The 1,153,433-nt window shown below is 43.2% G+C and overlaps 1 protein-coding gene across 1 annotated transcript; it reads right to left on the reverse strand.

The window, feature by feature from the left end:
• Positions 1-40,647: 40,647 nt before the first annotated feature.
• Positions 40,648-959,651, reverse strand: LOC146822832 (cadherin-10-like). Its single transcript, XM_085607023.1, has 12 exons — positions 959,513-959,651; positions 701,002-701,371; positions 333,907-334,201; positions 251,236-251,355; positions 249,411-249,578; positions 224,397-224,584; positions 128,803-129,056; positions 111,419-111,555; positions 109,729-109,850; positions 94,429-94,537; positions 65,151-65,402; positions 40,648-41,278 (listed from the first exon to the last, which is right to left on the reverse strand). The coding sequence occupies exons 2-12, from the start codon at positions 701,251-701,253 to the stop codon at positions 40,788-40,790; spliced, it is 2,388 nt and encodes a 795-aa protein (XP_085463149.1). The 5' UTR covers positions 701,254-701,371; positions 959,513-959,651; the 3' UTR covers positions 40,648-40,787.
• Between the last annotated feature and the right edge of the window lie 193,782 nt (positions 959,652-1,153,433).

Genomic DNA, 1,153,433 nt, shown 5'->3' on the forward strand with positions numbered 1-1,153,433 from the left:
TAATATAAGCACTACTAAGGCGTTTCAAATCAAAAGACCAAACTTTAGGTGCGCCATGTTGCAGGGATTCTGCTCATGCACAGAACTATGCGCAGGAAACCAGAACCTCAGTGAATTACGGTGTACCAAAAACTCACCTCAGTACCCAGAACCCCAATCCGACTAGCATCAGTGTCCCATTCGTTATCCGTATTCTCTCGGAGCTCCCAATGTATAGACAACCCAGAACAAGCGACTTAGAGTACTCTCAGGAGTGGTGGGAATCAGAAATACCTGTTCGGTATTATTCTCATATCAGTACACAACAAGAGTAATCAGAGACACGGTAAAGTTTAAAATGTTTATTTTATAAACTAAGTGTCCTAAGATGCATTACTTTGGCTAACATAAGCAGACAAATGATTAAAATTAAAACCATCAGCATTGTTACAATACCATAGAAAATGAAGGGAGAAATCATATTACAAATGACAGTGGAATACAACCACCCTCCCTTCGCTAGTAAGCTAGTATTATTATGCTAATAGAAGGTCTCTTGGTTTGAATGGGGATCCCCATACCGCAAAGATCAGCTTAGGTGAATCACATCACAGGATCAGCTTTGCTCTGTGCCTGGAAAAGTTCTTCTCCAGAATGTGTGCGTGATGCATGCAAACTGCTATATTAAAGGCTCTTGATTCTCAGATATTTGCAGCTGTGTTCATTTTATGGCTAGAGAGTGGGCCGATCAACCTGAACTCAAAAACATACATTGTTTGGTGGCTCAGACCTTCTCTGCACACAATGTTCAGACCAAGGTCGCAGTGCACATCTAGGGATGTGAACAACAGACAGTTCACATGTGAAGAAAAGGCAAGCAAGCAGTTTTCAAATAATAACATGTATCTGCAGTGTCGTGTGCAAAAGCAGCAAGAAGTGGCAAGATGGCGTTTCTAACATCTAACCAGCTTATGCTAACATAGCAATGTATGTATCTAAAACGCTGCCTCCACTACACTATAGCATTCCTCTTACATCTGTGTCAGATTGGCCTGAAAAGAACTACTCCGGGGCCGATACCGATTCTGGTCGCAAATCATACCACAATCTCCTGAGGCTTGAGCCGGGAGTAGGACTTAGCGCACATCTTCCTATAAGATTAGCAGAAAGTAGTACGTAGCCGAGCTGATTGTTTTTACTATTTTATGCATTTTAATTATGAGCTCCTCATATCGCGCGCACTGTTTGCATATTTGCACATTTGATTTTTAGCCCAGCTACTCTTTAGCGCTCTGTCAGGCACTCTTACCGGTGTCGCTTCCTTTGGCTGCAGCATTGACCCGAACAGACTCTCTGTGGAACGGGCGTGCGTTAGCGGCGGCCATACTGGGAGGAATCCGACATTTGGGGTTTGGCGCTCTAGCTACTGGGGACGCCTACATTAGGGGCACTGGCGCGAGCGCGCAGCGTCCACAATCTCCGGAGGCTTGAGCCGGGAGTAGGACATAGCGCACATATTCCTATAAGATTAGCAGAAAGTAGTACGAAGCCGAGCTGATTGTTTTTACTATTTAATGCATTTTAATTACGAGCTCCTCATATCGCGCGCACTGTTTGCATATTTGCACATTTGATTTTTAGCCCAGCTACTCTTTAGCGCTCTGTCAGGCACTCTTACCGGTGTCGCTTCCTTTGGCTGCAGCATTGACCCGAACAGACTCTCTGTGGAACGGGCGTGCGTTAGCGGCGGCCATACTGGGAGGAATCCGACATTTGAGGTTTGGCGCTCTAGCTACTGGGGACGCAAACATTAGGGGCACTGGCGCTAGCGCGCAGCGGACTCGCGCAGCGGGCGCGCCGCCGGCGCGCCAAAGGCAAGCCCGTCTGCGCCCGTCCGCGCCCAGGCCGCGCTCAGCGCACAAACACCTGCCCGGTTGCACATCGAGGTACCGGCACGACTTATGTACTCTAGAACTACATTGCTACAATTAAACCCTGGGAAGGCCATGGGCGATTGTAACCAGCAACCGGATGAATTAGGTCTCTTTCAACCTCTAGGCACTTGTCCTAACTGTTCATTTTCGTTTCCCCCTACTAATGCTGGAATTAATAAGGCTTGCACAGAGTCAGTAAACACTATGTGCAAAGCGGGAAAACCTGTTGCCTGCATCCTGATAAACGCAAGATCCCTTGTAAAGCACAGCACTGAATGCGCCAACTTGCTGATGGATCTGGATATAAAAATTGCGTTTATCACTGAAACCTGGACGGACGAAGCATCCGGCCCGGATCTAGTCAAAGCCACTCCACCAGGTTTTTACTGCGAAATCCTCAACCTCCCTAACAAGAGGGGCGGAGGCCTGGCTATTATTTATCATAGCACTTACTCCGGAACTTTTAACGCACTCTCTTTCCCAGCCTGCGAAGCACTCGCATTTAACATTAAACTAACTAGTCATTTTTCATTTAAAGGAACTCTTATTTACAGACCCCCTGGGGCCAAACATATGTTTTTTTCCTCGCTAGGAACTCTTGTAGAAAATGCACTTTTGGGAAACTCGCAAACCATATTAGGGGACTTCAACTTTTATCTCGAGCTGGCAGACGAGCCTGATACGGCCCGCCTCCTTAATATCATGGAAACAGCGGAGTTGGTACAGCAAGTAACTGGCCCCTCGCACACTGCTGGTCATACCCTAGACGGGGTTTTTTCTAATACCCCGGAGCTATCCTTCATAGCATTGCTACCCTTGGCCTGGTCAGACCATGCGGAAGTTCGCTTTAATCTTAATCTTATACCTCACACAGCTAATGGTCAGCACCAGACTGACAAGAAAGAAGTCAGAGCCTGGAATAGGGTGCTTTCAGAGGACATTTCCAATGCTCTGACTAACATTTCTACACCCATTCCAAGGAACACGAATGAGGCGGCACTGGCCTATACCAATTGGCTCACGCAGGCCTGTTCTGACCTCGCTCCTCCTAAACAAGTTCTTCTCAAAAGGACTGTACCTTCAGCCCCCTGGTACTCGAATGACCTCAAAGTACAAAAATGTATTTGTAAGAGATTGGAGCGTAATTGGAGGAAGAATTATACCACTACGGAAAAAAGGCTATATCTGGCAAGCTTAGCAACCTACAAATGTATGTTGCGAGAAGCAAAACAGAAGTATTATGCGACCCAGATTTTGGCAGCCAAAAACTGCTCTAAGGAGCTGTTCTCCACTATTACCAAGTTATCCTCTCTTGCACCAACTCCCATCTCGTCTAGCACAGAGCTCTGCGAAAAAATTGCCTTGTTTTTTTCCACCAAAGTTAATAATATTTTCACTAGCCTTAGCAATTCAATTAGGTGGGAGGAGAAGTCAGAGGAAGGGTCCACTGAAGTGGCCACGTCATCTGTTACCCTGGAGGAATTTGTTCCTCTCACAGTACAAAATACCTTGGATCTGCTCGCCAAAGCTAACTCAGGCTCCCCTCTCGACCCTTGCCCACTAAGGATTACTAAACTAGCATCTGGGCCGATAGCCAACCTTCTCACACCTATCTTTAATGGTATGTTCCAAGAAGGAATCTTTCCTAATATTTGGAAGTTGGCTTCTATTCTCCCTCTGCTGAATAAACCGAGTTTAGATCCGGCGGACCCTAACAATTTCCGCCCTATTTCCCGGCTTCCTCTTCCGGCTAAACTAGTGGAAAAGGCAATGAACATACAGCTTACAGCATTCATAAAGCAATCAGCATTGCTGGATGTATCCCAGCATGGGTTTAGGGAGGGGCACAGCACTGAATCCGCTCTGATTGCGGCCACAGATCAGATCAGGTTAGCAGTAGACCAAGGAGGCAGAGCAGCCTTGATCCTTCTGGATCTATCTGCCGCGTTTGACACGGTCCATCACGGATTGCTGATAGACCGGCTGAGGAAAGGAGGTATTCGGCAAAGAGCATGGAAATTGCTGAACTCCTTTCTCTCCGAGCGGAGTCAAACAGTGGCCATGGGGAACTTTACATCTCGTCCTTTCTCTCTGCCTTGTGGGGTCCTGCAAGGGTCCTCACTAAGTCCAACACTTTTTAATGTCTATGTAGCCTCCCTTGCTCCCATCATTAGAAGTCATGGATTTAGTGTCACGTCATACGCTGATGACACGCAGATCGTCGTGTCTCTATACCCCGGACGTGATGTGGGGATGGAGCTCAATTTCCAGGCCTGAATGTTGGAGGTGGCCCGTTGGATGGCTAGCAACGGCCTTAGGCTAAACTCTACTAAAACTGAGGTAATGTTGTTTGATAACAACCCCAGCTTCTGGACTCCTACCTGGTGGCCGCAGGAATTAGGAGTTTTTCCCAGCCCAGTAAACACTGTAAAAAACCTCGGGATGGTGCTGGATGACAAACTCACCATGACACTACAGGTTAAGGCAGTAGCCTCCAAAACAGGCTTTATTTTAAGAATGTTAAAAAAGATCCTGTTTTTGCTTCCTCCGGATAGTCGACAAACGGTGGTCACCGCTCTTGTGACCTCCAGACTCGACTATTGCAACAGTCTGTATCTGAATATACAGGAAAATCTGTTGCCCAGACTGCAGTTATTGCAGAATGCGGCTGCTAGATTACTTACGGGTATTCCAAAGTTCTCCCCGATATCCAAGGCCATCCGTGACTTGCATTGGTTGCCTATCCATAAGAGAGTTCAGTTCAAATCCTTGTGCTTGGTGTTTAAGGCCTTGAAGGGAGAAGGCGCAGATTACCTGACTAAGCATCTCACTAGGTATGTCCCTGCCCGGCATCTTCGTTCAGCGGAGGCCGGGCTTGTCACGATTCCAGCCATAAAGAAAGTCCGTTGGGGAGGACGTAGTTTCTCTTATAGGGCTGTCAAGCTCTGGAAAAAAACTACCTCTCCACTTGAGACGTATGGAGAATTTACTTCATTTTAGGAAAGCTCTAAAAACCTGGTTGTTTCAGTAACTAGGTCAGCTTAAGAATCTAGGAATTGTGGACAGCGCCAGGACACCTACTTGGTAATCGCGCGCTTTATAAACCACTATAACATAACATAACATACCGACCGACACAGACCCGGACCGGATACCGACCGACACGGACCAGCGCCGTACAACCCGTGCAGTACGATGCAACGCGTGTGAATTACAACCGACACGTACGGAATACAAGCTGTAAGGCCGAGCCGGAGGGAAAATAGTGAACCGGCCGGAAAACCGATGCGATTTTCACCGAACGACACAAACCCGGAATGAACCCGACCGACCCGTACCCGAGATCTCCGACCCGCGCAGTACGATACAATGCGTGTAAAACCAGACCGACTCGAACAGAGAACAAGCCGCACGACCGACACGCACAGAAAACGGGGCCCACAAGTAATACAGATCTCCGCGACCGACGCGTATCAAACACAAAAGATAGGCAGCGTGAACGAGGCAGAGAAGCCCGCACGAGCCAACATCAGCGTCCGTTTCCGTCAGATGAACGTCTCCTTCATGCCTACAAAACCCAAAGGAAAAACGACAAAAAAGGACCAAACAAGCAATGACAAAGCCAATAAATATCAAATAAAAAAAACCTGGGACAAAGACACACCCACAACTCCAACTATATAAAGGACTACAAACACTACCATGATCCCTTGCAAACAGGAGACACAGCCAGCAGCAAACACCATTACACAGCAACCACAGACACACTCACAACTCACCCATTACACAACTCACACATCATCAGCACCTCATCCAAAGGCACACACACATACAGCCAGCAAAACCAACACCATCCCACCCTCACTTGCACCCTCACACACACATCCCTCACCACCACCACCCATCACCATGCCCCCAAAGAAGAATCCAAAGTTCACAGATAATGAGTTAGAAGTGCTGGTAGACGAGATCATCAGAGTAGAGCCACATTTGTTTGGTACATTGGTCCAAAGGACCCCCATGTCACAGAAAACCAAGATGTGGGCGAGGATTGTGGACAAGGTGAACGCTCAAGCACCAGCAAGGCGCACGAAGGACGATATCCAGAAAGGTGGTATGGCGTGCGCAGGAGGGTCAAGAAACTCATCGAAAAAGATCACGCCCTGAGCCAGTGCACCGGCGGTGGCCCTCCTGCCAAACGAGTCTACTTCAGGACCCGGGAGGAGAAGGGGGGGGGACATCCTACCACCAGAGAGCGTCCATGGGCTAACAGACATACCAGAGCCTGGTAAGTACACAAACAACATACCCAAGATTGTGTGGCAAGGGGACAGTGAAACCATGCACCACAAGCAAAGCTACAGTAACCAATAGATAATCATCCCAAGATGTGTATGCCAGTCAGTCAAACACACTACCTGCCATCTCATAGTGACTTGGAACTGTGTCATGACATGCACCAACCTACAAACAAATAGAGCAAGCCAGTAGCACAAAGCTAAATCGATGCTGCCAGACAGTTTGCCACCACAAACACACTACCTCACAGTGCAGCTGACTGACAGGAAGGAATAGTGGGGATGCAGGTGAAGTGAGTGTATCCAAAAGCATGATGGGGTCTGTAGTCACAGATAATGCTCCCCCTCCTGATTGGCCCATCAAGACCTCTCTGAAACATGCCCACATAACAGGGAGTGGAAAATGACTGACAAGATGGCTGACACTGGGTCCTGCTGTGGGGAGCACAAGGCCATGGTAGGGCATGTGCACAAATCAGAAGCAGGACACCACTGACTGACATCCTGAAAGACAACTTGCACGCCCTACAATGGAAGCCCGTTTCATGATGGGAAAGAGGACTGACAGCTCTGACCATACTTACCAGCATGTGGAGACACCCCCAACACAAACTCCACACAACTCACTGGGTAGAATGCATTGACCCACACCTCGGTGAAATATCAGCAAAAGATACTCCGTACTGGGTGCTGCTGTGTGAAGCACAGGGGCTCTCTTTGGACTTGTAGCCAAACAAACACCAGGATTTCACAGTCAGCCATCTTGCTATTGCTGTCACACCCCCTCACAGGGAAGCAGAGTCAAGAGGGAGGAAGTATGGGCATGCTGGGAACGGGGGTGTAGCCAAGAGTATGATGGGAGTGGCAGTCACAGACTATCTACACCCACCCACATGGCCCAGCAAGCATACACTGAACCATGCTTGGCTCACAGGGAGTGGGAAGGGACTGACAAGATGTCTGTCACTGGGCTCTGTTGTGGGGAGCACAAGGCCCTGCTGGGAAATGGGCAACAACAAACACCAGGACTTCACAGTCAGCCATCTTGCCATTGCTGTCACATCCCCTCACAGGGAAGCAGAGTCAAGAGGGAGGAAGTATGGGCATGCTGGAAAGGGGGTGTAGCCAAGAGTATGATGGGAGTCGCAGTCACAGACAATCTACAACCACCCACATGGCCCAGCAAGCATACACTGAACCATGCTCGCCTCACAGGGAGTGCGAAGGGACTGACAAGATGTCTGACACTGGGCTCTGTTGTGGGGAGCACAAGGCCCTGCTGGGAAATGGGCAACAACAATATCAAACTCTGTCCGTGACAAGCTGGAAAAAAAGCTGTGTACAGGCAGGCATCTGTTCGTACAGTAGAAAATGTCATGTTTGTGAAACATTGATGCCTGCAGAAACATTACTCACATTGTGTGTCTCTTCCAAACACAGGTGGTGCTGGGGACCCAGCACCAAATGCAGAGGATTCCGAGGCCCAGACTCTGGTGGACCCTGAGCTCTCTGGTTTGACTCTGTCTCTGTCCTCTTCGGATGACAACGACCAACCTGGCCCCTCCGGTGTGAGTCATCATGCAGCACGAGCAGCATCAACATCTGCACCCCCTGTACCCACGCCTCCAGCATCTGGACACTGACAGGGCACCCCCGCCAACACGGACAGACCAAGGCCACTGAACACCCACAGCACAGGGACACAGGACTCCCTGGAAGCTACAGCAAACACCACCAGCAACACCACCCAAGGGGTCACAGTGTCACCTGTGCGTCCCACCGCTGGTCCTGCCCGTGTGGATAGGGGTTCTGGGAGGGGTGGGAGGCAGAGGGTGTGCCTTGTAGAGGGGTCTGGACTGCATGATGACCCCCAACTGGCACGCATCATAGATGCGTACCAGGATAGCACTGGAGGATTTGGCCAGGTAGTGGGGATCCTCAAGGACATGCAACAGGAGCAGGCTGCCCACCATGCCCGCATGGAGGTCAAGTGGGATGCCCTTACTGCGGTGCATCGGGACATACTCCAATGCCTCCGCCAGATCAACACAAACCTGTCCACACCTCCCTATGTGGCCACAACATCTGTTGCAACACCATCTGCCAGCGCCACAGGGAGGGAGGAGGACTCTGGTGGAGAGTCCCCTAAACCGTAGAGGCCTACACCTGAGGATCCCCCCCCAGGATGAAGAGGGGTCATCCGAAGAGGGACATGTGAGAGGCAGATGTCCCAGCACATCCCCCAGGGCCTCTAAACCTGTTCTGGACAATGTTCTTTGTGCGCAACCTATTCACCTTGTTCAATCGCACACAACTCGCCCACATGACATGGAGGGTTCATGTTGGGCCAATGTAGCAGATGACTGTGGACTTTACTCTGGACATTTCATCCACCAGCACTTCCAACTCTAATGTGAACTTTGGATTCCAAAACCAATGTACAGCACCCACCATCCTGTGCACTTTCCTCACACATGTTCGAAAATAAAATCACCAGTACACCATACTTGCCTCTGTTGTGATTCCAAATTGTCATGTGTCATGGAGATGTCGATCTGCTACACAACACAGTGCATGCCAAATACTGCAACAATGTGACCAACATTAGGTGAGCCATGGTGATGTGACACATGTGAGGGAGACACACCACTATTGCAACACAAGACATACTCACCATGGCCATATTACTCATCACACACAATGATATTGACCTGAAACACATAGGTGTGCACAACCACAACACCAGTCCACAGTCAGTGGTAACAAGTCCACAGGTCAGGTAAGCAAATGTCACTCAGAAGTGGGAAGACAGACAACGCACCTAACAAAGCATAACACAGGTTCATTACACATCAGCAACATGTTCATTCAAAAATAGTTGCAAGGCAATTGTATGTTACGGTGGACACACGGTCACAGAGTGTCTGAGAATTGTTGTCCAGGGGTGTGTGGCACATCACTTGATGTCAATTGACTACTCCCACACTGGTGTCAGATTCTGGGTGCTGGGGTTCAGTGTTGAACAAACAATAGGCAAATTACCCTGTGAAAGACAGACACAAGACACAGTCAAAAGCACAGCAAAACAGGAGAGAAATGCAATACACATGCACAAAACATGTCACAATAAACCTACACAAAAACAAGTTATTAGTACTACACTATTGTGGAGTACAAACCACCTGAATGGACACATCACTGCGCACATCCAGTCAAGTGGCACACAGACACACTCAGACAGCAACAGAGCAGCCACAACACATTCCAGGCTAACTCCATACATTGACATAACAACCCTGGAAACTCACATTCAGGTGAAGAAGTTGTTGATGAGCTGTGAGCGGACGTCACCCTCATCCTCATCATCACTGGCATCTTGGCCCAGACCGGGATCCTCCACAGGTGCCGGAGGTTGGTCATCGTCATCGTCATCCTGAATGAGAGGCACCTTCTTCCGCACTGCCATGTTGTGTAGCATGCAGCATACAAGGATTATTTTGCACACCTTTGCAGGTTCATATGGGAGGGCCCCTCAGGTCTTGTCCAGGCAGCAAAAGCGGCTTTTTAGGAGGCCGAATGTCCGCTCAATCACCCTCCTACTCCGACCATGTGCCTCATTGTAGCGCATCTCGGCTGGTGTAACAGGGTTTCTGAGGGGTGTCAGCAACCACGGCATGTTGGGGTATCCGGAGTCACCTACACACACAAAAATGAACAAGTAGATGAGTTTGGTAGGAGTGCTGAATACAACATTGACAAACACACACAATGATAAACAGTCAGTACACACCGACAAGCCAGGCATGCTGAGCTGGCATCTGTGACATCAGCGTTGCAATGCGACTACTCCTCATTATGTAGGCATCGTGCGCAGAACCAGGGAACCGTGCACACACGTCTGATACACATGTCTGCAAGACATACCACCAGAGCATTGATCGAGTGGAAATGTTTCCTGTTACGGTATGCCTGCTCATGTACCACTGGTGGTATCAGGGCCACATGTGTACCATCAATAGATCCGATGACGTTCGGGATCCTCCCCAGTGTATAAAAGGCATCCTTTATTTCAGGGAGTTCAGCTGGGCTAGGGAACTTGATGTACAGGTCAAGGAAATGCAACATCCCCCCCAAGACATCGCGTACCACACGACTAAACATAGTTTGCGACATACCACCTGCTATAGCCACAGTGTACTGGAAGGTACCAGTGGCAAAGAAGTGCAGGGCTGCCATCACCTTCACCTCTGGAGTCAGTGCTGTAGGGTATGTCCAGCCAGGAAGCAGATGTGGCGCCAACTTCTCCGCCAACTCCTCAATCAGTGGCCTTGTGAAGCGGTACCGTCGGATGCAGTCGCGTTCCTGCATGGTTGCAAGGTCTGGGAACGGTCCATGGAAAGCTGGTGCCCTGCAGAACAGAGAAGAAAAAAGGAAGATTGTCGGTTCATCCACCCATGTGGCCATGACCAGACTCAATATCACATGATAGATCATGACATTACACAATGTACTGAGGTGTGTGCTGTTGGGCATGGACACATATGTCACCTACATGACCATCACCTCACATCTCATTTCCACATGTCGACATGAGTCCCATGTAGTGCAATGGCCAATCATCTGGCTGTGTCACCTGACCTATGTACTGCTGTGACGTTACAAACACACACCACAGTGAAAAGTGAGGCCTGATGTCTCCCAGGCATCGCAGATCTTTGCCATGCAGATACCCAGGGTCCCTGTATTGCCACATCGACAATGCCATGGACATGGCGTATCACGTACACACCACAAGGCAAGAGTAAGTCCCACAGATAGTGGCCACTGTTGTCCCTGCAGGCCCTGCATGTACGTCTCTTAGACACACACACACCATCAAGGTTGCTGCATATACCACATGGATGTGGAGACTGTCTCCCATTGGGCACATTTGATCAGACACATCTGAGACACACCATGCACACAGACTGTGGGTGCACATCAGAATAGTGGCTACAGGTCTCACTGTGACGTACATGCCATCACCCCCAGGACTCAGGGTGTATGTGACATGTCCTAAACATATCCAACATGAAACTGTGTCCGGGACTCATGTCCATTACTGTACATTTGCACATCACAGTGGTAATGTGCAAGCCACACAAAGGATTCTGCCCCCATGTACATGTGCACAGCCTGGGAGTGGCTGAACAAAAGTGCCACCTAACAAACCAAATGTGCCCCCCAACACACAGGGAATGCAGCCTTACATGCCATGGGACTAGTAGCGGTCTATGGAGGGAGTTCGGTGGGGCAGTGAGGCGGGGGAGGGGCAGGGTGGGGAAATGTAAACACCGGAATATGGATGAACGGAGGTAAGTACACATTTAAATAAATAAAACGAATTTAGTTGCGCACGCTGCATCGCATTTTGCGATGCAGCGCTCGCAAAGGAATTTATATTTATTTATTTAAATGTGTACTTATCTCCGTTCATCCATATTCCGGTGTTTACATTTCCCCACCTTGCCCCTCCCCCGCTCCGCCTCACTGCCCCACCGAACTCCCTCCACGCACCGCTACTGCATGGGACACTGTGTGGCCAATGCTGTAGTGTGGTAGGTGTGCACATGAGTCCCTGGCAAGTAATTGTGTGTTGAAGCCGTCAAATAGTCACACCAATGAGGTCCAACGTGGGTGACAATGCGTATGCATTGCACAGTTCATGACCGAGCCGTGCGTACGCTTTGCCATTGACTGCAATGAGGTCCGACGCGGGTGACAATGCATACGCATTGCACGGTTCATGACCGAGCCGTGCGCACCCTTTGCCATTGACTGCAATGAGGCCCGACGTGGGTGACAATGCGTATGTATTGCACGGTTCATGACCGAGCAGTGTGTACGCTTTGCCATTGACTGCAATGAGGTCCGACGCGGGTGACAATGCATACGCATTGCGCAGTTCATGACCGAGCCGTGCGTACGCTTTGCCATTGACTGCAATGAGGTCCAACGCGGGTGACAATGCGTACGCATTGCACGGTTCATGACCGAGCCGTGCGTACGCTTTGCCATTGACTGCAATGAGGCCCGACGCGGGTGACAATGCATACGCATTGCACGGTTCATGACCGAGCCATGCGTACGCTTTGCCATTGACTGCAATGAGGTCCGACACGGGTGACAATGCATACGCATTGCACGGTTCATGACCGAGCCGTGCGTACGCTTTGCCATTGACTGCAAGGAGGCCCGACACGGGTGACTATCATGCATGCGCGTCGGGCAGGCATGGTCCGAGCCAGGCGTACACCTTGGCCATTAAATCGTATGGAGACAGGTGCATGTGTATTTTCAAAATACGCGTTGTACAGTCAGTTGACTGAGCCGGACGCACCCATTGGCTCTGGACTGTCATGGAGCCAGATGCCGATTCAAAACTTGTACGAGTTGTGCGCTGGAAATTCAGTTGGATGCCTACAACAATGTTGCAATTACTAGTGTTTCATGAAGGTGAAGATTTGAACGATGCGGAAGGCGTGTACGAGTCGTACATTTCCATGGATTGGCCAGATTCATAGAATGCAACCGTGTTGGACCTATCACTTGGGACACATGGCACAGATTCTGCCTCTGCAGCACAGATTTAAGGCTGGCTGGCCCCCAGGGAGCTGACTTGCCTGCACTACATGCTCCTGGACCACATCCCTGCTACCACTGCTGCTGTCTCTGCATCCTCTGGCTCCTGCTATGGCACGTACTCTGGAGAGGCCCCCAGCCTTCACTGAGGAGGAGAACCAGGCCCTGCTGGACGGGCTCCTTCCACAGTACAGCAAGCTGTATGGGAAACTAGGGGAGCGGGTGAGTGTGCAGGCCACTGCCATCCTAATTGTGCATGTCGTCTGACTAGCAGTACTAGCAGTGTGTACACCAGTGGCAAGCATTCTGACTGACTACTTTCATCTCCCAAAGTGTGTAGGTACATGTAATGAACAGGTGTTCTGCTGCTAAATTGCATTAGTGCAAGCTTAAACTTCCCAGGCATTGTTAACATGTCAGACATGCAGGTGATTTGTCCTCCCCCATGGTTGCACTACCTGTGTAACTCATTTCCCTTTGTGATGATGACATGTATATCCAAATGTGTGCATCATAAATATGGGGCATGTGTGTTAATGTACTTTTAACTTTGTCATCCTCACAGGTTGATGCCCACCACAAGCAGGAGATATGGCTGACCATCACCCGGGCAGTTCGTTCGGTGGGGGTCTACAAGCGCCGGATCTGCAACTGCCAGAAGAGGTGGCAGGACCTTCGGGGCTGGACCCGGAGGATAGCTAGAGTCCAGCTGAAGCTGTCACCTCCACGCAGGAGGGGCGGACACCGGACCCTGACCCCCCACATGCTCCGGATCCTGGAGGTGGTCTTCCCGGACCTGGATAGGCAGCTGAAGGCCAGACAGCAGCAAGAAAGGGGTAAGTCCATGCCTAATCTGTGTACTATGTCTGACATGCTAATTGCAGTCTTTTGGCCTGGTCACACTTCCACATTATGTAGGTCTTATAGTCCAATACTCAGGTCCCTCAATTGTGTGATGCACCCTCCTCATCTGTTCCACAGGTGTGGCCCCTACAGTCTGTTGCTTGTGTCACTAGGGCACCGTGTCCCTGCAGTCAGCTATGCTTCAGCTACTGGACAGCATCTGTTCCCGTGACTCTGTTGTGTGTTTCATGGGTGGTTCAATTGTTTCCCCAATGCCTGGGATCTGACATGTGATCTGTGTGTGCACTTGATATGTCTGATTCGCCACATGTGGCTGGGGTATTTCAAACCAATGCATGCAGCAGGGGACTCCAATTTGTGGACCTCAGGAGTATGTATATAAAGTATGTTAAACTTGCTTAGCCACCTGACTACTGTCTAGGGCCAAACACTGTTTCACGTAGACCTGGGGAGTCATGCCTCCTCAAGGGCATTTAGAGACACTCTGTAATCCCACTCCTGTGTATCAACTTACAGGTTGTGCTTCGTGACATGTGCCTTCAGGTGTCTGCCTCTGCGTCATTATGGTGGGGCTTCCTGTTACGTGCAACTGGGTGTCCATGATTTTAAGGGTCAGCAGGACATCTGAGATGTGACTGTGAGAGACAAGACCTGTGTGACATACAGGTGTGTAATCATCTGACAGCGCAGAATAGTGTATGCAACTGTGTACTTCAGGCAGCTGAGTTACATGCACAGCAGACTGTGATGTGCTAATGTACATAGAGTTGTGTTTGCAGAGACTCATATGTCTGATTTGCATGATGTGGGGTCTTCTGGGTCCTGGATATGTTGTTTGCAGGAGATGGGCAAGTGCACTTGTCAGCTGCAGAGTTTGCTTTACCCCTGAGCTATGATTGTGACACAGTGCATACTGTTGTTGTCTGGATGCACTGCCCCTGTGACAGGAGACAGTGTTGACTGACTTTCCAGGCATGCCAGTGCCATGGCATTTAATTTACAATGAGCGATCCTGCATTGTGTTCAAGTGTGCACCATGCACCCCATTGTGGCATTGACTATCAGGATATGAGAACATCATAGTGTGTGTTGCTGGCATGCCTCACAAGCATGTGAAATGAGTCTCTGCCCATCCCTTCATCCGGACACCTGTACTGAGTCAGTGGCAAGAGATGTGCTGTGTGTATAGTGACATACTCCTACATGTTCACTTGCATGTCCAACTGATGTGTGGGTGGTGCATGTCGGGACATTGGGGTATTAGCATCCAAAATGCAACAGACATACGGGTTCAAGTCAAGGAGGGATATGTGTGCCATGGTTGATGTTGAGAATGACAATTGGCTTATCCTAAACAGTGTTGGCACTTTGAGCAGTGTTCAGCTGATGATGCCAGGGCTTGCCCTGTGATATGATGTACTCACTGTGGTGTGTGCAGTCAGTGCAGGTGACTGATGTTGTTCTCTTTCTCCCTATTCCTATCCAGATACATCCATGGCCACAGGAGGGGACAGCTCCATGGACCAGGAGGAGCCACAGAGCCTGACAGGGACAGAAGGAGAGGAGTCGGGGGGACCCAATGGCATGGAGGGCGAGTGGAGCCACACCGAGGAGTCGTCAGCACCATCTCCCCCAGCTGAGGGCCACAGCAGCTCTGGTGGATGACTCCCTTGTGGGGGCAGGTGTCAGCAGCCACCAAACCCCAGCTAGTGAGGCTGTCCCTGCCACCGTCCCCACCACCACTATCACCACCCTCCCATCGGCTCCCATCCCAGAGGTCTGTGGAGGCTCCCGTGCTCGGGAGCATGTCTCTTTTGTGCCATGCACCGCACCCCCTGCCCCCGTGTCCCCTGCTGCCCTGAGTGAGGAGTCTGTGGACTTACTTAGACAGATCCATGTAGGGCAGACATCGATGCTGAGTGTCCTCCATGCACACACCACTCTGTTGACGTAACTGGTGTCGTTCATGGAGGGCATTTCATTGGGTATGTCTGGCCTACAGAGGACCAATCAGTCCATGGCCTCCTTCCTGATGGCAGTAGTGTCCTTCCTCCAACAGTCCCGCACCCTTCCTACCCCTGCACCACCCACGATTCCTAGCAGCTTACCTATCCCAAGCGCACACACACACATGCACATTCTCACAAAGCCACAGATACAGGCAGCACAGAAACACTCAAACCAAGGGCTAGACCTGCACACAAGCAAGCGCAGGGGACCGATACCACACTCACAGGGGATGGTTTGCAGAAACACACACAGTCATCCACCACCACCCGCAGTCTTCCGAAACCTCTCCCTCCCAGCCCCCTTCCCTTGCCTCACCTGCAACCCCATCTCCACAGAAGCTCTTCCTCTGTGACCTTGGCCTTTTCCCCACTGACCCAGCCGATCCAGATTACAAGGGGAAGAGGAAGTCCCCACACACAGAGGGGAGTGCCCCTCACCCTCAGACACCATCCCCTAGGCGCAGTCAGACTGAGACCCCCACCTGCAAGTCCCCCCGGAGCCGGAAGAGCAAGACCCCACCGCCGCCACGCAGCTCCAAGGCAAAGTCTCCATCCTCCATCCCCCAGGCCACCACTCCAGAGGTTCCACTGCCACACCCTGCCCCAGGTTCCCCCACCCACAGATGCACCATCCCCAAAATGCTGAGGCCCTCTCCCCTACCACTTGCTCCTCCGCACCTGGTCAGACGGTTAGTGCCACTGATGTGGGGACCGTGTCCCCCCCTCTGTCCTGCCGACCTCACCTGCACCCCATTCTGCTCACATGGATTTAGGCACTGCAGTGGAGTCCACGACCACCCCGTCTGACTTGGGCACTGCAGTGGGGACCCAATCCACTCCATCTGAACTGGCCAGTGAAGTTGTGCCGGCACCCACCCCATCTGACTTGTACCCCACAGTTGTGACTGCACCCACCACTTCAGTCAGCTCCACTGCAGTTGCAAGTGACTATCCTGCATCCACCACCCCTTCACTGCCTCCTTCTGCTGCGCCCTGATCCTGTCCCTGCGGTGCCTGGCCTGCCCCCATGTATGCCCGTCCAAAGTGAGGTCCCCTGTCCTTCCAGTGCAGGCAAGCAACGTGTGACAGTTGTAACTCAAGTTCACTCCTTGTAATTTGATGATGGACTGGCCATTGGCCTTTTGTTTTAACGGACGTTTCAATTTTCATATGCTGAATAAAGCTTTTTTCTTTATCCCTGTGAACTTGATTTAGCTGTACATTAGGTTGATGATGTTTAGCATGCCCTTGCACCTGTAATGCTTGGTTTCCAATGTTGAATACTGAGGTGTTGATGTGAGGTACTCCATGTGGTCCATGAGATATGTATGCTATTCTGGTCGGTATCTATGTCATCCTCTGCAGCTAACTGTGTGTGTCATGATCAACAATTTGTGGACATCTCTGTGAACATTTCATTTGCATGGTCACATCTGTGGCTTGCACCCATGCACACATGATGTGCTTCCCATTATCCAATTCGTCTATTTCCCTGACTTTGGGCGCATCTCCACTGGATCTACAGGTGTGGGCATCATTCGTATAGGAGCAACTGGGTCCTATGTGCAACTTGCTGTACATATGTGTTGAGTATGTGCAGATGACTTAGGGGAGACACACGTACCCAGGCTGTTGTTACCAGAGCCTTCATTGTGTGGTAACTGATGGCTGACTGACCAAGTATTCTGCTGACATACGTGGGATGTGCTGTGACTATATTTGGCACAGCTGGACTTACACAGGAGTTGGGTCCCCTCAGGCTATGTCACTGATTTGTTGTTCTGTGACATACCCTGGGCACATGGTGTGTGTTGTATGAGCATGTGTGTGTGTCCACATCCCTTTTCATACACAGGCAGTGTTCCCTTGAGATGTTCCTGTTGTTGATGCTTGCTGAGTGGTACTGTGTTCAGCCCACAACTTTGCCATGGGCTACCAGATGTGTGGGTGCATGACACACTACTGTTAATTGTTGGTTCATCATTGGGATTTGTCTGTTCTGAGTGGTGATGATGTGGTCAGACGCAGATGGAACACAGTCAGGGTTCCCCAAGGCACTTGTTTGTTCGCAATATCATGTAGTTGTCCCTAGGTGGTACCTTTTAGCGATTGAGACACGTGAATGTGTATGTGACTGCTCCCACTTGTCCGGTTCAGGTCTGCAATGTTTGCAGGTGTCAGCATGTGTGCCTTGTGGTTCTCCTTAGGTTCTGCATTGCCCTGGGACTGTGGCAGGTATTCTGAAGGTTACGTGAGCTTTGACGTCATGGCCATGTACCGCATACTGTGCAGTATGTCTGTCATTCACAAGGGTTGTAAACTGTCCTTGTGTGATGAGTCTGTGCACCTTAGTTCCCCCCAACATTCCTGTGTTTGTCATGGGTGCATGTGCAATGTCCCCTGTCCATGTGGGCATCACAGATACACATTGTTGCAGTTTAGGGCGTGTGGTGTTGAGGGCGGACTGATGTAAATGTTTGCATGGATGGTCCCCTAGCTCCCGTTTGTCCATGGATGACGGGCCATGCTGAGTGATTTGTGTTTGTGTAGGTGTGATGTACGTTTGTGGCACAGGACACATGTCTGGGTTTCCCAGTTTGTACGACATCTACCTTTGTCATCACAGTGGAGGTGTCATGCATGCTTGTGTCACCCCAATGTCAGTTCCCTGGGGGTAGTGCTGTTGTGTGTCAGTCTCTTGCTGTGTTATTTGGTGTTCATTCCAGCTTGTGTCACATGTGTCTGTTGTGCTCCCTCTCATCTCACAATGCCTGATTGCCCACTAAGGGTGTCCCAATGATGGTTTACTTTTGTATGGCACTGTGCCACATCTGTGTCACTGTGGTTCAGCTCCCCTCATGTGTTGTGTAGTTGCCTGGGGATACTGAGACACACACACACACACACACACATGTTGTGTCAGATGTGCAGTGTGAGGTTGCCTGTTTGGGTTTGTGCATCTGCATCAGTGCATTGTTATTGCTGTTGTGGGCCATTGTCTGGATGCTGTTTCTGTGATTTTCCCTGCAGTCCCTGTGAGTCATATCACATCATTGTGCACATTCATCCTGGTTGTTAGGTGCCATTGATGGCATGGAATGGGAGTTTGTGAGCTGACACCTACAGTCTACACAGGTTGTTTTGATTAGTGTGTCTGTTTTCGAGATGTGTGTATGCTTTGTGATGGTCACTTCTGCTCTTGTGTCATTGTACACTGTATGCATTGTCAGCCCCCATGTGTGGTGCTTGTCTGCACATTGCCGGGAGTATGTTTTGTTTTCACTGCACTTTTAGCCTCACCACATCTCTGTTGGTATGGGACACAACCACTAGTTTGCCCCAGAAGTGTTTAATGTGTTGGGAGCAGGGATCATACATGCTGTTTGTTATTTGCACCTTTGACCATGATGACACTTAGCTTTTGGTCACTGTGATGAGGGGGGGTTTAGACCCCATCACCACATTGCTCGACATTTGCTGCAATTTGGAACCTCACACTTAACTTTTGTTCTACACAGTGAGGGTGTGTTCTTTTTACTTTGACACAGTGCTATAGTGATGCTTGCCTTGTGTAGGGCACACTCATTTGTTGGTCACACATGTGCTGTTAGTTACACTGTATGTTCAAAGTCATAATCACTGTTGTGGGCATTTGTCACAGACTACACACTGTTGTCATGATGTTAGGGGGGATGTATTTTGCTGACATACCTAATGTTGGAGTATGATGGTTGTGTGGCGCATCACCCATCCTATGAGTGGGGGTAGCAGGGGTGATGGGCAACAGGTCCCCTATGAGTGGGGGTGGCAGGGGTGATGGGCAACATAAGCCCTAGGGGTGAGGGTGGCAGTAGTGATGGGCAACATGTCCCCTATGAGTGGGGGTGGCAGGGGTGATGGGCAACATAAGCCTTAGGGGTGGGTGTGGCAGGTGTGATGGGCAACAGGTCCCTTATGGGTGGGGGTGGCAGTAGTGATGGGCAACAGGTCCCCTATGAGTGGGGGTGGCAGGGGTGATGGCAACATAAGCCCTATGGGTGGTGGTGGCAGGGGTGATGGGCAACATAAGCCCTATGGGTGGGGGTGGCAGGGGTGATGGGCAACAAGAGCACTATGGGTGGGCATGGCAGTAGTGATGGGCAACAGGTCCCCTATGAGTGGGGGTGGCAGGGGCGATGGGCAACAGGTCCCCTATGAGTGGGGGTGGCAGGGGTGATGGGCAACATAAGCCCTACGGGTGGGTGTGGCAGGGGTGATGGGCAACAGGTCCCCTATGGGTGGGGGTGGCAGTAGTGATGGGCAACAGGTTCCCTATGAGTGGGGGAGGCAGGGGTGATGGGCAACATAAGCCCTATGGGTGGGGGTGGCAGGGGTGATGAGCAACATCAGCCCTATGGGTGGGGGTGGCAGGGGTGATGGCCAACAGGTCCCCTATGGGTGGGGGTCGCAGTAGTGATGGGCTACATGAGCCCTATGGGTGGGGGTGGCAGTAGTGATGGGCAACATGAGCCCTATGGGTGGTGGTGATAGGGGTGCTGGCCATACAACCCCTATGGTGGCCTGTTGTTAGTGGCCAGGATGTGGATCCCCTGTGTAGGTGTGCCATTCATTTTGCGAGTATATGTAGTTTGTTTGTGTGGTAGGTGTCTGACTTACCGTCTGCGCCGTCGGCATCGGTTCCTGATCCGGTCATAGATGTAGAGTACTGGTATGACCTGCGCGATGGGATTCATGATGTGTTTGTGTTGTACACACTGCTTGTTGCTCCGTCTCATACCTGTTGCAAGCTGATCCGTCTCATAGCCGTGGATTGAGTTGTGGCACGAATCGTAGCTGATATGCTTGTTTTCCGGATGCTGTGACGTGCCGTACGTGGCGACCAGGAAGTACGCATTGTACTTGTCAGGGCGGAAACTGCTATGGATACTGCTTCCGTACGACTCGGTTTGGCGTTCGGAGTTAGGGCTCGGACGGAGAATGAAGCTTGAATCACAGCCTACGCGTCGGTCGTGTTTTTGGCAGTTATGCGCATCGTGCTTCATCTACAGGATGGACTGGCTACGGGTACGGGTCCGTCGCACGGTAAGGCTACAGACAGCTCTCGGAGAGCTGTCCGACCCGGATTGGAATTGACCCCATAATGTTCAAATTTGACAACAATCTACAAAAGAAAGGAGTAGCCATGGGGTGCCTGTTTCACTCCAAGCATAGCAAATTTGGATGTGACCATGTTTGAAAATGACTAAATCGTATTGATCTTCAGTCCCTAAAGACTAAATATCACTTTATGGAGAAGATATATTGATGATATATTTATGATATGAGATGGGGACAGCCTAGTCCTTTTAGCATTTGTGAAATGGCTTAACAAACAAGACCCAGATTTGAGTTTCACTAATAACTATACCACATAACAGATATGTTATTTGGACTTTCTGGTGAAAACATAGTAAAGGTATGACTTGAACAACATTATAAAGAAAATCCACAGATAAGAAATTACTAGAAGCATACAACAGTTTTCACCCCAACTCATTATGCGACAACCTGCCATATGGACAATTCCTACACGTACAGAGGTGCTGTACTCTGTAATCGCAATATTTTAGGGGTTGATGCCTCTTATCTCATAAACTAATTGAAAGAGAATACCCCCAAAAGATAATATGACACTCATTGAAACGGGCAAGGAATGGTCCTAGAGAGACCATACTTACCCCTCTGGATAGGACTAATAAGAACAATGAACACATTAGTGCGGTCACCACCTACAACACAGCCAGCAATGCAGTCAGTAAGATGACCAATAGATATTGGCACATCGTACATGACGAAGTCAATACCAATCCTCTGTATGTATACATACAGGGCACGCTGACGTCATTATAGTGAAGTGAAAGTAAAACAAGCCAATTGGCTCATTTTACTTTCACTGCGTCAGAGCTAAGAGGTATATCTTAGCCCCCTGAGCACTGATTGAAGTGAGAGAGGCATAGTTAGAAAGGGGAGAATCTCCCCTTTCCAATATAACCTCTGCCTTATAGATCCCTGCTTGTGGATAACCACAGGAGAGGGATTCCAAAGCAGGGTTTCCATCCACTTGGCACCAAGGATGGGGGAGCAAGGGCCCACAGCAAATTGGTATATTTCTGTCTTTCTGCCCCCATGGGGGGAGGATTGGAGCAATTACCCCATATCTGCTACTCGAGGGGGGGCAGAAAGCCCACTAGACACCAAGGAAAGCTGTTTTTAAAAATAAATATAGTAGGGTCTGTCCACCATTGTAATGCCCATGCCCCCACTCCAACTAAATGGGGCAGTAGAAGTTCTGCACCCCTAGGCAGGGTGGTTGGGGATATTTACCCTTGATCTAACAGTGGCAGAAACCTCATTAGATGACACAGAAAGCTTTTCAGTCTTTCTGCCCCTCAGGGGGCAGATGGGGGTCTTTACCCCTAATCTGCATGTGGGGGTTTGAGATTTGCAAGGGATTCTGGGAAAGAAAACAAGTGAGATTCCTCCTGTTGTCTAGTTTCCAAAAATGTGCAGGTTTTCTAAGTTTACTGGGTGCCGGCTGAACTAGGCCCAAAATTCACAGATAGCAAAGATGTAATATGGCCATGAAGTTAATATATGCTTCCACAATTCATTCATCTAGGTGTTTTTGCCACACTGATTTTTGTCCTGAGGAGAGCCACCACAATCAGTTGGAGGGTCGAGATGTCGATACTGGAGTGGGGATTATCCAATAAGAATAGATTCTAACCCTGAAACAAATTTGTACTGAACTGAATGTTGAGGTTGTGGATACCTCAAATATATATATGTATCATATTTTAAATGTTTCACCATTGTACCTATAAGCACTGCATTAGCTGCACCTCTTTTTGTTTCGTTTAGCACCTCTTGGAAGAATAATAAAATGTGACCAATGTAGACAATCAGTATTGGAATGTACTTGAACCTCATGGGTAATCACGATTGAGACCCACAGAACAATTTGTTCAAAGTGTCCAGTATATTAAGGTTCTGTTCTTCTAGAGAGTGGGGTCTGGTTCTGTGTATTTTTCTATGCTGAAAGAAAGGACATCTAAGATAGGCTCTACTATCATATATTTGAAGCAAAATCTATAGACACACATGCACTCAACACATACACTGAATGTCAGTGCAAGGATCTGAAATTCACATAAGCAAGGAACTCTACACAAGAGAAGACAGTTGACCGCACTCTCCCTTGATACAGAGAAAAATGTCTGCTCACAGAAAATCTTGGACCCAAGGCCTGGACAGTAGTCATACAACTGCTATGAGGTTATGCTTTGTGCAGGTCACACAACAAAAACTGAATCTCACCTCATTAGGGACAGGACATGTCTAGGCCTCTTTGCCCACTCTAGATTACCATGAGTCCAGGGCCAAAAAAAACAAATTACCTGTCTTACCTGAAGTTGGGCACTCAGGGTAAGGGTGCTCACCCATTTAATATCTAGTGAACATTCCTGTCTCAACAGGTACCAAAGAGAGTCAGGCCCAGATTTACTAAGATATTGCATTGTCTATGGGTTGCACAAGGTGGCAAAAGGACAACACTAACGCCTCAGTAAGATTTACAAAGCAACAAAAGGGGCTTGCATGACTTTGTAAAGAAATGTAATGCAACACAGCAGCTTGCGCTGAATTATATTAAATTTCGAGACAGTAGGCATTGTATGGTTGAAGCGTGGGCATTTCAGTGCATCTTCCCATGGATTTGATGCAATCCCACATTTACAAAGGCATGTAACCATGGGATTGAGTCATATCCGTATGCCTGCCAGTGGATGGCGTAACATGGAGAAAACTTTTTTTTCCATTTTATTTCTTCTTAGTATATGAGATGCAGTCAGCATTACACATAGAAAAAGGAAAATGCCTCTTTGGATTGTTTTTGTGCGGGCAATTTTACCCGAAATGCATGCACCCTTGCAGCATGGCACAAGGGTGCCTGCATTAGCGCTAGGCAGCACAGAGTACGCCTGTGCTAGGAGGTAGCATAAAGCTGGCATATTTTAGTAGATATGGCGCATTTCTGCTTCCTCTGTTTTATACAATACAGTGCTTCAGGGGCGTAACACAGGCCCCCGCATCCCCCGCGGTGCGGGGGCCCCCCGAGCTGCATGGTGCCCCCTCGGCAGAGTACTTCTGCCTGTGCGCTCCGGAAAAAATCCGGAGGGGGGCCCCTCCATGTGTATTGCAGGGGGGCCCCTTGAACTTTCGTTACGCCACTGCAGTGCTTGCTGCCCTGCATTGCATAAAACCTAAGTCAATATGCCATTCAGTGTTTTAAAGAAAGAAGATCTATCACACTGAAATAATGTTAATTTGAAAATTCACGGAACTCCACCAGTTTTCAAATGACAAAAAAAGAAATACCACTAGATTGTGGACCATTTACAGGAGATGTGATGAACCAAGTGATATAAGTCCAGTACACATTCTATTTTACTAGGGTGGTCCGCAAGTAGTATAACCTCATATTTGATGGACTGCAGGTTTACTATTTACTGATGTACTATGATTTACTTTTGTGCTATATTGCAGCACTGCATGAATACTTACAGTGTTGCATTGTGCAAATAAGGACATATTGCACTGTGCCAACTTTAACAAGAGTTGTGGGTCGTTGAAGCCATCAGGCTAAGAAAACTGTTTTAGCACAAGGCTAGGCATTGCCCTAGGGTCAGCTATTTTTTTCGTTGGCATTAAGTTAAACTGTGAAAAATGGTGTAATAGCTGAATTAATTCAATATTCTATTGCACAATTTTGAATCCCTAGATTATTCCTCATTTTATAGAGAATAATGTATACACAGTTGTTTCTAATTACATATATTGAGATGGGCAGACTATGCGGTATATGACACAACCTTTCCTTTCACCTCTTAAGTACTAGAACAGCACAGAAGAGGACAGACAGATGAAGCATAATTTACACACAGGAGGTACATTCAGGGTTGAATCTTAGAATAGTCCCCTGTTCACTAAAATGAGTACGCATGCTCTATATTTCTAATGCAGTCCCATCAGTTTTGCCGAAATCTCTTTCGAACAGAAGCAGCTCGTTTCAATCCCCCCATTACCATTTTCCATCAGTGATTCAATTTCTGATAATCAAATAACCAGTCATTGAGCTTGGGAAGAGAAATGAAGACTTTTCAGCTGCTCCTGACAACCCTGTGGAATTGCAGGTTTGTGATAGATGTTTGATCTTCTATGTTCTTTCACTTTGGAGGACCATATGCGTTTCAAAGGATATTGCATTTTGTGGTCTGAACAGATATGAGCCACACTTTTCTTTCATGAACGTAGTAACAAGTCAAAATCCACCATTACTCGATTTGAAAGGCAGTCTGAGAGCTGCAATCTGACAGCTGTGATCCCTTGGTCATTTTAACCTTACCCTGATAGCATGGTTTTTCTCAACAACAGTCTAAAACATGCCTGACAAAAACCATGCAGGAAGGGTAGCAATTTCAAAGGTAACTTTCTAAATGTGACAGTGCAAACAAATCCTTTTTGGCAAACCATAACTGCTTAATTTCTCATTGATGGCCCAGAATATTGCAAGGTGCGGCTCACTAAAGCAAAATGTTGTCATATATTCGGTAAAACTGACGAAGAGATGCTTAGAAGTGGGATTCTTGCTCTTAGGCAATGAAAGACAGAACCCTGAAAGTCAATATTGAAAAATATTTGACCAATGGCATCATCTGCATCTGTATTTATCTATTGCCATGAGTGAACCATAAACCAGCATGGAATAGCAGCCTTTAAACTACATAGCTATCAGAAACAGGTACTATATGCCACACGTTACAGAGCTACATACAAAATAAAAATCTATCGTTAATGACAAACACTTTTGTATCCACCAAAGAGGCTACCATTAGGAAAGGATCAGGGAGGGTGACAAGAGGAAGACTGCCTTCCATGTGTTGACACAGTCCATCGTCCTATTACAGTCTAAAGTTAAACCAGATTGGTCGCACACTGCTACACCTACCAGGCGTGTTCCCCCAATGAAAATGGTCCCTGAAGGTCAGCGTCGGCGGATACACCTATGCTCGAGTGTGAATGCAAGTATGCGTGGCGTGTGCCATCCCTGGACACGTGTTTCGAGGTAGTTGCCTCTCGTCAGCAGGGAGTAGGAAAATGTGTGGGGTTGCTGTGTAAGCTGCTAAAATCGTTATCAGGTCTAGTACCTCTCGTAGCGCGCAGGTGCGTAACCATGAGTCCGTCGACTCCACCGGCTCAAGGGAGCCTGAATATAAAGTTAAACCAGATTGGTCGCACACTGCTACACCTACCAGGCGTGTTCCCCCAATGAAAATGGTCCCTGAAGGTCAGCGTCGGCGGATACACCTATGCTCGAGTGTGAATGCAAGTATGCGTGGCGTGTGCCATCCCTGGACACGTGTTTCGAGGTAGTTGCCTCTCGTCAGCAGGGAGTAGGAAAATGTGTGGGGTTGCTGTGTAAGCTGCTAAAATCGTTATCAGGTCTAGTACCTCTCGTAGCGAGCAGGTGCGTAACCATGAGTCCGTCGACTCCACCGGCTCAAGGGAGCCTGAATATAAAGTTAAACCCGATTGGTCGCACACTGCTACACCTACCAGGCGTGTTCCCCCAATGAAAATGGTCCCTGAAGGTCAGCGTCGGCGGATACACCTATGCTCGAGTGTGAATGCAAGTATGCGTGGCGTGTGCCATCCCTGGACACGTGTTTCGAGGTAGTTGCCTCTCGTCAGCAGGGAGTAGGAAAATGTGTGGGGTTGCTGTGTAAGCTGCTAAAATCGTTATCAGGTCTAGTACCTCTCGTAGCGCGCAGGTGCGTAACCATGAGTCCGTCGACTCCACCGGCTCAAGGGAGCCTGAATATAAAGTTAAACCAGATTGGTCGCCACTACATCTACCAGAGTTCCTTGGGGCGACTTGCTGGTGTGACGAGCAGTGTGCGGCCAACTGGATTTGTTATATAAAGGCTCCCTTGAGCCATTTGGGCTGACGAGCTCTGGACCAGCACCTGCGCGCCATGAGAGGTACTCTACCTGTTTTTACGTTATTGGCAGTCCACGCGGCACCCCTTTACACTTACCTACTCCCTGCTGACGAGAGGCAACTACCTCGAAACACGTGTCCAGGGATGGCTAATGCGACACATACTTTTTTTCAAACACTGTGGGATAGGCGTACTCGCCGTCGCCACTACATCTACCAGAGTTCCTTGGGGCGACTTGCTGGTGTGACGAGCAGTGTGCGGCCAACTGGATTTGTTATATAAAGGCTCCCTTGAGCCATTTGGGCTGACGAGCTCTGGACCAGCACCTGCGCGCCATGAGAGGTACTCTTCCTGTTTTTACGTTATTGGCAGTCCACGCGGCACCCCTTTACACTTACCTACTCCCTGCTGACGAGAGGCAACTACCTCGAAACACGTGTCCAGGGATGGCTAATGCGACACATACTTTTTTTCAAACGCTGTGGGATAGGCGTACTCGCCGTCGCCACTACATCTACCAGAGTTCCTTGGGGCGACTTGCTGGTGTGACGAGCAGTGTGCGGCCAACTGGATTTGTTATATAAAGGCTCCCTTGAGCCATTTGGGCTGACGAGCTCTGGACCAGCACCTGCGCGCCATGAGAGGTACTCTACCTGTTTTTACGTTATTGGCAGTCCACGCGGCACCCCTTTACACTTACCTACTCCCTGCTGACGAGAGGCAACTACCTCAAAACACGTGTCCAGGGATGGCTAATGCGACACATACTTTTTTTCAAACACTGTGGGATAGGCGTACTCGCCGTCGCCACTACATCTACCAGAGTTCCTTGGGGCGACTTGCTGGTGTGACGAGCAGTGTGCGGCCAACTGGATTTGTCCTATTACAGTCTACGAGGATCTCAAAAACGCGCAGGTTATTGTGTATTGGAAGAGACGATCATCAGTGATGAACATTTAATACCTTGGATTCACCAATGTTAATAGGCAATTTATTAAGGCATTTTTTCATGCTTTTGGGAATACCTAGCGCAGAGAAACAGGATGCACCAATCAATGGAAATCTGAGGCATGTCCCTCTTGTAGAGTGCCCTTTATTTTCCTCTATTCTCTGGCACCGCAATGAGGTTCTCCAGTTTTTCGGGTAAGCAATAGTGTCTGGTTCAGAGATAGAAGCCGTTCTCTCAGAAAAACTCCGTAGTGATATTTTGACTCACTATTTGGACATTTATCTCGTACATCTTGTGAATTTAATTGCAAAGTGGTGATTATGATGCTTTTGAATGTGCATGCCATTTCATAGGAGATCATTATGCTAATGTGATTGTATACGATCATGGAAATTTGTTGTTCCTTAAAATATTGCGTTGTATTTCTGTCTGCCAATTCAGGCAAATGTTATATTGGATGAAGATATTATCATAATTACATTCCAAGCAGGATCTTCCATCCGGAAGGTTGATGCCCAATATAGTAACTTGAGGCTGTCTCTTATGTACGGACTCCTATGCTTATGCTTGACGTACAATGAATAATTGCCGTGTGGGCATACAGCTGACCCAAGACAGCACTTTGGATCTATGTAATTATGATGATAAGTATTGCTTGCGTGATCAGCCATCATGCACAAAACAGAAATGTTTTCCTCACCAGGATTGTCATATTGCCTGCCTTCCGAAGGGTTACACTAACAAGCATGCATTAATTTCATGAGCATGCCAGTACCTCTTGAAACTTTAGCCAGTTCATATCAACTATTATCAAGAAGCAAGGGCTGTTTGTGCCTTTAGCTTCTACTCATGCCCCACAGCATTTGTTATTCATTGATTTCTGCTGACCTACCCCCGGATCTGGGCTACATCACAATCCTGATGTGGGCATATTATCTGTGACACATTTACTATCTTCATTTATGCAAAATGTAGCCCATCTTCAACGCCACTGTCGAACCACATCTCTTACAGATGACCCCAAGACTATCTCTTAGTTTGGTAATGCATTCTCTTACCGTTAGAGCATCGCTATTCAATGAATTTTATATTTTCAATTCGGTGAGAAAATAGAACATTTAAATTAAATCCTCAAACAATTTCTTTGGTTCTAAGGGGCAGATGTACTAATTTTTCACACAAGACAGCAAAGCAACCAAATTTTATTAACTGTATTGCGCAACGGAATAAAATCATAGTCCTGAGATATTTTTACTAATATTGGTCTGTTGCTACTGCTGTTATCTCCTGAACTGCTGCACCAAAAGGCTACCTTATGTGACGCACAACCTGATAGAGGAAGGTATGTGCTGTGTAGCATGGGATTTGTACTGGAAGCATGGCTTACATAGATGAGTTCCTATGTCTAGACAAACATAGAAGGATCATGCGCACTTGATGTGTTGTCACTTCAGCACGCATTGAATGTGTGGGTATTTTGTGAAATGAAAACATTTCTTCTTGTTAGCACCTAGTTCAAGGAGGTGTTAATTGTTTATCAGCATTTAGGTGCTTGCACTGATTCATCTAAGTAACACCCCAGTACCGACCTCTTTACGCAAATTGATGCAAAGAAGCAGAGAGGGTTATTTGTGCTGAAAGAAAAGCACACCATTCCAGTGGAAAATACTTTTTGTGCGGGTAAGTCAATGTTAATTTATTGGTTTGTGTGACTTTGCATCACTTTGCGACAACACAGAGCTTTGGTAGTTCTGGCCTACATGTCAGAGTAATTAGGCTTAGTGTGAAATTCTTGGGGGTAGCAGAGTATACATTCAACAATGACTGATAGACCCTCTCACTTTTACCAAAATGTATGGTTTATTTCTCCATTTATTAACATTTGGGGAACCAGTGCTGCTTTAAATCCTCAGTGAAACCCTCAGTTCAGCATAAATTCTACCCTGCAACATTATCCATTCTTAAATGTTAGCCATGAAGACACTGTATGAAAAGTCAAAAGCCACCAAAGAGGGGACGATGTATGGCTGTCTATGTGCATCATTGCTTTTAATGCTCTAGCAAAGTGTGAACAGCGGTTCATCCTCTCCTTTTTGTTTTAAAAATATATGACTCCAGTGGTAATTAAATTATACATTGGTGGCTCTTTCTGAATTCAGCCTTTGTTTAGTTTCACCTAAATGTGATTATTATCTCCTGGTTTCTGAACTCTCTCTGAAGTGTTCTATCCTAGTTGAACTGTGGTTGGTTCGTTAGCAGCTTTTAAGAACAGTAAATTGCTCAAGTGCATTTGACTCTGGTTTTCATGACCAAGACCTCTTACCACTATCCCTTCTCTTTGAAATCAGCATGTAGGGTTAGTCCTTTGAGGTGGCATGCAAAGAAGATCTTCTATAGAGTTAACACCACATTGATAGTCCTGGGCTGGCTACCATGGTTACGCTGCCCAACCCACAATTTGTTGACTGCTTGGTAGACTTAGGAGTGTGTTGTTGGCATTGTCACTATCCTTCCACTGCTGTGACAGTGTGCTTATGCACTTTTCAGTTATTGTTCATTGTTTCCTTCAATAGTCTTCTCTCTCACTACTTTCTGCTTTCCTGAGTGCCTAGGGGATTACTCCCTTTGGTCCTGCATTCTTTTTGTTGTTTCTGTTGTGATCCATCTTTCTTTCTTCTATATCACTGCTTGTCATAACTCTATTGCAGCTTTGCATAAAGAGCCTTGCATGCAGCAACTTTGAGTCTCAGTGGCATCACAGATACCTGTCTTGATTTCATGGGAATAAAAGCGTAGGCATGATTTTATTTAATTATTTTGGAGTTTTGCATAATGCTGAGTTATGTTGTTTTACATGTGCTTGAGAATCCTTGCTTTGAGCCGGTCTATACAATACAGCTCCCGCTCTGCAAACTTATTTGCCATCTGTCAAACTGCCACACCACCAAGTATGCAGAGATCTCATGATGTTTTGGACAGTGCCAAGGAAACAGACGCAATGGTGTCTCCTAACCTGACAGGCTGGCAGGGCACCTGCCAGGGTCTAAATGGGCCTCAATGCTTTATGAAAAGCAATGTCAAATACCGAACATTGAGGTAAATTTCTCTAACTTCTGTTCTTACCGTTATGTATTTTGCTTGCATCAGTATTCCTGATGCTTGCACAGGAAAATATTCGTCTGAGCATAAGCTTTGTATATCCCTTATAAACGGAGCCACATTTTCACTGAGCATGCGAGGCTCACATGTAAACAACAGCTTTTATTGAAGTGAAGTTGACACTCCTTGCTTTTTAGAGAATTGATATCTCATGATTGCAAAATTAACCCTACAATTCTCCTAGAATTTTGTATTATGTTTATGCATTATAATTAAAAAAGTATTACTATTTGTCCAACAGGAGGGCTGAACATATCAATTGTTGTCAGTTGTTCAATGGTTGAAATCTAAAATATATGATGGTCAAAGCAATGCTACTGCTCCACCTCTAACAAAACAAACAAACTCCTAGCAGCCCAACTTTATACCCACATAAACTTAGATGAGCTCCTAAAGATAACTTCCCCAGATGGAACAGTAGGCCAGAAGGATACAGCAATAGCAGACTCCATCATGGAATTTTGCCAATACCTTTAATCTAAGCAATCAGCTAGCCCAGATAAGTTTACCGGGTATCTAGAAACGCATCTCAAGGATACCATACCTCATTCCTGGCAGCAATCCCTAGATGAACCAATAGCGATAGAGTAGTTAATATCTGCCAATAAAAGATTAAAATCTGGCAAAGCCCCTGGCTCTAATGGATACACAGCCAACTACTATAAGATGTTCTACCTGAAACCAGCCCCACAACTTACATGTCTATTTAATGCAATCAGAGGAATTGGCCTCCTCCCAGATACCATGTGTGAAGTGGCGTTTACAGGTATTACCAAACGATCTAGCACAATGCTCATCATATGGTCAATCTTACTCTTTAGTTTGGTTGTGAAACTCCTTCCTGGAATTTTGGCAGCCACAGTATCCCACCTGCTCCCTGACATCATTATGCTAGACCAAGTGGGACTTATCCCAGGTAGGCTATGTGGAGACAACATGAAGAACATAGAGTCAAGAAGAAAACCAGTAGTCGTGTCCCCTAAAAGGGGAAAACCGTACCTCTAAGAATAGAAAGCAGTATCAAAATGTAAGTAATATGCGTGATACGTATATTGTTGCTATATTGGCAACTGGGTGCTATGCGAGCCGTAGACACCTACTACCCAAAGGTGTCACATGCACATCAAAACAATGGCATGCATAAATAGAAAGGAGAAGATAGAAGCTATTGCAGCACAACCATGAAATCAAGTCAAATGCACTACAATAGTGTTATTCATAGATCAATATAATCCCACAATATGGTATTGGAGTTTTATGGCAAAATGAGGACAATAAAGAAACGTCAATTGAATACAATTAATCACATATGATCAGCCGATGAAGTAAATTTTATTGTAGTCCAAACATAATTTTAAAAATTCCCAGCACTCGATTAGCCGACACGTGTTTCGTCCGAACAATAGACTTTTTCAAGGCAGATCATGGGAATATTGGTGGACTACAGTAAATGAACAGTCCGTCATGGCAGCGCGTCAGTATGCAGATGAAACCAGAGTCCAAAGTAGAGAAATATTGAAATAAATGATCCAGAGCCAAGTAAAGGCACTACTGGCAACGCTATCCTTATGGCATTGGGTGCACTCTACCCAAGTAGCCAATTGAAAAGAACCCTAAATGTTGGCTAATATCAGAAATCCAATATTTAGGTAAAGCGAACAACAGAATAATCGTAGCTCCACTTAGCCTTTGTATACTTGGTGAAGCTGCAGTATATAAGTCTCAATTAGAGAAAGTAGCCAGGACCATGGCGTAGTGCAACTATGATATGTTGCCTCCCACAGTCGACAACGGCATGTACGTAAACATAGTCGTGTTCAGAGACGGAAACGGTGTAAGACATACTTCACATCTTGGAGAATGCCATGCGAAAAACACAAGAAAGTCCTCCCTCTTTCCCTAGACACCAAAAAGTCATTTAATAGAATGGATGAGATCTACATGAGACCTGTCCTATACACATTAGGCCTATGCTCATGCTTTATAAACTGGACCATAGCTAACTATCAGACATCAAGAGCAAGAACAAGAGTAAATAGGAGATTATCACAACCAATCATGATAGAGAGAGAGAGCATGCAAGGATTCCCATTGTCACCTCTCATCATTGCCCTCATGCCATTAACACTTTGAAACATGATAAGATAATAGCACAGCTGATCATTCTGCCAATACTTAAACAGAATGCGATAAATTCAATTAACTGGCAAAACAAACCATCATCCATAGCAAGCAAGATACCTTATAGACCAGTAACATGAGGGAGATTAGCAGTCTCACAAAAGAATCTCATATTTCGAAGAAACTCAACTGTGGTTCCTCATTGAATGAGGGAAGAAAGAAACACTGAAACATTGGCACTTTATAGAACACCTTATAACAGACACATCACTATGGCAGGTCCCGTGGCTGAAGAGGTCACAATGAAGCTGGGAACTCTGCTCCTTCCCAGTAACAAGAGTCACCCTGGAGACCTGGGATGATGTGTTTGTGAAGCCGGGGTTCACTATCTTCCCATCACCATTCACGACCATTTCATATAACACTGAATTTACACCTGCTCTTATCCCACACTAGTTAAGGTATAGTGTTTAGAAATAAAATGTCTCATGGTTGGCTCCCTCTTTGCAAACAACAAGTAATCCCCATCGAAGACCTTAAACAAGAATTTGATATTTCTGAGTCTGGAAGATTGGCATATACTCAATCGCATCACTCAACAATGAAAGAAGGGTATCTAGACTACTTACTGGGCTGGAAAACAACATTCAAAGACGACCTACAGGACAAGACACTGATTTCCACTCTTTAGAAGTTCCTCATTGATTCTGCTCATGATCCCAAAACACTGGGGCACAAACTATGGGAACAAGGGCTAGGACACCAATTGTCCTCAAAAGAATGTGGAAATCTCTTTGCCAGAGCTCGTACATTTGCCTCTGATGTTCACCAACTCAAGATGCAATAGAAGCTACTGACCTACAAATACAGTTTCCCCAAGAAGATCGCCAAATTTAGTGCTTTAGGGAGTGAAAAATGCTGGAGGTCAACTGGATCCCTTTACAGTTACTATAGCACTGTCCCAAGTTGGAGCAATATTGCACTGAGATCTTAAATTAATTGGATGATGTGTTCAAAACCCTTTACCCTAGGGATCCTTGTGTCATATTTCTGCCATGCCCCTACATCTCACAATTATCTCCAAAGTCCGTAAGGGTCAAGCAACTAGAAGTGGCCATTGTCTCCAGGATACAATGTCTCTTAGTGCGCTGGGAAAATACTACAGTCCGCACTCTCTCTACATGGATATCACAGATGTGGGATACCCTCTACCATAGAAAGGACAGCTCTAGCAACAGAAAGCAGTCTACAGCCTATGCAGTAGATTCAAATCCATTCATACAAATCATTGCCCAGGAATTCTGAGAGCTCTTATGCCCACTCTATTTCAAAGGTGTATGTATTATCCCTGATGAAGTCTCCCAACACCCTCCCAGATAAACCCTAGAAATACCACGCCGCCACTGATAGAGGATACTGAACCACCCTTCAGAATTTCTGAGACAGAAATCACTACCGACCAATGTACTGCCAATCAAAAGACTTCAGTGGTGGGGAAGGGTACGTAGGGGATTTTACCAATGGTGTCTATTGCCTTGTTTTCCTTTTCTGTACTCTGAGATCTTTGCCAACCAGAGGGTTGTAGACAAAGATATGTATCCTTTAAAAAACAAAATGCAGTTAAATGCAAAATATTTTATGGTGAAATCACTGTCTCGGTCTAGTCTGAATTGCATGTGCTTATGTCATAGACCAAGGATGTGCCCTGTTCATTAATTAAAATGCTCTGGGTGCAGCACCAATGCTTTCTTGATAACTCCCTGAGTTAGAAAGGGAGCTGCAGACAGAGCAGCATGAAACCAAGGAACAGTAAGACCTTTTCGTGGCTCTGTGTAATGGTGCCTGCAGTGAGTTAGAGCAGCCTCTGCAATCAGTCTGCACATGGCACACCCATGCAAATGCACACATAAGAGCTGTGAGAATGGCATTATGTAACTACTGATAGCAATAAGAAAAGAAAGAGCATTAGCAGCTTGACAGATACAGTCAATAGTGCCTCCTATACAGTATCTCTCACATCATTCACTGTGCCACAAACTGCCTGACCATCAAATCTTTCTTGTTTCTTACAAATGGTGTTGGTGTGTATATTTGTGCACAAATCTTAAAGATGCAGGAATAGTCTCTGGAAATCTTTCAGGCTAATTGACTAGGATTTTATGTTGAGTGACATCCTCCAGTTGTGAAATAGCATAATGGCTTCATTACTGGTTTGGAACTGAGTTCCTGTTCCTCCTTTTTGAATATGTTACACCCTGGTTGTAGGAAGTGTTAAGTGCCATGCACCTCAGACTGGTCACTTTCTATTAGTTTGTGGCTCCTAGTGACCATATCACGAAAGCTGCCAGCACTGCACAAACCCATGTGTCTCCTTGTCGGTAATAAGGGTGGGCACAGGATTTTCAAGTTCCACAGGGATAACAAAAAGGAAAATAATTAAGTTTCTCTATGCAAATCACTAAATTAGTTACTAACATACATTTCTCTTCCGCACCTCTGAAAAGCAGCTAACCTTAGGCTTTTGCAATATCAAGCTCCAAAATACAATCCAATTAATACATTCAGCTATTTATTACCTGGCAAAATTTGTATTGGGGAAAGAAGTGAAATATTGATTGGGGTAAAAACTCCCATTTGATCCACAATCGGGGTTATTGATGCTCCTGGCATGATGGCCCAAGTAAGCTTTGGAAGCAATCACTTAAAACCATTTTGTGTGTCTGCGTAATATGGTTTGCAGGATACAAATGCTGGAAAGCCTTAGGTGTAGATCACCTATAAAACATACCACAGTAAATGATGAGTACATAATTAAGTTAAATATATTGAGTATCATACTTTGCCCCTTATCTTTTTAGAGGTACTTATTTATTTATTTATTTATTTAGAGTTTTATAGAGCGCAAACTTGACCCGTTAGGGTATCAGAGCGCTTTACAGGAATCAAGCAATAGTATTCAAAAGACTTGGGGGGTAGCTGGATACAAAGGGATAAAAGGGGCAAAATACAAATTACATTTGCATTAACGAGAAAACGGAGGTCCCCAGGTCCTTGTAGTGGTGCCCGGAGGTGCGGGGAGGATAGTGTCTGTATACTCCAGGGGATGCATCAGAGCAGAATTAGAGCAAGGCCTCTGTGTGAAGTAGTGGCACAGTTTAGGTGAGGAATTTGCCCATTAGGAAGGTTTTCGCATCCTTTTTGAAGCAAGCCAGAGAAGGGATTCTTCTGATATCGGGCGGGAGTGAGTTCCATATTCTTGGTGCGGCCTCTGAGAAAGCCCGATTGTAAGTTTTCTTTTTCCAAAAAGTGTAGGTTGGAGCAAGAGGTCTCTGGAGGACTGCAAGTTTCTGGTTCCTCCGGAGATCACGAATTTCTGGGCAAGATGTGCAGGGGAATTTGAGTATAATGCATTGTGCCTGATACAAGACATTTTGAGTTAGATTCTGGCCGGAAGAGGAAGCCAGTTCAGAGCTTTTAGATGAGGAAAAATGTGATCAAACTTCCTTGAGCCTGTTAGTAGCCTAGCGGCCGCCTTAAGTCGACCTTTAAAAGGTGCCAGGGAGATCATGGGTACACCCGAGAGGGTAGAACAGCCATATTCCAGTCTAGAGATGACTAGTGCTTGAACTGCCATTTTTAGTTTGGGTGTATCTAAGAAGGGTTTCAGCTTCCATAGATAGCTCAGGTGGAATCTGATTTGGCCAACTAACTGATGTGGTCTCGCATGTTCAAGTTGCAGTCCAGGGTAATTCCAAGTGATTTGGCTGAGTCCACGACGGTCAGAGGGCAGTTTAAAGTCGGTTTTGGGTGGGGAAATTAGAAGAAATTATGTCTTCTTTGCGTTAAGTTTGAGTTGATTGGAAGAGAGCCATTGGACAGTCGATTTCAGGGCTTTGTTCATGGGTATTGTCAGCGTACATGTGGTATGATATATTTGCGGTGTGTAGTACTTCGGCAAGCGGTTCTAGGTAAAGGTTCAAGAGGGTGGGGGACAAGGTTGAACCTTGGGGGACTCCAACCGTGACCGGGGAGGGAGCAGACAGGTTACCGTTAATTAGGAATCTCTGTGTTCGGTTGTGGAGGAAGGACTTAAACCATTCAAGAACAGAGCCATCCATTCCCATCCTGAGTTTGAGGCGTTCAAGTAGTTTCGCATGGTTGACTGTGTCGAAGGCCGAGGACAGATCTAGGAGGAAAAGGAGACAGGTTTTGCCTTGGTCAAGGGCTTGGAGGGCATCATCCATAATATGGAGAATGATGTTGTCAGTGCTATGCCCTGGCCTGAAATCGCATTGGAAGTCATCTAGTAGGTGGATGTTGGTGGTGTGTTGGCTCAGCTGCTGTTGCAAACATTTCTCTAGAACTTTAGCTAAAAGTGGGATGTTAGAAATAGGTCTGAAGTTGTGAGGGGAGGCAGGATCCAGTGACTTTTTTTTCAAAATGGGGAGGACTTGGCCAGCTTTCAGAGAGTCGGGTATGGATCCCTGAAGCAGGGAGGCGATGATTATTGCAGTTCAGCTTCGAATGATAGATTGGGAGGCGGCAGCTTGGCAGTTAGAGGGAAGTGGGTCATTAAAGTGGTTGTTCGGCTTTAAGGTGGAGAGGATTTTCGAAACAGAGTGTTTGTCATAGATTTTGAAGTCGGTCTAGTGTGCTTGGTTTTTGGGTGAAGCCTGGGGAGGCGGCACGGAGGGAGGATGTAGATCAAGAAGGGGTTGAGAGTAAGTAGCGGATCTAAGTTTGTTTCCTAAAGATGTGATTCTGTCAGGGAAAAAGGAGAGGAATTTGTCAGATGATAATAGTGACTTGGGCTTTTGTTTCGATGTTTTGGCCAGTTTATTTGATTGGTGTTTGACCAGTTCGAAAAGTTTGTGGGGTCTGTTTTTGGCGTTCCCCAGTTCAGATCTAAAGAATTCTTTTTTTGAGTTGAGGATGTCTCTGTTGTAGTCATTTCAGGTCTGGCGGAGAAGTTTTAAATGAGCGGCAGAGGGGTGCTGTCTCCAGATTCTTTCTGACTGCCGCAGGGATCTCCTCTTGCTATTGAGGGATCCATTGAACCAGGGGTTTCTGTCTTTGATTTGGGTTCTTTTTAGTTTTAGCGGGGCAAGGTTATCAAGAATGTTAGTTATAGTCCCAGAGTAATGATCGTTGGGGTCATTGACCGTTGTGATATGGGGTGGGGGGTAGGTCAGACTGGCAACGGGCTGCCAGTTCCCTAGGGTCAAAGTTCTTGGTGTCTCTAACCCAGCGTTTAGGAATCACCTGTTGTGGAGCTCGTTTTTTGAGGGTCCCAGGTAGTAGGAAAGTGATAGCGTGGTGGTCAGACTAATCACAAGGAACTATAGCAATAAGCTAGACTGTTGATTCCATGGTGATGATCCAGTCTAGAGTGGCGCCTTTCGAGTGTGTAGGGAGTGAGCAGACTTGGGTTAGGGCTTGGTCGGACAGGAGATCTTTGATAGTATTGACATGAGGATCAATGGTGTCGTTCCAGTGAAGGTGGAAGTCACCAAGGAAAATGTCTTTGGAATTGGAGGAAAGCTTGGCTGTAATTAGTTACATGAGGTGGTCAGTGAAGATGTCATTCATGCCTGGGGGTGGTAAAAGATGTGCAGATTGCACAGTTGCGTGGTGTTGCTGCCTATGGAGAGTACGAGGTATTCACAGGAGTCAGAGGTATCTGCCAGGAGTTCCGTGACAAGGAGATTAGAGCGGTAGATGCAGGTGATGCCTCCCCCTTTTTTGCTGAATTGCCTATCCAGTCTTGCAATATTGTAGTTGGGAGGGACTAGGAGGTCTAGGCATGGAGATGAGGATTCATTGAGCCATGATTCGGTCAGGATTGCTAAGTCAATGTTTTGGCTCAGTTTGAGATCTGCGATATCGGCGGCGTGCTTAACTGCCGAGCGGCAGTTATTAAGGAGGCCAGACAAAGGGGGATCGGAGAGAGTGTCATGCTCTGGGGCAGACAGGAGTACTGGCGCTAGATTGCTATCAACCACACTTCTGTTGCGGAGAGTAGCTGATCTGTTCGGGTTGATTGCAACCGTGTGAATGGCATGTTCGACATTCCCGTCTAGTGTACTTAGGGTTGCTAGGGCAGAGTTGTAGGAAGGGAGGGTGGCTAGAGTTTCCTCTTCAGTGAGGTCTGGCGGACTCGGGTTGGCAATGATGGAGTTGTAAGAGAGGAGGAGAGCTAGAGCTTCCTCCTCCGAGAGGTGACATGGTATTTTGCGAGGGCGATGGTGTCTTAGGGACAGTGGTAATGGGTGAGTGTGGGGCTCAGTGATAGGAAACCTATAGGTACCTATTGAGTGAGTTGTAAGCACGTTCTAAAAACATTCTTGACCATATGTATGAAGGGGTTTGCATAGCTTTTGCACCACACAATGATGCAAACCCCAAATGAGATTTATCAAGACGTGCAAGGCCACTTTGTGTGGTGCTTCGTGGCTTGATAAATCAGGAGTAACGCAATATAGCGCAAATTGCGGTGTTGCATTACTCTGCCCTGGGACGGTGTTCCATGGGCGTTGCATGGGTGTTCCCATGCAACTCCCATGGATTTTGACACTTTCCCAGATTTACCATTGCTGATAGACCTGGGAATGCACCAAAATGCTACACCTTACTAGGGGAGGCCTAATAAGGAGAAATATCTTCATTTCTCCATGTTACTTCCTCTTTCAAGCACACATACAGGATTATATCTCATGGGATTGTTTTTGTGCAGGAAGGTGCCCCTTCCTGCACAAAAACAATCCTGTATGCAACACAGCCACCATTGCACCATGGTGCAAAGGTGCCTGCGTTGGCGCTAAGCAGCCCATTGTGAGCCAGTGCTGGTGAAAGGAAAGGAATTCGGTATATTGAAATAAATATGGTGCATTCCTGCCCTTTCCCTGTAATGCGGTGCAGCAAGGTGACTTGCTGCACTGCATTACTTTTTCATTAATAAGGCCTTCTGTTTCTATTATTTTCATTTCCATTTAGTTTTTTTTTTACCCTTGCTTTATTTTGAACTTTTTTTCCCAATCATTTGTAGTCCTAATTTGTTATTGTGTATACAAGACTCGAGCCACATAGAGGAATATGTAACTGTTGCACTGCCCATCCCTGACCTGAATAGTGATACTATTGTAACTCTCTTGTTTATAATAATACTAAATAAAACGTTAAAACAATTATTCCCTGGCAACATTCAAGAACCATGTTCCCATAGGCAAAATGATACACAAAAAGCTAGTTGTAAAACCTGGTTTATTTCTTAAAAATAAATACAAAAATATAAATATAAAACATTGGCAGATTGAGTTGGATGAGATGACGCTCTATGGACATGTTTTTTCACCATCTGCATACCACACGTACTAACACCACATGTACATTTGTTTTCTGCATTGTTTAATGTACAGAACAGAACATATTTTTCTTAGTCTCAGTTCTTCGTTTTTTCTATATATAAAAAGCTGTCATTTCAAGTGGCAGTCCATGTTTTCTCGCAGTTTCAGCTTGCCCTTGAGGTGACTGCCTGCAGGACAGTGTTTGAAAGGTATCTTCCATTTACTTGACAGACAACACTGACTTCCCAAAGTTTTTCAAGGAAATGTGACGTAAGAAAAGGTATACCTCATGTAACGTACTACGTGAAATTATTAATTCAACAAACGAACCAATTATAAAGAAAGCAATCATTTCAGTTCATAAACAAAAGCATTGTGCTGCGTGGTAGGGCAGTTCGTCTAATTGTTAATAATTGTAAAGTGAAGGTGTCCTCGACGTTAATTCGTCTTAGTTTGTAAATTGAGCTTTGTTTACAAGTCTCTGTCGCTCTCGCCCCCGCCGTACATCTCGGCGAGCTTGTTGAACTGTGGACCCCATTCCTTGAGGTATTCATAGTTATGGTCGCTTTCTGTCGTCCCGGACTCCAAAGAGCTCAGCGATTCGGCGATCGAATCGTTTCCTTCGTAGGCGTACGTCGCGAGGGAGTCGTACGGCGGGGCCGTCGGGTCGACGTCGTGCTCTTTCAGCCTTTGGTTAATGAAATCCCGCACGTCCGTGCTGTCTGGCGCTGACGCAGTCCTGCGTGGCAACAATAAGGTCTCGGGGACAATATCTCTGCGGAGCTTCTTATCCTCCATAGCCCCAGGGTTTCGCAGCGTGCCGATATCAAAGGCCTGCGTGTCCTCCTCTCCGCCGCCTTCATCGTTGTAGCTCACAATGTTATCTCTGATGTCTTCCTTGGACAGGATCAACGGCTCTTTCTTCCTCTGCCTCTTCATCGCCGCAAACAGCACCACTATAACTTGAGAAAAGAGCAGAGGGACACTGTCAGTCAGATCACAGCCCGGCCTGGCTTTGAAATAACATGCAAGGAACACACATTGTTCGATATTTTCGCAAAACGAATTTACAGATTTCAAATGGTTGAACCTCGCGACAGGAGTTCATGCCTTTTATTTGTTACAGCAAAGCATAGGATACGACGTGATTCACAAAAGCCCTGAGATTATTGATGTATTATTGTTTGCACATGAAGACGAGTTTGACGGGGCATTTGTAAATATAATAGGGTTTTGAAACTTACACGTCAAACAAGTTTGTTATTCCCCACCTTGTCAACTTGTGTATTACTAGGTAACAATGGTGCTAAGTTGAATAAAACCTGGAAGCACACACAATATATTTCAAACCCCGAAATGCCTACAATAAATTCATTACAAACTGAATTGTAGAATCAGACCTAGGGGGTTATAAATGCGCAGCTTGTTCGTAAAAGCATTTGTAGTTAAACAAAATGTATTCATAAAACATTTTCCTGCCAGGATTGTGTTAAGGTCAGTGTTCACCTGCCAGTATTAGTATCTAATGCTTTATACATATCATTGTAGAGGACACAGAACACTGCGTTTAATGTAGTGCTACTATACATGCAAACCAATAATTTAGTCTTCCAGTGTCAGATTCAACAATTGATTCCTCCTGAGAGGAGTTCATGAGAAGTGTGTAATACTCCGTGAGTTTTCAGCAGGGTAACAATAAAATATGTACAGCAAATCACCAGACTATGTGCAGCACCAGGTATTCATGGACAAGAGGATGACAAATAATGTGTAGCCAAAAGGTGCCAGACAGCAATGTAATCTTAAAACACCTCATCGACCATTCAATTTCTCTTTTTCGGCTAATAACAAATGTCCATAACATGGCTGCCATAACATAACAGCAAATACAAAAAAATCACAAGGGATAATACTTAAAAAAAAGGCAGCCATAAACAAAACAGAATAATTAAAAACGACAGTTCATAAATAAGATGCATTAGTCATATCAAAATGTTTAAAAGGTGGGAATTGAATTAGATTACATAAAATGTTATTAAAACATTATTGAATTGCAAAGTCTAACAACCGATTTAAAAGATAAGCCCACTCTCAGACATATTGCCTGCGTTTTGTCTAGCCTGCAAATAAATTAAGGCAATTCTCCAGTTCTTGTCTCTCTTTTCTGGATCGCTGGAATGAGCAGGGCCTTGGACAATTCTTTATAACGTTTGCAGAAGAAAACAAAGTGCAACAGGGTTTGGCCAGATGTTTCATCACACTGATAGCTTCTAATAGTAGTAACGTCATATTGACCAAGTGGAAAACACATATTTACAAGCCTATTTTCGTCGCTTTAGCGGCCGATTTCGGCCGAAAAGCGGCGAAATAAACATCTCACTATTTTCAAGGACACCCTAACGCGAGTTTCCTTGATTCAGTAGCCGTTTTCTCTCCATTTTGCATGTCAGCGATTATTATCGCTAATGAGATGCAAAATGGGCGTTCCTCACAATGTCTGCATGATTTACGTGACAGACAGACCTTTGCACTATTAACAATGCGGCCCCAGCGATGTAAAAAACCACGCTAACCGCGGTTATCGCATGAAGTTACCGTCTGATTTTTGTTCTACTTAGCTATGCTGATAATGGGAGGTGGATCGCCATGTTAAGACCACCCTCCCCTATCAGCAAGCATCTCCATAATCATCGCTGGATTTCAGGCGATGTTTCTGTTTCTCATCGTCTATCACTGGAATTACATCGCCAGTTCGCAAAGCGTTGATAATACACCGCTAACACGGCGATGTAATTCAGCGATAGACGACGATAAACAGAAGTGCGCTAAGTGTGCTTAGCGATGTTTACCGTTCTTCCTCGATAATATGCCCCACAGTTTCTTCCTGACTGAGTCCAGCTGGAATCTGGTATGGAGTGATATCTCCAAAGGGTGGTTAACCCACTCCAATTACGGTTGAATCCCAAGACATGTTTGAATCATTGCGTAGCTTTTGATGCTTACCAAGATATCATCGACTATTTATAAAGCCCCTCTCAATTCCTCAGTCCATTAGCCCCCCAACACTCTCCAATGTATTCGAAATTGAATTGCTGCTCCCCTCTCACAAATTCAGTCTATTGAACCCTAACTATTATGTACAGTGCTTTGTTACTACAGAGTAGCTGTATTACTAAAAGTGCATTTTGCATCCTGGTGCACTTTTGGTGTTACAGAAGGGGTCATTGATGCTTGTGCTGCCATTTCTATATTACAGATAATACTGTTGCACATGTTGGGTGATTCCACCCCCATCAGTCTCCACACTGAGCCACCGGCAGCAGGTGTGCGCTAATCTCAAGGGGGCGTTCCCTCATTTTGCACTTTGCCTCTGCTCTTGTGCTGTGTTATAGACTAGAGCTGAAACATATTTGCTCCAAAGCGTGAAAATATTGCTGTACTTGGACGAAATTGGTATACATAAATTTTAGGAACAAGCTAACTCTCTTTTAAATTTCTGAATGAATAATAGTGCTCAGCAAAATTTTTGACTAGTATCAATCCCGATTACCCCCTCTACTAGTAAAGATGCATAAGTGACCCAGCCGAGATTTTCCACCTACTATTGAAATGTCTGATGATCATAGATTACTGGGTGGTAGTAGCAAAGGTCATTAGGGATATAATAGAGATACATGTAGAAAGATTGATGCTTATAATGCTGCTAGACCTTGTGAAAGAATTCCCAAAGATGACACGCAGAATGGTGGCAGCATTGTTACTTTTAGCCAAATGGTGGTTATTGTGCTGCTGGATGAAAAGCCCACCTCCCAAGATAGAAGATTGGCTAAAGGATGATGCTAACAGTCAAGGAAGTGTGATAGATAATGTAGCACTTCAGCTCCTACAGGTATATTCGAGAGTCATACAAGGGTCCATTAGGAGGTACCTGATCTCACATGACATAAGAGAGCAAGATGGGTGACTATATGGTAATACTGATGTATATGTGGCTTTGAAGGCTCAAATGACTACCATTGAGAAACTTTTATGCCATTATATAATTGAAACAAATGCAATGAACTCTGTCCTGCCTATTAGCCGACTGGGTAAAAGACAACAACTGAACTGTCATGGCTCGTAGATTAAACATAGTATTGCAATAGCCGATCATGCATACTAGTGTTGCAATGACGTTCCAGTCAAATCTAACCACAAAATAAGTTGAGGATTCTCACTGCTACATCCGCTAAATGTGCCATTCAAAGTCATGTTAATATTATCAATGCACCAGCTAGTAGGGCTCCAGATGTTGCTTATGTGGCATAAATCGTGTGCATTGTGATATGGGACTTAAATGAAGAGAGGTCCCAATGTCTATGAGGAGCAGCATAGCGGGTGGTGTTTTTATGGTCTTCACCGAGTGTCAAATCAGCCATGGATGTCTTGGCACTCTGAGACTCTACATTGGGAGATGCTTGTGAGGGCAAAGGGCTTTTTATTTGCTGGTCCTAAAGAATGTTAGTTTTACCACTGAGATTTGGAACAGGGTTTACCAATTACCATGTAGTGGAATGCTAATTATCGAGAATCTCAATGCATATTTTCACAAAGTGCTTCTTTAATATATTACAACTGCAAATCATCTGGAGCCTGATCAACATACATCCTCAAAAATTGAAGACATCTAAATATCATCTTTTTGTCCCATGATATGCGGAGTGTTCTGAATCTTAGGAAATCCACAAGATTCTAGAGGATTTGGCTTTGAAACCATGCACGCCATACATTTATTTGGCTATGAAACCACACACATCATAAATTTCAGTGTGTATCCTACCTCTGTATGTTGCGGATAAAGACTATCCAGGGGATCTAAAGGATTAAGAGAATTTGCACATGCAATTCTTTTGTGGAATATTGGATATTATTATTTTCAACTTTGCACACTTACTCCAGCCTTTTCTGGCATTGAAGACTGGCCCAATGGTGGTTGGGGCACACTGGCATGGTGGGACAAGCCACTCACAAAGATCAGATGTGTTCTTCAAGATACATATAAGTGCCTGGAATGGAATTATTAATTTGGGAGGAAGGCAACTCTACCAAATCCACCCTGTTTAAATAAAAATGCAGCCCTGAGAGACTCAGCTGAATTCTGGCAGCTATAGCACAAGCAACACAGAAAATGTCAATGAGGAAAAAAACACCATGTTCATTACAATTGTGCAGGTTGTGGTGTAGTGATTTCTGCATATCTCACATCATTGTTCCACCTCTCAATATGTGAATTTGGTGCATTAAGACACAATATGCCACCATAATGCAATTAAGTGTTAGTGGGACACAGCCTTTCTCTGAGTTAGGCCGGGTTTGCTTTCTGTGCATCAGTGGGCTCATGAGTGTTTTTCCTATGCCCACAGAATATTGTGGGGGTTGACAACCCAGAAACTTACCTTTTGGTTGGTGAGTAATTCCCCATGATCACCGCTGCCACAAAATTACGTTGTTTAACCAATAAGTGAAGACAGTCTTTGTATATCTTGTATGACATCATTGTTTGGTTAATTGCCATAGGGAATATTTATTTGGTTCCTTTTTTTGATGAAGTGATATGCATCATTCACCAAGCAAATTACATAAGTGTTAAAATGTGCATACATTTATCATTTTTGTTTACCACTCTATAGACACGCCATTTATTACACATTTCTTTTATATAGGTTGTATCCTTTCCTTCTGTCCTGACTAAGACCAGAATTCATATAATCTTCAAACAGGTGAAATCATTGACATCTGCATATTTTAATGCGTGATTAATCTCGATGAGAAATGGGCATAAAGATCGAGTCAACTGTTAGCCAATGTCCATTTAGTTTGCATCATTGTATAGTGAGCTTGATTTTTTTTTACCTTGACTGTCTTTTGTCCTATATCACCTTCATTAGAACTGCTCCTCTAGCTCATCATTAGGAACACCCTCATGTGATGTATGATGTCATGTTTAAAAAATACCCTCAGTCTATTCATAATATTGGTGTGTACTAGTTTTGGCCTTTATAGTCAGGGCTGTCTATTACAGGGCTTGAAGAGATTCCTTCAGGTGGGTCAGGAGGTATTCCTAGTTGGAGCTGAGAGCAGCAATGCCTTCCAGAAAATTGGCAATGTAGTCCTACTGCTCAGACAGGACCAAGTTGATCAACCTTTGGAAAGCAGCAGGGGCATTCTTCAACCAAAAGAGAATTAAGTTGAACTGAATCTTCCCCTTGTTAGTCTAGAATGCTGAATTATACTTTACACCATCTAAGGTTGTGTGCAAGTACATTGAAGTCAAACCAAGGGTACTCAGAAACTTGGCAGCCCCTAACCTGTCAATTAGCTCAGAAGCTGTGGGGATTGGGTGTGCATCAGTTCTGTTGACTGCATTGAGCCCCCTGTAGTCCATATAGAACATCAGCTCTGGTGTACCACCTTTTGGGTGGTTTTTGATAACAGAAATAATGGGCTAAACTGTCCTATGTATGCTTCAAATGCATCTGGACCCGTAATAATACCTTTCAGGATCTTGTGAAGCTATCATAGGTGATGTCCTGTCTAGGTGTTCTGCTGAAAGCATAGCATGAGCCAACTCCAGTAGGAACGCTTGTTAGCACTGAGGGACCACCATCACTCTGACTGACCCAGGCTCAGGAATCTTAGGATTCTATTTAAATGATGGCAATAGATCAAGTGAACTACAGAGGTATCTGCATTTTTCTGGGGGTCTGCTTGCTGCCGAAGGTTTTTCAGAGGGGGTAATTCTGTCTGAAACTTTCCTCTTGCAGCCTGTAAACCAACCAGCGCAGGCAGGTAACCCAAGGCAGACTCCACCTAACCTGTAGGCTCTAAACCCCCCTCAGGAGTTGACTTTCCCCCAACCATGGGAACTGTGGGGAGATTTCCCCAGCTCTTTGTCCCGTCTCTTCCTGGGTCGAACCTGATCCACTCTTTCAGTCTCCAGGTCCCCCTGATTGCCCTTATGAGTGAATATGAACCTTCTGGTCAGCATCACACACTCAGGCAGTCATAATATTTTAGCATTTACCTTAAGCACTACTTCTTTTCAGGTAGTATGCTCAATGTAATATCCCAGCAGTCAATAGGTATGGCAGACATAGCATCTACATTCAGAGTACCAGTGACTACATCCGACTCCAAGTTAATCATCGCCACTCAGTGGTAGTGGGCCTGGTTGTCAGCGTTTACGATATGGTGATGCACATTGGAAATGGTATGAGCCTAAAACACCAGTTGACACACGGCAGTAGTTCTGCTGGCTCCTGTGTCTCTCAGAGTCTTTAGCCTCTTCTTATTGTTGGTTGACCACGGTCTGTACAATTTAGTGTAATTAGACATGTAAGTCAGGTGTTCCACCTCCCATTCATCCCTAGATAGCACGGCAATCTGTCCTCCCTTTTGTCCTCACCGGGCCAACTTCTTCAACAAGCCCTACCCTAGCAATCCCAATAGACTGCCTACCTATGGGGCGCTTCTTAGAATAAACTGAGCCCCTTCTCTTGAGCCATGCCTGGAGACAGTCATAGCACTGACTTCTGATGGAGGGGTCTAGGGACTCTTCCTTTGAACCTGCCCGTTCATTAGTGAAACTGGATTACCCTCTCTTTTCAAACATGTGGAGCCACTTACAGAGATCCTCCCTATTCACCCATCCCTCTGTTGTTGAGGGCCCAGACCACTTTCTTAGTGCCCCCCATTGTACTTTCCTGTGCACTCTAGTGCTAAGCCAGAAGTCAGACACTTTTCCAAGCTCCCTGGAATTAGTGAGCTTAGAACCCTCCCAGGTGCTGATGCAACTTTGTAAGATAATGACTCCTGCAAAATGAATCTCTACAGCCCATTATACGGATTTATGTTTCTGCCTTCCACCCAAACCTCCAAGGCTTTGACAAACATGCCAACAAATCTTCCCAAGGCTGTGGTAATTGCTTTTTGGTATCCCTAAACCTCAGTCGATTGTTTTTAGTAGTGAGATGAAATTTGCAAATAAGGGTGGCCTTCATGGGTTGGTACTTTGTCTGCTCTGACTCCTTCAGATTTAGTAGTCTCCCCCCGCAGTAGGCATTTGCTTAGACTAGCTCCTCATTAGAAATGGGGTCTGTAGTTGGCAGAGGTATGTACCCTGCTCAAGTATGGCTCCACACTTTACTCAGGGTAAGTGTAGTGCACACTAAATGTTTACCTCTGCTCACGTTCTGGTAGCTTCGCACAGAACAGTCAGGCTAAGCCAAAGAGGAAATGTGTAAAGTATTTGTGTATATACACACACACACACACACACACACCAACACACACACACGCACACACACACACACACCCATGCACACGCACCCACACCCCCCCACACACACACACACACACACACGCACACACACACACACACACACACACACACCAACACACACACCAACACAGTGAAAACACCACAAATATATTCCACACCAGTTTGGAAAAATAGCCAATATTTATCTGAGTAAAATGAGAACAAAACAACAGAAATCCAAACTTCTCCAAGTCAAGATATGAATGTTTAATGGTTAAATCGAAATGCAGTGCTTAGAAGTCAATAACTCCAACTGGGGCTATCTGGTCACACTTTACCAGGAAAATTTCAAAATTTCAGTTTGACTGCAATGGGACATGTTTCAGATACAGGAATCATGCAGACCCCCTTACAGTGCCGTGGATGCATAGGAAATTGAAGACGATGCATGGTGCAGAGGAGGTGAGGCGTCTCAGATGCAGGTGATGCTTTGGTTTCTGAAGGTGGTAGAAGGTCACTGAAGCTTTAACACCCAGGGACGATGCAATGCGCAGAAGAGGTGATGCCTCGGTTGCTGGTGTTAGGCTCAGCTTCCTGAAGGCAATGCGACGTTGATGATGTGTCGATGTCATCAGCGCAATGCATTGATTGTTTGTGAAGTCGAACCCTGTGCTGAAGGAGATATGTTGGTTGAAAGTCACACATGGCTGGGTTGCAGCAGAGCGTCTTACTTCGGTGAAGCAGTTCTCGAGACTCACGCAGTGTCCGTTCTTCGGAGGCGCTGCGGCGAAGTCAGGGCTGTGTTGAAAGTCAAGGTCACTGAGTCTCGCACTCGGTGAGCTGTGTCAATGGCTTCAGTGCAGGCAGCAGCGATGCATCGGTTTTGTAGGGATGTGCCGGTTCTGTAGTGACACTTTGGAGTCAATGCATTGGTTTCTTTGTTACAGGACCAAACTCTCCTCCAAGGACCCATGACTGGATTTGACACCACTTGCCATGGTAGGACTGCAGTAGAGGAGCCCAGGTTTCTGGTAACAAGAAGCAGGTGAAAACTTAGATGTCCCAGAGACTTCAGCAACTGGAGGCAAGGTTAGTCAAGCCCTTGGAGAACCTTAGAAAGTAAACTGCTGAGAGTAAAGTCCAGTCCTCTCACTCCAAGGCAAAAAGCAGAAAGCAGCAGATCAACACAGCAAACCAAGCAGCAAAGTGGCATTATTCCTGGCAGCACAATAGCTCTTTTCCGGGCAGAATGTCCTCAGTCCAGAAGTGTTTTGAGTATATGGTGTCAGAGTTCCAGTTCTTATACCCATTTTGGCCTTTGAAATAGGGAAACTTCAAAGAAAGGTCTTTGTAGTGTACAGGACCCTGCCCTTTCTGCTCTGGCTCCAGACACACTACCGGGGGGTATGCAGCTCTTTGTGTGGGGACAGGCACAAGTGTCAACTCCTCCCACCCCTCCAGCTCAGGAAGGCTCATCAGCATGGTGATTGGCCATCATGATATGCAGGGTACACCTCAGCTCCTTTTGCATGTGACTATCTATAGTGAATTCACAAATCTCAACTGTCATACAACCCAGACGTGTATTCTAGGGACAGGCAGAAACAAAGAATGGTTAAAGAAAATTACAACTTTCTAAAGGCGCATTTTCAGACCTGCAATTAAGAAACAACTTCACTAAAATATAAGTTTTGAAATTGTGAGTCCAGAGACACCAAATTTCAATTTTTTATCTGCTCGCAATTGGAAGTGTTACAAGGCAGCTCCAATGCTAACCTATGGGAGAGATAGACAATGCTGTAGTGCAAAAACAAATTTAGCAGTTTTTCACTACCAGGACATGTACAAATTAAAAGCACATGCCGTACCTCAGTCAGTCATAATCACTTTATTTGGTTAATTTAAAACCATAACAGCCTGCTAGAAAAAATAATTATTAAAACAACAATAAGACATAAACAACAATTATTATCTTTACAACATTGTGAGAAATCTAATTCCAGGACTGCACAAAAAATTATCTTGGGCATAGTAATCAACTAAATAATCATTCAAATCATTGTAATTATAAAAAGTTAAAATATATCAAATCATGGGGCCCCTCTTTTTTTCCTTTCTCTAACCGCCACAACTAAGAAACTACCAATATTAATAGTTTCCCAAACATTATTCAGCATATGTAAATATATTAATGCAGGCCTTACTTGCATAAAGCCTTTACCCTTTAAAATTGGTACTATAAAAAGCATACGAATGTGCAAATAGTGCTCGCAAAACATAAGTGGAAAGTGTCTTGGGTAGAAAAATTATCACAGGAGCAGGGACCCAAATCCTTCATCTTTCTCCATTCATGGGGCTCTGCCAATAAAAAGTGCAAATAGTTAAATCTAAATCTTATTAAAAGGAAGCGGTGGTGGGGCTTGGTTACTACATCTAAATAAGGTTCTATCGCAAGGTTTGTTTTCAGTAGTTTGTGGGCTCTTACCATTGGTTTAAACAGCTCTCTAGTCTCTCTTTCAGTATGTATCATATATGAGTAGGATTTCTTGACCCAAGCTAAATTTTTCTTGAATAACTTATCAGGTGAATAAACAGCTTGGGCCGTCCTAATTGCGTTGTTAACCTCTTAATGTAACTCAACTAGCTGATTCTACTTGCTCTATCCAAGGCTAGGCAGTCAAGTACAATCGCACGGCTCATTTCTAATTCAGGGTTTATCCAGGTCATTATCCATTTAAGTAAGGGAGCCATTTCGATAAAATCTGACACAAAACCAATGCCCATTTCCTGGTGAATAAAATAGGAAGGTGTTGATTGAGGAACTGATAGCAGGTTTCGCAAGAATTTATTTTCCACTATTTGGAGATCCTTAACTTCCTTGTATCCCCGGATTCCTGAGCTGTAATTAGAAATAGCAATACATTTTGCTCTGTATATGTTTAACATGGTTTGCACTGGCTTGGCCCCTAACCTACACTCAAAACCAAGAACTGTAACTGTTGATCTTGCCATAGCATTTCTTTTGGCTTTCTTTTGCGGTGCCCATGTACACCTTTAATCAAATAAAACACCTAGGTATGAAAATGTAGTTACCCTAGATATTTTGTTTCTTTCACAGTAATGTGTTTTGAGTTTTCTGGGTCTAGAGCCTATAATCATTGTGTGAGATTTTGAAAAAATAACATTTAAATCCAGAGATCTCATAAAATCGGCAAAGGAACTTAGGAGACACTGTAGGCCAACCCCTGTTCATCCTAATAAGGCGGCATTGTCTGCATATAAGAGCGCTGGTATCAGCCACTTCCCCACTCGTGGAATATCTTTGCTGGCTGTACCCAAAACTGAATCTAAATTGTTGATATATAGGGTGAACAATAGGGGAGCTAAAATACAACCCTGTCTAACTCCTCTAATGATGCGTATTCCCTGTGTGTGATTGCCCCCTTGGTCAATTCATTCCATAGCAGTAAGGTCACTGTACAGAGCGGATACAAAATTTACGATGTTCGGTTCCATGCCCATTTCAAGTAATAATACCCATAATTTGGATCAGTTTACTCAGTCAAAAGCTGAGGACAGATCCATAAATGCTAGGTGTAGTGTCCCTTTCTTGGCAACATTGTATTTCCCTGCTAACAAATGCAGGTTGAGGTACTTGTCCGTGGTACCCCTACCTTTCCTGAAACCATACTGCAGGTTTGATAGTACATTACACTCATCGAGCCAGTCTGTCAATTTACTAAGGATAACTCTTCCTAACACTATAACTGTTGAATCAATCAGCGATTTTCGCCTGTATCATCGCTGGTCTCCTCTCTGCCCTTTCTTGAAAACTGGAACAAGAGTGGACTGGGACCAAGATCTTGGAAGACCACACCAACAGGCCATATTAAATACATGTGATAGTATTTTGGACCATAATGTCACATTTTGCTTAAAAAGGTCAGCCGGGATGCCGTCCGGTCCGGGACCTTTATTACTTGTCATTTGTATTATGGCCTCTGCTACTTCCTTTTCTGTGAAAGCCAAACTATAAGCCTCAACCGTGGTCCATGTGCCTAATATTCCCTGATCATCCTGGTCACCATATATATGTTTGAAGTGGCTAAACCACAGCTCCTCTGTTATATTACAGTTCAATGTACTCCCACCAGAGAAGAATGGTTTAATAACAATTTTCCAGAACTTGGCACTATTCTTTATAATGTCCACAGACCGTAGATCATCCCAGGCATTATGTTTGATTTCTGTTTAACGTGTGGGTATGGCCTGCTGATACGTTTTCCTAAGTGCGGCTGTTAAGGCTTTGTTTTGAGGTTTTTGCTTTAATGCAGAGAGTAGCTTTTGGTGGGCAACTGTGCAGTTATGGTCAAACCACCTCTCTCCACTATTTATGAATTCCCTAGCTGGATATGTGAGAGCTCTGGCCACCTGTTTGCAGATCCTATCGTAGGCTGTAAGAATTTCTGCTTCCTTTTTCGTGCCATCTAGGCAGAGATCAATCTCATCCCCAATGGTTTCTGATAGATCATTTACAAAAAGATCTGGGACTACCTTACTCCATTTAAGTCTGCAGCCTTCATCCTTAACCTTTAAATTTCGGACAGAAACAATCTTCCCCATTTTGGGGGTGACCCTAACTCCCCCTTCTAATATGAGATGTATAGGATTATGATCACTGAAATGTGACCATTGGGCAGCATAGACTTAACAAGGCTGTATTAATGAAGATTTAATCAATTGTGGAGTTCAAGCCCCTTCCCTTAAAGGAGGGGATACCAACCTCGTCACTCATGGTATTAGGGTATGATAGGCTGAATTCCGCTAAAGTGTCCTCCAAAAACTCACCTTGTTGCGTGTGTTTAAAATGTGTCTCTGAACAATTTCCGGGCAAAGATTATCAGTGACATGGCAGATCCTTGTACACAAATGTATATTGAAATCTCCTAAAATAATAACCGAATAAGGTGTAGTTTGCTTTTCCCTGTATGAGTCTAAAATGCAATTCAGACTGCATAAATGTTCATTCAGAGAAGTTCTTTCAAAGGAGTTGTAAAAGTTAACAACAAGCAGTTTTGGCGCACTAATAGGCGTAATTTGAACCACAAGACAATTCCAAGAATCAGAATTTAGTTTACAATGGTTACCTGAGACAATTAAAGAAATTGGGGTTCTTAAACTGCCCTTTGCTCTACCAGCGTCGGAAGGCCGTGCAGGTTCAGAGTATGTTGTATAGATATCCATCCAAAAGGTATTGTCAATTTCCCAAGTCTCTTGAAGCCGAACCACATCATACTCCCTTAATATTTCCAGCAACCTTGAGTCATTTGTTTTATATTTTATTCCCGCTATATTCCAGCTGAGTACTTTCGATTATTTGTTTGTTCCAGCTTCTTCCCCCATTATAGAGCAAGGAGTAGAGGTACTAGAATTGGCCATGTGTAGTCTTTGACCAGGGAAGGATTTTATGAGTCAAGCATTAATTTCTAACTGTCTCAATAGAGATAATCTGTTTGTCAGATCAATTCTGTTTTGTCCTGCTCTCTCTCTGATTGCCTCAGCTGAATTTGGGTGACACATAAGTGGGTTGGAAGAGCCCAACAAAAGGGGAAAACCATCACTGTTCTTAGATTAATACCTGACCCATTACCAACTGATCCTGAAAATTGTCTCAACAGAGCTTTTGGGATCTTTGTCTTGGCTCTCCATTACTGGGGGATAGAAATAACCAAGAGGGACTGCTTTAAAACCCCCTGGGCTTTGAGTTCGATCATCTTTGAATAGCCAACCAGCTACATTAATCTGATCAAAATTGATGATGATACAATTACCTTCTTCTGATTTAGAGCACCGGCCAACCCATCCTGCCCGTCTGGCCATTATGATATGTGAAGACGCTCTAAACCCCCTGTCCGACAGTTTTTTGTACCAGAATTTTGCTTTACAGATGAGCTCTTCTGTGGTATCAGTTGTGTTATCTTTGAGAGGAGGTACCCCTATTAGTACTGCTACCAGGGGGTAGCCCCAGGTGGCAAATGCAGCCTATATCTATTACCAGACCAATGTATGGATGATTTACTAGGCTCTATCTGGGATGGGTTTCCTGACAGTAGATGTGCTCCCAGATAGTTTGGATTCGTGACCGCCTGTCTAGTTTTTATATTTGTCCCCAGAATATCCTTATCAGGCTTAAATGCCTTAGGGTGTAGAGTATTATGTCGATCCCCCCTCATGGACACACCCCTTTGTGTATTTTGGGTGATGTTAGGCACATTATATGTAACATTCATATCCTTGATCCGGGGGCTAGAGTCCGCCAGCTCAGCCAATTGTGTTTCTATTTGTGACAACTTCTCCATCATACCTTCTAACACGGTCTTAACACTTATGACTAAATCCTCCCGGACTGTCCCAAAGAATGTCTCTTAAGGCGACTGAATAAGGTCTCCAACAATTGTTTTAAAATGAGAAATCTGCCAATCTTCCTGGGTCAGAGTTCCTTCAGCCCCCTCCTGGGTTAGGAGTTCGGCCGTAACGGTACCTAATTTTGTGCCTCTTTTCTTTCTTTTTTTATTAGGGGCCATGTTAAAAAAAGGGGATGTATTCCTGGCCAGTCTACCCCCTTCTTTAGTCAGGGGATCCTGAGATAAATTCAAGGAGCGCAAACATAAAGTCGCATTGGCGATGCTCGGCTGTAAGGGGTGCTGGGATTTACGGTCCCCGGTGTCTCTGTGCCACTCTCCCACGCTGCGGGAGGTGCTGAGCCCTCTTTTGTGCCTCCAAGCACAAACAGGAAGTCGCATTGGCAGCGCTCGGCCGCAAGGGGTGCCGGGTTTTGGAGTCCCCTGTGTCTGGTGTCTCTGTGCACATGCCCTACCTTTTAAATACACTGCACCTTACCCATGGGGCTGCCTAGGGCCTACCTTAGGGGTGCCTTACATGCAATAAAAGGGAAGGTTTGTGCCTGGCAGGTAGGTGATCTGGCCAGGTTTAAAACTGCACACACAGGTTCTGCAGAGGCAGGCCAGAGACATGTTTGAAGGGCTACCCATGTGGGTGACACAATCAGTGCTGCAGGCCCACTAGTGGCATTTGATTTACAGGTCCTGGGCACATGTAGTGTACTGTACTAGGGATGCTTTAGTAAATCAAATATGCCAGTCATGGAGTCACCAAATACCATACAATTTTAGAGTCTGCACTTTAGCACTGGTCAGCTGTGGTAAAGTGCCCAGAGTCCAGAAACCGACAAAAACAAAGTTCAGCACACAGTCAGAAATAGGAGGTCAGAAACAAAAAGACAGGGAAAACCATGCCAAAAGATGCCAGGTCTTACACTCCTCTTAACCTTCACTTTTACTTTGTGCATTGACAGAGTACATTCATAAGCAAGAAACCACTTAACTATGTCATTCCCTGGCTAGGCACAAGACCTTTGGGAATAACGGTTTAGTAATGATCCCATTTGGATACCTCAGTGTTGTTTCCAGCATCCTCACTGGACTCTCATGCCTCTTAGCTTAATACCTTTTTGTTGTGTGTAGTGCTGCATTTTAACTCCACTTTTAACCACACCCCGCATTACTTGGTTGCTTCTCACTTGCTCTCTGGTCTGCTGCAGCTTGGTGCCATTTGTTGCAGAGAGAGCTGGTTCTTGGGCAGTCTACACTTCAGGTGAGCCACTAGACCGCAACCATTTTTGGCAGGTAGGTGGTCTAGGTGCAAGGCTTCCTTCAAGAAAGCCGCATAAAAGCAACTGCAGGGTGTGGATGCGCAGCGCTGCTCAGGCAAGGGGCACCTTTACATTTTTAACCCCTTCAGTGCCACGCCCTTTCCCCGCCCTGTGCCGGGCGTTACATTAGCGGGCGGGGTTCATGACGAGATAGTCTCGTCAGGGGCACAGCGCAACCGTGCTCCATGACGAGACTATCTCGTCATGGGCACTGAAGAGGTTAACAAAAACTCTGTCACCATCTTTTTGTGGTATGTCGCGCTGCATTTTAAATGAACTTTTTACTGCATCCCGCATCTCCATCAATTCTGCCATCCAGTTCTCCTGGAGTATCGCCTACCCTGATTGACGATTCCAGTCCCTCTGCCCACAATGGTAACCTAACGAGAGTAGATAAATTATACTGCAATAGTAGGGCTATGGTCAATCACGCCATAAAGATATGAGATCATATTACTTCACAGAATCCCAAACTATGTTTTTCACGGAAACTTGGCTCAGTGATTCTGCTGTCCCCTTTATCTCACTAGCCATACCAGAGCATTATTCTCTGGTCAAATCCGATAGGATAGAGTGCCTTGGGGGTGGCATTGCTATTGCTTTTCACAAAACTCTAAAGGTCGAGCTGGTCAATACCCTATGCTCAGACTGGCTAGAGACATTTATTTTTAAAAAGATACTTACTTCTACAGAAGTTTGGAGGGGAGCCCTGATCTTCCACCCTCCTGGCAACAAGAAAGATTTAATTCAGGCACAAACTGATTATATTGCACCTCCACTTCCAAGCTTTGGACAAGTTCCTATTGCAAAAAGTGTCAGGCCTTACACATTGGACTGGACATATGCTGGACCTTATCTTTACAAATAATATGGAATAACATGTGAGCGTCCACTTACTATCAGTTGGTCAGATCATAATCTGATCTGATCAAGTTTGTCGTTCCATGCTGTAATGATCCAGTCAAACCTAGGCAAAGGTCAACAGACCTCAGTGCCCATGGAAAACAGCTACAACCTCCACTTTTAGTAAGGCCTTTAAGGTTCCCTCTCTCGCTTCCTACTCGGATGTAGATACAGCTTTGTCTGCTTACCATGAACTACCACAGTCAATCAAATAGTGGCTCCCAAAAAATCCATATCTGCCTCCCCTAGAAGTCGAGCTCCATAGTACTCTGACGCCCTACATCAAGAAAAATCAATTTGCAAATGCCTTGAACACAGATGACATCTTTGCAAGTGCCCTGAGGATAAATTAGAATATCAGACAAGTCTAGGAATCTATCATAACAATATTAAGGCAGTACAAAAAGCACATCTAACTTCAACAATTGCCAAAGTGGGCAATTCCGCTAAAGAGTCATATAAAGCATTAAACAGCTTTATTAAACAATGTACTTGTGCCTCCACAATTGTCACTTAACAAGACCTCTGTGATGACTCAGCTAACATTTTTAAGCTAAGATTAATACCATTGATAGGAATTTCTAAGCCAGTCAGGAAAGTCCAGAAAGGGGACCTGATTTAAATTATTCGCATTCAGACGCCACAGCTATTTTAACCTATTTTGAATACTGCTCTGTGTGTCAGGTGTGGTAGATGCTAGCTCTTGCTAAATCGTGTTCTCCCCAGGACTAATGTCCTCCTAAGGCTACTGCCAGCTTAGCAAACCTTCTGGCAACAGCAGTTAAGGAAATGTTTAATCTCTTTTTGGCTATGGCCAAAGAACCAAAGGAATCAAAGTGTGCCTAAGTAGCTCCTCTTTTTAAAAAACCCTCAGCAAACCCCAATGTACTATCTAACTACAGACCGATTTTGCTGTTATCTTGGCTCGCACAAGCTCTAGACAGATATATTACACACAGCTTCTATCATTTCTTGAAGAGCATAATATCCTAGTCCCCTCTCAGTTTGGTTCCAGAGAGCTACACAGTTCTGAGATCACACTGTTGGTCATTACTGATAACATCAGGCTCTCTCTAGATGCCGGAACAACGGTCATGTTAGTGTTACTGGATCTATTGGCTTGTATATGTACACAAGGGAAACGTAAGATCACAAGGGACCAAGAGTACTTGAGTAATTCTAGAGACAACGGCCCCTTAACAAAAAATGAAATACAGTCGTTCTGGATACAAAAATCAGTTCCATAAACAGATTCAATGATCAAAGTTTTCAATGTAATTACTACAATTCGAATACAAATTTGAATTATCACAGCCAGAATCATTTAAATAACTAAAGATCAAGAGAGCAAAAAAAACAATTAACTGTTTTGCTTTTAATAAGAAGTGACGTAAAGGTATTATATTAAAGTTGGTCACTGTTTGCTTGCCTGTATATGTCTATATGGTTTTTGTTGTCAGTTTTTAACACCTGGTTTTCTCTGCATTATTGTTTTTTTGCTCATTGTTTGCTAATTTTTTGTTTCAGTTCATTGTGTTTTCCCCTTGTTTGTGCTGCTTTGTGCCTCTTTTGTCTGTGACTCTGTGCCACCATTTTCCCACCCTTTTCCTCCCCTCAGCACTCCTTAACATGTTCCTGTTCTCCCACTTTCCGCCTCCCCCACTGGCCTACCAACCGCCCCTCCACTCCTCACCCTCCCAGGACCTACTTAATTGAAGCACCAACATAGAAATGTGCTGTTTGTGTGCCAAAGCCCAGCCTATGTGCACCCATCTGTGCCAAGACCATGCCCAGTGCCAAAAACTCTGGTCCAGCTCCCACTTTCCACTGCTCTGTCGTGACCTTCTTTGCTCTGAGCCCCAGCCGCCACTCACTGTGCTGTTGCCACACCGCACTTCACAGATGGAAGGAGAATTTGCTTGTGCCTCTTTTGAATTCTCTTGTAATCTTCCACACAAGCCACTCCATCATCCAAACAGCTCTCAACTATTTTGTGTGTTCCTCATCACACTCTCACTCAACAAGCACACCATGAAAATCTGGGCCCTGATCTGCTCTTCCTCTTAGAAACATGGCTAAACCCAACCTCAGCACTGGACATCACTACAGCCATCCATGCAGCTATATGACTGCCAAGCAGGACTGTAAGCAAAAGCTCAGGGGTGGAGTCACCATCATATGCAGGGACACCATCAGTTGCACCACCTCCACGGACACACCCAGAAACGACATGAAACACCTTGTATCCAAACTACACATCAGAGCAAACTTCAGCCTGCATGGAATCATCTTATACTTGTATCCAGACGCATGCCCAAATTAATTTGCAACACTGCAGATTTCTTTGCATCCCCCATCATCATCTCCAACACCTTTATCATTCTTGGAGCCGTGCATTTTCACCTGGAAGACTGCACTGACCCAAACTCAATTTCTCTCCTAGAAAACCCCAGAAACCTTGGCCTCACCCACAATGTTTACAGACCCACCTGCAATGATGGACACCTTCTGGACCACATTTTCACCTCTTGCAGCAACATCACAGTTAACAAGTCATCACTAGTCACCCAAACAGACCACCCTTTCGGCAGTCTCAGCATCCCCATCCCCACCACCACCAGACCTGCCTGCTGCAGCTGGAAAAACATGAAAGAGTAAGAATGGACTTCTGCTTTTCTGCACACTTCCCAAACATGCCAGCTGGCCATCAGAAGCAATCAATAACTTTAACACCTGGATCTGCACAAGTTCTGACTCTCTGGCTCTCCTGAAGAGCAACACAATGGTAGGAACCTGACCAAAAGCTAGCTGATAAACAGAGAAACCCATGTTTATGAAGTGTTATTGCAAGCCACTGGAGCACAAGGGGAGAATAAGTCAAAACATCGCAGACAAAGACACCTTGAAATCTGTTCTGAGACGGTGCCACCAACTTTTCCGGAACACCAAGCACACAGCACTCATAGAATGCTCCATGCCAGCACCTACAGGAGCCCTCTCTTCGTGACTTCTAATTTCATCCAATGACCAGACCTTGACATCGTGGACAGCCATCTCCGCAATTGAGATTACCACCACCATGAAGTCCATTCACTCCAGGACCCTGTCAGATTTCTGCCCTCACCATGCCTTAACCAAAGGACTCCTACCTATCAGAGAAGCTCTAACACACATCTTAAGTGCCTCATCACCTCTGCCACCTTCTCTGAAACTTGGAGACAGGCCACTGTCATGTGCCTGCTCAAGAAATCCTCTGCATACCCAGCCATGCTCTCCAACTACAGACCGATCTCCATCCTACGGCACCCAGCAAATGTCTTAAAACACTCATCAATAGACACCCCATCGGCCACTTCAGCTACCACTAGTTTCTTGACACCATGGATTCTGGCTTTAGACTCAACCACAGAACGAAACAGCACTCAATCCACCACAGACAACCTCTGCATGATGAGAGGTGATACGTCGACCATCATCCTCCTAGATCTTTCAGCAGCATTCAGCACACTCTCTCACCTCATCCTCATTTATTGCCTGTATGAGCTTGCATCAAAGGGCACATTCTCTTCTGGTTCTGCTAATTTTTGATGGATAGAATTCAAACTGTTAACCTGGCATCATACTTTTCAGAAGCTTGCCAACTCATTTGTGGAGTGCCTTAAGGTTTGTCCCTCAGCCCCACCCTCTTCAGCACATACATGATCCCTCTGGCTGATGTCAAATTCACACGACATCAACATTCTCCACTACGCTGATGAAATACTGTTCATAATTTCCCTCTAAGACAAGACCCCCAACACAAGGACCAGATTCACCTCATGCATGCACAGTGTCACTAACTGGATGAAGTCCGTGGAGGTGGTGCATTCAATTGTGTTTTTGCAGATGATTGTGAGTCCTCAGCCTAGTTTGAGGATTTGGTCATGTGTATGATGTTGTAGGTGGGCAGGATGGCTGTGGAAATGTCTGGTTTAGAGGCTGGGTTGGGTCATGTTTCAGACACAAAGAGAGGACCCAGATTTCGGTGGAGAGTTTCCTGAGGGATTAGATGTTGAGGAGCATGGTGGACAGTTGATGTAGGGTGGTGTTGGTTGCATGCATAGGTTATTTGGAGGTGAAGTTGTTGGTTTCTGAGGTGTCAATAGTGGAATCACAATGGAAGCTGCAGAAAGGTCCTACTGTGTTGCTGGGGAATGCAAGACAGCAGCATGTTTACCGATGTGTGTTGAGATCGCAGAGGATAGCAGAGGAGGAGTAACGGTGGTGTTCATTGGCTCCGGTGGCTGCTGCAGCTGTGATTGTGCTGTTGTTTTGGATGGTTGTGGGGCTAGGGTTGCTGGTGCGGTTTGTGGTCTAGGTGTGGATCGGTGCAGACAATCTTAAAGCACACCGGAGCATAGCCTGGGGTGGGCGGGGCTTCTGTTGGCAGGAAGAACGGTGAGTGAGAAAACACAGGTGGAAAAACCCAGGCAGCAGTGGTGTGAATTGGTCAAAATGTGGCAACTGAATTAGGCTGAAACAAGCAGTAGCTGGGGGCCATTGTCAAGTGGCAAGCTGGGTTCCCATGTGCCTATAATGACATTCCAATATAGAGTTCAGTCCAAAGGTCTAGTTAGGCCATTCTTTTATTACTGCCTACATCTGAAGCAAATCCACATCATAATGATTCTTCGCAGAACTTAAGAGAGGCAGAATATACTTCTCATTAGAAAGTAGAGGGAACAAATAAACACAAGGTAGTGCTATTTTCTTCTGTAACATCATTAAAACATGAACAGTGTCTAACAAGTATATGATCTTCAAGTTTCCAGAACTGAAAAGACAATGCTGAAACTTGGGACACAGTTGCTCCAATTTACAAGGAAAAGAAACGGCAAAGCAGTAAGTCGAGAGAGACCTGAGCAAGCAGATCGGGGGATTGCTCAGAAGCAAGAGCCCTTAATCACCCAGATAGGTGTCATGCATCATCATTGGGAAACTCCTCGTTGGGCTGGCTCTTCAATGCGCATTGTGCCTCTTGAGGGGTCTCTTTGCCAGAGGTCCTTTAAAATAAAGAGGCTGTGATAAAGCTGTGAGTGGAGGTGCAGTGTGTAGATTGGTGTAGATGTAGTCCAAAAATAACTAGGCAAGACCCTAAGGAGTCCTTTTGTTATCTGCATACTCTATATGAATACATGTACATTGAGTGGGCTTGTATGCTTGCTGGACCTAGACATGCTCCCAGTTCCCCTTTTATTGTGTTCTGACTAAAATATTTTCTGGCACCAAAAAATCATCATAAAATTGTCCAGGAAATGATAAATAAGCCATAAAGTAAGATGTGTGCTTTCAGGTGATGCACTTTCAACATATATTTATATCAGCTCCTTGATAGTACCTGCTTTTCTTGGCATAAGGATTTTACTATTCTTAACGCCTCATCTATGAACAATAAAGATAGATAGATACATATTATCAAGTTACTCAGATGTGGAATTAAGAATAATAAATCTATAACTGCCAAGATGTACTTACCTTCACAATATAGACGCAGCCAATAGTCTAGATACCCTATTTTTTCGATATGGTATTTAACGCTTGAGAATGTGGTAGAATACCTGGAAACTTTAAAAAAGAATGCCTATAAAAATGATCAATTCTTGAGTTCATCTGAGAATTTTCTATTAACATTGCATATGGAACTCTACAAAATACATTCTCTTCATCAACGGTAGCTCTTCTCCTTTCTTTCAGCACAAACTTCACTATCTGCATTACTCCTGTTCTTCTGATCATCTTGTTCACTGTTCATTTAAAGTGCATAACATTGTCCATTTCCCCTTATTTTTACAATATCAAAGTGTTTATTAACACATTGGGGGTTATGTTGGAATATTCCAGGACAAATGCACTTAATCCTGCTTACAGTGGTGCAGATGCATTCATCTGCATGACATTATTTTAGTACTCAGTATCTGTTATGCAGGCTCAGAGGAAATTTGATGAGCCATAGTGTCCTCTTTTGACTTTCCTGCGAATTTAATTCCTGAAAAAGTGGAGCATTGATGGAAGTCAGTACCGGTGGGTTGATTATGTGGAGGTATTGACATACTATACTTGATTTCACAGTGGTCTGTTATAATAATTTGTTTGATTTGTCCCATTTTCAGGGTGTTTTATATTTAAATGTGATAATGGCCAACAAATGTTATTAACTCTGTTATTTAAATGAAACTTTTGTATTTTGAAGTGACAAATAAAGATGTGTATTGCTTTGTTCGCGATAAGTTGGCAGGGTATGCTCAGACGTGAGTCCCTTGCTCACTTTGCCACTGGATTCAAGCAAGCCTGGCTGAAGACGGCTGAAATGCCAGAAACCGGTCCTAGGAAGCTTGTTTCCGGTCCAGGGAAGACATGGCTTGGCAGTTCGGGCTGGACTGTTCCCATGAGGCACAGGGTCAGACTGATTTGCATATGGCCATGTCTGAACTGGAGTGGCAGAGTGGGCTAAAGAACAGTGATAGATTAAACCCAGATCAGTTGACTGGGGGTGAGTGCTTGCAATGTTCAACACTCCGTCCATCATTTCCTTTGGTTTTTGCTTTATTCTCCAGTCTGTTCATTCCCTTGTCTAATGCACCAAGTTGTTATTTGGAATCTTTCGATCTGACCCCGAGTCAAATTAATGAATAATTCCAGTAGTAGAAACTTCTGACAATAATGAGAATAATCAGGTTACTAGATAAATACTGATAATCACATGGAGAGAGGTTACTGAGTTATGTTTAATGATTCCCTTTCTGCAAAAATTTCTGAGTGGGCCCATCACCTTTCAAAAGTATTAAGAAAGGTTGCACAAAGAGGAACATTTATGCAGAAGGGTGCCAATTTCACTATATAGTTCTGTGATGAACTTTGTTATTTTTGTGTTGACTGGTTGAAAGTTCCTTAGTCACTTAAAGATTTTCATGAAACTGACAAACAAGTCATTCCAGACAAGGTTGTGGTGAGCTTATGCCTCGTCAGTGAGGTATAGCTTGACTCTTATAGTACAGTGAGTACAGGAGCCATGTATGAGCAGAGGGTGTGTAGGCGTTTCCCAGAAAGAACAATTAATGGATAGCGATATGTTAATTTTGAATTTTTTCAATTTTATCTCAATACTAATAACAGGGGAAAATGTATTTGGGGGGGGATTTCAGTGTAGAACTCCTTAACGATAACCTCATGATTAAATTTATTTTATGCTGTTTGGTGTATGGGCAAAAACCCAAATCAAGACGCAAGCGTCCATAGATATAAACATGCTACAAATATGCCCCAAATCTGTTGTGCTTTTATGATAATGCATAAACTTGGCAAAACAATATGGCTTAGCGGTAAAAGAAGCCATGGTAAAATGGCAGACATAAAATACCCTCCATTGCATTTCTGCTTGGCTCCACTTGCAATGGTCCACTTTTTAATCATGATTTTGAATGATCCAGTCTACAGTACACTTTTTCACCTATTTTGGCTGAAAGGCTATATGAAGAAAATCCATAGGTTTTACAAGTAGCTCTACAGAGAAATCCATGAAATAAAACAGCCCTTTAAGGTTTCACTTGATTCTCCAAAGCATTAATTCTAAAGAGAAGGCAATCGTGGGTGTGCTCATAATGAAGTTGTGTATCAATTCCATGGAGCTGCTTTCAGGGTTGGTTGAAGTGAAGAACCTTCTGCCCAGGAAGCCTGGAAATTAACTTCCCAACCCCCTAGCCCACTGGGATTTTTTCTATTTTCTCTCTGGCTGGTCAACACTTGCTGTCAAAGGAAGCTGATTCCAGACATAAACAACAAAGCACTCTAAACATACAACAACCGGTAACACAACAATGGGTGGCAATAATATTGCTTTTGGTGATTTTTTTATGTAACTTACCTAGCAGTATTATAATGCAAAGTAGAATGGCAATGAGCGCCCCAGTACTGAGGCCGGCAGGAAGAAGCAACGCCTCTGCATTACAGGACTGCATATTGCCCTGGTTATCGCACGCGCACACTCGTATAGTCAGGGTGCCAGTACTGCTCTGGATAGGGTAGTCGTTGTCAGATATCACCACAGGCAGAAGGTAGTTACTGATTTCGTGTCGATTGAAGCCATTCCGTCGTGTTACAATCCTGGCGGTGTTATCTGTAAGAAAATTAGAAATTATCAAAAACCTCAACCGCTTACTTATCATCTCTTATTTTTTATCCTTGACCGGTTTAAAATATTTCATAAAGAAACAGAAATAATCTTTACATTCATTTAAAATAAAGTTGTATGTAAATCCACACATATTCAAGTGTGTTGCTCAACTCACTAATTGCACAATCTTATCTCATTGAATTTATTAGGTGATTTGCCTTTTAATAAATGGAAACTTTAATTAATACAGTTGTATCCTGCAAGAATTAGTTAATGAAAACATATAGCATGGGCTGTTTGTCTGCTGCACATTAGACCTCTGGGTGGTATTGCAGTTAAAGCACTCATAACTGCTGTGCAGATCAGCACTATATGTGCAAAGAGGATCACCCTGGCAGTCTCGCAGAGGGACGTCCCATCCTGCGCTCTGTGAGTCTGTACTTTTCCCTGTCCCTTTGGCCACGTGATGGGGTGAGTGCACCAAAGGAGATATGTACAGTACTGATCATCCCCTCCCCGTCCGCTGCAAAGGGCATGTGCACAGGTTTCCTGGCACACAGCCATTCTTCATGCCCCTGCATGTTCTTGGGCACCTAGCTGTAGATGCCGTCCAAGACTGTGCCTTCTCTTGGGGGCCCAAATGAGGGTCATTAGACACTGTTTCCCCGTTATGCAGTCCACCATCCCCAGAAGGTTTCAAAATGTCTCAAACCTGTGAATGCTGCCTCATAATGCTCATTATTGGCCGATGGGAAATTCCATAATAGTGTGGGGTTGTCAGCAGGCAACTGACGGAGCACCCCCACAGGAACTGAGTGTGTTCCTACGTCCATCTATTCCATCTTACATTGCATTTGTGGGAAATGCACTGAAGGTGACAAGATGGCGTACTCCAGCATCTCTCTTTCCAATACAGTAACACCCACTACCTTGTTTCACAAAATTACAATAAGCACCGCCTCAGACAATTTCTTTTTGCAATCGTACGCATCTCTTGCATACTTTGATTTAACAAAAAAAAAAAAAACCTTCCAATACTACAGAAAGGATTGTGGAATCATGATATATTACTTCATTATACTGCAGTGCGACACATTCAACACTTCTAAGAGAATACTTACATGCATATGTAAATAATTGGATATTATACGCTGCTCCCTACAACGTCCATAGAAATTCAGCCGAATTTACGTTAGTCTGACAGCACAACCTGCTTTAAAAAAAAACTGTAAATATATTGCTAACATTTTACTTTTGAATACATTCAGGTGCTTGCCTCATGTTGCGCAGCCCTCTTTTTATGACCTAACGCCGCTGGTGCAGCCCTCCAACTCGTAAAGAGAGGAGCATTTTACGACTTGAGGTAAAGCTTTCAATGATCGGGGGCTCATACTTGCAACATTATTTCCTTTTTATTGTTTTAATTTTACCTGACATTTAATAAGACTCGGTACTAAGCATATACCTGTCATCTATTTGATATACTGGTGTAATATAGGACCGTTTTTATTTTTGTGCAAAATAATAAAATATATTATGAGAGGTATTGTTCTCATGTGATTAAAAAACGACTGTAAAAGTCTTCTTAAACTCAAATATTAAGAATGGACGTTGCTTTGATAAGACTGAGGTGTCTCACACTTTTTACCAATCTTCACTTAGTAGTGTCATTGACAGTTATGAAAACATTTATATTTCATTCATTTTAGATCTTACAACAGACTGCTCGAGCTGTCTCCAAGAGCTTAGATCTTAGGCCTCCAAACTGTGTGCTGTGTCCCCCTGAAGAGGAAAGACCTGTCCCGGGGGGAGCGCTTTCCAGAGTGAGATTTCTCAATTTCTTCCATACACTAAAAATACAGTTGTATTAAATCGTCCATTTGTAGCCTTTAGCATGAAATCACTGGATTGGAATCTGGCTATTCACTGCTGTGATGTTCTAAAAGAGGTAAAAGTGTTAATCAATGTTGTGATGTAACCCACAGGAAGCGCCAGCTTTTCAATTGTTCTGCCACCTTGCTCAGGTCTCTCAACGTGAAGGTGCAATGATGGTCGGCGGCAGCAGCGGCCGGCATGATGCGTGGGTAGGGAGGTCGCAGGATTTGGGGCGGGGGGTCGTGCGTGGGGTCGGGATTGTGGGAGTGAGGGAATTAAATTTAAAACAAATCATTTACCTTGCTGTCGGCCTGCTCTCCTGCTTCCGATTTAATGAACAGGAAGCAGGCAGCCCGGCTCATTGCCCTAAGCCAATCACAACACTATAATTGCAGCATTGTGATTGGTCTGAGCAACGTGACACTGCGCTGCCAGGGGCTGTAGGGATGGCCCTATTCTCCTTGCAGGCTGTAATGCAGCCTGCATGGAGAAATGGGAAAGTGCGCATGACTGGTTTGGACAGCCCAAGAGGGCAGACCAAATAGTCACTGCGCACTTTTAGCAGTGGGAGAACCACTACTCCACTGCCCTGCTTGCAGAGCAGAGCAGCTCCGCCTTCCCGCCCTCCCACAAAGCAGCAAAACATAAAATGATAATAACTTCCAGTTATTTTCATTTTATGTTTTTGCTTCTGCACTGCTTGAAAGCAGTGGGGCGACGCTCCTCCACCATAATGGAGGAGCCGCCCCAGGTTGGAGGTCTCACTCTCTTCACTATTGTCTATTGGAAGTTACTCAGAACTAGGCCCAGACAACATTCAAATCATGTTATTTTTGTCACACTGAATTCCAGCAATTATGTCCTTATATCACATCATGTTATTGCTGCTGTTCACAGAAAAATTATAGCAAGGGAACAATGTAAACATCCAGAACGCAAATGACTGTTGTTCATGACAATTGTGTATTTTGCGCCATTGGACGTCTGCTTTGCTGAACAGCTGCCTTGCTGGATTACTGCTTGCTGCCTTACTGTCTGAGTCAGAGGGATTGGACCTGTACCTGAACTCAGGGATCCCAGAGTGACCACAAGGGCTAGTCTGCTGGCCTACTATTCAGAGCCACAGGGACATAAAAGGTTCCCATCCACCTGAACCAGCACCCAGATCCAGCTGGAGTAAGACCCTGACCCCCAAGTGGTATGCACCTCAGGTCCTGGATCTAAGTGTGACCTCAGAGGAGCTGAATTGAATTTTTGGGAATCTCCATGACTGTAGCTCCTCCTGCCCGCCAATTGAAACTTGCACTTCAGCAACAACCATCCACAACGCCAGGCCTGCTCTTCGCCCTACATCAATAACCATCTGTGATGCATTTCTGCTTCTTGTGGCCCCCTCCACCACAAACAGGACTCTGCGCTGGACAGAGAAGCGTCGCAACAAACAAATGATGGACGGAATGCTGACAATGCATACATTCTCCCCCAGTCAAGAGATCTGGGTTAAATCCATCGTTCTTTTGCCCACTACACCACCCCAGTTTAGACATGGCCATATGCAAATCAGTCTTGACCCTGTGCCTCATGGGAACAGTCCAGCCCGAACTGCCAAACCATGTCTTCCCTGGACCGGAATCAAGCATCCTAGGACCGGTTTCTGGCTATCAGCCGTCATCAGCCAGGATAGCTTGACTCCAGTGGCGTAGTGAGCACGGGTCCCACGTCTGGGAATACCCATCCCACTTAGGGCGAAAAGCGTTACAACAAACAAATGATGGACGGAATGCTGACAATGCATACATTCTCCCCCAGTCAAGAGATCTGGGTTAAATCCATCGTTCTTTTGCCCACTACACCACCCCAGTTTAGACATGGCCATATGCAAATCAGTCTTGACCCTGTGCCTCATGGGAACAGTCCAGCCCAAACTGCCAAACCATGTCTTCCCTGGACCGGAATCAAGCATCCTAGGACCGGTTTCTGGCTATCAGCCGTCATCAGCCAGGATAGCTTGACTCCAGTGGCGTAGTTAGCACGGGTCCCACGTCTGGGAATACCCATCCCACTTAGGGCGAAATGCGTTACAACAAACAAATGATGGACGGAATGCTGACAATGCATACATTCTCCCCCAGTCAAGAGATCTGGGTTAAATCCATCGTTCTTTTGCCCACTACACCACCCCAGTTTAGACATGGCCATATGCAAATCAGTCTTGACCCTGTGCCTCATGGGAACAGTCCAGCCCGAACTGCCAAACCATGTCTTCCCTGGACCGGAATCAAGCATCCTAGGACCGGTTTCTGGCTATCAGCCGTCATCAGCCAGGATAGCTTGACTCCAGTGGTGTAGTGAGCACGGGTCCCACGTCTGGGAATACCCATCCCACTTAGGGCGAAAAGCGTTACAACAAACAAATGATGGACGGAATGCTGACGATGCATACATTCTCCCCCAGTCAAGAGATCGGGGTTAAATCCATCGTTCTTTTGCCCACTACACCACCCCAGTTTAGACATGGCCATATGCAAATCAGTCTTGACCCTGTGCCTCATGGGAACAGTCCAGCCCGAACTGCCAAACCATGTCTTCCCTGGACCGGAATCAAGCATCCTAGGACCGGTTTCTGGCTATCAGCCATCATCAGCCAGGATAGCTTGACTCCAGTGGCGTAGTGAGCACGGGTCCCACGTCTGGGAATACCCATCCCACTTAGGGCGAAAAGCGTTACAACAAACAAATGATGGACGGAATGCTGACAATGCATACTTTCTCCCCCAGTCAAGAGATCTGGGTTAAATCCATCGTTCTTTTGCCCACTACACCACCCCAGTTTAGACATGGCCATATGCAAATCAGTCTTGACCCTGTGCCTCATGGGAACAGTCCAGCCCGAACTGCCAAACCATGTCTTCCCTGGACCGGAATCAAGCATCCTAGGACCGGTTTCTGGCTATCAGCCGTCATCAGCCAGGATAGCTTGACTCCAGTGGCGTAGTGAGCACGGGTCCCACGTCTGGGAATACCCATCCCACTTAGGGCGAAAAGCGTTACAACAAACAAATGATGGACGGAATGCTGACAATGCATACATTCTCCCCCAGTCAAGAGATCTGGGTTAAATCCATCGTTCTTTTGCCCACTACACCACCCCAGTTTAGACATGGCCATATGCAAATCAGTCTTGATCCTGTGCCTCATGGGAACAGTCCAGCCCGAACTGCCAAACCATGTCTTCCCTGGACCGGAATCAAGCATCCTAGGACCGGTTTCTGGCTATCAGCCGTCATCAGCCAGGATAGCTTGACTCCAGTGGCGTAGTGAGCACGGGTCCCACGTCTGGGAATACCCATCCCACTTAGGGCGAAAAGCGTTACAACAAACAAATGATGGACGGAATGCTGACAATGCATACATTCTCCCCCAGTCAAGAGATCTGGGTTAAATCCATCGTTCTTTTGCCCACTACACCACCCCAGTTTAGACATGGCCATATGCAAATCAGTCTTTACCCTGTGCCTCATGGGAACAGTCCAGCCCGAACTGCCAAACCATGTCTTCCCTGGACCGGAATCAAGCATCCTAGGACCGGTTTCTGGCTATCAGCCGTCATCAGCCAGGATAGCTTGACTCCAGTGGCGTAGTGAGCACGGGTCCCACGTCTGGGAATACCCATCCCACTTTGGGCGAAAAGCGTTACAACAAACAAATGATGGACGGAATGCTGACAATGCATACATTCTCCCCCAGTCAAGAGATCTGGGTTAAATCCATCGTTCTTTTGCCCACTACACCACCCCAGTTTAGACATGGCCATATGCAAATCAGTCTTGACCCTGTGCCTCATGGGAACAGTCCAGCCCAAACTGCCAAACCATGTCTTCCCTGGACCGGAATCAAGCATCCTAGGACCGGTTTCTGGCTATCAGCCGTCATCAGCCAGGATAGCTTGACTCCAGTGGCGTAGTGAGCACGGGTCCCACGTCTGGGAATACCCATCCCACTTAGGGCGAAATGCGTTACAACAAACAAATGATGGACGGAATGCTGACAATGCATACATTCTCCCCCAGTCAAGAGATCTGGGTTAAATCCATCGTTCTTTTGCCCACTACACCACCCCAGTTTAGACATGGCCATATGCAAATCAGTCTTGACCCTGTGCCTCATGGGAACAGTCCAGCCCGAACTGCCAAACCATGTCTTCCCTGGACCGGAATCAAGCATCCTAGGACCGGTTTCTGGCTATCAGCCGTCATCAGCCAGGATAGCTTGACTCCAGTGGTGTAGTGAGCACGGGTCCCACGTCTGGGAATACCCATCCCACTTAGGGCGAAAAGCGTTACAACAAACAAATGATGGACGGAATGCTGACGATGCATACATTCTCCCCCAGTCAAGAGATCGGGGTTAAATCCATCGTTCTTTTGCCCACTACACCACCCCAGTTTAGACATGGCCATATGCAAATCAGTCTTGACCCTGTGCCTCATGGGAACAGTCCAGCCCGAACTGCCAAACCATGTCTTCCCTGGACCGGAATCAAGCATCCTAGGACCGGTTTCTGGCTATCAGCCGTCATCAGCCAGGATAGCTTGACTCCAGTGGCGTAGTGAGCACGGGTCCCACGTCTGGGAATACCCATCCCATTTAGGGCGAAAAGCGTTACAACAAACAAATGATGGACGGAATGCTGACAATGCATACATTCTCCCCCAGTCAAGAGATCTGGGTTAAATCCATCGTTCTTTTGCCCACTACACCACCCCAGTTTAGACATGGCCATATGCAAATCAGTCTTGACCCTGTGCCTCATGGGAACAGTCCAGCCCGAACTGCCAAACCATGTCTTCCCTGGACCGGAATCAAGCATCCTAGGACCGGTTTCTGGCTATCAGCCGTCATCAGCCAGGATAGCTTGACTCCAGTGGCGTAGTGAGCACGGGTCCCACGTCTGGGAATACCCATCCCACTTAGGGCGAAAAGCGTTACAACAAACAAATGATGGACGGAATGCTGACAATGCATACATTCTCCCCCAGTCAAGAGATCTGGGTTAAATCCATCGTTCTTTTGCCCACTACACCACCCCAGTTTAGACATGGCCATATGCAAATCAGTCTTGACCCTGTGCCTCATGGGAACAGTCCAGCCCGAACTGCCAAACCATGTCTTCCCTGGACCGGAATCAAGCATCCTAGGACCGGTTTCTGGCTATCAGCCGTCATCAGCCAGGATAGCTTGACTCCAGTGGCGTAGTGAGCACGGGTCCCACGTCTGGGAATACCCATCCCACTTAGGGCGAAAAGCGTTACAACAAACAAATGATGGACGGAATGCTGACATTGCATACATTCTCCCCCAGTCAAGAGATCTGGGTTAAATCCATCGTTCTTTTGCCCACTACACCACCCCAGTTTAGACATGGCCATATGCAAATCAGTCTTGACCCTGTGCCTCATGGGAACAGTCCAGCCCGAACTGCCAAACCATGTCTTCCCTGGACCGGAATCAAGCATCCTAGGACCGGTTTCTGGCTATCAGCCGTCATCAGCCAGGATAGCTTGACTCCAGTGGCGTAGTGAGCACGGGTCCCACGTCTGGGAATACCCATCCCACTTAGGGCGAAAAGCGTTACAACAAACAAAGGTGGCTTTTCTGTAGGGCTAACCTGGTCCCTGTATCCATCACGTGCCTCATTGTGGTAGGCTTGATCTTGTGATGAAACTAATTTTATTTTTATATCTTTTTTACTTTTTGGAGTTATTATTTCTGCCAGTTTTGCTATATAATGCTGCCCTAAAACCTCAGGTTCAACATTTTCAATAAAGTCATAAGTTGATATTGTAGAGGGAACTACTCTTCAGAAGCATATTCTCCCACATTTTGCAACACAAGTTTCACCACTTAGCCACTCATATTCCCCTCTCATCTTACATTCAATCACCCACCCACGCATACTGAATAGCTCACCAACTAATTCACACAATTCAAATACAACCCACCAACTCGCATTCACAGAGATAATTATTAAGAGGTTTTGTAAGTGCTGCACTTTACAGTTTAGTCAATGCAAAGTGCTCCAGTTCATATACATTCACCCACCCATGCATTCACCAAGTCACTTACATAGTATAATTTAGCCAGTCGCCATTCACACACCTACTAGCACTAAACCACTCTCTCACCATCAAAATCCCTGATGCCTCCACAGAATTCATCTGTCTAACTTCACCTACTCACCCACTTATTATCTCCCACCTGTACTTTACATACCCACTTACATTAACCCACCAACATACATTCACCTAATCACTCACATTCTCCCCCAAACATTTATTCAAATGTTAATATTTTTCATTCACAGCTAAAATTTGGCCGCCACTGAAGCAACACCCACATTCACTGACTCACTCATCTACAACCGCCTATACAAACTCAAACTGCATACATTGTTAAGCAATTTCACTAAAAACAAGTCAGACCTATTGGTGTTATCACTTGGTTTAGGAATAGTATTTTGTAGTCTGTAAGTAATACTACTGTAGTACTACATCACGCACTACAAAATGCAGTTTGTAAACAGACCCCAATGTCTTGAGGAATCATACAGGGCCTGATTCAAAAAGCAAAATTTACATGTATATATTTACTCATGTGTAAAAATACCACTGCAAGTACCTGTAAATGCACCCATTTTCAATATTCAGAATGTTCAAGCATATATAAAGGCCTAAGTGTACACTTACATGTTTACACCCCCTAATAATCCTCCTACATCAAGATGTATGCATGTAAAATTAATACTGGTATCTGTAGGAGATTTCTGTGTGGGAAAGTACAAGGAAATATAAGGTTGGTTATTTTTTTGAAAGAAAAAGGTTTTAATATAAAATATACCCGTAAAATAATTTTAAATAGTTATTATTAACCCACAACTATTAAAATACAATCTTACAGCACACTCTTTCATTAACATTAATGTGTATTAAATGATTAATTTCTTAAAATATATTTTTATTAAATTATAAATAATATTTCCTAAGAATAATTGAAAAAAAGACCTACAGTAATATTTGTCTCTAATATGTATAACAATTTGTGAAATGCATGTGTTAACTTAAATCAGTTTAATGTTTCCAACAAAGTTAATTTTATTTATTAACATTATTTCCAATGGGGTGCTTGAGGTGTTAGTTTAATTCCCTTTCCATATTTTTAATGGGAGTGTGTTGAAGTACCTGTAAGTGGCCATGTGTGTTGCTTGATTGCTTGATTTCCGCCATGGCTGAGCTTCAGTACATTTACTACTGTTTTGCCACCATTAGAACTGTAGTAACTTTAGAAGAGTCGTTTTTGAATAGCAATTGGCTTATTCTTTTTTGGGTGATTGTGTGCAGTAGCATTTTCATTACTAGATGCACCTTACCTTTCCATAATCCATTCCCATTTTGTAGTATGTATTCACCATATTCCAGTCACTCCCATTGTCCCTCCCAAATTCACTACCAAAATGTAGATCATAAGTATGGAGATCTCTGCCGCCATGCAAACATCTTTGCACAGAGAAGTAAACAGTGGCAGAGGAGAAGATCTTCGCATGTAGTGCAATCCATTGATACATTCTACAAGAACAGTGTTTGTCCTGAAGAAGACCCCATTGTGATTTTTATGAAACGCACACGTTAGTGGGGGTCGAAACGTCGATGTTCAAGTACTAGCATGTTTTCAGCCCAGCAAGATCTATACAATTGAAGTGGTCATGCTAGGGTTTTCCGTGATTGCTAGTAATATAATGAAGAAATAGATGTTTCATGTTTATGTTTTGTCTCTTTGCACATATTTGTGGAGTATTGTAGTGTGTATTGTCACAATCTGTCACCAATTCTTGTCACTATTGTAAATATTCCTATGTATTTTGTTGTATATGTTGCATAATGTCATTTGGTTATTTTGTCTAACGTACTTTTCCAAATACAAAAAAGATTTTTTGAATCAAAATTGTTGCTTTTTCAGTTGTGTGCTGCTTACACATATCTTGTATATCCCATCTGGAAAGGGGGACATAAAAGTTTATGTTTTTTCAGGTGGCAGAACCACTGTTCCTATTCTGTACCTATCCCCAGGTTCTGCACGATACTGGGTTACCCCATTGAGATTACCAATTTGGCACAGACACAAAACATTTAAATGTAACACCATATTAAATCAAGTCAGGAAACAAAGACAAAAGGGATAATGTTAGGAAGAGTATTTCAAGTTGTGATCAGTTTGTCATATGATGAGATATGTAAGCCAGGACACTAGATATTGCTATTTATGTGGTTGAGGGTTGCAGAGGCAAACATTTGTGACAAAATGTATCTTCAATACTTCATCTAAAGATACTTAAAGAATGAAGCACAAAACTAGAGTCTTAAATTAGCAATTACCACTAATAACACAATTTTAGTAATTGCATTTCAGCAACTGGTAATAATGAACTTAACACACATTACAATCTAGAAGAAGATTAGCTTGTGAAAATAGTGTTTTTGCACTTTTTCACTTATAATGTCATTTTTAGCATCTGTAATTTTACATGTTTTTCACACACAGAGATGTGGAAATGGCGTATTATTTGTTATATTATAATAGACATTTCTCGTTAATGGAAAAAACCAGGATAAATGCAGAGAAAAGAAAAACTGTTTTTTGACATACATTTTCATTTTTTTTCACCCACAGAACACCTCAAAATAAGGGCTGTAGACTTTTTTCTACTCATAATAAAATAGCCATGTACTCAATTATGCTAATATTTTCTTTCATGGCTTGCTGTCTTGTTAATCTTTTGGGGAAGCTTCATGTGGCCCTCCTTATGTTGTTTTAATCAATGTATATATGTATATATGTATGTGGTATTTCTCAAGCGTGAACCTAGCAAAAAGGCAGCAGAGTGCTGTGCAGTATCAAAAACAAGCATAAAGTAAGTGAGTGATAGGAAAGGTAGCTGAGCTTGTAATGTAGTGTTGTTTAAAGAGGCAAGTCTTCAACTATTTCCTAAATTGGAGCAGCGTTGCAGCTGTCCTGATGGACATGGGTATGTTGTTCCAGGTCCTGGGTGCATAGAAGTAAAAAGACATGCTGCCTTGCTGTTACTTATTTACACTTCTTTGGCGGCAGTCTGATAGTGCCCTGGTGCAGGTGTGCTAAGAACCACCAGATATTGGGAGCTTGTTTGCAATATAAGCAAGGTTGCTGGTCTTAATAGCTTTGAAAATAATGCAGCTAGGTTTGTATATGATGCAGGTTGGTAAGGGGAGCCAATGGAGTTCCGCCAGGATGGGGGTTAGTATTTAGGCCTTGATGAGACATGCTGTGGGTTGTTGGATGCCCCTAAGGAGTGTCAGTAATCAATGTGCTTGGCATTCAATTATAGCGGATTGGATATGTTATGCAGCAAGGGCAGTGTTGAATGTCACTGAATAATTCCTGTCAGAGAGGATCCAGACCTAATCAATGTGGAAAAGATGAAGCTGCTGGAAGAGAATGAAGCATGCTAAAGAAACACCATGGGTCCTGGCACATTTTCAACATTCACCATTATACTTGCTTATATAATGCTTAATTGGTTTAGATGATTTCCTTCTGAAAATCAAACATTTATTTGTGTAATGCAATATTTGCAAAATTAAAAATCCTTCTAGTCATTGAACAAGTGGGTAGAAGGAATAAGCAAAGGAGAAAGCCTTTTGCTCTGCCCTATTCATATTTTTACTATTCAACATTTTTGGATCCTAAGGTATTGGCCAATTTGTCGTGGGTACTAGGGATCCAAATCCAAAACCAGTTCAGACGGTTTGCAATCTGGCCTCATCCTTCCCTCCACATGTAAACTCCGTCAGTGATGCCTGTGTAAACTTTTAAGGGCCTGATTACAGGGAGGGATTCCCTTGACCATAGGTCGGCGGTTTTGACATCCCAATTTGGAAGCAACCGCACATAGTGTAGTTGTAAACATCCATTTTCCAATGGGAGCTTGTGCGGCAGGCTGAAAATAGCCACAGCATAAAATCCCACTGAAAAATTGATGTTTCCAAACATCCCTGCACCATGTGACAGGCACCATGAGGTGCCTGCCACACGGTGGGATTTTTAGTGCCCCCCAGGGCCACCATGCAGAGGGCCAGGGAGGAAGGGGGCCCTGCTAGGGTCACCCAATGTCACGTTCCAACAGCCTTTCCATGTCAGAAAGGCCAACATGGAATGGCTGTCGGAAACTAACATCATAATCCCGAAGGCGGAGCAGCCGTCATAAAGGGATTTTGAGGAGTTTCCGATGCACTGATGGGCTCTTTGAGTTCGTTGAAAAGTGTGGGTTGGTCCCTCCAACTGCTGCCTCTGACCACACGCATTGTAATGCATCGGTCGGACAGCAGCAGCAGATGGTGATCAGACTGCAACCGATGAGCCGTAGGTTGCGGTCCGACAGCCAATGTAATTAGGCCCCTATGTATCAAGAGCAGATTTTTTTTAAATGGTATGTGAGAAATATCAGTAAGTGCAAAGGCATGCACAGTTGTGAGATAGCAAACAAAAGATACTATGCTAGGCAAAACAAGCACTGAATACACTGTTTGGGGATAAAGTAAGTCTTCAGAGTAAAGGGAATCAAAGAGAGATGTAAACACTTAAAAATAACAGAAATGAGAGGTTCTATGAACCACAGGGACAGACTGGGTTAAAGGTGTAGAAGTGATCAAGACCCATGATGCCTAAAAAATGTGCCAAAGATAAAATGAGAAAAGGTTCAAACAAACATAAATTGTAGGGAAAGGAGAAAACGAAGAATGAGATGCATATTAAACAAACATAACCAACAGTCTTATGTTTAATATTCAAGCTTAGTAGGCATTAAAAAAAAAATGTGGGATTAAAGAGAACTATAAAAACCATGAGTATTGAAAAGAGGAACCCAAACATGTTTGTAGTAATGAGACAAAAAATACCTCTTGAGATAAAATAATTTTCAGCCTTCACAATGGCCTGGCAGTTCGAGCTTGACTGTTCCCATTGGGTGCAGGGTCAAGACTGATTTGCCTATGGCTGGGTTCAAACTGGAATGGCATGGGGAGTACATGAACAATGAAGTTAGGCCCATTTCTCTGTAATGGGGTGAATGTATGACATTGTTCTGCATTCTGCCCATCAATTGTTCTTTTTGCATTTGTCAACCCGAGTGGGATTGGTCGCCCAGACGTGGGTCCTGTGCTCTCCATGCCACTAGAGTCACGCTATCTTGGCTGATGAGGGGTGAAGCCCCAAATCTGGTCCTAGGATGCTTGTATCCAGTCCAGGGTGGACCTAGCCTGGCAGTTCGGGCAAGACTGTTCGCACTGGGCACAGAGTCAAGACTGATTTGCGTATAGCTGGGTTAAAACTGGAATGACAGTGGAGCAAAAAAACGATGGATTAAGGCTCAGATGTCTATACTGGGGTGAATGTATGACACTGTTCTGCATTCTGTCCTTCAATTGTTCTTTTTGTAGGAGTTATCAAGACCCATGATGCCTAAACAATGTGCCAAAGACAAAATGAGCAAAGGTTCAAACAAACATAAATTGTAGGGAAAGGAGAAAACGAAGAATGAGATGCACATAAAACAAACATACCCAACAGTCTAATGCTTAATAATCAAGCTCAGTAGACAGTAAAAGAAAAAAATATGGATTAAAGAGAGCTATAAAAAGCATAAGAGCATTCAAAAGAAGAACCCAACATGTTGGTAGTAATGAGAAGAAAAATACCTATTTAGGCATGATTGCACTGCAGAGATAAAATAATTATCAGCCTTCACAAATACAGAAACAAACACATTGAATTTACAGATGCTACTTGAAGGGTTAATCTCAACAAGCAAGACAGTGTATGCAACTCATAACAAAATTCAGATTACGGATAAAGAAGTAAAACAATGAGGAAATGTTTGGATTATCTGCAAGAAGCAAGCTGTTACATTCATTTGGAGGAGTGAAAATATATCACAATGCTATAGAACACAACAAACAATAATGCAACGGGGAGCCAATGCAAAGCTGAGAAATGTAAACGGTGATGCTACCTACACTTTTAAGATACCTTTAAAAAGAAACTACTGATCGTAATGCATTGATCCAGGAAAAGATTCCGAAGCTACTGAAAATTGCATTTCAACCACGCTTCAAATATTGGGGCCAAACAGGATATTCCTGAGATTCTGATTAAAAAAAGACACCCTGAGAGCAGTCTTAGCTTTTTTTCTGTGCTGAACGGGAGTGTAGCATATCCACTGATGCTTGATAGACGGATATTCTTGATATCCACTGATTTCCTCAAGAGGCATCATTGCCAAGGTAACGAGAAATCCCTAAATCAGCCTCCTCGACTGTCTCAATTGAGGACTTGGTAAGCCTTGCTATGCAAATATAAAATGACAATATGAAGTGGCCAGATGACAGGAGAATGCTTGAACCTTATGAGATGAAAAAAATTGCTCAAAGAGCAAGAAGGAGGAACAATCAATATCCCCAAATTAAAACAGAGGAAATACGTTTTCACGTTTCTATAACAGACGCAAAGCGAAAAAGTGGTCGAACAAGATTGCAGTAAAATAAGGAAAGCGTAGAAGGGCGAATAGCAACCTTGGTAATGAGCAGTAACTTGAGAAAGAGAACCAATAAAATAAGAAATTGTGATCACTAATCAGCAAACAGTAAACGATTACAGACTAAGATCTGAACAAGAAGGAAGAAAGATGAAACAAACTGCACAGGGCCCTCGAATAATTACTTTCTAAAGACAAAAGAAGGTGTATGTGAAAAATCAATACGAAAAGGAAATAGACATATTTGACAGCGATTAAGAAGACGAAATAGTCATTTAATTAATGCAATGAATGTATGCGAAATATGAGGGCCACAGAGAGGAGGAGACAGTGAAGATAAATGAAAGACACGTATAAGCATAAAAGGAAAGGGAACTTGTGAAAGAAAACCTGAGTAAAAGTGAGGAACAATTTAAGAACTAGACCGAGACCACTTTGGGGTGTGCGAAATGAAAGAATGATGAGTGAAGAGATGATGGAGAAAAGGTGGTAGAATCATTTGAAGAGCAGAGGGATTGAAATGTATCGCTAGAAAACAGGAGCACAAAACGAGCTGGATAAACAGAGGGAGTGCACGCAGAAATTAATGCAGGGGTTAGAAAGTAAGCATGCTGGCTTACAATTGCGTGCACTGTTTGAACTAAATGGGTGTTCACATTACAAAATCGTTGGTAGAGATGCTAAAACAAATAACAGGAAACTTGTTTGCAAACAAAATATGATGTCTCAACAGAGGCACACTATCAGGACAAGAAGCTGCAGGGATATACTTGGAATCCTTCAGTAATAGCTGGAAATAAGAGAACCTCGGTTTCATTGGGTGTCTATTACAAATGTGGAAACCTGGGTAAAACCTCAAAATAGGTTACTTTTAACTGTATGAGGAAGATATTGGACATGTTCACAAAGAATATAGTATGGATGACGATTTGGAAATACATCTTTTGGAATAGATGGGGAGCATGTTTTATGGTATGCAAACATATTCTTATCAAAAACTATATTCAATTGTAGATTCCATGTTATATTGATAAGAATAGAAAAAAAACAGGAGTTAGTACCTTTTCCTAAACTTCATACAAAGTCCTCTAAGTCTCGACATATACTATCCGAGAGATTGCAGTGAAAATTAGACAATAAAGCAGCTATTAGAGAATAGCTACAAAAAAAGTTCACAGGGGCATTTTCTGAGCTGCAAAGGTTGCAACAACCCTAATGGCACATTTAAAAAATCGATCAAGCATAATTACAAGGAGATGCATGGAATGTGTAAAATGCAAGTGCACGGACAGGCCTTTTTGAGGAATTTCTGCAATTTCCAGTGTAGCTTTTGGTGTTGTTTGGATTGTTAGTCTTGAATGCCTTTGCTTCTCCTTTTTGGGAATGACAGGACCACAGGTATTACAGTCTTGAGGGCAAAGCCCATTTGATGCTGCTGATGTGCAAGTGCTGAGTGAGTTCATAACAGTCACAGCATAAATAGCATCCTTGTTCGAAATGCAATAGAAATTATTTCCGGACTTAAAATTCCATGCAGACTTCCAAATATCAGCTATTGCATCATTAACCAATCATTAATTGACAATACTTCCATAAATACAACCACTGAAATTGTGAAACAGTCAGAAAGCAGTGCAAATACAATGAATAAACTTAAATCGGACCATCTGAGTTGCTGACAAACAAATGCCTCCAATAAGGCTTCACGGTTCATAACTTACGAGGCACATATACTGGGCTGGGAAGGGGTTCAAATGAGAATACCCTGGCGCCCTATGAGATCTCACAGTGCATACAGTTCCACAGTACAATGAAAGACAAAGGCTGTAGCATTCCCTCAACTTTACGAAGTTACCCATTTATCAGCCCTATTAGCACAGTGAATAGTGAAATAAATCAAATAAAGATTTATGACATAATTTCCAATTTTCAATATGTAAAACCTCATTTAATGAGAGAATGATTTCCTCAAGAGTTGAGAGAGGCCTCGGTAGCAGCAAGCACAAATTAAATAAAAACGATATAGGCTTGCTTCAAACCTTTCCTTTTCAAGATTAACTTGGAGGTCAGTGGCGGCCGGCTCGGATCAGTGGTGGCGGGGCAGCAAGACGAGCAGGGTGGGGAGGTTGGTGAGGGACAAAAGGGGAAGAGGTAAATAAAAAAAAATTCAATTCAACTTACCTCCTCGCTGCATCCTCCCTCGCATCCTCCCTCGCTGCGTCTTTCTTCTGCTAGCCGGAACTAGACACAGAAAGCACGCAGGCTGATGCTCTCCTGAGCCAATCACAATGCTGCATTGCAGTGTTGTGATTGGTCTGAGCACCAAACTACAGGCTGTAATGCATCCTGGGTGGAGAACATGCTATGTGCGCATGAATGTTTGGCTGGCCCCTTAGCGGAGGAGCTGCCAATGGTGGAGGTCAGGGCTGGGCATATCTTAGAATGTTCCGTAAGTGTAAGTGCAGCATCTAAATGCAGACATTTCATTATAAAAATGATATTAGGCTACAGGAACCCCAAGTGTGGGCTATAGTTCCATGAGAGTGTGACGACTTCCTCCCTCTTGATGTGAGAAGACATGTTTCAGATCACCAAGGCAGAAAGGAAGAACGTCTAGAATCATACGTAGTAATTGATTTCATGCCTTAGATGTTGCTGCAATACCTGGAACATGCCATATTTACTAGCACTGATAACTAGGCTGCCTACAACTACTAAGTCTGCAATGGCCACACTTTTGCACTTTTTAATCAAAGTTATAGAGCTCCCAGAAAGCCTTGCTTATGTTCATAATGATACTGGTCGGCTCTAAAATATTCTTCATTAGAAGCACGCACAGCTAAGCCCACTGCGTGTCATTGTAATTGAAAGTTAACAATCCTAATTTACTGTAGTGACTATTTGTTTCAGTACATTTTTATCATGCAGCTAATTGTGAACCACATAGACAACAACATTTGAACTTGGGTGAGGTGGCCGATGATGACAGCAATTTAATGCTATTTGTAGAATCTCCACGCCAAGCATCAATTTTGTACATCCTCAGATTCCCTTGTACTGTTACTTAAGCCAGCTATTATTTATTTTCTGGAAACGTTTGAAACTACAAAAATGATTCATCATGTCGGCATTCATCATGGACCACTTAAAGGAAAGATAGATTTCAACAGTGCCTGCACTATCACGACCTCATATTTCAAGGACTAAAGAGACTCTGTCAGAGGAAAACTGAACGGTGCGGGGGCATACTGCCATTATAATGGATCCTTTCTTTATGCACACATTTGTTTCATGAAATGACAGTGCACAGTGCAAGGAGCCCCATGATAAATATAAGTGTTGTCTACTGACTGGAAATTGTTATGTACATAACATTTGACCTCGTCTATTTTTACTACACAAGCCTCCAGGAAGCCTATCAACCCCCAACATTAATGGGCAACTTATTTTTTGTGCACTGGATACAGTTATTAAGAAAATGGGGGGTATAGATGTCGTCCAAAACCAAAAAAACAAAACAAAAAAATGTGTGATCAGATATGTTTTTCTTTTCGAAAAATATTATGAGATGTTGAATATGTTCATATTCAGAAAGAAAATAACAGATCAAGAAGGCACCTGCAGATGGGGTTTCCTCATAACAATGATATGCTCTTTCCTGGTTTCCAAACAATTTCTTCACAGTGGGTTGATTTGAGTGAGGGGATTTTACGAGTGGGCGTTAAAAGAGCACTTGTCTCTCTCATTCTTCTGTGGGGGATCTTACTTGCCAATGTGGTTTCATGAGCCACAGTTGCCATCTTGTTAGTTATTCATCTCGGTTGGTGCAATCTTTTTGAAGTCCAGAAGAAATACTGCACAGTGAAAAGTCCTAGAGGCATATTTACAAGCCACTTGCGCCACTTTTGCGTCATTTTTAACATGGGAAAAGTGACGCAAAAGGGGCGCAGGGGGCTTGTAAATCTGCCCCCTAGTTTGGAGGGAAAACTCTGACAATTGGTGTGGACCACATAAGTCCTGGGAGACCTGCATAATCATGAAAAATGTCTCCTAGGCTTTGGCTTACATCACCCAGTTGCAAAGGGCAGAGAAAATACAATTGTCTTGAAAGAGTGCACAGGCACGGAATATGACTATGCATCTGTCTATGGACAAACGGTGTTGTCCATTGTACCTATACTTACTAATTAACTGTATAGCTTAATGTAGGGGCCCCAGGACATCAGAGAGTGGGAACAGGAAGTAGCAAACTACACTCCATGTTTATGAGCTGTGCTGTCTGTAGCTCCTACTCTTCACTGAATAGTTACCTAGTTAGTGTATGCACTGTAGACAGGGCCATTTCTCCAGGGACACACACTCATAATTCTATTCCTCTGCTCTGTACGTTAACAATATAACCCTTAGAGAGCTTTCACAACCTCTGCCTGAATATCTGCTTGTCGAAGCACTTTGTACAAGGCAGAGTAAGATAGCTGACTGCCCAGCAGAGTATCTATCTCCTTTATTGCATTTTGCATTCTGCTCTGGAGGCCTGCAATCTGAGTCTGGAAGTGCCTAGGAGCTGGACGGTCCTGAACAGAGGAGTCAAGAAACAAGGGATGGATGCATTGCTAAATTTATTGTAAGCCAATGATAACCACTCTGGACTGCATTCTTGTCTGTTATTTTTTTGCAAACAGTGCCCCTTGCTAATTCACCCAGAATATGCAAAATAGTCTTTGTTCAGCCACAAGCGGACAGTCCAGAAAAGACCTCTAAGCCTTGTCCCTTTATAAAGTTGCACACAAATCCAGCCACGGGTTGACATTGTTTTGACCCTTTAATGTTATACAGATTAAGTCCAGGAGCTCTGGACCTGAATTTGATTATAACCTAACCGTTATGGGACCTTACTGAGAAAAAAAAACTAAAAAGCATGTAATAATTTAATTAATCTGAGGCACTTGTAATTATTCTTGGCCCTATTATAGTGAATAGATATATGCCGTAGGAGACTGGAACCGATCATGTGCAAATCGGCTCTTACTCCCCGCCCCCCCAGCCATTAAAAGATGCAGCCAGGCACAAATTGTGAGATTGTGCAGCCTGTACATGAAGACAACACGAGAGCAATTACCAGTAGTTCAGATTAATTAAAGAATTGCAGTCCATCACTTTGTGATGTCTTAAATAGAAAGGGTATGCCTAGATCTGTCTCCAGAGCTGTGCCAAAGGACAGATGCTGCACCACATTGATGAATACAAACACATCTGAAACAGGTTTGGTGTTCATTGCGTTGCCATTTAGAGGGGCCACGAGTTCAGGCTTGATTTTCTATTTAGCACAGGGGCAAATACTGATTTATAAATGGTTAGTGCCACAGATGGACTAAAGAACAATGGATTAGAATGTGTCAGGAATGGATGGGACAGAATCCGTAGAAATTACACATGTAGCAGATTAACCCCGAGCACCATCATTGATCTCTTTTTATGTAAAGGTGAGCTAGCATTGAAATGGCAAGACATTCCTGCTCTGTGACTTAATGTAAAGCATGAAGGACCTCAGGATTAGTTGAATAATTTGCAAAGAACCCCTTGTGTGTACGTAAATCAGTAGATTTTTTTTATATAATGGAGAATTGCAGGAAACCAATAATTGCATCAGTTTTTGTAGAATGTGAATTTGAAGACCAAGAGGTAACGCTGGCATCTATATAAGCAACCATTTTCAATGCAATAGATCTCGCATTTGCGAGCGTTTAAGCTATTGGCATTGAAAATGACAATGCCTTTTATTTATGTATTTTTAGAAGGAACACGTAAATAAAAGGCATTGTTGTTTTTAATGCCAAGAGCTCAAACTCTGGTAAATGCGAAACCACTGTAATGGTAGCCCTGCCCCTTTTTTTAGACGCTGCTCGCATATTTAGGCTAGTGTGAGCAGCGTCTAAACAAAGGGGCGTGGCCAACATATAGTAAAAGCAGGTATGGTGCTTTTGCCCAAAGTAAAAAAAATAAAAAATACTTTGAATAGCTCTGTAGCGCGGCTGCTACATTGAAAGCGGCCCACGCTGGTAATGAAATAATTTAAATGGGCGCGCCCACTATAAAGCGAAACACGCTGTAATTTGTTTAAAAACATATTTCTATTTAAAACAAAGCGGGTGGGTGCTCCGATGCCGTGGGTGGAATAGGGGGAAGAGCATTAAAGAAAATAGTGCTCACAAACTTATAAAGCAGACCGTGTAACAACCGAAGTAAAAGGGCCAGTCCTCGTGAGAGGTTAAAAGTGAAGACAAGGCAGTACTAAGGAGGGATTAACAAGCCTATGTATGAATCAGAAGCCAGCATTTATGAAGGGCAATCTCATAAGCCAATGACGCACTGCGCATCAAACTGTTGCAGAAATTGAATGTCTAACATGATGTTGTATTTTCAAGAAATGTAAGTTAGACTTGCAAGCAACTATATGTTTCAATGGGTAATAATATTATAGAGTTTGCAAGTGATACAAAGAAAACGTGTACATGGTGGTTCATACTTACATCAACATGGACAGGAAATGTATGCAGCTATGTTCATAATGATACAGTTGCAAATAGATCTATAACCAATGTGGCCACGGGAAATGAAATTAACTTATCAAATGTACCTAAAGGTTTGGAAAAACATTGTCATGTGCTACTACAAATCTTGTCAGCAATCTGTCAACGAAAACACAGCTACAATAGTATCACCGCAGCTACATAACACAAGAACTAACATACCTCCATCGCATTTCACTTCTTCCCTAGCCATGAATGGAGGACTGATCAGGATGGTGGGCTGAGATGTGAAAACATAGCATTTCAAGTGCATCCTCAAGGCATGCACCTGCTAGAATTAGTTGCACCGCACAGGCCCTCCCCTCCTTTATGCTACCTTCTACCATTTGACAGCAGGATGAACCACGCGCTACCCACAGTGCTGTGCGCCGCTCGCTCCCATGCGCACATAAACAGTCACAGTGACAACAGTGAGTATGAGCCACTGTAAAGTTTGAAGAAATACTCTTAATAGATGCACTTAAGTGATTAAGTGTTTATTTGAAGTAGCGTAGCATAGAAGAAAACAGCCCACAACCGGTCATCCAACAGCTCTCGAAGCAACTGCCAGAATGAACAGTTACAGGCAGCCGCAATGAGAACCATGGAATGAACGGGACATATTAAACATATACAGAGCGTGGGGAAGATGCTCGAGAAACTGAAGTATCAGCACGTGAATAACAAGTCGCTCTTAAAGAGAAAGAGCGACTTGTTACCTTAACATCATTTCCCCTTTATTAAACAAAAACAAGAAAGATAGCAAATCACAAAAAGACTAAGAAAAAATAATTAACATAAAGGAACCAAACATTAGACTAATGCAGTAAAAGACCTATTACTTTGCGAACTAACTTACATTAAGTAATAATCTTTAAATCTTTGAGGAACAGAATCATTACGATGTATAATTCTAGGAGAGACCGTTGCAGAAGGAATGTTGGGTGAACATTGCACACTGGGTAAGGGATCATGACATAAAGAGGTTTCTGAACCACTAACAGTGAGACAATCATTATGTATGAAATTTCCAGATGCAATGTTGTTTCTGTCCAAAGAGGTTGAGGGAAAGTTGTCACAGAAGAAGTCCATGCCAGAGTTAAGTCCATCAAAGTCTGAGGCACAAAAACTTTTCTTCTTTGTAGAGATAATTTTTAAAGCTTGATCATGTGTAATTTTAACAAGACTTCTCCTATTCCACCACCCCCTTTCATTTAATAAAATAGCACTTTTTGCCACTTGAATAACCTTGACAGGTAGTGTGAATCTGGACTCTCCTTTCTTGACTCTCTTTGGTTTTTTAATGAGTACCCAATCACCAACAAAAAATGGGATGTCTTTGGTGTGTTTAGAATCGTGATGAAGTAAAGAAATAGCATCATGTTTACATTTTACGTCTTCTTGAATTGTCTGTAAGTTCCCTTGATGAGCAACATCAGCATTAGTAATGTCTTTAACCCAATGGGGACACAGATGTGAAATTGGTACTCTGTTGCGTAGTAGCTTAAAAGGAGATATGTTTGTGGTACTGTGAGGAGTGTTATGATAGGTCCACAGTTTTTGTTTTAAGAATTCCTCAACTTGTAAACCAGCAGACAGAGCAGTCTGAACTCCTTCCTTCAAGAACCTGTTGATGCGTTCAACTAGTCCATTAGAGGAAGGAGAATAAAGTGCCACTGTAACATGCTTGATTTGAAAATCCTCCACAAATTTTAACATCTGATGAGACCTGAAATGTGTTCCATTATCCGTCAAAATTTGTCTTGGAGGACCCTCAATATCAAACACACTTCTCAAGAATTTGATGACAGCGTTAGTATCAGGAGAGGACACAAAATCAAAGTAGACCCACTTTGAAAAATAATCAATCAACACCAAAAGATGTCTCTCACTTGCAGGAAGAAGATCAAATGGACCCGCAAAGTCTAAAGCAACCTTTTCCCAGGGTGAATCAGGTAATGGGACCATATGAATGTTAGGCTCAAATGTCCACCAATGCTTATCAGAGATAAGACAGGTATTGCAGTCTGAAATCCACGTTCTCACCTGCGAATCCAGACCAGGCCACCAATAAAACTGTTTAAGATTACGAATGGTGGCAGACACACCCATATGTCCTTCATGACTCTTCTTAAACAGAAGATATCTAAAATTTGTGGTAGGGACCAAAGAGTCATGTCGGAGTAAACATTCATTGACAATGGACAATTCATCCGATACCTGAGAAAAGGGTTTAATGTTGGCAGGTAGATTTCTTTCATGAGGCCAACCTGATTTGATATAAGACATGACAGTTTGAAGGACAGTGTCATCAGAAAGTGCGGCCAACCATGAGTCTTTAGTGACCAAAGAGTTCTCAACTAAAATGTCATCAATAAGAGCCACAACACATTCCACTTCATTATGGATACTTGATGAAGTGTCATTAATGGGCATTCTCGAGAGGCAATCTGCCCGTCCATTCTTACCGCCAGGTAAGTATTTGATGGAGAAATTGCACTCATGCAATTTTGAAAGAATTCTCACTAATCTAGCTGAAGCCTTGCCTGTGCCATTTCCATTGAGCAGATAAATAAGGGGCTTATGGTCAGTAAAAATGTAAAAATGAGTTCCCCAAAGAAATGTTTTGTATTTCTCAATTGCCCATGTACAGGCCAGTGCCTCTTTTTCAATTGTGCTGTAATTTTTTTCTGATGAAAGGAGAGATCTCGAAGCATAAGCAGTAGTGTGTTCTTTGCCTTCAAAATGCTGTGACAAGACAGCACCTAAACCTAATTGGCTGGCATCTACAGTTACATAGCAGGGTTGACCAGAAATGAAAGGTGCTAAAATTGGTTCAGAGGGAATTCAAGTTTTGATTTCACAAAAAGATTTGTGTGCTTCCTCAGACCAAACAAAAACCTTTCCCTTGCGTAACAAGTGGCTGAACTATCAGAGAATAACCTTGAATGAACCGAGAGTAGTACTCGCAAAGTCCCAAGAATGATCGGAGAGTGTCCTTGTTTTTTGGGGGAGTACTATCTCTGATAGCTGAAATAAGAGAGAGTTTGGGTCTTATGCCATCTTTTGAGATACTATGGCCTAGGTAATCTAATTTGTCAACCGTGAATCTGCACTTCTCCTTCCTAAGAGTAATGCCAACGTTTTTAAACACAGACAACACTCTCTCTAAAATAAGATTATGCTCCCTATTGGTTTCTGCAAAAATGAGAACATCGTCCTGAAATGCTTGTACTCCAGATATGCCCTTGAGAATGGTATCCATGAATTTTTGAAATACACTTGCCACAGAGGCAAGACCGAATGGCATGTGCAAATATTTGAATGCGCCAAAAGGTGTGATAAAAGTTGTCAGGTCTTGGCTCTCTTTGGCAAGTGGTATTTGGTGATACGCTGATCTAAGATCAAGTAGTGAAAATATTTTTGCTTTGCCCAGATTTGCTAAAAGATCATGAAACTTGGGTAAAGGATGACAATCAATAACAATATTTGTGTTGAGAGTGCGAAGGTCCACACATAAGCGGATCTCGTTTGTCTTTTTCTTAACGATAACAATTGGACTGACCCACTCTGATGAATCAGTAGCTGTAATAATACCCTCCTTGCAAAGTTTGTCAAGTAGGATCTTGAGATCCTGCCTGACACTAAGAGGGACAGACCTTACTTTGTGTACCGCCGGAGATGCATTCTCCTTAAGTTTAATCAGGTGCTCAAATTTATTTATGTTGCCAATGACATCGCAAAATACTTCACTAAACTTGTTGATTACATTAGCAACATTGGTTTCAACTTCACTCTCAATAAAGTTGATATATTGTTCTGCAAAGACAATTGGGTTTTCGGCACCAGGGATAAGCATAATACCTAGTCTAGCTAGGTCCTTCCAACCAATTATGTTTTTTCCTCTGATAGCGTTACAACAAACAAATGTTCTGCATTCTGTCCATCAATTGTTGTTTTTGCAATTTTCCTCTGATAGCTACATATATTTTTTATCAATAAAATAACCAGACATATCAATATTTTGACCTCCAAATGCTTTAGGATGAACGTCAGACTGAGAGAGTTGTCTATCTTTGTACTTTTCTTCAAATAAATCATCAGGAATGATCGTGATGGGTGCACCTGAGTCAGCCATCATCTCAATGAGAACGTCAGATACAGTTGCTTGACAAAAATGGTCCCTTTATAGAAATATCTTCTATGTTGTCATCTGAAATTGTAAGAAGCATCTTACCCAAATCTTGAGCACATGTGTTGGGTGTGACTTCAACTGAACTTACTCTAACAATGTTTTTACCAGATTTGCATACTGACATAAAATGTCCTAATTTACCACATTTTGTACAACGTTTAAATGAGGCTGGACAACTGGGGTTATTGCCTAGGTGATTTCGAGATCCACATCTGAAACAAAAATTATTAGGTTTTCTGAAGGGAACCTTGTTAAACCTGTTTCTGGTGTCTATGGCTGAAATTTGAACATCGTCATTTGAAACTATTGATACTGATGGGCTTTGAGAATGAAGATCATTAGAGATAACCTTTGAAGAGATCATGGACCTTTCTATTCCTTTTGCTATTTCTATTGTTTCACTCAACGTTGGGTCTCTACACCCTAATAGTCTTTCTTGTATTTTTTTAGACGCACAGTGATACACAAATTGATCTCTTAGGCATGTGTCTAATACGGCTCCAAATTTACATGTGGATGCTAAATGTCTCAAAATTGAAATGTAATCTTCTACAGTTTCATCTATATGTTGCTTTCTCTTCATAAAATTAAAACGTTCAAGAAGTATACTTGGTTCTTCTGTGAACTTTCTTGAGAGTCTCGCTAAACCTTCAGAATACACATTCCAACCTTCTTGAGCTCCTGCTGGGGGTTGGATTTGTGGTAGGTTGTTAAATACTTTTTGACCTTCAAACCCCAAATGACCATACAGGAGCACAAACTTTCTTTTTGCATCAAATTCATTTGCGTCATTGGCAACCAGGTAGTTTTGAAATAGATTCAATTTATTTATCACCGTCCATCGCTGGAATTTATTGCCCTGGTAAAGCATTATTAACAACGCGTATCTCCAGGGCGATAAAAATTCCAGCGATTGCGGGGAAATCAACGTTTTGCAGGGAACATCGCTGGTTTTCCAGCGATGTTCCCTGCAAAACGGAGATAACCTTGCTGAAAAAACCCTGTGGTCGTATCAGCATAATCCACCCCAATGTTAGGGATAGGTAAGTCTGCATTTTAGCAGACGTTAGTTTTTGGCGAAAACAGCGTTTTTCTCCAAAAACTAACGTCTGCTTAAATGCTGGGGCAGCCTTGTAAATATCGCGATGTGCACATCAGCGATATTTGCAAGGTTGTACTGCCCAGTGACGCCCACTTTGCATCTCATTAGAGATACAAAGCGAGGCGTCGGTAACAAGGCTGCTACCATGTGCTAATGCATGTTAGCACTGCCTTGTTAATGGGGCGAAAACATTATCTCCGCTTTTTGGGCTTTTAAAGCCAAGAAAGCGGAGATAAGGCCCTTGATAATATGCCCCTGATTTTTTAGAAATCAACCCTCGTTACCTTGGCTCCTAGTGGCACAGAGAATATTATTCACAATAAGATTTTCAAGTGGAAAACGATCTAAAAAAAATCAGAACCTAATACCACACTACACTCAGTGGCCTAAAGCAAAATGTGGCTCTCTCTTTGTAGAGTGTGAAGATGGTCCCCTTCGTCTCCCAAAGCTCACTGATATTCATTGGTCTTGGGATAAACAGGGACCCCCCTGAAGGGTTGAGGAGCCCCTGAAGGGTTGGGGACCCCCTGCACCGCAGGGGCTTCCAGAGCCTATGTTTTGCCGCTGACTACACTCCCAGCTTTAAAGGTACGACAAATACAGCAAAATTGTTTGTTCACTCCATAAAAAGCAGCAGTAACAGGGGGCAAAACTATCTGAGTTTGGGCTTCAAACTGTGGAGGGTTTGGAACTCATTATTCAGGAATCAGTGAACCGTGAATGCCTGATGAGGAGCATCTTCAAAGACTTCTATTTCACCACAACTTGAGGCCTCTAAACTGTTAGTGCCTTGTTCGTCATAGCACAACTTGGAACCCACACTAGAGCAGCAGCTGAATGTCAACACATGGCCGACTATAATCACTTGGGTTTGCACCACTCATCAAATCAGAGAGAGTCCTAAAGGGTCTTCAACCCCTTCACAACACTTTAGCATTGCATAGTATCGGGAATGCTAAAAGAAAACACTATATAAAACAATAAGGGAGTATAAAGAAGTGGTGCCCTGGAGCAGTGCAGAGCTGTGCACTTGTCTTTAAGATATCTGAACGCAGCTTGGTAATTCTCTTAGTTAGTGTATGTTCCTAGAGGCAGCACAGCTCAGAAAAAGGGAGAGGTAGCCACTGCTCTCTTTCCGAGATGTTCTGTCTGTAGCTCATGCACTAACTAAGAGAATTTCCGAATTAAGGGGCATATTATCAACGGCCAGCGATAATTATCGCTGGCCGTTCATAGCGATAGAAAAATTATCGGCAGCTATCACTGAATATTATCGCCATGATAACGCTATATTTACAACGCATAGCGCTATGGCGATAATATTTCAGCGATAGCGGTGTTTTCAAGGGAACATCGCTGGTTTTCCAGCGATGTTCCATTGAAAACAGCGATAACATTGCCGGTAGCATAATCTATATCCCATTAAAAGTAAGCCTTAGTCAGGAATTTAACAGGTGTTAAGGCTGAGGTAGCGCAATTTTTTTTATCGCTGCACCTCCTTGTTAATATCGCGAAGCTGCCTTCACGATATTAACATGTGTTGTTTTCACAGCCTCTTTTGCATCTCATTAGCGATGCGAGGCTGTGAAAAAACGGGCTCTACATCAAGGAAACACGCGCTAGCGTGTCCTTGATGATATTGCGATATAATTATCGCCGCTTTTCGCCCAAAAAACGGACGCTAAAGCAGCAATAATTATATCGTCAGCCCTTGCTAATATGCCCCTTAGAGCCATATTGACTAACATTTCGTGCAATGTAGTGCAAGTGAGCAGGCCAGTGCCATATTTTCAAAGTGATGGTGCAGTTTTCCTTTCTACTAGTGCTGGTGCACTTGTGGTTGCCTAGCATCCTTGCCTCATGGCGCTAGAGTGCCTCTGTTGTGGTCCATAGAGCTTTTGTGCAGAAAGGAGCATCTTTCTTCACAAAAACCATAATTTGAGGCAATTTGCTCTCCGACTTGTGCTGCATTCATGCATCACCCATGCAAAGAGCAAATAAGAAGAAATACAAATATTTCTCTTCTTTATGCCAGACTGATGTAGGTAGGTGCACCATTTTGGCCAAAACCCAGGTTTACAAGTCTTTGTAAATAAGGGTTTGCGTCAAAATACATGGGTGGATGCACAGAAAGGCCAATGAACTACCCATATAGCGCCTACCTGAAACAAGGTAACACAAGGCAGCGTTGTGTGGAGATACTTTTTTTTTAAACCACACAAAACCATGCAAACTGGGATTTGTAAATCCCAAAATGGATTATGCATCGGGGCAGCGCCAAATAGGTGACACAACCCAGACACAAAATCTTTGTGGGACTCTGGGCCTACCTGTTTGTGCTGTTTAAAGTCCAGTACCTTCGAATCAAGTACACAACTATTCTCTGCTCCAGTGCAAACAATCATGATACACCCATTAATGTTCAAAAATCTAAATACGAGCTGGTTTCAAGTTAACCACAAGAAAGATGTTATGTTTGTTAGACTGCGTTTACCTAATGTCTGGAGCCAAAAACTTGATGGCACATTTTATCATGAAATTCCAGTAGAGGGTTAGGTTTCCTATCGTAATTTAATGTATGTCTGCATAGTTAGACATTCACATACATCATGTTCATTTTAAAGCCTATTATGGAACACAGAACAGACCAGCAGGGATAAAGTTACCTTCAATATCCTGGACCGTAAAGTTTGGGTTCACCGCAGCAAGACTGAAGAAATATTTCTGCCCACCGGGAGGTTCGTCTTTGTCTATGGCACTTATAGTTTGTATTAACTGCAAAGAAGAGAACAAATATAACACAGCAGAGTCAGTAGGACATTGTAACAATCAATTGAGTTGATTTCTGTAGAGTCTGGAAGGCGAAAGCATGCAGCTTCCAGAAAACAGTTTCAATGCTCGTCATAAAGCAATCAAGGTGGAATAAAAAAACACGTTATGCTTCTAGAGAAGAGGCATAGATCTCAAAAGTGCAGCAGGACTTTAGGGGTCCGGCGCACCTCAAAATGGAGGCACTTTCCTTTCTTTCCCGGGAGCCATGCACCCTTGCTACACCACTGTTCTAGAAAAAAGAGATTGTGTGTCCATACCTAAAACTCATCTCCAGGGCCGGACTGGGAATGCAAACTGGCCCTGGCAATTGCGTCGGATGGGGCGCGTGCAAAACACTGCAGCGGCTTTTTTTTATCAGGGGGCTGAAATTCCAGCTATGCTGCAAAACGGGCCTCTGGTAACAAAAACGTCCCCCAGGGGTCCAAAAACTGGCCCCCACCCGGGCGGCCCACCGGGGAAACGCCCGGTGCCCACTACGGTCAGTCCGGCCCTGCTCATCTCCCTCACAGACTCCGGACCATTAGGGAAATTATGTACCCATGACATGTGTTTCAGCCCGCCTGACGCTGTGAAAAAATGGTGGGCATTAAAGTTGAAACAAAATATTAGGGAAAATGAGGAGAGTGGTCAAGGAAAGGAGACAGTACAGATCATGGAGGACAGTGTGAAGTACTATTAACGTAGCTGTCCAGCGCATTCCTTTCTCGTCCAGCCTGGCTATCTAAGCTAATAACACATTGAATTCTGGACCATGTAATTTCATTTTATAAGCTCAAAACTGTGAATGGTCAGACTGAATGGAAAAACGCATTTGGGTAAGAGTATTGGAATGGGTGACGAATGCAGTAGTTTTAGATTATAAATATATTCGGAAAAGACAGGGGCTGTTCAATGTTACCACGGCATGCCAATATATTGGAGAAGGGAGAGTGGGACATTAAAACACCAACACTTTAGAAACCCCATTACTGGGATCGCACAGATTCATGGAAGGAACATTGCTCGCCCCCCAGCATGTGTCTCAGGCTGGGTTGAAAAATAAAGAATCAGACAAATAAAATAAAAAATATCTCTATTTTTCATCTTGCTCTCATTCTCATTGATATATTGTATTTGCTTCTTTCACAGGGTTTCCTAGCAGTTACAGATATGAGAGGTTCAAGAGTCGTTCCTTGTTTGAGCATGTAGAACATCAATAGGCTGGCATGAGAATCTTACCTCCAACATTTGCAGCTGTACGATCATCTACATCATTTTATTTGACTCTAAGTTCTCCACTTTTTTTGTTTTGACAAACGTTTGTGGGGCTGTTGCTCCAGAGACAACTCAAATTTCAAATCTGGTGCTCATCTGGCACCCTTGGACCTTGCAATGGGGAGACCCTTCATAGACTCACTACTTCACAGTCTCAAGGGAAAAGCCCTTCTGACTCTCTGCACTTGCTTGGATGTATGCAAGCATCTCAAGGTTTGGGGGCAGTTTCCTGGGACATGAGACAACCTTTTCCTGTTTACTCTTTTTTCCTTCAAAATATAAGCAAATATAAGCAAACAGTGTATCAACTGATTTTACATTAATGATTCCAAATATGAACAATCTTTAAATTTTCTAACCAACTGCCAGTAGTTTGAATTTCCCTCCAGTGTATCTAACCACAAGTGACACCAGTGTAGTGCCCATGTTGTTCGTGCTGGGAATAAGACTGAAGGTCCTGCCTTGCTGCTGACTTCTGCAGCTTGGAAGAGTCCAGACCAAGAAGTAGGGAGCACAGACAGAGTGCCTATAAATATGCTCTACCCCTCTGAAAGCATCAGAGATGGGGTGTCCCAAGAACAATTGCTACAATTCAAGGTGAATTCAGTTTTGTTTGGAGGAATTTAACACTCTTTCTTAAAGTGATGTGTTTGCAATCATGTTATGTTTCTCATTTTGATTGGTGCTCTAATATTTGCTATAATTTAGTGATTATAAAAAATGTATATGGTTCATAGATTTAATCCTTCTACCGTGCTCCATTACCATTTGTTTGTGCACTGTGATACATACTTATATAGTATGAGATATAACCACATTGTTATGCAATTATAAATCTTCTAGCTGTCCATTCACATCTTTATTTCCCTAGTGATGATGGTATTGTACTTATTGGTGACTCAGCTGTACACCACCTCCTCTAAGCTAGGTCTTGGGTTATCCTGAATGGCTCTCCGGAGAGTCAAAGAAACTTTTAGGCTAAAACTCCATCACTGATTTTTTATACAGTGGCATTATTCATGGGACGCACCCAAACTCTCACTTTTGATCGTGCATGATTGCCCCTCTGACTTCAAGGAACAGGGAAAGGGGCCCGACAGTCAGTGTACAAGTACATTAATAGAACCTGAATTGTGACATGTCAAGGGAATAAAGATGTTGACAGATCTACAAATATTCATCCAACGGAATGCAACAAGGCAACTTGCTGCATTGCGTTGCGTGAAAGCGAGAGAGAAGAACTGGCCCAAATCTACTAACATATTGCACACTTCTGCTCTCTCTTAGCACTGCCATACTGTGTGGAGATCACACCAGGGCAGTGGTATTACAAAGGGACTCTAACAGAAGGGGCACTGACCTGCCGCTACTAACATGGAGGCAGTTACTGACACAAGGACACCCACATGGGGACACTGTCATAGGGACCCAGGCATTGATAATGATTAGAAAACCTATAAGTGAGATTGGGACTGCAACTGTCAGTGAATATTACCACAGTGACAGAGCATGGGTACACAGCCACTAAGAGTTGGACAAGAGCACATTGACACAGAGGCACTGAAACTAACATGAAGACATTGAAATGAGGAAGATGGCATTGCCACAAATGGGACACTAATACTGGGACACAGGTAGATGGAGAGCTAGGGGCACTAACATTGATCCAGGCACACTGGTGGGGGGAATACAAAATGAGAACTCTATCAAAGAAACAACGTCAAGGGCAAAAATACTAATGCTAAGACAATGGCACAAGAACAGCAACATTGGCATCTGACATAGGGATGCTTCGACACATGGATGCCGACACTAACAGTAGGAAGTGATACAAAACACGAACCAGTATTTTGGTACAGGCACTGAGTCATTGGCACTAGAATACTTGCATTGACACAGGGAAACCTCCAGGGGGACAGGCACTGGAGCACCAACACCTACACATGAATACTGAAGGGACACGCTGACAACTGGATACTGACAATTGAACACTTACAAAAGAGCGCCGATATAGATACACCGACATAGAAAGACAGGGTTCAAGAGTGGCACTGGAACACTGACAATACATGGGGCTATGGCACTGCCTTAGTGCCTTGCCAGGTTAAAGACTGGCACTTATTGTGAGGGACTGATGACAGCGCCACCCAGAATTCTCTCCAGTATATGAGGATAATGTTGTTAATCAGTTTCAGGACACACAAAATGAATGCCATTTAATGGAAATAAAATCAGCAGATGTTCAGTCTCCAGGTGAATCATGCATATATGTAGTGTTGTTTTATGACTACATAATTACGAGCAACACGTTATGATAATTAAATTCTAGGAACAGAAAATCCATATTTAGCTCACAAAAGGAATAGTGACACATCTGTGTAGTAATCTGTCTCCAATGGCTTTCACTCTCAGCAATTTAGAAAATCATACTTCACAAATCAATATTTTGGCCTTTAAATGTTTAGCTCATCGGACTAGAAAGGTGAGAGCGTTTAAGGCAAAATGCATAACTAATATCTGTTGCCCATTTATCAATTCTTGGTGAAAAAGGGATGAAAAGATACCATCATTACATGTTCACAAATCAAATCGAGTAATACAAATTTGGCATCAAATGATTGATACACAAAAAAATAAAGAGCTACGGGGAAGCCTTGTGGAGACATTAAACTTGAATTACTTTTAGAAGAGTTTGATCTCAGAAGGGATGCAAGATAAATTGCACTCTTCGGAATCAATAAATAATTAAGATCTACAGCAGGCTATTTTGGAAAAGGTTAATGTGGGGACCTTCTGAGGGACGCGGAAACAATTGATAATCTCTGTATTCTGCATTGCTCAACATTGAACTAATGGCCGCAGGCGCAGCTCAACTTTCCTATGCAGAACTACTATAATTATATTTTTGAAGATGGCTTTAAAAATAAGTTTGTATCTGACAAGGCCATGAAATATGTGAAGGTTATGGAAATTTAAGAGACCCCTTTCCATTTGTTAAATGAACGTAATTGAATATCTATATGTATTCATGTTTTTTACTTTGCACTGTCCATGGAAAAGGGCTGCAAACGTCTTTTACCCCAGTATCCCTCAAGCAGATTGGTAGAGGTGGTGATGTGTTTTGTGCTGTTTTATGTTCTTTTGTACTGTGTCTGTGTTTATTTGTATTGAATTGTTGCATTGTGTTTCTGTTGTGTTGTTCAATAGCTGTTATGTTGGTTGCCCTCTGTTTTTACTGCTTTGTTGTGTTATGCCCCGTTACCTTTTGTTGTCTTTTACTTTGTTTTGTGGTTCATCGTTGTGCTGTGTCTGTTATTTACTTTATAGACATGTCAACAAATACTGCTACATTTCTAGTCAAAAGCAACACTTCTTGTTCCAGTAAAAAACAACCATTTGCCATTGTCTGTGGTGGTAAAATATCACTCCTCTAAATCATCAACTATTTAAGGCACAAATCAGTCCAACAATGCGGTAAAGTTCAAAAATGTGGAAGAGACATGTCGAAAATTACCACTTGTAGTGCTCCCTTTTTTTGATACATTGTAAATTCGTAGTGCAGGGAGTATGAACATGGCTCATATTAGCAGTGTGGTGCATGCCCCTGCAGCCCATATGGTGCAGGGGAACCCACAATTGTTCAGAGGCCCCCATTAAGTCCAAGGAAAATAAATGTTTGGGAGATATGGGAGACACGGGAGGACTTTATCACTTTCTGTGTGGGGGAGGTGGTCATTTTGTGTTTAGACTACATGCTCATATTAGAGTTTCGTATTCAATCTGGCCATGAAAAATAGTCCACCTCCAGACAAGATATAAAATAATTCACCATGTCATGTCAGCTTTGAAAAGCAGTACAGCTGTTGTCTAAGAGGCTTGAAAAATATCGTAAATTTTCAGAAAATCTGACTTCAAACTGTATCATTATTTTGCAACAGGCAAGACATTGATTGACGTAGAAACACAGATATTTCAACATCGCTCAATATTGTGCAATACAAGAATCAGAATTGTCACTAGGTTTGTCTGTGGTGTCACTATTAGCTCACATTCTAAATTTCATAAAGGTCCCAATTCACAAATTGCACTTTTTTAGTATATAACATACTACTAGAGTAGTACTACTTTTGTACTACAAAACGCACATCGCAAACCTACAGCCGGAGACCTCTGCTATCTTTTCTATGAGGAGATCTAGACCTAGGGAGGACCAGTAGAACGGAAAATAGGGAATGACTACTCATAAATGGGTCAGGTTAAGGGAAATGTAAAGGGGGGCTTGGGTTGAAAATGCTAATAAAAGACACACACCAACAAAACAGTAAGAGCACTGCAATTAACTAAATACAGTCATAAAGTTACTACAGGACTAAAAAACACTATATATATATATATATATATATATATATATATATATATATATATATATATATATATATATATATATATATATATATATATATATATATATATATATATATATATATATAAAACATCTTCCATTTCAACAGACGACACTGCGGACCACCACATTTTATATACATACATACATACATATGTATGCATATATATTTATGCATATATATGGTGTGTGTGTGTGTGTGTAGATAGTTATAGTTAGGACCTATTATCCATAGGAAAATCGTAACATTCTTTTCCTAATAACTTTGGCGTCTGTTGAAAAATCTTCGTAAAATTTTCAAAACTCGTGGGGGTTCCGGTTAGCTCCTATCTTAAAAGTTTCGGGGTGATTTGGCAAGTGGGGGCCGAGTAAAAAGGGGGGCCCCAAAACTTGTTTTCTCCATGTTAATTCCCATAGGAAACTTTAGACACGGCTACAGCCCGAACTGATGAACGTAATTACACCAAATGTGGCGAAAAGGTAGCCCTTGGTTCAGAAAGATCCCTTTTTGTTAAATGGTGTAAATCCATTCTGTAGTTTATAAGAAATTAGAAAAATAATAAGTTTCAATATCTGGGCAGAGCCTAACGACACATCTCATCGTGTGGACGCCCCCTGCCAGGAAAACTAAGACCGCTCCCTGGTTTTCTAAAGAACTTTAAGAAGCTAAAGCTAAATGTAAAAATACTGAACGTAGTTGGAGGAAAAACTAAAATTCTGAGGATAAGCTGAATTACAAAAGAGAACTTAAAGCCTATCACAAACTCGTAAGAGCAGCCAAAGGCGCTCATTTCAAAGAACGTATTGAATCGGCAAAAAATCCTACTAAGGAACTTTTTTCAATCTATAAAGAGCTTACGGTTCCTACTAGATTAGAGGCCCAAGTTATGTACTCCAATGAATTATGTGATGATATCGCAGATTTTTTTGTAAATAAAGTGGATTTAATACACGCTACCTTTACAGGTAACATGCCGACTAAACATTCGGTAGTGAGAAATGATGCTGCTACCATGCCTCATCTGACATGCTTTAGAGTTCCTGAGGGGCTAGATTTGCTCACCATCGTTAATGGCATTCAAACCGGCTCTCCCCTTGATGTGATCTCTCCTAATCATTGTAAGGGAATATTTGACTGCATGATTGAGCAGATTGAACACTTGATTTCCTTATCTTTCCTGGAGTGCTATGTGCCTAACGCATGGAAAACGGCACAGGTTATACCCCTGAAAAAGAAACCCAATATCCACATTTCCCAGTTACAAAATCTACGCCCCATTTCTCTCCTCCCCTTTTGTGGGAAAGTTGTGGAGAAGGTAGTAAATAGTCAACTCATGAAGTTCATTGAGGAAAACTCTCTTCTCCACTCCACACAGTCAGGGTTCAGAACGGGTCACTCTACAGAGTCGGCGGTTCTCTTCTCCACTGAATGTTTGAGACAATCTGCTGATGAGGGGCAGACGGCAGCGTTGGTTCTATTAGATCTTAGTGCAGCATTTGACACCGTGCTGCACTCGACGCTGCTGTCTCGCCTCTCAGACTTGGGAGTTGAAGGCCCAGCCCTGAAATGGGTATAATCTTTTCTAGATAACAGGAGCTTTCAGGTACACTGCCCTCCCTACAAATCGACTCTTCGCAAGTTGAGACATGGGGTGCCACAGGGCTCAAGTCTGAGCCCCACGCTGTTTAACCTATACATGGAGCCCCTAGCACATATCGTGGATGCTTTTGGTGTGGATATCGTCACATATGCTGACGATACCCAACTAATAATTAAACTTACCAACAATCAGTCAGAGGATGCCAAAAACTTCTCCAACTGCATGCGATCCGTGGCAGAGTGGATGAACAACAACTGCCTACGCCTTAATGGCGATAAAACAGAACTGTTGGTGGTTGGAAAATCCCCCTCGGCCTGGTCCCAGGCTTGGTGGCCACCAGAATTAGGTACGATTCCCGTCCCGGCAGACTCCGTTAGAAATCTTGGAGTTTGGCTGGATGCGGAGCTTTCTTTCAAACAACAGATTAATAAAATTACGGGAAAATGTTTTGGAATATTAAAAACACTTCGGAAAGTTCTCACCTTGCTCCCCATTAGTGCCAGGAAAACATTGATTCATGCCCTAGTCACTCCACACTTGGACTACGGCAATGCTCTTTTCCTAGGCCTAAGCAGAAAAGGCATACATCAATTGCAGTGCGTCCAAAATGCTGCCGCCCGCTTGGTACTCAATCTTCCTCGCAGGGCTTCTGGAAGAACGGCATTACGGAAACTTCACTGGCTCCCTATTGAGGAGCGCATCAAGTTTAAAGCACTTTGTTTTGCCCATCGCATTGCCCAGGGTAAAGGTCCAGGTTACCTGCGAAATCTCCTTATTATCCATCGCCCCATTCGTAACCTGAGATCTGCTGGAGCGATGCTGTTCCAGCTTCCTCGCGTACGCAGGACCAGGATGGGAGGTAGCTCCTTTCGCCTTCTAGTGAGTAGGCACTGGAACAATCTCCCTCTTGACTTGCGCATGGAACCCTCCGAAACTAGATTTAGACTTAAGCTGAAAACGTACCTTTTCCCAAGTCAATAATTGTCTCTCTTTAACCTAGGATCTATTTTAGTTCCGGACCTCGGCCTTCCAGGGAGGCAATAGCATTTCTTAGCGCGGGGACACACCGTTTTGAGTGTAACCAGGCGCTCTATAAGTGGTTTTATTATTATTATTATCGTGAGATCTGATTGTCTGTCAGCACTTCATCCTGGAATTGCTGGCAGCCATCTTGGGACCAATCTACATGATAGTACCCCATTGAAATGCATTGTAGTGAATCAAAGATTTTGAGGGTTACCGAAAGGAGAACTATAAAGGGTGATAACAGACTTTAGTTACATTAGAATTCATTTGTTGATGGTACCATATTAATTTCAGGAATTGTGGTGTGTTCTAAGGTGATTTTACCCTGTGAAAAACCTTCTGCTGGGATATCATGAATCATGTTTAAGAGAAAACTGAAGCTAAAATGAGCGCATATTTTCTGTAAATTCACATTATCTTTCTCAGTCATGTGAGAATGAAGTCTGTCATTCTCAGTAAATCATGTACATCCAACAAGGGCAGAGACTGTCAGTTGATTCCTTTGTGTTCCACTGCAGCTTCCCAGAGTGTTCTAAAGAACAACTAGAGCGCTAACAGCCTTACTTATGACAAAAGTATGGCACACCTAAAGCCATCTTGATTGGAATAAACTGGTAACACTTAAAACATTTAATTTAAAAGGAACACAATGATGGGGTTCATTTTATCATAGAAAGTATGGTTAGTGCTGTAGAAAGAAAAATTAGGACATGTTTCAAGGGTGATCTCAAATATCTTCCTGTTATATTTCAACAGGAGCAGCCTGTCAGTTGATGCCTTTGTGTTCTACTGCAGCTTCCCAGAGTGTCTAAAGAACAACTAAAGTGCTAACAGTCTTACTTATGACAAAATTATGGCACACCTGAAGCCATCTTGATTGGAATAAACTGGTAACTCTTAAAACATTTAATTTAAAAAGGAACAAAGTGAGGGGGTTCATTTTGTCATAGAAATTATGGTTAGTGCTGTAGAAAGAAAAATTAGGACATGTTTTAAGTGAGATCTCGAATATCTTCCTGTTATATTTCAACAGGAGCAGCCTATCAGTTGATGCCTTTGTGTTCTACTGCAGCTTCCCAGTGTGTTCTAAAGAGCAACTAGAGCGCTAACAGCCTTACTTGTGACAAAAGTATGGCACACCTGAAGCCATCTTGATTGGAATAAACTGGTAACACTTACAACATTTAATTTAAAAAGGAACAAAATGATGGGGTTCATTTTGTCATAGAGATTATGGTTAGTGCTGTAGAAAGAAAAATTAGGACGTTTCAAATGTGATCTCAAATATCTTCCTGTTATATTTCAACAGGAGCATCCTGTCAGTTGATGCCTTTGTGTTCTACTGCAGCTTCCCAGAGTGTTCTAAAGAACCACTAGAGAGCTAACAGTCTTACTTATGACAAAAGTATGGCACACCTGAAGCCATCTTGATTGGAATAGACTGGTAACACTTAAAACATTTAATTTAAAAAAGAACAAAATGAGGGGGTTCATTTTGCCATAGAAATGATGGTTAGTGCAGCACAACCCCCTTCACTACCTAAACACAACTGCACTACCCTAAACCCTAAAACACTACCCCAGCACGACCCCCTTCACTACCCAAACACCACTGCTTGACCCTAAACCCTAAAACTTGACCCCCTACACTACACAAACACCACTGCACTACCCTAAACCCTAAAACACTAGAACCCAGCACGACCCCTACAGTACAAAAATACCACTGCACTACCCTAAACCCTAAAACACTACCCTCTACACTACACAAACACCACTGCACTACCCTGAACCCTAAAACACTACCCCAGCACGACCCCCTTCACTACCCAAACACCACTGCACGACCCTGAACCCTAAAACTTGACCCCCTACACTACACAAACACCACTGCACTACCCTAAACCCTAAAACACTAGAACCCAGCACGACCCCCTACACTACAAAAACACCACTGCACTACCCTAAACCCTAAAACACTAGAACCCAGCACGACCCCCTACAGTACACAAATACCACTGCACTACCCTAAACCCTAAAACACTACCCTCTACACTACACAAACATCACTGCACTACCCTGAACCCTAAAACACTACCCCCAGCCCTACCCCCTACACTACACAAACACCACTGCACTACCCTAAACCCCAAAACACTATCCCAGCATGACTCCCTACACTACCCAAACACCACTACACTACCCTAAACCCTAAATCTACCCCCAGCACGACCCCCTACACTACCCAAACACCACTGCACTACCCTAAACCATAAACACTACCCCCAGCATGATCCCCTACACTACACAAACACCCCTGCACTACCCTAAACCCTAAAACACTACCACCAGCATGACCCCCTACACTACTCAAACACCGCTGCACTACCCTAAACCCTAAAACACTATCCCAGCACGACCCCTTACACTACCCATACACCACTGCACTACCCTAAACCCTAAAACACTACCCCCAGCACGACCACCTACACTACTGCACTACCCTAAACCCTAAAACATTACCCCAGCATGACCCCCTACACTACCCAAACACCACTGCACTACCCTAAACCCTAAAACACCACCCCCAGCACGACCCACTACATTACCCAAACACCACTGCACTACCGTAAACCCTAGGAAAAAAAACACTCCATGCCCAATCCCCCTTACCTCTCACTCCTTGTGGTTCCTCTCTCCTCGTGGTTCCTGCTTCACGTCGTATCTGAGGGGGGGTGCACGTCGTTGTGAGGAAACGGAACAGCCTCGGTTTCCTTACAACAACATGGATCGTCTACATGTTTTTTAGAATGCATGGTCATTTACCATACATACCTATACAGCAAAATTTGTTGTAAACGCATGCGTGGTAAATGACCATGCATTCTAAAAAAAGTGTAGTAATGATTTCGCGATGTACAACGCATGCGTGGTAATGCATGCGTTGTAATGGTATCACGAAGTAAAAAAGTCATTGTAACTGCTGTTTCCCGATCGAAGCTGGCCCCTGTTGTTCAGAGAGACGTTTATTTGATTAATTAGGAAGAAGGAATGTGTTTTTTTTACCGAAAAGTGCATTCCCAGCTGTTGTATTGTGAAAGTGTCCGCGTGGCCTGATTTCACTTCCGGTGAGAAAGTGGAAGAGTTTGTTTGGATCTATAGGAGTTCTGTTGTTGGACGGGCCGGCGCGACAAGTCATCAGAAGACATAGCTAATGGAAAGCCTCCTCCCTGAAGTGTGGAGCAGTGCCATGAGAGGTCAACGAGTGTGCGTCCCACCGCAGTATGACCGTACCGCGTGACCCATGTGCCGCCTCCAGGGTACGGGAGGCAGAAGCGGCATCACAGGTCCTCTTGAAGACCGTTGTAGCACTAATTCTACATTTTGGTATGAGGGCATTTTAACTTTGTTGTTCCTGCCAGATACAAAGAGAAGATACTGTGTTATTCAGTGCCCTCGTTACCTTTTTTGGTGGGTTGTGGTGCTTGTCACTTCGCTGCCCTGCCGGTGCACACGAATGGGCACCCCACCTCGTGTGCCATCTGCAGGGGCTCTGCCCTTGGATCACTGGTTTCGGTTTCTGGAGTGGCAACATAAACAGTTGCTCCCAAAGGACTAGCCTGAACACTTAGGTGAATATCCTCTGCACCAGCATTCCACGGAAATTCTTTCCTAGCTCTCCCACATCGACGAGGACGTCATAATAGCATGGCTCCGCTCGTGACACGTAGGACGTCATCGGAGCCATAAGAATATCTTGCCGGCATGCTGACGTCAGTTCTACCCATTTTTTCTGTGCCACCGAGGCAAACAGGCGGACCGAGACATTTTCACATGTATGCATGGCATAATAAATATATATATATTCACTGAAAAAAACATAGGTTTCAGGCATGTTATAGTTAGAAATTAGCATTTAAAAAACCTTAGAAATTCACTGAAAAAACCATAGGTTTCAGGGGCGTTATAGTTAGTTGAACATTTCCCTCGTACAAAAACATAGAAATTCCCCCGTTATAGTTAGTTCAGCTAACTATAACTCACGCGTCCGCAATGCACTGCTGATGACTTCACATATTACATCACTCATGACATGGTCAGTGACATCACTCATGACATCACTCATGACATCTCAAATGACATCACTGATGACATCATCTTTGTGATAGAGTGGCAGACCTCCTCTCACCCTCACCCGCGCACGAGTTATAGTTAGCTGAACTAACTATAATTTCTATGGTTTTGTACGAGTGAAATGGGCAACTAACTATAACGCCCCTGAAACCTATGGTTTTTTTCAGTGAAAATATATATATATTATATATAGATATATTATACAGCGGTGGCTGGGTCTGTGTAGTTAGAGTTAGGTCCGACTTTCCATGGGAAGAATGTTTTTTGTTTTGCTACTAACTTTAGAGCAATTTGTCAACCTTCACGTTGGGGCTGAGGAAAATGAGGGCCCAAAACAAATTTTCCTCATGCAATTTCCTATTGCAATTTTAAGAAGCATTTAAAAAAAAATGTTTTAACAGATGTACACCAAATTTGGCAGAAAGCTACACCTTGACTCAGAAAGTGTGCTTTTTGTGATTTGATAGAAATCTGTTTAGCAGTTTTTGAGAAATTAAGATTTAAAAGTTGGTGATATATTAAAAGCTGGTCCTGCAGGACAGCCAATTTAAAACAATGCAGTAATCTGATTGGCTGAGAGGAATAATTTTTTCCCTGCGACTGTCTCGGTCCTTAAAAACCAGTCCAGGTCCGATAGGACTGATCGATCTGATTCGCTGGCTACAACATCAACACAACTGTTGCTGCTTCCATTACATGACATGGGGACTCCGTCCCCTTGTCCTGAATGTAAATTAAAAATGAATTTAATGAGGCATGGTAAGGATACACTGACCCCTGTACACTTGTGGTGGAGTCCCTGGCTGAAATTATTTGAGATGGCATCAGTGAGGTCATTAATGGTGACACAGAATGGGTCATGTGAAGTTATAACCAGTTCATGCCAAATCACAAGCTATAGTAAGCTCTGTAACTACAAGTGGTGAATTTCAGTGTTAACTTTTAAAACAATTGTTTTTATATTAATACAAGGCTTGATTATAACTTCACATCAAACTTTTAATTTTCCAGTGTTTTCTTTGTTTTTTTAATTTTTTTTAGCTAAAATCTTAGTACCTTACCTGACTATAACATCCCTATAACCTTTTGTTTTTTAACCATGTGTGTGTATGTGTGTGTAAATCCAAAAGTCTGAGAAAATGTGTTCTCTCAGAATGTCTCAGATGTGATGTTTATTCACCAGTTACAAACTGTCACAAGCAAAAAATCGATTTGTTGCTGTTGACTTCTGGACAAACATCAAATTTGAGACATTCTAATCATGAATGGGCATGTTTTCTCAAACTTTTGGATTTACACATGTACTGACTGGGGTGCTCCTACCATGATTGGGATCCATTCGTGCTGGGTTAGGAAGCAGCTTGGAGCAGTGGATATTAATATATTAAACATTTTAAAAATGAATATGTATCAATGAAATTAATACATGTAAATTATTGTTATGGTTAATACAAATTTTATTGGATTTGTCAATGATATATACATTTTATTGTGATAGTTCCAAGTTAATTTTAGTTGTTTTAAATTATTTACATTTATATTATTCAATAATATATATAATAAAATAATAAAATAAAAAAATAAAAAGCGAACCGCCGAGCTTGAAATGTAAGCAAACATTAATTTCTTGCAAAATATAATTACATTCTGTTCAGTTTTGTTTTCCAACCACGTGTGATTTCTATGTCTATGATTGAGTTGGAAACCAACTTTTGCCTGTTCCCCATATGACTGTATCAGTAGCGGTCCGTGGAGGGAGTGACGGTGGGGCAGTGAGGCGGGGCGGGGGAGGGGCAGGGTGGTGAAATGTAAACACCGGATTATGGATGACCGGAGGTAAGTACACATTTAAATAAGTAAAACGAATTCCTTTGCGCGCGCTGCATCGCATTTTTCGATGCAGCGCGTGCAACGAAATTCGTTTTACTTATTTAAATGTGTACTTACCTCCAGTCATCCATAATCCGGTGTTTACATTTCACCACCCTGCCCCTCCCCCGCCCCGCCTCACTGCCTCACCATCACTCCCTCCACGGACCGCTACTGGACTGTATGCCGTCTTCCCTAGATTAACCTGAAAAAGTTCATTAAAATGTTAACCATGCATACATTTTGTGAATGTTTGGTGCAGAATGGTGATGTGGGGTCCAAACACATTATCTGCTAAAAAGCGCCTGTCCAGCTAAAGCAGTTCTTTGAAATTACAGAGTTGTGAATGGTGACCCTTTAATATTTATATTTCATTTTTCTTTTGACATGTTCATAAAACACCATGTAGCATTGCTTCAAAAAATATCCATACATTTTTACATATTCCAAAAATGAAGTTCTATAGACATACTTTTCATGTCTCATGTCTTCTTGTGATTCTCTCTTAGCCAGAGAAAGAAACGTTCCACATCAGCACCACGTTGCTTTAATCTAAATAATTGCATGTTTAGGAATTGCATTTGGGTGGAGTTAATACATTTTTTCATTGTCATGTACCGCTCTGTTACCTGCATTCTTTGTTTTCTCTTTTTTCTGTTTTTCGATAGACAGCCAACCACCAAAGAGAGTCAAAAAGGGAAACTGAACTTGGAAAATATTGCATAATATATAATGACATGTATATGTTATGTCAAAGAGTTTCCTGAATAATGATTTAATAAAAAATCAGTTTGTAGACGAGCTCAACAATATAACATTAGGTTTGCTTTATTATGCAAATACATTACCTGCCCAGCTCTTGCATTTTCACATACAAAAGTGTCATAGAACGTAGCAAATTCAGGTGCGTTGTCATTGACGTCCAGAACTTTTACGTAAACATGAACCCGAGTGGCTTGTTTGGGGTTGTCTGTAGACAGAAAAAAATAAACAAAATTATGGTGTTGTTCAGACAGGCCCAGCTTAAATTATTATTTCTTCTTCTATTATCCTGTAGCATTCTTTTTTATTTCTTTAAGTGAGTTAACCTGATTTCTATTATTGTGGTTCCTCGACCAATCTTTCCCAGTCAACGTTTAAGTGACATATTCATTTGGATCTGATTGCATTTAATTATTTTTATTTTATTATTATTTTTAGAATTATCTTTTGTTATGTTAAGTGCAGAGTAGACCAGCCCTGCTATTCAACATATTTGTACATTATTACCTTTGGCTAATTATTTGTTAAACTCAAACAAATAGTAAATTGTAGGAAATGTACCTTACAAAGGGGCAATAGAATTGTGCTTTAACTAGGGACACCAGTATAACTGCCCATTCTCCAATCCCCATTAACTTGTTACCCTCATTCAGTTTCACATAAATATGGCCTAGATGTACTGAATGTTTTTATGGCCACAAAGAGTTCAAATCGCTGTTTGAGAAGGCAAAAAAGTATTTGCAATGTGCTGAACGTACAAAACACACTATAGGATTCAGTAAATATTTAATGATTGGATTTTTTACTCTACCTCTGCGCTATTTTGAAGAGACTTGTGAGTGTCCCTTACAAATAGAGATTCAATGTGAGATGTATAAACGTTTTGTGATGGAAATCTGGTTGCAAAACAATAAAACATTACCAATTCCCGAGCTGGGATTTTAAGCCATTCATTAAATGAAGGGATTCCCATGGGCACTCTTCCCCATTGTGAATGTCAAAAAAAATGTTTGTTGGGGAGTAGGCCGTGGCCCAGATGACCACTGAAGACCCCTGCCAACTATTAACAAAAAAAATTGAAAGTGTTTTTTTATACTTAGTCCTACTTCCTGTATGGAAAATGGGGCTGCATTAAAAAAATGGTGATTGTCAAAATTTTTATCTGCCGACCCTAGGAATCTACCATTCTTGTGAAGTCCACCAATCGGAGCAAGTCACAATTTGTGACCTACCTCATGAATATTAATGAGGTAGTTCAGCTTGTGACCCATCCAGAACTGACATTTTACAAACAACCTTTTAGTACATATGTCGGTTTGTAAAATTCTATACTGGGTGCAAAATACTGATTGGTCATTGCAGCTAGTTTTTGTGACCAGTGTTTAGTAAATCGGACCCTTGGTCTCTTTAAGGCCCTATTTTTCACATCAAGTGAGTGTATGAGAACATATTAGGTAGGTAGCAGCAAAAGGGAATTATGGCATGCTAAGCCATGCTGCATGATGCCTACAACATCTCAATGCCTGAAACATGTCACTTCATCCATCCATAATATGTCAGATGATAATGTCATTTTATGTTTTTCCCATTCAAGTCGTCTTTTGTTTTAAAGTTGTGGTTAGTTAATATGTTTGATTACTGAACAATATATGCAAAAATAAATTCTAATACAGAATGACATCCCTGTAAGGGCTGTGTTACAAAAATTGTCTCAACCTCTACAGAATCTAGAAGAGGCACATGAAAGACAAATACATTAAACACTAAACGACTTACTGATTTCAGTAGCTATTATGCTTAGGTTGTGCCATTGGGATATTTCACGGTCAAGCGATTTTGACGTGTAGATTGATCCATTTCCAGAGTGTATATTGAATATTCTGTCAAGGTCAGTATGACGATCCAAGGTAAACCTAAGCAGATACATAAAAGGCAAAGTGGAATAACTGAAAGGAAATAAATGCAGCAACAGCATAATTCAAAATTGATATATCTATTTATACTATTTCTCCTTATATACTCAAGCACATACAACATGGTGCCATATGCCTTTAGCTTTGCCATGTGTGACCATTATATTTTAAAAAATGTACTGCTGTGCGCAGCAGTGCACAAAGCTAATGCTTTTAAAAGATGCGGCTTACGTCACCAAGTTTTGCTCTGAGGTCAGAGTAAGACTTTGGGTGCCCTGTTCACAAAGATTGTGCTGTGATTTGGTGTGACTTACTCCTGTAGTACTCCTGATATACTCCTGCAATTCACGAGTAAGCAGGAAGTACTCCTGGAACTAAAGAGTAAGCTAGGAGTAATTCAAGAGTATTTCACAGTCCTTTTCTATGACTAGGGCCAGACATGTATACATTTCTGTTACATTTGTGATAGTAAAACATTACAAGTGTGTAATTGAAACTACAATTATAATATAGATAACAATAAAATAAACAAAAATATATAGGATGACCACATTGTTAGGACCCTTAATATGAGCCATGTGGCGTGATACATGTCAGCGGTATGGGGGCTGGTCCAATAAAGCCTGCTGAAGGTGGGGCATAATCATACATACAATGTAGGCAAAAAGTCCTCTACTCAGCCATTAATTGTTGAGACATGATAATTGTCTGGACACTCAGTTATATTTCTGGTGTTCTAAACTCTTAGGGCATATATATAGTTTGATGGATCGAATACTCTGTCAAAACATGGTGGATATTCTGTCTGGCACTAATGCACTTGTAATGTGACAGACATGACATTCATCATATTTATGATGACACATACCATCTGACAAACTCCAAATAAGGGAATTGTTTTACTAATTACTGCCACTTGTTTGCTCTGAGTTTGTAAAAGAAACAACACTTTCATGATCTTCAAAATAAAACAAAATCTGTTTCACTGACAGTGGAAGTGAACCTTTCCTTAGGGAAGATTTACACTTACAATAAAAGACACTTTGCGAGCCTCAAGCCCATTTCGAAACACACCATGTGTTAATTACAAGAACAGTTGAAAATATCACTTTTATCGAAACGTTCACATACTTCATAACTTCACAAGTGACAGCTTTGAACTCTGCACGTCTCCACAGGCACAATTTCGATCCCCACAAACCCAGCTAATAGGTACCCAGCAGATATTTTCTGTCTTGCCAACTTCATAAGGGCACCAGGAATCAACAAGTGAACAGACCAGAGAAGTTAAAGATATTTAAATAATTTATGTATTTTTCCCTACATATTACCTACATCCTTTTTAGGATCGAAACATCTGCATAAAATCATTGAAAAACTCCTAAAGTTGTTTCATTTTAAAGATTTCAACTCAATTCTTTAAAAATCAGGGAATGCAACTGGTAAAATAGTCACACAAACCGAAACAATCCCTCCTTAAACATTACACTGCTCTTGGCATGGCATATTCTTCATACACAAATGGGGATTGGGTCCATTTGATGAAGCAGTGTGCTGTTCTCACTTAAGATATAGTTATAGGTTAATGAAAAAAACTTGCTGATCATGGCAGTAACCAACACCTAACAACAGTACTTTACAATACAGTAGATATTGGCTAGTGATGATTTGGTATAGAATAAATCCTGTAGTTATAACAAATGTACACAAGTCATTACATATACAGTTACACCTTACAGTTTGTTGAACACGAAAAAGAGTTCCTAAATGTATTCTGCGTTGTAGGTGTGCAAAATGTTTGATAGAGAATCCACACTCCAAGACGACCACACAGTTTCCCGTTGTCGAAATATTTTTACTACTAGAAGAAGGACCAGACAACTTGTTTCACGTATTGAACATTGAAATCTTTTCTTGAACTTAAAAATTACTGGCTTTAGACTGGTCCAAATGCATTTCAGACATCAAGCCCATTAATAAAGAACAATTATTAACTGAATACCTTTATCTGTATTATTATACCATCAGATCCCCATATAATTTATATACAACATTAAAGACGTATTTGTTATTCTCAATCTTCCTTTCTGCACATTTACACAACTTGGTTGTCCACGAGTGCCTCTGGCCTTGCCTACCTTGTGGGATGCTAGGCCCTCAGCTCAATGCGTCTAGCGAAGCTGAGGCTTTTGTGGTAGATCTCAGAGTTAGCCTTGCTGTTTGGGGCCGTTGCTTTTTGGACACACTGCTTCTCGGTGGGGGGAGTTCCAAGTTGTTTTTAAGCGAGGTTGAATGTGTAGTTGGGGGGGACTTGGCTCAATGTTACTAGAACCTGATAACTGATACGTGGTGCACTGTATATCTGAGGGGGCAGGGTGGAGTGTGAATGGTGCACAGTGGAACTCAGGTGTGCAAGTTTTTTGGGAACTATGGCTACTGCTTGGAAGTTTACTCTTACCTCAGGTACTATGGTGTCTCTGTTGCATTCTTGCTGGAAACTCCCACTTGGAGTGCATGCATTAAACAACTGATACATAGGTGGTTGGGTCAAATCCACCTACTCCAGCTATGTCAAGGGAGTTCTGATCCAGGCTGCGCCTGGAGGTCTCTTTGGGACTGAGAGAGTGAAACCGGACCCTGAGGGACTTTATGTGATTGTCTTCGAAACTTTTGATGCTAGAGATTTATGTTTGGTAAATTTGTATGCTCCTACAGTGGATGATACTACATTCTTTAGGTCTGCATTGAGTGGGCCGCAGAACATGTTGGCCCTGAGGTACTGATGGCTGGAGGTCTGAATTGTGTACTGGATGGTAGTTTGGACCGACTCGCCCCAAAACCTGACACCAAGCCTGCAATGATGAGCACTCCCAGGGAGATTATGATGGTGCTGGGACTGCAAGATATATGGAGGGTACATTTCCGCAGGGCAGAGTATAGTCTTGCTTTGTGCCTACAACTGGGACACATAATCACTATGACTATTGTTTACTGGCAGGGGCCCCAATTCAGTTTGTGGAGGATACCTCCTGGGTGCTTTACCTAGCTGACCGTTTGCCCCTGCTGGTCTCTTTCTGAGTGAGTAGGGAGGCCCCTATGCTGCCTTCGTGGAGGAATTATCAGACCCGGTGTTTGCAAATGATGTGGATGAGCTACAAGATCATTATTTTACTGAGAATTGGGATAGTGCGACGACAAGAGCCATGGAATGGGATGCAATGAAATGTGTGCTGCATGGAGAGTGCTTGAAAGTATCCTTTGATGTGAGGCAACAACTATGCAGGTTCTTGTATGTTATGGAAAAGCATCTTAGTGTCTTGGAGAACAGTGTGGTTGAGCAGCCGCTGCGTTTACCTGAAGGGAAGGAGTGTAGGCATGAGTTACTGGAAACTTGGGACAGGCTAGATAAGTTTGTCCGCTCCAGCTGTAGACAGCGACTCCACATGAAGGAGATAAGGTTAGTAGAATGCTTGCCAAGCTATTCCGAAGAGAAACATGATGCCCTCCCATGGTGGGGGTACTGGACACCCAGGAGCTGATGGTGAGTACACGACAAGTCATAATAGAAGTCTTCGGATCACACCTGCAAAGGGTTTATGCAGCACCACCTGACAGCGAACCACTGGCTAGTGACAACTACCTGGGTAATTTTCAGATGTTCTCCTTATTGAAGGAAGAGAGAGACAGTTGGGACACCCTTATAACCAGGGAAGAAATAATGGTAGCAATATGGGCATTGAAGACCACTAAAGGGAGGGGCCTGCCTGCCGCCGAATTTTACCAACACAATGGCGGACTCCTTGCTGGAAGTTTATAATGAAGCAATATAGGAGAGGGTTGCTTCTAGCCTTTATAAGGGGGGCGCTTATTGTCATGTTGTCCAAACCAGATAAGGATGTTACAGACTTGACATCCTACTGCCCCCTGTCGATGCTAAATGATGATGTGAACATTTGCTGAGTGAAGTGTCTGGGTTACACGTTAATTGTTCAAAATCTAAACTGTTACAGTTGGGAGAAATAACTGGTAAACAAGTGCAGAACCTACCATGGTTGGATCTACCCCGGGAAATAAAGGAGGCCTAAAATCTTTGTATAGGACTTAGACATGAGAAGCAGAGTTTGAGGCTGCAAACACAGGTAAGGTGCTAGAAGGTTTGAAAATGACGGTGACATTCTGGAACACCCTCCACTTCGCTCTGATGGGGAAGCTGGTGCTGGTAAAAATGTAAGTGCTGCCATGATGCCTGTATGTTTTTCAAGGGACCCTGTTTGAGATCCATAGAAAATACTTTGTGGAATTAAACAAGCTGATAGTTGACCTTTTGTGGACCTCTGAGAGATAGAAGGTTAGCCTGGTCACTCTCAAGTGCCCCTGGTGGAAGGGAGGTCTCAAATTACCTTCCCTAGAACTTTAATATTTGGTAGCTCAGCTGCAACACACGGTTAACCAGATGGATGACCTTGAAAACTCGGAACGTAGATTGCTGAAGGGTACTTGCAATTATGTTTCATTGCCTGAGCTATTAATGATGGGCGTAAGGGTTCCGGCTTCCAGGTGGTCAGACAGGTTTGCAGGGTATGGGAGAAGGCAGTTTGACTTGTATTACAGAGGGCCCCCTTTGCACACAACATGAATATTTGGGAACTGCTCCCATTCAAACTCATTGTGCAGAGAATGTCAATAGATAGGTGGCATGCCGGTGGGTGTGAGACATTGCAGAACGTATACCCAAACAACTGGTATATCACCCTGGCTGATGCTGTTGAAACATTTCATTGGGGAATGGCCAATTTCTGCAGTTTGCAAAAATTGCAGTGAAGGCCAGTGGGATATGGCCATCCTTCCCTGACGTCCGGGGCATCCCAGACTTTGGGAACGCTGTTGAATATGGCTGGTGGCAGAGACTGATCTCGCACATATATAGGGCACTGACTGAGGATATGCCTCTGGTAGATTTACCAGTGTTGGAAGAGCCACTCTCGGCTAAGGACTGTGAGAAAATCCATGAAGGGGTAAAGGCAACCGCTAATAATGCAATGTTTAAGTTACTCCAGTATAATGTGATGCATCAGGTTTATCTCACCCCAAGAACAATACATGCAATATACCCGGCAGGACCCTCCTCCTGCCCCAGCTGGGCAGGGCAGGGAGCGGATTTCCTTCACATGTTTTGGAAGTTTCCTAATTTGGATGACTAATTGGGAGGCGATTTTAAAGTCTCTGAACCTGACCACTGGGTTGTCCATCCCCAGGGATGTAGGGCAGGGTCTCTTGGGACGGAATAGATAGTTCCTTCTTCTGGGGCTTGTAATTGCCAAGCGTAGAATAGCCATTAGATGGATGACCCAAATTACACCAAGGATTGCGGAATGGCAGAGAGATATCGCTGAATGGGCGAAAGCTGAGGAGAGCCATATGCGTAAAACACATAGGGATAATAAACATGCAGAGAACCTACAGGCCTGGGTGGTAATGCTCACCGAGCTTTTAGATCTCCCAGATGCACTGACCCCTTGAGTACGAATGATGATAAGGGTTGAAGCAATTACTTTGACTGACACTATGGTGCTATCTAGTGTTATGTAACTTTGCCATCAGCAAGCCTCTCACGATGTGCCTTGTTCCTTATACAGTGTTTAGTATGGACATTTGGTTAAGTTAGAGCCTACAGAGGCGGGAGGGAAGGGTTATATTGGGACCATTTGTTGATCCTCATTGTGATGTCTCAATATGTAAACATTGCTTTGTTAATAGGAAATGCCAATAAAAACGTATACATTGTCCACTATAATTTTGTGGAGTGTAGATTTGCTATCACATGTTTTGCACACCTATACCATTACAAAACTAAATTAAAATCATTTTTATGCACCGACAACTGTAAAGTGTATGTTTACAACTGTATCTACGGTATGTGTCTTCATTCACAAGAACTGTGTCAGGGCAAGGGTTGCTAGGCAGGAAGGTGAGCAGCCATCAGCATAATTTTGCCCATAATGCCCATAATGCTCTTAGGGTTCATCAATCTGGAATGGTAAGCATGGTATGGTGGTCACCTCTTTTTGTATGTCTGTGTGTGCTTATACCAGGTGCATAGCTGCAGCTCCTTTCTCTGATGAATGCTACTGCTCATTGTCTGATATTGTGCAAACCCATACAGGGTTCAGTGCTGAGCATGAAGTGGAATCACCCACTCTGTGGAAAACTACTCCTCGTAGAATGAGCAAGCTACACACCCTAAAAGACATCAAGAGAATGTGCATTTAGCCCACAAGGAACGCTTTGAGAAATAGGAATAAAGGGTAAGCTGGCTAATTATGCTGTTCTCACACATAAACGTATCTATATAAACTTCATATCCATTTATGTTTTTGAATATTTGCAATTAAATTCTCAGAAATATTTGTTTATAAATAGTGGAGAAAATATTTTCCATAATTTATTTGCCATTTTTAATATTTTCAAGAGACAGCTAATTGGGTGTGACAGTCTGTGACTCAAAGATAGTAAAGCTTATTTCAAATTGTAATAGACACACCAACATGCAAATTAGGTTTGTTCCATCATAGAGGTTATTCCAATCTCAACGTCTGTTTTAATTAATTTGTAGCCATTGCATTTTTAATTGCGGAAGCACAGAAGTAATATGCTTTTTATCAATTACTACTGTAGTCTCTATTCATTTCTTTGGCTTGGAAAGTCTCAGAAACCTCATTTTGTGGTTAAGCACTGGGGACTGAAAAGAAAATGAGTGAAGCATAATGGAAGGTGATGGAACACGCAATTTGCAGTGACACATTGGAGACATGAAAATCGCATTATAGTTGCAAAAATGAAGCCATACATTCTGACAAATATAACAGATTTTCTTGCTGCTTTCCTTAGTTATTTACTTCAAGTTTGTGACTTCTCCCATGATAAATGCTCTACACTAATGACCAGTTTGATGGTTGCTGAGTATCCCCTTAACTTCCAGTATATAAGTGCCTTTTTTACCCGATACATTTTAAAAACTGGAAATACTCTGCATTCAAACAAGATTGTTAAAATGAAACTTTTGGCTCACCTAATAGCTTGTAGTGCTCCCACGTGAAAATTGCTGCATTACTTTCACCTGAACAAGTCCACTTAAAATACTGGTGTAGGCAGTATAAGTGACGACCTATAGAATGACATTACGTGTGTAACAGTACAAAATTGGCATTTTATGTCCAGACTAGTGGATCTGGTACTAACTAATATCACGCAACTCCAGTAGCAATGAATAACGTAACCTGCATTACTACCTTGGGGAAATGGTACTTGGCTTGGGTTAATAATATAGCTCTCTTGAGCCTAAAGGTTCTCAAAATGAAATTCTTCATCATAGTTACGAGAAAGCAGTCGCCCATAATTCAAAGGTGCAGTTTATGTGTTTATATATTGTAAGACATGCTTCAGTGCATTTCGATTGACGAGCTGAAGTTCCCCAACTGCAGATTGATGATTTTACAATGTTTTCAAACAATATAATCACCATACAATGCTCAGGACAAGACAGAAGTCGAGGGCCGGTACTGAGAACTAAAATAAGGTCACTTAAGATATGAATATATCTTGGTGCCTCTAAATTCTGTTGGAACGTTCAGGTGCACAGTGGAGTAATTTTTCATTTTTTTGGTTTGCTGTGTAGCTATATCTGGTTGACATTTATATAATATGGCTTCACATAGAACTCTAGATATGTATGTATTTATTTGTATAAACATGTATGCATGTATGTATCAATGTAGAGGGTTTTATGTAAAACAAATATTGCTATCAACAAGAGTGCAATATATATGAAATGATTATGATGAGAGGGATTAACTACAGGGAGTCTCTTCTACAGCCATAAAATATCAAGGGAGATTATTGCTCAAGAAAGGGATGTGTTGTAAAGAGATATGTCTTCAATTCCTTCTGCAAGTGAAATAAAAGTGGTGCAAGAAGTGTAAAAAACTCCAAAACCTTGGTACATGGCAGGAGAAGGTTTGATATCTTGTCTTTTCACATTTCTTTTCTTTCCTGTTTTTAGCATTCCGTTACCTGCTGTAAGCGCAGCTTAAATCCCTGGAAATGTTGATGTTATTCAGAAGTTTGGTCTGGTGTATAAGTTCACTGCTCTGTCTTTGAAGATGATCAGGTAGGCAGAGGGAACCTATAGAGTTTTCTGAGCACCTGGGATACACAGACATACTTTTTCAGCCTTTTGAGCCAAACCAGTCATAACATGGAGATTACTCTTCAGTGGAGTTAGATGTAGACCAGTAAGCAGAGGACTGCCCATAATGAGATGTGCCAGGTCCAAGAATAGCATCCCATTTCTGGGGTCTGAACCTCCACGAAGGAATGAAAGCCATCGCCGAGTGAATGAAGTACAGCCGTCTGAAGCTGAACTCGGAAAAAACAGAGGTCCTCATCCTCGGCTCCACCCCCTCAGCCTGGGACGACTCCTGGCGGCCTTCCGCTCTGGGAGCAGCACCGACACCCACCGACCACGCGCACAACCTGGTGTTTATCCTCGACTCAACACTCTCCATGACCAAGCAAGTCAATGCTGTCTCGTCCTCCTGCTTCAACACCCTCTGTATGCTCCGCAAGATCTACAGGTGGATCCCCACCGAAACAAGAAGAACGGTCACCCAGGCCCTCGTCAACAGCCGGCTGGACTACGGAAACGCCCTTTACGCAGGAGCCTCGGCCAAACTCCTGAAACGACTACAACGCATACAGAACGCCTCTGCACGCCTGATCCTCGACATCCCTCACCACAGCCACATCACACCACACCTGAGAGACCTACACTGGCTTCCCGTCAACAAGAGGATCACACAAGGCGCTCCACAACAGACGATTCACCTTCTACACCCCGAACCGACAGCTCCGCTCTGCCGACCTCGCCCTCGCCACAGTCCCCCGCATCCGAAGAGCGACCACCGGTGGCAGATCATTCTCCCACCTTGCTGCCAAGACCTGGAATACCCTCCCCATCCTCCTATGGCAGACCCAGGAACTACTAACCTTCAGGAGGCTTCTCAAGACCTGGCTATTCGAGCAGTAGCAGCACCCCTTCCCCCCAGCACCTTGAGACCCTCACGGGTGAGTAGTGCGCTCTACAAATGGTTTGATTGATTGATTGATTCATTCATTCATTAAGAAAATATTTAGTGATATGGAGCAGTGTGAATGAATGCTACTAGGGTTGTGTCTTATTATCTGTGTGAGTTTTAATTTTCAATATTTTAAATCAGCATCTCATGGACTAGGTGTCATTGTAAAAGTAAAACTGTGGAGGTTAATTAAAGAGAGACAATATTTCACGTATTTGTGCTCATTGTCACTGTTGATGAGCACATATCTCTTGCAGAGATTGAGCTTAAAGTAGGCCTTGGTTGAGGAAAAGCAGTCAGTTAGGCAGTTGAGGCTTCAATTTGAAACTAATCAATCTTGGTGTTCTTTTTTAAAATACAATTTTTTTATTGGATTATTTATAATGCCAGTACATATTAACACGAGGCACGGAATATCACAAAGATTTGTAAGAAAATGTTGATACAATTCAATCTTTATAATGCTAATCACCCTTATTTTGGAAATAGTTTGTCTCATCAGGAGATTCATTCTTTGTAAATCAATATCTAAGCATAGAATTGAGAAAAAGAGAAAAGGTTAGAAGGGGTATGGAAAAAGAGTCAGGGGAAGACAGACGAGGGTAAACCTACTCCAAGATAAATTAATTATCACATCAAAAGTTCACCATGCACCTCAAAAATACTGATTCAACAACTTAATTACACATGCCGCAAGAAGCCTTCTCCAAATCGGCTAATGAAGTAAGATTCTCAGTCAAGTACTCTTTCCTACTTTCTCTCCAATGTTGTAACAGTTTCCTTATCGTACAAGTATGTTTTTTTCAAGTTTGAAAATATGTATTTTCTTTGACACCACCAGTATGCTTAATGGTGATGTTGAAAAGAGCAGAAGACGGGCCATTTGGCCACAATTCCCATGTCTCAAAGAAAAGTAGAACAAATAGAGGATAGAAACAAGGATGCATGCTTGAGGCCCTTATGTTTAATCCTCATACTGAGGCATGGGAGCATATTCACATCCTTCAAAACTATACACCTACCCTTTCAGCATATTAAAAAATGCATGTGACAACAACTTCATGGGTTACACTTGAAATAAATTGAAAAATAAACTTGAGGTTCCCCATACGTACAACATTGCCAATCGACCTTCAGAAAAATTTCTTTAAGTCCTGTTTTTTACTAATATGCTGCTATCAAAACAATGTGTAACTGCAGTACATTTGTTTTACTATATGGACAAGATTTGATTCTGAGGGCAATTTGTTGATTCTTAATTAAGACTATCAAACAACAATTGGGCGTTGACAATAATTTAACCACATTGATTGTATTCTATGCATTTCTATATATTTTTATAGGTTCTTCGTTCTAACTGACTGACTAAAATTGATTTCAGTTTCTATATATCAGGCTGGATTGGGGACTTTTTATCTTCTATTTTCACATAGTTTGTTAATAAATCAATAAACATGAACTGAGCAGAATTTCAAGTGCATGGAATGATCTCATGTGGTGTGCACATAGGATTAGAAAGCGCGGTGTACTGGTGGCGGGGATTTGGGGCGAGCCTTCGCGCAGACTGAGACTAGTTGGGCATCCTGCCTCCTTCTCACAGCAGTCTGTTGTCTGGTAACTCAGTGGCTCCAATATTAAACCTATAGACGTCTGATCCAGCAGTTAAAGTGAAAGGTTCTTCCACCTTCATTCTGGGGTGCTGAACTGCAATGAAGGTAGATTCTGAAAAAAGGTGTCTGTAGTGCAGTATTTCTAGTTGACACTTGCAAGTCACATATGACTTGGCAGATGGGCAGAGAGACAGTCCTCCCTGTGCAGTTCAAGGATCTTCTCGTCAGTTCCAATAATCCCTTTCCTCCCTCCTGGCTGGTTCTCACATGGGATCGGCAACTAGGCTCTCTTTCATTGGCAGGTAGACACCTACTGGATAAGGCTCTCTCCTCTTTCCTCTCAGCAGGCAGGCAGCTCACAAGGTCACTGGCAGACCCACATCTGATTCCATTAGGGCTTGCAGAAACCAGACAATGTTCCCGCACATTTAGGCGACTAGCTTTATGTCATATCCATCCTCGAACACATCTGCCCTTTCTCTTTGTGCAATAAAACAGCCTGAAGAGAAAATGTTTGGACCTACGTTTATACGGAATATTCAGAGAGATGTGGATCCACAGTCTGGACTTAGAAACTAGTTTGCCTGATTTATTTCATAGTTCATTTTTCTACTGCTGGGCAGACAGTTTACTTGTGCAAAGTGATTGCTCCTCACAGAAGGTATTGATGATACTGACTCCAAGCAGGATTACTCACAATATGAGCAGATTAAGTATGCATTCCTGCATCAGGCTCTCAACTGTGTTCCAGGATGGGCTACTCAAAGGAAAACAAATGATCCAGACTCTCCCCAGAAACATCTCTTTCATTAGCAACTGTCTCTGCTGACCCGTCTCCCTTTCCCACCATTAAGCAAATGGAAATGATCATAAAGAAGTAATCTGCAAACCCTTGCTTGAAAGATTGTACTGCATTCCTAGAAGGCAGCCCTGTCTCCATCCGTTCACACGTCTGTGTCTAGAATTACACCCTCCTATTCTGGAATGCAGGCAATATACTTTAATCATCTAGTGGTGTTTCAGAATCACCTTCTAGTACGTTAGACCAGGGGCAATCCAAAATAGATTCCCCTGGTAACAGCATACTAGCACATTGTTATCATGCACCATACATACATACATATGTGATTGATAGTCACACAGGGATGTCATTACAGAGTCTGGTCATGACACATGAGTAGCATTTTACTCAAGAAAAGCTGTAAGCATCACACTCATATCCTTCAACTGTCAAAACAGCCTGTTCAGCATCTAATCATTTAAAACATGGTACACTGCCACCGTCATCTCACTGTGCATGGCCAGGTATACTGATGCCCATCCAAAGGTATGCTTGAGGTGCCAAAAAAGGACCTCAGGGTCAGGCTCTGGACTCCTATGTCAATGCCAGGACTGTAGAGGGGCAGTTTTACAAGAAAGTGACACATCTATACAGATGTGTCACTTTTCCTGCGCCACCCTTAGAAACCCTTGCGCCACCATAGATGCGCCGTATTTACAATACGGCGCACTATGGCGCAAGGAATGACAGATGCGTCAGAAATTCTGACGCATCTGTTGGCGGAAAAGTCACGCATTTGCTGGAGTCGTGTCGCAAGCACGACGCAACTCCAGCAATGCGTGTTGAGGCCTATTTCCACTACACTGCGTCAAAACCTTACGCCTGCTTCAAGCAGGCGTAAGGTTTTGACGCAGTGGCGTCCTAAAAGTGGCGCAGTGAAATCTTGTAGATTTCACTGAGTCACTTTTACGAGGCCTTCCTGCGAGGGAACGGCCACCCTGCATACATTATACCGGACGCAGATATAATGTGACGCAGGGCTTTACAACATGACGCATCTCCCTAGATGCGTCACGTTGTAAATAGGCCGCATTGTTTGCGCCGCTGTTGCGTCAAAAAAGTGACGCAACTGCTGCGCAAAAGTCACGCAAGGGGCTTGTAAATCTGCACCAGAGTTTTTTGAGATGAGACTACACTAAACCAACTAACCAATCAGAGAGCGAGACGACGCAGAAGGGCTCATTTCTCTTCCCCCTTAATACATCAAAAACAAACAAGAATGAGCTTGCTACCAATAGGCTCTGTTGTCATGAATAATCTTCACTAATGCATCCAGGGATCCATTTGGGTTTTTAGAAAAACCCTCACTCACCAACCTAGTTGGTGGCATGCTTCATCAATGAATTTCCACCCAAGATGCCTAGGGCTGCGATGCCTGATTACAGCGGAGCTGAATTTTGTTTTATGTGGTAGTGAATTTGTGAGTGGTTTTAAAAATGCCTCAATGTTGTCCTTTTCAACCAACATTCTTTATAAATGTGAGTTTACAATAAAGTCAGCCTAACAGATTTATTGGCAGTTGGGTCACCCAGGGAGGGGTAACTTGCAGGGGAATATTCCCATCCCAATGATTATTATTAACGAAACAACATTGGAAGACACTGAAAGAATACTGGGTTCAGTTTAGTCCCCAAAGAAGCTACTGTTTTTTCACATTCTCTCAGACCTTTTGTATTCTTCTTACCAATTGCAACAGAAGATTTTAATAAGCCATTAAACATGCTTTGCTATAAGGGTTCATTAGGTAAGACAAGAATTCCTAACACCTTAAAGGCTTCTCAGATGCCTAAAACCCTCAGAGTGCCCATTACATTTCTGTTCATATATTGGTTTACATAGTGAATGATTGGTATATTTTATTATATTGGTTCATCTTTTGCTTCTATACTTGCTGTGTTGCACTATTACTTTTGCTACTTTTTATAATGCCAAAAAAAGGATCTCAAGAAAATGATGGGTGATTTAGTATAGTAAATACCTGAACATGCTGGCACCAAGCTCATATGGACTCTACCTATTTTCACCACCCAGTAATTATTTTACAGACTTAATATGTTTGGATACTGAAAATATACAAACTCATATGTACAGGCAACTATTAATAATATCTGTATGATAGATCATGCCATTTTTTGTGTAAGTATGCTACATACATTTTAACGTTCTAGCTAGTGAAATTAGTTGGATATTTTATGTCTTACTGCTTCACAACACAGAATTTGTAAAAATGTATTGACGAAGAGATAGACGAGTATTTGAATATCAAAATGAGGAATCTTTCTAGCATTAATATCCGTTGGGATTTTTTTAGGACACTACAAAGTTGAAATATAAATGAAACAGAAAAGCAATTCTGCAACCATAGGCAAGACTAACTCAAAATACTTAAGACCTAAAATGTGCAGCAAAATAATGTGAAATAAATCTCCTGATTACTATTTAAAAAACTGTTCGGAACATTCTAGACCTTAAAATGTACTCTTTAATAATTGTTCTAATGATCGTATGTGTTGCTTATTGCTAACGGTAACATACAACACTTTTGCATGTAAGCAATATTCATGTTAATGCAGAAAAAAGGTGAACCAGCTGAAATGGATAGTTAATGTCACATTTCTCATATGAACATGAATGTGATTCAGGTGCCCTTAAGCCAGTAAATGAAAACAGCAAAGGTTTCAGACAATATGACCACTCAGAATGTCTTGAATGCAAGGTCACTTCTTATTTGTCCCACAACATCTAATTAGATTAGGCGATTTGTTTTGGGAGGGTGGAGGGGGGGGGGGGTGGTTCTAACCAAACCAATGTACCTCCTTTTGGCTGATCAGATTGTCTTCTGCATCCAGGCCAAAGTGGGAGTGAGTTTTTCATAACTTTCTCAGCCAGGCAGGTATTTAATTTCAGGGGGACATTTGTGCTATCTGGCAGGATGGAGAGACACAGAGATATCCTTATGGAAGAATTTCAACTACCCAAATTGGCTATGCCAAAGACTTTAGTATACACCAGGGGGAGGGTTGAATTCAGCCCATTTTGCCACATTGGGCCAGTGAGCAGGGATGAGCAAGTACAATCTGTACAGTTATGGGGCTCACTGCAGTCACCCTACATGAAAAAAGAACAACACATGGGAAGATTGGTACAAACCTAAACCTATACTGCAATTGACCATTAAAATTCAGCAAGGGTTAAAAATCGCATAATAAATTAAACTATTTGATAACTATAAAAATAGCTTGGAGCCCATTGATCTTAAAGGAGGGCTTCCTCTAATACCTTTCAACAGTCACATTCAGTGGCTCAGCCTCAGTATACATAACACATAATTCAACTAGACTACTTTATTGAAACATTTTAATGTCTTTACTACCACATGCCTCACAATAACATGTGGTCCTAGGTTATCTACTATTTGGTGGCAACAAAAATTAATTGTACTTATTTTGCCTACAGAGGCAAAGTATACTAATAAACAGTACCTCTCTACGACATATAACAAACTGTAAATGTAACAATACGTTGACAAAGAAATGTAAATAAATCAGCTAAGAGCCTCTTATTGGCTCTGCAGATCAGATCTTGCCATGATTACTACCAGGTCATTGGGAAGTGTATAAATGAATGTTAGTGCGCATGCTCATTGCTTGATCTAAACTGAATAGAGCACATGTGGTGTCAAAACTTGAGGATAATGCTTTATATTTGTCTATAGGTTGAAAAGCATTATAAATTGCAGGCAGTCTGTTAATATTAGTCCCCCCATTCTTGGGGACTAATATTAACATGGCTGCCCACAATAAGGGTATTCTTGCTGTACTAATAATTATTTGAAATAGGTAAAAATAATTAGAAAGTGGTTTGATCTCATGATGGTCATGAGTGTGGGTCCTCAATGGAGTCTCTTACAACACAAAAGTCATGAATGGAATTCACTTGTGGCAACTAGATTACTCCACAGATGAACTACAGTAGAAATTATTGAACAAAAATTGTGATCCTGTTTGGAAACTTTATAATACATATGCGAGTGGCATTAACTTAGTGGTGTAGTGAACCCACACTTCAGGATTTAAGAAGAGGATGACACTGCGTCCTAGACAGACTAAGTCACAACTTGAGTCTAATTAATGTTTTATGGTCCTCCTTCAGACAGATACTCAAAAATTACAGTTCAAAGAACTGACATGATGGAGCTAAAAGTTAGTGGTTGAGGCTTGGAAAGGAACTAATTACAGCAATGGAGACATAGAAAGACAAATGGTGAAAAATAGGAAGCAATGAGAAGGAGAGCGAGAGACTGAGAGAGACAGAGTAAGAGAGAGGGCAAATAGAAACAAAAAGGGATAGATAGAAATGAAATTAAGAAAAATGTGGAGGTGAAAAAAGAAAAACATCATAGCGAAATAAAGAGGAAAGGTAGAAAGTTGGAAAAATGCAATCCCACAACACACTCATGGCTAGATCACCCTCAACATATTGAAAGTACTTTGTATTTTGGATAATTTCATGAGTGCCCCTTCAGAAATTCTTCGAAGTCAATTCAGTGCAAATATTTTAGAAATCAGTTATAACATGCTCCAATTTTTTTTAAAGTCATGTGAGGAAAAACTCTCATCAGGTCAACACACACTCCTGAATAGATGGTCAGACTCACTCGCTTCACTCAGTGCCTTATGTGAATGGTTTAAACCGGAGGCATTTTAAATTTCTAGCTACACCCTTAATCAAAGGTCTTATACTCGAGAATTTTCAGATTGCTGATCAACCTTACAAGAAAACGAGTCCAAAATAGGCAGCAGACAATTACATAATTTCCTGGAAAATGTGGCATGCATTTAGATTAAATTCGAAATAACCTGGCAATGATTAGTTTAGGACTTTTTGTTTAGAACCATTTTTAATGTATGTTTATATTCCAATGGAAAATATCACAACAATGACTAGCTTCTTTAAAATGTTATAGTGCAACTCATCATGTTGTGGCCAGTTACATAATCGGGTGACTCAGTATATGCCGGTGTTTACCTTCAATGGGTTTGCAAAGAATAGGTGGAAAACATAGATCCTGTTACAAAAAAAACCCCAGTTTAGTGCAGGAGTCTTTTTTCAAGTGAATGCATCAGTGAAAGGTAAAGTGATCAGCAGTTTCAAAATGTACATAGTGCAGCTACCAGCGGGATATGCTTGGGCGGTTCCCCCGACTCGCTAAGCCATCTCCTAAAAGGCATCATCAGGTTTCAATGATTGTGTAACACTGTTGGTATTGTGTGGGTGCAAACTGCACACCTAAGCAATGAGTATAACAGAAACAGCTGTGTATGCTTCTGTAAAACAGTCGGTATTTACAGAGATGCCCTAGAGACCCAAAATATTGACACTTCTGGGTCATTTGACTAGTACAGCCTATAGACATCCAATATCATTTTAAACCTTGTGGGCCCGATTCACAAAGGGATTTCCAACTTGTAAAGTTATGAGTGCGGAGTCTCCGCACTTGGGGCGGAATCTCTGTCCTGAGAACTGTAATGCGGAGATTCTGCCCCGAGTGTGCAGAATCCACTTCGACTGCACTCATAACTTTACAAGTCATAAGTCCATTTGTGAGTCGGGCCCTATGACTGTGAACAATGCAGAGCATTTTTGAATTACTTAAATGTACCTGATAGGACTTGAAGCACCATCTGGATCTCGTGCCATCACTGTTCCAACAATGGTTCCGATATCGATATCTTCAAGAACCTCAAACAAATATGATGGTCTGCTAAAAATCGGGTGTTCATCTACATCTTCAATAGAGATTTTAACAGCTGCTGTATCCTTAAATGGCCCTAGATAGTAAAAACGCGGATCCATATGGATATTCATTGCTTCAACTTTTAGGGTGTAAAGTCTTCGTGTCTCATAATCCAGGTACTGCATGACAAGAGAAAGAGAGAACATGTTGAAAGATGCAGACTTCATTGAGCAAAACAGATTTAAAATATTATTTAAAGGTGGTACAAGATAGAGCCAGAGAAGTCAAAGCCCTGATACCTTTTTAGGAAAGCTATATAATAATCATTTAGATATAATGAATCTGAATGGGAAACATTTACTTGGTAAAGTCTGGTATGACTTATTCCCACATGGACCAATTTTAGACATTCCTGATTTATAAGGTATGTCTTCAAAATAGGCTTCTGAATTTCAGGACGTAATTATTATTTACATTTGAAATGCAAATAATGCATTAGGGTATGATTAGAAAAAAATGGAAGATGAGTTAGCAGGTTATATGTGCAGTGGGTGGAAGAAACTAGAGCGAATTGGTGATGAGACATCAAGGGTCATATTACTAAAATGTTACACTGATGAGAAAACAAGGTAAATCCATTCCCATCTTTTTTGCTGCTTGTGTAATATGCACTTGCTATTACTTTTGCACTCTGTGCTGCTCTATGTATAATATCATGCCTCCTGTTCTCTAATTACATTTTGGTAAAGTACTTAGGGGAATATGTACATGGAAGTGGAGGAGAGAGGCGTTAGCCATCCTGGCTTAACGCCTTTCTCCTCCACTTCTGAAATGCAAGGCTGCACCATATTTACAAGAACGTGGTGCAGCCTTGCGTTTCCCCTTGCGATGGCGCTAAGTTTAGCAACTTAACACCAATTCAGGCAACCTTGCACCAGAGTGCAAGGGTGTCTGCCTGCAGGGGAGGATTGTTTATGTGTAGGAAGGTGTCCCTTTCGGCACATAAACAATCCTAAAATGGCATTCTGTCACATTCATGCGAGTTGCTTCATGCAGCACACTTGAAAGTGACAAAATGGCATTTTTGTAAAAGTTTGTTTATGTACAGGAAGGGACAACTTCAGGTAAAAAAACAAACAACGGAATTTTGCTTTTTCCATGTGTGCTGCGCAAGGCAGCACACATGGAAAAAGCAAATACCAGGAGAAATAATGCATTTCTCCTCGTTTCTCCATCTTAAGCCCAGTTTTTATCTGGCCCTAATTTTGGCGCTGCCTCCTATGTACCCCACCCTTGTACATAGGGGACAGCGTCAAAATGAATGGGTGTTGCGGTGGAACACCCACCGCAACACTCACTGCCCGCCCCTTTCACGCTAACCATAGCATGAAAGGGGGCGTTATGTACAAGGCAGCGTTAAGCCACGTTGGATGGCTTAACGCTGCCTTGTACATAAGGTACAGCCCCTATCGCCACCACAATGTCACAATAGGTGATGTGATGGCTATAGGGGCTTGTACATATGCCCCTTTGACTCCTAGTGGTTTTTAAACATGCTATTTAAAATTGTTAATAAATACAATAAATAAGTGTAACTGAGCAAACATATTTGTGCACAAAGTCATATTTGAGTGGAACAGATTGTAAAACCATATGTAACACTTAAATTGCTAATAAATTATTTTAATGATTAATAGATATATTACAAATGCATTCTCAGTGCATGAATATTCTGTGTTCAAAGAAAATACTTTATTGTTTGCTATTTTTTCTGGTGATTTAAACAAACATTTAAAAAAAATCCCATCATTGTTTTTTGAAAAGTGGAAAGAACATTTTTAATTAGTTTATGCCATGTTTGTCCTTGTGCAAATGCCCATCACTGCACTCCAAATCACACAAGCAGCAAATGCATTTACTCTGTATTTTTGAACCAGTGCAAGCTTTCTATACTGAGACTCAAGTATATTTTTGTCACTTTTGTTCGATATTTTAAGTAGTGAGGCAAAGACAAACGATAACAGAAGTAGATTTTTAGAACATAAATGATTAATTGCCATACCACCATAGTAGTGGTTCTTAAAGAGCAATTATTAGAAGTTAATCGTTGCTTGTGTGGCCTGAATTGTAAATGATTTGTTTGGGTCAATTTCAGGTTAAAGCAATAAAATGACACTGCCCATTCCAAAATAATTTGCAGGAATACGTATTTTGTTACAATGTCATCTTTAATGTACCAAAACGCACAAGCCTTTTTACTCAAAATGGATAAATACTGAGGTATAACTAGTTTAATAGAATCATGAAATTGGGCTACTAATGGAAACTGCTCAATAAAGTTGTGTCATGGTAGAAGTTTAAAGCAATATTGTATACAAATGTAAACATTTGTCAGGTTCGAAATGAATTGAGGTGTATTTTGACATGATAAATATTTATAAATGTATGTGTTATACATATATTTATAACAGTTTTTATTGTATCATATTGATGTTCTATTTTTGACAATTGACTTCGTCTAAATAGTAAAGAAAAATACAGTTTATATACATTGAAAGTATAAAAAGCACAGAACACATACAATAATACAAAAATGGAAAGACTTCTAGACAGTGAAAGGAGGCCCTCCTTCCAGCACCACTAAAAGACAAACCCAGTTTATGCAATGTTTATTGTAACAAACAAGTTCATTATTTGCAGTGGCCTATTCATATCTAAAGTCTACTTCTCATTTAATTGACCAAGTGAGATCAAGTTGTGTGACTGGAGCGTTTCACTGTGGAGGACAGAGAAAACTCCATCAATTGCACCAGCAGCCCTCTTGAGATGCAGGCAACTTTCACATTGCTGTCTTCTTTTCATTCTTTCACACAAGATGTTTAGTTTTTTCTAAATCGATATTTTAGAAGAGGCAATCAAGCTGATAGTGACAAGAATTTAGAAAGCATGAATGTAGAATTAGAACTAAAACTTAAAATCAAAAAAGTCTTATTTCTTTTGAAGAAAGATGAGAATGACATTGATTTGGCAGCATAAAAATAGCAATAATTTTGTAGCAATAGCTTTCAAAACTGTACTTTGAGATCATGTGTACTAATAATATACATTAAAATAAAATTAACATTGTGAACATACAATAATCATTCTATACAGGGTACAGAAATGGTTATCTTCTTCAAATCATTGGAAGTATATTTCTTAGTTAACAGCACATTCGACTAAAATTAAAAACTAATTCTGACATTATATTTGTCTAAAACTCTTTAAAGATTATTAAATACAGAAGCAGCTTCTTTAAGATTTATAGAAACCTACTCTATGTGAGCCAAATTGTACAGTTTAGGAGTCCATGTTTCAATTTGTGATTTACATGGTGACTTGTAGGTTCGCAATACAATATTTTGTATCTTCCTTGTTAGCCCCACAACGTCTGAAATTCTACTATGCATTTTTCAGTGGGTTATGTCTTCAAGATGAGATTGCACCATTAGCCAGCATTTTGTGCTGACAACTATTTCCTATTGAGATTCCACTGAGAAAAATAAATTGCACATAAATTGCACACAGTGCTTCTGTTGGACCTGAGCCTTTTTTTCTGGTCACCCCCAGATTTTTGCTTTCTGTTGTTGAACTTTTTTTTTTTACATGAGGACTCTGTCACCTTTTTCCCTTCAGTGGTAAAATGTTTGTGCTCTGTCCCTAAAAACACAGTACAAGTGGCAAATACCTAATTGCCACATTTAATTTACCTGGAAGTCCCTAGTAACTGACATCACCAGTACCCAGGACCTGTAAAGTAAATGCTATTAGTGGGCTGCAGCACTCATTGTGCCACTCACTGAAAGTAGCTCTGTAAAACATGCTTCAGACCTGCCACTGGAGCCTGTAATGCAGTTTTAAATTGCCATTTCGACCTAACAAAATAAACCTTTTTGCCAAGCCTAAGCTGTCCTTAATAATACCTATAAGTCATCTCTAAGTTAGGCCCTAAAGGCTCATAGAACAGGGAGCATTGTATTTAAAACTTAGGGCATGTGCACTTAAGTTTTATATGTCCTGACAGAAAAACTCCAAAAGTAATTTTTCACTGTTGGAAAGCCTATCTCTCCCATTAACTAACATTGGGTTACCCTCTTACATCTAATAAATACAAAATTAAGTTTGAGAGCGGATAGAGATATGTAGTTTACACTCAAACGAATTGTAATTTAAAATCCTCTTTAATAGTAAAGTCAGATTTTAAGTTAGAAATCTGACAATGACACTTTTAGAAAGTTGGTATTTTCTTATCCCGACCATTTGTGCCTTCTGCCAGTGTCCTGGATAACATGACAATCAATGGCTCTGCTGTTGGGGTTTATTGACTCCAGATAGTAACACAAAGGGAGCTTAGGTGTGGACAGGATGAGCCAATCTGGCAGGATAACTAGGAATGAGCTGTACCCACGCCTACTTACACTTCAAAAGGTTTTGACTCCTGCACACATAAAGAAACCTGACACCAGGCCTACCCTGCCCTTTTTCAACCCCAGACAGTTTGCAGCCTTGACAAGGTAAGGTGAAGAATTTTCCATAACAAGATGTGTAGGTAGGACAGTGAGTCCCCCACACAAAGGCTATCACCAGATATAAATATTGGATTGCCAGAGCTACTCACTAGAACACTGCTGGGTATGTGGAAGCTACAGAAGAAGGACCTGGGCTAGAGGACTGCACTGCTGTCTAAAGGACTTCATTGCCTTATGAGAATGTATTTGGACCTGCATTCCATCACCTCAGTCTATCTAGAGTAACTCCAAGTGTCAGCTGACTGACCTCTTGTGAGCTACAGGGACAAGCATTTCAAAGGCTTCCTTGCACCTGCCCAGCTGAGCTCTTACAACTGGACCTGCCTGAGCCCTGCTGGCCACTTCTGAAGTTGAATCCCTGATCCCCAAGAGATGCCTTACCAGGTGCTGGACCCTTGGCTGGCATCAGAATGTACTCCTCGTAAAGAAAATCTTGAAGTTTGGGCTCCCTGCAAGCACGAATGGGCCTGTTTGTGCCAAGAGTCTACCGCCCACAATGACCGCAAATGTGAATCTCCAGTGAGACCTGCTGTTCGTGTTGACAGTGTGACTGCCAGTGATGACTGGTAACTTGAGACCCACACTTCGCACTACGGAAATGACAGCCTGTGACGACAGCCAAAGTGTAACTACAGCAACGGCCATCTGGGATGTTTAACCTACAGCGGCGACTATCCATGACAACCGACCTTCTCTTCATGTTTCAGCAATGACCATCCAATACATGCAGAATGCTCCTCATGGCCTCCTCTAATGCAAACTGAACTCTTTGTGCCAGACTTTGAAGGTAACACTTAAGCTGTACTACCCTGGTCCCTGTATCGACCCGCGATCCATCACGGTCGGCCTGAACTGTTCTCCGGTCAACCGCAACCAGATGACCGTGATTGGCGCTTTGTGCTTCAAGACACTATTTTCACTAAATACTTAGAGATTGAATATCTCCAGATATAGTGATGGGGTTTTGTTGTTCTGGTATCATCTTGTTTATTAACATTTACTGTATTTTGCTAATTCCAACTTGCACAAATCCCACCATAAAGGAAGACACGCTCAATCCTGCATCACTCCTAAAGTGTGGCACAACCTCCTGCTAAGCATAAGAGCCTCCTCCTTACTTCTTGAATTCTTCAAGGAGCTAAGGACCCGGCTATTAGAGTAGTCCCCCTAGCTCAGCTCCAGGATACCATTCCGGATAACAGTGCACTCTACAAATTGGTTTGGGATTTTTCTTGTCTTCTGTTTTCACTTTATTACTGTTTGTGTGCTGAATAAATACTTTACACATTGCCTCTAAGTTAAGCCTGACTGATTTGTGCCATTCTATCAAAGGGTTCAGGACAGGTTAATTTGTTTAACTCATTTTTATTAGGTGGACCCGTCACATCATCACATACATGTATCTGTTATGCATGTAAAAGACAGAAACAGACAAACAGTGTAACAATAAGGAAACAAACCAAAGATGACTGGGTAAATATCCCCGCTGATCAGTAACCTACCTAATCGAGACACCTGTCCCAGAAATGTCAACAGATAGAATCAGCAATGGACTAAGTATATAGATACAGAGAGGCACAGTCGGGGTTAATGAAAGAGAAAATAAGTGTAAGCACAGGTTAATTTAGTGACTTTTGTGATTCACTCTGACAAGAATTCTGGTTGTTGCCTGTGTGGGGCTTCTACTCCCCTCAACCAAGAAACACATTTCTCACAGTTTACGTCAAGCATGGAGAACATTTTCAGGCATATCGTTTAATTTTCATGTTCTCACTTGATTCAAGCTTAGTCATGCTAGATGATCACACTATGAAAAATGATTGCTTAGTTTTGCTTCTATTTCAGTCTGTCACACATTTGGTCTTGTTTTAATGCCAACAAGCCTTGATTGTAAACAGAGACACTATACAAATGTTTGAAAATGTAACATAACATAAAGAACATTTTAAAGTTTTATAAGGAAAATGTCCCTCTCTTGGATATCCAGTGACTGTGTATGTAAATTTGGAGTCGCTATATTTGCTACTAATAGCATTATTATTGTGCTACAGAAGCATGGCATTTCATACTCATCTATTTGGTTTCTATGTAAGTTTTAAGTTCATTACCTATGCTTACACCTTTGGATTCCTGGTGTGGTGATGAGATCATTCACCAAAGAACTACTCAGCACCTCCTTAATGGGCCTATGTCTCAATAGATTTAATAACTCACAGGGATTGCAAAGTAGTCCACGGTGATTTCAAGCAGCCATGTGAGTGAAAATTGCTGCCTATCTGACACAAGAAGACACTTGCCATACTGATCAAGTATGGTCTGCAATGTCTGCAATGATTTCAAGAGAAGGGATTGTTCTCAAATTCTATAATTTTTCTGGTACTGTGCTATTTTGTCATGAGTGTTTTTACAAACATTCTTAACTAAAGTGAAGAGGTGAGGCACAGCTGCCAGGGCAGCTAACTCCGGAAAACAGGGGCTCGCGGTTTGATCACCAGTGGCAGGTCAGCCCAGCACCATGTGACTATAGGCAATAGTTCACTTAATCTTTTAGACGGCCCCCAGCGCCTTGACAACCTCAGGTAATTGTTTATGCTTTACAAAAACTGGATTTTTTTAACTAAGAGTCATGTGACAAATGCATTATGGTGGAGATATGTTTTCAAACTTTTGATGTTTCTTTTATACAAAGATACTCACATTTTGTTTTTAAATCATCCTGTCCCAGAAAAATCCCTATTAAAAATCAAATACTGAGAAATGTCTGCTGCTCAATAACAATACAGGGCATATTTTGAAAAATATATGAGAAATACATGAGAAAAAATGGGAACTTTAGTCCAGTATGTATCCTCTTATGTTGATTTCCAACTTAAGTGGAATTGACAAAAATCTTAGGGATTTCTCCTGAAAATATATGACGTGAAGATTTCCATGAGTCCCCCTTCTTTATATTTCATCTTGTGAACCGGTTTTTGAGTGAATCCAATTTCCTAATATGGCAGCAACATGTGTTTGTACTTTTAATTTTATTATTCACTTTACATTTTTTTGGACTAACTTCATGATCTTTTAAATGTTGTGGACGGCCTGCTGAAGGCTTTTGAAGCCTTACGAATTTATGAGTGTGTGATTTGGCTTGTGGGTATACCTTGTAATTTGCATGGCCTCAGCAGTGACAGTCCCTGCATACCCCACACTCTAAACATATCATGAAGAAACATTCATCATAAAGATACCTTTCTTATGATGTAATTAGCCATTATAATCCAAGTAATCCACTTATCCTCATTCTGCGATGCAAGATGTGGAACTTCAAAACAAAGGATCTGATTGCAGTCTTGGCAGATGGCCTATTGATCCACCTGGACAACGGAGTAAATGACTCTGTTGCCGTGGTGGAGGGACCACCCACCAGATTTATAAATGTCCATCAAGCTGGAGGTTATTTATAAAGCATTTGCAGGAACCTCTGTCACTTCGTTTTCTGTCAATGCATTTTTTTGTTTGGTGTAGAGTTCTGACAGCGGGAGAGATCCCTGTACTAAACAGGTTGCTATTTCTATTTTCAAAAAGAAAATCCCAAAACAGGATTTTCTTACTGAAAAAGAACAATACAATGCTCCCCTTGTCACAAGAGTCCTCTCCCATGCTGAGGGGAGCATTTAGCAGTTTTCCAGTGCTTTTCTAGAGGTGACTGGCAGTGAAATCTGACCTGTAATTCCACCCATCTGAATTAGGGTGGTGGAAAGACAAGCCAGCCTCTGACAGCCCTTACTTCGCATGACCATCGGAGAGGATTAATCACGGTGGAGACAGAGTAGACTCCACCATGATTAATCCAAATTCTACCCACATATAAATTTGAGGGGTGGACTGCATTCTCGTGGTAAGGATACTCCCTCACCATTGCGATGGAGTATCCTTACCGCCAAGAATTAGTCGGGCCCATAGTTTCTTTTTCCCATTTAGTTATACTAAAAGAGGATTTCGAAAAGTGCTCCTAAAAGACAAAGTCAAGTGATGGTGTTTAAGACATGCAGAGGTGTTATCTGCCTCTGTGCTCGTTAAAAGAAGTATATTATTCCTATATATTTTCTAGGAAACTATTCATGAAAAAAACAGCTGCCTATTATGCACAACTAACTGTTCTTTATAAATGGTAATGAATCATGCTGAATAGACTTAAAATACATTCAGCTTTGTTGAAAATCCTGAAAGCTATGTGCAAATGTCCAGGAAAGGTGTAGACATAATGACATACTTGCTGTAAAGAGCTCTAAAGATAAGGAATATTGGATTGCTACTCAGTAATCACACACACCCATATGCTGAAGTGCTGAGAAATCTGTAGCCTAAGGCTTAATTATAGATTGTAGTGTATTCTGGACAAATTCAGCCAATACACAAAAAAAAACACATACAAACTGATTGAGCATTAGTTTTCTGTTTGATGCCATATCCATTACAAGTTCTGTAACTAAAAATGAAATAAATAAATAGAAGGAGAGATTGATAAAAACATCTTTCAAAATGCCAAGAGTAGGACAACATATAGTAATCTGCAAAGCTAATTGGATCAAAAATGAAGAAAATAAGGTAAGGTAAATGGCAAAAGGCTTATGCGGTGCAGAGAACACTTAGCTAAAGTGAGAAAGAAATTACCTCCTCATTTATAAATATGATCTACCAAGCACTCTTTGAGTGAAAATGCTCTGGTGGTCCCTATTAACCATCCACTGGGTTCGTAGACCACAAGAGAAAGTTGCATCACCTAAACCTCCTTGACTCTAGATTCACATGGCTAATCTCAAGACTCATGGTGTAATGGGGATCTAAGTAAAGTAAAGCACAAGTATCACTTGTAATAAAAATGTAAACATCTATCTCAAAATGTTTTTACTCAACACTTTAACAGTAACCCTGGAATATTTAAATTTAACTATGGTGTAAATAGGATTCTAAATGGTATCAAAGGCAAAGTACATATACAGTTTGTTAACATCAGCAAAATAATGTAATACGCATAATACCAGACCAATGTACTCACTGAAACTTCTGTACAAGTATGGAATCTTTGTAAACGTTATGATTGCAATCATTTACAGACAATGACCAATACATTACAAGAATAAAGATTAAAATCCTCCTCCCAAAATGGAGTTACTTTGTTACAAGTCAGTAACATTTACTGAACTCGACCCTAGTGTTCATGAACATCAAAAATTAAACCAAAACTAAGAAAGAGCACTGCCAACAAACTATTTACCTGGTAAACGACAATAGAAGAGCACAAGGTGGGAGATTTAACAAAGGGCATTTAGTGAACCCAGGGAGGGAAGTCTATCTCCTGCATTTTAATAAGCTGCTTAAAATGTGGACACCTCCCTACTTAGCTACCCTAGTGGCACTGGATCAGTAACTCCACATTCTGGGGAGACCAAACTAAATGAAGATGTGGAGTAGATCATGTTCCAAAACACAGAAACAGTTGCAAAAAAGGCTTCTGTCAGGCCATTTAGGTCTCTCTCAATATAGCTAGCTTGTAAGCCAGGTGAATACTGTTACCATCACCAAAGAATTAGGATCAAATGAAGAGCAAAATAAAAAATAAAACTATGCCGGTCATGCAGAGACACAACTAAGCCCCCCTGCACTTGTTGCAGTAAATTTCTGTTCTCTTCTGTGGTAAATACCTCCAAGGATTTGAAGAAATGGTGTCTGCAGCTCTAAACTCCTGATATGGCCGGTGCCTTCTGTGTAGACAAGGTCAGCACCAAGGCAATTCGGCAGAGCTTCAGCACATGCTTTCAGGCACCTTGCTTTCCATGAAGAAAACAACAGAACACATTTCTGTGTTGTGATAGCGCCAACTGCAGATGACTCCTTTTACGTCCAGGTCCAGACATGTTTGACAAGCTAGAGCGGAACTCCATCTTAAACGTTCAATTTCAGCTATGCAATCAACTACTCACTGGGTAAACCAACTATTCACTGGAAATCAGAGCCAGTGCATTCTCTGGATTCCAAGTGCCTAATGAATCAAGCTGAGGTACAGTTTTCTCTTTAGAGACAAGTCTGGTTATGTCTTTTCACCAGAATGCATGACGTAGTCTCTATTTGAGTGTATATATCCGGGGACAACTTTCAAGGGACTGGTGCGGTGGGATCCTTGTGTATCAGCAGTTGCAAGATTGGTTCTGGACATTTAATAAACCCAGATTTGTTAGCTTTTATGATCACCCACTTTTGGACTTTTTACTGTGGGTGAATCTAACTACATGTGCTTCACCCACAGTAAGAACACTGTAAATCGACTGCATGTGTTTTCTGCCAGTGTCTGCCTTTTAGGATAAGGCAAAGGTAAGGGGCACTTGGCTGGTTACGCGTAAACACGTGTGCACATGTGTGTGCACATGTGTGCAGACTAGGCATATGAGACTATCGTCATGTACAGCCAGGAACTTCTTACAGGTAGTCTGGTGCATAGGGGACTCTGCAGGTTTAGATATTGCCCTGGGGAAAGCCTTATAATATTAGTGGCTACTCTAAACAAAAGTCTATATGATATACTTTTTTGGCTATAGAGAAACTTTATTATGCACATAGGGGGACACCTGTCAAAAAGTGTAGTTTTGCTTCCCTAAGTCCATCAAAATTAAAAAAATATGGCAAATCATGTGCACCAAGATTGATTACACCCCCAAACACATCTGTACATTTTATGGGTCATCCAGAAATGACATATTTCTCTGGCTAACCTCAGGAGCAGAGCCCAGGCTTTTTGTCACACTGCTAGGCCAAGTTAATTACATTTCCCCACAGCAGTGTGAACAAAGGCCACCCTACACAAAAGAAGTAATTAACAAGGCTTCCCTCAGCTTCTGTGGAAAAAGGGATGGGGATGAAAATCTACATCTGTTAATTACCTGCCACACTGTACCAGGGATGGCGACAGCATAAGCACACTTTACAAAGGGGGAAGCCAAGACAACTGTGAGCTTTGACGTGAAAGACCCTGGCAGTGATATCAGAGCTCAGGCCCCCAGAGCAGATGTAACCTATGACTCCTGGATGACATCATATTCAACTGTCCCAGGAAGCTGTGCTGGAGAGTTGGGACAGGGGTGTTGGGGTGATGTGTCACCGTAGGATTGGCCAGGGGTGCCTGGCTTCTAGAACCATCCACAGCCCTTCAAACAAATCTGTTACAAGGGAGAGCACGTTCTTTTTGAGCTGTTTGCTGCTGGACAATGGGATTGCAACAGCCATGGACAACAGGAAGGAGAAACCCGCTGATGCACAAAAGGACTAAGGACTCTGTCCCAGTTGACCCAGGACCAGTGGGTCTCTCAAAGGGCAAAGTCAGGACACAGAGGGCGACATGCAGGGCATGTGAAAATCAAAAACCTGGGTAGGACTGTGTGTGAGGCCCCATCGCCAGATCTCCACAGGCCTGATGATCTGAACCCTAGGACTGGTTTTTGTATCATGGTGGTCTGGGACCCCATCTCTGGGACCGCAACACCAAAACAGAAAGGTGAGCACTGTTGCCCCCCAGGAAGCAAAGAAAGGGGCCCGGGATACCAATTCCAGACCCCAACATCAAATGGAGCAGGTGAAGTGCTGCTGCATTCCCCTCAGCGGTGGTGGGCCTGTCCCCAACTCCCCATGGCAGCCTCTTGGGTGAGCAGGACATTCACCACAAATTAACTCCCTGGCCACAGGAACCGGCAGAGGAGAAGAGCTGCTGGCTCCCATGGCATCACAGTAGATGTTGCTTGTTCAAGGAGCCAACCACGGCAGCCAGCCTTCCCCAACAAATGGAGGAATACAAGGGGCCCAGGTGGGACAGAGCACCCCAAGATATAAAAGGAAATAGGAGGTACTCCCTTCCGCTTCGTGTCTCTCCCCAACTCAGCGGGTGAGATGCTACTTAAATATTCACTGTTCCTCACCCCAAAATGGCTTGCAAATATTTTCTCCTCTTTTGGTGAATAGTAATCCACACCATCTCCACTGAGTAGGCCTTGGACTGTTCTGCTTTGCAAGGCAAGTGAAACAACGGGGTGCTTGGTTCCTAATAAGTGGAAATTGTGGACCTATTACTTGTGCAGGCCTCACATCCTGTATAACTAACAACCTAATTTCCTTCAGTAGCAAAGGACAAAGAAGTGTGGATGCACTGTCCTCTGTGGACAGCATCAATCCTACATGCTTTCAACTGTTAATCTTAAAAAAATACAGGTAGTATTTAGATATGGTTATCTTAAAAATAGGCAAACGGACAGTGACAACAATGTACGTACGCTTCATTTATGTTCCAGTGATCACAATCGGCATTCCAAAAGGTTATGCTCATAATAATCACACACGTCTCAAACACATAATCAATAACAAACAATGAAGAGGATCCTGTCTTTCACAATCCTCTTAACTTAATTTACACAGGGAAGCATATAGGAAACTCCTTTGAGTACAGCAGATAAAAGACAAAGACATATAATCATGCAGCTATCAACCACGGCTTGTGCAGAGGAGGCTAAGACTGGCCTTTGTGATTACACTATTTGGACAACTGTGGGCCTCCCCATCTCAGTGCACTCCAAAGTGAGTCTCTTCAGAAATACGTATCCTCAGTTTGAAGGGTTCCCATGGATTAGGGACCCTACACACTAAAGCAGAACTGCAGTTCACCCATTAGGCACCACAAAATATTTCAGAATAGTACCACCATTGGGGTGGTTCTAGACTTTTATCAATACCAGTGGGTATCAAAGAAAAGCACTAAAAACTAAAGCCAACATGCAGGTAATCCAGTTTCAATGACTCCCACAAATCATATAAATAAATAAAGGTGCATACTACAATCCCGCAAGTGAAGTCATAGATACAGAAACCAGTTATTGGCCTTCATTATTAAGTAAAGCACAAAATCATCAAATCCAGTTTTTGAACTGAGCAATGTTCTCATTCCTGACAGGTAAGTATTCAGAAAAACAATTAGGTGTGGTGCAACTTTTAAAGTATCTTCACACATAAGTGAGGTCTTAGGTATGTTCCCACGCAGTGCTTCTTTTTGTCGAATTAAAAACAAACTTCCAATATGGCCGACTAGAGTAAGCACTATAGTGTTGTAACCATTTAAGCCCATACGGTGCCCTCTCTCCCCAATGCATCAAACACCTGACAATGCTGAGGTAAAGAAGACAGTGTAACCGTTTTTACTTTGGGACATGTATGGCTGGATTTCCCATATCACCTGATATAGCAATCACTGAAGCAACGCCTAAGCAGTTTTAAATTTTCTTTCTTCTAGATTTGCACAATCTAAGTTTGGTGACTAACCTCCAAGTAAGTAAAAGACACATTCAAACACCTTTATGATATAGATTTTCTCTAGGTTTACCAAAAGCACAGGGGAATGCGTTTGCTTAACACACCCGCAATGTATCATCATGGCTTCTTTTTACACCCAGTGAGTTTTCTCGGCAATGAAACACTGAAAATTGAAACAATGGGCATTGAGTTCACTGATAAATAAATTCCTCACTAGCATTTGTATATCATAAACCATAGTGTTTCCATATGAGACTCCGTGTTAAGCCACCATAACTATGTGGCAAGTACCCTTACACCATTGCTTTTGCTTTAGGTAGACTAAAGCTCTGGTGGATAACTGTGTTTCATTTGCCCGTAATGTATCATGGGCATTGAGTTCACTGCTAAGCCAATGCTTTGCTATCATTTGTATTCCCAAAAAATATAATTTTTTATGATATCGAGTTACAATGTTAAGCCACAATAAACGTAGCCACGATTAGCCATTCCTTTGTTATCAGGAAAATACATTAAGCTATGACAACTCCAAAACAATGTGTGCATATAAAGCCAATAACTGATTTTAGATCATCATTATTATTTCATAAATGACAGTTACAGTGAAGCCCATACTAATGAGCTTCTGCAGTCTCTGCTGCCTTATTAAACACCATGTATCCCATATGCTTTGTTTACATATGACCATAAAACTAAGTGGGATACTATTGTAGCAAGTAAACACTGCTCTTAGAACTCTAAACACATTTCCTAATAATGATGTATTTCTCTAGGTTTTTGTCTATGTGCGGAATTTCCAGCAATAATTGCCCTGTGCATCTCAACACCACTGAACATCACTAAGTGTGTCCCGAGACGGCAATTCTTATGTTAGTACCCCATAAGTTGTTGTCCCAGAGGTTTGTGATACTCCAGGGTTCCCACTCTAATATATTAGTGTAATCCTTGGTTTTATTCATACAGAGAGCACTGAACCGCTCAGAATTCTAAACTAAATGACTTTTGAGCATTGGACCTTATCAGTCCTAGCCAAATACCAACCTGTTGGCCTCATAGTAAGCATAACTGTACTCTTTACACAACAATATAATATGCAATATATATGGGCTGGTGTAGTCTGATGAAGGTGTTCTAATTCATTTTCTTATTCATTTTCTTGGCTATTGCTCTGAAAACTAAAATGCTATGCACCATAAGGTCTTTCTCCTGGCTCCCTTCAAAATGTTGCTCTGATCACTCTTACATACTGGGCACAATTATTATCTATCATGAGAAATGTATAGATAACTCAGTTTTAATGAACTATAAATATGGTGACGGTCTTCTATCCTCACGTACTTTCGAGCAATCTCTGCTCGTTTCACTGCAGGTGTATATTTTAAAGGTTAAAGCTTGATGAGATTCTTCTAAGTTAGTCCTGTTCCCTTTTTTAATATTTATATGGGGGTCCTTCATCTTCATTAAAAGACACAGTCCTGAAGATGGTCTCACAGATGTGCAACAACTGAGACTGAAAAGTCGACGCATAACCCAACTTTCTTTTTAAATACTGTTAACACCTACGAAGAGTCTTGTATTTTTTTAAAACAATCTCTAGTTGTATGTCTGAAAGTGAGCATAATGTACATCAACATATGTTATATAAGACTAAAAATACATTGTAAAAAACATTGTCAATGTACAATGATATTTATGTTTTGTACCCCTGTGATTATTTGTTTAAATATAATTTTTTCTCATATAAATCTGAAAACACATACACCCGCATCTCAGATTGATTTCTTTTTTTCTAATTACTTTATATAGCTCAAATAATCTTCAGTTGATTTGAGATGTAATTTCTAGGCATCATAAATGAATAATAAATCAACTATAAAGATTGGTTTTAGGTAAATCCCTCGTTGGCATCTGTGCCTACCTATCTTTTTTGTCGAATGGCATAATTTTGTCATGGTTCTGAAAGTTTTATGAGAGCTGGTTTTCTTTTTGTTGAATACATGTTGTTTAGGGCTAAACAAGAATTTGGTGTATTAAAAATGCTGTTGATGAAGTTTCACAATTTTAGATGTATAAATTGAGCAATCCCTCTTGAACACAACTTTAAAGGGTTGACAATTGTTTCCAGTAAATTGAAAGTTGTATTTTTAGTTATGTAAGGCCAGGCAATATTCACCAACTCATATGGACAGACTCAGAGTTTGGACAGTGGATTTTCCAATCACCCTTGCAACAAATTTCTCTCCTCTGTCAATTCTTCACAGAATAATTTTCCGATTTTAGATTTTAGATTTCTCTGCAAGTCAGTGGATCTTTCTCTACTAAAGTGCCGGTGTCTGCCACTGGAGGAGCCACTTGAATGGAAAAACATTTTTAAATACTTTTGAACAATGCATATCACTGTTGGTTAACCAAAAATGTGGACATAAAGAAGTGGGTGATCTATTGCTTGTTGGGGATATAATATTTAACCTTTCATGAATTTCTCCCTGTTCCCATGGTGGATTGCCATGGAGGGGAACTTCCCCAAACAAGTACGTGGATATGCCATTCTAGATCATTCAATAGGTACCTCTGTGCTTCAGGGGACCTGTTGACTGACATGAAGTAAGTTTCTTCACGTAAATACCCACCATCTACTGAATTCTAAGTAGGGCAAGTTTCCGCAGGACACACATACAGCAAAATTGCCATTAAAAAAATTATTTTACTGTTTCTTTTTCCAAATATTAACAAACAAAAATAGTACCCCATCGGGTAACACAGCTCTTGTGCATGATTGAGAGAAGAAAGGTGACGATCTGTTTCCATGGTTCCCTTGAGGACTAGAGGGTCATGTTCTGGGTTGCCAAAATCATCTGCTTCTCTAGTAAGGTTAGGAGTTCAGATGAGGCACTGTGAGCTAGCCAGGATTAGGGCCAAAAGATACTGATGTTGTAGATAGACTGGGGGCTTATTTACAAGCCCCTTCCACTGCCGCTGAGTCACTTTTTTGATGCAGCGGCAGTGCAATCAGTGCGCCACACTGCTCCATATATACAAACTGACTCATTGGGTTCAATGCATCAGATTGTAGAGCCCTGTTTCAGATTTTACCTGCACCAGGTATAATGTATGCAGGGTAGGCATTCCCACGGAAATGCCCCGTAGAAGTGACGCAGTGAAATTTACAACATTTCACTGCATCACTCTACGACTTGACTGCATCAAAATCCCTATGTCTGCTCAGGCCAGGTGTAAGGATTGATGTAGGGCTTTTACAATGGGATGCACCAATGTGTTCTGATGCATTTCTTGAGTTGCATCAGTTTATCAACCAAATCCAGCAATACGTGGCTTTTGCGCCAATAGATGTGTCCGAATTTCTGATGCATCTGTTTATCCTTGTACAATGGAGTCCTGTATTGTAAATACAGCGCATCAATGGTGTCGTAAGGGCATTTCACGCAGGTGCAAGGAAACTGACGCATCTATAAGTTTCTTGTAAATAAGACCCTGAGTCCCAACATTCTGGTGTTATATCATCCCAAAGCATAGTGCTGCTTACCAGAAGAATCCCTGCAACATGGTTCTACCAACGATTGCCAAAAAACAAAGAAGGGAGTGAAGAGGTATAATAAGTCGTGGACTTGGCCTCCTCTACAAGTAATAAAAAAACAAAGGGTGTCCACTCTCAATTCCAAAGAACCATGCTATCCTTACAAACATTGACTAAACCCAAGAGAACCATTCGGTTTCTAGCATGGGAGAAACGATATGTGTTCTAAAATAACCCTCACCCACCAAAAGGTCCCTTAGTGGCATGCTTCATCATCAGGTTCTTCCCGCCCCCCTGCTGGACGGGGCGTGCTATGACCTACGGATACATAGGAGCACTTTCAAGTGAAGTGAAATAATGTGTTTGATGTGAGAGGGGAAGGGTCAGAAGATAAGTGAGTGAAAAAATACCAGGCTACCAAAGATTGGTCAGGTATTTGTTTCACAGGTCTCCTGAGCAGTAATTGTGCCTGTCCATAGTGCCCTTAAACCTCCTTCAGAGATGTCTGTGTTGTTAGGGATTAATCGTCCACAGCATTTTAGAAAGAACCTAATTCGATATTGAATCATTAAAAGAATTGCCCATATTAGTTTGGGCACTTTCTTTCTATTACAGTTTTATTAGTGGCAGCACAATAACTTCTAACAATAGCTGACAATTGCAGGCCTTTAAATTTACATGGCCTTGGCTATGCAGGCAGTGACAAAATCTTCATGGTTGAAGCCCACGATGTCTATCATTTAGAAGTCTTTCATTCTTGTGTTAATTTTCCAGCTGTGGATGCTAATACAGGAACATGTCATGAACACACTAACGTTGCACCACTACAACAATACAGTGTGTATCAGCTCTTAGAAATTCATCTGTCTAACTGGAAACATCTAAATTGGTTCTGAGGTGCCCTAACACACGTACTTACTCATGTACACATGGGTCCACTTAGTAATGAATGGGCCACCTACTCAGCCTTAGGTGGTTATACACCATTCCCTAATTTGCTAAATATAAATGCTAATGAGCTAGTGCAGTTATAAAATGGTCTAGTTAGACTATATAGATGCTTAACTCAATTTGTTTTGTGCACCTGGATGGCTGTCCCAGTAAGGGCAACCACGGTTGCCAACAATGCTTACAATACATTCTGTAGTTATTATGGATAATATTAAAACAAACCATGAGGAAATTCATTTTGGATAGTCCAAAAAATTGATCAAATTGAAGCCATGTTTCCCCTTATGGGACCACAAGACAAGTACAGAATATTGACTATGTGATTACTCCATGGGATTGTACCTCAAATAGGTGATTGTGACACTTGGGGCAAAGTGTTTACTGCAGTCTTTACCATCATGCATGGTACTCCATATATTTCAGTCTTACCAGATGTGTTAAAACAAATACAAAATGAAAATGGGGCAGCTTCTGCCCTGGATTAGGAGATGAAATTAGTGGGAAACTTTCCTGTGGTATTCTCAATGGTTCTGTCAAACATTTAAGGTGAAGCAGCATCTTTGGCTATACACCAGTGGCTCAAGCAGGTTGCACCAGTCAAGCAGGAATGTAAGCTACCTATAAGTATTGCTGAAGTATATACTTCCGTAGGTCGCAATAATTTGGGAGCCAGACCCACTAAACCACATCTTGGCAAGCCTGGTTCTGAGAAGGACACTGCTAAGCAGGACCCAGAGTTTGCTAAAAACCGATGGGTCAAACCAAAACCTAAAGAAAAAGCTAGGTCTCAAGGACTTTTTCCGCCACCTGAGCTCTCTGAATTGATAGGCATCAGCTTTCTGATACACATCCTTCTTGTTCCTTTTAGAACTCAGCTGAAAAACAATAAAAGAGAGGAGGGCATTCTGAGCATAAGCAGGAAGAGTAAGTGAAACTGAAAAGGAACTCACAATGCTTGTCTGACGTAAAGCTAAAGAAGGAGGAGAAACCTCTGCGATTTATGCGAGTATGTTGTATGGTGAATTAAGCATGGAGGCACTTTATTGACCTGGATCCAAAACAGTGGAGTAATGTAATGATGATAGGTAAGCACAGAGGTATTTTATTAGCCATCTAAATGGCCACTGATTCTATGGTAATCATTGACAAATGAAATGCTATTTTTAAGATGCATTTATGTGGTATCAACTGCATGTTATCCCTAAATCATCACAATATTTGTAGCATAATTGCTGAAATTGATGAAATTTGAGTAGGCTCTGCTTTTATATTTTTATTAAACGTATCTTATAAACTAATGTGCATATGGTTTCCATGTTGTAACGGTTGTAATGATTTTTTATTAATCAGACAATAAAGACGTATCATTGTTATTATTACTCTGCAATTTAAGCCCTAATCAGAAAAAGAAAGTTTTCCCTATTGCTGAAAAATATGCCATAAACACGGAGAACTCTCCTCCTGAACTGGAGGTGGGCAGTGACTCTCTTTCACAGCGCAGCAGAAGTCACTATAGTGTGCCGAAATATCTGGCAAGGAAAGCAAATGATCAATATACTACAATTGAAACTCCAGACAGGCGTTTAGCCCCCCCCCCCTCACCATATAGCTCATTTAATTTGGATATTCAAATAGAGGGTAATGTGCAGTGCACCATTTGGGGTATATTCTGGGAAAATTTTACATTTTCATACTGCATTCTCTTAGCAGAGTTCGATTGGCACCCGGAGTTTGTGCGAACATACCCACAAGGTGAAGATGTAATAATGCCATCATTTTCTGCGCTTGTCCCTGATGAGGTCAAACAAGTCGATGCTACAGAATCGGCTCTTGCATCAGCCCCAGCTTTACATTGCAATCATGTCAGAAGGCATAAGGACTCTCCTTATCAGATAATACCCACACGGTTCAGCCCAGAAGTGCAATCACAGTACCAAATTAAATGCGATGCGAAAGCACCTGTTAGAGAAATACTCTAAATATAGAAGAGGGACTATGATTCTTGATAAAAGAGAAGAATCACTCGGCCGAGGATTTCGTCTGGACTTTCATTGACAAACCTAACCTCAACATGAACATGGGTAACCCAGAAAGGGCCTTGTTCAGAAGAGAACAAAAATGGATTTACAGGGTTCGCAGCCACTCCAGGGGGTTGAATGATGACATCCCCTGGAACAGTCTCCAAAATGTATAATCTACACGTATCACCATAGAGGACTGTTGTTGAACTACGTGCGGACATCTATAGACACATTCTCTCTTTCCAAAGGGTATACATGATGTAGGATGGGACGCATTTACCACTCTCTTCCCTCCATTGAGTAGCAAATGAATAGCTATCCCTTTATCTTCACCCTCCTTCAAGCCGAATACATAAACTCGGCGCGCACCACTAAGACTGGCTTTAAAATTTTACATTAAGGGGCACAGTGTGCACATAAATGAGGGAATGAGCCCTTTATAGAATTTATTAAAAAATATATATATATATATAATATTATTCCACTCCTTAAATGGTAAGCAGTAATAACTCCCGGGTGAATTCACTCAACGTGGCTTGCCCGCCCGGCACCTCCAACCTTATGATAAAAATTGTGATAGAGATAAGTGCTCTAGTTTATACACACTCCTGGGTGACAGCGGTCACATGGGGTGTTGACGCAAATGTGGGCGGAGCCAGATTCAGTCATCAGGAGCCCCGGTAGCACCGCAATGCATTTCTACGCGGTGCCGGGAGAGACAAAGAGTGTCGGGCCACAGCTCACCTTGACGAAGTAAGTGGGGGTATATCAGGGACTCATTATGACAGGACTCATTCATTTTTTGTGAAACCGCATTCTTGGTAACCCAGACTTAAACTACACTCACGGTTACAATGTGGTCCTCTCAATCAATACGGCATCCATTCCTCTCCGGAGGTGGTGGGACAGACCGCACCGTCTTTGTTTTTTTGACCCGGGGCACAGGAAGCCACGCACGAGATTTCGTTGAGTCTAACTGAACACAGCCTATTTATTAATATTGCTTTGTGTTTAACCTTTTCTCGTCCCCATATCTAACAGAGTGTGACTATATAGAGCTGTCCTCACTCCCCCGCCAGTTCAAGTCTAGATTTTAAATGAACTCAGTAAGCATTACATGTAGGCCATTGATGGTTACAGTGTGTCTCCCAGCATTTGATGCCCACAAACCTACTTTTGAGTTTTTCTGAACAGCATGATATTACCTAAAACCTCGTGTGTATGATTTGTGTATATACGACAAGTGGGATTGACTTGAGGACAAAACGCCGCAGGGCAACTTCACTTAGGGCCTGGGTGGATATTGTCACATACGGAATGATGTATCAAGGGTTTGGGGGTGAAACACCGCAATTTTTGTACTATATGTTGCACGAAGGGCACAGCACTTAGCACTTTACCTGTTTTTATTTATCAATTCTTTTACAGGTTCCTCTCGAAGAGCAAGGGGTTCTACCACTTTCCAGATGAGCAGTGACTCAGTAGGGTGACTTTTCCTTTACTCCTGGATTTCAAGGAGGTAGGGTTAGTATCTAGGGATCATATTGTTGAGAGTCCTGGTGAAAGCCGGGGTTGTACATTTTGCCAGCTGAAACATGTCGGCGGTTTTGCAGAGAGGAGGGGTTGGTGTCTCATTATAAGCTCCCCAACCCAGCATCCACAAGTCCATTTTTAAGCTGGACAGGGTACACAGAATTAAAATTACCATAGGGACTACCTGATACCAGTTTTATACCACTATATCTGCACATTTTTTCACTTGTGATCCCACTTTTTTCATTTCATTTTATGTTGTATTGTCTTCCCCCTCCCTATTGCTCCACCTCAAGCGTTGGTCTGCGCGGAGGTGTGTTAGCAGCCCTATGATGAAGCATGACACAGCTTGCTGTGTGTGAGGGCAGTTTTAATCACTCTTGTGTGCTTCTCCCACACTCACACTCTATCATCAAGAATCCTTGTCCCTCTTCTATATTGTGATTAAGGTATTATGCGGGAGGTCGAGGAGGGACGTTCTCCTCTCACCCCTCATTCTTGTGTGAATCTAACCAAAGCGTGGCCGCGGAGCCACAGGGGTTATTTAAAGTGACCCTTGTCCACTGCCATACCAAATTGGGTATAACCCAGGCGGGATTTCCGCCTTGGGATCATGGCAGAAGAACAGGGTTTGGCGTTTGGGGAGGATGCAGCTGCAGAAATCCTCAGGGGGCCATTGTTGCTCAGAGACACAACCATCAATCAGGTCCTGACCCAGAGAAAAGGATGGGACACACTCCTTGAGTTAAAAATATACCATGTTGAAACCATCTTACATGGGGCAATCCTAACGCAATACTTAAGAGGAAATGAGGCACCAAGGGGACTTTTAGTGACAAATGAACCCCTGATTTTCCTGGAAGACCCCGTCTTCCAGAAAGATTGGTCCCTGATAGCCTGGAATTTTACGAGGGATTGGCTGATTCTTATCATCAATATAGCGAAAAGAACAGCCGATGCCCTCTACATCAAAATCCAAGCTAACGAACAGGGGATCAGGACTAGTATCTTATCAGCCACCTTCAAAAAGAAATTGGAGGAAATAAACAATGACATCGCGGACCACAAAAACTACCTATCAAGATCAAAAGTACATAAACTCCAGAAGGACTTGAAGAAATTCTCAAGGGAAAGAGTCTACCCCTACATTACGGATGAGTACATCCAGAAAAAGATGGATGATATGAAGAAGGGCCAGAGTAGGGAGGGTAGAGCATCAGACAGAACAAGCACAAGCAGTGAGGACAGTAACTATGAAAGGAAGCCCCGCAGAAGGGGGAGAGGTAGAGGTTTCTTTGCAGGGCCCCATCCTCAGTTCACCACAGCCTACCCCCACAACCCAAATAACAACTTTGGTTGGCCCCCACTATACCAACAACAATTCCCAGGAATGCAGGGAGGCCCAATGAGACAATTCCCCCAGATGCCCAATCCTTTTTTAGGGAGAGGCCGAGGGAGAGGCAGGGGCAAACAGAAGGGAGCGACAGGGATACAGTTGGAGGAGTTGGAACAGAGAGTCACCAGGAGCATGGCGAAGGATCCAACACCAGGCACGAGCAGAGAATAACCTCTTTAGTGATGAACCTCACAGAGACCCCCTTAACTGACGCACAGACAGCAGTACTTGACAAGGGTCTGGGTTTTGTACCTACTAACGTATTAGATACCTTCAAAATCAGACAGGAACTAGCAGGAATTTTCCACAACGTCAGACTTAGAGTATTTTGGGGTGATCAGGACTGTCAAGCAGAACAAAGAGGAGATATCACCTTCCACCCCAGGTCTAAATTCACTCCGGCTGTGGGAACCCTCCCGATAGAGGTAGAGACCTTCGAACAGGCAGTCATACATGAAGTGGAAGCATTGGCAGGACATAACAAATCCACCTTCAAGAAACTTTCCAATGCTGAGAGAAGAGCCCTAGATGAACTATGAAACAATGAGGATCTTGTGATAAAGCAGGCAGACAAAGGGGGAAATGGTTAAAGACATTCTGTATACAATGGAGTGGGAGTTCTGTACTCCGAGACCCTTTGTCTTACACTTGGCGGAAATCGCCTTGACAAAGAACTTTTTCATGTTCCAGGGGACCCATTATCTCCAAACACATGGGACCTCCATGGGGAGCGTTTTCACCCCCAGTTTAGCTGGTCTGTACATGTCAGCCCTTGAGGACCAGCACATTTACACCCAAGGAGGAACCTGGAACAATAACATAAAAGTCTGGAGACGATTTATTGAGGGCATCCTACTGATATGGAAGGGGGACAAACTATCGCTGGATGAGTTCCTAATTTGGCTTAATTGCCGCAATCCCTTACTCATTTTCACATCTACCATCACTAAAGAGAGTCTCCCCTTCCTGGATCTCACGATCTTCCCAGCTGAAGGTGGCCTACAGATGAAAATGTTCCATAAACCTACGGACAGGAACAGTCTGCTTTCATTCAAAAGCTTTCACCCTAAGTCCCTCAGGGAAAATCTCCTGGTAGGGTAGTTCTTACACCTTTGGCATAACTGTTCGAGTTTAGCAGACTACAGGTTGAAAGCAGATTCTCTGCAAAACAAACTCCTGCAAATAAACTATCCACCTCGAACCATCAAGAGGGCTCGCAAAAGAGCGAGCAATTGCCACTGGGATGTACTCCTGGAGTCAGGTCAAAAACCCTCCACTGAGAGAACAGTATTTGTCACCACATTTAATACAGCCTCAAGCAGCATCCAAAAGATCATTTTACGGAATTGGAAGATCTTAAACTCCAATGGTCTAGAACTTGAAAAAAACCCTCTTCTCATTTAAGAGGAGCCAAAATATCAAAGACATGTTGGTCCATACTAGACCTAGAAACCCCTGGCCCAGACAGGAAGTAACAGAGGAAGTAAGACTGACCTGGTCCCTCCCCCCGGTGACTGGCCACAAGAGATGTGGGATGTGTGATGTGTGCCACCTTACAGCCAATACCAAATCAGTGAACGTTGGATTGACCCACCCCTGGGAGCAACGGAGGCACACTCATTGTAACTCTACCCACGTGATCTACATGTTGACATGCCCCCACGATCTTACGTACTTGTGAATGACGACCAGATGGTATATAACTGGAGCGTAGATCCACGTTCAGATGCCAAAGGACTGTGAGCAGACTTACAAACCATTACAAAGAGAAGAATCTCTCGGCTGAGGATTTCTTCTGGACTGTCATTGACAAACCTAACCTCAACATGAACATGGGTAATCCAGAAAGGGCTTTGTTCAGAAGAGAACAAAAATGGATTTACAGGGTTCGCAGCCACTCCAGGGGGTTGAATGATGACATCCCCTGGAACAGTCTCCAAAATGTATAATCTACACGTATCACCATAGAGGACTGTTGTTTGACTACCTGCGGACCCCTATAGACACATTCTCTCCTAACAAAGGGTATACATGATGTAGGATGGGACGCATTTACCACTCTCTTCCCTCCATTGAGTAGCAAATGAATAGCTATCCCTTTATCCTCACCCTCTTTCAAGCCGAATACGTAAACTCGGCACGCACCACTAAGACTGGCTTTAAAATTTTACATTAAGGGGCACAGTGTGCACATAAATGAGGGAGAGAGCTCTTGATAGAATTTATTATATATATTATCTACTGGCGGTCGCCAGTAGATAGTTATAGTTAGGACCGTGTTTCCATAGGAAATCCGCAAAATTCTATTTGGAATAACTTTGGCGCCGGCTGACGAATCCTCGCGAAGTTTTCAAAATAGGTGGGCGCTCCACTCCGCTCCTACCCTGAAAGTCTCGGGGGGATTCGTCAAGCAGGGGCTGAGAAAAAAGGGGGGTCCCAAAACGCGTTTTCCCCATGCAATTTACCATAGGGACCTTTAGTCCAAGGTACAGCCCGAACGGCTGAACAGAATTACTTGAAATTTGGCAGAGAGGTAATCCTCAGGTCAGGGAAGTGCCTTTTGCAGGTCTGGTGTCAATCTGTTCAGTAGTTCCTGAGAAAATCAAAAGTAAAATCATATATATATGTGGGCGGAGCCTAACCACACATCTCATCCTGAGATCTGATTGGCTGTCAGCACTTCATCCAAGAAGTGTTGGCAGCCATCTTGGGACCAATATACATGATAGCACCTCATTAAAAAGCATTGCAATTAATAGAAGGTTTTAAGACTTTAGTTACATTATAAATCATTTGTTGATGGTACCATACTCATTTTTGGAATTGTGGTATGTTCTAAGGTGATTTCACCATGTGAAAAAGCCTTCTGCTGGGATATCATGATTGAGAGAAAAATATTTTCTCATGCTTTTCCCACAGAGGTTTGGAAGGTGATCTATAAGCTAAACTGAGAGCTTATTTTCTGTAAATTCACATTATCTTTCTCAGTCATGTGAGAATGAAGTCTGACATTCTCAGTAAAACATGTACATCCAACAAGGGCAGAGACTGTCAGTTGATTCCTTTGTGTTCTACTGCAGCTTCCCAGAGTGTTCCAAAGAACAACTAGACCGCTAACAGTCCTACTTATGATAAACATATGGCACACCTGAAGCCATCTTGCTTGGATTAAAGTGGTAACTCTTAAAACATTTAATTTAAAAAGGAACAAAATGAGGGGGTTCATTTTTCCATAAAAAGTATGATTAGTGCTGCAGAAAGAAAAATTAGGGCACATTTTGAGTGACTTCTCAAATCCTCTTCTATTTCATTAAACAATTCTGACATGCAGACTGAAACATGCATTTTCAATACCAGCAGCAGTTTTACCTGGTGAGCATTAGCTTTACTACAGTGATCTAATGAGCAAAAAGAGTGTTAACATTCTGAATTTATGGCAAATGTGTGACACATCTGAATGCCTTCTTGATGGAATCAAAGTAAAAAACTGAAAGTATTTCCTACTGAGGAGACTGCAGTAAGGGCCTCATGTAGGTAAATAAATTTTACCGGTTCATAAATACCGAGCCGTACCGAATCGGTAAATTAGAACCGGTAAGTTACATGTAGGTAAAAATTCGGTAACAGTCACCGATTCGGTAACAGTCGGTAAATACGAATCGGAATTCACCGAATCGGTAAATACCGAGGTGGTATCCACCGAATCGGTAAATACCGAGGTGGAATCCACCGAATCGGTAAATACCGAGGTGGTATTTAGCGAATCGGAAAATACCGAGGATACTACCACCTACCCTTAACTAAGTAGCCAATATCACAATCATGTCATTACAGAAGGTCTCACAGGCTTGAATAGGGGACCCCATACCACAAAGATCAGCTTAGTGAAATCACATCACAGGAGCATCAGGAGTCTCCTCGCAGGAAGGCTCGACTTCGGTCTGAATAATAAACATGATGTCTGAGCTATGAAAAGCACCAACTGTCAGGTATGTGCAGCTGCGCGTGTGCCATGGCTAAATCGTGGGTCGAACAACCTAGAGTGGAAAACATGCATTGTGTAACATTCCAGACTGTGTGTCACAGCATGTACAGACCAAGGTCGCTGCGCAGAGACTGGGATGGGAACAACAGAATGCACTCGTCTGAAGGTGGTAGAAATTCCTGAAGGAACGGGACAGGCAACTCTGGGATACACCACCCACCGCAGCTGTCACCACCTGAGAAATGCCGGATGCCAGCAGATGTGGGCTGCAGAGCACCTGCACATGTGGGGGTATGGCGTGCGCCCTTCTTATTGGCTGGTCCAGGAGTGGGTGCGGGTCCCTGATTGAGTCCATGATGGTTTCGGGGTGTAGCCTGTACCTGTCATGTATCTCTGCATCAGTCAGCTGGAATAGTGTGATGCGCTGTCTGTGGATGCGTTCCTTCCGTCGCCAAACCCTCAGTCCTGCTGCCTGTAGCCGTAGGCGCCTTGCAATGACGTACATGGCTGCCAGGGTGTCCACGCTGTTGCATTTTGGGATTGCTTAGCTGCACTGTTGTTGGTTACCACCTGCTTTCAATCCGTGTTAATTACCGACTCTTATTTACCGATTTTCTTGGATTTCTTAATTACCGAGTGCTCCTACATGTCATTTTAATTTTTTCCACTTCATATTTACCACTTCATATTTACCGATTCGTTAATTATGTATTCGGTAACTATGACTCGGTATTTACCGCCTCATATTTACCGAACAGTGGTTTTTGGACTCCTACATCTCACTTGTCTGAATACCGGTCGGTAACGGCATATTTACCGAATTTCGGCCGTTACCGACCGGTATTTCGCTACCTACATGAGGCCCTAAATGAGGAAATTAGGAAACTTCATAACAAATAAGTCTCCCAAGATGGCCACCAGAGACAAAAGAGCCCAAATCTAGCCCAAATATCACCCAGATGTAGCCCAAGTATAGCCCAATGACAGAATGTCCCAGAGTGTTCTTAAAAACAACTAGAGCGCTTACTGTCTTCATTATGACAAAAGTATGGCACACCTGAAGCCATCTTGATTGGAATAAACTGGTAACACGTAAAACATTTAATTTAAAAGGGAACACAATGAGGGGGTTCATTTTGCCATAGAAAATATGATTAATGCTGAAGAAAGAAAATGAGGGCACATTTTGAGTGACTTCTCAAATCCTCTTCTATTTCATTAAAAAATTCTGACATGCAGACTGAAACATGCACTTTTAATACCAGGAGCAGACTTCCATGGTGAACAGTAGTTTTACTACAGTGATCTAATGCTAATGAGCAACTAGAGTGCTAACATTCAGAATTTATGGCAAATGTGTGACATGTCTGAATACCTTCATGGTGGAATCAAAGTAAAAAACTGAAAGCATTTCCTACTGAGGAGACTGCATTACATGAGGAAATTAGGAAACTTCATAACAAATAAATCTCCCAAGATGGCCACCGGAGACCAAAGAGCACAAATGTAGCCCAAAATCACCCAGATGTAGCCCAAATATAGCCCAATGACAGAAGTGTGCAAAACATGTATTATTTTGTGGTTTTGCAGTGTTATATAGTGCAGACTTGTCAGGTATTGGAGTGCTTTACATGATCATTGGTTACATCACACAAGAACAAATTCATTTTGGTTGTAGACATGGGGAGACTAAGTGATTTGACCAGAATCACAGAATGTTGAGCTGAAGCAGAAACTCCAACCTGGTTCCCCAGTTGCAAAGTCTGCAGTTCTGGAAGTAACACCACATCCTCTCCCCTAAGTGCAACATTTAATCAAGTGGTCAACTGGATAAAAAAACATAATGATAACAAATAATTTAAAAGTGCTTTGTCGCTATTTGAAAACTCAGAAAATATGTCCTTATGTTAGTCTTTTAGAGCACTAACCATAATTTTGATGCCAATAAGACCCTCTCGAATATGTAATTTCTAAAGGAAATGCTCTAGGTATTACAGTTTTGATTACATCAAGATGACGTCAGGCGTTCCACACTTTTGTAATAAATATAGAATGTTAGCAATCTAGTTGTTCATTAGGATACTGTTGAGAGGCAAAGGCCAGGGGCACGGACTCTGAAAATTGAAGGCAGGTAGGCGGGTGCAAAGGCAACAATTTAATCACACTGAGCAGGCAGGAAGGGCCGTGGCAGCACAACAGACTATGGAGGGCAGTGGAAAGGGGGGCAGGGGCAACAAACCAACAATACAGGACTTGCAAGAGAGGCTGTGGCAATGTAATAGACCATTGAAGGCAGAAGGAAGAGGCAATGGTAGTACAACCATACATGCCAACAGACCCGATTCAACCAGGAAACGTCCAATGTTTTTAAGATCAAATGGGCTTTATTTGATCTGTCTCCTGTCTACAATCTCCTCTTTTTCAATGTAACTCAAAGGGGAAAATCAATACCCACGTTTGTTTTTCAAAATCTCCCTCTTACCAAGTTCAAAATGTTCGCAAGTATGGTACATTGGATCATGGAAGGACATGGGGTAGGGACATGGACTTGGATTACAGAGGACAGGAGGGACATGGAGAGGTGCACCAAACTGACCCTGCAGGGCAGGCATCAGGGTTTGCAGCAGCACAATACACCAAACAGGGCATGCGGGACGGGAGTGCAGCACAACAATCCATAGAAAGCAAGAGGGAGGGGACAGGACCATGCACATGGACAACAGAGGAACAGAGGGGCAAGAGGCAATGGTAGCTAGCTGACCATAATGGACAGACAGGAGAGAAAGCTGCAGCATAACAGACCATAAAGGGCAGGGGGGACGGATCAGGGGCATTACAATGGAACAGACAAGCCAGGAGGGAGGGAGTAGGGGTCTGCACATGTAAACAGAGGGCTCGGGGCAAGGGGGCAGGGCAGGAGCAGCAAGATAGCCATGGAGGTCAGGCAGGATGGGCACTAGAAGCAAGACACACCATGAAGAGCAACACTGAGACTGTGATGGCATACACACAGACCATGGAGGGAAGGTGGGAGGGGGTCAGGGGCAGCTAACTGACCACACAGGGAAGGTGGGAGGGGCCATGGCAGCACAGAAGACCATGCATGGCAAGCGGGAGGGTTAGTGGCAGCACAATGGCTATGATGGGCAAGAAGGAGGGTACAGGGGCATGCAGAAAGGACGATGGAGGATAGAAGGGAGGGTCAGGACCTGTGCACAGACAAGAAAGTTCAGGGGAAGGGGCCTCACAACAGACCGCACGGGGCAGGCAGGAGGAGCAGTTGCAGCACAACAGACCAGGGAGGGCAGAAGGGTGTGGTAGTACAATGGACCATGTAGGACAGGAGGAAGAAGATAGGGGCATGGCATGTGGACAGGCAGGGTGGAGGTGGCAGGGACAGGTTACAGTCATCTGACAATGCTAGGCAGGTGGGAGGGGAGTGGCAGCTCAACAGAACACTCAGAGTAGATAGGAGTGGCAGGTCCATGGAACATGGTGGGAAAAAAGGATGGAGCAGGGGCATGCACAAAGACATCGGAGGGCAGGGGGAAGGAGAATAGGGGCAGCAAGCTAAGCACAGAGTTTAAGCAGGAGGTCAATGATGGGGCATAGAATTGGGCAATGGAGGGCAGGAGGAGTGGACTGGTACATCATACTAAATTGAGGGCAGTGGCAGCACATCAGACAATGCATGGCAGGAGGGAGGAGGCTAGTCCATGGATTCACACAACAGAGGATAGGGAGGAGGGGGATGGGGCAGCAAGCTAACTGTTCAGAGAAGGCGGGTATTAGGAACTTTATTGTTTTTAAAACGTGTGTCTGTGCGAACTACTTAAAATATGAACAAGTATGCAGCATAATATCACTTTTATTCAGGAAGAAGAGGATGTTTGTGACTGTGACTCCGGGCTAACTTGGCAGAAACACCCCCTGACCCTCCACCCCCTATCGCAAAATGTAATGCCCGTGAAAAGGGTAGGTGAACACAGTGTTATATAGAACATAGTCCTGAGAGCACGATTGAAAATGAAAACTAGATATAGTGTATGGTATAAACTATGCACCAAAAAGTGTGATATAAGATGAACCGGGCGTGAAATATAATATGCAATACATTGTGCGCAATTACAGATTCATTGGAGAGCGCGAGATAGCACAGGCACTAGCGCGTGCTATGAGATATGCGCCTTGGAGTGTAATATGCACAGGGCAGTGTTGTGTAACCTAACTAGTCTCTAAAGTTGTAATATAAAATATGTGCTGGGGAGTGTAACGTTGCATATGCACTGTGACAAAGATATGGATCCCAGATTGTAATATGTATGGCATAGCACTGTGCGTTATAACATAGCCATCGAGGAAGGCACGTTAGATGGGGCAATGTAACCCGTGCGAAGACAAGTGTGGCATGACATATTCACGGGGTGGTGTTACAGTGCACATGGGCTAGAGTGTGTCATAGCATATGCACTAGCTAGTGGAATACAACACAGAGGTGTGTGGCACTCAGCAGGCAATGGTGGGTGTAACACAGCATTGGGCTCTGCCAGGAGCGCGCTGTGACTCTCAAGTGATGTTCGTCCCCTTTCCAGAGAGTAAAATAAAAAGTATTACACATCCGGCAGTGGATGTGTGTTTTATTAACCATGAGGGGGGTTTCTTGCATAGTTTTGGTCGAATTTTTGTCGAATCCCCTTTGAATGGATTGGTGTGCATGTGTATTAAATGTGCCCGTCAATAGCTACCCATGTTTGTATAAATAAACGACAAGGGTGTCTACCGGGATTAGGCACGGTAGGGCATCAGACATGTCAGAGCTTCACTAGTGGTGTAAATACATTCCACGTGGATTCATTGTATGCATAGTCGACTTTTAATGAATATCACGCAAATCGTCATGGTGATAGGTACGTACGGTTTGTCCAGCATGTCCTAGGTGTGTCTATAAATATATATTTTTTTAAAATAATAAAAAACAGTGGCCGGCCCTGGGGATTGGGGTCAAAAAAATATAATTAGGAGACAGGCCCTGGGGGATGGGGTCATCAGGGCCAATAAATTAGAATAGGAAGGGGAACCACACAGCCCCCCTTCTTAAAAAATTTAAATAAATAAAAGACTGGCATCGTGCCGGAGGCCACGTCCCCTCCTTGCAGCACTCTGCAAACGCGCCCCCTGGCGAATTGTAAGTTGGGGAATTAATTCCTCTTCAATACTGAGGGTCCCTGAGGGCCAACTAGCCCAACAGGCATCTCCAGTATGCGCCAGGGAGCTGCGCTGCAGACAGGTGTTCTGAGGCCAAGCCCCTTTTCACACCACTCTGCAACGCAGCTCTTTGGCGCTTACTGGAGGTACCTAGTGGTCTAGTTTGACCCTAGGGACCCTTAGGATTCAAGGGGACTTAATCTCTCAACTTAGAACAGCCACAGGGCGCATTTACACAGTGGTGAAGAGAGGGGACAGGGCCTGAGGTGACGTGTGCAAACACGCACTATGGCACGTTTTAAATTGGGGATATAATTTCCCTTCAATACTGAGGGCCCCTGGGGGCTAACTAGCCCACCAAGTGCTTCCAGTAAGCGCCACTGAGCTGCATTGCAGAGAGGTGGTCCAGGCCGTGCCACTTTTTACACCTCTCTGCAACGCAGCTCTGTGGCACTTACTGGAGGTACCTAGTGGGCTAGTTGGACCCTAGGGACCCTCAGGATTCAAATGAACTTATTCTCCCAACTAAAAATGGACACAGGGCGTGTTTGCACAGTGGTGAAGGGAGGGGACGGGGCCTGAGTTAACGTGTGCAAAAACGCCCTGTGGCCTGTTTTAAGAGGTAGTTTTAATCCCCCTGCCCTATTATATACTAGGGGCTTACAGAGGAGGTCATGCTAATCACAGGGGGACCCCAACGCATAATGTTCCCTAGTGTATGTAGGTGTTTTTACTGTATTCTAAGTGTCTTTTAACATAGCACTGGCTCTAGGACTGGTTAGTCAGACTCAGTTACCACCAGTATCTGTCTGAAAAAGTTGAGGGTACAGGATGATTTTGCAACAAGGCTTCTTTCTGCTCTTCTTTTTGTTCTTTCTGCATGTTATCCTTCTTCCTGCACTTTTCTTCGTCTTTGAGGACTTCTGTTGCTTCTTTCTGCACTTCTTTTTTTTCTTTCTGTGCATTTTTTCTTCTTTCTTCACATGTCCTATCTCTGTAGGCATAGTTAGAAATTAGCATTTAAAAAACCTTTGAAATTCACAGAAAAAACCATAGGTTTCAGGCACGTTATAGTTAGGAATTAGCATTTAAAAAACCTCATAAATTCACTGACAAAACCATAGGTTTCAGGGGTGTTATAGTTAGCTGGACTTTTCACTTGTACAAAACCATTGAAATTCCCCCGTTATAGTTAGTTCAGCTAACTATAACTCGCGCGCCCGCAATGCACTGCTGATGACGTCACATATTACATCACTCATGACATGGTCAGTGACATCACTCATAACATCACTGATGACATCTCAAATGACATCACTGATGACATCATCCTTGTGATAGAGTGGCAGACCTCCTCTCACCCTAATATAACCTTTGATACACACATTCAAAAATAGAGACTAAAATTTTCAAAACAATGGACATACCAATACCAGTTACAACAACCTCTTCAGTAATTCTAAGATCAACATACACATACACTCATTCACCAACAGTCCTATACAGTCACTCATACATGTACTCACTCATCATATGTACTCATACACCTATACATCCTGTTACACAATGCCACTCATCCATAGAGTTACTCACACACATAGTCACTCATGCTAATAAAGAATCAAGCATACATTTACTTGCATATACAGTTATACACACACCACCACACTTACTTCTACGGAAACTTACACATACTTAGTCTTTTAAACAATCACTTATAGAAACACATACTTATTCATACAGGAACTCTTTCAATCTCTCACTCTCACATATACTCACTTATATACACCAATAGTCACATATACTAGTTTAAAACATATGTAGTTACTCATAAAGACACTATTGAGACAGTCATTCACTCACTAACACACCCATACACACACTCATCCACCCATACAGTCCTGCACACATGCTGTCTTCAACACATAAAAACAGTGAGTCACTCATTCATGCACCTATGCACTACGTAATACCCCCCACCGAACCATGCAGACACTCAGACTGATACTCAAAAAACCAACTAATAACCTATATAGACACCCATGTAGCTACTCACCAACCCATGCAGCCACTTATACACAAAGTGAGAGACTCATACAGATATTTACATATTTAAACATTACTCACTAAGCCATGTATTCACTATGATACACTTAATCAGTCAGTTACACAATCAGTTTTTCAAAAGCAAATCATCCATTTAGACACTTATATACCCATTTATTCTTCCATCGACCTTGAGATATACATATATAAAACATATTTAATTTTCAGAAAAACACACATTCACTGGATGATGTCATCAGTGATGTCATGAGTGATGTCACTGACCATGTCATGAGTGATGTAATATGTGACGTCATCAGCAGTGCATTGCGGGCGCGCGAGTTCTAGTTAGCTGAACTAACTATAACGGGGGAATTTCAATGGTTTTGTACAAGTGAAAAGTCCAGCTAACTATAACACCCCTGAAACCTATGGTTTTTTCAGTGAATTTCTGAGGTTTTTTAAATGCTAATTCCTAACTATAACGTGCCTGAAACCTATGGTTTTTTTCTGTGAATTTCAAAGGTTTTTTAAATGCTAATATATATATATATATTATCTACTGGCGGTCGCCAGTAGATAGTTATAGTTAGGACCCTGTTTCCATAGGAAATCCGCAACATTCTATTTGGAATAACTTTGGCGCCGGTCGATGAATCCTCGCGAAATTTTCAAAATAGGTGGGGCGCTACGCTCCGCTCCTACCCTGAAAGTCTCGGGGGGATTCGTCAAGCGGGGGCTGAGAAAAAAGGGGGGTCCCAAAACGCGTTTTTCCCATGCATTTTTCCATAGGACCTTAAGACACAGCTACAGCCCGAACGGCTGAACAGAGTTACTTGACATTTGGCAGAGAGGTAGTCCTCAGGTCAAGGAAGTGCCTTTTGTAGGTCTGGTGTAAATCTGTTCAGTAGTTCCTGAGAAAATAGCATTTAAATCAATATATATATGTGGGCGGAGCCTAACCACACATCTCATCCTGAGATCTGATTGGCTGTCAGCACTTCATCCAAGAAGTGTTGGCAGCCATCTTGGGACCAATATACATGATAGCACCTCATTAAAAAACATTGCAGTTAATAGAAGATTTTAAGACTTTAGTTACATTATAAATCATTTGTTGATGGTACCATACTCATTTTAGGAATTGTGGTATGTTCTAAGGTGATTTCACCATGTGAAAAAGCCTTCTGCTGGGATATCATGATTGAGAGAAAAATATTTACTCATGCTTTTACCACAGAGGTTTGGAAGGTGATCTATAAGCTAAACTGAGAGCTTATTTTCTGTAAATTCACATTATCTTTCTCAGTCATGTGAGAATGAAGTCTGACATTCTCAGTAAAACATGTACATCCAACAAGGGCAGAGACTGTCAGTTGATTCCTTTGTGTTCTACTGCAGCTTTCCAGAGTGTTCCAAAGAACTACTAGAGCGCTAACCGTCCTACTTATGATAAATGTATGGCACACCTGAAGCCATCTTGCTTGGATTAAAGTGGTAACTCTAAAAACATTTAATTTAAAAAGGAACAAAATGAGGTGGTTCATTTTTCCATAAAAAGTATGATTAGTGCTGCAGAAAGAAAAATTAGGGCACATTTTGAGTGACTTCTCAAATCCTGGCATGCAGACTGAAACATGCACTTTCAATACCAGCAGCAGTTTTCCCTGGTGAGCAGTAGCTTTACTACAGTGATCTAATGAGCAAAAAGAGTGCTAACATTCTGATTTTATGGCAAATGTGTGACACATTTGAATGCCTTCTTGATGGAATCAAAGTAAAAAACTGAAAGTATTTCCTACTGAGGAGACTGCAGTAAATGAGGAAATTAGGAAACTTCATAACAAATAAGTCTCCCAAGATGGCCACAGAGACAAAAGAGCCCAAATGTAGCCCAAATATCACCCAGATGTAGCCCAAGTATAGCCCAATGACAGAATGTCCAAGAATGTTCTTAAAAACAACTAGAGCACTTACTGTCTTCATTATGACAAAAGTATGGCACACCTGAAGCCATCTTGATTGGAATAAACTGGTAACACTTAAAACATTTAATTTAAAAAGGAACACAATGAGGGGGTTCATTTTGCCATAGAAATTATGATTAATGCTGAAGAAAGAAAATGAGGGCACATTTTGAGTGACTTCTCAAATCCTCTTCTATTTCATTAAAAAATTCTGACATGCAGACTGAAACATGCACTTTTAATACCAGGAGCAGACTTCCATGGTGAACAGTAGTTTTACTACAGTGATCTAATGAGCAACTAGAGTGCGAACATTCAGAATTCATGGCAAATGTGTGACATATCTGAATACCTTCATGATGGAATCAAAGTAAAAAACTGAAAGCATTTCCGACTGAGGAGACTGCAGTACATGAAGAAATTAGGAAACTTCATAACAAATAAATCTCCCAAGATGGCCACCGGAGACAAAAGAGCCCAAATGTAGCCCAAAATCACCCAGATATAGCCCAAATATAGCCCAATGACAGAAGTGTGCAAAACACTTATTATTTTGTGTTTTTGCAGTGTTATATAGTGCAGACTTGTCAGGTATTGGAGTGCTTTACATGAGCATTGGTTACATCACACAAGAACAAATTCATTTTGGTTGTAGACATGGGGAGACTAAGTGATTTGACCAGAATCACAGAATGTCGAGCTGAAGCAGAAACTTCAACCTGGTTCCCCAGTTGCAAAGTCTGCAGTTCTGGAAGTAACACCACATCCTCTCCCCTAAGTGCAACATTTAATCAAGTTGTCAACTAGATAAAAAAACATAAAGATAACAAATAATTTAAAAGTGCTTTGTCGCTATTTGAAAACTCAGAAAATATGCCCTTATTTTAGTCTTTTAGAGCACTAACCATAATTTTGATGCCAATAAGACCCTCTCATATATGTAATTTCTAAAGGAATGCTCTAGGTATTACAGTTTTGATTACATCAAGATGATGTCAGGCGTTCCACACTTTTGTAATAAATATAGAATGTTAGCAATCTAGTTGTTCATTAGGATACTGTTGAGAGGCAGAGGCCAGGGGCACAGACTCTGAAAATTGAAGGCAGGTAGGAGGGTGCAAAGGCAACAATTTAACCACACTGAGCAGGCAGGAAGGGCCATGGAAGCACAACAGACTATGGAGGGCAGTGGAAAGGGGGGCAGGGGCAACAAACCAACAATACAGGACTTGCAAGAGAGGCTGTTGGAGGGAAGATCTATTACGGGTCAAGGAAGCTAGGGGTGGTCCCCAGAGCCCCGGGAGCCACCACAGAACTGAGCAGGAGAGTGAGTCAGGGACAAAAGGGGCACCTTAATTTGAGCCGGGGTGCCTAGGAACGCTTGCTCCAAAAATGAAGAAAACAGACATCTGAGACATGGAATTGGAGGCAGAATACAATGGCAGTTTAATGAGAAGATGCAACTTCAAAGAAACCGCAGAATAGAGACATAAAGTACAAAATACAGAATCCAGATAATCATACAGCTGTCATGATATTCTCTGTATCTCAATTAATGGACTGACAGAGAGAGAGAGAAAACACATCTATAAATGCATCATGAGAAACAAGTTACACCAAGGAAAATGTTACCTAGGGACACTCACATTTACTCTTAGAGCAAGCATTCCTGAAATTACAATACAACATCTTTTAAATGCAAAAGTAAAGAGAACAATGGTTAAACATAACATGACATTTCATATAGGTAAAATAGAATAAGATACTTCAAGCAAAGCCGAGCAAGACATTTTAAGCAAAGGAAGACAAGAGCTCCCAGTTCTTGGGGAAAACCTGCACAGCCTGTTAACCTACATACAGATGGCGAGGTTGTCCGTCGATATCTGTGGGTGCTCCCTTTTTATATCATTTTGTGGGCTCCTTTGCACGCTACATCTACCTACGTATGCTACCCAAAAGCTTCGTCTGCAGATTTTACCAGACATTTCGTCATTTACCCACTTAATGCTGACAATGGACTGGGTGAAAAGGTCAGTCTCTCAGGCCAATCACTTATCGTAAGTTCCATAGAGCAAGCAGAAAATAATGGGTATTGTACAGGAATTCAATATATTCATGTATAAAATCTCCTCAGTTCTCCTAACTTGACGCTCTGCGGTTGCCACTTCCTTAAAAGCGGGAAACCTGCCCAGGAAGCAAGTACCAGTCCAGGATGCAGCCTACTGTATGTCGACAGCTTCAGGGGGATGTTGAACTTTGATACCGAGCACGGAGCACTCGGGTAGGGTGGGGGCTACTAGTTTGGAGCAGAAGGCCTCGCAGACCTGCCTTCAGACTGCTATACACTAAAATTGCAGAGCTATGGTCAATTTAACAAAGAGGCCTACATATTGAACAGAAGGGCCTACACAGGGGTTTTATGCTGGCTGAGTGGTAAGGATGTCTCAGGATAATTATATAGCAACACAGGACCAGCTGGTCAATTTAATACGGCCTACAAATGCGGCTGGCAGGGCAAGGACAAGGGTTTCATACTTCAGGTGTGGACAGAACGGGCCAGGGGCCCCCTGTGATACAAAATCTACCCTCCTTCAAGGCTGTGGCAATGTAATAGACCATTGTGGGCAGAAGGAAGAGGCAATGGTAGTACAACCATACATGCCAACAGACCCGATTCAGCCAGGAAACGTCCAATGTTTTTAAGCTCAAATGGGCTTTATTTGATCTGTCTCCTGTCTACAATATCCTCTTTTTCAATGTAACTCAAAGGGGAAAATCAATACCCCAGTTTTTTTTCAAAATCTCCCTCTTACCAAGTTCAAAATGTTCGCAAGTATGGTACATTGGATCATGGAAGGAAATGGGATAGGGACATGGACTTGGATAACAGAGGACAGGAGAGACATGGAGAGGTGCACCAAACTGACCCTGCAGGGCAGGCATCAGGGTTTGCAGCAGCACAATACACCACACAGGGCATGCAGGACGGGAGTGCAGCACAACAATCCATAGAAAGCAAGAGGGAGGGGACAGGACCATGCACATGGACAACAGAGAACAGAGGGGCAAGAGGCAATGGTAGCTAGCTGACCATAATGGACAGACAGGAGAGAAGGCTGCAGCATAACAGACCATAAAGGGCAGGAGGGACGGATCAGGGGCATTACAATGGAACAGACAAGCCAGGAGGGAGGGAGTAGGGGTCTGCACATGTAAACAGAGGGCTGGGGGCAAGGGGGCAGGGCAGGAGCAGCAAGATGGCCATGGAGGTCAGGCAGGATGGGCACTAGAAGCAAGACACAACATGAAGAGCAACAGTGAGACTGTGATGGCATACACACAGACCATGGAGGGAAGGTGGGAGGGGGTCAGGGGCAGCTAACTGACCACACAGGGAAGGTGGGAGGGGCCATGGCAGCACAGAAGACCATGCATGGCAAGTGGGAGGGTTAGTGGCAGCACAGTTGCTATGATGGGCAAGAAGGAGGGTGCAGGGGCATGCACAAAGGACGATGGAGGATAGAAGGGAGGGTCAGGACCTGTGCACAGACAAGAAAGTTCAAGGGAAGGGGCCTCACAACAGACCACACGGGGCAGGCAGGAGGAGCAGTTGCAGCACAACAGACCAGGGAGGGCAGAAGGGTGTGGCAGTACAATGGACCATGTAGGACAGGAGGAAGAGGATAGGGACATGGTATGTGGACAGGCAGGGTGGAGGTGGCAGGGACAGGTTACAGTCATCTGACAATGCTAGGCAGGTGGGAGGGGAGTGGCAGCTCAACAGAACACTCAGAGTAGATAGGAGTGGCAGGTCCATGGGACATGGTAGGCAAAAAGGATGGAGCAGGGGCATGCACAAAGACATCGGAGGGCAGGGGGAAGGAGAATAGGGGCAGCAAGCTAAGCACAGAGTTTAAGCAGGAGGTCAATGATGGGGCATAGAATTGGGCAATGGAGGGCAGGAGGAGTGGACTGGTACATCATACTAAATTGAGGGCAGTGGCAGCACATCAGACCATGCATGGCAGGAGGGAGGAGGCTAGTCCATGGATTCACACAACAGAGGATAGGGAGGAGGGGGATGGGGCAGCAAGCTAACTGTTCAGAGAAGGCGGGTATTAGGAACTTTATTGTTTTTAAAACATTGTGTCTGTGCGAACTACTTAAAATATGAACAAGTATGCAGCATAATCTCACTTTTATTCAGGAAGAAGAGGACGTTTGTGACTGTGACTCCGGGCTCACTTGGCAAAAACACCCCCTGACCCTCCACCCCCTATCGCAAAATGTAATGCCCGTGAAAAGGGTAGGTGAACACAGTGTTATATAGAACATAGTCCTGAGAGCACGATTGAAAATGAAAACTAGATATAGTGTATGGTATAAACTATGCACCAAAAAGTGTGATATAAGATGAACCAGGCGTGAAATATAATATGCAATACATTGTGCGCAATGACAGATTCATTGGAGAGCGCGAGATAGCACAGGCACTAGCGCGTGCTATGCGATATGCGCCTTGGAGTGTAATATGCACAGGGCAGTGTTGTGTAACCTAACTAGTCTCTAAAGTTGTAATATAAAATATGTGCTGGGGAGTGTAACGTTGCATATGCACTGTGACAAAGATATGGATCCCAAATTGTAATATGTATGGCATAGCACTGTGCGTTATAACATAGGCATCGAGGAAGGCACGTTAGATGGGGCAATATAACCCGTGCGAAGACAAGTGTGGCATGACATTTTCACGGGGTGGTGTTACAGTGCACATGGGCTAGAGAGTGTCATAGCATATGCACTAGCTAGTGGAATACAATACAGAGGTGTGTGGCACTCGGCAGGCAATGGTGGGTGTAACACAGCATTGGGCTCTGTCAGGAGCGCGCTGTGACTCGCAAGTGATGTTCGTCCCCTTTCCAGAGAGTAAAATAAAAAGTATTACACATCCGGCAGTGGATGTGTGTTTTATTAACTGTGAGGGGGGTTTCTTGCATAGTTGTGGTCGCATTTTTGTCGAATCCCCTTTGAATGGCTTGGTGTGCATGTGTATTAAATGTGCCCGTCAATAGCTACCCATGTTTGTATAAATAAACGACAAGGGTGTCTACCGGGATTAGGCACGGTAGAGCATCAGACATGTCAGAGCTTCACTAGTGGTGTAAATACATTCCACGTGGATTAATTGCATGCATAGTCGCCTTTTAATGAATATCACGCAAATCGTCATGGTGATAGGTACGTACGGTTTGTCAAGCATGTCCTAGGTGTGTCTATAAATATATATTTTTTAAAAATAATAAAAAACAGTGGCCGGCCCTGGGGATTGGGGTAAAAAAAATATAATTAGGAGACAGGCCCTGGGGGATGGGGTCATCAGGGCCAATAAATTAGAATAAGAAGGGGAACCACACAGCCCCCCTTCTTAAAAAAATAAAATAAATAAAAGACTGGCATCGTGCCGGCGGCCATGCCCCCTCCATGCAGCACTCTGCAAACGCGCCCCCAACAGGCATCTCCAGTATGCGCCAGGGAGCTGCGCTGCAGACAGGTGTTCTGAGGCCAAGCCCCTTTTTACACCTCTCTGCAACGCAGCTCTGTGGCGCTTACTGGAGGTACCTAGTGGTCTAGTGTGACCCTAGGGACCCTTAGGATTCAAGGGGACTTAATCTCTCAACTTAGAACAGCCACAGGGCGCGTTTACACAGTGGTGAAGGGAGGGGACGGGGCCTGAGGTGACGTGTGCAAACACGCACCATGGCACGTTTTAAATTGGGGATATAATTTCCCTTCAATACTGAGGGCCCCTGGGGGCTAACTAGCCCACCAAGTGCTTCCAGTAAGCGCCACTGAGCTGCATTGCAGAGAGGTGGTCCAGGCCGTGCCACTTTTTACACCTCTCTGCAACGCAGCTCTGTGGCACTTACTGGAGGTACCTAGTGGGCTAGTTGGACCCTAGGGACCCTCAGGACTCAAATGAACTTAATCTCCCAACTAAAAACGGACACAGGGCGTGTTTACACAATGGTGAAAGGAGGGGACGGGGCCTGAGTTAACGTGTGCAAAAACGCCCTGTGGCCTGTTTTAAGAGGTAGTTTTAATCCCCATGCCCTATTATATACTAGGGGCTTATAGAGGAGGTAAGGCTAATCACAGGGGGACCCCAACGCATAATGTTCCCTAGTGTATGTAGGTGTTTTCACTGTATTCTAAGTGTCTTTTAACATAGCACTGGCTCTAGGACTGGTTAGTCAGACTCAGTTACCACCAGTATCCGTCTGAAAAAGTTGAGGGTACAGGATGATTTTGCAACAAGGCTTCTTTCTGCTCTTCTTTTTGTTCTTTCTGCACGTTATCCTTCTTCCTGCACTTATCTTCGTATTTGAGGACTTCTGTTGCTTCTTTCTGCACTTCTTTTGTTTCTTTCTGTGCATTTTTTCTTCTTTCTTCACATGTCCTATCTCTGTAGGCATAGTTAGAAATTAGCATTTAAAAAACCTTTGAAATTAACAGAAAAAACCATAGGTTTCAGGCACGTTATAGTTAGGAATTAGCATTTAAAAAACCTCAGAAATTCACTGAAAAAACCATAGGTTTCAGGGGTGTTATAGTTAGCTGGACTTTTCACTTGTACAAAACCATTGAAATTCCCCCGTTATAGTTAGTTCAGCTAACTATAACTCGCGCGCCCGCAATGCACTGCTGATGACGTCACATATTACATCACTCATGACATGGTCAGTGACATCACTCATGACATCACTGATGACATCTCAAATGACATCACTGATGACATCACTGATGACATCATCCTTGTGATAGAGTGGCAGACCTCCTCTCACCCTAATATAACCTTTGATACACACATTCAAAAATAGAGACTAAAATTTTCAAAACAATGGACATACCAATACCAGTTACAACAACCTCTTCAGTAATTCTAAGATCCACATACACATCCACTCATTCACCAACAGTCCTATACAGTCACTTATACATGTACTCACTCATCATATGTACTCATACACCTATACATCCTGTTACACAATGCCACTCATCCATAGAGTTACTCACACACATAGTCACTCATGCTAATAAAGAATCAAACATACATTTACTTGCATATACAGTTATACACACACCACCACACTTACTTCTACGGAAACTTACACATACTTTGTCTTTTAAACAATCACTTATAGAAACACATACTTATTCATACAGGAACTCTTTCAATCTCTCACTCTCACATATACTCACATATATACACTAATAGTCACATATACTAGTTTAAAACATATGTAGTTACTCATAAAGACACTATTGAGACAGTCATTCACTCACTAACACACCCATACACACACTCATCCACCCATACAATCCTGCACACATGCTGTCTTCAACACATACAAACAGTGAGTCACTCATTCATGCACCTATGCACTACCTAATACCCCCACCGAACCATGCAGACACTCAGACTGATACTCAAAAAACCAACTAATAACCTATATAGACACCCATGTAGCTACTCACCAACCCATGCAGCCACTTATACACAAAGTGAGAGACTGATACAGATATTTACATATTTAAACATTACTCACTAAGCCATGTATTCACTATGATACACTTAATCAGTCAGTTACACAATCAATTTTTCAAAAACAAATCATCCATTTAGACACTTATATACCCATTTATTCTTCCATCGACCTTGAGATATACATATATAAAACATATTTAATTTTCAGAATAACACACATTCACTGGATGATGTCATCAGTGATGTCATCAGTGATGTCATTTGAGATGTCATCAGTGATGTCATGAGTGATGTCACTGACCATGTCATGAGTGATGTAATATGTGACGTCATCAGCAGTGCATTGCGGGCGCGCGAGTTATAGTTAGCTGAACTAACTATAACGGGGGAATTTCAATGGTTTTGTACAAGTGAAAAGTCCAGCTAACTATAACACCCCTGAAACCTATGGTTTTTTCAGTGAATATATATATATATATATATGTATATATATATATATATATATTACCTACTGGCGGTCGCCAGTAGGTAGTTATAGTTAGGACCCCTTTTCCATAGGAAATCCGCAACATTCTATTTTGAATAACTTTGGCGCCGGTCGACGAATCCTCGCGAATTTCTCAAAATAGGTGGGGCGCTAAGCTCCGCTCCTACCCTGAAAGTCTCGGGGGGATTCGTCAAGCGGGGGCTGAGATAAAAGGGGGGTCCCAAAACGCGTTTTTCCCATGCATTTTTCCATAGGACCTTTAGACAGGGCTACAGCCCGAACGGCTGAACAGAATTACTAGAAATTTGGCAGAGAGGTAGTCCTCAGGTCAAGGAAGTGCCTTTTGTAGGTTTGGTGTAAATCTGTTCAGTAGATTCTGAGAAAATAGCCTTTAAATCAATATATATATCTGAGCCAGCTTACGGTACGCTTACCGTAAGCTTACCGTACGCGTACGGTGGCGTGCGCGAGCGCGATTCTGATTGGCTCTTAGATCTTAGTAAACATTCGAATCGGCCGAAACCAGGAAGCGGCGGCCGCCATTTTGTGTGTTTCACTCAGAAAAAAAAGAGTGATAACAAGAAAAGGGGGCAAGGAGGAGAGTTACAGACCCCCTTACATTTGTGAGGGGGTCAAAGAAGGACAAAAAAGTACAAAGAAAACATTTATTGATTTTAAAAAAAATCACAGGGTACGCGTACGGTAAGCTCACCGTACGCGTACGGTAAAAAAAAAAAAAAAAAAAAAATGAAATGCAGATTTAAGTGTTTAGATATTAGGGTCTCTAAAAAGAGCCGTTGTGTTTATGAAGTGATTTTTTATTGGTACCTACAAGTAAGTACCGATGCAGAGTCTAAGGTTCAAGAGGAAGACTCTGTTCCCTTCATCATTGAAGTGCACACCATCTCCTCTATAAATGTCTTGCATGTCGTAACGCAAGTTGTTGTGGTAAATGGAACCTATACCATAGTCACGGAGGAAAGCAGAAACAGATTTGTTGACGTGCTTTCTTGCTTTGTCAATTTGCGGACAGAAATGATTGGACCAGTTCCATTTTTGCCTTTGGCATATGTTGGAAAACACAAAGGCAGTTTTAGGGAAAAGAGAAAACAGTTGTGCAAAGGTGTCCTTCATAAGCATTTCCAGACCTACCCCAGTCAAAGTGCCTAGGTCATTGCCACCACAGTGCACTATTATGAGGTCAGGGTGTTGGATTTGAATGAAGGATTTCACCAATGGCATCAATTGGTGCCACTTTAACCCTCTCTGACCAATCCATTTAATGTCTACATTTGGTAAAGCAAGGTCTCTCACCATATCTGTTTTCTCTGCAAACTTTTCACTCCAGAAGACATAGCTGTGCCCTACAATCCACACTGTGAACATCTTTAAAGGAGATCTGGATGCACTCAGGAGGTGTAATTCAGTAGAATGGTAAAAAGAAATGAAAAACAGTTTGGAAATGGAGGCATACATATTTTTTTATAAAAAAAAAAGAACTGATTGGCTGTTTCATACCATTCTACACTAAAAACTAGGCTGTATGTGTAAATTTATAGAAGCATGTTTTGTATTGGTACAGAAAAATGTGTTACCAAAGAACAGTACTATGGATTTGCTGTTAGGTTTGAAAAGTCAAGCACTCTTGCTCTGTGGAATTGAAACATTGTTTGGCGAACTTCTGACCTAACTCCACACAGCAGTGTTCCATGAGCTGTTGCTATGGTAGCAGGCAGAAGTCAAGTTGGGGGAAGGGTACTAGGCAGAAGTCAAGTTGGGGGAAGGGTACTTTTGGAAAAGGGTTGGTTTTGAACCAATAGAAATGTGTGATTACATTTGAAAAAAAGGGGGAAGCACTGAGATTTGAAACTTACATGTATATGTGTGGAAAAATAGAGGGAAACTTTGCCATTATCTGGTTCTGCTGAGAGGAGAGAGGTGTAGAGAACAGAGAACCTGGCTCTGATAATCTGCTGTTTGAGTGCCACATTTCTTTCACAACTAACTAATTTTAAAGGTGAGGTTAGAGTTTGAGAGGAGATGTATATGGTAAATTAAGAAATGAATAATAGAAATGTAATTCTTTTTGTTGAAGTTGCGTTTATTATTTTCTGTTTTGGGAGAAATTTAAATGTGAGGAACATGTAAAATAATATGGACTATGTTTTCACGATAAATTAAGGTGTATTGGTATAAAAAAAGAATAGTTTAAGGGTTTGAGGTTGGACTCAGTAAGTAAAGAGCAGTAAGTCAGCTTTCAAATTGGCAAAGAAATTTCGTTTTGTGACTAATGTGAAAACATGACTCTGTGTGCAAATAGGAATTACAGGCAGAGATTTATTGCGTTTTGCTCTGGTGATTTCACAGTTGCATTAGTAGGAAAAAGGGGGAGCGATTTTTTTGGTGCAGAAGCAGACTCTTAGCACACACCCACCTCCTTTCCATGTATAATCATGCACAGTATTTACAAGCGAGTGGGGTTTTGAGGTTTCAGTCTGTAATGCAAATACATTCAGCATCACTAAGGCTGGTTGCCCTTGCTGGAGTGTACTCAGTCACCCAGGATACACATGGTGGTGGTCTGAAAAAGCAGTTTGGACATGTGCATTTAAAAAAATCTGAAAAGTGGATTCATAATGTGTCAGTCTGTAAAAGTGATTTTCACTTGCCAACAAAAAAGAGCAGTAAGTGTGCATTCAAATTGGCAAAGAAATTTCGTTTTGTGACTAATGTGAAAACATGACTCTGTGTGCAAATAGGAATTACAGGCAGAGATTTATTGCGTTTTGCTCTGGTGATTTCACAGTTGCATTAGTAGGAAAAAGGGGGAGCGATTTTTTTGGTGCAGAAGCAGACTCTTAGCACCCACCCACCTCCTTTCCATGTATAATCATGCACAGTATTTACAAGCGAGTGGGGTTTTGAGGTTTCAGTCTGTAATGCAAATACATTCAGCATCACTAAGGCTGGTGGCCCTTGCTGGAGTGTACTCAGTCACCCAGGATACGCATGGTGGTGGTCTGAAAAAGCAGTTTGGACATGTGCATTTAAAAAAATCTGAAAAGTGGATTCATAATGTGTCAGTCTGTAAAAGTGATTTTCACTTGCCAACAAAAAAGAGCAGTAAGTGTGCATTCAAATTGGCAAAGAAATTTCGTTTTGTGACTAATGTGAAAACATGACTCTGTGTGCAAATAGGAATTACAGGCAGAGATTTATTGCGTTTTGCTCTGGTGATTTCACAGTTGCATTAGTAGGAAAAAGGGGGAGCGATTTTTTTGGTGCAGAAGCAGACTCTTAGCACCCACCCACCTCCTTTCCATGTATAATCATGCACAGTATTTACAAGCGAGTGGGGTTTTGAGGTTTCAGTCTGTAATGCAAATACATTCAGCATCACTAAGGCTGGTTGCCCTTGCTGGAGTGTACTCAGTCACCCAGGATACGCATGGTGGTGGTCTGAAAAAGCAGTTTGGACATGTGCATTTAAAAAAATCTGAAAAGTGGATTCATAATGTGTCAGTCTGTAAAAGTGATTTTCACTTGCCAACAAAAAAGAGCAGTAAGTGTGCTTTCAAATTGGCAAAGAAATTTCGTTTTGTGACTAATGTGAAAACATGACTCTGTGTGCAAATAGGAATTACAGGCAGAGATTTATTGCGTTTTGCTCTGGTGATTTCACAGTTGCATTAGTAGGAAAAAGGGGGAGCGATTTTTTTGGTGCAGAAGCAGACTCTTAGCACACACCCACCTCCTTTCCATGTATAATCATGCACAGTATTTACAAGCGAGTGGGGTTTTGAGGTTTCAGTCTGTAATGCAAATACATTCAGCATCACTAAGGCTGGTTGCCCTTGCTGGAGTGTACTCAGTCACCCAGGATACACATGGTGGTGGTCTGAAAAAGCAGTTTGTACATGTGCATTTAAAAAAATCTGAAAAGTGGATTCATAATGTGTCAGTCTGTAAAAGTGATTTTCACTTGCCAAAAAAAAAGAGCAGTAAGTGTGCATTCAAATTGGCAAAGAAATTTCGTTTTGTGACTAATGTGAAAACATGACTCTGTGTGCAAATAGGAATTACAGGCAGAGATTTATTGCGTTTTGCTCTGGTGATTTCACAGTTGCATTAGTAGGAAAAAGGGGGAGCGATTTTTTTGGTGCAGAAGCAGACTCTTAGCACACACCCACCTCCTTTCCATGTATAATCATGCACAGTATTTACAAGCGAGTGGGGTTTTGAGGTTTCAGTCTGTAATGCAAATACATTTAGCATCACTAAGGCTGGTTGCCCTTGCTGGAGTGTACTCAGTCACCCAGGTTACACATGGTTTGTGGTCTGAAAAAGCAGTCTGGACATGTGCATTTAAAAAAAAATGAAAAGTGGATTCATAATGTGTCAGTCTGTAAAAGTGATTTTCACTTGCCAAAAAAAAAGAGCAGTAAGTGTGTTTTCAAATTGGCAAAGAAATTACGTTTTGTGACTATTGTGAAAAGAAATGTAGTAATATATTTAAATAAAATAAAGGAATTTTTTTTTAGTTTTTTTCAGGTATTGCTGAAGAGCAGTGAACAAAATTTAAGATGCCTACAAAATCCAGAGTTCAAAAAACGCACACAAAAAAACTATATTTGAAGACAACTAGAGGACCAAAGTTAGTAGAAGATGCTCATGTTGGGAAAAAGAAAAAATCTTCTGGTAAGCAGAAAAAACAATTTCTAAAAAATATATTCAAAAGAATGAAAAATGTACAAAATGTCTGTACTGGAAAAAATGTTTTGAAAAGAAAAGGAGAGGAAAAAATTGAGAATTTAGTTAATGCAAATATACCTTCTGCAACTGAAAAGATTTATATAAATAGAAAAACAGCGTTTAAAGAGATACGTAGAAAAATGTTTCAGAGAAGAGTTATGTCCAATTTGATGAAGGATGTGAAGAAATATAAGAAAAAGACAAAGTTTTATAAAAGAAAAAAAGAAATTGAAGCCATTGCAGCAAAGGCATTAGAATTAAAAAGGAAACTATTCATTTTAATTTTGAATAGGATGCGTACATTAGACAAAATGGTTAATGTACTGAAATCACATAGCAAAAGGAAAAGAGTAGTGAACAGAACAAACTTTTGTAAAGTGTTTTTAGGAAAGTGGATGCATAGTTCAAGTAGTGAACCTTTTTTTAATGAAGAGAGCTATTTTCAAAGTAATAGTTTGTTGCATGCAGTTGACACCAGAGGTCGTTCTTACGAAGTAAAAAATGGTTGCATAATGGAGAAGGAGATAATGGTTCCAAGAGATGAGGTACAAGTGATGGCAGATGAGGCTATGGGGAGACGTCCTAAAGCCCCAGTGTACACTTGGAATTGTAGTAGTATTTGCACTGTGCGTCAGGAATCTATTGACAAATTTCGTGAGTTTCTCAGAGAATATAGTAAAAAAAGCATAAAACAGAAGATTAAGGTGCTTCAAAGTCTGGATCCATGCAGAGTGAGAGAGAATACTGGTTTGCAGGGTCATTCTCTGGCTTGTCTATCTAGAAAAGTGTGTAATAGTGTTTTCCATCATTTTAGGATGCTGGCTGTTCATCATACTGAAATGAGAAAGTTTGTGAGACGGTTGTATTTTGCCAAAAGTCCAGCAATAAAGTTAAATGAATTGAATAGGGCTCTGTTCCGAGGAACGGTATCAGATGTAGAGAAGGTTGTTGATGAAATTCAGTTTTGTTACTTTGGTCCTGAACAAAACAGTGCAGAGAAGGACACAGTAAATGAGGAAGAAGTGGAAGAGAATGTAGAACCCTCTGTAAGTAACACATTTAATGATCGCATAACAAAATTTGCAATAATCTCTAATGAAAGACCAAATTTTACTTGTATTTGTTGCCGCAGAACTCATTATAGAAAACAAACTAGGAATGTTGATCTCTACAGAAAGAGTGAAAATGAAGATAATTATAAGTGGAAGGATTTTGCCACATATATATTTCTTGAAAATTGTTTTGATTTGGGTGAAGATCAGCATATTTGTAAATACTGTTACAACAAGTTAGAGGAAAATAGAATGCCGACCAGAGCTGTACATAATAATTTAGAATTGGATGCTATTCCTGCTGAACTTTCTGAATTAAATACATATGAGTCTATACTCATTCAATGTGTTCATCCGTTCCAGACCATAGTACGTATGGAGCCCAAAACTGGTAAATTACCTCCTTCAGATTTACTGAGAGGTTTAAAAGGTAGAGTGGTGTATTTGCCCTTGGATTTGAAAAAAAATATGGAAACTATTGATGCGGATACTTTGGAAACTGAACCATTAGTTATTCTGGTTAATGGTGTACCTACAAAGAATAAGAAGATTTGGCAGGAGCTGGTAGATGTGCGGAAAGTACAAAGAGCAAATTTGTATTTGAAAAGGAATAACAAATGGTATGAATCAATTTATATAGAAGAAGAAGAAGAAGAAGATTTACAAGAAGACACAGAAACACCAACTGGACAAATTGAAAAAGTGGACAAGTCAAAGTAAGAAGAAATTTATGAACATTTTAGCATACATCCTCTTCATTCAAAAGAAGTTATGGGAGACAATATTGATCTCTTTCAGATGAAGAAAGCAAAAGGAACTCCCGTGAGTGTATGGGAGGAGAGCTTGGAAGCTCGATGTTTTCCCCAGCTGTTTCCTAAAGGAAAAGGAGGACGATACGATGAACGTCCGGAACAGATTCCAGCTTCTGAGTATCGGACTACAAGACTATATGCTGAAGATCCCAGATTTCGACAAAGTATTCCTTATTTGTTCCATCTTTTATTTGAAAGCGACTTGTCTGCACTGTCTTATGCAGTAAATCACATTTTAAAAAGTGGAGTACATTTACAAAATGTGTCTGCTAAGGATTTTATGGAGAAAGTGCAGCACCGAGATGATCATTTGGAAACACAACTGATCAATCTGATGGCTTGTCAGCGTGGGACAAATGAATATTGGTACCGACGCCATGGTGAATTAAAATGCATGTTACGGAATTTAGGAACACCAACATGGTTCCTTACCCTAAGCTGTGCCGAGTACGCTTGGGATGATTTACTGGATTTTCTACGAGAGGCAAATTCAAACATTAAAAACATCGAATACAAGACAGCAGGAGAACTGTGCTCATTGGATCCGGTTAATGTTTGCAGATATTTCAATCATAGATTTGAGGCTATGATGTCCTTCATCTGCAATAAAAAAAATCCACCCCTTGGAGAAGTAGTAGATTTCTTTTGGAGAAAAGAGTACCAGGCAAGAGGTGCTCCTCATATTCATATGCTGTTGTGGATCAAGGATGCCCCAAAGTTTGGAACAGATACTGATGAAGCAGTGTTATCTTACATTGAAGAATATGCAACATGTGCTATACCAAAAAGCACAGAAGAGAAAAAGTTAAAGGAGCAAGTTTTACGTTTCCAAAGTCATCGCTGTGGAAAATACTGTCGACGGAAATACAAGAGCAAAGATAAATACTACACTAAATGTCGATTTGGATTTCCTAGACCTGTTCTTTCAAATGGAAGAGTCAACAGTTTTATGTCAGCTGTGAGACATACTATCACAAGAAAATCACCTAAGAATACCTACAACCTAAAAAGAAAAGAAGAATCAAAAAATATAAATGACTACAACCCAGTCATTTTATCCATGTGGAACCCTAACATGGATATACAGTATGTAGCTGACAATTCCATTGCTGTTGCTCGATATGTAACGTCTTACATTCCGAAATCAGAAAAAACAGAATTGAAGGAAATGTGGGAAGAGATTTCTCACGAGAAGACTGTCAGTAAGAAGCTGTACAGTTTCAGTTTGAAGATGTTATCGCATAGAGAAATTGGATCCTATGAATGTTCAGATAGGTTATCTTCTGCAAGTCTCTACTCGAAGTCAAGAAGAATAATTTGGGCAAGTTTAGGCCTTGCAGCAATGAGAAATCGGGTACTAAAATCTGTTGGAGAAATTGAATATTTGGCCGAGAATGACCCAGAAAGTACAGATATTTTGAAATCAAACATGTTGGACACATATTATCCCAAGAGAAGTCAACATCTGGAGAACATGTGTCTCTATGAAGTGCTGCAGAACTACATTTATTCACGGAAAGCCGCAGAAGACATCAACAATGGAAAATATAAAGTCGTTGGTGAGGAAGGATGTTTGGTGAAGCAAACAAAAGGAAGTTTGATAAATCACAGGAAGCTGAGTTGCGACACTACTGACAAGAAGGAATTTTACTACTTGGCTCTTTTACAGTTGTTTAAACCATGGCGTACAGAGGATGAACTACTGGGAGAATTTCAAAGCTATGAAGATTCTTTTAATGCTTGCAAAGACAGCATACAATGCAGTACATTCTCAAGTTATCTGCAAATGTTAAATGAAGAAATTGAACAGGAAACTACAATTGCAGCAGAAGTAGCTAGAGACAGTTCTCAGGACAGCCAAAGTTCAGGAACACTCAGTCAAGATCCCCTAGGACAACCAATCGTTGAAAATGAAGCATCAATAGCCATGAATGAAGTGGAAACGGCTATGAATCAAGCTCAAGAAGAATTTATAGACTTACAAAATTTGGAAAGACAACTGAACGAAGAGCAGCAACAAATTTATGAAGAGATCAGAAACAAAATTGATCACGGATTTCTACATGAAAAAAAAGAGTGCTCATGCACATCATTTCATCCAATCAGGATGTATGTAAGCGGACAAGCTGGAACTGGAAAAAGTTTCCTTATAAAAGTCATCAGAAGCTACCTACAGCAAAAAACGGATTCTACTTTGTCTTGTGTGGTTACTGCTCCAACTGGGTTAGCAGCATATAACATAAAAGGAATCACTTTACATCGTTTGCTAATGTTACCAGTGGAGCATGAGAACAAAATACAATACAACAAGCTAACTGGAGAAGCATCCTTGGAAGTTTCAAGAGTATTGAAGAAGATGCAAGTTCTCATTATTGATGAGGTGAGCATGGTATCAAACTTAATGCTTGCCTTTGTGCATTTAAGAATGCAGCAAATTTTGAAGACAGACTATGACATGTTATTTGGTGGAAAACACGTCATAGTTTTTGGAGATCTTTTGCAACTTACTCCAGTTAAAGGACAACCAGTGTTTAATACTGTCACACATGAAGACACGAAGAAGTCATTGGGAAGCATCGGAAATACAAATATTTGGTCCTTCCTTGAGTACAAGGAACTTACTACTAATATGAGGCAAGCAAGCGATAAAGAATATGGAAGTATTCTGAAAGATATCAGAATTGGACTACTCACAGAAGTTGGCAAAAAAAGCATTACAGAGTCGGCTGCTACATAATTTATTTCCAAAGGAAGAAATAGTTGCAGAGAAGATATACAAGAACATTGCAGAAAACAAAAGTGTCATCTGCTTAATGCCAACTCTACATGAATGCTCAATATTCAATGAGGAGCTTTTGAAATTGGAAAAGGAAGAGATCAGGAAATTGGAAGCAGTGGACAAAATTGAGGATGGAAGAATTACTGTCACAGTAACAGGCACACTGAAAAATAAATTGGATTCACTAGAGAAGAACATTTCCAAAACAGCTGGATTAGAAAAAAATCTATACGTTTGCATGAACTGTAGAGTATTTTTAAGGAGAAATTGGATGTTGAAAAAGGTTTAGTTAATGGAGCTATGGGAAGAGTTGTGGGTTTTATTAATTATCAGAAAAAAGATGGAATTGAATGTTTAAAAATAAAATTTGGGGGGCGTGGCCAAGCCGAGCATGGTGTAGGACGCGAGCTGTCGGGGCTCCGGGCTGCCGCCGGCTTAAATAAGCTTCTAAAGCACCTTTGACTGCCGGTACAAGGCTTCCCCTGGTGCGAGAGGCCATCGGAGCTGGTGGGGGCTGCCGCTGCCTGGTGTGCCGGGCTCGGGGAGCACGACTGGCGACATCGGAGGCCGGACACCGAGGGCTCCCGGGCACGGAAGAGACGGCCGCCATCTTGCGCGACCTGCGCCGATGAACGCTGCTGGGTCCCGCGGACCACCCGATAGCTGGAGCCTGCTGAGGGGCCGTCTGAGAGGCCGCCTGGCCGGCCTGAGGTGATCGGAGGCGGCGGAGGGCGGGGGCCGAGAACCCCCTGGTGCCGGTCGAGGACAGCGGAGCTGGGCTGCCTGCCCCGGCGGGCGAGGCCGCCATTTTGAGACCCTGCACCGCTGAAGCTGCGGACGCTGCCTGCGAGCACCGGACCCTGCTGCGCTGGACTGCGCCCGAGGTGAGGAGGTCGGCGGGAGGCATCGGCCCGTGGGGCGGTTCACCCTGGTTGGGTAAAGCCTGTAGCCGCGGAGGGTGCCCTGACAGCGGTGGTCCCGGACGCTGGGGAGCTCCTGAGAGCGCTGTCCGTGTGGTGGCGACGGCTGCGGTGGGGGCGCTTGAAGGCCTAGAGCGGAGGAGGTTGCTGCGGCCCTGGATCTGAGCTTTGGACTGGAGGCGGCTGGGCTGGCTGGTCCTCGCGGGCGGCGGCTGTGGGCCTGGAGGCTGGACTGAACCCTGGATATTAGCTCGCCCCTCCTGCTGGACTCGACGGAGGAGCGGGGCTGAGAGGTGCGGTGGCAGCGGGACCCGGGACGGTGGGTCTGCTTGGCTACCGGCCCCCCCCAGGTGGTTGCTGCGCTGCGAGGACAGCGCGCTTTCCTGGAGCGCCGGACGCTGTGCTGCTTGCTCCCTGTGTGAGTGGGGAGGGCCCTGAGTTGGACTCTGGTGGGCCCGGCGACCTGGTGGCTTCCGTGCCCTGAAGACGACGCGTATCGGCGTGGGCCGCGAGGCCTTGGTTACCTACTGCGCCTGAGGCACGTCCGCGGCGGCGCTGCGACAGGGCTTGCGACCTGGGGAGTGGAGCAGCCCCACGCTGGACGTGATTCGACCTGGCCTGTACACCCTTCGGCGCGGGCTGGCCCCCCAGGGGCGCTGAGTGGACGAGCCGTTCTGCGGCTGGGGTCTCCCTGTAGAGGCGGCGTATAACGGCAAGATGACGCGCACCAAGTCAGGAAAGGACCCATCGGCGCCCGCGAAAGATGCCACAGTAAAGGACCTTTGGAGTAAGCCTGGAGGGGCGCCGACGGGCACGCCGGCGGTTGGAGCCGGTGGATCGGCAGAGCCAGTGACCCAGTCCTTTATGGCGGTCTTCATGCAGGACCTCAAGTCCGAAATCGGCTCGCTGCGCACGGAGGTCCAGGCTTGCGTCAAGGAGCTCCGGAGAGATGTGGGGGAGCTGGGGGACAGGGTCGACGACATGGAGAAAACCCTGGACGCCCGCTCGGAGGATCAGGAGCGCCTGTGGCAGAGGATAGCGGCCCTGGAGGAACAGAATGTGGAGCTGCAGATCAGGCAGGAGGACTTGGAAAATAGGGGGCGCCGCAATAACATCCGCATTAGGGGTGTCCCGATTGGCGCGGAGGGGACGGATATCATGACCTTCGTGGCGGACCTCCTGCATGAACTCCGGGGGGACGACGACGCTTCCCCGCCGGCTTTGGACAGGGCCCATAGAGTGTCGGGCCCACCCGGAAGGCCAGGCTTGATTCCCGATATCCTGACGAGGGTCCACTTCTTTGTCGAAAAAGAGGCCATCATCAAGGCGACAAGAGACAGGACGGACATCAAATTCAACGGGGCCCCGATACAGCTGTTCCAAGACCTGGCTCCCACGACCCTCCGGCGCAGGCGGGCCTTCCGACCGGTTACGGACAAGTTGCGAGACCTCAACATTCGATATCAATGGGGACACCCCTTTGCCCTTATCTTCAACTGGGAGTCCAGACGACGGGTGCTGCGGTCCTACAGGGAAGCCGCGCAGCTACTCCAGATCCCGGACTCTCCTCCGGCCAGCCCGGTGCGCGGTGCCGCGGGGCCTCGAGCCTCGCTTAAGCCTAGCTGGTCCAGGGTGCGCCGGGCGGGGCGCTCACCTTCCCCTGCCGCTAGTCGCTCCTCGAAGGACAAGCAAGACATCATACGCCACATTCGGTCACTGGAGGCCGGCACCTCACCGGCGGGGTCACAGGAGCCTGCTCCCTAGTAGCCTTCCGGGCATGCAATTTGGGCTCCTTCTCCCTTGGGTAACTGAGATGGCCCGCTGTGTGGTTTCCGGCTGTTGGTGCGGGAGGAGACGGCGGCCCTCTCGCTGTTGTCGCTGCTGCAGCTCCTGATGCCGGGCGGCGGCCCGGGGCTCCTTCGAACTTGGAGAATGGCGGTAGTGCCGACGGACCCCCACCACTATTCCTGGGAGAGTGACTTCTCTGGGATAACCTGTGCCGAAGTGCCTGGCCACTCCCTAGACTGGAATAGTCCTTGTTGGCCATGTTGGCCGTTTTGTGCCTCTAACTCTTTCGTTTATCTTTGTTCTTTGACTTTCTTCCTCATTTTTTCCTTACCCTCTGGCGGGGGGGCTCTGTGGGGGGGCTGGGGGTGGCCGGGGGGGATACCTGCACGTGCTGACCCATGTCTGTGACTACTGTACCCTCCTGGAAGGTCGTCTCTTTGAATGTGCAGGGGCTTAACTCGCCTAGCAAACGCCATCAGATCTGGAGGTACCTGCTCCAACAGGGGGCAGACGTGGTATTCCTGCAGGAGACGCACCTTCTGCGGGTTGATGTGGGTCGTATGGCCCATCCGCGCTTCCCTCACAGATTTTGGGCTTCCGCGCCCACCAAGACAGCGGGGGTTGCTATTTTCTGCCGGGCGGGATTCTGTCACGGGGACACACAGGTGCGTAGAGACACTGCGGGCCGGGTACTGAGGGTGGAGCTTACGAGGGGGCACCGTAGGCTCACGCTTTGCAATCTTTACGCCCCTAATCAGGGGCAAGATACCTTTTTGCGCGGGGTCATCCGGGAGTATCTCGACCCGGTGGATTCGGACCTCATAGTGGGGGGGGACTTTAACCTGGTTTGGGACCCGGAGTTGGACCGCTGTGGGGGAGGTTTCCGAGGCGTGGGGGCCCTGTCGGCTACTGTGAAAAAATCCCTTACTGCTCTGACCTTGGTGGATGTGTGGCGTTACCACTCCCCGGGGCTGAAAGACTTCACTTTTTACTCGCACGTCCACCGCTCCTACTCCCGCATCGACATGCTCTTTGTCTCCCACTCTTTGCTCTCTGACACTATATCGGTTTCGCACTCGAGCATCTCGGTCTCCGACCATGCCCATGTGGAGCTGCTACTCCATGAGCGCTCCACTCGCGCCCCCGGTCCGCGCCGCTGGCGGTTCCCAGATCACGCCCTACGGGACCCGAGAGACAGGGAGGAAATAAAGACGGCCATCTTGGACTACTTCGAGCACAACGAGTTGCCGGAGACCCCCCTCCCCCTCCTATGGGACGCTTTTAAGGCCACGATACGGGGTACCCTCACGGCTATCTCTGCCGCGCGGACACGGGAGGCCCAACTGTATGAAACCAGACTCACCCGCGAACTCCAGACGCTGGAGAAGATGGACCAGACCCGCCCTTTGGCGGGCCATAAGCGGCGCCTGGCGGTCCTTAGAGGTCAGTTACGGGCACACCGGACGAACAAGGCGGAACGGGCACTTCTTGCGCTCCGGCAGCGCTTTTACATCGGTGGGGATAAGGTGGGAAAGGTGCTGGCAAGGCGGCTGCGCGCTAGGACGGCAAAGGCCCACATTGCGAAGTTACAGGGAGGGGGAGGTACATGGGTGACCACCGAGGCAGCTAAACTTCGGGCGTTCCATGGATATTATTCCTCCCTGTACGAGAGAGAGCCGCCAGATCCTGCGCTGATCACAGAGACACTGGGTAGTTGTGAATGGGAACCGCTGAGTAAACACCACTCTGAGCTCCTAGAGGAGCCCATCACGCTGGAAGAAATAGCGGGTGCCCTGGGAGATCTTCCGCTTGGCAAGACGCCTGGACCAGACGGGCTACCGGTGGCATTCTTCCGTGCCTTTCTGCCGCAGCTGCAACCCTACCTACACCGTCTCTTTAACTCCTTCGCGGATTCGGGGGGGCCGTCCCCGGACATGGCGATGGCCGAGATTGCCCTCATCCCAAAGCCAGGGAAAGACCACACTCTCTGCTCCTCATACCGGCCCATAGCCCTGTTGAACTCGGATCTTAAACTTTATACTAAAATCCTTGCCAAACGGCTTAGTGCTCATCTTCCACACCTCGTGGATCCGGATCAGGTGGGGTTCATCCACCAACGCCAGGGGGCAGATAATGTTCGCCGCATTGCCCACATAGTGGGAAAGGCCAGGCATTGGAATATCCCGGCTTGCTTGTTGTCCCTAGACGCTGAAAAAGCGTTCGACCGGGTGGATTGGGGGTTCCTTCGAGCGGTTCTGCGGAAAGTGGGGATTGGACCCAAAATGGAGGCACGCATCATGGCCCCATACGCTGCCCCGGCAGCCCGGGTGCGCGTGAATGGCCAACTCACACAGCCTTTCCCCATCTGCAGGGGCACGCGGCAGGGTTGCCCCTTATCGCCTCTGCTTTTCGCCCTGGTGGTAGAACCCTTAGCTATTCTCATTCGCCAGTCCCCGGACATCAAGGGTATCTCCCTTCGGGGACGTGACCATAAAGTTGCGCTCTTCGCTGACGACCTCCTCCTCACGCTGTCTTCGCCCTCAGCCTCGCTCCCAGCTGCGCACTCGTTGCTACATACCTATGAGCGGGCCTCCGGGCTTAAAATTAATCACGCCAAGTCTTGGGTGCTCAATCTCACGATCCCGGAGACGGAGGCAGCGACGTTGCGGACGAGCACCCCATATCAATGGGCGAGCGACTCCGTGAGATACCTTGGTCTCAATCTGACGCCGGACCTAGCCACCTGGACGCAGGCCAATTGGCAGGAGTGCAGACGCTCTGTCCTAGACGACTTGCGCGCCTGGAAGGCACTGCCGCTTTCCTGGCTTGGTCGCCTCAACGCGATTAAGATGTCCGCGCTGCCAAAGATTCTCTACTTGTTTCAGACCCTGCCGACCTCCATCCCGGAACACTACATCCAGGGGCTACAAAGGGATTTGATCTCCTTTATTTGGGGAGGTAAGAAACCGCGATTCTCTAACAAAATATTAAAGCTTCCTCGGGATAGAGGCGGCCTCGCTTGTCCCAATCTACTTGAGTACTACTGGGCGTCACACCTCCGTTATGTCCTGGAGTGGGGGGCGTGGGAAAGCGAGAAAATCTGGTTCCACATGGACAGGGCAGTTACCTGTCGCCCGATTTGGGATCACGCTTGGCTGCCCCGGGCGGCGCGTCACCGTAGCGCGTATATGGCGATCCCCACTAGGACGGTCTTAGAGATTTGGGATAAAGTGGCGATCCGCAGGGGCCTCACCACCTTCCCCTCACCGCACACCCCTCTAGCTCGCAATCCCCAGTTCCCGCCGGCCTGCTGCGCGCCATACTTCGAGAACTGGACGGAGAGTGGCTGCCGGACGATCCGAGACCTCTTCGAGGGAGGGACCTTCAAATCCTTCCAGCAATGTCAAAGGGACTTCGGGCTGGCAGACGGGGACAAGTTCCAATACGCTCAGCTTCGGCATTGGGTGCAGGGCTCTTCGCTGATGCAGGCGGCCACGAGACCTCTCACCCAGTTTGAACACTTGGCGCGTACGTTTGGCTCATACAAGGGCCTAGTCTCTCGAGTCTATAAAGTGCTTCAACGTTCTCAGCGGCCAGGCCTACATCCGTACCAAGAGCGCTGGCAGAACCTTTCGGGCGCCGAGATTAATCCCGCTCAATGGACGAGGCTCTGGAGCGACATCCCCAAAACCTTCCGCAGCATTCCCCAACAGGAATCAGCCTACAAGGTGATGACCCAGTGGTACTACACCCCTGTCCGATTGCAGAAGATGTTCCCCAAGGTGTCCCCGCTGTGCTGGCGCTGTGCTCAAGCACCAGGAGACTTTATCCACATTTGGTGGACGTGCCCGAGTCTGACTACCTATTGGAAGGAAGTCCTCAGCCACATCAAGAAGGTGCTAGGTTACCCCCTGCCAGAGGACCCCCTCACGATTATTTTGGGCCTTCGGCCGACGTCGCGAAGGGCAATGACAGGCCGCGATTGGCATCTGAGCCTTCATATGTTAGGCGCTGCAAAGCAAACGGTGGCAGTGTACTGGAAGAAGGCGGAGCCACCGTCCGTCAACGTGTGGTTCACTCGTCTTTGGCAGGTACTGGCGATGGAACTGCTTACAGCCCGCCTTCAGTTTAGAGACACCAGGTTTAAGACCCTCTGGTCTCCCTTGGTGGCCCATTTGGGCAGGATAGAACACGCGCGAATGAAACCGCCGAGACTGCGGGCCTTGAAACTGTTCGATGACGAGATATCTCAGACGCGCTCTGAGGTTCTCACACGGCCGGGGGCTTTGACACCCTCGACGTTGGGGGGTTCCTAGATGCGGGTGGGCTTGCCGGGGCCGAACCCTACCATGGTACGGGCATGCTTCCCCACGTGCTGCGTCCCTTAGACCTGGGCCTCCCCCTCCACACCGCTGCGAGGACTGCCGTTTTGCCTCCCCCTCCCCCGCCGCCCTCCCCCCGCCACTTTCCCCCCCCCCGCTTTCTGTCTACTTAAGTTTGTCCTGCCTTCAGGACGTGTAGAGGTTAAGTGCGTTAATAGGGCCTTGATAACCCAACGCGGCGGCGCGACGCGCCTCTATCCAACCCCTTCCGACCCTGCGCGCTTACACCGGGGCGCTACACCGCCACACACGAGCTACCTCACACATTGTGTACCCGCGCAGCGCGCTGCAGCCCCGGCTTAGCGACAGGGTTGCCCTCAGCTGCGAGATTCGTGTCGGAGATTACCGGGCACCACCAGATACACCTGCCTTATCCGCCCCCGCATCGGACATACACGCGGCTTTGGATGGGATGTGGGGTGGTGGGCCTCCGGAGTATGACACGCTGAAGGCAGTGAATTGGAAGGGGGGGAAAATGTGCGATATGTTAGGCTGTAAGGCCTTTGTAAAATGGAATTTGAATTTGTTCGCTGCCGGCCAGGATGGTTGTAGGCACACAGCTGTGTACTTTGAGCTCACTTCTTCTTCTAAATAAAAACAAAGTTGGATATAAAAAAAAATAAAATTTGATCAGATAGAAGAAGTTAAAGACATTTGTCGTTGTACAGTTCGTTTCATGCTTGTGAAAGACTTATATGTACGTAGGAAGCAGTTTCCGTTTTCGCTAGCATATGCTGTAACTATTCACAAGTCTCAAGGATTGACTGTAGATTGTGCATTTGTGAACATTGGTTCAACTGTGTTCAAAGAAGGTATGGCATATGTTGCTTTGTCACGAGTGAAAACATTATCAGGTTTATTCATGATAGACTTTGATGACTCAAAAGTTAGTGCTGATACAAATTGTGTAAAGGAGTATAATAGATTAAGAAGAAGCTATGCTCCTCATTTAGGTCAGTATCCTGTGTTGGAGAAACGTGTAGTTTCTCGTAAAAGGAGAAATGAGAATATCTGTGATGACGATGTAGAGAGGAGGAAAAAAAGAGGAGTGATGTAATTGCAAGCAAAAAGAGTAAGGAAAAAGAAGAACAGGTTGTAGGATGTCATTTTGAAAATAGCTCTGGTGTCAACTGCTACGCAAATGTAGTGCTGAATGTTGCATTTTATCTGGAAAGTTTGCAAGAGCAGATAATAGTAAATCAGGGAAAAAGATTTTGTTCTGAGCTGAGTTTCCTTTTTCAAAAGCTGAGTAATGATAAAACTCAAATAGAAAGTGCTACTAAAATTAGAAAACTTTTAGATGTATGTTCAGGACGAACACAGTTTTCTCAAAATGAACAGCAAGATACACACGAATTTCTGATGTTTTTTGTTGAGGTACCGGAAGAAGAAGAAGTTGCAATTGATATTTTATTTGGTCTCTCTTATAAATGGGAACATAGTTGTGAAAACTGTTATAATATATGTGGCTCTAATGTTGATAATGAAAGGTTTATTTATTTGACATTGCCAGAGAGTAAAACAGTCACTTTTGCTAAATTAGTTAAAGATGCTAATCATAGCATGCAATGCGGTGAGTGTCAATCTGACATGTTTTCAACATTAATTTTAAAGGAATACGGACAGTATGTAATTTTAATGATGCAACGATGTAGAGCTGATGGTTCAAAATTGGATACTTTAATAAAGAAGTTTACAGGACAGCAATTATCAATTTCAGGAAAAACTTTTGTAACTGTTGCAATAATTTTCCATGAAGGACCTACTGTTACTTCTGGACATTACACAGTTTATCTTAAATGTGAAAAAGGCTGGACACTGTGTAATGATTCCCAATTGGTTTTCAAGCAACGTTTGCCTTTTGATTTAGCAAATTCCTATCTAATCTTCCTGAAACCTAAATTTTAGAGAGACTTGGCAAGATCTGGACAAAACCATTTTACCATTTTATTGGATTACCATTGGAATTTTCAAAAAAAATGATTTTACATATTATCATTTGGCCTAATGGAAAGGTAACCAATTGTAATGTGGACTTTTTTAATTTTTAATGAAACTTTGGAAAACCAAAAATTTTGAGAAAATCAGTAACATCTGCACAATTTAAATTTTGGAATGTTATTGGAGTGCCATTGGAAATTTTTTCTAAAAAGATTTTTAAAATTACTATTTGGCCATGCGGAAAAGTAACCAATTCTACTGTGGACTTAATAAATTATTAATAAATCTTTCGGGAACCAAAATGTTACAGAGAATCGGTGAGATCTGTACAAATTAAACTTTAGAATTTTATTGGATTACCATTGGAAATTTAATCAATTTTTTTTTTTAAAATTACTATTTGGCCTAAAGGAAATTGAATCAGATGTATTGTGGAGTTATTTGAGATATAATATTGTGATTATACTTCTGAAACAAAAATATCAGACGGTATTTTAAAGAAATAAGTATTGTTTTTAGATGATATTTTTTTAGAATATTATGCATTTCTGTAATGTTAAGTTTAAGTGAGAAGAGATTCTGGGCTTTTTTAATACAATCTTTGAGATTGTTATTTTTTTTTTGCCCGCTGTTAAATGATGAATGCAATTGCTTTCACAATTTATAGTGAAATGCAATATATTCTGAAAACAGCAAAAAATAAGGCAAAAATATTTTTTGATAAATATGTAAATATGTGTACTGTATTATAAAATGTTTTAAAAAATATTAATACTTTTTTCTTTTTTTTCAGATTGATATAGAAAATTTTCGAAAACTAGAACCATTTTTAAAGCATTTTTAAAAAAAAAAAAATGAATAAATATTTTTTTGAGTGGGTATGGTAAGTGAATAATTTCATGGTTCCTTTTTTTCTACTTCTCTACAATCACATTTTCAGTTTTTAATTGTAGTCTCTCAAGGACCTTGTAATGTGATAATTGATTTTTAGTGTTTTTAAAAAAAAAAAAAAAAATTACGCGCACCGTACGCGTACGGTAAAAAAAAAAAAAAAGTTTTTAAAAAAATATATAAAAAAAAGATGAAAGATAAGGTTGGCTCTTAAAAGAGCCGTTGTGTTCATGCAGGGACAGAGGAAAGAAAGAATGGGAAAATTAGTCTCTGCGACAAGTGTGCTGATCTATTTTGAGGTTCACTAGGGAAACACTGGTCTCCCTATGACAAATTAGATAATGACAAGAGGCGCATCGAATATCAACCCTCAGAAATCGAGGGTTAATTTCCAGAGGGCCAGCAAAAGGAGATGCTCCCCCCACAGATGAAGGGCTCACCTGACCTGCAGAAGAAGGAGTCAGCCCTGCAGATGATGGTGCAGGCTGAGCTGCTGTGGATGTGCTTGGTTCACTTACTGAAGGGTTACCTCCAGTAAGTCGAGCATGTGTCCTTCTGTGTACATCCCTGAGGTGCCTCATCATGGTATGATTCCCAAAGGAATACTTCCTGTCAGGATTACCTCTTGAAAGTACACGCTTACACAGCCTACAAGTCACTAAGGGTGCATTTACCTTTTGCTGGCCTTCAGGAAAAGTAAAATAATCCCATACATAAGAGGTCTTTTGTTTCCTCGCTCTCTGCCTCAAGCTAGTGCTGCTAGTGCTAGCCTCACTCTCAGAAGAGCTCTGCTGTTCTGCCATCGTATCACAAAGACAACCCAGCTCCTTCTCCTAAGGGATCACAAGCAGAAATGAGGGGAATGGGTGTGGTGTAGGAGAGTTCTAGAACTGAAAGTAGTTTCCACCAATCAAAAGTTGTGTTTCATGATCACATGACCTACCGTACGCTTACGGTACGCTTACGGTACGCTTACGGCAAAAGTACGCATGCGCGTAAAAAAGACACACGCTTGCGCGCATGCGCTTAACAGTCACTCCCCGACACTTCCGCGTAACGTGCGCGTGTAGCGTATACGCGTACACGACCCACGCATAGTACGCGCGGCTACGCAAATTGCGTAAATATACGCAAACAGCGTAGATAAATTACGGACGTTGCGTAAACCGTACGCTTACCGTAAGCTTACGGTACGCGTACTAAAAAAAAAAAAAAAGGAAAAAATGTACTGCAAATAAATTTAACATGTTTATTTTATGAAATATATTTTAAAAAACATATTAAAGAATTTTAAAAATTTAACCATAGTCTTTATAAAAGGTTAGAACATTAAATTAAAAATATGTTTAAAAAAATAGAAGAAAAAAAAAAATTAGCATTTAAAAAACCTTGCAAATTCACTGAAAAAACCATGGGTTTCACACACGTTATAGTTAGGAATTAGCATTTAAAAAACCTTGCAAATTCACTGAAAAAACCATGGGTTTCACACACGTTATAGTTAGGAATTAGCATTTAAAAAACCTTAGAAATTCAGTGAAAAAACCATGGGTTTCACACACGTTATAGTTAGGAATTAGCATTTAAAAAACCTTAGAAATTCAGTGAAAAAACCATAGGTTTCACACATGTTATAGTTAGCTGGACATTTTACTCGTAAAAAACCAATGAAATTCCCCCGTTATAGTTAGTTCAGCTAACTATAACTCGCGCGCCCGCAATGCACTGCTGATGACGTCACATATTACATCACTCATGACATGGTCAGTGACATCACTCATGACATCACTGATGACATCTCAAATGACATCACTGATGACATCACTGATGACATCATCCTTGTGATAGAGTGGCAGACCTCCTCTTCCCCTAATATAACCTTTGATATACACATTAAAAAATAGAAATTAAAATTTAAAAAACAATGGACATACCAATACCAGTTACAACAACCTATACAGTTATTCTAAGAAACACATACACATCCACTCATTCACCAACAGTCCTCTACAGTCACTCATACATGCACTCACTCATCATATGTATTCATACACCTACAGATCCTGTTACACAATGCCACTCATCCATAGAGGTACTCACACACATAGTCACTCATGCTAATAAAGAATGAAACATACATTTACTTGCATATACAGTTATACACACACCGCCACACTTACTTCTACGGAAACTTACACATACTTATTCTTTTAAACAATCACTTATAGAAACACATACTTATTCATTCAGGAACTCTTTCAATCTCTCACTCTCACATATACTCGCTTATATACACCAATAGTCACATATACTAGTATAAAACATATGTAGTTACTCGTAAAGACACTATTGAGACAGTCTATCACTCACTAACACACCCATGCACACGCTCATGCACCCATACAGTCCTGCACACATGCTGTCTTCAACACATACAAAGAGTGAGTCATTCATTCATGCACCTATACACTACGTAATACCCCCCTACCGAACCATACAGACATCAGACACTGATACTCAAAAAACCAACTAATAACCTATATAGACACTCATGTAGCTACTCACCAACCCATGCAGCCACTTATACACAAAGTGCGAGACTGATACAGATATTTACATATTTAAACATTACTCACTAAGCCATGTATTCACTAAGATACACCTAATCAGTCAGTTATACAATCAATTTTTCAAAAACAATTCATCCACTTAGACACTTATATACCCATTTATTATTCCATCGACCTTGACATATACATATATAAAACATATGTAATTTTCAGAAAAACACACATTCACTGGATGATGTCATCAGTGATGTCATCAGTGATGTCATTTGAGATGTCATCAGTGATGTCATGAGTGATGTCACTGACCATGTCATGAGTGATGTAATATGTGACGTCATCAGCAGTGCATTGCGGGCGCGCGAGTTATGGTTAGCTGAACTAACTATAACGGGGGAATTTCATTGGTTTTTTACGAGTAAAATGTCCAGCTAACTATAACATGTGTGAAACCTATGTTTTTTTCACTGAATTTCTAAGGTTTTTTAAATGCTAATTCCTAACTATAACGTGTGTGAAACCCATGGTTTTTTCACTGAATATATATATATATATATGTATATATATATATATATATATATTCCATCACCTCGTCACACCTCCATTCACGGAAAGAACGAGTGCAGACCTCCAGTCCGTGATTAACTTCTTTATTAGTCTTCTTCTGTCATAACGCGTTTCAGCCGACCCAGCGGCCTTGATCACATGACACAGCTCAGCTTTTTTGCCTGTTATTTAAAGTGCTAATGCTTGCAAAAAGTCATAGAAATGGAAAGCAGCAAAATTCTACCATTCAAATACACGCATAAATGCTTTTAACAAATCATGGTTTTAAACAGAATCCACTTTTGCATACAATTCATGTAAAATACCCTATTATTTGCGACATATGCATAGATTCATATAAATATATTATTTAATATTGTTTTTAACCATGAACAAATAACGGCTATATATGTACATAAAACATATATACATATTTTTTCATATTATTGCACTCCTTAAATGGTTAGCAGGAATAACTCCCGGGTGGATTCACTCGAAGCGGCTTGCCCGCCCGGCACTGCCAACCTTATGGTAAATTGTGATAGAGGTCTGTGCTCTAGTTTATCCACACACCCGGGTGACGGCGGTCATGTGGGGTGTTGGCACAAATGTGGGCAGAGCCAGATTCAGTCATCAGGAGCCCCGGTAGCACCGTAATGCACTTCTACACGGCGCCGGGAAAGACAAAGAGTGTCGGGCCACAGCTCACCTTGACGAAGTAAGTGGGGGGATATCAGGGACTCACTACGACAGGACTCATTAATTTTTTGTGAAACCGCATTCTTGGTAACCCAGATTTGAACTACACTCACGGTTATAATGTGGTCCTCTCAATCAGTACGGCATCCATTCCTCTCCGGAGGTGGGGGGACAGACTGCACTGTCTTCGCTTTTTAGACCCGGGGCACAGGAAGCCAAGCACGAGATTTCGTTGAGTCTTACTGAACACAGCCTATTTATTAGTATTGCTTTGTGTTTAACCTTTTCTCTTTCCCCATATCTAACAGAGTGTGACTATAGGGAGCAGTCCTCACTCCCCCGACAGTCAAAGTCTAGATTTTAAATGAACTCGGTAAGAATTACTTTTAGGCCATTGATGGTTACAGTGTGTCTCCCAGCATTTGATGCCCACAAACCTACTTTTTCATTTTTCTGAACAGCATGATAATACCTAAAACCTCATGTGTATGATTTGTGTATACACGACAAGTGGGATTGACTTGAGAGCAACACGCCGCAGGGCAACTCCACTTAGGGCCTGGGAGGATATTGTCACAAACGGAATGATGTATCAGTTGTGTTTGGGGGTGAAACACCGCATTTTTTGTATTATATGTTGCACGAAGGGCACAGCTCTTAGCACTTTACCTGTTTTTATTTATCAATTCTTTTACAGGTTCCTCTCGGAGAGCAAGGGGCTCTACCACTTTCCAACTGAGCAGTGACTCAGTAGGGTGACTTTTCCTTTACTCCTGGATTTCAAGGAGGTAGGGCTAGTACCTAGGGATCATATTATTGAGAGTCCTGATGAAAGCCGGGGTAATACATTTTGCCGGCTGGAACATGTCAACGGTTTTGCAGAGTGGAGGGGTTGGTGTCTCATTATAAGCTCCCTAACCCAGCATCCACAAGTCCATTTTTAATCTGGACAGGGTACCCAGTATTAAAATTATAATAGGGGCTCCCTGATACCAGTTTTATGCAACCATATTTGCAAATTGTTTCACTTGTGATCCCACTTTTTTCATTTCAATATATGTTGTATTGTCTTCCCCCTCCCTATTGCTCCACCTCCAGCGTTGGTCTGTGTGGAGGTGTGTTAGCAGCCCTATGATGAAGCATGACACAGCTTGCTATGTGTGAGGGCAGTTATAATCACTCTTGTGTGCTTCCCCCACACTCACGCTCTATCATCAAGAATCATTGTCCCGCTTCTATATTGTGATTAAGGTATTTCGTGGGAGGTAGAGAAGGGACGTTCTCCTCTCACCCCTCATTCTTGTGTGAATCTAGAGAAATACTCTCACAATTATGAACCCTGTGTCTCCCAAATTAATAATCACCTTTTTACTGTCTTAAACCTTGATCATTCTACTCAGGGAAGGTTAGGAGTTCAGGTGAGGCACGGTGAGCTAGCCAGCATTTGGGTCAACAGATACTGACATTGTAGAGAGACTCAGTCCCTACATTCTGACATCCTTTCATGCCAAAGCACAGTTCTGCTTAACAGCAGAATCTCTGCAACACAGATACCTCTGTCTTCCTCCTAGTCCAAGATAGTCAAATTTGGGGACAGTCATTCAGGTTTTGCACAATGGCCCCTGTTGTCCTCATCCTCTGACATATACCACCTACAGCTGGGACCTCATACACTGACATAATTGTATATCCATGTATGTGTGTATGTGATAATTGCATAGAGTGAACTATTCTAAAAAGGCAGTATAGCACTGTATACAGTCAAAAATAAGGATGTTGTCAGTGAGTGATGTTAGTTCATTCTGATGTAGTGTTCTTTAAAGAAGTTTGTCTGCAAATATTTCCTAAATGTGTTGAAGTGGTCCTTATGGATACGACAATGTTTTTCTAGACCTTGGATGCATAGATGGTAATGTACTGCTGCCTTATTTTTTCTACAGTTCTTAGTATGCTGTCTGATTGTGGCCTGACTGTGTGTGTGCCCAGAGCCACCAGAAATTGTTAGTTTGTCTGCAAGAAAAGCAGGAGTGCTGGTCATGAAGACTTTGTAAATGATACAGCTAGTTTTAAAGATGGTGCACACAGGCAAGGCAATCCAGAGTAGTTTCCTCTGGATGGGGCAATTAGATCATATTTATTACAGCATTAGATGAGACATGCTCTGCCATGTCGGATACCCTTAAGAGGTGCCAGTGTGGAGTCAGGGAGGTCATGGAGCAGGGCCACCATCCAGATGTTAAAGTACGAGGACTTGAGGAACAGTTCTGAAGTTACCTTCTGAAAGCAATTGTTTCCCTTTATATAAGAGAGTGCTGGTACAAAGTAATGTGTTCCTTGAGGAGTCATCATGGTTCATGCCATTGAGCTAGGTTTATACTATATATTGCTTGTTGTTTTTTCCAAATAACTGGAATTCTGTCTTGTTTGGTATGAACATCAGGGAGGCATTGGACATCCAGATCTGGATGAGGTGCAGACAGTGTTTGAGGGGCTGGTTATCTGAGGTTATCTGAGGCAGAGGAGATTTCCATGTAGAGTTGTGTATCATTTGCATACTGGATAGTGGTTCCATTTCAAATTTGACAGTGGGCACAAAGAAACCCTGGGGACTCTGCAGGTATTAAGAAACTTTTTTTAACCTGTTGTAACGCAAGTGAACAAACTGCAATACCCCAGTGTGCCTGAGCTGTTTGTTCCCTATTGTCACTGCTTCCTAGTTGGGCAGATGCTATGTCCAACTAGGAAGCAGTGACAACATACAAATCTGCTATGCACTTTTCACTGGTTTCTAGTTGATTTGGGCAGGTACCATGTACTCTATTTTTCACTTTGCGGTTTTTTCTAGTTGGGCAGGTTCAATTTAATCTGCTATGCACTTTATTTTGATATGCTATGCACCTTACCTTGAGTGCTCTCTTTCAAGATCTGTTTAACTAAGTGCAAATGCTTGCAATTCTGTCTGAACAACCATGTGGTGCTGATTAGTTAAAATCCTCTGTTTCCCGTGGACCTCAGGGTTCCCTGATATAATTCCTTGTTTATTTGTTCAACTGCCCTTCATTCAAATTAAAGTCCACCATTTCCTATCTCAGTTTCTTGTCAGAGAGAGCTTTCTATATAACACGAAACACTCAGTAATTTTCCAGAAGGATCCAGCACCTAATGTGTTTGTTTACTCAACCTACTATTTCCTCTCCCAGCCTCCTGCTGGAGACCTCTTTCCAATTGACAGGAAACCCTTAGTGATCTTCAAGAAGGCTCCTGAAGAACACTTGCATGATAGGCTACATTTATTGCTTTCAAACTCAATCCCCTGCTTGGCTTTGTTGCTCCATCGAGAGAGAGAGCTGTGTCTCCCTTCACCAACGTTCAAGCCCCGCTGCCTGTAACAAAAATAACCTGGACACCTTTGACTGGAAGCTGGGGGTCACCAGCCACTCTTGAACCCTGGAACTTGGTTGATCAGCCGGCGTCTCTGTGTTCCCTTGTCTTGACAGTGACCATCTTTCCGCTGCTTAATGCTCCAGCTATTCCAGCCCATTACACTGGACTCAGGTTTGTGGATTAACCAGGCAATTCTAGTTTTGGTATTCCCTTTTACTTCAAGAACACCCTAGCAATTTGAGTTTGAATAAGAAAGCTTTGACTTAAGGAAAAGGGCTAGTTGTGTGAAGTAACTCAATGTTCAGGACAGATTAATATTTCTGAATGATCTGAGCAGAGGCAAAAGTATACACACTCAGGATTCAGCTCAGGGATCACTGCTCATAGCCCTTCACATGGACTCAAATTTCATATATTAATTCTTGTTTTGTGTGCTTCATTTAGAAATTGCAACTCGGGCCGATTGCAGAGCATTCATGTATGGGTGTCTGAAATGATTGCATTCTTGTTGCAGAGTACCACTCCTGACTGAAGGAGTGCCTCTTGCCTCTAGAACTTCAATGGTCCTGGTGAGAAGGATTAACACTCACCCACCATCCTTTTTACTAGAGCTCCAACTGCACCAGAACAATTGCTCTCCCTCTCTCTCTAACCCCTTACTCCCTAGGATTAGTCATCATGGTCATCGATATCAGTCAACACTTCTGATTGAAGAATTAACCTCAAGGGGAAGTGGTGGCTGATTTTCATTTTCATAGAAGTCCTGGCAATTCAGGTAAGTGGCCCTTGACAGTAGGCAGTACCTTTTTCCATAGCTCTGACCACTCCGTAAATATGTATGTACAGTTTGGCTGACTTTTTTTAAAATAGGACCCTACACTCTATAGAACATGAACTGATTTCCACATGATTTTAAAAGGGATGCTGAGATAAGTGAGGACCTGTACATTGGCATGAGGTGTACATCAATTGTTCACAGTGACATCTGACATATGTTTTAGCACTGTGGTCCAGGTTAGATTATTGAGACATATCATCAAGCTATGGCTGAATGTCATATCACTACTCAGGTTAAGACTATAAAAATTAAATGTTTGCATTCTAGGTAATGTTACAAAGATAAGTTTCCATTGTCTCATTGTCAAGGTGTAACAGCAAATGACTCAAGTTACACTCTGTTTCATGACCCTTCCCTATGTCTTCCCATTAAGCTAATATATTTAGGAACATTATTAAACCATTCTACTTTTGTGAAATTCCTTGCTGAACTTAATCCCCTCAATAGTGGCCTCTAGTTTACTCTTGCATACAGAATTTAAAATTGTGCCCTCTGAGATTGTGAGGAAATGTATTTACATTTGTATATTTGTGTCAATATGATGAAATGATAATTTCCTCTTATATTAATTAGGAAAATCTGAATCTTATCGCAGCACCAGAGGAATGATATTACGCTTGCTTGAGGATTCTTTGCAAGCTGTTAATGAAGCATGTTAAATATGTTTAAACTATATTATTTTCAAAGTGGAGTAAAGAGAGCAATCTGCCGATCTCAATGTATACAGGGAGATGTGCAAAGTGAGATTAACTGGACGCCCAGGCTATCAACTGTAGAAAATGCAAGAAAAAGTGAAATCCACTAAATGTGAACTTTTTCAGAAATAATTCACCCTTGGATATTGAATGCTCTAAATTATTCAATGAGATTTCCTGTGTTTTCTTAATACACTTACTTTTGGGATTTAATAACGCTAATCAGATCTAGGAATTCCCCCTTCAATTCCCTTCTCTAAAACAACATCTTGTGCGCGGACAGGGTTACCCACTTCGCTTCTATCTAACACATTGAGGACGCACAAATTATGTCAGCTATCCTCCATATTAGATTGCAGAACTTCCCCTCACTCTTATTAACACTCCAGAAAGTGGAGTCTGCCATCCATCATAGCAAAGGTGGGAAAGCTCCAGGTCCAGATGGGGTACCTATGGATCTGTTGAAATCCATGTCCGAAATATGGGGCTCCCTTCTTACGAATACCTTTAACACTTGTCTATCAACTACTATTCTTACCTCATGGACTACCGCAACGATTGTACCTATATTAAAAAAGGGGGACCTTTTGTCGCCAAGTGTGATCCACCTATTTCACTCATCGATAGCACTATTAAAATCATCGGAAGAGTCATCTATGATTGCTTGGTTAAATGGGGAGCTGACAAGGATATACTCTCCCCCTTTCAAAACAAGGAACCAACAAACAATGTCTGAACCTGGCTCTGACTATTTCTAAATATACTAAGCCCAAGTTCTCCCCCATTTACCTATCTTTCATGAATTTATGCGCCGCCTTTTATTTAGTGAACAGAACCAAACTTTGGCTAATGTTGCTGGATCAAAGCGTGGACCCCGCTCTGGTGAATGTTTTGTACTGCCTACACTCAGACCTTTCTGTTTGGGTGTGTTTAAATTCTTATGGGAAGCTTTCTTCTGATTTTCCATTACTGAGTGATATGAGACAGGGTTGTATATTGGCACCTTTATTATTTATTTTATACATTAATGGCTTAACAACCCACTTCTCCACCCAGACATGCCTAGAATCGCAGGCTCCCCAATACCTGCTTTACTGTACCCTGACGATGCAGTATTGCTAGCCTTCAATCCAAATGCACTGAGACATCAGGTGGACCGCTTTGCCTCTTATATGCACAATCTGAACCTATGAACTAATTATACTAAGTCACACATCATGTCTTGTGGCCCGGGCAAGCTAAGGTTAAATAAAACTAGTATCAACAGGCAAGTTTTGACGTCTGTTGATAACTTTTGTTACCTAGGGTTAACTTTTATTTTATTGGGGTCCTGGAACCCCCACCTTGCTCAGGCCAGTATTAAGTTAAATAAAACCGCTGGTACAGTCTGTAACCTCATTAGACTGGATATCGTGGGGACTATGTTCCCACCACTGAAAGTATGTAATTTGCGATGCATTAGTGTAGCCAACTATGGTGTAGGAGTTTGGGTTTTTAATAAATGCTGTTCTCTACAGGCCGAGGAAAACAGCTTTTTGTGATGGTCGCTGAGTTTACTGCTCTCCAACTCAGTCTCATTACCCATTACGAGTTAAATCAGATATTCATAGAAGATAAGATTCAACTGGTGCCACTTCTATTATGGGTTAGAATTTGGTTTAACCCAGCTGCTAAGCTTTGTAAGGACATTATATCTGACTGCTTGACAATGGACAAGGCCGGTTCCATACCTTGGTTGAGTTATATATACGGGAGACTTTTGGATCCCTTGGTATATCCTGTTGGTTGATTGAACCCAGCTGTATTCCCAAAAATGCAAAGATGGAGGTGTAAACACTATATAAGGACCAGTGTGCAAACACTAGGCTGAAAAATTAGCTATTCAAACCCTCGGTGTTGCATTATTATAGACTTCTACATATAGATTAATCCCCTTTATATTTATTTCTGGATTTGTCAAGATGGGAGCGGTCACTTTTCTTTTGCTTCAGAGCAGGGTCAATTTATTGGTCCCTATTTTCCAAACATTTTTTAGACTCGAAGGGGAACATAGTTCCCACATGCCCCCTGTGAAAATCAATCTGCACAATCACTATTGCACTTTATGTTTTTCTGCAAATTGCACAGCCCAGCACAACAGTACTTTCTGATACCATTGCTACGGAGGTTAGGTTTCCAACAATGTAGGCCAGCTCTCCTTCATTTACAATCCCTAAGTTTACCTTAAACTGTTTTCAGTGTCGGTGCCTTTTTGAAAGCAGCTATTAGGGCTAGACAAACCATGAGGGATTAACTTGTTGGAATTTTATGTGCAATGTGGTTTAGCATGTGGAGTTAGCTGATATGTTTAGCTTAATTTGGGGGGTTACTAGGAGAGCTTAGTGGACCCTATTTGAGGTTTTTGTTTTCTCTCTATTCCCCCTTTTTTTCTTTTTAAACCTCAGCCACGATATATACACGAATGTAATAGAGCTTTGAAATCTGATTATGACCTGCACTTTTTTGCTCATCTTAAACATGGTTTTTTGATGTATTGAGGAATTTTAAAGTTGTTTATGCACTTATATCTTTTTACGTGTTTTAATGTATGATAATTTTTATATTTGTATGTGTGATTATAGCTATGTGCAATATTTCTTTGTACTTTTACGGTCTATTTCTATTTAGTCTGAATAAAGTTATATTGAATTGAATTGAATACACATTAGGGTATTTATGCAATGGTTAGTTCACACTGAAACTGGTTAGCTTGTGAAAGAAACATAGGAATGACCATGAGGCAAATTCAGGAAAGGTTTACAAGAATGTGCAGTGCACACCCTACATCATAAGATATTTCAACTCTTCTAAAAATAGAATGGCTGATAGAATGAAAGGGAATTCAGACATTCTAGAGGAAGAGCTATTCATAAAATAATTAATCAAAGATAAGGTTGTGCTGTTTTGTACAACCATCTTCTGCATAGCATACCAGGGAGAATGTTCAGGCCATCCTTATGAGAAGCCTCTTAATTCCGAGGGGGCTGGTAATCACATCATTGGACCCCATTTGAAGGATCAGATATGAAGTGTTTCCGCAGATCGATTTTTTTTTCAGATGGAGAGTTTGGCTGCTGAATGCCCTGGGGAAAAGAAAGATTGTTTTGGAAATGAGGAATTACCAATGAGTCAGTAATTCCAGGCATGATTCAGCCCATAATTACCCATTTCTAAAGAGACCCGTAGAAGTTACTGATTCCCTGAGTACCTGTAACTCAGAGGAAGGAGAACATATGTTCCATCTTCTATGCCACTCATACTGTGAGACTTAAAAGTACCAGAGCTTTGTGAAGGAAAAAGTATGATGTTTAAGGTGCATGTAAAGCAAGTATGCATGTAGCCACCATTTAAGATGATACCTTTCCTCTCACCAGCATAGAAGATTAAGTAAAGCAATAATGCATAGTCTCAAAGTGGACCTTGTCAGATATTACTTTCTGACCACTAACAGCTGTCAAACAAACTGTTTTACCATTTTGGATACAGCTAAAAGGATCCATTCAGAGTGTTTTAAGGGGATCACATTTATGAATTTGTAATCATTATTTTTTGTTGTTTAATTAGCTTTTTATTACTTTTACCAAGTCATAGTTGCACCACACATAGGTGCTATCACATACATATTGATGTTATCACATGCACAATAGCTTAGTATAGCATTCATGGTTAAATCAGAAATTTCAAACTGTACAATGCCATATTAATAAACAATACGCCTAAGAAACACATGGTTCTGGTTACTAAAGCCAAGCAACAACATCCAATTATAGTCATAGAGGCAAGCGTTACTGCCTGAGAACTATTACTAATAGGTTTATGTTAGACATTGTCAGTGGGAGGAGAGAGAAGGAGTATACCAACACAATCCACAATAACATATGGTCCCTTGGAATGGGGTCCAACATCATCAGTTAATGGACCCTGCAAGACAAGCTCCCCCATATTATGCCTCATGCCCCTCAACTACTCTTACACATATCACAATACTCAATTCTATTATCATCGGTGTGGGGGTGAATGGGTGGGCCGTTCATCTGATTTGCTTAAAGCCTGAACACAACCATGCGCTATTCATCATATGCTCTTCGCTAACAGCCCTGTACTCTGAGCCATCTTCGTGTGTCCACTTCCACCCGTGCCTATAGTTTAATTACCGGAAGACATATCCCCCCACGCTCAGGACAACAGCCACCTATCAAGACATAGCAAATCTCTTTTTTTCCAAATATCAATATCAGGTGAAGAAATCTGCAGATATATTTAGTAGTATTTGATGTGTGTAACTGCCCTAGCAAACATAGCTGTGCTATAGGTTTCCCCAGATATGTCCACCATGGTTGCCCAATATTTCACAACAGATGCACACATCAAGACCATATAATAGAAATCTGCATCCTTTGAGCCACAACATAGACATTCAGAAGATGCACCAACATATGCTCTATTGATGTGCTGAAGAGATAAGTATATATGGTTCACATAATCAAATTGAGTGTACGTAAAGCGTGGGTTACAAGAGGCTGTCTGTATATATTCTAAAGAGATCACCCACTGGTTATTCCTCAGGGGTTGGTCAAGTGGGCCTTCCACCTTGTCCTCAAAATGCTACTGACACATGCATAGTCCGGTAACAGTGTGTTATAGAGTACAGTTATAACCTTCCTCGAAGGTCCGTGGGACAGCAACAATGTAAGGGCGGGTCTTTCCTGTGGTACTGTCATTTAGTTCCTTAGAATACATAGGATCAGCGCGATTGTTTGACAACATAAACTTAGGCATTGGTGTCTAGACTGATTCCGGACACCTCCAAAGGATATGTCAGCCTATAGACCAGCTAGTTCACAGTGCCACCATAAGCCCCCTAAACTTACCAAGGAGAGACAGGTTTCTGGCAACCATCGAACATGACAACCCTTGACCCTTCAGGGATCGTGGAAACAGTACAATACTTTTCGCTCAGTCAATCGTGCTCACTTAGTTTCATAGATATACACAGAATAAACGTTGGGGATGTTATCAATAAGCATTTATTGAACCAGCGTCATTCTAGTATAAAATATGTTTGCTGCGACAATCATTAAACAGAAGCAAATGTAACAGATTACAAGCACCAACAGAGTAAATAGAAGGTAGAATTGTACCATGGTGCTAAAACAGTAAATATTTGCAGGCACATAAACATAACAGTAATCAAGCGCACTCTTACGATGTGGACCCTTCCTAAGTGTACCTAGCATGTATGTGGGTGTAAAGCCAAGAATCCCGTCGGAAAGAGTCATCCCTATTACCTGATGGGAGGGAATGAAGGAACCCATCTTGGTCTTGAGTTGGACACCCCGCAAGGGATGTCAGACCGCTGTGTGTTGAAGCTTCAGCATGCAGGGACCTCAGTGTCTTGTGTCAGTGTGGAAGCATGGAAGCGTCTCCTCTGTTTACCTAGTGAAGGTACGGTTCTTTTATACCACAAAGATAGCCTCAGGGTTCCTACCACAATCAATATGTTGAGAGTACAAATATGTAAATAAGCCTAAATCAATAATTGCAATGATGCAAAGTAGTTCTGTTGCCTTAGGATGTAGATGACCATGACTTTTATACAGAGTATGTTAATCCTGCTATGTACGCCATGTGCAGGGGATTTTACTAAGAATCCTCATGCATAATAAATGAGGCTCGTTTCAAGGATACCAATCAATATTTATTCCGTACATAACTCGGTAAAAGGTCCGTGCTAGAACTGCTATGTAGATCAAGGTAGTACAAATGTAGGCAAAAGGTCGCTTTCCTACTTAGGCCTAGGTTGGGAACATAACAGTTCCACTTCCCACACACTCCATGTGCATCTAACTGCCTCAAGAAGTGCTCTATGTGTTAAAAAGGCCCTCCCCCAACCGAACACGACTCCCGTCATTCAACAAAGGGACACAACAGTCCATTGGTAAATAAATCCCCAAAAGCCACGATCTTAGCTGCAATTGTTCATTTTTGCCACTCTATGTAATGCAGGATGGGACCACAGGGATATACTAAGATAGTAGGGTGTAGCACAACTATTCCATTTTTTTATGTTTTGCCTAACATGCCCGGGCCAAGCACAACAACAAAGTGATTGAGCGAAGGAGTATGTCCTAACCAAGAAACCATGGCCAAACATCCACCTCCAGTAGTACTGTCTGAATATCCTCCCTCTCAACTGTGGCCCCACTCTCATCTGTCCATCTCATCACCCGTTGCAGCTGAACAGCCAGATGATATACTTCATAATGAGGTGCCACCAGTCCCCTCTCACGCGTGCGTCCCAGGGCTTTGTCAAGCGCCGCACATCTCCTTCCGGTTCCCACTATTTGGTGAGAATGGCACTCGGTGAATCTCCCTAAAAAATCTTTATGGTAATGATTAGTAAGGCAGATAAAAAAATCATAGTACCCTTGGGAGCACCAGCCTTTGAACACAGCCGCCCTTCGCGTTGGGGACAGCAGAAGATGGGTCCAAAACAAGAGTGAGTGCTTCGTAGCCATCAGCTCCTGCCACAAATGACACTATCTGTATTACAAAAGGAGCCGCACGAGCATCTGCGGACACTTATGTAATGCCAGAGTTACCCGGGGGCACATAAAGCAAGTGCAAACTCCCGTTGTGCCCCCTGAGACGCTTGTGTAATATGGCCTCTGGTTCACAAACAGTTCATCATCAAACACAGCAGCTGCCTATTCACCTGTGCTTTACTTAATATCTTTTAAATCACATGGAGGAGGAAAAAGAGGTGGTAGGAACAGATGTACAGGTAATTAAATTCATGTTAATGACAGAATGCAATTTATAGCTTCCTAGTAGAGAGTGCATCATAATAAAAGTGCCATCTATCCAATTTTAGTTGAATAGAAAAACTCACTTTAACCATCTCAGATATACACGTGGCACCAACTTCATTGTTCAATCCCAATTGCATCACAACAACTGTTGGAAGAGAAAGAATAAATGGGGCAAACCAAACGTTCCCCATATTTTTTGCAGATAGGACGCTTTGTGTCAAAATGTATAATTGTATTAGAATCTCTATTTGCATAAGTGGCTTGCATGTCCTGCTTCAAAGGACTTACACTCTTGAGTATTTTTGAAAAACATGGTTTTATGTTCTTGGAACTCATGTGGATTCAGTGTATGCACTTCAGAGAGGATCTTGCAACTAACACAATTCAACATACCTTTTGCTTCATCCACATTTGCCTTTTTTGTCTTCCTTTACAACATGCTTCTTTAAGCTTCTCTGTCATTCCAATAATGTCTTCTCATCATTTTCTCCAGCTCTGTGTTTATTCCCTTATTAATCATCTTATTGTCAACATTTAACTAGTTCCTTCAGTGACTGGAACATTCACCATACTGAAGGTCCTTACCTTCAGTATGCTTAATTTGTAAAACAAAGTGCATGGGCCTATATTTTACTAAGAAGAATAGCTGGGTGCCGAATACCATGGCTGTTTAGTCTTGATTTCACCTCATGCATCTTTCCTTCCTCACCAGACACTCCCTTCCCCTTTACCTCACTCTTGCAGGTTCTTTTTCATCCATGCTTTCTCCAATTGTTTCAGTTTTCCATCTTTTTCTTCCTCTTCCTTTACCACTTCTGTGTTTTTTTGTCTCTTTTGCTCTGGGTGATAGTTTGATGAGGAAACATAAGTGCTGGTCTCCAAACAATAGTGCTAGAGGGCCCCACCTCCAACCACAGGCTCAAACTAAGAAGCACTGCTAAAGAAGTGTTTTTCAAAAGAAATGAGGACCCGATTCACAAAGAACAACTGTGATATTTGCTCTCTAAGGGTGACTCACACATTTAGAAAACATTTCTGACTTTTAGAAATTCACTTAAATTTCACAGGAGTACCCAATGGACCATATTGCTTATCGGGCATATTTTCCAAAACAGTGCTTGCGCACACAGTTAATTAGATACATCTGGCCCAGTCTGGGTGTGTACAAAACATGTGCAGGTTCCTGTGCAGGTGTAAATTAGTTTTTGAAATCCTCAGGCTTGATGAAACACTTTGATCCATCTCATACCAACAGTCCACCGGTCCCCAGCCTTGCTCAGATGCAGCTAAATATATTTTCTTCGAGATTATTAGTTACTGGTGGAAGTTCAGCTTCCATTTCAGTAGATTGTGTTGCGGTGCTAAGTCAGTTGTTTGTGGGTGCTAAGCTGGATATAAAATATACTAACTTAAATTAAATAGCAGGAGATGATCATTCCCCATTGCTCCTCCATGACAGCCCAAACAATTTGATTATATAAATGTTATCAGCAACACAAAGTATTCTGCACTGCAGCATACATACAGCACAGGGCCAATGGTAAATCTAAAAAAGTATCTAAAACATATTTCGACATGGTATTTGGTGTCTCCTGCCCAACAATAATTCCAGAATCAAAATATATGACCACATTTACAGTTGCTGGGTCCAACCCGCAGAACAGTTCCAGCGCTTTTGCCTAAAGAATCCTAGACTATTGGAAGGAGCTCTAGAAGCATTTTCATTTTCATGTGCCAATGGCATATGTGTTAGAGATGATGAGTTACAGGGGCATCTTGATATGGTAGACAAAAAAGTCAATATTCTCTCAGGACCGAGATATAAAATACATTTTAGAAAATCCAACATAATATTACCCAATGTCCTGTAAAAGGAAAGTGTTAGAACTCGTCTTTCTTAATAAATGCATTACATTCTTACCTCCAAATAAATGACATAAACTTTACGCCATAATGTGATTTTTGAATTTTGTATGAATATATCTACCACAATAAGTACAGTACCTCCTTGTACCAGAAGAATGTACAAAAGATTGCGAGTTATTAAAAAAAATGACAGGAGACTTGATAGAAGCATTTGCAAATGCGGAATAATAAACTCAAGGGCATATTTATCGCATTTTCACACAACGCAACTCAACTCAACAAGCCATCTTGTTGCACTGCGTGAAAGGGAGAAGGCTGGAATGTGCTGTATTTTACATTATACAGTACATTCCAGCTGTCTGCCTTCACTGGCACACAATGGCTGCCTACCGCAAACACAGGCACCCTAGCAACGTGATGCAAGGGTTCCTGCATTGTAGGCAAGATTGTTTTTGTACAGGAAGGGACACCTTCCTGCATAAATTCTATCCTCAAAGGCAGTTTCCACATTCAATGTGTGCTGCAGAATACAGCAAATGTAGAAAGAGGAAAGAACAAGGAGAAATAAACACATTTCTCTCATTATATCTCCTTGGGGAGGAGTAGCTTTTTTACACACTCCTAGGTCTACCACTGATGGTAAATCTGGGAATGTGACAAAATACATGGGTGGATGTGTGGGAACCCACACTCTACCCATGTAACACCTCACTGGGGTGGAGTTATGCAAGGCAGTGACTTACGCTACCTTGCATTACTCCAAATTTACCAAGCCACACAGGGCCAAGCAAGGTGACCTTGGGTGGCCTGGTAAATATCACCCTTGAGCCCCCATGCAAGGGTGATGCAAACCCATGACAAATATGGGCCTCAGTTAGTTATACTTGTGGGTCAGAACACATCAGGCTGCACATACATTCTTTATAATAAAGGGTAAACAACATCCATTGTATTTAAATCACATACTTGGTTGGCTTTCGAAGAGAAATGTGTACCTGTAGAAAAAATTCTGAGAGAATACAAAATTCAAGAATCCAGTAATGGTGTTTAAAGCAAACAGCCCAGGGAAACAAAATAATTGTTTTGTCTCCAATACCAATATTGAAGCTGCCACAAAGGCTAGTATACCTAATTCCAGAGCTTTACAGAAAATAAATGCATGCAAAGGGCCTATACTGAATTGAGACATACACACCCAGCATGACGCTACACTAAGAAACACAAATGCTTGAAATACTAAAAGGCCTCTCAGGCCAAAAATTTGGATCAATCATACATATTGTGCTGCTTGTGCATCAGTTTAAGAAAAAGTTGAGGGTGTGTGTAAGCCATTGCAGACTAAGGGCCTGATTACGAGTTTGTCAGCCTTCCAACTGGACTGCCACCCTTGCAGTCTGAGGGAGACCAGCATCTTGCCGTCCAATTACGATTTTGTGTCTTGGTTGGTGGGGCTGCGGTGGTGGTCCCAGGGCGGTGGCATGCTTCGGCTGAAGATTACAGCCAGCAGTCATGCCAATTCCGTGGGACCATGGCCACGTCGGGTGCACTGTGTGGCATGCACCATGCCATGCATGCCACACAGCGAATGCATGACAGTGCAATTCTAGGGGTGCACAACAATGGGCAGAATCGCCCGAGGGCCCTGTTTGTGCCCCCTTCTCTGCCCTTCCACCACCCTTTTCATGGCAGGGTCATCACCATGAAATGGGCATTGGAAATGCAGGTCGTAATCAGCTCGGCGGTGCCGGCATCGGCACTGCCACCATTTTGAGCCCCTCTCACCATCGCCGCTGCGGGATCTTGGATCCTGGCGGAGGCGGCAGTCTTGTGGTAGTCCCACCACCACCATTATAATTGGGCGGGAGGCTCGACGCGATAGCGACGGTCGGACAACCATCTATCCAGTCCCAGGACTGCCGTACTCATAATTAGGCCCTATCTCTAAAACACTGTGTGACTCCAACACCCAAATAGAGGAAATAGGCCATTATTATTGGCCCTGTAGAAAGTAGATCCCTTTATTCCCACTGCAAAATTATTGCATAGACACAAAAGGGAGGACAATTAAAGGGGAACAGTTATGGCACAGTCTACATCTTGAGTATGAGCTGCACAGTATGGCATATCAGAGTGAAAGTATGCACACTAAAAAGAATGCCACAGCTGATACAACTGAGAAAACAGCAGTAACAGTGTGCAAGGTCACATCCATAACTAGAGGCAAACACAAATTGACTCACACATCACATTATGTTTAAAAGCACAGAAGACACCAATTATGTGCCCACTGAAGAATAAATTTACTCTGCTACCTGAGGGCAAACCAAAGGTTTTTACACCTGGAATCTGGGGCTAATACACTGAAATTAAACTGAGAGTGGGGGATCTTATTAACTCATTACCCCCTTTGAAGAAGCTTCAGCTGGTAAGTTAACATTGCTTCAGCAAATATACTGGTGGCTGTCGACACACACACACATAAAGTAACCATTATGTATTGCAGAGCTAATTAAATAAATCATCTTTTATTTCAGAGCCAAACCCACTAATCTCATATAGGCTTCCCGGCTGTTCAAAGTTGTCCACTTAAATCATTTTGACGCACCCCCTTCAGCGAATTAATACAAATACATTTTAATTGCTGGGGCTTCCGATCGAATTTTATAAGGCTTTCTCGGAAGAGCTAGTTCCATTTCTGCAGGAGCTTTTTAATTATGTTAAAGGGGGAGGTGATGTTCCAGCGGCCTGTAGAGAATCCACAATAGTCAGCTTTATAAAGAAGGGTAAGAATCCCAGGGAGGTCGGCTCTTACAGGCCAATCAGCCTCTTAAATGTTGATTATAAACTTCTGATGTAAATCTGGGCTAACCGATTCACCTCTGTTGCACAATATGCCATACATAAAGACCAATCAGGCTTTATAGCAGGTCGGTCAATGTCCTCAAACACCTGTTATTTAATACAAGCTATTGACATTAAATGTCCACCAAACTTCTTCAATAATAATGATAGTTGATGCCGAGAAGGCATTTGACCTTGTGAACTGGGGTGCACTATTTTACGGACTTGAAAGGTTTGGGTTTCCAGTACAAATTATTAATATGCTCCAGAATATTTATCAAGGAGCTCAGGCTCAGATCAGGATTAAATCTAAATCGGCAGGCACAATAAATACTAGACGTGGGACCCGGCAGGGCTGGCCCTTGTCGCCAGTTCTATTCACTTTTTTTATAGAACCCCTAGCCGTCAGGATTCTGGATAATTTAGACATAAAAACTCCATTAGAGGGGATGTAAGAAATAAAACTATTTGCTGATGATGTTATACTTTATCTTGGACCAGAGAAACAAAATATCGATAGGATTTTGAGGGAGTTCGCTGATTTTGAGGCAATAGGAGGATGAAAAATCAATCATAAAAAACTGAAGTACTGGCGTTAAATGCCTGCTGTAATTTTCTCCCAGACAATCTAAAACAACAAGCTTACTCCTCTGAGCCGATCCGTTATCTTGGAATTTATGTTTCAAATAATTATGCGGATCTGTTTAGACTAAATTATGAAGTCACACTCTGTTGGAAAAGTGGATTCTTCCCCTTACTTTAATAGGCTGTGTGGCGCTAATAAAGATGTCAGTACTACCCTTATTAATTTTTCTTTTTTTCCAACATACCGATTAAAGTTAATGCAGTTTATTTTAGAGAATTGGAAAAAGTATTTCGCCAGTTTATCTGGGACAAAAAGACGCCAAGGTTAAAATTATCTATCCTTCAACTTGATACTAGCTGGGGTGGGATGGCTCTCCCCCATATTCGTACTTATTATGAAGCAGCATTTATGGACATGGTAGTTCGTCTGCTTGATAATAGGGGATCTTTGGATAGCTTTTTTCCTGGTAAGATGGCTCTTGAAGGCGGGACTCATCTTCCGCTCTTCTTAAAAACTTCAAAGCTTCCTAAAAAAGTAGGGTACAAGACTCTTCAAGCTCTTTCTAATAGGCTCCAGAATTTTTACTCTCAAAAGGTTCAATCTACGGGGTTTGAATATTTGGGCATGACAGAGGCCAGAAGTTTGGGCCTCTACATTCGTAATGTTCATACTAAACTCTGGGAATCAAAAGGTTTTAAAGAACTAAGCCATTTTATAATAGGAGGCAGATGTATTAACTGGGAGGAGCTCCAGGCCAGATGCGACATTCAGAGCAGGCTACTCTTCTTTAGCTTCCTTCAGATTAAATCTCTGATAAATAAATTCATACCATCAGGAAATCTAAGGACTCCGTCGCTTCTTGCTGCTGTGTTTAGTACAAAACTGCGAGGTATAGGGAATTGGTATCGAATTTTTCGAAATCTAGTGGAGCCACTAGTCTTTACCAATTTTCTCGAAAATATCAAACATGAATTGCTCTGAAATTTTTCAGTTAGAGAGTGGCAGACTGTTGCTCAACATGGCAGCAAGGCTTTGAGAGCTGCAAATTTTAAGAGAATGGCGTTCCTGTCACACTGGACGGACAATTATACCCCTTACGCTCTCCATAAAATGTATCCTGAGGCTAAAAAATAAGTGTTTCTGTTGCCAGCAGGTTGGGGAGGGCGGTTGGCTACATGTCTCTTGCACATGCTCGAACTTGAGCCTGTTCTGGGGGAAAATATGTGCCGAACTCAGTCGTGCTCTGGGAAGCATTATACAACCTGTGACGGAGCTTGTACTGTTTGGGCTGTTAAAACAGAATTTAAACCAGGTTTTAACAAGAGGTGGACAAATATTTTTATCAATCTCCTTTCTGATTGCACGTTCACTGATTCTCCACAATTGGAAAACTACCAAAGCCCCGTCCTTCCTCGAATGGTATAACAAAATGAAACGAGTAAGAACTTATGAAGAAGCCTATGCAAAAAGGGTGGGAGCTAGTAGAAAAGTTATTTCAGTTTGGAAATATTTTGATCAAATGGAAAGAGATCTTCAAGGATAATATCTCTATTGCACTTCTTGCACTTTAACCAGTGTTATTGCGACATTTCTTTTTTGAAATAAGATATAAATGGAAAAGGACTTCTCGAGATATCATGTTTATTTGTTATAGACCATTTTTTTTTGTACTTGCACTTTACTTCATATGAAACGATTTCTCTTAAAATGTCTGTCGCCTTGTGATGATTTTTTTTGATCTAATAGAAATGACTCTTAGGGTTTATACATCCGAGGGTTCTTTTGCACTTTAGCACCTGCACTTTAGTCGCTATGAATCATTATTTTAAATGGTATACATTTTTATGATCTATATAACGTTTCTTTAAATAACTGGAGACTTTAGAATGAATTGTATTTTTCGGATTAATTGCACCGTAGCATTTGCACTTTAGTTCATATGAAATTATCCCTTCCGAGATTGTAATAACTTGTGATGGAGATTGTTTTTCTCTATGTTAAACTGCTCTTTTTATGTTGTTAATTCTGCTAAAAATAATTGCTGGGGATTCCTGTTATATATTTCTATACAGCCACTCACAGAGCTGCAAATTATTTGCTGTATCTGATAGTGATGGACAAAGCTTGCACGTTTCACCCAGATAATGGCCTGGCTTTAGTGCAAGTTATTTAGCTGAGGCAATGGCTGTTATAGGGGCATCCTATACATCCAGAAACAAATTAAATCATTGAGAGAGCAATAAGGACCCTTCTGCATGCTTTGAGGTCTTGGGCGCAAACACTGGTATTATATATTGGTTAAACAAACTTTAGAATGTGTATAGCATACACTCATTCCATAAAAATGGTATGTGCCATTCTAATGCTTGTCTCCGACTTGCACCTGATGGAGCAGAGTTCCAGCACAAGCCTGGTCTCTTGATCTGTTTAAGGACTTGCAAGACACCAGAGAACACTTGAATCTTTGGAAGATGCTCTGTGAGCTTTTGAAAGTTCTGCAGGTTAAATTCCACAAAAGGCAAACGTGTGCAAGAAAATATACATGACAAGCAGATATTTTGAAAAGCATGCAGGCAGATGATTCCAGTGCCTGGCTTAAAAGATACATATGCAGCGTTCCTGTACCTACCAGGGGGTCAAAGAAGAATAAGCAGAATTCTATTGACTGTTAAACTTCACCAGTGGTTATTTCAGCCAGCACTCAACAGTCTTGTAGGCTCATGAGAGCTTATTATTATTTTGAATGCTTTAGGATAGCAATAGTGTGGATATGATGATTGTATCATCTACATCATCTACAGAAATATTTCTGACAAAAACAATGTGTCCCAAATATGATTAAAAAAAACATGCTTCCACAGGTGTACATTTTTCCTTATTAATTCTAAGGGGGCGATATTTTGTAAAAAAATATTTAAGACAAAATGTCTATGTCAGATGATATACTAACAAGTATATTTTGGCATGATACAATGCAGTTTCATTGCTAGTCCCGTGCCACACACTTGTGTGATTCCCTTGATTCATTCTCACAAACAACTTGAAAAAACCAGAACGGTTTGTTCAGATGAACTAGTATTAGTAACGTGTTTTAGTTGGTAGGTAGAAAAGGAGGATGTAATACCGAGAGAGCTCTTTGAAGGAAGAAAGAACAATATGCCCATGGATCTAGACTGCTGAGAAAGTGAAAGCAGCACACATCTCACACAGCTGATGTAAACAGGTATTAGGTGCACTACCCTAGAATAACAGACTATAATGTAAGGCTGTGTTACGTTGTTTTTGTAATATAAGGTACTTTCTTTGCTTTAAGTTTCTTTTAATTAGACTTTGCCATCGCTCTTATCACACTATGTTGTTTTTTTATGCCATAAGAAAAGGGTTAAGATTTTTGGCCGGTCCTACAGAATCTTCAGATGCCTCAGATCATGGGTGGACTGGTGAAAGCCCATGTCTTTCTTTTCAGCCCACCCCTTTTTCCATGGGCCTTGTTGAAATCTACCGGGAGGGCCAAATCCTTGATTATTGTTGCCTCTAATGGCTTTGGTATTCTCAATTTGTTGTCACAATATGTTCCCGGGAGGGACTTTTTCATCCCTAGACTGCAGTGTGCCACCAGCTTCTGCTGCCACACTTCAGCCACAGGGAGTAATGCTGTGCAGCCTGCATCTCCCCCCAAGCATGCTTCTACAGTCTTTGATGATCTATCACACAGACAGCATACAGCAGCCGTTCTCTCTTTTCACCTTATTTGGGAGACCCTAAGGGATGGGTGAAAGACCCAGATGGTAAAAAAATAAAACTGCAGGGAATTGGTGGCCCAACAGGAAAGAAGGTGAAGTGGGGCACCTTGTTACCAAATACATTTGCCTGTAGTTTATGGCTGGAACTGTTTATATTTTACGAATGCCCATTCAAAGGACGGTTCAGGTTTGGGCTTGTTGTTTATATTGACTCTGAAAGGTGCGGCTACAGTCAAAGACTGAGGTTTAATCTGGTCTCAGATTCCTAGTCACCACCATTTAATGGGCTTTGGACAGCATGGTTATGAGTTCTTTTGCCACCCCTGCAGGGTGTTACACCTCATGATGTGATGTGCCCTCACATGTTTGTCACTCTTATGATAAGACCCTCGTGGTGGAGACCCTGCACATAAAAAGATAGGCCTGGCCTATATTTTTATGTGTGGAGTTCTCCTCCCCGAGTCAGGAGTCTCACAGTCATAAAATTACTATTACTAAAATTAAACATGTAATTTGTGAATAACAAAAAAACTAGTAAACTTACACAAAAGTGTAAGTTTGCCTTTCAGAATCACCATATACATTGTACTATTTCTTCCTACACATATAATTATCATGGAAACCCATTAGATGGTGGTTTTATGTCTATATCTTGCAATCCAATTGAACTTCAAACAAATTAGAGTGAATTGCCAAGCATTGCAGCTGCATAATAAGTCCATCAGATTCATTTAAATTGTATCCATGACAAAACATTAGCATATGTTTATTCATGTTTGTTTTAGAATGTTCCACATTTTCATGCAGGTGTCTGAATACTTTATATTCAAATTGACCATTATGCCGCTCGCATTATGAATAGATGTTTTTTACTCGTACAAAAGAATGTGCTCCAGGAAAAGATTTAAAGTGCAGCTACACCCATATTTTAGAGACAGGGATACTTGAACAACGTTACAGTGTAACCATTAATGGAAATTAATAATACACTGAAAAATAACATACAAGAATGAACATATGGGCAGAATATTTTCACCTCTAAGATGAATATTATAACATTTCCATAAAAGTATACACTTCAATTTTTTTACGGCAATGAATACTAGCCTAGAGATTTCATAAACGTACTGCTTTTTTAATTTAATATGTGTATTTAGTTCTTTATGTCAAGCAAAAAAAAGGCTTGAGGACTAGGCGTGCATGAAACTCGTGTAATATCCTTTTGTATATTTAGATGAAATTTCATAAAAAGTAGCCAAAATTATTCGAAAGTGCATTAAATATAAATGTGGCATTTAGCACTATTTTTTTGCGTGAAGTGTGTCTTTGCACTAAAAAATTCCACAAACAAAAGCCACTTGAGTTCTATTCATTTGACTTTTACCCGTGCTTCTGTGATAGCCTTTTTACCTAAGTGACACCCAATTATGCCATGTGGCCTAATGTCAGAATTTCATGTAAAAAGCATAACTCGAAATCCCAGAAAGTATGCAAATAATGCCGATGTAATTGAAATTTGACACCATCCTATTGAGGCCCCTGTATTGAAAAGATCATTTGTTTGTTGGTGTCATGGCTGTTAATCTGGCATGGTGTTGTGAACACACATGGAGGTATTATTTTGTCAACAAGTGAGGACTTGATTGACAGCATCTAAGAGAAAGTTAGTGGAATCTGTGAGTTTGGTGAAGTCAGAGCTGGTGACTATAAAAGTGTAGACAATACTATTGCGCAGTTCTTAAAATCTTAGGAGCAAATTTAAAAAACCCTGACGTTCCTGTGGTGATATGGGCTTCACATTATTAAGTATTAAGCCAATGTCTTAATGCTGCTCTGTAAATAATGCAAAATAATGCAAAAACAACAGTCAAGACTGATTTGCATATGGCTAGGTTCAAACTGGAACGGCATGGTGAGCAAAAAAACGATGGATTTAGGCCCAGATCTCTGTACTGGGGTAAATGTATGACATTGTTCTGCATTCTGTCTATCAACTGTTGTTTTTGCCCTGTAAATAAGGCCCCCTTTCACTCTATACTTCATGTGAAAGGAGTGGGCAAAGGGTGTTGTAGTGGGCGTTCACCGCAACATCCATTGATTTTGATGCCACCCCATATTTACAAGGACAGCTTAAATATGGGGCAGCGCCAAAATTAAGACCAGGGCAAACCTGATCTTAAACAGGCGCAATGAGGAGAAATATTTCATTGCGCCTCGTTTTTGCTGTGTCTATGTATGCTGCTTTGTGCAGCACCCAAACAGCAAAAGGCCATTGATTGTTTATGTGCAGGAAGGTGCCCCTTCCTGCACATAAACTATCAATTAAAAAATTACTTTTTGCAACTTCTATTGGTGCTGCATTAAGCAGCACACACAGAATTTTGAAAATGCCATTTCAGATTGTTTATGTGCAGGAATGGACACCTTCCTGCATATAAACAATCTTCCCCTACTACGCAGACACTCTTGCAATATGGGGCAAGGGTGTCTGTGTTGGCACTAGGCAGCTTAAATTATCAGCGCAGTGGAAAATGCAGGGCTGCACTATATCCTTGTAAATACAGACCAGCATTTTGAAAGTGGTGGAGCGCGGCGTTAAGTCAAGGTGGCTAACGCCGTGCTCCACCACTTCATAGTAAATATGCCCTTAATTTTCTTCTAAAACAGTCTTACGGAAATCTCCACTAGCCTATTATTGTATCCCTCTTACGTCTTACACAGAACATGTTGGGTAAGCGATGAAAGAACAAGAGGATCTATGGAATGTTACTTCTTTTATGTGTGATATTAGTTGGTCTCTTGTGCACTTAACGTGTACACTTAATTATATTTCTAAAGACTATGCCTATACAGCAAAGTATGCCTTTAAAATGAGGAACCCTGTGGTTTTTTTTGCTATCCATTAGTTTAATATTACCAGTGGTGAACTCAGCAAGAATTTCCAAATTGCTGACCTTGAGTCACATGTTGCATTTGTCTTGCACTTAATGTTATATCGTTTTACAAGTATCATTGTAATGCGTAATATTTGAAGAAAGGCACAGGTGGGAATATTTTCTTTCCTTCTGAAGAAACTTTAAATGTTCTAGGGTCAAATGTTGCAGATAAATATGCATTACCGAAAAATAAGAAGTCAAAGTATCCCTTGAGAGATGGGTTTTTATGCCATAAATTGAAGACAGCAATTTTGGTAGCAAGACAGTAATCACTAATTCAGTGTAAGTAGCAGGCATCAATGAGTATGAACCAGTGTATGACAACACAATCTCTCATGAAAATATATCGAGGGTACATAGGGGTAACTCTTCAGTGGGAGTCTTTGCTAGGCTAATCATTGTAAGGCAGCAGCGATTTAGTGGAGACATTCATCCATCAAGTCAGCCAAGTATTGTATTTCCCATTGTTCTAAATATCTTATTTCCATTTCCATCATCATCTTTGTTCATGCTGTCATACATTTCATCAATTGTTTCGCAACATGTTGGCAGGTGACCAAACCCATGTATGTCCTTTCTTGTAAATGGATATCTCTTTGGGCACTTTTTCACCAATCCTATTGTCCACACCCATTCTCGCAGATGTTAAGCACTAATGTGTGCTGCCATTTTGAAGGACCACCATCGGCACTGGGTTTATACACCAGCCATACTAACAATATGCACATTTGTTTTCTTTAATATAACATACTTTAAGGGGATCCCAATGAGAATTGAACACGTAGGGAAAGGTTTAAAGGTCCCTGCTGCTACAACACAAGCAATAATACCCTCATTGTGAATGGCCACTCCATATTGAGTCGATTGGTGGGGACAGTAACTAACCCCCGAAGAATTATGAGATTTACAGAATCACCACATATCAGTTAACTTTCACCCAAATATTTTGGCTTCTGTAAGGAGCCAAAATCTCTGGGTGAAAGGTCAGGCCAAAGTGAGGACTTACCATGGGAATCTGAACCGTAATAACCACATTTCCTACTACTTCCTCAATCGTAAGTGTACACTCCGGGTCCATGTCATTCTGGGATGGATTTTCTCTGCCCACACAGTTGCCGGTACTCCAGTACCAGTAACCCAAGCAGTGGGTGTGAGAAATCGGGTTATTGGTTGAGGAGTGGGACCCTAATAAGGCAGCAACCACATTCCTTGTCAGGATGAGGCAAAAGTAAACCCCAAATTAACCTGTGCTCAGCCCTCTGGTATCTTGGCACAGAGAGTCAGGCTTAACTTAGGGGCAATATGTAAACAATGTATACAGCACTTCAAACACTAATAAAGTGAAACAAAACACCACAAGAAAAGTCCCCTACCATGTCAGAAAAATAAGCAAATGTTACTAAATAAATAAAGATTGAAACAACAAAAATCAAATCAGTAGAACCAGAAATATGCAATTTTAAAGATTTAAGTGAAAATAGCGGCAAAATGCCCAAGTGCTACACGCAATTATCTGGTCGTGCCAGACCAGGAGAAAGTTACAGGTTCAGGTTGACCATGATGGAGCATGTTCTTTCAGCAGCACAGCAGCCCATCTTTCTGGCAGAGTCTCCACAGGTACAGAAGTGTACTGAAGAGTTGGTGTCTGAGCGCCAACATTTATACCAGGTGCCTCCTTTGAAGTGGGAGAAGCTTCTAGAGATTCCCTCTGAAGTGAACAGGTTTCCTGCCTTCCCTGTCCCTGCTCCATACTATCTATAGGTGGTATGCAGCTCTTTGTTTGGAGGCAGGACACAGACTATTTAAGTGTAAGTAGGGCTGTGCCAGCTAAGTTCCCCCATCCTGCCAATGATGGCGAATCCAGGCACACCTAAGCCATAAGAGAGGATTTTTCATTGCAATTCCAAAGACACCAAACATGAACTGGTCGCCTGTACCCAGTTGGATGTTGCACTTTATTAAATGGAATAAGGTAATGTTATCCTATAGCAGAAGTAGGCTTTGCAGTAGTGAAAAACAAATGTAAGAGTTTTTCCACTACCCTGACATGTAAAACCTAAAAGTACATGTCCAACCTTTTAGGCATACTGCACCCTGCCCTCTGGGCTGTCCAGGGTCTACTCTAGTGGTGACTTATTTATTAAAAAGGAAGGGTTGGCTTTTCCAGGTCACCATGGCAGGTCAAAAGTGCACACATGGGCTGCGATGGCAGACCGGAGGCATGTTTAAAAGTCTACTTAAGCGGGTGGCACAATCAGTGCTACTGCATGCTAGTAGCATTTAATTTACAGGCCCTGAGAACATGTAGTGACACTTTACTAGGGATTTACAAGTAAATTAAATATGCCAAAGGGGTGTAAGCCAATTCTACCATGTTTTAAGGACAGAGCACAAACACTTTAGCAACCGTTTGCAGTGGTAAAGTGGGCAGAGTCCTAAAAGCCAACACAAACGGGATCATAAAACAGGATGACCCTGTTGAAAGGACCTAGTCCAATAGTGCAACAATGAGGAAATGCCAACACTATTTCCAGGTTCCTTCCAATGAGGGCCTAAATGTCCTTGTACTGCATAGCAAGCAACTCTTTTTTCTTGCACTGTGTAAACAGAGAAACAGAAAGCAAGCTACACTCCCATGTCATAATTTGTCTCCCCATCCTTCTTTTAAGCCACATAGTCTAAAGACAAAGTTTCTTTCCATTTATGATATTACAACAATACCACTGACCTCACAATCCATAGTGGATAGATGTAGAATTTGGGAACAGTGATATATTGAAATGCACATGTTTATACAATCATTATTTAACACTCAGGAGCCTTGCACCATTTTACTTGCAAGAGCACCTTCAGCTCTAATTTTCTACACAGGCCCATCATTAGAACAAAACATTTCTGAGTACTGTTTCTTGCCCACTGATGCTCTCAGTGGGCAACGTTCAATCTCTGCTATTGCACCTCAGTTGGGGAACTCCAATCCTTTTTAAAATCAAGCATTCCACAAACCATAAATTGTTCCATAACATTTAAAACCTTTAATTTGTTTTTTAAACTTCTTTGCACTATCTCTGCTAACCGAGGTTCTCTTGCCACAGTAATGCCTGGCAAAGTGTATATTTTAGAAATACTCTTCATTTATTAATGTATTCATTCAATGTGCTATTAAACTGTTAGACTTGTTCTATATCTGAAGCCAGAGGGTTACACTACTTCTGCACTGAAAGGTCTCCTTTGGCTGCCAATTGGCTGGTGAGTCTGTACGAAAGGTCTCTGGATTGCACGTCACAGTCTCCATGGAATTGAGATCACTTTCCTACAATGGAAATTGCCTCCCTTTCTATCTAGGCGTGATCTTAAAACAAAATATCCAGCACCAGATACAGATCATTAACTTCTACAAGTCATTTGTTGGAGGAGCCTCTTTCCTGGCATTCAGTCCTACACTTTGAAACTCTTAAGTGGCCTGCATCTGAAAAATTCAAAAACATTTCTCATTCTGAAGGGCTATTAAAAATGAGCTCTCTCATTTGGAGCACTTGATATTATCGTTTATTAACCTGCTCACTTCTAGCATCTCATGACACCCGGTATCCTTGATAAACTAGCTTTAATTTGTAGGTACAGCTCGGGGTAGTAGCTAATCATAGAGCAAAAGTTTAAGTAACAATGGAGCCCAGACATTTGAGGTGTCCTCTGCATCCCAAATATGAATGCCGTACACCCTCCAACCTGGAGGAAGAGGTACCACTATCCTTGCTTGCATTACAACACATGGAACTCTTGTTGTACCACATTAACTCATGCAATAATTTAATAAGGTATTTATACATGTATGACATCTTCCTCTCCTACAACACCTGTTCAATGGTACACAAAATTACACTGAACTCCACATGTATTGGAGAAAATCTACCCATGCTCTTTGAAAACATACATGCTAGTTCCAGCTTGTAAAACATTGGATAATGCAACAGTGCTGCTCCACCAGTTGTCCCAGAGTAATATGCAAAGGACATGACATGGTTGGTTTATGAAAAACACAATATGTTGTTCAAATAAATAATAATTCCTCACCTTTCTCACTGTGATGATGCCATCCTGAGTAAATTTATCAGTCACAATATCAAACATATTCATTTCATCTCCATCTGTGATCCTATATTGCACCTCAGCATTTTTCCCAATGTCGGCATCGGCTGCTTTGATACGCCCAATAGTTGTGCCCACTGGTGAAGATTCAGGGATGCTGAAATGGTAAGTATCTGCCAAAGACATTAAGATTTGATTATAAATATAAAATATATAGAGAAAGTGTCTATCTGTCTGGCAATAAAACTAAAACTAAATAAGACATATTTAGTAACCATAAGTTAAAACCTAAACTGAATGCATTTAGGAATTAAATTGCAGATACAAGGAGAAAAAGAGAATATGAGAAGCTAATCTTTCATATTTTCCACAAAAGTAGACATTCAAATAAAAGGTAAGGTAATATGACTATCTAGGAAGGGAAACAAACTGTGGTTAAAACCGACGAGACAAAGCGCATTTCTCATTAAAAATTAAATGTATTAGATCAGTTGCTTGTTTTAAGGTGGTTTCCAATATCATGGTGTGATAAACAAGTAAATGTATGAAATTGAGTGTGTTGAAAAAAATATTAAAAATACTGAGAATTTTAAGCGTGCAATCAATGGAAAAGTGGGCAATTGTCAGCTAGTGGTTAGACTATCATTAAAGACATTAAGTGCAAAACTTGGCATGTTTTTACTTTCAAATATACCTTGTAAAATATCATTACTTTAGAGAAATGTTTGTGTTGTAGCAGCAACTTCATGTTCTGCATAGAAGAACACTAGTCCATACTACTGGTAAGTTCTTTTGTACAGTTCGGCTGGTATGTTTTCCCAACCGCCATTGAGGCTTTGCCAGTGCAGTGTAATTAAATCAGCCATTCATAGCTATCTCAGACAGGGCAGCAGAGATTTTTTCTACCACAGGAGCTTTATCTTGTAATTGCAGGAGGATGTCAACAAGAGAAATCTCCAAAAGAGAGTCCACCAATGTATGCCCCTGCTGGCAAAATTGCCACTAGTATGTGTGGACACTGAAAATGTACTGCCATAACAGGGACATGTTTTCCGTGCCAAACATCTAGTCACCCTAAAATGCTGGGGCATGTTCACAACAGGTCCCCCACCCTTTCTATGGCAATCTTTCATAGAGGTACCTTCACCAGACTTGAGCCAAAGCAATCCCTCTAGAGTCATCCCTTGGCATTACAACATGTCTTGCCAGTATACCTCTGCATATTGGTACCATTGTGAGTAGATAAAAGAAAAGCTACCTGGGGCTACAAGGGAACTGTGATGATCTTAAGCCATTGGGAAATGTAAGATGGTTGTTGATCTCTTTCAGCTGAATGGAAAAAGGTAATTACTTAGAAGAGGGCCCCACACCTCAGGCTGGTTTTAGCACTGGGCACCCCATCACCTGGGACTTGGCCAAATACACAAGGGGGAGGAAGGCTCGATTTTTAAGAGACACCATCTCCCGAATTCCAGCATAGCAAATTAAGAGGGAGCGGGGCCGTGCGGGTGACCTTCATGATATTTTCAGCCCCTGGGACACCAACAGCCTGGGCCCGGCCGTACCAAGAAATGGAAGTGGGGCCATGCACCCTCCTCCCGGAGCCATTAATGGCCCTGGGGACCCATCCCCCAGGGCCTGCTCCACCGATGTCCCAGGGTGCCCATCCTGGGACATAGCAGTTTCATTACTGCACTGGTGCAATTTTAAAGCTCCTGCCTATTGAGGTCAAACAATGAGTCCATTCCAAGTGCCCGGGAGCACTAAAAATGCTCCTGCCCACTGGGAGTGGACTTTTCATCGGTTTCCCTGCCTGCAGCGAAGCGGCCAGGGAAACAGATAAACATATTGATGCCACCCGCAGGGAAAAGGATTGCATTTTTACTGCTCCCTGCAGGTGGGGGTGAAGGCCGGCTACGGATGGAGGCGGGTAGCCAGCTCTGGCCACGGGGGCATTGGGGTTTCCCTTGCGGCTTCCAACAAAGAGGCAGTGGGATCCCTGGGTGGGCTCCAGGGCACCCACTGTTTACTGGCTAGGCTGGCCTGTGGAGGGCGGCTGTGTCCCCCTCCTCCTTTATATACTGGCCAGGCCCCAAGACATTGGGTCCCTGGGGCCAATAACGACCCAGGGAGAAGTGCTGCATGCCCCCTTCCCTTCATATAATGGCTGGATCCTGGGAATGGGCCCCCCAGGGCCAATATTGGCCCAGGGAGGGAGCTGTCTGCCCCTCTGCAATTCATAGAATGGTCGGACCCAGGGAGATAGGGTCCCCAAGGCTGAAATCAGCCTGGGGAGGGAGTCCACGTGGCCCCCCTTCCCAATTAATTTTAAAATAGGCCTCTGTGATCAGGTCCCCGGGCCAAAATCGGCTTGGGGAGAGGAGGCTGCGTGACCCCTCCCAGGTTGGCTGCCACAGGGCCCTTGTTGCATTAAAAAAACCTTAGAAATTCACTGAAAAGGATCAAAGGTTACAGGGACATTACAGTTAGAAAATAGAACTTTAAAAACCTTAGAAATTCACAAAAAAACAAAGGTTACAGGGGCATTATAGTTAGGATCCCAATTTACACGCACAAAACCATAGAAATTCAGCAGTTATAGTTCGAGTTATCGCAAGAAACTATAACCTGCACCCTCGCCATGCACTGCTGATTACCCAGCATTTTACAAGTTATAGTTACCTTAGGGTTACCTTGGAAGGAGGACTAAACAAGGAGAAATAAAGATATTTCTCCTTGTTACGCCTCCCCTCAGGAGACGTAAGGTTTTGGTGTTACTCCAAGTTTACATGCCCCTGTAAATCTGGGGAAGCGTCAACATCCATGGGTGTTGCGTGTGAAAACCCACTGCAACATCCATGGAACGCCTCCCGTGCCCAGAGTGAGGCAACACAGCAATTTGCACTGCCTTGCCTTACTCCATATCTATGAGGCAATTCAAAGCCATGCATAGTAGCTTTGCGTGGACTCATAGATATGAGTTTGTGATTTGCACCACCAGAGAGTCACAAAAAGTGACGCTCTTGCAGCGCACAGTGATCGCAAATCTACCCCGAACTGTTGTGCTCATCCAATATGTTCCAAAGACTCAGACACTTGTGCAAATGTAGAAGCACTACTCTTTCATTAAGATGTAAGTTTTAGTCTGTCCTTGATGGGTGCAGTGCTTGTAGTAATTTCAATCAGCAATATAAAGTAGTAAATACATTAGGTATGCCAATAGTGTTTTTGGGTATACGACCAAAATATCTAGCCTTAAATATATTGCTACACAAAATATAATATCCACTACAAAACACTGTGAAGGTAAGTCTGCATAGGATTACTATTCTTATCTCCACATATGTTTTCCTTGAAAAATATATAGTAGCAATAGTTAAACCCTAGTTATCATAGGAAAATGATTTTGTTTTTGCTAATAACTGTCGCAGTTTGACAAATCTTCGCCAAACGTTCCCAAAAATAAAATCATCTACCTTAGTGCCTTCTAGGAATGTTTTGGGTTGATCTGTCAAACGGGGCCCAGAAAAAGAGGGTGGGAGTCCAAAAGACAATTTCGTCATGCATTTTCCATAGGGACTTTTACAGAAAGCATGCTTTTTGTGATTTGGTGTGAATCCATTTAATAGTTTTTCACCAATTAAGGTTAAAAATGTATAGATATTTGGATGATAAGGTACTTGGAACTCTCAAGAGAGCCCCATTGACAGGCTCCCTTAAAAAATGGAAAGGTTGATTGGCCAAGGGTTTTTTTTCTTTCTAGCAGTCTTGCTCCCATGGTAGTGAGAAGCTCCCTTAATTCCATGACGTGGTCACACCTTGATTGGCTGGCCACATCATGTTTAGAAATTTTGTGGCTACCATTACGAGACCTAGATAAAGCAAACACAGCAATTTTGTAAAAATAAAATAAGCTGCATATGTTCTTTCTGCACATACACTTCATAATGATCCCATCCTAGGTGGCTACGCCTGTTCCTTTGATCATACATATGATATTGATGCAGCTGATAAGCAGCTAGATCCCTTGATAAATATTTAAACTCATTATGAGACATCGTGAGTAACACATGAATAAACGTGCACTAATCACATGGTAAAGAGTCATGAAAAATAAAACGGGAGAGAACTTAATTTGTGCATTGTAAAAGCATGCAGATAAATTGTAGGATAGATGAAGTCATATACATTAAATAATATAGGTTCATATTTTATTAACCAGTTTTAATTGTTATTTCAAGTGTATTAAAAAGTTAAAGTGAAGTACTCATTTGTTTTAAGATTCCTAACTATCCTTGTTGAAATAATAATGTGTGTGAAGATTTAATGAAATCTAACATGATTTAGATAATTTTATGTGTCATATTGAAGGAGTTCATTCTTTGAATTTCATCATTGCATATGTGAAGTACCGAAAGTAAGAGAAAAAGTGGTGTTGCATTGCCATCTTTAGTGCAACTGTTCTGAAACCTTCAGATTATGATCTTCATATATGTAAAAATGTTAATCATTTGAAGCAATATTAATCTTTTATGATTTGAACTAGTTTTACACGTTGATACTTTGAAATGCAGTAATATGCCATAGCTAGATGTGATCTTTACAATACAACTAATAATGCATTCTGAATACCTATAAATTGAAAGACTCTTAGGGGCAAATGCATCAAGGTAGGCTTTTGCGATTCCTTAATTGTGATTATTAATGAATCGCAAAAGCCTATGGGCCCGATTCACAGAACTAACTTAAGACAAAATCCTAAACTTACTAACATTTTGGTATTCACAGAAGGCACGTACTCATTTTGGTATTCACAGAAGGCACTTACTCATTTCGGTATTCACAGAAGTTAGGAGTCCTAACTTTAGGACTCCTAAATGCCTTCTGTGAATACCGAAAGCCTTAAAATTAGGATTTTTCTCAGTTTAGTAGTAGTATAGTTAGGACTCCTAACTTTAGGACTCCTAAATGCCTTCTGTGAATACCGAAAGTCTTAAAATTAGGATTTTTCTCAATTTAGTAGTCCTAAGTCTAAACTTAGGACTACTAAATTGAGAAAAATCCTAATTTTAAGACTTTCGGTATTCACAGAAGGCATTTGGGAGTCCTAAAGTTAGGAGTCCTAACTATACTACTACTAAACTGAGAAAAATCCTAATTTTAAGGCTTTCGGTATTCACAGAAGGCATTTAGGAGTCCTAAACTTAGGAGTCCTAAACTTAGGACTGCTAAATTGAGAAAAATCCTAATTTTAAGACTTTCGGTATTCACAGAAGGCATTTAGGAGTCCTAAAGTTAGGAGTCCTAACTATACTACTACTAAACTGAGAAAAAACCTAATTTTAAGACTTTCGGTATTCACAGAAGGCATTTAGGAGTCCTAAAGTTAGGACTCCTAACTTCTGTGAATACCGAAATGAGTAAGTGCCTTCTGTGAATACCAAAATGGTAGTAAGTTTAGGATTTTGTCTTAAGTTAGTTCTGTGAATCGGGCCCCTTGTATGTCGGAATCACTAAAAAAATAGCGATTCCAAAACATTCCTTAATTGCGACCCCAAATTGTGAGTCACAATTAAGGAATGGCTTCCCCTTCATTCCAAAAGGACACCCTGTTGCACCCCTGAAATTGTATTGTGAACACATGTTGGGCAGTGTGTGTGTAACCAGGAACTTTGAAAAATGTACTTTAGTGCATTTTTAAAAGTTTTTGCAAAGTACCGTCAAGTTCAAATTGATGGCAATTTGCGATCCCTATTTGCAAAATAGCTAATTGCGATTTTATCATGCATTGCATTTGGGGAATCGCAATTTGTGATTACCTAAATTAAATCGCAATTAAATAATCGCTATTTTTGTTGATATAAACTATTACCAACTCGCAAAATAGGGTTTGCAACTCGCTATTAGGAATGGTCATGTCAAGGGCGTTCCTTCCTAATAGCGACTCGCAGTGTCATGTACAAATGTTTTGCGACCGAAATGATGTTTCAAAACATTTGTATTTTACCACCAATGGAAAGTTGGTGGCAGACCAATCGCAAATTGGAAGAGGTCACTCTCCAAATGTGGGTTCAAATTTTTTTTAACAGCAGGCAGTGGTCCCACGGACCACTGCCTACTCTTAAAAAAGGAAACTGGAATGTTTCATTTTTCTTTTTGAGACGCATGCCATTTTCCTTTAAGGAAAATGGACTGCATTTGAAAAAGCAGTCACAGACATGGTGGGCTGCTGACCCCAGCAGGCCACCATCCCTGTGAGTGCGGACCATTTCCAATGGGTCACAAATTGTGATCTACCTTATGAATATTAACAAGGCAGGTTCCTTGCAGCCCTTTTGGGAATCGCAAACAGTGTCTGAGACACTGTTGTACATTCCATTTTGCGAGTCACAAATTGCGAGTCGCAAAAAGTCATATACTTGATGGTCTGACAACTTACGTGACCAACACCTTCTCGTACTATATTATGTGTCTCCTATATGTCTCACGACAACCATCCTTCACAAACTGACCAATGGACTGAGAGGTCTGTGCTGGGCCTTCTGAGAGACTGTGTGTTGCTGGGAACTGGAAACGCGACTCAACTTCGAGAAGCATGTCACCGCCGCAGCAGTTGCCGTCGCATCGGCAAGGAAGCGAGCCGCTGCTGCCGCTGTCACCATCGTATCACCGAAGCATGTCGCATCACCGGAGAAACATGCCGCCGCCGCAGAGGTCGCCGTCGCATCACCTGAGAAGAGTGTCTCAGGGCCTGTCACGGCTCAGAAGATCAGCGAGTCGCCGCATGGCCGTCGGGCGTGAACGCATTGCATCAACGTTGTCGCATCCTAACCAAGACGCCATTTTGTCCCATCGCACCGGAGAGAAGTATCACATCGAGGCGCCATCTTGTCGCATCACACCGAAGAGCAGTAAGAAACCAACGCATCACCTCCCTACACAGTAAGGAAGCGAGCTTCAACTCCCCTGTGCAGCAGTAAGGTACCGAGGCATCCACTCCCCTGAGTGTTAGGAACCGACGTAGCACCTTCCCTGTGACCCTTTTGTTTGCTTTGCTTTAAGCATCCAAGGTACTTTGAGAGTAAAGTGTTGCATTTACAATCTTAAGAGAACTGAGCTATTTCCTACCATTTTAAAGTCTGTTTTTGATTACAGTATTGTGGATTTTTGCCGTTTGGTCTTCTGTTAAGTCTACTAAAGTATACTTATTTTTCTAAAGCTGTGTGGTGTCGTTCTGTAGTGTTTTCATTGTATTACTGTATGTGTTCACAAATGCTTTACACACTGCCTCTGAGATAAGCCTGCCTGCTCATGCCAAGCTACCAAGGGGGTGAGCAGGGGTTATTTTAGGAGTGTAGCCCCTTACCCTGACTAGACGCAAGGGTCCCTATTTGGTCAAAGGTACCTACCCCTGCCAACTAGAGGCCCCCAAATCTAACATTGGTGGTCAGCGGTGAGGATTTGGACTTGCATTTGTGACTCATATACAGTGATCGGTGTACACTACTAGTGAGTGCAGACCATAACGCAACCATATACATTTTGGTAGAGTTTGTTCCTTGGAACTTCTTTTTCTATTTTTGATTCTTGAGAACTGCCAGTCTTTTCTACCATGAGTATGCCAATATCCATAGCATCTGTAGACATTGATTTGGAAGAAGTGAGAATTGATGCTTACACTGTGCCTAATCTCAAAGCTTTGTGCAAAAAATTTAAAATCTCTGTGAAAGGCCTCACCAGGAAAGAGGAATACCAAAAGGCGCTGAGGGCCTGGTTGGAATCTAGGAATGCCAGTGAGCATCCTGAGGAGCCGGTGGTGGAGGCAGAGGATTTAGATGGGCAGCTTGAGAGGCCAGTGGGCCCAACCGGGGAGAAAGTACCTTCCAGGGCAGGCAGCAGTGTTTCTTCCAAGGGTCTGTCCCCAGGAGAGCTGGAGGACAGAGAGAGGGAAAGGGTGCACAAGTTGGAGCTAGTTAGGCTCAAAATGGATGGTCAGATGGACATAGAGAGCAAGAAAATAGAGCTTGGGATGAAATTAGAAATAAAGAAGTTAGCCTTAGAGGAAAAGAAAATGCATTTTGAACATGACAGAATGTTGAGGAAATTGGAACTCAAAGTCAAAAGTTTAGGGGTTCCTCCCTCTGGTGGCAGCACACCGCCAGTGCCTGTAGAAGCAAGAGCCTACATCCCCAAAGAAGTAGTTAAAGATTTTCACAAGAATGAGGATATTGGTCAATGGTTTATGGTTTCTGAAGCTGCAATGTTGGCCCAAAGGGTCCCTGAGAAGGATTGGGGAGCGGGGTTGTGGGGCAGCTTTGTTAGTGATGGGCGGGACACCTTGTTAGATTTACCTACAGAGGAGCAGGTGTCCTATGCCCACATGAAGGGAGCCCTAATGTCCAGATATGGTTTGACCCCAGAGTTGTACAGACAAAGATTTAGGAATTGCAAGAAACTAGAGTCTACCACATGGGTGGAATATGTCTCTTTCTTTTGCAGAACATTGGATGGTTGGGTGAAGGGTAGCAAAGTGGATAATTCTGAGGCGCTCTGTGATTTGCTTGCATGGGAGCACTTGTCCTATAATTGTTTTCCAGAGCTACGCCAGCACCTGATTGATAGGAAGCTGACTAAATCTAGGAAGCTTGCTGAGGAGGCGGACCGCTGGGTGAGCACCTGGGTCCACAAGGGTCATGTGGGAGACTTCGTCAAAGGAGGGCAGAGTCCCCAGCAGAGGAGTGGGGGGGACAAGGGTAAACAGAGGGATTTCCAGAAAGGACTCCAAAGTAATCCCCAAGGGAACCAAGGGAAAGGTTCCCAGCCTCCCCCTGAGAAGAAGGCAGGGGCCAGACAGATAAGCCTGTTCACAGGGGGCCCAAGACCTGTTTTAAGTGTGGTCTAGTGGGCCACTGTTCTTATGATGCTAGATGTCCCTTGTATGGGAAGACAGCACCCACTGGTGCACCACCCCGGCAGATGGCTAGGGTAGCCCTGGGGGAGGAGATGGGTGCCCAAGGTGGGTGGGGTCCTGCAGAGATGTCCCTAGTCTCTTTAGGAGACTGTGAGGTGGTCCACAGGACCCAGCTGCCTGATAACACTAAGAAGTACATGCAGTTGGTGACCATCAAGGGCCATAGGGTGGAAGCTCTTAGAGACACCGGAGCCAGTGTGACAGTTGTCAGTCTTTGGCTGGTATCTGAAGAGCAGGTAATCCCAATGCATTTTACCCAGTTGTTGCCGCGGACCACACAGAGAGCCACTGTAAGGTGGCTCAGGTTCCCTTTGATTGGGGGTCTCAGGGACTTTTCAAGTAGCTGTGAGGCCAGTCTTGCCTGTTGGTTGTCTGTTGGGTAACGATTTGGAGCGCTCCCCTTGGGCTAATGTGGAGTGAAGTGCTCATTTAGAGATGTTGGGTTTGCCTGAGTGGGCATGAGTGACCACTCGGTCTATGGCAGCCAGTAAGGGTGTTCAAGAGGACCTGGAGCCTGAAAGAGTGGCCCAGGTGCCTGCCTTAAAGAGAAGAGGCCGGGGCATGGGACACCCGCCCCCACAGTTCCCACGGTCCAGGAGGAGGCAGACCTTGAGGGAGATGCCCTGGAACCTACAGGGGAACAGGTAGCCAAACTGGGGGACCTGCCTGAGCTAACCCATTGGCAGAAGGGAGGAGGACTCTCCAGGGAAGAGTTCTGCGAGGAGCAGAAGAAGTGCCCTTCTCTTGTAGGTTTGTGGCAACAAGCTGCAAACCAGGCAGCAGGTGATCAGTCTGGATCACATTGGATCTACTGGGAGAATGGTCTCCTGTATAGTGAGCCTAAGGTTGCTGAGCCTGGGTCAGCCCATGTGCTGGTGGTACCCCAGCGCTTCAGAGCCTTCCTACTGGGACTGGCTCATGATGTACCTTTAGCAGGACATTTGGGGCAGGACAAGACCTTTGCCAGACTTGTCACTCACTTTTATTGGCCCCAAATGTGCAAGAGTTCAGACACTCATTGCAGGACCTGTCAGACTTGCCAGGCAAGTGGAAAGAGTGGGAGGAAGCACAAGGCTCCTCTCCAGCCATTCCCTGTGGTCAACACCCCCTTTGACAGGGTGGGCATTGACATTGTGGGGCCTCTGGATCCCAAGACAGCCATGGGCAACAGGTTCATCCTGGTCTTGGTGGACAATGCCACCCGGTACCCGGAAGCCATCCCTCTCCAGACTGTGACGGCCACCGTGGTGGGACGTGCACTGATGGGGATTTTCTCCCACATGGGGTTCCCCAGAGAGGTGGTGTCAGACCGAGACACAAACTTCATTTCCAAGTATATGAAGTCCCTGTGGCAGGAGTGTGGCGTAACTTATAAGTTCACCACTCCTTATCACCCCCAAGGTTTTGGGCTGGTTCAGCGATTCAACCGGACCGTTAAAGGCATGATTATGGGTCTTGAGGAACCTATGAGGCGTAAGTGGGACAGCCTCTTACCATGCCTTCTCTTTGTTTACCGTGAGGTGTCACAGAAGTCCCTAGGGTTCAGCCCCTTTGAACTTCTCTACGGTCACCCAGTGAGAGGACCTCTGAGTTTGGTCAAGGAAGGCTGGCAGCAATCTCCCAGGAAACCTCCCCAGGATGTATATAGCTACATGCTGGCCTTCAGGAACCAGACTAGACGATTCAGACAACTCGCTCAGGCAAATCTGGAAGCCAGCCAGGAGGAGATGAAGCGGTGGTACGACCAGAATGCCACTCTGGTTGAGCTTCAGCTTGGTCAGAAAGTGTGGGTCATGACCCCAGTGGAGCCCTGTGCGCTCCAGGATAAGTGGACCGGACCCTTTGAGGTGGTGGAGCGCAAGAGTAATGTCACCTACTTGGTGGACTTGAGGTCTCCCAGGAAACCTTTGCGGGTCCTACATGTCAACGGCCTGAAGCCCCACTTAGAGATGTCCGAAGTGGGCATGCTCCTAGCAACAGATGCTGGAATGGAGGAGACTGAGCCTCTTCTTGACCTTCTGTCTGCAACAACACAAGATGGGTCAGTGGAGGGTGGGAACCTCTCTTCCACCCTGACCCCTGAGCAGCAGAATGACTGTCAACAGTTACTGGGACAGTTTTCTGATTTGTTCTCCCTGATTCCCAGTGTCACTGATTGGTGTGTCCATGATGTAGACACTGGGGACAGTCCTCCTGTTCAGCCTCAAACTTACAGAGTGAGTGACAGGGTGAGAGCTTGCATCATGGAGGAGGTCTCCAAGATGCTTGCGTTGGGGTGATTGAGTCCTCTAACAGTCCTTGGGCCAGCCCAGTGGTCTTGGTCCCAAAGGCTGCCGCACCGGGTGTCACACCAGAACTTAGGTTCTGTGTGGACTACCGAGAGCTCAATTCAGTCACCAGGACTGACGCGCACCCCATCCCCAGAGCAGATGAGCTCATTGATCAGTTAGGGACTGCCCGGTACCTCAGCACATTTGACTAAACGTATGGGTACTGGCAGATCGCCTTGACTGATGGGGCAAGAGAGAGGTCAGCATTCTCCACACCAGATGGGCACTACCAATTGCGGGTTATGCCCTTTGGGATGAAGAATGGCCCTGCCACCTTTCAGAGGTTGGTCGACTAGGTGTTGGCTGGACTGGAAGAGTTCAGTGCCGCCTACTTGGATGACACTGCAGTGTTTAGCGTCAGTTGGGAAGAACATCTGTGCCACCTCTGGGAAGTGTTGATGACGCTGCGGAGAGCAGGCCTCACGATCAAGGCGAGTTAGTGTCAGATCGGGCAGGGTTCTGTGGTGTACTTGGGACACCAGGTAGGGAGCGGCCAGGTGGCGCCCCTACAGCCCAAGATTGAGACCATCCTGGCTTGGAAACCACCCAAGACCCAGACAGAAGTGAGAGACTTTTTAGGACTCACTGGGTACTACACAAGGTTTGTCAAGGGGTATGGCAGCATCGTTGCCCCCTTGACAGAACTGACTTCCAGGAAGCAGCCCAAGAAAGTGAACTGGACTGACACCTGTCAAAAAGCTTTTGATGCCCTGAAGACTGCCAGGTGCACAGCGCCCGTGCTCCTGGCGCCCAACTTCTCAAAAGAGTTTATTGTCCAAACAGACGCTTCAGAGCATGTTGTGGGGGCTGTTCTGTCACAGATTAATGAGGAGGGCCTAGACCAACCTATAGCCTTCATTAGTAGGAGGTTACTTCCTCGGGAACAGAGGTGGAGGGCAATTGAGCGTGAGGCATTTGCTATGGTCTGGGCACTGAAGAAGTTGAGATCATACTTGTTTGGGACTCACTTCCGGGTTCAGACAGACCACAGGCCCCTCAGATGGTTTATGTAGATGCGGGGTGAGAATCCAAAACTGTTGAGGTGGTCCAGTTCCCTACAGAGGATGGACTTCACAGTGGATCACCGCCTTGGTACAGAACAAGCCAATGCTGATGGTCTGTCCAGCTTTTTCCGCCTTAGTGATGAGAACTTCCAAGTGGTAGGGTAGTTCTCCCCACATCTCAGCTGGAGGGGACATTTGTCAGACCTGGCACCATTGGCATGGGTCTCCATTCCATATTTTGCTGTTGCCTCTTATGTTTTTGCTGGTTTTAGATGCTTTGGGCACTGTGCCACTTCTATTTAGTGCTACAGTGCAAGTGCTCCCTATGTTAAATTGATGTATGGATGAGTGACTCCATGATTTGCTTATTTAGTTTACTTGTCAGTACAGTGCTTGTGCCCAGGGCTTGTAAATCAAATGTTGCTGGTGGGCTTGCAGCACTGATTGTGCCACTCACCAGAGCAGCTTGTAAAGTGTGTCCCAGGCCTGCCATTGCAGAGCCTGTGTGCAGTCTGGTACTGCTGTGTTGACTTGGCGAGTGCACCCACTTGCCAGTCCTCAAACCTTCCCTTTTCCACATATCTGACATCCCTAAGGTAGGCCTAAGGACAGGGTGCATTGTAGGTAAAAGGTAGGACATGCCCTGATGTGGGTGGCATGTCCTAATATTGAATTATAGCGATTTTCGTGTTTCACTATTGCAAGGCTACCTGCTCCCATAGGTCCGAATGGGCAGAGTGATTATATACCTTATAATCATAACTGACGCAGGGAACATGGTAGAAAAACGAATTCAGTATGCCTGAACTCAGAATGATAAAATACATATTTTAGTTAAATTGGTTTTAACATCCTGTGTTTGAAAATACCACTTTTAGAAAGTAGGTATTTTCTTGCCTAACTATCCAAGCCTGCCTCTGCTAGGTTGTGTATTCCATGTCTGGTTTCTGAGTGACAGGGGCTGGGGGGCTCCAGGAGTCAGGGTGAGTCAGCAAAAGGCTGGATAGACCTATCTGCATGAGGAGTGGTGGGAGGAGTAGCACCTGGGCCTGAATATGGCTGTGCCTGCCTTCCACAATGCTGGCTCCACCTCCTGTGGTGTGTCTGAGGACCCCGGCCCACACTGACAAAGGAAGAAGGTGTACACTGGCATAATGCACCCAGAACTGGTTTGGACTAGGTATAGACACTCTCTGCCTTCAGAGACAAAGGATTTTGGTGTATAAAAAGGGGGACCCTGACCCCAGAACTTTAGATCACTTCTGGGAATCAAGACGAACCTTTGCTGAGGAGAAGAACCAGGAAGCTGAAGGAGGGGAATCCCCTGTGCTGTGTGTTTGGGGGTTGGCCTGCAGTGGTTGATTCATTGCCAAAGAAAGGAGAAGAGGACTGAGGGTGCTTTTCATCAACTTGAGGAAGAATCTCCAAGGGCTTGAACTATGAGCTTGCCTCCTGCCTGAAATCTCAGGGATACAAGACTTCACCAACCACCTCCACCCTGAATTCCCTTGCTGGCGAATTGAAGTGCCTGCTGTTGTGCTGGGCCTTCTGAGAGACTGCGTGTTGCTGGGAACTGGAAGCGTGACTAAGTGATGAGAAGCGTGTCGCCACAGCAGCAGTTGCCGTCACATTGCCAAGGAAGCGAGCCGCCGCTGCCGCTGTCACCATCGCATCACCGAAGCGCGTCGCATCACCGGATAAATGTGCTGCCACCGCAGAGATCGCCGTAGCATCACCAGAGAAGCGTGTCGCAGGGCCTCAGAAGATCATCGAGTCGCCGCACTGCCATCGGGCGTGGATGCATCGCATCAACGTTGTCGCATCGTAACCAAGACGCAATTTTGTCGCATCGCACCGGAGAAAATTATCGCATCGAGGCGCCATCTTGTCGCATCGTACCGAAGAGCAGTAAGAAAGTGACGCATCACCTCCCCATACAGTACTCCCCTGAGTGTAAGGAACCAACGCATCACCTTCCCTGTGACCCTTTTGTTTACTTTGCATTCCGGATCCAAGGTACTTTGAGAGTAAAGTGTTGCATTTACAATCTTAAGAGAACTGAGCTTTTTCCTACCATTTTAAAGTCTATTTTTGATTACAGTATTGCAGATTTTTTGGTCTCTTGTTAAGTCTAGTAAAGAATACTTATTTTTCTAAACTTGTGTGGTGTCCATCTGTAGTGTTTTCACTGTATTACTGTATGTGTTCACAAATGTTTTACACACTGCCTCTGAGATAAGCCTGCCTGCTCGGGCCAAGCTACCAAGGGGGTGAGCAGGGCTTATTTTAGGAGTGTAGCCCCTTACCCTGGCTAGACGCAAGGGTCCCTATTTGGTCAAAGGTACCTACCACTGCATACTAGAGACCCCAAAATCTAACAAGCCGCTATGAGGAGTGAGATTGACATCACAGTGTGCCACCCTGGTATTGGTCAGTTGATGTAACACTGTGGTTTGATAGGTTGACTACATCACAGGGTGCCGCACTGGTATTGGTTGTGAACGCTAAACAAGGGAGTGTTGGAGAAATTGATTTGTTGGACAATCATTAGTGAAAAACACAATTTAATTAAGCAATAATGAAAACCCTGAAGAATTTGAGAAACTTGATGCAGAGAGATGTGCCTATACCAAATAGAGTGCTGATACCACCCAAGGGTACACCAGTACTGCTTATGTCACAAGGAAGGGATATCATACATGTACATGGCTTGAAAATTGGATGAAATGCACTGAGAATTATGGTCCCTTAGCCTTTTCAGAATATGGAACCTTTAATTTTAGAATTCTTGAAAATTTGAGGAGGCAATTGTATGAGATCAACCCACCTCCTAAACCCATGCAATTTGAAGCACTTAGTGAATGGGAGCATGCAGCACATCAAAAAGAAAAACAGAAATATCAGGGAAGGTACAAGAATACCCTGGATAGATATGTTGAGGCCAGATGAGATGCACAACAAAAGGCTTGGAGAACTGAAATAGTAGCAGTTACTAGAATGTATCCTGTACTAGTTGCAGAGAAAGAGGGTGGAGGCAAGCAAAGGGAAAGAAAAAACACCATGAGAATACTAGCTCTGGATGGACGTAGTGATAGTGAATATGATGATGATTTTTTAAATGTACTATTGCTAAATCACCAACCACCTTAGAATGAGAGTCAGCCCCCGAATTTGAAAAATTCATATCTTGGGAAAATTCCTGATGCAACTGCTGTACTTATAGATCCAGTTCCACACACACTTTTCTCTCCAACGGGAGGTAATACCGAAATGCCAAACACTACTAATCAGACTATTCATAATGCATCAGACGCACTAACTGTTCCAGTATCTATAGTACCTGTAGTCCCTATATATCAATCTGGCAATTAAGGAAGCCAGATACAAACTTTGGCTGTCCCTACTGGGATAAATGGTCCAACCTCTACTGCTGTTGACTTGAGATTGAGGCAGTCTACACAGACGCCATTAGATTCAGCTCCAGCTGATATTTTTAATGGAATGAATGTTGATTCATTTGTACATTTTACACAACTTAATTCTTCAACAGGGAAATCGAGGCAAGCTCAACCTTTCTACATATCTGAGAATGATGTGGCATCTCAATGGATAACTCAGAGTGCCATGGAAAATGCTCTTCACGCGTGAATGCCAGATTCTGATGTGTCCCTTTTACATTCAATATCTATTGCAGGAAAGTAAGATTGTCATGGGGATATATATATCTGAATAAGCCAACAGAACAACCAGGTCCCGCTTATCAAGAAATTGATGATTGGCTTAGAAGTATTGACACTTCTGCAAACGGAAAGGGTTGAGGAATTAATGGAACAAATTCCCCAAGATTGAATAAAACTAGATTCCTTGATGTAGTGTGCCTCAATGTAGAAGAGATGATTATAGGAAAATAAGCCCGGCCAGAATAGTTGCCTACAAGGATGATGAATTACTGTTCATCTGCAAAGTCAATTCCAGATGTGCTCGGAGCACTCATGAAAAATTGTCTGAATGGACACAGAAATACAGAGTGGATGTACAAAAATCAAAAACATCACAGAAACCTTACAGAGTAGATAACAATGATAAAGATATTGGAAACATAGGACCTTCAGGAATGAGATTGCAAATTAAGGAGTTGCTAGCTATCCTTAGGAAATTGGGAGAGTTCGAAAAATGGGAATGCCAAAGGGCTAAGAAAAAGGAAACAAAAAGAGTCACAATGCGGATGCTCCCAGCTATCGAAGACGATGGAGGTGAGGAAATAAAGATGCTCCCTATGAGTGCAGTACCTGAAAAGGATACGTACACGTTCCTTGGACAAGGCCAGAAATATTGTCTTTTAGAAATTAATTTCCGAAATTGAGAGACAATCTTGTTCAATGGTACAAACAGTTTGAACGGTTTGTGAAGGTTTCAAAGTGATTTGTGGACAGAGTGTAAAATTGCTGGTGATTGTCTGAAACAGAATCAGTTAGACATCCTTGTACAGTGCACCATCCGCTGAAGTGATGAAAAAATATAATCAAGCCGCCGCCTATTTAAAAGGGAAAATTTCCACTAAGGAAATTGATTGGGTGGAAATAGATCAGAAAACCCATGCATTGAAGGAAACAGTTTGTGTCTACTGTGAAAGATTGATGCAGATGTTCAAGCAGTACAGTGGAATGGAAAATGTGTCTGAGAACATATGGAATATTTTGTTTATCGATTTGTATATGGATAGAGATTAGCAACATGATTCAGCAGCATTTGATTTGTTGTCAAGGAAAGCCTGTGGATGAAATACTCCAATATGCAAAATATTCTGGTGATGAGACTGAAATGAAGCATAAAAGGATTAAGGAAAAATTGATGGTTGGACAAATGAGGCTGTTCAGAAGAACCAGAATGTATTAGGTATTGATCACATGCCTGCTGTGCAGGGAGGTTATCAGCAAAACCCTGTGATGCGAGAGGTAGGTGGTGTTCAACAACAGGGTATGCAGCCACAAGGTAGAGGTTGGAGTGTTTCAATTGAAGCATTGAAAAAGATAAATCTATGTCACATTTGCGGTAAGTTAGGGCACCGGAAGCATGAATGTTGATTTAATCTAGTTAATCAGGGAAATGGAGGACACATTCTGAATATTGGATATGCACAATCACTGGACATTGCTATGACACTGATCCAACAGGTTTACAGACAGAGAAATCAAGCTCAGAATTCGCCACAAGCCCTGATGCTTCGAATGAATAGCCAGCTTCAGAAATACAATTGAAATCAAGGGTTCAATGCAAATAAGGAAAATGTTGTGAATCAGATTTGTCTCAACAATATTCCTTGAATCAGATAGATAATGGAGATTCAGACCTCTTCCAATGATGGTGCCTGAGGAGGGAGGGGGAATGCTGCTTGGTGCATCAATAGCTGTAGACCAGAGTGGTCCCTATGTGGACTGTAAAGTAAATGGGACACTGATCTCATTTCTTGTTGTCACTGGTGCTCCTCATTATGCTGTGAGAATGGTAGAAGTTCCAAACCTACCCCTCTCAGGAGAAAGAATTCAAGTTGTGGGATTTGCAAACAAGCAGATGTCAAATCCAGTTACGAAACCAGTAATGGTAAAAATAGGTTCCTTTGTTGTGTGCGATTCAAGTTCAGTTAATCTATTGGGACGAGATTTGCTATGGAAACTCAACTGTTCAATTTATTGTACTCTAAAAGGAACTGAATTTCATACCAATGATGAGGATGTTGTTTTCAAATTGGCTAAACAGAACTCAGAACCTGAAAGATTATTTGCCTGGTAACACAAGATGACTTAATCCTGGAATTGAGAGATATCGTATTATCAGATGTCTCGGACTTTATGGCAAATGATATTGGTCTAAAGATGTTGCTCCAGTGAAAATCACTGTGAAGCCCAATGCTGAATTTCCGCACATTCCACAATATAATTTGAGTCCAGAAACTATTGCAGGGATTACTCTCTCGATTGAATCAATGGTTGAGCAAGTAATCATGAAAGAAATAATGGGAAGTCCATGAAACTCTCCTATTATGATTTGCAGAAACCCAATAGTAAGTACCGTATCGTATTGTTCAGAATTTGCACCAGATTTATCAGATTGTGGTTTCATGTTGTCCTGTGGTACCGAATCCAGCTGGGCTGGTATTTCAAATTCCATGTGAAGCTGAATGGTTCTTGTCATTGATTTGTGACAAGTCTTCTTTTCTATCCTGTTGCATCAGACTAGACAATATCATTTTTAACCATGGGCGTAGGACTACGTTACACTCGCGTAGTTTGCGCAACTACGCGCTACGTGAATCACACGTAGCACATTGCAAAAACACATAGCATAGCGGGCATTTTCTGCTTGCTCACGGCCCTCAACATCAAGTTGGCGACCGCGAGCAAGCGAAATAACATCCGGTGAGACTTTTTCCTTGTTCACGATCAGCAACATCAAGTTGCCGATCGCGAGCGTGGAAAATAAACCTCCCGGGGAGATTCTCAATGCACGGAGGTCAGGTTTCCCATTACGAGTGGTCGCGTATGCTCGCGACCGCTCGCGATGAGAAACTACCAGTCCGTGTTGAGAAAGCTGCCGCTCGAGTACAAATCTACTTGAGCGGCAGAACACGACCGCTTGCACTGTGCAAGATGCCGTTTGCAATGACAAGCATCCGGCACTGTGCAATCAGTGCAAACAGCATTTTGCACAGTGCACTACGCTGTTCGCGTAGCTACGCGTAGCTTGCATGGTGCGAAGTGCACTTCGCGTAGCTATGCGTAGTGCTACTATGCGAACTACGCCCAGGGTTAATCTTTTTGCTTTTCGGTGCGGTAATCATGTCTTGGAAGGGTGTAGAGCCCTACAAGTCTATACAGAAAGCCCTTCGATATTGAATCAGATATTGAAGAAAAGTCTAGAGTCTTTGGAGTTGCCAATTAATTATTTTCTTGTCCAATACATTGATGAATTGTTGGTAGCGTCAAGTACACAGGAGGCTTGCACACGTGATACCATTGCCTTACTGAGCCATTTAGTTAAGAATGGACATAAAGTGTTCCCGTCAAAACTGCAATTTTGCAAAAAATACATTCTGTATCTTGGTCACCATATTGAGAAAAGAGCAAGAAAGGTGTTCCAAAACAGAATCACATTGATTCTGAACATGAGTCCGCCCAATAGACAAAAGGAAGTCCTCATGTTTCTGGGAATGGTTGGCTATCATCGTCAATGGATTCAAAAATGTTCTCTGACAGCCAAACCTCTTCAGAGGCTGAAACACAAAGATCTGTCCGACCCGGTATCTTGGGATAACAATTGCATCTTTTACTGAACTGTGAGAGTCTTTGTCGAGCTCTAGCTTTGGGAATACCTGACTATAGTAAGAGTTTTACTGTGCTCTGCAGTGAGTGTGAAGGTTGTGCATTGTCAGTTCTAGCTCAAATATATGATACTGCACGTAGACCTGTGGCTTTATTTTTTTATTACTCTTGATTCTGGAGCCGTCACATTGTCTGGATGTCTGAAAGCCATTGCTACAACATGTGTGAGTATCGAACAGAGCGAGAGCATTGTCATGGGACATCCATTGAAAGTACATGTACCCCATTCAGGGGAGGTGTTGCTTACTCGTAATCGAACGCAGCATCTTACCAGCAGCTGCCTCACAAAGTATGAGCAGATTATTTTGGGAGCTGAGAATATTATGTTGATGAGATGCACGAGTTTGAATCCTGCAACTTTGATGCCCCTTCCTTGAAATGAGATTGTGGTTAATGAAGCTGATCATTATTGCCTGGACGTGACAGAGCTGTGCACAAAGCCCCATCCTGACATACTTGATACCCCTTTGCCTGAATCAGATCATGTGCTGTTTGTTAATGGATCATGTTTATGAGATGTGGAAGAAAATCTAAAAGCTTCATATGTAATTTCTACAGTTGGAAGTGTGGTTGAAGCTTCATGGTTACAAGGAATGTTTTCTGCACAACTGGCTGAGTTGGTAGCCTTAATATGAGCCTCTAGCATCTCTGGCCAAATGTGAGTTACTATCTTTACCAACAGTCGGTATGGATTTGGCATCGTACATGACTTTGGGCAATTGGGGTCACAGAGGGGGGTTCATGATGTCATCAGGTTCCCCTATACATAACAGAACCTATTGCTGTCACTACAATTGCCTGCCCAAATTGCTGTGGTGAAGTGTGCTGCCTAGCGGCAGGGCAATGTTTATGTTATAGTCGGCAACAGCTATGTGTATGAGACTGCACGCTATTGCACTCTAAATACTTATACCACAATGGAAATCCAATGGGAGAGACCTCTGAAGTCACAGATTACAGATTGTTGTTATCCACAGTAGGTACATGGGAGGAGGAAAAATCATTGCAAGCTGAAGTGCCAGAAGCTGAGAAACAGGGATGGGTTAGAGCAGGTTGCGCTAGGAGACAGGAAGAGGAAGGTATGGGTATACACTGATGGAAGACCTGTCTTGCAAGATAGTTTGATGTCACCTATGGCACGATACTATCATGGTCATGCACACATTGGGAGAGATGCTATGATGCATCTCTTTCACCAAAGATGGTTTATTCCAAGATTCAGGTCAGTTGCGGAGACTCTGTGTCATCGGTGCATGGTGTGATAACAACAAAATGCAGGAAAAATGGTCCAGTGATAATAATTCACGTAGGGAGGTCAGGAGGTCCTTTTAATCGAACTCGACTGGATTGAGAATTGTTCTTGTGATTCTATGTATTTTCTCACATTGGGTAGAAGCTTACCCTATTAGACGAAATGACGTTTAACTGTAGGAAAGTTGTTGTTGAGGGAGCTGATATCGCATTTTGGATTTCTAACTTTTTTGGAGTCAGAGCAAGGAACTCATTTTTATAATGAGGTCTTGAAGATGTTATGTGCAGCATTACAAATTGACCAAAAGCTCCATTATACTTACAGTACAGAGGCTTCTGGAATAGTGGAGCAAGCGAATGGGACACTGAAGTCAGACTGGCAAAGGAGTGTGCTTTAACTTCTTTGAAATGGCCTGATGCATTGCCTCTTGTATTGATGAATTTGAGAAGTACCCCAAACAAAAGAATGGTATTATCCCCATGCAAAGTAATTATGGGTAGGGCTATGAGACAGCCTGATGTACCTGCCAATGCCTTAGTGAACATTACAGATGACTTGGTACTCAATTACTGTAAAGGACTGGCTGATGTGGTGCATTCTGTGTCTGAGCAGGTTAGAGAAGCTGCAACTTCACCTCAACAGGAGCTGTGCCATCACCTTAGTCCTGGTGACAGGGTCTTGGTGAAGAAGCATGTACACAATCATGCTTGGAGCCTCATTGGCGTGGGCTGTCCCAGGTGATTCTGGTAACCACAACTGCTGCTAAGTGTCGTGATCTCCCAAATTGGGTGCACACTGCACATACTTACATAGTCCCAGTCCTCTTGAAGATACAGCACCTGTTTCGGATGTACTGGTGGCTACAGAGAGACAACTGACTCAGGTCAGCCAAGCTGTTGATGGCACACAAGCTAATGGGATTCCATGCACTGATTTTGAGGGGGTCTGAGAGAGTCGGCTCTTGTTTGTACGGAAGGGTCACAAGAGAAAGGGCTTACTAGGTGTGATTTTGACCCCGTTGAAGGGATACGTGCACCTGAAATGCAAGTAGTAACTGGAGAACCCTGGCCATAAAAACCAGAAAGATTGAGACGCATTTTGACAGAGAGAAAATCACCACGATCAATTGCAAAAGTCTATAGTCAGTCTGATCAAAGTGACAGTGATGATGAAGGGCCGTCAGTGAGAAGGTCCAAAAGAGCAAAAATACCAAGGTACATATACCCTGCAACTGAATTAACTTACTTGGCATTAAATGACTAGGTGGAAGCATATCATGGTTTTTGCTACAACAATTCAAGTTTGCTTGAGTCACCTTGAGACAATGTTGTGTTCTCATTCAAACTTGAAACTGATTTACGAATAAAAAAGAACTTGAGTCAATTTGTGCTGGTAATATTTTACTGCAAACAAGAACTGTGATGTTGTTGAGAGATTCATTTACAAGGCTATAAAGGAAACGTGGACTGTGCTATAAAGAGTCTTTATTGAAAAGACTTGCCAGAAACTGATTGATCTTTGCCTGTGCTGCAAAACAATTAATCCAAATTTTATCGGAAGTTGCGGGGTCTGATTTCAAAGATATGATGGCTCCAAATGTTATATTATTGAAACACAAATGTGTATGTGCATGTATACTTGCTGTTTTTTTTCATAAAGCTTGTAATACTTTTTATAGGTTTGAATTCACCCCATCATCTGTACACGATACAAACTGAACCTACTTATGGGACTAGAATTCCTTAATCAAATGAAAACAGTCTAAGCTTTTCAAATGAGAAACTATTACATGGAGATGTTTCCACTGGTAATTTTTCAATGAATGTGTGTACAAAACTCCTATTTGAATATGTAGAGACTATGGATGCTCATGATTGTTATGTGTGCATGCAGCTGCCTACATCAGTATATGAAGGTGTGACTTATCACCACCTTCCTATGACCTATGGAATTTCTTGTAGTGTGTTAAGCAGTTTATTTTATGGCACATGAAAATTTCAGTATTATTACTCTAATTATGATCTAATCTTGTCTGAAATACCTCAATCAATCAGCATTTGTATAGCTCGCTAATCACCCCGGGGGTATCCAGGCGCTGCATGAGATGGGGGTATTAGAACAGCCAGGTCTTGGGGCCGCTCCTTAATTCAGCGAGGGCAGGTGGAGTTTTGGAGGTGGATGGGGAGGTCATTCCAGGCCTTGGCAGCAAGGTGGGTGTAGGCACCTCCTCCAGCTCAGGTGCGATGGATGTGTGGGATGGTGGCGAGGGCCAAGAAGGCAGACCGCAGGTGTCTGATGGGCTGGTAGAAGGTTAAGCAGGTGTTCGGGTATTCTGGCCCTGGGTTGAGGAGGGCCTTGTATGAATGGGTGAGCAGTTTGAAGTTGCATCTCTTCTTGACGGAGAGCCAGTGCAGGCTGCGGAGGTCGGGGTTATGTGGGTTCATCTGGGCAGGTCCAAGATTGCTCTTGCTGTTGCTTTCTGGAAAGTTTGGAGGCTCTTGAGGAGGAGGGTGGTGGTTCAGTGTAGAGGGCTTGACTGGTGATAAGCGTTTGCGTGACAGTTCTTCAGTACCTCTGAGAAAATATTTAAATCCTGTACCTGATACTAAAACCGCAGAAATGATGGGAGAAATTTTTAAACCTACACAAAGGTTAAACACAGCCTATGCACTTAAACAATATTTAACCTGTATTTTACACCAGGTAGAGAAGGAATTTGAAGAAACTATAGAAGGCAGACGGAGTGAAATTATGAGCAAATCTGCAAGCCATTCTAAAATTCCATCTTGGGCGCTTAAGGAAACACAGGATCTATACCCTCCCAGGAACAATTCCCAATTTCCCAAGACGTAGAATGTATGGTCACATTGGCTGGAACCAACAAAGTTAATATTAACTTCAGTTTTATGTCGCAACATACATAGCTTTCCTCTATGTTGCCACCAGTCTAAAGCTATAGCAGCTTGGTTTCCCATTATTCTAAACTCTGATTCTTTAACCCCTTCTGTGCCCATGACGAGCTGGACTCGTCATGGGCCGCGGTTGCGCTGTGCCCATGACGAGTCCAGCTCGTCATGAACCCCGCCCGCTAATGCAACGGCCGGCACAGGGCGGGGAAAGGGCGTGGCACACAAGGGGTTAAGCTAGAAATATAGAGCAGAAGAAAGAAAAGCAACATTTCATTTTCATTGCTTTAAACAGCTGCTCCGTGACCTGGCTTACCTTTCACATCAGCTGCTGGCAGCAGGTATTGTGACGTCAGAACTCGACTGTAATGTAAGTGCCAAATTACTTCACACACTCCTATCGTTTAAGTGTTGGGAAGGCTTTTCCTGTTATATTTGTCCTCCTCCCAGCTGTCGAACGTCTGATCTACATACAGCATATTACACTCCAGAAAATTAAGGTTACCTCACCAGACACTCTATTATTATTGAGTCGTGCGAAGCTGTGAGGCTAGAAGGTAATGGGCCCTGCAATGTCAAAGTGAGCTTAGAAAAAATCCAAATAGTGCCGTGACAAGCTTACACTGCCAAAAAGAGAAATCTTAAGCATCATTTAAATTCCTTCAAGACATTCAGAAAACCGTTCCTATGAATTTAAAGGCTTTTTTCTCACAGCAGTCAACTTTGATTCACGCTGTTCTACTTTAAAATTCCGAACTTTGGTCTGAAGTGTTTACATTTATATTAACCAGAGAAGGAACACTTTTCTTTAGGATATGACCTAAAACATTCAGTTTAATAGAGGAAGACACAACTGACAGAGAGAAAGTAAGCCAGGCACACAGATAAAAAAAACAAAAAAAAACAAAGGTGAACTGACAGGCAGACAGAAAAGGGAAATTCAGCTATAAAAATGTTTGCAGTTTTCATGACTGCTGCCGTTACCTTTTACTGTGCGCCAGCTGAATGAGGATGTACACTGAAATTGAATCTGCGACGAACATGTATCCCCTTAATTTAGAACCTCTCTAAATTACACCTGATAGCAACAGCTTAGCTGCCATTTTGGAGCGGGCGCGCACACGCAGCACATTAAAGAGCTGTAAAAGGCTGCTTACTCTGCAGAAACCTAGGCGGGTTGTCGTTGACGTCGGTCAGCGTGATGTTCACGGTCGTGGTGCCGGATAATCCGCCCAGCTGGCCGCCCATGTCCTTGGCCTGGATGACCACTTGGTAGTGCTCCCGGTTCTCTCGGTTCATGTTTGGTAATGCGGTTCTGATGATCCCTGAAATCAAAGACACGTTTGAAGTATGAAGCAGAGCGGATACTTGTTAAAGGCCTTCTTCTAATCTAATCTTAGGGTTTTGTCCCCCGTTCATGTAGAAGATGAAATCACAAAGCCCTCTTTCCATGAACCTTAGCAATTCGGATTCGTACAAAAAACTGAAATTTGCACCTAAATTGGCAATACAGAACAGTCCATAATTTGGACTTTGATCCTATACACGTTTTACAGGTGATAGAGTTGTACTCCTGTAAATATTGCAACCTGCTGTATTTGAATTTACCGCAGCAAATGACCAGCAACACAAACTAAAGTACAGGCACAGTTCCAAATGACCCACAGACAGTAAAAAGCAATATGTAACGATAATAAGGCAAATAGTTGTCTGAACTGATGACAGTTGTACTCCCCATGTAAGCCTAGATATGGACACACTCTAAAAATACAACCCATGCACTGTTTAGATTGTTATTTTTTACAGAATTGATCGTGAAACCCAGATAATTAAAGTGCATTACGTTGAATATTTATAAAGTCCCTCCCAGCTCCTCCTTCCAGTGACTTGAATCTCTTTCCTATACCAGGGCCATTGGATTATGGTCAAGGGAGGGTTTAATTATGCGGCAGGTTTGACTAAATTATGCAGCCAGTTAGACAAATTTGGTGGCGTAAAGCGGAACATTTCGCTATAGTAGTCCGCCCTTATTTTGTCATTTTGCACAGGTTAACTGCCTTGCCACAGGTTTTACCTCTTTAGTACCAGTTTACCACCTAAATACTTCACGAACAACAGAAATGAGATGACAACATTTGCAAAGGGCCTCTCACTGCTCGGCACCACGTGTTGCTGATCTTTTAGTAACTTTTGTTATGTTTGAGATGAAAACAAATTTATTTAACTGAATATGAAGCAGATAATATATTAGGTGGCAAAATCAGTAAATCTATAATTATGAGGAAAACAGCACAGCCGCGAAATCGCTTAATTCCAATGGTCCTGCTAATATATTTGAACCATGGTTGGAGTGGCCTGGTGAGCAAGTAGGCAATCCCAGGGGAGGCTGATGTCCCAGGAGGCTGGTTATGACACTTTGAGGCCTGTTTCGGCATCCCGCAGTGGTACTGCACGTTACGCAGTCCCGGAGGCAACTTGAAATATTTGCTCTGGATCTAGCTTGCTTTAGCATATTTGCACATGCGGGCTGAATTTATAATTTTTGACAGCGCTCTTTTGAGTTCCCAGTACACCCCTGCTTTGTACAGAGACTCAAAGTGTTCCCTTGGACCAGCTAGACCAAGACCAAGAAATAGATAATATAAATATATATTTTTGATTTAATGTTACTTCTTGCATTTTAAACTTATTTAAGCACAGTTGAAGACCAAAGGCCTCTAGTCACAAAGATTTTCCTGTGAGCCGATGTGATTAACTTTTGCAGTACACCTGGCTTATAACTCAGTTCTAGCAGTAAGCAATGAGGGCTCCTGGTTTACTCCTGGAATTTAGGATTAAAACAAGAGTACTATAAGAGTACATCAAAGCAAAATCTTTGTGGATCGGGACATAGAATGCCTCACTATAAAACTTGTGCTTGCCTATTTAACCCTTCACATTCGAGCAAAAGATATCAGTGCCATGTAAAGAGGAATTACTGACCTGTATCAGGATCCACCGAGAAATACGGCTGTCCTTGAAGGATGCTGTAAACCACTTTGGCACTGTTCCCATATGAAGAGTCATCAGCATCTGCAGCAGTTACCTGAACCACAAACGTCCCTGCAGGATAAATAACACAGCTTAGTTCTTCAGTGTACCAAAGAGAGGAGCAGAAACACAGTGATGGTAAACACCCTGCATGAATTGAGAATGAGGGGCCTGTTAATGTGAAGTTAATATACTACTGAGCACAAATCTACCAACAGATTTAGCTGATGCTATTTTCAAGTCATGCTGCAGGGCCAGCACTATATTTAGGAAAAAGTGGATAACCACATAAGAAACTCTGCAGCAATGGGATACTACAGTGCACCAAAACTCTCAGAATATGTGCTTTTGGTTAGAACAGACGTGGCTCACTTTACTCCCTCACGAGCTCTCACCTCAGGGGCTGCACTGACAGTGTGTCACCTTTTTGTGGCAAATTGGGGAATGCTACATGAGTGGCACTGCTATCAGTATTACAGAAAGCGATACACAAGAATCTGAAGTGCCTTCTGTAATAGCATAGTGCTCTGGGCATGCATAGAGCGGGTGCCTATGCCTGTTGAGCATGCGACACCTTCGGTAATATGGCCCCTGGACAGTTGGGACCCATCGGACTACAAATTAAAAAAACAGAGCATCCTGATTGGTCACAAGGGCCTTTTCTGTCAACCATCTTGCTCCTGCAGGACAGCTGTCTCATGGGAGAGAGCGCACTGATTAGTTGGATGAAAATTGAACAGACAGTTTGCGTCCGCCATTACAGGACACGGGCCCCATCCCCACATCCTGAAAATTGTTTAAAAAGATGATAGGGGGCAGGTTTGGGGTACACAAACCCCTGGGCCTTGTGGTGGGGAGGTCATCGAGGAAAAAATCAGTTTATTTTTCATGTTGCCACAATCCTTTGGGAATCTTGCAGAAGCCAGAATGAAGCTCTATGGTCCCACACGACTCCCATAAGAGCACAAGTGGTCAGCACTGGCTTCTGCAGGACCCAAAAAGAAAAAATAGTAAGATAAATCTTGTAGGCAGAAGTGATGGAGATCCTACTCCCTCCAAACACTCAAGCCCCACTAGGTGGCCAGACCGCTACAAGGCATAGCCTAAACCTTGATCAGAAGTCTTTCTGGGGCGCTCACTCCATCCAGACATCAAAGCCTCATTAGTTTGCCAAGACCATACTACACACAGCTTTTGCTTTGTACAGCTGCCTTGATGGGGAGCCCCCTCCCTACAGGCAACCAAGCCCTGTGAGGTTGCCAAGTCCTTACTATCCACACTCTTCATCTTGAACTGTAGTCTTGACAGAGAGTCCACTCCCCCAGACATCCAAGCCCAATTAGGTGTCCAAGCCCCTACCATACACACACTTCATCATGTACAGAAGTATTCACACAGAGACCACTCCCTCTAAACATCCCATTTTCTGACAAAGCTCCAACGAAGGACACTCTTTGCCTTGTACAGAACTCTTGATTGAGAGCCATCTCCCTCCAGAAACCAAAGTCTCATTCAGTAGCCAAGCCCCTACTACGCACACCCTTCACCTTCTACAGAAGTCTTGATGAAGTGCCCTCTCCCTCTTGACAAAGTGCTCACTTCCCCCGGACATCCATGCCCCATTAGGTGGCCAAGCCCCTTCTATGCATACCCTTCATTTTTTACAGAAGTCTTGAAGGTGTGTTGTCTCCCTCCTGGCATCGAAGACTTATTATGTGGCAAAGCTCCAAGTACGCACACATTCCTGCTTGTACAGAAGTCCTGGTAGAGAGCCCATTCCCTCCAAACAACTAAGCCTCATTAGGTGGCCAAGACTCTACTATGCACACCCTTTGCCTTGTACAGAAGTGCTCATAAAGAGCCCACTCCCTCCAGACACCCAGGTCTCATTAGACACCCAAGCCCCTACTACGCAGACCCTTCATCATCTACAGAAGTCTTGATGGAGAGACCACTCCCACTAGTCAGTGAAGCCCCATTAGGTGGCCAAGGCCCTACTATGCACATCCTTCACCTCCACCCAGTCAAGCCCCATTAGGTTGTCAGCCCTCTACTTCGCACACCCTTCACCTTGTACAATAGTCTTGATGTAGAGATCACTTCTTCTGGACAGCCAAGCCCCATTAGGTAGCCAAGGCCCAACTACACCCATCCTTGACCTTGAGACACTTAACCTAATTAGGTGTGCATGCCCCTAGTGTCTGCCTTGCATGGTCAGATTGCTGCCCTTGCCTGAAAGTCAAGTTTTAATCTTTTGCCAAATTGAGTTCCACCATTTTTCCTGTGTCACTTCCCAAAATTTCCTATACGAATGTACATGTATAATCAATGTTTTCGGATCCCCCACCCCTCTTTTTGTTGGCCCCCACTTGAAAGATCAGCACAAAACTTTCCATGAAGGAGATGAGGTGGATGAACTTTTTTTTCAAAGTTTTGTGAAGATTCATCAAACGTCACTAAAGTTATTTGCAAGACAATCTGCATTGGCATAGCCAATAGGTCTCGCCTTTGGGAGCTTATAAGTGTTTAGCCAGCACTATTGGCTTTGCCAAAGTATTTAAGCTATGTTTGTAGAGCAGTGCGGCTGCTGTGCAGTATGTTGAGAAGTTATAATTAAAAAGTGTTATAAGAATTCTTGGTACCTTATATATAACCAATAAAACATTATGCACACTGAAAGGTCCTATTAAACAAGATTTATTGGGAGGTGTGGGAACAAACAAAAGGCAAAACGTTCTAAATCTGGTATGTCAAAAACTGATCCTTTATGCTGTGCCCCATTTCCAAATTGAAATCTCGGAACAGGAGGCAGTTACCATACTTGGTAACTACCTCACCCTTGGGCAATATTATTTACTATGTGTGGTAAATATTCCACCCTACCCTGCACAACTTGTAATCGGCACCTTACAGGACAAAAAAACCTTCTGTAGCATATTTCTATATTTGTCTCGTGATAACATTTAACACAAAATTATAAATTCAATCTCTGTAGATACAATGTATTACGTTGTGGAGAAAATAGGAACTGCCAACGCTTGTCTGATTCTTAATTTGATAGTGCAAAACTAATCTATCTATCCCTAAATACTTGTGTGTACCCTGCTACCCCCACTGCACACTTTATGATGCATACGGTAGTTCTAGGCAGTACTTGCATTATACCAAAGGACCGGTTGCCTCAACAAAGGTCAATTAGGAGGAGCTGCACTTTGACTTCATATTCTATGTTTGAAAGAGGCATCGAAAAAATACCTAAAATAGCAGAACAATGGCATGGATGCGAGCACATTAAAAGTAAAAGACAACAGGGTACATCATGTCACTGTAGTGTTTTCTAAGAAAAACAAACACGAGCAGATAGAAGAAGCAAAAGTAAACCTATGACATTAAACACTATGGGCGCTTTGCTTGGATCTGGTGGAACTTTGTGATTAATTCTTATTCCCAGAGCTCAGGAAATAGTTAAGCGTGCCTATCAATATGTGTTTGCCGTCATTGCAACCGTATTTTTTCCCATGAATGAAATTGTATAGGTTTGCTTTCTAAATCCATTCTTTTAAATTGTGTTTTTAGTTTTTAATGCTATTTATTGTAATGGGTTTTAAAAAAAAAAAAAATTCTTAACCTGTGTCTATAGAAGCCCTGTTGCAAGAAGTGTCCTTGACCTTTTTACAGAGATGTTTATGTACTTTGTCCCCGAAAATATTTTACATTTTTTACACTTTCTGTATTTCTGAAACTTTGTCAAAATGTGATACAAAATCTCCTTCTTATTTGTGTCCCAAGGAATCTTGATGTTCATGTATATTTTTTGCTTGTGCTTTTATGGCTTATTGCCGAAATAAAGTTTTATTATTATATTGAATTATTATTTACACTAATGGCCTTTTAACAGCTGGCAGACCATCAACAAAACTTGAAAAAAATAATTTTATATGACTTCTGTCTGGCCTGTGATAAAACATTTAAAATATAGAACATATTTTAGCATACAACGAGAAGGAGGTGATGAATGGTTTCATGTAGTGAAAATGGCAGCCTTGCAGAATAGCATCGGGAAAGGTTGTTTGCAGATGCTGTGAAGGAGGCAGCCCGTATACTGTGAGGCTCGTTTCCTGTACATGTGGCACATGCCCCAAAGACAGTACTGTACCAGACGGGAGGAAGGGTATTGCTCACTGTGTCAAGAAGAAGCGTTGCCATGGCCCCCCAAAAGGATAACTTGGTGAAATCCTGCTGTCTTTCTGTGGCTGCAACACAACAGCCTCCTGGGTGAGAAGGAGGCGGGTCGCGGGAATCATCTTGTGCTTCGGGAAATGTTGTTCTCATTTCTCAAGGCCTCGGGACACGAGGTTGTAAGACTGTTGCCTATTTGCAAAAGACACACATACTATATATTCAAAAAATGTCTGATTATTGCTTCAGCCCTATCACTTTCTGACTGAATTTCCTTTCTGTGTGCCAGATTTATCAACATACATCCGTGCCTGTCCGGTGCTAATAAAAGGTGCGACTCTTTTATTCGCTCAGAATATGAATCAGAATGATGCGAGTTTAGAGTTCTTACTAGAAAAAGAAAGTTAAGCCATCACACTGTGATATTTAAACACAGTAATAGACAACAGAAAGAGCTGATTAGGTGAATTGAGCAAATTCCCTGCTTGACACATAGGGCCAGATGTATGACGATTGCACTTTGCGACACGCAATTCGCAAGTCGCAAAATGCAATGTACAACAGTGCCTCAGACACTGTTTGCGATTTCCAATGGGGTCGCAAATTGCATGCCTCATCAATATTCATGAGGCATGCGCAATTTGCGACCCCATTAGGAATGGCTAGCACTCACAGGGAAGGTGGCCTGCTGGGGTCAGCAGACCACCATGTCTATGACTGCTTTTTCAATAAAGCAGGTTAAAAAAAAAAATGCGGCCTGTTTTCCTTAAAGGAAAACGGGATGTATTTAAAAAACAAAAATTTAACTTTTCAGTTTAATTTTTAAGGGCTGGCAGTGGTCCCTGGGACCACTGCCTGCTCTTAAAAAATATTTATGCACACGCTCACAAAGGGGAAAGGGTCCCCTGGGCACCCCTTTCCGTTTGCTAGTGGTTTACCACCAGGGCCGGACTGGCCGTAGCGGGCACCGGGCAATCCCCCGGTGCGCCACACGGGTGGGGGCCGGTTTTGGGCCCCTGGGGGCCGTTTTTGTTACAGGGCCGTTTTTGCAAAATAGTCCCTGTAACAAAATCGGCCGAAAACCGGCCCTCGGAAAGAGCTCGGTGGCACCCCCAAGCCCCGTTTACCACCTACTTGAAGTAGGTGGTAAACTGCAAGTGTTTTGCAACCACAAATGCGGTTGCAAAACAACAGTACATGGCATGGTGACTCGCTATTAGGAAGGTACGCTCCTTCCGAATAGCGAGAGTCGCATATGCTATTTTGCGAGCCAGTGACTCGCAAATTAGCATTTGTACATGCCTGGAACCATTTTTTGCGGTCGCAAATGGGCCATTATCCCATTTGCGGCTGCAACAAAGGGTTGTACATCATGTCCCTAAAATACTATTTCTACCTGCTCTCCGATTTAGGTGTTTTTGAAGGCACAGTGTGATTTTAGTGAAGTGCCAGCATCCTCGCAATCCACCGATCTCTCAATTAGTTGCCAATAGCACAAAATTGCAAAAGATAAGAGGTATGACATGTTCACCACCACTAGAGGTGTGTGGCAGTCAGCAGTGAACAGGACACCAAGGGCCCGATTCACAGAACTAACTTAAGACAAAATCCTAAACTTACTACTTTTGGTATTCGCAGAAGTTAGGATTTTGTCTTAAGTTTGTCTTAAGACAGACTTAAGACAGGATTTTGTCTTAAGTTTGTCTTAAGTCTGTCTTAAGTCTGTCTTAAGTTTGTCTTAAGTCTGTCTTAAGTCTGTCTAAAGTTTGTCTTAAGTCTGTCTTAAGACTGTCTTAAGTCTGTCTTAAGTTTGTCTTAAGACAAACTTAAGACAAAATCCTAATTTCTGTGAATACCAAATGTAGTAAGTTTAGGATTTTGTCTTAAGTTAGTTCTGTGAATCGGCCCCCAAGTATTTACTGGGAACCAAGTGTAAATTAATATTCCCAGCGCAGACACATGTCCATCATGGAATCACAAAGATGACAGGTTCTCTGTAAAATAAAAATAAATGCCTCAACATATTAAAAGAAATGAATTTGCAAAGCAATTCACGCTGCCTACCTCTTCGCTGAAGAACTGAGGTATGTTTTCATTGCCTGCTACGTTTAATGGACTGAGTCGTGTCTGAATCCCCCCCATACCTTTGTCCAAATCTAATATGCAGGCTTTTAAAAAAAAAAAATTAAAGAGCAAGCAGGAAGCCTAGCAGGTCTCTTGCCTTTGATGTGCATCAGAGCACAACATTAAAACAACATGAAACAAGTGTTGAGCGCGTCCCGGGATATTAGATGTGGAATATGATTGCCAAACAGGGCTTTAAGTGGGCTGGGTCCTGCCAGTGCTCAGGTTCCGAGACGGGTCCATATCGGGCTCTCACTTTTTACATTCAGGGTGGAGGGAAAAAAAGCTTAGCTCTGCAATTGTAAAACCCATCACTGCTTTTGATGTAACTTCAAAGAAACTCACTTTTCCGTTTTATATATTGCAAACTTGGAGCGCTTTTCATGAGCACCAGTTACATTGCACATAGACATATTCATGTTTTGAATCACACAATGTCAGACTAGAACCTGTTTTCTCAGCTCAAACATCGGCTGCTCTAGCATTATGCTGCAACCTCGCCCACAAAAACTGAAGAATTTTCAATATTATACACAACATAGCCATAGTTGTTGCTTATTTACCTTATGCAATATACAACCATTGACAAAGCCAGTAGCCCTGGCTTGTTGTTGGTGTAATGTTACTTGATGTGTTATATATCTGGATGAATGGACAGACGCAGTAAAATACCAGTCGGACGGGGCCAATGCTAATTACAGATTTTTAGCTTAAGTGTTTTAAGCCACGCCCTTAATTACATCGGCCACGCCCCCTACGAGAGACTCCCAACAGTTTTTTCATCCCAATTAAAGCTCTGTTGGCAAAGACATTATTATATCAAAGCTGCCCTGTTGGTTCGTGATTAGTATGACATCACATTCATACTCTACCACGGGGTGACATCAACAATGCCATGATGTAATCTTTTTCAACTGCACTCCTAGGTCGAACAAATGTCACATTTCGTCATGGTCTCCACTTTGTATTTTAAGTTTCTCCCTCATAGCATGTCGGCATAATGGAACCTTCCTGTCCTTATTGTATTTTGTGTTTTTTTTTATTTTTATTTTGCTATTTACTACTGTATTCTTTTTTAGTTGAAAATTTCAATAAAAACTACCTGAACAAAAAAAAAAAAAGAAGTACACAGGCTGCAAATAATACAACAATCCTGCTCCAGTCTTGCCTGCCGTGGCGGTTGGTGTTGTTACCCCACTCCTGCCTAGGCCAAGTCTCTGGTTTAGTGTTTTAGCATAGTCAAAGTACAGGAAGGGGGATCTTGTCTTCCAGCTCTGAGCAGCGTGCCCGAGCCAGCTGCTTAAGTGCATTCATCTACAGTTGAGCAAAAAAAAGTGGCCATATGTGGGAGCATCTGGAGCAGGTTAGTCTTGCATCGATAGGGGAGAAATATTGCCTTATGTTGGAAAAAAAGAAGAAAAAACTGGGTTGCAGTGATGTCCTTTTCACAGTTTGGCTACCCTTACAACAGCACTTCCCAGGTAAGATTGCACCTCCGTCACCTGCATACAGCTGCCGTGCCTGCCCTGGGTCTTTGGGTGTGTGCGTGATCACAGCATCTGCCTGTGCTAGCCTTGGTCATGTGGGGGTATGATATCCCTGGTTTCCTGAACCTGCTGCCATCACCTACCGGCTGCCACGGACATAGAACTGAGCTCCCCTGCAATAGCATTCTCCGCAAACGCGCTGGAGACCAGAGGGTAGAAGGGCTTCGCCCTGTGCGAGGAGGAAGGGTTGCGATGGCCATCCATCGAGTGCGGCCGTGAGGATACAATAAGCACACAGCAAATAAATAAACAAAACACAATGGATTCTCACTGCAAGGCAAGCCAGCAAAAACAAACTGTGAGAAACACAAAGAAAACCGTGCAGCTGGGAGCAGCGAGGTGGGAGGGAACCAACCAGTGTTAGGCTGCAATGCCCATAAAGGAGGAGGGAGGAGGGGCCATCACACACTGTACAGTGTGATGGCCAAACAAAACCTTCCCTTAGTGAAATTGACAGTGAGGGAGCTAAGTCAACAAAGGAGGGACAGTTAAACAAATCCACCAATAACAAGCTAGCACTTGTAAATGACAGAGATAACAGCCAATGGCAATAGGTGAGTGTGCCAAACCCCACAGAAGAGAAATAACAGGTCGATCGAAGCTCGACCTAAAAATGTTCTTTCTGTGAAAACCCTGACCTAGCTATAACTACACAGTGTCAACTGACACAGTGTAATACATCTATATCTATACTGTTAAAAATGTGGTTGTATGTTGACTGGGATATGAGCCCTAGTCAAGCAGTGAACATAGCCCTAGTCAGGGCAAGAGGGAGGCAAACCCTAAATTAGCTTGTGCTCACCCTGTAGTAGCTTGGCACAAAGCAGTCAGGCTTACCTTTTGAGGCAATGTGTAACGTATTTTGTCCAACACTTCAAACAGTAAAACAGTTAAAACACCATACAAAAAGAATCCATCCCAGGTTAGAAAAATAGTACTGGAGCACACTGCCTGGAAGGATGTCGCTCAGTGTTACAGTATTAGGCTAGCAGTGGTAAAGTGTTCTAAATCCAGCAAAAAAGAGGTCAGAAAAGAGGAGGAGGCAGGCAAAAGGTTGGGGGAAAGACCACCCTAAGGCTGTCAGGTCTAACATAAACATTATGGACAATATTTATGAAAGGGTTGCGTCACATTTGCACCATGCAATGGGGTGCTTGTGTGACCCAGCCATTAAATGCAATTACTCAAGCCACACAGGCCACCTTGAGTGGCCCTGAGTTGCTTGATAAATCCAGAGTAACGCTACACAGCGCAAATGCTTCATTGTGTTTCTCTGCCCAGGTTAGGCATCCCATGGGTGGTGCATAGGTGTTCCCATGCAGCTCCCATGGATTTTGACACATTCCTAGATTTACCAAAAGTGGTAAACCTGGGAATGCGCCAAAACATTTACGCCTCCGCAGGTGAGGCTTAAGGGGGAGAAATATGTTTATTTCTGCTAGTTTTTCCTATTTCTATGTGTGCTGCATTCTGCAGCACACATAGATAGACAAGAATGCCTCAGTGAATTGGTTTTGTGCAGGAAGGTGCCCCTTCCGGCGCAAAAATAATCCTCCTTACAACACAGGCACCTTTGCCCGATGGTGCAAAAGTGCCTGTGTTAGTGCTAGGGAGCACACTGTGCGCCAGCACTGGGAAAAGGCAGCAATGCGCTGTATTGTGTTTACTACGGCGCTTTCCTGCCCTTTCCCTGTCACGTAGCTCTGTAAGGTGACTTGCTGCGTTGAGTGACATATTGGTAAATATGCCCCAATATATTTGCTTTATGCACTTTTTTTTTTAGATCATCCACTACATTTATTATGCCTGTATTGACATGTCGGCTGCTGATCTTATATAAATAGCAATTTAAGAGTATTAATGTTTTCTTCTATTTTTGCTTTTTCATTTTCCTTAATTGATTTTAGGAAATGTCACTATTGATCGTTTTACGTATATCCTTGCGTGTTGTTTTGTTCTACTTTTACAAAGCTAATTGCTTGCTGCTGCGCGTTCACCGTAGTAGGGCCGGCTCACATTGTGATCCCACCACGGAGAGCCCCGAGGGCTTGCGAGGAAGGCTGATGAAGTGGTATCACACTGGGAGAAGCCTGAACGCTAGCAGCAGCAAACATTCTGGCATCTAAACAATACAGTCAATGAACAAAAGAAAATTCACAACAAAATACATCAATGCTACAAATATCGACATTATCTGCACAACTACAAAACCATGTTTAAAAACTAAAACATTGACATGAGAACCACCAGCCTACACTCAAGGGGAATAGAAAAGTTCACTGTGAAAATATTATGCAAAGCTGAATATGCTAATAGCAAAGGGCAATTCAACACCTATTCTTAGTGTGAGCCATTGTTAACTTTAAGTATGCTGAAAGGAAATCAGAATCTGAAAAGAATCTTTAACTTTTACCCTGCATCATGGCATATAGTAGCTTTGATTGCCGCTGATTCTATATAAGGCCTCAAACTGAGGGGCTCTTGCGCCACCGGTACGTAACTTTTAAAATGGGAAAAAGCGACCTACCGGCGGTTTAAGGGGCTTGTAAACAAGCCTGAGTGCCTAGCATTTTGGATGATAATAGTGCACTTAGTTGAATTCTGATATAAAAGCATGGACGTCAATTCACCAAAATGCCAGGGGTAGCGGAAGTGACTTCACATGCCCCTTGACCTTCACTTTCACTCACTTACACAAACATATTTTTATATATATATACACGGATTCACACATGCACACAGACATACACACACACTCTGCCAATAAATGCACACACGTTCACACATACACACACTCTTGCTTACATAAACATACTCGACTGCAGACATGCACACAACATACATACATACATTTAAAAGCTTCTTTTTTTTACTTAACTCAACTGCCAGGGAAAGTCATATTCCAACTATTTGTACTCAATTTTTTATTCAACTAAAAGTGAATAATGTAATATTATTCACTATAAGTATAATGAAAAAATAGACATAAACCCAAAAATGAGGGGAGCGAAGCCCCCACTGACGTGCTTAAGGATGAGCTGCTTCTGTTCCTACCACTGATTTTGCCACTGCTTATGCTAAGGGTCGCAAAGGCTGTGCCAAAGGTTACAAGGGGCACGCCAGGGTGAACATCAGCGACCCCTTGTGACCCCTAAATGACTTCCATGTATAGCAAGGGTTCAGCATTTACTTGTAGTATTATTAAATCATTCAAAAATCTGCAAGTTCAAATGAGGAGTAACATGTGGCATTGTATTTGGCCTATAGCCCAACGTTTTTTCCATGACAAATTTTCCTGTCCCAATGTGTCCCTGTAAATAAAGGATGCTCAGTAATTACAGCAAATCAAGATAAACAAATTTAAGCACAAACTTTCGCTCGCTATTCACGAAGGTGTGGTAAATACTGCAAGATTTGAAATCCTGATTGGGCACAAACTCTTGTCTATGCCCAAATATGAATTTTGCAGGACTCTGAATGAGTACTACTGTAGTAAGAACATTTCTTAGTCTCTCCTTTCCATAAACATACATAGGTTTGAAATACATCCACTAGAATATCGCCCCAAAAATATAAATCATTAGAGTTAGCTTATCTTTCAGGTATACTTTTTTTCTAAAATATGCCAAATAATTATGTTGTACTTTATTCTCATGGATTTTCTTATTTTTTCTCTTAGTCCTTCAAGCTATCGTCTATATTATTGAATTTCATTTTCAGAAAATAGGTAAACACATGTGGGCAAGTGCAGCATATGCTGTACATGCACATAAAGAATTGAAAATAATAAACACAACTACTGACACTACACTCTCAAGAGGGATTGTGCTGAGTGCTCAGAGAATTTATTGAAACATGACTGGGTGTAGTTGGCATTTGGGCATTGTGTATTCCTCCACGACAGCCACACACAATAAATGCCTAGGTGTGACTTGATGGGCCTTCATTGACAGGATGGGAGGGAGGAGCCCAGCCTTACTTACACCTGAATATGCGTTGTCCTGTCTTCACCCAACAAGCTTAATGACCCTTAATTGTCACTTCAGCCAGCTTGGAGCCAGAGCAGGGAAGGCAGGTAATTCCAGGCTCTTCAAAGACAAGGTCTAGAAGCTTCTCTCAATTTCCAGAACCAGAGCATCAGGGTATAAAATAAATACCTAATACTCTGCTAGGATGAAGGACTTCTGTGCTGCTAAAAGGACTGCCACTCTGCTGGACTGCTACTCTGAAAGAACTGCTGCCTCTCTGTGCTGACCTGATGCCTGTTGCCCTCTTGTCTAGGGAGGAAGAACTGGACCTGCAACCCATCTCAAACCCAGAGCCCCACAGGGACTCAAAGGGCTAGTCTGCTGATTTCCTGATCTGAGCCTCGGGACATACCAGGCTCCCCAACAACTCCTGGATGCATCTACAGCGAGTTCCAAACCCGCAAGAGATGTCTCTCAGGTACTGGACCTTTGGTGTTGCTCTTGAGCTCCTAAGGTCAAGCTCTTGGTCTGTGCATGACTACAAAGGGGCCCAGTCACACAGAAACCATGCCACTCGTACAGAAAATCAGCGCCAGCCTGTCTCCCCGCACAGCAAGCATCTTACGCCCACGTGGGACCCCAGCATGAAACTTCAGCCCATCCATCCACGATGCATGGCCTGCTTTTTGCGCCCCGCCGACCACCACCAGTGACGCTCTCCTTGCTCCTCACAACCCTCTCTTATGTGAACAGGACCCTTGGTACAAAACTTGAGAAAACTAGACTTCAGCTGGACTAATCTGGGACTGTATCTGAATCGCCCTTCATCGTAGCTAGCCTGAACTTTTGATTTAGACCCGATTCGGTGTGACCAGATATTTGTGGTTGGTGCTTTATGCTGTTAGGAAATATTTTTCAGTTTATTCTTTAAAAATTCATAACTCTTACTGATTGCATTTTTGACATTTTGGTCTTGTTTTGTTCATTAAATTAAGCCCTTTTTCTAGTCTGGTGTCAGATCTTTCAGCATGGTGTTTTCACTGTTTTGTGGTGTTGCACAAATGCTTTACACATTGCCTCTAATTTAAACAAGACTGCTGTGTGCCAGGCTACCAGAGGGTTGAGCCGAGGTTAATTTGGGGTCTGTTTGTGCCTTACCTTGACAAGGATTGTGATTACTGTTTGACCAGGACTCACACCCTAGTCAACCAGTAACCCAAATTCTAGCAGGTATGGTAATAAGATCTTAGCATATGTTAAAAAAGAAAACACAGAAATTCACTTAAAAAATGAAGCGCTAAAGTGGCATTGAAGTTAGGTGTGAAAAGAGATAAAAACTTTTAAAAACTGAAAAATCACTGACATTCGTCAGCTATAGTTTAGTGAACTGTAACTTGTTCCCATCATGCACTGCTTATGAATTTACATATTACATCACTCATGAAATGTTAAACAACAGAATTGATAACATCACAAATGACATCTCAAATCACATCATAAATTACATCACTGATAACATCATGAAGTTATTGTGGCACCGTCCATTTGGGTTTGTGTACTTGAATTAATCCAACAAGCAACAACTGTTCCCAATTTTCCATCACAAATTGTTTGATAACATTTGAGCTTATGCTAGATACGTAGCATATCTGGCAAGTCACCCGCTTGTGATGGATGTTACCCTCCTTTTACTCTTTGTACCATATGATAAATTGTTTTTTTCCTGTTAAGCTGAATTAATGTTTCATTCTTTGCAATTCTCCCCTGTTAACATGGTCCAGTATAATTGCTTAGTATATTTCTTTCTGAGAATGTATCAGGTGGTAAATTAATATCACATACCACTACAATATTATTATTGTTGTGGTTTGTCAAACTGTTGGCATCTCATTTATTACGGAGTCTAATGTAGTACTCTATTCTCCAATAACATGTCATCATCATTGATATTTCACTGATAACAGTGTCCTTTTTCTCGTTGCAAGTTTCAGTACCCAATGTTTCGTATTCAGGCAAAAATTGCTAAACCTCCCCATCCAAATGTATTGGAACTGTAGACGATGCACTCAAATACTTGTTACCCTGTGTAATTCATTATCCATTCTAGAATACGAATATAATGGTCATGCTATAATTATATCGTTATCTCAATCAGACTGACTCTGTAGACATATGTATATGAATACACACAAAGATTATGAATGATTTGACAATTCATAAGTAGCATTATTGTACCTCATCAGCTGAATCATTGCTTTTATGTATACAATAAAATTATATAAACACTAAGCAGGTCATGTAGTGCTTAATCTGTTTAAAGAATCGCTATTTTATAGACTTCAAGATCTATTGCTAATATATTTACACATTTTTACACATAGTTGTTCTCCTTTCCCCTAGAATAGTATTGAGTAGATTTCCAGTGCAATCTTGTAGGGCATTTTTCCATTGTTACATGTCCCCTATGTACAATTTTCTTAATTTCTTTGTCGTTTTTGTAACTAGATTTCAGTCTTTTTAACTTCCTTTAGATTTTGAAAAAGTGTTTCTTTTTTAAGGTATTGTTGTTTCTGGGTTTTTTTTCGCTAACTTTCACTGGTTTTGTATGAGTGGAATTTGACCCTAACTATAATGTCCCTGTAACCTTGGTTTTGTTGTTGTGAATTTCGATAGTTTTTAGTGTTATTTCCAGTGTGCGAGTCTCTGAGTCTGTGAGTGGGTGTGTGAGTCTGAGTGGGTTTGTGAGTGGGTGAGTGAGTCAATTTTTGGTGAGTGCATGAGAGTCTGTGTGGGTTTGTATGTGCGTGCGTGCGTGACTCTGATTGGCTCTGTGAGTGGGAGCATGAGTCTTTGAGTGGGTATGTGAGTGGGTGCATATGTGTCTAAGTAGGTCTGTGAGTGGGTATATGAGTGTTTCAGTTGGTCTGTGAGTGGGTACGTGAGTCTGTGAGTGGATCTGTGAGTGAGTGCATGAGTACCTGAGTGGGTCTGTGAGTATATTTATAGGTCTCTGAATGGGTCTGTGAGTGGGTACGTGAGTCCCTGAGTGGGTCTGTGAGTGGGTACAACACTGTCTGGGTAGGTCTATGAGTGTGTGCATGAGTCTCTGAGTGGGTCTGTGACTGGGAGCATGAGTGCCTGAGTGGATTACGAGCTGAGCTGTAAAGTGTGTGCTTTTTAAAGGGGCGTACCACAGGCCGCTGTACCAAAAGGGCTGCAGGGACCTGTGTTATGCTCCTAACTAATTGTCACTGCCTCATACAGGATTGAGTTCCATGGCTCTCTGATTAAAGACACATGTCTGCCGTCCATTAACTAATGGAGGTTTCATAAAGGATGATTAACTTAACCTACATTTATTTAGCAATTAAGCTGTGTGTTATTATATATGTACATACCTAAAGGAGAAAGACAGGAAAAAGTAACCACATTTTTGTTTGCAACACCTTTGACTGCACCCCCATTAAGCACAGCATCACAGTTCCCTTACTTTTTATAATTAACTTAGACCGCCGGGAGTGGGGCCATGTGGCCCAACTCCCTGGGCTGATTTTGGCCCCAGGTACCCTATCCCCCAGGGCCTGGCTTCATAATATTTATAATCTAAAGGGGGCGGGGGCCAAATGGCCCCCCTCCGGGGGTCAATTTTGGCCCCAGGGACCCCATCCCCTAAGGCCTCACCTTAAATATATTAATGTTTAATTGGGTAGTGAGTGGCACTTTGGGTGGGTGAGTGGGAGGGTGAGTGGCTGAGTGGGTGTGTGAATGACTCTATGGGTGAGCAACTGGGTGGGCAAGTTGGTGTATGGGTGAGTGAGTTGCTGGTTGAGTAGGTGTATGGGTAAGTAAGTGGGTGTGTGAGTGGCTGTATTGCACAGTAAGTGTCTGTGTCAGTGGCTGTATAGGTGAGTGATTGGGCGTGTGAGCACTTGCATGTATGTGTGAATGGGTATGTAAGTGCTTGTATGTGTGAATGAGTGGCTGTGTTACTAGCTTTATGGGTGAGTGAGAAGCTGTATAGCTGAGTGAGAGGGTGTGTGAGTGGCTCTACGGACAAGTGGGTGGGTGTGTGAGTGGTTGCATGGGTCTATAAATGGGAATGTAAACAGTTCTGTGGGTATGTGAGTGGGTATATAAGAGACTGTATAGGGGTGTGAGTGGGCATGTGAGTGGCTGTGTGGATAATGTCATCCGTGATGTCATTTGAAATGCAATCAGTGATATACCTGACCATGTCATGAGGGATGTAATATGTGAGGTCATAAGCAATGAATTGTGTGGGTGTAAATTATAGTTAGCTCAGGTAACTATAACTGATGAATTTCTATGGCTTTGTACCAGTGAAATCTGAGCCTAACTATAACGTCCCTGTAACCTTTGCTTTTTTTCAGTGATGTTATAAGTTTTGTAATGTTATTTCCTAACTATAACATCCCTGTAACCTTTGTTTTTTTCAGTGAATTTTTAAGGTTTTTAAATTTTTATTTCTAAAGAATTATGTCACTGTAATTTGTAGTTTTTTAATTAATTTCTAGTGTTTAGCTTCAATACTAAGTATACTACAATTATTTTGATTTTTTTACTTAGTTTTTTAAGTACATTCTTTTTTATATAAATATACTTTACATATATTTTAAAAGAAAAAAATCACATATGTACCTAATGTGAAATATATTTTTTTTTTGATAAATGTAATTAAGTACATTTCATTTCCTCCATGGGCTTGAAACTTACAGTGGATGAGACTCTATGGTATTTAATCCCGATCACCTGATCAAAATAAATTAGCGAATCCAGATCCGCGTATTAGCCGAAAATTCTATCAATTATTTTGAACATGTACACCCCACCATTTTCATTAATGACATCAGTGTGAACATATTTACAAGTATATATAAGGCACCCTATATCTCTGTTTCAAGAAAATTACCCAAAAATCTGCAAATCTACGGAACGGTTTCGCGAATTCAGCTTTCCCTTTTAATTGGATAAATCAGGACCCCACCCATGTACATGGAAAACCACACCCAAAAGCAGATAGTTCTTCAGTGAAGTCTCTAGAAAGAGGAATGATAACCAGTGGCGCTCTGCTTTCAGACAATGTCTGAACCTACATCTTCTGTTTAGCATGAACGTCCACAATGTGTTCAGGATGAGGATGAAGATACATCACCTCGTGAAAAGAAAGTGATGTCTGGAAGCACTTACAATACCTTCGTTGAAAAATAAGGTAACAGCAAAATATGTGCAGTGCAATATTTGCAGCAAGCATTTATCCAGAGGCACTGCAAAGAAGAATTCACATGGTACAAGTTTGATGTTGAAGCACTTATGTTGTGAACCATTCATTACCAAATAGACTGCTTCAAATGTCTATCCAGTATGCATGTAGTTCTCTAACCACCTATACAGTTGTTTTCACACCTTCAATTCCCTACTCATTATCTATACACTTCTAGGAAACACCCTGTCAGTCCCTTTGCAGTCTTCTAGTGACGCATTCAGCACCATGTAGTAATCCATTCACTGTGCCAAAACGCAAACATTTATACATTCACTAAGACACTCTGTTTACAGTACTGTAATGATTCAGTCACTGTCTAAGTATTCATGCACTGAGCCAGGCCTTAGCACATGGACTGCTTCAAACCCCTATGCACTATGCATGCAGTTTTCTAACCACCTACAGACTTGTCTTTTACACTTTCAATTCCCTAGTCAGTATCCATATATTCCAGCAAACATCCTGTCACTCCCTTTGCACTCTTCTAGTGACCCATTCAGTACCAAGTACTAATCCATTCCCTGTGCGAAAACCCAACCACTTATAAATTCATCCAGGCAGTCTCCTTTCTGTAGTCTAATCATTCAGTCAGTACAGAAGTACTCATGCAGTGAGCCGGGCCTTAGCACATGGACTGCTTTAAATGCGTATCCAGTACGCATTCAGTTCTCTAATCAGCTACACAGTTGTCTTTTGCACCTTCAATTCCCCAGTTAGTATTCATATACTTCTAGCAAACACCCTGGTACTCACCCAGTGTGTCTCCTTTTAGTAGTGTAATCATTCAGTCACTTAGCATGTAGTCTTTTAGTGAGGTAGGCTTTAGGACATGAACTGCTTCAAAGTAGTATGCACTATGTATGTAGTGTTTTAATCATCCTCACACTTGTGGTTCAGGGCTTTAGTTTCTTAGTCTGTTTTTATATAAAATGTGTTTGTACAGTAATGGAATACTGTAAATTTGAAAGTTATTAATATACATTTATTTGTGATTCTTTTTTGCAGATACTGTTTTTCAACGTTAAAATAGAGAAATTATGCCAGAAAAAAAAAGAAAAAGAAACGAACAGAGACATGAGGATTATTTGAAGAAACATCAACCACAAGTATTGAATGAACAAGATAATGTGGCTAAAAGGAAAAAAAATTCTGGTAAGATCACGAAGCAATTTATTAAAAATGTTTGTAGGAGCAAACAGAATGTAGAGAATGCTGCAACTTCAGAAAATGTTTTAAGTAAGAAAAAAAATCAAAATAAGAGGAAAAGTAGAAAAGCAAATGTTCAGTCAAAGGAGATAAAGTATGGTAAAAGAAGACAAAATCAGCATAAGGAATTACGCGAAAAAATATTTTACAAGAGAGTAGTGCATAATTTGCTGAAAGATGTGAAGAAATATAAAAAGAGTGCTTTATTTTATAAAAAGAAGAAGCATATTGAAAGCATTGTGGAAAAGGCGTTTGAAGTAAAAGGGAAACTGTTTGTTTTACTGTTAAACAGAATTCGATCACTAGATAAACCAATATTTGTAATGAAGGCCAAAAGTAGGAGGAAAAGAGTTATTAATAAAACAAAATGTGTGATGTTTTTTTGGGAGAATGGAAACACAGTTCTAGTTCAGAGCCTTTTTTTAATGAAGAGAGGTATTCACTAAGTGAAAAATTATTGTATGCAGTTGACACCAGTGGTAGAGGTTATGAGGTTAGTGATGGCTGTCCAATGGAGAAAGAGAAAATGGTTGAAAGAAATGCAGAAGAAGTGATAGCTGATGAAGTTTTAGGGAGACGTGCTAAAAACCCTGTGTACACTTGGGATTGCTGTAGTGTTTGTAGTGTACGACAGGAATCTATTGAAAAATTATGTAGTTTTTTACGAGTCTATACTAAAAAAAGTGTAAAACAAAAGATTAAGCTGTTGCAAGGACTAGACCCTTGCAGAGTGAGAAAACATACTGGTTTGCAAGGTCATTCTCTGGCTTGTCTTTCTAGAAAAGTTTGTGAAAGTGTTTTTCACCATTTCAGAATGCTGGCAGTACATCATACTCAAATGCGGAAGTTAGTGAGAAGGTTGTATTATGAAAAAAGTCCAGCACTAAAGTTAAGTGAGTTGAACAGTGCTCTTTTACGTGGGTCAGTTTCAGATGTGAAGCAGGTTTGTGAGGATATTGAGTTTTGTTACTTTGGGCCTCAGCAAGAGAGTGAAGAAACTGACACATTAGTAGAACAAAATGTTGAAGACAATGTAGAACCTGTAATTACAGAAAAATTTGAGGATAAAATCACAAAGTTTAAGGTAATTTCAGGTGAAAGACCAAATGTTTCTTGTATTTGTTTTAGGCGAAATCACTATAAATATCAGACTAGGGGTGTCAATCTGTATTTAAAAAGTGAAATAGAAGATAATGATAAGTGGATGGAATTTGCAACTTATTTGTTGGTAGAGGATTGTTTTGATTTGGGATGTGAGCAGCATATTTGCAAATATTGTTATAATAAATTAGATGAGAATAAAATGCCTGCTAGAGCTGTTCATAATAATCTAGAGTTGGTTGCTATTCCTCCGGAGCTGATTGATTTAAATACGTATGAGTCTATTCTGATACAATGTGTTCACCCGTTTCAGGCTATTGTTCGTATGGAGCCCAAAACAAGTAAATTACCTCCATCAGAGTTGCAAAGAGGATTGAAAGGAAGAGCTGTGTATTTACCATTAGATTTAAGGAAAAATGTTGAAACTATTGGTGTAGATTATGCAGAAAATGAGCCACTAGTCATTCTAGTTAATGGTGTTCCTACTAAGAATAAGAAAATCTGGCAAGAGTTAGTGGATGTTAGAAAAGTGCAAAAGGCATCATTGTATCTGATAAAAAATAATGAGTACTATAGAAATGTGTTTGTTGGAGAAGAAGAAATAGATTTAGCAGAAGATAGTGAAACATTAAGTGGACAAATTGAAAAAGTGGACATGTCCAGATGTGAAGAGATCTATGAACATTACAGTGTACATCCACTTCATTCCAAAGAGGTGATGGGGAATACAATTGAGTTGTTTCAAATGAAAAAAGCAACAGGAAGTCCCATGAGTGTATGGGAAGAGAGCTTGGAAGCTCGTTTTTTCCCGCAGTTGTTTCCAACAGGAAAAGGTGGACGATATGACGAACGTCCTGTGCAGATTCCTGCATCTGAATTCGGACAACAAGATTATATGCAGAATATCCAAGATTTTGACAATGTTTCCCTTATATGTTTCATCTTCTGTTTGAAAGTGACTTGTCTGGACTTTCATATGCAGTAAATCACATTTTAAAAACGGGAATGCATCTGCAAAATGTAACTGCAAAGGATTTTATGGATAAAGTGCATCAGAGAGATGATCATTTAGAATCTCAGTTGATTAATCTGATGGCATGTCAGCGTGGGACTAATGAATATTGGTACCGTCGACATGGAGAACTGAAATGTATGCTACGGAACTTGGGAACTCCTACGTGGTTTCTTACCCTAAGCTGTGCTGAGTATGCTTGGGGTGATTTACTTGAATTTCTTCGAGAGGCAAATTCCAATATAAAAAATATTGAATACAAGACACCTGGAGAATTGTGCTCCATGGATCCTGTCAATGTATGCAGATATTTCAATCATAGATTTGAAGCTATGATGTCTTTCATCTGCAATAAAAAAGAATCCTCCTCTTGGAGAAGTTGTAGATTTCTTTTGGAGAAAGGAGTGTCAAGCAAGAGGTGCTCCTCACATACATATATTGTTATGGGTCAAGGACGCCCCCAAATTAGGAACAGATTCAGATGAAACTGTTTTGTCTTTCATTGAAGATTATGCTACATGTGCTCTTCCAAATAGCAGAGAAGAGAAAAACTTAAAACAACAAGTCTTACGATTTCAAAGCCACAGGTGTGGAAAATACTGTCGACGAAAGTACAAGTCAAAGGATAAGTTCTATACCAACTGTCGTTTTGGATTTCCACGTCCTGTATTAGCCAAAGGAAGAGTGAACAGTTTTATGTCAGCTGTACGACTTACCATCACAAGAAAGTCTCCGAAAAACACCTACAACTTAAGAAGAAGCGAAGATTTGAAATACATAAATGACTACAATCCAGTTATTTTATCCATGTGGAACGCTAACATGGATATTCAGTATGTTGCGGACAATTCTATTGCTGTTGCTCGATATGTAACGTCTTACATTACTAAATCAGAAAAGACTGAATTGAAAGAAATGTGGGAAGAGATTTCTCACGAGAAGACTCTAAGTAAGAAATTATACAGTTTCAGTTTGAAGATGTTATCGCATCGTGAAATTGGAGCATATGAATGTTCAGATCGTTTATCATCTGCAAGTCTATATTCCAAAAGTAGAAGAATCATTTGGGTGAGTCTAGGTCTTGCAGGAATGCGAAATCGGGTACTGAAATCTGTTCAAGAAATTGAATATTTAGCAGAAAATGACCCTGAAAGTACAGATATTTTGAAAACCAATATGTTGGGCACATACTATCCAAAGAGAAGTCATCATCTTGAGAACATGTGTCTCTATGAAGTGCTGCAAAACTACACTTTTAAACGGAATATTACAGAGAACATCAACGATGGAAAATATGGAGTGATTGGTTCTAAAGGATGTCTGGTGAAACAAAGGAAAGGAAAGGAAATTTAATTAATCACAGAAAACTGAGTTGCGACACTGCTGACAAATGGGAATTTTACTATTTAGCCATTTTGCAAATGTTCAAACCATGGCGTTCTGAACTGGAATTACTTGGAGATTTTCCCAGCTATGAAGATTCATTTAATACTTGTAAAGATAACATACAATGCAGTGCTTTCGCAAATTATGTGAAAATGTTGAATGATGAAATTGATCAAGAAGCTACAATTGCAGCTGAGATTGCTAGAGACAGTTCTCAAGACAGTCAAAGTTCTGCTGCACTGAGTCAAGATCCACTAGGACAACCAATTGTTGAAAATGAAGCAGCGATTGCAATGAATGAGGTGGAAACAGCAATGTATCAAGCAAAAGAAGATGCAATACAGTTAGGAAACTTGGAAGAGCAACTAAATGTTGAACAGAAACAAATATATCAGCAAGTGAAAGAGCAGATTGACCATGGATTACTTCATGAAAAGAGAGTGTGCTCATGTACATCATTTCAACCTATCCGAATGTATGTGAGTGGTCAAGCTGAAACAGGAAAGAGTTTCTTAATTAAAGTAATTACAAGTTATCTGCAAAAAACAACTGAGTCGCATTTGTCTTGTGTTGTCACTGCTCCAACTGGGTTGGCAGCACATAACATTAAATGAATTACTTTATATTGTTTACTAATGCTGCCAGTAGAGCATGAGAACAAATTTGAATACCACAAGCTATCTGGAGAAGCTTGTTGTGAAGTTTCAAGAGTGCTGAAGGAAATGAAACTTCTCATTATTGATGAGGTGAGCATGGTTTCAAACTTGATGCTTGCCTTTGTGCATTTAAGAATGCAGCAAATTCTTAAAACAGAGTATGACGTGGTATTTGGAGGAAACTGACACCGGTAAAAGGACAACCGGTATTTAAAACACTTGCCGATGAAGATACCAGAAAGTCTCTTGGCAGTGTTGGTAATGTGAACATTTGGAGTAATTTTGAATACAAAGAACTGACAACAAATATGCGACAGGCAAATGATGCTGAATATGGAAGTATTCTTCAAGATATAAGAATTGGAATTCTTTCAAAAAAGGGAAAGAAGCTTTCGAGAGTCGATTACTTTGCAATGTCTTTCCAAATGAAAATGCAGTTGCTGCAAAAGTGTGCGTGGAAATTGCTAAAAATAAGTCAGTGATTTGCTTAATGCAGACACTGCGTGAGTGTTCAATATTTAACGAAGAATTATTAAAATTGGAAAATGAAGAAATTGTTAAAATGGAAGCCATCGATAAAATACTACATGAAGGAATCACTATTATTTTGACGGGTAAGTTGAGATCAAAACAAGATTGTTTAGAAAAAAAAATATCTAAAACTGTTGCTTTGGAAAAGACACTGTATGTATGTGTAAACTGTCGGGTAATTTTAAGGCGTAATTTGGATGTAGAGAAAGGTTTAGTTAATGGTGCAATGGGTAAAGTGGTGGATTTTGTGAATTATCAGAAAAAAGAAGCAATTGAATTTTTAAAAATTAAATTTGATCAGATTGATGAAGTTAAAGAAATTGGTCGTTGTTCAGTTCGTTTTTTGCTTGTTAAAGATTTATATGTCCGTAGGAAACAATTTCCATTTTCTCTGGCATATGCAGTGACTATTCATAAATCTCAAGGATTAAGTGTAGACAGTGCATTGGTGAACATTGGATCTACTGTATTTAAAGAGGGCATGGCATATGTTGCTTTGTCGCGAGTTAGAACATTATCTGGTTTGTTTTTGATTGATTTTGATGAGACAAAGGTTACTGCAGATGCAAACTGTGTAAACGAGTATAATAGGTTAAGAAGGGTGCATGCTCCAAATTTAGGTCAATATCCTGTATTTGAAAAGCGTGTGGTTTGTCGAAAAAGAAGGTTAGAGAATATCTGTACTGAAGATGTTAAGAAGGGAAAAGAACAAGATAATGTTGCGATTGCAGGTAAAAAGAAATTGGACACTGTTGAAGAGATTGTTGGTTATCAGTTTGAAAATAGTTCTGGTGTCAACTGCTATGCTAATGTAGTGGTCAATGTTGTTTTATATCTGGAAGGTTTGCAAGCACAAATTATGCAGAATCGGGAAAAAAGATTTTGTTCTCTGTTGCATTCTGTTTATGAAACATTGACAACAGATAGAAGTAAAATACAATCTGTTTCAGATGTTCGTAATCTTTTGGATGTGTGTTCTGGTTCTACACAATTTACACAAAATATCCAACAAGATGCTCAGGAATTTTTAATGTATATGCTTACAATTTTTGAAAATGAAGGTGTAGAAATAGAAAATATTTTTGGCCTTTCCTACAAATGGGAACATTATTGTGAAAATTGCATGTATACATGTAGCACCAATGTAGACACTGAGAGATTTCTGTATTTAACAATACCAGACTGTAAATCAGTGTCTTTCATTAAATTAGTGAAAGGTGCATTTCAAAACATGGAGTGTAGCCAATGTAAATCAGAAATGTTATCCACATTATTCTTAACAAAATATGGAGAATACATAATTTTAATGATGCAACGTTGTACAGCTGACGGACGAAAATTGGATACTTTAATAAAACAATTTGTAACAGCACCACTATCAATATCAGGAAGGACTTTTGTAGCAATTGCAATAATTTTCCATGATGGTCCTTCCACCACATCTGGACATTACATTGCCTATCTAAAATGTGACAAAGGCTGGACACTTTGTAATGATGCCCAGTTGGTTTTCAAACAACGTTTTCCTAGGGAATTACAAAACTCCTACCTAATATTTTTAAAGCCAAAGTTTTAGGAAAATAATTCACTCTCTGAGGAATTTAGTATTATAATTTAATAGGACTACCATTGGACAATTTACATAAAGAAGAAGTGCAAAAATACCATTTGGCCTCAAGGAAAGGTATATTTTTTAATTATGGACTTTTTGGTGGTCATTTATTCGGTGATTATTTTAATACGGCAACATTTACAGTTTTTAAAATTTTGTAATCTGTAAGCATTTCATATATGTACGATTTGTATTTTCTGGTATTTTACTGAGAATAGTATGTTTGTTTTGTTTTAACAATCTTTGTGATTGTTTTTTTTTTTGCCCGCTGTTAAGTGATGAGTACCATTGAAATCACTATTTCTAGTGAAATTCAATATATTCTGAGAACAGCAAAAAAGGCAAACAAATTACTTTGTGGAAATTATGTTGTGTTGTAAAAAATGTATTATTATATGTTATAAGAATTCATCAGTGATGTCACTGACCATGTCATGAGTGATGTAATATGTGACGTCATCAGCAGTGCATTGCGGGTGCGCGAGTTATAGTTAGCTGAACTAACTATAACAGGGGAATTTCTAGGGTTTTGTACAAGGGAAATGTCCAGCTAACTATAACGCTCCTGAAACCTATGGTTTTTTCAGTGAATATATATATGGATAAAGACTGCTTCCTATTGTCATTTTCTGCCACTTTCTCTGCATTTTATTATTTTATTCTGGGGATACAAGATGTCCATATTTAGACGTGCCAAATTTCAAATATAACGCTTATCATAATAAATGAAAAACAGGAGGCCCAAAGTGCTATATTAGCCAATGATCTTATTGTCCATCTGTGAAGCATTCTTAGAAACCTGGGTGGGAATAACTGACTTCTCTGGGAGGAAGAGCAAGCACAAATTCCAAAGATCCTTTAGTAATACATGGCAGATGTAATAAATTAACAGCCAGCTTAATATCCAGGTGTTTGTGGTTGTTTTGCTTCCCAGAGCGTGTGCAGTGTTGACTTTCTTTTACTTAATTGATATCCTTGTGATTGTTTTGGGTCCCCAAACTTATCACTCATTCACTTCAGCGTCTTGTTTCTAATTAGTCATTTTTCATCCCAGAAGTTTTATCTATGCAAATAACGTTGACACAGTGCATTTTGCTGTAGGGTTTGTGTTAGCAATACCATTCCTTTTCCTGTTGATAACACTTGAAAGATGTATACAGTATTATATATGTTAACAATTTATATTTCAGACTTTTAAGTAAGGAAAGCAGTAAATACACAATACTTACGGTGGGGTTGCAACGAAGCTCTCAATAAAATCACTCTAGTTAAAAGGCCCATATATTTCTGTTCTATCTTGTCCTCGTTCCTCCTTACTCCAATTTTTTTTCTCAATTACTCATTAATCACTCGTTGGCGGAGTGTTATACTGTTGCATCACACACGACCTCTTCTACTTTTATAAATTATTGTATCACTTCATTTAAGTAAACTGTCTCACTCTACACCATTCAGGCATTAAAAGAGAAATACAGAAAGAAAACAGAAAACCTCATAAGTTACATAATTCGTATTAAAAACACTAGGACCCAGGTTTCTTAAGGTTTTGTGTTGTCCTTGCATCACAAAAGGGGATGAAGGTGACGCAAAACATAGAATGAGATTTACCATGCCACACAAGGCCACCTTGCATGGCTCTGTGGGGCTTGATAAATCTTCAGTAACGCAGGCTTGATAAATCCTCAGTAATGCAAGGCATCACAAGTTGCTGTCTTGTGTTACTCTGTATGGTGGGGGAGTTACATGGGTGGAGTGTGGGTGTTCCCATGCTTCCACCCATGTATTCAGGAGCATTCCCAGATTTAACGACACTGGTAGACCTGGGAATGCATCAGAATTTGTACACCTCCCCAGCAGAGGTGTAAAGAGGGGAAATATCTTTGCAGCACTATGCAGCATACTTAGAAAGAGGAAAATGTCTCTAAGGATTGTTTTTGTGCAGGAAGTTGTCAAGGATGCCTGGATTGGTGCTAAGCTGCAGATTGTGCGCCAGCGCAGGCAGAGGGCAGGAATGTGCCATATCTTAATCGATATACACATTTCTGCCCTCTCATCTTTCACGCAGTAAAATGGGGAACATGTTTTAAAGGCAATCGAGAAGGGCTAAATTAGAGACTGAAGAAGGAGAACAAGGGTCCTCTTAAAAAAAATTAGCTTCATGTTTACATGACAGAATTCACCATTTTTATAAGAATTCACCATTTTTATTAGTTCAAATCATTTCAGTATTACAAATCAGTGGACAATGTTCTTTGAAATTAAAGAATTCTCAGATATTACAAAGGACTATTTCTTATTTGTATTGGGGCATTGCCAGCACAGCCCAGCCAACGGCAACACCTCTAGGGTTAGTCTAACACATTTAAATGGGTGTTCCTGCATCACTGCACTAAAATTCTTTTTCACACAATGTTAGCTCCTCTTTATTGCCTGAGGTGCTTTGATTTCAGCACATAATGTGTGAAGCCAACACTTACCTGATTGCTTTTTAATGCACCCTTGGCCGTGTGCGCTAGGACTAGAGAAGAAGTGACTCTTGTTGCCCTGGAACTAGCTCTGGGCCCAGCTCAGACTGTGGCATAACAAAAACCCCCTGCAGTGTTCCAGGGCAACCCCTACGGCATGGACAGGTCCCTGGCCTGAGAGCACTGAACTGCATCTAGAATGTTGGGGGCTCCCTGCATGTACTTTGCAGGGGACTCCCCTCAAGTTTCGTTATGCCACTGAGCTCAGCCCTATATCCAGTTGAGCCGAAACGCTCTAAATGAGAAGAGAAGTGACAGTGGAAGCCGGCCATCTCTCCTAGACTGCAGCATGGACTCAGTTAGACAGCACAGCCCAGGCTGAGTTGTCAACAATGACCGTAAACCATTTAGGAAATCATTGTCAGAAATGCAGTCATTGACCCTGCTTACTTTTTACTTTTTGATATGTGTTTGTAGTTTTTCCCTCTGCAACAAGTGACTCTTGTATAGTTCATACTGTGAGCTGGGTCTGAATAAATTCACGCTACCGGTGGATGTGCAAGATGGGGCAAGATTGAGAGGTCTTGAGCGGAGGCTGAAGGCCTTAAGGTGCCGGTTGAGGTTGGGAGGGTCATAAAGGTGTTCAAGCTCATCCAGTCCTTAGCATCTCTGCAGATGACACAGACCAGTGGCCACATATGTGCCAATTCAAATTATCATTTTATATGAAAGTGTGCGAAAGAGGTAGGAAACTGTCAAAATATTAATACTGCTGAATGTAAGGAAAATGGTATGTTTACAGACAAGGACAGAGAATGGTGTGGTGAAGGGGGAAAACAGAAGAAAAGTACATGCAGTAGGACAGAATGAAAAGAGGAATGAAATGGTGTGTGGGATATGCAGGTGAAAATTTCAGAAAGATGTGATGAGAAAAAGGACATAAATGGCAAACAGTAAGAAACTGGAGAAGAAATTGATGTAAAGGGGAGAACATGAGTGGTTTAGACACTCTGAAGATCTTTACCCCTTCCCCCAGCCTTATTAACTCTCAGTGAGGTACCCAAATACAGATCATTGCTTTGATTTTCTCATGAGAAACTGCTACTCAAAGTATTACACATTTTATGGTAGAAAATCACTCGTACACATACTAAATTCATAGAAATGTCACACATAAGCAATCAAAAACTTGGCAGTCATAACAATGGAGATATGATCATTGCATTTGGTCTTGTACATGTTCCAAACAAGGCACCTAAGGCAGGAGGAACCAATCCTTAAGACAATCCAGGAGTGTAGTCCTACCTGGAGGTGGTCTACATTTTCCATAAACAATTTGGATGGGGCTCTAGATGATTCTCACAGTCAGTGAGACCTTTCTCCCAACCTAAAGTTACATTTCAGGTTCCTTAATCAAAGTGAGACAGCGAAGCACTATTTGGGTCTCTGCTGGAGAACCATTGCACTCACTTGTTGAGTGCTATTTGTGGGCATCAATGATTGTACCCACTCTCATAGAAACATGTGGGCCCTCTCATAAAGAAGCCTCATAAACCCTCATAAATTAGTCGGTTTGACTTCTAACTTTTGAGGGAGCATATGGCACATTTTTGAGAATGGGCTTTAAATGGGAAACTGGTAACATACAACTGCTTCATTCAGGAATCTCCTGCACCAGTCACATAAAAAACTGAATGTAATGTACCATGATCTGGAACAGTCCTTTTCCACACCATTGCCACCCATATCTTATAGTGCTAAAAGTACTACATTTGTAGGCATGCTATGAGTGATTTCCAGGTGCCACAAATTGAAATGGTCGCTTTAAGATAAATACACTGCCTGGACCCCTGACAGTACACTTCAAAGCAATTTCTCCAACAGGGAAGTCTGTGTGCAGTGCCTTCATGCCCAAAAAATCCCTTGTTCCTTCCATTACCCAATGCCCAGAATGAGGAATTCTTGTTTTGCAGAGTATTTCACCTGAATTCCTCCCTTTTTTCATCCAGAGTCGATGTAAATGGTCAAAAAGAAAATATTGCCTTCATACTAGAGCTGAACTGCTGATATCACTAGGCACCCTGTAATGTATGATAGAGTTTTGGATTGATTGGAAACTAGAGCTAAAGCAACCGTCTCAATAGAAAAAAGAGGCCAGAAATCTATAGATATTAGGATGAAGATAGACAGCCTTTCACTACTTGGTGAACATACAAACTGACTTTGAAGAGTAACGTCCTTCTTTAATGAAGCATACTATGATGTTGAATTGTAATTCACCTCCAGGGAAGGATGCTTAGATTGCCAGTACTTTCTAATTATGATATACAAATGTGAGAAGGACTTCCTGTGTTCCATATGTAGTTCTTCGTATGTATGGGATGTGGGTGAATAGGAGTCCAGTGGAGTTGCCTGGTGGAAGGAGATGTGAATATCCATATAAATGGGGTCTGAGATGTATAGTGCTGTGAATGTATGTGGGAGGAGTTTGAATTGAGCGCGTTAGTGTATCGAGAGCCAGTGTAGTTCCCCGAGGGGTGATGTGAGTTCTGTGTGGGAGGTTAAGGATGAGTCTGGTTGCCAAGTTCTGGATAGTTTATAATCTTCTAGTGAGTTGCTTGGTTATCCTGGCATAGAGGTTGCACCTATAGTCCAACCTGTTGGTGACCAGGGCATGAGTGATAACTTTCTAGTGTTGCTTGGGAGCCATTTGAAGAACTTCCTCAGCATCTTCAAAGTATGGAAGCAGGATGCAGTGTCAGCGTTGACTTGTGCGGTCATGTACAGTTGCTGTTGAATATTATTACAATGTTTCTTGTGTGGGTTCTGGGTGTGGGTCTCAGTTCAGCCAGCCACCAGTTGAAGTCCCATGGTGAGGTATTTTTACCGAAGGTCACTACTTCTGTCTTGATTTTGTTGAGCTTGAAACTATTAAGTCACAAATTTAAATGTTGGAAAGGGCAAAAGGTATTTTTTCTTTTTAAGACCAATAAGGTATCCATTAATACTAACTCAGTCTATAAGAGTACTTTGATGCTGCAAGGCTGTGTCAATAAGCCCTAAGTAAACAATATAACTTTGTAGACTATACTGGTTGTTAACTGCCCTGAACCTGAAACACAGGTTGGTGTTAGAAATAGGATTCCTAGTTGGCTTAGGTATGCACCATGGCAGGAACCACCCATCTAGTCATTGTAAGCTATATATGCAATAAGATAACCTGTTCTCACCCTCTGATAGCTTGGCACAGAGTAGTCAGGCTTACCTTCAAAGGCAATCAAATCAAATCAAATCAAAGAACATTTAAAAAGCGCATGGCTACCTCGGAATAGTTGTCCCGGCGCTAGTGCAGCAGAATACAGAGTTTGAGGCTCAAGCAACTTTTCCCAGGTTTTCAGCGCCTTTTTGAAATCCTACTCTGAATTCAGCATACGTAAGTGTTGAGGAAGGGCATTCCAAAGTTTGGTGGTCCTAACCGAGAATGACCTACCACCTTGCCTTGCTTTTGAGAAATCTAGGACATCAAGGTACTCCAAGGGTTGGATCTTAATGTCCGCTCCTTGGGGTACAGGCTAAGCCGCTTCCTGAGGTTGCCTGGGCCCTTACCCTGAGAGGCATGGAAGGTGAAGGTGAGGGCCTTGAATTCGATGCTCCTGGCTACCGGGAGCCAATGGATTTGTTTAAGGTGAGGAAAAAGTGCTGGCACAGCGGGACCTTGCGGATAAGCCTAGCCGCTGCATTCTGCACCGTCTGCAGCCTTTTGATCAAGAACCCTGGCATTCCCAAGTAGAGATAATTGGCATAGTGAAGGTGGGAAGTCACCAGGGCATGAACCGATATCCTCTGGATTTCTACCGGCAGGAATCCAAGGAATTTACTGATAGCTCTCTGTGAGAAGTTGGCCTGGCATATGCTGTCCACTAGTTATAGTGGGCACCTTGCACCAGTCCAAGCAACCCTTATTGATGATAGGTTTAAAGACAACCTTTATTGAAAGCTATCCTAGTGGTAGCTATGGAGAGCAGCCTTTAGGCTAAGTCTTGAAGGAGTGTAAAGCAGCTTGGTTTACCAGATTATAACCTCTTGAGTTACTAAATGAAAAGAGATCCACACAAGGTATATATAAAATATATGTATTTATTTCTAAACACTCACTACTAATCTCTTATGAGTCCAAGATACAAAATAATATAGTTCTAAAACGACAGTAAATAGCAAAATATACAATGGGTCCCAGGGGCGGACCAAACCATATATTAAGAAAGTGGTATAAGAACCACGACTTGACTAGACACAGTGCCTAGAGCACGTAGAATCACTGGGACCCCAAGGAACCACCCAAGGTAGTGACACAGGAGACCCACGGGAGACGTGTGCAGTGTGAGAACACAGCCGCGAACCCCCTACTATTCTATGGGAAAGTCGCGGTTGGAATTTTAGAAGTTAAGGACACTTAGGAGAGGACTTTGAGCTAACCCCTTTAGACTTAGGGGGTTCTAGAGCCAGCACCCACTGGAGCACCGTAGTACTCGAGTTACCTCACCCAGGGAAGCCAGGTGCATAGGTGTCAAATGGTGTCGGGAATCGTCATTGATTTTAATGGCGATGTGCTGCAAAGTGCTGCTGCTGGGAAGGAGCAAAGTATCCGGTGTGATCCAAGACTGGATCGAAGATCAGAAGAACCTGAAAGCAGAGGGAACAGAGTCTGGGTCACTTGCCAGTGACCAGGGGTACGATAGACGAATGCCCACCGATGGCGGGTGTTTCAGGTGCAAAGAAGTGAAGCTTGACTCTGCAGCGACGAAGACCAGGAGGCGTCAACGATGACCAGGAGCTGGATTCGAGCTGTCCCACGAGGGATGTCGAGTGCTGCGGTGTCGGTTGCCCGGATTGGACCCAGCAAGCCTTGGCAACAGCAACCCATGCAGGAAGAGAAAAGATGTTTCGGTGCGGACCAGCAAGGTCCTGGGGACTCCCGAGGCAATGAAGAATCAATGAAGCCCAATTAGAAGTAAAGTTGCCTACACAGGGACCCACCAGTTGATGGACTAGGGATCGTAAAGGGACCTCGAGATAAAACACAAAGGGCCCGCTCACGGAGCACTCGTGAAGTGTAGGCAGACAATCTTCAGTGCAAATGCTGCTCGGGGTTAGGACTACAAGTAACCTAAAGCTCAGCTGCAGGAGTTGATGAAAAGCTGATGCTTCTGCAAATGGTCGCGGTATCCAGGGGTTCAGGTTGCACGGTCTTCCACTAGGGATAAAGGCCTCAGAATTGCTGAGTGCACAGATCGACCTGAGAGACCACAGAAACCCACCTCCTGTTTGCAAAATTCTTCTGAGTCTGGCGGGAGTTTCAGCGATGCAAAACGGACAGATGCGTCTTTGGTGCCTGCCTTGCAGGGGAGTAACTCCTTTACTCCAAGGGAGATTCTTCAGTCATCTAGTTCAATGTAGATCATCGAAGTTCCAGGATTCAGTATCAGAGTTTCGTCCAGGTGCAATCTATAGTCCTGTTGCAAGAGGTTCCTATCTTATACCCAAGGAAAGGGTTGGACTGACTCTAGGGACCCACCTATGGGAGGGTCACGAAGGAGGGGTGGCTACACCCATTGCCTTTGTCCAGTTTCACACCAGAGCAGGGGCTAGTAGACCCTGCAACCGGTTTGAGCTGGACTATGCACAGGGACACCAAATGTGCCCCCAGTGCAGACTTCAAAGCACTCTTGGAGTAACCCACCCAGCCCTAATACACTAAAGCCTGTCTGGGAGGTGGTGACACCTCCCTGCGACAGGAAACCAGGCCTCCCCTGCTGGAGTTTCGTCCAGCAGCAGGAGGGCAGACTCATGTCTGTGGCTGGCATCATCCATTTTGTGATGCCAGGGCTATGTTAGCTGGTACCGGGTATACCGGTGCTGTCATGTTTCTCCCTCTAGAAGGGTGGGATCATACTCCCACACCAGTTACTGGTGTGTGGGTGTGATTCCAAGGTGTTTGACACCAAACACGACATGTTTCCGTGCAGACATTTAGTTATAATGCACTTAAGAGTATATGGGTTGGCTGCATCACAAACAACCCCAGAATAAAGGTTCTGAAGGCTGCAGAGGGGCTCTGCTCATGCATGGGCACCCTCTCACATAAATCCAAGCACCCTGCCTTCAGGATTGATAAGGCCTGCCATAGGGGTGACTGATAGGTTTGTATGTGCAGTGATATAGAGAGATATAGTGAACCTATATCTCAGTAAGGGTGCATGCACCACCTTACCCAGGCTGCAGTAGCAGTCCTGTGGTGTCATTTTGGAAGGCTTCCCAGGGGTGGCATAATACATGCTGCAGCCCCTGGTAGGCCTCTGGGGTACCTATGCCCTGGGTACATAGTATACCATATACTAGGAACTTATAAGGGTACCCCAGAATCCAATCTGGAGTGTACCTAAAGTACTGGTAATCAATTTAGAGAGGAAGCAGCAAGGCTGGGGTCCTGGTTAGCTGGGCCCCAGCCAGACTAAAGTCGAAAAACAATGAAACATCAGCAAAAAGTGGGGGTAACTATAAGAAGCAGATCCTACTCTCCTACACTCTCATCTTCCTGAAGCAGGCAGCTGAGACTTGCTGGACTTGTGGCAAAAAGGCCAAATCCTTATCCCATCCGATCCCGAGGTTTCTGACAGAGTCCTTAGGGACAGGTGGGGAGCCAAGCTCCCCACGTCACCATAGGCTAGCAGGGGGGGGGAAATGCTCGATTAAAGAATAAGACTTTCGTCTTATCGGCATTCAGTTTCAAGCAGTTTTCATTCATCCATTCTGCAATGTCTTTCAGACAGTCTTTAAAAGAATCAAAAGCTGCCATAGGGTGATCTTTTAAGGAGAACACCAGCTGGGTGTCATCCGCGTAGGAGTCCACCTTGACCCCTCTCCTAGAAATGTGGGCTGCCAGTGGAGCCAGGTAGATATTAAAAAGTAGCAAGCTTATGGCAGCCTTTAAAATATGAAGAAATCCACTCGAGTGCAGTCCCCTGTACTCCTATCGGTTTAAGTCTTTCCAGCAAGATTGCATGCGACACAGTATCGAATGCCGCCGAAAGGTCTAATAACACAAGCATTTCTTAAGAGCCACCATCCACTGACAACCGAGTTGAGTCTGCAACTTTGAGCAACGCAGTTTCCGTGCTGTAACCCTGCGCAGAAGCCGGATTGAGAGTCCTGTATAAGATCATTGGCTTCCACATACTTTGCTATTGTTGGTGAGCCATCTTCTCAAGCACCTCAGCCGGTGCCGCTAGCAGGGAGATAGGCCTGAAGTTGCTAAGTACTTCCGGGTTGGTGTTGGATTTCTTCAACAATGGTAAGAAATAAGCATGTTTCCATGAGGCTGGGAAGATTCCAAATGTGATTAAGGACCGGATTAAGCCACTCGGCCAACAGCCTGAGTTGCTGCGCCGGGCAGGGATCCCCTGGCGAACCTGATTTACATTTCCAAAGTTCAGCCAGAGACACCTCTACAGAGATTGGCAGAAATGTCGCAAAAACATGCGAGTTATCTGGGGGGCCTTAGGTGTCTCCCATTACTCTGGGCTCTGTAACAGGGGAAAAAGAGGAGTAGAGCTGCATTATCTTTTCTTCGAAAAAATCAGAAAGACTGGCGCATAGAGCCTGCGAGGGTTGGAAACCGTGTTCTAACGCTGTGGGTTTTGTGAAGGATTTCATTATCATAAAAACTTCCCTTGAGGAGTCTTTATAGTTGGCGATACTGTCATCCAGGGATTCCCTCCTCTTATAGTTTATTAATTTATGATAGAAGGTGTTTCGGTAGATGTTTTTTTCATCCGGTGAATATGACTTTTTCCACTCGTTTTCCAGTCTTTTACACTTGCTTTTTTCTGGTCTAACTTCCTCTGAATCCACGGGTCAGACCAGGCTGATCTAGATAAGGTAACAGATCTTAGGGGGACAGTTTTGTCAAGCGCTGCCATCAACTACGTATTAAAGCATGCGGCGTTGCAGTCGGTTTGTCAGTTAGGTGAGGTCTTGAGCCGTTGAGCTCTGGGCCCAGGGTCTCAGTGGTGATCTTGCTCCTGTTCCTTTTGACTTCACTAGATCTTATAATGGCCATCGGCGTGGTCCAGAGACAAACCCGAAAAGGAACCAGAAAGTGGTTCTTCCAGGTCATATGCAGCGGCTTATCGTCCCTCAGTTCCTGCATATTCGTTCAGATGAGGTTGAGTATGTGGCCAGGCTTATGAGTAGAGGATGTAACCTGCTGGACTAAGTTGAAGCCCGCAAGTGTTGTTATAAAATTCACACTGTGGGGGCATTGTGGGTCATCGATGTGAAGGTTGAGATCCCCTGATACAGTAAAATCAGCATAGCGTGTGGATATATGAGTGATGGAATCTGTCAATTTCAGCGTGAAACTATGGGCGCAGTCTGGTGGCCTGTAGAGCAGCAGCCCCAAAAGGGAGAAGGAGAGAGATATTTTAATACAAAAGAAGAGTCATTCAATGTTGCCTGTTTGGTCCAGGTTGAAGGTGGCAATCTCCCAAGAGTCCTTGTAGACAATGGCCCCCATGCCCCCATACCTGTTGCCACCCCTATTGGTGCACCCTATGAGAAAGCCGGAGGGTATCGCCAAAGTCAAAACTGGGTTTGTCTCCTCCCTTAGCCAAGTCTCCTTGAAGAACATGATATCCCATTTGCTATCCTCTAGAGATTGATAAAGATCAAGTGCATGCTTGGGTAGGGATCTGCAGTTGATAAGGCAAGCTTTTATTTCACTAAGTCTGGAGATCTGGGCTGTGCCATAAGCTGCCCCAGTAGCCTAGGGTTAAGAGTGAAACAACAGGCCAGGCAGCAGTACACCCTGACCCCTCCCCCAACATCGGCGAGAGGCATACCTGTGCATTTTTCCCGTCTTAAAGTCATCAGCTCATTGCGCCCCCATGTTGAAACTCTGCCACTATCCATTTGGGCAGCATGGCTGGCGCTGGCTGTGATCTCTGTGGTCAAATTATAGCAGCCAGGAGGGCGACTGGTCTGTTAACCCCTAACAAAATGGCGTTGGAGAATGTCCTGATGAAGTAAAGGAAAAATGGCGCACCAAACAGTACATCTCCACGCAAAGGAGCACCCACCCTCGGGTCTACCTCGGTAGGGGTAGGCTCAATATAGTAGTATGTCCTGCACAGTGGAATATAGAAAGAAGAAATGCGCAAGGTAGGCGCAATTAAAAACATATTAAGCATTACACTGTAAAACTAGGGCAGTCCCACACCTGTACTGGTCACCTTCGCACCACACAGTACTGCACACATCAAGGACATAAAAACACAGAGGACTATTTAAAAATTACTCTACCACCTGGCATAAGCGGGCAGCAGCATGGGCTTGTCAACTCTGAAATCTGCTGAGTGGCCGCGTCACCATGGTCAAATTATAGCAGCTAGGAGGGAGACTGGCAATTTATAAGGTATATGTGCAAAACACACACACAGTAACACAATGAATACACCACAAATAACACCACACAGATTTTGAAAAATAGAGAATATTTCTCTGAGCAAAATGAGACCAAGATGACAAACGTGTAAAAATAGTGCTTAGAAGTTACTTGCAGTCAAGAGGGTACTTGAGGTTGTGATGGACCGGTGAAGCAGCGATGGCTGCTGCGGGTAAGAACAGTGGATCGGTGGGGCCAGCTTGGGCGGATTTCGAGAGACAACCACAAGGGAAAATATAATAAATGATGAATTTTCCCTCATGGTCCTCTCTCACGAAATCGCCCCCAACCGACCCAACCCCACCACCGCTCTTACCTGCAGCAGCTGCGGTGCAGATCCAAAGTCCAGGCTGACCACGATGGATGGCAGGCTGGCTACAAGATCCAGACAATACCTGCTTAGGAATACCTTGGGTGGAGCTTATGTTGACGTTGAGAGTCTATTGCTTCATCGTTGAGCCACACAAAGGGGGTCCGCATTGTCATTGAGCTCCATTGAAGTGAATGCAGTGCGTCGTCATCGAGCCGCACAGAGCGTCATTGTGGAGCCGTGCAGGCTGTGGAACCGTTTTCGTCGGGCAGGCTCTGCATCAGTGTCGAAGAGCGATGCAGCAGAATTTCTCACACAGTCAATGCAATAGATCAGTTTTTGTAAAAATCAAGCTGCAGAACTCACTTCTGAGGCCCAGAACTTGGAGGGGGCACCTCAAGCAAGAGTAGGACTCACAGAAGGCAGAGTCCAGCAGCACCAGCAGAATTGTAGGAAGTATTTTGTGTCCCTGAGACTTCAGAAAACAGGAGGCACGACAGCAAGCTCCTAGAGATCACTTGGAGGGAAAGTAGAGTCCTTCCAGCAAAGTCAATTAGCAGCAGCAGGGAAACAAACAGGAAAGCAGTCCTTCCAAAAAATGCAGTCTAGTTTAGTAATTTGAGCAGCACTTAGTTAGTCCTTCTGACAGAGGTACAGATCAAGATCCAGAAGTGTCTGATATTAGGGGGTCGGAGAACTGGGAACTAATTTACAAGCCCTGTGCGCTGCTGGAATGTCACTTTTTGCTTAGCCATATCTACAGGCCACCTAAAGCCACCCTGTGTGGCTTTTCATGGGCTTGTAGATATAGACTGAGGCAACACAGCACAAGTCGCTGGGTTGCCTCACATTGCAATGGTAAGAATTGCCATCGGTGTTACGGTGGGTGTTCCCAAATTTTACCCATGGCATTTGACACATTCCCAGATTTACAAGAATCTATAAACCTGGGAATGTGTCAAAGTCTTATACCTCTAGAGGGAGGCACACATGGAAAGAGGAAGAAGCCTCCATAGATTATATTTGTACAGAAGCAATCCTGTCTGCGATGCAGGCATCCTTGCACCATGGTGCAAGGGTGCCAGCATCAGTGCTAGGCAGCCCATTGTGTGCCAGAGGAGGGGGAAGGACAGTGCAGCAAGGTGACTTGCTGCACTGCCCTGCGCAATGGGACTTGTAAATAGGCCCCCAAAAAATTATGTAGGGGTCACTTCAAAAGAACTCTCTAAAGTGCTCAAGGTTCCCTTTCAACCCAGTCCTGTCTGCCAGGCTAATCCTGGGGGATAAACAAGTGTTTTGTGTGTGAACAGGACACTACCTATTGAAGTCTATCATAATCATCTGAGATGAGTGCTCAAAATGCAGATGAGCCTAACATTCCTGTGTCTGTCCAGAAGGATTACACAACGTATAGCTGAACAGTCTGGGTTGGGGGGAACCCCCCAACCCAGACATATATTGGAGATAGGCTGTCAGGAAGTAAGAGCAGTAAGTACAGAGAAAGGTCCTCTTTCTAAAAGTGGCATTTCTAAACCAGTATTGTTAAATCCAACTTCACCAGTAAAGAGGATTTATCATTCCCATTTCAAACATATGAAACATAAAAAAGCTACTCCTCTCTGATCAGGAATTGCAGCCTAAAAGTGTATTAAGGAATTCCCAATGCTGGCCTACGAGACAGGTATGCCTCACAGTAGTGAAAAATTAAATTGGCTGTTTGTCACTACCAGGACTTGCTAAACATAAAAGTACATGTCCTCACTTTTACTTACATAGTTATATGTAATAAAAGGGGAGTTTATCGCTTGACAACTAGTTTTAAATACCAAGTCAAAGTGGCAGTAAACTGCACACATAGGCACTGCGGTGGCAGGCCTGAGAATGGTTTGAAAGGCTACTTCTGTGGGTGGCACAATCAGTGCTGTAGTCCACTAGTAGCAGCTGAAGTACGGGCCCTGGGTATATGGTATTCTACTTCACATGGGACTTAACAGTACAACAATTATGCCAATCAAGTATACACCAATCTCATCATGTTTAAGGGAGAAGCACATGCACTCTAGCACTAGTAAAGTGCTCAGCATCCTAAGTCCAATAAAAAGACTCCGCAAAATGAGAGGCAAAGGAAAAAATAGTTGGGGGAAAAACCACCCTTAGGATGACAGATCTAACACAAGGGATGAGACTTTTAGCAACAGGTAGAGCCCAAGTTAGGAGGGCTATAAGGCTGTTAGAGCATTCCACCCACAGAGTGTAGAATGTTTTAAATTAAAAAGGGAGCAACAGAAAGACAAACATTGGAATGTTGAAACAGAAGGCTTATACTAGCCTTTATTAGCCCTGGGCTAATTCATTGTATTCAATGCAGCTTTCAACATTCTAATGCACTGTTATATTCATGCATTGTTCCCAACACACAAAAATATGATGCGCAACGTAAACAAAAATGAATTAAATACTTTCTTTTTTTAACTAAACATGTTCAGAATAACTATCTGGTACTCTGATTCATTCCTTTTATTTTTAACACCACACCTTTGTCTTTTTCTGCGCGCTGCCTACTCTGGCCTTCCTTCCCCTCCCTTGAGAAGGCGTGCCATTTTTATTCAGTTTGAGATTAGTTGAAGAAGTATGTGTGACTTTGAAGACTAATGAACTATAACATCTTTGAACAATACCTAATTGGGCCAGTGGAATACACCCGCCTCTTCACAAACACTTCTTCGAAATACCCTCATTACATTTACAAAGTGTCTAGGTCTGTATGCATACTGATAGATGTATGGAGTAATAACATATGGAAGGATCTACCACACAGAGTCATGCACTGCTGTACCTTACAACTGTCAGCTAGATCACACTGTAGCCCACTGTCATGACATTTGTGTATGCATGAACAGTGCTCTAACATTCCATCACTTTGGGCTGTATACTCGTGGTGCTAATTTGTATCATGGTTTTTGCCACAGTTTTGCTCTGACTGGTGTCTTAAATTGGTTAGCGATCTAGAGCAGCAATATTTTAGCACCTTACAAACTGTTAAATTATTTTTAGACTGAAAGCCTGATTTAGATCTTGACGGAGGAGAATACTCTGTCACGAACGTGATGGATATTCCATCCGCCATATTACAATCCCAGTATATCCTATGGAGATTGTAATACAGTAGACGGGATATCTGTCACATTTGCGATGGAGTATTCCATCAGATTTGATCTAGGTAAGGAGGCCCTTAGTGTCTGATTTCAGTTTTTGCTGACAGAAGATTCTCTGCTGGCCTGCCAGAGGTTCCTGACATTGCTTATTTAAGTTTGACTCATGGCTCCATCAACATGAACTCTCTTCTCTCTATGAGAGTTTTCTTCCATGGTGAGGGGAGCATTAGACAGTTTTCACTAGCCCTTACTGGCAGTTTTTTTTGGGCAGGGACTGTCAGTGAAAACTGACCTGTTTGTCTGCCCATCGAAATGAGGTTTCTGGACATAGAGATCAGCCTCAAACTGCCCTTACTCCTTCGGGTCATTAGGGGGTGTAACCATGGTGGAGACGGAACAGTCTCAGCCATGGTTACACCTATGGTCCATCCACATATAAATCTGGTGGGTATGCCACTATATTGGCTATAAGGATACTCCGTCCCAATAGCGACAGAGTATCCTTACCTCCAAGATATAAATTTTGTCTTTACTCAATGTAACATTAAAGGTATGTGCTGCTTGTAGCTTAGAAAAGAGAAACATTTGCTAACAGCTATTAAGTAACTACAGAGCAAATTTCAACACAATAACATGCACATACTGAAATAACAATAAAACAAAACATCAGAACAGCCTAAGCAGGATGCAACTAAACAACTACAGTTGAAAATAACAGCATAATGCAATAATGTAACGTAAAACACAACAGCTCAAGTTTCAAAGGTGACAACGTGGGTGTAGACAACAGAGTTGCCCTCGAGCATTAATACCATCCTCTTATACAAATCAAATGTATATTCTATTGAAGTGAAATCTGGAAAATTAGTGTCAGTGATTTCAAAGTTAACATCCATTTGTCTATTTAGCGATCATGAAATAAAAATATTTTCTCCTTTCTCAATATTGGTCTGCATCACTAACCAGTTCTTGACCAGCACTTGATTTTTCTTGAAGCTCATATAGTTCTTACCTGATTGCATAGATGTCAATTCACCAGAAATTCTAGGGGTAATGGAAGAGACATCACAGTCCAGTCCTTTGCCCTACGGCACAGTCACAAGAAGTGACATCAAATGACTTATGACATCAAAGGAAGTGTTTACATGTGATATTTGTCCTTACTGATATCACAGAAAGATACACATCCAAAATAAAAAAAACTTACAATAATGATAAGGTTAGTAGCATAGCAAGACATTTACTAATGCAGGTGTATTTCAATGATTATACATCTATTAACTAGGGCGATGGTATGACAGGTGTCAGAAGGCCTAACCTAGTATACAGTTGATCACCTAGTCTGATGCAATCAATGTAAGGCTGGGTGCAGCCTCAAATGCCTAAACACAGTCAGCACATCTCCAGGCATAGTCTCAAATGACCAGACATAGTTGTCGTCTGCCCAATCACAACCCTATATGTTGAGTGACAGCCTCAAGTGCCAAGCCACATTCATCAAATAAATATGAAATTCCTCAATTACAAATGCTAATTTGTACCTAAGAAAGACATATCCACAGGACTTAGAGAACAAATCATTCAGGTTACAAAAACCATACTGGTTCAAACTACAGACAGGGAGTTTTGCTGCATGTTACAGTGATTTCACAGATTCAGGCTTCTGATAGTTTAAAGTCTGTCTCATCGCTAAACAGATGCATGTTGTACAATGTTTTTAGCAAACTTATCAAGTGTGGTGGCCACCTTTCTCCTCACCCACAAACACTTCATCTTGTGGATTTCCCAAGGGATTTGTATTGCCTCCCTTGTTCAATCTTTACATGATCAATTTGGTGCATCTGAGCCTGTAAGAACGCTGTTGCCCAGCTGCATGAGTGTCTTTCTCAAACTGTATGCTGGATGAGCCTCCGCCACTGTAAGCTCAATTGTGATAAAAGTAAGATTTGTTTGCCTTATAAGACCATCACCCGTTCGCATCTTACTTTATATCCTTCTTCTTTCAGGTCCAAGCTTGCCATGCTGCCATATGTATGAATGTTATGTTTGACTCTGCGCTCACCATTTCTGAACAGATCTCAGACATTGGTAAATCTTGTCTTTTTCAGCTCACTTTATCCAAACATAAATTGCATCTGTACTATTTTTGTATAATGTTGAGATTGTCAATGCCTTTATTCTGGTTCAGCTTGACTAGTTCAATGCTGTGTATCTTGAAGAGCCTAAGTGGCATATTTATAAATTACCACTCATTCAGAACTTTACTGCATGGCTTGCACTAGGCTTGAAATCAAAGGATCATATTTCTCCAGCCTTGGCAACCTAACACTTTATTAGGAAAGCCATTAAGACCTGCTTTTTCCATAAAATCTATGGCCCAGATTTACTAATGCTTTGTGTTGAGTTTGCATTGCTTTTGTAGCTCAAAGCTGATTCAAAGAGTTTCGGTGAATTTATTGTCCAAAACAGATCCCAATTTGCTTGGGCTGTATCCAAAGGTAAAGCAAAGTTGTGCACTGTGCTGCCTTATATTCCTTCGTGTTGAGGTCTTTCCTTGGGTGGTGAATGGGCGTTCCCATGCAACCACCCTGGAGTGTTGTTGCAAATCCCTGTCTACAAAGAATCATAGAGAGGGATTTGTGCCAAAATCTTATGCCTCCTTGGGGCAGGCCAACGAGGAGAAATGTTTGAATTTCTCCTCGTTTTTCCTACTTTAGATGAGTGCTGTATTGTACTGCACACATAAAAAGTGGGGAAAGACTTAAACCACATTTTATGTGCTAGAAGGGACCCCTTTCTGTACAAAACCTATCCTTTAGAGATCACTGTCACCCTTGCAATATGGGGCAAGAGTGTTTGCATTGGTCCATGGCTGCCAATAGTGCTACAGTATAGACAGAGAAGAGAACAGCGCCACATGTTAGTGGATGTGGCACTGTTCTGCTTTCTCTCTTTCACACAATGCAGCATAGCAAGTTTAGTTGCTCTGCTACGTTGCATGATGTTTTAGTATTGAGATGCTTGCCTTAGCCCTGGTTACCAATCAAGCATAACGTCCAGCAGGCATTACATGTGCCTACTGATATCAAAATTCCTGGTCTTGTATGAAGGCAATATTTACTTTTTGACCATTTCCATTGACTCTGTATGGGGGAAAAGGAGGAATTTAGGCAAAATGTCCTGAAAAACAAAAAGTCCTCATTCTGGGTATTGAGTAATGCAAGAAACAAGGGATTATTTTGCATGCAGGCTCTGCACACAGACTTCCCCGTTGGAGGAATTTCTTTGAAGTGCACTGTCAGGGGTCCAGGCAATGTATTCATCTTAATAAAGTGATGTTTTATATCAAAACATTATAACAAGCGACCAATTCAATTAACGGTACCTAGAAATCACTCATAGCATGCCTACAAATGTAGTGCTTTTAGCACTTTAAAATATGGTTGGCAATTGTATGGAAAAGGACTGTTCCAGATCATGTTACATTACATCTACTTTTCTGTATGATTGGTGCAGGGAATCCTGAATGAAGTCTTTCTGTATTATCAGTGCCTTATTTAAATGCACATTCTCAAAAATGCACAAAATGCTCCCCCAAAACCTGGCCCTGAATCACTTGAGTTGTCCCTGCCCTTTGTAGTGCTTTTTCTTTCTAGTTAGGCACTACATACTTGGTTTCTTTCTCTAGCAAGAGCCAAAATACCCTAAAGGGTGAACATATAAGTACCAATAAGTACCATTTATTACGAAAGCATTTAAAAGACATCTCTTGACAATCACTGCACAAACTTTGGCTCTTCTCTATCCTCCCCTGGCCACAGAAATAGCATTCGTCTTAGAAAATGATTCTAATCAATTCCAGCTGTGGCCCCATCCAGCCTCACAGCACGCTATAAGCTAAACCTTCCATTGCTTTGTTAATTACATTCATTTGCACATTTGTGATGGCGAATCCTGTGCTATGTTTGAGTATGAGCATAGAAAGATCTCACTGAGAGCCATATTATCAAGGAACGGCGATAACATTATCGACGCTTTAGTGGCAGGAAACTGCTGCTAAAGTGGCGATAATGAGCTTGATAATATGCCCTTTTGAATTCCCATAGAAGCCCAGGTTCACACCAGAACCTGGGCTTCTATGGGAATTCACAAGGGCATATTATCAAGCCCATTATCGCCGCTTTTGCGGCAGTTTCCTGCCACTAAAGCTGCAATAATCTTGTTGCCGTTCCTTGATAATATGGCCCGAGTTCTTACTTGTAAGACCTGCCAGATGTGATTAGACTCAGGTGCAGTAGTAAAGTGCCGACCTTCAGCTGCTAGTGAGATTTGGCCAAGACTCTCCCAGGATATATCTGTGTCCGTTCCAGATGGAATTATTCTTATCTGAGCTGCTTTTGCATCAGGTCACGTCAGGGTATTATCAAGGTCATGCACAAGTGCCTTGTATTAAAAGCTGGTCAGGTCCATGCACACAGAAGTTTTCTTGTCTCAAGAACTCCTTCTGTCAGGTGCTGATGACAGCTGCCCAGGCAGAATCAGTGTTACTGATGGAAGAAAGTGCTTGATCTGAAAATGCCTGATCTGAACTTGTGCTGGAGACTGACCAAGGGCTGATCCATGTTGGGAAATGCAGGAAAGTGTCTGAGTCATGTGAATGTCAGAATCTGATCCTATATTTATTATCTGTTCCTGTCTGATCTCTCCCAAGAGCCTTTCAGAAGTCACATACTGTGCCGGAGCTCCTGATGGCAGTCGCCCTAGACTGGATCATTTCAGCTGTTGCTCAACTGACTGCTGCCACACGCAAGTGTGCACCATTCAGTGATCAGGACTCCCTGCCAGAGCTCTTTGCAGGCTAAGACTTAAGGTCACAGACGCTTGATGTCTTGTATGTCACTTGGCTTTTAGACTCCAGCCGGATTTCACACTCTCACATCCTCGAAAAAGTGTTAATGATACCCTTAACATTGTCTCTGTTTACTTCTAGCCTTGTCAAAATGCTCTCCAAGTCTTAGAATTTTGTGTTCAATTGCGGGCATCACCCACTGATCACTGGGTCTGAATGCTATAATGTCAAGAACTTACCCCATAGAGGGTAGGGGGCATTTGTTTATAGCACTACCATTCTAGGGTATAACGACCTCATAGTCCATCATTATGTATCTGCTTTAACTTGATCTCTCTTCTTTAATCAAGCTATCCAACAGATCAATACAATATTTTCGTTTCTTTAACAAATTCTTTAGTTAACAAAGAAATACTTTATCCTGAAATAATCAAAACATCAATGGGCCGGTGTGTGAATTTAACTCCCCAATCTTCAATGCATTTCAAGCTATTCCAAAAGCCTTTTTTCTTTTTTTTTAGCTTTAGGGCCTTATTCCGAATTTGGTACTTGGTCCATCCGCCATCTGCCAAATCCGACCCTAAATCCAGGGTGGGGGGCCCTGCTACAGCAGTCTCACAGTAGTGGCTGTGTTAGGCTCATAGAAGAGCTTTAAAAGCTGATTGCCGCTGTGACAGTGCCTGCAGCACGTTCCTACATGGAGTGGCATACACCATGTTGTACATGCCACAGTGTGCAACAACGGGGTGCAATTCCAGGGCGGCACAACATGTGACTTCCCCCCTCATGCAATCCCAGGCCTAGAGGCACAAGAGGGCACTTGTAGGGCCCCCTGACTTGCATGTCCGCCACCCTTGTCATGGCAGGCACACCGCCATGAAATGGGCAGTGGATTTGCAAGTCGGAATATGCTTGGTGGTGCCAGCTTATTCCTGCCGCTTTCCGCTCCGCCACTGCCGCAGGGTCTGACCGCTACACTCGAAATATGGTGGGCGGACCCGCAGTGGTGGAGGTGGTTGGACCGCCACCGCAATTATGGCGGTCTCAGGACCGCCATACTCGAAATAAGGCCTTAATGTTCCATTTCTGTGAACCACAAAAAATAACAATACTCACCTTACATCAATGTCATAATTTAGCTGCTACAATATACTAGTGTGTTTATACTAGTCTATCTACACAATGCTCTCGAATGTATATTTTGTGGGACCAACGTACTCTGTTATATAGCTCTTGACAACAAACTTAAACCCACAATTTACAGAAACATATTTGAACTCCTTGTTTCCTTGAAAAGGTATTCAGAGTAATGTTTATACAATAACACACAATGTCCCTAAGTACACTCTGGTTGTAATTGTCTGTGTGAATTAGGGTTAACCATGCATGCGATAACAAATGATTATTTCTCGAGAGGCCTAAATAAAATTAAACTTGTCCTTCAAAATGTAGCAGATAGGACACTGGCTTGGGTGTTAGGAGAAAACAAAACTAATGCCTCGAGTGTTTTAAATAACTATTAACCCATTAAGGGAATCAGTACTGGTATACCTACAGAGCTGTATGAGGTGTGCTCATACTTATTCATATACCCATAATTAGCACACAGTTGTGTGGCAGTTACAGTGCTGGTTAAGCTATAAAATAATGGTGTCTTAAAAAGCAATATCGAACTACTGTTTGTTGGATCTGGCTGTCTCTGCAGGGTCACCCCCAAACTTTTTGCCTTTACCCTTCCTGGTTTCGGATGCCGTTTGTAGTGACTTTAGATCTCTAAACATGGTAATATACCCCACTGGCATATTTAATTTGCGTATAAGTCCCTAGTAAAGTGGTGCTACAGGTAGCCAGGGCATGTATATAAAATGCTACTATTGGGCCTGCAGCACATATTGTACCACCTAATTAAGTAGCCCTTTAAACATGTCTCAGGCCTGCCATTGCAGTCTGTGTGTGCAGTTTTAAACTGCTATACTGACCTGGCAAAATATACCTTTTGCCAGGCCAAAACCTTCATTTTTAATACATAGGTCACCCCTAGGGTGTACCCATACCAGCCCAGAGGGCAGGGTGCCTTGTAATTACTGTAACTGCCGCTGTGCAAAGCTTCATTACTGCAGGCCCTAACATTGCAAATCTCTTGTCAACAGCATTCTCAACTGCAATGCAGGTTCTTGTATCACAGCCTAAAAGCTCGTTGGAGCCTCAACTACATGACGCATCTTCGACGCTGGGCTTTGCATCATAAGCCCTCGAAAACAGGATCCAGGATTACAACTTAGGACCTCACATCGCAGCTGTATAGCTACTTGGAACCAATGAATCGCCTAGGTTGAGGGTCGCATCCACGACACCAGCCCTTGCAATACTTCACAACCAGGACTTAAGGTGCTCTTGTTCAGCGGACCTAACTGGGTCCGTGTAGCCGGCCTGCTCTCCATCACAGTCGGCCAGAACTTGTGACTTTGTTCCGGTCAGGTGTGACCAGATATCCACAGTTAGCGCTTTGTGCTTCTTGTTGCTATTTTGTCTGAAATATTTAAAATTGCATATCTCTGGTTCTTCTGATTGGATTTTTGCTGCTTTGGTCTTGGTTTGTCTATTACAATTTCTAAATTGGTGTGAGGTTTTTCTTGTGTTGTGTTTTCACTTTACTGCTGTTTGAAGTGCTGCATAGATAGTTTACACATTGCCTCTAAGTTAAGCTAGAGTGCTCGGTGCAAAACAACCAGAGGGTTAAGCACAGGTTAATTTAGGGTTTGCTTGAGCCTCACTATGACAAGGATTGTGTTTGCTGCTTGACTAAGGGTTTCATTCCCCTCAACCAGTAATGCATTTTCTCACATTGGTGATCCGCTGTGAGTATTAGGACTTGTGTTTGTGCACTACTCTACAGTAGATTTGAATCACACTGAAAATCCCAAATAAATAAACTGAGGCCAATTTGAGTCTCTTTGATTGGGCTCTTTGATTTTCCGAATTCACCCTTACATGCCTGACTGTGTCTGTGATTTCATCTGCAAAGTTGGAGTTTGAGCTCCTCAACCTGGAAAGCGACACAGTGGCTGAGCTCCAAGAACATTGTAAAGAGAGGGGGATGTCCATCAAAAGGAGCACCAAGAAGGCGGAGCTTCAAAATGCTTTAAGGGAATGTGTAGGGGCTTATTAGTTGCCAGTCACAACAGAGGACCATGATGGGGAGTATGATGTGGAGGTTTCAGAGCAGGGCCTGGTATAACAGCCCTGAAATGCCCTGAGGGGGATGACTTGACCCTCGAGTTGGAAGCCCCGCCAGAACAGAGAGTAATGTGTCTTCTCAAGGCCTGTCCCCAGAGGAGCTAGCATGCAAGAAAACAGAGAGGGACATCAGGCTGCAGACCACCAGTAAAAAAAGGAAGAGAGAAAAATGGTCATGGAAGAAAAGAAACAGGCCATGGAGAAAAGAATTGCTTTGGAGCGGTTGCCTCATAAGAGTAACATTAAGGAACTGGACATCAAGGCCAGGCAGGCGGGGCCCAGCAGTGATGGTGGCAACACACCTACGGTGCCCTCTAGAGACAAGCGGGCCCATATTCCTAAGGTTCTGGTGCTTGACGTTGTTGTGAGGGATAATATTTAAAAGTGGTTTGAAGCTTATGAGGTGGCTTTACACAGGCATATGATCCCTGAAGAGGATCAATGGCTAGCCCCTGGAAGCATATCCCTAGTGAGGGAAGGGATGCCCTACCGGCCCTTGAGACTGGTGGCAGGATTACGCATACCCCATGAAGGAAACCATTGAATGGGAATATAGTCTCAACCCTGAGAAGTACAGTCAGAAGTTTAGAGACAGCCAAAAGCTGCCCCAGCAGTCCTGGGCAGATTGTGTGGGTTACTTTTGCCAGGCTCTGGATGGTTGGATGAAGGGCAGTAAAGTAAAGGATCATCAGGGGCTGTACTATTTGATTGTTAGAGAGCACATATTCAGTCTTTGTTTTGCAGATCTGCTCCAACACCAGATTGACAATAAGCTCACTGGTCCCAGGGAGCTTGCTAAGGAGGTGGACCTCTGGCTCAGCATCAGAGTCCACAAGAATATACCTGAGAGTGACCAAAAGAAGGGTAAGTCAGCCTTCCCCCAGCAGAGTAAGGGGGAGGTCAAGGAAGACACAGACAGGCCTCAGAAAAAGAGGGAAAGCAAAGGGTTCCTATACCCCTTCCGAGAAACAGTGAGGAGGTTCTGGTTGGCGGTAACCCAGGGGGCCCATGTCCAACCTCGCTGCTCTGCTTGTTCTCAGCCAGGACACAAACAGTGTAATTCCTATAATGTTCTTCTTTAGATTGGATAAAAAAAATTTCATAACCATTGCTATAGTTGTCTAAGCTTAAAATGTTCCTGGAACCTATAAAACTCCGAGTCTACTGTGGATAAGACTGACTTGGGTTTTGGTGGTTGACTTTCATGGAGAAATATCTTATTCGCTCTGATGAGGTGAAGGGGAAATGACCAAAAGAGATGTCTAGACATATACAGAAAGGAATGTCTGATATGGGTCATTTGAACAACACATTTTACTCTTTCTCAGCTCTAATATTTATTTGTGGACTTTCCAGGGCAACATCCCCAGTTTAAAGTCAAATATTTTCTTGATAACTTTTATTTTCATGTTCCCAGAGGTGTAAATCCTTAACCACGCTTTACCATGTATTTGTGTTTAATTGATAACAAAACAAAACAAGATTTTGAGAAAATTCAGAATTATCAATTAAGTTATATGCTGAAAGTTATATTGTTCTTTTCAAGCTCTTCTAAAGCACCATAGGCAGGGCATCAGGAAGCCAAGGCATACTGCAGTGCTTAATTTGCAGCAGTGGTTGTCAGTCGGGCCCACCGGCACTTATTCTTCCTCATCAGACTTTTCCAGAGAGCAAAAGAAAGGGAAATACACAACGTGAATAAAGGAAGATGAGAAGGTCAGAAAAAACATCACCAAAGAAGAAAGCAGGGTCCATCAAGGGGGATGTAGAGGGGTAGAAAGTGCCTTGAAGTGCATTAAAGAGGCCTGAGGTGAATTCAGTAGTGCCTAGCCTTGCTGTTTGGTGCACTGACATTTGATAGCACTGGCCAAAGGCTTCTGAGCAGCGCTTTTGGCTCCGGCGATCATTAATTTATACATTAAGAACTGGCATAGTGTGTACTAGATGGTTCAACACTAGGCTCTTGTTACTTTGTTTTGTAGACCTTTGTACTCATAAGGGTTAGCACAGTCCGAAAATGTTTATTTGACTGTATAATCTCTATGAATACTTTTAAAGATTACAGGATTGCTGAAGGAAAGGAGAGGAAACTATTGAGTTGGACGAGAACTTAACCAGTTATTTTGGTAGAGATATTTTGGGGGAAGACATTAGGTTTGAACCTAGTCACAGTTAAGAAGCAGTTTAAAATCTTAAATTACATTTCTGCTTATCCATTATGTAACATATTGGACCAATTTGACTATCACGTAAAGGGTATGTCACAAGTGTTTCAGATCATGATGAAATAAATTAACCCAAATTCAATAGTCTCTTTGGTAATGGACTTTAAGGCCTCAGTTAAAAATGCACCAGAGTGTTTGATGCATTTATCAGAAGCAGGTAAACCAGACACTGTAGGGTGAAATTTACCAGGTTCTATTAATAACTTTTATTCTGAGTTTTAACTTGCTAATGTAGCTTAGTGTGGAATTCAGCGCACCAATTTACTATGCCTTGGTAATTCCAAGACAGTTTTCCCCTGGTCAATATCGATAGACTTGACCCCCGCCCAAAAAAAAATTACCAAGGGAAAATAAAGGGGTGCCATTTTTTAACACACTTGTAAATTACACAGAGCAGACAGCTCTAGAATTCAGGAATTTGTGCAGGTATCAAAATGTAGCACCAGACACAGAATCATGGCCAAAATATATATGGGCCAATATACAAAGGCATTTTACAATATGTAAAGTAGTCCTGTGACCTTTTTTGGTGCTTTGCAATTTTTGGGGATTTGCTCTCAAAATTAGTATGATGGCAAGTAAAAGGGAGTTTTAAGTGGATAGTCATATGCAATTACTACAGATACAAACGTGTTTGTCCTCTTCACATTTTTTTGTAATTGGGAGTTTAAAAGGTTTCATATCCAGTTCACAAAAGCATATAGGAGGAATACATAAAGGAGCACCCCGCTAGTATGGACAAATGATACTTTATTGTATGATTACTTAAAATCTTTACAGTGCAATAGAAGGGCCAAAACACACACCAAATAAAACATACCAATAAAATTGTGGGCCATGAGGTCGCTGATAATAAAAGGCAAGATAAAAGGCAAGGTACATTTAGTCTAAAAACAATGCATCACAGATATTTTAGAATACAGCGGAATAAGCATTTCAGATGTAATTTAAGAACCAGGCATAAAGTTCAAAGTGCAAGATGCCAAGTTGTCAAGACATATCATATGGCTCAAAACAGAGCCCAATAAAGACCAGCTGCATGAGTCACTCAACTGAAATTGAGCTACGGCATTTCAGATGTAATTTCTGAGTGCAAGGAGCCAAGTTGTCAGGACTTATCCAGCGACTCAAGACAGAGCCCGAAAAAGACCAGTGGAATGAATAGCAAATGTGCAAACTCGCTGATCCGACAACGATTGTAAACAAGCATTTCTTACAAAATTCAAGCTGCCAAATTGTCAGAGCATTCACTAAAGTGCTACATGCTGCTTCAAGTGTCAAGAGCCAAGGCGTGACCAATGGCTCAAGGCAGAGCCCTACAAAAGCCAGAAGTGTGAATAGCAAATGTACAAACTCCCCGACTAACATTGTGAACAAGCATTTCTTACAAAGTGCAAGGTGCCAAATTGTCAGACCATTCACTAAAGTGCTACATGCTGCTTCACGTGCCAAGGCTTATCCGTTGGCTCAAGGAAGAGCCCGGCTAAAGCCAGCAGCGTGAATAGCAAATGTGCAAACTCCCCGACTAACATTGTGAACAAGCATTTCTTACAAAGTGCAAGGTGCTAAATTGTCAGACCATTCGCTAAAGTGCCACGTGTTAATTCAAGTGCAATTGTGAAGTGAACAGGCATTTCTTTCAAGGTGCAAAATACCATGTTGGGTGGACCATACCGAATAATTCATGGCTGTTGGAACGTAGCTTTCTTTTCGAGCCATGTGCCCGACCTGAGTGTCAACACAAACATGCATAACATTCACAGTGCAAAGTGCCAAGTAGTCAAAACTTATCAAGTGACACAAGACAGATCCTGACTAAGGTCAGCTCCTCAAAAGGAAAAGGTGCAAATTCATTAAAGAGAGTCATGTTGATCAGTATGTGATTGTGGACTGACTTTTCATTAAGATGCAAAGGTGCCAACAACTCAGGCCATACAAAATAACTCAGGACAGTGCGGCCATTTAAAAGTTACAAAGACTGTAAATGAACACGGCTTATAAAATACAAGGTGCGTGTTCGGCAATTCTTAGAGGTAGACATTTTTTTCAAAGTATAATCGGTCAAATTATCAAGCCATGTCAAATTAATGGCATTGGTGAATACGTGCTTAGGGCTATTGGGTGGATGTCCCAGAGGGTGAGCAAGCATCTTGCAACAGTCTCCCAGCTGTAGCAAAGAACTTGCCAATCCATGCTAGTTTCATTGGACATCAGATGCTTAAATGTATATCAATGCCACTTTGCATGTTCTTATACAATGTTGCAAGAAAATTGGCCTTAGATAAACTCGCCTCTGAAGGAGTAGTCCTAGGCAACAGCCTACAATGTGCACCAGATTCCAAAGGGTATAGGCACAGCCTGCAATGCCCATGACCTGGGGGACTGTTCTTCCAATGGGACCTGCATTCCCATACAGGCAGTGATAGGAGCCTAGTCAGCAGAAGGTTCTTTAGAGCTTGTCTACCCAGGGCTGCTTTTGGATGTGGCTGGCATGTAGAGGTTTCCTGTGATGTATCGAGCCCCATTGCTCCCAGGATGTGTCTGATTTCATTAATGTACTGTTCCCTTGATAAGAGGTTGTCCTGCTCTTTTAGGGTACTCTTTAGGTGCTGCGCTGTTACAGGGGGGGGGGGGGTCGATTAGATACTCTGATGCCAAATTCAGTGTGTCTCTTGCACTTTCAAGGTAACTTGACCAGCTGCACTTTTTTTTCTGGAATATCACATCCAAACCACCTCCCACTGAGTCTGGATCTGCTTTGGCCACTTGGAGATAATGTTTAATTGAATCCTTTTTGCTTTCAATAGAGGAATGATTCTGTGAACACACCAGGAAATGTTAGGTGTCCATAACTTAAGGTGGGCAGTAGTTTCTCTTGCGTTACTCTTCGAATACCCTCTGCCGAATGACTTTGTAGATTGTGATATAATTTAGTTAATGCAAACGTTGTTTAGGCTGCTTTTCGTAACAAGGCCTTGGCTTTCAAGAAGGATTTGCCAGTGTCTGATAACCATATGCCAAGATAATTGTATTTACAGGTTGTGCTTATCTTTAAGGGGTCCAACTGCCATTCTAGCTGTTGGTTCTTGGCTCTTTGGCCAAAAACCAGGTCTTTGATTTTATCAGCATTTGCATGAAGGAGTTCTTCGTGTTATATGAGTGTAGTATGCCCTGGACCCTCTTCATTCCAAATCGTGTTTGATCCAATAACACCAGGTCTTCCGCATACTTGATAATAGGTGGTTTGGTATGGGCTAACCTTGGTGGGACGATGTTTCCTTTCAGCAACTCTGCACCAAAGTCCGCTGTATATAGATTGAACAAGGTATGAGCAATGATGCATCCCTGCTTCATACCTTTGTTTGTATATATGTTTGCCATAGCATAGGTTTGAGTTATCTTAATCCCCACCCAGTTGTCAGTGTACAATGCTGTGATAGCCTCCAGGAGGTGCCTTGGTATTACCCACTCTGCCAGTTTGGTCCAGAGGATTTTCCGTCTATTCTATCGAACGTGATGCTGTAATCGATGAAACAGGCATAAAGCTAAGGTATAGATATTTCAGTGTCCCTGGCCCCCAAATAGGAAAGAGCTATCACATTATCCATAGTTGAGGAGTTTGGCCAAAACCCAATCTGATAGCAGGGGATGATGTTGTTGTAATTGATCTAGTTCTCCAGCTCACCTTCGCAAAGGCCTTACCATCTACATCTAGTAGGGCTATTAAGCTATCATTAGCTGGTATAGTGCTGGCCCCATTTTTATGAACTAGATGCAGAATGGAGCTTTTCTATAATGCTCGGATGGCAGATACCAAAAGGCATTCGTTGAACAGGTTATGCATGTAGGGTGCCCAAAATGCCTAGTCTTCCTTAAAGATGCTCGCCGGTGAACCATTTGTGCCTGGTGCTCAATCTTTCTGGATGCTTAGTTTCTCCTTTTCAGAGACTACAATTGGGTTCTCCTCCAGGCCCTCTAGGGCATTAGCGAGTGAGTTCTTGATAGTGGCCCTTGTTTTAGCGGATCTACATAAAGATTTGTAACATGACCCACCCATTTTTCAGCTGAGACAGCGTTCTCCTTGCCAGTGGTTATGCTTGTCAGGCTGTTGACGTAGCCTCAAAATTATACTATCACAAAGAAGAAATATAAGGGAGAGCTTTAGCCTTCTCTGACTCCCCTAGCTAACGTTTAGAACTCACTCAACAGAGAAGAACTACCTATACTTTTTAATAACAGGAACCATGATAGTGGGAAAGACACATATTGTTGTCCCTTACTATCGGAACCTAAAATGATTGTGAAAAGGAAAAAGCTATGTTTTTATAATACTGCCCTCACACACTTTGCAGTGTCATGCTTCATCATTGGGCCGCGTCAAACGCCCCCGTGCAGACCAACACAGAGGGCGGAGCGCAATGTTTTTTTCAGAGATGAAGAAAGTAGTGGTGAGGTCACAGAAAGATGAAAGGTGATAACAAATACAAATAATGACAACAAACAAAATAAGGAAAAGTATTCCCTCAAGAAGGGACCAAGAAGGGTGCAGACATATATACTAAAACTACCTAGGAGGAGACTGTATGCAATTTTATTCCTGTCACCTCCTGGCAGAATTTAAAAATCAAAAGTTGGGATTCTATCGGGAGGTAAAGGCCCCTAAATCCCAGCTGCTTGTACCAACATGTTTCTGCCAACTCAAACGCTCACAAGAGTCGCACTGGCATTCATCAGGGTGTTGGTCCCTAAGGTTTTTTAGTCTAACCCCTATTTGAGGATTTTTTTACCTTCAGACGACAGGCAGCCGCTTGTCGTATTTTTGGTATGTACTGTACCCTGAACAGTTTCCAAGAGTGAACAGTTTCTGAAAAAAAAGTAGAGCATATGTATTGTTGTTCTACTTCTGTCATATACCTTTCATAAAAATAACAGCTTTCTTCCTAAGTTAAAATGCCACCGAGTATCATGTCTCCCATAAGCAAAACACCTCACTCCACCGCTAAAGCTCTAATCACAAGGTGCGTAGTGAATTAGTATCCATAATTTCCCCTAATGCGAGAAAAACACACATAATATCACCAAGCCTGAAGTTGGGACACAACTCTGTGAGAAAGCAATGTTGTAACCCACTTATCGCCCCAAGGTACGTGCGACTACCACAAGATGAGTAAGAGTTTACAACACCGGACTTACAAGGGTTTATTTAGAAAATCTCCAAACCCGGGACCGGCGAGGGACCGTGGTCCTGTAGTCACACTCTAATGAGAAACGAGATGGAAGGGATCACACCACCATCAGTTAAACTTCTCTTGTACTATCTCATCACCAATAGTCACACTCTTTCCATCTGCTAGTATTACTTACTACTCCAAGGACCCACGGGACTAATCGCCCTCACCTCGGTCCTCCGTCGATGGGGACAAGAACATATGCCTCGCGTTTAAATATCTGCATGTTCACTGTCTCGACCGGAACGCGCTGTCCTCACGCGCGTCATTCCGATCAGGTGCTAGGCGAACTGGAAAGCGGACTGCTCTCGAATGAGAGTCTGTTCGTATGCGGTAACTCCCGCGGCCATCTTAACAATCCTAGCCAAACCCTGATTTGTGTGGACTAGTCCCAAAAGATCTTAATACCCAAATGCAGATTCGCTTATATTTGTTCAAAAAGGCACAACTCCTTATACGATAACAATATAGGTAATAGTCTAACCTTTATTGATTTGGTAAAACTCACGTTGTTAACTATTAAAATTCAGTGATCAATGTGCATAAAATAAATGCATTTTCCAACAGTAAGAATGTTACAAAGCAACATATTACGACAAAAGAACTCTCATTGTGTTTGATTTACCATGACTATTCTCTGCTACAAAACCAAACAACTAGTATTAAGTAGATCTTAATACTTGGAATCCCAAGAGGTATTCGCTGTTCGCATCTTATGTTCATCCAACTGTGTCATTTTCTACCTAACCCATGAAGGTGGAACCATGGGATAGAATCATTCAAACCCATAGAACTACTTTTCAGTCTATTTACCCACCGTTGTTCTCTGACAAACAAAAAGCTGGCGATATCAACTGTATTGGGAGGTATAAATGGTTTATCCAATACTGTCCACCTTAAGTCATGCTCATTATGTTGGTTTTGGTGGAAATGTGCTGTCAATTTCGTATTTGTTTTCCCGCAACGTATTGTACTGAGATGCTCCAGAATGCGCGTCTTTACTCGGCGCGTAGTCATTCCAACGTACAATAGGTTGCAAGGACACCGGATCATGTAAATCACGTTCTCAGTGTTACATGTAGTGTGTTTTCTTTGCTCCCAGGGGTGTTCTGTACCGATCTCCACCTTTTTCCCATTCAGCGACAGAGGGCAAGCCCTACATGAGCCACAAGCATAGTGCCCCATTACAGGAGGCAAAAAATGTTCTTGATGGCAGCCCCTGTCGCCAGACCTTGTTGTTCGCGGGCGTGTATTTACAATGGTGTCTTTTATGCTGGCACTTTTCTTAAAGGAGAATAGTGGGAACGGTTGTTGTAGCCCATTTGAATTCAGAATTCTCCAATTTTTTTGTACTATCTTTTTTACATAGTTGGATGCTGTGCTAAATGTTGTAACGCAAATACTGCTCTCAACCTTTTCCTTATTCTGTGTTAGTAGGAGGGAATCTCTGTTGCAGTTTCTCGCTCTTTTTTGTGCCTTGGAAATCACTGGCTCAGGGTAGTCTCTCGATTTCAGTTTTTCACTCAGGATACTTGCCTCTTTTTTGTAATCCCCAATATTGGTACAGTTCCTGCGAAGACGCAGGAACTGACCATACGGCAAGTTTTCTTTCAGTGATCGGGGATGAAAGCTTTTAAAGGATAACAGGTTGTTCCTGTCCGTCGGTTTGTGAAAAACACTACTCACTAGTCCTCCATTTTCTGCTCTTATCCACAGGTCAAGAAAAGGTAGTGCCTCGTTGGTTAATGTGCTGGTGAAAAACAAAAATGGGTTTCTCTGGTTTAACCAATCCATAAAGGCGTTTGCCGTGTCTCTACTGCCTCTCCAAATGATAAGCACATCATCGTTGTACCTGCGCCACACCCTAATATGTTCTGAGAAGGGGTTGGCTGATGTAAACACTATTTCGTTTTCGAAATTAGAGACATAAAGGCACGCCAGACTGGGGGCACAGGAACTCCCCATGGAAGTTCCATGGGTCTGTAGGTAAAAACAATCTTCAAACTTAAAGAAGTTCTTTGTTAGGGCCAATTCCAGAAGACTCAAGATGAACGCCCGAGGTGTGTTGTAATTCCATACCTCAGCAAAGAGTATGTTCTCAATAACCCTTAATGTTTCTTGCTGAGGAATGTTTGTGTACAACGATTCAATATCCAGTCCCATCATCAAGTTTCTATCTGGATCGAATTCAAGTTCTTTAATCAAATTTAACACCTCTCTAGTGTCTTTCAAGTAGGCTGGCATTTTTTGAACAAGGGGGCGTAAAAAAACATCACAAAACTTGGAAAGAGGTTCAAGTATTGAGTTAGTGCCTGATACTATCGGCCGTCCCGGGGGAGGCCGTGTTGGTTTATGCACTTTAGGCAAAATGTAGAAATAAGGCACTGTGGGATGTAAATTACAAAGGAAAGCCGCTTCTTTTTGTCTAATCCAGTCATTAACAACTGCCTCTTCTACATATGTGTTTATCACAATACGAAGTTCGTCTGTCGGATCCTCCAGCAAAATTGCATAGTTTCTTCTGTCACCCAAAAGACGGAGACATTCAGAATTATACACATTCTTATCCAAAATCACTATCGCTCCCCCCTTATCAGCAGGTTTTATTGTGAGTGTAGGGTCATCTCTTAGTTGATTAAGAGCTTCCCTCTCAATTTTAGAGAGGTTAGAGAACGATTATATCTTGTCGGAATTTTCCAACAGTTCAACTTCCCTCAGTACTGCTTGCTCAAAAACAACCACCTCTGGGGGTAATTGTCCTGTACTGGGGACAAAGGTCGAATGATTTCTTAACCCTGTGTCATCCCCTTTTTTCCTGGACCTCTTTGTAGCCTCAAAATTCCCTGGATTTGCTAGGGACTAGCAGAGAGTATATGATTTTCCATTCCTCCTCAAGAAATTTTTGCTTAAGTACCCAAACAAAATTTTTGGTTTTTTACTTGCGTCCTTTAGCTTGTTTTCCATGTTGGAGCCCTTTCCTTTTCTTTGAAGGTGCTTTGCAAGAAGGCACATCCTTTTACTTTCCTTGAACTCTTTGTTCACGAAATGAGGGGAGGGTCTTCCTCTTAAGGGCATACAAAGTTGAATATTATGCTTACAAGTTGTTAGGGCTGCATGTAGCATTGTTACTATTGTCCCCCAATGTTTCTCAACAAGGTCCTATTTATGTTCCCAGCTGGGGGAATGAAGGCTGATTTCCCTCGTGAATAACTGGCTTTGCAAACCGAGCCTCATTTAACTCATTTTAAAAGTGGGCCAACATTTGTTGTTAGTAGTTGGTCAACCGGAGTGTGTCTTCTGTGCATCATTGAACTCACGTTGACCACAATAGATAATGGATGGTGGTCACTTTTAGTTCTATGGTGGACTTGATACCTCTCACATCTGCTTAGCATGTTCTTCCTTAAGAAGATGTAGTCCAATGTGGATATATTTTTTTAAGTGGGCTTTGGTTTATCCTCTGCGATGCCTTATTGGTTGGCTAAACCGAGCTTAAGTTCACTAATGCAAGCTTCTAATATGTTGTAGGATGGATCCCTGCAGTATTACCCTGGTTGACACATGTTTCGTGTGTTAAAGTCACCTGGAAGTATGCACTCATGTCCTGGGTGATCATAGGTAGGAGAGAATTCCTCAAATTGGTGATATTCCTGGTGATCTCAGTTTTCACATCCCTGCGTAAATTGATGTACAGATTTACCACCATGCTGGGAGTTGCTATTTAATCCATTACCAGCCCTTGATTTCCAGGGACTGCACATAGCAGGTGGAATTTTTCAATGTCTTCACTTTTATCTGCAAATCAAGTTTCACATAGATGGACAGGTCACCCATTGGTCTCCCAAACAGATTTTTTGTTTGAGCTACTGGGTGGATTGCTCAGTCGACCACGTTTCTTGCAGGCATAGGTTGTCAACAGCATACAGATATTTCATGGAACGTTGTTGCCCATTAAAGCGTTTAAGCCTGCCACATTCCCGCTTATTATCTTAATTGTGGCTCTGAGTGCCTTTTCATGTTTTCCCTTAGTACTAGGAATTTGGCAGCCCCTTTCTTACCAGGGCCACGGGTAGCCATGCTCAATCGCACTCATCGATGAAGCGGATAGTTGGGTATGCTCTTGGTGCACCAGAGGGAAAGCTGTCCCCTATGCCAGTTGTCAGTTGTACTATGCTCTTTTTTTTCTAAGATTAAGGTGCTATTTGTTTTGTTCCTCGCAGTATGCTACTCGCCGCCTTATACTGCACCGAGGCGTGTTGCCTCTTTGACAGGATGTGGGTATATTTTTACATCGCTGGCTTATTGATAAGAATGCACCACTTCTTAAATTGCTTGGTTTCTGCCATGATATTTTTAGCGTCTGCAATGTTGGACAACTCTGCCTGTGTTAGGTGCGCAAATGTAAGGTAGGAAAGCAAAGGTATGTTATTTAAGAGTTGTAAAATGTTAGTCCTAAATAATCGTCCCAAGGCCCTCTTGTCTTGAAGTCCAGGGTGAGAATCAAAGCTGCTGATTCAGGTACATGCAGATGTTTGTCTTTGCCTTTATTGGCATTAAAGTGTGGACGTGACTGGTGGCCATCTTTTTCTTCTTTTGGTGTTGGCCTGCAGATGGTATGATCTGGGATCCTGTTTGATCTGTTGTGTCTCTATCATCCTGGTTATGTTAGTCCATTGCATGTCATTTTGGTGTTCTGATACTACCTCCCGATCATTGCAATTTGTTGATCTTTTGCACAAGAGTTTCATGTTGCTCATCGTGGGGTTCCATATAGGAAGGTCTAGGTCCCTGATGCAGCTCCACCACAATTGTTGGATTGCCCCATTGTTTGTCAGTTTGATGGTCCAACAACTTATTCGTTTTTCATTATATTTACCCGTGCTATCTCTTGTTTGTGGAGGGTTTCAGTATAGAGGGAACTTAGAGGCCTATTAGGATGGCTGGCGGACCTGAGTCCACCCGCCATCCTCGCAGTTTTGGGACAGGCCGACAGACATGCGGCAGTCCCGCACCACAAATTAGGATGCGACTGCCACCCTGGCAGTCTCATTCCGCAGTTTAACATTACGGCGGTGCTGATTACAGCAGCACCCGCCTCGATGTCAAACTCTCATGCTTGGCATTTCCCTGCCATGGAAGGGCCTGTATACCACCCACATCGTAATATGTCTGGCGGTGCCTGCTAGGCACCGTTACCATATTTCTGGCCCAGCACCACCTGGCCGGCAATCGGAACGATTACCGACCGGCGGAAAGGCGACGGACGGACTTGGCATCCGCCGCGATACCTTCGCCATCATAATATTACCGGGGATATTTCACGTTATGTTTGCGTAACGGTAGCCACCGCAGGCTCGGCGGTGGCGATCGTTATGCCATCGTAATGGGCCCCTTGGATCCGCCAAGGGGCTGGCTCTAGTGTTGTGGTCCACAACCTGTGAGTAGGTTTTTGGTTGAGCGTTTTACCCCATATGGTACATAGTCTGAATGTAGTTTTCCTTATTTTTTTGTGCATCTGGGAACGGTCAGTCCAGTGCTTGGCAGTATGGGAATACTTTCAGGAATTTGTATGGTTTGTTTGTCTTGAAAAGGCTGTTTTGTGGTTTTATTGATTCTGTTTTTGGTTGGAAGATAGGGTAAGTCGCCAGGCCCTCCACACTGCTTTCGTTATCCTTCCGTCTCCCATTCACTGAGGTATTTGCCACTTATAGTTGGGTAGAAGATGCTTTTTGTCCATTGTAAATGAGTCTATTCTTTCTTTTGCTGTTTTTCAAAGATATGCATATTTTTTTCTTTTGTTGTCATGCTAGAGATACTTGGGAGTTTAGGAATTCTGGCGTGGTCTTTCTTACGTGATTAATTATTCTGTGCCTGCACCTCTTGTTGTAGCCACTCACTTCCCTCAGTTCTTGAGTAGGTGGGAACGTCTTCTCCCTTCAGTCACCTAGCCTTCCAGTGGTTGTGGACCCTTAGTTTGTGTATCCAGTTGTCGGTCCGTAACTGAGATGGACCAATTTGCATCAGGGTCTCTCAATATTAGCAGAAGTTCTCTCATCCTCCGTTCTCCCGAGCTTTAGTCGGTGAGGGTTTTCCCACCTAGCATGATGCCCATCTAAGTACTTTTTTGCCCTTGTGCTCATTTACCCAAAGATCTAACTTCTGATTGAGCATTTCCAACATCTTGTCGAGCTTCAACACACTATGGGCGAGCATTTGCAATAGCTCCACTTGGATTTTTAGCTTGTGGGACTGCCAATTAGTACCTTTGTGGTAAATAAAATTCCTTTACCGGGACTGAATTTGATACGGAATCATAATAAAATAGCTCAGTAAAATGAGAGGCAGAATCCGTGATATTAGAGTTTCGGAATGGGCTTTATTCCAGTGATCGATTATAATCGGATGCTCCAAGTTCCATCACCACGGGGGTTCAGGAAGTGAAGTACATACTTTATTGACAAGAAGTAACTTTTATAATACATACATTACAATGAAGCGAATGCAGTAGGCGTAACAATTGATAAGGAAAATGACGTTTCACCTGCGTAACCAAAAAATGGGTGTAATAAGGAATAAAAAAGGAACATGATTGGTTATGATGTCATACATAGGTGGATCTATAAGATAATACTTGGCATAGATGCGCGCGCGGCAGCATGACGTGTAATTGACGTGTAACTAGGGGGTGAAGGGGGCTTGACATTAGCTCTACATGTGGAGACGAAAAGTCTGGGGGGTCAAGTCAACCTAATCCCAAATCATATCTAACATCCTATGTTTAAAGAACTATGTTATCCACAAAAGAAGGACTCTCGGACAGAATCTATTCTATACTGACTGTGCGTGCGTGTACAAGCGTCTAAGTGTCTACACTGAATGCGAGGGGGTAGGAATTATTCCATGGTAACAGGGCTATGAATTACTTGCATGAGGACAGAGAAGCCGGGCCTTTTGCTTGGTAACTGGAAGAATGTTTACTTAAACTACTAGGCAGGAATGCATCGGCTGAGGGGGAAGCAGATAATTCGAAGGTGAAATACAGTTCTTGGCAGAGAATAGGCTGATGTCAGGCTTCGTGAGCCGCGCAGAGAATGAGACAAAGTTCATGGTCACAGATGCAGGCTCAGACTGGAGCTTTCAGAGGCAGAAAGCAAGAGGAGTTTTGATGACAGAATCAGGGCCTACTTGCCTGGACTGTAAAATGGCATAAGTGAACCATATAAAGCCGGTGGCCTTTTATATTTAGGGATAGAATATCCGGCCTATTCATGGCGGATCTGACAGAGGACATGTTGACGGTGGACGCACATGTATTTGCGTCTTCATAACTGGAACTGGAGGGAACATACATGTACTTGTGACATGCACATAGAACCGTTGGGGTCCAAGATAGGGGACATAACTGACCAGGAAAATCCACATTTCCACATTCCCTCCTTGTCCCCTACTTGCCCTTCAAGAGATATCAATCTTCATCAATCCATTGATCTGTTCATGTAGCATCATTTGTTCTTCTTTCTTCTTCCGTGATCTTGAATGAAATCTTGGTGGTGGAATACACGATGTGGCACACAGACCACAAATCGCTGGTCCACATTGTAGACATAGACAGCAACTGAATAGTATGAGAAGGCCAATACCTAGGAAGGATAAAACTCTCCATCCCCAAGCTGATATCACACTCCAAAACCAACTGGACCAAGTCCAAGTGCCTGGGTTCTGGTGTATCTGGTTTACAATCTTATGAAGGCGAGTGATGGCTTTATATACAGATGGCGAATTTTCTGGTATGAATACGCAGCAGCTTGATCCGATGACCCTACAAGCTCCGCCCCTATCAGCCAGGATGACGTCAAGGACAAGACGATTTTGAAGCACAACAATCCGCATAGCAGACTGCTCTTCCGTTAAATTGCCTAAGGCGGAAATAGTCTCATTCACTACTGCTTCAAGGGTTCTAGTTAATCTACGTATCAGCTTACTATTAGTAACAGTACCTATATAGGGAAAGATGCCTTTATTAAAATCTACATACTTGTCCCATGCCGTCTCAGTGTAATCGACAATGGGGAGATCTCTCCGCTCTCTGTTGTGTACTAAATGAATATTTCTGTAATAATCAGGAGGAGCTAGGAAAACAGGTGGCAAAAGGAATGCAATGTAGCAGGTACCATCCCAATCTAGAGGTAGACGCATATATGCCGTCTGACCACATATAAAGTAGGAGTGGCGAGAAGCTTTAAATGAAGATTTTCCTTGATCACTGAATTCTACTATAGTAGTGCATTTACTATGGCCCATATGTATGGAACCAACCTTTCTTACACACAATTCACCCTTCGCTGGGAATACTGACATGGTGGGTAAGACTAGTTCAATTTCGGATACGACATTTAGAATCATGAGATTAGGTGTAAAATTACCTAATCCATATACTTCATTTTCTAGATCAGTTCCTGTTCTTTTGAGGCGACCCTCCTTGTCAGGGTAGCAGACCTTGAGTAAAACTAGGTTCAGGTTTCCCCATATCCAATGATCTTGGTAAACTGCGGTGTCTGAGTCTATGGAATTGATTAAACTAAACCATGCTCCACAGGAGCCATTATGTGTGAATGGATGTGGAAAGAAAGGCAGGACTCCTTCATAATGCTGATAGGGAGGGAGTCGGCCACACACCCAACAATTGGTGGCATTACTAGTCTGATGGGAATGATGTAACATACTAATGAAAGTGTTATTGCGCAGCGCAAGTCTATAAGACAATTCATGCGGAGGTAAGTCACTAAAAGAATGTTCAGCAGCAACATTATAAACATGTCTAGAAATAGGGTAATATATGTGCAACAACATACTTGTAATAATTATTAAAAGACTCAATAAAAACAAAATTAATAATGTCCCTATACAGTGGCTACGCAGTGATTTACAATACGTCTGTCGTTTCAACATTTTCCGGGTATTTTCTCTACTCAGGTCCAAGGGATACATGTCAGAGACAATTCGACCGCTTCACCTTGGAGAGGACTTAAACAATCAAATTGCTCGACTTGATGGGCCTAAGCTTTAGTTTGTAGTTCTCAGAGTCATTCGGTTCAACAAAGGGAAGTTTTGAATCAGTCTGTGAGGGAGTGCAGGGCACAATGTCTATATCCGAGGATAGTCCATGAAATTTCTTGATATGACTTGAATGAATCCAGCCCTTGCGGCCCTCGATCTTCACGGCTGTCCTTGTGGTCAACAGGACCAACTTGGGTGCTTTCCACCTGGGCTCCAGCTGAGTCTTTCGGTCGAAATTCCTCACAACGACAAGATCACCCGGAACAACGTCATGGGGTTTCACCTCAGTGTTGTCGGGAAAGGCTGCAGCTACCTGTGAACGACAAGATTGTAGTGCAGACATCAAGGAAGCCAAGTAATCTGTCAGCATATTACAGTCAATATCAGTTATTTTGCGTGGTATAGGCGTCCCCCACATATTCGGTGGTCTGCCGAAGATCACCTCATACGGGGATAGCCCTGTTCGAGAGTGTGCTACCATTCTCATGTAAAAGAGTGCAACGGGTAACGCTACTACCCAGTCGACACCTTTCTCTCTGCATATTTTGGACATTCTGATTTTCAGTATCTGGTTATGTCTTTCTACGAGACCTGCTGCCTCGGGGTGTCGGACACAGTGGAATTTCCACTGATATCCTAACAGAAGTGAAACGTGTTTCATTAATTCGGATGAGAACGGCTGGCCGTTATCTGAGTGAACAGCACGTGGTAAACCGTATCGTGGGAAGAATTCTCGAACCAACTGTTTGGCAGTAGTCGGGGCAGTGTAATCTGAAACCGGGTATGCCTCTGTCCAACGGGACAGAGCGCAGACAACTACGAGAACATATTTGAATCCTCGACATCGTTCCATCTGGATATAATCCATCTGGAGTACTTCAAAAGGATGATTAGGAGTATGGAATCCACCCTGTTCTACGGGAACGCTTTTTCCTGGGTTGAACTGACAACAGATCATACAGGTACGGACCTTTTGTTTGGCTGCTGCTCGTAAATGTTTATTGAACCAAATGTGTTGAATGCTGTCTAGCATAGCTTTTTCTCCTAGATGTGCTGGACTATGTATAGTGTTAATTATAACTTGGACCATTGAATCAGGAAGGAACCATACAGACTTTTCCTTCATCATCCATCCTTGGTCCGTTTGGATCCCTCCTAATTCAGTCCATTTCTTTATTTCGTCTGGTGTAGCATGTGTCTGTATGTCAATTACGTCAAGAGTAGGATCTTTAACTGTCATACAATGTGTCGGTGTCGGGACTATTGTCTTTGTCATGTCGGGGGTTTGAGTTTGAGCAGTCTGTTTAGCTGTTCTGTCGGCTAGATCATTGCCTTGGGAAATGATATCAGTAACCTTCGTATGAGCCTTACATTTCATAATTGATATTGCAGTGGGTAGATGTATTGCATCTAATAAGGCATGAATGAGGTGTCCGTGCTGAATGTGGGCACCGTGGGAAGTTAAATAACCTCTCTCTCGCCACAACACGCCGAAGTCGTGTACAACTCCGAATGCATAACGTGAATCAGTGTATATGTTGACTTTTTTATTCGTGGCTTGAATACAGGCTTGTGTCAGAGCGATGAGTTCTGCGGCTTGAGCTGACAAGGTATTTATACGATTAGTTTCAATGACTTCAGTATCTGTGGTGACTGCGTAAGCAGCCACTAACTCTCCTGTACTTGTTCTCATGCATGAACCATCTACATACAATGTCAGGTCTGGATCTGACAATGGGACATCGGTTAAGTCTTGTCTGGGTTTTGTTGTTATTGTAATAACTTCAATACAGTCATGAGCTAGTGGGTCTGTTCCGATTACAGGTAAAAGTGTGGCAGGATTCAATGTGTTACAGCGTCTGATTTCTATATGTGGCTGAAACAAAGTAAGTTCATACCCTGTAAGTCGTGCTATAGTCAAGTGTTGTGTTTGCGTTCTATTCACAAGAACCTCTACTGCATGTGGTACTTGAACTGTCAATGGATGTCCTAACACTATGGCATCGCTTTGTCTGATTGCTAAAGCTGTCGCTGCTACTGATTTCAGGCACGCAGGCAAAGCCTGAGCTACGGGATCTAATGTACTAGAAAAATAAGCACATGGTTTGTGTGCTCCTGCTTGTTCCTGTGTGAGTACTGACAAGGCAGTACCTTCGCGTTCTGTAACAAAGAGTGTAAACTGTTTTCTGTAACATGGTGTTGCTAAAACGGGTGCTTGACATAAAGCTTTCTTTAGGCTTTCAAAAGCTTGTGTGTGTTCCTGAGTCCAAGGGAGAACAGTCGGTGTGGCTGCCTCCTGTGTGGTTAACTGAATGAGTGGTTTTGCTAGAAATGCGTACTGAGGGATCCACTGTCTGCAATATGACGTGAGGCCTATGAAAGCTCGTACTTCCTTTTGTGTCTTGGGTATTGGCATGTTAGCTATTAACTGAATGCGGTCGGGTGTAAGCTGCCTTCCCTCCTTGGACAGCGAGTGTCCAAGATAAACAACTCGCTGGACACAGAATTGCAGCTTAGAAGGGGACACCTTGTGCCCCTTTTCGGCTAGAAATTGTAAAACTGTCAGTGATGCTTTTTCACATTCCGGTTCGCTTCTCGCGGTGATCAGCAGATCATCGACGTATTGAAGCAAGGCAGTGTTAACTGGCATGTGGATACTGTCAAGTTCTCGTTTTAGTGCTTGGCTATAGATGCTGGGGCTTTCTGTAAATCCTTGAGGTGCGCGTGAGAATTTAAAGCTGCGCCCATTTAAACTAAATCCGAACAAATATTGGCTTTCCGGATCTATTGGGACGCTGAAAAAGGCATTCTTGAGATCAATTACAGTAAAGAATGTTGCTTCGGAATCAATAGCTGTCAATAATGACGAGATATCTGGGACCACAGGAAATTGTGGCACAATGCATTTGTTTAGCTCGCGTAGGTCAATAACCAATCGATATACTGGCGGGGCTGTAGGATCTGTTCGTTTAAGAACTGGAATTATCGGTGAATTACATACATTGGAGTCTGTTTCTACAACTACTCCTTGGGCAATTAGCTCGTCAATGATTTGTAGTAAAGCCACTACAGCATCTGGTGGTAACTTGTATTGTCGCATTCGTGGTAGCACCACTCCTGCCTTTAGTGTGACTCGATATGGTGTAATATTCATGCAACCAACATCAGTAGGGCCTTGTGCCCATAGATGTGTAGGTAAAGTCTGCAGTCGGGGATCCATGTCTCTAGATACATAGTGACCTTTAAAATCACGTAAAAACAACCTTACTCCTTCCGGAGAACAACATATTATGGCTCCTAGGGCTTTCAACGTTTTAATTCCTAGCAAGTTTTCTGGGCATGATTTAGTAAGCAATAAATCTGTAGTTCGGGTCAGAGGTCCTATCGTAAGTGGAAGAGGCTGTGATACTTCATTAACAATAGGTTTTCCTGAAAAACCAAGGGAAATATTCTGAGAGCCTGAGAGGGGTGCCCCTGGAACTTCCCTACGTTTTATAGTTGTTCGACTTGCCCCTGTATCGAGTAAAAATTTTCTATCCTGACCTAATAATTCACTATGTACATAAGGTCCTTCTTGATCTACAGGAATCTCGATAAGGGGTAAGTCAACTTCCCTCTCTAGGCTAGTTCATGCGTAACGTTGATACTCAGGATATTCATACTGTGCAGTCTGATACATTTGTCGTGTTGTGGTCTGTGTGGCAGCAGCAGGCAACGGTGGTGCAGCTGGCACAAACTGTATTGGCTGCTGTGCGGCTGGCATGGCCTGGGCATGCTGCATAGCTCCTTGTTCATTCTGATCTTGTCTTAGTGGCCGTGATCTTTCTTGTGTTTTACCTATGGCGATATTATGTTTATGTTTTAAAACTGGACAATCGTGTACGTAATGACCTGGCTTTTTACAATAATTGCATGTCCCTTTTACAGGTCCTGCTGAATCGGAATGTGTCATACCCTTTTTATGTCCTTCAGCTGGAACTGTCTGGGAAACTAGCATTTTCATTTTTGTGTCTTTCATGCGTCTGTGTTCATGTTCTTGTTCCTCTCTAATTCTATTGTGATGATACTGTAACATTTGTAACATTTGTGATGGGGTGTTACCTTGCCAGGTACTCTCGAATTTTAATACTCTATTCTTTACTGGGGGCAGGGCATTTTCTACTAATTTTGTTACAAACAGATGTGGGTATGATTCGCTACTTGCTTTTATGCCACTATTTATACCAAAACATTTCTCGAATCGGGCATAGTAATCACTAGTGTCTTCATCTTGCTTCTGTTTACAGGCTGAAATAGTACCCCAATCTTCCTTTTTCGTAGTTAATAAACGTGGCAGTACCTGTACTAGTAGACCTGGTAGTGCTTTAGTTTTATCCCCAAGTCCTGCTCCTGCAGTTCGGGCCTTTTCTTCCGCTTCTAACACTGACCATTCTATCTTTTGGTCTCCTACCTCCCACTCTTTTTCCTTGAGTTTCTCATAAATGCCAGCAGGCATCAATACCTTTAATATTGTCATAATGTCGGGATAGGTATACTCTCCCATGAGTAACATGTCTTTAATTTCTCGGTGAAAACCCGCTGGATCTTTGTCATGACTGGGTACCACTTTCTTCATTTGTAACAGTTCTATTTTTGATATGGGCGTATATACAAATACGCGCCTAAACTCGTTGTCCTCGCCTTTTATTGGGTGTACTTCTCGTAAGGGATTCTGTCTATCCATGTGATACGTGGTTCTTTCCTTGCCGGGCAATGAGACATGCTCTGAGCATACAAAAAGAATATACTGCTTTCTTGATACTAGAATTTCTTTAATTAATTTGGTACCTGGACCTCTCCATTTATTCATAAGCAATTCAGTCAATATGTCAGGTAAGGGACCAGGGTCCGAATGCTGACTCTGATATAGTATAATGAGTTGTTGAATCATATAAATCCCAGCTAACCTCTGTTCATCTGGGGTGAGATTCAAAAATGTGCGTACTACTGTAGCATCACTATATTTTCCGGGACTGTCCACCCAGTGGACAGCTGCCCTGGCTAAATCTTGTTCATCCATAGAGTCGAGAAAATGATAACCCCTTCGTTCTCGGAGTAGTTTGTCGGCGTTTTGGAACGAATGCTCGTTAGACCTTATATTAATTATAGGTATCTGGAAATTCCTGTTATTATCTGGACATATTGGACGTATTGAATCAGTATGACATCTAGTCTGATCCCTATTACAAGATCTTCCTCTACCTACATAGGCTATGGTGTCTGGCTGTTCCGCGGGCGGTCCTGACCCTTCTTCCTCGCTTTGTTCGAACTCGTCTGTCTCTAATCTCTCTTCGTGTAGGCGTTCTATTTCTTTACGGATCTTTCGGCACATGGCTATTATACAATTTTGCTTATCGTGTCTCCCTTCTGATATATTCTGGCTCCATCTTGTAAGAATTTTCATTGCATCCGGGTCTACCCCCGGTCGGTCTTGATTTCTGATCACACAGTTTATGAGGAAACGTAACAGTTCCCCCTGTATCTCTACTTTCTGGTATTCCATAGCTCTGTTAATACATTCTGGATCTCGCCCTGTTTGGACAAAATGATATATTTTATCTAGATGCGCAGTCATTCCTGGTAGCTTCGCTAAATACCCTGCGGCTCGTCTGATACGTAATGATGCCAGGATCATTTCGTCCTCTTTACCGAGCACCGGGTCATATCTACAATCTATAAGAAGTTCCTTAAGCGTACGATCACTTACGAATTTGGGTGTACGTGAATGCGCTGACTCTTGAAAAATAAGTTTATTTATTCTAGGTGGCGTAGAAAAATCATTGGTAGCACCTCCCGTGGCCCCATCTGGGGCGTCGGGTGTGAAAGGATTCGTCGAACGTGACACAGCAACTATAGGTGTGGACACAGCTATAGAAGTACCTGTAGGAACAGATGCAGAAACAGATGTGCTTGCCGGAACTTGTGACTCGATTTGTTGCTGTAGGGATACGGGTGCTGGATCTTGGCGTTGGACCTCCCTGGTATGCGGTCTATGTGGGGCGGAATTAGCATACTCGGGAGCTGCGTCATCTAAATATGAGGAAAGAAAAACATCTTCTGCGGTTCTAGGATGCCCCTTAGGATGTACCTTAATTGGGAATAATGGGGGTGGCAAGTCTTTCGGTATCTCTGGTATCTCTGGGGTAGCCTTAGGTAATCCTTCGGCTAGAAGGGGATACATACCATTCATGAGGGCATTTCTTTGTCTATCTACTTGTTCTGATTTCACTCGGATACCTTCCTCAATTAATAGATTGTCTCGAACTTCATTTGAACTTTCTTTACTCTTCTCTTCCTGTCTACGTGCTTTTTCCGTACGTCTATGAGATTCTTTACGCCATAACTCAACGGCGTCTTTCTGTGACTGTCTGACTTTCCTTTTCCATAACTCTTCCTCGACTTTCATGATGCACTCTGCATCCCAGGTCCCCGCTGCGGGCCACCTCTGACTTTCTGGTAATCCCTTGGTGTAGTCTACCCATAAATCAAGAAATAATATAGCGTCTAAGCCATGTTTGTGATACATGAAGTGCCCTGGAGTATCCCTAGGAGGAATAGGGACGGCTTCTTCAAGTACCCCTTTTCTAGTAGTGATCTGTCTTAATTTCGAGAAGAGCGGCATATTGACAACTGATCTGATACTTAATCTTGAACACACTTAATACAAAAGCACACTAATGAACAACCATTCATACCACAATATGCAGGACGTTTAACACATTAAACATTGAACATTAAGCATTTTTAACCTTTAACATAAACAACAATGATGATCGTCTGCATAACTGATCACCAAGCATAATTCTTGACAATAACTAGATACTTCGGAATACTTGATATACTGCTAAACAGTACAGATACACTGCTAAAACAGTGCAGACCGGATTTGTGTACCCAAACCCGTCTTGACCGGCACAACCTATGTGCACGTCAGAAATGCCTCCCCAGTAATGGTACTCACCGGGTAGCTTCGGAAACGGAAGGCCTCAGTAACTTGAACTTGAACCGGACTGGACTCGACTCGACTCGTCGGAAACTGGGCTTGACTTCGAACTGGTGGGTCTCTGTATACCTCGGATCTCGCTCTCTCAGCTAGGCTCTGGTCGGGATACTTCGCACTTCTCACCGCCTCGTCTGGGTGTTGATCGCAGTCTCAGTCGCCCCCGCTTGACCGGAGGGAGATACAGGAAATCCTGCTGGTACGCGTAATTGTCCGTCCAGCTGTGGCAGGAGACCGGGCCTGCAACTCACCGCCGGCGCGTGAGATGAGAAAGTGTCCCTGTTCGGGCGCCATCATGTGGTAAATAAAATTCCTTTACCGGGACTGAATTTGATACGGAATCATAATAAAATAGCTCAGTAAAATGAGAGGCAGAATCCGTGATATTAGAGTTTCGGAATGGGCTTTATTCCAGTGATCGATTATAATCGGATGCTCCAAGTTCCATCACCACGGGGGTTCAGGAAGTGAAGTACATACTTTATTGACAAGAAGTAACTTTTATAATACATACATTACAATGAAGCGAATGCAGTAGGCGTAACAATTGATAAGGAAAATGACGTTTCACCTGCGTAACCAAAAAATGGGTGTAATAAGGAATAAAAAAGGAACATGATTGGTTATGATGTCATACATAGGTGGATCTATAAGATAATACTTGGCATAGATGCGCGCGCGGCAGCATGACGTGTAATTGACGTGTAACTAGGGGGTGAAGGGGGCTTGACATTAGCTCTACATGTGGAGACGAAAAGTCTGGGGGGTCAAGTCAACCTAATCCCAAATCATATCTAACATCCTATGTTTAAAGAACTATGTTATCCACAAAAGAAGGACTCTCGGACAGAATCTATTCTATACTGACTGTGCGTGCGTGTACAAGCGTCTAAGTGTCTACACTGAATGCGAGGGGGTAGGAATTATTCCATGGTAACAGGGCTATGAATTACTTGCATGAGGACAGAGAAGCCGGGCCTTTTGCTTGGTAACTGGAAGAATGTTTACTTAAACTACTAGGCAGGAATGCATCGGCTGAGGGGGAAGCAGATAATTCGAAGGTGAAATACAGTTCTTGGCAGAGAATAGGCTGATGTCAGGCTTCGTGAGCCGCGCAGAGAATGAGACAAAGTTCATGGTCACAGATGCAGGCTCAGACTGGAGCTTTCAGAGGCAGAAAGCAAGAGGAGTTTTGATGACAGAATCAGGGCCTACTTGCCTGGACTGTAAAATGGCATAAGTGAACCATATAAAGCCGGTGGCCTTTTATATTTAGGGATAGAATATCCGGCCTATTCATGGCGGATCTGACAGAGGACATGTTGACGGTGGACGCACATGTATTTGCGTCTTCATAACTGGAACTGGAGGGAACATACATGTACTTGTGACATGCACATAGAACCGTTGGGGTCCAAGATAGGGGACATAACTGACCAGGAAAATCCACATTTCCACACCTTGACTGCAGCTAGTAGGGAGGAGCTAGTAGGGAGGAGTTGATAGTATTTATATTAGTGGTGGAGAGATCATTGCTAGTTGACATGGAACTCGGGGGTACACCCTAGGCTCTGCCTCAGTACTGGTAGCGAAGTACTGATAAAAATAGATGCAAAGCTTTGGTGTTGAGAAATGTGGGGGCTAGGCAGAGTCCATTGCACCATCCTGGGTTTCACCAGTGGGGTAGAGCAGTTCTGACTGGGCTTCTCAATTTGTGGCCCATATGAATTGTCATGCTGCTGGGTGGCTGAATGATGCAGTGTGGAGGGCCTGGCGACTTCTACTAAGACTTCCTGCCTTTTCTGCTGATTTGCAGAGTTAGCCCCATCTCAGCCATCTATCTGAGAGTTGGATGTATATAGGCATATCTGGTCCACATCCTTGTATGGTCCTAGCCTGATCTTGTGTAATAGCCTTTAGGCTTACCCAGGCATTCATAATTGATGAGATCTGAATGACCTCTATGTGTCCCGTGGGTATGCTTGAGTTGTGAATGTTTGGTGTGCATTTGCTATTTCCCACTGCCGTCTCTGCCAACTCCATAATTTCTGCAATTATTTATTCTTCAAGACTGGGACTGGGTAAACTACCAGAAATGTGGTGTAGCTCTTCATGTTGCCTCAGTACTTCTGGCTCTAATTGTATTGTGGTTGCCCCCATGTCTACCCTTATCCTCATGAAATACTTATATATGGTATTTTTGGTCGCAACCAAGCCATGAGCTTGGACCTATGTGTCCTTAGAATTTTCAGGACCTACTTTCCCCTCTTCAGCCTGGAGCGGTCCTCTCGCTGCAGTGCAGCAAGTTTCAGGCTCAGGCAATCATTGACCGTGAGCCTTTTGTTGCCTCGACCCATCTTCTACAGTTTCCATTGCTGTAGGCTGTGCTGTCTTACTATGAATCTCAGCGCTGCTTTTCTCCATTCTCTTCTTGACGTAGCAGTGTACTTATGAGACTCAAATATCCTGTGAGAGAGCTTCCAGGTGACGCCAAAGGCTGAGGGCTGCTGTCATGTCTTGCGTGTCTGGCTTGAGAGCCTTATTTGCGCCGTCGAGTGTGCAGGCACATCCCGCAGTGTTTTAATTAGCATGGGCATCATCCAGTCAATCAGGCAGGTGGTGGAGCAGCACTGCTTGATATTTTGCAATGGAAATCACGTTGGTGCGATGATGCATGTGAGGGGAGAGAGATCACTCAGGCCGCAAGCTGCACTTGAACCTAGTTAGGGTGTTTCCGCAGCCCTGGTCTCAACCTTCGGGATGATTTGTGCCCCTAACAAATGGATAAATAAATAAACCGTGCAGCAAGACTTACCTTGTTGCCTCCTTGCTGCAATTGCCACTTCTGCTGCCTCTTCCTTAGTCTAGTATGGCTTGTCTAAGGGAACACTCAAAGCCAGCCTCCCCCTGCTGCTGCTGTCAATTTTCCTGTTTCTCTGCGTGAGCTCTGGTGCTCCAGCTAGCAAAAGGCAGGGGCTAAGAAGCCTTAGCCCCTCAATGTGGCTGTGTAGTGGCAGTGGCAGGGCAAGCTGGAGAGAATCAGAGTCAGCCAGACCTTACCAACTAGTGGGGCTGCTTGCTGCCCCTTACACTGCTACAGCTCAATACCCCTTGGAGCACCTTGCATAGCAACGCAGTGCACTGCACTCCCTGAGGGCTTCCTGAGGCTTTGTGGGGCTTCTTGCAGCTGCGGACTGAATGGAGATTGAGGCAAACAGGGGGAAAGTATCCCAGGCACACAGAGGCTGATTAATGGTGGCAGTTTGTGTGCTGTTAAGACACCGGGAGGCATGCACCACTGGAGGTGTCTCAGACTGCAGACCTTGGCTGCGCACGGTTCCAGATGCAGCCACTGTGGCTGAGTCTGCTCTCCTCTTCCTGCTCACAGTCAGTAGGTCACCCCGCGTAAAAAACTGGGGAGCATTGTGGCCTCAGCTCCCGTGCCCCGACTCCAGCTCCAACTCCGCCCTGCTCAGTGAGACGTAGCGTAACATAGTGTTGTGTCTTGTCCAGTTGGTATTTTTTTCCATAATCATAAATACTTTTGTGAATTGCTCCATAAGAAGTAGATGCAAAAATAATGTGTATTAATTTATATGAAGTTGCGCCATTTTATGCTTTGGGGTCAATTCAGCAAAGCATGTAAAAGTAGGTAAAGGAATCTACAGGAGTAATAGTTTATGTTTTGCATGATGCTTTTAGGCCCCATAATCTTCTTGGTAGTGTTTAAGAGGTTGCTTTATCGTGAGGTCAATGTACGATTATATAGAATTGCCATTGGATTTTCCTTCAAATCACAACAGAATTTCATTAACTGCCCTAACTTATGTGCAATTAGATGCCATTTAGAAACATGTTACCTCTGCGCTGCTGTTTTTTCCCCTGGTTATTTCTGCCGTAGTTTGTGCCGTTTTACAGAAGCAAGAATACATGTTTGTATTTTGTCAGTACAGATATACCCCAACACTGAGGGGCCTATTTACGAATTTGTTTGTTTCGCAACATGGTGCAAGAGTGACGCAAACCCTAAGTCCGATTTATGAAGCTACGCAAGGCCACTTTGCATGACTCTGAGTGGCTGCATAAATCTGGCATAAGGCAACACAGCACAAATTGCTGCATTGCTTTACTCTGCCAAGGGAAGGCGTTCCATGCGCATAGCGTCGGTGTTTCCACGCAACTCCTATGATTTTTGACACAATTACAGATTTCCATTAATGGTAAACCTGGGAATGTGCCGAAATTATAAGCTTTCCCAGGAGCAGAAGCGGTCCATGGAGGGAGTTTGGTGAGGCAGTGAGGCGGGGCGGGGGAGGGGCAGAGTGGGGAAATGTAAACACCGGAATATGGATGAACGGAGGTATAAGAGAAGAAATATCAATATTTCTCCTCGTCAACCCCTGCACACATAGATAGAATAATTTTTGTGCAGGAGAGTGTCCGAACCTTCCTGCAAAACAATTATCCTGAAGGCACCATTGCACCATTGTGCGAGAGTTCCTGCATTAGCGCTAGGCTACCAAAAGAGTGCCAGTGCAGAGGAAAAGTCAGGAATGTGCCATATTGCCTTAAATTCCTGCCCTTTCCCTGACAAGCAGGTCAGCGCAGGAAGGTGGCTTGCTGAGATGCACTGCGTGACTTTTTCATAAATAGGCCACTGATTTTTTTATGTCACGTGGAGCACTGATTTCGGCAAAATAAAAACGTAGTAGTCCTGGATTCAACTTTTGTTACGCCAACATATTCTCTCATTGTTTCCGGCACATCATATTATGCTTGATACCTGAATATACAGAAATTAAAACATTACGCATGGTCCCAAAATCAAATACCATTTGTTGCAGTTAGCGCTCTAGCGTCCGACGCTAGAGCGCACAAGCAAAAGACGTTCTGCGTACGCCACGACGGTGGCGTACGTTAGTGTATAAATAAAGGGGGCGCGCCCGGCTGGGCATTCGCGCCACGACAGCATTCAAGTGTGGTCTCCATTATTAGCGCGCCACCAATAGGCCCGAACAGCTAGGCCTGCGCGCGCCTGTAACACTGGCGGCGAGGGCGGCCACACCCGCCGCGTGCACCACCACACGTGCCGCTTCCTGCCAGCCCGCTCGCGGCAGACCCGCGACCACGCACCCGCCGCTCCTCCGGACCTCCTCCTGTCCGCTCTGCTGCTGCCAGGAACCCGGGACACCGCTAGCCTCTCTGCCACACGGTGAGCACATGTGGGCACCAAATTCACTGCCGGCGATCAGCGGATGAACATTCCCGCTTGCACTGCCTCACATCGGCCTCCTCAGACCAGGCCCCCTGTGCCTTCTCCTGCTTAATCCTCTGCATCCGCCCGCGTGTGCCACCACGTGCCCTTCGGTGCCCTCTCCTGCGAAGGCCTCACGCCGCTTGCAATCCCAGCCGCCCAGCGCCACAGCCCCGCACGACGCCATGGGAGACGACGCCCGTCCGGCGCCAGCCACCCCATTTCACCCGCCGACCGGCGTCCTGCCGCCTTTCAGCGAGACAGCTGACCCCGCCACGGCCGCCCCACGCTGGCAAACGTGGATTGGCCGGCTCAACAACTACTTTACTGGCTCCAGGGAGACTGATGGGGCGGTGAAGCTGTCTCTCCTGCTTCACTATGCGGGAGAAGAGGTGTACCTGCTCTTCAAGCACCTCCCTAATACAGGGAACGCGGACGACTACGACGCGGCCGTCACGGCCCTCAACACGCATTTTGACCCCCAGTTAAATCCTGACTTTGAAAACTTTAAAATGCGACAAGCAAAGCAGAAGGAGGGAGAGTCAATAGATGCTTTTCATGCACGACTGAGAGCACTAGCAGACACACATCTTGTCGGTGACAGGGCGAAAGAGGAGATCAGAGCGCAGCTAATATACGGCATCCGGAGAGGGAAACTGCAGAGTCTCATCCTTCACCAACCAAATATTCCGATGGCTGACATCCTAGTGCTCGCACGGTCCCATGACCTGTCCGATGCACGTGCGGAGGAGATGGAACAAGCGCTGACAAGGAGCACAGGGTCGGGAGTGACCATCAAGAGAGAACGGGCAGACTCAGTACGGGCTCACGAGAAGGTACACCGACCGGCAGCCAGAAGATCGCCTCATTCCCAGTGTGGGTACTGCGGGTACGATGAGCACCCGGGGAAGACCTGCCCGGCGAAAGGGAAGACGTGCACCAACTGCGGCACCTCGAACCATTTTGCCTCCGTCTGCAGGAAACGCACTACACGGAGAGACCAAAGGGGGAAGAGGCCCACAAGAAACATGGTGAGACAGTTGTCCCAGCTGTCCCTGTCCTCCCACTCCAACGCTGGGCACCGACAAACGCAAGCCCTGCAGGAAGCCTCCGAGTCCGATGATGAAGGGGAGACATATCTCGTCTCGTTCACCAGTGCCCTCAAAAGCATGAGAAGACCACAACCTCGGTGTGACGTCATGGTCGCGGGGTCAAGAGTAAACGCCGTGATCGATACCGGCGCATCGGTCACCGTCATGGGAGTGCACCAGTATAACCGCCTCCGGCCAAAGCCAGAGCTCAAGGCATCGAAGGCCCGAATCTGCGCCTATGGGAGTGATGTGCCCCTACCCCTCTTAGGGAAAATGACAGTACCAGTGGGAACAGACGACGCGGAAATAACAATTGACATACATATCATCAATCAAGAATTGGAAACGCTCCTGAGCGGACACGCCGCCGAAGATTTAGGCCTACTAGCATTTCTCCGGAAAGTGCAAGACACCCAAACAGCCAACTTGCTGGACCAATTCCCAGAGTTGTTCACCGGACTAGGGAACATCAAGCGTCCGCCAGTCAAGCTCCACATTGATCACTCAGTCGCACCCACGGCGCTAAAACACCGACGGATTCCTTTCCACCTACGCCCACTAGTGGAAGAGGAGCTCAAGAAACTTGAAGAACAAGGCGTTATAGAAACAGTCACTGGACCCACCCCCTGGGTGTCCCCAATGGTGATCGCGGAAAAGCCCCATCAATCAGGCAAAATCCGGGTGTGCATTGACATGAGGCTGCCCAACAAAGCCATCAAGAGAGAAAGACACATCACGCCCACCATGGATGACATCATTGCCGACCTCAACGGGGCTCGCTGGTTTTCCAAGTTGGACCTAAACGCCGGCTACCACCAGCTAACACTAGCCAAGGAAAGTAGATACATCACCACTTTCAGCACACACCTTGGGCTGCGAAGATATCGGCGACTCAATTTTGGAATATCGTCCGCGGCGGAGATCTTCCAGAACACTATCCGGGACATCCTTCAAGGCCTACCCGGAGTCATGAATGTAAGTGACGACATACTGATCCACTCCAAGACGGTGGACGAGCACTATCGACGAGTCCGAGCCACGCTGGCACGACTCAAGGAGTATGGAGTCACACTCCACAAAGACAAGTGTCAGCTGTTCCAGCAGCGAATCGAGTTCTTCGGCTACACGTTCACCAACCACGCCATCCAGGTAGACCCAAGAAAATCCCAGTCCATCAAGGACGCCCCCGCACCAGCCTCCGGCTCCGAGGTACGCAGTTTCCTGGGAATGGCTACCTACTGCGGGCGGCTCATCCCAAACCTGGCAACGATTGCCGAGCCACTCAGACACCTCACGAAGAAGGACATCCCGTGGCAGTGGGGGCCTCGCGAAGACAAAGCATTTCAAGCCATCAAAACCGCGCTCCTCGACCAAGCCACCCTGGTCTACTTCGACCCAGCGAGAAAGACCGAGCTGCTAGTCGACGCCAGCCCGGTGGGGCTCGGAGCGGTTCTCACCCAGGAACAGGAGCCGGGGCAATGGGCAACACTGGCATACGCGAGCAAGGCGCTCACAGCAACCGAACAAAGGTACTCCCAAATTGAGTGGGAGGCACTAGCCATAAAGTGGGGCTGTCGACACTTTCACCTGTATGTCTGTGGGCACCAGTTCACGGTCGTGCCGGACCACCAGCCGCTAGTGCCCCTCTTCAAAGGGACAGCACCACACCCCCCACCGTGGATAGAGCGATGGGCCATCGGGCTGCAACAATACCACATGGACATAACCTATCGACCAGGCGCCAAGAATCCGGCCGACTTTCTGTCACGACACCCAGACAGATGTGAGCCCACCCCGACGGGGAGAGAGGAGGAAGACGACGCCGAAGCACACCTCGACCTAGTAGCTGCCCTGACCTGCCCCCAAGTGCTGACACTCCAGGAGATCCTACGGGCAGCAGAGCATGACACCGTCATGGCCAGGACCCGAGAGGCCCTCCAAAAGGGGTCGTGGACCAACTTCATACAGTCTGCCAACGCGTGGACGGATGACGAGAGAAAAGACCTACAACAGATCTGGCGGATAAGGAACGAGCTCAGTGCAACCAGGGAAGGAATCATTTTGAGAGGGGCCAGGATCGTCATACCAACAGCGCTACGCCACCAAGCCACCCTCCTCGCCCACAAAGGGCATCAGGGGACGGAGAAAATGAAGGCCCGGATGAGGGAAAAAGTATGGTTCACGGGAATGGACACCTTAGTGGACGACATCGTGAAGAGCTGCCCCGCGTGTCAGATAACTAGCGGGCCCGAACCTCCAGCCCCCATCGTAACTGAAGAACCAGGGAGGCACCCATGGGACAAAATCAGCGTAGACTTCGGGAGCTTCCCAGACGGTAGTGTGACACTAGTTGTCCTTGACAGTTTCTCCAAGTATCCCCTGGTAGAGGCGCTACCCTCCACGGCATTCACGTTTGTAGGACCAGCATTAGAGAAGATGTTCCACATGTTTGGGCGCCCCTCGGAGCTGAAAAGTGACAATGGGCCACCTTTCCAAGGCCACAAATTCCGAGAGTTCCTCGAGCTCCAAGGCATACGACACAGGTGGATCACCCCTCAATGGCCCCAAGCCAACGGCGAGGCCGAACGTTTTATGCGAACACTGAATAAAGTCCTAAGGATAGCGGTCACTGAGCAGCAAGACCCTGAGCGAGAGATCCAACGGTTCCTAGGGGAATATCGGAGCACACCTCACTGCTCCACCAAACAAGCTTCCTGGGCCCTCATGCTAAAAGGGGCTCGCCGCGATAGTCTACCCATGGCTCCGGGATGGGCCCCTCCACCATTTGAGGAAGAACAAGCGCTGCAACGGAGGACGCACCGAAACCAGCAAGTGAGCCAGTCGAGGGGCAGTCGGGAACGCGCCCTCAGACCAGGAGACAATGTCCTCATAAGGAATCGAAGACCCGGAGGAAAATTCAAGTCACGGTATGAGCCCGTGAGCTGGACAGTGGAACGAAGACATGGGACAATGGTAACAGCAAGGAGAGGGACGGAATCAGCCACACGCAACATCTCGTGGTTCAAACGGATTCCTGAGGCCACAGAACATCGACACGGCACCGCAGAGGACGAGGAAGAAGACACCCAGATCCCCGAAATGGCACCCCAATCGCCTCTGAGCAGGCACGAGTCGACAACTGAGCCAGAACACCCTGACCCCGTGGCCGGCGGGGCTGAACGTGACTGCCCGTCAAACCCCAACACCCGAGCAACGGCCAGGTATGGACTGAGGGGGAACCCCCCGCCGAGCAGCCGCCTCAAGGACTTTGCATGCAAAGTAAGTGAGTGACTGTGGGTATCCAAATCTGGGTTCATCGTCCAAGTTGGAGAGGGATGTTGCAGTTAGCGCTCTAGCGTCCGACGCTAGAGCGCGCAAGCGAAAGACGTTATGCGTACGCCACGACGGTGGCGTACGTCAGTGTATAAATAAAGGGGGCGCGCCCGGCTGGGCATTCGCGCCACGACAGCATTCAAGTGTGGTCTCCATTATTAGCGCGCCACCAATAGGCCCGAACAGCTAGGCCCGCGCGCGCCTGTAACACCATTCAGGTAAATATCCTATTGCAGGAGCACAATAACAAGGTGAGCGACCTGAACGCGAGCAGCTGCTGTTTACTGCACTTGTGTTTTTTTTTTACTATTATAAGCACAAAATTAGTACTCGCTTACAAAATGGAGACAAAGGTGCATTTTGTACTCAGAAATAATGATAAATGCTGTATTTCCATTGAGGTGATTTTGCGTACGTTTTTCCAAATTTGGTTTAATTACACACATAAAAAAGGTGCTAATTTCACTCAGCCCTACAAATTAACAGATCATTACAATATGTAATTTGGAGTTAAATAGCAGACGTGCAAATGTGTGTGTTTTTTTTTTTTTTGTGGTGCTCGCTCATGTCCTGTGGCTCAAAACGCATGGTTTATATTCATTGCTCGTAGAAAAATAATAAACAAAATTAAATGATTTTTGACATGAAATAAGACAAATCGCCCCAAAAAACAGAAATGGATCAAAATAGAAAGTGTAAATAATATATGGGGGGTGGGGTGACGGGGTATTTTTCAATCTACCGATAATAAGGTAAAAGTGGAAAATAAATGTCTCTTAGCTTAGTTTATTTGGGCGTTTTTTCTTCTCTGCATCATTCCAACAATTGTGGAAATTACTGGAAGGCAGGTTGAAAATACGGCACAACTTTATTGCACCCAAAGGCATGCAGAAGGAGGATATGGAGATGACCATCTGTAACTTTATTTTCTACAAAAGGTAAGTGGCATGCTCTAAATACAGCGGTAATGGCTGCCAGCCTTAGAATTACGACCATTTTCATGACTGCTGCCTTTCCTGGCGGTTTCTAAATGTCACCTGTAACATGGCACTAAATGGGAACTCCTTTTATGGAATTCGACCTCTTGCGGTAGAGATTAAAAACTATTCACCCTTCACTGTTCACCCTTTAGCATCCTTCCGAGAAAAGCCTGCCTATTTGAAAACAAAAAATGAATGGGAAATATCTATAGATGTACACTGATGGGCTAAGTGTGTAATGGCTTTACGAGTAAACTTTAGATCTCTCCTTGGCAAGGGAAGAGACACTTACCAATGTCGGACATCTCAGGAACATAAGCCGAGTAGACCTCATCGGAAAATGTCGGCTCGTTGTCATTGATGTCATGGATTTTAATGACAAACTCCGACTCCGGCTCCACCGGTTTGCCCGTCTTCCTGTTCACCGCCTGGGCGCGCAGGGTGTAGGAAGCCTTCTCTTCTCTGTCGATTCTCCGGGTCGCATGAATATCACCTGTTTTCTCGTCAATCACGAAAAGAGTTCCAGCCCCGTCTCCTGAGAGGATGTACTTGAGCGAATCGTCCCCCTTGTCCTGGTCTGAGTGGAGCTGCAGTGACCAAAGGAGAGAGAAGCAAGTGTTACTGCATGCAAAAGGGTTGTGCACACGCTACATCATCAAATACATATCAATCCGAAAAACAGCATGTCATGTTGTTTTATTACAGCCTGGCCGACCTACTCTGGGACGTTTTCTGCATTCTTGTGACCAGACCTCATTTAGCTAACAAATATTTTGTATTCCTTATAAATGTTAAACTGTAAAGCCTCTGATAACTCGGGTCAAGTTTGCTCTTTATTAAAATAATAAATAAATAAATAAATAGATGAATAAATAAATAAATAAATAAATACAACCAGAAGCCATGACATACTTGGCCTGAGGCCATTGTGGTTGCACTACCTGTGAAAGAATCATTAGGGCAGTAATACAAGGATGAAAACAGAAGTAAGCCAACATAGGAAACAATTTCCAGGGCTGCATGTTGTGAAAAAAGTACCTTGTGGAAGAAAAAGCCCTCCGGCACTTCTCGGTGCCCATAATTGTTCTTTCTGATATTGTGTTACAGTTTCCCTGAGGGAGGTCTCCAATAAGGGTTACAATGGTTGTGTTGTCTACAGCGTCTCTCCATCGGGGTCTCAACCCTCCTTTATCTAACTGCATTAGTTCCTTCAACTCAGAACCGATTTCCTACCCCACCAGTCTAGTAATATTCATAAGATCTGAGGAGTCCCTCCTAGGTGAGATTTTAGGAAAAGCAATTATTTCCTTTATTTCAAATTTTTTTTTTAAACGGTCTCACTCACCACAGCTCCTAAACTGTTTAATTGTATATTATAATGGCTCGCTAGTAACAATACAAGAGTTGTGGCAGGGGCCTGTGTTATATTATTTTCACACCTCAAAATTTCAGGAATTTTGTGAATTTCGCAATATGTCAGCTTTGGAAAATGTCATGCCATTTAAGGGATAAGAAATTTTGCATAACTTTTGTCACAGTAGACTAGTTGAAGCAGAAAATGTTTGCCGGGAGACATTTTCTCCTCGTACCAGACTCAGGTTCGCATCTTGCATGATTTTCTAATTTGAAGCATACCTTCAAGTGAGGGCCAAGCTAAGGAATAGGTCAACCACTATCCATGCTTGAGACTAAGGGCCTGATTAAGATGTCGGTCGGAGGTGTCTCCGACCGACACTATTTCGGTGGAGGAAATGTCTGACCATAGATCAGCGGTTCCGCACACCAAATTCCGATCCGACCGCACATAGTGTGGTCGGAAACTCCCATTTCTCAATGGGAGCTTGTGTGGCGGGTTGAAACCGCCCGCAGCACAAGCTCCCATTGAGAAATTGAAGTTTTTGAACATTCCTGCATACAGAGTGCAGGGATGTTCAGAGGGGCACCATAGGTGCCCCCAGGCCCAGATGCAGAGGGCCAGGGGTGAAGGAGTCCCTGCTAGGGGCTCCCAATATCGCTTCCCGACAGTCTTTCCATGTAGGAAAGGCAGACATGAAAAGGCTGTTTGCAACCAATATCATAATCTCGACATTGGAAATGCCGTCCTTAAGGGACTATGAGAAGTTTCCGACCGACCGTCATACTCCACGAGCCTGTCAGAAAGCGTTGATCGGTTTCTCCGACTGCTGCCTCCGACCGCACACATCGTAATGCTTCGGTCGGACAGCAGCAGTAGATGCGGTTCAGACCGCAACCGACAAGCCGTTGGTCGTGGTCCGAACTGCATCGTAACGAGGCCCTAACTTGTTAAAAGTACTGTATCCACATATTTCAGTATTCAAGTCCTCTGTCCCACTGTCGTACTTTAGAATTTGGGACCGCGTAGGAGGCAGGGCCCTACCCCTGTCTATCCCGGTATTAGTGAACCGCGAATGGTTAATGCGGTATGTACAAGTGCTTTTTGTAACGTTTTAGCTATGAATGCACTGTGTATACGCTATTATACATCACTACCTGGGTTCCATTTTGTATCGGTGGCCATCTTATGGTTGCCCTCACATAGGCTATATAGCATGAAGCGAAAACGGGCCTTTTAGAGCACATGTGCCTTTCTTTGACTTTTCTGTGACCTGGGCAGCTTGGCTCCGCTGCCCCAGGTCAAACTGGTCCCACGAGTTCCCCGTCCTCTGGCCACCTGTGATTAGCATCAGGGCTTGACACACCATAAAGTGTTTTCATCCTACACGAGCCTCCAGCTAATCTCTTTCTCACCTGACTGTTCCTGCTTTATGGCTTGTTTCCCAAAACAGGAGATGCTCATGTTTATTGGGGCCTATCGATATCTGATGTGGGATCTGAGCCTTGCTGGGTAAATAATTACGGGCTGGCTTAACTGGAATGTGGGATGGTCATCATGACTCTGCCTTTTCGTTTGTAATGTATACTTTAAATGACCATGCCATAAACCTAGGAATGTATGCCTGAGGCAGGATATTCTGTATTTAAGAAGAAGCCCGTTTCTGTGATTTTCACCAGTCTCCTGAGAACATACACGCTGTTATACTTCTAGGATACCTGTAATTGGTCTGCAACCAATAAACTGATCTTTGACTTCACCCAGAAGACTCTGTGTTTCTGTAGGTCTGAAACAGGAAGAACCCCGAAGTCATAGGGTGTGTTCCCCTGCACCGCTGGGCTTAAAATTCCCAGTACTTCATCACAAAAGCAGCAGTTGATAAAATCAGAAAAATGGCCATGCCCGGATTGTTAAATTAATGTGATAGAAGGCGCGCCTGAATGATAGAAGGTGGAAACACAATTTATTAACAATAATATTCATGCTGCTAAAACATACATTAACAAAAAAATAAACAGTGAGACTGGCAGATCTGACTAGTTTGACAGAAACCACGTTCTCACCAATTGCATGTAGAAACGCTGCCACTTAGACAAGTGTTTGTGGCTTGTGAAGCACATTTAAAAAGTTCATGGCACCCGGGGATACATGACAATAGGGGAATTAATGAACCATGTCCCTTGAAATGTCACTAATTCATAATTAGAAACAATTAATCATAATCAAAAATTACATCCTGAACACAGATTTTAACAAATCGCCTGGACAGGCCAGCAAAATTCCAGGATTACAAAGACACATTTTGGCCTAGGGTGTTAAAAGGTTTGCCAAGGCAAAGAATGCAACACAGCAGCCATGTGCTGCCAGTTCTGAGCTGAAGAGTGATGAGATACTGGAGAGAAAGGCCCACCAATATTGAGGATGCATGGATTGGCCATATATGCAGTAAATAAATTGTACAGCAATATCAGCAGTCAAAGCGCATTAAGAAAAGTATAGAAACTGATTCCGAGCACGGTGAGAGCGGCAGCAGAGACCTGGCTAAAAAGAACACAATATTCTGAAACTATTTAGTTGGCCTTTTACTTACACGTAAATGCATATAAAACATAATGCACGCAACTTAAATGAAAAATAAATTCAACTTAAATTTATCTGTGGGAAATGCATTTTTCCGGTTCGAAAACTCATTTGGTTTAATACAATCACTTCAGATGTCTGTGAGTGTTGTTCGACAGTCACTGATTTGACTCCTGTTCAGTGCACTGGGGATATAGTGATGTGTTTTTATATTGCTAAGAAATTCAAGCTTGTGAATGAAAGGGCTGTTGTAAAAAAATTGAGTTTAAAAGTTTAAATTGCTTTAACAAATACTTTTTTTATTAATACACTAGCATTACCTAGTGCAAATCTTATTTATAGGTTTCCATTAGAAGTACAAATGCCAGAATTTATTAAGGCTGATACTGGCTCACAAGCAGCCTTCAGATTTGCAGATGGAGGGGGGCCCTGGAGATCAGGCTCGCTTCTCTTTTAGCTGCCTCTCCCTTCTCTCACTTCACAGTAGAGAAGAACTTTCTTCTCTCTTTTCAACCCGTGACAGTTCAAAAAGTCATGAATGGGCTTTTCAATAAAAGTATGAGAACTATTTTGATCAAGTTAAACAAAACTTGGGAATGTTCCCCCAACCTCTGAGCAATATTTATATATGATAGTATTGAAATTTGGCAGATGGAGGAGGGCAACATTTTAGGAGCACATTCATTTACTGATTGTAGGCTGTCTTGCATTCTAATGAAGATGTGACTTTTTCTTGATGGTTTAGAACTGGTTAAGTATGTAAGGTCTACTCTAAAAACTATAGGCCCAATTCACAAACATTTTGTTGTGACTTGGTCTTCTTTTTTAAATAACTGTTTATTAGGTAACCAACCACATAAAATACCCAGTGTTCTCGGACGTGGCCTGACCACCTAAGATAGCGGATGCTCTGTGATGAGCTCCCGCGCCATCCCCAGCATCAGCCCTCATCCTGCAGCTGGCTGCTTCACCTGTGTAGTAGCGGGGCTCCTTGGGCTTCGTGTATCTTTACCACTGTATTTTGACTGCCTTCCGCGGCACCCGATCCCCAGATACTGGAGGGGTGTGGCCTGGCCACGGTACTCAAGATGGCGGTCTCTTAAGAGCTGACCAGGAGGCCCTGTGACTTTCTCTGTGGGCCAGGAGGTGCTTGCTGCTGCCCGCTGGGCCACTGAGGTGCCTGACCGGTGTCGGCAGGCCTGTGCTGAGACTGTGTGGACTGCAGATTCCGCGGCAATGTCAAGCCACACTAGAATGCACCCCCTGCTTGCTGTCTGGAAGTCACCTTTGGCATGCTGGAGCCCTGGTGTGCCCCCCCACTCTACCTCCTGTGTCTGGAGACTGGGCTTGTGCCTTGGGAGAAGGAGCATAGCTGGTGATCGAGCCGGTTTGACTGGTCCCCCCGGGGGCTTAGCCTTTGGATGGTGGTGGCTGTGCAACAATACTGGTGCCAACCTTGGAGACCCCACTAGCCTGCTAGCTATCTGAGTCCGGATCCCTGGTGAATTTATCGGCGCTTGGGGACTGAGGGATGCCCCATTCATACTCTGTGAATGCCAGCTTCTGCTTCGTCACAGGGGCTTTGAGACATACTGTTGTGGGCTGATCGGCAGCTCAAGCTCCCCACGATGACCTGTGGTGCAAACGGGCCAAGAGACATAGTACTAGTGCCCCCCGTGGCTTGGTTTCTGTATCTACCCCCTCACAGGGGTAAAGATTGTCCACCTTCCACTCAGGCCCAGATGAAAATTGACAGATACACCGCCTCTGCGTCTGGAACCTTTGGTTCTGCTGCTATCCTCTGCCCGTTTCGGCACCCTTGGATGCTGCTGATGTTACATTGATTCTCCAAGTCATATACACCATCCTTTTGGCCCTCAATACTAGGCTTTGAAAGGTGGGTGTGGACTGTTGCGCCAGGACCAGCGCAATGTAGTGGATAGGGTCTCAAGAGCGGAGGGTCTTGTCTCTGAGCTTGAGGATACTGTGTGGAAGCTCAGCTCCTCCGTCCACTGCCTTTCTGCATCCACCAAACTCCTGGAGGAATGTGCAGAGGATGCTGAAAACTGCACTTGCAGGAACAACCTCCACTTAGTTGGCTTCTTGGAGGGTGTGAAAGGTTCTTTGCCTCCAGCCATCTTTTAACACTGCACTGGACACTACTCCAACTCTGACCCGCACACACCTTTACGGCTTAATCATTCAAAAGATCTCTGTAAAAGTGACCCTTCGGGGGACTTGAGGGCTTTGCAGCGATGGCCCGACGAGTAGCACTGCTCACTGATAAAGCATGACATACTTTGGGGTGTGTGAGGGCACCACGATAAGGACATACTGTCCTCGGTCATTACATTAGGAGAACCTCGGGGGACTTGAGGGCTTTGCAGAGCTGGCCCGATGAGGAGCACTGCTCAGTGATAAAGCATGACATCCTTCGGGGTGTGTGAGGGCACCAAGACAAGGACATACTGTCCTCGGTCATTACATTAGGAGAACCACTCTCTCTCTCCCTTTTTCTACCACATTTTTTCGCAGGAACTGTCACTCCCCCGAAAAAAGATCATACTCGCCTTCAGCAGGTGGTATAGCTGGATGCAGAACTCTTACTCCGGGAGCATTCATACTGGAACGCCCATTCTTTGCGACAGTTGGAAAGCTGCAGAAGAACCCTCCATCAATTATGTATAGAGGAGGCCAAACAGTGCTAGATGGTCTCCCACCAGACTGATTTACGAATTGGGAGATAAGTTCAGGAAGCTCCTCTATTGACTGGAGGCCCATGATGCCACCTCTAGATGGATCCCGATGGTCTGTACTGGTTTAGGTTCATGGCTTATCTCATCAATGGACATTGCCTTGCAGTACGCAACTTATTGTGGCTCTTTAAACAATTGACTTCCCCACCCTAGCCAGGAGGACCATAGTACACTGGTAGCAGATATGCTGCTGTCCACCCTGACAAAAGTAGACCAGACTGCCCTTGAACATGGTGTGACTGTGAAAGAGATAGCTGACACTGTCAATGCCCTTCACTCAGGCAAGACTCCTGGCCTGCTCCCCACTTGAAAATTATAAGAAATTTCTTCGAGTCCTTTCCCCCCATCTTCTCAGTTTCTAGTTGGAGGTTGTGGAGAAGTGCCACTTCCTTAAGGACCTCGACTTCACTCCAATTGTCCTCATCCAGAACCTTGGCAAACCCTCTGACGTGAATTCGGCATACTACTCGATCTCTCTTATTAATGCAGAAATTAAAATCTTTGCTTACATTTTTGCCAACCAACTCATGACATTGCTACCCTTCTTTTCCACCCATATCAGTGTGGCTTTATGCCTCACCAAGGCACTAGACATTTAATCCGTTGGGTACACATCCATTTTGGAGACCCAATGGCGTTTCGTTGATTCAGCCTCACTCATACTCCTGGATTTTGAGAAAGCATTCGATTTGTTTGTTTTGGGACTTCCTGGCCCAGATTCTCTCTTTTCTGGGATTTGGATCACATTTCCTATCCTTCATTATGGTGCTCTATCCTCATTCCCGGGCACTAGATAGTGTTGTATCCTCTCCGTTTGAGAACCGCAGAGGCACCAAGCAGTGCTGCCTGCTCTCCCCGTTATAATTTGCTCTGGCTATTGAGCTGCTGGCAGTTTGGGTTCTCTGTGATGCTCAAATCTGGGTCTTTCAGTGGCTGGACTGCCCTGAAGACTGCATCACATCTGATAGCCTCTAGATAACCCCTCATGCCACCAACTATTAAGGAGTGGTGTTCCTTGAGGGACTAGTGCATTAAGGCTGAAGAGCCCATTTACTCAGCTGGGGGTGCCCTGGAACATGTAAAGACCTGGGTATTGTGGTGGGATCTTTATGACATTGATGGTGATTGACATGCAAGCCTTTAATACATTTTCTGGCAGGTGTCACATTTGTGATTTCACTACACAACTACTGTGCACTGTTTTGATCTTTGTTGTAAAATCAATAAAAAATTGGTTTCTAACAAAAAAAATACACACCGCTCTTACAGTCTCCATAATTCCTTGAGAGATGACAAAGAAATGCATATTTCACCATTTCAAATAAAAGTAACAAAAGGTCATGACAAAAAGAAGAAAAACACTGCAACTCGCCAAAAGCCAGACTACATGGAAAAACAACAACAATGAGGCATCACTAATGTTGAAATGCTCACGGACTTGAACATTATTCAACCCTCTGAGGAGTTCCAATAATAAACCTCAGAGCAGAACCGTAGAGAGGTCCAAGATCAGGAATGCAGCAATCAGATATATCTAAGAGACAACAAGTCAATCAGCCTCTTAAAAAGCATTGGCAGCCTCTACCCCCATTACTTCATTTTTAGTTTGGCAGCCAAACCCACAGAGAGGTCCAACTCTTTGGTGACGTTCAGCAAGACCCTTTTTCTTGCAAGACTATCTGGACCAGGTGCGGAAAATGAGCCACAGACATTTATTTTTGCCTCTGATACAGCGCCCACTGTACTTTCTAAAGTCACTTAGGAGGGCACAAATCAACCATCATTGTGCTGGCAAAAAAGTATTACAAAGTCCAACACTGTGGGCAGGTTATTATTTGCGCTACGCACTGGTTGTTAGTTGGTTACCTCTTGTAACTGCAGGAACTAACTTAATGTATATCTCATCACATTCGAAAAGACATGTACAGTTATATAGGAAGGAAACCCCCAAACTCTCAAATTCTCACTTCTCTGAATGTTTTCATACTTTTTAGTTCTCGAATCCAAATTTACCACACAGTCCAGTATGCAGTTCTTGATGAAAATCAGTCCGGCCAGAGTCACTTCTCTGTCAATCCCCTGAGTCCAAAATCTGCCCGTTGGAACAAGATCTTGCTCAGTTTGGACTATTTTGACTGATGGCCCCTCGACTTTTACATCAAGGGCCTTCATTACAATTTAAATATTCAGGGTCTCATTTACGAAAAGTGACGCATCGCTGCGAGAAAACAGCGATGCGTCACTTCTCAGTGCGCCCTCCTTGCAACATAATGGATGCGTCATATTTACTGTATGACACATCATGTCGCAAGGAGTTACAGTTCCGTCAGTTTTTCTGACGTATTTGTAGGGGCAAAAAAGACGCATTGTTGGAGTGTGTCACAAAAGTGACGCAACTCCAGCAATGGGTCATTACACATGGGCAACTCCCATGTTGAATGTGCCTACGTCAGTCTTACGCCTGCCATGAGGCCGGCGTAAAATATGACGCACTTGCGTCCTAGAAGTGGCGCAGTGAAATCTCATAGGTGTCACTGCATCACTTTTATGACCCTTTCTTGCGTCGGAAAGCCCCCCTGCATACATGATACCGGGCGCAGGTATAATGTGGCGCAGGGGTTTACAAATTGATGTATCTACCCAGATGAGGCACTTTGTAAATATGGTGAACCGGTGGCGCAAAGGTGATGCAAGGGCTCATAAATAAGCCCCTCACTATTTTCTGTGCCAGGTCGTTTTGGAATGTATTGATGCAGTTTTACAGCATTTCATATCCTTGACTGTTCGGATTCATCAGGGAGGTCTGTGATGACTCAGGCAGGCTTTTCCTTTGAGAGGTGGCTTTGGGATTTTAAAAAACTCTTTATTCTATTCCGAGCCTGCCAAACTTCAAACCTCTGGAGCTGTAAAGAACAGCAAACATTCTAAGATTAGTGTGTGTTCCACGCACGGGAAGTGGAAAGGTAAAGACTACCAGTCCTGACCCTCCCAGGTAAGGTTGCTTACCAAACCTCTAACAGATGAAGCTGGCATATTGCCTCTGGAGATGAAGGTTGCCAAGGATGTAAAAAACATGGCATTGATGTGGCCCCCCCAGCCATCTCCTCCCCAGACACACTCCTCTCTAGACTTCAGCTTCCTTGAGGCCACAGGTGTGATTCAGTTGTGGCAACTGAAAAACACTAGCTGGCAAATTCTCCCACCACACAGGTATTACAGCTTAGCCAACACCCCGTGCAGCGACGAGTACCTGCATTGTCCTCAGACCCCTTCTGCTGCTTCTGTTCCTCTGTTCTCAACAATACACACTCAGCACTGAAAGTGAAGAGGGACAGGACAAGCAAGCCTGATAATTGTAGCCGCTAGGGATCATCTGGGTCGCCCTGCCTCTTCAGCAGTAGTTTACCGAACCCCTAGCAAGAAGAAAACTCGAGAGCACAGGAACTTGGTGCCATCATGGCTACTGACTGAACAGAGGCATCTTAAGGATTTTGGGGGCCCTGGGCCAAATGTATTTTGAGGGCCCCTGTTCGGGACTGCTTGGAATTTATGATCCTCTCTCTCTTGATAACTTTATTTCGGTCAAAGACCATAAAAGTGCAAATAAAATACATACAGATAACAAGAGATTAAAACAATACAAAACAACAATTCTTAAGAACAAAAATTAAACTCAAAGGTTATCAGATGAAAAAAAAGAAACAACCATACTCAATCACATATGTTATACAAAGATTTGCCTTCTGCGCCACATGCCATGTAGGAAGCGGGATACAGAAAAGACAACAAGGGGATGAGTATCGAAAGTCAGGACCCGACTGGCCTGCGCACAATGGCGAAATCCAAAGTTTCTACATAGTGGGATTAACCAACATTTCCTTATTTTAACATATGCAGGACAAAAAAACATAACTTGGGGAACGTCTTCACGTTTATGGTTACATACAGGGCAAGATTCCCCATCTGATTTGGACCATTTAGAGGTAAAAGACCTAATGGGCAGGCTACTATACCTTAGTTGGAGATACAACTTCCTCGCTAGGGAAAGTTGTATTGCATCTAGGAATTCCTCGAATCGGAGTTCCATTTTTACTAGGAGGAACTCAGCGGACAGCCTGCCCAGGGTTACCGATGTCTGCAGGGCTAACAGATTCTGCCTCCTCAACTGGGTTTGTAATTCCAATTTCGGCAACCCCGGACAAGACAGCTCAGGTGTCTCCCAAAGTTGTGGGATACCTACCCGCTTACTAAGAGCCCTAATATGGAGCAACCATGGGATGTTTTTACTTTTTAGCAAGGGCCAAATCTCCAAAAACTCTGCTCTATAGGGAGCCAATTCAGGGACAGACCACAGCCTCTTCCAATAGAGCATAGGTCTTGCAGCTACAAGCTCCTCTATCGACTCCAGCCCCAGATCGAATTGCAGAGGAATGAGTGGTGTGCTTAGAGGTAATCCTACCAAATTCCTCATAAAATTCTGCTCCACCCTCAATAGTTTAGATGTATTTTTATGGCCCCAAAATTCAGCGCCGTAGATTGAGGCCATTCTAGCTTGAAGTTGATAGATTTCAAGGGCCGGGGCAACCGGTTTAAGATCAGATATTCCACGAACCTTGCTAATGCCCCCAATTATTTGTGTTAGCTTGAGGGCTGATTTGGAAATTTGAAAGCCCCAATCAAAAATCTCCGTTATGGTTATGCCAAGGTAAACAAAGGTTTTGACCCTCTCCAGGGAAATACCATTGAGGACAGGGCTCGGGCGGGTTTACCTCGGGGGATTGAAGATCATAAACTTGTTTTTATCCAAGTTAATCTCCAATCCCCGCAAAGCAAAGAACGCCGCGAAGCCGTCCAGAATACGCTGAATGCCCGATGATGTTTTGGATAACAACAGAGTGTCATCCGCAAACATCAGAGCGGGCACTCTCCCGGTCGCTAGTCTAGGAGCATCATTGTCTATTATACCAGACAAATGATCTACAAGACCATTGATATACAGACTAAATAGTGTTGGGGCCAAAACGCAACCCTGGCGTACTCCCTTCAGAACAAGGAAATGTTTTGAAAGGTCCCCATGCCTCCCACACCTAACCTGGGCATAATTACCAGTATGTAGTCTAATTAGTACGGCCAAGAGGTAGGGTGGGAGACCCAGATCTGTCAGGACCTTCCATAGCTTATCCCTGGGCACAAGATCGAAAGCAGCCCGCAGGTCAACAAAGACAAGGTAGAGGCTGCCACCCTCCACACTTGCCGTTTTCCAAAATAAAATCTGCAGACAAAATATTTGGTCCAGGGTGGAAATGCCTAACCTAAAACCAGCCTGGAGGATTGTCAATACTTCATTCTCCTCCATCCAACCCAAAATCCGATCCAGAATAATCCTGCCCATTAGTTTTTGAGTTGTATCTATAAGGCTAATGGGCCTATAATTGGATGGGGATAACGGACAACCTTTCTTATAAATGGGAACGATCTCAGCTCCGAGCCATGTCCCCGGCAAATCAGTCCCCGATAGAATCTCATTGAACAAGACAACCAAATATGGGGCCCATATTTTGGGCTGGGTATGAAATAGGTCTCCTGGCAGTTTGTCCAAACCAGGGGCCTTATTGGGAGATAACCTTCCTATTGCTAACTCAACCTCCTTCAGGGTAATAACCTCGTGCCATTGAAGATGGCACACTTCCCCAACCTCATTATATTCCCTCCTCCGCCGGCCGCCCAAGGCCCCCACCAATCGATACTCATGGCGGGAGCCCGGGGAGGCCGGCGGGTGAGGCACCTCGTCCTCCCCATGTTCCAAAACAGCCAACCCCATCAATCCTGATTCCTTAGGGAGTTTACTACTTGGGTCTGATATAATCTCTAGTTCGACGCTAGCATATAGAGCTTCAAAGTGTGCCTCCCACACTGTGGATGCTATATTAGGGGTGCATACCCGGTCGCCCCCGCTAGTGCATGTAGCAACAATGGCCCAAAAGGATTTGGTGTCCCTGCGCTTAAGTGCAGATCCGAGCTCCTCCCACATCTTATCCTCCCAATCCTTCTTACCCCCTATAATTGCTTTTTTATAGAGAAGTCGAGAATTCTTTATACCTACTTTATCTTGGGCTTTAATTGATGCTAATAGCTCTTTTTTTGCCTTTCTACAGACGGCATCGTACCAGGGGTGTGTCTTTGCCCGCGGTGGGTTTACCACAACTGCGGAGCAAAGCACATCCACTAGCTCGTCTGCCAATTGCTTGTGAATTTTCACAGCTCTGCCCTTAGAGACATCATCGCCCATTTCGGAAATAAATGGTATGGCTATATTATATATTTTAGCCAGTTTAGTGGGGGACTCCTGTAGATATGGCCATTTTACCCTACGTCTATTGTTAGCCATAATGTAGGGCGGGATTACACTAGTTGCTTCGGGCACCAAATTTGTCAGCCCAAAACTTCCAGCTTTCAATGTTAGTACGAGGGCATTGTGGTTCCTATCATATCTTGGCACCACCCTGAACTCCAGCAGCCTATCCCAATATTTTACTTCCATCATTATATAATCGATGATGGAAGTTTGGCGTAGCCTGTTAAACGTAACTGTCCCAGGTCTATCAGGCTCCACCCGCCCATTGCACGCCCGCATTGACATTGTGAGAGAGAATGATTGTAATTGTAGGACCAATGGGGACCATGCCTTAACAGGGGGGATCTGTGGATCAGGAACATGCCAGAACTGATCTTCATCATCCTGTTCATCCTGCTCTGTACTCACCAGGGGCTCAAACTGGCAATTGAAGTCTCCTCCAGTGACCAAAACCATTGTTGGGTCAAGCGACTGTATACATTTTTTTAGTGCATCCAATGCAACCGACTCCCGCCCACTCTTAACTGGTCTTGAATAAATATTCAGTATAGCCACCTGGGGCCTATTTTCTGGGGTTAGAAGTACACCTTGGACGTCTGGGGAGTTGGTAGGCATTTGTACAGCCCTGACACCCAGGTACGTGGCCACCCATATTGTAAGCCCACCCGATGGTCTCCCCCTACCCCCTGTTGTTGCCAGGATATCAAAGGTGGCAAAACCAGACATAGCGCTCTCCTCCAAAGCCCAGGTTTCCTGCATTAAACAGATATCGTGCAGAGCCATGAAGGAACCCCACTCGGGCAACAGCAATTTATTGTTCAGCCCAGCCACATTCCAGGACAAAAATTTTATATTACCATCAGGTCTCACAGGATCGGATGGTGCTCGTTCCATGCCTGGGCGAATCCCGACACCTGGAATTAGTTTTCTAGGCTCAGATATCCTTTCCTTGGTCTCAACATTTTTATATTACCATCAGGTCTCACAGGATCGGATGGTGCTCGTTCCATGCCTGGGCGAATCCCGACACCTGGAATTAGATTTCTAGGCTCAGATATCCTTTCCTTGGTCTCACCACAATGTGGTGGATCATTAGGGGCACTAGACTCCACAAGTTGTTTTGGTGCCCCCAATTGCATCCCATCTTCGGGGATACGAAGATGGTGTAGATCAGTGCTAGAATCCTTTCCCTCCACTTCATCGACTTGTTTATAAGTACTATTAGCCATAGAAGGTATAGAGTAATGCCCCACGGGGCATCAATCCACCAACTCCAAGGGGCTGAACCTATTTTTTTGAGGGAATAGGAAGAGTAAGGGGATATGTGGGCTTGTGCCCTCCCAAAATGGAATTCCCTGATGGGTACTATAAGAAGGTTCGTTGTAAGCGCCCTGTTGCCTAGAGCTCAGATCCAAACCTATTCTTCTCTGGGCAGTGGGATAAAAATATGAAAGAGGCAGGGGGAAGATTTGAGTATTCGACCAGATTGGCGATCCATTACATATGTGTTCTACGGCACATTTGTGCCTAAAATTTATAACCACACAATTTCCTGTCAGAGTTTAAGGTCCCGACCCAATCCAGTCGACTCTTCTAACAAATAGAATTTCTCCTGAAGAGCTAGGGGGAGAAGGCCTGTTGGTCCTTAACCAATGTATTCATTTATTTTTAAGGTCACTGTGATCCTCACTTTTCCCATATGCTAGGGGAGGAACCCCAATGAGGACCACAACATATGGCAGGGACTCAGGGGGTAGATTAATGATGGGCAGCTTCATGGTATAACCCTTTGGTGGGCTATTTATACTACCTAAATCTTGTCGATCCGGGTTTCTTGTCCCCTTGTTAGACCCTCCCCTCAATGCTGTATTAGGGCCACCCACTACTTTCCCATCACTAGGCAAAGGCAGAACAGGTCCTGTGATTGGGTTACCTATTGCCTGAGAGGTTGCAAGTACAATGTTGGTGCTGTTACTATTGGACGAGGCCCGGGCACCATCGATTAATTTAGTGATGTCAAGGGTTGACCCGACAGCAAGGTTCCCATCTGCTCCAATAGCAACTCGTATGGTAGGATTGGTGTTACTCGAGCTCAGTCCATTAACTTCTTTTACTTTTAAGCTCACAGGTTTCGCCTTCCCTAGATCAATGTTATTAAGTGTGGAAACCAGTCTATCCAATCTGGATGCCAATGGTTTAATAAGTGAGCTGATAATCTGTTTGATATGGATCTGAAAATCAAGTAATAAGTGGGTAATCCAAAGAGGGGTTCCTACAGGACATAATAAAGGGCCGTCAACAACCTGTGTAGGTACAGTGGGGGGTGTATATTTTTTAGTTAATTTCTTTTGGATTTTACTTTTCTTGCTTTTGGGGCGAAATTTGGGTACCTTTTCCACTAAAACATGCGGGAGGGATTTAGACGGGAGTGGACTATTGGTAGTACTGATAGCGGCCTGGGCACAAGGTAGTTCAGAAAAGGATGTCGTAAGAAAAAAACTACAATCAAGGGGATTAACTACAGAAGAGTCCCCCACTGGTTGTAATGGTGGGCCAACTGGTGTGATAGATAATCGCCTCTCCGTATTTTCTATTGCTGTCGCCACCACCCCTATCGTTTTTTGGAGCATCTTATCGATTGCTGTTAGACTCGGAAGAGGTTGAGTCGCGGCAACATGTTCTCTGGTCATTGGATAAGATTTATTACTATTTTTACCCATTGTGGCTATTGATACTAATGGGCTACTTTGGAGAGAACAAGTCTCGCTCAAGGAATGTTCCCTTGCCACCCACAAGATTTGTAAGCAGTATAGGCCAATAGAACAATAAGGCAGCTATGATACTGGTTATATGTACCACAAAGACCCCTTTTGTCCGTCCAATGTACCTTTTGGGGTAATCCGCAATCCGATAACGGGGTGCAGATGTTAGAGGGCGAGCCCGGCACGGCCTCTTCCGGCCTTTGACGGCCGTAGACGGCCCGCCCTTTGCCCGGGCTTAGCCCGGCACATCCCACGCGCGTCCTCGTGGGACGAGGGACCAGGCGGGGCTTTATGCGCCTCCTGGCGCTTTGCAGTGACAGCGTCCGGTCCCAAAGGATCCTGGGGGATGAAGTCCTGGACATCCAGACCGGCAGAGCCAAGCCCAGCCGGTTGTCTCAGCAGGAAGGAGCAGGATGCGGAGCCAAGCCCGGCTGGAAAGAAGGTAGGGGACCCACGGAGCAGCGCCCGATAGATGTGAGGGCCAAACAGACTAACAAAAAAAGGACTCGGCCCCAGGCGGGGCTTTATGCGCCTCCTGGCGCTTTGCAGTGACAGCGTCCGGTCCCAAAGGATCCTGGGGGATGAAGTCCTGGGCAACCAGACCGGCGGAGCCAACCCCAGCCGGTCGTCTCAGCAGGAAGGAGCAGGATGCGGAGCCAAGCCCGGCTGGAAAGAAGGTAGGGGACCCACGGAGCAGCACCCGATAGATGTGAGGGTCAAACAGACTAATCCAACTTCAGATGTTTGAAGCCCTCTTTGGCCAGGTCACTGACAGTGCACAGGCACACTCATACAAATTCTTAATGTGTTTACATCTAATATTCAGGGATAGTGACTGTGCTTTCAAAATTGTACCATCACAGCTGCTTACTATTATTACTGCAAGTAATCTCATGTTGTTCTAAGATAAACAATTTTTTAGGGTTGTTGCATAGAACATGAACAATATTTCTGTGTAAAATGTCTGTAACAGCCTCCCACACATCACTCACATTAAAAATAACTGAAAAGGAAATGGTATTTAAAAAAAATCTTTTTTTTAAAGAATTATTCAAGGTAATCAAGGCAAGACTCTGCAAAACAGTGCTGGCTCTATCAGGTGGCCATTGAAAGGCTGAGGGCCTGGGCCAGAGCCCACTTTGCCCATGCCTTCAAACGTCTCTGTGACTGACCAGGACCCATAACTTTCTCTTGAAGTAGTCATGACTTACTTAATCATAGACAAGGGGCAGTAAGACTCACAGCGCTTGAGATTCTTATTAGGCCTGAGATTTGTGACAATCAAGTACCCTGATGTGACAGCACACTTTCCTCGCGCTCACACCTCTCCTGCCTGGCTTGTAGAGTGCATCTCTTTCTGGAAGTACCACTAGCGGACTGCGACACCCCAAGGTAGGGTCCAACAGCACAGTGTCCTCTTCGGGAGCTGAGGGGGGGGGGTGCGAATGGCAATCTCACGTTTCCCCTGCAGCTTCTCCAGGCCATTGAAATCAGCGTGACATCACGTTGAGCAGATTAACTAAACCCTACCCTCAGTGTGCTCTCCAGAGACTCAAGCACTGCTCTCACTCCCTGCGCTCAGTCGCCGGGCCCGTGACAAGTCAGCCAGCATGCCACACACACACCTGACATACAGTTGCGGCTAAGTACCACGCGGTCTGCTCCCTGCTGCTTCATATGCAATTCTGCTCCCCAACAATGCTCTTTGTTCTTGTCCCAAGCAGCCACCCATCCTCTCTACCGGCTCTCATCAGCCGCTTCACAAGTCCTGGCCAATCAATGTCAACGATGCTCACAAGCGAAGTGAATATCCTCTCTCCAGTTGCCCCTCATGTATCGGGAAGCCCCTAACTGGTAGCAGTAGGGTGGCACAATGGCTTCAGGGAATCCCCGTGGCTAAGTCTGCGCAGGCTGAAGTATACTCTTTCACGACGATCAGCCACTCTGGGCTCCCACAGGCAATGATTCAAGACAATTCAGGATCCACGAGGCAAGTCGCACGTAAGCTTCCCTCGGGCAAGCCCCAATGCCACCGACTAAGTCGGATTAATGACTGATAAAAGCCACTGGCTGGCAGACCCTCACACAGTGGTGGCCATCTTGTGATTGGGCTCTCTGGTGCCCCCCAATACTCAGGCTAGTTAGATGCAATTGTCAAAGCATACTCAGATTGCTGAAATTATCAGAATTTCTGATCTATTTAGTAAAACGCTAATTGTGAAGCATTATCTAGTATTTTACTAACACCAACAAGAAAATATCAATCAGGACTGTAAAAATGACTTGTGTAGGCTGAATTCAAAACAGCCATTGTGGCCATTTACGTCATTCGTAAAAGAATGAGAAGTTTTTCCAAATAGGCCATATGAACACTCTGCAAGCTTCCATTATAATAATGTAATAGTCTGAGGGAATATGTCTCTCTACAATGACAATGGCTGAAAAATAGCTCTGATTGTAAGGCACATGTGCAAATGTGGTACAGTCCTTGGTAATTGAATATGAATTCTGTTAGGGCTCTTTTGAAAAGTCAATGTAGAAAGCGTTGGATATTTGCCACTGTGAGTTTACAGTCAGACTTGACTCACATTGCTAGGTAGTAGGAAATTCACATAAATTCCAGAAGTGCACCTGCAAATCTATGCTAGGTGCAGATGTACAGGTCTAGGTGGGTGAGCCAATAAATTAACAGGGAGAGCTGAGTCATACCCGAGTCAACAAAGGGTCTTCCTGGGTTCTAAGAGTCCATGCATGAGCAGAGCCCTGAAAATAGTTGCCATGTAAATGAACTAAGAAACATTATTGAAATCTGATAGTCTCTTTAAAATTAAAAAATATTTCTTTAACATGCAGAAGTGTTTCACCTTAATACATATTATGTGTGCACAATAAACAGCCTGAACGTATTGGATGTCACTCTCATATGTGAAAAACGAAGATAAATGAGGCTCTATGAGATAAAAAAAAATGAAACGATCATACACAATATGGTCCAGTGGGGAAGCCAGTGTATGTCCCAGGTTTTCTAGTTTCATATTATGCAATTCACCCACTAGATGACTACCTCTTTCTCTCCTTTTTAGCACCTAAGGTTTATGCTTTGTTTTTAATTTTTGGCGCATGATGGTAGAGTGTGTGTAGCGAGCGGAAGGTACAATAAAGCTCGACTCATTTTGGGCTCGAGGGTCCAAGAGGTCCTTAAGTTGAGCCAGAGCCAGGCCTCTCGCTCGAGTCTTGTTTGAGCCTTGAGTGTCTCGTCCTCCTCTATTAACAGGTATGCTCATACATTTTGAACATGCTAAATTTCCATTAGCTGGAACATTTTGTATACTGGAATGTTACAGAAATGTTCATTCTAACATTTACCGTTTTGTTTTTTTGATGGAAATATTCTTCTCCAGTAAGAAATATTTCCCCTACACATCCATTACATGGGAAAGGTTTCCCCAAACAGTCACCTGAAAAAAATAGTTATGCCTGCCCTCAAAAGGAGTACATGTGTATTTTTAGTTCAGAAAACGACTTGCCAGGGATATATGAATTCCCAAAAACTTTAAAGTTCCCATATATATACAGGTATGTGCATCCATCAAAATAAACAAACACCCACAAGTTGTGATTTTGGAAATTTCACTATACAGTCAATGTTTCTGCAATCGCAGGGTACAATTCCAACAGTCCTGATTCTGTGAATGGGGCCTGAAATCTACCCACGCATCAGGGGTGGCTGATTGCTTTTGAAAATGGTGGAGCAATCAGGCGGATGTGTCAACTCCTGAAATGCCCTTTGGTGCAACCCCGAAGCTGTCAATCGTTGCCCGTTATAAACAGTGTACCCTGGAGTTGTGACTGAAGGCGGTGCAAGTTTTTTACACTGCCTTGCATTGTGCAAAAATATATAAAACAATATATTACATGTTTTTTAAAGTTCTTACCTACACCTCTCCCTTCTGTCCTGCAGTCCATGGCAAGAATGTAGCAAGGGGTCTCTTACCCAGCTCCCTTAACAAATCCAGACAATGCTCTCATGCTATTAACCAGCATGAGAGAAGCACCTGGATTGGTTGGAGGGGCTGGCTCAGTGCTCTTACAGGCATTAAAGGTCTGTGCTTGCTCTCCATCAGTCTGTTTAAGACAGCTTGGATTGGAGAGGTTTAAAGTGCACATATCGGGCTGACTGTTGCAAGACACCCCACCAAAGTGACATACGCACTTTGAACTTTAAGTGTGCACCACTCCTCCTCCCCTGCTGCCAGTCAGCAGTAATGGCCCCTCCCCAACACTTGGCTCGGGCTGGCCGGCTGCACTGAAAAATAAAATGGAAATAAAACCATTTTATTACCAATTTGTTTTTCATGTTTGCTGCGCTGGCAGCAGGGTGGGGGGCGCTCCTCTGCTGCGACTCATATATATATACACTTTTGCACTCTGATGTTGAATTTGGGTGCCTTGAGGGTCACCTTGTGAAAAATGTATATTACTCGTGCCCCATAATTTAATTATCATGGAAAGTAAGAGCATGCTTTACGATGCTTTATACCATTCTGCAAAACAAATAACAGTAAGCTCCAACACAAATAAATAAACGTTTTCTTTCTCAGTCTCCTAGACGCTTACATACTTACTTGGGCTTCTAAATATGTCCAAGTGAAAAAAATGCCTGCCTGACATACTGCATATGCTGAGCATTTTTGCACGTATTTAATTCCACATGAATTGTTAAGCTTAATTTTAGCTCAAATAAAGTCTGGAGTGAGAACGCTTTATAAAAACTCCTCTTCTGCCGAGCACAAGTTGACAACTTCACAGATGTGAATGCCCTAGGGCCTGCTTCTTAATGAGCCATGTCTGAATTAACCCGTAGGCTGGGGACAAACAACACCCTGTGAATTGATCATGAATATTGTTTCTTCTGCATCTACAGCTTCAGTGAGAGAGGAGTGTGTTTAGCTCTGTGTGGAGCAACCTCTAAATATTGGGATTCCAGCATTATTATTGGCAGTTTACCAAGATTTGTGGCGTGGCTTACTTTTGCAATACTCTGGATTACTCCTGCTGTCATGGCTTTTATGATTTACTCCTGGCATACTCCTCAAAATTCAGGATTAAGCCACGAGTATTACGAGAAAATATAACACCTTCTCATAGCAAAAACTATGTGAATCTGGCTAAATATATCTTTATTTGACTAAATCAAACCATCAGTTCTGTGGCAGAAGACATAATTGCAGATATTTCCCACTGTCAAGAAGGAGTAACTAATTCACTCCATGTTATGTCTATTGTTATATTTATACATATTGGCCGAAATTGCTAATAATGCTGTGCAGTGCTTTAATGTCATATAACGTACCGCTTCAATTATTATAAACAAATATAAACATTCCATTCTGGACAATCGTAGTGGAGAGGAGTAATGAACCTTAACCTTATGGCTCCAAATAGATTAATTACATTTAAAAAGAAAAATGTCAAAAAGCAACAATACAATTACTATTTTTGACACAAAATGTCTTAAACAATTTACTTGACAATTTAGCACAACAAATAAAGAATATTCATCAGGGGTATTAAGCATACTGAACGTGTGCACAGACGAAAATGAGATTGGAGTCAGATTGTTCCAAGATTCCCTACGTCCAATAGATCACCACAACGCTCCTTCTTTTGAAAATTGGTATTTTTCAGCTCTTAGAGACAAGAGACTTTGAAGGCACACCCCAAAGACTGGCTGCTGACAATGCAGGAGACTGACACTCTAAGGGACTTGGGTGACTGTCACAAGGCGAGTAATCCTCTGATGACAGCTCCTTAGTCCAGTAGGAACACAAAATGCGGAAATGTTTCTTAGTTATTCTTCTATCGACAGGTCTAGGATGTCAAATGAGTGAATACTAGAAACAACTACTGTATGACTCTACTGTCCTACGCCCTTTATGCTACAGTGCCATGTAGCATACATCTACTGACCTTTGACCTCTGGGCAGGAAAAGCTCACAGACCACATTCTGCCACAATAAAGGTGGTAGATCTCTCTTGCACAGCAAGACCTACAACAGACATTTTAAGTTGCTTTATAATGTGCTATGTATCCCTTTGTAGTCACTTCTGAACACTGATGCTATTCACTCCCCAAATCTGCAAAAAAACATCCATTCCTCACAGCATAAAAATGGGCAGGAGACCACATAGGGCTAGTGGCACTTTTGCCTGCTTTACTTAAGCCACCTGCACATTCTTGCACCATAGTGTAAGGGTGTATGTGTGCTGTCTAGCATAGGCTTTGTACTGGAAGGATTCCCTTCCAGTACAAAATACTATACATACTTTGTAAGAAGTCCGGTTATTGGTTGAGGGGGTGGAAGCCCCACTAAAGCAAACACCACAGTCCTTGTCAGTATGAACCACAAACAGTCACTAAATTAACCTGTGCTTACCAGTATGGTAGCTTGGCACAAAAGCTACAATAAGCAGTTAGGCTGGACTTGGAGGCATTGTGTAAAGTATTTATGCTGCACATCAACAGTAAGGATGTCCAGTCCAACAGAGTTTAATTCTTTTCCAAGCATGTAAAATTTGAAAAGTTTGGAGAAAAGAACATGTTTCCCAAAGGTTACTCATGCCTCCAGAAAGTGTATTTTTTAAAAAAAAATCTGAAACATTTTTGTTGAAATTTATATGTGACAAAAATTAAAGACATTGTACAGATAAAGAAGAGCAGTTGCTTGGTGGGTATGAAAGATGAGATTTCATAAATCAGCATATAAAGAAACACAGTATTGTACTATATCATTCCTTTGTAATGGTATTAATACAAAGTACATATGTCTTATGTTTGGATGAGCAAAAGAGGTGGTATGAGGGTAAGGTACCCAGATGTGAAGTTGACAGATCCCATGATACAACTGAGCATGGAAAGGGAGGAAAGTAGGAAATAAATAGTCAAAGGGAGAAAGTGAAGTGAGAAGATATATCAGGGGAAGATAGCAAGAAGATGAGAAGGATATTTAAGGAGTGTAAGGGGTATTAGGAGGGTAGAGGTATGGCAGAGGGGATAGGGGAATAAGGGGTGGGAATGAAGGGGAGCAGTGGAACGGGGTGGCATCTCATGTGTAGACATATTGAAGATGAAGGCGTCCAATTTAAACCATTTTATTTTCTTTGATGAAGTTTTTAGGTAAGAGGTTAAAGGGTTAAATGCACACTTATTGAATAGAACCCATTGCCACACGTGTAAGCTGAACGTTCGGAGAGTCCTTTCCATTCATAAAGAATGGCTTAAGGCCGGTTGAAATAAGGACGTCCCATAGTAAGCGATTTTCTTTGCTCAGCCTAATATTTGCAACAATGGTGGCGAGATCAATGGAGGCCAGGTTAGGGGTCTAGTTTACCTGTAGGATTTGAGAGATAGTTTCACTAAATTCCGACCAGAATTTCTAAGCAAAGTCACTGTCTAGTAATTGTGTGTTATAGATTACCTGATTCACTCTTGCAGCTCCAACACTTCAGAATCACGCAGGCCTAGCTTGAAAAGTTTAGTGGGGGTCCAGTTGGTCATATAAACAGTGCAGAATCTACATTGAGCGAGAGAAGGTGTAATGTTGTTGGTCAGTTGAGTGGCTTAATATGTATATAGTCTGAGTCATCTAAGAGTGACTCCCATTTGTGTTGTATTGATTTAGTTAGGGAGGAGGTCGTGATAGTGAGAAGAGAGTATATTTTGGAGGTTTTGTGGCCCCATTATTAAGGGAGGTCGCGAGTTCCTGGTACTTTGCGTCTAGAGATAATGGCTTTGATTTTCAGAATGTGTTAAAAGTCTATGTCTGCAAGGTCAAATTCTGGTTGAGGTGGGAGAAAGGTATTGGTTTGGAGGGAGATCCCAGGTCTCCTACTAACAAGATGCCTTTTTGCGCCCACTTCTCCAGAAAAAGTGTCTTACCCTCTGATTTCAAGTACTCATTATGCAACAATGAGGCTAGCAGGGAGAAGCACATTTTATTTGGCAATTTGTGGTAAATTTTTCGAAGGGTATGTGCTGTGTATGAGAGTATGATAGAAGAGTGTTCCATTTTTATTTTCTTGGTGGTAATGAGTGAAATAAGGGTAAGTGGTTTCCTGAGATTGTCTTCATTGACAATTCAAGTTGGGGTGGGGAGGGTTGGCATCAGGTGTGTAAAGCCAGCAACATCCTTGTCTCACTAAGAATGCATTTTGGTATCCCCTCCAGTCTTGGAGATTAACACCTCCGAGTTTCTTTGGTAGCCTTAGTTTCTTTAGAGGAATTCTTGTTTTTTTGGGTTTCCATAGAAATGTGGTAAGTATTACTTCTATTGTGTCAAAGAAGGTGTTAGATTGGGGATATGCTAATCAAGAAGTTAATAAGGGGGGGGAACATAATTTTGATGGTGTCTGTGTGACCACACCATGTAATAAATCTGGAGAACCAATTATCTAGGGTGTCTTTAATTTTGTTTAGTGTCGTTTTTTCATCGAGAGCAATAGATTCTTTGAGGTTTTTGCTAAATCAGATTTCCCAGTATTTTCTTTTGTCTGGGCCCATTTAAGACCATAGTTATCAATGATTGAACTGTTGCAGTGGCTATTCAGAAGATAAACATCCGTTTCATCTCTGTTAAGGCAGTAGCTTGATATTTTGCATTTCATGATAGACATAATGTTTGGTACAGCAGACTCAGCTCGGGTTGTGAAGATTAAGATGTTGTTAGCGTAAGCAGTTACTTTTTACAGGCCTGCAGATAAAGGAATAACAGGAATGGAGGGGTTATCTCTTATTTTTATAAGAAGAGGTTCTAAGGTTAAATGAAAGAAATGAGGGGAAAGGGAGCAGCCGTGGCTGGTACCTTGTTGTAGGTTGAAGGAGTTAGATAAGATTCCGTTGATGTTTATTCTAGCTGTGGGTTCCTTATAAAGTGTAAGACTCATTTTAGTCAAAGATGGGCCCAGATTGAATGTGGTTAGGGTGGCACCAGACCTTATCAAAGGCCTTTTCCACATCTAATGTGATTGAGCAAGTGGTGCGATTGAGAAGTTGGACTTTCTCGATAATGTGACTGAAGAGTCCAAAGTTATCGGAGCTAAATTTGGCTTTGATGAAGCCAGTTTGTGATGGATGGATAATTATTTTGAGTATGGGTTGAGTGGCTGATGGCTGAGTGCTACGATTTTAGCGTAAATTGTGCAATTGATGTTTATTAAGGAGATTGAGTGGTAGTTTTAGGGGTTAGAGGAATCTTTCCCTTCTTTGGGGATGATTTTTACAGTGACATCTGCTGTGGTACCACTAACTGAACAAGTGTAGGAGAAGTTGGAAAAAAGATTTTCTAAGGGGGAGATGAACAAGGGTTCTCAAGTTTGGTAAAAGGAGGCAGGGAAGTCATCCGGGCCTGGTGCCACCCTTGCTTTGAGTAGTTTAATTGTGTTGGCGATTTCATGTCTTGCGATGGGTTTTTCGAGTGAGAATTTGGTACTGTTGTCTATTTTGGTGATGGAGATCTTGTTAAGGTACTCTCTTTAAAATGTGGAGAGAATATCTTTCTCTTTGGTGGAGGGTGTGCCGTCTTCATCAGTAATGGAGGTTATCTTGGGTCTACGGTAAATTGTTTTAGGTAAGAGGCTAGTAATCTTCCACCCTTATTGCACCCACAGAGATTGACACCTTTGTGTCTTTGAATGGTTACATTTGCTCTGTTACTTAGTATTTTATTGTATTCATATTTTCAATTTGTTGGGTGTTTAATTGAGTTCTTTGAATTCAGTAATTTCGTTTTTAATTTTATCTCTAAATGATGGCGCTTCTGAGAGGAAGTTGTTCATTCTCCAAGATTTAGGTTTGGGTGTGGTGTGCGAAATATCATATAGAAGGATATACAAGCATGATCTGACACTAGAATTGGTTCTATAGTGGGGCTAGATGTGACTGGGATATGAGCTTTGTACATTAGTATATAACTCTATACAGGTAAAGGAGTTGTGGGGGTGAGAGAATAATGAGTAGTCTTTCCCTGTCAGATTGAATAGTCTCCAGACATCTTTCAGATTGTAGTTATTGCATAGATTTAGCATTTGTTTGTGAGACGTGTTTGGTCTGAATGGGCACGAGAAGTTTCCATCAAAGACACCATGCCATGTAAGGATAAAGTCTCCACCCATGATGATTTTGCTGTGAGGGGGCAGAAGTGAATTTTTTTTGTTTAGGTGTTCCCAAAATGTAGAGAGGTCATTATTGTTGTCTTTCTGCAGTATGGTAATGAGCCATCTGCTTTCGGAATCTGCTTCAATAGAGCTAATATTAAGGTCAGGGGAGTTGGAGATAAGAGTAATGAGGCCATTTGGGGCACACTAAAGTTCACTAACCCAAGCTTTTTTTTAGAAGGATAGCTACTTGGAGATTGACTTTTATTTCTGGAACAAGGAGCCCGCTGGGGTACTGACGCGCTACATTTGTAAAACTGCGTTATTTTGATCATTGCAGGATAGAAGCGCATTGCGCTAGCGAAACATACTTTTTAAAACAACAATTCCTATTTTGTATCTAGGTTATATATTGTTTAGTTTTCCCTGGATTTTAATCACGCCGCCAGCGCACACGTTGCCCCCCACTTGCACAGTAAAATACCGCATTGGCGAGTTACTCACCGCTTCTAGAGCGGGTAAATAAAATATTACGCTGTCATAATTTTTCAGATATCAATAAGATCATGCATAAAGCAAGAGGCTGAGTCTGTGGTATCAGATTCATAAAGGGCTTTATTCCAATAACTCGAGTCAAAGGGAGAATATCTCCATCACCAAAAAGGATCTGGACGGGGCTGAAAAGTATTCTCAATATTCTCAAAACATTATTCACAGAGTACAGTATATATACATTTCTCAATTGTACGTAAGCAAGAGAGCAAGAGAGAATGAGATAAGAGCATGTGGGCGTGTAAGTAGGCGTGAAGGTGGGCGTCCATGTGGGCGTCCACTTGATGATGATGGGTAAATTGTCATGTGTGGGTGGATACCTGGAGATGATTTCGCAATGTCAGCAGAAATACTTGGCAGAGATGCGCGCGCAGCAGCATGACGTGTGATAGACGTGCAACTAGAGGGTGAAAGGGACTTGACATTTAGCTCTACATGTGGAGACAAAAGTCTGGGGTTATGTCAACCTAATCCCAAATCATATCTAATATCCTATGTTTAAAGAACTGTGTTATCCACAAGGGAAGGGCTCTCGGACAGAATCTATTCTATACTGACTGTGTGTGCGTGTACAAGCGTCTAAGTGTCTACACTAAATGCGAGGGGGTAGGAATATTCCATGGTAACAGGGCTATGAATTACTTGCATGAGGACAGCGAGGCCGGGCCTTTTGCTTGGTAGCTGGAAGAATGTTTACTTAAACTACTAGACAGGAATGCATCGGCTGAGGAGCAAAGTAGATAATTCGAAGGTGAAATACAGCTCTTGGCAGAGAATAGGCTGATGTCAGGCTTCGTGAGCCGCGCAGAGAATGAGACAAAGTTCATGGTCACAGATGCAAGCTCAGACTGGAGCTTTCAGAGGCAGAAGGCAAGAGGAGTTTCGATGGCAGAATCAGGGCCTACTTGCCTGGACTGTAAAAATGGCATAAGTGAACCATATAAAGCCGGTGGCCTTTCATATTTAGGAATGGAATATCCGGCCTGTTCATGGCGGATCTGACAGAGGACATGTTGACGGTGGACGCACATGTGTTTGCGTCTTCGAAACTGGAACTGGAGGGAACATACATGTACTTGTAACATGCATATAGAACCGTTGGGGTCCAAGATAGGGGACATAACTGGTCAGGAGAATCCACATTTCCACATTCCCTCCTTGTCCCCTACTTGCCCTTCAAGAGATATCAATCTTCATCAATCCATTGATCTGTTCATATAGCATCATTTGTTCTTCTTTCTTCTTCCGTGATCTTGAATGAAATCTTGGTGGTGGAATACACGATGTGGCACACAGACCACAGATCGCTGGTCCACATTGTAGACATAGACAGCAACTGAATAGTATGAGAAGGCCAATACCTAGGAAGGATAGGACCCTCCATCAAAGGTAGATAATACACTCCAAAACCAACCGGACCAAGTCCAGGTGCCTGGATTCTGGTGTATCTGGCTTACAATCTTATGAAGGCGAGTTATGGCTTTATATACAGATGGCGAATTTTCTGGTATGAAAAATGCAATAGCTTGATCCGATGACCCTACAAGCTCCGCCCCTATCGGCCAGGATAACGTCAAGGACAAGACTATTTTGAAGCACAACAATCCGCATAGCAGACTGCTCTTCTGTTAAATTGCCTAAGGCGGAAATAGTTTCGTTCACTACTGCTTCAAGGGTTCTGGTTAATCTACGTATCAGCTTACTATTGGTAACTGTACCTATATAGGGAAAGAAACCTTTATTGAAATCTGTGTATTTTTCCCATGCTGTTTCAGTGTAATTGACAATTGGAAGATCTCTCTGCTGTCTATTGTGTACTAAATGAGTATTTCTATGAGAATCAGGAGGAGCTAGGAAAACAGGTGGTAGGAGGAATGCTATGTAACAGGTACCATCCCAATCTAGAGGTAAGCGTATATATGCGGTCTGGCCACATATAAAGTAGGAATGACGAGAAGCTCTAAATGTAGACTTGCCTTGATCACTGAATTTTATTACAGTGGTGCATTTACTATGGCCCATGTGTATGGAGCCATTCTTTCTTATACATAATTCCTCTTTTACTGGGAATACGGACATGGCGGGCAAGATTGGTGTAGCTTCAGATTCAACGTTCAGGATCATGAGGTTAAGTGTAAAATTACCTAATCCATATACTTCATTTCTTAGATCAGTTCCTGTTCTTTTGGGAAGTCCCTCCTTGTTAGGGTAGCAGACTTTAAGCAAAAACTAAATTCAGGTTTCCCCATACCCAGTTGTCTTGATAAACTGCGGAATTCGAATCTAGGGAATTAATCAAACTAAACCATGCTCCACAGGAGCCATTGTGTGTGAACGGATAGAGAATAAAGGGGCAAAACTCCCTTATAGTTCTGATAGGGGGGGAGTCGGCCACAGACCCAGCAGTCTGTAGCATTGCTAGTCTGATGTGAATGGTGCAGCATCTGAATAAAGGTATTGTTGCGTAAGGCAAGTCGATATGATAGCTCATAGGATGGCAGATCACTAAATGTGTGCTTTATGGTGTGCTTTATGGTATCATTAGTGGAGGAGTATAAGAGTGAGGCAATAGGAGGAAAAATAGCATGTAGTATTAAGCTGATACATATTATCGTGATGCTCTTAAGATATTGAAAAATTACAGTCACTATACATCTATTTGCTTCTTATCTAGCTCTCTTATTTTTGCTTTGTTATTGTCCAAGATCTTATGCGAGCCAGAATACATGTTCAACCGCTTCACCACCTAGTGGACTTAATTGATCAAACGGGTTCTGACTTTTTGAATCAAGGTTTAGCTTTGTGGAAACTTCTGGGCATTCTCCTCTAGAAAATGTTGTTCAAAATCCAAGTTCAAAGTTTTTTTTTCCTTTGTAAAAGAGTGGTGAAGGTGCACTTTGACTTTAACGGCCGTCCCCGTGGTCCAGAGCACTGACTTTGGCGCCTGTCATCCAGGAGCGATGGAGTATTCTTTGACCTGGGTGTTGTCAGGGAAGGCGGCAGCAACCTGCGAACAACAAGAGAGTAGTGCAGACATCAAGGAAGCCAGGTAATCTGTCAGCATGTTACTGTCAACATAAGTAATCTTTTAGGCATTGTAGTGCCCACATATTTTGGTGGTCTACCAAAGACCACTTCATAGGGAGATAAGCCTGTTCTAGAATGAGCTACTATTCGCATGTAAAAGAGGGCAACCGGCAGGGCTACCATCCAGTCTATACCTTTGTCTGCGCAAAATTTTAATGTCTGATTATGTCTTTCTACAAGGCCTGCTGCTTCAGGATGTCGCACACAATGGAATTTCCAGGTATACCCTAACAGAAGGGACACCTGCTTCATTAGTACCAGGACATATTTGTAACCTCTACATCTGTTTATTTGGATATAATCCATTTGGAGCACTTCAAAAGGGTGGTCAGGTGGATGGAATCCACCTTGTTCCATCGGAATGCCTTTACCTGCATTGAATTGGCAACAGATCATACATGTTCTGACCTTTTGTTTCGCTGCTGCACGCAGGTGCTTGTTGAACCATATATTCTGTAAGCTATCTATCATTGCTTTCTCTCCTAAGTGTGCAGGACTATGTGCGGTATTTATAATCACTTGTACCATGGTATCAGGAAGAAACCATGTGGATTTGCCCTTTGTCATCCAACCTTGATCAGTCAGTACCCCTCCTTGTTCCGATCATTTCTTTAATTCGTCTACAGTAGCATGTGTCTGTATGTCTTGTACATCCTTGGAAGGATCCCTAACTGTCATGGCTTTGGACACTTATTGAACCTGTAACTTTGTCATGTCTAGTGGGGTCTGAGCTGTCTGTTTAGCAGTTCGGTCTGCCAGATCATTGCCTTGGGAAATGGTATCTGTGGCTCTAGTATGTGCTTTACATTTTAGGATAGCTATGGCTGTTGGTAAATGTATTGCTTCCAGTAGGACTTGAATATGGGGGCCATGCTGTATCTTGGCCCCATGAGAGGTCAAGAAACCTCTTTCTCGCCAGAAAATCGGTGTAAATGTTTACTCTCAGGTGCTTAGCTCTTATGCACGCTTGTGTCAGGGCGATGAGCTCTGCTGCTTGTGCTGACAATATGTCTATTCTTTTAGTCTCTATTATTACAGTATCAGCAGTCACTGCATATGCTGCCACTAATTCTCCCGCCCCTGTCCTCATGCATGAGCCGTCAACATATAGTGTTAGGTCGGGGTCTGGGAGTGCAACATCTGTCAAGTCTTGTCTTGGTTTAGTCACGGTATGTATTACTTCAACACAGTTGTGTGGTGAAACGCTTTCTGTACTGGAGGGCAAAAGGGTAGCGGGATTCAGTATGTTGCATCGTCTGATCTCTATGTGTGGTTGAAATAACGTCAGCTCATAATCCGTCAGTCTAGCTACAGTCAGGTGTTGTGTTTGTGTCCGGTTCAAGAGAACCTCTACTGCGTGTGGTACTTGTACTGTCAGAGGGTGGCCCAGCACTATCGAGTCACTTTGTCTTATGGCTAAGGCCGTTGCTGCAACTGATTTTAGGCACGCAGGCAAAGCCTGTGCTACTGGGTCTAATGTACTAGAAAGATAAGCACAGGGCTCGTGTTTTCCTGCATGATCTTGTGTTAGGACAGATAGTGCTGTTCCATCCCGCTCTGTCACAAAAACATAAACGATTTGTTGTAATCAGGGTTTGCTAAAACTGGTGCTTGACATAAAGCTCTCTTTAATTCTTCAAATGCCACAGTGTGTTCTTGTGTCCAAGGGAGGACTTTAGTAGAAGCTGTATTAGGGGCTTGGACTAATTCCCCTGAAAGATTACAATAAAACATGAGAAAAAGGGGAAAACACCATACCTATTTCCTTGGCTTAATTTCTAAGGGGGCTAATTTCTAAGGGGCTTAATTTCTTAAGGGGCTAGCGGGAAGCGAACCTCCTCAGGGGCCAGCAGAAAGCCAATATTCTCCTCCTTCCCCCCCTTTTTGACAGGAGGAAATCTGAAACAGATTTCACTGCTGTCAAACACTATCAAACCCTGTGTCTTGTCAACACTATTAATCCCTGTGTGTAGCTACTGGGCGTAAGCAAAATTATAGGAGATACACAGCGTATGTGAAACGGCGAGAAATCCTTCAAATTAATGTACAAACCTCATTGTGTTAGCTCATAAGCTGGCCAAATGACATCTCATATGCAAATGTCCCTATTACATGAACCTACACCAACCTGAAGTCAATATTAATGCTAGGAGGCCCTAATAGGAATGCTAAATTACCTAAATATTCGGAAAACCAAGTTTAAGAACAGTTGTTAATGTTGATAATTAATAATTTATCTGCTAAAGAAATCAGTCAATGTGCAATAATTTCCACCTATACAATAAATAGCCTAATTCAAAAACAAGTCAACTTTTGGGGCCACCACTCACAAGAATGAGCTTACTAAAGCAAACTTTAAAAAGGAAATCCTGTCAGATATTTTCTCATTACCCTAAATACCGAGCCTTATTTGTCACTCTGTGGTGGCAGTCCTTATTTAAAACAGGCCTTTCAAGAGTTGAAATGCGAGTGCACAGATCATAATTGTTCCTTAATGTCCAATCTGGAAACATATGACCGAGGCTGCCTGTCTATAAGAGAAAGGCAGTTATGTGAAAAATATTTTAGTCTTGCATAGCCTTTTTCTTTTGTTTCATTCATCTCCAATACCAATTAGACATACACTGATAACGTGTTGTCTGCTATTTTGACAGCATGATAATGGTAATATCATGTCTGTGAAATTTAGTAATTGTGCCAAGCCATCAGTATACCGGGCACAGAAAGCATAGATAATTACACTAACATATATAAATGAGCAGCGATGCGTAATTACAGTACCTACAGCTCAGATGCGAACATTCTGGCCTGCTTAATTTGTCAGGCTTATAATCAATAACTTATTTACCTGCCCTATACAACCCCATCTGGCAGTGGGTCATCCCAATGATGACCGCGTCAAGTCTGACACACAGGATCAGCAACAATAATCAAAAAATGACGAACACACGAACCTGTCTCTTTTTTTTTTTTTTTTTTTTTTTTTTTTATAAAAATGTGCTATGCTTCTTTGTACACAATGTACCCTCATGTCCTAGTCGAAGATGCATCCCACATCTTTCCTCACTGACCCGTAACCACTGGATCATTTATCCAATGCAACTGGTGGCAGCTTGTGGCCACAATTCAAAAATGTCTGAATTTGAAAATCGTTTTTATATAGGCACATAGCCCTTAAAATTCCAAGCAAGAGCAACATTTTACTTTCTGACCAGAAGCAATATAACAATTGCTAAAAAATAAAACAAATCTTCTCCATAGACATTTCCTCGGGGCACTTGTTTTGCACAGAATAGAACAAGGGAATCTTTCTCGACTTACATTTCTCAGCTGCCCTGTCTTATCAGAGAAGTTAAAAATAGCCCCTCAGCGCAGCCTGAGCCTGGGCTGCCAGCCATCTTTTTTTTGTTTTTCCTACTCCTGGCCCCAAGGCTCTCCAGCTGCATGCAGGCATTACACAGATGCGATGTCAGAGAAGCCTTCTAAGCAGTGCCCTGTTCTGCTCCTCTCATCGGCCCCCACCTACACTGGCTACAAGGTCAGAATCTGTCTCCGATTTCTGTATCACATTCTGCTCTACACGGCCCCCACCTTCTCCTCACTCTGAAGCTGTCAAAGACAAAAAGACTACTCAATTCCATAAAAACTGCAATAATTCGCTCAATTGAAAAATTATTTTTACATACAATTTGCACTCAGGGGGTCATAATCTTACCGACTTGACCCAGCACATTGGCTCACTGGACCATCAAGAACACAAACCTGTATTCATGAAAAATTTGCAAATTCGAAATACCCACAATTCTTTTTCCAAGCTAAACTTGTCACTAATTATTTTTCGTTAACACTTTGTACATTAGGGGTGTCATCAAATCACAGGAGTTGCTCCTTCTCTAGCTGCACCCCTCTCAATTTCCTATTGACAACGTAGTCAAATGTTGGACCATGTAAACACCAGCTATGCGCTGTTCATTTGGTGGGGGGCTCAAGAACCTTTGGGCTACTATGTAATTAATATATGTATTATAACTGGTCTTTTTACTGGGGCCACTCTTGCTGGGCCCTCTGAAAGGACGGGATAAATACCAGCAACGTCAGTATTTCTTTTTCTGTCAGCCTGCGCTCATTTTACCAGCTCAAATTCCTCCTGTAACATCTCATCCTTGGCTTTTCCAGACACCAGTCCACTTCTCTCTGCTTCATGAAACACTTACTCTGTCCTTCTATGTCACTCCTTGCGCCAAAAACTCAATGGCATCCTTCCAAGCTGGTCTACATTTTCTCTTTCATAAGAGTGTTTCGTTGTCCATCTACTTGTCCTGCTTTTACTCGTATACCTTCCTCAACTAACACGTTTTCTCGGGCTTTGTCTGAATCCTCCCTACTTTTCTCTTCTTTTCTGAGCGCTTACTCTGTGCGTCTATGCTATTCTTTACGCCATAATTCAACAGCGTCTTTCTGTGACTGTCTAGCTTTTCTCTTCCACAACTCTTCTTCGACTTTCATGATACATTCGGCATCCCAGGTCCCAGCTACGGGCCACCTCTGACTTTCTGGTAATTCTTTGGTGTAGTCCACCCATAGATCAAGGAATAATATGGCGTCTAAGCCATGCTTGTGATACATTATTTGCCCTGGAGTGTCCCTAGGAGGAATAGGAACTGCTTCTTCAAGCACCCCTTTTCTAGTAATAATCTGTCTTAACTTCGAAAAGAGCGGCATATTGACAACTGATCTGATACTTAATCTGGAACACACTTAATACAAAAAGCACAACAATGAACAATGAACAATGAACAATCATTCATACCACAATATTTGAACACTTTAAACATTAAACATTAAACATTTTAACAACGACCGACAATGATGACAGTCTGCATAACTAATCACCAAGCAGAATTCTTGACAATAACTAGATACTTCGGAATACTTGATATACTGCTAAACAGTACATATACACTGCTAAACAGTGCAGACCGGATTTGTGTACCCAAATCCGTCTTGACCGGCACAACCTATGTGCGCGTCAACACGCCTCCCCGGCGATGGTACTCACCGAGTAGCTCCTTGAAACGGAAGGCCTCAGAGAATGGACTGGACTCGACGACTGCGGACATCGGACCCTCTGGACATCGGGACTTTGAAAACCTGGTGGGCCTCTATACCTCGGACGCAGCTCTCTCGCAGGTGGGCTCTGGGTAGACAATCTGCGTTCCTCACCGCCTCGTATGGATGCCTGGTCGCAGTCTGTCCCCTTCGGTGGCCTGAGGGAGTTGGCGGGAAAACCCGCGACGTGCACGCTTGAAGTCCATCACGGCTATGGAAGGGGGCAAAACAGGACCTTCATCTCCGGCGTGTGGGGAAAGAGATTAAACTGTTCGGGCGCCATTCTGTGGTAAATAAAATATTACGCTGTCATAATTTTTCAGATATCAATAAGATCATGCATAAAGCAAGAGGCTGAGTCTGTGGTATCAGATTCATAAAGGGCTTTATTCCAATAACTCGAGTCAAAGGGAGAATATCTCCATCACCAAAAAGGATCTGGACGGGGCTGAAAAGTATTCTCAATATTCTCAAAACATTATTCACAGAGTACAGTATATATACATTTCTCAATTGTACGTAAGCAAGAGAGCAAGAGAGAATGAGATAAGAGCATGTGGGCGTGTAAGTAGGCGTGAAGGTGGGCGTCCATGTGGGCGTCCACTTGATGATGATGGGTAAATTGTCATGTGTGGGTGGATACCTGGAGATGATTTCGCAATGTCAGCAGAAATACTTGGCAGAGATGCGCGCGCAGCAGCATGACGTGTGATAGACGTGCAACTAGAGGGTGAAAGGGACTTGACATTTAGCTCTACATGTGGAGACAAAAGTCTGGGGTTATGTCAACCTAATCCCAAATCATATCTAATATCCTATGTTTAAAGAACTGTGTTATCCACAAGGGAAGGGCTCTCGGACAGAATCTATTCTATACTGACTGTGTGTGCGTGTACAAGCGTCTAAGTGTCTACACTAAATGCGAGGGGGTAGGAATATTCCATGGTAACAGGGCTATGAATTACTTGCATGAGGACAGCGAGGCCGGGCCTTTTGCTTGGTAGCTGGAAGAATGTTTACTTAAACTACTAGACAGGAATGCATCGGCTGAGGAGCAAAGTAGATAATTCGAAGGTGAAATACAGCTCTTGGCAGAGAATAGGCTGATGTCAGGCTTCGTGAGCCGCGCAGAGAATGAGACAAAGTTCATGGTCACAGATGCAAGCTCAGACTGGAGCTTTCAGAGGCAGAAGGCAAGAGGAGTTTCGATGGCAGAATCAGGGCCTACTTGCCTGGACTGTAAAAATGGCATAAGTGAACCATATAAAGCCGGTGGCCTTTCATATTTAGGAATGGAATATCCGGCCTGTTCATGGCGGATCTGACAGAGGACATGTTGACGGTGGACGCACATGTGTTTGCGTCTTCGAAACTGGAACTGGAGGGAACATACATGTACTTGTAACATGCATATAGAACCGTTGGGGTCCAAGATAGGGGACATAACTGGTCAGGAGAATCCACATTTCCACACCGGGTCACTTAGGACGCCATCATTGGTGAGGATCTGGGGAGGAAGCGCCGTTTGTCGGCGCCATCTTTGTTGTAGCGCTCTAGCGTTCTGACGCTTGGAAGGAGATCCTTCATAAGCTGAGGACTCAGGTAGGTGCAACCTGGAACAAGGAGCCCGCTGGGGTACTGACGCGCTACATTTGTAAAACTGCGTTATTTTGATCATTGCAGGATAGAAGCGCATTGTGCTAGCGAAACATACTTTTTAAAACAACAATCCCTATTTCGTATCTAGGTTATATATTGTTTAGTTTTCCCTGGATTTTAATCGCGCCGCCAGCGCACACGTTGCCCCCCACTTGCACAGTAAAATACCGCATTGGCGAGTTACTCACCGCTTCTAGAGCGGGTCCCGGGTCACTTAGGACGCCATCATTGGTGAGGATCTGGGGAGGAAGCGCCGTTTGTCGGCGCCATCTTTGTTGTAGCGCTCTAGCGCTCTGACGCTTGGAAGGAGAGCCTTCATAAGCTGAGGACTCAGGTAGGTGCAACCTGGAACAAGGAGCCCGCTGGGGTACTGACGCGCTACATTTGTAAAACTGCGTTATTTTGATCATTGCAGGATAGAAGCGCATTGCGCTAGCGAAACATACTTTTTAAAACAACAATCCCTCTTTTGTATCTAGGTTATATATTGTTTAGTTTTCCCTAGATTTTAATCGCGCCGCCAGCGCACACGTTGCCCCCCACTTGCACAGTAAAATACCGCATTGGCGAGTTACTCACCGCTTCTAGAGCGGGTCCCGGGTCACTTAGGACGCCATCATTGGTGAGGATCTGGGGAGGAAGCGCCGTTTGTCGGCGCCATCTTTGTTGTAGCGCTCTAGCGTTCTGACGCTTGGAAGGAGATCCTTCATAAGCTGAGGACTCAGGTAGGTGCAACCTGGAACAAGGAGCCCGCTGGGGTACTGACGCGCTACATTTGTAAAACTGCGTTATTTTGATCATTGCAGGATAGAAGCGCATTGCGCTAGCGAAACATACTTTTTAAAACAACAATCCCTATTTCGTATCTAGGTTATATATTGTTTAGTTTTCCCTGGATTTTAATCGCGCCGCCAGCGCACACGTTGCCCCCCACTTGCACAGTAAAATACCGCATTGGCGAGTTACTCACCGCTTCTAGAGCGGGTCCCGGGTCACTTAGGACGCCATCATTGGTGAGGATCTGGGGAGGAAGCGCCGTTTGTCGGCGCCATCTTTGTTGTAGCGCTCTAGCGCTCTGACGCTTGGAAGGAGAGCCTTCATAAGCTGAGGACTCAGGTAGTTGCAACCTGGAACAAGGAGCCCGCTGGGGTACTGACGCGCTACATTTGTAAAACTGCGTTATTTTGATCATTGCAGGATAGAAGCGCATTGCGCTAGCGAAACATACTTTTTAAAACAACAATCCCTATTTTGTATCTAGGTTATATATTGTTTAGTTTTCCCTGGATTTTAATCGCGCCGCCAGCGCACACGTTGCCCCCCACTTGCACAGTAAAATACCGCATTGGCGAGTTACTCACCGCTTCTAGAGCGGGTCCCGGGTCACTTAGGACGCCATCATTGGTGAGGATCTGGGGAGGAAGCGCCGTTTGTCGGCGCCATCTTTGTTGTAGCGCTCTAGCGTTCTGACGCTTGGAAGGAGATCCTTCATAAGCTGAGGACTCAGGTAGGTGCAACCTGGAACAAGGAGCCCGCTGGGGTACTGACGCGCTACATTTGTAAAACTGCGTTATTTTGATCATTGCAGGATAGAAGCGCATTGCGCTAGCGAAACATACTTTTTAAAACAACAATCCCTATTTCGTATCTAGGTTATATATTGTTTAGTTTTCCCTGGATTTTAATCGCGCCGCCAGCGCACACGTTGCCCCCCACTTGCACAGTAAAATACCGCATTGGCGAGTTACTCACCGCTTCTAGAGCGGGTCCCGGGTCACTTAGGACGCCATCATTGGTGAGGATCTGGGGAGGAAGCGCCGTTTGTCGGCGCCATCTTTGTTGTAGCGCTCTAGCGCTCTGACGCTTGGAAAGAGAGCCTTCATAACCGGGCCATGAGGACGCGCAGCGGTTACGCGCAGCGGGAGCGCCTGATGAGCGCCGGAGGAGCGCCAGAGGAAAGCCCGTTTGCGCCCGTTCGCGCACTATCGAGCCTCGGGCCTGGATGCTCCGGGCAGGTAAGAGTATACTCTCGCACTGAGTTACTAGGGTATAAGGGAACGACTTCTCCCCGATGTTTACATTCGTTAGACTTGACGAAAGGCCACCATGCATGTAATCGGTGTCCCTTCTTCACGTCGGAACAGGTACCCGACGAAAATATACCGTCGGAAAACCTGAGGATGGCTTTACTTAACTGCCGATCCCTGCCTGGACACAAGGAGGAAATCTCTCTCCTAATTACTTTTAGTGACCTTGATGTCCTGTTTCTGGTGGAGACCTGGCTGGGAGAACACTCTGCCCCAGATCTGATCGAGGCACTACCCTTAGGATACAGAGTACAGCATAAAGACCGAGCAGGAAGAATAGGGGGAGGGATCGCAATTATTTACAGGGAGAACATAAGTTGCCGTCTACAGAATACGAATATCCAGGGATGTGAGAGCACTTACTTTACTCTCCACCCCTCAGACGAGAGCTCACTAACAGGGCTTCTGATCTATCGACCACCAGGCCCTCTTGGCTCATTTCAGGAAAGCCTGTTGGAGGCAGTGATAGGAGGGGTCTGTACGGCGACGAATTTCCTACTATTGGGAGATCTTAACGTCCACTTTAACAAGCCAGAGGATAGATCAGCGAAAGATCTAGAAAATGATCTAGCGAGTTATGACCTCAATTTAAGGGTGCGGAGCTCCACGCACAAGTCAGGAAACACCCTTGACCCCATTTTCACTAATGTTGAGACCATAAAGGTCTCGGAGCCTTATCGTGTCCCTTGGTCGGATCACTCGGTGATTCCTTTCCACTGGAAAATACCCAGAATGAGTACTTCTACTTCCTTAGATAGAGTGTTAATAAGACCGTGGTCCAAACTTGATGTGGACAACTGGAGGGGATTATTAGAAGGCAGCAAGCCTCTGGATAACTCCAATGTGGAGGTGGCGGCTAACAACTTTAACCAATGGATTACCCAATCCTTGGACAAACTTATTCCTAAAAAACCCTCAACTATCAGGAAGGGAGAGTTGAAACACCCATGGTTCACCTCAGAATTAAGGCTGCTAAAACAAGAATGCAAAAGGGCAGAACGTCATTGGAGGAAGGACTTTAGTACTGACAGGAAGCTCAGCTATAAAATCCTACTGAAGAAATATAAAAATGCTCTTATCGCTACTAAAACGGCCTTCTTTGCAAACAAGATTGAATCCGCCGCTAATGCCCCCAGGGAAATGTTTAAGATCGTGAAGCTCCTTAATAAAATCCCGGATCCTCCTGTAATAGTAGGTGAGCTGAACACAAGATGTGAGGACATGGCAAACTATTTTCAGACTAAAATAGATAAGATTCTGGAGACGATTCTGGTAGTAGATTCTACTGTATGCCACCCGGTTCCTCCTCGGGAGGAAAGAAGGGAAGGTCCAACACTCTCAGAGTTTGCCCCCCTCACGGAAGAACTTCTTCCCTCTCTGATGGGGAGCATAAAAAGTGGATCGCCACGAGATCCAGCTCCTATGAAGATTCTAAATCAGGCACTCCCTGCCATTAGTGAACCGGTAATCAAGATGGTTAACGCCTCTCTGGATTTGGCTACGGTCCCCAAGGTATGGAAAGTGGCCATGGTCAGATCTCTAATTAAAAAACCGAACCTCGACCCCGAAGACTTAGCGAATTATCGCCCGGTATCTTTGTTACCCGGGATGGGGAAGTTAATTGAGAAACTGATAAACATCCAATTAGCGGCATTTCTGGAGAAGCATAATCTCCTCCATCCATCCCAGACAGGATTCAGAAAGGGACAAGGCACTGAAACAGCATTGTTGAAGGTGGTGGAAGAGGCCAGAAGGATTTTGGACGCAGGTGGCAGCGCTGCCATTATCCTTCTGGACCTCAGTGCCGCCTTCGACACAGTTAACCACCATCTGCTGCTGCTGCTGACTCGACTCCGGAATCTTGGGATAACCGGAAAAGCCTGGAAGTGGCTTAGATCCTTTCTGGAGGATAGACACTACCAGGTGTTTGAGGGCAATAGCCGTTCTCGCCTGTTACCGTTACAGTGTGGGGTACCACAGGGTTCATCCCTCAGCCCCACACTGTTTAACGTGTACATGGCCCCGTTAGCAGAACTGGTTGCCCCGTTCGGCATCCAGCTAATAAGTTATGCTGACGACACCCAGCTGGTGTTTTCTCTGCAACAAATAGAGTCCCGGCCGAACAACCTAGCAAATTGTCTGGATACGGTGGTAAATTGGATGAACCTGTCTCAATTGAGACTCAATGGAGGAAAAACGGAGCTGATGCTCTTAGGCAGACAGGATATTCCCGACCATCTTGCCTGGCCTACCAGTATGGGCGCTATACCATCACCTAAGACAGAAATAAAGAGCCTAGGCTTTTGGCTTGATAATGTTTTATCTTTCGAGAATCAAGCCAGAAAGACATCTGCAGTCTGTCATGGGATACTGAAATCCCTACGCAAAATCTTGCCCCAACTTCCAGAAACAGCAAGGAAGACCGTAGTCCAGGCGTTAGTCTTATCACGAATCGATTACGGGAATGCTATATATCTGGGGGCTCCAACTTCCACTCTTAAAACCTTGCAAGTGGCCCAGAATTATGCTGCTAGGATCTTAACGGGCACTAGCAGATATATGTCGGCGAAGCCAGCCTTGAGTTCGCTCCACTGGCTCCCGGTGAAGGAGCGGGTGCGATTTAAATCGCTCTGCATTACATATAAGATCCTACATAGAGAAGGTCCTTCCATATTGGAAAACATGATAAATCCTTATAGGCCCCAACGTAAGCTTAGATCGAGCGAACACAATTTGGCAATTATCCCGAGGATAAAACGAGCCCGCTCAGGCGGCCGACTCTTCTCTCTGCAAGCAGCAAAAGAATGGAATTCCCTCCCGGATTATCTGAGACTGGAACCTACCTTCCTTAAGTTTAGGAAGCAACTCAAAACATTTCTATTCCCCAGAATTTAATGCGGTAAAACAATGTGATGTGATTTAACCCTAGGCTCACTTTGTACCAAAAGCGCTGGGATGCTTACGGGTAGCCATGCGCTATACAAGTGATTTTACAATACAATACAATACAAAGGAGTATTATAACTCTTATGAGATTATGACAGAATCTAGGATTTTCTGGTGTTTCGTTGGGTGGTTTAATCCCTTAACATTAAAGGCTAGTATCTTCATGTATGCATATACTGCACATTAGCAAATAATGGGTTTTGAGAGAGGTGTCCCTAGCCGAGCACTGGAGCGGCATATGAGCGGGTGATGTAAGGGATGCCACAATGGTTGGGTAAGGGAGGGGGTGGGAAAGGGGTATAGCGGGAAAGGGGTATTGTAATGTAGCGGTAAGGGAGAGAGGATGGGGTGGAGGGAGGTGACAATGAAAGAGAAGAAGAAAGAAGAGAAAATGAGAGAAGCAATGTAAAAGGCTACATAGGGAGAGTGATTACAAGCCAAAGTACCAAGGAAGGGTACAGAGAGAGATCCATTCAGAGGAAAGGTGGTGGTGGCCACGAGGGACCAAGCCTAGACTCAAGGGCTAGCGTCCACCCCATTAAGTTGGTCTAAGAAGGCGTGAGAAAAAGTGTTGGCTAAACCGATGTGTAAGAGTTCAGTGGGATAGTGAGATAAGTAAGGCAAATTCTGCATTATTCTACAGTGGACTGGTAACTCATTTAAATTAATTTGGTTCAACGACAACAAGCATGTAGAAATATAGTCCATGGGTAATTAATGTACAAACCGTTAGTAACATTGTGTGAACAATAAGTAACAGGTTCCTGTGAAGTCAACATTTACAATGGTAACCTGCTCAGGATGTGCATTTGAGGGGGTGAAAGTGTTACCAGTCAGGGAAAATTATGTTACATATTTTAAGTGGATGAGTTAGTGTCGAATTTCTACCATAGCTTATAGATAGTGCATTTATGCAAGCACTACGGTAATATTTCATAATAGTAACCAGTATAGTAGCAACAAAGAGAGCGCTAACGGAGAACAATTAAATCGTGCAAACAGGTAAGTAAATGACATAGGGGAGGAACAGGATTTAGAGCCTATCAAGACACATTTAGGGAGACTCACCAAATAGGACAGCATTTCAGTTATTTTTATTAGAAGGGTTAATGTAGGTTAGAGCTGCTATCATTCTATGCTGCGTGTGTGAATCATATGGCTGTGAAGGCACGTCACTAGCAAAAGCTTAGGTGGGAGTACAACTGTGAAGGCCTGTCCTATTGACAGAAATGCACAGGAATCATGAGTCATACTATATATGAGTGAGGGCTGGTGGCTAAACACATCATGGAGAGAAGATGTTAATAGAGGCTAGTGGAGCAAATGCATGTATATAATTTTGGACTTTTTGTTAGTGCTCATGCTTAGGCCCTAGATCTCAGCAATGAAAGAGTCAAAATTGTTGGGATCTGCAAAGATGGTTATTTTCCCATTGTAGGTATGCTGGACCTATGAAGGAGAATTGTATTGCTAAGTCTTAAAGAATTTTTTGCTGCGCTAGGAATGGTTTCCTTTTTTTGTCAGTGTCTTATGAGTAATGCTGGGAGATTCCAATGGAGGTGCCTTGCCAGCTGATCCTTTGCACTTTTTTATCTGTGTAAATTGTTTCAGGAAGAAGTGGTAAGGACAGTGCCACTGGTCGTGGAGATAACATTTAGTCCCTTGGTTCCAGCAGGAGGCCAGAAGTCATTGTGTCCTCTTTTCCATCAGGAGTCAGGGTGCTTGAGCCCCTCTCTTTATCAAGAGTCTGAAGTCTTTAAGGCAATTTCTTCAGCAGGAGTGTTCCTGTAGGGCCTTCTTTTTAATTCTTCAAGGTCCCAGGAGGTTACGAACAGTGTTTTCTATGTGTAGGAATTTGTGACTGGGGTGGAAAGTTCCAAAAGGTTGTCACTGCTGCCCAAAACTGAAGACGGCATATTCTCACCTCACCCCTCTACCAACTCTCCTGTGCCGCATCTTGGGACTTTTCAAAATGATCTCTCTGGGAGATTTAAGCTCTGCACCTAACTGCCACAGCAGCCTGGCCCCTTCCTTCCAAAACACCAAAGGAGAGCCCCTCCTGTGAGTGGTGCCTGAGGCCTAGCAGCCTCATATTATTCATCTGAGATTGGGCATGCCAAGGCTTGTCAAGTAATGTGAAGGTGGTTACACTTTGCAGATTCTGACTCCATCTTCTTTATCTCTGAGTAACAGGCTTAATTCCCTCTGGGTTTGCCTATAGTGTGGGGAAGGTTTTGATCTAGGCATATGCCAGCATACTAATTAACTTGGTGCAGTACGGTAGTTCAAAGCTTGAATCTAATTAAGAACTGTCTCAGAGAAATATGTCCAAATTCAAAGTACATTAAGGAGTGTTAATATGGTCAATATCATAAATCGTATATTTGTGTGCAAAATCTTTATTTACCTATGGATGAACGTGATAAACTTCTCTCAATGTTCAATCAATACAATGTTGTCATTTTGGGGCAAATTCTGCCTACAGTTTGAACACAGTAAAGCACTACAAATGTATCAAGAACCGCTACATGTTGTCTGAATTTGCTGTAAAGTGATGTTGGATGTTGGACTTGAAATCATAATGGACCATGTAGAGGTCCTAAAAGTCAGTATGATTTGCAATAGGAATGCAGTGGATTTTTGACAGATGTTTTTAAAGTCCCAATAAGTACATGTCTGTAGTGTTTTGAATACTTTGTACGTGATTGATAGAGAACTCAAGCAGCTCTTTTGGTTGGGGTTTTCCACTGGCCAAGCTTGAATATATTGCTGGCAATACTACGGGATTATGTCCCTGTTAGACTTGGCATCATTTGGTGTTTCCCCTGAGTTTTTGCTTTCTGACCCCCCGGCCCGTAAAGTGTAACTCTAGCCTGCCATTGTAGAGCCTGTGTGCAGCCTGGGGCTGCCATGTCGAGTTGGCAAGAGCACACACTTGCCAGTCCCCACAACTTCCCTTTTCTACATGTTAGTCACCCCTAAGGAAGGCCCAAGGTACTCCTGTGGGCAGGGTGCATTGTATGTGAAAGGTAGGACATGCCCTGGTGTGTGTGGCATGTCCTGATAATGAATTACAGCTTACTTTGTTTTTCACTATTGCAAGGCTACCTGTTCCCATAGGACAGAATGGGCAGTTTGATTATAACATCCTATAATCCTAACTGACCCAGGGAACATGGTAGAAATGCAAGTTTAGCATGCCTGAACTCAGAATGCTAAAATACATCTTTGAGTGAAGAAGGTTTTAACATTCTGTGTTTGAAAATACCACTTTTAGAAAGTAGGTATTTTCTTACTTAACCATCCAGCCTGCCTCTGCTAGCTTGTGTATTGTCTGTCTGGTTTGTGAGTGGCAGGGGCTGGGGGAGGCTCCAGGGGACAGGGTGAGTCAGCACAGGGCTGAATATACCTATCTGCATGTAGATGGGTGGGAGGAGTAGCTCCTGGATCTGAATAGGGCTATGCCTGCCTTCCACAATGCTGGCTCCACCTCCTGTGGTGTGTCTGAGGACCCTGGCCCACACTGACAAAGGAAGAAGGTGCACACTGGCAGAATGCACCCCGAACTGGTTTGAACTAGGTACAGGACCGTCTGCCTTCAGAGGACAAAGGATTTGCTAGGCTAAATATTGGGACCTAGACCCCAAGATTTCAGAACTCTTTTGGGATCAAGAAGACTGCCAAGAAGAAGAGCTGGAGAAGCTATGAGGAGGAACTACCACTTTGCTATGTGTTTGCTGTGTTGGCCTGCAGTGGCTGCTTCTGTCTTTGGCAGTGAAAGGACTGGACTGAACTTTCTGCAATCTACTTTTATGAGTTTCTCCAAGGGCTTGAGGTAGAGCTTGCCCCCTGTTCAAGAAGTCTCAGGAACAGCAAAGACTTCAAGCTCGATGCTGTCTACGACACCGCTGCCGACTCCGTGTCCTGAAGGCACCGCAGAGGGCACTGCCGCGATGCCACCTCGTAACCCTGGTCTCACCGACAGTGCCTGCTGACGCCACCACCGAGCCGCTATTCGCATCACGAACTGTGGGCACCGCACTCTGCACCACCTCACTTCACGACGATGCCTTGGTATCCCTGACGACGACGCTCCATGCCGGAATCGACGCCGCTGCTTGCTCCGTGGTTCAAGGGCACCGCTCATAGAGCCCTCATCCCACACCGCAGTCTTGGCCTACCGACGCCGGTGCCATCGACTCCAGTTCAGCGCTCCAGCAACGACGACGCCGCTGCTTGAACCATGACCTGCCAGCACCATGACGAGCACCGCCTTCATCTCACACCGTGACCCTGGTCTCACCGACTATGCCATCTGAAGCCGCCACCGAGCCGCTGCTTGCACCGCGACCTGAGGGCACCGCACGCCACACCGCTGCACTTCGCACCGTAACACCAAATGCCTGCCGACACCAGCGCTCCTGACTTCAACAAAGAGGAATTTAATCTGCAACGCGTGTGACTTCGAGGGCCCGACGACTCTTGTACCGACCTCCGGAACCGACGCCTGCAGATGCCGTGTGCTCGGAAGCTCATTTCTGCATTTCTGAAAGGTACTGTTTGCGGTTCTTCCCGACGCCGTAGCTGGCCCGCGACGCCGCGGTCAGCCAGAACTGTTTGGAATTATTTGCTCACGATGCCATGATAACCCCGGACGGAGCTATCGACATCAAGGAACTGTTTTACAAGGTTATTTTGATAACTGAAGATTTTGAAATACTGTATTGTCGATTTTTATCGTTTTTGGCCTTGTCTTAAGTATATAAAAATATTGGATAATTTTTTTAACTGGTGTGGCGTCCTTTTGTAGTGCTTACACTGTATTACTGTTGGTTATGTGCAAATACTTTACACACTGCCTCTAAGATAAGCCTGACTGCTCGTGCCAAGCTACCAAGGGGGTGAGCAGGGGTTATTTAGGAGTGTAACTCCCTTACCCTGACTAAGAAGAAGGGTCCCTATTTGGACAAAGGTGCAAGCCCTTGCCAACTAGACACCCCCCTTTTTAACAGTCCCACAAAGTAATGTTAAGGAATTTTGCCCAGTACCTTGAATAGGAGAAAATAGGAGGAAGCCACTTTGTAGACCTGCACATAAGAGACACAACTATCTAAAATGCCTGAATGATTCAAACTTTATAGACAGGAACTGGAAAGGGCCCAATTGCAGTCAGGAATCGGGCTGAGGGTAACCAGGAAGGAGTACCAATAAGACAGTACTCAGCACTTTTGGAGGGCTTTCCAACCTGTCTGGGCTAGGCAGACATTGAGCAGGATGGGACTCTGATAAAGAGTGTTTCAGAGCAGGGGGGGATGGACTGTGTCCTGCAACCAGCAATCAAAAGAGATGGCCAGCAGCCACACTCAGCAGAGTGATAGGGACTGGCTGAAGTGTCAAAGCAACGAGCAGGTTATGGGTGGGAGGAGAAAAATATTGATATTGAGTAGGGTGGTAAGTAGCAGTAAGGTCGACATCACAAATGAGTAACAGAACATGTTGGAGGTAGAACATGTGATGAATGAATGAATGAAATAAAATTTATAGAGCACGATGGCTACCCGGAGGCTTCCCAGCACTGCAAACAGGTACAGGAGACAGAACAGTAAGAGATGAATACAGATCTAAAACAGCCAGGTCTTTAAGAGTTTTCGGAATGAGAGCAGATTAGGTTCTTTCCGCAATTGAAGTGGAAGGGCATTCCAACCAATGGCACCATTATATGAGAAGGAGCGCCCACCACATCTGGCTCTACTTATTCTGGCTTGAAGGGCAAGAAAAGAGGCAGTTGACCGAAGGTCTCTCCTCGGTTGAAAAGGAGTGATCAGAGATTGGAGAATGGGCGGGCCGTTCTTCCAAAAGGCTTCATGGGCCAAGCACATGTGATGACAGTGGTGGGGAAGTAGAAAGGCATCTACAGTGCTGAGAGGGGATTGTGTGTGGAAAACAGTAACATATTGTGAACTTCAGCAATTGACTACGTCAAGTGTGAAGGGGAGTTGACACTTGGTGGATAATGTGGTAGTTCCAGAAGGAATACTGGCAAGTGTAACAGACCAGTAAACTTGCGTTCGGCGTGTTCCTTGTGTTTAGCAATAACTTGTGGGTGCATCACAACAATCAGGGTGTGTGGGGTGTACCATGTGTTGCTCTAGTTACCATCAGGTAGAATCAGTAGCACAATATCTGGACCACCCTCTCCCAACCACCAGATTCTGTCTCAGCCTTTATGAAGAATATTCTCAGATATACTTTCCTGAGGAAAATGTCGATTTTCTGCCACCTGTGCTCCTATATTTATTAACATCCAGTGTTTTGTCTCTGCATGTCGTAACAAATAGCGTAACACCCCAAAATATAATTATTTTGCACTAACCAGATTTGCACGTGGAAATTTTGTATTTCAAATGCAACAAACATATATACTTGCTTTAACTTGAAGAAGTGAATTCTGGCGCTGCTTTTTCCACTTCACGCATTTTCTTTTACTATATTATCCTAAAATACTTTTTTCACCATTCTGGTAAAAGAAAGAATGCTTTACAGTCTTCATTGAGAAGTCTTTATTACACCATGAAAAGTGAACCAAGATGGCATAATGCATTTTTTAGAGACTAGAGTATCCTCTACGGATACATTTGTCTGTTTTACAAAAACACAGTTCGCAGTTCTTAAAGTTCATATGAGGGCCATTGTTAATAAAAGTGTCTTTCAGGGCTGAGATATGGGTCCAGCAAGAGTAGTTTGTAAAACACATTGAAAAACAGAGATTATAGCAGAGGCATGTATGTGTGGTGGAATAAAATGAAAGAAATTAATCCTAAAATAGCCAAAGGAATTTTTACATGTGGGGTTATTGCTAGAGAAAGACTGTGAATGAGGAGCAAAGAAATGTGAAGGCCAGAGGAGACTTACCAAGCGAAATACTACAAGCAACATATATCCACCTGCTGGGGTGCTGAGTTTATACTGCACTATGCTGTGATCAGGTCAGTTCTTTGGACTCCATTGGACTCCCAATCGGACAGAAGTCAAAGGACCCATGTCCGATGTTTAATCAGTTTAATTTTTTGCAGGAAGAGAGAACTTCCTGCACAAAAACAAACAACCCTCAGAGGTATGTTCCTCTTTCTGTGTGTTCTGCAGAACAAAAAATAATGGAGAGAAATAAAGAAATGTCTCCTCATTATGCCTCACCTAGGAAAGTATAGCATTTTGATGCTCTCCCAGGTTTACTAGTCTTTGTCTTGCATACACTCATGGTTCGCCTTTCCAGGCACAGTAAAGCAAGTCTCTGCCAGGCATTACTCCAGATTTACTATGCCACGCAAGGTGGCCCTGCATGGCATAGTAAACCTAACGTAAGTGCTTGCGTTTCGTTATGTTGCCTTGTGTGATGCAAGGACAACACAAGCCCTTGATAAATATGAGCCCAAGTGCTTCACAGCTATAGATACTCCCTCATGCAAGCTGCAAGGAATACCATGGATCACCCCATTCATTTGAGACTCACAATGTGATAAAATCCCTTCCAAATATTTAGAACTTCGCCCTCACAGGAAGCTATTAAGCATGAGGCCTGAGATTGCTACTGCTTCAAATCAACTTGTAGTCGCCTTTAGGTATGTAGACATGTTTGTAGGAGTATATGTTTCCAAAACGCGCCAGCCATGCCTCTTATTCCACTGGACATTCCCCCAATGGGCCGGAGCTCTTCAATGCTCGTTTTGAAAGTCTGTGGCAGCTCTTGGTGCTTCTATCACCAGCTCCCCAAGGTTAGTTGCAGTAGGCATGGGAAGACTTCAAGAGAGAAAGAAAGGATGGAAAGAAAGAGATAGTACCAGGAGACAAAAGGAGCCAGGCTGATTTGAGCATGTTTGCCAGCCTGCTTATGGTTCCCCACTCCAGCCTTGATCCAAACAATACTAAAATGTCAATATAATTTTGAACTTGAAGCAGTCAGTGCATGGACTGGTATTAGGAAAAATACTGCAGTGTTCAGGAAGCCTGTCCTTTGATCCTGTAATTGAAGATTAGTCTGGTTTGTTGTGAACCTTGGCTATATTCTGTGGAGCTGATGATGGTATTATTTGCATATGGCATAGGTGTGTCCCACCTTGGCCATCTATTTGTCTTATGTGCTGCAATTCACGAGTCTTTGAGTAAACTGTTTTCAAGGAACGGTGCCATCTAGTAAGTTAGCCTGTTATGTGTTACCTCTCATATAACAGGGTTGAGGAAAGGGATACCGACAGTCATCTCGAGTACTGAGTCGGCTCTTTATACATTTTTGAAGACTCTTTAATTTGATGTTGTGTCCAGTAAGATGAAACATTTTAGAAATCCTGTAAATAGCAACAAAAATGTTGGGAACGATTTTGAGACAATTTAATGAAGTATTCTCAGTAGGAGGGGGAAGATTAGTTTGAAATATTTATTGTAGGGTGAGGTGTGAATGGATCAAATCGGATCATGTCTTTATCAATTGTAATTTGTTTTCAATCTACCTTTTTTGGTGGATTTCTAATAAATTCAAATTAAAAGCAGAACGCTGACTAACGTACTGAAGTGATAATTAAATACTAATGTTTCCCTAGTACGTTTCGTATTTTAGTAAAATAACCAGGGGCGGCTCCTCCGCTATGGCAGAGGAGTGTCGCCCCACTGCTTTAAAGCAGTGAGAATCATAAAATGACAATAAAGTGGAGTGGTTGTCATTTTATGTTTCATGTCCTGCTGCTTTGCGGCAGGCGGGGCTGCTCTGCTCTCCGAGTAGGGCAGAAGAGGAGTGGTTTGTACACTCGTAAAGTGCACAATGACTCTTTGGTCAGCCCTCTCAGGCCGCCCAAAACAGTCATGCGCACTTCCTTGTTCTCCATGCAGGCTGCATTACAGCCCACCCATCCAGCCCCTAAATGAGTGCCATGTCGCGGCGTTCAGACCAATTACAATGCTGCATTGCAGCATTGTGATTGGCTTAGGTGAGGGAGCCTGGCTGCCTGCTTTCAGTTCCTGTCAGAGGCAGGAGAGCAGGAGCAGGGAAGACGTGGGAGGTAAGATTAAAAAAATACATATATTTCCGTTCCCTCCGTACGTGACACCCGCCCCACCCCATCCCCGCCACCCATGACTGAAAAGAACAGTAAGATCGTATCAATTAAGGAAAATATTTTAATGTTTGTAATAAATGAATAGATACCAAATTTAAGAATTGCAATTGAATCATCAAAGTGTTTACTTTGAATCCAAGCACATTTGCAAAAATTAATTAATTATCATAGCTGTTATAGGAAAAAGTGCCTGTGCTCTGAACTCATATCAGAGAACACTGGTATGCTTTGGCAGACTTCACTTTACAGCAACACCTGTTCTCTGCTGAGAAACACTTACTCTACAAATATAACTTAAGAATATTATGCAAATTCCAACCTTTTCCTCCTTAAAATATGCCTATTAAAATGTGTCATCTGCTGTGCTGGTTGAAAATTCACTGTATAGATAAAGAAGGAAAATAAACCAAACTTAAAATCATTCACATGCCAATCTACCTATTTTTTCTAAAGAATGTATTTTTCTTCAGAACTAGATTGTGCATCAAATGGTTCTTTAAAGTGACCCTGAAAACCAAATTACATAGCAGTTACTCCTTAGGGAAATATGCCACCATAAAGGATCTAACACATTCTAATGATGCGAAGTACTCCAATTGCTATCCTTTTTGACAGCATTTGCATCTGCTGCATAAATGTGTGAGACAATTTACCTGGAGTTCATCTAAGGAGCTCTGGGGCTGGGGATCACTATTTGGTGAATATCCCTGTATATCCCTGTGTATACCCCCCCATCCACCCTTTTATTCGACCTCTCAGCATTTGGTGGATCGTCTGCAATGCAACATTCCGTTCTACACCCCTGCAAAAACGTACTTGCATGTCCCTGCTACGACGACAATGCTCCCCGGGTATTGCCTCTGACTTGAGAGCGGAGCGGAGCGGAGCCTCAAGAGTTTTTGGCTGACTCCCCTTCTTGTAGTTTACCGCACCTGGCTTATTGTGGCGACAACCCCGAGGAAGGAAAAGGAGAGCTCCCTGCCTTCCCCCCCGCTTCCAAGATCCCTGGAGTTGCTGCTGGCTCGAGGGTACATGCTGTCCTGAGCTCAGGGACCGACTAATGTTGTCGAGTTTGGGTGGATGATGTGTCCGAGCCGCTGAGTGGCTCTCCGTCTTGCTGTATACCACACCCGGCTTTGTTGTGGCGGTGATCCCTAGACAGAAAAAGATAGCCCCCCCCCTGCTGCTGAGACCCCAGACTGCTGCAGGCTTGAGGGTCTGTGCCGCCCCGAGTCTCAGGGACAGACTGCGGATCGGAGCATCGGGCTCACGTTCCTGATGGAGCGCTGTGCATGTGAATGCCTTCAGCGCTCAACTGATTCACTAGAGAAGCACAATTGCCGCTTGTACTCCCACCGAGCGGATGAAGAACAACTTCAAAAACAGCGGTACCGAGGAAGCAGCAATGAAAAGGAGTGCCATTCCGTGTACCCACTACTGAAAGGCAAATTAAGCTCACTTTTCTTCACTAAGGTACTTTATTTCTGCTGCAACCTTGCCTTGTTCAGGCTTTCATTAGTTTTTAAGTGGCCTGACCCTAAGATGGCCTCCACTCAAGAACTACTGGGAGAGTTTCACCTTCCCCTGCGGGAATCCTGTAAGCCACACAAAGACTTCTGATGCGGTGCCTAATATTCTTTAGAAGTGCATTTTTGCAAAACCGATCACTCCTACATGACGACGCTCATGTCTGCAAAGCCTGGCCCTAGGATGGCGCCCGAGTTCAGATCCTGGCGTCCTTATTGAATGTTATGTTGAGTCTCAAATCAGCTTCTTGATTGTCTCTGATTATTGCCGATGCGAAACCTATTGACATGAAGGAGAACTTCAGCTCAAACTGACTCCGCCTACCCTCTAGGTCCTCCATTGGCTAATCTAGCCTCCAATTTGTGAAAGCAAAACAGGCTTTCACCTACCTCAACCCCATCAGGGGTCCCTCCCTCTCCAGGACACTCTATTCAAAATGGAGCTAAGTCCCGATCCCTCGGGATCCAACGCATTCATTATCAACTACCCACCGAACCTATCGAAAAACGCCACCAAAAAAAACAAGCATCACATACTCAGGTTTAGGCCTGGAACTTTAATCTCTGACGTCTACTTTTGTGCAAACAAAGGAAGTAGAGTTAATGACTATTTTCTACACCAGGAAAAGAGCATGTTGGCGGAAAGACTTCTATCAGCTAACAGGAAAACACCTTCTATAACAATGGTATCATCCTAATCCAAGCTTCCAATGTCAACCTATCGTCACGTTACTCAAAAATGCGGCTTCGGCTAAATCCAATGACACCTACACTCACCCGACCATTACTCGGGCCACTACCAGTCCTGCCACTTCGGGGAGGCCCTCACTCTATCTAAATCATTCTTCGCCTTTAGATGATCACAGAGCGGCTTTGTCCCCTGTAGACGGGTCCCAGCCCCCTAGACCCCCGACACAGAAGGCAAGAGGTTTTTTGGGTTCACTAGGTGGAAAGCTCTCTAGTCTGACTCTATCCAATCCTCGAGCGGAGAGATCCCCTTGCAACCTACTGTCATTACCTTCAACGATTGATCCCTCTTCCCTCATCCCCTTCTCCACACCACGTAGCACGCTGGAGTCCGGGCCAATGCCCTCCACGCCACCTACCACACTAGAGTCCGGGCCAATACCCTCCACCGACCATGATTGGTCAAACCCATTCACTCCGGTTTGGACCGTACCTGACCCTCAGCTCAATGTTCATACCACCCTCACTAATGTACCAACTTCGATATCCAGAAACCATGGAACTCAGCTAGTCCCAAATGATCAACTCCCTTCCCAGGAACTACACATCATCACCTTGGACCCCACGGTCCTACAGTGAGCCCCTTCTTCTCCGCCTGGTTTCCCAACACACCCTTTACCCCTCTCCCAACACTCAGACTTGGTGGCGCGCCTGGATGATATATCTCTCCAGTTGCATCTCCTCACTACTGAACTACATGACTTGAAAGCCCTTTCAAATGATCTTTTCCCCTTGATCAGCACCGTCCTCACCTCTGCGAATTTGCCCAGAGCCTCCCCCAGGGTTAGAGATTGCATGGGCCAGCATTTCGCCCCCTCCGTCTCGAAAACCATACCCCTTCCTAACGCACCCTCCCGCCCCAGAAGATCTAAGACCTACCTGGCGTCCAATGATCTCTATGACCTTCACAACTCTTACTCTCCTAGGCACAACACCAACACGATCCCTCCGGGACAAATACAAACCATCTACTCTAACCCGAACAGAGAACCCCTGCACAATCTTAGAGTCATCAATAAAGACAACCTCATGAGAGTGAACGTCATCCAGACTCCTTCCCCACTTAATCCGGTACGACTTAAATGTGTACTACTCAACTGCAGGTCAGCCAGTAAACATGCCTTCGATATCGTCGACCTCATCCAACACAATGATTTAGACATTATCATCCTCACTGAAACGTGGCTACATCCCACCTCAACTCCTATCCTAGACCTCCTAGTTCCTCCTACACACAACATTATTAGGCGAGACAGAGCTCGGAAGCTGGGTGGTGGCCTATCCTGTATTCATAGGAACACACTCTCAATCTCGATCTTGGAGTCCTCTATGCCTTCCTCCTGTGGATACCTTGGTCTCAGTATCTCAAGAAATACCTGGCCGGTGTATAAACTCCACACTTTTTATCACCCCCCGGGAGACAATCTCCCCTTCATCGAGCAACTAATGGAAATCATCTCTGGCAATGTCGACTCATCAGTGTCTCAAATTTTCCTGGGTGACTTCAACCCTCACTGGTCTAACCCCAATGACCACACTGTAACTTGCCTTAAATTATTCTTAAATGACCAAGAATTGATTCAGCACTGTGACCAACCAACTCATAATAAAGGAGAAATGCTAGACCTCATCATCACTGAGATTAGACTATGGCAGCGCTTCGCTCTGTGGCCTTCCCAAATACACCATGGCTCCACTAAGGGCATCACTGAACGCTGTGGCCAGACTGGTTACAGGTACCAAACGAAATGTGCACATATCCCCAGTCCTAAAATCTCTTAAATGGTTGCCCTACAAATCTCAATTCCAGTTAAAGATTGCCGGTCTGGCGCACAAAGCCCTCCACTTCAAAACTTCCTGGCACCCAGCGCAAAAACATGAATTATCCTGCGGGGCTAGAGCCTCAAGAAGTGCTAACACTTACCGCTTGAAACTACAAATCTTTTGGAAAAAGAGAACTTGCCAGCGAGCCTTCTCCGGCACCGCCCCAAAGATATGAAATTCTCTTCCACCAGAAATACACAGAATCTCCTCAATGATTGCTTTCAAACTGGAAGTCAAAAGATTCTTAATGAACAAATTCCTACCTTAATTGGGCGAGGTTCACCTGCTCAGGGCCATTGATCCTACAACCATAGGACCCTCATTGGATGCTGCTCTTCTTTATCTCATAGTGTGCCCCCCATTTAGCCCGCTATGTACCTGCTTATTGTATTACTCTCCTTTGACCCATTCGTCTTGTAATTATGTGATTATTCTTGCTTTTATTCCTACTTAATGTCGATATTGTATGTATTACCCTCCTTCCATCCTTTTTGTAAAGCGCTCTGATATCCTTCGGTATCTTGTTCGCCCTATAAAAAACTTTATAAATAAATACATTTTTGTGTTAATTCTGGCACTACTCTTCAAAAATTAAGAGTTTCGATGTCTTTAGGGCATATTTACAAGGGCCTGTTCGATATTTACAAAACATTAAGCCACTTTTCATGGCTTAATGCCGCTTTGTAAATATTGTACCCTTTTAGGCAGGTATTGGCATGAAAGGGGCATGCACTGGGTGTTGCTGTGGATGTCCCACAGCAACACCCATTGCTTTTGAACGCTGCCATTGATTTACAAGAATCTTTAAATCTGAGCCAGTGCCAAAAACCAACACCACTGAATAGCAGGCGTAAGTTTGGGCAATGAGATGAAATGCATTTATTTCTCCTTGCTTATGTGGAGGAAGGCGTTCCTTCCTGCACATAAACAATCATTCCTACAGTGCAGGAATCACTTGCACCATGGCGTAAGGGTGTCTGTGTAGGCACTAGGTAGCTTTTTTAGCACCCGCACAAGGGAAAGCACAAGGGTGTGCCGTATTCTTGTAAATATGGCACATCCCTGCGTTTTTTTAAATGACGCATTGCGGCACAGCTACATTGCTTGCAGTGCCGCGCTGTGCTATTTCTTTGTAAATATACCCCTATGTTTGCCTGACTTGCTTTAGAAAATCTGTTTAAAGTTAATAGGGAACAGAATCAAGGTACAGTCCAGAGAAATGTACCTAATCTGTACAATTTATTTATTTTAAGTAATACAAATAAAATGGCATTTGGGCGTGCACTGTTCATGCTACTAATGAAAACAAATACTTGCTCCATAGTTCTATCTTTTGCTGCAATCGCTTTTCCCAAATTTCCACTACTTGAGTGACATCATTTGATACTGAGTCAATGAGTTATCCTTTATTATTTAGGCTTCTGTCTACTAGATTCTGCTTCTACATTATTATTCTTTTCTGGCTGATGACACTCTTGATTAGCCTTTACTGCTTGTCATGAAAGTCTTAATTACTTGCTGTCAACCCAGATGCTATTGTTAAGAACATTTGGCATCTGTGTCTAAATTTGGGCCAACGTTCAGTGCAATAACATAATTTCTTTCAGGTTTTTTCTAATGTCTTAACTCCATTTCAGGTAGTATGAAACCTGTCTAGCAAGATGAGAGAAAATACTTTATTCCAGGCTATGTCAAATCGCCAACAAACCCTCTGCCAAACAGGTTTCTTAGAGGTAAACCAAATACTTCATAGATATTATCAGGCACATGCATCAATGTAAAAACCGGTCGCAAACGGGCAGATTCTCAGAATCTGCCCCTTTGCGACCAGTATTTTTGCATTTGGGATGCATCATCCCAAATGCAAAAATCGCAATTTAAGGAATCTCTAAATTGCGATTACTTAAATTGCGATTGCATTTAAGGAATCCCAAATTGAGATTCCTTAAATGCAATGCATGAAAGTGAAAAAATTAGCGATTTCGCTAATAGGGGGAGCAAATTACCATGAAGTTGAACTTCATGGTAATTTGCAAAAACTTTGAAAAATGCACTTTTGTGCATTTTTCAAAGATTCATGTTGCGCACACACATGCCCTTAGAGCATGTGTGTGTGCAACATATGTGCACAGATGAATTTCAGGGGTGCAATAGGGTGTCATTTTGACACCCTTGCACCCTTGAAATTGCATGAGCAATTTGCGAGTACCTACTGGTACTCATGCTCATGCAATCTCCAATTCATTCCTATGGGCCTGCAGGCCCATAGGAATGAATGGGACGGCATTCCTTAATTGCGACTCGCAATTTGTGAGTCACAATTAAGGAATTTGTAGGAATCGCTATTTTTATAGCGATTCCTATATGCATAGGCTTTTGCACTTCCTTAATTGCGATTCCTTAAAAATCGCAATTAAGGAATCGCAAAAGTCTTTGTTGATGCATGTGCCTGTATATATTTTATATTTTGCTAGATTGAGACAGGTTCAACAAGATGTGGCTGGGACCTGAAAAGGTTAATTCAAAAAATATCTGGTGAAGAATTTCATTTACCTTCTAAATAGGTTTCTTCCACATGTGTTCTGTTAAGAAGGTGCTCACCTCTGAGAACTACATCTGAGGATGCTGGTCTGTGACTTTGTGTCAAGTCCCAGGAAGACCCTGGGAAGTGTCAACATATTATTAAGTGGTCCATTGTAAGCATCAGAAGCTATACTTGCCACACTGTAGTGTTGTGGTTGTAAAATGTAGGGGACTTTGATGAATCATAAATCATCGTTGTAATCATCAGCACAAATTATGTATTGCAGAATACTGCACAGATAACAGACAGTCCATCTGCAGTCCCACACCACATACAGACAACGTATAATTTAACTACAGTATCACATCTAGAACTTAGTAGTAACAAATTATGCAACAAATTAGTTTTGCCTGAAAAATCCAAATCTGTATTCAGATGTTAGTTACCTGTTTTGCTTTTATTAGTTAAGTACTATGAATATTTGTTTGCTTCAACCAGCCATGATGAATTGCTCAGATAATCACACCTTTGGGGAGAACAGATTTTGACCCCAAAGAAAATGAGCCTAGCAAACCTCCTGCTGTTGCTTCAAATAGATAGGATTTCTACTCAAATAGTAGGAGCTGTCATGCCACAGCACAGGAGTCTCGTCTAGATAAGGGGAAAACTGTTGCTATCCACTTTTCTTATTAAACATTTTTTACCATACATGACATAGACTACGCAAAGTGGTGGTTCTAAAGGTTCACATATTCGGTCATCATAGGAAGTTGACATCTATTTAATTTTTCAACCCATCTCTCAAAATACTGGAAGTACGTGACATGCTTGAAGGGGACTAAGTCTGATAATGATGTCACCAATAGGGGTTTTAAACTTATCTACACCTTCTGCTCCAGAAACAGCGTTGGTAGTGGGATCAGCCCCACAGCACAACAAGTTATAAATATTATTGCTGCAGAATTTGAGGATAACGTAAAAGAGAATTTGGCTCGTGGGGCTCTAAAAGGTCACACAGGACTGGTTGCATCCATTAATTTATATAGGAATAGTTAAATTGTTTTTTCTCCACATTCCATGTATGGGTCAGTCGACAAGTGTCTATGAGGCATATGACCAAGCCCCTATCTCCACGGGAACGTCACTGCTTGTGACGTTCTTGTGGCAATAGGGGCCGTGGCGATAGGGGCCTTGCTTTATGAACAAGGCAGAGTTAAGCCACTTAACGTGGCTTAACGCTGTCTTGTACATAAGGCACCCTTTCACGCTATGTTTAGCGTGAAAGGGGCGTGCAGTGGGTGTTGTGGTGGGTGTTACACCGCAACACCCATTGTATTTGACGCTGCCCCCTATGAACAAGGGTGGCGTACATAGGAGGGAGCGCCAAAATAAAGACCAGGAAAATCCTGGTCTTAAGTTGGCGAAACGAGGAGAAATGCATTATTTCTCCTCTGTTTTGCTGTTTCCATGTGTGCTGCCTTGTGCAGCACACATGGAAAAAGCAAAATGCCATGGTTTGTTTATGTACAGGAAGGTGCCCCTTCCAGTAAACAAGCAAACCTTTTTCAATAATGCCATTTTGTAACTTTCATGTGTGCTGCATGAAGCAGCACACATGAAAGTTACAAAATGGCATTTTAGGATTGTTTATGTGCAGGAAGGGACATCTTCCTACACATAACAAATCCTCCCCTGCACACAGACACCCTAGCACTCTGGTGCAAGGGTGCCTGAGTTGGCGCTAAGTTCTTAAACTTAGCGCCATTGCAGGGAGAAACGCAAGGCTGCACCACATTCTTGTAAATATGGTGCAGCCTTGCGTTTCCGAAGTGGCGGAGTGTGTCGTTAAGCCCATGAGGCTAACGACATGCTCCGCTACTTTATTGTACATATCCCCCTATGTTTCTTAGTTTTATGTGTTTCCTAATGTAAACTTGGTTTGGAATTTAAATGCTTTGTTCTTTTCACTTCTGTAGCTTATTTTAGATCCAGATCATTGTACCTCCATGATTTCCCATGCTAGTAATGTTTTACATAGGGAAAAGGAGTCCTTAATTGTTCAGTAGAGGGCTGTTGTGATAAGGGTGCTGTGGAGTATAGCCATATCAGAAATAGAGGTCTAAGCCATGCTCTCCTCTCAGCCTAGCTGAAGGAGTTTTAACATGAGCCATTACTATTGGAAATGAGGCCGATGTTTAGTATATGGTATATAGGATTTTTTTCCCTAGTGTTGTCTTATTTCACATGTTCAGATGTCTTCCAATAAAATAGAACAATTTTAATGGCCAAATAGGGAATCTCCTTAACATCTTGAATTAAAGGAAACCAAGACCAACTCAGACTGTGGAGAAAAATAAAACCAGCCTGCTCCTCTTCAGCACACCAAGGGGCAGAATTTCAAAGAAGTTACGCGACACTGCGCAGCAGCCAATAATGCTACGCTGCGGTATGTGCCAGAGAGAGAGCAGGGGAGCGTCATATCTACAATGATATAGCTTGCTCCGACCCTCTCCCTAGCGCTGGCGCTGATTTCAGCTGCCTTGCTCCAGGCAAGCAGCTTGGCATCATAGCTCTAAGGTGCGTGCCTTAGTCTAGCATAGGTTTTGCACAGGAATAGTACCCTTCCTACACAAAATACTATGACTAGAGAAGTTCAAACACTTTTCCCACTTTGCATGTCTGCTGCACACTGCAGCATGCATACAAAGTAGGAAAAGAAAGGAGAAATGAAAACATTTCTCCTCTTAACGTCTCATTTCAAGTGGCATTAACTTTTGGAGCTAAACCCTGTCTGCAATTGTTTGTAGATAGGGTTTTGTGTCAAAAGACATGGGTGGTTGCATGGGAACGCCCATGTAGCACCCACATAACGTCCCCTTGGTGCTAAGTAAAGCAAAGGAATGCGTTGCACTGCTTTGCATTACTTGTAGGGTAAATTCCAACGCACACCAAGTTTTGCACTGGAAAGTAATTTGGTAAAAAAACATTTTGGGCTGGTTAGCATCACTTTTGTGACGCTAACCCAGCGCAAATGTTTTAAATCTACCCCCAAGTATCAAATATTGCCACACTAACAGCCACATAATTTCCATGAGAGCAATTTAGTAACTGATGCTTTCATTAGCAGCCTATTCGAATTTACAGTAAGATTCACAAGTGAATTTTGGGATTCATCGTTTTTGCATTTCCATTGCATATTTTCCTCATAACATTCTAGGTATTCCAACAATTGTAAATGATGTTTAAGTTCTTAGGGGCATATTATCAAGCTGCGATAATGGGCTTGATAATATGCCGCAGAGAATTCCAATAGAAGCCCATGTTGACCAGAACTTGGGCTTCTATGGGAATTCTCAAGGGCATATTATCAAGCCCATTATCGCCGCTTTAGCAGCAGTTTTCTGCCGCTAAAGCGGCGATAATCTTAACGCCGTTTCTTGATAATATGCCCTTTAGTAAGCTACTTCATAAAGCTCAGAGTTACAATATAGATTGAACAAAAAAGGACGCTCGATTGCACTCCAGTAAGTAATCTCAAAGGTAGTCCAAAAGAAATTTAAGCCACCTTTTTCCATACAGCAGTGCTGTACTCTCTGCCTCGGGGCACAACTTTGGCGGGTTGATAGAGATGTCTGCACAAAGCAAGTTTTTCTCCCTGGTGAATTGCACTGTTGCCCTCAAAGCATTGGAGCTCTGAGCAACAGATTGATAAAATATGGATGTATTTGGCGATTCTAAGGTTTTTTTTAGCAGATTTCTCGATATGTGAAAAATTACATTGAGACTTCTCCTTTGGATGCAAACATAATTGACTTTTGTGTACAAGCAATAAGAATTAAGGGGCATATTAACAAGCCAGGCGATAAAATTATCGCCGCATTAGCGGCAGAAAACTGCAGCTAAAACGGCGATAATGGGCTTCATAATATGCTCTATGGAATTCCAATTGAAGCCCATGTTAGACGTCCTTCACATTTAACATGGGCTTCAATTGGAATTCCATAGAGCATATTATCAAGCCCATTATCGCCGTTTTAGCTGCAGTTTTCTGCCGCTAAAGCGGCAATAATTTTATCGCCTGGCTTGTTAATATGCTCCCAAGATTTGTTTTTAAAAAACGAAGTGAAGACCGAGTGTTTTTTTTCTGGCATAAGTGCGCAGTGGGACTCTGCACACTAGTTTGTCTCCAACTATCACCTAGACAATATAGATCGAAGCTTACAATGTTACAAAACTCTCAAGCTATGGCCCCCTGGAGATAACCAGATTCCCTTTGAGACAATTATAAACAATTATTATAAATCCAAAGTCTGCTTTTTATTGTGATTGCGGCAGGATTCAGCTCTTTCTTGGATATTAGCCTGTTACCCTCAGGAGCTCCCCTCACACATTTTCATTTACTTCTTAATTACATTTACATTATTTCAAATGTATGTCATGTGCTTTTATCATTTACGTTTGACATTTCGTGGGCTAGTTTGTGTTAAATTGTAATCATTATAGCTACTTTCTTCGGAACACTTGCCCTGGTGTAGCTAATGAATAAGCATCGGTTGATTGTAACAAAAATGTATTCTCAGATTACATGGTGTGTTTCTGGACAGAACCACACACAGACAATACAGCAAAAACAGAGTGCTTACTAATGCAACTAAACCACGGGACAAGACAGGAACAGTAGCAAGTATTCATTGACAACAAAATAATACATTTTACCAAAAAGAGGTTTTTATTTTTCCACTGTCTTGGCAGTAATTTAGAATTGCGGACAAACATATTGGTTTTAACACAAATGCAATATTTTTTTAATCACTTTTCGCATTCTAGGATTAGTAGGTTTTGGGTTTCCATTGCATTTTCTCTTGCAAACATTCTACATGTTAGTTGATAATTGTATATTTACTTTAAACTTTTTTTGCATTATGAGAGAAATTCAGTGTGCTGGATCCAATGGGTGACTCATCATTTGCACATTATAATTTGCAGCAGAAGATAAGTCTCATACCCTGAAATAGACTAAATATAATATAGCATACCATTATCCTAGAATGACACATAGGGGCATATTATCAAGAAACGGCGTTAAAATTATCGCCGCTTTAGCGGCAGAAAACTACAGTTAAATCGGCGATAATGGGATTGATAATATGCCCTTGTGAATTCCCATAGAAGCCCATGTTCTGGTGTCAACATGGGCTTCTATGGGAATTCTCAAGGGCATATTATCAAGCCCATTATCGTCGCTTTAGTGGCAGTTTTCTGCCGCTAAAGCGGCGATAATTTTAAGGGCGTGCTTGAAAATATGCCCCATAGTCATTTAAACTTAACTTGTGCATACATTTACGACAGAGAACAAGTAATAAAGTTCAAAGAGCATGGCACAATCAATGAGGACACATACATTGCAGCATTACCATGATCATAGCGTAGCACACAGAGATATATCGATGACAAAATGGGATTAAAATGGTGGTAGTCATAGAGTGGAAGCAAATTCTATATGGAACATATTTCAATGGGGATGGGAATAGCTGGTGTGCAGGTGGGTTACGTTGAAGTGGGGAGGTGAATGATTGTACATTGAGTTGAATTTTTAAATGTTTTTAAAGTGTTGTGTTTTGAGTATTTTTAATTGGATTGTACCACTGATGTAAAATGAAGTAGTGAAAAGTTAGTAGTCGGTGATGACGAGTTGAATTGAAAATGAATGCTGATCAACATTGTGGTAAACACAAAATGAAGGGAATGCAAAATGAAATGAAGCGGAAGAGCAAATTATGTGATCCCGAATCAAAGACAAAATAAAACACTTCCCAGTATTTAATGGTACAAAAGTGATGCATTACTCTTGTGATTGGAGAAGCAACTGTATGTCTTTTGGCAGGCTTACGTTACCAAGGAAAGAAGGACCTTTCTCTACAGTGGCCAGATATGTAGTATGGTTTGGTCAGGTGCCACAACGTGGCGAGCCTCTGATTATCTGTTAATGGTTTAGACACTTATTTATGGCTTAAGGCTAGCAAAATAAACACATTTGTGATGGGTATGTCAGAACTATGTTGCGTGCTGTGTCGGCAATACATCTCACCGAGCAGCTGAGATGTTAAATTAAGGAGGACAACTACCTAAACTATCTCAAAATATTAAGTGAAGCAAACAAAAAATAGACGATTGTCAAGTGTCCTAAGAATCTTCTTGCCCAATGAGCCATCTGTCTTCCCTGGTAGTTAGGAATATGAGCATAAAAGTGATGTGAAACCCATTCTGTGTGACACTTAAGCCCTCATTACGAGTGGGCCACGATTCCAGTGAGACTATTAACAACAGTTTCCAGTCCGACAAAATTATGTGATCCTAGTGTGTTTCTGTGGATCTGGTAATCCTTACATAGTCATTTCAGCTGCTGAGGGCAGCCAACATCTCTGTGTGAAAATCCAGGGGGAATAAGAAATTACTGAGAGAATCAGAGCCGGAATTACCAGCGCTGCTGGAAATTTCTCATTTTTAAGGTGACGATGTCCTTAGTAAAGGTTACTCCAAGGGTGGGCAAAATCTGGGCCATTTGCCATGTCCACTGGTGATGAGGGCTTTCAAGTCTCCTGTATCACTTTTACTGCTTAACTTGGACCAAAGATATTCAAGAACGTTTCAGGAACATTGCAAGAAAGGTTCTACCCTGGCTTCTTAAGGAAACACAAAGAAGATTTGGCTAGTGTTTCTTATTGTAGCAAAGTTTCGATCAAAATGAAGATTGCAATAATTAAAAGCAGTTACAGGTAAAAGTCTAACTTATTAGAGTGACTTCACTATACCCACATACACACACAGACACACACACACACACACCAGTTAATGCAATTAAGGCTTAATCCTAATTAAAATCGTTATAGACATTTTAAAAAGTTATACAGATTTGCTTGTAGGGGGCAGCACTACAACAGTTGAGGCATCAACCCACTCCCTCTATGGCTCATGATATACAGGTCCTGAGGTTACCCACACCTTGTGCTAAGGAAACCATTAGGGTCAACACAACTCTGAACTCCCAGAAATGTCGGAGGGATACCATAGCGAACCTTATCCTTTCACCAAATGAACTGCAAAAAATATAGAACTGTAACAATTTTTAACCATGTCATTCATTATTATTTCATAAGAGTGTATCCAGATGCAATTAACTTAACCCTATAATCTTACCCTGATCCCTTACCCTTGGCCCAACCCTAACGTTCTTCCTAACTACACCCTAAATCTAATCTTAACCCTACCCACAACCCCTTTACATCATCCCCTATCTACAACTAACCCTACTCCACTTCTGAACCTAACCTAACCATAATCACACTCGAACTCCACCTTAGCCCTATTTTTTATCATGTGCCTAATCTTACCCCTTGCCCTAAACCTAACCCAAATCCTAAACCCTTAACAAAATTACATTTTTTACATTACACTAGTAGTATACTAGTTAGTAATAAGCCAGAGGTATGTTGGTATTATACTTGTAGTGTACTACATTTATGAAAAACCGTGTATACACCAAAACATGGAAAGCATTGCTTTTTTGATGTTCGCCAAATACATTTGATTTTAAATTTGTTGTGATTAGTTTAAACTATAATAATTTTTTATATTCATTAGGTTAGAAATGTAATAAGAATCAAAGACAGTTTCTTTTTGTACATCACTGTATTTATTTCCTGGCCATTTTGCAGATTGCAATTATCCAAATCATTTCCTTTATAAGATCTAATTTGCAGTGCTTCCAACAAAATAAATTAAATGTTTTAAGGTGTTTACTTTGCTACAGCCTCTAATCCATCGAAAGCATGACTTTAGACCCAGCCGAGGCCTGTACAGGTAAGAGCGGTGGGGGCGGTGGGGCCAAGTGAAGGGGGATTTCGACGGACGATGACGAGGGAAAATTAAATAAATAATTTATTTTCCCTGTTCCTCAGGCCTCAAAATCTTCCCTCACCCGGCCTTACCACCCCACCGCTTTTACCTGCATGGGCCGTGGCTATTTACACCCTTGATTGCAGGAAAATTACATTTCTAGACTCAAGCATATTTACTGATGTAGAATCAACTGCAGAACATTTTCCCTCTACCTTCTACTCTGTTTTTAATGTGCATAAATGAATCATTAATTTAGTAGGAAATGCCATTCTTTGATGTGGATAATTATAGGAGGCAGCAAAATGCCATATGTTTTCCTTGCGGCAAAGCAATTTTCCATGCCCTGCATGGGCTCACTGCGGATTTTGGATTCTGTTTTGGTAATTTACAGCTGTTTGACATATCATGGTGGGAACTGTAATGAGAGTTATCTCCAAACAAATCTTGGCTCCAGGTCTCACTCCGGGTTCCAATGATCTGGCTTGGAAGTAAACTGTGTCACTGCAAGAAACTGATGGTAATGAGACAGACTGTCGTGTAAAGGGAGACAGCAAGTGTATCCTGGGAGGTTCCCTAACAGCCGCCTTTGCCGACGTCAGGGGGAATTTAGGTTTGCACCGAATGTAAAAAGAGACAAAGTGAAGTTCATATGGTATAGGTACTATATTGTGTATTTTGGGGTTTTCAGTTGAATTGAAAAACACATTCATAAATTGCAATGCCCCTCAAGAATGTTCACAATATCTTATTTTAAATGCTGATAAATATATAACGTGTTATGGATTTTCAGCAGCGGCAGTGGAGCTGTTAATTGATGGTAGCATTGATCTGCTTGTGGCTTCCAGTAACACTAAATTGAAGAGCCAGGGAAGAAGTTAAAACCGTTTGACTGGAAAGATGTTCAATACTTTGTATGACAACTCAAGGTAAATGTTTCCTCTATGTCTTAGGTACACTTTAATGCTGAAATGATATTGGTACCAAACAGTACTCACAAACACTAATATATCTGAGTTTTGGTTTTTGTGGCGGTGCTGTGGGTTATGTTTCTTAACTAACCACAACTGGCCAATTTTGGGGTTTTGATAATATAAGTGCATTTAAGTGTGGTTTTATATAGGAATTTCACAGTTTCCAAGCATGTATTATAGTGATACAGGAAGAAGAAGTTGACATTCTACATTCATTTTCAAGGAAAGAAACCCTCACTGCACTAGGTCACAGTGCACAGTGGGATTAGGCCACAGTACTATGTTGGTGTCCAACCCTACCTATTGCTCAGCCCTGAATCAACCCCAGAGTCTAAAGCGTGCACTCCTTATGGTCTTTGCCAAATATAATGACAATTCATAGCACTATAGTTTATGGTTGGGCCTCAAAATCCTTCTAAAAGTTTGTCATGCCTTAATGGCTCCCTATTAATAAAGTCCACTGTATGAGGACAGTGGACGCGGCCTGAAAAGTGGCCAGAATGACAGTCAATAATCAATTCCTTCGAGCTTAGGGGTGGCCTAAACCTGTTTGTCCTTTTCCTTTCCAACATACCTGAGACGTAATTGCATTCTAATATTCAGAGATACTTGTCACTCATGACAATCAACTGTCTGGCCTTTCTACCCTCTTCCATACCACAGAAATGTAAAACTGCTTAATGTACTATAACAAGCAGACTCCACATATGAAAGCCTGATTTAAGTGGCTTTTTTAAAACGAAAACAAAGTTATACAATGCAGCATACAGCACTGTCTTGTAGCACTTTGTGTCAGGGAGTCCTTACATGGATAGAGAATGGCCATTCCTGTGTATCCACTCATATATTTTGATGCAAACCAAGATTTACTAAAGTCTGTAAGCTGCTTTTTGCACCAGAAAGGTACACCTACCGAGGCTGGTGTAACAAGGAGAAATATCTTTATTTGTCCTTGTTACTTCCTCTTTCCATGTGTGCTGCATTCTGCAGCACACACAAAAAGAGGAGTAAGCCTCTAAGAATAGTTTTTGTACAGAAAGGCATCCCTTCTTGCATGAAAACTATTCTGAACACAACATTGGCACCTTTGAAGCATAACACAAGGTGGCCTGCATTGGCACTAGGCTGCCACAAGTGCATCAGTGCAAGGGGACAACAGATGTAGTGCGCCATATCTTTCTAAAAATGATGCATTTCTGCTTACTCTTTTCCATACAAAGCAGTGCAACAAGTTCCTTGATGTGTTGCATTACGTGAAAGTTTTATTCAATCTGGGCCTAAATGTGCCAATAATCACCTGCGTTTCAGCGTCAAACAACATCATCCACTTTATATGTTTCAGAACTCACAGAAATATATTAAATGCATGTTTCTGTGTTTGGCAAAATACGTATCAATTCAAATCAAAAAGCGAGTGATTGTTTTCTAAATTTTAAAAAAACACAAGAGATAGGCTGGTCGACAGAGTGGTAGTAACAGGCGCTGAAGCCTGGGATTTCAGGCATGTTGAAAGTGTGTGTCAGGAGCATGTGTGTGAGCAACTGGGGCAAAATTCTGGGCAGGTCTGGACTGGGAAACCAAAAACAGCCTTGGCAAAAATGCTCAAACCAGACCCACACAGTTCGTCTTTTTGCTCAACCTCTCATTTTCCATCCATCAGCATTCTATCTCTCCTCCTCTCCTCTCTCTTTTCTTCCTCTCTGATTGCTTTCTCTCTACCTTCCCCCTCCATCTTTTTCTCAGTCTCTTGAAGTCTCCAGTGTTTGCTGCAATTAACCTTGGGGAGCTGGCAAAGGGACAGAGGAACCAGGAGCAGGCCCCGGCTTTCCAAACTTGGCCTCCAAGGGCCCCAGCCCACCAGGGAAAAGCTTGAGTCTTGGTTGTGGGCAAAAAAATGTCATAGAACTCGTTATCTGCTCATAAAAACATGTTGTGAAACAGTTGAGGAAACATCAGGATAGGGTTAGCGAGTTCTTTCTGAAGTAATTTTAAAACATCTTGATATTCATTTAGAGCCTGGCTCAGGGATGGACCAAAAACTGATGCGCTGGTGGCCCAGGCTCTGACATCTCCTCATCTACCTGCCAGTTATATCTAGAGATCTGCACTATATTTGCTCTGATTTTACTCAAAAAGTGATTCTCCCGGTAAGGTGGGAGTATTTTTAGCAAGCTTGCTCATTCCAGGCCAACCAGCATGACAGACTGACAAGCATTGGCTATTTTTCCAATGATGAACCCCAAATTAAGGGCTTGGTTCTGAAAAAATACCAAATAAATGTTCCTCATATGCTGGAAATTTTATCCGAATGCACAGGGGAGGTTAGTAATTTCTTTCCTGCTTGGAAAACCCATGTTCTGCATGGCCATCCTGCGGAGCAAAACATGAGATTGAAATCCTTTCCCTTTTTAGGGATGGCCCTTCTAACACCATGAAGCTGGCGGATGCAGCTAAAGCACCACAAGTTCCTTATTCTTGAAATGAAGTGGGGTAACCAGGAGGCGAGCAGATGGGCCATTCGCCAATTTTTGTCTGATGCCCCATTAGCACCCACATTCAAGTGAAGCCCTAAGACTGAAAGTGGACAAAACACCGCCTTCAACAGGACCTTCCTACAAATGGATCCATTCCTTGAGGTCCACACGCTGAAGCAGACTAGCTGTGTGGCACACTTGTTTTGAAGGAACTCATTTTGTGGCCCCATTCCAAAATACTCGACTCAAAATGGGGCTAACATAGCTTTCTTCTATTTTGTTCACCTTGTCTTCACCTAGTGCATGACATATAATTCTATTGAAAATCATAAAACAGCATAGAAGACAATCTACACTACCTCTTTGAATCATCTTTACGATATATTCTACCACTCCTGGCACCGATGTGGGAGTATCAACAATTAGACTGAGTCAATAATTCACATTTCTAGGAAGCACACCTATATCAGGGAAAGGGTGAAGGGTGAGGCCTAAAACTAGAAAGTGCAAAACAACTAAGCAGGGTGGAAATGAATGATCTGCAGAAAATTGAAATCTATGAATGCCCTTTTATTCATTTTTTAGGTCGAGCCTAGGCAGCGCATGCGCTGCTCTGCGAGGCATGCTGTTTTCAAGTATGGACTTGAAGCCCCACCCACTCTCCGCTAGGCCTGGGCAAAAATTTCGTTCCGTTCGCGGAAATTGCGATAATTTGACATTTTTGCGTTCCGCGGAGAGCGCGAAAATGTCAAAAATTCCGGTTTCCGCAGCTTGGCGATAATTTGTTTCTTGCTCGCGCTGTAAAATGATACATTCTCGCGCGCGCGCGATCGCCTTACCTGAATCCCTGCGTTCGCCGACAAGTTTTCTTGATCCGGTCGCGTTCTCCATGAGATGTTGTATTGTTTTTAGCCATTTGCGCTGTCTCGCGACAGTTCGCGCCCGCAGTGACGTCATGCGTCGCGCGATCACGTCTTTCTTCTCGCGATCATGCACCGCGAGAACAACTCAAAACAAGATGGCCGCGCCCGCAAGCAGCCACATGGGTAAGTTGGCGACCCGCAACCATGCAGAAAATCGCGCGAACATGCCGGAAAAAAACTTCCGCATCTTCGCGATATTTCTGCTTGTTTGCGATAATTTTAAACATTCTCGCGATAATTTGCGAAGGTTAATTCCGCAAATTCCGCCCACCCCTACTCTCCGCCCATATTATTCATTTGCTTGTGTCATTGTCCTTTTTAAACGCTGGCTTTGGATTCGTTAAGACGATTGTTAGTCCCTCCTCAGTACCTCCTTGTCTTCAATTGTATCCTCCCATGAGGACTGGTCCTTTTACTGCTGTTGTTACACGGTATGTCTGTAAGCACTATTTTCTTCAATGAGTTTCTCCTACTGCAGGCACGACATGCTTTCCTGCAACAACAGCTGCTCTCTCACTCCTGGGCTGCAGCTCCATCCCTTCACCCTGCACTGCCCACACCACATCTCCAAGGTCTGTTTATTTTTTTCCTTTAATTTCTCTTCTCCCACCCCCACTTGACGACACAGATGTTTTTTAGAATTTACATTAGTAGATACATTAAGTGACTTGATGTTGAACCGAAGCTGAGGCTCGAACAATGGTCTCCAGCTCCTGAGTCGGTAGCGCTGACCGCTAAGCCATATCCTCTCCCTCTGGGGCAGCACAATATTATAGATATTTGCTTGTTTTACACTTTATTGGTGGCCGCGTCCCTTTCCTTCAACAAGTTGAGTCTAAGAAAAAGGGCGCAGCTACCATTAAAGTGAAAGCGCGTCATGGGGCGCTTTTACAAAAAAAAAGCATTTGTCAACTTGACAAAAAAATGCTTTTTTGTAAAAGCGCCCCCATACCGCACCCTCACTTTAATGGTGGCCGCGCCCCATTCTTTAGACATTGCACGTCTAAAGAAAGGGTGGCGGCCAACATTAAAGTTAAAGTTAAAGCGCTGCATGGGCGTTTTTACAAATAAGCATTTGCAATGCAGCAGGTGCTGCATTTACGAAACTCTTGTAAATGCTAGACCTATTGCATTGCAAATGCTTGTTTAAAAATACATCCAATTTTTTCAGATTTCACCACATCACAAAAAGCTTGCTTTTAGAGCGTCACAGATTTTTTCCTCAGATGCTTACTCCTACTTGAAATCTGCGAGACATTCAAAGCTTTTTCTTACCATCTGTTGTCAAATTTAGAGTTGATCATAAAAAAGTTATCACATTCTTTAGAATGTGGATAGTTGAACTGGATGAATAGAGCGTTCACTTTGTCATTGCATTAGGGACGCTAAAAATATCTAAATCTTTCAAAAGGAATTAAAGAAACATTTTTTTAGTTGCTTTATATATGCGCGAACATTGCCCAAAGGCACTAAAGTGCTTTTCATATTTTTTTTATCTTTTGGGCAAGTGGACGTAAAGTGACTTGCCCTGAAGCCCTGACATAGAGCCCAGGCAAGAATTCGCACGTGGCGCGATAATTCCGTGGCTGCCTGCTCTAGCCACTAGGGTACTTCTCTTTCCAAAGATGCTTGTTTTACAACTTGCTTTGAAAGTCATTTGAATTCAACACATACGTTTAAATAGAGAAACCTATCTAACTTTTATAATTGTGAAAAGTGGGACAGCAGCATGAACGCAGAAATATTTATGAGAGTATAATCAAAGCAATATTAAAAACATGTGTAACATAAATAGTAATGCGAGGAGACATATTTTCAGCTTGACACAAAAATAAGCTCGGGTATTAGAAAGGCAGTATGTGATAGGCAATAAAAGACTTTACATTATTTGATCTGCTAAGCTTTAAAAATGTTGCATGAATAGTTAATCAAATTGCATCATCTGAACTATTTACATGAACGAAATGTGGCACTGAATGTAAAGGAAGAACAATTATCATCTTCACGAATGCCACTTGCACGTAGTGTCTGTTTTCTAACATTGTTTCTCACTTCTCGAAAAATGTGTCAAATATTTCATGGCATCAGATGTCATCCTGAAGAAAAGCTTTATTATAGTGCTGTCAGTGCGGCCCACCTGCTGATAAACAGTTAATTTAGTCAGCAACAAATAAAATGTCACCTGTCACATAAATTGCCTACAAGACATCTCAGCATGCTGCAATTATGAGTGCTTGTTGTGCAATCATACTTCACAATATTTATTTATATGACAATATCAGCTACAAAGGCCATGAGTGTAAATAGCAATTTAAATATGCTATTCATATGGTATGTTATGTTAAATGATACTTGATATAGCGCAGTGACTCACACCCGGAGGGGCATCTCGGCGTTGAGGAAACAGCTAGGTCAGGAAGCAGCCATTAGAGCAGCCAGGTTTTAAGATGTTTTTTAAAACCTGAGAACTTGATGCATTTCCTAATAAAGAGGGGCAGCTTGTTCCAGTGGTGTGGAGCAAGGTACGAGAAGGACCGCCCGCTATACTTAGGTTTGCGAATACGCCCGGGACAAAGAACATACATAACAGAATGGCAATGGATATCTTTGGCTACATATATGACGCAAACATCAGTGTTTAGAAAATCTTTAGTACCTGGGTTGACATTGTATCCATGACCCTTGGCAATTCTGAAGCCACTGTTTGGGCAAGATGAAGTGGTAGGTTGGTGTAAACAGCCTTTATAGTAGGATAGGATATTACAAATTTGCTCTAGTCGCCACTGGCACCCAATGTAGGAATCTTCTTGCTGATGGCGTATAGTTTTCTTTTTTTAGATTATAGTGCTAATCCAACATCTGTGTTCTCTGCTGGCTGCAGCCTATTAAGACGTCAATGAGGCAAGCCAAAATATCAAGTTATCATAAATAAGTCAGGAATTTGCTGGAGAACTGTCTGCCATTCACTGGTAAGGATGAACAGGACAGCCAAAAAAACCTACAGCTTTGACCTGTGGAATTTTTTTTAGAAGTCTCTCAAAAAGACCATAAAACAGTTGCTGCGGGGTACTAAGGAGAAAAATTCTGGCATGTGAGATACATCAAGGACTTTCCAGTTAGTAAGGAGTAATTCCCACTCGGTCTTTCTTTTACTCAGCTAAAGACATCAGGAAGAATTCCAGACGCTGATGTACTTGAGACATTGCTGCTAAGGAACCAGTTGGTTCACTGCACCGTGCAGGAGGACCGAAAGATGGGGGTCACAAACATAGACATGGTACCTCACCTGGTGTTTGGTGATTAAGGCAAAGAGCAGTTGAACTTAAATGTTAAAATGGAGCAGAGGGCTGGGGGATCCTTAGTAGAGCCGGGCTGGCCGTAGCGGGCACAGGGTTTTTTCCCGGTGGTCTGGAATGGTGTTGATGGTTCTGGATCGGTCGGGCCATTTTGGCTACGGGGCGGTTTTGCAGAAGGGCTGCAATATCGGCCCCCCCATAACAAGAGCAGCAGCAGGGTTTCCCACAACCACCCTACCCCCCTGGGGCTGGTCCGACTTAATTGCCAGGGCTGATTTTTGTTCTCAGTCCGGCCATGATCCCTAGGGTAACCCTCAGGAAATGCGAACAATGAGGAAAATAAAGAGACCAAATTAGGTAGATTAAGCGCTATCATACAGAAAGTACCATAAGCAGAAGGAAACTGTATTTGAGACTTCCAACACAGAGCCTAGCTTTCCAGCAGAAGGTTAATGTTGATTGTTTTGAAGGCAGTAGGGTGAATCAGAAGTCAGAAATGAAAAGGAATCTTGATGTCAGCAGTTTCATGATTAGCTTTCTGCAAACCCAGAAGGGATAAGGTACCTCTCAAGAGAATGAAGATTTTCCCAAAATTGCTGAACTACCACTCTTTCAATTAGTCCTGCCTCATGCACAGGATGTAAATGGCAGTATATCCTGGGTAGCTGTTGATGCTTTATAGCATAAAAAAATGCTTCTCTTTTCACTTCTTGCGTGCTGGGGGACTATGGCAGTGCCTTAGCATCACTGTTTTGGCTGGGACTACTGCATATAGATGGGTGTGGCCCTTTATCTCTGTTCCTGCCCACCATTTGAACACCAACAAACAGTTGAACCTACTGAGCACAGCTGAGTCATCTCCACTCCTAGAGGTAAGGCCAATGATGGGAGGCTGTGGATTTGATGCACCCACAGGGGATTCTTTTTGTTTAACTAGAGTGCTGGTGGAAGATTGTTTCCATTCCCATGCATGACACCACTACTTTATTTGATTGGCAATGCCTTAATCAGCTGTCTGGTAAGAGCTAGGGGACATTTCAGCTGAATCAAAATGCCCTCCAGTACTAGCACCAGTTATTGGGATCAGTCTGCAATACAGTATCCAGGATTGGAGATAAATAGAACAAGGTGTTTGTCACCTGTGACACACTAAACTCCTCTGCTCTGAAGTGACTTCAAGTTAACATAGTACTGATTCATTAAAATAATAAAACAAATACATCAATTAATACACATGAGCTGAGTCACTACTAGGCGCTAAATTGTTAGTGCCCGTTTCAGGTGATGATTTTCAGCGCTAGAAGCTAAAGTTCCCTATGGCCTTTTACCCAATACCACACCGTCTGTCTCCATGCCTCACTCTTTGATAGGCTGGAGAAAAAGAGCTGCGATGGGACACTAATAGGCAGAGTAGACCGGAATCCATTCCACTCCCAGCTTCAACGAAGTGTAGTGTAATTATTTTCGGCCTCCGAATCCCCTCGAATGATGACTATCTATTTGACCTGTAAAGCCACATAATTTAGGCCGCCATTAAGGTATGTCTTTCTCTAGGTTACCAGTCCTCTCAGAGCTGCAGTTATGCTAGAGTTTTTGATGCAAGCTCGTGTCTATGAAATGGGTTACTTTCCTATGCAAGTGATGGGGGGTGCTTTTCAGAGTCAGCTGCACAACTCCATTCTTTGTGCACTGATCCATCCAATGTTGCAGGTATTGTGTGTTCTTAAAGTAACATCAGCATTCACCAGATGTGCACTTGACCTCAATATTTTTCAGCGAGGTTAACTGCATTTGTAGACAGCTTGTGATCAAGGAAACCAGTCTTTCCATGTGAATTTAAGAGAAAACAGCGACCTCCACGTCTTAGGAGACTTTTTCAACTTTTGTATTTTTATGTCCTATCAATTTTCCTGTTTTGTGTTCCTATACTGGTATTGCGAATAATTAACATGTATAAGCTCTTTGGCAGATGTCATGACTGGATGGGGAAAGTTGTGACTTTCTTGTTATTTAAATGAATGTGTGCTACAGAGTGGCAGAGTGAACTTTACTAGTTCTAAGGAGAATGCTTATAGACTGTGCCTGCAGCTCATTAATCCACCCAAAAGAGAGTGAGAAGAAAGGAGTTCCCCGCGACTTATCTATCAATATAGTATATCACAACAAATGTGATAGTCTAAATTAGTAAAGGACTACTAGAGTCCCATTGGAACAAAAAATTATGGATAAGAAGAAATCACCCAATCGTTTGTGCATGCTTCTTCAATGGTAACCTAACCTCATCTTGGTATACTGCCTGGACGGACTCAACCTGCTTAATTTGGCGGTTCTTAATAAGTGACTACCAGCAAGGCACACACATTCAGAATAGTAAAATTACCTCAAGGGTGAACTCAAAGAAATGTCTTTATTAAAACTGGTACGCCAAGTGAAATTAAACAGTAAAAAATGGTGTGCAATGAGTGCTATGACTTGTGCATCCTCATCTTTGCCAACATGTTTCACCCTATTATGATGTCTATGTGGTTTGCCAGAGGCCTTCTTCAGTACTGGAATTGATCCCTGCCTGGCTAATACATCTATTCTCACATAAGGACCCAAATAGGGAATTCTTTTCATACCTCACTAGGTTGAAAGATTGCAATTGACGCAACCGTTTCTACAGTATGTCATGTCACCACGGTCTCAACGAGTTAGGTAGTTCTTGCTACTTATCCTAATGATTTCCTATGTCTGCCGTAATTACTCATTTTCTCATGATCCATATATGTTTCTGTATTTCTGAAACATTCTGTGAGTTTGTATGTGTGCACCCCCTAACATCTGTGCATTGTATACTTTTGAAAAAGGATTAGCAGCCCTGCATTATGCCATGTTCATTGGGACTGGTGTACTCTCATCTTAATCTAAGGTGGGCCCATGTCAAAAGTCAACTATGTACTGTGCCGTTGATGGTTTCTATATTTATTGTAGAGATGGGCTACTAGACGTGGAGTCTCTCTTTGGTGATACGGCTGCCCTTAATGCACAGAGCTTACTATCAGAGAATAGATATTTCTCTCTGGCACCGAAGAGGGTCACCATGGGTGTGGAAGTGTTATGTGTGGTCTCTTAGAGATGTAGAGCTTCCAATCCCCTAAAATTGGATTGCCACTAAATAGCATTTTAAGGCATGGGCAAAGAAGGTATATGCCTCAGGCCTTCAAGGATCGTCCAGATATCTTTCTCACCTCTGTTTCTTACTCCGTTTCAAACTTTGTCCCACTCTCCCTATCTTGACCTTATCGCTATGTCTGCCTGATTACACCCCATGTACTACTTCTCTGCCTGCATTTCACTTATTCTGCACCCACCTCTATCTGTCTGCTTTTCTCACTCTAACTCACCACTCTCTTTCTATCTCACTATTCTATGCTTCCCCTTTCTATTATGTTGTACCCCATATATTGTTTTGCTAATCATTAATCCATTTACCACAGACAGCATGAGGCTAACATCATTCAGGCTACTCCATAGTGCAGAGAACATGAACATCACGTCTTCCACTAAGGGCAGGAAATCCCTATGGTGCTTTCATCAGTGAGATTCTCTTTTACAGACCCTGCCTTGTGCCACTGGGAAAGAACTTCACTTGCAGCCAGATACTTTTCTGTTTTGGTCTGAAATTCAAGACCAGCACTCGTGGCATGCTGATATCAAAGTGAAAGTAGAAGGGCCCTTTCAGCTTCTTCATATTTCGCTTTTTTCAGTGATTGGGTGCAGGGCTCTGTCCCAGAGCATAGATCACAATGTGAAATGTGTCACAGAAAAGAGGAGTATCTTCCATTTCCATTAGTACCTATTCCTAAAGGATCCCTTTTTAGGATTCACTGGTCGCAGGGGGCTGATCCCCAATCAGGGATCCACTCACTGGACAACTATGGATTTTGTAAAGGGTGGAGCAACCTCAGAAATGGCCAATTGCTCCCCCACAAAATTTCCTTAACAGTCGTTCTGCCTCCCTGAGGACAGATTGCTACATTGACCCTAAATCTGCCCTTGCTAAGGGGCCAGAAAGCACCTCAGGCAGGTTTTTTCAAAATGAGAATAGGGTGTGGGCCGACAACTTCTGGTATCAGGCTGCATCCCGCCCCTAACTCTGGGTGGCATATTTGGGTATTAATGTCCAATGTGACACCCAGGAGACAGAAAGTCCAGTACACATCAGGGATAAAATAAATGTATAAAATTGAATGTGGTGGGGTTATGGCCATCCTGCCATTGGCTATCCCATGAACCTAGGACCCAAAATAGTCTTTCTGCCATCCTGGGGGCCAGATTGGGAGCACACCAATGGGCTGAACCCTAAAGGAGGTAGAAAGACGACTAGAGACGAGTGAAATGGATTATGAGATGTGTGGGGATAGTGGGCTGGAATCTTCTGTAATCAGGCTGCCTCTGTTCTCCCAGCACAAGGTGATCTTTCTGCCCTCTTAAACTCATGCCCTGAATACTGCAGCCATCCACATGGAATGTGAGAGGAAATCTGGATTCCTTTTGATGTAGTTTTGACATAGAGCTGACAGAAATGAGTCTATGCCAGTTTCTGACTCTCCCAGGTGACAGAAAAGCCATCTGTTTCGCAGCAGCATGGCTAGACCTTTGGCCTGGCCGCCCGCGCCCCCCCTCCCCCTGGCCATGCCACTGCTGTTGCCCAGAAGAAGAACCCAATGTTAACTCAGTCTGCAGGTCTAAATCCTTCCTTTTTTTGGGAACCTATCTCTGCTGTTTAGTGGACTGCCTGCCCATTGAGGCAAGAAGATTGGCAATAAACTGTCCATCTGAACACCTACGCATGCAAAAGGACTTTCTGATGCCCAGGGGCACTGGTATGGTCAAGCCCTGCTGTTTCTCATATTTTACCAGGTGGCTGGGTGGGATGTCTGCCCTTCCTGGAATGAATAGATAGAGGATAAATGCTCCAATCTGCACACACCAGGTTCAGAAACTCCAGAAGATAACCAGCAGTAAAAAACAACAACAAAAAGTAGAAATGGTGATGTGGACAGCACTTTTCTAGCATTGGGCTGTCTCTCAATTATTAGGGCCTCAGACAGTTTTTCTGCCCCCACTGGACTGGAAATTGGGGCATTAACCAATACTCTGTCATCCCCAGAGAGCCAGAAACCTCACCATCAGGTAAAAAAGTGATAAAAGAAGAGGGGTGTGCCAGCCCCAAATCTTTATTTTTCACATATAAGTCACCCATATGGTAGGCTCCGGACAGTCCAGTGTGCTGGGCGCAATGTATATAAAAAGTTGGACATGTACTTCTATATTTTACATGTCCTGGTAGTGAAAAACTCTTAAATTCCTTTTTCACTACTGCAAGGCCTATCTCTCTCATAGGATAACATAGGAGTTGTCTTATTAAATTTTATACGTGCAATTTCCAAATGTTGAGAGATGTTCAATTCAAGTTTGGCATCTTTGGAATTAGGATGAAAAGCCCTATTTACTGGTGAGGTCTGTTTGTTTATCACAATTTGCTACTTTTAGGAAAGTTGGCATTTTTCTCCGCTTAGCCCTTTTGTGCCTATTGTCTGGCCTGGGTCACATGACTGAGTGTAACGGATAGTTAGATTTTGTGAATTCCTTCCAGATAGTCACAAAATAGAGGGATTAGGTGTGCATGAGTGGGCCATCTGCTGGGAGGATGGGCGCGCGAAGCTATTCAAATCCCCACTTACACCTGATTAGCCTGCGCTCTGCCTTCACTCAAAAGGCCTAACAACTCTGCATTGTCTCTACAGCCAGTTTGGAGCCAGATCAGGGAGACAGGAAATTCCATGCACATTAATGCCACTGTCTAGAAGCTTCTTCTGCCTTCCAGAACCAGGGCACCAGGGTATGAAAAGGACCTCAGACACCAAATCTTCAGTACATTTCTGGACCTGTGAATAGCCCACAAGCTCTTGAAATCAATCTTTAGGGCTCTTTGCGATCGTGATTAGGCCCCATAGCACTGGAAACACACTGCTCACACGGAAAGTCTGTCCGAACGGCCGCCGGTCCATCTCTTCGCAAGCAAGTATTGATTACTCACAGAGGACTGCCACTGCGAAGTTCCAGTCACCCGTCTGAGACACCTGACCTGCTCCTCACTCCATGCCGACCACTACCCTTGACACTCTTCTTGCTCCCTGCGACCCTCTGTAAAGCGAACAGGACTCTTGGCACAAAACATGCGAAGGGAAAACTTCAGTGGGACTAATCTGGGACCATGCTCCATCACAGTCGGCCTGAACTTTTGACTTTGACCCAGTCCAGAGCGACCTGATAACCACGGTTGGCGCTTTCTGCTTTAGGCACTATTTTACAGTTTATTTTTTTTAAAATCTTTACTCTGGTTCTACTGATTGGATTTTTGACAATTTGGACTTGTTTTATAATCCAGCTCTATTTTTCTAATCTCAAGTTGGATCTTTTTTTGCTGTGTTTTCACTGTTGTATTGTTTGAAGTGTTGCAAAAATACTTTACACATTGCCTCTAAGTTAAACCAAGTCATCAGGGGGATGAGCACAGGTTGATTTGGGGTTTACTTGTGCCTTACACTGAACAGGATTGTGTTTGCTTCTTGACCAGGGCTCACAGTCCAGTCAACCAGTCACCAAATTTCTAACAAAACAATCACTGTTCATAGGTGACAGAGACCTAGGTGTAACGTCAACCCAACCACGATAGATCATGGGTTAGATACATCAAGCAGGTGCATTCTGGTCAAGGATTATACCTTAGAACTTAGTAACTAAAATGGAAATCAAAATCAACCAGTGGGGCAACGTTGCCAAGGGTATCCGATTAGGTCCTCTCAGGGCTGGATAGCTGCTGCATGAGGTCCTACTGAAGCAATTGGTTTTGGTGGGAAAAGCTCTGAACGGGTTTAAAATTCTGTGTTCATGGAAGTCCGTTCCTCAACCACTTTTCGTGCCCAAGATTTCTACATTTGACCTGTTTTTTCAAAGCTCTGAATTTTCCAGCTGGACAAGGCTGCAGGCTTTATCTAATTATGAGTTTCATGAGGCCAGATACCTTCTCGCTGTGGGCCCACTGAAATGAATTTGCTTCAGCAGAGAAGCTTCAAGTGGGACAAACCTGCTTCTTCAGCCTAGCAAAGTCCCCTCTAGCCTGAATCAGCTTGGGTGGTTGGTCCTGGCCATCTGATGGCTGGAAGTCAGATTTTAGGGGAAGTCCAGTTAGAGACAGCTAAGGGTCCAACACTTAGCATTTCTCCCTTCAGCAGAGACCACCAGCAGGACCAAGTTTAAGTCCAGTTGAAACTGGCCAGCTGGACACTTCAGGAAAAATGTAACTTTTTGCTAGTAGTGACCCTGTAGCCACACACTAGGTCAGTCAACTGACCCTTGGAGTCCACTTCTTTGTTCTGAGTACAGGTGGGAGCAGGTCCAAACCTTCAGTTATGCTTAGAGATCTCAAAAACAAGTGCAGTCCTTCTTCTGTTTCGTCAGATTTCCTTTAGACCTGGAGAGGTCCAGACCTCTCTTGTCATCTCTGATTGTGGGGCTTTATGCTACACATGACTCCTTACTTATGGAACCTTTACAGAGGATCTGGTGCTGACACCTTTCTTGCTTCCTTCATTCAATAGGGTTTCCCCTATCCTTAGGTCAGTGTAGGGCTTAGTAGATGTTGTGAATCTTTTCTATGTATGGGGAGAAGGATTGAAACCATTTGTCTAGTCATCAAAATCTTTTCCTTATTTTTTGCATAGCTTCAACAGAGATTCTTATATGCTTTTTGCTGTTGAGGACCAATATTGTATGCAGCTTTGGTCTTCCCTTGATAATTTTGTACTTTTACATTATGTTCTTGAGAATGATTTATATTAGTCTGGCTTTGAGTTTGTAATAAACCTTTTAACTTCAAGTTACCGATTCAGACTTTTATTGTGTGGTCCTAATGGTAACAATGTACCTTAAGATTTTAAAAAACATTCTCACCCATTTTCCTCTCAGGCTATTATCAAGATCTATTGACTAGCGTTAAATTGGAAAAACTGGCCCAGAACATTCTCAGTAGGCTTCCTTTCTTTGCTTGGTTTTCTGATTTCACTGGGATGGCTGGCAGCTGCCACACTGGTAAGGCACCCATAGCAACATGACTGCCATGCAGAGCTTTGGCAAGGCTTTCAGGCCTATTCCTAAGCAGGAAGAATGAGACTGTTCACTTCTCCTCACTCTAGATACACTGGTATATTTCCAAAGCCAGTCATTTGGGCAGGTGCCCAGTGTGAATCAATGTCCAGAACATCCCTGCAGTTGCATTGTCTAGCTAACCAGACTTGGGCTGTTACTCCCCTAAAAGAGGAGTCTGCAATATTCAGCTTTCCAAAGATCACATAAGAAGAAGACGGAATGGGTATCCCCTCTGTACAACTCTCACTCTCTATCTTGCAAATGCCATTCTTACACTAAAGTAAATGTTCACAAAGAGTTTTAGATAAACCTATTGAAATGAGTTCCAGTTACGTGAAGACAGAGGCATAGCAGGGTTATCACCTTATTTCTATTTCACACCTTTCTCATCATTGTGCTCAGAAGGCATGACCTCTACAATTGAACACACTGGTTATATTTGTGGTGCTGTAGCTAAACCTATAATCCATAGTAAGGCTTTTTTATACGTCATCTAGATTAAGATGTAAAGAGAGCATGCAGGTAAGTTGTAAAATCAACTACTCCTCAAATCTTTGTGTAACATGATCCGCTCATTTTCCCATCTTATAGAGGGCCTCTGATTGGGTAGTATTAACTGTATTTATGAGTGCCTAGAGAATTGTGTTTCCTATACTAGTGTACAAGGGTATTATAACAGCAAACATATAAATTATCTGCTTTATGTGCAGTGCTAACCAGGAGATTACGGTGAGTATTCAACTGGGATATGGAGTCTTTTGAAAAATAATACATTTATTTACCTTATCTCAAGGGCATGCTATGAGTATGTAGGACAAATAATTCACAATGTTTTCAACACACTGGACATATTTCATGAAGGTCCTGCTTTTCCAAGCAGCCACTATTGTGTTCAATAAAATACTCAACACTATCCCTATAAATTCACATTCATACTATATTGATTATACAAAAAACTTTAGCTGTGCTGCCTTTTCAGTTAACAGAATTTTTAATCCAAATGTGTGTATCTCGTTGCTGGTAACCAGCTATGCTGTGTAGAACTATGAGTGTTTTTCCGTTGAATGCTTAGCATTATTTTAAGCCGAGTAAATAGCATCACATCCTCTTTAGTGACTCCCTGTGGACTATAAAGAACAGGAGTTCATTAATATAATTAGGCTGCATTGGGTTTTGCATTTAATTTCAGAACAAATTAACATATTTTATTGTTAATTTCCCTTATATTAAGTAATCACGTTGGTGTTTTTTAATTATCGCCTTATAACTTAGTTCATGAAGAACATGTTGAACTACTGATAATGAGCTAAAGTGAGATATTCAACATCTGAGCATCATAATTGAATTTCCTCCGTACAGATTGAATAAGTTGTACATACATAAAATTATATTTTGTGATCTAACACAGTATCTAATGCGAAGGTGCTCCAATGCTGAAGCTACATAAATCTGCCTGTGTGTTGTTGTCACAGCGCACATATGTGCATGTGAGGGGATCATGAAAGCTCATGTGCACCGTGAGGACCTCCCCCGAGAGCTCTGACAGTGTCGCTCTAATTAAGGGCCATATTTATGAGGCTTTGCGACACTTTCCCGCCACCATAGCATCACTTTTTGTGACGCACCGGCGGCGTAAAAAATGCGCCATGTTTCGCCCTATTTACAAAGTGATGCATCTAAGCAGATACGCTACTTTGTAAAGCCCTACCTGCATCAGGTATAATGTATGCAGGTTGGGCGTTCCCCCGTAAAAAGCTTTGTAGAAGTGGCACAGTGAAATCTATTGAATTTCCCTGTGCCACTTCTAGGACACCACTGTATCAAAATCTTATGCTTGCTTCACAGCAGGCATAAGACTGATGCAGGCACATTTAACATCAGACTTGCCCTTGAGTAATGACATATTGCTGGAGTTGCGTCACTTTTGCGACACACTCCAGCAATGTGTCATGTGCCTACAGATACATCAGAAATACTAACGTATATGTAACTCCTTGCGACATGGAACACCGTACAATAAATACGGCGCATCCATCGTGTCACAAGGAGGGTGCAGAGAAAACTGTTGCATTGCTGTTTTTACCCAGCGATGCGACAGTTCTCATAAATGAGACCCTAGGTATCTCTTTTCCTTTAAAAGCTTGTATGCAGAAACAATTACTTTCCTCCAACTGTATATATTTAATGGTGATCCAGGCTGGTCTACAGGGTAATGTGGCAGTGCCCAAAGGGCTGGTCTGACAGGTGAGAGTTTGGATTTTTGGGGTTGTTTGTGGGCCTGTGCTATGTTCTGGTGAGCCTTCTTAAAGTTGTTTTTCCTACTATTATCAAACCCTTTGCCTGCAGCAAGTACAAATGCATGCATGCAGTCTCTCATGACTTGCAAAACACCTATACAGCGTGCCGGTTCAAAACTGCCCTAATTTGCAAATCAATGCCACTTTTGTAGATGATTCACTAATGGGGAAACTTTTATTTCAGTGTCTGGGCTGTTTTCTGTCCCAGTCCGACCCTGGAGCCACATGAACTTGGAGCTTCAACCCTTCAACACTTAACTGAAATCAGTGGCAGTTATCCACTGTGGTGTGTAGATATGGTTGCGTGGTTGCATGCATGGCCAGACTGGGAAGCCAAAGCAGCCCTGGCAACTTTGATAGGACCCCCCCGGGGGATGGTATGGAGGGCAAGTATGAAGCACTGCTGCTTTTGGTACTGGGGAACGATATTGCAGCACTGCTGCAAAACTGCCCCCAGTAACAAAAAAACGGCCCCTCACTGCCGCAAAACCAGCCGCCACCCTCCCAGCCTCCCGGGAAATGCCCGCTGCTCGCTAAAGCCAGTACGGCCCTAGTTGTATGCAGTAGGAAATACAAGAAATTTAAGCTGGCTGAGTTACTCTTCCTCAACCCATTCGCAAAACATTTATACTGCTCCCAGTTGAAATCGTAAGTTTCCAAGGTGATCGCGCCCTTTGGGACCAGCTTTCAAAATGACTTCCCTGATGCAGTTTTAGGGACATTCCCTCGAAACTGCAAGCGTACACGCTGCACAGATTGAAAATCCTCACTGTGCAGAGTCAGCAGAGCTGAACATCGCACAAGGTCCTGCTGCTGCCATAAAATATTGATTAGATGAACTGTTTACGAGCTGAGTGGAGAGCAGAATCAGAAGAAAAGAAGTGAGCAGTGACAGACTTCATTACACAAAAAATGTAGCAATATTTATGTTACTTTTGAGATAGTCTGCCGGATCCTTCTCGGCTTGCTGGGCTTGGTTCTCTCTCCTCGAATCCTCAAGCTTTTTCAGGTCAGCCTCTGCAGCTCTATGCTCGCCCAGGAGTCCTTTACATCTATTTTCACTCCACATTGTGCATTGCAAGCCCTAAATAGTCCAGAGGATCTAGGCAAGCACAAAAGTTCAAATGTAGCTAGCATTTTTTTGTAGGGTGGAAATGATGTTGCCTTATATGTTGTCAAAACTACTCCTAGTCACCCCCCATTATTCCCTTCCCGTGCACCGTTAGCACTTAATTAAAGTGATAGCTTCGATTTATCATATAAGTGAATCTCCAGGGGCTTGTATTTAAACAGAGCACTTACCAACTCATTAACAACTCTCAAAACATAGCTGTCTGACAACTATATTTCATTTTATGTCCTGGGTTGTGTCAAGAAAGCAGGTTGTGATACCAGGGGGCTTATTTATTAGAGCCCTGCGTCACTTTTGCACCACCTAAAGTGGTACATGTGTGACGCAGGGCTTGCATAACGTTTTCTGAAGCCACGAAAAGACACCCTGTGCATGGCTTTGAGTGGCCTCATAAATCATGAGTAAGGCAACGCAGAGCAAATTGCTGTGGCGCCTTACTCTGCACCCAAAAGGCACTCCAAGGGCGTTGTAGTGGGTTTTTCCACACAATATTCATAGAATTTGACATTGCCCCTGATTTACAAATGATATAAATCTGGGGAGCACATGATATGTACACCTCCCGAAGTGAGGCAAAATGAGGAGAAATATGTTTATTTTTCCTTGTGTTTTCATCTTTCCATGGGTGCTGCATTCTGCAGCACACATGGAAAGAGGAAAACGGTGTGTAGGATTGTTTTTGTGCAGGAAGGTGCACCTTCCTCCACAAAAACAATCCTGCCTGAAATGGAGGCACCCGTGCACCATGATGCAAGGGTGCCTACATTGGCAGTAGGCTGCCAAAACAGTACCAGTGCATGCACAAAGGAAAGAAATTCACCGTATTGCTTAAATGCAGTGCCTTTCTGCCCTTTCACTTTGGCGTAGGGCTGCGCAGCAAGGTGCCTCGCTGCACTGCCCTATGCCAAAATGCTATAAATTCGGCTATAAATTTGACCCACTAGCTGTACTCTCCATTGATATATGTACTACGATAAATCCTCTCATTTTTAACTACATCCTGTGTGTAAACACTACAGACAATGACTTCTCTGTCTTTCCTTAAAAAAGAAAGATGCTCACACCAACTCATTAAACTAAACGTAATCCTGAAAAAATAGATCTAAGTCACAGATTACTCTGTTAATATCAAATAAAAAAAGTCCTTGCGGGTTTAGGACATCGCATACTATTGCCGGGGACTTCAGTAAGGAGTGTGGTCACTTAGCAAAACCAATATACGAGGAGACAGAGCTACAAGCAGACCACCAGTCTGGAACCTATGTACGGCGCACAGGGGACACAAAATGAAACAATATTTCAACCTATGAAAAAACACGGATCCACAGTTCTAACCATATACATACAATTATAAAGCCATTTCCCAAGATGGGAGTAAGTGCTAATTGAATGACAAAACACTTGAAACTTCCCAGATGATAAGAGAATATGGTTTACAGATTTCTCACCTAATCATTCTTTAAAAAATTGAGATATTAACCACAATTGCCTCAGAGGGCCAACTTGGGACCTGGTTGGAAGGAATCCTGATAACACATTGGCAAATCCAATAGGTCTGCCCTTGTGTAACACATACACACAATGACACAATGCAGGCACTCATGCACGCACATAGACAAGTAATACAGCCACGAAGAAATGCAGATGCAAAAACACACAGACAAACACATGCCATATAACCATGAGTAATTGTAGATGCAACGTTACACACATACACGCACACACAAACACAAACACATACACAAACATACCTCATACTCACACAGACAAACGCACACAGACATGCCTTATAACCATGAGTAATTGCAGCTGCAAGGTTACACACATGCGCACACACACAAACACATACACAAACATACCACACACACACACACACACAAACATATGCCATATTACCATGAGTAATTGCAGATGCAACGTTACATACACACATGCACACACAAACACAAACATACCACAAACACACACGCACATAAACACATGCCCTATAACCATGAGTAATTGCAGATGCAACGTTGCACACACACAAGCACACACACACACACATTCAGCACACACACACCATATAACTATAAAGGAAAGCAGATGCAACTACATAAGCAGATACAAACACACACACACCTCAAAGAATAAAAAATGCACCTCCTATACCAGGGTTGCACTAGGCAGCGCATGAAGCCCATAGTGCGCTGTACATGCAGCCTTCAGTGTGGTGCACGTGGTGTAATCTTAATACAGTGCTAGATACATGCAGTGGCCATGGTTACAAGTACTCAGTGCTCAAGGTTGCACAGGAAAATGTTAAGTAGCAGAGGAACATGACGGGCCTGTAGTGTTCCTTGGTGGTCAATGCCCTGATACAGGTTTGTGTGCCTTATGACAAGGTCCAAAAACAATGTGCCTCAAAACTCACAATTCTTGCTCCCGACAGCAGGCCCCACCTTTAAATGGTGCATGCATCTAAGCAATTTTTAAAAAGATCTGCGGTTTAGGGAATGCTTAATGAATCCTCCAGTTGTCCACCCGTGGAAAAAGGCAAATATGAAGAGAATGATGATTCTGACCTCTCAGCAAACAGGAAGCCTTGAAAGTTAGGTGTGTTATGAGCTCTACCCAGAGCCCACGCTGGTGACCAAACTCAGGTGACCAGTGCAAGGATGATGCAAGCCCTGGTCCCGAAAGACAAGTGCAGATGCCTGGAGTTGCAGGACAAATGGTGGGGCATTTGGAGAACTAAAGCATTTCCTACAGGTGTGAAGAGCAGTGATGTTGACTGAATCAGCAGCCAGTGAGAATACAGCTGTGAGCAGTCCTGCCCACCGAGTGAGATGCCTCTGAAGTGAGGGGGTGATTTCCAGGGCAGGAGAGAGGTGTCAGAAGGTCATGTTGTGGCACATATGTAAAATTGCCATCCGAGTCTTCAAGCAATGCACAGTTGATGAGTGCTCAGAATCGTATTAAAGGTTTGAGTGAAGATTACTCCAGAAAGGTACCCATTTCTGATTTTGAGCTGTGCAAGCTCTAGCCTGGTTGAACCCTATGTGTGTACTTCCCATATATAGCGGTGACAGAGTGCCATACCTGCTGTGCAGAGACACTATGGGGTATATTTTCAAGCCCCCTGCGCCGTCCTTGCATCACTTTTTGTGATGCAACGGCAGCCCAAACCACCAAATCATATTTATGAGGCCACGGAAAGCCACTTTGCGTGGCTTTGAAAGGTGTTCCATGGGCATTCCAGTGGGCATTCTGCAGCTTAAATACAAAGAGGAAAACACCTCTATGGATTGTTTTGTGCAGGAAGGGGCCCTTTCCTGCACAAAAACAATTCTGCCTGTAGCACAGGCACCACTGCACCACGGTGCAAGGGTGCCTGCGTTGGTGCTAGGCTGCCGAAATGGCACCAGTGCAGGGGGAAAGGACAGGATTGCACCATATGACATAGATACAGCGCATTCCTGTTCTCTCACTTTGACGCAGGGCAGTGCAGCAAGGTGATTTGCTGCTCTGCTCTGCCCTGCACCGAATCCCCATAAATATGCCCCTAAGTATTCAGTGACTGCCAAACACCATACCTGCTATTCAGTGACTCCTCGTATGGAGTGGCTGCTGTTTGTCCTATCTCCTGCTCACTGAGGAAAAGTGGAGTGAGGTATGGTAAAAAGGGCATTATCAAGCCCGTCCTCAGGAACACGTGGCATGATAAATATGCAAATTATACACTGTGGGCTCAGATGAGTTGCTGTGTCTTCTCAGCACCATACCTCCTGCAACACATACAGTGCACCTCCAGAACTGGAGTAAGCTTCAGTTGTTTCTGAAGGGCCGAGTGCCATTCCTGCTCTGCAGACACTTTATGTATGTGGTGGGCATGCTGCTATCTCCAGTATCACCAATGTGAGGCACAAACAAGCTAACAGCTCCCTGGAGTTGTAGTATGTCTGAGTGCTCTACGGTGATGTCAGAGATAGACTCATTTTAATTTTCCACTTATTATAGAGGCACAATGCTATAACTCAACATGACTGGTATTCCAATTACTGAATGATGGTCTTTAGAGTTAATCCAAATTGGGAATGGCACTGCACTACCAACAAAGATAATTGTGAAAGTGGCTGACCCATTCTTCCAGTGTATCAATGATTTTCTATGGGATGAATCAATATTTAATTGAAACTACAACAAACAAATCGGCAAGGAAGCAGCCCAGCTTTGTATGAAAAAGAAATGTGGCCTGCAAAAGTTTTTCATGATAGTGTCATAGTGCATGCCCAGAGAAAGAATGACTTACTTTGCTGCAGCAAAGCCAGAACATAGGAACCAGCTAAAAACAGTGAATGAAGGAAGGAAAGTAACTAAGCTAAAACTGTTGACAAACTGAGGATGTCAGGAAGCTCTACATCTAGATTTACCAGAAATTACCTGAATACCTAGGATGCCCTCTGTTAGACTTTTCCCCCCTAGGATGGTCTTCTTCCAAAACCTTGGCCTGCCTACCTCCTCTTTTTGCTGTATCCTTTTGTTGGCCTTATGACTCTACACACTTTACCACTGCTGACCAGTGCTAAAGTGCTTGTGCTTCTCTAATGAAGGTGAAATTGGTGTATACCCAATTGGCATATTTAGTTTACTTATACGTCCTTTGTAACATGGTATAACATATACTCAGGGCCTGCAATTTAAATGCTATTAGTGGGTCTACAGTACTGGATGTGCCACCCACACAAGTAGCCTCTCATACCTGTCTCAGGCCTCCCCTTGCAATGACAGTGGGTGCAGTTTACTGCCACTTCGAATTGACATGTAAAACCACTTGCCAAGCCTTAAACTCCCCTTTTATTACAAATAAGTCACCCCTAAGGTAGACACGGGGTAGCCCAAAAGGCAGGGTGCAAGTATAACTAAAATATACATTTAAGACTTACATGTCCTAATAGCGACAAACAGCTACATTCTTTTTTCACAGCTGTAAGGCCTACCCCTCTCATAGGCTGGCATTGGGAATTCCTTAATAAGGAATTAAGCTGTAATTCCTGATCAGAAAGGAGTAGCTGCATTATGTTTTATATCTTTGGAATGGTAATGATAAATCCTCTTCAGTGGTAAAGTTGGACTTACCAATACTATTTTAGAAATGCTACTTTTAGAAAGTGCAAAAAGAACAATGGACAGAATGCAAACAATGTCATACATGTACCCCAGTACAGAGATCTGGGCCTAAATCCATTGTTTTTTGCTCCCCATGCCATTCCAATTTGAACCCAGCCATTTGCAAATCAGTCTTGACCATGAGCAGTCCAGCCCGAACAGCCATGATTTATTTAGCATTCCGTCCATCATTTTTTTGCGTAGCACTTTTTGCCCAAAAGGGGATGGGTATACTTAGACGTGGGTCCCTTGCTCACTGTGACACTGGATTTAAGCTAGCCTGGCTGATGAGTAGTAATACCCCAAAACCGGTCCCAGGATACTTCTTTCCGGTCAAGGCAGGACCTGGCTTGGCAGACCGGGCTGAACTGTTCCCATATTGCATGATTTATTCAACATTCTGTCAATCATGTGTTTGCGTAGCACTTTTATAGTAGCACTTTTAGAAAGTGGGTATTTCTCTTCTTACTATTCTGTGTGCTTTGCAGCCTGTCTCACATACATGTATGGGGTGGGTGACAGCTACATGTTGTGCATTCCTTCTAGACAGTTACAAACACAGGAAGGGTGGGTGTTACAGAGAATCGATCTATCTGTATTCTGATAGCTCTTCCTGGGCAGGAAGAGAAGGGGAGCTGAACCTTACACCTGAATAGGAAGTATCTGGTTTTCCACACAAAGGGCTGATTACCCACTACCTGTTCCCAGTTGTGCCTTTGTAGTCACCACCACTAAGGCACATCATGGTATAAGAACTAGGCCTCTGACTCTACCAAGACAGTACACTACTGGACCTGTGAAGAACTCTCCCATGAGTAAAGCCTGCTGTGCTCAAGGATTGCCACTCTGCTTGATTGCTGCTCTGGAAGAACTTCTTTTCTGCTTTGCTGTGTTGCCCTTCTGCCTACTGATCTCTGCCCTGCGGAGGACAAGTTTATAAAGAGGGCAAGGATTGGACCAATCTCACTTGAGTCCAGAGTGACTCCAAGGGCTACTGGCTAGCCCCCTGTTCTGAAGTCTCAGGGCCATCAAAGACTTCCTTCAACCCTGCAACAGCCCCTGTACTATGCCATCTGGGATCTCTGCCTTGCCAAGTGGTGTCAATCCAGTCCTAGGCCCTTGAAAGGTGATTTCTGCTATGCTGATCCATTAAAACGGACGCAAGGACGACTTTGTGTTGATTAGAAACGATGCATTGCCCTTCAATACCGATGCAATAGCCCCTCTATGACGTGGCTTCGACAGACTGCACGACTCAATGACGTTCGACTGCTCGGCTCAACAATGATGCATCACCTGCATTGAAAAGGGGTTCGTCAATGGAGCTTTACTTACTGCGTGATCGGAACCAGTGCATCGCAAACATTCAAGGGATCTACACGGATGCCTCACCACCTCGGCTCCTCGCCTTAAGTCTTCGACGTTAAAGATCCCTCCATCTAAGGTACTTTCTCAACGGGCCAAGGCTGGTTCCTGTATCTGACCCGTGCTCCATCGTAGTCAGCTTGAACTTTGGATTCATCCCAGTCTAGCATGACCAGAAGTCCCCAATTGGCACTTTGTCAATCTAAGTACTATATTGCCATTTAATCTTTAAAATACATAACTCTGGTTTTACTTATTGGATTTTTGTTGTTTAGGTCTTGTTTTATTCATAAAAATATAAGCTATTTTTCTAAACCTGTGTGGAGAAGTGGTTAATTTGTAAAAACAATAATTTCCGTGAATCTCGTCAGGAGGCAGCTTGAACCAGTCCATTTCTCCTGTTTTCGCCTCCTAAAACAGAACAAACTACTAACCATGAAAGTTGGGGGAGGATTTTGTTTAATGGCCACAGCTGCTGACTTCAGAACCGTCTCGGTGTTGGCTCAACATCCTGTGATTCTGGGCAAATCAATTAATCTCCCCGTAAATGAATGTGTCCTTAACTGGTGCTCATGAAACGCGCTGGTGTTGATGATTAAGCACTAGTGCTGAGTGCTGGAAACCACGGGCTCAGACTAACCACTGGTGTGGAGTATTGTTGTGGTGTTTTCATTGTGTTACTGTGGGTGTGTGTTGCACAAATACATTTCACATGGCCTCTTTAGATAAGCCGGACTGCTTTTTGCCAAGCTATCAGAGGGTGAGCACAGGTTATCTTTTGCTGTGTATCTGGCTTACCCTGACTAGAGTGGTGGTTCCTGCTGTTACAGGGTGCATAATCTGCAAACCATAAACACCATTTCTAACATCCTCTTTCTTGATAAAAGCCCAAAGTCAGAGCTCAAACATAAAAGGAAGTAATTGGAAAAAGCCATCGCTCAACAAGTACTCTCAACACAAACAAATAAAAACATTTAAGAAGCATGGCAAATTACCTCTAGATCCTTTTGAAGGCTTGTAGTTTCTGGCACAAAGTACTATGTTAGAAAATATATATGTTATGAGAAACTGCTGAACATAAATAAATAATAAAATACCTGCTCTATCCCATACTAAGTGGACATAATCGGACTGCTAGAGCACGGGAACAGATTATTTCCTGCTAACAGTTATTTGGTAATAAAAATAAACACCCTTATTAACCCCTTCAGTGCCCGCCCCTTTCCCCGCCCTGTGCCGGCGCTTTCATTAGCGGGCGGGGTCTATGACGAGCTGGACTCGTCATGGGCACAGCGCAACCGCGGCCCATGACGAGTCCAGCTCGTCATGGGCACTGAAGGGGTTTAGAAAACTCAAGACCCTTTTGACTCTATGTGAAAGCATAGGAAGAAAAAGCTGTGCTGACACCCAGTCCTGAATGCCACATGCTGTACCTCTGGGCAAGGAGGAATAACAATGCTACTCTGAAACAAAGTACCCACAGAGCGCCTCCACCCACTCTCTACCTGACAGCCTTTTGCAAATGGATACCAAGTCAGGCACTGACAGGTATGAAAAGAGGAACTAAGCACATGAGATGATGCCAGAAGGCAGTAAGACTTGTCCTCTTTCTAAGTCAATAATGTGCGCACACCGGACTTAGATGACAAGATTATGTGACGATTGCAAACGACGTACGAGGGAATAAGCAAGCCACCCCAGCAGAGCCATCCTTCATGTCAACAGACCCCCTTCAGAAGGAAAAGGGAGATGTTACTTATAATATCCAGTGTCCTAACGGGTCTACTAAAGGAAAGAAGAAAGTTTGTGTGTGGTTTTCATGGGTTCTTGCCACAAACCCTACCTTGGGAAAAACATATATCCTCTACATACCTCAGTGTGTCTTTGTCTGAGGCCAGTGGGGGATCCCGTTTCACAAATGGTAGAAAAAACACAAATGTATCATTACATAGTGTGGAGTTTGAGATGTTGTATTGCCAAAGTTCCTTACACTACTCATTCACGCCTTGCTTTCCTATATCTGCTTTCTTCACAATCGCAAGCAGTGATACATTGGCCCAATATATGAGGATGTGCAATAGGATAGACATGAGAGACTGTGACTGGGAGTGCAAAAATGGGACAGAGTCTAGGGGAGGGAGTTAGGACAGGTGACAAAGGGAGGGATGCAGAAAGAAAAATTGCCTAGGTATGTATGAGTATCAGTGAGCGTCACATGTGCATTTAGTCACGACAACTGGTACATAAAGGAGTGACTTAGAGAGAAAAATTGGGTACGTAAGTCAAAGAATTACTTAAAGGGTGAAAGAATGAGTGAAAAAATAGATAATGAGCTTGATAGAGGGTGAGTGGTAGATACTAAAAACAAATTCTGTAGTAAAAGTAAGTGTGTGACTGGGATACCGAGCAAATTAGTGACTAAAAGATTATGGGTCTCATTATGATGTCGGTCGAAGTTGCCTCTGACCGACACCGTCATGATCTCGGGACTGACTGACCTCCAGTCGGCGGTCCCGACACTGCAATTGCAATGCGACCACACATGGTGCAGTCTCATACTGCCATTTCTGGTAGATCTGGGAATTCACCAAATTGCTATGCCTTCCCAGGTAAGGTTTAATGAGGAGAAATATCTTTATTTCTTCATGTTACTTCCTCTTTCTATGTGCAGCACACATAGAAAGAGTAAATGTCTCTCAGAATTGTTTTTTGCAGGAAGGTGTCCCTTCCTGCTCAAATACAATCCTGCTTACAACACAGGCACCCTTGCACCGTTGTGCAAGAGTGTCTGCTTCGCCGCTAGGTAACACATTGTGTGCCAGCGTTGGGACAAGGCAAGAATCTGTCGTATTGTTATAAATATGGCACATTCCTACCTTTTCCATATCACGCAGCAAGGGGACTGATGTATGTACTATCTTTCCGGTTGGGGAGGGCTACTGCTATTGAGTACTGTGGCAGATTTCGAAGCAAAGGATAACGTGTGGAGCTTCACTTCGAAGTTTTCTCTCAGATGTAGAATTCTAGCGCTACACTTAGGGAAAATAAATTTATAGGGGCAGATTTACAATAACTGGCGCATCCCTGCATATTAGCAGGGATGCGCCAGTTATTTTGCGTGACTCAAAAACCCCCTTGCGCCACCATGGATGCGCCGTATTTACAATGCAGCGCACCATAGTGCACGGTTAGACACATGCGTGACGCATCTGTTGCCGTAAGGGTGATGCAGTGCTGGAGTTCTGTCGCAAGCGCGATGCAACTCCAGCACTGCTCAGGGGTGCCCTATACCTTATATGCTGCGTCACTCCTTACGCCTGCTTCAAGCAGGCGTAAGGATCTGACGCTGCGGGGACGTACAAGTGACTCAGTGAAATCTTTTAGATTTCACTGCATCACTTTTACGGGACTTCCTTGTGAGGGAACGCCCACCCTGCATAAATTATACCTGACACAGGTATAATGTAGCGCAGGTCTTTACAATGTGACGCATCTCACTAGATGCGTCACGTTGTAAATATGTCGCATACTGGCACATTGTTTACGCCGCCGCTGCGTCACAAAAGTGACACAACGGTGGCGTAAAACTGTCGCAAGGGGCATGTAAATCTGCCCCATAATGTTTTCTTTTTCCAGTAATGACTTAGGGATAGAAACCTCCTTACCTTCCAATAGAAGAGGTAGATCGCATAGTAACTCACCTATTCTCTCAATTGTAGACACCTAAAAGGGGAAAGGAGGTTTTATAAAAATGAATGAATTGTACACACAGTGAAAAGTTATCAAAAGGGAATTGGTAAGACTATCTCTAATTGGTCCCCTGGCTGTCTAGGGGGCATATCAATACCTCCTTTTTAAAATCACCACGATAAGATTACCTCTTCATTTGAACGTTGATGCTGAAAGACCCATGATGCATGATATAGCAATCCCAGTCAAAGTGTGCTGGAAGACAAATTGTGTGTGACAATCGACTTTCTCTGAACAGTACAAGCAGAGTCAACCTGAAGCCCTTTTAGAGAGGGTCAGGCGGTGGATCACAAAACATTTTTGACTAGCACTATTTCATGCCCTTGGTAGTCAGTCAAGGCAGTGCTTGGTGCAAACAACTTTTACCACCATAATATGAAAACAGATCTGTGAAAGGGATAATGTGTGACAAATGTATTTTTGCTTATTTCTCCTGTTGCTTTTTGTTGTGATGGGTATTTGTTGTGTTGTTTTATGTAGTGTTGTGTTTTGTGCTGCATTATTCTACTTTGTTTTTACTGTATTGGACTGTGGTTGTAGTGTTTCGACTGTTGTGTGTGTTGTGCCCTGTTTTTTTTACACGTTTTGTTGTGGTAAGAAATTGCTTTAGACATTAAAAAAATGACACTACATTTCCAGCCGAAAGCAGCATGTACATTAAAAAGTTCAGTGTCTAGTAATCATTTACCACTGTCTAAGGTAATTAAATATTGCTGTGGCAGCTTTTCAACTTATATCCCAGTCAGTCATAAACTGTGGCAGAGACCATGCCTTACATTCCAGTGCTCATTTAACGTGATACAGCCCCCGGTGGACAAATGCTCACAAATTTGAAAGTTCTCGAGCAATGCTAAAATCTTTCATCCATAATCCTCTGCCTGCAGAAATGCAAGCTTGCAGAGGGTGGAATGAGATTGCTTAAAGCCAGCAATGAGGCATTGCACAGAGTGCTGACCAAAGCAACACACTCTGTGGAGAGATTCCTTTTTCATCGTTCCTGAAAACCTACCAGAACAGTTTCTAAGAGCTATACCAGAAGAAACCCCTGTTAGCATCCTTCCAGAGACAACTGTTTTCTTGAAGTATCCTTGTTTATATTGAAATGACAAGTGTGGCAAATTGAAGAGGTAAAAAGGATTGTCAGGGAGTTTGAATTTGTCAGACCAAATTGTTACCTTAAATTCTTGAGTGGTGAGTGCTGCTGTTGCCTCACGTCCTTCCACATCTGACCAGTTAATTGAAGGGGACGCTGTTGCCTCTGTACTGGGGTGCACAGGACTGCTGCCTTGAACTACCAACCAGCTTGGGTAAGACTACATCTCCCAGCAGGTCTTTCTTCTACTTTTCTCAGAAGGAAGGGCTGCCACACTGTTAAAGCGCCTCTTCTTGCCCTTTGCGCAAGATGTGCGTGGGACACGTCAGGACAAAGACCTCCACCTGGAGGAGGCTGGGCCACCCCCCCTTCATTTGCCAATAAAGGTTCTGAGCTTTTGGTGTTTATATCTACCTATCGGCACTTTTATCCATACTCTGACCTTGTCTTTGGATGACTTTTTTTGACCCACTTTTTTTAGGGTTTATTCTACTGGTTTACCATGGATAAACAGAGGGCTGTTTCTACCAAACCAACACCACAAGCTACCCTTGATGGCTTTCTGCAGTGAGCTGTGGGCGTCATTAGTAGAGAATTTGATCTCGCTGAATGGTGTCTGCGTCTGTCTCTGTCATCTTGCCAGAGCCGACACTCGGGCAACCCTGTGCCCCCCTGGAGCCACTTACGCTGGCCGGTATGCTTGCCTCAAAGGCTCACCTATGCCTATCTCGATTTACGATGCCTTGCCAATCCCTCTCGGTGCAGACACTCCAGATGACACAATGGGTCCAGAGATCAGGGACCATTCTAAGAGGAATCACTCATCTTTAAGCCTGCCCAACACAAGGAAGGCAAAAAGCCTTGGTGGCAAGAGGAATAGGATTAAAACGGGGGTGAAGTCCAAACAACAATGTCCTAGTCGCGACGTTCTCCCCAGCCTCTAACTCAGAGTTGCAACCCTGCCCTCTTTCTTCAAACCATCTGCAGATAACCTTAGCAAGCACTACTGGGGAGGTGTGCAGGAGCATTATGTCTTTATTTACAAGTGCACTGGGCTGAATTTTATTACATTTGGAGAAGGTGGAGGGAGCACTGGCCAAATTAAGTGAAGCTGTGCTGGTGCATCGTACAAAACGTCCACAGCCACCTATTCCCACGGGCAGTAAAATTAGTGTACCCCCATCGGTGCTGTCCATGGCCCCAGCTGGTCCTGGTGTCATTCCTCTGTGAAGAGAAGGTGGTCTTGGCCCCGATGGGCCTACTACTAGGCTCAGACCAGGTTCGCAAGATGTTTCTGGAACTAGAGGTTACGACAGACACTATAATTCCATCTGTACCAGTGCTCAACCCACACTCAGAACCTGACCATTCCCAATTTTCAAACTTCACAAAAATCTCCTATGATCAAATAGTAAAACTTATTTTAGCCACTAAGTCAGGCTCCCCGTTGGATCCCTGTCCTCCCAAATTAATCCACATGACAGTGGAGACAGTCGCCTGCCCACTTTTGGAGGTACTTAATATTACCATTGAATCAGGGATGTTCCCCAAAAGGTAGGAAAAACCATCTATTCTACCTCTGTTAAAAAAGTACAGTCTGGATAAATCAGACCCAGCGAACTACCGCCCCATTTCCCGCTTACCCTTGCCAGCAAAAATCTTGGTGAAACACAGGAACCAAGAATTAGCAAACTTCATCGAGATCAATCATGTTTTAGACTCCACCTAATATGGCTTCAGAATCAAGCACAACACTGAAATGGCCTTATTAACGGCAACAGAGGAAATAAGACAGGAGGTTGACAATGGAGGTACGGCGGCATTGATATTATTAGATCTGTCAGCCGCCTTTGATACGGTAGATCACGGCACCCTATTAAGCGACTTCAAGAGGCAGGGATAGTCGACCCAGCCCTTGCACTCCTCAGCTCTTTTTTTTTCAGACCGAGAACAGTTTGACGAAGTAGAAGGCTTTAAATCACAGTGTTTCAGGCATCCATGTGGGGTGCCACAGGGCTCATCTTTGAGCCCTACCCTGTTTAATATCTATATTGCACCCTTGGCACGATTGATTAAAGCCCATGGCTTCGACTAAGTATCATATGCAGATGATACCCAGATTATTGTATCCATTGCGAGCAACAATCATGACATAGCCCTCAACTTCAAGGAATGCATGAGAGGTGTAGGTGATTGGATGACAAAAAATTGCCTCAAACTTAACTCAAATAAAACTGAAGTTCTACTCTTCGGCAGAGACACAACATTCTGATCTTCAGAATGATGGCCCGTGGAGCGGGCGACCCCCCCTCTCCAGTCACCAAGGCAAAAAATCTGTGAGTCTTCATTGACAGCACCCTATCTCTTTCACATCATGCAAAGATGCTTACCTCGTCAATATCTTTTACTCTGAAAATCCTGAGGAACATTCTTCTGTACATCCCATCAGAATTACAGAAGACAGTGGTAGCAGCTTTACTCCTATCTAAACTTGATCACTTTAATGGGATATTGGTTGGAGTGAACAAATCAGTAGTGGCAAAATTGCAGGTACTCCAAAACTCAGCAGCTCGGCTGCTGTTTGGCCTAGCCAGATTTTCATAGGCTAGACAGGCTCCTAACACCTTGCACTGGCTGCCGGTGGAGAAGCAAATTACGTTTAAGGAGCTCTGCATCACTTTCAAGGCTCTGCATAACCTTGGTTCTGTTTACCTAACAGATTGCTTCTTATGGCATATTCCAGCACGTACACTTCGGTCTGCCTCTCTGAAGCTCGTGAAAGAACCTAAGTTCCGTCTTCTTAGATGAGGTGGTAAAAGCTTCACATGTCACATCCAGATGGTGGAATGAGATGCCAATAAAGTTAAAAAAAACTCCCCTGATCTACTCTCCTTTAGGAAGGGACTTAAAACCTGGCTTTATACCCAATATCCTCTCATAAACGCCTCGTAAGCAACCAGGTATTACATCTCTCAGTTGGTCTATGTGTTGAGCTGCAAGTGCCTAGACGGTAGCACGCTATATAAATATATAAATATAAATATATATAGAGGTGAGGTGTGGGTCCAGCCTATGGGGCTTTGGGTCACCAGGAACGTTAGTGTTGGTCTAACTCAGCCCCCCTCACCCACCAGGGTGTGTACGCTGCATCTCCCACCCCAGGCAGCTACTTTTGTGGTTTTATTGTAAAATGTCCTTCCCCTAAGCCATCGCATGCGGGAAGGCCACGAACAACTGATTAATAAGGTGGTTCACAGGGCCAATAGCAGAATGGACGTCCCTGTACTCTTGCATAGCCAGATCAACTTTGTTAGCAGAGGCACTCGGGTGAGCAACACCCTTAAAATGAATGCTTCTGATTGTATTGTTATCAATTTCAGAGACAGAAGGGTGGCCATGTGTGAGAAGTTGGCAGGGTATATGATGTCCACTAATTAAAGTGGGCACCTTGCACCAGTCCAAACACCCCTTATGGTGATTTAAGAGGTCAAAGATAACCTTTGAAAGCTATCCAATTGGTAGCTGGGAAGCGCAGCCTTCAGGTTTAGTCTTGAAGGAATGTTAAGCAGCTTGTTTTACCAGAATGCAATCTTAATGTATTGGTTAAATAAAAGGAGAACCACACAGTAGTTATACAAATATGTATTTATTATTATAATACACCTAAAATCCCTCACAGTATCTGCTACACGCAGATAAACACAAAGCACCCAATACGGTAGCACAGAAACAAACATAAGTAGCACTAATACACAGTGGGCTCCCAGGGAGACCAAACCATATACTAAAATAGTGGTGTAAGAACCACGACTCTAGTGAAGACCGTGTCTAGAGGATGTAGAATCACTGGGTTCCCAAGCAACCACCCAAGGTGAGTAAGTAGGGACCCCACAGAGGACGGGTGCAGTGTGAGAACACGACCGCATGCTAAGTGCAATTCGATGGGAGAGACGCGGTTGCAATTTTAAAGTTTAAGGACCCTTCCCAGTGGATTATTAAGAAACCCTTTGGAACATAAACGGTTGGAGAGTCACCCCACCCTTGGATATTGAAGTACCAGAGTTACCTATCCCAGGGAAGTAGGGTGCATAGGGCTGAAGTGGTGTCGGAAACCACAGTCTTTCTCAATGGGAGTCTTCAAAGAAATGCCACTGCTGGAAAGAAGAAAAGAATCTGGTGTAACCCACAGATGGATTCTTGATGGAAGGAACCTGAAAGCAGAGGGGATGGAGTCTGGAGCACCCAGGAGTGACCAGGGGCTCGGTAGACGAATGCCCACCGATGTTGGGTGCTTCAGGTGTGAAGATGGAGACATTGACTCTTCAGCTGCAGGTACCAGGAGACGTCGAGGACAACCAGGAGACAGATACAAGCTGCCCCACAAAGGATGTCGAGTGCTGAGGGGTTGGTTTCTGGTGGGAGCACCAACAATCCTTGGCAACAGCAACCCGTGAAGAAGGTCAAAGAAGGTTACGGTCTGGCCCAGCAAGGACTAGGGGACTCACCACAGCAAGGGGACTCAGGGAAGGCCTGGAGCAACCAAGGGAGGCCAAGAAAAGTAGTGTTGTCCCTCAAATGGACACACAGGCCGAAGGCACAGGAGTCGCGAGGGGACCTCTAGCAGTTTCACAAAACAACAGCTTGCAGGGCACAGAGTGAGAGGTGACCAAATTCCTTTGTACAAAATGTGCGCAGATACTGGGGCTATCGACAGCCCAATGTACTTGGTTTGGGAATGCCAACAAGCATATGCACTTGCAAATGTATGCAGTGCACAGGGGTTTGGGTTATGTGGTCCACACAAGGGATGCTGGCCTCAAACTTGGTGAGAGGGCAGCTCAACCTCAAAGGTCAAAGGAACCCACCTCCTGTGTTGCTGAAGCCTTCAGAGTCTGCAGGAGCTCAGGATCAACAGACCCATCAGTTGCGTTACGAAGCCTGCAAATGCAGGGAAGTGACTTCCTCACCCCAAGGGAGATACTTCAGTTGTCGTTGATGCTCCGCAGGTTCTGCACAGAGCCTGTATGGTGCACAGGCACAGACAATGCTTTGGATGGAGAGGGAGACAAAGTTGGGCCCAGTCGAAGTCCAGAGTGTCTAGACACTCAAAGGTCAGTGGTTTCTTGTTCAGAATCTTATCCACTTCGAATCTGGGGTCCCACAGCCAGGTAAGCCCTTTTGTACACAGAAGAAAGGGTTGGACAGATTCAGGGGACCCTTCCAGAGGTGGGTCAGGACAGGGGGGAGGTTACTCCCATGTCCTTTGTCCAGTTTCGCACAACAGAGTAGGAGCCAATGGCTCCCAGGAATGGTTTGGACTGGACTATGCACAGGGACAATAAATGTGCCCCTCGTGCAGACTTTCAGGCACTTTGGAAGTGCACCCACCCAGCCCCAATACACTAAATCCTGTCTGGGAAATGGTCACACCTCCCTGTGACAGGATGCCTATAGTGCTGCCTTCCCCTGCTCGAGCTTGGCTCAGCAGCAGGAGGGAAGAAATGTGTCATTTTGTGCTGTCCGGGTCGAGAAGGCTGGTACCAGGAAGACCAGGGAGCCACGAACCTTGCTTCTGAGGGGTGGAATCATGCCTACCACACCGGTAAGTTCTTCTCAGTCTTTCTTTCATTTTATTAACACCTTTGTGTTCTTCATCGGCAAGGTGTACCTCGTCATTTCTTATTCCTTGAGATAGGACCAATCTGCTTACCCTCAACAACAAATTGACAACTGACAACTCATTTATAACTTTCTCATACCCCGAGATACGTTTATCACTGATCACATATTTATTCTCAGACATCACTGAATCATGCACTTTCATTCATTCATTGCCTTTATTGCTCTACTCCAACCACTCCTGCTTGGTAACACAACCATTATGATGATAAACACATTGAATTATTCATTGCTCCACTATTAATTTTTCTCAGTTTATTCCCCTAGAGTTTATTTAGTCAACCGTGATAAATAATCTGCCATCTTGTTCTCAAGTCCTGGCATGTAGTTTATGGAAAAATTATAATCTTGCAATTCAGCCAACCATTCCTAGATTCTGGATGAGATACAGGATTTTAGGATATAGGATTTAGTGTGGGAAGATGTATTGGGTGGTGTTAGAAATGGTGGTCTCTAGTTGGCAGAGGTAGGTAACTTTGTCCAAATAGGTACCCTTGCTTCTAGTGAGGGTAAGGGGGATACACTCCTAAAATAACCCCTGCTCACCCCCTTGGTAGCTTGGCACAAGCAGACAGGCTTATCTCAGAGGCAGTGTGTAAAGCATTTGTGAACACATACAGTAACACGGTGAAAACACTACAAATGGGCACCACACCAGTTTAGAAAAATAAGTAATCTTTATCTAAACCAAACAAGACCAATAAGGCTTTCACATTGTAGCAATAGTTCAGTTCAATGCACATTGTAAATGCAGCACTTTTCTCAAAAGTGTTTTAGATACGTCATGCAAAACAAACAAAATAGCCACAGGGAAGGTGATGCATTGATTCCTTACACTCAGGGAAGGCCATGCGTTGAATCCTCGCTCCGGGGGAGGTGATGCGTCGGTTCCTCACTGCAGCGCAGGGGAGTTGATGTGTCGGTTCCTTACCGGAGAGGAGGTGATGCATCATTTTCTTACTGCATGGGGAGTTGATGCGTCTGCATCCTACTGCGACCCCCAACGATGCAACAGTCTTGGTGCCTCAATGTGATGTGTTGATCCGGTACAATGCGTGGTTTCGTGCAGCTGCACAGCAGGCTTGCATTGGGATCAGTGCGGTGATCTCGAACTTCGGAGATCGTCGCACCCGATGCGTTGTGCGGCGATTTCTCGAGCCGCAGCAGGCGCTACAATGGTTTCTTTGGCGATGCGTCAGAAAACAGGTGCGGACACTACACGCTTCTTCGATGTTGTGTCGATTTTCCAGCTCCCAGTGACAAACAGTGTCTAAAGGTCCTAAACAGCAGAAGGCACCTCTTTGCAGGTTGAAATTCCCAGCAAGAAAATTCAGGGGAGCTGGTGGTGAAGTCTTTGTATCCCTGAGACTTCAGAACAGGAGGCAAGCTCAGTTAAAAGCCCTTAGAGATGTTCTTTCAAGCAGGCGATAAAGCAAACAGCAAAGTCCTTTTCTCCTTTCCTTGGCAGCAAGCAGCCACTGCAGGCCAACCCCAGACAGCAAACAGCACAGGGGCAGTATTCCTCCTCAGCTTCTCTGGCTCTTCTACTTGGCGAAGGTTCCTCTTGATTTCCAGAAGTGATCTAAAAGTCTAGGGTCTGGACCCCTATTTTTATACACAAAAATCCTTTGTTCTCTGAAGGCAGAGAGTGTCTGTACCCAGACAAAACCAGTTCTGTGGGGCACTTTGCAAGGGTACAACAACCTCCATTGTCAGTGTGAGCCCTGGCTCCAGACACACCACAGGGGGGCTGAGCCGTCATTGTGGAAGGCAGGCACAGCCCTATTCAGGTAAAGGCGCTACTCCTCCCATCACTCCAAATGCAGACCAGGCCTATTCAGCCCAGTCCTGACTCATCAGACTTCTGGAGCCACGGTCCCTCTCCAGCTTCTGTCATTCAAAAGCCAGGCATGCAATACACAAACCTAGCAGAGGCACACTGGATGGTTAAGCAAGAAAATACCTACTTCCTAAAAGTGGTATTTTCAAACTTAGAATGTAAAACTCGCCCTCACTAAAAGATGCACTTTAACATTCTGAGTTCAGGCATACTAAACTTTACTTTTCTAACTTGTTCCCAGGGTGAGTTAAGTTTATAAGATGTTATGAAGAAACTCCCCATTCTGACCTACGGGAACAGAAAGCCTTGCAGTAGTGAAAAACGAAATTGTCAGTATTTCACTATCAGGACATGCTACAAACATGAGGGCATGTCCTACCTTTCACATACAATGCACCCTGCCCACAGGGGTACCTTGGGCCTACCTTATGGGTGACTAATATGTAGAAAAGGGAAGGTTTAGGGACTGGCAAGTGTGTATACTTGCCAAGTCGACATGGCAGCCCCAGACTGCACACAGGCTCTGCAATGGCAGCCCTGGGTCACATTTTACAAGCTGCTTCTGTGGGTGGCACAATCAGTGCTGCAAGCCCACCAGCAGCATTTGATTTACAGGCCTGGGCACACATAGTGCACTGTACTAAGGTCTGACAAGTAAATCAAATAAGCCAATCATGGAAACACCAATCATAACAACAATTTACAGTGAGAGCATATGCACTTTAGCACTGATCAGCAGTGGTAAAGTGTGCAGAGTCATAAAACCACCAACAACAGGTCAGAGAATATACAGGAGGAAGGCAAAAAGTCCTGGGATGACCCTACAAAGAGGTCCAAGTCAAACAGATGGTAAGGGTGTTTGTAGGGGGTTAGTGGTGAGTAAGGGTATTGGCTGTCAAGTATGTTTATAGGGTGTAGGGGTGGCTAAGGGTATTGCGAGGTAAGGGTATTTTTGTGGTTTAGGATTTGTAGAGGTGTTGGGTGTTAAGGGTGTTTTTAGTTTTTAGGTGTGTGTGTAAGGGTTATTTTAGAGTTTAGGTTAATGATATTGGGTGGTAACTGGGTTTTAAGGTGTAAGGATGGGTAAAGGTATTGGGTGGTGAGGGTATTTTCAGGGTTAAGGGGTAGGTAAGGGTATTAGGCGGAAAGGATATTTTAAGTTTAGGGTGCGTGGTGTAGTGTGTGGTAGGGTGATTTTAGGGGTATGGGGTGGGTAAGGGTATTGGGTTATAATGGTGTTTTTAGGGTTTAAGGGTAAGGGTTTTGAATGGTAAGGGTTATTTTAGGGTGTAGGGGTGGGTAAGAGTATTAGGTGGTAAAAATAATTTATGGTTTAGAGATGTTTGAGTTTAGGTGTTTGGGGTCAATAAGGGTACATATATATATATATATATATATATATATATATATATATATATATTCACTGAAAAAACATAGGTTTTAGGCACGTTATAGTTAGAAATGAGCATTTAAAAAACCTTTGAAATTCCCGGAAAAAAAACATGGGTTTCAGGGATGTTATAGTTAGTTGGACATTTCACTCGCACAAAACCAGAGAAATTCAGCTGGTATAGTTAGTTCAGCTAACTATAACTCGCGCCCCCGCAATGCACTGCTGATGAAGTTACATATAACATCATTCATGACATGGTCAGTGACATCACTAATGACATCACTGATGACATCTCAAATGACATCACTGATGACATCATCGAGTGACTGTGTGTTTCTGTAAAGTTTAAATATGTTTTATATATATATATGCCAAGGTGTAGTGAGGAATGAGTGGGTGTATAAGTGTCTGGATGGAGGACTTAGTAGGTGCGTGACTGACTGTATAAATGAGTGATTAAATGTATCTTACTCAATGCATGGGTTAGTGACTACCCTGTGTGAATGTCTGTATCAGTCGGTCTGTTGTTGGGTAAGCTGCTGCATGGGTTGGTCAGTAGCTACATGAGTGTCTATATGGGTTATTGATTGGTTGCCTGAGTATTTGTATGGGATACAGAGTGTGTGTTTGTGGATGGGAGATGTGTGACTGTGCATAGATGAGTGAGTGGTTGATTCACTGGGTGTATGGGTTTAAGAGTGCATGTGGAAACAGCTGTATGGGTTGGTGAGTGTGTGTATGGATGTGTTGGTGGGTGAATGGATGCCTCAGTGGTACATGTCCAAGTAACTACATATGTAAAAGGCAGTGTAGGTGAGAGTTGGAGTATATAAATGACTATACGTGAGAGTCAGTGATTGTGAGAGTGGCTGTATGGATGAGTGTGTACTTGTATCAGTGATTATATTGAGTAAGTATGCATTAGTATCTGTATGAATAAGTGAGGTGGTGTGTATATAACTGTATAAGTGAGTAAATGGGAGTGAGATTGATTTTTTGCATGACTGACTAGGTGTGTGAGTAACTCCATGGATGAGGGTGGTGTGTGAGTATCTGTATAGGTGTATGAGTGCATATGATAGTGTTGTATTGATAAGTGACTGCATGTATGAGTGATTGTATGGGTGAATGAGTGGATGTGTGTGTAGACCTAGGAATCAGTGAGTGCATATGTAGTAACTGGTATTGGTGTGTCGATGGTTTCGAAAAAGGTAGTCTGTATTTTACAGTGGGTGTATCAAAGGTTATATTACAGTGTGAGGAGGTGCATCAGATTGTCACGCGGATGATGTAATCAGTGATGTCGTCAGTGATGTCATTTGAGAGGTCATCAGTGTTGTCATCAGTGATGTCACTGACCATGTCATGAATGATGTAATATGTGATGTCATCAGCAGTGCATTGCAGGGGCGCGAGTTATAGTTAGCTGAACTAACTATAACGGCTGAATTTCTTTGGTTTTGTAAGAGTGAAATGTCCAACTAACTATAACGTCCCTGAAACCTATGGTTTTTTCAGTGAATTTCAATGTTTTTTTAAATGCTAATTTCTAACTATAATATTTCTGAAACCTATGGTTTTTTCAGTGAATTTCAAAGGTTTTTTAAATGCTAATTTCTAACTATAACATACAAGACGCGTTTCCAGGGTGGTGGAGAAAGGTGAGGGTGGCCTTCGAAACACCTTTTGGCAATCCCAATGTGTGGGATTTACTGAAGGTAACAGGAGGAGTAGTTAGCCCCCAAAGGCAACCTTGGGGACCAACTATCCCTTTTATTACAACCAGTAAGTCCTACACAGCAGGATTGCTCACTTCTTATATCAGGCCAGTCCCCTCCCTGACCCACTGTGCAAACGTGCCCCCTAGCACATTGTAAGTTTGGGGATTAAGTCCCCTTGAACCCTGAGGGTCCTGGGGGCCAACTAGTCCACCAGGTACCTCCAGTAAGCGGCACAGAGCTGTTTGCAGAGAAGTGGTCCAAGGCAACGCCCCCTTTTACACCTCCCTGCAACGTAGCTCTGTGATGCTTACTGGAGGTACCTGGTGGGCTAGTTCGCTCCAGGGACCCTCAGGACTCAAGGGGGGTTAATCCCCCAACTTACAACGTGCCAGAGGGTCAGTTTGCGCAGTGGTGAAGGGAGGGGGTGGGACCTGATGTGACAAGTGTTCAAATGCGCCCCATGGTGCATTTTAAGTTCAGGGATTAAGTCCCCTTCAATCCTGAGGGTCCCTGGGGGCCAACTAGCCCACTAGGTACCTCCAGTGAGCACCACAGAGCTGCGTTGCAGAGAGGTGGTCTGAGGCCACGCCTCTTTTTACACCTCTCTGCAACGCAAATCTGTTGCGCTTACTGGGGGTACCTGGTGAGCTAGTTCACCCCCCAGGGACCCTAAGGATTCAAGGGTACTTAATCCCCCAACTTAAAACGCGCCACAGAGCTTGTTTGCCCACTTGTCACATCAGGGTCCACCCCCTGCCTTCACCACTGTGCAAACACGCCCTGTGTCGCATTTTAAGTTGGGTACTAAGTCCCCTTCAATCCTGAGGGTCCCTGGGGTCCAACTAGCCCACCAGGTATCTCCAGTAAGCGCCACAGAGCTGCTTTGTAGAGCGGTGTAAAAAGGGGCATGGCCTCGGACCACCTCTCTGCAAAGCAGCCCTGTGGTGCTTACTGGAGGTACCTGGTGGGCTAGTTGGCCCCCAAGGATCCCTAGTATTCAAGGGGAATTAATTCCCCAACTTGCAACGCACCACTGGGCGCGTTTGCAGAGTAATGCACTGAAGGGGCGGGGCCTCCGGCGCGATGCCGGTTTTGTATTTGTTTTTATTTTTTAGAAGGGGGGCTGTGTGCCCCCCCCTTCTGTTCCTATTTTTTGGGCTCTGGGGACCACATCCCCCAGGGCCTGACCCCTTTTTTGTTTATTTTTATTAAATATACGGGGAGGGGGCCGTGTGGCCCCCCTACCGAGGCCCTTTTCGTCCCCAGGGACCCCATCCCCCCCAGGCATGGGCAGTATTTTTTTTTTACAATATTTGGAGGGGACCACATGGCCCCCCTCCACAGGCCTTTTATGGCCCCGGGGACCCCATCCCCCATGGCCTGGCCACTCAGATGGGGACCATGGGAGGAGCCCCAATGCCTCCACGGTCCCTGACGGCTTCCCGCCTCCTGAGGGAGCCGGCATTGCTTTTCCACACGGGGAGCTGCTGACATGCAGCTCCCCTTGTGGCAAAGCAATCCTGCTTTGGATTTTGGAAGCGAGAGCAGGTAACCTGCTCTCGCTTCCAAAATTCAAAGCAGAGTTTGCTATGCCATAGCAAACAGCAGTGTCCCTGGGGTGGGCATCCCGGGACACTGCAGGAGCCTGGCTTGGGGGGGGGGGTCCCCAGGGCCATCAAGTGCTCCAGGAGGGGAGCCACGCGGCCCCCTCCCTACCAATACAAAGCCAAAGGAGGAGGTGGTCCCCGGGGCTCAGGGGTCTGTTACGGACCCCTGCATTTACATATTTAGTGCATATATATATATATATATATATGAAAAGCAAGAAGGAGTTCTTCGACAGGAGAGTATTTAAGGCTATCATGTGTCTGCCAGGACTGTTTTGCTTCTCTTTGCATTTTGCCTGTGATCAAGAACTGCTGTGTTTGAAACGTGTAAGGCTGGATTACTTTCGTTTAATGAATTTTGGTTGCTTTGCTGTTGCTCAGTAAAGAGTTACACCTGTTTGTGAGTGCAACCCTGTTGAACGACTCCTTCATGCTATATATATATATTTATATATATAAATGACAGGGACTGTTATAAAAGATCGACAATGACTGATGCTAAACAGGCCTGGAATCTGTTTCACACGAATCTGATGGCATGGAGAAGCATGGGTTTAATAACTATGGATGAGTTCAAATTTTTGAAGAATGACCACCCTGTGATGCCCATAGTATATTTTATTCCCAAAATCCATAAAAACAGTCTTAAGCCACCTGGTCGTCCAATTATTTCTGCATGTAACAGTATTATGGAGAACACCAGCAAATATGTTGACTTTTTTCTACAGGATCATGTCAGAAATCTCCCGTCTTTCATTCTTGACACTGGGGATTTGTTACAGAAATTAGAGGAAGTGACATGGTGTCGTACTTTGAAATTTGGGACCGCGTAGGAGGCAGGGCCCTACCCCTGTCCATCCCGGTATTAGCGAACCGCGAATGGTTAATGCGGTATGTACAAGTGCTTTGTATAACGTTTTAGCTATGAATGCACTGTGTATACGTTATTATACATCACTACGTGGGTTCCATCTTAGAGTGGTGGCCATCTTATGGTTGCCCTCACATAGGCTACATATCATGAAGCAAATACGGGCCTTTTAGAGCACATGTGCCTTACTTTGACTTCTCTGTGACCTGGGCAGCTTGGCTCTGCTGCCCCAGGTCAGTCCGGTCTCACGAGCTCCCCGTCCTCTGGCCACCTGTGATTAGCATCAGGGCTTGACACACCATAAAACCTTTTCATCCTACATGAGCCTCCAGCTAATCTCTTTCACACCTGACTGTTCCTGCTTTATGGCTTGTTTTCCAAACAGGAGATGCTCATGTTTATTGGGGCCTATCGATATCTGATGTGGGATCTGAGCCTTGCTGGGTAAATAATTACGGGCTGGCTTAACTGGAATGTGGGATGGTCATCATGACTCTGCCTTTTTCGTTTGAAATGTATACATATAAATGACTATGCCATAAAACAAGGAATGTATGCCTGAAGCAGGATATTTTGTATTTAAGGAGAAGCCCGTTTCTGTGATTTTCAGCAGTCTCCTAAGAACATACACGCTGTTGTACTTCTTGGATACCTGTAATTGGTCTGCAGCCAATAAACTGATCTTTGACTTCACCCAGAAGACTCTGTGTTTCTGTAGGTCTGAAACAGGAAGAACCCGAAGTCATAGGGTGTGTTCCCCTGCACCGCTGGGCTTAAAATTCCCAGTACTTCAGTTGGCGCCCAACTCGGCGCGATTTCAGCGGTACCGGTCCAAGCCAGAGGTTCGTGAGGAGCTTCGTGTGGAAATTCTGGAGGAAGGCCGCCACTTCATCGACCCCTGCATGTCGACGTGGTCCGAAAGTCTTTTCTGCGAGGTTCTCCGCGTCCCGACGGCTACGAAGGACTGCTGCCCTGATTAATCGCCCTGTTTTGGACCCTTGACGATTTTGGTAGAGAGAAACAATCGAGAGAGTCTTCTGGTGACGCCATTGATCATCGATATTCAGTTAAGTATAAGTGGAGCGTCTCCCAGTTTGAAATTGGTATCCTTCGGGATAATTTTGATTTGGAGTTTGCAAACCCCAAAGCCAGAGGACTCGTGTATTCACGAGACTATCGTAATCGATAATCCTTTGAAGTTTGGAACTAGACTAGTGAGCAAAGATGCCTGGTGCTAGTGTATTTGGAAGATTGTTTTGTTTGAGTTGTGGAAGGGATTTCCAGTTAGAGGATTCATGTCCGGTTCCTCCAATTGGAACTCCAACTTATGAGCTTTATGTAAAACATGGCGTGGGCCCCATTGCATATAATGAAGTATGGATCCGATATACCAGAAAGGACGGTGTTTTAAAAATGGCCCCAAAATGGTAGTTTCGATACAGATATCTTAGATAATTTGGAAGTGAAATTGTTTAAAAAGAAAGCCCGGCCGGCGATGTTTGATTCTTTCCGCCTATGGCGAAAGGAAGCCAAACAGAAGGAAATTAAGCTAGCGAAAAGGAATAAGAGAGAAAGAGGTATGTCAGTGATGCAAGCAGCTGTGCAATTTAAAGATAATGAGGAGGAACAAATGAATGAGCAATTGCACAGACAGCGCAAACTAGGGATTGATAAACGTTATCCTGTTTTGTCACCCCTTGTGCAAGATGAGACAAAAGAGAATGAGAAAGATTCCCTAATGTCCCATTTGTTAAGTTCACCACCCCCGTATGCGCAAAATGCCACCGCACCTCCACCGCTTGTAAATGTGCAGCCTCCAGTAAATATGCCGCAAGCCTTCCTGCAGCCACCAGCTCCTCTTCAGCTGGCTCCTATCCCTGCAGTGCAGCCCTCTCAAGGGTCGCCAGTTTTGTTACCTGTTACCCCCGCGCTTCCTGCGACTTTGCCTAGCACGCCAGCGGTTTCCCCTGGCGCTCCTCCTTACACTACCCAGGTACCTGTATCTGAATCTGTTTTTCTTCCCTCTGTTTATCCCCCCGTTCTCGCCTCAACTTCTCCTTCAGCACGACAACGACTAGCTAATGTAGTTACTAGTTTAATGTCGCCTCTCTTTGGGTCATCTAGTGCGACTCCTGGCTTACAGCGTAAGCAATTGCGTAGTCAGCTGCCTGGTCCCGACGAGAAAGAGGTGTTAGATCATCTGGCGCGTAGGTGGATTGGTTTCCCTTCACTCTATGATGTGGAATCAGTTGTTAACGTTTTTCACCAATGGGATGCCCCAAAGCAGAGTTATGTCTTTGATAAGATGTGTGAATTCCTCTGTGAGGAATTGGAGGATAATGGTGCAAACCCAAACCCACAGGAATTGTGTCGAGTGCGATTTGATTTGGAAACAGGTATAATTGTGGGCCCCAAAGTAGATAAAGCAGTTGCGACTTTACTGTCCCTCAGAAATGGTGATTGCCAGCAATCATTGTTCGAACAGGAACTCAATGTGGGGAAAAAGGTAAAAGCGCGCCAATATCCGATGCGTGAGGTTCCCCCAGTTTGGAGACCTGCTGATCCATATGCTAATCCACCTGTCTTAGCACATTTTCAGCGTGTTTGGGTGCATGTCCCTTGGAAGCGTTCTGAGGTCTTAGCGCTTAAACAGACATTGCCTGACCCCCGTAAAAACCCTACAGGATATTATAAGGAGTTATCCCAAACTGCAGAATCGTGTGTCATGAATTTGGCTGACATAGATATGTTATTCGGGAATGTTGTTCCACAGCCTTTATGGGGATCCATCCGTAATACGGATCATGCTGCAGAGCTAGGGGGTACATGGGCTAATATCGTTGCTGCAGACGCTAGACAAGTTGGTGGCGCGAAGCCTGATCCTTTGGTAGCAGAACTCCCTGGTAGAATTATCACCTACATGAAAACTATAATGCTTGCGATGCGCGTAAACTGGGATAAACTATCCGCATGTAAGCAGAAGAAAGATGAGACAGTGTCTGATTTCTTTACCAGGTTTGAAGAAACGTTTATCGACCACAGTGGTCAAGACATGAGCACTGAAGGTGGCCAACGGTTATTTGTTGATAAATTTGTACAGAGCCTACTTCCCGAGTTGTGTAAGAAATTAAAAGACTGAGAAAGTTCCTGGGCTGTTTCCTCTTCAGCGCAAATACTGGCTACTGCACAGTATTATGAGAATAGAGACAAAGATGAGAAGGATAGAACAGATAAGAAAACGAAAGAACTGAAAACAAAGGTCCTTTTACAGCAGGCCTATCCGCCACGTGGAGGACAGAATAATTATAGGCAAACACAAGGTATCTATCAGCAGCCCCAACAGTTTCAGAATAATCAGCAAATGAATGGGTATTATCAACCACAAATCCCTGTAGGTCCCAACCAATGTTCATATTGCAAAGAGGAAGGTCATTTTAAATATAGTTGCCCTAAATTAATGCAGCGTAACAGTAATGCGTATGGCGCAAGAGGTAGAGGTGGTCAGCAAGCTCCTAGAGGCAGAGGGCGTGGAAATGTTCCCCAGAACGCGCGTCCTCTTCCGCCTCAAAATACCATAAATAGCTTTGATCAGCAAGCCAATGCGACTGGTAATACAGCTCAGTACTACAATAATGATTATTATGCAGAAGATGACAATGTAGAAGATAATGATTACTAGGACAGCCATAGACAGAGAGAGGGAGTTGTTTCAGTGCCAGTGGATCAGGGTGGACCCTATGTTAAAGTAACTACAGCAAATGTAACGGAGCCCTTTCTGCTGGATACTGGTGCTGCAAAGAGTTCAATCATGCATTCAAAACTCCCTGGCGTGCCTTTGTCTGGCGAAATGAATGTTTCAGTAGGTTTTTCTGGCGCCCCAGTTAGGAATCCGATTTCTAGTCCTATGTCACTTTCTGTTGGACCTTGTGAGCTAAAAGCACCCCTCATCCTAACAACAGGTTGTGGTGAAAATTTGCTAGGATTAGATTTGCTAAAAAAGATTGCATGCGACGCTATATTGTTCTCCCTCAGGAGTACAACTTACATTAGGCAAGAAAGTGATTTCCCCAATGTATTTGTCTAAAAATGCAATGCCACCTGAATTGTCATCCCTTCCGGATGTCCTTTGGGCTACTGGTCCCAATGATGTGGGTCTTTTGGAAATACCGCCATATGTGGTTACTTTAAAATCCAATGTCAGATTGCCACGTATTCCCCAGTACAAGATCTCCAATGAAGGTCAGAAAGCATTGTTAGCAATTGTCAGTGATTTGATTAAAAAGGGTGTAATTGAAGAGACAAGAGGCAACGTTTGCATAGTCCTGTGTTACCTGTCTTAAAACGAACGGACCCTTCACAGCCACCTGTTTACAGATTTGTGATTGATCTTAGAGAGGTTAATAAGATTGTTGTGCCACAGTTTCCAGTTGTCCCTGATATAACGGCCTTGTTAACCATGATTCCAGCCTCCGCTGCATGGTTCTCAGTGATCGATCTGAAGAATGCTTTCTTTAGCATCCCAATTGCAGAGGAGAGCAGAGACATTTTTGGCTTTAGTTTAGGAGGCCGAAGCTTCCGCTTTAAACGCGCTCCCCAGGGCTACTGTGAGAGTCCATCAATATACAGTCAGGCTTTAAAAGCGCAGCTTGATGCACTGGTTTTACCCAGTGGCGCTATTCTTATTCAGTACGTTGATGATTTACTAATCGCCACGGATACTGAAAAGATTTGCAAAAACGCTACCTTGTCATTGTTGCGTCATTTGTCTGCCTTCCATCACAAAGTGTCTCTCTCAAAGCTGCAATATTGTCGACAAGAAGTGACCTACTTAGGTCATCTCTTATCGAAGGAGGGAAGGAAACTGACCCCAGAAAGAATTCAAGCCATTGCACAGTTGAGTGTGCCAAGAACACAGAGAGAAGTGCGTGCTTTCTTGGGCATTACTTCATACTGTAGGCATTGGATTCCCAATTTTTCCTTGTTGGCAAAACCTTTGTTAGCATTAACATGCAAATACACACCGAATCCTATCCCATGGTCTGAAGAGTGTCAGAAAAGTTTTGTGAAATTGCGCAATGCATTGTGTTCAGCTCCTGTGTTGGGTACCCCTGACTACAGCAAGCCTTTTACATTGTATGTTCATGAGAAAGATGGTTGTGCATTATCAGTGTTAACACAGCCTTTTGGCGACAGACCGCGTCCATGCGCGTATTTCTCGTCAACCTTGGACCCGGTAGCAAGGGCATTGCCAAGCTGTCTGAGAGCCACAGCCACCACAGCTATGTCTATTCGACAGTCTGCTGGCCTAGTAATGGATAATACATTGATTGTTATGATTCTACATGCTGTGGACACATTGTTAAACAGGACCAAGACACAGCACTTAACTAGTGCGCGATTATCTGGTTATGAGCTGACACTGTTAGCAAACCATATACACATAAAGAGATGCAACACATTGAATCCAGCTACACTATTACCAATTCCAGCAGACCTAGATGAGATTGAGCAACATGATTGTCTGTTCAGAACAGAAGAAGAGACGAAAGGAAGAGTAGATCTTAAAGATACTCCCCTGACTGAGTGTGATGGTACTTTATGGGTGGATGGTTCGTGTTTTAAGCTTCCAAATGGTGATACGACTGCTGCATATGCTATCACGACTTTGCACACGATTGTGGAAACTGCGCGTGTGCCAAAAAATTCGGCTCAAGCAGCAGAATTGATTGCCCTTACGAGAGCATGCGTGTTGTCTGAAGGAATGAAAGTGAACATATATACGGATAGCCAGTACGCCTTTGGCGTGGCTCATAGTTTTGGGCGATTGTGGAAGAAACGTGGGTTCCTGACTTCGCATGGAGCTAAGATTCAGAATGGCAAGTTGGTGAATGATCTCCTTGAGTCACTGACCCTACCGTTACAAGTTGCGATTATGAAATGCAGTGCGCACAAGAAAATCACTGATGATGTTGGTCGTGGTAATGCGTTTGCTGATGAAGTCGCGAAAGAAACAGCAAAAGATGTGAAGACTCGAATGTATGTTGCAGGCCCTGCCAGATGGGTTGGTGATGTTGGAATGTGTGAAAACACAATAGAGAGTGTAAAGTCCCTTCAAGCTGAAGCCACAGAGAAAGAGTTGAGCAAGTGGAGAGAAAGTATGGGTAAGTTGGATGAGAATGGTTGTTGGATTGATTTGTCAGAACATAGGCGATGGTTGTTACCTGATGCATATGTGCTTCCAGTCGTTACTATGGCACATGGAATGGCACATATCAGTATGAAAGGAATCTGTAAGTTGTTGGCTCCAGTATGGCAGAATGCTGGAATTCCCAAGTGTGCAGAGAATGTGGTCAAGAATTGTATGGTATGCTTGAAATATAACCCTGGTAGGGGAACACCAACTCCAGCTGGTCATTTTTGCGCCTCCATCATATCCATTTGAAGTTTTGCAGCTAGATTTTATCCACATGGAAAGATGCAACAACCTGAAATATGTATTGGTGGTTGTTTGTGCTTTCTCAAAATGGATAGAGGCCTATCCCCTAAAGGACAACACTGCTCTATCCGCAGCCAAAGCCCTTGTGAAGGAATTTTTCCCTAGGTTTGGAATGCCAAGAATGGTGTGGAGTGATAATGGGAGTGAGTTTGTGGGTCAAGTGATGAAGAATGTGTGTGAGGGAGTAGGGATATAGCAGAAATTCCACGCTGCAAATCACCCCCAATCAGCTGGATTAGTAGAGCGCTACAATGGCGCTCTAAAACTCAAGCTGGCCAAAATCCAAGCGAGCTCAGGTCTTAAATGGCCTGACGCTCTGCCTCTAGCACTCCTGTCCACCAGAATGACCGTACACTCACGAGTGGGACTTAGCCCATATGATATTATTTTTGGCCGCCCGGCTAATGTATGGGGTGTACCAAGACCGACGAAATTCAGTGAAATCGAACATCCAGTACTGCTTGATTACTTGTATGAATTGACGGCTAAATTGCGTGTTTTACACCAACAGGTGCACGATACTCTTCCCCAGGCCTCTGAGGCTCCAGGACACCCTATCGACCCTGGCACGTGGGTTTTGGTAAAAAATTTCCAGCGCAAAAGCAACGATGAGCCTCGTTGGATCGGCCCTCATCTCGTACTTCTGTCTACAAGATCAGCTGTTCGAGTAAAGAAGAAGAAGAACTAGATCCACAGCGCCCATGTTAAAAGGATCCCTTTGCCTCTGCCGTATGACCAGTGGGTCCAGGAGGGTATCGCAGACTCTGAAACAGAGACTGTACCTCGTTTTGTGCCGTTCAGTGATGCACGCATAAAAGGCACAACTTCAGCACAACAGAGTGACGATATTTTGCAAGAAGCTGTGCCACCGTCAATTCGATTGGACAACACAGAGCCTGAACTCTTGTTTCAAGATCAAACAGTACCTGGCCATCTCCACTATAATCTAAGATCAAGGCCTATGGACAAATAAATATTCTTTTACCTTTTTGTTTTTGATACCATAGCTCTACCATCTGAAGGACTTTCTTGATTTTTGTTTTTTGAACCACCATCCGGGTTCAGCCGCAGGGTCGCGGTGCCAAGACTTTGGGGTGCAGGCCGAAGACGTTAGGTCAACGGCTCTGGTTGGTCTAGGGCGTTCCCTGGACTGACAGGCGTACTCCTTAGCAGAAGATACTCGCCCGCCGCGAGCGGCACGATTAGAGGATGGAGTTTTTCAAGATGGAGAGACTCGCTGAGGAAATGAACTTTAAAGCAAGAATGTGTAAAATAATGAAGAGCAAACGTTTTGTATTATTATGCCTGTTTATATTATGTAGTATGGTAGTGTTTACTGTAGGATTTGTATTCTTATCCTCTCAAGAGCCCATTGCACCCACTGTACAGCCTATGCCTCCTCCTACTGTCTCCTCACACTCTTTTCACCCTCTGCCTGAACACGAACAAGCTAGACGGTCTGAATTTGTAAACAACTCGTTTATTCAGCTCCTGCACCAGCACCAACTAGTTATGAATACAACCAATTGCTGGGTGTGTGGTTTAATGCCACATACCATTAATAAGGGTATTCCTTATCTAGTGCTGCCGTTTAGTTACAATGGATCGTCATGGGCATTCCAGACCATGTTTCTCTTTGCTCTAGATGCGTACTCCCCGCGACAACCGCGTTCCATCAGACCTAGCACCAATAATAAAGCTTTAATGAAAGGAGTTGCCGATATGAGCAGAGATATCGATACATACTCATCTATTCCCAAAGAAGAGTTGAGAGCTTATGTAGGGTGGAACGCGACGGGGTATAGTATTAGTCTGGGTGAAAGACAGCAAAAAATCTCATCCCCAATCTGGGTCGTACCCCACATAGGTCGGTTCTGTTTGCAAGGTAATGGTCATAATCCTAGAGCTCAACTGGGAAGAAGTGACTGTACTGAAACGTACACTTTTCCGTCACAGTTTTCCCCTGCGTTTTTGGCTGCCAAGGGTAAATATTTTATCGGCAATGACCGAGCATATTCATGGTTGCCCCCTGACTTCTCGGGCACATGTTATATTGCAAACCGGCTACCGCCAACATTTACTGCTGCCTCTGATTATCACAAAACCAGAGTTGTGAGGGGCGTGATTAGTAAGGAGGATACTGCCGGTCAGGAAGCGGGAGACTTCTTTTTGGGTTTCCTGCCGTTTTGGGGACCTATGGTTAATATTAGGAACCTGAGACAGCTGACTCGTGTGGTTGAATCCACTGTTAATGTAACGGCTGGTGCCCTTGGTAATTTGACAGCTGAGCTCCAAGCGGATCGCCTCATGACTTTGCAGAACCGCATGGTTCTAGACGTCATACTTGCAGACTGCGGTGGGGTATGTAAGGTTATCCAATCTAGTTGTTGCATTTTCATACCAGATAACGCTCCAACAGTTTATCAAGTCATCTCCAAACTGCATAAGATATCTGAGTCCATACACGTGGATAAAGCAGATTGGTCACTGGTGGGGTGGTTCTGGGAACTGATTTCTGCCTGGGGTTGGAAAGTTCTGATGGTCATTGGAATGATCTTAGCCATCCTTTTCCTGTTCTGTCTGTGCATACAGTGTGCTCCTGCGATATGTGGCCTCTGTGCTACATTATGTGTAAGGAAACCTGTATCGAGGGACGAACTAAGTATTAGGATGATGCTACAGCAACATCTCCATGACTTAGTGAATATTGACCTAGACTCGGATTGAAATAAGTATAGTTATTGCCTATGTAAGGGCAAAAGGAGGGTCTGTCGTACTTTGAAATTTGGGACCGCGTAGGAGGCAGGGCCCTACCCCTGTCCATCCCGGTATTAGCGAACCGCGAATGGTTAATGCGGTATGTACAAGTGCTTTGTATAACGTTTTAGCTATGAATGCACTGTGTATACGTTATTATACATCACTACGTGGGTTCCATCTTAGAGCGGTGGCCATCTTATGGTTGCCCTCACATAGGCTACATATCATGAAGCAAATACGGGCCTTTTAGAGCACATGTGCCTTCCTTTGACTTCTCTGTGACCTGGGCAGCTTGGCTCCGCTGCCCCAGGTCAGTCCGGTCTCACGAGCTCCCCGTCCTCTGGCCACCTGTGATTAGCATCAGGGCTTGACACACCATAAAACCTTTTCATCCTAAACGAGCCTCCAGCTAATCTCTTTCACACCTGACTGTTCCTGCTTTATGGCTTGTTTTCCAAACAGGAGATGCTCATGTTTATTGGGGCCTATCGACATCTGATGTGGGATCTGAGCCTTGCTGGGTAAATAATTACGAGCTGGCTTAACTGGAATGTGGGATGGTCATCATGACTCTGCCTTTTTCGTTAGAAATGTATACATATAAATGACCATGCCATAAAACAAGGAATGTATGCCTGAAGCAGGATATTTTGTATTTAAGGAGAAGCCCGTTTCTGTGATTTTCAGCAGTCTCCTAAGAACATACACGCTGTTGTACTTCTTGGATACCTGTAATTGGTCTGCAGCCAATAAACTGACTTCACCCAGAAGACTCTGTGTTTCTGTAGGTCTGAAACAGGAAGAACCCGAAGTCAGAGGGTGTTTTTCCCTGCACCGCTGGGCTTAAAATTCCCAGTACTTCAATGGCAATCAGGGTACATTTTGATCTCGTTGGTCGTATCCTCCCTATACATGAGTATCCATCATAGGGATGGAATGAGAGCTATTGAACATTATTTGAATTTGAGACCTATCTGTTTTTATGAACATAACAGAATGTTATTGTCAATGGTAAATTTGTGTCTGGAAAACAATTTTTTCTTATTTTCAAATCAAGTATTCCAGCAGGTGAGAGGTGTGGCTATGGGGGCGTGTTTCTCCCCTAGTTATGCCTGCCTTCATTTGGGGTATTGGGAGGAACATGTCCTCATACCCACGTACCCTAAAATCTTGTCTGAAAATGTTGTGAAATGGTTCAGGTACATTGATGACCTTTTAATAATTTGGAATGGACCAGAATGTGAAGCTCAGCAGTTCATAGAAAATCTTAACAATAATAAATTGAATCTTGGTTTCACTGGTCAAATCAGTGACAAATCAATATGCTTTCTAGATGTTGAAATCTTGATTCGTTCTAACAAATTACAGACTAGAATGTATAGAAAACCTACGGCCGGCAATGCCATTTTACATGCATCCAGTCATCATCCCGCACATGTAATTAGGAGCACCCCCTATGGAGAAATGCTCCGAATAAGAAGAATTTGCAGTAATGATAATGACTGTTTTGAGTCACAAAAAGATTGCAGGGAAAGGTTTTTGAGGAGAGGCTATCTCCCAGAACTTATTGACAAGGTGTACTGCTCGATTTTCCCGGCCTTCTTGTGTTGTAGAGCGATCAATATGACTTCAGTCTCTTTCCATCCAAGTCTAAGGATTAGAGTAGTGAATAGAGTCTATTTATTAGACACTTTGACACGATCCCGTGCTCCTACCCATAGATCAGGGCCTACATACATAGCCTAGGGGATAGATTCGTTAGCATTAAGGATAACCTGCCCTATAGTGAGGGTATTTCATGGAGTCGTGCTGAATTCAGGCCTGGTAGGCCTCAGACAGGAGAGACTCCATCTTTCTTTCTGCTCCGGCAGCTTGGGACATTTCTAGGCGAAGGGTGATGTTTTAGTTATGAGGTGTTATTCGCTCGGAAAGAACCGGTTCAGGCCGGCCCTTATCGAAGGAGTGTATTTTTCCCCTGCCGAAGACACTACATCAGGCCGGCCGGCTGGGAACGTGTCCTTGGCACGGGGAGGTACAGGAATTTGGTGGGCGGCAGGTTTCGAGCTGGAAATTTCCATGAGAGAATGCACCTCTATATTAGTGAAAGTCTGAGTTAGATATGGGCACTTGCTTCTAGACCATAGGCGGCATCTGGCCGTTAGCAGAAAAGCTACTACTTATTCCAGGGAAGACAGATGACAAACTTGAATCTAAAGAGGAGAGAGTAGCCGATGAGGAAGAGGTTCCAGTGACTCGGAGAGGGAGAAGGGAGTAGATCCGCGACTGCGGAGGTGTGACTTCCAGGCGAAGCCGAGGCACAGACGAGAAGGGAACCTAGATGACCATTGAGCACAGGCTACATACGACTAAGGTGATGTCGACCCCTTTCTATTGAAGTGTGTAACTTAACCTTTTACTTTCCTTGCAGGTTGTATATATGATGTATTCTGTGAATGTGCATGTGGCATTTAAATAAAGTATTTAGCTTGTCGTGAGTTAGCATGTGTTGTGTATCCTTGTATAGGAGGATAGCCTATTCTTCTAGTCAGATTTAACTTGACATGAACAGATGTTAATCCTGATCAGGTAAGTGGTAACTGAATGAGGGGGAAACGAGCCCCTCGAACTAAAGAACAGGTTGTGCTCAACTAATAGTCTTTGTGTGATCTGATATATAGTAATCCCGATTCCCCTGTCGTGTACTACGGTAATAATAGGATGAGCTCGTGCTAAGGCTGCCGTCTGGGTAGGAGATTCTGGGTCTGCCTGAGACCGCGAGACTGTGTGTGGCTGCCGTCTGGGTAGGAGATTCTGGGTCTGCCTGAGACCGCAAGACTGTGTGTGGCTGCCGTCTGGGTAGGAGATTCTGGGTCTGCCTGAGACCGCGAGACTGTGTGTGGCTGCCGTCTGGGTAGGAGATTCTGGGTCTGCCTGAGACCGCGAGACTGTGTGTGGCTGCCGTCTGGGTAGGAGATTCTGGGTCTGCCTGAGACCGCGAGACTGTGGCTGCCGTCTGGGTAGGAGATTCTGGGTCTGCCTGAGACCGCGAGACTGTGTGTGGCTGCCGTCTGGGTAGGAGATTCTGGGTCTGCCTGAGACCGCGAGACTGTGTGTGGCTGCCGTCTGGGTAGGAGATTCTGGGTCTGCCTGAGACCGCGAGACTGTGGCTGCTGAGATCGCGAGGCTGTGAGGTCTTGATATATATATAATAGGAATTCCCTGTCCTTAGGTGGTACATATATATATAGTTATTTAGGTGTAAAAAGGCCCTAGGGAGGGGGTAACGTTCTGGTTTGGGTTAGAAGGGCTCTGTAGAGCGGGTTCCACCCGATCTGAAAACCCAAGCAGAACATTTGGCGTCACGAACTGTTTACGAAACCTGTGTGCGTTTTGTTTGTCTTATGTTTGCTTTCGGTGTGTGCGTGGTTTTCTTTGCATTCTTTTTTATATATTTGCGTGTATAGTTTTTTTTCTCTCTCTCTTTCTCTCTTCCTTTCTTTTCTCTACGTTTCTTTTTCTTTCTTTTTTCGCGATGTTTTCTAAGAAATCTAAATCTACTCTTAAATTGTCCGTTGATATTCCCGGATGGGATTCAACGCCTTATGGAGCCTTAGCCCGTGAGTGGGCTGACTCTACTGGTCTGAGTGAAAATTGGAACTCTTCTTTGGAGTCGGCGGAACCGGCTGACGTGATTACTTGTTTGCAGACGGCACCTGTATTGAAGGGTGAGGAGGTTCCCGCTTTGGGGCGCAGAGGTTGGGTTATTCTGTCTGCGTATCGGATTCTGCATGAGAGGTTGTTGAAATTACAGATCTCTCTTAAGGATGTGGAAGCACACTTTGTTGAGATTCAGAATTCTAATACTCTATTGCGGTGTCAAAATAAGTTGCTTTCTGACAAACTTGACACTTACCAAACGGTTGCCGAAAGGGCGGCTGTGCGGATTGCTCGTTATAAGTACAAGAACAGGCGTGGTCGAGTTTCGACGCGTAAGGTGCGTCTGGTCGTGGCGAAAGCTGGACTAGATTGGAACCCTGATGAATGGGATGGTAATATCTGGGACTCGAGTACATCTTGTTCCTCGGGTGAGGAGTCTGTTACGCACGAGTTTTCTCGTTCCCGTCATGAATGTAAGTCTGCTTCTCGCACCTCTGATGGTGCACCCCGTGATTACGCTCGTTCTTCGGGCGGGATCGATGCTTCTTACACTGATTGTCCCTCTACTAGTACTGCTCGGGCTCCTTGTGATGCTCGTCCCGTGGTCTCTGCGCATCCGGTTTTTCGTCGGAAGTTGCAGCAATCTCCTAATGCTCCGCAGGGTGTTTCTTTGGACTGTTTAGAAGATTTTACTCAGCAAGAAATTAGTGATATTTTGCAGCGCTTTCGGCAGCGGACTGGTGAGGCCTTGCTCACATGGATGGTGCGCCTTTATGAACTAGGCGCTGCTGGTATTATGCTGGATACTGGCGACTGTTTGAAATTTTGTTCTTTGAGTTTGGATTCTACTGTGCAAGATCATTTTCGTAACTATAATGGTGGTGGTCAAATTTCTTTGCTCCAATTGGCGACTGAGGGTTGTAATTTGAAGTATCCTACTGAATCTGACTGGCCTGTCAATGACAAGCCGTGGTATACCTTGCGTGATGCTGTGCAACGTCTTAAGGAGGAAGTGATGAAAACGGCTATTTTTCTGGGCACTGCTGACAGGTTGCTTGATGGGATGTTGACTTCTTCTGTGCGGAATCGTATCATTCGCTCTTCTCCTGTTGCCTACAAGCAGGTCATGATGACTTTGTTGATTAACCAGACTGGTAATGTGCTATCTACGGTGTTGGAATCGGTACGCCAACTCGGTGAGTTGGGTGAGTGGTTTAAACCTGAACGTCAGTCCCGGTCTGACACTCGTACTCCTGGTGAATATAAATTTACTAGACGTGATATCTTTACTGGTCTTTTGGCTGATGGTGTGCGTCGGGAGGACATTGATGGTGAGACTACTGCTCGTTTGTGGGAGTTGTTTCGCAAACGGGGCTTGGATCGGAAGGAGGGTGCCCGGCGTGTTCGAACGACTGAGTGTGATCGTGGTTGTTCTGATGGTAGCGGTGATGACGATCGCCGTGGGCGCTCTGATCGTCGTGATGATCGGCGTCCTGTACGTGATCTGTCCCCCCGTCGAGAGCGGGACAGGGAGAGAGAGGGGGAAAAGGAAAGGGGGAGAAATGATCATGCTTACAGCAGGCGTAGAGATGATAGGGATCAATCTCCTGAGTTGAGGAGGAGAGAGAATCGTCACAGCTTGGTTGATCGTAACCCACGGTATAATACTGAAGACTTGAATCCGTTCCGTACGGGGAATGGATATGAACAGGAGGTACCGATACCTAAGAAACGTGAGAGTCTTTATCCTGATTTGTCCTGGTACACAGAATGCAGTAAGAATGACTAGGAAATAGGTCAAGCTCCGGTACACAGATGGGCTCATAGAGATAATAGACCCTATGTAGATATTGATATTTATTGGAGACATCGTAATATCCAAAGGGCCAGAGCATTAGTTGATACAGGAGCGGAGGCCACTCTTATTCATGGAAAATCAAAGAAGTTTACAGGGCAGCCTTTTACTATTACCGGATTAGGAGGAAAAGAAACCCCTGCAGTTCAAACTTTGCTTGAAATGAGAATAGGTAGAATCCCTAGAAAGGAATATTCTGTATTAGTGGTGCCACTCTTAGAATTCATAATTGGAATTGATATTTTGAAGGGAATGACGTTGCATCTTGATGATGGGTGTTACCAATTTGGAACGACGCATTATATCTCGTCCAGACCTATACGGGTTGGTCGTTTAAGGATGCCTCCCATACAAGTTCCCCAGGCGACCAAAGTGGTTTGTCAGAAGCAGTATCGTATTCCGGGTGGTCATGAAGAGATTAGTACCACCATTCAGGAGTTGGTTGATGCAGGCGTTATAACTCCAGTTACTTCTGCTTGGAATAATCCTGTTTGGCCGGTGCGTAAGAGTGATAATTCTTGGCGCATGACTGTTGATTATCGAGAATTGAACAAACACACGCCCTCTTTGACTGTTGCAGTACCGGATGTTATCACCCTGATTGAAAGAATCCAAACACATCCAGGTACATGGTATGCGTCCATCGATATTGCTAATGCTTTCTTTTCTATTCCAATTGCCCCTGAGTGTCAGGAACAGTTCAGTTTTACGTGGAACGGGCGTCAGATGACGTTTAGAAGTCTTCCTCAGGGCTATGTGCATAGTCCTACGATTTGTCACCGGCTGGTGGCAGAACATTTGGCTGAGGTACCAGTTCATCCCAAAATTCAGATATGTCATTATATTGATGATGTTTTGATCCAAGGCGAAACACAAGAGGATGTTCAGACACAATTAGATAGAGTCATTGAGTGTCTGCGTGAGAAAGGTTGGGAGATCAATCCGGATAAATTACAAGGTCCGTCCCAAGCTGTAAAATTTTTAGGTATTAATTGGCATGAGGGACACCGCGAGGTGATCCCTCAAGTTAAACAGAAGATTCTTGATTTTTCGGTTCCGAGGAATAGGAAGGAAGCCCAGAGCTTCATTGGCTTATTTGGTTTTTGGCGCCAGCATATTCCTCATTTGAGTCAAATATTGGCCCCTTTGTACCGAATTACACGTAAAAAGAATGCATTTGAATGGGATAAGCAACAGCAAGATGCATTTAGTCTGGCGAAAGAGGCAATTCAACATGCTATGGATCTATGGCCTGTACGTGATGGTGATGTGGATTTGAATGTGTCTGTGCAAGGCCCTTATGCAAATTGGAGTTTGTGGCAGAAACAAGGCAGGAGTAAGGTACCGTTAGGGTTTTGGACCAAAAAGCTACCTGATGCTGGTGAGCGTTATACACCCTTTGAGAAACAGCTACTTGCTTGTTATTGGGCTTTGGTGGATACCGAGCAATTGACTTTGGGACATGATATATTCTTGCGTCCTGAAATTCCTATTATGCAGTGGGTTTTGAGTTCACCGAAAACTCATCGAATTGGGCATGCTCAGGAGGCGAGTGTGATTAAATGGAAATGGTATATACAAGACAGGGCACGTGTGGGACCGAAAGGAGTTGCGTTTTTACATGAGCAAGTGGCGCAAGCACCGTCGACTGAGACTGAGAGTGAGTGTTCCGTACCTTTAGAACAGGAGTCTCCTGTCAAGTGGGGTAGACCTTTTGATGATTTGTCCGCTGAGGACAGAAACCATGTTTGGTTCACAGATGGGTCAGCGAAGTTTATTGGAACGACACGGCACTGGAAGGCGGTGTCTTATAATCCGGTCACACAGAAACTGTTGAGCACAACTGGTGAAGGGAAGAGTAGCCAATTTGCCGAGCTTTACGCTGTTTACCAAGTTTTGAAACAAGAGTTACCTGGTACATGTCATATTTTCACCGATTCCTGGTCCACTGCCAATGGACTGGCTGTTTGGTTGCCGACTTGGCATTCCCATAATTGGAGGTTACACTCCAAGGAATTGTGGGGAAAAGAGTTATGGCAGGAGATTTGGGAGATGCTCCCACAGAGTACTGTTACAATCTTCCATGTGGATGCTCACACCCCAATAGACTCCCTTGACAAATTTTTTCATAACATTGCAGATGAAAAATCTAAAATTGCTGAGGCAGTGGTGGACAGACAAGATCCTGATATTGCGGGATTGGCGAAATGGGCACACCAGAAGGCAGGACACTTTGGAGAGAAGGCCACTAGCAGGTGGGCTGCTGATAGAGGAATTTATATTCCCCTGGATCTAATCAAAAATGTTATCTTACATTGTCCCGTCTGTCAACATATCAGACAGCGTAAGGTACCCCAAATTGTTAGAGGCCATTTACATCGCGGGAAACTGCCCGCTCAAATTTGGCAGATTGATTACATCGGACCCCTTCCCATGAGTAGAAATTGTCAATATGTTTGCACAATTGTCGATACATATAGTGGCTTGCTGGTAGCTCTTCCATGTAAGCAAGCCACCCAATTGAATACCATAAAAACATTAGAATTGATTATGATGTATTATGGTGTGCCATTCCAAATTCAATCTGATAATGCATCCCATTTTCGTGGAAGATTGGTACAGGAATTCTGTGTGGAAAATAATATTGAATGGATATTTCATATACCCTACTACCCGCAGGCCTCGGGCCTGGTGGAGAGATTGAATGGCCTGTTAAAGGACCAATTACGTAAGTTAACAGATGACAAGTATAAAAATTGGCGAGACTTTTTACCCCAAGCACTATTGATCCTGAATAATCGTCCTTTTTTAAATGCTGAATCTCCACTTATGCGTTTGTTTCCCCCAAATGTTGAGACTATGCCTAATGTAATCAATGAAACTGTGATGTATTGGGAAATTACTCCCGGAGCTCTGGCTCCATGCAGAGCGACCCCAGGGTCGGCAGGTTTAGACTTGCACGCCATGGATGACACCGTTTTAGAAAGTAAGAATCGGGTCATCATTGCTACTGGTGTTGGTATTCATATACCACCTGGGAATTTTGGATTGATCGCCCCTAGATCGGGGCTGGCTGTAAAAGGCATCCAGGTACTTGGAGGTGTTATCGACAGTGACTATCAGGGAGAGATTAAGGTACTTCTGCTAAATAGCAGTGAGATTGACTTACTGATACACCGCACTGACCGAGTGGCTCAATTACTCATTATGCCTGTTTTCAGTGGTGAAATAATGAAAGGCACTGCCCCAACTTTGCTAACTGTACGTGGCCAGAAAGGTTTTGGCTCTACGGATAACCCTGGGGCCAGGGTTTGGGTGCAATCGCCTAAGAATCCCCCTGAACAAGCAGAGGTTATTGCCACCGGTCAGGACAATACCATTTTGGTTATGAGGCCAGGGAAAGATAGCTGGGAAGCTGTCCCAGCTGATAAATGTTATTTACGAGAATGATTAATGCCTGTATTTGGTTCTTTTTCAGATCATTCTTTGGATTGTTGCTGCAGGATGTGTCGGAACTGGACTCCTTTCGGATTGGTTCGGCGAGAGAGAAGGGATCCCGTCAACCCGGGATGAACTGAGAACCCGAGTGTTGCGTTCCTTCAATGCGTGGGATTCGTCATCGAACTTTTGGACATTACTGGCCAAAAGAGTGACTGATGCCCCTCACTTCTGCTTGACACCGATGAGATCTGTGCATGACATTCTTGCGACTTGCCTAGTTGCTGTCCCCGCCTCACTGGAGACTTTAATCAGTATCTTTAACATTTCGAAGGCTCGTCCGAATATTATCCTGGGTGATTTTGCTACCCATGTATATTGTCCTTTGTGTATTGAACTGCCGAATGGCCAACTCCCCATCCAGTCCCAAATAATTACGTATAATATCACACAAGGTGACCTATGCTTCTTTCTTACATGTAATCCTAATGCAATTTCTGAATGCCTACTCCTCAAGTTAAGAGGCGCCACTTCATTCACACCTCACGAACGGACTTTGTGTTTTCAGAGGACACCGACCACATGTGTCTCAGTCCAGAACAATATGACTTGCAATAGTTTGGTAGTTACTCCCAGTCACTATCGTGCGATGTTGCTACCTGCCGGATGGCTTTTCTCATGTGGTAATACTTCCTGGCCATATGTCCCTGCAAACATTTCCGGAGGCCCGTGTGCCATTACTAGACTGAGTTTACTAATGTTCTCATCACATCCAAATGCCAACTCTCGTGTGCTTCGAGATACTATGATGTTACAGGAGGATTGTGACTCATCTTTGCATTTATATTCCAAGTCTGAATATCTTAGCCTAGCTGTTTCAATTATTGGTGTTCCTGCTTTGGCGGTTTATAATGCCAAATCCATTGGGAAAATGGCTTGCTGGATGGTGAAATCTATTAATCATACTTCTACAGTCTTGTCTGACTTGCTATTAGACGCCCAGGGTGAACGTAGGGCCATTTTGCAAAATAGAGCAGCCATTGATTATCTTTTGCTTAAACATGGACATGGTTGCTCGGACTTTGAAGGCCTCTGCTGTTTTAACTTATCTGATCATACACAATCCATTCGTGCACACATAGATAAGTTGCATGACTTAACCGATGAAGTTAGAAAACACATTGATCAGGGCTGGGTTGACTGGCTCTTTAATTGGTTACCGGACGTGCATATGTTACGCCACACATTAGGTGGCATTTTGATTGCTATCGCTGTTTTGATTTCTATCTGTTGCTTTATTCAGTGTATCCCTTCACTGCTTCAATTCTGCACACCTGGTACTAGACATAGATCAGTTAGTTTTGTTTCATATTATTCTTCCACCGATGTTAGTTCTGTTTAATGGATGTATAATAGACTGAAGTCAAGGGTGAAATGTACTGCTCGATTTTCCCGGCCTTCTTGTGTTGTAGAGCGATCAATATGACTTCAGTCTCTTTCCATCCAAGTCTAATGATTAGAGTAGTGAATAGAGTCTATTTATTAGACACTTTGACACGATCCCGTGCTCCTACCCATAGATCAGGGCCTACATACATAGCCTAGGGGATAGATTCGTTAGCATTAAGGATAACCTGCCCTATAGTGAGGGTATTTCATGGAGTCGTGCTGAATTCAGGCCTGGTAGGCCTCAGACAGGAGAGACTCCATCTTTCTTTCTGCTCCGGCAGCTTGGGACATTTCTAGGCGAAGGGTGATGTTTTAGTTATGAGGTGTTATTCGCTCGGAGAGAACCGGTTCAGGCCGGCCCTTATCGAAGGAGTGTATTTTTCCCCTGCCGAAGACACTACATCAGGCCGGCCGGCTGGGAACGTGTCCTTGGCACGGGGAGGTACAGGAATTTGGTGGGCGGCAGGTTTCGAGCTGGAAATTTCCATGAGAGAATGCACCTCTATATTAGTGAAAGTCTGAGTTAGATATGGGCACTTGCTTCTAGACCATAGGCGGCATCTGGCCGTTAGCAGAAAAGCTACTACTTATTCCAGGGAAGACAGATGACGAACTTGAATCTAAAGAGGAGAGAGTAGCCGATGAGGAAGAGGTTCCAGTGACTCGGAGAGGGAGAAGGGAGTAGATCCGCGACTGCGGAGGTGTGACTTCCAGGCGAAGCCGAGGCACAGACGAGAAGGGAACCTAGATGACCATTGAGCACAGGCTACATACGACTAAGGTGATGTCGACCCCTTTCTATTGAAGTGTGTAACTTAACCTTTTACTTTCCTTGCAGGTTGTATATATGATGTATTCTGTGAATGTGCATGTGGCATTTAAATAAAGTATTTAGCTTGTCGTGAGTTAGCATGTGTTGTGTATCCTTGTATAGGAGGATAGCCTATTCTTCTAGTCAGATTTAACTTGACATGAACAGATGTTAATCCTGATCAGGTAAGTGGTAACTGAATGAGGGGGAAACGAGCCCCTCGAACTAAAGAACAGGTTGTGCTCAACTAATAGTCTTTGTGTGATCTGATATATAGTAATCCCGATTCCCCTGTCGTGTACTACGGTAATAATAGGATGAGCTCGTGCTAAGGCTGCCGTCTGGGTAGGAGATTCTGGATCTGCCTGAGACTGCGAGACTGTGTGTGGCTGCCGTCTGGGTAGGAGATTCTGGGTCTGCCTGAGACCGCGAGACTGTGTGTGGCTGCCGTCTGGGTAGGAGATTCTGGGTCTGCCTGAGACCGCGAGACTGTGTGTGGCTGCCGTCTGGGTAGGAGATTCTGGGTCTGCCTGAGACCGCGAGACTGTGGCTGCCGTCTGGGTAGGAGATTCTGGGTCTGCCTGAGACCGTGAGACTGTGTGTGGCTGCCGTCTGGGTAGGAGATTCTGGGTCTGCCTGAGACCGCGAGACTGTGTGTGGCTGCCGTCTGGGTAGGAGATTCTGGGTCTGCCTGAGACCGCGAGACTGTGGCTGCCGTCTGGGTAGGAGATTCTGGGTCTGCCTGAGACCGCGAGACTGTGTGTGGCTGCCGTCTGGGTAGGAGATTCTGGGTCTGCCTGAGACCGCGAGACTGTGTGTGGCTGCCGTCTGGGTAGGAGATTCTGGGTCTGCCTGAGACCGCGAGACTGTGGCTGCTGAGATCGCGAGGCTGTGAGGTCTTGATATATATATAATAGGAATTCCCTGTCCTTAGGTGGTACATATATATATAGTTATTTAGGTGTAAAAAGGCCCTAGGGAGGGGGTAACGTTCTGGTTTGGGTTAGAAGGGCTCTGTAGAGCGGGTTCCACCCGATCTGAAAACCCAAGCAGAACACAAGGCTATATGCAAAGCCAACGAACCTGGTAGGACACAGGCACTTATAGGCAAAAAGAAAACTGTTCATACGGAGCAAATTGAGACAAGATTGATTTTAACCTACAATAGTCAACATCAAACTATTCGCAAAATTGTGAAAAAAAACATGGGCACTGTTTGTAAATGACCCGGTATTGGGGAGCCAACTACCGCGATCTCCCAGTATTACATACAGAAGGGCGAGATCCATGAGCAGTTGTTTAGTATCTAGCAGCCCAGAGGTTAGAATCAACAGCTCTTGGCTTAACAGCAGAAAAGGCTTTTTCAAATGCTCAGTGTGTAAAGCCTGTAAAAACGGGGTGAGCAAACCAGAATATCTGACTCCCTTCAACGATAGACCTGTCCGTATCCTGAATAAGTTGACTTGCAAGACTGAGTATGCGGTATATGTGCTGGAGTGTCCGTGTGGCCTGCACTATGTGGGTAGCACTAAGCTGCAGGTGCACAAGAGGATACTCCAGCACATAAGGGCCATCACCAATGGCGATGCCGCATACCAAGTCGCAAGACATTTTAATGAATTCCATGCCAAAAACCCTGCAGGGCTCAAATATTTTGTAATTGACACAGTCCCGCCACTAAGAAGAGGAAGGGACCATGAATCAATATTACACAAATTAGAGACCTAGGGGCTGATTCACAGAACTAACTTAAGACAAAATCCTAAACTTACTACTTTTGGTATTCACAGAAGTTAGGATTTTGTCTTAAGACAGACTTAAGACAAACTTAAGACAGACTTAAGACAGACTTAAGACAAAATCCTAACTTAAGTCTGTCTTAAGTCTGTCTTAAGTTTGTCTTAAGACAAAATCCTAACTTCTGTGTATACCAAAAGTAGTAAGTTTAGGATTTTGTCTTAAGTTAGTTCTGTGAATCGGGCCCTAGGCATATTATACTTATGGACTGCAAGACACCTAATGGATTGAACGCCAGTGAAGATTTTTTTACTTATCTTTAATGAAGCAATAGGAATATTATTGTACACATATGCTGCTGCCTACCCCCAGACCAACATGGTTTTATTATTTGTTTGATTATGAGATTTTATTGTTGCACATATTTGCACAAGGTTTGCACTTTACAAAATGACAGTATTTCGTTTTGCATCTTTGCACATATTCAAATAGGACAGGAATGTTATGGCATCTGCCTATATAGGTGGTATTTTTCCATCTTTAAAGAAACATCAAAACAATACATGCTAACAATTGTGGTGTCCTATTTGAATTTTAAGTAACATTGCTAATTTAATAAGAGAAAAGGTTTTACATTGTTTTAACTTTTTCAACTGCTTTGTTATTGATAAAAATGAATTATGGAACCACTAACTAAGGTCACCAGTTATTTTTTAGAAGTGTAATAGTATTATATTGAATATTTAATGTGCATATATATTTATAAATTTATATGTATCTTTTATTTATTTATTCAATGTGCTGACAGTTCAGTGATATTTTATCACGCCTACTTTACCTTGCACTATATTACTGTATTTTACATTGATTTTATTTCTGACCTTCCACAGAAATTACATTTTGTGGCAACATCATAGTATGTTTTCCATGCCTATTGCCAAGCAATACAGCTGATGCAATCTGAATACCTCACACACTTGCACTTTAAATGTACTCTTCACGCCCTCCAATGTGTTTTGTGATCAAGGCCCCACGTGGGCTGAAACGTGTTATGGCGGCGGTGGTGTTGGGCACCAAATAAACATTTGTACTAAAAACCTTGGGTTCGATTCGTCTGTTTTCTGGCAATTGGTTACCTGAAGACGATTTAGTTCCATATATATATATATATATATATATATATATATATATATATATATATATATATATATATATATATATATGTAATATTTTGTTACTGCACCTAAAGCCAGCCCACCCAGTACCATGTTGGGGGCTCACGTGACCTCAGCCGGACGCCTGGATAGTGAGGGAGCCGGCATTACTCCTGCTTGGAGGGAGTAGCAAGGCATGCTCGTTCCCTCAGGGCGGAAGCAATATCTGTTTCATTTCCTTGCCATTCGGAGTGCGGGCAGGAAAACATAACACAAATCTGCTCCCAGCCAGTGGGAGCATTTTTAAATCTTCATTCCGTAATACATGGGTCGGAGAGGTTATAGTTCCTATTGATTCATATCACATAACCATAAAATGATCCTGGTTATTTTTCTAAAAATCCTATATGAGAATGAAAGCAAAAGATTGCTAACATCCATAATTATGTAAACATTATATCAATGATTTGGCCCTGTATGGGCATATACACATTGCTATTTTCACACTTGAAAACACGATTGAATATTATAACTCACTGTTCTTATTACATCTTTGACTTATAAAACATTTTTCTTAGGAAACCTTATAAAACCTCCCAGACCAGAAAGATAATAAATATGCAAATACAAATGGAATCAGAATTACGGTAATTAACATATAACAACTATTTATTGCACCTTAATTATGCCCTGAATGGGCTTTAATAAAGTGACAAAGTGCTAATCTGCCCATATATTGCACCTAGTATGTATGTGTATATATATATATTCAGTGAAAAAACCATAGGTTTCACACATGTTATAGTTAGCTGGACATTTTACTGATAAAAAACCAATTAAATTCCCCCGTTATAGTTAGTGCAGGAAACTATAACTCACGCGACCGCAATCCTCTGCTGATGACATATGTGTCTTTATGAAAAAAAAATATTTGTAATATATGTATAGCTAAAATTTAATGGAAGAAGACATGGGCAAATAATTGTCTAAATACAGTATTAGCATCAGCAGAGGATTGCGGTTGCGTGAGTTAAAGTTGCCTGCACTAACTATAACGGGGGAATTTCATTGGTTTTTTATCAGTAAAATGTCCAGCTAACTATAACATGTGTGAAACCTATGGTTTTTTCACTGAATTTGCAAGGTTTTTTAAATGCTAATTCCTAACTATAACGTGTGTGAAACCTATGGTTTTTTCAGTGAATTTGTACGTTTTTTTAATTGCTAAGTTACTTTACGCCATTCGTGGCGTGCGCACCCAGTTAACGCAGTTCGTTCCGTGCGCGCACGGTGCGCTTCGCGCACCGTGCGCCCACTTTACGCAGTTAGTGCTGTGCACGCACGGTGGGCACGCGGTGCGCTACGCGCACCGCGTGCCCACGTTACGCTGGATGGGCCATGTAAGCACGATGCGCTTCACGCACCGTGCGCACATGGAGGACATATTATGCGCTTCGTTGTGAAAGGTAATCATTTAAATGTTCCGTGTTGGTCGTGGGAATGCGTTCGCTGATGAAGTCGCGAAAGAAACAGCAAAAGATGTGAAGACTCGAATGTATGTTGCAGGCCCTGCCAGATGGGTTGGTGATGTTGGAATGTGTGAAAACACAATAGAGAGTGTAAAGTCCCTTCAAGCTGAAGCCACAGAGAAAGAGTTGAGCAAGTGGAGAGAAAGTATGGGTAAGTTGGATGAGAATGGTTGTTGGATTGATTTGTCAGAACATAGGCGATGGTTGTTACCTGATGCATATGTGCTTCCAGTCGTTACTATGGCACATGGAATGGCACATAACAGTATGAAAGGAATCTGTAAGTTGTTGGCTCCAGTATGGCAGAATGCTGGAATTCCCAAGTGTGCAGAGAATGTGGTCAAGAATTGTATGGTATGCTTGAAATATAACCCTGGTAGGGGAACCCCAACTCCAGCTGGTCATTTTTGCGCCTCCTACATATCCATTTGAGGTTTTGCAGCTAGATTTTATCCACATGGAAAGATGCAACAACCTGAAATATGTATTGGTGGTTGTTTGCGCTTTCTCAAAATGGATAGAGGCCTATCCCCTAAAGGACAACACTGCTCTATCCGCAGCCAAAGCCCTTGTGAAGGAATTTTTCCCTAGCTTTGGAATGCCAAGAATGGTGTGGAGTGATAATGGGAGTGAGTTTGTGGGTCAAGTGATGAAGAATGTGTGTGAGGGAGTAGGGATAAAGCAGAAATTCCACGCTGCAAATCACCCCCAATCAGCTGGATTAGTAGAGTGCTACAATGGCGCTCTAAAACTCAAGCTGGCCAAAATCCAAGCGAGCTCAGGTCTTAAATGGCCTGACGCTCTGCCTCTAGCACTCCTGTCCACCAGAATGACCGTACACTCACGAGTGGGACTTAGCCCATATGAAATTATTTTTGGCCGCCCGGCTAATGTATGGGGTGTACCAAGACCGACGAAATTCAGTGAAATCGAACATCCAGTACTGCTTGATTACTTGTATGAATTGACGGCTAAATTGCGTGTTTTACACCAACAGGTGCACGATACTCTTCCCCAGGCCTCTGAAGCTCCAGGACACCCTATCGACCCTGGCACGTGGGTTTTGGTAAAAAATTTCCAGCGCAAAAGCAACGATGAGCCTCGTTGGATCGGCCCTCATCTCGTACTTCTGTCTACAAGATCAGCTGTTCGAGTAAAGGGGAAGAAGAACTGGATCCACGGCGCCCATGTTAAAAGGATCCCTTTGCCTCTGCCGTATGACCAGTGGGTCCAGGAGGGTATCGCAGACTCTGAAACAGACACTGTACCTCGTTTTGTGCCGTTCAGTGATGCACGCATAAAAGGCACAACTTCAGCACAACAGAGTGACGATATTTTGCAAGAAGCTGTGCCACCGTCAATTCGATTGGACACCACAGAGCCTGAACTCTTGTTTCAAGATCAAACAGTACCTGGCCGTCTCCACTATAATCTAAGATCAAGGCCTATGGACAAATAAATATTCTTTTACCTTTTTGTTTTTGATACCATAGCTCTCCCATCTGAAGGACTTTCTTGATTTTTGTTTTTCGAACCACCATCCGGGTTCAGCCGCAGGGTCGCGGTGCCAAGACTTTGGGGTACAGGCCGAAGACGTTAGGTCAACGGCTCTGGTTGGTCTAGGGCATTCCCTGGACTGACAGGCGTACTCCTTAGCAGAAGATACTCACCCGCCGCGAGCGGCACGATTAGAGGATGGAGTTTTTCAAGATGGAGAGACTCGCTGAGGAAATGAACTTTAAATCAAGAATGTGTAAAATAATGAAGAGCAAACGTTTTGTATTATTATGCCTGTTTATATTATGTAGTATGGTAGTGTTTACTGTAGGATTTGTATTCTTCTCCTCTCAAGAGCCCATTGCACCCACTGTACAGCCTATGCCTCCTCCTACTGTCTCCTCACACTCTTTTCACCCTCTGCCTGAACACGAACAAGCTAGACGGTCTGAATTTGTAAACAACTCGTTTATTCAGCTCCTGCACCAGCACCAACTAGTTATGAATACAACCAATTGCTGGGTGTGTGGTTTAATGTCACATACCATTAATAAGGGTATTCCTTATCTAGTGCTGCCGTTTAGTTACAATGGATCGTCATGGGCATTCCAGACCATGTTTCTCTTTGCTCTAGATGCGTACTCCCCGCGACAACCGCCTTCCATCAGACCTAGCACCAATAATAAAGCTTTAATGAAAGGAGTTGCCGATATGAGCAGAGATATCGATACATACTCATCTATTCCCAAAGAAGAGTTGAGAGCTTATGTAGGGTGGAACGCGACGGGGTATAGTATTAGTCTGGGTGAAAGACAGCAAAAAATCTCATCCCCAATCTGGGTCGTACCCCACATAGGTCGGTTCTGTTTGCAAGGTAATGGTCATAATCCTAGAGCTCAACTGGGAAGAAGTGACTGTACTGAAACGTACACTTTTCCGTCACAGTTTTCCCCTGCGTTTTTGGCTGCCAAGGGTAAATATTTTATCTGCAATGACCGAGCATATACATGGTTGCCCCCTGACTTCTCGGGCACATGTTATATTGCAAACCTGCTACCGCCAACATTTACTGCTGCCTCTGATTATCACAAAACCAGAGTTGTGAGGGGCGTGATTAGTAAGGAGGATACTGCCGGTCAGGAAGCGGGAGACTTCTTTTTGGGTTTCCTGCCGTTTTGGGGACCTATGGTTAATAGTAGGAACCTGAGACAGCTGACTCGTGTGGTTGAATCTACTGTTAATGTAACGGCTGGTGCCCTTGGTAATTTGACAGCTGAGCTCCAAGCGGATCGCCTCATGACTTTGCAGAACCGCATGGTTCTAGACGTCATACTTGCAGACTGCGGTGGGGTATGTAAGGTTATCCAATCTAGTTGTTGCATTTTCATACCAGATAACGCTCCAACAGTTTATCAAGCCATCTCCAAACTGCATAAGATATCTGAGTCCATACACGTGGATAAAGGAGATTGGTCACTGGTGGGGTGGTTCTGGGAAATGATATCTGCCTGGAGTTGGAAAGTTCTGATGGTCATTGGAATGATCTTAGCCATCCTTTTCCTGTTCTGTCTGTGCATACATTGTGCTCCTGCGATATGTGGCCTCTGTGCTACATTATGTGTAAGGAAACCTGTATCGAGGGACGAGCTAAGTAATAGGATGATGCTACAGCAACATCTCCATGACTTCGTGAATATTGACCTAGACTCGGATTGAAATAAGTATAGTCATTGCCTATGTAAGGGCAAAAGGAGGGTCTGTCGTACTTTGAAATTTGGGACCGCATAGGAGGCAGGGCCCTACCCCTGTCCATCTCGGTATTAGCGAACCGCGAATGGTTAATGCGGTATGTACAAGTGCTTTGTATAACGTTTTAGCTTTAAATGCCCTGTGTATACGTTATTATACATCACTACGTGGGTTCCATCTTAGAGCGGTGGCCATCTTATGGTTGCCCTCACATAGGCTACATATCATGAAGCAAATACGGGCCTTTTAGAGCACATGTGCCTTCCTTTGACTTCTCTGTGACCTGGGCAGCTTGGCTCCGCTGCCCCAGGTCAGTCCGGTCTCACGAGCTCCCCGTCCTCTGGCCACCTGTGATTAGCATCAGGGCTTGACACACCATAAAACCTTTTCATCCTACACGAGCCTCCAGCTAATCTCTTTCACACCTGACTGTTCCTGCTTTATGGCTTGTTTTCCAAACAGGAGATGCTCATGTTTATTGGGGCCTATCGACATCTGATGTGGGATCTGAGCCTTGCTGGGTAAATAATTACGAGCTGGCTTAACTGGAATGTGGGATGGTCATCATGACTCTGCCTTTTTCGTTTGAAATATATACATATAAATGACCATGCCATAAAACAAGGAATGTATGCCTGAAGCAGGATATTTTGTATTTAAGGAGAAGCCCGTTTCTGTGATTTTCAGCAGTCTCCTAAGAACATACACGCTGTTGTACTTCTTGGATACCTGTAATTGGTCTGCAGCCAATAAACTGACTTCACCCGGAAGACTCTGTGTTTCTGTAGGTCTGAAACAGGAAGAACCCGAAGTCATAGGGTGTGTTCCCCTGCACCGCTGGGCTTAAAATTCCCAGTACTTCAATGGCAATCAGGGTACATTTTGATCTCGTTGGACGTATCCTCCCTATACATGAGTATCCATCATAGGGATGGAATGTGAGCTATTGAACATTATTTGAATTTGAGACCTATCTGTTTTTATGAACATAACAGAATGTTATTGTCAATGGTAAATTTGTGTCTGGAAAACAATTTTTTCTTATTTTCAAATCAAGTATTCCAGCAGGTGAGAGGTGTGGCTATGGGGGCGTGTTTCTCCCCTAGTTATGCCTGCCTTCATTTGGGGTATTGGGAGGAACATGTCCTCATACCCACGTACCCTAAAATCTTGTCTGAAAATGTTGTGAAATGGTTCAGGTACATTGATGACCTTTTAATAATTTGGAATGGACCAGAATGTGAAGCTCAGCAGTTCATAGAAAATATTAACAATAATAAATTAAATCTTGGTTTCACTGGTCAAATCAGTGACAAATCAATATGCTTTCTAGATGTTGAAATCTTGATTCATTCTAACAAATTACAGACTAGAATGTATAGAAAACCTACGGCCGGCAATGCCATTTTACATGCTTCCAGTCATCATCCCGCACATGTAATTAGGAGCACCCCCTATGGAGAAATGCTCCGAATAAGAAGAATTTGCAGTAATGATAATGACTGTTTTGAGTAACAAAAAGATTGCAGGGAAAGGTTTTTGAGGAGAGGCTATCTCCCAGAACTTATTGACACGGCTATATGCAAAGCCAACGAACCTGGTAGGACACAGGCACTTATAGGCAAAAAGAAAACGGTTCATACGGAGCAAATTGAGACAAGATTGATTTTAACCTACAATAGTCAACATCAAACTATTCGCAAAATTGTGAAAAAAAATTGGGCACTGATTGTAAATGACCCGGTATTGGGGAGCCAACTACCGCGATCTCCCAGTATTACATACAGAAGGGCGAGATCCATGAGCAGTTGTTTAGTATCTAGCAGCCCAGAGGTTAGAATCAACAGCTCTTGGCTTAACAGCAGGAAAGGCTTTTTCAAATGCTCAGTGTGTAAAGCCTGTAAAAATGGGGTGAGCAAACCAGAATATCTGACTCCCTTCAACGATAGACCTGTCCGTATCCTGAATAAGTTGACTTGCAAGACTGAGTATGCGGTATATGTGCTGGAGTGTCCGTGTGGCCTGCACTATGTGGGTAGCACTAAGCTGCAGGTGCACAAGAGGATACTCCAGCACATACGGGCCATCACCAATGGCGATGCCGCATACCCAGTCGCAAAACATTTTAATGAATTCCATGCCAAAAACCCTGCAGGGCTCAAATATTTTGTAATTGACACAGTCCCGCCACTAAGAAGAGGAAGGGACCGTGAATCAATATTACACAAATTAGAGACTAGGCATATTATACTTATGGACTGCAAGACACCTAATGGATTGAACGCCAGTGAAGATTTTTTTACTTATCTTTAATGAAGCAATAGGAATATTATTGTACAAATATGCTGCTGCCTACCCCCAGACCAACATGGTTTTATTATTTGTTTGATTATGAGATTTTATTGTTGCACATATTTGCACAAGGTTTGCACTTTACAAAATGACAGTATTTCATTTTGCATCTTTGCACATATTCAAATAGGACAGGAATGTTATGGCATCTGCCTATATGGGTGGTATTTTTCCATCTTTAAAGAAACATCAAAACAATACATGCTAACAATTGTGGTGTCCTATTTGAATTTTAAGTAACATTGCTAATTTAATAAGAGAAAAGGTTTTACATTGCTTTAACTTTTTCAACTGCTTTGTTATTGATAAAAATGAATTATGGAACCACTAACTAAGGTCACCAGTTAGTTTTTTAGAAGTGTAATAGTATTATATTGAATATTTAATGTGCATATATATTTATAAATATATATGTATCTTTTATTTATTTATTCAATGTGCTGACAGTTTAGTGATATTTTATCACGCCTACTTTACCTTGCACTATATTACTGTATTTTACATTGATTTTATTTCTGACCTTCCACAGAAATTACCTTTTGTGGCAACATCATAGTATGTTTTCCATGCCTATTGCCAAGCAATACAGCTGATGCAATCTGAATACCTCACACACTTGCACTTTAAATGTACTCTTCACGCCCTCAAATGTGTCATGTGATCAAGGCCCCACGTGGGCTGAAACGTGTTATGGCGGTGGTGGTGTTGGGCACCAAATAAACATTTGTACTAAAAACCTTGGGTTCGATTAGTCTGTTTTCTGGCAATTGGTTACCTGAAGACGATTTAGTTCCATATATATATATATATATATATATATATATATATATATATATATATATATATATATATATATATATATATATATATATATATATATATATATATATATATATATATGTGTAATATTTTGTTACTGTACCTAAAGCCAGCCCACCCAGTACCATGTTGGGGGCTCACGTGACCTCAGCCGGACGCCTGGATAGTGTGGGAGCCGGCATTACTCCTGCTTGGAGGGAGTAGCAAGGCATGCTCGTTCCCTCAGGGCGGAAGCAATGTCTGTTTAATTTCCTTGCCATTCGGAGTGCGGGCAGGAAAACAGAACACAAATCTGCTCCCAGCCAGTGGGAGCATTTTTAAATCTTCATTCCGTAATACATGGGTCGGAGAGGTTATAGTTCCTATTGATTCATATCACATAACCATAAAATTATCTTGGTTATTTTTCTAAAAATCCTATATGAGAATGAAAGCAAAAAATTGCTAACATCCATAATTATGTAAACATTATATCAATGATTTGGCCCTGTATGGGCATATACACATTGCTATTTTCACACTTGAAAACACGATTGAATATTATAACTCACTGTTCTTATTACATCTTTGACTTATAAAACATTTTTCCTAGGAAACCTTATAAAACCTCCCAGACCAGAAAGATAATAAATATGCAAATACAAATGGAATCAGAATTACGGTAATTAACGTATAACAACTATTTATTGCACCTTAATTATGCCCTGAATGGGCTTTAATAAAGTGACAAAGTGCTAATCTGCCCATATATTGCACCTAGTATGTATGTGTATATATATATATTCAGTGAAAAAACCATAGGTTTCACACATGTTATAGTTAGCTGGACATTTTACTGATAAAAAACCAATGAAATTCCCCCGTTATAGTTAGTGCAGGCAAGTATAACTCACGCGACCGCAATCCTCTGCTGATGACATATGTGTCTTTATGAAAAAAAAATATTTGTAATATATGTATAGCTAAAATTTAATGGAAGAAGACATGGGCAAATAATTGTCTAAATACAGTATTAGCATCAGCAGAGGATTGCGGTCGCGTGAGTTATAGTTGCCTGCACTAACTATAACGGGGGAATTTCATTGGTTTTTTATCAGTAAAATGTCCAGCTAACTATAACATGTGTGAAACCTATGTTTTTTTCACTGAATTTGCAATGTTTTTTAAATGCTAATTCCTAACTATAACGTGTGTGAAACCTATGGTGTTTTCAGTGAATTTGTACGTTTTTTTAAATGCTAAGTTACTTTACGCCATTCGTGGCGTGCGCGCCCAGTTAACGCAGTTCGTTCCGTGCGCGCACGGTGCGCTTCGCGCACCGTCCGCACACAGTGAGCACGCGGTGTGCTTCGCGCACCGCGCGCCCACTTAACGCAGTTAGTGCCGTGCACGCACGGTGGGCACGTGGTGCGCAACGCGCACCGCGTGCCCACGTTACGCTGGATGGGCCATATACGCACGATGCGCTTCGCGCACCATGCGCACATGGAGGACATATTATGCGCTTCGTTGTGAAAGGTAATCATTTAATGTTCCGTGTAATCATATGCCATGCACAAATGGTGTCCTTCAGGCACCATTTGCACACGGGGTGAGGATTATGTGGATACATTTTTTTTTTTAAACTAAATTTTAACCGTACGCGTACGGTAAGCGTAATCGGTGATTTTTCCCAAAAAAATAAAATTGAATTTTTGGCCTTGGGGTTTCTTTGGGGACACCTTCATCAATGCTAGGTGGTAAGGAGCTGAATACACAGCCCCTTTAGATGTTTTTTGCCTTTGTTTTTGCTCCCCCACTCAGAGTGCGAGAGAGAAAATTGCGGCCGCCGCTTCCTGGTTTCGACCGATTCGAATGTTTACTAAGATCTAACAGCCAATCAGAATCGCGCTCGCGCACGGCACCATACGTGTACGGTAAGCTTACCGTAAGAGCACGGTAAGCGCACCGTAAGCTGCCACAGATATATATTGATTTAAATGCTATTTTCTCAGGATCTACTGAACAGATTTACACCAAACCTACAAAAGGCACTTCCTGCCAGATTTCAAGTAACTCTGTTTAGCCGTTCGGGCTGTAGCTGTGTCTAAAGGTCCTATGGAAAAATGCATGGGAAAAACGCGTTTTGGGACCCCCTTTTTTCTCACCCCCCGCTTGACGAATCCCCCCGAGACTTTCAGGATAGGAGCGGAGCTTAGCGCCCCACCTATTTTGAAAATTTCGCGAGGATTCGTCAACCGGCGCCAAAGTTATTCCAAATAGAATGTTGCAGATTTCCTATGGAAACAGGGTCCTAACTATAACTATCTACTGGCAACCGCCAGTAGATAATATATATATATATATATATATATATATATATATATATATATATATATATATATATATTCAATCAACAATGGTATCCCAGGATTGAGTTGCACTCGACACAGATGGAAAGGTTACCAGCCTTTAATAACAGGTGCTAACGGACTCCTTACAGCGAGAATGAAATGCAGCTTCCTCTGTGCCTGACGCGTTTCAGGTTTCCCCTTTCTCAAAGGCTGCCGGGAAGTACGTGCAAAGTGGGTAGGCACTCCCTCAATTAAATTCATAGTCACGCCTCTGATTAGCGAAATACTGGAATTGTGGGAGATGTAGTGTCCGTTCATTGCTTCATTTTAAATTATTGTGCACTTATTACTGCATTCAGTTAAGGCCCAGAGTGGGCCCCCGTGAAGTTGTCCATTCCAAATCCTGCGCCTCTGCTCCACATCGAGGGTAGTGAATCCAACCTCGTGGCCCCCTTGAGATCCTGGGGTGGTGCAAAACTCGGCAGAAGGGCATCCGCCTATAGATTCAATCAACAATGGTATCCCAGGATTGAGTTGCACTCGACACAGATGGAAAGGTTACCAGCCTTTAATAACAGGTGCGAACGGACTCCTTACAGCGAGAATGAAATGCAGCTTCCTCTGTGCCTGACGCGTTTCAGGTTTCCCCTTTCTCAAAGGCTGCCGGGAAGTACGTGCAAAGCGGGTAGGCACTCCCTCAATTAAATTCATAGTCACGCCTCTGATTAGCAAAATACTGGAATTGTGGGAGATGTAGTGTCCGTTCATTGCTTCATTTTAAATTATTGTGCACTTATTACTGCGTTCAGTTAAGGCCCAGAGTGGGCCCCCGTGAAGTTGTCCATTCCAAATCCTGCGCCTCTGCTCCACATCGAGGGTAGTGAATCCAACCTCGTGGCGCCCTTGAGATCCTGGGGTGGTGCAAAACTCGGCAGAAGGGCATCCGCCTATAGATTCAATCAACAATGGTATCCCAGGATTGAGTTGCACTCGACACAGATGGAAAGGTTACCAGCCTTTAATAACAGGTGCGAACGGACTCAAATTATCGTGCACTTATTACTGCGTTAAAGGCTGGTAACCTTTCCATCTGTGTCGAGTGCAACTCAATCCTGGGATACCATTGTTGATTGAATCTATAGGCGGATGCCCTTCTGCCGAGTTTTGCACCACCCCAGGATCTCAAGGGGGCCACAAGGTTGGATTCACTACCCTCGATGTTGAGCAGAGGCGCAGGATTTGGAATGGACAACTTCACGGGGGCCCACTCTGGGCCTTAACTGAATGCAGTAATAAGTGCACAATAATTTAAAATGAAGCAATGAACGGACACTACATCTCCCACAATTCCAGTATTTCGCTAATCAGAGGCGTGACTATGAATTTAATTGAGGGAGTGCCTACCCGCTTTGCACGTACTTCCCGGCAGCCTTTGAGAAAGGGGAAACCTGAAACGCGTCAGGCACAGAGGAAGCTGCATTTCATTCTCGCTGTAAGGAGTCCGTTCGCAACTGTTATTAAAGGCTGGTAACCTTTCCATCTGTGTCGAGTGCAACTCAATCCTGGGATACCATTGTTGATTGAATCTATAGGCGGATGCCCTTCTGCCGAGTTTTGCACCACCCCAGGATCTCAAGGGGGCCACGAGGTTGGATTCACTACCCTCGATGTGGAGCAGAGGCGCAGGATTTGGAATGGACAACTTCACGGGGGCCCACTCTGGGCCTTAACTGAACGCAGTAATAAGTGCACAATAATTTCAAATGAAGCAATGAACGGACACTACATCTCCCACAATTCCAGTATTTCGCTAATCAGAGGCTTGACTATGAATTTAATTGAGGGAGTGCCTACCCGCTTTGCACGTACTTCCCGGCAGCCTTTGAGAAAGGGGAAACCTGAAACGCGTCAGGCACAGAGGAAGCTGCATTTCATTCTCGCTGTAAGGAGTCCGTTCGCACCTGTTATTAAAGGCTGGTAACCTTTCCATCTGTGTCGAGTGCAACTCAATCCTGGGATACCATTGTTGATTGAATATATATATATATATATATATATATATATATATATATATATATATATATATATATATATATATATATATATATATATATATATATATATATCCAAAACACACGTCTCCCAAGATAACGTGAGGCGCACTCCGAGCTCGTAATCCAAAAATAAATCTTTATTCGTCACTCTCCGTGGAAAGCTATATATATATATATTATCTACTGGCGTTCGCCAGTAGATAGTTATAGTTAGGACCACGTTTCCATAGGAAATCCGCAACATTCTATTTTGAATAACTTTGGCGCCGGTTGACGAATCCTCGCGAATTTTTCAAAATAGGTGGGGCGCTACGCTCCGCTCCTACCCTGAAAGTCTCGGGGGGATTCGTCAAGCGGGGGCTGAGATAAAAGGGGGGTCCCAAAACGCGTTTTTCCCATGCATTTTTCCATAGGACCTTTAGACACAGCTACAGCCCGAACGGCTGAACAGAATTACTTGAAATTTGGCAGAGAGGTAGTCCTCAGGTCAAGGAAGTGCCTTTTGTAGGCTTGGTGTAAATCTGTTAAGTAGATTCTGAGAAAATAGCCTTTAAATCAATATATATATCTGTGGCAGCTTACGGTGCGCTTACCGTAAGCTTACCGTACGCGTACGGTGACGTGCGCGAGCGCAATTCTGATTGGCCCTTAGATCTTAGTAAACATTCGAATCGGTCGAAACCAGGAAGCGGCAGCCGCCATTTTCTCTCTCGCTCTCTGACAGGGGGTTGAAAAACAAAGTCCCAAAACATGTAAAGGGGCTGTTTAGACAGCTCCCAAGCACCTAGCCATGTCCAGGGAGTCCCCAACGATCCCCCAAGTGAAAAAAGGCAATTTTCAATTTTTTCGAAAATTTCGCCGATTACGCTTACCGTACGCGTACGATAAGAAATAAAAAAAAAAAAATATCCACATTCTCCCCACCCCGTGTGCAAAAGGTGCCCGAAGGGCACCTTTTGTGCATTGCTTATTAGAGGTGAACCTAACATATATTTTACCTATCACAGCGATGCTCATCATATGTCCTCCATGTGCGCACGGTGCGCGAAGCGCATCGTGCGTTCATGGCCCATGTAGCATAACGTGGGCACGCGGTGCGCACGGAACGAACTGCGTTAAGTGGGCGCCCACGCCACAAATGGCGTAAAGTAACTTAGCATTTAAAAAACTGTACAAATTCACTGAAAAAACCATAGGTTTCACACACGTTATAGTTAGGAATTAGCATTTAAAAAACCTTGCAAATTCACTGAAAAAACCATAGGTTTCACACATGTTATAGTTAGCTGGACATTTTACTGATAAAAAACCAATGAAATTCCCCCGTTATAGTTACTGTAGGCAACTATAACTCACGCGACCGTAATCCTCTGCTGATGACATATGTGTCTTTATGAAAAAAAAATATTTGTAATATATGTATAGCTAAAATTTAATGGAAGAAGACATGGGCAAATAAGTGTCTAAATACAGTATTAGCATCAGCAGAGGATTACGGTCGCGTGAGTTATAGTTGCCTACAGTAACTATAACGGGGGAATTTCATTGGTTTTTTATCAGTAAAATGTCCAGCTAACTATAACATGTGTGAAACCTATGGTTTTTTCAGTGAATATATATATATATATTATCTACTGGCGGTCGCCAGTAGATAGTTATAGTTAGGACCCTGTTTCCATAGGAAATCCGCAACATTCTATTTGGAATTACTTTGGCGCCGGTTGACGAATCCTCGCGAAATTTTCAAAATAGGTGGGGCGCTACGCTCCGCTCAAACCCTGAAAGTCTCGGGGTGATTCGTCAAGCGGGGGCCGAGAAAAAAGGGGGTCCTAAAACGCATTTTCCCCATGCATTTTTCCATAGGACCTTTAGTCGAAGGTACAGCCCGAACGGCTGAACAGAATTACTTGAAATTTGGCAGAGAGGTAGTCCTTAGGTCAGGGAAGTGCCTTTTGCAGGTCTGGTGTCAATCTGTTCAGTAGTTCCTGAGAAAATAGCATTTAAAAGCATATAAATATCTATAAGCGCGCACCGTGCGCGCACCGTGCGCGCACCGTGCGAGCACCCTAACATGCGCGAGCATAATTCTGATTGGTGGTTATATGTTAGTCAACGTTCGAATCGGTCGAAATCAGGAAGTGTCGGCCGCCATTTTGTTTGTTTTCAGTGCGAGAGTGAAAAAGGAAGGTGGCGAACGTGAAAAGGGGGCAGGGTAGAGAGTTCCTGACCCCCTAGCCTTTGTCAGGGGGTCCCTGAAGGACCCCGAAGGCAGAATTTTTTTTTCATTTTTAAAAAAAAAAATCGCGGGGTGCGCGCTCCGTGCGCGTGGGGTGCGCGCACCGTGCGCGTGGGGTGCAAAACCAAAAAAAGAAAAAAAAAAACATTTAATACGTACTTTATTGTAAAATAAATATATATAAAAAAATAATAATACATAAATAAATTAGCATTTAAAAAACCGTACAAATTCACTGAAAATACCATAGGTTTCACACACGTTATAGTTAGGAATTAGCATTTAAAAAACCTTGCAAATTCACTTAAAAAACCATAACTATAACTCGCGCGACCGCCACTCTATCACAAGGATGATGTCATCAGTGATGTCATGAGTAATGCCACTGGCCATGTCATGAGTGATGTAATATGTGACGTCATGAGCAGTGGATTGCGGGCACGCGAGTTATAGTTATCTGAACTAACTATAACGGGGGAATTTCATTGGTTTTTTACGAGTGAAATATCCACCTAACTATAACATGTGTGAAACCTATGGTTTTTTTAAGTGAATATATATATATATATAGTGTCACTTGTTTCTAAAGAGAAAAAGACACAGGAGATAAGACGAGGGAGGTAGGAGGGGTGGGACATGGTGATAGAAAGAAAGGAATAATACACAAATAGAAATACTTTTCTAAAATCAAATGTGACTTGCTTATGTATAAAACGCTTTATAAACCCCGAACCGGCCTTTAAAGCCCACAAACCAATGTGGACTTTGTCAATGTAACAGGAAATTGAATCAAACATTGCCCTTCTAGAAAACACTCTTGAGAGGTTTGCTTTAAAAGTGACTGTAGGAAGAGTTAGCTTGCTATATTTTTCAAGATATATATTTGATGGAATGCTTTCTGTTTTGGAAGCGAAAAAGTTGTTAGGTTGTGCAGAAAAATGACAGTATTTTGCTTTTAAAAAGTTTTGTTTCCAGAAACCTAACTGATTAGATGAGCAACGCTGATACCAATATAACCTTGATATTCTTGTTTCAATCCCTTTAAGGGTTCATCTTATTATTTATGTATAGAAACCTCACAGGATATACTTGACAACTGTACAGGTCATTTCGTAATTAATGACCCAGGTACACAAAATGTTCCATTATTACTTTTCCGGTGCTTCGCGTTCGAGTGTGGACTGTATTAATCATCTATGTGAAACTTAACAGCCCTAGAAAAGCTATTTAGTATAAAGACAAGAAAGGAAATGGATGCTTACTTACAAATAAAGTTAAACAAAGTTAACAATGAGTATATATGCAAATACATTAAGAGGTTATTTACAGTTTACCTATTTCATGAATTGTGTATCCAACTCGCATGAATAACTAAACACAAAAATGTATACATTAAAAAGCCTGTGCTTTTTTACTTTCCAACATGGTCTCGTTTTACGAAATCCTTCCAAACGTGAGAAGTGAAAAAAGCAATTTTTCAAATTCATGTCGAAGAGAAACACTGTTATTGTTCTGGTGGCAAAGATACATTAAGCCTATGTTTTTCTATTAATGTAATATTTTTTATGTTTTATATTTATGTGTTTATGCACAGATGAGTGGGGTTAAAGGCACGGTTTGCAGGAGATAGAGGAAGTATTAAAGGGAGCTAGAGTCCAAGGGAAGTAAGGTATTACTTCTTATGCGATATTCATTGATTAATAACACACATTTTGTAGAAATAAGTGGTGTAGTACGGGGGAGGGGCATGTGACCAAATTCAAGCAAAGAAAATTAGCCTGCCCATGACCTGGTTTTTTAGCATAAAAAAGAGCCACAAATTGTGATGAAATGGCCCCGCACATCCCTGGAACCTGGTGTCACTGTTCCCGTCACACCATTGTTAACTATGGCCTAGAGAAGTAATCAGTTGAACACCAGACTGAAGAGATCACCTTCAGGCATTTTCCGAAGCTGGGATGGTTAGGTTCTGCATTTAGTCTAAGGCACCAAGATATTCCAACATGTCGGGCCCAAGACGCCCATTTAAATGCCTAAATAGTTCTGTTTTCTCAATATATTTTTTGTGGATCAGGTGTAAATTGCTTGATCATTTCTGTCTGGAGTCCGATGGCAGACCATTTTATACAAGTATCCAGGCATTTTGTTTCAGTAGAACTTTTGGATGGTGCAGATTATCATAAATTTGATCTTTGATTTCATTGGGTAGCCACTGAAGTGCTTTCAAGACTGCTTTCACATGCTTGTGATCCCAAAGATTTAGGTACAACCTAGTTCCTAATTGAGTGTAAAATTTGTCATTATTTGCTCATCCCTATCCCATTGACTCTTTTTTACTCACGGGTAAAGCCAAGGAAACTATCTGTTCTCCAATGGCATTTTTGTTCTTTGAAGTAAACCCTGTCCGTCCATTGAGCAATGTACGAAGTGTCTCATGGTCCTTGATATCATAGACCTCTGGAGGGCTAAGTTGTTTGAGAGCTTATTTGCCTTTAGACGAGAGGATGAGTAGTGATTCCTAAGTGTTCACATGCAGGTATGTGTCCTACTAAATTGCTAGAAATACCATTTAGGTCACGTGGAGCTTGATTCTGCTATAGTCTGTCAATTGTTTATTCGCCTGTCCCCTGAATTTTGCTAGAAAATAGAAAGTCCAGAATAAGTGTGTTGATGGCCAGGTCACATAGGTTTTCCATTTGGTTCTTCAAAAGGACAGTGGTATCAGGGAGCAGGAACAATTCCATTAGTGAGTGAGGCATTGATCATGTTCAGGATTTTGGCTGTGAGCGTGGTAAGAACTTTCATCAATGTGCTTTAGGTACATTGATTTTCCCACTAGAGCAGGGCCTGGTCCCCTCTTGCAGGTCGAAAGGAGGAAAGTTAATTCAACTAGGTCGCAGGGATAGTAAGAGATACATTACCGCTTTATTTTAAAAAATTAATTTTGTACACCTCACATTCCTATGACCCCACCGCTGCTCCAGTTTTCTGTCAACACTTTTCAACATATGACCAACTGCTGTAAAAAGTTGTTAAAAATACGAAATTTTCTAGCCTTCTTATGGAACCATGCTCAGTAGTGTGCATGAGACAGTTTCTTTCTTCACTTGATGGGTACTTCACCTCAATACACAATGACCCCTTGCATCTTCATGTTTTTATTTGGTCCTTTGAAGTATACCATAAGCATGCTCGTTATTATGAATCCGTCAGCAGACCCATGGTCTTGTCTTTTGATTGGCTAATCTCTGGATTACCACAACCCAGCAAGGATGTTGCAAAGGCAATTACTTGATAGCTTTAAGATTGTGTGGAATTAACAAAATGGTGCATGAGTAATGGTCTAGGTAAAGGCCCATGAGGGAGACTCAAGCTACCATTGCGAATATACAAGAACTCCTGCTATACAATATACAAAAACACCTGCTATGCTCGGAAGATGATAGTAGGAACAGTGCCCAAATTACCAACAAAAACTGGCACTCCAAACGTGCCAAGCCAAGTTCTTGAAGTTGGAGAATTTGTTTATGCATGCATTCATAAACTTTATTTGGTTGAAAAGTAATACAACCATAAAAGTACATAGATAAAACTCATACAAATATATAAATACAAGCAATAAAAGCCCTGGTCACATCATCCAAAACTCCTAATTATTTAGTACATAAAACACAATAGAGTATACAGTCAATCGTCTTATAAAGTTCATATATACAATTAATCAATTGTATTTAGGTAACAGTCAATACTTTAGATAAATCTAGAAGAAATTGCATAAATCTGATCAAAAAGATAAGAACTTCATAGATATTGATTACTTAGCCTTTGCCATATGTTTTTCTTATTTCAATAGCATTCAATATAAAAAGTGCAATATTGTAACACAAAAAAGGGTTGCCTAGTGTCACCAAGTATTTCATTCCAGCTGAATGAGATCTAATATTCTGGGCAACAAACAAAGGTTTCAAATGAAGTGACGTACAATTCGATACAGTTTACAGAACAATAAAAAGTGCATGGTGCTTTGTTTGCTCTGTCCATCGCAGGAACAAAAACATATATCGTATGGACAGGACCTCATATGGGGGAAGGAAACAAGGTGATGCACAATACCAATCTCAGCCTTGCCAGCACAAATCAGTGCTGCATATTGGTTACATATACCAGATAACTATTGTACCCCTCCCCTTATCCAAAGCCTTATAGAACTTTACTCTTCAATTGTTCTCATCGTTTGACTCACGTTTGTCCAACCTTGTTTGGAACTGGGTGGGGTCAGACCAAATTGACAGATTGAACAATTTACCAAGGCAAGAGTTAATGTAAAATACCCAGGGTATTTTTAAGGCCTTGTCCAAGGCTAGACAATCAAGAATAAGGGTTCCAGTAAAGCTGGTCTCTTTCTTAGCCCAAAGTGATATCCATAATAACAAGGGTCTCACCAAAAAGTGATTTTATGAAAACTGCAAGCCAACCACATTATAAACTATGGTATCAGATGCACAAGGTGGCAAACATAAAAGCTGTTTTAGGAATTTGTTTTCCTCAATTTGTAGGGTATAACCGTCAACATGTCCCCAAAGGCCAGCCCCATACATAGCAGTAGTCACATCCTTAGCTTTATATATAGCAACTATTTACCTGATGGGTCTACTACCTAGTTTAGAGTCAAACTTAAAAATCCTCTGAGAAACCCAACTCATTTTTGCTCTAGTATTCAGTACATGCTGTGTCCCTGAGCCATTGTATATAAAAAAATCCCCAAATAGCAAAAAGAGTTGACTGAGACTATAGAGGTATCATCAATATAAAAAGTTCTGCATGGTTTCTGCTTTTGACCACAGACCATGGTGAATGGTTTGGTTTTATTAATGACCATTTCTTTGGAAGCCATATATTCGCCAAAAGCATTCATCAGTCTCTGCTGGCCAACTGGTATTCTGGCTAGGACTACTGCTTCATCTGCCTAGAGTATTGGGTACCCTGCAGCCTTGGGGGCATCAGCCTGCAGTGACCGTAGATGGATATCCACCCCATTAATAAAAAGTGAAAACAACAGTGGTGCCAAAACGCAGTCCTGGCGAATGCCACGCCCTACTTTGAAGTTTGGGGTGTTTTCTCCTTGTGAACCAAAGCAAACTTGACTAGATAGTTTCTTATGAAAGCGTGAGCGAAACCTCACAATTGGTCTCGGTGCACCTATAGAGATCAGTGATGCCCATAATAAATTATGCTCTACTAGATCAAAGGTGCTGCTCAAATCTGCAAAGCATAAATATAAAGTAGCCGATTTGGCTCTGGTGTATTTCCCTATTAGGAGCTCAAGATTAATACATTATTCTACAGACCCCAGATGATTCCTAAAACCATATTGAACCTGGGACAGGATCGATTGTTCAGTCTGGTCTAGTAGGGTGGCGAGGCAGGAGTGAGTTTATAGAGCTAGTGATATAATTAAAAGATTTTACTAGCAAATTGGGTACAATGGTCTCCTGCAGACAGTAATCAATTTCCATATGGTTCTTCTGAACTATTTTTCGTAGCATAATGTTATGATCAACTCCTTCCCATTTCATTCTTACGCCATTTGGCCTACATGCAGTGATGTTATTTGCTATAGTAAATGAATCACACGGCTTACCCCAAAAATAGAGTGATAATGAAATCGGGTTCTGGTCACTTAGAGCCGCCATAGCTGTAGTGGGTGTGCCACATCATGCATTTGCTGACGCAGATAAGAATTCATGGTCAATGGAAGTGATTGAATTCCTCCCAATAAATGTTGCGGTTCGCTCTCCTTTAATATCACAATCACACCTCGAAAGCTGTAAATCATATTTAACAATGATGAATTTCACCATACTTATTATGACAGAAATGGTCGCTCCCCGTCCCATTCTGATTAATATGGCCTCATGCCCGGATATCAGATAGCGCATAGGTCTGAATATTAAAATCTCCTGCAACCTCCTATAAAATTTGTATTTTTAAGATTTAAAAATGATTCTAGACAATGATCAAGTGCCATTGCCACCCTGCTATGTGTATTGATCAAAAACATTATTATAAAAATGTATTATAACCAAATCTTTCTCCCCCTTTTTCTTCAACTACAGTAATTGAATATGTTACTGAGAATTTATTCGAAATAAGGATCAGAAGCCCCCCTTTCGCTCGGCCAGCATATGATTCTATTGCTTCTAAAAAGTATTAGGAGTACCCATTGACATATATCGGTTTCGTACACCAGGTTTCTTGCATGCATAATATATCGAAGTCAGATAAAATATTAATCCAACCAGTGTTCCCTATTTTGTTAGTGATCCCATTCACAGTGCATGTGGCAAATTCATTTGGTTACTCAAGTTTCTTAAGGCCTGTTTTAAGCAGTATGTGCCGGGGAGGGCACTGCGCTCTTTGGAGGGCAATCTAGTAGTGGTGCCTAGGATAAAAAAGGCCAGCTGGGGAGGAAAGTTGTTCTCATATGGTGCTGCTACTGCATGGAACGGTCTGCCGGCACATATGAGAAAAATGGAGGAACTTCTCTCTTTCAGAAAGGGCTTGAAGACTTGGTTGTTTAGGGATTAGACACTCGCTCTCCAGGGATGATCAGCTTCTCAGCGCCAGGACACCCTTGGGTATAAGCGCGCTTTATAAGCTCCTAATAATAATAATAATAATAAGAAGGCTTTGATAGCATTAAACCTAGGGTTAGGTCTTTTGATGTTAAGGGCCTCTGTGGACTTAATTGAACCCAAGTCTTAATGCAGAGCCTCGCTAAGAGTATTATTTATGGCATTTTGGCATAGTGCAGCGCAGCAAGGCACCTTGCTGAAATGTCCTTTACCAAAGTGAAAGGGCAGATATGCACTGTATTTAAGCAATATGGTGCATTCCTGTCCTTTCTGCCTGTGCTGGCACTGCTTTGGCAGACTAGCGCCAACGTAGGCATCCTTGCACCATGGTTCCTCTGTTGCAGGCAGGATTTATATTTTGTGCAGGAAGGGGCATGCTCCTGCACAAAAACAGTCCTATGAGGCATTTTCATCTTGCAGCACATATGGAAAGAGGAAAAACGAGGAGAAATAAACATCGAAGGGGCATGCTCCTGCACAAAAACAGTCCTATGAGGCATTTTCATCTTTATATATGTGCTGTAGAATGCAGCACATATGGAAAGAGGAAAAACGAGGAGAAATAAACATTTTCCTCCTGGTTATGCCTCACCTCCGTAGGCATATGGATTTGACGCTTCCCCAGGTTTACATCACTTTGTAAATCTGGGGAAGCGTTGAATTCCATGGGTTTTGCATATCAAAACCCACCACTACACCCATGGAATGCCTCCTGGGTGCAGAGTAAGGCGAGGCAGACATGAGTTTATTTTTTGCTATACACTCCTGCAGTTTTCTTCCATGTGAGCTGCTCCTGTGATGGAGATATTTGAAAAACTTGTTGAGACATGACTGCCTTTATCCCACTTTGAAATTTCAGATAACCATACCTCAAACTAGTTCAGAGCTTTCCAAACTGGACATTTCTTAATGACTGCACTGTTTTAGCAATGATGCCTGCCTTGTGGAAATTAAACTGATGCTTCCTCTAGTTTGTTTCCACTGGACATTTTGGACCACCATATGTTTTTTCCAAAAAATGATTGTAACAACTTGATTGTAACAACTTCCTGGTTGGCTACTAGGGATGCCAAGGTTTACTTTAATATTATGGAGGGCATTTACAAATGTTTGGACAACGTTCACATATTTTTTGGACAACACTTGAAACATTTAAGATTTACTGCAATGCATTTTATTATGGTAACTTACCATATATCTTGATTTCAGTAATCTTGGCATTACCTTTTATTAATGAGTTTCTGATATTTTTTTTTACTTCATTGGACTTTTCAAGAAAATCCTTTCAACTCTTATACTTTAGTTATCATCTTTGAAAGCGTTGGCAGCTTTAGTAGAGCTAAAAGACAAGCATCGCTGCCAATATGCCTGTACCATAGAACTTATTCACCTGACACTGTTGAAAAGTTGTGCGATATTTCACATCAGGTTGAATGAGGTTCAGAAACTGTGTTTCATGTAATGTGAAAAACCACCACATAATGAGTCCAGACTGTAAAGGATATTTGCACTGAATGATGGATGTTTGCTCTAAATAAAGTTGGCTCCTTTTGCAATAATGGAGAAAGAATAAGTATATTTTCTTATTTCTGAACTAAGCAGTGTCATATCAAGCAAAGAATTGCTAACAAGTACCTAGAATATATATAAAAAATGTTTGTAATGTCTTGCTTTTTCCTGCACACCTTCAGCCCAGAGCAGTATGAAGCACAAATAAGCAAGTGCTTGACTTTTGGCTGCTTAGTCCATAGGGCACAGTTACAACCGGATAAAAGTCAATGGGATCAGCAATAATGTCCTATTTGCGCCTCATTCCCTCAGTAACAGAGGGGCTATTTATCCCTCGTGTCTCAGAAGGTTATGGGACAAGGAGTCATCTGTGTGCTGTGTTTTGAGGCCAATGGTTTATGTCTCACTCTGCACAAACTGAGCTGGCATAACTCAGCTGGACAAAGTAAGAGCGTCCGGGGTCTATCCCAACTCTTCAAAAGCCACCTGCTGTTTACAACAATGATCCTGTTTTGTATCTATGGAAATTTACATATTGAAGATTTTTTGTCAATTACAAATGTTCACTAAGTGAAATAAGAGCTCTAAATATTTAATGGAGATAGAAAACAGGCATTTTGTCAATCCGAACCTGGTACCAGTACCAATAAACATGTTTTGAAAAAGTAGGAAATTCAAATAAAAGACTGTCTGGTCAATCTATGGTACAAATAAGAGGCACTGGGAATGTCAATTGGTCTGACTTTAAAATAATGTTGTAATGTAATGTGAAGTATAGCAAGTAAATAGCATGGGAATTATTATGTATTTGGGTAGAAGAAAAAACAGGAATAATATTAGTGATGTAGGTTAAACGGTAAAGTGAAAGTTGCCAGGCCTAAAAATCCATGCAGGTTGATGTTCACATAATTGTCTGAGGACAGCTGTGCTTTTAAACCAGATCGTAAAAAAAGCATTGTCTTTAAATTGTGTACAATAAAACTAATACTATTTATTCATAATGGAAAATCACATTCAAACACAGATACAGACATGCTTTCACATACTACGTGAGCATGTGAACGTCAGAAGTGAAGAGAGGTTAATGCAGAGAACCATTGTATACATCTAAGGTGAGACACTATCAATGATCAGGTTAACAGGTAATCATCACACGAAACATGACAACAGTAATAAGTGTTTAGTTACATCAAAAGGGCATTAAACTATTTCTACCTTGATGAATATTAATATAATCTCCCTAACACAGCCCAAAAGAGACATTCTAATCAAAAGCTGTTAGATAAAGGCATTCTATTGAATATCCCAAAATATTTATGACAAATTGCCTGCTTCAAACGTTGGATTTTTTTAATCTTTAGAAAGTTTCATTAAATAGAATATTTCCGTTATGTTGTAAGAGGAAAGAAACCCAGAGATTTCAGAGTGTTGACAGAAAAGCAACTAAATTCTGTGCTTAAATGAAATGTTTAATAAAATATCATATTGATTTCTCTTTGCTGTAATCAACATCTCACGGATTTTTCCTGCTTTTTGGTATTGCTGTGGTATTAAGCAACGCTAATGTTCAGCTTTAAGAAATCCATTTGGGGGTATTTATTGCAAGCTAAAAAGCGTGTTTTGTAAATTTATTGACATTAGCGTCTTGAAAGGTTGCTTCATTAAAAAACAAAAAAGTAAATACTTTTACAAATCTTTAATCCGATGGCTATCAAGACTGCGATTTGATTCTAACAGAATAAACCTTTCAATTTGCACACAGTGCGACATCAACTTGTTTATTGGTGGCCTTTTTATATTTCTTTTATTTCCTGTGGTTAAATGCCTCTGTAGTGATAGAGTGGTCTCTCTATATTACTAGCTCCGGCTATGAATACTAATTGCCTCCGTTAATCAATGTGCTACTTTCTGAGCTGCTCTACTGTGACAGCCACGCATTAACTATGCAAAAATAATTTTGTCCCTAGGACAAGAGCTGAAAGTTTTAAAATGGTTCCATTAAATAAGGATTGGAATGTGATAGGAGTCAGATGGCATCTTCCCACCACCACTGGCCTTCTGTAGGATGGACTACTTCAAATGAACAAAAATTGTTCGAACTTTCAAACAAAATGGTTTTTCAGCAAATTGCCAAACAGTGAGGATTCAAAAATAACAAATTGAGAATTAACCCTTACATTTGGATTTGGTCGTCAAATAGAGAATTAACATTAAAAGTACAGACCCTACTAAAACGGTATGCATACGAAATATAGAATCTTATCACTTGAAACCATGAAACATCCTCTGAGTATATTCTGCACTATATAGTGTTTTTTCATTATTTGTATGGCACCACACATTGTGTTAAAAAGGCCAAAAAGGGGTCTTTGCATTGCCATCTGCCTCCCGGGGCGGTTCCTTTAACATAACATGAAGCAGTGGCCTTTTCTCAAATACTTGAGGACACATTTTAAAGCACTTCAGTGGCGCCCAAAACTGTGACTTGGAATGAGATGATAGCAGTGACATTTGGCAGATCCCTGAGGCAGTAGGAAGATGGGTCTAACAAACACTACAACTGCCTCAAATAAATGCTGCGGAGTGAGAATGTGCATCACCTTCACGTTTGCCTATTGGCTACAGCCAAAAGTGATAGAGGGCACTAGAACAAATTGTAAGAGTTAGGGCTTAAAGTGCTCAGCACTGGCAGTTCTAAACAGCAGGTGCTATAGTGGGTCTCTATCGGGTTCTCCATTTTTGCCCTCACCATCAGGGCGGGAAAATAATCTTAACTCTGCAGCAGTACCACCCTTCACTGTCTAGGATGTAACTTCAAAGAGACTTGTTCTAGTTCTTGCACAGCCTCATCATTTCAGAACTGAAGCATTTTCAGTATTATATACAACAAAGCCATAGTTGTTGCATATTTTTCTAATGCAAATTACAACCATTGACTAAGCCAATAGTCCTGGCTTGTTGTAGGTGTAATGCTACGTGTTGTATGCAATGCAATGACAGAAGGAGCCAAATACTAGCCGGGCGGCACAGTATGCCAAGCGCAGATTTTTAGCTTACGTGTTTTTAAGCCGCACCCTAAATTACATTGATCAAGATCCTATAAGAGACCCCTCAGTTTTGCCATCCCACTCAAACCCCTGCTGAGAGTGATGCCTATGTTGATTACTAGTATGATGAAGAGTGACTCTCTAGAAACAGTATTATGTCCTGTGTCAACTACATTTTCCTACCATGTACTAAATAAAAATAAATCATGCATTTTGTAAAAGCTGCCACACACAATAGAATACCTGAATTTATGGTACACCTAAGATGTAGGTTCGATTGTGCAAGAGAACAATTAGGAACATCATTATGTTCTTTGAAATCGCCACACGAAATACATAGGGCACTGTGGTACCTCTCGACTTAGGCTAACCTAATAAGGCAGGAGACACAATGAGTGAAGTGATGTATGGAAGTGGAGCATCCAGGGAAGATAACCACATGCAATTAAGGAATGGGGCATTTTTTAAGTGTACAAACCACATTGTGACTTTTTAATGCACGTTCAGAATAAAAATTATTGATGTGATACTGACACCTAGGGGTGGATCATGAGAGCTGTGCTGGGTCAGCACATAACTGTTCAACAGTTTTTTTGTGTTTAAGGTGTCTAAAGTTCACACATACAACTGGGAAATTCTCTGAGATAGTGTATGAACTTTAGGCAGCACAAGTTGAATACAGAGAGAGGAAATCCCTGCTTACTATTTCCAAATTATGCATATGAACTATAGACAACTCAATGCAAAACAACAGGCGCTCAGCACAGCGCTGAGTCAGTGAAGATCTTCATCATATGACCACTGGTGAGCTTCAGATGTACGTTTCAAGTTTGCTCTGCCCTTAGGTATCTGTAAAGGTAAGTCATATTTTCTTGAACTCAATTTTTTGTTGGGTAGACCACTAGATAGGGTTAGCTAGTTTACTTACCTGATGATCAATCTCACTAAATCAATATCTTGGGCCTCACAAGTCAAGAGAAGCACTTTGAACCGTATCCAGCATGCCTCAGATATTTTAAAATTGATCAAGCCTCTCAAGATCGACAGATATCTCCTGCTCTGAAAGTGTATAGTGGCAAGGCAGAGGGCAGTGCCTTGTATAGGGCAGAAGTGTGGGGTAGTGTTGATCTGACAACTTTGGGGGTGGCTGAGAATACCTTTATAAGAGCTCTCACGAATTTGCCAAAAGATACCCAATTGATACCTCTCAGACGTGACCTGGGCCTTAAGCCGATTTGCCAATAAGCCCAACTTAGATCATTGCTATTTTGTCAACAGCTTAAATATACTGCTGCATTGGAGGGCTAGTATCATTCTTTTCTGTATGTAGCTTCCCACAATAGGGCTAGTAATATCAAATGGCTCTCCTTTTTCAAAGATATGCTGCATAAGATAGGCCCTGGCGAATGTTGGTCTTTTTGCCCTGCTACAAAGCACTTACCAAAGATATCCCTTAAAAAGGCTTTTGGGAGTATAAATGAGCTGAAGACCTTAGGCATGTTATAGCTTTTAAGATTGATACAGCCTTCAAGTCTTTTTTAGATTACATAACACCAATAGCCGCCACAAGCATATACCTTAAATTTCAATATGGCACTCTCCCACTACAGTTGCTCCAAGAAAAATTTAACCCAGGTGGTGCTGTGATTATTACATGACCATCGTGTCCGAAGGCAGGGGAATCTCTAGCACATTTTGTATCTTTCTGCCCATCGTATGTGCACCCTGGAAAGTACTGGATTACCCCACTATGTAAACAACTTGGATGTCAGCAGTACCAGGATGCTCTACGACTTCTGTGCTCTAAATCCAGTCAGGTTATTGTCAGTGCAGTTTCTAAATACCTATATTGCAGCTGGGGCATTAGAAAGGAAGTATTGGGCTGAATTGTTGGATAGTGTAGAGGCCAGTTTTTAATCTGATAATGTGAAGAACCTTGATTGTCTTTTTTAAATCCTTTTCTCTTCACTGGCTTTGGTTATAACGATTTCACCTTTTAAGGGGGTCTCTTTTACAGATGGTAACATGATCTGATTTTTTAAAGCATGTTTCCTTTTTAAATATGTCTCCCTTTTTAACTACTTACAAGTGATGGACTTTCGACTTTTTATAAGCCATTGTCTGCTTTGAAACTGCGACATGTTTTTGAGGATTCATGGTGACATCTGTTTTTAAACGTTGTTGTATGAATATGTGTGTTATTGTTGTGCACAGTTATGGTTGCAAAATACTGAAAAAAGTATTTTGATGATGACAATAATGTAATCTCTCCTGACCACATCAGGTTAGATCCTATAATTATTTCAATCCATTGATTCCAGAGACAAATGTTAGGATATTGCACTATTCTGAATCTGTTCACCTCTTTTCTTGAGAACTACTCTTAAGAAAGAGGTACCACACCTTTCTGTTTCAGCTAGCATTTTAAAATGTATCCCGGGCATGCCTTATATAATCTACAATTGGTTGATTTTATTTGAATGCTCTGCATTTGAGCATTTCTAGCAGTTTATACCACTGATAAGGGATCGAAGTGCATTTCTGAATGGGTAACTTTTTACTATATGGGTGTTCTTGGGTGGAAGTGTGTGGGTTTCTGGATGGACCGATGGGGGAAGCGTTTTGGTTTCATGCGTGGTGGCCAGAATTGTATTCTTATCTTGCTTATGTCACTGCACATATGCTATGTAGTAAAGTGAAAAGAATGAGCGATATAAGATGCCTAAGCTCATAAGGCGCTCATGTATGTGTCAAAAGGTGTTTGAATTCAGTGTGGCTTTTGTGAGCAGTGTTTTATTATCATGAGAGTATTGCAGCAAGGGCAGCTCACATTGTGTGGTTGTGATCGTGTAGCTGTGTTTTGCATAGAAAGCAGTGAAGGAGAGTGGGATAGAGCTGTGCAAGTGGTGGTGCCTGGCATCCTTGAGGATGATTTGGGTCAGACAACAGCAATACCTAAACACTCACACCAACTAAAGTGGACTCGAGAAGGCGGTATAAATCTTATTTACACATAGTGAAATTCAAGTTCAAAGTTGCCAGTACAGGAAAAGCTTTACTGCAGTGGATGAATCAAGTATCTCAAAAGTCCTAAAATTAACCCAGATTAATTAATATAATTATCCACAATTGATGAAGTAACCTTTAGATGTGGATTCCAACAAGACACAGCATTCAAACTAACTGCTGTGGGTCTGAAGAAGTACCTCAAAGTTTATTTAAACACTCCTAGGGCCACTTTAAATATGCCCAATACAGGCGAGGCTGCTGGAAATTAATAACTTGCTCAACTTGCTTCAGCTTTAAAGAACATTAAACACACATTTGACTCCCTCACATCACTTCACTTCCTTCCTGTCATAAGGGAAATGGGTTTTCATGCAGTCTCTTTCTTGCCAGCAGCAATCATAATGACTCTTCTTCTGGAAAAAGCTTCCCACCAACCTCTCTCCTATGAAGGTGAGACAGAGCATTGCACAAGAAGTTGCTTACCATATGGCTCTAGAAAGGCAACCATGTGTCAAGGTGCGCCATCTTGCAGGCAGTAAAAAAAAATAAATGTGTCCTTTCTCTGTACCCCATGCAAACATTGATGGTATATTTCAGGAGGGAAGCCCATTTATTGTCTGTACACTATATAGAACTCAACACATTACAAACCATACTTATTATTTTTATTGTTTGATCAGAGTGAGGTATATCCACCATGAAAACTTAAATAAAATTACTCACAATTGCATATAATAGTTTAAACATCGTATTTGGACAATAGTAATTTGGCTCATGCCTCTTTGGCAAAATTGCTGTATCTACCACTTTGTAAATTTTGTTCCAATTAAGCTGCAACATCGGACTAATATTAATGTTGTTCATTGTACATAACTATTAACAACACAAAACAATGGGGCATATTTACAAGGGCATTGCATCACCAGAACAGCACTTTTTTAGATGTTTCTGTGTCGCAATGCCCTGCTCCATATTTACAAAACGGGGGTAAACCACTTTGAGTGGCTTAACGCCGCCTTGTAAATACAGCCCCTTTTCATGCATCACTTTGCATGAAAGGAGCATGCAATGGGTTTTCCTTTGGGCGTTTCCATGCAACACTCATTGCATCTTGATGCTGTCTAAGATTTACAAGAAACTGTAAATCTGAGGCAGCGCCGAAAACGAATGCCTGTGAAAAGCAGGCATTAGAGTGACACAACGAATAGAAATACTTTTATTTCTCCTGGTTGTTTGCTCTTTCTATGTGTTCTGCACCCTGCAGCACACATAGAAGGAGCAAAATGCCATTAGTGATTGTTTTTGTGCAGAAGGTGTCCCTTCCTGCACAAAAACAATCATTAATTAATAGCGATTTGCTACTTCTATGTGTGCTGCAGAATGCAACACACATAGAAGTTGCAAATTGCCATTGTTGATTGTTTATGTGTGGGAAGGGGCACCTTTCCACTCATAGACAATCATCCATGCAACACAGGCAGCCTTGCAAAATGGAGCAAGAGTGTCTTGCTGGAGCGAGGCAGCTATTTTTAGTGCCGGCACAAGGGAAAACACAGGGTGCATCGTATTCTTGTGAATAAGGCACATCCCTGCATTTTTTAAATGGCGCAGTGCAGAGCTTCAAAATTGCTTGCAGAGCAGCGCTGCACCCCTTTTGTAGTAAATACACCCCAATGTCTCCGTACAACTATCTGTGCATTGTTCAAAATGTGCTAACATATTAAAATGTCCTTGGGTAATAGTGAAGCTGAAGTTGTGGTTACTGTATATACTCTATATGCAATTGTGCTGGCCATTCTGAACTCCCCACTGGATGTTGGTATTCGTTGAGTCATGTGTTATTGTCAGATAAAGGTTAAGGACCATCAACATCACTACACAAACAGGTTGATCCAACCTGCATTAAATTTCACAACATTCGTGTCCTAAATGGATGCCTTATTTTTTCGAATTCCTCACGTATACTCTGATGCTTATCATAACCCATCAAAGTGTGAAGCCTTTAAACCTTTGATAAGAAGCAACACCACTCAAGACATTACTTTCTTACTCACATGTGACGAGTAATGTAACCTAATGTAATTTAAAGTGAGGACACTTGTTCGTCTCTAAATCTAATAGTTTAAGTTCATTTTACAAAGTGCAATACTGGATGAATTATATCAATGTCCATCACTTGATTCATGCTGATAAATATGTGAAGTTTCACAACAATGAATAAAAAAAAATTGGAAACCGATTGTTGAATAATTCTAACTGCTCCCTTAATCATACCAAAGTTGAGTAACATTGCATCTATACTTAAAAATAAAGAACAATTATTAAATGTGTAATATAGTTTAATACGTTGTAATTAAACTACTTGATAATACATTGTAATTATTGTAATATATCATGCCAATTCCTACAGTTACATCATTCCAAAATTCCAAGTTTTTGGTTAAAAAAATGAAGGAAAATGCGTACTTTCAGCTTGTCATTTCAATTTAGACGCAACAAAATGTAAATGAGCAACATTCTCCCTATGCTACTACCCATGTTCCTAGTCATTGAGGTAAGCCAACATTAATTACAATACCCTTGTTAGCGAAATGACAAAATTACACAAATGGGAGAATTATATTTATAGAGATTAAAACATTTCTCATTCACCGCTAATAAAATGAAGTAGCTCTCGTCTCTGTTTTTGAAAACATCTGTTTTTTTTGTTCATTTCACATAGCATATTACATTTGCCCTTACAAAATCTCAATTGATTCCTCCTACAACTGTGAGCAATAAGAAACACTGACATTAATATACTTTCTTTCTATTTCTTTTTTGATGAAATGACCCCCAACAATATCTCAAGGAAGTAATGTAGTATTTGGAATTGGATCAAAGTTGAAAACCTTTTGGATTTAATTTGTTTCCCCCATCCTATAATCTTCAAGAGCTGGACACAATCAAAATACATACACACACAAATCCTGCACTTTTTAAGCATCTTGTACACCTAGTGTGTTATGATATGGGAATGGATTCCCTAATCTATAAGGAAGGTAAGTTAAGTACACTTATTAAAATGGAAAAGGATCAACAAAACACAAAAAATGTTTCATTTAACTGAATACCTTCTACATATATGATGAGTTTTTTAAACTATAATTCTGATTTAGAATAGATAATGCTGTGTGTTCTTGTCAGTAATGAATTAAATTAAGGATGCGTTGCCTCTAATGAGATTAGCACCCCAACACTTCACTCCTTTAGAACTGCTTCTTAAAGTTCCATTATATGTATTCAATCATTCAGTCATTGTCAACTGTGTAATCAGGAATTATTTATTTTGATGGTTTTCCCATGTTCATCATTATCATGTGATATATTTAATTTATTGATCATTTTGTAAATTAATTAATAATGTAATTTTTCATAGCATATATTAGGTGTATTGTGTTGTGTTTGTAGGAGAATAGGGTGGGAAGGTATTTAAGTAATAATGAATCTAGAAATATTTGTGTTGTATTAATAAGTGTTGCATTTATCACATAATATGTTGATTGTGTTATACTTTTTTTATTTCAATTTCATTTTAATTGTTGGTTGTTATGTTTGTGGAAATACAGTGTGGCATTTTAATTAAATTAATAACTGTTGGGTAATTGAATAATAATTATACATTTTCTTAATAAGTATGTCATTTATTTTTTTTCATTTAGACATAAAGGGCCTGATTACGATGTATTTACACCCTGCATGTGTGTTTTGTGTGAATGGGTATTTTCGTCACTGTGTCATGTTTGCTATTGTTTTTAAGTTTTGAACTGCTACTGTGCAGAAAATGTATGTTGCCTTGATGGGAAGTTTCCCACTATGGACTGCACTATGTTTGTCTTTATACCACCAATGCTACATATATGTTTGTTCATCTCCCCCCTCAAATAGGTTAATGTGCATGATGTTCTTCTGTAAGAAAGGTAGGCCCTCTTGATATACCATTATCTTTAGTGCCCTTCATGGTTAGTTTATTGGTGAGGGTTTATCTAGATTCGGCCCTTATGAATGGCCAAAACCACTTGGCTCAAATAAATCGGAAGAAACATGTTGGCAAATTCAGTCAGTAGCACGTAATGGTCATAGCAACCATATACATCCTCTGACAACACCTTATTGTTTATAATAAGCCTAGGATACCACCTGAATAAAAGGACACTTTCGGGATTATCCTAAAGATTTTTCATCCTTTGAACTGGATCCAAATTTTATCCAGAATAAATAAGTACTTTCTATGCACTCCCTTAGGTCAGCCGTACACTGATGTTGAGTCCGCCCTGGTAGTACCACCTCACCAGGTTGGGACGAGGTGGCAAATGATCAAGCATGTCACATTACATGAGTGAACCTACTTTATCCAATTCTAGGAATTGCCCTGTTTCTCTTGTAGGGAGTGTAGCAGTAGGTGGTAATACTGATATATAACTATAGGTGTCCTAGGAAAATTGTTCTAGGCATCAGATAGGGGTGTCATGCCAATCTTCGTGTTTAAATAGTAAATTTTACCCCTCAGGTGGCCAACACTTTCCCTACTGTGGCATAGACTGGAGTGGTGATTGTAAATGATTCCCCTCAAATGTCCAATGCTTGCCCTACTGTTGTATAGACTGGAGTTGGAATAACAAATTTTACCCGTTTGGAGTCCAACGCTTTCCTTACTGTTTCACAGACTGGAGTAGGAATAATACATTTTACTCCTCCGGTGTCCAACGCTTTCCCTACTGTTTCACAGACTGTAATGGGAATAGTGAATTTTACTCTGCAATGTCCAATGCTTTCCCTACTGTTGCACAGACTGGAGTGGGAATAGTAGATGTTACCCCTCCAAAGTCCAACACTTTTCCTACTGTTGTATACATTGCAGTACAAATAGTATATCTATTTTTTACAGATGTTACTTACTTTTTAATTTGGTTTAAATACATGTAATATTATTATTTGTTTCTTTGCTTACCTTTATATTATTTATATATACATATTTTTATATGTTTTAATTATGTTTGATAAATGTATTTTTTTCATTTAATGTGTTAATTATTTTAATTTTATATGTATATATACATAAATGTATATATATGTATTTGCATATATGCGTTTTATAATAATAAATGAAACAAATGTAAAAAATGTAATATAATGTGGAATCATTTTTTTAAATAATAGTGTTATGTTATATATATCTATATGTAAATATGCAAACATATATATTTGTGGGTGTATGTTTATGCAAGTATATAATTGTATATGGTGTACAATGTTACTTACATTGATCTATTGTACATTATAATTTTGCTATATATTAAAATATTTCGTATTTACTATTTTAACCTATCTATTTCTATTAAAAATCAATATTGTTGCCTTTTTCAACAATAAAAGAGTGAAGCGATATTTTTTTCGATACTTTGTACTTACATTTATATATATAGAAAAATTATATTTTTGTGATCGATATTATTCACTCAATATTTATGTCATGGAGCCAAAGCTGAACTACCTAACATTCAATTAATTCTTAATAATATTTATTCAACTTATTCCACAGCATGGTTTTATTTTAATCCCCTTTTGACAATTTTGTTGGGAGAGTAATTTGATATAGATATGAACACGGCAAATGCTAACAACTTCACATTTTTCAGTGCAATTTACCATTTGCTGTCTGAAGGGAATAAAAATTCTATAAGATAAATTAAAGAAATCGGAGTCTGAGGATCACAAGGCAGGCATGGGATACTGGACTCTCACCCCTGGTGTCCTGGGTGCCCATATTTTGCCCCCTCCTCCATTTGTGAACTAAGTGCCCCTTTCCAGCACTTAATGTTTAGGGGATCGAGACATAGCAGTGCAACGCTTACTCAGGGAATGTGTTGTGGCCTAAAGACTAATAAGTCAGCAACACAACAAACAATTCTTAATGAACCACTGTCTAGTCAGTGCGTTTTCCTATAAAAAAGAAAAGCCCTTTATTAAACACACCACTAGAAGTTATGCCCAAATTAACAAATATATACAGAATGGTAAGTTAAAATGCCTATGGTGACACCCTCTAAAGGTCATCACAGCCAAAAGGGGGACCCTGCTAAAGAAAGGTCGTACATGTCAGGGAACCCCCATAAGTGAACTTTGGACCCACTGTGCAGGAGGCACCTTTAATAAATTGCACACCGGGAAGCCCTTAAACCCTAAAAGCTCAATAGTTTTCTGTCCAATGAGCAAAACAGAACATATGGGGAGCTTTCAATAAAGGTCAAGCCAACTGCTTCATCGTGGTGTTCCCACAGTAAATTAAGGGCAAGATATAGAGCCCAGTGCACAAACTGCTATACGTCAACATTAGTACTTACTTACTAGAAAATGCAATTGAGAGACCTTTATGTGGAGATCTCCACCTATGACACTCCTATCTTTTGAAATGTTGAGATGTCTGCCCCAGTGGTGGATATCACCGCACATGTAAACATACTATTTTATAGCAGATGTGGGAGGGAGCGGGTGGAGAGGTGGAAAACTGGGTAATATATACTCAGAAATGGGTTAGGTTGAGGGAAATTAAAGTGGGGGTTGGTAGGGACATGCAAACACGAACCACACACCCGCAAAATAGTAAAACTATTGTAATTAATAAAATACAGTTCTAACGTTAATACAGCGCTAATGGAGTAAAAACAAGCTCAAATGTACTCCAGAATAGCCTTGGAGTACAACACGCACCACACATGTCCAACCACTGCTACTGCAATACACCCTCACAGAAAATAATGGAGGCTTAAAATCATATATATTAAAAAATTCGAGGAAAAAATAAAGGTTAAAGTGATTTTTAAGTTAGGTATGGCAATAAAATCTAAGCTTGCATTTCAAAAACTGAAATTCTCAGAAAAAAAGGTTTAATTTGACTTTACAGCCAGATTATGATTTTTTAAATTCCAGGTCAAGTGTAATTGTTGTAAGTTATTTTAGATTAAAACATATATATGTTTTTTAACAAATGAATGTTATTACATTCCCGTATACTTGTAAATGTATTCATAGGAGTCTCGACCTTCTCACTAAAGGGGTTGGAGATAGGTAATCTACACCTAGGTTTAAATCTCCACTCAAAATTTTGCTACCAAGTAATCACATAATCTAATAGCAAAGGTCTTTTTACCTCAAAACCCTGAAATAAAACTCCAAGTTTCAGGGATGCTTAGCATCCAAGTGAACCTCACCCAAGGTCAGTCTTTCTGTGACAAGAGACACATAAGATGGCAGTTATAAATGATGGTAAGGCTCTTAGTGGGGGCCTTTCACATTGTTTGACAACCCCTGGAACCAATCTAGCCCATTGGTGGTATCCCTGCTCCTCCTGGGGCACCACTTTCACAAGATATGCACATTTTTGTCTAGCATCTGAGTATTATGGGGCATTTATTTGGCCTGCTGTAGTCACATTAATTCAGTCATTGTGAGCTGGTAAAATGTACATTTTGATTGCTACACAATCGTTCCTGCAGGCATTTGGTGCCTTATTGATTTCAGTGCCCTGGTCCTGCATGTGGGTCACCTAGGTTCTTTTCTGAAGCCTGTGGTGGGGCCCAAGCTTACAATGCCAACCTGGTTTTCCTTCTCCTGTTGATGGAGGAGTCAGCTCTTCTCTTTCCCGTCCTCTAAGATGTTTGTCTTTTCCACAGCAGGTGAGAGACTGCTGGTTCCACTCTGCCATCTCCGCTCCCATATGACATGGGTACGGATGAAAGGACATGGGTTAGCACTTCTGGCACAGCAGCTCTCCCTGGGGAATTTACACTTTTGTAAATTGCTCGATACAGAAAGAAAGCTCTTGCCTGTGGCTCTAGGGGATAGTTAGGCAGCTCACCACTTGGGAGTGGAAGAACTCCTATCTCAGACCCCATTCGCCATTTCGCTAGTATTGTTTTTTCTCCTGGTGGTAGGTTACTGGCCTCTGGAGTTTTCAGAAATGTTAGATTATACTCTATACTGCTCTCTCTCTTCAATGAGGGACAGCCCTGGGACCTGTTATGACACCCCTTTTGCTCCTGAGCCTGATCTTTAGTGCTCACTTGCAATTCCAGCATCCAATTACCTCCTTCCAGGGGAAGTACCTGTGTGCTGTCTTGCTCCTAGTAATCTGTTTAGCCCACGATCTGCTTTCAGCAACACAGTATGGCCTCAAGGCAGTTTACACTGCCTTCCGTAGTACCCAGGCCTCACAGCCTTCTAGCCACTTGCTGGGTGCTGATTTGTTCAGTTGGACTCAGGGGTCCCTAACCAGGATTACCCAAAACTAGATCAGTACAAAGACGTTCCAGAAAAGACCTCCAGGGTACACAGTGTGCCCACACTCTTCTGCCACTCAAAATAGGAGATACTAGTTCCATTATTGGGTTATTGGCCCAATAGAGTCCAAGAAAATACAAGTCCAGAGCGTTTGACCACTCCACTCTTGGGTACGCCCTTCCTCTTTAGTTTCCAGTTATTTAGAGTTATACCCTCTGAAGGGGTTTAAGCATGTAGGTAGAGCGGTCACAAAGGTGGATCTATTTTGCACATTGTTCTTCCATGGCTTGTTCATCCCCAATACACAATATCTGGGTATTTTTCAGGATTATCAAATTCAAGTTTTAATTAGTTACCACTCTCTCAGAACTGGCAACTCCATCCCTAACTGACATTGCACACCTTCCTTCCAAATAATAAAATGGCTCCATTCATTGGTGCCATAGGTATGCATGTCCCTCTTTTTCTCTGTGAGAAAAGGCATGGCCATGCTTGTCTGCAAATGTGAGGTAAGTAGCTAATGCTAATTCCTCCCCCAAACTCTTCCTTTTCCAGGAGAAGGCTGATCCACTCCAAATGGCCTTATTGTTTGAGGGAGGCATTGATCTCCCCTTTTGCATGTAGGCTAATTACCATGGCCCAGTAGGGTAGTTCAAAACCAGAATTTCAATAAGGAGTGTGTTAGAAGCTGTGTCTTCAGTTGGCAGAGGTTTGTACACTGTCTAAGTAAAGGCCACAATCCTAGTCAAGGTAAACTAGATGCACACTTTAAATTAACATCTGCTCACCCTCTGGTAGCTTGGCAAAGAGCAGACATGCTTAAGTTAAGAGGCAATGTGTAATGTATTTCTACAACACACACAGTGACACAATGAAAACGACACAAAAATATTCCACATAGGTTTAGAAAAATAGAGAATATGTATCTGAGTAAAATAAGACCCTAACAACAAAAATCCAATCAGTACAAGTCAAAATATGAATTTTTAAAGAATAAATGCAAAAATAGTGCTTAGAATCACTAGTGGTTAAAAGGTTACTGGAGGTCGTGAGAGACTGGTAACAATCAAAAATTCAGACCGAGGGCAGTTCGGCTACGAGATTCACGCAGGTCCTGCTGAAAAAGTACTTTGGATGGAGCAAGCGTCAATGTTGAGAGCACGATACTTCAGTTCTTATTCACAGAGTAGGATCCTGTGTCATCGTCGAGTACAATAGAGATTAAGGCACTGCGTTGTTGTCAATCTGCACAGATTGTCATCATCCGGCCATGCAGGCTGCGGAACCGCTGTTGTCGAACATCCTCTGCTTCGGCATCAAAGAGTGATAAGTCGGTTCCGACCAGCACAGTGGTGAAGAATCTCTGTTTTTGTAGCAAAACAGCTGCAGAACCAATTCTGAGACTCAAGACTGGAGAAGGCACTTCAGGCAAGGGTAGGACCAGCAGGATTGCAGGCAGCCGCGGTCGGTAGTAGGAGTACCTGCAGGGCGGTGACGTGAGGAGAGGGCGGGGCAGGGTGGGGGGTAGTAAACTATGGATTACGGAGGTTTACAGGTAAATTAACATATAAATTAATAAAACGAATTTCGTTGCGTGCACTGCATCCCCAAATGCGATGCAGTGCACGCCACGAAATTCGTTTTATTAATTTATATGTTAACTTACCTGTAAACCTCCGTAATCCATAGTTTACTAACCCCCATCCTGCCCCTCCCTCTCCCCACGTCACCGCCCTGCAGGTACTCCTACTACCGACCGCGGCTGATTGCAGGAAGTCTTTTGTGTCCCTGAGACTTCATAAAACTAGAGGCAAGCCAACAGGCTCTTGAAGTCACTCTGGGTTCAAGTGTGATGGGTCCACTCCTTGTCCTCAGCAGGGCAGAGATCAGCAAGCAGCAGGGCAGCTCAGCAAAGCAGAGAAGCAGTTCCTTAGAAGTCAATCAAGGCAAAGTGTCAATCCTTACAGTACAGCAGTCTTTACTCCAGCAGTGTTTTCCCCAGGTCTAGTAGTGTACTGATTTGGTAGTGTCTGAGCCCCAATACTTATATCCTTTTATGTAGGTGGTGACTTCAGCAACTCTCTAAAGTGCACATGGACAGGTGGTGAATCACTGCATTGTGTGTGGACAGGTCACTGCCTATTGAAGTGTAAGTATCAGCCCCTCCCATTCTTCCCTGCCTAGGAAGATCCATCATAATGCAGATGAATGCAGATGAGCCTCACCTTCCTGTGGTTATGGCTGAATGCACAAAGTTTAGCTATCACCCAGGCCAGAAGTGTATTGTGGACAGGCTGCAGGCACACAAGTTTAGAGCATAGAAATATCCACTTTCTAAAAGTGGCATTTCAAAAATAGTAATCTCAATGACAACTTTACTACTATAGTGGATTTATCCTCATCATTCCAAAGATATGAAACATGATTTAGCTACTCCTTTCTAATCAGGAATTGCAGCTTAAAAGTGTGTTAAGGACTTCCCAATACTAGCCTATGAGAGGAGTAGGCTTCACAGTGGTGAAAAAAAAAACAAATGTAGCTGTTTTTCACTACCAGGACATGTAAAACTTAAAAGTACATGTCCTACCTTTTACTTACACAGCACCCTACCCGTGGGGCTACCTGGAGCATATCTAGGGGTGACCTCGGTGTAATAAAAGGGGAGTTTAAGGCTTGGTAAGTGGTTTTAAATGGCAAGTCAACGTGGCAGTAAGCTGCAGGCATGAGACAGGTTTAAAAGACAACTTGTATGGGTGGTACAATAAGTGCTGCAGGCCCACTAGTAGCATTTAGATGTCAGGCCCTGGGTATACAGTATACCACTTTACAAGGAGCTTAAAAGTAAACTAAATATGCAAATCAGGTATATACCAATTTCTAATTCAGTTCAGTTCAGTAACTTTATTCAATTTTTTTCATAAAATCTTAGCACTCTGGACAAAAGCCACTATAGATAAAAACAAGCTAATTGCACAGAAGTGGGAGAGAAAAATACTCTAAAACATGCACAATATAAGACATCTAAAATTTCTCGAGCAAAACCATTTCACAAGCAGGGTTTGCATGCTTGCTGATACAATCATTTAAACACAGAAAGAGTGTTCATTACCAGTGCAGGATCCCAGATAAGAGGCGTGACATAAAAAAGCATATAGTGGGAGATTGTAATAGTTATAAGAACAGAAATGCTGGTCTCACTTGAGTAATAATCAGGGGAAGAGGTAGTAGGCGGATATACTGATGACATAAGCTTTTAAATCGTGGTCAGGTCATAACGATTTGAAAAGTGTCAGGAATAAAAGTGTTATTACAGGAATATGCCTGTATACCAATGTTACCTTCCTTAGGAGAGAAACGCATGCACTTTAGTGCTGGTTGGCAGTGGTAAAGTGCTTAGAGTCCTATGGCCAACAAAACGATACAGCAAAAAAGTGGAGGTAAGCAGGTAAAAGGTTGGAGGAAGACCACCAAAAGGATAACAGGTCCAACACACTGACTCATTAAAATACTGAGAAACACAAAGTATATAAACCAGTGCAAATGGACCCCAATTAGTATAATATATATCTCTTTTTAAACATATAGAGAAACACTTTAATCTTTCTCTCTGTTGAATTAATGCAAAGTTAACAAGTCAAGTCAAAAGTGCTTTATTCGAGAGTTACTCATAAAAGCAAACATACAAACATATAATAAAAAACAATTAAATCTGAGATGTCATATTGACATACGCACAGTTCTAAAAAGAATACAAATTATTTTCAGAGAAGAAATAAACTTAATCACAAGAATAAAATTCATTATTATAGATAATGCAATTAAGTACAGTTTATAAAATCTTTGTACTAATAAAAGAGCCATTTAGAATTACATTTCACAGGTGTAAAGTTCATTAATGTTGATGATACAATTAAGTATAATTTATAAAATCTTTGTACTAAAAAGAATCGTTTAAAATTGTTTTTTTTTTTTTCCAGATGACACGATAAATTACACTGAACAGAGAATAGACAGTACTCTAGCAGTCTCTGTTCATCTAGGCAGAGAGTAGTCACCGGACTAGCAATCTCTGCCTGATTGTCCATGCCCACCCCAGGTACTTAGCGGTGGCAATTATAATCCAAGTTAAAGTAGTCGATCTAACTATGCGCAAAGCCACCATACTACTTTTAGTACCCAGGTTCCTACACATAGGTGCCAACCAAACACGCCTTGGAGTAGAGTATGGTTTGCAGGAGAACAAAAAATGTCCAAGTGTTTTATTACCTTCCCCACAAGCTGGGCATGTAGCAGGGCCTCCTTCCCTCCACTTAGATGTTAGGTAACGAAGAGGAAGAGAGCCCGCCCTTAGTTGAAAAAGCAGTTTCCTATCCAAAGGTTTGGATATATAATCCCAATACAGTTCATACATGGGGTACAGTTTAACCTCGAGAAAACTAGCAGTCATGGACCCACAATTGATACTGAGGAGACTATTGTTAGCAACATTTTCCCCCCAAAAAATTTTTAGGGTTGTCTTATTAGGAAATGATGCCCCAGCTGGGTCGGACCATAGTGCATTCAGGCCTAGTTCAGATAGTGCTAGTTTTAATGATTTGAACCATCTGATTCTGTTAAAGCAATCTGCTTTAATAACATCAGTGAACCCGGCTGCATAGTGAGTGAGCTCAGGTGTGGTCCATAACCTACGCCAATATAAAATTGGTCGTAGTTTGCCCATTTCCGAGATTTCTTTCCTTCCAAGCTCGTATCTCAGAGGCAATAATGGGCTACTCTGTGGAGTACCCGTTAGTTTCCTAAGAAATTTGTTCTCTGAGGTTTGTAACTCCTGTAGGTTATCATGCCCCCATAACTCAGCCCCGTATAATGCGGACCCAATTGCTTTTGCCTCATATATGATCAGGGGTGGTTTGATCGGTTTAGTCAATGATTTCCTATGCTCCTTTATAATGGTTCCAGCTAATTGCTTATGCCTTAAAATTGCAATGTTTAGATGCTGGTTCCACCTATTATCATTAGAAATAAGGATCCCCAGGTATGTGAATGATGATACAACCTCAAGAGTGCGTCCACTCATGGTAATGTTAGGTTTAAAATTTCGATATGGATTAAAAACCATGAGTTTTGTTTTAGACGCGTTCACCTCCAGTCCGTGATCCCCACAGAACTTATCGAAAATATCCAATGCTTTTTGCAATCCACTTGGAGTTTTAGATAAAATTAACGTGTCATCGGCGAACATTAAAATCGGAACTTTTACACCTGCAAGAGAAAGAGCATCGACTGCCTGTGATTGAATGCGGGGGACTATGCCATTAATAAAAAGGGTGAACAAAGTAGGTGCCATTGAGCACCCCTGCCGAACCCCACGCTCAACAGGAAATTCGGCTGTGTCTTTACCGTATCCACCCCGTTGGATTTTAGCATAGGTGCCTTCATGTAATCTCATGATCATAGTCAACAAGACTCCTGGGACCCCTAAGGCCACAAGTACTTCCCACAGTTTCGCCCTTGGTACCAGGTCGAAGGCAGCCCGCAAATCGACAAAAGCCGCATAAAGACTGCCCCCACCTAGCACCACAGTCCTCCACTGGATCAGCTGGAACCGAAAAACTTGGTCCACAGTACTAGTGGCCTTACGGAACCCAGCCTGTAATGGAGATAGAATATTAAATTCTTCCGCCCAATCGAGCAATCGATTAACAATCACTCGCCCAACGATTTTTTGCACTGTGTCGATTAGGCTAATCGGGTGGTAATTACAAGGCTGGGAACGATCACCCTTTTTGTACACAGGGATGATAACAGCACCCCGCCATGATGCCGGGATAGCTGCACCCCTCGCTATGTGGTTTATTAATAAGTGAATATATTTACACCACCTATCAGTGTCGTTTAAGAAAACGTCCGCTGGAACTCCATCATTGCCAGGAGCACGTCCACATGTACAGTTTTGAGGGCCAACAGAATTTCACCCTTCGTGAAGACATTGTCCTCAGAAGTTATATAGATAGGGCTGATGTTATTTACAATCTGGACCCTGTAAGCATATTGATCACTAAAAAAGTTTATCCAGGCTTCCTGCGGGACATAATTATTGCAAGCCTCTTCAGACCTTTCTTGCCCCCATTTGACAATATGCCAAAATAATCTAGAATCTTTTCGATCACTAGCACACTTCAACTTATCCCAATGGGCTTTGTCCCAATCTTTTTTTGCTTTGACAATGCAAATTTTATATGACTTTCTGGCAGAGCGGATAGCCCCCAGGTTTTTGCTCTTAATTGCAACTTCCAAAGAAATTTGTGCCACCTTGCAAGCATGGTTATACCATTTAGCTACTCTATGAACACGGGTCACCTTAGGGTTTACTGGTTTCAGAAAGTAGCTTTTAATTTCTTGGAAAAGAGACTCATGTACTTCAATAATATTAACTTGACCTGAAGTGATCCCTGCTTCGCCGTCTAGGGCCATGATGGCCTTATCGGTCGCAGCTCCTATATTTTCTATAGCTTGCTGGTCCGTCCTAACGCTTGTCCATCTTAGCCTACGCATATCATTTGTTGGAACAATGAGCGGGGGTAGGCAATCATCCAGAGAAATAGAGGCATTGGATTCAGACAGCCACCATTTATGGGTAACGCATAATGGATTATGGTCACTCTCTGGCATTTCTGTTACAACCATATCTCTAACAGTTGGCCAAAGGGAAAAGCTACAAATAATATAGTCGATACGACTTTTGCTTCTCCCATTGTCAAAGGTCATAGCTGGTACTCTGTCTGACTTTGTCCTTCCATTCAAAGCTCTTAACCCTTGTTCAAGGCACATTGCATTCAAACCCAGAATATCCTCTGTCCAACGAGTTACTGGGATAGTATCTAATAAGGGGATGTCCCATTGTTTGTCTTCCTCTGCACCTAAAAAGGCTTCGCCTGTGTCTAGAGGTTCAAACGTACGGTTTAAATCCCCAGCAATTATTATGTTTTTACCACCAGAATGTGTCTCAAGGAGATTATACAGGGTTAGAAGAACCTCAGATTTTCCTACATTTCCACCTCTGGCATAAATGTTATAAATATCGATGGATAAGGATAAATCACTCATAAGTCTAATGAGCTGAATATCTTTTTGACCAGTCTCCACGTTTTTTACAACGACCTTTAAAGATTGTTTGACCCATATAGTAAGGCCCCCCCATATCGGACGCCCTTTAGGGCCCTTAGAAGCTGGTACATAAAAATTTAGGTACCCCAAAGCAAAAGCGGGGTCACAAGCCCATGTTTCCTGAAAAATACAAACGTCAAAATTACTAACAAACTTAGACCAATCACCACAACCCAGCTTTGAGCCTAGCCCGGCCACATTCCAGGATAATAAGTTCCCAATATCATGTGCCATTACAGGTTTGGGGCTAAAAGCAAGTCCACTCATCACGGTATCATTTAAACCATTGTATTTTACATTTTCAGTTATTAAACCAGCTATGGCCTCCGAGTTAACAATCTCAGGACGAGTACCTACTCGTTGGCCTAGCTCATCAATACAGGGTGACTCAGATGAATGGTGGGATGGTTGTCAATCACAAGCATCCAGGTTTGACAGGGCAGAGAACCTATTTTCCACACATAGACCCCATTCACGAAATCCAGCATCATTACTACTCCTATTGGTCACAACATTCCATTTAGTTCTTAAAATACTAGGGTTCCTACCTCTTCCTTTCGGAGAATAGAAAAAGTCCAGGGTCAGTGGTACAATTGAAGTTGACCTTCGCTGTGGAGGCAAGATGTTAGGCAAGATGTTTGATAAAACCTCAGGGTCAGTGAAGGTAAGAATAACACGATCCCCTCTAAACCTCTTAACGCTGTTACCAATCCACTCAACCCTTCTGGCATTAACAAGTTCTACAGATAATTGTTGCTTCCCCCAGGGTGATATTATCATGTTGTTAGTAAGCCATGATAAAGATTTATTTAATAAAGAAGGGGCAGATTCGACCTCCCCAGAAGCCAAAGGGGGGACGTTTGCAAGGACAAGAACTAATGGAGAGGCTTCAACTACAAGCTCGAAAGACCCTTTCCCCATATTAGAATTATTAGTGGCAGCGACGGGGGGTGTATCTACAAAGTCACCACTAGGTACATTAGGCAGTGGTACAGGATTAGAGACAGATCCACTATTCTCAGCAAGTGTTGTTTTACTCAATACTGGCTCTACCCTAGATACAACAACTTCAGTAATATTTCCTGTCTTCACCAAAGTTTTCTCTAATAAACCACCTAGTCTGTTGACCTCGGCGGTTAATTTATCAATTTTACTAACCAGGGGTTTGACTATACCTTTAATTTTTGTGTCCATCATGCTCCATAGTTTAGTAAATTGAGCTTTGGAAAGGGTAACGTGAGCTTCGCTGAGCAGATCAACCTCCTCCTCCTCGTCCTCTGATATTTTCCTCGAAGGGGTTGCAATTTTGTTTCTGCCAGATCTTAGACCCCCTCGTTTTGGAATAACCTTGCTTTTACCCCGGGTAACCCTCGGAGCTGGAACAGGGATAGTAGAAAGAGGGGACTCGATGTTGGTGGATGTCACAGACACCCCTTCACTATCACTGTTGGCTTCAGTAAGAGCGACTACGCCACTAGGCAAAATGGGGTTTGTATCGAAGAGAGGGACATGAGCCACACAAGATGTACTACTATTGTGTAAAGCCGAGGAATCCCCATACTCTTTATCGGCCATATGGGATTGGTTAGATGAATCTAATCCCAGTGAGGATCTCCTGTCGCTGTTAATTTTAGCCACAACTTGGATCAGATAATTATCTAAAGTATTATTGGCTGGGGTTTGTTTTTTCCCAGGCATGAGTAAGATCAATAAGGTGGCTAAAATAACCAATTCACTTGGAGCACAGGATACAGATAGATGTTATAATTACCCTGTTTAGACCACACTGCTCATAAGTACATGAATAGTACAAATGGAATTTCAGGCAGGGTCCCTGGCCCAACCCAACCTAGTCCAACCTCGGACGGCCTCAGACGGTCCCGCCCTTGTCCCGGGCTTCTCCCGGCGTCGCCCGCGCGCGTCCCGCATCGCGGGGGAAGTCCGTGAATATATGCGCCTCCAGGCGCTGGCGGTGATGGCGTTGGCGGGCTTCCGCCGTGGAGGAGCTTGGGGATTGTAGTTTGTTGTTCCCCTGCACACTGCGGCCGCTTGAAAGGTTGGCCGATGCGGCGGCGGCAGGGAGGAGTCGCGTTCCCCCGGGTCTCCCGGTACTGCACTGATGCTGGGCTCAGGTAGGCTCCCTGGATACACTGCTGCTACTGGCACGAACACCCGCTCTGCCGGGGAAGTCCGTGAATATATGCGCCTCCAGGCGCTGGCGGTGATGGCGTTGGCGGGCTTCCGCCGTGGAGGAGCTTGGGGATTGTAGTTTGTTGTTCCCCTGCACACTGCGGCCGCTCGAAAGGTTGGCCGATGCGGCGGCGGCAGGGAGGAGTCGCGTTCCCCCGGGTCTCCCGGTACTGCACTGATGCTGGGCTCAGGTAGGCTCCCTGGATACACTGCTGCTACTGGCACGAACACCCGCTCTGCCGGGGAAGTCCGTGAATATATGCGCCTCCAGGCGCTGGCGGTGATGGCGTTGGCGGGCTTCCGCCGTGGAGGAGCTTGGGGATTGTAGTTTGTTGTTCCCCTGCACACTGCGGCTGCTCGAAAGGTTGGACGATGCGGCGGCGGCAGGGAGGAGTCGCGTTCCCCTGGGTCTCCGGTACTGCACTGATGCTGGGCTCAGGTAGGCTCCCTGGATACACTGCTGCTACTGGCACGAACACCCGCTCTGCCGGGGAAGTCCGTGAATATATGCGCCTCCAGGCGCTGGCGGTGATGGCGTTGGCGGGCTTCCGCCGTGGAGGAGCTCGGGGATTGTAGTTTGTTGTTCCCCTGCACACTGCGGCCGCTCGAAAGGTTGGCCGATGAGGCGGCGGCAGGGAGGAGTCGCGTTCCCCCGGGTCTCCCGGTACTGCACTGATGCTGGGCTCAGGTAGGCTCCCTGGATACACTGCTGCTACTGACACGAACACCCGCTCTGCCGGGGAAGTCCGTGAATATATGCGCCTCCAGGCGCTGGCGGTGATGGCGTTGGCGGGCTTCCGCCGTGGAGGAGCTTGGGGATTGTAGTTTGTTGTTCCCCTGCACACTGCGGCCGCTCGAAAGGTTGGCCGATGCGGCGGCGGCAGGGAGGAGTCGCGTTCCCCCGGGTCTCCCGGTACTGCACTGATGCTGGGCTCAGGTAGGCTCCCTGGATACACTGCTGCTACTGGCACGAACACCCCAGTTCACATTTCAGTGAGTGTGAATACAGCAAAGCAATACAGACTGACAGAGAAGCACTGCAGACCCACTGTAATGCACTACAGACTCACAATCTAGTAGAAAAATGGGGATATTTCTATTTGAATGCCAAATGACATTATAAGGCCTTCACACCTGCAACCAATTTCGTCAAAATCAAATTTGCAAAAGGCTAATTGTGAGCAGATATCAGGCTGAGATAAACAACTGCCTCCGTCTCCCAGCCATTTGCCAAGGCTAAAGTTTAACCAGCATAGAGCTTGTTATCCCAGCTGCATAGCAGTGGGTCTTATTTTAAAATGAGCACCCATGGTTATCATCCAAAGCCTTTTTATAGAAGCTTTCACTGAGTGAGACTCACTCACAGCAGAGGTCCAAAAACTAGGTTGTCTAAAATCGAACTACCTAGGGGGGTTTAAGTAGGTCAGAACCCACTCTCTCATAATAGTCATATCTAATAACTTAGAACACAATATACTTCTATGTTGAGTAAATATATGCAGGTCAAATTACCATAACTTAACAAGAGTTCCAGTAATGGACACAAATACTTCAAGTGATATAAATGCCCTTATCACCGTTGGTACTAAATGATCTGAAGCCTGTCAGCATTTACACATCCAAAGAGACAAGGATGGATTATTTCCCGAATACAATATTCACATACACAGTTACAGCTCATACTAAATGTGTTGAGGAATCAATAACCATAAATAATATAACTGCTCTTCTTGTTTCGAGCAGGTCTAATGTCATATATTTCGCAAACCTCAAGATTCAGTGGATTAGCTGTCACTGCAATGCTGAGCTATGATTACGAGACTTGTTTTACTGTTACAGATACACTTCTGGGTATCATATATTATGGTATATGCTAATGAACTGTCTCTCTTGTCTATGTCTTCTGGATGCCTCGATCAATCGTCCATATCAATCAATAAGTTGCTTGATCTTGCTTAAATTTCTCGAAACAAAGATACAGCACAATACATTGCTGAACAAAACCCCACTCTAAATATTTGAGAATATCACATTCTATATTGAATGATGATCAAACATGGAAAGCAATTTTGCATAATGTTTGTGAAATCCTCAGACTGTAAAATACTTTATAGATTTTAGGACCTTAAATAAAGTTTAGAAATATCATTTCAAAATTGTTTTCCATTTCACTGATGCATTCCCAGTTCTAAATATGTTTCTAGATCCAGGAAAAACATTTCAGTATTTCAAATACAAGAGGCAAAGGAACGATGGACAAGATTGCTGCTAAGAGTAAATAAAAAATGTCTGAGTCTAATTCAATCATTCCACATATCACTTTTTTATTTTCCCAATTGTGATGCTATAGGTGCAACAGTTAAGCAAAGACAAATGTCCTGGGCTGATTGTGTTACAAGGCTCATGCTACACCCTGCAGACGTAGCACAAATAGTTGAAACCGGTGTGTATTGCTTGTGTTCCGTTGAGAGGGGGCCTGACCTCCTAGTTCAGGCTGGGCTGTTTGTATTGGAGAAGAACCCAGGCTGATTTGCATATGGCTGGTTCCTATCTGAGGTGGTATGTGGGTGACATAAACATTGACTGGATTAAGACCCAGATTAATTACAAGCTGCAGGAAACTGGAATTTTGCTGCAGCTGTCCCCCCATTTTTTGCCTCCATTAGAACTACTAGGTGCTGGCTTTCGACTCTCACAGTGCACTGAAGCCTGCTAAGCAGTCTCCAGTGCCAGTGGTCTTTTCTAAAACAAAGTAACTGCGCAATTGTCCCCCAATTGGCAGGACCTTCAGCACCTCTGTAAGTCCTAGTAAATAGCACCCCTAATACCTAGGGCTTGGTTTCTAAAGCAGGTCCCGAAGGGCTGCAGCATGTATTGTGCCACCGTAAGTGACCCACCAGCAAACTCATGCAGACTACCATTGCAGGCTGCATGAAATGGTGCAAGCAAATATGAAAACACAACATGACATGCCCACAGACACTGCATGCATTGCATGTAAGTCACCCCTACAGCAGGCCTTATAGTCCTATGTCAGGGTGCATTATTTTAAATGTGAGGACATATCTGCATGGGCAGATATACTCCTGTGCTATCTAGTTCAATTGCTATATAGTACAAGTGAACAGGGAAGCCGTCTTAAGTATATGTACTGGGCACTGGTCTTTACGAGTTCCCCAGCTACATGATGGCTTCACTGAAACCTATGGTGTTTGGTATTAAACACCTTATCTTAAATCCATACTTATGGCAGCAGTGGATTTATTCAGTTATGCACTCAGAGGGCACATCAGAGTTGCTCCCTGAAAACCTCTTAATGTGCTGGCTGACTGGTATCGTCCAGCCTGATAGCACAGATATGTTTCTGACCCTCCGATACCACAGATATGTTTCTGACCCTCCTACCTTAGGTGACAGCCCGTACTCTCTGAGGCCAGAAACAATGCCTGCTCCGGAGGAAGTTGTTCACACCTTCTCCAGCAGGATGTCTAGTGAATCTGCATACCAAGGCCAGGGACTTCAAAGCCCCTGCTACCTTTTACCGTGTTAGATACCCCCTGCCTTGAGGCACCTGTGGCACCAGGGCAGGCTGTAAATGAGCTATTTAAGGCGACATGCTGAACTACCATGCCAGTCACACCCCTGAGGTGAGCTTCCTGATCTGTCCCACGAAAGAAGCATTCTGACATTTTGAATTTGGTGAAAATAGGAATTCAGGGACAGGGTTTTGCCCACTACCCACAGAAAGAGGTCATATGGGGGTGTAGTGACCCCAAAGGTAAGTAGCCCATTGGCTACTACCCTTCACTCTGCTTAACGCCCCTAAAATCAGTATTCAGGTGGCCCCCTGACCCCAGGAACTGAGATTCCTTTGACATAAGAAGAAGAAGGACCAAGAAGAGCCGAAGAAGAGAGAACTGCAGACTACTGGTGGCCTTTTGGCACCAAATCCTGCCTGCCTGCCTGCTCCTGCCCCAAAAATCATGACAATCTGACTCGTCCTGCAGCTGTGCACCCTCCAAAAGCCTCAGAGGACCTCCAGCACTTCGCCAAGTTGTTAGCATCTCTCTTGAAGTGGAGGAGCAGCATCCCTGTATCCTGCAGACACAGACCACTATGTCCAGTTCACCATTCTGCTGGGTGAACCGGGTTCACCGACATGGCAGCCACCCAAGAGGAGGTCACCATGCTCCAAGAGGTCTGATCTGTCTCCCCACCAAGTGAGAAGATGACAGGACCACTGGAGCCGCCCTCCACCAATACTCGGTGTACTGGACCCCTTGAAGCAACCAAAGCTTGTTTGAGTCCAAACCAGTCTCAGATGCCACAAAGGCTGATCGGTCAACGAGGGACATAAGCATCACAGAGGCCTACACCGAGGGTGACCCAGCTCTCCTATTTTTCTCCCTTTGCAGTTCTAACTGAGAACCGTGTGTGCCACCAGCTGACCAAAATCCTCTGCACCCGAGCTCCCCGCCCGTGTCCAAGACAACCAATGGTGCTCCCCTGCTCCCAGGACCCCATGAACTGAGCACCCCATTGGGTGCTCCCATACTTGTCCCAAAGTCCACCTCTGCAGCCTGATTCTAGATGGCCTCCTCTTTTTCTCTGGTATAACGCACAAGGCTACCAACCCATCCAGCACCTCGGTACCCAGACACTTGAGGACAGGTAAATTTGAATGCTGGTGGTACTTTGGATCTTGGCCCCCTAGCACCTTAAGTCCTAAAGGAGACCCCCAAGATTTGTTTGCAAATACCTGTATGCAGTACATGTTTCTTTCTCAATAGGAAAGAATTACCGCGTACAAACTTATTTGAGTGACATTTTTCCTTACCTGTAGAAACTGATAAACTGAGAAGTACTTACCCAATTAAGAAGTACTTGGTGTTAAAATAAATATAAAAATGCCTGTTAGTTTTCTAAAATTGGTCTCGAGTTTCTTCTTGAGTATGAGCCTCTTTTATTGATTAAGTGTGTACAACAAATGCTTAACACTACACTCTGATAAACCAAAACTGCTCGCATACACTACCACAAAAGAAGCATTTGGGATTATTAATTTAAGCCCTGTAAACCAATAAGAATCGACTGGACATTCTACATAGTTTACTTCGTTTTGGTATACTACATACAAAGCCAGCTTCCTATACCAGTGCTTACATTTACTTTAAGAAATCCACCAATCACTATCTTGTTTTCGTGATGTGGAAAAGAAACATAATCTAACAGGTATTCTTCAATGGCAGTCATACAGAAATTCCAAAATGTAAACATGGAACTTAAAAATTACAGGGTTTTCATGTGCTTTTGTGTATGTAGAGGTGAAGGGTATATTATGCCAACTCTCATTGAAAGACTCATTTGATAATTGTAAGAGTCTATAAGAGCAGTAATCGTTGTTTATTTGCTTACCTAACCATTAACGATTTTGATGTACCATATCTATATAAATTAGCTTATAAAGCTAATAATCTGATAGCTAAAGTACGTCTGTGTGACTATCCTATTCTGCATTCCTTACTATTTTTTCAGAAAGTTCAGAAAATACTATGAATTAAAAAATATATATATTTTGCTTCAGTGGAGCAAAAAAATTGTGCCAAACCAGTAAGAGATTTGCAAATATGAGTTGATGCTACCCAACTCAATAACCGGTTGTTTTTGGCGGCAACAACGTTTTCATTCATTCCTCCATGCAGCATAATTCATCCATATAAAAATCATAATTTTGCACATTGTGTTTAATGAAACAGCATTTGGTTGTATCCTCTCCTTTTTAAGGGCCATCAGCGTCTCCCCATGAGTTTTCTGAATAGTTAGGGGCCCCGCCAGGCTGCTTCCCGTCCCTTAGATGCAACCTCCCCCTCCCCCACCCCCTTCTTTACAAAACTCCTCTTTCTCCTGAGCTGATTTTGTGCTCAATACTCCCGCTCTTGATCTGTGACTCACCTCCCGCCTTATAACTCATCTGCCTCCTCCATCCGCTTCCTCCCCACGAATCCATAAATCTATTGAATGGTGCTGACTATGGTAATGCAATACACTGGCTCTTAATGCATTCTGCAACAGTGTTCACATTAGTGCTTCAAGACTTCAACACTCATCACATCTAAGACAAATAGCCGCCTCCTTTCAAAGGGAGGGGCGTCCTTAGCCAATGTGAGACCCGCAGTTTAGCACCACGCGCCGAATGTCCGCATCAAGGGCGCCGCGCGACAATCTGTTATAGAGGCGCGCGCCACACTTTTATTATTATTATAAGGCATACGAATTGTATCCTTCCGCCGCACATTTGGGAGACATTATGCAGCAAACCGTGAGGGCGGCTGCCAATGGCGCATTCTCCAGGGTACAATAAACGAGGATGGAGTCCGGATTACTGGGAGCTCTTTATCTGCACTAAACACGCATTGACTTTCATGGGTTTATTTATGCTGAAGTTTTGCATTAGCAGTGACGCATTATTTATTTAAACGAACTCAGACTGCTACTTTGTGGAGCAGCATCAGACTAGGGACTTTAAGGAGAGGCAGTGGTAAATCATGAATAGAGCAGAGAAGTTAGAACTCCTGTCACGGAGCAGGCAAACATTTGTGCGTCGGAACGGAATGAAGGAAGGACAAATGAGTATTGAGGAAAAAAAACTTTTAACTAAAAGCTGCAACAACAACAAAAAATCAATGAATTAGATGGGTATATAGTTGTATTAATTTCATTACTGCATGGTTTTCAATCCATCTGAGTGAGGGACTAATTGAGGGAATACGGGATTAGGTGAGTATTGCCAATTACATAGCAGACACGGCATGGTTACTCACCCCCTCAGACCGTCGATGTCCTTGGCTATGAAATGGTGGGGAAACGTATAGAAGTTGATATTTCTGAACTCCGCCTACTTGCGTACTCAAAACACATACCACATCATCCTGCAGGAGCTGATGGGCTAAACTGCCCGTATTCCCACTGCTCGAAATTTGTGGGAGTGTTGTCTGGAGTTTCCCCCCACTAGGAAAATTCACAACAGATTAGCTTGCAACTATATGCTATTTTATTCTGATTGTTTACTTTTTCGTTTAATTGGCACGTTTGTGAATGGCCATGGAAGAACAGAAGGGAATGAGAGTGTGGTTTGTACTCTGAAATGTTTTTGATTTGAAGTGAGGTACACTGTTGGCTGTCACATTTTGAACACCGCTTTTGTAGCTTCATGTTTTCCTTGGCACCAGTTCTAATGTGCTAACTGCATTCAACTACTGCATCTGACTATACACGTATGCAAAATGCATGTATTTAATTCATTTTATGCAAAGCACATATTATTATATCAGTAAATATATAGGAGCCATCTGTGTATTTTAGAGAACAAGGTGAAGTAATAATGGTGAGACATAATCAACCAACTTTCCAATTTACTAATTGCTGAAGCGCTAAAGGGAAAACATGTCATTTTGATCCAAGGCCACCGACTTACAGTAGAAGAAAAATGGCAGATTGGTATACTAATTGGACCACAGGATGAGTACAAAATGAAAGAGAAACGCACGAAGGAAAACGGAGGATGATGAAAAAGAGGAACAGCTGTGAAGGCGAGAAATTGAAGAAAGAAGAAGAGAAGAGAAAACCAGAAAATAAGAATGCATCTTTGCCTAAATCAGCAGGAAATAAACAGCACCCCCCCCCCTTCTTCTGTATATCCAAGAAAAAGCAGTTATTGGTGGGTTCAAGGTAAATCATACTTCACATAATACATTAACGTGTTTATTAACTGGAATAGACAGACATCAAAGCATAAAATTGTAGCAAGTGCTGGCTGCTGAACCAATTGGGAGAGGAGTTGGCTTAACAGCAAGAGCGGTCGACCTCCAATTTGGGAACCGGGGTTCGAGTCTCGGCAAAGATGCGCAACATCCTGTGATTCTGGGCAAATCACTTAATCTCCCTGTGCCTAACAAAAATGAATGTGTCCTCAGGACTCCTCATGTAACACAACTAGGGCTCCTGTAAAGCGCTCTGATACCCGATACCTTAGGGTCAAGTTCACGCTATATAAAACTCAGTTAAAAAAAAAAATGCCATGTATTTAGGTGAAATAAGATCGATCTGATAGAAAAGAAAGGGGTTAGACTTTGGGAGAGAGGCTGAACTAAAATATATTGATGCTTCACCAATCCTCATTCTTCCAAATTGTGCTCCATTTTGAAGTGGGGAACGTGCAAGATTTCTTGCAGCTGAGCTCCAGCAGTCTTTGCTACAGGAAAGCCTTGATCTGGCCACCTCTCCAGCACCAAGCCATCAGCTCATGGTGACAGTCACCCAACCCTGTTTAGGGCAGGGCGACCACCACTATATATTGTTGCATGAAGCTGCCATTTGAGCCATGGTTCTTTCAGGCAGGGAAATGAAATATTGCCCTCAAAGTGAAGGGAGAAATCTCCCTACACATCAGGGTCATTGTTTTCCTTGTTTGCAAAATGGGATTCCAGGTTTGGATTTTCTTTTTTTAAACACAAATTAATTTGGTGAGAGAGGCCAAAGCATCATGACTCCCACTTGGCAAAGTCTTACGCCTTCAGAGCAAATGTTGCATCAGCGACTTTTCTAAAGAAAGTGAGATCATCGCAATCTAAATTTATGGCGGACCGTCCTCCACCAGCTGAATGGAGGCTAAAGCCTCTGCTGACCTGACAAGATGGTAAACTGCCTGTCAGAGCTATGTAACATCTTTCCATTCACCTTCCAGAGAATGAAAACCAATAGACTCAGCAATACACTTGACTCATGTCAACAGCTTCTGTCACAATCTCTACCCTGGACACAGCACACACACAAAGACGTTTGAAAACCAAATTATTTTTAACTGATCTTCCCGAGATTGGGGTTTATTAAGTTTGAAAAGCTGTCAAAGTTTATTCTGATATAAGTTCTAAGTGAGGGAATATGTATTCCTTAATTGTTGTTGTACACCAGAAGAAAAGTTGTTTTGGTAACATACATCATTGAAAAGGCAGTATTAGGGATTGATCCACCTCAATCTCCTCGAAACTCCTTGAATGCAATTAGATGTTTATAGCATTACTATATGGCTAATTCAAGTTGGTACATCCCTACAACCGATATTTAAAATTATTGTATAATTTCACTATTACGTTTCTCTAAATTGTTTTGGGAATGTATTGCTTTGCTACTTGACTTAAAAGTTGGTTGGCGCTACTTCATCCCAGCCATATTTCTCTTGGGTAAAGGCTGCTGCTTGTGCCATAGATACTGGAGTTGAACAAGGTTTTGCGTTGAACTGTGCCTTGGCCTAGCAAGATACAGTCTTATAAGTTAGTGGGGTGCTCCCTCCCACATAAAGCACTCAAAATCTCACTGCAGATGAAATATAACTTGATACTATTTGTATAATACCCCGGTACTTGTAAAGCACGAACTAATCACCCCTAAGGGTCTCAAGGCGCTGGGAGCAGTTGAAGAGATTAAGCGAGTTATTGCCCATCCAGAATCACAGGTTTATTCCGATGGCAGGAACCACAACACAGCCTGTTCCCACTCATGCTGGAGACCCAGAAGAAAGGAAAGAAAGGAAAGATGTGCTGGCTCCCGCAGACCGCACAGAGATTCTGCTTGCCTGTGAGGAGCTGCCTTGGTCCATGGAGGCCTATGGGTTCCCCTCCCAGCCTACAATGCGAAAGGAGGCTGTAGGTGCCCTGTGGGGCAACACCATATTAAAAACACTTGGGAGGCTGCATTGATGCTTTTAGGGGTATATGTACTAAGATTTATTCTGTATCTTCATCATGAAAGTGTCGAAAATTGACCCACAATCTTTTCTTCCTATTCGCTTGTTTTGTGCTAGAAAATCACTTGAAAGCAATGCAAAGACGCAAATAGCCCTGCTTTGCCTCATTTAGCACCAAGAGGGCATTCCAATGGTGGTGCATGGGATTCCCATGCAACCACCCAAGGCTTTTGACGCAAAACCCTATTTACTAAAAATAGTAGACAGGGTTTTGTGTAAAAAAATAGCACCCATTTCAAATGGGCGCTATCATTGAAAACTAATTTTATTTCTCCTCTTGTTTACGACTTTGCATTTGTGCTGCACTGAACAGCACACATACAAAGTGGGAAAAGTTTTAAAGCTGGTCTAAGCATATTATTTTGTACTGCAAAGGTATAATTCCAGTGCAAAACATACGCTAGACTCACGCAGACACACTTGCACTATGGTGCAAAGGTATTTGTGTGGCGCACAGCTGCCTGATTGAATGCCGGCGCTAAGGAGAGGGTAGGAGAGTTACATAATTCTGTAAACATGGTGCTCCCCTGATCTTTCCTTCTCATGCAATGCAGTGCAGCATTTATGGCTGCTGTGCTGTGTTGCATGAGTATTCAGTAAATCTGGGCCTTAGTTCAGCCCTGCCCCCTGGATCACACCATAAGACCCTGCAGGACATTATTTGCATATTGTTCCTTTGTAGTGCCCCAGAATGGGCAGGAGCACCACCAGCAATATCTGCAAGTCTTGCTGTAGGTGCAGAGGTTACAGCAGCCCCCCAGTGACTGCCCTCAAAAGTTGCCCGTAATCTACCAAGGAGTTATAGGCATCCCTTGGGGGAGATTTCACTTGGCTTTTGTATATCGGCTTTGGTGATGCTGGTATGTCTAGTGGTTGGTCCTAAAGCTGAATCTGCAACTTGGTGAAGGTCAAATGAGTACTGTTACATCTATTGAATTGTTATCAGTGTGCTTTATTGATATTTTATTTATTTATTTACAATATTTATAGAGCACAACACTCGTTCCGATGGGCTATCAAGGCGCTAGTATAACCCCCTTACGTTTCTGAAGGCATTTATTAGTGAGGACCCCAAGAGCATTATATTCTAAACATCCACGTTTTTGGCTTCTTCCTAAACCGCAAATGGTCTTTAGTGACCCGTAGGTCTAATGGAAATATATTCCATTGTACAACTGCCTGGTATGGGAAAGAGGACCTCCTGCTCTGACTTTCTTTATTTGCCTGGTTTTGACTAATGAAAGATTACAGAATCTCAATTCTTGTGAAAAAGAAAAGAATTCAGCTATGTCTTGCAGAATTTTAGGCCCAGTCTTATGTATTGCTCTATGCGCATGGCACAGGAACTTAAACTTCACCCTTTAGCGCACTGGCAACCAGTGTAACATCTCCATATATACTGATGCCGAGCTAAACTTGTCCTTGTTACAGACTACCCTGGTTTCTGCATTTTGAGTAACCTGCAGTCGTGAAAACAAGTAATCTGCCATGCCAACATACAAGGCATTCCTGTAGTCCAGTCTACTTGTTATAAAAGTCTGAACTATAGTTTTCTTCCAGTTGTCCGGGATCCACTTAAAAAGTCTCCTTAACAATTTTAAAATGGCAAAACATTTGCTGCATTTTTTCTTTACTTGATCTTGCATGGATAATTTACTATCTACCAGGACTCCTTGATTTTTCACAACCCGTTTGTGCCCTGGTGCTGTTCCTAACAGCATAGGCGACCAAGATGAATCCCAGATTAAGTGTGCCCACACCTCACAGAGTAGTATTTCTGACTTTTCTGCATCTAATTTGTGACAGTGCTTTGTCATCCAATTCGCAGTTTCTGATAGACAGTCACACAAATGATCTCTGATGTTCTCGTGTCTTACCCATATTGCTATCATCAACTGTGTATCTTCTGTATAAGAGCAGATGTTGAATCCCCAATCCTGGCTAATGGCGAGACATACACATTGAAAAGAGTTGGGCTCAGCAATGATCCCTGTGGGACTCCTCAATTGACTATTTTTGGGTTAGATGTAAAAGAACCCAGTTGTACTTTCTGAGGTCTGTTTCTTTAAAAGGAGCTTAAATCATTGCAGAGTTTTTGAGTGAAGTTCATTTTCATGCAGTTTTCCCATCAGAAGAGTATGTGACCCATTATCAAATGCTGCTGAGAGGTCTAAGAGGATCAGGGCAGCAGTTGTGCCATGGTCAACCAATAGTTGATAATGACAAGGCAATCTTATAAGCTTGAATGAAAGTATTGAGAACGTTTTATTGATGGACAAAAAGCTAACAGACAATCATGACATGTTTTAATGTTGGTCTTTGGCATATTTTGAATTTCTCTATTGACAACCCCGTTGTTAACAGTGAGTCTTGACAAGGCCTAATGAACATCCCTATGAAAAGTATAGGACTTAATACAAAGTTGTGCATTTACTTCCATATTTTCTTTGTCTTATTTACACATGGAGTACTGAATACATGTTTGTTGGACCTGGTCCTTTTTGCAGGGTTATCCTTAAACTTTTTGCTTACGTCCTTCTATTTTTTTACCTGTGTTTGTTGCCTTTAGGACTCTAGGCACTTTACCACTGCTAATCATTGCTAAAGTGCATGTGCTCTCTGTCTAAATTGTAATGGTGTTTTGTTTATCCATGATTGGGTAGGCACTTTACCACTGCTAATCACTGCTAAAGTGCATGTGCTCTCCGTCTAAATTGTAATGGTGTTTGGTTTATCCATGATTGGCATATTTGATTTACAGATACGTCCCTTGTACAGTGCACTGTGTGTGCCCAGGGCCTGGAAATCAAATGCTACTAGTGGGCCTGCAGTGCTAATTGTGCCACCCACATGAGTAGCCCTGCAACCACACCTCAAACCTACCACTTCAGTGTCTGTTTGTGCAGTTTTACATTGCCATGTCCGCCTGGCAAGTGTACCCACTTGCTAGGCCCTAACCTTCCCTTTTACTACATGTAATGCACCCCTAACGTAGGCCCAATGTACCCCTAGGGGCAGGGTGCAGCGTATTTGAAAGGTAGGACATGTACTGGTGTGTTTGTCATGTCCTGATAGTGACATACTGCTAATTTGTTTTTTCACTAATGCAAGGACTAGCTCTCCCATAGGTTATTATCAGAGATGCCTTGTAACCTCTTACAAGTGTAACTTCCAATTGAGAAGAGATAGAGATTTGGAGTTTGGGGTCCCTGAACTCACAATTTAAAGGTACATCTTTTAGTGAAGCTGGTTTTCATTTGCATGTTTGAAAATGCCACTTTGAGAAAGTGGGCATTTGCTTGCTTTACCATTCTGTGCCTCTGCCTGCCTGAGGAATCCATGTATGATGGAGTCTGTGGAATCCATGTCTGAGGGAGGATGACAGTTGGGCTGTTTGTGCATTCACTCTAGACAGTCACACGAAGGGAGCTGAGGTGTGCCCTGCATATCCTGATGGCCCATCACTAGGCTGATGGGTCTTCCTGAGCAAGAGTGGTGGGAGGAGTTGTCTCTGACACCTTTACAGAACTGTGCCTGTCCTCACACACAGCTGTCTCCACCCCCCTGTAGTGTGTCCGGAGCCAGGTCAGGTAAAGGCAGGGTCTTGTGCCCTAGAAATACTTTCTTTTGAAGTGTGCCTACTTCAAAGGCAGAAACTGGAATAAGTCTTGGAGCTGGGACGACATAACTTCAGAACACTTCTGGACTAAGAGGAGAATCTGCCAAGAAAAAGAGCTGGAGAAACTGTAGGAGGGGTACTGCTACTCTGCTTGTTACTGTATTGTGCTGGCCTACTGCTTGCTGCTTCTGTCTTGGGCAGTGAAAGGACTGGACTTTGCTTTCTGTATCCTGCTTGCCAAGGTTTTCCAAGGGTTTGTGTGTGCTTACTTCCTGTTAAGAAGTCTCAGGCACATTGAAGACTTCAGCTGCAGCACCTGATTTGCTCTACTGGGAGTTCGGACCTGCCAAGTGGTGCCAATTCCAGTTCTGGATCCTTGGAGGTGGTGTTGCTGCAAAGGACTCAAGAAGATCCACGCATCGACCTTCGGTGCCTGTTTTTCCTGACACAGCACTGCTGTGCGACTGAAAAATAATCTCATTGCCATGGTGCGGTCGAAGAATCGACACAGCACTTGCCGTGAGGTTGAAAGATCACCACAGCCCGAGCCCTGAGCACCGTGTCTCCGAAGTCCGAGGCACCCGCTCCAACTTTGACGTAGGCCCTGCTGTGTGGCTGAAGAAATCAATGCATCACCAGATTTGTGGCTGGGAAATTGATGGAGCGCCTATTTCACCACCGCCACATCAACCCAGCACATCTGGATTTTTGACACATCGCACCGGTGCGCCAAGTTCTTCATCGACGTTGCCCAGCAGTAAGGAACTGAGGCAGCGCGTCCGGAAGCTGATGCAACACCTTCCCACACAGTAAGGAACCAACGCATCACCTCCCCTGATAGTAAGGAACCGATGCATCACATACCCTGCGCTGCAGTAAGGAACAGATGGATCGCTCTGCTTTTCCGGTGCCTCACCTCAACTGCGCCTATTTTCGTCATCGATTTTGAAGCATCCCGGGTACAGATAAAAGTGAGGCATCCATAGTTTCCTATGGACTGAACTATTTTGAACCTTCGAAAAGTGATTTCTTGACTTGTGCATGTTGGATTTCTTTAGTTTTCTAAACTGGTGTGGTGTATTTTTGTGGTGTTTTCATTGTGTTATTGTGTGTTTATGTACAAATGCTTTACACATTGTCTCTGGGATAAGCCGGACTGCTCGTGCCAAGCTACCAAGGGGGTGAGCAGGGGTTATCTTGGGTGTGTAACTCTCTTAGCATGATTAGAATAAGGGTCTCTACTTGGACAGGGTGCAAGCCACTTCCAGCTAGAGACACCCATTTCTAACAATGTTTCAAAGAGGCTTCGCTGCACACACTGTGCCTTTTTACAATCTGTAAGCAAAGCCACTCAAGCACATCAATAGGAACCGGGGAGAATTACTTTTGCAGACATCTAAGATAAAAATAAATGTCAACCAGAAGAAATGGAAGAAATAAATAGCAGCACAGCAGGGGATGTGCTTGGACTTTTGGGTAATCTATTAAAGAGAATATTCGAGGGCACTGATATTGTGAAATGAGTAGAAATGCAGCAGTAAATATGATGGCTTACTAATGTTCAAGTTGATGGGTTTAAGAAACAGACAACTTTAAAAGCACATGATCTTTGTTAGCCTATCTTGCTGTACTATAAAATGAGCTCTACAGCTGTTTGTGAAAGAAATGAAATGCTCAGAGTCTCCAATTGTTGCTCAGAAGTAATGTTTGCAGTAATTCTGATGATACAGGTTGCTGTTGAGTGTGTGTGTCTGTGCATGCATGCATGTGTGTGTGTTTTCTTTATGTTTTTCATTTCAAGGGTAGGATTAAATGTTAACAGCGATTGAGTATTATTTTTTTTCTCTTAGGCAGTGCTTGTCAATATCAAAGGACATTACCAATAAAACTATATGATTTCTGAATGGGGCATAGCATAGTGGATGACGTATGTCTATTGCAGGGATCTCCAACCTATTTTGTAGTAAGAGCTACTTATTTTCAATTAAAATCATCCTCATCTTATTTGTATTGCAATTGTGACCACATCACACAAGATTACATTAGTGCCACTTTATGCAAGATTACCAGTAGTGATCACCTCAGTGTATCAGGCAGTGTTGCCAGTAATCATATAAAAAAAAATATTTGGAATATGGAATGTCTTTACATGGGTAACACATGGTAGCAATGGCTACAATGCCCCTAACACCAAAGTGATATTAGCAATACGTGTCCCCAACACCACATGATTTATTACTCCATATCAGCTATAAATATATTTTGGAAATTCAACCAGTTTTTCCAAACATCAGCCTATGAGTTTCTGAAAATATACACATTTCCGTCTAGCCTACACACATTTCAAATTTGGTGTGCATATAAATGTGGCCAATCAAAAAGGTTCTACTTTAGTTGGCAGGGCTGCACACAGGATAGATACTGTAAAGCAGCTGGAGAGTTACCAGTAGCTCACAAGCTACTCGTTGGTGAAGCCTGGCCTATGTACTGTCTCTTTCAGTTATGTAGGGCTTAGGCAGATGCATGGAGTCATTTGCAGTTGTAGCTGCAGGGGGCGAGGATTGACTGAAGGCATTTGTGAAAAGCCTGTCCATTGAGTAGCTGAAGTGAACAATGGAGTCTGAGGTGATTTCAAATGTGATTGATCATAAAGTCATTTAATCCATGTTGTGTTTGGTTTTATTGGTAATGAGGGTCTAGATGGGTTTCTTGTGTTGAGGAAGCCACCAATGGCAAATTTGCTTTCGGTTAGTTGATGACACTATTCAGTTTTTTTCAGTGAGGGGCAGATTTATCAATATTTCATGCAGTGCAGCGCAGCGAAGCGAGCCAACTTGCTTCGCTAAGCTTCTTGCAAGGGAAAGGACAGGAATGCTCCGTGTTTACTATATTACGAAGCACTCCTGTATTTTACTTACGCTGGAGCACAATGTGCTGCCTAGCGCCAATGCATGCACCTTTGTGTCATGGTTAAGCCTGGGCAAAGCACTACGCTACGCTTGTGTAGTTTGCGAAGTTTGCGCTACTTCGCACTACGCGAATTGCACGTAGTACAGTGCAAACACGCGTAGCGTTGCATAGTGCAGCGGTCAATTTTTGCTTGCTCGCGGTCCTCAACGTCAAATGGGTGACCGCAAGCAAGCAAAATGACATCCCGGCGAGACTTTTTCCTCGTTCGCGATCAGCAACATCAAGTTGGCAATCGCGAGCGTGGAAAATAAACCTGGTGAGATTCTCAACGCGGGGAGGTCAGGTTTCTCATTGCGAGTGGTCGCGTATGCTCGCAACCGCTCGCAATGAGAAACTACCAGTTCGCATTGAGAAAGCTGCCACTCAAGTAAAAATCTACTCGAGCGGCAGAAAACTACAGCTCGCACTGTGCAAGATGCCGTTTTCAATGATTGCACAGTGCCGGATGCTTGTCTGCACTGTGCAATCATTGAAAACGGCATCTGGCACAGTGCGAACAGGGTACTACGCAGTTCGCGAAGTGCTACACGTAGCTCGCGTAGTGTGAAGTGCACTTTGCGTAGCTACACATAGAGCTACTTCGCGAACTACGCCCAGGGTTAGTCATGGTGTAAGGGTGCCTGCGTAGCTGACAGGATTGTTTTTATGCAGGAAGGGATACATTCCAGCACAAAAACAATCCTCTAAAAGAAACAGGAATTAAAGTGGCGAAATAAAGATATTTCTCCTCGTTGTTCACCTGGGGAGGTGCAGCATTTTCAAGCATTCCAGATCTACCAGTAATGGTAAATCTGTGAATGCAGCAAAATCCATAGGTGGATGCGTGGTAACAACCACACTCCACCCATGGGATGCCTCCCTGTGGCAGAGTAACACAATGCAACGATTTACACGGCACTGCGTTACTCTAGATTTATCAAAACATGCAGGGCCATATTATGTGGCCTTGTGTGGCTTGATAAATCTGACTTAGTAGTTGCGCTGCCATTGTGCCTCCTTGCGTGTCACAGGGACGATGCAATTTAATGATAAATATGCCCCAGAGTTTCTATCCAGCATAATGAAAGTGATGTGTTGGATAGATGCCCTGTAATAACGCCTGATGTTTTGAAGGCAGAAGAAGCCAATATTGCGGGCTTCTTTACTGACAGCGCATCGATCTTTCCCATCAAAAGACACAAGGATACTTGAAAGGATGAGAAAGGAAGGAAGGAAAAGAAAGCCTCATTTACCTATCACCTATTGGTGAGCATCCATCTTTGCTCACTCCCTGTTTGCATGTACCCTCACTAAACAAAACCTATGCTGTACATCTACCCTCCCTCCTTCACTTTTTGCCCCTTAGTCTTGGCATTGTAAGATAACAAGAAACTGAAATGAGTCACCCTGCAAACCATTTATTGTTCTTCGAGTTGGCCATTGGGGGTGAAAATAACAGAGCTCGTATTATTCGTTTTTGCCTTCTATTTAGCTATTTAAACAGTTACCGAGTCACTGTCCTACCGAAAAGGTCTTACATATTTGCAAATGTACTGCACACGTGATTGATACTTCAAAAAGCAGCAAGATAAACGTTTTTTAAAAACTTTTTGGTTGAATTCATTTATAATTAAACCTATGCACAATAATTTAATTAAATGACTTATTTTCGACATCCTTACAAATGAGACAACATACTGGATAGAATATGTATACTCTTGCAATAAAGTAAGTATATGGCAGTTCATATTTAATATACTTTTATAACATAATATCCTTCACTTAACACTATTAGACCTTGAGGGCAGTAGTTACAATGCTTAGTCATATCTTGCATCCAAATGAAGACCAAACGTAGAATTATAAAAAAGTGATTTCATTTTGATTACATACCAAAAATGTATGAAAGAAAACAAAGACAAAATAACATATCTAAACTAATGTTTGGAAATAAGCTAAGCTTTTCCAAATGAAAGGAGCACTTAGTAATAAATAGTATGTGTCTAATGAGCATCTGAACCACCTGTCCAAAATGAACCTGATATGCAAACATGCAAATAGGGAAAATCCGAACCAATTTGCAAATTCAACCCTGTCTATGTTTATGATTTATTTCTGCAAAACAACTAATTTGGCATGGAAATCTGAGTCTAGACATATCACGATAATAAAGATAATCAGAACATTGATTAGGCAATGAAAACAATTAAAAGCTAAAAGCGTGAACAAACAAAGCAGTAATGAAGCTGTAACAAACGAATCAGTAAATAAACAGAAATATGTATTTGTCAATCAAGAGCATTGTAAACAAACACAACAAATAACAAATGTCGGCAAAGAAAAACACTGTACTTGCCAATCAGGCACAACTCATTTGACATGAAAAGAACTAAAGGGCGCCCAAGCAACTAGTAGATGTACACTACATAAAGGCCCTCTAACACCACATTATAAAACTTAGCAAAGGATAGAGACGAGTAGCATGTTGAAATGTTGTAGATTAGTGAAAAATTCTCACCTAATGTCCCAGATCTCACTTTCGTGGCCAAATTAAAGCTTATGTTGTCAGTTATGATCTCAGCCCTTTGCTAGAGGCAGAATTTCTTCAAGGAGTCACTTTTTGGGGATCATTGATATGACTTTATGTCTGAAATCATAAAATATATATCCTTTGTATCTGAGGTACAATGTATTCCACCATGGCCAGTCCCACTAGCACGTCAACATTTATACTTCACATATATCAAAAGTGCTGCCCAAGTCTTAAGGGTGGATTTTTCATTGAGTTGCGTCGCCCTTGTGCCGTTGCAACTACTAGATCAGATTTATCAAGCTACACAAGGCCACCTTAAGTGGCCCTGTGTGGCTTGATAAATCTAGAGTAACGCAACGCAGTGCAAATCGCTGTGTTGCATTTCTCTGTCCCAGGGAGGTGTTCCATGGGTGGAGCAGGGGTGTTCCCACGCATCCTCCCAGGGATTTTGGCACATTCCCTGACTTCACCATTACTGGTAGACCTTGGAATGTGTGAAAATGTATGCTTCCCAGGTGAGGCATAATATGGAAACATATCTTTATTTATCCTCGTTTTTCCTCCTCCTTTGCGTGCTGCATTCTTCAGCACACATATGAAGAGGAAAATGCCTTAGAGGACTGATTTTGTGCAGGAAAGTGTCCCTTCTTAAACAAAATCAATCCTGTCTGCAATGCAGGTACCCTTGCACCACGCCACAAAGGTGCCTGCATTCATGCTACGCAGCACATTGTGCCCCAGCACAAGGAAACCATAGGAATGGGAATATCATATTAAACACAGCATATTTCTGCCCTTTGCCTTTCATGCAGCGCAGCAAGGTGGCTTGCTGCTCTGGGTGAAATAATGATAAATCTGCCCCTTAATGTTTAGCTCCACTCTGATCATCAGCTGTTCTCCACTGCTTCATTTGTCACTTCTCTGTGGCAGTGCAGGATTCCATCGGTGCTAAATTTTAGCCTGTGGTTGCAGGTCGAGCCCAGGGGCACTCATATGTTGGTCTGGCACTTATTTTTACTCAACAGACTTTGATCCAGATCTAGGGTTGGATTGGGACAAAAGATAAGCCCAGGCACCAAATGAAAGGTCCCCCATTAGAAAAGGAAACAGCTAAAAAAAAAGGGGTTCTATCAGGGACATCAACAGTAGAAACTGACCCACCTGGTCATAAAACCGGCCTACAACTGCTAAGAAAAAAGGCCCACACATTGATCTATTTGACCATCCCATCAAACTCTGCCTGATTTGACTAAAGGCCACTCTGAACCCGTCCACAGTCAAAGAGAGAAAAACACAGAAGGGAGAAGGAAAGAGGGAGAGGAAGACAAAAAATAGTGAGGGGAGAAAGCAGGGATAAAAGATAACATGCAGGAATGAGATAAAGCAGACGGGACTTTCTGATGCGGATTAATATAAGGCATGGGGTTGAATGAAGACTAGGCAGCTTTGACATTCAGCACCCAGAGCTTCAGCAATGCCAGTCGTGAGCCTCTGAGCGATACCTTGATCCCGTCAATTATTCTTATACAAATTACAAATTAGACACTAGATTCCAGAATATTGCAATGTACCAGGGTTCGACTAAGAAAATTAAATATCAAAAATATGGTTGCCTCTCAATACGTAGAGATTTTTGGTAGTTGATATATTTGTATTTGCAGTAAAATGCAACTTGTCATGTGGAAAGCAACATATTTCTAGGAGACTTAATCAAATAGAAATGGCAAACTCGATTAAATTCTACCCAAGTTATGTTAATTTGGAAAGTGCAATTCTCTGCCCCCACAATAGCACCAAATCAATTAATATATTTGCACGAGGCAATAGTAATGGTGTGTTACAGCAGTTTGGGACATGCATGCCATTAGCCTTGCAAGTGGCAACTCCATGTGTGACATTTATGGTAATCGGAAGACATATAATCTTTCCATGAACAGCAATTGCACATATGATTACTAAAGCCATATATCAGTTCGCAAATATAGGAAAAACAATGGTTCAATAGTACACATTTAAAGTGGAGGAAGCCATTGATGAAGCCATCAGACAAAGGACGTCTGTTTCACCAGTGCAATATGGGACCACATGGTTTATTATAAAAAAGCAAAAGACATATTGCAATGTCACCAGTGATGCACAATATGGCTGTTTTGCTGGAGTGGTATTCCTCAAGGTATATTGGCTAAAACTCAGTAGCAGGAAATGGCAAGATAGTGGAATTACTAACCTATACATTTCTGTTAATGGGGGCATTCCTGCAGAAATCTAATAGGTTGACATTGCACACACAGTCAAGATTCTAGTGCAATACACTATTCATTAGAATGGATTTCTCCAAATGCTCTGGACTTGTGCAGCAGAGTGTGTGGCAGCAGCCTCCTTATGATTTTGAATGTAGAGCTTGAATCTACCATCTTTGTTTGCCAGACAACAGCGTATAGTTTTCTCCAATACTGTACCTCTGCAAACACATCACAACATTGATGCAGCGGAAATCACATTTTGTTGTAGGGGTGCAATATAATCATATGTGTAGAGTGCACCTGCATATAATCTTTTGTTGTATTAACCTGAGGTATTAGAATTGTGAGATATATTAACCTGAAACATGATGTGCCTAGGCTATTGAAAAGTAACATGGAGAGTTAACGTAGAAAGTGAAGGTAACAAGCAGAAAACAATAACTTTAAGAGTTTGTGTTGTGATAACGACAATTATTGATGTACTAAAAAGAGTTAATAATCGTGTCATTTTACATGTGGGTAAATGTATTAATTGAATGTGCCTTATATTCCTATGCAAATTCGTAAAGTTCATATGCTGGTTTCTTATGTTAGCTGAATCTCCTAGGCTTGAAATGTATTTCCCTGGAAACTCTTGCTTTAGAATTAATAGCTGAATTTCATGTGTGTGAACTTGTTCTTTCTCACGTTTTGTGTTGCAGGTGAAAGAAGCGCTCTTGTTAGATAGAATAATGTCCTTATTTTATTAGTAAGCCAAGGAGAGAAGAAGTTACAATGTAAACTTGAGTCATAAAGGAAGGCTGTTGTGTTTCACACAGGAGAAGGCCTGGGAACCAAGGTCAACTTGTTTCAACCTACGTACACCGTTATCCCATGGAAAACTATCTTTAAGATCGTACCCAGAGCAGATGGGGTGCCCCGCAAAGATTCTTGGGAGGGATACCTGAGATATTGGGATGTTGAAAGTAGGGAAAGTGCCCACTTCTTTCCTGCCTTCAGAGAGAGAGCATCTTAGAGCAAGCTCTGTCTCAGTAGTTTTATGCTACATGACCCATTATTGTGGAAAGACTTCTTAGGAAGGCTCCACATGCTGACACATTTTATTTTTCCTTTCTGAAGATGCTTAAATAGGAATGCTACTTAGTGGTAGAGTAGGGATAGATTAATGCTTTTTCGCCACCAACCCTTGATGCAGGGAAATTTGGACTCATGCTTTTCGATCCTCTGCATTTTGTTTCTTGAATTACAATTGAAATTCAAAAGACAGCACAACATAAGTTCAACCTTCCCATTTAAAAGCAAAGCATTTCATGAAAGACTAAAACAGACTAATCAGTGTTGTGAGGTGATCTTGTAGCAAAGTGAAAATTGTGCTAAAAACCACAAAGCTTCAATGATAGTCTGTGGAAGAGGTAGTCTGGGATCTAGGTGCAATTTAAAGTTAACCACAAGCGATCCCTGGTAGGAAACAATAAGTGATTGGTCTTGGTGAAAGTATCAGAGCAAAAAGTTTGAAAAAGCTTCTAAGTTCCAATGCAGAAAAAGACTTTGTCCCTTTTTGAGAATAAAAATCCTCCCTGTGGGGGCCGTCACTTAAGTTGCAGCTTCTGCTGTGTAATCAAAGGGTGAATATTTGAAGCAGACTGGTCCTGCTGAAAGCCTGGAGGTTTGGAGATTACTCACTGGAACTTTGTCCAAAGAAGAATGGGAGTTAGTCTTTTTTTTTAGAGGAGCTAGTAGCCTTGACCAGGATAAAACTGAAATTCAATCTGACACAGTGGACCTGTGGATCAAATACTATTACACACAGGTCCCCTGAAGCTCTGGTGAAAATGTTTTTCAAATTTGCTAAACTTTATTTAGGTGCCCAAATAGTCACAGAAGTACACTTCTAAGGCCCTGAAGACCTCAGAGGAGGGCACCTAAAGACTATCTGGGTGTCAGGCAACAGCAAAGTCCAGTTCAGGACCTGTTGCCGATAGTCAGCTAGGCATTTCCAGGAAAAGACCTCCTGCATCTTTTTTTGTTCCTGTATCCAAACAGGAAGCCATCTAACTGACCATTAGATCCATTTTTTCTGCGGTACAAGGAGGAGCAGGTAAGTCCTTCAAGGCTCCTCTCAGGCCACAGGCAGCAGTTCCTGTTCTCTTCTGATCTTCTGCAGTTCCAGTAAGTAATCTGAGGAGGTGCTGTGGGGTGCGCGCATTTATGCCTGGTACCAGCTAGTGGGTGGAGATAAATCCTGGGCAGTCTGTAAGCAATGGAGTCAAAGTTTTCGAGGGCACCCTTTCTGAGTTTTTCAGCAGTGCCCCTCAATTTCATAATTCAACATGGGGAAAGCCTTTTCCTCTTGTGCCGAACCTTATTCCCTACACTGAGGTGTGGCAAGGGCAATGAACAACCCCTCTTCTGCAGACATTTAAAACCAGTTCTGGGAATAGCTTTCATCCCACCCACTGGGTTTTGTGCCGGCCTGGCCATGGGGCTAAAAGTTGGGGCTTTCTAACTGTCATCTAACATTAGTTTGTTACAGGGAATGCCCCTCGAAGTTAATTAAGTTTCTGGCACACACCTTCTGGTCTTTCTGCCAGGGGTAGAGAATACCTCCCTACACACAGGCCATTCTCTTTGCTTTGGAAGCAGTTTTGGCACCTCTTTCATGTGAAATTCAGAGCAAATACATGCTGAGCAGTTACTGGAAAGCTAATGCAAATTCGCCTCTAGCAGCTTCAGGTAGGGGAAAGTAACTTTCTAGAAGTATGATCTTTTCCTGTGTACCAGGTACAGCCTGGCCTATGGCAATACCATTTTAAGCCTAGTCACCGGGGGAACATGCCACTGCTAATGTCACACATGCCCCAGTCTTAAATAGTATGCACGCTACCTTGTGAACAGCAAAGTGTGCTTACGAGTGAATTCTTTACTATTTAAAAATAGGTTTCCCTACCAGACAAGAAGGTGACTTTGACAAACCTGGGCAGCAGGGTTCAAGCTCTTGTTGTCAGGTGACACAGGGTAGGCCTGAAGGTTTTATTTTTACAGTCATTGCAAAGGATGGCACAATAGGTGCTGCTGCCCTCAAGTGACATTTAACTTTCCAGGCCAATGGGTTTATTTCTGCATCATATCCTATTTAGCAATGCTTAATGTACCATTTAGGTTCTAAGACAATTTTGACAAATTTAGGGGTCACAACACATATAATTGGCACTGGGCACTTGGCACTCTCCCAGTTTTAGAGTTTCAGATTACCAGCATATGAGTCCCAAACAAAAAATGAAAACTGGAGGTGACCACCCAAAAAGGGGTCACTTTGCAACATTCAGCGTCAGAGGAAATGCAGCCCTAAACAAACAATGTTGCCGCCAAAGAGTCCAATGAGTCCCACAGCCTCACTTTGGAAGCAAATTTAAGTTGAAGTCACCCAAAATTCCAAGTGGATTTTTTTCAACAGCGTTCAGGAGTGCTGCTTTCAGATTTTTGTCATTTGTCAGGTATAGTGCTGTCCTTTATTTAATTTCAGAGGGCTCTGTTCACAATGATTTTGATTTTACTCACTTCTGTTGTGCTCATGCATTTCAGAAGTAAGCCAGGAGGACAAGAAGAGTAAGTCACACTTACTCATACACTAATCACAGTGAGTAGGTTCTAGTGAGCACTGTGGTGGTTGTGTAGATGATTGGGAAATGCAAAATCCAGTGCTTCAGTGAGGTGTGTGATTTTGTTGTTATCTTCCATTAAGTAGCACATTTTTTATTTTCTACTGATTTCATTAATGGCAGGTAGATAGCCCCAAATACTTTAATAGTTTCTTGCCAAAGGGAACAAAAATTAGTGATGTGAAGCGCACTGGCGTGCTAACACTCATTAATACAAAGTTAATTACCGCTCTGTGAAATGAATGTGGAAGAGATAATGATATATCATGTCATTAGTATAATGCGATTCCAATAGTTATAAGAATATATCAGGAATGTTCAAACCAATGTCTTTGGTCGAAGTGGTTATTTCTCTGACACAAACAGCAGAAAAGGTTGTGCAAGAAGCAGAAAAGTACTTTGACACACAACATACGATGAGTTTTTTGTGTGATTTTAATACACTCTAAATGATTCGTTTTATTTGCGCGTTGATGATGTGCACTCTGCGATGATAAGTGCAAAAAAAGGAAAGACGGGTTTTTATATTGCACATCATAGCGCCTTTGCGATATTTCTAAGAGCTGTAACTAACAAGTGTTATTGTTGTCCAATTTAATGGTAATCAATTTATTGACTTGGAAGGCTAGGTTGGTTTTTTACCAGGATTTGAACTGGTGGGCGAAACAAATCACACTTAGCATGAGCAGCGAGGGTTTGACTAATTAAGTTATTTTATTGGCCATGTATGGTAATATATAAATTCTGGAAAAGGTGCCATATTGAGCTGTCTTTGATAACATGCTGTATCCCAGAGGAGATGGGAAGCAGTCAGATAGTGAACGTAATCAAGTACATGTTTACCCTGGGTTCGCTCGAGTGCCAAAGCAATCAGCATGAGCTCACGCTTCTATGCATTTCTTCCGCCATAATTTTGAGCCATATGTTGCCCCTGATGGTAAAGCTTTGATACTAGGACTCCTAAGCACCGCTGTACATTGTCGGCTCAGAGGACATGCATTTAAATTCGTCAGCGTATGTCGGTCAAAGTAAGGAATGCATTTATATGACAGATTTCCCAGAAAAAAATCCCTTGACACAAGAAATCACATATGCACACAAGAAACAAACAGAAACAATCCCTGAATATTGTTGGCTTTAGTTAGTGAGGACAAGCATTGATAAAAAATAAGAAATCCTTCAGATGTTCGACATTTTTTAGGTAAGGACACCTATTAAGCAATTTAAAATAAGCAAAAATATAAGATGTATGCTCTATTAATGATTCTGACAAAGGAAATGGAATATAGAAAAAATAATGAATTAATTTTTTTCGGTTTAATAATGGCTGCTGTATATATAACACTATACGATACGTAGCAAAGTAACGTGTTACCGACTAGCAGGAGATAATTCTTAATTAGATTATAGACTTTACTGAAATGCAGTGATGATTTAATATTCATTTTGAGTTTGCAATTAATTCTCTCTCTCTCTTTTATGCACATATTATATTATATATTTGTCAAAATGTATTTTCCAGATGTGCAATGCACAACTTAGAAAGTGGTTCGCGCAGTGGGTGGGCCACACTCTAAACGGCCTTGTTCAGAGTTGGGTTGAACAGTAAAATTAAGAATGGAAATCTCATAATCCAAAAGGGCTGGTGACAATGAGTCAGTGGCTCCATTTTCAAGGGGTAAGATCATGTTACCAAAGGGTGGTGGGGGGGCATAAAACGTCTGACGTCATTTGTTTACTTACCTCTGTTTTTCGGTTTCCATAGTTTACTACCACTCACCCTACTCCTCCCCCACCCCGCCCCACTGCCCCGCAGCACTCCCTCTACGAGACACTACTGAGAAGCAGGAGGAACATAGCATGGTTCACACATACAGAACAGGTACAATATCCTTGCGGCCATCATGTGGTCAATTCACCGACCTTTACTGTTAACAAGAGTACCTGCCCGAACTGGAATACTGCAGCAACGCCAGCACTATTCTGAAAGCATTTCACACTAAAGCGTAAATCCTTTTTATACCGAAAGGATGCCCAGAACAGGCCCTGTGGACAGACATCTTATTGTATGCTACAAAACTCCAAAATAACATCATTTTAAAAAGGTCCCACAGCAGTTGGGATGATTTAGCAATCATTTTTAAAAAATTGGAAGCCAGCACTTTTAAACAATCTCATGCAAGTCAGCCTTTTGATGTGTGTGTGTTGTTTGCACAAGTGAGGGCGGTAATGCTTTTGACTACTATCCAAGCATGTCTTAATTCTTAACTGACCAGCTTTGTCGGCTAAACAGTTGTAGAGTGAATACACACTGCAGGCCATTTAGCAAACAAAAAAAACACAATGCAGTGTAGATTGTTTAGCTATGCCAGCAAGATCCTATGGGTGGTTATAACCTTTTGAATGACATGGTCTCTGGGGATGTTTGTATTCAGTTGCCATGGGAATATTAGCACTTTGATTTACTGACCCCCAGGTGGATTCGCAGTACTTTAAAGTTAACTGTACCAAGTAACACAGAGTGCATGCCAATTGCTTATAAAGCCGGGGTTGCTCATTTAAAGCTCTGTGATGTGTTTTGCTGCTTGTAACTGTTTCTTGCTGAACGATGCTCAGTGCTTAGTTTAAATAAACAAGCATTGAAAATGCAATAGGTCTCGCCTTTTATTAAGTTAAAGCCATTTGCTTTGCTCTACAATACCATTAGCAAAGCAAATGGCTTTAACTTAATCAAAGGCAAGACCTATTGAATTTTCAATGCTTGTTTTTTTCTTTTTTGCTTGCAGATCTGAGTTGGATTGGTTAGAAAAAAAAAAGTAGTTCTAGTGGTGGGAAGCAACATAGGGTGGGGAAAGCAATGTGAGGGAAAGCGACACTGAGAGGGGAATAAATGAGAGGGGATGTATGAAGCAACGTGGGGAAGAGGGGAGCAACACAAGAGGTGACAACACAGAGAGGGAGTGACGGTGGGGAAAGCAACAGAAGGGGTATGCGGTTGGGGGAAAGCAACATGAAGGGTGCAGGAAATGAACAAGAGGAGGGTGCAGACGGAGTGACAGAGAAATGTGGGGGTAGCAAAGGAACAAGAGAATGTGCTCTGAGAAGGTGGTGGAAAAAGAAGACAACAGTAGGGAGCAGCACCCAGGGAGTGAGCAAGATGTGTACATTGGCAAGAGCAAGACAACACACAACTCTCATAAAGTGCTTAAACAAAAAGAAAAAAGTAACACCTAAAAAAGAGCTGTGGAAGGACACAAGTAATGGGTCCATGCTTCTGTGGGGAGGTGGGTTAATCCAAGAAGAGGAAGTGAAGCCCACACGTGCCAAAGAATTAGAAGTAAGCAAATAAGAGCGACAATGAAGCTGAGCACTAGTAAGTAATGGGCGGGCTCTAAGCCTACTGTAAGTTAACAAAATGTTTCGCAACAGACAGCGCATATGCTCTAAGATGAGACCCAAAAATTACCACAGATCCACCACTAACAATGGATTTGTGAAAGCAAAAATTCTACTAGCCTGATAGAATTGCTGTATTAGAAAATATAATTTTTGCAAAAGATAAAAGAACACGTGCAAAGTTTTTTTGCCCACCAAATTTCTTCATGGGTGCCCAAAAAGCTTTAAGAGTTGGCCCACTGTTGTTTGTCTGAGAGGACTAAAGGAATCAGTTTGCAGACAGTTTGGTCACTATCCTTGATTGTTCAGTGGACCACTAACAGTGCCGAAGTTCATGAATAACTCCAAGAAGATGAGGAGACACAGGTCACTTTTGTTGAGGCACTTGGGTGCTTTGTCAGTGACCTGGCTGGTTGCAATCTTGATACCTTACCTGTGGCAGAAGTCAGCAAGACTGTGTATGAATCAGATTGTAAACCCAGCTGTATTTGTGTACAATAGCACAAATGTTATATATGTATAGATGATGTACATTGAATAGCTGTCTTTGTGAATGAGTTGCTGAAGGTGCATTTCTTGTGGTTCATTAGTATACATTTGTTTACCAGTACATGTTTGTGTATATGCTGTGAGTCTTATTTTATGTGAGTGTTGTGCTGTGATTGTGTTGTGCATGCACACGATCCTGCTTTGTGTATTCGGAACACCTTCTATCACCAGATAGTAAGTCTTTGTATGCAGCCTGATGTGTAAATTTGCCAGTCTCTGTCTTCTTCAATGTAAAGAGGGTGGTTAGCACACCTATAGTGACGCGATAATACCAAACGTAAAGAAATAGCTGTTTTTTCTATTTCATTACTTTTGGTATAATCGCAGCACCCGCGCTTTACTTATAACGTTAAAAGTAAAGCGCGGGTGACGCGATTATACCAAAAGTAAAGAAATAGATGTTTTTTCTATTTCTTTACTTTTGGTATAATCGTGGCACCCGCGCTTTACTTTTAATGTTAAAAGTAAAGCGTGGGTGCCGTGATTATACCCAAAGTTAAAGGAAAAAAAGCGCTCGCCATGTACACTTTTCTCTTTTTTGGCCGTCCCACTTGGACGGCCTCGGCCTGCTTTCCTTCTGCCACAAAAGGTTTATTATTATCTTTATGGGGCCATGTGTTTGCCCCCATAAAGATAACAAACCTTTTGCAGCAGAAGGAATGCAGGCCAGTCCGTCCAAGTGGGACGGCCAAAAAAGAGAGAAGTGTACGTCACACTAACCTCTTTCCCAATGGCTGGCCACTGTTTAGCATAAACGGTAACGCCGGCCAATGGGAAAGAGGGGCGGGGCTTAATGGCCCTTGCTAAAAAATCCCATACACATTAAATCTCACCAGCGAGACTGCGCATGTGCACAGTCTTACGCTAGGTTCGACCTAAAAAGGGCCCTGGTCAGGAGGCCACTGCAGCTTGAACCACACATTGCCCCTGCCAGCACTGCCAATGTCAGTACAAGCAGAACAAATTTGCATCATGCTTCTACAAGTGTGACAAGTCAGACAGTTCCAGGCCCACCAACCTATAAGAATGGCTTGAGGAGCAGGTTTTAGCCGCTTTTAATGTATATTGAATAAAAAATACAAAATGTGCTCATCTATAAAGTAGACAAATAGTGCTGCTGTGTGGCAGAGTGTTGTAAGTAATTGAGTAAATGTTGGCTCCTTCAGGTCACAACCCAGGATGCACAGCGAAAGATTAGTTCTCAAATAGATAAATTCCAACAATTTGTTCCATTCTTAATCCATTTTATTTCTTCCCGTTCAATCTGTAATCCATTTTAGTCCAACATTCAAATGCAAAATATTTTAATCATATGTTCAACAATTGCCTATCCTAGCTTTTCATCAAAACTTGTGGAGATTCATCATTCCACAAAGCGCGGCGGCAATTTTTTTTTATACAATGCATTTCGTGCACCTACTGTTCTTCTTCAGGGGTAACGACAATTAAACAACTAACATATCAATAACCAGTGCCCATACCAGACTCATATAAACTGTTACTTGGAGACACCTCCACGAGTGTGATCAAGCCTCCATTTTCATGGAAGATGCACTATTGTTATGACCTGTCACTCTTAAGGCTGATGCCTGATTGCTCTAGCCAACAGTAATGGTATTTTTATGATAAAATGTAAAAAATAAAATGCAAAAATATAGACAACACCATCAGGCTCCACCTTTGCTCCTGGAAAATGTTATCTGTATGGAAATTTATTTTGGGCGTATTCAGATCTGTTCTCTTTGCCTATATTTTGTACCTATCATGTGTAAGATCACTTTTATTAATTAGTCACAACTGGTGTTTCACCAGTTTAAAAGAACAGGGAACAGTACCAGTGGATAGGCTGAGCATTTTGTTTTATTCTGTGGGATATAGAGATGAATTCCTACTAATGAAGAAAGCAAGCAATGGCAAAGTCAATATATCTCACTTGGCCAATGTAGAGCGAGGGCCACAATCGACCGAGGAAAATGCCCCACCGGCCATGATGAAAAAAGAGAAAACAATGAGAACATTCCTCTTTACACTTTCATGATCACATCGTTGTATGTTGCAAAGTGTGTAGCGTTGCCATGTGCATTTCTGCGATAATGCACCACAGGTTGAGTCATGAAAAGTGGTGGCCATCTTGAAAATACAGAAAACAATCTTTTTTGTTGTTTTCTATACATCTAACATGGTCAGTCACTGCCATTGATTTTGCCGGTGACTATAGAGTTTAACAACCGCTGGCTCTGACAAAGCCAATAGAGGTTACCTCCTGGAGAGGGGTGGCAGACGACAGTGCAGCAGGACAACAATCAGGACATTACCATTGCTGTCATCTGGCACCTGGAATGCCATACAGACACATCAGTGGGGACACACAGAATAAACGCAACATCCATGGCAATGGAATGGTTGCTATCTGGTACCTTGGATGTCACTGAGAATATAGAGGGAGGGTGAGAGGTGAGATATGGGGTGAGTCGGAGAAGTAAGGGAAAGAGCGCAAGTGCACTCTGAAGAGCAACAGATTCATTTTCATAGAGTGCTACAAAACACAAGAAAAAGTACCTCCATGACGTCAGCAGTGGAAGGATACACCCAAACCAAAATGAACAAGTGTAAATAGGCTGTGCTCCAGGAAATGGACAAATACAGAATAAGGAGGAAAGTGACCAATAAAACGCAGGAAACTGAGAGATTGACAACAAAGCCATCTAATCATGAGCAAGGGCTGATTCTGTATTGTATTAAATACAAAGCCGTCAGTGAGAAAGAACTGAAACTGTTCATTGCAAGACCGAAAAACGGCAGCCTGTCCTCTAAAAACAGAAACTGTCCATTTTTTATGCAGTTCATGGTGTTCTCGTAGACCTTGATTTTAAAAGAAGAAGCACAAGAAGTTCATAAACCTTAGAAAGAGCCGGAACCTGCTTGTTTCTCAGGCACCAGTTTGGTAGGCCATCTTCACTCTACAACAGAATTAACAAGCATTTGCAATGCAATAGGTCTCGCATTTGCCAAAGTTAGAGCCAATGGCATTGTAAACCACAATGCCTATTATTTTTCTGTTTTCAAAACCAACACATAAATAAAAGGCATTGTTATTTACAATGCCAATAGCTCAAACTCTTGCAAATGCGAGACCTAATGCATTGCAAATGCTTGTTAATGCTTGTTATGTTCTAAATCCTAGGTTTTAAAATCTGAATACAGCCATACATTAGAACTGATAAATACACGAGTGTCCTGGTACTACGTCAGCAAAGTGAGCACTAACACCAACCACAGAGCATTGTACTGTTGTAGTGAAGTGATTCCCCTCACCTCAGAGTGGCCACTCTTGTGGCAGTGCAGGAGGAGTGCGGCACCTGAAAGCAGTGCAGGCCAAATGCAGTCACAGCAGACAGGGAACTGCACGGTGCTTGCCGTTACGGCGTTGCAGACAGTCACAGCACTTTTGTCCTCTACGTCAAATAGTGTGCACTAACACCAACCACGGAGCATTGTACTGTGGGCGGCCGGCTGTGGTATGATCCTACAATGGACCCAATCCCGCCGGCTTGCTGTGATTTACTGTGCTACTGGCACATCACACTGGCAATTATGAGGAACCACGGCATGGGGCTTGGCTCAGCACGCATGCCCTTGCCTTTATTTTCCTTTATAGACATTAGCTCCTGCTGTGGGTCCAGGGCTGGAGGACTGGACTCAGTCTGTGGCCACGTGGATCTGGAGGCGAAGAGTCTCTGCAATTTATAACAGCAGCGCTGCAAGTACGCACCAGGCCCAGCACAACTTTTGGAGTCGGCACTGGCAGTGAATGTATTTTGAAATATTTGAGGCATAAGCTGCATGCACTCTATAGCTTATGGTCTACACCTCAGACCTGTCCTACCAGGCCGCCCACCCTGGGGCCCAGGAGCTAAGTTATTGGCCTTACCGCCCAACATGAATTATTTCCAAGCAGTCGGCCTTCTTAAGGCCACTGGGTGAGGGAGACTGCACTGCTCTATCCCGCCCCTGGCGCGCTTTTATGCAGTGAGGAGAACTGGGCATGTGGCTGAGAGCATCACTCTTTAGAAAACGCATTGTTGTTGCTGTCCCACGCTATTTTAAGCTGTTTATTGGCGTTGATTTGTGAAGCTCACAAACCCAGTTCTATTGTTGCAAAATATTCACAATTGTGGTGACCGTGCCTCACGATCAGCCCCCTCACACCACTCTCAAGAGAGACCCACTCACACCACTGACGCCGTGGGGAAGGCTTACCCCACTCATGATCAGCCCCCTCACACCACTCAAGATAGGCTCACTCACACCACTGACGCCATGGGGGATTCCCACACCACTGCTGTGATGGAGAAGGCTCACGCAACTCATGATGGGCCCCCACTTAAACCACTAACTGGAAACAAATCGGCTCAACTGGGATTATTTAGGGGTATGCAACAAAAATAAAAACGTTCTTGTCCTACATTGAGTAAATCAGAATGCTCTCTCCTTTTCTCAACACAGGCATAAGAATGATTCTGTCTGAATGTGGCCACTGGAGGGAGGGCTCGAGACACTGTATATAATATTACACACATATCAAGGAACTTAGGCAATATCGATCACACTTCAGTTGCAATGTTCAAATAGAAATTCGGACGATATCGACCCCGTGGATATATAATCAGACTGGAGAAGCAGCAAAAATAAACCCGATTAGCCCATACAAACTCTGGCATCGTGCGCTGTGTGGTGTCTGATGGTTACGATTCAAACTTGGATGCTCTTTAGAGGAATATACCAAGGCCATGAACAGTTTAATGACTGAATGAAGACTTGGTAAGGACCAGGGAAGAGGAGCCTGTCCTCAGAATGCTTTAAATGATGCATCTGTTATTGGTCTCGCACCATATTTGTTTCCAGAAGACTGCAGATAGGTTTAGTCCTGAAGAAGGCAGCGAAGGTCGCATCAGAGTCACTTGTTCCCCCTGGGCATAATCCATCCATACCAAGCGCTATATGTGTTGTAAGGTACACATGTGGGTTCTGCGTCTTCTCAGGAAAGTCTTAGGGGTTCAAACGATTCACTTTTGGAATTGACACTTTCAGATGCAATTGAAACGGGAGATGGACTTTTTTTCCATCACACAATATAACGTCACTTCTCTCAGTTATTCAAAGGTTAAATCACAATTTACAGATTACAGGATATTGCATCACAGCTATAACATTTCAAAATGTGGCAAGGCGGGGTCATTGAATTACAGGAGGCAAGATTCACGTCATCAGGTGATAAACATGACAAAACAATCACTTAATAGCAGTGTTTACCATGTCTGTTATGATAGGAAGGCGCACTACACATCAGATTACAAGAAGACATAGCCCTGGTATAGGATTACATTTATATTTTATGGTTTTCAGTCCTTTATCGTGTATAGTTATACAACCACTGAGAAACCAAATACAGATATTTTAAATAAAGAAACTGTTCCGAGCGCAGGTGGGGTTTTCAAGTTATTGTATTAAGGGATGTTACATAATGGCTGTCCAGGCTCAGGCCATGGGGTGGCTACTGTCCAACTGTAGGAGGCAACATCATTTGTGTCAGCTTAGCGCAGTTGATGGGACCACTACGAATGACAAGAATTATGTAACTATCAGTTTACCGGAAGTGACATCGCTGCTAGCAGATTGTAATTTATAAACAATTACATTGCTACTATTCGACTGCAGTAGAGGGGTGACATCACAGCGATCAGATACCAGGAATAGACTCCACTTTTGCCTAATCACAGGACGGGACAGCACCGATTTCTGGCTCAAGAAGTGACGTCACTGGTGCAGTGTACCCTCTTGCTCATTTAATTCATGGTTTTATAACGTGCTGAAAAGAAAGCACCTTCCACATGGCTGAAAAAGGAACTATAAATGAAAACACAAACACAGGCTGCAGTCATTAGGCCGGAGCAGCTGCGGGACGGCTTTCACGTTAAAGCAAAACAAATGTAGCCTACCTCCGTTTAACCAGAGACCTCTCCTTTCGCCAGCGGCCTGCTGATGGATGGGGTTAGACTTTGGCATCCGACGCCAGCAGCCCTTTTAAACAAGCGCTGTGAAAGTTGTTAGGCTCGAGCAGCTTCGGGACGGCTTTCACGTTAAAGCAAAACAAATACAGCGTCCCGCGAGTGGTGTGAGCGTGTCCATGTTTGAATGCGTACGCGTGCACAAGTTTTGTCCTTCTCTGAAGACCTAACAAGCCCGCGAGCAAAAGAGATGCCGTGCGGTGCGCGTGCACATCTGCTGTCCAACCCGAAGTTGACATCGCCAGAGAAGAGACGCCGTGAGCGTGCACATCGCCTGTCCAGGCGCGCACATGTCCTGTCCCCCTTAGCCCACCAAACCGACAACAATAGGCTCGCCAAGGCATGCAGCACATGCGCAGCATCGCTAGGCGAGACCTAAAAACATGTAGATAACAATAATGAACACTTAATATATTTTTGCAAAATCCCAGCTATGAGAAGAGGGATCGAATTGAAAGTTTTTGCCTTTACATTCTTATTGCAAAGCATTGTAATTCTAACAAAAGAAGAATTGTGATTTGTTTTGCTTTGGCCCGAATTGTGTGCATCACATCAGTTGTAAAGAGTCAATAGAACAAGCATGATATTTGAGTATCGATTCTAAGGGCCAGTCACTGGAAATTATTTTCACCTCTCCTCCACGAGACCATTGTTTCTGTGCCATAATAAAGTTGAGGTGTATTCACTGCAACCCCTCCCCTGCACTTTGGGCCTGATTTAGATCTTGGTGGATGGATTACTCCATCGCAAGGGTGACAGATATCCTATCCGCCGAAATATAAATCCCATAGGATATAATGGGATTTATATAACAGAAGCCGGGATATCCTTCATCATTGTGACAGAGGTAGCCGTCCACCAAGATCTAAATCAGGCCCTTTGTCTTTTCATTAGTAAGTCAAAAATAGCTTGATATTCACAAATTGAAAATTTGCTTTGAAATGTACATATGATGTCACTTAAGGCTATTGAAAAGATTTTGTTGCAGCCACAGAAATATGAGGGTGAATACAGTTGTATACTTTTGAGACTGAATACATTGGAATTTGAATGTCTCTGGGGGCATTATTTCCTTTTACCTCTGCTATCTTAAATGAATATTCAAAGCAATGGCTGACCCGGGAGAGTGTTTTTTTATTTGTGGGCATATTCATTCAAAAAAAGTAAATGTTGTCTGCCCTGCAAAATTGCAGCATTTCATATTATTACAAAATATGTACCTTTTGGATTGATTCTCATCCCCTTGTGTATTCTGCATGGAAGTGGCCTAAGTGGAAGTTAGTTACTGGAGTCATAACTTGCCTTTTTGCAATGGCTTTGTAAATGCAAAAAGGGTATCAAGAGGGGTCCATGGGGGAATATTGTGAGTCCTTGCCCATCGCTGGCATGAAACACATGTGTCAGTTTCATGACACATCCCAGAAGAGCGCAGGGAATGAGAGCACCCTAGCTTGGACGAAAGGGCTCTCTTTTTTCTGCACCCTAAGGCCTATGAGTGTGGGTGGCATTTACCATTTGACTCCTATTCACCTCTGGGAGTATTTCAAAATTATCTACCCACACCTCTTGAACATCAAATTAGGTAAAAACCCTAGGACGATCTTCATGCTCATCCCTCGAGATAAATTCATGTAGTCTGGATTCTTCATCCATCAGAACTCAGACCCACCCCCACTCCGGAAGCCCACGCCCGCAACGTCAGCATCATCCTGGACAGCGAACTCTCCATGAAACATCAGGTAAAAGCAGTCTCTTCTGCCTTCTTCCACACCCTCTGCATGCTCTGCAAAGTCTTTAAGTGGCTCCCCATCAGCAGCAGGAAAACAGTGAGACACTGGATGTGCTAAGGTCATAACGAAGTAACACAGAGTGTGCACTGAAATACCTCATACACAGACCACACATTTACACCTCTAAGCGGGTGCATCTGTCATGTTAGCTCCCATGGATGGTATGTTTTGCATTTTTGGCTTTCGCCTTTCCTTTGATTACAATTCTAGCCCCAGACCAATGCCCCAAATCAAGACCTTCTTTCATTGAAAAACACTAAAGTTCTGCCCTGAAACTGCATAGAGGAACGGAAGTTGAGGGGCTCAGTGTGCTGTCCAGGGATCTAACTTGTCCTGAAGCACCTGGAGTTGCCCACTAGTCATTGTGTCCTAGATGGAATGCAGAGGAAAGTCCTGTTGAGAAATGTCTTGCATGAGCCTTAGCTACATCTCCTTCGAGGAACATTTAGGCTGCTCTTGTGAGCTAAGGCTAAGACCAATTAACGGCCATTTATATTGAGTTTGTTACTGTAATTTTTACTTGGTTTGTTTACTCTTGATACTTTATAATTTAGCAACCTTACATTGTGTAGATACTGGTGTCTGACCATTACGTGTGGATTTTAAAATATAGTGTTTTTCATAATATTATCTAGCTGGTTTATATATGTTTCCTGGCCTAGTTTAAATTAAAAGGTTTTGGGTCCTCAGGGACATTGAATGCGGCCACTACTCCAGCTATTGAATTATATTTAGTTGCAAAGGGGATGTGGCCTAAGGCACAGGGTACATATTACTGAGATGACACACTTTCCCTGTTTGTGCCATGGTGCACATTTATACAGCTGCACCAGAAGCAAACAGGGAAAGTCAGCCCTATTATGAAAAATGCCCTGCCCTCAGAGCAGCCTCAAACTCGAGCTGCCCCGGGGGCAGCACATTCACAGGTGTTCAGACATAATGGACGCACAGCACTTAGCCTCTCTGCAGAGCACGCAGAGCAATGGTCACATATGGGCCAACTGTAATTGTGACTGTAAGACCTGGCACCATTGGCGTGGGTCTCCCTTCCATTTTTTGCTGTTGCCTCCTGTGTTTTTGCTATATGTTTTGCTGGTCTAGATGCTTTGGGCAATGTGCCACTGCTATTCAGTGCCACAGTGCAAGTGCTCCCTATGTTAAAGTGATGTAATGGATTAGTGACTCCATGATTGGCCTATTTGGTTTACTTGTCAGACCCTAGTCCAGTGCATCATGTGTGCCCAGGGCCTGCAAATCAAATGCTGCTGGTAGGCTTGCAGCACTGATTGTGCCACTCACGGAGCAGCTTGTAAACTATAGCTCAGGCCTGCCATCGCAGAGCCTGTGTGCAGTCCAGTACTGTCATGTTGAAGTGGTAAGTGCACCCACTTACTAGTCCCTAAACCTTCCCTTTTCTACGTGTTAGCCACCCCTAAAGTAGGCCTATGGGCAGGGTGCATTGTATGTAAAAGGTAGGACATGCCCAGATGTGTGTGGCATATCCTAATAGTGAATTACAGCCATTTTCGTTTTTCACTATTGCAAGGCTACCTGTCCCCATAGGCCAGAAAGGCCAATTTGATTATAACCAGGGCTCCCGGTTTTCCGTTTAAACGGATTTTTACATATAAATACAGATGAAAAACAAGTTTTCCTTTATCTGTATTTATATATAAAAACGGGAAAATACTAGTACATTTTGTCATTGACCATCTGGTGTCTCCCCCTCCTTAGAGGGTTAAGAGGTGTGAGCCCGGGCTGAGACAGCTTCCCGGGCACACACTCAGCTGCACCCGAGTACTTCACAGGTCTTTGAAAGACCGTTTCCTTGTTAATGAGGCTTTGATGTTCTTTCACCCTTAGCCTCTGCCGATTGCACCAGCACCCATCTTTTCCTCGCATACTGGGTTTTACAATATCCAAGGCCTGCAGAGAAGTCTCGTCATTAGTGGCTGTTCGGGGACGGGCGGGGAGCAGAGAAGGAAAAAGTCTCCGTCTCTTGCTTCCTGCCCAGACAAGACAAGGAAGGTGTCCGCTTCTGCTCTGCCACTGGCAGCTGCCCCCCCACCTCTCTTTCTTACTCTTATTCCCTCTCTGTCTGTCTAACTCCTCCTCACTTAACGAAAACCGTGACTTAAGAAATGGTTCTCACCCTCTTTTTCTTCCTGACCTTCATTTGTTCCCCTGTGAAATGGATGCAAAAAAGAAAACCACTTTTGATGGAAATGCTGTTTTGACGTTTTTCTATTCCAAAGTGCAGCCACGGAAATAAAAGGTTCAAAATATGAAAAATCAATAACTAAATAAAGCAAGATGGAGTGTTCTTAATGTGGCCGGATCGGTTTTATTCAAACCCCCAAAACATTAGTGTCACTTTACTGAGTTTGCCAGTGAAGCACTGTTTTCCCACAGTGGGGAAGTGCGCCAAACCTGGAGGTACAGCAATACCTGGTTGATGGGTGGATTGGAAAACAAAATGTGTACGGCGGCTTTGCGTTCACGAATGTGGTCTTTTTAAACAATACTGTTTACGTTTTGTAAGCATATAAGCAGTGGACATTGAAATGGGTCCTTTCTGGGCCCTGTAATTTTCTGGCATAAGCACTCAGTGATTTCTGAATAGTGAGTGTAAAAGCGTTAAGTTCACCATGTTGTTCCCGCTTATATTTCATTATTTAATCTTTCATTCCCTACGAATGTTTGCTTTTTCCAGGGTGCTGTTACTATCTCCTTTAGGAAGCATATCGCTCTTGCCTAGTGCGTAATTTGAATTGAGTTGCATCCAGGTGTTTATAGCAGATGAAATTGGATTGTAGTTGAAGGCAGTGTGAATTTCTCTCAGTGGGGCAGTATGGTGTTCAGTGAGGGAGCGGATGTGGCACTCTACCTATGAAAGAAACTGCAAGGCTCTGAGACAAATGGCTTGTGATAGCACTTTTAAGCATATTTGGGACATTCTGCAAATGGCAAAGTTTTCAGATGAATGTATAGTGTTGACCAATAAAAAACCGAGCGCATGTGTGCATTGTCAATTTAAATAAATGTGGAAAAATACTAGCTGTAGCGTCGTCTTTTGCTTGTGGCAAAAATAATTATGGATAAATACAGAAAAAATGCCCAAAACATAAATATAGATAAATACAGACGGAAATGGCAAAATAATAAATACCATAAAACCGGGAGCCCTAATTATAACATCTTATAATCCTAACTGACGAGGGAACATGGTAGCAAAACGAATTTATTATGCCTGAACTCAGAATGATAAAATACATATTTTAGTAAAATTGGTTTTAACATTCTGTGTTTGAAAATAACACTCTTAGAAAGTGGGTATTTTCTTACCTAACCATCCAGCCCGCCTCTGCTAGGGTGTGTATTACATGTCTGGTTTGTGAGTGACAGGGGCTGGGGTGGCTCCAGGAGACTGGGTGAGTCAGCACTAGGCTGAATAGACCTATCTGCATTGGGAGTGGTGGGAGGAGTAGCACCTGGGCCTGAATAGGGTTGTGCCTGCCTTCTGCAATGCTGGCTCGTCCTCCTGTGGTGCGTCTGATGACCATGACCCACACTGACAAAGGAAGAAGATGTGCCCTGGCAGAAGGCACCCAGAACTGGTTTGGACTAGGTACAGACACTCTCTGCCTTCAGAGACAAAGGATTTGTGTGTTTAAAAAGTGGGACCCAGACCCCAGAACTTTAGATCACTTCTGGGAATCAAGACGAACCTTTGCTGAGGAGAAGAACCAGGAAACTAAAGGAGGAGACTACCCCTGTGCTGTGTGCTGTTTGGGGGTTGGCCTGCAGTGGTTGCTTCATTGCCAAAGAAAGAAGAAAACGACTGAGTGTGCTTTCATCATCTTGAAGAAGATCTCCCAGGGCATGAACTGTGCTTGCCTCCTGCCTGAAGTCTCAGGAATACAAGACTTCACCCCCAGCTCCCCCCTGAATTCCCTTGCTGGTAATTGAAGTGCCTGCTGTTGTGCTGGGCCTTCCAAGAGACTGTATGTCGCTGGGAGCTGGAAGCGCAACACAATGAAGAAGAAGTGTGTTGCCGCCGCTGCAGTGTCGTTGCATCTTCGAGTAAGAGCGCCGCCGCTATCGCCATTGCATCACCAAAGCACTTCGCATCACCGGAGAAGCATGCTGCAGAGGTCGTCGTCGCATCCCCGGAGAAGCATGTCGCAGGGCCTGTCACGGCTCAGAAGTTCACCGAGTCGGCACATGGCCATTGGGTGTGCACGCATCGCATCTACGTTGTCGCACCGAAACCAAGATGCCATTTTTTGTTGCATCGCACTGGAGCGTCATCGCATCAGACCACAGTAAGAAACCGGCGCGTCAACTCCCCACACAGTAAGGAAGCAAACCTCAACTCCCCTGCGCAGCAACAAGGAACCGACGCATCCACTCCCCTGAGTGTAAGGAACAGCGCATTACCTTCCCTGAGACCCTTTTGTTTGTTTTGCATCACGCATCCCAGGTACTTTGAGAGTAAAGTGTCACATTTACAATCTAAAGTGAACTAAGCTATTTCTACCATTTTAAAGACTTATTTTGATTACAGTATTGTGGATATTTGTCGTTTGTTCTTGTGTTAAGTCTAGTAAAGATTACTTATTTTTCTAAACTGGTGTTGTGTCCATTTGTAGTGTTTTCACTGTATTACTGTATATGTTCACAAGAGCTTTACACACTGCCTCTGAGATAAGCCTGTCTGCTCGTGCCAAGCTACCAAGGGGGTGAGCAGGAGTTATTTTAGGAGTGTAGCCCCTTACACTGACTAGACGCAAGGGCCCCTATTAAGACAAAGGTGCCAACCATTGCCAACTAGAGACCTTCAAATCTAACAGTGACTTTATAGCAAAGTTTGTGAAGGAGATACACAGATGTGAAGTTATTGCCTGTGACAAAGGGAAATAATGAGCAGTGCTTAAAGCTGAGTGTGTGGGGTGTTGGTATTTGGGGGTCAAGTGAGGAGATAGAGAGCATTACTTCAGAAACAAAGAGTGATAAGATAGTCTGAAGAAGAAAATAGTCATGTGTGAAATATGCAAATGTTCGAGTTCAAAAAGATGTGGGGGAAAGTGCGAGATGGCAGAAGAAAGTGGTGCTGAGGGGAACAGAAGTGAGTGAGATACTTTCAGGACCAACTCTCCTTCAACAGAACTTAGCAATGTTTAATTCAGTCTCACATTTTTAGAATTGAAACCTTTTTTTCTTCTAATTATCCACAAGAAATCATTGTCGTTACTAAGTTGTTTTATACTTCTATCAAGCATTGGCAAAGCCAAACTGTCAGGCTTTTTTTTAGGAATATGTCTGTCGTTGTGTCTGGATGCAATAACACACGACTCACAGAAAGGCACTCAATTACTGTCCAGAAGGCATGCTTTGTAAAGAATTTTAGTTTTGGTTTTTTAGACCATACCCTTAATTTCGGAGGCCAACCCTCTTGGAACAGATTCCCAATTACACTATTTCACCAATGTCCCTCTTAGAGACGCTCCATCTTTTTTATCCCACTTACAGCACTGACCACCTGGAATGATGGCCATAGTGATCTGATCAACAAACGGTGTTAGAGCTTCACACCCCTCACAAGATTTATGCGTGGTGCTAGGACACTTTGGACAAAGTGCTTCAACAATTGAAGATGGCTCCTAAATTAGGTGTTCCCTGCTGAAGCATCAGTCTTCCTCTTTCAGAATCCCCTCATGCATATGAGAAGTGTAAGACATAGGATCAGCATGCCAGTGATTTTATCTTTCGATGTCAGGTCCTGACAAAATCCTGCTTTGTTCACTTTCAACAGGTTCATGACGGGTCTTTACAGCCCCAAGCACTGCACTGCACTTCCCGCTTCCCTTAGACTCTGAGTGGGCTGTCACCCATCAGCCTCTGCACTGTGACAGTGGGTTATGGGGCGAGTGTTTGGGGTGGTTCTATATTGGCTGTGAGTTTATTAGCGTGTCAACAATTAGTTCTAATAGAGCTTCATTTTGTATAATTCTGAAACTCTGGAAACAATGAATGTCCTGAAAAATCTGGGCACAAGTCTAACACAATTCCTGGAGTAGCAGTCATATGTGTGACCTTAGAACTGGAATATGTGTCAACAACATGCTATACATAATTGTAAGATGGCTCGCTGCTATGCTTTGTTAGAAGCTGTTATAGACAGCATTGGCCATATCACAGTATTATTTTTTTTAAACTCATGTTTCTTGGTATAGAATCTTCTATTACAGGGAGTATTATTTAATTATTATTAGCATTTGTAAAGCGCAACAGCTACCTCCAACGGAGGTGTCCCGGCGCTAGCATCCATCCAGAGAGTGGGGAGACCAGGAGAGAGGACAAAGGGTTAGAGGGTAGAGGAAAGGCCAAACAACCATGTTTTGAGGGCCTTCCTAAACGGGAGTTCCGCCTTTATCTGACGCAGGGGGTTAGGCATCATGTTCCACAGTGTGGCTGTTTTTACCGCAAAGGCTCTGCCTCCCAACCTTGCTTTTCTAAAGCGTGGAATGGCTAGGAGGTTCAAGTTGCTAGATCGTAGAGTTCTAGCATTCTGATATTTTTGGAGCCTACGTCTCAAATAGAGAGGACCAACCTCTCTGAGCGCTTTGTGGGCTAGGACCAGAGCCTTAAACATCGCTCTTTTTTTAACCTGTAGCCAATGTAGGATTTGCAGATGGGGGGTAATGTGATACCGTAGGGGCACATTTCTGATAAGTCTGGCCGCAGCATTTTGGATCCTTTGAAGTCTCCTCAGAAGGTAGTTGGGGAGACCAATGAAAAGGCTGTTGGCATAGTCTAACTGAGAGGTGATGAGCGCATGGACCACCGTCTTCCTGCATTCCATAGGAAGAAAGTGAAGACATCTGCGCAGTGCCTTCAGTTTCCAGAAGCATTGTGAGGATATGTGCGATATTTGGGCCTTGCCTGTAAGTTGGGTATCAATTCTAAAACCCAAATTCCTGGCTGAGTTGACCGGAATCGGTGGAGGGTTTAGTTCTACAGGCCACCAAAGCTCGGATTGAGGGGGGAGAAGCTGATTAAAAAACAATATCTCGGTCTTGTCAGTGTTCAATTTCAGGCAGTTATCCGTCATCCAGGACGAGATATTAAGAAGACACTGCCTGAAGTTGGTAAAAGCATTCTCACTCTGCTCTTTGAAGGAGAAAATAAGTTGAGTGTCGTCAGCATATGAAACAACACAGACACCCAAACCTTCCACGATAGATGCCAGTGGAGCCAGATACACATTAAACAGGGATGGACTCAGGGCGGATCCCTGTGGGACCCCTTGTAGCAGTGTCCTAGAGCTGGAGACATGTGGGTGAAGGAAGACTTGTTGAGATCTGTCTTCCAAAAACGACTGGAACCAACGTAACACGGTCCCTGTAACTCCTAGTGAGTGGAGCCTATTGAGCAGGATCTTATGGGAGACTGTGTCAAAAGCTGCCGATAGATCGAGCAGCACAAGCATGGCACAGTTTCCAGCATCCATCGTCTCACGAATTGACTCTGTCACCTCCAAAAGAGCTATCTCGGTGCTGTAACCAGCCCTAAAACCCGATTGTGAGTCGTGCAGGCAGCTATTTGATTCAAGGAAATCCGACAACTGCCTCTGGACCTCCTTTTCCAGAATCTTGGCTGGGGCTGGGAGCAGAGAGATCGGTCTAAAATTTTTCAGCTCTGTTGGATCAGCGTCCTCTTTTTTAAGAATAGGACGGACGAAGGCTTTCTTCCATTCAGTAGGGAAGATTCCCGTGTCCAGTGAGGTATTCCAAACATTGTTCAGCGAGTTGTTAACTACGGGGGCTAGAAGTTTGAGTATTCTAGCCGGACAAGGATCGGAAGGACATCCAGACTTGACTTTCATTAAATCCCTCAGTGAGGCGTCCTTCTCATACCGACGGAAGTCTGACCATTTGACTGAATGGCATACCAAAGGTATCGCCTGCTCATCCGCAATAGGAAAGGTAGAGTAGATGGCCGCAATCTTGTCATGGAAAAAAGAGGCTAGTTCATCACACAGCGGAAGAGACGCCGGGACGGTGCTTTTTAGGGACTGAGGTTTCAAGAAACTCTCCACTATCTTAAAAATCTCCCTTGGGGAGTTTTCTGCCTCCATGATTTGTTTAGCCATAAAGTCTCTCATAGTTTTGCTTTTGAGGGTATGACATTTCCTCAGTGCCTCCTTATAAGTCTCTTTAGTTGAGGTTTCATAGTTTTTCCTCCAGATACACTCCAGCTTTTTGCAATGACTTTTTTCCATTTGGAGTTCATTATTGAACCAAGGCGCTGAAGGCATACTCCTAGATATTTTACAGGATCTAATCGAGGCTATCTTGTCTAGGGAGAGGTCAGCCATGCATTGAAGAGGGAGGAGTCTCTAGTGGGGTTTCCGGAGGGAGTTGGAGTGGTATTGGCTAGTTCCCTTCTCATTGAATCAGGAGTAACTTTCCTCTAGTTTCTTCTGTTTTCTATAGTAGGTCCACAGTGCTTAGCAGGGAGCATCAGTCCCAGCTTGAAAGTAACCAGCATGTGATCTGACCAGGTTACTGGCAGCGGCTTTCCCACAATTATGGTCCTGTCATTAGTGAAAATAAGATCTAATGTGTGTCCAGCTGCATGAGTGGGGGATAGAACTCTTTGCACAAAATTTAAACTTTTTAGTGCATCGCCTACTAGAGAGGCCAGAGGGCAATTAGCCAGGTCCATATGTACGTTAAAGTCTCCTAGCACAGTGTAGTTGGAATAACGTAACGATAGGTTGGCGTTGCAATCAAATAGTAGCGACCAGTAGGAAGTCGGAGTGCTAGGGGGTCTATATATTAAAAGTTCTGCCATTGAAAGATTTTTGTTGAATTTAATTTGGAAGGACAAGGTCTCAATGGGACCGGTCTCTGCTATTTTCTTATATGAAATTTCCCACTCCTCTTTCAGAATTATTGCCAGACCACCCCCAAGTCTGTTGTCAGCTCTGTTAGCTATAACCATTCTATAGCCCAGGGGAACGATCAGACAAATGTCCGGATTCGACCCTTCTCGCAGCCAAGTTTCAGTCAAAAATAGCAGATCCAAACCTGAGGTTTTTAGAAGCAGCCAGAGTTCAGCAGCATGCTTGGGCAGAGATCTGCAATTTATCAGAGCTGCTTTGATGGGTTGTTCTCTATGAACAGTATCCAAGGTATTAGTACTTGGTTTTATAGAAATATCAAGCGATTTTATTAGGGCCGGTCTAGGCAGATTAAACTTACAGGATTCACACTGTGTTTCGCAGGGGTTTCCACTCTTTGCCGACAGCCTGTCCAGTGCAAAGCAAGTAGGCCTTACACAATTCGATTTGGATAGGTCGAGCAGTTGTTTCTTAGACCAAATTTTTCTCCCCCGGGGAGAATAATGAGCAGAGTGTCCGGCGCCGGGCGCGAAACGAGCGCGGACGGGCGCAGACGGGCTTGCCTTTGGCACGCCTTCGGCGCGCCAGGTGCGCGCCCGCTGCGCGCACGCGCCATTCTGCCACTAAATGCCCCTTTGTGCTCGGCGATTGGTCCAGGCGTCACACACCCCCTCAGCCCACAGAGTCAGTGCGCATGTGCAGAGCGCAGGCACTGAAGCTCCACTACTGCGCCGTCAACAGGGATGAAAACAGGATGCCGAGGATAAAATCACGTCAAAAACACATAAAAGCAGGCAATCAGGTAAGAGGTATAAAAGATATTTTAAAAGATGCTGTGCAAATTCGCAAAGAAACACACAAAGTCGCGTCTCTCCCGGCTGAGCCTCAGGAGGATGCAATCGTGCGCGCTCGCACCATTCTGCCACTAAATGCCCCTTTGTGCTCGGCGATTGGTCCAGGCGTCACACACACCCTCAGCCCACAGAGTCAGTGCGCATGTGCAGAGCGCAGGCACTGAAGCTCCACTACTGCGCCATCAACAGGGATGAAAACAGGATGCCGAGGATAAAATCACGTCAAAAACACATAAAAGCAGGCAATCAGGTAAGAGGTATAAAAGATATTTTAAAAGATGCTGTGCAAATTCGCAAAGAAACACACAAAGTCGCGTCTCTCCCGGCTGAGCCTCAGGAGGATGCAATCGAGTATGTGTACTGTAATGAAACAAATTGCACAGTCCTCCAGTGCACGCATCCACACACATATTCTTCAAATTTTTACATTTAAGATTCCATTTCTATATTTTCTATTGTATGGATCACCACAGCTTTCTCCTAGCCTGCACTCCCTAATACTGCTCTTCTTCCAAGCATTTTCTGCTGCTCCGTGTGGGATACTAAAAGGCCTGCTCCCACTGTCCATCTTAACCCTGGTCTGTTGATGTTATGTATGGGCGCAGGATAGCATGTTCTCCTTGGCTTTCTGCACTGCAGTGCTATGAGGAGAAACTAGACTAAAGTTGACAACATAGTCCAGATTATTTCAGGGATACCACATGCTGACTGGTCTTAGCTTTCCAAATAACTGAAACCTAATGCTCATAACCCTGTCGATTTTCACCATCTGGTGGTACTAGTCTGCCCAATCCTTTTTTGTTTAGTACAAATCTCAGATTCAATTTTGGAAGCACTTGCCTTTGGCCACAACACGTAAAATAGTGCTCTCACAAATGTTTATCCTCCTGAGGTTTCTATACAATTTTGTAAATATCCCAGTCATTCCCCCACAACACTTCTTTCAAGAGCTGGACACTATGCTTGGTGTGTTGATCTGTGGACACAGGTGCCATCAGCTTGCATTCCCTGAACTCCAACTTCCGATACATGAGGGCGGCCTGGGTACATGATCGTTTTAGTCCTAGTACCTAGCAGCCCAATTACTATGGTTATCTTACTTGCTGATCGTAAGATCCATGAGACATGTACTGGGGCAGGCACCCTTCTCAAAGTAAACCCCAAGCCATCATGGTCCCAGTATGTAACAGTGGCCCGTAAATGTTTGTCCCGAGTCTTCCAGCTCACACAGCAGACACCACCCTATGCCCCATCAATTCCCATTAGGGGTTTACGCTGATACACTGGCTTCTTTACAACTAGTGAATTGGCTGCTTGGAAGGAATCATCCATAACTACCGCAGGGAATAGGCTCCCTGATGGGCATCTACTTACATTTGAGCAGCTCACAGAAGAATATGAAGTCCTTCCAGGCCAATTTCTTACATATAGACAACTTAGGGTGACATTCCACAGACCATGGAATACATCCTCTGAAGAACCACTGACGCCTACTGTATCATGGTCATTGTTACTCATGGGCACAGGTCAACACCTGGTTAGCTGGATATATAAAGCGATCAGAGAGCACACAGGGGTTTCAGTCATAGCCTTGCGTGAGACATGGGAGGAGGAGCTAGGGAGAGCATTGCACAAAACTGAATGGGCTAAGGCGTTAGAGCTCTGCAGAAGGTCTCCAGAAATGCTACATTTAAAATCATCTAATTTACCATACTACATATGGACTATCTCACACCTGACAAGCTCAACCAGTACTTCCCCACAGCACACCTCACTTGCCCTTGCTGCAGATCACCAACAGCCGACCTACAACATATGCTATGGTCATGCCTACCCCTAGCACAATACTGGAAGGCCATACACTAAACACTTACAGAGGTAATAGGATACTCTGACTTAAATAATTGGACAGCAAGAAGCACTATAAAGTCAAAGCACGCTTTGCTGACCCGGCGATTGTGTTGGCCAAACCCACTACCACCCTGCATGGAGGGCAAATAAAGCCCCCCTCCCCCAGTCATCACTCGGTGCAATACTCTCATACGCTGGGTGACCACAATGTGCACGGTGTTCTGCCGTGAAGAAGCCAGATAGTTCCAAACATGTGTAATCTCCATGGCATGGGACACCTTCCTTATACACTTTCAAACTCTTGTAAGAGATGACACTCTTACACTGTGATAGGCTATTTCAATGGGGAAAACAAGCTATACACCTAAGGGCTCTCCCATATCACCACAAATGTGTAAATTGCACCTCCCAAGCCACTAAGCACTCTGTGTCCCTCCTCACTTCTCATACATTGCATGTAGATTTTAGCACTGGTGTTCACCGAAGAGATAGAGTCAGAAGATTGTGCCGCAGCAAGCTCGTAATCATTCAGTAACTGCGCGGACCAGATAACGCTCTTTGATTGTACTTGCAGCCTAAGCCATATTAGTTACTGTTGTGTTCACGCCGTATTTCTTTTGTGTATCCCAGGTTTAATGGTTGTGAAAAACTATTCAAGCACATTTGACTGGAACTGACTCAGCTCTATTACAGAATATGAAAAGCAGTATATGGACATTTGCAAATGTTAAAACCACTATGTCTATAAAACTATAGTCCACAGGATATTGTACAACCACAGCATGAAGTATGGAACAATAATTCACCTGTAAGTGATTGCCAACCTGTTTTTCCAAAAATGTGAAACCCATAAAAACTGTTTAATAAAATCCAACAATATGACAGGTAGGTGCTCCAAAGACAGTGCAGTGATGGTGATTAGTGCAGTAAGTGACAAAGGTGTGCGAAATGTACACAAACAAATAATGTTGATTTAATTTCCTCTTGATTTCTGAAACATAGACTCGGAATTTGTGTATAAGTTCAATGCCTACATTAATGATCTGTTAAAGTCACATACATAGAAATCTGTTGATGTTTCAACTCCTTTAAAAACAATTTCACATGGGGTCTTCATCAGAACCTTACAGATAGCAGCCTACAAGTGTCATATGATACAAGTTCCCAAATGGTTCTGACACAAACAAAAACGCCCTGATGAGTACCACATCAAATACACTCTTAGCTCTTTTCATAGACTAATATGTAAGGAATTATCTCTTGGCACATGTGTTTCTCAAAGCTTTTAAATCTACAAGCAACAAATGTTTCAGAATGTCAGTGATCCGCTCTAGAACAAAAGTCCCATGAAATTTTAGGAGACCTAGTATAGAAATGTAAGCACATCCAGGGGACTCAATCAACAAAGGTGTTTCCCAATGCTAACTTTTATTAGTAGACGGTGGTCCTGGAGAGTGAACAATTGTTAATTAAGCAAGTTTCATCATGCTGGATCATCACTATACACACCTCTACAAAAGTCAATCAAATGGAACTCAGGAAACAATCTCTCAGATGTGACAAGCATAAAGAAATAAATCAATAAACTGAGGAAGGGTCTGCAAACCAATTTTCAAGATTAAAAATTGAACTGCAATTTCCGGCTGGTGATTCATGCGTAGAACACATGCCCACGTTGAGATAAATAAAGTACTGACGCGTGGTATTCTAAAGAAATATAAACAACCACTAGCTCATCCGCTTGATATGATCATGAATTATCCAACTCCTAAAGTCTTCAAAAAATTGCAAAGCAAGTTGTGTGATTATGAGAAGAATCTAAAATCCGGCAGCATTGTGCCATCAAGTTGAAAGAGCCCATACTTACATAGGCTGGAGCAATCAGACACCAGAATCCCCAAGTGGTTCGGGGCGCACATGTGCAAGGGCTTCTATAAATAGTACAATGGCCCTGTGGAGTGCATGCTGTCTGTATTTTTCTTTAAAAAAACAGATCATATAAAAATGTGTATTACAGCCTGTGAGCAGCAAACAGGTTTCCTAGAGAAACTGAAGGCCAGTAGACAATAAAAATGTCAGTTGAATAGTTAAGTTTAGTAGAGGAATTGGGCTGGAAATACCCATGTTTAAACAAAGGTGTATAATGGCTGTGTGGAGTGCATGGAGTCCTTATTTCGCAATCAAAAAACAGGGAATGTAAATGTTAGAAATGGGATTTCTGGTTGGCTAAGGCTTGCGCCAAAGTCAGGCAGAAACCACCACTCTAGTCAGGGCAAGGAAGTTACACGCCAAAGATAACCCCTGCTCACCCCCTTGGTAGCTTGGCACGAGCAGACAGGCTTATCCCGGAGGCAATGTGTAAAGCGTTTGCGCGCGCACCCAGCAACAACACCCAAGGCCCACCACAAAGGAAACTCCACACAAGGTATTCTATAAAAATAGCCTTTGTATTATACACAACACATTAGATAAAAACACACACTCTACAATGTGCCAACCGGCATGGGCAGAATTTACAAGGGATTATATATACAGGGGACAGGGCCACCTGGACCACTGTCAGGAATTAGCACTTTTTAGAACATAGGAATAATACTGTAGTACAAAATAACATATGTAGCACACAACCAGTAACTACTGGTATCAGGTAAGTACCACCTACGCAACCCTAACCACCTTAGGACAATATTGCGCAGGGAATCAGGACCTCACTAGCACCACCTGTACTAGGAGAAAACAACCACCTAAGTATCACAATACCTGTAGGGGTAAACGCACATTACACATGATGCATCACATTCAGAGGTGTAGGGAAGGAACAATAGCGCCAAACTCACATTAGCCACCACTGTGGCAGTCCCTAGGCCAACTGGCCTTGAAGGGGCAAGGACGCCCTGTGTCCAGGAAAGTCAGGGCGCGCCTGCGCAGGCTGCGCAAGCCAGAACACCGAGGCCACAACCTAAACGTTGCAGCTGCCCACTAAGTGCTGGGCAGCTGGGAAAAGGAGTGTGGGCCCCACTGTGCCTTCTCCAACCAATATATAGTACTGGAGCCACTGAGGCTCTACGAGGAGAATGCCCCCTAACGGCGTGGGAGCCTACTAGGCTCTTGAACAAAGAAATGCGCCCCTGGCACGTGGGCTCTCTAATCACACAAAATGCCTCCTAGAGCCTCTCAGGGCTCTATTTAAATATGGCCCCCGACGTTGGAGCCACGGGGCTCTTAACACTAAAATGCCCCCGAGATCGTTGGAGCCTCATGGGCTCGAAAGAGAAATGCCCCGTTCGTTGGAGCTACCCTGAGCTCTTAGACGAAACTACACTGCCTCCAACGGGGGAGTCCCTCTCAGGGACTCGAGAGATTACTGCCCCCGCACTCCCACCACATGCGCGGAGTCCCCCAGCCCTCTTGTACTTACTGGGCTGCTCTCGGGGGACTCCTGCGTTGCCTCCGCTTCCCGCCGTCGGCTCCACGGGACCGGCAGCACTCCTCTCGCGGCGGGGCAGTCTCGTCCTTCTCTCCTGGGGAAAGCGCGGGGTAGGCTCCCGCCCGCTTCCTCCCACGACGTCCTGGCTTCACCCGGGCACTTCAGCACTTCACAGGAGCGCGGGGTAGGCTCCCGTCCGCTTCCTGATTCCAGAACGAGGCTTCCGTCCCGCGGCACGCCCCCAGGGGACGCCTGACTTCCTGTCTGTCCCGGCCCGGGCTGAAGCGGTGATTTTTAGATCGCGGCAACAGTTTCACGTCGCGGGGTGGGCACCCGCGACGTAGGGGAAATAAACGGGGTGGGCACCCGCAACGTAAGTGATCAAATAAGCGGGGTGGGCACCCGCCAACGAGTGGCAATGTCCCTGGCAGGGTGGGCACCTGCCAGGAGGCTTTAAAATCCGCAAAGACGGGTCAAACGCCGGGTGGGCACCGGCTTCCCCAAATAAAGCGCTCCTAGCGCTACGGCCAAAGGAAAAGCGCTCTGGAAGCGCTGGGGGTACCATAAAAAGCGCTCCTAGCGCTATTTGCAAGATAAAAGCGCTCCCAGGCGCTTAGGGGTGCCAGTAGCCACAAAAGTCCAGCAAAGTCCTTCCCTGCATGCAGCAGGGCAGGGGTGGGGGGCAAGGCTAGGCCCAGAGCCAGCTCACTGGGCCTCCAGGCAGGGAGGTGGTCCAAGTGGCGGTCCTCTGGTCCAGCAGCAGCAGCAGCCCCCCTCAGGTAAGATCCTGGCAGAGAACAACTTCTGTGGGGACACAGCCCCATTTTTATACAGTCAAACCCTTTGTTCTGGGTTCAGGGTGAGGGGGAAAACCAGTCGCAGCTGGTTGGGGAGCACCCTTGATGTGCTCAGCCCCTCACTCTATTCACTGGCAGGGCTAGGGTCGTCAGTCGCACCACAGGGGGCGGGGCCAGCATTGTGTGTGGAAAACCCTGTCCTATTCAGGACCCAGGTGTACTCCTCCCACCCATCTAGCTGCTGATCTCCCCATTCACCACTGGGTGACTCATCCTGACTCTGGGGAATCCCTAGCCCGTCACATGACATGACCAGCCAATCACGCGACAGACACACTGCACACAGAAGTGCCCACTTCTAGAAGTGGCACTTCCACACTAGGTACATGCACGCCGCACACATCATCGCGCAGCATTCACTCCCACGAGTCCGCACATACCAAACTCGGGCCTGCACACCCCACGCATCAGGAACTACTAGGGACACATACATTCCCCATGCATTCCTATGGGAGGGCAGGCCTATCTCACCACATGCACTCAGAGCACGCACGCACTTTACCCTGGGACACAGGGAAAGTGCGCAGAGACCAAACAATTACCACACCAAGTCACCAATAAAAAGCAAAAAAAGTTCAGGGGTGAACCTGCCAGAAGGGCCAAGTCCAACAGTAAACATTTGAATTACAGCCCATGAGTGGCAGACAGATTACCTAGACTCATTCTAGATCTAATGTGTCAATCAATCAATCAATCATACAGAATTTGTTAAGGGCAACACTGTCACACCTAGGAGTATCTGGGAATGGGGTATCTGGGAACTGTGTCTCCGTTGAAGAGCCAGGTCTTGAGTCGCTTTCTGAAGTCTGCCAGCGAGGAGGCTGTGCGGAGCTTGAGGAGCAGGACATTTCAGGTCTTGGCAGCGATGTATGAGAAGGAGCGGCCACCACTGCAGCAGTTGAGGGGGTGTGTGCGGGGTTGAGTGAAGAGGAGGGTAGGTGTCTAGAGGGTTGGTGGAAGTTCAGTTGATGGTTGAGGAAGCCAGGTCCTCAGTCATGGAGGGCTTTGTAGGCTTGCATGAGGAACTTGAACTGGCATCTTTTCTGGATGGGGAGCCAGTGGAGGTTTCTCAGGTGGGGGGTAATGTGGTTTGTTTGGGGAGGTCCAGAATGAGTCCGGCTGTAGCGTTCTGTATGGTCTGGAGTCTTCTTAGGAGCTGGGTGGAGATGCCGGCGTAGATGGCGTTGCCGTAGTCGAGGTGGCGAGGTGCCTGAGGAATGGTCTTTGTGGTGTTGGTTGGGACCCATCTGAAGATTCTATGGAGCATGAGAAGTATGTAGAAGCAGGGGGAGGTGACTGCATTAACTTGTCATTTCATAGTCAGTTGGCTGTCGAGGATGATGCTGAGGTTGCGTGCATGGTCGGTCAGTGTGGATGTGGGTCCGAGTTATGCAGGCCATCAGCTGTGGTCCAATGTGGAGGTGTTCTTCCTGAAGATCAGTACTTTAGTTTTGTCGGAGTTGAGTTGAAGACAGTTGTCTCTCATCCATTGGGCTACATTGGTCATGGCATTGCAGAAGTTGGTTATGGCGTTAGAAGGACCTTGGTGAGAGAGAGGATCAGTAGAGTGTCATCTGCATAGGAGATTATGTTGAGTCTGTGGGATTTGACAGGGGGCTCATGTAGATGTTTAACAGGGTGGGGCTGAGGGATGATTCTTGTGGTATGCCACATTTGATGTCTTTGGATGCGGAGGAGAAGGGAGGCAGTCGAATGCTCTGTGTGCATCCTGTAAGGAAGGAGGCGATCCACTTGAGAGCTTGTTGCTGTATCCCTATGTTGTGGAGTCCATTGGTGAGGGTGTTGTGGGAAATTACGTCGAACACCGCAGACAGGTTGAGGAGGCTCATGGTCAAGAGTTTCTCCATGGTAGAGGACTGTTCTGATGTTGTTGTGGCGGCAATCAAAGGAGTCACAGTGCTGTGGTTAGCACAGAATCCTGATTTAGAGGCCTCTAGTAGATTGTCTTGTTCCAAGAATTCTGTGAGCTGCTGGCGATGGTTTTCTTGAGAAATTTGGCCGGGTAGGGGAGCAGGGAGATTGGATGATAATGTTTTAGATCATTGGGGTCAGTGGAGGCTTCCTTAAGAGGGGTCTGATGTCTATGTGTTTCCATCTGTCCGGGAAGGTTGCTGTGGAGATGGAGGTGTTAAGGATGCTGGTGAGTTGTGTGCCGATTGGGTTTGTTGCAAGGTTGTAGAGGTGGTGGGGGCATTGGTCTGTGGGCGCCCCTGGGTGGATGGAAGACATGATGACTGAGGTAGTCAGGGCTGTAATCGGTGACCAGGTGGTGATGGTTTGGCTGGTGTTCGCTGGTTGGTTGAGGTCATTGGGGTTGAGGGTGGCGGGTTGAAGGTTGAAATTGGTGTAGATGTTGGTGATCTTGCTGTGAAAGTAGTCTGAGACGGTGTTGCAGAGTTCTTGGGAAAGGTGGGTGATGTTCTGTGTGGCCGTGGGGTTGTAGAATTCTTTGGCTATTTTGAAGAGTTCATTTGTGTGGTTGGCTGTGCAGTCAATGTGGCTGATGATGGCTGCTTTCTTCATTTATTTGATGTGTTGTGTCGGTGATAGTTACTAAAGGCTGCTTTATGAGCTACTCAGTCATCAAAGTATCTCTTTGCACATGTGTTTCCCACAAGCAATACATTTTTCAGAATTTCAGCCATCCTGTCTTGTTCAAAAGACCCACAAAGTTGTTGGAGACATAGTATAGAGATTTAAGCCAATACCAGGGAAGCAGTCAGCAAAGGCGTAACCCAATGCCAACTTTCATTAGTAAACAGTGGTCCTAATGAATCAAGGAGTGGGCTTAACCCGTTCCCCGCTCATGACGGAACCACTCCGTTATGAACCACGGGTGCGCTGTGCTCATGACGGAGTGGTTCCGTCATGCTGCGGCCGTTGGAGGCCGCTCCTCCCACGCGGCGCTAATTCCCCGCCTGTGCGGGCGATTAGCGCAGTGGGTGGATTAATGACGGAACCACGCCGTCATGAGCACAGCTCACCCTTGACTCATGACGGCGTGGTTCCGTCATGAGCACAGCGGCGCCGTCAATCCCCCCAAACCCCCCCAGCGCTGCGGCGGAATTCGCGCCGCAGCGAAGGGGTTAAACCAGTGGTCGAAGTGGGCGGGAACGGAAGGACACGGCGTGCCCCTACTTATTTAATTTAGCAAAGTCCGTTCCCCTACTTCTTCATTTCAAAAATGCGTCCCGGGACGGCAGGAATGCTCTGAGCTTAAAAAAAAAAACTACAGGATCATCCAGGCCGGTGTGCTGCATAGCGAGAAAGGCCTCTGCAGCTGCCAGGACCCCCTCCCCCTTCCCCACTGTATCTGTGGGCAGAGGCCTGCCCAGCAGCACTGTAGGAGCCGAGGTGCAATGGAGGAGCAATCAATCAGCACAAAAACCTGGCTACCTCTGATGGGCCCGGCTGTGCGGTGATTTACACCTCATTTAGTGAGGAGGCCACCCACCTGCCCTCACTGTGACCAATACAATGGACACATTAGGACGCATTGGCGGCCCTGCCCTTGACCTCATCTGCCCTTTATTTTCCAGCTCACCCAGACTGACGATGCCACATGGAAAGGAAGAGGACTTCATGTGGAATTCTGTGGCAGACTGTGCTCAAACCTTGGCGCTTTTTAAAACAAGCATTTGCAATGCAATAGGTCTCGCATTTACGTGGGTCCGAGCTATTGACATAGCAAATAACAATGCCTTTTATTTTTGTTTTCGTTTTTAAAACATAAATAAAAGGCAATCATTTACAATGCCGATAGCTTAAACTCGCGTAAACGCGAGACCTATTGCATTGCAAATGCTTGTTCTGTATTATTACGTAACAGAACACTTTTAAATACTTACGTTTTAGATGTGTGTTGTAAAAGCATCTCATATGTTTGATTTAATGGACTATAAAACTATTCCGCGGAGCCTATTACATTTTGCCACAAATGCAAGTCACTGCACAGATGCAGCTGCACGTCTTACGGTTAATGAGCGAGGCGCTATAAGACTGCACTCGCCCTCTGTGGTCTGAACATGTCTTGGGTGGTCTGTTACATATTAGCAACAGCCGCACGTGCTGCCTCTGTGAGCCTTTAGGAAGTGTCGATAGCCATGTTTGTTCCCTTTTGTCTCCTCATCACCGTGCAGTGAATTCACTCGTGAGTGCACGGCACTAATGGATGCCGTGCAGTGAATTCACCCATGAGTGCACCGCTCTGATGGATTCCGTGCAGTGAATTTACCTGTGAGTGGACGGCTCTGGTCTATTCCATGCAGTGAATTCACTTGTGAGTGCACGGCTCTGGTGGTTTCTGTGCAGTGAATTCACCTGTGAGTGCACACTCTGGTGGATTCTATACAGTAAATTCACCCATGAGAGAATGGCTCTGGTTTATTCCATGCAGTGAATTCACCTGCGAGTGCACGGCTCTGGTGGATTTCCCGCAGTGAATTCTCCTGTAAGTGCACCGCTCTGATGGATTCCGTGCAGTAAATTCACCCCTGAGTGCACGGCTCTGATCAATGTCGTGCAGTGAATTCAGCCGTGAGTGTACTGCTCTGGTCTATTTCATGCAGTGAATTCACCCGTGAGTGCACCGCTCCGATGGATTCCGTGCAGTGAATTCACCTGTGAGTGCACTGCTCTGGTATATTTTGTGCACTGAATTCACCTGCGAGTGCACGCTCTGGTGGATTCTGTGCAGTAAATTCACCCATGAGTGCACGGCTCTGATCGATGCTGTGCAGTGAATTCACCCGTGAGTGTACTGCTCTGGTCTATTCCATGCACTGAATTCCCTGTGAGTGAACGGCTCCAGTGGATTCCGTGCAGTGAATTCACCCATGAGTGCACCGCTCTGATGGATTCCGTGCAGTTAATTCACCCGTGAGTGCACGGCTCTGATGGATTCCGTGCAGTGAATTTACTTGTGAGTGCACAGCTCTGGTCTATTCCATGCAGTGAATTCACTCATGAGTGCATGGCTCTGGTGGATTCCGTGCAGTGAATTCACCTGTGAGTGCACGCTCCGGTGGATTCTGTGCAGTAAATTCACCTGTGAGTGCGCGCCTCTGGTCTATTCCATGCAGTGATTTCACCTGTGAGTGCACGACTCTGGTGGTTCCCCCGTAGTGAATTCACCTGTGAGTGCACCACTCTGATGGATGCAACTGTAAGAGTATTGAACAGCAGCCTATGAAAACAAATACAGATTCGGACTGTTGAGATCTAGTTACATTGATATGCCCATCATGGAGTGTATGCTGAACCCCTAGCTGGAGGAAAGGTTAGTTTGTCACAGCTCTCACGTTCTGCTTATCTACCAGAACAGTAGTGACTTTGTCACTGAGGTCACAGGACCCTTGAGGCCAGTCCGCCTCACACATAGGTGCCTCCATTGGCCTTGTTCCAGTGGTATTAATGCAACTCACCAGGGATTGGCAATGCAGGATTTGCATGCACACCAGATTAAAGGGGCATGTTTACAAGGGCCTTGCGTCATGCTTGCACCATGGAACGTGGTAAATGCACGTCACAAATCTGCAAATCATATTTATGAAGCCACGCATAGCCACTTTGCATGGCTTTGAATGGTTTCATAAATATGGAGTAAATCAACACAGCGCAAATTGCTGCTTTGACTTACTCTGCACAAGGGAGGCGTTGCAGTGGGTTTTCCCACTCAACTCTCACGTTTTTTATGCATTCCCAGATTTACAGGGACTTGTAAACCTGGGACTGATTCAAAATCCGACGCCTCCCCAAGGGAGGCACAACAAGGAGAAAAATCTTTATTTCTCCCTGTTTTCCTCTTTCTATATGTGCAGCACTCATACAAAGAGGAAAAAGCCTCTCAGGTTTGCTTTTGTGCACAAAAACAATGCTGCATGCAATGGAGGCACCCTTGCACCATGGTGCAAGGGTGCCTGCGTTGGCGCTAGGCTGACGAAACGGCACCAGCACACTTGGAAAGGGCAGGAATGCACCGTATTGCATAAAGACGGTGCATTTCTGCCCTTTCCCTGTGACCCAGGGCAGCACAGCAAAGTAACTTGATGCGTTGCACCACCATTCCCGTAAATATGTCCCTAAATTCTCAAACTTCACGGTGTCTCTTTGCTTCAAGCAGCAAGCACTTTTAACATGTGCTGCCTGCTTTTGGGCCGCTGCAATTACGCAGCAATGGAGGGCAAAATTATGTCAACCTTTGTAAAGGGCCCTCCATTTCACAGCAACACAAGTCACGTTGTTTTGATCCATTTGAGATGCAAACAAATTTTTAGGTAAAACCATCAGCTTATGAAGCAGATGGTGCTTTATGTGGCAAACACGGCAGAGTTATAATTATGTGGAAAACATTTGCAAACTAGGATATTTTGCCATTCATGTTTGAACTTCTCTCATGCAGTCTCTGGTGGGTGGTATTCCTAGACACCTACAGTGCTCATGGAGAGACAAAGGAGGAAGGTGCCTAATAGTGATTGCAGAGGATAGTAGCCTGTAGGGGAGAAAATAACTGATTGAAATAATCTGAGGACCACTACCTATTTTTGACTCTACCAGTGTTTGAGTCTCATAATTTCAGAATTGATGCATTTGCAATTCTGATAGCGATCTAACTTGAGTGGTAATTACACAAACTACTCATAAAATAGTTGTATCTCTTTCATCTGATACTGCTAAAAGCATCTGCAAAACCAACAGGTCTGGGTTGTTTTAGAGTGCTAGGTCTAGATACAATAACAGGAAACTAAGAGGCATCTAATGCTGGCTTAATGACATGTTGCGTGAAGCATGTAAAAACACATGAATACAATTTTGTATTGACCGTGGGGCACAGAATGATGTCATCAACAGTGCTCCCCAACACGTGGGGCTTCCTGTCATCGAATCTAAAGCCAAATGTTATGTTCAGAAATGGTTAGAAAAAGGGAGGAGAAGTGCTAATGAAAGAAACTGCATGATTTGGAAACAAATGGCTTATGATTCCATCTATATGCGTATTTGGGACATTCTGTTATTGAATACGTATCCCACATTGTAAATGAATTTTAATGTCAAAAACTCATCTATTAAACCTCAAATAAACGTGTATCTATTGGTTGCATTAAATAACATCATAAGCTGTAACTCATCAGTGAAATGCCAAACATACTAAAAAATTGGGATGTTTTGCTCTTTTTTTTAGCCACACCTCTGACTCCGCCCACTGACCCAATCCTCGGAATATTCCCGCCCCCTGATGCCACGCCCACAGTTCCCCTACTTTTTTTTTCCCACTTCGACCACTGGGTTAAACAGGTTTTCAAGATTCAAAATGACATGCAATGTCCGACTGGTGATTCATGCTTAGACCACATACCCAGATCGAGATAAATAAAAAAACGAATAGGGGTGGTGCTCTAAAGAAACATAAACAACCGTTAAATTACTCGCTAGATGTGGACATGAATGATCTGGCTCGTAAAGTCTGCAAAAAATTGCAAAACAATTGTGTGAGATAGCGGGTCCATAACACCTTGGGTGACTTCGACATTAACAGCACATTGGGAGGAGAGCGCTATTTTTGTCGTAAACCGTGAAGGTCACCGTCAACATATTATTCACAGATGTGTTGTGGCCTAATCAGAATATAGCGTAAAACTGAAGCACCTAAAGGGACTCGTGCCCGCACTTTGACCTTTTTTTCGCACACGTGGAAAAAAACTGCCTAACTATAATTGTTTAAGTGGCGTCTTGGGAATCCAATGTAATTACATTGAAAGGAGATGGCTTAAATGGGGAGGGGGTAATTAACAGAGGAGATTTGTAAGAGATGTAGCGAGTCTCTTCCAGGTGCACACAGCTGTAGGAGACTGGAATAATTAGTGAAATAATAGCAACAAATAGAGCGAAAGCTTCATCTGTATTTGCACCGTGTATGGAATAAAGGGCACGAGGTGCATAAAGTACGGCACCTTCATTGTGTGAAAAAAGACACACGTTGTTCATAAAGGATTAGGCACGTCGAAAAACAATTTGTGTATTGATGTATTAACGAGGAAAACAACGTTTATTAATCACGTCATCCTCTAATCACACCACAATTTATATAGTCGTGATTTAAATATATATATTGCTCAATTACCCAATCGTTAGCTCATTAACACGAAGGCAAGCCTGAAACGACAATTTAGTCCCTCACGCTGCCCATTAGTTACTCGGACAGATTGGTCATTGTCCTTCGTGACGCAGTTCAATTGAATCGCGAGGGCTTTGCTTTCTCTGTATTCAGGCGCATACGTTTCTTTCGCGCGTTTGCACCATAGTGCCTGACCTCGTCTTTTCTAACCTAATTTAGAGCATCCGAGGCTCACTACTGAGGGAAATATGACTCGGTATGTCTCGTCCCCGGAGTTTTTGCCCGCACTGGGCAGACCAATTCCATTTTCTTTTCAGAATTTTTTCCCCCCGCAAGCACTATCCCTAATGACCACGAGTATGTAGGTCACCGCCGCGTGCAGTACAATATTCCTCTTTCATTGTCATCGAGAAGGAACAGTGAAATATCCCACCGTGTCTTTTAGCGGTCTCAGAAACCTGGCGTGGGCTGCAGCATGGTTCCTTTATTCCTCACCCGAATATGAAGGGCAAATAAACGAACAAAATGATCTATATCCTGACTTGATTTAATGTCAGAGATGGAACAATTTTTTTCCTCCGCTGGGACAGAAATTCAAGTGTCAGTTGTCAGCATCACTTTTTATGTTTTACTTTTTGAAAACTTGCATGCTGCGTTCCTGTCTTGATATTCTGTTACTGTTTGCTGGGTAATACGTTTTAATTGGAAGGAAACAGTCGCTCTGAGTAATCGCCCTATATCCCTCTCATCAGGGTCTAGTCTGTCTTCCACAAAAACACGATGTCTTTTTTTCTAAATATCTATCCATTTAAAAAAAAAAACAAGGCTTCAACACACTGCCACACTTTCTTCCTGAGTTGAATTATTACTCTGAGTACAAGGACTCAGAACATACACAGCCTCGTTATGTAAGGCGAGGGATCAGAGTCCCTATTTAAAAAAAAAAAAAAAAAAGGATCAGTGTAATGGGCATGGCTTCCCATTGGCAAGGCTCCCCGCCGGCAGTGCCATCTGCCAGTCACCCCAGGCATATGGGTGCTCGGCCGAGGTCTCATTTGCATGGTTGCATTCACAAGCAAATCAGGTCTTAAATCCTGCCACAATTGGCAACAAATACCGATTCAGCATTAACGGGCCAGCTGTGCAAGACATACACTGCCCAAGATGAGACTTACATCCTAAGCGGTGGTGTACCAGGTGGCGCTGGTGTGCACATGGCGAGATTCTGAGGAGACCACATTGACATTCGAGAAGAGGTCCAAGTGACATTTCGATACAGCAGAATCGAAAAATGCTCGGCTCAATCATTTCTTCTAACTCACTGAGCGAAAAGTCATTATTATACGTGATTCCTCGCTACATAGACAAAGTGGCCCAGAAAAAAAGAAATACCTTCCACCAGCTGAAACTGTGGCTCATGGGATGCAACAGTGGGAACCAGTCAGCGTGAAATGAGCAATGCGTTACAAAATTGACATTTGTTCGAGTGGTCCTTAAGGGAAAGTATCACACACCCTGTGGGAAATTCAGTGCAGGATGTCCCTATGGAATCAGAAGCTAATGGGCCCAAAATTGTGTTAGCATTAGTCCTTCACCTCTGGCATACTGGGACAGACTCTAAAACCGAGGACTGTGTATGTACTCCTTGATGCACGTGACCCTCAGGGTAGCACAGCAGAGCAGCCCAGGCTGCATTGAATAGGCGTTGTACGCTAAAATAATAATAAAGGAAAATAAAGTGAATAATACATGCAAAAAATTGCAAATATTAGCAAGCTTGCTGCCAGAATTACACATTGGAACCTCTTCTAAAGAGGTTTTACAAAATGACAATGGAGCAAATGATGCGCCCTAAAGAAATTTCACAAGAGGAAACTGACTGTGTACATCTGGTACGTTCTCCTTATTACCATCTGACCCTTTGTACACCAGCAGGGCCTGATCCTAAAAACAGTAGTACCTTTTGTATTCCTTTAGAAAAAAAGCATACCTCTTAGCTAAGTCAGAAGGATTCACAAGCAAAAACTCTGACCTATATCCTTTGGTAAATAGATTGGACCAATAAAAACCAAATGTCTATTCACTTTGACATTATAAAAACATTTCTTAATTTTCATAATACATAGAACAAGGTATCAGGTTTAACATGAGTTATTTTATCATAGAAAGTAAGACCGTCAGCATTTAACATAAACATTTCTTTGTTTATACTAGCTGTCTTGCAGTCATCCCTGCACTTGACCATGATGGCAGTTCCTTTCATACTCTGTGGCTAAGTGTATTGCGACCCATTTCCCTCAGCTGCTCCTGGTTTCCTGGCAATCAACATGCTTGCAGTGGTTTGGTGCAAAACACACACACAGATGATGGACAGAATGCATAGCAAATCAAGCATTCACCCCCCGTCGAGAGATCTGGGTCAAATCCATTGTTCTTTTGCTCACCGTGCCACCCCAGTTCAGACCCAGCCATATGCAGATCAGTCTTGGCCCTGTGCCTCATGGGTACAGTTCAGCCCGAACTGCCAAGTCAGATCCTCCCTGGACCGGAAACAAGCATCCTGGGACCGGTTTCAGAGCATCACCCTTCATCAGCCACGCTACCTTGAATCCAGTGCCACGGTGAGCCCGAGACCCATGTCTGGGCATACCCGGTGCACTTAGGACGAGGAAGCAGAAGACACACAGATGATGGACGGAATCCAGAGCAGATCAAACATTCATCCCCAGTCAAGAGATCTGGGTTAAATCCATTGTTCCTTTTCTCGCTATTCCACCCCAGTTCAGACCCAGCCAAATGCAGATCAGTTGTGGCCCTGTGCCTCATGGGTACAGTCCAGCCTGTACTGCCAAGCCAGGTCCTCCCAGGACCGGAAACAAGCATCGTGGGACCAGTTTCGGGCATCACCCCTCATCAGACAGGCTAGCTTGAATCCAGTGGCACAGTGAGCCCGGCACCCACGACTGGGCATACTCGGCGCACTTAGGGCGAGAAAGCAAAAGACACACAGATGATGGACAGAATGTAGAGCAAATCAAACATTCATCCCCAGTCAAGAGATCTGGGTTAAATCCATTGTTCCTTTTCTCGCCATTCCACCCCAGTTCAGACCCAGCCAAATGCAGATCAGTCGTGGCCCTGTGCCTCATGGGTACAGTCCAGCCTGTACTGCCAAGCCAGGTCCTCCCAGGACCGGAAACAAGCATTGTGGGACCAGTTTTGGGGCATCACCCCTCATCAGCTAGGCTAGCTCGAATCCAGTGGTTTGGTGAGCAAGGAATGTGACTGTTATGTTCCTTGCCCCCCCCCCCCGCTGCAGGGTGGTGCTGCTGGATTTTGATCTCCAGCTACAATGTGTAGTTAGTTGTAAGTTACCATGGGCTCACAAGGAATAGTGTTGAAGTGGAAGTACTGGAACCAGATGCGCATAACGGAAGAGGCCATTTAGGCTGAATTAGTCTTGGGCTACTTGTATACTTATTCGGTAAACCTGGCTTGGCAGTTTGCTGGACTAGTTCTAATGAAGCAGGACCAAGGCTTATGGATGAGTCTAATTTGAAGTGGCATGGTGGTCAAAAAAATATGGGCAAGGATGCAGCCCCAAGTTATTACAAATGGCTGAGTTTAATTAAAGCATTCCTATCATCACTTTGTTGTATTCTTCATTGTGTGATGGGTAGTGTGACGGTTATGCCCAGACGTCGGAACCATTCTCACAGTGCCACTGGAAGCAAGCTCCACCCCAACCAAGAGGCCCAGACATGCTGAGACCAGTCTTGGGTGGCTTGTGTTCCAGTTCAGAGAGAACCAGGCTGAGCAGTTTGGGCTGTGCTGTTTCTTTTGAAGCAGGAACAAGGCTGATCTGCATATGGCTGAATCTAACCTGAGGTGCCTTGGCAGGCAATAAAGCAATAGACTGCAATGCTGCCCCAAGTACTTACCAGGGGCTGAGTTTAATTCAAGCATTCCTTTCATCACTTAACTGTTTTCTTTAAAGTGTTTCCATTGGAAGGGGGTGCCCATGGCTTCAGACTATCTATTGTTGGTTTTAGAATGCCACACAAAATACATAAGGAAATAAGAACCAATCTGTCCAGCTGGACAGTTATTGTGGAGGCTAGTGACCTTCTATTTCTGGTGGAGAGCTTCAGCCACCAGTGCCGCATTCAGTGGCTTCCTCAACCGTAGACTGAATTTTCTTGAGGAAATCTCTTCTGCTTATGGCTTCCTGTAACGCCCTGAACGTCTCAGGATCGTTTAACAGACACGACAATGAGGATGCAACCACTTGGGAAGGGTTAGTTCTTTTAATGAAGGCAAATAAAATACAAAGAACAAACAAAAGTTATAGTCACTGGAATCCTCCAGGCTAAGTACGTTACCAGCCCACAGCACGGATGGTCCTAACCGTCCTCTGCATATACGCCGATCCCGGCGTATGCCAACAGAGGGCAGAAATGAAATGGCCGACAATGCCAATCGGTAGGCTGTGAGGGGCACGAAGAGTGTTGGGGAGAATCGAGGAGTCAGGGAAACACCCAGCCGGGGTCTCTACCTGAAGGGAGCAGCCGCTCAACCTCTTCCTCAGACTGCACCGGGACGCGGAGTCACCTCCTGGTGATGCGTCACCGATACCCCAATCACAAGCAAGAAGACTGAACCGAGAGCAGCCGCTCGATCGATCCTGTGGACTTCCGAGTCTGTAACGCGGCAAACACCTCCTGGTGTGCGTTACAGCTGGCAGTCCCTGTGTCTCTGGTCGGGCTGGGAGTTACGACTCCAACCAGCAAAAGCGCCACTGCGCTTGGACTCAGCCGAGTCAAAAAGCGAAGCTCAATGGTTGACCGGTAGAGCTTCCGGGTCCTTCACAGGTGACGATGGGGCAAGACACGGCCCAGGGAGTAACGACTCGACCTACCTCCGTTCTTGCCTTACTGGAGCACCACTCCGGAACACTGCTCTTCACGAAGCAGGTACGTCGGTGTAAACACAATATCCGACAGCCTTGTACCTCCCGGTTCCTCCCTTTATAGGGCGTGTTTTCCTTGAGTTATGTAACAGCTCTCCTGTTTACATAAGGGCGTGTTTCCCTTGAGTTATGTAACAGCTCTCCTGTTTACATAAGGGCGTGTTTCCCTTGTATGACAGGAATTCTTGACACTTCCTCTGGCATTATTTCGTTTGCCTTTTGTGCAGCAGGTTAGCCCCAGGTACTCTCCTGTACAGACCTGGTAATATTCTGACCAGGGGTCAACTTGAGTGCTGCCCCAGGTCATCAATGGGAAACTCCTCTTCCTGATGCGAACTCCAGTCTCTCAGGACTGTGTGCAACCGCACAATTCTGCAGGGCCCACTCCTAGAGAGCTCCACATGGACCACTACAACACAAGTTTAGAGGAACCACTTCAGGGTCACCAGTAAATCATTTCTCTTCTGGAAACTGGGAGAGAGTCAGGGAGATGGCATGACCTACCCCAGAGAGAGTCCATATATTCCAAAGTATAAGACAGGAGTACGCCAGACTCCTGATAGTGGTTTCATCAGCAACACTGTCCCTTTCTCCGTTCTTGCTGTCACCTATTCCATTATGAGCTTCTATGGGGTCAAATAAATAAAGGTGGCACTGCTTGTGCTGAGAGGGGACCCACGCAAACTAGTGGTGCCACATCATTCCTCACTCAGTGTAGTGTGGATATCAGCAGCAACAGCCTACGCCTGTCCATCCAGTTGCTGCTTTCTGTGGGGAATTTAAGAAAGAAGGCAGTTAACTCCAGACATGAGGCAATCCTCACCTACTATATCCTGCCTGTTGCCTATTAATCACTTCAAATAGACTGACTGTTGGAAAGCAGGGTGAGAAGTCTTAGCCACTCTATTGTTGAGTCTTAGGCTCATCCCACTCCTAGGGTGGCATGGAAGTGTAGGATGATAGCTGTGGAGATTCCAGGCCTGCCCACTTCCCCCAGTAGGAGATATTGAATGTTCCTGAATGGTCCTATTCGTTCCTAAGGCCTATTTGGGGTGCAGAGTAATTAACTTACAGAGCCAGGCAGTTCATAGCATGAATCTCATTAAAGGATAACACAGATAAATATGCCATGTTATAAATATGTAGAACAAGTAATAGAGATATGTCAAAGTCAATTTCATATTTGGGTTCCTGACTTGACAAATCATAGGCTATTATTTTTGACCTTAAAATCCCCTACAAGTCCACACCCCCTCAAACTTTGATGGGCCTTCTTGCCCCAGGGCATGGAGCAAATTGTACAAAAATATCCTAAACCAACATCTGGTGCAGTCCCAACCGTCACTTCTAACTGACACTGAACTGGCACCACCCTCTTACTATACTGACTGGCTCAACTATACATTTGCAAAAGTTGCCCCACCTAATGTGTTGTGGTCAAAGAGAAGGGTACCCTGAGCACCCTGGTTCTCAGAGGCGCTTAGGCTAGAGAAACAGGCCTGCAGGAGACAGGAAAGATGCTGGCACAGGCATTACGACATGCAGGAGAAACTCAGCTACAAACTAGCACTGACCAAATATAAAGGTCTTTTTATTAAAGAAAAAAGCATCTAATATACCCAGCAAATAAAATCAGCCTCAACCTCCACCAAGGAGCTATTTCTTTTTTTTTTTTTTTTTTTTTTTTTAAAAACCTTTATTTGTGCATATGAAAAGGACAAATACGGGCCTACAACCATCAGGCCGGCCACAAAACGGTTAAGCACTGAGACCCACATTAGAACCCCTGTGCGTCAATGGTCCAGATTAGCAACGATTCAGGAGTTATACACTGGAGAGATCCTTGACACCAGGGGAAGGAGAAGTAAAGGTTAATTTTAAGGTTTTCAAAATAATTTTATCGAGGAAAAAGTCAGTAGAGGATAGAACCAAGGAGATTCGAGTCCGCAAGATGGCTTCATCACACGGGAGAGCAGCAGCATCATTAAAACGGCCATAGAAAATCTCAGACAGTGAGGCGATGCAGTTATATAACAGGATAGTCACATGAGTAAATACGCACCCCTCCAAAGCCGCCCCCACTCAATCCACCCCACACCCGGACCCCGAATCGGAAACAAGTATAGCGCAGAGACATAGAAGAAAGAGGCCCATAGAACTAAAAAGAAAAGGTAAATTACCCCCCCACCCTACACCAATGCGGAGGCTACGGCCTGCCCCCCCCCCGGCATAGTGCCTGTCGCCCAATGAACCCGAAATATAGACAAGAGAGAAAGTAGGAATAGAGTAAAGAAAATAAGAAAACAAAGAAGAAAGCGGGGAGGAGCCCACGTAACCTCGGAGCGCCCGAAACCACCGGCCAACTACGTCTCCACACACTGAGAACCCACTACACCCAAAGGCGGTCGTGTGAAGATAACGTGTCACAACAATATAAATGAAGGCAGACAAACCGCGACGAGTGCGCACAACATATGCAGACAGTTCCAGTCCCAGTCCAGCCCATCCGTGACACCATGGTGATAGAAATCAATCTAGCCCTGGCCCGATCGCGGGCGTAAGGTTAGACTAGCCCCCACATGAAGGCCCCGCAGCCCGTGCAGACAAAGACAATATGGCCGCTTGGGAGAAGATGGAGAAGTAGAGTCACAAAATGGCCGCCGATCATCTATTGAGGTCCCCTTGTGCACCATATAAAATCCAGACCTGGCCTGTAAAGTACAGGAGTTCCACATAAAAGAAGCCGTAGGCCACCGTGAACGGTTCCTCGAGGACGTCAGGTGTCGCTCAGCTGGATACTCTTGCGGACGCGGTGAGGCAGGCAACAACAAAGCAGGCAGCAATGAACGGGGAAACAAAGTGTCCACAATTGAGCAGGAGATCGATTGATCCTGGGTGCCGGGAAAGCCAGATGCAGACACCAGTGTAGCACGGTTATACACAGTCGTTGCGTCCCCGCAAGAGGACAGAAGCACTGGCAGACCCACGTCTTGTTGAGAACAAACGGGGCGCTCACGACCCGCAGCCGACAGTATGGAGTCGAACCGCTCACTCAGCGTTTGCAAGCCAACACACAATTGCAGACGAAGGTCCCGCAGGGCAGCCAGAACGGAGCCGCATGTCAGCGGAAGCTGCGCCCCCACATCGGCAGCAATCCGGGACGGCACTGTGGAGCTGGAGTCTGGTAGAGGGAGGGCGAAGCGGGCAGCGGGCGAGACCGGAGCATCGCCCCCCAGCAGCGAGCAGGCAATCAACGCCATGTTTTACCGCTGAACGGTACAGTGGCCAGGGGGGGGGTCGTAACAAGGAGGCAATTCCACGCAGGTCTGCGCCGCAACAGGCGAAAGCCAACAGTCGCTTCCCCTCCCTCGGACTCTCTTTGCAGCCGACTAGGCAATAGAAGAAGGGGGTCCGCAGCCTTCCACAGCGCGGGCCACAGAGCGAAGCAGGAGACCCGCCACACTGGGGCTTACCCTATAGCACCAGCCCGTCAGGTGAAAGGTGAAGGAGGTGTCCGGGCGACTCTCCCCCGGCTCATCTGGCGACAGTCCGTGGTGTGAGGCGGGATCGGGGCCGCGGGGCTCAGATTTGCGCCGGGGGTCCAGTGACTGCGGAGCTTCCAGGGGGCCGGCCAAGGCCACAATAGAGCAGGGGTCCAGCGCGGAGAACAAAGGCACCAAGACCTCCGGCATCCGGGCGGGCTCAGACTCCGGGAAAGCGGCGGCGCGGTCAGCGCGTCGTCGTGCACGTTGCACCTCGAAAATCGGCGAGGATAGGAATCAGGATGATAGTCCGAGGCCAAGGGCCGGCGGAGCCGGGCGCTCAAGCGTCTGCTCCGGTCGCCATCTTGGCTCCTCCCCGTCCATTTTTCCAAGGAGCTATTTCAAGTAGCTACGAAACACTCCTCCGGCCCCAGTAACAATGTGGTTGCTCCTAGCCAATATTTTTGTGACAGCTTGGCTTTCAGCTGTAGAGACATAGTCGACAACATTTTTCAAAATTTTGACAACTACTTTAAAGGAGAGGTCAACGTCAACACCCCTAATGACAAACTAAATTCCTCTCTACGACCCTGATCTAGTTTCCAAACTCCTTAATAGCTTAAAATCAGGCTCTCCTCAAAACCCTTGCCCCCTGGCATACTCACACTGGCATCTGAAGCAATAGCAAGCAACCTCTTGACCATATTTAACTCCATGCTCGCCACAGGAGTTTTTCCGCTCAATTTGGAAAAATGTATCTATTCTTTCATTAATAAAGAAAACAAGCCTGAATCCAACAGACCCTAATAATTAACACCCCATCTCCCACCTAAAATTGTGGAGAAAATATTGAACCCGCAGCTTGCCCATTTCATCCATGAAAACCATCTACTGGACCTGACTCCGTTCAGGTTCAGACCTGGCTACAGCACAGAAACAGCCCTTATCAAAGCCACAGAGGTGATAAGAGCTGCTTTAGATAAAATAGGCTTGGCAGCTCTTATCCTGCTCGACCTGTCTGCAACCATTGATACAGTTAATCATGAGGTCCTAATCAATCGGTGGCTGAACAAGGTGTGAAGGACAAAGCCTTGTCCCTCCTGACTTACTTCCTGTCCAATAGGAAACAATCTGTGGCCTTAGGTGGCTTTGAGTCCTCCCTTTTTTCACTTCCTCACAGGGTCCCTCAGGGATCCTCGCTTAGTCCCACTCTTTTTAATATTTACATCTCTAAATTAGCCATCCTAATAAAAAATTTAGACTTTTCACTTATCTCCTACGCGTATGACACTTAATTAGTGGTGTCAACCCTTAATGACGATCCTAGGGTATCCACTCGATTTCAGGACTGCATGAGAGCAATCAGCTCATGGATGGGCGGGCATTGTCTGAAGCTTAGCTCAGGAAAACTTCAGTTAGTACAAAATGCTGCAGCCAGACTGACTCTGGGTTTGCCTAAATTCCATTCAATCTCCCATGGAAACCGGAAGCTCAACTGACTTCCAGTGAGGAGTCGTATTAAAGTCAAAGCTCTTTGCATTGCCAATAAGGCACTGCATAATTCTGGCCCTGAGTTTCTTAGACTTAGTTTTCAATGGTACACCCCTAGCAGACCTTTGTGTTCCTTAGGTGCCAAAACTCTCACAACCTCCAGATTTAGGAAATCTAACTGTGGTGTAAGAAGGTTTTCACAGGTACAACTAAACTCTGGAACAGTCTGCCCCCTCACATCAGAGCCATTCCCACCTTACTTTCCTTTAGGAAAGAACTTAAAACCTGGCTTTTCAGAAACCAAGGGCATTTAGTTTGTGTTTCAAGTACAGTTAGTGCCAAGACACCTTTGGGTAAATGTGCACTTGATAAATTTTAATAACATAACATACAATAACATAGGCAGCACCTCTAAACCTTGCACTATGTGCAAATGTGAAGTTACAGTAAAAACACAATTTAACATACAAAATATACAGTGAAAACCTTACAAATGATACTGTTGTTAGGCAGCTTCTTCCAGCATCCAATTAAAACATATTAACTTTGGCTCGACACAATCTCTCACAGTTCTATCTGTATGCTAATGCCAAGCATGTTCGGACATGTCATGCACAATCATCTCAGGTGGTGGAGATTACACCTCAAAGCCATGCTAACAAAAGCATTACAGTTGGTAAGACTTCATTGGATGGTCCATAGAATAGCAATAGTTGAAAAAACAAATCTCAAAAAGCAACAAAATAGGGTTTACATGAGGCACACCCACTTCCTACCCTAACACACATTACATATTTTATGTCCACTTTTATCGCGGATGTAGAAGACTGTGCGAAAGTCATCATTTTTGCCCTGATCACCCCCCATTTTTTGACTCATACTGGTGGTAACTGACTCTGATTGTGCCCTGCTAACCAGACCCAGGGCAATTTTTCTGTGTAAAAGGTATATGGTAATTAGGTGTAATTATAGATAGGAGTGAGCTAAAATATAATTCAAAGACTTAAAATGATAGAGTAAATCCAACAACTTTCCATTGCTGATGAACAAAAATCCAGGCTTCCAGCAGCCTCTCCTGATTGGCTAGCCTTTGACATTCTGAGCCAAATTGCTCTCATGAGGTGTGATGCGGCCTTCATAGAGACAAAGGACATCTGGTGAGAGGATATCTGCAGCTGCAGAGCAAAACGCAGGATGGGTGAGGAGTAGCCAAACTGGTATTCAAAGACTTAATGACAGTTAGGACAGAACACAGGCACACCACCACATCCTGTACCCTCAGCCAGACAGGAGCCCCAGTAATTGAATTAGCAGTGGGTCTGGAGGGGGACTGTTAGGGAAACGTGGGCATGCCAGTAGGTTGGCTTAGCCAGATCATATCCTCTAGGAGAGAGTTTCTCCATTTTGGATTTTAAAGGTATAGTGCATTCAAGGGCAGGAATATGCCACACTTTGGAGGAAGTTTTCTTACTGGAGGGTGGTACCCTGCACCCAATTGGTCAGGGGTGCCCCCCTGCTTGCCACCCAAGAACACTGGCTAAGTATGGGAGAGCTTCCCAGCAACTCAGATCTCTGCCTGAAACTACAAGAACTAGAAGGACTACCCTGTTGGAACCCTGGTCTGCACCAAGAGGCTTGCACTCTTAAAGGCTGAGCCTGCTGCACACTTTGGAAAGCAGCTCTAAGGACTTTGCCCTACATTGAAAAGTAAAGCAGTGGACTCCCTGAAATCAAGCATGTTAAAAGAGCTCTACCTGCATCACCTTCAGCAAGAAGAAACCAACTGACCACCTTCAGCTGGACTTTAAAGGATGCAGCCAGGTGCATTATGGGAGACGTAGTCCTAACATCCCAAGGAGCAACACCAGAGCTTCTGGAACCTTGTATTGGTATTGTGGAGACTTTGGGTCCTCAAAAGGATCTTCCGGAATAAGATCTAGAAGTTTGGAGAATTTGTGGTCAAAAGCTACATAAGGTGACAGGCCTGTCGACGAGGGTCAAGCCGGCCACACCGAACCTCGACTTGGACCGAGATTGTGATTTTCCCCGCTGAAACTCTGAAGCTTTTCCTTATTGATGATACTTCCAGGAGTTGATCGCAGCATCCCGCTGAGCCAAACCACCATTGTCGAACCCAAAGTCAGCCTTATGAGGGGCCTCGCTCGAAGTCAAGAGAAAAAGCTCCAAAAAAGTGACTAAGTCATAAGGTAAAAATTTGACCAGGCCCTAAAGCTAAGTGTATCAGAACCACACTCTATCACAGTCAGCCTGAAACTTTGACTTAGTCAAGCGTGACCAGATGTCCCAAAGTGGCGCTTTTGGCTTCTAGGCACTAGAAAGTGTTTATTCTTTAAAAATGCATTTCTCCAGTTCCCTACAGTGGGCTTTTGCCTTTTTGGTGTCATTTTAATCAACAAAATATTTCCTTTTTTATAAATTGATGTTAGATTTTTATGGTGTGTTTTGTCTTACTTATTTAATGTATTGGCATTTTTAAATGCTTTACACACCTGTCTACTAAGTTAAGCCTGCCTACTCGCAGACAGCTACCAAGGGTTGAGCAAGGGAATCATTTATTGAGACCTTGACAGTGGCCTTATTACTAGTGGTAGGTACCTACTTACCCCTACTAATAAACAACATTCCAACAAAGACCATTTTAGGAATACCATTTAGAGTTGCAGGAATTGATATAAGGTAGGATTCTATGATGACCTAGCTAAGTAATGTAATTTTCAACAAAAAGCAAAATACTGTGGATTCAAAAAGAAGTTTTTTGTGTTAAAGGAATAATTTTTCACAATTGGAAGAAAAATATAATAGGGAACCTTGAGGATGGATGTTGAAAAATGACTTCTGCCCACTTAGTACACCCAGAGTTTTTTCTTTTTTTGATCGCAGTTTTTTCCTGTTTTTGACTTTGTATTGTGGGTGAGTCTCATTACTTGTGTCTCACCCATGGTAATCACATGGTAAACTGACTGCACATGTTTACCACCAGTGTCTGCATTTTAAGATAAGGCCACTGTGAGGGGCACTTGGCTGGTTACACGTAAACAAATGTGCATGTGCACACATGTGAGAGGTGCGCATGGGAGACTGATAACTGCTCACAGCTAGCCTGGTGAAAGAGGGTGCTGCAAGATTAGATGTCAAACTGGGATAGGCCTTAAAATATTAGTGGGCGCTCATAGGTAAAGTAAGTATGGTTTACAGCAGTGACACTGAAATATATATAAATATGGGGAAATCTGCCATAAAGTGCATTTTTGCTTCACTTAGGCCTATAAAGTTCAGTGAGGTATGAAACTGGGGTGAAATATGTGCGCCCACTTTGAGTACGCAGATCCCAAGATTATACATGCACACCTTATGGGTGGCATAGAATCTTTGTATTTCCCTGGCCCAGCACAGGATCAGAGCCCGGGCCTCTTGTCCTCCTACTGGGCCAAGTTAATTACTCTACTCCCCAGCTGAGGAAACAGAGGCTTCCCCACACAAAAGGAGTAATAACAGTGCTCTAACAGAGGAAGGGGTGAGTAAGAAAATCTGCATCAGTTAATTACCTTTTACACTATACCAGGGCTGGGACAACCCAGGCCCACTGAACAAAGGAGGAAGCCCAGGCAACTAGAGCCAACACAGGGACAGGGATCTCTTTGAAGTTTTGGTGGGAAAGGCTCTGGCGGAGCTGAGGCTGTCGGAGTAGATAGGACCAGTCACTTCTGGATGGTGCCATCCTGAACTGTCCCAGCGTGATGTGCAGGAAGGTTGAGACAGTGGTAGAGGAGTGATGTGGCACCTTAGGGTTGGCCAGGAGTGCCTGGCCTCCAGACACTTCCACCCCAATTTAAAAACTATTGCACAAAGGAGACAGAGGGCATTTTTCTGTTGGACTCTGGACCCTGAATACTGGGACTACTGTGTCGGCAGCAGGCATGGTCAGCTGGAAGCCAAGCACCCGAATGCCCTAAAGGACTAAGGGTTCTTCCCCAAGTTGACCCCGGGACACTGGGACTACGGTGATGGCAGCAGCCATTGTCAGCTGGAAGCCACACACCCTAATGCCCTAAAGCAGTGTTTCCCAAACTGGGGTCCGAGGACCCCCAGGGGTCCGTGGCTCATTCCCAGGGGGTCCGCAGGCAGCAGTTTTAAAAGCACTGCAAAGTTCCTTGTAAAATTAGCAGTTTTCGAGCAACTATAAAAGTGTCAAAAAAATGCCAGTGATTAATGTACCTGCTGGAGAGAGATGAGTGCTTTGTCCAGTGGCAGCTTTGACGTATCTAATGTGATACAGAGGGTTAATATGCCTACTGCAAAGAACATGTACAATGCATTTTAAAAAACAGTATTTTATGTGCATAGGTCAGTGGGTTACTGATTTTGTCACAGAGATTCTTTTGTCACTGTGCAATTCATAAGGGACTATCGTAATCTAGCAGTGTCCTATACACTGCCATCAAAGAGCTGCTTGCAAACTGCATGGTAAAAGTTAGCAACATATGTTTATTCCCAGTCTATCATTATCCTGATGCTGCTATGTTCCCACTTCCTGCACATGAACAATTTTGTAATGCCATTTTGTCCCATCTGTGTGTGCTGCCTAATGCAGCACACATGGAAGTTACAAAACTTCATTTTTCTATTAAAGATTGTTTATGTGCAGGAAGGGCCACCTTCCTGAACATAAACAATCAAAGGTGTTTTGCTTTGGAAAAAGCAAAAACGAGGAGAAATAAGGCATTTCTCCTCATTTTGCCAAGTTAAGACCAGGTTTTTCATGGTCTTAATTTTGGTGCTGTCTCCTATTTAAGCTGACCTTGTAAATAGAGGGCAGCATCAAAATCAATGAGTGAAACGCCCACTGCAACTCCCACTGCCCAGCTTTTTCACGCTAAGCATTGCGTGAAAGGGGGTCTTATTTACAAGGCAGCATTAAGCCATAATAAGCGGCTTAATGCTGCCTTGTAAATAAGGCGAAGCCCCTATTGCCACAGGAACATCGCAAAAAGTGACGTTCCCATGGCGATAGAGACTTGTAAATATGCCCCTAAAATCCTTAGTAATTCGAGTACTTGTTTTGTGTGCACACGTGTGTTTATTTTTTTCAAATTACTGTTTTAATGTTTGAAATTTAAATCCTACAAATTGTTTGGGGGGTCCCCGGCTTCCAGTGGTGACTCAATGGGGGTCCTCAGGAGTCAAAAGTTTTGGGAACCACTGAGGTTTCTTCTCCAAGTTGACCCCAGAACCAGTGAGTCTCTCCAACTGCCAGTGAGACTGGCCCCCTTATAGCCCCTGATGACCAGTTCGAGGAAGATCTGGACTTTTTCACCCCAGAAGGAGAAGAAGAGCACCAGATACAAAGACCAGGAGGAAAGCGGGTGCAGTGATACAGTAAAATCAGTTTCCTATACAATATGCCACCCTGGAAGTGAGGAGGTCTTTTGAAACTTCCCCAGGTGGCTAGAGCTTGCAAACAGGAGTAAAATGAGCCCCAGATCAACCAAATCAGCCTAATGGGATGGAGTTATGCTCATTGAAAGATCCTTGACATATGACTCCCTTCAAGAAATGGAGCAGGTGGGACTCTGCCGCAGCTTTAAAAATTACCCCAGGGTGGAGCTGGGTCAGTACAAATTTGAATTAATCATTTAAAGAGAGGAGGGTGCATGCATGCGGCCCCCTCCACATCTCATTCTTTGGCTACCATCTCCCTGGGGGCTAGTGCAAAGGAAATATGGAGCTCCCAGGACCCCCATCGCGAGACTCCAAGCACAGAAAAGGGTCAAGAGCACCCCCTCTACCCTGTTTCCATATCTGTGGGATGTGGAGGACACACAGCAGACTGCATCATGCCCGCAAGGCTCCTGCATCGGCCGAAGGAGTAGGCACAACGTGAGGGTGCTGGCAGGGCTAGCAGGGATCTTGGGGGTCCACCCACAGCCCCCACTGCTCCACATACATTTGCGGTGTCCCGGTGGGAAGGGGACCGCATGATGAAAATGAAAAAAGGAAAAGGTGTGCAGTGTGAGGCCGTGAGGCGGCAAAGGAATGCAGCCAAAGTCCAGATCTCTTTGCTGCTTTTAGAGGCCCCAAAATGCGCAGGAGCGCTACCAATGTTTAAAAGAAAATGTGGGGGAGTCTGCAGGAGTTTCTCCCAAGAAGTTTTTAAAAACAAACTCCAAGTTTATGAGGGCAAAGAATTCATGACCCCCCTGCCCCTCCCTCCAGCATTTGAACTATTTTTCTTTTTTAACATATTAACAAGGGTAGAGATTCTGCTCTTCAGCTGGCAGTGCAGCACTTTTTAGCAGATTGTTCTATGGTCGTATTGTATGTTGTTTGAAAGTCTAGAAAAAAGACACAGACACCATGGTGCCGATTACGATCCGGTAAAAACCGGGTACGAACCGTCGGTCGGAGCGTTTTCTCCGTCCGACTCGTACCCGGTCGTAAAACTTTACAAACATGGAATTACGATTCGCACGGAAACACCATTTCCGTACGAATCGTAAAAAACACCGACCGACGAAAATATACATACGAATGTGATCCGGGAATGCTGCGACGTGACGTCGGGACGCTTTCAGGCAGCGTTTCACGACCCAGGAATTACTAATCGAACCGACAGCAGTCCGGACGGCAATATTTTCACGGCACCCAAAAAGTGCCGGAAAAGCGAAGTACGGCGCGAAACGACCAGAGTAGGTGGCCCGGTACGCACCGTACCCCCCCGCCCCTGTATGTACGCGCCGACCCCCCCCCGGCCCTCGTATGTACGTGCCGACCCCCCCCTAGCCCCCGTATGTACGCGCCGACCCCCCCAGCCCCCGTACGTTCGAGTCGTACCCCCCGTGTATGTACATCCCTGTACGTGTCGAACCCCCCGTGTATGTACACCCCTGTACGTGTCGAAACCCCCGTGTATGTACACCCCTGTACGTGTCGAACCCCCCGTGTATGTACACCCGTGTACGTTCGAGTCGTACCCCCACCCGTGTATGTACGGTGCGTACCCCCAGCGCGTACACACCGTACATACACGGGTGGGGGTACGACTCGAACGTACAGGGGTGTACATACACGGGGGGGTACGACTCGAACGTACGGGGGCTGGGGGGGGGTCGGCGCGTATGCGGGCACATGTCTCCATGGTTGCTATGGGAGTTCGGTGCGGACGGTGTTTTTTCCATACGGTTGTAACATCGGACGCACGGGATGGATCGTGATTCCGCGGTCGGACTTCACTTTTCACATTTGTACGGTAAATCGTCCGAGGATGTGTCGGACACATTTTCCGACCCGAGGACGTGTGGGGAATAATTCCCAATGCGATTCGTATGGACTTTTTACCATGCGAATCGTAATTGGCAGTTTGTACGGCACTTGTACGATTCGTACGGTAAAAAGACTGGATACGAGTCGTACGGGGAATTTTTTTGCCGGATCGTAATCGGTACCTATGTTTATTTCCAATGGTTTACTAATCCTTTATGATCACAGTGATTTTTAATCAATATCAAGATGCTTTATTGACATTAAGGATTGCATTTACACATGATTGATTACTATAGTAAAATGTTGATGATCTTTAACAATTGTTTTTCCTTTTAACGTTGTGCATGTTTGATAAAGCCAATAGGCTTACCTTATATGTTGTGATGGATCACTGACATAATATCGACTACCAAAATATAGACATACAAAAATATCGATGCCAAAATATAGAATGCAAAAATATCGAATCCCTATCTCCAAACAGGTAAGTACAAAAATATAGAATCCAAAATATCGTTGTTAAAAATATAGTTAGTCAAAATATCGAATTTTTTAAATGTCTTAAAAGTAATGTAAAATGAATGAAATAATACATATAATTAACTGACACATACTTAAAAATACTAAAATAACATTAAAATTAATAAATAATTAATGTAAGTTAAAAAAACCATTATACATATATTAACGTAATAATAATTAAAAATATTCAATATTTTCTGCGTAGGATAGCGGGCGAGTGAAATTTACTATTACCACTCCAGTAAGAGCAATAGTATGGAAAGCGTTGGATAGCGGGAGGGTCAAAATTACTATTCCCACTCCAGAGAATGCAACAGTAGGGAAAGCGTTGGATAGCGGGAGGGTAAAAATTACTATTCCCACTCCAGAGAGTGCAATAATAGGGAAAGCATTGGATAGCGTAGGGGTAAAAATTACTATTCCCACTCCAGAGAGTGCAACAGTAGGGAAAGCGTTGGATAGCGGGAGGGTAAAATTTACTATTCCCACTCCAGTGAGTGCAACAGTAGGGAAAGCGTTGGATAGCGTAGGGGTAAAAATTACTATTCCCACTCCAGTGAGTGCAACAGTAGGGAAAGCATTGGATAGCGTAGGGGTAAAAATTACTATTCCCACTCCAGAGAGTGCAACAGTAGGGAAAGCGTTGGATAGCAGGAGGGTAAAATTTACTATTCCCACTCCAGTGGGTGCAACAGTAGGGAAAGCGTTGGATAGCGTAGGGGTACAAATTACTATACCCACGCCAAAGAGTGCAACAGTAGGGAAAGCATTGGATAGAATAGGGCTAAAAATTACTAATCCCACTCCAGAGAGTGCAACAGTAGGGAAAGCGTTGGATAGCGTAGGGGTAAAAATTACTATTCCAACTCCAGAGAGTGCAACAGTAGGGAAAGCGTTGGATAGCGGGAGGGCAACATTTACTATTCCCACTCCAGTGATTACAACAGTAGAGAAAACGTTAGATGGCGTAGGGGTAAAAATTACTATTCCCACTCCAAAGAGTGCAACAGTAGGGAAAGCGTTGGATAGCGTAGGGATAAAAATTACTATTCCCACTCCAGAGAGTGCAACGGTAGGGAAAGCGTTGGATAGTGGGAGGGTAAAAATTACTATTCCCACTCCAGAGAATGCAACAGTAGGGAAAGCGTTGGATAGCGGGAGGGTAAAAATTACTATTCCCACTCCAGAGAGTGCAATAATAGGGAAAGCATTGGATAGCGTAGGGGTAAAAATTACTATTCCCACTCCAGAGAGTGCAACAGTAGGGAAAGCGTTGGATAGCGGGAGGGTAACATTTACTATTCCCACTCCAGTGAGTGCAACAGTAGGGAAAGCGTTGGATAGCGTAGGGGTAAAAATTACTATTCCCACTCCAGTGAGTGCAACAGTAGGGAAAGCATTGGAAAGCGTAGGGGTAAAAATTACTATTCCCACTCCAGAGAGTGCAACAGTAGGGAAAGCGTTGGATAGCAGGAGGGTAAAATTTACTATTCCCACTCCAGTGGGTGCAACAGTAGGGAAAGCGTTGGATGGCGTAGGGGTAAAAATTACTATTCCCACTCCAAAGAGTGCAACAGTAGGGAAAGCGTTGGATAGCGTAGGGATAAAAATTACTATTCCCACTCCAGTGAGTGCAACAGTAGGGAAAGCGTTGGATAGCGTAGGGGTAAAAATTACTATTCCCACTCCAGTGAGTGCAACAGTAGGGAAAGCATTGGCTAGCGTAGGGGTAAAAATGACTATTCCCACTCCAGAGAGTGCAACCGTAGGGAAAGCGTTGGATAGCGGGAGGGTAAAATTTACTTTTCCCACTCCAGTGAGTGCAACAGTAGGGAAAGCGTTGGATAGAGTAGGGGTAAAAATTAATATTCCCACTCCAAAGAGTGCAACAGTAGGGAAAGCGTTGGATAGCGTAGGGATAAAAATTACTATTCCCACTCCAGAGAGTGCAACGGTAGGGAAAGCATTGGATAGTGGGAGGGTAAAAATTACTATTCCCACTCCAGAGAATGCAACAGTAGGGAAAGCGTTGGATAGCAGGAGGGTAAAAATTACTATTCCCACTCCAGAGAGTGCAATAATAGGGAAAGCATTGGATAGCGTAGGGGTAAAAATTACTATTCCCACTCCAGAGAGTGCAACAGTAGGGAAAGCGTTGGACAGCGGGAGGGTAAAATTTACTATTCCCACTCCAGTGAGTGCAATAGTAGGGAAAGCGTTGGATAGCGGGAGGGTAAAATTTACTATTCCCACTCCAGTGAGTGCAACAGTAGGGAAAGCGTTGGATAGCGTAGGGATAAAAATTACTATTCCCACTCCAGTGAGTGCAACAGTAGGGAAAGCGTTGGATAGCGTAGGGGTAAAAATTACTATTCCCACTCCAGTGAGTGCAACAGTAGGGAAAGCATTGGCTAGCGTAGGGGTAAAAATGACTATTCCCACTCCAGAGAGTGCAACCGTAGGGAAAGCGTTGGATAGCGGGAGGGTAAAATTTACTTTTCCCACTCCAGTGAGTGCAACAGTAGGGAAAGCGTTGGATAGAGTAGGGGTAAAAATTAATATTCCCACTCCAAAGAGTTCAACAGTAGGGAAAGCATTGGATAGAGTAGGGCTAAAAATTACTAATCCCACTCCAGAGAGTGCAACAGTAGGGAAAGCGTTGGATAGCGGGAGGGCAAAATGTAATATTCCCACTGCAGTGATTACAACAGTAGAGAAAACATCAGATGGCGTAGGGGTAAACATTACTATTCCCACTCCAAAGAGTGCAACAGGAGGGAAAGCGTTGGATAGCGTAGGGATATAAATTACTATTCCCAATCCCGAGAGTGCAACAGTAGGGAAAGCGTTGGATAGCGTAGGGGTAAAAATTATTATTCCCACTCCAGTGAGTGCAATAGTAGGGAATACGTTGGATAGCGTAGGGGTAAAAATTACTATTCCCACTCCAGTGAGTGCAATAGTAGGGAAAATAATAAATTAATATATTATTAAAAATAAATGAATTATTAATACCCAAAAAAGTATTAAAATTAATTACCAATCACACAATATTTAATAATTAATTAATTATAAATACCAATAAATGTTTGATTAATTAATTACCTATTAATAATTAATTAACAACCAATTATTTTTCTATAACAAACATTAATAAATGCAAATAATACCAATTAATAATTAATTAATAATATATTATTTATCAATATACACAAATTATTTAAATAATTAATTTTTTAGAATTATATTACTTCCCACCATATTCCCCTATAAACCCACTACCCGCTACAAATATTGAATGAATACAATTAACATAATTATCAATTAAACAATTAATACAAATTAATTACCAATTAATACAAATTATTTACCAATTAATAATTAATCAACAACCAATTAATTTTCAATACCAATTAATAATTAACTAATAACAATTAAATTACTTCCCACCCTATTCCCCTATAAACCCACAACCCGCTACAGAATTAAAACGCAAAATTAAATTAAAAATAATTAATATTTCCAATAAATTATTATTTAATGTACTATAATTAAATTACTTCCCACCCTACTCCCCTATAAACCCACAACCCGCTACGGAATTAAATTACACAAAAATGAAATAACATAAAATTCATTACTTTAAAAATATTCTAACATACATTCCAATATTGATACATACTTTTAACACATATACTAACACTTAAAACACTATAAAAAAATTCGATATTTTTAACTACTATATTATGACTGTCGATATTACTTACTTGTATATTATTTAAATCGATATTTCTTACCTGAGTTTCGATATTCTTCACCACTATATTTTGGCAATTCGATATTCTGTCCATTCTATATTAAAAACTCGATATTCTGTCCAGTCGATATTTTTTTTTCGATATTATGTCTATTTACCGTTGTGATGAACCTTGATAAAACCAATAGGCTTGTTTTATTTGAAGTGATCCCCCCTATATTGTGATGTCTATCTGGTATAAAAAGGGTAAACTGTTCAGGGTCATGACCCAGTACGGGCCAAATGTGGTTTCAGAATGTCATCTGAGCTATTTTTATTCTTCCTGATGAATATATTTGTAAATTAATGCATAGTAATGAGTAGTGTGTGTGTAATGACTGCACCTAGTGATTACTAGCCACACCATCTCCCTTGAGTAGGCCTTAGACTGCTTTGATTCGCTACCCTGAGAAAGTCAAGTGCCACAATGGGGTGCTTGGTTTCCATTAAGGAGAAATTGTGGACCTATTACTTGCTCTGGCCTTACATCCTGCACAACTGTAGTGGTAAGTGTACATCGCGCGAGTTTCGCGCGATGCCTGATGAATATACTTGTACTTTGTATTGGTTCGAAATGTGTCTCACGCATGGAGGGTTCACCCAGTGGAGGTTCAAACAGTGTTAGTCAGTTGCTGTTCGTGCTTCTACCTGGAGGGATGCTCCGTGTGCTGGGAGGAGTTGTGTATCAATAAACTCCTTTCTTCAAGACTACTTTGATGTACCAGTCATCTTTCTACAACAACTAATAACCTGACTTCTTACAATGGATATCTGAACTTAAAAAATTGACATTTTTATAGAGATATACTTTCTCCAAAAATTATGGATGTAGTCTTCAAACTAATGTATGTCAGGAATATTGACATTGATAGCTAAAGTGGTATAACATTTGAACTACTGTATTACTGTAATACATACATGCTCTACTTTTCCTGTGTCTTTCATTTCTGTTCATTCTAAATGAGCCTTTACTTCATTATGATAACATGTAACATGGATTAAAAGTAAATACATGTGTAAAAGCTTATAGTACTATACTAGAATTTGTCAGCTGCAAATATTCATGAAAGCTAAGGACTCTAAAGAAAAATCTTGAAAATATTTTGTCGAAATGAATGGCATACTCACTAAAAGATATACAGACAAGAATTTTCAGTACACATTCCACTAATGTGAATTCCTTTTCGTGAGTGTCAACTCAAAACAGTAAATAGAGTGGACAAGCGGAAGATTGATTCAACAGGACTAACATTTAATATTAATGGAGCAGATTCTGCAAAGCCATCAGCCAACAAAACAGCATTAAAGGCCCTGCAGGAGTAAACATTGTCCTACAAATCATGTCTAGAGACATATGGTGGTGTAGCATATTGAGCATTGAGATGCTGTTTTAATGTGTGCTTGAATGATAAAAATCCAAATGTAATGATTAATTGCCAAACCAGTGGTATCAAATGCGATTCAAACGTTGCAATACGATATAATATAAAACAGCACTCCTGGAAAAGTATAATTGGCAGAGAAATTCCAATGCAACCCTCAAACACTTGTAAGCCGTGTTGGTGAATCAAACATAAACAAGTTAACTTATGTGTGAACATTTCATGGCAGTCAGAGGATTAGGAAAAACATGTAACAACAACTCTAAATAGTAGCTATAGTAAGGGCATTTATATTTTCAGGTCAAGACCCCAAATTACTGCGGCTGCATCATTCCCTTGTAAGTTGAGATGGTCAATTGTTGTTTTGCTGTATATTTGCATATATTTGTATGTAGGATGATAAATATTGCTCCCTCCTATGTTCCAGCACTCTAAAAAAACACAAGAAAGCTGATCCTTCACACTAAACCCATACCTGAATCACTGGCTCAGTGTGCTTGACAGCCATTGATGGGTAACACACAAGTCTAGAGACTATTGGTCATCCTCTGCCAAAGTCCATTCTGTATCCTCTGCAAAGGTCAGTGTTCTGTGGCATAAGCCCCCGCCTTTCATCTCCTTCTGTGCCATTTGTTTAACTGTAAAATGATCCAATATTTGCAGTTTGCAGAAATCAGTATTACAGCATTGATTTGCAAATCAATTGAATATTTATGATTCACGGGGACACCTTTGGATATAAGTACATACTTTAATATTTAACAGTCTTGTCAGAACATGTCCATATTGTGATTGAGTGGTCTCAAAAGAAAATGGCAATAAAAATTGACATGTGTATGTCTTTTTACAAGATGGAGGGCAAAGGACTTAGTATCTCTACTTAATGGGGAGATTCTGAATACATTTGCTCTGATCGAGTGTGCCATTCTGATATGAGATATCACCAAACATTCACAATGATATTTCCTAAAATATGACTGAGTCCACACAAAACATTGGTATCACATTTTAGGCTAAACTTTTATCTCACAAAGACAATTTACTTGTAGTCAATACTGCCCTACAGTAGGATTGACAGAGTTATCTTTATGATCTTCTTTGCACTTAATTTGCCTCAAATTAAGTACCAGATCACGTTAAACCTACAAGCTTTGTCATCTTAACTTCAATCTTTGTTTAATCAGATGCTAAATATAATGCTACAGAGCGTGCAAAGTATAACCCCTAGCATATGTCGTTACTTCTCAACATAACATTTATTACTGTGAAATATATTACTATTGGCAAATTACCACTATTTTGTATCTACTACAACAAATTATTTACTGTGTATCAGTAATTTACTAATTAAATTCTCTTTATCTTGACAGTGCTAAAAGATCTTGCGATTTCCCAGTGACTCTTAGAGTTCTTCGTTTTTCAGTGCAAGGTTGCTCTACTCTGCCAGGTTTTTATTAGGATAATGCCATCTTCATGCTTTATTGTAATTTATTAGAGATCTATACCCTCCGTGCCCTCAGTCCATGCTGTTAAGCAAAGACTCTCACTACTTACACTCATTTCACCTTCATCTTTATTTGTATATGGACTACCCAGTACTCCAAGCACAGTCTGTTCCCTCTTCCTGCTGGAACATTTTGCTACGTCCTTATTACTTGATTTAGCCCTTAGTAATGTTATATTCCATTTAGATCCTAGTTGTTTTTTATTACATGCAAAAGATCAGCAGCATGTGTATCAGGTCTTGTGCATGTTCTTCAAACATTCGCAGTGGCCTTTAGTACTATTCCATTGAGCATTTTGAGGAAGGTTACCTTGCCATGCCCCACCGTCATGTCCTATTAGTGGTCAGTGTGTCCATAAGATGTACTAATGCGATCTAGTGTTCCTGCCCAAGAAACTGCTAAAAGAGTGTATGAAATTACCTTTTGTAAGTGTATGAGTGTGGAGTTCCATGTGGCAGAATTCGATCTTGCATGGTGTGGTAAACATCGATGCACGATTCCTGGGTCTAAGGAAGTACCTAGCTTTGATGAAAGGGTTGAGAGGACTCACTCTCACGTATTTTTTAAATAGTAGGACAACTAAAATGTGTTTTCTTTCCCTGAATTAACCTGTGCAAATGATCACAACACTCCCTCTTATTTTCATCTATGAAGCAGATGACGTAAAAAAACTTGTTTTAGAACACACTTTCCTTCATTGCTTCCCAGAGAATTATAGTAAAAGGACATATTCCTTTAGTTGTTGTACTTTAACTAAATATATTTCCAAACAGTCCTTCAATTTCTGTTGTGATTACACCGCACATTGTCCTGATGTAACTACTGCATGCATCCAGTTTAGCAACCTAGGCAGAATCTTTCATTATTTCTGATATAATCTTAGTAACCTTTATGTACCTTAGAGACTTCCCCTTTCTCAGTACATATACCTGTTATGTTCACACAAAAGAAGGAAGGACAGATCTACCCTCTTCGTAAAGGTTGTTCACTAAATGGACTCCAGATGAAAACCAAGGAAATAAAGCATAATGTTTTAATCATGACTCACAAAATAACATAAAGAATCTTAATGTACCAAATACAATGAGCAAAAGTATGGCATTCTCAAAAATTCTAATCTATGTATGAAAAGTCTGCTCCCATCAACACTCAACAGTATGTCTATCTAAGATAAAATCCAACATAATTTGATGACCATTTGTGGCCATTATGTAATAATCATGTTCATCTAGACAAAGGAGAATATTCTACATCTGTCCTGGTACAGACGAAAATATGGAAACAGAAAGCAGTACCTCTTTACTGGGAACAACAGCTGATTGACTAAGGGACCAGTTGGACAAATGATTCACATAAGTACTCCCTAGATTCACTTTGAGTGGAATGACTGCAGTATGCCAATTGCCAATGAGCAAGGGGATTGTTTCTCACTTTAAGAGGACCCCCGGGGTCCACCAAGAAAGGTAGTGAAAGAATAGGTAGGCAATCAGCATCTAATGGTACCTCCGACATGTTGGTTGTAGCACCATGACAAACAAGGCCATCCTATAGATGTTGCATTTAAGGCGATGCAGAGTCTCAGCTAATTCTGTACAAAATTTAAGTATTGAAGCATTAGTGAGTAATTGCATTAATCGTTGTTTGTTTGAAAGGAAGTCGGTTATGCTTGTTCCTAGCAAACACCTAAAACCTATGCTGTGTCTTCTTGATAAATACCAAAGTAAGGGGTGATTTGTGCAAGGTCAGAGTCTTGGAGATGCTATTTAAAGCTTTCTTTCTGAAGACCCATGACTGGTATGCATAGTTTATTAAAAACAAATTCAGTTTGAAAATGCTTGTTAACACATAAAAGAAGACATACCGATGAATGGCTGCTCCTTTCGCATTGTACTGCTTTTCAAATACACTAATTGACTATGTAAAGCAATACATGTTGGAGGTGTGTGTTAAATCTACCGTAAACATTTTTGATCCAAACAATTTGTCTTCTGCTGGGTGTGTTTTCCCTCAAAATTAAGTCTGAGGTGACCACCTTTAAATTGCTGATTATTCTTTGATATTCATATAAGACTACATTGTAGGTAGAGTGTCCAACAGGAGGAATCAGTGACCAAGCAGCTGGAGGTTAGGTGCACAGTTCTAAGACCAATGATATTACTATTATACTCTTGAGCCAGGTGACTTTTACCCACTTTGCCATTTTAGCAGAAGCTTTCATTTTTTATCCTGACTCTGCAATGAGCGTGGGTTTTCTGGACCTCATGCAAGTTTCTTGTTTTAGTTAGAATTTCATTTCTTGGTCTATTGATTTCCATATATAATAGAAGCTGCCTGGTTTTATTTATTTGATTTATTAGTTTAATTATCAAATTTTTCACAGTGTTTCTAATTTGGCTGATTTTGCTACAATTCAGCCTGGGACTATGCAGAGCTTACCACCTCACTTCTGCTTCGACCTGGGAGGGCAATTTGCTTACCTTCTTACTGCAGCTGGTTCCCTGGCACACTGCAGACACATGCAGTCCATGTGCAACTGGCAACCTCGAAATCATGCCAAAGGCAATCCCATCTGCACCTATCTGGGACTTCCCAGAATAAGAACCTGTCAACATCATCCCCCATCCAGATAGGGGTCCCACAAGGATCAACCCTCTCCCCGTCACTATTCAACCTATACGTGGAACCACTAACGGACATACTCCACCGTGCCAACATCCTTTTCCACATGTACGCCGATGACACTTAGATTTACATTAAGATCTCCTCCTTAGAGGAGATCAGAACAATGAACAAGGCTCTACGAGCGATGATGCAATGGCTAACAAGCAATCAGCTTAAACTAAACGCAAAAAAACCAGAATTCCTCCTAATCTCACCCGTCAAAAGTCCGCCCATTATAAAGGAATGGACCAATTTGATCACCGCACTCAATTTCACCCCGATCACTGTAGATTCAACCAAATCTCTAGGAATAACGCTAGACCAAAGCCTAAACATGCAGTCACACATTAACACACATGCTAAAAATGCAAGATTTCACCTGAGCTACATTAAGAAATTGAAACCTTTCATTCAAACGGCGGACCTCAAAATGGCAGTTCAAGCATTTGTAATCTCGAGGATTGAATAAGGATGCACAACACTTTCTGGGCTCCCCAAAATTGCCACAGCACACCTTAAAGCCTGCCTCAACGCAGCAACAAGGCTCATAACAGGTACAAAAAAATTTGACCACATCTCTCCTCACCTGAAAGCACTGAACTGGCTACCCTATGAAGCCAGAATTCAGCTCAAACTGACGTGCATAACACACAAAGCTCTACACCTCAAGTCACCAAGATACCTAGCACAGAAACTGGTGATTTCTGGGGGAAACGGACAATCAAGGAGCGCCAGAGACCTAGTGCAGAAACCACCGATTTTCCGCAAAAAAAACTTACAACAAAGCGTTCTCAGGTGCCGCACCGAGAATATGGATTTCGCTACCCCCTGACATCAGAAGGCTACCCAACCACGCAAGATTCTAGAAAGAAACCAAGATCTTCTTAATGAGTAAATTTCTAACGTAAACATGACAGAGCATCCACACATGGCTCGCCCATATACTCTCGCTCAAGGACACAAGAGTTTTAGAGCTAATGTTGTTTGTCCATTGCAGGGCTCTTGCTTCCCTTTGGGACATGGTCCCTCTAGTATTACAGCCTGCGAACGTTCTATAACAGTTATCAAAAGAAATAGAGATGTCTACTTTAAACTGGATTGGAATATATTTAATGCTATACCGAATTTTGTACCGGATGATTTACCATGTCATGATCTGTGAAGCGCTCTGATACCCTACGGGGTTAAGTTTGCGCTATACAAAACACCGAATAAATAACTAGGAACCACCAATTCTACCAATTTGCATTCTGAACACTTGATTTATACAGGTAAGAATTTCCTTGACTTGTTATTGCCCTTTTACCTGGTAAGCAAGCAAGCCATGTAGGCATTAGATGAGGATAACCAATTTCATACCATTCCTCCTCAATTGATCATGTCCTCAATCTGCGACAAAAAGAGAATATAACCTAGATACCAATAGCCTCTCAGCAGGGTTAATTAATGCCCGCCGAGTAATAAAAAAATAACTGGTGTTAAATGAGCTCACAACGTTTTGGAAATTGATTTGTTATGTATCACTGAAAGCTGGTGGTTCATTACTTATTTAGGACCTAGTTTCCTCACACTTTAAACTTTTTAAACAAATTGGCTCATGAATGGTAGGTAGATGGATGGCTGGGATCTTTCAAAATTATTTTAAGATTAAATTATTTAGTTACAATCGGTTTCAACAGATTCTATATTTGTGAGACTTAAACTATCAGATAAAAACAGTTGAATATTATCTAGATATACTAATGACCTACAATCTCTAATGAGTTTTTTAAGTGTCTCGGCGATCTCTTGGTACATAAATCTTACCTTTATAATGAGATAATATTATTAGGTGAGTTTAATATTTAGGCAGAAAAGAAAGCAATTTCAAATTCCCGCCTACTTTTTAATTAACGTCCCCTATCTTTGAATTTGAATCAAATGATAATTAGCCCTACCCAAAAGAGAGGTCACACCGTTAGCTTGATTTTCATTTGCCTGGAAAGAATAGTTGTAGATTCTCCACTACTATTTATATGGTATCACTACATTTTCATTCCAGTTGAAAGTCAGATCTCTTGATGCCCAAAAACAAGGAAACCTTCTACATCTATCAACATGTTGTTCAGACTATGGAAAACTTTATCTCAGCAAACTATGTCCACCACACTGCAAACAGAACACACAGGAGAGGTTGGGACATCTTACTAGCAGATGCCTAACTATGGGCTCATTTTGATGTCGGTGGGACCGCCACTGACAGGCAGTCGGTGGCGGTCCCACCGACATCCTGGCCTTTGGTCCGACCGGCGCATTACGATGTGGATGGTCCAACCGCAGCGGTCTGGGGGACAGACTGCCACATCCGACAGGCTCAAGTAGCCTATCGGGGCAGTGGTCGGAGACTAATCCCTAAAATTGAGGCGTTGCCTGTGAAGGCCTGCTGTAGGGTTTAGGATGTCTATTTCCCACAGCCTTTTCATGGCGGTCCCACTGCCATGAAAAGGCTGTCAAAAAGGGACTTTGATGCCCCTGTGGGTGACTGTTAAGTGGCATGGGGGCACATGTGGAGCCCCTAAACACCAATGCACCGTGTGCCAGGCACCGCATGGCCTTTTCTACTGCAGCTTGTGCTGCGGCCCTGTTCCCAACTGCAGCACAAGTCGCAGTGGAAAAATGCAGTTTCAGACCGCCTACAGGGCGGTTTTATCAAAATACTGCTGGTGGGACCGCTGACTACTTGTTGGGCACTCTCAGTCCTGCTGCGATGGTGGTCGTAAGCTCGTCTTAATGCTATCGTAATGAGCCCATATGTTTCCAGCCAGTAAGTGAGCCTGTCTCCTCTGCTCTGGATTAGTTGGTCCAACTTATGGTGATTACATTCAAACCCATATTAGCTAATTGTCAATGGTTCTAGTCTAGTTTTAATATATAAAAGCTGACTCTAAGATAATTATATGTGGTGCATCTATTATCATTAAGGTTTCAGAAAACAATTGAAAACACACTTATTTTAATCAAATCTTTCTAGGAGATGTATGTTTTACTGACAGAAAATCCCAACTAATGGTGCAGTGCAGGGTGCAGTGTATTAAAAAAATTGTATATGCACTTTTCAGTTTTACACATCCTAGTAGTGAACAGCTGTTCAATTTATTGTTCAGTACTGCAAGGCATACATCTCCCATAGGATAACATTGAATTGTCCTATTACACTGAATAAGTGATAGCATTCAATTGGGAGCAGGTCGACAGATCAAGTTTGCTGTCTACAGAATGGGACTAAATAACCCTCTTTAATGGTAAAGGTGGATTTTAAGTCATAATTCTGAAAATGCCATGTATTGAAAGTTGCCACTGTCTTGTCCTAACCAGTTTGTGCCTGCAGCCAGTACCTTTTTCAACGTGGGTAGGGGTAGTTGGCAGTTAGTTCTCGTGTATTGCTCCCAGACAGTGAGACAAAGGAAGGATAGGTGTTGGCAGGACGGTACACTATGACTTAATGAGGGGGCAGAGCTGTAACCTACCACACTTGCACATCACAAAGGCCCCACCTAAATACATGCACAAAGGTTTTGTCACTAGCCTTTTGTGTCCACAGACAAGCTGGGGACAAGGCAGTGAGAAAGGGGATGCCTGATGCCTCGGGGGGGGGGTGGAAACCTCCAGAACCTTCTCCTATTTCAATGTGAACACCAGGTATGACTAATGTGCCCTCAGACCCAACACTCCAGTACACCTCTGGACCTGTGGAAGACCCAGAAGGACTGCCGTGCTGCTTTGCTGCCATTCGACCATCCTGCTGTGCTGGCCTGCTGCCCTTTTGCCTGAGTGAGAAAGACTGGATCTGCTTCTTGGACCTCAGACCACCAGAGTGACTCCAAGGGCTAATTGGCTGGCTTCCTGATCAGAGCCTCAGGGACCGAACAGGCTCCAACAACCTTGAACCTAGCAAGAGAACTCAATTTGTTGTGAGTCTTGTCCCCCAAGTGGTGCCACCCCAGTCCTGGACTGTTGGAAGTGGACCAGAAGGTACACTGACAGCCCATCTGTTCTCCTGTGGGAAGAACTGACGCAACGCCACGCATCTCCTCGCCGCCGTGCTTCAAAACCACCACTGTACGACACATCTCTGAAACAGGACTTCGCATCCCAGTCACAGTGTTCTTGGAGCCATTGCAGCATGATGCATCCTCAACACAGGAATCCTCATTGCAGCTCTACAGTTTCCTTTGAATCACTGCATGCATCTTCAAAGCAGGAACTTGCATCGCAAGCCCCTCGCCCCAGGACTCTGCATCGCCGCACCGCAGCTTCCTCAGAACGGACACTGGGTGGGAGATTGTCGACGTGGGATCTTGCTCCACAAATCAGGATTTAAGGTACTTTGTTCAGCAAGCTTAACTTTGTTCCTTTATGTGTCCTGCGCTCCATCGTGGTCACCTGAACTTGTGAATTTGTCTCGGTTCAACCCAACCAGATAACCACAGTGGTTTGTGCGTTTTCGTGTGCTATTTTCACTTACATATTTTAAATTGCATATTTCTGGTTCTACTATTTGGATATTTATTGTTTTGGCCTTAAATTATCTATACAATTTTGCTCTAGTTTTCTAAATTGGTATGGGATTTTTCTTGTGTTGTGCTTTCACTATATTAGTGTTTGAAGTGCTGCATAAATACTTTACACATTGCTTCTAAATTAAGCCTGACTGCTTGTGCCAAGCTACCAGGGGGCTCAGCACAGGTTAATGTGGGGTTGCTTGTGACTTCAACCTAACAGAGAATTGTGGTTGCTGCTTGAGTAGGGTTTCAACCCCCCTCAAGGAGTAACACCATTTCTTACAATGTATCTATTTTGTTTACCTCCCATCGGACTTCTCAGTAATGGATTAAGACGTGGTTGCAAAAAAAAAGAAAATCACACTGCCCTTCAGATTATATTACCTCTGCCAGGAAAGGTAAAGCCCGATCACTCTTATCTTACTGCATTTCCATTACAGTATGGTCATTGCATTAAAAGTACCCTTAGAGATTGTAGTCTCCAGGTCAGCCATTTTAGCCACTCATTCTGGCATTCAGATTAATTGAGCTGGATCACAAAGCATTTTTGGCTGGCGCTATTTCATATCCTTGCCGGAAAGTTAAGGCATTGCTTGATTGCTAACGCCTTTTACATATATTATGAAAGCATGTGTCTGGAGGTGGTGATGAGGGACAAGAATGTTTGCGCATGTTTGCTGTGTGGCTTTTTTTTGTTAAGGTGATAGTATGGTTTTTTTCTGTGTTTCAGTACTTCATTATTGCAATTTGATATGTTGTGGTTGCTGTGCTGAGTCCCTTTTGACAGTTGTGTTGTTCTCTGCTATGTTATAATTCTGTTGCAGTGTTGCTCTATATATGTTGTTGTGTTATGATCTTTTGTTTGATTTAATATGTGAAGAAATGCTGCTATGTTTCCATCCAAAGGCTGCACTTATCTTTAATGTTTTGGTGCCCAGCAATCATGTACCACTGACTAGGGACTTAAAATAGTGCTGCTAAAGCTTTTCAATATTTAAAACCTCAGTGAGCTAAAACTGTGGCAGTTAAGGTGCCTAAGACTAGCACTTACAAAGCTTACTCCATGTGATACTTTCCCTGAATTCTGTTCTCTCCTAATCCGGATGACATATATTTGGCCCGCCTGTGACAATTTGCTCAGAAATTTACTCTGAGATGGGACAGAGCGAGAGAGAGAGAGAGAGAGAGAGAGAGAGAGAGAAACAGCCCTTACGTACCTGCATGGATGTATGAATTTGTGAGACTGCGTGCTGTTATCTACCGTGCACAGGACTATTTTTCTTCATCCCCTGCATTTCGATTTTCGAGATTTTTTCACTTTGAGTCCTGCCTTTGATGGTCTGCTATTATATTTTTAGATAGATTTTAAAGTATGGCTGACTGATTATTCATAGCCCACTGCCCATGAATTACAATGCGCAGTTCCCTCTCTCTCAATGCGGCGCTTTGACTAGTAGCACTGTAGCATGAAAATTCATTCGCAGTGAATTTGAGGGTTGTCAAATAGCAAGTCTTTCAGATTCAAATTTTGATTCCGGGGAGTGTGGACATGGAGCATTGGGATATAGAGTAGTTAATAAAGAGGGCGCTTGAGGTAAAGATGGCGGCACGGCTACCCCTATTGTTGAATGCTGCTCCTGAGAGCTTCTTGATTGTATTTGGTGAATGCGCTACTATAGGTGATCTGAAAGGCATTTGTGAAATGCTTTGGTCGCATCTGTGCTCCTAAACATTCGTTTTATTCTTACTACATTTTTAAACCTAACCAGGATTGTCCTGCACTCTACTTTGTGTGTCGCAGTTTAATTGTCATTGAAGACTCACGCACCTGTCCGTGATCTCGCGGGATATTCAGAGCTTAGAATGAGGCGTCAATAAAAGGAAAGCCACCAGGCAGAAAATACAACGGATTTTTAATGTGAGTGCTTGAATGATTTTTCATTGTTTCTGCTGTTGCTGAGAAAGCATTTGTCCCTATTTGTGGAAGTGCAACTCCAGAATTTTACTAAACTGATGATGATTCAGGGTATTATCAAGCAACATCTATGCAATAAATGAGAATATTCTTTTTTCCAACATTAGTGCAATTTAATTTGATGTGATGGTGAAGAAGTGTATGTATGTTCCTGTTCCCATGAAAATTTGGAGCCTTCTTAGTGAGTCAAAATCTGGAGTATTACAGTGGCTCGTGGGACAAGGCTCAAATGCCCTATGTGGTTTTATATAAGATATTGTTCAATAGTGTATGAAGAAATTATAACATTTGTATCCAAATGCAAACTACACACTAGGTGGACATTAGGAGCTCAACTCAGAAAACATTTTGGTGCCGATTACGATCCGGTAAAAAACGGGTACGAACCGTCGGTCGGAGCGTTTTCTCCGTCCGACTCGTACCCGGTCATAAAACTTTACTAACATGGAATTACGATTCGCACGGAAACACCATTTCCATACGAATCGTAAAAAACACCGACCGACGAAAATATACATACGAATGTGATCCGGGAATGCTGCGACGTGACGTCGGGACGCTTTCAGGCAGCGTTTCACGACCCAGGAATTACGATTCGAACCGACAGCAGTCCGGACGGCAATATTTTCACGGCACCCAAAAAGTGCCGGAAAAGCGAAGTACGGCGCGAAACGACCAGAGTAGGTGGCCCGGTACGCACCGTACCCCCCCCCAGCCCCCGTACATATGCGCCGACCCCCCCAGCCCCCGTATGTACGTGCCGTACCCCCCCCAGCCTGCGTACGTTCGAGTCGTATCCCCCAGCCCCCGTACGTTCGAGTTGTACCCCCACCCGTGTATGTACACCCTTGTACGTGTCGAACCCCCCGTGTATGTACACCCATGTACGTGTCGAACCCCCCGTGTATGTACACCCTTGTACGTGTCGAACCCCCCGTGTATGTACACCCGTGTACGTTCGAGTCGTACCCCCACCCGTGTATGTACACCCGTGTACGTGTCGAACCCCCCGTGTATGTACACCCTTGTACGTGTCGAACCCCCGTGTATGTACACCCGTGTACGTTCGAGTTGTACCCCCACCTGTGTATGTACACCCTTGTACGTGTCGAACCCCCCGTGTATGTACACCCGTGTACGTTCGAGTTGTACCCCCACCCGTGTATGTACACCCGTGTACGTTCGAGTCGTACCCCCACCCGTGTATGTACACCCGTGTACGTGTCGAACCCCCGTGTATGTACACCCTTGTACGTGTCGAACCACCCGTGTATGTACACCCGTGTACGTTCGAGTCGTACCCCCACCCGTGTATGTACGGTGCGTACCCCCAGCACTACGACTTGAACGTACACGGGTGTACGTACACGGGGGGGTTCGACAAGTACACGGGTGTACATACACGGGGGTTCGACACGTACAAGGGTGTACATACACGGGTGGGGGTACGACTCGAACGTACGGGGGCTGGGGGGGTACGGCGCGTATATACAGGGGCTGGGGGGGGTCGGCACGTATGCGGGCACGTCTCCATGGTTGCTATGGGAGTTCGGTGCGGACGGTGTTTTTTCCATACGGTTGTAACATCGGACGCACGGGATGGATCGTGATTCCGCGGTCAGACTTCACTTTTCACATTTGTACGGTAAATCGTCCGAGGACGTGTCGGACACATTTTCCGACCCGAGGACGTGTGGGGAATAATTCCCAATGCGATTCGTATGGACTTTTTACCATGCGAATCGTAATTGGCAGTTTGTACGGCACTTGTACGATTCGTACGGTAAAAAGACCGGATACGAGTCGTACGGGGAATTTTTTTGCCGGCTCGTAATCGGCACCCTTGTGTACAAAAGTGTGGGGAAATCGGTGTTGCAAAGTAAATATTCATCGGTAATGTTGGAAACAATCACAAAGTCATTGTGTTGTATGAATTCATAATCATTCCCAATTACCTTTACACCCTCTTTTTATACCAAACATTACTCTTGAAAAATGTTAGTGCAAGTGTGAAAACAGGGCAAGTAAGTGCCCCATGCAACTTGAATGGCCACTGATTGTAGAGGATGGCTTTCTACAAGAATACCTTACATGTGGAGAAAATTAGACGAAAATAGAAAAAGTCACAAATGCACATATTAACCGTGAACGAAGCCTTATTTAGAGTTGGGCAAACGCCCTGTCTGCCATTTTGAAAGTGCATTTATGTCAATAGCACTGTGAATGTGGTGAATGGGACACCAGCTACTTTTTGGCAGATGCCCTCCTTTGTCAAACTCTAATAAGTCTCTTGCTCTTAAGATTCATCTGCACTGCTAGCAAATACAATGAGAAGGATCAAGGTAGGCTACTAGGAGTAAGCCAGGAAACCTTAGACCTGCTAACCCCTGGGATTTTTTGATGCTTGACATGAGATGAAATGTACAACTGTAAATGTAACTCTATCATGTGTACAATGCTCCGTGTTTAGAAAACTGTGCCAAAGTTACAGCAGGGTGAAGCAAGTCTCTATAATGAGTCATCTCACTGTATACAGAGGTAGAAATTGAATCATAGCCTTGCTGTATGATATGTATATAAATAATATATATTTTTCTAAAGAAAATACCTTCAGCTGAAGTTTTGTTTACAAATGCAGAGCTCATTCAGAAGCGAGGCAGATCATTTGTTCTTGTAAGCTATTCAAATTGTGGTTTGTATTGGAAGTGTTATTCTCAAATTCCTGATGCGAGCCTTGCAATTTTGTTGACCATCAGTCCCCGTCTCGGTTGCTTTGCATTAGCAATTGATTTGCCCCTCAGTAATATTAGGAGATGAAATTGTATGTTTTTGGGCAGGGTTGCCCTGGAAACCTTGGAAAAACTCACCCAACCTCTGAGTTTGGATGATTCCAGTACTTGTGTACAACACATTCCTGACCTCGAAACAGTTGCACATGTATTCCTGTTGAGGGAAAGGAATCAATCAGTTTCCAGTAATAAAATGAATGTTCACCCTAATATTTCTCTCTTTGTGAGGCAAACAAATTGTCTATTCAAGCTTTGCTTGGCAGTGTGCAGATTTGAGAGCCGCAGCCAACTCTGTCCGAGGGATGTTGGGGTTGGTGGGCCAGTCTTGGAAATGTTGTTTAAAAATGTATGCAATTGGCTAGTAAATCAATCCTCTGTGTAACCTGTCATGGGTCCATTCATTAAGGTTGAATCATTATTTTCGATGAATCAACCCAGTAGTGAAACAAGTTAGAATAGATCCAAAAAATGGTCCCTGGCACTCAAATGTCTGAAACAATATTACGGGAACTATATGCATAGAACAATTAATCTGTGATAAAGAGGTTCAAAATGATTTTTTTACTATCAAGTAGATTGTGTAGGTCAGTCAAATTACGAATATATACGGATACAAATTTGATTAGAGAGTTCTTGTCTGACATGTCCAAAATACTGTCTTAGATCCTATGCAGTGTCGTTTTCACAATGTGTGTGTGTGTGTGCGTGCATTCGTGCGTGTGTCTGTGTGTGCGTGTGTGGGGCAGGTGGGGGATATGGTGTGAAGTTTGAGGGGTGGTGAGAGCAGTAAGAGCCATGGTCTGATCTCAGCACCTAAGGCTGCTTTATTGGGTTCTGTTCTGAAAACAACAATGATCTGCTCCAGTAGCCTCTGCTTATTGGGCTAGAAAATAATGGGCCAGATAGCAGCAGTTGACAGACGACCAGTGTAAGCTGAACATGAACATGCCTTTTTAAACGTTCTGCTTGCAGTGAATGTCAGCTTATTGTACTGCCCGGCGATCACTGTCTCAAGCACAGGCGAAACAAAACAATTACTTCTGGTCTGAAAATACACCTTGGTGCTCTGGGATTGGCAGCCCTTCGAATGCTTTTTGCCCCACATCGATTTCAACAATTAGCACGTTCTTTTAAAAGATTGGGATCCATTATAGCTCCGATGTTACATTCCCTGTTGTTTCTTTCCCTAATGAAAAAATGCAACATGCAGAAATGACTTTCAAGATACTTTTGCTAATATTATAAAGTAAATCAAGTATTATGTCAATTCACATTAATCGAGCATACATTATTAGACACATTCATTCACACATTTTTGACTAAGCAACGTGCTTTTGTTAAAGTGCAATTGCTTTTTACTCCCACAAAGTGTTTTTATCCCTGCCTCCCAATAAAATTACTCCAAACCTTAGTAAAGTGCAACAACTCGGGTTCAGCAGCAGACAGCTTTTGTTATGAAGTGCGATTGTGGCCACACATTTCCTTAAGCCTAGTTTTCTACTTCAACCATATATTTCCATATAGCACTTAACCTTTTGATGGCACCAACCCGTTTAGCGTAGGCCTCTTCACATTTTTATGTTCGAATCATTTTACTATGCCATTGTAAGTAGGGTGGTATTTTTGCTGTCCTCCAATTCTGGAGGATCAAGGATCGTGCCACTAGAGAGGCGAATGCTATGAATGTTGTCTCCCCTTTAGACATTGGTAGATTTTGTCTCTGACTTGCTAATCCAAAAAGCGCTATCACCGTCTCTTGTTTGAGTCTCCTCTGTCGGTCAAGAGCAGAAAAACCTCTCTCCCAAAACCGTGTTAACATTGGGCAATTAAAAAAATATGAAGCCAGCCTCCTTCTCCCAGTTGTTGGCAACCAAAGCATCTTTCCTTTACTTCTGGATACATTTTATGGAGCGCTTTGGGAGTATAGTATGCAATCCAGCAAGACAAAAATAACATTCTTTTAAAATATGCCGCTCTAAATGCTTTGTTGCCAGTTTGCGAGATCGCCTGCCACACGAGCTCAGTGAAAGTACATTGCGTTGCCTGAGTAATCTTGTCTAAAAAACATTTTACTAAGAGGCACCTTCTAGAACCAGTAAAACTCTGTACCAGTTTCCCACCTCTCTTAGCTTTGTTCTGAAAAGTGCAGCAACTGTGGATGTTGGACCTGTCCTGGATGAGACACAGTATTTTTTCAATATATGTAGAATCTAAAGAAACCCCAAAAAGTAAAAAACTTGCACCCATTTCCACACCTGGCCCGGATCTCCTGCCGATTGCTACATCTCCCTCCCACTATTAAATGTCCCAGCTCTTTGAAACCATTTGCTTTCCAAAACCTTAACTGACTATTCTGGAAATGGAGGCCGAGGCTTTTGCATTCTATGAGTTGCTAGTACTCATACCCTGCTGATTGAGCCTTCGTGAAATAGAATGCCTGGAGTCTGGTACAGTACTTCTGCAAGTCTGAGCAGTGAACTCCTGCTCTGCTCACGGAGTTTACCACACTGCATGTTACGCGCAGCTCGCGGAGTTCCCAAACACTCCGCTCAGCTGAACTTTTACCCTCGCTCCCGTCCATCAAAATAAAGTTGGTGAGCGCGAGTGAGGAAAATCCATCTCCCGGTGAGATTTTTCCTCATTTGGTAATGTCACCATCAAGTTGGCGAGCTCGAGCGTGGAAAATCAACCTCCCGGTGAAACTTCCCAACGCGGGCGGTCAGATTTCCCATTGCGAGTGGTCACGTATTCTCATGACCACTCACATTGAGAAACCGTCCGTTCATGTTGAGAAAGCTGCTGCTTGAGTAAAACTTTACTCGAGCGGCAGAAAGGAAGCAGCATCTGCTTGCGCTGTGCATGGTGCCGTTTGCGATGGATGCATAGTGCGGACAAGCACCTGGCACTGAAAATCACTGCGAATGGTATTTATCTAAAGAAACTCCACCGCTTGTGGAGCTCCGTGTAGCACAGCAAAGTTTTTTTGCACTAAAGGAGCATAAGCCCAGGCTTATACTCCTTTAGTGTCTTATACCTAGCTTTTTTGCCAGTTTATCTGTCTTTATCTGTCTTTATTTTTTGCGAGTTTATCTGTCTTTATGAAAACCGGAATCTGAGGTTCGGCTTCCTGTATCATGTTATTGAGAAAGAAACTATCCAAGGATCCCTTACAATCAATTGAACGGGCTATAATATCCAAAAAAGAGGCTTCATAATACGTACAAACTTAGGGGAGTGCCAACCCCCCCCCCCCACTTTTCAATATCCAGTTGAAGCACTGGAAGTTTTACCCTGGAAACCCTCTTATTCCAGATGAACTGTCGAAAAATTACTTTCAGTTCTTTAAAATATATTGCATTGATTTTAATCGGGACATTTGTAAAAAGAAAATTCAATAAAGGTAAAATAGACATTTTTATGAGAGCTATACTGCCAATTAATGTAAGAGGAAGAAGTGTCTAGTAGGTCTTTGATTTTTTTCAACGATTCCTCATTATTCAATTTACATATTTCCGCATAGCGATTGGTGAAATATTTCCCCAAATATTAATCGGATTGGGGGAGAAACCTTGCCGTTGAAGATTACATGGGAGAACATCACAAGCGATATTGAGCAACATAATTTCTGTCTTATTGTGATTGATTTAATATCCCCCCATTTCTAATACAAGCACTCAGTTTCTTTAACACTAAACAAACACCCTTACTTAGAATCATGATTGACGCGGAGAAAGCATTTGATCTCGTGAATTGGGACCACCTTGCCTCACATTTGTAGCATAGAGTATGAGGGTGATGTTGCAAATGACTGGGGATCTGCTGTTGTACCTGAGGAGGACATCAGCATATGTAGAGAGCTTTGCCATTGTGATCTAATATTCTGGGAATTAGAGGCATGGAAGTCCTAAAATTCAGTTTAACTAAACTAGAGTTGCAATGACTTTTTATCTTGGAAGCATTTCCCCTTTTCAGAGGGTTGCACAAAAAAGGTCTCCATGTTCCCACCACCCAATAATGGTGATGAAGAAAGAGGCTTGGTGGACAATCAATTGAGCAGCTTAGAGGGAACATAGGCAGGAATCTGAAGGACACACTCTTGAAATTAATAGGGGTGTAGGAGAAAGAGGTTCTACAACATTAGGATACAAGATAAATAAATAAATAATATTAGAATTGCAAAAATATGAAGGCATTTCCTCATCAGCAGTTGTACACTATGTACAATTGAGCATCTGTAATTCGGCGCCCATTTGAGGTAATAACATGGCACCTGCAAATTTACTAATTGGTCTGTGCCATAAAGTAATAGGATGTGTTTCAAGGTTTTATGTTTTTATCTTAAATAGAAAATATATTTTAGATATAAATTCTGATAAAAAAGATGATAATATGCATGAAACCCTACTTTTTGCCTGAAATATTGTGTACAGTAATTCAATTGTGTGTTTTAACTCAAGCACATATGAACATTTGCAATTAGTTTATAGACCGAAAAAAATAAAAAAACATATGTATTCTCCTGTATTTTTATTAAGCATTAAAATCACAACCACAAATTAAAACAGTGTCAAGTTGATTTATTCACTTTTCTAATTAGTAGATAGGGCTATTTGGTAAATCAATACTATTGCATACATATGCATGCATTTATACTTTCCTAATGCTCATATTCTCTGATACTTACTTTTCTGCAATGCTTTTCCATTTCTTCAATTGTGGTCTGACCCTCGTTTACCATATCAATTCAATTTATTTTTCACCACCCTAACTGTGAAGTCTTCAAGGAACTCTTCTCACACCAAGATAAAGATCACTTCTTGCAACTGCAATCCATTCTGTTCCTTCTGAGCTTGCAAAGCAAGTGAGCTCTTCAACTGTTATCATAATATGTCATGTGTAAACAACCCTTTGTGTAATATCAAATGTTTTTCTGCCATTAGGAGAAGTGGAATTAACCATTTCTATAATCTGTCACATATTCCACTTGCCTTCAAACAGACACCAGAGGCTCAGTATCAGCTCTTTGCACACTATTGTTTTCCTATGTCCAAGTCTTTTTTACCTTTGTGTCCAGAATGGTTTTACCTCTGGACTTTGCCAGTAGTACAAACAATTTAGCACACTACATAGTGTATTTGGCTCATTCCATCACTTTGGCTGGGAAAAATATAAGACATTAAATCTATCATCTCTCAAAGACCATAAAGGACAATTAATTTCAATTTTCAGATGAAAGTCTCTTAGTAAAAAGACTGTAAATGTGACCTATGTTTAATTTAATGGCCTTTATCGTAATAATAGAACAAAATCAAATTTTACGGAGCAATGCAATCAACCGGGTAGTGGTTCACCCTTTTATGAGTCCCACACAGACACCATAAGCTGTTTTTTCTTATGAAGGAAATTATTTGGCAAAATATCTACCTAAATCAATATGCAGATGGCTGCACAAGAGGAACTGTAATTTTACTATAAACTCTAGATGTACTGGTTATTCATATATGACAACATAACTGGAGCCATTGATGTTCATTGGTTCCTTCAGGCATGTGACACTTAATATTCCATAACAAAATCCTAGAATTTCACTGAAAAAAGCCAAAGTTAAAGTGATGTTATGCTCAGATAGAGTAAGGAGATCTTACTTTATGTTAAGAAAACCTCAGAAATTCGCTGAAATAACCAAAGTTTGAAGTGTCATTATTAGGCACTAAAGAGAAAGGGGAGCAAGCTATATCAGGCACTAAAGGGAAAGGGGAGCAAGCCATCTTTATGTCAAAAATATACAGCAAGATTTGAAATATTACTACAAAATGATAAGTCTTTTTTATTATTCCGCGTTGTATACATTCAAACCATTTACTATATAGAGCAGAAACAAGTTCTAAAGACTAAACTAAAACACATCAATTCAAAGACACTCACTATACATAAATTCTTCCTCCAAATGTGCATTTGCTGTAACATATCGCTACAGACAGTTTGTTTGCTGTAATCTTGTGAGATCTTCTCTTCAATGGAACCAAGTTTGATCTTTGTTTCGAACCAACATGTGTTTTGCAGCATGCTGCTGGATTCTCTGTACTTTACTTTACTATTAACATTGCAAACTGCATCAGAGCAAAGAAAACAATAATTCTGAGAAGTCAAGATCCAACATGTGCATGTGCCCAGTTACACAACCATAGATAGTAGATTTTCAAGTCGTTTGACATAGCGTTCACCCATCTTTCAGACACAAGACAGGAGGAACATTGCATCCCATGGAAACGGTTTACTGGTCACGAAGTCTTTAGTTCACTCTCATTAACCACTTTGTTATTATATTAACTGCCACATAACTTTGCTTGGATCCGTTTGCATGGCATCTTCACCAACTATTCTATTCTTAGTCGTATGTCCATCACACCTCAGGCTTCCAAGGTACTGGTACCACAATACCAGCACAATCTAATTGGCTGGCTGCAAAATATTAGAAAATATTGTGGCCACCATTAGATGACTCTCACATATACATATATATGGCTTGAGTTATAGTTACAATAAATAAATAACTGCAAATTACTGTTTTAAAAGATTACTAGATAGGCTTCTCATGAGATTAATTGCTGCTTGCATAATTGTGCAAAGATGTTTGTTATATTAATTTGTGCTCCTTTAGTCAAATGCTATAACAAAAACCAGTTTCCTATTATGTAATCTGTTTGCATATCAGTTTATGTTTTGTATGTATTTTAATTCGATAGTGGTATTCCTAGTTTAGTATAAACAGACTTGTTTCTACAGTTGATGAATTTGTCATTTATAGAAAGTGTATGTGGTATTTAAATTTTGAAAAATTAATTTGCAGTATTAAAAAATATATGCATTTGTACAGTGTTGATATCAAGTACCGCACAGTTTTATGTTTATCAAACTACGGCAACCAGCTTTTATCATTAATAACGTAAAATTTCACTTACTTAAATCTTTTTCTATGATAAAGTCAATATCACAGACAAATTCAGATAACAGAAACGCTAGCCTATTTCCTTGACACTGCCTCAAGTAATTTCGTTATATTTTTTTATTTTGTGTTTTTGTACGTAGATGTATAAATGCTTAATGTGCTTATACCTCGAAAATAGATACGTGTGTTTATTGTAATTCTAATGATTAGTGTTTTATGCAATTAGGGAGTTAATTTAGTCTAATTGTCTGCTGTCAATATCACCTTTAAAACTCACATAATTGGGCAGTTTGAGAAAGTGTGACTTTAATAGAACTAAATCACTTGCATCATGAAAAACATTGATGGTCTGTTAAACAATATATGTTTTTCTTGCAACTCTATGAGACACACCTCTTACTGAATGTCAGTTGTCCAACACATGAGAATGTGTTTGTGTGCTATTAGCTGTTTTCTTGCCACTTTGCTAGAGTATCAATAAGGTATATGAAAATAATTTATCAAGCCACATTTCTATAGCTTGAAAACAATGTGCAATGTTGTTGCATCCCCACTATCCATCACACTTCATTTCAGTAGAAGTTTACACAAGCCTGCTCCATTGGGACCTGGCTCAAGCAGTGATACCAACTTTTCTCTGAATGGGTATGGTATTCATGTGAGCTCTTTTAAAATGTAGTGCTCAAATGTAGAGGTGATTTTACTCAAGAATGGCTTGGGTCTGAGGGCAGTCTATTCACATTGTGAATATCTCTAATAATTGTAAATGGGAAGGCTAGTGTGCTGCTGACATCCAACACAAATAAATGAGCATTGAGAAAAGCGGCAGGTCTGGCCTTCAGTGTGACAAAGCATGCACACTCCACTTGTCATTGTCTGTGTTTGCATGTATTAGAGCAATTATTCCACAGTCATTGACTTGGACAATGACCATTAATAATCTTGAGTGCCTAATTATAGAGGATAATTGCATTAAGCTACAAGGAATGAACAATTGATGCTGGTGGCAATGGTGAGAGACTGGGGATAGATAACACAGAAAAGCACTGTGCATGCCTCAGTGTGATCTACATTTGCCCATAGATGGGTCAAAGGAGGAGGAGTGTTTGTTTTAGTTCATATTAGAGACCTGAAGAGATTATCACCTATGTACATATTTTCATGCACATGGTAATAAAGTAAACTACAAACCTGTGTGTCATTTTGTGCCTGTTATTATGTGCAATGTGGTTATCCATGTACGTCTCAGTGTGCCTCCTCTTGCAAAGGTCCTTTTTATGACATGGGTTGACCATAACATACAAAACATCTTCCTATATAAAAGCCAACATTTTTGGGTCCATATTCATATCTGCATGTGGACACCATTAAACTATGGAACACCCTATTGAAAAAATTGCTTTTCTTTGCTAGCATTGTCAGAAAGGACTGAAATTAGTAAGAGTACCAAAGGAGCAGAGAACCCTGGCTCCTCAATTTTGTGTATGGAGCAGAGCTGCTACGTATTACTGGGAGATTTCAGTGATTAACATTTTATTCTGATAAATCAGAGTCTCCAGCTTTCAATCAATAAAATGGGATTTGTAAAGCACTGCTTGTCACCCCTGAGAGTATCCAGGTGCTAGGGGATGGGGGAGGATGCTGCTGCTAAGATGAATTAGTCAAAGAGCCAGTCTTTAGGTTCTTCTTAAACTCCTGCAGGGCGGGGGATGTGTGGAGGTGGAGGCCGTTCCAAGACTTGGCTAGCAGGTGTGAGAAGCTGCAATGACCGCTGCTGCTTCTGTGCATGCAGGGGGTGTGGGCCAAGAAGAGGGATGAGGAATGAAGATTGTGAATAGATCGGTCGAAGTTCACCCTGTTGTGGAGGTAACCTTGACCCTTCTTGTGAAGGGCTTTGAAGGTGTGGGCGAGCAGTTAGAACTGTCATCGTTTGCTGACGGGGAGGCAGTGTATGGCTTTGAGGTGGGGGAGTGGTGGATACACCTCAGGAGGTTGAGGATGAGCCTGGCATATGAGTTCTGGAAAGTCTGGAGTCTGTGTAGAAGGTGAGCAGTAATTCCCACATAGAGGGAGTTGCAGTAGCCCAGGCGGCTGGTGATAAAGACCTAGGTAATGGTGAGTCTGATGTTGAAGGGGAGCCATTTGAAGATTTTTCTGAGCAAGCACAGGGTGAGAAACCAGGCAGATGAGACAGCATTTATCTGCTTCCTCATCGAGAGTTTGCTGTCAAGTATTATTCTGAGGTTTGCTGCATGCTCTGCGGGTGTGGGTGTGGGTGCGGGCCGAGCTCCATTGGCCACCAGGAGTTGTCCCGCAGGAAGTTTCTGCTCCTGAAGATGAGTATTTCAGTTTTTTCTGTGATGACTTTGAAGCATCTACTTTGCACCCAGCTTGCAACACCGGTCATGAATCTGTGGAAATTGGATTTGGTGTTGGTCGGGTCTCAGGAGAGTCAGAGGATGAGCTGCATTTCGTCCACATCAGAGATAATGTTCATGCTGTGGGATTCGAACAGGGTGGCCAGAGGTGCCATGCACGTTTTGAAGAGGGTTGGGATTAGAGAGGAACCTTGTGTGTTGCTGCAGATGATGCTTTTCAGTCCTGAGGTAAAAGGTGGGAGATGGATGCATAGGGTTCGTCCAGAGAGGAAGAAAGAAACCCATTCAAGGGCTTTCCCTTGGATCCCCATTTGGTGGAGACCGAGCAGGAGGGTGTGGTGGGATACAGTGTTGAATGCTGCCGAGCAATCAAGGAAGATTAGGGTAGGAGTCATGATGTCATCTGTAGCCGCGCTCAGGGCAGTCTCTGTGTGGAAATATGGATTTTTATGATCAGTTATGTCCCCTATCTTGGACCCCAACGGTTTCATGTATAGATCATAAGTACATGTATGTTTCCTCCAGTTCCAGTTATGAAGACGCAAACACATGTGCGTCCACCGTCAACATGTCCTCTTTCAGACCCGCCATGAATGGGCCGGATACTCTATTCCTAAGTATGAAAGGCCACCGGCTTTATATGGTTCACTTCCCACATTTCTTACAGTCCAGGCGAGTAGGCCCTGATTCTGCCATCAAGCCTTTTCTGCCTTCTGCCTCTGAAAGCTCCAGTCTGAGCTCGCATCTGTATCCATGAACTTTGTCCTACTCCCTGTGCGGCTAACGGTGCCTGACTCCAGCCTGTTGCCTGCCAAAAACTGTATTTCACCTTCAAGATTATCTGCTCTGCTCCGCTCCCTACCCAATGCATTCCTGTCTAGTAGTTTAAGTAAACATTCTTTCAGCTACCGAGCAAAAGGCCCGGCTTCTCTGTCTTTATGCAAGTAATTCATAGCCCTGTTACTATGGAAGATTTCTGCCCTCGCATCTAGTGTAGACACTTAGACGCTTGTACACGCACTAACAGTCAGTATAGTCAGTATAGAATAAGATTCTATCCTAAGAGACCTTTCTTTTTGGATAACACAGTTCTTTAAACATAGGATGTTAGATATGATTTGGGATTAGGTTGACATAACCCCAGACTTCTGTCTCCACATGTAGAGCTAAATGTCAAGTCCCTTTCACCCCCTAGTTGCTCGTCAATCACACGTCATGCTGCTGCGCGCGCATCTCTGCCAAGTATTTCTGCTGACATTGCGAAATTCTTCCGTGGAAACCACCCATTTATGACATCATATCCAATAACGTTCTTTAAGTTACGCCCAGTTACACCTATTTTAGTTACGCATGTATGTTCTTATCTTTATTATCAACTGTTACGCCTCCTGCATCTGTTTCACTGTAATGCCTATTGTATAAAAATGATTACTTGTCAATAAAGTTGGTTCTTCACTTCCTGAACCTTCGTGGTGATGGAATATGGAGACCATCGATTCGAATCGATTTTGGAATAAAGCCCGTTCCGAACCTCTAATACCACGGATTCTGCCTCTTATTCTACTGAGCTATTATTATAGATTTTCCGCATCAAATTAAGTCCCGGTAATTAAATTATTTACCACATAAATGGCGCCCGAACAGGGACACTTTCTCATCTCACGCGCCGGAGGTGCGTTGCAGGCCCGGTCTCCTGTCACAGCTGGACGGACAACAACGCGTACCCACAGGATTTCCTGTATCTCCCTCCTGCCGAGCGGGGGTAACTGAGGCTGCGATCAACACCCAGACGAGGCGGTGAGAAGTGCGAAGTATCCCGACCAGAGCCTAGCTGAGAGAGCAAGATCCGAGGTATACAGAGGCCCACCAGGTTCCGAAGTTCCGAAGTTCCGAAGTTCCGAAGTTTCGAGTCGAGTCCAGTCCGGTCCGAGTCCAGTTCAGTTCAGTTCCGAGGCCTTCCGTTCCGAGCTACCCGGTGAGTACCATTGTCGGGGAGGCGTTCTGACGTGCACATAGGTTGTGCCGGTCAAGACGGGTTTGGGTACACAAATCCGGTCTGCACTGTTTCAGCAGTGTATCTGTACTGTTTAGCAGTATATCAAGTATGTCTAGTATATAATCCAGAATTACCTAGTTAGTGCCGAGTATCATGTTTAGTGACTAGTTCCTCAAATGACCATCATTGCTGTTCATTAAATGTTAAATGTTAAAATGTTTTAAATACGTTCTGCATATTGTGGTGTGAATGACTGTTCATTATTGTGTTTTGTTGTATTAAACGTGTTCAGAATTAGGTATCAGATCAGATCAGTTCTCAAAAATGCCGCTCTTTTCGAAATTAAGACAGATAAAAACCAGAAAAGGGGTACTCGAAGAAGCTGTTCCCATTCCTCCTAGGGACACTCCAGGGTACTTCATGTATCATAAACATGGCCTAGACGCCATATTATTTCTTGATTTATGGGTAGACTACACCAAGGAATTACCAGAAAGTCAGAGGTGGCCCGCAGCTGGGACCTGGGATGCAGATTGCATCGTGAAAGTAGAGGAAGAATTATGGAAAAAGAAAGCTAGACAATCACAGAAAGAGTAAGGAGAATTCAAATAAAGTTCGAGAAAATCTATTAATTGAAGAAGGCACTCGAGTAAAATCAGAACAAGTAGACAGACAACGAAATGCCCTTATGAATGGTATGTATTCTCTTTTGGCCGAAGGGTTACCTAAGGCTACTCCGGAGATACCAAAAGACTTGCCACCCCCATTGTTCCCGATAAAAGTACATCCCCAAGGGCATCCCAGAACCGCAGAAGATGTTTTTCTTTCCTCTTATTTAGACGACGCAGCTCCCGAGTATGCTAGTGCTGCGCCACATAGACCGCCTGCCGAGGGGGTTCAACGCCAAGACCCTCCTCCGTCTGTACCTCCGCAACAACAAACTCCGACACAAGTTCCGGCAAGCACATCTGTTTCTACAGCTGTACCCACATCTATGGTTGCCACATCACGTTCAACGAATCCTTTCACATCCAGCACCCCAGGTGGTGCTACAGGAGGTACAACAAACATTTTTTCCACGCCACCCAGAGTAAATAAACTTTCCTTTCAAGAATTAGCCCACCAACGTACGCCCAAACTAGTAACTCCCGACGCGCTTAAGGAACTTCTAATAGATTGTAGATATGACCCGGTGCCCGGAAAAGGGGACGAAATGCTGCTGGCATCATTACGTATCCGACGAGCTGCAATATATTTAGGGAGGCTACCAGGAATGACTACACATTTAGAAAATATATATCACTTTGTCCAGTCAGGACGAGATTCCGAAAGTATTAATAGAGCCTTGGAGTACCAGAAAGTGGAGATACAGGGGGAACTGTTACGTTTCCTCATAAATTGTGTGATCAGAAATCAAGACCGACCAGGGGTAAATCCGGAAGAAATGCAAATTCTTACCACCTGGAGTCGGAATATATCAGAGGGGAGACATGATAAACGATCATGTATAGTAGCTATGTGCCACAAGATCCGCAAAGAAGTAGAACGAATACACGAAGAAAGATTAGCAGTAGACGAGCCTGAACAAACCGAGGAGGAGGAAGAATTAGAACTGCCCACAGGACAGTTAGAAACTATGGCCTATGTAGGTAGAGGGAAATATTGTAATAATACTAGATGCTTTACTGATCCGATACGTCCGATACGTTCAGATAATAACAGAAACTTCCAAAACCCAATAATAAATATAAGGTCCCCCGAACATTCGTTCCAAGCCGCTGACAAATTGCTCCGAGAACGAAGGGGTTATCATATACTTGATTCTATGGACGAACAAGAATTAGCCAGGTCAGCCGTTCATTGGGTTGACAGTCCCGGAAAAAATAGTGATGATACACTAGCACTCACGTTTTTGAACCTAACCCCAGATGAACAACGTTTAGCTGGTATCTAGATGGTTCAACAACTCCTTATATTATATAAAAGCCAACACTCCGATCCTGGTCCATTACCTAATATATTGACTGAATTACTCACAAATAAATGGAGAGGTTCAGGTACTGAGTTAATTAGAGAAATACTAGAATCCAGAAAGCAGTATATTCTTTTTGTATGCCCCGAACATGTCTCACTGCCCATCAAGGAAAGAACGACGTACTATATGGATAGACAGAATCCCTTACGCGAAGTGCACCCGATAAAAGGTGATGACAATCAGTTTAAACGTGTGTTTGTATACACACCCATATCTAAAATAGAACTATTAGAAATGAAGAAAGTGGTACCCAGTCATGACAAAGACCCAGCGGGTTTCCACCGTGAAATTAAAGACATGTTGCTCATGGGAGAGTATACCTATCCAGACATTATGACGATATTGAAGGTATTAATGCCTGCGGGCATTTACGAAAAACTCAAGGAAAAGGACTGGGAGGTGGGAGACCAGAAGATAGATTGGACAGCATTAGAAAACGAAGAAAAAGCTCGAGGTCCAGGTTCAGGGCTTGGGGAAAAGACCAAAATACTACCAGGTTTACTAGTACAGGTATTGCCACGTTTATTAACTACGAAAAAGGAAGACTGGGGTGCAATTTCAGCCTGTAAACAAAAGCAAGATGAAGACACTAGTGATTTCTATGCCCGATTCGAAAAATGTTTTGGTATAAATAGTGGAATAAAAGCAAGTAGCGAATCTTATCCACATCTGTTTGTGACAAAATTAGTTGAAAATGCCCTGCCCCAAGTTAAGAATAGAGTATTGAAATTCGAGAGTACCTGGCAAGGTAACTCTCCGTCACAAATGTTACAAATGCTACAGTACCATCACAATAGAATTAGAGAGGAACAAGAACATGAACAAAGACGCATGAAAGACACGAAAATGAAAATGCTAGTTTCCCAGACAGTTCCAGCTGACGGTCATAAAAAGGGTATGACACAGTCCAGTGTTTCAACAGGTCCTGTAAAAGGGACATGCAACTATTGTAAACAGCCAGGCCATTATGTACACGATTGTCCAGTTTTAAAACATAATATCGCCATAGGTAATACTAAAGAAAGACCACGGCCACTTAGACAGGATCAGAACCAACAAGGAGCTCCGCAGCATGCACAGGCCATGCCAGCTCCGCAACAGTCTATGCCAGCTCCACCACCGCAGCCTATTGCTGCTACACCAACAACGACACGACAGATGTACCAGACTGCACAGTATGATTATCCTGATTATCAACGATACTCATGAAACAGCCTAGAGAGGGAAGTTGGCTTACCCCTTATCGAGGTCCCTGTAGATCAAGAAGGACCTTATGTACACAGTGAACTATTAGGCCAAGATAGAAAATTTTTACTTGATACAGGGGCAAGCCGAACAACAATAAAACGTAGTGAAGTTCCAGGGGCACCCCTCTCAGGCTCACAGAATATTTCCCTTGGGTTTTCAGGAAAACCTATCATTAACGAAGTATCACAGCCTCTTCCCCTTACGATTGGTCCTTCGACACGAACTACAGATTTATTGCTTACTAAATCATGTCCAGAAAACCTGTTAGGTATCAAAACATTGAAAGCTCTAGGAGCTGTAATATGTTGTTCTCCGGAAGGAGTAAGATTGTTTTTACGTGATTTCAAAGGGCACTATGTGTCCCGAGACATGGATCCCCGACTACAGACTTTACCCACACATTTATGGGCACAAGGCCCTACAGATGTTGGTTGCATGAACATTACACCATATCGAGTCACACTAAAGGCAGGAGTGGTACTACCACGAATGCGACAATACAAGTTACCCCAGATGCTGTAGTGGCTTTACTGCAAATCATTGACGAGCTTATTGGCCAAGGAGTGGTTGTGGAAACCGACTCCAATGTATGTAATTCCCCGATAATCCCGATTCTTAAACGAACTGATCCAAAAGCCCCGTCAGTATATCGATTGGTTATTGATCTGCGCGAATTAAATAAATGTATTGTACCACAATACCCCGTAGTTCCAGACATTTCTTCATTACTGACAGCCATTGATTCCGAAGCAACATTCTTTACTGTAATTGATCTCAAGAATGCCTTTTTCAGCGTCCCAATAGATCCGGAAAGCCAATACTTGTTCGGATTTAGTTTAAATGGACGAAGCTTTAAATTCACACGCGCACCTCAAGGATTCACAGAAAGCCCCAGCATCTATAGCCAAGCACTGAAACGAGAACTTGACAGTATCCACATGCCAGTCAACACTGCCCTGCTTCAATATGTCGATGATCTGCTGATCACCGCCCGAAGCGAACCTGAATGTGAAAAAGCCTCACTGACGGTTTTGCATTTTTTGGCCGAAAAGGGGCACAAGGTGTCCCCTTCTAAGCTGCAATTCTGTGTCCAGCGAGTTGTTTACCTTGGTCACTCGCTGTCCAAGGAGGGAAGGCAGCTTACACCCGACCGCATACAGTTAATTGATAACATGTCAGTACCCAAGACACAAAAGGAGGTGCGGGCTTTTATAGGCCTCACTTCATATTGTAGGCAGTGGATCCCTCAGTATGCATTTCTAGCAAAACCACTCATTCAGTTGACAACACAGGAGGCAGCCACATCGACTGTCCTCCCTTGGACTCAGGAACATACACACGCCTTTGAAAGTTTAAAGAAAGCTTTATGTCAAGCACTTGTCCTAGCAACACCATGTTACAGCAAACAGTTTACGCTCTTTGTTACAGAACGCGAAGGTACTGCTTTGTCAGTACTCACACAGGAACAAGCAGGATCACACAAACCATGTGCTTATTTTTCTAGTACATTAGATCCCGTAGCTCAGGCTCTGCCTGCGTGCCTGAAGTCAGTGGCAGCGACAGCTTTAGCAATCAGACAAAGCGATGCCATAGTGTTAGGACATCCATTGACAGTACAAGTACCACACGCAGTAGAGGTTCTCTTGAACCGCACACAAACACAACACTTGACTATAGCGAGACTCACCGGTTACGAATTAACATTGTTTCAGCCACACATAGAAATCAGACGTTGTAGTACATTGAATCCTGCCACTCTTTTGCCAGTAAACGGAACAGACCCATTAGCACATGATTGTATTGAAGTTATTACTATCACGACGAAACCCAGACAAGACTTGACAGACGTCCCATTAACAGATTCAGACCTGACGTTGTATGTAGATGGTTCATGTATGAGAACAAGTACAGGAGAGCTAGTGGCTGCGTATGCAGTCACAACAGACACTGAAGTCATTGAAACAAATCGTATTAATACCTTGTCAGCTCAAGCAGCAGAGCTCATCGCTCTGACACAAGCCTGTATTCAAGCCGCAAATAAGAAAGTCAACATATACACAGATTCACGTTATGCATTCGGAGTCGTCCATGACTTCGGCGTGCTGTGGCGAGAGAGAGGTTATTTAACTTCTCACGGTGCCCACATTCAGCACGGACCCCTCATTCATGCCCTATTAGATGCAATACATCTACCCGCTGCAATATCAATTATGAAATGTAAAGCTCATACGAAAGTTACTGATATCATTTCCCAAGGCAATGATCTAGCTGACAAAACAGCTAAACAGACTGCTCAAACTCACACATCTGACATGACAAAGACAATAGTTCCGACACCAACACATTGCATGATGGTTAAGGATCCCGCTCTTGACGTAATTGACATACAGACACATGCTACACCAGAAGAAATAAAGAAATGGACTGAATTAGGAGGGATCCAAACTGATCAGGGATGGATGACGAAGGAAAAATCTATATGGTTTCTTCCCGACTCAATGGTCCAAGTTATCATAAATACAATACATAGTCCTGCCCACTTAGGAGAAAAAGCTATGCTAGACAGCATTCAACACATTTGGTTCAACAAACATTTACGAGCAGCAGCTAAACAAAAAGTCCGTACCTGTATGATCTGTTGTCAGTTTAACCCAGGTAAAAGCATTCCCGTAGAACAGGGTGGATTTCAGCCTCCTGATCACCCTTTTGAAGTCCTACAGATGGATTATATCCAGATGGAACGATGTCGAGGATTCAAATACGTTCTTGTAGTTGTTTGTGCTCTTTCCCGTTGGACAGAGGCATACCCGGTTTCAGATTACACTGCCCCGACTACTGCCAAACAGTTAGTTCGAGAATTCTTCCCACGGTACGGTTTACCACGTGCTGTCTACTCAGATAACGGCCAGCCGTTCTCATCCGAACTAATGAAATACGTTTCACTTTTGTTAGGTTATCAATGGAGATTTCACTGTGTCCGACACCCCGAGGCAGCAGGTCTCGTGGAACGACATAATCAAACTCTGAAAATTAGATTGTCCAAAATATGTAGAGAGAAAGGTGTCGACTGGGTAGTAGCCTTACCAGTTGCACTCTTTTACATGAGAATGGTAGCGCACTCTCGAACAGGGCTATCCCCTTATGAGGTGATCTTCGGTAGACCACCAAATATGTGGGGGACGCCTATACCTCGTAAAATAACTGACGTTGACTGTAATATGCTGACAGATTACCTGGCTTCCTTGATGTCTGCACTACAATCTTGTCATTCACAGGTAGCTGCAGCCTTTCCCGACAACACCGAGGTGAAACCCCATGACGTGGTTCCTGGTGACCTGGTGTTAGTGCGGAATTTTGATCGGAAGTCTCAGCTGGATCCTAGGTGGAAATCGCCTCAACTTGTACTGTTAACCACGAGGACAGCCGTGAAGATCGAAGGTTGAAAAGGCTGGATACATTCAAGTCATATCAAGAAATTTCATGGACTACCATCCGATATAGAGACTAAACCCTGTATTTCCTCAAAGATTGACTCAAAGCTTCCTTTGGTTGAACTGAATGACAAAGAACAATATAGACTAAAACTACGGTCCAACAAGTCAGACAATTTGATTGTTTAAGTCCTCTCCAAGGTGAATCGGTTGAATTTGTCTCTGACATGTATCCTCTGGACCGGAATAGAGAAGGAGATAATCAAACCCAGTTGAAAAAACATGCGTACTGTAAATCACTGCGTAGTCATTGTACAGTGACGTTATTAATTTTGTTTTTCTTATGTCTTTTAATAATAGCTGCAAGTATATTGTTGCACATATATTATCCTATTTCTAAACATGTTTATAATGTTACTGCTGAACATTCTTTTAGTGAATTTCCCCCGCATGAGTTGTCATATAGATTTGCGCTGCGCAATAACACTTTTATTAGTATGTTACATCATTCCCATCAGGCTAGCAATGCTACAAATTGTTGGATATGTGGCCGACTCCCTCCCTATCAGAACTATAATGGAATTTTGCCTCTCTTTCCATATCCGTTCACACACAATGGCTCCTGTGGAGCATGGTTTAGTTTAATTAATTCCCTAGATTCGAATTCCGCAGTTTATCAAGACAACTGGGTTTGGGGAAACCTTAACTTAGTCTTGCTTAAAGCCTGTTACCCTAACATGGAGGGACTTCCCAAAAGAACAGGAACTGATCTAGAAAATGAAGTATATGGATTAGGTAATTTCACGCTTAATCTCATGATCCTGAATGTCGAATCCGAAGCTGCACCAATTTTGCCCGCTATGTCAGTATTTCCAGTTAAAGGTGAACTGTGTATAAGAAAGAATGGCTCCATACACATGGGCCATAGTAAATGCATCACTGTAATAGAATTCAGTGATCAAGGCAAGTCTACATTTAGAGCTTCTCGCCATTCCTACTTTGTATGTGGTCAGACTGCATATATACGTCTGCCTCTAGATTGGGATGGTACCTGTTACATCGGATTTCTTTTGCCACCTGTTTTCCTAGCTCCTCCTGATTATCATAGAAATACTCATTTAGTACACAATAGAGAACAGAGAGATCTCCCAATAGTCGATTATACTGAAACAGCATGGGAGAAATACACAGATTTCAATAAAGGTTTATTTCCTTATATAGGTACAGTCACTAATAGTAAGCTGATACGTAGATTAACCAGAACCCTTGAAGCAGTAGTAAACGAAACTATTTCCGCCTTAGGCAATTTAACAGAAGAACAGTCTGCTATGCGGATTGTTGTGCTTCAAAATCGTCTTGTCCTTGACGTCATTCTGGCCGATAGGGGCGGAGCTTGTAGGGTCATCGGATCAAATTGTTGCATTTTCATACCAGAAAATTCGCCATCTGTATATAAAGCCATAACACGCCTTCATAAGATTGTAAGCCAGATACACCAGAATCCAGGCACCTGGACTTGGTCCGGTTGGTTTTGGAGTGTATTATCTACCTTTGGATGGAGGGTCCTATCCTTCCTAGGTATTGGCCTTCTCATACTATTCAGTTGCTGCTTATGCCTACAATGTGGACCAGCGATTTGTGGTCTATGTGCCACCTCGTGTATCCCACATCCAAGTTTTCATTCAAGATTCCAGAAGAAGAAAGAAGAACAAATGATGTTATATGAACAAATCAACGGATTGATGAAGATTGATATCTCTTAAGGGCAAGTAGGGGACAAGGAGGGAATGTGGAAATATGGATTTTTATGATCAGTTATGTCCCCTATCTTGGACCCCAACGGTTTCATGTATAGATCATAAGTACATGTATGTTTCCTCCAGTTCCAGTTATGAAGACGCAAACACATGTGCGTCCACCGTCAACATGTCCTCTTTCAGACCCGCCATGAATGGGCCGGATACTCTATTCCTAAGTATGAAAGGCCACCGGCTTTATATGGTTCACTTCCCACATTTCTTACAGTCCAGGCGAGTAGGCCCTGATTCTGCCATCAAGCCTTTTCTGCCTTCTGCCTCTGAAAGCTCCAGTCTGAGCTCGCATCTGTATCCATGAACTTTGTCCTACTCCCTGTGCGGCTAACGGTGCCTGACTCCAGCCTGTTGCCTGCCAAAAACTGTATTTCACCTTCAAGATTATCTGCTCTGCTCCGCTCCCTACCCAATGCATTCCTGTCTAGTAGTTTAAGTAAACATTCTTTCAGCTACCGAGCAAAAGGCCCGGCTTCTCTGTCTTTATGCAAGTAATTCATAGCCCTGTTACTATGGAAGATTTCTGCCCTCGCATCTAGTGTAGACACTTAGACGCTTGTACACGCACTAACAGTCAGTATAGTCAGTATAGAATAAGATTCTATCCTAAGAGACCTTTCTTTTTGGATAACACAGTTCTTTAAACATAGGATGTTAGATATGATTTGGGATTAGGTTGACATAACCCCAGACTTCTGTCTCCACATGTAGAGCTAAATGTCAAGTCCCTTTCACCCCCTAGTTGCTCGTCAATCACACGTCATGCTGCTGCGCGCGCATCTCTGCCAAGTATTTCTGCTGACATTGCGAAATTCTTCCGTGGAAACCACCCATTTATGACATCATATCCAATAACGTTCTTTAAGTTACGCCCAGTTACACCTATTTTAGTTACGCATGTATGTTCTTATCTTTATTATCAACTGTTACGCCTCCTGCATCTGTTTCACTGTAATGCCTATTGTATAAAAATGATTACTTGTCAATAAAGTTGGTTCTTCACTTCCTGAACCTTCGTGGTGATGGAATATGGAGACCATCGATTCGAATAGATTTTGGAATAAAGCCCGTTCCGAACCTCTAATACCACGGATTCTGCCTCTTATTCTACTGAGCTATTATTATAGATTTTCCGCATCAAATTAAGTCCCGGTAATTAAATTATTTACCACAACTTGACTTGACTTGACTTGACTTGAGAAGAATCTAGATTCAGGGGGTCCAGTAGGTTGTTCTTTTCCAGGTGGGCAGTGAGTTGGAGGTTTATTACTTTCTCTAGCACCTAGGCTGGGAAAAGCATTAGGGAGATTGGGTGGAACTTTTGAGGTCTTTAGCGTCTACAGTGGGCTTTTTGAGGAGTGGTTTGATTTCTGCGCATTTCTATCTTACAGAGAAGGAGGCAGCTGTGATGGATGCATTGATGATTGTGGTGAGTTCCTTGCTGATGGTACTTTTTCCTAGGTTGAACATGTGATGGGGGCAGGGATCCTTGGGGGCTCCCGAGTGGATAGATCCCATAATGGCGGCGGTTGTGTTCACAGAAACGGTTCCCATGCATTTTGTGTGCATTCGTGGGGGTTGGGATGGTCGAAGGGTCTGTAGAGTTAGTTTATCGGGGATGAGGGGATCAAAGTTCTCATAGATGGTGGTGATTTTGGTGTAGATAAAGTCAGTGAGGGTGTTGCAGACCTGCTGCAAGGGGATGACGGTGTTCTCGGTGGTTGTGTGGTTGGAGAATTCCTTGATGATGGAGAATTGTTTCTTGCTTTCGTTTGAGCTGGCATCCAGGAAAAGGGTCAGGTCATTATGTTTGGTGGTTTTGAGTTGGTGGTGGCACCTGTTGACGGCAAGTTTGAAGTTGGTGTGTTCACTGCTTGTTTTCCTGGTGCACCAGGTCCTTTCAAGTTGCCTGAGGAAGCACTTTTGGTATTTAAGCTCTGGAGTGAACCATCTGTGATGTTTGGAGGATCTACCGGTTTTGGTAGGTTTGAGGGGGCGACTTTGTAGGTGCATGTCTTGATCCATGCGTTGAAGTTTCCGACTGCCACCTCAAGGTAGGTGGTGGCTTCAAGCGGGATAAGCTTTGAGAGAGTTGATCCAGAAGTCTTCTGTTACTTTGCTCCAGCTCTTGTAGGAAGCATTGGGGGTAGTTGTGATGTGGAAGTGGACAATGGAGTGAATGAACCAGGTGACTTCGGTGGCTGTATCTTTTGGAATAAAGTTGTCCATGTTGAAAAAATTATCTCCTAATAACTTATATTTAATGGACCCCATATTTTTACTGTAGCTTGCTATCTCCTCACTAGAATGGTTTATTGCTGTGGGACTCCATTACAGTGGTCTTTGTTCTGGTGCCAAGTCTGCAATGTGATTAACTCAATTTCATCCAGTCACAGAAACATGCAGCATTATCCATATATTATATATTTCAATCACAGCTCCTCTCTTGGGATATTGATCTTGAGCAATGAACTCATCCATAGTAGAGTGCGAAAAGTGGTTTTCTAAATAGCAATAGTAGATAAATTTGAATCTGTCAGAAATGGCCGGTGCTGTCTTGCGTTTCATACAAGTCCACTGGCTATCACCAGAAGCATGTATGAATTTGAATGTTTGCCTGCATGAACACAATGTACTACTCTCATGACTCCCATGCTACCTGTAAGAAAAACTCCACACCAAAGATAGACATGAATTAACAAGTGGAAAAGCAAGAGTGTCACTGGAAGTACCATAAACAAGGAAAACCAAGATTGCGAAGCAAACTTTTACCTCCCTAGCTCTCAGACTATGAAACTTGATCTCACAATCTATAAGACCAACTCCAAGCTTGCTTACCTGTTGGACAAATCTTAATAGAGTCCTTTTGAGGTTCTTTGTACTGTAGTACCCTTGCCTTTAGATAGGATCCAGTATGCAATTTGTTGAAGTTATAAAGACGTTCTATTGCAATTGATTTGTGAAGTGCACATCTGTACTGGTGGTGAGGGTGACACTCTATACATATAATGAATACGTTAATAAATAACTACAAATATTGTACATGTAGGTGTTTCTTAAAACAATCGATTAGTAGGATATAGAAAATAATAATATGAAATAAGAAGCAACACATTGTTTTTGGTGAATTTGAGAGAAACTATGAAGAGGGATAACAGGTTCAGAAACTTTCTATGGCTAGGTTGAAAATCTGTCCTCTTTAAAGTCTAAATTAAGGGTCAGCAATGAGATGAGATGATAATGTCCATTACATTTTTGATTGTCGAAAACTCAATCCACATGAATGGTATGATCTAGAAGTAATATAACATTACTGATTCAATGTTGCTCTGCATTTAGACTCAATGTTTGCAAAAGGGGTTCTTTATTCTTATAAAACAGTTGCTTTCTTTGATTCATTTTGAAAAATTGGTCCACATGTTTTAGCTGTGCTCCTCTTTACATTCTATGTGGACAGAATTAGTGATTCACACTATTATGAATGACAGCTCTGCGATGCATTTCCGTCAGTTTCATAATGACTTTGTCATGTTCGTTTGTTTATCTCTGCAACAAAGGCAATTCAATTAATTACATATTTGCTATTTCTTGTAATGTTCACATTCTCATTTCGATGTTTGATAATGCCACCTCAGCCTTTAATTCTTCTGAAGTTGGTAAATTGAATACCATAAACTTGGATCCATTAACAAAGATTTACCTAGCTTAGAAACAACATAAATATGTTATGAAGCACCTTATAGAAATAGGAAATTTAATGTGTTATTCAGTATAATATGTGCCCTGCGATTAGGTTGTGTGGTCATTGCTAAAATCAGAATTTTCTGAGTATTCGCTTATACAGTGCTCGATTTCCGGCAACATTACAGTCCTAAAAGTGACCTTTCCATTTTAAGACCTCTTATCTAAACTGTTTTGAACCATATTATTAGGGCTATTCTACCACAGCCACAGCAGGCAGTTAAACAAAAAATCCACACCAATGAATTATGGAGAGATCAACATCTGATTTTGAGCTTCCCTATTTGATAATCAGATGCCTACCTTGCATGAGGCATAGACCTCGTGCTGCTAGGTTACTGGATTGTGGTATATATGTATGGTTGCATGCCATTATACTATTTATACCATAATAGCTGTGATAAAAATGTATATTATACATATATATTTAGCTTTCTTTGTAAAATCATCCTGTCAAACATGAGGACAACACCACCACTGCTCCAGGTCAGAGGATTATGACAGTTCTTCCTTAAAATGAAGGACCCCTTTGCACTCCCATGATGCTTTGTACTGATTTCTGTGTTTATGTGTTTTCTTCACTTGCTTACTGTAATTTCAAGAAAGGGCCCGTTTTCTTTTTCAGTGCATTTGCATTTGGTGTGTGTCTATAGCGTATGTTAAGAAATCTTGGTTTGGATAAATGTCAAATGAGGTGGCTTATGTATGTGGTTTGAATCCGAAGATCTTCTGTTTTGTTCTCTGCCAATACAAATCTACCACAACTATGATCTTTTTTCTGTGTTCTTCCACTTGGCCCTATAAATGGCATCCGTTTCTTCCTCGCCACAATAGGAGCACTAGTGCACTTGTGCAAATCATAATGGAATGGACTTCAAAATATGTCTAGTAATTGTGCTGCTACTTCTTGGGCATTACTGTTTCAGAATTCTCTCAAAATCGTCAATAAGAATGTCTTGCTTATTAGATAGTCAACATAAACTTTTCTGAATCTTTTTTCGGTGTCCTCTTCTGTCCAGGAACATCTATGCTTTTTTTGCAAATATATCTTGATATCTGAAACACAGCCCAGGTCATTGCTGGCAATCTCTGCTAAACATGGAAATTAGATATCAGCTTAGTCTTTAAGCAATTCCAGTTTAAATTTTTGTTTTCTTTTTGTGTTTTTCTACACAGACACGAGTGGAAAGTAGAGAAAGTAGATTTATTTTATTATAATTGCTTTCTTAAGAATTTTCTTGTATGTGAAGGTATGTATCTTAGAGTATCCACGCAAAAACTCTCATTTAATATATAAAAAATTAGTGACGACCACATCACTGCTCCATTTGTAGCAAAGAAGGCAAAGATAGCCGGTTTGTGATGAAGACCTGTTTTTCCTGGCGCTAAGACACACCTGGCATAAAAAACAATATAGCTAATTCATATTATTGCATGTGTGGTTGAAAGTCTGTTGAACACAAATATAAGCAAGGAGAAATATATACCGGTCAGCCTTATTAAGTCTTGAATTATTCTGTTGCAGCATATTAATATTTATTTACCATACCCTTCTCTATTTTGGAAAACAACATATGACTGCTGTAGAAATTAATTAACATAGTTATGTGATTTTAGTAAATTTACTGTGTCTCTGCTATCCATTAAACTGACTTTGGTTATCAACATCTTTAATGACCCAGAGCAGAGCTTTGAAGTACTGTTTACAATTTTTATGCCATATTGATACTTTTTCAGGCATATGCAACTATATGTTTGTAAGCATTCATTGGCAAAAGTCCTCAATCAAACTGCCTCAATATGAGTTAATGAATACACATTTCTCTGTGTATCTTAATAAGTGAAAGAGTGATAGTGAGCTGAAATTGGTTTGTGAATATTTAGGGCCCGATTCACAGAACTAACTTAAGACTAAATCCTAAACTTACTACCATTTTCATATTCACAGAAGGCACTTACTAATTTTGGTATTCACAGAAGACAGTTACTCACGTCGGTATTCACAGAAGTTAGGAGTCCTAACTTTAGGACTCCTAAATGCCTTCTGTGAATACCGAAAGTCTAAAAAATTAGGATTTTTCTCAGTTTCGGAGTCCTAAAGTTACGACTCCTAACTTTACTACTACTAAACTGAGATAAATCCTCATTTTAAGGCTTTCCGTATTCACAGAAGGCATTTAGGAGGCCTAAAGTTAGGAGTCCTAACTTTACTACTACTAAATTAAGAAAAATCCTAATTTTAAGACTTTCGGTATTCACAGAAGGCATTTAGGAGTCCTAACTATACTACTACTAAACTGAGAAAAATCCTAATTTTAAGGCTTTCGGTATTCACAGAAGGCATTTAGGAGTCCTAAAGTTAGGAGTTTTAACTTTACTACTGCTAAATTGAGAAAAATCCAAATTTTAAGACTTTCGGTATTCACAGAAGGCATTTAGGAGTCCTAAAGTTAGGAGTCCTAGCTATACTACTACTAAACTGAGAAAAATCCTAATTTTAAGACTTTTGGTATTCACAGAAGGCATTTAGGAGTCCTAAAGTTAGGACTCCTAACTTCTGTGAATACCGAAATGAGTAAGTGCCTTCTGTGAATACCAAAATGAGTAAGTGCCTTCTGTGAATACCAAAATGATAGTAAGTTTAGGATTTTGTCTTAAGTTAGTTCTGTGAATCGGGCCCTTAGAGAGTATTCATAACACCTTCTGTGCTTGTAAATCTACGATATGAGAGCAAATGGCTAGGTTTGTGAGTTCAAGGTTTTCACAATAGGCTAACTTGGATTCCCAAATCATTCAATGACTTTGAGTACTACCCCTTGTTTGCTGAACATTTCATGGGAGTAAAACCCTGGCAAGAAGTAGGACTATGGAAAATCAAGGTGTGGTACACCTCAGAAATAGTACATGTACTCTCAGAAACACAAGAGCTGCAGTAAATCTATTTCCATAGTGGGAATGAAATCATAATACCCCCAAACCTTGCAAGTGTAAGGGAAGTGGTTTCTCCACATGTAAAAATATTTTGCCTGTGAGGGAAAAAGGAGGAAAAAGTGCATTTGCAGCGAGGTGCAGCCTTCGCCGATGAAATCTAAGTGCCATATTTATGACCTGGTTTGTGTCGCTCTTGCAAAATGCAATGTGGTTCAAGAGTGACTGAAACCGTATGTCATATTTTGGAATCCATGCAAAGCCACGATGCATTACAGGGTGGAATTCCATGGGCTATGCGTGAGTGTTCCCACGCAATTCCCATGGTTTTTGATGCATTCCCAGATTTACCAAACCTGGGAAACCTGGGAATATTCTTTGTATTCAAATTATTTGCAAATTAATGGTTTAAAGACAACCTTCAAAACCCCTTAACACCTTATTGTAATACACTGTTAACTACTTTATGGGTTTAAACCAAGCCACAAAAGGTTCTACTCTGAGTAAAGCTCCTTCTCATGCTAAACTTAATATCATTTCATTCAGTAATGTTTGATACTGAGGTGAGAAAAATGTCCTACAAGACTGGAGGAAATTGGGTTACTGGTTGAGAGGGGTGATCCCCTACTCAAGCCGCAACCACAATTCTTGTCAAGGTGGCTCACAAGCAAATCCAAAATTAACTTGTGTTCAACCGTCTGGTAGCTTGGCACAAAAACACACATGCTAACTTAGAGGCAATGTATAAAGTATTTATGCAGCACACAAACAGTAATAACATATAAACGCCCCAGAAGAAATATGCCACACCAATTTAGAAAAATATAGTAAAAGGTAATAAATTGTTCTACACCAAAACAACAAAAACCCAATTTGAAGAACTGAAAATATGCAATTTTCAAGATTTAAGTAAAAATAGTACTTAAAAGCTCAAAGCGCAAACTGTAGTTATCTGGTCACGCTCCACAGGGACAAACTCACAGGTTCAGGATGACCAGGGTTGAGTTCAGGCCTGATACAGGGACCAAGTTAGGTCCACTAAACAAAGTATCTTAAATCCTGATGCGGAGCATTGCAAGATTCCGGGTTGAAAATGCATTGCACAACAGCAGTTCTGATGAGCTGCATGCTGTTATGTAAAGTCCTACAGTGAGTATGCATTGCACAGCGGTGATTCTGGGAAGCTGTGTGGCTCTGATGCAAGGTCCTGTTTCAGAGAGTCAGTGCGTAGCAGCAGTTCAAAAGAGCTTTAAGGTCCTGTGTCGGGCATGCATCACACAGTTGCGATACAGAGAGGCGAGCAGATGCGTTCACTGTGTCAGTTCTGCCAAAGACGATCACAGCTGGGGTGGCAGAGCACCTTCAGGTGCATTCCCAAGAGTTCAGGACAGGGGTAGCACCACTTGTGGGGACAGGATAGGATTCATGGCAGGCAGAGTCTTGGTGCAGGGTTCAAGGTGGTAGGAGCCATTTCTCTCCCTGAGGCTATGATAAGGAGGCCGGACAATTATCCCTTAAAGTCGCTCTGGTTGTCCAGGGTTCAAGATGCAAGTTTCAGTCTTTTTCACTCAGTCATCAGGGCAGCAGAGTCTTCCACAGGCCCATATATGTACTGAAAAGCAGAGTCTGATGGTCCAATATTTATACCTGCTGCCAGCTTTGAGGTGTCTGGCTGTTCCTGCCTCCCTTCTATGGCCCCATCTTGTCTGCGGGCACAAAAGACAAGTGTGAAACCCTTTGCGAGTGTGTTAAGGCAGAGACTTTGTGATCTGTAAGTGTGGTAGGTCACAGTTCTATCCCCATCAAGTCAGAGATGGCCCACTTTGCCAACACATATTCACACGTTGTCTAATTTTCTGGGTGTAACACACAATGACCAACTACCAGGTACACCTAGTCTTGTGACACAGGTACCAAATGGTTAGGATAAGAAAATGCCAACATTCTAAAAGTGTCTTTTCGGAATTGTGACCTAAAATCCAAGTTTGCCATTAAGGAGGGTTTTCAATTACAATTCTTTAGACACCAAACTCAACTTTCCGACCTGCTCCTAACTGAAAGTTATCACTTATTAAATTAATAAAGTAAGCTAATGTTATCCTATAAGAAAGGCATGCTTCGTAGTAATGAAAAAATAATTTAAGAGTTTTTCACCAACAGGACATGTAAATCTTTCCATGTCCAACTTTTTAAAGACCTTGCACCCTGCCCTATGGACTATTTAGGGCCTACCCTCGGGGTGACTTACATATAATAAAAAGGAAGGATTTTTTGCCAGGTCAAAATGGCAGTTTAATCTGCACACACAGGCAGAACAGAAAAAGCAGTACCTTTTATTGCCCTGCTCCTTAATTTTGTCCTCTCTCCAGTATTTCTTTACAAACATTGAAAACATGAAAAATAAATTGAATGCACTACTTACCTGTCAAATTCTATCTGTTCAACATCGTCAAATTTCTAGTGAATCAAAACCTGTTTGACCTTTACAGTTATCTCTTGCTGAATCTGTACAAATGTTTACTGAACAAAACTTACCAAAGCACACACATTTTAATAATTTTAGAAATCATTTAATTTTTTATTGACTTGACCTCAAACCTTTTTCCCCCCACCATTACTGCATGAATCTTCACTAAAAGAAAGTGAATTGCAAGGGGACCAGGCTGCACCACCTCTTTCAATCTTGTTGCAGTTTTAGCCACTGGTATTTATGCTGCATGTGACAGAATCCATAGCCTGTAATTTAACCAGGGGAAGTTCAATTCTGTGACTCCTCCTTACTTCATATATCATCACAAGGCTACTCTTGTACAAGTTAATTAGGGTTTGTCAAACTTTTGAAAAGTGTTTAATTTTGTCAGACAGCACTATTTGATAAACTGAAACAGATGTATTTAGTATTTACTTTTGCACATGGCTGTTTTGTAAAGAGAAATCTAAGTGATTTCTTGTAAATTCCCAGAGAGTTTTATGAAAAAGCAACTACTCCCTCGGCTATCTGCTATTGGTAGTCAGAAATTCAGATCATGTAAGCCATTGTATCTAGGTTTTGGCAGGGCATGGGCTTGTTAGGTGTCTGTTCTCCTATTGAAGGGAGGTAGTTAAAAATGTTCTTGACGTTGTAATAAAGCTCTGTGTAGAGGTTTGTGTTTGTGGCTTTCTGAAAGGCTGTCAGCATGAGGAGCAATGCAGTCAATACTGTGAAAAACGAGATTAGCAATTGGCAGTCTGAGCTCTTGAATAGGGAAAATGTGAGGGACAAAATGTTAGCCTGCAAGTTACACAGGAGAAACAAAGACCAATGGCACCTACCTACAGCTTATGTCCCACACCCACACTCTCTTATCTGATTCTCTGAGAATATAGGCACAGAACTGCCCAAATTACAGTTCAGATTCTAACCAGTTTCTGGCACCAAACCTATACACAATGTCCAGCTGTAAATCACCTTTGATCATGGTCCATCAGCAAGTATTGTTCTTCCTGAATGGTTTACTGATTTAGAAAACACACAATGGTCAGTTTATCTGGAAAATATAACTACAGTGTAGGAGAGCAGCATATTATCAGATTAGTCCAACCAGGGAATTATTATAATTACCTTTGGGAATTATGCTTCTCTGTCTACACAGTCAATCCCTGCTGTAATTCACTGGTATAACCAAGCGCAGCAACGGTATAATACTTCTCAATCCTTATGACTATACAACTAGTGCTGGTAAAGAAATAAGCGCCAGGCCTCTGCAGCTTGCACCACCCATTGCCACTGCCAGCGTTGCAAAAGACAGTACCTACACAACTACTAACCAGCACACTGCTACAAGTGTGACAATTCATACTAGTCCGGGCCCCTAAAGCCATACAAATAGCTTGGACACTAGGTATTAGTTGTTTTTAAGGCATACCGAATTAATAAATAATTGCTGATCTGCTCATCTCTACAGCGCCATTATGTGGCCCCTGTCATAAGTGCGGTGTTGACAATTCAGTGATGGAACTAACAATTAAGTACTGGTGCTGATCACCGGAAACCCCTGACTCAAATTAGGCACTGTATATAACCATGCCACCAGTCTCACTCAGCTCAATATTAAATTTTGCATGCACGTAGAGACACTCAGCAATTGTGAGAACAGTCAGCCCACTATGCCTGTGTATTTGACTGCTAGTCTTCAGTTGTCAAGATATACATTAATAGGTGGGCATGAAGAGTTTCTGCCTTAGTCCCCCCTGGGACAAAACCAAGTTCCTCTATGTTTGTAAATATTCTATGCTCCTGCCATATTCTTTCTATACTTTCAGCATAGATAATATGAGGATGATCAACATGTGCACCTAAGCCAAAATGTGACAGATAAACCATCTGCTGCATATATTTATTACATCAGATTTTCACAACAATGGATTCTGTATTCAGATCGTTCTGCTTATTTGCCCATTTAAGGGATATTCAGAACAAGCCTGAAGTGGAATCCTTATCCAGACAGGTAATATTAATTTAAAAACTAGATTATAACTGAATGTTTTCACATAAGTTACTAAGCAAACCTTTTTATTCTGTGGGTTTTATATAATGAGGACATTAGATTATTCATAAGGTCAAGATACTTGGAATAAATGCCGTCAGACCTACCACTTGTTTGATCTTTTCCCACCATTCAGTGGCTACAATAGAAAACTTCTGTTTTAACCCATGAAACATTATGACCCAGATTTACTATGACTTTGCATGGATATTTACTGTCCATTGCTAATGGTGTTTTGTGCTGGAAAAAAATCTTTGTGATGCTTTGCATCACTTTGCATATTTAGGAAAGAGACCATTTTCGCACTGATCAACCCCTTTTTTGTCTGATGCTGGTGATTACTGACTCTGCTAAGCAACCAGGGTCAGGGCCAGTGCTCTGTCCTCTAAAGGTATATGGTGATTGGTATAATTCTGATTGGTAAAGACAACCTACCTGCAAGTCCACAGTATGTGGTAGAGCATGTAGGTTTAGAGACCCCAGTGGACTTAAATGTGCACTGCTGTGGTGTCGGGTGTCCTTTTAAAGCCAGGCTTGCCTGGTTTTAAACTAAAACTGTGTCCAAATGTGTCTTTGGAATTGAAAGTATTTTTAAAGTATAAAATTACTTTTTTATTACGTTTAAGTTATCCCCAAGGTCTGCTCTAGGAGCCCAATGGGTAGGGTGCATTGTTTTAAAAAGCAGGTACGATATAAAATATGTTTTATATTCCCTGGTAAAAAAAGTCAAAGTCGCTTTTCCCTATTGTTGTGCAGCTAGCCCCATTGACTATCATGGAAAGGCTTTATTAAGGTAAACATCGTTTACAATGCTGATTCCACAACGCATGGCTTCACAACGCGGTCTTTACAATGACTGCGTTGTTACCATGCATGCCATTACATCGCAAGTCATATCAACGACTTGCTGTAGGAGGCGTGCAACACCAGGCAATGTGTTGGATTTTAAATCCAACACCTTTCCTGCAGTTGCACAAACTGTAGTAGAAATAGTAATTAATACTATTCATAAGTCCAGCGCGCCCCCTACAGCAAGTCGTTGATACGACTTGCGACGTAATGGCATGCATGGTAATAACACAGCCATTGTAATGACTGCATTGTAAAGGCATACGTTGTGAACGCATGCGTGGCAACATCATACATTCCTTTATTAAACTTAATACAGTCTAACTTTTGATTTGAACCAGCTAGATATCTTATGCAAAGTATCAAAGTAATGGTTGCAATAAACCCAACAACTTGATATGGTCGGATTAATTATCAGTTTTACAGTAAAGTAGTTTTAGAACTTACTATCCTAATGTTACCTAAAGCAGCCCTGTAGCAGCCTCTTCTGATTGGTCAGCGTTTTACAGCCTGGGCTAAGCAACAACCTGCGGAGGTGTGAAGAGGCCTGGGGCTGCAACAATACAGCCATTTGGTAGGAGGTGATTTGTTTCTTGGAGAAACCAGGTAGAGGAAGGGTCTGGGGTGATAATGGGGTGACAAGCTTGACTTCAAAGGCAGTAAAACAGATTTAATATGACCCAGGCCAGGCCCTGCTACCATGACCCCTAGCCAGATGGGAGCCCCCCTAATGCAATTAGGAGAGGATCTGGAAGGGGAGTGTAGTGTAATGTTAGCCAGACCTCTGAGCTGGGTACACAGACACACACACCAAGGAGAGGATTTCTCAATTTTAATTTTTGGGAGAAAAGTACATTCAGGGTCAGAAATATGTCACACTTTACAGAAACTGGTCATAGCAAAGGGAGGCAGCGTTAACCCTATTGTTTGGGTTGTTCACTCTCCTGCTGCAAGAGAGCCTCTGCCTGGAAAAGAAGAAAAGAAGAAGGACTGCCCTGTTGGAGTCCTGGACTGCACCAAAGAAAGGACTGCACTCTGAAAGACTGCACCTGATGCACTCACAGGGATCCACAAAGAAAGGACTGCACTCTGAAAGAGTGCCCCAGCTGCATTTACCAGGCTCCACAAAGTAAGGACAGGGCCTGATTGCCAAAAGAAAGGAGTGAACTCCTCACCAGCAGTAGGTACAAAAAGAGCTATAGAAGTCACCTGCAAAGCCAAAGAGAGGACACCCCAGGTGACCAGTGGTAACTGGACTTGGCTTGGACTCTGCAATTGAATTGTGGTGGATTGAGTCCCAGCCTCCAAATGGCAATGCAGTGCCATCTAAACACTTGGCCTGATCTAGTTGGTGCTTATCGCCCCAGTGGAACCAAGAACCAGCTATAAGCCTGCTCTGAACCATCATTAACTGATGTGAGACAACAAAAAGCATCACCGCTCAGCTGCCAACTTCAACAGAACCAAAGAAAGATGACGCAAAACCTCTCAAAACTTCACCACACAGCTTCAATAGAACCGATACAAATCGACGCAAAGCATAACAAAGCCTTTCTGTACAGCTTCATCGGAACCGACACAGCGCGATGCAACACGATGCAGGACCTCGCATCTCAGCCCTCACAACTAAGGCTTGACAACATTAAACATAGCAAAGCAACACTGTGCAGCCCTAAGGTACAATACTCAGTGGGTCTAACTTGGTCCTGAGCATGGCCTGCACTGCATCGTGGTTGGCCTAAATCTTTGACTTTGACCCTACCAAATAGCTGGCAGTGGCACGTTATGCTTTTTGCCACTAGAATGCATACTTTTGGATTTATTGTTTAGAAAATCATATCTCCGGGTCCCTACATTGGACATTTGTCATTTTGGTGTCATTTTAAAGATAAGAATATTCTCTATTTGTATAAATTGGTGTCGGATTTTTATTGTGTTGTGTCTTTTACTTATTTACTGTTTTGATGATATTAAATGCTTTACACATACCTGCTCGTTTTCTAAGCTACTTAGGGCTGAGCAAAGATTACTTTACTGAGACTTGACTGGACCCACTAGTGATTGTGGTATTATCACCAGCTGAGGGTGAATGCCCCACCTACTAATGTTCCACTTTCTCACAGCATCATAGGGGCATTATTGGGGTGGAGGGGTGCAAATAGCAATAGTTATTGATACAAGCCCAATCTTCTAAGAAAACCAGTCCAGACTTTGAAATATACTACAGGAGATCAGAAAGCTTATATTTACTATACACGGAACTGAAATGTTAAATTGAGAGCAGCAAAGATTTAGCCTAAGATGCATAGGTGTAGAAGCTCATAGGAAAAGTGAGTGAGGGGAATTTGTTTCCACCAGTCTCTGAATAGTCAGTCCCACTTTTTAAAGTGCATTGCAAAAAAATACATTTGGGCCAAACTATGACAGTATGTGTTTGTCTTAAATTGTAATATGCAAGCCTGATCTGTAACCGAAGCCCTTACGTGTAAAATATTTTGCGGCATTGTCTTTGTGCGTCATTGTTCGTTTTGACCCAAAAAACCCAAGTTTTCCCAAGTACATCATGAGCTGAGCTCAATTTGCCCTAAATTGAGCTTTGTACCAGTGCTCTGTACCAGCTTTAGCTACCTGTGACAAAACAGAGTACTGTTGTTTTCATAAGGTTGTTTCAACATGTTTCTCTCCATTTTCAACATATATGTGTTCAGTGATTCCAAAGACACGCAGAATATAAATGTTTTTAACTGTCGTATAGTAAAATATAATTTAACAATCAACTCAATCTCCAGAGGTCAAGTGTGACCCCTTCAATTTCTTGTAAAATAAAATTTCGAGTAGGAGTTCTATATAGTATAGTGTATCACATGCTTTTTCCGTTCTTAGGTGAATGACTAACAAACACACACTTAGTGCCTGATTATGAGTTCAAGTGCAGCAGTCTGACTGTTTTGGGACTGCCTCAACTGCCAGGGAACTGCGTTCTGGTCTGGGGGAGCAATATGCTTGGCAGTACTGCTGTACACTGGGATGCATGCAGAGGGAGACATGGTGTGCCCCCTGTGTGCTTACACGCACAGTTCCTGCATGGCATGGACTAAACAATCCATGCTCTGCAGGAGCTTTCGTTGGCGTTCCCACTGCCATGAAAACACTAAAGGAGCACCCGCCAAACTTGAAGAAAAATCCTAATTTGGCAAGCGGCGGCAGTCAACTTTGGCAGTGCCACCTGCTCCCGCACCGCCAAAGTCATAATCAGCCCCTTAATCAGTTTTGTACATTTTATACATCTCAGTTATCAATCTTAATCTAAAGTGGAACAAGCACTTATGAAATCACATTTATACAACGTATGCAGCCCAAAGATTCATCATTAAAATATTTCTCACATTTGTTGTGTGCATGGTTGTGATAACATAAACAATCGCAAAATATGTGTTTCTGTCTAAAAACAAATGGCAAACCAAAATTAAGATGAAGCTAAGCCGTTGGTTTTTCTAAGGGCACATCACTTTGATTTATGAGTTAGTACAGAAAGTTTGCTTTCTTTTGATAAATATGAATATTGAATCCCCTAGTGAACAGAGGCAGTTGCAGATGCCTGCTGAGTACAGCACTTTTCTTTCCCAAAACTACTGAATGCATTGCTAGAAATCCATATTGGTATGTAACGTTTATCTTCTAGATTCTTTTATATAAGAGAAAGTTACTGGTCATAATATGTTTCTTGTTGTGTTAGGTATATCTCTGTCTACTTAGAAGAAGATGACAAAGTTACATTATAGGCAATTTCCCTCTTCTGTAAATGAAAGTTAATTGTGCAAAAATGTTTATGTCTTCTTAGTTCCTGTCTTCATCTGAGATTGTAGTGATCCTCAAACGTGGGTTTAGCGAGAATTTCTCGCTACAATTGGTAGTTGTCCACTGTTCAAGTTCTTAAATATGCCCACGCTCCAGAGATCTGCCTTGTTAGGTATCCCCTAGACAGCGCTTGCGCTGTCTCTTCCAGACATGTTGTATTCAGAATATGGGCTTTAAGCTCCACCCAGCACTTCTGGTTGGGTGGGTGGCCTGCCTTTTGGAAATTCCTTTATCGCGGATGGTCAACAGTGTCCATCTGTCCCGCCTTTGGGTGCTTGGCTCCCGCCCACTGAACATCACCAATTGTTTATTTTGCTTGGCCACCTCTAACCATATTTTGCCTCCTCGCTCACAGACGAACCTCCTCCCTCTTGTTATTGCTGCCGTCCTTCTGGTTTTCTTTGTAGTGCTTTCATCCCTGCATTTTCCATGATTATGTTGGCTCAGGTGAACCCACTTCACTGTGCTCAGGTTAGCTGGTCTAGCTTTTAGTATTTTTGTGCTTCCTCACTCACAGATGCACACCCTCCCTCCCATCATTGCTGCAGCCATTCCTGGTTTTCTTTGCACTGCTTTCGTCACTGCATTCCAGTGTCCCCACTTCACTGCGCTCAGATTAGCTGGTCTAGAATTTAATAAGTTTGCTGTGAACCTTGACGTACTTCGTGCGTACATTCACTCTGTTTCTCATTTCCTTAAGAACAATCTATTAAAATTTAAACATTTTCTCACAATGGTAGAATGTCCTGCTGTGCCAGATGTCTCTCAGGGATCTTTGAAGAATCCCCCACAATGTTAGCTATTCCAGTATGTGAGGCAGCTCTCACTACTGCTTGATGCTTTAATTTTAAAGGCAAAGTAGCCTCTCTAGCCTGATCATCGACGCTCTTTATAGAATTATGAAATTTACCAACCTCTGCCATGGTCCTACTACCCATACGTAGGTTACCGCAACTGTTCAAATGTTACTAAAACACAGTAAATAATGTTGCTGCGCAGTGGAAGGCCCTATGAAAAAGTTGACTAGTCACCTTTCTGCTACTCATTACTAACTTTGAGTGGTAAACTGGCACTAATGAGGTGCAATCTATCCCCAGACATTGGTAACAAGTGTAACAATGATAAAATAATGAAGTAATAAGCCACATAATTTACACACTACACCACATAATTTCTCTTTTCTTGCCACATAATTCCGTCAACCCTGCCGCATAATTTGACCCTCCCCTGCTGCATAATTTCACCGGCCCTGCATTTATTGCTTAGGACATTCTGTTTTGTCACATGCAATAGTTATTTGAAAAATTATTTAAGTGGGACCAGGACACAAGGGGTTAAATTCATGCACTGAGATAAAAAAAGGACACTGATAAGGACTTATGTCTTTTATCAAAGTATTTTTCTTTGCGATGTCATTGTAACATATATTCAGTAATATAATAAGCACTTTCTTTCTGTAGCACCTATTCTGTACTGTGGAAGTAATATGGAATTTGAACTTTACACTGTGATAATAAATATGCGTATTTGCTAGTATTCATATTCCAAATAACAAGGGTAATTGGGCCACATTAAATTTCACTTACATGCCGAAAATAAACACAGAATAATTATTCTTAACAGTTATCCATATATGATCCAATACTGCCATTGAGGAGTTCTGGTGACATGATAAATGATAAGGTTGAAGGCTGAGAGCTTTTCAAATGTCACCCGAACCACGAAATAGCAATGCTATATAGGCCCTTATTACAACTGTTGGCTCTGCTGAAGGCGCGCTTTACATATTTTATATTTTTAAAATTACCGCGTTTTGTATTTACGTTCAGTTTATTTATTTATCCCTGTTTTTATTGCTAGGGGGTCGCCCTCTTACCTGCACCATAAATCGGTTGTTTCACCACTGTTAGAGCGGGTCCTGTCCTCGGGGTCTGACAATAGGGGAAATAGCGGCCATTTTGGATTGGGAGCTGTTGTGACGCTCCTCGGGCGCCATCTTAGCGTCCTAGTGGTGCAGCCTCTACGCTGTCACCCTATTTAAGGCGGTACTTTCAGGGGGTCAGCCTTGTCAAGATATCCTGGTCATCAGCATCAGTGGACTCGCGCGCTTAGCTCTGCTGAAGGCGCGCTTTACATATTTTATATTTTTTAAATTACCGCGTTTTGTATTTACGTTCAGTTTATTTATTTCTCCCTGTTTTTATTGCTAGGGGGTCGCCCTCTTACCTGCACCATAAATCGGTTGTTTCACCGCTGTTAGAGCGGGTCCTGTCCTAGGGGTCTGACAGTTGGGGAAATAGCGGCCATTTTGGATTGGGAACTGTTGTGACGCTCCTCGGGCGCCATCTTCGCGTCCTAGCGGTGCAACCTCTATGCTGTCACCCTATTTAAGGCGGTACTTTCAGGGGGTCAGCCTTGTCAAGATATCCTGGTTGTTAGAAATGGGATTTCTGGTTGGCTAGGGCTTGCGCCAAAGCCAGACAGAAACCACCACTCTAGTCAGGGCTGGGGAGTTACACGCCAAAGATAACCCCTGCTCACCCCCTTGGTAGCTTGGCACGAGCAGACAGGCTTATCCCTGAGGCGATGTGTAAAGCGTTTGCGCGCGCACCCAGCAACAACACCCAAGGCCCACCACAAAGGAAACTCCACACAAGGTATTCTATAAAAATAGCCTTTGTATTATACACAACACATCAGATAAAAACACACACTTTACAATGTGCCAACAGGCACGGGCAGAATTTACAAGGGATTATATATACAGGGGACAGGGCCACATGGACCACTGTCAGGAATTAGCACTTAGAACATAGCCCAAATCACCAATGGTAAACGTAGAACATAACACAAAGTAACTGTAGAGCACAACCAGTCTCTACTGGCGCAACAATGACCTCAGCGTCATCACACTAGCATCAGGTATAAAACCTATCCTGTATCTATCACAGGGGCATAAATCACATTATGCAATTCTCATCGGTCTAACTCATTAGACCTAACCACCTAGCTATAACTATACTAGGGGCGCACATCGCACAGGGAAGTACATTCTCCCTACCATCAACCTAAGCAGGTAAAACAACCTTCTAGGCAGGACTAACCACATTTAGAGGTACACAATACAGGGTGCGCAAAACATGCTATATACAGTACATTTCCTAGCACCCAAAAGCACATTAGCATGAATCGCAATAACACCTCAAACCCATTAGTGTCCAGGATGCACCAGAACCTAAACGTAGCAGCTGCCCACTACTTGCTGGGCAGCTGGGGACAAAGCAGGGCCTAAACGCTGCAGCTGGCACTAAGTGCTGCGCAGCTGTGGAAGGCAAATAGGGGCCTGGGCTCTCAACTGGCCCATGACACAATATCCAGCACGTTGGAGCCACCTAGCTCAGAAAGTCACTTTGGAGCGCACTAGCGCTCTTAACATAAACAATGCGGGGGACGTTGGAGCCCTCTAGGCTCTATAACCAATTTTGCCCGTCTCGTTGGAGTCCCACACGGGGGACTCTTTATACACAATGCCCCCCTAGAGCCTCACGGGGCTCGAGAAATGCTCGTGGCAACCTTTGGAGCCTCACGGGGCTCGATCACTGCCCCCGCACCCCCAGCACATGCGCGGAGTCCCCCAGCCCTCCTAAACACTCACCGGGCTGCTCGGGGACTCCCGCGTCGTCTTCCCTCTCTCCGCTCTCGGGGGGGGCGTGAAGGATTCCAAGGTTTCCTCGCGGAGGGGCAGGCACCGACAATGTGCCTCGCGCCCCCTCCGCCCAAGTTCTGGCTGCACTCTTCGTTTGGGCTAAGCGCCCCGGGGCGCAGGGTAGGCTCCTGCCTGCTCCGGGGCCTCTAGAACAGCGCGAGTCTCTGGAAGGAGGCGGGGTAGGCTCCCGCCCTCCTACTTCCTGTTCTGGGTGTCCCGGAGGCCCGCCCTCAACCCGCCTGACTTCCGGTTTCAGCCCGGGCTGCAGCGGTGATTTCACGGTGTCGGAACATACGGGGTGGGCACCCGCAAATTTTAACCACAAAAGCGGGGTGGCACCCGCCAATTAAGGACATCAATAAAGGAATAAGCGGGGTGGGCACCCGCAACAGGACACAAGGCGGGGGAATCCCTACGCTGGGGATTCCCTCTAAAAAGATCGCAGCCCAGCGCTGCAGGCAGCAAAGAGAGGCGCTCGGGTAAATCAGGGAAGCGCTCTGCCATAGAAATGAAGCGCCTCTCAGCAGAGTGCAGGTACAGCGCCCACCAAGCGCTAGGGCAGCCTAGAGTCCATAAGGCTTAGTAAGGAAGCACAGCAAATAAAGTCCAAAAAGGTCCCAGAAGTCCTCCAGGTATCCAGGGCATCCAGGGGCTGGGCAGGGCCCAGGGAGGCAAGCCTTCCCCTGGGCCCCAGCAGCAGCATGCCCCTGGTAGATTCGAGTTTGGAACAAGAACATTTTGTAAGGGGACACAGCCCCTTTTTATACACCACATCCCTTTGTTCTGGGCTCAGGGTGAGGGGGAAAACCAGTCGCAGCTGGTTGGGGAGCACCCTTGATGTGCTCAGCCCCTCACTCTATTCATTGGCAGGGCCAGGGTCGTCAGTCGCACCGCAGGGGGCGGGGCCAGCATTGTGTGTGGAAAACCCTGTCCTATTCAGGACCCAGGTGTACTCCTCCCACCCATCTAGCTGTTGATCTCCCCATTCACCACTGGGTGACTCATCCTGACTCTGGGGAATTCCCTAGTCCGTCACCTGACCTCACCAGCCAATCGCCAGACAAGCCACACATTTCAGACTGCACACTGAAGTGCCCACTTCTAGAAGTGGCACTTCCACACCAGGTACATGCACGCCGCACACATCAACGCGCAGCATTCACTCACACGAGTCCGCACATACCAAACACGGGCCTGCACACCCCACGCATCAGGAACTACTGGGACACATACATTCCCCCATGCATTCCTATGGGAGGGCAGGCCAACCTCAACACACGCACGCACTTTACCCTGGGACACAGCGGTAAAGTGCGCAGAAACCAAACAATTACCACACCAAGTCACCAATAAAGAGCAAAAAGTTCAGGGGTGAACCTGCCAGAAGGGCCAAGTCCAACACTGGTCATCAGCATCAGTGGACTCGCGCGCTTAGCTCTGCTGAAGGCGCGCTTTACATATTTTATATTTTTAAAATTACCGCATTTTGTATTTACGTTCAGTTTATTTATTTCTCCCTGTTTTTATTGCTAGGGGGTCGCCCTCTTACCTGCACCATAAATCGGTTGTTTCACCGCTGTTAGAGCGGGGCCTGTCCTAGGGGTCTGACAATTGGGGAAATAGCGGCCATTTTGGATTGGGAGCTGTTGTGACGCTCCTCGGGCACCATCTTAGCGTCCTAGCGGTGCAGCCTCTACGCTGTCACCCTATTTAAGCCAGCCCTTTCAGCGCGCAGCGGTGACGCGCAGCGGGTGCGCCTTCCCTGCGCCGGAGTCGTGCCAGAGTCCTGCCCGTCTGCGCTCGTCCGCGCCGAGTCAGTGCTCGAGGCAGGCTCCAGAGCACGTTCTGAATGTATTCGCGAAAGGAGCTGCTTAGGCTTCGCTATTCATCGCGCTGTACTCAGGTATGTTTACAATCCCTCTCTGGCCCTTATCAGTGTCCGGAGTGTGTCTTCAGGCTTACATCTCCTGTTTTCATTACTGGCCATAGGGTAACTCCTCCTGAGTGCTCTGATTGCCCAAATCCTCCACCAACGATTCCACAGGCCTCTCATGACTTTAAGATCTGTCATCTCAATGTGAGATCGTTGGTCAAACATCATTTGGATATTTACACCCTTCTTACGGAGGAAAGTCCAGACATTCTATTTATGTCAGAGACATGGCTGCATGACGAAGCCTTAGTTGCGGTTAATCTGGCTCTTCCCTCGGAGTACGTGATATATACACATAACCGCAATTCGCGAGGTGGGGGTATTGCGGCTGCGGTCAAATCCTGTTATACTTGCTTATGGACGCCCTTGGAAATAGTTGGCTGCGAATGTGCCTATTTCCGTATTTCTGTCAGTCCGCATTTTACCTTTTCCGGACTACTCATTTACCGGCCACCAGGGCCTGATGCGGCATTTAGATCTGCCGTACCTGAAGTTGTTAGCGCTCTAGCTTTAAAGGCTGCTAATCTTAGCATCATTGGGGATTTAAATCTCCATTTTGATGCTTTGCACTCTCCTGCGGCAGATAGTATTCTTGCTGACTTGGAAGCTCTTCAGCTATCTCAGTTGGTCAAACACTGTACTCATACTGTTGGGCACATTTTAGACCCTTTTTTTACTAATCTATTGATGGTGAAAGTGCTACCCCCAAGGCCTATGGCTTGGACTGACCATTATCTTATAGAATTACACCTTTGGATTGAGGATTCTCCTCTTAGAGCAGCTGCGCCTGCGTCTTTTAAACGTCCATGGAAAAAGCTAAAGTTAGCGGATTTTCACCGGCTTCTTAGCTCACATCCTTTGGGCTCCTTTACGGATGTTGAGGCGGGCTATGATCATTTCTGTAACTGGCTGACGGGAGCCCTAGACTGTCTGATTCCTATGACTGAGAGTAAGCACCGTCGCGCTGGACCCAATCCCTGGTATGACGACTCACTTTGGCTCCAAAGAAAATCCTGCAAACATGCGGAAAGAGCCTGGCGTAAGTCATACCTGTCTGAAAAAAAACTTGTGTATCTTGCCAGGATAAAAACTTATCATAAGGCGGTCTGTAAAGCTTGTGCTGCCTATTTCTCCCGTGAAATTAATATTAGCACTAATCCCACTAAACTAATATTTAAGGTGCTTAAGGATTTGACAGCCAGTAGAGCCCCAGTCACTGACATTTGTTCGGCCACTCATTGTGAGGGCTTGGCAACCTTTTTTGTAGAAAAGGTGGAGGCCATTTACCGCTCGTTCCCTGCTTCATCTGTATCTGGAGAAACTGGATTCTGGCCTGAAAACTACTTTGTCCTTACGCTCCTTTCCTGAGCTCTCGATGGAGGAATTTAATAAAATCGCTACGAAAGTTAAATCAGGTTCTCCTATGGATCCTTTACGACCTGTCCAATTTAGAGAATCTGCGACATTTTGCTTTCCTCCGTTACGTGATCTGGTCAATCTATCTTTGATGTCTGGCTCTGTTCCTGACAGTTGGAAACAAGCGCAGGTGATACCCATTCTAAAAAAACCTGCTCTGGATCCTCTAAAATTTGAGAACTATCGCCCCATCTCTCTCCTTCCTTGGGTGGCAAAACTGACTGAGGCTCATGTTAACACTACTCTCTGTAACCACATCCATTCTGCTAATATTTTAGATCCTTCCCAGAATGGCTTTCGACCTGGCCATAGTACTGAGACCGCGCTTCTTTCTATGGTTGAGTACCTACGAACTTTGGTGGACTCTGGTCAAACAGCAGCCCTTGTGCTCTTAGACCTTAGTGCCGCGTTCGACACCGTTTCCCAGGCAATTCTACTACAGCGTTTGGTTGAGGTTGGTGTTGATCACGTGGAACTTGAATGGTTTCGATCGTTTTTATCTGGTCCTACCCCCCCCTTATCAGTCTAAACCCCATTCTATCACACAGGGTGTTCCGCAGGGGTCGGCTCTTAGCCCCACACTTTTTAATATCTATGTCCAGCCGCTGGCTGCGGTCGTCAAGCGCTGTAATCTGACCATGGTGTCTTATGCTGACGACACTCAGCTGGCGGTTGCGATAAGTGGGGCTTCTGACATAGAGGCCACAAAGTTTTGTGAGGGAATCAGGTCAGTGGCTTGTTGGTTGACAGACAATTGTTTGCAACTGAATGCAAAAAAAACTGAGGTGCTTATTATCGGCAATCAGAGCCATCTGTGGGGTGATCACTGGTGGCCTTCTGAGCTTGGCCCTACCCCTCTTCCTGTTACCGAGGTAAAGAATCTAGGGATTTGGCTAGATTCCAAACTTAGTTTTGTTTCTCATACCAAGAAAATCGCTGCCACGTGCTTCGGTATTCTCCGTAGGCTCAGACCTATTTTTTAATTTTTTGATGCTCCAACTAGACAGCTCATCGTACAGGCTACTATTCTGTCTCGGTTGGATTATGCGAGCTCTCTTTTACTTGGAGTTAATCAAGCCGAACTTTGTAGACTCCAGCGAGTTCAAAACGCTGCCGCCAGGGCTCTGGTTGGCCTGCCGAGATTTTGCTCGGCCAAAAAAACCATCTATGTACTCCATTGGCTTCCTGTATCCCAGAGGATCAAGTTTAAATCTCTTTGCCTCTCGTTCAAAATTCTGAAACACTCTTCCCCTCAGATTTTGGAACATCTTATTTCGCCGTATGCACCTTCGCGTACTCTAAGATCTTCAGGGCTTCATCTGGATTCAGTCCCACGCTTTAAAAAGGTTAGGGCCGGTGGCCGCTCTTTTAGTGTGCTTGCGGCCAAGCTCTGGAATTCACTTCCTGTCCACATCCGGGCCATTGATGATCTCCTGACTTTCAGGAGGGCCATTAAGACCTTCCTGTTTTCCCTGAACACTTAGCACTGTCATCGCCTGTTCACTGGGTTGCTTGTGTGCCGATTTCTTGTTCAAAGCGCCGGGACGCCCCTTTGCTGGGGCAGCTGTGCGCTATACAAATCCGGCTAACATAACATAACATAACATTTTCATATTAGTTTTATTTTGAGGTAGTTAGCTTGAAAAAAATATGTTTTTTCAAACAAGGATATATTTGTTTAAAATAGTACTTGAAATACTGGACTATACTGTTTGGTTGTCTACAAAGAGGATCTATTTGATTAGGTATATGCACCAGTAGTTAACATACATCGTTGTAAAGCGCACATTCACCCAGCAGGTCTATTTGCAGCTGAATAGCAGATGTTTGTTGTTACTCATCTCAATGGTTCTAATTTTATGGATCTCGGAAGGATGAAAGGGTGAGTGGATCCCCTAGAATTTGAACCTCTTGGCCATGAAGCCAAAAACAAATCCCTTTAGTAGATTAATTAGTCCTGTGAGCCACCAAACCCAGAGAGAAACTGCACATCAAAGTCTGGAAATTTTAGAGTTAAAATCCAATGTGTCCACTATCTAAATCTAGGGGCTCATTTACAAGCCCTAGGATGGGGAGGCGTGCCATGGGCCTTACGGTGGGTGTTCCCATGACATCTAGACGCATTCCTGGATTTACAACAAACTTTCAACCTGGGAATGCATCAAAAGCCTACACCTCCCAGGGGTGGTGTAGTGGAGGCACACTGACAAGAAATAATATTTTTTTGCTGCGATTTTCCCTCTTTCTATGTGTGATGCATTCTGCAACACACATAGAAAGAGGAAATAGCCTCAGAATTATTTTTTTGTGCACAAAAACAATCATCCCTACAATGCAGACAAACTTCCACCATGGTGCAAGCGTGCCTGCGTTGGCACATGGCAGCCAATTGAGCGCCAGCACAGGGAAAGATGACAGGAATTCACCGTATCTGTTAGATACAGCACATTTCTGCCCTTTTCTTTTGCCGTAGGGCAGCGCAGCAGGAAGGCTTGTGGCACTGCCCTTTGGCAAAATATTGTAAATGAGGCCCCTAGTTCTCAATGCAATGCATTGAAGGGAAACAATATATTGAATAGAATTTTCATAGGATTCATATCAGAAAAAAAGGGAAAGTGGGCAAAGTCTATGCAACATGATTTATCTAATCTTGTACTGCATCCTTTCCAGGAAAGCTAACCAGACACATTTAAAAGACCTCCTTAGGGCATCTATTTCTCGCTCATCCCTACACATCATGGAGAATGCCTTAGGTATGAAATATCTGTTAGATTTGTATTGTTTGATGACACATCTCATCTCCAGCAGCAGTCACATCAAGGCGTCATTCACTTCCCTACTGCCTAAGTCAATGCAATGTAAACTGTTAGTCTGGAGTAAGATTGTTTTTGCCACATCATTAAAGGTGCTGTCTATGTTTGGGGCATTCATTAGGACTGCGGTATAGATTATATTGTTTAAAGAGACTTAACCTTCAAGACAGTTCAGAGAAAGCCTATCATGATCACCTTGAACAACACATGCAGTGCATCATCATTCATTCAAACTTAACACACTGTTCTCTGTTCAAACTAGTAGAATATGATTAGACTACCACCTACCATCAATCGGCGACATAGTGTACTAATATATGTAGGTAAAGAAGAATTATACCTCTTAGATGTTGCTTTGTATAGTCAATGTACATAGGATAAAACCCTACCAGGGTTTTGCTGTAAAGTATACACACTTACCCTGTGAAATCTGTCAGTCGCAAGGTTACACCCTTCTACTCAGGCACCTCATAAAAAGGAGAGCCTGCGGTTGCACCAGATGTTCACAGGGGTGCCGATGGTCCGCGTCATTGTGTAGCATAGTTGGGCTGTGTCATAACATCACACCAGAAAGTATGGTACGACGGCAGTGTTATAACACTGCTGCCATCTTTTTAGTATTGAGTAAAGCAAATCACAGAGCAGTCTAGTCTCGGTTAGCCACTACTGACTCTCCTGAGCACAGCAAGCCAATTCTACGGTTACACTCTGATGATATGTGCTTACTTCATCTACCCTGGGGAAGACACCTCCTTTGCCACATTTAATGAGGTATAATTATGACTCATTCTTTTGGTCTATCAGTTTTTGAAGGCGAACATTTTTATGTTTTGGGTAGACAATTCAGCCTGTTCTGTAGTGAGGACTGGCAAGCCCCACCTTTCATAATGACAGTTAATGGGATTTAATTGAACGTTGTCCTTTGGGAAATAATTCTATTAAGGGACAGTATAATTGGATTTCAATTTGGAATGAAATTAGCTGAAAATAAGGCTTTTTCCAAGGTTTCATGTAATAGATTATGGGAAATCAAACGTTGACAATTAGTCTGTTATTAGAGTTCAACATTCAGTTAAAACTGAGTGACCTTCTGTAAATTATTACTTCCTTATAAATACTGAAGATATTCGTCTTGTGGCTACAACGTTTGTGAATTTGCTCTGAGAGTCAAACTCTGTAATCAGTGAATTTACTTAAAACACTTTAAGGCTTTGACACTGTGTAACCATTGCAAGAACCCATGGTTCACTAGTACCACTGTGTGGAAAGTATAAAATATTGTCCCCTTGAAGCAATGTGAGAATTGTTTTCTGAGCATTCTTTCTCACTTGAAGTCATTAAATGTTCTTTCTTCTCCCTATTATTTTTGTATCATGCTAGATGGAGTTGGGTTTGATGATGGCCTCTGACCAAGTTTACTTATGCCAGAAGTAAATTCAATTGTGCGAATTTGATCACTTACTTTACATCTTTTCGTTATCTCTTAGTCATGCTAAACCCAAGTATTTTAAACTCTAGTTTGCTGACAATGGAAGGGAAGGCAAGATATACAAGATGCCTTACTATTTCTAGCATGTTTAGGGGAAAAAGCAGGTTGACATACCCTACAATCCGGAAAGGTCCACATTATAGCTTAGGTATTTTACCTTTGTAGGCACAATCTTTGAATTAAACTGTTCTGCAAATGTTTAGCCAATACAATATTTACTTTCTCATGAAATGCCCAGCCAGGTCCACACCAGACCAGAAACAAGTACCCTGGGACCGGTTGCGGGGCATCACCACTCATTAGCCAAGTTAGCCCGAATGCAATGGCTCAGCAAGCATGGGAACCATGTCTGGGCATAAACTTTCCACTTTAGGTGACAAAAGCAAAACAAGCATTTGCAATGCAATAGGTCTCGCATTTATAAGAGTTTGAGCTATTGGCATTGTAAAATTACAATGCCTTTTATTTATGTTTTGGTTTTAAAACAAACAAAAGCCATTGTCATTTACAATGTCAGTAGCATAAACTCGCATAAAAGCAGTGTGTGGAGTGCAGCAGTGTGCGGCGTGCAGCAGTGTGCGGCGAGCAGCAGTGTGCGGCGTGCAGCAGTGTGCGGCGTGCAGCAGTGTGCGGCGTGCAGCAGTGTGAGGCATGCAGCACTGTGTGGCGTGTAGCGGCGCGCAGCAGTGTGCGGCGTGCAGCAGTGTGCGGCGTGCAGCAGTGTAATGCAGCAGTGTGCAGTGTGCAGCAGTGTGTGGCGTGCAGCAGTGTGTGGCATGCAGCAGTGTTTCATGTAGCATTGTGCGGCGTGCAGCAGTGTGTGGCGTGCAGCAGTGTGGCGTGCAGCAGTGTGTGGCGTGCAGCAGTGTGTGGCGTGCAGCAGTGTGTGGCGTGCAGCAGTGTTTCGTGTAGCAGTGTGCGGCGTGCAGAAGTGTGAGGCGTGCAGCAGTGTGAGGCGTGCAGCAGTGTGAGGCGTGCAGCAGTGTGTGGCGTGCAGCAGTGTGTGGCGTGCAGCAGTGTGTGGCGTGCAGCACTGTGTGGCGTGCAGCGGCGTGCAGCAGTGTGCGGCATGCAGCAGTGTGCTGCGTGCAGCAGTGTGCTGTGTGCAGCATGCAGCAGTGAGTAATGCAGCAGTGTGCAGCAGTGTGTGGCATGCAGCAGTTTGCGGCGTGCAGCAGTGTGTGCCGTGCAGCAGTGTGTGGCGTGCAGCAGTGTTTCTTGTAGCATTGTGCGGCGTGCAGCAGTGTGCGGCGTGCAGCAGTGTGTGGCGTGCAGCAGTGTTTCGTGTAACAGTGTGCGGCGTGCAGCAGTGTGCAGCGTGCAGCAGTGTGCTGCGTGCAGCAGTGTGTGGCGTGCAGCAGTGTGTGTTTAGAAACGAGAATTAAGTTAAAAGTAAACTTACGTTTCATCATTGTCATCTAATGACTTCGTTATGAGAGCTGATGTACCCTGTCTTACTTTGAATACTTCAAAAATAATCATCTACATAGCAAAAATCTTTCAGAGAATCAGAATGTGTACCCATTTCTATTAGTTTAATGTTTTGGCCCCAATTACCCAGGCAGGGACAAAGCAATAATTAAAACGAGAGAAAGCCTCAATCACGCAATGAGCCTCAAGCACGCAATGAGCTTGTGGCGCACTTCCAACAATCAAAAGTATGTGTTGCAAGTTATACTCAGTCAACGCGAGAGCAACATGGTGGTCACACACAACTTACATTAACATCTTCTTGTGTAAAACATCTTCTTGTTAACTGTTCAATTGTACTATATATTTTTATTGATGGACAGTATGTTTCCTAAAACTCAATGCTAATGCTTCCATACTAGACTTGATCGATAACACACATCACAAATGTATCTCGCGTAGTGATATCTAAAGAGCATTAAAAGTTGCAAAGGTAAAACTGGAGTGTGGTGGAGAGACAGTGGAGGTTTAAAGAGTGTCTAGAGAGGTATAAAAGATGTAACGGTAAGACTAGAGAGTAGTGAGAGAGTTGAGGTTTACAGAGTGTCTAGAGGGGTTTAAAAGATGTAAAGGTAAGACTAGAGAGTGGCAGAGAGAGTAGATGGCCAGCAACATTACAATACATCGTTATAAATCACCAGAATGTGCTTAGTTCTGGTGCTTTTGGGAAAACGCAGATTTTGTGAATGCTACATGAGAGATCAGTGTGCTACATGAAATGCCCTCTGTAACCTGCCATATTGTATTGTGTGCAGAAGTGAAAGATCTGCCTGAAAATTGATTTATTGACTATAGTCCTTTGTTTATTGAGCTATACATTTCTAATTGCACATAACGTCTCCGAGTAAACCTTGGGGTGCTTGGCCTCGCTAGCCTGAGGGTCAAGGGGTAAACTTGATGCTCAGTTTTCGTCTCAAAGGTACGGTTAAGCGGCGCAACACAATAGTAAATACATCCGATGGTCACAATCTGAGCCCAGTATCCTGCGTCTGCCTTGGGACTTTTGATAAATGTCCCGGATTAAAGCAGAAAAGTTAGTCCATCAATGTTTTTAGAGAACTCATTTCGGACTACAGTGAATCACGCGTCTCATGTGAACTTCGTAAATGAAGCAACTTTCTGAAATACTCCTGGCTTCTGAGCGCTCGCTGTACGCTGAGTTTAAAAGTCAGTAGATGGCGAGAGGAGACATTATCAACACATGAGCCAAATGGAACCTCCATTTTGACACTTAGATTGAACAGTGAAGCAGGGGCAGGCTAAAAAATGATCTTGCAGGGAGATGTAATGGGACCTTTCACCTTGGCAATTTGTTACAGTGATATTTGCCACTCCTATCAGCCAAGCAATCTGACCCCTGCTATGTAGAGTGGTAGTTTAAGAGGCAGCATTTCATTTTACAAAACAACTGGCGATTTCACATGCTCGGCGAGCACTCCATTTTGGAAGCAATAGTTCACCTTAGCAGCCAAGCACAAAATTGCTGCCAGCAAAGCGGGCTTGCCGTTTAACGGAGGCACGGGGTGAGTGGATGATTAAAAGTAGATTTTGACCTATGCTTTCTAAGCAAAACCGGTAACTAAATGTGGGATGAACTCCAATCTGCGCATGGGTGCTTTGGTTTTACTTAATGAGAGCTTGCTAAAAAAATATTTTAAAAAATATTGCGGACGGAGTCTGTGAAGCCGCTTACCTATAACAAGCCTAAAGAAAACATCAGCGTGAAAGACCACTTTTGTTTCTGTTGCTGCAGAGAGGGCGAGGGGGGAGAATGTGGCCTTATTGCCAAAGCTGCCGACTTTGAAGCTGAGCAGAAAAAGCAAATGGGTGCGAGAGCGCAATGTGGAACACTCATGCTTGTGCTAGCGGGAGCAGCGGTGCGCAGCCACGCTAATTAGAAACATACACCACTTTTGTTCCTGTTGCTGCAGAGAGGGCGAGGGGGAAGAATGTGCCCTTATGGCCAAAGCTGCCTACTTTGAAGCTGAGCAGAAAAAGCAAATGAGTGAGAGAGCGCAATGTGCAACACTCATGCTTGTGCTAGCTTGCCCCTAGCGGGAGCGGGAGTGCTAATTAAAACAAGCAAACCAAAAAAAAAAACGCCACACGACCGATGCGCCTTAACGTACACGATACAAAAACGCAAGCCTACACATGCAACCTTGTAAAAATTAAAAATTCACCACAAAACCTACGTGCCTCAAAATGCGAACAAAAAATGTAAACAAAAGTTAAAACACATGCAATACTGAAGAGTTAACGTGAATAGAAGGATGCATGCAATAGTAAAACAAACAAGAAGGTAAAGGAAAGAAAACAAACGGAAAGAAAGAGCCTGATCAAAGCTGAAGAAAAGGGAGGGGGAGAAGGGAGGAGGGAGTGCGAGCAGCAGCTGTGTTAAACAAGCCGAGGTGACAAGAAGGGCTGGGCGAGAAGGGAGGGGGGAATGCCAGCAACAGAGGAGCCTGATCAAAGCTGACGAAAAGAGAAGGGAGGAGGGAGTGTGAGCAGCAGCTGTGCACGTGCACGCCAACATGCACTCAAGGTTTAGGCCAGCCAAAACTGTGGGTAGCACTTTGAAAATCCCACATATAAAATGTCTCTTCGAGCCTTTGGCTCGCGAGACCTAAAAAGGACCAGGGAGAAGAAGGGTTCAGAAGAGTGATGAGCAGGAGATGTAAAGGGGGACAGAGTGGCGGTAAACTGGAAAGAAAAAGACAAAAGGTGGAGACGGGGCAAAGTATGAAGAGAGCTGAGGTTGAGAAGATAGGGAAAGCAATGAGAAAAGGAGGAGCTAGTGAGACCATGTATGATGTCCTGGCTCGTTCACGTATGGAGCGGAGATTCTGGGAGAGTGAGGGGAGGAAAAGTGGGGAGAGCCCGTGAGCAAGGTAAGAGAGTCTGGAATGAAAAAGACCAGCGAGAACAAAGGGTCTAAGAGGGAGAGAAAGAGATGTCAAGGGAGCAGAAGAGGGTGAGAAAAGGCGCTTCATGCGAGTGTGTGAAAGGGCGGTAGATTGGGTCGACAGGGACACAAAATAGTTTGGGAGAGCATCAAAGAAAAAGAAGAGATACCCCGATTAAAAAAGTGATGAAACAGAGGATAGGATGGTAGGTCTAAGGGGGAAGAGAGATGGTGACAGAGAGAAGGCTAGAAAATGAGAAAGGGGAACTACAGGCTGGAAATTAAGAAACGCGGTGGTGATGGAGAAGAGTGTTAGAAAGCGAGGGAGCGAACATGTAAGAAGGAACGAAGGAATGGAACATGGAAGGGTGACATAAACCAGGGAAGAATGAAGAGAGGATGTTTGGAAACAAGAACAGGGAATACCTTTTGTAGGCAGAACTCCTTAAAATCACACATTCAACCCGATCAACAGACGCCATTCAGATCTTTCTTGTGGCGATTACATATGATTACAGCACACAAATGATAGTTTTGGCCTGCAGGTGGCGATAGGCGACCACGTCCAGAAATTAGTTTGGGGTTGGTAACTTGTCTCCGTAACATCCCCCTTTTGAGTGTGCCCAAATGTGTGATAAGGGCCCCACACAAAGTTTGCGGCATTTAAAAAACATTGTGTGGCAAGAATGGCAAAATTATGGGACAAGAAAATACAAATTATGGAGCACGTTGCCACATATACAATGAGAATGTTCTTTTTTTATTTTAACACCAAAGCAATCGGCAAATAAAACAAGCATTGCTTAAAAGCGGATGCCCAATACTCTCAGCGAGTGTGCTCAGATGGAGTGACAGGCGCCGGAAGGAAGGAAGCAATGACGGACAGAGGTGCGAGTGAGGAGGCGCGCGTGCGCTAAAAGGAAATAAAAACAAGCATTTGCAGCGCAGCCGTGAAAGTGATCGCGGGCTGTAAGGGTGCCCACGAGCGATGCGCTTAGTGAGCCATGATGAGACAGGAAAGCCAGATGGCACCTGTGCTTGTAACTGTGCGCGTAACCGCACGCTCTAGGCCACACAAAAAGCTGTGGTCGGCTTTTTGAAGCCCACTTACTAATAGTCTTGCCACGGCAGCGCAAATGGTGGGATGCAGCCCAAGTGATTAGCAGTGGCTGAGATTAATTCAAGCATGCCATACATCACTTCTTTGTATGCTTTAGTGTCTTACCTCTTGAAAGAGCACTATATGTCACAGCACATTACTAATCCAACGACCAGCTACCTGTCCTACCAGCCCTTGACCTTTTGGATAGGTTCACGCTATAGAAGTACCACATACATACAATCATATATGCTACGGAGAAGAAATTTGACATACTGACCCCCCTGACTACTAACACTGTTTTAAAACCCCTCAGAATGCAGTCTGATGCCCCTCTGTCGCCACCTGCCCAGGTGTCAGATGTTCTCCAGCTTGGAGGCTCTGCCCTGGTTCAGAGCATCCTGCCCCTCTTCACACCTGCCCAGAAGGCCTTTCTATCGCTGTGACTGGACCATTCCAAGGGAATCTATCTGCAGCTGCCTGCCAGCCCTGTTTAGAAGTTAAGACTGGCCTAAGATGACGCAGACACAGGGACAGCGCGCCCTATTACAATTAATGTTCTGCTCTCAGGGCAGCTGGGAATCCGCGCCTGCCCTGGGGGCAGCGCTTTCAGTGAAATACAGAGCAGCTGTTTACAGCCCTCCTTTTGCAAAGATGTCCAGGCGTGGGAGCGGTACCAGGGTCCTCCTTAAACTTGAGCTGCTTGTCCCATCTGCGCGACACCCAGGTCCTTGGGTTGAAGCCTGGACTGCTGGACATTGTGAGAGTTGGGGCCCACGAGTATAGACAATACCGCTCTTCTCGCGCTGTATGCCTGTTTGGAACAAGACAGGATGCAAACATAAGGCTTGTAGGCTACTGCCAGCGTTGACCAAACTTGGGCCTGCATTGCCCCGCCCAAACGCGCCCTTCGCTCATCCGGATACAAATGTCTGGAACGAGCCAGGCCTGAAACACTTACAGGCACATTGTATACGAGTGCACACCAACCTGCAGTACAGGCAGGAAAGGTATTAGTACACGAATACCAACATAAACCGCAAAGATCCACTAATAAGCAGGTGAATAGAGAGACCTCGACTAATAACATGCACCGGTTTAGGGAGAGTTATAAAAGACAACCAAGAAATAAAGAACAACCACCTTAAGGACAGAAAGAATCCAGGAATAAATGAAAGCCTTTTCTATCATTTGCACATCACCAAGCAAAGTGTTCTGATTTGTTTTTCAGTCTATTAAAATATTTTTTTCATCACACAAAAGTACAAAAAATAGGCTTTCACAACTACTGAAGTACATTTCGAACTGTTTGTACAGTTGACTTATTAGCAGATATCCTACAGACAGTTCACTTTACAAAATCCTGGAACTCTGCAGCCAGAGAAGGAAAAGTAATTGTAAAGCGACTTCTGACTTCCTTCTGTGACACACAGCAAATGTGAGAAGATAAAACATATTTTACGGCATCTTTACGGCTCCTTCACTTTCGGATTGAACAGAACACCTGTTATTTGTCACCTTGCCAGAACCCGTGAGCTCGACCCGATAGAAGCTATTTTTCACACAAACTCCACCAACCTCTCCCTACAGACCACACTGAGTTCCCCCACCTCCAGCCCAGCAGAGCTCCAAGGTGCGGCGCGCCGTGGCCTCGCCTCTGGATTATGAGTCGGAAAATGAATCAAAACAACAATATAACAACAGAATGCAAACCACAACCCAGGCGTAAACTGAAATATGCAAGACAGGCAGGTGCGAGAATACAGGACTCACAAAGCGCACACGCAGGGCGTGGCAAGGGGTGTGTGGGAAGGTTTGGGTGATGTGGCCTGAAGACCCTGGAGCTCACCGTGCAGGAATGTTCACAAAAACTCGGCGAGGAGCCGAGGGAGTAGGAGGGTTCACCAAGGGCCAGCTCTGAGCTCCAAACATCCCCACGCCGGAGCTTCCTGGCCACCCTGGGTCACAGAGGACATTGGTGGCCAAAGGACTACATTACCCAGCAGGCCTCCTTCCCTCTGTACAAACCACATACAGGCTTGGCCTCAAGAAGTGGGCGGGGCTAGCAAGGTGTGCATCGGACAGTGTCAACCAACAGCTTAGACAAGGGGTTACACCCCCCTTCCCCAAGAATCGTAAATATATTTTCTGATAAGTAGTTGGGGAATGAATGTGAATGTAGAAAAGGATTTAGGCTGTAAAGTATTGGTTAGAGGAAGCGGTTTCGGAACAGCTTTTATTTATCTGTTTACCACATTTACCACATTTTACAGCAAAACCGCTTTCCGAATTTTACTGCAAATTCTTCGGAAAGACAGCATTCACCAGATAGGAGCATTAACACCTCTACAGAATTGAAGGAAGGTGGCCTTCCAATCAGAACAACCAGCTTTCAGGGATAAAGTAATTTACCACCATATAGGAGTGGTCGCATCCTGGATGGCAAAATGCTAAAAAATAAATAAATAAAAAAGCTATGGGTCTGGAACTTGGTGCATCGGAACCAAAAGTAAAGGGGAAATATATTAGAATACTTTAATCAAACGGGATGATATTTTTTTAAGATTAAATAATGCACAACACGTTCCTGTGTTTGCTTCATTCATGTAGAACGAAAGCTTTTTTTTGGTTAAAAAAAAGTGTAAAAGCGCTTTTTATAAATAAACATTTTAAAACAGATGAGCGGGTTGGGAGTGATGGGGTGAACAATCACAGCGGGTGGGGGGAAAGCAACATTACCAGCAGGGGAAAAGCAATACGAGGGAGAGAACATAGGGCAAAGGTAGAAACAGGGGTGAGGGCGGTGGGAGAGATGCACACGGACACGAGACCAACACGAGTGAGGGAGGGAGAGAAGCACATGGGAGAGAGCGCAACGTGGGTGAGAAAGAAAAGCACGCAAGGGAGACAGCTGCAAAACAAATGCACTCTCATGGATAGCTTAAGCAAACAAGCTTTCGCCACTTTCCTCGGCCACGAAAGTGAAAGTGATCGCGATTGCGATCGCGTGCTGCCGAGGAAAGACACATGGCGCTGCGCGCGTGCACGTTCACGTGCACTGAGGCTTTAGGCCACGGCAGCACTTTGAAAATACCAACTATAAAATGTCTCTCCGAGCCAGCGCAAGCGCTGGGGCTCAGCGAGACCTAAAGAACAAATGATGGATGGAATGCTGAACAAATCAAACATTCACCCCGGGTCACAGATCTGGGTTAAATCCATTGTTTTATTGCTCACCATGCTATTCCAGATACTTGTTTCTGGGTCAGGGAGGAATTGGCCTGATAGTTCGGGCTGGACTGTTCTCATTGGGGCAGGGTCAAGACTGATTTGGATGGATGGGTCCAAACTGGAATCGTATTGCTAGCAAAAAACAATGGATTTAACCCAGATCTCTGACTGGTGGTGAATGTTTGAGTTGTTCACCATTCCGTCCATCACCTGTTCTTTTTACACATGATATGGTTGCAGTCCTGGTATGTGCTTTTCCTGAAAGAGTTTGTTGTTAGAACACGTTTGGCAAAAAAATTGCACCAAAAAGGTGAGAAATCCAGAATATGGCAGATCAGCTGTGATATTCACAATATCTCCTTACAGGTCTAATAAGAGGTAGTTCACTAAAGTAAGATCTTTGTGCGAACACCAATTTACACAGTGATCAAATGCATAGTGGTGTAAAGTTCATCACACCCAGTAATTACCAGGTGTGATAAAATGATCACCCTCCATTCCATTTTGGCAGGCTCAACCTGCTCAAATTGAACAAAAAAGACCATGTATTTACAGGAATATGGCAGATTTTGGTGCAGCAATGACCAAAATCCACAATATTCCCAAAAGACGAATTAGTCAATAATTATAATGCATCCAATGAACTCCTTTGTGAGTTTGATTTTTCTCAAGTGCAATAATTAGTGCACCCAACTGGGCCTACTCGTGATCAGGCTTCAAGTCTGTACAAAGACATCAGTACATGTTATGCAGATGACACCCTTCTATATGTTTTGGCTTGCCAGCATCTTTTTTTGCAGATTTATATAGCGTGAACTCAACCTGAAGGTATTTTAGCGCTTTACATGAGCACCAGTTACATTACGCAAGGACACATTCTTTTTTTATTTTTTTTGATAGGCACGGGGAGATTAAGTGATTTGCCCAGAATGACGGGATGTGGACGCAACCCCGAGGCTCAAACCTTGGTTTCCAGCACCAAAGTCGGCAGCTCTAGCCATCCGACCACATCCTCTCCCCTAAATCTGAGTCTAAGCAAGCTTTGTCCTTAATGAGGATCCTATTTATTGACCAATTGGCAGGCGCGTAGCTAGGGGGGGGGGCGGTGGGGGAGGACCGCCCCAGGCGGCACTATTTTTAGGGCGGCCGCTCAGCACTGGTGGCCCGTTGCGGCTGCGGCGGCATTTATAATTAATTTAGGGACAGACTTGACTGTCACTAAATAAATTATAAAGTCCGCCACGGCCGCAACGGCGCGCGCGGCCGGCGGCCCAGTTAAAAAGTTAAACTTCAAGCAGCGCGGTGAGTGCGCTGCGCACTGCGCGCACCTGACCAGCAGACCTACTTGTGCGCCAGTGCGTCAGCGCCTGCTGTAGTGCTGCCTTGCCATCATGACGTCGGTCGGTTCTGGTTGGCAAGACTAAAGCCAAGACTTCGTATTGGTCCGTCCCATCCCAGCCTGCTCCAGGGCCTCGCGATGAGAACGTAGTGGTGACGCGTCACGCGCTTCACCACTACGCACTCTCGTGAGGACCCAATTCTGTGCAGCACAGGTCGGAGTCGGAGAAAATAAGTTTGTTTATTCCTATTCCCCTTTCCTGACCCCTGCAGCTGCTTATCACATCAGGCTGTGACACAAAGTTCGACTAGTAGGTAAGAGAATGTGTTACTATTTTTTTTCTTGTAAAAATATGTGCAGGCCCAGCAGGACACCTACTTTGTGTGCGCTTCATTTAAACAGTTTTTATCCTTCTCATGGCCGATGCAGGACACAATATGACAACGCAATTCAGAATGCCCAGATAACGCTGGTGATTAATGATCCTGCTGGAGAGCAATCGTTTGTCTGTTGGTAGTTTTTAAGTGCAGATGAACTGTATTTTATGTGGATAGCTCAGTGGATTACTGCCTTTGTCACAGAGATCTTTGTGTTACTTGCAGTTCAGAAGTTACAATCCTAACATAGGACAGTGACCAATGAACTGTCATCAAAGAGCTGCATACAAACATGAATGGTAAAGATTTTTTTGTTTTGTGATATAGTTAGAGCTTCCTCAGTCTTTCATCATTCTAATGTTGCTAAAATGAGTATGTTTGAGCAGAGATACATTTATATCAGTAAAGCTGACCCCCATGGAATACTCTTTTAAATCCTAAGGTTGTGTTTCCCCAAACCAAACCCTCTCAAAATATACTGCCCACCAGTATGGATGACATGTGATTCCTACACCTTGTAATCCTCATTGGCTTATGTGACATTCCCTGTAGACTGATTTACATACTTGTATGATTGATTGTCTCTGTATAATGTGTTTGTGGTGTAAAGTGCTGACACACTACAATACACTGATATGAGTAGCGCTAAACAACAAATGCATATGAGAGAGGGGCTACGGAGGGATGAGGGGCACTGGTGGAGGGTGGCAGTGAGGGAATCTGAGGAGGAGGTAGTTGGAGGGGCTGTGCAGCGATGAGGGGCACTGGTGGAGGGTGACTGCAGGGCTTGAGTCGGGGTACCAGGCAGGTGGACGGTGTCCCCTCACTTATTTTAACGGGAGCTCGATTACTGGAGCAAATGGAGCCACACATTTACTCTTTGGCCTCTCTGGGGCGAGATTGGAGCTCATTCAGAACGCTGCTCACGCGCTGGCTTCTCTGATGCAATGGCATCTAAGGGGTGAGCGAGGGGAGGCAATGAGTCTGATGGTGCAAGCCACTTTCGTGACATTACTTCCTGTTGTGACGTCAGCGTCCCCCCACTTCTTTTTTTAGGACTTGTGCCCTGGGTGACAGTGAGGGAATCCGAGGAAGAGGTCATGGTGTGGAGGGGGAGCTAGGGTGAGATGAGGAGCACTGGTGGAGGGTGGTAGTGAGGGAGTCTGAGGAGGAGGTCATGAGGGGGGAGAGGCTGCAGAGAGATAAGGGGCACTGGTGGATGGTGGCAGTGACGGAGTCCAAGGAGGAGGTCATGAGGGGGAGGGGCTATGGGGAGATGAGGGGCACTTGTGGCGTTAGGCAGTGAGGGAATCTGAGGAGGAGGTCACTAGGGGGGCCATGGAGGGACGAGGGGCACTGTTGGAAGGTGGTAGTAAAGGTATTTACGGAGAAAGAGGTTATTAGTGTGGCGCTAAAAAAGACTTTTGCATCAGCGCTAAACCCGGCCCTGTCATGGCCTTTCTGTTTTTGTTTATTTAATTAGCAGTCGGGTCATAAGGGCTACTGTGGAACATACTTTAAAGTGCTGCTAATTATATTTACTGCTATATTCAATGTTTTAAGTTTGAAGGTGATTTTACTAATGTTTTTACCGGGAAAAAGCAAAGTGGAGCCCGATAGTGCCTGATATGGGGCTGGGGCCCAAGGTCAGCTGTGAGATAAGGTGCACTGGAGAGAGGAGTAGTGGATAATCAAGCCTGTAAGGGAGAGCGTTGCCGAGTCCGGGGTCAGCTGGAGGTAGTAATGAAGAGGGATCCTCCATGAAGGCTCAAACAGATGGAGCCTGAGTAGTATCACTTGCCTGATACTCCCACCTCAGAAACATCCTCTTCCCATCAAAGAAACATTACATGGAAAAAACACTTTTTGTGAGTGATAATATTTAGAAAGAGATTTGGAAAAGAGTGAGTTTTACTGGTCCTTATAAGACTAAGAAGAGATAAAGGAGGGCCCTGAAGCAGGCCTGCCCAGACATATATGCGACAAATCGAGCCCGCAGTGGCCCACCCAAATGCACCCTTGGCCCACCCAAATAAAAATTCCTGGAGCCGGGCCTGATGTGTGGCAAAAATATTTGTGCATGTTTGTTGTGTGGCATTGCTCTGTGGTGGTGACTGTTTTTAAGCTGCCTCATCTGGAGGCATCCGACTGGGCCTCAGTGGGTTTATCCTGCTGGCTACGATGCAGCTAGTATTTTACAATGAACATTTATGTGCGATGGGGATAGTGATATGTATTGTTAGGGTTGAATGGCCACACAGTGTTAAAGATCCTCAACCCTTTACGTTCAAAGAATGGGTGAGCACAGCTCTAAACGGTTTGAAGCTGAAAGGCTCTCCACAGAGAAGAGGCATGGGGCTTCAGAAAGCATTCCATAAGCGATCAATGACTGGGTGTATAATAATGTTAACAGACAAATCTTGTGGTTCCAGCATCTGAGCAGTACTTCCAAAATTAAGACCCATTACACACATTAAAATCCCACTCCACATTGAGGAAGAATGTAACAGCTTGGACCCAGGGGCTTAGTTGATCCTCGACCATTTCCATTCAAACAATGGATGTCTGAAGCTGACAGCATGGCACTCCACAGAGCAGCCCTGCCCTGGCACTGCCTCCCAGCCTGTGTCTCTCTCGGCAGTGGCTCCCTTCCTGTGCCCTGGGTAGACTTGGGGGTAAGTTACAGGCTCAGCCCACAGGACAGGCGGCTCTCAGCTTCCCACTATTGGCTGCACTTCCAGCCCATTAGGAAAATGAAGACCTCTCTCCGGTTGCCTGAGCGGCTAATGCCGTTTTCTGGAAACCCTCCTCATTCTCTTTATCACTCCCTGGCCTCTCTCCCTCACACTGGCCCTCCTCATTCTCTTCCTGTCTCACCTGTTGGTCGCCCCCCTAAGTATGTGCATCTATAGTCCCTCTACCAATTTGCCTGCCTCTACTCCTTCATTAACTACCGCTGCTCTCTGACACAAGCCTGACCATGTTATTGCACGTTCTTTTTTCTTCCTGCATCGCGTCCTCTTCCATGAGGTCCCCTCCCTGGCCGGAGTGTGTCTTGCTGTGCATTGCCCTCCCAGGTTCTTTCGTGTCCTCCATCCACAGACGTGAACCAACCCCTGCCATAGAGACCCTGGCTCTGGCTGCCACCACTGTGGAGTGCTGCTGGAGGCTGAGTGAGGTAAGAGCTAAACGTTTTCAGAGGGGATATTTAGTGAGTGGCAGAGTGGCAGCATAGCTGCCAAGGTTTCAGATGTGTGACATTTTCTCATAACTTCAGTGTAATTATGATTGACATTTCAACGATTATGAGCATAGCTCCCAAGGTTTCAAATTGCTATGTGTGACATTTTCATAATTCAATTGTAATTGTGAGTGACATTTCAACGACTATGAGTGACACTTCTTTGCGAGCAAAACTCAAGCAATGAAGACGAGGGAAACATATATATATATATATTACCTACTGGCGGTCGCCAGTAGGTAGTTATAGTTAGGACCACGTTTCCATAGGAAAACCTCAACATTCTATTTTGAATAACTTTGGCGCCGGTCGACGAATCCTCGCGAATTTCTCAAAATAGGTGGGGCGCTACGCTCCGCTCCTACCCTGAAAGTCTCGGGGGGATTCGTCAAGCGGGGGCTGAGATAAAAGGGGGGTCCCAAAACGCGTTTTTCCCATGCATTTTTCCATAGGACCTTTAGAACGAGCTACAGCCCGAACGGCTGAACAGAATTACTAGAAATTTGGCAGAGAGGTAGTCCCTAGGTCAAGGAAGTGCCTTTTGTAGGTTTGGTGTAAATCTGTTCAGTAGATTCTGAGAAAATAGCCTTTAAATCAATATATATATCTGAGCCCGCTTACGGTACGCTTACCGTACGCTTACGGTAAGCGTACGGTGGCGTGCGCGAGCGCGATTCTGATTGGCTCTTAGATCTTAGTAAACATTCGAATCGGCAGAAACCAGGAAGCGGCGTCCGCCATTTTGTCTACCGCACTGAGTGTTATGTATCAAACATGATGGCCAAAAACATGTTACGGGGATGTTTTGACAACTCCCTCTCACATAGTCATGTTGAGGGAGTCCCCAAACATCCCCCAAGAGCAAAAACGGCATTATTTTTTTTTCGGCAATTTCGCGGGGTACGCTTACCGTACGCTTACCGTAAGCGTACGGTAAAAAAATAAAAATAAAAAAAACACTATCCACACTTTCTCCACCCCTTGTGCAAATGGTGGCCGAAGGCCACCATTTGTGCATGGCTTATTAGAGCACAGAAAATTTTCCCAAAAAATTTCAACAGATTACCTATCACAAGGAAGCGCATAATATGTCCTCCATGTGCGCACGGTGCGCGAAGCGCATCGTGCGTACATGGCCCATCTAGCGTAACGTGGGCACGGCACTAACTGCGTAAAGTGGGTGCGCGGTGCGCGAAGCGCACCGCGTGCTCACTGAGCGCGCACGGTGCGCGAAGCGCACCGTGCGCGCACGGAACGAACTGCGTTAAGTGGGCGCGCACGCCACGAATGGCGTAAAGTCACTTAGCATTTAAAAAACCGTACAAATTCACTGAAAAAACCATAGGTTTCACACACGTTATAGTTAGGAATTAGCATTTAAAAAACCTTGCAAATTCACTGAAAAAACCATAGGTTTCACACATGTTATAGTTAGCGGAAATTTTACTGATAAAAAACCAATGAAATTGCCCTGTTATAGTTAGTGCTGGCAACTATAACTCACGCGACCGCAATCTTCTGCTGATGACATATGTGTCTTTATGAAAAAAAAATATTTGTAATATATGTATAGCTAAAAATGTATGGAAGAAGACATGGGCAAATAAGTGTCTAAATACAGTATTAGCATCAGCAGAGGATTGCGGTCGCGTGAGTTATAGTTGCCAGCACTAACTATAACGGGGCAATTTCATTGGTTTTTTATCAGTAAAATTTCCGCTAACTATAACATGTGTGAAACCTATGGTTTTTTCAGTGAATATATATATATATATATATATATATATATATATATATATATATTACCTACTGGCGGTCGCCAGTAGGTAGTTATAGTTAGGACCACGTTTCCATAGGAAAACCTCAACATTCTATTTTGAATAACTTTGGCGCCGGTCGACGAATCCTCGCGAATTTCTCAAAATAGGTGGGGCGCTACGCTCCGCTCCTCCCCTAAAGTCTCGGGGGGATTCGTCAAGCGGGGGCTGAGATAAAAGGGGGGTCCCAAAACGCGTTTTTCCCATGCATTTTTCCATAGGACCTTTAGACAGGGCTACAGCCCGAACGGCTGAACAGAATTACTAGAAATTTGGCAGAGAGGTAGTCCTCAGGTCAAGGAAGTGCCTTTTGTAGGTTTGGTGTAAATCTGTTCAGTAGATTCTGAGAAAATAGCCTTTAAATCAATATATATATCTGAGCCCGCTTACGGTACGCTTACCGTACGCTTACGGTAAGCGTACGGCGGCGTGCGCGAGCGCGATTCTGATTGGCTGTTAGATCTTAGTAAACATTCGAATCGGTCGAAACCAGGAAGCGGCGGCCGCCATTTTGTGTATTTCACTCTGAAAAAAAAGAGTGAAAACAAGGAAAGGGGGCAATGAGGAGAGTTACAGACCCCCTAACATTTGTAAGGGGGTCAAAGAAGGACAGAAAAGTACAAAAAAAACATTTATTGATTTAAAAAAAAATCACGGGGTACGCGTACAGTAAGCTTACGGTAAGCGTACGGTAAAAAAAAAAAAAAATAGATAAATGAAAAGCAGATTTAAGAGTTTAGAAATTAGGGAGCTCTAAAAAGAGCTGTTGTGTTTATGAAGTCATTTTTTTAGTGGTACCTACAAGTAAGTACCGATGCAGAGTCTAAGGTTCAAGAGGAAGACTCTGTTCCCTTCATCATTGAAGTGCACACCATCTCCTCTATAAATGTCTTGCATGTCATAACGCAAGTTGTTGTGGTAAATGGCACCCATACCATAGTCACGGAGGAAAGCAGAAACAGATTTGTTGACGTGCTTTCTTGCTTTGTCAATCTGTGGACAGAAATGATTGGACCAGTTCCATTTTTGCCTTTGGCATATGTTGGAAAACACAAAGGCAGTTTTAGGGAAAAGTGTAAACAGTTGTGCAAAGGTGTCCTTCATAAGCATTTCCAGACCTACCCCAGTCAAAGTGCCTAGGTCATTGCCACCACAGTGCACTATTATGAGGTCAGGGTGTTGGATTTGAATGAAGGATTTCACCAATGGCATCAATTGGTGCCACTTTAACCCTCTCTGACCAATCCATTTAATGTCTACATTTGGCAAAGCAAGGTCTCTCACCATATCTGTTTTCTCTGCAAACTTTTCACTCCAGAAGACATAGCTGTGCCCTACAATCCACACTGTGAACATCTTCAAAGGAGAACTGGATGCACTCAGGAGGTGTCTTTCAGTAGAATGGCAATAAGAAAAGAAAGACAGTTTGGAAATGGAGGCATACATATTTTTTTAAAACAAAAAGAACTGATTGGCTGTTTCATACCATTCTAGAATAAAAACTAGGCTGTATGTGAAAATTAATAGAAGCATGTTTTGTATTGGTACAAAAAAATGTGTAACCAAAGAACAGTACTATGGATTTGCTGTAAGGTTTGAAAAGTCAAGCACTCTTGCTCTGTGGAATTGAAACATTGTGTGTCGAACTTCTGACCTAACTGCACACAGCAGTGTTCCATGAGCTGTTGCTATGGTAGCAGGCAGAAGTCAAGTTGGGGGAAGGGTACTAGGCAGAAGTCAAGTTGGGGGCAGGGTACTTTTGGAAAAGGGTTGGTTTTCAACCAATAGAAATGTGTGAATACATGTGAAAAAAAGAGGGAAGCACTGAGATTTGAAACTTACATGTATATGTGTGGAAAAATAGAGGGAAAGTTTGCCATTATCTGGTTCTGCTGAGAGGAGAGAGGTGAACAGAACAGAGATCCTGGCTCTGATAATCTGCTGTTTGAGTGTCACATTTCTTTCACAACTAACTAATTTTAAAGGTGAGTTTACAGTTTGAGAGGGGATGTATGTGGTAACTTAAGAAATGAATAATAGAAATGGGAATTGTTTTTGTTGTAGTTACACATGGTGGTTTCATAATGTGTCAGTGTGTAAAAGTGATTTACACTTGCCCCGAAAAAAAAAAAGAGCAGTAAGTGTGCTTTCAAATTGGCAAAGAAATTTCGTTTTGGCACTAATGTGAAAACATGACTCTGTGTGCATAGAAGAATTATAGGCAGAGATTTATTGCGTCTTGCTCTGGTGATTTCACAGTTGCATTAGATGGAAAGGGGGAGCGTATTTTTGGGGGAAGAAGCAGAGGCTTAGCACACACCCATGTCCTTGCCGTGTATAGTCATGCACAGTATTTACAAGCGAGTGGGGTTTTCAGGTTTAAGTCTGTAATGCAAATACATTCAGCATCACTAAGGCTGGTTGCCCTTGGTGGAGTGTAGGCAGTCACAGAGAATGCACATGGTGGTGGTCTGAAAAAAAACCAGCTTGGACACGTGCAATTAAATAAATCAAAAATAGTGGTTTCATAATGTGTCAGTCTGTAAAAGTGATTTCAAATTGTAAAAAGAGATTTTCACTTGGCCCGAAAAAAAAAGAGCAGTAAGTGTGCTTTCAAATTGGTAAAGAAATTTCGTTTTGGCACTAATGTGAAAACATGACTCTGTGTGCATAGAAGAATTATAGGCAGAGATTTATTGCGTCTTGCTCTGGTGATTTCACAGTTGCATTAGATGGAAAGGGGGAGCGAATTATTGGGGGAAGAAGCAGAGGCTTAGCACACACCCATGTCCTTGCCGTGTATAGTCATGCACAGTATTTACAAGCCAGTGGGGTTTTCAGGTTTAAGTCTGTAATGCAAATACATTCAGCATCACTAAGGCTGGTTGCCCTTGCTGGAGTGTAGGCAGTCACAGAGAATGCACATGGTGGTGGTCTGAAAAAAAAACAGCTTGGACACGTGCAATTAAATAAATCAAAAATAGTGGTTTCATAATGTGTCAGTCTGTAAAAGTGATTTCAAATTGTAAAAAGAGATTTTCACTTGGCCCGAAAAAAAAAGAGCAGTAAGTGTGCTTTCAAATTGGCAAAGAAATTTCGTTTTGGCACTAATGTGAAAACATGACTCTGTGTGCATAGAAGAATTATAGGCAGAGATTTATTGCGTCTTGCTCTGGTGATTTCACAGTTGCATTAGATGGAAAGGGGGAGCGAATTTTTGGGGGAAGAAGCAGAGGCTTAGCACACACCCATGTCCTTGCCGTGTATAGTCATGCACAGTATTTACAAGCCAGTGGGGTTTTCAGGTTTAAGTCTGTAATGCAAATACATTCAGCATCACTAAGGCTGGTTGCCCTTGGTGGAGTGTAGGCAGTCACAGAGAATGCACATGGTGTTGGTCTGAAAAAAAAACAGCTTGGACACGTCCAATTAAATAAATCAAAAATAGTGGTTTCATAATGTGTCAGTCTGTAAAAGTGATTTCAAATTGTAAAAAGAGATTTTCACTTGGCCCGAAAAAAAAAGAGCAGTAAGTGTGCTTTGAAATTGGCAAAGAAATTTCGTTTTGGCACTAATGTGAAAACATGACTCTGTGTGCATAGAAGAATTATAGGCAGAGATTTATTGCGTCTTGCTCTGGTGATTTCACAGTTGCATTAGATGGAAAGGGGGAGCGAATTTTTGGGGGAAGAAGCAGAGGCTTAGCACACACCCATGTCCTTGCCGTGTATAGTCATGCACAGTATTTACAAGCCAGTGGGGTTTTCAGGTTTAAGTCTGTAATGCAAATACATTCAGCATCACTAAGGCTGGTTGCCCTTGCTGGAGTGTAGGCAGTCACAGAGAATACACATGGTGGTGGTCTGAAAAAACAGCTTGGACATGTGCATTTAAATAAATCAAAAAAAGTGGTTTTATAATGTGTCAGTCTGTAAAAGTGATTTCCAATTGTAAAAAGTGATTTTCACTTGGCCCGAAAAAAAAAGAGCAGTAAGTGTGCTTTCAAAATGGCAAAGAAATTTCGTTTTGGCACTAATGTGAAAACATGACTCTGTGTGCATAGAAGAATTATAGGCAGAGATTTATTGCGTCTTGCTCTGGTGATTTCACAGTTGCATTAGATGGAAAGGGGGAGCGAATTTTTGGGGGAAGAAGCAGAGGCTTAGCACACACCCATGTCCTTGCCGTGTATAGTCATGCACAGTATTTACAAGCCAGTGGGGTTTTCAGGTTTAAGTCTGTAATGCAAATACATTCAGCATCACTAAGGCTGGTTGCCCTTGCTGGAGTGTAGGCAGTCACAGAGAATGCACATGGTGGTGGTCTGAAAAAAAAACAGCTTGGACACGTGCAATTAAATAAATCAAAAATAGTGGTTTCATAATGTGTCAATCTGTAAAAGTGATTTCAAATTGTAAAAAGAGATTTTCACTTGGCCCGAAAAAAAAAGAGCAGTAAGTGTGCTTTCAAATTGGCAAAGAAATTTCGTTTTGGGACTAATGTGAAAACATGACTCTGTGTGCATAGAAGAATTATAGGCAGAGATTTATTGCGTCTTGCTCTGGTGATTTCACAGTTGCATTAGATGGAAAGGGGGAGCGAATTATTGGGGGAAGAAGCAGAGTCTTAGCACACACCCATGTGCTTGCCATGTATAATCATGCACAGTATTTACAAGCCAGTGGGGTTTTCAGGTTTAAGTCTGTAATGCAAATACATTCAGCATCACTAAGGCTGGTTGCCCTTGGTGGAGTGTAGCACTGTGGACATGGGCTTTTTAAAAAATCTGAAAAGTGGTTTCATAATGTGACAGTTTGTAAAAGAGATTTTCACTTGCCCAAAAAAAAGAGCAGTTTGTGTGCATTCAAATTGGCAAAGAAATTTCGTTTTGTGACTATTGTGAAAAGAAATGTAGTAATATATTTAAATACAATAACAGATTTTTTTTTTAGTTTTTTTCAGGTATTGCTGAAGAACAGTGAACAAAATTTAAGATGCCTACAAAATCTCGAGTTCAAAAAACGCTAAAAAAAAAACAATATTTGAAGACAACTGGAGGACCAAAGTTAGTAGAAGATGCTGATGTTGGGAAAAAGAAAAAATCTTCTGGTAAGCAAAAAAAACAATTCCTAAACAAAATATTTAAAACAAAGAAAAATGTACAAAATGTCTGTTCTCGGAAAAATGTAACAAAACATAGAGAACAGCAAAAAATTGAGAATTTAGTTAATGCAAATATACCTTCTGCAATTGAAAAGTTTAACATAAACAGAAAAACAGCATTTAAAGAGATACGTAGAAAAATGTTTCAGAGAAGAGTTATGTCCAATTTGATAAAGGATATAAAGAAATATAAGCAAAAGGCTAAATATTACAAGAGAAAAAAAGAAATTGAAGCCATTGCAGCAAAAGCATTAGAATTAAAAAGGAAACTATTCATATTAATTTTGAATAGGATGCGTACATTAGATAAAATGGTTAATGTACTGAAATCACAAAGCAAAAGCAAAAGAGTAGTGAACAGAACAAACTTTTGTAAAGTGTTTTTAGGAAAGTGGATGCATAGTTCAAGTAGTGAACCTTTTTTTAATGAAGAGAGCTATTTTCAAAGTAATAGTTTGCTGCATGCAGTTGACACCAGAGGTCGTTCATACGAAGTAAAAAATGGTTGCATAATGGAGAAGGAGATAATGGTTCCAAGAGATGAGGTACAAGTGATGGCAGATGAGGCAATGGGGAGACGTCCTAAAGCCCCAGTGTACACTTGGAATTGTAGTAGTATTTGCACTGTGCGTCAGGAATCTATTGACAGATTTCGAGAGTTTCTAAGAGAATATAGTAAAAAAAGTGTAAAACAAAAGATTAAGGTGCTTCAAAGTCTGGATCCATGCAGAGTGAGAGAGAATACTGGTTTGCAGGGTCATTCTCTTGCTTGTCTATCTAGAAAAGTGTGCAATAGTGTTTTCCATCATTTTAGGATGCTGGCTGTTCATCATACTGAAATGAGAAAGTTTGTGAGACGGTTGTATTTTGCCAAAAGTCCAGCAATAAAGTTAAATGAATTGAATAGGGCTCTGTTCCGAAGAACGGTATCAGATGTAGAGAAGGTTGTTGATGAAATTCAGTTTTGTTACTTTGGTCCTGAACAAAACAGTGCAGAGAAGGACACAGTAAATGAGGAAGAAGTGGAAGAGAATGTAGAACCCTCTGTAAGTAACACATTTAATGATCACATAACAAAATTTGCAATAGTCTCTAATGAAAGACCAAATTTTACTTGTATTTGTTGCCGCAGAACTCATTATAGAAAACAAACTAGGAATGTTGATCTCTACAGAAAGAGTGAAAATGAAGATAATTATAAGTGGAAGGATTTTGCCACATATATATTTCTAGAAAATTGTTTTGAATTGGGTGAAGATCAGCGTATTTGTAAATACTGTTATAACAAGTTAGAGGAAAATAGAATGCCGACCAGAGCTGTACATAATAATTTAGAATTGGATGCTATTCCTGCTGAACTTTCTGAATTAAATACATATGAGTCTATACTCATTCAATGTGTTCATCCGTTCCAGACCATAGTACGTATGGAGCCCAAAACTGGTAAATTACCTCCTTCAGATTTACTGAGAGGTTTAAAAGGTAGAGTGGTGTATTTGCCCTTGGATTTGAAAAAAAATATGGAAACTATTGATGCGGATACTTTGGAAACTGAACCATTAATTATTCTGGTTAATGGTGTACCTACAAAGAATAAGAAGATTTGGCAGGAGCTGGTAGATGTGCGGAAAGTACAAAGAGCAAATTTGTATTTGAAAAAAAATAACAAATGGTATGAATCAATTTATATAGAAGAAGAAGAAGAAGATTTACAAGGAGACACAGAAACACCAACTGGACAAATTGAAAAAGTGGACAAGTCAAAGGAAGAAGAAATTTATGAACATTTTAGCATACATCCTCTCCATTCGAAAGAAGTTATGGGAGACAATATTGATCTCTTTCAGATGAAGAAAGCAAAAGGAAATCCCGTGAGTGTATGGGAGGAGAGCTTGGAAGCTCGATGTTTTCCCCAGCTGTTTCCTAAAGGAAAAGGAGGACGATACGATGAACGTCCAGAACAGATTCCAGCTTCAGAGTATCGAACTACAAGACTATATGCTGAAGATCCCAGATTTCGACAAAGTATTCCTTATTTGTTCCATCTTTTATTTGAAAGCGACTTGTCTGCACTGTCTTATGCAGTAAATCACATTTTAAAAAGTGGAGTACATTTACAAAATGTGTCTGCTAAGGATTTTATGGAGAAAGTGCAGCACCGAGATGATCATTTGGAAACACAACTGATCAATCTGATGGCTTGTCAGCGTGGGACAAATGAATATTGGTACCGACGCCATGGTGAACTAAAATGCATGTTACGCAATTTAGGAACACCAACATGGTTCCTTACCCTAAGCTGTGCCGAGTACGCTTGGGATGATTTACTGGATTTTCTACGAGAGGCCAATTCAAACATTAAAAACATCGAATACAAGACAGCAGGAGAACTGTGCTCATTGGATCCGGTTAATGTTTGCAGATATTTCAATCATAGATTTGAGGCTATGATGTCCTTCATCTGCAATAAAAAAAATCCACCCCTTGGAGAAGTAGTGGATTTCTTTTGGAGAAAAGAGTACCAGGCAAGAGGTGCTCCTCATATTCATATGCTGCTGTGGATCAAGGATGCCCCAAAGTTTGGAACAGATACTGATGAAGCAGTGTTATCTTACATTGAAGAATATGCAACATGTGCTATACCAAAAAGCACAGAAGAGAACAAGTTAAAGGAGCAAGTTCTACGTTTCCAAAGTCATCGGTGTGGAAAATACTGTCGACGGAAATACAAGAGCAAAGAAAAATACTACACTAAATGTCGATTTGGATTTCCTAGACCTGTTCTTTCAAATGGAAGAGTCAACAGTTTTATGTCAGCTGTGAGACATACTATCACAAGAAAATCACCTAAGAATACCTACAACCTTAAAAGAAAAGAAGAATCTAAAAATATAAATGACTACAACCCAGTCATTTTATCCATGTGGAACGCTAACATGGATATACAGTATGTTGCTGACAATTCCATTGCTGTTGCTCGATATGTAACGTCTTACATTACGAAATCAGAAAAAACAGAATTGAAGGAAATGTGGGAAGAGATTTCTCACGAGAAGACTGTCAGTAAGAAGCTGTACAGTTTCAGTTTGAAGATGTTATCGCATCGAGAAATTGGATCCTACGAATGTTCAGATAGGTTATCTTCTGCAAGTCTCTACTCGAAGTCAAGAAGAATAATTTGGGCAAGTTTAGGCCTTGCAGCAATGAGAAATCGGGTACTGAAATCTGTTGGAGAAATTGAATATTTGGCTGAGAATGACCCAGAAAGTACAGATATATTGAAAACAAACATGTTGGACACATATTATCCCAAGAGAAGTCATCATCTGGAGAACATGTGTCTCTATGAAGTGTTACAGAACTACATTTATTCACGGAAAGCTGCAGAAGACATCAACAGTGGAAAATATAAAGTTGTTGGTGAAGAAGGATGTTTGGTGAAGCAAACCAAAGGAAGTTTGATAAATCACCGGAAGCTGAGTTGCGACACTACCGACAAGAAAGAATTTTACTACTTGGCTCTTTTACAGTTGTTTAAACCATGGCGTACAGAGGATGAACTACTGGGAGAATTCCAGAGCTATGAAGATTCTTTTAATGCTTGTAAAGACAGCATACAATGCAGTACATTCTCAACTTATCTGCAAATGTTAAATGAAGAAATTGAACAGGAAACTACAATTGCAGCAGAAATAGCTAGAGACAGTTCTCAGGACAGCCAAAGTTCAGGAACATACAGTCAAGATCCCCTAGGACAACCAATCGTTGAAAATGAAGCATCAATAGCCATGAATGAAGTGGAAACGGCTATGAATCAAGGTCAAGAAGAATTTATAGACTTAGAAAATTTGGAAAGACAACTGAATCAAGAGCAGCAACAAATTTATGAAGAGATCAAAAACAAAATTGATCACGGATTTCTACATATCAAAAAAGAGTGCTCATGCACATCATTTCATCCAATCAGGATGTATGTAAGCGGACAAGCTGGCACTGGAAAAAGTTTCCTAATTAAAGTCATCAGAAGCTACCTAAAGCAAAAAACGGATTCTACTTTGTCTTGTGTGGTTACTGCTCCAACTGGGTTAGCAGCATATAACATAAAAGGAATCACCTTACATCGTTTGCTAATGTTACCAGTGGAGCATGAGAACAAAATACAATTCAACAAGCTAACTGGAGAAGCATCCTTGGAAGTTTCAAGAGTATTGAAGAAGATGCAAGTTCTCATTATTGATGAGGTGAGCATGGTATCGAACTTAATGCTTGCCTTTGTGCATTTAAGAATGCAGCAAATTTTGAAGACAGACTATGACGTGTTATTTGGTGGAAAACACGTCATAGTTTTTGGGGATCTTTTGCAACTTACTCCAGTTAAAGGACAACCAGTGTTTAATACTGTGACACATGAAGACACGAAGAAGTCATTGGGAAGCATTGGAAATACAAATATTTGGTCCTTCTTTGAGTACAAGGAACTTACAACTAATATGAGGCAAGCAAACGATGAAGAATATGGAAGTATTCTGAAAGATATCAGGATTGGAATACTCACAGAAGTTGGGAAAAAAGCATTACAGAGTCGGCTGCTACATAATTTATTTCCAAAGGAAGAAATAGTTGCAGAGAAAATATACAAGAATATTGCAGAAAACAAAAGTGTCATCTGCTTAATGCCAACTCTACGTGAATGCTCAATATTTAATGAGGAGCTTTTGAAATTGGAAAAGGAAGACATCAGGAAATTAGAAGCAGTGGACAAAATTGAGGATGGAAGAATTACTGTCACAGTAACAGGCAAACTGAAAAATAAATTGGACTCACTAGAGAAGAACATCTCCAAAACAGCAGGATTAGAAAAAAATCTATATGTTTGCATGAACTGTAGAGTGTTTTTAAGGAGAAATTTGGATGTTGAGAAAGGCTTAGTGAATGGAGCAATGGGAAGAGTTGTGGGTTTTATTAATTATCAGAAAAAAGAAGGAATTGAATGTTTAAAAATAAAATTTGATCAGATAGAAGAAGTTAAAGATATTTGTCGTTGTACAGTTCGTTTTATGCTTGTGAAAGACTTATATGTACGTAGGAAGCAGTTTCCGTTTTCTCTAGCATATGCTGTAACTATTCACAAGTCTCAAGGATTGACTGTAGATTGTGCATTTGTGAACATTGGTTCAACTGTGTTCAAAGAAGGTATGGCATATGTAGCTTTGTCACGAGTCAAAACATTATCAGGTTTATTCATGATAGACTTTGATGACTCAAAAGTTAGTGCTGATACAAACTGTGTAAAGGAGTATAATAGATTAAGAAGAAGCTATGCTCCTCATTTAGGTCAGTATCCTGTGTTGGAGAAACGTGTAGTTTCTCGTAAAAGGAGAAATGAGAATATCTGTAATGAACATATAGAGAAGAGGAAAAAAAAGAGGAGTGATGTAATTGCAAGCAAAAAGAAAAAGGAAAATGAAGAACAGGTTGTAGGATGTCATTTTGAAAATAGCTCTGGTGTCAACTGCTATGCAAATGTAGTGCTGAATGTTGCATTTTATCTGGAAAGTTTGCAAGAGCAGATAATAGTAAATCAGGGAAAAAGATTCTGTTCAGAGCTGAGTCTCCTTTTTCAAAAGCTGAGTAAAGATAAAACTCAAATAGAAAGTGCTACTGACATTAGAAAACTTTTAGATGTATGTTCAGGACGAACACAGTTTTCTCAAAATGAACAGCAAGATGCACACGAATTTTTGATGTATTTTCTTCAGGTAGTGGAAGAAGAAGGAGTTCCCATTGACATTTTTTTTGGTCTCTCTTATAAATGGGAACATAGTTGTGATAATTGTTATAATATATGTGGCTCTATTGTTGATAATGAAAGGTTTATTTATTTGACATTGCCAGAGAGTAAAACAGTCACTTTTGCAAAATTAGTTAAAGATGCTAATCATAGCATGAAATGTGGTGAGTGTAATTCTGACATGTTATCAACATTAATTTTAAGGGAATACGGACAGTATGTAATTTTAATGATGCAACGATGTAGAGCTGATGGATCAAAATTGGATACTTTAATAAAGAAGTTTACAGGACAGCAATTATCAATTTCAGGAAAAACTTTTGTAACTGTTGCAATAATTTTCCATGATGGACCTACTGTTACTTCTGGACATTACACAGTTTATCTAAAATGTGAAAAAGGCTGGACACTGTGTAATGATTCCCAATTGATTTTCAAACAACGTTTGCCTTTTGATTTAGCAAATTCCTATCTAATCTTCCTGAAACCTAAATTTTAGAGAGACTTGGCAAGATCTGGACAAAATAATTTTACCATTTTACTGGATTACCATTGCAATTTTGTAGAAAAAATATTTTTAAAATTATCATTTGGCCTAAAGGAAAGATAACCAATTGTAATGTGGACTTTTTTAATTTTTAATGCAATTTTGAAAAACCAATAATTTAGAGATAATCGGTAACTTCTGCACATTTTAAATTTTGGAATGCTATTGAACTGCCATTGGAAATTTTTTTCAAAAATGATTTAAAAAATTACTATTTGGCCATGTGGAAAAGTAAGCAATTCTATTGTGGACTAAATAAATTATTCAAAAAATTTTCGTGAACCAAAATGTTACAGAGAATCGGTGAGATCTGGACAGATTAAACTTTAGAATTTTAATGGATTTCCCTTGGAAATTTATTCCAGGAAAAAAAAAAAAATACTATTTGGCCTAAAGGAAATAAAATCAGATGTATTTTGGAGTTATTTGAGATATAATATTGTGATTATACTTCTCAAACAAACATATCAGACGGTATTTTAAAGAAAAAAGTATTGTTTTTAGATGATATTTTTTTAGAATAATATGCATTTCTGTAATGATAAGTTTAAGTGAGAAGAGATTCTGGGCTTTTTTAATACAATCTTTGTGATTGTTAATTTTTTTTGCCCGCTGTAAAATGATGAATGCAATTGCTTTCACAATTAATAGTGAAATGCAATTTATTCTGAAAACAGCAAAAATAAGGCAAAAATATTTTTTGGTAAAAAATGTAAATATGTGTACTGTATTATTAAATGGTTTAAAAATATTAATACTTTTTTCTTTATTTTCAGATCGATATAGAAAATTTTCGGAAACTACAACCATTTTAAAAACTATTTTTTAAAAAAACAAATGAATAAATATTTTTTTGAGTGAGTATGGTAAGTCAATAATAAAAATTGTATTCTCTCAAGGACTTTATAATGTGATAAATGATTTTTAGTGTTTTTTTAAAAAAATAAAAAAAAGGTACGCTTACCGTACGCGTACGGTAAAAAAAAAAAAAAAAAAGTTTTTAAAAACAAGTAAAAAAAAGATGGAAGATAAGGTTGGCTCTTAAAAGAACCGTTGTGTTCATGCAGGGACAGAGGAAAGGAAGCATGGGAAAATCATTCAAAGCTACAAATGTGCTGATCTATTTTGTTGTTCACTAGGGAAACACTGGTCTCCCTATGACAAATTAGACCTTTACAAAATGTGCAATGAATATCAACCTTCCGAAATCGAAGGTTCATTTCCAGAGGGCCAGCAAAAGGAGATTCTCCCCCCACAGATGAAGGGCTCACCTGACCTGCAGAAGAAGGAGTAAGCCCTGCAGGTGATGGTCCAGGCTGAGCTGCTGTGGATGTACTGGCTCGTCTTTCTGAAGAGTTACCTCCAAAAAGATGACCATGTGTCCTTCTGTGTACATCCTGGAGGTGTCTCTTCATGGTGTGATTCCCAAAGGAATACTTCCTGTTAGGATTACCTCTAGAAAGTACACGCTTACACAGCTTGCAAGTAACTAAGGGTGCATTCACCTTTTGCTGGCCTTCTGGAAAAGTAAAATAATCCCAAACATAAGAAGGCTTTACTTTCCTCGCTCTCTGCCTCAAGACAGTGCTGCTGGTGCTAGCCTCACTCTCAGAAGAGCTCTGCTGTTCTGCCATCGTATCCCAAAGACAAACCAGCTCCTTCTCCCAAGGGATCACAAGCAGAAATGAGGGGAATGGGTGTGGTGTAGGAGAGTTCTAGAACTGAAAGTACTTTCAACCAATCAAAAGTTGTGTTTCATGATCACATGACCTACCGTACGCTTACGGTACGCTTACGGTACGCTTACGGCAAAAAGTACGCGTGCGCGTAAAAAAGACACGCGCTTCCGCGCATGCGCATAACAGTCACTCCCCGGCACTTCCGCGTAACGTGCGCGTGTGGCGCAAGCGCGCACGCGTCCCACGCGCAATACGCGCGGCTACGCAAATTGCGTAACTATACGCAAGCAGCGTAGATAGATTACGGACGTTGCGTAAACCGTACGCTTACCGTGAGCTTACGGTACGCGTACTAAAAAAAAATAAATAAAAAAAAAAAAAAATCTGGTAATAAATTTTACATGTTTATTTTAAAAAATATATTAAAAAAAAATATTTAAGGATTTTAAAAATTTAAGCATAGTCTTTATAAAATGAAAGAAAATTAAATTAAAAATATGTTTGAAAAAAATGAAGAATAAAAAAAAAAATTAGCATTTAAAAAACCTTGCAAATTCACTGAAAAAACCATGGGTTACACACACGTTATAGTAAGGAATTAGCATTTAAAAAACCTTGCAAATTCACTGAAAAAACCATGGGTTTCACACACGTTATAGTTAGGAATTAGCATTTAAAAAACCTTAGAAATTCACTGAAAAAACCATAGGTTTCACACACGTTATAGTTAGGAATTAGCATTTAAAAAACCTTAGAAATTCAGTGAAAAAACCATAGGTTTCACACATGTTATAGTTAGCTGGACATTTTACTCGTAAAAAACCAATGAAATTGCCCCGTTATAGTTAGTTCAGCTAACTATAACTCGCGCGCCCGCAATGCACTGCTGATGACGTCACATATTACATCACTCATGACATGGTCAGTGACATCACTCATGACATCACTGATGACATCTCAAATGACATCACTGATGACATCACTGATGACATCATCCAGTGAATGTGTGTTTTTCTGAAAATTAAATATGTTTTATATATGTATATCTCAAGGTTGATAGAAGAATAAATGGGTATATTACTGTCTAAATGGATGATTTCTTTTTGAAAAATTGATTGTGTAACTGACTGATTAAGTGTATCATAGTGAATACATGGCTTAGTGAGTAATATTTAAATATGTAAATATCTGTATCATTTTTTCACTTTGTGTATAAGTGGCTGCATGGGTTGGTGAGTAGCTACATGGGTGTCTATATAGGTTATTAGTTGGTTTTTTTGAGTATTAGTCTGAGTGTCTGCATGGTTCGGTGGGGGGTATGACGTAGTGCATAGGTGCATGAATGAGTGACTCACTGTTTGTATGTGTTGAACAGAGCATGTGTGCAGGACTGCATGGGTGGATGCGTGTGTGTATTGGTGTGTTAGTGAGTGAATGACTGTCTGAATAGTGTCTTTATGAGTAACTACATATGTTTTAAACTAGTATATGTGACTATTGGTGTATATATGTGAGTATATGTGAGAGGGAGAGATTGAAAGAGTTCCTGTATGAATAAGTATGTGTTTCTATAAGTGATTGTTTAAAAGACTAAGTATGTGTAAGTTTCCGTAGAAGTAAGTGTGGTGGTGTGTGTATAACTGTATATACAGGTGAATGTATGTTTGATTCTTTATTAGCATGAGTGACTATGTGTGTGAGTAACTCTATGGATGAGTGGCATTATGTAACAGGATGTATAGGTGTATGAGTACATATGATGAGTGAGTACATGTATGAGTGACTGTATAGGACTGTTGGTGAATGAGTGGATGTGTATGTTGATCTTAGAATTACTGAAGAGGTTGTTGTAACTGGTATTGGTATGTCCATTGTTTTGAAAATTTTAGTCTCTATTTTTGAATGTGTGTATCAAAGCTTATATTAAGGTGAGAGGAGGTCTGCCACTCTATCACAAGGATGATGTCATCAGTGATGTCATCAGTGATGTCATTTGAGATGTCATCAGTGATGTCATGAGTGATGTCACTGACCATGTCATGAGTGATGTAATATGTGACGTCATCAGCAGTGCATTGCGGGCGCGCGAGTTATAGTTAGCTGAACTAACTATAACGGGGCAATTTCATTGGTTTTTTACGAGTAAAATGTCCAGCTAACTATAACATGTGTGAAACCTATGGTTTTTTCACTGAATTTCTAAGGTTTTTTAAATGCTAATTCCTAACTATAACGTGTGTGAAACCTATGGTTTTTTCAGTGAATTTCTAAGGTTTTTTAAATGCTAATTCCTAACTATAACGTGTGTGAAACCCATGGTTTTTTCAGTGAATTTGCAAGGTTTTTTAAATGCTAATTCCTTACTATAACGTGTGTGTAACCCATGGTTTTTTCAGTGAATATATATATATATATAGATAGATAGATAGATAGATAGATATATAGATAGATATATATATATATCAGTAATTACACCCATTTGAGCAATGAGAAACTCTAAGAAGACTAAAACTGGTGCAAATGTCTGTGGCGGCGGACTCATAATTGCAATAAAATTATGAAAATATCACACCCAGCAATCTGAAAGCTTGACAGCTATGCACTTTGAGGCTGCTCTTTACCAACTGACGTTGGAACTACTCAAAACAACAATGTACAGTAAAACTCTTCTTACTGTGTATCATCTGTGACTTGTCCATGCACATCAAGGGTTGAATCTCTTTGGCAGTACCCCCATATAAGTCATGTAGATTGCACAATTTTCTTCTCTAATGTATAATTCAGATGTAGCTTACTCAAATTATTTTAACTTATGTTGGTTATAGATTTTAATGGGCACATATAACAGGGGGGCACAGTAGTATAGCACAATACAGCGCATCCCATAATCTCCATGATTATCTCATGTACATCCAGGGTTCGATTCCCTGGCTTTACATCCCTTAATTTTCAGTTTGATTGTTATTGTCTTCTTTAATTTAGCCATAATGTATGTGTGGTATTAGTTTGGCAATATATTTAAATAGACACACCTAACAGCATCTCATGTAAGTTTAGCATAATGCAGCCTACCTGGTATGCTCAAGACTCACCTATATACATCTACTTCCTTTAATCTAGATGTATTTCACTTAAATTTTAGCAGCTGACAATCACACTTAACATGCTTGATGTCGTCTTTGTCTTGTATCTATTTATTTGCCCTGCACATTTCTTTCTTTCGAAACATTGACCATTCTTGGCCGACATCACTGTGGTTTAATATTTCTTTTTTCTTCTGAATATTCAAGGAGTGCCGCAGCGCCGGAACAGTTTGTCCCGGGTCTTGGATAGAGTTGAACAAGTTCCCATGGCCCCCACAACTGTGTTTAAGGATTGTGATCATAATGTGTCGCCCCTCCCTGGATTTTAGCTTTGGGCCCCCAGGCGGGCTGTGCACCATGTGTGTGCTGAGGCTGCTGTGAAGGAGAGATGCACTATTACAAGCTGGTGTTGGGTACCAAGAGCACACGTCTTTTCATTCCCAGGGAGTTGGTTGCTGCTGCTTGGAAGTAATGACAGGGAGCGACCCCTGGTTGTTGCCTTTGGGCCACCAGAGTGGGCTTTGTATCTGGTCTGTGTTGGCAAGGTGGAGCTGACTGACCCCTTTATGCTGTGTTTAGTTTTAAGGGCACACAGTGAGTCATTCCCTGTGAATAATTAATTTGCTGTTTTTGAAAGATAAAGAATCACAGGCTTCGACACTGTTAAGTTGGTTTTGGGTCCCCAGAGCACATCACGTTCGTGCAGGTCCCCACTGCTTTAATGGTGGGACCATGATGTATGGTCATTTAATGTCAGCTGTAGATGAAGGTTACATGAACAGTGTCATGTGTGTGCATGTTTGCATTGTGTTGAGGGGATTACCAGGTAATTGTTCACGCAGCTCTCGGATGGATGTCATATGAGGTTTTTCTGAGTCCCCAGATAGATCATGCAGTCTGTGTGTTCTCTTTTGTACTGCCAGTCACCGGTGTATTCAACTGTGTAGCCTCGGACCGTGTCATGTATGTGCATGTAACTTGCATGATCAAGTTAACTATTAGCGGCGATATTACGTTTTTCTCGGACCTCTTTGAAGTGCATGCCCTCCCGCCGGGGGTGGGGGGGGCGGCAATCTGAGGGATAGCCCTGGGCGCCACAAGCTCTAGCTACGCCACTGCCAATTGGGAAACATGAATTTTGTTGAAACAACATAAAGATATATGTGTTTAATTATTACTTAAACGGTGTTTCTGTGTGTGTGTGTGTGGGGGGGGTTTGTGTGTGTGCGCGTGTGTGTGTCTATATAGAGAATAAAATATAGAGTTTATGATGCCCTGTTGAACTTCTGCGCATTGGACAAAGATAGAATTGGGAATTAAATAGCGTGCATTTTGATTACGGTAGATGGATGTAGGTGGTAAAATCAAATCTGTTATCAGCAACGTGTGCATGTCAGTATTCTGAACTGGACCTCTTCATGTGAACTACAGAGAGGGAGAACCTTTTCACTGCCTCCGAGCAACCTGAGGCATAGGAATGCAATATTTTCAAGCAGTTTCAAGATTCTGAAATTGTGCGATATCAGTTTAACTGCGTATACATATGCTGTGAATAAAACTAATAGGTAGTCTAATGCAGGATTCTCAGAAGAAATGTATTCAAAAGAAGGATATGATTAGTGAGACTTGTAATGAGCTCCGCTGAAGAACCACTGGCTCGGTTCACTTGGAAATCTTTGAAGATATTGCTGCTCTGGGATAAAAGGGAATAACGATGAATAGGATAATGATATTTGAATAAAATACCGCTGCGGCTGTTTTCGTGGAATGCATGAGGTTCAAGGAAGAAAGTGAGAATAAAAAAGCATATGTCAAAATATAAACGCGCCAAGCAAATGTGGCCGAGCCATTGGAGGTGTGGAAACCTGACAGCAATAACTGATAGTAATTGCATTGCAGAAGAAATGCCATGAAGTGAATGAGTTTTTCAATACTTGTCATAAAAAAAGAGAATATCAAATGAGGGCAATGCTAAATTAAAAGTATTGCTGCATGCCTCGCCTGAAGGAAATCTGTGTGTGTTTATTTCGTGCATGTGTGCATTCACGTGTCATGTGCGCATGCCTTTGCACATGCACTTATGTGTGGCTCTCTGGCGCATTTGTGCAAGCGTGTGTGTGTTTGGTACATGCGTGCATTCACGTGTTATATGCGCATGCCTGTGCGCATGCACATATGTGTGGTTCTCTGGCGCATTTGTGCAAGCGTGTGTGTGTTTAGTACATGTGTGCATTCACGTGTCATATGCGCATGCCTGTGCGCATGCACATATGTGTGGTTCTCTGGCGCATTTGTGCAAGCGTATGTGTGTATGTGTGTTTGGTGCATGTGTGTAAAGTAGAGGGAAGTGCCCAAGAACAGCAAACAGTCTGTCCTATGTGCATGCACGTGTCATGTGCGCATGCACTTATGTGTGGCTCTCTGGCGCATTTGTGCAAGCGTGTGTGTGTTTGGTACATGTGTGCATTCATGTGTCATGTGCGCATGCCTGTGCGCATGCACATATGTGTGGTTCTGTGGCGCATTTGTGCAAGCGTGTGTGTGTGTGTATGTGTGTTTGGTGCATGTGTGCATGCATGTTTCATGTGCGCATGCACTTATGTGTGGCTCTCATGCATTTGTGTAAGCGTGGGTTTTTGTGTGAGTGTGTTTTTTTTTATGCATTAAATGTCCTGTTATGCTTTTCATTGAATGAGGAATAATGACAATGTGTGGTCAAATTGAAAGGCACAATAGTCAAGCTATCACATTGGACTGGAAGCCACTTTGTGAAGCACCAGTGGGTATCTGCATTTGTAATAAAAAACATTCAAATGAAAGCATTCATTCCTCTGACAACTGTTTTGGTGACAACCATTCCAGAACCAGGTATGTGAAACTGGGGATGCTCTCTTGAAGTCCTTTTCAAGAATGAAACAAAAACTGGCATTCTCATTACTGCTTCTAAAATCAATTTTGGAGCCTTGTATCACTTTGGAAGAGGTCCATTTGTCTTTGAATTCACTTGCACCTTCGATGTTATGTGTTTACAGATCTTAATGAGAACTTGTTCCTTTATAGCATTGGTGACGTTACTGTTACAATACATTGTGGTTCCAGAATATAAATCTCTCATACATTGCTAATAAAAGTGAAATTATCAGTATTTGAAGTTATTTTCGCAAATAAAAATATTCAACGATCCACAAAATGGAGATGACCACAAAAGGCAAATGCATAGTAATGAAAACTGAAACGTGTGAAAACAAATAATTATTCATATTCAAAAGAAATTCAACCCTAATGACATACAAAATGAAAATGAACGTTAATAAAGCATGTTGAAATATACAGTGAACATATCAAGGTATTAATTACATTTGCATCACTTTCCCATCAATAAGAAGCGTTAGGCAAGGCAATAACAGCTTTCTAGAAGTGAAATGCTCAAATTCGGGTATAAAATGCACAAATAAAGAATTAAGCTTAGTCACTGATGTGTATATGAGGGCAAAGAGCATCAGAGCATTAAAATCTAGAAATGCATCGAATGCGTATTTGGGTGATATGTACTATGATCAGGCACGACGGTCACAGGTAAGAGTGGTGGGGCGGTGGGGAGTCGACACACAACGTAATAGGGAAGATCAAATAAATAAATGAATAAATAAAACCACTTACCTTGCACTCGCCGCATCGCCGCATCGCCGACTCGGCGATGCAGCAAGCACAAGGTAAGTGGCTTTTTTATTTTATTTTCCCTATTCCGTCATGTGTCAACTTTCACCCCGTCCCCACCCGACCTGTCCCTGCCTCACCGCTCCACCGCTCTTACCTGTGTTAGACACGCCTGACTATGATTCTGTACCAGCACAGTGCTGAAGTTGCACAGGGTAAACAGTTTTGACCAAGCCATAAAAAGATTCCAAATTAGCAAATACATTTTGGAAGTCACAAATGAAGTTGCCCCTTTCAAAATGGTGATTTACTAAGGCTGCCCATCATGACAAAATGTAAGCATGGCTTGGAAATGGGAAATGAGGTACAACTTTGCCCTTCCAGTTGCACTGATATACTATGGCTTCTCACTCCGTGGCGGACAGCCACATATTGGGATGCACCATGCTTTGCAACCAAACTAGCCATATATATACAGGCCACAGAGAACGGGAATCTGACTTGGTGGTGAGAGGAATTATTTTTCTTATGGGGAGTTTTCTATAGACCCAAAGTTATCAGAGCGCTTTACATGAGCACCAGTTGCGTTAAATACTAACATATTCATGTTATTCTGTTAGCCACAGGGAGATTAAGTGATTTCCTCAGAATCAAAGGATGTTGAGCATCCCTGCGGAGACTCTAACCTGGTTCCCCAGTTTTGAGGTTGACCGCCCTAGCCGTTAGACCACATCCTTTGTCCAAGTTTAGTGGGACCACTAAACCACTCTAGCCAAACCCACAGTTGATATTCACCACAAATGTACTCCACCCTGTAGGTAAACAGGAAACGTTTGTCCCTATATATTTCCAGATCATTTAAATCCAAACATTTAGATGTATTGAAAGGGAGAAACCTGTGGATGTAGTTGAGCATTTTATGATGACTCAGGTTAATATGTTGAATAAGCACACAGGGAGCTTCAGATCAAGGCAATTGTTTTGTTTAGGAATATTTGAACAAAACCGAAAAATGTCTGTTCTTAAGAGTATTGCTGATTGGCGCATACAATGGGGTATTTTTGGTAACTTTCATTGGAAATATACTGTGGAAATGACATTCAAATGTCCTTTGCAAAGTGGGGTATTGAGTGCCAGCCATATCAGTCATGACCTGTGACTAATGAAAGCATTGCAGTGGCTACTGTAGAAAAGCTCTAAATGGAAAATAAACCGCACTGCCAACTCCCTCTGAAAATTATCTACAAATGTTATAGCATTACATCTGCTCAGTGAATGTCCATATGATATGCCCATGCAAACAGATCATGCAATACATGAAGGACATTTTATCAAGTAACCGCACAGTGCAAAATACTAGCAAAACACCTCTACGAAGAATCTATGATTTAAAGATTCATAAATTGGTACATGGCCATAAAAGGGAGTTGGAAATAGTGTTGTAGTGTGGAGCAGGTTTGCTGCTTGCATGAACTTTCCTATGATTTTAAGGCCACACGTGGTTTCCTGTGAATGTGAATTGCGGGTGTGCAGCTGTTAGGGCGTGTTTGTATGTACAAGGTTTTCATTTGTTTCCTTGTTTTCTGTAGCACGGACTCCACCCGCCCAGGATTCAGAGTACTGTACAATGCACTATAATATTATGAACAGAGTAAACCTATGGTGAAATAATCGAAGAGTGCCATGTATAGCGTTTGCAATATTGCGAGTAAGAGAAGCATTGAGTGGAAAACAATTTCAGAGCGCTGTACAAAAGCATTTGTAAAATTAAGATGAAGAGAAGAATTTACTGAAATAAATTCAGAGCTCTGTACAAATGCATATTAGGGTGGAAAGAAGGATTTACTAAAAAACTAAATAAGAGCATTGTACAAGGTGTTATATTAACAGAGGTAGAGGAAGGACAGAAGTGAAACAATTAGGACATTAGCATACAGGAAGTATTCAGTTTTTGCTTTGAGCATAAGACATGGACAGACATGTACAGAAAGATTAATTACAGCAAAATGTGTGATTTGTTTGTTAATTTCAGGATAATCGTTGGTTACTATCAAACCATGAGATAAGTAAATAAGTACAGTTATACAGAGAATAGTTGCTGCCCCTAGTATGAACCATCTAACCAGAGAGATGGTAGCAAGACCTAGTGCAGTGCAGCAGAGGGGAAAACAAAGTAAGTAGTGAAGAAGAGGTAGTTGGTTTAGACGTATGAGAGTAGCATATGTATATCATGAAGTAGCATATGTATGTCAAGAAGAAGAAGTAAGACATGGTTGGTAGAACAAATTAAGCACAGGTACTGCAGGAAACAGAAACAAAGGTGAATATTCAGGTACATGAAATAGTTTCATAATTACCCTGTTTTAAAGCAGAGAAAAGTGGGGCATCTCTGATGTGTACTGGAAGATTAATGCAAATTGTAGTAGCATTGCCCAAGAAGGATCCGCGTGAGGATTACTTCTCAAAATTTGGTGTACAGATAGACCTACTGTTTTTGAACTACAGGATTCGTCAAGATCCAGACATGGATAGCGCAAATTGTGTGAGCGTTGTAGTGGAAGGTTTTATGGGCAAGGCAAGTAGTTATCATATCACACCTACTTAAAATAGGTGAACTTTGGAAGCGCTGGGCGGATTACAGGGGATTAGATTTGGAACCCCTCTCAGAATAGAATCCATATGTCTTGCTGTATCTTTCCCCGTTTGTCTGGGGGTGGCATGTAACACACGAGCGTTGGTGACAGGGTGTAGGTTGGGCATGTCTCATGGCGAGAGTATAGCTGCGGTTTGGATCATACCTGCGGATGGTGTTGGACTGAGTGTGCGATGGGGTTTGGGGTGGTGGAGGGGGTTTGGGGGGGTTTGTTCAATGGGGTTGTATTTTATATGCATGGCCCTTATGTATTCCACTTTTGTTATTATATGGAAAAATGGTCAAAGTCAAGATGTGGTAAATTGATGCTACGGATGTCTCTGGGGTACAGAGCTGCGCTGATTGTACAATTGACTAATAAAATTTGTTCCCAAAAAAAAAATAGGTGAATTTTTATGTTAAACAGGAGCTGGGGTGATATCTTTTTTTTTGTACTGCTTATGACAGAATGTGGACCAGCCCTAAGTCGGTATCAAGATGGGAAATTTCCAGAACTGTTACTATTAATTTTAAGTCATATAGAGAGTATATGCTTTATGTGTTCTAGTTTCTTTAGTTAAAATCTTGCTATGGTGCTAGTCTTTTTTTCCCAGCCGGCTGTCAATCACAAATCACAAATATAAATGATGGCAGCAAAATAGCTATTCAAGTGCGATCGGACAAGAGGGCACGGAAGTACAAGTCCAAGATCAGTGAATGATCTGGTCAGCCATTCCAAGAATGGTGTAGGGGTTTACCTCACCGTTACCACCCCCAAAATATAGTTTGAAAGATCTGGCCTTATGACACACTTTAGCACTGTTTTAATTGGCAAAAATGTCCTATGTCACAGCGCCAACTTTCATTCATCCACTAATTATATAATGGGAACACTTTTCTTTTTCAGTGCTATAGTCCCACACAGAGAGGTCTTGTGATCCTTCTTGTTGTGCCAAAATCATACATCTTTCAAAGAGGACGCTCTTCTTTGTATGTGTAAATATTTAGGAATGTACTTTGGATGAGTGATGCTTTTTAAAGGAGTTCTTCTGCAATGATTGTTTGCAAACATGTGTGAACCATGGTACCTTAGAGGGTTTCATGTCTGTAAAATGTGTCAAATCATTGATAGTTGCTATGTCCCATTGAGAGGGGATACTGGGGCTCACCATGTAGAAACCAATAAAACAGATGGTGCCAGTTTCTTCATAAGCATACATTGTGCTACCTGGGTAATTAAATGTAACACATTTTGTTGTGCCAATTTCCACACTACCCTTATCACACAATTATTGGTAACACAGAATTTGGGCCATTATCTTATTACAGTACATTAAAGTGTAGGTTGAAAAAGGCCAAGGGTGGTAGATTAGGCCTTATATATAGGGACACTTTCAAAGCCTCTTTTGAGCCATTGGAGACGATTTCAAAGTGTTAAGCATTGGCTTTTAAAATATATTTGACCAACCACTACTCTTTCAATGGGGCTCTTATTTATAGATCCCCCGGGTCCCGGAGCAGTTTTTGTGGATAACAGTCAGCTGCTAGACATAAAAATGAACTCTTCAGACTTCACCATTCTAGGTGATTTTAATCTCCATCTTGAGAGCCTCCTAGACAGGGGTGCAGTCTTTTTTCTGACTTTATGGAAAGTGGGGAGCTTGTACAACTTATAAATGCTCCCACACATGCGGCAGGCCACACTCTAGATGGTATTTCTTCTGACAATCCTTAACTTATAGTCAGGTCCATCCTCCCACTGGCATGGTCAGACCATTGTGTGGTTATGTTTTCACGTATTATGGAAAGGCAAGCACCTACTCGTGTTTCCCAAATATCTATTCTGTAAGTCGACCCTGGCGTAAAATTACCTCTGAAGCTTTTAATCACCTGTTAGTCGATTGGATTACCTTCAATCTCAATTGGTTGGCCCCATTTAAGACTATTAAGAATAGGTGGATTTCTTGGACCGAGCCCTGGTTTGATGACGCTCTTAGGAGCCTAAAATAAGACTTGAAAGAAAATGGTGGTTACAGTATGACAACATTGAGAAAAAGTCTTATAACATGGCCCCTCAGATTTATAATGTGGCAGTTTCTAATGCTAAATCTAGTTACTTTACAGCTAAAATATAGGCCTCCTTAAATGTCTCTAAAGAGCTTTTTGTGAAAGTACGCATGTTGAGTAAACTGGCTGAACCTAATAATACTGAAATTTAATCAATGTTTTTGCAATTCTCTGGCGCATTATTTCCTGCGCAAAGTTGAATTGGTCTATAACTCTTTTGTAACTAGCCACCCAAGAGAGGTACATTGTGAGGAAACTGCCTTTACACCCTCAGCAGGGAAGACTTCCTTTTCTAACACCCCATCCAAGTATACCCCATAAGGGAAGATCATAACACTCCCTCTGAAGCTGCAAAGCAGGCCACTGATCAATCGGAAAGCTACTCTAGTCCGAATGAGTTTAGCCCTCTTGATGAAGGTGCTATTCAGGCCCTTCTAATCCAAACTAAATCTGGTTCACCATTGGACCCTTTCCCCCTAAATTCCTTCATCTAGTACCTGACATCACAGCAAATTATCTTAAGGACATCTTTAATAAGATGTTCTTGGGAGGCCACTTTCCCAAGAAGTGGAAAAGGGCTTCAATTCTGCCCCTTCTAAAAATCCTAACCTTGATGTCGGTGACCCAAACAACTACAGGCCAATCTCTCTGCTTCCTCTCGCCACAAAAGTAGTGGAGAAGACCCTAAAACTCTGAACTATTCTCATTCATTTAGAACAATATTCTTCTCAATGCTACTCAATATGGCTTTACAAGTCAGCACAGCACCAAGACAGCTCTGATCACGGTGTCCGAGGAAATCAAGCAAACCATCTATAAGGGTGGTAGGGCTGCGTTGATTTTATTACATCTATCCACAGCCTTTGATATGGTCAACCATAGCCTTCTTATCGACTGTCTTTCGGCCCTTGGGATTAGGGGTAAGGCACTTAGTCTTTTTTCATCTTTCCTTTCAGACAGGGAGCAGTTTGTGGAGCTTAACGGTTTTAGGTCCAGGGCCTTCTCGCTTCCCTGTGGGGTTCCTCAGGGATCATCTCTGAGCCATACGCTCTTCAATCTTTATATCACACCATTAGCCAAGCTTATAGAGGTATTTGGCTTTACAGTGGTATCTTACGCAGACGATACACAAATTGTAATATCGCTGGCCAGTGACTTGGAGGGCACGGCTCTCAGATTTCAAGACTGAATGCAAAAAATTGGTAACTGGACATCAGACAACTGTCTTAAATTGAATTCTGGAAAGACAAAGATTCTCTTGTTCAGGAAGGATACCTCCTTTTGGTCATCAAATTGGTGGCCTTCGGAGATGGGTGAACTTCCCATCCCGGTGAGGAAGGTAAAAAATCTGGGAGTCTACTTTGATGATAAGCTCTCTTTTGAGGGCCAAATTAATTATATAACATCATCCTGGTTTCTAACATTAAAAATTCTCAGGAAAGTCGTACCATTTATTCCCCTGGATTTGCGGAAAGCTGTCATCTCCGCTTTAATATTGTCAAAAATTGACTACAGCAGTGTGCTGTTTTTTAACATCCGGATCAAATTTTTAATTAAACTTCAGGTTCTTTAAAATAGAGCTGCCCAGCTTCTTCTCGGGATACTAAAACGTTATCTTCTGCAATAACTACATTTGCTTCCTATAAAAAAACGTATTCAATTTAAGTCCCTGTGTATAGCCTTTAAAGCACTGCACAGTCCCAATCCTGACTACTTCAAACACAAATTCCTCTGGTATGTTCCCTAAAGAAAATTTCAATCTACATTGGCCCTCAATCTTGTACTTCCCAAAGTCAAAGCAACAGCTAGACCTGTGAACTCCACACCAATTTCTCTCAAGGTGAAATCGGCTCTTCTCTTTTTCCATAAATCTTTAAAAACCTGGCTGTTCAACAATTAATACCCCACTTCTATTTCTATCTCTCTTTTCTCTTTAGTCAGAGTTATGGTGCCTAAACTCCTTTGGGTAGTAGTGCGCAGTATGAATTGCATTTTCATTCCATTTCATTTTCATTTCAAGTCCTACAGGAAATGATTGTCCTCTACTTAGTTGTTTGAGAGGAACTGCTTATTAAAGTTAATTTAATTAATTGTTCATTTAAGGACGGCAGCTATGTGAACATGTGAATATGTACAAATAGCCACATGGCAGATGGTCAGGGGTTTGAAAATGGCAACTGGCTGGTATTGGTCGAAGTGGGACCTGCTGATGCACGTATTATCAAAAGAAACCCGCAGACTTGGTGATCTTATAACAAGGCAAATAAGTGGCTGAAGTAATCTGTAAGAACCAAAGATAGCCCAAGAAAATGTGATGTGAATACAATTCTATAATCAAACAACAGGAGAGAGAGGGTGAAACTCACACTCTTAATCCCCCTAGGGCATTTATAAGTAAACAACAAAAGAGCGTAACTAACTACTAAAGAGCCAGCAGCATAAAATCACAAGAAATTGTAAAAAGAACCCTCACTCACCAACCTAGATGGTGACATGCTTCATATTTGGGTTCCCACCAGATAGGCCGAGTGCCTCCCTGGTGTGCTACAACGCCTGTTTACAGCGGAGCGGGTTATTTTGTGTGTAGTGAAGGAGTGCAATAATAGTGAGTGCAAACAAAAAGGAATGGGATTTAAAAATGCTGTGACTATATCCAAAAATCTTTATTGGTGGATAATCCGACAAGAATAAAAGAAGGTATATAACTCTGAATAAATTATACCAGTTATATCCTACAGTGAGAATAAAATAATGATGGTCAACATGTTTCTGCCTCTCTAGAATATTCACCAGGCATTCATCAGGACCAATCCACCCGGCGGGGTGCACACACTAAGGCGCACCCTAACCGTTGGTGGGAACGAAAAGATCGCAATAACTCACGGTTTTATGGACAGGTCTTCAGGATTTCTGAAAACTGTGTGTTTGTGAAGCAAAAATTGGCCTCACTACATAGGTCCAAGGGGTGGGGGGCGCTCACTTGTAGTCACACATTCCTCAAAGTGGCGCGCACGCGGTAAACGTACTGCTCCCTTCACAAGGACCTCGACGATTATTGCACTCCTTCACTACACACAAAATAACCCGCTCCGCTGTAAACAGGCGTTGTAGCACACCAGGGAGGCACTCGGCCTCTCTGGTGGGAACCCAATAATGAAGCATGTCATCAACTAGGTTGGTGAGTGAGGGTTCTTTTTACAATTTTATGTGATTTTATGCTACTGGCTCTTTATTAGTTAGTCACGCTCTTTTGTTGTTTACTTATATTTGTGAATACAATTCTAACATATTGTTGCTCTGAAGTATTCACAAACATGATGTCTGTATGAGGGACAAGAGCACATCTCTTTTGTAGAAACTGTTCCTTGGTTTGTTGATAACCTATCACAAAGCCTTTCAGTAGTCAATCGTCTTTGGATTGTATAGAGCATTGGGTGCCATGAAATCCTTGATTCTTAGCGATCTAAACACAAAGACATAGTCCAGCGTACTACATTTAGTGCAGGCACATATCACATCACTGACAGCCTTGCCCATTCTGAATCTGCCTGAAGCTAAGTTATGATTGGAGCTTCGCTTATCTCGAGATTCCTTATTTGTTATACCTGAAGTGCTGTCCATGCATCACAGCTAATCCTGAGTTTAGGATATACTAGGGGATCCAAACACATGAGTACTGAAACTCAAGGGTGGATTGTGAATGAGAATTAACAGCAGACTTTTTGGTTGAGGAATTGGTGAGTGCACCCATTGACATTTCCTCCGATCAGAACTGTAGCTGTTTGACTGAACTTTCTATACTGAAGAGGGTCCACTCCATGTAATATTAAGAAGCGTCTAGCAGTAAAGTGCTTTCTTGTGTTAGCTGAAGGCTATAAATGTATTTTAAAACTAATTGTAACCCCCTTTAATTCTAGTTTCAATTAGAAATGGAATTGTTTTGTCACATTATTTTTCACATCACTTGTCTGTAGAAATGACAGGTACGTGACGGGTTTATTTCTGAGCAAATGTCCAAACCTAAATCATTTACACTAATTTAGCTTTATTGGATTTTTGTCACCAGATTCTAAATCATTTAAAATATGCGAGTGATGGACCCTACAGTATCCTTTCATGTTGTCTTTTTTGCTCTATACAGGTCATCTGAGGGGTACTGTGTTGCCTTCTCGTTTTTATGTGACTGTAACCTTTGACAAAAAAGGATGTCAACATATTTACAGTTCATTGTAAAAGCCATGCCACTAGAAGATAGTTTAATCCTTTTTGCTTGTCCCCACTAAATAAAAATGTTGTAGTTTTCCAAATTATATGTTCTTAGTTTCATTATTTGTCCGTTGTTTATCTTTGTTTCAGTCTCTTCTAGTTCAATTGAGAACATGGGGGCAGATTTACAAGCCCCTTGCGCCACTTTTGCGTCACTTTTAACATGGGAAAAGTGACGCAAAAGTGGCGCACGGGGCTTGTAAATATGCCCCATGGTCTCTTGAGGTCAGCGCCCCTCCAAGTGAACTGTAAAACATGCTGCATATATGCTCTAAAAGATTATATAAATATGCACATACCTTTCCAACATACTGGTAATCCGATCCTGTATATTCCTCCAGCAAAAAGAACTGGTTCCACATCCAACCTCGCTTTTGGCGATGAAGCAGTTTCCCGTCACTTTCAGAGACATACCCAAGAACGTCTTTCACCTGATAATCAGTAGTCCTCCTGAACCGAGTCTCTGTGTGGCAAGGACTTGGCTGATTTACCCAGAACAACCACAGAAAAAATTGATGCAGGATCATAGTTCTTAATGGTTGGCAAGTCATTGCAGCATCAGCATTTGTATTGTTTTATTCACGATTAGCCCGATGGCAGCATTTAGCAAAAAGTGATGCTCGAGACTTCTTTCCAGTGGCTCATCTTTGAGGCAAGCTGGTCCCAAATCTAAAACAAAAATAAAGAAAGTGACGTCAGATTTGCAAACAGTGCATATTATTGAATATAATCTAAAATGTGTGCTGTTCCTTTAATAGTAAATATCGTCTTGAATCTTTAAAAGACAATATAACCAAAAATAAATATATTCAAGGTAGATAATGTATTCCTCAAACTTCTTCTCAAGCATTGCCTGCCGGAAAATGTGAGATTAATGTAGTCATAATGCTGTCATTTTCATCTCAACCATTCACACTTAAACCAACAGTACATTAGTCATATTTTTTTTTTTTTTTACATCTGAAGCAATTTCGTATAGCTAACACAATTGAATCGGCTGCTTTGCCAGAAAAGGCCCGAAGTGACAATTATACATAATTAGTTAAAGGTTAGCATATGTAACTAACTTCGCGAAACCATTTTGTGGAATTGTTACTAAGAACGTATGTCATATGTCATTGTTAAAATATTTCACCAAAGAATTTATGTAATATAAATATCCAAAGTAAAGATCTGCCACTCTGTAAATTATTTTGATGCTAATGATCATTCTTAGGGAACTTCCTAAAAAGCTACATGCAGCAATGAGGCCACTTGTTTTATGTGTAAAATTGCAAATATTATCGTATGCGTATTATGACATTTTAATGAGCGGTTCTTGAGCAAGCTTATGTGTAATTTCAGAGCTGATGGGAAAGTCTTAATAATAGAGAGCCCACTGTTGATAATTTTCGGCCACATATATGCACGAGTTGAGCCCTTTCTTGGGATAAGACATCTCATCTGGTGGGAGGCAAGATGTAGCCAGTATATAAGTTGTGACATGTGTATGAGGGAAAACTAGGTGACCATGTTTGCCCACTGCCTATTCAAATGCTGAATCAAGGAAGTAAGGTGTCAGCTCTTTCTGAAAATGGAAAAGGTCTCACACGCTTATGTGGTGCTGGTCATGTGGTTATTGTATTGTATTGTTTTGTATTGTAATTGCATTTATATAGCGCTTACTACCCCGGACGAGGCATTGAAGCTCTTTTTCACTTTTTTACTCCGGGACCCCTAAAGGATTAGTGTTGAATTAGTATAGTGAAATATGAAAGTAGTGTAAGTGGTGGATAAGTTAGTCAGTTATTTGGATTCAGAAGGATAGCAGAAGGATAGAAGAGGAAAAAAGGTCTGTATTATATAGCGCTTGTTACTCCTGATAGGGTGTTGAAGCGTTTTTTTTGGGCGAGTATCCATGTTTTTGACATGTAGAAAGAAACGCCTGTTCTTTTAATTGGTGGTTAGCCTGTAGCTTCAAAGCTCCAACATCCAACATGAGCTGTCTGGTTAGATCCTGGGGAACATTTTATGTTTTAGAACGCAGGAAGGGAGGCAGCAAGGTTAAGACCTTTTCCTTTTATGTTTCTTGCAAGTCTGTATGAATGAAGAGACTGCCCACTATTGTGGCATTTCAGCTTTGGCTCCCCATCAGTGCAGATATATTTTTATGTTACTTCCTTTCGATGCTCCAGACCGTTTGGAGGGTTTCTTTTTACAAATGTCATGTTTTCCTCCAATTTTCCTCTCATTTGAGGAACATGCTACACTGTGGGCATCATGCCTGACTAGTGTAGTAGGGCTTTTACCAGTTAAGCAAACAAAGTTAGGTTTGAAAAAAGTGGGGAAACAATTGATTTGTTTCTCGTTGCTTATTATGCCAGTGTACTGAGCCCCATATGTGCAGTTGTAAGCATGACTCAGTGCATTATGTGCTCAGTACCAACATTTCTGAGTGAGATGAAAGCAGCAAGCTTGAGTTCCTGAAGGGCTCTGCAAACCTCATCATCCTTGCAAGGTTGAGGAATCGAAGAGCAATCGATTCCATGTTATTAACAACTGAAATTTACAGTGTGAAGGCTTGACAAAAGCAGTGGCAGCAAGATCAATATTTTACAAAAAATATATTATCACTATTGCTATTAGTTTATTTTGGATATGGAAAAGTCCTCGTGTACAACACAACTCAGGCCAAAATACCGGACATTAAGTTAATAGCCACCCTGATGTTGTAGTGTCAATATCCAAGACAGGAACTGCTCTACAAAAACCAATAGCTCAAAGTGAGTGCTACTGTACTAACAGAATGCTGACAGTAAATGGTCATAATTCAAATATTATGGTGTTGGTATTCAGAAAGATTCCTAAATAAAAACTCGTCCTATCAGATAGCCTTTTAGATGTTCATATGACACATTAAAATACGGCCCTAAGGATTGGTACTCCTTTATCCTGCAGTCAGCACATCTAAAGGTTAAAATGACCACTGAATAATTATAGCCTTGGTTCCCTTTTAAAGAAGGGTGAGAGGTGTTTCGTGCAAAGCCTGAATAACAGCGTAGATGGACAAACCCAGGGATATGGCTATGTACATTGCAGAAATATTGGGCTATAGGCTTCATTAAATGTTATTCCTCAAATAAAATAAATTCTTGAAAATTCAAATTACATTTCAGTATAGGTAATGTATGCGCCGGTGATCAAGGGGTAGCTTTGTCAGTGAAATTTGGGGGGGTGAATCTGAAATTTACCATCTAAAAACGCAGTGGGCTGCAGGAGAGAGAGTTGAGATGACCCAGGTTCGGAAGGGACTGTTTCCATGAGGGACAGAGTAAGTATTCATTTGTATTAGGTGGGCCACTGCCTAGAGTGGCGCAGTGGGCAAAAACGTCGGGTTGGAATGCTACCCCTAGCAATTGCCATCAGGTAGACTATTTGCAATCATCCATCCCCTCGACTTTTGATGTTTGATTGCCAGTAGTATGACTGGAAACTTAAGGCTGCCACAGATTTCCAAGCCTCCTACTTCTAATGTTTATGAGTTCCAAAAAGTAGTAAATGTGCACCCATTCAAGGAGTACTGCTGTGGGTGCAGATTTACTACTTTTTTGGTAAACCGATTGTTCTTCCTCTCTGCATGGTTACGCACAAACCTTTTGCCTTCAACCATCCTGTCTTCTTATCCCATTTTTTATGGCTTTTAGGACTCTGGGTCCTTGAGCAAAAGAAGTTGGCTCTGGAGAAAAGGATATTGGCTCATGAGCTACGTGGTCAGAGAGGTGGACATCAGTGCCAAACAAGTTGAGTCCAGCAATAATAGTGTCATCGTACCTACAGTGTCCACTGGATGCAAGAGGGTACACATTCTTAAGGATCTGGTGACCAACTTTCTTGTGGGGGATGACATAGATAAATGGTTTGAAGCCTACATGGTTGGCCCGGAGATGCACTGAATCCCTGAAGACGATAGGAATGACAGTCTTTGGAAGCACAAACCTAGTGAGGGGAGAGATGCCCTGCTGGCCCTAGTTAAAGGGGACTAGGTGAGGTACACCCCATGAAGAACACCCTTATCCTATATTAGGAACTTACCCCTTAGTGGTATAGGCAGAGATTTAGAGACAGTCAAACGTTGCCCCAGCAGTCCTGAGTGGATTATGTGGAGTTATTTTGCAAGGCCCTCGATGGTTGGGTGAAGGGCAGTGATATGAAGGATTACCAAGTGCTATACAATTCATTTTCCTGGGAGCACATGTTCAGTTTACAGAGCTATACCAAAACCCTGTGGATAGTAAACTCCCTGGCTCCATGAAGCTTGCTAAGAGGCGGACCACTTGCTCAGCACCAGAGTCCACAAGTAGTTACCTGGGAGTAACCCTAAGAAGGGTGGTTCATGTTCCCCCGAGCATAGTAAAGGGGATGTCCAGGGAGACACAGATAAGCCCCAGGGTAAGGTGGGGGAAAAGGTTTCCATGCCCCTTCTGAGAAACACAGAGGAGGTTCTAGTGGACAGTGGCCCAGGGCGCCCCATTTCCAATCCTGCTGCTTTGAGTGTTTGCAATTAGGACACAAGCAAGGGGACTCTGTCCTAAGAAACCACCCACTGGTTGGAATTCTACAGGGGTGGCCAATGTAGCCTTAGGGGGAAGTAGTCCTCAAGGGCAGGTGGTGGAACAAGACCTAGTCTCCCTTCACTGGGAGATAGAGGAAAGGTTTTGTGATCCCTGGGGGTGGGAGTCATTGCTTCCACCAGGTCATGGTGAATGGTATCCCTGTCACTGCTCTGAAGGATACTGATGCCAGCAAGACCATGGTAGTGGAAAAGCTGGTTTTCCTAGACCAGTACATCAGACTGGTGTGCAGTGTAACACAGGCCAAGGGTAGGACTTTTGCCGCCCCATGGCTCTGGTATCCCTGGAATGGGGTAGGGAGGTGACCCAAAGGAGAGCCATAGTTAGTCCTCAGGTGTCCATTGACTACACTCTGGGAAATTAATTGCCATCGGTATTGAAAGAGCTAGGAGGGGCGGCTGCCCAGGGCGCCCTAAAAGCTCAGGGTTCTTTGGACACCACTCACAAACGGAGGGTACAGAGGCCCAGATGGAAGGGTAGGGGGAGCAAAGGCTCAGCCCTGACTCTTGATCAGCCATAGTGTTTAGAACCCCTGTACAGGAGTACCAGTCCCAGGGTGCCGTCCCTGAAGTGGTGGGAAGGAAGTGAAACAAGAGTGCCTAACACCCAAGGCAGTTGCCCCTTACTCAGAGGTTGGAGAACGCTTACTCTTGATGCTGCCAGCTGTCAGTGGACTCTGTTGGTTGACTCCCATTATGGGCAGAGTTTTCCTTGGTTTGGGTAAAGTATTCTGATCCATGGGGTGGAATGGGCCACATTACTGTAATGGCAATTATGGTAATGTCTGCCTACTGGGATGTATCTGTGAGCAAGTTAAGGTTAGATGGGGTTTGCAAGTCAGGAAAAGGGTTCCCAATGGGTCAGGACAGTGCCTCAGGAGATTGTTGATAGAGGGATCAATCTAAGTTTAGAAGGGCATATAAGTGGCAAGGACCTCTGCGGTAGAAGACCATTTCCACATTCTATTGTCTAAAGAGGGTAGCCTATCAAGTTATTGATTAGTCTATCCTGGGTTTAGGCGGAAGGGGTGTCATTTTGAATGCAACCCTCTCTGAATGGACACCCTAAAATGCTTTGCCTTTACCCCTCCTGTTTTCTGACCCCACTTTTGTGTTAAACGTTTTTAGGATATTCATTGCTCGCTCCCAACGACAGTGCCACTAGTGAGAAGTAAATCAGTAGCCATAAAAAACTTAACATGGCCTGGATTCTTATTTTAGATGGAGCTACATTACAGTCTATTAAATCAAACATAAGAGGTGCTTGTACTGCCCACATACGGAACTCAAGTATTTAAAAGTGCACGCAAGTGATAATAAAGAAAAAGGAGGTCCTCATAAATAAACTTTTTGTCTAAGATCACACAATTTGGTCAAGGAGGAAAGCCATCATTGATTGCAGGTTATCTGGTTTCACATTTCGAAATTCAGCCACCGGAGGGATATCGCTGTCTCTCTCCGCCTCTCTCTATCTCTTCTCTCTCTCATGCATTTGCATCAAAGGTCACTGTTTTGTCTTGCGTTCTTGCCTCACAACAAGAAAAACTAGCACAGAGATAGCAAACCCAAATCAGGTCCCCCGTACTCATCTACCAAGCTAAGAGAGCATTTATTTGAGGGAAGTCACACCTCAAACACCCCCCCTGAAGCATGTGACATTATGGTGTGCTGATTTAGGGCCTCAGAATCTGCAGCAAGAAGCAGTATGCTAGTGAATTCTTTGTGAACTTAAAAAGGTATCTCTTCTACAGGGCAAGATATTTTCCTTCTCTATAATGTCCTATTTTAAATGTGAGTAAACCTTCTATGTGCTTTTCTAGTAATAGTCCAAATGGTGGTTCAACTTCTCTCTTTTTGGAAGGATAGCATGTGCATCAAAAAGAACAATGGAGCATAGAACATTTTCTGAGATTATGACTATTTGAGGCAGAGTGGTTCAGGAGTTAGTAGAAAGTGATTGTTTTTAATAGGCTCACTGCTCTTATGTAATTCATGATGACAACATTTTATTGGAAGATGGACCTTGTCTATCTGCCTATGGTGTTTCCTAGTTCCTTTGTTCTTTGAAATTCTGAAATGATTTAAATTGCTAGGTCCTGAGACGTGCTAATCAGGCCTCATCCACTACATATCCTTTGAAAAAATGTTTTACTCAGCCTTGTTAACATTGAACTAGTTTGACAAATACTGACATAGCGTCAGGTCACAAGGGTGACATTGAGAGTTGTAATGCAACAACAAGCAGCACATTATATTTTACCAGTGTTAGTATAGATCTCTAAACGTGCCGTTCTGAACTTGTGATGAAATATATATTTTTCAATACAACCAAATGTGTCTCATGTGTGCTGTCTCTTCTGCATAGGCTAAACCATCAACACATTTCCTTAAGAAAACTAGGTCCAGATTTACTAACATTTTCCATCTAGTTTGTACCATTTGTTTGGCTCAGCCACAACAAAAAATGAATTTGCTATTTACTAAGCCACGAAATCAAGATTTTGGTAGCATTGCATTGGATTTTACCCAAAAAGAAAGGCAAGGCAGCGTCTTACGTTGCCTTCTGTTACCTAGTGTCTGCAAGGCATTACATAGGAATAGCATGATCACTCCCATGCATACACCCATGTATTTTGATGCCAACCCAGATTTAATAAAGTCTGTAAATGTGAGTTTGCAACACAGTGGTGGGCTTTTCCTAGGGCTGCGTAATGAGGAGAAATATCTTTATTTCTCCCAGTTAACTCCTCATTCTGCAGTACACATGCAAGGAGGAATAAGCCTCTGAGAATAGCTTTTGTGCAGAAAGGTGTCCTTTCCTGGACAAAAATTATGTTGAATACAACCCAGGCACCCTTGCGTCATGGCACAAGGGTGCCTGCTCTGGTGCTAGGCTGTCACAAGTGTGCCAGCACAAGGAGAGAGCAGAAGTGTGTCATATTCTTGTAAAAAGTGAGCATTTCTGCTCTCTCCCTTTCAGAAAATGCAGCAAAACACATTCCCTTGCTATGTTGCATGAAGGTTTAGTAAATCTGGGCCTTGATTTTTTTTACCTGAATTATTGAGTCTGTTCTGGTGGTTTACCAATATAGCCAGACTACTTCCAAAGGCTATACCGTTTGTTAGAGGCCCTGAGCCAAGTTATAGGACCGAGGTACAGGCAAGGACCTATAACAAGCGAGAGGGCCTTTAAAAACTGGTGTAGCTCGAGGCACAAGTTCTATGAGGACATTAGAACATTCTAAATTGAAAAGGGAGATACAGAAAGAGACGCATAGGAATGCTGGAGCAGAAGGCTTAAGCCAGCCATTATTAACCCTGAGCCACTTAATTGAAGTGCATTACAATGTTCTGATACACAACTATGTTTCAGAACCAGTAGCGGCTGCATTGGATGGGGTGGTGAGGTGAGGGGGCAAGGTGGGGGGGGTTAACTAACCAAAAAACACTTATGCTGGAATGGCCAGCCGGCAGGCCGCCACCTCCTCTTCCTTTCTGCAGTCCAGCAGCAGCAGGAAGCACCCGTCACACAGGCTCCCCTGAGCCAATCACAACGCTGCAATGTAGGCCCATAAAGCCCGGCCAAACAGTTCATGCGCGCTTTGGGAGTGCAAACCACTCCTCTCCTGCTCTGGCTAGCCCCGTCCCACACATGCCGCTGACTGCATGCAATAGGAAAAATAAAATGACAATAATGATGCATTATTGTCATTCTAATTTTCTTTTGCGCAGTGAGGCAACGCTCCTTCGCCCTAGCGGAGGAGCCGCCACTCTTCAGAACAATGTCGTGGCTCGTCCAAAATATTCAGATTCAAACCGGTGCATGGATTTTCTCTCCAGACATGAAGAGATACTCGTATCAATCCCCCACCTCCTCACCCACTGAAATGGAACCGAACGTGATGTTTCTGAGAGCGAGCTAATGCCCCCTCTATGGTGGCACAGCTGCCAGCCGCACAGATGTTGCCAAATGATGTCCTGGCGAAACATTGAAATCCCTTTAAGGTGTTAGAGATGTTTTGAATCAAAGAAACAGACGCACAAAAACGCACATGCAATAGACCGAGTCGCTCGTGCAACCAGAGTGCCCTGTGCCTGCAAGGCTCTGATGGTCTCAGCTTGACACAGAAAAGAAAACTGCAGAGGCATTAATCTCCGATGAGCTTTCGTTTTTAAAAGCTTTCCTGAGGCAGGGAGGAAGAGGAAGGGATTACTGCGAATGCCTCCCTGCTTGTATTTTTAATATTGCGGCCTTTCCCGTATTCTTTTTCCGCCTGATTTAATTAACAAGTAATCCAGTGTTTTATTAATCATATTATCAGGAGACTTGGAAGCTAATGCAAAACAGTTTTGTGAAGCACAAGGATGCGAAACACTCGTTCCCCAGGGTACTTTAAATGGCAAAATAGAACATCACATGCAATGGGGAAAATTTGACATGACAGATGAAAACATCTTCATCTAAAAAAATGTCCCGGGTCAAAGCACTTACAAGGTAATGGTTGTAGTCTGCCAACTCAACTGAAAAGGCGGAACGAAATGTGTTAGGGACTTCAAAAGCGGACGTAGTTTGGATGGAGACCTCAGTAAGAGGAATACTTGTAAGGGTTTATTGAGACTCAAGGTTTTATTTTCGTGTTACACAACTAAGTGCTGCTGTATAGCACTATGGGTCTCACTCATCTTGCTTACCCTTTGGCAAAAAAGCACCAACTCAGCGTCATACATAATTTCTCACATTTGGAGTGCCAGCTGGCAGCATCCTCACCCAGGAAAAGGAGAATAAAAGATTGCTAGGACATTCCTTATGTGAAGCACAAGTGAAAAAAAAGCCATTGTAATTGTGGCTCCAAAAACTATAATTATGGAAATGATGATGCAATGGGCTGTTGGACGTACACGCATACAACCGGGGCAAAAATATAAAAGAAAAGACTGGGAGAGCATCTGGGGTTATATTTACCAATCTTTCACGCATCGCAGGGCAGCAAGCAAAGTTGTGCAAAAACATATAAGTGCCACAGACAGCAGTCACTCACCTTCTAGTCATTCACATTGTTCCTGAACTCTTGTGCTAAATGTTTGGCTTGAACAGCATGTAATTATGCAATATGATGTGATTAACGTAATTCAGTAGCGGTTGCTACCAAACAGGTGGCGGGGCGGAGGGGAGGGGGGGGAATTAAAAATAAATTTTTTAAAAAACACTTACCTGGATGCAGCCAGCCGCCTTTCCTCCATCCTTCTGTGGAAGCAGGAACCACTCAGGCTCCCCTGAGCCAATCACAACGCTGCAATGCAGCAGTGTGATTGGTCTGAGCGCCGTGGTTTGGTGGTCAGACATGGAATGGGACCCTGGGCATGTTCTCCACCCAGGCTGTAATGCAGCTTGGGTGTATAACATTCATGCGCACTTGGGAGGGTGCCACTGCTCCTCCCCCAGCCTCTCAACAGCCCAGCCCACCACCGAACAAAGGAGTCAGTATGTTTAAATAAAATTATAATAACGTTAAGTTATTATAATTTTATTTTTCCATTTTCAAGTGCTCACTCAGTGAGCAGTGGGGCGGTGCTCCTCCTCCTTAGCGGAGGAGCCACCACCGACGTAATTTCAGGAATTTCCCATAACACATAATTTTCGAAACTATGTAAGAAAATGTCAGCATTATGGAAACGTCAGTAATTTTGGAGGCTGGCCATTCAGGATTTCTTAAATAAAGTCTGCCTGGGGACTGTCTCTTTGTCTTTTGTTTGGAGAGAGAAGAGTAGAGGATGATAATGGGAATATAGGATAAGGGAAAATTGGAGAATAGAGATGAAATAAAAGGCAAGGGTGAAAACAGAAAGGAAGGGTATAGAGGAAAGAATGGTAGAAGGGCAAATGATTAAAGAGAAAGAGAAAAAGACAGGAAAGAAGAATGAGAAAAGGAGCGGCAAAAGAATAAGAGAAAGGGGTCAGATACCAGCGGGAGAAAGGAGATAAGAACTAGTGATAAATGAGGTGAAGAAAGAGACAGAGGAAGAGGACACTAAAGAGAGCAAGAACAGGAGGAAAGAGAAAAGAGGAGAGAAGGAGTTAGAGAGGAAGGAAAGATAGGTAGAATGAGGAACTTGGAGACCAATAACCAGGGGAGCAGCTATCATTATTGCATTAGGTGCAGTAACCGTGGGTTTGAGGGGGCCACTGCACCAACTCTATTTTCTTTGCCTGCATTAGGGCCCATGACATGCAGGCTCACAACGCCATTTCCTGCAAACCTACATTTATAGTGGAAAAGGTCTTATTGGCAGGTATCCACAAAATGACCCCTAGCAGCTCTAAATTATTTTACTCCTGTATAATTGTGTGCCACGAATGCATACACAAGCAGTAGGGAGTGGGTAGATCAAGGTGTGGTTTTCATTGAGAATTTGTGAGCACCCACAAATTTGTGAGAATCTGTGGGCATTCACAAATAAATTGTGATTTACTTCACCAAACAAACATACTACAGAGTGCAGTTTGTGAATCAGATTCAAAGTGTGGTATGCGTGTACTGATCAACATGTAACTGAGCATGTTCATTCACTACCCATTTCCCTAGAGTGGAAATAGTAAAATGTTCAGTAGTTCAATGTAGGCAAACCTTCACAGTCAGCACAGTATCAGAGCGACCATTCAAGTGGACTGAAAGTCAACAAAAGGAATCATGCTTTAAATTAGCAATTAGAAAATTTCAGATTTCTAATTATGATTAGCACTCTGTAAGCCATTGAATGATCGTAGCAAACAGAGGTTCCTTGAGCATCTGCATGCAGGGGCTTAGCTATAATTTGTGCAGTAGGTACAGTGCCACCAGGGCTTGAGTGTGGGATGGCTGCTGGGCAAGATTTATGGGTGACTTTTGCTCTTAAACCCGGAAGAAGAGGCTCCTTTTTCTCCAGCTTGTGTTAGGGTCCACTCCACTTTTACTACACCACTGACTGCATATCGGTTACTTGAGAGCTTCATAGACCCTTCAGAAGCTGTGAATAAAACTCTATATAGGTCTCGTAGATAAGCCCTTCTCTAATTATTTGTAGACTTATTGTCTTGCAATTACCTAGGTAGTCAATTATGTTAACATCCAGTCTAGGTTGCCCAATTTTCCTCATCTTCTCATCTTTATGCAGGTAACATTTAATTGCTTAGATTTCTGAGCACGTTTTATGAATAATGAATATTAATCATTACCAATTACTATTGCTCCCAATGTTAAAAAACAATGTAATTTGCACGTCAACAAATAGATTGTATAAATTACAACATTATCCTGAATGTATTTTTACTTAGGACAAAAGAAATGAATCACTATTGAAGAAATATAACAATTCGAACAAAAGCACTGCAATATAGTTCAATACGCAGCAAAACCTGGGGCCAGATTTACCATTCTTTCATCTAGTGCAATGCAGCAAGCCACCTTGAGGCTCTGTTCTGCTTGAAAGGGCAGGAATGTACAGTATTTATCATTATATGGTGCATTCCTGTCCTTTCTTAGTGCTGGAGTGCTTTTTGCTGCATAGCGTCAATGCAGGCACCCTTACTTTATAGTGCATGGGCGCCTGCGTTGTAGGCAGGATTGTTTTTGTTGAGGCCATGACACCGTAATGCAAAGAGACAATCCTGAGAGGCATTTTCCTCTTTCTATGTGTGCTGTAGAAAGAGGAAATAATAAGAATAATTAACTATTTTTTTCCTCATTACGCCTCGCCTGAGGAGTCGTAGCATTTTGACGCATTCCCAAGTTTACATTAATGGTAAATTTGGTAATGCACCAAAATCCATAGGTGGGTGTGTTGGAACACCCACACTCCAACCACTGAACACCTTCCTGCCGCAGAGTAATGCAAGGCAGGGACTTTCATTACTGTAGATTTATCAAGCCACACACCTAGTGTAGCTTGATAAATCTCACAAAAGTTCTGCATCGCCCTTGCGCCGCTATGTGTGGTGCAAGAGCGATGCCAACCTTGATAAGTCTGGCCCCAGGTGTTTTCCTAGTTTTCTTTTGTTATTTTCAGGGCCACTGAAATTATGCAAATTATGCGGCTGTGGCATTTTTCACATAATTCTGAATTTCCCATGTTTGCCACACAATACATCATGTGCTGCATAATCTTCAATAAAAATGTTATTTCTGGCTCAAATGGATCAAAAGTTACTAAAAGCGTAGCAACACGTGTCCTGGCGTAGTTGAAAAGTACCAGTTGACTGGTCATCTTTCAACTACTCATTACTGTATTTGGGCGTTACAATGGTAGTAACAAGGTGAAGTATTTTTCCAGACAGTGTGCCCTGTGTAAAAATCACAAAATATTGAAGTAATGACATCAAAAAAATGTCCTGCATTATGCCGCATAATTAGTCTTTTTTTGCCACATGATATGGGCAACCCTGCAGCAAAATTTGGTGCTACCTTGCCGCATAATTCCAGTGGCCCTGGTAATATTTCACACTCTAAAGCTCTGGCATTTCCACTTCTCTTGACAATTCAATTTACCTACAAGTGTGTATTGTTATGGGAAATGCTCCACTGTCACACTCAAGCCAGTAATATGTTAGAACTACTCACAGAACAAAAATGTTATGATTCATTTTTTTTTAAACCCGCTAATTTTGGATTTAAGAGTTTCCTGACTAGGCAAACACTCTTTGATCATTATAACAACCCACCCACTGTAGGTCACATGCTAAAAATTGTGGAACAGGACCATGGGATGGGAGGACCGCATCTCCCTTTATGCTGACGACATTCTGCTCTACCTGGCCTCACCGGCACAATCGATCGCCTGTCTCTTGGACATCTGTGCGTCGTACGGAAGGGTGTCCGGCTATGAGATAAACTGGGAAAAGTCGATTATATATATGCTCCGAGGATCGCCGCCTCGGCTCCCGAGGGGGTGCGAGATCCGGGTGGTGGAGGACGGGTTCAGATACTTAGGGATCTATGTGACCACTGATAGAGACAGATTTGTGGCTGAAAACCTAACGAAGCCCCTACATAGGTTTCGTAGCGACGTCAAACACTGGCGTTCCTTACCCTTGACTCTGCTCGGGAGAGCCGCACTCTTCAAAATGATGGCTCTCCCTAGATTTTTGTACCTACTTCAAAATACACCCTTCCCGGTGCCGCCGACGTATTTCGCCGCCATCAACGCGGAGGTCACCAGCCTATTGTGGGAAGATAAGACGCCGCGGATAGCACTCCATAAGCTCACCAGGGGGTGGTACGACGGAGGTATAGCCCTCCCAGACATAAGACTGTACTATTGGGCATCGCAACTTACGGTGATAAATCAGTGGCTGCATGTGCATGGGGAGGACCCGGTGTATCTTATGGACCGGCAGCTGCTGGGGGCCGGGGGGGTCATGGGAGCGCTATACAACTACAGGAAGGGCCGCTGCCCCTCGGGTCCCACGGCGCACACTCTCCAGATATGGTTTGCGGCGCAGCGGGCGCTGGGCTGGGCTGGGAAAATAACCCAGGCACCACCGTTATGGGAGGCGAAACAGTTGGGGGTGCTGCGCACTACCAAGGGGTTCCACCAATGGGACCTAATTGGCATCTCCAGGGTCGGTGACCTTTGGAAAAAGGGAGAACCGGTTACGTTTGCCCAACTGCAAGCAGATTTCGACCTGGCCGACACCGAACGCTTTAGGTACATGCAAATTCGTCATGCACTCCAGGCGGCGGTCCCGCCCGGGACCCGGCTTCCAGAGTCGTCACCATTGGAAGATCGGCTCCTCACGGAACACCTGACACAAAGGGCGACCTCCTTGACATACCGCAAAATGATAAACAACCGGCCAGAACCGTTTGCAGCCCTTAAGTGCAGATGGGAGTCTGAGCTGGGAGACTTTGCCGAGGCAGACTGGCAGGCGGCGCTTTCCTCCCCTAGGGAAGTGGGCATATCATCCAAACTGCGGCTGATCCAACTTAAAATCCTGCACCGCACATACTACACCCGTACACTCCTATTTAAACTTCACCGAGCGGACTCCCCACTATGTCTCAGGCAGTGTGGTATGGAAAGAACCCTTTTGCACACCCTCTGGGAATGCCCGGCCATAACTCTGTACTGGAAGGGAATAATGCGCACACTCTCCCAGGTGACCAAGGTTCCGACGCTCCCGGAGCTGTGGAGGTGTCTCCTCAACGTTTGGGAGCAGACGGATCTCAATAGAGTGACACGACTCTGGGTAACACTGGGACTCATGTAACATAGCCCAGGGTTGGGGATCTAGGCAAGCGCCGACCCTCGCACAATGGTCCCAGGATATGGACTCCACAATGGTAACCGAAAAAACAGTATATATTCATAGGGGTTGCCCCAAAAAATGGACCCAGGTGTGGGGTGGGTGGAATGCCTATAGAGGAAATGTATGTGAGCCCCCTCGTGATGTTTCAGACGCTGAGTTGAGTGACAATGATTAGACGATCTATCGCACGTCTGCAGAACAAGATGTACACTGTCATACGATGCAGAAGGGAAGCTCTTGTTTTTCTAGACTGTCATGAAAGCCTAGCTACACTCTCGATGGGTTGGAATATGCTGAACCTGCTGCCAAAGTATGTTGCTTTATGTTTTAAAAAATCTATAAAAATATTTAAAAATAAATAAATTGTGGAACGGAGAGAGACCTGAGGAGAAAAAGTAGAAGACTTTGCTTCATTTTGATTGATTGGTTTATGTATCTCTAAACTGTAACACTCCCTACACAACAAACTCTAGTAACTACATCTTAACCGACTGAGCTGACGGTGCCAGAATAGTGTCCGAATATGGATGGGGAATGTTAATGTCCAAATAAAGAGAAGGAAAAGAACTGTAGCTAGAATAGAACACCGCTTACTCCGTGATGGATAGAGAGAGAACCAAGGGCAGCAAGGATACTGGAATAAAGGGCTTGGAGCGGAAGGTAACAGTAGATTCAATTATCCGAATAAAGGGAACTCCCAGCCTTAAAATGTCCTATGAACCAGAGAAAACTCCTCCTTCCTCCTTTGAGAACTCAGATGCAGCTCCAAGTCAACAAAACTGCCCATGCAATTTCTTACCTTTTTCACAGACCACCATTCGAGCTGCACTTTTTCACAGACAGGGGTTCTGATTCAAAAATGTTTTTTTGTACCTAAGTGTGTCTTAGGCAGGGAGAATCATTTTGTCGTCTCCCTTTATTGTTTCCAGCGGACCCTGGTTTAATGTTGTTGAGTACATGAATGACGTTGAATTTGGTTTGTAGTGTCTCAGTGGCCACACAATAGCTGGTCCAACTGCTTCGTAAATTATTCTAAAGGTTCCACCCTCCTGGTTACCAAGATCAAGCGCCACACATTGTACCCCTCTGGGTTTTTAAGACACTCCAATTAACCCATGAATACATGATGATGTAGATTTTTCATTTATTTACAGATTATTCCAAATTAACATTACTTGTGAGTTGGTTCACTCTTTGTTTTTTAGTACTTTGTAAAACTAATCCCCAATGTATTGCAAACTAATGGCGCTTCATCAGGGGAAAACACTGAAACACAAATCTATTGAAGAACAATATTCTTTGTCTACTGAAAAACATACTGTGTGTCTCTGTGTGATAAATAATGCAATTTTACCAATTTCAAAATATATATTTTCACCTAATGACCACCACGTCATACCATCATGTGTAGAACCTTTGGAATAAAAAAGATATTAAAGTGAAGACCCAAAATCTTTCTGATGCCTCAAATTTAAAATGTACGACTATTATGTCCACACTTAACTTTCATGTAAAAACTGCGTTCCTCTGACCTGTGCCGCCACCAAATGATGAAGGAGATGACATGGTCTCTAAATTGATCCAGGCAAAACAAACTTCGTAAATGACTACAAAACATAAAAGGTGTAATAAAATATATTAGAACATTGGAATGTTGGGAGCTCCATTGAAGACAATGGAGTGCTCCATGGTTTTATGGACCGGTAAAGGCCCGTAAAGCCACATTCCAATGTTGTTTTCAAAGGCTTCTCAGAGCCCTAGGGAATTTAAACCCCTTGAACTCTGAGAGGCCTTTGCTTTATTTGTTGGAACATTTTGCCCTCTAGTGTCAGAATGTTCTAATAGCCTTATAGCCCTTCGTAGCTGGGCTATACCAGTTATTAAAGTCCCTCTCCCTTGTTAAATGTCCCTCGCCTTCGGCTCGGGCCTTTAACGCTGGAGCGGGCCTTCAACAGCATAGTGAAAATCAGGCCACAAGTGTCACCAGGCATAGCCATGCTTATGAGGTGTAGGTGACCCTTCAGTGCTGTACTCGAGATGAAGAACCATCATCTTTTAGGTTTACCCCACTTTACCATGTCATGTGAGTTACATGTGGTGGTGAAACCACTACAAAAGGGGGGACCCCTAAGACAATGGAGGTAGAGCAGCAGGGGATAAATCACAAATAAATACAAAACGATCTGCTATACCTATCATCTTTTAAATGTTGCATATAAGTCAATTTTTGAAAAGAGAAGAACCACTCTATCTAGACCATGCATAAATCAAGGTGAAAAACAATTAACGATGTTTATCTTTTTTTATTTTGTTTTGATTTCTGAATTAATTGAAAGTAACTTATTTAATAAGTGTGCAAATTAGTATTGCAAAGACAATTTAACGAACAAAGGCCAAAATGGTCCTACAAAACAATAATGCCCATGGAAAACCTAAGATATAAAATTGTTCAGTACTCTCATTCATACTCAATCACACCATAATCACATATAAAGCATACATCCTAAGGGGTAAAAAAGTGAACAATTTAGAGGCCCAACGTGGTAGGCTAGTCTTATAAGGCGTGAAAACACACAAATAGAAAATAGAACATGAATATTAATACAATCAAAAATATCCAATAATGGAAAGTAATGAATCTGTGTGAGGAACTATTCAGTTCAAGACGCCGACGCGCGTTTCGGTGTGACACCCCCTTTCCTGGGGTAACACCTTCTTCAGGGCATGAAATTATTCAAATGTGGTTTCCATGGGACCTATCAGGTAATAGACACAAAATATGAACATAGTATACAAATTTTGAATTGTTACATTGAAAGATCTAACATTTTCAACACTTAGACATTTCAATCATCAAATTGGATGGGCACTGGTCTAGGCAATTGAGTGGTTGAGAACATGATACATTGTTTATATTAAAACGTTGCACACATCGAACAGATAAGTGGAAAAAATAAGAGATAGAACATATGGAGTGGGGTTTGTAAAAGAAACAATATGAAGACAGTTTATGACAGGAGCCCAAGAGTTGTTTAAGGGTTGCTGCTAACATTCCTATTTCTAAACGTCAACAGATGGCTCAGAGATAAGGTACAAATGCGTGCTCACCAATAAACATAGGGAAAATGTCCTCAGGTTCAGTAAGACAAGTTCAGAATTTCTTGCAGGGGACGTGAATAGCAATAGAATAGAGCTCGTCCTCTAAGGGAGTTAATGAATCTGAGAGCAAGTAAGGAAAGAGATTTTGGTTAAGTTATGGAGACTGAAATGAACGGATACTGAATAACATAAGCCACAAACATGGGATTGATCTACCTGGGGTTCAGTGAGTCACACAGTATCTTTAGTGGTTGCTAACAGACAAGTCAGTTGAAATTCTGAGTCTGGAAAGAGAAGTACAAACACTATCGTTGAGTCGTTCTAAAAAAGACTCCAGATAACGATCAATAAACTTAATTGTTGGGGTGAGCTACCTACTTGATGAAAAAAGGAAATAACTTGATTCCGCTGCTTGGCCCAAACGAGAGGGCGACTCCGAGGAAGTGGGGTAGGTGATGAGTGATATGGCAATTCCTCCAGATCTGGGAGTCAAGAAACACTCGGTGTTAGAAAGTAATAAAAAAGAAAAAACGAGAAAAACGTAGGTTTATGGGCACCTTTACTAGCACAGTTCCGCCGTTTTTAGCAATTCGCTCACCGTAGAGAAATATCCAGACTGGATAGTTAGAAAGGAAAAAACCACGTAGCTCGGATTGGATATGTGGATTAGGCAATAACGCGGGCTTGACGCGAACTCTAAAAATAATCAAAGACAAAAGGTGTTGGCGTTAATGGAAAGCGCGGGGGATTTAAAAGGGTTCCAACTAGCCTAGTTGCACCAATTATTAAAGCCGCTTACCGTGAGGATGTGTCTTGGCAAAGTGAAACACCCGTCTAAGCTCACTCGAGCCGAGCAGATAATGGAAGGCGCTCCTTCCTCAAGAGGGTCTTTCTACACTGAAGAGGCCACGTAGCTCCGATAAGACGGCTGGGTTAGGCAATGATGTGTGTTTGCCGCGAGTTCTAAACATAAAAGGAAACAGATGCTGTTAGCGCTCACAGAGAGCGCAGGGAGTTTGGGAAAGCTTCACCTTGAAATATGACAACGATTTTTGAGGCTGCTTACCGTGGAAACGTTTCTTAGCTGGATAGAAATTCGTCTAAGCTCGCTCGGGCAGCACGGACTATTGAAAAATACTCCTCCCTCAATGAGGCTCTCTCCGAGGAAAGAGGAACGAACAGTTTGACGGCACTCAGCTGTTTAAATATCGTTAGGGGGAGTGCACAAACTACGTCAAAAAGCGGCATGTAAGAGGTGGCTAAGGATCACACCAGAAATATCGGACCGGATTTTTCAGGACTGGTAACAGGGGATGGTCATTAAGAAGTGCACTAACTGCACTATTATTGCGCGGAGGCCCAGAGTGGAACGTGTTAAGTCGCACAATTTGTAGGAAAGAATTCAAAAGATCAAAATAAACATAGCTCAGGTGAGAAATATATAGGGACAATCCAAATAAGATTAGTAAGTGTCCTATAACGTTACAGGAATATGAGGTTAATGAATCAAAATCCGAAACAGATTTAGCGTGGGAACTGCGATCAAGGTAGGACAAAATGATGGAGGTAGTCTTCAAAAGGCAGGTAACTCGCTGTATCAAGAGGATTATATAATTGCGTTTTCCCAAGGTAATTCCTCGTTTAATCCCTGTATTTTGGAGTCCAGAAGAAAAATCCAAAAAACTTCTCGCTTCTTTCGAATGCGAGCGCTGTCGATGCCCTTTTGTGTTCTGACCTTCTCTAAGATGGTCCAACGCAGTTCTTTCTCTGTATGTTTGGACTCCATCCAGTGTTTAACCAATGGGGCTGCAAGGTTGTTGCGCCTGATGTTGGACTTATGTTCCCCTATGCGTGTTTTGCATTCTCTGCCAGTCTCTCCCACATAGGGGATGTCACAGGGGCATAAGATGACGTATATGCAGTTCGATGTTTTGCAGTTAGTCATCTCTTTAAGGTTGATTGTCCTACCATTGATTACGAAATTGTCACCAACAATGGCATTAGGACATGCCTGGCAGCTTCCACATTGATAGTGACCCACAAAGGGGGGTGCTGCCAGTTATGGATCTCTGTGTCGCAATGTTTCGTTCTGGCAGTTTAGCCCTTACCAACATGTTTTTAAGGTTTTTATTCCGTCGGAATGCGAAAAGAGGTTTCGGGATCCTAGTTGTCTGGTTGTCCAGATTGAGTAGATGCCATTGTGAGTTAACAATTTGACGTATTTTGTGGTTTATGGGGGAGTGTTTGATGACACAAACCAGTTTTTCCATCTCATTTTCTTTCTCTTTGGGGATGAACAGCGCATCCCTATTGTAATATCTCGCTCTCTTGAGAGCATCCCTAACAAGTCTGTTGGGGTACCCTCTTAGTATGAATTTCTGTTTCATAAGCTCTGAATGAAAGAGATAATCTTTGACCGAAGTGCAGTTTCTACGAAGTCGTAGAAACTGGCTGAATGGAATGCTTGATTTTTGGCTGTTGGGGTGAAAGCTCTTGAAGTGGAGCAGGGTATTCCTAGCGGTAGGTTTCGTGAAGAGTGATACCTGAAGTTGATGGTCTTCATGTTTGACATAAACATCCAGGAATTCTAGTTTCTCCACACTTCTTTGTGCTGTAAAACGGAGATTGGAGTCTGCTGAATTAATCCAAGAGATGAATTCATTAAGGGAACCTTGGTCACCGCTCCAGACAAAAAATATATCGTCGATGAAGCGTGACCAGTGACGGATGTTCTCGTAAAAGGGGGCCACCTCGTTATAGATGTTTCGATCTTCGAAGTGCCCCATGTATAGACAGGCGACACTGGGCGCACAGGCCGCCCCCATGCTTACTCCCTGAATTTGATGATAAAAATCACCGTCAAACTCAAAAAAGTTTTCTTCTAGAACAATTTCCAAGCATTGGATCAGAAATGTTTTGTTGTATAGTGAGGTTTCTGATTCGATTTTGTCTTTAACTGTTCTCAGAGCATCTCCTTGTGGGATATTCGAGTATAAAGACTCGATATCCATGGTGACTAAAATTTCTCGTTCAGGATCGAACTGCAGACCCTCTATTTTGGAGATAAAGTGTCCTGTATCCTTGACATGTGCTGGTGAAGTCACAACATTCAACTAAATCCATAACCGCCATGTTGAAGTAGTGTGTGTAGATGTATATAATGACCTGCATGTTGTATTTGAACTTCTCTTTCTGGGGCGACATATTTTCTTGACAAACATCATTTTGACAGGAGGCATGCTTACCTATAATATGTCTACAGTGCATATAAAGCCACACTTTTTGTCATAAGAATAAAAACTACCCAAATCTACATATCAGTAAACAGAAAAACAATGAACAGAAAAATGATTGAGTTGATCTCATAATCTTTATATTTTTCCATCTAATCCATGGTATGTTTTTTGCTTTTTAGTTCCCATTGGGACAAGTGTTTGCATGGTAGAACTTTTAATGTGTATGTCTTAAAAAGCGTATCATCATCATCGATGCCTAGTAGATAAGATTACCATTCTATCTTATATGAGGAGACTAATACTTATATCTGGACACTCCATTTGGGATTATCTGTCTGTGTTTTTCATTGTCAGTAAAACTTGCTGCAGATCCCTAAGCAACTAGAATTTGTTTCTAACAATCTGGCCAACACTAAACCTGGGCAAAGCACTACGCTACGAACACGCGTAGCGTAGTGTTGCGTAGTGCTGCGGTCATTTTTTGCTTGCTCGCGGTCCTCAACGTCAAGTTGGCGACCGCGAGCAAGCAAAATGACATCCCGGCGAGACTTTTTCCTTGTTCGCGATCAGCAACATCAAGTTGGCGATCGCGAGCATGGAAAATAAACCTCCCGGCGAGATTCCCAACGCGAGGAGGTCAGGTTTCTCATTGCGAGTGGTCACGTATGCTCGCGACAGCTCGCGATGAGAAACTACCAGTTCGCGTTGAGAAAGCTGCCGCTCGAGTAAAAATCTACTCGAGCAGCAGAAAACTACAGCTCGCACTGTGAAAGATGCCATTTTCAATGATTGCACAGTGCCGGTTGCTTGTCCGCACTGTGCAATCATTGAAAACGACATCTGGCACAGTGCGAACAAGGTACTACGCAGTTCGCGAAGTGCTACGCGTAGCTCGCGTAGTGCGAAGTGCACTTTGCGTAGCTTCGCGAAGTGCTACTTCGCGAACTACGCCCAGGGTTAGCCAACACAAACTATACTGTATTGACTAGTGGCAAGTGTAACAAGTTACTGCTGATCAAAGTAGATGCATCACTGAGCTAACTTGTGGGAACCTTTGAGTTGCATGGGGTGACTGGTTGGGTCATGGCAATGGCTGCATATATATTTTGTGTGTGCAGTCGTTGCTGTGATTGGGTTGCATGTTCTATATTATGTAGCGGCTCCTGTAAATGTGGTGAGACTGAGATTTACATCACAACGTTCTGTGTGGGATCATCTTCTTATGGTTTCCGTAATGTGTGAGATTTATCACAGTTAAACTGTATTTCATGGTCACCCAAATTGCTTGATGATTAGCAACGTATGTAAATGGAAGCAGTTGCACCTATGACCTCAGTTGTGGGAACATTTGTGGTGTGTGGGGTTCATATTTTGGTTACGACAATGGTGCTTGTTACGAATTAAGCCCTGATGTATCTACAAGTCTACTCTTGACTACATCACTTATATGTAGCATGCCATACTTTCTGGTGAGTTGAGCATCTAGCAGAGACCCGAAACACAATTCTGTCCATATGCACAGTGACGCGTTTAGCATGAGGGTCGTACATTTAATAGCTGAACTCATTCACACACCGTAGTGTCTTGTATGTGAGCACTATAGTTTTAGTTCACTCACATTCTATGCAGTGCCAACCGTGACACTAGCATTAATGTGTTTAATGTACCACTACATGACAAGTAGGATTATATAGGAACACTATGTAGTGAGGTTAAACCGGCAGTCCGTTTATAGTGACGCAATAAAGTGATGCATACTTCCAGAAAGCACGATGCTTGTTTCTTCTGGTAGCACTATATACTAAAATATGTTTCATGCATGATTCATTTTCGGTGACACATTTGATGACAGTCTGATCTGGAGTCAAATGCTAGCTTCCTATTTGTAAATAGAAGCACACATTTGTGTTCATGAAATCATAGAACGAGGTACATAGACATTTATGATACTTCCGCTGCAGGAATTGCAACCTCAGACACACATTTTTAGAGCCCTCTTCTATTTGTTCTACAGGCAGACAGATTGCATTTGTCCTGATGAGACCTGCAGATTGAAAGATGTGCGAAAACGCTTACAATACACCTGCTGTTGTCACTTGATTGCTCAAAATAGAAACATGAAAATTCATGATAAACTTCCTCTGTTGCTTACTGTTGACAACTCAGAGGGTAATTTTGTATTTTTAGTGGAGTTCATTTATTCTCTGATTTGAGCACTGCTCCATGTGTACCATTGTCTCATTTATGTTGATTTACTATGTTAAGTAATTACAGAACCGCTTCATCCACATAGAGATGCTCTTGTGTACCTTTGTTGGACATTTTCATGTTGGTTGATAATTTCATGTAGATTATGTACTTCGACTGTCAAAATCAATCCCACCAATGTGTTGTATCATGTTCTTATGATTTACTCTGGTCCTATTTTCGGCATGTGGGTTAGTCCTGCTTTACAAAATAGTAGCTGATTCCACAGGTATCTTCTCCAAGTTTGTGATAATTGTTTGTAAGTCTTTATTTAGTAAGTTTGCCAATTCATGTGTGTTCAGGGACCCACATCGGAGCCTGGTTCTGTTGTGGGTTTCAAATTCACTGTTTATCATGTGCTCTTAAAATATATCTTTCAAATTGACATAAATGTTCTGTTGGAGCAGGCTATTGTCTCCATGGTAGTGCTAGGAGGTACAACAGTCAGTTATGATGATGGAGGTGAATGAAGATACAGGGGGGGTTTGGAGTATGGCGGACAAGTTACTCCATAGCAAATGCAGCAGAGTACCCTGTTTGCCAAACCCTCAGTTCACTCGCTTTGGACTCGGGTGGACTGTGAGTATTGGGTCGATGGAGTTCCTTTCGACTCTGTTGACAAAGTAATTTCTCCGACAGCATGACAGAGTAGGGTCCGTTGGAAAAAGCACATAACACCATCTGCCCTATTTAAGGTGGATGATGGTATCTGGTTTTTTTCCTGTCTGTCACCGCCAGGCGAAACCTGATAGTGAGGAACAGGAAAAAACAATAATAAAGCTCTGTTAGACTTGGGGGTCTCTAGTTGGCACAGGTATGCACTTGTGACAAATAGGGACCCTCGCCTCTAGTCAGGGTAAGGGGGTACACTCCTAAAATAACCCCTGCTCACCCCCTTGGTAGCTTGGCACGAGCACACAGGCTTATCTCAGAGGCAGTGTGTAAAGCATTTGTGAACACATTCAGTAACCAAGTGACAACACTACAGATGGACACCACACAGGTTTTATATCAAAAATAAGTATTCTTTATATAGATTTGCCACAAGACCATTAAACGACAAAAATACACAATACTGTTACTTTAGATGGTAGAATTTTGCTTAGTTCTCTTAAGTTCTTAAATGCGACACTTTAAGTCAATATACCTCTTAGATGCTACACGCAGGGCAACGAAAGTGTTGCAAGGATGTTTATGCGATGAAGTTTTTGGTGCAAAGAAATAAAGGCGTGAAGATCTTCCAGATGCGGCACACTTCTCCGATGTTGCGAGAAGACTCGACTCGATGCATCAGCTACAACGGCGACATCCCTTTATGCGATGCGACAACAGCCGCCTTGGCGGTGACACTCTTCTCCGACGTTTGCGAGACGCTTCCGCTCGATGCGATGTTGCAGTGGCGACACCCCTTTACGCGATGCGACAACAGCAGCTCCGATGACGGCACGCTTCTCCGTGGATGCGAGGCGCTTTTCTTGATGCGGTGCAATGCGACAACTACGATGGCTGCGATGGCGACACGCTTCTTCCTTGATGCGAGACTCTTCTCTCGATGCTGTGCGATGCGTCAGCTATGATGGCTGCGATGGTGACACGCTTCTTTGGCGTTGCGAGACACTTCCTGGATGATGCGAGGCACTTCCGCTCGATGCGATGCTGCAGCGGCGACACACTTTACGAGATGTGACGACAACAGCTCCGACGACGGCACGCTTCTCCTTCTTGAGTCGCGCTTCCAGCTCCTTGCGACACGCAGTCCCTCAGAAGGCCCAACAACAGCAGCAGGCACTTCCAGGGAACTCTGGGGAGCTGGGGGTGAAGTCTGGTGTTCCTGAGACTTCAGCAGGACGCAAGCTCTTTTCCAAGCCCTTGGAGATCCTTCACAAGTTGAGCAAAAGTACACACAAAGTTCCTTTCTCCTCTCTTTGGCAGTAAGGCAACCACTGCGGGCCAATCCCCCAGGTTCAGCGATAGTTTCCTCCTCAGCTTGTTCTGGTTCCTCCCTCAGGAGAGGTTCTTCTTGTTTTCCCAAAATGATCTAAATTCTTCGGATCAGGGTCCCGACATTTATACCCAAAAATCCTTTGTCCTCTGAGGGCAGAGGGACCTTTGCCCAGTCCAAACCAGTTCCTGAGCACTCTGTTTACCAGACTTCTCCTTTCCTTTCACAGTGTAGGGCAGAACCATTAGACGCCCCACAGGAGGTGGAGCCAGCATTGTGGAAGGCAAGTACAGCCCTGGAGCACTTTGTTGACAGGATTCCTTCTCTTCATTCACTGTGCAGGGCACAGGCATCAGCCGCTCCCCAGGAGGTGGAGCCAGCATTGTGGAAGGCAGGCACAGCCCTATTCAGGTCCCAGGTGCAACTCCTCCCGCCCATCTAGATGCAGAACTCTCTATTCACCCCTGGGGCACCTCACCTTGTCTCCTGGAATTCCCCAGCCCTGTCACTCAAACTCCAGACAAAGGAATACACAGCCTAGCAGAGGCAGGTTTGAATGGTTAGACAAGAAAATGCCTACTTTCTAAAAGTGGCATTTTCAAACACAGAATGTTAAAACCAACTTCACTAAAATGTGTATTTTATCATCCTGAGTCCAGGCATACTAAATTCGAATTTCTACCATGTTCTCTGAGTCAGTTAAGATTATAAGATGTAATAACCAATCTGCCCATTCTGGCCTATGGAAAACAGGTAGCCTTGCAATAGTGAAAAACGAAAATGGCTGCAATTCACTATTAGAACATGCCACACACACCAGGGCATGTCCTTCCTTATCCTTAAAATGCACCCTGCCCTTGGGCCTACCATAGGGGTTTCTGATATGAAGAAAAGGGAAGGTTTAGGGACTGTCAAGTGGGTGCACTTGCCCAGTCAGCATGACAGTACCAGACTGCACGCAGGCTCTGCAATGGCAGACCTTAGACACATTTTTACAGGCTGCTTCTGTGGGTGGCACAACCAGTGCTGCAAGCCCACCAGCAATATTTGGATTTACAAGCCCTGGGCACTCCTGGTGCACTGTATTAGGGTCTGACAAGTAAATCAAATCAACCAATCATGGAATCACAATGTATTCATTAATTTACAATAGGGAGCACTTGCACTGTGGCCCTGGACAGCAGTGGCACAGTGCCCTGAGCAACTAACAACAGCAAAAACATATGAGGCAACAGCGAAAAATGAAAGGGAGACCCACGCCAATGTGCCAGGTCTAACAAGCTCACACCCTCTGGGAAACTTAATGCCCATGGGCAAGCACTCCCAGAGTGTGGGGGCATTAGTTCTTTATTATTAAAACATCTAGAAAAGTTTGACTACCGGTCATCATGTATTATGATTGACAAACATTTCCAATGTTGACAGGACCTGCCATGACAGCAGTTTCTGTCAATGTAGGGAAGTGTCTGTGGACCAGATGAACAACTAAGCATTCAGCGAACAGGATGTCCATCAGGGCAAAGAGTGAAGTATTCCATCATCCTGATGGAGATTAAACCATCCACCAAACACAAAATCATCTCCATAGTCCATTACTGACTGCACTGTAGAGGAGATAAGGAATCGTTAGGGAGGTGGTTTTGATGTGTGCTGTATTAAGGGACAAACTACATGATTTTCTAACTAGAAGTTTTTCCAGGAAGAAGTGTTCTAGGATTGCTCCATTTTGTATCTCTTTTTGGGTGGTCATGTGAAATATCTGGGGCTTCCTTCACTCAATCCTCTGAGCAGTAGATCTGGAGCCTATCTGAATGACTCACACTTTTGTTTGGTTTGACTTTGATTGTGCCGGTGGCAAATGTCTCATGCTTCCGTGGACAAGGTTTCTTGCAGAGGTATCATTGTCAGTGTTGTCGGGAAGGAAGTAAACTCAGGATCTCCCAATTTGTCCTTAATCCTTCGATGTTCCACGAGATCAGGGACCATGTTTTGCAAGCTACCCTGTTTTCTGTTGTCATTGCCCTTGTCACTGCTAGTCAGAAACACTGCTATCTACAGCTAATGCACCAACTCAGAGAAGTTTCATGTTAATAGTGTAAGATTATTTTTTTTTTAATTTTTTTTTTTTTGAAAAGATTTTATTGTGCATAAAAAGGGTTACAAACACAGGCCTACAACCACCAGGGCCGGCCGCTAGTAGTCAAAGTGTTCCAGCATATCAGAAAACAATGACTGGCCCACAGGGGCTCCGCACTATCACAGTAGATCAGACTGCACATAAGGGAAATCAGAATACACACTTTTAGTATAAATAACAACAAAAAAGAAAAATACAAAAATACAACAAACAAGGCGAAACGACTTATGGAGGGCGGCGAACACCAGCCGGGGGAGTCAACACCCAACCACCCGAGGGCGGTCAAAAAAAGAAGACCTGAGAGGGAGGGGGGGGCCACGAGAGAACCAAATCTGTACTCCAAAGTACGAGATACACAAGGAACCCTCAAGGATCAGGGGGACGAGGCAACCCCGGACGTATCCACCAAAGGGGGAGCACAGATAGACCCACGATACGCGTTCCACTGCCCCCAAATTCTACCCCAAGCCCCCGGTTTACCACGAGCCACATACACCGTTTTCTCCCTGAACATGCACCAGTCCATGTTCTCCTTCCAGACGGACACGGTGGGAGGCCGCTGGGAACCCCAAAGCTGTGCAATATCTCTCTTTGCAATCATGTTCCCCAAGGCCGCCCACCGAGCCTGAGCCGCATTGCAGTCATTGGGCTCCCATACATTCAGTACACAACGACGCACCTCCGGCAGCAGAGCGACCCCGGTGACTCGTCTCATAATATCATGCACCCGGCGCCAGTATTCCGCCTCCTCGCGGCATTCCCATAGGATATGGAGAAAGGTAGCACTGAGCCCGCAGCCACGCTTACAGAGTCCGTCGTCTGAAAACCCCATCGAGACCAGGCGGGGGCCCGTCCCATATACACGATGGAGAATCTTAAGCTGGACCAGGCGGAGACGGGCCGGGATGGCCACCTCCTTAGGGGATGACAGTGCAGTCTGCCAGTCCTCATCGTCCAGCTCCACCCCATCTCCCGTCCATGCCTCCCGAAGACGCACCAAGAGGTCAGCCCGATTGTTTATCAGTTTTTTGTAAATCAGGGAGATAGTACTGTCGGGGACGTGACCATCGAGTATGCGGTCCTCGAGAGGCGAAGAAGAAGGGACCGTGGTCCCCTCCCCAAAGACCGAAAGCAGGGCGTGCCGAACCTGTGCATAACGGAAGAACTCTCTGTCACTAAGCTCATACTCGCGCTGAAGCGCCGCGAAGGATTTAACCGCACCTTTAACCCACAGGTCCCCCACTCTGCTGATGCCGATCGTATCCCAGCGCTCGAAGCCTTTCGTTGTCCAGAGGTTTCCCAAGCGGTCTGAGTCGAATAGAGGAGTGGCGCACGTTAAACGCTCACTCCAGCCCATCGCAACGTTAGCCGCCTTCCACACATTGACCGCAATCCCGGTAGGGCCCGTAAGGGCCCTACCAGCAGACCGCGAGTAAAGCGCTCTGTTATAGTTACCGCCGGGGAGCAGGAATTTATCCATCTCATATGCCGGGTTCGAACCAGGAGCGTATGTAGCATGATTAATGGCAGACAGCTGGGAGGCCCAATAGTACCGTCTAATATCAGGAAGCGCGATGCCCCCGTCATACCAGGAAAGAGTCAGCTTGGCCAAAGCGATACGCGATCGCCCGTCCCAAACCAGTCTCCTCTGCAAACTCTCCACCTCCCTAAAGTAGGCCGCAGGAATGACATCGAAGGAGTTCTGGAGTGCATAAAGGAATCTGGGAAGGGACATCATTTTAAACAGCGCCGCGCGACCAAGCGGAGACAAGGGCAGCTTACACCACCGAGCCGTATCTGCCCTCAAACGCCGGAGTGGAGAAAGGAGATTCTGCTCATAGCGGACCGCCGGATCCAACGAAACGTACACCCCCAGGTATTTAAAGCCGGACTGAGATATTTGGAGCGGAAGCCAAGGCGGCAAGAGAGGAAGACCACCAGAGATAGGATACACACAAGATTTGGACCAGTTGATTATCAGACCCGAGTTTTTCCCAAAGGAAGTAAGGACATCAAAGAGAACATTGAGCGACTTCCGCGGTGAGGTGAGATACAAGAGAATATCATCCGCGTACAATGAAACCCGATCCTCGAAGCCCGGGGCCCACCGGAGCCCTCTAATCGAGGGCTCCCAACGGAGCCAGGCAGCGAGCGGTTCCAGGGCGAGAGCAAAGAGCAGCGGGGACAACGGGCACCCCTGCCTAGTTCCCCTCCCAAGAGCGAAAGGCCGAGAAACCCGCCCATTGACAACCACCTGAGCCATTGGTCCAGCATAAAGGAGCTTCACCCAGCTAAGGAACCCCTCCCCAAAACCAAACTTCGCCAAGACGGCCCAAAGAAATGGCCATTCAATGGTATCAAAGGCCATCGTGGCGTCTAGGGAAACCAATATGGCCGGTTCAGCGAAGTACTCAGCCCTAGCGAGGACGCCGTGCAGACGCCGTAAATTGAGAGCGGTATTACGATGTGGGATGAAGCCACATTGATCCGGATGTATCAAGTCACATATAACGCTCAGCAATCGATTGGCGAGGACCTTAGCAAGGATTTTGGGTTCGGCATTTAGCAGGGAAATAGGCCTATAGGAGGCACAGCGGTCACGTGGCTTACCCTCCTTGGGAATCACCACTATAGTAGCCAGACGCTGGTCATCAGGAAGGGAACCCCTCTCGAGCGATTCCTGAAACATGTGACGGAGGAAAGGCGCGATTTTATCCGGGCGCAACTTATATAGTTCAATCGGCAGACCGTTGGGGCCCATAGCCTTGCCCGAGCGGAGGGAGCGAATCGCAGTAGCTATCTCTTCGACAGACAAAGGGGCATCCATCAGCTCGCGGTCCTCGACGGATAAGCCGGGCAGGGCAATATCCCGAAGCAGAAGACGAGAGTCGTCCTCATCTCTATCAGACACCGGGGAGTACACTGCACGGAGGTGGTCAGCAAAACACTCAACAATCTCACCAGGCTCAGTCACACACACTCCATCCGACACCCGAAGCTCCGGGACCACACAATTCACTCTCTCCTTCTTGTCCAACCAGGCAATCAGCTTACCCGCCTTGTCTCCGGCATCATACAACCTACCCTGCTGCTCCCTATACATAGTCTTGGCAGCATCAGTGACGAGAGACTTATATTCAAACTGCTTCAGGCTGAGGGCATGCAGCCCCTCCGGGGTGACACCCGCCTCCAAGGCTGCCTCCAGCCCCGATATTTCAGTCTCCAGCGTCACAACCGCCTCTCTCTTAACCCTCTTGGCCTCCACTATCTGGGACAGGGCATGCCCACGGAGCACTGCTTTGAAAGCTTCCCACAGGGACACCGAGGACAACACCGACCCCTCATTCTCAGAAAAATATTGATCAATCGACTGAATCAGGCTATCACGGATCTTGGGGTCTCGCAGGTACCAAGGGTTAATAGGAGCGATCCGCCCAGCGGATCGCGACCCGGTGTCAAAAAGCAACCACAGTGGGGAATGATCAGAAATACCCCTGGCCAGGTGTTTGACCTCTCGAATCCGAGTAGCCTGGGCCGCGGGCATAAGGAAATAATCCAGTCTGGAGAGACTCCCATGGGCCCCAGAGTGAAAGGTGTACTGACACTGTGTCGGATGCATTAACCTCCAACAGTCCACCAGACCGAAGGTCTCCAGGAGCCCGCCCAGCCACGCCTGGGCAGCAGGGAGGGCCCTGGGCGGATGACGGTCCAGGTCACCCGAGACAACCGAATTAAAGTCCCCACCCATAAGCAAAAGACTGTCAGGAAGCCCAAGCAACATACGACCCAAGTCTGAGAAGGTGGAGTTCTGGAGGCCCGGGGGAACATAGACCGAGATCAAGGAAAGGGACTGCCCCTCCCACCTCCCAGTCAGAGCCACATAGCGCCCTCTATCGTCTGGGACCACCCTGGTGATCTCCAACGGAAGTGAAGCTCGCAAGAGAATGCCCACCCCTCTCGAACCAGTGGTGAAACCAGAGTGGGCCACAAGTCGATATCCCCCCCTGTTCATAGCCCGACAAACATTGCCAACCAGATGCGTCTCCTGTAAGAACACCACATCAGGAGTCAGACGACGCAGATATTGCAGCACAACACCCCGTTTGATACGGTCCCCCAATCCATTGACGTTCCAAGACATCAATCTCAACCCGTCCCCCCCCCATCCCCTCCAGTAGATCAAGGGCCCCCTAGCAAAGAGCTCAACACCCAAGGATGAACCATAGCCAATACTTCGCCTTGAAAACAAAAAACACAAATCCAAACAACCCCACCCACCCACCAACCCCCCCCAACTCCAACACCCCCCACCCTGCACCCCTGCGGTCCAAAAAACCACCCCAACTTGCAGTGTGCCTGTCGCCCTACAAACCCCATTCTACAAAAAGACCCCGGAGGAGGGAAGGGACCCGTCCCCGCCCGCTCCCCACACTCAACATAGTGAAACAAAATGCACAAAAGAAGTAGAACCCAGCCAAACAGTACAACATGGCAGAGTCCGGGACCATAAGTCACTCCAAAGGAGACCCGCCACCCTCGGTACCGGCAGAGGGCGCAGTCCGGTCACCCCGGTCCGGCAGCGAATCCAGCCAGTCACTCACAGTCGCAGGAGAGTCAAAAAAGGTAGTCCGATCTTCATGTTCCACTCGGAGCCTTGCAGGATAAAGCATAGAGTACTTGAGACCGAGGTCCCGGAGACGCCGCTTCACCCCCTGGAAGCCCATCCGCTGTTTCTGGACAAGTTGGGTGAAGTCCGGGAAAAAGTTAATGGACGAGTTCTCATGTCGGACCGGGCCATGGACCCGTGAGGCCTGCAGAATCGCGTCTCGGTCTCTGTAATGGAAAAGTCTCGCAACAATAGGCCTCGGGGGGGCACCCGGTCGCGGCCGGCCACCTGGGACTCGATGGGCCCGCTCCACAGCGAAAAACTTACTCAGGCCAGCGGGAGCAAGATGTTCGAGGATGAGCTCCTCGACCAGGAGATCAACCGGGCGGTTATCGGAGGTCTCCGAAACGCCTATGACGCGGATGTTATTGCGGCGGGCCCGTCCCTCGAAGTCTTCCAGCCGCCGGGCCATCAGATCATTGGCCGACTTGAGATCGCCGAGAGTGGCCTGCAGGTCCGACACGTCCGTACCAAGGGAGGACGTCCGCACATCCAGCGATTGAACCCTCTCGTTGGTCTTAGAGAGATCCGCCCGGATTAGCGTAATGTCAATGGCCACCGTGTCGATTTTACGGGCCAAGGCCTCGTACTGCGTAGCGATGGTCTCTCTGATGCCCTTAATGGCGCCCATGATGTCCTGCAGGGACTGATCCGGAGAAACGGACGGGCCACCACTGGTGTCCTCCGGGGGGACATTGGCCGTCCCGGGGGATCCTTTACCCTGAGTGTAGCGGTCCATGTTGTTCGTCTGGACCGGTCCCCCACGTAGGGATGCTTTGGTCTTACGCCTCTCGGGGTCTCCCTTGCCTCCCATGAGAACCTCGATCGCCGAAGGGGACCACCGAGGAAGCGTCGAGGTGGCACAGGCCAGGCAGACGCGTGTCGCACCACAGGCCGCAATATGGCGGAGCGAAGGGACCACCGTCAATGAGCACACTGGCAGCAGACGAGGCCACCGGCATCAAGCGAAGGCACAATGAAAGCCCAGTCGCACCAATTAAGTCCACAGTCCAGCCCCTCAAAGACCAAAAGTGAAACCGAAAGTGATGTGACGGCCACTGGCACAGCCCCGCTGCCGTTGTTGTTCAACTACGCCCCGGCTCCACAGATCACCCTCGCATCGGGCACAGCCGTCGGGTGGGCCTCAAAAGTTCAAACCACCATAACTCCGGATTGCCAGGTCCGATTTGATTTCCGAAAGGAGTTTAGTGTTCAGCCAGCATTCGTCTCCCAGATTCCATCAACCAAGTCAGGATAGAGTCAGGATAAATTCCGAGGAGCAGCGAGGGTCCGGGGAGCCCTGTGCTCACGCGACCATCTTGGATGCGCGCTAGGCTCCTCCTCAATAGTGTAAGATTTAAACAGTGCAGTGTTTTGAAAACAGACAATTCGCTCTCCCGTGGGCCAGCCATAAGTTCATTATACAACCACTGAATAATTGAATGCTTCTAATGTTAAGTGCTACGTGTGGGAAATGTCACCAATATTTCACCTTAGTACAATGGATGTGTGAGATGGAAAGACCTTACCTAGAAAACGTTTTTCAAAAAAAACAATTCGAATCAGAATGTGTTTAATTTTACAACCCTATGTGGCGCAGACATTCCGCACACTGACTGAGGAAAAGCAGATGTATATCAGAGATGTGTGAGTAGCTTAGATTTTCATCTATACCCTCTAAATAAGAAACCTTGCAACTGCAGCTGATGCCTATAGATGGATTTTCTATATGTAAGGCACATAGATATGTATCTATACAATATGGAGGCCTATGCCAATGCACCCGGGGATGTAGGACTTTTCTAAAGAGTCTATTCCTCACAATATATTTCATCTTGAATGCAAATTATTCATAACTTTGGGTTCATGAGAAGCTTAAATTTGCATTATCTCTAGAGAAAAGAATGACAACCAGATATATGTCTGACACACAGGAATAGAGTTGTCTCCCTAATTATTTATAACAGTATATGCATGTGAGATGAGCACCTATGACCAATAGCCTAAACACAGGTAAATTTGAAGTTTTATGGAATACCTCACCCATCAGATGCATAAATAAAACTAGCTTGTCCCTTACTGCAGCATGTGTCTGTCTGACTTTGTCGCAAACTCACGCCTCCCAAGGGAAGACCGAGAATCAAAAGCAGCCCTGGCAAAAAAACATCAAGCCAGCCCCACTCCCTTCCCACTCACTCGATCTCTCATCTATCTACTCCCAACATTTATTGGGAGAAAAAGCCAGTAACAAAAGTAAAAACGTGCAAGGTTCAGTGTGTAAAACAACTATTTTTCATGTTATGTCTCATTTGCAAGTAAAAAATTCAGAATAGGCAGCATTTGCCAAATGTGGTAAATACCTCACTCCGAAGTGATGGCATTTCACATGTCGGGTAAATAGGTGACCTATTCCACCTAACTTGTAATGACGGCTTATGTATTAAACTTACATATGTGAGGCTCTTCCCATTGAAAAAGATAGAAGAAAAGTTGGAGGTGGAAATGTACACTCCTTAGTGAATAGGCAATATTGATGTAGGACTACTACCAAACGTACAATAGGCCCCATAATTTTTCTCCCTTAAAGATTTCTTCTGTCATAAAATATTCATTGTTTTAATTGTGATGTTTAGCACATAATGCTTGGTTTTATTTTATTCTAAACTCAGACTAGTGGCTATTAGTGGTATCCTATTCATGACAGTGACATGGTTACAAACCATATATTACAGAACAAAACTTACTAACGGAAGATTTAAAGAAAAATGGGAACAGCGAAAATTAACTACACCATGTATGCCTTTTAATTCAAATTTAACGGTAAACAAAGGCTTTATGATACACTGTATACATTTTTAAGTTTACATTTTTGCTGGGTAATATGTAACAACTTTTTAACTCGATTTTCTTTATATGTTAGGCATTTGCAATTTTTCATACTATTTCTGTTTGTAACAGAAATAGCAGCTGATGACTTACAAGTTGCCAACAACACCCTTAGTCCTGTTAAAATATTAGCATTGACTGGGTGTTAATGTGCAAAAAGGTTTTGCTTAGCTCATATTTGTCAGCATACTGTGTAGCACTTTGGTATTGATTCAGCACCTTGGAAAGTGGTGTGACATTTTAAGACAGGCTTCAAGTCTAGGCCATTCTAAGAACAGTTTTAGAAATGAGATGCAGGCCATTCAAAGAGCGATATTTGAACTCTTGTAAATATGTCACTAAGCTACAGAATATCGCATTCCTCTCGTACTTTTCAAAAACATAGTCTGATCCAGTTGATTCACAATTCGATAAAGTTTTTCAGCTCTTACAAAAATATATTTTTGACATCTTTGAAATGGCCAAGTTCTCTGTCTTCACCTGCCAGAGTTCATGGGCCCGATTCACAGAACTAACTTAAGACAAATACTAAACGTACTACCATTTTGGTATTCACAGAAGGCACTTACTCATTACGGTATTCACAGAAGTTAGGACTCCTAGCTTTAGGACTCCTAAATGCCTTCTGTGAATACCGAAAGTCTTAAAGCTAGGATTTTCTCAGTTTAGGGGTAGTAAAGTTAGGACTCCTAACTTTAGGACTCCTAAATGCCTTCTGTGAATACCGAAAGTCTTAAAAAAGGATTTTTCTAAGTTTAGGAGTAGTAAAGTTAGGAGTCCTACCATTATGAAAACTCATGCAAAGAGTTATGTTCTATTCTTTCACCGGGGGGGGGTGGGCTTTTCTTTCTTGTACAACTCCGCCACTTACAAGCTTTTTTTAATAATGCATGGCATATAACACAAATTGATGTGGATTTGTGGCATTAGAGTTATTGTGGAAAAGGCTGTATTTTCGGCTCTATCCTCATTCAGCAACAGTACAGTGCACAGTACTTTATGTCAGCATCAATTTGCACCTAAGATTGACATTTTCATTGTTGCCAATACATTTTAAAACAGCTGACAATTTTTACCACTGACAAATTCAAATACCATCAACCCAGATCTCTCTCGTGATACAGCCAATGCCATTGACGAATTAAAATGCCACAAAACTTTTGATACTGGGTCCGGTGTTTAGGAGGGTACCAGTCTGCAGATTCCACACAGTACGAAGTTCTTTTCAACACTGATCAAGGGCATAAAGTAAGCAAAATGCCAGGGGTAGTGGAAGTGACATTACACTCTTTGACTCCTCCCCTCATGGCTTTACAGGGAGTGACCTCAAAAACCTTTAACCTTGATGATATCTCATAATATTTTGTCACATGACGTTTGACTACTGTTATTACAGAAAGTGACATCATTAAACTTTGAAAACCCAATGCAAGCAATATCAAGGAAATAAAGAGAAAACATACTGAAACAGATAAAACTCTATTTATATGACCACCCAAAGAGGCAATCATTGACCGGCAGTGCCACCACACATTCCCAAGTACAGCCACAAATGGCCTAGCACAACCATCATTTGCTTAGTCACAATCATAGTGTCACACACCAAATTGTAGCCATTGAAGAGAATGTTACAGGCTCTCCTCCCTCTCAGAACTAGTCTGCACATGGTTTAAATGTGTCCTCAGGTCACACAGCATGTGAAATCCTGTGAGCCTCCCCTTCAAAATCAAGTGTGTGCTCAGGAAACCGGTGAGTCTATTACAGTGACATATGGTTTGTTTGATTGCTGACTTGTGTAACGGATAGACATACAAAATAATCCATTAAACATAATTGATTTATTTTACATTTACTAAATATGCTTTAAGGAGCATCCCTGCAAGTAAGAGCGTTGGGGTGGGGGTGCGTTGACAGATGACAAGGAGGAATATAAAAAAAAACACTTACATTGCTCTCGCTGCATCGGCCAACTCAGCGATGCAGCGAGTGCACGGTACGTGGTTTTCTTTTTTTTAAATTGTATTTGTCGTTGTCAGTCAACTCCCCACTTCGTATCACCACTCTTACCTGCACGGGATGCTCCTGTATGTTTGGCAAGTATGTAATACACCACTAATTATATTAGTGTGATTTTATACACATAAATGTTTGGATTTTATATAGCACACACCACAAACAAAAATTGCCTTCTGTGGTTTTATTAATTACATTACCACGATGAGTGACATGCTGCGGATTTGCAACTGTGTCTACATACTGTTTACACAGGTTTCATCAGCCAGCAGTGCTACTGTACCACCAACAAAGTTCTACAATTTTTACCTATATACAACATAGAGAGGGTTAGGCTTAAAACGGAGAACTCACAGTAAGTTCCTGAAGGTCTGCACAGCAAAGCTCTTTAAGCAACCTGCCACTTTAGAGTCATGAAGGAAGCCCTGGGCAAAGTTTTGCAGCAGTGCCCTAAAATGGTGAAGAGCAACTCACATGTACATGAATATATTAAATCCTTATGGCACAATAATCACTGATAGAAAAAGTGATGCATCAAAGATTTTTCAACATCTCATAATGTTGGTGATTGTGGCTGTTTACAAATTAGCAATTATATGCAGCAGATGTGTGGAGTGGAGAGCTTTCTTGCAATGAGGTCTGGTTAAAACATCTTGAGAAATGGTTGTTTTTTAATATTTTCTAAATATTATGAATAGAGAATTCAAAAGATGTACAAGAAAGAAAACAGGCAAGAATGACAAGCTAAGCTATCCACACAGATGCAAATATATACTTAGAAATACGCGAGTGCATATATTTAAAAAACACCATATGCGCAAGCAGGCTCAAAAATATTTATTACTGGCCAAATGGAATTTCCACTATGCTTTTAAGAAAAATTTTACTACTGCCACCCATTGTGCACATTTTTTATTTACTAGATTCATTTCAACTATACATTAGGTCTGTATGTTTCAGCACTAAATACATTAGAGACAAATATTAAATACATTAGCTTTCAAATTTTACCAACCTGGGTATCATAAATTGCAAGTTAATGCTTCTAAAAATGAAGGAATCCATTTTATGTCAATCTGTACTTCTTTCAATGCTGCATAATGGGAGGACAGAGGAGCAGCATATTATCTGTTCTAGAGCCAGTGGTTTATATGCTACGGTCACTCGCTCTGGCTGGCAGCTGAGGTCCGCTGGCAATGGCAGCACAGATACAGCTCGCGGGATTGCAGCCACACCCAATGGCACAGACTTATTCAGGTGCCATGTCATTTAAGTGACATGCACACCATTTGGCTCCTCTCATAGTACACTCCTCCATCATCCCAGAGAGCAAATGTATCACATTCTGCATACTGGGTAGCTGGATTTCTACTGTGTATGGGGGTTCAGAGGGAAAGGCAAAACCGGCCAGAGACAATTTAAGGTGTGCGCAAAGTGGGCCCTGGGTCAGGGGCCCCAGTCTTTCAGGGGGGGGGGGGGGGCTGATAAAGCCACATCTGTTCCACAAAAACTTGCCCTGATGACCTTGAATAGTTCTTAAACAGATAGTTTTAAACACTGTTTTCCTTTGATTTAATTTTAATGAGTTTGATGTGTGAGAGTCTGTTACAGACATTTTGAAGAGAAATGTTTGTTTTTCAACAGTATGCAACATCCATAATAAAGTTTCTTTTAGATCAAAACAGGTCCTCACCTATTAGAAATGGGTGGGGGTTACAAAGATTATTTGCAATAATATTGAGCTGCTGCTGTATATTGTAATAATGAAAACACATCACTATCCTTGAATATCAGATGTAAACACATTTAGAATTTGGACCATTTTTCCTGTGCACTTTCAGTGACCTGGCCAAAGAAGGCATGAAAAATCTGAAAGCATAATACAGCATACAAAGAAAAAGCAAAGACAAGGAGAATTAATAATTTCTCCTTGTTTTACTAGGTTAAGACCAGATTTTCCATGGTCTTATTTTTGTCACTGCCATGTATTAAAGCCACCCTTGTAAATAGGGGGCAGAGTCAAAAGCAATGGGTGTTGCAGCGGAGCGCCCACCGCAACCCCAGTTGCCTACCCCTTTCATGCTACGTTCTGTGTGAAAAGCGCCCTTATTTACAAGCCACATTAATGCCACCTTGTAAATAAGGTAAAGGGCTTATCACCACAGGGCGCCATAAAAAGTGACGTTCTAGTGGCGATAAGCCCTTGTAAATAAGGCCCACTGTTTCCAAAACATTACCTATGCCCATTGCAGAATTTAGGTCAGCCCCTTACTCATAACTGAATAACTTATTTGTCTATCTCACTTTCCTGCTCCTGATATATTGGATTGTATGGTCAAGGCACATTTAAATCTCACAGTGGTTTGATAGGTTGAATCGTCTACTAAGGTTGCTTTCATTCACGGCACAAATTGTTTTGTTTTCTTCCACCACTCTATCGGAGTGCATATGCTTCATTACTGACTCCCCCGTGTGCTGCTTGCCCCTCACATTCCTGCCCCACACTCTGTATTCCTTCTCCCCTAAGCTTATCAGTTGTGCTTCCCTCACCCCTCCCCATCCTGTTCAATTTTTCAAATATTCCTTAACACCTTTGCTCCCAGCTCCTGCATTGTTCCCTCACCCCTCCTGGCTCAGCGCCCTCTTTTGCCCACCTTCTCTCCCATCCCTGACGCACTTTCCCCACTATGTGATCAGCATTGGTGGTCGCTGCTGTCGGCCTTGACAATGCTGGATGCTTTGAAAGTATGCTAGCATTAGAAAGCCAATAGCTGTCTTCAGCCTTAGTTAAAGTATAGAAACATTGCTTTCTATACTTTTATGATGGCCACCATGTTGTGTGTGACAGCATTCAAGCGGAATGAGGTGCCTGTTTAGACAGTGCAGAAAGCAATATTTTCATACTTTTAAGATAGCTGCAATGTTGTGTCATGCAGTGTGATAAATCAAGGCAGCTATTGTCTGTCGGCCAGCTGAGCAAGTAGTACATAAGTTGTCTGTTGCTTCCCCCCAACTCGTCCATTGTGCTTCCATGCCCCTCCTTGTCCAACTCAGCTTTTTAAAAAATATATTAGCTCCTGACCCAGCTCCTATGTTGGGGCCCAATCCTCCATGGTTAGCCCCCACGTTTGCTCATCTTCTCTCTTCTTCCTCTGCCCCGGTCCTGCTCCACTTTGCCCACCTCAATACTCTCTCTGGGCATGCAAAATTACTGTTGTGCATTACAATTTGCAAAATATCAGCACCTATCATCATTTGTCCCTTCTATACCTTGTTGGCTTCTTACTTGATGTGGGTCATTTTTTGGTTGATGACACTGCAAGGTTTAAGATTTTACATCAGATAGGTAAGAGTGCATGCCTGTTAAGTTCATGGTAGGCAGTAGACACTATCACTCATGTTTACAACACAGCTTGAGAGACTATTGGACAAAGTTAATCAGAATTTAAGCTGCTCTTGACTAAAAGAGGGGAGGTCAGTGCCACTTTGCGAGTTTAATGGGCATGTAAGATGGAGGTAGACCTGAGAAGGAGAACTTGTTCCATTTTAAAAGTACATGAACACTATACCAGCACATTACCCCAGATGAGAAAATTAGATGGGAGACTGATAGACCATGTCTCATTTAGGTACAGTCTTGTTGGAAATTACCATCTTTTCTGTGGTATTCCCTCAGGGTTTTGCCTTCTGTAGCTAAACCTGTTTTGTTGGCCATAGGACTCTGCACACTTTACAATGTGCACAAAAGTAATTGCCACATTTAATTTACTTATGGGCCCATAGTATGTGGTGCTACCTGTACCTGCATGTATTAAATGCTACAACTGGGCTGCAACACTCATTGTGCCTCCCACTAAAGCAGCACTTGAAAACATGTATTCAGGCCTGCCCTTGCAACCTGTGTGTGCAGTTTAAAACTGCCATTTCGATCTGCCAAAATTAATATTTTGCAAGGCCTAAACCTTCTTTTTTAATACTTATAAGTCACCTGCAATGTTGCCCTTCTGGGACGTAGGGCATGGTGCATGGTAGTTGAAAAGTAGGACATGTATAATTAAATGTTTACATGCCCTGGCAATGAAAAAACTTCAAAGTTGTTTTTCATAGTGGCACGGCTGGATCTTCCAGAGTAAACACTGGATTACATTGTAACAATTTCAAATGCTTGACATCACTTTAGGAGCAGCTAAAACACGATTCAAGGACTCATTTGAATAGTAATTTAAAATTCAACTTAATAGTAAAGTTAGATTTTATATTACTGTTTTGCAAATTACACGTTTAGAAAGTTGTCATTTTCCTGCTTAAGCCAAATGTGCCTTTCTGCCAGTGTCTACTGTTACCTGACCCCTGATGGCTCCCTGAAGTGTTATGTGTATTGCTCCCAGACAGTGAACAAAGGGTCTTGCGTGTAGGGAAGGGCATTTCTCTCCTGAGCAGGATAGCCTTGGGGTCAACACACAGCCCCCACCTGAGCTTTAAGGATTAGCCTAAAGTGTGTAACCAGCCCCTTCCTGACTTCAAAGGTTCCTGGAAAGATAAACTATCATCGTCACATACATCACATGAATATGATGAAGCTAATATGTTTTTCACATTTGTAGCTGAATCAGTTTTAGCCTCCTTCGTTAATGGCGATGAGTCAAAAACTAGACTGAACGGCAATTCTTGTGCTTGTTTACCATGACATTGCTCTAGATATTTTCAACAAAAACTTCTCAAAAAGTGAAATTAAATTCTCAGGTAACATGATTTTGTTTATGGAAATTTGCAAAAATAAAATGTTATAGTTGCACACAATAGAATATCAGTACTAATGTCAAAAATGTGTATGCATAAAAGATTTAATTAGATGCTGTGAGTCACTTTTCCTTCATCATGTTTTTTTAAAGTAAATGAGTATCAATGTATAGTCTACTGGAAATACATTTCATTACTTTCTCACAAAATGCACAATTCTCCATTGTTACTCAAATGGCTGCAAACAGGACACATGAAGGTCTGGCAACAACTGTACACCCACATGCCCTCTCATTATTTTAATAAATAGAGATGCCTCATGCTTCATTAACATAATATGATTTTTAATTTGAGACAATCAAATTGACTATGGTTTCCATTGACTAAAGATACTCATAAATTACTGTATTTCTGACAGTATACATTTACTTTGTTGATGTTATATTGTATGCTTCAGTCCCTGGCAGGCCATAAGTGTGTGAATTGCTGGACCTAACTTGCAAGCTTTGTTCGATTTTTCTTCTATTAATTAGGACTAGGGCATAGAAATATTTATAGCTCATTAGAGGAGTAGCCAGAAAAATAACGTGCCCCCCACTTTGAGTCATGTCCCGAATGGCACTAGGGGACTGGTTGCTTTCCCGACAGAATCCTGAAAACAATGTAGCCAAATGGTGGTTTGTACTCCTCGATTGTCAATAAATGTAATTAACCATCCACCATTTCACCTCTCCGCCCATCCTTCCTTTGTACTTCTGTCATTCTTTCTCTGCATCATCCTTCTCCCCATCCATTCATCCTCATTTCTCTCCATCAATTCATCCTTTGATTGATCAAACATCCACTCATTCTCTTCATTCATTCACCAATCTCTAAATTCTTCCAATAATCATGCTCACCAGTCATATATCTTTCCATCCTATTCTCCTTGCATCCATCTAATAATCTGTCCATCACTCCCTGTACTGCTCTATCCATATTTTTCATCACCCCTCCATCTACCCATTCTTCTCTTCACCCTCCGATACATCTCCACATCTATCCCTGCCTTCCGTCTTTCCATTTATGCTCTCTTTTTGCATTTGGTCCTCTGACCCCACAGATTCATCATGCTGTTCTCTTGCATGGTATTTGTGAGCTTCTGTTTGGGAGTCAGTGTCTCAAATGAGTCAATGACAACATTTTATAGATGTTATATTATACACACTGCTAGAGGGCCGGTTTAAAAGTGTGAAGTAATACTACACAAGTGCTTTTTTTCATGCTCTTATGAGCCTTTGTGAATTAACCTAAAACCAGACTGGCCTCCCAGACAAAAATTGCAGCCTCTTTTCACGAAGACCGATCCCCATTGACTAACAATAGGCATCCAACTCTATATTGCACCACTGCACCCGGACGCTCTAATTGCACTGGAGGTGACCTGCTGGGACTGACTTGGACCTTGCCTGATACTCACCTTAAGTACCGGAGATTGAAACCTAAGTCACTGTGCTGTACCTGAATGCCATACTTGTTTTTCCTCCCATAGGATAACATTGCAGCTTAAAGTGCAACATATTTCACATACAAAACGTACTTACCTAATCGTATTGATTCTGGTGTCTAAACATATATAAGGATACGTGTTATTTTTATAAATTGGTGTTGCTCTCCTTATTGAGTCGTGCGCATAATCTGTTGACTATTGTGTGTATTTACAGATGTCTAGCAATCCTCTCTGATAAGTCTAAGGCAGCTCGGCCACACTACCCGCTAGAAGAGCACCTTGGGATTGCTAGAGCAAGCCCCTATCCACTCATAAGGGAACCCTTGGACTCTTTGCATGATATACCTCACTTTGGTATATCATATGAAGAGCCAGATACCTACATGGAAGCACTGATGCAGCAAATGTTTGTTTTTTTTTAAGATAAAAATATATATTTACAGTTTTACTTTATCTGCCACCCATTGTCTTGACACATCTATGAAATGCAAATACAATTCACCAATAAAGTGAATTAAACAGTTTTATTTAATGGAGCCGTGTGTAGGATTTGCCTGGGTGAGTAACAATATAACTAGCAGGTGCTGCACATGCAAATAATTATAATTAAATATAAAATACATGCATATATTACAATTTCACATCAGTCTTAAGAGACAATATGTAAGAAAATCATAGAAAGTTATGTAGTATAAAAGAACATTATTTCTCAATTTAGTTTTAATCAGCATTAGGAAAAAGGAGGTGAATATTGTTTTCATTATTCTAAGTGGTCCTGGATGGAGACAAATGATTATGACAATAACACTGGGTGGAAGGGTTGACCCACTGGGGAATACATAAGATTATGTGATTAAAACACCAGATGGGATTGCTCTCTCCCCCTCAGCCCTAGAGCTACATCTTTCAAAGTAGAGTAAATGTTGCATTTTAGTAGTAGTTGTTTATAAACACAGATAGAAAAACAGAAAATAGGGGGTCTCATCCTTTTTTGTGGTCGATTTGATTTTAAAAGTTTATTTCGGTCATAGACCATAAAAGTCACAAATCAAAAGTGCAGTACATAAGCCCAATTAGGAGTACAGTTAATAACAAGACACAAGGTTTAAAACACAATATGGGCTCATTTAAATGACAACATGGCAAGTGATATAAAATCATAAAATTATGTGTTAATATAATAATTAAAATAATCATACGTTAGATATAAAAATATTCTTAATGTTAGAAATGACATGTTATATTTACATAATTAATACAATTTAGACATTAGTCTAGGAGCAGGGAACAATACACAGTTCGATAATATTGTCAATATAAAGGACTTGCCCAACAATAGGATATGAAGGTTAGTAATATGATATTATTAGGTAATAGAAGCAAAGGAAGTTCTCATCTAGGAGTTTTTTTTATACCACAAGAGTGCATTTAGCCAGGTAAGATGGGTGTATGATTCTTTACACCTGCTTGCAGCACCTAATTTTCTGACCCAAAAAAGTTTGGATATTGGCTTCCTGAAGGAACTGTACTCTGACAACTTGACAAAGATAAAGAAGTCAATATGGTGTGTGACCACAGGCTGGTGGACTAAGACTTTTTTGTGACTCATCCTGACATCTATGCTCAGTTAACACTGTGACACATGGAACACAGTCGAATGACTCTCCAAAAGCTGGTCCCTTCAGTAACTGCACCTTTATGTTATTCTAGGAATGATGCACCATGTCCAATATGTGTCCTGGCCAGTATCCCGTGGGCACAAAGGGCATTTGTGCTGACTTTGTGTTTCCCTGAGGCACAATGGTATTACAGAAGTGTGCCTTCTGTAATACTGATAGCAATGGCACACATGTAACATCAGTGCTATTATCCTAGGCCATTCCTTCATTTGCATGGGGGCATAGCCCCATGCAAATGAGGAAATCACTGTGCCTCTATGCCCTTGCCATATTATAGATACAGGTGCAGTGTTTGAAATGACCTTTTGCTGGGTATTCCCAAGTTGTTTTTGTTTCTTCCTCCTATTTTCCCTGACCTGTTTTGTAGGCTTTAGGACTCTGGGCACTTTACCACTGTTGATCAGTGCCAACATGCATATGCTCTCTGTGTAAATTGTGACTCAGATTGGTTATCCATGATTGTCAGATTTGAATTACTGGTAAGTCCCTAGTAAGATGCACTGAGTGTGCCAGGGCCTGTAAATCAAATGCTACTAGTAGGCCTGCAGCACTGCTTGTGCCACCCAAATTAGTATATGTGTAAATCTATCTCAGACCTATCACTGTAGTGTCTGCGCATGCAGTTTGTAACTGCCATGTCGATCTGGTAATTGCACCCACTTGCCAGGCCCCAACCTTCCCTTTTCTTACATTTAAGGCATCCCTCAGGTAGGCCCAGGGTACCCCCATGGGTAGGACACAGTGTACTTAAAAGGCAGGTTAGTGAAATACTGCAAATTCAGTTTTTCACTATTGAAAGGCTATCTTTCCCATAGGCTAACATAGGAGTTGCTTTGTAACATCTTATAAGTATAACTTTCCATACGGACAAGATTAAGAAATTGAGTTTAAGATTTCTGAGCTCAGATTTTAATAACACCTCTTTTTAGGAAGATGGTTTTCAAATTGTGTGTTTGAAAAGGCTACTTTTAGAAAGTAGGAATTTTCGTATGTAACCATGCTGTGTGCCTCTGCTGTTTTGTGTATTGACTGCCTGGTTGTGGAGTGACAGGGCCTGGGAATGTGCATTCACTGCAGAGAGCCACAAGGGGGAGGTTGAGGTTTGTCCTGCCCTTCCTGGGTGACTTATAGCTGAGCTGAATAGACCTTGGTTGCATTTATAGTGGTGGGAGGAGTTTCACTAGTGTCTCCTCTGCACAAGGCTTTCTCCACCTCCTGTAGTGATGCTGCACCAGAGAGGTCAGACCTGGTTTGAACTGAGCTCAGAGACCTTTGCCACAAAGAGAACACCTGACCTTTGCCACAAAGAGAACCAAAAAAATGGGGTATAGGTAGTGTACCTTAAACCCCAGAGAATTAGATCCCGTCTGGCCTCAAGTGGAACCTTTGCCAACAAGAAGAACTGGAGAGATGTGAGGAAGAGTACTGTCCCTTTGCTGTGTGCTCTGCTGGTGTAGCCTGCAGTTGCTGCTTCTGCCAAGGAAAGGACAAAGAGTGGAACTTTGCTGTGAACCTGCTTGAAGAAGAATCTCCAAGGGCTTGTGTGTGCTGGCTTCCTGTTCTAAAGTCTCAGGGACACAAAGACCTCTCCTGCATCCAACTTCCCAGCACCTGGACCCCTGTGTGGACTCCTAAATTCAAAAGGGCGCCAATTCCAGGTCCTGGGACCTGGGAATTGTGTGGTTGGTGCTGAAAAGCTAGGAAAACAACTCTAATGCTGTCAGTGTCACCAGCAGTGATGCCGCCAGTGATGCCGCAACCTGCACCGAGGCCAGGGGCACCACTTGTGAGGTGCACGACACACTGTCCCGCCTGCACTGCAGCTCTGATGCCTTTCAACGCCTGTAGTTATCGGCCCTCCCGACGCCAGTACTCGCATTGATGCCATCGCAGCCAAAGCCATCATCACCTTATCGCAAAGCCGATAACCGACGAGAGGGACTTCACAAACTCTTCGACTTTGCATCGCCTCACCGTAACCAATGCCTCACTGCTGATGCCGCTGACTTCCCCTGTCCTGGACTCGACGCATCGCCTCCTCGCGGTCATGACCCCTCGCCTCGCCTGTGGCAACCAGGGAACCGGCCTCGACCTTGGCACAGACGCCTCACCTCCACGACGCCATGCATCATCCATAGACTTCATTTTCCAAAGTACTGTTGTTTGGGGGTCCATGTGACTCTGTCCCCGACACGGTGCACCTCGCGGTCGGTGCCATTAGTTTGAATATATGCCTGTCATGATGTTGCTATAGCCCCAGGTGGCCTATTTTGTTTCTACAAGTTCGATTTTTGAAATAACTGTTCAAAAGTGATATTTGGATACATACATGTTGGATTTTTGTTGTTTTGGTCTTGTTTTGTTTCAATAAAGATACGTTTTTTTCTAAGCTGATGTGGTGTCCATTTGTGGTGTTTTCACTGTGTGAGTACAAATACTTTACATATTGCATTTGGAATAAGCCTGTCTTCTCGTGCAAGCTACCAAGGGGGGTGAGCAGGGGTTATCTAAAGTGTTTATTCCCTTAACCTGACTAGAAGCAAGCATCCCTACGTGGACAAAGGTACATTCCTCTTCCAATTTGAGACCCCCATTTCTAACACACAGACTCAAACAGGCCCTAAAGAAGGCGCAATCACAGTGCACCACAAAAAAGAGTGCCTCCTGAAGGCATGCCATAGGAAGGGGGAAAGGAGGCCCCATGGACCGCCACAGTAGGGGTGGGCAGAATTTGCATAGTCGCCCTACGCAAAGCTGCACAAAATGGTAAAAAATCTCCGCGAGCACGGAGAGTTCCGAAAACACGCGGAATTGCTTGTTCCGCCCCTTTGCAATGCTTTTTTCCTGTTCACAAGCGCTGTTTGTGTGCTTGGGGGGAAAAATCCTGTGAACACGGATTTTGAAAGCGCTAAAAGCAAAAAATTCAGCGAGGCCGCGAATCGCGGAATTGTTGACAATTCTGCGTTCTCCGCAGAACGCGAAATTACCCAAATTCTGCAAATTCCGCGAGCGGAACAGAATTTACTGCCCAGGCCTACTCCACAGTCTCCCCCCAAAGAAGGATGCAGTCACTTACTGCACTCACCTGCAGGGGATGTCTCTCCCCACTTTAAAGGGCAGGTGGCACGCTGCCTGCATTGTGAAGCATGAAGCGGTTTTCAAACAGCCATTTCATTTTTTACTGAATGAGCTGCCGCCAGGGCAACGCACGGTCAAGGCTGCCTTGAGGGGCAGTGCATTCATTGTACAAGTGTGCACTTACCAACTATTGATGAAAAAATCGTGTCTCAATATTCAAAAATATTTGTTTTGAAAAGAATCAACAAATACAAATTGCAAATTCAATTTAGCAGCACATTTCTTTATGGAATAAGTAAATATACGTTTTGTGTTTGTTAATGACATGCTTGTGATTACTAATTGGAATCTTTGTGAATTTCTGAAAAGTCATAAATATACGCAAAACAAGAAGACATTTCAAAAACTCTCTCTGGAAGTATTGAGAATTGGGCCCTATGCCTCTTTTCCAGAGAAATTAGAAATGATATGAATTGTTGCTAAAATTTAATTAACACATAGGCTATATTAATTCACTGATAGAAGGATGGAAAGTATGATTCCTTTTTAATAAACTAACACCCTGCAGCAAAAGAGAACAGAAATGCAGAATTTTGTTTCTGAATTTTTATATTATTACTATACTGACCTTCTCATTTTGACTATGCTCCCCATCTCTTTTCAGAAAGTTCAGTGTTCCTTTTATGGACTCAGGTCTTTCATAATGAGATCAACCATCAGACGTATTCAGCAGGAAATAGTGAAAATTGTTCACCTCCAACCTGTCATTTTCCATCATCTCAAAAGCTTCCATTGTGAGGCATGGTGAGGATATCTGAAAAAGCTCCACATAACTAACTGACGGGCCTCAAACTAACATCCAATTGTAGCCTACAATGTATTTTATGATGGGCATCCCTAATTCTACTACCCAACAGCATCACTTGTGGGTGTATTCATTGTGATCTTATGCGCTCTCTCATCAGTCTTCCATTGTACACAATAGGCTATAACTTGATTTCACTGACATCATATCTTCCCATATCCCTAGCTACAGTTGCTTTCTAGCTCTAGACATTTTGCATCGGCATAGGGCATGCCAGGTTGCTACTTCAAAAGTGAGTTGTTAAGTAACTAAATCTCTTCTTTCCAGAAAGGTACACAGTGTCTCACCTCTGAATTTGACCTTTCAATATATAATACCTTGGGGATTAGAATTAAGGAACACATCTGGAAATGTCATATAAAAAGATAAACTACTTTTGCATATTTCAAATTTCAAGGCTGCTCAAATTCTTGTCAGATTAATTCTAAATGTATTAGGATACGCACAGCTCATCTTACATAGTTCATAATGCATTATGGTGATTTAAAAAATAATACATCAAAACTATAATGTTAAAGAAAGGAAAAAGTCGTTTTAGTGATATGGTTTGGAAAACAAAACAAACATCTAATGGTCATATTCACAAAGGACCCAAGAAAAGTAGAAATGCACCAAATGCAGAAGTTCGATCCAACCTTATAAATACATCACTACTTTAAGAGTATTCACAACATTTTGTTTACTTATTTGACTAACTAGGGTAACTTACAAAGGACAGTAAGACACTAAATTCACCTGAAAATGTAGGCTATTCACAAAGAAAGTTATTATGCCTATTTAGGTAAACTGATTTGTGAGTACAACCAGCATGGTGCAGCATAAGTGCCAAGGATTGCAGGAATACATCTGGGAACCGATGAAGTAGTGCATTCAACCCCAACCACTAAACCACTCCTGAAATCAGGACAGGAGGTGACCCAATGGTTCAGGCTGGCTTGCACCTTTTGGAGTTTGGAGTGCACCTTATTCTTTTCAGATCAGCATTACAGAAGCACTAACAAAGATACAAAGTGTGACTAGAACATTTTCTAAGCAGACATACAGGACAAACAGAAACAATGTACAAATACTGAAAATCCACTGTTTCATCAGGTCAATTACATCCTCACAAAGCACTGCACCATACAGTTAGTGTTTTGTAAAGTGCAGTATCTAGCAGGCAAAGCTTAGCAGAAATGTTGTTTACAGTTTTAGGATTATTATAGATAATGCGGTAATAATTGGATATTTCCAATACTTGTGACATAATGGAAGCCATCCTGGTCTGCGTAGGTCATGGAGTTTTGGTTTATCTTCCTGTCATAATCTAATAAATACTTCCTAAATGTTTGCAATATTTTACTTCTTGTTGCTAATTTATATTCTCCTCTTGTGGTATTGCATTGAAACAATCACATAAGGGCTTCAATTTTTTACACATAATTGTAAGACACTAATGATCACTTTACTACAATCAGCAAACAATTTGTGACAGATAAATTATGAATATCAATAAACTTTGTTGACAATTTCCCAGAAAAACGTTTCCTCTAAAAAATCCTTTTCACATAGAATATCTTAAATCTACAATGTATTTTACAATAACGAATAACAATTGTATTGTAGTACACAGAGCATCCTTACACTCTCAAATTCAATACCTCACTAGTCTACCGATCATAGGTAAGTAACAAATACTTAGTCATCAATCCCTATGGGCCCTAATTACGTCTTTTTGCGGTGCGAGGGTGGGCAACTCACCACCAGTGCGCCCCGCACCATCAAGAGTCGCCACTGCCTGCCAGATTATACGTTTTTTGTAGTCTAGTGGGCGGGTGGCATGGCGATCCTGCGGCCGTGCTGTTAAGAGGCTCATTTTGACCCTGAAATAGCACAGCCGCGGTACCGCCAGTGCACATTCCTGCACAGGAAAAAATGCACCATGTTTTGCATGGGGTAGAGAAAAACAGGGGGGTACAACATGTGCCCCACTGCAGGCACCCTCATGCACAGGGACAAGAGGGGGCCCTGTAGGGCCCTCTTTATTTCCTCACCACCAACCTTTTCAGGGAAGAAGAACCTCCATGGCAGCGCTTGCAGTGAGGAAAGTCATTATATGCTTGACGGTACCTCAGGGCACCACCAAGCATATATTGTGGCCCTCAGACCACTGCGGGACCGACAGAGAACAGTAGTTCCCTAGTGGCTGCGGCGGTGCAATGGACCACTGAAGTCATAATAGGGCAGTCGAACCGCCGGTGCGGCAGTGGCTGGACCACCACCGCAACGCCTCCACGTGTCGGGCAGTCCTAGGACTGTCAGACTTATAATTAGGGCCTGTCTTTTAGGCAATGGTGAACCAATGTCAAATAAGATGAACGAAACATCATTCAACTTTTGAAGATGTGTAATTACAAATATGTTGCCAATATCATGGTATGCACTCCATGGACATTATGTTACTAGGGTAGTAAATTGAGCATGCCCATAAGGACTTAGTTCAGGAGGCTCACTTATGCTGTCTCTCCTTGTGGAGACATGCACTAGTAACCGGCATCGCTCAGTACACATGGCCTCACATGATGCACTGCACCCAACTGTACAGAGGAAAAGTCAGGAGGAAGCATGCCATTCCTAGCAGAAGGAGATGACAGACTAGTTCATTGGAATAGACGCAGGCCCTGATTAAGAGTTGCTCATTAAATTCCAACCCATGCGTAAACCCCTATGTACACATAGGTCAGAATTACGAGTTTGTTTTCATTTAATGCATCCGATACTTATCAGATGAGCTACATAACTAAAGATTCATTACATTTTAGCATGTCAAACCTGCTAAAATTTAACAGGGAAAAGCATACTGTATTTACCATATTATGAGAATGTTGGTGCCTTAAACACCAAAATCTGCATGTTATTCACCAGAAACTTGTAATAGGTGCTATTTATCACACCGAATAAATAAAGAACCGCATGGCATTGTCATTTACCAGGTCTGGATGCTTCAAAAGAGAACATATAGAGGATGGAGATGAACATGTTAGGTCAGCGTGTTTTAACCTTTTGACTTCTTTGGACTCCCACTCAATCCTTACTGGACCCCCACTGAGTATTTATTGCAAGCTGGTGGTCGCCAGCCTGTGTATTTTCTATGATTCGTGTTTCAAAACAATGCACAAAAATACAAAAGCAAGCATACACCAAACAAATATTGAAAAAGTTTTCAATTTTTCAATTTTACTTCTCTTATTTGTATGTACTTTATCCATTTTAATTGATTAATTTTAATATTATAAAATGTTGTAAAACAGTCACGGATCCCCTAAGTAGCCCTTGCGGACCCCTCCGACACATGTTGCCATATGAGAGATGTAGTAATCATTGGATTTCTACTTTAGCATCCTGTTGAATTATTTTTGACTATGGTATAGAACCCTTTAAATTAAGACAGTTATGGTATTCTCATGACCATTTTTAGCCTGAACTGGACCTTCTGTCACACTCTAGATAATTATATATATAAGAACTCCTGGATTTGGTGAGAAGAGGCACCAGTGATTAAATATGCTACCATTGACTGGGTGATATGTCTCTTCTTATTATCTTTAATGGTCATGTAGGGTAGACCTTTGAAGACTGACATAATTAATCTCTTAGCTTCTGAATTTTGTGGTGTAGAAGTCAGCATAAGCGGGAGGTATGAAGAAGCAAGACTTTTGAACATCTTATGCTTTCTATCGGTGAGAAATGAAATCTTCAGACTAGGCCATCCTGTCTTTAAGCTTTCCATTAGTGTTGCACGTCAATTCAACCTACATTTAGAAATGGCTGGCAGTATGTAAGCAAGGTATATGCAAGCAGTAGCCCAGCCCATCATTTACTCCTGGGCAACATCACACCATGGTGGCATAAAATTGTGCATGAGTAAATCCCTTGACAGGAGTAGAGAAATGTACAAACTTTTTTCCTATCCATTCCCTTTTGGGAAGAGGTCAGTGATTTACTCCTACAAAGGACAGGAGAAAATCCCTGTAACGACCCCAAAATTGGAGTAGGAATGGAGACGAGGTTTCTCCGCCAGAATAAAAAACATCCAGTTAAAGGTAATATAAATTACAATGTGATCATTATAGAAAATGCAGACCATTTTGTGTCAATGCCTTTTATTTAAATTAGTGCACAGACCTCCCTTTACTCTTCACTTTCCCTGTTAAGATGTAGAATCTGAGGCATATATTAATTGAGCGCTTACAATTATCTCAGCTCTTTGAAGGAAAAAATAACAAGTGCACAAACTTAAGAGGAGGAGGACGTGTACTTTTTTGATGTACATTTACAAATTCCAACCATTAATATGGGCTGACCCAGCCCTCAAACCACCCCTCCCAGGTATGGCAGCAGCAATACGTCTAGAATGGGTTGCTATGTCGTTCACGAAAAGGGGCCAACATTTCTCAGTAGTGCTGGTATACTTTTCATGGACAGTATAAACACCTCTCAGTAGGGTTCTTATGCTTTCCAAGGGCAGTTCCAATATGGAGAGCACAGTGCACATGTGTTTAGTGGATGACTCCAACAGTCCTCATCAAGGCTGCTGTATGTTCATCCCACAGAAAATTGGACTGTACCAATATCAATGTATACCATCTCAGTGGACTAATTCATCCAATGCTATGATCTGTTTGACCCTGGGGAGGTTGGTTTGTATACTGTAAGGTCCATTTAGTCTTTCATCCTTTTGAGATCAAGAAAAGGAGTACCGTGAATTTGGGTTGCTATACAAACCTGCCAAGAGAGCCAAGAGATCCAAGGTCACTTTATATCACATTATCTCAGCAAAGCTGCACATTTATATTAGAGAGTGTCACTATAAACAAATTGAGGTGATAGCAAGGGAAAAGAAAACCTGAGTATGAAGTTACCACTATGTTATGTTATGTTAAAACGGGATTTTTATAGCGCACGGCTACTCCGAGGAGTGTCCCGGCGCTTTAGCAAAAACCCGTGAGGTAGAACAGGGTAGATGGAGCAGCCAAAGATTACTGAGAGAAAAGCCATGTTTTCAGCTCTTTTCGGAAGGTCAGCAAGTTATTGACTTTCCTCAAGGAGACGGGTAGAGCATTCCAACATTGGGGTGCCAGATGACGGAAAGAGCGACCTCCAATTCTAGCCCGTTTGATGGAAGGGACAGTGGCCATGGACAAAAAAGTAGATCTCAGAGTTCTGCTAGGAACATAGAAGGCCAAACGCTTCCTGATGTATGTAGGCCCTATCAGATGGAGTGCCTTATAGGCAAGGGTTAATGCCTTAAAGGTGATCCTTTTGGACATCGAGAGCCAGTGCAGCTTTCTAAGCAGCTCAGATGCCCTCGCTCTCCGCTGCAGACCATAAATGGCTCTAGCAGCAGAATTCTGCACAATCTGCAGACGTGAGAGAAGAAATTTAGGCAGCCCCAGATAGAGCACATTCGCATAATCAAGGCGAGAGCCTATTAATGCCTGCACAATTATCTTTCTGTGGTGAAAAGACAGCAGTGGAAGAAACTTACGAAGCATCTTCAGGATACCAAAGCATTTACCCACGAGGCCAAGGATCTGGGGTCTAAAAGAGAGACCATCATCAATCTGAAAGCCTAGATTTTTTACAGTAGACGAAGCAGCTGCCGGAGGAAACATATCGGCAGGCCACCATGTCTTCCAACTGGGGTCCGGGGGGCATCCAAAAAAGAGCAATTCCGATTTGTCGGAATTACATTTCAGACTGTGCTGCTGAAACCAGTCGAAAACGGCCCCCAGGCAGTCTCTGATCCGTAAGCCATCAAAATCAGAGCCCTTTGCACAGGTAAAGAGGAGCTGGGTGTCGTCAGCATAAGATATAATCTGGGCACCGAACGCCTCCGCCACTGCCGCCAGAGGAGCCATATAGATATTAAAAAGAGTGGGGCTTAAAATGGAGCCCTGAGGTACTCCGACTTCCAAAGACGGCATCTCGGAGGAAAAGGGGGGTGCCCAGACTGTTTGCCGTCGGCCGGTCAGAAATGATCTGAACCAGTTTAGCACCGTTCCCCGAAGTCCAATCTCCCAGAGTCTTGAAAGGAGACCATCGTGGGGAACGGTGTCAAAGGCTGCCGACAGATCCAGCAATACCAGGATGGCCTTTCCTCCAGTGTCTAAAACCTCCCTAATGGCATCGGTGATTTCAAGAAGAGCGGTCTCCGTGCTCCTATTCGCACGAAAACCCGATTGGGTATCATGCAGAATATTATTGCTCTCGATGAAGATAGAAAGAGAGGCATGCACATGTTTCTCAACCACTTTTGCCAGAGCAGGGAGGAGGGAGATAGGCCTATAGTTGGAATGGATTAAAGGGTCCAGATTGGGCTTTTTGACTAGCGGCAGGATCAGGGCATGCTTCCAAGCTTGGGGGACTACTCCAGTGCTCAAGGATCTATTTAGCACTGGATTGAGCAAGAAATTCAAAGCAGGCGCTACTCGTCCAAGACATTTAGCAGGGCAGGGATCCTGCGGGGAGCCGGATTTCAGCTGGGAGAGGAGATCAAGTGAGGCCGCGGGAAGTAAAGGCGAGAATTCGGATAAGAAAAGACCTTCCACCCCCCTGGGTGGAGACAGAGCCGATCTAGTCTCGGGTGTGGATGCAAGGCTCACAGGGGGAAAAGTACCTTGAATGGATTTGATTTTAGTCGTAAAGAAGATTGCGAGTTGGGCAACCCAGGATTCAGTGTGAGAATGTGATGGCAGGATAGAAGTAGGGGAGACAAACTCCTTAACGATGCGAAAGACTTCTTTACTTATGTTTTCAGCATCGTCAATCCTTTTTTCGAAATAAGCTTTTTTTCAGCCATAATATGGCTGTGATACAGCTTGATAGCTTCCCTGTATTTCATTTTGTCTCCGGAATGGTACAGGCAGCGCCATGCCCTTTCGGCTTTCTTACACTCACGTCGCATCTCACCCAGAGAGGGAGTGAACCATGGGGCAGAAACGCGGCGACAAGGTTTGCTAGACGTTTTCTCGGGAGCTAGCTCCTCAAATCTGTCCACAAGCCACCTCTGTATCAAATCCAGATCTTCCTCTAAACTACCGGATGGCTGACAGGGATGGAGAGATAGAGCGTGTGTCAGCATTTCAGAGGTCACCCAGGAGAGCTCTGCCCAGGAGAGTTGTGATATTTCATACCCTTTTCATGCGCTTATTAATATTGCTGCTTTTCAACCTTTAGTATTGCTTCAAAAATTCTGGTTCTTTCAAGAGTTTACACCCTTGGCATAAGGCGAATGAGATCAATTTAGTTACTGATCTGTCTAATGACCCCCATTACTTTAGGGGAATTTAGATCAGAATGCTAATTTGATCAGTAATTGGCTGCAGGCTGGCTGCAATAGATGGTACTGCCCCGGTTACATGCAAAGTGTCAGCTAGATCACTTACTTCAGCTACTTGGTTAAACAGGGTGTTGGCTGCTGAAAAACATAAATGTAAACACTGGGAACCTTGAGGGAGAAAATTTATGATGGATGGATCAGGAGATTTATAAGGTAACTTTAAAGATGTACCATGTAGCTTTTCAGAGCACCCAAGGTGATCCCTTTTCTGATCAAATTATCTCAGCATCTAACATCTCTAAAACAAAATCAAAATTGTTCATTCATTGATGGCTTCTAAAGAGTGTTCTATGGGTACCCTTCCTTCAGTTGAACTATATGAAAAACCATCTCTCTACTTTTTGTGAAAAAATTAAAAATACCTATGCTGATTTCTCGGAATATAAAACTTATTTTGCTGACTTGGATTGGCACTTAAGGAGTAGTGAATCACTGGGTCCATTTCTATTTTCCTTTGAAAAAATATTTCTTGAAATGTATGCTAAAGCCATTTCAAACTCAGTGGTGGCTGATGGATTTTCAAAGTGGCGGGGCGTACATTTTCTACCAGAGTATAATGAGCGAATGAGAGTAGCAAACGAGCCCAAAGTGCAAAAGGAGGGTGCTGGGGTTGGGGGGCTCTCTCCCCCCACAGAAAATGTAGAAAATAATTGATTCAAATGGTTGATTTTACACCACGTATTTACTGCAAATTGCTGAAAAAAGGGAATCCAAATATAGCATTTTCAAGCACAAGTGTGACTGGTGGGGACATAATGGTGTGCAGCGAGGCGCACCCAGTGCGTAACTTGAGCCAGTGTTGCAGGTGGGGCCCACTGGCAGAGCGAGAGAGGCAGCATAGGGAAAATGAAGGAAGAAGGGATTGATGGAAATGCAGTGACAAATAGATTAAAATATGAGAGATGAAAAGTAACCTCAAGTGAAATAAAGGGGTGGGAAGTGTGGGTTGATGGGTGAAAGAGGCATGAGGCAGATACTAGGCTAGCACTCATGCTATATAATAACCCCATCATTCGGCAGCACTGGCTGGGGCTTCTGATACAAGCTTTGGGGACCGGCACTCATTGTTTTCAACATATAGGGGCATATTTACAATAACTGGCGCATCCGTGCATATCAGCAGGGATGCGCCAGTTATTGTGCCCCACAGCTCTGCCACCATGCATGCTCCGCATTTACAATGCGGCGCACCAAGGTGCAAAAACGGCACAGATGCGTGACGCATCTGTGCCGTAAAAGTGGCACATTGCTGGAGTTGCGTCGCAAGCGCGACGCAGCTCCAGCAATGCTCTGGGGGGGCCCTATCTTGTGAATGCTGCGTCAATCCTTACACCTGCTTCAGGCAGGCGCAGGGTTTTGACGCAGCATGGGCCTAAAAGTGACTGAGTGAAATCGTATAGATTTCACTCAGCCACTTTAAGGAGGCGTTCCTGTGATGGAACGCCCCCACCTGCGCAGGAACGCCTACTTCTAGCGCAGGGCATTACAACATGACGCATCTCCCAGATGCGTCACGTTGTAAGTACACCGCACCATGGCGCAGGATTTGCGCCGCTGCGGCGGCGTAAATGAGGCACAAGGGGCTTATAAATCTGCCCCTAAGCCTTGGATGCGCCCTTCTGTATCCCGACTCGTGGCGCACACAGTCGTGACTGATGTCCTTGGTATCTACAGTCCCTGACTGTTCGACTATCCCTGTGGTGCCTTGTATTGCCTCAGGTCACATGGTGCACGCCCATATCCGTCTTCGACCTTGTGCTCACAGTGTTCACTAACTAAGCTAAGCATACGTTATTTTAACTATTCTGGGATGTTAAGAAAATAAAGCAGGACATGATACCGGGAATGTAAACAACACCTGACCTTCTTCTCGGTGTCTATGACCATGTGTTGAATGGGAGAGGTGAGTCAAGGAGCTTTGTGAGACTCGACGCTTCACTGAGATGTCCTGGGAAGAAGAGGGCTGGACCTGGGACCCACTGCTGCTAATTAGACTTGACTTTTCAACTTGTGATAGTGATAGGCTCGTGGGAGATGAACGTGCCAGTGCAAAACAGGGGTTTAACAGAGGCCCCAGTTATATGAAGCCATTGGTACACATGCACGTACACATGTGCATATACACATGCAGACATGCACACAGAGAAACATATGCGCACACACACGCACAGACAGACATACATGCACAGACACATGCAGCAGCACACAGAGAGGCACAGACAAACAAACATAGACATGCACACTAGCACACAGACATAGACAGCGGCACACATAGACATGCCGATAGCCATTGTGTGCTATACTAGCACGACATAAAGAAAAAACAGCATACTTGCGTCTGCAGTGCCGTTGGACAGAGAGTGGACAGGACATGTCGTGACACAGAATTGTATAAATGGTTGCAGCAGATACCGGTGGGTCTGCTGTGAGTGCTGGCGGCACCCTGCCGACTATAGAAAGCCCCCTGCTGGCTCCTCTTCATGCCAACAAACCTTTGATGAGAATGGAGAGTGGCTGAGAACCACGCAGAGCTGATCTGCAGTGAAGAGTACAAACTCCCTCTCTCCCGCAGGCAACAACATTTCACATAACTTTCATGTCAAGTAGAAATGAAAGCGGGCCAACTATCATTTATCTAGAGCAGGAGCCAGATACACGTGGTGTTGGCAGGAGCCATGCATGTAACTTAGTGTGTTCAGCAGTCCCCAGGGAGTTGCTGCTCAGCACATTTCAACAGCAGTGTAAAGGACTTCACTTCATCTGGATACAGTGTTTTCAGTCCTGCTGCTCCAGTTTACAAGTCATTATTTTAGGTGTGGTAGTCACATAAGTAACCAAAAACTACAAGTCCCAGAATGGACTGATCTGGTGCATAGTAGTGCCAGACTTGAAACTGATATCGACTGATCTGTTAAGCATAGATATGGGCATATGAAGATTGCATAAATCTAACTCCCCAATACTTCGAACCCATTCCTATACTATAATTTGACATTCATTTGAGCAGGGGTGTATAGCATGGCGCAATAACAAAAAACGAACCATGCCATTTGTAGTAAAGACAACTGAACTCTAGTTGGCTGAGACCCCATCCTGATATTCTTAATTGCACAATCATCACTTTTATATTGACAGTCATAGCGCTAGAGGGCTATGTGACTGCACCATCCCACTGATGCAGTATAACCACAATCTGCACTACTTTAAACACGCACACAGAGAAAATATGCTGTAAAGAAGTTATTTAACAGTTTTTATGTCTAGCGTGTCCGCCCAGTCACTGACTGGGGTTCCTCATTATATGCACGGAGGACCGGCACTTCACACAAGGAGCCCGAGCCGTCGAGGCCTAGCTTGCGTGCCAGCCAGGTTCTACAATATCAACACGTGCAATGTTAGATGGGCCAGCTACTGTAAGAAGCAGGGCTGGACTGGCCGCAGCAGGCACCAGGCGTTTCCCCGGTGGCCCGATAGGGTGGGGGCCGGTTTTGGGCCACTGGGGGCCATTTTTGTTCCCGGGGGCCGGCAATATCGCCCCCTGTAACAAAATCGGCCGAAACCGGCCCAAGACAACAGCTCGGCCGCACCCTTACCCCCTCTCCCAGGGGCTGGCCGAGCAGTTTGCCAGGACTGGTTTCGGTTCCCAGTCCAGCCCTGGTAAGAAGCCCTGGGTGCACCAATCTGTACCCCGACTCAGTCTTACAGCACACACAGGCATTACTGCTGTCCTCTGTTTTTACTATTTACAGTCAGAGACTGTTTGACTACCCTTGAGGTTTCTTGATTTGCATCAGATCACACGGTGCACTGCACGCCCACGTCAGTCCCTGATCTTGTGCTCACAGTGTTGACCTGACCAACTAAGCTAAAAATGACTGTACAGTCCTTTTGAATATGCACTCATCCGTTCCATGCTCTTTCAAGTTTCAACTTATTCTTACCTACGCCTATTTTTAGCTGACAACTCATTGGAGAGAACATGTTTCCGAAAACAATGCAAATGGAAGCAGGAAAACTGGGCCCCTTTTTGTCATTATAAAGAAAAGCATTTACAATGCAATAGGTTTCGCATTTGTAGGAGTTAGAGCGATTGGCATTGTAAATGACAATTTCTTTTACCTATGTGTTTTGGTTTGGAGTGTAGTGTGTGTATGTTGTGTGGAGTGGAATTATATGGGTTTTGTTGGAATTGTTAGTTGTGGAATTGTGCGGTGTGAAGTGTATTTGCGTAGTGGAATTATGTGGCACGGTGAGGTAGAGTTCAGTGGCAGAGAGTGTTGTAGAGTGTATTGTGAGAGTGAAGTGTTGTAGAGTGGTGTGGAGTGGAATAGGGTGGAGTGGGTTTGAGTGGAAACCGAAAACCACTGGATCAAATTAACCACTTATGCTTCTCCATAGGTGTTAGGCACAGCTATTCACCTCTATGGCCAGTAGTAACTCTTTCTCTTCCAACTCGGCACCCCTGGCGGGGCGTGCACCTTCACTACTTGCGATAACTATTGTGTATATTGTGTAGCCACGAAAGTCTTTGCTAGCCATTTCAGTCAACAGTTATCATGTGTCAGTGAGAGCGATGAGAAGCGGCTGTAAAAGGACAGCACAAGATACATTGAGGCTTCAAACCCCCTTAATCCTCCCTGGGACATACAAACAGCGTGACATGGGGGCTCTCACACTTTCAGAAGGATTGATGCGCATTCTCGGTGGTGGAATACAAGTGCAAACACATACACCTACTGTCTGACAAAGACTACCGCCCACAGGCACTGACACAGCCAGCCTGCTTTCTGACACTGATATACGCACTCAAACACATCTGCATACTGACACTGACACACAATCACATCTGCTTACTGACACACACACAAACACATCTGCATACTGACACAAACACAAACACATCTGTATACGGACAGAGACACATGCACACAAACACATCTGTATACAGACACAGACACACGCACACACACGCACACAAACATCTGTGTACAGTCACACGCACACAAACACATCTGCATACTGAAACACGCACACAAACACTTCTGTATACGGACACAGACAGGCTCACGCAAACAAATCAGTATACAGACACACGCACACAAACACATCTGTATACGGACACAGACATGCTCACACAGATTAACAGACGCACACATTCGTACATCAACATGTTCACTCTGACACTCAAGCACATCTGTACCACTTCTAAACCAGCATCCATGCACAATCATATCAACACACTTACAATCCGACAGACACGCGCCGAAAAACACACGTAGATACAAAACACTCCTAGTCGCTGAAACCTAGACAAAAGCATATGTGCACAGACACTGAGAATCACAGTTTCAGAAAGACACACACACTCATCTGCACACAGACATCTGTTTGGACACAGACACTCACACAACACCACACAGTGCTCAGAGGGTGCACAGAAACACACACTGACAGACACGCCCTGGCGCAGACAGGCGTCTGCTGGCTGTCACACATCTGTTCACACACACATGCTACTGTCGGCACTACAGACATGTGTGCTCACACTCCAGCTGCGCAGTGTCTGCTCACTGTCGGCATCAGTGCCAGAGGGGGTGCTCCCTGGCAGCTGCAGCCTGTGAGCCCTGCAGGGCATGCACTGCACAGAGGCTCCCACGTAGAAGATGCATGCACATGTCTCAGGGGAGGCCTCCAGCCTTGGGCACCCATTGCAGCCCTCCCAGCCCTGCTGCTGTGCCTCCTCCTGAGCGCCCCCAATGCACCCCGCAGCTGAGAGGAGGGACTTCGGGGCGCAGGCAGGTGAGTGCTGTAGCGCCTAGAATCCCGGGATATTCCGTGAGTCTTGGTTTATTACAGTGACATATGTATATGTAAAAAGACCTGGTGGCGGGAGTCCGAGTGCGAGGAAGTGCACCCCAGTCAGTGTGCCATGGAATGTGCGGGGTAGTGTGTTTGCAGGAAAACTGCACACGATTTTCAGAGTGTAGGAAACTGCACAGTAATGGGTGTTTCTTAGTACGACGGCAGTGTATGAGTGAGTGAGTGTCAAATGTGTTGGGAGTGTAATAAACTACATTAAGTATGTTGTACTATGAGGGACATTTATCAGTGCGTGGGGTGCATGCAGAATCAGTACATTTATAAGAAACCGTACAGTAATGTGTGTCACAGTATGCAGGGGCGTTATACGACTGGTGTAGGGATTTGAATATAACAGTACTGCGTGCGAAAAAGTGTAGAGCAATGAACATGTCATGGCAGGGCTGTTTATGAGTGTGCACAGGGGAAGTGAGCACAGTCAGTGGCTGTGTGTGCAAGAAATTGTACAACAATGAGCATGTCATAGTGCTAAGGGCAATATCTCAGTGTGTGCAGGAAACATCTTAGAGTAGTTGCATGAGTAAGAAATAGTACAGCACTGAATATGGTGTAGAACACGCATGCGCCGCTGCCAAGTTTACGTCAGGAAGAGATGCGCGACAAAAAAAAAAGTGCAATCAGGCGGACGAAAACTGTAGTTAGTGGCCGCTGCTTCCGGACTACACGGAAGTCAGTTTGACATCAACAGCCAGTAAAAAGCCAGCTAACAGGAGCTGTGCCAACATTCACCAAATGGCAAGCAACAGGAGAAACTTCCGGCTGCTTGCCAACACATACAGATTACTTGATGCCTCGTCGAGGAAGCGCATGCGCTGCCTATGCGAGACCTAAAAAACTGTCACGTTTGGAGAGCAGAGGGCCCCACACTCCCAGGGGCACTGGTGCCACTGCACATGCTGCACTATTGGAAATTACACACCAGACATGGAAAGTACAACATAGGGACTTAAGTCAGGTGATTTTGATGGCCAGCACTCTCCTCCCACTCTGAAAATCATTCCAGCACCACTGGCGGCACCAACCGCAGAAGGTTAGGGGAACAATTCTTCAAAAATTACTACAGAGAGTCTGAGAGTCTGAGGGTTGCACTGAACAAACAGCAGCTAAGTGTCATAAAATTTGATGAAAACACTCTAAGCTTCCTCTTATTGTGACGTGACATAGTCCAGAGTAAAGACGCCGCTGCTGCTCCCCTTCAGCTACGCCCCCTCCACTGCTGCACAAAACCAGAAACTATCATAATAAAGCACTTTAAAAAGAACTCATCCTGGAGAATAGCAGAAAGTGATAAAGCTCCCCTATATAAAGATTACTTACCTAGCGCAAACCACATGCTCTGTGCTCTTCTGTGATGTCCCGGCAGTCCATGGGGTTGCACAGACTCCCCTGCAGCAATCCTGACGCTGATCTCAGAAGTGCTGAGATTGTTGTGAGCAGCCTGGTTTGCTGCTGAAACAGGGCATGGAAGCCTGTGTGTTCTCTACCCGGCAGATCCACACAGCTTGGGCTGTAGAAATGCTAAGTGCGTATGTCAGTTTGGCCTTCCTAAGAAAGCCGGCTAAACTGACATGCGCACTTAGAGTGCCCACCACTCCTCCTAAATGCTGCATAGCCCCGCTCTGAGATTGGCTCAGATGCTTAGTCGCCTCAGCTGGCAACCTGCAGCATGAAAAATAAAATAATAATAAAATTGTTTCATTATCATTTTATTTTTCATGCTTTAATTTGCTGGCTCTCAACAGTGAGGCGATGCTCCTCCGCCCCAAAGAGAGGAGCCACTGCTTTTCAAACTGTAGTTCTGGCACACCTTTAGGTCCTTGTCCCCCGAGAATTTATGCAAAGGCAAGCAATATTTTAAATCCGTTTTTAAATTACATTTTTAATCAGTCACTTCAGCAAACCTTAGTACCAATGAGCTGGAAACATGAACAACTGATTCTAATATTAAAGAAGCCTTCAGCTGACCTTGAGGTCTTAGTTATTTTTCAACCTATTTTCCTTCTTCCTGCATTTTTTTAAATGCTGGAGAAACTGGTGAACCAACAGTTTACCTATTATTTTAAATCTAAAATTCTCCTACAAAGTTCCCAGTCAGGATTTAGACCTTGTCATAGCACAAAGTCAGCTTTGTTAAGAAATCTCAGAGTTTATAAAACTAAGGTCAGATCAGGTCAATTAAACTGTAGTGGCAGTAGTTGATCTCTCTGCTGCATTTGACACTGTATCTCATCATACACTGTTATAATGTCTGACTAACTGCGGCATATGTGGATCGGTCTTGACATGGCGGAAGCCTCTCAATCAGTTCGGTGCCATTAATTTGCCACCTTTTAGATCTTCTTCCAAGTCAATGAAGCAAGGAGCTCCACAGGGCTTAGTTCTGAACCTCACATGGTTCAATGTATATATGGATCCTTGAGCTGAACTTATTCAGCCATTTGGTTTAAAATTGGTGTCATCAGCTGATGACACTCAACTTCAGTTTTCCTTCACAGAGGTAAACAGTGAACTTCAATATTCATTTCATATCTTGCCTGATAAAAGTGGAGGCGTAGATGAAAAGCAATTGCCTGAAACTTAATTCGTCCAAAACTGAAGTACTGCTCTTTCGCTTCTCTCCTTCTCTTTGGTGGCTATCTGTTGTTAGTCTGCCTCCTATTCTAGAGGGGTCCAGAATCTGGGGGTCAAATTTATTAAGGAACTATATTTTGCTCCACAAGTGAAAGCAGTTACAGGTGTCTGCTTTTCCCTTCTAAAAAGTTTTATAAAAAATGTTTAAGATAGTTCCTAAATCCATGAGGAAAACTGTGTTTTTTTCTATTATCACCTCAAGGCTCGGCTATGCCAACATCGTTTATGTGGGTCTTCCCGAATATCTTCTGGATCAACCACAGCTGATCAAAAATGCTGTGACTAGGCTTCTGTTAGGAATTCCAACGCAAGAAAGCATCTAATACATTTACCTTGGTTCCCAGTTGGATTACACATTCATTTTAAATGTCTTCTTATTACTATTCAAATGTGCACAACAGCCAACCACATTGTCTGAGGGACAGAATTCAAGTAAACCACCCCAACAAAACACTCCCATTCATGAACAAGTTCCTATTAGCAACCTCAAAAATTCACCTGGCTCATTTAGGCAGCCCATCCTTTTCTTGCTTGACCCAACTTGTGAATCACCGAATGAATTAACTTTCAAGAAACAACTGAAAACCAGGGCCGGCAAAGCAGTCAAGCCACTTATGGAGTGCAAACCACTCTTCCCCTGCTTGGTACATTATTGTCATTTTAATTTTTACTTTTGAGCAGTGGGGTGACACTCCTCCCCTTTAGCGGAAGAGCCGCCTGTGCAAAATCTGCAAGTTATTCCATATTTTCACAGGCAATGTTATTTATCACACCTGATAAACAAATTATCCCCTGTGGATCTTTTTTTATTGAGTCTGCTAAACAAGGTACTGATAACAAGGACTCATTGACAGCTAAGGAATATTTTTCAAAAGTTTAGTGTTGCAGGGAATACCCCATCGGAGGGCCTCTATAACATTTTCAATGATCACTTGAGTCATGCTATAAATAATGCCATGCCATGTGACATTATGCTATGATGAAACAAATCTTCATTGTATGCTAGATTGATGGGAATTATCCCCTACTACAATATATCCTTCCCCATGTTCATGATCTAAAACAGTGATACTCAAAGTACTGGCCGGGGCAGCATGTGGCTCGCCTGACCTTCACATGCGGACCCCAACAGAACAACTGCACTGGGCTGCTGTTTACTTGTTCAAGCTTTAGCATACAGAAAGATGTTAAATAAATGGCAATCATTTACTTACATGAACTGAAGTAAAAGAGAAGAAGCAAATAAGGTGTCCTGCACCATTTAACTTTAGGAATGCTTTACATTTTTTAAGGCATTTTGCAACACAAATACTAAAATATGATAAAGGCTCTGCATAATTCCAAAAAGTGTATTTTAATAACATGCAGATGCATTTCACCTTAGTGCATCAGATTAGATCACTGCATTCAGAAGTATTTCTAAAAGTGATAGTTTTCAAAAATGAATGTAGAAACATTCATGCCTCTGCCCACCCTGACAACAATGCCAATAGTGAACTAAGATGCAAGTCAGTTGCCGCACAGAGCCTTCTGGGTGGTCTCAGTTATTATTACACATGGACACACATTATAGTTTTTTAAATCAATCACAATAGAAAGTTGCGAGTGATGGCGCCCACCTTAGCCCCTGCCCTCACAAAGCCCACTCCCACCATGCTGGCTTCAATGCGGCCCTTGGACACACCACAGACCACACTTTGTGGCCACAGGGAGAATGTTTGTGAGTAAACATGATCCAAAACTTAATTTCCTCTTGGCACAATATGCTACATTTTGTGCAGTGCTTGTCTATATGACACAGCACTGTGACGTCTTCCACTTTGGTGTTCAGTTTCCCATAGCATATTATTCAGTTTCTCCTTGTGGTCAGTACTTATCTCGAGATCCTGGGTACAACAATGAGAAATGCCCACCTCTGGCTACTCTTTAATTCTTACTATTACAGTTCGATGCCAAGAACCCTTATGGGATGTCTTGGCTAGTAGGCTACTTGAGAATACCTGTCAGCTATACTCTATCAATTGTTTTCCCTGTTCTGTGTTTAATTTCGCTTCCAGCTCCTCCTTAAATTTCCTAGCCACATCCTTGCTTGCTGAGCTTATCCTCTGAAGCTACACTTGACAGAAGACTACTAGCACGGTGCACATAATGCAATCTCCACAGCCACATAATCAGGCGCGGTCGGTAGTAGGAGTAACTGCAGGGCGCTGACGTGGGGAGGGGCAGGGTGGGGGGTAGTAAACTATGGGTTACGGAGGTTTACAGGTAAATTAACATATAAATTAATAAAACGAATTTCGTTGAATGCACTGCATCGTAATTGGGGATGCAGTGCACGCAACGAAATTCGTTGTATTAATTTATATGTTAATTTACCTGTAAACCTCCGTAACCCATAGTTTACTACCCCCCACCCTGCCCCTCCCCCTCCCCACGTCACCGCCCTGCAGTTACTCCTACTACCGACCGCGGCTGCACATAATATAGCCAATATTACCAGTTTCGCGCAGGTAAATTTTGTCACTCCAACCTATGCAGAAGTTCCAAAATGAAAGACTTCCAAAAAGGTCAGGGCTGAGAATAAGAATGGAAAGAAGCTTCAGTCAATTTGGAAGGTAGTGCGGTAACTTAGAGGAAATAGGGGATGAGTTCCCTTAAAAGCCCGTGTAAACATCTCAGCATTTAATGGCTAGAATAAAGGATTTTATTGCAACTTGTAAAATATGGTATCTACAGATAGGAGGCTCCAGGAACGGTAATTGTTTCTGCCTCTTCCTCCCATTTCGCTAATGGTAAACATTTTGCCACTCTCGCAATCTGAATTTCTGCATATCAAATAGCAGTCTTTACTTTGACTCGGGCTCATTTTAAGTTTGTATCTGTCAGCTTTATACCAAATTGCTATGTCTAATGGACACTGTCACACTTCATGGGCACAGCAGAAAAATAACTGTGTTTTCAATCTCAGAACCAATTTTCAGGAAACCAATTGATTATGTATATTAAACCCAACCAGTTTCTCGTCTCTCTCTCTTGGATAGTATCCAGGCTTTTACTCTTACTGTTTCTGTAATAACTCTTAATCAATGATTTTAAAAATAAGAAGTGTGCCCTAAGAAAGCTGCAGGCACACTCATCCATGCGGTACTTAAGACCGCATCGTGAATAATGCATGCTTTTCAGGCGGCCTTTTGAAGGAATTTTTGCACTAGCGCTATTAAAAATATATATGGTGAGGCATTCATTTTATCTGGAACTGCCATGAAAAAGCAAAAAAGTAAAAAAGTAAAAGCAAAAAAGTAAAAGCAAAAAAAAAATTGTGTGCTGATTACAATGCGATGAGACGAGAATAAAAATGCTGTGGAAAAGTCTATAGTGAACTGCAGGCTAAAGCTGTAAGAATGCGTTCTGACAGGAATGCAAAGCTTTATGAAAACTATCTTGACAGCATAAGGAGGTAAAGAAACCCTATTAGCAACCATTCCATGTCTGTTAGCTCTTTAATGAAGGTTAGCTTGACAACAGTTAACCCTCTGAGGCAAACATGCTTGTAAGAATAAAGAACACAGCAGCCAGAAACGTCAACCAAAACGTCTTTAATTAAGGTACATACAAGCTTTATTTAGAGTATTCCATTACTGGAGATGGCTCTCTTCATAACCTTCTAATATTTTGCTCTGATTACTACAATTCTGGCTCGTTTGTTGTCTTTCGCTATATAAGCCCTTAGACCTTTTTATTAGCTCAATTTGTTCTCCTGTCTTCACCCAGTGGCAGCCCAAAAAAATAATTTGAGTTGTGAACAACACAATCAAGCGTGTTCTCCATGACAGCCATTCGTTTCACGTTGCTGAATATTTGTCCTCTGCAGTTTCTACCCACATTGTTCATATTTGTAAACTATTCATGTTTTCAGTCTAAATTTTAGGTCTGGTCTGGTTTGGCGTGCCAGCAATTTGCAAGAGCTGTTGTCACTTTTCTATAAAAATATACATGGGGGGGCCTCATAATCAGGTCCCTTTTGCCTGCCACATTCAGTCTGTCCTTGGATTTTTTTATATCAGGCGTAAATTTGGCAGAGCCACGCTCCGACAATTCCAAAAAGCAAGAATGTGCCATATTTACTACAATATGGCGCACCCCTGTGTTTTCCCTAGCACTGGCGCTAAAGTTAGCCGCCTAGCGCCAACCCAGGCACCCTTGTTCCATAGTGGAAGGGTGCCTGCATTGCAAGAAATTATTGTTTATGTGCCGCGGATATGATAGTTTATGTGCAGGAAGATGTCCCTACCGGCACTTAAACAATCAATTATGGTGATGTGTTACTTCTATGTGTGCTGCAGGATGCAGCATACATAGTGAAAGCAGTAAAAGAGGAGAAATAAACATATTTCACCTCGTTTCACCATTTTAATGCCTGATATTGCATGGTGTTAGTTTTTGGCGCTGCCTCTGATTTACCTATTTTTGTAAATCTGGGGCAGCATCAAAATGCAATAGGTTTTGTGGTGGAACACCTACAGCAACACAAATTGCACGCCCCATTCACGCAGAAACCTGCTATCATATCTACAAAGCCACATAGGCCAAAAAATGTGGCTTAACGCAATTGCTTCAAAAAAGTGACGTTCCAGTGGCGCAATCCCTTGTAAATATGCTCCTCTGTTACTGACCCCATCAGGAATTCTGGGGACCTTGTAATCGCCCATAAAATGTGCTTCGGAAAAGTAAACATTCCTCAGCCTATGCACTTGGCTGTTTGGTGAATCATTCCACCTATGCTGGAGTGTTTTTATTGAAATGCAAAAGAGTCTACTTTAGATTCCAAAGCTACAATAAATCATCACACTTTTAGTCACATGAAATCCCTTATGTCACACATGAGTAATTAACACAAACCAATCCCTTTTTCGCTGCAGCACATGAAATAAAGATATTTTAATATGTGTTCATTGGATTTCGAGTACGAGCTGAACGTGCCTGTCTTTTTAGCTTTTCATATTGCAGATTGGTATAGTAGGACCCCACTCTGAAGCCTAGAGATGTCAACACTAAAAGCTGCAATATTATGATGCTTACCGCAACCACCTTCCAGATGACACAGGCTTTTGTTTTTTAACCCCTTGCGTGCGCATGATGGAACCACGCCGTCATGAGCCACGGGCGGTGTGTGCTCATGACGGCGTGGTTCCGTCATGCTGTGGCCGCTCCGCCCACGCGTCGCTGATTCCCCGCCTGTGCGGGCGAAATAAAGAGTGGGCGGAGTCGTGATGGAACCACGCCGTCATGAGCACAGCTCGCCCGTGACTCATGATGGCGTGGTTCCGTCACGAGCATGGCGGTGCCGCGCTCACCCCGCACCCCCCCAGCGCCGCAGCGGAATTTGCGCCGCGGCGAAGGGGTTAAAGCTCCGTCTGTGTAATGTTTTTTTTCTTTCTCTAACTTACATGCAAGCATTTGGTGCAACGATACTGGCTCTATTTTCCTAGATGCATGTTTTACACCGAAGCAAGCTGAAAATGCAATACTTTTCATCTTAATTGCCGTGAGCAGCAACTGTGAAAGAAGAAGGGATGTTCTTGTCTATCTTTACCTACAGGTCTTTCACTGCAGTAATAGTCAAACTACCATTTTCCCCATCACTTTGTAGATTTTCTCCCCAACCGTGTAAGCCACTTTTCTCTTTCTCAAAGTGAGAAAACGGTCTACCCTGATGACTTGCACCTTTGAAAAGAGCCCAATGTCATCTCTCCAATGGTAACACTCATAGCGTGCCTGTGGGAGCCGGCTATCTATTTTACATTCACTGCTTCACCACTCTTCTCGATGTGTATGCCTCTCCTCCAAGCCTTATACTTCAAGTCTATGGACTTGCATAATAGCACATGGTGGGAGTGCTAATGCCCTCTTCCAACATCAGCTTCAGATCCCAAAAATCCAAAGGCTGCTATAAAACCATACATTTTGCCATTTGCCACTGTCATCAGCATCAACAACTACTGGGTAAGTGTAGAATTACTATTCTTAACTCCACAAACATGTATTCTAAATATGTATATATATCTTTTTATTTATTTTTTCACTGAAAAAAACATAGGTTAAAGGAGCAATATAGTTAGGTGAATATGTCATTGACAACATTAATGTTATGAACAAAATGAACCACAGAAATGTACCAGTTAATCTCAGCAAAGCTAACTATAACTTGGGCCCTGCATGCACTGCTAATAAACACACTTATTGCCTCCATCATGACAGATCCCATAACCTCATTTATGACATAGCTCATGACATTTCAAATGACATCATTGATGACATCTTCCAATGGGTGTGTTAGTTTGTTATATAGATTACATAGTGGTTGGTAGCTGCTATAATACTTTTCTACCTAGTTTTGTACAGCCTGTATACAGGTAATGGGAGTACATATTTACAAATTACATGTGCTTCTAATTAGGGGTGGACGGAACTCGCGGATTTTTGACTCTGTGGAATTCCGCAGAGCTACCTAAAAACTCCCTGAGATGCAGCTGAGTTACGCGAGCGGTGGAGTTCGATACTTCACGTAGCTCGTGTTGATTTGTAGCACCAGGAGCTTGTCCTGCACTGTAAAATCAGCACGAACAACCCCAAGTGGCTTACCAGAGGCTGCTGCTTTTTTCGGCTGCTCGAGTAGAACTTTTACTTGAGTAGCAGCTTTCTCAATATGAGCGTCAGCTTTCCCAATGCGAGCAGTAGTGACCTGCCGTGACTGCACATTTTGAGAAGTCTCAGTGAGAGGTGGTCTAGCACTTGATTTTCTCACTTGCACTCACAAGCAAGCTGTGTGTGAGAAAATAACTACTCCCTGCAACGGTTGGCAGAATTTTTCTGTAAATCTGCATTCCAAGCAGAGTGGGCAATACTTTGTGAAGTCCACTGCTGAAGAAGAGTTTAAAGCCCGCCACTACTTCTAATGCACCATAGGGGTACGGAGGTATTGAGCTTGTTATAAAGATCAACTCTGTGTGCAGATACAGTTGACTACTTGTGTCCAGTATGTTCCACACACGTTTTTTGGTTCTGCAGAAAAAGTTTCCAACAAGGCAAAGAGTCTATGTAGTAGACACTAAATTTTGTAAGAAGTCTTGATTTATTAGACATAATCGTCTCAGCATGACAATTTGTACATAACATAGAGGATTGTGTGCACTAGGTACTAACATATGTACATGTGCTTATTTTGCTTCAGTAAGCACTGTGAGGAGAAAGCGCCTCTCCCTTCATCCTATTCTGGGCGAGTACATGACGGTGACGGCCTGCGCCGGATTGAAGAAAAACTAGCTGAACTGAAGCTGGACCTCCTTACAGTAAAGGATAACCTCCAGACCCTCCTACACTGCTCATTGAAGGATGAGAAGTTCTGTAAACCCCATCCACACCCAGGGTCTGATCTGCCTACGCCCCTAGCATCCACTCTGAGTGGTGGATTGGAAACGTCCTCTGAGACTTATCCAATAATCCACGCTGGCCCTCTCGCCCTCTTCCCAACCTCCATGCTAAACCCCTTAGATTCCACTCTCAGATGTCTGAGGAAGACACGCTCGCTCTCTCACTTTCATATGATGACTTTGAGGACCCTGATAGCATCATACCCACTATCACTTCTGATCCAGATAGAGAACCTAGCGTTAATTTTAGATCCATGAATAGGTATAACTTACTTCAGATCGCCACGTCGCACCAAGTTGAAGCAACCACCAACTCTCATATCAAATTGATGTTGCTCAACTGCAGATCAGCAGTGAAACACGCGGCGTATATCTCCGAACTCATCTTAGCACAAGAATTAGACCTCCTGATTCTTACAGAAACGTGGCTTAATGACTCCTCCTCCCCTATACTTGACATCTTAATTCCTCCTGGCTATGACATTATCAGATGCAATAGATCTATTAAATCTGGGGGGGGGGGGGGCATTGCCTGCATCCATCTTTCTAGACTCGTTCTGAAGCAGACCCATAATGATATGATGTCCTCCTAAGAGGTCCTTGTCACTGAAATCTGGAACAAGGGCAAGATAGTCTGTGTGCTTCACTCAATCTATCATCCCCCCGGGCATAACCTACGCTTTGTAGAGCAACTGATGGAATCCATCTCTGCAAGCTCAGCCCTCCACCCCAACCATATCTTCCTAGGTGACTTCAACCTTCACTGGAATGACACGAATTATACACTAGTTAGCTCTCTTAAGTCGTTCCTCTCCGACCTCAACTATATACAGGCTTGCAACGGACCCACTCACTCCAAGGGCGCTACCCTCGACCTTATTATAGCTAGAGATCACATCATTCAACTGGATGATATAGTACCATGCGATTGGTCGGATCATCACCAAATCTACTTTCACATCCAGAAAAAGCTATTGCTCAGATATAGTCAACCGCTTAAAAACAAGCAACTGACTCGTAATCTGAGAGACATCAACATCCCTAACCTCACCAACTTGATCAAGAATCTTCTAGAACCTGCCACTAACATGAATAATTTGGAAGAGCTAACAGATCACTACGTCAACACCATGACAAACATTCTAGACTCTGCAGCCCCGAAGCAACTCAAAAGGATTCCTTGCAAACAATCCAAACCTTGGTTCATGATGAAAGACGCAATTTAAGGCTCTCTGAGAGACGTTGGAGAAATGCCCCCTCCACCTCTAGTCTCAAACAGTTAAGAAAGATGAGAAGCTCTTATAACAAACACATTTGCATTGCTAAATCAGATCATTTCAGAGCTCAGCTTGACAAAGCTAAAAACCATCCCAAAATCTGTTTGATATCATCAAACAACAGGCTAATCCTGTTCCTGCAATCAAAACCACTGGTCTCTGTGAAGAAGACTTCTCAGCGCACTTTTCGGAAAAGTCTAGGAGTATTGATCGGGAACTACAATGTGCCGCCGCTAACCTGCTGTTGTTGAGCTCCCTGGGTTTGACAGTACCTGCAGCAGTGAGGGCTCCGCCTTACTCCACAGAATACACACCCAAAAACAATGCCTGCTGGAACACCTTCATACTCCCAGACTTGGAGGAGGTAATACATTCATTGGCATCTCTTAAACCATCCAACCATTTCAGTGATCCACTCCCTGCTATGCTGCTCAAAGACCTCAACTCGGCCATTCTGCCTCTATGGTCCAAGATCATCCATCAATCTCTCTTACATGGGAGGATTCCCGACTGCTTTAAAATGGGGCAAGTCACACCTATCCCCAAGAAGCCCAATGCAGACCTAACAGACCCCAATAACTACCGGACGATCACCAGCATCATGCTTTTAGCAAAGTTGCTCAAGAAATGCATTCACACCCAGTTATACAACCACATGGAGAAATTTCAGCTGCTAGACCGACATCAGTCAGGCTTTAGACCAGGGCATAGCACTGACACAGCCCCAACGCACATAGTGGATGACACCTTTAGAGCTCTGAACCAAGATATGCCTTGTCTTCTAATTCTTCTGGACTTGTCCTCTGCTTTTGACACTATCAAACATGATAACTTGATTAACCTTCTGCAATATAGGATGGGGCTATCTGGCCCTGTCTTAAACGGGTTCTCCTCCTTCCTGCACAACCGAACACAGAGAATCAAAGTCAACCAATCTTTGGCTGCTAGCACCCCGGTCACTTTTGGGGTACCTCAGGGATCTACTCTCTCGCCCACACTCTTTAATATCTTCATGAAACCACTAACTGCTATTCTGAACGGGTCAAACATTCACTACAATATGTACGTGGACAATACTTAACTGTATTTGAAGATCTCCTCTCCAGATGACATTAAAACTCTTAATGGAGCACTACAAACAACTCAACAATGGCTAACACATAACCATCTGTTACAAAATTCCCTCAAAACAGAATTTCTCCTGATTACACCCCGCAACCAGGAGTCCCCAATGCAACACTGGATCAAAAATATATCTGCACTCAACTGCTCCCCGCACGTGGTGGACTCCGCTTGCTCTTTAGGTGTCACCCTGGACAAAATTCTAAACATGCAAGGACACATCAATGTCACTACTAAGAGTGCCAATCATCAGCTCAACACTCTCAGGAAAATCAAACCTTTCCTACCTCCCGAGGACATCCAGTCAGCAGTCCAATCCCTTGTTATCTCACGAGTAGAATATGGCTTGGTAACCCTAGCAGGGCTTCCTAAAGCAAGGTTAGCTCCACTAAGAGCTACACTGAACGCCTCTGCCAGACTAATCACAGGGTCCAGAAAGCATGATCATACTACACCTGACTTAATTCAACTTAACTGGCTTCCCATTGAAGCAAGGATCCGCTTCAAGATAGCTTGTCTGACAAATAAAGCTATACACCGCAATAGCCCTGTTTACCGAGCTCTCTGGTTCCAGTCAAAACTTGAGACGCTCCAATACCTTCCTCCTGAAACCACCCAAATTCAACCAAAAAAGAACTTACAATCGCACCTTCTCAGGGCTTGCTCCAAGAATCTGGAATACCCCACCGAAGGAAATCAGAGCCAACCCCTCAACTGCTTCATTCAAGAAACAAGTCAAATGGCTACTTTTTGAAGAACTTCAGCAGCAATAGCTTCTATGTCATGTGATAATCACTTCCCTAGAGTGCTTGACAATCATTTTTACTTTGTGTATTGGAATGTATGCCTGTCAATCATTTTCTCTATATGGTCTGAAATATGTACTCGATTCGGAATGTACTGTATCGTTCTCGGGGCGTAGTGCGCTGCTTAAACTGCACGGCCTTGTCTAGTAGGGCCTTCCCCGGGTTCCTCCTGTGCTACCTTTTTTGTATTGTACTTTTACTGTCTCCTCACGGCAATGCTAATTGTCCTCTCAGTACAGCGCTCTGATACCCGTTCTGGGTCTTGTTCGTGCTTTATAAAACTCTTCAAATAAATAAAATAAATAGATGGTCTATCTGTAAAGTTTTCACCAAAGTATGAAGGCTGCAGGTAGTATAATCTTTAACATATTCAGACCATGGCTACTGTAAGGAAATAGTGTTTCTTTACAAGTGTTACATAGAGTGTAAACTGTTGTTAGTAGATACTTGTTAATACTCTGTGGTGTATTTCTCATGAGTGTTTCACTGTCTGCAAACAGAGTGGAACAGAGTAAACTCTTTCCATAGAGTAAACACTATTTACAGTACCCACTTTCTACTCATATCAACTTCATTTCTCACTGTAAGTTTGGTGACTGTGAGAGTTTTCCTACAGATAAAAGCTGTCCGTAGTAGAGCATCCATTTTGGAACAGACATTGATTATCTTAAGGAACTTGGCTTTCTCTGAACAGTTGTATACAGATTGAACACCCTTTGCAGTGAGAGTTTCCTATATATCTGTGGTTCATTGTTATTGTGAACTAGGCTACACTAGGGTCAATGTTACACATAACACTTGCTAGCTACACCTAAGGGAGTTATATCTATGATGGCATTAATGATGCTTTATGTTAATCTAAGCTGATTTGTACTTACCTTCAGGCCTCTAATGCCATACTAGTTTAAAGAGCAATGTGTGCAAAAGAAGATTGGATGATTTCATCAGTGATGTCATTTGAGATATTATCAGTGATGTCATAAATATTCTCATTGAACATGTCAAGAGTGATGAAAACATGAGGTCATAAACTGTGCATGGCGGGAGCACACGCTAAACTGGTGAATTTCTGTGTTTTTTAGGGTAAAACATTAATGTTGTCACTGACGTATTCACCAAACTATAGCATTTATTTAACCTTTTTTTAAGTGAATTTCTAAGGGTTTTTTTTAACATAAAAAGATCTTTTATCACACCAAACTATAATGTTACTTTAATCTTAAACAGGGAAAGAACAAACGGCAGACCAAGGTCCAGCACATCAAATCCTTGTGTACACTCTGTTAGTGAATGGTGCAGTCACTTCCTGCACCCGCCGTCCGGAGGTGCCAATAGTAGCCAAATGTTCAGGGGAAAAAAGGAAGGTGTACTCGTTGCAGAGTCACTCAATCAAGCCAAGTTTGTTCCAAAGTTACTTCATTTGTTTAATCAATCTTTAAAACTGGCACAGAGCCAACGCGTTTTGTTCCCAATTTACCAGAGGGAACTTTGTCAGGGCTCTTCAAATATCCAGCTGATCAGGAAATATGATTTAAAATGTTAGGTAGATGTAGACCTCTGTAGGCACAGTCAGCCTAAAAAAGCAACGCCAGTGTATAGTAAACATCTCTCACCCAAGAAAATCCAGAGTGAATATTAGAGATCAAAGCAAGGTCCAGATCATCACTATTCATTCGAGGGACTAATTTGGCTCAAGGACCTTTAAGGCAGCAACATTTCGTATAACGGCATGGTAACCAACAGTAACCTTTGTTTTTTGGTGAATTTCTATTTTTTTTTAAAGTAAAGTATTTTTTATTACCATACAGAAAGCCAACCCCTCGCCACACAGAGCAGTCAGCTGCGTACGATGGGGGGTGGCAGCAGGGCCTTGTCTGGTGCCAGGCCCTGTGGCCAACCCACCCAGAGGCAACCAATCCCCCAGCATGAAGTCATTCCCATGCTGTGCACGGCCTTTCATTGTAAGCAGTGTGGGGTTGGCAGCATGGCCTGGCTTACAGCCAGGCCCTGCATCCAACTCCCTGTAGGACGCCACCCACAGACCAATGCTGTACAAGGCCTTTGGCCGTATGACGTGTGGTTAGTCTTGCAGCCAGGACTTGCTTCCAACTTCCCATAGGTAGCCGACCACATGCTGCACACAGCCTTTGGACATGTGCAGCTGGGGGCTAGCCACAAGGCTTGGACTGATGCCAGGCCATGAGGCCAAACCTAGAGCAGACTGCCACACCCCACGCAGCCTTCGACTAGCACAGCATAGGGTTGGCCTTCCGTCCATAAAGATCGATCCTCTGGGACCAAAAAATATATATTAAGATGAGTGGATATGCAGCCCCCAACCCTTAATTGGCCCTAAGGACCTCATCCCTTGGGGCCAGCTCCATTAGAAAGGAGGGCCGATCCAAGCCTTAATAGGCCCGGGGAACCCTATCCTCAGGGCCAAATACAATTAAACAGGGGATAGGGGGTGCAGCTCCCCTTCCCAAGCCTTATTAGGCCATGGAAACCCCATACTCCGAGGCCAAATCTAATAAAAAAAGGGGATGGCCCCTCCCAGAGCCTACATAGGCCTCGGGGACCCCATTACCCAGGGAATTTTGTTTCATTCAAAGGAGAGGATGGCTGCATACCAGAGCTTTATCAGGTCCCAAAAACCCAACCCCCCCGGGGACAAAGCCAATTAAAAAAAGGTATGAGGCATGCGGCCCTCCTCCCAAAGCCCTCACGAGACCTGTGTACCCCAACCAAGGACATAAATTTAATTTAAAAAATGGGGGCAGTGTGTGCAACTCCCTCTCCTCAAGCCTTATTAGGACCTGGGGGACCTCATCTGCTGGGTCTGAGTAATTAATAAAGGAAGGGGCATGCAGTCCCCCTTCCTGAGCCTAATTAGGCCCCAGGGACCCATCCCTCTGGAGCCGAAGTGTAAATTAAAGGAGAGGGGGCTTGCACCCCCATCCCCAAGCCTTATAAGGCCCAAAGGAACCCATCTCTCAGAGTCGAGAAATTTATAGAGGGCGGAACCTAATTAGGCGACGGTGTATATTCTACTGGTTAATTAGTCAGTACTACCTCGTTGGATTAATGTCTAGTGTATTTTTCCTCATGCATCTTCATACAGAAATCAGTGACAAAAGGAATCCTTGCATAGAAAAGATGATGAGACTGCAGAGAAAGAGTTGAACCTCAAACAAACAAGGGTACTTCTCTTAATTATATGAAGTAAGTGTTTCTTTGTTTCGTGGAGATGTCCTCATACACAGCCCCTCTCCCCTTTTTACATACATTTGGCCCTGGGGGATTGCATTCCTGAGGCTGAGTATAGTCGGGGAGGAAGGCCACATTCCCCCTCCCCTTTTTAAATACATTGGGCTGCAGGAGATGAGGTCCTTGGGGATGAAAACAGTTCAGAAAGGGGGACTGAGCAACCCACTCCCCATAATAATTTAGTTGGGCCCCAGGGGATATGTTCCCTAGAACTGAAACCAGTTTGGCGAGGGGGGCCGTGTGCCACCCTCTGCTTAATTATTAGATAGGCCACGGTGGATGGTGGCCCCGCGGCTGAAAATGACTCAGGAGGGGACTGGCCACCCACCTCCCATTAAATATTCCCAGCCCCGGAGGATGAGGTCCCCAAATGGACTGGAAGGGATCTTGTGCTAAAATGCAGCTCCCCATGTAGAAAAGCAATTGGCTTTGTTTTTTGGAAGAGAGAGCAGGAAACCTGCTCTCTCTTCCAAAAACCAAAGCAGAGTTTGCTATGGTAGGGCGGGAGCCACGAGGCTCCCGCCCTGCCATAGCAAACAGCAGTGTCCCTGGGGTGGGCACCCCGAGACACTGCAGGAGCCGGCCCTGGGGGATGGCGGTTCCCAGGGCAATCGAGGGCTCCAGGAGGGGGCCCCCCTCCCAACATTTGCAAAGCCCTGGGAGTGGTGGTCGCCGGGGTTTGGGGGTCCGTAATGGACCCCCCAATTTTAATAATTAGAGCCCCGGGGAGGTGGCGGTCCCTGGGTCATGTGGTGGAGTTCGAGCCCCCCCCCCCCCCCCCCCCCCCACACAGGTACTTAATTTTTTTTTTTTTAAATAAGCCCAGGGGGTGGCGGTCCCCAGGGCTGCGGGGGGCCATGTGCCCCGTCAATATTTTATAAAAAGCCACGGGGGATGGCGTCCCCGGGGCTTGGGGGGGGCCTTTGAGCCCCCCCACCCATTTAAGATAGAAGCACCGGGGGCGGCAGTTCCTGGGGCTGGGGGGCCCCTTTGGGCCCCGATTATAATCTAAACATTGCCCCTGGGACTTGGCCCACCCGGGAGCTAATTAAAAACAAAGCGCGGGAGCGGTTCTACCGAGGCACAAGATGACTGCCAACACTTCCTGGATTGAAGTGTTGACAATCAATTAGCATGAAGCTCGTCATCGGGAGGGTGCGCGGATCCTCCGTGCCTCTAGATATCACTATCTTTATTTCTTAATTTCTCAAAAACTACTGAGTGGATTTACACCATTTTTAAAAAGGTCGCTTTCTGAGCCAAGTAGTACCTTTTTGCAAAATTTGGTGTAATTCCATTCAGCAGTTCGGGCTGTAGCCGTGTTTAAATTTTCCAATGGGAAATAACATTGGGAAAACGCGTTTTGGGACCCCCCTTTTTTCTTGGCCCCCGCTTGACGTATCACCCCCAAACTTTCAGGATAGGAGCTGACCAGAATGGGCCATTCGTTTTGAACATTTTGCGAAGATTCGTCACCCGGCGCCAAACTTATTGGGAATACAATGTTACGATTCTCCTATGGATAATAGGTCCTAACTATAACTACCTACTGGCAACCGCCAGTAGGTAATATACATATATATACACATATACACAAAAGGCCGCAGGGAAGGTGATGCATCGGTTCCTTACAGTCAAGGAAGGTGATGCATCGGTTCTTTGCTCCAGGGGAGTTGATGTGTCAGTTCTTTACTCCTTCACAGGGGATCTGATACCTAGGTTCCTTACCAGAGAGGAAGTTATACGTTGTTTTCTTACTGTATGGGGAGATGATGCATCGGTTTCTTACTGCATCGCCCAAAGAGGCGACAGACCTGGCGCCTTGATGCAATGCGACGTTCCGGGCCGATGCATGGGTTCTTGCAGCTACACAGCAGGGCTTGCGTCTGAATTGGTGCAGTGATCTCGGACTTCGGAGATCGGTGCACTCAATGCGGCATGCGGCATGCGGCGATTGTTCGAGCCGTGGGCAGGCGATGTGTTGGAAACAGATGTGGATGCGTCACGCTTCTTGTTGTTGCGTTGCTTTTCCAGCTCCCAACAGCCACACCAACCTCCAGAGGCCCAGAACAGCTACAGGCACCTCTTGGCAGGTCGGAACTCCTAGCAAGGAAGTTCAGGGGAGCTGGGGTGAAGTCGTTGTGTCTTCAGAACAGGAGGCAAGTTCTTCTTCATGCCCTTGGAGATCTTCCTCAAGCAGGGGACAGAGTAAACAACAAAGTCCTTTTTCCGTTTTCTTGGCAGAAAGTAGCCACTGCAGGCCACCCCAGACAGCAAACTGCACAGGGGCAGTATTCCTCCTCTGTTTTTCCAGCTCTTCTCCTTGGCAAAGGTTCCTCTTGATTTCCCAGAAGTGATCTAATAGTCTGGGGTCTGGGTCCCCGATATTTATAGCACAAATTCCTTTGTTCTCTCTGAGCCCAGTCCAAACCAGTTCTGGGGGGCACTTTGCAAGTGCTCAACAACCTCCATTGTTAGTGTGAGCCCTGGCTCCAGACACACCACAAGGGGGTAGAGCCATCGTTGTGGAAGGCAGGCACAGCCCTTTTCAGGTGCAGGTGCTACTCCTCCCACCACTTCAAATGCAGACTAGGCCTATTCAGCCTAGTGCTGACTCATCCAGACTCTCTGGAGCCACTGCACATCCCCAGCCCATTACTCCAAAGCCAGACAGTCAATACACATCCTAGCAGAGGCACACTGGATGGCTAAGAAAGAAAATACCTACTTTCTAAAAGTGGTATTTTCAAACACAGAATGTAAAAATCACCCTCACTAAAAGATGCATTTTAACATTCTGAGTTCAGGCATAATAAACTTTATTTTCTTATCTGGTTCCCAGAGGCAGTTATGCTTATCAGATGTTATAAGCAAACTCCCCATTATATACTATGGCAACAGATAGCCTTACAATAGTGAAAAATGAAATTGGCAGTATTTCACTATCAGGACATGCCACACACACCAGGGAATGTCCTACCTTTCAAATACACTGCACCCTGCCTACAGGGATACCTTGGGCCTACCTTAGGGGTAACTAACATGTAAGAAAAGGTAAGGTTAGGGCCTGGCAAGTGAGTGCACTTGCCAAGTCGACATGGCAGTATTAGACTGCACACAGGCACTGCAATGGCAGGCAGGAGTTACATTTACAGGTTGCTTATGTGGGTGGCACAAGCAGTGCTGCAGGCCTTCTAGCAGCATTTGAATTACAATCCCTGGGCACACACACTGCACTGTACTATGGACTGACCAGTAAATCAGATAAGCCAATTATATAAACACCAGTCCATAACAACAATTTGCAGGGAGAGCATATGCACTTTAGCACTGATCAGCAGAGGTAAAGTGCCCAGAGTCATACAACCAAAAAAATCAGGTCAGAAACAGAAGGCCACAGAGCAAAAACATTTGGGGTTAAACCTGCTGTAAAAGCAGATCTAACACACCCCTTCCATGCCCCTTCCTTTTTCTCATTCGTAATGGATTGCAGAAGCCATTTTGCGAGCCAAGGGGCTTTTTTGACTTGTAAAGGGTTTTTAGTTTATTGCATGTAATACTTTTGCTTTCACAAACTCTGTGATTTTGTGAGTTGAAGGGTTTGCAAACGTGAAATGTTTACTATGTTGGCCCTTTAGTTTTCTAGAACAGTTGAATATTGACAGAATGCGTGTAGTTCTGTAGGGAATAGACAAACACATCATTGACTCATGAGCAAATAATATCCAGTGTCTGGACATCTAATATCGCCTGTATTTGCACACAGTAGCTACACAAGTGTAATGTTGTAGGACAAACCCAGAAGAGTAAGGGCCAGAAGAACAAACAGTCTGGTTGCAGAGGGTGTAAATTGTACACCTGCCTGTAAGTTTTCAAAGTAGCAGATTTATCATTAGGTCACATTGTATATGTCACATATGTCCTTTGCAGGGGGCTGCAGAATGACAAGCCTAAAATTAATTCGGCATATTGCTATTTTCAACCCATTGTGATTAGGTAAGACGTCAGGGATGGTGGCCTACAAGGGACAGCAGACCATCTTCCCTGCTTTGTAGCCGTCCATGCTCCTTATAGGAGCAGGTGCTGTTTTAAAAAACAAATTTATTATTTGGGAAATCATTAACCCTGGGCGATGAACTCCGCTCGCAGAGTTTGCAGAGTTTCCCGCACTCTGCGTTACACGGAGCTCGCGGTGTTCCGAAAAACTCTGCTTCGTGGAGCGGAGTTTTTTTCCTTGCTCGCGTTCACCAACATCAAGTTGGCGACCGCGAGTGAGAATAATCCACCTTGAGGCGAGATTTTTCCTCGTTGGCGATTGGAAAATAAACCTTCCGGTGAGATTTCTCAATGTGGGGGGGTCAGGATGCTCATTGCGAGTGGTCTCGTATACTCGCGACCCCTCGCATTGAGGACCTGTTCGTTCGTGTTGAGAAAGCTGCCGCTTGAGTAGAAATCTACTCAAGCGGCAGAAAAGGTACGTTTGCACTGTGCATGGTGCTGTTCGCAATGATTGCACAGTGTGGACATGCACCCGGCACTGTGCAATCACCGCAAAGGGCATTTTTCTACTGTACTCCGCCGCTTGCGGAGCTCCACGTAGTGCGACTGAGGTTTTTTTGCACTTCACGTAGCTCCGCGTAGTGCAACTCCACAAACTCTGCCCAGGGTTAGAAATCATCATGAGGTTAGCCGGCGGTGGTCCCCTGGATCACCACATGCTACCTCCAGACATCCTACACAGTTTTGAAAATGGAAGTTTCTCCATTGTGAATGAATTACCTTATCCTTTGAGGTGCTGGTTATTTCTCAATGGTTTGTGACCACAATTGTGGTCACTAATCACTGATACATCTCATTGCGAATTTCAATTAGAAGGGTATGCCCCATTCATGCCCCCTCCTAATTGTGATTTTGAATCAATCACAGTACCTCATTTGTCCTCACAAACCCGTTGTTTTTGCATTTAGCAGGGTTATGACAGCAGAATAGCTTTGTACATGACACATAGGGTGGCTGGTGTATGGGGCGAGATGGGCGTCGTCCTGCCACCCTGCGGGGGTAAAACAATGCAAGGTGGATCACCGAGCAACTAGCAATATATTGTGCTGGCTGCTCGGTGAACAACCATAAGTAAATCTGGGTTTTTCCTTGAGGGGGTGGGGAGAATGTACATTAGCTCTGTGCATGCCTCCAGGCTGGGTGAAGATTTCTTCGACCTAGTACATGAAAGCAGGGCAGTGACAACAAACTGATGGGCGCAGCCTGTGTATCACTGCAGGAATCGTGTTTGAGTTTGGGCGTTAATCGCATGGCCCAGGGAGGAGTCAGAAGCCCTCCATTAATTTCAATGGCTGGGGGCAGGGCAGTCCGGCTGAGACCTAGGGAGCAACAGTTTATTTGTTAAATCATTGGTGGGCTGGGGTTTGGGGGAGGAGTTGAAATCCACCAGTTTCCAGTTCCAGTCTTAGGCACGTTCCACATGTCACTGACTATCTGCAGTCCAAATCATTAGGAGCCCAGCGCGAGCCGAGAACGTTCCGTTGGTGAGTTAAAACTACGTTATTAAAAAGCATTTGCATTTCTGTGTTGCTTCCCTAGCTGTACCCACTGTTTCGGTTCTGCCCGCACCTGCCTTGTTGATGCTTTGGAAATAATAATCTAGGACATCGACACGCCAGAATCAAAAGGGCCCCAATTTAACCAGTGAGGATTCTTCCACAGAGTCGGGCTAGCAGGGTGTGCGAGGTGGAGAGCTGAGCACGGGAGGCAATGAGGGCAGTTTGCCAGACCAGATTTACAACACTCCCCTCTGCCCGCTAGAAACAACCCCCTGCACGCACGAGACTGCAGTGTGCCGAGCACGAGAGCTCTGGGTGTGCACGCCGTGGTGACAGGAGAGAAGGGCACTTCAGGGGTGAGGAGTAGAAACAGAGCTCTGCGCAGTCTTCTGAATAGTGAAGAAGGGCAGAGCCGTCCTGGGTAAAAGCAAAGCTCTCCCAGATTAGGTTCAAAGCTACCTGGGGAAAAGGCAGTAGTAGAACAAAACTGGTCAGGGCAGGGAGAGCTCTCTGGGGATTAGTGTAGAGCACAAAGGTGACTGGTGCAGAGCCCCATAAAGGGCTTGGTGACCTCATGGGTAGGAGCAGAGCAAAACACCTCTGGGGCCCAGACAGAGCCTGTAGAGTCAGCGCAGAACTCTCTGGGGGGCAGTGCACATCTCATGGGGCACGGTATTATTCTATGGGGGCAGGTACACATCTCAGGGAGCAGAGCAGTACTCTCGAGTGGTAGGAGCATGTCTCTTTAGGGTTACGGCAAAGCTGCCGTGGATTCGTGACTGGCGTCTAAAGAGCATGCCCGGCTCTAGGGCGGACAGATGCTGAAGTGTGAGAGGATTATTCGAAAGGGCCACAGAGTTGGTTTCCAGCAGTGAGGAACAATGCCTGAGAAGGGAAATGGGGCACGATACTAGTTTAAGTGAAGAGAGGCACGAGGGATCAAGGGGCGAGAGAAAGGGCAAAAGGAATATGAACAGGGGAAAGAATTCTCCACGTTTCCCAGCAAGTGCACTGTGAATTAGGCCCTTGTTGCTGAGTGGAACTTCAAGGTAACAGGCTGGCCCCCGCCCCCCACCCCCTTAAAACCAGCTCCTAAAGCAGGCTGGCTCAGCCTTTCATCCTTCCTAAAATAAAATGAGTATTCCGAGTTTACTAATTTGAATGCATTTTATTGATAGCAATGTGACTGTGCAATGGCAAGCCTTATAAAAGAGCTATGTTATTAGAACAATGTTTCCCATGCCCAAACTTTCCAAATGGCCCACTTCTCTAACACTCTGAACCTCTACATTTTCCACATTAACATCGTCTACATCTCGACTACCACCAGACACTCCCTGGCTCCTCCGTTCACAACTTTCTCTCAGGCAGATAACCGGCACAACACAGGCAGAAGGATCACACAGAACAGGCAGCTACAGGCACTGAACAGAAAGGCGGTCCGCTGAGCAGGCAGGTAACAGGCACTGAGCAACCCTGCAGCTGGCAGACACAAGCACATCGTAGCATATCACTGGCACGACCACAGGCAGTTACAGAGCAGGCAGTTAACAGACACCCTGCAGAGAGATGGAAGGTGCCTCAAGCCGGTCAATTAAGGAACAGCACAAAAATGTCACAGGTAGAGAGTAGACATGCACGCAACCAATTGCGACCAGTGCCAGGGCACCGGGTGCTGATTTCGGGGTGCACCATGTGTGAAAGTGTATTATCGGTATAAAAACACCTGCTGCTTTCATATGGCTTCTGCCTGTCTGCCTTCCTCCGCCCAGGATCTGGCTTTCTGGTCAAAGCTGCTGTCTAGGGAACTAGGTTTGGGTCTCAGTGTCGGCTCAAAATACTGTGATTCTGGGCAAATCACTTAATCACCCCATACCTACAAACAATGTGTGTGAGTGTGATATTATGTGATGTAAACTGTGCGCATGTAAAGTGCTCTGCCTTCAGGTCAGCTTCAAGCTATGTATAAAAACTGCAAAAGCATGCACTTAAAGATAAGAACAAAGCCTTAACATTAGGAAAGACAAAGAGATGCCCATTTACTGGCTAATTTGTGCAAAGGGACACAAGAAAACCTGGATAAATCACTGCTTTCCAGTGTAAATTGAGTTATCTTATGTAAATATTTTATGTCACTAAAACTGTGTTTCCTCACACTTGTGCTTTAAAATGCTATATTTAGATCCATTTTTTTCAAAAATATGTGGTGTAAGAGCCACAATTACAATATATTATGTTTAAAAATGTTCTTGCGGGAACCCCCCGCACCCTCCTTTTGTACTTCGGGCTCGCTCGCTCTTTTTACTCCGGTACAAAACTTTTCCCCTCACCACTTTGAAAATCCACCAGCTGCCACTGCATGACACCCAAAGAATTAAGGCAGAAATTATTAATACACTTTAGAGATTTATGGCAATGTAAAATCTATACTGAGTTAATTAACATCGTTGGAATTCACAACACCTTACTACAGCATTCCCCTAGTGGTAAACCAGATGATAGAAAATGTACTACATCAGCAATGGAGTCACCAAATTATCACTTCCAAAACAGTTTCAAAAGAGAGTATAAGCTATCATAAGAAGATAAAGGAAACAGGAAGGTGAGATGTGTCCAAATAATGCTACATTAGGATTCCTAATGAATGGGGCAACCACAACACTCTCAAAGGTGGCCTTTCTCAGGCAGGCCAGGGTGAAATTTTGTTACACTTGCATTAATCTAGAGTAATTTCGGGCATTTTTAGTTACACTTTTTACACAAAATATTGAAAATATTCCATTACAATACATCATGAAATTTCAGTCCGTTCGCATAAAAATCATATTGCGGCAACAAAGGAACAACATGAAAAAACAGATTCCAGGCATCTGTTGTGCATTACACTTGTGTTTTTTGTCTTATTTGTTTTTAGCACAGATGCATCCTTGTTCCAAAGGCACACAAGGGTGCATTTCTCACTTACATATAGTGCTAAATGCCAAATTTACATTTTCCATAATTTTGTGCAATTTTCATTAATGTTTCCAAAGTTTCAAATAAGTATGCAAAAAGAAATTACACAACTTTCACACACTTCTATTCTCAGGGATATCAGTAGATGGATCAGCCAAAATTAACAAAAGCAGGAAGTATACTGTCTGCAACCACAGTCATCTTAGTGTTGCATTTCAACTGGACGTCCCCTGTCGAAACTCCTATAACTCCTTTGAGTAAAGTGAGGAACGTAGGAGTTATCAGTACACCTAAATAGTCTTTCACCCCACAAGAACTGAAACAACACAATTTACCATTACCTCCCAGCCCCTCCAGTCCTCGTCCCATTCCTTACAAAGTGAAGATGGCCATTTCCACTTCATAAGGAATGGGATGAGGACAACGGGACAAGGAGTAATGAGGATTACCGGTAAGTAATAGGGCATTATCTCCAATGCATTCGTGACATACTCCATTTTCTCCACTTGCTCCACCAGAACATGATTGGAACTTCCAAGGGTCCCTCCCCTTGGATTACACAGAACTCCCAGCCAAGTCATCAAACAACACCAAAGACTGTGAAAATTGGCTACTCAACTCATGTTTGGATTTAGCAAAATTGATCACATCTCACAGCACTGACAACTCTTCATTGGCTGCTGGTCTAATGAAGAATCGACTTAAAAATATGTTTTTTGTCAACAAGCACATCCAAATGACTTCACATGGGCACCTATAAAAAATCGGTGTGCCCCTAATACCCAACCAAATGCCTATGGCTGGTTCTCCAGTACCGTTGAGTGCTGTATCAAACAAGATACAAGTGGTATGGTGGTTGGTTCTTTAACCCCCAGTACTCCTGCTTTTGCCCTTGGCCATCCGCATGGATACATATTACAGAAAATATCCCAAATGTTTGAAACCCCCAACTCCTCAGACAAGAATATAGTCTGGAATCTGTTCTTACAATATTTTCACTTGCTCCACCTCCCCTTTCTTTCCACCCATAGCAGTTTGAATCTTAAGTCTAGTTTCCTCCAAACTTTGCAAAAACACTAAATAAAAAAATGTGGAATCTATATGTGCCATTCACATCGGTGGATGCATAGATTTTTTTCTTCATTCTCACACTTTTAGAGGCACAACATTCCTCACTGAGCAGCATGAAAATGATGCTCACGCGGGAAGCATTTGTGAAAATAACATGTTATCAAGTTCAGAACATTATCAACATTGCTTTAGTGTGCGCTGTTTAGATGGCAAGGGAATATCACAGTTCATTCGCACATGGTAAAAGGTATCTGCTACAGTTAGCAACAAAAAATCTCATATTTTAAAGATCATGCGACTAAGGTTACACAACTAGCATCAGAAGGTGAATAACCTGACCTCATTTTAGTTTTGGGAATCGAGATATGAAAACATGTATTTGGGGGGAGCGGGTGCTGTGGGCAGCAAATGACAGTATTTTAAGTAGGGGGAAAAACCAAATTAGACATTCTGAATTTAAATCATTTACTGTGAAAATCATTTAAGGTAGACCCAGGTTTACTTTGGGTTGCCTGACGACAAATGGCGTGGCACAATTTTTGCCCTGCACCGTGGACCATTTAGCTGGAATTAACTCAACACAATGCTTCGAGTCACCTTGGACCACGCGAGCGGCTGCACAAAGTGTTTGTAAATAACCCCCTTCGAATTTCACACTCAATCACACGTCCACAGACACATCCACGAAATTACACCACGTTTGGGCCACTCACCCAATTACGGAGGCCTTTGCTTCATAACAACATGAATCGTGTTTTCAAATGACGACGCCGCGTAGAGAGTGACACCATACAATACACAACCCCGTAGATTCCGTGTAAAACCAGCTGTCTGTGACAGAAAACAAGAAAATGCCCGTGCTGGCAAATGGATAAGAGATGTAAAAGCCCCAGGGCACCAACAGCGAAATTGGCAAGATGCAATAAAAGTTACCACAATCTAATCAATGAGACGTACCTTCAATTCGACTGCAGCCTCAGAGAGTATAATGCATCCTGGCGAGCAGTGGGGCAGGGCGCCGCAGCATGACACATTAGTGCAATAAGCTATCGTGCATGTAACGAAAAACTGTAACCCGATGAAGTGCTCACATTGATGCCTACACACGGAATGGCCGCACTCATGTTAGCCCCCTGCGCCTGCAGTCGGAGGAGACAGGTCAGACTAATTGCATGACGCGAGAATTAAATTCTTCTGGTGAGATGGACATGCACACCAGAGACAATATTCCACAGAATGGCTTTCCCTATCCAGGACATGCTCGCTGAAGCGCACAGTAGCCCACGGGAGAAGAACGCGGAGCCGTATATAATCGTGAAAAGTTTAGATGCTTTTTTTTCGAGAAAAAAACCGAAACATATGCCTGCTTCTGTCGTTTAACTGTTAGAGCGGATGTAACTGAACCGAATGTGTTGAAACAAAATACCATGAAAACATAATGAAGATTAATAATGCACTGGCACGACATAATTTATTTATCGCTCCTTTGCCCATCGGTCCAAATGTTTTTTTTTTCCCTTGCTTGTGTTTTCCTCAGAAAAAAAATAACTTCTCTTATTTGACCCTAATTTCAGTGTTCTGCGATTTCCTCGCTGTCAGATCGTACGCCCTGAAGTCCTTGTTTCCCCGCGTTGGCGCGTTATCTTTCATCTGTGTCCATCCAAGAGTCACGCTGTAAACAAAATGCATTCTCCTTTCTGACAGCGCCACAAAGAAGATTTGCTGACAAGCTCATATCGTGTCTTTGAAGTGTGCGCCATTTTTGTTGTAGTTGTTTAGAGGCATGATTTAAAAAAAAAAAAAAAAATCATCAAACTAGACCATGGGCTCGGTTTGTGAGTGGCTCTACTTTCCTGCAGCGTCAGTGGAAACCGCTTCTTCTGAAAGAAAAATGCGCGGGCAACGTAAGCCTTTTATCTGCCCCATGAAACTAGCGTCTTAATGTGCTTTAGTGGCGTGGCTTATTGGACGGGTTTCCTCAATAACTTGTGCGATGGCTAACTCGAGATAGTGTGAGCGGGGCGCGCGCGCGTGCGTGCAGCTGGCAACCTTCCCATTAGTTTAGCTGTATTACCACGGTCAACAGCGCATTCCGCTCTGACGTTTTTTATATAGTAGAATTCACTATTCGTGTTCGACGCTGTTATAGAAGCCATGTAAACTAAAGTGACAGTAGGCTATTTTATAAATTATCCCAAGCATTTAAATGTCTTGAGAGTAAATGCAATGGCGCTTGTCACTTCTAGAATTACTGATTCATACAATGCATTCTTACAAATATTGTAGCCGCTATAAACTACAGCCTTTACAGGCTAGGCCAATCGCTAGCAATGGATGAAAGCCAAATTACGCGGAATTTATGTTACGCGTATTACGCCTAAAAAATGTGGCGCCATTGTACTTAATTATGCTCCATTCACGGCAAATATAGATAGTGAACAGACTGGAACAAAAGATTGCAAGCGGCTGTTGTTCACGGAGCTTTTCTTTTTTGCATAATTTCTTTGCACGAAATGCATCTCTGTGTCAAAGACTGAACGCCGCCTCAAGACTGGTCCTTATCCTGCCAAGACACTGCCACATCTCCCAGCACCTGCACACACTCTGCTGACTCCCCATCGAGGCCAGAGTCACCTTCAAGATTCTCACCCACGCACACAAGGCCCTCCACGACACCGGACCAGCATACTTGAATAGCCACTCAATTTCCATGCACCCCAAAGGACCCTACGATCTGCCAAGCTCTCCTGCACTGTGGTCCCCGCACCAGAAAGACCAGATCGGAAGGCCGCTCCTTCTCCTTCCTCGCGGCCAGAGCCTGGAACGCCCTTCCGCTCCAACTCCCGACAGACGACATCGCTCCCCATCTTCGCAAGAAACCTCAAAACCTGGCTCTTCTACAGACCCCCTCCCTGATTGACTGGAAAACTGCACTCCCCCCACCCCCAGCGCCTTGAGACCCTTACGGGTGAGTAGTCGCGCTTAAAAAAAAACAACTGATTGATTGACACGAGGATCCATTTCATGCTAAACTATAGCACAAAATAATACATACGCATTTCCTGTAATTACGCATAATTGTGAATGATGTTTCTGAAGTTTTGTGCAATTACACAAAAACAAATTACAGAAACTGTGCACACTCCTACAAATTCATTTACATGACAAGAGTGGTGTAATTCTAATATGAACTCATCAACGTGCATTTAACATTTGAAAAGAGTTAAAAATCCTCCAATTTCTGGAGCAAATTCTAAAAACAGAGTAAAAACCATGGCTGAATTTCCTCCACAATAATATCCCTTGTGTGGAGGAAATTTATCTGGTGGATTCTACTCCATATTTAGAGTTTGCTCCAGGAATTGCAGGATATTTAGCTTTTTCCAAACTTTAAATAGGCCCTATGTATTATTAATATTATTATTATTATTATATACACCTTCTAACACACTCACCATCATTTGTGCACTGTATTTAAGGAGTTAGGTTTTTGAACAGATTCCCATCTGAAAAAATTGAGAGCATTTTTTTGACACATGAGTAAAATGAATTGTCCTAGCGAACCACCCAGGCAGATATTTGCATAAAAATCAAAGATGCCATTTTATGGTAAAGAAGATGAAGATTGGACACACCTCTCGGCTTAAAAGTCGGGCCATAGTCAAAGAGGAGTCCACTGTATCATGATCTGCATCAGCGTGCATGTGAAAGTTCATCGTGTATTGATATGAAGCGTACATGATAACGCCTGTCTATCTGTTGAGCCCACCTACAATAAAGATCTAATGCCATAAGCAGAGAAACTAGTATAGTATGAATCTCTGAGTGGAATACCACAGTGACAATGAAAATGCACCTAAAAATAGGCAATTTCTGTTTTGACAGTAAATTTCAGTCCCAGTTCGACATGATGGATGATATGTAGCCAGTGCCTCTGCTGTGTAAAGTACAACCCGCACACATTATTGCCTTGTGAATAGGCGTAGAAGCATGAACAGACCACAACATGATGCAAACAAATGCACACAACCCCTAGAAAACCTATATCAAAGGACAGTGAAGCAAAAATTTAAACAAATTGCCATAGACAGATGCAATATCACAATGACACAGTACATAAGACAGATATTAATTGCATGTAGGATATAGAAAACTCATGTGATATATGTAAGTATGTTTGTTACCTGACTGAAGAAATCTGACCACATAACCCTCACCTTATATGATCTTCAGTGGCTTCCCCTTCAAGACAGAATTACCTTTAAAATAGCCTGTACCATAAAAAAATTGCAACACATTTAATGACCAATCCACCCAAAGGATCAACTTAAAACTAATGGAGGAGAAAGATACACAAGCATCAAATTCCAGCTTCACCTTGCAACCCACTGAACCAGAAAAACGTAAGTTCTCAAGGAAGCTTCCTCCTATCATGTGCTAAGATCTTGGAATCACCTAGCTGAAAACATACAATAAAATCTCAACCTACTGCCATTTCCGTCGACTTCTACAGCTTCTACAAATTCTGTTTTTTTGTCCTACCGCTACTCTTAACTTCTCTCTCTCAGTTGAATTGGAATTCTTGCCATTGTTGATTGTTAATTTCCTTTGTTGGCCATTTGGCCAGGTCTGTGCTATATTACAACTCGTAATAAACAAATACTCACATAGATAAATAGATCCATGTAATTGTGTTTGTGAAATGAGAATCTTGCTAGAGAGCAAGAGAGCACTGAACTGGGGGAACAAGCCTTTAGATGTGATACATCATTCTTTACAATAAGGCAGCATTTCTGAGGTGGTAGGGTCATATTGTGTGTGTGGGGGGGGGTAATATTCTCTACTGTTGTGTGGTTTCAATTCCTTTCTAAATTGCTTTCTAAATCGACAGAGGTTAGGGAGTAGTCCTAATATGATGCACATATTTTCTTCACAAAATTCACCAATACCACAATGTTGGTCCTGAAGTCCTTGACATAGCTTCCCCCCAACCTTTTGCCTTCCATCCTCTTGTTTTTTCTGACTTTGTTTTTGCTGTCTGTAAGACTCTGCACACTTTACCACTGCTAACCAATGATAAAGTGCTTTGTGCTTGCTCCCTTAAACACTGTAACATTTTCTGACATAACACAAAAAAAGGGAGGGGGGTCAAAGGGAAGGTATTTAGAGACCTGCAAAGAAAAAGATCCCTTATAAAGTACAGTATCAACACAAACAAATCCTTGGGTCTAAACTTGCAAACATAAGCATATGGAGTGACAGGCTAGAGACTCACATGATCTCCTTGTGGGAGAAATCCCTTTCAGGATGAATACCCTCACCCACCAGAGGTGGCATGCTTCATCATCTAGGTATCTCCTCTTATTGGGAAAACCTTGTCCCACTAAGGGCTACAACATCTTCTCTGAGAAGAAGGAGCTCAGGGATGTTTTTGGTATTCCTACCCTTTCGAGGATATACTAAATCCCACAGATGAGAGATGCTGGGAGAGTAGTGATGACGGTGCATCGCAAAAAAAAGTGTAATAGAGAGTAAGGTGGTGAAGTTAAAACTGCCTAGTCGGAACAAAAAAACATTTAATAGCTTGCTACTACCGACAGGATTGGTTGTGATTTATTAATGTACCATCCTTTGCTTTTGGTACAATTGCAGCTGGTAAAAGTGGTCCTTTTACAGACAGCAAAATATCACAAGAATATTGGTAAAGGCCCTAGGTATCACAGGTACATTGTTAAATGCCTGGCTTATCACCATTGCATTGATAGATGCCCAGAGTATCATGGGCACATTGATAGACACTGAGAGTACCAGGGGCACATGGATAAATGCTCATTACCATTCTGGGTCCCTGAAATATCCAGGTAAAATGAGTTACCTGAGTGTCTGTATATGGAAATCCTCTAGGAAGCCATGAATGCAGACCAGACCTGACTGATAGAGCCAGAAAGACAAGAAAAGAAATTCATAAAGTAGATGCCAAAAAAAGTGAGACATCTATTCTAGAATCTGTACTCAGTGATCTACATTACATGATGTAGTTATATGTTATATTAATATTTGAGATTCATATATCAGTAGAGCCCACTGCCATGCAATTCAGGGTTAAAATGTTAGTCCTTCATGTATCCTTTTTGCACCAATCCTGACACAAAAGATTATGTGGTAAGCTCAGCATTTGTTAAGCCAACAGCCATTATATTTCTAGATTATCTTATTATATGATAATTTGAATCCTTTCTGAAAAGGCTTCCACTATTTTTGAAAAAGGCTTGCTTTTGTGACCCATGTCCATTGCTGTAGTTTTGGGGTACAGGTTACACAGCAGTACTATATTTCCTAAGTCCCTCATGAAAACAACACGACCAAGAGCCACATTTTACCACTTTATTGAAACTCAATCTGACGGCTGCTTCTTCATTTAACAAAAGATATATACATATTGTACTTAAAATCGTTAGATATAGATATATGAAAAATCCCAGGTGACCCTGGCAAAATCCTTAAATATCCATTTACCTTCATTCATTTGGTGTAAATTTGGGACCAATTGGATTTCATCTTCCCTTTCTGCATACATGACTGAATGTAATGTATGTTACTTCTGTATCTCTCTTTTCACTTGCATGCTATGATCTTTAGGCATATTATGACTGTTTAGCTGAAATATGATTGCTACTATTCAAGCCATTGGTTAATTTTTAGTACTTTATTCTATGCAGCACCCCTCACATTTCCTGGCTGCCATGTGCAAGTCACTGTCTATCCCCTTACTGAATGATGATTCAAGCCATGCCATTTTGCTGTGAAACCTTAGTGGTCTGGTTATTGATACCCTTGTAAATTAGAGAAAAGACTAGAAAGTGATGCACTGACCAGTGACCTGGAACAAAGGTTATGGTACCAGACTATTATAATTAAGGCTCCCTGTTTTCTGTTTTTACAGTTTTTTTACAGATAAATACAGGCAGAAAAGATTTATTATTAAATGTGGATAAAAACGGGAATTGGGTTGCTTTTTGAGTAATTCTAAATACTGTCAGCCATGACTGTTAGGCCAATAGCTGTGCGGATTGATAGGTAAGGGGGCTAAAAAAGAAATGAATTTTAGTAAAGAGGCTTTAACAGCAGGAAATATGCACAAGGTTTATACTGAAATTTGCATGTTGTCTTATAAGCACATTGATCTATCTTCTGTGGGTGTTTACAGCATTGAAACCTGGTAGGCATTCAAGCATGAGAGCATATTTACCATTTAAATACATTTAGAAATATGCCAATTTCAGCTTTGTTCTTCCATAAAACCCAAAATAAATATGGATAAATACAGATAAAATTAGCAAAAAAATAAATATGGATAAATACAGAGGGAAATGCCCAAAAAATAAATACTATAAAACCGGGAGCCCTAATTATAATCAAAATATTTATGAGAGAAATATAATGCCCTAAACATCGTTTAAAAAAATATTGCCCTATTGGAGTCAATAATAAAAAATCTACAGCCACTCGGCTATATTAGTTTAAAGATAATGAGTACACTATATTTTGGTCAGAGGATATTTATGCAAACAATATTCTGTCATAAAAGCTAACAGAACAGTTTAGTTCAGTTGGTCAAATATATCTACTATGTTAACTTGTAATAATGATAGTTTTTAACCTCTTCTGTGCCCATGACGAGATAGTCTCGTCATGGAGCACGGTCGCGCTGTGCCCATGACGAGACTATCTCGTCATGAAACCCGCCCACTAATGAAACGCCCGGCACAGGAGGGGGAAAGGGCGTGGCACAGAAGGGGTTAAGACAGTGCTTCTTGCATTAGTTTTGTCACTTGTAAATTTGAATATAGCTTGGTTTTCTAAAATCCATTTCAACATATTAATGGAAATGTATCTATTAAGCTCAAAATGATGAATGGCTCAATTGAATTTGAACCAAGACTTGCAGATCAGGTCAAATGTTACTAGTGAGTCTTTAACACATTTAGCCTAGTTGTTTGCTTCCACCATGACAGCTGAACCCTTGCATCAGCATAAATAGTATGTGTGGATTAAACCATAGCAGTTTTCACTTGCATGTGTTTTAGCAAAAAGTATTTAACCAAAACCAGGATACGTGGGAATACAATGTTTACAGTAAGGTAAAATCACATTGAACAACTTTCCTGATTATTGGGTTGCATCCATGTGTAAACAAATTGTTACATGCAGTATGTGAAGTAGTAAACAGTGTTTTTTCTTGTGGCAATTTTACTGTCCTGTGGTAATAAACTGGAATTTGACCTTTGCACTGTTGTAATACATATGTGAATGTGATTTGTTAGTACACTTGCAATAAATAATGTGTTATAGGACCACATTTATATTCACTGCCATGGAAACATTTATAATGTACCACTGGAACCAATAGCTAAGGAGGAAGCCTTTTTAAAAAAAAAAATTTTTTTTATTGAGCAGAGCATTGAGTACATGAAATACATAGTATACTTAAAATCATTCTTTAAAAATCATGTGTACAAAAAAAATACGATAGCTTCATGTTTCATAATAAAGTTATAGACGAAATATGACTGTAGCGGCTAATAACATATTCACCACAAAATGGCACTGTGCAAATCATCTAATAAAGTGCAACAACAGGAAAAGTGCTAGTGCTTCTAAAGTGCAAAACTAAAGTGCTAGTGCCTTTTAATCACGAATAGCAGCTAAAACTTCCACATCAATATCAGGAAGCCTTGAAAGGGAGCTGGGACAAAAGGCAAACACAGCAATGCAGAGTGGAATCACACATGTGTTCAGAGACATCTAACACAAACCCTTGTCAGTGATGTTTGCACATTAAGATGATGCATTTCAGTAGGTTGCTTGGCAGTATGCGTACAGTGCAGTCATTTCCCAAACAATGTGCTATAAATGTACAGTTGCCAAAGTAAATGACACCCAATTGCCCAGGAGAGAAATATGATTAATTGTTCAACATTGTCATTCCATGAAGCAGTTTAGATTTAGAAGAGGCTGCTTAAACAGTGTGCTCAAGGGGTTGCGCACTCTTAAAACAACATTTAAAAAGCTCTGTCTATTAATTATCTCGGCAATGCCTGAACCACAAAGGCATTGACTCGTCTATGGATTTGGAAAAGGTGACCTTTTGTGCAGAGCTTTCTCATTTTAGGAAAGATCAAAATAATTTGCACTTCATCTCCCGTACTTTGGATAAAGTGTTGTTTACTAAAATATAGCCCATCCATCCACACATCAGATGGTGCCATAGGTAATGTTATCTATTTATTTGGGTCTTCTATTTACCACGTGAACATTTTGTCTTTGGGTTTGTAGGGGACTTGGCCCTTAAAGTGGAGGTGTGGGGTGTGCAAACATTTTATTTTGACTCTAGTTAATGGCTTGCAGAGTTTGCCCATGTTCCCATGTCTACAACCTCCCATGATTTTTCCACTCAAAGGAACAATATTTTCTCTCAAGTGCTACTTTGTGCTGAAAATGAATGTACACTTTTCCTGCAGCTGTTACCTTTCGACTTTCGGGCTAAATGGATAGTGGCAAATTTCTTTTCACAAATCAAGTTAAAATAGGCATGAAAGTTCAAATTTTGAGTTTCACATGCAAACAATATGGGAAATGTAGCTTGTGTCTGTATTTGTTCTGCTATAATGGGAATTGTGCGACAAACGCTATGCAACCTTGCACACTCCTTTCTTTAGATCCATTGTCTGTCTTGTGGCTGCATAGACCAAAATGTATTTATGCCAACAAATCTTGACAAAATTTGACACAATCATGGTCCACAGTGGGGATTCAGTTTGTTGCTGTAGTGATGGGAAAGATTGCAGTTTTTTACTGAATTGTGGAGTAGTGGAAGTGGGAAGAATTATTGTTCGGAATTGCCACCGCTAATTTCAGGGCACAGGCCCTACAAAAAGAAGTGGGGGACTAACCCAAGGCAGGCAGTATGCAAGTGACATTATGGTGCATAAAATCACATTGTGTGACATCATGGTACGTGACATTGCATGTGGGATCACTAGCTGTAACATCACAAAAAGTGAGATCAAATCTTAAGACCTCACACAAATTATTAGCAGATGTGCCATGAGGACATTCAAGAGCATTACAAGATTTAACAAGTGAGGTTTTGCATCAGTGTTGGGACAAAAATTGACACAACCCTAACGCAAATTCTGGGCCTGAATTTATACATTTATTTAAACTTTTTTTTTTTTTTAAACTCTGCCACAAAGAAATTGGCAACAAGGAGAAACGCGGCAGTTAATCTATTCTGCCTAAGTGATTGCAAAGTTTGCATTTTAAAATGTCTTATGCGGTTAAGCACTTGCTGTGGAGATCCTTGTGTACCCTGTTAATCTAAGGGAATAACAATAATGGTAAAATAACTCTGCTGGTTAATCCATTTGCTGAAGACATCATTGTTTTGTCTAGCCCCAGTTTTGAATCAAAGTAGCATAGAGAGTTAATGTGTCTGGAGCAAAGCACGTCATATAAGATGCAGATGAGAATTTTTTATTTTTTGCAGATAGGTAAGTGGACTACTGCTTTTAAAAAAGAGATGCTTTTGTTACTTGCAATTCATAAATTGTAATCATTCTACTATAGTACAGTGATCAATGAAGGAAATGTCACTCCTACACCTGGTAAAGAATCACTGTCTGAAGTAACACATCCGGAACACTGATCTACACCCATGATTTATTATCAGTCTTTACTGTCTATGTCTAATATAAAGGGCTCTGATACCCTGCATTGGAATGAGTAGTACTATAAAAGAATTGAAACAAGATAGTCGTATTTAAATTATTTGTGTAAATACTGGGACAAGCCAACACATCTGATATTTTACAGTGCCTGCATATTTCTTATATACAGGGATTGAAGAAATTCAAAAGCATGCCTCTCCTAAGTACTTGTGAAGTAAGGAGCTGGGTTCCTTTGTTTCACCTCTATTGTAATTGCATCTGGTGTAAGGCTCAGATAGCTCCCAGACAAGGTACTCAAACAAAAGGAGACTTGATGGCCTCTTAAATTTGGCCTTTGTTTTGGGTCCAGCAAGAATCTGAAATAAAGCCCCCTCACCACCTGGACGGTGCTGCTCAGAATGAAAGTTGACAACATGCAGGTGCTGCTGAATGTGTCCTGGTGTCTGAAAATTGCACCAGAGAAGTTCAAGCATAATTCAGGGGGGCCTAACTATTTGGCAGGGTGGATGGCATCCACACTGTGAAAAAAGTGGGTGGGCCTCGTCTACAAGCCTGTACCCCAACTTCTGCCCTGGCTAATTTGTGATAGTTGACCAGTCGGAACAAGTGATATTCAACAATGGCATTCATATACTAGAAAAGCTGCACTTTACAAAATTCAAATGTGATGTGAATTTTCGCAAGATGCTGTTCGATTGCTCCTGTGTGACAAACAAAAAGTTTGTTTAGCACGTTTTGATGTGGTCAGCATTTTGCATCTTATTAGTTTGTGACTGGGGTTGAAGATTTTGCATCTTTAATCATCGCTTCAAGGGTTAGGTGCTATAAGATGAGGAAAGACATAATATAATTGGTCTGCTCATAAATACACACAAACCTGTTGATTTTTCCATATATAACCAGCTCTAAATTTGAACAGGGGACTGCAGGGGGGAAGCAATAACACTCATTTTCTGAGATCAGGACATATTTTTCATCATCAGACTTTGACACAGAACAAGCAGGAGTAAGCCACAGAAGAAGAAGAAGAAAGAATGAAGAGAAAGACAATAAACAGAGATGACGGGAGAAAGCAGAGATGAAAATGAACCTGCAAAAGTAAAATATGAGGGCAGGGAGTGGTTGGGGGCTGATGAAAGAGGCATGGAGTGGAATAAGGCCGAAACAGCCTTGGTATAATTTAGTAGCAGAGCACACAGGCTTCTGAGAAAAACTTTGGACCAGACACTTATTCTTTTACAAATTAAGCATTGACTATAACAATATTATTACACACCCAGTATCCATTGAGGTTCTGGGCTAAAAATGTCTCTAGACGCTACCGTTTCTCATGATATGACACAGGCCATCAGGAGCGCACTCAGCATAATTGATAGGGTAGTATGTGATGATGATCAGGACACATACCATTTCAACATCCATGGAGTAGATCTTTTTTCAATTCCTGAAAATGTTTTGGGTAGATTTCTGCAGTATAATTTGTGCATAAATACAATCCAGGCATTGAACAACGGTTGGAAAAGGTAAAGGCGATTAGAAATCAGTCAGGTCTGCGCTGATTTTGAAAAAGCTGAAGTACTGTTGCTCACCACACATGATTCTGCACAGTACCTAGATCAGGGTCTAGGAGGGAGAAGGGCCTGGTATTCCAGCTGTCATAGTGACTGTTTTTTTAAGCTACCTAATAGCACTGAAATAGACGACGGACTGGCCTTCACCAATGGCACTGGATAGTATGAATGCTGGTGCAGGGTTCCCATCTGAACTGAATAAACAACATCTGCAGGATTTGTTCTTTTCAAGCCTGATGAACCCTGCACATGTGTTGTACTCATGCTTAACATGCTGCTGTGCATATGTATGTTAATTATTGCCCCGTTTTTCGGTATCTCTTCATTTTATGGCACACTTTCAGCATTCTCAGTGCCTTGAACCAGTGCTTAATTTGTAAAATAATAAGTGCCTGGCCACTGCAGCTTGCACCACCCATCGCCCTGTCATTGCTGCCAAAACAACCACTAACCATCTCTCTCGCATGTAAATGTGACAGTTCAGATTATTCCAAGTCCTCAAAGCTAAAGAAATGGCCGGAGAGGCAGGTATTAGTAATTTTTAATGTATAGTGTACTCATAAACAACTATTATTTTGCTCATCTCTAAATTGATAAGCTGAGCAACCATTTGGCAGAGTGTCACAAGCGTGGTGTCGACAATTAAGTGGCGGTGCTGAGCACCGGAAACCAGTTAAGTGCTGGTGCCGAACACCAGAAACCACCGGCTCAAATTAAGCACAGCCGTGACCTTACTAGGAGCAGCTATCCATCCCCAAAAGCCTAAATGCCAGCCACGTCTCGTCTTTTTCTCGGAACTTTAACAGGGAAATGGTGTCTTAGGTTTCTGAACATTTTTAAACGTCTAAACTGAGTCTATGAAGTGCATTTGTTTGAGAATTTTGTAACCAAAAACATTTTGTAACCATGAGTACGAGTGGTAAATCTCGAACTGAAAAAAATGAATTTTTTTGGTTGGAAACAAGCAATGGAAACGTTGAATAAATGAAATGTACGCTTACAATATAATTTTGGTTGAACACGGACCTAAATCATGACCTGAATCTCACCTCTAGAAACTAACTCTGGTATTCTTCCAAGATATACAAAATCGATATTGAGCATATGATGCACTGTTTCTTTTACAGTTACCATTGGAGCATATTGTTGATGCATTAAGCGTGACTGGGCAATTATTCATGGTAAATTAGATCCTATATCATGCCTGCATTCACGCAATGATCCCTTGTGCTCATTCAGTAATTTAATATGCTTGAAAGCGTATACATAATAAAAAAAAAGTCATATTTGACCATCGCCTGTTCTTTTCGTTTACAAATAAATAAATATATATATATATTATATACATATATAAAGAAGGTACAGGAGAGTTTGATTCAGTTGTGTAATCTGAATAGACGAAATGAGAAAAATAAACACATTCAGTGCAACAACGGCCTGGTCTCCTTCCTAATATAGATCAGTCACCTTCAGTGTTTTTTCAGGAACAATACAAGCCCAGTGGCTGTAACCTGGCCCAACTAGTAACAATGGCATCTTTATGCTCAAATTTCTTAATTTGCCTTCTTTTTGCGACATGATGACTTTTAAAATACATTTCTGAGAGTATTGAGATCTGCAGGGGTGTTAGGCCCTGCCCTTGATTGGTTGTCCTCGTTTTTAGACCACCGCACCTTTCAGGTAGTCTCGTCTGGCTCATCTTCCTCGGTCCGGGGTCCCGCAGGGATCTTCACTCAGCCCATTGCTTTTCAATATTTACGTGAAGCCCCTAGCCTCCATCGTCGAAGATTCTGGTCTCTTTCTCTATTCATACGCCAATGACACCCAAATCATTTTCTCCCTCTCCTCTGCTACTGCCAATTCTCCCTCCACTCTTAAACTCGGACTTGGACGAGTTGCAGAATGGATGCAGACCAATCTCCTGAAATTAAACGGAGAAAAAACCGAGGTGCTCATTCTAGGTAAGCAAAAACATCTCTGGGGTCCTTCACATTGGCCGGCTGAAATGGGCCCTTTACCTGTTCCATTGACTCAAGCCCGAAATCTTGGCTTCATAATGGATGATTCACTCTCCATGCGTCAGCAGGTGGTGAAGGTAGCGGCCACTTGTTTTTCCATTTTAGGATGGCTGCGTAAAATCTTATGGATGCTCCCAGAAGGATCTAGACGCCAGGTGGTCCAGGCATTAGTCACCTCTCGCCTGGACTATGGCTTTACCTTGACATCACCCAGGAGCTCCAGCGAAAACTTCAACTGGTACAGAACTCCGCAGCTCGCCTCCTTTGCAAGGTCCCGTGGAAATCTTCAATTTCCCCTTTTCTCAATGACCTGCACTGGCTTCGCATTACTAACCGAATCAAATTTAAGGCCCTCTGCTTCTTACACAAAATCAAGCATGGGCGCACCCCTAGCTATCTTGTGGCCCTGGTCCAACCCTACTCCCCATCACGCACCCTCAGATCATCCACTCAGGGCAACCTTAAGATTCCCCGTTTCAAACTGTCCAGAATGGGTGGCCGTTCCTTTTCTTGTATAGCCCCCAAACTGTGGAACTCTCTCCCGGCCACACTGAAACTGGAACCTTCCCTCACCAAATTTCGCAAGGACCTAAAAACCTGGCTCTTCTCCGCATAACATCTTGATGGGTACTTTATGAATCTCTGGCGCCGGGAGACCCCTTGTGGGTAGCTGTGCGCCCTACAAATTCAATACAAAATACAAAATACAAATACGTGTCAGTGTAGGATAGGATTCCCCGAAACTGCATTTGGTTACATCTCAACTTCATAGGCGCACTATCATGACACATTGAACATTCAGTATGATGTATAGCGTTCACTGCACAAATGTCAAGGCTTAGTGTTGCCTAGCAGGTGACGCCGCTATCTAGCTAACATAAACAATTGCGGCCTGACAAAGACCTCGACATACGAACATGGTCACTGTTTATGATATATACAAATTTGCTTTCTCGTTTAAATTAGAGGAGCAACTGCTGACACTTCAAGGTCGCGGTACGTCTGAATTCCAACTCAGCTGATTCCTGTCATCTCCATGAGGGATGCCCCACTCTACACCAAGATGGACAGCCTGATGACACTTGCCTGCAGTTATTGGGAGTTGGATCACCCAGCATGGATTTTTAGCAGATCACCCACCCTAGGCCAAGTAGGTTAGGGAGCGTGAAGTAGGAGCACACTACATTATACTATATTACACAACATATATGCCAGCATATATGTTTATTGTTTTAGCACAGTGGTGGCATTATTTATTCTCTCCACTTTTCTTGCATTGCTAATTATGGTAATATGTTTCATTCTATTAGTGGTAGCTGCACATGTATTTTACTCAAGAATCTCACTGCTTCAATAAATATTGAAACTGCAGGTTGTGTATTTCTTGCACATTTCCTTTGGAAATTAGAATCTGAACGAAGAGGTTCTAGATCTGTTACCACAATTCCTTAGGGAGTCAGAGTTGTAATGTTTTGAGGTTGCACACACATTTGTTACCCTGAAAGGTCAGGTATATGAATGGTGCACTGTGAGCTAGCAGGACAATAGGCCAACATCTCCTGATGGGGTGCGGGAAATCAGACTCACACCATCCTAATCTTTATGTTGTCCGGCAAACAAAGTTTTTACTGAGAAAGTATATAACCATACGACAACGTTAGAGTTTGGGCACTTATTTAATGGATCACCTGAGTAGCTTTCTTTTGTATACCCATAGAACCCTACTCCACTATCAAAAGCAGGTGTGTGAGGTGTTAGGGAATAATCCTCCTCAGCTAAGTAGGGATTTCCTATGTATTGGCTGTAGATCGCTCACGCTTAAACTTTTTAAAGGATTGCCTCATAGCGGTACACTCTCTGATTCAAATACTTTGATGCCTGACCAGCAGCAAAAAACACAGCTGTAAACTTCAGAAATGCAGTTACTCAGATGCTACAACAACATGGTCTTGTACTGACGGATGGGGATATTACCTTCATTGTGGAGGCTCACAAAGCATTTAGGACAGAGGTTTTCTACTCATGGGTGAAATTTACAGCACTTGACTGTCGCTGGAGATAGTTTCACACATTCACTGCAACTGACATTCCACGTAACTAAACAGCTTATGAAGATCTAGAAATACCATTAACATACCAAGAACACCAGCATTGGTTTAATGACACTACCACAAAATATTGAGGAAGTTAGATTTGGTCCACTTAGCAATGAGGGAGCAACATGACCAGTTTTAGCTGGCTAAACACCTCGATCCAAATGTTGGTAATTTAATAGCAGCACAAGTGCAAACACTATATAATAGTTTAGTCAGAATATATTGAAGCCTGACACAGTTCATTATGCGATCAATGACTTTAAATACTGTGAGGGCTGTTCAAGCGGCACAACCACAATTGGCTATACCGGCATTAACCCACAAACAAGAAATGCATTCATGTGAAAAGTTCCCATCAGGTGGGAGGAAATTCAGGTCAGGATTGCACAGAAAACAAGTCAGATTGAAGCAGTGTTTCCCCATATGGAACCCCAGGGAAAACACAGGATTCTTACCATATGCTTGCATCTGCATCTGTAGAGGAATGCACCACTTGTAGTACAGTGCAGCGCTGCAGAATATATCTTACCTCATTGTACACCCTTATTAACTGTTTTAACAGAAGGGCTAAAACAGGTCCAAAATGATTATGGGGCAGCCCCTGCCCTGGACATGGGGATAAAGGTGATGGGCAATGTTGCCGCAATATCCGCCATAATGTTAAGTAACATTTGAGGGGAAGCAGCAGCACTGGCTGTATGCCAGTGCCTTTGCTTCCGGGACAGCAGGAGCGCTAATTACCCAAAACATTTGAAGAAACTTACACAACAGTTGGTATAGATCATTTGCTAGCTACAAATTGATTAATTCTGAAATAGATAACTCAAAGCAAGCGCCCAACTATTTATTAAAAAAATCAGATATTAAGAAAATAAATCAAAGACTAAGCAATGGTTTAGGTCTCCTTAACAGGAAGACACTGAAAAGTGGTATAAACTGTGCAACTGTGAAACTATTAAAATGCCTGACAGGTATCAGGATGCTGATACACGTTCCTCTCATCCCTTTCAGGAATCATCTGAAAAAGGCTCAGGAAGAGGTGGACAGTCAGAATGTAAAGTACATAAAACCGAAGAAGGACTCACAATGCTCATCAGACTACATCATAAAAAAGGAAGACAAAGCGAAACAGTCCAAGTCTCAGTTCAAAAAGAACAAAGTGGCAGGCATCAAAGTGAAGCATGCCACGTATATTGAGCCGCTGCGGCCCGTGGAGGGTGTTCCGTGGGGCGGAAAGGCGGGGCGGGGGAGGGGCGGGGTGGGGGTTACTAAAAACCGGAATATGGATAATTGGAGGTAAGTAAACAATTAAATAAATAAAACGAATTTCGTAGCGCGCGCTGCATCGCAATTTGTGATGCAGGGCGCAATACGAAATTCGTTTTATTTATTTAATTGTTTACTTACCTCCAATTATCCATATTCCGGTTTTTAGTACCCCCCAACCTGCCCCTCCCCCGCCCCGCCTTTCCGCCCCATGGAACTCCCTCCACGGGCCACGGCTGATATTGAGGACACTGCTTCTGAACGGGGAATGGGCTCTTATCATGCAGGACAGCAAAGCAGAAGTCACATTAGTTCACCAGAACATGTTTGATTGTTTGGCGGCAGTAGCACTGAGTCACTATATCCAAGTGGAAACACTGGATACAAGAGTGAGTGTTCCTCATCTTTTATACAAGATGGAGCTCCAGATTGAAAGGGATATACAATGCCCAATAAAGGTTATCTCTTGGGAGAACTTGTCATTTGGCTACAACATTCTCTTTATTGAAAAGGACTGGCCACCAGAATTTTTCAAGGACTGCCATGAGGGAGAAACTGTAATTTTACCTGTCTTTTCCGACCTCGTCCCAGAATCAGTTTAACATTCAAACGTCAAGGAGTAGGTGTTAGAGCCGGCTCCTGCATTACACTGCAACTATGTGGGGTGGGATGACAGCTCACCATAGTACAAAATATCAGTAAAGTCAACCCTAGAGGCTAAAAGACAGTACCCCATCAAGAATGATGATAAAAAGCAAATTATAGAAATTCTCACATAACTTGAATACCAAGGTTTTATTGAAAGTTGCACCTCTCCTATGAATAATTCCCTGTTTCCAGTAATGAAACCTGATCATTCATATCGTCTATTATTATATTTCAGGCATTGAAATACAGCTACATGTACATTTTCAGTACAAAACTCGCACAGAGCAGTACTAATGAATAATTTAGTGCATAACATTTTTTAAACTACACTAGATACCTCGAATGGATTTTTCTGCCCAAATATATTGCCTGAAAGCAGATACTTGACAAGAATCAGCACTCTAGGTTCTCAGAAACAGTTCTGTAATTTACTCCAGCAGTATAAGAACAGCCCTATGTTGTTTTCAACCTGGGTTACAGAGCTTGTACAACAATTTGATGACCAGGCATTATCTTATGTTGATGACATTTATTTGATGGATGATGTCCTTTCTGCAGACTTGACAAGAGTAGATCGCAGGGTTCTGGAATTTGCTCACATAGGTTATAAATGTAATTTAAAAAAATCAAACATTGCCCGTCTCAATGTCCTGTTTCTAGGATATGAGTTATCAAGTCACGTCAAAAGCCATGCAAAGCACTTTTTAGGGAATTGTGCACTTTTACAACCACCAAATACATTGAAGAAACTTCAATCCATATTGGGATTTCTACATTTTGGCAGAACTTAATTAGAATTAAACCATTCAACAAATAGATTAATTCAGAGTTTTCAAGAACACATTGGAAAACTGAACATGCACAGATTTCACATTCAGTCTAACCTGACATACTAGCTTCAAAACACTTACACACATGTGTAAATACCACAAACCTGGTGATCCGAATAATTGCGGGCCATCAGAGTACACCTAGGTTCCATTGAATGAAGGTGACACAGTACCAATTGCATATAAATCACATTTATGCACTAATGCACCAACAGGATAAATACTGATGGTGGTACAGACTGCTGTAGTGAGACAGAGCATTGTCTCAAGGGAAATAAAATATTGTCATCACCCCAATTCCCGTCTTAGAGGCTGTGACAAAGGCCTGCATTCCTAATGCAAAAGCCTTACATCCACGAAGGATACAATGGCCAACTCTGTCACCGCAACAGATGTAGACTACATCTTTGACTCTACACCACAAACACAAGCATCCCGGCAGTATGAAAATGAACATCCTCTACCTAATGAAGTCATGCCTCTTAATCAGTATGATTACATCATATATACTGATGGCTTTTCCCAGCCTGCTGTAGGGACAAAGCAACAATATTTCACAGCATGCACAGCCATAAAAGGGTGCATGCAGGATGGACAATTCCATCCTGAAAAGGCTTACATGCTGTTTATAGGTAACTGCACTGCACAGCTGGAAGAACTCAGAGCTTTGATGTGAGCCCTGGAGAATACAGATCCCGGATTCCCCACACTAATAGTGTGTGGTTTGCATTATTGTGTTCGATCATACCATGAATACTTACACTACTGGAGCCAGAATGGATTCAGAAATTCCAAAGGGTACTCAATAAAGCATAAAATTATTTGGGGATAGGTGGCTAAGCTGAAAGCATGCTTGCCGTGCACTCATGTGATTCACACCTTGGCCACCAACATGAAGGCATGTTGCAGGGAATTTGATGGCTGATGAAGCCGCAAAAGTAACGGTGCAAATTATTGCAGTCGCTGTAATAACCTGTTCCAGTAAAAGAGTAGATCGCGACATTATAGTGGCTGACAACACTGTACGCGATGGCACTCACCAGCCGAAATACTTTCCAACAAAGGCCCCTACTTAAGTGCAGAAACATACAATTTGCAACTATTTCCAGAGTGGGGGAGAATACAATGTCAAACTCAGATCGCAGGTTAATCTTAATCCTCTCAGCACATGAGGGCTTAATGTCTGCAAATGCAGGGGTGGCGGCTAAAATTTCATTATTGCAGCAACACTATTGGGGGGCAGGTTTTTACAAAAAGCTAAGGACTTTGTCATTAAATGTGACTTATGCCAGCAGATGAAGGGTTCCACCAGAGCATACCCACCACAAACAGCACTAAAGATTTCAAACAAATCCCTTGTGTGTGTTTATCTAGACCACTGCGGCCCCTTTCATTCAGATGGGGCTTACAAATGCATCTTGGTTGCAGTGTATTAATGCTCTTGCTTCTAATGGGACTGACCACAGCGATCAGCTGATGCCTGTAGTGTTATAAAGACCTTGCAAGTCTTTATCAGGAGATACGCAGTTGGGACGTTGTATTCCTACCAGGGGCTGGCATTCGCCTCTAAGGCTTACGAAGACAACTTGAGATGATTGGGTGTGACCGTGTGGTATTCTTCTCCCTACCATCCTGAGGGATATTCAGTTGTGACCAGGAAAAACTGGGACTTAAAGCAGTCTTTAACCACAAGGGTATTAGGCTCAGGTCGCAGTTGGATCTATCACCTTTATGGGATCCAAAGAGCACTGAACAATCTACCTCAGAAATCCCTGGGTGGTCGGACTTCCTATGAAATCTTGTTCTGGGTTAAGATGTTGGTACCAGACCTCGATGGTCCTAGTACAATGGAAGCAGAAACATCTTTTGAAATAAATTAAAATTTGGATGCTTTACAGAACTGCAACAGCTTCCAGGATGCACAAAGCAATGTCCAAGTAAAACACATTGCCACTGGGGAAGAGAAGGATGCACCAGCAATTTCTGGTTGGCTCCCTAAGATTGGAAACCTGGTTCAGGAGAAAATAGTGGACAAAAAAGAATTTGAGCCTTCTTACAGAGTGCCTGTACCTGGCCTGGCTATTGAAAGTACCAGAACTGTGCTTTTACAGCCACTTGCTGGTTGCAAAAACAATAGATTTGTGTCAATAGATCTCATCAAACCACATCATGTGGCAGGTTCTACACAGTACACCATGTGAGCTGTTGAGTAGTTACCTGTCTCCTCCCACTACCATATAGGAAATCCTGTTGGAAGCTTTGATCTTTGATGAAGCCTTTACTCCCAGGCTGGGGACAGTTAGCAATGCAGTATCTCTTCTACCTGGTACATCAACAAATAGCATACACGATGGGAACACTGCCCTATACTACTACTGAGTAGCTCCAACATGTCTACTCAGAAATTGTAAGGTTAGCCTTAGTTCTCAAGGCATGTGCCTCATAGCACATTGAATGAACTGGCTATAATTGACTACTTTTTAGACTTATCTGAAAACACAATTTATTTATAAGCAAAAGTGAACAAAGTTCATACTATACACTGTTACTGCTCTAAATGTTATGGGGCTCTAATGCACTGCATTACATGACAGATAAATCAATGTATTATTTATGGAACCAGGTCATAATTTCATCCCGAAATGAGGGAAGAGGAAGGCTAGTCGTGTTAAATATGCCCCTTTAACATTTAAAATTATCGATTTTCAGTAAAGATATGGCTGACACCAAGTTAGTGTAAACTCACTTTCACTTGCAGAACAAACATGAAGCCAAAAATGGATCTGATCTCTACTAGGATATCTATGGACCTGCATACAGATCAATTTAATGAAGTAATTCAGACAGATATTTTACCGACCTGGTGATGATATTGGTGATTTAGCATAGTACAACAACTGAAATAAACACCTTTTCTAAACCCTTTTTTTAGGTTTCTTATGTACTTTTTGTATGACTGGCTCAAACATATTGAATAATAAACAAATGGTTTTATAGAAACAGCAAATTTATGTCAGCCTAATGGTGGAAACTATTACAAATATCCGAAATATTCTGATAACTATGAATTGATTAAAACATCTTATCATACTCTCTGTCAAACGTTCTCAAAAGTTACTATGAAGAGACTCTAAATTTTCCTGGCTATGTAAGAATACAGCCACAGCGGAGAGCTATTACTGAGTTCACACACTGCCTGAATACAGAGACCCTCAGATGGAAACCTGATTCAGTGAGTATAACCTTGGCCCTCATTTGGTGGGCTTCTAAGAGAAAATGTGTGAAGTGTTATGTTAAAAAAGCCTACAAAAAGAATATAGTCATAGAAACAAGAATGTGAATGTTCACATCAGGTTTAAGTAAAAAAGATAACTATAGTCAAAGAAATAAAAAAGCCTCTTGATTTACAAGGCCATTTATTGTAAAATATCAATAGACATCGGATATATAAAAATCAATGGAAATTTGAAGAATAATGAAGAAGTTTCTACCAGAGCACTGGCTGGGATTTAGGAATCCTTACAGCCAAACATCAAGGGTGTACAGATTCCAGCTGTGCAATTTTCTTGTGGAAGGATTCCACATTTAAAAAAAAGAAACCTATGGAGTACAAAAATGTAAAATGAGATCAACCTTGTATTAGAATTTTAACATGGTATTAGGAGTCTGAGTACATATTGAATGATTTTTTGGTGATATAAAATATCCAGGTGAGAAAGTTCTGAGGGAGACAAACTCAAAAAAGTGCTTCTAATGATGCAGGTGCCTTGCCTCATTAAAAAAAACTGTGTTTTTTGCATCTAGAAAAGGACAGACTGGCAAGCTTTTTTTAAAATTGGTCTCAAGTTATGTTTCATGCATGTTGTGAGGGCAGTCAGTAATACAAGGTAATTTGAAATCAAAAACTCTTAAAAAACAAGGTGCCAAACATGACTGACCCACAAGTGCAATTGGCTAGACAGATGTTGCTGTTTTCCTTTCAATTGAACTTCCTTGTTGGGATTTTACACCTTTTCTTTGTTCCAAATGTTTCAGAGGGATGCAGAACAGATGATTCCCCTTGCAGGCTTCATGACTTGGAGAAAAATCCCAGTTAACACTGTGTATGTACTTCAAAGTGCTCAGACTTGGACACGGATGTGTGGCTATCTAACCAGGTGATATTTTGTTCACAGATTATCCTGGCTGACTCAAACCATCAAGATACACACAGGACGGAAGTACATGTTGCAAAACCAGTTCAATTTAACAAGATGTTCAAGGAAAAACACATATTCCCAGAAGATGTCTTCCAAGAACCTTCAGGACAAATCTAAACAATCTCCAATCTCTTGGGCAAAGTTTTCAAGCAGTCCGTCACTGGAAGCAACTCCAGGGAAGCTATTCCATAATATCAGTTAGGTAGGGCTTCTTCTTAGTGATTAAGGACTTTTTCGGTCAAGTATCTTTTCAAATTGAAGCACTCCAGGCCTGGGGTAATAAACCCTTCAGCAAACAACCACTGCAGATCTATTTATCCCCATAATATTAGTATGATGGCAGAAAAACGTAAAAGGTAAAGGATGTAAACAATAAATAATTTGAGTATACAGTAAAAAAACAGTATTGCAAACCAGTTTAACCAGCGGAGGTCCAATTACATAAATAATGGGGCATCAGGCACAGCTTCACGCTTCACGCTCAGTTATACTTCAGCCCTTCTGGAACTTTTTAAAAAAGCACCAGAAGGGCATCAGCCTCATTGTCTTGCCTGTCTGTCCGACTCAAAATAAAATTTGACCCAAAAAGTTGTAAAGGGGGTCTGGAGGAGAAACACAATTCTGACTAAATTACTCCCCATCCAATCAAGTAGAAAACAGGTTTGGGAGAAAAAGAAAGGGATCTTAAAGAAATCTTTTAGCTGCCCCCTGCCATTTCTACCAGTTAAAATTAACTTAAGAATAACAAGGAGAGCAATTGGTTTTGAGTAGAACTGTCACGACTACCTTCTCTGTCTATATGGAAAATTACATTTTCAAACCAGCCTCTGAAAGTGACTGAGACCATTCTCTCAATCTCTGCATTATGCATGCCTTGTTCTTTGTAGTGCTCAAAAGTCAAATGGTATGTGTCAAGTACATGCACTTTCATGCCGTGGCCTGACCCTCATATTCCTTAAATGTTATTACCATTATCATGTATGTATTTGTTTCACATTTTTATATATCTCTATTTTTCATAGAACCGGTGTCTTTGCTCTCTATGGACACAACAAACAGACTAGACCTTGATCTCCTACATAAAAGTAGTGGCCCGGATCCTCTTAAAAATGATAACATATAAAAACAATCAGCAAACAATCACAATCAATTGAGAACCACCAATGTAGTTTCTAAAAAGAGCCAGGAAGGGTACAACATGAAAGAGGGACTGCGAAGAGAAACAGCAAATGGTGGGGAAGTGGGGAAAAGAAAGAAGAGGAAAAGAAGACAGAAGCTTGACAGAGTTAACCAAAAGGAAAAGAAAACGGAGAAAGGAGAAATTGTTGTCTGTGAAAACAGAGTTTAAACAGGTAGGTTTTAAACTTTTTGCGGAATTTCAGGATGTTTTTTATCCATCGGGGGCCCTCAAGTAGAGAGTTGCTGAGCCCAGGGCCCACCCTGAAAAGAATTGGGTAAGTAGCAGCATGTGTTCTGGACTTGTTTTTGAGGCTGAAACCCACTCAGCTCCTGAGGCTTTTACTTCTACCTGATATTTTAAAACAAATGAAAAGTACACTGATTTTTGTATGTGCATGGATTTATACATGATGGAGGTAATTTTGAATTTCATCCTGACTTCCACTGGTAGCCATTCTAAGTTAAGAAATACTGGGGTGCGATAGTCCAATTTCTTTGTTCCAGAAGCTAGTCTGGCTTCATGAATTAATGACAGCTTTCACAGGTGCCCCAGTAGACTTGTGAATACCTGTCACCATGTAGTAGCCTGCATCCAACAGTGAAATGACAGTGAAATGACAAAACTTTGAAAGATCATGCTAAACTCTTTGGGTTGAAACAGTGGCACTAGCTTTTTCAAGATTAGGTGAGTTCCTCTCATTGATTTCATTCTGAGTTTGATGTATGATGGTGTGGACAGATGACCAGTAAAAACGTGGCAACTGAGCACACCATTCTCCCCTCTACTTTCAGGCACTTGCAGAACCAGCACGTGGCATTCATGAAGCCCACCATTCAATATGAAGGCAGTAAACATCTGATGCAGCAAGAGGGGAAGCTATTGCTAGGTTACTAGTGTGAAAATAAATTCAGACCTACAGTGTTTTACTCTAAGCTCAACAGTTACATTTAGTTGTTTATACATAGAACATACTTAGAAGAAAAAACAGTGCTTCTCTTCAAAACATTCCCCTTTCTGAAGTAGAACTTAGAAAATTGTTCAAACTTTTTAACTTCCAGACTGTCAATGATACCAATCTAGATGGTGTATCATACCTAACCAGTGTTCCTACAATGTTGGCCTCATATATCATGTAAGGCATGGTCTACCGCTTCCATCGTCTTTCATTTGCATTTAGTGATTTTTAGCACCATTTCTGCTCAAAACTATAAAAGGCACATCTCTGGTTCCCATTTTTGGGTTTTAGTCATTTTGGTGTCAATCTGTTTATCAACTTTTACTAGTTCAGTTTAGGATTTGTATTCCTTGGTGCTTTGACTCTGTTACTGTTCTGTTCTTAAATACTTAACACATTTCCCTAAGTTAAACCTGTCTTCTCTGAGCCAAAACTACCAGGAGACTGAACTCAGGTTAATTTAGTGGATTTTAGAGTTCACCCTGATATGATGTGTTATTATTCCTTGAGGTTGAAAGTGACCCACTCCAAATAACGATCCACTTTATTGCACTAGATGATGCTTTTAGGAATCAATGGCCCTTGATAACGCATAGTAGATAGTAACTTCCACGTTGTCGGTCTCATTTGGAAAACATCTTATTTATCAAACTTCACAATATGTAAATGGACATGACACATCTAGGCAGCATGGTCAAGTGAATTCCTTTGTGCATTGCTTTTGAACAATTTATTTCCAATTATAAATGTACGTGATATCTGTTTTTGATTTTTAGTTGAATGCACTAAGGGATAGATGTATGAAAGGTTTTTACCCATTCTGTTCCTATGGGAGAATGGTTTAGTACATGTGGCTCTAAGTAAACGTGTCCCACTATTATGCATCTATATCTTTCTCAATCAAAGCTTCACTTGCATTGAATCCTATTAGTATGCACTGCCATCCCCAGTGAAATGTAGTATGAATACAGCAAACTAATCAAAATTCATTACAGAAAATAATCATAAATATATTTTCAGCAATCTTTAACCATGTTCCTAAGCTGTTTATCCTACCAGTGCCTCTTAACACAGTTACTGCTACTTCAACTGTACTCTGCTCTTTATTACTTGTTAAATATTGATTTCCTGGAGGACTCATATCATTTATGTTTGCAACTAAGGACTCATCCAACGATGTTCCTGTAATTACTACCATATTCACTTTGGACTCTTCAATAGAATCCCCTTAACAGTTTAACTTTTTTTCTTTGATATACTATGAGGGACAAATCATTTATCATTTCTGCTTCAACCATAAAAATGTATCATTCATAACATTAAGACACAAAAACAATCTACTGCAGGCATGATATCAGTAACATTTCCCAGTCCTGTTCAAGTGGTACATCTTGCTACCCCCCCCCAATTACTAAAGTAAGTAATGGGTGGGAAAGACAAAATGGAATTTTAATACAGCGGTGAAATAAGGTGGCCATGTCTCATGCAATATTTACAGGTTATGCATTAAGACATTTTACGTACTTATTTATTGACTTGAGAATTTTTGACATTGCTGAGAGACCTCGAAGAGTGACAAAGCACTTTGCAACTTTATAGCAAGTGGAAGAGAAATTACATTGTGAAGGGACTCCAGTGCAAATGAGTATGTTGCAAGACCATCAGGACCCCAGGGGTATTGGAAGTCCTCAGGTCAGTGTACTATTGGTCAACAAATCTGTAGCCAATCCTGTTCAAATGGGTGAAGTCGAATCTCATGGCGGCACAGATCCAGTGGACGAATGTGTGAGAGGATTACTAAGAGATATAGTGTGGTATCTATAGAAAGTGTTGGCAGGAGAATGGGAGCAGGAAGCCCCGAAGGATAGCAGCAGGAATGGGGCACATCTCCTGAGTCCATGAGGTACCCAAGAGGATGCCAGAGGGAGGATACTGTAAGAAAACAATCAACATGTTGTAGTGACATCTGCAGTGGCTCATGAGAAAATGGAGGCGATTTTCTTGGGGAGAGGTGCTGGGGATGTGCTTGCCCTGGCTCTGGACCTGAGTTGTGGCCACAGGCAAGTGAACTGCAGGGGTTAAGGGACGGACGTGGTGGGTGGTACTGCAGAAATTTCTTCTTGAGTTCTAGTAGTGAATACACTCATTTTGAGAGGTGCCTCTCAGTTGTGGCATTGGTATTTTCAAATTGGGACCGAACACTAATTTTGCACAGCGCACTTGCTGTAGCATTGTGTGAAATCACTTCTTCTCCTTATCTTAAAACACAAATCAGTCACCATGTGGTGTGGTGTTGGAACTGGCATTGACCAGTAAGAAACTGATTATTAAGCCTTATGTCCTTTTTTCCCCGAGGTCACACTGCAGCTATATGCAAGTACCTGCTTCCAGGAAATCCTGCTGGTAGAGCTAGCAGGAAAACTCAACATGTGGTGATTCAGCCTTATTGGAAAGCTGCAAAGCATGTTATAAATAAAATTCATTATACTCATACCTCCTCATTAGTCGAGCCCCTTCCATTCTCCTGTTACAAACATAACAAATAAAACAGTGAGGCCATTGAGAGTTATATACATTTGTTTATGGCATCACAGTCCAAAAAGAAATGTACAATTATTGTTGACAGTAACTGAAGATATGTAGAGATGATGATTATAATAGTAAGGTACATAAGATACATACAGTTGACATATAACAGCAGTTATGAGAAAAAGAATGAGTGAAGATACGCTTAGAACATGAAGGCGACATGAGCTTACATGAACCTCTGCATGGTGATAAGAATTTTACATGAAGTGTCTAAGAATACTGCAGCAGACAGGTTTTATACTTTTGTGGTCAGCATATTAGAACAGTAATGCAACAGTGAGAAGATGGTATCATTACTAGGGTAAGTTCATTGGCATGAAAAAAATTGAGTAATGTTTGGACAGATGTAATATGTGATCCTTAGGTTTGGCCTTGAAGATTTGGTTTGAGAGAGAAAGTCTTAGAATGGTTGTAAGGACATTTCATATTTTAAGAGAATTTCCTGAAAATGTGTGCTTGATGGTGTACACACAATAAATGTAGGAAAGTGCCCCTTTTTGGATGGTCACCCCCCAAGTTTTGCTCAAAATGCTAAAGTTTACGACTCTGATAGTGCACTTAAGTCTGCTGCCCAGACCCCAGTGCCTGTTCTCTCTCCTAAAACTATTATGATTGAGTTGACAATCCCAAATTGGAAAAGACTTTACATCCTTATAAGTCCCTAGTATACGGTACCAGTGATACCCAGTGCATTGGTGGTAAAGCGGTCCCTATGGCTGCAGCATGGTTTTGTGCCTCCCTGGGGCAGGCTTGCCTTTGCAGACTGCAGGAGCAGTGCAAAGTGCTCGAACATGACGGTGCCCTTACTATGTGGGGCACAGTCACCTAAACTCCCTTTTTATATGTAAGGCACCCTTAAGGAAGGCCTCTTCAGCCCAGGTGGCAGTATATTAAAAGTGAAGACATATAATTGCACGCCTATATACCCCTATTATGGTGTTTCCCATTGAGAACTACTATCAGTGTTAGCGGTCCATTGGATAATATGGGTGGCCAACTGGGAACCCTATGGCAGCTCCATTATGATACCACTAAAATATGTCATGTTTGGTATCAAACAACGTGCCTTTTCACATCTGAAATGATTTGTGTGCTCTGGGCGACATGGCATGCACCCAGGCCCACCTGGTTGCCCCAGCTTCACTGGGCCCGAGTTAGGACTCCTAACTTTAGGACTCCTAAATGCCTTCTGTGAATACCGAAAGTCTTAAAGTTAGGATTTTTCTCAGTTTAGGAGCAGTAAAGTTAAGACTCCTAACTTTAGGACTCCGAAATGCCGTTTGTGAATACCGAAAGTCTTAAAGTTAGGATTTTTTTCAGTTTAGGAGTCCTAAAATTAGGAGTCCTAACTTTACTACTCCTAAACTGAGAAAACTCCTAACTTTAAGACTTTCGGTATTCACAGAAAGCATTTAGGAGTCCTAAAGTTAGGAGTCCTAACTTCTGTGAATACCAAAATGAGTAAGTGCCTTCTGTGAATACCAAAATGAGTAAGTGCCTTCTGTGAATACCAAAATGGTAGTAAGTTTAGGATTTTGTCCTAAGTTAGTTCTGTGAATCTGGCCCACTGTGCCCTGGCTGACCAGCCCACACTTTTCTATGCCTGCTACCACCAAGGCAGAGTTCTGACCTCCTGACAGGTAGTGTGGTCACTCCCAGAAGTCAGAAACAAACGCTGGGCAAGAAGGAGGTCACATCTCCCTTCTCTCCAGCAGATTTTTGAATTGACACATCAGAGCAGTGAGGTAAAAGTCTGCACCACCTCTGATATACATCTGGGTTGTCCCCATGAGGAGGAAACAGACCCTTCCCTTGCATCAGGGGTGCTTGCACCCGGGCAAGGCTGGAAATTAGCTATTCAGGAGATATGCACCTCCAGGGAGGCTGGCCACACCACTAGCATGGCCAGCCTGGTCTAAACACCTAAAATCGAAATCTTCCATCTTTAGAAGGGCAAAAATAGTGGGTTCTTGGTGTAAAAGGTGACCTACACAACCAGAGACGGTCACCTCAGGGGAGGCCTAGCTGCAGGGACTAGCTGCTCATTGGCTACTAGCTCTCACCTGGTATGAGACCAACCACACAGCACGGTATCCTTTTACCGAACCTAGCAACATCCAAACTGAGGAAGACAGGATGAGCAGAAGGGGCACTATAGGGAAGGACACCAGGGCACATCTACAATTAACTGGCAGAGCACGGGAGAGCTCCAAAATTGCTAACACCACACTCTGTCAGTTCAAAAACCCAGCAGTGCACCATACTTACAATGATATGGCGCACCCATGTATTTCCATTAGCACTAGCGATAAATTAAGCTACCTAGAGCCAATGCAGGCACCTTTAAACCATAGTGGCGCTGACTTATATTTACGCCACCCTTGTATATAAGGGGCAGCATCAAAATCAATGGATGTTGCGGTGGAACGCCCACAACTCCCATTGTCCGCCCCTTTCACTCTAAGTTTAGCGTGAAAGGTGGGCTTATTTGCAAGGCGGCATTAAGCCAGGTTAGGTGATGTAACTCCACCTTGTAAATAAGGCAATGGACCACCAGAACATCTTAAAAACTGACATTCTGGTGAAGTTAAGTCCTTGTACATATGCCCCACTGTTGGGCCCCAGGACTTAGTAGAAAGAGGTTCCTCGAGAGAGAGCAAGACCACCGAACCAGTGCACAAATATATCTACTCCCACCTCCGCCTGTGGTCCCAGGGTAGCCCATAACATCTTTGGGGCCACCTTCTTTAATGACAAGCGGACCCTGGACATAGAATTCCATTGCAGAGCTTCTCACCTCGACAACACTGGGGGAAATGAGTCCCATAGGAATGGGTCCAATGCTAGCATAGACACCCCAAGCCAGGAAATCTAGGATACCGAGAATATTAGGTACACATGTTTGGAGGGGAAGAGGCACCCCTAATTGTATGGAAACTTACACTGTATTCTCTATGTTTCAGAGGCAAAGGAACTATACCGTTAGGCAGCAACGAACATTGTGGCCTGAAACTGCACATACATGACCGCCAATGGGGCACCTCCACGTTGATGGATATATACTGACAATGCGGTGACCTGGCCTACACCCAGCTTGTCCCCGGATGGCGTGGCCTCTGTATCCTTGTGGCCATACACACCCAAACACTAGTCATCCTTCTAGAAGATCGGTCTTTGTTGTCTCAACATCCATTACAGAAGAAAACAACTCTGTTGCATCAGGCTCAAAGAAGAAGAACTGCTGATTATTTTAGTTGTGCTCAGTACAAGGACCGTTAAGATGAATTTAGACAGTTCACAGAAACTCAAGTAAATGCCGGAGGGTCAATATCCTTCTTCACCATGCTAAGGCCAACACTTTTTGGTTACAAATAACCAGGTGGGAGTTGCTGAAGATGATTAATGATACTGAGCTCAACCTCAACGCTATCAAGAAAAAACTGAGAGCCATTCGCCTTATGGTGATGCAACATCTGTAAGTGTTGGACTTGATGACCGTGATGGAGGGTGGGGTGTGTGTGCCAAGATCGGTGCTTCTTGTTGTACTTTTATCCCCAGGAAAGGATATGGGCAATGGGACATTAGCTTGTGCCATCCAAGAACTGCATCATCTGCAACCCCACATGAAGAAGGAGGGAGGTACCCTGGAGCAGGACCGGTTGTATAGTATCTTTTCGTGGATCCTCCAATGGGTATCCAAACTATTCACGTCACTAATCCCAGTTTTCGTTGTTGTACTTCTGTTTTGTGGTTTCCTAAAGTGGGGGTTTCCTGCTGTCAAAACACAGTCATCCAATTAGGTAGTATGCACATAGCCATGTAAGTGGTAACAGACACTGCACACAGTGTTTCTAATAATATAACGGTCATGACATATGAGGAGGATAGAGTACGATGTCAATGAACAACATGATATATGCAGGCCCAACAACGGCAATATCAACAAATGCAATGTCAATGTATGCCATAACCTGTGCCTGAATACCAATACCCATAAATGCAATGTCAATGTATGCCATAATCCATACACGCATAACAATGTTGTTACCTGTAGGAACAATAATGGTGTATGGCAAGATCTAGGCACACATTAGAATGTCAATATCAGTAAAGACAATGTCGATGTATGCTATGACAACTGTAGGCACAATGTTGAGACACTACACACACTGTTTCTAATAATATAAGGGTCATGACATATGAGGGGGATAGAGTATGATGTCAATGAATACCATGATATGTGCAGGCCCGACAATGGCAATTTCAATAAATGCATTGTCAACGAATGCCATAACCTGTGTCCACATAACAATGCCAATACCCACAAATGCAATGTCAATGTATGTAATAATTATGCATGCATAACAGTGTTGTTACCTGTAGAAACAAGGATGATGTACGGCACGATCTAGGAACACATAACGTTATCAATAACAGTAAAGACAAAGTCGATGTATGCTATGACAGCTGTACACACATGAGAATTTTGGTGTAAATGATATCAATGACTGCCATAAGTTCTCATGAACTCATATCATTGCTGTTAGATTCCCCCAAGGTGACTTCTCAATCAATCCTGAGTCAGAGATACATTGTCAGACAAGTCCTGCAACCCCCAACCAATGCTTATCAAGTTACAGGTCACAGGTGGGTTCTCACATAGCCCAAAGACAAATGTGCTCCCAGGGAAAACCCTGATCAATCCTATAGATAGATAGTTGTACCATAAACAGGCCCAAGGAAATTATCCCAATAAAACAAGTTTGGCAAAAGGCTTGTGTGCCGCAAAAATACCACAAAGCTAGATACCACATGTAAATAGGAACACTCAGCCAATCTGGACACAACATGCACACCACAGGTAGTGATCAGGTGCTCCCCACCCCAGACTTCTGGACGCATACATACAGGCCCACACTAGCTCTCGCTGAGGTTGAGAGCATAGACCTGTGTCCTTATCAGATGCCCAATTTATGGCTGAGTTATTTTTTCAAGGATACAGAATTTGTTTTATTGCACCTTGTAGATGTGTATAACGTCAGCCGAAACGTTTTACAATGAGACTTTTCTCAAGACTCTCCCAGCCGCTGAGTTTAATTAAACCAACTTGTTTCTGTTTTGCCAAACGTCTCTTGTCTTTTCATTTCTCCAAGGTAAATTCATAACTAAGCAACATTTTGATGGCCAAGTGTTCTGTGATGCCCACTTCAGAGTGAATATTGTGGCATAATTACATAATATTTAAAGATTACTGAGAGGGGCACCTTTAGGGGGCCTGTGGGATGTTTCCCTAAATAGGGGGCAAATAGGCCCATACCCCCTTCCTCTCTAGTAGGTCTCAGAGAAACCACCTTGGGTTTCCCACACACATGGCCCAAAAGTAAACCATTGACATAATTGTCTACTTTGGGCAAAGAATATCCACTCTACTGAACTGAGTCTCATCCTGCTCACTTGTCCACGAGCAGTGTCAGTCAAAGCTCATCTAGGCAGACATTGTGTCGAGCTATCCGTCTGTTTCCTAGACCCTCCTGACTTGCTTTTTCTGCATTCAAATGAACAGAATTATGAGAAACTGATTTTTTAAAACATAAATCATCATTACTGCTTAAACACTCGGAATACCAATGTTCGACGTGCCCAAGATAATTATGTTGAACGCTTTAATGTATATCCGTTTCTTTTTTTAGTACGTTCCTCATTGTTTAACTACATTTTACATCATCTCTGGTTACATAGCTATGCACTCTACCACCCTTTCAACCTTGCCCAGGGAGGCTTAGTCACAATACTCTCAGCTGTATTTATTAAATATTATTTAAGGTATAATATTAAGATTTGGTTATTTTTCATTACCGTGCATTTAAGTTGCCTCAAGTTGCTGCAAACATTTTAATAACAGAACAAACATGATCGAAATTTAATTCGCCACCTTGAATTACGATGCAATGAGATAACAGAAAAAATACTTTTTTTCTGGTACTGTTTTGCTTTTGTTGAGTTCTCTATTTATTTTTTCCGGATTTATTTTCATTTGTACATATACATGCAATTATCTACCACTATGAGGTGTTAGCAAGTGCAAAAAAAGTACAGGTGGTTCACTAAACACATGCATTCTTCCCTATTTATCATACCACCTGTCCCTTATAACTGGGAGTTGACTGGCCCATCCCATCTTTTCTTCTATTTAAACATTATATTTCTTGGAGTAACACGAACAGTCTAATTTCTTCTTCAACGCTATTAAGAGCTCCAGGCCTACAAGCGAACCTGCCGAAAACTCGAAAAAAACTGGATCTGTGAATGAACACCGGAAAGCTACACAGCCCTCAAGAACGCCACCCGCAGACACCACCACCTCATCAGATCCGCCAAAAGGACCTCCATGAAAGACCGCCTAGACAACAACGCACGTAACAGCAAAGAGCTATTCAACATCGTGAAGGAACTCTCCAACCCCAGCTCCAACACCAACAACATCTCACCTTCACAAGACCTGCCTGACTCGCTGGCCACCTTCTTCCATCGCAAGATCGCAGACATCCACAACAGCTTCAACACCATCACCACCCCGGCAACAACTGAGACCCCCCACTCCCACGACCACCACCCACACCATCCGCCTGCTCTCCTGGTCCAACAACAACGGCAACGACACCATCAGGATCATGAACACCGTCCACTCCGGATCCCTGGAAGACCCTTGCCCACACCACATCTTCAACAAAGCCAGCAGCACCATCGCACCCCATCTCCGGAAAACCATCAACATCTCCTTCGAGACAGCGACCTTCCCGGAGAGCTGGAAACACTCAGAGATCAACGCCTTACTCAAGAAACCCAAGGCGGACCCCAAGGACATCAAGAACTTCCGACCCATATCCCTACTCCCGTTCCCTGGCGAAGGTCATCGAAAAGGCCGTCAACAAACAACTGACCAGCTTTCTCGAGGAGAACAGGATCCTGGACCCATCCCAGTCCGGGTTCCGCACCAACCACAGCAACGAAACTGCCCTCATCACCGCCACCGATGACATCAGGACCCTGCTAGACAACGGAGAAACCGCGGCCCTCATCCTCCTGGACCTGTCAGCCGCCTTCAACACGGTCTGCCACCGCACACTATGAACACGCCTCTACGACGCCGGAATCCAAGAGAAGGCTCTGGACTGGACATCCACCTTCCTCTCCGGCAGAACACAGACCGTCCGCCTCCATCCCCTTCTGCTCCGAAGCCACCGGGATCATCTGCGGCATACCCCAAGGATCATCCCTCAGCCCAACGTTGTTCAATGTCTACATGGCACTGCTTGCCTACATCGCACGACGGCACAACCTCAACATCATCTCCTATGCCGACGACACCCAGCTGATCCTCTCCCTCACCAAGGACCCCCACACCGCCAAATCCAACCTCCACGAAGGAATGAAGGCTGTTGCCGACTGGATGAGGAACAGCAGACTGAAGCTGAACTCAGACAAGACAGAGGTCCTCATCCTCGGATCCACCCCCTCGGCCTGGGACGACTCCTGGTGGCCGACTGCACTAGGGACACCCCGAGCACCCACCGACCACGCACGCAACCTAGGGGTCATCCTCGACTCTTCCCTCTCCATGACGAAGCAGGTGAACGCCGTCTCCTCCTCCTGCTTCAACACCCTCCGCATGCTTTGCAGGATCTTCAAGTGGATCCCCACCGAGACAAGAGGAACGGTCACCCAGGCCCTCGTCAGCAGCAGACTGGACTACGGAAACACCCTCAATGCAGGAGCCTCGTCCAAACACCTGAAACGGCTCAAACGCATCCAGAACGCTTCTGCATGCCTGATCCTCGACATCCCTCGCTGCAGCCACATCACACCCCACCTGAGAGACCTGCACTGGCTCCCTGTCCACAAGAGGATAACGTTCAAACTCCTCACCCACGCACACAAGGCACTCCACAACACCGGACCAGTGTACCTCAACAGCTGACTCAGCCTCTACACCCCAACCCGCAAGCTCCGATCCGCAGACTGCGCCCTCGCCACCATCCCCCGCATCCGAAGAGTGACCGCCGGTGGCAGATCATTCTCCCACCTCGCCACCAAGACATGGAACACCCTCCCCATCTGCCTATGGCAGACCTTCTGACCTTCAGAAGACTTCTCAAGACCTGGCTCTTCGAACAGTAGCAGCTTCCCCACCGCCACCCCCTAGCGCCTTGAGACCCTCACGGGTATGTAGTGCGCTTTACAAATGCTATGATTGATTGATTGATTATCATGTTAATGTTTTACATTTTTAGGGGCCTAGTTTAGGGCTTGATCATTTCTTTGCAAATGTATGAATACTGACTAGCATATCTATTTTTCATCATTTTATACTTAGAAGTGCTTCTTTATAGTTATGTCTCTTTGCTTGTCTCTCATTTCGCTTTTGCTGGCATTAGTAGTTTTTAAACTCTAATGTTATATTTAAGTCAGCAGCAATGAAAACTTGAACAGTTTGGCTAGTAGCCTGGGCACACATACGCAGTGCCCGTGCAGAATAGCATTTTTATAGAGCAATCCATTAAGGCAAAGAGTGTTTTGAAAAAAAAATGTTTTTTTTAATGTTCCTGCTTCTAATAATGACTACTGATGACGTTTTGATCAGCTGCTAAGTGAAACCTCAGTAGGCTGTTACAGAAAAGTCTGTACTGCAACTGCTAGCAACACTAAATTGAACTGAGGAGTCTGGTGGCATACATCCTAGATCAGATGGGATAAATTATTGGGCGGATTCATACAATTTAAGGTAATAATATTAGCATGTTTTCTCGTAGATTTTAGGGCAGGAAGTACATCGAAGTTAATTAATGTATTTGTAAAAACCTTTAGATATTTCTTTCACGCCTGTAGCGCCACATTGTATTGTCCTTTTTTAGAGATATAAGTATATTGTTGTAAATCGTTTTATTCAATTAACCCTGCAATTGATGAAAATATGAAAAATTACACTTTATTATAAGATATGCCAAAACGAATATTAGCAAAAAAACAAAAATACCAATTTAAATGCCGTCATGAAACTGCATGTCCTCAAACTATTTTGCTGTTTCAAGTAGTGAGTGCACTGTAACTTCGAAAACTAAAAAGGTTTTGTGTGTTTCTGAAAGTGTGGTGACTGGTCTGGGTGCAATTGCTTGAAGGAAATACGCCCCATTTATGGCATACTTTGACTTCAACATCTCTCCACTCAGGCTGCATCCAGAGTTGTTTTCTGTCCAGTAACTTGATTATTTTCCCATGAATCCACTTGTGTGTGAGGCTTTGAAGGTCACTCAGGAGTGGATGAGAGCTTATGCACTGACCTCCAAAATGTGGACTTGAGTCCCAAGGCTTGTTACCAGCTTGTACAAAATCTCTATCCTTGGTCAAGAATGATCATTGTTTATATAATTCCAAGGGAGGACCCTCATATCTCAAGGCACAGTTTGTGCCCCAAAATGCCACCAGGGTGTAAATGAAAAGTGTCACTGCCCCCCAAAATTACCATCCGTGATTAGACCAACAAATGAATGCCCTCTTCCTGGGTAATGTGCCAGCAATCACGAGTATGCAGATTGCTGCTTCAGCTGTTGATGGGACTTCATTGGCATAATGCATGCCCTCATGGTAAACTGTCAATGCGGTACCACGTGTCTGCAGGTGGCAATGAATGGAGGCTCTATACAATGGGAATTTCACTTGGGTTGTTGCACTTCCATACAGGACTGCTCTTTTAGGGAATGCTACTGCTATGCAGCCTGAAAGTCTACCCGTAAATTGTCTTTTGAAGATTAGGAATGGTGAACTATGCCCATACTTATATACCAAATGGCTTCCATGCGAAGTCTACAATATAATCTTCTTATTTTCATTTGCCATTAATATAGCGCACAATCTTCCATTGCAGTGGCACTGTGGCGCTCTTTCACTATACCGACCCTCGTCGATCACACATATATTACTATGTAATACAAAGAGCCCGTTTCATAAATAAAAAAAAGCCTGCGTTCCCAATGAAAAGTAACGCCACGTCCTGATTTATTCAGATGGGATACTGACTGTTTTGAGCAGAGCCATCTCACGTTTAATACTGTGACACTGGATAGCTATGTTGGCGAGGGCATGTTTTAAGCTACTCTGAGAAAAAAAGCGTGTCGAATGACCTGTGAACGAAATAGGGTGCTATCCCACAACTGATAAAGAAAAACAAGCATTGGCATAGCCATGTGGTCTCGCCTTTGGGACCTTATAAGTGTTTAGCTATGCAACAGTTGCATAACTAAATACTTATAAGGTGCCAAAAGCAAGACCTATAGGCTATGCCAAGCGGCCGTGAGGCCGCGAAAGTGATCACGATCACGATCAAACATCAAAGCGGCCGCGAAAGTGAAAGTAATCGCGGTCAAGCGTGGTGCGCGCGTCCGCGCACATGCACTGTAACTCTAGGCTGACTGGTAGCACTTTTTGGAGCCCTCTCAATAAGTCTCGCCAGACCAGCGCATGCGCTGGGTCAGGCGAGACCTAAAAATATATCATATGCGTATGTGTGATATTCAATAAGAGATGTATTAAGCCCCTGCTGCATGGCCTACAATCACATTTTATAGAGAAAATGATTTCAAAATAATTGCTAAATAACTCTACTCCAGAGAAAGAAAAGTTGGTCCGGAGAGGAGGGACGGACATCCACCCTTGTACAGAAAGTGAGATTTCAAAACTGGGGGTGAGATCGCAACATCGCGTTTTCCATTGCTTGCCTACGACTGAAGCAGGTCGCTTTCTGTGACTAAATATCGCCTCGTGTATTATCAAGTAATTCATATAAAACGACCATAATCCCATCCACTCTCCACATCAATTAGGCTTAAAAATAGAATCCTCAACCTGGAGGGCTTTCATGCAGTCTAAATAATTTTAAATTAATTAAATGAATTAATCTCCTGTCATATGCTGTTCTGAGATCATTAGAAGGCTGTAAAACGAACCAATAAATTCAGAAAATTATGGAACGCTAGAAAATCACTTTCGCATAACCACCAAAACTAAAAATCCAGCAGTATGTTTGATTAAATACCATTAGCCTGGCAGGGAATAGCAGCAGTACATCCTTACAACAGTACTCAAAATATATATATTTTTTACTGCTAGCAGATACAAATGCACCTTCTTTCACGCCTGTTTGTCCCACTGAGACTTAAATGCTGTCTGGTGCTATTCCACGCCTAAAATAATCTGAAAATAACCATTCCCGCTCGTTTTGCTAAAACTAAATTACCGTGTGATTTAAGGCACCATGGGAGCGATTTATTAAGATTTTACGCTGTATTTGCATCACAAAAGTGATGCAAATTGGCGCAAAATCTTTTTTTTCTTATTTACTTTTCAGCCCTAAACTTGTTTAGCTATGGAAATAACGTGGAAGTAATGCAAGCGCTGCTTTGCATTACTTAGCAACAAGGGGACGTACCACGGGGAGAGCATGGGCGTTCCCTTGCAACCACCCAAGATTTCTGATGCTAAACCCAATTTACAAAATAAAGTAGACAGGGTTTAGAGTCTGAAAACTACGTTCTTTTGAAAGGCGCAAGAAAGGAGAAATGCCTTAATTTCTCCCTCCTTTTCCAACATTGCACGTGTGCTGCACTGTACAGCACATATGCAAAGAGGGAGAATTGATTAAGTCAGTCTATTCATATCATTTTGAACTGGAAGGGTACCCTTCCAGTACAAAACCAATGCTAGACTCACGGAGACACCCTTGCACCATGGCACAAAGGTGTGTCTTTGGTGCACAGCAGCTGATTTCAGCGCCAGTGCTAGGGAGATGGAGGGAGAGTGCCCTATTTCTGTAAATATGGCGCTCTCCTGCTCTTTCCTTGTCAAGCTGCGCAGTGCAGCATTTGCAGCTGCTGCACTGCGCTTCGTGAAAAAGTGGTTTATCTGGCTCTACATATTTAATTGCACGTGAATATTGAGTCATAAAGTAGACAGGGGTAGCGACATTGACATTGCATACTTATGACTCTAATGATAGTATTGCTTCGACCCCCTGTCATAACTTTAGCACATCAATGGTCTCCTATTTGTTGCAAGGGACTAAATGACGGTAGGGTCAGACTGGGACAGAAAATAGCGCCCTGGGCACCAAAATAAAATTGGTCCCGATTAGGGAATTAGGGAGCTAAAAAAGTGGCCCACGTTTGGAATTTGGACAGTTTCAACTTTGTAGAGACACGCTGTGTAAGAGTTTTGCAAGGTATGGAAGACAGCATGGATTTGAGCTTGCTGCAGTCATGAGAGACTTATCTATAAGCCCAATGACTAGCTCCACAAATTCTCTGAAATAACACTTTCTATGCACAATGTGAGCCCTCACAGGGATCACGAGAAGACCAATGTCGCTGAATTCTCGTGCTCCCGCTGGGCCACATGTACAATGTGCCTGCCTTGACATGACACGATCCGTGACTTCGCAAATAATGATTTGCTAACCGAGACCGCCACCGGAGAAGATCCCTACCATTATGCTAACAATATAGGACATCACCCTGGCCCTACTCACCATGAGGGCCTACAGGGGTTCCCATGCCTGGACTGCTTTGGTAACACTTCAGTGAATACAGATCCTCCGCTATATGTTTTCATATACTATTGGTCTTTGTCTTCATGCCACCCCACTACCTTTTTGCTGAAAGGGCTTCAACATCCCCCCCCCCCGCCTCTCCCCCCCCCCGTTGTGTTCCATGGCCTGGGCTGCAGGCATGCAGCTGTGTGGGTGTCTGTCCCTTTGTCCCAGGGAAAGCCTGGGCGAAGTACGGTTGGAGAAGAAAGCATCAGAACAAACATTCTCTTTTCTCTGAAACACACCTTCAGCTTATCTTGTTTCTGCAGTGTCCTCAAAGGAGGCGATAGGGGTCACAGAATAATCACAACTTTCAGGGCAAAAACCTCACAGTGGGGGTTCTAATTGTGCAAGGCAGTGTGCTTCACTGATCACCATTCTTTTCAAGGGAGACAATGCTTGCCCACAGAAATATGCTTGATTCTTCCTGTTGTCATACTCAGACACTGGGACACATTCAGCAGCACCTGCATGTTGTCTGCTTCCGTTCTGAGCAGCAACATGCAGGCAAGGAGTGGGCTTGTCAGATTCCAGCTGGGCCAATAACAATAGGTAGAATTGAAGGGGCCATCAGGCCTCCTTTGCTGGATTATCCTGGCTGAGAGCTATGTGAATCCTCACACCTAAATGCAAACACAACGGAGAGGAAGCAAAGGCACACATCTTGTTATTCCTTCAAAAAGTACTTGAGAGAGGCATGATTTTGTCTTGATTCAGTCTCTGTATAGAAGACACATGCATGCATTATAAGAATGTCAGATCTGCAGGTTTGTCACAGTACTTACACAAATAACAATTTAAATACCACTATTTTGTTTTATTTCTTTAATAGTACTGGATATTTAGATGCAGGATGTCAGAGTGCTTTAAATCACACGTACACATTATACATTGAAAATAAATATTGCAAGTGTGTAAATCAATGTACAGGATGTGTTACATAAAACTGTGAGTGTTACATGGTATAGTAGTCACATGTCCTTCATAGCTAACTGTGCTGTATTTTAGAAAGAATTACGTTTATGAGCTGCAAGTAACAAAAGGAGTTCAGTGTTAAAAGCAGTAACCCACTTACTTAGCTACATAAAATAAAAATCTGTCATCTGCATATTAAATGATGTGACATCTTAGCACTCTATCATACTTTGATTCAAACCTGGGACTAGATACAACAGAGATCTCTCCAGCAAATGCATTAACCTCAGGAGTTGTATTTCCATTATTATTATTCACTGAGATATTTATGGGCACACAAAGTTCTCTACAGCAGGTGCCTCAACCTCATAGATTATTTTATAATGCAAACTTTGCAAACAATTGAGCAGAATAGATTTAACATCACATTTCTTCTTGTAGCCAATTTCTTTGTGGCAGAGTTTTTAAAACATAAATGTATAATTTGAGGTCCAGATTTTGCTTTGGGGTTGGCACAACCCTGATGCAAAATCTAATTTTTTAGATCTCATAATGCACTCAAATATACTTATGATAGACCTGCTAACCATATGTGTGAGCGCTTGATATCTGATGTCACATCTTGTGATGTCATCTCCTGTGAGGTCATGGGTTGTGATGCCAACTCATGTGATATCACATCTTGCAAAGCCGTGTGTGGTGCAAAGCGCTGTGATGTCTCACACTGTGATGTCACGTGCCATGATGTCACTTGCTTACTGCCTAACTTGGTTAGTACTGCAACTTATTTTTTTTAGGACTTGTTCCCTGCTTGCCCATTAACACTGGTTTGAGAGACTGCATCTGCACTTCAAAGGCAATCTCAGCCATCTTCCTGTGCTTTCAAGCATACAAGGTAGAAATCGCAAATTGCTTTGATTTGCAATTGCATTTATATAGTGCTTACTACCCATGTGATGGGTAAAAAGCACTAAATAAAAGCTAAAAACTGAAGAAAGAGGTTTTGTTTTTTAAATGTAGCAACCTGACTTTTCAGTCCAATTCTGGAGGGTTGGTGGGTGGGCAAAGGCTTCAGGGCACTTTACATGTGCACCAAATTACATTACACCAAACCAGATTATTCTTTTTTGGGCACAGGGAGATTAAGTGATTTGCCCAGGGTCACCGGTTTTTGAGTGGACACTGGGATTCAAACTTTGATCCCCCGTTTCCAAAAACAGCAGCTCGGGCTGTTAGGCCACATCTCATTGGTTACTATTGGCATCAGTGACTGCTGGAAGATCTTTGAAAGTGGTGGGGCGTAATACCGCTTAGGAGTTCACCCATTTTTCATTTTTTACATCCGCCTCACTCATACTCACTCCATCTCAAATTTAGGCCTAGACTAACAAACCTTTTATGCTGGGTTTGCATCACAGAAGTGATGCAAACCTGTTCAAAATGTGTTTTTTTATGTACTTTCCAGCGCAACACCTGTTTTTCTCAATAAAGTTGCCTACAAGTAACGCAAAGCAGTGCAAAGGCAAACTTGACATTAATACGTGTCAAGGGGGTCTTCCATGGGTGGTACATGGGTGTTCCCATGCAACCAGCCGTGGTTTTTGATGCAAAACCCTATGCACTAACAATAGCAGACAGGGTTTTGCACCAAAAAATAAACACCACTTGAAAACAGGCATTTAAAAGGGGAAATGCTTTTATTTCTCCTAACTTTTCCTACTTTGCATGTGCACTACACTGTACAGCATACACCTGAAGGAGGGAAAGTTTTAAAGTTAGACAAAGCATAGTATTTGTACTGTAAAGGCATCTTTCCAGTACAAAACGTATGCTTGACTCACTGAGACATTTTTGCTCTTTTGCACAAAGGTGTCTGTGTGGAGCTTGGCAGCGTAATTGTGTGCCAGCATTACGGAGAGTTAACACAACAAAAGTACTGCCAATGCTGCACTAGATATGAAAAAGATACTTCGGATCATAGACTGAACAAAACAGTACCACTATAAACCACTTTTTCCGTTTGATTTTAATCGACAATTTTTTGGGGGGTCAGTGCTTCATTAACTCATTTTTAAGCACGGTTTTATTTATACAGAACACATTAGCAAAAATAGTAGAAAAAAACAATACAACATTAATATTTACATTGCCTACACAAATACACACGACACTGCTACTAGCATACAAGTGTCAATCATACCATACATTCATACTGCTCAATCATACTGTGAGACATTTGAGACAAATAATCAATGACAGTTTGGCGATATTTTGAAAAGAAGGGGGGGCTATCGAAGACTTGTTTACAGCCTAATGGTGGTAGTTTAAAAGTAATTAAGTTGTTATTTGTGCGATTAGCCCACAGCGAAGAGGTCTACGCGTTTCGAATCCCTCAAGTTGTGGGGATTCTCATCAGGACCAGATGCTCACTAAAGAGAGAACAAAAAAGCTAAATTAGACCAATTGACCCTTAAACACTAAAATTTCCTCAACGCAGACCTTGTGCTCGTGTCTTACCTTGCAGCCAATGCCAACCAAGGGGAGACTTGCGAATATAGAATATAGGCCTTTTCAAAAAAACCTTTAAAAAGACAGAAGGAGGGAGAGTGGATTTAATATAAATGTCGCCTAAAGCGCTGGTAGATGCGATAGCGGTGTTAGTCCAAAAATGAAAAGCGTCTTACTTGTCAGCCTGCCAATGTCGTGTATCTTTCTACTGGCGTGGGTTGAAGTTCCTCCGGCCAAAGTACCGGCTATTGGAAAAGATTATTCAATTTTCGGAAAGACTTAAAATGTCATCTGAAAGAGATGAACCAAAACGGAATGCAGTGGTTGCGTTATTCTGGCTAACAAGGAGAATGCGGGAAGGCTCAAGTATAGCTCGTTCAAATGTTCTCTTACCTTCCGAGGTAGTTTGCAAAAAGTTTTACAGGGAACCCATAGTCCGTGCTTGTAACGCCAATGCAGGTATTGTTCACGGTGCAACAGGAAGGAATCCCCTTTTACACTTCCTGTCTTCGTGCACGGGCGGAATCTGGGATATGTAGTTTCTTTCCGCTGGGGAGCTAATTGGAGTAATGGAGGACTGCTTGAATCGGGCGATGATCGCAATGTCGATGTGGAGGCGCATGGGATTTGTAGTTAGCCATCGTGGTGTGTTAAACTTTATTGACAAGAACACCATATCACGCTAAATTGCGATCCAATGGATATGCATGTAAAATGCAAAATGAAACGTAGGTGTGGTATGATGAAGCTGCGAAGCAAGCATCATTAATGACGTTATTAAGCAAGACATCAGTGAACCGGAGATGTTCTAACAGGAACAGATTCATAGGTTGAAAATCTCTGACATTTCATTCAATCCCTCAACTGATGTATTGAATTTAATTATCAACATCGCTTCTCTTTTCAACAGTTTGGCATCCAAATCTCCTCCTCTGCTGTCTTGTGTAACTTTCGAAATCACAGTCCATTTGACATCTGTTTCTGCATGGTTATTAAGACGCCAATGGTTTACCAAAGGAGCGTTTTGCACATTTTTTCGTATTCTTGATTTGTGCTGTTGGATTCTGAACCTTATTTCCTGATTTGTTTTTCCAATATAAAGTTTGTCACATGGACATAATATCCCATATACTACAAATTTTGTTTTGCAGTTTGAAAAGGAATCATGTTTCCAATGAATGTCCTGATGGATGAAATGGTTGCCTTCCAAAGTAGATTCACAGCACACACATGTGCCACATTTGTGGTGGCCTTGAATCGGAGGAAGATTTAGAAAGCTTCTCAAATCCGGGACCCTTGTTTTTGGGAGAGCAGCTCTCACGATCTGATTAGCTATGCTTCTGTCTTTTCTAAAAGCAAATACTGGGGGTTCTTTGAGGGAAGGGTCCAAATTTTTTACCAGGTGCCAGTTTTGGGAGATGGTCTTTTTAAGCCAATTGGACGTGGGTGTAAAGGTGGAAACACAGACAATCCTGTCCATTTTGGATTTGTCTCTCCTTTCAAAGAGAACTTCCCGTGGGGTCCACCATGCACGTTTCATGGATCTCTTCAGAAGTTTTTTAGGATATCCTCTTTCTAAGAGGTTAGTCTTTAGTTTTTCTGCATGAAGGAGAAATTCATCCTTGAATGTGCAATTCCGACGGATTCTTAAAAATTGTCCATACGGCAAATTGTCCCTCAGGCTGCGTGGGTGATTGCTGGAATAGAGTAACGCTTTATTCCTGTCGGTTTTTTATCTTGTACAGTGTGGATACGAGGTGTCCCTCACTTGGGTAGACTTCAACATCCAAAAACGGTATTTTGACTTTGGAAGAACTGAGGCTGAACTTAATGTCCGGTGTTCTATTGTTCAGCCAATTGACAAAGTCTCGCAGTTGGTCTTCTTCTCCAGTCCAAGTTAAGAACACATCGTCGATGTACCTTACCCAATGTCCGATGTAAGTTGAGAATGGATTATTGTTATACACAAAATGTTCCTCGTATTTTGACATGTAGAGGATGGCCAGCTCTGGGGCGAAAGGACACCCCATCGCGACACCTTTGATTTGTAAGAAAAACTCATCCTTGAAACTAAAATAGTTATTTTTTAACGCAAAGGTAGCTAGCTCCAGGATGAATTGTGTTGGGACCTTTTCAGGCTTCGGTCTACTGTTTAGAAATGTCTCCAAAACTGCCAGCCCTTCGTCTTGGGGAATTTCCGAATACAACGAGGTGACATCTAGGGTGGCTAAGAGATGTGTATTTTCTTGAAACCCCATTGTGCTCAATTTGATCAGGAAGTCCGTGGTGTCTTTGATAAACGATTTAACCTCTTGCATAAAGGGTTTAAGGAAGAAATCTACGAATTTTGAAATTGATTCAGTCAAAGACTCACAGCCCGAGACTATGGGACGACCCGGGGGATTGTTTTCGTTTTTATGTACTTTGGGAAGTACGTAAAAGATAGGTGTACGAGGGTTTTTGTTTTTAAGAAATTCATATTCTTTCTTGCCTAAAAAGCCTTCATCAAATCCTTTCTGGAGAATGTTGAATAGTTTGCCTTGCAATTCAGCCGTTGGATCTTTATTAAGCTTTCTGTAGCAAGTAACATTGGATAGTTGTCTCATCACTTCTGCCGTATAGCGTTCAGTGGCCCAGATGACAATAGACCCGCCCTTGTCCGCTTGTTTAATTATTATAGATGGGTCATTTTTTAGATCAGTCAAAGCATCTTTTTGAGCTTTCGTCATGTTGAATTTGACAGATCTCTTTTTGTGTTTTTCAGCTTCCGTGATGGCAGACAGTACTACCTTTTCAAATAGTATTACCTCCTTGGGTGTTTTCGCTGTTGGTGGGCAAAAGCAGGATTTTTTCCTTAAACCTGTCGTCTCTGTGTTGTCCTGCAATGGATTGTCCAGGAAGAAGGTGATCAGGCGTATCTTGCGGCAGAATTCAATGAATTCAGCCTTGAGTTTGACAAAGTTGGTTGCTTTGGATGGTACAAAAGAAAGACCCATTTCTAGTACACTACATTCATCATATGTCAGAATTTTATCTGAGAGATTGAAGATGGACGTCATCTTCGGTTCTCGTGATTTTTGCCGATCTGTGACAGTTGGAATCCTCAGTTTTTGTAATTCTGACGTCTCGTGGACATTTCCCATGGTTGGTTGGAAAATCTGGTTCTGCCGCGAGGTTTCCGCTGGCCTCGTCCTAAAAAAGACGGTTGTTGAAAGTTCTGTTGTAGATTTGGTTGGAAATTAACACGTCTACTGGGTTCGCCCCTTGTACTAGGGTTGGCAGTGTCACTGCTCCCCGAAGAAGATGATGTTTCGGAAAAATTGATAAAATTAGACCTAGATCTCCCTTGGTAATCCTGTAGAAATCGTCGTGAGTCAGGTCTTGTATAAAAATCAATTTGTAGATAAGGATAAATCTTGTCTAGAGAGAAGTTCTTTTTGTCCTTTTCGAATTTGAGGCCCTTTTGATTAATTGAATAGTCCTTAAATTCGAGGATCTCCTTATCGACTTTGTCCAAAAGTTCTTTGGCATCCGTGATCAATTGATTAGTTTTAATTTCGTTCTCAAGAGCCGAGATTTCTTCCAATTGTTGTTTAGACAGTCTTTGTGCTGTTTCGACGGTGAGGACCATGAGGTCTCTACTGCATTTTGTTTCGATTTGACTGAAACCTTTTTTATAAGTTGGATCCTCTGTAAATATTACCGGGACGTTACGTATTTGGAGGCCTCCCGGGATGGTTCCTGCCCTCAGATGTTCAATTAGAAAATGACCGTGTAGATCAGTCCGTATTTGCTTCTTTTTCAGTCTAACAAGTCTATCGGATTCGTTATTGATTTTAGCAGTCGTGCTCAAGGCAGCGGAAGAAAAAAGTGAAGGGTCATTCAATAGCTTAAGTATATGTTCCTCGCTGTATGCGAAAGTGTCGCTAACTGACATAGTATGTCAAAGAAAAATAAGGAGGGAAAGTGAAAAAAGGAAAGTATCACCTTATAATACACACCCTTAAATGTGCTTTACCTATACAAAACACACTAACCGTGACTCATTCAAAAATCTGCAGGCTACTCCTGCTCGTAATATCAAAGAAAATCAAGTCTAAACAACCTCGCGAGTGGACACCCGCCAGACAACCTTAGGAACAACCTTGGGTTTTGACTTGAAAGGCAGCAAGGCCAAGTCAATATATAGTTAACACAACAAAAGTACTGCCAATGCTGCACTAGATATGAAAAAGATACTTCGGATCATAGACTGAACAAAACAGTACCACTATAAACCACTTTTTCCGTTTGATTTTAATCGACAATTTTTTGGGGGGTCAGTGCTTCATTAACTCATTTTTAAGCACGGTTTTATTTATACAGAACACATTAGCAAAAATAGTAGAAAAAAACAATACAACATTAATATTTACATTGCCTACACAAATACACACAACACTGCTACTAGCATACAAGTGTCAATCATACCATACATTCATACTGCTCAATCATACTGTGAGACATTTGAGACAAATAATCAATGACAGTTTGGCGATTTTTTGAAAAGAAGGGGGGGCTATCGAAGACTTGTTTACAGCCTAATGGTGGTAGTTTAAAAGTAATTAAGTTGTTATTTGTGCGATTAGCCCACAGCGAAGAGGTCTACGCGTTTCGAATCCCTCAAGTTGTGGGGATTCTCATCAGGACCAGATGCTCACTAAAGAGAGAACAAAAAAGCTAAATTAGACCAATTGACCCTTAAACACTAAAATTTCCTCAACGCAGACCTTGTGCTCGTGTCTTACCTTGCAGCCAATGCCAACCAAGGGGAGACTTGCGAATATAGAATATAGGCCTTTTCAAAAAAACCTTTAAAAAGACAGAAGGAGGGAGAGTGGATTTAATATAAATGTCGCCTAAAGCGCTGGTAGATGCGATAGCGGTGTTAGTCCAAAAATGAAAAGCGTCTTACTTGTCAGCCTGCCAATGTCGTGTATCTTTCTACTGGCGTGGGTTGAAGTTCCTCCGGCCAAAGTACCGGCTATTGGAAAAGATTATTCAATTTTCGGAAAGACTTAAAATGTCATCTGAAAGAGATGAACCAAAACGTAATGCAGTGGTTGCGTTATTCTGGCTAACAAGGAGAATGCGGGAAGGCTCAAGTATAGCTCGTTCAAATGTTCTCTTACCTTCCGAGGTAGTTTGCAAAAAGTTTTACAGGGAACCCATAGTCCGTGCTTGTAACGCCAATGCAGGTATTGTTCACGGTGCAACAGGAAGGAATCCCCTTTTACACTTCCTGTCTTCGTGCACGGGCGGAATCTGGGATATGTAGTTTCTTTCCGCTGGGGAGCTAATTGGAGTAATGGAGGACTGCTTGAATCGGGCGATGATCGCAATGTCGATGTGGAGGCTCATGGGATTTGTAGTTAGCCATCGTGGTGTGTTAAACTTTATTGACAAGAACACCATATCACGCTAAATTGCGATCCAATGGATATGCATGTAAAATGCAAAATGAAACGTAGGTGTGGTATGATGAAGCTGCGAAGCAAGCATCATTAATGACGTTATTAAGCAAGACATCAGTGAACCGGAGATGTTCTAACAGGAACAGATTCATAGGTTGAAAATCTCTGACATTTCATTCAATCCCTCAACTGATGTATTGAATTTAATTATCAACATCGCTTCTCTTTTCAACAGTTTGGCATCCAAATCTCCTCCTCTGCTGTCTTGTGTAACTTTCGAAATCACAGTCCATTTGACATCTGTTTCTGCATGGTTATTAAGACGCCAATGGTTTACCAAAGGAGCGTTTTGCACATTTTTTCGTATTCTTGATTTGTGCTGTTGGATTCTGAACCTTATTTCCTGATTTGTTTTTCCAATATAAAGTTTGTCACATGGACATAATATCCCATATACTACAAATTTTGTTTTGCAGTTTGAAAAGGAATCATGTTTCCAATGAATGTCCTGATGGATGAAATGGTTGCCTTCCAAAGTAGATTCACAGCACACACATGTGCCACATTTGTGGTGGCCTTGAATCGGAGGAAGATTTAGAAAGCTTCTCAAATCCGGGACCTTTGTTTTTGGGAGAGCAGCTCTCACGATCTGATTAGCTATGCTTCTGTCTTTTCTAAAAGCAAATACTGGGGGTTCTTTGAGGGAAGGGTCCAAATTTTTTACCAGGTGCCAGTTTTGGGAGATGGTCTTTTTAAGCCAATTGGACGTGGGTGTAAAGGTGGAAACACAGACAATCCTGTCCATTTTGGATTTGTCTCTCCTTTCAAAGAGAACTTCCCGTGGGGTCCACCATGCACGTTTCATGGATCTCTTCAGAAGTTTTTTAGGATATCCTCTTTCTAAGAGGTTAGTCTTTAGTTTTTCTGCATGAAGGAGAAATTCATCCTTGAATGTGCAATTCCGACGGATTCTTAAAAATTGTCCATACGGCAAATTGTCCCTCAGGCTGCGTGGGTGATTGCTGGAATAGAGTAACGCTTTATTCCTGTCGTTTTTTTTCTTGTACAGTGTGGATACGAGGTGTCCCTCACTTGGGTAGACTTCAACATCCAAAAACGATATTTTGACTTTGGAAGAACTGAGGCTGAACTTAATGTCCGGTGTTCTATTGTTCAGCCAATTGACAAAGTCTCGCAGTTGGTCTTCTTCTCCAGTCCAAGTTAAGAACACATCGTCGATGTACCTTACCCAATGTCCGATGTAAGTTGAGAATGGATTATTGTTATACACAAAATGTTCCTCGTATTTTGACATGTAGAGGATGGCCAGCTCTGGGGCGAAAGGACACCCCATCGCGACACCTTTGATTTGTAAGAAAAACTCATCCTTGAAACTAAAATAGTTATTTTTTAACGCAAAGGTAGCTAGCTCCAGGATGAATTGTGTTGGGACCTTTTCAGGCTTCGGTCTACTGTTTAGAAATGTCTCCAAAACTGCCAGCCCTTCGTCTTGGGGAATTTCCGTATACAACGAGGTGACATCTAGGGTGGCTAAGAGATGTGTATTTTCTTGAAACCCCATTGTGCTCAATTTGATCAGGAAGTCCGTGGTGTCTTTGATAAACGATTTAACCTCTTGCATAAAGGGTTTAAGGAAGAAATCTACGAATTTTGAAATTGATTCAGTCAAAGACTCACAGCCCGAGACTATGGGACGACCCGGGGGATTGTTTTCGTTTTTATGTACTTTGGGAAGTACGTAAAAGATAGGTGTACGAGGGTTTTTGTTTTTAAGAAATTCATATTCTTTCTTGCCTAAAAAGCCTTCATCAAATCCTTTCTGGAGAATGTTGAATAGTTTGCCTTGCAATTCAGCCGTTGGATCTTTATTAAGCTTTCTGTAGCAAGTAACATTGGATAGTTGTCTCATCACTTCTGCCGTATAGCGTTCAGTGGCCCAGATGACAATAGACCCGCCCTTGTCCGCTTGTTTAATTATTATAGATGGGTCATTTTTTAGATCAGTCAAAGCATCTTTTTGAGCTTTCGTCATGTTGAATTTGACAGATCTCTTTTTGTGTTTTTCAGCTTCCGTGATGGCAGACAGTACTACCTTTTCAAATAGTATTACCTCCTTGGGTGTTTTCGCTGTTGGTGGGCAAAAGCAGGATTTTTTCCTTAAACCTGTCGTCTCTGTGTTGTCCTGCAATGGATTGTCCAGGAAGAAGGTGATCAGGCGTATCTTGCGGCAGAATTCAATGAATTCAGCCTTGAGTTTGACAAAGTTGGTTGCTTTGGATGGTACAAAAGAAAGACCCATTTCTAGTACACTACATTCATCATATGTCAGAATTTTATCTGAGAGATTGAAGATGGACGTCATCTTCGGTTCTCGTGATTTTTGCCGATCTGTGACAGTTGGAATCCTCAGTTTTTGTAATTCTGACGTCTCGTGGACATTTCCCATGGTTGGTTGGAAAATCTGGATCTGCCGCGAGGTTTCCGCTGGCCTCGTCCTAAAAAAGACGGTTGTTGAAAGTTCTGTTGTAGATTTGGTTGGAAATTAACACGTCTACTGGGTTCGCCCCTTGTACTAGGGTTGTCAGTGTCACTGCTCCCCGAAGAAGATGATGTTTCGGAAAAATTGATAAAATTAGACCTAGATCTCCCTTGGTAATCCTGTAGAAATCGTCGTGAGTCAGGTCTTGTATAAAAATCAATTTGTAGATAAGGATAAATCTTGTCTAGAGAGAAGTTCTTTTTGTCCTTTTCGAATTTGAGGCCCTTTTGATTAATTGAATAGTCCTTAAATTCGAGGATCTCCTTATCGACTTTGTCCAAAAGTTCTTTGGCATCCGTGATAAATTGATTAGTTTTAATTTCGTTCTCAAGAGCCGAGATTTCTTCCAATTGTTGTTTAGACAGTCTTTGTGCTGTTTCGACGGTGAGGACCATGAGGTCTCTACTGCATTTTGTTTCGATTTGACTGAAACCTTTTTTATAAGTTGGATCCTCTGTAAATATTACCGGGACGTTACGTATTTGGAGGCCTCCCGGGATGGTTCCTGCCCTCAGATGTTCAATTAGAAAATGACCGTGTAGATCAGTCCGTATTTGCTTCTTTTTCAGTCTAACAAGTCTATCGGATTCGTTATTGATTTTAGCAGTCGTGCTCAAGGCAGCGGAAGAAAAAAGTGGAGGGTCATTCAATAGCTTAAGTATATGTTCCTCGCTGTATGCGAAAGTGTCGCTAACTGACATAGTATGTCAAAGAAAAATAAGGAGGGAAAGTGAAAAAAGGAAAGTATCACCTTATAATACACACCCTTAAATGTGCTTTACCTATACAAAACACACTAACCGTGACTCATTCAAAAATCTGCAGGCTACTCCTGCTCGTAATATCAAAGAAAATCAAGTCTAAACAACCTCGCGAGTGGACACCCGCCAGACAACCTTAGGAACAACCTTGGGTTTTGACTTGAAAGGCAGCAAGGCCAAGTCAATATATAGTTAACACAACAAAAGTACTGCCAATGCTGCACTAGATATGAAAAAGATACTTCGGATCATAGACTGAACAAAACAGTACCACTATAAACCACTTTTTCCGTTTGATTTTAATCGACAATTTTTTGGGGGGTCAGTGCTTCATTAACTCATTTTTAAGCACGGTTTTATTTATACAGAACACATTAGCAAAAATAGTAGAAAAAAACAATACAACATTAATATTTACATTGCCTACACAAATACACACAACACTGCTACTAGCATACAAGTGTCAATCATACCATACATTCATACTGCTCAATCATACTGTGAGACATTTGAGACAAATAATCAATGACAGTTTGGCGATTTTTTGAAAAGAAGGGGGGGCTATCGAAGACTTGTTTACAGCCTAATGGTGGTAGTTTAAAAGTAATTAAGTTGTTATTTGTGCGATTAGCCCACAGCGAAGAGGTCTACGCGTTTCGAATCCCTCAAGTTGTGGGGATTCTCATCAGGACCAGATGCTCACTAAAGAGAGAACAAAAAAGCTAAATTAGACCAATTGACCCTTAAACACTAAAATTTCCTCAACGCAGACCTTGTGCTCGTGTCTTACCTTGCAGCCAATGCCAACCAAGGGGAGACTTGCGAATATAGAATATAGGCCTTTTCAAAAAAACCTTTAAAAAGACAGAAGGAGGGAGAGTGGATTTAATATAAATGTCGCCTAAAGCGCTGGTAGATGCGATAGCGGTGTTAGTCCAAAAATGAAAAGCGTCTTACTTGTCAGCCTGCCAATGTCGTGTATCTTTCTACTGGCGTGGGTTGAAGTTCCTCCGGCCAAAGTACCGGCTATTGGAAAAGATTATTCAATTTTCGGAAAGACTTAAAATGTCATCTGAAAGAGATGAACCAAAACGGAATGCAGTGGTTGCGTTATTCTGGCTAACAAGGAGAATGCGGGAAGGCTCAAGTATAGCTCGTTCAAATGTTCTCTTACCTTCCGAGGTAGTTTGCAAAAAGTTTTACAGGGAACCCATAGTCCGTGCTTGTAACGCCAATGCAGGTATTGTTCACGGTGCAACAGGAAGGAATCCCCTTTTACACTTCCTGTCTTCGTGCACGGGCGGAATCTGGGATATGTAGTTTCTTTCCGCTGGGGAGCTAATTGGAGTAATGGAGGACTGCTTGAATCGGGCGATGATCGCAATGTCGATGTGGAGGCTCATGGGATTTGTAGTTAGCCATCGTGGTGTGTTAAACTTTATTGACAAGAACACCATATCACGCTAAATTGCGATCCAATGGATATGCATGTAAAATGCAAAATGAAACGTAGGTGTGGTATGATGAAGCTGCGAAGCAAGCATCATTAATGACGTTATTAAGCAAGACATCAGTGAACCGGAGATGTTCTAACAGGAACAGATTCATAGGTTGAAAATCTCTGACATTTCATTCAATCCCTCAACTGATGTATTGAATTTAATTATCAACATCGCTTCTCTTTTCAACAGTTTGGCATCCAAATCTCCTCCTCTGCTGTCTTGTGTAACTTTCGAAATCACAGTCCATTTGACATCTGTTTCTGCATGGTTATTAAGACGCCAATGGTTTACCAAAGGAGCGTTTTGCACATTTTTTCGTATTCTTGATTTGTGCTGTTGGATTCTGAACCTTATTTCCTGATTTGTTTTTCCAATATAAAGTTTGTCACATGGACATAATATCCCATATACTACAAATTTTGTTTTGCAGTTTGAAAAGGAATCATGTTTCCAATGAATGTCCTGATGGATGAAATGGTTGCCTTCCAAAGTAGATTCACAGCACACACATGTGCCACATTTGTGGTGGCCTTGAATCGGAGGAAGATTTAGAAAGCTTCTCAAATCCGGGACCTTTGTTTTTGGGAGAGCAGCTCTCACGATCTGATTAGCTATGCTTCTGTCTTTTCTAAAAGCAAATACTGGGGGTTCTTTGAGGGAAGGGTCCAAATTTTTTACCAGGTGCCAGTTTTGGGAGATGGTCTTTTTAAGCCAATTGGACGTGGGTGTAAAGGTGGAAACACAGACAATCCTGTCCATTTTGGATTTGTCTCTCCTTTCAAAGAGAACTTCCCGTGGGGTCCACCATGCACGTTTCATGGATCTCTTCAGAAGTTTTTTAGGATATCCTCTTTCTAAGAGGTTAGTCTTTAGTTTTTCTGCATGAAGGAGAAATTCATCCTTGAATGTGCAATTCCGACGGATTCTTAAAAATTGTCCATACGGCAAATTGTCCCTCAGGCTGCGTGGGTGATTGCTGGAATAGAGTAACGCTTTATTCCTGTCGGTTTTTTTCTTGTACAGTGTGGATACGAGGTGTCCCTCACTTGGGTAGACTTCAACATCCAAAAACGGTATTTTGACTTTGGAAGAACTGAGGCTGAACTTAATGTCCGGTGTTCTATTGTTCAGCCAATTGACAAAGTCTCGCAGTTGGTCTTCTTCTCCAGTCCAAGTTAAGAACACATCGTCGATGTACCTTACCCAATGTCCGATGTAAGTTGAGAATGGATTATTGTTATACACAAAATGTTCCTCGTATTTTGACATGTAGAGGATGGCCAGCTCTGGGGCGAAAGGACACCCCATCGCGACACCTTTGATTTGTAAGAAAAACTCATCCTTGAAACTAAAATAGTTATTTTTTAACGCAAAGGTAGCTAGCTCCAGGATGAATTGTGTTGGGACCTTTTCAGGCTTCGGTCTACTGTTTAGAAATGTCTCCAAAACTGCCAGCCCTTCGTCTTGGGGAATTTCCGTATACAACGAGGTGACATCTAGGGTGGCTAAGAGATGTGTATTTTCTTGAAACTCCATTGTGCTCAATTTGATCAGGAAGTCCGTGGTGTCTTTGATAAACGATTTAACCTCTTGCATAAAGGGTTTAAGGAAGAAATCTACGAATTTTGAAATTGATTCAGTCAAAGACTCACAGCCCGAGACTATGGGACGACCCGGGGGATTGTTTTCGTTTTTATGTACTTTGGGAAGTACGTAAAAGATAGGTGTACGAGGGTTTTTGTTTTTAGGAAATTCATATTCTTTCTTGCCTAAAAAGCCTTCATCAAATCCTTTCTGGAGAATGTTGAATAGTTTGCCTTGCAATTCAGCCGTTGGATCTTTATTAAGCTTTCTGTAGCAAGTAACATTGGATAGTTGTCTCATCACTTCTGCCGTATAGCGTTCAGTGGCCCAGATGACAATAGACCCGCCCTTGTCCGCTTGTTTAATTATTATAGATGGGTCATTTTTTAGATCAGTCAAAGCATCTTTTTGAGCTTTCGTCATGTTGAATTTGACAGATCTCTTTTTGTGTTTTTCAGCTTCCGTGATGGCAGACAGTACTACCTTTTCAAATAGTATTACCTCCTTGGGTGTTTTCGCTGTTGGTGGGCAAAAGCAGGATTTTTTCCTTAAACCTGTCGTCTCTGTGTTGTCCTGCAATGGATTGTCCAGGAAGAAGGTGATCAGGCGTATCTTGCGGCAGAATTCAATGAATTCAGCCTTGAGTTTGACAAAGTTGGTTGCTTTGGATGGTACAAAAGAAAGACCCATTTCTAGTACACTACATTCATCATATGTCAGAATTTTATCTGAGAGATTGAAGATGGACGTCATCTTCGGTTCTCGTGATTTTTGCCGATCTGTGACAGTTGGAATCCTCAGTTTTTGTAATTCTGACGTCTCGTGGACATTTCCCATGGTTGGTTGGAAAATCTGGATCTGCCGCGAGGTTTCCGCTGGCCTCGTCCTAAAAAAGACGGTTGTTGAAAGTTCTGTTGTAGATTTGGTTGGAAATTAACACGTCTACTGGGTTCGCCCCTTGTACTAGGGTTGTCAGTGTCACTGCTCCCCGTAGAAGATGATGTTTCGGAAAAATTGATAAAATTAGACCTAGATCTCCCTTGGTAATCCTGTAGAAATCGTCGTGAGTCAGGTCTTGTATAAAAATCAATTTGTAGATACGGATAAATCTTGTCTAGAGAGAAGTTCTTTTTGTCCTTTTCGAATTTGAGGCCCTTTTGATCTACAACAGAAATGTCCACGAGACGTCAGAATTACAAAAACTGAGGATTCCAACTGTCACAGATCGGCAAAAACCACGAGAACCGAAGATGACGTCCATCTTCAATCTCTCAGATAAAATTCTGACATATGATGAATGTAGTGTACTAGAAATGGGTCTTTCTTTTGTACCATCCAAAGCAACCAACTTTGTCAAACTCAAGGCTGAATTCATTGAATTCTGCCGCAAGATACGCCTGATCACCTTCTTCCTGGACAATCCATTGCAGGACAACACAGAGACGACAGGTTTAAGGAAAAAATCCTGCTTTTGCCCACCAACAGCGAAAACACCCAAGGAGGTAATACTATTTGAAAAGGTAGTACTGTCTGCCATCACGGAAGCTGAAAAACACAAAAAGAGATCTGTCAAATTCAACATGACGAAAGCTCAAAAAGATGCTTTGACTGATCTAAAAAATGACCCATCTATAATAATTAAACAAGCGGACAAGGGCGGGTCTATTGTCATCTGGGCCACTGAACGCTATACGGCAGAAGTGATGAGACAACTATCCAATGTTACTTGCTACAGAAAGCTTAATAAAGATCCAACGGCTGAATTGCAAGGCAAACTATTCAACATTCTCCAGAAAGGATTTGATGAAGGCTTTTTAGGCAAGAAAGAATATGAATTTCTTAAAAACAAAAACCCTCGTACACCTATCTTTTACGTACTTCCCAAAGTACATAAAAACGAAAACAATCCCCCGGGTCGTCCCATAGTCTCGGGCTGTGAGTCTTTGACTGAATCAATTTCAAAATTCGTAGATTTCTTCCTTAAACCCTTTATGCAAGAGGTTAAATCGTTTATCAAAGACACCACGGACTTCCTGATCAAATTGAGCACAATGGAGTTTCAAGAAAATACACATCTCTTAGCCACCCTAGATGTCACCTCGTTGTATACGGAAATTCCCCAAGACGAAGGGCTGGCAGTTTTGGAGACATTTCTAAACAGTAGACCGAAGCCTGAAAAGGTCCCAACACAATTCATCCTGGAGCTAGCTACCTTTGCGTTAAAAAATAACTATTTTAGTTTCAAGGATGAGTTTTTCTTACAAATCAAAGGTGTCGCGATGGGGTGTCCTTTCGCCCCAGAGCTGGCCATCCTCTACATGTCAAAATACGAGGAACATTTTGTGTATAACAATAATCCATTCTCAACTTACATCGGACATTGGGTAAGGTACATCGACGATGTGTTCTTAACTTGGACTGGAGAAGAAGACCAACTGCGAGACTTTGTCAATTGGCTGAACAATAGAACACCGGACATTAAGTTCAGCCTCAGTTCTTCCAAAGTCAAAATACCGTTTTTGGATGTTGAAGTCTACCCAAGTGAGGGACACCTCGTATCCACACTGTACAAGAAAAAAACCGACAGGAATAAAGCGTTACTCTATTCCAGCAATCACCCACGCAGCCTGAGGGACAATTTGCCGTATGGACAATTTTTAAGAATCCGTCGGAATTGCACATTCAAGGATGAATTTCTCCTTCATGCAGAAAAACTAAAGACTAACCTCTTAGAAAGAGGATATCCTAAAAAACTTCTGAAGAGATCCATGAAACGTGCATGGTGGACCCCACGGGATGTTCTCTTTGAAAGGAGAGACAAATCCAAAATGGACAGGATTGTCTGTGTTTCCACCTTTACACCCACGTCCAATTGGCTTAAAAAGACCATCTCCCAAAACTGGCACCTGGTAAAAAATTTGGACCCTTCCCTCAAAGAACCCCCACTATTTGCTTTTAGAAAAGACAGAAGCATAGCTAATCAGATCGTGAGAGCTGCTCTCCCAAAAACAAAGGTCCCGGATTTGAGAAGCTTTCTAAATCTTCCTCCGATTCAAGGCCACCACAAATGTGGCACATGTGTGTGCTGTGAATCTACTTTAGAAGGCAACCATTTCATCCATCAGGACATTCATTGGAAACATGATTCCTTTTCAAACTGCAAAACAAAATTTGTAGTATATGGGATATTATGTCCATGTGACAAACTTTATATTGGAAAAACAAATCAGGAAATAAGGTTCAGAATCCAACAGCACAAATCAAGAATACGAAAAAATGTGCAAAACGCTCCTTTGGTAAACCATTGGCGTCTTAATAACCATGCAGAAACAGATGTCAAATGGACTGTGATTTCGAAAGTTACACAAGACAGCAGAGGAGGAGATTTGGATGCCAAACTGTTGAAAAGAGAAGCGATGTTGATAATTAAATTCAATACATCAGTTGAGGGATTGAATGAAATGTCAGAGATTTTCAACCTATGAATCTGTTCCTGTTAGAACATCTCCGGTTCACTGATGTCTTGCTTAATAACGTCATTAATGATGCTTGCTTCGCAGCTTCATCATACCACACCTACGTTTCATTTTGCATTTTACATGCATATCCATTGGATCGCAATTTAGCGTGATATGGTGTTCTTGTCAATAAAGTTTAACACACCACGATGGCTAACTACAAATCCCATGAGCCTCCACATCGACATTGCGATCATCGCCCGATTCAAGCAGTCCTCCATTACTCCAATTAGCTCCCCAGCGGAAAGAAACTACATATCCCAGATTCCGCCCGTGCACGAAGACAGGAAGTGTAAAAGGGGATTCCTTCCTGTTGCACCGTGAACAATACCTGCATTGGCGTTACAAGCACGGACTATGGGTTCCCTGTAAAACTTTTTGCAAACTACCTCGGAAGGTAAGAGAACATTTGAACGAGCTATACTTGAGCCTTCCCGCATTCTCCTTGTTAGCCAGAATAACGCAACCACTGCATTCCGTTTTGGTTCATCTCTTTCAGATGACATTTTAAGTCTTTCCGAAAATTGAATAATTTTTTCCAATAGCCGGTACTTTGGCCGGAGGAACTTCAACCCACGCCAGTAGAAAGATACACGACATTGGCAGGCTGACAAGTAAGACGCTTTTCATTTTTAGACTAACACCGCTATCGCATCTACCAGCGCTTTATTCGACATTTATATTAAATCCACTCTCCCTCCTTCTGTCTTTTTAAAGGTTTTTTTGAAAAGGCCTATATTCTATATTCGCAAGTCTCCCCTTGGTTGGCATTGGCTGCAAGGTAAGACACGAGCACAAGGTCTGCGTTGAGGAAATTTTAGTGTTTAAGGGTCAATTGGTCTAATTTAGCTTTTTTGTTCTCTCTTTAGTGAGCATCTGGTCCTGATGAGAATCCCCACAACTTGAGGGATTCGAAACGCGTAGACCTCTTCGCTGTGGGCTAATCGCACAAATAACAACTTAATTACTTTTAAACTACCACCATTAGGCTGTAAACAAGTCTTCGATAGCCCCCCCTTCTTTTAAAAAAATCGCCAAACTGTCATTGATTATTTGTCTCAAATGTCTCACAGTATGATTGAGCAGTATGAATGTATGGTATGATTGACACTTGTATGCTAGTAGCAGTGTCGTGTGTATTTGTGTAGGCAATGTAAATATTAATGTTGTATTGTTTTTTTCTACTATTTTTGCTAATGTGTTCTGTATAAATAAAACCGTGCTTAAAAATGAGTTAATGAAGCACTGACCCCCCAAAAAATTGTCGATTAAAATCAAACGGAAAAAGTGGTTTATAGTGGTACTGTTTTGTTCAGTCTATGATCCGAAGTATCTTTTTCATATCTAGTGCAGCATTGGCAGTACTTTTGTTGTGTTAACTATATATTGACTTGGCCTTGCTGCCTTTCAAGTCAAAACCCAAGGTTGTTCCTAAAGCATTACGGAGAGAGCAGGGTAGGGCCATATCTTTGTAAATATGATTTCATTCCAGCTCTCTCCCACCCACGCAATGCAACACCTTCGGGTGCTGTGCTGTGTGAAAGTTTTGATAATCTGGGCCTTATTCTCTTTCCACTCACTCACATTCTCTGATTATTCCATTCTCACTCGTACTTATTCCTACTTACTGTTACTCATAAACCAACATTCTCATACTCACTGGTTCTCATTCTCACTTGCCAACACAATTACATACACTCACCAACTATGGGTCCTGGTGCAATTGCACCTGCTGCACCATTGCTAGCTACACACAACTCACTTGCACTCCCTTGTACAGTGAGAGAGAAGGGATTAGGAGAATACATTGAAGATAGAGAGCAAAACATCAAGAGAGAGACAAGGTAGACAGTAGTGAAAGAAAATGATGCATGTGTAAGAATATGAACACAAAAGTGAGAAAGAGAGAAGTAAATGAGGAGACTGTGACTGAGATAGAAAAGAACAGAGATTACATGTGAAATGAGAGATGCTAAAGAGACGTTTCAACAACAGTACAATAAGGCTAAGGCAAATTTTATGTTATGTTAAGGGTATTTGTGAAGTGCACAGCTCACAGTGGAGGGCACCCTGATGCTGCGAAAGCAGGGTCTATGTCAACTCTGACTGGGCCTTATCCAGGTGAAGAGCCCAGTTTTCAGTTTCTTGTGGACCTCAAGTACTGAGAGGCAGGCTCTAATGTGTAGGAGCAGGGAATTCCAGACTTTGGGCATGTGAATGGAGAAACCAAGAAGGCTGATTCTGGTTCAGTGCATGCAGGGGGTGTGTGCGAGCAGGAGTCTGGCTGAACAAAGGTGTTTGGTGGGTGTGTTGAAGTTGATGCAGGTATTGAGGTTGATGGGGTAGAGTTAGTAGAGGACTGTGTATGTGTGTGTGAGCAGTTTTAAGAGTGTGGGTTAATTGAATGGGGAGGCAGTAGAAGTCTTTGACGTGTGGAGTGATGTGAATGTGGGGGAAAGCCTGAGAATGTTTGGCTGCTGTGTTTTGTATGGCCCGAAGTCTACTAGTATTTAGACAGTGATTCTGACAGAGTGCATTACCATAGTCCAGCTTGCTGGTAATGAGCGCCTGGGTAACCATTCTGCATTAGGAACAATTAGAAGATTTCATTGAGCATTTTGAGGGTGTGGAAGCAGGAGGCTGTGGCTGTAGCTATTATGACTAAAGTAAACTTTGCAGCACATTTCCCCCATTCCTTTTTCTCCCTTCAACAGCCTTTCACAGTGTCACTGGGCAGTGCTGATTGTGGTTGGTGCCGATACCAATCTCCAAATAAACATTTTGCTCACTGGCACACTTTTGTTTTTTAAAGAAAATTAAGCACTGGGTTAAAATGAAGGTGTGGCGCATGCAACAGATCCACTTGGCAGCTATGTTTTATAATTGTAAAAGGAGATCTATTCCAATTTGAAACTGTGTTTCACTTGGAACATCAAACATAAACTCTTCACATACTGCAGGAATTCAACATTTTACATATTCACTTCCCTGGCTTGGTTGAAGCAGGCAAACTCCAAAGTGAGCGGATGGGGGAGTAAAGCATAAAGCTTGTGAGGGCAGCTCAACTTCAAGGGTGTAATAGGAGGTTTTTCCTGCAGGATCCTCTGTTTTTACATGTATGCTAATCGTTAATGTATTTTTGGTTGTCACCACAAACAAAGCACCAATCATGAGGCTCTCAAATCATGGTCTCCTCAGTGGACTAAAGCGCTGCTTAGCCCCTTATACTGCTAGCGGTACCTTCCATCTTCCTACAAGAGAGCACCAGGCACCTGTTCAGATAAAGGAACATGAGTTCCGCACTGGCTTAGGGTGCAGGTGTTGTGCATCTGTGGGAGCTACTGGAGCCCATTGAGAGGGAATGTGACAGGGTTCTGGGCATACACACACTTTACCACATGCATGGGTCTACTCATAGGTTTCCTGGCTATCAGAATCTAATCCTGCAGAAGTGTCTTTTGCTGCCGATGCTCACCATAGCAAGAATACATTTAATGTTTACATGGTTCCAGCTCCTTCACTAATGTGGCTGCCAACACTACTTCCCATGAATTAACTTCTGGTGCAGCATGCACACATTTAAATCTGAACATCTATGTCCAACCTTCTTTCATTTGGAGAGAAAGAAACAAGTATGACTTAGGTGTGATTGTGTATTTTTATACGAAAATGCACCTAGAACTAACACAATGGGAACTGGCTGCATAGGTGTAATTTACAATAATGCATCACTACTCTCCCAGCAGTGCATAACCATTTTAGGTTTATTGAGAAGTCATTACATTTTTGAGTAAAAATGCATGGATCTCATGTTTTGGCGCTTGTAGTACACACAAAAGGCAGTGGTATAAAATCCATGTAGTACATGGAACTAAGAAATATGAAAAATATTTTACAGTTACACATAAATTACAGAGTTTGGTGTCATAATGGTAGTCCCCTAACGACTCTGCAGAGATTATGCATTGTCAAGGCAAATAAGAATATGCTGCGTGGAGGACCAAGGTAATCAAAATTATGTGACAAAAGATGCATATTATGTGGCACATTGGGGATAATATTTTCCTCTGTGTGAGGTAGAAACAACAATTTTGGTGAAATCTGCATATTATGGATATTATGTGTCAAATTCAGTAACTCTTAAATTATACTGTAAAGACTGCAGCTGCAGAGTCACATAAATTCACTGATCTCACCATTGCCTATTGCTTTATCAAGAATCTATTTGTGACAGGGAAAAAAACCTAAACATTGCAATTCCAGTCAATGTCCATTGTTAGCTGCACCTTAAAAAACACAGCTTTTAATATAAAAAATCCACAATGCGTACTTCACCAATGCCATCTAGGGCTTCTGGTCACATTTGCAAACCACAGGGGCAAAGATTTCACCAGAACCCCTCAATTATAATATTGGACCATATTACACAGTTACCCATTAGGTGTCCTCTGTATGTGCTTAACTTTAAACCATTGTGTACATGCAAATAGATAAAAACTCAACTTTAGGCAAGAGACAACTATTTTTGGTCCTATCCATGCATAACTCATAAAAACCAAAATAAACTGCAATCAGTCGACTCACTAGACACCATGAGGAATATGGCCTAATGGCTATGTTAAAACATAAACAGAACAATGGCGTTCACAAATAGTGGTGAAATCAATTGTTTGAAGCTTTTTGGAAAGTTCTAATACCTCAACTAAGGAAGGAGGTGTGGTCTAGTTGCTAGGCTGTGGCTCTGAGGACCTTGGTTTGAATCCAGCTTGGCATTGACTTAAAAGTGTGTAGTTGTGGGAAAGCACTTAATCACAATGAGCCTAAAATGTAATTGTGTGAGGTACTTGTGTAAGTGTGTGTAACAAACATATTTAAGCCACCACTTGATGAATACAGTCTTGCACCATTTTCCATCACCTCCCATTGGGCTATGTCCATGCTATAGAAATACCAACACAAGCTGTTGGTGAGCCCCCTTGATTTTGTGAAAGGCAGATACAAGCTCTCCAAAATTTTCTTTATCTCAGTTTATTTTTCAAAGCTCAAGTCTACTTCTCAATGTCTGTGGGAGCACTTTCTTGGGCACATTGGGAGATTCCTCCCCCGACCATCTTCTTGTTCCTTGGAAGTACTTTATCACTATGCAGTTAATGCTCCTATTAACCAGTCAAAACACTTTTCCAGTAAGCCTTCAATGCTTTCTTATCTGTGCCTCGGACCCAGGGCATAGCTGCCATTGTTGGAGCAGTTGCAGTGGCACTGAAGCCCAGAGCCCTGAGGGGCACATTGGTCCCTGATAATTGTTGTAATTACTACCACATCAGCACTCAAAGTGGCAGTTTCCCCTGCTTGCTCCAGGGCCCATGGCATCCTTGCTTGGCTACATTGTCAGACATGCACAGACTGGTACAAACCATCTTGCAGACATCTGATATCTGATATAGGCTAGTTAGACCCTGGAAGAAGGACACGAAGCGGGTGCTTGTTTCTCCTGCATCTTTGTAACCTCTGTGATCAGGGGCAGCAGGGACAAAGCAATAGGTACCAAAAACAAGTTATTTGTAAGACATACTAACACTAAATTACATTCTCTGCACCATAAAAGAAAAGTCTTATTTGGATTGTGTTTCAACAGAAACAATAAAGGCTTCCATTTATTTTTCTTTACACTGCTGAAACAATTTTTTTCTAAATCAAATGTCTGTATTTATTCATCTAATTGAATTGCAAATTGCTGGATTGTGACAGACAGCCACTTTGCAGAGCTGTTGGCTGAAGAAAGGCTGTGTTTGAGGTTGGCAAAATCTTCCCGGGTGAATTGAGACACGTCAAAAAGTGGATCGGAACTTCACGACGTGAGCTCCACTTCTTGCCTCAGTGAAGGAGAAACAGTGATCATTGGGACAGTGTCTCATTTCTACAGGGTCCGGTGAAGCAGGATGGTTTGTTAGGGTGGCTTTGCTAGGGTTTGATGGTCTCAGTGGAGGTGAGAGTAATGAGCTAATAAGCATTAAAGTTTTACTCTTGGAGGTTCACAGGCAATTGCATCATATAACTGTTCCTACAAATTTGCATTCTAACTTGACTGAATGATGCTGATGACAGATGGTAGACTTTAAGACAAAGGTCCTCATTATAGAGGCCCAGTGTTTGGGCCAATATTTGTCAGAATTGACAAAATCTGAGTCAGCTAAATAACTCCCAATTAGGAGTTTGTCCTCGCAAAATAAAAATTATATAAAGATTTTAGTGAGTAAATCATGCATTTTTCACCTGATAAATTTCAGCAGGTTTTACTTGTGGTAATGTATCAGGAGCAAACTGGAGGACTGGGGTCTTAACTGCCAAACTCCTAATTATGATATGAGCCGTAAAAGCAGTTACCATAATATCACAATTAACTTGGCCATTCATTATGAGGGCCATAGTGGGTCGCATGTTATTACCACCACCGAATTATCAAAATGTGAATTCCTGTTGAAACTTAGAGAGAAATCATTAATGGTTTCTTGAAAAGTCCTAATGATGGAGCCCTTACAATCATAGGTCACTATCTAAAACACTGGTTTGTCCAATATTATCACCTGAATAGTCGTACTTGGGGGAGAATTGGAATCTGATGAAATTTTGGCACTGACCTATTCAGTTTCTATTTGAAGCATAATTGTGGATGAGTCTTTGGCATGTGCTTGCATGTCATCTTTTCCAAAGTAACCCTTTCATGAAGGTGATGGGTATGAATCTTCAAACTTACACTGCATGACATCAACTTACACTGCATGACATCATCTTAATCTTTAATACCAATTATGTTGTAAGCTACTAGAATTGCATGAGGGTGCAACAAATAATTGTAATACACCGCCATGTCTAATAAACGGTTATTCTAACCACAGGTAAATTAGTCTTTTCCGATAGTGTAAATATGAGTTTGTTTTTATGATGTTTTCCTGTCACATAGTTAGATTGAGATACCACTTTTGTAACACACCAACATAAAATTGATGACTGGACCGTTGTGTTTTTCCTTCCACAGTAGTCGCCTTCACATCAGAAGAGCCACTATTGAGGAAAACTCCATAAAGTATGTATGTACCTATTTATGCATGTAAGACAATGAATTTCCATATCACAAACCTAGACAAAACAGAGTGGCATGCTTTACTGGTTCAAAGACAAGCATACAGTCAACAACTATCAGAGCAGCAGCTAGGTTTTGGATGGATAATGTATTGGTATATAGTGCTCTTTAAAGAGAAACATCTTCAACTCTTTCATAAATTGGAACAGTTTTGGGGTGGTCCTAATGGCTACAGGGACGTTGTTCCAGATCTTATGTGTGTAGATGGAAAAAACCTGCTTCTTTGGTTTTTTTCCATTTCTTGGTCTGCAGTCTGATTGTATCATGGCTGAGGCTGTGCCAAGAATCCTCAGAGATGGTGAGCTTGTCTACAAGATAAGCCGGGGTGCTTTACAAATGATGCCACTGGTTTTTAAGATGGGGTGGGCTGCTAATGAGAACAAATGAAGTTCCATAAGGATGGGGATGCAAATTCCATGATGCATATGCCCAGTGCCATATTCTGGCACTTCCAATGTAAAAGCAAAGTGAAGGTTCATTATCAATGGTCACATTTCCAAAGTATGTGTCAACTACGGTTGCGGGTGTGCACCTACTGTAGTAGAAACATTTGAATGTGCTCTTATTCAAATGCTACCATAGCATTTAGGCCTTACATGGTCATGACACCACCAAAGATGGCGGAGAAAATGTATAAATGGATTTGGTGGCTTGTCCTCCACCATTTTGGGCAGTGTCAATGTTGACACATGCTAGACCAAAAGAAGGGGCATGGGGAAGCTCTTCCAGCAGGATCTCTGCCACCCGTTAACCTTATACCAGACAAGTGAAATGCCTAGAAGTATCGACAGGATGAATGGCATTTAGGTCTAAGTAGAGCGAACCTCCATATTACCTCTGCTCTACATAAAATGTAATCTCTATGTCCTCTTGAAATTTTACCTGTTCGTTTCCCTCACAGACTTAGCAATGACTCGTATAACTTTGGTTTAATGCCATTCTTAAGGAGACGTATCTTTATCTAAGTGCAGAAGCTAGAGAGCAAGTGTGTGCAAAATACTGTGTTTTTCAGTATGTAATCACTGAACCAATAAGCGGATACTTGATAACAAGTGATGTTAAAGAAACTGATGATGGGTAAAGAAAAATATCACATTCGCAGAACGTCATAATTCTCCTCTGCTGTAAGTCAAAGATGGTACATGGGTACTATTATTGACTTGGATATGTTATAGAAAGACATGCCTGTGCCTCAGTGACAGATCACTTTTTATAGACAGGACACTACCTGAAAAATGTTCTTTGATTACAATCTTTGTCCTCTATGATACCATGTAGAACACTGACACCAATGAAGAGATGGACCAAAAATGGACCATACATTTTCAATTAAGGGTCTGATTTGGAGTTTGGTGGATGGGTACTCTGTCACAAACCTTTGGATATCTCATCTGCTTTACTACAAGTGCTATAGAATATATTGCACTTGTATCCATCACACTTGATACAGAGTAACCCGCCCCTATGCTCTAAATCAGGCTCTAACTCAGGGTTCCTTGAAAAACGTCTCGAATATCAATGTATGAATAATATAGCAGTCTTCCATAGTCATGTTCTGGGTTCTGCATTTCATGAGTCATTTAAAAAACCTAAAAATGTTTCCATTATCATTGTGGTTCTCTGTTTGATACATGAGAAGGGTGGTTCTAAGGTAAAACATTCAGGCAGTGACTTAGAGTGTCATAAAGTATGAGGTGACAGACAGCCTCTAAAAGCATCAAGAAGATAACCATTTTTAGAGGAGATGGAGCTCCAAAATTTCACATTGCCTGGTACACTAGATGTCCAAGTACTGGCCCTATGTAGTAGTCTATATGTATTTCAGGAAAAAAATACCTCATAGAACTATCTCAAAAATGTGTCTCAGACTATTTTACGAGGTTAAATCAAGGCCAAGCTGTTTCCAAAAGCAGCCCTAGCAAACAGCCCACTCCCGTCCCCTCTCTTTCTTTCCATTTATTCTCTCTCTCTTCTTTCACTATTTCTCTCTCTCTAGCTCTGTTTCTCTTTGCACTCACTGTGCCCAATGCCATAAATCCCAGGAGCTGGAGACAGAGGCGGTGACCACTGATCTTCAAAACTAGCCTTCTCTGGCTCCAGTTCCTCTAGTGAAATGCCCCATAGGATAAATGGCTAGGCCAGCCCAGTATCGAATATTCAATGCCATCTTGACACATCCTTTGATGGAGCCTTAATGAAATGCTTTAATGGGATCAGGGAAAAATTGAGTCAGTGCACTGTGACTGAGTAGAGGGAATATTAGCATGTTACATGGCAATATATGTCTGCCTGCTCATAGCCTGCGGACAGTCAGTGAGAACTGAAATAGAGAACCTGTGAGAAGATGGGCCATCCCCACAATTAACCTTTGGCTTTTGAGATGTACTTTTGACTCATCTTTCATAACGAGGCCATCTTGATGAGTCATAAGTCTCAAAGTACATAATGACATGATTACATTCACAAGCCTTTGATGAATAGAGTCATGATCTTCTTTTTTATTGAATTATTAACTTGTAGGTTATGTGAAGCAAAAACAGTCTATGTTGATGCACCATGACATAGGCTGTTCTGCTTTCTTCTGATGCACAACACTGTGTATTCTCTATCTAATTCCAGGGGCGATGTCTATTCAGGTCTCTTGATCCACTGATTGTGGTTATCTAATAAGTGAAGGCTGGTTTCCTAGTTCTTTCATGTAGAGGAGTGGAAGCCTTTTGAACTGTGGAAGGAGCAAACGGCTTACAAGTTCAGCTTGGGCTGCTGGGTTGTATGAGGTGTACACTTTTGGAACTCAATTTAACAGTACATTATTGGTTTCAGATGTTCCTTACATCTTACTAATGGAGCTCAATGTACTTATCTCTTTCTTTCTTTGAATACCTAACATTTCTGTAGATGTTTGCTGAGATTGTAAAGATTCCTTACAGATCAATTAATAATTTTAGAATTTGCACACATTTCTACCTTTGGAACCAAAGGTCTTGGTTTCTTTACCATATTCAGTTATTATAGTGCTGAGACAGTATTATGTGGTAGCTCTAAAGCAAGGGTCTCCAAACTTTTCTATAATAAGAGCTAATTATGTTCAATGAAAATCATCCTGGGCTACTAATATTATTAGCGTTGTAATTCGTGGCCATTAGGACGGTTGCTAGCAGTAATGCAATAAAATGTTATATTAACTTGGAATGTCTCTACATGGGAAATACATAATAGTTATAGCTGCATTGCCCTGGGTACCAAGGTAATAATATTAGTAATCCATCTCCCTGACCCAAATGATTTATGATTCAAATATCATCTCAAAATATATTTTAGAAATTCAACTTTTTTCCCCCTAAATATCAGCCTATGAGCTCTGAAAATCCACAATTTCCATCTTGAATACAAACTTTTTAATTTTTGTATATATATTTTAATTCAACCAAACAAAAGCATCTAAGTTAGTAGGCTGGGCCGCACAGAGGAGAGCTACATACAGGTAGCTGGAGAGTTTCGGGGATATGAGATATCTCAGAGCTCAGTCTCAACAAGGCTTCCCCAGAAAAGTACATCAATTTTGTTGGATTATGATGATATTGTGCAGCTGACTGAAAGCTGTGCAAAAAAGCTATTAATGTACTGGATGTAGCTTCTCCCTCAGATGCTGTGTAAGTTTGGAAGCATGCTCAAAGTTCCTTGTAGTGAACACACTCCTTCTAAATATTTTGGCATCTTCAAAATATTCAGAAATTTAGACCTTGGTTCCAAAAGATTTTCCTGTGACTTTCTATTGTAGTACTCTGGTTTACTCTTAAATTCCAGAAGTAAATCAGGAGAAAGGCAAGAGAACGCATAGCTTACTCCTATTCAGACATGACAGAAGTGAAGGTCGTCGGAAATAAGGTCTTTTCATGGGACTCCACTTGGTGGCTGTTGAAGCTAGAGCCAACACCTACACCCACCGGCCAGGCAAGAAATCTGGGGATCATCGTGGATATCAAGCTCAACATGACAGCACAAGTCAACAAAGTGTATGCTAAAAAAAAGATTTTCAAGTGGCTCCCACAGAACACCAGATGGAACATCTCACAAGCACTCATCACACGCAGGCTTGATTACTGCAATGCACTCTTCTCAGAATCTCCAAACAACTCCTACACAGATGTCAGACCATCCAGAATGCCACCGCAAGACTCATACTCATCTTCCCACAGTGCTCCCACATCGCACCGCACCTCAAGGAGCTTCATGGCTACCTATCTACAAGTGCACCCAATTCAAACTTCTCACACACACAAAGCCCTAAACCACACTGGACCAGAATACCTGAACAGCGCATACACTTTCACCAGCTTGCATGACATCTCTGCTCTGCCTCACACTCCCTTGTGCATGGCCCCTGCATTCATAATAGCAGAACAGTAGTTTGCTCATTCTCCTATGTCGCACTCAAAACATGGAACAATGACCCTCAACAAATCCAAGCCTCCTCCTTACTTCTTGAGCTCCTCAAGAGGCTGAAGACCGGGCTCTTCGAGTAACCCTGCGGACACCACATGCCTACACACTTGCTCAAGTGTCTGGATACCCTTGCAGGTGAGTAGTGCACTATACAGATTGGCATAACATAACACAGCTCCAAGCATACAGGAGTGAAGCAGAAGTACTACAAGTTCAAGTGACCTACTCGTAGTGAATTTTTTGTGAATCAGGCACTTATTCTTGTCAGCAGCAAAAGTAAATCCATTTTCCTGGCTGTGAATGGGAAGGACACACCACTCAAGATTGGTAGGGTTGTAGGTAAAGGAGCTTCTCCACACTGGAAAAATATTTACTAATAGAGCAAACTATTTTTTTAAAGTGCAATTCCACTGATTTTACAAAGCACAATTTTGCATCATGAAGAATTATGGATATGGAACCGCTATCGCAGGCACGTGATTAGAAATTCCCAATTCTTTCCAAACGTCACTCCTGGAAACATGTGTGCTGCAGATTTCAAGTGGAAACGACTGTGAATTCTACAATTAATAAATCTTGACACAAACAAGGGAGTAAACCATGGCTACAGACTTACACGTTTTTGAAGAATTGGACCCACATATTTAGGAAGCATGGCACAGAAAATTGATATTCGTGTTAAAACACGTTCATTGATCAGCCTGAAGATCTCTTAGCACATACAATAAAATAATTATTTTCTCCCTACTTCACCATTATCATCCATTTCTGAGTTCTAAAAGTGGTATGGACAGACGAATTTATCAATAAATTGTCAGCTTGTGCTGTAATGAAACCTGCAAATAACTGATCCCTTTATTACTCAGATCTATTCAGCTAAGCTGGATAAACTCAAACCCTTTGAAGCCTTCATTTCCCAAAGTCCCTCGAGTCAGATTCGAATGCCTCAGCGCTCCATTGTGCATTGGTTAATTGCAGCAGGATTAAAGAATTGGTAAGTCTTCAGGCTTGCGACTTTACTCGCTTACAGTCCTCTAATTAGATGAAATACCAATCATTTTTAGTTCCAGCACCCTTTTGTTTGTTTCTTACAATTGTACATGGTTGTAAACAAAATGCAATAAACAGTAGGCTTTCAAGTTTTCCACTAGCCTCCGGGCTCTCTCCTATAATTATAAAGTATTCAACCCTGGCACTGCAAAAATACATTGGATCTGGCTCACAGCAATGAAGTACATGTTTTTTACTTGCAAAATGTTGGCCTTAAATGTGAAACCTCCTGCACCACAACTATGTGAAACTATCTTTTGTTGGCCCCAGGCCCTGCATCAGTATTAGGACCTGCAGGCATGGGGAGGGACACACAACGATGTGGATGACACACAACGATGTGGAAGCTCCGCTCACAGTTTTGGCTCGCCCTCCACAGTGGCGTAACGAAACTCGAGGGAGCACCCCTGCAAAGTACATGGAGTGGCCCCTCTCCGGACTCACTCAGAAGTGCTCAGGCCAGGGTACTGTGCTGTGGGGGTCTCCTGAAGCTCGCCCGCCGCACCGCAGGGGCTGCGGGGGCCTTTGTTACACCACTGGTTATAATAAAGGAAAGTGTGTTCCCTCGCTTCTGACATTGACTACCATGAACCACATTAGCATGGTTACTGCGCTATGGTGGTGTCAGCTAGCCCCTACCCCTATACCAAAACTGGCTTGTAGTGATCTTTAATGCCCTCATATGTGAACATGCTTACATTTATATTCCCACACATAAGTTATTGATGGAAATATAAATCTGCATTCCGTTGCTCCTGAGTTTTATGACTGGCTGAGTGCTAACTCTGCAAACGTACACCAGCCCATGTTTATGAGAGCCATGGGGGGAAGAGAGCCTCATTGGGTGCACATTTAAATTCTTTTTTCTGTGAATGAGAGATGCACCACGATTGGTCCTTGCTGCAGCATTAGCATGCCACAGACTTTCAATAAGGGTTGCATGCATGTGCACAAAACAGGCAGTGCATTTTGCACACAGAAAAATTATGTTTGTGAATTACTAGATGCTCAAAATGTTCATTCCTCTGTATGTGCCATTATGCATATAGGAAGAAAACTCTGTAATTCTTCTCAATAGAGTGATCATTAATAATGTGTTAGTCCATAACTACTGAAAAGAGATACTCTCTAACAGGCACATCTACTCAGCCCATTTTCACAGCAGCTGCAGTATCAGATACTCTACTTATGGAGTCATTTACAATTTGGCGGTGGATCGACTGGCTCGCCAGGTGAGAGGAGGCTGTGGCAGGCAGAAGACCTTCCACCATATTTAGATATCACTGCCAAGCTGGTAGGGATCTCTGCATCTTCAGTAGAGACACTACTGTGGCAAGGACAATTGAAGACACTGAAGATATGCTGAGAGGTTTCCATGTTTGATAAACCCCCTGAATGTAGGGCTTAGTAGATCTCTCTTTTCTGTGAGATCCTCTTAAAAACATTATTACAGTTCCTTTATGTGGTAGATTCCCAGGGCCAAATTTATCAAGGTTTTGCTTTGCCCTTGCAATGCAATGCAGGGCAATGCAAAAACTACAATGAGAATTACCGTGCTACGCAAGCCCACATTGTGTTGGCCACCTGCCTTCGTAGAGTTGGAGTAACGCAAGGCAGCGTAAGTTGCTGCCTTGCGTTGCTGTGCTCTGGGAAGAGGTTCCATAGGTGGAGTGCGGGGTTCCCACACATCCACCCATGGATTTTTGCGCATTCCCAGATTTACCAGGACGAGTAAACCTGGGAATGCGTCAAAATGCTACGGCTTTCCAGGGGAGATGCAACAAGAAGAAATATCTTTAGTTCTCCTTGTTGTTTCCTCTTTTTAACACATTGATGCAAGGCAGCACATTGTGTGCCAGTGCAAAGAAAGGATAAAAATGAACCATATAATGTTAAATATGGCACATTCCTGCCCTCTCCCTTTCACGCAGAACAGCAAGGTGTCTTGCAGTGTTGCATTCCGTGAGCGTTTGATAAATCTGGCCCCCATTGTTTAGGCATTCACAAAATGCATCCCTTTTAAGTGCATGATTAAGTATATTGCATTTTGGGAATGGTGATTGTACACCTCAAAATATTTTTGGAATTTTGGAGTGGGAATATTTATTCCAGGGGCAAACAAAAAAAATAAATGTGCCATTAACATTTGGTGCTAAGTTGCTGAATTTTAAATATTTACCTAGTGGAATTTTCAGTAACCAATGTGTATACTCCTCAAAGAATATAACTTGTAAGGTTTTCAAGGTGTATTTCTGAATTATTTATGGATTTTCTCAAAAAATGAATAATTCAATAGGCACAAATTTCCATATTCGACTTTCTAGCTTCTGTGAGTTGGGTCATGTAGAAAATCTGTCTTTTCTGCATGGTCACCTCAGATTTTTCGCTTTTATTCTGGACACTACTTACTGGCTTTAGATATGTGTGCACTTTACCACTGCTAACCAGGAGTAAAGTGGCAGGCGCCCACTTTAAACTTGAATTAAATTAGCTTTTTCCTGATTGGCACATTTAACTTGCCTGTAAACCCCTATTATATAGTGTAGAAAGTCCACCCAAGACAGGGAAGTTAAATGCAACTTGTGGACTATGCACCTATTGTACCATCAACTACAGTGACATTGCAAACATGGCTACAGACCTACCCTGTCTGGTGTGACTGTTGCAGTGTGGACCATGCAGTGGGTCCTGTCAATATATTTCTTTTAGAAAAGTGAAGAACTCCCATTTAAATATTATTGTTATCCCTGTGTAGGCTGTTTAACCTCGAAGGCAGTGTTAATGGTACTTAAAAATGGTACATGTAGGGAAATAATATCACCATATTATTAACAGAGACAAGGCTCAAAAAAACGATTTTCACTGTGCCAGGCCTTGCTGTCCTAAGAAGACATTCAGAGTACAGATTAAAATAATGTTGTAGTACATTTAAAATGGGACAAGCAAGACAAATAATTAAACTACTATTTTAAATACCTATCAACAATTCATTTTGGTGGTGAAGTCTGATTTGTAATAAATATTACGTAAAGGTAACTTTTAGAACATTAGCTTTATCCTGCCTGGTGCTTCTGGATGTTAATTTGCATTAACTCTCCAGCAACTCTCAGCTTGCACTTGGCCAGAATGAGGTGGAAATTGGGTGGACATTTCCCCAGGAGCTACACAATAGGTTGACCTGAATGGGCAGTGATGGCTCCTCTGGGTTCAATAAAATATTCAAGATGGAGATGTGGGTATGCTCTTGGCGCAACAGTGTCAAAAAGTGCCTGACAGGTGTGTCTAAAGCACCTGTAAATCTTTTGAGCTCTGACAGGGAACAAACAAAACATGAAAACACTTATGGTACATCTCCTGTGTAGGCAGTGAGAGGCCCTGCTTTGTTTCACTAGACTTCTGTCTCCAAGGTTTGTTGCAAGTCCAGGGCCTGAATTGAACAGTATTTTAGTGTTAGATGTGGGAGGACACAGGTGATTTCCCTGTGACACTTCGCACTGCTGCCATCCTCAGACCCCAAGTTTGATGTGGCCGAAGATTTTCCCCATCTTGAAACTGCTATGGAAGATTGCATTTTAGGCCTGTTTGAAGTAAGGTAATAGGAACTAGTGAAAACGTGGGTAGGGTTAACCTCAGGAACATTTACCCCTTTGGTTAGGGTGTGCCGAAGAGCCACACCTACGCACTAGCTGGTGTCAGGCATAAACGTGCCCCCCAAGTCACCTCCTCAGAACCATTTCTGGACCTGGGGGACAACAGAGGAGGACTGGATCTGCTGTCTGTGGTGTGGGAGCAGCCATGAAGAACAAGGAATGCTCCTTCTTGTACCAAGAACAAAGAACTGAACTTCAAGAGTCAGTGTCAGTTGGGCTGACATCCTGTGTGGCTACAAAGACACATCAATCTGCAAGAGTCTTTTTCCATAGAATTCCCAGCTGACCACCAGCAATTGTACATGGTCTGGACATTGCTGGTGTCCTGTGCTGGAGTGGGTCATGGACCTTAAGTTATGCCGCTAAGGTCCTGGGAGTCTTAGAAGTGACACAGGGAGCTACTCAGGAAACCTTGAAAAATTGGGACTCAAAAGATTAAGTCAGAAGGTAAAATATTTGACAGGCATGAACCTGGTTTGCTCCATCGGGTCAGCCTGAATTAGAGCCTAGATACGGGTCTACCATGACATAGACTATGATTAGGGCTTAGATTTTGTGGTGCTATTCTTACTTAAACCTTTAAAAACACATATCTCTGGTGTCCCTTAATGGAGTTTTGTGAATTTGTTGGCCTTATGTTTAATACAGTTCACTCTATTTTTCTAATTCAGTTTGGGATTTTTATTGCTTGGTTTTTGACTTTATTACTATTTCAGTACTGCATCAATAATTTACACATTGCCTTAGGTCAATCCTGTCTGCTCTATGCCATATCTCCCAGCAGGTTGAGCTGAGGTTAATTTATTGACATTGAGGCTTCAACCTGACAATGGTTAAGCTTATTCTTTCAAGTGGGCAGGCACCCACCACAAATAGTAATTCAGTTTCTTACAGGTCAGTATTTTAATTTCCATGATTCCTAAAGTGAAGTGGGTGCCTCGCGTTTCACTCCTGTAGATTGGTTAAAAAAAGCTTTCTCTAAGCATCTGTGAAGACAATAACTTATGGAGTATGTCCAAATGTTTAGTCGCTCTTGTGAGAATCACATTAAACTGTCAAATAACAGGAAATAACTGTTGTTTTGGTCACCATTGCATGTCTTATCCCTTCAAATTCAAGAAACATATGCTGGTTGTATGCAGTTTCTTTAATGAACTGAGATGTTGTGATTGGACAGAATTTAGTGTGGTATGTGAGGAATTCTGTATTGCCACATCCAGCGGAAACGCGGGTTACACCCACCAGCCTTACGACCAAATCAACATGCTCAGTCCAGAAATGGTGCTACACACATAATACACTATTGGACCTTATTTATACGGGTACTATTTAATTAGCGTTGCTTAACATTGCACTGCACATTTGCCTTAAAATAATTGAAAAGTGTGTTGGTTCAAATTGTGTTTGTTTTATCAAAAATTCACAACACCGAAAATCCTGTTAATAAATCATATCTGAAACACATAAATCAGTAAATGCAAAAGTAAAACTAATTGGGTCTTAAGTGTGAAATATGGAACTATAAGTCACAAACAAGTGTGTGCTTTGCGGTTCAGTTTATAACCACCACTTTGTTTGTTACACTTAAAATATCTGCGTCTGTGCGTCAGGCCCATAATAACATTTCCGGTAAGCAGCTCATCCTGATATTTTGTGTGCTATTTCTTTAAAATGCCTTGTTAAGTATGTTCAGTATTTTATCTAAATGCATTCATAGCTAGAACTTTTTTAAATAACACTCGAGCAGTATTTGTGCTCTGTAGCAATCAGCGACTCCTACATAGCACTCAAAGTCCAAAGTCTATTAAACTGTTCTTTCGGTAAATCAATTGCTGTGACAGTGTCTTTTTTCCTCACTTCTCAAAGAAGAGATTAATGAACCCACGGTGAAGCGATCTGCATTGCAAAAAAAAATACACAGTATTTTAAATGTCATCTGCCACTTTTAGCACCTCTGGAGAGATTCCAAGTAACACCCCCGCTTCTGACACCCATAGCGTTAATGATGGTGCTGCACACAGAATTACTTTTATCACCCAGGAAGATGACAACATTTGCAAAACACGCACTGAAAAATGCAAAATGTGTGCCCTTGGAGTTTGAGATACATATGGCTTGAAACTGTCATGGTCACTAACACCAGTATCTCCTTGCTGAAAATGAAGTCGTTTCTCGGAGTAGGAACTAGACACTGGTATAATCCTAGACTAGTGTACTCCTCTTGTCTCAAAGAAAACTCTGTTAACTAAAAATAGTGCATAAGTGTGTGGGCAGATGAGAGACGGTTGTGGGGAGACTAACTGCTTTCACCTGGATTCCTGTGGACCTCTTTCTGGTGAAATAAAGAAATTATTTCAATCCTCCTCCTCCAAAAAAAAAGTGCATAACCACATAAGATCTTTCAGCCGATGCTTGTCAGAATTTTTTGAGGGGATCCAAGGATAACAATGTCCCTACAGAAAGACAACAAATGTTTATCTTCGATCATCTGGTCTCATTTATTGTCATTTAATTTTCAGCTATTTCATCATTAGTAATCAAAAAAACGCAGGCTTGCTTTGTAAATCTATATACAGATTTTGAAGTAGGAGCACAGGACCCTACAAAAGTGTGGGGCCTAGGACATATTGTCCCCTTTAACCGCCCCTCATGGCATTCCTGCAGGCTACCAACATAGCAAGAAGCAGATCTCAAATTCTGAATTGCTGGGTGGGGATTAGAGAGTGGACTGCAAGGGGGTCGGCAATGCAACATTCCTGTTCATATATGTGAATTTCAGTCCCACCTCTACCTAAACTAGGTCATACATATACACAGCATTGCTTATTACCCAGATCAATGCGTGTAAATGCTCTACAGGCACAAAATCACAAACATGGCACTCACCAACTCATTCGTTCATTCACTGAATCCTATATTAATTTACGCTCACTTTCACGCACTCACTTGCGTGTAAGTGTCTCATCTTCAGTGCCGAACTGGGACCAGAAACCAGCCCTGGCAATTCCGCTCGACCTGCCCCAGGGGAAGGGGAGGTGGGGAGGGGGGTGCTGTGGCAGGTGTAGGGGGCCGATACTGCAAAACTGCCCCTTGTAACAAAAGCAGCCCACCGTGAAAACGCCAGGGGCCCGCTACGGCCAGTCCGGCCCTGCTCGTTTTAGCAGCTGCAGATCCTCCCACCTACGTAGAGACGGCATGGAGAGTAGGTCTCTCAGATAGCTGATCAATCGCCTAGAGATTTCAAGAGTATCTTGTAGGTGAAATGAGTAGACTAATGCATGTATCTTGCTCCTGACAATTTTCCACCCACGAGATTGAGTGTTTGCACTCACAGGACCCTCGGACTCAAGTTCACAATTTTTTAGCTGATCTATTCATAGAATCTGGGGTTTGTGCCAGCTCTGGGTTTCCATAGCGACCTTGCGGGCATTAGGGTTACCGGTAGGAGTGCATAGTCTTTATTATGTTTTATTGTTGAATGCTCGCGTGCCCTGCTTTGTTCCAAATTAGGAAGGGCTACTTTTTTTAATTAAAGTGATTGGAAGTTTGCGTAATTCCAGTCTATTGCCCTTAATACAGTTTTCTGATTTTGCAGAATGTTTTTCCCCTAAGTCTGGTTATAGTATTCAAGCAAGTTACTAGTGTTGTTTGGCAGTGGAAAATAAAATGGTTTGCATGAGAGCGAATACCTTTATGAACTTTTTCTTGTGTTATGAAACTTTGTGTGGTGGTAACGTGACCATTTTGTGTCAGAATGCATTACCGTCTTAGCTTTTTGTCATCAACACTGAAACTCTCTTGTGCAGGTACCTCTCCAGCATTATCTTCCTCAGCCTTTCTTCTTTACCATCTCAGCACTCATGACGAAAGTTCAACAAATTGCACTGGCTTACAATTTTTTTTAAAAAAGAACCAATATCTTTGGGTAAGGCCAACTCGGATACATCTGTGTGGCATGACATTTGAGTTTTTTTTGTAGGTTTTGGTGGACATTTCTGAAGCACATAAGAAAAGGTTTTCATGCACTCCCTAGTCCAGAGCTATGTGAAAAAAGATGCTGTCAAATCTAAGTAATTAACTAAATGCTCCTCAACTTCCAGAAACTAACTGCTAAAGACTCTAGTGGCCGGATTCACAATGGTAACTATACTTCTGAGTAATTTACACATTGGAGTAAGTTTACTACTTTGTTGTATTCAGAAACTCTGAGTGTAACTTTACTACAAAAGCGTACGCTACTTGTCCTCACCCTCGGGGTATAGCTATTGGCTTACTCTTGTGTGGGTAGTAACTTCCCTCCAGTCCCACCCACATTTATTACTAAATGTATACTTACATAAGCAGAGACTCCACCGTCAGAGCGGAAAACTCTGCACACAGTTTGTTCATAGCACTTTGTACTACTACAAAACGTACTACAAAGTGTAGATTTAAATCAGGCCCTAGGTGTTAAGGGTGCTGACTAATGTTTACTGGCAACACGTATTCCCCAGTCATTGTTAGTTATTAGTAAACAATGCTTTGGTACATTGACATGCGGGTGGTAATACTTGCTCTGGTTACTGGAACAAAATATATAAAGATGGTGGAGGAGGACAGAAACAGCAATCATCAACTTCTTGTCTGTTAGCCTTTGGTTGGCGTCTGTCCTCTGTAATTCACCCTAAGGAAGCATGCTGGACAGAGGCAGTTCCTCCCTTGGGGCGTTGGGGCGTTGCCCCACACATATTTTGCCCCCCATTAAAAGTGAATAACATTTTATACATTTTAAAGCTTATTTTATTCTGCCCATGACAGTCAGCCTTCAGCTGTGGGCCGGTTGTCTGAGGTGGCTCCTGGAAGCCAGTGCATGCAGGCCTTAGGGGTGTGGCTTAAACAATATTGAATCACAGACACTATACTCACCAGCGAGCGCACCTGGGCCCACAAAGTGTGCATGTTGGGTTGGTCTTCTGCCTTTTTTGGCCAGCTCGACATGCACACTAGAGGCATCTCTCCAGGAGTCTCCACATGTGCATTAGTGAGCCAGGGGGGTGAATCAAAGCCGTAGACCCTGGTTTCCTAATGAGCGGTGATTTTGCACTCTCGATCCAATCCTGTTGCTGCTTTTATACTGTGTAACAGCAAGAGAGCAGGGTCTGGACTGGCTGAGAGACTTGGTTATTAGGCCTCTGCTGCAGTGGTATACAGATGAGGCAGCGATGGCAGGTTGCTTCCTTCCACAAAGCATGACCAATCACTATATAGCTTTATTGTGCAGCTGTGCAGTGATTTGCCACTCTTGATGCTCAACCAGCTCGTCTCTCTCTCTCTCAGTCTTTACCCTCTTTGTGCACTGCATGTTGCTAACGACATACATTGCACAAGGGAGCGGTGGAGAGACGATGAGCAAGACCACACCTGATCTTGTGGCCGTGCATTTGTATTGTCCTGACTCTGAGCATTGTGATCAGGTAGATCTCAGTGTAGATCCCCTTTTGTGTGTAGTAGAGTCCAGTGGACAGTGTAGTAGACCCATCTATTTCATGCATCCTGTCTAAATTGGTCAGCACATTATGGTTTGCTGGGAATTGTTAAGGTGTTTAGTGCAGTGTAAAAAAAAAATCAATATAAGGAGGTAAAAAATGAGGAATACATTTGTGTGTTTAACTTGCACGTGGCTCTGGTGCTGCCCGAGTTTTAAGTCAATGTTGACGCGATGCCAGTTCACTGTACTGTAAGTAACTCAGGAGTCAGGCGTGAGGCCTGTATTGCCTTCCATCAGCCCGGTTCCTTGTTTCCGTTGTGTTTTACTTTATAATGATAATGCCTTTTGGCTCTTATGTGCACCAAAGCCAAACCCAACATCCTTCTCTATTTTTTATAGAGATCAAAAAAATGTTTATTTTCTGCGAAAGCGGGAGGGGATAGGGAGCTAGAAGAGGATGAGAGGGATGGAACAGATATTCTTTCAGCTAAGCGAGCTACTGGGCACGATGACAGCCCTGTGGGGAGCCATGCACACTAGCATACCTGCATATGTGCAATCCTGTGCAAGGCTGCTCTGTGCCTTGGTGGGTTTGTACAGGGCTAGCGCTGTGCACTGTAGCCCAGGAAGCAGATGCGCTCTATACAGTGGCGTACCACAGGCCCCTGCAGTCCCCGCTGTGCGGGGGGCCCCCGAGCTCCAGGGGGCCCTCTCAGTACAGCACTCCAGCTGGGCAGCTCCTGATTGAGTGTGGAGGGGGCCCCACCACGTACCTCGCAGGGGGTCCCCTCAAGTTTTGTTACGCCACTGGCTCTATTGCATGCTAACAGAGGCAGACCCCTGCACAGCTAGTTCTGTGCAATGACAGCCTTAGAGGCAATTGTGCACTCTGTTAGCCATGTGGACAGGTAGCGCGGCACTGAAGTCTCCCTGTGCAAGAAAACTCTGCAGGCAGTCCTGAGCACAACACACATTGAGCACTGCAGTCCCGCAGACTGCTCCCCTAATGCACTACTCATCCCATGCACTGGTAGCTCTGCACATTTAAAGGATTGCAGTGTGCAGGGTTCCTTGTATAGTAACATAGTTAAGTACAACTTGTTAACATTTTGCTCAAAACATAATTTACATTTTCATTTTACTATACCCTTGCTTGTTGTTATGAGATCATCAATATGAGAGGAAGATTTTCAGCTTTTATTATCAACAAGATGCAGTGCAGAGACAGCACTGCGGCCAGGTAAGATAATTACAAACCTTGCTTGTCGCACTGTACAATTTGAATATACACACAACAATAACCGTTGAACAATTTTAATTCAGTAAGATTTGGAGCATTTTTATGTGTTTCAATATTTTAAGTCTACACTTTCACAATTGCTTTACAAACCTTGTTGTTTCTCCAATTTGCTTATAAATGTACCATTTACCCACTTATTTTTCAAAAGTTTCCAGGGGGAGTATCCCCCAACAAACCCCTTATGAAGATCGGGCTTGGTAGCTTCACTCACTTGCAACTCGCCTTTCCAGGGACATTGTCAAACACCATGGAAATTTTTCATTTTCATGCTTTCAAAAGGATTTTTCAAATCCTTTGCCATACCCGGAATGCCTTGGTAAGACTGGAGGTCGGTTTAAATAAACAATCATATGAGAACTGGCCTTCCATTATCCGATACTATTGCAGAATCTATGCAGCTCCCCCAAATACAATAAAAGAAATCCTGAAGGAAATCTTCATAGAAGATAAAAATCCCTGGTCAAAGTACTTGCTGACCGCCTGCAGCAAACTAAACCTTGATTTGACAAACTGGAGCACTTCTACCGATCATCCTGGGATCTTAAAAACAGTGCTGAGGAAACAAGTTAGGGGCATATTATCAACAAACGGCGTTAAAATTATCGCTGCTTTAGCGGCAGAAAACTGCCGCTAAAGCGGCAATAATGGGCTTGATAATATGCCGCAGAGAATTCCAATAGAAGCCCATGTTGACACCGGAACATGGGCTTCTATGGGAATTCACAAGCGCATATTATCAAGCCCTTTATAGCCGCTTTAGCGGCAGTTTTCTGCCGCTAAAGCAGCGATAATTTTAACGCCGTTTGTTGATAATATGCCCCAAAGTTTCTTATCCAGGCAAGAAGATATGCATCTCATTGAAACTTCTGAAAGCAACATCCGGGTTATAATTAACTCCAACAGGGACAAATCCTGCCAGCCTTATTTAAATAGCACGCTGAATAAATCAATTTTAAAACAAATTTTAATAAGTCGGCTCATGTCGCTTCCAATAAAAGATATAAACGCCAACTGGAAACTCTTTGAGACAGTTACTGCCTGTAGACTGTGCAATTTAAACGATGAATCTCTGACCCGTTCACTCTGTATCTGCCCTGAACGGAAGAACGCACGCCGCACTTTATTAAAAGTTAAAACCCCTTTTTTTTTTAAAGTATGGCATCCGCACCTGCACAGAAGCAATGGAACTTCTTTTTAACTCAGAAATCCCAAAGGAATACGTAAGGCTAGCCAAATTCGCATGTCAACTTCAAAAGCTAGTAATGGAAAGCCATGCACATATTGAGGAACCCTTAAGGAACTCAATGTAGTTTCAAGGCAGCACACAAACCCTAGTTTTATTGGTTGGACTCACGAAACCTTTTAATCACATTAGTATATTATGTACCAAATCAAACAAAATGCGATAATTGATAATGTGATCATTTGAGCACAAACATGCAACAGTTTTTGCAACAATTTTCATCATTTTATTCACTCACCCAGAACCTTTATGCCCCACAACTTGCATATGTCACCAAATGGTGCAGGAATTCCAGTATACACCAGTAAGCTAGTCCTCATTAATCACAATGTGTGAGGCAGCACCACTTCTTTGAAGCAGAGATTATGTGCACAGAGGCACATGTAAGAAAGCCCTTCACCCCTTCTCTTCAGGAAATACATCCTGACACATTGTGTATTCAGCCCAGCCTGCACCGCAACAGTTTTCACAGCAGAATCTCCAAAGTGAACATCTCAGATGTTCACTCAGACCTTGTAACAGGGATAAAAGGTTGTCACCGCTCCTTGTCTCGCAAAGAAGAACACAGCGTACTGTGTACAACCCGCGCTTTGACGGCCCTTACATCTCGCCTAGCATTCCTGTAGGCACTACAGCTCGGAGCATGCCAAGTGTATATTAGAAGGGGCCGCACAGCAGGCTACTGCTTGTTCACCCGCCCTCTGCAGTGACTGAGCGGGCACACACTCCCTCGATTAGACAGTCTCCACACAAGACATAAATTACTTTGGCAGCCAAGAGATACATGCACGAAATATAGAGGGCCGGCACACTAGCAATCAATCTTATCCGAGCAAATAACTCAAGCCATGTTTCTGTCCATGTAGCATATGTTCAGGGACTTCTGTGGGATGTTGTAATATCAAGCCTTACACGCGTTCCCCACGCGGAAGCTTTGCTAGCACAGGGGTGGAATAATTCTGCTGCAAGAGGCGCCACCCTCATTAATGGAAGGCAGTGCCTCCCCGCGAGGGGGATGGTTCAGTCCTGCTGATCTGGAGGAACGTGATCTCATCTGAAAGGCGTCTGATTTATTTCTCGGGCACAGGAGACTGAAAGGTCTGCTGATCTGAAAGAAGGTGGCTCAGCACAGCAAGCCCGGCCGAACTGCTCGTGAAAAATAGACTCCCCGTGATTCAATCCTGCGCGCGATGTGCTCTAAACGCCAGTCATTTTATCGACAGTCAGACTTTATGCAAATCAGCAGAAAGCCTTTTCGCCAATTTTTAGGTCTCGCCTGACCAGCGCTTTAGCGCTGGCTCTGGCGAGACTTATAGTAAGCGCGTTTTGGAAGTGCAAACAGTGGCTTTGCAGGCCTCCAACTACAGTGCATGTGACCCGTCCGGGCGCGCGCACCATTTGGAGTCCTGCAACCACTTGTTTGCTTTCACTTTAGCCGTGATTCATCGCACCATTTGGCAGCCTGCGTGCCCGCCCCCACTCCCCCTCCCACTTCGTCAGCTTCAGTGCGCACTTGTTCTTTTCGTGTGTTTGTTATTTCTAGGCATTGGGAGATTAAGGGATTCGCCCAGAATCACAGGCTTTTGAGCTGACGCCGAGATTGGTCCATGGCTCCCCAGTACCAACAATAGCGATCGCAAAATCGCTTTCGCTGCCGCCTGCTACTTGTTTTAATTAGCTTGTTTTGCATGGAACACGTTTGCTTTGCCCGCTTTCAAAGGAATTTGTCCATTCGCAAGTGTTACAATTTCAGACAACGCACAATGCACTTTCTCCCCTTATGTTTTGAAATCCTTAGCCAGGCTGCGGCAAAGATCCCCTGTGCACCCCTCCCGCCCTGCAGGCATCGATTCACGCACACCTAGGAAAGAGAATGCAATTTCCTCATAATTGTCAACACTTCAGACAATTCACTGGATTAAACCTGGCAGTAAGGTGCTTAACTCAGGTCATATTTGTTTTTCTCTCCGCAAGAGAAACACCTCAGATTATCACCAACACCTGTGCTGGCTCAGAGCATAGCGCCTCATTTTATTTTGCGTTTGCAGTGTCTAAAGTGCCCCTGTTTAACGCGGACGTTTTCTGTCTTTAGAAACAGCGCGCAGTAATTGCCTCTCTCTCCATCTGAGCAGTGATATGTGGAACTCATGCGCCAAATCCGTGAAATTCCGAGTTCAATGTGCAAGCCTTTTGCCCTGCTATTTCAACAAAACAAGCATTCATCTCTGTGCCGACGCAGCATGGCTGTTGGTAACACTGCCCTGTTCTCCTGTTGAGAAATCATTTTGCCTAGAACTAGAAGCCCATGTAATACGTCCATGCTTCCTTCCCCTTTCCACCTGGAAAGGAAGGGACTTCTACATTTTTCCGAAGATTTACGTGCATCTCCAGGGTGGGAAACATCTTCAAAGGTTTGATCATAAACAGCTGTGCTGAACAGTCCAGTGATGGGCGCTCGTCTGTTTTTCCTCTTGTAGTTTCCCAAGTGCATACATTTAACTCATAATTTCACCGAATTAGTGCACGAAATGCAGGGAACACAACTCGGAAACAGAAGGCAGCGAAAGCCTCTGTCTGAGTCTGAGCTTCACTGTCACTGCAGCCCATACATTAACTTAGAGAAATTCCGAGTTAAATGTATGTGCCTTCGTGAAGACGCTGAATACAGGCGGTCTGCTCTGCGTTGTCTAGTTCTAGCACACATCTTCACGCTAGGGCCCCAATACGGTTATGAATACCCACAAACTCGTGAAGTTGTGCATGTTTCCGGGTGTATGTATGCAGGGCCACAACCTACATCCATTTGTTTTGTCAGAGTTTAGAGTTTACACAAACATATTTTGAAACACAGATCCGAGGGCTTACACCGCCTGGGCCTCGTAGCCCATTACAACATATGAGCCTTGCAGAAGGACTTGTCCTATTGTTTATATAGGGTATATTCCATGACTGCACACAAGGATTTCTGCTCAGCCTAGAAGTGTGTGTGTGTGTGTGACTGGTAATGAGGCCGCAGGTCACAAGGATGTGATTTAGACAGTCTTGGTTTATTCGAGAACTGTCAACGCTACCAATAGGAATGATTACACTACAATTCCCAGGATGCTTTGGTTTTCTCTAAAACCAGTACTGTCCGAAAGCCCTTATTATGAGACTAGGAGAGTCAACAGCCATACGTGAAATACACTTAGTCAGCAAAGCATTGTATTCCCTGTTTCTGCTTTCTCTCCCATCACCAGGCTTCTGACACCCCCTTCCCACACAAACACCACTTCTGCTCTCCCCCATGTTTCTCACAAGCCACCGAGTTTGCCAGATGTGCTTTCCCGGGAACAGCGGGAGGGGGGATTCGGCTTAAGAGCAGGAGGCCATTAAAGGGCTAGGGGTCTGCAGGAACAGGGGGGGGGGGGGGAGGGGGCCGTGGAGGTAATTAGATGGCATCACTGTTGTGCTCCTCACCTCCTTGATTGGTGTGAAAAGATAAGAAAAGGCACAGCAGACAAGGCTTGTTATGTTCGTATCTAGCACGGCCCGCCCCAGTCATTTCACAATAACACTGGACCACGTCAGTAGTAATCCAAAGGTATTCGTGAACCGGGCCTCTCATGTGGTCACTTCCGCGAGGACAGCCTGCAAACTACAACCTACCCATCTACACCAGCGCAGTTCTGGTCCAAAGTGCACCAATGGAGAGCCTCCACTGAAATTAGTCGAGCCCCTCATTAAGCGCCAAGATATACAAGTAACTGATAGTTGTTGCGCTATGTAAATATACATACAAGCCTTTCTTTCTGCCTGCGCGACGGATTCCAGCACTAAATGCTACGTCATGCACCCATCGCTGCAGCCTGGGTCAGAAGCTGCAGCGCATGACATTTCAGTCGAAATTACGCCACAATCCTAGCCGTGCTTTGTGGCCTACAACAATTTCAGACTCGTATCCCATCCTTGCAATCCCCACAAAGAGTACATACAGTTCAGGCAACAGATACACATTTCTTGCCTTCTCCGTCCTAAAATTCAGACTGTCGAGAAAAAGTGCAGGACATGCTCTCTCCTAATGCTTTTTAATTTTTTTTATAGCATGGGCGCTGGCATTTGCAATACAATCAGCCTCACATTTGCGAGAGTTTAAGCTATTGGCATTGTAAATGACAATGCCTTTTATTTATCTGTTTAAAAAACAACACATAAATAAAAGGCATTGTCATTTACAATGCGAATAGCTCAAACTCTCGTAAATGCGAGACCTATTGCATTGCAAATGCTTGTTTTAGTTGCTACCCGAAAAGACTGACGCCGTCCGTGTTTATTAAGTTGAAGGTGAGAAAAAAATGTTTCAGCCATTTTTGGGCCTAAACGGCAATGGATTGTGGCTCAAACCGCGCACACTGCACTGACGGCAGAGCGCACTGTTTGACGCCTGTCAAAGATAAAACATATCAGCTATCTTCGTTTTAAAAGCCGTCATATTTCAGTGCCAGCTGTCAGGCGGAAGCGCGTCTCTCAAGATTGCATTCTGGCGCAATGGTAGTGCTGAACTCTGCAATGAAGATAGAACAGGGGGCAAGCTCGCCGTCTGGGAGCAGTGCCAGCAGTTCTGCCACCACAGGATGGTTGAGAACCAAGAAGAGGGTCACAGGAATACTACGGACCCTTCTGAGACAGATCTGCATCCAGACAATTCTTTACAGATAGGGAAAAAGAAGTGCTTTTTCTGAATAAACTGGGAGGCATGAATGTGAGATAAGGATGAGGGAAACATCATTAATTCTATAGTACTGAGACAAAAGGCACGCGTCAGCCATTTTGTTACCTTACATCATAATAAAACTAAGTCGATGGACTAGAGAAGTAAAAAATGATTAGCAATAAAATAAATATAGGAGCCTAGGGGAAGGCCATGTACTTTAACGACGAAAAAACAAGTTCATAAGTATCTTTTATTTTAGTGATGATATAGACTTTGAGATGCCCTGTAAGTGTGGACTCTAAAGGATCTCCTATTTAAAAATGGGGCGATTGGGGACATAGGGCCTCACGTACTGAGAATGCATTTGGTAAAAGTGGTCGCAATTTGAGCGCCAACGTTTACCTAATACATTGGTATTTTGCATACCCTGGCCCAGATTCTGAAAGGTTTAGCTTTGGGTTAGCGTTACTTATTTAATGCTAACCTGACGCTAAACACTTTGTGTGATTCACAAACCAACACAAATAAATATTTGCGTGGTTTGTATGTAAAAGTAACACAAAGCAGCAAGAAACGCTGCTTTGCATTACTTTGTGTTAAGGGGGTTACATGGGTGGTACATGGGCGTTCCAATGCAACCACCCATGCTTTTAGACGCTAAACCAGCCGCGGTCCATGCAGGTAACAGCGGTGGGGTGATGGGGCCGGGTAAGGGGGGGTTTCGAGGGACAATGCAGAGGGAAAAATAAATAAATAATTCATTTTCCCTCTGCATCGGCCTTCAAAATCCCCCCTTACCCACCCCACCTCCCCACCGCTGTTACCTGCATGGACCGCGGCTGTGTTAAACGCGATTTACTAACATTAGTGGAGAGGATTTAGCACCAAAAATTAATATCACTGAAAAGCTGGTGTTAAACGAAGAATTGTTTACATTTCTCAGTGCCTTTCCGACTTAGCATGTGTGCTGCACTGTGCAGCAAACATACAAAGAAGGGGATGCTTTTGGACATGTCTAGGCATAGTTACCCTTCCTGTACAAAACCTATGCTAGACTCAGGCACACACCATAGTGCCTTGGCGCTGATAGTGCAGAGATGTTATCTAATTTGTAGGGGTGCATCCTAATCACACGTAGAGCACACCTGCATATAATCATTTGTTGCATTAACAAAAACTTTTAGCATTGTGAAATGTATTAACATGAAAAGTAATGTATTTTAGGCCATTGAAAAGTAACATGGAGAATCAATGTAGAAAATGGATCAGAAATCATTATTATGAAGAACCCGTGTTGTGCAACTGATCACGTTTATGTATTAAATGAGCTCATGTAATTTCATGCGAAGTTTAATGCATTTGTTAAAATTGCCTTAACGTTATGTGAATTCATAAAGCTTATATGATGTTTTCTTATGTTAACTGAATTTTGTAGGCCTGAAATGCAAGTCCCTGAATACTCTCACTTTAGAATTAACAGTTTGAATTTCATGTGTGCTGTGGAATTTGTTCTTTCTCTTGTTTTGCGCTGCAGGTGAAAGAAGTTCTCTCACTAGATAGAATAATGCCATTGTTATACTAGTTAGGCCAGGAGAGGAGAAGTTACAATCGTGTGGTTTGAGCCGATAAAGGAAGGTTGTTTTGTTTCAAACAGGAGAAGGCCTGGGAACCAAGGGCAAATTGTATGAAGGAAGACGCACCATTGTCCCGTGTAAAATCAACTTTAGGATTGTACCCAGGGTGATAGCGTGACTTGCACTGCACCCTGGGAATGCCATCTACGGATAATTTGTTGTTGAAGTTAGGGATAGTGTGCCACTTCTTTCTTGCCTTCAGAGAGAAACATCCTAGAATGAGCTCTGTCTTTGGTAGCTTTATGCTACTTGACCCATTGATCATGGAGAGATTTCTAAAGGAGACTCCACGTACTGACACCTTTTATTCTTCCCTCTGGGAATGCTTAGTTAGGGCTGTCACCTTAGTGCTAGAGTAGGGACAGATTAAAGCTTTTTACTCACCAACACCCAATGCAGGGACATTTGGACTCATTCTTCCTGATTTTCCGTACCTTACCTTTTGAATTAATAATATTGCTTATGGTGCACCATTTAAACTGGATGCGTAGATTTGGCTTTATGCTGATTCACCTGTACTTATATGCTCTCGTGTTGAGGTGTCTTTATGTTCAGCTTTTTGTGGCTCTGTTATGAATGAACTAACCTTAATTAGTTGTCCATGAGTGTTTATTCATCAACAGAAATTGTTAGCTAATTGATTTTTTCTTTAACAGCCTTTCTCCACTTTCCACTTTCATGCTGTGAAAAAGAACCATCTGATTGTGACTCTAGAACAGGTCTAGAACTTATGTGCCTGGCCCTGTCAGTCCTAAGGTATGTGCTTGGTGCACAACAGCTAAAATCAGCACCGGTGCTAGGGAGAGGGGAGGAGAGTGACATTTCTCTGTGAATATGATGCTCTCCTGCTCTCTCCCTGTCATGCAACGCAGTGCAGCGTCTTAGGTGACTGCACTGTGTTGCGTGACATTGTTCAGAATCTGAGCTCCTGTGTACCAATAGGTCGGTTCACAAAACACTGAACTGTGGTGAAGCACAATTTGACATACCTTATGAATATTAATAAGACTAAGATATATAAGATAATAAGATTTAAAATGAATTGCAAGTGACAAAAATATTTTTTGCACTGGATGATCTGTGCAAATGTGATTTTTACATTAGTCTCTCAATACAAATCTGATTGAAAAGTTAGGGTTGATTGGAATCTAATCTGGTCCTCAGTGTTCCATATTTAGAAGATGTTTTGTGAACTTCTTATGTAGGTATAGAGATATCCTTTGTACTGAATATGCATGTTTGTTCTCTCCCAAAATAAACATTTTTGAATGATGATTTTCTGCTTAACTTTTAATCATTCTCCAGTATGTCTTTCCTGGCAAATGTGTAGTGAAGGTTTCCAGTTGCTGGCTGGAGGCCTGTACTGACAGAAGCATTTTTTTATTTTCTTAAGTCTTTTATTGAGAAATCTTCTGTTGCTAGGTGCCCACTTCCCTGAGCTGTTTAGCTAACTTAGCAAAACTGATGCTATGTAAATTCATGCTTTTAAGGGGAGTCAAGGAAGGGTGTCTGGTTTAATGGCATATTCATTCCACCAACAGAGATATTTGACCATAGGCATGTCTTATGATTGTTTTCGTCTTGTGAATTCTTAGATTGTAAGGGATTCACGGTGAGGTTGTTTTCAAAATTGTCTCTGTATAGTTTTCAGCTGATCCTTACTTTAGGTAGGCATGACATTGCAAGATCTATTATTTAAGGCAGGGATAAGGTGTGGTGTTTGTCAATTCACCCCTGCATCTGTTGTCCCACTGTACCATTCATAGAGTTTTCACTTTGAGATTTTTGTTGAATAGCAAATAGCGGAGTAATTTCTTGAGTGGGGAAGGTATTATGTAGGGTGTTGCCAGTTTAAATAGATTCCCCTTCTTTTCATTCTGGAGATTCTTCCAACTTTCTTTTTATCTGCAATCAGCCCTTGACATTTGTGCCAGGAGAATGGCCTGACATAGTGGGGGGACAATACTGAGAAACATTATCAGCAGCAAATTGATGATCATGAAAAAGACACTGCTATATGATGAAAATAATGTTGGTATGAAGAAGGATTCAAATCAAGATTTTGGTTTTGGGCCAGCTATGGCAAAACTCATTTTTCTGTAGTAGTAAATACGCATATACGTTGTCCCTCTACAACATTTCAGCAAAGCTTGCAGCAGTCCTCTAATGATATGTGATGGGAGGAGAATATCATAGAGATATTTGGAACAAAAGCTGATATTCTTCAATAATCAAGCGTAGAGACAAAATACAATTGGTGATAAGAGGTTGTGACAATGAGAAATACCGAAGTGATGATTCTATTAATTTATGAATGTGATTGCTCTCATCCGGATTGAGGTATGCAAAATTTACATTTGACCATCAAAATGTTACAAATTTCACACATTTAACACTTTGAGAGGTTTGCTATGTTCCGTTAAATTCACATAAACATGTTAACAGTGGGCGAAAAGTCTTGGAAAAATACTTTTTCTGACATAAGCTGTGCGTTTTTGTGAGCATTTATGGAATGTATTGAGCAGAGCCCGTCTTTGGTGGATTATTTTCACATCTAGTGTACATCAAAACTAGAAAACAGGATTGAAAAGTTTTGGAAGAAACTGCATTAAGTGTGAAAAAGAAAATCTTTGCAACTTCTCACATCACTATTCCAGACGCGTTGGCTCTAAATAGAGAGAGACTCCCCTTCTGGGCCAGTGTCGATAGCCTCCATCAAGTTCTTCAAATGGATTAAAAAGATAATATTGTTTTATGCTGCATAGCATTACTCAAGGATTAGGGTTGTCAGTTGACCCTTTTATGTAGATAAGAACTAAAAACGTCCTGTATGCTGCCCCTCAAGATTGCCCCAGTTTCCAGAAGAATTAGTTTGTTTGTTGAAAACAGGTGGTGCTTTTCTTGGAGATGTTTATGAGCTTCCATTTCAAGGTTGTGCTACAGGAAGAAGATTTTAGATAGAGAAGTAAAGAGATATCTTCTTCAAGGTAAACATGAATTTCTTAAGATTGGGGGTTCAATGACTGCATGTTTGAATAGACCAGCCATTATACCCAGTTGAAGGTATGTGATCATAAGTTAAATGATGTTTGATATGGAGAAGTGATTTTGCCCTTAATGAAATGTAATGTGCAAGGCATGCCTGAGTGATTCCATAATGTCCATAACCTACCCTATTGACAGGTGGTTATTTGATCAATTAAGTGTACATTTAATCAATCGTGATTGGGGAGTGATGAGTGGGGAGGAGAGTCTGATTAAGAAATAATCTAGATTGAGAATGACATAACTATTATACGGACAGCACATGTTATCAGATTTCTAATGTGTGAGCAATGGCATAAAATAAAAAAACTACTGGGGCATATTTACAAGACATTCCCAGCAACACCCATGGCTTTTTGGAGAAGTGTGGCTCAATGATTAGAGCGGCAGACCCTGATGCAGAGGTCTAGCCCGGGACCAGGGTTCAATTCCCCGCCTCGGCGGGTCTTGGGCTCAAAATTCCACGGACCTGATAATTCTCGCCTCGGTGCCATTCCAATCATGGAGTCCCACTCTGCAACTCTGGGCAATAGCTTGCTTAATCTCCACAACGGCCCCCACAACGCTAAGGATGCCTGGCCTCCACCTTGGGGGTGCCCAGGAGTGGACGCCTCACAGGGAAAGCCAGGATGGGTTCCACAGCGGTATTCGTACGAGCGCCTTGAGACCCTTGTGGGTGAGTAGTGCGCTATACAAGTATCATTTTACATTTACATTTACATTGATACTGTCCCAAATTCACAAGAAATCGTAAACCTAGGGCAGCACCAAAAATGTGCATCTCCCCAGGGGTGGCGAATGGGTGGTGCAACAAGGAGAAATGCTTTTTTTTCTCCTCGTTTTTAGCTCTTTATATGTGTGCCGCACACATAGAAGGAGCAAAACGCCATTAATTATTGTTTTTGTGCAGGAAGATGCCCCTTCCTGCACAAAAACAATCACGTCTACAACGCAGGCACCCTTTCACCATGGTACAAGGGTGCCTGCATTCGCGCATACCAGCCCATTGTGCACCAGCACGGGGGAAAAGGGCAGGAATGTATCCTATCTCATAGATACAGCGCATTCTTGCCCTTTTGCTTTGATGGAGGGCAGTGCAGGAGGATTCCTTGGGGTGCTAACCTACACCAAAACCTTGTAAATGAGGCCCTACTGGATTTATGCTAAAAGTGAAAATGATTAAAAGACTGCTTTGATTGCAGTGCAGTGTGGGAAGACTGATGTCGCAAATATAGTACAGAAACATCTGCGAAAGTGACTGTAGTGTCCAAGACTAAAAGATGGTTGTCTGAGCTAGTGAAGGATACTCTCATCTAGAAAGTGTTTCACCTTAGGTACTTGTGGGCAAATATGAAGGGAAAGTTCATGAAAAGAATTTACTTCTCAGTTGATTGGAAAGATTTGGTAGGGAGATTGTAAATTGTGCCGAAATTTCTGATGCACAAAACAATATTAAAACTGAGACGTAATTAAAACTGATAGGAATGAATAGATTTACCATATTGCAATGTAGGAACACTGGTGTTAAATGTCAAGTACAATCACATCTGCAAACGCTATGCTTAGCGGGTACTTCACACAGTAGTTCATATGAAGAACATAATTCCAGTGAAATGAATAGGAAAACACAATTTCCACCAATAAATAATTTGTCAACGTTCTTTCTTCCCAGAAAAATGGGCAATCAGCATTACTGTTGACCCTGCAATCTGTTGCTATTAACTAGAGTGTGTGAATTGGAATCCCACTGTGCAATTTGACCGTTAAAATTAATGCTTCAGCATTTCTTCAACTAAACAAGATAGGGCCAGGCTTCAAAATAGACAATTATTACCCTAAAGAGTATCATCAATTTCATCATAAATATTTATTTCCTCTGCTATCATTCTGTTATTTCCTGGACCTACAGTTTGTAGGTTTCCTAATGCATCAACATATATCTATGATATAATGCTTAGGAGACGTTTTCTTTATTTCCTAAATTTCTCATTTATGTACAGTTGTAATATGTTGTCACGATACCCGTATTGTATTCCAATGTATAATAGTGCATGCAAAATACAATTGTTATTTCAACCATAATAAGACATGCACTTTTCTAAGAGTTCTAGCAGCCAAAAATACATTTGTACCTGCATACATTTTGCAACTAGAATTTGTATGGTTGCATGTCCCGTGACCATTTTTTAATGTTGCATGTATGTCATATGTTATTGTCAATACAATTAAATCCACGATGTGAAACATGTCTTAATTGAAAGTTAATTGCATTTTTAAAAAAAGAGGCACAACGAACGATCAGTTTGATTAATTTGTTTATACAAAAATGAAAACAAATAATTGAACAAAACAATACACATTTTACTAGGTCTGCTGTTAAAAAATGAAATGGGTTACTTGTCGACTGGGGTGTGAGCCCTGGTCAAGCAGCAACCACAATCCTTGCCAAGGTAAGGCACAAGCAAACCCCAAACTAACCTGAACGCAAAGCTCTGGCAGCTTGCCACAGAGCAGTCAGGTTTAACTTAGAGGCAATGACTAAAGTATTTGTTCAACACATCAAACAGTAAAACAGTGAAAACATCCCACAAAAGAATCCCACACCTGGTTAGAAAAATAGAACTTTACTCAATAAATAAAACAAGACCAACATAACAAACATCCAATCAGTAGAACCAGGGTTATGGATTTTTAAAGAATAAGCTTTAAAATAGCGCCTAGAAACAGAAAGTGCTAACCGCAGCTATCTGGTCTCACCAGACTGGGTCAAAGCAAAAAGTTCAAGCCAACAGCGATAGAGGGTGGGTTAGATACAATCCCAGATTAGTACAGCTGAAGGTTTAAATTCTCAAATTTTGTGCCAAGAGTCCGGTTCGTGTTGGAGAGGGCCGTGAGGAGTAAAGAGAGCTTCACATGCAGTGGTCGGCATGGAGCAAAGACCAGGACAGGCATCGTTGACTGATGGGCTGGTATTTTACACTGGCAGTTCTCCGTGGTGATCAATGCTTGCTGTGTGAAGGAACAGGCCGGCAGCGACTCGGGCAGATTTTTGCTGAGAGCGGTGCAATTCTGTTTGCTGTCATGAAGATCCCAAAAGCTTGAATTCAAGAGCTCAAGAGACCCACCAAGGGTCCAGGACTTGAGAGGCACCCCTTGGTGATCAGGAACTTGCTGAGGATTGGTCCAGGAACTGTTGGGGAGATTTTTATGTCCCTGAGGCTCAGATCAGGAGGCTAGCAGACTATCCCTTTGAGTCACTCAGGGGTCCTGGATTCAAGATGAAGTTGCAGATCTTGTTGTTATTTGCACAGCAGTGGCAATGCATCAGTTCCGAGGAGCTGCAGGGCTGTGATGCGGAGTCCGGGGTCATCATCGAGACTGGTGTTGATGAGGGATTTGAGGGCCTGTGTCCACCGAGACTGGCAGAGCACCTTATGCCCACTTCCAAGGGTCCAGCACAGGGGTGGCAGCACTTGGCAGGGTGGACTCCCAGATGGAAGAGTCCAGTTGCTGGAGTTATGATTGTTTGAGCCTTCTGTCCTGGAGGCTCAAATCAGGAGGCCAGCCAACTAGCCCTTGGATTCACTCTGTTGGTCCTGGACTCAACAGATGCAGGTCCAGTACTTCTCACTCAGGCAAGATGGCATCAGGGCAGCACAGCAGGGCAGCAGTTCCTTGCAGAGCAGCAGGACAGACGAGTAATATTCCTTGTAGCAACACAGCAGTCCATCTTCCTGGCAGAGTATCCACAGGTCCGGAAGTGCACTTATGATGTGGTGTCAGAGGTCCTTCTTTTATTCACAGTTGTTCCTTGGAAGTGCACAGATGCCCTGCTTTGCCTGCCCTTGTTCCAGAGTAACTACAGGGGGATATGCAGCTCTTTGTATGGCAACAGGACACAGCTATTCAGGAGTAAGTGAGGCTGGTCCCAGCTCCTCCCTCCCATCCTGCCAGTGATGTTCCATCCAGCAATACCTAATCTCTCATTGTGGTGGCTGTCTAGGAGGAATACACAGAGCCCAACTGTAGCAAGATGGAATAATATGTGGTATGGCTGGGGGACCTTACCATACAATATTCTCACAATACACAGAGATGATCCTTGGATTCAACATCAATAATCCTTAGCTCTTTCCTGCTAGTGTGGCAAAAGCAGTCAAGCATTACTGGAGACACATGTGTTAAGCATTTTACAGTACCATTTTGATGCATAAGTCATTGAGACTAAACTAAAGAAATCTGACACCAGTTTATAAAAGTAAATCTTATTTTTATATAAAAGTAGACACCACAAAGAAATTTGTATCATACATTCAACCAGTGTTGTGGATTTTTAAAGCGTTCAAAAATAGATGCACTTTAATTTGTCAAACTGGTCTCATTGAAATTAATGGGGGAAAACACTCGATCACTAGCAGGGTGAGTTCAAACATACCCTTTTGTGAATAAGGTCATGCGGGTCCCTAGACCAAGTTCCCACATTTGTTACTTTGTTACCTTGCCCAGGGAGCCCAGGTGCAGAGCTGACTTGGCTTTACTTGGTACTGAAAGGGATCCCCTGAAGCTGTCAAACTTGGGGCAATTGACAAAACCACACTTGAAAATGGAGTTCCACTTAACCCACAGATAGTTGAGGCCCTTTGGGGTCCAAGGACTGGGGTTCAATGGCTGGATTTCTTCTACCTTGCTTGGCAGCTCCGGGTGCAGAAGTAGCTGGCAGCTGTCAATCACCAGGGCAGGTCACGCCAAAGATGCTTTACCAAACACTTGATGACACCACCTTCAGGATGCAGGGGCTCAGCAACTGGGTTGTTGCCAATGGTGGTCACTGTGAGGTGCTCTTGGCCTGGAGATGTCGTTCAAGGGATCAATCATCTGACTGGCAATCACCAAACATTGGCTGCAGCAAATGTAGGTCTCTGCTAGTTCGGCGGCTGGAGGTCAACAGGAGTGGAGTTGTGGCTTGAATCTTGGTGAAAGCTTAGCTACTACTACGGGCTTGCAGGACACCACTTCTCTTTAGGCTCACTCGCGACATGCCTAGCGGGTCGCAATTCTAGCATGTTGATTTACCTGCAGCTTACAGGGGACTGGTCCCACAAATCCAAGGGAGTCTGCTTTGATTTCTGGAGTCCACTGGAATCCTTCTAGCTGGGAGCAACAACCTTTTGCCACAGACACATGTCGAACACTTGGTTCCATTATATGGTCTCTTCAGTCCTATATTTGCACGGCGGCAGAGTACAAAGTTTTGCTGTCGGTGACGGCAATTTATTTGTGCCTCTGCTCATATTCAAAGTCAGAGCTGAGGTTCTGGTGTCAGGGGAGCCAACTAGATCCTAGTTTATGGGATGTTAGGATGTGAGGCACATTGGCAAATGGGCTACTGGTTACTGCGGCTAGCCCACTCCTGAAGTGACAACATCCTGTTGGTGTACATCACCTTTCTACCCAGAGTCCTCTAATTTAAGGTCTTCCAAAATGGCAGATCTTCCTTGGCTGTACAGGCCTCCTAGCTCACCCTAAAGGTGTGGATAGCCTTTTGGAGGTGTACACCTCCTGAATAACTGATTTTACCGCCCTTCGGGCTAGCTGTACAGGAAAGGCTTTGTCCATGAGTGGGGGACAAGGAATTACACATTAAGGGCGGTGAAAACCTTTGAGGCTCACCACCTTGATGTCTGTAAATACTAGCTGGCCTGGGAGGGGAGGAGGTGTGACCTTCTTCCTGACCAGCCCTTTTTCTCCATCCTAGGGAAGTGCTAGCATATCCCACCAGTTGGACAGACTCTTGTCTTGCCGGCAATGGGCTCAGGAAAGACCACTAAGGCATTGGGTCACTGTATCCTAGGGGAGCACTCACTCAAGGTGGCAACTCTGTGCATGCCAGCTCACCATCGACACGAGAATCATGTTGGGGTGAAAAAGCACAGTGTTTGTCACCAAACACGTCACCAATCCTTCCATCAAGGCCACCCACCACTTTTCCCTGGTAGCATGTTGATGTCAAAGCATGGTGAAGGGCAATGAGACTGAGAAATGTATGTGCCAAATCTCCAAAGCATATAGAACAGCAAAGAAAAGATTTAAAGCAGTAATGAGTCAGCACATTAGTCACATGTCCTCCTTTTACCAGGCTTCTTAATTTGTTGTTAATTTATATAAACAATAATCTTGAAGTGCAATAATGAAATAAGTTTACCATCCTGAATATATTTTGGGACAAAAATATATTGCAGCTCACCAAACTTATTTTCTATACAAGCCCTTGCATGCATATAGAAATACATACACACACTCAGAATCCTCACAATGCTTCACAAATCAGGATTTAAGGTACTCTGTTCAGCGAGCCTAACTGGCCCCTGTAGTCGTCCTTCCTCCATCATGGTTGGCCTGATCTTGTGACTTTGTCCTGGTCAGGAGAGACCAGATATCCACAGTTGCAGCTTTGTGCTTTTTGGTGCTATTTTCACTGAAATCTTTAAACCTGCATATGTCCGGTTCCACTGATTTTTGTTTTTTTGGTCTTTTATTTATTAAACATTACTCTATTTGTCTAGCCAGATGTGGGATCCTTTTTATGTGGTGTTTAAACTGTATTACTGTTTGAAATGTTACACAAATACTTTACATATTGCCTCTAAGTTAAGCCTGACTGCACTGTGCCATGCTACCAGAGGGTTGAACACAGGTTAATTTAGGGTCGGCTTGTGCCTCAGCCTGACAAAGATTTTGGTTGCTGCTTGACCAGGGCTCACACCCCAGTCAACCAACAACCCAATTTCTTACAATGACCAACAATAGGGATACTGCCTACCCATCATAAATGTCCCCTGTACATTAAATAAGTATCATACAGCCCTGAGACAACACCACAAGAGGAACTCAATCAAACATTCTGCTACCAGCAACATGAGAATGAGATGCAAAACAACACTAAATACAATTTCTTCTGTCTCCAACTTTGTTAATAAATGTTGAAATAAACTTTGATGGACAGTCACATGTGTAACACAACGTTCATAAATGTAGTAAGAGGGATTATATTTGATCTGGAAAAAAATTGTACTTGGCCAAGCTATGAGACAGGTTAAAGCTAAAGGGATGACTAAATGTCCAAAATCGAAGGAAACTAATTAAAATCCTAACCGTGTTAGATTCTGAAAAATTATGTAACTAGGATTATGAATGCAACATTCTCAAATAATCTCCACTGAGGAAGTGATCATTTAGGAAAAAATATGAGGTTTTGAGAATCTGGGGCAGGCTGGTAATTTGGTAATAAGCCTGGGTGCTACAGTGGTATTAACTGAAGTTGCAGGGCTCATTTCTAACAGAGGTGACTCCGTTATTGAATCTTTTGAGGACAATGTATTGCAAAGAATCCATTATGTAGAAGCCCACAGACCAAGGGGCATATTATCAAGCATGCAGTTAAAATTATCACCGCTTTAGCAGCAGAACACTGCCGCAAAAGCGGCGATAATGGGCTTTGTTAATATGCAATTGAGAATTCCAATAGAAGCCCATATTGTCACCAAAACATGGGCTTCTATGGAAATTCTCAAGGGCATATTATCAAGCCCATTATTGCCGCATTAGCGGCAGTTTTCTACCGCTAAAGCGGTGATAATTTTAACTCTGATTCTTGATAATATGCCCCCAATACTTTTGTGGCAAATGCTCTCACCATGGTCTGAATATGGTCAATTATTTAAATATTTCAATGCGGACATTTCCTTTTACACATATAAATTTTCAACTTCCTGGAAACATTTCATAGTACAAAATTTAATTTTCTGTGGGTAATTGTACCCCTAATAAATTGTGAGAACAAACACATTAATGAATGCTGATATTAGACTGCAGAACTGGTCATTGCTTTTCAGTGTGTTTTTTCTGATGTCTTATACCCAAAGGAATCTTTGCGTACAGCATGAAATTATGAACACACAGCACTTTGCAAGATGCTGCACCTCCTTCGCATAAATTGTGAAATATAAAATGCTTGTGCTAGAAGAGAGAATAAAGGTAACCTGAGAGAGAAAGAGGAAGACTAGGAATGAATAATGTGAGATATTAGGTAACTGTTTGAGGTGGGTTTAAGCCCTTCTAAAGTAGGAGCCACAATTGTCAGGGTGAACCACAATAAGTCACTAAATTAACCATTGTCAACGTGTAAAGTATACAGCACACAAACAGCAATAAAGTGCAAAAAAACAACACAAGACAAATTTCACACCAATTTTCCAATCACGAGTTCAGGCCAACTGCAATAGAGCATGGGACAGATACAGGGAACAGGTTAGTCCTGTTGAAAAAGTTACCTTGTGAAGTCCCGAATGAAGAGTTCCATTTGTGGAGGACTAGGCTGTGAGGAGCAGGGAGAGTGTTGTGAATGCTTATCGCTGTAGCAGGATGAGCAGGCCTGGCGTTGGGGTCGGTCCTCGCTTTAGCATGTAGAAACTATCTGGCATGAAGGACATTCATTGCTGGAGATTAGCATTGGTGATCAACACGGGCTGTTGATGCTGTAGTGTGAAGTGCAGTTCTTGTGTTGCCAGTCATTGCTGGTGGTCACTGTAGCGTGAACAGTTGGGTCCACAGGAGCTTTACATTGACGGTCGGTGCAAGCAGCAAGATCTTCATGCAAACAGCCCCGTTCACAGTTGCCAAGAGCCAAAAACATCAGGATTTCTTCTTTTCTTTAAGGAGGAGCTCAACTGATGCTTCTTGGGGATCAGGGGCTCTCGCCAGCAGGGTGTAGGCAGGTCCAGTTTCAGGTCTAGGTGTGTCAGTTGTAGCAGGTCACTAGGCAGTTGCAGAGAGGCCTCTGGAGCTTGTTATGTCCCTGTAGCTCAGAACAGGAGTTCAGTCGGATGATCCTTGAAGTCACTTCATCCTTGGATGAAAGGTGCAGGTCCAGTCTTCCTTCTCAGCAAGTAGGGCAGGTGTAAATCTTCAGGGAAGCAGGGCATCCTTCTTCTGTAGTATCCACAGGTCCCAAAGAGTACTGAAGAATAGGTGTGAGTGTCTCCCTTTTATTTCTGGTACCCATTTTGAAGTGGAAGAAGCTTCTGGAGTTTCTCCTAGCAGTGGTGTCCGAAATTTCCTGCCTCCCTGCCCTGGTTTCAGTCTGTCTGGGGGCACAATAGGCAAGTGTGAAGTCCTTTGTGTGTGAGCTGAGCCAGTGCATTTGATGGGCACGTGGAGTAACTGATAGCTCTACCCCATCTCGCCTGAGATGGCCTACCCTGCCAACACCCAGACTCTGTATTATGATACTGTCTTGGAGGAGTGCAGAAAGGCCAACTGCCAACTACACCTACTCATGGGACCCAGTAACAGGGTGCAGGCACCAAATGGTTGGGCAAGAATGCCAACTTTCTAAAAGTGGCATTTTGAGAATTGTGACTTAAAATCGACTATACCATTAAAAGAGGGGTTTAAATTACAAACTCTTAGACACCAAATCATTCCTCCTCCCAATCAAAAGTTATCACTTATTAAACGTAATAAGGTAACCCAATGTTTGCCTTTGGGAGAGGTAGGACTTGCAATAGTCAAAAACTAATTTAAGAGTTTTTCACTACCAGGACATATAAAATGTCAAAGTACATGAGCAACGTTTTAAATACAATGCACCCGGCTCTATGTGCTTTTAAGGGCCTACTCTATGAGCTACTTATATGTCTTAAAAATGAAGGTTTCAGCCTGTCAAAATGTTTATTTTGCCCGGTGGTCAAATGGCAGTTTCAAACTGCTCACACAGGGTGCTGCAAACCCACTAGTAGCTTTTAATTGCTGGTCCTGGCTACATGCAGTGCCAACTTACTAGGGACTTACAAGTACCTTAAATGTGCCAATTGGGTGTAAGCCAATTTCATCATGTTTAAAGGAGAGAGCACAAGCACTCTAGCACTGGTTAGCAGTAGTAAAGTGTGCAGGGTCCTATGGCCAACAAAAATGAATTCAGCAAAACAGGAGGGGTGAGGGCAAAAAGGTTTGGGGAACACAAACCAAAGGTTGATAAGTCTAACAAATATATAACACTATGTTACAATTAAAATAATGTATTTGCATGAAAACTATTTCCACTGCACGTTAAATAACTCCAGTAGATATGTAAAAGTCTAATTCAAATTTTACTCATGTTTGCTCATTGTATATGTAGAGATGAACAGCATGCATGTGGGAACATTTTAACTGATATGAGGCAAAGTAAGATGGACCATCAGGTCACGTCCACTTTACATCCTTAATTTATCAGCAATGTACCTCCTCTGACTGAGTTATTCGAAGTTCAGGTGTGATGCCGAATGCCTCACTGGCGAAAGCATTGTAAACATTGCTGAACTATTTGTGCACTCATTTAGGAAAGAGTTTTACTCTACCAACTTCATTGTTGGACCTGGCCCTTTTTGCAGGGTCATCCTCAAACGTTTTGCATTCTTCCTCCTATTTTTCTGACCTTTTTTTGTTGGCTCTAGGACTCTGGGCAATTTACCACTGCTAGTCAGTTCTCAAGTGCATATGCGCTCTTGTCTAAATTACATTTGTGATTGGTTTAGCCATGATTGGCATATTTGATAAACTGCTAAGTCGCTAGTAGAGTGCACTATGTGTGCCCAGGGTCTGTAAATGAAATGCTACTAGTGGGCCTGCAATTTTGGTTGTGCTGCCACCCACATGAGTAGCCCTGTAAACATGTCTCAGGCCTGCAGATGCAGCATCTCTGAGTGCCTTTTTAAACTGCTATATTGACCTGGTAATTGCACCCACTTGCCAGGCCCAAACCTTCCCTTTTATTACATGAAGGACACCCCTATGGTAGGCCGTGGGTAGCCCCATGGGCAGGGTGCAGTGCATGTGAAAGGTAGGACATGTATTGTTGTGTTGTACATGTCCTGATAGTGAAATACTGCCAATTTCGTTTTCACTAATGCAAGGAACAGCTCTCCCATAGGCTGTCATTGGAGCTGTCTTGTAAAATTTTATAAGTGTAACTTTCAATTTGGAACAGCTAGAGATTTGGAGTTTGGGCTCTCTGAGCTCACAATATAAAACACATCGTCCTGCCTGCGGAATCAATGTCTGGATTCGACTGACAGAGGTCTGTTTGTGCATTCACTCTAGAAAGTCACACAAAGGCAGCTGAGGTTTGCCCTGCATATCCTAATTGCCCATCACCAGGCTGATGGACCTTCCTGAACTAGAGTGGTGGGAGAAGTTCTCACATACACCTAAATAGGGCTGTGTATGGCCTCTCACACTGTTGTCTCCACCCCCCAGGAGTGTGTCTGGAGCCAAGAGCAGGCAGTACAACAACTTGTGCACTACAAAGACAATCCTTTGAAGAATGCCTACTTCAAAGGTCAAAAGGGGTATAAGTATTGGACCTAAAACCCCAGACTTTTAGAACACTTCTGGATTGAGGACACCCCTAAGAAGAAGAGCTGAAGAGCTCTCAGGAGGAGTACTGTCCCTTTGCTGTGTGTTGCTTTGCTTGGTTTTGACTGCAGTTGCTGCTTGTGTCTGCGGGCAGTGAAGGAACTGGACTTTGCTATTTTGATTCTGCTTTCCAATTTTCTCAAAGGGCTTGTGTGTGCTTTCCTCCTGTTGGGAGTCTCAGGGCCATCAAAGACTTCATCTACAGCACCTGGAATCTATTGCTGGGAGTCCTGAACCTGAAAAGTGGTGCCAATCCCAGTTCTGGGCCACTTGAGGTGTTTGCTGGGCTGTACCTTCAAGAAAAGGATTCCCGTCACCGATGCCACTGCCTGCACCGACACCGTGGTCACTGTTTGCCGGGTGAGCACAGCACTGACCTTGATGAGACCACAGCCCTGGTCTAACTGATGATGCCGCTTCTTGCTGACATCGACACCGCTGCCTGCACCATGGCCGTGGACACTGACTTTGACAACACAGCCGCCCTAGACTCACCGACGATGCTTCTCGCCATCACCGAAGCCACCTCCTGTACCATAGCTGTGGTCACCGCCTTTGATGACACCACAGCCCCTGGTCTGCCGAAGACAGCTCCATCAACTCCAAAATTGTCCCGTGATACAGCTGCCTGCACCGAAGCCATGGTCACAACCTTGTGAGGAGCACGTGACACTCACTGCAATGATTCCGCAGCCCTGAGTTGACAGATGACAGTCCCGCATCAATGCCACGCTGCTGCCTGCACCAAAGCCATGGACACCGCATTGTGAAAAACACGACGCACCAGCCACAACACCGCAGTCCCAGCACTACCTACATCAGTGCTCCTGACTTCGACCTCATGGTGTTCGATCTGCAAAGCATGTGACTCCAAGCATTCACCAACTTCTGCACCGACGTGCAGCAACTCCAGCTACGCCACCCTGCTACACTTTGCTGCAAGGTCCTCGAGGCCTCTTCAGCTCCAACATACTGTTTGCAGGTCTTCCCCAATGCTGTAGCCAGCCATTGACTCCATCGAGGTCAGACTGAACTGTTGGATTTTTGGGCACGACTCAGCGATAGCCCTGGTTGGCGCTATCAGCTTCAAGGAACTGTATTCTTAAATGCTCTTCTAAAACTCATATCCTTGCTTGTGTATGTTGGATTTTTGTCATTTTGGTCTTGTTTTGTTTATATAACTATTGGCTATTTTCCTGGTGTGGGGCCCATTTTGCAGTGTTGTCACTGTGTTACTGTGTGTGTTTTATACAAATGCTTCACACATTGCCTCTGAGATAAGCCTGACTGCTTGTGCCAATCTATTAAGGGGGTGAGCAGGGGTTATCTTTGCTGTGTAATCCCCTTACCCTAAATAGCACGAAGGGTCCCTACTTGGACAGGGTGCAGGCTACTGCCAACTCTAACAGTCATTCTTTGAATAAGGGGCGCGATGTACCAAATGTTTTTGAGGTTGCAAACAGCAGTCCGGTATATTTAAGACTATAAAAACATTTTTTATTATGTATTAAACCAAATTTAGAGGACTCCTAAAATGGGTTTGTAACTCCAGAAGGAATTGCTAATGGAAGTGTTTGTTGTAGGTGTCCCTTCCATAAAGCAATTCTTTATAAGAGGTATCTATGTTTTGTGACCAAAATCTAGGTGCAAAAAATGAACAATTTGCCAACTCCCAAGTTGGGGTGCATAAGTCATTTACAAAAAGAAAAGGGTCCCATTGCGCCCTTTTCCTTTTGTGAATTAAGAAAAAAGTTTGTTGGTGAGTAGGAGGCGCTCCAGGGGATCACTGCCAATACTCACACAGACTTTTATTAAAAAAAGGGAACCTTCTTTTGTAAATACAGACACCTTTCCTTTAAGGATAACTAGCTGCATCTTAAAAAAATAAAGTTTATTTTATTTAAATGCGATCAGAGACCCCAGCATGCCACCAACCCTGTGATGGCATCCAATTGGAGCAATCAACAATGTACAACTTACCTAATTATTATTAATGGGTAGCTCAGATTCCAAATAGGAATTTTGTGAACCGATCCATATTACATAGATAGGTTGCACAATTCAAAGTGATCGTAAAAATGCTAGTCACAAATTGCAACCAGTATTTTGCAACCAGTATTTTGTACATCAGCCCCTAGGTTATTTGCAGTGGTCCAGGAACACATGAATGCTAACATGAAAGGTGAAAAATTATACACTGGTGCCTTGCGTGTGTTTATATAACCCTAGTGCACCCCCTTCTAACAATACACTGTAAAGCATTAAATATCTCACTTTCCCACCTGGTTTTGTATACAGGGAAAATATTACTAATGAATGAACTTTAACTTTTAACGTATAGTTTTGAAAATTTTGCAAAAGTTAGAGATTTTTCTAAACTTGCCAAAACCTCACTTGCTGGTGAACATTCTTGCATTGTTTTGCATAATTATTTTTACTTTTTGGTTATTGCACTGCTTGAAATGTAGTAGAATAGAAAAGGACCAAGGGTCTGATTTAGATCTTGGCGGAGCGAGTTACTCCTTCACAACGTTGACCGATATCCAGTCCACCAAAATATAAATCCCATAGGATATAATGGGATTTATATTTAGGCGGACCAGATATCGGTCACCATTGTGATCGAGTAACCCATCCGCTGAGACCTACATCAGACCCTATGGTAGAAACACATTGAACGGAATGTAATGGATGCACAGAGTGAATAATTCATGACAAGACTTTTCTGCAGAGCAGATAATCTTCCAATCTCATTAGAATGAGGCAAGCATCGTAGAAGAACATTATATCCAGATTAATCTTTACCACCGACTTCCGCTCACTAGTGTGCATTAGTTTAAAATGACAAAGTTATGTTTCAATAGTTTCTAATTAAAGTTTAAATGTAGAAAATGGAGTGCATGAATGGGTTATTATGTTATTAGACATAGCCATTATGTAGTTGAAGTATAGTTTGATGTTATTCTTTGGAAAATAAATTGCTCAGTACAGTAATGGGACATAAATTAGGTATTAGCTTAGCAATTTAGTAAAGGCAGCTGAGCAACAATGTTTCTTAAGAACTGACATTCAAAATGTGTTTGTCTTTTAATTGATCTTCACTCTATTATGTTTTTTGTTTTTGTTCACTTTTACTTGTTCCAGATTTTTTTAATACATCACTAAGTAAAATTTGGTTTCTGAATACAGGCAGTTTTTCAAACCTGACTGGGATTCATACTTTTTTTCACAAATATCAACAGATATGCTTCATACATTCCCCAACCTGTAAAGAAGAACTATAAAGAACAGAAACACTTTCAAGCTGAAAGATTGCTAAAATAATGGATGATTATTCATTTTTGATTTGGCTGAATGTTCAAACATGGTTATCTGGCAGTCTTCCTTTACTCTTTCTATTTAGAGTTGGTGTAACCACTGGGTTACCATCAATGAAGCCACCACTAACTCTCCACCCACAGTATCAAGTGATTCAGCGATCCATCAGTCACAGGACGCTGGGCCACACAGCTGCTCCAGGGCCGGACTGGACGTAGCAGTCATCAGGTGTTTCCCCAGGTGGCTGGTTTTGTAGCGGTGGGGGACGGTTTTGTTACTGGAGGCTGATTTTGCTGTAGTGCTGCAATATGGGCTCCCAATAAAAAAAGCAGCATTGCTTCACACATGCAACCAGTGGGGGGGATGGAGGACGGGCTTGTCTGACAAAATTGCCTGGTCTGCTTTGGGTTTCCAGTCCAGCCCTGATCTACTCTATTGCTGACGAGACTACCGTCCCTCTTTTTCTCTGCCTTTCAAGGAAAATGTGAAACGGTCCGTGTGAACAGCGAAAAAGTTCCAGATGCATTCGGGCAATTTAATTTTTGTTCAAATAAACAAATTTAAGCTTTGAGTATTTGCACTCTCTGACCGAAAAAGATTGCTAAATGGGCAGTTAAACATGGCGCCGATTCAGCAAACCTTCTTTACTGTGAAGGGAGTTGCCGCCATGGCTCCTTTCACACCATTGAAGGGTTCATAGACATCCCGGCCTGGCAGGCAGAAATCACTAACTACAGCAGATGGCCCTCTGCCCTGGTAGCAGAGGTCATGAGCTCTGCTCCCCTGGCGGACCGGAGGACCATCTGACAAAGTCTAAATAAGGCACTAGGAGATTGGCCTCTCCAAAATCATACATTGGGCATATAAGTGGAAGAAAATTCCAAAGACGTGTAATCTTGAAAGAAGTGATCTGAGTGAGACATTAGTACTTAAAAAAATAGGACAGAAAGAGAGAAGCAGATTTCTGTATTGAATCTGATGATATATCAATGTCCCAATGCTGCCTGCGTAAAAACATACCCAGTCTGCTTGAGCAGCCCATGAAAAATGATCCTATAGTCCACCTATTCATCAATGTAGTGCTGCAAGTCATTAAGCTTCGTAGAAAAGCATAGGGATTTGCAGTCAACGAAATACACAGCCCCAACTTGAAAAAAGGTAACTAAGCAAAAGAACTCATCTTTAAAAAAAAGAAATTGAATCTGATATGTACATGCATCATTTTTGACTTGGAAATTGTGAATTTTTTGCTGTTCTGTCCATCGCCTCATTGTTATTGTCCTACACTTTGGCAGAATTTGAATTATAGTGTGCTGGCCACATTGTTTCAAAAATGATAAAAGAGGATTGAGAAATAGGTCCCCAGACTAGGAGAAGTGAGCACCTGTCGAGAAATGGAAAAAAGATAATTCAGGCACAAGAATATGAAAATGATGTTATTTCACTAGACAAAAGAAATTAAAAAGAAGGTTTTTTTCGACTGTATTTAGGAACATATGGCTGCACATTTGCAGGGGTTGAAATGCCCCAGGCAGATGTTCAGCTGCAGATTCACATTGGGTAGGTGACAACCAATTTATAATCACAGTTATAGGAGTATCATTCTGTCCGGATATTCTTTGCTCTTGATCTGCCACAAGGGGTGTGGTCAAAGGCGCCTGCTTTTGTCAGCAGATTCCCACACCAGAATCCATGTGAGTCGCATTGGCATGTATGGGTCATACTGAACCTGTGTTTGTCAATGCATTGTAATACACCTCTACTGTTAACCTACATTTAGATATAAAATACAGTGCTCCAATATTTATGTAAGTCATGTTCAATGGACTACAGAGGTATGCAATTTTGAGGGTGGACATTTCTGTCTCCTATTATTGTTGGTTATTTCAGTGCATAAGTCCTGCACCAAGCCACATTTGTACTGGGGAGTGGTGCGTGTGACAGGTGCTGAACCATGCATCTGATGGCGAGTGCTCTTTCAGGATAGCCATTAACTCTGAGGGCTTGTGCTTCCACTTGAGAGAGAGTAGCAGTGAAAGATTTAGCACAGAGCCCTGTGTCCCACTGGAAACACAAACCAACCCTGGCAATTGAGTTGAACCAGCCGCGGGGGGAGGAGGTGGGGGGTGCACCTGGAAAACACTGCGTCTGATTTTCTTACAGTGGGCCGATAATATTGGCCTTCAGTAACAAAGATGGCCCGCAGGTGTCCAAAACCGGCCCACACCCTGGCAGCCCACTGGGGAAACGCCCAGTGCCCGCTACGGCCAGTCCGGCCCTGGTCAGTAGACTTGACTAACATTTGGAGACTGGCAGCTTTTAGCAGACTGGTGCTATTCCCAGGACCTTGAAGCCATTCCTAAAAACACCCTCTGGGTGGACAGTAACTGTGCTTGACTTCCTAGGTCAATCACAATTTGTGTGCATTCTGATTGCCTGATTGGCTTAAGGCACATATTGATAACACCACACTGATCAAAGTCTAAGGCTCTCCCTCATTTGTGTGCGGACAAGACTAAGTTTAAACAATTGAATGTTCACTGGTCATTGCACGTGCAAAAAATATATGCAATGGTTAATAAAGAAGGGGGTTCAAGAGAATCTGCAGGTACTTCTGTAATACCCTTCGAGAGCAGGAAGCAGATACATGTGCCTTTGGATCACTGGTACACTTCTTCCATCAATTTTCCTCATTAATATGTGACTGTGGAACACAGCAAGGTAAGTACACTCTTTCAGGTAAACAATGCAATTTTTTCCTCCACAGCACACCTTGTGCATGCATAGATTTGAGTTGTGAATCGGCTCATATACAAAATGCATATTTTTTTATGTGCTTGCATTGCTGAGGAAAATCATTGAGTGAATTCAGTCATTTACCCCACTACTGAAACACGGCCAACAAGTGCCCTAAATCATCACTCTGATGTGTTTGCACCCAAAATATAGACTTCAAATCAGAAGGGTAGGTCAAACTGAGTAATATGGGACCGATTCACAGAGATTTTTCTCTTACTCCTGTTTTTTATTACTGAATTCCAAGGGCATGCCTGGGCTTCTTCTGGCTTAATCTTAATCTAGGGCCTGTTTAGAGTTTGCCAAATAGGATATTGTATTACAAATATGGCGGATGTCCTGTTGTATTGCAAGTACTCTATAGCCTTATAATACAGCAGTGTTTAAGGATACGTTCCATTTCTGAATCAGCCAGTTTTCTTTCATATTTAATATCAAGATCCAGACCTTTCAAAAACAGACTTCTATAAATTTATAGATACAAAGGCATGTTTAACTTTTCATTTAAAATGTTAATTGTAGGTTCCACGGTGTATTATATTGTCCTTCACTGACCTCAGTCAGATTAGTGTGCACATTATAAAGTAATTATCATGAGATAAGTTCATAGTTTCCTCTAATTGTTCTCAGTCCAAAGACTACAAACATGGTCATTCATAGCAGTACATGCAGCCTGCTAGCCCATCGATGTGGCACGGGCAGGGCCGGACTGGCCGCAGAGGTGGGGGCCGGTTTAGTGCCTGTGGGGGCCGGTTTTGTCACTGGGGCCCGGTTTTGCAGCAGTGCGGCAAAATATAGCCCCCTGTCAAAAAAGCGGTAGCGGTGCTTCTTGCCACCACCCCTCACCCTGCTTCCAGGGCCCGGTCGCGCAGCAATCTGCTAAGGGTAGTTGCTGTTCCCAGTCCGGCCCTGGGCATAGGGTCTTGCCTTTGTCCACACAGCAGAGGATCAGCCAATCCAATCAGAGATCCCTGCCATGGCAGTGGCAATCAATTTGTCGAGAGCGATCCTGCCATAATGGCTGGACCACTTTCAACAAAACAGTAGAACTGGCAAACTGCCATGTCTTGGTAACAAGTCATCACTTTTCTTTTATTTCAAGTACAAAGCGCCAAAGTGGTGTTTTATTTCTGCAACACAAAATATCAATTGCCTTCATGCAGAGAGAGTTTTTCCATTTTGTATGGGAGCCATTTATTATTTTTCATGCCTGGGACTCACATGCCAGGCTTTGCTGTGCAGGACTAATATGCATTGGAATCCCCGCCCTAAAATGTAGCAGGGGATATCGGGGAAAAAGGATACTTCCACTTTTCCGGCTTCTGGGCATACGAGATTATAGAACAGTAATTTGAATTTTGAGAACTGATTCTAAGCAATCAATTGTGTTTGCGGTCCCAAGGTTTCTGCTATGTATGTGGAGATTAAGGTCCAAACATCTGCCGTCCAACAATCCTGGTTCCATTGTAGTTTGACTTGCACACATTCTGTATGCAAATTGTTGTTCTTTTGATATTTATGGCCTTGTGCCGATTAAAGGAAAGATCAGATTTATTGCAGCTGCAGTAAGTTTGTGTAAATTAGTGGCCAAGTAATTGTAGTTATTAGATAGCTATACTAGCTGCATACAAGAATCAAGCTGTCCCTTTCTGTATTTTCTTATGGTCTATTATACATGGCCTACTACTGATTTGACTGTGATGGTAGTAAATACTGAGAGTTGCATTTTGCACACAAAATAAGTTATGTTACGAAATGAGACTGTTTATCCTGTAAGTGATAGCTGCTCTTGTAAATTCTGTATATCTATTATTGAGATATCTTTGCTACAATCATAGGATGACAGCTGCAGTTGCTTTCTGGACATTTGCACACTGTTTAATGGCAAATTGTTTTTACACAGTACTGTTATTTATGACAAATTATAATGGAGATTTTAACATATGTAAATTCTTAATTGCGATTTTAATGAAATTGTAACAATGAATTGTATGTTTCTTTTATGGGTTTTTTAACTGAATAAAGATCTTTGGAAATAGAAAGGTAACAGGCCTACTGACACTAAAACTCAGAAGGCACTGTGGCATGAGGTCAGCCAGGTCATATATTAAAAATGGTAGAGAGACTCTGCCATCAGAAATGTAGCAGAATATTCACCTGTAAACAAGGCAGGAGAAATGTGGATTGGTTGGTCCACGAAACAGATTCATTTATAGCGCTATTCTGGATCTACTAAACCCTAAAAGATCCCCCAAGTGTGTGACAGAGGGTATGATATATTCAGCTCTGATTTTCTTTTGATAACAAGTAATTTTCAATTGCTGTCCTTAAGTATTAAAGTTTTGGGACCAATGTGAGTCAGCATTAATCACTCAACCAGAGCCTGTTCATTACAAGAATATTATCTATGTTGATCCTTTTGATAATTTTGTTGTGGTCAGAACTAAAATGAGCTTTTTGACAATCTGTTTATTCCAGTTGGGATTTAAAAAATGCACGTCAAAATATGTAAATAATATTTTTTGAAATTCAATATATGTTAATTGGGTTTTCTGCATACTAACGGTTAATATGCTGAAAATCTGGCAAGATATTGAAACAAAATGAATACAACTTAAATCATACAGAATTCTGATTTGCAGTTCTCTTCATTATTTGAGATAGTTAGTCCGTTGTAGGGGCAATCATAGAAGTGCCACAAAGATACTTTGACAGTTTTTTGAAAAACAGAAAAACAACCCAATGAAGAAATCAACTGAACGGAGGAGCTATTTGCTAACTTGCTTAATTAATTCTTGCTTGTAGAAATAGGGGCCAATAAAATACATTGAGCACTGGAAGTAGTAATCTAACACAGGTTTCTGTTACCCTTTTGGGCTGACAATTCTCCTAAAAAGTGGATGAGCTGGAGAGGTGGTGTTTTGCCATCCTACACTGAAATGTAAAGGAAAGGTTTGCTTTTGTTCGAAGTTGCAGTATGTGTTGACATGTCTAAAGTAATTACAGGGCACCACAGAACACACAAAATAATATAATATAAACTGTTAGACTTGGCCCTTTATGCAGGGTCATCTTCAAACTTATTACCTTCACCTTCACAAGTTTTTGTTCACTTTTACGACTCTACACACTTTACCACTGCTAACCAGTGCTAAAGTGCTTGACCTCTCTCCTTTAAACTTGGTAAGGTTGATTTATAGTGATCATTCTAGAGAGGTGGCCCCACAATCAAAGGGAACAGGGCACTACTCAACAGTAGAGGAAAAATCTTTTCCCTTTGAGGACTGAAGTTTTTACACACAATCATTTACGTTCCCCACAGGGTTGCATTCCACTCCACTGGGATAGATATACTTATTCGAGCCCCCAACCAAAAACTAATATGCTACCAAATTAGAGATATAACATCACCAATTTTAATAAAAAAGCATCTCTACACATTGTTTAAAAACAAGACACATGTAAATAAAACAATTAATCTATAACATATATCTTAAAAACCTATATATATATGTATATATATATATACATGCACGTTGAGGGTCCTTCCGGGGTCAATCCCATAGTCGGGTGGCGCATTACTGGCAGACACTATAAAGCCGGTAAATAGTATGCAAATCCAAAAGAAAGTATAATGCGCACTCGGGAGAGATAATTTCATCAGGTTTTTATTCCTTCGTAAACGAAGGAATAAAAACCTGGTGAAATTATCTCTCCCGAGTGCGCATTATACTTTCTTTTGGATTTGCATGTATAGATACATATATATATATATATATATATCTATATATATATATATATATATATATATATATATATATATATATATTATAAATAAGATCCGTCCTTGTCAGTAAGGATAACCAAACTCCCAAAGTTTCAGATTTCTCCTTCATCACGGTCACCGTGATGAAGGAGAAATCCGAAACGCGTCGTTGTTTGCCATTAAATTAATATTTTGCAGCACTTTGGGAGTTTGGTTATCCTTACTGACAAGGACGGAGCTTATTTATATTGTGTTGGGTTATCCGATAACCCGTACCAGACCGCCCACGGACAGCTCTATCTGACTGGAACTGGGTCTTTGATGTATATATAGGTTTTTGGTGGCATATCGGTTTTTAGTGGGGGGCTCGTATAAGTATATCTTTCCCAGTCTATTGGAATGCAACCCTGTAATGAATGGTGAATGATTGTGTGTAAAAACCTCAGTCCTCAAAGGGAAAAGATTTTTCCTCTAACGTTGATTTATACTCAGTTGGCACATTTAATTTACTTGTAAGACCCTAGTAAAGTGCTACTACATGTATCCAGGGCCTGTAAATTAAATGCTACTAACGGGCCTGCAGCGCTCATTGTGCCACACACTTAAGTAGCCCATTCAAACTTGCCTCAGGCCTGCCACTGCAGCCTATGTGTGCAGTTTTAAACTGCCATTTCGACCTGGCCAATTATACCTTTTCCCAGACCTAAACTTTCCTTTTTTACACATAGAGGTCACCCCAAGGAAGGCCCTTCACATCACAGAGGGCAGGTGCAGAGTATTTAAAAAGTAGGACATGTACTTTTATGTTTTACATGTTTAGGTAGTGAAAAACTATTACATTCGATGTTTTAAGGTCAACCTCTCCCATAGGACAACATTGGGTTACCTTAATACATTTAATAAGTGATAACTTTCAATTGAGACAGGTAGACAGTTGAGCTTGGTGTCTAAATAATTGCACTTTAAAGGCCTCGTTAATGGTAAAGTCAGATTTTGAGTGATAATTCTGAAAATTCGACTTTTAGAAAGTTGTAATTTTCTTTTCCCAAGCGTTTGTGTCCTTCAGCCTATTCCTAAATCACATGACTAGGTGTAACTGGCAGTTGGGCTTCCTGTATTGCTCCCAGACAGTGAGATAAAGGGTAGCTACATGAAAATACAGAATGTGCCACTCTGACTTAACGAGGGGGAGGAGAGGGGGAAGGAGGGGTGAGGAGATAGGGAGGAGCTGTTATTTGCCAAACTTGCACAACATCACAAAGGCTCTGCCAGAGAACTCTCACAAAGGGTTTGTCACTAGTCTTTAGTGTCTCCAGACAAGCTGGGCCAGGGCAGGAAGGAAGGTGATGTCTGACATCCCAAGAGGGGTGGAAGCCTCCATAAACTTCTCCTACTTCAAAGTGGGCACCAGATATAAATATTGGACCTCAGACACCAAGTCTTCAGTAGATGTCTGGACCTGTGGATGACACATCAAAAGGACTGCTGTGCTGCTTTGGTGCATGAAGGACTGCAACTTTTCTGCCACCTGTGCTGCTCTGCTGCCCTGCTGCTCTCCTGCCTAACTGAGAGGGACTGGACCTGCATCTTGATCCCAGGATTACCAGAGTGACTCCAAGGCCTGGTTGGCAGGCCTCCTGAACAGAATCCATATTGAGCCTAGTGGGACTGAAGGAGCTCTGCCAGCTCAACAGATCCATCACCTGCCAGAAATTCAGCAGCGGAACTTCTGCGTGACCCATTGCCTCACATAACTCCTCATCAGGGCCACTGCATGTCGCATCCCCATGCAGGGCTTCGCATCTCCACCCACAACCTCCCAGGAACTTCCGCTGCACGATTCATCCTCAACACAGGCCTTTGCATTGCAAGTCCCTTGTTGATGGCATCCTCGAAGACGATCTAGTACTCCGCTTCAGAAGCCCCATAGCTTCTTTAGAACCAGCTGGTGTGTGACCCATCTTTGATGCAGGACTTTGAATCACAAACTCCTCATCAATGGCATCCTCATGATGACGGAACTTCCTAAGCACAACGCATCTCCTTACCAGGACCTCGCATACCCTCTAATGCATGACACTGCCTCTCCGCGGGATCTTGCAACACTTCACAACCAAGACTTAAGCTACTCCTGTTGAGCGGGGCTACTCCTGTTCAAGGGGCATAACTGGGTCCCTGTAGCTCCATTGCGGCCAGCCTGAATTTGTGATTTTGTCCTGGTCCGGCACAACCAGATAACCATATTTAGCACTTTAAAATTGCATTTCTACAGCTCTACCACTTGGATTTATGTCATTTTGGTCTTAAATTATTTATTACATTTTATTCTAGTTTTTGCTGTGGGGTTTTTCTTGTGTTTTGTTTTCACTTTATTACTGTTTGAAGTGCTGCTTAACCCCTTCGCTGCTGCGGACATTCCGCTGCAGCGCTGGGGGGGGCAGGGGGGCAGCGCGGTGGGCCTGTGCTCATGACGGAGCCGCTCCGTCATGAGCCACAGTTGAGCTGTGCTCATGACGGAACGGTTCCGTCATGACTCCGCCCATTTGCGTTGTCGCCCCGCACAGGCGGGGAAACAGCGCCGCGCAGGCGGAGCGGCCGCCAACAGGATTGTCATGACGGAACCGTTCCGTCATGAGCACACGCCAACCGTGGCTCATGACGGAACGGTTCCGTCATGAGCGGGGAAGGGGTTAAATACTTTATGTAGCCTGGCTGCTTTTGTGCCAATCTACCAGATGGTTGAGCAGAAGTTAATTTGGGGTTTCCTTGTGTTTCACCCTGACAGAGGTTGTGGTTGCTGCTTAAGTAGGTTTTCACCCCCCTCAACCAGTAACCTAACTTCTTACTCAAACCAAAATAACAACACAACAGAAACTCAATAAGCACAACAGAACAAAGCAGTTGAAATCAGAATGCAAAGCAACAGCCACACAACAAAACAACAACACAATGCAATAATGCAGTACAACAACCCAACAGCACAAAAACCTACCCACACATCACCACCAAAAACAATGCAACAAAACAAATATGCACAAATATTCTTGTCACACAATACCAATTCCACAAATCTGCTTTCATTTTATGATGGTAAAAGTTGTTTGTAGCAAGCACCCCACTAGCTTTCCTTGTGGATATGTAACAGCACCAGTCAAAATGTATTGTGATCTTGCCCAGGATGTCCTTAATGTTAGAATTTCCAGTAAATTATACATTGTATGCAATCTCTGTCAGTTGTAATCAATAGAGAGGTATGATTGTGTTCACCTGCTAAAGTGACGCACTTCATTCCGGACACAGTGGTGAAAGGAGCACAGTGATTTAAGCATCTAAAGGAGATAAGGGACCTTAAGTTGGGAGGTGACTCGGATATATTTCCCTTATACCTCTTCATGCCACGCTATGCTGGATACGTCTTTTGCCAATTAAAGTTGGATTGATTCATTTGTGAGGCTCTCATTGATTTCTCGTCTGAGAGTGGATCAGTATCGATTGAATATTTGATGGTTGCTCTCTACTTTTGATTATGTTCTGATGACGACCTGATAATTAGCACGGTTGAAATGCCGTTGACGCCTTCCTTGGCAAAACATCAAGAGGAAGCATATATTGTGTTTTGTTTTTGTCATCTGACAAATTTGCTTTTGAATTTTTTCTTCTGACATTTTTTTTTGTTTACACATAAGTTTGTATTTTCTCCATTGGATATGTTTGTGTTACCTTGTGAGTATCCGTGTATTATTGTGTGTTTGTGTATTTTTTTATACATTTATTAACAAATGTCTTGATAAACGTTTGTGGTTACTTCATTAATTTTTGTTTTTCAAATGGTCCTTCATTTGCTGGGTCATTATGTGTTGCAATTGTTTTTCTTTCTAATTATTCCTTGAAACATTGTTGCTTTTATATTATAAAGTGAGAAGTGTAGCATCATTGTGACTGCGTTGAAGAAAGCAAAACCTGCTTTCATGATGGATTATCTAGAGGATGTTTCAGAATATCATGTGACTAAACAGTTCCAAATTCAGAAAGCGCTATTTGTGAAGTACAGAAGAGGAAGGAATGTCCTAGAATCTTCAGCTTTAGATACATTTTCAGATGATAGAGCTCATTTGTGGAAGAATGGGGAGATATTGTTCTATCAAAAACTTAACTTAATCACCAAGGTAGGCCTTGCATGAAGGTAGGCCAGAAAGGTAGTTCTACACTGGAGTACGGCTTAAGAAGATCATCATCAGCTGATGATGAGTAAGCTGTTAATAACATGTCCCAGGTCCTGCACAATCTGCATTTAGCCTGTGCCTACTTGCAATGAAGAGGAGCAGAAGAGCACGATGGGAACAGCAGAAGAGCGCAACGGGGATCGCTGGGGGCACGTTTTTTAATGATTTTTTTTTCCAGCTGCGACCCTTATACCCACTTGACCCTACCCTCCACACCCTGTCTGCCCTCATTAAACACTGGCCGCTACTGGTATAAGGGTATATGGACATTGTTGGAAATGAGGGACACGATGATAATTTTGATAAACTTAATGAGCTATCAAAAGTAAGATTTTGATGATCAATGTGGAAATGCACCCACGAGGAAGGCAGTAGCACTGCTTCAAGCTAACAGATCCTGAAGTTGTTGCCAGAATAAAGTCAGAAATTTGAAACTTAATGGGCTGGACAAAAAAACTGCTTTTTGGTGCTGAAGGAAAAGAAAGGGAAAAGAAAGGTTGAAAAAGAGAAATTACATTGCAATTCTGTTGAATTCTGACATAAAAAAGTGATGCTAACAGATTACAAAATTGATGGCGGTTTTTTGATGAGGTAACTTTAATTCGCTCACTGAAGGCTTCATAGAAATATATGTTGATATGAGTGATTTGAGAACCTTAAAATTATAAACCTTTTTTTCCCTGCCTGTCAATGATTTGCCAAACATGAATGCCTGAGATGGAAGCAACTGTTCCAATGAAACTGAAGCATTTCTCCTTGTTCATTACAGCACACTTTATTTCACATTTTCTATGCAATTTCCCTCCATAGAAATTTGGGATTGATTTTAGACATTCCATAGCAGATACAGTAACTAATTCAGTTTTCATCGCCTCATAGAGTGTGGCTGATACAATGTCTGAATTGGAAGTGTACTTGATATCCAGACAGCCATTTGTAAGCAGAGCAGTCGGTATGCTGAGGCCTTGCCTGCACCCGTTCCACAGCTGCCTAGTCTATGCTGGCTTGGGAATAGGTGAGAGGAAATGGTAGAGGGGCAGACAAGGGACTTTTATTTAGGTGAGTCTAGGGTACACATAAGGGATTACCACTCGGATGGTTGGGGGCACTTGGAAAAGATCAGATCATTGCTGTATACCACTAAGTGTCTTTGCACTGTTGCTTTCTGGTTGATCCTCAAACCTTTGGACATTTAACTGGAACGTAGACATTTCTGATTGATCGATCCAGTGACCAATGTATTTTCCCTTGGGGATTTAGGAAAATGGTGTCCAGAGGTATGCGTAAACCACATCAGAATGATGACGCAGAAATGTATTGTTGGGAGGAGGTGGGTCATAGACCATAGGATAGGGCTTTGATTTCTTCAGAGCAGTAGTAGTATGCTTTATCGTAGTTTATGCAGTGGCGTAGCATGGGGGGCAAGGGGTGGTTGGCCCAGGTGCAAAATTAATTGCGAATTATGCTGCACAAAACTTGCCTTGCCCTGCATGCCGGCAACCCACACTACGCTGCTGAGTCTACTCATATAATTCATAGGATGGCTTGTCCATTAGGGCAGCCATGCAGAGGTGAAGTATTTGCGTCACCATTTCTGAAGAGGTGGGAGGGGGCGAAGAGAACAGTTTCATGAAACCAAGAAACTGTCATCCATGGTAAATTTCGACTTCCTGCTGTAATCAGATATTCATTACACTATAGCACTGCACAACTTAATATGCACCCTATAGGGGACATTTTAAGATATTAAGGCACCTGCTGCGCCCTGTTTGAGGTAGTTTGTTTCAGGAAAGAGTCCTAGAACATTGATCTGGAAGGCAGCATAGTAAGATGAACGTCATGTTACAAAATTCTGTTATATCATTTTATGGTATTTTATAGTTTAATTTTGTGTTATTTGTTTTTTGTGTTATGTTGTGCTGTTATGTCATGTTATGCTGTCAGGATATGTTGCAGCATGTTATGTTGTTTATATTATTCTATGATGTGTACTTTGCCTTTGTGCAATTATACAAAATGTTGGAAATTTTTGTGTGCAATATATTTTGGTGTGAAAAACACAATTGCTCCGACCAGCAGCCGCTTGCATTCTGGTTGTTCATATTATTCCTGAACTTCTGCAAGCAGCAGCATAATTATGTGATTGCCATAATTTGGAAAATTTAATGTGACAAGTATAACGTGAAATTTCCCAATTTATACAAATTACACCAGTGTAATTTAAATTTCACCCACATCTATTTATCTCATGTCACATCATGTGTTAAGGTCACTTTACATTATTTATGGTATGCCAGCTCATATCCTGCAGTAGGGTTTTCTCAAGTTTCCTCCAAAAAAATTGCTTCTTGGACAGTTGTTCTATGGCTTCCCATATACCATTTCTGCCTATGACTATGGTACTAAATATTTCCTTCTTTGGCAGATCTTCTATAACACAGAAGGGGATATTCTCAAGAACGTGTGTTAAATAACGCAAAATTTGCTTAAAGCAACTTTGCACATCGCAGTCGATCGCGGGAAAATAACGCCATGTTAACGTGGTATTCTCAACCCGGCGGCACCATGCGATAGTCTCACGATAACGCGTCAAATGATGCGTTAAAAGGAACGCGATGCCAAAAAAACGCGAAACACCAAAAAAGCTGCGATGTGGCCAATCGTGATACAAAAATCAGTGATAACCAGCGGCAGGCTTGCAATTCCCACGTGTCATGCAGGAAAATGCACTATAAAAGAAGAACAGAAAAAAGGCAAAAGAAAATAAACTGCGTAGCACCATGGATGCACCCGGATTGAGTGCAGAGGACAACGCGAACCCCTCAAGCCCCACAGATGACCAGCAAGGAACCCCAGGCTCAGGGAAGGCCAAGGAGAAGAGGAAGAGGAAGACGCGGTTAAGTCCGCAGGAAAACAGGATCATCGTTACGGAGGTGATAGGACACTAACAACAACTGTACGGCACCGAAAACGTGTCATTGGCAACACAAACGGAAATATGGCAGTCCACCGTGAACAACGTGAATTGCAGTCGGAGTGTCGAGGAGGTCAATGGAGGAGATCAAGAGGCGCTGGCATGACGTGAAAAGCCAAACCAAGCAGAAAGTCGCTGCCAACAGGAAGGCAGCAACGGCGACTGGAGGTGGGAGTCTTGCGCCACAGGAGGAGCTGGATGATCTGGAGGAAATGGTGGCCACAGTCATCAGTGTGGAGATGGTGGCAGGAAATGGGGGGCCGGACACAGCTCGATATGACCTGGCCCAACAGCAACAGGGTGAGTAATGACTAGGGACTGGGGGGACGTGGGGAGATGGGCACAATGGCACACATTCACAATCATGTGGAACATGTCCCTGATACCCTTGGCATGCTGCAGAACATATAGAAACACCAAGTAGGCCCCCCTCCACTATATGCACAAAGGGGCCCCCCTCCCTATCAACAATCACATAACCTACTCATGCACATGTGCTGAATCCAGCTAAGCAGCGGCTATGTGAGCCACACTGACAATGCAGGTGACACTGCATGACAAATAGCATGGCTGCAGTCAAAATACATGACATGGTGCATGCCACAACACTGAGGTGGCCCAGTGTGGATCACATTCTGACACATCCACGTGCACATGCAAACCCTGATGCTAACAACAAAACTGCAGACAAACAATGCACACGAGTACAAATACCGTACAAGAGCACAAATGACCCAAGTCGCCAGCATCTCTGCACTGTAAAAGCACACAAGTCAAAGGCACACCTCCTCAAAGGGATAAGGGGCTGCTAAATCTGAGCTGCAGGGGCGACTCTCCCACAATGCAGCACACACAAATAGCAATCACAGCACATCAACATTGATGGCAATGTGGTACAAGGTGCAACACTTTCAGTACAGAACAGAGGACACAACAGGTGCCGCTTGTGCGTAGAAACTGGCCAATCACAGCAGGCATAGCAGGACACTGTGAGATGAAAATGTACGAGTACAACCTCACATCCGTCATGTAGTCCAAATGCCACTGTCTCCCATCAAATAGCCATCTCCTACAAAACAGTCACAATGTAACATGTACAATGTGTCAACATACATGGGACACACTGTTAACCTGCAGACCAGACATCTCTTCAGTAATGATGAAGAGGACACCCTGGACATTTGCTCAGACACCCTCCAACGGCTCATGGACAGCCTCCACACCCCACCCCCAGGAGCAGTGCAGCCCAGCTGCATCAAGGTGACCCCGCCCCCTGAACAGACCACACAGGAGGAAGCACCCACGACCACGGCTAGCTCCCAGTTCCTCACCAAAGAACACATGACGTTCCAATGCCGTGTGTTGGACTGCCAGAAGGAGCTGGCTGAACATGTGCGTTTGGGGTGCGAAATCATGGTACCCAAACTGGATGCCATATGTGGGAGTCTAAGTCCCATCAGTGACCACTTACAGTCCATAACGGACACCCACAGTCCGTTGCATGCTCTACAACAATCCTTGGCTGACCTCACTGGAGCCATTTCTCGGATACAAGAACTGTCTTGTCAGACAGGCCCCAGAGATGACAGCACAGAGTTGGCACAGCTGCGGAGGACAATGGAGAACATGGAGTGGATGCAGGCTGGAAGGAGGGCTGCCACGGCTGAACACCAGCGAGATGTAGCTGGGATCTTCCACGCCCTGCAGATCCTCATCATGGCATTGATGCCACAGAGTCTGTCCCAGATGACTGCTGCAGGAACTTCAACACTGTGTAATCTCCGTGCACTCAGAAATATGTGAATGGTTCAAAATAATAATTTCGGCGCTCCTTATGTCACACGGAGTCCCAACGTGTCTTACAAATGAAAATATATTGTGAGGAGGAACGTCTTCTCACTAACAAGGGCGCACTTGATATACGATGAAACACACGGGTTTCTTCACCAATTTTCATTTATTGATCGAAACACAAATTACTTAATTCCATACGATGAGTTTCAAATGTTCATCAATTCATGTGGAAAATCATGTTCATACTTCATTTCCAATAAAGTAAAATATTCTCTTTCATGACAACCTTAGATGTCCACCCAATGCATTTCGGGTCAATAACATCTGACCCTTCTTCAGGGGTCTAAAAATAAATGAGACAGGACCATTAAGTTCACTATAACATAAAACTAAATGCATAAACAAAAAATCAATAACAAGTGCTAAATAATGTCAAAAAATCAAATCATAAATGATCATACACTCTGATGCAAAAAAATAACCTAAAAGGTGCTTAAAAACTAGAGAAATGTGCAGCGCAAAAAACGGAAAGTGACATAAGCTATGAAAAACATGCACATGATCTGAAGAACGGTGAACGCAAATCTACTGAAAAATGATCTGTCTATGGGCGTATAAAACGTGAAATACGATCAAAAAGATCGCATAAAAATTATAACTATCACGGTGTAGACTTACTGGGGACTAAGCGGTCTCCGTGGCTGTCAGGTTTCTGAACTCGACGGACGGCGTTCGCGCCAAAACAGGTAACGAGTCAAAGTGAAACATGATGGGTCAGGATTAGTAGACCAAATCACGTGGTATGGGACTGAACTAAAAACTACACTATGAATGGCTCTTGGGGGAACCAGTGAAAATAAGTGGCTGCGGGTGAACCAATCATTACGAACGAAAGAAAAATAGAGCTGCGAATCAGCTGAAGGAATAGACTAAATGTTCTGCTCTTACAAAAAGCAAACAAACGTCAGAGAATGTATGTGAGAAGTGTTCAATAAAGTTAACAATACAAAAAAAGTTAACAACACAAAAAAAGAAGAAAGTTAACAACACAAAAAATGTATATATGTAGAAAAATGTGAATCTATAGAAAGATGATCTTAGGACCACATGATGCCTTATGACAATGCTGAATTATTGCAATGAAAATTATAGGAAACATGCATATTCTATGCGATCATTAATCCCAAAAGGGTGGGAACAGTTCAATTTCTTGATCCAATAATATTCAGTTCTTAGTCTTTGTTTTGTAGGATCCATGTCGCGGCGTTGTGAGATCGTTTCCAGTATAGTAAAACGTAGTTGGGATATTTGATGGCCAGCTTCCATCCAATGACATGCTACAGATGATTTCAAATTCTTCATCCTAATGTTACTCTTGTGTTCAGTAATGCGAACTTTCACTTTCCGCTCTGTTTGTCCAACATATACTTTGCCACAGGGGCATTTAATGGCGTAGATGCAATTGGCTGTGTCGCAAGTACTGGTATGATTGAGGGCTATAGCGTAACCCTTGGTAGGATGAGTAAATTTATTGCCAATTATTACATTCCCACAATGAGTACAGTTTTGGCATTGAAGCATGCCGCGCCATTTCTGTGTCGATTTCTTGGGCGTGTTCAACATTTCTTTAAGATTTTTAGAACGTTGAAAAGCAAAAGTGATTTTATCTTCATATAGGTTATTTAAATCAGGTTCCATTTGTATAATTCTCCAGTGCTTATTTATCGTTTTCTGAATTTTGTGTGACTCAGTGGAATATTTTAACACACATACTGTTTTCTCTGTTTCTTTAGAATTGATAGTGCGTTGTTGAAGAAGGTCATTCCTAGATAGCGATGATACTTTATCTAAAGATGCCATTAAAACACTTTCAGGGTAACCTCTTAATCTGTACTTCATTGTTTGTTTATCAAGAGTCGTTTTTAAATCTTCTTGGTTAGATACGATGCGTTTCATTCTGATGAATTGAGAGGTAGGTAAGTGTTTCTTCAGTGGTTCTGGATGAAAACTCTGGAATAGTAAACTGGAGTTTTTATCAGTCTTTTTAATGTGAAGTTGAGTGGAAATCTGATTTTGATCAAGTTTCACAGTAACATCCAGAAATGCGATGGATTTCTCATCGATACAATGCGTGAATTTTATGCGATCATTGTGCGTGTTCAAATTAGCAATGTTATTTTCAAGTTGTAAACGAGATCCTTTCCAAATTAAAAATAAGTCATCAATATACCGCTTGTATATTACAATGCATTCATTCCAATTGGGGTTCTCAAGAATGTGATCTGTCTCAAATTTACTCATGAAAATGTTAGCGTACGAGGGAGCCCCCCCGAATCCCATAGATGTACCGCTGGCTTGATTGTAAAATTTACCTTGCCATTCAAAATAGCTACAGAAAAGTGCAAACTGCATCAGTTCCATAATTAGCAATTTTTGAGCATCATATAGTTCACTGTTTAATAAACTCCATTCCAAAGCTTCCAAGCCTTCATTATGAGGTATCGAAGTATGCTGCAGGAACTTCGACACACACATCTCCACCCCCTGATGTGTCAGTGGCACACAGTGATGCATCCATTACACCTCCACACCTCGATGTGTCAGTGGCACACAGTGATGCAGCCATAACACAACCACACACACCAGACACACCTGATACAGAAGACATATCAGAGGAATAAGATGTGGATGCTTATGACTCTGTGTGTGGAATGTGGTTGTAGCATTCATCCCCGCCATATGGCCTGTTCCTGCTTGGTTCAGCCCTCTGCATCATGCCCTGGAACAACACTTTCCACTGTCCCCTGAAACACTCTGCGACATAGACCTTGACCCCGACACGGACTGCCATATCTGCTCTGGTTAGCAAGGACACAGCAATCAGGCTGCGGACTGAACTCTTCCACTTCCGATTGACTAATCATACAACTGAGGACTCTGGTTGGCCCTCCACTGGGCACCATGTCATGTGGGGTTTGCATGGCCATGTACTGCTCCCGCTCCTACATTACACATAATGTGAATAAAACATTCCAAAACACACAGATGTGTCATGTCTATGTTCAATCAGGTATAAACGTATGGATGAATGTAGGGACATTAATTGCACAAAAAGGTACACCCTGGGGAATGACATCAATGCACATGTTTGACCCTGACCCACATGGCCAATTAGATGACTGTGAAGGTGTGAACTAGCAGTAGCCTCATTGCTCATGCACAACAATCTCGCAGCCACCCAAGTAGCCCCACGTCCATGTATTATATGGGCTGTGTGTGAAAATGTCACATTCAGTAGCAGGCCCGAAGTAGTGTCCCATATCACATGTGACAACAGAACATATCTTTGCATAACCACTCACACTCAACTGTGTGGACACTGCCTGTTGTGATGGATCACATTGATCCACCTGGCAAGACATTGGACACCATACTCACATTGCAGAAGACACGTAAGTGCACAGGTCTACCAGCAACTATCCCAACCACAATGTCTGACTCACAGAGGTGGAGCTGGCAATGGGGACTGCCCCCTAAGTGGAATGCGTCAGTCAGTACCTCCCTGTGTATGGACAATGCACATTGAAGCACACGATTTGTCATTCTAATCAACACTTATCACAGTTGAACACTAAAGAAGTTGTGCAGACTGTATTAGCATGTGTGTGTCAGTACATGCAAGACAAGAGCTACAACATTTAGACAATGCTGCCGACACCAACAGGCAGCATAGGAACATGTAGAGGTGCAAGAAATGGGGAGGCATAAATGAACACCAATCATTAAGGATGGCAACGGTCTCAGCTCACCGTGCCTTGCTGGACGTGTCATGTGGTGTTTGGCGTGTGCTCATTGCCCCGTGTCAGGGGACACGACTCACAGCCCATGGGATCTGCATAGTGCTGTACCACCGGACTGCGCTGACTGTCTGCTCTGCTGACAGTGAGCAGGTGGAGGTGTCCGACAAAGTATGTATGTATGTATGTATGTATGTATGTGTGTTCTTATATAGCGCTCGACTTACCCTTGGGCATCTCGGCGCTTGCATTGGGAACCCGTCCTGGTTTTTCCCTGTGAAATAACCCATACTGGGCATCCCCAAGGTGAAAGCCAGGCATCCCGCCGCAGGGGGGCCGTTGAGGAGATTAAGCAAGCTTGTTGCCCAGAGCTGCATAGTGTCAACTTGTGGTTAGAGTGGGCACCGAAGCGAGAATTATCAAGTCCGTGGACAATTGGGCTCCGGACCCTGCCGCGTCGGGAATCGAACCCTGGTCCCGGGTCTGACCTCTGCTTCAGGGTATGCCTCCTCTAACCAGTGAGCTACACTTCTCCAAGTCACATGTAGTACTACATTGCCATGTGTGCACTGTCCCTCCAGCAGTATGTCAGATTTAGGAACGTTGCCAAGCGACGCTGTGCAGCTCCGCCCATGGGACTGACTCACCTTGCACAGGTGTGTGTCAACACGCATAGGTGCACGCACATGCATTCAGAGTCCAGGCGAATTCAGCCCTGTTCAGTGTTGTGGTGAGATATGTGACCACTTCTCCAAGATGCAACATGGTGTTGGGACCTGTGCTCTGGGTTACGATCAGTTGTGGCCGCAGGAACGTAGTCACTCGTCCATGAATGCGAGCGCAGCTTCATGTGCAATCAGTTCCAGGAGTACGTTGTTGTCGAGTTCAACGAACATGAGGGTGAACCAATCCATTGACTGGTCCAGACAGGTGTCCACGCCGTTTCACCAATCTGCAACACAGACTTTCTGCAATCTCCCATGCCCGACTGCCAGCACATACGCGAGATATCAAGGCACCCCAAGCATGGCTATCGTGGTTACACTCCTGGGCGTGGACCAACAGGGGGCACACACACAAGTAATAATCCAGTTCAGCTACCGTTGTGTTGGATAGGCAGACATCCATGGTCAACTCGAATGTGCATGATCGACAGTGGAACCAGGGCTGGACGCAGGTGACGTACGCAAGTCGGAAGCTGATGCGCAACACTGCCAGTGGCAGTGCCCCCAGCAGATGCAGCATTCAGTCGCGGTACAGTCCCACGTGACAGGCGTTGTGCATGTGCCCGGGATGTCCTGCCATTGCGTTTGTGGCTCGGGTAGTACCGGCACTCTTTTGCGGCGGTTATGTGTATGACATGATACAGCTCGGAGCAATGAGTCGTATGTATGTGCAACTTTTGGAAGTAGGGGTTTTTGCGTATGTAAGTGTCAAAGGCATCCCATGCAGAAGTACCTCAAGCAAGGACTTCTGTGTGTGGGGTGTGGATAAGTTGGTCTTTCATTGCGTGGTGTGGGAGTCGTCAACATCTGCAATGATATCTCTCTCAAGGGGTGCCAGCCGCAGGCCAGACCAAGGTCGGAGGAACAGATGTCCTTCTGCCTTATGTATTGTGACAATGGACCTTTCATTCCTAATGTTAGTCTGACTACTGCTTGCATTATGGGAATGTGATGTGGGCTTCGCGCTGGAATTGATGCTGGGCTTTCGGGTCATGGTGCACCAATGGCGATACACACACAACAGGTGGCATGTATGAGGCAAGTGCCCGGACGGCATGGCGCTCCTTGTACTATCTCTCTCCCTCTCCCTCTTTCTCTCTCTCTCTCTCTCCCTCTCTCCCTCTCTTCCATTCACTCTCTCCCACCCTCTCTCTCTCCCTCTCTCGCTCTCTCTCTCTCTCTCCCTCTCTCCCTCTCTTCATTTCACTCTCTCTCTCTCCCTCTCTTCCTTTCACTCTCTCTCTCTCTCTCTCTCTCTCTCTCTCTCTCTCTCTTTCTCTCTCTCTGTCCTTTGATGAGCGCATGACACACCTTCTCATCTTGAATTTTGTCTTGCAGGTTGTGACTCACAGATTGTCGATGAAAGACCAGCCATGGCTCTGCCACATAGTTGTTTTGAGTTAACTTTGGATCTGATATTTGGTTTGGGAATTCATAGATGAATGAATGATTCTCCTTTTTCTGGCCACAAATGACTGTTAATTGTTGTGAGTATGCGAAATCAGGCGAATTATATTGTTCATGATTTCGTAATGTTGATGTGCAGTATCTTTGTCCAGGGGGGGTAGTGCCCTGGAAGGGTGGGTCCTGGGTGTGGTGGAGGTGGGTGTTGTTAACCCTCTTGGGGCTCCGAGCTGCAGTATGAGTTGCTCCATGGCATCTGTTGTTCTTCAGGTGTGGCTGTGTGCTGGGCTCTCTTTCATGGTGCAGGTTGTCGTCCGACTTAACACCAGGTAAGAGCAGGTGTTAAATTCCTGCTGCTAACGCGCCTTATCTCGTGTTTTGGGATCTTATTGCCGACCTGGCTGGTCGTTGAGAACGTTGCGAAGTGGTGTTGCAGCAGTTTTTTCCATGGGAACGCCTACTCTGCATCTCATTAGCGTTAGTTGCCGGTGTCATCCATGGCGTTGTTTTTTGCGGCTACTATCGCAGGAAAATTGGTGGTATCAGCTGTTAGCACCAGCTTGTGAATGGTGCGATGAATTTATCACCACTTTGGCTGCGATAAAGTGCCGCTAACTCGGCGATAGGTCCTTGAGAATATGCCCCAGAATTAACCCTGGGCGTAGTTCGCGAAGTAGCACTTCGCGAAGCTACGCAAAGTGCAGTTCGCACTACGCGAGCTACGCGTAGCCCTTCGTGAACTGCGTAGTACCTTGTTCGCACTGTGCCAGATGTCGTTTTCAATGATTGCACAGTGCGGACAAGCAACCGGCACTGTGCAATCATTGAAAATGGCATCTTGCACAGTGCGAGCTGTAGTTTTCTGCTGCTCGAGTAGATTTTTACTCGAGCGGCAGCTTTCTCAACGCGAACTGGTAGTTTCTCATCGCGAGCGGTCGCGAGCATACGCGACCACGCGCAATGAGAAACCTGACCTCCTCGCGTTGGGAATCTCGCCGGGAGGTTTATTTTCCATGCTCGCGATCGCCAACTTGATGTTGCTGATCGCGAACAAGGAAAAAGTCTCGCCGGGATGTTATTTTGCTTGCTCGCGGTCGCCAACTTGACGTTGAGGACCGCGAGCAAGCAAAAAATGACCGCAGCACTACGCAACACTACGCTACGCGTGTTCGCACTGTGCTACGTGCAGTTCGCGTAGTGCGAAGTAGCGCGAACTTCGCAAACTACGCGAGCGTAGCGTAGTGCTTTGCCCAGGCTTACCCAGAATCCTTTAGGTCTGGATTTTGATGGCAAAGATGTCAACAGACCTATTGTTAACACTATGCATACATAGAGTGTGTCTCTGGTCCTCCCATTTCAGCCATTGGCTTTCATTGTCCTGCTTCTTTTTGCCATTAACTTGAGACGTTGTCAATCATGTCTTGGCTCAGCCTGCAGAGTATTGTATCAGCCGTTTCGCTGTATCCTTCCTCCTCCATTTGGGTGCTTACACTGAACAGTATGAGTACAACTATACTCCTCTCTTTCGGCTGCTGCTGGCTCCCTCCAATGTGTCTCCTCCAAGTGTTCTAATGTTGCATGCATTCGCGCGTTAAACCCAGGCTTTGCTAGTATTTGTTTTTTATGGTTTTTCCGATTTTTTTCACTACATCTGACAAACCATCCCAATGTTCAAATGTGCCTTGTTTCATACAATTTTGGTATTTAAAATATGTGGCCTGATTTAAATATTTTGAATGTTCGGAAGCTGCCAAAAGGGTCTTGTCAGTTCATTCTCGAGACAAAGAAGGCTGTAGTTCGAATGCACAGCTGTGCACTAAAAGTCTCTGAAACAGCAATTAGCATAAATTGCCCCCATTGATTCTATGCAAATAGCTTGCTAGAGATGAGCTCACTACGTCCTACAAACTGTTTACACCAGGCTTTCCCACATGGACAAGACAAGGGCAAACGACAGCTATCCTTTTACAGCCTGGGTGGTCGAATTCAACAAGTTGAAGTACAGTCACGTCTGCACTGCAGCGTCACACACACAACCCTTTTGTATGTCACGCTTTTCATCTAGCGTTCACATAAAGACGCTAATAGTCTACAGTGTTGTTTTGTTTCATAATGTCATGTGGTTTTGAGACGTATTGTGCCAAAATGCACCGTATGGCCCCTTTAAAAATATTGACCCTTCCCTATCAACACAACGAACACCTTGACCATTGTTTTCTATGAGCAGTTTATTGCTGTAGAGAACAAAAATATATATACGGAGGAAATGTTATTAGTTTAACTTTCCTCTTGCGATGGCTGCACTTTTATGCATGCTCACAACACGTTAATCGAACCTTGTTGTTAACATTTTTGGTCAAGTTTTGGATCTAACAACATGTCACCGCTTATTCCGGGGTGCAAAACCAGTAAAAAAAAAACTGCTGAAAGCGAGAATTTTTAGCTGTCTAAATAAAAGGCAAAGAAAATCATTATCGGCGTGCCGCAAGATGGCGCCAGAGAACTGGGGAAGCCTCGTAGGTTTGTTGCAGAACTCACGCGAAGGCAGCTAACTTGCTCGTGGTGGGCTGAACGCCAGGCGAGAAATGTATGAAGAACGTTGCATGTAAATAGTTGGTTTTAGTTATCAGGGCTGCTCTAATTACACTTCTTAGTTATAACCCTATAGCATGATAATACGTCCAGTACCGAAAAAAGTTAACCATTTTAACTAGTACTTCTGAAATCTCGAGATAACCCGAGATTAGGACTATTTAAACCAAAATGAGCCCTTCCGTTCTCTGTCTCCCGCGAGCAGATCTTCATAAAAATCCTTTAAGAAGAGATGACAAGCCGAGAAGATTGTAGCCCTGCACCAAAGGTTGCCAATGTGACTAGGACCATGTCGGACAGGAACAAATAGTCGTCGCGGGGAATGAATAAATCATGGCACCGCCGCGGCCCAGATGCTGGGAGCACTGCGCACATAGAGCAGGCAAAGAATGCATTTCTCAGCAGACTACACAGAGGTGAAAGCAGGTTAAAGCCTGGGAGCACAGTATCAACAGGAATAACCTCCTTCTCTGTGGTATGAGCTCTCTGCACAGAGCAGTGCGCCTCGTTTGACTTCTTAAGTGAATAATGGTTGCTTTGGAGGCAACATCTCTGCAGTGACTGGTTTGGGAAAGCTAATGCAAATTGAGGATACGAACAAGCAACCACCTCCCAATGTCTACTTACTGTGTCGCTTCCGCTGAGCCATTTGCATCATACCAGAGGGAAAGCTCAACACAGACTGAGATGTTAAGACGTTAAGGGCTGGATCACAACACATTTTGGCTGGTACTATTTCATGTCCTTAGTGGCAAGAGAGGCAGTGTTTTGTGTAAACAGATTTTTACCACCTTGTTATGAAATCAGGTTTGGGAAGGTGACAATGAAGATTGTGCACATTTGTTGTGGACCATTTTATTGTGGCGGTGATGTGTTGTGTTGTTTTTATGTGCTGTTGCTTTATTGTGCTGCATTATTCCATTGGGTTATTTGTTGTGCAGTGCTGTGGTTGTTATGTTGTTTTATGCTTTGACTCCTTTGTTGTGTTGTGCCCAGTTGTGTTTTTGATGTGTTTTCATTTTACTTTGTTTTCTGTTATTGTGTTCCATATAATAACTTTAAAGATATCACACATGCTCCCACGCCTCCAGCCAAAAGCAGCACTCCCCTTTAAAGTTCCAGGGGCCAACATCCATTTTCCGATGTCTAAGATGATAAAATACAGTTGCTCCATCTCTTCCACTATTTAAGATATTAGTCAGCCCAAAAATGCAGCGGAGACCGTACCTTTAATGAACACTCTCTGAACTCACTTTATGCGATACGGGTCAATATCTTAAATTAGTGCTGCTAGTCACCACTTTATGTGATTCGGCCCTGAGACCGGGGGCCACATGTATGAACCTATTTTGCGTTCACAAAAATCTGCCCATTTGCGACACAAATAGGGCTTTTCCTATGTATCAAACCCTATTTTGCGATTCAGTAACCTATTACTGAATCGCAAAATTTGTTTGCAATTCGGTATTTGGAAGGGGCGTGTTTAGGGCGTTTCTTCCAAATACCGAATCGCAGCAGTATGTATGAATGTTTTGTGACTGTGAATGCGGTCGCAAAACATTTGCATTTTATCACGAACTTCAAGTTGGTGGTAACCCATTCACAAATGCGAAGGCCCCTTCTCCTTTGGGAATGGTGGCAAAAATGTTTTTTAAGAATCTTAAAAAATGAAAAGAAAATGTTTCATTTTTTTCTTTTAAACGCAACCCATTTTTCTTTAAGGAAAACGTTCTGCATTTTAAAAAAAAGGTTGCTTTACTGAAAATCAATCGCAGACATGGTGGTCTGATGACCCTAGCGGGCCACCATCCCCGTAATTTTAGAGATACGTAGGGGGTCGTAAATTGCGACCTACCTCATTAATATTAATGAGGTAGGTCGATTTTCGACCCCCTTGGAATCGCTAAATGAAACTCTTGGAGTTTCATACATTTGGAATAGCGATTACCTAATTGCGATTTACCCAAAATCGCAATCAGGCAATCACTATTCCTAATGTTGATACATGTGGCCCTTTGTTGCTAGTAATAATCAGCAATGTGATGTGCTGCTATGGATATCAATTTACAAATTGCCCATGGTAGAGGATGGGAGTCAAGATTGCCACTTCTATCATCTTGGCTCCCAATGACATCACTGGGTTGAGCTTTTGTGAGGAGAAGGTCAGGGAGTGAAAACTACAGAAAGTAAACAGGACTCTTGGAGCTTTGCACTCTATCCTTGTTGCTACCTTCAATGCTCATGGCAGCAGGGGTTGCAAGGACAGTTGCAAGGGCAAGGATGGGACAACCAGGGACACCCACTGCTAAGTTTTTTATTAGTTTGTGGCTAACAAGTCCTTTTATTCGTTCATACTCTGCAGCACTTCCAATCGGCCTAATGTCACGTCGGACACCTCCATCCACCCTGCTTATGAGCCAGAGCACTTTTTATGCTCGGACTCGTATGTATAATGGGGTACAAGACGATACAAGTCTCTGATTGCAAAGTACTTGATACTAGAACGAAGTATGGACTGGTATTGCCAATATATGACACTGTGCCTCTCAGCAGCATTGATCATTATCAAAGCTAAGGCTTTGCTGCTAGACTGTATCTCCAAGGCTTTGCCATGACTACAAGACCACATATCCACTCTGTGCTAGTAGTGCAGTGATTGGAATATGCAGCTAGTAAAAGGCCTGATTCTCTGGAACAGATGAGGAGTCTTTTCAACAAAGACCATTTGTGATCTGTTGTAAGTATAAGGTACAACTCCCCTTAGATTCAAGCAAGAACGCTCAACGTAGCTGAGAGGCGCAGAACATGCAACACACATACCCTAATGTTGTCTAGGTAGATTTCCAGAGTTTAGCTACAGAACAGTACAGATGAATAAGTATTGCATTTGGTAATCATCTCACAGCACTTTAAAAGATGATTTGTGGGTAAATATTGACTTTCAAATCAGACATCTTACTGAATAAATAATGTAAAGTCCTTTTGTTAGTAACATGTTATCAAAACAGGTGGGATTTCAGAGTCCGAGGGGAAGAACATGAAAAGCCACACACTCCTATGTGCTCTTAATTTTACAGAAGTAGCTGCTTTCTCCTTGGGGAGCGAGGGATCCACGCAGATTAGTGCAAATCCCCAGATGATGGATAACGTGTGCCTGTAAAGAACATGGGCAAATGAGAGCCCTTTTCCACCGGGATTTGCACTTTGTAGATCCGCCTGGTGGTAGTCTACAGTGAGAATTCGAAAAGGGAACTTTTTTATGAGGCCAAGAAGGCCCTATAGCAGGTCCTAGAGGAACAGAGGCACACCCTGCACCTCTCATGTAACGACTTACGACACAGTGTGGCCTTAACGCATGGGCACGCTAAGCAGTTGCCCCCGGTCCCACGAGCATAGTGGCCCCTTGCAGACCAGAATTTAACACTAATTTTCTGTTAAACATTTTTATTCCTGTGAGTGGTTGTGGAGGCAGGGCCCAGTACACAGTTTTTTTCCCCAGGGGCCTATAGTGCTGTTAAGACAGCCCTGATTGAACAGTGGCCTTGGTTTTAAGATTCTTTCTGTGTAGTCACACTGGGAACTGAGAAGTGGGAGAGGAGGTCACACCAGAGGGCCCATCATCCCGTTATATAGCCTCTCACGAGGAAGTTGTACAAATCTGGATTGGCACTGGCCTTAAAAAATGCTCTATGGAAGCCTCATATGTTAGAGAGGTTTCAGTAGGTATTTAAACTGACATTGAGTGTCTACTTCCCTGAAAGAATCTGACACACTCTGGGAAATCGTTTTTTGCATGTTTCTAAACCGAGCACGAGGTAAATATGCTGCACTCATATGGATATGGATAATGCTCCATATGTAAAGCATATACCTTAAATAACTTTGCAAAACTCAGCATTGTTATCAGTTTACTCTATTTTCAAGAGCTTTGACGGCGACATTATGGCATATTTGATACTGAAGGGACACCACAGCAAAAGATATGCAAAGTAAATTATTCTGGGCTTTACCTATTACTCTTGAATTTCGGTCTAGTATAAATATCACATAGCTTTCCATGACTCAATAAATTCAATATTCGAAGAAGGAGAGAGTGAAAAATTCAAGTCATGAATCCCAGAGATTTAATTAATTTTTAAATTGGCATAAATCCATAAGGAAATATATATTTTTGATTTGAATTCATTTAAAGTTTGCTGGCAGCATTAAATCATGGGCCTCATTTATAAGGAAATGATGCAGTGCTGCGCTGAGCTGCATCATTTTAAAAGCACAGAGATGAGCTGTATTTACAGCAATATGGCACATCCCTGTACTCTCCCCTGCGCCGGTGCTAAAACAGCAGCCGTTCGCCTACACAGACATACTTGCACCATTGTGCAAAGGTGCCTGCATTGCAGGGATGATTGTTTTTGTGCAGGGAGTGACACCTTCCTGCTCATAACCAATAATTGATGGGTTTTTCCTTCTTTTATATGTGCTGCAGAATGCACCACACATAGAAAGAGGGAAAAACAAGGAGAAATGAAAGTATTTCTCCTCGTTGCGCCACTCTTGCACCTCCCCTGAGGAGGCGTAGGATTCTGACACATTCCCAGGTCTACAAAATGTTGTAAATCTGGGAATGATGTAGAATCCATGGGTGTTGCGTGGGAACACCTACAGCAACACCCCTGACATGCCCCTTTCTTGCAAAGTAACGCATGAAACAGGGCCATATTTACAAGACCATGAAAAGCCATGCAGGGGGGCTTTGCATGGCCATGTAAATATGGGCAAACACGCTGTACCACCGATTCGTCAAAAAAGTGATGCATCGGCGGTGCAAAGGGGCTTGTAAATAAGCCCCCATGAGATCTAAGGAACAGCTATGTTTACTTTCTGTAATTTTCACTACTTTCTCTTTCATTAGGCCCCACACTGGCAAAGAGGAGAATGTTACAGCCCAGGCCCAAAGGTGGATCAGGGAGTCATTCCTATGACTCTGTTGGGGTCAAAAGGCATATGTTTTTAATTTCACTACCCTGGTATTTAAATGAATCAAAGAAATATTGTATAAAAAAAGTATCTTGTTTACGTTCAGACTTGTAAAGGCAGATTTGGGTACCAAACCACCTTGAAGGAGGGCATGAAAAAAGTATAATAGATCTACAAACCTGAAATAAGTTCGAATTTCAGCAGAATCCAATTTGTTCAGGTTTTGTTTACTGTGGACTAAATTACATTTTTAACTCAGCATTTGTTAACACCCAGGCTAGACAATGAGTCGATGACTGGTGTGGTTGATTGAGTGATGCACATTTTGCTGCTTTATCTCCCAGGGTGCACCACGGCAGACAAATATTACCTCAGTGAAGCAGACCAAGAACGAAGATGAGGGATACCAAAAAATGAACAATGTAACAACTTCAAGAGGTGTGACCAATAAATGACATAACTGTGCTTGGCAGAAATATCAGTAACTCTGAAAACAAAGATACTGCATATGGCTTTCTTCTTCCGCATAGGGTCCTTTCCATGTTAATATGCAGCAAGGCCATGAAGGATAGCTTAGAGCTGTCACAAGGAGCCTTTTATATGGCAATAATACTACAGCATCTGTTTGCCAAGATGGAGACTGGCCTATACTCTTAATATACATATTCCTGCTGTACATACCTTTCCATTGCAATATTGTTTCAATAGACAGCTTGAAAAGAATGCATTAATACATTGAATTTTTTGGTGTTTAAAAATCATCTTTGCAAGTCTTCGATTGTTTTGGTAAGTGGAGCATTTTGAGCAGAATTCTTGCTATTAAATGCTGCGCTAAGGAATGCTGAGGTCTTATTCGGAAAAGTAACCATGATCACAAAATAGCTGGTTTTCCATCTTGGGTCTGAGTGGTTTAAATAATGCGTGCTTTTGCTCACATTTTCTTCTCAAGAAAGGATAATTTTTTTGCAAACTTAAATGTATTAGAACTTGGACAATTATATCTTGGTGCCTTAACACAGCACAGCTACATGTGAAATTTGGAAAATTAGAATGTGGTATATCATCACCCACGTGAGCATAGCACAATTAAAACTAGGTGCAAAGGGCAAACTCATTGCCCATACCATGATGTTGAAAACTTGTGGAGCACCACAGTTTTGCTGAGGCTTTTCTAAAACTGAGCCTGATGAAGGTAATACATTAAGAGTAAGTACAAGTGGCAACAGGATATGATAAATGTGAGAAAATGTCATCCTTTTTGCCCTGACCATACCTATTTCTTTTTTTTAATGATACTGGTGGTTACTGACTCTGATTGTGCCCTGGGCTCTGCTAACCAGGGCCAGTGCTCTGATTAAAAGGTATATGGTATTGAGGTGTAATTACAATTGGTGCTGACAACCTACATCTAAGCCCCTAGTATATGGTAAGGTATATAGGTTTAGAGGCCCAGTAGATTTAAGGCACTTAAGTGGGCACTGATGTGGTGCCTGCTGTTATTTTAAAGGCAGCCCTGCTTTACAGACTGCTTTTCAAATAAAACTATGTCCAAATTCGACGTTGGAATTAAAAGTATTCCAAAGTCTTAAAATACCTTATTTTTCTATATTGGTCACCCCTAAGGTCTACCCTAGGTGCCCCAAGGGTAAGGTGTATTGTAATAATAAGCAAGGACAACATAACATTTGTTTTATATGCCCTGGTGAGGGAAAAACTGACAATTTTGTTTCCCCCACTGTAGTACATTAGCTCCATATGCTACCATGGGAGGGATTTACTATACTTTATTAAAGCTTATCTTTTGACAGGAGTGAGCTAAAATAATAATTCAAAGTATGAAGTGAATGGTTATAATAAATCCAGCAACCTGCCAAGATCGGATTTATTATAGCATTTGCAGGAAAGTAGTTTTAGAATCAAAAAGCAGCCCTGTAGCCGACTCTTCTGATTGGCCAGCCTTTGACAGGCTGAGTCAAGCTTCCTTGATAAGATGTGAAGTGGCCTGAGCTGAGAAAAAGAAGGCATCTGGTGGGAGGAGATTTGCAGCAGCTGATGCCAAGATAGGGAGAGGGCTTGGAGCCAAACTGGTCTTCAAAGGGAGAAAGACAATGAGGACAGGAACCAGGCGCTCTGAAGGACATCACATGCTCCACATGTTCGGCTTCACAAAAGAGGACTTTGCCTTGATTCAAAGTATTAAAGAGTGTGCTTTCTGAAAGCAACAGGCACAAAAGAGCTTCAAGGCATCACCTTCATCAATTCCACCATGAAGAGCCCAGCTGACCATTGTCCAGTGGACTTTTCAGGATTTTACAAGTTGCATTGTGGGAATTGTAGTCCTAACCTCCCAAGAGGCAAATCAGAGTTTCTGTACCCTTGGCTGGTGTTAAGGAACCTTCAAGACCCCAGAAGAGCCTTCTGGAACGAGATTCCGAAGTTTGAGATCAATTTGAGAATTTTTTGTTAAAAGCTCCATAAGTTGATCGACCCCAGCTACATTACACTGTGATTCAGCCTTAAATCCTGGTTTGCTCTGCTGAAAGCTCAAGAGCTCTTCACCGTAGACGATAAGAGCCAAGACCTCCAGGAATCACCAAGGCCTCACGATGAAGCAGGCTGCCATCATGAAACCAAAACCTGGCTTGCCGAGGAGACTCGCTCGACGCCCAGAGAAAAAGAACCAAAAAGGTGACCAAGCGTGAATGTAATATTTTGACCTGCCCCAGCCACCTCATCATATCCAACCTGCGCTGCATTGCTGAAACTTTGACTTCATCCCGGTCAAGCGCTACCAGATGTACCTGGTTGGCGCTTTTTGCTTTTAAGTCTCAGTTACAGTGATGAGATGCACACCTGCTCTTCATATTTTTCTTAACTTTATCCAATGTTATTCCAAAAATGCGTGCACACTGGAAAGGTGCCATGCCCAAAAGACACCTTGAAAAACACGACTTGTTAAGGGGGGCGATGTCTCGCCCCCTCCAGTAGCACAGTAGCGTTATGCCAAATTGGCGATTATGTCAGTTTCTCTTTCATATTAATCAGGTTGTTCGTTATATTCCTCACTTTTCTTTTCATCCTCTCTTCAACATGAGTTTTATTCTTTGCTCCACACGCGGAATATTATGCCATTTTCCAGGTTTCCCATGCTTTAGCTGTGCCCCTCCGGACCTCTTGCAAAAAACACGACTGATGCAGGATTCGTCCAAGACAGTGTTTTATTAAAAATACCCAATGCATTTCGGGCAACTAGTGCCCTTCGTCAGGGGTCACTGTAAACGACAATAAAACATAACGCTACTGTGCTACTGGAGGGGGCGAGACATCGCCCCCTTAACAAGTTTTGCTTTTACGTGCCAGAAAGCACATTTTTACATTTGATCTTTAAAAATTAATATCTCTGGTTCTCTACATTCGTTTCTTATCATTCAGTGTTATGTTAAAGAGTAAAATATTTCCTGTTTTTCTAAATGTGTGTTGGATTTTTATTGTGTTTTGTGCCCTACTTATTTACAGTATTGAGTGATATTAAATGCTTTACAACCCTGTCTTTCTAAGTTAGGCCTGACTGATCGTGAGCCAAGCTACCAGGGGTTGAGCTAGGATTAATTTGTTAATTTATTATTTGTGAGTTTGGTGTTACTACTAGTTACAGGTACTTACAGGCACCTAATAATAAGCCACCTTCCAACAATAAACAACCAGGTATTGAGTTATTTCAGGAAGAGAAGAACATTCTATTGGAGGTGCAGAGTGATCAAAAGCCAATTCTATACATTGAAGGTAAGGTGTAAGGGGGCCCGCCACCCACACCTGCACGGTGGATGGTCAAAGTGATTCAGAGAAAGCACGGGGATGAATAACAGCAGTGAGTGGGGACATACCACTGAAAATAGTCTTGCAGAAAATCCGGGCCTGAACTGAGAGTCATGTGGCAAATGAAGAAGCATTTGAACAACACTCATTCAGCTACCTCAAGCCCATGTAAGATAGGCTAATGATGAAAAAATAGTCCCAATTCAGAAAGGTTTTGCCATGAATGGGTGTGATTTACCCAGACAGTACTCCTATCTTACTCCTGGAATTGAAGAGGAAGCCTGGAGTACTAAAAGAGTTAGAGCAAAACCTTTGTGAATTGGCCTCAAACATTTTTACATGTTAGACTCAATGTTTGAGTGGAAGTCTTATTCTTGATCGGTCTGAGATTTGTTAAAAGCTACTTGGAGAGCCTTAGATACAGAGAATTCCCATAGGCCAGTTAGGAAGTGATCATTACTTGGATTACTGTCCTAGGGCACTCATTAGGTAAGAATGGGAGAATATAGCATCGACCAGGCAGCAACAGATCACTAATTGGATTACTGTCTTTGTGGCAATCATTAGGTAAGAACGGCTGAATTTAGCAGTGAGACTTGAGGAACAGGAAGCAGTCAGAGGTAAGTTTGTTCATAGCAGACTTCAGACACCAAACTCTTTTTTGTGAGTGTGCAGCACACAGGTAAATGCAAAATCAAATGTGTGCCTCTCACAAACACTACCGTGATACATCCAGCAAATACGTGGTTGTCTGAGGGATATATTTGCAAGAGAAAATTAAGTAGCAATATTTGAGCATTTGTGTTTATGTGCACATAGTTGGTGTGTCATTCACCATCCTGACACATACTGCTAAATGTTAGTCATGAGACATTTTTCTCTGATATGTTCCCTTTTTCACAGCAGCCCTGCCTCTCTCTAGTTCTCTGGGATTGTGCTCACTAGAGTTGTGAAAAAAGTAAACTCGCATACGAATGGAGGTTATTTTTTTAGCCTATGGAAGTAATTATAGGTTGTATGTGATTTGTAATGTGCACGGTCCAAATGTTAGGCGTTCTATAGCCCATAGCGAGTGCAGCCTACAACTTTGACAGCAAAATAATGACTGCCTTTTTTAAAAAAAACAAAAACCTTTGTATGAGCAGGTACGCGCCATTATTAAATGCTTTGTTGGCTATACAGAGCAATGCAATTAGGTCATTCGAGCAGAAATCCATCATGCCATAATGGCTGCGAAACTGGCGGAGAGCAGCGCGCCACTGGCCCCTTCCCTGCATCTCTTTCATCTTCAGCGGCCTTGGCTGCTGAATTATTCTATCAGTGTACCTGCAACTAAAATTGGAATTCTGCATCGCACTGACAGTTCCTTTCCATACACTTAGCGCAGACAGATGCCCGCATTCGCTGCAAATACCCCATTGCTCTTTGTGAACCGGCGCGCGCACTCGACATTGGTTCTCTTGGAAAGCGACGTCAGCGGCTGTACAAGACCGTAGCGGCGCAATAGCCACGTTGGCGTGCGCCAGAGCCTCAAAATAACAATAGGCACAGACAGCACCTAGAGTTTCTGCGGAGAAACTAGCGCTGGGGTGTGACTGCTGCGCCCAATGTCATTGAATGTGAAGACCTGACAAATCCTCTTAATAGACAGGTGCATTATCATCTTCAAATTCTCGCGCCAATGCTCGTTCCATGTCCTCGTCACACAAAATGGATTCCTTTGCGTTTTTTTGTTTTTCACTCTTTACCTATTATACACCTAAGTTGCTGGTGGTCGGTACTCTGATAATTTTCACCAGGCATACTGACTTAAGCTAGTAAGTGTCTTTTCCTTGACTTTCAATTTTTAAAGGAAGAATACATTTTTGGAGAAGTTTAAAACGAGTCAATGGCATTGAAGAGCTGGACACAAAATTAATATATTTGAAATGCCCTTTTTAGAAAAATTCAGCAATTCGTTTTGCAAAAAGATCTCTTTATGTCTTAATTACTTCTCATCTCCAAGTCACTTGTATCAGTCAAAAATACTGTTATAGTGTACTAATTAGGGGGCATATTTACAAGGGCTTTATCTCCGCTTTTTTGGCTTAAAAAGCCAAAAAAGCGGAGATAAAACTATCGCCCTAATTTACAAGAGGGTGCAAACATTCATAATCGCATGTTAGCACCCTTTTTCCCAGCGCCTCTCTTTGCATCTCCAATGAGATGCAAAGTGGGCGTCACTGGGCATACCCCGGATGGACTACCTTGCAAATATCGCTGATGTTCACATCGCAATATTTCCAAGGCAGCCCACAGGAGTTTAGCAGACGTTAGATTTTGGCAAAAATTGCAGTTTTCGCCAAAATCTAACGTCTGCCAAAATCCTGATTTACATATGTTTGACATAGGGGTTGGATTATGCTGATACGACCACAGGGTCGTATCAGCAAGGTTATCGCCGTTTTGCAGGGAACATCGCTGGAAAACCAGCGATGTTCCCTGCAAAATCGGCAATATCCTCGCTATCTCTGGAATTTTTATCGCCTCGGAGAAACGCGTTGTTAATAATGGCGCTACCAGGGCGATAAATTCCAGAGATAGCCTGCGATAAGAAATGTATCGCTAAGCACGGCCAGCGATAATTATCGCTGGCCGTTGATAATATGCCCTTAAGATTTTTATGACTGCGGAGGTAATTTTCGCCTAGGTCCCGGAGACAACGCTTGCTTACATGAAGGTCAAAAAACAGCAGTGATGCTGGTAGCAGGTCTAAACCGAAGTGGTGTGAGCATGAGCCGCAAACACACATTTTCCTACCACTGACCCCCACTGTGAGCTGGTCTGTTTGCGGTTTAAGTGTCACCACGAGACAGCTTGACACTATCTTTTAATGAGAATGCCCAGATAATATTAGAGGGCGAGCATTGCGACATATGGACCCATGCCTCATGCCGACCCTTTCCTGTAGGTTCATCTCAAAGTGACGAGAAGCATTTTCAGTGTGGGCTGCTTGAGTTTGGAGCTAATTGCCTGCAGCCATCTGATAATTTTCTTTAATCAGTGCATTTGGCCTTTGCTGGTCTAAACACATGCACGTACCCCTCCCTCCCCCCTCAGCCCAGTTCACCACATCAGGTTATCTCCGAACTAACCCCATATAACGGTTCCACTGACACAAATATTTGGGGCACGATTCACGAACATCTTCTATCAGTAGATGCGACTTACTCTTGTAGTAGTAAGTAAAGAATACTTTTATCTTACTCCTGACTTGCATCTAGATTTTCAGCAATACGCCAGGAGTACTGCAAGAATAATTCACAGAAAAAATATTTGTTAATTGCCATCCTAGGCATGCATTTTAGACAGTTAGAACGCACAATAACAATGTTAACTTTCCTGAATTCAATTACCTTTCAGGCTGTTATTGTTTCCAGGTCAACCAAAGGACCTTGACACTACAGTCAAATAAAATGCTTTATAAGATTGTAAATGCTGCCAAATGTGGAGATCTAGCCAGTGAAGGTCTCAATGAAAATATGACGTCCCCTCCTTCCCCTAAATGTGTCTTTCCCCTCTGGGAGTAGCCTACAGAAGTGTATGCTAAGAAACATTTCACAATGCACTTGCAACAAAATCTGCTTTCCACTACCATGAATTCGAGATGCACTATCCTTAAATGTCTTTCATTCCACTGGCCAGCACTGTAATGCTCAAGGAAAGGCCTCCTTATTGGCATGTTTTATAATTGCAGTTGCTTTCTCATAGGTTATTGAAATAGGATAAATAAAAATAAAGGATTCTAAGATAATATATGCAACTATAAATCATTTTACTGTAGTGCATAAACCCCATTATGGTGCAAGTATTGTGATAAACGATTCTCATGCTGTAGGACAGTTTGAATAACAGGACTTGAACTCAATGGAGATTCTGCAATATCTCGATTTGGGTTACTTAATGTTGCTAAGTTACGATTTTTTGTAGGTTGCATCATGACCAGAGGACATCTTTGTATTATATAGTTAAGGTGATGGAGTGTTTCATCAGCGCAGTCTTTAAAAAGGACTTTTAAACTTTGAAGATGTGGCTACATAAAAAGGGTTTTACATAGTCGAATCTTCAAAGCTCCGTGGTAAATCAGCTATTGTTGCTTGCTTCCTAAGGAGTGAAATATAAAACAGGTTCAAGGTAGCTCTGAAGGACTATTTGAAGTGTCACACTGCTACTGACGCGTAATTGAACTGTATGTGCCATTGCTTCAGTTCCTTTTAGGAATAACAAGCGTTGCCAAAGCCAATAGGTCTTGACTTTGGAACCTATTGACTTTGCTAATTCTTTTTGCTGATGCTGTAGGACAACAGCAAAAAGTATTCCTTATTGATGCTGTGCAGCATGACCAAAAGGAAAAAAAGAGGTGCGATGACACTGTATCCAATAGCCTTATCATTTTGTAGGCACTCGCATGTGTGATGATGTACTCATGCGCATGTATTACTACGTAAGAGTGCACCTACAAAATTATGTGAGCAACATTTTTTATCATTAACCAAAATGGAAACAAATTAATGTGAAACCCCTTTTTTTCTAAAAATGGAGTGCCCGGATGCAATTTGCTGGCTGGCCCATCAAAAAAATTAATAAAACAAAAATACTGTATGAGTAGGGGGAGCACCAGAGGAGAGGGTGGGGTGATAAAGTAAAAATAAAGGTGGATGGGGAAGGAAAGGAAAAGCAGCACACAAGGAAGAGAGCACCATGGATAGCATGGGGAGAAGCACGCAAAGCAGAGAAAACACGGTGGCAAAGGGAGAAATGCAGAAGGAGAGCAACATGGAGCATGGTGGTTGGTGCATAAATACACAAGAGAGAGAGCAACATGGAGAACATGGCCAGGAAAAGAAGCTTGTGATGGAGACAGCTGGAAAACACATTCACTTTCATGGAGTGCTTCATCAAAAATAAAAAAGTAGGACCATGAAACGGAGCAGGGGAAGGATACAAGCCAGGCAGTCAAGAGGGTGGTTAAGAGGCTATGCTCCAGTGGGGAAACAAACACATGATGGAACAAGATGGACAAGGAAAACCATCAAATAAGAAGCAAGCGAATTAGACTGACAACAAAGCCAACAAATGGTAAGCAATGGGCAGACTTTAAGCCCACTGTAAGTTAATCAGACAGCTTGCTCTGTCTAGTAGGCCAGACCTAAAAGGAGCTGACTAGTATTCCCTTATGTTCTGTGTACAAGACAGAGAAACTTGAGTAGGACTTTCTCCAGGAATGGATAATAGTGTATTTAGTGGAGAGCTATAAAGACCTGATTAACTGAAACAAACAGAATGTGTAGCAACATGTTGAGAGTGTTCCATAAAGTTTACACATTTCTTAACACATTAAGGTTATTTGATAATTTCATAATGTAAGTAGAAATAACCTAACAAGTTCATGACTGATACCAAACATGGGAATGAAACAGATGCAAAACATTGTATTATTTCATAAAGCTAAAAGAGACAGCTACACAGGAAGTTGTTTAACTTTGACCCACTTACAAGACCAATCGTCCTGCAAGTTTTATGAATGGTGGTTGATGCAGGACAGTGGCCTGACAATAAATGCCACAAACAAAGTTATTACTAAATGCTATTTTGATTGTGCTTGTTTTAACTTTGGAAGCTTGCTTGGAAACTTCCATTAGTAGATCACCTAGAGGACAGAGGGACAGCAAAGGACGAAAATTAGGATTTGCATTAAAATCTCAATATTTGTTGAGTATTGCGTGCTTAACAAATCTTTCACCATGCATATCAAAGAGCCTAGATGGAGTGTGCACACATAGTTGACAAATTGAGTGGAGACATCTAACTCTTCAGAGATGCCCGTCTCACTTGGCATGGTGATGCTTCAAACAGCAGCCAATCAGCAGACCACTTTTGGTTGTCCAAAAATAATTAAACCATTCAGAACTTTGCTCTCAATTACGAAACTTATATAATGTTGCAACAGAAGTGAATGGTTGATGCTGATAACAAAAAATTGCAAATCTAACAATATCAAGGAGCTAACACATATGCTTTAATCCGAAGATCATCAAGGGTGTAGATGTCTACTCTTCCAGTACAGACTCCAGGGTGACATGCTGTCTGCTAGTGGTCAAGGATAATAAAGGTTTCTGTATAACTCTGGAGTTGAGTAGTGAATGCCTAATTCAGTAGTTTACATGTGAAAGGGCCCTGTGAGTTTTGGCAGAAGTTTCAGCTCCCAGCCAAATTAAAGGTATCTTTTAACCCCTTCGATGCGTATGACGGAGCGGTTCCGTCATGCGCGTCAGTCGCGCTGTGCGCATGACGGAACCGCTCCGTCATGACCCCGCCCGTGCACGGAACCTTCAGCACAGCGCGGTAATCCGCGCCGCGCTGAAGGGGTTAAGCAGCAACATCAGTGTTACAAATATACCTCTGGAGGCCAAGTTGACAAATTCACAAAAATTCAAAGTGAAAGAAGTAATTCCAATGTATCAGAAGATAGATGTGGGCATTGTAGACATGAGCATCTGCTTTTAGAAGGCTATTTTTCGCCAAACATGTACTGGCATGCTGTCACCGTGGGGGTGGGTGGTAGCTCAGTTGTTACAGTGTTTATGGTAAGGGATCCAGAGTCTGGTAGAACTTACCCACCTCACTGTTATGTTGGATTCATCTACTTATGATGGATTGGAATGCATCAGCATGATTGCCTGTGGCAGTGACGTTTTTACACACTTCACTTCTCACCTTTGTGTTCCAGTATAAGAATCGAAATACAATGGATAGGCCGATACCTTGGTTCCATTATAGTTGTGCCACATAACTAAAACTGCATTCCACCGATAAGGCCAAGAAGGCTAAAACCAGTTTGGGATAAGTCCTTGCTCGGCTTAGCTGGGACCTTGCCTGGTATTTTGGGTTGGAATGCTCCCAATCGTGTGGGACCAAGTCTGATTTGCATAAGGATGTTCCAGGTTATCAGAGTCAGAGTGGGCATTAAATCATATACTGTAATACAGCACAGAGAGAATGGCACTTCTTCGAGTAGTCAACCCATCACATTTTTATTTCATTATAGTAAATAGTACATGAATGCCTTATGGGTACCTTATCTACACTATATTGTTTGGATGCAACAAACTGTGTGTGCGGACATTTCTCTTCTCACCATTAAAAACGAGCTCCAGAGTCTTGCATATGAAATGGACGTAGCACGCAGAACTGGACACACTAGATACATTTGTTGGTAATAAAGGCTCATGCCAAACATATTAATATTATTTGCGCATGTAGATGGCGATTTGATTAGGGTTACATATACATGTATAGAAAGTAACATGAGGATTCCATACACAAACAGGGTTTTATGCAAATACAACTACTGTCCCACTCATTACTCGCAAGCACTTAATCAATTGTGAGAGAAAGATGAAATTAAGTCAATCTTGTTAGGTTATTGGATGCCACTCCACATATTTTAAACAAGATACTCAAACATCCACATTTAGTCAATGCTGAAAAATTCCACTGGTCACGTTATTTAAAAAAGTATATTTTAACTCATGGGCAGCATTCTACTTGCCAGACACACTGGATTATTCACATAGACAATAGAAATACTGAAAGCAACAATGTTCTGGCCATATCTCTAACTGAAGATAATCAACCTGCTTTTTTTTCTGATAAAGAACTTTAGTATGAAAATGTCATTAGGCCCCAGATCCAGTTTTGAGGTAGCGGGATTTTATCAATTTCACGCCGTGTTTTGTGCATTATGATGGATTGGACTGTGATTGAATTTTATTGTATCACCCTTGCTTTAATGTGGCAGATTAATGTGACAGATGAATGGGTGTGATTGATACAATTCACGAGGTTTTCCAAAAGAATAATTCATGAAGGGTAGTCTATCTACAATTGCATTATGGAGTGAAATATTTTATAGACTTGGGACTGCTGAAATAGTCATAAAAAGCGACATACGCCTTATAGTTTTTATATCACTGTCTGTATGTGTGTGTGTTTTTTTTTTTTAAATAAAAATTCATGTACTTACTTCCTCCTGTATGGTCTCTTGCTGTTCTTATTGTTGACAAAAACAGTATTTACAGTGCACGATCATTTTATGTGCATTTGTCAAGTATACTAAATGTTATATTTCATTCCCATACTTAGATTGTGATGACCTAACAATATGATTCAAATGAACATTGCCTATTAAGAGACATATATTTAACTATAAGTGGAAATTCCCGTTTGGCTCCTTGTCTGGGAATCTCGGAAGCTATGTATCTCTACATTCAAGCTTCCCAAATAAAATAAAGCAATTTGTGCAAACTACTGCAAGGCTTACTACTGGGCTTAGAAAATGTGATCATATCTCACACTCTCACCTTGATTTGATTGGCCGCTAGTCAACCAATGAATAAACTGCAAGATAATTGCATGACACATAAAAGTCTTTACTCTGAAGCACTGCCCTTTGTAGCGGATAAATGGAAATCTTATATTGTTTCCGGACTCCTTCGATATAACTGTAAAACTCATGGACAATCCTCGCTTTCAGAATAACTATCAAGGAGGGAGAGCATTTGTGGTCTTAGCTTCCACCCTATGGAAAAGTCTTCCAAAACAGATATCTCTTAACATTCTGAAAACTCTTGCACCCTCTCAATAATTTAAAAGTTTATAAATTGCCCACATGGAATTCAAATTATGCACATGAAAATTAAGTCAGATTTTATATCTTTTTGAAATCACATGTGATTTGAATATGTGCAATATGCACATAGATTTAGTTTGATTATCTTTTGTGTTTATTAAAAAGAGAACTCGTTTAATGGGCCCAATTTTTTCAATATGTTTCAATTGATTTTTATCTTTCACTCACTTCAGGTTTTCACATACACATTTATACAAACAACATTGCTCCATCTAAATCATTTTATGTGCATTTGTAAATATAACACTGAAAGGGGTCTGTAGAGTACCTTTAGAGTTTATAAGATGTATTTATTTTTCCAGGAAAGGAATTTGTGATGCACAATATTTTGTGCCATATACACTTCGAAAAATTTAGATTACATTGATGGTGTAATAGTTTATCATCAAATTCCATAACAGCCTAGATTGGAATACGTTTTACTATGTTTTTAAGTGTGGGTTTCCAATAGTGATCTAGAATCTGCAGCATGAAGCCATCTTTATACTTCTTTAGTTATTAAATAAGATGGACTACATCATGCTCATATAGGTTCTTTGATTAGATGAGACTGGCTGTAAGAGTCCATTTTGCTATCAGGGGTTCAGCAAGAAGTAGGATTTCACCTTTAGGAATTTCATGAAATTGTAATGAAACTGTGCATGGTTTATGGCATTTTATGACGTGTGAAAGTACTACACCTAAATTCCAAGAGAAAATTGCATTTGAGGAAGAAAAAACTGAAACCTGGCATCTTGGCAGTTGTTCTCCAGTAAAATACTTTGTTCAACTAAATCTATCATTTTGTGTGGAAGAATGTTCCTGCTAAAAATTGGAGAAATTCACCAAAGGGTAGATTAAAAAAACAACGACAATTTTCCAGTTTCTTGACACTGCAAAATTATAGATTTCACCCGATTTTGCTGACACTATTATAGTTTCACACAACGTTATTTACTAAATAAGCAGTGAAATAGGTGCAACAATGGGACTTAAACACATATCTCAAGAATATTTGTGTTCTCTGTCTATTGCACACAAACCAAAATCCTATAGTTTGCATAGAATTAATATACATTTTGTTGCTATTGTCTCTAATTTGTATCCATAGTTTAGATGTAGGATAAAGTCTCTAAAACTGTTTTACTTCACCAAGATGTTAAGATTCCCTTTCACCTTGAGGAATATTCACTACCCCAAACAGAATGATTAACCAACAATTATGCCTTACAGCAAGACAAGAACATGCAAACCTGCTAAGATGTTTGCATTCTTTGTCATTATATCTGCCTAACGTTCACACTTTATGTACTCAAACCAACCCAGTACTGATTAAATCAGCCTCCCTTGATTTTACATTTTAGTTTTCAAGGACACGTGATGGGAATATTTGAGAAACTGTAATGGTTTCCATTACAACTCTATTCACAGGTTGAAGTGCTTGCATGCCGTGTTGTGTACTAATTACAGGTGTTTCCATGGTAAATATGTCTATACTTACTACCCTATGCTTGACTCTTTGCTTTCTGAGAGAAGGTCTGAAGCATTTATTTCCATCAACAATGGACATCAATAAGGCTGAAAATTTACACTTTCATCTCTCCATCTCATTGTCTGCAAATTAGATGTATATTTAGTGGGCCTCTAGTTAAACTATGTTTTTTTATAAAACTGTTGCATTACTTTCATTATTAGTAATTTTAACACACATCTGCAGTGTGGACTTTGTCTCCTACAAAGTTAGTCAGAATTTTGACCCATAGATACTTTTCTGAATATATGTACAGAATTCACCGACTAGAGCTTACAGGGTAAACACAGCTTATTTTGATACATCCTTGATATAAAATTACATTCTAATGGGTTAATGCTTTGTGGTAATGGTTTGAGGTTGTTTGAAAACCACTACTAATGCACAGAGTAATTTTCCCATGTTACGTATACCTAGCTGAATTTGTGATGGCTATTTCTTTTTTATCAAATGATATGTATATGGACTTGGACTTCCTAAAATTAGCTGTCCCTGATTGGGTGACAAATCATAATTATTAGGAAAAGACATAGAGGAAAATGTTATTTATTCATATCTTATATGTGTCTGATGCGAGTAAATATACAATAAAGGAAAGGATAATCACACAGAAGCAAATATAATATATTCCTATCTCATATGTCCCAACTGTGAGTAAATGTACAATGAAGGGGAGATAAATTGCTCACTTTTTTAAATGACATTTAAATATATAGGCCTTAGTTCTATTTCCGCCACGAGTGAAGGTTTAATAAAAAGCAGACTTTGATTTGTGACATGTGGTCAATTTAATCATATAATGTGCTGTACTTATGTATGGATACCAATAACAATGACATGCCTATATTTTTCTATGAAACACTTCTCTATGGTGGAAAATGGGCCTATTAACTTAGTCATCAACTTAAGTATTTTTAACTAAGGGTAACCTACTTTATATGTGTCAGACCTGGCATCCTTGTTGTTGTTTCCACTGACATTTTGCCTTCAGACCTCCCGTTTTTACCTACTTAATTTTTGCTGGCTTTAGGACTATGGGCACTTTACCACTGCTAACCAGTGCTACACAGAGAGGATGATAGAGAGAGATTGAGGAAAATAGGAAGAGAAGTGTAAATGATCACAGAAGTAAATGAACAATGCTGTCTGATGTTTGGAGATGAGACGAGGACATTGAGTTCCTCTTGAAATTTGAATTTTTAATTCATAAAGCCATAAACTTCCATTGTGATCCCTTACAGTGCAAAATGCACAAGTTCTGCATACATAGTTTAACAAATCATTTGGTAGCAATAGAGGAGTGGGTGTCTCCGGTCCTGCTATATGATTCTTCTTGTGCAAGCATGTGCACAGATCCATATGTATAGTCCCCTTTAGGACATTCTTCTATATTTTATCAGTCCTTAGAATTGGCACCTAGGGGGTTTCCTTTTGATTTTAGCCATAGGCCACCTGGAAAAAAGTGTGTCTGTGTAGAGAAAAGTAATGCTCTTGGACCACTCCATTGCCAGGGAATGGGCACAGGTATGGCTTTTTCATGTGTGCTATGTAGACAGCTTTACAAAGTTTGTCAAAATAAACTTTATCCACCAAGTTGCAAGACTCATTTTGACCATTGAACTCTGCAATATGCATATTTTGTCACATTTTCTAAATGTGTTATTAACATATTTGTACAGCATATAGCTCCCCATATGTTGTTACTGAAACCCACTTACTTTAATGATGGAATATTGCAATGGACCTGGGATTTCCAGGAACTGCATATTAACTGAGGGATATTTACTAATCACATCTAACTTGTAGACTAGTTCAATGGCAGAAATAGCTGTTAGTGCCACTGCTGTTGCCAATTAATTTTTAAGAACTATGACAGGAGTGGAGCCTGTTACTCCGTTATCTAATAGTCACATATTCCTGAATTCTAAGGAGTGAGGAGGTCAAGTCATACTTCGAACATTACATAGTGTGGTGTTATGTGATCATATGCAGTAGGACCCTTGTGGTCCCCGGCGTACTCTTTACAAAGTTACTTAATCAGTTGGAAGTTATCTTGGTGTGGGCAATAAAGTTTATGACATAGTGCATTCAATTAACGGTTGCATGCGGAGGAAAAAAGATGTGTGTTAGACAGCTCCACGTGTGGTGTAGTCATTTGCGAGCTCCAGAGCTAAAGAGGACCAGACGCAGATGATATTGTAATGTTTTTTATGTCAGGTAACAATTTGGTTTTGGAGTAATTCCTAGTTCATACGTGGTGGTGTACTTCATGAGCACTTCTGTATTTTAAAAAGAGGGAACAGATTCAAAATGTTTCCAACATTTAATTCTGAATACTGGTGTGTTCAAAAGAATCTTTCTGAGTATAATGGCATTACTAAGAAATTGCTTGGAATAATGTCAGGAATAACACTTCGATAACCCTATATTCTTAGGTGCTGTATAAAAACATGCTGTAATCATCATGAAAATGTTTGACCTAGGTATAAAAAGTAATTATGCACAAGGAATTTTCAGAATAATGTTCAAACACTTTGCATAATATTTTCAACATTTTTAAGATGACCTTTCACTCTTACCGGACATGATGTTTATACATTTGGCTGTTGTTTTGACCAAACTCTCTTTGAATCACATTTCACATACTATGTATATTTAATATATGATTTTTTTAAAGACTTTCCAAAAAGATTTATAGTTCACACACTACATGGGCAGTTAAGTGTAACATAACTTACACAGGTTCTTTGAAATCAGTTAATTATTGAATTTCTATTCTCTTGTGAACTTTTAACCATTTATTTAATGAACTCAAGCACATTTAAGATGGCTGCCTTGTTGATTAGGTAGAGGTTGTGGCACTGTGTTACTTCATCTAATTTCGCAGCTCTGGGGAGGTCCACACATCTAATTACAAGCCGTTTAAACCAAAATGCATTTTAAAAGAAAAAAGGCAAATTTCATACCCCATTTCCATGAAAACCTCTGCTTGTAATAGATTGCACTTTGAATTTCAATACATAGCAACACATATAATGATAAATGTGTTTACAAATATTACTTACATAGTAGATTATTTCAAATATTTACAAATGAATAGTCATTTATGTTGCTGATGTGTCAAGAAGCATCTCCTCTTGTATGTTTAGTCATACACTAACTATTCAATCTGCAAAGTGTGCTTAGCAACACTGGGTTGGTGCTGTCTATTAGTCCCTTTTCCTTAAAATCCAGTTATTTCTATTATGTGAATAACTGACCACACTTTTCCTGTACTGTAAAATTAAACACATTAAAAACCCGGCTGTCAGAGTAACCACAAAACAGCCCTCAGCATCTATCATAAGCACATTAAGGAAGCTAAGAAAGCAGCCATCAATGCCCAGATCAACACTGAGGCCACCACACTAAAGAACTCTTCTAAATAGTTAAGAAACTTTCTAACCCAACAGCCATAGAGAAAACCACCCACCCCTCCCAATAACTCTGCAACACCCTTTCAAACTACTTCCCCAACAAGATTGCTGCCATCTACAAAACCTTCCACACCCAACCCACCACCCTCAACCTCAACAACCTCTTCCCACCAGCAAACACCAGCCAAATGATAACCACTTGGTCTTCGCTCACCTCACAGACCACTACAGCCATCATGTCTTCCATCCACTCTGGGGCACCCACCAACCCCTGCCCCCACCACCTCTTATTCCTCGGAACCAGCCCAATCAGCATGGGCCTCACCAGTATCCTCAACACCTTCATCAAAACAGCAACCTTCACAGGAGATGGAAACATGCAGAAGTCAGACCCCTTCAAAAGAAACTCTCTGCCGACCCCAGCGATCTCACAAATTATTGACCGATCTCAATGCTCACCTATCCATCCAAAGTACTCAGGAAAGTCATCAACCAATAACTGACGAGAGTCCGGGGATAAAACCACCTACTGAATGCCTCACAATCAGGATTCTATGCCGACCACAGCACAGAGACCACACTGATTGCTGCCACAGATGACATTAGAACTCTTTTCAACCATGGAGAAACTGCGTCCCTGTTCTCCTCAAACTCTCCATGGCATTCAGCACCATCTCCCACAACAACCTCCTCAACAGGCTTTACAACATCAGAATAGAGCAAAACGTCCTTAAGTGGATAGCCTCCTTCCTTACAGGACACACACAGGATATACAGCTACCTCCCTTCACCTCCAAAATCAAGGATATCATATGCAGCATACTCCAAGATCATCACTCAGCCCCACCTTATTCAAAACCTACTTGACCCCTTTCAGACATTGTCAGATCCCACTGCCTCAACATAATCTCCTACGCAGACGACACTCAACTTATTCTCTCGTTCATCGAGGACCCTACCAATGCCAAAACCAACTTCTCCAACGCCATGACCAATATAGCCAACTGGATGAGAGAAAACCGCCTCAGACTGAACTCTGACAAGACAGAAGCACTGATCTTCTGGAACAACGCCTCCGCCTGGGACCATAAGTGGTGGCCAGCTGGATTCGGGCCGACACCAAAAGACCATGCACACAACCTAAAGAACATCCTCAATAGCCAATTGACCATGAGATGACAAGTCAACGCAGTCACCTTCTCCTGCTTCCACACTCTTCTCTTGCTCTGCAGAATTTTCAGGTGGATCCCTATCAACACCAGAAAGACCATCACTCAGGCCCTCATCATCAGCTTCCTCGACTATGGCAATGCTCTCTATGCTACCATCTCCATCTAGCTCCTCAGGAAACTCCAAACCATACAGAACGCAGCAGCTATACTCATTCTGGACCTTTCCAAATGGTCACACATCACTCCTCACCTCAGAAACCTCCACTGGCTCCCCATCCAGAAGAGATGCCAGTTCAAGGTCCTCATGATCGCTTACAAAGCCTTCCTCTATCAAGGACCATCCAACATCAACTGAAATTCCATCAACCTTCCAGACACCTGTGCTGCTCCTCACTCACCTTCGCCCTCACCCCCTGCATCTTTTGCAGCCAAAGCAGGGGACGCCTCTCCTACATTGCCGCCAAGACCTGGATCCATCTTCCCCTTCACCTCTGAACAGCACCCTCCCTGGAAAACTTCAGAAAGAGAGTCAAGACCTGGCTTTTCGATGGAGACTTGGCATTCTCAGTGCCCAGAAACCCCTTGTGCTGACAGCGCTGTGCTATACAAATACTGATGGTTTGATTGATTGATGTTTTTTTCACTTTATGCAGAAATATAATAGTGAAAGTGCACCTCAGCTCTTAGTAAAGTTAAATATATTTATTTTCAGTTGTATAGACTGCCAACCACTGCCCAAGAGCCTCTGAGGGGCAGAAGATTATTACATCTTTGGATTCAACCCCAAATATTTGATAATCCGTTTTACATAGATATTGTCTCATGATCGTGCAATATATAAAAAAAAGAGCAAGGTCAAGTGTGCCATCCTGCAGATATACTTTCTCTCAAAATCTTACCATGTCTACCAAGTCACTACTAGTTGGAGCTGTACAGATCAGTTGTCATGGCGCACATCAAGTGTTGCAACATCACATACGACAGACCGGTACAGAGACCCACAGACTTGCTGGAAAGGCTAGAGAACCAAACCATGAAGACAGGAAACCAGCACTTAAGTCAATTCATTGTCAACAAGTCAATGCAATTAAGTTCAAATGTATCACCAGTAGACACAAGACATACTTCATGCGGCATCTTCATTAATCAATTATATTTTGGCCGAATGAAGTGCTGAAGCAAGTCTCTGGTAGGTATTGGAATGCTCAGATTCAAAGCTTAAAGGTTAATGTCACCTATATGCACTTAAACAACTGCTTGAAAACTGAAATGTACATGCAGGCCATCTACTGAAAACCTGTAACATGGGTATATTAACTAAAGAACAACAGACAAAGGCAAAGGCTCTTTACTTTATCTTTATTCGGTTCATAAATACAGACCATAAAAGCACATACACATTGAAAACACATTGAAAACAGTAGAAATTCATAAAACCATCCATAAATATCCATAAAAAATCCAGAAATGTAAAATTTAATACAGACACAGAAAAGCAGCACTTTTCGAACAAACATGAAGCAGCCCAAAATCTGCATTTTTCACAGTGATAATCACAACAGCTACAGCGTTAGTATTTTCCTACACCGGAGGGCATGTGTTAGAAAAGTAACCGCACCTACGCATACCTCGTGTGGGGAGTTTCTGCAGAAACTGAAGTGCTGGGATGTGTCTAAAAACAGAGACACTTTGAGGATTGAAATAAAAAACCTTCTAGTAAAACTGCAAAAAAACTACAAAATGTGCCTGTGTCTTCAGGGAATGTTCGTCACTTGGACAGACCAGGAAGAATGGCCCAACGGGAAGGAACGCTGGCTCCTGATCTAGCCCAGCCTGAATATAGTCAATAAGACCCTGTCCCAGGTTTTGGCACCATCTCCTGATAAGATATCTACCTTAGAGTGGTTTGAACCCGCAAGTACTCCCTGTTTCAGGATTCTTCAACTCAAGCAATTCTCCCCCCCATTCTATATTCTCTGAAGCTGGCTTTGATCCAGATTTTGTCCCCTGTGGTAATATTAGCTGATAAGGAAAATATATCAGGTCTGCCTAACTTGTTGCAGGTATCCTTAATGTACACTAATCATGGAATATGGAGACCCTTGTCACTGGAAAGGCAATCCCAAATAAGCTCCTTATTCAGAGAGGCTTCAGGATTGCACCAAATGAAGCACCATAACATCAGCAGGCCAAATTAATGTCATCTGCAACACACGGTAATCCCAGTTCCTGAAGAACAGCACATGTCGTGACCATGGCGAAATGCCAAGGATAAGCCTACAAATTCTATTCTCCTCATCCTGCAGATATTTTGCTGCCTTACATCCCCACAGACTAGATCCATAAGTTTAAGCAGGTGGGCACATTCTTTTATAAGTCTCCACAATGGGAGCAATAGGCTTATTGCCAATTTTTGAGGGCAGACAGAGTTGATAGCCAATCGAATTGCAGAACTTAAGTCTCCTCTACCTCAAACAAAGGGCCCAGATCCCCTGAAAGTCAAAAGTGATCCCCAAATTTAAAAAATCATGGATTACACCAATGGAAATTCCCCAAAGTGCTAAACATCGCAACTTCGAATTTTGGGCCCACAGGCCATAACAAAAGGTTTTGCTGAATTTGTGACCAGACCTAGACCATTCATAAAACTCACAACATACTTGCAGTATCCAGAGGCCATTAGATGTTCTAGACAGTAAAATGGCATCATCTGCATAAAGAATGACTGGGACTCTCTGGCCATTCACAAATTGCATGTCCTTCCCCTTGCAAGCCAAAATAAAACCCAAGTCATTACTATAAATAAGAAGCAAATTTGGTGTCAAAACACATCCCTGCTGAATGCCTCGGCCAAGGCCACAGCGCTATGTGCATTCACCATTCAGCCTGAATCCTATTGAGTCATTAAGATCCGAGTGAAGGGTGCATAAAAAATACACCAAGCCAAAGTTCCACCTCTTTAATTGTAGGATTTCCCAAAGCTTGTATCTGAATACTCTACCAAAAGAGCAGTGCCGATCCATAAAGGCTAAATTGGCACTGCCATTTTTAGCTAGGGTATGTGTGTTAAGTAATAAATAGAAATAATAGCATTGTTCTTGAGTGCCCAGATCTGATCTCAAGCCGTATTGGACATCAGAGATGATATGATTGTCAGAAGTCCATGAAATGATTCTATTAAGGATAACGTAATGGGTCTATAACAGTTGGGAGATGCTATGTTGCCTTTTTTGAAAATGGTAATGATGATGGCTGAACGGCATGACTCAGGGATGGCACTCTTGCATGCAACATTAGCATAATTTGTAACAACAGGGGCACACAAGTCCACCTCCAGCTTATATAAATTCATGACAACCCCATCAGGCCCCAGGGCTTCATGCATGGGGCTCGCACAAATTGCCTTGTCTACTTCTTCTACAGTGAATTCTTTATCCAGTGAAAAAGCAGGCAGATCATTATCAAATACCCCACTAGCTATATCAGCAGAAAGGTACACTTGTCTGAAGGGTACATCCCAAGTGTCTTCACTGATATTGGCACAAACCAAGTTAGAGTTGTTTTGAAAAAGTTTATTATTGTTAACGGTGTACCAGATCAGACCAGTATCTCTGACCCTACAAGAAATAACCAGGGTGGATCAAGTCCCTTCCCTTAGTTCCGCCTTTCTCCTGTGGATGACTGATTTATATAACCTTCAATTGTCGGCAATAGCCACTGAGTCCCTGGGGATAGCCCTTACGGTGCTGTACAAGCACGTCTGTACCGCCCTACAGATTATATCAAACCAGGAGTGGGTGGACGTCTTAATGCGAGCTCTAGACGTCAGAAGGTATGACCTGATGGTGAGACCTAAAGCAATGAAAATGTCCACACTACAAATGGGGTCATCAATTGGGCTAAAGCAATCAAGAAGCCTATGTAGGAAGTCTTTAAAGTTGATGGATTTCCACGCTAACCTAAATGCGTCAGTCCTCAGGATGGCATTAATGCCTTTCAAGGCAATACTCTGGGGATGATGCTCAGGGAAAGCCATTGTGATGGAAAGACTGTTGTGATCGCTAAAGCTGTTAGGAAAAACTGCCCCATCCTCAATATGATCAAGCAAATTCCTGCTGGCAGAAATATAATCAATAATCGACTAACAACCAAGGTAGGAATCATGAGGCACTGTAGCGCAGCCCATTCAAAAGTATTACTGAGGTTATGCTTGAGCAAAAAGGGAAGTAACAACAGACCTGTACAGTCCCTGGTGCAAGTTGAGAAAAAAACTGATGGATAGGATTTAAAGATGTGTGAATCTGGACCAGCTAGACCTTCTGCCTGAATACCGACTTTAGCCTTAAAATGCCCAGCTAGAACAATATTCAGGCCAGTGAGTGGGGCTAAGCTCCAACTCGCTGATAAAATCAAAAAGGGAAGCATAGTTGAGATTATCATGAGTGGAAAAACAATCATTATACAAATGAATAAGAACAAAGCTTAAAGTTTTGGCCCGCTTGACCGAAAACGTCTGAAATAGCCTACTATTCATGGGAATGGGCGATATAACACAATCAAGAGAAGTCTTGAATCAGACAGCTAACCCTGTCCAGACCCTGCTCATCCCAGAGGGTGTGGTGGGAACAGAAAATCAGATAAAACCATCACAAAATAAATCCCTAGGGGTCCAAGTCTCCGGTAAGATAACAATATTGTACACTGAGATGTAGTCCACCCAGTTCTTCATTTGAATTTTGGCTGCAAGCCCAGCAATGTTCCAGCTCATCAACTTTACCTTTTTGTCAGAGTAGGAAAGAGCAGTTGACGACCTAATGGGGCTGCTATGAGCGATCTCCATACTCGGGTCATTGACAGGTTATGAAATGGACGCCCTAATAGGTACATCAACTTCAATGCCACAGTCAACAGAAGCAATAGGGCAGGGCAGTTAAGTCAATCTATGTCACACTCCCCAGACAAAGCAGAGAAGCGATTGTTAGTTAGAACAGCATAAAGTACACTCTGTGGCAGCAGGGGGACGTGTCTATCTCTCAAAGCACCATCCCTCAATACCAAGTCTCTATAAAAATAACCCTAAGGCAATACAATCAATTAATCAATCAATCAACCTTTATTGCGTGATTACTAAAAACCATTGCAACTATAAAACAATATATCAAAATGTATGATATGATAAGACCATATTTTAAAATACGCTTTGATAAAACAATGATAGCTAAGTTATTCAAATTTGAGCCCTTATTTACATGGAAACTTGTACCGACGCATAAGTCTCAGATTTTACACCAATCTGTTAAAAAAGGAGGATAATTTAAAAGTTTTTCAGATTTTGTATTGTAAGTTGCAGGTAGTTTAGGTATTCGGGGGCTGCGTAGCTCCAGGCAGCTGAGACACAAAGGTACTAATTCTGTTAGGCCCTGGTGCGAAGACAGATAAACCCTAAGTCCATCATAAGGTGGCCCTACCAAGTGTCTGCATGTTGGAAATTAACATATATTCTGCTTTGTCTAGAAACTGGACGAGGCGACAGGCTAGTTGGAGATCCTCGCCTTCGAAGCATGCCTTAACTGCCTGCCTGCAAGATCTTATTCGCGTTTTTTTCAAAGCAGGTTTTATTATGCATCTTCGTTCCTTATCCAATTTCCTGCATATGCACAGCAGGTGTATCATATCCTCTTTTGGCTCTCCGCATAGTCGGCAATTGTTTGTCGTTTGAAGGCGTTTCCAAGGGGGCAGACAAAACAGTGATGGGAGAATGCCCAACCTTACTTGGAGGTATTTCTCCTTTGTTGACCGTGTGAAGGCTGTGCCTAAGGAGCATTGAGGCGAGCTTCTGGTGTAACTCTGTGGGACAAACCAACCATTCAGGTCACTTTGCCTAGCAAGACCTTGGTAAGAAGAATGAATCAACTCCCCACCAACATATGAGTTGGCAAAGTTTACAATGTCACAAAACCCCTCGTACTCCTTGCCCATAGTGCCCACCCAAGCCACCCTACTAGCAAACAACATATCTGAAAACAAACATGGGAATGGAACCAGTGAGGGGCCTTATTCATTAACTGATTAGTGCTCTCAGTAGCCTGGAGTTCAAGTCTGGGAACATTGGCTAAAACCACAACATAGGGACAGGCAACCTGAGGAAGGTGTAACAGCAATGGGCTCCTCCTTAGTCTGGTCAAGCCTGGTAAAGTTTGGCGAGTGTCCAAAGGAGCTGGTAGTTGAGAGGGTGCAGAAAGATGATGAATAGATGGTGTCTCGGGTAGGGTTTCAGGAAGGAATTGACAAGGGGACAAATGAGTATGTGGAAGAGCCCGGTTGGCCTCGATATGGTTTAAGGTTTGGGTAGCCATTGGTTCTGAGGGAGAATAAAGTTTCTCCCTGCTGCGTGCACCATCTCCAAGCTCAAAAGCCTCTGACAGCTTCTGTTCAATAGCAGACAGTCAGGCAAGCACCGGAGAGAGGCTGGAGGATAGAATTGAACTGAGTAAGTTAGACATCCGAGTAAGAAGGTCGTTAAACTCAAAATCTGAGCAATGGAAAAAGAGTTAGGAGAGCGAGTGGATCACAAGAATGTGAGATCAGAATATCTGCCATGACTGCCCTTTATCTAGATTGTTTGCCTCGCTTCTTATGCGTTGGGGGGGGCGTGGACAGGCAACAGGAGGCAAAGTCATTATTACTGGATGGGAGCGGGCTGGGAGAGTTTGGCAAATAGATGTGGAGCCACCTAACCCATAACGTAGGGAGCCACCAATAAGTGCTGATAAGTCAACAGAAATGGCTGGTAATTGCAAGCCAAGACTATCAGCAGCGAGAGAAAGACGCTGCTCAGTAAGCTGGATCTCTTTGACGATGATTCCTACCACTCGCTCAAATAACCCGTCCAGAGTGGATTTTTTTTCCTTTAGCAGAATGGGATACCCCCAGCTTGCAATTACCCATATTGCAACTTAGGACCCTGGCTTCCACCTCAGGCTAAACAGTAGGCCAAATGGAACAAAGACTGGCCCATGCAAACAACAGGCACGTTAAGACCCAGAGAAAGCAATCAGTACATTAAATGGTCTTAAATATGTCTCACTTTGCACCTTTCATAATACGTCCGGAAAACAGATCACATCCATGCACTGTGGATGAAGGGCATGATGGGGCCCAGCCAGCCTCCTCCGGACACTGATGGGTGAGGATTGGCCCGCTCGACCTGAAGGTATTGAAGTGCTTTACATGAGCACCACTTACGTTGCACAAGGACACATTAATTTTGGTAGGCACGGGAGATTAAGTGATTTGCCCAGAATCACAGGATGTTGAGCCGAGGCTCGAACCTCGTTCACCTCCTCCAAAGTCGGCAGCTCTGGACATTTTTTGGTCTTGTCTTTGCTGGGGCACATGCCCACAGTAGCTGTATACGCCTAAAAGCATTTTAGGCAGTCCTAGCCACTCCTCCTGGGTTAACGATGACTTCTGGGGGTAGTGGTCCCCAGCAGCATGGCACCGCACAACAAAACAAGGCGGAATCCTGCACTTGCGGCGTCTGTGCACGTGTACAATTAATGTAGGCAGTCCTAACCCCTCCTCCTGGGCTAATGATGACTTCTGGGCATGGTGGTCCCCCACAGCGCAGTCCAGGAAAACAAGGCAACAGTGGCTCCTACTCTATGTCTTCTCTGTCGCTCACATTCCCGACCCCATCTTTGCAGAACCTCTGCTGAAAACTCAAGAACTCCAAACTGACCAAAGGACAATGAAGAATATTTTTTTATTATTATTTAGATTCCTAAAATCATTCATGATGAATGAACATGCGTTAATTATTCTTTACCACTAGTTGTACTCTGGGCACATTCCATTCATCATTATTTTACTCATTGTGCCATTACAGAAAAGCAAAAGGCACACAAATGAAGAAAGCAAGCCACATGTATTGATTCTGACCACCTTTGCCTGGCTCAAAAAGCAGAGCCCAAGTCTGATGACGGTCTCACTTATCTTTGACTAAAATGCTGGCTTAAAAAAATGACTTTTTCCAAGATGCAAAACCTAGCCATGTGAGGCCACTTTACCATGTGAGGTTACTTTGCTCCACTATATACAGGGCCGGACTGAGAACCAAAACTGGCCCTGGCAAAGTGCTCGCCCGGCCCCCCCAGGGCGTTGGGGTGCCGCCGAGCTCTTTGCCAGGGCCGGTTTTCAGCCGATTTTGTTACAGGGCCGATTTTGCAGCTATGCTGCAAAAACGGCCCTGTAACAAAAATGGCCCCTAGGGGCCCAAAACCGGCCCCCACCCGTGCAGCCCACCGGGGGATTGCCCGGTGCCCCCTACGGCCAGTCCGGCCCTGACTATATATAATGATGAGCATTGCCCACAGCACAAACTTTAAGAGTAGATTCTTTTTCCTTTGTAATCCTACTTTAGTAAGCCTCGTGGAGGCTTCAATTCGAAGTAGATGCCCCAGTAACTTACCGGTAATCTTCATTACTCCGAGTATAGTCTTCCTTGCCACATGAGTTCCCATCCCTCCCTCCCTGTCTGGCTATTGGCTTCATGTTTATGCTTGGTAGTTTCAGGCTGAAGGGTTGGGCCGGCCCGCCTCTTATAGAGGTCAAGGGTGGAATGGGTCGGCCATATTGGGAAGGGATGGGAGGCATGGGAGGCTGACTTTTGTGCTTTGGAGGGTTCTGGTGTGGAGCTGAAGCTCACTTTGTTAGTCATGTGGCGAGGAAGACTTTCGAGGAGGTAACGTCTGATGCCCAAATACCATATATTCTCTTTTTTATCATCATTTAGGCATGACAACGCTGATCCACCCCAGTTTCCAAATAGCAGATTCGTCTGTGGCCTGACTCTCTATGCAAAGACTGTTAATATGGGGAGTCGTCGTGTTTGTTTGGACTCCTTTGCCAAACTGTTCCATTTCCACCTCTGTTGAAGATTAATGGGAACACGTTTAAAAAGAAAGATTAGTGTGCATTAATATGTAGTAGTGAGTGTGGCATGTCCAGTCTTTTGCTGGAAAATGGCACAAAAAAAGCCAGAAGAAAAGAGAGTAACCTATATGTGATATTTCATGGAAAATAGCTGAACTACGGCGAGCCACTTTAATTCCCTGTTCACATCTGTAATAAATCAAAAAGCACGGGCAAGCACCTCGAGGGGATTTGATGACACACTCTCTGCGCAAAAGGAGATACCAGCAGTGCAAACATTACTTTTATGCCTAAGGAACCGATACCATGCAGTGAAATTAACATTTCGAAAACAGCACGTATCACTGCACTGAACGCCATCACTAGCCTTTCACTTTAAACGACCTGTCGGGGAGCTGAACCCACTAGAAACGAAATATTCCTACCAATAGCACCGCTTTAGAGGAACGGAAACAGACTTATCATCCCCAAAAAGGATTGGCAAAAGCCAATAGGCCTGTCCTTGCCATGCATGCGATTGAAAATACATTTGTTTTTTGCAAACATATTAAATATATGTATGCCTTTCATTCTGTAAAGATAAGCAATATGCAAACAACTGCACACATATCAAAATATAAATATAAAGGAGGGACCCACTAGGCCAGACGCATTAGCTGTGGCATTGCAGTGTACTCGTTGTCAGGTGTCTAGGCTTATGAAATCAGGCAAATGCAGTCAATCACAGAGCAATACATCAAACAGATGAAGGTGGCTGACCCATTGCCCCATACTGTAGGCTGTCGAGGGCGGCAGCAAAAGATGAGTGGCACCTGAAGTGACCAATGGATGAAGAAAGCTGTCCTTAGGCGAAATATGTCATTATATAAATGCATTTTTTAAAAATATTTTAAGAGGGTCGCGAAACAGCTAAAACTGTCTTTATAAGGCTTTAAAATCACGGAGAGACTTCTGCATCCTCAGTCGTGCATTTCTTCGCTAAGCCTTTGTTGACTCGTCTTTTCCCTTTGAAAGCAGGTGCTGAGAATCATTTTCTAATGAAATTGTCCTTTGATTACGGTTTGGCGACGGCCAAGAAGCAAGATGCAGTAGTAACTATTTGCAACCAAGTCCACGTTCTGTTATTCTGTCAGGCTGCGAGCTATTTGGGCCGAAATGAATTACTTCGGCTGATAGTGGGGAAGCAGTTATGAATGGTCCGCGGAAGCAGCCTCTTAAAGTGGAGCGGGGAAGCAGCACCTGCAGTAAATAATACACAGCCGAAATTGCATTTTCGTTATCTCAAGGCCTTTTCTTCTAAGCAAGCATTGCCCATAGAGATATCAGCGAGCATGCATCATTTGTGGAATGAGCGCATTATTCGAACAAGAATGTACCTGTCAAAAGGGAAAGGGCGATGTGACTGAATTATTACATACGACCTGTGCATGATCACATGCTTGTGAAACTCAGACTGAGAATGGATTTGCAAGCGGAGGCCATGATATGCAGGCAGTGAGGTGGGGTATTAATCAAGGTGTGTCTGGGGTCAGAGGGTAGGTTCAGACGGGCCAGTCTGACACTCTGCATGTTCCCAGTGGGCTGTAAACTAGGGGGTGGTTTCAAAGCCGTATAGGCTGCCATCACCCAACTACATACCTCATGCCACCACAGTACCCCACATCCTTCTGCGCTGTGGGGCTGGGTCGAGCAACTTTGCCTGGGCTTATTTTGGATTCCATTTTGGGCCTGGTGGAGGGTTTTGTGAACCTTATTGCCAATCGTGGTGCGCTATCACACTTTCTTATGATTCCTCCGACAATTACATTTTATGGAGCGTGGCGTATCACCGGTGAGGGTATCCAGGTGCTGTCCATGGGCACGGGGTGAATAAGTGATTTGCCCAGAATCACAGGATGTTGAGCCGATGCTGAGAATCAAACCTGAATTGTCAGTTCCTGAGTCAGCAGCTCTGGCCGCTGCGCCACATCTTCTCCCCTCAGAGGATGCAATGACCAAAAGCCAGGCCTACTACTGCCACTGACTTTGAAACCAGGGTCATCTCGAGATCCTTTGGGGCTGGCCAAGTTGCACTTCTAAAACATCAAAGAGTGCAACAACTTAGGGGCTTATTTACAAGCCCCTTGCGCCACTTTTGCGTCACTTTTCCCATGTTAGAAGTGACGCAAAAGTGAAGCAAGGGGCTTGTAAATCTGCCCCTTAGTGTTGGTTACCATGGCACACAGGCTGGCTCCATACCATTTATACACGGTTTATGGCAGGGCCATCTTAACAGCATCATAGGGCCCCGAGCAAAGCAGCACTGCCTACATTTGTTTAATGGAAAATGAGTGTTAAATTCTGGTCTGCATAGGGTCCATAGGCTCATGGTGCCCCCAGGCAACTGGCCAGCATGCCTATGTGTTAAGACTGTGCTGGTTTATGGCAAGCGACAGGGGGATCAGTTTGGGCGGGGCTTGGGCTTGCTCAGTGGTGATCCCCTAGCAGAGTCACTATTGGTCGAACTTTGGTTAGAGGATGCGTTTTGGGGGTTGCACTTTACCGGGTCAACACACAAGAGGGCACAAACCTCAGTTGAGTAAACCTTCATCAAAATTCATACTTCAAACAAAATATTTGTGGTGCCATTTCAGACAGTCAAGATGCATGCCCTTTGCTTCGAAATACTGTAGCTTCGGTGCAGCAATGCTAAAATAATACTCTTCCACGTTTGTTAATCTGTTGGACTTCAAATCATGCTGCACAACTCATGGTGGGAATGCACGGCTGCTCACCATCCGACTCATTAACCAAAAAGCACCTCTCGCAATCCATAAATCGGAAATCCAGCCTTCCCATGCTCTTTTTCAGTCTTCTTGCCAGATCTTCTTGTTTATTTGCAACAGATTGACAACAATATGTAGCAAAGGCAATAGCCAATCCTGGTAAGGCATGTTTGCTGTCAACGTCTATTGTGATGACGTGAATCATGCCCCGCCTTCACGCTACTGCTCAAGTCCCAGACAGCCACGATCAAAGCCTATAAATTGAGCTTAACCCTTTTGTTGCCATTACAAGCCATTGAACACCCCAACAAGGTGAAACAATGCTTTACAGATTTTGCATAAGTGTTAGAGGTCTAGACATGGTCCTAGTGCACGCAACCAACTATTGAAGGAAAAAAATCTACAACAATGCTGCCCCTAGCTAAAAAAGAGAAGGTGGTAATCAGTGCTTCTTCTGAGTGATATGATACCGGACAGTATATAACTCTAGGTTCAGATGTGTGCGGTTCCGATATAGCGTGCTATGGTATCAGACAGTCTTATGTCGTACTGCTGAGTAAACAAATCAATGCTGCCATTTCCAGATATCACCCACTGAAACAAAAGAAATCAATGATACAGGAGCTGTGCAAACACCAGATGATTGTACGGTCATCAGTTACAAATTCCATTTACGCCTGACCCAAAACCGTATTACGCAAACAAGACCGATAATATCCTCAATTTCAATACAAATCTCATAATGTGACATCGATTAGCAGCATTGGCACCACCATGGAAGAAGTTTTGCCATTCATTTTCCTCCCAAGAAGATAGCTGTCCAGACTGGAAGTGAGATTTTGATGCAATCCTCCTAGCTCGAGGAGTTGTGTATGTGTGTGTGTGGGGTGGGTGGATCATACGGACTTAAATGGTGCAAACCTAATCACAGTTTTACATTTCCAACAGTGTAATCCTTGTTGTACCAATAAACCTGATCATTTGTGGCTGCATGAGTGTGTAGCGTATTGAAACAGAGTATCTTACTTTTTTAATTAAAAAAATATAATCCCCACAAACGGCATTAGTTGAAACGCAAAGTTCAATTGGTTCAAACGTGGCACTGCATACTTTTCCAGACATCACAATTTTTCACAACCATAGTCCAAGCAAAGTTTGAGGACACAAGTAAACACATACAAATCCAATTACAACGCATGAGATTGACAGGCTGCTATTTATATGTCCCTTAAAAAACACAGAGTACAAAATAATGTACCTCAAAGCAAGTTGGAAGTAATAGATGTGCATTTTTGATAATAGAGAGGCTTTTACCGGAATGAAAGATGGCTATTAGAGCAAACTGCTCCATTTGTGCAGCAGCAGCAAGGATAATGGGTCAGTTTCCGAATGCTGGTTGCTATTTGTCACTGAGCGCACCTGCAGGATGGGTTTCAAGGCTGTGGGGCTTCGCGACGCCTCTGGATGCAGCAGGCATCGCCAAGGAGCCTCTGCCAGTTACAATTTGCAGTTCCTTCAGCACCATCAACAGTTACCGGAGGGGCACATTCCTCTGCACTCACCCACGTTGCATTAACAGAACATAAAATATGGATTGTACTGCAGCAGTGACAATAAATGGTCTTAGAGGTGTAAGGTATATAAATTCTCTAAATTGCCTCCTTCCCTTTCTCTCTCTCTGTCTAGCTTGTCTCTTTGTGTTTATCTGGATCTAGCTGTCTGTCTATTTTCTACTTAACTCTCTATCAACCTCTCTGCCTCTCTGCCTGTCTGTCCATCCATCCATCCATCCATCCATCCATCCATCCATCCATCCATCCATCCATCCATCCATCCATCCATCCATCCATCCATCCATCCATCCATCCATCCATCCATCCATCCATCCATCCATCCATCCATCTATCTATCTATCTATCTATCTATCTATCTATCTATCTATCTATCTATCTATCTATCTACCTGTCTATCTAGATACTTATTTGCTTTTGTCACCTGCCTTCCTGACTATCCACCCACTACCTGTCCACTAATCGTTTCATCCTTGTATCCACCCACCTTGCATCCACCCATTCTTCCATCCATCGGTTCATCCATACAGCCTCCCAACCATTTACTCACGCACTCACACGCCTCCCTTCCTTCCTGCTCAAATCTGCACTCACCCACCAAACCAACCATTCAAAGCACAACCTATCTGAAAATCCATCCATCCACCCATCAACCCATGCACCTATCCATCAATTAACCCACCCTTTCGCACATCAATTCACTCATCCATCCATTCATGCATCTGCTATATCACGCATGCATCCGTCTCATACCCCGACTGCTCCGCTTATTCTCATCGCTTTAAACCATACCATCTCGTCTATAATGTCATTTCCTTCTCAGTGCCTGGCCAGGATATGCAGCCTGCAACGACTTATTTACTTACTTTTGAGATTATATGTTGCTACTTATATATGTGCATGCAGCCATTCGCATCGGTATCGCATGTACATTGTTTTTACATGTATGTGGCTGCACATAATGTTACTTCGCAGATTTAGTTCGAAGGGCGAATATAGTGAATGATGTCACACTGAAATGAGACAGCACTCTGTCATGTGTAATATGTAGTGTGTATGTGTGAGTGTGTGCGTGATATGTGCCGGACACTGTACATTGGCACAGACCGGTTTTTCTTGTATGTGGTACGTCGTGTTTTTTCAACGTGTGCAAAAGAAACATTTGAACATGACACACGAAAGTTGTAAGATGTGATTTTCATGCATTTGTATGAAACTCAACAGCGATACACTCCGATTCGCGAGACAGCAACATAGGCAAACTTGCCAATTGTAAAAAAACACATTTCCACCCGAAAGGGGCACGCTCAGATACAGTATGCGGGGCATCGACCACGTATCACAAATACGGTATAGAATCTACACTGTAGCTGCCTTAAAATTCGCATTTACCGTTTCAACGCCTCTCATTTCGCAACGCAAGAAAAGTTCTTCAAGGGCTATGGAATATATCTCGCAATGACATGCATCACAGTTAACAGGACTGCCTCTAACGGAAGCGCGCGCCAGACACCTTTTATCACAGTGGAACGCGGCTTACCTTCTTTCTGCCGCGGGGCACAGGCTCGCGCCCGGGGAGGTGGCACTGCAGCACCCTTGCCACTCTTCAATATTTTTGTTTGTTTTCTCCTGTAATTTTGGAAGGATGTCTCTCCTCCGGTCTAACACAGGCGTCCTCTCTCTGCATCACTTTTAACTCTAGGAGGCTGAGAAGCCAAGCCAGGGGGAGAGCGCTCGCTCTGATTGGCTTTCCTTCTTAGCTCCTGATTAATAAAAAAAAAAATCCCTCCCTCACACAGAGAGCCTCCGTTGATAGAGCCGCAGCACTTTTCCCGGGAAGGTTAGAGACGAAGGGGAAATGCGCCGGCTTTTCCAGGCAGACAGTGATTTGCAAGTGAATGCCGTGGGAGGGTCAAAGAGAGCTCTGTGAGCAACCCGGCGTCGCAATCACTTCTTCCCTGATTCAAAAGTAATCAACCTGATCTGAGGGGAGCTTTCTGCTCAGACGGAACACGGGAGCGGGCTGGCAGGCAGCGCGCGCCTTCTGCGCGCGGAGCTGCCCTTTCAATGCAGTCATCCCTTGCACGGAAGCGGCACGCATGAATTATGGATTAGCAAGGTGGCAAGTTAAAGGGAGGGTCATGTTCTCAGCCATACAGAACGGCACATAGGTGGACCTGCAGAGCACGCGTAGACATGCTTTCTTCAAACCTGCGCAGTTTCAAAGCTTATTGTGGAAGTAGCGGGTATTTTCTTTTTCAGTTATATCGTTTGATAGAACGTGCAGAATCCTTCTACCTTTTACCCCTGGCATCCATGGGGGACATTTCTGGCGTTGCTTGTATTTGAACGTCTGAGCATTTCAACTAGGTTAACAGAAACTGCAAAGGGCTGGTTCTCTAGGGCAGGGCAAAACTGGTAGCCAGTTAGGATGCCTGCAGCAGTGGACACCCGATCACCCTCGAGGCGTAAGGGGAGCAAAGTCGGGATGACAACAAAACCTTGCAGCGCTCTGACTGCAACCTAATGGGCTCTGCTATGGTTATATTGAAACCTCAGAACAGTAGCGCATTTTGCAGCTAACAATATATCATCATAACGTCTCAATGGCAATATTGGACCATATTACACATCTATCTATCTATCTATCTATCTATCTATCTATCTATCTATCTATCTATCTATCTATCTATCTATCTATCTATCTATCTATCTATCTATCTATCTATCTATCTATCTATCTATCTATCTATCTATCTATCTATCTATCTATCTATCTGTCTGTCTGTCTGTCTGTCTGTCTGTCTGTCTGTCTGTCTGTCTGTCTGTCTGTCTGTCTGTCTGTCTGTCTGTCCTTTTTTGTGCATGCCATGGCTGTGAAAATAAATGTAGTCCTGTTACACGTTGTCTTGACTTTATTACCACAGTACAACACTGATATGAGAAAAATACTTTTCCTGCCTCACAAATTGAATATATTAATTGCTTATCATTGTTGAGGAAGAGGAAGAGTATCTCGACTCACTCGAGACTCTTATGAGCCATGGCCTCTCCCCACACTCACACAAAATAGGATAACACACTCAGAGGATCTGTACATATATATGTATGTATAATGTATATGTATATATGTATGTATATATATGGTTTTGCATATATATATCTATATATTGCCTACTGGCGGTTGCCAGTAGGTACTTATAGATAGACCTAGTTTCCATAGGAAGAGCGTTTATTTATTTGCCAATAACTTTGGTGCCGTTTGACGAATCTTAGTGAAATTTTCAAAACTGATGGGTCAGTCACGTCAGCTGCTGTCTTGAAAATTTTACGGTGATCCATCAAGCTGGGGCCGAGACAAATGAGGGGTCCCAAAACACTTTTTCTCCATTTTAATTTACTTGGGAAACTTTTGACATGGCTACAGCCCGAACTGCTGAATAGAATTACACCAAATGTGGCAAAAAGTTAGCTCTTGGTCCAGAAAGCACTCTTTTTGTTAAATTATGTAAATCTGTTCAGTAGTTCCTGAGAAATGTAAAGATTTCTCAGAGATACAACTATGGCCACGGCGGATCCGTGAACCCTCCCGATCCCATACCTGATATCTGATTTGCTGCCAACAATTTAAAACCAAGATGTGTTGGCAACCATCTTGTGACTCGGTAGAACTGAGTCGCAAGCAGAAACGCAAAAAAAAAGAAAAGGGGCAGGGTAGAAACACCCTGACCTCCTAGGCCTGTTCAGGGTGCCCCACAAAGGCTACCGGGCTAAAGAAAAGCATTAAAAAAAAAATTCTGTGGGATTTGTAGTGGATCCGCAAATCTGGCTGAAAAAAAAAAAAAAAAACAAAGAGCAGGCTCCCTCGCTCTGTTTACTTTAGGCCCCTGGGTGGGCCAGGTCCTGGAGGCAACTAAAATTACAGATGCGGGGGCCTGCGCAGGCCCTGGCAGCCCCGGGGACTGCCACCTACCCGGGGCTGATTGTTTGAAGTGCCGGGGGCCACACAGACCCCCTGCAGCCCCAGGGACCGCCACCCCACCGGGGCTATATTTTATTATAATTAATAGGGGGGCTCAGGTCCAACCACGCAGCCCCGGGTACCGCCACCTACCTGGGGCTATATTCAAATAGGATTCATGGGGGGCTGTGCCCCCCTCACAGCCCCAGGGGCTGCCACCTGCTCAAAGCTACTATACTTACATGCAGGGGAATACGTACCCCCCGCTGCCCCAGGGACCACCACCTCCCCAGGGCTATCAGGCTCCCCCACGGTCCCCAACCAGTTGGCCATGCCCCGGGGGATGGGGTGCATGGGACCAAAAATTGCCTGGGGAGGGGGCTCCCTTTTTACGAAACAATATGTCCGGGACCCGGGGGATTGGGTCCATGGGGGCGAAATCGTCCTGGTAGAGAAAGTGGGTGTGTCCTTTAACCAACTCTTGGCAATACAGCTGTGTGGGGCTTACTTGAGGTAACAGAATGGCTAGTTGGCCCCCAGGGACCCTTAAGAGCCAAGGGGACTACATTTCCCAAATAGTAGTGTGCCAGGAGGTGCATTTGCAGAGTGAAGGAGAAAGAGGGCGTGACCACAGAAAACCTCTCAGCAAACCCACTGTGTGGGACTTGCTGGAGGTAAAAAGGGGGGTAGTTTGTCCCGAAGGACCCTCAATAGCCAAGGAGACTCCATCCCCCTACTAGTAGAGCGTCAGGAGGTGCATTTGCAGAGTGGTGGAGAAAGGGGGCACGGCCTGCTATCAGATCTCAGCAATCCTGCTGCATGGGACTTACTGGAGGTAATAGGAGGGATAGTTGGCCCCCAAGGACATCCTTGGGGGCCAACTACCCCTCCTGTTACAACCAGTAAGTCCCACTTGGCAGGATTGCTGAGAAGTTGTCATAGGCCATGCTCCCTTTCTCCACTACTCTGCAAATGTGTCTTCCGGCACACTACTAGTTGGAGGATAAAGTCCCCTTGGCTCCCGAGGGACTTTGGGGGCCAAGAAGCCCTCCTGGGACCGCATGTAAGTCCTACTCAGTGGAATTCCTGAGAGCAGGTCAGAGGCCCAGTTCCTTTCTCCACCACTCTGCAAACGTGACTGCTAGTTAAAACCTTAGCAATTCACGAAACAAACCAAAGGTTTCAGGGACGTTATAGTTCGTAATTAGCATTTAACAAACTTTAGACATTCACTGGAAAAACGAAGGTTACAAGGATGTTCTAGTTAGCAAATAGAATTAAAAAAACCTTAGAAGTTCACAAAAAAAACAAAGGTTACAGGGACATTATAGTTAGGGTCAGATTTTACTCATACAAAACCAGAAAAATTCAGCCGTTATAGTTAGCTGTGCTATTTATAACTCACGCCCCCGCAAAGCACTGTTTATGACCTCACATATTACATCACTCATGACATGGTCAGTGACATTACTGATGACATCACTGGTGACATCTCAAATGACATCACTGATGACATGATCCACAGCATCTCTGACTCACCCACTCACACCCCTATAGAATCTTTTAAACACCCACTGCCACTCCTGCACAACCATTCACAAACCTATTCACAGAGTCTTACCAGTACTTACACACCCATTCACTGATTCATAGATCTAAACACACATCCACTTGCTCACCCAAACAGCCACTCATACACCCACACACTCCCTGATACAGCTATTGACATATCCACTCATACCCACATGCAAATACTTACACACTTGAGTGAGTCACCCATAGAACTACTCACACACCTAGACACTCACCCATACATCCAATCACATCGCCACTTACCTGAGCAGTTACACACAAACACACCCACTTACTTACTCATACAAATAGTAACACATAGTTACTCACCTATACAGTCACTGACAGAAGCATGCACTTTTCCACATAGCCGCTCTCACATTCACTAACTCATGCATACAGTCACTCATGATGAATTGGGATCACCGCCTAAAGTATCGAAGGAAGTAAGAAGCCTCGGAATGACCATGGACCCCAATCTGTCGATGAATTCCCAAGTGGACAAACTAGCAAGATCAAGCTTTGTCACTATAAAAACACTGTGACGAATTTTCCCTCATTTGGGATTTCCACACAAAGTCCAAGCTACCATCTCCCTTGATCTGTCCAAACTTGATTAAGCCAATAGCCTCTACCATGGATCACCTTTAACAACCATGAAAAGACTACAACGGATTCAGAACTCGGCTGCCAGACTACTCTTTCATATCAAACTGCGAGACTACATCTCACCTGCCTTGAAAGCCCTGCTTTGGTTACCGGTCACCAGAAGATGCACGTTCAAGCTACTTTGAATCACCCACAAAGCAATACATGGAATGGGACCGCTCTTCATCAGGAATAAAATCACCAAACACATTCAACAAAGGAACGGCTGCTCTAAAGCGGCATCTAGCCTCAAAATCCCAAGATACAAGAAAAAAACATGGGTGGCACATCCTTCAAGCAGCCAAACTATGAAACTCTTTACCCCCAACATAAGATCCACGACAACCACCTTATCTTCAGAAAACTAGTCAAGAATTGGCTCTTCCCCACATAAGCACCATACGCAAACAGAAATTTACAGCATATCCCTCTGTATATAAGCATTTATTTTCACCATAGATATGTACCTATCTTTGCGTATTGCTTTGTATAAACATGTACAATAATCATGTTGATAAAAAAAATATATATAGATCTTTGGTCTACATGTACTTGCTTCCATTGTGCATCCATGTACCTCCATGTACTTCTATCTGTGTGTCTGTTACTTTTCTCCTGAAAAAGCATATCCAATGCACTACCCTATTTCTCATCCTGTACCTCTATCAATATCTTTAATCTACATATACTTACCTCCTTTATGCATCTATATACTTTCAATGTAATTATGGATCCATATATTTATCACTTTCTTCTAATTTGGCACTTCCAATGCACTACCCTATTTCTCAGCCTATACTTCTCTCAATATATCTTCTAGCCCAACTTTCTGACTCATCTCAAACTACTTTCTACAACTCTTTCAAATGCACTACCCTATCTCTCACTCTATACATTTGATCTCTCATTTATCCCAAACCCCATACCACTACTATGATTCCCAAAATAACCCTTTCTAGACTCTCTCCTCCTCTACACCTCCTTGCATTAGCTGATACCTCTTTTACTATATCGATCCCCCAAAACAAACTTCTCTAAACTCTTCCCTCTGACTCTTCCCTGCCAAAAACCCTTTTTACTCATCCAAAAACCTCCTTCTACTGCTATGACCTAAAAAAAAAAGAAAAAATCCTTCACTCTTCTATCCCTCCACCATCCTTTTCAATCAAAATAACAGACTAACATGTTCACTTCTCAAATTCCATATTCCACTATACTAACTCACCACTAATCCTTTATGGGTTCCAGAGTAGCGTGCTACTCGCCAATAAAGCGTCTCAACACCCCATCAGGGTTACAAGCGCTATGTAAATGCAAACCTTTTTTCCCTTTACTACCCCTCCCCAACACTTCTCAATCCAAATAACTGACTAACATATCCACCACTCAAATTAATTTCATGTTTCACCATACTAATTCAACACTAATCCTTATGGGTTTTAGAGTAGCGTGCTACTCGCCAAAAAAGCGCTTCAAAACCCCATCAGGGGTAGCAAGAGCTATATAAATACAAACCTCTTTCCCTCTTCTATCCCGCCACCTACCCTTCTCTATCCAAATAACTGAATAACATATCCACCACTCAAATTACTTCATATTTCACTATACTCATTTTCAACACTAATCCTTTTTGGGTTCCGGAGTAGCGTGCTACTCGCCAGAAAAGCGCTTCAACGCCCATCAAGGGTAACAGGCACTATATGAATGCAAACCTTTCTTCCCCTTCTATCCCTCAGCTATCCTTCTCACTCCAAATAACTGACTAATATCCTGACCATGTCGTGAGTGATGGAAAATGTGAGGTCATAAGCAGTGCACTGCGGGGGCATATGTTATAGTTAGCTCGGGTAACTATAAATGCAGAATTTCTATTGCTGCACTATTCTTGCAGTTATTCTTTCAAAAATTCATATCTCGGCTTCTACTGGTTGGAATTTTGTCGTATTTGTTGTACTTTGCTCAGATAAATATTCTCTGTATTTCTAAACCTGTGTGGAGTCTTTTTGTTGTGTTTTTATTGTGTTACTGGGTGTGTGTATTGCACAAATACTATACACATTGCCTATTTGTATAAGTCTGCTTGGTCTGTTTCAAGCTACCAGAGGGTGAGTACAGGTTATCTTTTTGTGTGTAAAAAAACATGGGTGGCACATCCTTCTCTGTTCAAGCAGCCAAACTATGGAACTCTTTACCCCCCAACATAAGATCCTGACAAGGACTGTGGGCTCTTACCCTGACAAGGACTGTGGGCTCCTACTTGAACAAGGTGCAAACCTCTTCCAGCCAGAGACCCAATTTTTAACTGTATATATAAATGTATTTATATATGTGTATGTGTGAACAACATACCAGAAAAGTAAAGTAAAAAAAAGTGTTTTATGTGCAAAAAATACCTGAACTCTCCATTCGAGTTGAATAGTTACTTGAAAACCCAATTTCGAGTTGTTTGTGCTGCTTCTTGAGTAGAAAATCTACTCAAGAAGCAGCCCTCTGAAAGTTACTGCTCACAACAGTGCAGGTAAGAAAATGGTGCTGGAAGGGTTCCTAGCGACCGGGAATTGCACTAAGAGATGCCAAATCTCACTCATTGTTGCCAGCTCATTTGCTCAAGCCTTGCTTTGTTCCTGGTGTCATCATGTTGCTCGTATGGGAGCAAAATTCCAACACACAGCGATTAGCAGGACGTTGGCTGGAACTCCACCTTAGAGAGTAATGCAAAGTGACCAGAATTCCACAAATTCTGCAAGTGGAATGAAATTTTCCACCCACCCCTATTTTCTGAAGGACATAGATTTTTTTTGTTTGCTAATACCTTTTGCACCATGTGACGATCCTTCAGGAAACATTAAAAAAGAATTCTCATCCATCTTACCTCCTTCCTGGAAAGTTTTGAGGTGATCCTTCAAACAGAAACCAAGAAAAAGACAGGGTATCAAAACGCTTTTTATCCATTTGTTTTTCATAGGAAAAGTGAACAGCAATACCACAAAAACTGCTGAACGGAATTACACCAAATTTGGCAAATTTCATATAAATACACTTAGTAGCTTTTGAGAAATTAAGGTAAAAAATATATGTATATATAGATATGCAAAATATCCATGGATCCAGAAGATCTAAAGATACGATCGTATTGACTACCACCACATCAACAAGATCTGCTATCCTGTTAAAAAAAAGAGCGGGCTCTCGCTCTTTTCAGTTTTATTCAACCCTGGGTGGGCCAGGGTTAGGGGGGGTTGTTTTTTAAAAGTTTTTATGGGAGGGGTGTGCTGCCACCCTCCCTGAGCCTTTACAAAGCCTATGGGACCCCTTCTTATTATTATCTCATTATTAAAGGCAAAGGGGGTGTGCAGCCCCCCATCCTGGAGCCATTAAGCAGCGCCAGGGAACCCATCCCCCGGCTGCACATGTTATTAAAGGGGAGGGGTTATGCAAACCCCCCTCCCTGAGGCATTATGAGGATGGAGGGACCAATTACCCCAGTGCAAATCTCAAATTGCTGTGGGTGCCCCGGTCTCACATGGGTCACCCACAGCAAATGTAAGCCTTGGGACTGTGGGGGGAGTACAAGGGCCTGCATAGCACTTGCAAGTTCCCCTGCCTGCACCTTTCCTGGTTGCAATCAGAGCTGGCTACACTTATTCGCTCCAGCAGCTTTTCTCTCTGGTCCCACGGGTCAGGAGCAAACCTGAGTTTCCTGGCCCAAGAGCATGGGCATGGAGTTGAAGTTCTCCCTGCGCTCGGTCTTGCGGGCAGGAAAGTGCAGTGTCCCAGAAGATTGGATTCCCAGGATGCTGTTTCCATCAGACCCAAAGAATTGGGGTCTCCAAGGTCACTGGATAGTTCTGGGAGGGGGGCACCACACCCAATCTAAAACATAATTTGGCCCCCGGGATTTCCAAAACACCCATGCCCTGGACAAAACAAAAAATCAGTCCCGGGGCCCTTTGGTATGCTTGGGGGGGGGGGGGCTGCATGCTCCCCAGACCCACTAAATAAGTTATCAGCTCCGGCGTTTTCAGAAGGCCCGTCAGAGGGTCTACTTACTCCCCTCTTCACATAGTACAGTGATTGGCCATAAGGGATTGGGTACCCTGGCCCTTCAGAAGGCTCGGGGTGGCACAAACCCCCCCTTTTAAAAAAGTGATCAGGGGGTGTGTCCCCAAGACCATGAAATTATTCAAAGGGGGGTATATCCCTCTCCCCAACATTCACTGCTTCAGCTGGGAAATGCTACACACTTGCCCTGCAAGGGCTTCTTAAAATATGTTTTGAAACTTGTGGTGCCCCTACTTAAACTGTAGTATGTTTAATAATAAAAAATAAATGTCTGGGAAGTTAAATATGCCACCCATTTGAATGGCTATTTAACCTCCACCTCCAAAAACCTTTGAGTAAGGAGAGAAGCCTCCCTCATAATGACCAGAAAGGGAGTGCAAAATAAATGAGATCTTGGTCATCCTTAGGAAGATATATTTTCTTCTTGGGTGCCAACTCATGCACACTGATGGAAAACTACAAAACTGTGGCGCACTAGAGTTGTAATTCCGTTCTGATGTACACAACAATGACCACTTCACTGACATTTAACAATATGGCTGCTCCATTGACATGAACCTCTATCTGTAAACAGCTCAAGGCTCTAATGCAGCTGAGTGGAGTAGTGACAGCAACAACATGTATGGGGAAGTAAGTGATATCACTATCATTATCACACCTATCGACCTTCTGGTCTCTGGCTAGCCTTGTGCTATTCTCACTGAAAGCACATTATTCATGTGTAAAATTGCAAGATTTTGGGGCTTCATTGATGTTGTCATTAGTTCTGCAAATGTAATGTCACTAGCGAAGTCACATCTGATTTAATTTCTGATTTGATTTCAGAATTCATCAACGTGTATTTCATAACCTCAGCTTCCTTTTAACTGATGTCTGTTTAAGGGAAGCTTTATAAAAAAAAAATGTAATAATGTCCTATCACCCTTTATGTTGTTTTCTACTAATGTCGACATTGGGGATATTGCAATTTACATGGCCGGTTTATTAATTTGTTTTAATTATATACAAACTCATACTTCCATGAAGAATTATTGTTCAATAGGACAAACTTCTTGGTGTTGGGTCTAGTAACATTGTTTTATCTAACATTCATAAAGTTTAACCACTGCTGATTTTGACTAGGCCTGGGCCAAAATTCCGTTCCGTTCGCGGAAATTGCGATATTTTGGCATTTTCGCGTTCCGCGGAAAGCGCGAAAATGTCAAAATTTCCGCATTCCGCAGCTTAGCGATAATTTTTTTCTTGCTCGCGCTGTAAAACAATACATTCTCGCGCGCGCGCGATCGCCTTACCTGAATCCCTGCGTTCTCCGACAAGTTTTCTTGACCCGGTCGCGTTCTCCACGAGATGTTGGATTTTGGTAGCCATTTTGCGCTGTCTCGCGAGAGTTCGCGGCCGCATTCAAGTCATTTTTCACGCGATCACGTCATTTGTCGCGCGGTCACGTCTTTCTTCTCGCGATCATGCACCGCTGGAAAGATCACTCTTTTTGTCTGCTGCATCATTGCAATTGGATTTCAGGATTTTTGGAATAGGATAATTTACAAGTAAGTGGTTGTTGTGTTTGATTGTGGGCATTGCAGTTGTTGTGTAACTACAATTTATTTTTGATAATTAATTATCATCATTCCTTTTTTTAAAATTTTTTTTTTTAATTTTGTGGGTTGTAGTAGTAGGCCCGAGCTAGCCATGGGCATGGCCTCATGGGTGTGTGTGTGCATGATGAAGCAACTGTTCCTTTTGTTTTTTGAATATATTTCATTTTCAATCACATTTAGGGCATGGATGGCATTGGATTGAGTTGGGGAAGTGTGTTTTTTGGGGTGGCCTTGCTGATGTTGTTGGGCCTGGCCATGTGGCTGGTGGCCATTTTGAGGCCTAGGCCTGCAAGCTTGCCTGGCCTTGTCTGCCAACAGGCCTGCTTTCATCCACTGCTACCAGAGCAGGTAGCCACAGCTTTAGTAATCTACTGTTTTCTGTGTGCTCTGTTGAATTTAGACATCATTTTGGGCATGGATGGCATTGGATTGAGTTGGGGAAGTGTGTTTTTTGGGGTGGCCTTGCTGATGATGTTGGGCCTCGCCATGTGGCTGGTGGCCATTTTGAGGCCTAGGCCTGCAAGCTTGCCTGGCCTTGTCTGCCAACAGGCCTGCTTTCATCCACTGCTACCAGAGCAGGTAGCCACAGCTTTAGTAATCTACTGTTTTCTGTGTGCTCTGTTGAATTTAGACATCATTTTGGGCATGGATGGCATTGGATTGAGTTGGGGAAGTGTGTTTTTTGGGGTGGCCTTGCTGATGTTGTTGGGCCTGGACATGTGGCTGGTGGCCATTTTGAGGCCTAGGCCTGCAAGCTTGCCTGGCCTTGTCTGCCAACAGGCCTGCTTTCATCCACTGCTACCAGAGCAGGTAGTCACAGCTTTAGTCATCTACTGTTTTCTGTTAGCTCTGTTGAATTTAGACATCATTTAGGGCATGGGTGGCATTGGATTGAGTTGGGGAAGTGTGTTTTTTGGGGTGGCCTTGCTGATGTTGTTGGGCCTGGCCATGTGGCTGGTGGCCATTTTGAGGCCTAGGCCTGCAAGCTTGCCTGGCCTTGTCTGCCAACAGGCCTGCTTTCATCCACTGCTACCAGAGCAGGTAGCCACAGCTTTAGTAATCTACTGTTTTCTGTGTGCTCTGTTGAATTTAGACATCATTTTGGGCATGGATGGCATTGGATTGAGTTGGGGAAGTGTGTTTTTTGGGGTGGCCTTGCTGATGTTGTTGGGCCTCGCCATGTGGCTGGTGGCCATTTTGAGGCCTAGGCCTGCAAGCTTGCCTGGCCTTGTCTGCCAACAGGCCTGCTTTCATCCACTGCTACCAGAGCAGGTAGCCACAGCTTTAGTAATCTACTGTTTTCTGTGTGCTCTGTTGAATTTAGACATCATTTTGGGCATGGATGGCATTGGATTGAGTTGGGGAAGTGTGTTTTTTGGGGTGGCCTTGCTGATGTTGTTGGGCCTGGACATGTGGCTGGTGGCCATTTTGAGGCCTAGGCCTGCAAGCTTGCCTGGCCTTGTCTGCCAACAGGCCTGCTTTCATCCACTGCTACCAGAGCAGGTAGCCACAGCTTTAGTAATCTACTGTTTTCTGTTTGCTCTGTTGAATTTAGACATCATTTTGGGCATGGATGGCATTGGATTGAGTTGGGGAAGTGTGTTTTTTGGGGTGGCCTTGCTGATGTTGTTGGGCCTGGACATGTGGCTGGTGGCCATTTTGAGGCCTAGGTCTGCAAGCTTGCCTGGCCTTGTCTGCCAACAGGCCTGCTTTCATCCACTGCTACCAGAGCAGGTAGCCACAGCTTTAGTAATCTACTGTTTTCTGTTTGCTCTGTTGAATTTAGACATCATTTTGGGCATGGATGGCATTGGATTGAGTTGGGGAAGTGTGTTTTTTGGGGTGGCCTTGCTGATGTTGTTGGGCCTCGCCATGTGGCTGGTGGCCATTTTGAGGCCTAGGCCTGCAAGCTTGCCTGGCCTTGTCTGCCAACAGGCCTGCTTTTTCATCCACTAGGATCAGAGCAGGTAGCCACAGCTTTATTGATCAAGTGTTTTCTATGTGATCTGTTGAATTTTTAGACATCACCTTCCTGAGAGTGTAGTGTGGCTGTACACAGTACTAGTAGTATAACATAGCTCTAGTTAAAAAAAATTCATAAATGGCTAGACTATCTTTTGTTTGCACTAGTACAGTACTAAGTAACTGAACCACAAAAACAAATGCAACATTTCACTGATGTTCTTCTCCTGTCTTCTTTGCTTTTAGGTGCACAAAAGACAGAGTAGGAGGTGTCATCGGCATCACCTGGCTACCCGTTGTACTGCCAGCCAGACAGAAGTCCTGCTGCGCATCACGCCCACGTGTGACCAGAACTTGTTGTGCATCTGCCTCCTGCCTGACGTCGGAATAAGATGGCCCCAAAGAAAGGTACCAGGTCCAGTACCAAGAAAGTTGCTGGTGAGAAGAAGGAACAGAAAAAGGAAGTGCCATTAACAACGACTGGTGGTGTGCCGGCCAAGGTTTTTTTGGCACCAAAGCGTTGTCCGGGAACCAAGCTGGGAGCAGCACAGCGGTCCAGCAACCCCACCAACCTAGGCCCAAGGGCTTTACTGTCGCAGAGGTAGCCAGTCTACTAACGGGCAGCGATGTTGAAGAAATGTCATTACCGCAAAGTAGTACACAATCAAGTTCAACGCAGGCGCAAACTCAGCAGATCAGTGTGCAGCCGCAACAAGAACAGCAGCAGCAGCCGCCGCAACAAGAACAGCAGCAGCAGCCGCCGCAACAAGAACAGCAGCAGCAGCCGCCGCAACAAGAACAGCAGCAGCAGCCGCCGCAACAAGAACAGCAGCAGCAGCAGCCGCAACCAGAACAGCAGCAGCAGCCGCAACCAGAACAGCAGCAGCCGCCGCAACCAGAACAGCAGCAGCCGCCGCAACCAGAACAGCAGCAGCCGCCGCAACCAGAACAGCAGCAGCCGCCGCAACAGCCCACCATAGTAGTTGTTGCTCCTGACGTAGGGGCATTTCAGGAAATCGAGCTTCCTGCAGACAAAGCGGAGCGAAGTCAAACCACTGTTTCAGAACATCTATTGTCTTCCAGACCACCAGCAAGGAAAAGGAGGCTTAGTCCATCATCTTCTTCTTCAAGCCCCGCTTCTGATGATCGTGATGACACTTGGGTCCCACCAGCTCGGTCTGAGAGTGAAGTACGCCACAAGACATTGCTTCTGAAAAGGAAGGTCCCAGAAAAACTCAGAGTTATGGAGGTAGATGTAGAAGAGGGGGGTGATGATGTTGATGAAGACGAGCCAGTCATCACGCACATTACTCCCGCCCCAAAGGGATTGGAGACCGACATTCTAACCCTATCCAGAAAGGCTGCTACTGAGCGGGATGTAGCACGGATCTCACCAACACAGGTTACACCACCACTACCTCCAGCTGCCATATTTTCCAAGGCCCGGCAGGGACCTACATCCAGCTCAACCACCTCAGTAGGAAGTGGTAGTAAAAGTCACAGTGTAGGTGGACAGGGTCACATATTTTCAAGCACCCCCTCAAGTTCATCTGGTGTTGAAAGTGGCACATCCAGCAGTGCCAGAAAGTTCTCCTCCCCAGTTTGGGACTTCTTTTCTGTTAGCGCCAAGGAGGAGAACGTTGCTATATGCGCAATTTGTCGGCAAGGTGTTCGGCGTGGTAAGCTTGGTACAAACTATGGTACCGGAGGACAAGCAAGTCATCTCAGAATACACCACACTATTGTGTGGGAGGATCACCTACTTAAGTTAAAAGAAAGTAGGAAAACTAAACCCTTTGAAGTTGGTCAGGAATCAGGGAGCGATATTATTGTGGTGGCAGGTGAAGAACAGGGAGGCATTTCTAGCCCTGTCTCCAGTAGTGCAGTCACTGCAGTGGTAACGCCCACATCCTCCTCAGTAACATCAGAGTGGCACCGCAGTAAGAGCCATACTCAGAGTGTGGGTGAGACACCAAGGCGACCGGCGAGTACCTCAATGAGACAATCTGTGTCGTTGAGCCTTAGTGGGTTAATGGCACCACTAAGGAAAGTAAGCCAGCCTACCATTGACAGCATGTTTAGGTTGGAGGGGCAGTTCCAACGCAACCACCCAACGGCACGATTGTACAATGCGAAGCTGGCTAAAATGTTAGCGCTGGACCTTCTTCCTTTTTCATTTGTGGAAGGGGTGGGTTTCCTTGAATTTGCGTCTGCCATCTGCCCGAAATGGAAAGTTCCAAGCCGGTCCTATTTCGCAAGAATTGCTGTTCCGGCACTACATCATGATGTGCTGGAATTGGTTGGACAAGGTTTGCAGAAGAGTGCTGTGCACAATATCCACCTGACAACAGACATGTGGACCAGTTGCCAAGCCACAGATTACATGTGTATCACTGCACACTGGATCTCTTTTGTGGGGGTTAAAGATCAACTATCTGCACGAGGTGTTGTTGACACAGCTGCGATTTTTGAAGGTACTCGGAAACATGCAACTGTAGCCATGTTCGCCATGGAGAAATCTCATACGGCTGAAAACATTTTAGAAGAGTTTCGCACCAAGGTTTTGGAATGGCTGCAGCCCAGAGGGCTTGGTATTGGTTTTGTTGCCACAGACAATGGCAGTAATGTACCTAAGGCCATGGAACTTGGTTCCTATTTCAGGGTTCCGTGTTTGGCACACTGCATAAACATTATAGTGCAAGACTTTCTGAAAAAAGAACCCATAGTAAGCAATTTACTGTCCATCTGCCGAAGAATATGCACTCATTTCAGCCATTCTTTTAAAGCTCGGAAGCAGCTGAGGATCCTCCAACGTGAGCGTAGGATGCCAGTCAAGGCACTCATCCAGGAGGTGGCAACACGTTGGAACTCAACGTATTACATGCTTGATCGTCTGTACGAACAGCACAGGTCACTCAATGATTATGTCTGGTACAGAAGCAGTGATGCTAGTGTTAAAGGCATGACCCTTCAGAGGGAGCAATGGACCCTAATTCAATGCCTGACTGAGATGCTGTCTCCTTTTGAGGTCTTCACACGTGAAGTCAGCAAGGAGGATTGTACAATGGGCCAAGCTATCCCATTGTTGCAAATGCTAGAGCATGAGCTGAACAATGTGTCTGAATCCTACAAAGGTGTAGAGGACAGAAGGCAAGCCCATGACTTGGTGGAGAGCTTATCCAGGCGCTTATCAGAAAATGTAAGGATACAAAATAAAATTTTGTCACAAGAACATTACATTTGTGCCACAATTCTGGATCCACGTGCAAAATTAGGACTATTCCTTTCTTTTTCCGACACTGATGTTGCCCGCTACAAAAGTTGTATAGCTGAAGCAGCCATCAAGTTTGAAAACGAAGGGCTGCTAATTAAAAGCCCGCCACATCAACCCACAACAAGTACTGATACTGAAGCAGGCCATGCAGAATCAAGTGCAACTTCGTCGGCTGAGGGCAGTGCGGTTGGCTCACAATCGCAACACTCACCATCACCATCGACTACAAAAACAATAACTGGATCATTCGGCCGAGTACAATCATTATCAGATTGGTATGTAAAGATGGGCCTTAAGCACAGTGCTGATGCACAGAAAAAACAGCACAAAAGCTTACCAGCAGCAACCCTGAACATTGAGCGGATGGTCCAGGCCTATCTGGACGACCCAACAGAGGTGTACGTTGATCAAAACCCAGTGCAGTATTGGTATAGGAAAAGGAATGAATGGCCACAGCTCAGCAGGCTGGCGATAAGCTATATGGCTTGCCCTGTCGCAAGTGTCTCTTCCGAACGTGTTTTCAGTGCTGCTGGTTCCATTGTAACCTTGAGAAGGACCAGTCTATCTCCCAAAAACGTGGAGAGGTTAACAATGATCAAAATGAATCAGCACTTCATACCACCGAATTACACAATGCATGAATCAACAGAGGAAGATGAGGACAGCGGCTCAGGTGACGGAAGTATTGTGTCAGATGATTACCTACTACTGGAAGATCCCCCAGAGTTTGAGGACGAGCTATACTTCCCTGACAATTAGGCTCGCACTTACTGTCTTCCTCCCTTTTTTCCCCCTTTGTTTGTGTCTGTTGTTCCGGTTATAAACTTGTGAATCGCAACCAATGCATTATCACCGTCTTCTAATCTTCTAATTTAAGATACAAGTTTCAGGTGTCTGCCATTTGACACTACAGTCCTCAGAATCCAGCTCTTCCGCTCGATCATACTGCATCTCCTGGTCAATTCCATTTCCCTCATGAATGATGATTGGATGATGGTAACAACAAATTCAAACTTTCCTCGTCCTTCCAAAACAAGTGGACCATGAATCTGATGACTTCTATAGCTATCCTCCTTCAGAGCCGAGAGAGACTGGCCATTAACTGAAAATAAGATGCAACAGGTAATGATTGATGCCATGCATTGGCCGCAGAATAGCAGACTGAATGATGTAGATTTTGTTGTGTGTGTTGCGCATGAATGAATTGATGTAATTGTGCACTGCCACTAATCAACATTCTACAGAACACACTAATTTTCCCCTTCTGGCAAACAAGAAATGTGTACTTCTCCTGCATCTTGGTGATACATTGCTTTTAATTCAATACAGGAAGGGGACTCACTCAATCTGCGCAATGCAAATGACTGTGACTTAACAGCACCGTCCATCATGATGATGGCGAAAGAGACGGCCTGCAGCGTTAACGAGATGAGATGCAACAGGTAATGATTGATGCCATGCATTGGCCGCAGAATAGCAGACTGAATGATGTAGATTTTGTGGTGTGTGTTGCGCATGAATTGATGTAATTGTGCACTGCCACTAATCAACTTTCTACAGAACACACTAGTAATTACTAATTTTCCCCTTCTGGCAAACAAGAAATGTGTACTTCTCCTGCATCTTGGTGATACATTGCTTTTAATTCAATACAGGAAGGGGACTCACTCAATCTGCGCAATGCAAATGACTGTGACTTAACAGCACCATCCGTCATGATGATGGCGAAAGAGACGGCCCGTTAACTTAAGATGAGAAGGAACAGGTAATAAATGATGATAATTAATGGCATGCATTGGACACCTGACTCTGAGCTATTGGTCTTTGTGTTTGCGTTGTTTGTTGTGCACAAAGTGATGTCAAAGTGTACTAGTGGTAATCTATCTTTCTGTACACAATAAAGAATGACTCAAGTCAGTAATATTTATATTTCTACTCTTGTTGTGTTATAAAAATTACACTTGTACTGCAGGCCGATCTTCAGTCAGTAGAAGTATCAGAGCTGATGATGAAGTCAGGAGGATGTTTCATGAGTGGCATAAAACGGAAAAGCCTAAAGGTAAACACGTGAACAACAACCACAGCACACCCAAATGTCTGTGTAGAAGTTGAATAGAGTGTAGCGGTGGGATGACTGCAGTGCATTGATTTTACTAACTTTAACTGTAAAATGCTATGTCTGGAATGGATAATGTGCTTTGCGTTTGTCCAACTCTTTGAGAGAAAAAAAAAGGACTCTAAAGTGTTAACGTAGGATGTGCTAATGGTAAGCACTGTGGGCCTGATCTCTCCTGTTACTGTTGAAGGTCTATGCTGGAAACAGACTACAGTAGAGATGATGCATATGCATACATGCCACCTCGGAAAGTGTTCTTGTTGCACTACACCATCACTTGTGCATTTGTTTTCACTTTCTTTCTGAATATCCCCTTTGGTTTTCAATCTAAAATTACAGGCCGGGCCTTGTCCAAAACTTTGTAAAACATTACAATGCATATTAATTACCTTACCAATCAATCACCTTTTTATTCCAGCCGGGCAGTGGCGAGTGGTGAGGCGACACACCCAAGATTGATGGACGAGAGGAGCAAGAGGAATGCCGAGATGCAAAAAACCAGTCCACATTTTTGACCAGGATAAGACAGTAACAGTATCCACTTTTCACTTCTTTTAAATAATTTGATTAATATCTTGTATACATTCTTTACAACAGTGTGTTCTTGGAGTTGTTATTATCAATCATCATTACGTTTGCTCTGTGTTTACGATTCTTCACTACCAATATTTAAAATTTCTATTTGCTATCTGTTAAAGTATTAAGGCCGGAACAGAACAAGAAATAGAAGTGTATGTAATCCGGGTCTCATCATGCATGCATTTCCTTTTTACACCTTAACATATGGAATGGATATGGTATGGTAGTCTTCAATGATTGTCGTTTGTTTGTCTATGTATGCATACTGTTTTTCTATGTCAAACCTTTCCCAAAATCCCCCTTCCCATCCAATCAACGGACCCTAACCCTCTTCCCCCGGGCTGTGTGACTTATTGTCGAGGTGTAACTAAATTAAATGTACACCAATACTTAATCACACACTTGCTGGGGCGGATGTGGTGAAAGCAACACTACTTCAATTTCAATGCAGAGCGATGATCTTCTTCTGCTTGCCCACCCATGAGTAGGATATTTCACAGGTTATTTTATTTAACAAAGGAACATATACCTCAGCATGAATTGCCGGCATTGATTGGATTTGTTTGTTGTCATTCCTCATATACAGCACTAACTGTTAGACTGTAGGCATAGTCAAGTCGACAAAACTATAGTTTGTAACTCTGTCTAGTAGGCTATCCTCATAATAACCAGCATTCAGTTTTTTTGTCAAATATTTGAGCATATAATTGTTGCTCGGTAAATTCTGTGATGTACTTCATTCAACTACTCCTCTAACAGTCTCTCAAAGGCGATTGACTATCTCCTTTTCTTTTTTTAGAAATGCTGCCACCCTGCCAGTGTATACTACTACTACTATACTACCACCACCACCCCAATCATGGCATGTATGAAAAAGGAAACCATCTTCACCATGCAGCCAGTGCTGTGCCACAGTTGGACATAAACATCAAGCACCGGTAAGAGAGAAGTTTGGGGGAGGCAGAATCAATAATGGACATGTTGTCAATGATGTCAGTTTCAAACACCACTCCAAAGAATGCATAGTAGGACCAGTCAATGAGTGAGGTGTGTCGCATCTATCTGTTTGTGTCTTATACAGTCAGCAAATTATTGAAATCAAACACACGCTATGGGCGGCCATGCACCAGCAAAGAAACAGTGTGATGTAAAACAGTTACCCCACCTACAAAACATTAACAACATTGCATGTAACATAGAAAAATATATTTAATTGACCCTAACAAATAAACTAAACCCACAAAAGCTAACCCACCCACCTCCCTAACCTCAACGACTGTCCATAGAAGTAGAGAACGCCCAAACGAGTGAAGAATGAACAGGAATTAAAAAAGGGGCAGTGACAGGGACTAACTGGTGGGGCGGGACTGGAGGAGGACACGAATCTGGTCCTCTAAATGGGCGACGCGGCGTCTAAGGCCGCGGCAGTTGCAGCCACAGTGGGGGGGGGCACCGGAGATGACACGGTGGCGGCGGGCAGCCACCCGGCGGTGGCGCCGTACCGCTGGAGGGCGGTGGCTGGGGCCCGGGGCAATGGAGGAGCCTTCAGTAGCTGCAGCAGCCTCCTCCTCCTCCTCGGCTAGGACCACCAGCCGCCGGTATTCCTGCTGGATTGCCTCCAGCTTCCGGCGCCGTGCCTTGGCCGCCAACTCCTTACGGTTGACTTTCGGAGTTGCTGTGTATCAAAAAGAAAAAAACAAGACAATTGTAAAATATATTCTTAATAAAACAGTAGGACAAGGTAATTATTTATACACATAGTGGCATGGTAGAGTAGCACTATAAAATAAAGCACAGTAGTACATAACATTTTAAATGTCGCCCGTCCTTCTTCCTTCCACCTGTCTTACACTTTTTAGTTGAACAGTGCACCAGGTGCTCTTCTCCATAAAACTTTCAAAGCGGAGTTGAAATCAGATAGATGAGGAAATTGGTTACTCAATACTCCGGCTCCTAGTCCTATACCAATTAAAGGGAATTCTAGTCTTCTAGTTCACTCTTCAAACGTCCCCAAGAACTCATACTTACTTACGACATCGGATAGCGGGCGGACTTTACCGCCCGCCATCCGACTGCTAAAAAGGGTGGGGGTCCCGTGGGGACAATTAATTAGGATGATGCGCCCGGCACAGTGGCGGGCGCACCCTGTTATTTTAAATTTAAATTCTGGTTGGCTTTGCTGAAAGCAATGCTAAAATGTTGTGCTGCTTTTCCAAGCACAACATGACGGGCCTCGCACGGAGCCTGTCACGTTTTGCTTTGAAAGTCGGGGGGGTACCATAGCATCGGTAGGTACCCTCCATGGGGGCCCCCAAGCATACTCTGCAATGTGTGCATGCCTTTCCGTGGCGGACGGCAATGCCGCCACGCAAAGGCATTCCAAAATGCAGATTATATGGCTGCCGGTGTGGTGAGAGAGACACCACCGCCATATTGAACCCTTTTCCGCCTGGACATGTCTGAATATTTTCTACAGGGATGGCGGGAGGTTTGCCCCTGCTGTGACGGCAGTGAATTCCAGCCAGCCCGGCGGGGGCAATACGCCCACCATCCTAATGGGGCCCTAATTCACAACTGTACAGTATACATGTACATACAGTACACCTTTGCAGTGAGTGTGCTGTCAAGTTCAACAATAGTTAAAGATTATGAATCTAACTTACCACCGCCTGCCACTGGTGCTGCCACTCCCCCTCCGTTGCTATCTGCAACTGCCGCATCCTCGCCCTCGGCGTCGCCTTCGCTGGCCCCAGCAATGGTGGTCGGTAGTGCACCTAGAAAACATTACACATTTATTAGGCGACATATACACCTCCCCCCTATTGATCAGTAGCAAGGTTGAAAAATGAGTTAATACTAACATAAATCACTAGTACAAATCAGGTAGTAGTAGAGTAGACACTAAGTTATATGATCATTGTAGCATTTGCTTGATTAGCCCTAGCCATGCACATGTGACGTTACCTTTACCTTGCAGCTTCTTAAGACACCTTTGAGCCCACATGACCTGCCTCACACTGCTACTGTCTAGTCTACGCGCTGCGTACAAGCGGTCAACAAACATTAACAAGCCACTTTTTTAGGAAGAACTGGTGTACTACTGTTACTGTTAGTCCATATTGCTTATCCATAGATGCTACACTTTTTGGCACGGCTGAGAAATGCTTGCAAGTTGCAATATACTAACGCACACCATTTCTTTTTTCGCATTACAGACGCAAGATTCCCTTCTACGAACCAGAGCTTCTGAACGATGCACCAACTACCAGTACTAGGTTCTTCTGAGGTGAGGGGTCCCTTCACTCACATCTTCATTTATAAATGTATATAAACTAAATTGCTATGGGATGGTGGTGCTGCCTTCCACCACTTCAGTTATCATGATTTAATTCCCAACTGTATAAGTGTAACAATGTATATTGTTTTAATGTTATTGATTTGCCGGTTGGTGCTGCTAAGAAAACAGTGTACAGACCTTCTCAAATTGAAATAAAAATTTTAAACTTACATAGACTTTGTGGTATTTGGTGTGGAGTGGACTAACTTACACGAGTGAGCAAATTAAAGTAAGGGTGTGCATGTGAATTGCTTCCACGACAGAGGTTGGGTGTGTTATGTTCTGGGTTGTCTACTTGTTGGTTATCTTGGGGGGAGGGTTCCGAGACCTAATAGGTATGACAAGACAGTACTATAGTCAAACAGTGGAATTGTGGTGGGTGCGGAATTTCTGATTGAGGTATGCAAGGAAGGTCCAACCTACCATCACCAACATCCTATTTTCTGGTGCAAATGTATGTGCAAGATCCCTACAACAGTGGTATGTCCTATAGGGTATCATATCAAAATATTAAGAAATCTGGTAGGGCTGTTGTTGCTGTGAATTTTCAAAGCCTAAACATCAACAAGAGTAAAAAGTAGTACAAGACAACGACCCAACGGATTGTACGAGCTACTGGTGAATATGAGTTTTATATTACAACCTTTCACAAAGAGTGGCACTGGCCAACTGGGCAAGACTAGCTACTACAGTACAGACAGACAGACTGATAGTATGTAGTAGTACTCAGTCATCATAGCGGAGGCAGGGATAAGCTTTTTGAAACCGTACGGATCGAAGGATAATTGGTGGTAAAAAAATAGCATTTGGAAACACACTATAGTTCGGGAGAAATGGGGCAGTAAAAGTTATGGAATAAGAAATATTATTAAAAACAAGAAGACTTACTGGGGCCAGCAGAGGAGCCCTCAGCGGTGTCCTCCTGGTGGTGTTCCTGTCCCGCCAACTGCCCAGTCCCTGCCCGTCTGCCCCTGGGTGCTGATGAACAGGAAAGATATAAGAAAGAGACAAACATTGATGGATGGTGTCAACTTAAGCAAATACAATATTTTTCAACAACGGTCAAAAAACACTTATGTAAACAATTGCAATAACTACATTGACCGATCTCATCTGGTCAACATGTAATATCGGGGGATTCGCAGTTCGACTACTTAAGTTACTATTTATCAACAGTAATCCATTCTTCCATTCTGATTCCAGAAAACTAAGTTACAAGTAAGCCTAAGTATTAGTACAACGTACCACCCAACCTAGCCCACCTATTCCAGGCATGCCAATTGTACATTAAGTATGCATTTCCACTGTATTCCTCATTAATGTGTATGATCCAATCATGGACACATGAACATGACTACATTTTTTGTATACACCAAATTTTGGTTTGATTGATGCTGATCTGCTACTGCTAAGTAACTGCAAAGCCTACCTCCACTCATTGAACAAACTAGAAAGGTTCTAAAGACTGCCGTACTAGCAGCACATCACGTAACTGAGTGAGGGGGGCATCACGCATACCACTAACCAATTAGAAGCTCATACAAAGTACCTAAACCTATGTATCAATCCGCCCCTATCTATTAGTGACAGGACAAAGTAAGGAGTGGACGTGAGTCACTGTAGCATTACGTAACTTAATTTCTCTAAAATAAACTCGTAAAGAATCACGCTAAGCAAGCGCAAACGCAAAGCTGCAAACAAGTAAGATTAGTAGTAGCGCAGAAGAGCACCTGTGTCATAATCACAGAAGACTTTTAAACGTTATTAACCTGGAATGTATTGCAAGCAGCAACATTCTAGCTGGTTGGAAGGAAAAAAAGATATTCGCAATATATAACATAGAGCAGAAGAACAGACACAAAGTTGTAATAATTAAATAGGTACTCACCAAGCCCCGGGACCTCCACTCCTAGCAGGTCCAGCAGGTCCTGCTCACGGTCCAGGATGTCGGACCACCGGTGCGTCAGCTGTGCCTGGGTGCGCCGGACCCCAGAGATGCGCGACACTGCCCGGCGCACCTTCCCCCACCGCTGCCGACGCTCCCGGAGGCCGTGCCCGGACCCAGGCCTGCCACCTGCTGCCAGGGTTGAGGGGAGGTGGCGCTGCACAAAGAAAATTAGTGCAGCCAACTCCGCCTCCCCAAATAAGGCCCGTGCATGCACCCCTTGTGGGCGCCGCCTTCCGCAAGGAAGGCGGTCGCGGCTCTGGCTGCGCCGGCGAACAGCCCTGCCCTTGGACATGGTTCTGGGGACGGGGCGGGAAAGAAAAGGTAAAATAAATAAAGGAGTAAAGGAAATAAATAGCGGGCAATACAAAGAGAAAAAGTAGCTAAAAAACAAAAAAAAAGTACACAAAAACCAAAAATATAGAGGCAGGAAAATAGTTAGAGAAATAATAAGTAATAAAGATCCAAAAAAAGTGGCTATAAACAAAGGATTGAAAAGATTTAGGGAGGATTGAAAATCAGGCCCCAGAACCATGCAATAGAGTGGAAAACAAGATGGCCGCGCCCATTGCGACCACGTGCGCAAGTTCGCGCAATATTTTCTCCCTGAGCAAGCAAAAAGCAACGCGATCAAGTAAAAGCGATCGCGAACAGGAAATATCGACCGCGAACATGCATTGCGCGACCCGGAACAGGAAGTAAACAACGCCAGAGGGCGGGACAAGTGAAAACAAGATGGCTGCGCCCGTGAGCAACCGCATGGGTAAGTTGGCGACCCGCGAACACGCAAAAAATACCGCGAACAGGCGGCAAAAAAACTTCCGCGTCTTCGCGATATTTCCGGCGTGTTTGCGGAGATTTTCTACATTCTCGCGATAATTTGCGGAAGTTAATTCCGCAAATTCCGCCCACCCCTAATTTTGACCTAATGTAAATAGGATGTTTGTATGATGTTTTTGCTGAAATTGAATTAAATTATATATTTCTGTGACTAACCTTTTATGGCTTTTAGACAAAATAAAAGGTTTGATGACGAATACTGTTATATCACATTTGTCTCAATTCTTCTGTGGAACAGTGTATCCAACAGAGAGAAAGTACAAGACTTAGCCTTTGTACAACCCTATGCTCAGCATCATTTTCCTTAGATCCTTCGTAAAAGGGCCTTGCCCCCCTTTCCTTAGTTGTCTTTTCAGAACAAAATGTCAAGCAAGCATTACAATCCTTAAGCACTCCGTTACCTTTCCAAGATTTCTATATTAGGCTGGACAAGCTCAATCTTACTGTAATTCTCTCTGTATCCCTATGCAGTCCATCTGCTCACTGCCAGAGTGGAGGCTATCTAGCAAACACAAGCATTTTGCTGAGTTCCAACCCATTTCAGACTTTCCCTAAACAGCGAACACTACAGAGAGATTAGCACACCTTTTATATAAAAGTAAGTAGATTACTGTGTGACAACCTATCTGGACCCCGATAGTGACAACAATGGTGTAGCAAGGCTGCCTTGGCCCCTTATGCAAGCAAAAAAAATATCCCACCTATGGATCTGCTTGCATAGTTGAAGCAGCCATAATTGGGGTGCAATGTACTTACTAGATTCTCAATCTGGATGTTGTGCCACATATAGAGCCCCACTACGATGTCAGTCGAATCGCAACCAACTGTCAGTCGTGGTCCGACCGGCATCTGGTGCCGCAGTCCGACTGCCGCATTACGATGCGGGCGGTCAGAGGCAGTGGGCGGAGTGAGTGATCGATGCTTCCGACGGGCTCAAGGAGTCTGTCGGACTGTAGGTTGAAATGTAATTCCCTACAATAAGGGCGATGACTGCTCAGGCACCGCCGTAGGGATTACAATGTCCTTTTCAGACAGCCTTTCAATGGTGGTCTGACCATTAGGTCGGTTTCCATTCCATAGCGATGTAATTTCTTCGTACCGACATTGTAATAAGGCCCTGAGGGCCAGATGTACGACCTTTTTTTAGTGGTTGCAAACGGCAAATCGGCCTCTTTGCAACTGCTTAATAGGCCTGTGCAATGTACAAACCCTATTTTGCGAGTCGGTAACCCATTACGATAACCAAAATGGAGTTTGCGACTCGCTATTAGGAGAGGGTGTGCCAAGGGCGTCCCTTCGTAATAGCGGGTCGCATTTCTAGTACGATTGTTTTGTGACCGCAATTGCAGTAGCAAAACACTTGCAGTTTACCACTTACTTCAAGTAGGTGGTAAGCCACTCGCAAATGGAAAGGGGTCCTTCCTAAGCCTGGGCAAAGCACTACGCTACGCTCGCGTAGTTTGCGAAGTTCGCGCTACTTCGCACTACGCGAATTGCGCGTAGCACAGTGCGAACACGCGTAGCGTAGTGTTGCGTAGTGCTGCTGTCATTTTTTGCTTGCTCGCGGTCCTCAACGTCAAGTTGGCGACCGCGAGCAAGCAAAATGACATCCCGGCGAGACTTTTTCCTTGTTCGCGATCGGCAACATCAAGTTGGTGATCGCGAGCATGGAAAATAAACCTCCCGGCGAGATTCCCAACGCGAGGAGGTCAGGTTTCTCATTGCGAGTGGTCGCGTATGCTCGCGACCGCTCGCGATGAGAAACTACCAGTTCGCGTTGAGAAAGCTGCCACTCGAGTAAAAATCTACTTGAGCAGCAGAAAACTACAGCTTGCACTGTGCAACATGCCGTTTCAATGATTGCACAGTGCTGGTTGCTTGTCTGCACTGTGTAATCATTGAAAACGACATCTGGCACAGTGCGAACAAGGTACTACGCAGTTCGCGAAGTGCTACGCGTAGCTCGCGTAGTGCGAACTGCACTTTGCGTAGCTTCGCGAAGTGCTACTTCGCGAACTACGCCCAGGGTTGGTCCTTCCCCTTTGTGACTGGCAGCAAAAATATTTTTTACGAGTGGGCAGTGGTCCCATGAACCACTGCCTAATCTTACAAAATTAAACAGAAACATTTCATTTTTCTTCTTTAAGTGCATCCTTAAATTAAAACGGACTGCTTTTTAAAAAAAAAACAGCTTTATTGAAAAAGCAGTCACTGACATGGTGGTCCGCTGACCCCAGCAGGCCACCATCCCTGTGAGTGCTGGCCATTCCCAATGGGGTTGGAAATTGCGATCTGCCTCATGAATATTAATGAGGCAAGTAGTTTGCGACTCCATTGGGACTCGCAAACTGTGTCTGAGACATTCCATTTAGTGAGTCCCATATTGCGAGTCACAAAATGACACAATTTGCGACTCACAAAATGGAATGGTTGTACATCTGACCCATAATCTGTTCCTCTCGTTGATACTGTTACGAAATTAGCCTTCTACCACAAGAGACTTGAGTCAACCCCACCCCCTTTTCTGCCTACTCGGCTTCTCAAAGTGGTGCTCATTTACTTGGTCATCTTGCTTCAGATCTCTTCTCTGGAGCTAGCAAGCAACAAGAAACTACGTGGCATATTCTCAAGAACATGTGATAAACATCGTAAAATTAGCTTAACACAACTTTGCATATCGCAGTCTATCGCGGGAAAACAATGCCGTGTTAACGTAGTATTCTCAACACGGCAGCACCATGCGATAGTCCCTCGATAACGTGTCAAATGACCGCGTTAAAATCAACGCAACGTTGCAAAAATGAGAAACACGTATGCCAAAAAAGGTGCGATGAGGCCAATTGCAATACACAAATCAGCGATAACCAGCGATAACCAACGATAACCAGCGACATGCCAGCAATTCCCTTGCATCATGCGGGAAAATGCACCATAAAAGCAGAGTATAAAAACGGTGAGATGACAATGTACGAGCACAACCCCACATTCGTGACGTAGAACAAATGACCATTGTCCCTCATCAAATAGGCATCTCCTCATAGTCACAATGTACATTGACATGCAGTCTGCATGTAAACAGCGCCAATGCTGAAACATGCATGGAACACACTGTGAAACCGCATCTCCCATTCACATTGCAGAGGGACAAGCCACCCCTCCTGCACACAGATGTGTCATGATCATGATCAATCAATTATGAAAGCGTGGACAAATGTAGGGGCAGTGACTCCCACTTACGTACATGTTGCCCATGTTGTGGGACTTGAGTCACAGGGGGCATCCCTGCATCATGGAGGTACATATCTGACCCCAAAAGGAGCCCTGTTGTCACCTGTAGGTCACAAATGGCAGCCAAAATCGAATGATTTGGGACACATGTGAAACGCCGAAGAGTGGGATTCCCCACTAACTGTGACACACAGAACTGGCAGATCGAATACGTGACACCATAAACAGCCTTTCTGCACAGAGGTGACACACCCACCATCCATGAACAAATCATAAAAATGTTAGCACTACATGTCGCACTCACACCTGTCTAACTGATGTGCCTGTACAGATGAGTGACATGCACTCCGAGAATGTGTTTTTGGAATGTATTTATTTGTACATGCTGTGCCTGTGGTCATTTTGTACTGTCCCATGATTGCTAAGGACTGTCACAATTTGACGTGCTCATGTGAAGAAATTGTCAATGATGATGTTCCAACGGGCTATTCCTGCTGCGGCTGCAGTGGGGTGTGGTTCACCTGCCTCATCTTCATCATCATCGTCCTGTGCATCTGGCTCTTGTATCCATGGGGGATAGCTGCGTACGCATATGTTGTGCAACACACAACATGCAACGATCATCTTGCACACGATGCCTGGGCTGTACAGGAGCCTTCCACCTGTGATGTCCAGGCACCTGAATCGTGACTTCAACACGCCAAATGTGCGTTCCATGATGCCCCTGGTGTGTTTGTCGGCCGCATTGTACTGCCTCTGGGCCTGTGTGTTCGGGGCTCAGAGGGGTGTTATCATCCAAGTGCAGAGTGCATACCCTTAGTCACCTGTGACAGTGTGGAGAGACATGAGTCAATAGTTGGTTCTGCATGATGTGTTGGCAGGCTCACTGGTTCATTGGTGTGTGATATGTGTGAATTTGTGATTTCTGTATGACATGTACTGCTGGTTGCAAATGAGCGGCATCAGTGTGTAGTACGTAGCCTCACTGCTGCCCCTCCCTCCCCCCGAGCCTATTCACTAGTGTGCACAGTACGGTTGCATCACTTGCACCCCTACAGCACACCATTGTCATGCCTGTCTGTGCATGTCCACAAGCCTGACAATGACACAGTGATGTTGTGCGCTGAAGGTGGGTGGGCACGTGTGTGTAGGCCTATGGTAAGGACAGGGCGGACACAGATGTAGAGTTCATGCCTGGCTGAACTCGCCATGTGGTTGAGGGTAGACCTTTGGCTTATGCTGCGGAAATAGCGACACACACAACAGTTGGCATATCTGATCCCTGACCCCAAGCGGGCTTGCACACCCTCGTCTGAGCCCGCATTCTGGGGGCATGCTACATTGCAACATTGTATATTGCGTGACGGGTGGCGCCGACACTACACCAGAGACACACGCATGCATACATAATGACAACACGGACACACAGAGATAATCTGTGGAACTGGCTATGGGCATGTGCGCCCGGCTCCTTTTATTACCAGGGTCACACGTCCAGTGACACCTGTGTTGGATGGGTGTTGGGTAGTGTAAGCCACCCCTCAGGGTTTGGTCGGTGCTGGCAACAACTACAACAGTGATCAGACAATCAGAAGTTCAAAGTACAAACAGCAAGGGTCCATGACTTGAGCTGCACAGAATTAGTGGCTCCGGATACACTGTGGCTGGCACAGGCACACCCGCAAGGGAAGGTGACTTGCGGTGCACTGATATAGGGCCGCGAGAGCTGAGCGGGTCCTCGTTGATGTCCAAGGAGAATGTCGCGGAGTGTTACGGGGGACAGTGGAAGGTGTCCATCCAGGGCATGATGCAGAGGGAAGAAGCAAGCAGAAACAGGCAATATGGAGGAGTTGAATGCTACAGTTTCCTTTTTCCCACCATGTCAGCATCAGCTACATGATGATGAAGACAAACCCCAGGCCATAGACTCAGGCGCCACCAAAGTTCAACCAGAGAGTGTCCCTGACTCCCGTGGCACAGAGTCAGTGGCACCAGAGCTGGAAGGGGATGCAGTCTGCGATGAGGCCTGTACAATGATATCAACTAGGCCAGTTCCAAATGTGTGACCTACAGGACCGCAGTGTGGGCCAGGGGCAGCGGTCAGAATGGAGCCACAGCCGCGTGTCATTGGCTTGCGATGCACAGAGTTAGTGGCACCAGAGCAATTGCTGGTAGTGTTCGATCACCTCCGTAACGAGGATCCTTTTTTCCTCAGGACTGAACCACGTCTTCCTCTTACTCGTCTCCTTGTGTACAATGATGTGTACTCTGCCACTGCATAATCAAGACTCAGTTGCAAATGTGTGACCTACTTGACCGCAGTGTAGACTGGAGGCAGAAGTCAGCAAGGGCCCACAGACATGTGTGGTCGGTATGCTATGCACAAAGTTGGTGGCACCACATCGAAGGGAGTATAGTGACATAAACACAGCCATAAAATATGTACTCTGTCATTGTGTAATCAAGACTCAGTTCCAAATGTGTGACCTACTTGTCTGCTGAGTATGCTGGTGTAGTACATCAACAAGAAAGGATTACTGCGGGCCTTGCTCGCAGAGGCCGTGATTGTCTGAGGAGGCTGCCAAGGTCGCGGGCGTCGGGCTTGGAGCTTGCACCGGAATGTGGTGGGCCCTCTTGGAGACACGCCGGTGTTAGAAGGTGAGCAGTGAGGCCTGGATGCGCAGGGGCGGGCAAGACGAGGTCTGGGGACCAGCGGCCCTGGGTGCAGCAGGCGCACAGGATCGCAGGCAACAACGCTCACGGTGTCGGCCTCGTGGCGGGGTGAGAGGCGCCACCCTGGCAGACACGTTGGCCATTCTGGAAGAGAACCACGCCCAGGGCTACATGCTTTTTATTCACACCCCTATGCTAGCCTGGCGTACGCCGGGCCAGCCCACTCTGCACACGCTTACAGGGGGAACATAAAGAGCTACATTTCCGAGATCTTCCCCACTGGCTGGGGTGACATGGTTGCATCCACTGTCCACAACACTATCACCACCAGCAGTAAATGTCGACATGGATATGTCTGTGGTCTGCATACTGCAGTCTGGCCAGCACATCCACGCCACACTTGACATTGTGTGCATTCTCATTCATGGGTCACTTGCCTCCTTCGCACATGCCTGGTTCCCACCTCTCCCCACATTCTGCTATTGTGTGGCTGAGGTGCCATGCCATTGATGGCTCAAGTATTTGGCTAGCCCAGGTTACCGCAGTACGTTGTGCTGTAGTGTATGGTGGGTGGGCATGTTTTTTGGCATGTTGCATGTGAGTTTGTAACGTGTGCATTACCAGAGTTGTGAGTTTCATGATTGTGGAGTTGAGGTGTGTGGTGGGTTCATTTGGTACTTACCAACGAGCACTGCATTTCCAGAGGTGCCATCCTCGAAGCGCTGGTTGATGATGGACTGTCGGAAGATGTAGGAATCATGCTCACTGCCTGGGTAGTTGGCTACGACATTGGTGAAGAGTCCCCAGTGGTCCACTATTGCCGGCACATTGATGGAATACGTGTGCTTTCTGTTACGGTAATTGTGTGCAGTGTCGGCAGGGGGCACACGTAGGACATGTGTGCAGTCAATTGCCCCAACACATGCGGGAATCCAGCTATGGCGTAGAAGCCTTGCTTGGTCTCCAGCTGTTCCTGCGCAGTGTGGGGGAAGTATAGGTACTGGGGTACCAAGCTGATGATGGCATCCAGGACAGGTGTGAGGAACTTGGATAGGGCTGACTGTGAGCCTCCTCCGACTCTGGTGGTTGTTGGTTGGAATGTCCCAGAGGCCAACAGGTGCAGCATAGCCAGCAGCTTTGTCTGAGGTGGGATGTTGGTTGTCCGCAGTGTTGGTACCGTCAGCCTGTGGGGAATGATGTTCAGGATGCGGAGGATGGTTGCCCTTTTGAGTCTGTAGTGGGCAATGCCATTCTCTGGTGTTAAGTCTGTGAGGCTGGTGCGTTTCCTGAAGGTCGCTCTCTTTTTCTGCGCTGCCTCTGTGGTGGTCTGGGGGTGTGGGGGGGATTCCGGACGGGGTGGCGGGCCTGGGGGTGGTGGCGGTGGGTGTTGTGGCCCTGTTGGGGCTCCGAGCTGCATGATGAGTAGCTCCATGGCATCTGTTGTTCTTCAGGTGTGGCTGTGGGCTGGGCTCCCTTTTCTGGTGCAGGTTGTCATCTGACTTTGCACCAGGTCAGAGCAGGTGTTAATTTCCTGCTGCTAACGTGCCTTATCGCATGTTTTGGGATCTTATCGCCGATCGGGCTGGTCGTTGAGAATGTTGCCGAGTAGTGTTGTCGTGGCTTTTTGCTCGGGTACGCCTACTCTGCATCTCATTAGCAATAGTTGCCAGGGTCATCTTTGGCGATGTTTTTTGCGGATGCTATCGCAGGTAAACTAGTGATATTGGCTGTTTGCACCAGCTTGTGAATGGGGCGATAAATCTATCGCGACTTTGGCTGCGATAAAGTGCCGACAACGTGGCAATAGATCCTTGAGAATATGCCCCTACAGGTTACACATAACTTATATTCAACATAAGCCTTCGGCCACATTTTGCTGTTAGTGAAGACCTCATACTGGCTACCAATGAGGAACACATCCAATTCAAGTTGTTTACCAAGTTCATAAAGCTACATTTTGATTGCTTGCCCTAAGTCTTGTTAAAGTAATGTATTTTCGTAGTAAACTTTTTCTGGAATATAGTTTATCCATTTAGCATTTTTGCACTAAAAGTAAACGGATGAATATAGGTTTGTGCATATACCTACTGTGAATTTACTTTTAGGTTTTCCAGTTATCTCATTCGGTAAGTCACAAGTTTAAAATTATTTGTTCAGTCGCTAGCACTGAATGCAGCTACACTGAAATCCTATTTCAAATTAAAAGTGCGGACGAAAAGTAATTTTCATCAAGGAACTTGACTCTCCGAACTATTCCAACAATACACTTTGGCATACTTTAAATATTCAGTACTGCAGAAGCTCAGCATAGGGACAACCATGGGAACAGAATCTTTCTTATCAAAGTTTGAAGAAAGTCCTTAAGAAACACATCAGCCATAAATCACTGAAAATGGTCCTTTGACCTTCAGAGATAGTGCCCGGAGAAATTTGTTCCTGGAAAGCAATGAGTCCTAATAAACGCGAGCCATATGGCGAGTACCTTGACTTTCGTTTTGGGCTATTCGATCTTCAAGACATTTTACAATCTTAGAAGTATAAAAGACAACGCCAGTTGTCGAGTATGCTCATACAAAAATTAACCGATAATTCACGTTATATGCTGTTGCTGTGCCATGTTAAGTGAACGTAATAAGTGTGTAGCTCCAGCTTTAAACAAGCATTGGCATAGCCATTAGGTCTCGCCTTTGGAACCTTATAAGTGTTTAGCCATGCAACAGTTGCAGAACTAAATACTTATAAGGTCCCAAAAGAGAGACCTATTGGCTATGCCAAGCGGCCGTGCAAGTGAAAGTGATCGCGATCACGAACAAACATCAAAGCGGCCGTGCAGCCGCGAAAGTGAAAGTAATCGCGGTAAAAGCGGCGCGCGCGCCCGCGCACATGCACTGTAGCTCTAGGCTGGCCTGGTAGCACTTTTTGGAGCCCTCTCAATAAGTCTCGCCAGACCAGCGCATGCGCTGGGTCAGGCGAGACCTAAAAAGGACCCATTTAGAAGCTGGCAGTCGGCTGTCCAGTATTTTACTCCGTCGCCCTGAGAGCGGTCCCCACTGCCAAACTTAGAAATGTCCCTATGACCCATTGACTTTTCTAGCATTCACAGGAACCACCGTCAAGGAAAATCCTGTTAAATCATTGTAACTTTTACTTATGGCTCCATCAAACACAGGGCTGGCTCTAGGGCGGTGCGACTGGTGCAACCACACCTGTCTCCGACCTCAGGGTGCCCTGTTAAGAAATAACACAGGTTTAAAAAGCACCTGCTGCAGAGTTTCTTGTGTGTCCAGCAGTTTTCAGGCAACAATATAACTATCAAGATAACTATGGTAATTAATGCTCTGCTGGAGAGAGATCTTTTGTCTAGTGGCACTCTTGACTCATCCTAAAGTAGCGCACAGGGTTATTATGCCTGCTGCAAAGAACGTGTAATATGCAATTCACCAAACTGTGGCCCTCATTTTGATGTGGCAGTCCCACCGACATCTAGGTTATCGATTAGACTGCCGGATTACAATTTGCGTGGTCGGAGCGAGTTAGACAGGAGAAAAAACACCACTGCCAACAGGCTCAAGGAGCCCATCGGGGGAGCGGTGGGTTTCCTAATCTCTATGATGGGGCAGTGTCTGCGCAGACACTGCCGTAGGAATTAGGATATACTTATTGACTGCCTGTTCATGGTGGTCCCACTGCCATGAACAGCCAGCCATAAAGGCCCCCCACAAACATCCACGCAACGGATGCCAGGCACTATATGGTGCCTGGCACACGGTGCATGGATGTTTACAAACATGACCTTTCCCATTTTGGCTTGTGCTGTGGCCCTTTTCTGGCCACAGCAGAAGCCACAATAGAAAAGGACGGGCATGTTTCCGACCATCTCATGGGTGGTCGCATCGTAATCTGGTAGGTTGAACCACCAACTACTAGTCGGGCAGTTACCATCCTGCATATCCTGCAACGATGATCGTAATAAGGCCCTTTATTTTATGTGGATAGCTCAGTGGGTTTCTGCTTTTGTCATAGAGATCCTTTTGTTACTTGCAGTTCATAAGTTACAACCCCAGTATAGCACAGCGAGCTATCTACTGTCATCAAAGATCTGATGGTATAGTTTAGAATGTTATGTTATTTTCTCCAGTCTTTCATTATCTTAATATTGCTAAAAAGGGTTAATTTGGGTAGAACTACATTCTTATTAGTAAATCCAAAACCCAACCACTATGGTACATTTTAAATCCTGAGTTTGTGCATTGCCAGAACAAACACTCTTAAAGTATGCTGCCTACTAGTATCAATGACATGTGACTCCTACACCTCTCAATCCTCATTGTCTTAGGTAGCATTTCCTATAGACTGATTCACACTTGTACGATTCATTAGCTCTTCATAAGGTCTGTGTGATGTAAAGTGCTCTGACACCTCACACTGGTATGAGTAGTGTTGTAAAACAAATGAAATGCATGTGAGAGGGGTTATGGTGTGAAGAGGGGCACTGGTGGATTGTGGTAGTGAGGACATTTGTAGAGAAGATGCGGGCATATTATCAAGGCAGGCGATAAAATTACCGCTGCTTTAGCGACAGAAAACTGCCGCTAAAACAGCGATAATGGGCTTGATAATATGCTCTATGGAATTCCAATTGAAGCTCAGGTTAGATGTCCTTCACATCTAACATGGGCTTCAATTGGAATTCCATAGAGCATATTATCAAGCCCATTATAGCCGTTTTAGCGGCAGTTTTCTGCCGCTAAAGTGGCGATAATTTTATCGCCTGTCTTGATAATATGCCCTGAGGTTTTTGGGAGGTGCCAATAAAGACCTTTCTGGGCACATGCAAACATAACGGAGCTGTACAGCAAATTTACAAACATTTTTTATTTTAAAAACATAACCCCATAGTGATATTTTGCTTTTTAAAATAAAAGTTATAAAAGCAACGTCCCACCCACAATGGGAGTCATCCCCAATTGTGCAAGGGGATTTTTAGATCTTTACTGCCCATTACCGGGAGGGTTTTTATGACGGTGATGGGCAGTAAAAAACGACTACGTATCTGTCCACCATTGTGTTGGTGGCCAACACATAATTCGGGCCCACATTTAAATTGGGATCATGGGGCCAGATTTATCAATAATGGATTTTGGGATTCCATAATAGCGTATTCTACCGATTCGCTATTATGGAATCGCAAAATGCAATGTATGTAGGTTTCGCAATAATAATTGCAATTCCTACATATTCCTTCTTAGCGAGTTGCAAATGAGGAATGGCTTCCCATTCATTCCTACGGGCCTAGAGGCCCATAGGAATGAATAACAATTGCATGCGCAATTGGTGAGCACCCAATAGGTACTCGCAAATTGCGCATGCAATTTCAAGGGTGCCAAATGGACACCCTGTTGCACCCCTGGAATGTGCATGTGTACACATGTGGTGCACATACATGCCCTAAGGGCATGTATGTACGCCACATTGCACCTTGAAAAATGCAAAAAAGTGAATTTGTCATGGAGTTCGCATATTACCACCAGTTTGAGGTTGGTGGTAATTTGCGATTCCTTAAAGGCAGGTCGCAATTTATTTTGGCTCCCTGAATTTCATTTAAGGAATTGCAAATTGCGATTCCTTTAATGCATTCGCAGAACAGGGAATCACAATATTTGTGATTCCCTATTTTGCAAATGCCTTTTGGGATGATACATCCCAAAAGGCTTTTACCCATTTGCGAACGGGAAAAACGCTTGATACATCTGGCTCATAGTTTTTAATATGCAGTCAGTATTTTTGCAGGTCGAGATTCTTATCGTCATAATAGGAAATAAACCTGTCGTAAACTTTTTAAACCTAATACAATTTTGAGTTATTTATGGTGTAAAAAAATCACTAAATGCTGTTCCTAGATTATAAAATACGGGTCATGTATTTAGAATAAAGGGATATATGCAAGAAGACTGGAGGTTTGCAGAAAACCTTGATTTTACACATAATCCAGCAGTCACATATGATCTTCAATCCACTAGTTCGAAATATCTTTGACCTGCCAAGCAAAGCATAAGCTATAAACACATTAATAAAGATCCGACTTGTCCTCAAGATGCTGGACTGCCAAGCAATTAATGTACTTAAAAACAAGAAGCATTGACAACTTTATGGTGGTCTGTGTTAGATGCTCTAACAAATGCAAATACAGATATGCAGAAATGCAATCTCTCTCACACACTGTTGGAGCTGATATTCCTGGCATTTTTTAGGGCACCACTGTGGGCAAGGCAAAAGGACCGTCCACCTGCATGAGTTGAACTTGTAATCAGTGGGGCAGTCCTTGTGCAGCTTTGGCAGTGCTGGGCCGGCTGAGAGCCAGTGCAGCACCGCCAAAGTAATAATCGACCCCTTACCTTTAGCTGCTGTGGTAGAAAAAAATGCTTTATGTGTTGAATCCATGGCTGACATGAAAATGTAAATGTGCCACAAAGTATGACAATTCACTATATTTTCTTGAGGTAAAATATCCCCTCACACGTTGCAACAGAAGCTTACCAGAGGAGGTGAAATAATATGCCAAACAGGCAATTGCATTTGATGACAAAATAACTTTAATTTGATGCTCATTGTACATGTATATTTTTTTTAATAGAAAATGTATGTCTGTCAAAGAGCTCTAAATGGAAAGGAGAAGTGATCTAGCGGCTAGAGCGGCCAATTTTGAAACTTAGAAACCAAGACCAGTCCTCTCTCAAGAGACTGGGATCCTGGGAAAAACACTTAGGGCCTGATCCAGTGTTATGTCCACCACTGTGATGGATAAGTATACACCAAATTTAGAGATCACCACTGGCCCAACAGTGATATCTGTGTCTTGACACAAGCTGCCGTCAAGGTGGGTCCTAAGAAGGTACAATAAGTTTGGAGGACAGCTGCTGTCGGTTTTGACTGCCATTCTCCAAGTTTTTCCAAATCTTTTGATATACAAAAAATAAAACTGAAAGTGAGATTTTGTTATTTAAAAACAAATAACTGTAGATCCCCACACCAAAGGACTTTTCTTGCCTGAGCATTAGCTTATATTTGCTGTTTTCTGTCTTGCACCACCAGATTTAACTGGTGGTGATGGACACAACAAAAGGACTTCACAACCTGCAACAAAAATAGAGCATGTAGTGCAATGCCCTTCCTCTGACAGCCCCTACTCTTTTGGGCCATCGGAGGAAGCCTTTTGTTGACTAAGCTGATGGGGGCTTCATTGTCAGAAAGTAAGGAGCCTCCTGGCACAAAATAGGTTGGGTTGACCGTGTGTTTGTTAGACATGGTACTCATCATATTTGTGACAGAGTACTCTGTCCACCAACCTCTAAAACAGGTCGTTATTCTCCCTGTACCCAAACAAAAGAATGTGTAACATAATCTAGTTAGCTTTAAAATGTAATATTCATATTCTACTATCCAGGTCTTCAGAGCTCCCATACACAAGAAATTATCATCTGTTTGGACGAATGAAGGATAGTTCCCTGTGAAGATTTTGGTGCTTGAAAATGCCTCAACTGGGAACAAAGGCTCAGAAGCAAGCCTCAAACTCATATGTCCTTCTCCTTGCTAGTATAAACAGTAGTGTGCCCACATATCTTTGTGGGAAGGGCATGTTGAGGTTTATCAGACTGCATGGTGAGGACCAATCGCAAAGTCATTGCTTATGGTGGTATTCAGCTTAAGGTCAATGAAACTAATTCCCTCTCCTCACTGCAGGCATGACACACTGAGGGAATTCTCCTGTCATTGGGGCAACTGATTCATAGGTACATTTGTTTGTTGTCAGCATTTCAGTAGAACCCAAGATTTGGGGATCTTAAAAAGTTTTGAGTGATTTTAGATACATGTTAACCTCTTCAGTGCCCCGCCCTTTCCCCGCCCTGTGCCGGGCGTTGCATTAGCGGGCGGGGTTCATGACGAGATAGTCTCGTCATGGGCACAGCGCAACCGCGCTCCATGACGAGACCATCTCGTCATGGGCACTGAAGGGGTTAAAGAATGGATCATGTATCAAGAGCTCATGAAACCCTACTTCTAACAAAGACTGAGAGAGGGTCACAAGAGATACATTTCACTAATTGTACGTACACTTCCAGAAATGGCCCAGATTTCATCACTTTAGCATGAAAGGTCTCAGGCAATGATACTAGTGCCTCTAGCATCAAACCATGGTTAACAGTGGCAACCTGTATAGACCGATCGAAAAGCAGCAACATTTGTTTATTTAGCGCATTTATATGTTGGTGGAAATGTTTTGAGTGCTACATGTTGCTTTTCAAGCCAGTTCAAGAGTGCTTGTCTACAGGTGCTCTTTTCATATGCTTATGCATTTGAATCACAATATGGGTGCCTAGACATCATGTGTCTAGAATAGACTTTATGCCCAACTGTGTGCCCAGTGGTCACTTGTGAAGTGAGTTGGTGCTTGCTTCCCTCTTTGGTACATCATCAAGAATACCAGAGACTTGGGTAGTGCCTCCATCCTTATGTGAAAGAACATTTTGTCATGTGTAATTTATTTTAAAAAAAAGTTAAACTTTATCATACAAGTGACAGATTTTATGGCAAATTATAGAATTTTCTGTCAGCACCTTGGCTCTCCAGTTAGTGGATGTGATCAGAGATCAGAGGCAGAAGTTTGTAAGTAAGAGGTAACACATGGAGTAAGCCATGTGTTGTGTGCAGTTTGATGTTGGTCAAATCAAATCTGAATTATCAAATGAACATTTGCTTTTGCTGTATGTTGCATTTTAGTCTCAGATGTTTCTTATTCTTTTGTAGCGTGATATTGAAGGCATGTGTCAGCCGGAGCTTACTTTTTAAATTAAATGTCCTGGGACTTCTCAGGTGTTGAAAGGATACATCTAGATATTGGTTTTGTCCAGTTGACCTTCAAATTGAGTTTCATGTTAAGCGATCGGGTATGGTTTCTGTATTGTCAGTGATCTGTCCCATGCCGTAGCTGTTTGAATTTCATTGAAGGATCACAATGGAGATTTCTTTGGCTTCTGTCTTCAGTGGGCCTCATACACACCATTTAAAATGTTATCCTATACTCTCCTTGAAGATTTAGGGCCTCATGTAGGTAGCGAAATACCGGTCGGTAACGGCCGATTTTCGGTAAATATGCCGTTACCGACCGGTATTCAGACAAGTGAGATGTAGGAGTCCAAAAACCACTTTTCGGTAAATATGAGGCGGTAAATACCGATTCATAGTTACCGAATGCTAAAATACCGATTCATATTTACCGAATACATAATTAACGAATCGGTAAATATGAAGTGGTAAATATGAAGTGGTAAAAAGTTAAAATGACATGTAGGAGCACTCGGTAATTAAGAAATCCAAGAAAATCGGTAAATAAGAGTCGGTAATTAACACGGATTGAAAGCAGGTGGTAACCAACAACAGTGCAGCTAAGCAATCCCAAAATGCAACAGCGTGGACACCCTGGCAGCTATGTACGTCATTGCAATGCGCCTACGTCTACAGGCAGCAGGACTGAGGGTTTGGCGACGGAAGGAACGCATCCACAGACAGCGCATCACACTATTCCAGCTGACTGATGCAGAGATACATGAGAGGTACAGGCTACACCCCGAAACCATCATGGACTCAATCAGGGACCCGCACCCACTCCTGGACCAGCCAATAAGAAGGGCGCACGCCATACCCCCACATGTGCAGGTGCTCTGCAGCCCACATCTGCTGGCATCCGGCATTTCTCAGGTGGTGACAGCTGCGGTGGGTGGTGTATCCCAGAGTTGCCTGTCCCGTTCCTTCAGGAATTTCTTCCCCCATTATATTGGCTGCATTGATGGGACACACATCCCACTCTGTCCACCAGCTGACACAGAGCACATCTACAGGATCAGGAAGTCCACCCACTCCATCAATGTGCATACCGAATGGAATGATATTGTGAATGGTCCCGTGGGTGGCAGAACCAAAAGGTGCGCGTATGCTATTTACAACGAGGTCTGCAAGTTGTCGCACAGTGAGGCGGCTTCCAGACTGAGAGCTATTGACCAAGCAAACATGGAGAAGGCCTAAGCCGTTATAGATATTAGCTCTAGCACTCTCACTTCTAGGATTCATACATGAGACAATAGGCACATGCAAGTACACGGCGCATGCAATGTACAAGCCCCGATTTTGGCGTGCGTCCTACGAGGTATCCCAGTGCCTGTGATTACACCTTCTTTCACTGTGCTTGCAAACGGTATTCATTTAATAATGATTAATGAAGTTTGCTGCGGGATGTGAGTGGTAATCCCGTACATAACTGTCTCGCATGAAGTTGTCTGCTGCAATACTGTTCTTTTTCCACCCCCGCATGGGCGGCGGGATGTTTCCATCTGGCCTTCGATTCCAACCTTGAAAGCAGAGTCCAACAAGTTGAGCAGAATAGAGCGCCATTGTCCCACAAAGAGGTGCCTTTGACTTCCTCTCGTGAAATATTTGTCCTTCACGTTGCTACTACGCGCACTGAGGAACAGGCGCCTCTGAATACTGACCTCCCCCTGCATTTCGGCTCTTTGATCCAAAGTATTATCAATGCCTCGTCCACGACCGGCCTGGCTCAATTTTTTCTAACATGTGGGGCTCGGGTCTCGTGACCTCTTTCCAAACAATTTTTGGTGTAATTCCGGCATTTGTTCATTCACTGTTCTCGAGCATCTTTGGAGGTGTTCCGCTGCTTCTGGCGCTGGTGGCAGGTGTGCTGCTTTTACTTTTCATACTACGGAATGGCTGCTCCTTCTGTGCCACACGAGCACCTGTCCCGTCTGCATCTTCTTCGTGATAGGATGCTTGACTTCTATGGTACTTTGCCATTGGCGACTTTGAGCCTGGCTTATGGATTATCCTTCAGGTATTCCTACTTCACCTGCGTACAACCTGTATTACACTGCCTGGATTGTCCCTTTGAATGGCCTCTGGATTTGTGCTTGACCAACATGGTGTCTCCGGTGCCGGATTTCGATCGACTGATGCGGCCCTTAGTGTCTCACGAGTTGTCCTGTTCTGGTGTCCGGATCATGGCGTGTGGAGCGGCGCATGGTATCCTGGGTAATTGGGACATCTCAGCGGCAGCCTACGACTTCTTGTCCATGAGCTATTTGGAGGAACATTCCGGGTGCCCTCTGATTGTGCTAGAGGCTCCGTTGGTTGGAGAACACGTATGATCCTTTTCTTTACTCAATTGGATGGCTGAGACTTTTAGTGGCCCTGAAAACGATTGCTTGTTGGAAGCCGTGGCCACATATGCTGCCTATACATTCATGGATTAACTGGATTGTCGTCCATTGCGCCTGTGCTACTGGACAGCACCCTGGCGCAACATTTATTTCTTTTAATTCTCGTTTTTCTCTTCCTGATGGTCTGCTTGAGTTTTTTACTATACGTGCATTGTGTTTTTTGGAATTGTATGCTGCAATTAATTGGACTGTAGGACTTTGGCGCTGCATTGGTTACGCCCTGTTCTGCTCTGACGAAACTGAACTCTGCGTTCTCTCTTTTCTTGCCTATTACATATTGCTTCGCTCAAGGGGGCGTGTAGTGAGTTCTCCCTGAATACGTACATGCATTGTTCAGTTGGCATTACCACGTTGAATGTTATGTAGCCATATTTGTGTCTTTGCACACGACACTGCGTTTACATGTTCTTTCTTGAATAAACTGCTGACTCGAGACTTCCTTCAGACGAGTGCATTCTGTTGTTCCCATCCCAAGCTCTGCGCAGCGACCTTGGTCTGTACATGCTGTGACACACAGTCTGGAATTTTACACAATGCATGTTTTCCACTCTAGGTTGTTCGACCCACGATTTAGCCATGGCACACGCGCAGCTGCACATACCTGACAGTTGGTGCTTTTCATATCTCAGACGTCATGTTTATTATTCAGACCGAAGACGAGCCTTCCTGCGAGGAGACTCCTGATGCTCCTGTGATGTGATTTCACTAAGCTGATCTTTGAGGTATGGGGTCCCCTATTCAAGCCTGAGAGACCTTCTATAATGACATGATTATGATATTGGCTACTTAGTTAAGGGAAGGTGGTAGTGTCCTCGGTATTTTCCGATTCGCTAAATACCACCTCGGTATTTACCGATTCGGTGGATACCACCTCGGTATTTACCGATTCGGTGAATTCCGATTCGTATTTACCGAATGTTACCGAATCGGTAACTGTTACCGAATTTTTACCTACATATAACTTACCGGTTCTAATTTACCGATTCGGTACGGCTCGGTATTTATGAACCGGTAAAATTTATTTACCTACATGAGGCCCTTAGTATTGAGTAACTGGTGAGGAGAGGGAGTCCCTTAGTAGCCCACATAGGAACTTGTATTTGGTTGATTTTGCTAACCAAATTCTAAATTGTTGACTCTAATTTTGGAGTATTGGATTGTTCAACCATGGTGGAAAGTTTTTATTTCATAATTAATCCTTATTTAGGTTTACACCTGCTAGAATTTAAATATAAGATGCTAGATGATCCATTTGGTCACAATTGTGGTTCTTTGCCTCACTTACAGGTGAAGGAACCACATGCTTCCAGAGACAGTACCTCAAACAGCTCTACTGTTGGAGACCCATTGATGGCAGGCCATCATAGAGCCACCAATGTGCCAACAATAGAAGGTATTCTTAAATAAGGCTTCAATGCCAATCGTTCTTTTTTGTGATGTTTTGAACAGGAAACAAATAAAAAATAAATCCATATTTTGAGAAAAAACCCTCAGCACATAAGTAACATTTATATTTTGTTTATCAAACCTCTCATTGTGGGTTTTGTTTCTGAAAAATCTAAAGAATGTGAGGCAGATTGCCATATTATGGTGACTAATGGACCTTGCTCTTTCTGCAGAGTCATACCCAAACCTTTTGCCTTTCTCCTCCTACTTTTTGCTGAATTCACTTTGTTGGCCTTAGCACTCTGAGCACTTTACCACTGCTAACCAGTTTTAAAGTTTCTTGTGCTCTGTGCTTAAAACATGTTAGATTGGCTTATACCCAATTGGAATATTTAATTTACTTGCAAGTCCCCAGTAAACTGGCACTACATGTACCCAGAATCTGTCAATTAAATGCTAGTAGTGGGCCTGTATTGTTTTTTGGCGAGCGAAGCGTGGAGTTGGACCAGTTGTCACCACACTCTTTGACATGAAGTGCTGTATATTGAGGACAACTTGTGAAGTTGTTGACACAGTTGATAACATGCACAGGCTGAGTGATACATGCTATGTTTATGTGGTAATGTCATTGGAACCACTGGATATAGTGAATTGCCGTGGAGAATTTTGGACTGAGACTCACCTCCTCCCCCCTGTTTTGAAAATTGTCCATATACGTCTTTCAAGATTAGTTGATATTTATTCAAAAGACGTTTGTCCTGAGAAGAACCGGAAAATCACTGGGAGCTGAAACATCAACATTGTTTCACTTGGTTACTGATCAGTAATGATTCCACATGTTGTAATGCACATGTGTTACTGTGTGAAAATATTTGTAACCAGTGATTATTAGTTGTGTGTCCTTTGTATATATTTTCTTCATTTATTCAACACACTAGAGCATTGCGTTGCCTGCACTTATGTTTAGTGTTGTCATAGTATCTGAATATACATTGAAGAATATTACTAAAAAAATAATCTCTGAAACCCTTTAGCGCAAATTGTGATCATGAACGTATGTTGTTGTTGAGTATCATTATGATATATTTTTTGTGTAAAATGCTACCTAAGTAGGAATTTACCACTTGGTATTTTCAAATATCACATTGAGTGTTGGATTCCCCAGACAGGTGCAGGAGGGGGTCACTGTTCATATAACTAGCGGGCCTGTGGCAATAATTGGGTCACTTTCTTAATTATCCCTTTAAGCATGTCTCAGGCCTGCCATTGCCGAGTCTGTAAGTGCAGTTTTAACCTGCCATGTCATCCTCGCAAAATAAACTGTTTGCCCGGCCCAAAACATATTTTTTATTAGATATGTCACACCTAAGGTAGACCCTGGATAGCCCCAAGGGCAGGTTACAGTGTATTTAAAAAGTGGGACATGTACTCTTAAGTTTCACATGTCTTGGTAGTGAAAAACCTACATTTGTTTTTCAATACTGCAAGGGCTAGCTCCAAATGGGATGAAATGACTGGTTCATGTTTGGTGTCTCTGGAATCCTAATTTAAAATACTAACTTTTGGTTAGTTGGATTTTAAATTACAATTCTGAAAAGGCCACTTTTAGAAAGTTGGCAATTTCTTGCCTTAGCCATTCTGTTCTGGCAGCCGGTCTCTGATCGCATGACTGGGTATAGTTGGCATTTGGGTTTTGTGTATTTCTCCTAGAAAGCAACACACAAGGGGAGTTAGGTGTGACTGGATGGGCCACCACTGGCAGGATGGGAAGGAGGGGCTGAACACAGCCCCATTTGCACCTCAATAGGCTGTGTCCTGTCCAAACACAAATGTTCTTACCACCCTGCATTGTCACTCCAGCCAGCTTGGAGTCAGGACAGGAGAGGCAAGGAATTCCTTGTACTTCACAGCCACTGTCTAGAAGCTTCTCCCACCTTATAGAACCAGGGCACCAGGGTATAAAGGATGGACCTCAGACACCACCACTTCAGTACACTTCTCGACCTGCAAATACTCTGCCAGGAAGGACTATTGAGCTGCGTAAGGACTGCCACTCAACTGGACTCCTGCTTTGCTCTGCTGACCTCCTACCTGCTGCCGTTTTGTCTGGGTAAGAAGTACTGGACCTGCATCTCTTGAACCCAGAACACAGAGTGACTCCAAGGGATATTTGGCTGTCCTACTGATCTGAAGCTTCAGGGACATAACAGGCTTCTAACAACCTTGGATCTGGACCTGAACTCTGCCACCTGTGAGCGGACCCTGCCAAGTACTGCCACCCTAGTGCTGGCCCCCTGGAAGTGGGCCTAAGGTGCTCTACCAGCCTGTAGATCCAGCGGAACAATGAACATATACTGCTGTGTGGTGCAACCCTGAGCAGAACCGACACATCTCCACTGCTGGAAGAATTGAACCCACCGCAAAAGACTTGTATCCCTGCTGAAGCCCGCATTGTCCTCGAAACCGCCACTGTGAGACTCATTCTCGACGCAGGCCTTCAGCTATTTCATTGACGGCAGCCTCGGATGATGATGCTTGTCTCCGCATTGTAGCCTCTAAGCTCTTTGGAGCCAACTCATTACCATGGCTACACGTCAAATCAACAACACCGGCCTTCACATTGCAAGCCATGTCAATGGGATCCTCAAGGTGGATGGAACAGGACCTCACACTGCAGCCTCGCCGCATCTCAGAACTGTTTCATCTCCTCAGCTGTTCACCGCATCTTCAACGCAAATTCCTGCAACACTCCTCAAACCAGGATTAAAGGTGCTTTTTTTCAGAGGCCTAACTGGGTACCTGTAGCACACTTAAACTCAATAATGATAGCATGATTTTGTGGGTGCCAAACTGAAGTTAATCTGATGCTGTGGACTAACTGGGGGTCTCTGTACTCTACCTGCTCCTCTCCATGGACACCCTGTGTGTTCCTGGTCTCTCTCCCTCCCGCCGCCGCTCTGCTGATTAACGCGGCCGCCGTGCGGAGGGAACTGCATTTCCCAGATTCCCCAGCCCCGGAGGGCGGAACAAGGCGACGCTGCTCACGCGCCCGGAGGTGCTTTAAAACCAAGCACACCTCCCGCGTCGCGGACAGCGCGCGGGCAGCGCCGGCCTAAGCCCGGGCAAAGGGCGGGCCCTCTGTGGCCCTCCGAGGGCCGATCGAGGCCGGGCTGGGCCACACCCCTTGGTTGCTGCACCCAGATTCCAGTAAGTGTTCCGTGATTGTGTTGTAAGACTTTGGGAGCTAGTGTGTTTCCCATGCATTTGGGACATTGAGTACTTTTGATCTGTACCCCCTGAGACCTACAGCCCGTACATCCTTAAGTAGCTGTGGCAACTGTTAATCCCATAATGACTAAACAAAAGTCAATCATGGACAATTACCTAGTTAAAGTCGTAAGCAAGATTAACAGCGACAGGAGAAAATCCTTAGGACGAGATAATTTAACTGACCTGCCCCTGGGACTTTCCAAAGTGGATACTATTGACACTGCTGAGTCTGTGGTCACCGGTTGTAATTCCAAAGTTTTATCCACAGTAGTCTTAGATGTCTGTGCCCCGATTGAAGATCTACTAGTAGCCTCGGAGGATATTCCACAGCAATGCCCGCCGGTTCCACGTTCAGTGAGGGCATGCAGAAAAGTGACTACTAAACGGGGAGGAAATATTACCCGAAGAAAAGCAGAACTTGCACCTAAGAATTCCATTTGTGACAAGGGGACCCTGACTAAGGACAATACAGTTACTATTAACACCGAGCAATTTGACCTGCTAGTTGGTATTATAGAGAGTAAACTTGAGCTGATTGTCAAACCATTAATTACTAAAATAGATCAATTAACAGCTGAAGTATCTAGACTAGGGAGTGTTCCAGACGGGCATACGATTAAGATGGTTAATCCTAGGCCCCCAGTGAGGGATGGTCCAGGAGTTGAATCTGCCCCTAAGCTAGTTAATGGAAGCGCCTGCTCTGTGAAAGCAGCTACATTAGGCTCACAAGCAGGTAGTCGAGCGATGCAGGCCCAATCAGTACCAGCAAGTTTGAGTGGAGTGTCGGCATGTAAGAAAAGTAGAACCGTGCAGGTACCTGTAGTGACTGCAAGACCAGTAAGGGAAGCTGCACCCAACAACAATCGATCCGTAGACCTTCCACCTGAGTGTGTACCCTATGTTGTTGTTCTAACCAATGTCCCCTCTCTAGATCTTAGCCAGACCAGATCCATTATATAGTCGCAGGACTCATTAAAAAACAAAACGATTTTCTGGCTAAACAGGCACTGTGGGTTCCCGGTTAAGTTCTCTGACCAAATTATATCAACCAGAAGGGTTAGTTGGATCGGTAATACAAGAAAGTCCTGTAGGGGTGACTGTGTCATCGTTAATTTCCAACACCCCCAGCATGTTGCGACGATCTTGTTAAGAGCAGCCTCCATAACACAGAATGAGACTGAGGTAATTGTACGACCTTTGGGATACTTTTACAATCATCTTAGCAAGACGCCTCATGCTATTAACAGAGATAGAGCCCTCCCCCCTAATCATGCCACCACTAGAGATAGATCATTTCTACCCAATTACGGATCAGTTATCGAAATCCCTGTCCAGAACAGATATCAATCCCTGAGTTCCCTAGATCAGAATGATTGACATCAGAAGGCAACTGGACCCCAGTTGGCCACTACCCTGAGTGCCCTGTCTAATCAATCCAGTGTGACAAGGTTAGCCATTGTGGGTCTTCAGGTGAATGACAACCTGGAAACTATTAATAGCGGGTCAACGGTAGTAAATGTCACTGAGAGTAACCAGGAATTGATTAATGATGTAGACGGGAGTTTGGGTGTGACTGTGATTGAACTACGTGGTGATGGAGATAACTCCAACACTGCCCAAGATAAGCCCAATAGCCGTTCCTTTGGGGGTATCTCCGTCGCCAGCTGGAATATAGCTGGTTGGGCCGCTAAGGGAAACAAACTGGGATGGGAGGCTTTGATTAGATCATATGACATTCTATGTCTCCAAGAAACTTGGTGTATTGTTAAACCAAGTTTCAATGGCTATGTATGTTATAGCTTAGAAGCTTCAGAGTCTAGACATGGAAGAGCCAAGGGGGGACTGCTTTTTCTTATATCAGTAGACCTAAAGCTGACAGTTGTAAAACATCTGTCAGTCAGAACCCATTCCCAAATTCTCTGGGTGCGACTACCAGAAGGCATAGAGGTGCTTTTAATAAACTTTTATAACAATATTTTTAATAACTCTCGGCACAAAGTGATAGATGAGCTTGATAGTGCCCTCATGAAGCTTGTAGCAGAAGCAAAATGTATTTTTACTTTTATTTGGTTAGGTGATTTTAATTCCACAACCTGTGGTTTGTCCTCCTCTAGGGCTTGCGGGGTACAAAATAACAGTGGTGAGAACACGCCCCATTTCCCACATAACGCCTATGGGAAGGCCATTAATAGTGTAATGGCAACTTATGATTTAGAGCTGGTGAGGCCTGATGTAGAGGCCAGTGGTTATTCTATTCCCACATTCACTGGGAGGAACGCTAGCTCTAGCATCGACCACATTCTGGTCTCATCTAGTTTAGTGCCCCATTTTCTGATCAAGATAAGGGATGCCTCTAATTTGAGTGATCATAACTGTATTACTATGCAAATCGAATCATGGAAGTGTAGAGACCAGCCGGCGCCAAGAATTTTAGCTAACATCGAGCCGCATAGAGTAAACGGGACTAGGCTAAGGTGGAAAGGGGAAAAATCTGCAGTAGTAGTGCCCATAATCATATCTTAAAACTTGGTAGACATTAACGCTATTTTAACACCAGGGTGTTTGCCTACCTTTGTTGTGACTAATTTTATTAATATCAATATGACTATTAATAATATATTTACAGGAAACAAGCCGGGTACGAGAGGCAAGGGTAAGGGTTGGTTTGACCATGCTTGCACAGCCCTACTTTCCCAACTTAAACAAGCTTTAGCCCTTATACCAAGGGATAAGAATCAAGTCGCACTTCTGCGATACGATTATAAAATGGCACTTATTAGAAGGAAGAAGGAACTACAGCAGGAAGCTTGGGATAATTTAACACAGGCGGCAGAAACCTTGGACAGCCGCTTATTCTGGTCTACCATTAATTCCCCCTTCCTACAAGATGATAAAATCCCCCAACTTTCTTCTAATGTGGGGAGTGAGGCCTGGGTGTCCCATTTCTCAGCCATTTTCCAAGATAGTGTCCCGACTGACAATAAGCAAAGGCAATGGCCCATTGTTTCACTAGACATCTCCTTAGGTGAGGTGGAATGTAGTATTAAAGCTAGCAAGGGGGGAAAGGCACAGGGGCCCGACGGAGTCCCTATCGATGTTTATGAGGCCCAACCACTTATTTGGGGACCGATACTTACTTTGGTCCTCATTGCAGGGGTAACCACTTTGATTCCACCCACATGGGGAGATTCAATTATTGTCCCTATTTACAAAAAGGAGGACAAGGCATCAGCCTGTAACTATCGGCCGATTAGTCTGTTGGACTCATCTGTGAAAATTATGAGCAGGGTGCTGTTGTCTAGATTGGAAACGTGGGCTGAGGAGAATGGGATTCTTGCCAACTCCCAAAATGGCTTCAGAAAGGGCCGTGGGACCTTAGATCAGTGCTTGAATTTAGAATTATTAATCGGCAAGTTTACTAAGGCTATGCATGGTAATTTGTATCTTTGCATTGCCGATCTAAGTAGCGCTTTTGATCTAGTTAACTATTCGCTCCATTGGTCAGTTTTGTTAGAATTAGGCGCCCCCAAGGAAATCATTTTCTTCCTTGCTAGATTATACAATAAGATGCAAGCGTGTGTTTGATATGGGGTCAACGGGGAGTGTACCCCGAACTTCAGTGTGAAACGCGGAATAAGACAGGGCTGTGTCCTCGCCCCCTTGTTGTTTACTTTATTTATTAATGGGGTGGAAACCGTCCTGAAAACAGTTAAGGCTGATGCACCTCAGGTTGCCGGGATTAGTGTGCCAGTTCTGCTTTACGCGGATAATGCTGTGCTCCTATCTCGGACACTTATTGGTTTGCAGCGCCTGATGGACCGGTTTTCTGAATTTATTGGGGAGAGGAAGTTGCTGATAAACAAAAGCAAAACCCACACCATGATTTGCGGGGCAAAGACTAGCAAGAATTATGCTTTTTTTGTCGAAGGTGTGAAAGTGCAACAGGTAAATAATTTTTGCTATTTGGGTGTCACTTTTTCGAGTGATGGCAGTTGGGCCCAGGACTTAACAAGTGTTAGGACCAAAATGGTCAAAAGTTCTTATGGCATATTTAATTTTGCCGCAAAGATAGGGGATAGGCGAATCAGAGACAGGATGGCGATATACAAGGCCAAAAGTGTCTCCATTGCCCTATATGGGGCAGGTTTGTGGGGTTACTCTAATGTTGGTTGCTTACAGAGGGAAGAAAACATCTTCCTCAAGAAATTAATGTGTCTACCTGCTTCTGTCCCAACAGAGTTGATTCATAAAGAGGTTGGGGTCGCCTATTTGAGTGACCTTGCTTCATTTAGGCCTTTGTCGCTTTACCAAGCAATTTGGCACAAGGAAGAGACCAACTTGTTATTAAAGATTGCCTCAAATTAGATAATTGTATGAAAATCCCATGGCTCAAGTATGTTGTTGAGAGCTACCAGGCTATTTTTGGGTTGAACTTGTTGCTAGATTCATGTCCCCCCGAGTTCTTGTCAAACATGATATGAAAAAATCTTTTATGTTGTTTAGAACCCAAAAACGTTAAGCTGGGACTGGTCCCCTCCCTACTGTTCAACTTTATAACAAATATATTGTAAGCGACGGTTTCCAGCAGTATCTGAACATGGTAACCCGACCAGCCCACAGATTTGTCTTAACCAGATTAAGGTTAGGAATGGTACATGTCTTGGTGGCCTTCCCCCAACAAAAAAGGTACCCTGTCGGCCCTTGCCCGTGCGATGGACTTTCAAAACAAAGTAGCATGCACTTTATGCTTATTTGCACTCTCTTCTTGAATGTAAGGATTACATTTTTAAAACCCATGTTTTTAAAATATGGTATTTCTAATATGGAAGATGCAATGAGGTTGCTTTTTAATATGAACTCTCCAGATATATGTTTTTATACTGCTAGTTTTATCTGTAAATCTATTTATTACAGGAGAAGTATGACTTTTTAAATGTGTTTCTATTTTGTCTGTATTTTTTGTATTTCTGCATTTTGTCGTGTGCTTTTATGGTCATTACATGTTATGAACCGAATAAAGCTTCATGAACTGAACTGATATGGCCAGATATCCATTATTGGTGCTCTACTGGTGCTCTACTGGTGCTCACTATTTTTCTTTACAAACTTAAAATTCAATATCTTGGGTTCTACTGATTGAATATTTGCCATTGTTTAATTTATGAATATAGTTTTCACTGTGTTACTGTTTGGAGGGTTGCACGCATACTTTACACATTGCTTCTAAGTTAAGCCACAATAATGGGAATCTCTAAGTACTGCATGTGGTTCAGCACACTACTGGTAAATTTAGGGCTTCTGCTGCCCGGTGGTTACACTGACGATCTGCCATACTCGCATTTTACATTAGCGTTTTGCTTAAATTCTTTCTTAATAAAGACAAGTTACATGACAAGATGCACTTTTAGCATTTTTCTTGAAAGTGTTTTGTTGTGGATACTGTGTACCACACAATCCTGATCAAGTTTTGCACCCTACTTTTTATACAGGCGTCAGCCAATGATAGTCACACTCTAGTGGGCAGATGAAACATATTATTACTTGCTGAAAGTGGATTTCACACTCCATTTCCTCAATAATCCTTCAGTGAACAGGACCAAGGTGCCTTGAAACCAAAAGACACTGGGTAACAGTTTTGGCCTTTCCTAGCGTGACCTATTTAAATCAATGATTGTAGCTAATTCTTTTTGTTTTCTGTAATTGAGGTTTTCTGTTTGTGCAGAGAATTATTTAGTTTATTCCTGCATAAACAACTTGTACTTCATCATGTTAAAAATGTGAAAGGAAAAAGAACAGTAACACTACTGTTATTGGCCTACATCAGAAGCATCATCATCTCCATTCATGTTGCAGAGTCAGTCATTTTCAGGCCCTGATTTCTCTATACTTGACACCAAGCCCCTTATGCTTTAGGTCACACTGTGGTACTAGCTTGTATAGGCAGGGCCGTGTTTAGTGTGGTGCGACTGGTGAGGCTGCACTGGGCACTGACCTGGAAGGGGGAATTGATGTCGTGGGGGGAGGGCTCTGTGTTTAGCAATACCTTACGATTAGAACACACCTGCCACAGAGTTCCTTGTACGCCCGGCTTTGAGGCAGCAATAATAATTTCAAGATAACTCTTGTGTTTAATGTTCCTGCTAGAGAGAGAGACATGAAATGTATGTGAGAGAGGGGCTATGGAGAGCTGAGGGGCGCTTTTGGTGGTAGTGAGGGAATTCAAGGATGTCTGGGGGGGTGCCATAAAGATTGTTGCACCAGGCTCCACCAGTGCTAAAGCCGGCCCTCTGTATAGGAATGGCTCACATCATTATCCGATTCTGCATAATGGTGAAAATACATGTTCTCAGTCCACCCTCATCTGTTTATATTTCTGCCATTAACATCATGTCTCATTACAATGTACACACCTCAACCTGGCTAGGAGGTCCTGAAAATCCCATTAAACACCCTATTCCACAACTGCACATTGTCGGATCGCTGGGTGCCAGACTTTAATCCATTTTTTATATGGGATCTCTGTGGCACAGAGGGTACATGCAGACCTTGCTTTATACAGGGAAAATCTAATTCAAATATAACCATTACAGTCCATGGCTCTCCAGAAAGAGGAGTCATACATAAGGAATCATTCTCACTTGAGGAAATATATGGGAGACCTCAGTCATTTTGCTAATAGAGGCTAATTAACACACTGAGGTGTCTTGGTGAGACCTAAGTTATGTTCTTTGGGTCAGCTACAACCTCTGCCCTTCATAGAAAAGGGCAGAGGTTGCACCAACCTTTCCTACCTTACATGGAGACTGAAAACCATAGCCAGGGAGGTGAAAACAACATGTGAGACAATATGAGGGTTTTTGACTCTGAGATCTTCACCAATGGTCCACAAAAAGTCTGGTCTGCTACGAGTTTGTCATTTCCTTTCTGGGAAATCTGACTCAACTCAACTCAGGGTCAACTATGGAGTACACCCGCTCCCTAGACAAAGGAGCAGATTCCTGTTTGATGCACTCACCTACTGTGGTTGGCAATTTCTAAAGTGTGATAACCTGGTACAATTTATTAATTTATTGCTTTCCACGAGTGTTGAGCTTTTTCCAATTCCTTTTCAGACGGCTGGACCAGGTTACACTAGGAACACAGCCTGGCAGTGTCTTGACAAAACCTAATATTTGCCCCTCTATCCTGTGGGTCTATGGTGGGCCTGACCACCTTTCAAGCAAGACACTGTTGGCATGATCTGGCCCTATATACAAAAACCCTCGCTGAAGTTGCAAACTGTATACTGTAGCAACCAGCAGATATTCTGATGTCTAATATGTTTCAAATATGCCAAAGAACAGATGCATAGAGGCCTGCAATAGCAGAATGACTATACCAGCATTTTTCACCAGTCACTTCCATTAGTTTGTGAGGGAAACGTAATGTACTTACTAATTCATACCATTCACTATCCTGCTCTCATTAATTACACAATGACATGATAGATGAAATGCTAGTTTGACTGTGGTCAGCTGAATACAGACAAGAGTCCAAGGAGCAAGTGAAGGAGGCAATTTCTAGTGAGTTGAAGTTTAGGGGCATATTTATCAAGAGTTTTGCATCGCCCTTACACCACACAGGGGAAGAGCAAGGAGATGGAAAACTTATAATGATCTTTACAAATCCACACAAGGACACCTTGCATGACCCTGCGTGGCTTGCTAAATCTGGAGTAATTCAAGGCAGTGCAAGTCACTACTTTGCGTTTCTCTGCTCCAGGGAGGCATTCCATGGATGCATAGTGGGTTTTTACAAACATCAACCCATGCATTCCGAAGCATTCACAGATTGATCACTATTGGTAGACCTGGGAATGCATCAGAATGCTACACCTTCCCAAGGGATAAAAACATTTCCTTATTTCGCCTTGTTTTTTCATATTTCTACATGTGCTGCATTCTGAAGCACACACAAAAAGAGAAAAATGCCCCAGGGGGCTGTTTACGTGCCAGAAGGGGTCCCTTCCTGCACAAAAACAATCCAGCCTGTAGAGCAGATACCCTTGCACCATTGTGCATGGGTGCCTGCGTTGGCGCTAGGCAGCAGCTTGTTCATCAGAGCAGGCAGAGGGCAGGAATGCACCATAGCTTGATCGATATGGCACATTCCTTCCCCCTCCCTTTCACACAGCACAACAAGGTATCTTGCTGCATTGCATGAAAAAATGCTAAATATGGCCCTCAATGTTTCTTTAACCCCTTCCCTGCTCATGACGGAACCGTTCCGTCATGAGCCACGGTTGGCGTGTGCTCATGACGGAACGGTTCCGTCATGACAATCCTGTCGGCGGCCGCTCCGCCTGCGCGGCGCTGTTTCCCCGCCTGTGCGGGGCGACAACGCAAATGGGCGGAGTCATGACGGAACCGTTCCGTCATGAGCACAGCTCAACTGTGGCTCATGACGGAGCGGCTCCGTCATGAGCACAGGCCCACCGCGCTGCCCCCCTGCCCCCCCCCCCGCTGCAGCGGAATGTCCGCAGCAGCGAAGGGGTTAATAGAGGTGTCTTCTGCATCTTGATAACTTGCAGTAATCAAGTCATATGTAACTGAGTATCCTGTTCCAGAGCCTGGGTGTACTGATGGAGAAGGTTTGTCTCTTGGTTTATTTCCTTGCCAACCATTTAAGTTTCCATTCTATAATCTACATGATTATTTTTCATACATTGAGTAAAGGAGTCAGAATCAACCACTTGCAGTTCAATGCACTAACCCCTTAACTGCTAAGGTTGTTCCAGCTTAGTGCTGAACCCTTTCTTTGCTTTTTGGGGTGCTTTGCCATTATGCACCCAATACTTTTTTCCACATAAGATATCCATGACACATTTGCATCCTTTTTTGCCACATGATGGGGTTTCAGAAGATAAACAGGATGGGTGGATTCCCCTGGAGAGGGTTGAGAAAATATCTAAAATATAGGTGCATTATTTATGGGAGAAATGGGAAAAAGTGCTGTGCAAGAAAATGTCTGTGTTTTTTCCTGAAAAAATGGCAGCAACAAAAGGTTTGCTGTGCTAAATTCACCATCTTCCCAGCTTTTGGGAACAGGCAGAGCTGAATCAAAAAAATGGTAACCACAGTTTTGGAATTTTTCTAAGAATTAGCCTATTTTTTATATGTGTGCTGTTAACGTACTTCCAGTTTGTGCTGGAAACAGATGTGAAACCCATGGGGGATCCTGCAAAGCTATAAACTTCTGAAAAGCAGACAAACATCTGACATCAACAAGGGGTAATTTGTGTGGATTTCTCAAAGTTATCATAAAGAAACTAACTGCTGAAATATACCCTGGGCCTGTAAATTCAATTCTACTAGTGGGCCTGCAGCACTTATTGTGCCACCCACTAAGAGACCCCTTAAAACATGTCCTGAGCCTGCCATTGCTACCTAAATGCAGTTTTAGACTGCCAATTTGACTTGACAATATAATCCCCTTGCAAACCAGAGCCCAAAAAGTGCGGTATTCAGCAGGTAAAGTGGGACCATATTAGGATTTAGCCCTTCTCTGCTGGCCTATATGTAAAAACAATGTCCATAAAAACCTATATATCCTCTCTTACCATAGAGATGGGGAAGCTCCAGTGTCCTCAGGGGAGAAGAAAGATTGTTGAGGCCTTGGGTTTGATCCCAGTATTGTTAAGTGAGCTTTCTGCGCTCCTGTTGGGCACAAAAGGGGCAGACCATGGAGGGGACAGAAATGACTGGTTTGCCCCACATAGAGTGTGGTTATGACCCAATGCCAGAGTGGGACAATAGCAGCCCTCTGCTTTGCTCAAATGTGACATCCCTGATGCCCAGTGGGCTTTAAACCCCTAAGGGGCAGATTATGGGCATCCTCCCTAATAGAAACAAATCTCCTATCTGCACCTGGGAAGGGGGAGGCAGTATGACTCTCAAGACCCTTCTGGGGGTGGAAGTATGGCTCAATGCCAAGTTAGGCCTCATCCATTCTTTTGTTTGTTATGGCGTTGTGAGAAGTTGGCCTGGCATATGCTGTCCACTAGTTATAGGGGACACCTTGCACCAGTCCAATTCGACTCTTAAGGTGATAGGTTAAAAGACAAACTTTAAAGAAAGCTATCCTAGTGTTAGCTGTGGAGAGCAGCCTTCAGGCTAAGTCTTGAAGGAGTGTTAAGCTTATTGTTTTACCATAAATAACCTCTTGAATAACCAAATGAAAGAGTAGTCCACACAGGCATATATATATAAAATATATGTATTTATTCTAAGAGTAATCCCACTAGTCTCTTTATGAAACTGGAGGTAAAGATACAATTCAAACAAGCATTGATAGTTACAATAAATAGCACTGGAATCATAGGGCCCCAGGGGGGGGGACCAAATCATATATTAAAAAAGTGGTATAAGAACCACGACAATTCTACAGACAGTGATTAGGGCACTTAGGGTCGCTGGCCCCTTAAGAAACCACCCAAGGTAGTGAGGAAGGGTGCCCACGCGTGCAGTGGTATAAACTACTGTCGGGATCTCTATTAAACCCTATGGAGAATGTTGCGGTTGGAAATTGCAAGAATTAAAACACTTCTAGCAGGAGTTCAAGTTCAGCAGCTTAGAGTTAAGCTCTTGGAGGGCCCACACCCACGACAGTACCGAGGTACCACTGTTACCTGCCCCAGGGAAGCCGGGTGCATAGGTCGATTTCGATGTCGGGTTGCGATCTCCTTTTCAATGGGAAAAGTTGAAGAACTGCTGCTGGCGTGAAGCATTGTCAATGGCGTGCAGATTGAAGATGTAGATCTTGAAGGTAAGGACCTGAAAGCAGAGGTGACAGAGTCTGGGTCATGGCACAGTGACCAGGGGGCTCAGGAGAAAGAGCCCTTCAATGTCGGGTGCTTCCAGGTGGAAGATGGGTAGCTTGGATCGTCAGCCACGGGCTTCAGGAGGCTTCAAGGAAGACCAGCTTCTGAAGGGCAACTGTCCCACAAAGGATGAAGGCTGCTGCGGTGTTAGTGTCCGGATTGGATCCACTAAGCCTTGGCAACCGCAACCCACACAAGGATCACAAAACAGCTACTGTTCAGACCCACGAAGTCTGAGCAAGGTCTCCAGCAAGGAGACTGTAGAGCAGGCCTGGAGCAACCAGGGGAGCCCTTCAAAGTGAAGATTGACCTCCGCTAGGGCCCACCAGTCGAGAGACAAGGGACCACGGGAGGCAGCAATTTGGCGTGCGTCAAGATGTGCCCTCGGATCGCCGGAGTGGGCTAGGGCATCGATATTTGGCACAGATGATGCTGAGAGGTTGGCTCAATAATGGGCCATAGCACAACTTCCCCACTGGTCGGGGTCGTGTGCTGTGCAAGAGGTGGCCGGTGTCCTGGGGTATTGGGGATCTCGGCACCCACGGGGTCCACGGTGCTGAGCTTTGCTGTGCACACTCACTAGCCGCTAGGATGCTTGGAAACCCACCTCAAGGTAGGCATAAGTATTCGTTGTCTGTAGGAGCAGCGGAGTTCCAACCGGGTCACTTGCAGTGTTTCAGGTGCCTGCCAAGCAGGGGGTAACTCCTTTACCCCAAGGGAGATTTCTTCATTCAGCTGTGCGGCAGCAAGTCGAAGGTTCAAGTCTGTGAAGTCAAAGATTAATCTGAGGCTCTGGGGACCCTGTATTCACCTTTAGACAAGGATTAGGGAAGTGTCTAAATCAGAGCCCACCAATGAGAGTTCAGGCGGGAAAGGGTGGCTACACCCTCTCCCCTTTGTGTGTTTTCCCGCCTGGGCAGGGGACAGGATGCCCCTGAACCGGTTTGAGGTGGTGTATGCAAAAGTAGGCACTGGAGAAGCCTACGTGCAAGTCTGAAAGACATCCTATGGTGCACCCACCCAGTTCCAATCCACATAGTCTGTCTGGGGAGGTGGGAGCACCTCCCTGCAACAAGATCCCTATTTTCCAGCTGCCGTGGCTGGAGTTCTGCCCAGCAACAGGCAGCCAGAGTCATGTGGGTGGCGGGTAGCATCCATTTTGTACTATGTGTGCACTTTTAAATTGGTGTCTAAAATCTGCCGCTTTTACCATATCGCCCCTCTAGCAGGGGGGAATCATGCCCTCACTCCCATGGTTGGATTGGGGGTATGATTCCTACATGTTTGACACCAAACACGACATGGTTCTATGCCGCCACTCTCAAGTTATCACGCTATCGCGATTACTTATAATGCGGGTAAGAGTATATGGTATGGCTGCACTACAAACAACCCAGCAATCGTTTTACGAAGGTTGCAGAGGGGCCCTACTCAGGTAGGGGTTCCCCCTCACACATATCTCAGCACCCTGCCTTGTAGGATTAGCAAGGCCTGCCTTAGGGGTGACCTATGAGGATATATGTGTTGTATTAAGTGGGATACAGGATACCTGTAAGGGGTGCAAGCACCACCTTACCCAGACTACAGTAGTGGTCTGGTGGTGTCAGTTTGTATGGATGTCCCAGGGGTGGCACAATAAGTGCTGCAGTCCCTGATAGGTCTCTGAGGGACCCATGCCCTGGGTACCCAGGGTACCATCTACAAGGGGCTGATAGGGTGTCCTCAGTATCCAATTGGTATGTACCTAGGGTACTCACATCAGTTTAGAGAGGAAGCAGATAGGCTGGGGTCCTGGATAGCAGGGCCACAGCCTGGCTAGAGTAAGAAAACAGTCAAAACATCAGCAAAAAGTTGGGGGCAACTATGCAGTCGATGCCACTCTCCTACAGGCGTTATGTCCAAATCCCTGGTGTCTTGTGCCTTTTCTGTCTCCCGTGGGAGATTTTAGATAAATACCCCAAATCCACCCTTTCAGTAGAAAGATTTATGCACCCATACTAGGTTGGGGGCATGGCACAATGCCTGGATGACCCGCACCACCCTTTTTTTGCTGGGCCTATTTTTTTTCATGTTGACTATTGGACTTTCTGTCCTCGGAGGGCAGATTCTGAGTAAATACCCCCAATCCACCCCACAGGGGAGAAGAAAAACTTCTGGGGTGGGACACAGCCCATTACCTGGGTGCCCCGCCCCACCCCTTTTTTTTGTTGAGCCAATTTTTCCTTTTGCGAAGATTGGCCTTTTTGGTAATGACCTCCCATCTGCCCCTCAGGGGGCAGAACGTTTGATGTGGTTGGGAGGAGAGTTAGTTCTAGCCCATTACCATGGGGAGGTTCTCTGCCCCCCTTCTTGGCTCATGCATTTTCTTGGTGTCTGGTGTGCTTTCTGCCCCTCTGTGGGTAGATTGGTGGTAAACACATCTTAACTGCCCTTCAAGGGGGGTCAGAAAAACTGAATATTTGTTGTGGTGAGGGATAAGCCCAATGAATAATTGTAATAAAAAACTGCCCAGCGTCTCGTGGGCTTTCTGCCACTTAGAGGGGATATTTGGAGGTAAACACCTCCTACCTGCCACCCCAGAATGACATAAAAACTTTTTGGGTATTTAGGGGGTGGGCTCTCTCCCTGATCTCTGGGTGGTCTGCCCCCACCTCTTTTTCACCCTTTTTTCTGCCTTTACAAAATATCTCTGCTCTTCCCCAGCAACACAAACCAAAAATTAGAAAACAGACCACCCTCTTGCTACACATGTCAGTCTTAGGGTGGCCTTTCCCAAACTTTTTGCCTTCACCCCTCCTATTTTTACTGATTTCATTTTTGTTGGCCATATTACTCTGTACACTTTACTACTGCTAATCAGTACAAAAGGGCTTGTGCTCTCTCCTTTAAACATGGTAAAATTGGCTTACACCTGATTGGCATATTTATTTTACTTATAATTCCCTTGTAGAGTGGGATACCATATACCCAGGGCCTGTAAATTCAATGCTGCTAGTGGGCCTGCAGCACATATTGTGCCACCCACTTAAGTAGGCATTTAAAACATGTCCCAGGCCTTCCATTGCAGCCTGAATGCAGTTTTAGATGATCAATTTGACCCCAATGTGAAGCCGTAAAGTCCCCTTTTATTACATACAAGTCGCCCCTAAAGTAGGCCCTAGGCAGCCCATAGGGCAGGGTGCATTGTAGTTAAAAGGTTAGACATGTACTTTTAAGTGAGAAATCCTACAATTAGTTTTTCACTTGCGTTGAGGCATATCTATCCTGCAGAATAACGTTGGGTTGCCTTATTACATTTAATACGTGATAACTTTTCAGCATTTCATGTTTGGTGTCTGACAATTTGTAATGAAAAATCCTCTTGAATGGTAAAGTCGGATTTTAAGTTAGAATTTTGAAAATTACACTTTTAGAAAGTTGCCATTTTCCTTCCCAAAATTATTTGGTGCCTACAGAGTCTCCTGGGTCACATATCTGGTTATATTTGGCAGTTGGACTTTATTTATTCCTCCCATAGAGCTCCAGAACAGATGGATTAAGTGTGCCTAGATGGGCCATCAACAGGTAGAATGGGGGTCAAGCTGGGACCAGGCCCACTTGCAACTGAATAGGCTGTTCTCTACCTTCACACAAAGGACTTGTTACTCCTGCATGGTACATGCAGCCAGATTGGAGCCAGGACGGAGGAGTCAGGAAACTTCAAGCTCTTCAAAGGGAATTCTCTAGAAACTTCTCATAGAAAGATTGCAACTATGTTGCCCTGCTGTCCTGCTACCCTGCTGCTTGCTACCCTTCTGCCTGAGTGAAGGACTGGTCCTGCATCTTCAACCCAGGACCACCAGAATGACTCCAAGGGCCAGTTGGCTGGCCTCCTGATCAGAGCCTCAGGGACAGAACAGTCTCCAACAACCGTGAATCCAGCACCTGGAACCTGCCTGCTGTGAGTCCTGTCTCCCCTAAGTGGTGCCGCCCGAGTCCTGGGCCCATGGAAGTGGGCCTGAGGGTGCTCTGCCAGCCCGCACCCCCTCTGAACCACCACTGCACGATGCATCTACACTCCGGACTTCACATCGCAGCCTTCAGCTCCTTACAACCACCTCTGTGCTATGCTTCTCCACAAAGGACATCTCATTGTAGCCCATAGCTCCCTTGAACTGCCAATGTGCAACATATCTTCATACAGGACTTCACATCGCAGCCTGCAGCTACTCTGAACCACCGCTGTGCAACGCATCTCCAAGCATGCTCCTCGCATCTCCACCACAGCTTCCTCGGAAACAACACTGTACAACACATCTCCATGCAAGGACCTTGCAATACCTCTGATGTGCGATGCATCCTCGACGCAGGGCTTTGCATTTCTCCGCAACTGGGATTTAAGATACTTTTGTTCAGCAGGCTTAGCTTTGTCCCTATATCTGACCCGAATTCCATCGTGGTCAGCCTGAACGTGTGACTTTGTCTGGGTCCCCAGCGACCAGATAACCACAGTTGGCGCTATGAGCTCCTGGGTGGTGATTTTAACTTACACTTTGAAAGTTCTACTGATTGGGGTATGTTGTTTTTGTGTCAAAAAAACTATTAAAATGTACTCTGTTCTTTTAAATTGGTGTGGGATATTTGCTTGTGTTGTGTTTTTAACTTTATTACTGTGATGCATAAATACTTCACACATTGCCTCCAAGGTAAGCCTGATTGTTCTGCGCCAAGCTACCAGAGGGTTAAGTACTGGTTAGTTTAGTTAATTTTGTGGTTCACCCTAACAGGGATTGCAGAAGTCGCTTGCACAGAGGGTTACCCTCACCCCCTTCACCCAACAACCCAATTTCTCACACCTCTGGTACGAGCATCTGAGGTTTCTTTAAATCCCTCCCCAGTGTTGGTCAATGGCTGACAGCGATACTGGGGAGCGAGACATTAAAGAGGTTAACATTTGTTGTGAATAATGGCTGATAAAAATTCTGATATAGCTCGAGAGCAAGTGCTGAGCTTTTGCTGATAAATCAGGACATTAAAAAGCACCTTTTTTCCACTTGCTCAATACAACTCAAATTTCAATGGAAAATAATTATCTGGAAATGGTTTATAGTATTACTAAATTGTCTGTAATTGTATTGAAGTTTATCTATTGAAGTGTTCTCTTTAATGAAAAGCAGAGTGCCCAGCCAACAGCCAAAAAGCAAGGAAGGGTGGCCTTGACTGAAAGAGTTGATCTATTTCTGCTTTATGATAACAACCTTATTTCTCCGGTGTTTACGTGGCAATGGATTTACAGGACAGATTTATTATATTTTAGCAAAATGCAGGACAAGGGGGAGAAAGCAGTGCAGAGCCATATTTACTAAAAATGGTCTGCTGCTACTCACTGCCCCTGTGCAGGCGCACAAGCAGGCTGTATAGTGCTGCACATCACCTATTCACCATGGAGCAGAGATGTGTGCATGCTACCTCGGACAGCATTTGTATTGGAAGGACCCCTCTCAGTACAAAATCCTATGCCTAGACAATTTCTATAACATTCCTCACACTGCACAGTACAGCATACATGTAATGTGAGGAATGTTTGGAAAAATTAAACCATTTCCCCTTGTTAACGCCTGCTTAAAGGAAGTGTTCGTTTTTAGAATAAAGCAGGTCTGATTATCTTAGTAGATCAGGTTTTTGTGAAAAAATTATGGATCCTTGCACTAATCCACCAACGTTAACACACAAGTGGCACCGCTTGACGCTAAGTGGTGCTAGGCAGCACAAACCACTATTTGTGCTGCTAAAAAAAATATTCTAGTGCCAAATACCTTTTGCACTGGAAAGTAAATACCCATGTGAGAGTTTGTGCTGTTTTGCATTGATTTGCATGACGTTTCCCCTGCACAAACCCTCAGTAAATCTAGCACTTGTGTCTTTGCTCAACCACCCTGTACTGGACAATCAGTAAAACTATTAACTCTAAACATCTGAGCAGAGATTAGTTTGGAATAAAATGGTGTCACTCAATTTATGGAAAGCTGTGTCCTGTCTTCACAGTAGAGCCCAACCCCATAAGAACAGCAACACACGAATGGCCCTTTCTTTTTCATATTATGTCCCACCTAACAGAGGGCATCATTATGATGCTAGTCGGTTGGACCTCTGGCCGCTATTGCGGCATTCCGGAGACTGCTGGAAAGCATGTGGGGGGATCAGACCACCGTATTGCAATGTCACCGCCTGCACATGCCAATGCCAGGCAGCACCTCCTAAACATCCGTGCACCATGTGTCATGCACCATGTCATGCAAGGCACACAGTGCACAAAGGTAATTGTCAAGGAAGGGAGGCACTACATGTGCCCCCAGGGACACTTTTACAGGAGCCATGTTTAAGGCCCCCAATGCCTTTCCGACAACCTTTTCATAGTGGGGTTCCCACCATGAAAGTGTGTCAGAAAGGACTATCCTAATTCCAATAGCGGTGCCTGCCTCGGCAACGCTGTCATTCCTGGACGCTCCTTCAGACCGCCACACCGTTGTGATCTATGATCCTGGCGGAGGTGGCGGTGTGATGCACGACAGCTGTAGGTCCGACCTCCAGTATCTCAATACGAGGGTCGGACCGACAGGCTGTTGGCGGCCGGACCACCCACTTCAGGTTAAAGAGAGGGGAGGTAGTGGTTTGGAGTATAGGATAATGGCGCCACTTTTAGGAGAGTACCATCTATATAGTATTTTGAGCAGTTTATATTAGTGACGGTGCTGAAAGGTGAGGAGCACCACTAGTCTCCCCAGGTAATCGGCATGTGCCAATTGGCTGAACAGATAATGTCCCCAGCACACGTGAGCAATATTGTACATTAATTAAAATAGCATGCTGTAAGCAACAAGTAAGACAAAGTGCGATGATTCTTAAGATTTTCTTTCTTTTATCCATCCAACAGCCAAAAGCCGACACGTGTTTCGTCGCACAGGGTATTACACCCGCGACTTTATCAAGGCTGTACATGAAACAAAAACAAAAGACAGGCAATGTACCAAGGGGCAGATTTATGTTAGACTTTTACCGCCGTTGCGTCACTTTTGTGATGCAGCGGCGGCGTAAACCCTGCGCCACGTTGTGCCCCATTTACATCGTGACGCATCTATGGAGATGCGTCACGGTGTAAAGCCCTGCGCCACATTAAACCTGCGTCAGGTTTAATGTATGCAGGGTGGGCGTTATATCGGAAAAAGCCTCAGAAAAGTGGGCCGTGAAATCTACAAGATTTCACTCAGTCACTTTTCCGACGCTGCTGCGTCAAAACCTTGCACCTGCTTGAAGCAGGCGTAAGGCATGATGCAGCATGTTAGGTATGGGCAGCCCCTAAACATTGCTGGAGTTGCGTCGTGTTTGCGACACGACTCCAGCAATGCGCCACCCTTACGCCATCAGATGCGTCACGCATCTGTTTATCCTTGCGCCACGATGCGCTGCATTGTAAATGCGGCACATCTGTGGTGGCGCAAGGGTAAACTTGCGTGACGCATCTTTCCTGGCGCATCCCTGCTGATTTGCAGGGATGCGCCAGGAAACATAAATCTGCCCCAAAGTAGTTTGATACTGGGTATGCATAATCATAACCAGTGTAGTTACTGAAATACCTGAAAAGTTAAAATGTGGTCTGTGCATACGTGCACAAAGTTGAAGAGCGGTGAAAAAACAAAGTTTTATTTAGGGTAAAAGTTACCCACAGAAACCAAAAGATGGAAGACAAAAGATACGTCACCATATGTAATTGGTGTTTGCGGGTGTTTTAGGCCAGTCCAAGGTGAACAAAAAGAGAAACTACGCGTGTGGACATAGTTAGAAGCTGAATGAAGGGTTGGTTAGGCAAAACGTGATGTGAAAGTGCCTCCACATTATATACCCAATGTGCAGAATAAGTGAAAAAACTAAATTTATATAAAGGCTATAACCATATAAATACCTATGTTCTCCTTTAGTCAAATCTGTAAAGAATAGGGAAACCTTATGTAAAAGGCTGCTCTTTATAGGTAAAAACTATAGTCTCACAGAAAGGGAAGTAATGCGACCAACTTGGTTTGCGGTGATAATTCCAACCCGCAAAAGGGGTTCTTAAGTGAAGGCGACGTCCGTAGTGATCAAGTGTCAGCTTATTTTGCTTATTTTGCTTATGCTTATTTTGTCTTTGACATTGCATCGGGTAAAAAGTAATCCTTTGGTTCACTTCTGATCTAGGAAGACTCACTTTGAGTCTTGGGACATATATAGATCTCTGACACTTGATCACTACGGACGTCGCCTTCACTTCATTGGGTATATAATGTGGATGCACTTTCACATCACGTTTTGCTTAACCAACCCTTTATTCAGCTTCTAACTATGTCCACACGCGTAGTTTCTCTTTTTGTTCACCTTGGACGGGCCTAAAACACCCGCAAACACCAATTACATATGGTGACGTATCTTTTGTCTTCCATCTTTTGGTTTCTGTGGGTAACTTTTACCCTAAATAAAACTTTGTGCACGTATGCACAGACCACATTTTAACTTTTCAGGTATTTCAGTAGCTACACTGGTTATGATTATGTATACCCAGTATCAAACTACTTGGTACATTGCCTGTCTTTTGTTTTTGTTTCAGGTACAGCCTTGATAAAGTCGCGGGTGTAATACCCTGTGCGACGAAACACGTGTCGGCTTTTGGATGTTGGATGGAAAAAAGAATAAAAGAAAGAAAATCTCAATAATCATCGCACTTTGTCTTACATGTTGCTTACAGCATGCTATTTTAATTAATGTACAATATTGCTTATGTGTGCTGAGGACATTATCTTTTCACCCACTTCAGGTTGTTGGTGGTCCAACCCATTCCTTCTTGATCCGCCCCATAATTACGGATACCCCCATAATTCGGGGGTGTGGAGGAATGTTATATAACATTTTGGGGAATAACATTTGAGAATCAGCCATTCTATGCTGATTCCTGAAGATTTTCCCCTGTACCTCACAATTACTTTGCCTGCTTCCAGTAGGTGGAATCTTCAGGTGAAATACCCCTTACGTGAGGTGTGCCTAAATAATTTATCATTTTAATGGGGCTTGTAAATGCCCCTACTGGTTCCTTTGGATTTATCCGGCCATAAACTGAAATGTAGACCAAACACATTCGTGGTGCAAATATACGGTAACGATTCTCATCAAACTCTCATTAGGATTCCCTATTGACAAGGCAAATATTTTTCACCCTTGATGATTGCAGCCCAAACCCACTTTGAATTATATTGAATTTGCAATTTATTAATACATTTTACGTTTGCCTACATGGATCTTAATTCAAGAGACTTTTAAAACATGGCCCTCAAAGAATTTAAAAACTCACTTGTATGTTTTCATAAATCGTTCCTGCAGAGCTTGGAAGATTTTCCCAAAAATCTAATCATCTGTTTGCAAACCGGCAACAATAGTCCGATAAACCGTTCACACTGCAAACATGAAGCAGTATGCTTTTGTAAAAGAGCATGCAGGGTTTTAGGGAGACAAAATGTATCCGCACAACTGACTTTGGTGGAATCGCACAAGGGCTGTAACGCATTTGGAAGACTCTGCGCCTGTTTTTTCTTGCGAGTTCGTTCTGCTGAGTCCGCTACCAGGGCATCAAACACAGTCTGTTGTTTTATTTTATGTGTGGGTGATTGATGCCAGTCCATTCGCAAACGACACTGAGGTCGCGAACAGTTTTTCATGTAGGATATACCAGGACGAGGCGATAATGACTTCCCACGCATGTAAACCAGTGAGACATTATGTGCAGTGATTTATTCTGTCAGAGCTACAAGATAGTGTCTGAGAGTTGTTGACACCACACAATTGTTGAGAAAAAGGTGGTTATTATGGGCATCCGTGGAAGACTGTGCACCTATAATTAATCCTGTTTTACACTTTATTAATCAAGTTTAATAAATTTGCATTTCTTCCAACGAGGCACTGTCTCGTGTCTTTATATATCAGAAGCCAGTGCAGTGGGTTTTCTAGTATGCTCACTGTAATTCTGCCTTTATATTTGGTTTTTAAGTTCAAACCTAGGAACTTGATCAAAGACTAATCAATCAAACAAGTACTCACAAAGCCTGTAGGCCTGAGTTGATATCTCGGTACCCTCAGCAGTTACTTGCCCCAGTACGTATGCACAGGCCAACATCCAGATATCATATACCAATTGAAACAGGATACCTCCAGGAGCTGCCATTTGAAATGAGAAAACATTGCAAGTAGATTATTGTTCTTAGCTGTAACAAAAAAGGTATTAAGAAATAAAATTACCTGAGTGAAAACAAAAAAATATAGCAAATGAGGTACTCAACCAATAAACGGGACAATTAGAGGGTCTTCTACTCCAGTGCAAATATTACACACAAGGATCTCCCAGTTTCATTCCTGTGAGAAAAATGACACACTAGTGGCGTAGCAAGGTCAGGTGGTACCCGGTGCGGAAAATTCCTCGTCACCCCCGATTTGACAAAATGGCAAAAATATGTATTTAAAACACATATTTTTGCCATTTTGTTATCCCCCTCAGTGATGACACCCGGGGCGACCAGCACCCACCGCACCCCCATTCCTACGCCACTGTGACACACACCAAGAGATTACTGGCGTAGCGAAAATTGAGGGGTTCTCCCTGCAAGGACCGGCAAGGGCCCCCCTCCGGGCTCAATCAAGAGCTCTTCGGCAAGAGTGCTGTGCTGAGGGGGCCCGCTGGAGCTTGGGACCCCCGCACTGCGGGGTCCTGTGTTACGCCCCTGCAAGAGATGTCAAGTTGTCCACTGTCAGAGGTGAATAGCTTTTTCACGTCCTGTTTTATCTTTTGCCTTCTAGTACTTGGAAAGGAAATACAAGGACAGCAGTAGAACCTCTTGCCAGTGCTTAGTTTTTGCTGGCGTTCGCATGGGGGACCCACCCACACTAATTTCTGGAGACTGACACTTACTTCTCCTCATCAGACTTTCATCCAGAGCAAGAAAGAGGAAAACATAAAAGGAGCAAGGAGGAAGAGAACAAAGCAGGGATGAAAAGGAATGTGAAAGAGTGAGATAACAAGCATTTGCAATGCAAACGGTCTTGCTTTTGGGACCTTATATGTATTTAGCTATGCAGCACATTAGCCTGGGTGCTGAAACATCTACTGTTCTTCAACATAGAGGGAAAGTAAGCACCAAACTACGTGACATGCCTGGTATGGGAACACATGGAGAGAAATGTTGCCTTTCAGCGGGAAATGGTATAGTCTTAAGCTGTTTTTAATATAAAATCAGGGCCTTCATACACATATAAGTATAACAAATCCAATTGGCCGCACACTGCTCGTCTTACCAGCAAGTTGCCCCAAGGAACTGTGATCCATGTAGTGGCGACGGCGACTACGCCTGTGCCAAAGTGTTCGATGAGAGTAAGTGTCGCATTAGCCATCCCTGGACACGTGTTTCGAGGTTGTTGCCTCTCGTCAGCAGGGAGTAGGTGAGTGTAAGGGGTGCCGCGTAGACTGCCAAACTAGTATTATCGGGTAAAGTACCACTCATGGCGCGCAGGTGCTGGTCCAGGGCTCGTCATCCCAATGGCTCAAAGGAGCCTTAATACAACAAATCCAATTGGCCGCACACTGCTCGTCTTACCAGCAAGTTGCCCCAAGGAACTGTGATCCATGTAGTGGCGACGGCGACTACGCCTGTGCCAAAGTGTTCGATGAGAGTAAGTGTCACATTAGCCATCCCTGGACACGTGTTTCGAGGTAGTTGCCTCTCGTCAGCAGGGAGTAGGTGAGTGTAAGGGGTGCCGCGTAGGCTGCCAAACTAGTATTATCGGGTAAAGTACCACTCATGGCGCGCAGGTGCTGGTCCAGGGCTCGTCAGCCCAATGGCTCAAGGGAGCCTTAATACAACAAATCCAATTGGCCGCTCACTGCTCGTCTTACCAGCAAGTTGCCCCAAGGAACTGTGATCCATGTAGTGGCGACGGCGACTACGCCTGTGCCAAAGTGTTCGATGAGAGTAAGTGTCGCATTAGCCATCCCTGGACACGTGTTTCGAGGTAGTTGCCTCTCGTCAGCAGGGAGTAGGTGAGTGTAAGGGGTGCCGCGTAGACTGCCAAACTAGTATTATCGGGTAAAGTACCACTCATGGCGCGCAGGTGCTGGTCCAGGGCTCGTCAGCCCAATGGCTCAAGGGAGCCTTGATACAACAAATCCAATTGGCCGCACACTGCTCGTCTTACCAGCAAGTTGCCCCAAGGAACTGTGATCCATGTAGTGGCGACGGCGACTACGCCTGTGCCAAAGTGTTCGATGAGAGTAAGTGTCACATTAGCCATCCCTGGACACGTGTTTCGAGGTAGTTGCCTCTCGTCAGCAGGGAGTAGGTGAGTGTAAGGGGTGCTGCGTAGACTGCCAAACTAGTATTATCGGGTAAAGTACCACTCATGGCGCGCAGGTGCTGGTCCAGGGCTCGTCAGCCCAATGGCTCAAGGGAGCCTTAATACAACAAATCCAATTGGCCGCACACTGCTCGTCTTACCAGCAAGTTGCCCCAAGGAACTGTGATCCATGTAGTGGCGACGGCGACTACGCCTGTGCCAAAGTGTTCGATGAGAGTAAGTGTCGCATTAGCCTTCCCTGGACACGTGTTTCGAGGTAGTTGCCTCTCGTCAGCAGGGAGTAGGTGAGTGTAAGGGGTGCCGCGTAGACTGCCAAACTAGTATTATCGGGTAAAGTACCACTCATGGCGCGCAGGTGCTGGTCCAGGGCTCGTCAGCCCAATGGCTCAAGGGAGCCTTAATACAACAAATCCAATTTTCATTTTAAACTTTTGGCATAGGCGTACCCGCCGACGCTACTTCATGGATGACAATTCTTTGGGGTGACACGCTGGTAGGACTAGCAGAGTGCGGCCAATCAGATTTTTGTTTACATTCAGGCTCCCTTGAGCCGGTGGGGCTGACGAGCCCATGGCTACGCACCTGCGCGCCTTGAGTGGTACTTTACCCGAGAATATTTTTTGGCAGGCTACGCAGCAACCCTACACACATACCTACTCCCTGCTGACGAGAGGCAACTACCTCGAAACACGTGTCCAGGGATGGCTAACGCGACACTTATTTTCATTTTAAACTTTTGGCATAGGCGTACCCACCGACGCTACTTCATGGATGACAATTCTTTGGGGTAACACGGTGGTAGGACTAGCAGAGTGCGGCCAATCGGATTTTTGTTTACACATATAAGTATATACTGAAGTATATACAAGAGGTCTCGAATGCTAGACCTAAAAATGTATGGGTAAAGATGCTGTGGGACAGTGGTTCTCAACCTTTTGACTTCTGGGGACCCCCCACTGAATGATTACTGGAACCTGCACTGTTCCCACTAATCAATCTGAGGATACTAATTTAATTGTTAACCTCCAATTTCAAATTCCTTCACATTTACAGTACGTTTCAAATGTACATTCAGCTTCTTTATTTATATACACTTTATTAATCTTAATATTATTTAATTTTCTAAGTAGTTGGGGATCACTGAAGTGGGGTATAATGCTAGGCAAGCTGTCTGTAAGCCCAAGGTAGTTCTGGAATTAAAAGGGGCGGGGGGCACCCACTACTTTGAAATCCACTGGTAGATTTGTTTGTGATTGGATAAAGAGGTATTGCTAACATAACACCCATGAATACAATGCCCAGTAGCGGATATATCCCGACCTTTTATATGCTTGAGAGAGGGCTGTCTGGGCCAGTGAGGCGAGAATCACAGTTCATTGCCAGTCTCAGCAGTTTGAAAAATAGAGTGTGGGAGTGCTTGAAAGACAGAGGCTTAAAGGAATGTGAGTCTGGGAGAGAGAGGCACTGTGATCCATTTAGAGTGCTCTATGAGACCCCTTGGCCCCAGCAATCCTGAGCCCAGACGTGATTAACTACCTTCCTGACAAATGCCAACTGAAGGGGGCAAAACAGCTCCAGCTGGTGGGTCCAGATAAAGCCTGCCTGCTATAGGCAACAATCTGTCCAACAGGTGAAGGCCGCCTAGAAGTGCTGACATGAGGCGCTGCCGTCCTATGAAGTGGGGAGATGAGAGTGCGCGAAGGGGTAAAAAGGAGGCCATGGCGCCTGACCTGACCTGGTTGCAAGTAGGAACCAGTCAAAAAGAAAGACCTATGATGATCTAGAATGAAATCTTTTAAGTAATTCAAACTCAGCTGACTAGCCGGGGTAATCATAATTTAATTTACCGTTGTTGAAGAAAAATCAATTACATAGGCTTCCTTTTTTAATGTAACCGTTGAACTGGTGTGGGGCTGATAGCACAATTTAGCTTAAAACACAATGTATATAAATAAAAAAGAACAGCAGATGACTATAGATTCAGGCGATAGGAGTTGGGGAAGGGCTAGTCAAAGAAGGGGGAAGTAAAATGTCAACGGGAAGTGAGGGTCAGATCTCAAAATTCACCTCTTCCCAAGCCCAAGCCTTCAAGATTCAGTCAGTTCAAAATTAAAGTATCACACAGCCAGACTGAGTGAGGCCACTCGAAGACGTCCATACCGATGCAAGGGGTCCCGCTTCACCTGATTAGAAGGTTTACGGTCCGAATCACCAAACATAAGGGGGCCCTAATAAAACCCCGCAGACATCTGAGGGCGACTTGGCCCGGATTCCCGGAGAACTGTGGGAGCCTTGCGGTGCTAGCTTGCTTTTCCCGCAACACTTTGCTTTTTTAAGGAACACAAGCGCTTTAAAAACTCACGTGCTGCCTGCCCCACCCCGCCCCTCTCATTTGCTGAGTATAACTCTTCAAAGAAGTTAGTTACATAGACATGTCAACGGGCTTGCTTTCCCCGTAACACTGCAGCACTATCAAAATCGTTCGCTGCTTCCGTTACTTCAGGAGCACTGCGCTGCAGCTTTCATTTTCATGCGCACTGCGATTGAGCACATTCATGACCTTGAGGACAGCATAGCAAACATCACACAAGACAAAAAAAGAGTGTGATCACCCAGCCAATCCCACGACAAACAAGCATTTGCAATGCAATACGCCTTGTATTTACGCAGGACCTATTGCATTGGACATGGGAGAGCGGGCGTTCAAAAAGGCACGAACGGGAGTGGGGGGGGGGTGAGAGGGAGTGCGAGAAGTCACGGACTGCGGGAGGGGGTGGGGGAACACAGGGAAGAAAATAGTGTTGTAGTAAAGGGGCCAATAGCCAGGGAAGGATACAAATCACAACATGGCCGCCAGGAGGATGGACTAACAAGCCTAAAAACAATCAGAAGGCAGCATTTAGGATCTAAGCCAATCCAAAAGATGGGCGGAGAGTGGGCAGAGCTTCCACAAAGCTTCCAAGCTATAGTGTATACTGCATGCCTCGCAAAGTGAGGGGCACATGTAGTGCAACGCTAGGCGAGACCTAAAAAGGGAGGGAGTGCCTGGTGGTAAATGAAAGAGGAGGCACGCCTTGGTATTCGGCACCCCAGTCTTTGATAGTGTTCTCCTGAGCTTCGGAACAAAACTCTGGGCATTGCCACTTTTTCTATTACAAATTTAGCACTGCTCCCACCAGACATAAAATAAATTAAGAATATTGCAGATCCCTTCCCATTGCTTAGCACTTGCTTATTCCACAGAGTCTTTTTTTTTAGTTTATGAGCACTAGATTAGGCTGTCAAACAAATTCATTCACAGGTGTGTCTAAAATGTCTATAAATAACTTTCTTTCTCCTGACTGAGTGTGTTTGCAATCAACCTTTCTTCAGCATCATGGTTTATGCTGTTGCTTTAATGGGGCAGTTGAAGCTTTCTTTGGATTGGCAATAACTTTGATGCAATTTGACAAATTTGAGAAATGAGGCAATTTAATGCTAAAGTTTACCATGTCAGATTTTGTGTATATTTGCCAGGGTGGGGGGGATGTAACAGGAGGGGAGTAAAAGTTATAGTTCCATTCAAACTCCAGTAGGAATTACTGCTCCGTGCTATAGCAAAACCTGATTGAGGGCCTGATTTAGATCTTGGCAGGACTCACGTAGTCCCTCCATGGTGGCGTCAGTAAGTACTCCATGAAGCGGATGGATTACTGCCCGCCCTATTTTGATGTGAGCTGGCTGATCCACCGTTTCACATAGACAGACTGTTTTCTGTTGCGTCACCTCTGTGGTCGCGGAAGACTTCTCTTCTGGCTAACATTACTCTGTCATCAGGCTGGCAGGATTGCGTCAAGCCTATTTGGATTTCACAGTTGTGCTGGCGTTGTCCTAGCAGCAGATTCCAGATGGAGGGATTCCATCACGGAACACCTTCAACATTGTACTATTGGTGTGACTTTTGGATGGACGCTAGCATCAAACACCTGATGTGATTTGGCTGTTTGTTTACACCTGCATACCACACTATAAACCACACTCCAGTTAAGACCATGATCCTTTGCCATTCCATTGCAGCAGAACATTGTTCATGAGAACTTTTTCAGTGAAGTGAGGTTTTTTCTGCCTTCTCTGTTTCTTGTTAAAAAAAAAGTCTGTGGGTTATCAAATGTTTTTAAGTTAATTATTTGATAATGGCAGGGAGGATAAATCCCTGTTTTAGAGAATTGTCAGTCATGGTGGATGGAATTATTAGAATGGAGCAAGAATTGTTTGGAGCCTAAATACAAAATACAGCTACAGCTTAGAAAAAGCAAATATGGGCCTGGATAGTTGACAGAGTGAATGCTGAAGCAAGCAACCTGAACACACAGGAGGAAATTAGGAAGAGGCGGAAGGACTTGTGGGGAGAGTGTGTTTCCTGGCTTCCAAGTGTCACATGGAGTCCCACAGGACTGTTGGAGATTCTCCCAGCCCCCTTACAATTGTATCCCTGGGAGGAGAAGGTCTAGCAGATCCTGCATCCTGAATGCTTGACAGGAATCCCTGGTGGAGTGGAGAATGGTAAGTTATTCTTTTGACTGTGTCACTAAACCTAAATGTCATTTGTGCTTTAAATTTAGCTGTTGCATATTATTTTTTTTGCATTTGTTTAGAAATTGGAAGTATTATTGTTGTTTGAAATTGTTAATATGTTTTTTCAATATGTGTGTTTTCTCCATGTTTTATTTGACTTTTTTTGCCTTATTTGAATGTATTTTGTGGAATCTAAGATTGCTAGTTTGAATCTCCATTAAATTTCATATGATATTATTGTGCTTCGAAGTGTTTTTTTACTTAATAACATATTTCATATATGTGTTTTGTATTGTAAATATCTGTATATGTTTAGTACATATTTTTCATAGGTATGTTTAAGTTACAATTTTGCAAGTGTTGTTAATACTTATAGGCCGATTTCGATGTCTAACAGACCTGAGTCCGTCCAACATCGATCTGGAACTGGGACCGACTGACCGACCTCCTGTCGGCGGTCCCAAACCAGCAATTAGGATGCGCCTGAACACTGTTCGGTCACTCTCCTATTCTTTACAATGGAAGCATGCATTCTGACCAGAATGCATGCTCTCATTGTAAAAAGTTGAGGTGCAGTTCATCCCTGCACCCTGTAGCAGTCACCTCAAGGAGCCAGCCACCGGGTGCAGGGATCAACACGGATCCGCCATTTGGAGGCCTTGCACCCATGGTTGCCCTGTTGAGTCCCCCAAAGTCAGATTCCGGCAGACTTTCTGTGTTGGGAAGGCTGGCACAGAAAGACTGTTGAAATCCAACATCGTAATCCCTCGGACAGAAAGAGTCGCCCTTGGGTTTACTGGCCCCTTTAGTTTACATAAGTTAAATATTCAAAAAACAAACCAGAAGCATTCAGAAGTGTAAAACAGTTCCTGGAGAGAATTTAAAAATTAAAAATAAACTGTTACCAAACGGTTTCTGAAGATGTTCCCTACATGCAGGAGATAAAGATAAACATAAATCAGAGTTTAAAAGTCTTGAAGCAGGTGAAATACAAACATTTTGAAAATGTTTTGAGTAAAAACTTCATGATCAGTTATATTTACAAAAATACAATAAAACTATTGTATATGTCTTTAAAGTATCTTCAAGAGCAGGCAAAGGAGATATTGGCCATAAAGGGGGGAAGCAGCTGGCCACTGTGTTTTGGTGGTAAAACATTAGACCCCGATGGACACAGTGGCATGAAGGGTGAGGGGACTTTAACGGAGGCCATGACTGCAAGTACCGTATAATGCCTTTTTTGTTTTATTAAAATAATAATGGAATGTCATTTTGGCGATTCTCTCTTATCTTTCATATTTTCAAATTAGTGAAAGTGTTATGTAGTTATCAAACTCAATTTTATGGTATGTTTTGAATTTGTCTTTGCTTAATTTAACATGTAATTTTCTTGTTATTTTATTGAATTGATGTTGTTTCACAAATGTTACTGAATATAAATTGTTTTATTAATAAATTTACTCTACAATGTTTATATGATGACTGATGCTTAGGGCCTCATTTCCATGACACCTGGGTCTTATCACAGGTTTCACTTTCAAAACCGGACGGTCAATCCGGCTGGATTCTGACAGGCTCCAGGAGCCCATGGGCCAGTCACAGACCAGCACGTAATCCCTATGGACGGCGTTTCCGTCATTGGGATTACAACGCTCGGTTCCCCACAGGCTTTCCATACTGGACTTTCCATGGACATGGAAAGCCTGTTGGAAAGTGAGTTTGAGGGCCACCAGCACCTTGAGGTGCCTGTCACGTGGTGCAGGGATTAACAGAATCTCACATTTCTCTATGGAAGCTTGTGCTACTGTGGTTTACGGCCACAGCACAAGCTCCCATAGAGAAATTGGAGTAGGCACAATGTGGATTGTGATTGCGGTGTGGGGACCGCCGACCGGAGGTCGGTCAGTCCCAAGACCGCGATAGTGTCTGACCGACAATGTAATCGAGCCCTAAATTGTTTAATTTTCAGAATTTTACCCTGCTAGGCCTTGGAATGGTTTATTTTGCATTTCTCCTTTCTACTGTGTTGTGTTGCATGTTTAGTATATTTTATGTTTACTTTCTAATCTTTTTCATTTCAGGACATCATTTTACCTCCTTTTTTTACATAGTTTTATGTGTAATTTAAACTGTTTTTGTAATTCATTTAATACTACTGAAAGGTATGATAATTATATCAACTTTATTTTTCCTTTTAGGTTGCTTCGATTTTTGCTTCAATCTCATTTGACATACAATCCAGACATTTAAAATTATTTTGTTTTCTAATTTATTATAGGTCCAATACCCAGAGTACATGGACAACCATTTGCCACTGCTACCGAGGAAGTCACTCCTGCAATTCCAGATGATGAGGAGCAGGCTGGTCCATCTTGTCTGTCTGGACATGCAGCTCCAGTGAGTCTCACACAGCCCACACCTACACCTCCCACCCCAGCTGTTACCACACATCAGCCTGTGGATACCTCCAAATTATTTGTCCAAAGGAACACCACACCAATCTTGTGCCTTCCAGTCCTGGCTGCTGTTGATCCAAAGAAACACCAACTTCAGTTCAGCCAGATCCCAGTGGGATGGTGCACACTGTGTCAAAGTCACAAGATAGTGGGGGTAGGGTTTGTGATAGGTAATCTGTGGGCCAGCAAAGTGCGGCCAATGGGTTCATTGTCACCCAGGCTGCCATTGACCAAGTCTTGGGATCCCTCAATCAATCCCAAGACACAATTGGCCAGGTTCTTACAGAGCTCCGGGAGATGAAGCAGTTGTAGAGGGAGCATAATGTTCAGATAGAAAATTTCAACTTATATTTTAGCTCTCCGACTGGGATGCTGCATGATTGTTGACCCATATTTGCAGGGCTTTTCCAGCATCATTTCACTCTTTCTGTGTTACATCAACACCTGGGCCTACTGTATCTGCCACAAAAAGGGAGGACCTGTCTCAAGAGAATCCACCTGTCCACCACAGGAGGGTATGTTTATCCAGATCAGCAGGAGAGGATGGCAAGTCCTCCACCACTACCAGCAAAAGGCAAATAATCTAATTTACTCCAGTGTGTGACTAAAATTCACTCTGTGGACTATTTTCTGGATACATTTCCCTTTATGATGCCAGTTGAATTTTGTACATTGGATTATAAGTTTTTATGGCTTTTCAATAATAGTTTCATTCTACATGATTGATTCTTTTTTAGATCGATCCTAGCAGCGCACATGCGCTGCTCTGCGAGGCTTCTTGTGTCTACTCCGTGTGTGTCTGACTCCTCCCACACATTGGATTGGCTTTTGCATGTGTCTTTCAATAATGAAAGCACGCGATGGCTAAAGGCGGGTGCATGTCCCAGCTATTTTGTAATGTTCACTCCCACTGGGTTTTGCTCTCTGGAGCGAGCAGCGGCAAGCAGGGCTGTAGCTGCAGTGCCTCCTTGTCTCGCCTGCACCACTCCCCCTTGTCTTCCTGTGCCCGCCCCACCACTCCTCTTGAGCTGCTAGCTTCCGCCAGGCTGGCACACACACATATTGAATTAATTAATTATATTTGGTACAGGTCCCACACACTGCGCCATAGAAAGAATTTCTGTTTACAAACAAATGTACTTCTCCCTTTCCCTCTACCTCATTTCGTTTACTTTCACCTAGCCCCTCCTCTTCTTTGCAAAATGGCGTTCGATGTATACTCCGATTAAGGACTCTCAGACAATATGCATGTTACTGTACGGCAAAATAACCTTCAACGATGTGGAAAAGTGGCTCGCAGTTAGAGGCATTGGCCAGTTGAGGGGTGATACTCATTAAAAGATCATGCAACTCCTGGGTACGAATAGCAGAACTACAACTTCCAATGTGCGTGTAGGAGATCCAGGACACAATGCGCCCGTACACTAGCACAGGGGTGTCCTTGCGGGTGTGTGTCCTGAGAACCAAAGCCGTTCATTGTGAGCGAGTGTAGCTGCCTATGTCTTGAGGATGCAGAGGGATTTACGGGGGCTCGGTACCTGTTAAAAGCAGCGCTCAGCGAGACAGAAGTCAGATAGGAGAGCACTGCAGCCATCCAGTGTGATATGGTCATTTACACTGAACACTTTACACACACTGTGCATTCAGTCCCTTGCACATCATGCCCACACAATCACTGTTGTTCACACACATTCCTGTACACACATATCTCCTGTATACACATCGTCCATGCACATACATCACTTCTGCACCTCCTCATCTACTGTGCACTGTTCACAATGTACTGGCTTATGCACACCTTCCTCCTAGTCGGTCACTCCACCTACCTACGCTAATAGCTCCTCATTCACAATCTTCTCTTAAACACATCACTTTTTGTGCAACAATTACCCCTTTGCGTTAACATATACCTTCTCACCTGGTCCTTCCATGCACACAGTACTCTGAAAAGTGAGGGGCAGATTTACAAGCCCCTTGCGACACATTTACGCCGCTGTTGCGTCACTTCTGTGACGCAGCAGCGGTGTAAATCATGCGCCATGTTGTGCCGTATTTACAACGTGACGCATCTAGGGAGATGCGTCACGTTGTAAACCCCTGCGCCACATGAAACCTGCGTCAGGTTTCATGTGGGCGTTCCCTCGTCGGTACGCCTCGTAAAAGTGACGCTGTGAAATCTACAAGATTTCACGAAGTCCCTTTTACGGCCATGCTGCGTCAAAACCCTGCGCCTGCTTGAAGCAGGCGTAAGGATTGACGCACAATGTTAGGAATAGGGCACCCCGAGCCTTGCTGGAGCCGCGTTGCGCTTGCGATGCGACTCCAGCAATGCGCCGCATTTCCACCGGGGATGCGCCACGCATCTGCCCATTCATGCGCCACGGTGCGCCGCATTGTAAATGCGGTGCATCAGTGGTGGTGCACGGGTGGTTTTGCGGGTCGCAAGTGTTCTGGCGCATCCCTGCTGGTTTGCAGAGATGCACCAGACCTTGTAAATCTGACCCTGAGTACCCAAAGCAGGCTACCTGAAGTGTATCTACCAAGACCTTTTGTCTCCTAATGACTTTGTGCATGAAGTCCCATTCCTCTTCTGCATATACACGATTTTGTTCGAGTGTTTGGGTATAGATGACTGTGTAATGTCATAGTGAAATTATCACCTCCCCTGACTTTTACACTGCTGGGTTGTGCCAAGTAATATGTGCCGTCTCTCCCATGTTCGCATCTTTTACAATGTTTGACTGTGTGATTTCAGAATGCGCTATAGCACCTTGAGGTATATTTGTTCCAGTGTTTGTCACTATATGAAGTCATAGTGAACAGTATTTCTCCTCCCGTCTTTCACACTGCTGGACTGTGCGATGTCATAATGCACCATCCCCGTTGGTCTTCCTACTTCTCTTTGTTCACCTTATTCTCGGCACCAGGGTGGAGGGAGGGTGTGCTTTTATGCCCCCATCTCCCCTTGCATACATACCCAACAGGTGGAATGTTAATACCTCCAGTCTAATATGTAGTATTGGAGCCAACCCCCCACTCTGTTTTGATCTTCAGCTCTATGTAAACAACCGTTACTTTAGCACAGATGTGAGCTTTTTTATATGTTTCAGGTCCTGTACAAATTTTACACACAAGAACCGTGTCCTTTCATTTATGTTTTTCCCCTTCCTCGTGCTTCTGATTTCAACTGGCGGCTTTCATTCCAGCATTGCGCCATGTAATGTGATGCTGTGCGCAACGTAATGTGTGGTGTTCGCAGCTATAAGTAAGATGAAGTCGAAGGTAGCCTCCAAAGGGGAAGGGTGGGTTTTGCTTGTTAATTTTCGTTAACCAACCAGCCCTTTAACATCAAATTGCCATCACCAGGGCACTTTTGTTAATTTCTTAGCTATGATCCATGCTTAATACTTTTTCAATGTGGAAAAACAGAGAATTTCGTGCCTCACTCTCTCTATTTTAGTACTTAAAAAAAGAACATTGTTTACCTACTCTGGAGCCTCTTTGCAAAAAGTGGCATTAGGATTTAGTTCTGCGATGCTTCTTGGGTGAGTGAATGTGTGTTGCACGCTGCATTTCTGGATAAAACGCACGAGTCTAAAAGTACATATTTACTAATAATATATATGCCACTTGTGTGCCTTTTATAGTTCAGTCTAGCTCTTCATTATCTGGGAGGGAAGCACTTACAGAAATGTGAGTTCAGACTATCAGTTATTCAAAAATAACACTTTAAATAAGTACTTCTCAATGTTATAATGGGTCTATTAGTGTCAAAGCTTATACAAGAAAGAACAGTAAATGTTCTGGCACCCAGGATAATGTGCTGCATGGCTAAATACTTATAAGGTCCCAAAGGTGAGACCAATTGGCTATGCCAATGCTTGTTTGTTTCTATTTTTTCCATTTTATTTTTTTATTTTGCCTTGTTAAATCAAATCGAAAATTACAAATTCAAAGACAGGTGTTATATTTCTTTCTCAATTTGTTCAAATTTTTTGTTTCATCTTACATTTTAAAAAGTAAAAAAATAAAAAAGATGTCTATACATACATAAATTACATGTGGGTAACTCTTTTAAAATGTTTTAAAAATAAAATAAAACGAAAACAACAAATCAAAATGTATTATTTTATTAAATTCAAATAAATAATTGTCTTTTGTCATTTTCAAACTCATTATAGCCCCTGTATAATCCAAAAACATCATGCTATATTTTAATTACCAGTTCCAGACCTTATCACCATAGAAGTATGGGATCTAATCAAACATTTCAGAATAAATAGGCAAAGTATTATTGATTTATGCCATTACCTGTAGCCAGATCTTCTGCGTCACAATAGGAATCCCACATCAATGACAGCAATAGTGACAATAATGACAGTAGTCCATTTTGTGGCCACAGGATCATTCCAATACACTGTTCCAGTATCTTATGGAATGTCTCAACCAACTCTCAGTGGTGTGCTAAAATAAGTTCTTTCTTAATTTATGAGACACATCATCAGCTTCATAGAGTTTCCACAAAATAAGGATTTTGTCTACATGAAAGGACATTTTTAGTACTCCATAAAAACATTTATTTTTAACATTTAAAAATACTAAAGTCCATTAAAGTATGTTTTACCATTGTGAAATGCTCTAAAAAACAGGCTTTTTGTTTACAGAAATATAGATACAAAACACCATAAATATAAACACACATTGATTCATATTTTTATTTTTTTAAATAAAATAAATCTGCTTTTTCTGCCTTGTACACACAATGTACAAAGGGATTTCTGTTTTATATTACATTTTTGTAACATAAGTTAACTATTCAAAGAACAAATCAGAACCATTCAAAAGTGTAAAACAGTTCCTGAAGAGAACTGAATAGTTAAAGAACTGTTACCAAATGGCTTCTGAAGATGTTCCCTACATGCAGAAGATAAAGATAAACATAAACCAAAGTTTAAAAGCCTTGAAGCAGGTGAAACACAAAAAATGTGTTTTGAGAAAAAACGTAATGATCAGTTTATATGTACACAAATACGATAAAACTATTGTATATGTCTTTACAGTATCTTCAAGAGCAGGCAAAGGAGATATTCGGCCATGAAAGGAGGGGGGGGATCAGCTGGCCACTGTGTTTCAGTGGTGTAACATCAGACACCGATGGACACAGTGACATGGATGGTGAGGGGACTTTAACGGAGGCCATCACATCATCAACTTTATTGGAGGCCTCTACAAGTGACCAGTCAGTGGTGGTGGACCCTACTGGAACTGTAAAAACCTCATCCTTGCCTACCACCCAGAGACACATCTCTACCCTCCCTCTTGTTCCCCCCCCCCCCTAGTTGGCCAAACCGAAACCCCTAAAAGAGCTGGGGTCTCCTTTGCACCTTTTTCCCTGCCTCTGTCACCCCGGCTGCGCTGAGTGAGAAGGCTATTGAACCCAAATTCAAACTTCCACACCAATCCCAAGCACAATCATTCCTCTGCAGGCACCCATTCCAACAGACACAAGCAGCATAATCACACACATACACATACACACAACTCACAAACAAACACATAAACAACATGCACCCACTATTGAAACTACACCAACAAACACAACAATAAAAAAAAGCCACACCCACAACCACCACAACCACCACCATACCTAGAAGCACCACAAACTATAACAACCACCACAACAACACACTCATCAAACCAACACACTAAGACAAATGCACACCTACACACAAAACAACACCATCCAAAAGCAAACCCACAACTCACCAGAATATCAAATACAGATATAAACACACATCCAAACATGCATAACAAACAGCAGACCCACATACAACTACCAAACATACAAACAGAAGCATATTACTCACTCCTGTTCCTTCTACCTTCAAAAGACAATCCTCTACCCTTACTCCTCCTTCCAGATTTTTCTCTTATCTGTCCTTGACCGACCAAACCTAAACCCACCCTTCCCAACAAAAAGCCTTGAGGTGCCTGCTCCATGCCCAATAGATGCCCCTTCCTGAAGAGGTTACCCTTTGGGCTATGTTTGGGAGGCAAGTGATAGGCAACAAAGCCACAATGTGCTGTTGTTGAAAACCCTTTTTCTCTTGTCTTTTTATGGAAAAAAATACTTCATGAGAGAATTATCTCAAAATTTGTCCTAACACTATTATTGTTTACTATTCATTGATTGTTAAAAATATTAATGATGAAAATGTGAAATACATATTTTTACTTATATTTATAGCAGGAAATTAAAAATATTTTATAAAGCCCGAACATAAAAAAAACAAAATGTAATAGATGATACAATATTGATGCAAGCATTCATCATGATTATAGACGCTTACCCCCCAAAAATATTGACATTTTTATTTTTAAGTGATAATGCAGGTGTGTTTATTTTAACGTAATAAGTGAAAAAAATAACATATCCATTACACCTTAAAAAAATACAGAAAATGCACTAGACAAGGAGACATATTTCATACATAAATATAACATATCTTTTAAGTTTAGAACTAACATTGATTTTACATAATTTTGTAAAAAAAAGTTCTACCTTGTCTAGTGCAATTACTGAATTATGTTAAATTTAAATTATTTAAAAAATGTGTAATGCATATGTTTATAAATTGATAGTTTATGAAAAATATTTAAACACACCGGTATGAGCACATTAGGAATTTTGATTAATGGCAAATTTTCTGTGAGTGTCCATTATCTTGATGAAAACCTACACCAGTTTTGAAGAAAGAAATAGAGGTGTGTTTCTTTCAATTTCTTAAACAACAACATTACACTCACATGCATTACACATTTATTAAAAAAAACTTGCTTGTAAGAGAAATTTAAAAATGCACAAGTCCAGAGCAAATGTAAACAGACAATTTAAAAGAAAATAAGTAAACAGGAAGCTTACCTTTGATTCTAGCGACAACAGGGTTGATTTGCTTTGTGGTCAAGTTGCAGCAGCAAAGGAAGGTCGTGGACAATCGGGTTCATGGCAGAAAGGGAAGTGGAAAAAAGAAAAAAAGGTATGTTTCTACCCTCTATCTGTTTGATACCGCCAACTCAGGCGTGGAGGTTCACATACCACGGTTAAGTGGATGGGAAGGCACATTATGATTGGCCCGGTGAAAGTATTGGTTGAACTCCCTCCAACAGCCACTATTGTCTATGATGCCATCAATGCACGAGGAACATTCTGGCGTAGATGGCGGGACTCGAGCGGACTATCTTCCATAGACCCGCCAGCATCTAAATTAAGCAGTAAGACCACCTAGTAGGTTGAAGGATTAACCGATGGAAAAATTATGGCAGGACCAGATCTGCCAAGATCTAAATCAGGCCCTGAGTCACTTCAAATATGACATGAAATCCAAACTTTGCTGACAATAATCCTGTTTTGAGGTTTGGGGTAACTACTTCCAGTTTGTTTAGATGTTTGTATCACTAAACGTTAAAGGGAGAACTGTTTACTTTGAAAGAGTCTCCTTGGATTATTAGCATACCCAGACCCACAAATGCTCCAAAGATGGGAAATTTGAAAAAATGACAAATTCGTTTGGATGAGGGTACACTTTTTTCACCTTTGTCCTATGGGGAGCTTGCAGATCCATGGATGATCAGAGGCTCTGGGTGATCTGATTCAGAGGCAGCACATAAATATTTTTGTTGCAACTGGTTCCCAAATAAAAGTGGGGATGGTTTGTTCAAGAGAAACAGTTCCTTCTCTATGAAATGTAAAAAAAAAATTCCTTGCGCGACTCGATGATACAGTTTTGGGTCCATTGAAGGATTGGGTCTGAAATTGTTTGCAAAACTATTTTTTACTAACTTTTTATGTTTTCAAATGTTTCAATCCTGCAAAAATTAAGGCAAAGTGCTGGGGTATAGAGCCTGCTAGTAGGTGTGAACTTGCTGTAAACCCACTGATTAGGTTACATGGTTGGCCAAGAGATTTAACAAAGCAAACTGTATCTCACACCTCATCCCACATCACTGATGACATCTCAGATTATATCATTGATTAAATTATTGTTTAGATCACATATAACATCAGTAACTTTTTTATTTTGCACTTTTCCATAGTGTGAACTTGACTTAGGGCTTTATTACGAGTTTGGTGGGCTGACTGCCGGAGGACCAAAGTACCAAAGCACTTACCTGTATTTTGCCGAATACGGGGTTGTGTTCCTTGGGGTGAAGGTGCTCCTGTGTAGGGGAGACCTGGATAAAAGGATCCACTTCAAAATCTGCTTCAAAGAACTGGAAAGGGGTGCATGTGCACCCCAAATCCTTAGTTTCTGACAACCTTTAGGCAGCGGTCCCACCGCCGTGGTCGGCTCATTGGGAAGTCAACTCATAATATGGACAGCAGTGCCACACCCCTGTACTGCCAAACAGAGGTTGCCTTCCCAAGACCACAACCCTCGTGGTAGGTGCGTCCATCTGCGGTTTTCGCAAAGCCAATTTGCCCAATTTGGAGTGCCACCGCTGGGACGGCGGTCCATGGACCGCCAAACTCATAATAGGGCTGTTAGTGATGTACAACACATCAGATAAAATACATGAGATTTGCATATAGGGAATCCACGACTAAGGCATCAGTAAATATACAAGCAATATCCAGAGTTATAACAACTACAGCATCATGTAGAACCCAGACAGCAGCCTTCTCCCAGATGCAGGCAAAAGGACTGTGGAAAAGGAGGGTTTGGAACTCCTATTTGAAGGTTGCTGACAAAATTGCTTCATATTCTATTCTTTTATAAATGTAGGAGGCTCAAGGAAGTAAATGTATGAAGAACTTCGTCAGTGATACATGGAATTTTGTAATGTGCTCAGGTGTCTATTGGAAACCATTGGAGTTGAAATATAGTCAAATTTCTTGGAACCAAATATGAAATATACATTTACATTTAGCACTGCTCTAAGGGAGAAGCAAGGTGAATATTGGGAAGGCCAGAAAGGAGAGAATTTCCAAGTCTCTTCTGGAAAATAGAACTGTCTGAACTACTGACTTTAGATCCTAGTCAGGAATTAATTGTCTGAAGCATTACAGTAGTTAGAGTTAATAGCATATACTGTTGGTCATTGAAGAAATGTAATTTTTATATAATCAAAAAAGGAGTGAACCACACTTGTCTCAATACCAGAGGTCCATTTATGTAATCTCGGAAACCCTCAACCATTAATTGCTACCAGAGGTGTATATCATCTCCACTGGGGCAACTTAGTGGGTGGCATCATCATCGTGTTCTGCACCTGGGTACTCGCTTCTCCAGGTTAGTAGTGCCTCTCAGGAGGGAGAGTGTCAGGTGAAAGATACTGGTGGGATCTAAGTAATTATAAAATTACCTCCTATACCTGAAAAGAGATCCTTTAACCCCTTCCCCACTCATGACGGAGCTGCTCCGTCATGAGCCACGGTTGCCGTGTGCTCATGACGGAACGGTTCCGTCATGACACGCCCGTTGGCGGCCGCTCCGCCTACGCGGCGCTGTTTCCCCGCCTGTGCGGGGGGACAACACAACTGGGCGGAGTCATGACGGAACCGTTCCGTCATGAGCACAGCCCAACCGTGGCTCATGACGGAGCGGCTCCGTCATGAGCACAGCGCCACCGCGCTGCCCCCCCCGCACCCCCCAGCGCTGCGGCGGAATGTCCGCCGCAGCGAAGGGGTTAATATAGAAATAAGGGACACGGTAAGATGAAACTCAAGGTGTGATGTTGTTTGGACGCATTACCAATCCTTATCATCTACAGAAGCAGTCACCATGTTTCAGCCATATATGCCTCAATAGGTTGTGTCCTTCATCAGGACATTTTTCAAACAGAGCTTTATTTTTGTGAAGTCGTCAACTGTCATTAAGGTTAGGTAAGTATATTAACTCACTGTTCTTCATTACATATTTTATTATCGGTCGTTGTTGCAGGCATGATAGTAACCTGCAGCTTGGGTTTTTATAAGATAACACTTGTGAGACTTTGGCATTGAGACCAGTGTGGTTCACTCATTTGTGATTATATACGCATATTCTCTTGCTTCCGCCCCCCCCTTTTGATTGATGAGTTAATTTAAGTTTTATATCTTACGTTTGGGGTCTATGAAGAAACCCAAGGATTTGTTTTTACAATAGCTGGTTTGCAATCAAGGTGGCTTAAGATGACTGCTGTCCAGACATAGCAGTAGCACTTCCCTTCTGCTACTCAATCGTAAGAAGTGACCAGATTGATAAGATTGGGGCAGGGATTGCACTACTGTTTAAAAAAGGCCTTGAATGCAAGTTTGTCCCTGTCATAATCTCAGGCCGCAAAAGTTCATTCTTGATCAACCTTTCACACACTTACATTCTTAGGAATGCTCGTCTATCACTTTCCAGGGCCTGCCTCAGAGTTTATGCAGGGCATGCCAGATATTCTAGCCTCATACAGTCTTCAGACAGTTAACTTTATACTATTAGGTGACCTAAATATTAATCTCAAATATAAAGCATGTTGTGCTGAAAATGTTCCACAGGACGTATCAGCAATTCAGCTTTCTCAACTGATCATGTCCCCCAAGCACAATTAGAACCATATATTGGATCCAATTTTTGCTAAAATTCTTAACATGACAGCCAATACCCCCCTGCCAGTTTCTTGGTTGGATCACGTAGAGATTTCTTTTTCCATCCTAAAAATAGGAGATAAAAAATCCAAGATACTGCAACCAAGGATTGCCCACTACTAACTGGAAAATGGCCATGTGTAAGTCAACTCGAGTACTATCTGGAGATGACTACACATCCTACACAGCTTGCAAAGAATGGATTAAAACCACTTTAGATGTGTTAATCTCTTTAAAAACCCAGCAAGGAAACCCAGCCTCAGGTTAAAACCCATTGGTTGTCATCAGTGCTAGAAGAACTAAACAAAGATTGCAAAATATGTGAATGGAAGTTGTAGGGTTAATTAGGATCACACATGTAAACTGGCCTACAAAAAAGCCCTGAAAAAATATCAACATGCCATCCGTAGGGCTTGGATGAACAATCTTGCAGAAAGGATCAGTTAGTCCCAAATTCCTCCAAGGAAGTTTACACCATTGGCAACTCTTTTTTAAAACCTGGCACCTCAGGAGCGTGCCCTCCTCCCACTGAAGTGGGCTGGGAGCCACTTGCCAATCACTTTCTTAGGAAGGTTAGGCTCATCTACGACACCCAGTCAGGACCACTAGACCATAATAACTGGACCAATGAAAAGTCTTTAGCTAATAAACCCAAGGTCAAGCCCTCCACTTTCCCTCAACTGGGTAAAAATGAAATTCCAACTGTTGCATGCATGGTGAACTCAGGCTCTCTGCATGACCTTGCTCCCTTAGACATCCTCCTGAAAGGGGGGATGTAATTGTTTCAGCTCTCATAGACATATATAACTTTCCTTGAATAGCTGTAGTGTCCCAGATGTGTGGAAACACACCATCATACAACCCGTATTAAAGAAAGCGGCGTTTGATCCTGAGCTGGATTATTATTATTGACCTATCTCACTACTTCCAGGTGTCCTAGAAAAGGCAATAAATAGCCTTCTCTCTGAGGTTTTGGAGTCTAACAACATACTACATCCCACTCTAATGTGTTTCTGACCAGGCTACAGTAAGTAAACAGAGCTCCTGATGGCTCTGGAAGATCTTAAAAAGGTATGTTATCAGGGCAGATCAGCTGTGCTAATACTCCTTGACTTATGTGCTGTCTTCGATATGGTCTCCTATCTCACTCTACTTTGCAGACTGGAAGACGTTGACATCACAAGTAGCACATTAAAATGACGATCTTTGTTCCTCAACTATAGGAGCTTCCATGCCAATGAGGGGCATTAAAATGGATATATTGAATCCTAAACAATAGGAGCTTCCAAGTCAGCAAGAGGCGTTTTCTCTCTATGAACCAGCATCTAAAATGTGGAGTGCCACAAGGCTCTTCCCTTTGCCCTATGCTTTTTAATCTGTATGTCCGCCCCTTATCTGGCATCCTTTGTGCTTTAAGTTTCACCATGGTATTGTAGGCAGACTTATCATCTCTTTCTCACCCAATGCAGGCTCCGCATCTCAAAAACTAAACTTATGTTTAGAGCAGGTTAATAACTGGATGGCAACTAACTGCCTAAAGTTATATGGGAACAAAACGGTGGACCTAGTAGTCGACAACAATCCTTCATGATGGAACCAACTTAACTGACTCACATACCTCAGTGATCACCCACCCCCAAACCGGAAGTGAAACGTCTGGGTGTCACACTTGGTAGATATCTTACTATGGCCTCCCAGGCAAGGAATGTTGCTGCTAGCTACTTCAGCCCCCTCAGAGCATTGAGGAAGATTCTTGAATGGCTGTCTATGGATGTGCTCAAAATAGTGTTCCAAGGACTAATACTAGTTTGTCCTAAAACTCAATCAGCTCGCTCAGCTTTTACCATGCTTCAGACTACTAATAAGCAGACAGATTAAACTCTAAGCTCTTTACATTATACATCGTGCAAGACACAAAGTAGGCCTGTGTGTCCCAAATCACCTCAGGAACCCTTAACATGCCGAAAGAGAAATTAGATCAAACAACTTGGGCCTTTTCACTGTTCCCAAGATTAAGAAAGCAAGAAGTGGAAGCTGCTCGTTTGCCTATCCTGCCCCTAAACTTTGAAACTCCTTACAGACCAGCCTCAGACTAAACAACAATCTACTTAGCTTCTTCAACTTCAAACCTATGCCTTGTAGCGCTTTGAAGCCCATTTTGGGTAGCCACACGCTCAATAAAAACCCATGAATAGAATAGAATAGAGTAGAAGATAACAGAAATCAGTTAAGGATTGTGTGAGATTCATAGAAGTTCATTTTTGAGGAGGGTTTGAGTTTTAGGTGATTACTTGACATCTAAATTTGGATATTTTCAAAAGTTTTGAAGAGCCATAAATAGTTAGGAAGCGATTTCCATGTTGATCTGGGTATTATTGGTGTACTGATGCCATAGTATCCAAGCATTTCTATGGGTTGGTCTAAGATGGTCACAATAGAGATGAAAAAGAGTCAATGAAAGGATGGAGCTTTGAAGGACACCATCATGTAGGATTGTGCTGGATAAAACATTGTTGACTTTCACCACTTGGGATCGTTTTGACATAGTAGGAGAACCATTTCAACACCATGCCCTCAATGCGTATCTATATTTGAAGAATGTTAATCAGGGATATGGTTGTCAGGAACCTGAATGATCAAGGAATGCAAGAAAGCAGGAGTGACCTGAGTCCAAAATGCGGAAAGCATTGTCTACAACTTGTAAAAGAGTCAGTACAATAACCCTGCCTGAAACCGGACAGAGAATCGTACAAGACATTGTCTCGTTGGATGTGGTGAGAAATCGATGGCCACATTGCTTTTAATTACTTTTCTCAGGAAAGAAAGACATGAAACATGATGATTGTGTTAAGGTCTTTGGGGTTTGCTGAGAGTTTCTTGAGAACAGTAGAGACTTAGACAGTTTTCAAGCAGCTGGGAAATATACATCAAAATAACAATATATTTACTGGGATGGTCCGGTACGGTAACAAGCATTCGGCCATGTCTTTGCAAATGGTACCTGTCCCTGTTTCTGTAAAATGGTTTGAGGGTTTGACATTGGTATGATTGTGAGAAGTTCCTGCTACGTGAAGTCTGCAAAATGAGATTATGATTTCATGATAAGATAATTATCAGTTTAGTGGTCAGGGATTGAAGGGGATGAGTGTTCACTGAACTTTCCAGTAAATAAAATTACAATGTCTTCTCACTTTGATTCAGTGACTCCATTAGGGCCAGCCGTGGAGTGCTATTTACCTCACTGACTATATCAAAAAGATGTCTTGGACAACATTTGGTACAGTCTAAAAGAGATTCCAAATATGAGGGTTTAGACTTGAAAACTTGTTTTTTGTAGGTGTTGTGGCAGCTTTGAGATGAGTTAGAATTTCAAGAGTTGGTGATTGTCTCAAATAGCTTTCAAGTCTCCTAAGATATTTCCTTTCCTCACAGAGAACATTTGAGATCAAGGTACCAATCTTTTCTTCCTGCTTTTTAAGTATTGCACTCATCCATCAGCATTTTCATCCAATCATTGTACTTTGCTGTGGCTACATTGATGTCTTGTTGATATCTAGAGGGAGGAAGAATCATCACAGCTTTTCCAGTGAGTGTATTAAAGTCTATGGGGACACATTTATCAAGCTTTCATGCAGCGCAATGCAGCAGTCACCTTGCGGTTTTGCGCTGTGTGAAAGGAAAAAGGGCAGGAATGCGCCGTATTTAAAATTATACAGCGCATTCCTGTCCTTTCCTTGCGCTGGCACACAATGTGCTGCCTTGCACCAACACAGGCTGGATTGTTTTTACGCCCCACCTGGGGAGGCATTGCATTTTGACACATTCCCAGATCTACCAGTAATTGTAAATCTGGGAATGTGCCAAAATCCATGGGTTGATGTGTGCGAACAGCCATGCTACAATTATGGAACACCTTCCTGGGACAGAGTAATGCAACACAGCGATTTGTTAGTCTAGATTGTGGCCTTGCATGAATTCATAAATCTAACTTGATTGTTGCATCGCCTTGCACACTCTTGCTTGATGCAACAGTGACACAACTCAATGATAAATATGCCCCTTTATTTTTGGTGTTCCCAAACTAAAAATATTCCTGCGTTTATTGACCGGGAATGGGGGCCTCCAACGTTTTCCGCAATGAGAGCAAATTTTGCTCAAGTAAAGTCCTCCTGAGCTGCTAACAGAATTGATCACAATAAAATAGTGACCACGGGTTTTAATGTTACAAAATGATCACCATATACAGGATTATCAATCCTGACCAGCCAATTGTTCAAGTCAAGGTTACCAGAAGAAATGAGAGGAAACATTTTATGAATATTGAATGTCTCCACATTACTAATAAAGTAACATTTAAATCATCACATACCCTCTGGCACAAATGACATAACCACAGCAATAAGGCTCCTTAACTCAGCTGAATTATCATTCAACTATCAACTTTAAATGTGTTTTGGAATTGCAACATTTTGTCTTCATCAGCATATCAGTTTCTGAAAATACATATATTTGTCTACCACTTTCCATTTTTGGCAAACAAACTGAATTTCCCAAGAGAAAAACCTTTTCTGAAAAACAAAATAGTTTAAAAAAAGCAGTTTTCATTTTTAGGAAATGCACAGTCCCCAAACAAACTTCTAATCTATGAGTACTGACATGTAAAAAGGCCTCATATGAACAAATTCTGCTTCAAGTGCCCAGGTATTACAATCATAGACCATGGATGTTCACCATAACACCAATAATTCCTGCATTATGCTAATATGTGCCAAAGCTGAACACCATAACAACCAGGATGCACAATTAACATATCAGTCATTGCCATTATTATGCAAGGGGCAGCCATCATTATGTCAGGGATAGCTTAAAGTAGACCAGTCATGCTTTTAATACATCAATGATGGCTGCCAGTATGCCACAAGATGATAAAGAATGCCCAAAATGCTCAAGGATGACCCTTATTATGCAATTGTTATATTATGCTATGAACAGACACAATTGTCCTAAGAGATTACACGCTTTTGATAGGGGCAGGAATTCACTTTCGGCAGTCATTGAACCAAGCATAGTGTGCAGGCACTGACACTATTTATTAGAGAGGGACACATTGTCACACAGACACACACATAAATACATGCAGATGGGATTCTTACTTTTCTCTGCTCTGAATCCATACCATGCTCTCCTCCACTTTGGGTTGATTATGCACCCAGCTAAAATATTTTCACTTTTGCTCCTGCAGTCCTACACTTTAGTGAGTCATCACGAGCTACTGACCAGGCTACTGCTAGCACTCTTATTTTATGGTCCATTGTTCACACACATGTGATGTGGCTGATAGAGCAGGATCTACAACACGATGGGGCATATCAGTAATGGCTTTATCTCCGCTTTTTTGGCTTTAAAATCCAGAAAAGCAGAGATATAACCATCGCCCTATCAGCAAGAGGGTGCTAACATGCATATTCGCATGTTAGCACCCTTTTTCACTACGCCTACCTTTGCATCTCTAATGAGATGCATAGTGGGCGTTCCTGACATTCACTACATGTCAGAACATCCATAACGTGGCTTCGCGCTATCAGCAAGGATGCCCTAGCACTTTAGCAGATGTTCGTTTTTGGAGAAAACTGCTGTTTTCTCCAAAAACTAACGTCTGCTAAAATCCTGACTTAGCCACCCCTAACATAGGGGGTGGATTATCCTGATACAACCACAGGGTCATACCAGCAAGGTTATTGCCGTTTTGCAGGGAACATCGCTGGAAAACCAGCGATGTTCCCTGCAAAACCGCGATTTCCCCGGTATCACAGGAATTTTTATCGCCTTGGAGATACGCGTTGCTAATAACGCGATATCTCCGCAATAAAAACCTGCAATAGCGGGCGTTAGGAAAAGGAGCGCTAAGCATGCTTTGCGATAGTTATTTCAAAGTGTTGCTAATATGCCCCGATGTATGGGAGTGTGTGGGGGTATATGGGAGTGGATGCATATGGCCAAGTGGCAGACCCTATAATCTCACTCACAAAGTGTGTCTTTGGCTGCTGTCAATATGACCTGCTGTTGGATTGGCTGGCTGTTACTCTAACAGTGATCGAATGAGCAGTACAGTCTTTTTCAGCATCACAGATTCTCTGAAAGAGGTAGTGGGGTTGACATCACCTCTGAGAGCTAGTTTGTGAGTGTTGGTGAATTAGCAGTAGCTCCAGACCTACTCGTTGGAAACCCCTGACCTATAGTTTTGCAGTGAGCAAGGGCTAGGGTGAAAGGAATCTGATAATGGCCATACTAGTCCATCAAAATGGGGTCATATGCAGATAAAAGGAGTTCTTTGGCAATGATCTGTTGGAGTATTGACCCTTTGGAGTGAGTGAGTTTATAACACTGTTAGAAGGGATCATTGTACCTTAAAAATGGTAAACAACAGGTTGGACTCTTCCTGGTTCAAATTAAAGACCCAAGCAAGAGATCGGTCTCAGATATTATCATTTGGCTTATTATTGAGTCCATCACTCTTCCAGGAATACAATCGTCTCTGCTGGGGATGGTAAATGCAGTTTAATCTAACTGTCGATGCGTTCTGGGAAGTGACTTCTAACAATAAGCATATGAAAGAAAATTGGATAGTGGAATGGCCTGTACCATATCAAAGCTGCATGGATAACCGTAGTTCCCTACCCTGCCTGTCTTCACAATCACAGCAAAGGATTGAGTGCTGAGAAGGGAAGATGAAATGAAAAATATTGTGTTGTGTCCTTAAACCAGCAAAATGACAATAAGTCCATGCTTGACAATAGTTCAAGGATCTCCAAGCAGTTTGTGACTGCTGAATGGCTCCAGAGGGAGGAGTAGGTGCATTTAGTAAAGAAAGTAACTTACCATTAAATTGGGACTTGAATGAGGTGGGAATGATTTTTATTTTTTCAATATGGCATGCCTCAGATTAGCATCATCAATGATTTCACTATTGTAGACAAATAGATGGTCACAATCTTTTCCCACAAGGACAAAATGAAATGAATCAGAAACAGTTTTTTGCAGTCAGTTATTAAGAGCCTTTATGATCATGCAGCATCCACTAGCAATTAACTTACCTGCAAAGTACATTTTTAAACACACAATATGTTCTATATTATTGGTGTATGTTGTTTTGACTTTTGCTGCACATATTCCTCAGTCTTCAAAATTATTTAAGGTAATAGACTTCATAAATAGCTTCTACTGTTTTGAAGACTGTGAATAGCAAATAGGCATAACCCTCATGCACCCAATATTTCACTTTCAGGTCTCACTACCTGTATACAATTCTAGCTCCCAGCTGTCGTTGCACTTAATGTTATAGCTAGGTGACAAAGTCACACAAGACTAATATTTAAGAACTGAAAAACAATGAAATGTGTCAATCATAGTTTAGTGAACTAACTATATATAACGTGCACACGTCATGCACTGCTTATGACCTCACATAGTACATCACTCATATCATGTTAAATCATGACATAACTGATGGCGTCACTCATGGCATCTCAAAGGACATCATTGATGACATCACTGGTGACATCATCCAATGAATGTGACAGTGTGCTATAGGCTTTCTGGCCCTGAAGTTATGGCCCAATAATTATTTTAAAATAGGTTTGTTTAATATAATTAGAATATTGTTCTAATAAAATGAATGAGTCTGGGGTTTCCTCACAGGCAGAAATAATCAAGATCCCTTGAATTTTTTATTAACATTTCTGGGCCTTTAAGTGTTACTGAACAGCGGTCCCTGATATGATACTGCAGTACTTCTAACTCACAGTGAAACTACATCTTATCTGCTGATGTGATATGACCGATTAATTCTGAATGGGTTCCTGCACTATTACAATCATTAGTAGAAGTTGCACTCAAGTGTATCCACATCCCTTATCCTCTCATCTCAGTTTTTGGAGTAGTGTTTTCAGTTTTTTCAGGATTCAGCTTAAAAGCACAGTCAAAATGTCATCTGGAGAAGGCCAGAGAGGACCTGAAGAGCCTTTCTAGTATCGTGCCCTAAGTCATTATGTTAGTAGCATTATCCTTCTGTCTGCATCCCTGTATCAATGTCCCAGTGAGATTGCTCTGTACCCGTGTCTCCTTAGCATTATTGTTTATGCTTCATGTCAGCATTCCACTGTCAATGTTTCCATGTCAGTATTGATCCTCCCATTTCAGTATACATTATGGCTGTCTCCAGTGTTACTATTTTAGTGAAAGTGTCCCCTTGTCAGTGCCACTCTGTTATAGCCATCTTGTCAGTATTGATGCTGCAGTGACAATGTGCCTGTGACTGCATTGGAGCCCTTTGGGTGGCACCCCTGTGTCATTGCTGGTGATGCTGTGTTAGTTTCCTAGTGTCACTGTAGGTCCCCTTGTGTCACTGTACTAACGTTAGGGTCCCAGATGATGTCATTATTTGATTATAAACTACTTATGAAATCCTAAGTTTACTTTGAAGCTTTAAGGGGGAGGAAGAGAGTGATTTTGAATGAGAGATGGGATTATCAAAAAACGGGATCTTCGACAATGAGTGATTTGGGAAGAATAACTTGAAAACAGCTGTGATATAAGGTTTATATCAGAGAGAACAATTTCAAAACAGGGAAAGTTGGCAAGTCAAACATACATTTCATTAATGCATACATTACTGTGACTAATACAGCATTATGAATAGCCCCCTCAAATCCCCCTTTATTTTGTAGATGACCATACAGGAGCAGTTTCACTGATCTTTTGAAAATTTTAAAATGGTTTGAAGTTTATTTCACAATTCAGTAACATTTGTGTGCTCTTTGAAAGTTGGGCTAAACACTAGAGGACTTACACATGTTTCTTTCACATTATCTGTAAGCTTGATTGTGTGACAATGTGCATGTGGTAATGAATGGTATTTTGGCTTCTAATGCTTATGTCTGTGTGTGGGAAGAGGCTATTGCATAAAATCTCAGTCTATTGGTATCTATTATGACTGAATCAGTAGGGAGGTTCCCCGGTAGCTATTCTCATTGTTATTACCATTACAGTCAGATAACAGTGCAGATGTGTGTTAGTTCGCAGGACGAGAGAACCGGAAGGATTAGCACCAAAATGACAATGAACTAGGGGCTATATTATCAAGGAACGGCGATAACATTATCACCGCTTTAGCGGCAGGAAACTGCTGCGAAAGCGGCGATAATGGGCTTGATAATATGCCCTGAACCTGGGCTTCTATGGGAATTCACAAGGGCATATTATCAAGCCCATTATCGCCGCTTTAGCGGCAGTTTCCTGCCGCTAAATCGGCGATAATGTTATCGCCGACCTTGATAATATTGCCCCAGGTTCCATGTTTAGGCCTCTGCTGTTCTCTCTTTTTCTCTGTTTTCTACCACATAGCCTCAGGGTGGCTAAGACAACCTACCTGGATTATCTATGGGGCCACATTTTGGTATACACCATTTCTGGGTACTCATCACTATGTGACAATTTGTTTAGAACTGTCTTTAAAAAGCCTTTTCAGTATTATCAATGGTTGTTAGTAAACTGTACGTACAAATGCAGCATTTCCAAGCCATTTCCCTAACGGCACTTTGAGGGAGCTCACACAACTCCATGCATAGTTGCATTTATGTTCTATTCAATTTTCATCAATTGTACTGACTGAAGGTGCTTTCAAACAAGCAAATAGCACTCTTCTATGGCATAATATTGGGAGTAAAATTATTGACTTTACATACTTAGGGCCTCATTTATGCTATTTTGGCATAGCGCAGTGCACCTTGCTGCCCTGCCCTACGGCAAAGTGAACAGGCAGGAATGCCCAGTATTTAGGCAATACAGTGTATTCCTGTCCTTTCTGCCTGCACGTGTGCAGTTTCGATAGCCTAGCGCCAATGTAGGCACCCTTGCACCATGGTGCAAGCGTGTCTCCGTTGCAGCAACGAGTTTTTTTGTGCAGGAATGGGCACTTGTCTGCAGAAAAACAAGCCTATGAGGTGTTTCCTCTTTCTATGTGTGCTGCAGAATGCAGCACACATGTAAAGAAGAAAAAACTAGGAGAAATAAACATATTTCTTCAAGTTGCGCTTCACCTCAGGAGGCGTATGGATTTGGCACTTATCCAGGTTTACATCCCTTAGTAAATCTGGGGCAGCATCAAATTCCATGGGTGTTGAATTGGAAAACCCACTATTAAAGCCCATGGAATTCCTCCCAGGTGCGGAGTAAGGCTACGCAGCAATTAGCGATGCGTAGCCCTACTCGTGATTTATGGGGCCACTCAAAGCCTTGCAGGATGGCTTTGCGTGGCTTCATACATTTTATGGGAGCCCTGCATTATGCATGTACCACTTTGCATGGTGCAAACATGATGGAAGCTTCTTATAAATAAGCCTCATACTACATCGCTCAGCCCAACCCTCTTCAACAACTACATGGCCCCCCTCGCCGCCATCGTCCGATAGTACGGCCTCAGCATAGTATCCTACGCCGACGAAACCCAGCTCATCCTCTCCCTCACAAAGGCCCCCACTACTACCAAACTCAACTTCCAGGATGGAATGCTGAATGTCGCAGACTGAATGAGCAACAGCTGCCTGAAGCTCAACTCAGAGAAGACAGAAGTCCTCATCCTCAGGACCACCCCATCGGCATGGAACAACACCTGGTGGCCCACCTCCCTCGGCAGCCCTCCCAACCCCCACAGACCACACCAGGAATCTCGGCATCATCCTCGACTCCACCCTCTCCATGAACCGACAGGTCAACGCCGTCACCTAAAGCTGCTTCAACACCTTCCGCGTCCTTCATAAGACCTTCAAATGGATCCCCACTGAGTCAAGGAAGACAGTTACCCACACACTCATTACCAGCAGACTGGACTAGGGAAACACCCTCCATGCCGGCATGAACAAGTCGCTCATCTGCATACTCCAGACGATAAAGAACACTGCCTCCAGACTCGTCCTGGGATCCCTCGACACGAACACATCAGCCAACACCTACGGAATCTCCACTGGCTCCCTGTCAAAAAGAGAATTTCCTTCAAGGTACTCACCCATGCCTACAAATGCCTACACAACACCAGCCCCCAATGCCTCAACGACAGAATCAACTTCCACGTACCCACAAGGAACTCCAGATCGCCAACCTCTCACTCACCGAAACCCCAAGCATCCAGAGAGTCAAATCAGGGGGAAGAGCCTTCTCCCACATCGCGGCCGAGACCTGGAACGAGCTCCTGATCGACATCAGATGCGCACCCTCCATGAACACCTTCAGTAATGCACTCAAGACCTGGCTCTTTGGTTAACAGTACTGCTGCCCCCCCCCCCCCCTCCCAGCGCCTTGAGACCCTCGTGGGTGAGTAGCACACTTTAGAATACCCTGATTGATTGATTGACATAATATAAAACAAAATCAAATACAATAACAAAAATATTGAAAATATGTAGATAGGTGAATATGTTACAAAGCATTTAACATTAAAATAACTTTAGAAAAAAACTCTTTTACAAATTATTTGTAATTTTTTTTTTTAATTTAAAAATATATATGTTGTAAAAAAAAGTAAATATAAATGTAATAACTTTTCACTCACTCCTTGGTCCCAACGATGACAACTCAGCTTGCAAGTTTGTTGGATTGATTTACTTTAATCACCGGACAACGTCAAAAGCATTTCAGTCGCTAAAGCAGACTTGCTCACTGAGGTGCCATTTTTTGAATACTTTTAAACACCAGTGGTCACGTTCGTGCAGATAAGTGAAAAATGACTATGCATAATTCATACCTCTCTGTCAAGAACCTTATTACAATTGAGTGCATTTGCTTCGGGTATTCTTTTCCACACGTTTCTTCACAGCAACAGCAAATTTTACTTCTACATTGTATAGTTCTTGTTTGCATAGACAAATTAAATGCAACAATTGCGCTGTACATTTGTTTTAGTTTCTCTATTACAAGCCACCGATAAACAGAATTTTTATTAAAAAAAATTCTGCAAAGATGCAGACCAATGTCATTATTACATCAGCAGCCAGGGAGTTATTTATTTGGAAAATGTCACTCCAATACCAAATTGCTTCCTTTTAGTAAATTGCCATGCTCTGCTGCTAGACTACCCTCAGTGCGGTGGAGCAGAGCAAAATGCACAAAATAAAAAATCATACAGATATCAAGGAATTAATCAAATCTGATCCCTATAGGTATCCAGTCGTGGACAGAAATCAATAAGTTTACATACAGTAGTCCAACCTGTCACCACATGTTTTTTACTATATACATAGATGGCTACTATTGTTGGTATCTCACCCAAGTGGGCATGCACAATTCCATTGGGTGTACTGGTTAGTGTTGTATACCCCTCAATCTCAATACCATTTGGTATTTCACAGTATCTGTTACGTACCATGTGGGGTCACACATAATCATGCCTCAGTGGGCCAAAACACCACCACTCATGGTCTCCTATTTTGATTAGATTTTTCGTGATATCTGGAGTCCCATGCATAGTCAAAACTATATATGTGCCAATAACAGTTAGTGACCCCAATAACCTACCATCATCTACACCATTTAAAATCTAAAACACTAACTAAAACAATTTTTTGCATTACTCATGGTTCGGGAAGGAAATTGTCTACTGTGATTCTTGAATATATCTTGTCTAAAGATGTGTGTGCAGATCGTCTTCTGAATATTAGGGCCCACAGTGCTTTTGTATTCATCTCTATTATGTATCTTGACTCCAATTGCTTCAGTTTCCTCTCTCTATTTTCTCTCTGCATGCAGATTGGGATGGAGTAAAGTACAGAATATGCCAGGCCTGATGCCTCACTCCTGTGCAAATCCACGAAGTGGTGAGCCACCGGGTATGATCTGTCACAGTTTTTGATCGCTCTTATGTGTTGAAGAATCCTCTTGTGGATAGCTAAGATGGTACTACCTGTATAGGCCAGTCCACATAGGCATTGCAGCATATAAACTGCAAATTCAGTTTTGCAGTTATATTGGCCACTGATGACATACGTGTAGTGAATGGCTTATATTTCACCAAGTTCTTCCCATGTTTGCACGCTTTGCACCTGACACATTTTCTGAAACTAGATCCCTGTGTTAACCATGTAGATTGTCTCGTGGTGCTTTCTACCAGATCCTGTCTCCTTTCTTTTGCCTTCCTAAACATGATCCCTGGTCTTCCCACCACAGGGTCATCATGAGTAAGATGCCAATACTTGTGTAAGATGGCTCTTATGGCAGCTTCCTGCTTGTTATAATTTATGACAAGCATGAAATGGGGGTCTATTTTACCATGTCCAATTCTACTTAATTATTTAACAGGATCTGGTCCCTTGTTTTGGATCTAACCTGTGTGATAGCATCCTCAATGGTTTTATTGGAATAGCCTCTAGTTCTAAATCTTGTTATGAGATCCTCCATAGCATTTTCCTCCTCTACCTGTTCACTGCAATTCCTCCTGACCCTTAGAGTCTCACCATAGGTATACTGCTAATCAGGTTACCGGGTGGAAACTGATAGAATGTAAAAGTGTGTTCCCTGAAGTAGGTTTTCAATACAACTTCGGCCCCAATCTTTTCCATTTCACAATATCTAAAAATGAATCTCCTTCCTACTCATTGCACTAGTAAAGTGCAAATTGACACTGTTGTTCTCCAGTTTCTTAAGGAAACATTTGGCACTGTCCTCTGAACCCTTCCATACAATAAAAAGGTCATATATGAATCTGCTTCAATGGACAATATTTTCCTCCCATTCCATGTGGCACTTATTTTGGATCACCTGCTCCTCTCACCAGCCCATTTGCAAATTTGTATAACTGGGAGCAAAGCAGGTGCCCACTCTCTTGATGGAACAATTCATTGTTGAAAATGAAGAAATTGCTAGTTAGGTATTTTTGCAATCATGGAATGCAACATTTGAGTATGTTTGCAGAGGTTGAGAGGGCTTGTTCCCCAAAAGTAACTGGCAGCCCTAAGGCTGTCCTGGTGCCGTATGCTGGTATATAGTGTGTGGACATCAGTTGTGAGTAAGATGTAATCTTCTTCCCATGGGAAGTCATACATTCTTCTTAGAAAGTCTCCTCTATCCTGAATATAGGATGAGAGACTTCGTACGAACTTACATGGAAGTGTTCTCATATGCTCTGCCTATGGCCAAAATGAGAGGATGGCCAGGTGGATTATCTCTTTCCTTGTGTACCTTGGTGATTAAATAGAACACCGGTATAACCGGATTGTCTATTTTCAGGGAGTGAAACTCCTCATGACTCAGTATCCCCTGATCTCTCCATGTTTTTAAATCTACGTGGAATTCCCTTTCGACAGTTACCATTTGTACTTTTGTGACCCTGCTCTAACACAATGTATTATTCAGTTATAAATATGCTTCCCTCATGTATTTCTCCCTCATCCACAGTACTATATTCCTCCCTTTGTTAGAGCATTTCACAAAACACTCTGTTTCCACCTGCAATTTCTTTATTTGATCATCATATTCTCTTTGCCTCTGGCTGTAGGGACTGCCTTTAGCACTGTGCATACATAGAGTCTTCAAATTATTGAAAACAAGGTCATTGAAAACATCAATGGAATCTCTTGCCATCACAGGTGTAAAAGACACACAATTGATGGGTGGAATCCAGAAAACATCAAAACATTCACCCCCAGTCAAGAGATCTGGGTTAAATCCATCATTCTTTTGCTCACCATGCCACTCCAGTTTAGACCTGGCTATATGCAAATCAGTCTTAACCCTGTGCCTCATGGAAACAGTTCAGCCTGAACTGCTAAACAAGGTCCTCCCTGGACCGGAAACAAGCATCCTAGGACCGGTTTCGGGGTTTCACCCCTCTTCAGCCAGGATAGCTTGATTCTGGTGGCACAGTGAGCCCAGGACCCAAGTCTGGGCATACCCGGCGCACTTAGGGCGAGGAAGCAAAAGACACACAATTGATGGACTTCGGTTTGAAATTCGTTGAAACATCACCGTATACATCTTCTGCTTGTTCCACAATCAATGTCTCTGTGTTGACCTGCTCCTGTATGCCCAAATTGGTAGTATCTAACTCCCTCAATTCTAATATTAGGTTCATATTATCAATACTGAGAGAGCACATATTTCCTGCCATTCTTTGATCACTGTCATCTTTCTTCTCTTTTGGTTGCACCAAGGGTAAGCCTGGGCGAAGCACTACGCTACACTCGAGTAGTTTGCGAAGTTCGTGCTACTTCGCACTACGCGAACTGCACGTAGCACAGTGCGAACACGCGTAGCGTAGTGTTGCGTAGTACTGTGGTCATTTTTTGCTTGCTCGCGGTCCTCAACGTCAAGTTGGCGACCGCGAGCAAGCAAAATGACATCCCGGCAAGACTTTTTCCTTGTTCGCGATCAGCAACATCAAGTTGGTGATCGCGAGCATGGAAAATAAACCTCCCGGCGAGATTCCCAACGCGAGGAGGTCAGGTTTCTCATTGCGAGGGGTCGCGTATGCTCGCGACCGCTCACGATGAGAAACTACCAGTTCGCGTTGAGAAAGCTGCCGCTCGAGTAAAAATCTACTCGAGCAGCAGAAAACTACAGCTCGCACTGTGCAAGATGCCATTTTCAATGATTGCACAGTGCCGGTTGCTTGTCCGCACTGTGCAATCATTGAAAACAACATCTTGCACAGTGCGAACATGTTACTACGCAGTTTGCGAAGTGCTACGCGTAGCTCGCGTAGTGCGAACTTCACTTTGCGTAGCTTCGCGAAGTGCTACTTCGCGAACTACGCCCACCCTTAACCAAGGGGAGCATAAGAAGATCCAACGTGTCGGCCATATTGGAATGGAGTACTTGGTGTAGCAACCACGCTAGTGTTGGGCAAGTGCCCGGGCATACTCTGGTAATGGCATAGTGCAGAAAGCTCATCATATGATAATCAAAATCATGCATAGTGTATCTTATCTGTGATTACATCCCAGAGTGATGACGATGAAAAGGGTAGGGTACCCGTGCTGGTGAGTGATGTCCCTTTCTATCCTCCTGTAAACAAGAAACACAAAAGAAAGATGTCAGTATCAAAAAAATAAAATTTTAAAAACATTGTGAAACATATTATGCATATAATAACATTCAACATGAAAGGTTTGGTTTCCAATACATATGAATGAAGAGCAGAAATATAGGCGGAAAACTATTCCTCCTTGAGGTGAACTGCAAGTTCCTCATCCTGGTTGAACCCTCCCTGGCATTTTGGTTTGAAAGTCAATTATGGATTTTGACTCCCTCTTCCTGAGCCTGAGAACTCTATCCCCCCATCTGAGATCATATGTGATCTGTTAGATGGCACAGTAGGAAAGCTGGGATGAATCAGAGAAATACCTGTCCTGAAAATGTTGGGCTACCGGATACTGAGGGTCCCTGTTGGTAATGGCCCTTATGTGCTCCAGTATTCTCTTTTTGGCCATCAGGGTGGTCCTCCCTATGTACCACAATTCACTCAGGCATTCAACGATGTAGATGACAAAGGTGGTACTACAAGTGAGGAATTAGGAGATTGTGTGTGTTGCTACCCGGTGATTCAGTGATGTAGCTGTGGACAAGCATGTTCCTAAGGCTGCGTCCTCTCTTGTAAGTAATACAAGTTCTGTCATGGATGTTGTTACCAATGACGCTGTCACTCTTGAGTATGTTCCAGTTCTATACCAGGATCGTCTTGACATCACTAGATTCGCCATTGGATGTCAAAATGATCCTGGTGCTGTCCTCAGTCTGTTCTGTCTCAGTGTTCACTTTGTCAGATAGAGTCTCCTGTCTGCTACTGCCATTAGCTCTGTGACTAGCCTTGTAGAAAACCCAGATTGGCTATCCTCTCTCCCTGAATCTGTCAATCATAATACTGCGTTCATGTTGGTACACTTCCTCAGTGTTACACTTTCAGTTAGCCCTTAGTAGTTCCCCAAACGGAATGCTCCATTTGAGGGTCTCTGGGTGGCCACTAAGGGCATGTAACAGGCTGTTACCAGCCATGCTCTTGCGGAAGAGTTCTGTGTGTAATCTGTTCTGCCTGATCTCTATCTTGACGTCCAAATATTCCACTGTGGTACTGCTGATCTTACTGGTCAGGAGTATATTGTGGTTGTTGATATTGAGTTTCCTTATGAAATCGATGGCTAGACTTTCCAAGCCCCTCCAGACGATGAAAAGGTTGTCGATGTACCTAAGCCACACCATGACCCGTCCAACTACGGAGCAAGCTCGTAACAGCCAAAGACCTCCTCTTCCCACAGGCCCATGAACAGATTAGCAAAGCTGGGAGCGAAGTACGAACCCATGGCAGTCCCAGTTATTTGTCTATAGATGACACAGTCAAACAAAAAGATGTTATGGCTCAGACAGTGCTCAATCATGTCCAGAATCATCATAGTGTGGTCCCTGAATCTGATCTGTCTTCTGCATAAGAAATATTGACTTGCTTTCTGTCCTTATTTGCGGTCAATGATCATGTACAGGGAGTTAACATCGAGTGTAATAAGGAGGAAATCTTCCTCCCATACAATGTCCTGTAGTTTACCCAAAAATTACCAATGTCTTACATATTTCAGCATCGTCACTGGTCCAAGTTGGGGATTAGAGTGTGAGGCACTGCATTGGTGCCTATCTGCACAAGTGGATCATGCTTCTTGGTTTCATTTTTGAGGATTCACGCACGGAGTGCAAAGGGATGTCCTATTGACACGTCTAAACGTATTTTCCCTTGCGCGGAGGTTGTTGATGTGGCGCTCCCTTTGTGAGGTCTTACACAAAGCTACAAGGTTTTCTCCATTGGCTATCCCAGGCACTACTTTGTGCAATTTTCTTGATTCCAATTGACTTTATAGAGGCCCAAAACAACAGTGACATGTTCCCACCACATGACTCGCTTGCACACTGTGTTAGCTTCAAAACTGAACGCTTCAATTTGGAGCTAGCAGCTATGGTTTAATTAGGCATGTAAAACAGGGGGCTCATTGTTGTGGAGCTTGAAAAACTGAACATTGTAAATTTTGAGCTGATGACTACAGCCCATTAACGTCAGGCACCAGATTCAGGGGGTCCATTTGAAGACACTATTGTTGGGTCCATTTATTGCATTAACCCTTGAGCAGGAAAGCATACAGTAACAAGAGTGTGGAACGGCTGCATCTGTGGCCATTGTTTATATGGTGGCAACACCTTGTAAACACAAATATGAACGAATCAAAACAGAAGAGGCTGGTAGAGGCCAAGGATTTGTTCCACAACCAGGATGACAGCACTATTGAAAACACTGGATTCCAAAAGTCGGGTAAGCCAGAAGTGAAAACAACCATCAAACAACAGCTGAATCTTTATGAAAAATTAATGAAGAAAGAGATTAATCGATGTTGGGAGGTGAAGTCACTCGAGAACTATATGGAAGTGGGTAGGGTACCTCGTGGCATCAGGATATTGATCACCCTGACATATCAGAATCCCAACCCTAAACTACTCAAAGAATGGTCTGCACTTGAAGCAGCAACCTGCAAAAATATGTTGGGACTATTATCAAACTATGCCTCCATAAAATTAAAACAAGTAGTGGAGGAAATTGCCTGACTCAAACCAATTCTAGAGAAACAACTGGTGCAAGAAATTGTTTAAGACTTTTTGGCACAGATGAAGACGAGATCAAACAAAAGAAAAACATACGTTTCTGAATGACAAGCAGGATTATGCACAAGGCAGGATTCTCAAATTTGGGCGCAGGCTTCATGATGCCATACGCCATGCTCTCTGACAGCAAGAATTAGCAACCTCTGAGTCTTGTTCAGATAATAACTTGTCGGATCTGGTTGACCAAAACCCACAGGGGTGCAGAGAATTATTTTCCTTTACCTCACTGCAACGAAATCAGACAGTCAAAGGTCGACCGCCAAGAGGAACAGGGGGAGGAAGAGGAGAATCCAAAGAAAAACGAAGAAGACAAGACGAAGGGGAAGAACTAAAGAAAGACACAACGCCTTATGGGAGAACAACAACAAGGCAGACCAAACGAAAATGAAGGGTGAGAATACTCTGACTGTGGTTAACCTCTCCTCTCATACTTTGAGACCACAAGAAGAATCCATCCTGGAATTGGGACTGACATTTTGTCCAACAGCGAACTTGGACTACTGCAGAACCAGAATTGATATTTTTTAGTTAATACATAAACTTAAATTGAATAAGGTATTCCTGCAAAATCTGAAAAAATACAAGAAATCTCTGTGTTCTACCCTAGCCCTCACACAAAACAATTGCTGAGGATTTGTCACTAGGTGATATCAGGAGTTTGTCGAATTTGGTTGAACTGGGAGGGGACTCTGGCAGTTGGGCCAGTGAGAGGGAGTTCTTAGAATCTCTAGATCTGGAATTAGGCAGGACTGCAGAAACCTCCTTCAAACCCAAACCACTTTTCAATCCAGCAACACCACACAATATGATTGACAGCTTCCATGAAGTTGTCATTAGGGATCTCCATAGGAGTTGGCTAGCATCTAGGGATAACTATTCAAAAAACTTAAGTAGGGGTCAGAGGGAGGCCCTTAAATCTTTGAGAGAGCCCCAAAATGTGGTCATAAAGCCTTCAGACAAGGGAGTTAATGTTGTTCTGTGGGACATAGCCAAATGCACCAAGGAAGCATGCAGGCAATTAGATAACCTGGGAAATTATGAAAGGACCATTCTGCAGGCATACCACCAAGATGTTGTACAATATCAGAGTATGTTGCCAGCATGGAGAGACAAGGGGTTGATCAGTACAGATGAGTATCTGTTCTTATGGGTAAAACAATCGGTTGCCCCTTGTTTCTTTATGTTCCAAAGACACATAAGTATAAGGTGAACCTTCCCGGAAGGCCAATAGTTTCTGCCAATGAGAGTTACCTGAAGCCTACATCTAGGCTTCTGGATTGTTTCTTATTACTCCATGTGCTATCCTTGCCATCATATTGCAGGGACAGCACTGATTTTGTCATCAAGATCCAAACCATTCCATGGCAGCAGCATTATCTTCTGGCCACTTTAGATGTAGTTACACTATATACATGTATCAATCACAGCCATGGCATAGAAGCGTGTGGAAACTTCTTCAGAAATAAACCCTTGAACAGGTATGATCACTCCAACATGCTCTTTGAAATACTGTCTTTCTGTCTTAAGAATAATTTCTTTCTGTTTAATGACACCTGGTTTCGCCAACTCACAAGCACTGCCATGGGGAGTTGCTTCGTGCTGAGCTATGCAGTGATCTTCATGGGCTGGTGGCAAGCAACTCAGGTGTGGATAGATGAAAATGAGAGATGAAGGAGAAAGATAGCTTTTGAATCTCTCTTTCACATACAAAATACATGCCACAGAAATTGATTTTCTGGATGTGACAGTAGAGATAATGGAAAAACAGAATAACTACTAGCCTCTATGGGAAAGAAACTGCAGGCAACAGCATTCTGCATGCCGGCAGACAGCACCGTCGTGATCTCAAGTTGAGCATCCCATACGGGCAATTACTGAGGGCTAAGCGGAATTTAGCATGGTGTAGAGCAACAATGAAGAAAGAGACAGAATGTTTGAGAAATTTAAGGCTTGAGGGTATCCCAGAAAAGTGCTTGAGACAGTCAGGTTAAAAGCTTTTGACTAAGAGACATAATAAGAAGGAAGACAATGTAGTACGACTGATTACCACATTCAATAGCGAAAGTCCTTCAGTCAGGAAGATGATCACTGCAAGATGTTTTAGTGCCAAGTTATTTCAGCACACAGCCCAAGAGGGAAGGTTGGTTGCGAGAACAAGGTGTTTTTTTCAAATGTGGAAATTGCAAAGCGTGCAAGAGGAGTAAAAATGTGAGAGCATATCAGATTTCCACCGGCAGAGAGCAGAAGATCAAGAAATTCATTACATGCATCAGTGATTTTTGTGTTTATGTTCTGATATGTTCCTGTGGACCTAGGTATGTGGGGAGCACCATAGGTCTAGTGAAAAAGAGGGTGTTGGAGCACTGCAGGGCTATAAAGAACCTTGACACCACGTATCCTGTTGCAAGACATGGGCCCTTAAGCATGGTCAAAATGCTAATCTTCTGGTCTTTTTTGGCATTGACAGGATCGAGAGGAATGTCATATGGGGCAACAGGGATAGAGAGCTGAATATATAATCTTGCTTGGCAGTAAGTGCCCAGGAGGACTCAATGAGAGTGAGGAATTGCACTTCCATATAGGCTGAGGGGGAAATACCTCATGTTTATAAATGTCTATATATACAAACTGCCGCTGAGGGAACTACAAATATTAAGTTTAGCTGAATAAGAATTTGACTGATGTGTTCTTTGCTCCTTCTCTCTCCTCCCCACAGTCTTCTCTTCCTTATTGTGCCTCACACTCTAATCCCCAACTTTGACCAGGGAGGATACTGAAATATGTAAGACATTGGTCATTTCAGCACTCCATGTTTAGTAATATGAAATAATGTGCGTTATGTATGTATGGTCTTTATTTTTCATTTTTCTATTTATCACATGGGAGATCACTTACTCCGCAACACAAGTGGAATATGGTCTGTAAGAATATTCTTATGGGTGGGACAAATTGCTCTGTCTTGTTTTATGGCTTAATTATTGATTAGTGCACAATTCTGCATTTCATTCTACCGTTTATTTTGAGTACTTATTCCATGTTCTCTGTAAAAATGTATTTTTAAGGTAGATTGAGAAAAATGATTTTAATTGGGCTGTGACGTAGACCCAGAAGGGTTGAAAGGCGTTTCCATTAAAATATCTGGAAACCAACACGCTGTGTGCAGGGTTTTGAATCATGATGATTGTGCAGGATTTGCTTTCATAATATATTTATGTATGTATGTATGCATTTATTTATTCACTAAAAAAACCAAAGGTTACAGGGACATTATAGTTAGGCTGACATTTCACTCATACAAAATCAGAGAAATTCAGCAGTTATAGTAAGCTGAGCTAACTATAACTCGCACCCCCACAATTCACTGCTTATTACCTCACATATTACATCACTCATAACAAGGTCAGTGACATCACTGACATCTCAAATGATATCACTGATGGCATCATCCAGTGATTGTGATTATTTTTAAAATGTTTATCAGGGTTAAATATATATACCAAGGTGTATTGATGAATCAGTGGGTGTATGAGTGCCTGTATTGAAGATTCAGTAGGTGCGTGATTGACTGTATAACTGAGTTTTTAGGTGTCTCAATGAATGTATAGGTCACTGACTAGGTTGGCTGATTGCATTTATCAGTCCGTCAGATGTGTCTAAGTGGCTGTATAGGTTGGTGAGTGGGTACATGAGTGGGTGTTTGAGTGATTGACTGGTTTGCTGAGCACCTCGAAGGCTGTATAAGAGTGTGTGTGAGTCGGTGAGAGGTTGTGTGACTGCCTGCATGGATGACTGAGTGTGCGAGTCAGTGGGTGTATGGGTTAGTGAGTGATTAAGAGAAGGGCTGTATAAGTGACTGTGTGTGTGTATAGCTGTTACGGTGAGTGAATGGATGTTCCAAGGGTATATGGGTGAGTAAGAAGATTTGTGAAAGGCAGTATAGGAGAGTGTTGGAATATATGAGTGACTGTATGTGTGAGGGAGGGATTTTGATAGTGGTTGTATGGGTTACTGTGTGTGTGTTGGAGTGGCTATATGGGTGAGTGAATATGTGTTAGTATCTGTATGAATAAATGAGTGGGTGAGTGTATAATTATATAGGTGAGTAAATGGCTGTCTGGTTGACCCTATAGTGAGTGAGTTGGTGTATGATTAGCTCTATGAATGACTGAGAGTGGATATATCAGTGGCTGTATTAGTGAGTGAGTTGGTGTAGGAGTGGCTGTATGGGTGACAGAATGGGTGTGTGCATGTAGATCTATGAATCAGTGAGTGGGTGTGTACGTTCTGGTATGGGTGTGTCAATAATTTTGAGAATGGTAGTGTGGAAGTTGGAGTGGGTGTGTGAAAGTTTTCATTGGGGTGGGAGTGGGTGTGACAATGATTCTGTGGATGATGTCATCATTGATGCATCACTGATTTAATTTAAGATGTCATCAGTGATGTCACTGACCATGTCATGAGTGATGTATTATGTGAGGTCATAAGCAGAGCATTGCGGGGCGCACATTATAGTTAGCTCAGCTAACTATAACTGCTGAATTTCTCTGGTTATGTATGAGTGAAGTGTGAGTGTTAGAAGGTGGTTCTGACACTCTGAGCCACCCAGATTGTTTGCTTTTTGAGCACCTATTTGTTGTGCTTTTACTGTGGGAGAGCCTCATAAGTTAGGACTCACCCACAGTGAACTCATGATGAAAAAGACTGCGTATGGATTTTACTGGTGTCCCCCTAGCTTGACTAGGCCGCTGCGCAGCAGCTGGAGTAAGGTGCACCGGGCTGGTTACATGCAGACACATGTGTGCATGCGTGTGCACACGTGTGTGGGCTGCGCTGGGGAGATTCCTGGCGTGAACAGTCAAGGAGCAGGTGCAGATAGATTGGTGTGGCAGGACTTATGCAGAACTGGGTGGTGACATGGAATAGGTTTTATACACTGGGAAGAAACATGCCAGGGAAAGTCAGTGTGTTTTACTGTGTTTTTCACTTCATTATTCCCCTATGGGGAAGTGGAGTCCATTGGCTAGTGTCACTTTTTTTAAGGCCTACAAATTCCAGACGCGCACTAAAGTCCACTGTAACGGATGTGAGAAGAAGTATTCTGCAGAGTCCAAAGTCATATCTGTACTGCTTTTGGGGCATTCAGAAATATCATATTTCTCTGAGTTAGCCATAACCAGGACCTCGCTGAGCGCTGACCCCAGCAGCCTGGATTAATGACCTTTCTTCCCAGAGCGAAGACCTCCTCTCCACAAGGGAAGATGGGTGAAGCTACAGGCTAATCCATTAGCAGCTGTCACTGGGTGCCAGTCACCTAGCTGCACAAGGAAGAAGGCAGCTCTGGGGGAAGGGGCTTTCAGAGACCATGTGGCAGGAGACCCTGGACGATGCCATCTTGAACCAACTCAGAGGCCTGGGCAGGAAGGAGGGAGTAGGGGCAGAGAAGTGATGTGTCGCTGTGTGATAGGGCCAACAGAGACTTCCTGCCAGCCCCCTCCCCAAATTCTTAAAAGAACTTGCCCAGGATGAGGAGCTCTCTCTGGGGTGTGGTCTGCTGAGGCAGAAGGTGCTGGAGCCTGGCGCAATGGGCAGTTGGAAGTAGGAACCCCCTGACTGTCCAGGATCCTGAACAGCACCAGGAGAAGAGACCGGAACCAGTGCGCAGCAGCAGGGGCCTCTGCGCAGGGAAAAGAGAGGCCCAGGAGGAGAGCCAGGCGAAAGGCTGGCACAGGAAGCCAGTGAAGACAGCTCCCTGCTGAATCCACCCTCCGTGTGACCAGGAGGGTGAAGGAAAGTGCTCCCAGTGGCTGGGGTGTACCACCAGGAGCAAGAAGAGGCCAAGATCACCAAAATCGGCCACCTGGGGGTTGAGATACGCCCCCCAGAACGTAGGCGACCTTTGACCTCTGGAAGGACCGACAACGAAGTGCGTGGGGCTCTGCCACTGGTCCATGATGTGCCCCCGGGGTGGGTCAGGTCCCGGGGGCTGCCCCAAAGAGAAGTAAAGTCAGGGTGCGCCATCACGCCCCCATGAAGGTTACCCCGCGGGGTGCCAGGAGCCCACCCTGGCCCCTGCCAAATATGAGGCCGGGGAGTGCTGTTGTGTTCCCCGTGAAGATCTTCCGAGGGAGGGGCCCGGGATCCCAACTCCGGGCCCTGTGTGTGGAGGAGGAGGTGTGGGATCGCCATCGTCCCCCGCAAAGATGAAGTCGGGTGAGCGCCATCGCGCCCCCCCACGAAAATGTGCCCAAGGGGCCCGGGACCCCATCCCCAGGCCCCAAAGAAGAAGAGGAGCAGGGGGCAGGGAGCGCCATCGCGCCCCCCATGAAGAGGTCTCGAGGGGCCTGGGACCCCATCCCTGGGCCCGAAGCAAAGCCAGGGAGCACCATCACGGTCACCGTGAAGATGTCACGCTGCGGGCTGCCAGAAGCCCACCCCAAAGACAGAAAGCGCTGCTGTGCTCTCCACGAAGGTGAGAGGAGGGGCCCGGGACCCCATCTCCGGGCCCTGAAGTGCAGGAAGGAGGAGGAGGAGTGCCATCGCACTTGCCCGAAGTCTGGCGAGGCCAAGGAGGTCTTTGCATCTGCCCACCGGAGCGGGCAGACCAGAATGGATGCGCCGGCTCCCACGGCCGCACACGAAGGTGCTGGCCAAGCAGGAGGCCGGCAGTAGCAATCGGGGGTGGGCTCCCTGGGCTGCCCTTCAAGAAGTGGCTGGGGGTGGGCTCCCCGAGTCGCCAACCCTTACCTGGGGGTCCGGGTGGGACCGGGCCCCCCAACAGTTGAAGAGGCGGTGATGCTGCCGGCAGCACAATTGCGACTCTCCCCTAGGCAGCAGGGGAGCCGCTAATAGAATATTCACGGCAAGGAACACGGAGTGCCCCATTATGCCTTGCAAGGCATGGGGAAACCTACTGTTTTGCGTGTTTTGGTGGCCCCCAGAGGAGAGGGGCCACCCCCATTTGCTGGAAAGGTGCCGGGGGAGCTGCAGGAGCAAGGCAGTCTCCCCCAGCCCAAAAATGGTTGTCCCTCCCTAAGTTTCATGGGGATTTGGAAGGAATAACCCCTCAAGGGCTCAGTCAGCATGTTAACTCTTTCTGGGCTCGAACTTTGGTTCTACAGCTGGAAGAGGAGTGAGAAGTGCCCCACGGTATGAAGGACTGAGCTGGGGATATCTGGAGAAGGGCATCCCCTGGAGGTGAAGAGGTGTAATTGCACCCATAGTGAATTTACTAATGTTATTTCTTTCAGAGGGACTGAAAGATACATGTGTTATGTGAAGTACCTGTGTAAGGTGATGTCATAAGCAAAGTGGGGTTATGTTGCAGAGACATTCCTGCTAGGGTGTCTGGCTGTATATGTGTAATCCTGTGATTCATCTGTGATGCCTTTGGGAGCAGTAATTGCAATGCATTCTAATGACCAACAAATGTGATGAGTACTGTCATTCTAAAGTGATGCTTAAACATGTATTCTTGCTGCTGCGCTTAGGTGAAGAACCCAGACTGCTAGCCCTTAAGATGTAGAGGTGTATACTTCATGGTCCGTAGGAAATGCTCAGTCAGGGTTATGTGTCACCAAGGCAGGGTTACCCATTTTTAAGGCTTGTTGAGATAATGGGTTGGGTCGCCACTTGGATGGTGCCAGTGTGCAGGGCCCGAGCTCCAGGTTATGTTCAACTACCTGCATTAGGGGGCAAGATGCTGTGCATACATGGGAGTGGTGATATTAGACCCCACCCCCCTGTGGGAGGGGTGGAGATGGTCTGCAATGTCACAAAGTAATTCCAACAGCTTATGTATATTTGTAAATTGGTGCATATTATTGAATAGTGTGTGTGTTTAATAAATGTACTCTTACTTTTATAAAGCAAAGTACAGACTGGACAATCAATTATTGAGTATTATTGCTGCGCACCTGTAATGGCGATTACTAGCCCACACCACCTCCCTTGAGTAAGCCTCAGACTGCTCTGCAACGCTACCCTCTGACAGTCAGGTGCTACAATTGGGTGTTTGATTCTCAGTGAAGGACAAATGTAGTCATGTTATTTGTGCAGCCTCACAGATACTGCCTCATTTTCCAACAGTCAGCCTATCTATAATGTCCCTGTAATCTTTGTTTTTCTGTGAATTTCTAAGGTTTTTTTTAGTTCTATTTCCTAACTATAATGTTCTTGGAACCATTGGTTTTTTCAGTGAATTTCTATATTTTAAAAAAATGCTAATTCCTAACTATAACATCTCTATAACCTTTAGATTGTCAGTGAATTTCTAATTAATTTTAAAATTCTATTTCTTAAATGTAACATCCATTTTTTTAATGAGCCTGTACAATTTTGGTATTTTCATTCTATAATTGGATATTGTATATTTTATTTATATAATATGCCACTCAGTTTTTTGACTTGGTATGTGTTTATCAAAAAGCACATTAATAACTGGTTTTATGTTTAACAATTTTTTGAGTCAGCACAACATTGTTACAATTACTGTGGAAAATCTGTGATCAGCAAATGTATTTCACATACTGAAAAATAAACTTAAAAACATTTTTTAAATAAAGTTTCCGTGTACATATTTAGTAAAATATTGTTTTAACTTTTCTTTCTGTGAATAATTTAGGAGAAAACCACCTTCAGAAAAATGTTTCATATTCGTGACTTGTGACATGAGTGAGTGCATGAGTCTCTCAGTGGGCCTATGACTGGCAGGGTGAGTATCTCAGTGGGTGCATGGCTCTATGAGTTTGACTGTGAGTGGGTACATGAGTCTCTAAATATATATCTGATTGGGTGCATAAGTCTCTAAGTGGGTCTATGCGTGGCTGTGTGAGTGCCTGTATGGGTTTGTGAGTGTTTGAGTGGGTCCATGAGTGAATGTATGAGTGTCTGAGTGGATCTGTAAGTGGGTGTATGAGTGTCTCAATGGGTCTGTGAGTTAGAGCATAACTCTGAATGGCTGAGTGAACGGGTACATGCATGAGTGTCTGAGTGGGTCTGTGACTGAGAAGGTGAGTGTCTGGGGGGCCCTGTGAGTGGATGCATAACCCTTGACTGGGTGAGTGAGTGGTTGCTTGTATATCTGAGCATGTTTATGAGTGGGTGTGTGAGTTTCTGAGTGTATGAGGGACTGAGTGACTAAGCCCATAAGTATCTGATATGGTCAGTGTTTGGGTGAGTGTATGGGTGTGTGAATGGGTGTATGAGTGTCTGAGTGTATCTGTGAGTGGGTGTATGAGTGTGTTAGTGGGTCTGTAAGGACATAATTAAGTGTGTGAGTGGGTCTGTGAGTGGGTACGTGAGTCTCTGAGTAGGTCTGTACATAGGTGTGCGACTCTCTGAGTGAGTCTGTAAGTGGGTTCATGAGTATCTGAGTGGGTCTGTGAGTGGGTGCATGAGTGCCCAGGTGCATTTGTGAATGGGTGTAAGAGTCTCTAAGTGGGTATGAGACTGTACGCATGAGTCTATGAGTGGGTCTCTAAGTAGGTAAATGATTCTCTCTACATGCTGCATCACTCTCCGAGTGAGTCTGTAAGTGGGTGCATGAGTACCTGAATGGGTATGTGAGTGGGTGCATGAGTATCTGAGTGGGTATGTGATTGAATGTATAAATGTGTGAGTGGGTATTTGAATGGGTGTATAAGTGTCTGAGTGAGTTTGTGAGTGCATTTATGAGTGTGTGACAGTCACCGGCGAGTGTTTACAAATATACTTTTTTAATATATTTTCACCAATATTCGCGATGACATTTGGACTTTGGAGAGGTCAAATGTACTATTCTCACTCCAGCGTAAACAACATTGTTGAAAGTGTTGGCCTTGAGATGGGTAAGATTTCCTATTCCCACTCAATCCTGATCAATAGTAAGGAAACTGTTGGACTTTGGAGGGGATCATATTTTCCATTGTGACCCCAGCATAAACAACAGTAGGGGAAGTGTTGAACTTGGGCGGGGTCAGATTTACTATTTCCACTCCTATGTAAATACCTTGAATTCAATTTGTTTCAGAGGCAAAAGGAGACAACCAAGGGTGGTGCATAACAACTATTTATTTTCACTGACGAAGGTAAGGGACACAGTAATGCACTGATTTACCAATAAATTCAGGAGGAAACCACAATACTCGTTGTTTAAGTATTGCGTACACTTGGAATTCAGGAGTAAGCAAGTAGTGCTAGAAGTGTAATCGGTACAAAGTCAAAAAGAGCAAGAAGACAATATGATACATATGGACTGGCTACTATGGAAGGGTTGCAAAGGTAGCAAACGGTTGTTGGAGATGTCAGGGTGAAGTATGACACCAGTAGGGTCATGGAGAGTGATGGCAGCTGGAAGACCAGACTTACAGTTGAGGTGAGCCATCTTACTCCTAAGTCCATCAAGCTAGAGGTAGGGTGGATGTTTATTACAACTAAAAGCTCACTACAATACATGGACAGTCATTTTAATAGCCTGTTACTTGTTAAAGACTGAGACCCTATGGTTGATTAGAGTTAACTCAAAGGCAGTTATTCTGCAGAGGGTATACAATAGTCATAAGAAAATTAAGATTGGTAATTAGTAAATTTACAGGGGCATTTAATTTAGAGAATGATGTATGGCCAGTGACCCACCAGTTTAGCAGCGACTGTGTCCACCTCTCCCCTGACCGAGGACTACCCCCTATAGTTAGATCTCCAAAGCCTTCAATGCAGCTTTAAGTGTGGTGGTGCACTGAAGACAATGAACTGTGCCAACTGGACCCTGTGCTTGTATCGCCCATTCTGCAAAGATTTTAGTTTTTTAAATAAAATATCCCCAAAAGCATTAGTGTTTCTGTGGGTTTTGTCCTAGAGTGAGAGGGCCATTGTTGATTTTCCTGTTCAGGAACCCCAGGTGTTTGGTTGCTGCTCCAAATAGGAAAATGTATGCCAGATGTTCCTCCCTAAATAGGGTGGCCCTTGTGACATGCATCGAATGCTGGCACTGTGGCAGATGAACTGTATATCAAAATAAGAAGCCAGCTCAGACTCCTCCACCGAAAACCTGGAAAGTTGCACACCTCTAAATGGAGCAGGTGAACTGTGAGTCTGGTGCAAACGTCATCTGCCAAACACCAGATAAACCCTTAAAGGCTTAAAAATGCTTTAGTTTGGAAAATAATTAGCTCTGACTTAATTTAATTATCCCAAAACGATGTCAGGTAGATTCTCAGCGAATTCATGATCAACTCAAATCTTCCTTTGAGAATTCGGTTTTAGTTTTGAATTCATTATTTAAGAATTGTTCTATGTAAACTCTAATTTCATTTCATGTTCGTGTTCAATGGAACTGCAAATATGAAATAAAAATTGGTCATTAAAATATTGTTTCATTCTTTTTTTTTCAACATTAAATTAAATCAAACAACAAATTAAAAACATGGGGATGGAATGGCAGAAAGTGATATCAGTGCAACTGAAGAGGGCCTGTTCTCTCTTCAATGAATGTAATTTACTTTTGAACACTCTCGGGAGAGGTGAGAAGCAATGTGAGTTATACATCAGGCTCCCAGTAATGCTAGAGTCTAATCAAATGCTAATTCCTTTGCGATTTTGTAGATCAACATTATATTATGTAGAGGTTTTCGTAGAAAACATCTTCACTAGCGTGGAAGTTTACTTTTGTACTTGTGAAGTTTCATTGCGTTTCTACATTGTCAAGGTTCTAACCATGTGAAATGGCTCTATGTGTTGGATCAGGCAGTTCTTTGTATGGGAATTTCGCCCATGTGTAGAGCTTTTTTGGTTTTATAGTCGGGTAATTAAAAGTAAAACTGTTTTTGTTACTACATTATCACATGAATAACTGTTGGTTGTTGTTGAAGTATGTTCCTGGAAGATAGCCAGTCTTGGACAGCAAATTAATCAGCCTGGGCCTCCAATGCTTCTCATACTTTTGGTCTATATGATTTATATTACAGACAGCTTAGCTATAGCTACGAACTGCCTCCTCATGTAGTACAGTTCATGTTTTGGATTAACTTGCACAGAGATTTTCTTTTCAAAATTAACGAAAAATATGTCTACTACTTTTCCTTTGGATCACATCCTCTTCTCACCCTTCCTTCTTGCTCAGTATCATCATTGGTCAAGTGTGAAACACGACAACAAGTTACATCTGCTGCATGTAGATTAATTGTGTAGGTCCATCACAATGACCAGAAGCCATATCCATCATCAACAATCCCAAAAGACAGTTATGGTACACTCATAAACTCTCATTTCATCATCAAGGGGCTTCAGAGAGACGTCCAACAGATCAGCACAGTATAGAAGTGGTGGAAACAGAATTGGTTGTTGATTCATCAACACATTAGTGTGTAGGTGCTGTAACAAGTGACCCAACATAAATGAAAGGTCACCTGCCAGCATCTCAGTTGGAGATGCAGGATCAGTGAACTGCATCCAGGTGCCCAGCAACATGCTGCCACTGTTACAGTTACCTGCTAACCTGAAGGAGGACGGAAAATTATGACGAAGAGGATAATATCCCTGGAAGAAATTAAACTGCACAGTAATGTCTGTAGTCATTGTCAAATGAAGGTGAATATTCATGCCAGACTCTTGAACATTACTCTGCTGAAGAGGTAGAGAGCAATCCACGCATGAATTATAGATCACCAACAGCAGCAGATGTTTTGGGAATTTATAGCCAAGTTATCATTATCGTGTGATGCAAGTCAAGTACACATATGGTGACCCAACCTATTGGTCTTGCCAGGGTTCCATCTAGCCCAAAAGCAATGATCAATTACTTTAGTATGATCAAAGTTAAACACTCCATTGAATACCATTACTGCATCTTCTAGTTGCTTATGAGCAACCCTTTAAAAGTGGCAGGCGAGGGTATTGATTCCCAGGATAGAATGTGAGAACACTCTCAGACATTTCTTCCAATTCAACTCTAGTCAATAGACCTTTGTAGTAGCCTGAGAGGAGGAGACGTTAACCACAATTCAAATCTTAGGGTACAGTGTGATCATTAGGCCCGCACAATAAAAGTATGAGTCAGTAAAGTGACGTTTAAAAGGTTTATTTCAAACTCAAAGCCAGACTGATTTAAATCAATCTCAAAAACATACTACACAAGTATAAAATAACCAGAGGGAGACCAAAGCGTCTTACAATATTGGTCCTCAACAGCAAAGAATATATAAGGATATCAGCAGCGGAGATACAAAAAATAAGGAAAAGGATTTTATGACTTGTCCAATAGCTTAGATACTTCTCCCCATACATGGAAAAGATTTGCAACATCTACTAAACCCTACATTAACCTAAGGATAGGGGAAACCCTGTTGAATCAAGGTAGCAAGAAAGATGTCAGCATCGGAACCTCTGTAGAAGTTCTATAAGTAAAGAATCATGTATAGCATGAAGCCACACAATCAGAGATGTCAAAAGAGGTCTGTACCGCTCCAAGTCTAAAGGGAATATGACTAAACCAAGGTGGGTTCACTCATTAAAATGCACAAATAACATTCAAGAAAACATGACCTCACAAACATCATAATATGTTTCCCAAGAAAAGAACTTGGCTCCTTCAACACTACTCCAATATTCCAGTCTCCACTTACAAAGCGTCCTTAGTTCCTCCTTTTGTCTGATAGTACCAACTGGCATCACTCCCTTTATTCTTCATTAGAATCATTTGACCTTGCCAGTTCTTCCTCATCTCTCTATCTCTGAAATAAAATGTGTGCTTTTCACTAACTAGCGAATACATTTGGTCTGCACGTGCAGAGGAGAAAAACATGGAAGAAAAGCATCTTTTACGTTATTGTTAAGTCTCTCGACTTTAAGACACACAATCATGTACACTTAACATTTCTCTTTAATACATGTTAGTTCTACAACCTACATATAATCCAATAATTGAAATCTTTAATTATGAATCAAGTATTATTGTGCTGATATCTTATATATAGGCATAATAACTAATACTAGTAAGGTTAAGCAAAAACGGTATCTGGTCACAATTTATAAAGAAAGGTGAATGCACTGCGTTAAATGCATTTTAGTGCACCACCTAACAATCTAAACCTATGGGAGATTGATATCAGCAGTCCAGATTTTTCTGAAAAGAAAAATGCTAATATGCACACACACAAACATATATGTCAAAACACACAATAGATGCACTTTCTATACCTTTGGTTAACCTTATCTCATTTGTGTTATTGTGTGACTGGAGTACATAAGGCCAAATGTAAATATATATCTAGCCTAGCCAAATATAAAAGGATAGAGCAAAAATTAAGCTACTCCAAATGTTTGATCAATCTGCCACTGAGTCATGCATTTTATCCACAGCTTCTGGCCGTGGCCCACCAGCGGGGCCCAGTCGGCGAATATAGGCATTTACATCACATGTATTTACAACACATGCGATTACAACGTGGTCATTACAACGACCGCATTGTTATATCGAAGTACCATTACAACACAAGTCGTTACAACGACTTACTCTATGGGGCACGTTGGACTTAGGAATAGTATAATATTCTATTCCAACTCCAGTGTGTGCAACAGTAGGGAAGGTGTTGGAATAGTAAATTATACTATTTCTTAGTGTAGAGCGCCCCCTAGAGCAAGTTGTTGTAACGACTTGCATTGTAATGGTACTGCGATGTAACAACACGGTCGTTGTAACAACCGCTTTGTTATCGCATGCGTTGTAATGCATGTGACATGATGGATTTTCCCCAAGTCCGCGCTATCTTTTCTGTCTGAAAATGTATCCAACTCAGCAAAGCAGTATAGTTTTAGATGTTATCTTTTATTTGGCATCACCAGGTTAACTTGAAAAAGTGCTTCTTCTGTACATGCACACACATGTATATATGTTTCCTATAGATGCTGTATTTCAGATATGTTAGGGTGCCTAAACTGTGACTCACTTGCAAGAGAAGAGAGCAAATTTGGACCAGTTGTCTGCCTCTCTCATAGTGACTAGAACCCTATTAGCATTTACAAATCAGAGAATAACCGAGTACGCCAACCCCTTCATGCAGTTTTTTTAATTAGGATTTTCAGGAAGAAACAATACATAACAGTTAACGTGTTAGAAATTGGTTTACTGGTTGACTGGGGTATGAGCCCTGGTCAAGCAGCAACTACAGTCCTAGTCAGGGTAAGAGGCAGGCAAACCCTAAATTATACTGTGCTCGCACTCTGGTAGCTTGTCACAGAGCAGCCAGGCTTCATTTAGAGGCTGTGTGTAAAGTATTTGTTAACACTTTAAGCTGTAAAACAGCAAAAAACACCACACAAAATGACTCAACACCAGGTTAGACAAATAGTTCTGATTTTAACAAATAAAACAGGAATAAATTGACAAAATCCAATTAGAATAACCGCAGATAATATTTTTTTAAGTTTATAGTGAAATAGAGTGACAAAAACCACAAAGTGCTACTGGAGATATGTAGGCCGTGTCAGATCGGGACAAAGTTCAGGCTGACCACGATGGGGCATGGGCCATCTACAGGTACCGAGTTAGGCCTGATGAACAAAGTACCTTAAATTCTGCTTGAGGAGCATTGTGTGGATCCGTGTCAAAGATGCAACACGAGGTGAGGCAATGCACACTGTTCCAAGATGCAGTGAGGCTGTTGTGCGAGGTGCTGATGCATCGACATTGAGTACCCTGTCATTGGGGCTTGCCATGCAGGTGCAGCCAAGGCAATGCATCGGCTTTGATGAGCGGTGAAGTTGTGATGCGGAGTTTCAGTTTAGTCTTTGAGGCCATCAACTAGCAATGTGAGGAACTTGTGCTAAGAACAGTGCTGCATGGTGGCTGTTCTGAAGGTGATGCATTGGTCCCGAGATGCAGGAGGCAGTGGTGATGTGAGTCGTTTGCGATGGGTCCAACACACGCAGCAGCGGCAATGCATACATCTGCTCAGGATGCACCATTTGGCCGAGATGCATCTGCTCGGGGTCATGTGTCTCAACAGATAAGATGCATTGGTTCACTGGCAACCACCTTAGGCCCACTTCCAATGGCCCAGGACTGCGGTAGCACCACTTACAAAGGTTGACTCATAGATGATGGAGTCCAGGTGCATGAGTTGGAAGCTTGCTGTATCCCTGATGCTTCAAATCAGGAGGCCAGCCAACTAGCCCTTGGCATCACTTTGGGTTCGGAGGTCAAGAGATGCAGTTCCAGTCCTTCTCACCCAGGCAGCATATCAGCACAGAAAAACAGGAGTGGCAGTCCTTCAGCAGCACAGCAGTACATTCTCACTGACAGAGTACCCACAGGTCCAGAAGTGTACTCAAGTGGTTGTGTCTGAAGGTCCAGTACTTATACCTAGTGGTGCCTTTGAAGTGGGGAATACTTTAAATTATTCCTTTGAGGTGCACAGAGGTCTTCCCTTCCTGCCATGGCTCCAGACGTACTACCGGGGGGTATACCACTCTTTGTGTGTAGACAGGACACAGCCTATTCAGGTGTAACTGAGGCTATGCCCATCTTCTCCATCCAATCCTGCCAGAGATGGCCCATTGACACACACCTAAGCTCCCATTGTGTGTGGCTGTCTAGGAGGAATATACAAAGCCCAACAGCCTTTTATACATAGCCATGTGATTAGAGACAGGCTACAGGCACCACATTTTGGGCCTGATTCACAGAACTAACTTACGACAAAATCCTAAACTTACTACTATCATTGACAAGTAAGTGCCTTCTGTGAATACCCAAATGAGTAAGTGCCTTCTGTGAATACCAAAATTGTAGTAAGTTTAGGATTTTGTCTTCAGTTAGTACTGTGAATCGGGCCCTGTGTTTTCAGAATTATAATTTAAAATACAATTTCACCATAATTTAGGACTTTAAATTAGGATTCCAGAAACACCAAACTTTAATCAGGTATATCTTCACATTTGAACATTACACTTATACAATGTAATAAGGTAATTCCAATGTTATCCTATGGGATATATAAGCCTTGCAGTAGTTAAAAATGAATTTAAAAGTTTTTCACTACCTGGTCATGAAAAACCTAAAAGTACATGTCCTCCTTTTTAAATACTTTGCAACCTACCCTCTGGGCTGTCCAGAAACCTACCCTGTGAGTGACTTATATGTATTAAAAATGAAGGTTTGGCAGGGAAGCCCCAAGATAGGTGTGAATCATATAGGCCTATATTGTTGCTGAACGCAGACATTAAGATCCTGGCCATATTGTAGCAAAAAGACTGAGAACGGTGAAATCGGAGCTGCTGCACCTGGACCAGAATAAGTTTATACTAGGTCACTCAACAAAACTGAATCTGAGACAACTGCACAAGAACCTTGCAACTATAGGGGACTCATCAGCGGAATGAGGAATAGCTTCACTGGACGTGAATAAGGCCTTTGAATTGGTAGAGTGGACATACCTCTTCGGGGTACTGGCCAAGATGGGCTTCATGCCTAAATTTATCAGATGGGTTCAGCTACTGTATGACAGACTGTGAAGGTCAATTGGCACACATCCCAGGAATTCAGTCCAAAGGGGCACGTGCCAAAGGTATCCACTCTTACTGATGTTATTTGCACTAGTAAGTAGAGTAGGTTTGGATAGATGTGCAGGTTTGGAGCTGGCCAGGAAGTGGGGGAAGAGATAAATGCATATCTCTGTATACCGACAATATCTTATTATACTTGACAAATGTGGGCCAGACACTAGAACGGCTGTGGTACATTTTCTTCATATTTTGAGACCATTCTGTATTTGCTATAAACTTGGATAAGTAAGTAAGTAATAGTTTATTGTCCGGTCAATTAAAACCTTTACAATTACTCATAAAAAAAAAAAAGAACAAAAGTTACAACAGCAAAGTTCATGGATTTATAATACTTAATAATAGCATTTCATAAAACATCCGTGCATTATATTAACATCAATGATGAAATTGTCCATGATTATGTTTAATACAGTACATTGATAAGGGGTTTAACCGTTCAATATGTTCATGGATTTTCAGATCCTTAGCATTTTTAGGAGGGAAGTAAGAATCTAGAAGGTTAAAATTTGATAAAACAAATACTCAGTTCGAATAGAGGGGTAAATGTACAATAGAACAGTTGCTTTCTGAACAGCAGTACGGGTAGGTTGCCATTGACAGTTATGCTGGGGCATATGTTGTCCGGGAGAGAGGCAACCTGAGTATGTGTTATTTGCTATGAAAGAAAAAACTGAAAAGTGATGCAATGATGGAGCATACCAGTTGTTTATCGGCCAAGTTTCTCCCCAGCCGCTTCCATGAATTGCACGAAGTGCACGCCAGCTGAACTTTTCCTCCTCTGAGGCATGCCATCACTGCTTGTCTGCAGGTTCTTATCCCCTTGCTTACAAAGTATGGCTTCAGTAATTGGCGTCGTTCAGCTTGTAATTCTCTGCAGATGCACAAAAGTTGTATTATACTTTCATTGGCCTCCTTGCATAAACAGCATGTTGTCTGGCCTGGCGATCGTTTCCAAGGGGGAAGGTGCTGCAATGATGGTGAAATGCCCATTCAGAGATGGAGATATTTTTCTTTCTTCCTCCTGTTGAAATCTACACCTAGGTAGGATTGCAGAGAGGACTTGACGTAGCTTTGCACAACAAACCGTCCATGGGTTCTTCTGTGAGTGCTGCCTTGCCTTCTAATAGTGATAGTTTTTTCACTGTCTTATTTACAATTTGTTTAAAGCCATGGTAAGACCCTGAGGCCGCCCAAAGTTCCTCCAGGCCCAGATGCTCTTTTGATGCTGTCAGATAGCTCATGGCTGCACAGTCCCTCTTTTGATATATTTCGTTCCATAGGTAAGAATTCAGTGTTCCTGCTTCGGCCCTTTTGATCCTGTACCAGCTCTTAGCGTAAGCTCCTTTACGAGCTATTTCTTGGCTTTGTAGGCCAAATTCCAACCTTATTTGAGCCGGTAAAACATACTTAGGTAGACTGAAAATCATTCTGGCCGCTCTTGAGACAGTGCTGTCTAGTTTGGCCGCGTCTCTTCCCCACATGCACTCCCTCCCATAAGTGATTGCCGGAATGAGCTTTGGTTGCCAGACTTGTAATAGTGGAGTGAGATTTGGACCGATAGATATATGCTTAATCTTTTTGAGCGTTTAATGTGCCTTTATTGTCTATTATCACTCCTAAGTATTTGTATTGGTCCACTACTGCAATTGTTGAGTTGGCCAGGTGCCAGCGGAACGTGGCGGTTTACTTTCTTGGATAAATCCTCATTACCTAAAGTTTTGTCATAGTTGATGGTTAAAACATTATTTGCTGAATATCTACTGGTTGTGTCCAGTAGATGTTGAAGGTCAATGGGGGTTCGACTCACCAGCACAAGGTCATCTGCATACAGGAGATTGGAGAGTAGCAGCCCTACTATGTTTGACGCATGCGAATTACAAGTGTCTAGTTCTGGCGATAAATCAGACATGTACAAGTTAAAAAGTGTCCGCGCCAAGACGCACCCCTGTTTGAGCCCCATGGTTGTTGGAATTTTCCGGGACACAAACCTGCCATCTCCTAGTTTGACTTGGACCCACGTATTTGTGTGGAGGAGTATTAACTGGTTTAGGAGAGCAGGTGGTATTTTTTTCCCTTAACTTTCACCAGAGTATGCTCCAGTCAATTTTGTCAAATGTTGACGAATAGTCAATGAAACACATAAATAGAGGGTGTTTTGCTAATTTCATCCCATCTATCAATAGGGAGATGGCAAGTATGTTTGTAGTTGTTCCCATGCCCTTGCAAAAGCCCGTTTGATTGATGGGTATGATTATTTCCAGGCGATGAGATCTTCCAAAATGAGGCCAGCTTTGTATTTTGCTTCAATGTCGATTAACCCCTTCCCCGCTCATGACGGAACCGCTCCGTCATGAGCCACGGTTGCCGTGTGCTCATGACGGAGCGGTTCCGTCATGCCACGACCATTGGCGGCTGCTCCGCCCACGCGGTGCTGTTTCCCCGCCTGTGCGGGGGGACAACGCAACTGGGCGGAGTCATGACGGAACCGCTCCGTCATGAGCACAGCTCAACCGTGGCTCATGACGGAGTGGCTCCGTCATGAGCACAGCGCCACCGCGCTGCCCCCCCGCACCCCCCAGCGCTGCGACGGAATTCCCGCCGCAGCGAAGGGGTTAAAGTCACCAGCCTGTAGCTGTTTGATGAGTTCTTGTCCCCTTTCTTATATATTGGGGATATGGTTGACCCCCTCCAAGAGGCCGGAATGAAGTTTCCTCCTGCGATTTGTGCAAACAGCGGAGGCAATTTGGAAGCCCAGTATTCCAGGTCTTTTTTAAATAAGCTTGGGACTCTGGTCGCCCTCCCGCTTACCTTGGGCTATCCTATCCTTAATCTGATGAAAGATGCTCGTTTCATCGGTTAACATTGTGATTCGAGAGGGTTTGAGAGGGATTGCCTTTGAAGTATGGCGTGTGCTCTGATTCTGATCACAATTAAAATGATGAAGTAGATGAGAGGCCCAAGCTTCCTCTGTTAGGTGTGCGTTGATTCTTAGGGTGTTCGGGTTGGCTAGGCTGTTTATTGTGCACCTGAAACTTGCACTGTTGTCCGATTTTGAGTTGTGTAACAGTCTAGCCCACAGATTTTCGTTCGAGTCCCTTTTTGCCTGCCAGATTATTTTTTTTCTTTTCCACTTTGAGTTGAGCTAGCTCCCTTTGTAAAATCGGATCATGCCCTGTACGCCGAATCTCATGCAGTGTTTTATTTATTGTTTTTTTGAGAATACGGAGATGTGGAGTTTTATCGATAAGAAAGTGTTTGTCTTGATGGCTCGAAATTCTGTTTGTCGTTGAGGCTGGAAGAGCGCTTGCCGCATGCTTTGCTCCAAAACTTTCAATAGATTGTTCCCAGTACGTTATCTCATTTCTGTCGGCCTCCTCCCTTTGTTCCCATAATAACTTCGCTGAGGCCAGTAGTTCATCTAGTTGGTTAGTTTTAAATTTAATTTTATTAAAATTGTCCATATAAATAGACTCAGGGTCCTCAGCAGGTTGGTCTGGTGGTGATCCAATTATTCTTCTGGAGATTTCCTGCGGGAGGGGGTCACTTTGATCTAGGGTCCCTACCTGGAAGGCTGTGATCCTACTGAAAAGTGATAAAGATAAAAAAGTGTAGTCTATTAGCGTGCATGAGGTTGCGCTGTGGAATGCTGCCGCAGAGGGCTGATCTCCTGGGAAATGCCCATTTAGGGCTACAAAGCTTAGGTGTTCCAGATCTTTTACGAAGTTCCTGGTGAGTGCTGATTGTTGCCTATTGGTACTCAGCTCCTGACAAGGGATATTCCAGGCTGAGTGTTGTTCCTCGAGTAGCTTGTCCCTTGACTGTAGCCCCATTAAGTGCATGTTGAAGTCGCCTGTCAACAGTAGATTTGAAGTTGGTTCTTCCGAGAGGAGCCTAATAATTTCTGCCTCCACCATTTTGGCACCTTTAATTTTGTCACAGGGATGTATATGGGTGTTTAAGAGATAGTATTTGTTGTATAGTATTGACGTTCTGCATACGCACTCTAAGTGCTTTAATTGCATTGGTGGAAGATGTGAAGGTGTCAACATCTTCAGTCGCTGTTATTGTTTTTATTGATGAGTAGATTGTTAGACCACCCTTTAGATGTCCACATTTGGAGCCTCTCACTGCTGGATTTTGGTGGGTTCTGAAGCCAAATAGATAGAAGGGTTCTTCTAACCAAGTTTCTTGTAGCATGATGAGATCGAAGCCTTGAAAGTAGTCCAAAAGGTCTTTATTTGATGTTTTGTTGCCCAGGCCGTTTATATTCCAGGAACATATTTGTAAATGGTGATTGCTTGGAGGTGGTTGTTTTGCCCTGAGTCCAGTGCTCTCCTCCTGTCGGTTTATCGCCCTCGCTAGCCAGGACCAGTTTTCCGACCTAAATGCTCGGTGTGGATCATTCCTTTCTGATGGCAGTGCATCCGTACTGCGCGCTCCTTTAAGTACTGATTGTGGTTGCAGGCCTGATGATGAGGTAGCTGCATTTGATTGTTCATGTTTATTTAGAATCAGTGGTTCTGGGTAGCCTGGCTTTTGATAGAGTAGCATTTTTATTCCCCATACTTTTAGTTGGGGTTCCTTGTCCTGGATCCTCTTAACTTTTTCTTCTGAGGACGAGGTTGTCTTTGTTATTTCTCTGTTGGAGATTTCTTTGATGTTTTTAAATGCTATTCTTTCCAAATTGTGTGTGCTTATGTCTGCCAAGTTTCTAATTTCTTGAATTAGATGTAGAATATTCCCTCTATTGAGGATATCCCCACAACCTCTGGATTTATATTCAGAGATGAATAGAATTGAGTTGTTTTTGAGTTGTAATTGACTGGCAGTTGGAAGTTTTGCCTGTCTGGGTGGTTCCTCTTCATTTGGAGGGTTTGAGAGATCCACACAGAGACTGCAGTCTTCCCTGGTGGTAGTAGTTGCTTTCCTTGAGGTGATTGACTCTCCAGGTTTTTTTCTTAATAGAGTATTCTGGAGCTCTCATACGTTCGTGCTTTCTGGCTTCATCTGATCTTGTTATAGATGGCTCTGTTGATTTGTCCGCTGTCCTAACCAGTTTCGTATCTAAATCCTCTGGTGATGAAGTGATCGGAGGGCTTGGTTTATTATCTCCTTCTGTTTTCCCGGAGGTGTCTACCTCTACGGGTCTTTTTTTTGTGAAGAATACTAAAGCTCTGGTGCTTGCGTTCTTTGTGCTTCTACCTGTTGTTTTTGTAGGCGTCCTAGTTGGTTCTTCCTCAATCGTATCCATATTGGTTTCTGAATCCCCTAATGTTGAAGTAGTCAAGTAACCCAGTTTGTTGTCCTCTTTTTGGGGCAATGGTTCCCGTAATTTACTAGTGGCTTGTCCTTTTGTCCCAGGTCGAATGCTACCTGAGTGGAAGTAATCCACTATGTTATTTTTCCTCTTTCTTCCCTTCCTCCTCTGCTTGCCGCTATGTGTTTGGTCTTCTTTCCGCCTGACATGGGGCTTTTCTAAAGCTTCTAATTCGAGCTTTGTTTGTGTTGGTTCTTCCAGGTGGAGGTCATGGCTATGTTCTGGGCCCCGTCTGTACTCTGGTCTGTTGGGACAACCAACCTCCTCGCTTTTTCCCTCAGCAGTTTCTACGGCAGTGCTGAACGCTTTGACGATTGGGTCCTTAGCTGGTCGTGTTTCGTCGTAAGAATCCTTTGGGGGACCTTTTGCCCCTTCTATGTTAACTGTGACCTCCTGACTGCAGGTTGGACCTGTTGAGGGCCCTTTTGTTTGGGCCTCCTGTGGTGGTGCGCTGGGTCTTTTTGGTATTTTTCTGATTTCTGCCAGGATATCCCCCTTTGCCTCTGGAAGGGTGGGTAGTTTGTCGACAATAGCAAAGCAGGTGCAATGCATTTGGAGTAGTTGCGTGTCTGCCTGGGCCCTCAAATTATTCATGTCTGCTGTCAGTATTTGGGATGTGGATGGCCACTGAGTTAAGGATCGATAATTGTACGTCCATCTTGTCAGAATTATACTGCATTGACTTGACAGAAAGCGGTATGGTGTCTAATAGAGATTCCCAGAGCTTGTTTGGGTCCAGTTGGTTAAATCCTTTGCTGTTAATTTGCTGAAGAGGGGTGACCTGTACCTGCCCGGCTGCGGAGTAATGGCAAAACTCTTGCTGATCTTGATTATAAGTCATTTGGGCTGTATTGCCGTCTGTTGCGCCTTTTAGAACCTCTGTGGTTCCCGGTTCCCTGCCCCTCTGTATTTGGTCTGAACTACTAAAAGAGTTGTTGAATTGTGAGTTAAGCTGTAGGTGGAAGTCAATACTGGAGCAGTTAGTTTCGGCTGAGTTGTCCCGTGTTGGTATTCCATTGCCCTTACTCCTTAAGTTTTTTGCCCCACTGGGGCTGGTGTTAGTGTGCCGTACTTCCCTGCCTATCTCTGGGCTGGCTTGATTTAAGTCCTTCAGCCCCAGAGGTTTTTGCAACTGTGGCAATGGAGGATTGGTACTATTCTCTTCCTCAATGTTCATGACTTCGATATGTGTTGGCGTGGGTCCGCAGGCCATGCTTTCTGGGCGCTCTTTGGGTGCCTTGTTGTCGGTCAAGGGTGAAAGGGATGAAGTTGGGGAAACTATAGTCGCTTTTTCAGTATTTTGGGGATTGATGTCAAAAATGAAATTTGTTTTCCCCCCGAAAAGATTTTGATAATTGGGTCAAGGGGTATGCCTGTGCTAGGCTCAATCCTAGCAGAAGGAGCTCTTGTTGTTGTTATCTGGTTTGCCTCAAAAGATTTTTCCATTATTAGGGCTTGGCCAGATCCTATATGATCTCTGTTTGTTAGGGCACAGTTTTTTTGGGTGGACTCTAGCTCCCCTTGCTGTCTGTCCCAGTGTGGGGTGCTTGTGATTATGGAATTTTCCCTGTTGTCTTCTGTGCCTTCGCTGCCTTGTTCAGGTATGTTTGCCTTTGGACCTTGACGGTCCGTTTTCACCGGGTACAAGAGAGAGGGGAGGCCGTTTAAACTTTCATTGCTTATGCAGAGGGCCGCCCCTGAGTCCCTCAGAAATGCAAATTTTGTATAGATTTTCGGCTGAGAGCTAGTTGTTGTGGATTTTGTGTTCAGTTCGGGGCCTGCAACATCTACCAGGATCTGCTTAGAGTTTTCCTCCATCAATAAGTTCTTCTCGCTGGATGTGTCAGTTGATCCTTTGCTCTTTCTTTTCCGTTTATTCAGTATGGATGTGACTGTTCTCTCCCTGCCTGATCTCATCTCGTCAGAAGCCCTTGTACACCTGTTGTTCCCGTAGTTCTTATGATTCTTATGATTCCTGTTTTTCTTGGTGTTCTTGAAGCTCTTTTTTATTGCAGATTTGTTGAACTAAAGTCCTTAGTTTTTGGAGTTTTTGCGTTGTGATCAATTTTAGAATTTTCCTGACCTTTTTGGTGTTTGATTTTCGGTCCTTTGATGTTTGTCTTTTGTTGTTGTTAGTTGGCTATTGTTATTTTTTGTTTAGTTTATGTTTAGTTTATTGATTGTGGTTTGTTGCTTGTTGTGGTTTGTTTATTTGATTGTTTGTTTTGGCTTATTTTGACCTTTTTTGCTCTGTGATTTATTTATATTCAGTTTATGTTTGGTTGCCTCAGATTTTTCCTAGAGTAATTCTCTTCTCCTTTGGGTTTCTTTAGGTGTCCTTTATTTTCCTTGCTGTTATATCATACCGTAACTGATGGTATGCTAGTCCTTGCTGGTGGTTGCTGAAGGTTGCTAATACGTGGAGTTTTGTGGGTTTTGTGGGTTTGTGGTCAGTGGTCAATCTAACTTGGCAAGCTCTGATAGTTCTTGGCGGTTTAGCAGTTTATTTTTGGGTCTGGTGGACTAACGTTGCCCCCTGCTCTAGGACCCCCCCCGCATGGCACTGGGACACTGCTGACCGGCCCAGTGCCTGTGCTCCCCAGCACGACCCATTAGCTGACCGCTGCCCCCCCGCCCGACCCTCTGAGGTACGGGGCAGGAGCACAGGAGCGCAGGGGCACAGGGCAAGGCTGGCAGCAGGGCGGAAGCAGGGAAAATGATGGTGGGCGAGAGGCAAAGAATTCGCTATGGAGCCTTGGGGCAAGCTGGGGGAGCATTCCCGGTTGCTCCCAGTTGCTCGCTCCTACCCTCTGCTGTCCTCTGCTGCCACTTCTCTCCCCCGTCTCCCAGACCGCTGACCGTTTCCATCTCAGTCTCAATCATTGCTTGCTGCCTTCTACGGCCAGGGCAGAGCACCGAAACGCTGCAGCACCGTTTAGCTCAGAGCGGCGTCTCGGTCTCGACCTCAGGCTCTGCGTATTGCACTGTAGTCCTCTGTAGTAGGAATTGAGTGGTATTTCATTTTTACTCTTAACTTGGATAAGTCATTACTGTTCTTTATGGGGAACTGGTACCGAGGAGAAGTGCTAGCTGGGAATCTGGATCACCAAGAATCCAGACTTATATTACAAGGCAAGCATAGGACCCCAAGTGAAAAGACTGGAGGAGGACATGAAGCATTGCTGCTCTCATTATTAGAGAAGGCGGTGATGTTTGGAATGGTGGCAGTTCCCAGGTTTTTGTACGGCCTACAGAACACCCAATACAAGATTCCGGACAGTTTTTTTTACCAGAGTATGCTTGCTTGTGAGAAACCTGCTTTTGTGCTGGGGACAGCCCTGTATTTCATTGAGGGTCCTGCAGAGATCTAAATATAATGGAGGCATAGCTCTACCTAACGTTCTGAGATACTATGAAGTAGCACAGGTGAGCGCAGTCAATGAGTGGGCATATGCAGATTGGGTGAACCCATCACTCCCGCACGACAGGATAGGACTGAGGAAAAGGAGCTACCTACATGCTCTGCATGGTGACAAATTGCCACCTGAGGCTAGGCAAGCAACAGGGACAATGGTTAAAGTATGAAAATGACTGACCAGGGAGATGGGATGGGGTCGCAGACTGACCCTGAAAAAGCCACAGTGGGACGGTGCTAGGTTGCACCCAGTGGGGACTATGAAAGGATTTATGGAATGGGACAATATTGGCCTGTCTACACTGGCAGATGTATGGGACGCACATAGGGTTGTCCCGTTTGCCTTCCTAAGGAAGGAACATCGGATGCCAGAGACGTAATGGCTGAGATACGTACAGTAGAGACAAACCCTCAGAGAATGTGTATCTCCTCAGTAGGAAACTCAGGAGGATTCCCCACTGGAAGGAAGGCTACTGGAGGGATGGGCTGCTAGGAAACTGATTTCACGGACATACAGTACGGTGATGAGGAATACGCAACCACCTCTGTTAAAACTACGGGACTCCTGGGAATAAGACCTGGGAGGAATAAATGAGGAGGACTGGAGGGAGGCTCTTGAATTCCTGGGAAGTTTCCGCCTAATTCAGCTTAAAATCTTACCCTGGGTCTACTACACATTCACCTTGCTATGAAAGATAGGCAAGGCGGTTGGCACAACTTGTCACAGAGGCTGTGTGGAGGAGGGCACACTTATGCACACACTCTGTTGTTGTCCCCCCTACAAGACTAGTGGGAGGCGATTAAGGGCTTCTTGGCGGAGGCTACCAGGTTAACCTTGGAACTACAACCTAGACTGGCATTGCTGGACATCTGGAAACTGGTGGATCATTCCCGCTACCAGAAGCTGCTGGTGAATTTAGGCTGTATGGTGGCAAAACAAGATAATGCTCAGAAATTGGGCTCTGGAATCCCCGTCATCAAACATGGGAGCTAGGAATACAGTGCTGTAAAATTACGGAAAAAGAATAATAAAAAGGAAGAGGGTGCCCGGGTAAGTTTGAAAAGATCTGGGGAGGGTGGGATGCAGGAGCAGGCTGAGGGGAGTGAGAACATTGGCACATCGTACTGTGAGGGAAAAGAGTTGGATCAATTGGTCCAATAGTCCATTCACAGGTGGTTGAGAACCTAGGGGAACACGGCAGGGTGGCAATGGCGGAAGGGGACGTGGCATACAGTATTCCTGTGACTACTTTGACCATATAGAGCTCGAGCACAGGTTGACTTTGGTGCTAAAGGAATGTTGTGATTGGTGTGAAATGTACTTGTTGCTCTGTATATAATAATAAACACATTTAAAAAAATCAAGGTTTGGGCCTGGCAAAAGCTTAATTTTGCCAGGTTGAAATAGAAGGTTAAACTGCACACACAGGCTCTACAATGGCAGTCCTGAGACATGTTTAAAGGGCTATGTAAGAGGGTGGCACAACCAATGCTGCGAGCCCACCAGTAGCATTTAATTTACAGGCCCTGGGCTCATGTAATGCACTGTACTATGGACTTATAAGTACATTAAATATGCCATTTGGGTATGAACCAATTTTATCATGTTTAGGGGAGAGAGCACATGCACTTTAGCACTGGTCGGTGGTGGTAAAGTGCTTGCAGTCCCAAGGCCCCCAAAAAATGAATTCAGCAAAAAGTAGGAAGAGGAAGGCAAAAGGTATGAGGGGTGACTCTGGAAAAAGGGCCATTTCCAACAGTATGCAATAAATTAAATATCATGGAAAGTGTGCTTTAATTTTCCGGACAAACAAGTTTACTGATTTTATTATCTTCTTTGAATAGTCTTTGGTACATAGTTAGGCAATTAAGGATTATCGTTTTTTATTATTATTTCTTTTATGTTTGCTTGTCCGTGGTTCACGTTTGCTTCATTTGCTGATGGGGGATCCTGAATTACAGTACATTGTGTGGCTTGCCGCTATTATTCAGCTTGTGCACATTGTTGTATTTCTTTTCTTCTGAATTCTACTTTTGAAGAAATTAATAGCCCTCTTATATAGGACTTTAAAGCATTGCCATATCATAGCTGTGCCTGACTTTAAAAAATCTTTAATTTGCGCTAATAGTCATTCTTTGAATTTTCTGGTTGGTCAGGATTGATAATAAGCCCTCCAATTAATTTTACTTTAATTGTCCTCTAGTTCTATGTGTATGGTTATGGAACGTGGTCAGATAAGATCTGCAGTAAGTTGCCTGCAGTACTCATTTAACTGAGGTGAATTTCAAGAAGTAATGCAATCATGCTTGAATCTGATATTGCCAACTAATAAAAGTATGCCTTTGCTGTTAACAGTGTACTTTTCTCCTGCAGTCTTTTAAATTAAAGTTATCAATTAGCTGGTGCTGCATTTTCCACATCTGGGATTTCACAGGTATACATGTGTTTAAGCTCCCTTTCCAGTACCATAAGTATCTATTTGTTCTTGTACTAAATTAAAATCCCCAACATTAATTTTCAGGATATAAATTCCATTCTGCTACTTTTAACTTCAATGCATGCAATAGGGCCATAATATGATCTATCGTCATACAAAAGCTATTCCTTATTACTCTTTTCAAAATCCACCAATCCCCTTTGTCCTTTCTTTACCCTTTTTCTTTCCCTAGCCACAATTTTTATGGATCAAGATTGCCACCCATATACTGCTGCATTTGTAGTATAATCTCTAAACTATGCTTCCCATGGTGGGTAAACCAATGTTTTTTAATCCGCTTCTGAAAGATGGGTTTCTTGAAGCAAAATTACTTTGGGCTGCAAACCTTCTAATAATTGTAGTAACATTTTAAATTTCCTGAGACCACAACATTTCTATTCATATTACTTAAATGCATGGTGAATATGCTCTACACAAAATCCTGCATTCTCCCTAATGCATCCAGTATTACTTCCTGCGGGGCTCATTTTCTTTTTGACACCCTCAGTCCACCTTTACCTCTTCTACTACCTGCCCCCTTATTGCATTCCCATTTTGTCCCTTCTGACCAGACCCCTGACATCCTCTTACGAGGCTTGAATGGGGTCCTCCCACAATATATTTGAATGTATTGATGGGCATTCTTTGAAAGAAGGATAATGAGGGGCCATTTGGCAGGAGAGAACATACTTAGTTAAATATACCAATAATGTTTTCATTTCTGACCCAGATATCAAAATGCTTTGTCTGAAATTTCTTTCCGGATATCTATCCTTCCAACAAATGCTGATGTTGGACTTCTTGTGAACTTAATCTGGGTTCTTGTGATTTTCAAGGTCTTGAGTTATTTGTCTGCTCTGCTGGTTTGTTTGGAGCTGCATGTTTGGAAATTCTCTGATTAACTTGTCTGCTGAAGTCTTGAGGGATTTGGCAGCGCATGCTTTGGGCAATATGAGCTCTTTAAATCTGTAAGCCATGCCAGCAATATGCTAGGAAGGGCACCTTTTTTTGGTTTTCTGAAAGAAACCTAGTATGCTATGGCAATGGTTAGGTCTCCATCTTCAGTTTCTAACAATTTTAGAATTCTTTCTTTGATGACTTGATCTAAGTATTTTTGTGGCATCTCTCCTTCAGCAGCTATGGGTATTCCCACAAATCTTAAGTTTTGTCTTTTTAGTGTAAGAATTTTGATTCCTGACTTCTTTCTTCAATAATGTTTAATTTGTCTTCTGCATTCTATATCTACTGACTTACATTTTCTTGCCCTAGATTTAAATTCTTTAAGTCATCTATTAAGTTTATAGATCTCTTCTTAGTTCACTGTTTTCATTTGGTTTGAGCCATGGACACTTTCAAGTATCTGCTCTAGTTTATTTGTTCTCCCAAGTCCTTTTCATGTTTTTCCATTGCATTTTGACTCCTAACCCCCTTTCCTTTGCTAATTCTCTTCTCAACATCCAGACATATCTCTAGGGCTGCCTTTTTAGTGGCGTTAAAGAAAGATGCAATTCAGAGTTTTTCAGAGCCTGTACTACTTGGGATAGGGATTTCATAATCTGTTGAAGAATCCTCTTGTATAGAATGGTGCGCTAATTTGTCCTTCATGAGTATTTGTCACCAAATGTCTTATGCATATCTTGTTCCTTCTCCTCAAGTATTTGAAATAGAACAAAAGTATAAGAAAAGGTTGGTTGTAAGCAACTGGAATGGAAATGATATCTGACCTATTAATCTGAGGACTTAAGTAGTTTTAGACCGGCCTGAAATCATGTTAAAAATTAACCAGGGGAGGCAAAAAAGTCTTATTTTCTTACTCAAGTGAAGCTTGCCTACTTTGACACTAAGGAATCTTTCAGATCCCCAAGTCCTTTGCACAACCTAAAACCTTGTCAAGAGATACTTTCCTTCACAATACCTCTGTGACAGGCTGCCACATTTTTTCAAAGAAAAATTCAAATTATTCAAAAAGTCTTTGGGGTCAATCACATTGAACTGAGTCAGTCAAAAGGAGTGGAACATACTGCTTTGTCTTCGTATTCCTCCCCATCAGCTTTTTAGTCAATTTCATTGTTACAATCACAGCAAGTTATTCATTTCTGCTAGTCTGGTTATCCTCTTGATCCATGTCCACTTGTTATTCTCTATGGGCCAGTGAAATAGTGGACCCAATCATAAATCACATCTTAAATAATTCACTTTCTTTGAAGCTACAGCACCTTGAAAAGTGGGAGAAGTCAAACCTCTTTTACAAAAAACTGGCTGATCCCTCGATTGTGGCCAATTTCAGGCCTATCTCATTACTCCCAGTATTAATTCAAATCCTGGGAAAGATTGTAAATGATTAATTGAAAATTGTTCTGGAAAATTCTAAGGCTCTCCATCCTTGTCAATCTGGCTTCAGGCCTAGACATTCTACGGAGTCTGCCTTGCTGTAGGTCTCCAACACAATAAAGATGAGGCTAGGCAATGGCCATAACGCTGTCCTGATCCTTCTGGACTTATTGTCAGCATTTGATACCATTTCACAATCAATACTTCTTCAGCTGCTCTCAGAAATTGGTATCACTGGGAAGGCTTGGCCGAGGTTCAATGTTTTCTTGCAGAGAAGAGACAATTGGTCTCAATCAGACAGTGCTCGTCAGAAGAAAAAACATCTGTATTTTGGTGTACCCCAGGGCATATCACTCAGCCCATCTTTGTTTAATATGTACAAGCACCTTTGGGATCTCGACTACTTCTTATGTTAATGACACCAAATTGATTTTGTCCTTGGGTCCTTTGGGTCTGAACAGAATTATAATAATTGTTTTGCCAACATAATTTGATGGATGGAAAATAACCATTTAAAATGCAACACAGATAAAACAAATTCTTCTGTTTGAGAAGCTTAATCTGTTATCTCCCACTTTGTGATAGTCAGACTTCGGGCCCCTTGCTCCACATCCAGTTGAAGTGGCTAAAATCCTAGGAGTTTAATTTGAGACTGCTTTGCCATTTTGACCACAAGTACTGTCAGAAGCGGGTACATGCTTCTCTTTGATTAAATCCTTTAAAAAATCCTTTGGTTTTCTTCTAGTTGAAAGGAAAGTAGTGGCTTTTGCACTAATTACATGGAGGCTTGATTACTGCAATCACCTTCATGTGGGCAGTTCTAAGCAACTGCTTCACAGGCTCCAGGTGGTCCAAACTTTTGTCACCGGACTCATGCGTAGACTTCCCACGCATAGTTCTGTGTCCAAGCCACTCTGAGAGATGCTTTGGTTGCCTATTCATAAGAGGGTTCTTTTTTGAAACTCTGGTGTTGGTTTGTATGTCCTTTTTTTTGTAACTGGCACTAAATATTTATCTGATCGGTTTTGCCATTACAGAACACAGAGCACTATCAGAACTTCTAATGGCAACTTGCTAACCCTTCCCATATTCAAGCTTAAATCTATAGGAGAAAAATCATTTAAGGTTCAAGATCTAAAGCTTAGATCCAACTTCCTGGTTCTCTTTGGTTCATCGTGATTGAAGCTAGCTATCAAGAAGAACCTCAATGCTTGGTTGTTTCTGGCCCCGGATGCATGATGCCATCACTTAATATAATTTTTTGTTAAGGTCTTTGCTCTTTTTTTTCTTCTCCTTCCCTCTTTTTGATTCTCTCTGCAATGGTTCAATGGAGTAATGCTGCTTGAGCTAGTGCCAGGATGCTCTGGTTCAGTGATCGTGTGCTTTACAAGTACCGTTTTCATTCATTCATAATCTACTTCTGATACTTCAGTATGTAGCATATGTGGTAAACAGTGATGGGTCGATTGAGTTAAAAGAAAAAGATTTGTCAGTAGTGTCACAACTCAGCTTCCGGTGATTGATCAAACTTCCTTTTGTTTGTTTTACCAAACATCCTTCCTCACCAGTGACTTTATATTTTCCATTGTTGTCCTTATTCCTCTGTGAAGTCTCTGTTTTTTTCCAAAATTGTGCAGGTATGAGCCATTGCCCTTGGAAGATTAATGTAACCTTACGCTGCACACAGCCTTTAGCTGGGCACCACGGGGTTGATCACAGGGCTTGCTCTGCTGCCAGGCCCTATGGCTCAACCTTCAGTAGGCTGCCAACCTCACACCGTGCACAGTCTTTGCCATGCACAGCATAAGGTTGCCCTTTGGTCCACAGGGACCCCATCCCCAGGGCTCAAAGATAATAAAAAATGGGAGGGGGCTGCATGGCCCCCACCCGAGCTTTAGTAGGCCCCAGGGATCCCATCCCCGAGGCCATATCAATAAAAAGGAGGAGAGGGTTGTGTGGCCCTCCTCCATGAGGCTCATGAGGCCCTGAGATTCCATCCCTCAGTGCCTTAAGAATTTTAAGGGGGGAAGCTACAGAGCACCTCTCCTCAAGCCTGATTAGGCCCTGGAGACCTCATCCCTGAGGCCCATTTATTTAAAGGGGAGGGAAGGCACATGTCTCACCTTCCTAAGCCTTATTAGGCGCTGAGGAACCTTTTTTGTAAAAGATGAGGGGGAAAAGTGGCCCCCTTCCCCTCGCCACATTGAGCCCTGAGCCCCCCATCCCCCAAGGCTGTTTTTTTAAGGGGTAGGGGCCTTTGAGCCTTTGAAGGGCCTTGGGTTAAAGTGGAAGGAAGCCATGTGGCCCCCTACCCAAGCCTTCAATAGGTCCTGGGGGCCCCATCCCCAAGGCTGCTACGTAACTTAAAGGAAAGGGTGGCTATGCGACAACCCTCCCGAAACAGTTCTTAGCCTCAGACATCCCAGTCCCTTGGGCCCACATTATTTCAAGGTGCTTGCCCTGGCACCCACCCAGGCCACCCACCGTGCTCAATGTTGGTGGTTGAGAGGGGAGCCTCAGGTCCACCGTTGCCCCAGCCATCTCCCAACATGCTGTGGAAGCCAGCATTCCCCCTGCTCACAGGGAGCAACTACTTCTGCTTCTCCTTTTTGGAGGGAACAATCTTTAGATCTATTTCCCTGCCTGCATCAGTGCAGGCAGGGACACAGATCAAAAGTTTGCTACCAGCCAGCAGGCGTGTTTTCAACGGAGCCTCAGAACACCAGGATGGAAGACTTGATGTCAGCAGTTAGCAGTTTTGCTTTTAAATGACATGATCGAGGAAACAGAGTTTGCTGCTCAAACAAATCTAGCTGCTTGAAGCATGTATTTGTCACAATTAGAGATCCGATGGACTCCAAAAAAATGCCAGTTAGTGCAAGAGCAAATGGGGCCTAGTCTTACCTGGGGATTTCCCCTGTTAAAATGTAAGCAGGACACATGCAGGGGATCCACCTGACCCCTGGATGCAACAATATATTTAAATAAAACAACACAGATAGTTAAAAAAAACAGTATGGAAATATGATTTAGTGGATCAGTTAATTGGAAGAGTTTAGAGTACACAATGAAGTGTCTATGGTTTAGAAAACTACACATTTGGATGGAGGTTTCATAAGCAGCTATGTGGTGAAACCGTGAACACACACGTTACCCAATGTTCACTAAAAGTTGAACAACTGCCAACTAGACTCTTACCAAACAGTTATCTCAGTGCCTTCGACAGCAGTACATCATTATACGTTTCAAGATCAGAGAAGTATTTTATAATGAAAAGGACGCAATGAATTCTGCAGTCATTTTAATGAAGGCTGTTCAGCTTTTGAAGTGTATTTTAATGAGGCAGTAACAAACAAACCTTGTATTTGAGATCATGGGTACTTTGTTCACCTCCCTCTGCTGTAGAGGGAGAATGCATGTATCAGACACAAGAGTAAAGGATTTGTGCATTAACAATAAAGTAAGTGTGATATTTAGCTGCCATGACTCCATTAAAACTCACAGAAGGATATTAAGTAGATTGCATTACTCATTGAATATTTTCAGTATGTGTACTGGCCCATTTTTTAACCAATGGAGTTTGAGAAGAGAACAAAATATTTCTTATTTTACTGCATGATTTTAGACAACAGTTTATTTTTTATTAAAAGTTACCACAAGTACAATTTTAAAACAAATACAATTCTATTGTGTGTACTATTTAAATTTTACTATAATAAATGTGACTTTTCTTCAATGCTACACTGTCTCATTTTGAGGAGCAGTAGCTTGCATAATGTCATCAGTGCTGTGATTAGTGATATCATCAATGATGTCATTTAACAATTAATGAGTGATGTGATATAGGAGATCATAAGCAGTGCTTGGCAGAGACACAGGTTATAGCTAGCTCAGTAAACATGAACTGGTGAATTTGAGTGAATTTTTGATTTTTAACCCCTTTGCTGCAGGAGTAATTCCCACACGGCGCGGGGGGAGGGAGGGCGCGGCGCCGCGGTGCTCGTGATGAGGCCCAGCTCGTCATAAGTCACAGTGGAGCTGTGCTCATGACGAGCTGGGCTCGTCACGACTCCGCCCACTGATTAATTCACCCGCACAGGCGGGGAATCAATCACGCGTGGGCGGATCGCAGCCGTTATGACGAGCCCAGCTCGTCATGAGCACAGCTCCACTGTGACTCATGACGAGCTGGGCTCGTCATGAGCATGGATGAGGTTAAACGTTGTTTTGTTATCAAAAAACACCTAATTATAACCTCACTTTAACCTCTGTTTTATCTCAGTGAATAAATAATATGTAATTAACACTTTTAGCTAATTGTCCCTGGCACTGAATGGCAAGGATATGTATTGTCCGCATATGCACATTGTGCAAGAGCAGAATGTCATCACTCACCCTCAGGTAAGCTAATGGCTGACGTGGGCTGACCCTGTGGCCCATGCTTCATGCTGTAGTGGGTGTGAGCAATATATGAATGACACTACAGCAGACCAATGGATGAAGAAGACACACTGAAAGCCCCTGTAAGAAAATATGTATAGTATGAATTTATATTTAAAACAAAAAAACGCTAGTGCAAGACCTAAAAAATGACTTATCAACAACCATTACACATTAGATGGCAAGGTGGAGATTATCAGGAAAATGTTTAAAGTGGCTCGCGAATGGTGCTCTGCACACTGGGGGCATACGTAGAAACTGTGTTGTCAATGGTGTGTTACATTATGGAAATTAGAGTGAGAGTGGGTAACTTACAATTGTCAATATGTATACTTGCTTGCTAATGGTGCATTACATTTTGAGCCAATGTGAAAATAGCAGGGCTGTGAATGCAATAAATATCAGGTGTATGTGCTAATGGGATACATAACAGTATCTGAAGCCAAGTAAATAATTCTAATGTCTGAGACCTATTCCTGCAAAATCAGTTGTTTCTTTGTAAAATGTAATCAGCACTATTTGTAGCTCACTGGGCAGTCTCCTTGTGCAAATAACAGCCCCTTGCACAATGATCATTCTATGACTATCTGGTTATTAGTGATAACCATGGATAATACCCCTGGAAGGACCATCATGTCATTAGCAGCACAGATTTTAGCAACTCACTCTAGCCAACGTTATCCCTGTCCTGGTATAAAAATGAACTAATTCTAACAGGACTTTATCTTATTCCACAGACTTATGATGTATTATTAATTTGCAAACTATTGTTTTTGTATTGAAATTTTCACTGACCTTATTCCAGCAGGCTCATTGTATTAGATTGCCAACGATTTTTGTAGCAAATTAAGGGTCATATTTACTGAGATTTGTTGATGTGTTTGCATCAGCAAAGTGATGCAAAATCTTTTTTCCCTATTTATTTTTACATTGAAAAATCAATTGAAAGTAATGCAAATCTGTGCATTACTTAGCGCCAAGGGGGTATTCCATGGGTGGTGCATGGGCGTTCCCATGGAACCACTCAAGGTTTTTGACTCCAACCGCTATTTACTAAAAAAAAGTAGAAAGGGTTGTGAATAGGCATGGGCAAAAATTCCGTTCCGTTCGCGGAAATTGCGATAATTTGGCATTTTCGCGTTCCGCGGAAAGCGCGAAAATGTCAAAATTTCCGCATTCCGCAGCTTAGCGATAATTTGTTTCTTGCTCGCGCTGTAAAATAATACATTCTCGCGTGCGCGCGAACGCCTTACCTGAATCTCCGCGTTCGCCGACAAGTTTTCCCGATCCGGTCGCGTTCTCCACGAGATGTGGGATTGTTCAAAAAAAGCTCCCGTTTCAAATAGGTGCCATAACTTTTATTTCTCCTTTCTTATCTGACTTTGCATGTGTGCTGAACTGTACAGCACACATACAAAGTAGTACACGTTTAAAGTGAGTTTTAATGTGAGTCTAAGCAAGGGCTTTTATGCTGGAAGAGAATCCTTAGAAGACAAAACCTATGCCAGATTCATGCAGACAGCCGTGCACTAATGTGCAAAGTTGTGTGTGTGGCGTCTGGCTGCTGGAGTGAGCACCAGCACTAGGGAAAGGGGAGTGACATATTTCTGTAAATATGGAACTCTCTTGCTCTCTCCTTCTCACTCAATGCAGCAAAGCATTTTTAGCTCTTGTGCTGCCCTGTGTGAAAATGTAGTAAATCTGGACCACAGTGCCCTTTGTTCATATCGTTTATCGGACTGGACTTCTGTCTCAACAGTGATGATTTTGTTGCTACGGACAATGAAAAAACGTTTCTGTATGCTGTGGTAATCCCTGGATTATTTATGTATTTGATTATTGTCCCCTTCATCACCATATTCTAAAGCTTTTTATTTATTGTATTGGAAAAGTGTGCTCTCCAGAGCACTTTTAGGCACCATCAGTCAAAGTGCTCATTAGGATTACCCCATTGACAAAGATAAGATTGATCTATTTTAAATTAGATGAAAACATTTCTCAGATTTACTCAACTGACCGCAGATCCCCACCTACATTTCACCTGACAAATTCAACAATACCCCGATCTAAATGACTCATTTGCTGGTACATTGCTGCTTTATTCTTCATTGTGACCTAAATGACAATCCCACCACCCTTGTCTGCTGGATTGATTGTTATGTTTACATTTACCTTTGAGCAAGTAATGTCTGGTGTTTGATCAGATACTTGTAGGTGATCAAAGTATGTGTGCTTTAATTGATGGCCTGATCGTTCAAAACCAAGGAGCAAAAGTGACGCAGGATTCTCACAAATAACCCCCAAAATTTCAGATTTGACTGTGAAGAAGCTCTCTCAAACTGTGCAATTTTGGGTGACACATTATTTTTGAATAGTAATGATTTTTATGATGAATCTATTCTTAGCTGATGAATTATTTAACGTTACATTTGAAATGATTTTTATCTAGAAGTGTGTTTATTAAGTACTTATGTGGTGACACCTTTTTTTGCAGAGACACCATTTTATTAAAATTAATTCTGTTTTGGCATTCTCTTCATCTTACGCCTGTTCATTACCCCTTTCAATCAATGCCCCCAGCATGCCTCCTCTCTCCACAGTCTTTAGAGTTATTTTGCTTGGAGAGAATGTATTGTGAATTTGACCTTCTTGTGTACTGAATGTTACAGTTCCAAAGACATTTCTGAGAGAAGTTGCAAAGTAGGCCTGCTAGCATACACTTGTGTTTGGGTCTTTGTTTGAAAAATGTTTCATACTGTGATGTGCATCTCTGGACAGCAACAGTGCAGAAGCTGATGGAGTTTTCCTTTCCTTAAAAATGAGTCAGTGTTATATGTCTATTTGTAACAATCTAAATTCTGATTTTCTCAATATATGTTATCATTAGTCATGCCATGCTGAGTTTTCTGTTTTGCTTAGCACTTATCCATAAAATGTATATAGTATATAAACAAGCATTTGCAATGCAATAGGTCTCGCAGTTAGGCGAGTTTGAGCTATTGGCATTGTAAATGGCTATGCCTTTTATTTTAGTTTTGGTTTTTAAAACATAAATAAAAGACATTGTCATTTACAATGGCAATAGCTTAAACTCGCATACATGCGAGACCTATTGCATTGCAAATGCTTGTTAATATTCTGTAGAAGCGTGGTGGCAGAAAAGGAGTAGTAGGAATTTAGCTTGCGCCACTCCAGCAGGGATAGAAAATACACCATTCCACCCATTGCTTATTTGAATCGCTGGTTGCAGGTGCATGCGCACTTACTCAGTCTCGACCTAAATAGTTTACAGAAATATTGAGCTCTCGTATTTATCCCACAGGAACACTGCCGATTAAAGTGTCTTTTTGTTACGGTCGCCCTGTGGGAAGAAATTTGCAGTCCATACTTCACATTTGTACAAACACACGCACACTTGCAAGGAGATCAGATTACATGACCCACCAGTGATAAACATATTGAGGAACTTGGAGTTAGGAGAGCAAAGCCCGGGCTCACGCATGCACATGGAAAACAAAGTGCCATGCAAAAGAGAGAGCACTTCCTTTCGTAGTCTGCTTTACATGTCAGCTTCATGGCACAGAAGCTGACGTCAGCGCTCCTGGGGGGATATAAAGAAGGACTTATCTCCGATTTATCACCACCTTAACGCATCAAAAGTGGAGATAGATTTAACACCCTATTCACAAGTTGCTGCAAACTGAAGACAACGCCAGTATTCCCGCCATAACTGCCCCAAAATTTATTTCCACAGTGGACACAACCAACTAACCCTAATGAGATGCAAAGTAGGTGTTCCCGTGCAAAAACACACGAAAAAACCACAACATCACTTTCACAACGAACTGCCAGATCTGTGAAGCGAACCAAAAACAGGAGATAAGCCGCGGTAGCTGCAGGTATTTAACTCCTACCTCAAGCAGGTGTAATGACAGACGACTACCTGTAGTAGGCAATGGAGCCCCACACACAGCCACACCTGAAGAGCTGGAATTTCTTTTTATTTCTTTTTATTTTATTTATTTTTTCTAATTCAGTAATGCCTGTGTGCTTCACGTATTAAGGACTTTGCCTCTGAGGAAATGCTGTGTGAAGCAAGAAACGCGTCAGGCTGTGTATTTTTTGGAACAGACTTCCATCCAGTGTGTTGCAACCTCTCAAATAAAAACCAAATTCCAGCTATCTGCGTGGGCAATCCTAAATGGGAATTTTCTTTGTTGGATTAAATTGACGGCTGGTCCCGGTCATGGGAGAAGCCCTGCCATGGAAGTATGGACCGTGCTGCAGCCACTGACAGGCAGCACAAAGGGCAGAGAAGCCGTTTTTGGGAGGTTACAAGATGCAACATGGTGAGAGTGGGACTCTTTTCCAGACCCACTGGGGTTTTCACTGTCCAAATTTTTAAACGTGCAAGCAACTCACTGTAGTTTTATTTTACGGCACTACAATTACCAGCATGCTCAGCAAGAGCCAACGCCCACTGGGGCAGCAGGTGGAACTAATTCAGTAATGCCGGTGTGCTTCACGTATTAAGGACTTTGCCTCTGAGGAAATGCTGTGTGAAGCAAGAAACGTGTCAGGCTGTGTATTTTTTGGAACAGACTTCCATCCAGTGTGTTGCAACCTCTCAAATAAAAACGAAATTCCAGCTATCTGCGTGGGCTCTCCTAAATGGGAATTTTCTTTGTTGAATATATATATATATATATTCACTTAAAAAAAACATAGGTTTCACACAGGTTATAGTTAGGTGGATATTTCACTCGTACAAAATCAATGAAATTCCCCCGTTATAGTTAGTTCAGATAACTATAACTCGCGCGCCCGCAATCCACTGCTCATGACGTCACATATTACATCACTCATGACATGGTCAGTGGCATCACTCATGACATCACTGATGACATCATCCTCGTGATAGAGTGGCGGTCGCGCGAGTTATAGTTATCTGAACTAACTATAACGGGGGAATTTCATTGGTTTTGTACGAGTGAAATATCCACCTAACTATAACCTGTGTGAAACCTATGGTTTTTTTAAGTGAATTTGCAAGGTTTTTTAAATGCTAATTCCTAACTATAATGTGTGTAAAACCTATGGTTTTTTAAGTGAATTTGTACGGTTTTTTAAATGCTAAGTTATGTATTTATAAATTATTTTTTTTTTCAAGGTTTTACACCGTGCGCGCCGACCGCCAGTAGATAATATATATATATATATATATATATATATATATATATATATATATATGAGTTATTCCGTAGAACAGCTGCAATTGTAAGTCCACACCGTCACAGCATATACGGACACGGACCATGAGTAAGTGCTGAATTATTTTATTCTGTGCCTTTTTGCCGCCTTAACGTTTCGGCTCCTCCGAGCCTTGATCACATGACAACATGACCCAATGATATCATGGCTTTTAAAGTGACTGTGCATACAAACAAGTAATCATGTGACTATCTTAAGAGGAAATGGATAAAAGACTTGACGGTTGGTCTGTGCAAAACATAGTGGTTAAAGTACATCAGTAAAGGTAATTGAATTGTAAATAATTTAAAAACCTGCAATATAGTTTATATCATATAAATAAATATTGTTTACTTAAAACTGATGTATGTGCAAATAAAAGCTGAGTTCAATAAAAATTTGTGCAAAAAATCGCTAATGTGTAAAGTATGACACTGAATATAACACATCGTTATAAAGTCGATGAGCATACATGAATACATTCAATATGCAAAGAAACACCTCCTTAAAATGAGACTGCTATATGATGAGGTTTAGATGATAAAAATGAAACACCTCTACGAGCATAGACAATACACAAGCCATCGAATATGTGGATATTATGCAAACAAAACATCATGCTTAATGTGCACATGGCTTATAGAATGATATTGCCATCTTATATGTAATCTGAGTGTCTGCGTTCTCATAGAGAAAACACATATACACTCCATAACCACTGCTGTTTTCAGTAAAACCATAGCGAGTTGCGGGATAAATCCCCTATTGTAAATAAAATAATATATTATATATATATATATATATATATATATATATATATATATATATTCACTGAAAAAAACATAGGTTTCAGTGGTGTTATAGTTAGCTGGACATTTCCCTCGTACAAAACCCTAGAAATTCCCCTGTTATAATTAGTTCAGCTAACTATAACTCGCGCCCCCGCAATACACTGCTGATGACGTCACATTTTACATCACTCATGACATGGTCAGTGACATCACTGATGACATCACTGATGACATCTCAAATGACATCACTGATGACGTCATCCATGTGATAAATTACTGCATCTTCTGACACCCTAATTTAACCGTTGATACACCAACTCAAAATTTCAGACGTCCATTCTCAAAACCATAGATACTCCAATACCAATAACTACATACCCACTTATTAACTCTTAGGTCTACATACACCCCCACTCATTCACATGTACAGTCACTCATACTTACAGTCACTCCGTACAAGACTACCATATGCATTTATAGACCTACATAGACACTCACACACCACCAATCATCCATAGAGGTACTCTCACACCTAGTCAGTAATGCAAATAATTAATTACACTCCCATTTACTCACCTATGCAGTTATACACACTCAAGTTGACTTACTCATAAAAATAGTACCACATTCTTACGCTCTTATACAATCATTGATACAAGCACACACTCATCCATACAGCCACTCTCACAATCACACACTGTCAAATATACCCACTTATATACTCTTAAATGCATATATACTGCCTTTCACATATGTAGTTAGTCACAAGTGTACCACTGAGATATACATTCAATCCCTAACACACCCATTCATACACTCACTCAACCATACAGTTCATCACAGATGCACTCTTAAAACCATGCACCCATAGAATCACCCACTCACACATCTATGCACAGAGTTTCACACAGCCTACGCACACAAACACTCAGGCACCCGTACAGATACTCAGACAACCAATCAATAACCCATATAGACACTCATATAGGTATTCACAAAACCATGCAGCCACTTATACACCAACACACAGACACATACAGACATTCACACATTTTAGTCACTAGTCTGTAGTAAGATACATTTAATGACTCACTTATAGAGTCAGTTACACACCTACAAAATCATCCATTCACACACTTGTATACCCACTCATCCTTCAACAGGCCTTTCCCTATATATAGTAAACATATTAAAACTTTACAGAAACACATACTCCCTGTATGACGTCATCAGTGATGTCATCAGTGATGTCATTTGAGATGTCATCAGTGATGTCATCAGTGATATCACTGACCATGTCATGAGTGATGTAATAAGTGACGTCATCAGCAGTGCATTGCGGGGGCGCGAGTTATAGTTAGCAGAACTAACTATAACAGGGGAATTTCTAGGGTTTTGTACAAGGGAAATGTCCAGCTAACCATAACAACCCTGAAACCTATGGTTTTTTCAGTGAATATATATATATATATATACATATATTTATATATATATATATATTCACTGAAAAAACCATAGGTTTCACACATGTTATAGTTAGCGGAAATTTTACTGATAAAAAACCAATGAAATTCCCCCGTTATAGTTAGTGCAGGCAACTATAACTCACGCGACCGCAATCCTCTGCTGATGCTAATACTGTATTTAGACACTTATTTGCCCATGTCTTCTTCCATACATTTTTAGCTATACATATATTACAAATATTTTTTTTTCATAAAGACACATATGTCATCAGCAGAAGATTGCGGTCGCGTGAGTTATAGTTGCCTGCACTAACTATAACGGGGGAATTTCATTGGTTTTTTATCAGTAAAATTTCCGCTAACTATAACATGTGTGAAACCTATGGTTTTTTCAGTGAATTTGCAAGGTTTTTTAAATGCTAATTCCTAACTATAACGTGTGTGAAACCTATGGTTTTTTCAGTGAATTTGTACGGTTTTTTAAATGCTAAGTTACTTTACGCCATTCGTGGCGTGCGCGCCCACTTAACGCAGTTCGTTCCGTGCGCGCACGGTGTGCTTCGCGCACCGTGCGCGCACAGTGAGCACGCGGTGCGCTTCGCGCACCGCGTGCCCACTTTACGCAGTTAGTGCCGTGCACGCACGGTGGGCACGCGGTGCGATGACAAAACAAGAAAGCACGTCAACAAATATGTTTCTGCTTTCCTCCGTGACTATGGTATGGGTGCCATTTACCACAACAACTTGCGTTATGACATGCAAGACATTTATAGAGGAGATGGTGTGCACTTCAATGATGAAGGGAACAGAGTCTTCCTCTTGAACCTTAGACTCTGCATCGGTACTTACTTGTAGGTACCACTAAAAAAATGACTTCATAAACACAACAGCTCTTTTTAGAGCTCCCTAATATCTAAACTCTTAAATCTGCTTTTCATTTATTTATTTTTATTTTTTTTACCGTACGCTTACCGTAAGCTTACCGTACGCGTACCCCGTGATTTTTTTTAAAATCAATAAATGTTTTTTTTGTACTTTTCTGTCCTTCTTTGACCCCCTTACAAATGTTAGGGGGTCTGTAACTCTCCTCATTGCCCCCTTTCCTTGTTTTCACTCTTTTTTTTCAGAGTGAAATACACAAAATGGCGGCCGCCGCTTCCTGGTTTCGACCGATTCGAATGTTTACTAAGATCTAAGAGCCAATCAGAATCGCGCTCGCGCACGCCACCGTACGCTTACCGTAAGCGTACGGTAAGCGTACCGTAAGCGGGCTCAGATATATATATTGATTTAAAGGCTATTTTCTCAGAATCTACTGAACAGATTTACACCAAACCTACAAAAGGCACTTCCTTGACCTAGGGACTACCTCTCTGCCAAATTTTGAGTAATTCTGTTCAGCCGTTCGGGCTGTAGCTCGTTCTAAAGGTCCTATGGAAAAATGCATGGGAAAAACGCGTTTTGGGACCCCCCTTTTATCTCAGCCCCCGCTTGACGGATCCCCCCGAGACTTTCAGGGTAGGAGCGGAGCGTAGCGCCCCACCTATTTTGAGAAATTCGCGAGGATTCGTCGACCGGCGCCAAAGTTATTCAAAATAGAATGTTGAGGTTTTCCTATGGAAACAGGGTCCTAACTATAACTACCTACTGGCGACCGCCAGTAGGTAATATATATATATATATATATATATATATATATATATATATTCACTGAAAAAACCATAGGTTTCACACATGTTATAGTTAGCTGGGCATTTCACTCGTGAAAAACCATTGAAATTTCCACGTTATAGTTAGTGCAGGCAACTATAACTCACGCGACCGCAATCCTCTGCTGATGACGTCAGATATTACATCTCTGTATTTAGACACTTATTTAACCATGTCTTCTTCCATTAATCTTTAGCTATACATATATTACAAATATTTATTTTTCATAAAGACACATATGTCTTCAGTGATGTAATATCTGACGTCATCAGCAGAGGATTGCGGTCGCGTGATTATAGTTGCCTGCACTAACTATAACGTGGAAATTTCAATGGTTTTTCACGAGTGAAATGCCCAGCTAACTATAACATGTGTGAAACCTATGGTTTTTTAAATGAATTTGCAAGGTTTTTTAAATGCTAATTCCTAACTATAATGTGTGTGAAACCTATGGTTTTTTCAGTGAATTTGTACGGTTTTTTAAATGCTAATTTATGTATTTATTTTTTTTACGTTTTTTCACCGTGCGCGTGCCGTGCGCGCACGGTGCGCTTCGCGCACCGCGCGTCCACATTACGTAGTTCACGGAATTTTTCCGTTTCTCGCGTGCGCGTACGCTACGCGCACTCCGCGATTTTTCGTAAAAAAATTAAAATACATTTTTGCCCTTGGGGGTCCTTCTGGGACCCCCTGACCAAGGCTAGGGGGTCAGGAACTGTCCAGCCTGCCCCCATTTCACGTTATCCACCTTTGTTTTTCACCCCCTCAGACTGCGAGAGACAAAATGGGGGCCGACACTTCCTGGTTTCGACCGATTCGAATGTTTACTAAGATCTAACAACCAATCAGAATCGCGCTCGCGCACGGCAGCGTGCGCGTACGGTAAGCTTACGGTACGCGCTCGGAGCGCGCCTATAGATATATATATTGATTTAAATGCTATTTTGTCAGGAAATACTGAACAGATTTACACCAGACCTGCAAAAGGCAAGTCCCTGACCAGAGGACTACCTCTCTGCCAAATTTCAAGTGATTCTGTTCAGCCGTTCGGGCTGCAGCTTGGACTAAAGGTCCTATGGAAAAATGCATGCGGAAAACGCGTTTTGGGACCCCCCCTTTTTCTCAGCCCCCGCATGACGAATCCCCCCGAGACTTTTAGAGAAGGAGCGGAACGGAGCGCCCCACCTATTTTGAAAATTTCGCGAGGATTCGTCAATCGGCGCCAAAGTTATTCAAAATAGAATGTTGCGGATTTCCTACGGAAACACGGTCCTAACTATAACTATCTACTGGCGACCGCCAGTAGATAAAATATATATATATATATATATATATATATATATATATATATTCACTGAAAAAACCATAGGTTTCAGGGGTGTTATAGTTAGCTGGACTTTTCACTTGTACAAAACCATTGAAATTCCCCCGTTATAGTTAGTTCAGCTAACTATAACTCGCGCGCCCGCAATGCACTGCTGATGACGTCACATATTACATCACTCATGACATGGTCAGTGACATCACTCATGACATCACTGATGACATCTCAAATGACATCACTGATGACATCACTGATGACATCATCCAGTGAATGTGTGTTTTTCTGAAAATTAAATATGTTTTATATATGTATATCTCAAGGTCGATGGAATAATAAATGGGTATATAAGTGTCTAAATGGATGATTTGTTTTTGAAAAATTGATTGTGTAACTGACTGATTAAGTGTATCATAGTGAATACATGGCTTAGTGAGTAATGTTTAAATATGTAAATATCTGTATCAGTCTCTCACTTTGTGTATAAGTGGCTGCATGGGTTGGTGAGTAGCTACATGGGTGTCTATATAGGTTATTAGTTGGTTTTTTGAGTATCAGTCTGAGTGTCTGCATGGTTCGGTGGGGGTATTACGTAGTGCATAGGTGCATGAATGAGTGACTCACTGTTTGTATGTGTTGAACACAGCATGTGTGCAGGACTGTATGGGTGGATGAGTGTGTGTATGGGTGTGTTAGTGAGTGAATGACTGTCTCAATAGTGTCTTTATGAGTAACTACATATGTTTTAAACTAGTATATGTGACTATTGTTGTATATAAGTGAGTATATGTGAGAGTGAGAGATTGAAAGAGTTCCTGTATGAATAAGTATGTGTTTCTATAAGTGATTGTTTAAAAGACTAAGTATGTGTAAGTTTCTGTAGAAGTAAGTGTGGTGGTGTGTGTATAACTGTATATGCAAGTAAATGGATGTTTGATTCTTTATTAGCATGAGTGACTATGTGTGTGAGTAACTCTATGGATGAGTGGCATTGTGTAACAGGATGTATAGGTGTATGAGTACATATGATGAGTGAGTACATGTATGAGTGACTGTATAGGACTGTTGGTGAATGAGTGGATGTGTATGTGGATCTTAGAATTACTGAAGAGGTTGTTGTAACTGGTATTGGTATGTCCATTGTTTTGAAAATTTTAGTCTCTATTTTTGAATGTGTGTATCAAAGGTTATATTAGGGTGAGAGGAGGTCTGCCACTCTATCACAAGGATGATGTCATCAGTGATGTCATCAGTGATGTCATTTGAGATGTCATCAGTGATGTCATGAGTGATGTCACTGACCATGTCATGAGTGATGTAATATGTGACGTGATCAGCATTGCATTGCGGGCGCGCGAGTTATAGTTAGCTGAACTAACTATAACGGGGGAATTTCAATGGTTTTGTACAAGTGAAAAGTCCAGCTAACTATAACACCCCTGAAACCTATGGTTTTTTCAGTGAATTTCTGAGGTTTTTTAAATGCTAATTCCTAACTATAACGTGCCTGAAACCTATGGTTTTTTTGTAAATTTCAAAGGTTTTTTAAATGCTAATTTCTAACTATGCCTACAGAGATAGGACATGTGAAGAAAGAAGAAAAAATGCACAGAAAGAAACAAAAGAAGTGCAGACAGAAGCAACAGAAGTCCTCAAATACGAAGATAAGTGCAGGAAGAAGGATAACGTGCAGAAAGAACAAAAAGAAGAGCAGAAAGAAGCCTTGTTGCAAAATCATCCTGTACCCTCAACTTTTTCAGACGGATACTGGTGGTAACTGAGTCTGACTAACCAGTCCTAGAGCCAGTGCTATGTTAAAAGACACTTAGAATACAGTGAAAACACCTACATACACTAGGGAACATTATGCGTTGGGGTCCCCCTGTGATTAGCATGACCTCCTCTGTAAGCCCCTAGTATATAATAGGGCATGGGGATTAAAACTACCTCTTAAAACAGGCCACAGGGCGTTTTTGCACACGTTAACTCAGGCCCCGTCCCCTCCATTCACCACTGTGTAAACACGCCCTGTGTCCATTTTTAGTTGGGAGATTAAGTTCATTTGAATCCTGAGGGTCCCTAGGGTCCAACTAGCCCACTAGGTACCTCCAGTAAGTGCCACAGAGCTGCGTTGCAGAGAGGTGTAAAAAGTGGCACGGCCTGGACCACCTCTCTGCAATGCAGCTCAGTGGCGCTTATTGGAAGCACTTGGTGGGCTAGTTAGCCCCCAGGGGCCCTCAGTATTGAAGGGAAATTATATCCCCAATTTAAAACGTGCCATAGTGCGTGTTTGCACACGTCACCTCAGGCCCCGTCCCCTCCCTTCACCACTGTGTAAACGCGCCCTGTGGCTGTTCTAAGTTGAGAGATTAAGTCCCCTTGAATCCTAAGGGTCCCTAGAGTCAAACTAGACCACTAGGTACCTCCAGTAAGGGCCACAGAGCTGCGTTGCAGAGAGGTGTAAAAAGGGGCTTGGCCTCAGAACACCTGGCTGCAGCGCAGCTCCCTGGCGCATACTGGAGATGCCTGTTGGGGGCGCGTTTGCAGAGTGCTGCACGGAGGGGGCATGGCCTCCGGCACGATGCCAGGCTTTTATTTATTTTAGTTTTTTAAGAAGGGGGGCTGTTTGGTTCCCCTTCTTATTCTAATTTATTGGCCCTGATGACCCCATCCCCCAGGGCCAGTCTCCTAATTATATTTTTTTGACCCCAATCCCCAGGGCCGGCCACTGTTTTTTATTATTTTTAAAAAATATATATTTATAGACACACCTAGGACATGCTGGACAAACCGTACGCACCTATCACCATGACGATTTGCGTGATATTCATTAAAAGGCGACTATGCATGCAATGAATCCACGTGGAATGTATTTACACCACTAGTGAAGCTCTGACATGTCTGATGCCCTACCGTGCCTAATCCTGGTAGACACCCTTGTCGTTTATTTATACAAACATGGGTAGCTATTGACGGGCACATTTAATACACATGCACACCAAGCCATTCAAAGGGGATTCGACAAAAATTCGACCAAAACTATGCAAGAAACCCCCCTCACGGTTAATAAAACACACATCCACTGCCGGATGTGTAATACTTTTTATTTTACTCTCTGGAAAGGGGACGAACATCACTTGAGATTCACAGCGTGCTCCTGACAGAGCCCAATGCTGTGTTACACCCACCATTGCCTGCCGAGTGCCACACACCTCTGTGTTGTATTCCACTAGCTAGTGCATATGCTATGACACTCTCTAGCCCATGTGCACTGTAACACCACCCCGTGAATATGTCATGCCACACTTGTCTTCGCACGGGTTATATTGCCCCATCTAACGTGCCTTTCTCGATGCCTATGTTATAACGCACAGTGCTATGCCATACATATTACAATCTGGGATCTATATCTTTGTCACAGTGCATATGCAACGTTACACTCCCCAGCACATATTTTATATTACAACTTTAGAGACTAGTTAGGTTACACAACACTGCCCTGTGCATATTACACTCCAAGGCGCATATCGCATAGCACGCGCTAGTGCCTGTGCTATCTCGCGCTCTCCAATGAATCTGTCATTGCGCACAATGTATTGCATATTATATTTCACGCCCGGTTCATCTTATATCACACTTTTTGGTGCATAGTTTATACCATACACTATATCTAGTTTTCATTTTCAATCGTGCTCTCAGGACTATGTTCTATATAACACTGTGTTCACCTACCCTTTTCACGGGCATTACATTTTGCGATAGGGGGTGGAGGGTCAGGGGGTGTTTCTGCCAAGTGAGCCCGGAGTCACAGTCACAAACGTCCTCTTCTTCCTGAATATAAGTGAGATTATGCTGCATACTTGTTCATATTTTAAGTAGTTCGCACAGACACAATGTTTTAAAAACAATAAAGTTCCTATTACCCGCCTTCTCTGAACAGTTAGCTTGCTGCCCCATCCCCTTCCTCCCTATCCTCTGTTGTGTGAATCCATGGACTAGCCTCCTCCCTCCTGCCATGCATGGTCTGATGTGCTGCCACTGCCCTCAATTTAGTATGATGTACCAGTCCACTCCTCCTGCCCTCCATTGCCCAATTCTATGCCCCATCATTGACCTCCTGCTTAAACTCTGTGCTTAGCTTGCTGCCCCTATTCTCCTTCCCCCTGCCCTCCGATGTCTTTGTGCATGCCCCTGCTCCATCCTTTTTGCCCACCATGTCCCATGGACCTGCCACTCCTATCTACTCTGAGTGTTCTGTTGAGCTGCCACTCCCCTCCCACCTGCCTAGCATTGTCAGATGACTGTAACCTGTCCCTGCCACCTCCACCCTGCCTGTCCACATGCCATGCCCCTATCCTCTTCTTCCTGTCCTACATGGTCCATTGTACTGCCACACCCTTCTGCCCTCCCTGGTCTGTTGTGCTGCAACTGCTCCTCCTGCCTGCCCCGTGTGGTCTGTTGTGAGGTCCCTTCCCCTGAACTTTCTTGTCTGTGCACAGGTCCTGACCCTCCCTTCTATCCTCCATCGTCCTTTGTGCATGCCCCTCCACCCTCCTTCTTGCCCATCATAGCCATTGTGCTGCCACTAACCCTCCCACTTGCCATGCATGGTCTTCTGTGCTGCCATGGCCCCTCCCACCTTCCCTGTGTGGTCAGTTAGCTGCCCCTGACCCCCTCCCACCTTCCCTCCATGGTCTGTGTGTATGCCATCACAGTCTCACTGTTGCTCTTCATGGTGTGTCTTGCTTCTAGTTCCCATCCTGCCTGACCTCCATGGCTATCTTGCTGCTCCTGCCCTGCCCCCTTGCCCCCAGCCCTACTCCCTCCCTCCTGGCTTGTCTGTTCCATTGTAATGCCCCTGATCCGTCCCTCCTGCCCTTTATGGTTTGTTATGCTGCAGCTTTCTCTCCTGTCTGTCCATTATGGTCAGCTAGCTACCATTGCCTCTTGCCCCTCTGTTCTCTGTTGTCCATGTGCATGGTCCTGTCCCCTCCCTCTTGCTTTCTATGGATTGTTGTGCTGCACTCCCGTCCTGCATGCCCTGTGTGGTGTATTGTGCTGCTGCAAACCCTGATGCCTGCCCTGCAGGGTCAGTTTGGTGCACCTCTCCATGTCCCTCCTGTCCTCTGTTATCCAAGTCCATGTCCCTATCCCATTTCCTTCCATGATCCAATGTACCATACTTGCGAACATTTTGAACTTGGTAAGAGGGAGATTTTGAAAAAAACTGGGGTATTGATTTTCCCCTTTGAGTTACATTGAAAAAGAGGATATTGTAGACAGGAGACAGATCAAATAAAGCCCATTTGAGCTTAAAAATATTGGACGTTTCCTGGCTGAATCGGGTCTGTTGGCATGTATGGTTGTACTACCATTGCCTCTTCCTTCTGCCCACAATGGTCTATTACATTGCCACAGCCTTGAAGGAGGGTAGATTTTGTATCACAGGGGGCCCCTGGCCCGTTCTGTCCACACCTGAAGTATGAGACCCTTGTCCTTGCCCTGCCAGCTGCATTTGTAGGCCGTATTAAATTGACCAGCGGGTCCTGTGTTGCTATATAATTATCCTGAGACATCCTTACCACTCAGCCAGCATAAAACCCCTGTGTAGGCCCTTCTGTTCAATATGTAGGCCTCTTTGTTAAATTGACCATAGCTCTGCAATTTTAGTGTATAGCAGTCTGAAGGCAGGTCTGCGAGGCCTTCTTATCCAAACTAGTAGCCCCCACCCTACCCGAGTGCTCCGTTCTCGGTATCAAAGTTCAACATCCCCCTGAAGCTGTCGACATACAGTAGGCTGCATCCTGGACTGGTACTTGCTTCCTGGGCAGGTTTCCCGCTTTTAAGGAAGAGGCAACCGCAGAGCGTCAAGTTAGGAGAACTGAGGAGATTTTATACATGAATATATTGAATTCCCGTACAATACCCATTATTTTCTGCTTGCTCTATGGAACTTACGATAAGCGATTGGCCTGAGAGACTGACCTTTTCACCCAGTCCATTGTCAGCATTAAGTGGGTAAATGACGAAATGTCTGGTAAAATCTGCAGACGAAGCTTTTGGGTAGCATACGTAGGTAGATGTAGCGTGCAAAGGAGCCCACAAAATGATATAAAAAGGGAGCACCCACAGATATCGACGGACTACCTCGCCGTCTGTATGTAGGTTAACAGGCAGTGCAGGTTTTCCCCAAGAGCTGGGAGCTCTTGTCTTCCTTTGCTTAAAATGTCTTGCTCTGCTTTGCTTGAAGTATCTTATTCTATTTTACCTATATGAAATGTCATGTTATGTTTAACCATTGTTCTCTTTACTTTTGCATTTAAAAGATTTTGTATTGTAATTGCAGGAATGCTTGCTCTAAGAGTAAACGTGAGTGTTCCTAGGTAACATTTTCCTTGGTGTAACTTGTTTCTCATGATGCATTTATAGATGTGTTTTCTCTCTCTCTCTGTCAGTACATTAATTGAGACACAGAGAATATTATGACAGCTGTATGATTATCTGGATTCTGTATTTTGTACTTTATGTCTCTATTCTGCGGTTTCTTTGAAGTTGCATCTTCTCATTAAACTGCCATTGTATTCTGCCTCCAATTCCATGTCTCATATGTCTGTTTTCTTCATTTTTGGAGCAAGCGTTCCTAGGCACCCCGGCTCAAATTAAGGTGCCCCTTTTGTCCCTGACTCACTCTCCTGCTCAGTTCTGTGGTGGCTCCCGGGGATCTGGGGACCGCCCCTAGCTTCCTTGACCCGTAATAGATCTTCCCTCCAACAGCCTCTCTTGCAAGTCCTGTATTGTTGGTTTGTTGCCCCTGCCCCCCTTTTCCACTGCCCTCCATAGTCTGTTGTGCTTCCACGGCCCTTCCTGCCTGCTCAGTGTGGTTAAATTGTTGTCTTTGCACCCTCCTACCCGCCTTCAATTTTCAGAGTCCGTGCCCCTGGCCTCTGCCTCTCAACAGTATCCTAATGAACAACTAGATTGCTAACATTCTATATTTATTACAAAAGTGTGGAACGCCTGACATCATCTTGATGTAAACAAAACTGTAATACCTAGAGCATTTCCTTTAGAAATTACATATATGAGAGGGTCTTATTGGTATCAAAATTATGGTTAGTGCTCTAAAAGACTAAAATAAGGACATATTTTCTGAGTTTTCAAATAGCGACAAAGCACTTTTAAATTATTTGTTATCTTTATGTTTTTTTATCCAGTTGACCACTTGATTAAATGTTGCACTTAGGGGAGAGGATGTGGTGTTACTTCCAGAACTGCAGACTTTGCAACTGGGGAACCAGGTTGAAGTTTCTGCTTCAGCTCGACATTCTGTGATTCTGGTCAAATCACTTAGTCTCCCCATGTCTACAACCAAAATGAATTTGTTCTTGTGTGATGTAACCAATGCTCATGTAAAGCACTCCAATACCTGACAAGTCTGCACTATATAACACTGCAAAAACACAAAATAATAAGTGTTTTGCACACTTCTGTCATTGGGCTATATTTGGGCTACATCTGGGTGATTTTGGGCTACATTTGGGCTCTTTTGTCTCCGGTGGCCATCTTGGGAGATTTATTTGTTATGAAGTTTCCTAATTTCCTCATGTACTGCAGTCTCCTCAGTAGGAAATGCTTTCAGTTTTTTACTTTGATTCCATCATGAAGGTATTCAGATATGTCACACATTTGCCATAAATTCTGAATGTTAGCACTCTAGTTGCTCATTGGATCACTGTAGTAAAACTACTGCACCATGGAAGTCTGCTCCTGGTACTAAAAGTGCATGTTTCAGTCTGCATGTCAGAATTTTTTAATGAAATAGAAGAGGATTTGAGAAGTCACTCAAAATGTGCCCTCATTTTCTTTCTTCAGCATTAATCATAATTTCTATGGCAAAATGAACCTCCTCATTGTGTTCCTTTTTAAATTAAATGTTTTAAGTGTTACCAGTTTATTCCAATCAAGATGGCTTCAGGTGTGCCATACTTTTGTCATAATGAAGACAGTAAGCGCTCTAGTTGTTTTTAAGAACATTCTGGGACATTCTGTCATTGGGCTATACTTGGGCTACATCTGGGTGATATTTGGGCTACATTTGGGCTCTTTTGTCTCTGGTGGCCATCTTGGGAGACTTATTTGTTATGAAGTTTCCTAATTTCCTCATTTACTGCAGTCTCCTCAGTAGGAAATACTTTCAGTTTTTTACTTTGATTCCATCAAGAAGGCATTCAGATGTGTCACACATTTGCCATAAATTCAGAATGTTAGCACTCTTTTTGCTCATTAGATCACTGTAGTAAAGCTACTGCTCACCAGGGAAAACTGCTGCTGGTATTGAAAGTGCATGTTTCAGTCTGCATGTCAGAATTTTTTAATGAAATAGAAGAGGATTTGAGAAGTCACTCAAAATGTGCCCTAATTTTTCTTTCTGCAGCACTAATCATACTTTTTATGGAAAAATGAACCCCCTCATTTTGTTCCTTTTTAAATTAAATGTTTTAAGAGTTACCACTTTAATCCAAGCAAGATGGCTTCAGGTGTGCCATACGTTTTTCATAAGTAGGACTGTTAGCGCTCTAGTAGTTCTTTGGAACACTCTGGGAAGCTGCAGTAGAACACAAAGGAATCAACTGACAGTCTCTGCCCTTGTTGGATGTACATGTTTTACTGAGAATGTCAGACTTCATTCTCACATGACTGAGAAAGATAATGTGAATTTACAGAAAATAAGCTCTCAGTTTAGCCTATAGATCACCTTCCAAACCTCTGTGGTAAAAGCATGAGAAAATATTTTTCTCTCAATCATGATATCCCAGCAGAAGGCTTTTTCACATGGTGAAATCACCTTAGAACATACCACAATTCCTAAAATGAGTATGGTACCATCAACAAATGATTTATAATGTAACTAAAGTCTTAAAACCTTCTATTAACTGCAATGCTTTTTAATGAGGTGCTATCATGTATATTGGTCCCAAGATGGCTGCCAACACTTCTTGGATGAAGTGCTGACAGCCAATCAGATCTCAGGATGAGATGTGTGGTTAGGCTCCGCCCACATATATATATGCTTTTAAATGCTATTTTCTCAGGAAATACTGAACAGATTTACACCAGACCTGCAAAAGGCACTTCCTTGACCTTATGGCTACCTCTCTGCCAAATTTCAAGTAATTCTGTTCAGCCGTTCGGGCTGTAGCTGTGTCTAAAGGTCCTATGGAAAAATGCATGGGGAAAACGCGTTTTGGGACCCCCCTTTTTTCTCGGCCCCTGCTTGACGAATCCCCCCGAGACTTTCAGGGTAGGAGCGGAGCGGAGCGCCCCACCTATTTTGAAAAGTTCGCGAGGATTCGTCGACCGGCGCCAAAGTTATTCCAAATAGAATGTTGCGGATTTCCTATGGAAACAGGGTCCTAACTATAACTACCTACTGGCGACTGCCAGTAGGTAATATATATATATATATATATATATATATATTTATATATATATCCTCGAAGAAAAAGCCCCTTCCAGACAGCTGGCACCCATGGAAAGTGGCGCACACGCCAGCGGAGCGTGCTGGCAATCCTCTAAGCAAAAGTCCAAAATCATTGCGCTCTCAGTTCAAAAACAACACTCTCACAATAGTGATGTGGCTAGAGTTTATTCCACGACGCGTTTCGACTGTATCCACAGCCTTGCTCACGTGAATGGGGCACAGACTACAAACACACATAAATCAGAACCGGACATCGCGTCATAGTTACTGGACATAAAGGAAGGACATGAGCTTGTCCACACAGTGGCGGCCATGTTGGAAGTACTTGAAAAGTTCGTGATAGTTGTTGTATACATCAACTCCCATTGGACGTGAAATTAAACAGAAAATGAATGCAAGTGCTTAATTAAGTTTCTCACATGGAAATTAATACATGATAATTGAATGGAAACTGATACCAACTGAAACAATTGCGTGCGATCGTGTAAACCGATCTACTATACATCATGGTGTCTGCCCAGTGCGAATCATACAAGTAGATCGGAAAACATAAGCAGAACATGGTAAAAGCGAAACTCATGTCTAAACAGAGGAGGGGGGGGGAGAGATGGGAACATACAGGCATGGTGCATTTGGGACTGTAAGTCTCCCTTCATGTGATCAGCAGTATTGCACAAAAACGTAGGCAAATGCCAGAGCAGTACATCTCTCCAATGGATAGTCACAAAGCAATAGTGTATTGGCATGAGTATGCAGTGAATACAAATATATATGTAACTGTACCCAAAATGTCTGTTAGGGTACTTGCCCAACCAGCAGACCGTAATATGCCTAGTGCACCAAGATCCCCTGGTTCCTAGCTGTTATTGATCAATGGATCCCTAGTGGTAGAACCTGTCAGACCAATACCATATCTGCCATGAGAAAAACACAATGGGATTAAAGCTGCCTTCCAAAAATATGGTCAATACAACCTGTCCGTGAAACCCTCATGTGCATCTGAGTCATCCAAAATCCCACTAAGTGATGTCAAAAAGTGAAGTCGAAGAAAAGGTTGGGCAACCTGTGTGGTGATAAGGTGCCTTCCTTCTCTCCTGCAAAAGAAACAAAATGAGTAAAATTATAATTTCAAACGACAAAATAAAAAACACAGTTTCCAATGCACATATAGCATAGATGGAGAAGGCTGCCTATACATGAGTAATCAAATATAGACAAATCTATTCTAAAAGGAGACACGAAAAACATGAGTCACAACCAAGGGGCAAGCAGAGTTAATTAATATGTGCAATTACTCTTTTTTGAGGTGTATCGAGAGTTCCTCATCCTGATTCATCCCCCCCGGGGCTCTAGTCTGTAGGTCGATAATGTATTTGGACTCTTTCTGCCTGAGTCTAAGTCTTCTGTTGCCTCCTCTACGATCCGTACGGATCTGTTCCAAAATGAAATATTTCAGTAACGAGGAGTTGGAAATGATGAGCCACTGGGTATTTCGGATCCTAATTAGTAATAGCTCGTTTGTGTTCCAAAATCCTCTTTTTAGCCATCAGAGTGGTACTTCCAATATAATACAGTCCACAGGGACATTCAATGGCATACATTACAAATGTGGTACTGCAAGTTAGAAATTGTGTGATTTCTCTCTGATTAGAACCACTGGTGTATTCTTTGCGGAGAGTACTGGCCGAACAGGCTTTACAGTGCCCACATGGGAAGAAACCTCTGAGATTCTGAATACTGTTATCCTGTTTCTGGGTGATGTCACTATGTACAAGAAGATCTCTGAGGTTCCTCCCCCTTCTGTAGGTAATACTGGGTCTGTCTTTGATGGTATGTCCTATACTCCCATCATTTTTGAGTGTGTCCCAATTACGTGCTAGAATCTTTTTGATGTTATCTGATTCAGAGTTGTAGGTGAGGATAACTCTGGTGTCTGCATCCATGGTGTCTGCTGAGTCAGGTGTTTTGTCGAGAAGATATATATATATATATATATATATATATATATATATATATATATATATATATATATATATATATTTTGTCCAACAAAATGCCCAAAAGCTTTTAGGGGCGCACTCACAGCCAATTCACCATCCGGCTTTTTACAGGGAAGAACCACGCCTTGCTGCTCCCGGTTCAATCTGCTGACCTGACGCGTTTCAAGGCTGTCCGCCTCTTTATCAAAGGTCTCCATGTAATGACACTCACAGGCAGTTTCCACAACATTCACTTTTATTAGCAAGCCACGCCCTCAGTGGGCCGCGCTGGTGCACGTCTTGCTTTCTGGGATAGGTAGTTCCTTCGGGAAACAAAACAAAATTTTCCTTTAGTAGGTCCTGTTAAGCTGCCACATTAACACACATATTTATACCCCAAATGGGTCCAGAGCAGCACGTTGGTTTGCATTGTCCCAATTAGCTGCGCCGTGTACGGGTCACGATCCAGTTCTGACCCACGGCCTCCTCAATATTTGAAAGGATGTTGCTGCCCCCCACGGTATGAGCGCCGTGATTAAACATTGTCCACCAAAATGCCCAAAAGCTTTTAGGGGCGCACTCACAGCCAATTCATTCACGTTGGTTGGGTCAGACGTGCACCAGCGCGGCCCACTGAGGGCGTGGCTTGCTAATAAAAGTCAATGTTTTGGAAACTGCCTGTGAGTGTCATTACATGGAGACCTTTGATAAAGAGGCGGACGGCCTTGAAATGCGTCAGGTCAGCAGATTGAACCGGGAGCAGCAAGGCGTGGTTCTTCCCTGTAAAAAGCCGGATGGTGAATTGGCTGTGAGTGCGCCCCTAAAAGCTTTTGGGCATTTTGTTGGACAATGTTTAATCACGGCGCTCATACCGTGGGGGGCAGCAACATCCTTTGAAATATTGAGGAGGCCGTGGGTCAGAACTGGATCGTGACCCGTAAACGGCGCAGCTAATTGGGACAATGCAAACCAACGTGCTGCTCTGGACCCATTTGGGGTATAAATATGTGTGTTAATGTGGCAGCTTAACAGGACCTACTAAAGGAAAATTTGTTTTGTTTCCCGAAGGAACTACCTATCCCAGAAAGCAAGACGTGCACCAGCGCGGCCCACTGAGGGCGTGGATTGCTAATAAAAGTGAATGTTGTGGAAACTGCCTGTGAGTGTCATTAAATGGAGACCTTTGATAAAGAGGCGGACGGCCTTGAAACGCGTCAGGTCAGCAGATTGAACCGGGAGCAGCAAGGCGTGTTTCTTCCCTGTAAAAAGCCGGATGGTGAATTGGCTGTGAGTGCGCCCCTAAAAGCTTTTGGGCATTTTGTTGGACAATGTTTAATCACGGCGCTCATACCGTGGGGGGCAGCAACATCCTTTCAAATATTGAGGAGGCCGTGGGTCAGAACTGGATCGTGACCCGTACACGGCGCAGCTAATTGGGACCATGCAAACCAACGTGCTGCTCTGGACCCATTTGGGGTATAAATATGTGTGTTAATGTGGCAGCTTAACAGGACCTACTAAAGGAAAATTTTGTTTTGTTTCCCGAAGGAACTACCTATCCCAGAAAGCAAGACGTGCACCAGCGCGGCCCACTGAGGGCGTGGCTTTCTAATAAAAGTGAATGTTGTGGAAACTGCCTGTGAGTGTCATTACATGGAGACCTTTGATAAAGAGGCGGACGGCCTTGAAACGCGTCAGGTCAGCAGATTGAACCGGGAGCAGCAAGGCGTGGTTCTTCCCTGTAAAAAGCCGGATGGTGAATTGGCTGTGAGTGCGCCCCTAAAAGCTTTTGGGCATTTTGTTGGACAATGTTTAATCACGGCGCTCATACCGTGGGGGGCAGCAACATCCTTTCAAATATTGAGGAGGCCGTGGGTCAGAACTGGATCGTGACCCGTACACGGCGCAGCTAATTGGGACAATGCAAACCAACGTGCTGCTCTGGACCCATTTGGGGTATAAATATGTGTGTTAATGTGGCAGCTTAACAGGACCTACTAAAGGAAAATTTTGTTTTGTTTCCCGAAGGAACTACCTATCCCAGAAAGCAAGACGTGCACCAGCGCGGCCCACTGAGGGCGTGGCTTGCTAATAAAAGTGAATGTTGTGGAAACTGCCTGTGAGTGTCATTACATGGAGACCTTTGATAAAGAGGCGGACGGCCTTGAAACGCGTCAGGTCAGCAGATTGAACCGGGAGCAGCAAGGCGTGGTTCTTCCCTGTAAAAAGCCGGATGGTGAATTGGCTGTGAGTGCGCCCCTAAAAGCTTTTGGGCATTTTGTTGGACAATGTTTAATCACGGCGCTCATACCGTGGGGGGCAGCAACATCCTTTCAAATATTGAGGAGGCCGTGGGTCAGAACTGGATCGTGACCCATACACGGCGCAGCTAATTGGGACAATGCAAACCAACGTGCTGCTCTGGACCCATTTGGGGTATAAATATGTGTGTTAATGTGGCAGCTTAACAGGACCTACTAAAGGAAAATTTTGTTTTGTTTCCCGAAGGAACTACCGTTCCCAGAAAGCAAAACGTGCACCAGCGCGGCCCACTGAGGGCGTGGCTTGCTAATAAAAGTGAATGTTGTGGAAACTGCCTGTGAGTGTCATTACATGGAGACCTTTGATAAAGAGGCGGACGGCCTTGAAACGCGTCAGGTCAGCAGATTGAACCGGGAGCAGCAAGGCGTGGTTCTTCCCTGTAAAAAGCCGGATGGTGAATTGGCTGTGAGTGCGCCCCTAAAAGCTTTTGGGCATTTTGTTGGACAATGTTTAATCACGGCGCTCATACCGTGGGGGGCAGCAACATCCTTTCAAATATTGAGGAGGCCGTGGGTCAGAACTGGATCGTGACCCGTACACGGCGCAGCTAATTGGGACAATGCAAACCAACGTGCTGCTCTGGACCCATTTGGGGTATAAATATGTGTGTTAATGTGGCAGCTTAACAGGACCTACTAAAGGAAAATTTTGTTTTGTTTCCCGAAGGAACTACCTATCCCAGAAAGCAAGACGTGCACCAGCGCGGCCCACTGAGGGCGTGGCTTGCTAATAAAAGTGAATGTTGTGGAAACTGCCTGTGAGTGTCATTACATTGAGACCTTTGATAAAGAGGCGGACGGCCTTGAAACGCGTCAGGTCCGCAGATTGAACCGGGAGCAGCAAGGCGTGGTTCTTCCCTGTAAAAAGCCGGATGGTGAATTGGCTGTGAGTGCGCCCCTAAAAGCTTTTGGGCATTTTGTTGGACAATGTTTAATCACGGCGCTCATACCGTGGGGGGCAGCCACATCCTTTCAAATATTGAGGAGGCCGTGGGTCAGAACTGGATCGTGACCCGTACACGGCGCAGCTAATTGGGACAATGCAAACCAACGTGCTGCTCTGGACCCATTTGGGGTATAAATATGTGTGTTAATGTGGCAGCTTAACAGGACCTACTAAAGGAAAATGTTGTTTTGTTTCCCGAAGGAACTACCTATCCCAGAAAGCAAGACGTGCACCAGCGCGGCCCACTGAGGGCGTGGCTTGCTAATAAAAGTGAATGTTGTGGAAACTGCCTGTGAGTGTCATTACATTGAGACCTTTGATAAAGAGGCGGACGGCCTTGAAACGCGTCAGGTCAGCAGATTGAACCGGGAGCACCAAGGCGTGGTTCTTCCCTGTAAAAAGCCGGATGGTGAATTGGCTGTGAGTGCGCCCCTAAAAGCTTTTGGGCATTTTGTTGGACAATATATATATATATATATTCACAGAAAAAACCATAGGTTTCAGGCACGTTATAGTTAGGAATTAGCATTTAAAAAACCTCCGAAATTCACTGAAAAAACCATAGGTTTCAGGGGTGTTATAGTTAACTGGACTTTTCACTTGTAGAAAACCATTGAAATTCCCCCGTAATAGTTAGTTCAGCTAACTATAACTCGCGCGCCCGCAATGCACTGCTGATGACGTCACATATTACATCACTCATGACATGGTCAGTGACATCTCAAATGACATCACTGATGACATCACTGATGACATCATCCAGTGAATGTCTGTTTTTCTGAAAATTAAATATGTTTTATATATGTATATCTCAAGGTCGATGGAAGAATAAATGGGTATATAAGTGTCTAAATGGATGATTTGTTTTTGAAAAATTGATTGTGTAACTGACTGATTAAGTGTATCATAGTGAATACATGGCTTAGTGAGTAATGTTTAAATATGTAAATATCTGTATCTTTGTGTATAAGTGGCTGCATGGGTTGGTGAGTAGCTACATGGGTGTCTATATAGGTTATTAGTTGATTTTTTGAGTATCAGTCTGAGTGTCGGCATGGTTCGGTGGGGGGTATTACGTAGTGCATAGGTGCATGAATGAGTGACTCACTGTTTGTATGTGTTGAAGACAGCATGTGTGCAGGACTGTATGGGTGGATGAGTGTGTGTATGGGTGTGTTAGTGAGTGAATGACTGTCTCAATAGTGTCTTTATGAGTAACTACATATGTTTTAAACTAGTATTTGTGACTATTGGTGTATATAAGTGAGTATATGTGAGAGTGAGAGATTGAAAGAGTTCCTGTATGAATAAGTATGTGTTTCTATAAGTGATTGTTTAAAAGACTAAGTATGTGTAAGTTTCCGTAGAAGTAAGTGTGGTGGTGTGTGTATAACTGTATATGCAAGTAAATGTATGTTTGATTCTTTATTAGCATGAGTGACTATGTGTGAGAGTAACTCTATGGATGAGTGGCATTGTGTAACAGGATGTATAGGTGTATGAGTTCATATGATGAGTAAGTACATGTATGAGTGACTGTATAGGACTGTTGGTGAATGAGTGGATGTGTATGTGGATCTTAGAATTACTGAAGAGGTTGTTGTAACTGGTATTGGTATGTCCATTGTTTTGAAAATTTTAGTCTCTATTTTTGAATGTGTGTATCAAAGGTTATATTAGGGTGAGAGGAGGTCTGCCACTCTATCACAAGGATGATGTCATCAGTGATGTCATCAGTGATGTCATTTGAGATGTCCTCAGTGATGTCATGAGTGATGTCACTGACCATGTCATGAGTGATGTAATATGTGACGTCATCAGCAGTGCATTGCGGGCGCGCGAGTTATAGTTAGCTGAACTAACTATAACGGGGGAATTTCAATGGTTTTCTACAAGTGAAAAGTCCAGCTAACTATAACACCCATGAAACCTATGGTTTTTTCAGTGAATTTCTGAGGTTTTTTAAATGCTAATTCCTAACTATAACGTGCCTGAAACCTATGTTTTTTTCTGTGAATTTCAAAGGTTTTTTAAATGCTAATTTCTAACTATGCCTACAGAGATAGGACATGTGAAGAAAGAAGAAAAAATGCACAGAAAGAAAAAAAAGAAGTGCAGAAAGAAGCAACAGAAGTCCTCAAAGACGAAGAAAAGTGCAGGAAGAAGGATAACGTGCAGAAAGAACAAAAAGAAGAGCAGAAAGAATCCTTGTTGCAAAATCATCCTGTACCCTCAACTTTTTCAGACGGATACTGGTGGTAACTGAGTCTGACTAACCAGTCCTAGAGCCAGTGCTATGTTAAAAGACACTTAGAATACAGTGAAAACACCTACATACACTAGGGAACGTTATGCGTTGGGGTCCCCCTGTGATTAGCATGACCTCCTCTGTAAGCCCCTAGTATATAATAGGGCAGGGGGATTAAAATTACCTCTTAAAACAGGCCACAGGGCGTTTTTGCACACGTTAACTCAGGCCCCGTCCCCTCCCTTCACCACTGTGTAAACACACCCTGTGTCCATTTTTAGTTGGGAGATTAAGTTCATTTGAATCCTGAGGGTCCCTAGGGTCCAACTAGCCCACTAGGTACCTCCAGTAAGTGCCACAGAGCTGCGTTGCAAAGAGGTGTAAAAAGTGGCACGGCCTGGACCACCTCTCTGCAATGCAGCTCAGTGGCGCTTACTGGAAGCACTTGGCGGCCTAGTTAGCCCCCAGGGGCCCTCAGTATTGAAGGGAAATTATATCCCCAATTTAAAACGTGCCATAGTGCGTGTTTGCACACGTCACCTCAGGCCCCGTCCCCTCCCTTCACCACTGTGTAAACGCGCCCTGTGGCTGTTCTAAGTTGAGAGATTAAGTCCCCTTGAATCCTAAGGGTCCCTAGGGTCAAACTAGACCACTAGGTACCTCCAGTAAGCACCACAGAGCTGCATTGCAGAGAGGTGTAAAAAGGGGCTTGGCCTCAGAACACCTGTCTGCAGCGCAGCTCCCTGGCGCATACTGGAGATGCCTGTTGGGCTAGTTGGCCCTCAGGGACCCTCAGTATTGAAGAGGAATTAATTCCCCAACTTACAACTCGCCAGGGGGCGCGTTTGCAGAGTGCTGCAAGGAGGGGGCGTGGCCTCCGGCACGATGCCAGTCTTTTATTTATTTTAATTTTTTAAGAAGGGGGGCGTGTGGTTCCCCTTCTTATTCTAATTTATTGGCCCTGATGACCCCATCCCCCAGGGCCTGTCTCCTAATTATATGTTTTTGACCCCAATCCCCAGGGCCGGCCACTGTTTTTTATTATTTTTAAAAAATATATATTTATAGACACACCTAGGACATGCTGGACAAACCGTACGTACCTATCACCATGACGATTTGCGTGATATTCATTAAAAGGCGACTATGCATACAATGAATCCACGTGGAATGTATTTACACCACTAGTGAAGCTCTGACATGTCTGATGCCCTACCGTGCCTAATCCCGCTAGACACCCTTGTCGTTTATTTATACAAACATGGGTAGCTATTGACGGGCACATTTAATACACATGCACACCAAGCCATTCAAAGGGGATTCGACAAAAATTCAACCAAAACTATGCAGGAAACCCCCCTCACGGTTAATTAAACACACATCCACTGCCGGATGTGTAATACTTTTTATTTTACTCTCTGGAAAGGGGACGAACATCACTTGAGAGTCAAAGCGCGCTCCTTGCAGAGCCCAATGCTGTGTTACACCCACCATTGCCTGCCGAGTGCCACACACCTCTGTGTTGTATTCCACCAGCTAGTGCATATGGTATGACACTCTCTAGCCCATGTGCACTGTAACACCACCCCGTGAATATGTCATGCCACACTTGTCTTCGCACGGGTTATATTGCCCCATCTAACGTGCCTTCCTCGATGCCTAAGTTATAACGCACAGTGCTATGCCATACATATTACAATCTGGGATCCATATCTTTGTCACAGTGCATATGCAACGTTACACTCCCCAGCACATATTTTATATTACAACTTTAGAGACTAGTTAGGTTACACAACACTGCCCTGTGCATATTACACTCCAAGGCGGATATCGCATAGCACGCGCTAGTGCCTCGCGCTCTCCAAGCAATGTGTCATTGTACACGATGTATTACATATTATATTTCACTCCCGGTTCATCTTATATCACACTTTTTGGTGCATAGTTTATACCATACACTATATCTAGTTTTCATTTTTAATCGTGCTCTCAGGACTATGTTTTATATAACACTGTGTTCACCTGCCCTTTTCACGGGCATTACATTTTGCGATAGGGGGTGGAGGGTCAGGGGGTGTTTCTGCCAAGTGAGCCTGGAGTCACAGTCACAAACGTCCTCTTCTTCCTGAATAAAAGTGAGATTATGCTGCATACTTGTTCATATTTTAAGTAGTTCGCACAGACACACGTTTTAAAAACAATAAAGTTCCTAATACCCGCCTTCTCTGAACAGTTAGCTTGCTGCCCCATCCCCCTCCTCCCTATCCTCTGTTTTGTGAATCCATGGACTAGCCTCCTCCCTCCTGCCATGCATGGTCTGATGTGCTTCCACTGCCCTCAATTTAGTATGATGTACCAGTCCACTCCTCCTGCCCTCCATTGCCCATCTCTATGCCCCATAATTGACCTCCTGCTTAAACTCTGTGCTTAGCTTGCTGCCCCTATTCTCCTTCCCCTGCCCTCTGATATCTTTGTGCATGCCCCTGCTCCATCCTTTTTGCCCACCATGTTCCATGGACCTGCCACTCCTATCTACTCTGAGTGTTCTGTTGAGCTGCCACTCCCCTCCCACCTGCCTCGCATTGTCAGATGACTGTAACCTGTCCCTGCCACCTTCACCCTGCCTGTCCACATGCCATGCCCCTATCCTCTTCCTCCTGTCCTACATGGTCCATTGTACTGCCACACCCTTCTGCCCTCCCTGGTCTGTTGTGCTGCAACTGCTCCTCCTGCCTGCCCCATGCGGTCTGTTGTGAGGCCCCTTCCCCTGAACTTTCTTGTCTGTGCACAGGTCCTGACCCTCCCTTCTATCCTCCATCGTCCTTTGTGCATGCCCCTGCACCCTCCTTCTTGCCCATCATAGCCATTGTGCTGCCACTAACCCTCCCACTTGCCATGCATGGTCTTCTGTGCTGCCATGGCCCCTCCCACCTTCCCTGTGTGGTCAGTTAGCTGCCCCTGACCCCCTCCCGCCTTCCCTCCATGGTCTGTGTGTATGCCATAACAGTCTCACTGTTGCTCTTCATGGTGTGTCTTGCTTCTAGTGCCCATCCTGCCTGACCTCCATGGCTATCTTGCTGCTCCTGCCCTGCCCCCTTGCCCCCAGCCCTCTGTTTACATGTGCAGACCCCTACTCCCTCCCTCCTGGCTTGTCTGTTCCATTGTAATGCCCCTGATCCGTCCCTCATTCCCTTTATAGTCTATTATGCTGCAGCTTTCTCTCCTGTCTGTCCATTATGGTCAGCTAGCTACCATTGCCTCTTGCCCCTCTGTTCTCTGTTGTCCATGTGCATGGTCCTGTCCCCTCCCTCTTGCTTTCTATGGATTGTTGTGCAGCACTCCCATCCCGCATGCCCTGTGTGGTGTATTGTGCTGCTGCAAACCTTGATGCCTGCCCTGCAGGGTCAGTTTGGTGCACCTCTCCATGTGCCTCCTGTCCTCTGTTATCCAAGTCCATGTTCCTACCCCATTTCCTTCCATGATCCAATGTACCATACTTGTGAACATTCAGAACTTGGTAAGAGGGAGATTTTAAAAACAAACTGGGGTATTGATTTTCCCCTTTGAGTTACATTGAAAAAGAGGAGATTGTAGACAGGAGACAGATTAAATAAAGCCCATTTGAGCTTAAAAACATTGGACGTTTCCTGGCTGAATCGGGTCTGTTGGCATGTATGGTTGTACTACCATTGCCTCTTCCTTCTGCCCACAATGGTCTATTACATTGCCACAGCCTCTCTTACAAGTCCTGTATTGTTGGTTTGTTGCCCCTGCCCCCCTATCCACTGCCCTCCATAGTCTGTTGTGCTGCCACGGCCCTTCCTGCCTGCTCAGTGTGGTTAAATTGTTGCCTTTGCACCCTCCTACCTGCCTTCAATTTTCAGAGTCCGTGCCCCTGGCCTCTGCCTCTCAACAGTATCCTAATGAACAACTAGATTGCTAACATTCTATATTTATTACAAAAGTGTGGAACGCCTGACGTCATCTTGATGTAATCAAAACTGTAATACCTAGAGCATTTCCTTTCGAAATTACATATATGAGAGGGTCTTATTGGCATCAAAATTATGGTTGGTGCTCTAAAAGACTAAAATAAGGACATATTTTCTGAGTTTTCAAATAGCGACAAAGCACTTTTAAATTATTTGTTATCTTTATGTTTTTTTATCCAGTTGACCACTTGATTAAATGTTGCACTTAGGGGAGAGGATGTGGTGTTACTTCCAGAACTGCAGACTTTGCAACTGGGGAACCAGGTTGGAGATTTTGCTTCAGCTCGACATTCTGTGATTCTAGTCAAATCACTTAGACTCCCCATGTCTACAACCAAAATGAATTTGTTCTTGTGTGATGTAACCAATGCTCATGTAAAGCACTCCAATACCTGACAAGTCTGCACTATATAACACTGCAAAAACACAAAATAATAAGTGTTTTGCACACTTCTGTCATTGGGCTATATTTGGGCTACATGTGGGTGATTTTGGGCTACATTTGGGCTCTTTTGTCTCCGGTGGCCATCTTGGGAGATTTATTTGTTATGAAGTTTCCTAATTTCCTCATGTACTGCAGTCTCCTCAGTAGGAAATGCTTTCAGTTTTTTACTTTGATTCCATCATGAAGGTATTCAGATATGTCACACATTTGCCATAAATTCTGAAAGTTAGCACTCTAGTTGCTCATTAGATCACTGTAGTAAAACTACTGTTCACCATGGAAGTCTGCTCCTGGTATTAAAAGTGCATGTTTCAGTCTGCATGTCAGAATTTTTTCATGAAATAGAAGAGGATTTGAGAAGTCACTCAAAATGTGCCCTCATTTTCTTTCTTCAGCATTAATCATAATTCCTATGGCAAAATGAACCCCCTCATTGTGTTCCTTTTTAAATTAAATGTTTTAAGTGTTACCAGTTTATTCCAATCAAGATGGCTTCAGGTGTGCCATACTTTTGTCATAATGAAGACAGTAAGCGCTCTAGTTGTTTTTAAGAACACTCTGGGACATTCTGTCATTGGGCTATACTTGGGCTACATCTGGGTGATATTTGGGCTACATTTGGGCTCTTTTGTCTCTGGTGGCCATCTTGGGAGACTTATTTGTTATGAAGTTTCCTAATTTCCTCATTTACTGCAGTCTCCTCAGTAGGAAATACTTTCAGTTTTTTACTTTGATTCCATCAAGAAGGCATTCAGATGTGTCACACATTTGCCATAAATTCAGAATGTTAGCACTCTTTTTGCTCATTAGATCACTGTAGTAAAGCTACTGCTCACCAGGGAAAACTGCTGTTGGTATTGAAAGTCCATGTTTCAGTCTGCATGTCAGAATTTGTTAATGAAATAGAAGAGGATTTGAGAAGTCACTCAAAATGTGCCCTAATTTTTCTTTCTGCAGCACTAATCATACTTTTTATGGAAAAATGAACCCCCTCATTTTGTTCCTTTTTTAATTAAATGTTTTAAGTGTTACCAGTTTATTCCAATCAAGATGGCTTCAGGTGTGCCATACTTTTGTCATAATGAAGACAGTAAGCGCTCTAGTTGTTTTTAAGAACACTCTGGGACATTCTGTCATTGGGCTATACTTGGGCTACATCTGGGTGATATTTGGGCTACATTTGGGCTCTTTTGTCTCTGGTGGCCATCTTGGGAGACTTATTTGTTATGAAGTTTCCTAATTTCCTCATTTACTGCAGTCTCCTCAGTAGGAAATACTTTCAGTTTTTTACTTTGATTCCATCAAGAAGGCATTCAAATGTGTCACACATTTGCCATAAATTCAGAATGTTAGCACTCTTTTTGCTCATTAGATCACTGTAGTAAAGCTACTGCTCACCAGGGAAAACTGCTGCTGGTATTGAAAGTGCATGTTTCAGTCTGCATGTCAGAATTTTTTAATGAAATAGAAGAGGATTTGAGAAGTCACTCAAAATGCGCCCTAATTTTTCTTTCTGCAGCACTAATCATACTTTTTATGGAAAAATGAACCCCCTCATTGTGTTCCTTTTTAAATTAAATGTTTTAAGAGTTACCACTTTAATCCAAGCAAGATGGCTTCAGGTGTGCCATACGTTTATCATAAGTAGGACTGTTAGCGCTCTAGTTGTTCTTTGGAACACTCTGGGAAGCTGCAGTAGAACACAAAGGAATCAACTGACAGTCTCTGCCCTTGTTGGATGTACATGTTTTACTGAGAATGTCAGACTTCATTCTCACATGACTGAGAAAGATAATGTGAATTTACAGAAAATAAGCTCTCAGTTTAGCTTATAGATCACCTTCCAAACCTCTGTGGGAAAAGCATGAGAAAATATTTTTCTCTCAATCATGATATCCCAGCAGAAGGCTTTTTCACATGGTGAAATCACCTTAGAACATACCACAATTCCTAAAATGAGTATGGTACCATCAACAAATGATTTATAATGTAACTAAAGTCTTAAAACCTTCTATTAACTGCAATGCTTTTTAATGAGGTGCTATCATGTATATTGGTCCCAAGATGGCTGTCAACACCTCTTGGATGAAGTGCTGACAGCCAATCAGATCTCAGGATGAGATGTGTGGTTAGGCTCCGCCCACATATATATATGATTTTACTTTTGATTTTCTCAGGAACTACTGAACAGATTGACACCAGACCTGCAAAAGGCACATCCCTGACCTGAGGACTACCTCTCTGCCAAATTTCAAGTAATTCTGTTCAGCCGTTCGGGCTGTACCTTGGACTAAAGGTCCCTATGGAAAATTGCATTGGGAAAACGTGTTTTGGGACCCCCCTTTTTTCTCGGCCCCCGCTTGACGAATCCCCCCAAGACTTTCAGGGTAGGAGCGGAGCGGAGCGCCCCACCTATTTTGAAAATTTCGCGAGGATTCGTCAACCGGCGCCAAAGTTATTCCAAATAGAATGTTGCGGATTTCCTATGGAAACACGGTCCTAACTATAGCTATCTACTGGCGACCGCCAGTAGATAATATATATTATCTACTGGCGGTCGCCAGTAGATAGCTATAGTTAGGACCTATTTTCCATAGGAAATCCGCAACATTCTATTCCCAATAAGTCTGGTGCCGGTTGATGAATCCTCACGAAAGTTTATAAACTTTTGGCCAGCTCCGCTCCGCTCCTACCCTGAAAGTTTTGTGTGATTCGTAAAGCGGGGGCCGAGAAAAAAAGGTGGGTCCCAAAACGCGTTTTCCCCATGCGATTTCCCATAGGATCTGTTGTCGCAGCTACAGCCCGAACCGCTGAACGGAATGACACCAAATTTGGCAAAGAGGTAGTCCTCAGTTCAGACTCGTGCCTTTTGCATAAATGGTGTGAATCTGTTCATTAGTTCCTGAGAAAATTAGGGTAAAAAAGTTAGTGATATCTATGGCCGGGGAGGATCCGTGGACCCTACCCGCACCGTAAGTGCACCCTCCCCGAATCGAGTGGGCACCCTCCCGATCGCGCGCTGAATGCTAATTGGCTGTCGAGTGTCTGTCTACATTCGAAACCAGGAACTGTTGGCGGCCATTTTCTGCCTCGGTAGAAGCGAGGCTGAAGAAGCAAGGGAATAAGTGTGTAAAACATATAAAGGGGGCAGAGTGGAAATACTCTGACACTTTAGAGGGGCCCCCTTTTAAAAAAAAAAAAAAAACAGTGAAATGCGCGCAGGGTGCGCGCATCCTCTCGCGTTGGGTGCGCGGATCCAAGGAATTTTTTTTTGAAAAATGACAAGAAATCATTGGTTGTATGACAACTTTCTACACTGAAAGGTAGGGTGTATATTTCTGTTTTTTAAACGCATGATTCTTATTGGTTAACAAAAACTGATTGTAAGGAACATTATATATGATAATCTGATATGTTGAAAAGTCAAGCACACTTGCTGTCTTGTTTAGCAACATTGTGTGCTGAACTTGTGACCTGTGTGCTCAGTGCAGTGTTCCGTGACCTGTTTCTATGGTAACAGGCAGTAGGCAGATTGGGGGAAGGGTTGAAATGCATTTCATTTGGAAAGGGTTGAAATGTTTAACCAATAGAAATGTGTGTTTGCTTTTGAATTTATGTGTGAAGGATTGTGATTTGATGTTTATATGTACATGTGTGGAAAATGATAGGGAAACTTTGCAATTCTTTGTTTTTGCTGAGAGGTGCACTGTGCAGAGATTCTGTATAAGAAAATTTGGTGTGTGACTGATATCTGGTGTGTGACTGATATACTTCTTAATCTACAAAACAACTTGAAAGGTGAGTTATTTAATTATGAGGGGATGTATGTAGACTATTTTGATTTTAATCAGACTAATGTATTTCTCCTGCCAAAGTGTAGGGAGTACTTTTTTTCTCTACAATCTTATTGACAGTGTGTGTGCATGTAGAAACCATTCTGTGATAAGCATTTGTGATTTTCATGTGTTTGCAGACAGATAACTGTGCTGTTTTTATATTTTGGTAGAATTAGAAACCAGTCATTGTTTATGAATTTGTGGAATGAGTTATGTTTCTATACTAAAATGTAGTACTCCTTCTAGATGAAGAAATGTGTTTTGGTATAGTGCAAGGGATAGTGTTGTTTGTCTAGAATCACACAGTGAGTATGTGTGCATTTGGGAACCACTGTGAGAGAAGCATTTGGTAACATCGTGTATTTGCTGACAGATAACTGTTTTAAAACCTGTCATGTTGTCAAGTTTTAGTAGAATTAGAAGCCAGTCTTTGCTTATGCATTAATAAAATAAGTCATGCTTTGACACTAATGTGCTGTACTTTAATATGTAGATTGTGTGTAGTCTCCTTACCCCTTGCACAGTAGTGAATACATTTTTGTAAGCTGCTAGGGATAGTGTTGCTTGTCTAGAATCACACTGTGAGTCTGTGTGCATTTGGGAACCACTGTGAGAGAAGTATTTGGTAACATCGTGTATTTGCTGACAGATAACTGTTTTAAAGCCTGTCTTGTTGTCAAGTTTTAGTAGCATTAGAAGCCAGTCTTTGCTTATGCTTTGATTAAATGAGTCAGGCTTTGACACAAAAGTGCAGTCCTGAAATATGTAGATTGTGTGCAGTTCCGTTATCACTTCCACTGTAGTGAATGAGTTTTGGTAAACTCCTAGGGATAGTGGTGCTTGTCTAGAATCACACTGTGAGTCTGGGTGCATTTGGGAACCACTGTGAGAGAAGCATTTGGTAACATTGTGTATTTTCTGGCAGATAACTCTTTTAAAACCTGTCATGTTGTCAAGTTTTAGTAGCATTAGAAGCCAGTCTTTGCTCATGCGTTGATTAAATGAGTCATGCTTTGACACTAATGTGCTGTACATAAATATGTAGATTGTGTGCAGTACCCTTACCTCTTCTAGACTAGTGAATTAGTTTTGGTAAACTCCTAGGATAGTGTTGCTTGTCTAAAATCACACTGTGAGTCTGTGTGCATTTGGGTAAGGATTGGGTAAGGATTTTGATAGAAGCATTTGGTAACATCGTGTATTTGCTGACAGATAACTGTTTTTAAAACCGGTCATGTTGTCAAGTTTTAGTAGCTTTAGAAGCTATTCTTTGCTTATGCATTGATAAAATGAGTCAGGGTTTGACACTAAAGTGCAGTACCATGTGCTATTCTCTTCACTGTGCCAGAACTGAAAATTTAAAAGTTTTACCCAGGCACTGTCCTAGCAGTAGTCTGATGATTTAGTCAGTTTGCAAGTACTCATGTTGTGAACCATACATTACCACATAGACTGCTTCAAATGTCTATGCAGTATGCATGCAGTCTTCTAACATACAATACACTTGTCTTTCACACCTTCAATTCCCTAGTCAGTATCCATACAGTCCAGCAAACATCCTGTCACTCCCTTTGCACTCCTCTAGTGACCCATTCAGTATCAAGTACTAATCCATTCACTGTGTCAAAAGCCAACCACTTATAAATTCACCCAGGCACTCTCCTTGCTGTACTCTAATCATTCCGTCAGTACCCAAGTACTCATGCAGTGAGCCAGGCCTTAGCACATAGACTGCTTCAAATGCCTATTCACTATGGATGCAGTCCTCTAATCACCTACACAGTTGTCTTTCACACCTTCAATTCCCCAATCAGTATTCATACACTTCTAGCAAACACCCTGTCACTCACCCAGTGTGTCTCCTTATATTACTGTAATCATTCAGTCAGTTAGCATGTAGTCTTTTAGTGAGGTAGGCTTTAGGGCATGAACTGCTTCAAAGTAGTATGCACTATGCATGTAGTGTTTTAACCATCGTCACACTTGTGGTTCAGGGCTATAGTTTCTTAGTCAGTTTTTATATAAAATATGTTTGAACAGTAATGGAATAGTACAAATTTGAAAGTTATTAATATATATTTATTTGTGATTCTTTTTTACAGATACTGATTTTCAACGTAAAAATAGTGAAATCATGCCAGAAAAAAAAGAAAAAGAAAAGAAACTCAGAAAGGCGCAGGAGCGTTTCTCATCCGTTTGCACTCTTCTCGTGCAAGATTGTTCGGATGAAGGGTCCTAAGGAGTTTCATCATACTTGCCGTGCCGTACGAGTATTTCTTGTTAGGATCCCATTGTGACAGAACTCTTTTGCAAATCTTGCACATGACCAAGGTGGTTTGCCCCTCGGGAAAAGTAAAAAATTTCCACACCACTGAAGAAAAACGTTGTGGGCATGGTGCCTTCTCCAAAAATGTATCCTCAGATTCGGTGAATATTTTAAAGCAACAACATTTACAGTTTTTGTAAGTTAAACTTACAAAAATTTTGTTAGCCGTAAGCATTTTATATATCTGTGATTTGTATCTTGTGGTATTTTGCTGAGAATAGCATGTTGTTTTTTTTTTAACAATCTTTCTGATTGTTTTTTTTTTGCCCGCTGTTAAGTGATGAGTACGATTGAAATCACTATTTTTAGTGAAATTCAATATATTCGGAGAACAGCAAAAAAGGCAAACAAATTACTTTGTGGAAATTATGCTGTGTTGTAAAAAATGTATTATTACATGTTATATTTTTTTTTTCCTTTTCTTTCACAGATCCAAATTTTAAAATAAGCAATTTATATGAATTTAGATTGCAATGAAAATCTGAAAAAAATGTATACCATTTTTTATTCCTATAACTGTGAAGGTAAGTTTAACTAAGTCTCAATATGCAGAATGAGGAGGTCTGCAAGAAGCTACAAAGTTGAAACACGTTTCTAAAAACACTCTGTTTATACCTATGTAGTTTTGAAATCTGACCATAATCAGATATCATGTGACCTGCAAAAAAAGAGATTTGAGGGGTTCATAATATTTCCCATTGTACCTATTGGAGGACCACAATCATTTCAATCATTCTTCTTTGAACATCTTTGCAGACAAAACTCTGTGCTTGCCTTCTATCATTCACAAGGAATTTTAAAACTGGAAATATGTCACTTTTTGTAACATAGTTATTGCGCAAGACACTCTTTCATATTTACAAAGAGAGGAAAAGGCACTCTGTGCACTTGTTATACTCCATGTAAATACAACCTCATTTTGCACACCAGTTTGCGTTGAAAGGGTGTTCTATAAGTGTTGTTGTGCATGATTGCACTGAACACTCATAGAACAAGACACATGTCTAGATTTATCAGAAATCATAAATCTCGATATGTGTGTGAATGCTGCACCATTCTAAAATTGGTGTAGGAAAGCACAACAAGGAGAATTGTTTTCATTTCTCCACATTTTTATATCTTCAATGCATGCTACAATGCTCAGCATACATTGAAAGAGAAAAATGCCTTTACTGATTGTTTTTGTGCAGGAAGGTGTGTCTTCCTGCACAAAAACAAACAGCACATGACACAGATATCCTTGCACTATGGTGCAAGGGTGCCTGTGTCACCACATGGCTGCAGTTTAAGCAGACATGCAGAGAGAAGCATAGATTTGCAACATATTTATGTACATATGTTGCATCCCTGTGCTTTGGAAGTACTACAGCGCACTGCAGTTAAAGAGGTTACTGTGTGATGCTGCAGCACTTCCTCATAGTTCTGCACTTATACATTCACCATACGCTACTAATGCATTCATTCAGTCAATTACATACTACACATACATTCAGCTAAACTTTCACACACTAACAAAGAAATTTATCTCTTTTTTTAAACCAGGAAAGTTAGTTCTTACAAGAACTTTTTTTTTTCTTCTATGTTTTTTTTTCTTTTTTTTTTGGTTTTTCCAACAATTTTGTGATTTTTTGGATTTCTTGGAAAAAAGAAAAACAAAAAACAAAACAGGAGGAACCAAACAATGAACTTCAGGTAACAATAACAAAAAAACAAAAAAAACTAGCAAATATGACTTTCTTGCCGGCGGCAGATCAGATCGATCGACTGCTCACCGTAGCACAAAGTCGCAGAGCACTTTTAAAAATTGAAATTGAGGACGGATGTCCAAATTTTGGGCTGATGGATGCACTCTTGAAGTGCTCAGCTGCGATGAGGTGGAAGGCGCAGGAGCAGGAGTGTTTCTCATCCGTTTGCACTCTTCTCGTGCAAGATTGTTTGGATGAAGGGTCCTTAGGTGCTTCATCATACTAGCCATGCCGCACGAGTATTTCTTGTTAGGATCCCCTCGCGACAGCACTCTTTTGCAAATCTTGCATGTGACCAAGGTGGCAGAAAAACGTTCTTTGCGTGGTGCCTCCTCCGAAAATTCATCCTCAGATGTATGAGGAGATGCAGGTGATGCCTGCTGCCCTGAAGCCATTTTTAGTTGAAAAAAGTTAGAGCTAAGTGTAAGCTTAGTCTAAAAAAATCTTCTTCTCTGCAAAGAGATGCTCCTCCAAAGAAGGTCAAAGAAGAATGATTGAATTGGGTGGGGTCTTTAAATCGTTAGAAGAGGAAGTGTAATAAACCAATCAAATCTCTTTTTTTGCAGGTCACATGGGATCCGCGCACCCTGCGCATACGCAGCACGCACCCAGCGCGCATCCGCGAAATTGAATTAAAAAAAATTATAGGATTAGATGTAAAAATATATTAGTTTTAAGACTAGTTTAGAGTTTGTCTTCAATTAATATTCACATGAAATACATATATATATGTTTTTTTAAATGTTAAATATTTTGCGGGATCCGCGCACCTACCGCATCATAGACGCAGATGACGCATTGCGGAAGCACTTAAATGTCGCGTTACATAAATCGAACGTGTCGCGTATAGGCTGGGAGGCACGAACCTGTCGCATCGCGATCGCGCACTAAACAACGCATACCATGCACGGATGCTAATGCGTAGGGATCAAGAACGGTGCGCATAGGGTGCGCGGATCCAAAAACAGTTTTGAACATATAGTTAAAGAAATATTTTTAAAAATATAAAAAATATGTTTAAAAAACCCAATAAAAACAAATAATATTTTTTAATTTTTAAAAGAATTAATTACAAAAATTAATTTAAAAAATGGTGATAAAAAAGAATTTCAAAAAAACATAATTAATGAAATTGACACACTGAATTTGAAAAATATAGAAATCCAATGAAAATCGTTAAACATGATATCTTTAGAGATAAGTTATAGATAGGAATTATCATTTAAAAAACCTTTGAAATTCACTGAAAAAACCATGTGTTTCATGCGCGTTATAGTTAGGAATTGGCATTTAAAAAACCTTTGAAATTCACTGAAAAAAACAAAGGTTTCAGGGGCATTATAGTTAGGAATTGGCATTTAAAAAACCTTAGAAATTCACTAAAAAAAAACATAGGTTTCAGGGGCATTATAGTTAGCTGGACATTTCCCTCGTTAAAAACCCTAGAAATTCCTCTGTTATAGTTAGTTCAGCTAACTATAACTCGCGCCCCCGCAAATGCACTGCTGATGGCGTCACATATTACATCACTCATGACATGGTCAGTGACATCACTGATGACATCACTGATGACATCTCAGTAGGTAGTTATAGTTAGGACCTATTATCCATAGGAAAATCATAACATTCTTTTCCCAATAACTTTGGTATCGGTTGACGAATCTTCGCGAAATTTTCAAAACTCGTGGGGCGCTACGGTCAGTTCCTATCTTAAAAGTTTCAGAGTGATTCGGCAAGCGAGGGCCGAGAAAAAGGGGGGTCCCAAAGCATGTTTTCCCAATGTTAATTCCCATAGGAAACTTTAGACACGGCTAGAGCCCGAACTGCTGAACGGAATTACACCAAATGTGGCGAAAAGGTAGCCCTTGGTTCAGAAAGATACCTTTTTGTTAAATGGTGTAAATCTGTTCAGTAGTTCATGAGAAATTAGAAAAAGAAAAACGTTTCAATATCTGGGCGGAGCCTAACGACACATCTCATCGTGAGATATAATTGGCTGTCAGCACTTCATCCTGAAATTGCTGGCAGCCATCTTGGGACCAACATACATGATAGTACCCCATTGAAATGCATTGTAGTGAATCAAAGATTTTGAGGGTTACCAAAAGGAGAACTATAAAGGGTGATAACAGACTTTAGTTACATTAGAATTCATTTGTTGATGGTACCATACTCATTTCAGGAATTGTGGTGTGTTCTAAGGTAATTTTATCCTGTGAAAAACCTTCTGCTGGGATATCATGAATCATGTTTGAGAGAAAACTGAAGCTAAAATGAGAGCATATTTTCTGTAAATTCAAATTATCTTTCTCAGTCATGTGAAAATGAAGTCTGTCATTCTCAGTAAATCATTTACATCCTGTAAGAGAGTACGATCTGCTTCACATGGGTACCCCCACTTTTTGCTGGTGTTTCACTGTTTTTCGACCTTAGTCTGGCTGTGGCCCTGCTAATAAGGACCCCAGCATAGCTGCTTCCTCTCTACATTAGGTACATTTCTAATTGGAGTCTGGAGTGTGTTATACGCCCCTAGTATATGTTATACTATGTACCTAGGGCACAGGTACCTCAGAGGCCTACCAGGGGCTGAAGCATGTATTATGCCACCCCTGGGAAGCACTCCAAAATAACACCACAGGTCTGCTACTGCAGCCTGGGTAAGGTGGTGCTTGCACCCCTTACAGTGGTATAGGCTACCTATATCACTACCATTGCACACACATATAAAACCTATAAGTCACTCCTATGGCAGGCCTTAACAACCCTGAAGGCAGAGTGCTTGGTTTTTATGTGAGAGGATGCCCCTGCATGAGCAGAGCTCCTCTGCAGCATTCAGAGTACCTCCTCTGATGCTGTTTGTGGTGCAACCTGAGCATATACTCTTAAGTGCATTATAACCTTGCTGTAAATGCTAACTTTGGGATGGCTGCACGGAAACATGTCGTGTTTGGTGTCAAACGCTTTGGAATACTACTCCCTGTCAGTTCTGGCGGCGGGGGTAGCATTCCACCCTTCTAGAGGGAGAGACATGTTCACACTGGTCTAACCCGGTAGGACTCTTTACAGCCCTGGCATCACAAAATGGATGCCTCTGCCACAGACACAGGATCTGGCCTCCTGCTGCTGACTGAAACTCCGGCAGGGGAGGCCTAGACAATAGGTTTCCTGTCCCAGGGAGGTGTAACCACCTCCCCAGACAGGCAGATGTGTATTGGGGCTGGGCGGGAGCACTCTCTGGTGCTTTGAAGTCCTGCACTGGGGCACACTTGGTGTCCCTGTGCATAGTCCAGTTCAAACCGGTTGTAGGGGCTGCCTGCCCCTGCTCTGGTGTGAAACTGGACAAAGGGAATGGGTGTAACCACCCCTCTTTCCAAACCCTCCCATAGGTGGGTCCCTATAGTATGTCCAACCCCCAAACTTTGTATAAGTATGGGAACCCAGTCCTTGCAACTTTAGATTACCCTGGACGAAACTCTGCAATATATATGCTGGACCTTCGACGTTCTACTTTGCTTAGAAGACTGAAGAAATCTCCCTTGCGGTCAAGGAGTGACTCCCCTGCTTGGCAGGCACCAAAGAAGCAACTGGCCGGTCTGCATCGCTGAAGCTCCCGCCGAACGCTGAAGTCTTTGCATAAACAGAGGTAGATTTCCACACTTCCCCGAGGCTACCCTGAGTCCACAGCAAAGCGGAGGCCCGTGGCTATCGTGGGTGACATGGAACCGTGACCCCTGGACACCGTAAACTTTTGCAACACCATCATCTTCCTGGTCTTCTTCGAAGTTGTGCTTTGGTCTCTGAGTAGCCCCAGCCTTTAGCATCTCCTGCACTGAAGATTTCTGGCCTCCACTCCACGAGTGACCCATGGGCCAGTTTCCAGAGCAACCGCTCGAGGCTCCTTTGCGATCGCTAGCCCGTTGGCTAGTAGGTCCCGACGAAGGCAACTCCTCATCTGATTGGGCTTTCCTGGTTGCTCTAGATGTGCCCCTTGCTGGGTGAGTCCCCCAGACCTTGCTGGTCTGCACCACCATCCCTTCTCTGATTCCAAGTGACTTGCCGTTGCCAAGGCTTGTTGGGTCCAATCTGGTTGCAGAACACCGCAGCACTCGACAGACTTCGTGGGACAGCTCGAATCTAGCTCCTGGTTGTCATCGGCACCTCCTGGAGCTCTTGGCTGAAGAGTCAAGACACCCATCAACTCACCTGAAGCCCCCAACATCTGTGGGCATTGGTCTATCATGCCCTTGGTCACTGGTAAGTGACACAGACTCTGTCCCCTCTGCTTTCAGGTTCCTTCCATCCTAGATCCAGGTTTGGATCGCTTCAGACACTTCGCCTCTTCACGGCAGCAGCACTTCTTTGCCAGCTTCAATTGAAATCAACGACGCGACCCGACACCAAAAGACACCTATGCACCCGGCTTCCCTGGGTGAGGTAACACGAGAGCTCTGGTGCTCCCGTGGGTGCTAGCCCTAGAACTTCCTAAGTCCAAAAGGGTTTGGTCCTGACTCATTTCTAAGTGTCCCTAATCTTTAAATTTCCAACCGCAACATTGCCCATAGAAGCTAACGGGAACCCGCGGCTGTGTTCACACACTGCACACGGCCCCCGTGGGTCCCCTGTGTCACTACCTTGGGTGGTTCCTTGGGTCTCAGCGATTATACAGGCTCTAGGCCTTGTGTCTAGTTCAGTTGTGGTTCTTATACCACTTTATTGGTATATGGTTGGGTACGCCCCTAGGGCCCAAACGTGTATTTGTGCTATTACTGTTGATTGCTAACTTGTAACTTAAGTACTTCGAACTCCAGTCTCATAAAGAGACTAGAGGGGTGTGTTTTATCTTAAATACATATATTTTAAATATATATCTGGTGTGGTTGTCCTTTCATTTGATCATTACAGAGATTATAGACTAGTAAAACAAGCTGCTTTACATTCCTTCAAGACTTAGCCTGAAGGCTGCTCTCCATCGCTACCACTAGGATAGCTTTTAATAAAGGTTGTCTTTAACCTATTCACCATAAGGGGTTGTTTGGACTGATACAGGGTGCCCACTATAGTTAGTGGAAAGCTCATATCAGGCCAACTTCTCACATTGGTGTGCAGCGTGTGGGATTCCAGCTTGCTATTGTTTTACCTGATAATCTCAATTGAATTGGTCAACTGAAAACCACTAAAGGTACCTTAGGTACATATAATATCAAGTTTAGTATACAGTAAGTTCTACTGAACTTAGAGTTGTTTGTTAAGGGATAGCACACCCTTTCTACAACTCAAGAGAGTTTAGTAGGCCACACTAGTGTCGGTAGTGCAATACACCACACCACATTAGTAATGTCTAATCAGCCCCGAACCAGTGGGTCCCTGCCAGAAGCCACTGAGCTTCTCCCCTATAGATATGAGGATATCTCCTTTGAACAGCCTAGGGCCTTATATTCCATTACAAAGCTGAAGACAGGCAAAAGCCCAGCTACCCAATATCTCATAAAGATACTCAAGCTGGATGATCTCCGAGGGTGTAGTGGGTTTGAGGGGGTAGGCAGAGTGGGTGGGGCAGCAGCTGAGGGTGGGTCTAGGGGTGGAAACTCCCCTGACCCCACCTCTACTGCTGATCAGACTGATGAAATGATCAGGATCTGGTGAACGCAGCTCCCCTGGATGAGGATGAGGAGGATGACAACAATGCTCCCATCTTTGTTCCTCCGGGAAGAGTTGAAAGTAGGGCTAGAAAGGATAGATCTCTCTCAAGGGGATCTGTCCAGTCGACCTCATCTGTAAGGACCTCTGTTTCTTCTCATAGAGGGAGGGAAACCTCCCAGGAGAGGAGAGAGAGACTGCTGAAGTATGAGCAAGACAAGTTCAACCTCAGAAAGCAGCAGATGACCCTAGATAAGGAAGACCTAGAGCTCTACAGAGCTAGTAAAAAGGAGGGACTAGAGTCCCTTGGTGGCAGCGATTTCCCTAGAGATAGGGAGAGGTCTTATGACCAAAAAACCTAAGTAGGATTGTCCCTCCCTACCAGAGTGGGGAAGACATCCACAAATGGATAACTGCCTTGGAGAGGGCCTCTAAAGTACAGAAGGTCCCTCAAGGTAAGTGGGCAGCAATCTTATGGCTCTCCTTTGCAGACAAAGGTAGATATAAGCTCCTCACTGTAAGAGAAGAGGATGCTGATGATTGCCAGGTCTTGAAAAGTGCACTAATAGATGGGTTTGGCCTAACCACTGAGCAATATAGGTTAAAGTTCAGAGATACCCAAAAAGCACAAAATCAAGACTGGGTTGACTTTGTTGACTGTACTGCTAAGGCTCTGGAAGGTTGGTTATTGGGCAGTAAAGTGTGTGACTTCATAGGATTGTACAATCTGATAATGAGGGAGCAGATTCTTAATAACTGTCAAAATCAGCTGTTGCACCAGTACCTGTTAGACTCGGATCTGACCTCTCCCCAAGAATTGGGAAAGAAGGCAGACAAATGGGTCAGAACCAGGGTGAGGCAGAAGGTACAGAACCAAGGTGGTGACCCAAAGAAGCAGGATTCTAAGAACTCGGACAAGGGTGGGAACAAGGATAAAGACCAGAAGTCTTCTCAAGGGCCCCAAAAATCTTCTTCAAATGGGGAGTCACAGTCTAACAAGGGAAAAGGACAAAAGAAACCTTGGTGCAAAATCTGTAAACAGAAAAATCACTGGACCAGTGACTGCACCAAATCCAAAGAATCTACTCCAGCCACCATTGGCCCTAAGACAACTGTTCCCACTAGTACAGCTACAATAGGTGGTGGCAATGTCCAGAATAAGGGTGTAGTATGGTTGACCCTGAGCTCTGAGATGGACTCTGGCCTAGTCAGAGTTCCAACCCAGGCTGACCTTGTCTGTGATTGGGGCATGGATATGTCCCTCTTTGTGAGTCCCAGTAATCTGGGCAAATACAGACAACAGCCTTTAATAAATGGAGTAGAGGCTTGGGCATTCAGGGACACAGGAGCAAGTGTCACAATGGTGACAAAAGATCTTGTGGATCCTGGGCAGATTATACTTGGTGAAATGTACCAAGTGACTAATGCTAGCAATGTCAGAACAGACCATTCTCTGGCAGTTGTGAACTTCTCCTGGGGAGGGGTAACTGGCCTTAAGAAGGTTGTGGTAAGTGCAGACCAACCAGTACAGTGCTTGCGTGGCAATGATCTAGAGACTTCAGCTTGGGCTGAAGTGGAGCTCAGGACACATGCAGAAATGTTAGGGATCCCTGCTCATGCCTTTGCTGTGACTAGGTCACAGGCCAAAATGTCTAAAGCTGGACAGACCCTGGATTCTGGAAAAATGGACTAGGCGCCTCCAAGAGGAGGAGCAGTAGGGTTAAGGCAGAGCCTTCCCACCTCACTCAGAATGCTGATCAGTCTCCTCAGGGAGATGATCTTGAGTCTGAAGAAGAAACTGTCCCAGAGGAGCTTGAACCTGACCAGGTTGAGTTCTTGGGGACAGGGGGCCCTTCCAGGTCTGATCTGAGCCAGGAGCAGAAAACCTGCCCCTCTCTTGAACCTCTCAGAAAGCAAGCCTCTGATGAGGCTGCTGGGAATGCTAGTGGCACCTATAATGTTAATTGGGATGATGGACTCCTTTACTCAGAGAGCAGAGACCCCAAGCCTGGTGCATCCAGGAGGTTGGTTAAACCTCTGAAGTTCAGGAGCTTCCTATTGACACTAGCCCATGATATTCCCCTAGCAGGACACCTGGGAAAGAACAAGAATTGGGACCGAATTGTCCCTCACTTTCACTGGCTTCACATGTCTGAAGACACTAAGGAGTTTTGTCGCTCCTGTGTGACCTGCCAAGCCAATGGCAAAGCAGGTGGCACTATAAAGGCCCCCCTGATACCACTACCTGTGGTGGGGGTGCCCTTTGAAAGGGTAGGGATTGACATTGTTTGTCCCATGGATCCGAAAACAGCATCTGGGCACAGATTTATACTGGTGGTGGGGAATCATGCCACCAGGTACCCAGAGGCAATTCCCCTAAGGACCACCACAGCACCTGTGGTGACAAGAGCTCTCTTGAGTGTATTCTCAAGAGTAGGCTTTCCTAAGGAGGTAGTATCTGACAGGGAGCTGATGTTACCTACTTTTTAGACCTTGGAACCCCTAGGAGTCCCCACAGGGTACTTCATGTCAACAGACTTAAACCATATGTTGACAGGGCAGACATGGGCTTGCTCATGGCTACTGATGAAGGACAGGAGGAAGAGAGTGACCCACTTCCTGACCTGCTTTCTCAGAACCCTGATGATGGGTCAGTTGATGCTGTAGCCTTGGCAGGCAGCCTCACTGCCCAGCAGCAAACTGACTGCAGAAACCTTCTCAGTTCAGACACATGTTTTCTCTGACTCCAAGTCAGACCACCTGGTGCACTCATGGAGTGGACACTGGGGACAGTCTGCCTGTGAAGAATAAGATCTACAGGCAACCTGACCATGTCAGGGACTGTATAAGGACAGAAGTACAAAAGATGTTGGATTTGGGAGTGATTGAACCCTCAGTTAGCCCTTGGGCTAGTCCAGTAGTCCTGGTACCTAAACCTCACACCACAGATGGCAAGAGAGAAATTAGGTTCTGTGTAGACTACAGGGGTCTCAATGCAGTTACTAGGATGGATGTCCATCCCATCCCCAGGGCAGATGAGCTAATAGATACTTTGGCCTGAGCCAAGTTTCTAAGCACATTTGGCCTGACAGCTGGCTAATGGCAGATCAGACTAGCTGATGATGCAAAACAAAAGACAGCATTTTCTACCCCTAGTGGGTACTATCAGTTTGTGGTAATGCCCTTTGGTTTGAAGAATGCACCTTCCATTTTTCAAAGGTTGGTGAATCAAGTCCTTACAAGCCTGGAAGACTATAGTGCAGCATATCTAGATGATATTGTTGTCTTTAGCTCCACCTGGGAGGATCACCTGGTCCACCTGTGGAATATTTTGGAGGCCCTGCAAAAAGGAGGCCTAACTATCAATGCTACTAAGTGCCAGATAGGGCAGAGTCAGGTTGTGTACCTGGGCCACCTTGTAGGTGGAGGCCAGGTTCAACCACTACAGAGCAAAATCCAGCTCCAACTACCCAGACTCAGGGGAGAGCCTTCTTAGGCCTGACTGGGTATTATAGGAGATTTGTCAAGGGGTATGGATCAATAGTGACACCCCTGAATGATTTAACTTCTAAAAAGATGTCCAAAAAGCTTCAGTGGACAGCTAGCTGTCAAAAGGCATTTGATGATCTGTAGCAGGCCATGTGCACTGTTCCCATTCTGCAGAGTCCTGACTACTTCAAGAGGTTCATTGTCCAGACAGATGCATCTGAATTGGGGGTAGGGGCTGTACTGTTACAATTGAATGATGAAGGTCAGGATTAGCCAGTAGCTTTCAAAAGCAGAAGGCTGACTCCTAGAGAGAAACGTTGGTCAGCCATTGAGAGGGAGGCCTTTGCTGTGGTTTGGGCGCTGAAGAAGTTGAGGCCATACTTGATGGTACTCACTTCCTTGTTCAGACAGACCATAAGTCCCTCTTATGGCTAAAACAAATGAAGGGTGAAAACTCCAAACTGCTTAGGTGGTCCATTTCCCTACAGTGGATGGACTTTACAGTGGAACATAGACCTGGGAGTAACCATGCCAATGCAGATGGACTCTCTAGGTATTTCCACTTAGAACATGAAGACTCAACTGGTCAAGGTTAGTTTAATGTCCCTGCATGGGGGGGGGGTTGTGTAGGAGAGTAGGATCTGCTTCACATGGGTACCCCCACTTTTTGCTAGTGTTTCACTGTTTTTCGACGTTAGTCTGGCTGTGGCCCTGCTAATCAGGATCCCAGCCTAGCTGCTTCTTCTCTAAAATGGTTTCCATGTACATTAGGTACATTTCCAATTGGAGTCTGGAGTGCCTTATAAGCCCCTATATATATAATACTATGTACCTAGGGCATAGGTACCTCAGAGGCCTACCAGGGGCTGAAGCATGAATTATGCCACCCCTGGGAAGCACTCCAAAATGACACCACAGTTCTGCTACTGCAGCCTGGGTAAGGTGGTGCTTGCAGCCCTTACAGTGGTATAGGCTACCTATATCACTACCATTGCACACACATATAAAACCTATAAGTCACTCCTATGGCAGGCCTTAACAATCCTGAAGGCAGAGTGCTTGGTTTTTATGTGAGAGGGTGTGCCTGCATGAGCAGAGCCCCTCTGCAGCGTTCGGAGTACCTCCTCTGATGCTCTTTGAGGTACAGCCTTACCATATACTCTTAAGTGCATTATAACCTCGCGGTAAATGCTAACTTTGGGATGGCTGCACGGAAACATGTCGTGTTTGCTGTCAAACGCTTTGGAATACTACCCCCCCGCCAGTTCTGGCAGCGGGGGTAGCATTCCACCCTTCTAGAGGGAGAGACATGTTCACACTTGTCTAACCCGGTAGGACTTTCTACATCCCTGGCATCACAAAATGGATGCATCTGCCACAGACATGGGTCTGGCCTCCTGCTGCTGACCGAAACTCCGGCAGGGGAGGCCTGGACAATAGGTTTCCAGACAGGCAAATGTGTATTCGGGCTGGGCGGGAGCACTCTCTGGTGCTTTGAAGTCCTGCACTGGGGGCACACTTGGTGTCCCTGTGCATAGTCCAGTTCAAACCGGTTGCAGGGGCTACCTGCCACTGCTCTGGCATGAAACTGGAAAAAGAAAATGGGTGTAACCACCCATCTTTCCAAACCCTCCCATAGGTGGGTCCCTAGAGTACGTCCAACCCCTGAACTTTGTATAAGTATGGGAACCCAGTTCTTGCGACTTTAGATTACCCTGGACGAAACTCTGCAATATATATCCTGGACCTTCGACATTCTACTTTGCTTAGAATACTGAAGATATCTCCCTTGGGATCAAGGAATGACTCCCCTGCTTGGCAGGCACCAAAGATGCAACTGACCGGTCTGCATCACTGAAGCTCCCGCCGGGTGCCGAGCTCTTTGCATCACCAGAGGTGGATTTCCAGACTTCTCCGAGGCTTCTTTGAGTCCACAGCAAAGCTGAGGCCCGTGGCTATCGTGGGTGATGTGGAACCATGACACCTGAACACAGAGAAACTTTGCAACACCATCATCTTCCTGGTCTTCCTCGAAGTTGTGCTTTGGGCTCCTAGTAGCCCCAGCCTTGTGCATCTCTTGCCCTGAAGATTTCTGTCCTCCACTGCATGAGTGACCCGTGGGCCAGTTTCCAGTGCGACCGCTCGAGGCTCCTTTGCGATCGCTAGCCCGTTGGCTAGTAGGTCCCCACGAAGGCAACTCCTCTTCTGATTGGGCTTTCCTGGTTGCTCCAGACGTGTCCCAACTTACCCTCGCTGGGTGAGTCCCCCAGACCTTGCTGGTGTGCACCACCGTCCTTTCTCTGATTCCAAGTGACTTGCCGTTGCCAAGGCTTGATGGGTCCAATCTGGTTGCTGACACCACAGCACTAGACAGACTTTGTGGGACAGCTCGGATCCAGCTCCTGGTTGTCATCGCGCGCCTACTGGGCTTCGTGGCTGAAGAGTCAAGACACCTGTCAACTCACCTGAAGCACCTGAAATCTGTGGGCATTGGTCTATCATGCCCTTGGTCACTGGTAAGTGACCCAGACTCTGTCCCCTCTGCTTTCAGGTTCCTTCCATCCTAGATCCAGGCTTGGATCATTCGGACACTTCTCCTCTTCACGGCAGCAGCACTTCTTCGCCAGCTTGCATTGAAATCGACGACGCGACCCGACACCAAAAGACACATATGCAGCCGGCTTCCCTGGGTGAGGTAACACGAGTACTCCGGTGGATGCTAGCCCTAGAACTTCCTAAGTCCAAAAGGGATTGGTCCTGACTCATTTCTAAGTGTCCCTAATCTTTAAATTTCCAACCGCGACATTGCCCATAGAAGCTAACGGGAACCCGCGGCTGTGTTCACACACTGCACACGTCCCTGGTGGTCCCCTGTGTCACTACCTTGGGTGGTTCCTTGGGGTCCCAGTGATTGTACAGGCTCTAGGCCTTGTGTCTAGTTCAGTCGTAGTTCTTATACCACTTTATTGGTATATGGTTTGGTACGCCCCAGGGCCCAAACATGTATTTGTGCTATTACTTTTGATTGCTAACTTGTGACTTAAGTACTTTGAACTCCTTTCTCATAAAGAGACTAGAGGGGTGTGTTTTATCTTAAATACATATATTTTAAATATATACCTGGTGTGGTTGTCCTTTCATTTGATCATTCCAGAGATTATAGACTGGTAAAACAAGCTGCTTTACATTCCTTCAAGACTTAGCCTGAAGGCTGCTCTCCATAGCTACCACTAGGATAGCTTTCAATAAAGGTTGTCTTGAACCTATTCACCATAAGGGGTTGTTTGGAATGATGCAGGGTGCCCACTATAGTTAGTGGAAAGCATATATCAGGCCAACTTCTCACACATCCAAGGGCAGAGACTGTCAGTTGATACCTTTATGTTCTACTGCAGCTTCCGAGAGTGTTCTAAAGAACAACTAGAGCGCTAACAACCTTACTTATGACAAAAGTATAGCACACCTGAAGCCATCTTGAGTGGAATAAACTGGTAACACTTAAAACATTGAATTTAAAAAGGAACAAAATGATGAGGTTCATTTTGTCATATAAATTATGGTTAGTGCTGTAGAAAGAAAAATGAGGACAAGTTTCAAGTGTGATCTCAAATATCTTCCCGTTATATTTCAACAGGAGTAGCTTGTCAGTTGATGACTTTGT

This window comes from Triturus cristatus, chromosome 5_2, assembly GCF_964204655.1.
Source record: "Triturus cristatus chromosome 5_2, aTriCri1.1, whole genome shotgun sequence".
NCBI lineage: Eukaryota > Metazoa > Chordata > Amphibia > Caudata > Salamandridae > Triturus > Triturus cristatus.

Coding starts and splice junctions, on each gene's coding strand:
- LOC146822832 (XM_085607023.1), bottom strand. CDS start 701,253: ATGACTTGCCAACCATTAAGAACTATGATCCTGCATCAATTTTTTCTG. Junction 129,057..224,396: donor GCATCATCACAGTGAGAAAG/GTGAGGAATTAT, acceptor CTTGTCATGCAG/TACCTGGATTATGAGACACG. Junction 111,556..128,802: donor GGTGCTTCAAGTCCTATCAG/GTACATTTAAGT, acceptor GTATCTGCTTAG/GTTTACCTTGGATCGTCATA.